We start from the raw sequence: 953,758 nt of genomic DNA on the forward strand, positions 1-953,758 counted from the left end.
ATATAGATGAACTGAGTTTGGAACACCTGGGAGATTTGGGGAGTCCCGAGCTGCTGTTAAAATGAGGTCTCTGGTCTCTTCATAGTGTAATTTCAGGACTACATCCCTTGGAGTATTATCAGACCTTGGCTTGCCCAGTGTTCTTGTGTATCCTAGTGATGTGTAGCGTGGACGGGTCTGCCTGTGGGAGAAGGGCAGAGAACAGGCTAGATGCAGTCTCTTTCAGTGACACTATTGATTCAGGGAGACCCCTTATGCGGAGATTACTTCTCCTTGATCGATTTTCATAGTCCTCACACTTAATTTCTAGCTCATGAATGCGCTCCATTTGTTGTCTTATTTGTTCCTGATCTTCCTCAAGCGCATCTGCCACTGTGTCCATCTTATCCTCTAGTGAGGAGGTGCGCTGTAGTATCTCCTGCATTTGTGCTGTGACTGATTTCATGGCAATAGTCAGCTCCTGCCTGAATGTCTCCTGGAGGGTTTTTATAAGAATAGCTGTGGGCACCACTGTGTCCTCCTGTGCCAACCCCTCCTCGTCGTCCCCCGCAGTGTCCTGCCGCACGGTGAGGGTGTTAGTGATATCTGGGGTTGGAGCCGTGGCCGCCATCTTGGAGCTGCCAGAATCGGACAGCAGGTCCGCTATTGAGCGGCCTGCTGGCTGAGAGGAGCTTCCCTTCTTTGGCATGATAGCGTGCCTGTGTCCAGGATAGGTAAGAGGAACTCCGATGCCCTTTTTTGTAATAGTCGGCGTGCTAATAGGGGTAATTATGGACCTAACGGGGATCGAAGCTCATTGCCACCAAACCGCCTTCATCAAGCCTCGTGTTTGTGCCCCCTATTTTAGATCTGATCCACAGAGGAATTTTATCCTCAGTATTGTGTGAAGCAGTTTAATAAAACAATATTGGGTCTTAGGTATAGGTTATTTTAAACTTAAATTAAAAGGGACTTGCTCGTGTGGGTGTTGAGCTGAGGACAGTATATTATAAGTCAGGCAGTGAACATCATATAAGATGCTGAATATAGTTTGGGGCAACAGAAGGCTGGCATTCCGTGGGAGGTATCAGCACACACCTATGGAGTTGGAGCAGGGTTTGCTCAAGAAGGGCCAAGATGGCGGCGTGCGGCGGGAAATGAGGTGACAGAGAAGAAGAGGGTGCTCCACCCCACCGTCGGGCCGTCGACCACCAGAGTCCGGCACCAGGCCTGGGAGAGCCGTGCACACCGCAACAGCAAGTCCTCAGCTCCCTTCCACAGTGGACGTAAACCGCGGAGGTCTCCGGCACAGATGGACTGCGGCAACAAGCAGGGGGGGCCGTGAGGAGCTCCGGCGGGCATACCTGTGGGACCGGCACCGGAACGAGCGCGGGCACCTCCAGACACAGCCCGTCCAGGCCAGGGAGAACGAAGCGGCAGCGGCACCTTGAGGTACGTTCTCTGCGTAGCGGTTCCACTTGCCTCGCGGCCGCAGCAAGATGGCGCCTCCCCGTCCTGTCCTCTCCCTCACCAGGCGGGTACCGTAAGAGGCAGAACCCCGGGCACGGCTTCACAACCGGAAAGGTCCTCGGTCTCCAGCGATGTGGGGAGGATCTTCTCCGCGAGATGACTGGCACAATCCCTGCTTTAATCTCAGCAGCAGCGGTTGGGTGAGGTGTGCCTTCAGCGGCGCCAGGGCCCTCCGTGGGTGTCGGGGTTTACTTGTGATCCCAGCACGGAACCGTACTCCAGTAGGTTCAGAATTACTCTCTGAGTGTAAATTTAGCTAAATGTGCCCTCCGAAATGTTGGATGGGCTGTAAAAGTCTCTAATTTAGGTGGATTAAGGTGGTCAGCAGAGGAGCTTCAAAAAAGCACGTCCTGCTCCCTCAGCTGCTGGCCACGCCCCCCAATGACTGCCCCCCAATCCACTTTTTCAATTGCGCATGCTCCAAAAAGTAGATACTTTTCCCAGACAACCCCCAAGTAACTGATCCGTCAAAAAAACAGATCCGTTAGAACCGTTTTCTCAACAATTGTGATGGATCCGTCGATCCGTCACTATGTCGGAGCAGACTGACGCCAAACAACTGAAGTGTGAAAGAAGCCTTAGTCCCATCCTTGCGGTGCCTGCTGAGGACCGGCCCGTGCCTGTGGCTGTGTCCGCTGGACTGTGTTTGTAGAGGATGCAAATGCATATATTGTTCCCTATTCTCCCCAACCCCTTTAAGTATGTATAATATGATGTGTATTTGATTAATGTGTTCATACACGGTGGCACTGCTACACATAAAGTGTATTGTCACCGTGTACCAGAGAACTGCTACACCTTATACATATTACTCTGCATATTTACATACATCAACATGCTTTGAACACATGTTGGTTAGGGAAAGTAAGTCCCCGAGTCCGTATAGTGTTAGGGGGCATAGTACCCCAAGTTGGCCATTAGATGGGGGCATTATAGAACATAGACCTTGTGGTAAGTATAGTTAGAATAATAGGGGCACGATGGGGATAAGTATAGTGTAGCTTCCTGTTTTAATCATTTGGGGCCTGAGCGCCCGTGCAGCTCATATTGGGGCTGGCTAGCCCAGGGTAGTTCGTGCCCTGTAATGTTCCTTCGGAAGGATTAGGCCCAGCAAAGATATCCAGGGGGCCAGTACTAAGAAGAGAGAGAGTGAAAGAATACAGCAACAGCAGGATCAGCAGTGCAGGAATAGTGGGACTGAAGCTACTGAACAGAAGAAGGTTGACCCATTTGGGAGAAAGTGCACAGAGATGTGGTAGATTTTTGCGTGGGCTGCCATTCTCAGAACCGGGGCGAAACGGCAGGGAATGCCCCCACGGAAGGCAGAAATACAGACTGCCCCGAACGCAGGATAAGCGACAGGCAAGGGACAGAGACACCGATGCCTGATGCTGTAACAATGTGTGCCCTGGATGACAAGTTGCTGAGTAAAGATGCTGAAGTTGAGGTGAAACCAGACTGTGACTTTTTATTCTTGGAATTGTCTGTAAAGGTAACTGACTTGTATCGGGGAAGCCCTGAAGGTGTAGAGAAGACTGAATCATTTTATTTTTATCTTGCACCAATGGCTTTTGTGCACTTTGTGTATATTTGCGTTATTGTGTGTTATGCATTCTATTTCTTTTTGTCAGGTCTCACCTCCTTTTATATTTATTTGCTGTATTTTTGTACTGAGGATTGGTCTGGTCATGTATTCCTTTACTGATGGTGGTTCTGGTGATGTAATAATGTAATGACAGTGGTTCTGATGATGCGGTCATATACTGATAGTGGTTCTGGTGATGTATTCATGTACTGATAGTGGTTCTGGTGGTGTATTCATGTACTGATGGTGATTCCGGTGATTTATCAATGTAGACAAGATACTTGATTGCTATAGGCTCAGTGTGCTAGACTGAAAATACAGCCATCTGAATTGGGCAGTATTTGTCAGCCAAACAAGTGTTTCACTACCCCATAATTATAGATGGCTGTTTCGCTCTTTGGCTGGCAGCTATCCCACCCCAGTCTCCCATACTCCTGTGTTCTATATGAGAGCCACTACCAGACATCCCGGGTTGTGGCTAATCATTTGGAGAGCAAAAGGATGTTCAGTCCTAAATCTGACATTCTGGATCCTTATCTCCCCTGACATCATCCATCAGAGCTGCCCATACACATCTGACTGTTGGCTGGCCCTGTCAATATTGGCTGTCAGACAACTTTAGTCTAAACTAAAGGATATGAAAAATTACAGGCCATGTGCACATGATGTCTTTTAGACATCTGTGAATTAGATTAGTTTTTCAGGCAAAAGACCCTTCAGGATACACTGGCGTCTTTTGTGTTAAAGCTATTTGAACAAGCAAGAATAGCGGACGAAGTGGGCGTTGGTCCAATGGGAAGGAATAACTTCTGAAACTAAAGCATGAAGGAGGAGATGTAAGGCCTGATGTAAGGAGTGGGCATGCACAGAAGAATGGAGATGTGCGAGAGCTAGAGGAGGAAAAGTATCCAGGGAATGATGGGTGGGTAAAGGAAAAAATGGGTGTAGGGAAGAGAAAAGAGGCGCCAGAGAAAGATGGAAGGAAAAAGGGAGCTATGCAAAGCTGGGTGTATAGAAGAAGAAAGAGCCAGGGAAATATGGGTGTAAAAAGGAAAAAGGAGCCAGGGAAAGATAGGTATAGAGAAAAAAAAAGTAGATATGAAAAGATGGGTGGAGAAAAGGGAAAAATTAGTTAGGGAAAAGTTGGGTGAGGAAAGGGCAGAAGGAGCCAGGGAGGGAAAAGGAGCAAGGGGAAAGATTGATGGAGAAGGGAAATGGGAGTTATGGAATGATGGGTGGGAAGAGGGGAAAAAGGAGCTACAGGAAAGTTGGATAGAGAAAGGGAAAAAAGGAGCCAGGAACATATATGTGCACTTTTACTGTATTTGGGCTGATGAAGATAGCAATTCAGTATCAAGACGTGCAGCTTGAATGTCTTACCAATAGATGAACCCCAACTACATCCTCTATTCTTTGGACGGTAATCATCAGTAGTGCCAATGTACTGCATTTTCTTCTAGTTCAAAATAAGCACAGTATGGAGATCCCTAAAAAGACTAAAATAATGCAACAGTAAAAAAAAAAAGTCTAAAAAATATATAAAAATTGTAAGCATCCCTGTGAAGAACCCAGATTGTATCTTAATTTCCCAGACAACCATGTTTTTGCAAACCAAAAAGAACTGACTTTTTATCTGTATATTGGCTTGTGGATTTAAGTGTTTATGTCTGGTGGGTCAAGAAGACAGATTTGCAAATTGATATACTATTTAAAATTGATATAATATTTTACATACTGTGTAAGTCTGTAATAGTGACTTGTACATAGTGTGTGTTTAGCTTTGTTTATTGATGTGTGCTGATATGCTAATAGTGCATTATATTCTGCAGCTTGTTGACTTCGAAAGCACAGAGGGAAAGACTGTGCAAATAGATTGATTGGTCAAGTAGTGCTACTTGATCTCATCACCATTGTGACGGGGTTTGCGACAGAGCAGCAAGAGACACCAGGCCGATAAACAATCCAATAAGATTTATTGGAACAGGGAACTGGAATAACACAAATGAAAGTAATTCTGCAGCGTCCGTAATGAGTCCATAATGAGTCCACACTGAGTACACACAAAGAGAGTAGATCCGGGAGCGGCACCCGGCAATCTGACGCCAGGGAAATAGCAATAGTCCTTGAGTGAATTCAATAGATTTAGCAGATGAGGGCACAACACAGTCCCACGTGGCAGCTTTCAACAATACACATGGTCACAGGGATCTCACCTCAGCCTAAGATCCCAGCCCTTCGCATGTCACCCCACAACAACAGTCTTCAGATTCAGTCCTTAAATCCAGTAGGGTGGTGAGACATTACAATTCCATGTGGCAAAATGATCTCCAATCTCCATACATGATACCAGGATCCAGCTGCAGCTGCAGATCCTTGTCCTTCAAAGCACACAGCATCGACTAACAGAAGATGTGGCTTGTTGTCCTACCACTCTTAGTATCTCTGCCCAACAAAAGGGGCTGATCCCAACACCCACCCCCTTAAATATAGCTCCAAGGATTAAGAACCTTCCAGAAACCCTGTCTGCAGTCTCTCTACAGGTTGGTGTATTGGAGATGCCCCCTGCAGAGGGGAACAAAGACAAGCATGCCCCCACCAGATACAGGACAATGAATGCTAATGTAAGCCTGATAGTATAATCCATGTGTACAGGCTGGGGGTGACACTCTGTTACAATCATTGTTTACCTTATCTTGATGTTGAACTGAAGGACACTGGGTAAATCTAAAAATAGCTTACAGGCCTCAGGTATAAAAGAGACTTGTTTTCTACTGGTTGAAGTCTCTCTTCAGGATCTCAGCTGAGGGTACATCGGACCCGGCTGCAAGAACACAGGACTGCTCTCGGATATCTCCCTACTCTTGTCGTTACCTCCCCTCTGCATGCATACCACAGATGGAGATGGCGACCCTGGGAGCTCTGACGTAACATCTACCATTATCTTGGCGAGTCAGCAGAAGGGTGAGGCCCTGTAATGTGCACCATCTTGGTGTAATTGCTGAGATTGTTCTGTTTGCTATTGTGTGTTGTGGTTCAATGTGGTTTTACCTTAACCCTAGAACGCATACCCATAGAAATCTACACATTCACGCACCTGGGGCCTTTTAGGCCTGTTTACAATTATCATGAAATAACTCAAATAAAAATACTTTTCAAAGTTTATTGCAAAGTAAGGATGCATTCCCATTAGCGCAGGGGTCCGCCAGGACGGGATTCCGTAATGGATCTGACCTCCTGGTGACCCCAGCTAAGGCTGGGGGACGCATACCTGGGGCCTCGCAGGCCTGCCAGGTTACCGTATATACTCGAGTATAAGCCAACCCGAGTATAAGCCGACCCCCCTAATTTTGCCACAAAAAACTGTGAAAACTTATTGACTCAAGTATAAGCCTAGGGTGGAAAATACAGCAGCTACCGGTGAATTTCAAAAATAAAAATAGATGCTCCATACCGTTCATTATTGCCCCAAAGGAGGTTCCATATAAAGCTGTGCCACATATATAATGCTCCATACCCATACCGTTGATTATTGCCCCATAGATGATCCATATATAGCTGTGCCATATAGAATGCTCCATACATTTCATTATGGCCCCATAGACGCTCCTTATAAAGCTGTGCCATATATAATGCTCTGCACCGTTCATTATGGCCCCATAGATGCTCCATATAAAGCTGTGCCCCATATACAATGCTCTGCACCATTCATTATGGCCCCATAGATGCTCCTTCTAAAGCTGTGCCATATAGAATGCTCTGCACCGTTCATTATTGCCCCATAAATGCTCCTTATAAAGCTGTGCCATATATGCTCTATAGTGTTCATTATGGCCCCATAGATGCTCCTTATAAAGCTGTGCCATATATGCTCTATAGCGTTCATTATGGCCCCATAGATGCTCCTTATAAAGCTGTGCCATATATGCTCTATAGCGTTCATTATGGCCCTATAGATGCTCCTTATAAAGCTGTGCCATATATGCTCTGCACCGTTCATTATGGCCCCATAGATGCTCCATTTAAAGCTGTGCCATATATAACGCTGCTGCTGCTGCAATAAAAAAAAACAACACATACTCACCTCTCTTGCTTGCAGCTCCCCAGCGTCCCGTCTTGGCGTCTCTCCGCACTGACTGTTCAGGCAGAGGACGGCGCGCACACTAGTACGTCATCGCGCCCTTTGACCTGAACAGTCAGAGCAAGAGGACGGGAAGACAGAGCGGCGCCCAGCGGGTGGAACGTGGACAGGTGAATATAAAATACTCACCTAGTCCCGGCGCTGCTGGCGCTCCCCCTGCCTGTCACAGTCTTCGGGTGCCGCAGCTCTTCCTCTGTCAGCAGTCACTGGCACCGCTCAATAGAGAAATGAATATGCGGCTCCACCCCTATGGGAGTGGAGTCCATATTCATAACTTTAATGAGCGGTCCCACGTGACCGCTGAACAGGGGAAGAGCTGCGGCACCAAAGACAGTGTGACAGGCAGGGGGAGCGCCAGGAGCGCCGGGACTAGGTGAGTATATGACAATCCTCTCTCCCCCTCACCCGCTGACCCTGCCGCCGACCGTGACTCGAGTATAAGCCGAGAGGGGCACTTTCAGCCCAAAAATTTGGGCTGAAAATCTCTGCTTATACTCGAGTATATACGGTACTTGTTTTCTATTTTCTGTAAAATTACTTTAGTTAGAATTTTGAAACTCTATGTAATCCTCAGGTATATAGTTGTTAGTAATTTCCAGTTGTTCATATATTTTTATGTTATAGGCATTTCGGTATAACAACCTTTTTTTGGGACTACCCCATATTCACACACCTGGGGCCTTTTAGGCCTGTGTGCAAATAACACAGAATAACTCAAAAAAATACTTTTCAAAATTTATTTTACAATTGCAAGGTAAGGATGCATTTCAACTAGCGCTGGGGTCCGCCAGGAGGGGATCCGTAATGGATCTGTCCTCCTGGTGACCCCAGCTAAGGCTGGCGGAATCCCGCCATTCCGGCAGCCTTAGCTGGAGTTACCAGGAGGTCAGATCCTTTATGGATCCCCTTCTGGCGAACCCCAGCGCTACTGGGAACACAGCCTAAGATGTGTATATTTCAAAACATAATTATGTGCATAAAACAACAAAAAAGTAAGTAAACGGGCACGCCAAATATAGGCATTCTATATGCAATTTTTTTATGAAAACATTTTTTGGTTGCAGCAAACTTGGTGCAGGAATATTTATTTGTAACTTTACATATTCCCCCGACAATTCTCGCATATTATTTTTTCGGCTGAATGTTCCTTGCATACATTTTGTCCGCAAGTAGAACAGAAACGCTCCGATTTTCTTTCCTTCTTTGCTGGACAAATAAAGCAACTCTTTCTTTTTTTTTCTCTTTGCTCTGGATGTTCCAGAAAGCGTATTCCACATCGGATCATTGCCTCCGTAATTTGCCTTGATAAGCATATCATGCTGCTTCACTCCTTCATAGTAGGCATCAAAAGTTCATAACAAAGTTCTGTCAAAAATAGACGTCTCTTGTCTTTCCTGTTGGCATGGAATTCTGGATTAGTTTGGCAATAAACAATGTAGCTATTGAGGGCTGACACATCAAGGATATTGGAAAAAAGGGCAACAGGCCAACGATTAGTCTGCCTTTTGCACGAATACTCTCCAATCATTTCGTCCATCTTGTCGACAACTCCTTTTGTCTTATTATAATGCAGTATGATTTCAGGGTTTTTTTTCCTGTCATTGGTGTCAATACTTCCACACTCTTCCCAGCAATAGCAGAGTCATAAAAGTTCTTCCCCAGCAACAATACAGACAAAAAGACTGAGTATCACATGTAAACCTAGTACAGGCCTAAAAGGCCCCAGGTGCGTGAATATGGGGTAGTCCCAAAAAAAGGTTGTTACACCGAAATGTCTGTAACATAAAAATATATGAATAACTGGAAATTACTAACTATATACCTGAGGATTACCTAGATTTCAAAATTCTAACTAAAGTACTTTTACAGAAAATAGAAAACAAGTAACCTGGCAGGCCTGCGAGGCCCCAGGTATGCGTTCTAGGGTTAACCCTGTGTTGTCTGTGTAGTGTATTGCCCACCGGGAGATAGAGCAGGCGTTCACGGGTATGAGCCCTGGTCCATGCAGTCTTGCTAAAGACAGCCGGGGGAGCGGACGAGAGCACCCACTGACCCTGTTTCTTCACAATTGGTGGCAGCAAGTGGGACACTACTCAGCCCGGCAGGAACCGGGGGAGCTGCAGGGGACTGGTGTTCGTAGACACCGTCCAGGGCTTCATAACCAGGGAGGCATACAGACAGACCCAGCAGACCATTGATGAGGCATACACAGTAGGTTTCAGACGCCACCATGTCCAACCCCACCAACTTGGCCTTGGGAAGAGGACCAGAGTGGATGTATAGCCGTAACAAGAAATGACAACTACAGGAGCTGTGCCAGCTTCGACAGATTGAATACCGGACCACAGACACTCGGTCGGATTTGATCAAGGAATTAGTTTGTTGGGATGTCGAGAATGTTATGGAGGATGACAAAAACTCTACTGAGATGGACCCAGCGGAATTGCCAGAGCCAGGACCCTTTGCCGGTCTGGAATCTACCCAGTCACCTGCAGCCCGAATCCAGGAGTTGTTGGTTGTATTGGGACCTGGAGCCTCAAGTGGTGAAAGAGCTTGTGTTTTGGGAGTTCCAGTACCCCTACAGCCAGCATTGGACCCTAACTCCATGGTAATCCCCCAACAAGGAACGCATCGCCGCTACAGAGACGTGCCAGTGTTTAATGAGTCCAACACCGAAGTCGAAGAACATCTGCAAGATTTTGAGACTTTAATGCTGATGCACCAGGTGCCCATAGCTGACTGGGCTAAATACCTGTGGACTAGTTTGACTGGTCATTCACAGGATTCTGCCCGGTCACTTGGGCCTCAATACTGCCAGGATTATGGAACTATTAAGGACACCCTGCTGGCACTTTTTACCGTCACCCCGAGAGGTATCGCACCAAGTTCCAGACATTGTCTCGCCAGGGGGTCTCCTATCTAGAATTTGGCAGTCAACTCCGGAGACACTGCAACCACGGCTTGACAGTAGGGCTGCCCACTCTGTTGCTGCCCTTTGGGACGTGATCATGCTTGAGCAACATATGGGGAAGATGGCCCCAGAATTTCAAGAGTGGGTAGCCGACCGGAAGCCTGACACTCCAGAGCAAGCAGCCTGATTGGCTGATGAATTTACAGCCAACTGAGCCCACTGGAGACCTGATATGCCCACCAGTCCAAGAAGACCCTTCAACCAAAGTTTTGACCGACAACCAGGACCAAGATTTCCCTGCAGTACCCGTGAGTTTCCCAATCCATGGTGCTGCTATACATGTGGGCGCCTTGGACACTTTGCCAAAGATTGTTCCCAGGGCTGGGGCCCCATGCCTGGAGCCCAAATGCCAGCTCATCCGGTCAACATCTGCCAACACGAGCCAGCAGGGTTGGAGGGATGCTATTCCCAGGATACACCAGCAACAGTGATATATCCTGTCCATACTACACAGTGGGTTGGCCAGCCTACACCAGCCAACCTCCTACGCCACATCCAGCCAGTCAAGGTTGGTGATATCCAGGCCCATGGACTTCGGGACACTGGGTCCTCCATCATCCTGGTCAGCCCAGATATTGTCCCACCTGAACACCATTTGCCAGGTCGCCAAGTGACCATCTCCCTGGCTGGAGGTCAGCGCTCGGACATCCCTCTAGCCAGTGTGCAGCTGGGCTGGGGTACTGACCAGGGAGAGGTTGAAGTGGGACTCATGGACGGCCTCCTCACACCTGTTATTTTGGGGAATGACCTTGGACAAGGACTGTCCAGTCAATTTGTTACTGTCATCACCCAAAGCCAAGACAAGAAACACCCTGATGTGGATCCTTCTGCCACCCATCCCGAGGATAACCAACACTACAAGCCCCCATCAACCCCCTCTGAGCCGACGGCGGTAAGTACACTTGACCAGACTGTTGTCATTGACTGGGGGAGGCAGATCGCAAAGAGTTTAGGGAAGCCCAACTCACAGACCCCACCCTAGAATTTGCCCACAGTACAGCCGCTCGACCTGGGGAAACAAATCAGGGAGAGGTGTTGTGAATTCTGTTCTCGAACTCCCTCCTGTGGTCATGAATGGTACTTCGGCGAGTTCTGTCCATGGACTCCCTCTGGTGGCTGTGAGTGGAGCTGCTGGTTCTGAGGTTCCTTCTCCAGCTGACCTCATTTAGTTCTAGGCTGGCTGCTCTATTTAACTCCACTCACATCGTTACTTGATGCCAGCTGTCAATGTTCTAGTACTGGTTCAGTTCTCTCTTGGATCTTGCAGATGACCTGTCTACTCCAGCAAAAGCTAAGTCCCTGCTAGTTAAATTGTTTATCTCTGTTTTCTGTCCAGCTTGCTATCATGATTTTGCCAAGCTAGCTGGAAGCTCTGGGATGCAGAGTGGCACCTCCGCACCGTGAGTTGGTGCGGGGGTCTCTTTTGCACACTCTGCGTGGTTTTTATAGTTTTTTTGTGCTGACCGCAAAGTTGCCTTTTCTATCCTCAGTCTGTTTAGTTAAGTCTGGCCTCCTTTGCTGAAACCTATTTCATTCCTGTGTTTGTGACTTCCATCTTAACTCACAGTTAATATTTGTGGGGGGCTGCCTGTTTTCTTTGGGGAATTTCTCTGAGGCAAGGTAGGCTTTATTTTCTATCTTTAGGGGTAGTTAGCTCTTAGGCTGTGAAGAGGCGTCTAGGCAGAGTCAGGTACGCTCCACGGCTATTTCTAGTTGTTGTGATAGGATTAGGGGTTGCGGTCAGCAGAGCTCCCACTTCCCAGAGCTGGTCCTGTATTACTAGTTTGCTCATCAGGTCATTCCTAGTGCTCCTAACCACCAGGTCACCATAACAGTACAGCTGGCCAGTAAAGTGTTAATGCATCTCAATAGAGGGATAAGAGAAGTTCTGAGACCATTTTTTTTTCCTCTGCAGCGTGTTTTGTTTTTCCTTTCCCCTAAATCTCTGGGTTGTTCAGGACACAGGTGTAGATATGGACATTCAAGGTCTGTCCTCTTGTGTGGATTAACTCACTGCAAGGGTACAAGGCATTCAAGATTATGTAGTTCAGAATCCGATGTTAGAACCCAGAATTCCAATTCCTGATTTGTTTTCTGGGGATAGATCTAAGTTCCTGAATTTCAAAAATAATTGTAGACTGTTTCTTGCTTTGAAACCCCGCTCCTCTGGTGACCCCATTCAGCAAGTAAAAATCATTATTTCTTTGCTGCGTGGCGACCCTCAAGACTGGGCATTTTCCCTTGCGCCAGGAGATCCTGCATTGCGTAATGTAGATGCGTTTTTTCTGGCGCTTGGATTGCTTTATGATGAACCAGATTCAGTGGATCAGGCAGAGAAAATCTTGCTGGCTTTGTGTCAGGGTCAGGATGAAGCGGAGGTATATTGTCAGAAGTTTAGAAAGTGGTCTGTGCTTAGTCAGTGGAATGAGTGTGCCCTGGCGGCAATTTTCAGAAAGGGTCTTTCTGAAGCCCTTAAGGATGTTATGGTGGGATTCCCCACGCCTGCTGGTCTGAATGAGTCTATGTCCTTGGCCATTCAGATCGATCGACGCTTACGTGAGCGCAAAACTGTGCTGCAGGAGTTTCAGGCTGATAGACCTGACCGTTGTCCAGCGGAGAAACTGTTTGTCCCTGATAGATGGACTAGCAGAGTTATCTCTGAGGTTCATTGTTCGGTGTTGGCTGGTCATCCTGGAATCTTTGGTACCAGAGATTTGGTGGCTAGATCCTTTTGGTGGCCTTCCTTGTCACGGGATGTGCGTTCTTTTGTGCAGTCCTGTGGGATTTCTGCTCGGGCTAAGCCCTGCTGTTCTCGTGCCAGTGGGTTGCTTTTGCCCTTGCCGGTCCCGAAAAGGCCCTGGACGCATATTTCCATGGATTTTATTTCGGATCTCCCTGTCTCTCAAAGGATGTCGGTCATCTGGGTAGTTTGTGATCGCTTCTCTAAGATGGTCCATTTGGTACCTTTGCCTAAATTGCCTTCCTCCTCTGATTTGGTTCCATTATTTTTCCAGCATGTGGTTCGTTTGCATGGTATTCCGGAGAACATCGTGTCGGACAGAGGTTCCCAGTTTGTTTCAAGGTTTTGGCGGTCCTTTTGTGCTAAGATGGGCATTGATTTGTCTTTTTCTTCAGCTTTCCATCCTCAGACAAATGGCCAAACCGAACGAACCAATCAGACTTTGGAAGCATATCTGAGATGCTTTGTTTCTGCTGATCAGGATGATTGGGTGTCCTTCTTGCCTTTGGCTGAGTTCGCCCTTAATAATCGGGCCAGCTCGGCCACTTTGGTTTCGCCCTTTTTCTGTAATTCTGGTTTCCATCCTCGTTTTTCTTTAGGGCAGGTTGAGCCTTCGGACTGTCCTGGTGTGGATTCTGTGGTGGACAGGTTGCAGCAAATTTGGACTCACGTGGTGGACAATTTGACATTGTCCCAGGAGAAGGCTCAACGTTTCGCTAACCGTCGTCGCTGTGTTGGTCCCCGACTTCGTGTTGGGGATTTGGTTTGGTTGTCGTCTCGTTATGTTCCTATGAAGGTTTCGTCTCCTAAGTTTAAGCCTCGGTTCATTGGTCCTTATAAGATTTCTGAAATTCTTAATCCTGTGTCATTTCGTTTGGACCTTCCAGCTTCTTTCGCCATCCATAATGTGTTCCATAGGTCGTTATTGCGGAGATATGTGGCTCCTATGGTTCCCTCCGTTGACCCTCCTGCCCCGGTATTGGTTGAGGGGGAGTTGGAGTATGTGGTGGAGAAGATTTTGGATTCTCGTATTTCGAGACGGAAACTTCAGTACCTGGTCAAGTGGAAAGGTTATGGTCAGGAGGATAATTCCTGGGTTGTTGCCTCTGATGTTCATGCTGCCGATCTGGTTCGTGCCTTTCATTTGGCTCATCCTGATCGGCCTGGGGGCTCTGGTGAGGGTTCGGTGACCCCTCCTCAAGGGGGGGGTACTGTTGTGAATTCTGTTCTCGAACTCCCTCCTGTGGTCATGAATGGTACTTCGGCGAGTTCTGTCCATGGACTCCCTCTGGTGGCTGTGAGTGGAGCTGCTGGTTCTGAGGTTCCTTCTCCAGCTGACCTCATTTAGTTCTAGGCTGGCTGCTCTATTTAACTCCACTCACATCGTTACTTGATGCCAGCTGTCAATGTTCTAGTACTGGTTCAGTTCTCTCTTGGATCTTGCAGATGACCTGTCTACTCCAGCAAAAGCTAAGTCCCTGCTAGTTAAATTGTTTATCTCTGTTTTCTGTCCAGCTTGCTATCATGATTTTGCCAAGCTAGCTGGAAGCTCCGGGATGCAGAGTGGCACCTCCGCACCGTGAGTCGGTGCGGGGGTCTCTTTTGCACACTCTGCGTGGTTTTTATAGTTTTTTTGTGCTGACCGCAAAGTTGCCTTTTCTATCCTCAGTCTGTTTAGTAAAGTCTGGCCTCCTTTGCTGAAACCTATTTCATTCCTGTGTTTGTGACTTCCATCTTAACTCACAGTTAATATTTGTGGGGGGCTGCCTGTTTTCTTTGGGGAATTTCTCTGAGGCAAGGTAGGCTTTATTTTCTATCTTTAGGGGTAGTTAGCTCTTAGGCTGTGAAGGGGCGTCTAGGCAGAGTCAGGTACGCTCCACGGCTATTTCTAGTTGTTGTGATAGGATTAGGGGTTGCGGTCAGCAGAGCTCCCACTTCCCAGAGCTGGTCCTGTATTACTAGTTTGCTCATCAGGTCATTCCTAGTGCTCCTAACCACCAGGTCACCATAACAGAGAGGTGTATAGATGGGAAAATGGACTGCTACTGTATATAGGGAAAAGCCAGCATCATGCCCAGAGAAACCCTGGACTCGTGTCCATCAGCTCTTGGTGCCTCAGCAGTATCGGCCCCAACTCCTGCGCTTGGCACATGACATTCATGCAGCTGGGCACATGGGGGTGAGAAAGACCCAGGCTCGATTACTGCGTAGTTTCTTTTGGCCAAAGGTCACTCAAGAGGTGCAGAAATACAGAGTCTCTTGTCCAGTTTGTAAACGGATGGGAGAGCACCCTGTTGTGCCCCACTCACTCCAATCCATGCCCTTGATAGGTGAAAGCTTCCAGAGGGTTGCCACTGATTTAGTGGGTCCTTAAGCTACCCCAGCCACAGCGGAAAGAGGTTCATCCTCACCCTGGTTGACTTTGCCACCCGCTATCCGGAGGCCATTGCCCTGTCATCCATAGATGCAGAGCACGAGGCTCAACTCTACTGGACATTTTTAGTCGAGTAGGGTTTCCACAGGAGGTATTGACCCACCAGGGGACCTAGTTCCAAAGCGAGCTGATTCAGACCCTCTGGGAGAAACATGGTGTCCGCCCCATGCGTACCATCCCCTACCACCTCAAAACTAATGGGCTGTGTGAACATTTCAATGGAACGCTCAAGCAGCCTCATTAGTCGGTATGTGGAGTCTGAGGGAGGGGACTGGGAGAAAAACCTGCAGCAGCTCCTGTTCGCCTACCGGGAGGTGCCACAGGATTCTACCGGGTTCTCTCCTTTTGAATTGCTGTATTGCCGAAAAGTACGAGAGCTGTTAGACCTAGTAAGAGAGAGTTGGGAGGGCACTTTTCCCACAGAAGAGGTTCCAATTCTGGAGTATGTCCAAAAGTTTAGGGAGAAGATGAGGTACCTCATGGCCTTAGCCCATGGGAATTTAGAAATGAAGATGTTACAACCGTACTGCCAGAGTGCGAGAATTTACCTGTGGACAGAAAGTTCTAGTACTAGTTTCAGTATGCAAAAACAAGCTGCAAGCCATGTGGGCAGATCCATTCACCATCACCAGGAAATGCGAGGAGACCGACTACACTGTAGCTTTGGATCGAGCAGGTGTTCGTGAGCGGACCTATCATGGTAACAGGCTAAAAACTTATGAGGAAAGGGAAGTTACCAATCTAGTAGTTTGTTGTCCCCATTTAGATGACCCAGATCTGGACCAGATCCCAGACTTATTGGTGGAATCCAAAAGAGGAATGAGGGTAGCGGATGTCCCATTGGGGGAGCGGCTTGGTCCATCACAGAAGCAACAATTAACAGAACTGCTTGGAACATATGGCTCCCTGTTCACGAGTCAGCCTGGTCGAACCCCCTTGGACCAGCATCATGTCAACACAGGGGTAGCCACACCACTCAGACAACCGGCCTACCGGGTGACACCTTCAATGTTGGAAATGATGAAGGCCGAAGTGGATGACATGTTGAATATGGGGGTCATACTTGCTTCCCATAGCCCATGGGCAGCGAGTGCAGTGTTGGTGCTCAAGAAAGACAAGAGTACTCACTTCTGTGTGGACTATAGGCGACTCAATGATTTCACCATTTCTGATGCGTACCCCATATCTCGGGTGGATGAACTACTAGACAGATTAGGTGGATCTCGGTTCATATCTACCATCAATTTGAGCAAGGGATACTGGCAGATCCCACTCACAAGGGAGACTCAAGAGAAGTCTGCAATCATCACCCCTTTTGGCCTTTATTAATTTACCAGCATGCCCTTTGGGATGAAGAATGCCCCGGCTACCTTCCAAAGGATGGTGGACCAGTTACTAGAGGGATGTCAGTAGTATGCCCAGGCTTACCTAGATGACATCGCTATCTTCAGCAATACCTGGGAAGAGCATCTTCAACATGTGTCATAGGTGCTGCAGAGGGTAGCAAAAGCCCATCCTACCATCCGACCTGACAAGTGCACCATCCAACCTGACAAGTGCCAAATGGGGATAGCCGAGGTACTATACCTTGGACATCAGGTAGGAAGTGGGTGCATTGGTCCCGAACCTGCAAAAATAGAAGCCATTACCCAGTGGCCTCGCCCAATCAACCAAAAACAGGTATGCGCCTTTCTAGGGACCGCAAACTATTATCAAAAGTTTATCCCCAAGAAGACAGGACTGCTCTCGGATATCTCCCTACGCTTGTCATTACCTCCTCTCTGCTGCATACCACAGATGGAGTAGCGACTCGGGAGCTCTGACATAACATCTGCCATTATCTTGGCGAGTCAGCGGAAGGTTGAGGCCCTGTAATGTGCACCATCTTGGTGTAATTGCTGAGATGGTTCTGTTTTCTATTGTGTGTTGTGGTTCAATAAAGTATTGCCACACTGTTGTACCTTAACCCTGTGTTGTCTGTGTAGTGTATTGCCCACCTGGAGATAGAGCGGGCGTTCAGTGGTATGAGCCCAGGTCACTGCAGTCTTGCTAAAGACAGCCGGACCAGCGGACGAGAGCACCCACTGACCCCGTTTCTCCACAATCCCCTTTCTCCCCTTTAAAATAAAGAAAAAAAACATATTTAGTATTTTCGCATTCGTAAATGCCTGATCTATTAAAATTTAAAATTAACCCCTTTCTGCCATTGAACGTAATATTCCGTTCATGTGGGGTGGGACCTAATTCCCATGGACGGAATAGTACGTCCAGCGCGATCGGCCGCGCTCACAGGGGGAGCGCGGCCGATCGCAGCCGGGTGTCAGCTGCCTATCGCAGCTGACATCCGCCACTATGTGCCAGGAGTGGTCACGGACCGCCCCCAGCACATTAACCCCTGGCACACTGCGATCAAACATGATCGCGGTGTGCCGGCGGTACAGAGAAGCATCGCGCAGGGAGGGGGCTCCCTGCGTGCTTCCCTGAGACCCCCAGAGCAACGCGATGTGATCGCGTTGCTGTGAGGGTCTCTTACCTCTCCTCCCTGCAGCAGGCCCGGATCCAAAATGGCCGCGGCATCCGGGTCCTGCAGGGAGGGAGGTGGCTTACCAAGTGCCTGCTCAGAGCAAGTGCTTGGTAAGCCTGCAGCACTGTAAGTCAGATCGCCGATCTGACAGAGTGCTGTGCAAACTGTCAGATCAGCGATCTGTGATGTCCCCCCCTGGGACAAAGTAAAAAAGTAAAAAAAAAAAATGTCCACATGTGTAAAAAACAAGAAAAAAAAAAATCCTAAATAAAGAAAAAAATATATATATTATTCCCATAAATACATTTCTTTATCTAAAGAAAAAAAAATTAAACAATAAAAGTACACATATTTAGTATCGCCTCGTCTGTAATGACCCCACCTATAAAACTATATCACTAGTTAACCCCTTCAGTGAACACCATAAAAAAAAAACGAGGCAAAAAACAACGCTTTATTCTCATACTGCCAAACAAAAAGTGGAATAACACACGATCAAAAAGACGGATATAAATAACCATGATACCGCTGAAAACGTCATCTTGTCCCGCAAAAAAAGAGCCACATACAGCATCATCAGCGAAAAAATAAAAAAGTTATAGTCCTCAGAATAAAGCGATGCAAAAATAATTATTTTTTCTATAAAATAGTTTTTATCGTATAAAAGCGCCAAACATAAAAAAATGATATAAATGATGTATCGCTGTAATCGTACTGACCCGAAGAATAAAACTGCTTTATCAATTTTACCAAATGTGGAACAGTATAAACGCCTCCCCCAAAAGAAATTCATGAATAGCTGGTTTTTGGTCATTCTGCCTCACAAAAATCGGAATAAAAAGCGATCAAAAAATCTCCCGTGCTCGATCATGTTACCAATAAAAACGTCAACTCGTCCCGCAAAAAACAAGACCTCACATGACTCTGTGGACTCAAATATGGAAAATTATAGCTCTCAAAATGTGGTAACGCAAAAAATATTTTTTGCAATAAAAAGCATCTTTCAGTGTGTGACGGCTGCCAATCATAAAAATCCGCTAAAAAACCCACTATAAAAGTTAATCAAACCCCCCTTCATAACCTGCTTAGTTAGGGAAAAATTAAGAAATTTAAAAAATGTATTTATTTCCATTTTTCCCATTAGGGTTAGGGTTAGGGCTAGGGTTAGGGTTATGGTTAGGGCTAGGGTTAGGGTTAGGGCTAGGGTTAGGGCTAGGGTTAGGGCTAGGGTTAGGGCTAGGGTTAGGGTTAGGGTTAGGGCTAGGGTTTGGGTTAGGGCTAGGGTTAGGGTTAGGGTTATAATTGGGGGGTTTCCACTGTTTAGGCACATCAGGGGCTCTCCAAACGCGACATGGCATCTCAATTCCAGCCAATTCTGCGTTGAAAAAGTAAAACAGTGCTCCTTCCCTTCTGAGCTCTCCCGTGCGCCCAAACAGGGGTTTACCCCAACATATGTGGTATCAGTGTACTCAGGACACATTAGAGAACAATTTTTGGGGTTCAATTTCTCCTGTTACCCTTGGAAAAATACAAAACTGGGGGCTAAAAAATAATTTTTGTGGAAAAATTTTTTTTTTATTTGCACGGCTCTGCATTATAAACTGTAGTGAAACACTTGGGGGTTCAGAGCTCTCACAACACATCTAGATGAGTTCCTTAGGGGGTCTACTTTCCAAAATGGTGTCACTTGTGGGGGGTTTCTACTGTTTAGGTACATTAGGGGCTCTGCAAACGCATTGTGACGCCTGCAGACCATTCCATCTAAGTCTGCATTCCAAATGGCGCTCCATCCCTTCCGAGCCCTCCCATGCGCCCAAACGGTGGTTCCCCCCACATATGGGGTATCAGCATACTCAGGACAATTTGGACAACAATTTTTGGGGTCCAATTTCTCCTGTTACCCTCGGGAAAATACAAAACTGGGGGCTAAAAAATAATTTTTGTAGGAAAAAATGTTTGTTTTATTTTTACGGCTCTGCATTATAAACTTCTGTGAAGCATTTGGCGGGTCAAAGTGCTCACCACACCTCTAGATAAGTTCCTTAGGGGGTCTACTTTCCAAAATGGTGTCACTTGTGGGGGGGTTTCAATGTTTAGGCACATCAGTGGCTCTCCAAACGCAACATGGCGTCCCATCTCAATTCCTGTGAATTTTGCAGTGAAAAGTCAAACGGCGCTCCTTTCCTTCCAAGCTCTGCTATGCGCCCAAACAGTGGTTTACCCCCACATATCGGGTATCGTCGTACTCAGGACAAATTGCACAACAACTTTTGTGGTCTAATTTCTTCTCTTACCCTTGGGAAAATAAAAAATTGGGGGCGAAAAGATCATTTTTGTGAAAAAATATGATTTTTTATTTTTACGGCTCTGCCTTATAAACTTCTGTGAAGCATTTGGTGGGTCAAAGTGCTCACCACACCTCTAGATAAGTTCCTTAGGGGGTCTACTTTCCAAAATGGTGTAACTTGTGGGGGGTTTCAATGTTTAGGCACATCAGGGGCTCTCCAAACGCAACATGGCGTCCCATCTCAATTCCAGTCAATTTTGCATTGAAAAGTAAAATGGCTCTCCTTTCCTTCCGAGCTCTGCCATGCGCCGAAACAGTGGTTTACCCCCACATATGGGGTATCAGCGTACTCAGGACAAATTGTACAACAAGTTTTGGGGTCCATTTTCTCCTGTTACCCTCGGTAAAATAAAACAAATTGGAGCTGAAGTAAATTTTTTGTGTAAAAAAGTTAAATGTTCATTTTTATTTAAACATTCCAAAAATTCCTGTGAAACACCTGAAGGGTTAAAAAAATTCTTGAATATGGTTTTGAGCACCTTGAGGGGTGCAGTTTTTAGAATGGTGTCACACTTGGGTATTTTCTATCATATTGACCCCTCAAAATGACTTCAAATGAGATGTGGTCCCTAAAAAAAAATGGTGTTGTAAAAATGAGAAATTGCTGGTCAAATTTTAACCCTTATAACTCCCTAACAAAAAAAATTTTGGTTCCAAAATTGTGCTGATGTAAAGTAGACATGTGGGAAATGTTACTTATTAAGTATTTTGTGTGACATATCACTGTGATTAAATTTCATAAAAATTCAAATTTGGAAAATTGCGAAATTTTCACAATTTTCGCCAAATTTCCGTTTTTTTCACAAATAAACGCAGGTAATATCAAATAAATTTTACCACTATCATGAAGTACAATATGTTACGAGAAAACAATGTCAGAATCACCAGGATCCGTTGAAGCGTTCCAGAGTTATAACCTCATAAAGGGACAGTGGTCAGAATTGTAAAAATTGGCCTGGTCATTAACGTGCAAACCACCCTTGGGGGTGAAGGGTTTAATGAACCTGAAAGGTAAATGCAGCGCCCCAGAGTCCTGGTCGTTGCAGTACTGATGCTCCGCCGCTAAGGGGGGCTATGGTACGTCTGATGGCACTGAAGGAGTTCACCTGACCAGGTATCACAGACACCAATACACTTCACAGTCTGGCCTCCAGGGGGAGCTAAGGGTGCTATGTATTAGGCCACTCCTCACAATCTGGTATAACTGGGGGTTAGGTAGGAAGTTAGTCAGAAGCTGACTGGGTTGGAACCAGGCAACATCCTGTGGCAGAGGGTGTTGCAGGGGAAGATTCAGGGGGGTCCCTGTCAGGGGTGGGATCCTGACAGAGGCCTAGCGAACAGGAAAGAACGTTACGGGACCACGCCTGCACTTCATCGCGGCGGTACCCCAAGAAAGGACAAGAAGCGAGGTTTATTGTGCTGAGTGAGAAACGAGATCAACGCAACAAGGAGAAACACCAGTAGGAGTCGTGCTGTAAGATGAGGCAACATCCTACTGAGGCGCGTAGCCGGTGGCCGGAAACGCCGAGGAAGTATTGAGCTCCAGGCCTTACTTCAAACCTACGGCAGGACAGTCAGTTATAGGCGGGCTGTTTCACTCAAATCACCTAAGAAGACATAGGAGGCAACAGTTGGAGAGGGGCGACACTAGGGTCCTGGAAGAGCTCCGAGCCTACCCGTCATACGGGTGCATCCTAGCCATATCATCTGGGGGGACGAAGAAGAACATCAAAATCGAGTTGTGAGGGAACTTCAGAAACAGACACAACAGTTGTGGGGACTATCCCGTAAGCACAGCAGGGGAGGACCACAACACACAAGCGCTAGAAGGTAGGCACAGATTTCCACCTGCAAAGGGAACTCTGGAGGTGCCATCGGACCGGCCGGACTCACGCAGCCCGGTTAACCGTATTCCGGACTGAGAATCCCGAAGCCTTCAGTAAAGAGGTAAAGAGACTGCAACCTGGTGTCCTCGTTATTTACTGCGACCTGCACCGCACCACAACCTCACATCACTCTCCACCTTCATTGGACTCCCCTCAGCAGGGTCACGGGCTGGGTCTAGCCACCGTGACAACCCCAGAACTGAGACAGAGAGGCCCGGTACCGGGTACCCCTCGGCCCTGCGGCAGTGGGGGCGCTCCAACTTGGCGTCACGGACAGGATCTACTTAAGCCTGAAGAATCAGGTCATATGTGCCTTGGAACTGTGATTTATTGCAAAGACTGTGGATTGCCATTTGCTGCCAAAACCACCGCCATTACAGCGCTAAGAGGAGCGCAGGAGAAAAAGAAGGGCGTGGGAGTGGGCGTAAACAAGCTGAAGAGCGCGAAAGACAATGGCCGCCCAGTCTAAGTATTTCTGCCCCTTGAGGACATGTCCTTCAGCAGCCGAGATCTGCCTCCTGATTCTCAATGGTGGGCGGAGGCAGAGGAAACGAAACCGCCCACGAAGGAGAGAGCGGGAAAAGGACCAGGAAGAAGAAGTGAGCGACATGGAGGACGCCATGGCGAGCCACCCGGAGCCGGAGCGTGGGGTAGGAGCAGAGGACTCCCCCAGCTACCTGGAGGGGCACCGCAACCAGGCCTCCACCGCTGATATTGATTTCCTGCAGGCCAGAGTGGATGAGCTCGGCGACCAACTCCGGCGGATGCAGCTGAGCACTGAGGCCGGGTGGAAGAAGACCTTCATCGGGAGCCTCACCAGACGTCTGTCGGCAGCCTCGTCTGGTCCGGAGCAGGAAAGAAGTTCCAGCGCTCCGAAGCCGGAAAGCAAGGCCCTGCCGGAAAGCGAGGTGCTGCAAACGGAGATGACAACGCCGCAGCGCAAGGCCCTGCAACTAGCGTTCCAGACCCCAGCGGAGACGGAGCAGATCGGCACCGGAGGGACCGCATCTGAAGCAGGTATGAAGAACGACCCTGCCTCGCCAGCAGAGGACTAGCTGATAGGCCCCGTCGCGGTACCCCCTCTCCCTGGGACCTATAGACTCCGGCGCCTTACACCCTGGGATCGGGCCACAGGTATGGAGCACTTCTTAAAGGCCCCGATCTCGCCGATCACCTTGCCGAGCAAGGTCTATGCGGAGCTACGGCCGCCAGAGCGAAAGTAAACCTCGATGCCATGGATATGTAAATAGTTAACTGCTTGTTTCCCTGCTCTTTACTGCTTTGAACCCGACTAGGGTTACTCTTAAAGGGATCCCTTAGTTTACCCGGGATCCCTACTTTTGCTTTTGTTTTTGTTTCTCGTTCATCATTGTTGAAAAGAACTGCTGTATCATGAACACTGCATGATTACAAATTCATTGTAAATAGTTTGCACCTTCTAAAAGGTGCCCTCTACTGGTTTTACAAAGGAAAGGACTCTTTGCGAAGAAACTGTTCCTGGTAACAGTACCGGAGCCCTTGCTGCATACAGACTTGCAGCTTGAGAAGTTGCACTACCTCATAGAGACTTGGTCCCCTCTTAAAGGGAACGTTCATCAATAGCACTTAAAGAATGATGATGCTTTAAAAGGAAGTACTAATAATGCTTACATATAAAAGTTATATGTAGTGAGCTAGTTAATTGTGAGAAATGTTTAATGATGTTGCTAGAAGAATGAGCACAGGAAGTGAACCTGTTATTTACTGCGACCTGCACCGCACCACAACCTCACATCACTCTCCACCTTCATTGGACGCCCCTCAGCAGGGTCACGGGCCGGGTCTAGCCACCGTGACAACCCCAGAACTGAGACAGAGAGGCCCGGTACCGGGTACTTCTCGGCCCTGCGGCAGTTGGGGAGCTCCATAAACTCGGTAAAGCAAAAAATCTAAATATTAGACTTGCATTTTATTTTTTACCACCTAAGGCTGCTTTCACACTAGCGTCGGTACGGGGCCGTCGCGCTGTGTCGGCCCGACGTACCGACGCATACTGTGAAAGAAATGCACAACGGGGGCAGCGGAAGCAGTCTTACGACGCTTCCACTGCCCCATTGTAAGGTTCGGGGAGGAGGGGGTGGAGTTTTGGCTGCGCATGCGCGGTAGAAAATGGCGGACTAGATGCACAAAAAAGTTATATGTAACGTTTTTTTGTGCCGGCGGTCCGCCAAAACACGACGCAACCGTCGCACGACGGTTGCGACGTGTGGCGATACGTCGGTAATGTAAGTCTGTGGGGAAAAAACGCATCCGGCAGACAACTTTGCAGGATGCATTTTTTCTCCTAAACGACGCATTGCGACGTCCGCCGAAAAACGCTAGTGTGAAAGTAGCCTTACCCTCCTAAACAAAAATGTAATAAGCAAAGGATAGCATGGACAGAAATTTGTGTTATTAAAAACATCAGCTCACAGTGCAAAAAACAAGCCATCACTTAGCCCCATCAATGCAAGAATAAAAATTTTGCAGGTCTCAGAAAATGGCAACACAAAGCAAAACAAAACAAAGCTTTGCAATACTCTGAATTTTATTTTACTGCTCTAACAGAAAATAAACTATGCATGTGTGCAGTGCCTGACTGGGACTAAAATTCAGCCCTGGCATTTGAAGTTACACAGGCCCACTTGTCACATGGTGACTGTATAATATCTTTGCACACTTGTAGGTTACAAGAAGTGAGGGGAGTGTAACACGACTATATAATATATAATCACAGCTGTATCCAGCATTACAGCTCGGTCCTAATTATTGCTTTTAGTTGCAGTACCAAGAAAAGCCGCTACTTTACCTACATAACTGGATCTTGTAGATAATGAAGGGATTGAGTCGACCAAAGGCTATGGAACCTCATTCTGATGCTCCATAAACTTTGCCTACAGCCACTTTTGGTTCGTGCGCAGCATGAGACCTGGTGACTCTGAAGAGCGGTGACATCAGTAAGGTCACCGCTCTTCAGATATTCCGGGTCTTGTGCTGAGCTCGGCGACTGTGAAGAGCAGTATTGTTACTACCGTCACCGCTCTTCAGAGTCGCTGGGTCTCGCCAGGTCTGGGCTAGTAGTGGGGGTGTCTGATAGACACCTCTCCATTACTTTCACCAGGGATTGATAGCAGCTGACATTACGCAGCTGACATCAACCCTAAAAATCATTACACATACCAGAATTAAATGCTCTGGCGGCTGGGAAAGCAGTTGGCGCCAGGTGCTAACTACAACTGTCATCATCCTTGCCTGGTCTACCTGCGAAGCATTTCTGCTGTATTTACATGCGCTGATCTCAGGCCACTAAACAAGTGTGATCGACAATAGTGAAGTCGTTCGCTTGTTTCCTGGCCTCTTTACACCAACTGAGAAAGAATGAAGGGAACAGAACAATCACAATTAGATCAATCTGTCCCCATACAGTATCATGTTATCAGCAGCACATCTACAGTTTACACCGGCGATGTGCTGCTGAGAACAAGGATTTCTGTTCCCACATAAACAATCCAATCACTCGATGAATAGGAAGCATTTTGCTTGTTTAGTATAATACACCCCATAGTCCTCCATATATTATAATGTGCACCTCAGTCCTCCATATAGTATAATACACTCCTCAGTCCTCCATATAGTATAATACACTCCTCAGTCCTCCATGTAGTATAATCACTCCTCAGTCCTCCATATAGTATAATACACTCCTCAGTCCTCGATATAGTATTATACACTCCACATAGTCCTCCATATAGTAAAATACACTCCTCATAGACCTCAATATATATTAAAATACACTGCAATTTCTCCATATAGTATAATACACTCCTCAGTCCTCCAAATAGTATAATACATTCCTCAGTCCTCCAAATAGTATAATACATTCCTCATAGTGCTCCATATAGTATAATGCCCTGCCATTGTCATCCATGTAGTACAATTCACTTCCCATAGTGTAATGCACCCCATAGTTCTTCATATAGTATAATGTATTCCCCATAGTCCTCGATATAGTATAATGCAGCCCACATATAGTATAATGATGCCACCCCAGAGTATAATGTAGCCACCCCACAGAATATATTGTAGCCCCCTGAGTATAATGTAACCCCCAGAGAATATAATGCAGCCCCTGCATATAAAATATATGGTAGCTCCCTCATAGAGCATAATGCAGCCCCCATAGGATATAATATCCATAAAAAGAAAAACAGTGGAGTACAAGTCCATCAGTATACAAATGCAGATTTATTAATTAATCAATTAACAACAATAAAAAATGTAATGTAGTTCACATTATAAATTAATTAGTTCAGACAGAGAAAAACCAGGTAGCACAGACCAAAAACCCGATGTGGAACCCAGCTGATGCCATATTCAAACATAAAGTGCATAGTGCAAAAGTAAGTAGGCATAGAACCGGGGATATAGTAAAACCGTATGGGAAGATCACTAAGCCCTGTACACAGGCTACGAAATCATTACATCCACAATCAATCCCACCCCAGGTTCTTACCCATATGCTGGTATCAGAAAGGGATCCACACCGTTGCCCCAACGCGCGTTTCGCGTCGGCTTCGTCAGGGGGACCGCCCCGAATATGAGATTACCTTGACGTTTGGTGGATGGGCTCACAATTTTTGGCCAAATCTTGTGCTAAGCATCTCATGTGTTTTTTCATAGATTTCACAAGCCAGTATGCTATTCACATTTCATGTATCGCACATTTCCTTGCTTTAGCACAGTAAAATTGAGTGCAGCCATTATCTATTTGCTATGTAAGACTTTTTTTGGTTATGCACCAGTTCAGACTAGATTGCTGTTCAGTCAGTTTTCCTATATTTACTATGTATTGTTTTTTCTGACTTGAACGCCCCGCCCTTCACCATGCTGTGATTTTAATTACATCCAAACACAGTTGGTTCTAACCTTCCTAAAAATGCAGGCTTTACCATGTTATTAGCCATAGGTAAGTGTTCACACTAGGCAGACAGGTTAGTTACCCATCCGATCTGAGATTACCTTGACGTTTGGTGGATGGGTGTTATGATCCTAGTGGTAGAGGATCTCAGGAGTTCCAGCTAAGTCCGCAAACACAAAAACCAGCTCATAGGGAAGTGGTAACTTGGCTGACCGCATATCTGATCCTGGCACAACAACTAGAAGTAGCCGGGGAACGTACCTACGTTGATTCTAGACGTCTTGCACCAGCCGGAGAACTAACTAACCCTTTCAGAGAAAATAAGACCTCACTTGCCTCCAGAGAAAAGACCCCAAAGTAATTATACAAGCCCCCAACAAATAACGGTGAGGTAAGAAGAAAAGACAAACGTAAGAATGAAGTAGATTTAGCAAAGAGAGGCCCACTAATTAATAGCAGAAAATAGGAAGAGGACTTATGCGGTCAGCAAAAAACCCTATAAAAATATCCACGCTGAAGATAAAAAATAAGAAAGCAGAACTTAGCTTATCTTGCAAAACTCAGGGACCAGGAGTCAGGAGGAAAACAGACATAGACTGATTACATCGATTCCAGGCACTAGACTGAGTTTCCAGGAAGTCTAAATAGGAACACCCAAGGCCTAACGAACCAGGTGGGTACCAACCTGGGGAAGGATAATCCAAGTGCCATACCGCTAGTGACCACAAGAGGGAGCCAACAAATATAGTTCACAACAGTACCCCCCCTTTAAGGAGGGGTCACCGAACCCTCACCAGGACCACCAGGGCGATCAGGATGAGCAGCGTGAAAGGCACAAACCAAATCGGCCGCATGAACATCAGAGGCGGCCACCCAGGAATTATCCTCCTGACCATAGCCCTTCCATTTGACCAGATACTGAAGCCTCCGTCTAGAGAGACGAGAATCTAAGATCTTCTCCACCACGTACTCCAACTCGCCCTCAACCAACACCGGAGCAGGAGGCTCAACAGCAGGAACCATAGGCACAACGTACCGCCGCAACAAAGACCTATGGAACACATTGTGAATGGCAAATGACACAGGAAGATCCAAACGAAAAGACACCGGATTAAGGACTTCCAAAATTTTATAAGGACCAATAAAGCGAGGCTTAAACTTAGGAGATGAAACCTTCAGAGGGACAAACCGAGAAGACAACCAAACCAAATCCCCAACACGAAGTCGGGGACCCACACCGCGGCGGCGGTTGGCAAAACGCTGAGCCTTCTCCTGTGACAACTTTAAGTTGTCCACCACATGATTCCAAATCCGCTGCAACCTATCCACCACGGAATCCACCCCAGGACAGTCAGAAGGTTCAACATGACCCGAGGAAAAACGCGGATGAAAACCAGAGTTGCAGAAAAATGGCGAAACCAAAGTAGAGGAACTAGCCCGATTATTGAGGGCAAACTCAGCCAATGGCAAGAAGGTCACCCAATCATCCTGATCCGCAGAAACAAAACATCTCAAATAAGCCTCCAGCGTCTGATTAGTTCGCTCCGTTTGGCCATTAGTCTGAGGATGAAAGGCAGATGAAAATGACAAATCAATGCCCATCTTAGCACAAAAAGATCGCCAGAATCTGGACACAAACTGGGATCCTCTGTCAGACACGATATTCTCAGGAATGCCGTGCAAACGAACCACATTCTGAAAGAACAAAGGAACCAGATCGGAAGAGGAAGGCAACTTAGGCAAGGGCACCAAATGGACCATCTTGGAAAAACGATCACACACCACCCAGATGACAGACATTCCTTGAGACACCGGAAGATCTGAAATGAAATCCATGGAAATGTGCGTCCAAGGCCTCTTCAGGACGGGCAAGGGCAAAAGCAACCCGCTGGCACGAGAACAGCAAGGCTTAGCCCGAGCACAAATCCCACAGGACTGCACAAAAGAACGCACATCCCGTGACAGGGAAGGCCACCAAAAGGACCTAGCCAGCAAATCTCTGGTACCAAAAATCCCAGGATGCCCTGCCAGCACCGAGGAATGAACCTCAGAGATAACTCTGTTGGTCCATTTATCAGGAACAAACAATCTATCAGGTGGGCAAGGGTCAGGTCTACCAGCCTGAAATCTCTGCAACACACGTCGCAAATCAGGAGAAATGGCCGACAAGATTACTCCCTCTTTAAGAATACCAGCTGGCTCTGAGACGCCGGGAGAGTCAGGCACAAAGCTCCTAGAAAGAGCATCAGCCTTCACATTCTTTGAACCAGGCAGGTACGAGACCACAAAGTTAAAACGGGAGAAAAACAACGACCAACGAGCCTGTCTAGGATTCAGGCGCTTAGCAGACTCGAGATACATCAGATTTTTGTGATCAGTCAAGACCACCACACGATGCTTAGCTCCCTCGAGCCAATGACGCCACTCCTCAAATGCCCACTTCATGGCCAATAACTCCCGATTACCAACATCATAGTTCCGCTCAGCAGGCAAAAATTTCCTAGAGAAAAAAGCACATGGTCTCATCACAGAGCAACCAGGGCCCTTCTGCGACAAAACAGCTCCGGCACCGATCTCAGAAGCATCCACTTCAACCTGAAAGGGAAGGGAGACATCAGGCTGGCACAAAACAGGCGCCGAAGTAAACCGGCGCTTCAGCTCCCGAAAAGCCTCCACGGCTGCAGGAGCCCAATTAGCAACATCAGAACTTTTCTTGGTCATATCCGTCAAAGGTTTAACAACGCTAGAAAAATTAGCAATAAAACGACGGTAAAAATTAGCAAAACCCAAGAACTTCTGAAGACTCTTAACAGACGTGGGTTGAGTCCAATCATGAATAGCTCGGACCTTGACTGGGTCCATCTCCACAGTAGAAGGGGAGAAAATAAAACCCAAGAAGGAAACCTTCTGCACTCCAAAGAGACACTTTGAGCCCTTCACAAACAAAGCATTATCACGCAAAACCTGAAACACCATCCTGACCTGCTTTACATGAGAATCCCAATCATCAGAAAAAAACAGAATATCATCCAGATAAACAATCATAAATTTATCTAGATACTTCCGGAAGATGTCATGCATAAAGGACTGAAACACTGAAGGAGCATTAGAGAGCCCAAAAGGCATCACCAAGTACTCAAAATGACCTTCGGGCGTATTGAACGCAGTTTTCCATTCATCTCCCTGCTTAATGCGCACAAGGTTGTACGCACCATGAAGATCTATCTTGTTGAACCAACTGGCACCCTTAATCCGAGCAAACAAGTCCGACAATAGTGGCAAAGGATACTGAAATTTGCCAGTGATATTATTCAGAAGCCGATAGTCAATACAAGGTCTCAAAGACCCGTCTTTCTTGGCCACAAAAAAGAATCCCGCACCAAGAGGGGAAGAAGATGGACGAATATGTTCCTTCTCCAAAGACTCCTTTATATAAGAACGCATTGCGGCATGCTCAGGTACAGATAGATTAAATAATCGTCCCTTAGGAAATTTACTACCAGGAATCAAATCTATAGCGCAGTCACAGTCCCTATGAGGAGGAAGGGCACTGGACCTGGACTCACTGAATACATCCTGATAGTCCAATAAATACTCCGGAACTTCAGAAGGAGTAGAAGAGGCAATAGAGACCGGCGGGGAATCGCAATGAATTCCCTGACAACCCCAACTTGACACAGACATAGCCTTCCAATCCAAAACTGGATTATGGGTCTGTAACCATGGCAGACCCAAAACAACCAAATCATGCATTTTATGCAGAACAAGAAAACGAATCACCTCCCGATGTTCAGGAGTCATGCACATGGTCACTTGTGTCCAATACTGCGGTTTATTCTCCGCCAATGGCGTAGCATCAATTCCTCTAAGAGGAATAGGATTTTCCAAAGGCTCCAGGATAAAACCACAGCGCCTGGCAAACGACAAGTCCATAAGACTCAGGGCAGCACCAGAATCCACAAATGCCATAACAGGGTAGGAAGACAATGAGCAAATTAAAGTCACAGACAAAATAAACTTAGGCTGCAAATTACCAATGGCGACAGGACTAACAACCTTTGTTAGGCGTTTAGAGCATGCTGAGATAACATGTGTAGAGTCACCGCAGTAAAAACACAACCCATTCTGACGTCTATGACCTTGTCGTTCAGTTTTAGTCTGAATTCTATCACATTGCATTGAGTCAGGTGTCCGTTCCGACAATACTGCCAGAGAATTAGCAGATTTGCGCTCCCGCAAACGCCGATCAATCTGAATGGCAAGAGTCATAGAATCATTCAGACTTGTAGGGATGGGAAACCCCACCATCACATTCTTAATGGCCTCAAAAAGGCCATCTCTGAAATTTGCGGCCAGAGCACACTCATTCCATTGAGTAAGCACGGACCATTTCCGAAATTTTTGGCAATACACTTCAGCTTCATCCTGGCCCTGAGAGATAGCCAGCAACGCTTTTTCTGCCTGAATTTCAAGATTAGGATCCTCATAAAGCAATCCGAGCGCCAGAAGAAACGCATCAATATTTGCCAATGCAGGATCTCCTGGCGCCAATGAGAAGGCCCAATCCTGAGGGTCGCCACGCAAGAAGGAGATAACAATTTTAACTTGCTGAGCTGAGTCTCCAGACGAACGAGGTCTCAAAGATAGAAACAATTTACAATTATTCCTAAAATTCCTAAATTTAAATCGATCTCCAGAGAACAGCTCAGGAATAGGTATCTTAGGCTCTGACATAGGACTACAAGTAACAAAATCCTGAATACCCTGCACTCGTGCAGCAAGCTGATCCACACTAGTAATCAGAGTCTGAACATTCATGTCTGCAGCAGGGCTTCAAGCCACTCAGAGAAAAAGGGGAAGGAGAAAAAAAAAAACCTCAGAACTTTTTTTTCTTTTAATCCCGCTTCAGCAATGCATTAAATATTCTCTTTTTGGCCTGGAATACTGTTATGATCCTAGTGGTAGAGGATCTCAGGAGTTCCAGCTAAGTCCGCAAACACAAAAACCAGCTCATAGGGAAGTGGTAACTTGGCTGACCGCATATCTGATCCTGGCACAACAACTAGAAGTAGCCGGGGAACGTACCTACGTTGATTCTAGACGTCTCGCACCAGCCGGAGAACTAACTAACCCTTTCAGAGAAAATAAGACCTCACTCACTAGGAAATAGCGACCACAATATTGTACAGTTTCACCTGTCTTTCACTAGGGGGACTTGTCAGGGAGTCACAAAAACACTGAACTTTAGGAAGGCAAAGTTTGACCAGCTTAGAGATGCCCTTAATCTGGTAGACTGGGACAATATCCTCAGAAATAAGAATACAGATAAAAAATGGAAAATGTTTAAGAACATCCTAAATAGGCACTGTAAGCGGTTTATACCTTGTGGGAATAAAAGGACTAGAAATAGGAAAAACCCAATGTGGCTAAACAAAGAAGTAAGACAGGCAATTAACAGTAAAAAGAAAGCATTTGCACTACTAAAGCAGGATGGCACCATTGAAGCTCTAAAAAACTATAGGGAGAAAAATACTTTATCTAAAAAACTAACTAAAGCTGCCAAAAAGGAAACAGAGAAGCACATTGCTAAGGAGAGTAAAACTAATCCCAAACTGTTCTTCAACTATATCAATAGTAAAAGAATAAAAACTGAAAATGTAGGCCCCTTAAAAAATAGTGAGGAAAGAATGGTTGTAGATGACGAGGAAAAAGCTAACATATTAAACACCTTCTTCTCCACGGTATTCACGGTGGAAAATGAAATGCTAGGTGAAATCCCAAGAAACAATGAAAACCCTATATTAAGGGTCACCAATCTAACCCAAGAAGAGGTGCGAAAGCGGCTAAATAAGATTAAAATAGATAAATCTCCGGGTCCGGATGGCATACACCCACGAGTACTAAGAGAACTAAGTAATGTAATAGATAAACCATTATTTCTTATTTTTAGGGACTCTATAGCGACGGGGTCTGTTCCGCAGGACTGGCGCATAGCAAATGTGGTGCCAATATTCAAAAAGGGCTCTAAAAGTGAACCTGGAAATTATAGGCCAGTAAGTCTAACCTCTACTGTTGGTAAAATATTTGAAGGGTTTCTGAAGGATGTTATTCTGGATTATCTCAATGAGAATAACTGTTTAACTCCATATCAGCATGGGTTTATGAGAAATCGCTCCTGTCAAACCAATCTAATCAGTTTTTATGAAGAGGTAAGCTATAGGCTGGACCACGGTGAGTCATTGGACGTGGTATATCTCGATTTTTCCAAAGCGTTTGATACCGTGCCGCACAAGAGGTTGGTACACAAAATGAGAATGCTTGGTCTGGGGGAAAATGTGTGTAAATGGGTTAGTAACTGGCTTAGTGATAGAAAGCAGAGGGTGGTTATAAATGGTATAGTCTCTAACTGGGTCGCTGTGACCAGTGGGGTACCGCAGGGGTCGGTATTGGGACCTGTTCTCTTCAACATATTTATTAATGATCTGGTAGAAGGTTTACACAGTAAAATATTGATATTTGCAGATGATACAAAACTATGTAAAGCAGTTAATACAAGAGAAGATAGTATTCTGCTACAGATGGATCTGGATAAGTTGGAAACTTGGGCTGAAAGGTGGCAGATGAGGTTTAACAATGATAAATGTAAGGTTATACACATGGGAAGAAGGAATCAATATCACCATTACACACTGAACGGGAAACCACTGGGTAAATCTGACAGGGAGAAGGACTTGGGGATCCTAGTTAATGATAAACTTACCTGGAGCAGCCAGTGCCAGGCAGCAGCTGCCAAGGCAAACAGGATCATGGGGTGCATTAAAAGAGGTCTGGATACACATGATGAGAGCATTATACTGCCTCTGTACAAATCCCTAGTTAGACCGCACATGGAGTACTGTGTCCAGTTTTGGGCACCGGTGCTCAGGAAGGATATAATGGAACTAGAGAGAGTACAAAGGAGGGCAACAAAATTAATAAAGGGGATGGGAGAACTACAATACCCAGATAGATTAGCGAAATTAGGATTATTTAGTCTAGAAAAAAGACGACTGAGGGGCGATCTAATAACCATGTATAAGTATATAAGGGGACAATACAAATATCTCGCTGAGGATCTGTTTATACCAAGGAAGGTGACGGGCACAAGGGGGCATTCTTTGCGTCTGGAGGAGAGAAGGTTTTTCCACCAACATAGAAGAGGATTCTTTACTGTTAGGGCAGTGAGAATCTGGAATTGCTTGCCTGAGGAGGTGGTGATGGCGAACTCAGTCGAGGGGTTCAAGAGAGGCCTGGATGTCTTCCTGGAGCAGAACAATATTGTATCATACAATTATTAGGTTCTGTAGAAGGACGTAGATCTGGGGATTTATTATGATGGAATATAGGCTGAACTGGATGGGCAAATGTCTTTTTTCGGCCTTACTAACTATGTTACTATGTTACTATGTTACTTGCCTCCAGAGAAAAGACCCCAAAGTAATTATACAAGCCCCCAACAAATAATAACGGTGAGGTAAGAAGAAAAGACAAACGTAAGAATGAAGTAGATTTAGCAAAGAGAGGCCCACTAATTAATAGCAGAAAATAGGAAGAGGACTTATGCGGTCAGCAAAAAACCCTATAAAAATATCCACGCTGAAGATCCAAGAACCCCCGCACCGACTAACGGTGTGGGGGGAGAATATCAGCCCCCTAGAGCTGCCAGCAAAAACAGAAATCACATTTTTAACAAGCTGGAACAAAATAAGAGCAAATGCAAAAGGACAAAAATAAGAAAGCAGAACTTAGCTTATCTTGCAAAACTCAGGGACCAGGAGTCAGGAGGAAAACAGACATAGACTGATTACATCGATTCCAGGCACTAGACTGAGTTTCCAGGAAGTCTAAATAGGAACACCCAAGGCCTAACGAACCAGGTGGGTACCAACCTGGGGAAGGATAATCCAAGTGCCATACCGCTAGTGACCACAAGAGGGAGCCAACAAATATAGTTCACAACAATGGGCTCACAATTTTTGGCCAAATCTTGTGCTAAGCATCTCATGTGTTTTTTCATAGATTTCACAAGCCAGTATGCTATTCACATTTCATGTATCGCACATTTCCTTGCTTTAGCACAGTAAAATTGAGTGCAGCCATTATCTATTTGCTATGTAAGACTTTTTTTGGTTATGCACCAGTTCAGACTAGATTGCTGTTCAGTCAGTTTTCCTATATTTAGAATGTAATACAGCCAGCCCCCATAGAATGTAATTCAGCACAGCCCCCATAGAATGTAATGCAGCACAGCCCCCATAGAATGTAATGCAGCACAGCCCCCATAGAATGTAATGCAGCCATCCCCCATAGAATTTAATGCAGCACAGCCCCCATAGAATGTAATGCAGCTCAGCCCCCATAGAATGTAATGCAGCCAGCCACCCATAGAATGTAATACAACACAGCCCCCATAAAATGTAATACAGCACAGCCCCCATAGAATGTAATACAGCTCAGCCCTCATAGTAGTTTGTGCTGCCCAAAAAGTTGATCAGCAACAAATTAAGAAACTGACAGACTCCATGGATTGAAGGCTTATTACTGTTATTGAAAAGAATCATGGATATTTTCCTTTCTTAAATATTCAGGTTTAAACATTTTGGATTGACTTACAACACTGTAGTTGTACAATAATAAAATTAATTATTGAATATACAAATTGCATAATAACTGTTGTGGAGAAACGGGGTCAGTGGGTGCTCTAGTCCGCTGGCCTGGCTGCCTTTAACAAGACTGTATGGACCAGGGCTCATATCACTGAACGCCCGCTCTATCACCCTGTGGGTAATACACTACACAGACAACACAAGGTTAGGGTAAAACAGTGTGGCAATACTTTATTGAACCACAATACCCAGTAGCAAACAGAACAATTCCAGCAATTACCCCAAGATGGTGCACATTACAGGGTCTCACCCTTCCGCTGACTCGCTGGGATAATGGTAGATGTTACGTCAGAGATCCCAGGGTCGCTATTCCACCTGTGATACACACAGAGAAGAGATATCGACAAGCGTAGTGAGATGACCGAGAACAGTCCATAGAGTCCGTACAAGGTCCAAAGCCAGTTGACACAATGTCAGACCTCCCAGGGTCGCTATGCCACCTGTGATACACAAACAGAGAAGAGGTAATGAGAAGCATAGGGAGATGACAGAGAACAGTCCATAGAGTCCATACAAACTCCAAAGCCAGTTGACATGAGAGTTATCATGTGGCTTATCTGACCATCTCAATGGAACCAGGTGACCAGCGTCCCAAAACCTGTCTTTCTCCAAACATATCCATAATTCAGAGATGGTCACTGGATCAGGTCTGTGTCCTTCCAACCGGAGCCGAAATTTTTTGATTTTATTGTGCTTCTCACCTTCACGTTGTTCTCTGTGGCACTTTTACGGACTCTACTTAATATCAGCAACACCATTAATAGTTGTGACATATACGTTTAGCCGTGATCTATATTGGCCCTATATAGTTCTGTTTTTTTTACATGTATTAGTCTCATGATATGCGTCCTTTTCTGTATTTTTGGATATACATTGGAATTTTAACATATCTTATAGACAGATTAACCTGCAGTTTTCCCGCTACTATATCTTTTATTGTCATAACTTTGATATAATTAAAATTATTTTATTGGATGTTTTTGTCGGTGTGTGGTGCTCTTTTTCTGGTTACAATTAGCATATCAGCACACAATAAACAAAGATAAACACACACTATGTACAAGTCACTATTATAGACTTACACAGTATGTTAAATAGTATATCAGTTTTCAAGTCTGTCTTCTTGACCCACCAGACATAAACACTTAAATCCACAAGCCAATATACAGATAAAAAGTCAATTCTTCTTGGTTTGCAACATAGTCATCTGGGTAATTAAGATATACTCTGGTTTTTCACAAGTGTGCACACAGTGTATAAGATATCTCCAAAAATTAAGTTTCTCTTTAGATGCAGGCAATAGCACTATTAGTGCTTTGGTTTCTGTATGGTCCACAGTCTAAAGATAGCTGTCAATAATCTCCTTACCATTGTTACATACATACTTGGATTTGAAAGGTCATACGATATAATTGTATGTGCCATGGCTGATCGGACATTGAAATTGAAGGTATATTTGTATTAATAGTGATTCAAGTGGTGTATTCATATACTGATGGTGGTTCTGATGATGTATTCATGTACTCATTATAGCTCTGGTGCTGTATTCTATTCCCATACTGATGATGTTTATGGTGCTGCATTGATGTATTCATTTTGGTTCTGGTGATGTATTCATGTACTGATGGTAGTTTGATGCTCTATTGATCTGCTGATTGTGGTTCCAGTAGTGGGTCTGGTGATGCATACATGTATTGATGATGATTCTGGTGCCATTTTCACTAACATATAATCTTTCTGGTGCAGTATTAATTGTACTGATGGTGATTCTGGTGATGTATTCATGTAGTGATGATTGTTTCAGTGCTGAATTAATGTACTGATGGTGGTATTTACCCTGAATTAATGTAGATATAGTAATCTTTAATTTGTCAGATTTGATAATAGATCATTAAATGGTCTAAAAAGGGTCACAGAACAGATAATAGGGATTTTTAGGCTCTATACAGATGAAACTTCAGTAGCCCCCTCATTACAGATCTGCTTTCTTGTCCTTAGAAAAGGTACCTTTGTTGCTTTATATGTATTCATACATACATGCAAATATATTACATACGGTATTCAGTATTCAAATCCTGTTTTGTTTTTAAATTCTTTATAAAATTCTGCATGGCCATAACTTGACCAACTGTGGCACATAGACCCAACAGAAAATTACAATGGAATAAGACATTGAATCACTGATATCAAGAAATCATTTTAATTAGCTTCTGCAGCGCCCCCACTGCCGCAGGGCCGAGGGGTACCCGGTACCGGGCCTCTGAGTCTCTGCTCTGGGGTTGTCACGGTGGCTAGACCCGGTCCGTGACCCTGCTGAGGGGCGCACAATGAAAGATGGTGGTATGGTGCTGATGTTATGGTGCGGTGTAGTGCCGGTCGCGGTCAATAACGAGGACACCAGGTTGCAGTCTCTTTACCTCTTTACTGAAGGCTTCTGAGTCCTCAGTCCGGAATACGGTTAACCAGGCTGCGCAAGTCCGGCCGGTCCGATGGCACCTCCAGAGTTCCCTTTGCAGGTGGAAATCTGTGCCTACCTTCCTGCGCTTGTGTGTTGTGGTCCTCCCCTGCTGTGCTTTCGGGATAGTACCCCACAACCATTGTGTCTGTTTCTCGTGTTCCCTCACAACTCGATTCTGATGTTCTCCCTCTACGTCCCCCTGATCTTACGGTTAGGACGCACCCGTATGACGGGGAGGCTCGGAGCTCTTCCGGGACTCCAGCGTCGCCCCACTCCTGTTGTTACCCCCCTGTGTCTTCCTGGGTCTGGGTGAGACAGCCCGCCTGTAACTGACTGTCCTGCCGTAGGTTTGAAGTTTGGCTTGGAGCTCTATACTTCCTCGGCGTTCCGGCCACCGGTTATGCGCCTCAATAGGATGTTGCCTCGTCTTACAGCACGACTCCTACTGGTATTCTCCTTGCTGCGCTGATCTCGTTTCTCACTCAGCACAATAAACCTCGCTTCTTGTCCTTCCTTGGGGTACCGCCGCTATATCGTGCAGGCGCGGTCCCGTAACGTTCTCTCTGGTTGCTAGGCCTCTGTCAGGATCCCACCCCTGACAGGGACCCCTCCGAATCTTCCCCTACAACACCCTCTGCCACAAGGTGTTGCCTGGTTCCAACCCAGTCAGCTTTCTGTTCTAACTTCCTGCCTAACCCCCAGTTTTACCAGATTGTGAGGAGTGGCCTAATAAATAGAACCCTTAGCTCCCCCTGGAGGCCAGACTGTGAAATATATTGGTGTCTGTGATTCCTGGTCAGATGAACTCCTTCAGTGCCATCAGACGTACCATAGCCCCCCTTAGCGGCGGAGCATCAGTACTGCAACGACCAGGACTCTGGGGCGCTGCACTTCCTCCACACAGGCATTATGACTGTCCCATTGAGCTGCTTCCCGGGGCAGCCATTCCTTTTGGTAACGTATACCCTTTGGCGGCACCTGAGCTTCAAGCCTTAAAAGAAGTATATTGATGAAAATCTGGCCAAAGGCTTCATACGTCCTTCTTCCTCACCAGCAGGGGCACCTATCTTTTTTGTAAAGAAGAAGGATGGGACCCTGAGACCCTGTGTTGACTATCGAGAACTCAATAAGGTAACCATACGAAACCGTTACCCTTTGCCTCTGATTCCCGAATTACTGGAAAGAGTCCGCCATGCTAAGGTGTTCTCTAAACTGGATCTTCGTGGGGCTTATAATTTGGTGCGTATTCGTCCAGGGGATGAGTGGAAGACAGCATTCAAATGCCAGTATGGACACTTTGAATCTCTTGTGATGCCCTTCGGGCTTTGTAACGCCCCTGTGACATTCCAACACCTTGCTAATGACATTTTCAGAGATTTGTTGGACCAGTTTGTAGTGATCTATTTGGACGATATACTAATCTTTTCTGACTCTCTACAGGAACATGAAGAACATGTCAGAACTGCTTTAAGACATCTGAAAGAGAACCATCTGTATATTAAGCCGGAGAAATGCGAGTTCCATCGTTCTGAGATACAGTTCCTAGGTTATATCATCTCTCCCCAGGGTCTGAACATGGAATCTGGTAAGATTCAGGTTATCCTTGACTGGCCGGTACCCAAGAACATTAAGGAGGTCCAACGTTTTATTGGTTTTGAAAATGTCTACAGACGCTTCATTCGAAATTTTTCTGATATTGTCCGTCCCATTACTTCCTTGACAAAGAAGGAAAAGCCCTTAGCATTTTGTCTTGCTTTATTGCCTACCTTTAGGATCCAAAATGTATTTCATCGTTCCCTCCTCAAAAAACACATTGCATCTTCAGTACCATCACCACTACCACGATCTCCTGTCATTGTCTATGGAAACTTGGAGTTTCAGATAGCGAAGATCTTGGATCCTCGTCTTGTTCTTCGGTTGCTTTAGTATCTGGTACATTGGCGGGGGTATAGTCCTGTGGAGAAGATGTGGGTACCAGCATCTGATGTTCATGGGCCAGACTGGTCTTTTCACATGGTACACCCCGATAAGCCTGGTCCTGAGGTTCCTCGCAGAAGAGGGGGCACTGTCAAGGGGTTACCCAACAGTGTGGAGCCAGAAGACTCAGCGCCTGATTGCTCCTACTCCGGCGCTGAGAAGAAGCACTTCTCCTTCATTTTAATGGTGTTTATTTCTTCTGGCAGAACAGGGATCAATCAGCATTTGCTGCTTGTCTTCTGGAGGGAGAGGTGTTCATATGAGAAGGAGTGTTGGAGGAGTTATCTGTGACTGTTGTGTCAGCTCACCCTTGTGTAGGAACCTGGATGAATGCCTTCAGCGAGGCAAAGGATTGAGTCCCTGCCAGACTCCATAGACCATGTTAAAATTGAAAAACCTTTATTCCAAAAATATTTTAAAAAACAAAGAATAGCGTAGAATACAAAATCAATTGCAAATGCAGATGGATTGGCAGGTGTGGAAAAAACTAAGAAGAAATCAGACGCATTTCGAACACTGTGAAGTGTTCTTAAACTTGATATACACAGAATAACAAGTCACAGGTCATTTATAGGAGTGACGCCTCAAATGATAATGTGGGATGAAAATCACCTGAGAAATAGAGGAGGGCTAAACTCTGACAACATGGAGTGAAAATACTAAAATCAATCATAAAGACCTAACTTTTACTTGGTTTGTAAGTGTGGTAATTCTTTAACCTTCTCTGTTTTGGTTTATTCCCCTAACTCCAGTCCCCGGTGACTTCCTCTGTTAGGGTATGTGCACACGCTGCGGATTTTGCTGCGGATCCGCTACAGTATAATGTAAACCTATGGGAAACGAAATCCGCAGTGCACATGCTGCAGAAAAAAACGCGCTGATGTGTGATTGGTATTTCTATCTATGTAGAAAGATGTGACGGACCCTGGTTGTTTTCTTATTTCTCCCAGTGACTAAGTCTCTGTTCTGGGTTCTGACTTCAGTAAAACTGTATGACTCAATAATATCTGAGATACATCACATCCTGGTAGTGACTAAATATAAGCATAGCTTCTTCCGCAAGACTGAGATGACAGCCTTACATTTGTTTTACAATTTACAGTAAAACATGCTAATAAGCAAAGATTCTCATCAGCCAATTATATGCAGTGTTTCATCACAATAGGATGTAACGGAAATGTAATGTAAGATTCAGTGCCAATATTAAACCTCTAGTCACTGTGGCCGACCCACTGCTCATTGAGGTCATTGCTGTATAATGACATTTCATTCAAAACCTCCCCCATCACGGTCTCCAGCTGCCAATCATTGCCTATATTGGTGTGTGATTCTTAGTGATGTCAAGGGGTTAACCAGAGAGTGACAAAACACACCAAGAATACAAGACAAAGCAGCAAACTAGCAAAAAGTTTGATTACTTTTTTTAATTTAATTATTCTGGTCACTGATATGCTCAATTTACTGTAGGACATACATTACATGATACTGCAGAACTTCTTTTTTAAGGAGGGTCTTTAAGAAATTCAATCTATAAACAATGTGTGTGCAATGATGTTCTGCAGCAGCAGGGTTGCAACACCGTTAATCAATAATCAGTCCCAGAAGTGCCCATCATATCTGAATTCTGTTAATGTTTTGTGGAATCAGGCAAAATGTGTCCATGGGTATAAAAGGGTTTAAAAGAGCTCACTACCAAAACCAACAGACAACAATCAAAGTAAAGTTGAAAGAAGTGGGGTGCTTTATTGACCCATAGCTAAGCATCATTTCAGCAACTACTGAAATTTTTTTTTTAATAACTATGTTACTATGTCTTCTTTACAGCATTAAAGCAATTCCAAATTTGTTTTTGCAATGTTTGCATATCTTGGCGCATACAGTGTGCTGCTGCATTTTTGTATCCATCTATGTAACCATCATATCTATATTTACATATTATCTATTTATCTATCTCCATCATTGATCTCATTTCTATATTTACATATATCTATCTACAAACAAAAGAAAGTAAGTGCCAAGATGTGCAAGCATTGAATATATGAAATCTAAATTTAATATATAAAAAGAAAGGTAATTAGGGCAAAAATTGACCAATGCATGTGAGCCGATGAGCACGACAAAGAGTACATTTCTTTGCTGGGACCCTAAACCTAATATCTATCTTATATATATATATCTATCTCATATCTATTTACCTATCCATCTGATATTTATCAAATATCTATGTACTATCACATATCTATTAATCTATCCATCTGATACTTATCAAATATCACTATATCCATGTATTAATCTGTCTAATAAACAGCTGCAATTTAACACTTTGTGACCCTTGCAGAATTCTGCATGCATGAATCCGAACAAGTCCAGGTCTCCTGCTGACATGCTTTCCCTGAGGTGTGGTTTTCCACGGTATTGCTTTCTCATAGGTTGCAGATAAGACCTGTCACTGTCCAATATTATCTCCCTGTTTCTCTGTGTGAAGGTCCTTCCCATCATCCTGGAAATATCCATCCTCCCAGTCGTATCCATCTTCCCTCCCTCCCTGTATCACATCCCAGGTTACTAAGGCAACTGCAACCCTAATGAGCAGCATCATCTGAGTTGATGTCACAGCATCCTACGGCAGGTCACACACCAGCCGCTCTCCACCCAGAGCCTCAAAACACGGGGACCGCAGTCCATGAGGAGGTGAGTGCGTCTCCAGACCCTTAACTGCTGCTGAGGACGACGGTGCCTGCAAGACGAGTGGTACCCACCCTTATAGCCCAGGGAGTAGAGGAAGGGAGGGATGGTGCAGATACACAAGGCCTTAATGTGCTGACAGGGAGACAAAGGCCTCGCGATGAAAACACAGAGGGATTTACCTACAGGAAGACACCTGCCATGTGCGGCTGCACTTCTGCACGTAAAGCCGCCAACATGTACCCGATTGATGGTGATGGATAGCCATCTACACATACACAGACCGACACCATACACATGTCGGTGACACCATCCCAATATACAACTGTATAGTGACAAATTTATCTCATTACATAAATATGGGCGATTGATTCATTTCTTATTGTTGCGCTGAACAGAACACGTTGTGTCAGATGTTTGTAAGCCCGTCCAAATAAGTGTCAGCCACTGCAGACTTACACATCGTCTGTGGAAATGGTTATTATGGGATGTATTATTAACGTGGAATAATCACGACGGCTTCTCCACGGTAACGTTGTGATGATCCAGCTGCGTTTGCTCAATTCTGCTGCATATTCTTTTGTAAAGCTTTGCAATGAATATTCTTGCTATGTGATTATAATCAGCGTCTTACAAACTTCATTTTCATTTGTGGCTTATCCCTATCATCCTGCATTTGCTGATTTATCATTTTCCCATAACACCAGGCCTTGTGGTGCCTGCTTTGCAATGCATTATGGTTCTTGTAGTTCTGCTGACTATAGGGCGTTCCCCGTTAAGCCTGTCTGAAAGGACAGCATGATTTTTGGTTTTCGCAGAATATTGATTTTCCAATGCTGCCCCTCCCCCCTGCAATGCCGGCCTGGTGAAATCCTTCTTTACTGGGATGAATGTAAAGAATAGAATTTCTCCCATGTGGTTCTCTGTTATTTTCCAGATGTGTCTATCATCCCTTCAGCTCTACTCAATTTAACCCTTTTCCTGCTAAAAGCAGTGTCTGTAACCAAAGCTCATTCTGATCTGTGAGATCTAGAAAAATTAATGGTAAAATGCTTACATTCTGCAGAACCCTGCTGCGGTTATTCTGGGTCCTATCTTCATTAAATGTTATGTTCACACTTTCTTTTTGAAGTATACATCTTAAAAGAATCTAGCTTGTGGTCAGGCAATTTTTATTAGCAAGAATGGAGCTAATTTTTCAGAACTTTTGTGCTGGTACTAACACCAAACTCTGAAATGTCATGCAAACATTGCAATATACACATTACACACATACATATATATCATATATATATGTATACACATATATATATATATACTGTGTGTGTGTATATATATATATATATATATATATATATATATATATATATATATATATATATATATATATACAATTGTGCTCAAAAGTTGACATACCCCAGCAGAATTTTTGCTTTCTTGGCCTTTTTTTCAGAGAATATGAATAATAACACAAAAACTTTTTCTCCACTCATGGTTAGTGGTTGGGTGAAGCCATTTATTGTCAAACTACTGTGTTTGAATGGCTACTAAAGGTAACATCCTCAAATTGACCTGTGTCAAATGGCAGGAAAATTGTTCGGGATGCAAAGGAAAACCCACAAATAACATCAGCTGAAATACAGGACTCTCTGAAAACTAGCGGTGTGGCTGTTTCAAGATGCACAATAAGGAGGCACTTGAAGAAAAATGGGCTGCCCTAACCCTAACTTTAGCCCTAACGGTGCTGTGGTTTAAGTACCCTTAATTGCCGCTGTGAAAAGGCATATCGGCGGTCATTAAGGGGTTAAATCACCGGAACCACCACTAGTACATGAGTATGGTACTGGAATCATCATAAGTGCATGAATATGTCAAGAGAACCACCATTAGTACTTGAATACATCACCAGTAAATCACCAGAACCACCATCAATAAATGAGTACAGTACATCACTAGAACCACTATTAGTACATGAGCACATTACTAGAACCATCATCAGTATATCAACAGAACATACATCAGAACAAAAAAAGAGCACAGGAGCACCAGAAGCATCACCAGTACTTGAATACAGCATCAGAATCACCATCAGTGCATGAGTACATCACCAGAACTACCTTCAGTACATGAATATATCACAAGAACCACCTTCAGTATATGAGTTTTTTTTAACAGAACCATCATAAGTATATTAATATATTACCAACATCATTAGTACATAACTACAAGAAAACAGTTTACTGCGGTGATCATTTGTAATGTTTGGTCAGTCCCATGTACATTTGCATTGCATAAACCTAGAACTACCTAGAACAGTGATGGGCAACCTTTTGAGCTCGGTGTGTCAAAATTCGCCAAAAAACCAAGCATAACTTGGGTGGTGTGTCACCTTGATAAAAAAACAATTTTGCGACATGTATAGTTTAAATAACAAATATGTATAATTAGAATTAACTTACCTGCTTAGTGACTTCTTTGTTCATCTGTCAGTTGGTTTCTTTTGTTGGTCTTGCTATTATTTAACTTGTGTGGGGTGCCGTGAACTAAGATAAGTGAGGGGGAGGGGGAATTCTTCCAGTGATGGCGAACCTGTGGCACTCCAGCTGTTGCAAAACTACAATTCCCATCATGTCTTTACAGCCAAAGCCTTTGCTTTGAATGGCCAGCCATGATGGGAATTGTAGTTTTGCAACAGCTGGAATGCCACAGGTTCGCCATCACTGATGCCTCCCTCTCACTTATCTCAGTAATGGCCAATGACACCCCACAGTTCACTGGATGATGGTTGCTGTAGTAGTCACAGGGCCTGAGTCCAGACAGCAATCACAGGGCCTGAGTCCAGACAGCTATCACAGGGCCTGAGTCCAGACAGCTATCACAGGGCCTGAGTCCAGACAGCTATCACAGGGCCTGAGTCCAGACAGCTATCACAGGGCCTGAGTCCAGACAGCTATCACAGGGCCTGAGTCCAGACAGCTATCACAGGGCCTGAGTCCAGACAGCAATCACAGGGCCTGAGTCCAGACAGCAATCACAGGGCCTGAGTCCAGACAGCAATCACAGGGCCTGAGTCCAGACAGCAATCACAGGGCCTGAGTCCAGACAGCAATCACAGGGCCTGAGTCCAGACAGCAATCACAGGGCCTGAGTCCAGACAGCAATCACAGGGCCTGAGTCCAGACAGCAATCACAGGGCCTGAGTCCAGACAGCAATCACAGGGCCTGAGTCCAGACAGCAATCACAGGGCCTGAGTCCAGACAGCAATCACAGGGCCTGAGTCCAGACAGCAATCACAGGGCCTGAGTCCAGACAGCAATCACAGGGCCTGAGTCCAGACAGCAATCACAGGGCCTGAGTCCAGACAGCAATCACAGGGCCTGAGTCCAGACAGCAATCACAGGGCCTGAGTCCAGACAGCAATCACAGGGCCTGAGTCCAGACAGCTATCACAGGGCCTGAGTCCAGACAGCTATCACAGGGCCTGAGTCCAGACAGCAATCACAGGGCCTGAGTCCAGACAGCTATCACAGGGCCTGAGTCCAGACAGCTATCACAGGGCCTGAGTCCAGACAGCTATCACAGGGCCTGAGTCCAGACAGCAATCACAGGGCCTGAGTCCAGACAGCTATCACAGGGCCTGAGTCCAGACAGCTATCACAGGGCCTGAGTCCAGACAGCTATCACAGGGCCTGAGTCCAGACAGCAATCACAGGGCCTGAGTCCAGACAGCAATCACAGGGCCTGAGTCCAGACAGCAATCACAGGGCCTGAGTCCAGACAGCTATCACAGGGCCTGAGTCCAGACAGCAATCACAGGGCCTGAGTCCAGACAGCAATCACAGGGCCTGAGTCCAGACAGCTATCACAGGGCCTGAGTCCAGACAGCAATCACAGGGCCTGAGTCCAGACAGCTATCACAGGGCCTCCAGACAGCTATCACAGGGCCTGAGTCCAGACAGCTATCACAGGGCCTGAGTCCAGACAGCTATCACAGGGCCTGAGTCCAGACAGCAATCACAGGGCCTGAGTCCAGACAGCTATCACAGGGCCTCCAGACAGCTATCACAGGGCCTGAGTCCAGACAGCTATCTCCTCAGGCCTCAGAAGTGCAGCCTGGGACTTCTGGTCGGCGCAGCAGGGAGCAGCGCAATGTCGCCCAAACAACACAGATCCGACGCAGAGGCCTGGGACTTCCGGGAGCTGCGCCTAGCCTACCGGAAGTCCCAGGCCTAGACGCTCTGCACCGGAGCTCTGTTGTTTGGACCCACAGACCTCCTGCATGGCATCCGATCCGATAAAAAATCGGATCGGATGCCATTGTTTAGTATTCCGATACCGCAAGTATCGGGTATCGGCCGATATTTGCTGTATCGGAATTCCGATACCGAGATCCGATACTTTTGTGGTATCGGGTATCGGTATCGAAACAACATTAATGTGTGTAAAATAAAGAATTAAAATAAAAAATATTGCTATACTCACCTGTCCGACGCAGCCTGGACGTCCGCGAGGGAACCGGCAGCGTTGTTTGCTTAAAAATCGCGGTTTTCCTTCCTTACTTGAAGTCCCGGCTTGTGATTGGTTGCGTGCCGCCCATGTGACCGAGACGCGACCAATCACAGCAAGCCGTGACGTAATTTTAGGTCCTTCAGGATTTTAAAATTACGTTCCGGCGTTGTGATTGGTTGCGTGCGGTCACATGGGCGACACAACCAATCACAACGCCGGAACGTAATTTTAAAATCCTGAAGGACCTAAAATTACGTCACGGCTTGCTGTGATTGGTCGCGTCTCGGTCACATGGGCGGCACGCAACCAATCACAAGCCGGGACTTCAAGGAAGGAAGGAAAACCGCGATTTTTAAGCAAACAACGCTGCCGGTTCCCTCGCGGACGTCCAGGCTGCGTCGGACAGGTGAGTATAGCAATATTTTTTATTTTAATTCTTTATTTTACATATTAATATGGTTCCAAGGGCCTGAAGGAGAGTTTCCTCTCCTTCAGACCCTGGGAAAGAAGCAATTTCTATGGGGCCGCGGCCGGCGGCCGGCGTGTCACTGAAAATGACTACGCGTGTCAGCACTGACACGCGTGTCATAGGTTCGCCATCACTGACCTAGAACTAGAGCTACCAGTAGGTCTTTAATGATAAATATACGCTGTTAGTTGTTGTTACTAGCCATCATCACACTGCGGACCAACACTACTGATTAGACACAGTCGGTATCACAAATAAACATATACAAACCCAATTCCAAGATGGGACGAATCACAACTTTTTTTGGAATTGGGATTGTACATGCTGGTGCCTTACGGGTGATATCTCCTCTGATTGTAGTCGTATTCATCTCTTTCTCCACCACCTTAACTAGAGACTAGAGACTAGATGTCTTTTCATGCTAACAGCCTATCTCTGCGGACTTCTTTTTTTATCTGGTCTTTTACAACACATCCTACGGTCTCCTTCACATGTCCGTGTGCCCAGTACGTGTGGTATCTGTTTTTACATGGACACCACATGTACTTATTATAACCTGTGCTTCTATGCACATATCCATGTTTTTACACTGACTGTGTGTCTGTGAGAAACACATGCAGACATGTCTGTTTTTTTCCAGCAGCACTGATGACAAAGGCCAATACAAGTCTATGGGTCCAAGAAAAACATGCACACATCCAACATGCAACACTATTTATTATGCATTGCTCTATATAGCGCCATCATATTCCGCAGCGCTTTACAGACATTATCATCACTGTCCCCGATGGGGCTCACAATCTGAATTCCCTATCAGTATGTCTTTGGAGTGTGGGAGGAAACTGGAGAACCTGGAGTAAACCCACGCAAACACGGAGAGAACATACAAACTCCTTGAAGATGTTGTCCTTGGTGGAATTTGAACCCAGGACCCCAGAGTTGCAATGCTGCAGTGCTAATCACTGAGCCATTGTGGTGCCCCTAAACATTGCAAAGGGCAATGCTTTGTAATTTCTTTCTTTATTCATACCAGAAAAACACAGATGACCACACTGATGATAAAAATGGACACAGTGATGGCTCACTGATCACACAATGATGGAAAAAACACCGATGACACTTTTTTCACGTACGTGTTTTATACGGATGTGTGAAGGAGGTCTAACACAATGCCCTTAAAAATAACAGCATTACCATAATTCTCCTGAATAAAAAAATAGATGCTCAGTCTTTGAACTTGTATAAATAATTGCCCCTGACTGTGCTCCCTGTGCATAATATGTCCTCTACGCAATTCCTCTTATGGTACATTGCCTCCACACTGTTTGCCCTTATGAACAATAACTACCACACTGTCCTCCCTTATGAGCTATGACCACTAAATAAGAGTTCACAGGGCACGATAGCAAAAGTTCTATTTGGGCCCCTACACCTCTAAAATATATATTTATATTTTTTTACTGAGATGGACATATACATCTCTGTTAGGATTTGGTTCTGCTGAGCTCAAACAATGTATATATTATATTATATGTCTGGTATCTATACCATCTGGTATCTGATAAAGGGCTACTCCCCAAATAAATCAAGTTATCCTCAATCCCGATGATAGGTTATAACTTAATGATTGTTGGGGGACTGACAACTGGGACCCCAGCAATCCTGAGAACAGGACTCTGCAGCTCAGCCATGAATGGATTGGAGGGGGTGCATGATCTATTCATTGTCTATGGAATGGATAGAAATAGCCGAGCGCAGCGCTCAGCAGCTCTATAGATAATGGAGATCAGAGGCCGAGCCTGCGCAACTCTGCTCCATTCAGGACTAGACTGCAGAACCCCGATCTCAATCTCTGGGGGGTAGCAGTAGTTGGATCCCATGGATCAAAGATAATTTTACTATTTGATGAACAACCTTTTAAGGAGCCTGGTGGATTTTCCTTACACCATCATAAATAAACCAAAAACAAATATGTTCACATACATACATACACATAGACACACATATGCATACACTCATAAACTCACAGATAAATACACACACACACACACACACACACACACACACATTCATAAACACTTAGGCCATGTGCACACATTCAGTATTTTTTGCGTTTTTTTCGCGTTTTTTCGCTATAAAAATGTGATAAAAATGCGAAAAAAAACGCTAACATATGCCTCCTATTATTTACAGTGTATTCCGCATTTTTTGTGCAAATGTTGCATTTTTTTCCGCTAAAAAATCGCATCGCCGAAAAAAAAGCAACATGTTCATTAAAAATGCGGAATTGCGGGGATTCCGCACACCTAGGAGTGCATTGATCTGCTTACTTCCCGCACGGGGCTGTGCCCACCATGTGGGAAGTAAGCAGATTATGTGCGGTTGGTACCCAGGGTGGAGGAGAGATGACTCTCTTCCACGGACTGGGCACCATATAATTGGTAAAAAAAAAAAGAATTAAAATAAAAAATAGTCATATACTCACCTTCGATGGCCTCCGGAGTCTTCCCGCCTCTCAGCGGTGCATGCTGCCGCTTCGGTTCCTATAGCTGGTGTGTGGTGAAGGACCTGCGATGACGTCGCGGTCTTGTGATTGGCCGCGAGACCGGTCATGTGACCGCGACGTCATGGAAGGTCCTGCACACACACAGCATCTATAGGAACGGACGCCGCTGAGGAGATCCGCTGTCTGCAGGTGAGTATAACCATTTTTTTTATTTTTTTTATTATTTTTAAACATTCTATCTTTTACTATAGATGCTGCATAGGCAGCATCTATAGTAAAAAGTTGGTCACACTTATCAAACACTATGTTTGACAAGTGTGACCAACCTGTCAGTTTTCCAAGCGATGCTACAGATCGCTTGGAAAACTTTAGCATTCTGCAAGCTAATTTCGCTTGCAAAATGCTAAAAAAAGGGGGAAAAAAACGCAAAAAAAAATGTGGATTTCTTGCAGAAAATTTCCGGTTTTCTTCAGGAAATTTCTGCAAGAAATCCGGACGTGTGCACATACCCTTACATACACACAAAGACACACATACACATGCATAAACAAACACACACATGCATACACATGAAACACATACATGCATAAACATACGTGCAAAAACACATGCACACACTCATGCATAAACAGACACACAGTGCCGGTGCCAGGTTTTCGTGGCCCCGGGCGAACGAGTCTCAGTGGGCTCCTTTAACACGTACCACAATTCATGATGCACAGATATGGCGGAGAAATATAAGTATAGTACAGTGCCAAAAATTTCACTTCTTACATTATATGAATAATATCTACTGTAAATTCTACAATACCATACAGCAGAGGGGATTCAGGTGATTGAGGGTCCACAGGTTTCAGTACTTGTAGTATTAGAAGTAAACGGGATATTGATAAATGTACCCTTCCAGGAGTTACTTTCCTCAGTAGTGTACCCTTTACAAAAGTCAAATTTCTCCTACTGTATGTAGTCCTCCAGACAGTATTATGGGCACCAGAGTGTTCCATACAGCATAATGACCCCATACATTGCTCTATACAGAATAATGGACCCCATATAATACTCCATTCAGTAGTATGGGTCCCATATAATGCTCCATTCAGTATAATGAGCCCCATATAGTGCTCCAAACAGTATAATGGGCCCCATATAATGCTCCATACAGTATAATGAGCCCCATATAGTGCTCCGTACAGTATAATGTTTCCCATATAGTGCTCTATACAAAATAATGGGCCCCATTTAATGCTCCACTCAGTATAATGGACCCCATATAGTGCTCCATACAGTATAATGGGCCCCATATTGTGCTCCATACAGTATAATGGGCCCCATATATTGCTCCATACAGAATAATGTATCCTATATAATGCTCCATACAGTATAATGGGCCCTATATATTGCTCCATACAGAATAATGGGCCCCATATAATGCTCCATACAGTATAATGGGCAGTATATATTGCTCCATATAGTATAATGGGCCCATATATTGCGCCATACAATATAGGCCACATGTGATGCTCCATACATAAAACAATAATCAAACACTAACTTCTCCTTGTTTGTTGCTGGCTGCAGCTCTGTTCTCCTAAGCGTCTCCTGACTCTGCACTGCTCAGCGAAGAGGGCACGGTGTAGTGACGTTATCACGCCCTCTATCCTGAGACATCGCTGGGTCACAAGACGTGGAAGAGAGCAGCTGAGGAACAGGGAGTGGTAAGTATTTCAAACAGTTTAAAGCACTGGGGGCCCATTGACAGCATGCTGACTCCCCGACTCACATGCCCCATAACGAGGTGGTGTCCCCGATGGCGAGTGGGCCCGGCACTTGCTGGGTGCACCGGTTGTTGATGCCGGCCCTGCCTGCCTGCAAGATACCCCTTACACCTCCGGGCCATGATGCAGCTGCATCGGCGGTATGTCTGCCCCTGAATAAATCCAAATCCAGACCGAAACTACATGCATTTTATCTTTACTCAGTCAACACGTTTCGAAGTACCACAGGCTTCTTCATCGGGACAAGAAAAACATCCAAGCTTTTCTTTACCTGATGAAAAACTCTGCGGTACTTTGAAACGCGTTAACTGAATAAAGAAAAAAAATACATGTAGTTTCTGTCTGGATTTATTATACGGGAAACCAGCAGCGCAGATTATCCTCAAATCCTCCTTATCTGTGTATTCCCGATCTGATGACCCCTTGGACATGCAGCAGCTGGATTTATAAGTGATGGAAATGTTGGGTATATACAACTAATTCAGTTTAGTATAACCTTATTTAAATACCTTTATCTCCCTTGGATAAAACCCTATTGCGCTGTCTTTTTCTTCCTAGTTTTATTATGCTCTTAATAGCTATAATTAGGGTTGAGCGAAACGGGTCGATCATTTTCAAAAGTCGCCGACTTTTGGCTAAGTCGGCGTCTCATGAAACCCGATCCGACCCCTGTGCTTGTCGGCCATGCGGTACGCGACTTTCGCGCCAAAGTCGCGTTTCAATGACGCGAAAAGCGCCATTTCTCAGCCAATGAAGGTGAACGCAGAGTGTGGGCAGCGTGATGACATAGATCCTGGTCCCCACCATCTTAGAGAAGGGCATTGCAGTGATTGGCTTGCTGTCTGCGGCGTCACAGGGGCTATAAAGGGGCGTTCCCGCCGACCGCCATCTTACTGCTGCTGATCTGAGCTTAGGGACAGGTTGCTGCCGCTTCGTCAGAAGCAGGGAGAGCGTTAGGCAGGGTCCACTAACCACCAAACCGCTTGTGCTGCAGCGATTTCCACTGTCCAACACCACCTTCGGTGTGCAGGAACAGTGGAAGCTATTTTTTTTTTTTTTTCCCCTCAGCGCTGTAGCTCATTGGGCTGCCCTAGAAGGCTCCGTGATAGCTGTATTGCTGTGTGTACGCCACTGTGGAAACCAACTGCTTTTTTCAAAGCACATATCCTCTTGTTCCTTCCTTTCTGCACAGCTATCTTTTTTGTTTGTCCACACTTTTTATTTAATTTGTGCATCAGTCCACTCCTATTGCTGCCTGCCATACCTGGCTTACATTACTGCAGGGAGATAGTAATTGTAGGACAGTTTTTTTTTTTTTTTGTTTTTTTTTTGTGGGAGATTAAGATTGGCATTTCTGCTACAGTGCCATCCCTGTGTGTGCCATCTCTCACTGAGTGGGCCATAGAAAGCCTATTTATTTTTTCCGTGATTTGTGTTCTAAAATCTACCTCAACACAGAAACACTACATCAATCAGTGGGAGAAAAATATTGGCCTCAGTCAGGGCTTGTGTGCCACTGCTGTGTGTGCGCTATCTCTCATTCAGTGGGCTATAGCAAGCCTATATTTTTTTTTTTTTTTTTTTTTTAATATTATTTGGTTTCAAAAGTCTCCCTGAAAAAAAAAAAAAACCTAAAAAAACAGTGGGAGAGTAATATTGCCCTTTCAGCTTGTGTGCCAGTCTTGACTCCTGGGTGTGCCACCTCTCTCCCTCTCATTCAGTGGGCCATAGAAAGCCTATTTATTTTTTTTTTTAAATATTATTGGGTTTCTAAAGTCTCCCTGAAAAAAACAAAAAATACATAAAAAAACAGTGGGAGAGTAATATTGCCCTTTCAGCTTGTGTGCCAGTCTTGACTCCTGGGTGTGCCACCTCTCTCCCTTTCATTCAGTGGGCCATAGAAAGCCTATTTTTTTTTTTTTAATATTATTTGGTTTCTAATTCTCCCTGAAAAAAAAAAAAAAACCTAAAAAAACAGTGGGAGAGTAATATTGCCCTTTCAGCTTGTGTGCCAGTCTTGACTCCTGGGTGTGCCACCTCTCTCCCTCTCATTCAGTGGGCCATAGAAAGCCTATTTATTTTTTTTTTTAAATATTATTGGGTTTCTAAAGTCTCCCTGAAAAAACAAAAAATACATAAAAAAACAGTGGGAGAGTAATATTGCCCTTTCAGCTTGTGTGCCAGTCTTGACTCCTGGGTGTGCCACCTCTCTCCCTTTCATTCAGTGGGCCATAGAAAGCCTATTTATTTTTTCCGTGATTTGTGTTCTAAATTCTACCTCAACACAAAAACACTACATCAATCAGTGGGAGAAAAATATTGGCCTCAGTAAGGGCTTGTGTGCCACTGCTGTGTGTGCTATCTCTCATTCAGTGGGCTATAGCAAGCCTATTTTTTTTTTTTTTTTTTTTTTTTTTAATATTATTTGGTTTCTAAAGTCTCCCTGAAAAAAAAAAAAAACCTAAAAAAACAGTGGGAGAGTAATATTGCCCTTTCAGCTTGTGTGCCAGTCTTGACTCCTGGGTGTGCCACCTCTCTCCCTCTCATTCAGTGGGCCATAGAAAGCCTATTTATTTTTTTTTTTAAATATTATTGGGTTTCTAAAGTCTCCCTGAAAAAAACAAAAAATACATAAAAAAACAGTGGGAGAGTAATATTGCCCTTTCAGCTTGTGTGCCAGTCTTGACTCCTGGGTGTGCCACCTCTCTCCCTCTCATTCAGTGGGCCATAGAAAGCCTATTTATTTTTTTTTTTAAATATTATTGGGTTTCTAAAGTCTCCCTGAAAAAAACAAAAAATACATAAAAAAACAGTGGGAGAGTAATATTGCCCTTTCAGCTTGTGTGCCAGTCTTGACTCCTGGGTGTGCCACCTCTCTCCCTTTCATTCAGTGGGCCATAGAAAGCCTATTTTTTTTTTTTTAATATTATTTGGTTTCTAATTCTCCCTGAAAAAAAAAAAAAAACCTAAAAAAACAGTGGGAGAGTAATATTGCCCTTTCAGCTTGTGTGCCAGTCTTGACTCCTGGGTGTGCCACCTCTCTCCCTTTCATTCAGTGGGCCATAGAAAGCCTATTTATTTTTTCCGTGATTTGTGTTCTAAATTCTACCTCAACACAAAAACACTACATCAATCAGTGGGAGAAAAATATTGGCCTCAGTAAGGGCTTGTGTGCCACTGCTGTGTGTGCTATCTCTCATTCAGTGGGCTATAGCAAGCCTATTTTTTTTTTTTTTTTTTTTTTTTTTAATATTATTTGGTTTCTAATTCTCCCTGAAAAAAAAAAAAAAACCTAAAAAAACAGTGGGAGAGTAATATTGCCCTTTCAGCTTGTGTGCCAGTCTTGACTCCTGGGTGTGCCACCTCTCTCCCTCTCATTCAGTGGGCCATAGAAAGCCTATTTATTTTTTTTTTAAAATATTATTGGGTTTCTAAAGTCTCCCTGAAAAAACAAAAAATACATAAAAAAACAGTGGGAGAGTAATATTGCCCTTTCAGCTTGTGTGCCAGTCTTGACTCCTGGGTGTGCCACCTCTCTCCCTTTCATTCAGTGGGCCATAGAAAGCCTATTTTTTTTTTTTTTAATATTATTTGGTTTCTAATTCTCCCTGAAAAAAAAAAAAAAACCTAAAAAAACAGTGGGAGAGTAATATTGCCCTTTCAGCTTGTGTGCCAGTCTTGACTCCTGGGTGTGCCACCTCTCTCCCTTTCATTCAGTGGGCCATAGAAAGCCTTTTTTTTTTTTGGTTTTTTTAATATTATTTGGTTTCTAAAGTCTCCCTGAAAAAAACAAAAAAAACATAAAAAACAGTGGGAGAGTAATATTGCCCTTTCAGCTTGTGCGCCAGTCTTGACTCCTGGTTGTGCCACCTCTCTCTCTCTAATTGTGGGCCATAGAAAGCCTTTTTTTTTTTTTTTTTAATATTATTTGGTTTCTAAAGTCTCCCTGAGAAAAAAAAATAAATAAATTAGGTGGGAGATTAATATTGACATTAGTGCTTGAGTGACAGTCCTGCGTGTGTGTCATCTCTGTGATTTTGTGCCACAGAAAACAGAGTGTGTAACATTGTGCCTGATTTTCCTTGTGGTCTCACCAACCTGTTAAGGGATATTGAAATCATACTGAAGTTATAGCTCACCGTGTAAGTTGTTTGATAGCAACAAATAAAGTTACTTTGGTTAAGATTTTAAAACAATGAGGAAGTCTGGTGCAAGAGGTCGTCGTGGGCGTTCATTGTCAGCTGGTAATGATGGTAGTGGTAGTGGAGCATCAGGTGGTCGTGGGGATAAAAATATTCCACCTAAGTCTGGAGCTGTGGAGCCAGTTTCGTCGTCAGGCTACACAAGGCCTCGAACGCTCTCTTTTCTGGGAGTAGGAAAACCGCTTTTAAAGGCGGAGCAGCAACAGCAAGTTTTGGCTTACATTGCAGACTCAGCCTCTAGCTCTTTTGCCTCCTCTTCCGAAACTGGTAAATGTAAAAGCAGCGCGTCGCTTGTGGATGTTCACGGTCAGGGACAAGTCGCTTCCTTGTCCTCCTCAGCAAAAACTACAACAAGAGAGAAGGATGCAGCAGGCGACACAACGGGTCACTCCATGGAGCTCTTTACACATACCGTCCCTGGCTTAGAAAGTGAAACATTTAACAGGCCATGCCCATTACAAGTATATTCTGACATGGAGTGCACTGATGCACAGCCACAGCCAGAGTACTATGCTGCTCCTTTGACTCAGACCACCACATTGCCCTCTCAGGGTACAGATCCACAATCAGACCCTGATGAGACTATGTTGCCCCGCCACGAACGCTATACCACCGACCGACACAGTGACACAGACGAAGTTGCACACGAGCTCGAAGAGGAGGTAATAGATGACCCAGTTATTGACCCCGATTGGCAGCCATTGGGGGAACAGGGTGCAGGCGGCAGTAGTTCAGAAGCGGAGGTGGAGGAGGGGCCGCAGCAGGCATCAACATCGCAACAGGTTCCATCTGCCGGGCCCGTATCTGGACCAAAACGCGTGTCAAAGCCAAAACCTGTTGGAGCACAGCGTTGCCATCCGGTTAAAGCTCAGTCTGCAATCCCTGAAAAGGGATCAGAGTCTAGGAAGAGTGCAGTCTGGCATTTTTTTAAACAACATCCAACTGATCAGCGCAAAGTCATCTGTCAAAAATGTTCAACTAGCTTAAGCAGAGGTCAGAATCTGAAAAGTCTAAATACTAGTTGCATGCATAGACACTTAACCACCATGCATTCTCAAGCCTGGACTAACTACCAAACGTCCCTCAAGGTTGTAGCACCCTCGGCCAATGAAGCTAGTCAGCAACGCAACATCCCTTCCGTCACTGTAAGGCCACCATTTTCCGCACCACCGGCAGTATCTGTGCAGGTTTCTTTGCCAGCCAAAAGCAGTCAGGGTCAGGGAATCACCAGTTTTGTAGGAGGAAATATTGCATGTAGGGCACCGGCGGAAACAATACCGTCTCCAACCGTCTCTCAGTCTGCCATGTCCACCGGCACACCCGAAAGTTCCACGATCTACAGCTCTCCAGTCCAGCTCACCCTACATGAGACTCTGGTTAGAAAAAGGAAGTACTTATCCTCGCATCCGCGTACACAGGGTTTTAACGCCCACATAGCTAGACTAATCTCGTTAGAGATGATGCCCTACCGGTTAGTTGAAAGCGAAGCTTTCAAAGCCCTGATGGAGTACGCTGAACCACGATACGAGCTACCCAGTCGACACTTTTTTTCCAGAAAAGCCATCCCAGCCCTGCACCAGCATGTTAAACAGCGCATCGTCCATGCACTCAGGCAATCTGTGAGTACAAAGGTGCACCTGACTACAGATGCATGGACCAGTAGGCATGGCCAGGGACGTTATGTGTCCATCACGGCACACTGGGTGAATGTGGTGGATGCAGGGTCCACAGGCGACATCAATTTAGGGACAGTTGTGCCTAGCCCACGGTCTAGGAAACAGTTGGCTGTAGGCGTTCGCACCCCCTCCTCCTCCTCCTCGTCCTCCTGCAGAAGCTACAGCTCTTCCACAGAACGCAGTCGGCCAACCACTCCATCGGCAGATGACACTGTTGCACACCAGTTGTCCCATTATGGGCCAGCTACTGCCAAGCGTCAGCAGGCTGTATTGGCTATGAAGTGTTTGGGCGACAACAGACACACCGCGGAAGTTCTGTCCGAGTTCTTGCAACAAGAAACGCAGTCGTGGCTGGGCACAGTAGATCTTGAGGCAGGCAAGGTAGTGAGTGATAACGGAAGGAATTTCATGGCTGCCATCTCCCTTTCCCAACTGAAACACATTCCTTGCCTGGCTCACACCTTAAACCTGGTGGTGCAGTGCTTATTGAAAACTTATCCTGGGTTCTCCGACCTGCTCCTCAAAGTGCGTGCACTTTGCTCACATATCCGACGTTCGCCTGTACACGCCAGCCGTATGCAGACCTATCAGCGGTCTTTGAACCTTCCCCAGCATCGCCTAATCATAGACGTTGCAACAAGGTGGAACTCAACACTGCACATGCTTCAGAGACTGTGCGAACAGAGGCGTGCTGTTATTTATTTGTGGGAGGATACACGGGCAGGCAGTAGGATGGCAGACATGGAGTTGTCAGGTGTGCAGTGGTCGAAGATACAAGACATGTGTCAAGTCCTTCAGTGTTTTGAGGAATGCACACGGCTGGTTAGTGCAGACAACGCCGTAATAAGCATGAGCATCCCCCTAATGCGTCTGCTGATGCAAAGTTTGACGCACATAAAGGAGCAGGCGTCTGCACCAGAGGAAGAGGGAAGCCTTGATGACAGTCAGCCATTGTCTGGTCAGGGCAGTGTACAGGACGAGGTAGCGGGCGAAGAGGAGGTGGAGGACGAGGAGGATGATGGGGATGAGTATATTTTTAATGCGGAAACTTTCACGGGGGCACAGGAAATTGGTTGCGTGTCACGGCCGGGTTCTGGTTTTTTGAGGGACACAAGTGACGTAGATTTGCCTGCAACTGCCCCTCAACCAATCACAACCGGAGATTTGACAAGTGGAACTTTGGCCCACATGGCGGATTATGCCTTACGTATCCTACAAAGGGACACACGCATTACGAAAATGATGAACGATGACGATTACTGGTTGGCCTGCCTCCTTGATCCACGCTATAAAGGCAAATTGCAAAATGTTATGCCACATGAGAACTTGGAACTAATATTAGCAACCAAACAATCAACTCTTGTTGACCGTTTGCTTCAGGCATTCCCAGCACACAGCGCACGTGATCGTTCTCACACGAGCTCCAGGGGGCAGCAGACTAGGAGTGTTAGGGGTGCACACATCAGAAGTGGCGTTGGACAGAGGGGTTTTCTGACCAGGTTGTGGAGTGATTTTGCTATGACCGCAGACAGGACAGGTACTGCTGCATCAATTGAAAGTGACAGGAGACAACATTTGTCCAGTATGGTTACTAACTATTTTTCATCCCTTATCGATGTTCTCCCTCAACCGTCATTCCCATTTGATTACTGGGCCTCCAAATTAGACACCTGGCCAGAATTGGCAGAATATGCATTGCAGGAGCTTGCTTGCCCGGCAGCAAGTGTCCTATCAGAAAGAGTATTCAGTGCTGCAGGGTCAATATTAACCGAAAAAAGGACTCGTCTGGCTACCCAAAATGTTGACGATCTAACATTCATTAAAATGAACCACAACTGGATTTCAAAATCTTTTGCCCCACCTTGCCCGGCCGACACCTAGCTTTCCTATGAAAAGCTCTTGCCTGTGAATTACTTTTCTAATGTCTAATTTGCTGCTGCAGATTGTACAGCATACGACATGTTTACACCTCCCTAAATGGCCAAACTCCCCACACGGGGCCGTGGTATCGCGACTTGGCGCAAGCACCCGTGAGACTGCTGTTTGTCTGAAGAGGTGGGTGTGCTCGCTTTTGGTTGACGGCATTGCTACTGGGTCCCTCATAGTACAATGTAGTGTCTCTGGCGGTGGTGGTGCGCACCCAACGTCAGACACACCGTTGTAACATGAGTGGCCCTGGGGCGGTCCCGCCGGCCTCAAGAGAGTTCCCCCCTACCCCAGCTCAAACTGGGCTGTACTACGTGCAAAATTATGTCGCACAGCTCCACCAATCTTTAGTCTATTCGCTGACATCATTCAATGTCTGGCACTGACAATACAAATTTGTAGACATCTATGATGCAACTTAAAGTAGTCTGTGTCTGTGTCCTATATTGGCACCATTAAATAGTTACTGCCAAATTACTATGTCAGAAACACAGCAGATGAGCCCACCCCTGTACCTAAGTATGCCATCTTTTTTTTTGTTTTGGTTGTTTTGCGAGACATTAACATCTATTTATATTTTGGGAGTACTGGGACAGACACTCCTTGCACTACTCCTCCACTCAGCACCAAGCTGCCTGCCCGTGTATCCATGTAACCGCTGTAAAACTGCCATGAGCCTATTGTTTGTTATTTTAGGCCTTTGATAGCCTGTCTGCGGTCCCTACTCCTCCACTGACCACCAAGCTGCCTGCCCGTGTATCCATGTAACCGCTGTAAAACTGCCATGAGCCTATTGTTTGTTATTTTAGGCCTTTGAAGCCTTTCTGCGCTCCCTCCTTCCACTAGTCCTCCACTGACCAGACCACTGCTGCCCGTGTACCCCTGGAACCAATTTTAAAGTGCCTACAGCCAGCCCATTTTATTGTGTTAGGCCTTCGAAGCCTGTCTGCGGTCCATACTTCCACTAGTCCTCCACTGACCAGACCACTGCTGCCCGTGTACCCCTGGAACCAATTTTAAAGTGCCTACAGCCAGCCCATTTTATTGTGTTAGGCCTTCGAAGCCTGTCTGCGGTCCATACTTCCACTAGGCCTCCACTGACCAGACCACTGCTGCCCGTGTACCCCTGGAACCAATTTTAAAGTGCCTACAGCCAGCCCATTTTATTGTGTTAGGCCTTCGAAGCCTGTCTGCGGTCCCTCCTTCCACTAGGCCTCCACTGACCAGACCACTGCTGCCCGTGTACCCCTGGAACCAATTTTAAAGTGCCTACAGCCAGCCCATTTTATTGTGTTAGGCCTTCGAAGCCTGTCTGCGGTCCCTCCTTCCACTAGGCCTCCACTGACCAGACCACTGCTGCCCGTGTACCCCTGGAACCAATTTTAAAGTGCCTACAGCCAGCCCATTTTATTGTGTTAGGCCTTCGAAGCCTGTCTGCGGTCCCTCCTTCCACTAGGCCTCCACTGACCAGACCACTGCTGCCCGTGTACCCCTGGAACCAATTTTAAAGTGCCTACAGCCAGCCCATTTTATTGTGTTAGGCCTTCGAAGCCTGTCTGCGGTCCATACTTCCACTAGGCCTCCACTGACCAGACCACTGCTGCCCGTGTACCCCTGGAACCAATTTTAAAGTGCCTACAGCCAGCCCATTTTATTGTGTTAGGCCTTCGAAGCCTGTCTGCGGTCCCTCCTTCCACTAGGCCTCCACTGACCAGACCACTGCTGCCCGTGTACCCCTGGAACCAATTTTAAAGTGCCTACAGCCAGCCCATTTTATTGTGTTAGGCCTTCGAAGCCTGTCTGCGGTCCCTCCTTCCACTAGGCCTCCACTGACCAGACCACTGCTGCCCGTGTACCCCTGGAACCAATTTTAAAGTGCCTACAGCCAGCCCATTTTATTGTGTTAGGCCTTCGAAGCCTGTCTGCGGTCCCTCCTTCCACTAGGCCTCCACTGACCAGACCACTGCTGCCCGTGTACCCCTGGAACCAATTTTAAAGTGCCTACAGCCAGCCCATTTTATTGTGTTAGGCCTTCGAAGCCTGTCTGCGGTCCCTCCTTCCACTAGGCCTCCACTGACCAGACCACTGCTGCCCGTGTACCCCTGGAACCAATTTTAAAGTGCCTACAGCCAGCCCATTTTATTGTGTTAGGCCTTCGAAGCCTGTCTGCGGTCCATACTTCCACTAGGCCTCCACTGACCAGACCACTGCTGCCCGTGTACCCCTGGAACCAATTTTAAAGTGCCTACAGCCAGCCCATTTTATTGTGTTAGGCCTTCGAAGCCTGTCTGCGGTCCCTCCTTCCACTAGGCCTCCACTGACCAGACCACTGCTGCCCGTGTACCCCTGGAACCAATTTTAAAGTGCCTACAGCCAGCCCATTTTATTGTGTTAGGCCTTCGAAGCCTGTCTGCGGTCCATACTTCCACTAGTCCTCCACTGACCAGACCACTGCTGCCCGTGTACCCCTGGAACCAATTTTAAAGTGCCTACAGCCAGCCCATTTTATTGTGTTAGGCCTTCGAAGCCTGTCTGCGGTCCATACTTTAAATACTCCTCCACTCACCACCAAGCTGCCTGCCCGTGTATCCATGTAACCGCTGTAAAACTGCCATGAGCCTATTGTTTGTTATGTTAGGCCTTTGATAGCCTGTCTGCGGTCCTTACTTTAAATACTCCTCCACTCACCACCTAGCTGCCTGTGTATCCATGTAACCGATGTAAAACTGCCATGACTGCCTACTGTTTGTTATTTTAGGCCTTTGATAGCCTGTCTGCGGCCCCTACTTGCAATACTCCTCCACTGACCACAATGCTGCCTGGAGTGCCTGCCTGTGTATCCATGTAACCGATGTAAAACTGCCATGACTGCCTACTGTTTGTTATTTTAGGCCTTTGATAGCCTGTCTGCGGCCCCTACTTGCAATACTCCTCCACTGAGCACAATGCTGCCTGGAGTGCCTGCCTGTGTATCCATGTAACCGATGTAAAACTGCCATGACTGCCTACTGTTTGTTATTTTAGGCCTTTGATAGCCTGTCTGCAGCCCCTACTTGCAATACTCCTCCACTGACCACACCAATGCTGCCCGTGTACCCCTGGAACCTATTTAAAAGTTCATAGAGCCTAGTTATATATTTTATTTACTATTAATAAGGCCATGATGGACTACGCTGTACCACGCTACAAGCTAACCAGTCGACACTTCTTTTGCGAGAAAAGCCATCCCAACCCTCCACCAGCATGTAGAAGACCGCATTGTCCATGCACTCTGGCAATCTGTGAGTACAAAGGTGCACCTGACAACAGACGCATGGACCTGTAGGCATGGCCACGGAAGATTACGTGTCCATTACGGCGCAATGGGTTAATGTGGTGGATGCATGGTCCACAGGGGACAGCCTACTAAGTCTGTCTGCAGTCCCTAATTCAAATTGTCCTCCACTGTCTAAATCGGAACTTCCACCTTCTGGCTTTCGGCCTATAGTATCAGAAATTAAACTGCATTTGGCCTTCAACTTTGGTTAGGGCCTACTAACGGCTTCTGCCCCTCCCTGGTGTTGTCCTCAACTAAATAAAGCTGAGCTTCAACCTTCCGGCTCTCATTAAGTGGTTTTAAAAAAAAAAAAATTGGTGGTTAGGGCCTACTAACGGCTTCTGCCCCTCCCTGGTGTTGTCCTCAACTAAATAAAGCTGAGCTTCAACCTTCCGGCTCTCATTATGTGGTTTAAAAAAAAAAAATGGTGGTTAGGGCCTACTAACGGCTTCTGCCCCTCCCTGGTGTTGTCCTCAACTAAATAAAGCTGAGCTTCAACCTTCCGGCTCTCATTAAGTGGTTTTAAAAAAAAAATGGTGGTTAGGGCCTACTAACGGCTTCTGCCCCTCCCTGGTGTTGTCCTCAACTAAATAAAGCTGAGCTTCAACCTTCCGGCTCTCATTATGTGGTTTAAAAAAAAAAAATGGTGGTTAGGGCCTACTAACGGCTTCTGCCCCTCCCTGGTGTTGTCCTCAACTAAATAAAGCTGAGCTTCAACCTTCCGGCTCTCATTAAGTGGTTTTAAAAAAAAAATGGTGGTTAGGGCCTACTAACGGCTTCTGCCCCTCCCTGGTGTTGTCCTCAACTAAATAAAGCTGAGCTTCAACCTTCCGGCTCTCATTATGTGGTTTTAAAAAAAAAAAAAATGGTGGTTAGGGCCTACTAACGGCTTCTGCCCCTCCCTGGTGTTGTCCTCAACTAAATAAAGCTGAGCTTCAACCTTCCGGCTCTCATTAAGTGGTTTTAAAAAAAAAATGGTGGTTAGGGCCTACTAACGGCTTCTGCCCCTCCCTGGTGTTGCCCTCAACTAAATAAAGCTGAGCTTCAACCTTCTGCTCCAAATTACCATTTTAAAAAATGCAATAGGCTTTTCCGGCCTACTAAAGGTGTCTGCCCCTCCCTGGTGTTGTCCTCAACTGAACAAAGCTGAGCTTCCACATTCTGGCTTTCGCCCTATACTATCAGATATTAAACTGCATTTGGCCTACTAGTGTGGTTAGGCCCTTGAAACAGTGTCTGCTGCTCTTGGGTTTGCTACTCCACTGAACAAAGCAATGCCGCCTGTTTAGTCCTGTTACCAATTTTGAACTGCATGTAGCCTACTTTATTCTTTGGCCCTATATCTGTTTCCTCCTCATCCTGCCCATTGCCCAGCCACTGCTAAATGAGTCTGCTGGTACATTGACCTAGACCACTACATTCCCCTTGTACTCTACACAGCCAGAATCTGACCCTGCTGAAAGTAAGGTTCCCCTTCCCGCATGTTATACCACCTTACACAGGGACAAAGAGGAAGGTGCAGATGAAAGTGCAGGTTCCTTCATCAGGTGGGGGGGCATACTCGTTGGCGACGTCACTGGCACAGGGCCCCTCAGAGTACGCAAAAGTGTCGCTGCTGGTGGGAGGCGCCCCCGCCATGCAAACACACCGCCGTACTTTGAGGGGCCCTGTGCCAGTGGCAATGCGAACGAGTGGGCCCCCCCTGCTTGCTCAGGATCACAGCACTTGCAACTTTTAAATACTTACCTTTCCCTGCAACACCGCCGTGACGTAGTCCGCATTTCCTGGGCCCACGAAAAACTTGAGCCAGCCCTACTCCCCCCACAACTTTCCCCCAATTCCTTATGCCCAACTATTATTATACAGTTAATTAAGATTGGCAAGCTTCAGAAACAAGAATGGATGTTTTTGGCATTAAAATGGGCACTGTAGGTGTTTTCCTGGCCTCCACTCACTGCCGACTATGCTTCCCCATTGACTTGCATTGGGTTTCGTGTTTCGGTCGATCCCCGACTTTTAGCGATAATCGGCCGACTGCACTCGACTCGACTCTGGACAAAATCGGGTTTCCCAAAACCCTACTCGATCTTAAAAAAATGAAAGTCGCTCAACCCTAGCTATAATTGCTACATTGTCTGCCCTTAATAGCTAAAACCACCACACTGTCTACCCTTATTAGCTCTACCATTATCCCTTCTTGTATATACATCCCTCCCTTCATCTACCATAAAAGTCGCTTGAATTTTCAACTTCTTGGAGCACTTATCGCTAGGGTTGAGCGAAACGGGTCGATCATTTTCAAAAGTCGCCGACTTTTGGCTAAGTCGGCGTCTCATGAAACCCGATCCGACCCCTGTGCTTGTCGGCCATGCGGTACGCGACTTTCGCGCCAAAGTCGCGTTTCAATGACGCGAAAAGCGCCATTTCTCAGCCAATGAAGGTGAACGCAGAGTGTGGGCAGCGTGATGACATAGATCCTGGTCCCCACCATCTTAGAGAAGGGCATTGCAGTGATTGGCTTGCTGTCTGCGGCGTCACAGGGGCTATAAAGGGGCGTTCCCGCCGACCGCCATCTTACTGCTGCTGATCTGAGCTTAGGGACAGGTTGCTGCCGCTTCGTCAGAAGCAGGGAGAGCGTTAGGCAGGGTCCACTAACCACCAAACCGCTTGTGCTGCAGCGATTTCCACTGTCCAACACCACCTTCGGTGTGCAGGAACAGTGGAAGCTATTTTTTTTTTTTTTTCCCCTCAGCGCTGTAGCTCATTGGGCTGCCCTAGAAGGCTCCGTGATAGCTGTATTGCTGTGTGTACGCCACTGTGGAAACCAACTGCTTTTTTCAAAGCACATATCCTCTTGTTCCTTCCTTTCTGCACAGCTATCTTTTTTGTTTGTCCACACTTTTTATTTAATTTGTGCATCAGTCCACTCCTATTGCTGCCTGCCATACCTGGCTTACATTACTGCAGGGAGATAGTAATTGTAGGACAGTTTTTTTTTTTTTTTGTTTTTTTTTTGTGGGAGATTAAGATTGGCATTTCTGCTACAGTGCCATCCCTGTGTGTGCCATCTCTCACTGAGTGGGCCATAGAAAGCCTATTTATTTTTTCCGTGATTTGTGTTCTAAAATCTACCTCAACACAGAAACACTACATCAATCAGTGGGAGAAAAATATTGGCCTCAGTCAGGGCTTGTGTGCCACTGCTGTGTGTGCGCTATCTCTCATTCAGTGGGCTATAGCAAGCCTATATTTTTTTTTTTTTTTTTTTTTTTTAATATTATTTGGTTTCAAAAGTCTCCCTGAAAAAAAAAAAAAACCTAAAAAAACAGTGGGAGAGTAATATTGCCCTTTCAGCTTGTGTGCCAGTCTTGACTCCTGGGTGTGCCACCTCTCTCCCTCTCATTCAGTGGGCCATAGAAAGCCTATTTATTTTTTTTTTTAAATATTATTGGGTTTCTAAAGTCTCCCTGAAAAAAACAAAAAATACATAAAAAAACAGTGGGAGAGTAATATTGCCCTTTCAGCTTGTGTGCCAGTCTTGACTCCTGGGTGTGCCACCTCTCTCCCTTTCATTCAGTGGGCCATAGAAAGCCTATTTTTTTTTTTTTAATATTATTTGGTTTCTAATTCTCCCTGAAAAAAAAAAAAAAACCTAAAAAAACAGTGGGAGAGTAATATTGCCCTTTCAGCTTGTGTGCCAGTCTTGACTCCTGGGTGTGCCACCTCTCTCCCTCTCATTCAGTGGGCCATAGAAAGCCTATTTATTTTTTTTTTTAAATATTATTGGGTTTCTAAAGTCTCCCTGAAAAAACAAAAAATACATAAAAAAACAGTGGGAGAGTAATATTGCCCTTTCAGCTTGTGTGCCAGTCTTGACTCCTGGGTGTGCCACCTCTCTCCCTTTCATTCAGTGGGCCATAGAAAGCCTATTTATTTTTTCCGTGATTTGTGTTCTAAATTCTACCTCAACACAAAAACACTACATCAATCAGTGGGAGAAAAATATTGGCCTCAGTAAGGGCTTGTGTGCCACTGCTGTGTGTGCTATCTCTCATTCAGTGGGCTATAGCAAGCCTATTTTTTTTTTTTTTTTTTTTTTTTTTAATATTATTTGGTTTCTAAAGTCTCCCTGAAAAAAAAAAAAAACCTAAAAAAACAGTGGGAGAGTAATATTGCCCTTTCAGCTTGTGTGCCAGTCTTGACTCCTGGGTGTGCCACCTCTCTCCCTCTCATTCAGTGGGCCATAGAAAGCCTATTTATTTTTTTTTTTAAATATTATTGGGTTTCTAAAGTCTCCCTGAAAAAAACAAAAAATACATAAAAAAACAGTGGGAGAGTAATATTGCCCTTTCAGCTTGTGTGCCAGTCTTGACTCCTGGGTGTGCCACCTCTCTCCCTCTCATTCAGTGGGCCATAGAAAGCCTATTTATTTTTTTTTTTAAATATTATTGGGTTTCTAAAGTCTCCCTGAAAAAAACAAAAAATACATAAAAAAACAGTGGGAGAGTAATATTGCCCTTTCAGCTTGTGTGCCAGTCTTGACTCCTGGGTGTGCCACCTCTCTCCCTTTCATTCAGTGGGCCATAGAAAGCCTATTTTTTTTTTTTTAATATTATTTGGTTTCTAATTCTCCCTGAAAAAAAAAAAAAAACCTAAAAAAACAGTGGGAGAGTAATATTGCCCTTTCAGCTTGTGTGCCAGTCTTGACTCCTGGGTGTGCCACCTCTCTCCCTTTCATTCAGTGGGCCATAGAAAGCCTATTTATTTTTTCCGTGATTTGTGTTCTAAATTCTACCTCAACACAAAAACACTACATCAATCAGTGGGAGAAAAATATTGGCCTCAGTAAGGGCTTGTGTGCCACTGCTGTGTGTGCTATCTCTCATTCAGTGGGCTATAGCAAGCCTATTTTTTTTTTTTTTTTTTTTTTTTTTAATATTATTTGGTTTCTAATTCTCCCTGAAAAAAAAAAAAAAACCTAAAAAAACAGTGGGAGAGTAATATTGCCCTTTCAGCTTGTGTGCCAGTCTTGACTCCTGGGTGTGCCACCTCTCTCCCTCTCATTCAGTGGGCCATAGAAAGCCTATTTATTTTTTTTTTTAAATATTATTGGGTTTCTAAAGTCTCCCTGAAAAAACAAAAAATACATAAAAAAACAGTGGGAGAGTAATATTGCCCTTTCAGCTTGTGTGCCAGTCTTGACTCCTGGGTGTGCCACCTCTCTCCCTTTCATTCAGTGGGCCATAGAAAGCCTATTTTTTTTTTTTTAATATTATTTGGTTTCTAATTCTCCCTGAAAAAAAAAAAAAAACCTAAAAAAACAGTGGGAGAGTAATATTGCCCTTTCAGCTTGTGTGCCAGTCTTGACTCCTGGGTGTGCCACCTCTCTCCCTTTCATTCAGTGGGCCATAGAAAGCCTTTTTTTTTTTTGGTTTTTTTAATATTATTTGGTTTCTAAAGTCTCCCTGAAAAAAACAAAAAAAACATAAAAAACAGTGGGAGAGTAATATTGCCCTTTCAGCTTGTGCGCCAGTCTTGACTCCTGGTTGTGCCACCTCTCTCTCTCTAATTGTGGGCCATAGAAAGCCTTTTTTTTTTTTTTTTTAATATTATTTGGTTTCTAAAGTCTCCCTGAGAAAAAAAAATAAATAAATTAGGTGGGAGATTAATATTGACATTAGTGCTTGAGTGACAGTCCTGCGTGTGTGTCATCTCTGTGATTTTGTGCCACAGAAAACAGAGTGTGTAACATTGTGCCTGATTTTCCTTGTGGTCTCACCAACCTGTTAAGGGATATTGAAATCATACTGAAGTTATAGCTCACCGTGTAAGTTGTTTGATAGCAACAAATAAAGTTACTTTGGTTAAGATTTTAAAACAATGAGGAAGTCTGGTGCAAGAGGTCGTCGTGGGCGTTCATTGTCAGCTGGTAATGATGGTAGTGGTAGTGGAGCATCAGGTGGTCGTGGGGATAAAAATATTCCACCTAAGTCTGGAGCTGTGGAGCCAGTTTCGTCGTCAGGCTACACAAGGCCTCGAACGCTCTCTTTTCTGGGAGTAGGAAAACCGCTTTTAAAGGCGGAGCAGCAACAGCAAGTTTTGGCTTACATTGCAGACTCAGCCTCTAGCTCTTTTGCCTCCTCTTCCGAAACTGGTAAATGTAAAAGCAGCGCGTCGCTTGTGGATGTTCACGGTCAGGGACAAGTCGCTTCCTTGTCCTCCTCAGCAAAAACTACAACAAGAGAGAAGGATGCAGCAGGCGACACAACGGGTCACTCCATGGAGCTCTTTACACATACCGTCCCTGGCTTAGAAAGTGAAACATTTAACAGGCCATGCCCATTACAAGTATATTCTGACATGGAGTGCACTGATGCACAGCCACAGCCAGAGTACTATGCTGCTCCTTTGACTCAGACCACCACATTGCCCTCTCAGGGTACAGATCCACAATCAGACCCTGATGAGACTATGTTGCCCCGCCACGAACGCTATACCACCGACCGACACAGTGACACAGACGAAGTTGCACACGAGCTCGAAGAGGAGGTAATAGATGACCCAGTTATTGACCCCGATTGGCAGCCATTGGGGGAACAGGGTGCAGGCGGCAGTAGTTCAGAAGCGGAGGTGGAGGAGGGGCCGCAGCAGGCATCAACATCGCAACAGGTTCCATCTGCCGGGCCCGTATCTGGACCAAAACGCGTGTCAAAGCCAAAACCTGTTGGAGCACAGCGTTGCCATCCGGTTAAAGCTCAGTCTGCAATCCCTGAAAAGGGATCAGAGTCTAGGAAGAGTGCAGTCTGGCATTTTTTTAAACAACATCCAACTGATCAGCGCAAAGTCATCTGTCAAAAATGTTCAACTAGCTTAAGCAGAGGTCAGAATCTGAAAAGTCTAAATACTAGTTGCATGCATAGACACTTAACCACCATGCATTCTCAAGCCTGGACTAACTACCAAACGTCCCTCAAGGTTGTAGCACCCTCGGCCAATGAAGCTAGTCAGCAACGCAACATCCCTTCCGTCACTGTAAGGCCACCATTTTCCGCACCACCGGCAGTATCTGTGCAGGTTTCTTTGCCAGCCAAAAGCAGTCAGGGTCAGGGAATCACCAGTTTTGTAGGAGGAAATATTGCATGTAGGGCACCGGCGGAAACAATACCGTCTCCAACCGTCTCTCAGTCTGCCATGTCCACCGGCACACCCGAAAGTTCCACGATCTACAGCTCTCCAGTCCAGCTCACCCTACATGAGACTCTGGTTAGAAAAAGGAAGTACTTATCCTCGCATCCGCGTACACAGGGTTTTAACGCCCACATAGCTAGACTAATCTCGTTAGAGATGATGCCCTACCGGTTAGTTGAAAGCGAAGCTTTCAAAGCCCTGATGGAGTACGCTGAACCACGATACGAGCTACCCAGTCGACACTTTTTTTCCAGAAAAGCCATCCCAGCCCTGCACCAGCATGTTAAACAGCGCATCGTCCATGCACTCAGGCAATCTGTGAGTACAAAGGTGCACCTGACTACAGATGCATGGACCAGTAGGCATGGCCAGGGACGTTATGTGTCCATCACGGCACACTGGGTGAATGTGGTGGATGCAGGGTCCACAGGCGACATCAATTTAGGGACAGTTGTGCCTAGCCCACGGTCTAGGAAACAGTTGGCTGTAGGCGTTCGCACCCCCTCCTCCTCCTCCTCGTCCTCCTGCAGAAGCTACAGCTCTTCCACAGAACGCAGTCGGCCAACCACTCCATCGGCAGATGACACTGTTGCACACCAGTTGTCCCATTATGGGCCAGCTACTGCCAAGCGTCAGCAGGCTGTATTGGCTATGAAGTGTTTGGGCGACAACAGACACACCGCGGAAGTTCTGTCCGAGTTCTTGCAACAAGAAACGCAGTCGTGGCTGGGCACAGTAGATCTTGAGGCAGGCAAGGTAGTGAGTGATAACGGAAGGAATTTCATGGCTGCCATCTCCCTTTCCCAACTGAAACACATTCCTTGCCTGGCTCACACCTTAAACCTGGTGGTGCAGTGCTTATTGAAAACTTATCCTGGGTTCTCCGACCTGCTCCTCAAAGTGCGTGCACTTTGCTCACATATCCGACGTTCGCCTGTACACGCCAGCCGTATGCAGACCTATCAGCGGTCTTTGAACCTTCCCCAGCATCGCCTAATCATAGACGTTGCAACAAGGTGGAACTCAACACTGCACATGCTTCAGAGACTGTGCGAACAGAGGCGTGCTGTTATTTATTTGTGGGAGGATACACGGGCAGGCAGTAGGATGGCAGACATGGAGTTGTCAGGTGTGCAGTGGTCGAAGATACAAGACATGTGTCAAGTCCTTCAGTGTTTTGAGGAATGCACACGGCTGGTTAGTGCAGACAACGCCGTAATAAGCATGAGCATCCCCCTAATGCGTCTGCTGATGCAAAGTTTGACGCACATAAAGGAGCAGGCGTCTGCACCAGAGGAAGAGGGAAGCCTTGATGACAGTCAGCCATTGTCTGGTCAGGGCAGTGTACAGGACGAGGTAGCGGGCGAAGAGGAGGTGGAGGACGAGGAGGATGATGGGGATGAGTATATTTTTAATGCGGAAACTTTCACGGGGGCACAGGAAATTGGTTGCGTGTCACGGCCGGGTTCTGGTTTTTTGAGGGACACAAGTGACGTAGATTTGCCTGCAACTGCCCCTCAACCAATCACAACCGGAGATTTGACAAGTGGAACTTTGGCCCACATGGCGGATTATGCCTTACGTATCCTACAAAGGGACACACGCATTACGAAAATGATGAACGATGACGATTACTGGTTGGCCTGCCTCCTTGATCCACGCTATAAAGGCAAATTGCAAAATGTTATGCCACATGAGAACTTGGAACTAATATTAGCAACCAAACAATCAACTCTTGTTGACCGTTTGCTTCAGGCATTCCCAGCACACAGCGCACGTGATCGTTCTCACACGAGCTCCAGGGGGCAGCAGACTAGGAGTGTTAGGGGTGCACACATCAGAAGTGGCGTTGGACAGAGGGGTTTTCTGACCAGGTTGTGGAGTGATTTTGCTATGACCGCAGACAGGACAGGTACTGCTGCATCAATTGAAAGTGACAGGAGACAACATTTGTCCAGTATGGTTACTAACTATTTTTCATCCCTTATCGATGTTCTCCCTCAACCGTCATTCCCATTTGATTACTGGGCCTCCAAATTAGACACCTGGCCAGAATTGGCAGAATATGCATTGCAGGAGCTTGCTTGCCCGGCAGCAAGTGTCCTATCAGAAAGAGTATTCAGTGCTGCAGGGTCAATATTAACCGAAAAAAGGACTCGTCTGGCTACCCAAAATGTTGACGATCTAACATTCATTAAAATGAACCACAACTGGATTTCAAAATCTTTTGCCCCACCTTGCCCGGCCGACACCTAGCTTTCCTATGAAAAGCTCTTGCCTGTGAATTACTTTTCTAATGTCTAATTTGCTGCTGCAGATTGTACAGCATACGACATGTTTACACCTCCCTAAATGGCCAAACTCCCCACACGGGGCCGTGGTATCGCGACTTGGCGCAAGCACCCGTGAGACTGCTGTTTGTCTGAAGAGGTGGGTGTGCTCGCTTTTGGTTGACGGCATTGCTACTGGGTCCCTCATAGTACAATGTAGTGTCTCTGGCGGTGGTGGTGCGCACCCAACGTCAGACACACCGTTGTAACATGAGTGGCCCTGGGGCGGTCCCGCCGGCCTCAAGAGAGTTCCCCCCTACCCCAGCTCAAACTGGGCTGTACTACGTGCAAAATTATGTCGCACAGCTCCACCAATCTTTAGTCTATTCGCTGACATCATTCAATGTCTGGCACTGACAATACAAATTTGTAGACATCTATGATGCAACTTAAAGTAGTCTGTGTCTGTGTCCTATATTGGCACCATTAAATAGTTACTGCCAAATTACTATGTCAGAAACACAGCAGATGAGCCCACCCCTGTACCTAAGTATGCCATCTTTTTTTTTGTTTTGGTTGTTTTGCGAGACATTAACATCTATTTATATTTTGGGAGTACTGGGACAGACACTCCTTGCACTACTCCTCCACTCAGCACCAAGCTGCCTGCCCGTGTATCCATGTAACCGCTGTAAAACTGCCATGAGCCTATTGTTTGTTATTTTAGGCCTTTGATAGCCTGTCTGCGGTCCCTACTCCTCCACTGACCACCAAGCTGCCTGCCCGTGTATCCATGTAACCGCTGTAAAACTGCCATGAGCCTATTGTTTGTTATTTTAGGCCTTTGAAGCCTTTCTGCGCTCCCTCCTTCCACTAGTCCTCCACTGACCAGACCACTGCTGCCCGTGTACCCCTGGAACCAATTTTAAAGTGCCTACAGCCAGCCCATTTTATTGTGTTAGGCCTTCGAAGCCTGTCTGCGGTCCATACTTCCACTAGTCCTCCACTGACCAGACCACTGCTGCCCGTGTACCCCTGGAACCAATTTTAAAGTGCCTACAGCCAGCCCATTTTATTGTGTTAGGCCTTCGAAGCCTGTCTGCGGTCCCTCCTTCCACTAGGCCTCCACTGACCAGACCACTGCTGCCCGTGTACCCCTGGAACCAATTTTAAAGTGCCTACAGCCAGCCCATTTTATTGTGTTAGGCCTTCGAAGCCTGTCTGCGGTCCATACTTCCACTAGGCCTCCACTGACCAGACCACTGCTGCCCGTGTACCCCTGGAACCAATTTTAAAGTGCCTACAGCCAGCCCATTTTATTGTGTTAGGCCTTCGAAGCCTGTCTGCGGTCCCTCCTTCCACTAGGCCTCCACTGACCAGACCACTGCTGCCCGTGTACCCCTGGAACCAATTTTAAAGTGCCTACAGCCAGCCCATTTTATTGTGTTAGGCCTTCGAAGCCTGTCTGCGGTCCCTCCTTCCACTAGGCCTCCACTGACCAGACCACTGCTGCCCGTGTACCCCTGGAACCAATTTTAAAGTGCCTACAGCCAGCCCATTTTATTGTGTTAGGCCTTCGAAGCCTGTCTGCGGTCCATACTTCCACTAGGCCTCCACTGACCAGACCACTGCTGCCCGTGTACCCCTGGAACCAATTTTAAAGTGCCTACAGCCAGCCCATTTTATTGTGTTAGGCCTTCGAAGCCTGTCTGCGGTCCATACTTTAAATACTCCTCCACTCACCACCAAGCTGCCTGCCCGTGTATCCATGTAACCGCTGTAAAACTGCCATGAGCCTATTGTTTGTTATGTTAGGCCTTTGATAGCCTGTCTGCGGTCCTTACTTTAAATACTCCTCCACTCACCACCTAGCTGCCTGTGTATCCATGTAACCGATGTAAAACTGCCATGACTGCCTACTGTTTGTTATTTTAGGCCTTTGATAGCCTGTCTGCGGCCCCTACTTGCAATACTCCTCCACTGACCACAATGCTGCCTGGAGTGCCTGCCTGTGTATCCATGTAACCGATGTAAAACTGCCATGACTGCCTACTGTTTGTTATTTTAGGCCTTTGATAGCCTGTCTGCGGCCCCTACTTGCAATACTCCTCCACTGAGCACAATGCTGCCTGGAGTGCCTGCCTGTGTATCCATGTAACCGATGTAAAACTGCCATGACTGCCTACTGTTTGTTATTTTAGGCCTTTGATAGCCTGTCTGCAGCCCCTACTTGCAATACTCCTCCACTGACCACACCAATGCTGCCCGTGTACCCCTGGAACCTATTTAAAAGTTCATAGAGCCTAGTTATATATTTTATTTACTATTAATAAGGCCATGATGGACTACGCTGTACCACGCTACAAGCTAACCAGTCGACACTTCTTTTGCGAGAAAAGCCATCCCAACCCTCCACCAGCATGTAGAAGACCGCATTGTCCATGCACTCTGGCAATCTGTGAGTACAAAGGTGCACCTGACAACAGACGCATGGACCTGTAGGCATGGCCACGGAAGATTACGTGTCCATTACGGCGCAATGGGTTAATGTGGTGGATGCATGGTCCACAGGGGACAGCCTACTAAGTCTGTCTGCAGTCCCTAATTCAAATTGTCCTCCACTGTCTAAATCGGAACTTCCACCTTCTGGCTTTCGGCCTATAGTATCAGAAATTAAACTGCATTTGGCCTTCAACTTTGGTTAGGGCCTACTAACGGCTTCTGCCCCTCCCTGGTGTTGTCCTCAACTAAATAAAGCTGAGCTTCAACCTTCCGGCTCTCATTAAGTGGTTTTAAAAAAAAAAAAATTGGTGGTTAGGGCCTACTAACGGCTTCTGCCCCTCCCTGGTGTTGTCCTCAACTAAATAAAGCTGAGCTTCAACCTTCCGGCTCTCATTATGTGGTTTAAAAAAAAAAAATGGTGGTTAGGGCCTACTAACGGCTTCTGCCCCTCCCTGGTGTTGTCCTCAACTAAATAAAGCTGAGCTTCAACCTTCCGGCTCTCATTAAGTGGTTTTAAAAAAAAAATGGTGGTTAGGGCCTACTAACGGCTTCTGCCCCTCCCTGGTGTTGTCCTCAACTAAATAAAGCTGAGCTTCAACCTTCCGGCTCTCATTAAGTGGTTTTTAAAAAAAAATGGTGGTTAGGGCCTACTAACGGCTTCTGCCCCTCCCTGGTGTTGTCCTCAACTAAATAAAGCTGAGCTTCAACCTTCCGGCTCTCATTAAGTGGTTTTAAAAAAAAAAAAAATGGTGGTTAGGGCCTACTAACGGCTTCTGCCCCTCCCTGGTGTTGTCCTCAACTAAATAAAGCTGAGCTTCAACCTTCCGGCTCTCATTATGTGGTTTTAAAAAAAAAAATGGTGGTTAGGGCCTACTAACGGCTTCTGCCCCTCCCTGGTGTTGTCCTCAACTAAATAAAGCTGAGCTTCAACCTTCCGGCTCTCATTAAGTGGTTTTTAAAAAAAAATGGTGGTTAGGGCCTACTAACGGCTTCTGCCCCTCCCTGGTGTTGTCCTCAACTAAATAAAGCTGAGCTTCAACCTTCCGGCTCTCATTAAGTGGTTTTAAAAAAAAAAAATTGGTGGTTAGGGCCTACTAACGGCTTCTGCCCCTCCCTGGTGTTGTCCTCAACTAAATAAAGCTGAGCTTCAACCTTCCGGCTCTCATTATGTGGTTTAAAAAAAAAAAATGGTGGTTAGGGCCTACTAACGGCTTCTGCCCCTCCCTGGTGTTGTCCTCAACTAAATAAAGCTGAGCTTCAACCTTCCGGCTCTCATTAAGTGGTTTTAAAAAAAAAATGGTGGTTAGGGCCTACTAACGGCTTCTGCCCCTCCCTGGTGTTGTCCTCAACTAAATAAAGCTGAGCTTCAACCTTCCGGCTCTCATTATGTGGTTTTAAAAAAAAAAAAAATGGTGGTTAGGGCCTACTAACGGCTTCTGCCCCTCCCTGGTGTTGTCCTCAACTAAATAAAGCTGAGCTTCAACCTTCCGGCTCTCATTAAGTGGTTTTAAAAAAAAAATGGTGGTTAGGGCCTACTAACGGCTTCTGCCCCTCCCTGGTGTTGTCCTCAACTAAATAAAGCTGAGCTTCAACCTTCCGGCTCTCATTATGTGGTTTTAAAAAAAAAATGGTGGTTAGGGCCTACTAACGGCTTCTGCCCCTCCCTGGTGTTGTCCTCAACTAAATAAAGCTGAGCTTCAACCTTCCGGCTCTCATTAAGTGGTTTTAAAAAAAAAAAAAATGGTGGTTAGGGCCTACTAACGGCTTCTGCCCCTCCCTGGTGTTGCCCTCAACTAAATAAAGCTGAGCTTCAACCTTCTGCTCCAAATTACCATTTTAAAAAATGCAATAGGCTTTTCCGGCCTACTAAAGGTGTCTGCCCCTCCCTGGTGTTGTCCTCAACTGAACAAAGCTGAGCTTCCACATTCTGGCTTTCGCCCTATACTATCAGATATTAAACTGCATTTGGCCTACTAGTGTGGTTAGGCCCTTGAAACAGTGTCTGCTGCTCTTGGGTTTGCTACTCCACTGAACAAAGCAATGCCGCCTGTTTAGTCCTGTTACCAATTTTGAACTGCATGTAGCCTACTTTATTCTTTGGCCCTATATCTGTTTCCTCCTCATCCTGCCCATTGCCCAGCCACTGCTAAATGAGTCTGCTGGTACATTGACCTAGACCACTACATTCCCCTTGTACTCTACACAGCCAGAATCTGACCCTGCTGAAAGTAAGGTTCCCCTTCCCGCATGTTATACCACCTTACACAGGGACAAAGAGGAAGGTGCAGATGAAAGTGCAGGTTCCTTCATCAGGTGGGGGGGCATACTCGTTGGCGACGTCACTGGCACAGGGCCCCTCAGAGTACGCAAAAGTGTCGCTGCTGGTGGGAGGCGCCCCCGCCATGCAAACACACCGCCGTACTTTGAGGGGCCCTGTGCCAGTGGCAATGCGAACGAGTGGGCCCCCCCTGCTTGCTCAGGATCACAGCACTTGCAACTTTTAAATACTTACCTTTCCCTGCAACACCGCCGTGACGTAGTCCGCATTTCCTGGGCCCACGAAAAACTTGAGCCAGCCCTACTCCCCCCACAACTTTCCCCCAATTCCTTATGCCCAACTATTATTATACAGTTAATTAAGATTGGCAAGCTTCAGAAACAAGAATGGATGTTTTTGGCATTAAAATGGGCACTGTAGGTGTTTTCCTGGCCTCCACTCACTGCCGACTATGCTTCCCCATTGACTTGCATTGGGTTTCGTGTTTCGGTCGATCCCCGACTTTTAGCGATAATCGGCCGACTGCACTCGACTCGACTCTGGACAAAATCGGGTTTCCCAAAACCCTACTCGATCTTAAAAAAATGAAAGTCGCTCAACCCTACTTATCGCTTCTGGCCCTTTTACTATGTACTCATACTGTCCCCACGCTGCCCTCTCCAAACTGTGTCTCCTCCTGACACTGTGCCCCATGCTGCCCTCTCCAGGCTGTGCCCTCACACTGTTTCCCCTTCTTCATACTGTCCCCCACATACTGAACCCTCACACTACTCCTTCCTCTATGTGCACCCCTATCTCCATCTAGAATAGAAGTGACTTGAATCTTGGCTTCCTTAGAACGCTTGCTTTTTCTTTGATCTTCGCCTTATCTGTGGCGCTTTAGTGAGGTCAGCAGTGTGATGAGGTGACCTTTTCATGCTTGCAGGACATTGGGGCAGGGATCTGATCTGTACTCCTCTGCCCCGGCAGTGCCAGTGGTAACATCCTCATGGTAACATCCTCAATTGTATTGGCATCTTGAAGATGCTTATACAATTGAATGCAGGCAACGCCAGCCGGGACCCAGTCAGATTGGTGAGTGGTGTTACTGATTCACTGATGCTACTCAGCTGCGTGCCTCTGCCCCGGCTGTCACTATGCTACAGTAAAGGCCAGGGGAAGGTGTCAGGGCCCACAAGCACTGCTAGTAATAAATATATATATTTTTAGCGACCCCCAGGGAGACATAAAGTAGCGCTAAAGGGGGGTCTTCTGCCTATCTGCTGTCCCGACCCTGTGTGTATGCATCATTTTAGGAGAAGACTTAGGCTATGTGCACACGTTCAGGATTTCTTGGCAAAAAATTCCTGAGAAAAACCTGAAATTGTCTGCAAGAAATCGGCATGCGTTTTTTGTGTGTTTTTACTGCGTTTTGGTGCGTTTTTGGTGCGTTTTTTCCGGACATTTCCCAATGCATAGAATAGCGGGAAATCCGCAAAAAAACCCACAAAATTAATGAACATGCTGCGTTTTTTACCGCGATGTGTTTTTTTCGCGGAAAAAAACGTATCATGTGCACAAAAATTGCAGAATTCATTCTAAATGATGGGATGCATATTGTATGCTTTGTTTTGCATTTTTATAGCGTTTTTATCATGAAAAAACGCGAAAATATTGCGAAAAATCAGCAACGTGTGCACACAGCCTGACTCTAAAGAAATGTCTGCTAAAGTTTTTACACGTTTCCTCCTCATTTATACACGCTGCCTGTAAAAATCCTTGAAATCCTCGTAGATATGTAAAATGAGAAATGTCTATGAAAGAGTTAATTTGGACCCCCCACCTACATAGTTTAGGTTACCCCTTCTGAGAGGAAAGGCGGCAGGATATAGTTCAGTGACCTTGGGGACATTAATTGCTGCCAGATTTTGTGCACTGCCTGAGGCCAGAAAACTATACACTATTTATAAGTGTGTACAGATTTCATGCTTGTGACAGGCGGAAATGAGAGGCCGCAAGAGTAAAATGGGAATGAATGCAAGAGTACAGGGATATTAAGATATAGCAACACAGGAAAAAGAAATGGTAGCTATACAGAACAGGTCATACACACTGAATCTTAGCCAACAAAGTTTATTAAGTGAATCAACACACATAATCCATGTGGCGGAAAAAAACACCATTAAAAACATTTAGAAATTACACAACAGCACAAATTTAAATAGAATACCCACCAAAGCACCATAATGTGTAACATGCCAAAGTGCAAAAACAATCTGTGCAATATATGAAGGTCTAAGAACGTAAAGAGCCCAGATAAAGTAACAAATAAATAATATAACCATGAATGAATAAATATTTTAAATTATTATTACCAAAGTGGATATTAAAAAAACAAAGAGGGATGTCCAATGAGAATAAAAAAGTATTTAGTCAGCCACCAATTGTGCAAGTTCTCCCATTTAAAAAGAGAGGGGGGGGGGCTGTAATTGACATCATAGGTAGACCACGACTATGAGAATCAAAATGAGAAAACAAATCCAGAAAATCACCTTGTCTGATTTGGCAAGATTTATTTTGCCAATTATGGTGGAAAATAAGTATTTGGTCATTAACAGAAGTTAATCTCAATATTTTGTTAGATATCCTTTGTAAGCAATATCAGAGGTCAAACATTTTCTGTAAAGGTACCTTCACACTAAGCGACGCTGCAGCGATACAGACAACGATGCCGATCGCTGCAGCGTCGCTGTTTAGTCGTTGTGTGGTCGCTGGAGAGCTGTCACACAGACAGCTCTCCAGCGACCAACGATGCCGAAGTCCCCTGGTAACCAGGGTAAACATCGCGTTACTAAGCGCAGGGCCGCGCTTAGTAACCCGATGTTTACCCTGGTTACCATTGTAAAAGTTAAAAAAAAAAACACACATACTCACATTCCGGTGCCCGGCGTCTGCTTCCCTGCACTCCTCCTGCATCCTGTGTAAGTTCATTTGGAAGTTCGCACCGGGGCCCATAACTTTGTAGTTACGCCACTGCCAGCGACCAACGATGCTTTCATGCACTGAAACTGCACTGTGTCAGCGCCGGCTGGCCGTAAAGCAGAGCACAGCGGTAACGTCACCGCTCTGCTTTACGGCCGGCGCTTACAGTGCAGGGAAGCAGAACGCCGGGGGACCCGACAGACACCGGAATGTAAGTATGTAGTGTTTGGGTTTTTTTACATTTACACTGGTAACCAGGGTAAACATCGGGTTACTAAGCGCGGCCCTGCACTTAGTAACCCGATGTTTACCCTGGTTACCCGGGGACTTCGGCATCGTTGGTCGCTGGAGAGCTGTCTGTGTGACAGCTCTCCAGCAACCACACAACGACGAAACAGCGACGCTGCAGCGATCGGCATTGTTGTCTAGATCGCTGCAGCGTCGCTAAATGTGATGATACCTTTATGTCATGATCTCTGCAGGCAGAGATCATAGCAAGCCTATAGAGGGACAAGCTCTCGGAAGATGGAACTATACTGACCATGAACTAAGCCTGCCGCGCAACTAGAAATAGCCAGGTAGCATTTCCTATTTATCGCTAGATGCCCAGCTCTGGCCTAAGACCTAAATAGCTAGCAGAGGGAAATATAAGACCTGGCTCACCTCTAGAGAAATATTCCAAAGAAGACAGTAGCCCCCCACATATAATGACGGTGAGTTCAGATGAAACAACAAACGCAGCAGGAAAATAGTCTTAGCAAATTTGAGGTCCGCTTACTAGATAGCAGAAGACAGATAGTATACTTTCATGGTCAGCAGAAAAACACTAACAAAACACCATCCAGAGATTACCTTAAACTCTGGCATTAACTCATAACGCCAGAGTAGCAATCCCTGATCAACGAGAGCTTTCCAGACACAGTAACAAAACTTCAGCTGTGAACTGGAACAAATAGGCAAAACAAAACATGGACAAAAGTCCAACTTATCTAGTAGTTGTCTAGAAGCAGGAACAAGCACTGAGAGGCATCAGATAACATTGTTGACCGGCAAGAAACCACCAGAGAAATGAGCTTAAATAGCGACACCCACTACTGATGGAACCAGGTGAAACAGGAAAGAGGATGACAAGTCCAATTCCACAAGCGGCCACCGGGGGAGCCCAGAATCAAAATTCACAACAGTACCCCCCCCTCAAGGAGGGGGCACCGAACCCTCACCAGATCCACCAGGGCGACCAGGATGAGCCCTATGGAAGGCACGAACAAGATCAGAAGCATGAACATCAGATGCATTGACCCAAGAATTATCCTCCTGGCCGTAACCCTTCCAGTTGACCAGATACTGGAGTCTCCGTCTGGAAACACGAGAGTCCAAAATTTTCTCCACAACGTACTCCAACTCACCCTCAACCAACACCGGAGCAGGAGGCTCAACTGAAGGTACAACAGGTACCTCATACCTGCGCAATAACGACCGATGAAAAACGTTATGAATGGAAAAGGACGCAGGGAGGTCCAAACGGAAAGAAACAGGATTAAGAATCTCCAATATTCTATAAGGGCCGATGAACCGAGGTTTAAACTTAGGAGAAGAGACCCTCATAGGGACAAAACGAGAAGACAACCACACCAAATCTCCAACACAAAGCCGAGAACCAACACGACGATGACGGTTGGCAAAACGCTGAGTCTTCTCCTGGGACAACTTCAAATTGTCCATAACCTGCCCCCAGATGTGATGCAATCTCTCCACCACCGCATCCACTCCAGGACAATCCGAGGATTCCACCTGACCGGAGGAAAATCGAGGGTGAAACCCCGAATTACAGAAAAACGGGGACACCAAGGTGGAAGAGCTGGCCCGATTATTGAGGGCGAACTCTGCCAATGGCAAAAAAGCAACCCAATCATCCTGGTCAGCAGAGACAAAACACCTCAGATATGTCTCAAGGGTCTGATTAGTCCGCTCGGTCTGGCCATTAGTCTGAGGGTGAAAAGCAGATGAAAAAGACAAATCTATGCCCATCCTAGCACAGAATGCCCGCCAAAATCTAGACACAAATTGAGTACCTCTGTCAGAAACAATATTCTCAGGAATACCGTGCAATCGGACAACATTCTGAAAAAACAGAGGAACCAACTCAGAAGAAGAAGGCAACTTGGGCAGAGGAACCAAATGGACCATTTTAGAGAAACGGTCACAGACCACCCAGATGACAGACATCTTCTGGGAAACAGGCAGATCTGAAATAAAATCCATCGAGATGTGTGTCCAAGGCCTCTTAGGAATAGGCAAGGGCAACAGCAGTCCGCTAGCCCGAGAACTACAAGACTTGGCCCGAGCACAAACGTCACATGACTGCACAAAGACTCGCACATCTCGTGACAGGGAAGGCCACCAGAAGGATCTTGCCACCAAATCCCTGGTACCAAAAATTCCGGGATGACCTGCCAATGCAGAAGAATGTACCTCAGAGATGACTCCGCTGGTCCAATCATCCGGAACAAACAGTCTATCAGGCGGACAACGATCCGGTCTATCCGCCTGAAACTCTTGCAAGGACCGCCGCAGATCAGGAGAAACGGCCGACAAAATTACTCCCTCCCTAAGGATACCTGTGGGTTCAGAATTACCAGGAGAGTCCGGGTCAAAACTCCTAGAAAGGGCATCTGCCTTAACATTCTTAGAACCCGGTAGGTATGACACCACAAAATTAAAGCGAGAAAAAAATAAAGACCAGCGCGCCTGTCTAGGATTCAGGCGTCTGGCAGTCTCAAGATAAATCAAATTTTTGTGGTCAGTCAATACCACCACCTGATGCCTAGCCCCCTCGAGCCAATGGCGCCACTCCTCAAACGCCCACTTCATGGCCAAAAGCTCCCGATTCCCAACATCATAATTCCGCTCTGCGGGCGAAAATTTGCGAGAAAAGAAGGCACAAGGCCTAATGACGGAGCAGTCGGAACCTTTCTGCGACAACACTGCCCCAGCTCCGATCTCCGAAGCGTCAACCTCAACCTGAAAAGGCAGATTCACATCAGGCTGACGCAACACAGGGGCAGAGGCAAAACAGCGCTTAAGCTCCTGAAAGGCCTCTACAGCATGAGGGGACCAATTAGCAACATCAGCGCCTTGTCTGGTCAAATCAGTCAGTGGTTTAACGACATCCGAAAAACCAGCAATAAATCGGCGGTAAAAGTTGGCAAAGCCCAAAAATCTCTGAAGACCCTTAAGAGAGGAGGGCTGAGTCCAGTCACAAATAGCTTGCACCTTGACGGGATCCATCTCAATGGAAGAGGGAGAAAAAATATACCCCAAAAAGGAAATTTTCTGGACCCCAAAAACGCACTTAGACCCCTTCACACATAAAGAATTAGACCGCAGAACCTGAAAAACTCTCCTGACCTGCTGGACATGAGAGTCCCAGTCATCAGAAAAAATCAGAATATCATCCAGATATATTATCATAAATTTATCCAGAAAATCGCGGAAAATATCATGCATAAAAGACTGGAAAACTGAAGGGGCATTAGAAAGACCAAAAGGCATGACCAAATACTCAAAGTGGCCCTCGGGCGTATTAAATGCGGTCTTCCACTCATCCCCCTGCCTGATCCGCACCAAATTATACGCCCCACGAAGATCAATTTTAGAGAACCACTTAGCACCCTCTATACGAGCAAACAAATCAGTAAGCAATGGCAATGGGTACTGATACTTAACAGTGATCTTATTCAGAAGCCGATAATCAATACATGGTCTCAAAGAGCCGTCTTTTTTTGAGACAAAGAAAAACCCAGCTCCCAAGGGAGAAGAAGATGGACGAATATGTCCCTTTTCCAAAGACTCCTTTATATATTCCCGCATAGCAGCATGTTCCGGCACAGACAGATTAAACAAACGACCCTTTGGATATTTACAACCCGGTATCAAATCTATGGCACAATCGCACTCACGGTGCGGAGGTAACGACCCAAGCTTGGGTTCGTCAAAGACGTCTTGATAATCAGAGAGGAACTCAGGGACTTCAGAGGGAATGGACGACGAAATAGAAACCAAAGGTAAGTCCCCATGAATACCCTTACATCCCCAGCTCAACACAGACATTGCTCTCCAGTCCAAGACTGGGTTGTGAGACTGCAACCATGGCAATCCCAGTACCAAATCGTCATGTAAATTATACAGCACCAGGAAACGAATAATCTCCTGGTGATCCGGATTGATACGCATGGTTACTTGTGTCCAGTATTGTGGTTTATTATTAGCCAATGGGGTGGAGTCAATCCCCTTCAGAGGAATAAGAGTCTCCAAAGGCTCTAAATCAAAACCACAACGATTGGCAAAAGACCAATCCATAAGACTCAGAGCGGCGCCAGAGTCAACATAGGCGTCCGTGGCAATGGATGACAAAGAGCAAATCAGGGTTACAGACAAAATAAACTTAGACTGAATGGTGCCAATGGAAACAGACTTATCAAGCTTCTTTGTACGCCTAGAGCATGCTGATATAACATGAGTAGAATCCCCACAATAGAAACACAAACCATTCTTCCGTCTAAAATTCTGTCGCTCGCTCCTGGACAGAATTCTATCACACTGCATACTTTCTGGCGTCTTTTCCATAGACACCGCCAGATGGTGCACCGGTTTGCGCTCCCGCAGACGCCTATCAATCTGAATAGCCATTGTCATGGACTCATTCAGACCTGCAGGCACAGGGAACCCCACCATAACATCCTTAACGGCATCAGAGAGACCTTCTCTGAAAGTTGCCGCCAAGGCGCACTCATTCCACTGAGTAAGCACAGACCATTTACGGAATTTTTGGCAGAAAACTTCAGCTTCGTCTTGCCCCTGAGATAGTGCCATCAAAGTTTTTTCTGCCTGAAGTTCCAAATGAGGTTCCTCATAAAGCAAGCCCAAGGCCAGAAAAAACGCATCCACATCGCGTAACGCAGGATCCCCTGCTGGCAATGAGAAGGCCCAATCTTGAGGGTCACCCCTGAGCAAGGAAATCACAATCCTAACCTGCTGAGCAGGGTCTCCAGCTGAACGAGACTTCAGGGACAAATAAAGCTTACAATTATTTCGGAAATTCTGGAAGCTAGCTCTATTCCCTGTGAAGAACTCCGGCAAAGGAATTCTCGGCTCAGATACCGGAGCATGTACCACAAAATCTTGTAAATTTTGTACTTTCGTGATGAGATTATTCAAACCCGCAGTTACACTCTGGAGATCCATGATTGTCAGGTGCACACAGAGCCATACAGAGATTAGGAGGAGAGAGAGAAAAAAGACTGCAGCAAGGCAGACTGGAGGAAAAAAAAAAAAAAAAATTCCAGCAGACTTCTTATAACTCTCCTTTCTCAACCTGGGTCTTTAACACTTTATTGGCCGGTCAAACTGTCATGATCTCTGCAGGCAGAGATCATAGCAAGCCTATAGAGGGACAAGCTCTCGGAAGATGGAACTATACTGACCATGAACTAAGCCTGCCGCGCAACTAGAAATAGCCAGGTAGCATTTCCTATTTATCGCTAGATGCCCAGCTCTGGCCTAAGACCTAAATAGCTAGCAGAGGGAAATATAAGACCTGGCTCACCTCTAGAGAAATATTCCAAAGAAGACAGTAGCCCCCCACATATAATGACGGTGAGTTCAGATGAAACAACAAACGCAGCAGGAAAATAGTCTTAGCAAATTTGAGGTCCGCTTACTAGATAGCAGAAGACAGATAGTATACTTTCATGGTCAGCAGAAAAACACTAACAAAACACCATCCAGAGATTACCTTAAACTCTGGCATTAACTCATAACGCCAGAGTAGCAATCCCTGATCAACGAGAGCTTTCCAGACACAGTAACAAAACTTCAGCTGTGAACTGGAACAAATAGGCAAAACAAAACATGGACAAAAGTCCAACTTATCTAGTAGTTGTCTAGAAGCAGGAACAAGCACTGAGAGGCATCAGATAACATTGTTGACCGGCAAGAAACCACCAGAGAAATGAGCTTAAATAGCGACACCCACTACTGATGGAACCAGGTGAAACAGGAAAGAGGATGACAAGTCCAATTCCACAAGCGGCCACCGGGGGAGCCCAGAATCAAAATTCACAACACCTTTACTTGACTAGTATTATTTGCCAATATATTTAGTCATCTATTGTAATATAGCCTCTCCCCCATAACCCTCCTCCCCACCACTGAAGAAAAGCTTTCTCATCTTCTCTCAAAATCCCACTTCACCACTCAACCTCACTACCACGCTTATCCCTGCCCTAACCCATCCGTTCAACCCATCAATAACTTATGGTACATTCCCTTCTGCCTTCAAACATGCCACAATCACACCTATCCTGAAGAAACCATCTCTCGACCAGACCTCTGCATCCATCCATCATCCCATATCGCTGATCCCGTTGGCCTCCAAAGTCCTCGAATAGCATGTTCATGCTCAACTGTCCTCCCACCCCTCATCTAACTCACTCTTTGACATCCTAAAATCCGGCTTCCATCCCCACCACTCCACTGAAACTGCCTTGACCAAAAATACTAATGACTTACGGCCAAAGCTAACAGACAATTCTCTATACTCTTCCTTCTGGACCTGTTCTCTTCCTTTGACACAATCGATCACTCCCTGCAACTACAGATCCTCTCTTCCATCAAAGACCTTGCCCTCTTCTGGATCTCCTTATACCTTCCTTACTGCACATATCACGAATATTGCGACCCAACAGGTGGTTGGTCAGTGGACGGCGCAACACACACATAACGGGATGGTATTGGGGAGAGGAAGGCCCTACAGATAGGGAAAGGGGGATAGTTACCACCTCAGCTCAAACCTGAGCCTGTCCCTGCACTCCCCTAATGACCTAAGCGGGTCCTTCCCCCCACCACCGTCACAAACCTAAGTCCCTTGCTGTCACCTAATACTGCCTTGGCAAGTGCACTGACCAGCAAGGAGTACTAGCCTCACCACTGCAGATAATACAACACAGGGGACAGTGACAAACACCAAAGGGACAAGGTGAAAATGCAGCACTTAGCTTCCAGACACCGCTGCCAAGCTCCACACAGCAGATAGCATGGCAACAGGCCTCCAAATACCAGAAGTGGCTGACACCAGAGAGCAGCTCCTGCTAGGCTGGTCTCCAAAGATAAATTCTATCACCAACAGCCAGCTGATGCATTAGGTGATCAATTAAAGTATGGTGGGAGTGGTCACCACCACATCAGCTGACCCAGCAACACTGCAGTTACAACAGATTGCCAGGAGGGGAGGGGGGAAACTGACATTAACCCCCGATGGACTGAAAGGAAAAAAGCTACATTTAAACAAAGTGGAACCAGAGCTGCCACAAATCCAAAAATGGATCGTGACAGCACATTTAGCTCCCTCACTACCTCCTTATCCCGCCCTCTCTCTGTTGGTGTCCCTCAAGGCTCTGTCCTGGGACCTCTACTCTTCTCAATCTCTATATTTGGCCTGGGTTAACTCAAAGTCCCATGACTTCCAGAACCACTTATATGCTGATGACACTCTGATCTACAGCTCTGGCCCTGACATCACCTCTCTGCTGCCCACAATCCCAGAGTGTCTATAACCCATATCATCCTCCTTCTCATCACGCTTCATAAAGTTCAATGTGGACAAAAACTGAACTTATGTTTCCTCCATCTCATGTAATCCTCCTACGTGATCTATCACAATTAAAGACACCACACTCTCAGCAGTAATAGAAGTTTGCTGCCTCGGAGTAACCCTCGACTCTGCTCTGTCCTTCAAACCGCACATCCAAGTGCTTACCACCTCCTGTCGCCTCCAACTCAAAAATATTCCACAATCTGTCCTTTCCTCAACCTTCAATATACTAAAGCATTATGATGAAGGCATGCGCTCTCCCCCTCGACTACTTATTATCCTCTTCTGTGGCCTACCTGCTAGCATTTTCACACCTCTCCAGTTCGCCATGAACTCTGCTGCTCGACTAATCCACATCTCTCCTCATTATTACTCTGCTTTTCCCTTCTGAAAAATCTCTTCATTGGCTCCCACTTCCCCAAAGAATACAGTTCAAACTTCTAACACTAACCTACAAATCTGTTCATAACCCATTTCCAAACGTATCTCCTGATGTCTTCCAACATGTAATCTCCGGTCCTCCCAAGACCTCCTCCTCTCCTCCACGCTTATTCGCTCCTCACCCAATCGCATCCAAGACTTCTCCCGAATATCACCCATCCTCTGGAATTCAGTGCCCCAACACGTCTGGTTATCCACTACTTTTGGATCCTTCAAAAGAAACCTGAAAACCCATCTCTTTAAAGAAGCTTACAGCCTGTAAAGACCACACGGCCACCTCCACACCATTGGAGCTACTGCAACCCTCAACCTACTGTCTCCTTCCCCATAATCCTGTAGAATGTAAGCCCGCAAGGGCAGGGTCCTCTTCCCTCTGTACCAGTTTGTCGTTGTTAGTTTTGTTTACTGTAAGTGATATTTGTATTTTGATGTAACCCCTTCTCATTTACAGCACCATGGGATTAATGGTGCTATATAAATAAATAATAATAATAATAATAATAATAATGGTCTTCTCAAGACCTTCTCCTCTCCTCCAGACTTATAAGTTCCTCACCCAATCACCTCCAAGACTTCTCCTGAGTATCCCCATCCTCTTGAATTTTGTGCCGCAACACATCAGATTATCCACCACACTCGGAACCTTCAGACGGAACTTGAAAACCCATCTCTTTAGGAAAGCTTACAACCTGCAATGACCCCGCTGCCACCTCTGCACCACCAGAGCTGTTGCAATTCTCCAACCTACTGTCTCCTTCCCCATTATCATGTAGAACAATGTTCCCCACTCCAGTCCTCAAGAGCCACCAGCAAATCATGTTTTCAGAATGTCCTTAGTATGGCCCAGGTGATAGTTGCAGTACTTGCGCAGGCAATAATTCCATCACTGAGACAATAGTAAGGAAATCCTGAAAACATGATCTGTTGGTGGCCTTGAGGACTGGAGTTGGGGAACACTGCTGTAGAATGTAAGCAAATTAGAACAGAACCCTCTCCCCTCTGTACCAGTCTGTCATTGTTAGTTTGTTCTCTGTAATTTATATTTTGTATGTAACCCCGTCTCATGTACAGCATCATGGAATCAATGGTGCTCTAAAAATAAAGAATAATATTTATTAGTTACTTTATCTTGGTCATTTACCATGTTAGACGTTCATACATTACTCAGATTGTTTTTGCATTTTGGCATTTATCACAGCACGTAATGTTTTTCTTTCTTAGCTACAGGAGTTTGCCATACTATATGATTATCCTGGTGTTTTGGTGGGTCTTGTACTTAGCTTTATACGGTTATGCACTTTTAAAATGTTTTTAAGGCAACATTCCCATGATGAGCTTCTGGTGAGTTTTTAATGTTGCAGATTTTCGGCAGTATTTCTGCACCTATTAAATAATTTAGGCTACTTGCATTTTTTCATTGTGTTTTTTTCCATGCCTTTTTAGTCTATTGTTGGTGTGTCATGCTTTCTACAAAGCAGCCTTGTTTTTCATATCGCTTGGTTTTGGCTTTGACAAAACTTTATTCATAAAGTCATGTGCTGATTACATGCATTTTTATTGTGCTTTTGCCTTGTACATGCACTAAAAACGCATATGCGTTTTTTACCTTCAGAATTTCTGCATCTAATGCAAGTCTATGGAGAAAACTCAGGGTGCCGCAAGAGAAATTGACATGCTGCAGATTTGAAATGTGAACCGTAGGTCAGTTTACTTCTTAAAAAGAAGCTCAGTGGGCAGGAGATTTCTATAAATCCCTTTCACTTTGCTGGAACTGTAAGACGCTGCGGTTTTGGTGCAGTGAAAATAAGCAGCTTAAAAATGCACCGAAAACTAAGGCTACTTTCACACTAGCGTCGTGCACTGCACGTCGCTATGCGTCGTTCTGTAGAAAAAACGCATCCTGCAAAATTGCTTGCAGGATGCGTTTTTTCTCCATAGACTTGAATTAGCGACGCAGTGCGACGCATTGCCACACGTCACAACCGTCGTGCGATGGTTGCGTCGTGTTGCGTCGGACCGTCGGCACAAAAAAAGTTACATGTAATGTTTTTTGGTGCGTCGTTCCCGTCTTTTCCGACCGCACATGCGCGGCCGGAACTCCGCCCCCTCCTCCCCGCACATCACAATGGGGCAGCGGATGCGATATAAAACAGCATCCGCTGCCCCGTTGTGCGGCGCTTCCACAGTATGCGTCAGTGCGCTGCAACATCGCATAGCGACGTGCAGTGCATGACGCTAGTGTGAAAGTAGCCTAATCGGGGGAATGTAGCCTAATGGTGTTTTTTCTGCCATGCATTTTTGTGTTGATTCACTTAATAAACTATATTAACTATCAGTGTGGATGACCCGTCCTATATAGCGACCTTTTCTTTTCCCTGTGTTGCTATACATGCTTTGCTACATAGCTTTATAGTGCCTTTTCCTTTTACATATTGTGTTGGTGGTGGTGACCTTTCTTCTCTGTTTTTCTAATATTAAATATGAGGTGAAAAGGCGCCTAAGGCTATGTGCACACTTTGCGGTTTTTGCTGCGGATCCGCAGCGTTTTTGGACGCTGCGGATCCGCAGCAGTTTTCCATGTGGTGTACAGTACTAAGTTAACCTATGGAAAACAAAAAACGCTGTGCACATGCTGCGGAAAAAACCGCGCGGAAACGCAGCGGTTTTCATTCCGCAGCATGTCAATTCTTTGTGCGGAATCCGCAACGGTTTGGCACCTGCTCCATGTTAAAAACCCGCAGGTGTCTAAAACCGCACAAAAAAACGCGATAAATCCGCAGTACTTTTTGCACTGCGGATTTCATGAAATCCTCTGCGTAAAAATCCGCAGCAGAATCCGCAAAGTGTGCACATAGCCTTAGACAGACAATAGTCCATATACTGGAACAACAAGTGATCAATTAAATATTTAATGAATTTTGAATAAGACGTACAACACACAAGTGCTATACTATACACCAAACCTGTAGCATAAAGGGCTGTAGTATCGTATTTTAATAACTTAACATTTACGGCACAAGTTGAATGCGGGTCTATCTAAGCTCTTCTGTGATTGGAGTACATTAGTGTTTATACTACTATTTGTCTATTTTAAAAAGTTAAAGATTAGCTAGAAACTATCAACCCCTAACCATGGTTGCCAACTGTATTGTACAGTCTATAAAAATTGTGTACTCTTTCCAGTATCAAAATATGACATTTTACAGATCACATGTGTTGCTTATGTGTTCTTATTAGTATTCAGATGTGTAAAGAAACATAACTTTTAATCTTTATGGTTCATTATGGTTTTTCAGAGTGTCTATAAAAGTGTGGTCTGTGATATTTTAATAGGTTGTACAGTCCTGTGCCTTACAGGAAACCAATACATCATAAAATAGACAAATAGTATAAACATTAATGTATTCCAAGCACAGAAGAGCTTAGACTCCATTCATATCCCTAGGCTGAGCTCAGATGGGCATATGAAAAATTATCTGTTATTCATACAGAAAAAAAATGTATGATTTTTTATATGTACAGTCTTGTATATGTCCATTCTTGACATCTGCATGTCATGTGTTTTATAAATCCAAAATAAAAAGTGCAAGGTCAATACAGAAGTTCCTAAGTTATTTCTTACAAAAGTCATCCAACTGTCATGCCCACAGGAGGTGCACTTGGTTCGTGGACCCACTGTGCCACAGGGTCAGGCCTTGCCTAGGAAGGGGCGTAGCTAAGTGTCTACCTGGTGTTCACTGGGGCACCTGATGGTGGAGACAGACTGGGCTGCAGGTAACCACCAGGTATCATGATTAGGCAGGCATCGGTACTGCACCTGATTCCAGAGGTCAGGTTCGCTGATGCGGAGAGACGCCACCGAGGTTACTGACTAGCCACAACGTAGATGTAGGAGACAGGTTCTTGTTCAGACCCGCAGATATCAGGAACAGTTCTGGAGCTGGCTGCACTAGGACCAGGAACAGCGACCACAGGACTGGCTGTACCGGGACCAGGGTTCAGGTTTCGGTACCGCAGACGTGGTTTCAGGAATAGGATGCTGCTGAAGGGGTGACAGGAACCCTGGCAAACTACACTGGACTAGCTGGATACAGAATATGGGAACAACTTTAGAATATACCAGGGATGCAGGACCTGCCAAACTTAAGTTGCACACACCAATACCACTAATATAAACTATAGGGGTTGCTCAGGCACGTCCCTATTGGGTAGGGTGCCTTTTATACAATACGTCTGCCAGCTATTGGCTGGGAGACATCTAGCAGGTGTTCACATAAACTAAATGCCTCCCAGCTGTTGGCATTTTACCATGTGCGTGTACTAGGTGCGCCTCCGGAGACTGCGGCGCACACACAGACCAGGAAGTAGGAGCATGCTGAGGACCACGTGGGGCGGTCAGGAAGCCGGCGTCTCTGCATGGTGGGAGGAGGAGAACCATGTGGAGGCGCCAGCAGCCACTACAACTACATCAAGGTGTACCACAATATGGATAACTGGGTACACCTTGACGTGGTTGGATGACTTTTGTGCTGTGACCAAAAAACACTGAGTACCTTTTGCTTTTAACGTTTGAAGAAATATTGGAGTTCGTGTTTCATTACTCGCAGTGTGCTGACGCATCATGCTTTTATATATTTTATAAAATATCAAATTATAACAGTAGTTATCAAACCCCTTTAGGTCTTTTTGGCTTTTTCATCGACGATTTGTTAACAAATGCATAAATTGCGAGGCTGACTAAACATCTAATTTTTAGGACTTTTTAAAAGGATTTGCCACTTTTGATGTTAAAAAGTTTAAAAAACTGGCTAAAGACAAAAATAAAGGGCATTGTTTGCTTTGTACGCCATTTTGAGGAATTTGAAACAGCAGTGAAATCCACAAGTTAAAAAAAAAGAAAAAGTGACTTCAGAAAGTTGCAAATGTTTAATGGGGACCTTAGTGGGCACATATTATTGGGGAGTTTTTGCAGAAGTTTTTTCATTTCCTAAACTAATTTTAAACAGTTTTTCAAATGTTTTTGAAGAGTTTTTTCTCCTGGGGCATTATTGGAGCCTTTTGATTGGGAAGTGCCTAGTTTGGAGTGTTTTCCATTAGGAGCCACTTCAAAGGAGTGACATGCATTTACTTTTCTTCCACCAATCATTTTTCACAGCTAAAAGCAGAAGAAAAACACTTTGAAAACTTAACATATGAAAAGCACATCAACAGAAATGAATAGGAATAGTATTTCAAGCGTTTTTTTTTTTATAAACAATTTTTAGGTGTCTTTTGTAGAAAAGATCCCTAAAAAACCCCATGTGCACATGTCACACTCTCTGCAAGATTATACAAAGATCTCAACCCTTTAAACTATCGCTGCTGCATTGCATGTATGCTGTATATTTCCATTATAATGCCACAAACTTGTGATTATGTTTGCATTATTATATCATTTTATGCTCTTGTGTTTTTGAGTGTAAAGGATCTGCAGTCACTTGCTGAGTTGTACTTGCCATCGCTACTGTACAGGGGTTTGGTTTCTCCCTGATCCTAGTGGTCATGCCCATTCCAATATGGTGTTGAGGCGGTCTGATGTTGACTTGTGAATGAATGGAAACTAAGACACTCAGTGTGGAAACTCAGTGTAGAGGATCATCCTTATTCTCATTTGCACATGGAAACACGAGAAGCAATGAACTGAAACTGAAAGGGAGAAGATACAGAATAGATATTAAACAAAACTTTTTGACTGTGAGGTTGATCAATGTGTGGAACAGGCTGCCACGAGAGGTGGTGAGTTCTCCTTCAATGGAGGTCTTTAAACAGAGGCTGGACAGACATCTGTCTGAGAAGGTTTAGTGAATCCTGCATTGGGCAAGGGGTTGGACACAAGGATTCTGGAAGTCACTTCCAACGCTAACATTCTATGATTCAATGTAGTAATGCACTGGAATAGGGATGCCATGTTCCCCACTTGGGGTGAAGCTTATGAATATTTTATTTAAGGCCAGTTTTTAGCAATTGCGAGTGCCACAGTGCTAGCAGGGCACAGACATAAAATGCAGCTGTAAATTTCAGCTATTGTGTGTACTAGAAGGTGGAGATCCTCTGCAGCAGGGGTCATAGCTAACTCTAATGGTGGTAGAGACAGACGCAGTAGGCATGGAGCCAAGTGGAAGAGATCTGCTGCCTGCAGGGATAACTCAGTGCTATGGTGCAGACGTTGCGAGCTATTGCTGGAACTGAAATAAAATCTGCTGTGAGAACCACCAATACTTAGTGGGCATTTGATCACTCCTCAACATTGACACTGCAACACCCAGAGGGAAACGTCATGGAATGATGCGATTCACAAGATGGATAGACATGTTACTGATATGCAAATTATGGAAAAATGGATACATCTTGATTTATCCAGTATCAAGTCTGAGCACCACACACAGAAATCCCCGCACTTGCAGCCTTGGCTGGTATGAATGATATTATTAATGGTTGTCTGAGACTCTGAGGAATGTTCTGCCATGTTGAATGGACTTGGACAAATCATCAAGATCCACTGCTGGCATCTCATTTGCAATTGCAGATTAATAATGTGCCAGATGTGTTCGATGAGAGACAAGTCTACAGACCATGTTTAGGCCACGCAGGCTGCTTACAGCCAAATGAGAAACACATGACCAGCAGTGGATCTTGATGATTTACATGCCCAAATCCAATCAGACAACCATTAATAACCTAATTGATTGTGTAAGTGCATTCATTTCTGTGTGTGGGGCTCATACTTGAGATGTTTTCAAAATTTTATTTCCATTTTTTTATCATTTGTGTATATCAGTGACATGCCTATCCAGCCTGTGATTTGCGTAAATCCATAACTTTTCCTACTTGATGATACAGTGTCAATATTCGGGAGTATATTTAAGTGATTGTGAACTGTCTCTGTCTCTACATTGGAAAAAGACTTGTAAATGCATTAGTGCCGCTGGACAGTAGGCCTTTTTTTATCATTCATATATGCTGTGCCGTACCATAATTTGCAGCATTTTAGCACCATGACTCTATTCCCACCTGCACGGTTCAGCATACAAATTTTCTAGGCTTGTTATTGCTGAATTATTTAATTCTGTGTTTTTAACTGTAAATATACAGTACATTAATAATGAATCACCTTAATCGGAAAGTTCAATAATTCCTATAAAAGATTTCCTTCCCCCTTTAAATATCCATAATGCAATGATGCCTATTTGACTTTATCTGACAGCGGTATTACACTGAAATGGTTACTTTATTGGGTAGCATGGTGGCTCAAGGGTCAGAGCTTGTGTAGTCCTTTGTCCCCACACACCCATCAATGATTGTGCAGAGGCAGACAAAGCAGAGTTAACATTACTGGTTTACTCAAGAGACAAGCAGACATATTGGTTATAGACCAATAGAAGTGGGGAACCTCAGGCCCTCAATGACTTTTTATCCTGACCCCCGGGCAGATTCCCAGGTACTGCAGTACTTGAGTCAGCAGTTGTATTTTGACATTCCCCGGCCCATTGATTTCTTCTTGCACACAGTGTTCACTAGTGAACGCTGAGGCTCGTGTAATGAAAGATTATGTCCTGACACCACTGCCAGCATCAGGATGCACTATGGAGGCGAAGATACCGCGCAATTTGTATGCCCCCCGAACAATGGTATAAATATCCAAATGACCCTTGGAAGAAAGAAGATTTCCAACCCCTGCTCTAGAGGAAGGCACACAAGGATGCCCATAAAGATGAAGGATGACCTATAGAATAACAATCACAGATGTTCTGTATCCTCTAGCACTGCCTCTCTGCCACTGCTCTGGTCTTTGTTGATAGACTGCAGCAGTGCACCTATGCCAATCACCTTGGTGATACATATCTGCAGGGCCGCTTTTAGACAAAGTGGAGCCCTAGGCAAAAGTTTAAAGTGGGGCCCCAAATGCTCACATATTGCACCATCATGCAGAAACATTTTGGTTGTATTTACATGCGCTGAGTTCAGGCCGTTAAACGAATGTGATCGACAATATTGAAGTTGTCCTACTCTTGTTCCTGAGTTTCTTTACACCGGCTGAGGAAGAATGATGGAGATAGATACCGTAGTCATCGATACAGTATAATGCAGCTCCCATATGGTATAATTCACTCCCCATTATTTTTAATAGAGTAAACTGTTGCCCCGTCACAGAGTATAACACAGTCCCCCACACACACACAGTATAATGCAGCCCCCCCACACAGTATAACGCAGCCTCCCTCACACACAGCATAATGCAGTCCCCCAGAGTATAATGCAGACCCTTACACACAGTATAATGCAGCTCCCCTGAGTATAATTCAGCCCCACACACACATTATCATGCAGCCTGTTATGGTTCTCAATGGCAAGAGAACATAGCCCAGCAAACATACGAACTAGCTCTTGGAAGGATGGAAACTAAACTGACCATGAACTAAACCTGCCGCACAACTAACAGTAGCCGGGTAGCGTAGCCTGCGTTTTATCCCTAGACGCCCAGCGCCGGCCGGAGGACTAACTAATCCTGGCAGAGGAAAATATAGTCCTGGCTCACCTCTAGAGAAATTTCCCCGAAAGGCAGACAGAGGCCCCCACAAATATTGGCGGTGATTTTAGATGAAATGACAAACGTAGTATGAAAATAGGTTTAGCAAAATTGAGGTCCGCTTACTAGATAGCAGGAAGACAGAAAGGGCACTTTCATGGTCAGCTGAAAACCTTATCAAAATACCATCCTGAAATTACTTTAAGACTCTAGTATTAACTCATAACATCAGAGTGGCAATTTCAGATCACAAGAGCTTTCCAGACACAGAAACGAAACTACAGCTGTGAACTGGAACAAAATGCAAAAACAAACAAGGACTAAGTCCAACTTAGCTGGGAGTTGTCTAGCAGCAGGAACATGCACAGAAAGGCTTCTGATTACAATGTTGACCGGCATGGAAGTGACAGAGGAGCAAGGCTAAATAGCGACTCCCACATCCTGATGGAAACAGGTGAACAGAGAGGATGATGCACACCAGTTCAATTCCACCAGTGGCCACCGGGGGAGCCCAAAATCCAATTTCACAACAGCAGCCCCCTCAGAGTATAATGTAGCCCCCTCAGAGTATAGTGCAGCCCCCTCAGAGTATAATGCAGCCACCTCAGAGTATAACTCAGCCCCCCTACACACACACAGTATAAAGCAACCCCCTCAGAGTATAATTCAGCCTCCACCCCACACACAAACACACCATATAATTCAGCCCCCCACAAACACATACAGTATAATGCAGCCCCACCAACACAGTATAATGCAGCCCCCCACACACAGTATAATGCAGCCCCCATTCACACACACATTATAATCCAGCCTCCTATTACTCACAAAGACACCATATAATTCAGCCCCCCACAATCCCACAGTATAATGCAGCACCACCAACACAGCATAGTGCAGCCCCCACACACACTATAATACATACACACAGTATAATACACACACACATTAATGCAGACACACACACACTCACTACTTACCTCTCCCCATTCTCCACGCTGCTCTAGGCACTGATCTGGACTCATCTGTGGCATTATTATCCTGCAACATTTCTTTAATGGTATAACACCACTGGTTGCTATCATCTGCTGCATTATCATCCTGCAACATTTTTTTAATGGTATAACACCACTGCTTGCTGTGTATCACCTGCTGCATTATCATCCTGCAGGATTTTTTAATAGACTATAACAGTGCCTGCTGAATCTTTGCTATAATTCATTTCTTGCATTGTACTCAATACTCAGTACTGTATATCCATGGTTGGGGTCACTATAGATGTTATCTGGCGAAAGGTGTTATAGCATATAGATGTAGCATCTATCCACCCCTTGTGGGCTGGCTTGCTGCTAATGTATCCCAAACCAGCTCCCACACTCACTCTCACCTGATCCTCTACTCAGTCCTATAAATTTAGCAGCATTCTAAGGGGTGCACATGTGTCGGAGCAAGCACGCGTCCTGCAGCAAAGTATAACTGCAGCTAAGTATCCAGAAGCTGCAGTTATTTCAACGACAGTACCTGTCTCTTTTGGGTATGTCTGCTGAGTAATCACTTCTTATTACTTGGACCTAGCTTTTCTATTAACCCATCTAAGGGTACTGTCACACTCTGCAACTTTCCAACGATCACGACCAGCGATACGACCTGGCCGTGATCGTTGGAAAGTCGTTGTGTGGTCGCTGGGGAGCTGTCACACAGACAGCTCTCCAGCGACCAACGATGCCGAAGGCCCCGGGTAACCATGGTAAACATCGGGTTACTAAGCGCAGGGCCGCGCTTAGTAACCCGATGTTTACCGTGGTTACCAGCGTAAAAGTAAAAAACAAACAAACAGTACATACTCACATTCCGGTGTCCTTCAGGTCCCTTGCCGTCTGCTTCCCGCACTGACTGAGTGCCGCCGTAAAGTGAAAGTAGATCACAGCGGTGACGTCACACACAATGATCCAGCGATGACAGCGGGAGATCCAGCGACGAAATAAAGTTCCAAACGATCTGCTACGACGTACGATTCTCAGCAGGGTCCCTGATCGCTGCTGCGTGTCAGACACAGCGATATCGTATGGATATCGCTGGAACGTCACAGATCGTACCGTCGTAGCGATCAAAGTGCCACTGTGAGACAGTACCCATACTCCTTCACCATGTTTACATATGCCCTTACAGTGTTTGCTCCACTAATCCTCACTCTCCTTCACTATCCCCAAAACCCAGCACCCTCTAACCAAATAAACATCTCCCCTTTCCTCTTTCCTCCCCACCTGACCTCCTCATCAACCTCAGATCTCTCCTAAAACATAAAACAAGCAGGCCACTCTCCTTCTCCCACATGCTCTCCCTATCTCTGCTTCTCCTCACTGCTGGTGACATATCTCCCAATCCTGGACCACCTCAGCTCAAACCTCCCTTTAATTCCCCCTCCTACCGCTCCCTATCTAATATGAACTACAGCAATCCCTCCAACGTAAACCTCGTGCTCCTTACTCCCACCCCATTTCTCCCTCTCTCTGGGTCACTCTGGAATGCCCGCTCCATCTGCAATAAGCTTCATGTGAATCCTGACCTTTTTCTCTCTCGCAATCTTGCCTTCCTTGGCCTCACAGAAACATGGTTGACACCCTCAGACACAGCCTCCCCTGCTGCGCTGCGTTACGGCGGTCTCCACTTTACTGACACTCCTCGCCCCGGCAACAGACATGGTGGAGGAGAGGGTCTTCTCATTTCTACTAACTGCACCTTTAACCCAATCCCACCTCTACCCTCCCTTATCCTCCCCTCTTTTGAAGTCCACTCTGTCTGCATCTACTCTCCCTGCAACCTCCAAGTGGCCATCATATACCGACCTCCGGCCCGGCCACTTCATTTACTGACAAATTCTCTACCTGGCTTCTTCACTTTCTTTCCACTGACATTCCCACTATCATCATGGGTCACTTCAACATCCGTATTGACACCCTTTACTCAACAGCCTCCAAGCTCCTGTCCCTGACTTCATTTTTTGGACTTACTCAGTGGCCCTCCTCAGCCACCCATACATACGGACACACATTAGACCTGATCTTCATTCGTCTCTGCTCTATATCTAACTTCACTTCTCCCTTTGTCTGACCACCATCTACTCACTTTCTCATCCCTGTCCTCTTCACCTGTCACCCATGTCCAATAACATGCACACCCCTGCAGAAACCTCACACACCTAGATACCCACACGCTCTCTGGCATCCATATCCTCACTCCACGACACAGACAGTGCCACTGCTTTCTACATTGCCACTCTTGCATCAGCTATTGACATAGTTGCCCCTCTCATTCATGGCAGAGTGCGACGTATCAATAGATGACCCTGGCACAATAACATCACTAAAAAGCTCCGGCAAGTGTCCAGGGTTGCAGAGCGACGTTGGAAGAAAACAAATTTGCAAGATGATTTCACTGCACTCAAACAAGCAACCCTCGCTTTCAAATCTGCCTTCACCACTGCTAAACAGGCCTACTTCACAACCCTTATATCTTCCCTATCCTACAACCTCAGAGAGTTATTCAAAACTTTTAACTCCCTCCTCCGCCCACCACTGCCCCCTCCAACCTCCCTCATCTCTGCTGAGGACTTTGCCACACACTTCAAAAATAAGATCGACCAAACAAGGCACTCTTTATTGTTCAACCACCACAACCCACCACAACCCCTTTGTATACCAGACCAATGCTCATCCCCCATAACCTCTCTCCAACATCACTGAAGGAGAGCTTAATTGTGTCCACTCCAAATCACACCTCACCACTTGTGTAATTGACCCCATCCCATCTCCTCCCCAACATCACCACCACAATAATCCCATCCTTAACCCATCTCTTCAACCTATCACTAACTTCTGGTACCTTCCCTTCTGCATTCAAACATGCTACAATCACACCTATCCTTAAAAAGCCAACCCTCGACCCAACCGCTATGTCCAGCTATAGCCCAATATCCCTGCTCCCATTCGCTTTCATACTCCTGGAGCAACACATCCATGCTGAACTTTCCTCCCACCACTCATCTTTCTTTCAATGTTGTTTTTATTTAACGATGATAAACCATACATTAAAAGTCAATGTCATAACCATATAAGTATTGTAAAACATGCATGAAAATGGAAACAAGTAAAAGGTAAACTTTATAGAAATGAATAGCAATCACTCCAGTGTCGTCTTGGCAATATGGGAAATTATAGTATTATAGTTCCCCAAATATGGGGAGGTTCAATAACAACATTAGTGTGAAAAGCCTTGTAGAGATACTAGCTTTACAATGGTTAACTTAATGTAACAAATTCGTCCATTCATGGCTAGAACTGTTATAGGAGCACTACTTCTAGATTTTTTATAGTTAAGTAAGATTAAATTGTATCAAAGTTATTTATTTTCTTTAGACAAAACTTAGAAATAAAACGATAATCCACTGCTCATCTACAGTAACTTGCTCTTTGACAATCTACAATCTGGCTTCCGTCCCCATCATTCCACTGAGACTGCCCTGACCAAAAGTACTAACGACTTACTTACAGCCAAAGATAACGGACAATACTCTATACTCCTCCTTCTAGACATGTCCTCTGCTTTCAACACAGTTGACCACTGCCTCCTACTACAGATCCTCTCTTCCTTTGGGATCAAAGAACTCGCCATATCCTTGATCTCCTCATATCTTTCCAACCTCACATTCAGCGTCTCCCACTCTCTCACTACCTCCTCATCCCACCCTCTCTCTATTGGTGTTCTCCAAGGCTGTGTTCTAGAACCCCTAGTCTTCTCAATCTATACACTTGGCCTGGGACAACTCATAAAGTCCCATGGATTCCAGTACTACCTTTATGCTGATGACACTCAGATCTACCTCTCTGGCCCAGACATCACCTCTCTGCTGTCCAGAATCCCTGAGTGTATCAGCCATATCCTCCTTCTTCTTCTCTCGCTTCCTCAAACTCAATGTGGACAAATCCGAACTCATCATATTTCCTCCATCTCACAGATATTCCTTACCTGATATATCTATCACAGTAAATGACATTTTGTGAAAGCCTAGAGCCCCCACACTTACATGGTTTACTATGCGGTGGACTCCGGGAAAATGGCTGCCGGGGGCGGCACATGCGCAGATTGAGATCTCGGCACCCCAATCTTGAGAGATGAGAACCATAAACGAGATCTTCTCCTGTTGCTCAGTAGGCACCTTAAGGGTAAGAGGTATTGTCTTATGCGTTATTTGATTGGGGAGTGCGAACCCATTTACCACGCGAATGGTGAAAGGGCTATAGAGCCTGACCAAGGGAATGACGTGCTGCAAAACAAAGGCAGAAGGCACAAAATTGCCCTCAGCTCCAGAATCCACACAGGCCTCCGCAGAGAGGATAGTCGACTGTGTTGCCAAGTTTTTAACACTAAGGTTCGGATACGGCTTTAAAGAAGGCTACTACTTGCGATATAACGCAATTTTATTTCAAAGTACAAAATTAAAGGAATGGCATGATTGAATAGTATGATTACGTACACCTTTGTATATTTTAAGATACAAAGTACATACAGTATAAGGATTAAATTCATATAATGATTAAGTACATATAAGGATTAAATACATATAATGATTAAGTACATATACTCACATCATCCGTCACCAAGGAGCTTTTAAACATCATTCGTCTGGAAAATCAGAGAAGCAACACCAAGACAGAGAACCCCTGGAAAATTCACAACACTGCACGGGCGTCCCCACTTATGCAGGTATCTCAACACTGTACACATGTAAGTACAGGTACACCAGTTTATGCTTCTGTCTTAGTCACGTTTCTCTGGCCTTATATAGTGATTTGCGCTATGTTTCATTTGGTTTCACCCTGCCCTTCAAGTGGCCAGCTTTCAAGATAGGATGAGACTAAGATATCAGTCATACATCAGACAATGGGCCATAAACCCATAGATATATAAAAGCCCACAGGGGTTAGATAAAACCACCACAGACAGAGGTTAAATAAACCTTACTGTTTTACAATAACAAACAAACTTAAAACTGTTTGTAAACTCAAAGGTCTTCAGACAATAAACAGCTCTCAAGATTGTGTCACAATGAGCATTGTCTGTCTGTAAATGTCTGACTAGAAATGCTGCTCTGTAATGGTCTGTATGCATTCAGTATATTTCAATATGGACTTAAAATAGCCATTTTTATATTCACATTACATCGACCCATAGGATAGGGATACTTTAAAGGTTATCTTGGAGGACATATCTGCTCTGTCTAAAGAACCTCCCCAGACAGCCACAGGACATGGTTGTCTCTCAGAACGTCTGGAACACTTATCAACATAGTGTCCAACCTGATTGAAAGCAAAACTGGTCAGTTGGACGCATGCAGAATGGGATTTTAGTTTTGGCTGAGATTCCTCCATGGACAGGTTTGCGAGTCTGAGCCGGAGATTCCAAAATATTGGAAAAATTTGGAGCTGGCCGAATCCTTTGCTAGCTCCAGACTTCGCTTGGCATACTGAAGATCGATGCGGGTGGACACCGTTATTAAGTCCTCCAGTGTGGTAGGAATCTCCCTAGTGGCCAGTGCATCCTTTACATGGTCAGCAAGGTTCCTCCAAAATACGGGGATAAGAACTTTATCCGACCACTCCAGCTCAGTTGCTAAAATCCGAAACTGGATGGCGAATTGGCTGACCATGGAAGAACCCTGAGTTAACGCCAAGAGTTGGAGTGCGCTGTCATGGTTAACCTTGGGGTCAGGAAAGACCTGTTTAAGAGTGCCAAGAAAATGAGAGGCGCTCCGAACCACTTGTTCCTTGTGTTCCCACAGCAGCGCAGCCCACTCCAAACCTCTGTCCGCTAACAAGGACACCACGAATCCCACCTTTGCTTGCTCCAAAGAGAAACGTGAGACCAGTAACTCCAGCTGAATCGAGCACTGGTTCACGAATCCCCTGCAAGCCTTGCTATCCCCTGAGAACTTCTAAGATAGAGGGAGACATAAGAAAGATGGAGCAGAAGCCACAGCGGAATCCCTAGCGACGGCTTCGCTGGCTGATTGCATCACTACTGTGGATAGATCTGAAGTTGCCCGCTCAAGTGTGGACAACCTGTTCTCCAGCTGCTGGATATACCACTGCAGAGACTGCTCATCCGCCATTGCTAGCCAGACCCTGGTGCTAGTGTACTGCTAGGGTTGGTGAATTGCACTGAATAAATTTAATAAAGAAGTGCAATCGCAACTCGGGGTCCACCGTGCAGAGATATAAAACTGCAGCTAATGTGTACAATGGCAGAACACACAGCGAGCGATTGCTAGCTCACACTGAGTTAAACGTCACTCAGTGAACAGCACACAAAGCTGTGTCATTCGCACACAGAAACAGAATAGATGCTCTGCTATACTGCTGTGTCACTCGCACACAGTAACAAAGTAGATGCTCTGCAATAGAGCTGTATCACTCGCACACAGTAACGAAGTAGATGCTCTGCAATAGAGCTGTGTCACTCACACACAGTAAGGCCTCTTTCACACGTCAGTGTCTCCAGTACGTGTACTGACAGTTTTCTCACGTACCGGAGACACTGACACACGTAGACCCATTCAAATGAATAGGTCTATGTACATGTCTCCGTGTTTTCACGGACCGTGTGTCCGTGTTGAAAACACGGAGACATGTCCGCTTATCTCCGGCAGCACGTACAGCAATACGTCCTGCACACGTGCACACGGAGAACAGTGTGCACTCTCCTCCGTGTGCACGTAGCGCCCGCAGGAGAGAAAGCGCTACAGTAAGCGCTGTCCCCCCTGCGTGTGGTGCTGAAGGCGTCATTCATCTCTTCTCCCCTGCAGGAGAGAAGAGATGAAAGATCAAGTTTTTGTTCTTTTTTGCTAAAAATAAAGTTTGCTGGTGACCTCCCGCCTCCCATCCCCAGTGCGCCGCCCGGCCGCTTGCAGAAAAATACCCAGCTCCCGCGATGTCTCCACTCTCCTCTCAGCGCTGGCAGCTTGTCCTGTGTGAGCGGTCACGTGGGACCGCTCATTACAGCGATGAAGGGTGATGAAGGGTTAATAAACTTCTTGAATGTAGTTTTGAGTACCTTGAGGGTGCAGTTTTTAGAATGGTGTCATTTTTGGGTATTTTCTGTCATATAGGCCCCTCAAAGTCACTTCAAATGTGCAGTGGTCCCTAATAAAATGGTTTTGCAAATTTTGTTGAAAAATAAGAAATTGCTGGTCAACTTTTAACCCTTATAACTTCCGATCAATAAAAAATTATGTTTCCAAAATTGGGCTGATGTAAAGTAGACATGTGGGAAATTTTACTTATTAACTATCTTGTGCGATATGACTCTCTGATTTAAGGGCATAAAAAAATTAAAAGTTTGAAAACTGCGAAATTTTCAAAATGTTTCCAAATTTCCTTTTTTTTCACAAATAAACGCAAGTCATATCAAATAAATTTTACCACTATCATAAAGTTCAATATGTCAAGAGAAAATCTCAGAATCACCAGGATCTGTTGAAGCATTCCAGAGTTATTACCTCATAAATTGACAGTGGTCAGAATTGTAAAAATTGGCCTAGTCAGGAAGGTGAAAATGGGCTTCGGGGTGAAGGCATTACAGGGTCGACATTGACTTTTAGGATTGTTACTTTCTATAGGTGGCACTAGAATTCTAGTCCTCTTTGTCTGTGAAGAGACAATTTGCATATTTCCCAGAGGATCATTGCGGTTTAAAAGTCTCCTCATCTCGACATGCTTAACAAGTTACTCCTTGGATCCTGGTCAGATGCCTCTTGCACAGTCAAACCAGATCTCACACTTTTCACTGACGAGAGGCAGTACCCTGAAACACAGTGTCTGCAAATTGAGATTCTGGTTTTGCCTTTTATCTTAAATCATGTGACAAGAATGTTAAAGGGTCGACATTGAATTTTAGGATTGATAATTCCCATAGGTGGCTCTAGAGTTCTAGTCCTCTTCGTCTGTGAAGAGACAATTTGAATATTTACCAGAGGAACATTGCAGCCTAAAAGTCTTCGCACTTCAGCATGCTTAAAGGGAACCTGTCACCCCGTTTTTTCCGTATGAGATAAAAATACTGTTAAATAGGGCCTGAGCTGTGCATTACAATAGTGTATTTTGTGGACCCCAATTCCCCACCTATGTTCCCTTTAACATGTCACTCTCTGCAAGGAGGAACGTTACCCCTTGGATCCTAGTGCTGCAAAGACAATCTTGAAATACTAATAGCTGCAGTGGATTACCAGGCTAACAATGGGGCTTGATACCAATCAAAATACAAGAAATAAGGGTGCAAATACTTAAAAAAATAGAACAAAAATTAATTCTACCATGCATTTATATGTATAATGAACAACTTTTTTTGTTCAGGTAGCATGGCTAAGCATTTGCAATGTTAAGATGTGGAGGATAGCAGACACGAGTTGTTAGCACTGTTTCCTTGCAGAAATGGGGTCCCGAGTTAACATTTGACCAAGGACAATATTTGCTTTGAGTTTGTATACTCTTAATCATGTTGTTTTTTAGCCAAAGCCAAATTCAAGTTTGTGGCTTCACTGGTTCTAACTACGTTTATTCTTTGAGCTGTCTGGTCAAGTTCTTCTTCACGCAAGCAACTGCTGCAGCACATAACCCATGTACCCCAAATTGTTAAAGCACCACTACAGCAGGTTTTTATCACAGCCCTGAAATTGTGCCACTAATGTGAGTTCCCTGAACCTCGTCTTAGGCTAAGTTCCCACAATGAATTTTTGGTGAGTTTTTGACGCTGCATATTTTTGATAAAAATGCAAGTAACCCATGTTAATTAATCAGTTTAGAAATGCTGCAGAAAATCTGCAACATCAAAAATTCACCAGCAGCTCATTGTGAGAATGTAGCCTTATACTTACCAGCCATCGTCTTCATCTTTTAACGTCACCACTCCGGTCAGTCTTCTGCTAGTTGTGACCTACCGAATTGCTCCAGTGTTTGCTTTCCATATATCTAATTAGTTTGGGGTATAAAATCCTGATGACAGGTTTCCTTTCAAGAAGTTGTTATAGACTGACATATTTATATCCTATTGATGGTTAGTTCATCAACATAAGATCAATGGGGGTCTGACACCCTGCAACTCCACTGATCTGCCGAAAACTGCTCTGGCAGCGGCCGGAACTAAGCAATGTAAGAGGAGTTTTCTGTCCTCCCGTGCGCCCAGTGACAGTACACCTCAGTGACAGTTTTACCAGTTAGTATATTATTATACATTTTATATCCTCGGCTTAAGCTCATGACCGCTGAAATGTCTGATCAGATTAAGTGATCTGCCCATCATCGTCAAATTAGATCTGTGTGGAGCCCATAACCTAATCTTCACTAAAAAGGGCAATGATTATTAATATCTCGTCATGCCTTTTGGTTCATACACACCATCTGTGGTCCAATATTTCGTAAATGTTATTGTCTATCACTATGTATTAGTCTATATGGATGATATCCTACTCTTCTCCAGAGACCTACACTCCTATCTCCTTTATATCTGCTCCTTTTTTAAGATACTCCTTCAGAATAATCTTTATGCCAAACTGAAGAAATGTTTCTTTGAGCATCATAAATTGCCATTTCTTGGAAAGATCTTTTCTTCTGGAGGTCAGAGTATGGACACAAAGTTTCAGCTTTTCTGAATTTGCCACAACTTGATGGTCTTAAAGCTGTCCCCAGATTCTTAGACATTACAAATTATTGCCTCCAGTTCATTAAAAATTACAGTGGTAGTTCCTCTTACGACTCTCACTCAGAAGGGTGCGAATTCTCAGAACAGGCTGGATTCTTGCTTTCAAACAACTTAAAGGGAATATGTCATCACATTTGAACAATCTGACCAGCGTCGGACTGGAGCACCTTGGGCCCACCAGAGAAAATCATTCTTGGGGCCCACTATGTAGCTACATAGAAATAGACACAAGACCACCAATTGTGCGGTAAAAAGCGCTAATATCAGGGCATAATATAAGGTAGTTCACGTCTTAATTATGTAGCAAGGGTTGGGGTAGCTCCCTCATAAAATATAATGCGGTCCCCTCTCATAGAATATAATGCAGCACCCCACAAAATATAATGCAACCCCCTCAGGTATGACGCAGACCCCACCATAGAATATAATGTAGCACCCCCATAGGGTATAATGCAGCCCCCCTCATATAGTATAATGCAACCCACCACAGAATATAATGTAGTCCCCTGAGAGAATGTAGTTCCACCACTGTTGTGATTCGGTTCGTGGGCTCCCCCGGTGGTCTCTTGTGGTACTGGTGTCCTGCAAGCTTTGCCTTCTCAGTTCACCTGTTCCTATCAGGATGTGGGAGTATCCTATTTAACCTTGCTCCTCAGTCATTCTAATGCTGGCCATCAATGTATCCAGAGTGATTCTGTTGCATGTTCCTGCTCCCAGTTTTCTGCTCAGCTAAGTTGGACACTTTAGTCCTTAAGCCTATTTTTGTATGTTTTGTCCAGTTTGCACTTATGTGAATCTCTGCAGCTGGAAGCTCTTGTTGGGCTGAAATTACCACTCCAGTGGCATGAGTTGTCACATGAGTTAAGGTAATTTCAGGATGGTGTTTTGAAGGGTTTTGCAGCTGACCGCGAAGTCCTCTGTTGTATCTTTCTGCTATTTAGTTAGCGGGCCTCTCTGTGCTAAATCTGCTTTCATACTACGTGTGTCTTTTCATCTGCTCTCACCGTTATTATATGTGGGGGGCTGCTATCTCCTGTGGGGACATTCTCTGGAGGCAAGCCAGGACTGTGTTTTCTTCTACCAGGGGTAGTTAGTTCTCCGGCTGGCGTGCGGCATCTAGAGACAACGCAGGAATGCCCCCTGGCTACTTCTAGTGTGGTGTGTAGGTTTAGCATCGCGGTCAGCTCTAGTTTCCATCACCCGAGAGCTTGTCCGTTTATTCTATGCTTCTGATGTTTCCTTGCCATTGGAAACCATAACAGTATGGCCAGCCAGAATGTTTAATCTATAGGCTGAAGCAGGAGAGAAAAGGAACTGTGTGAAACTTTTTTTTTTCCTCTGAAGTTGCACTCCAGCTCTAATTGCAGTCTCCTGTTTTCCTCTCCTCTTAACCCCTGAATGGCTCAGACTTTATCTGTTGAAATATGGATCCCCAGAGTCTGGCTACCAATTTGAATATTCTTGCCTCTAAAGTTCAGAATATACAAGATTTTTTGTTACATGCTCCTCGGTCTGAACCTAAAATTCCTATACCGGAGTTTTTTTCTGGAGATCGATCTTGTTTTCTAAATTTTAAATACAATTGTAAATTGTTTCTTTCGCTGAGATCTCATTCTGCTGGAGATCCTGCCCAGCAAGTAAAAATTGTTATTTCTTTACTGCGGGGTGACCCCCAAAATTGGGCATTTTCATTGGCACCAGGGGATCCTGCGTTGCTCAATGTGGATGCGTTTTTTCTGGCTTTGGGGTTGCTTTATGAGGAACCAAATTTGGAGATTCAGGCTGAGAAAGCCTTAATAGCCCTCTCTCAGGGGCAAGATGAAGCCGAAATATATTGCCAAAAATTTCGAAAATGGTCTGTGCTTACTCAGTGGAATGAGTGCGCTCTGGCGGCAATTTTCAGAGAAGGTCTCTCTGATGCTGTAAAAGACGTCATGGTGGGGTTTCCTGCGCCTACTGGTCTGAATGAGTCCATGACAATGGCAATTCAGATTGATCGGCGTTTACAGGAACGCAAACCTGTGCACCAGTTGGCGGTGTCTTCTGAAGAGGCACCACAGAGTATGCAATGTGATAGCTTTCTGTCCAGAAGCGAACGACAGATTTATAGGCGCAAAAATCATTTGTGCTTCTATTGTGGAAATTCTACTCATGTTATATCAGCATGCTCTAAACGAACAAAGAAAGTTGATAAATCCTCTGCTATTGGCACTTTGCAGTCCAAGTTTATTTTGTCTGTAACTCTAATTTGTTCGTTATCTTCTATTGTTGCGGATGCGTATGTGGATTCTGGCGCCGCTTTGAGTCTTATGGATTGGTCCTTTGCCAGGCGCTGTGGGTTTGATCTAGAGCCTCTGGAAGTTCCTATACCTTTAAAGGGTATTGATTCTACACCATTGGCTAGTAATAAACCACAATACTGGACACAAGTGACTATGCGTATGACTCCAGACCATCAAGAGGTGATTCGCTTCCTTGTACTGTATAATCTACATGATGTGTTGGTGCTGGGATTGCCATGGTTGCAAACTCATAACCCAGTCCTAGACTGGAAAACAATGTCTGTACTAAGCTGGGGATGTCAGGGAAATCATGGGGACACATCTTTGGTCTCCATTGCTTCATCTATTCCCTCTGAAATTCCTGAGTTTTTGTCTGATTATCGTGAGGTTTTTGAGGAATCTACTCTTAATTCTCTTCCTCCTCACAGAGATTGCGATTGCGCCATAGATTTGATCCCTGGCAGTAAATTTCCTAAGGGTCGTCTATTCAATCTGTCTGTACCTGAACATGCTGCCATGCGAGAGTATATTAGGGAGTCCTTGGAAAAGGGACATATTCGTCCTTCTTTGTCTCCTCTTGGAGCGGGGTTCTTTTTCGTAGCTAAAAGCGATGGTTCTTTGAGACCTTGTATTGATTATAGACTCTTGAATAAGATCACAGTCAAGTATCAGTATCCTTTGCCATTGCTGACAGATTTATTTGCTCGCATTGAGGGGGCGAAGTGGTTCTCTAAGATTGATCTTCACGGTGCGTATAATTTGGTGCGAATTAAGCAGGGGGATGAGTGGAAAACCGCATTTAATACGCCCGAGGGCCATTTTGAGTATTTGGTGATGCCTTTTGGTCTGTCAAATGCCCCTTCGGTCTTTCAGTCTTTTATGCACAATATTTTCCGTGAATATCTGGATAAATTTATGATTGTGTATTTGGACGATATCTTGATTTTTTCGGATGACTGGGAATCTCATGTTCAACAAGTTAGGAGGGTTTTTCAGGTTTTGCGGACCAATTCTTTGTTTGTTAAAGGTTCAAAGTGTGTTTTTGGGGTTCAGAAGATTTCTTTTTTGGGGTACATTTTTTCCCCCTCTTCTATTGAGATGGATCCTGTGAAGGTTCGGGCTATTTGTGACTGGACGCAACCGACTTCTCTTAAGGGCCTTCAGAAATTTTTGGGCTTTGCTAACTTTTATCGTCGATTCATAACTGGTTTTTCTAGCGTTGTCAGGCCTTTGACTGATTTGACTAAAAAGGGTGCTGATGTTGCAGATTGGTCTCCTGCTGCTGTGGAGGCCTTTCGGGAGCTTAAGCGCCGTTTTTCTTCTGCTCCGGTGTTGTGCCAGCCTGATGTTTCTCTTCCTTTTCAGGTGGAAGTTGATGCTTCCGAGATCGGAGCGGGGGCGGTTTTGTCGCAGAAAAGTTCAGATTGTTCAGTGATGAGACCTTGTGCGTTCTTTTCTCGAAAATTTTCGCCCGCCGAGCGAAATTATGACGTCGGTAATCGGGAGCTTTTGGCGATGAAGTGGGCATTCAAGGAGTGGCGTCATTGGCTTGAGGGTGCTAAACATCAGGTGGTGGTCTTGACTGATCACAAAAATTTGATTTATCTTGAGTCGGCCAGACGTCTGAATCCTAGACAGGCGCGCTGGTCGTTGTTTTTCTCCCGGTTTAATTTTGTGGTTTCGTATCTGCCAGGTACTAAGAATGTGAAGGCGGATGCCTTTTCTAGGAGTTTTGAACCTGATTCCCCTGGTGATTCTAAACCTACGGGTATACTTAAGGATGGGGTGATATTGTCTGCTGTCTTCCCAGACCTGCGACGTGCTTTACAAGAGTTTCAGGCGGATCGGCCTGATCGTTGTCCGCCTGGTAGATTGTTTGTGCCGGATGAGTGGACCAATAGAGTCATCTCGGAGGTTCATTCTTCTGCGTTCTTCCCTTTCTCGGGACGTGCGTACTTTTGTGCAGTCTTGCGATGTTTGTGCTCGGGCCAAGCCTTGTTGTTCTCGGGCTAGTGGGTTGTTGTTGCCCTTGCCTGTTCCTAAGAGGCCTTGGACACACATCTCTATGGATTTTATTTCTGATCTTCCTGTTTCTCTGAAGATGTCCGTCATTTGGGTGGTGTGTGACCGCTTTTCTAAGATGGTTCATTTGGTGCCCTTGCCCAAGCTGCCTTCCTCATCTGAGTTGGTGCCCCTGTTTTTTCAGAATGTGGTTCGGCTGCATGGTATTCCGGAGAATATCGTTTCCGACAGGGGATCCCAGTTTGTGTCCAGATTTTGGCGGGCGTTTTGTGCCAGGATGGGCATTGATTTGTCTTTTTCGTCTGCATTTTATCCCCAGACTAATGGCCAGACGGAACGTACTAATCAGACCTTGGAGACTTATTTGAGGTGTTTCGTGTCTGCTGATCAGGATGACTGGGTCTCCTTTTTGCCGTTGGCTGAGTTTGCCCTTAATAATCGGGCCAGTTCTGCCACTTTGGTCTCCCCTTTCTTTTGCAATTCAGGGTTCCATCCTCGTTTTTCATCTGGTCAGGTGGAGTCTTCGGATTGTCCTGGAGTGGATACCATGGTGGATAGGTTGCATCGTATTTGGGGGCAGGTGGTGGACAATTTGGAGTTGTCCCAGGAGAGGACTCAATGTTTTGCTAATCGCCATCGTCGTGTTGGTCCTCGTCTTCGTGTTGGGGACTTGGTGTGGTTGTCCTCCCGTTTTGTCCCTATGAGGGTCTCTTCTCCTAAGTTTAAGCCTCGGTTCATCGATCCTTATAAGATTTTGGAAATTCTTAACCCTGTGTCTTTTCGTTTGGACCTCCCAGCATCCTTTGCTATCCATAATGTCTTCCATCGGTCATTATTGCGGAGGTATGAGGTACCACTTGTGCCTTCTGTTGAGCCTCCTGCTCCTGTGCTGGTTGAGGGTGAATTGGAGTACGTGGTGGAGAAAATCTTGGACTCCCGTGTTTCCAGACGGAGACTTCAATATCTGGTGAAATGGAAGGGCTACGGTCAAGAGGATAATTCTTGGGTTACAGCTTCTGATGTTCATGCTTCTGATTTGGTCCGTGCCTTTCATAGGGCTCATCCAGATCGCCCTGGTGGTTCTTGTGAGGGTTCGGTGCCCCCTCCTTAAGGGGGGGGTACTGTTGTGATTCGGTTCGTGGGCTCCCCCGGTGGTCTCTTGTGGTACTGGTGTCCTGCAAGCTTTGCCTTCTCAGTTCACCTGTTCCTATCAGGATGTGGGAGTATCCTATTTAACCTTGCTCCTCAGTCATTCTAATGCTGGCCATCAATGTATCCAGAGTGATTCTGTTGCATGTTCCTGCTCCCAGTTTTCTGCTCAGCTAAGTTGGACACTTTAGTCCTTAAGCCTATTTTTGTATGTTTTGTCCAGTTTGCACTTATGTGAATCTCTGCAGCTGGAAGCTCTTGTTGGGCTGAAATTACCACTCCAGTGGCATGAGTTGTCACATGAGTTAAGGTAATTTCAGGATGGTGTTTTGAAGGGTTTTGCAGCTGACCGCGAAGTCTCTAGCTGGCGCGCGGCATCTAGAGACAACGCAGGAATGCCCCCTGGCTACTTCTAGTGTGGTGTGTAGGTTTAGCATCGCGGTCAGCTCTAGTTTCCATCACCCGAGAGCTTGTCCGTTTATTCTATGCTTCTGATGTTTCCTTGCCATTGGAAACCATAACAACCACAGAATATAATGCAGCCCCCCATAGAGTATACTGTAGCCCCCTCATATAGTATGATGTAGCCCCCCATAATATAATGTAGTCCCCTGAGAGAATAATACAGCCCCACCACAGAATATAATGCAGCCCCCCATAGAGTATACTGTAACCCCTCATATAGTATAATGTAGCCCCCCATAATATAATGTAGTACCCTGAGTAAAATGCAGTCCCCCCCACAGAATATAATGTAGCCCCCCAGGGCCGTATTTAGAGTTTCTGCTGCCCTAGGCACTTTTAGTGCTGCCTCAACTTTGGTGAGTATGACACTATCGGCAGTGACTTTGGCAAGAATCACTGATGTGAAAGTCACCTTTTGCAGCAGATCCGGCAGTTTTTCTGCATCTGCAGCGTAATGGATCACTTACGGCAACAATGCGTTCGGCCTCATTCATTCCCTATGGGATTTGCGGCACTTGCCGTAATCTGGCAAATGTGGTACCATACCTCCCAACTTTTGAAGAAGAGAAGGAGGTATAAAGTTTGCGCAGCGGAAAATTTTAGGCCACGCCTCTGACCACACCCATATCACAACTAGTCACAGCCATATTCATGTCCCAACCACAGCTATTTAGCACTGCTGATCACACTGTTTTATATACAATAATTATAAACAAAAAAAAGTATGGCCACACAGTGCTCCATACTGTATAATGGCCGCACATGATGCTCAATACTGTATAACGGCCACCACACATGATGCTCCATACTGTATAATGGCCACACACAGTTCTCCATACTGTATAATGGCCACACATGATGCTCAATACTGTATAATGGCCACACATGATGCTCCATAGTGTATAATGGCCATACATGATGCTCCATAATGTATAATGGCCACACAGTGCTACATACTGTATAATGGCCACACATGATGCTCAATACTGTATAATGGCCACACATGATGCTCCATAGTGTATAATGGCCACACATGATGCTCCATAATGTATAATGGCCACACAGTGCTCCATACTGTATAATGGCCACACATAGTGCTCCATACTGTATAACGGCCAGACACAGTTCTCCATACTGTATAATGATCCCACATGATGCTCAATACTGTATAATGGCCACAAATGATGCTCCATACTGTATAATGGCCACACCTGATGCTCCATACTGTATAATGTCCATTGGCCACACATGATGCTCCATACTGTATAACAGCCACACATGATGCTCAATACTGTATAATGGCCACACACAGTTCTCCATACTGTATAATGATCCCACATAATGCTCAATACTGTATAATGACCCCCCTCCTGTATGCATGGCTCATCTCCCTCCCATCCCACATGCATGGCTCATATCCCCCCCTCCTGTATGCATGGCTCATATCCCCCCTGTATGCATGGCTCATATCCCCCCCCTGTATGCATGGCTCATATCCCCCCCTGTATGCATGGCTCATATCCCCCCCTGTATGCATGGCTCATATCCCCCCCTGTATGCATGGCTCATATTCCCCCTCCTGTATGCATGGCTCATATTCCCCCCTGCATGCATGGCTCATATCCCCCCTGTATGCATGGCTCATATTCCTCCCCCTGTATGCATGGCTCATATTCCCCCCTGTATGAATGGCTCATAACCCCCCTTGTATGCATGGCTCATATTCCCCCCCTGTATGCATGGCTCATATCCCCCCCTGTATGCATGGCTCATATCCCCCCTGTATGCATGGCTCATATTCCCCCCTGTATGCATGGCTCATATCCCCCCTGTATGCATGGCTCATATTCCTCCCCCTGTATGCATGGCTCATATTCCCCCCTGTATGAATGGCTCATAACCCCCCTTGCATGCATGGCTCATATTCCCCCTTGCATGCATGGCTCATATTCCCCCACTGTATGCATGGCTCATATTCCCCCCTGTATGCATGGCTCATATCCCCCTGTATGCATGGCTCATATCCCCCCCTGTATGCATGGCTCATATTCCCCCCCTGTATGCATGGCTCATATTCCCCCCCGAATGCATGGCTCATATTCCCCCTCCTGTATGCATGGCTCATATCCCCCTGTATGCATGGCTCATATTCCCCCCCTGTATGCATGGCTCATATTCCCCCCTGTATGCATGGCTCATATCCCCCCGTATGCATGGCTCATATCCCTACTGTTATGATCTGGTGGCCTAAGAGCAGCAAGAGACGTACTCTGGAGAAGGTGTTACCTGTACTGACCGCAGACCCTGAACTTAACACCGCAACTAGAAGTAGCCGTGGAATGTACCTAACACTCCCTGGACATCTCGACACAGCCGGAGGACTAATTACCCCTAGAGATAGAAAAGGGAAAACTATCTTGCCTCAGAGAAAATCCCCAAAGGATAGACAGCCCCCCACAAATATTGACTGTGAGAGGAGAGGGAAAAACATACACAGACTGAAATCAGATTTTAGCAAAGGAGGCCACGTCTAGCTAAATAGAAAGGATAGGACAGAGTACTATGCGGTCAGTATTAAAACACTAGAAAATATCCACCACAGAAAATACAAAATCTCCACAGCTAACTAAAGATATGGAGGGTATATCTGCATCTCCAGAGATACCAGCTTGACTAAACAAATCCTTATACAGACCAAGCTGGACAAGACAAAAACATGAAAAAGAACTGAACAATAAGGCCACAGCATGTGGACAGCAAAAATCAAGGCCAGAACTTATCTTTGTTGATATGAACAGCAAAACAGGAGAGACCAGGCAAGGATGTGAATCCTCCAGGAACAATGGACAACTGGCACTGACTAAAGGGTCAAGCAAGACTAAATAGCCCAGTCAGAATTACAAAAAGTGAACACACCTGACAAATGCTGCGACTCAGAGACAGCAGCGCTACCACTTACAACCACCGGAGGGAGCCCAAGAGCAGAATTCACAACACCCTCCGTATGCATGGCTCATATCCCCCTGTATGCATGGCTCATATCCCCCCCCCACACCCGCTCCCGCTCCCATCTTGCATGGCGCGCCGGCTTATGTCCTCCTTCATCCCCCCATCCCTCATACTCACCTGTCTCACCGCGCGGCCGTGGCGACATCCCTCTGGCTCTGTCCCGACTCCCTGTGCAGCACCCTCTTCCTGCGTGAGCGGTCATGTGATACTGCTCATTAAGGTCATGAATATGCGCATATTCATGACCTTAATGAGCGGTACCAGGTGACCGCTCATTCAGGACGAGCTGCAGATGCCGAGACAGGCATCGCTGGAGCAGGGTGAGTATCGTCTTCAACGAGGGTGGGTGGGAGGCAGGCGGGTGGCTGGGGGGCCCTGGAGCAGTGGGGGCCCTAGGCAGCTGCTGGCCAGTATGCCAGCAGGTGTCAGTCCCTGGGCCCACCGGAGAATCCTCCGGTTCTCCGGTGGGCCAGTCCGAACCTGAATCTGACCTATTAACATGGGCATACAGGTTATAGACTGCGGCACCTATAAATACCTGTAGCCTTATGGATGGTGCCTTGTTGTGTTGATGTCACACCTCTTCTCCGTGGTGTAGTGGCTCCACCCAATCTTGACTGGAGTTGTAGTGTGATGCAGAAGGGTGTTCTGCCAAGGATCGACTCGGGAATCCCCTGTTCATGCTCCGTACACACTCTCAAGAGATGAGGTTAGAACACTTAACAGGTTTATTTATAGAGGAAGATAAATGGTGTATATTGTAAGGGGAATAGCAAGTAACAGCAAAACAAATACTGTAACACAATCTACAAATACAGATAAAAAATGGGCTTTGCAGTAAACCTGAATGTTAGGGATGACTCTTCCATTTTAAATTACAACACAAGTCACAGCTGGTCATGGAGATCCGGGCAGCCTGGAAGCAATTCGGGATCCTCCTAGCCAGGTGGGGTTGGAGGCCTCCCTGCTGCGCTGTTCTCTGGGTGATTGGTGCTTTTAGTTCTCCTTAAGTCCCTCTCTCAGTCTGTCCACTAAGTGAAACACTACCCGCATGGTAGGCAGCTTGAGCCTGTTCCAGGTGTCATTCCCTCGTGGTGACTCCGGGCTCTCATATGCTGATGTGCCTTCGGGTGTCCAATGGGGCCAGTAGACCTGCAATCTCCTGTCCTCCGGATTTGGTTGCAGGAACTGCAGTTCCCATACAACGGACTCCGGTGTCCAATCTTTGGCGCTCAGTCCTGGGGTGAGCTCAATCGCAGCTCCAATCCCACAGATTCTCCTCACTTGCCTCTTCCTCCTTCACTGTCTGCTCTCTCACACTGGACTCACTAACCCCGCCTCCAGGCCAGAATTTATAGGGAAGTTCCCCTAAGGCCGGCGTCACACTCAGCGTATGAAAATACGGTCCGTTTTTTACGGCCGTAATACGCAGAAATGTTCCCAAAATAGTGATCCGTATGTCATCCGTAGGTAGGGTGTGGCAGCATATTTTGCGCATGGCATCCTCCGTATGTAATCCGTATGGCATCCGTACTGCGATATTTTCTCGCAGGCTTGCAAAACCGACATCTAATGGACATATGTGCTCAAATGTTCGTTAAAACATATATACAGTATATATATATACAGTATATATATATATATATATATATGTCATTGAGACACACACATATATATATATATATATATATATATATATATATACAGTATATATATATATATATATATATACTGTATTTATATTTAATTCAGCGCGAGATATGTGAAAAGCCGGTAATTCAATTGCTGGCTTTTTCTTTCTCCTTCACAAACCCGACAGGATATGAGACATGGTTTACATACAGTAAACCATCTCATATCCCTTTTTTTTTTGCATATTCCACACTACTAATGTTAGTAGTGTGTATGTGCAAAATGTGGGCGCTGTAGCTTGTAAAATAAAGGGTTAAATCACGGAAAAAATTGGTGTGGGCTCCCGCGCAATTTTCTCCTCCAGAGTGGTAAAGCCAGTGACTGAGGGCAGATATTATTAGCCTAGAGAGGGTCCATGGTTATTGGCCCCCCCTGGCTAAAAACATCTGCCCCCAGCCACCCCAGAAAAGGCACATCTGGAAGATGCGCATATTCTGGCACTTGGCCACTCTCTTCCCACTCCCGTGTAGCGGTGGGATATGGGGTAATAAAGGGTTAATGTCACCTTGCTATTGTAAGGTGACATTAAGCCAGATTAATAATGGAGAGGCGTCAATTATGACACCTATCCATTATTAATCCAATAGTACGAAATGGTTAATAAAACACACACATTATTTAAAAGCATTTTAATGAAATAAAGACAAAATGTCAGATCTATGGTACAATCGCAATCTCTGTGAGGAGGTAGTGAACCAAAAACATCACGATAATCAGATAAAAATTCCGGAATCTCAGAGGGAATAGATGACGAAATGGAAACCAAAGGTACGTCCCCATGAGCCCCCTGACATCCCCAGCTTAACACAGACATTGCTTTCCAGTCAAGAACTGGGTTATGAGATTGTAACCATGGCAATCCGAGCACCAAAACATCATGTAGATTGTACAACACAAGGAAGCGAATCGTCTCCTGATGGTCTGGATTCATACGCATAGTCACTTGTGTCCAGTATTGTGGTTTATTACTAGCCAATGGTGTAGAGTCAATACCCTTCAGAGGTATCGGAACTTCCAGAGGCTCTAGATCAAACCCACAGCGCCTGGCAAAGGACCAATCCATAAGACTCAAAGCGGCGCCAGAGTCGACATAGGCATCCGCGGTAATTGACGATAATGAACAAATCAAGGTCACAGACAGAATAAACTTAGACTGTAAAGTGCCAATTGAAATAGACTTATCAACCTTTTTTGTACGTTTAGAGCATGCTGATATAACATGAGTTGAATCACCACAATAGAAGCACAACCCATTTTTTCGCCTAAAATTCTGCCGTTCGCTTCTGGACTGAATTCTATCATATTGCATATTTTCTGGAGCCTTCTCAGAAGACACCGCCAAATGGTGCACAGGTTTGCGCTCCCGCAAACGCCGATCAATCTGAATAGCCATTGTCATGGACTCATTCAGACCTGTAGGTGCAGGGAACCCCACCATAACATCTTTAATGGCATCAGAGAGACCCTCTCTGAAATTCGTCGCCAGGGCGCACTCATTCCACTGAGTAAGCACAGACCATTTACGAAATTTTTGGCAGTATATTTCAGCTTCATCTTGCCCTTGAGATAGGGCCATCAAGGCTTTTTCAGCCTGAATCTCTAAGTTAGGTTCCTCATAAAGCAACCCCAAAGCCAGAAAAAACGCATCCACATTGAGCAACGCAGGATCCCCGGGTGCCAATGCAAATGCCCAGTCTTGAGGGTCACCCCGCAGCAAGGAAATTACTATCCTAACCTGCTGTGCGGGATCTCCAGCGGAGCGAGATCTCAGGGAAAGAAATAATTTACAATTATATTTGAAATTCAGGAAACGAGATCTATCCCCGGAGAAAAATTCTGGTATAGGAATTCTAGGTTCAGATATAGGAGCATGAATAACAAAATCCTGTAAATTTTGAACCTTCGTAGCAAGATTATTCAAACCTGTAGCCAAACTCTGAGGATCCATTTTAATCAGGTGAGATCAGAGCCATTCAAGGATTAGAAGGAGAGAGGCAAAGGCTGCAATTAGAGCAGAAATGCAACTGAGTCAACTATAGAGCAAGCTCAGAAGAAAAAAAAAAAAAAAAAAATCTGCAGACTTCTTTTTCTCTCCTTTCTTCTGCCAACGGTTTTAACCCTTGGCCGGCCATACTGTCATGGTTCCCAATGGCAAGGGAACGTCAGAGAACTTAAATAACAGACTAGCTCTTGGGTGATGGAATCTCGAGCTGACCGTGAGCTAAACCTACCACACAACTAACAGTGGCCGGGTGACGTACCTACGTTTTATCCCTAGACGCCCAGCGCCAGCCGGAGAACTAACTAACCCTAATAGAGGAAAAAACAGACCTGGCTTACCTCTAGGGAAATTCCCCCAAAAAGGAGACAGAAGCCCCCCACATATATTGACGGTGAGTTCAGAGGAAAAGACATACGCAGTATGAAGGTAGGTTCAGCAAAGCGAGGTCCGCTTACTAGATAGTAAGAAGATACAATAGGGAACTTCACGGTCAGCTGAAAACCCTATTAAAATACCATCCAGAAATTACTTTAAGACTCATGTGTCAACTCATGACACCGGAGTGGTAATTTCGGCCCACAAGAGCTTCCAGCTACAGAAACATAACATAACTGTGAACTGGAACAAAAATGCAAACAAACTTAGGACTAAGAGTCCAACTTAGCTGATAGTAGTCTAGAAGCAGGAACATGCAACAGAAAGGCTCTGGTTACATTGATGGCCGGCACTAGAATAACTGAGCAGCAAGGCTAAATAGGATACTCCCATATCCTGATGAAAACAGGTGAACAGAGAAAGTGAAGCACACAAGTCCAGTACCACCAGTGACCACCGGGGGAGCCCAAAAACCAAATTCACAACAGTACCCCCCCCTCAAGGAGGGGGCACCGAACCCTCACAAGAACCACCAGGGCGATCAGGATGAGCCCTATGAAAGGCACGGACCAAATCAGAGGCATGAACATCAGAGGCAGTCACCCAAGAATTATCCTCCTGACCGTAGCCCTTCCACTTGACCAGATACTGAAGTTTCCGTCTGGAAACACGGGAGTCCAAGATCTTCTCCACAACGTACTCCAATTCACCCTCAACCAACACCGGAGCGGGAGGCTCAACGGAAGGCACAACCGGTACCTCATACCTGCGCAATAATGACCGATGGAAGACATTATGGATAGAAAAAGATGCCGGGAGGTCCAATCGAAAGGACACAGGGTTAAGAATCTCCAAAATCTTATACGGGCCGATGAACCGAGGCTTAAACTTAGGAGAAGAAACCCTCATAGGGACAAAACGAGAAGACAACCACACCAAGTCCCCAACACGAAGACGAGGACCAACACGACGACGGCGGTTAGCAAAATGCCGAGTCTTCTCCTGGGACAACTCCAAATTGTCCACCACCTGTCCCCAAATCCGATGCAACCTATCCACCACAGTATCCACTCCAGGACAATCCGAAGACTCCACCTGACCAGAAGAAAAGCGAGGATGAAACCCCGAATTGCAAAAGAAAGGAGAAACCAAAGTGGCAGAACTAGCCCGATTATTGAGGGCAAACTCCGCCAACGGCAAAAAGGCAACCCAGTCATCCTGATCCGCAGACACAAAACACCTCAAATAAGTCTCCAAGGTCTGATTAGTTCGCTCAGTCTGGCCATTAGTCTGAGGATGGAACGCAGACGAAAAAGACAAATCAATGCCCATCCTAGCACAGAACGCCCGCCAAAATCTAGACACGAACTGGGTCCCCCTGTCAGAAACGATATTCTCCGGAATACCATGCAAGCGAACCACATTTTGAAAAAACAGAGGAACCAACTCGGAAGAGGACGGCAACTTAGGCAAGGGCACCAAATGAACCATCTTTGAAAAACGGTCACACACCACCCAGATGACAGACATTTTCTGAGAAACAGGGAGATCAGAAATAAAATCCATAGAGATGTGAGTCCAAGGCCTCTTTGGAATAGGCAAAGATAACAACAATCCGCTAGCCCGAGAACAACAAGGTTTGGCCCGAGCACAAACATCACAAGACTGCACAAAAACTCGTACATCTCGAGACAGAGAAGGCCACCAGAAGGACCTAGCCACCAAATCCCTGGTACCAAAGATCCCGGGATGACCTGCCAACGCAGAAGAATGAACCTCCGAGATGACTCTACTGGTCCAATCATCAGGAACAAACAGTCTACCAGGCGGGCAACGATCAGGTCTATCCGCCTGAAACTCCTGCAAAGCCCGTCGCAGGTCTGGGGAAACAGCAGATAATATCACCCCATCCTTAAGGATACCTGTAGGTTCAGAATCACCAGGGAAATCAGGCTCAAAACTCCTAGAAAGGGCATCCGCCTTCACATTTTTAGAACCTGGTAAGTATGAGACCACAAAATTAAACCGAGAGAAAAACAACGACCAGCGCGCCTGTCTAGGATTCAGGCGCCTGGCAGACTCAAGATAAATCAAATTCTTGTGATCGGTCAATACCACCACCTGATGTCTAGCCCCCTCAAGCCAATGACGCCACTCCTCAAAAGCCCACTTCATAGCCAAAAGCTCCCGATTACCAATATCATAATTTCGCTCGGCGGGCGAAAATTTACGAGAAAAGAACGCACAAGGTCTCATCACGGAGCAATCGGAACTTTTCTGCGACAAGACCGCCCCAGCTCCGATCTCGGAAGCATCGACCTCAACCTGAAAAGGAAGAGTAACATCAGGCTGACGCAACACAGGGGCGGAAGAAAAGCGGCGCTTAAGCTCCCGAAAGGCCTCCACAGCAGCAGGGGACCAATCAGCAACATCAGCACCCTTTTTGGTCAAATCAGTCAAAGGTTTAGCAACATCAGAAAAACCAGTTATAAATCGACGATAAAAATTAGCAAAGCCCAAAAATTTCTGAAGGCTCTTAAGCGAAGAAGGTTGCGTCCAATCACAAATAGCCCGAACCTTGACAGGATCCATCTCAATGGAAGAGGGGGAAAAAATGTACCCCAAAAAAGAAATCTTTTGAACCCCAAAAATACACTTAGAACCCTTCACACACAAGGAATTAGCCCGCAAAACCTGAAAAACCCTCCTGACCTGTTGGACATGAGAATCCCAGTCATCCGAAAAAATCAAAATATCATCCAGATACACGATCATGAATTTATCCAAATATTCCCGGAAAATGTCATGCATAAAGGACTGAAAGACTGAAGGGGCATTTGAAAGACCAAAAGGCATTACTAAATACTCAAAATGGCCCTCAGGCGTATTAAATGCGGTTTTCCACTCATCCCCCTGCTTAATTCGCACCAGATTATACGCCCCACGGAGATCAATCTTAGAGAACCACTTAGCCCCTTTTATTCGAGCAAACAAATCAGTCAGCAGTGGCAGAGGATACTGATATCTGACTGTAATTTTATTCAAGAGTCGATAATCAATACACGGCCTCAAAGAGCCATCTTTTTTAGATACAAAGAAAAAACCGGCTCCTAAGGGAGATGAAGAAGGACGAATATGTCCCTTTTCCAGGGACTCCTTAATATATTCTCGCATAGCAGCATGTTCAGGTACAGATAGATTAAATAAACGACCCTTTGGAAATTTACTGCCCGGAATCAGATCTATGGTACAATCGCAATCTCTGTGAGGAGGTAGTGAACCAAGCTTAGGCTCCTCAAAAACATCACGATAATCAGATAAAAATTCCGGAATCTCAGAGGGAATAGATGACGAAATGGAAACCAAAGGTACGTCCCCATGAGCCCCCTGACATCCCCAGCTTAACACAGACATTGCTTTCCAGTCAAGAACTGGGTTATGAGATTGTAACCATGGCAATCCGAGCACCAAAACATCATGTAGATTGTACAACACAAGGAAGCGAATCGTCTCCTGATGGTCTGGATTCATACGCATAGTCACTTGTGTCCAGTATTGTGGTTTATTACTAGCCAATGGTGTAGAGTCAATACCCTTCAGAGGTATCGGAACTTCCAGAGGCTCTAGATCAAACCCACAGCGCCTGGCAAAGGACCAATCCATAAGACTCAAAGCGGCGCCAGAGTCGACATAGGCATCCGCGGTAATTGACGATAATGAACAAATCAAGGTCACAGACAGAATAAACTTAGACTGTAAAGTGCCAATTGAAATAGACTTATCAACCTTTTTTGTACGTTTAGAGCATGCTGATATAACATGAGTTGAATCACCACAATAGAAGCACAACCCATTTTTTCGCCTAAAATTCTGCCGTTCGCTTCTGGACAGAATTCTATCACATTGCATATTTTCTGGAGCCTTCTCAGAAGACACCGCCAAATGGTGCACAGGTTTGCGCTCCCGCAAACGCCGATCAATCTGAATAGCCATTGTCATGGACTCATTCAGACCTGTAGGTGCAGGGAACCCCACCATAACATCTTTAATGGCATCAGAGAGACCCTCTCTGAAATTCGTCGCCAGGGCGCACTCATTCCACTGAGTAAGCACAGACCATTTACGAAATTTTTGGCAGTATATTTCAGCTTCATCTTGCCCTTGAGATAGGGCCATCAAGGCTTTTTCAGCCTGAATCTCTAAGTTAGGTTCCTCATAAAGCAACCCCAAAGCCAGAAAAAACGCATCCACATTGAGCAACGCAGGATCCCTGGGTGCCAATGCAAATGCCCAGTCTTGAGGGTCACCCCGCAGCAAGGAAATTACTATCCTAACCTGCTGTGCGGGATCTCCAGCGGAACGAGATCTCAGGGAAAGAAATAATTTACAATTATATTTGAAATTCAGGAAACGAGATCTATCCCCGGAGAAAAATTCTGGTATAGGAATTCTAGGTTCAGATATAGGAGCATGAATAACAAAATCCTGTAAATTTTGAACCTTCGTAGCAAGATTATTCAAACCTGTAGCCAAACTCTGAGGATCCATTTTAATCAGGTGAGATCAGAGCCATTCAAGGATTAGAAGGAGAGAGAGAGGCAAAGGCTGCAATTAGAGCAGAAATGCAACTGAGTCAACTATAGAGCAAGCTCAGAAGAAAAAAAAAAAAAATCTGCAGACTTCTTTTTCTCTCCTTTCTTCTGCCAACGGTTTTAACCCTTGGCCGGCCATACTGTCATGGTTCCCAATGGCAAGGGAACGTCAGAGAACTTAAATAACAGACTAGCTCTTGGGTGATGGAATCTCGAGCTGACCGTGAGCTAAACCTACCACACAACTAACAGTGGCCGGGTGACGTACCTACGTTTTATCCCTAGACGCCCAGCGCCAGCCGGAGAACTAACTAACCCTAATAGAGGAAAAAACAGACCTGGCTTACCTCTAGGGAAATTCCCCCAAAAAGGAGACAGAAGCCCCCCACATATATTGACGGTGAGTTCAGAGGAAAAGACATACGCAGTATGAAGGTAGGTTCAGCAAAGCGAGGTCCGCTTACTAGATAGTAAGAAGATACAATAGGGAACTTCACGGTCAGCTGAAAACCCTATTAAAATACCATCCAGAAATTACTTTAAGACTCATGTGTCAACTCATGACACCGGAGTGGTAATTTCGGCCCACAAGAGCTTCCAGCTACAGAAACATAACATAACTGTGAACTGGAACAAAAATGCAAACAAACTTAGGACTAAGAGTCCAACTTAGCTGATAGTAGTCTAGAAGCAGGAACATGCAACAGAAAGGCTCTGGTTACATTGATGGCCGGCACTAGAATAACTGAGCAGCAAGGCTAAATAGGATACTCCCATATCCTGATGAAAACAGGTGAACAGAGAAAGTGAAGCACACAAGTCCAGTACCACCAGTGACCACCGGGGGAGCCCAAAAACCAAATTCACAACAGTCAGGGCTCTGAACATTTCTTACCTTTTGTGCATTACTGCCCTTTTCCAACATGGCGTCTTTGGTCTCATGTGCACTTGTCTTCCTGCTATAAAACTCCACCCCAGCCTTCAGTCTGTGCTAGATTATTCTGCTTTGCATCCAGCTCCTGATTACTCCCTGGCCTTGCACCTGCACCTGCTCCTGTGAACCTGTGTGGTGATCCTGCTACTCTGCTCTGAGTTCCTGCTGCATACACCAGTGTTCAGTATGTTGAGGGAGGATTTAAATTGATCCTTCACGGTTAACCCAGTGATTTCCAAATTAATATACAAGGTGTTGCCGGCAACTGAAAATGACCAGACGGAGACGTGTGTCTCTGTATGGGGGATCGAGCTGATCTCTGGCCCCCGTTTATTTTGCATATGAGTTTTCATTGTCACAGAAATTATACTTCAACCAATCAGCATAAGAACACGCTCACAGTTCTTAACCTATAAGAATGCAGGAAAAACTTAACCCATGAGGATACAGGAAAAATGGAAACTACAGATATGGTCATGTCTTTTTGGCACAGTATGTGTTTTTCTAACAGATGCCTCAGTCTTGTATAGTGATACACCAACGAATTTCTTATCTGGCTCGAGACAGAAGACTCAAGGTCTTTATACCAATTATGAACAATAGCCTAGTTGCATACCAGGCTTGTGAACAAGATAAAGTTACTTCATGGCAGCTGTAACCTTTTACCTAATTAAATAACAGAATTTATCTTTAAGCAACAAGAAAATGGAGTCAAAAACACAAAAATGGAGAATCTAGCACAAAATGGAGAACCTTTCATAATTTGTTCCTTCACATTCCCCCCTAGATAAATTTTGTTAATTATTGTCCAGCATCAGAGATACTATCCCGAGCTCTAAGCTCGAGGGGTACTGGTCTTCACATGACTGGTGCCATGTTACCAGCCATTTTAAATACAGTTTCATTAATATCTACAAGCGAGGGAAAAATCTTATTATTTCACAGTCTAAGATATAGCAGTACAAAAAGTATATAAGAAAATATATTTTCACCTTGACAATCTTCCCTAAACACTAAGTTTTTTTCCTTAAAGAAAGATCCTTCGAGACTGTCCATGTGATGGGAAAAGGGGAGGTGGATTTCTTCATCCAGACACCTCAGAAACTCTCCCCTAGTGAGAGGCCTCCAGGCAGCTGAACCCTTCACTAACCTCACATGGAGTTCTCCCACTGTCCCTAAACTAAATCTCTTAGCATCATCTGAGAATGAGGGGTTCTGTCTACTCTTTTGAGGGGGACATACTTAGGGATCTCCCTTGGATCAGTACCATCGTACTCTGGTGGGTCTACTTCTTGATTGAGGAAGGTGTCAATCGGAGTTGCTTTCACTAACTACCTAGGCCTGCCCAGGTGTACTTATACGTCCATCATATTATCATTATTTGTTTGTAAAATGAGAAAGGTTGGTTCTCAGGGTCAGCCAATTGTTTTTGCGTAGCTAGCTAGTCAGAGGGCCTCCAGGGATAATACTCCTGTATCTGTCTTACCCTACCTGATATGGTTGGTTCTCTGGTGGTGGGGGTGACATGACATGCTGGTCTACAGCTCCTTCCCAAAAGGATTACTGTCAGCCTACTCCCAAAAGTTAGTGTCTCCAGTATCCACCAACCACAATCCTGTGTCAGCTTCTTATGTCACTGCATGTGATCTTGTCTGGACAGGATTCAGTGTAATTCTCTTAGGTCGGGTTGCAGCACGAGTCATACAAGTGTTAGGGCCCAAATCCTCAACTATACCCTAAAAGGCATCACAGCTATAATTGACAAATCTTTGTTCACTGTAATATATATATATTTGATCCATTCAACATTTTTATTAATCTGCACCTGTGGGATTATAGAAGCAAAGCCGGCATAAATCTGGTTCTGGGCTTTAAACTGGTCAGGTACCCCCCTTGGCACTCCAATGGCATCAATATATACTAGTGGATCTTCTTCATAACTCATGTGGAGCTGATCAAAACTTCTCCTCTTTCTGGTAGATTCATCAGGTATCTTTGGTGTACATATATTGTGTATGTTTAATTAGTAAATCAGTATCTAGAGAACTGTTTTCTTTGCAGAAACTTGTCTTGAAGATCCCTACTGGTGTACCTGTGGTGTCATGGGAATTATAGCAGGTGTAATTGTCACCTAATACGGTTACTTCTCCTGGAACCTTTAGTTTAGGTTCCTCATGAATTAGTGGGATATAATCTGGGCAATCAGTGGACTTCAAACCTTTCAACAAATTCATGACACAGGCGGTGGTGTTGTCATCAGGAAAAAGCAGTGCATGTGTGTATAGGTGTGTATTCGCATCAGCACAAGCAATACATCCTACAGAGATATTCTGGACTCTTACATTGTATCTCACCCATTCTAACCATAGGTTTTTCCTTGGGGCTGTTTGTGTTTCTATGGAGAAAACCTCTTGCCAACTGAGACCTGGAATGGGGATTAATTCATTGACTACATTTTGCAAACGCTCACCTGGGCCTAAATTCCCATGGTATCCACTACTAAATACATAATTATAATGCCTTCCCAGTACAAATGTCTGCAGGTCAGCAGATTGGGGGCTTTCAAGATTTAGGAGGAGGGGGTGACAACTTTTACCCCATTTACAGCCCCTAAGTGGTTGCAGAAGGGCTGTTAGATGCATTCTCTCACGAAGACTCCTACCCGTCCCATCCTTGGGAACATGGCTTCACTAGATTTATATCCCCAATCATCTCCCGTATTCCAGGCAGCATCTGTCTAATAATAACAGTTATTGTTGTCATTTCTGGTAACACATATATAAAACTGGATGATTCCCTCTACCACCCGTTCAGTCTCGAGGCATTTGACTACATCACAGAAATCAAATCGCCAGATATTCACCAGGGCTGTCAGGTTTACCCAGAGAATAGTGGGGCCAGAATTCTTATTTACAATAGGGGCCGAAGAGGTAGGGGCGAGGATGGCCCTCAGTTCCAGGATCAAAAACAACAGTCTCTTTTACAGTGTGAGGCATGGATCCAGGTGCTCTTTCCTTCAAGTTTTACTGCAGTGGGGGTAACCAAGATCACCGTGTGGGGTCCTTCAAATCTCGGCTGGAGACAATCTCTGCGCACAAACTTTTTCACATACACCAGGTCTCCTGGCACAAAGGAATGGTGTCCAGGAACCTTGTCTGGGTCTGGAAAAGAACTGAAAACGGTTAAATGCACTTTGGCAAGGTGTCCATGTAAGGCCTGCACATAGCTAGTCAAGTCCTGGTACTTGAGCTGCAACTGTTGTGGAAAGAAACATTCAAAATTGGGGCTCCTGCCAAACAGAATCTCATACGGTGACAATCCTGTCTTCCTGTTTGGGGTATATCTTACTGAAAACAAAGCTAGAGGAAAACATTCTGTCCATGGTTTACCAGTCTCTGCCATTGCCTTTTGGATTTTAAGCTTAAAAATTCCATTTAGTCTCTCCACTCTTCCACTGCTCTGCGGATGGTATGGAGTATGCAATGCTTGACTTACCCCCAGTGCTGCCATTACCTCTGACATGATCTCTCCAGTAAAATGGGAACCCTGATCGCTTTCAATGACTTCAGGAACTCCATACCTGCATATGATCTCAGCCATCAGTTTCTTCACCGTTGTCTTAGCCGTAGCTTTGGCAACTGGGTAGGCTTCTGGCCAACCTGAAAATAAATCAATGCAGACCAACACATACTCATACGTCCCTACCCTGGGTAACTGAATATAATCAATCTGCAGTCTCTGGAATTGGTTAAAGGGCCGGGGAGTGTGCTTGAATGGGGTTTTCACTGTCCTACCCTGATTATGTGTGGCACATATCATGCAGCTCTGTACCTGCCTTTCTGCGCAGGTGGAAAACCCGGGGGTAATCCATTGTTTCTGTAGGGTGTCACACATGGCCGTCTTCGAGTGGTGCACATTCCCGTGCAGAACCTGTGCCATCATTGGGTACAGTACCTGTGGTAGGCAGACCTTTTCACCCCTCCCCCATAGCCCAGTGACGGTATCAGAGCAAGCCCCTATCTTTTGCCACCTATATTTCTCCTCCTTACTTGCCTGTTCTTGTAACCGGGCTAAGATGTCTTTCAACACAAGTGGAGATGGTGGGGTGTCTAGGTGATGTACTCTAGAGGCTACAGGAGTGCTTGCTGCTTTCTTAGCAGCCTGGTCTGCCAGTGCGTTACCCTTTTGTCCGTCCATCAGTGCCTTTAGTATGTGCCTTTACCTTTATGATGCCTGTTTGGGTGGGAAGCTGTAGTGCATTCATAAGTTGCTGGACTGCCTCAGCATGTTTAAAGGGGTGGCCATTTGCTGTCAGGAAAGCCCTGGCTCTCCAGATAGGCCCATAACCGTGTATAATGCCAAAAGCATACCTGGAATCAGTGTAGATATTTACAGTCTTACCTTCTGCTAGTTTGCTTGTGCAGACATATGAGCTGGCATTGACTCTGCCTTGATTACCTCATGTTCTGAGACCACAGCATATCTGGTACAGAAGCGTCCTTGGTCATCTTGGTGACGGGATCCATCTACAAAAAGCTCAAAATCAGCATTAGAATAGGCACACTAGAGACTAGCCGTTTCCTGAGACATCAATTCTAGACATCATATGGTTTGGAAACCTAATCTTGTTCCTCTGGATCCATTTTAGAAAGAAAAAGAGTGTCCTTTTTCATGTCACCTACTCCTCCCCCCTTTGGATCCATAGGAACTAGGAGAAGAGTAGCGGGGTTTAGGACAGTGCACCTTTTCAAAGTCACATTAGTAGGCATGAGAATAGCACACCGAAGTCGCAGCTGTCTGGTCATGGACATGTGGCTAGATTATACTTGGTTAGGGATACTATATACATCGTGTGGGGTATGGACCATCAGTGGGTAATTTGATTGAGTCCATGAGGGTTTTAACAGCTTCAGCATTCTTCACTGGAGTCCCGGCGGTGGTAATAAACCCTCGATTGGCCCATAGGGCTCCTAAATCATGAGCAATACCAAATGCATACTGTGAGTCCGTGTATATATTAGCCCGCCTGTCTTTGGCCAGAACACATGCAGTAGGCAGAGCCTGAAGTTCTACTTCTTGTGCTGACAGTGAGGGAGGGAGGGAGTGCAGCTCCGTGCACTACAGTATCTTCTGTAGTAACAGCGTATCCGGTGTGGAATCTGCGAAAATCATCAGCACATCTTGAACCGTCTTTCAGGGCATTGTAGAAAGATTGCATTATACGGGATGCGTCCGGTATCCACTGACAACAATAAGTACATAGTCCAAGAAAACGCTGGAGTTCAGTCTCATCTTTTGGTAAAGGAAGGGAGCTGACGGCTATTTTTCTTTCTTTTGTGAGGTGTCTGGCACCCTGAAGGAGACAGTGACCCAAAAATATCACTTGACCAAGGCAAAACTGAAGTTTCGAGGCCGAAACCCGACAGTTCAGATCTGCCAGATACTTGAGGAGGCTAACAGTGGCAACAATGGCTTCCTGCTCTGTTTGTGCACACAACAAAAGATCATCCACATACTGAAGCAGCGTGACATAGGGATGTTCTAACTGCCAGGGTAAAAGACACTCGCCCATATTTTTTGCAAACTGATTGGGACTGTTTTGGGCCCCTTGTGGCATAACTGTCCATGTCAATTGTCGTCCCTGATAAGTGAATGCAAACAGAAACTGGCAATCTAGGTGTAATGGAATGCTGAAGAAGGCATTGGCAAGGTCAATAACTGTGAACCAAGCAGCATCCTGAGGTATCTGGGACAAGAGAGTATGTGGATTAGGCACCACCGGAGTTTCTAGAACAGTAACTGCATTAACTGCCCGTAGATCTTGTACCAGCCGGTACGCAGGGGGTTGGCCGGGTGGTGTCTTTTTCTTAACGGGAAACAAGGGCGTGTTACATGGGGAAACACAGGGTACCAGGGCACCATTATCGAGTAACGTTTGTATTTGCCCCTTGAGGCCCTGCTCCTGATCATGTTTCAAAGGGTACTGATGGACTTTGGGAAAAGGGGCACCAGGTTTGAGAAACACTTTTACTGGTTCTACAGGCATTTTCCCTATATCATCTGGCCCTTTTGACCAAAGTTTGGGTGGTATCTCTGAGAGATATGGAGCGAGTCGCTGGTCCTCGGGCATGATTGGGGGTGGATCTGGGCCTATCAGGGCCATCATCACTGTGGGAAGGGCATGTAGGATACAGATCTCCTCATGGTGTTCATCTGCATAAGGGTTATATAATGTGAGGACCATCTGACCATCATCTTGGAATTGTATTCTGGAGCGGAACTGTGATAATAAATCTGCCCCCAGTAAATTTACAGGACATGTGGGAGAGATTACGAACTGAGCAGTAACTTCAGGGAAAGGTCCCACAGGGATAGGTTTTATAAGAGTATATTTATTGGGTCTGTCATCTACTCTAATTAAAACAAGCTCTTGATCTGAGAATTGACATGGGGCTGGGGAGGGACCTTATCATCAAGCAGGGAGACCCCCTGTTCCAGATCATCATTTTTAATTGTTTGTCTTTCTGACACATTATTCTCAAACGCTTTCTCAATACCTTCCTGCACCACAAAACATCCAGACTTTATCATAGGAGTAGACAGCTTTCATTTTTCAACGTAGCAAAAAACAATCAGAATTCATTTTCTCTGTTGATCCTCAATTTGCTATATATCAACCACTCAACTTGCTTTTATCAATCACTTACAAATTTCCTTCTAAAACTAGACACTAGATTTCACTTCCAATTTTCCAGATTATATTTCTTTGTACTTCAAACAATATTGTCGCCTTAAACAAAACACAAAATTATCAGCGCGTAATCTACACCAAGAAAACACAGAGACTCAAGAGCGCAGCTACGAGCGCGCGCCCCCTCCCTTTTCAGAAACAGATAAGAAAAAAAATCCTCAGCACAGAAGAAAGTTATAACGCAGCTGTTCAACTCCCCCCGCCCATCGGATATTCCAAAGACAAACACAAACGAAATACAGTAGTTCTTAGACTTAATTAATTTCTACAAAATCTTCATCTCACAATTCACATACCAGAACACCTTAGAAAAACCTATAATTGAGAATATTTTCCCCGTCTTTGGGCAAACAATATCAGATTCATAATACAACTTCAAAGACTTCTTTTCCTTCCACAAAAACGGATTCTCCTTTAGAGCTAAATATCCTTCTTAGTTGTGCATAATACCGACGGCCTTACGGTTTTATTCCACTGGGTCTCTCTCTGTCCCCCGCTGGGACAACCCAAAAACGCGGTACTCAGTGAAAGGAGGAGGGCGTCTTAGACTTAACCCTCCGGACACCCCTGGAAATATTTAAATCAATATATTCCTGAGTTACGCATCCTACCCAATCTTCGATCACCTCACCGCGCCTGATTCTAACAGTGATCAGGAATTCAGGATATTTTGACTATAAAGAGAATTACATCACTGGTCAATCCGGGGTGTCCGTCCCTTATGAGGTACGGTTCGAGCACTGGGCTTCCAACGGAACTACACCTCTATATGATTCCACCCAAAAATCATCCCACCTCCGGGGACAAACCTCAGATCCTCTTTGCAGCAACAAACACAGGAAAACCACACCAAACGGTCAGTCTGGACAGTATAACTGCCAACTTACCGTGGTTGTGGGGGATGATCAGTCCCAATTTTCCAGTGCCTGCGTCCGGTCCGAGGGTCCTTTGTCTTGTTGTCCACCGGGGGGGCAGAGGCGTTCCTGCTTAGAGCCCCACGTTCAAGGGCGCCAACTGTTGAGGGAGGATTTAAATTGATCCTTCATGGTTAACCCAGTGATTTCCAAATTAATATACAAGGTGTTGCCGGCAACTGAAAATGACCAGACGGAGACGTGTGTCTCTGTATGGGGGATCGAGCTGATCTCTGGCCCCCGTTTATTTTGCATATGAGTTTTCATTGTCACAGAAATTATACTTCAACCAATCAGCATAAGAACACGCTCACAGTTCTTAACCTATAAGAATGCAGGAAAAACTTAACCCATGAGGATACAGGAAAAATGGAAACTACAGATATGGTCATGTCTTTTTGGCACAGTATGTGTTTTTCTAACAGATGCCTCAGTCTTGTATAGTGATACACCAACGAATTTCTTATCTGGCTCGAGACAGAAGACTCAAGGTCTTTATACCAATTATGAACAATAGCCTAGTTGCATACCAGGCTTGTGAACAAGATAAAGTTACTTCATGGCAGCTGTAACCTTTTACCTAATTAAATAACAGAATTTATCTTTAAGCAACAAGAAAATGGAGTCAAAAACACAAAAATGGAGAATCTAGCACAAAATGGAGAACCTTTCATAATTTGTTCCTTCACAAGTAATCCTCCTTCATCTGCTGCTCATGTTACTTCCATCTGCATTTGCTGGACATGTAAGCTGTTTGCTGTTCTACAAAACCTGAGACTATTAACCAGGCCTCCCTGGTTGAGCTAAGATATGATTTAAACTGCCTTATAGCATATCTATCTGTGCCTGGACTAAGTCAAGGATCTATTCGTGTCAAGTTTCCTCAAGAATAACTGTGCTTCATAGACTTTCTGTTTGTTTGCATCTACCTCTGAAGTTTCCTATTGACTGCTAAGCTGCGTTTATTATTTGCACCAAGTGTTGTGGACTTGGGTTTCTCCCTGCACCTGTTTGAATCACCGTGTGATAATTGTCCTGGTTCTCAATGGCAAGAGACCGTAGTAAAGCATACAAAAGGACTAGCTCTTGGAAGATGGGAGCTCGAGCTGACTGTGAGCTAAACCTACCGCACAACTAACAGTGGCCGGGTAGCGTGCCTACGTTTTATCCCTAGACGCCCAGCGCCAGCCGGAGGACTGCCTGACCCTAGCAGAGGAAAATACAGACCTGGCTTACCTCTAGAGAAATTTTCCCCAAAAGGCAGACAGTAGCCCCCACATATATTGTCGGTGATTTTAGAGGAAATTGACATACGAAGTATGAAGATAGGTTTAGCAAATTGAGGTCCGCTTACTAGATAGTAGGAAGACAGAAAAGGGAACTTCACAGTCAGCTGAAAACCCTTTTCAAAACACCATCCTGAAATTACTTTAAGACTCTAATATCAACTCATGACACTAGAGTGGCAATTTCAGCTCACAAGAGCTTCCAGCCTCAGAAATATTCAAACACAGAGAACTGGAACAAAAATGCAAAACAAACTTAGGACTACAAGTCCAACTTAGCTGATAGTAGTCTAGGAGCAGGAACATGCAACAGAAAGGCTTCTGGTAACATTGTTGGCCGGCATAGAAATGACTGAGGAGCAAGGTTAAATAGAAAACTCCCACATCCTGATGGAAACAGGTGAACAGAGGAGATGAAGCACACAAGTTCAGTACCACCAGTGACCACCGGGGGAGCCCAGAAACCCAATTCACAACAGTACCCCCCCCTCAAGGAGGGGGCACCGAACCCTCACCAGAACCACCAGGGCGATCAGGATGAGCCCTATGAAAGGCACGGACCAAATCGGAGGCATGAACATCAGAGGCTGTCACCCAAGAATTATCCTCCTGACCGTAGCCCTTCCACTTGACCAGATACTGAAGTCTCCGTCTGGAAACACGGGAGTCCAAGATCTTCTCGACAACGTACTCCAACTCACCCTCAACCAACACCAGAGCAGGAGGCTCAACGGAAGGCACAACCGGTACCTCATACCTGCGCAACAATGACCGATGGAAGACATTATGAATAGAAAAAGATGCAGGGAGGTCCAAACGAAAGGACACAGGGTTAAGAATCTCCAATATCTTGTACGGGCCGATGAACCGAGGCTTAAACTTAGGAGAAGAAACCTTCATAGGGACAAAACGAGAAGACAACCACACCAAGTCCCCAACACAAAGACGAGGACCAACACGACGACGGCGGTTGGCAAACTGCTGAGTCTTCTCCTGGGACAACTTCAAATTGTCCACCACATGCCCCCAAATCTGATGCAACCTCTCCACCACAGCATCCACTCCAGGACAATCCGAAGACTCCACCTGACCGGAAGAGAAACGAGGATGAAACCCCGAATTACAGAAGAAAGGAGAAACCAAGGTGGCAGAACTAGCCCGATTACTGAGGGCAAACTCCGCCAAGGGCAAAAAGGCAAGCCAATCATCCTGATCCGCAGACACAAAACACCTCAAATAAGTCTCCAAGGTCTGATTAGTTCGCTCGGTCTGGCCATTAGTCCGAGGATGGAAAGCAGACAAAAAAGACAAATCAATGCCCATCCTAGCACAGAATGCTCGCCAAAATCTAGACACGAATTGAGTTCCCCTGTCAGAAACGATATTCTCCGGAATACCATGCAAGCGAACCACATTTTGAAAAAACAGAGGAACCAGCTCGGATGAGGAAGGCAATTTAGGCAAGGGGACCAAATGGACCATCTTAGAGAAACGGTCACACACCACCCAGATGACAGACATCTTCTGAGAAACAGGGAGATCAGAAATAAAATCCATGGAGATGTGAGTCCAAGGCCTCTTCGGAATAGGCAAAGATAACAACAATCCACTAGCCCGAGAACAACAAGGCTTGGCCCGAGCACAAACATCACAAGACTGCACAAAACCTCGCACATCTCGCGACAGGGAAGGCCACCAGAAGGACCTAGCCACCAAATCCCTGGTACCAAAGATTCCAGGATGACCAGCTAACGCAGAAGAATGGACCTCCGAGATGACTCTACTGGTCCAATCATCCGGAACAAACAGTCTACCAGGCGGGCAACGATCAGGTCTATCCGCCTGAAACTCCTGCAAGACCCGTCGCAAGTCTGGGGAAACAGCAGACAATATCACCCCATCCTTAAGGATACCTGTAGGTTCAGAATTACCAGGGGAATCAGGCTCAAAACTCCTAGAAAGGGCATCCGCCCTCACATTTTTAGAACCCGGCAGGTAAGAAACCACAAAATTAAACCGAGAGAAAAACAACGACCAGCGCGCCTGTCTAGGATTCAGGCGCCTGGCAGACTCAAGATAAATCAAATTCTTGTGGTCGGTCAATACCACCACCTGATGTCTAGCCCCCTCAAGCCAATGACGCCACTCCTCAAAAGCCCACTTCATAGCCAAGAGCTCCCGATTACCAATATCATAATTTCGCTCAGCGGGCGAAAATTTACGAGAAAAGAACGCGCAAGGTCTCATCACGGAGCAGTCGGAACTTTTCTGCGACAAAACCGCCCCAGCTCCGATTTCTGAAGCGTCGACCTCAACCTGAAAAGGAAGAGTAACATCAGGCTGACGCAATACAGGGGCGGAAGAAAAGCGGCGCTTAAGCTCCCGAAAGGCCTCCACAGCAGCAGGGGACCAATCAGCAACATCTGCACCCTTCTTAGTCAAATCAGTCAACGGCTTAGCAACATCAGAAAAACCAGTTATAAATCGACGATAAAAATTAGCAAAGCCCAAAAACTTCTGAAGGCTCTTAAGAGAAGAGGGTTGCGTCCAATCACAAATAGCCTGAACCTTGACAGGGTCCATCTCAATGGAAGAGGGGGAAAAAATGTACCCCAAAAACGAAATCTTTTGAACCCCAAAAACACACTTAGAACCCTTCACACACAAGGAATTAGAGCGCAAAACCTGAAAAACCCTCCTGACCTGTCGGACATGAGAGTCCCAGTCATCCGAAAAAATCAAAATATCATCCAGATACACAATCATAAATTTATCCAAATATTCACGGAAAATGTCATGCATAAAAGACTGAAAGACTGAAGGGGCATTTGAAAGACCAAAAGGCATTACTAAATACTCAAAATGGCCCTCAGGCGTATTAAATGCGGTTTTCCACTCATCCCCCTGCTTAATTCGCACTAAATTATACGCCCCACGAAGATCAATCTTAGAGAACCACTTGGCCCCCTTTATTCGAGCAAACAAATCAGTAAGCAGTGGCAAAGGATACTGATATTTAACCGTGATTTTATTCAAAAGCCGATAATCAATACACGGCCTCAAAGAGCCATCTTTTTTAGATACAAAGAAAAAACCGGCTCCTAAGGGAGATGACGAAGGACGAATATGTCCCTTTTCCAAGGACTCCTTAATATATTCCCGCATAGCAGCATGTTCAGGCACAGACAGATTAAATAAACGACCCTTTGGAAACTTACTGCCCGGAATCAGATCTATAGTACAATCGCAATCTCTGTGCGGAGGTAGTGAACCAAGTTTAGGCTCCTCAAAAACGTCACGATAATCAGATAAAAATTCCGGAATCTCAGAGGGAATAGATGACGAAATGGAAACCAAAGGTACGTCCCCATGAGTCCCCTCACATCCCCAGCTTAACACAGACATTGCTTTCCAGTCGAGGACTGGGTTATGAGATTGCAGCCATGGCAATCCAAGCACCAACACATCATGTAGATTATACAACACAAGGAAGCGAATAATCTCCTGGTGATCCGGATTAATACGCATAGTTACTTGTGTCCAGTATTGTGGTTTATTACTAGCCAATGGCGTGGAGTCAATACCCTTCAGAGGTATAGGAACTTCCAGAGGCTCTAAATTAAACCCACAGCGTTTGGCAAAGGACCAATCCATAAGACTCAAAGCGGCGCCAGAGTCGACATAGGCGTCCGCGGTAATAGACGATAAAGAGCAAATCAGGGTCACAGACAGAATAAACTTAGACTGTAAAGTGCCAATTGAAACAGACTTATCAACCTTCTTAGTACGTTTAGAGCATGCTGATATAACATGAGTTGAATCACCACAATAGAAGCATAACCCATTTTTTCGCCTAAAATTCTGTCGTTCGCTTCTGGACAGAATTCTATCACATTGCATAATCTCTGGCGCCTTCTCAGTAGACACCGCCAAATGGTGCACAGGTTTGCGCTCCCGCAAACGCCGATCAATCTGAATGGCCATTGTCATGGACTCATTCAGACCTGTAAGCACAGGGAACCCCACCATAACATCTTTAATGGCATCAGAGAGACCCTCTCTGAAATTCGCTGCCAGGGCGCACTCATTCCACTGAGTAAGCACAGACCACTTACGAAATTTTTGGCAGTATATTTCAGCCTCATCTTGCCCCTGAGACAGGGCCATCAAGGCTTTTTCAGCCTGAATCTCTAAATGAGGTTCCTCATAAAGCAACCCCAATGCCAGGAAAAACGCATCCACATTGAGCAACGCAGGATCCCCTGGTGCCAAAGCAAATGCCCAATCCTGAGGGTCGCCCCGGAGCAAGGAAATTACAATCCTGACCTGCTGTGCAGGATCTCCAGCGGAGCGAGATCTCAGAGACAAAAATAATTTACAATTATGTTTGAAATTCTGGAAGCGAGATCTATCCCCGGAGAAAAATTCAGGTAAAGGAATTCTAGGTTCAGATATAGGAGCATGAATTACAAAATCCTGTAAACTTTGAACCTTCATAGCGAGATTATTCAAACCTGTAGCTAAACTCTGCTGATCCATTTTTATCAGGTGAAATCAGAACCATTCAAGGATTAGAAGGAGAGAGAGACGAAGGCTGCAGTAAGCAGAGATGCAAGTGAATCAACTAATGAGCAAACTCAGGAAAAAAAAATAAAAAATTCTCTGCAGACTTCTTTTCTCTCATTTCTTCTGCCAATTATTTTAACCCTTGGCCGGCCAAACTGTCCTGGTTCTCAATGGCAAGAGACCGTAGTAAAGCATACAAAAGGACTAGCTCTTGGAAGATGGGAGCTCGAGCTGACTGTGAGCTAAACCTACCGCACAACTAACAGTGGCCGGGTAGCGTGCCTACGTTTTATCCCTAGACGCCCAGCGCCAGCCGGAGGACTGCCTGACCCTAGCAGAGGAAAATACAGACCTGGCTTACCTCTAGAGAAATTTTCCCCAAAAGGCAGACAGTAGCCCCCACATATATTGTCGGTGATTTTAGAGGAAATTGACATACGAAGTATGAAGATAGGTTTAGCAAATTGAGGTCCGCTTACTAGATAGTAGGAAGACAGAAAAGGGAACTTCACAGTCAGCTGAAAACCCTTTTCAAAACACCATCCTGAAATTACTTTAAGACTCTAATATCAACTCATGACACTAGAGTGGCAATTTCAGCTCACAAGAGCTTCCAGCCTCAGAAATATTCAAACACAGAGAACTGGAACAAAAATGCAAAACAAACTTAGGACTACAAGTCCAACTTAGCTGATAGTAGTCTAGGAGCAGGAACATGCAACAGAAAGGCTTCTGGTAACATTGTTGGCCGGCATAGAAATGACTGAGGAGCAAGGTTAAATAGAAAACTCCCACATCCTGATGGAAACAGGTGAACAGAGGAGATGAAGCACACAAGTTCAGTACCACCAGTGACCACCGGGGGAGCCCAGAAACCCAATTCACAACAGTACCCCCCCCTCAAGGAGGGGGCACCGAACCCTCACCAGAACCACCAGGGCGATCAGGATGAGCCCTATGAAAGGCACGGACCAAATCGGAGGCATGAACATCAGAGGCTGTCACCCAAGAATTATCCTCCTGACCGTAGCCCTTCCACTTGACCAGATACTGAAGTCTCCGTCTGGAAACACGGGAGTCCAAGATCTTCTCGACAACGTACTCCAACTCACCCTCAACCAACACCGGAGCAGGAGGCTCAACGGAAGGCACAACCGGTACCTCATACCTGCGCAACAATGACCGATGGAAGACATTATGAATAGAAAAAGATGCAGGGAGGTCCAAACGAAAGGACACAGGGTTAAGAATCTCCAATATCTTGTACGGGCCGATGAACCGAGGCTTAAACTTAGGAGAAGAAACCTTCATAGGGACAAAACGAGAAGACAACCACACCAAGTCCCCAACACAAAGACGAGGACCAACACGACGACGGCGGTTGGCAAACTGCTGAGTCTTCTCCTGGGACAACTTCAAATTGTCCACCACATGCCCCCAAATCTGATGCAACCTCTCCACCACAGCATCCACTCCAGGACAATCCGAAGACTCCACCTGACCGGAAGAGAAACGAGGATGAAACCCCGAATTACAGAAGAAAGGAGAAACCAAGGTGGCAGAACTAGCCCGATTATTGAGGGCAAACTCCGCCAAGGGCAAAAAGGCAACCCAATCATCCTGATCCGCAGACACAAAACACCTCAAATAAGTCTCCAAGGTCTGATTAGTTCGCTCGGTCTGGCCATTAGTCTGAGGATGGAAAGCAGACGAAAAAGACAAATCAATGCCCATCCTAGCACAGAATGCTCGCCAAAATCTAGACACGAATTGAGTTCCCCTGTCAGAAACGATATTCTCCGGAATACCATGCAAGCGAACCACATTTTGAAAAAACAGAGGAACCAGCTCGGATGAGGAAGGCAATTTAGGCAAGGGGACCAAATGGACCATCTTAGAGAAACGGTCACACACCACCCAGATGACAGACATCTTCTGAGAAACAGGGAGATCAGAAATAAAATCCATGGAGATGTGAGTCCAAGGCCTCTTCGGAATAGGCAAAGATAACAACAATCCACTAGCCCGAGAACAACAAGGCTTGGCCCGAGCACAAACATCACAAGACTGCACAAAACCTCGCACATCTCGCGACAGGGAAGGCCACCAGAAGGACCTAGCCACCAAATCCCTGGTACCATACCTTCCGTCGTTCTGTCAGTCCCACGATGTAAATCCATCTGAAGGGGTTAAATCATTTTACAGCCAGGAGCTGTGCTAATGCAGTCCCTCCTGCCTGTATAATGTTGTGAATGGATGTAATGCGGGGGAATGTCCTGTAGTTACCTTGAGTTGCGGTGATGTGCCCCCTGCTGGATGTCCTCATATGAACTCGAGCATGGGAATTTTTCCCGCGATTTAACTCTTTATTTTACAAGCTACAGCGCCCAAATTTTGCACATACACAGTACTAACATTAGTAGTGTGGAATATGCAAAAAAAAAGGGATATGAGATGGTTTACTGTATGTAAACCATGTCTCATATCATGTCGCGTTTGTGAAGGAGAAAGAAAAAGCCGGCAATTGAATTACCGGCTTTTCTATAGAACACCGCTGCGTATTTCTCGCAAGTCACACTGCTGGTCCGTGTGTAATCCGTATTTTTCTCGCCCCCATAGACTTTCATTGGCGATTTTTTTTGCGCAATACGGTGACAAACGCAGCATGCTGCAATTTTCTACGGCCGTACAAGACCGTATAATACGGATCAGTAAAATACGGCAGATAGGAGCTGGGACATAGAGAATCATTGTACCGTATGCAATCCGTATTTTCTGCACCTCTCATACGTCCGTAAAACTCGCTAGTGTGACGCCGGCCTAAAGCAGGTGTTACAGCTCTCCCTTCTGGTCTGGAGTCAGGAAAGGTGTTGTATGCTGATTGTATTACCTGCTAAGGGGATTCCTCTTGCTTCCAGGCATGGCATCACCCTCCCTGAGGAAGGCAATACCACTGTGGCAACCGGACTCCTGGGGTGCCACACATATTCTATTTGAGCATTCAGTAACCATAGTATTCTGCTACCACATGTACTACAGGAGTTTGTCTCATTATCTATTTTTCTTAGCTGTCTAATCATCTCTTCAGCAAACTCCAGCCTACTATAATTGCATCCTAATTCAGACCTGTGAATCCTCGTGCTGTTGCACTTCCAACTCTGCTGTAACATGCACCCGATTGTCTGCTAATATTGGTGCCATTTACACTTACAACTCTTCTGCAACAGTGCGTAATCATCTCTGCAAGCATGTATCCAGTTTGCCTATTCATCACTGCTGATCTGCGGTTAACCATTTGCCTACCTCTTGAAGCGCATCAAGAGAATGCCAAGAGTGTGCAAAGCTGTCATCAAAGCAAAAGGTGGCTACTTTGAAGAACCTAGAATATAAGACATTCCACATGTGTTAATTCATAGTTTTGATGCCTTCAGTGTGAATGTACAATTTTCATAGTCATGAAAATACAGTAAAATCTTTAAATGAGAAGGTGTGTCCAAACTTTTGGACTTCTGAATTCTTGTATTATGCACACAGCAGCAGGGAACAAGACAATTTTGAACCAGAGATGAACCTTGAATGATGGCTAGCAAACACTAACTGGGGAAGAAGAGAGGGGTTACATACATCGGAACTGGACTACTGGGAGAGAGAAAGGGCAACCTTCTAAAGGCAAACCATATTGCATAGCAGTACAACAAGAACAGTAAAATGATAATAAACTACTGTATGATTCCCAAGTTGTGGGACATGGCACTTGCATATGATATGAAAAGGGCCTAGTATTGATGGTCTATTGCAAATTTTGCCGGAACAAATACATGTTCTTTAAAAGAAAAAAAAATCAATTGATACCTGGTCCCAAAGATGTCACTTTGAATACTTGGCATGTATTAAAAAAATCTAAAATGTTAGTGCAATACACAGCTTGTCCTGAGTCTGTGTGTTTCTGCTACATAGTGTCGGAGCTCACACATGCCCCCAGAGTCTTCTACTGAGGGTAGTATTGGAAGGTCAGAGCTGCTGCTTCATTCTGCTTATTCACTCTGCTGTGGGAATAAAAATAGCCTTAATGTTCAACCTATTTAATACTGAAAACTTCTCATAATGTGTGTGAGGGACTCTGCATCTTTGATTTTCCCTCTCACTCCAGCTAGATGACCCCTTCAGCCCATGTGAAGAGGTGAGAATTCTATTAAATTTCCACTGTTGGACAATTACGGCAGCTATTTGTTTATAAAGTGTTACAAGGAGGCTGGTGCGGGGGAGGGTATGTGAGCTGGATAGAAAATGAGATGTACTTAGGGCTAGCCGAGGGGAAAACACCACTAAAGATGCTGAAGAAAACATGCTAAAGGAACGTATAAGGCTCTGTTCACGTGTTCAGTAATCATCAGTTAGGGCTCATACTCACTTGCGTGAAATACAGCCGAGTCTCGCATGTTAAAACCCGGCTCTGCCGCCGGAACTCCAGAGAGGAGCGTGCGGCCGCACAGCAATACATGGAGCTACATGCTCTGCTCCACAGTGCCGGCGGCAGAGCCGGGTGTTGCCATGCGAGACTCGACCGTATTTCACGCAAGTGAGTATGAGCCCTTAGAATGGATCCAGCAGCAATCCGTTAGCACAAAACTTTTGTAAAACTTGGGAAACTGATCAGTTAAATAGCAATCAGTTTTTCTTTCATTTGAAAAAAATCAGTTTCAATTGGCTGATGGCTATTTAAGTGATCAGTTTTCCATAGAATTCAATGTAAAAATAAAACAGATCTAGTTGCAATATTTTTTTTTTTTAGCAGGACACAAAAGTTGTCTGTGCACAATATTATTTTTAACAGATTGCTGCTGTACTCGTTCTAACTGATCATTACAGTACATGTGAGCGTAGCCTAAATAGACTGATATTATAATACATTACATATTGAACAAGTGTAGCGTGGCACGGTGTGGTAGCCATGCCTGAGGCTCTCGTTTTCAGTGCCCTGGAAAGCTACATGAAAGTGGGGGTAGGAGCCGAGAGTGTGAACTTGTCCTTACTCTCCTGCCGGCACATGTAGCCGGAGTTGTGTGCTTCCAGGACCAGATGTTGCACATTTCAATGAGGGAAATCACCTTCCAAAATAAACTCTTTACTGTATGATAGTTGGTTAAGGGTTGGATAAAAAAGGATAGCGGGTTTAATGTCTTAGGGATGTTTCTTTTACAGTATGAAGCATTTTCTTTCACACAGTATCCTTCCTCTGTAGTTTACTCCAGGGCTCTATATCCACTGTTTCTCCCTACTTTGCCATAACCTAACTTTAATCAGCCAGTCTCCTTACTTGTTCAGCAGTTCTGCGTCCTCTTTCTTGCACTATTGGCACCCAGGAACCTTTGCACTCGGAAACCCCACTAGTCCCACATACTCAGTCCTGTTTAGGCCCATTACCTTCCGTGTTACAATGCTAATGCTGTAGGGTTTGTGACTCAGAGTCCTCTCCTAGAACCCTTCTCCAGTTGGCCGCTCTGTTTCTTTAGGATATCACTATGCTTTGTCCTTAGTCTCCTCTCACTCCGGTTCACCCATAAGGCAACTATCGTAACATTGCACTCCAAAACTCTATCCCCCATCTAATAGGCAGCAGTCACTTCCCCTAACACTAACCCCACACCTTTGGGCTAGTCCCAAACATTAACTCTCTTACCCTAATTTCACTACGTATGCTACAGTCAGCTATCTACATCACTATATCTTACACTATGCATTGTATTACTATACACGCTGTACATTATAGCTCTATTCACATGACAATATATACAAACACGCAAGACATTATTCACAATACAATGCAACACAGCACGAATGGTGTATTGCAGGGTAGTAACGCGAAGGCACAGTCCACCACCCTTAAACATACAATGCTTTTAAGATGGTCAAAACTTGTGTTTAACCATTTGATCCATTAAAGGGTTTTCCACACCAGGTGAAATCTTCTATGATCCTATAGGTTTGTAATGCACACACAGTTAGGATTCAGCTCTGCTTGACAGTCACAGCAGCCGCCATGTGACCACAAGTATGCCATATCTTCTTTTTTTTCTCCTTACAGTGTTCACCATATAGCATTAATAAAGGTATTGTTTTTTGGTATGGGACCTAACAATAGATACCCAATATATATATATATATATATATATATATATATATATATATATATACACTGAATAATGGTGTACACCGTGCAGTAATGAGGCAGTGACCCAGGAAAATTCACAGCAAACGTATTAAATGTCCAAACAACTCGCAAAATGAAAAGCACATGGTATCCTCTAGATTGCAGCCGGGTGTCTCCACAGCCTGTATCTGAGACCGGTTGCCGAGGGCGACTGCACCACCGTATCACGCTGCGGGGTGCCAGGCGTTCATTGCTCTTGGCTCTGTGTTACCTCACACAAGATGGACACTGCAAAGCCACCGGCTCTGCCACTTGCAAACCTACACTGACACCCCCAAACCCTTTACTGCATGGCTTTTAAATGGAATCTGTGGTCATAGCCCAGTTGTAAGACCCGGCTTGGAGGGAGCAAACTGCCCCACTACCATCCTGTAGTTCGCTCCAAAAATAAAAGCCCATGGTGGGTTTTCTTAAATCTGCCTTAGGCAAATAGCTTGTCCAAGACCACACTTACTTTTATTCTGCATTGCAACCACAGCTATGCCTGTGACTGCAATGCACTCCCGCCGCCTCAATACACTTCTGTGCTCATCCTGGGGGATACATAGTGCCCCTCGCATATAATACCTGTCAGTGCCTCACAGCCTGCAGATCAGTGGCTGTAAGGACACCCTGGCACTGACTGACAGCTAGCTATGTATTCAGCACGCAGACTCAACAATACTAAACGTGTTGTTTTTAAAAGATGTTTTCCTAGATTAAACTATTTTTTAATAGGAAACCTGGGATTTTGGGGAGGGTGTTTTTAATTTCTTCTGTTTATGAATGCGCAAAAATATTTTTTATGATCTATAGGTAATACACTACACTACTTGTGTATAGCAGTGCATTGCCTAGCCTACCAGTATTTGACTGACTGCCTACCAACCTCCCCTCTGATGGGATCTGATATTAATAATGTATCGCAGACCCATAGACCAATGTTTGGCTTCCAGTTGCCATAACAAATCCTTCAGCACCCCACAATCAAGGAAGACTCTGCTGTACCTGTCACAGAGCAAAAAGTGGCATCTTCATGACAGATATGCAAGTCAAATAGCGTTAAATGGTTAAAGAGTAACTACATTTTCTTTTTTTTTTCCACATTTGTGTCCAGCATAGAAAGTTATGAATGTTTGTATTTCACTTCATTAGCCAATTTTGCTTCTTATCTGATCCAAAATTTGATCAAGGTGACGTCCAATCCTCAATCTTTCCACCCTCCATGTCTGTGTCATTGGAGTACAGTTTCTGTCTGCAGAGGGAACTGCTCCTCGGGAGCTGCTTGCTTCTATGTGTGATAATGCTGTCCCCTGCATTAACCTGTTGCAGCCGCGTTGCATTTTTTGCTGCAATCACGTTGCCGCAACTTTCCAAAAACGTAAAAAAAAAGGCTGCAGTTCTACATCAAAGGCAACACAAAAAAACACAGGTGAACTTAAAAAAAGTGCTGTCTCCTTGCATTCTAGCATCGCGTTATGACTGAGACATTCTGACACAGCAGCAAGAATGGAGACATCTTCTGTCTATTCTGCACTTCCCTTTTGCTGCTGTGCAGGGATCTCTCACTCAGAATGCAATGTCAGACTGCAGGACACAGAGAGCTAAGCAGCAGAGAGGAGCACTGGATAATCAGACATTGCACTCTTCTTGCTGTGCTGACACCTCTCACTCATAATGCAGAGCACTTTACCCTAAACCAGGCATGGGGAATCTTTTTTCTGCCAAAGGCCATTTGGATATTTATACCATCCCTCGGGGGCCAAACAAACTCCACCCACAAAGTACATCCTGACTGTGGCACTGGTGTCAGGACGTAATCTTTCATTGCAGGCTCTTCAGTGTTCAGTAATGAACACTGCATGTGTGTGCTAACAGAGCAAGAAGAAATTAATGAGCTGGCTCTAATCAAAATACACTTCCCTGCCCAAGAATGCGGTCCCTGAGAATCAGCTCGGGGGCCTAATAAAAGGTCATCGAGGGCCGAAAATGGCCCTGGGGCCTGAGGTTCCCCACACCTGCCCTAAACCATAGCGCACTCACTGGAGACTACACATCAGCGCATTACTTCCCTAGGGGGCACACACGATCCCGAGCTGCCACCATCTCCTCATATAGAATTCATACGCCAGTTACATAGACAGAGACATAGAGGTCACAAAATAAGAAAAGCCTTGGGAAAAATTTGGTGTTTGGAGGCCACATTATCAGATTTTTTTTTAAACAGGAAAGAAGGCAAATCCCCTAATTAAGTACATTACAAAGTTTTAGAAGTTTCCATGCTTGGCCCAGTAATGAAAAAAATATGAATAAAAAAAATAAAATTACTCTTTAAAACAAACACATTACTCTTTAAGAGAAATAGACACACTTTTTTTTTAAAGAAATAGTTAGACACAGAGGACGAGTCAAGGGAGGACTTTTTGAGGATGAGTGTGATTGAGGCATGTTTGAAGCAAGAGGAGAAGACACCAGTTGTTAGTCATAGGTTGACGAGATGGGTTAGGGCTGGGATGAAGAATGAAGGATAAGATGGGATGGGTTCAGGTCAAGTGCACAAGTGGTGAGATATGATTTGAAGATTAGAGAGGAAAGTGGATCTTATGTAACGGTGGAGAAGCTGGTTTTGGAGGAGGAGGGCTGAGTAGTTATGAGGAGGGGCTGTGGGGACTGTAGGCCGAAGCTTTCTCTGATGTTATTAATCTTCTGCTTGAAGAATGAGGTAAAGTCTTCATCTGTTATGAGAGCTGAGGGACGGAGGAGAGAATTGAAAGTGTTTTGGGTTGTAAGATGGAAGATATGAGAGATGAGAAGTATGTTTGTTTTGCTGCAGTGAGTGTGGACTTGAAAGTGGTGAGGGACTGTTTGAATGTGATGATGTGCTTGTTGGAGTGGGCTCTATTTAATCCCCACTCAGCAACCCTGGAAGCCCGCCTCAGATCTTTAGTCAGGTTGGTGTGCCAGGGTTGCCTGTTGATTGTGCGAGCTTTGGTATGTGTGAGGAGGGGAGACTGATTCGAGAGCTGCAGCTGTTGTGGTTTTATATAAAGTGGCAGCAACATCTGCCCTGTGTAAGGAACCTATGTCTGCAAGAGTGAGAAGGGACTCAGAAAGTGAGTGTAAATCAAGGTGTTTGAGATTTCTGCAAAGGTGTGTAAGTTTGTGGAATGGTTAGAAGCTTAGAGACAGCTGAGTGGGAAGTGTCAATAGGGATGCTGAATAATTATTTCCAGTTGTGCTCAAACGTTTACATACCCCGGCAGAATTTTTGCTTTTTTGGCCTTTTTTCAGAGAATATGAATGATGACACAAAAACTTTTTCTTCACTCATGGTTAGTGGTTGGGTGAAGCCATTTATTGTCAAACTACTGTGTTTTCTCTTTTTAAATCATAATGACAACCCAAACATCCAAATGACTCTGATCAAAAGTTCACATACCCCATTTCTTAATACCGTGTATTGCCCCCTCTAACATCAATGACAGCTTGAAGTCTTTTGTGGTAGTTGTGGATGAGGTTCTTTATTTTCTCAGATGCTAAAGCTGCCCACTGTTCTTGGCAAAAAGCCTCCAGTTCCTATAAATTCCTGGGCTGTCTAGCATGAACTGCGTGCTTGAAATCTCCCCAGAGTGGTGCAATAATATTGAGGTAAGGAGACTGAGATGGCCACTCCAGAACCTTCACTTTGTTCTGCTGTAGCCAATGACAGGTCTACTTGGCCTTGTGTTTTGGATCGTTGTCATGTTGAAATGTCCAAGTACGTCCCATGTACAACTTCCACGATGATGAGTGCAAATTTTCCCCCATTATTTGCTGATAACGTGCTGCACTTATCTTTCCTTCAACTTTGATCAAGTTTCCCGTGCCTTTGTAGCTCACACATCCCCAAAACATCAGCGATCCACCTCCATGCTTTACAGTAGGAAAGGTGTTCCCTTCATCATAGGTCTTCTTGACCTCTCTCCAAATGTAACGTTTATGGTTGTGGCCAAAGTGTTCAATTTTGGTCTCATCACCTTGTTCCAGTAGTTTTGAGGCTTGTCTCTGTGCTGTTTTGCGTATTGTAGGCGAGATACTCTGTGGCATTTGCGCAGTAATGGCTTTCTTCTGGCGATTCGACCATGCAGCCGTTTTTCTTCAAGTGCCTCCTTATTGTGCGCATCTTGAAACAGCCACACCGCTAGTTTTCAGAGAGTCCAGTATTTCAGCTGATGTTATTTGTGGGTTTTTGTTTGCATCCCGAACAACTTTCCTGGCAGTTGTTTACGACATTTTTGTTGGTCTACCTGACCATGGTTTTGTTTTTATAGAGCCCCTGATTTTTCATTTGTTAATCACAGTTTAAACGCTGCTGACAGGCATTATCAATTCCTTATCCAATTATCTTTTTGTATCCCCTTCCTGTTTTATAAAGCTCATGGAATGTAATATACACCTGTTTATGTGGAAAATGCATTCATTCATCTATTATCTATATATATTTTATGTTCATTCCCCACCTATAAAGCTCATGGAATATAATATACACCTGTTTATACTGGATATGTGTTCATTCACATATCCCACGGTTTCCTGCAGCAGTGCTCCGGGTGCGCCGAACGCTTGTGGAGAAAATCTAATCTACTTGAAGATTTCATCCATTATAAGTTTATGCTTAAAGGGCCACTGTCACCCCCCCCCCCCAGCCGTTATAAACTAAAAGAGCCACCTTGTGCAGCAGTAATGCTGCAGTCTAACAAGGTGGCTCTTTTAGTTTTTGATTCATTTATTACCTCAATAAAGCGTTTTAAAAATTGGCCACAAATACCAGATATTGTACCTGGAGGCGGTCCGAATTGTCCTCTATCAATCTCCCAACTGCCGTCACTCTTCTCTTCAGGGGCGATGGTCGCCGCCCCCTGAGCGCTGTTGCTTCTTAAATCCGGCGCCTGCGCTGTGCGTGCCTGCCTGGGGCCCGCACTGTGTTATTCATTATGCACAGTGCGGGGCTGGGGTTCCTGGGCATGCGCACTGCGCTTGTCAGACGCTCCCCTGGTCCCCCGCCTTCCAGCATTGCCGGAATATACAGGTTTCATTGCCGACGTTTTGAACAGCCACAAAGAACAATGCTGGAAGGCGGGGGACCGGGGGAGCGTCTGACAAGCGCAGTGCGCATGCCCAGGAACCCCAGCCCCGCACTGTGCATAATGAATAACACAGTGCGGGGCGGGGATTCAGGAACAGGGTGGCCGCACTGCCCGCACCTGCGCAGTCAGGCACCCTGCATCTGAGCTGTGACTGACAATGAAGACTGCGCCTGTCCCAGGCAGGCACGCACAGCGCAGGCGCCGGATTTAAGAAGCAACAGCGCTCAGGGGGCGGCGACCATCGCCCCAGAAGAGAAGAGTGACGGCAGTTGGGAGATTGATAGAGGACGATTCGGACCGCCTCCAGGTACAATATCTGGTATTTGTGGCCAATTTTTAAAACGCTTTATTGAGGTAATAAATGAATCAAAAACTAAAAGAGCCACCTTGTTAGACTGCAGCATTACTGCTGCACAAGGTGGCTCTTTTAGTTTATAACGGCTGGGGGGGGGGTGACAGTGGCCCTTTAAAACATACAACTCTGCCCTTCACCTCTCCAAACAAACCTATTTCAACACCCTCATCACCTCACTGTTGAATAACCCTAAACGTCTCTTTGACACTTTTCATTATCTAGTAAATATAAAAGGGTGCACCCCTGTACTGATGATGATACAGGGTGCAAAACCTAGTCTGTAAGGCAAACTAGATGCAGCAAAAAAGAGAGAAGACTAGACTAATGATGGTATGCACACCCGAAAATTATAAAAAATCAGAAAACTTTTATTTTTACACCTCAAAAAAGACAGACACAGATAAAACCATTTAAAAGGGCCTAAGATATAGGACCGATAAGCGACACCCCTATATATCACAAATAAAGTATAGTAAAACCAAAAAAAGTTGTAATTATAATCAAATATATGCATAATATAATAGGCTGTACAGATATAAATAACAAAATGTCTCTTGCTCATAGGTTAAATAAGTCAAGTCTCCTAGTATTGAACCAAAACAAAAAGAATGTCATGACACACAATGTGCTGCAAACATATATACACACATAATTGAAACCCTATATAATAGGCATGACTATAATGAGTAACAGTGTTATCTAAGCATGCTCAATACCTGGAAAGCCCAAATACTAATATTCATATCACAATGTTAGGCTTGAATGTAGGCACAGACCCCACAATGATATATACGGCTATACATTAAATAACAGTATTGTCTGAGCATGCTAGGTACCTGGAAAGCCTAAGTCCCAATGTTCACATCACAATATTAGGCTGACACATAATCATAAACCCCACAAAGATGTATGTCCAAATACCTATGTGGACCTGGTCCAACAGAAATAGGCAGCAACTGATAACAGGTAAGGTGCAATTGCGCCTGGAGAAAGCAAGGTGGAGAGAAATAAGCCCACTCTAGGCAGATAAATACCACTCGAGCTGCGGGGGAGTGCAGCGGATTGAGGCGCCCAGGAGAGACAAGAGACGAGTGCAGCGCCCCAGAGTCCTGGTCGTTGCAGTACTGATGCTCTGCCGCTAAGGGGGGCTATGGTACGTCTGATGGCACTGAAGGAGTTCACCTGACCAGGTATCACAGACACCAATACACTTCACAGTCTGGCCTCCAGGGGGAGCTAAGGGTACTATGTATTAGGCCACTCCTCACAATCTGGTAAAACTGGGGGTTGGATAGGAAGTTAGAACAGAAGCTGACTGGGAATCGAACAGGCAACACCCTGTGGCAGAGGTTGTTGTGGGGAGAGACTCAGAGGGGTCGCTGTCAGGGGTGGGATCCTGACAGAGGCCTAGCGAACAGAGAGAACGTTACGGGACTGCGCCTGCACGAGATAGCGGCGGTGCCCTAAGAAAGGACAAGAAGCGAGGTTTATTGTGCTGAGTGAGAAACGAGATCAACGCAACAAGGAGAAATACCAGTAGGAGTCGTGCTGTAAGATGAGGCAACATCCTACTGAGGCGCGTAGCCGGTGGCCGGAACGCCGAGGAAGTACTAGGCTCCAAGCAATACTTCAAACCTACGGCAGGACAGTCAGCTATAGGCGGGCTGTCTCACACTAATCACCTACGAAGACACAGGGGGCAACAATAGGAGAAGGGCGACACTAGGGTCCAGGAAGAGCTCCGAGCCTACCCGTCATACGGGTGCGTCCTAGCCATATCATCTGGGGGACGAAGAAGAACATCAGAATCGAGTTGTGAGGGAACACGAGAAACAGACACAACAGTTGTGGGGACTATCCCGTAAGCACAGCAGGGGAGGACCGCAACACACAAGCGCTAGAAGGTAGGCACAGATTTCCACCTGCAAAGGGAACTCTGGAGGTGCCATCGGACCGGCCGGACTTGCGCAGCCTGGTTAACCGTATTCCGGACTGAGGATCCTGAAGCCTTCAGTAAAGAGGTAAAGAGACTGCAACCTGGTGTCTTCGTTATTTACTGTGACCAGCACTGCACCGCACTACCACCACCATCCACACCTTTCATTGGGCGCCCCTCAGCAGGGTCACGGACCGGGTCTAGCCACCGTGACAACCCCAGAGCAGAGACTCAGAGGCCAGGTACCGGGTACCCCTCGGCCCTGCGGCAGTGGGGGCGCTGCACAAGAATAAGGGGTGAGGCAAGAGCCCCACGCGTATTGCTGCAACAGCAGCTTCGTCAGGGTTCCCGTCCCTTTGCCCTGCTGTCACCTCTCACCTAACAAAAATATTCAACCTTTCCCTCACTTCCGGTATTTTTCCCTCCTCATTTAAGCATGCCATCATACATCCATTACTTAAAAAACCCTCCCTCGACCAAAACTGTGCCGCTAATTATAGACCTGTCTCTAATCTTCCCTTCATCTCTAAACTCCTCGAACGCCTGGGCCACTCCCCTCTTACCCGCTATCTCTCAGATAACTCTCTTCTCGACCCTCTACAATCTGGCTTCCGCTCTTTACACTCTACTGAAACTGCCCTCACTAAAGTCTCTAATGACCTACTAACAGCTAAATCTAATGGTCACTACTCCATGCTAATTCTCCTGGATCTCTCTGCAGCATTCGACACTGTGGATCATCAGCTCCTCCTCACTATGCTCTTCTCCATCAACCTCAAGGACACCGTTCTCTCCTGGTTCTCCTCCTATCTCTCTGACCGCTCCTTCACTGTATGTTTTGCTGGTTCCTCCTCCTCTCATCTTCCCCTTACTGTTGGGGTTCCTCAAGGATCAGTCCTAGGCCCCCTCCTCTTCTCCTTGTATACTGCCCCTATTTGATAAACAATCAGTAGATTTGGTTTCCAGTACCATCTCTATGCTGATGACACCCCATTATACACTTCTGCTCCTGACATCTCGCCTACCATTTTTAGAAAACACCAGTGATTGTCTTACCGCTGTCTCTAACATCATGTCCTCCCACTATCTGAAACTGAACCTGTCAAAAACTGAACTCCTCGTGTTCTCTCCCTCTACTAATCTACCTTTGCCTGACATTGCCATCTCCGTGTGTGGTTCCACCATTACTCCCAAGCAGCATGCCTTGGGGTCATACTTGATTCTGAGCTTTCATTCACCCCCCACATCCGATCATTGGCTCACTCTTGTTATCTGCAAGACTGCACCTCAAAAACATTTCAAGAATTCAACCTTTTCTTATTTTCGACTCTGCAAAAACTCTTACTTTTTCTCTTATTCATTCTCATCTGGACTATTGTAACTCTCTACTAATCGGCCTCCCTCTTACAAAACTCTTCCCGCTCCAATCTGTTTTGAATGCTGCAGCCAGGATCATATTCCTCATCAACTGTTACACCGATGCCTCTACCTTGTGCCAGTCATTACACTGGTTACCCATCCACTCCAGAATCCAGTACAAACTTATTACCCTCACCCACAAAGTACTCCATGGCTCAGCTCTACCCTACATCTCCTCCCTGGTCTCAATCTACCACCCTACCCGAGCTCTCCATTCTGCTAATCCTCAATAATCACAACCTCCCACTCCCGTCTCCAAGACTTTTCACGTGCTGCGCCGATTCTTTGGAATGCACTACCCAGGTTAATACGATTAATCCCCAATCCCCACAGTTTTAAGCGTGCCCTAAAAACGCATTTGTTCAGAATGGCCTACCGCCTCAACACATTAACCTAACTATCCCTGTGTTGTCCATTCAAAAAAACTTAAACCATAACCAGGTTCCTCGCATCATGTTCTCACACGCTTAATGCATTTAATAGCCCTCTGTGTCTGTACTGTTACATACCCTTTTCCTCATATCCCCTTTTCCTCATAGATTGTAAGCTTGCGAGCAGGGCCCTCACTCCTCTTGGTATCTGTTTTGATCTGTGTTTATTGTTATGCTGTAATGTCTATTGTCTGTACAAATCCCCTCTATAATGTAAAGTGCTGCAGAATATGTTGACGCTGTATAAATAAAAAATTATTATTATTATTCCACTATTCTCTACATATATTTCATGTTCGTTCCTCACCTATAAAACTCAGGGAATATAATATACACCGTTTTATATGGGATATGTGTTCGTTCCTCTATTGTCTACTTATATTTCATGTTTATTTCCCACCTATCAAGCACAGGGAATATAATATACACCTGTTTTTATGGGATCTATGTTGATTTCCTAATTGTCTACATATAATTTATGTTCATTTCATGTCCAAGATGCATAAGAAATCTACAATACCTCTCCATATCTTTGGAACTATAAGTTATGTTCATTCTTTTTATTTATTCCTTTTCTTCATTCTTTTTAGTAAGTCCTCTCCATGTGTCCCCTGCTTCTTAACACACGTTGAAATATTAGAAGGAAGAAGGGGACACCGATTGCGGTCACTTATGTGAACACTAATTAAACAGTTCAATTGTGTTAGGCTGCCGTCACACTAGCAGTATTTGGTCAGTATTTTCCATCAGTATTTGTAAGCCAAAACCAGGAGTGGGTGATAAATACAGAAGTGGTGCATATGTTTCTGTTATACTTTTCCTCTAATTGTTCCACTCCTGGTTTTGGCTTACAAATACTGATGGAAAATACTGACCAAATACTGCTAGTGTGACGGCAGCCTAAGTCAAAGTGATATGTCAGTCTTTTCAGAGCATTAATACAATAATATGGTGTGGAGAATTGGCCGAGATGAGACTAGTCCAGCACCACTCCAGGTGATTGACAGGTCTCTCACGAAGTACACACATGGCAGAGACCTGTCAATCACATAGGGTGACGCTGGGAGAAGCTGATTGGGGGCGGTGTTGGATTAGTCTAGTCTCTGGCTTTGGCCCCGGCCGGGTCTTCTAACATTATTTTCTGCCCAAACTGTGGAGCGTTTTAGAGAGAGGTATACAAAGTCCAATCAGGCAGGCTCTAATTCATGCCCCCACGGGTTTGGCAGCATGAATCAGGTGACAGGTTCTCCAAGTCAGCAGAATGTGCTGGCATTATCCAAGTATTGTAGGGAGTGACGGCTTCTGTTCGGGGAATGTTGTATATGACAATTATTTGATCTTTGGCAAAGCAAAGTGGAAACTATCACGCTGTGCGGGCTGCACTCGTGGAGAGGATGAGATCTGGAGAACATAAGTAAGGTTTTTATTCACATCAATGCATTTTGGGGTCAGACCCTGCACCGTTCTCAAGGTAAAAAAACAAGTATGGCACTTAGTCTATGTTCACACGTTGTTTATGCTACTTTGTTTCTGCAGACTAAACCTGCTGTCTTGGCAGTAAATAAGCTACTTACAAAAAACAGGTTTTGCTGAGCTTTTGCTGTCTCTTGTGCATGCTGATAAAGGTTAGTACCCCCTCCAAAAAAACTTATGATGCAACTTAGGTTTTTGCACCAATAATGCAGCAAAAACCTGATACCTGTGTTTTTTTGCGCAGCATTTTGGCACTTGCCCATTGCGTTCTATGGGTGGAGGGGGGTAAAAAAAAATCGCAAAAATGCTGAAAGAAGTTTTTCTTTCAAAAACTCGGCAGTTTTCCAATTTAGTCAGGAAGAAAAAACTATGTGTGCATGAGATTTCTGAAGTCTCATTGTTTAAAAGTTGCATAAAATGCAGCAAAAATAGGCAGCAAACACGGAACGTATGAACGTAGCCTTATACTGTCTGGATCTCATCCTGTGAGTGCAGCCCGCACATAGTGAGAATCTTCAATTTGCCAAACTTATCCTCCAGATACGGCACATCAGGCTTCTACCACTGTTGTGTCCTTACACAACCCTTACAGGTGACACCTACCATCATCACCCTCACCCCCATTCAGATCTTCCCAATTATTTGATCTTTGAATGACAACAATAAGTGGGTATCACAAAATCTAGATTGTGGATTTTATTATTGTGGTAATGAAATTGTTTGCTATTGACATTTGTATTGATAAACGCCTAAGCATGTTGTGAAAACGTTCTATTCTTTTACTCTCGTAGGTATGACTAGCTCTAGGCCATGAGTCTGAAGACTACTGGATCCCAAGAAGCCGATACCATGGACCCTAATGTTGGCGACTCATGTGAAATAGAGCCCCCTTTGGGGCACGATTGTGTCCAGCGCTCTGAAAGGCCACCTCCAGTTCATACTGGGGCAGACTGGAAAATTATCTTACACCTGCCAGAAATTGATACCTGGATAAGATGCACAGCTGAAAGAGTAAGAGGACTTACACAGTCTGTGCAAGAAGACCCTCAAAGCAAACATGTTGATGTGCATCTAATGCAACTCAAGGTGAGGACAGTAATACAGGCGAAAAATTCACTTTTCATTTTTTTCATGTTGTGTCTACAATATGCTCATTGCCAAGCGCAGACCAATACATTTCAGTGATGGAATCTAAAGCCAATAGCGTTCTTTTCAAGGAAGTGTCAGACACAGGACGTGAACGCATTGGTTCCAACAACCAAGATGTCAAATGTCTCCTATTCTCCAAAATTTGCTCACTTTACCAAGCATAACATCACACAATGTAAAGAGTTCGTAGTTGTAGGTTAGTGGTCATCAATGCTTGTCTAGGGCAGCAAGGCTTGTTCTTGTGTTTGATATCATTACTTTCCCTAAACTGTCGGACAACCCATTTGACAGAAAGGCCCATTTGGACAAGCCAAGAACTGGGGAACGAGCATTCATTAATATGAGCTCTCATTTCCAACTATCATCCGCCTGTCTATACAGATCAGCAATCACCCGACAAACAAGGAAAACTGTTATAAAACTCCAGCAGAACTCTATGGTTGTCATAGAATGATTGCTGTGAGCGCCGCCCGGTGGTCAGTACTCATAGCAAGTGAGTATTTCCGCTACACACAGGCGATCTGATCATCGCCTGTATGTAGCAGAGGCGATCAGACAACTGCAGCTTCTCGTCTCCCATGGAGAATATTGAAGCATGCAAAAAGTAAAAAAAAAATAAAAAAAAAATTTAAAAATATTTTAAAAAAATAAAAATAAAAGTTTAAATCACCCCCTTTAAAGTAAAACAATAGAACAAATTAAACATACACATAATAATAATCTTTATATAGCGCTAACATATTCCGCAGCGCTTCACAGGTTTGCACACATTATCATCACTGTCCCAGTTGGGGCTCACAATTTAAATTCCCTATCAGTATGTCTTTGGAATGTGGGAGGAAACCGGAGAACCCGGAGGAAACCCACGCAAGCACGGAGAGAACATACAAACTCTTTGCTGATGTTGTCCTTAGTGGGGTTTGAACCCAGGACTCCAGCGCTGCAAGGCTGCTGTGCTATCCACTGCGCCACCCTGCTGCCCTATTTGGTATTGCCGCGTTCAGAATCACCTAAACAATATAAAAAATAATTAACCTTATCATTAAACAGAGTAAGGAGAAAAAAAGTCAAAACGCCAGAATTACGTTTTTTTTTTTTTTTCTCTTTTTTCGTCTTTACAGCGTGGACCTATCTTTTTGTCGAGCCATACACATGACTTTTTCAATTCTTTTACATGGATAACCACTATCATTTAACCTTTTCTTTAAATCATTAAATTGTGTTTTGTCTTAAGTGTCTGACTTCGGATTCGGTGACATTGTATTCAGAGATTTAAGAAGGGACGGACTTGTAACAATTCACTGATTGTATTTGTAAATATTCCTTTGTTTCTTATCCGTGTCATCCCCACTAGTAAAATGAGCTCCACTGTTGACAATGCCATCAGTGTACATATTGTCACGTGTGTGCAATCATTTGCCGGTGAATACTGCAGTACAAAATGTGAGGATATTAAACAATTGACATCTACTCCGACAATTAGTTGGCTGACACCTCCATACACATTAGAGTGACTGCTAACCTTTCACTATTGATGGGTAGTCTAAGGAGGTGCTTCTGACCTGGAAATAATCTTTTTAGCCATCTGGGGGCATTTACAGTTTTGTAGAAGAGCTTCATCCCAATGATTACTGCTTCCATGATTTCTTGTATTAGAGTGCCATCTAGTGGCTACTGTTTAGTACTGCACATGGAAGCTGTATGATGCATTATTATAACCATTTACATTCATGTCCATGTCAAGCATCATCTTGGTACATTTTTTCTGTATCCCTTACGAGGGTCAGAGTGCAACTTGGAAATAACTCGAGGGTTATACAGTGAGGCATAAGACGGGATTGCAAGAAGAGAAGAGACAAATATAATTCACGGTCACTGAACCATTACTTGACGTTTTGAAGCAGAGCAGCAGCTGCCACAACTGAGGACTTGAGAAATCTTATACAGTATGAGAAGAGCTGCAATAAAAGTTCACATTTTTTTTTACCTCCATTGCTGTCTCCATACTGTCTGTACACTATGGGGGCTCATACACATGACTAACTAAAACACCTGAGGCCCGCTGTGGGTACGTACTCTACCTCCATGTGCCATAGTTTTTTCTCCTCATTCTGTAATAATTCATCTAAATAAATTCTGACCTTTTTACTAATGTATGGGGGATTAAAAGCAGCAGAAAAAAAAACACAGTTATACGTAGGAAGATGGACCAGAATAGTAGTCTCTCTTGCGTGTCCGGGACGGAACTGTCGGGACTGTCACCATTGTTGCCGGAAGAAGCACTTTCTGACCGGAGTAGACCTTTGCACCTGACTGCCGGGGCGGGTGTGATATAAAAAAGACTGCGCTCGTGAAAACTGGGCTTTTGGCGGGGCCCCAGCGTGTGCTACAGGAGAAGCAATTATCCAACGCCAATTGACAGGCCCGCTTTGCAGTGTACCATCCCCTGCACATACAGACTGTGTCTCTCTTGAGAAGGACTCCCCAATAATATCACTAACCGGTCGGTACATCTAACACCTGCGGTCTCTCTTGGAAACGCTGATCCGGCGTTGCACGCTGTTCGCAGCGGTGAGACTGCGGCCTGCAGTCCGGGACTTTGTACATCCTCAGCCGTGCAGCAGACCTTTCACTGTTCAGCAGCCTATTCCAGGATCACAAGGCCACGTGAAAGAAGACCAGGATACAGAGACAGTTCTACCCCTTCCTCCAGGACCGGCTCAGAGACTTCTTGCACTACCTATGGCGCCATCGTGGGATTTTCAAGCCACCATCGTCCAGGAACCAGAGACTGAAAAGTTAACCCGTTATTTCACCCGTTGTAGTTACTTTATTGCTATACACACATTGTGGGCCTGTATATTTACACCCCCTTACTCCCTGCGTGGAGTATTCACTGTTGAGATAATTATATATATAAAACTCGTTAACGCTTGCTCTGCCTCTTGCTCGTCACTGCATCCCGCGTTCCTGCTAGCATCTTACGATATGTGAACACGACCTGAATATCTAAGCAAAGTGGATGTCATTTCATGAAACCTGATTCCATACAGCTCATAGGTTACACAGAGATGGAAAACTCTGAGGTGCATGAGGCTTACTAAAGAGCATATCCAACCCTCATATCATGTGAAAAATGATTCCCTTTCTAACCAACTGGTTGATTTAGCAAACTCAGGCACAAACAGTTGAAGAAATGCTGAACGCAAGGGTGCTATTGCGATTATCTTCATGTTCGTGGATCCCATCTGGGCTTCCGTCTTAACCCGCCACACCAATCGAGATTTCCATTGCTTCCAATGGCCCCGGATTCAGCAGAATGTCCCGATTTATAATACTCCCCTATCTGCTCTGATGTCTTCATCGTAGTTCCTCCACGGGGATGGGGCCACGTTTCTGCTCTCACATAAATTAAATTAATCCATTCTCTACCTATGAGCCACAGCCCACAACAGTAAACACAGGGGAATTTGGTAATCTTGAGCTGTGTTGCAGTCAATGAACCTAGATGCAGATTATACAGCTCTGACAAAAATTAAGAGACCACCACATCAAATCCCTGTCATGGGCAGCCCAATCTCCAGACCTGAACCCCATTGAAAACCTCTGGAATGTAATCATGAGGATGATGGATAGTCACAAGCCATCAAACAAAGAAGAGCTGCTTACATTTTTGTGCCAGAAGCAGTGTGAAAGACTGGTGGAAAGCATGCCAAGACGCATGAAAGCTGTGATTAAAAATAATGGTTATTCCACAAAATATTGATTTCTGAACTCTTCCTGAGTTAAAATATTAGTATTGTTGTTTCTAAATGTTTATGAACTTGTTTTATTTACATTATTTGAGGACTGAAAACACTGGGTTTTTCATTTTGACCATTTTTCTTTGTCAGAAAAAAATACAAAATGTATTGCTTGGAAATTCGGAAACATGTTGTCAGAAGTTTATAGACTAAAAGAACAATTTACATTTTACTCAAAAATATACCTATAAAGAGAAAAATCAGACAAACTGAACATTTTGCAGCGGTCTCTTAATTTTTGCCAGAGCTGTACATGTACAGTACATAGAGATACATTGTATATAACAGTGTATTTTCCATGCCCTTTGTATACTAGAGGTGAATAAAAGGTCAGATATTTTTGTTCCTACAAAACTGCTAAAAATAATAAAAAGCAACTGAAAAAATATAATTATTTTCTTTTTTGAGTCTCTCCAGTACTCATAGTTACGTAGGTTGAAAAAAAACCGAGATCCCTCAAGTTCAACCTTTCTCCACCAATTGTTCATTTCAACACATTCAACTATAACCAGGAATGTTATGTGTGTTGAGGAAATCATCCAGCACTTTTTTAAAAACTGTTATAATGTTTGTCATTACTACCTCTTGTGGTCGGCATTCCACAGTCTGACTGTTCTAACTGTAAAGAACCCTTTCCTGTTAGGCTACTTTCACACTAGCGTTAACTGCAAACCGTCACAGATCGTCTTTTTGCCGAAATGCGTCAAAAAAAGTGAAAAACGTATACAACGCATACAGCATTTCGACGGATCCGTCGCAAATCCGCTAAACGGTTCTGTCGAAATACTGGATGCGTTGCATACGTTGCATCCGTTTTTACCATCCGTTGCATCCGTTTTTACGACGGATCCGTTTTTAAAATGGGAGGCTCCCAAATTTGATTGGCTACTGGAAAATATGGAAAACTATATAGTTACTGTTTTTACAGCCCATCTTTGAGGGTTTTAGTTTTGTGGCAGCGATGGAAGGTGTTCTTGGGAGGATTGCTAGTTTGGTTACCGACGTTATCTTTGAGACGAATCGCCTGGATATCATAGTGCGGGAGAAGGAGGCGGTAGCGGAAAGACGGAGGATGCTTCTGCAGCAACGGAGACGGAGACGACTGTGAATTCATCTGATTAATGAACTACGGATGACCCGGGGTGTCCAGTCCACTCTGTACCTGGAGTTGCGGCACAATCCACACAAATTCTACAATTACGTACGGATGAGGATGGAAAATTTTGACTTTTTGCTTCAAAAACTGGAGGATGTCATCCGAAGGCAGGACACAAGGATGAGGCTTGCCATCACACCGGCGGAGCGGCTGATGGTGACCCTGCGGTAAGCCTCTTTTTTTATGTCATTGCTCATATTTAATGTTATATTACATGCTGCAGACAATACTGCGCTGACATATTGCGTACCATTTTGTGCAGCATGTAATTTTAGTATTGTTTGAGGCCATTCCACTATTTTACATGTGTTCATGCAGGTTTTATTGTGTGTCCTGTCCTAAAAAAAATGTTCACAGTGCCATTTATTGAAACTTTACCAGGAAACCAAAAAAAAAAAAAAAGGTTGTTGGTCTGTGCAATTTATTCTAACATTTTTTTTTTTTTTTGCCAGCTTCCTAGCTACGGGTGAATCTCTGACTTCGCTCCATTACCAATTCCGGCTGGGCATTTCCACTATTTCCGGAATAGTGAAGGAGACATGTCGGGCTATTTGGACCACTTTACAGCCAGAGTATATCCCCCAACCATCCATGGACATCTGGTTGAGAAGTGCAGAACAGTTTCAGCAAATTTGCCATTTCCCAAATTGTGTTGGTGCCTTTGACGGGAAACACATAAGGATTGCGAAACCGGCAGGAACAGGCTCTGAGTACTACAATTACAAGAAATATTTCTCCATAGTACTCATGGCTATTGCAGACGCCAACTGCAAGTTCCTTGCTGTGGACATAGGAGCCTGTGGACGGTCCAACGATTCTCAAGTTTTTAAAAACTCTCCAATGGGTCGTTGCCTTTATGGAGAGACATACGATTTCCCGCCAGCCAGACCACTGCCAGGAACAAGTGAACCAGCCATGCAATATGTTTGTGTAGGTGATGAAGCGTTTCAACTCTCGCCGCACCTACTGAAACCGTATAGTAGCCGGAACTTAAACCGTACCAAACGGGTCTTTAATTACCGGCTTACTAGAGCAAGAAGAGTAGTCGAGTGTTCTTTTGGTATATTGACGGCGAAGTGGAGAGTTCTGCTGACGGCAATCAAACTGCAAACCAAAACTGTAGACGAGGTTGTTAAGGCATGTGTGGTGCTCCATAACTTTGTCCTTTCAAAGGAGCCCGTTTCCTTGGATGATGAAGAATTGGAGACAACCTTGTGGGATTACCGCAGCAGCTCTGTTCGCTCCACAGGTTCTGTTACCAGGATCAGGGACCAGTTTGCGGATTATTTTGTGTCACCTGTCGGGCGGATTCCATGGCAAGACATGATTGTGTGACATGTTTTCCATGTGTTTTGTTTATGTAAAAAATGTGTTTCTCCCCCACCCCCCAAAAAAAAAAAAAAAAGTCCAAAAGCGTGGTTTTCTTGGTAATAAAACCAATATGTTATACCTTTCACGTCTGGTGTTTATTTTTATTTTACGTTTTTTATTAGTTACCATATTACCTTAATGAATCCACACACACAAAGAGTAGAATTTAAATCATACTTAATTTTATTTATTTTTTTTAATTTTTTTTTTGCCAAAAAAATAGAAATATATTCAATTTTTTTTATAAAATTAACAAACTTTAACATTCTAGCATGTTACAAATCATCAAACTGTGGGGTGGAGATACAAGGGGAGGAGGGGCTGGAAGGTTGGACCACGTCGATAGGTGGGGAAACCCTACTTGGTTGGGGTGCAGTGGAAGGGGGGGTAAAAGCAGGAGGCTGACCAGAGGGGGGTGGTGTTGGGGTAGGGGAAATACTTACTGGGGAAGGAAAGCTGGGCAAGGAAGAAAACATTGGGGAAGAAATTTGGTTTGGGGGCCGGGATGGGTATGGGGACTGGGTTGGGTATGGGGACTGGGTTGGGTATTGGGACTGGGTTGGGTATTGGGACTGGCGTGGGGTTTGGGGCTGGGTTTGGTAATGGGGCTGGCATGGGGATTGGGGCTGGGTTTGGTATTGGGGCTGGTGTGCGTATTGGGGCTGGGTTTGGTAATGGGGGGTATGGTGTGGTAATGGGGGGTATGGTGTGGAAATGGGGCCAGGGGTGGGGCATGGTGTGGAAATGGGGCCTGGGGTGGAATTGTAGTGGATGTGTGGGGAGGTGTGGGGGTAGATTGGGGTTCGTGAAGGGCCTTCAGTAGAGCATTATGGCAGGTATTCATTACCCGCATCTGTTGCTCAAAAGAAAGCTTTTCCATGCTCCTGAGCATGGATTGAAAAAAAAGATTGGCCGGAGACTGACTTACATCTGAATGCAGCCTATCCAAGCGACTGCTGGTTTCCTGGCTTGTTTCACTGATGCGTGATTGCACCATGTTGAAACCAGCAGTCACTTGCTCTCTTAAAATTTTGAAAGAGCTTTGGAAGGATGCATTCAGATGTAAGAACTCAGGAGCATAACTCCTTTCCTGACCCCTCTGTTGCTGCCGCCACGAACCTAATGGTGGTCTAGAGGTGGCAGGATCAGAGGGGTGGGGTAAAGGGAACGCTATCTGTTGAGCATCAGATTCGAGCAAGGAAGGCTGCAATAATGCTCCACTGCTTGGGGCGGATGAAGTGGAGGGGACAGAGGGGTCAGAGGTGTGGGGCCTACCGACGTGGCCCTCGGTGGCGGACTCAGGAGGTATCGCTCCAGAGGGCGCAGAGGAAGATGCAGGCACCCAGTGGCTGGAGAAGGTGCTGTGAAAGAAAAAACAAAAACAATTAATATATTGATATGTAAAAGCCCTGACTGAAACCAAACTAAGTTAGACAGGTTAACATGGTTATTAGTGGGCTGTAGAATACTTACACTCTGCTCAGCATGGTTCGCCTCAGGAAGGAGAGGGCCGGGCCATATTTATACCTGCTCCTCTTCCTTCCTGCTGAGCCACTCGGGGCCTGCATCTCCGCGTTAAATTCCCTCTTAAAGCGATCCCTCAGTGACCGCCACCGCTTCCTAACCTTTCCACCTGTGAAGACAAGAATGAAAAGAAAGAAAAAAAATTGGTAAATGCAATACATTACATTCAGCTCAAAACATCACTGAAAAGTGAATACTTACATAGTTTGCTCTGCTGCTGTGGATGAAGGTCCTCCCACCTCGGAAAGATGTTCTGGCATACTTCCTCCCAGAGCCGACGGGTGACACTGGTATCAGCATGCCTGCGGTCAGCCATGTTCCACAGCGGCTCCCGCTCGTGAACCTCCTCAATGAGACTGTCGATGTCAATATCATCATCAAAGTCTTCGGCGGGAGCACGCTGTGAAGCCTGTGCAAAAAAAAAAGTAGAAAAACAAAAAAATTAGTACACTGAAACACAAAAGCACCAATAGAATCCCCCCCCCAAAAAAAAACTCACTGATGGCCGACCGCGGCGACGATTCCGCCGACTCTGGGAGCGGCTGGGAGAACCTTCACGGTTTGCTGACTGTTCAGCAGCAGCAGCAGGAGACTGAAATAAAGGAAACAAATTCTCTGTAATGTAGGCATATGTTTTCTGTGTTTAGTTATGTATGAAAATCTGTTTTGTGTATGGTGCAGTGTGATGTGCGAAGCAACTGTTTCACCACTACTTACACTTGGTTCCTCCTCCACTTGCATCTCTCCACCTGTCTCGCCCCCTTCTGACAGCTCCTCATCTGATTCAGCTTCCTGTTTAAACATAATTTATGCATGTAGTGATCAACAAAAGTGTAAATTAAAAAACCCCAAAAAACAAACAAACATTTTTTGTGTTAACTTACCGATACACGCTGTTGCTGTGGAGGAGGGCTGTCAGAAGAGGACATTGTTGCGTTAGCCAGGCGGCTGTGGTCCTGGGGTCTCTGTAAGTTAAAAGACACTTGCAATCTGCTCTACACATTGAAGTAGCAGATTTGGGGTCTTCAAAACTTACTTTTCAAGATTTGTGGCTGTGGTCCTGGTGGGCTGGTCCTGGTGGGGAACCAGGGCCGGACTGGCCATCGGGCAGTTCTGGCAAATGCCAGAAGGGCCGGTGGCAGTAGTGGGCCGCTCAAGTGTGCCGCTGTCGGCACACTCTCCCCGCAGTCGGCACACTCTCCCCGCTGTCGGCGCACTCCCGGCCCCGCATTCAACTATACCGGCGTCATAGACGCCGGTACAGTTGAATGCAATTATGGAAGAGAGAGCGTCTGCTGACGCTTCCTCTCCCATCATTCCCCGCTCTGCCTGCCGCTGACACTGCGGGTGCGCGATGACGTCATATCATCGCGCACCTGCTGTGTGACCGGGCGGGCAGACTGCAGCTGCTGAGACCGGAGCCAGAGCAGCGCGGGGCAGGAGGAAAGGTGAGTAGAGTGTTTTTTGTTTTTTTTTATCAATGAGTGATGACTGGATTGTGGAGCTATTGGGGGGAGGGGGGGTGTGCTGCATTCCATTCTATGGGCCTCTGCTGCATTATATTCTATGGGGCTGGCTGCATTCCATTCTATGGGCCTCTGCTGCATTATATTCTATGGGCCTGTGCTGCATTCCATTCTATGGGCCTCTGCTGCATTATATTCTATGGGCCTGTGCTGCATTCCATTCTATGGGCCTCTGCTGTATTATATTCTATGGGCCTGTGCTGCATTCCATTCTATGGGCCTCTGCTGCATTATATTCTATGGGGCTGGCTGCATTCCATTCTATGGGCCTCTGCTGCATTATATTCTATGGGGCTGGCTGCATTCCATTCTATGGGCCTCTGCTGCATTATATTCTATGGGGCTGTGCTGCATTCCATTCTATGGACCTGTGCTGCATTATATTCTATGGGCCTGTGCTGCATTATATTCTATGGGCCTGTGCTGCATTATATTCTATGGGGCTGTGCTGCATTATATTCTATGGGGCTGTGCTGCATTACACTCTATGGGCCTGTGCTGCATTATATTCTATGGGCCTGTGCTGCATTGTATTCTATGGGCCTGTGCTGCATTCCATTCTATGGGCCTGTGCTGCATTATATTCTATGGGCCTGTGCTGCATTGTATTCTATGGGCCTGTGCTGCATTCCATTCTATGGGCCTGTGCTGCATTCCATTCTATGGGCCTGTGCTGCATTCCATTCTATGGGCCTGTGCTGCATTATATTCTATGGGCCTGTGCTGCATTCAAGGCCGGACTGGGACTAAAATTCAGCCCTGGCATTTGAAGTCACACAGGCCCACTTGTCACATGGTGACTGTATAATATCTTTGTACACTTGTAGGCTACAAGAAGTGAGGGGAGTGTAACACGACTATATAACATATAATTACAGCTGTATCCAGCATTACAGCTCAGCCCCCATAGAATGTAATACAGCACAGCCCCCATAGAATGTAATGCTGCACAGCCCCCATAGACTATAATACAGCACAGCCCCATAGAATGTAATACAGCACAGCACCCATAGAATGTAATACAGCACAGCCCCCATAGAATGTAATACAGCCAGCCCCCGTAGACTATAGTACAGCACAGCCCCATAGAATGTAATGCAGCACAGCCCCATAGAATGTAATGCTGCACAGCCCCCATAGAATGTAATGCAGCACAGCCCCCATAGAATGTAATACAGCACAGCCCCCATAGAATGTAATACAGCCAGCCCCCATAGACTATAATACAGCACAGCCCCATAGAATGTAATGCAGCACAGCCCCATAGAATGTAATGCTGCACAGCCCCCATAGAATGGAATGCAGCACAGCCCCCATAGAATGTAATGCAGCACAGCCCCATAGAATATAATGCAGCACAGGCCCATAGAATATAATGCAGCACAGGCCCATAGAATATAATGCAGCACAGGCCCATAGAATGGAATGCAGCACAGGCCCATAGAATGGAATGCAGCACAGGCCCATAGAATGGAATGCAGCACAGGCCCATAGAATACAATGCAGCACAGGCCCATAGAATATAATGCAGCACAGGCCCATAGAATGGAATGCAGCACAGGCCCATAGAATATAATGCAGCACAGCCCCATAGAATATAATGCAGCACAGCCCCATAGAATATAATGCAGCACAGGCCCATAGAATATAATGCAGCACAGGCCCATAGAATGGAATGCAGCACAGGCCCATAGAATATAATGCAGCACAGGCCCATAGAATGGAATGCAGCACAGGCCCATAGAATGGAATGCAGCACAGGCACATAGAATACAATGCAGCACAGGCCCATAGAATATAATGCAGCACAGGCCCATAGAATGTAATGCAGCACAGCCCCATAGAATATAATGCAGCACAGCCCCATAGAATATAATGCAGCACAGGCCCATAGAATATAATGCAGCACAGGCCCATAGAATATAATGCAGCACAGGCCCATATAATGGAATGCAGCACAGCCCCATAGAATATAATGCAGCAGAGGCCCATAGAATGGAATGCAGCCAGCCCCATAGAATATAATGCAGCAGAGGCCCATAGAATGGAATGCAGCACACCCCCCCTCCCCCCAATAGCTCCACAATCCAGTCATCACTCATTGATAAAAAAAAACAAAAAACACTCTACTCACCTTTCCTCCTGCCCCGCGCTGCTCTGGCTCTGGTCTCAGCAGTCGCAGTCTGCCCGCCCGGTCACACAGCAGGTGCGCGATGATATGACGTCATCGCGCACCCGCAGTGTCAGCGGCAGGCAGAGCGGGGAATGATGGGAGAGGAAGCGTCAGCAGACGCTCTCTCCTCCATCATTGCATTCAACTGTACCGGCGTCTATGACGCCGGTATAGTTGAATGCGGGGCCGGGAGTGCGCCGACAGCGGGGAGAGTGTGCCGACTGCGGGGAGAGTGTGCCGACTGCGGGGAGAGTGTGCCGACAGCGGCACACTTGAGCGGCCCACTACTGCCACCGGCCCTTCTGGCATTTGCCAGAACTGCCCGATGGCCAGTCCGGCCCTGGCTGCATTCCATTCTATGGGCCTGTGCTGCATTATATTCTATGGGCCTGTGCTGCATTATATTCTATGGGGCTGTGCTGCATTATATTCTATGGGCCTGTGCTGCATTATATTCTATGGGCCTGTGCTGCATTGTATTCTATGGGCCTGTGCTGCATTCCATTCTATGGGCTTGTGCTGCATTCCATTCTATGGGCCTGTGCTGCATTATATTCTATGGGGCTGTGCTGCATTATATTCTATGGGGCTGTGCTGCATTATATTCAATGGGGCTGTGCTGCATTCCATTCTATGGGCCTGTGCTGCATTATATTCTATGGGCCTGTGCTGCATTATATTCTATGGGCCTGTGCTGCATTATATTCTATGGGGCTGTGCTGCATTATATTCTATGGGGCTGTGCTGCATTCCATTCTATGGGCCTGTGCTGCATTACATTCTATGGGGCTGTGCTGCATTATATTGTATGGTGGCTGGCTGCATTACATTCTATGGTGGCTGGCTGCATTACATTCTATGGGGGCTGTGCTGCATTACATTCTATGGGGGCTGTGCTGCATTACATTCTATGGGGGCTGTGCTGCATTACATTCTATGGGGGCTGTGCAGCATTACATTCTATGGGTCTGTGCTGTATTATAGTCTATGGGGGCTGGCTGTATTACATTCTATGGGGGCTGTGCTGTATTACATTCTATGGGGGCTGTGCAGCATTACATTCTATGGGGCTGTGCTGCATTACATTCTATGGGGGCTGGCTGTATTACATTCTATGGGGACTGTGCTGCATTAAATTCTATGGGGGCTGTGCTGCATTACATTCTATGGGGGCTGGCTGTATTACATTCTATGGGGGCTGGCTGTATTACATTCTATGGGGCTGTGCTGCCTTACATTCTATGGGGGCTGTGCTGCATTACATTCTATGGGGGCTGTGCAGCATTACATTCTATGGGGCTGTGCTGTATTATAGTCTATGGGGGCTGGCTGTATTACATTCTATGGGGGCTGGCTGCATTACATTCTATGGGGGCTGTGCTGCATTACATTCTATGGGGGCTGTGCTGCATTACATTCTATGGGGGCTGGCTGTATTACATTCTATGGGGGCTGGCTGTATTACATTCTATGGGGCTGTGCTGCATTACATTCTATGGGGGCTGTGCTGCATTCCATTCTATGGGGGCTGTGCAGCATTACATTCTATGGGGCTGTGCTGCATTACAGTCTATGGGGGCTGGCTGTATTACATTCTATGGGGGCTGTGCTGTATTACATTCTATGGGGGCTGTGCTGCATTACATTCTATGGGGGCTGTGCAGCATTACATTCTATGGGGCTGTGCTGCATTACATTCTATGGGGCTGTGCTGTACTATAGTCTATGGGGGCTGGCTGTATTACATTCTATGGGGGCTGTGCTGCATTACATTCTATGGGTGCTGTGCTGTATTACATTCTATGGGGCTGTGCTGTATTATAGTCTATGGGGGCTGTGCAGCATTACATTCTATGGGGGCTGTGCTGTATTACATTCTATGGGGGCTGAGCTGTAATGCTGGATACAGCTGTAATTATATGTTATACAGTCGTGTTACACTCCCCTCACTTCTTGTAGCCTACAAGTGTACAAAGATATTATACAGTCACCATGTGACAAGTGGGCCTGTGTGACTTCAAATGCCAGGGCTGAATTTTAGTCCCAGTCCGGCCTTGTGGGGAACACAGGCGGCGGCTGTGGTCCTGGTCCCTGGTGTATCTGTAATAAGTATAATGGATTTATAGTTAGACCACCCCCCGAACTAGGTAATGTTTAACAATAAACACCCTGCTAAAATGATGTGAGAAAAGTTCATTAAAGGTGAACACCAAAACCCAAAAACAGGTGCACGTTATACCATTCATTTCCATGTCCCCAAAAAAATATTTTTAAATGTGAACCCACCATGTAAAAATATCTTTACCACATTTTATTTTCAAAAATCACCTCCCCCAAAAAACCTTTAAAGTATAACCTTTATTAAAAAAAGAGCCCTCAACCAACTCTGTATTGCATGTGTAACCATTGGTACATACACCAGTTTTAAATTTACCTTTCTGAAATGATACTACGGACATTTTTTTAACAAACATTTTATTATTTTCTTTTTTTTTTTTCTTTCTTTTTTTTTAACATCACAATTAGGAGCTGAAATGCTCTTTATTTTAAATACAAGTACATCAACTGCGAATGGTTTCAACAGTAATAAGAAAATCAACACTTTTAGATAGAAAAAAAAAAAAAAGCACGCTCACACATTCAAACCACAAGCTGCAGACCACTAGACTTTGCAAAAATACATCCAATTAAAAAAAAAAAACAAAAAAAAAAAACACATTTAAACCACATGCTGCACACACCACTATACTTAGTAAATACATCAGAAAAAGGCAATTAACCAATTAAGGCATGGACAAATGCACATGCAATCAACAAGACGCACACAAACATGCCTGGTATGTGTCCACGTTCAGGATTGCATCAGGATTTGGTCCGGATTTTTCATCAGTTTTTGTAATCCAAAACCAGGAGTGTAACAATTAGGGCTCATTTCCACATGCGAGGCACACGTCCGTATCTCGCATGTGGAAACCAAGCTGTGGAGCCGGCACTCCAGAGCGGAGCGTGCGGCCGCATAGGAACACATGGAGCTGCACAGCTCCGCTCCAAAGTGCCGGCGCCACAGCTTGGTTTCCACATGCGAGATACGGACGTGTGCCTCGCATGTGGAAATGAGCCCTTAGAGGAAAAGTATGTAATACAAAACCAGGAGTGTAACAATTAGAGGAAAAGTATAATAGAAAAACATGCACCACTTCTGCATTTATCACCCACTCCTGGTTTTGGCTTACAAATACTGATGGAAAATCCTGACCAAATCCTGATGCAATCCTGAACGTGGACACATACCCTCCCACATGAACAGGCATAAGATTGGTGAAGGCATAATAAGGTGCAGGCGCATGAAGACATACATACAAAAGCACACAGCCGTACAAAAATACACACACACACACACACACACACACACACACACAGAAAAGAACATAAGCTTTATGCAAATACACATATGTACAACAAAGGCACAAAGGTGGACCCAAACAGAAGACGCATACGCACACACATACACACACACACGTAAAAAAGGCTGACAGTCCTCCGGCTGGAGCTGCATGTCTTCACAGTGGCTGGCATCAGGGTGGATCTGGACTCTAGCATGGCACTGGCTGTTGCAGGACGATGTCAGGCCTCTGGTTCGCTTCAGGCTTTAAGCTCTTGCTGTAGTCAGTACCTCATACACACACAAATGCACAGGCACACAGACACACACAAAAATTGCAATACTCACACTAGCTCTATGGTGGCTGGAGTCTTGCTGGCAGCCTGGAGTCTTGCTGGCAGCCTGGAGTCTTGCTGGCAGTCTGGAGTCTTGCTGGCATATGTGGGGTTGAAGGCCCAGGCCAGGTTTATATAGATTTGGGGGTGTCTGGCCAATTGGCAACAAAATCCAGCTTCTGAGCATGCTCAGTGTAAAAAAACGTATTGCAGCGCTGCATTGCGTCGTACGACATGTCCCGACGCATCCGTCGCTCATAGGCTTCCATTGTAGCCAACGACGCATGCCGCAGGATGCGTCGCGACACGTTTTTTAGGCGGAGACAAAAAACGTTACAATCAACGTTTTTTGCCGACGACGTGTCGCCAAATTTCGACGCATACGTCGTACGACGGACACGACGTATGACAATCCGTCGCAATGCGTCGCCAATACAAGTCTATGGGGAAAAAACGCATCCTGCAAACACTTTTGCAGGATGCGTTTTTTCTGCAAAACGACGCATTTTAACGTATTGCAGTTAACGCTAGTGTGAAAGTAGCCTTAGCTGACAGATTCGCCTTTCTTCCTTCAATAAGTGCTCCCTAGTCCTCAGTGTGTACTTTGGCAGGACCAAGTCATGTGCCAGTATTTTGTACATGCCACACATATATTTATACAAGTAAATGAGATCTTTTCTGAGTCCTCTTTTTTCTAAGCTAAACAATCAGAACTTTTCCAACCTCTACTCATGTGAGAGGCCTTCCATCCCTTGTAATAATCTAGTTGCCCATCTTTAAACTGATTCTAACTTCTGAATATCCTTTTTAGGCCGGCGTCACACTGGCGAGTTTTACGGACGTAAGAGCGCAGAAACTACGTCCGTAAAACTCGCATAACATACGGCACAATTATTCTCAATGGGGCTGCTCCTATTAGCCGTATATTACGGTTCAGTATTATACGGCTTTCTACAGCCGTACAAAATCGCAGCATGCTGCGTTTGTCAGCGTACTGCGCAAAAAAATCGCCAATGAAAGTCTATGGGGGCGTGAAAAATACGGATTCCACACTGACCAGCAGTGTGACTTGCGAGAAATACGCAGCGGTGTTAGTGAAAAGTCGGTAATTCAATTGCCGGCTTTTAATTTCTCCTGCACAAACCCGACAGGATATGAGACATGGTTTACATATAGTAAACCATCTCATATCCCCTTTTTTTTTGCATATTCCACATTACTAATGTTAGTAGTGTGTATGTGCAAAATTTCAGCGCTGTAGCTGCTGAAATAAAGGGTTAAATGGCGGAAAAAATTGGCGTGGGCTCCCGCGCAATTTTCTCCGCCAGAATGGTAAAGCCAGTGACTGAGGGCAGATATTAATAGCCAGGAGAGGGTCCATGGTTATTGGCCCCCCGTGGCTAAAAACATCTGCCCCCAGCCACCCCAGAAAAGGCACATCTGGAAGATGCGCCAATTCTGGCACTTGGCCACTCTCTTCCCACTCCCTGTAGCGGTGGGATATGGGGTAATGAAGGGTTAATGCCACCTTGCTATTGGAAGGTGACATTAAGCCAGATTAATAATGGAGAGGCGTCAATTATGACACCTATCCATTATTAATCCAATTGTAGGAAAGGGTTAAAAAACACACACACACATGATTTAAAAGTATTTTAATGAAAAAAACACAGCGGTTGTTGTAATAATTTATTGTACTCTCAGTCCATCAGGAACACCCTCGCTTGGAAAAATAATAAACGCACAAGATACATACCTTCTGCTGTCAGATCAGGTCCCACGAAGTAATCCATCTGAAGGGGTTAACTAATATTACAGGCAGAGCTGCGATAATCCACTCGCTCTGCCTGTAATCCCCGGGTGCTGAAAGGAAAGCAGTGATCTATACTTACATTCAGTTGCGGTGATGCGCCCCTGCTGGATGTTCTCATGAACTGCAGCCTGGGAACTTTTTCCCACGCTACAGGTCATATGAGGACATCCACCAGGGGGCGCATCACCGCGACTGAAGGAAATGTAGGTCATGCGCCCCCTGGTGGATGTCCTCATATGACCTGTAGCGTGGGAAAAAGTTCCCAGGCTGCAGTTCATGAGAACATCCAGCAGGGGCGCATCACCGCAACTGAATGTAAGTATAGATCACTGCTTTCCTTTCAGCACCCGGGGATTACAGGCAGAGCGAGTGGATTATCGCAGCTCTGCCTGTAATATTAGTTAACCCCTTCAGATGGATTACTTCGTGGGACCTGATCTGACAGCAGAAGGTATGTATCTTGTGCGTTTATTATTTTTCCAAGCGAGGGTGTTCCTGATGGACTGAGAGTACAATAAATTATTACAACAACCGCTGTGTTTTTTTCATTAAAATACTTTTAAATCATGTGTGTGTGTGTTTTTTAACCCTTTCCTACAATTGGATTAATAATGGATAGGTGTCATAATTGACGCCTCTCCTTTATTAATCTGGCTTAATGTCACCTTCCAATAGCAAGGTGGCATTAACCCTTCATTACCCCATATCCCACCGCTACAGGGAGTGGGAAGAGAGTGGCCAAGTGCCAGAATAGGCGCATCTTCCAGATGTGCCTTTTCTGGGGTGGCTGGGGGCAGATGTTTTTAGCCACGGGGGGGCCAATAACCAAGGACCCTCTCCTGGCTATTAATATCTGCCCTCAGTCACTGGCTTTACCATTCTGGCGGAGAAAATTGCGCGGGAGCCCACGCCAATTTTTTCCGCCATTTAACCCTTTATTTCAGCAGCTACAGCGCTGAAATTTTGCACATACACACTACTAACATTAGTAGTGTGGAATATGCAAAAAAAATGGGGATATGAGATGGTTTACTGTATGTAAACCATGTCTCATATCCTGTCGGGTTTGTGCAGGAGAAATGAGAAGCCGGCAATTGAATTACCGGCTTTTAACACATATCGCGCTGAATGAAATCTAAATACAGAATATATATATATGTGTCTCAATGACATATATATATATATATATACTGTATATATGTTTTCCCGAACATTTGAGCACATAAATCCATTAGATGTCGGTTTTGCAAGCCTGCGCGAAAATCTCGCAGTACGGATGCCATACGGATTACATACGGAGGATGCCATGCGCAAAATACGCTGACACACCCTGACTACGGATCACTATTTTGGGAACATTTCACCGTATTTCGGCCGTATTACGGCCGTAAAATACGGACCGTATTGTCTTACGCCGAGTGTGACGCCGGCCTTAAAATGTGGAGCCCAAAACTGGATCCCATATTCTAGATGTGGCACCACCAGTGATTTATAAAGGGGTAACAATACGTTGAGATTGCAGAATTTATGTTTTTATACATCCAAATATTTTTTTGCTTTTGCGGCTGCTGCTTGACATTGAGTACTACTGCTCAGCTTACTTGTAAGGAGAATACCCAAGTCCTTCTCCTGTTCTTTAATCCTGAGTATTCTCCCATTTAATGTATATGCAGCAATAGGATTACTCCGTCCTAGGTACATTATTTTACATTTATCTACATTAAATCTCATTTGCCAATTGTTTGTCCATTGAGACATCATATTCAGATCATTTTGCTATATTGTAGTGGCAAGATCAGATTGTAATATCCTACAAGGTCATTAATAAAGAGGTTAAAGAGAATCAGTCCTAGCGAGGATTCCTGCCGTACACCACTGCTGACTATATTCCATTTAGAGGTCTATATACTCCTGAAATGTTATGTTTATCTTATTAAACTTTGTACTGTCTTGTTCATCCATAATGGTTTTCTGCAGGATTCCAGCAATATTACTCGAACCTGCAACCTTCAACATTACAGGAAGGAGCTAAAGTAATTGAGCCACAAGCTCTGGTGAGGTCACTGGGAGAATTTTGTATACTTGATCTGTATTGCAGGCTCTGCCTCCACAGGCAGATTACATAGAGATACATCTGTACATAGAAATACACTGCTATGTCCCTGTATTCTAGAGGGAGAATAAAAAATATGTTTTCTTCCTATAAAATTACTAAAATATAATGATAAACAATTACAACAATGTCAATTTTATTGAGCTTTTTAAAAAAAAAAAAATAAATAAACATCACAAATCAGCAAATACCAGACATATTTGGTGTCTTTGTAATTATAAAGATCCACACAACATAAGGGCTCGTTCACATTAGCGTATAAAAAATAGCTCTGATGTTGCTCCTGAAAAGTTGAACCTGTGGAATCTGTATGGTTCATCTTATGTTTTGCGAGTGCTATGCTAGTGTGCTTTTTTTTCCTCACCTAGCATCCGTATGACATCTGTATGACATCCATATGACATGCGTATGCAGTCTTAAAAAATACAGTAATTCTTTATGTCATTTCAAGCTAGTTTTCTAACTAATAAAACAATCATATACAGATATATAGAGATAGATAGATAGATAGATAGATAGATAGATAGATAGATAGATAGATGTCAGTGATATATGTAATCAGTACTTTGCTTGTATAGTGTTCTGTACTTGTTTGTAGCTAATAAATAAAAGAAAATAATTTTGTTGGGTCCCCCTTATTTTTTAATAGCAAGCTAGGGGAAAGCAGACAGCTGTGAGCTTGTCTTCATAGTCTGGGTATCAATATTCATTCATTTTCCCGACCTATTTATATCAGCTCACAGCTGTTTGCTTCGCCTTCTCTCATTATTATAAAGGGGACCCAAAAAAATTATGTGAGGACCCCCTAATTTTTAATATTCAGCAAAGGATAAGCAGACAGCTGCGGGCTGATTATAGTAGGCTGGGAAGGGACCATAATAAGGAAGTCCCACGATGATCCTCAACTCTGCTAAACCTGGAGGCTGTGATGAGCAGTGACATCAGTAACTTTACCAATCACCAAGGCCGCCGGAACACACTGAGAGTAGCGTGTGAACCAGTGGTAGTGATGACCGGTGACGTCAGTATGGTTATTGCAGTTTATAGCCGATGAACTGCGGTAACCTTACTTACGCGTAATAATTATAGGGAATAACTCAGGAGACTCTTTGCGTGGAACAAGACAACTACAGGACACAGTTTTATAAGTGGTAAAGTCTATATTATCACACGGTGATTCAAACAGGTGCAGAGAGAAACTCAAGTCCACAACACTTAGGTGCAAATATCAAATGCAGCTCAGCAGTCTATAGGAAACTTCAGAGGAAAATGCAATCACGCAGAAAGTCTATGAAGCACAATTATTCTTGAGGTTACTTGACACGAATAAGTCCTTGCTTAGTCCACAACACAGATAGATATGCTTATAAGGCAGTTCAAATAATATCTTAGCTCAACCAGGGAGGTCTGGGTAATAGTCTCAGGTTCTTGCAGAGCAGAAACAGCTTACATGTCCAGCAAATGCAGATGGAAGCAAACACGAGCAGCAGATGAAGGAGGATTACTGGTGTATGCAGCAGGAACTCAGAGCAGAGTAGCAGGATAACCCCACAGGTTCACAGGAGCAGGTATATAGCCAGGGAGTCACCAGAGGTCAGGAGCTGGATGCAAGGCAGAATACTCTAGCACAGACTGAAGGCTGGGGTGGAGTTTTATAGCAGGAAGACACAGTGCACATGAGACCAAAGACGCCATCTTGGAAAAGGGCAGTAATGCACAAAAGGTAATAAAAAATGTTCAGAGTCCTGACATTACGTCACTGCTCGCAGCGTGAGAATCAGCAGTAAGTTCACACCGTGGTGAGCTGTAATGTTACTGATGTCACCGCTCATCACAACCTCCGGATGTAGCCCTTTTGGATTATTTTATTTTTTATGGGTAAAAATGGGTAAAAGAGTATAATCGTCAGGGAGTGCTTTTTACAACTAAAAAACTTTTCTGTGCTTGTGTTTCTTTCTTTTGACTACAGGGTTAGTAATGGGGGTGTCTGATAGACACCTCTCCATTACTAACCCCTGGGCTTCATGTCAGCAGATATTGCACAGCTGACATCAAACCCAAAACCAATACCCTAATTGCCATCACACTAGGGCACTCGGGAAGAGAACCAAGGCTAAGCGCCAGAACTGGCGCATCTAATGGATGTGTCATTTCTGGGGAAGCTGAGGGCTTGTGTTGTTAGTGTGGGAAAGGGCCAATATCCATGGCCCCTTCCCAGCCTATTAATATTAATCTGCAGCTGTCTGCTTAGCCTTTGCTGGTTATTAAAGATAGGGGGACCCCATGTCATTAATTGGCCCCCCCTTTTACTAACCAGTTAAGGCTATGCAGACAGCTGATATTAATAGGCTGGAAAGATCCATGGATATTGGCATCTTCCCAGAATAATAACACCAGCTCATAGCTGTCTGTCTGCTTTCCCTTAGCTGGCTATTAAAATAAGGGGGACCTCACACATTTTTTCTTTTATTTATTTATATATTAGCTAAATACATTGTGACAGGGTCACTGCGCATATTGTCATCCGTGATGTAAAACCAGGATATTTATTCTCCAGCATGCTACGTGCTGAGGGTTAATTTAAAATTGTATACAAGGTCTGGTTTTATGTGGGCATCCATAGAGGGGGAGGGTGCTCACCATATCTCCTCCTGCAGAGCCAACGACGACATGTGTACTAACATGACCTGAGATTATGTCACATGGTCTGGGTTAAAAAACCTGTCTGGAGAGTCAGTTGTTGCGACTTAGGAAAGGAGGAACTTCCATGTGGCTCCAGGAGGAGCTGAGGACAGTGTGCGGCGTCTGTGGGTGAAACCTGCAGAGAAAGGACTCTTTTACACTTTGTTTTGTTTTCCATTAAGCCAGGAAGGCTCTGTTTATTTTTCCTGAACCCTGCTTTGGTCTATGCTGACTATAATAAACCAGCAGGTAATTTACTACCAAAACAATCCTGTGTCTACCTTAAAGGTACCTTCACACTAAGCGACTTTACAACGATAACGATAGCGATCTGTGACGTTGCAGCGTCCTGGATAGCGATATCGTTGTGTTTGACAAGCAGCAGCGATCAGGATCCTGCTGTGATATCGCTGGTCATTGCTGAAAGTTCAGAACTTTATTTGGTCGTCAGATCGGCGTGTATCGTTGTGTTTGACAGCAAAAGCAACGATGCCAGCGATGTTTTACAATGGTAACCAGGGTAAATATCGGGTTACTAAGCGCAGGGCCGTGCTTAGTAACCCGATATTTACCCTGGTTACCATTGTAAAAGTAAAAAAACAAACAGTACATACTCACCCTCTGATGTCTGTCACGTCCCCCGGCGTCCGCGCTGCTGCTCAGAGCTTCCTGCACTGAGTGTGTCAGTCCCGGCCGGAAAGCAAAGCAAAGCACAGCGGTGACGTCACCGCTCTGCTGTTAGGGCCGGCGCTCACACAGTGCAGGGAAGCGGACGCCGGGGGACACGAATGTAAGTATGTAGTGTTTGTTTTTTTACATTTAACACTGGTAACCAGGGTAAACATCGGGTTACTAAGTGCGGCCCTGTGCTTAGTAACCCGATGTTTACCCTGGTTACCCGGGGACTTCGGCATCGTTGGTCGCTGGAGAGCTGTCTGTGTGACAGCTCTCCAGCGACCACACAGTGACTAAACAGCGACGCTGCAGCGATCGGCATCGTTGTCGATATCACTGCAGCGTCGCTTAGTGTGAAGGTACCTTAAGAAGCAGCTGAGCATGGCAACCCCTCACAACATGTACAGTAAACTTTACATGTACTGCACTAATTATATAGCTCACTGACATATTTCTATCTATTTTATCTATATCTCTAGTCTATCAATCTATTTTGAAAGTTCAGGCTGTGAATTTACTGTGTTTGGCTGGTGAAATGTCGGGTTTCCATTGAGATAAGTGTGTAAAAATCCGACGACATTCATGGTACGCCCCGCCAGGGCAGCGGGGTAATCGGTACCGGGTCCGGTCTTAAAGTGGATGTAAGGGTGGTTGCGACCCGGTCCGTGGCCCTGGGTGCCCAATTAAAGGGAAAGGTCTTTAAAGGGATTTTGTAATGTCTATGTTCGTGACGCCACCTTTGGTTTTCGGTCAGTAGGGACCGAAGCTGCTTAAAGGGGTCCTCTGGGGTGATGGCATACAGCAAGATGGTGACGCTTCCCACAAGTGAAGCGGGGTCCCCAGGGCTTCCCAAGTGTATGGCGAGATGGTGTAAGCCGATGAATGCACAAAGAACAAGGACACAAGTTTGCAAAGTCTTTTACCTGGTTTACTGATGGTAGCAGTCCTCAGTCCAGGGTAACAGGTGTAGGGTAGCTGTAGTCCGGCCGGCTTGGAGGCAATAGGAGATCCCTCTCCCAGGTGATGTCCTTAAGCCTTTCCTACTTGCACCAGATAACGAGGTCCCTGCGGCTTAAAGCTTGCTGACAGGGTCCCCTCCCTCCTGTCCTAAGACAGATGTCTGTACGATAGGCAGTTTGAGCCTGTTTATAGGATCTCTTAGATGACCCTTCTCTTAAGGTCACTGCTTCACTTCAGATTTCATGCAGGCAATTGACATATAGTACTATGCCCTCCGGTTCTGTCGTGCGTCCTGGAGAACAACACGACCTTGGGCTCCTGGTTCTGCCCTCTGGCTCCCAGGGTGTCCTTCTGCTGTTCCCCTGCTGAGCCTCTTCCTCCTCTGTGCTTCTTCCCTCTAAGCTCCTCCACAATTCAACTCTCCTTCTGCTTCTCTTTCCAGGGGTAGCAGCTCCCTCGTGGCTGCTCGGCCCCCACATCTGCTCCAGACATCCTTCTGTACTCCTCCTCTCCAACACTGTTCCCTTGGTCTCCCTGGACCAACTGACCAGCTCCTCCTCCAGACCAGGATACATAAAGTGTGTCCTGAGCTCCCCCTCCTAGCCTAGATTCAGATGTGTTGCATGCGAGTGCCTTACCTGATAGATAGAATCTCCCTTTCCTCCAAGCGTGACATCACCCTCCCATAAAGGAAGGCAACATCACTGCAACAACCGGTTACCTGGGGTGTTGCATATATATGGTCCGTGTGCAGGCCAATTTTTTTTTCTTGCATCCATTGACTTTGCATTGGCACACGCAATCCGATTTTCGCAGACAATTGCAGCTTGTTGTGATTTTTTTCCTCAGTCCGATCCGCGCTGAGAAAAAAACTTGCAGATGAGCACTGAATCATTGTATAACATTGGTCAGAGTGCAATGCAACATTTTCTTGCATTGCACTCCTCCGTATTAAACGCTAATGTGAGCAAGCCCTAAAGATCAGATTATTTCCTTGCATTTTTTTTCAGGCTTCACATAGAATCCTGTAGAGGAAAAAAAAGCACCAAACCGCACAGTTCAGCAGTGTCATTAGATGCACAGAGGGCCCATGAACATGAAAATAAGAACAATGTGAAACCACCCTAAGGCCACATGCTAGTGGCTGTATGGTGGTTCTATCCATCAGGCTACGATGAGTTTAGTGAGTATTTTACGCTGCATTTAAAAAAAGAATGTAAGTAATCTATTTTACTTAATAGGTGCAAAAGTGGTGCAAAAATTACTGCACCTGTGTAGCAGCCATCTTTTAATTGTGTCCACTGCACCCTAATAGTGCATTTGTTTTGAGCCCTGGGCAGGTAAGCATCACTGCCTTTTTCTTGGTGTATTTGTCATTGGAGGAAACATGAATGCGGCCAAGTACAGAGATATCCTGGATGAAAACCTCTTCCATAGTGCTCAGGACCTCAGACTTGGCCGAAGGTTCACCTTCCAACAAGACAATGACCCTAAGCACAAAGCTAAAATAACAAAGGAGTGGCTTCAGAACAACTCTGTGACCATTCTTGACTGGCCCAGCCAGAGCCCTGACCTAAACCCAATTGAGCATCTCTGGAGAGACCTGAAAATGGCTGTCCACCAACATTCACCATCCAACCTGAGGGAACTGAAGAGGATCTGCAAGGAAGAATGGCAGAGGGTCCCTAAATCTAGGTGTGAAAAACTTGTTGCATCATTCCCAAGAAGACTCATGGCTGTACTAGCTCAAAAGGTGCTTCTACTCAATACTCAATACTGAGCAAAGGGTCTGAATACTTATGACCATGTGATATTTCAGTTTTTCTTTTTTAATAAATTTGCAAAAATTACTACATTTCTGTTTTTTTCCAGTCAAGATGGGGTGCAGAGTGTACATTAATGAGAAAAAAATTAACATTTTTGAATTTACCAAATGGCTGCAATGAAACAAAGAGTGACACATTTAAAGGGGTATGAATACTTTCCGTACCCACTGTATGGAGCGATTCTTCCATGGAAGAATTACTTCATACTTTTCACTAACTAGTCAAACATTTTTTAAGAATTGCACACTAAGTGACATTTATCAAGATTGTCTAAAAGTAAAATATCTTTGTTGCTCATATTACAGCACTAAATGGAGGAGCCTGCACTCCAGCCCACAGAGGCCGACTATATATGATCTAAGTTTAGTACATTTATAATGAGAAAACTAATTGTGGAATCATATCTGTCTGCAATGTAGTGCATGATGTTTATTAACCCACTAATTCTGCTTTGCAACTTGTGGAGAGCCCCAGAGCCAAGTGTCGTAATTAGGCGGAAGGGCTGGGATATATTAATGCAAATATAGCTTCAGTCATCTCTGCTTTGCAGAGCAGTCGGCTGCTCTGTAATATTTTGGATGAGCCTTTTTTTAGGACATAAATTGGTTCCTTATCCTACAATAGAAAAGAAGCAGCAGATCTGGGAGTGGGCACAGCACTACATTTAGATCAGATTTTGGCTTTATAGTTCCGTATTTTTAGCTCTAGCTTGAAAAGTTGTGCTTTAAATATGCACTCAGTCTCATTTTATATTTGTTTGCATGCACCATGTTGTAAATGCTTCTATCTGTAACCTTCATAATTATAAGAGGGGCTTTCCACTAAATTTTGGAACAGGTGTGCAGCACTAGTAACATATGCTATGGATGTTGTATAGTAAGGCCTGGCTCACCGACTGTCATCCATTCAGTTCGGCATGAGAAAACAATCGCAGCATGCTGTGAGGCTTGGCTCACACGTACCCATACAAGTCTACGGGTGCGTATGAAACATCATGTAAAGTGCAGGAGGGCGGTAGTCGTAAGAGAGCTGCTGCTCCATTTCGCCCTGGCACTTTGCAGACAATTCGTGTCCCCGATTAAATGTGCTGTGATGTGTGGGGTGCTGTACACTCACTTGTAGGCTGCAGGCCTCTGCTGTCTCCAGAAAAAATAATAGCTGTCTTCAGTTTCAGGAGGTGCCGCACATCAATCAAGGGACACCCAGTTGTTTTCATCACAAAAAAATGTACTCAACAATCTGTGTACAGCATATTGCAACTCGTAGCATCAGGCACAGCACTTTCCATTCCTCGCATCCACAGCAGAGTACACTTCCAGATCTTCCTTTCATTCTACCTGGACTATCCCTGCTGACTCTGCTTCTGTCAGTCCTAGGGATTCCCAGCCCAGTACTGCAGTACGTTCAAGGTCTATTACTTCTCCCACACTTGTTTCCACATCAATCTTCCTCTGTACGGAAGGGGTTAATATAATCGCCATAGCACCAAGCATTACAGGAGCATATTCAATCAGGAATTTTAGTAAGGCCTCGTACTGCACAGAACACCGTGTACTTTCCTGGCAGTCCAGCCTTTGCGTCCTACATGAACTTGACCCTATCTAATTATCAGGAAGTTCCCCATTGTCTTCCTACATAACCTACCCCTTCTGTGGGCTAATCCCAAACATTAACTCCTACCTTACTGTAATGTTACTAACTACTGTCACTATCTTATCCTGCCTATGTTATGTCTCTATACTACGAGCACAATGCTGTACACTACCACATTATAAATCATCATTACATTAATTATTCACTACATATTCCCTTATCACACTCTATACCACAATACATTGAAATTCATATCAAATTACACAACTATACCATATACAGCTCTGGCAAAAATTAGGAGACCACTGCAAAATTGTCAGTTTGTCTGATTTTTCTCTCTATAGGTATATTTTTGAGTAAAATGTAAATTGTTCTTTTATTCTATAAACTTCTGACAACATGTCTCCGAATTTCCAAGCAATACATTTTGTATTTTTTTTTCTGAAAAGGAGAAATGGTCAAAAAACAAAACAAAACAAAACAGTGCTTTCAGACCTCAAATAATGCAAAGAAAACAAGTTCATAATCATTTAGAAACAACAATACTAATGTTTTAACTTAGGAATAGATCAGAAATCAATATTTTGTGGAATAACCATGATTTCTAATCACAGCTTTCATGCATCTTGGCATGCTTTCCACCAGTCTTTCACACTGCTTTTGGGTGACCTTATGCCACTCCTGGTACAAAAATGTAAGCAGTTCTTCTTTGTTTGATGGCTTGTGACTAGGGTTGAGCGAAACGGGTCGATCATTTTCAAAAGTCGCCGACTTTTGGCTAAGTCGGCGTCTCATGAAACCCGATCCGACCCCTGTGCTTGTCGGCCATGCGGTACGCGACTTTCGCGCCAAAGTCGCGTTTCAATGACGCGAAAAGCGCCATTTCTCAGCCAATGAAGGTGAACGCAGAGTGTGGGCAGCGTGATGACATAGATCCTGGTCCCCACCATCTTAGAGAAGGGCATTGCAGTGATTGGCTTGCTGTCTGCGGCGTCACAGGGGCTATAAAGGGGCGTTCCCGCCGACCGCCATCTTACTGCTGCTGATCTGAGCTTAGGGAGAGGTTGCTGCCGCTTCGTCAGAAGCAGGGATAGCGTTAGGCAGGGTCCACTAACCACCAAACCGCTTGTGCTGTAGCGATTTCCACTGTCCAACACCACCTTCGGTGTGCAGGGACACTGGAAGCTACATTTTTTTTTTTTTTTTCCTCAGCGCTGTAGCTCATTGGGCTGCCCTAGAAGGCTCCGTGATAGCTGTATTGCTGTGTGTACGCCACTGTGGAAACCAACTGCTTTTTTCAAAGCACAAATCCTCTTGTTCCTTCCTTTCTGCACAGCTATCTTTTTTGTTTGTCCACACTTTTTATTTAATTTGTGCATCAGTCCACTCCTATTGCTGCCTGCCATACCTGGCTTAGATTACTGCAGGGAGATAGTAATTGTAGGACAGTCCCTGTTTTTTTTTTTTTTTGTGGGAGATTAAGATTGGCATTTCTGCTACAGTGCCATCCCTGTGTGTGCCATCTCTCACTGAGTGGGCCATAGAAAGCCTATTTATTTTTTCCGTGATTTGTGTTCTAAATTCTACCTCAACACAAAAACACTACATCAATCAGTGGTAGAAAAATATTGGCCTCAGTCAGGGCTTGTGTGCCACTGCTGTGTGTGCTATCTCTCATTCAGTGGGCTATAGAAAGCCTATTTATTTATTTATTTTTTTTCTTATTATTTGGTTTCTAAAGTCTCCCTGAAAAAAAAAATAAAAAATAAAAAAACAGTGGGAGAGTAATATTGCCCTTTCAGCTTGTGTGCCAGTCTTGACTCCTGGGTGTGCCACCTCTCTCTCATTCAGTGGGCCATAGAAAGGCTATTTATTTTTTTGGTTTTTTTAATATTATTTGGTTTCTAAAGTCTCCCTGAAAATAAAAGAAAAAAAACTTAAAAAAACAGTGGGAGAGTAATATTGCCCTTTCAGCTTGTGCGCCAGTCTTGACTCCTGGGTGTGCCACCTCTCTCTCTCTAATTGTGGGCCATAGAAAGCCTTTTTTTTTTTTTTTTTTTTTTTTTATATTATTTGGTTTCTAAAGTCTCCCTTAAAAAACAAAAAATACATAAAAAAACAGTGGGAGAGTAATATTGCCCTTTCAGCTTGTGTGCAAGTCTTGACTCCTGGGTGTGCCACCTCTCTCCCTCTCATTCAGTGGGCCATAGAAAGCCTATTTATTTTTTTTTTAAATATTATTGGGTTTCTAAAGTCTCCCTTAAAAAACAAAAAATACATAAAAAAACAGTGGGAGAGTAATATTGCCCTTTCAGCTTGTGTGCCAGTCTTGACTCCTGGGTGTGCCACCTCTCTCCCTCTCATTCAGTGGGCCATAGAAAGCCTATTTATTTATTTTTTTAAATATTATTGGGTTTCTAAAGTCTCCCTTAAAAAACAAAAAACAGATAAAAAAACAGTGGGAGAGTAATATTGCCCTTTCAGCTTGTGTGCCAGTCTTGACTCCTGGGTGTGCCACCTCTCTCTCTCATTCAGTGGGCCATAGAAAGCCTATTTATTTTTTTGGTTTTTTTAATATTATTTGGTTTCTAAAGTCTCCCTGAAAAAAAAAAAAAACATAAAAAAACAGTGGGAGAGTAATATTGCCCTTTCAGCTTCTGTGCCAGTCTTGACTCCTGGGTGTGCCACCTCTCTCCCTCTCATTCAGTGGGCCATAGAAAGCCTATTTATTTATTTTTTTAAATATTATTGGGTTTCTAAAGTCTCCCTTAAAAAACAAAAAATACATAAAAAAACAGTGGGAGAGTAATATTGCCCTTTCAGCTTGTGTGCCAGTCTTGACTCCTGGGTGTGCCACCTCTCTCTCATTCAGTGGGCCATAGAAAGGCTATTTATTTTTTTGTTTTTTTTTAATATTATTTGGTTTCTAAAGTCTCCCTGAAAATAAAAGAAAAAAAACTTAAAAAAACAGTGGGAGAGTAATATTGCCCTTTCAGCTTGTGCGCCAGTCTTGACTCCTGGGTGTGCCACCTCTCTCTCTCTAATTGTGGGCCATAGAAAGCCTTTTTTTTTTTGTTTTTTTTTTTAATATTATTTGGTTTCTAAAGTCTCCCTTAAAAAACAAAAAATACATAAAAAAACAGTGGGAGAGTAATATTGCCCTTTCAGCTTGTGTGCCAGTCTTGACTCCTGGGTGTGCCACCTCTCTCCCTCTCATTCAGTGGGCCATAGAAAGCCTATTTATTTATTTTTTTAAATATTATTTGGTTTCTAAAGTCTCCCTTAAAAAACAAAAAATACATAAAAAAACAGTGGGAGAGTAATATTGCCCTTTCAGCTTGTGTGCCAGTCTTGACCCCTGGGTGTGCCACCTCTCTCCCTCTCATTCAGTGGCCCATAGAAAGCCTATTTATTTTTTTTTTTAAATATTATTGGGTTTCTAAAGTCTCCCTTAAAAAACAAAAAATACATAAAAAAACAGTGGGAGAGTAATATTGCCCTTTCAGCTTGTGTGCCAGTCTTGACTCCTGGGTGTGCCACCTCTCTCTCTCATTCAGTGGGCCATAGAAAGCCTATTTATTTTTTTGGTTTTTTTAATATTATTTGGTTTCTAAAGTCTCCCTGAAAAAAAAAAAAAACAATAAAAAAACAGTGGGAGAGTAATATTGCCCTTTCAGCTTGTGCGCCAGTCTTGACTCCTGGGTGTGCCACCTCTCTCATTCAGTGGGCCATAGAAAGCATTTTTTTTTTTTCCTTGATTTGTGTTCTAAAATCTACCTCAACACAAAAACACTACATCAATCAGTGGGAGAAAAATATTGGCCTCAGTCAGGGCTTGTGTGCCACTGCTGTGTGTGCTATCTCTCATTCAGTGGGCTATAGAAAGCCTATTTATTTATTTATTTTTTTCTTATTATTTGGTTTCTAAAGTCTCCCTGAAAAAAAAAAATACATAAATTAGGTGGGAGATTAATATTGACATTAGTGCTTGAGTGACAGTCCTGCGTGTGTGTCATCTCTGTGATTTTGTGCCACAGAAAACAGAGTGTGTAACATTGTGCCTGATTTTCCTTGTGGTCTCACCAACCTGTTAAGGGATATTGAAATCATACTGAAGTTATAGCTCACCGTGTAAGTTGTTTGACAGCAACAAATAAAGTTACTTTGGTTAAGATTTTAAAACAATGAGGAAGTCTGGTGCAAGAGGTCGTCGTGGGCGTTCATTGTCAGCTGGTAATGATGGTAGTGGTAGTGGAGCATCAGGTGGTCGTGGGGATAAAAATATTCCACCTAAGTCTGGAGCTGTGGAGCCAGTTTCGTCGTCAGGCTACACAAGGCCTCGAACGCTCTCTTTTCTGGGAGTAGGAAAACCGCTTTTAAAGGCGGAGCAGCAACAGCAAGTTTTGGCTTACATTGCAGACTCAGCCTCTAGCTCTTTTGCCTCCTCTTCCGAAACTGGTAAATGTAAAAGCAGCGCGTCGCTTGTGGATGTTCACGGTCAGGGACAAGTCGCTTCCTTGTCCTCCTCAGCAAAAACTACAACAAGAGAGAAGGATGCAGCAGGCGACACAACGGGTCACTCCATGGAGCTCTTTACACATACCGTCCCTGGCTTAGAAAGTGAAACATTTAACAGGCCATGCCCATTACAAGTAGATTCTGACATGGAGTGCACTGATGCACAGCCACAGCCAGAGTACTATGCTGCTCCTTTGACTCAGACCACCACATTGCCCTCTCAGGGTACAGATCCACAATCAGACCCTGATGAGACTATGTTGCCCCGCCACGAACGCTATACCACCGACCGACACAGTGACACAGACGAAGTTGCACACGAGCTCGAAGAGGAGGTAATAGATGACCCAGTTATTGACCCCGATTGGCAGCCATTGGGGGAACAGGGTGCAGGCGGCAGTAGTTCAGAAGCGGAGGTGGAGGAGGGGCCGCAGCAGGCATCAACATCGCAACAGGTTCCATCTGCCGGGCCCGTATCTGGCCCAAAACGCGTGTCAAAGCCAAAACCTGTTGGAGGACAGCGTGGCCATCCGGTTAAAGCTCAGTCTGCAATCCCTGAAAAGGGATCCGAGTCTAGGAAGAGTGCAGTCTGGCAGTTTTTTAAACAACATCCAACTGATCAGCGCAAAGTCATCTGTCAAAAATGTTCAACTAGCTTAAGCAGAGGTCAGAATCTGAAAAGTCTAAATACTAGTTGCATGCATAGACACTTAACCACCATGCATTTTCAAGCCTGGACTAACTACCAAACGTCCCTTAAGGTTGTAGCACCCTCGGCCAATGAAGCTAGTCAGCAACGCAACATCCCTTCCGTCACTGTAAGGCCACCATTTTCCGCACCACCGGCAGTATCTGTGCAGGTTTCTTTGCCAGCCAAAAGCAGTCAGGGTCAGGGAACCACCAGTTTTGTAGGAGGAAATATTGCATCTAGGGCACCGGCGGAAACAATACCGTCTCCAACCGTCTCTCAGTCTGCCATGTACACCGGCACACCCGAAAGTTCCACGATCTCCAGCTCTCCAGTCCAGCTCACCCTACATGAGACTCTGGTTAGAAAAAGGAAGTACTTATCCTCGCATCCGCGTACACAGGGTTTTAACGCCCACATAGCTAGACTAATCTCGTTAGAGATGATGCCCTACCGGTTAGTTGAAAGCGAAGCTTTCAAAGCCCTGATGGAGTACGCTGAACCACGATACGAGCTACCCAGTCGACACTTTTTTTCCAGAAAAGCCATCCCAGCCCTGCACCAGCATGTTAAACAGCGCATCGTCCATTGCCTCAGGCAATCTGTGAGTACAAAGGTGCACCTGACTACAGATGCATGGACCAGTAGGCATGGCCAGGGACGTTATGTGTCCATCACGGCACACTGGGTGAATGTGGTGGATGCAGGGTCCACAGGCGACATCAATTTAGGGACAGTTGTGCCTAGCCCACGGTCTAGGAAACAGTTGGCTGTAGGCGTTCACACCCCCTCCTCCTCCTCCTCCTCGTCCTCCTGCAGAAGCTACAGCTCTTCCACAGAACGCAGTCTGCCAACCACTCCATCGGCAGATGACACTGTTGCACACCAGTTGTCCCATTATGGGCCAGCTACTGGCAAGCGTCAGCAGGCTGTATTGGCTATGAAGTGTTTGGGCGACAGCAGACACACCGCGGAAGTTCTGTCCGAGTTCTTGCAACAAGAAACGCAGTCGTGGCTGGGCACAGTAGATCTTGAGGCAGGCAAGGTAGTGAGTGATAACGGAAGGAATTTCATGGCTGCCATCTCCCTTTCCCAACTGAAACACATTCCTTGCCTGGCTCACACCTTAAACCTGGTGGTGCAGTGCTTATTGAAAACTTATCCTGGGTTCTCCGACCTGCTCCTCAAAGTGCGTGCACTTTGCTCACATATCCGACGTTCGCCTGTACACGCCAGCCGTATGCAGACCTATCAGCGGTCTTTGAACCTTCCCCAGCATCGCCTAATCATAGACGTTGCAACAAGGTGGAACTCAACACTGCACATGCTTCAGAGACTGTGCGAACAGAGGCGTGCTGTTATTTATTTGTGGGAGGATACACGGGCAGGCAGTAGGATGGCAGACATGGAGTTGTCAGGTGTGCAGTGGTCTAAGATACAAGACATGTGTCAAGTCCTTCAGTGTTTTGAGGAATGCACACGGCTGGTTAGTGCAGACAACGCCGTAATAAGCATGAGCATCCCCCTAATGCGTCTGCTGATGCAAAGTTTGACGCACATAAAGGAGCAGGCGTCTGCACCAGAGGAAGAGGAAAGCCTTGATGACAGTCAGCCATTGTCTGGTCAGGGCAGTGTACAGGACGAGGTAGCGGGCGAAGAGGAGGTGGAGGACGAGGAGGATGATGGGGATGAGTATATTTTTAATGCCGAACCTTTCCCGGGGGCACAGGAAATTGGTTGCGTGTCACGGCCGGGTTCTGGTTTTTTGAGGGACACAAGTGACGTAGATTTGCCTGCAACTGCCCCTCAACCAATCACAACCGGAGATTTGACAACTGGAACTTTGGCCCACATGGCGGATTATGCCTTACGTATCCTAAAAAGGGACACACGCATTACGAAAATGATGAACGATGACGATTACTGGTTGGCCTGCTTCCTTGATCCACGCTATAAAGGCAAATTGCAAAATATTATGCCACATGAGAACTTGGAACTAATATTAGCAACCAAACAATCAACTCTTGTTGACCGTTTGCTTCAGGCATTCCCAGCACACAGCGCACGTGATCGTTCTCACACGAGCTCCAGGGGGCAGCAGACTAGGAGTGTTAGGGGTGCACACATCAGAAGTGGCGTTGGACAGAGGGGTTTTCTGACCAGGTTGTGGAGTGATTTTGCTATGACCGCAGACAGGACAGGTACTGCTGCATCAATTGAAAGTGACAGGAGACAACATTTGTCCAGTATGGTTACTAACTATTTTTCATCCCTTATCGATGTTCTCCCTCAACCGTCATTCCCATTTGATTACTGGGCCTCCAAATTAGACACCTGGCCAGAATTGGCAGAATATGCATTGCAGGAGCTTGCTTGCCCGGCAGCAAGTGTCCTATCAGAAAGAGTATTCAGTGCTGCAGGTTCAATATTAAAGAAAAAAGGACTCGTCTGGCTACCCAAAATGTTGACGATCTAACATTCATTAAAATGAACCACAACTGGATTTCGAAATCTTTTGCCCCACCTTGCCCGGCCGACACCTAGCTTTCCTATGAAAAGCTCTTGCCTGTGAATTACTTTTCTAATGTATAATTTGCTGCAGCTGATTGTACAGCATACGACATGTTTACACCTCCCTAAATGGCAAAACTCCCCACACGGGGCCGTGGTATCGCGACTTGGCGCAAGCACCCGTGAGACTGCTGTTTGTCTGAAGAGGTGGGTGTGCTCGCTTTTGGTTGACGGCATTGCTACTGGGTCCCTCATAGTACAATGTAGTGTCTCTGGCGGTGGTGGTGCGCACCCAACGTCAGACACACCGTTGTAACATGAGGGGCCCTGGGGCGGTCCCGCCGGCCTCTAGAGAGTTCCCCCCTACCCCAGCTCAAAATGTGCTCTACCACATGCAAAATTATGTCGCACAGCTCCACCAATCTTTAGTCTATTCGCTGACATCATTCAATGTCTGGCACTGACAATACAAATTTGTAGACATCTATGATGCAACTTAAAGTAGTCTGTGTCTGTGTCCTATATTGGCACCATTAAATAGTTACTGCCAAATTACTATGTCAGAAACTCAGTAGATGAGCCCACCCCTGTACCTAAGTATGCCACCTTTTTTTTTGTTTTGGTTGTTTTGCGAGACATTAACATCTATTTATATTTTGGGAGTACTGGGACAGACACTCCTTGCACTACTCCTCCACTCACCACCAAGCTGCCTGTGTATCCATGTAACCGCTGTAAAGCTGCCATGAGCCTATTGTTTGTTATTTTAGGCCTTTGATAGCCTGTCTGCGGTCCCTACTTTAAATACTCCTCCACTGACCACCAAGCTGCCTGCCCGTGTATCCATGTAACCGCTGTAAAACTGCCATGAGCCTATTGTTTGTTATTTTAGGCCTTTGATAGCCTGTCTGCGGTCCCTACTTTAAATACTCCTCCACTGACCACCAAGCTGCCTGCCCGTGTATCCATGTAACCGCTGTAAAACTGCCATGAGCCTATTGTTTGTTATTTTAGGCCTTTGATAGCCTGTCTGCGGTCCCTACTTTAAATACTCCTCCACTGACCACCAAGCTGCCTGCCCGTGTATCCATGTAACCGCTGTAAAACTGCCATGAGCCTATTGTTTGTTATTTTAGGCCTTTGATAGCCTGTCTGCGGTCCCTACTTTAAATACTCCTCCACTGACCACCAAGCTGCCTGCCCGTGTATCCATGTAACCGCTGTAAAACTGCCATGAGCCTATTGTTTGTTATTTTAGGCCTTTGATAGCCTGTCTGCGGTCCCTACTTTAAATACTCCTCCACTGACCACCAAGCTGCCTGCCCGTGTATCCATGTAACCGCTGTAAAACTGCCATGAGCCTATTGTTTGTTATTTTAGGCCTTTGATAGCCTGTCTGCGGTCCCTACTTTAAATACTCCTCCACTGACCACCAAGCTGCCTGCCCGTGTATCCATGTAACCGCTGTAAAACTGCCATGAGCCTATTGTTTGTTATTTTAGGCCTTTGATAGCCTGTCTGCGGTCCCTACTTTAAATACTCCTCCACTGACCACCAAGCTGCCTGCCCGTGTATCCATGTAACCGCTGTAAAACTGCCATGAGCCTATTGTTTGTTATTTTAGGCCTTTGATAGCCTGTCTGCGGTCCCTACTTTAAATACTCCTCCACTGACCACCAAGCTGCCTGCCCGTGTATCCATGTAACCGCTGTAAAACTGCCATGAGCCTATTGTTTGTTATTTTAGGCCTTTGATAGCCTGTCTGCGGTCCCTACTTTAAATACTCCTCCACTGACCACCAAGCTGCCTGTGTATCCATGTAACTGATGTAAAACTGCAGTATTTTGCTTATAAAAAAGAAAATACTGGAGAGATATCAAATGCAGACATTTTAACATTAAAAACAAAAACACATACAACAAAAAACTGGTACAGTACAAAAATTGGCCACCAGCTACAAAAACTTTCTCCTGCAAGTAGTTAACTGAAAGGTTTTTTTCCATTGAAAACACAGATATGGCATCCACCGAGTGTTGTCCTGTCGCGTCTTCTTTATATTATTGCCAAGAAGCTGCAACTGAATAAAGCTGAGCTTCTACCTTCTGCCTCTTATTAACTGCTTTTTTTAAAAAAAATTGTCCACCAGCTAAAAAAACTTTCTCCTGCAAGTAGTTAACTGAAAGGTTTTTTTCCATTGAAAACACAGATATGGCATACACCGAGTGTTGTCCTGTCGCGTCTTCTTTATATTATTGCCAAGAAGCTGCAACTGAATAAAGCTGTGCTTCAACCTTCTGTTCCAAATTACCATTTTTAAAAATGCCATTGGCTGTTCCGGCCTACTAAAGGTGTCTGTCTGCCCCTGCCTAGTGTTGTCCTCAACTGAATAAAGCTGAGCTTCAACCTTCAGTTCCAAATTACCATTTTTAAAAATGCCATTGGCTGTTCCGGCCTACTAAAGGTGTCTGTCTGCCCCTGCCTGGTGTTGTCCTCAACTGAATAAAGCTGAGCTTCTACCTTCTGTTCCAAATTACCATTTTTAAAAATGCCATTGGCTGTTCCGGCCTACTAAAGGTGTCTGTCTGCCCCTGCCTGGTGTTGTCCTCAACTGAATAAAGCTGAGCTTCTACCTTCTGCCTCTTATTAACTGCTTTTTTTTTATAAAATTGGCTGTTCCGGCCTACTAAAGGTGTCTGTCTGCCCCTGCCAGGTGTTGTCCTCAACTGAATAAAGCTGAGCTTCAACCTTCAGTTCCAAATTACCATTTTTAAAAATGCAATTGGCTGTTCCGGCCTACTAAAGGTGTCTGTCTGCCCCTGCCTGGTGTTGTCCTCAACTGAACAAAGCTGAGCTTCCACATTCTGGCTTTCGCCCTATACTATCAGATATTAAACTGCATTTGGCCTACTAGTGTGGTTAGGCCCTTGAAACAGTGTCTGCTGCTCTTGGGTTTGCTACTCCACTGAACAAAGCAATGCCGCCTGTTTAGTCCTGTTACCAATTTTGAACTGCATTTAGCCTACTTTATTCTTTGGCCCTATATCTGTTTCCTCCTCATCCTGCCCATTGCCCAGCCACTGCTAGATGAGTCTGCTGGTACATTGACCTAGACCACTACATTCCCCTTATACTCTACACAGCCAGAATCTGACCCTGCTGAAAGTAAGGTTCCCCTTCCCGCATGTTATACCACCTTACACAGGGACAGAGAGGAAGGTGCAGATGAAAGTGCAGGTTCCTTCATCAGGTGGGGGGGCATACTTGTTGGCGACGTCACTGGCACAGGGCCCCTCAGAGTACGCAAAAGTGTCGCTGCTGGTGGGAGGCGCCCCCGCCATGCAAACACACCGCCGTACTTTGAGGGGTCCTGTGCCAGTGCCAATGCGAACGAGTGGCCCCCCCCTGCTTGCTCAGGATCACAGCACTTGCAACGTTGAAATACTTACCTCTCCCTGCTCCACCGCCATGACGTAGTCCATGTTTCCTGGGCCCACTAAAACCTTGAACCAGCCCTACCCCCACAACTTTTGCCAAATGACCCCCAATTTCCAGTGCCCAACTATTATTATAAAGTTAATTAAGATTGACAAGCTTCAGAAAACAAGAATGGATGTTTTTGGCAGTAAAATGTGCACTGTAGGTGTTTTCCTGGCCTCCACTCACTGCCGGCTATGCTTCCCCATTGACTTGCATTGGGTTTCGTGTTTCGGTCGATCCCCGACTTTTAGCGATAATCGGCCGACTTCACTCGACTCGACTCTGGACTAAATCGGGTTTCACAAAACCAGACTCGATCTTAAAAAAATGAAAGTCGCTCAACCCTACTTGTGACTATCCATCATCCTCTTGATTACATTCCAGAGGTTTTCAATGGAGTTCATATCTGGAAATTGGGCTGCCCATGACAGGATTTTTATTATAGTGCTTTGGAACAAAGCACTATACTGTTATTCCATCGTGGTAAACTTCTTCTTCTTATTATTATTATTATAGTGCTTTGGAACAAAGCACTATACTGTTATTCCATCGTGGTAAACTTCTTCTTCTTATTATTATTATTATAGTGCTTTGGAACAAAGCACTATACTGTTATTCCACCGTGGTAAACTTCTTCTTCTTATTATTATAGTGCTTTGGAACAAAGCACTATACTGTTATTCCACCGTGGTAAACTTCTTATTATAGTGCTTTGGCACAAAGCACTATATTGTTATTCCATCGTGGTAAACTTCTTCTTATTATTATTATAGTGCTTTGGAACAAAGCACTATACTGTTATTCCACCGTGGTAAACTTCTTATTCTTATTATAGTGCTTTGGAACAAAGCACTATACTGTTATTCCACCGTGGTAAACTTCTTATTCTTATTATTCAGTCCGCACGTAATGCGGCCCGAACCGCTAAACTCACAGACTCCAGTGAGGTGTCATTTCGAAGCCAGCATCCCCAAGAGGTGTGCTAAGTATTTTTCGTGCCGATCGGATTTGTAGTTTTTGCGCAATTTGTGTTTGAAAAAAGTCTTTCAATGCGTTTCAATAGGGAAATTTTCCTATACGTTTATAATGGGCTGGTTTCTGAGGCAATTTCTAAAAATAACTGCCACCTGGCTGATTAGCTCATTGATATGCGCAGTCAGACACAGTTACTATGCCAACGCCTATGAAATCTACATCAGCTCACCAGGTCACAAGTTTTGTCAGATAATATCAGCTCTTAAAGTGACAGTACAGCACAATTCCAAACCACTATCTGTAGTCTTATAATTATTAGATGGTGGCCCGATTCTAACTCATCGGGTATTCTAGAATATGCATGTCCACGTAGTATATTGCACAGCCACGCAATATACAGTGCAGAGCCGCGCAGTACACAGCGCAGAGCCGCGCAGTACACAGCGCAGAGCCGCGCAGTATAAAGCGCAGAGCCGTGCAGTACACAGCGCAGAGCCGCGCAGTACACAGCACAGAGCCGTGCAGTACACAGCGCAGAGCCGCGCAGTATAAAGCGCAGAGCCGTGCAGTACACAGCGCAGAGCCGCGCAGTACACAGCACAGAGCCGCGCAGTACACAGCGCAGAGCCATGCAGTACACAGCGCAAAGCCGCGCAGTATAAAGCGCAGAGCCGCGCAGTACACAGCGCAGAGCCGCGCAGTACACAGCGCAGAGCTGCGCAGTACACAGCGCAGAGCCGCGCAGTATAAAGCGCAGAGCCGTGCAGTACACAGCGCAGAGCCGCGCAGTATAAAGCGCAGAGCCGTGCAGTACACAGCGCAGAGCCGCGCAGTACACAGCGCAGAGCCGCGCAGTACACAGCGCAAAGCCGCGCAGTATAAAGCGCAGAGCCGCGCAGTACACAGCGCAGAGCCGCGCAGTACACAGCGCAGAGCCGCGCAGTACACAGCGCAGAGCCGCGCAGTATAAAGCGGAGAGCCGCGCAGTACACAGCGCAGAGCCGAGCAGTACACAGTGCAGAGCCGCGCAGTACACAGCGCAGAGCCGCGCAGTACACAGCGCAGAGCCGCGCAGTACACAGCGGAGAGCCGCGCAGTACACAGCGCAGAGCCGAGCAGTACACAGCGCAGAGCCGCGCAGTACACAGCGCAGAGCCGCGCAGTACACAGCGCAGAGCCGCGCAGTACACAGCGCAGAGCCACGCAGTACACAGCGCAGAGCCGCGCAGTATACAGCGCAGAGCCGCGCAGTACACAGCGGAGAGCCGCGCAGTACAGAGCGCAGAGCCGCACAGTATAAAGCGCAGAGCCGCGCAGTACACAGCGCAGAGCCGCGCAGTACACAGAGCAGAGCCGCGCAGTACACAGAGCAGAGCCGCGCAGTACACAGCGCAGAGCCACCCAGTATACAGCGCAGAGCCGCGCAGTATACAGCGCAGAGCCGCGCAGTACACAGCGTAGAGCCACGCAGTATGCAGTGCAGAGCCGCGTAGTATACAGCGCAGAGCCCCGCAGTATACAGTGCAGAGCCCCGCAGTATACAGCGCAGAGCCATGCAGTACACAGTGCAGAGCCGCGCAGTACACAGCGCAGAGCCGCGCAGTATACAGCGCAGACACGCGCAGTACACAGCACGGACACGCGCAGTACACAGCGCAGAGCCGCGCAGTACACAGCGCAGAGCCGCGTAGTATACAGCGAAGAGCCACGCAGCATATAGCGCAGAGCCGCGCAGTACAAAGCGCAGAGCCGCGCAGTATACAGCGCAGAGCCACGCAGTATACAGCGCAGAACGCGCAGTACACAGCGCAGAGCCGCGCAGTACACAGCGCAGAGCCGTGCAGTACACAGCGCAGAGCCGCGCAGTACACAGCGCAGAGCCGCGCAGTACACAGCGCAGAGCCACGCAGTATACAGCGCAGAGCCGCGTAGTATACAGCGCAGAGCCGCGTAGTATACAGCGCAGAGCCGCGTAGTATACAGCGCAGAGCCACGCAGTATACAGCGCAGAGCCACGCAGTATACAGCGCAGAGCCACGTAGTTATACTGCCCAGTCACGTAGTATATTGTCCAGTCACATAGTATACTGCATATCCCTGTTAAAAAAAAAAAAAAAGAATTAAAATAAAAAAGTTACATACTCACCTCCTGGAGCGGCCGGTATCTGATGGTTGTTGCACCTCCTAGAGCGGCCGGTACACGATGCTTGTTGCACCTGGAGTGGCCGGTACCCGATGCTTGTTGCGCGCTCCGGTCCCAAGAGTGCATTGCGGTCTCACGAGATGATGACGTAGCGGTGTTGTGAGACAGAAAGACGGAAGTGCCCTTAGACAATTATATAGTAGATTATCCCGCTCACCAATTCGGAACCCGAGAGGCCCGGCCCACCAAATCGGACCCCGAGGGGCCCGGCCCACCAAATCGGACCCAGAGTGACCCCGCCTCCTAAATCGGACCCAGAGTGACCCCGCCCACCAAATCGGACCCAGAGTGGCTCCGCCCACCAAATCGGACCCAGAGTGACCCCTTCCACCAAATCAGACCCAGAGTGACCCCTTCCACCAAATCGGACCCAGAGTGACCCCTTCCACCAAATCGGGCCCAGAGTGACCCCGCCCACCAAATCGGACCCAGAGTGACCCCACCCACCAAATCGGACCCTGAGGTGCCCAGCCCACCAAATCAGACCCTGAGGTGCCCAGCCCACCAAATCGGACCGAGTGACCCCACCCACCAAATTGGTCCCTAAGGTGCCCCGCCCACCAAATCGGACCCAGAGTGGCTCCGCCCACCGAATCGGACCCAGAGTGGCCACGCCCACAGAATCGGACCAAAAGTGACCCCGCCCACCGAATCGGACCTAGATTTACCCCGCCCACAAAATCAGACCCAGATTGACCCAACCCACCAAATCGGACCGCCTGAGGGGCACCCAAGTGTCAAAGTCTTGCAGGGGCAGCCCGGGCACCATTCCAAAGCACTATCTGTAGTTCCTTCAGGAAATACCCATCTAGTTATTATTATTCAGTCCGCACGTAATGCGGCCCGAACCGCTAAACTCACAGACTCCAGTGAGGTGTCATTTCGAAGCCAGCGTTCCTGAGAGGTGTGCTAAGTATTTTTCGTGTCGATCGGATTTGTAGTTTTGGCGCAATTTGCGTTTGAAAAAAGTGTCTCAATGCATTTCAATAGGGAAATTTTCCAATACGTTTATAATGGGCCTGATTTCTGAGGCAATTTCTAAAAATAACTGCCACCTGGCTGATTACCTCATTGATATGCGCAGTGAGACCCAGTTACTATGCCAACGCCTATAAACTCTACATCAGCCCACCAGATCACAAGTTTTGTCAGATAATATCAGCTCTTAAAGTGACAGTACAGCACAATTACAAAGCACTATCTGTAGTCTTATCATTATTGCCCCGCTCACCAAATCTGACCCAGCCCAGCAAATCGGACCAGAGTGCCCCCGCTTGCCAAATCGGACCCAGAATGCCCCCGCCCGCCAAATCGGACCCAGAGTGGCGCCGCCCGCCAAATCGGACCCAGAGTGCCCCAGCCCGCCAAATCGGACCCAGATTGGCGCCGCCCGCCAAGTCGGACCCAGAGTGGCGCCGCCCGCCAAGTCGGACCCAGAGTGGCGCCGCCCGCTAAGTCGGACCCAGAGTGGCGCCGCCCGCCAAATCGGACCCAGAGTGGCACCGCCCGTCAAATCGGACCCAGAGTGGCGCCGCCCGCCAAATCGGACCCAGAGTGGCGCCGCCCGCCAAATCGGACCCAGAGTGGCGCCGCCCGCCAAATCGGACCCAGAGTGGCGCCGCCCGCCAAATCAGACCCAGAGTGGCGCCGCCCGCCAAATCGGACCCAGAGTGGCGCCGCCCGCCAAATCGGACCCAGAGTGGCGCCGCCCGCCAAATCGGACCCAGAGTGGCGCCGCCCGCCAAATCGGACCCAGAGTGGCGCCGCCCGCCAGATCGGACCCAGAGTGGCGCCGCCCGCCAGATCGGACCCAGAGTGACGCCGCCCGCCAGATCGGACCCAGAGTGGCGCCGCCCGCCAGATCGGACCCAGAGTGGCGCCGCCCGCCAGATCGGACCCAGAGTGGCGCCGCCCGCCAGATCGGACCCAGAGTGGCGCCGCCCGCCAAATCGGACCCAGAGTGGCGCCGCCCGCCAAATCGGACCCAGAGTGGCGCCGCCCGCCAAATCGGACCCAGAGTGGCGCCGCCCGCCAAATCGGACCCAGAGTGGCGCCGCCCGCCAAATCGGACCCAGAGTGGCGCCACCCGCCAAATCGGACCCAGAGTGGCACCGCCCGCCAAATCGGACCCGGAGTGGCGCCGCCCGCCAGAGTGGCGCCACCCGCCAAATCGGACCCGGAGTGGCGCCGCCCGCCAAATCGGACCCGGAGAGGCACCGCCCGCCAAATCGGACCCGGAGTGGCGCCGCCCGCCAAATCGGACCCGGAGTGGCGCCGCCCGCCAAATCGGACCCGGAGTGGCGCCGCCCGCCAAATCGGACCCGGAGTGGCGCCGCCCGCCAAATCGGACCCGAAGTGGCGCCGCCCGCCAAATCGGACCCGAAGTGGCGCCGCCCGCCAAATCGGACCCGGAGTGGCGCCGTCTGCCAGAGTGGCGCCACCCGCCAAATCGGACCCGGAGTGGCGCCGCCCGCCAAATCGGACCCAGAGTGGTGCCGCCCGCCAAATCGGACCCAGAGTGGCGCCGCCCGCCAGATCGGACCCAGAGTGGCGCCGCCCGCCAGATCGGACCCGGAGTGGCGCCACCCGCCAAATCGGACCCGGAGTGGTGCCGCCCGCCAAATCGGACCCAGAGTGGCGCCGCCCGCCAAATCGGACCCAGAGTGGCGCCGCCCGCCAGATCGGACCCAGAGTGGCGCCGCCCGCCAGATCGGACCCAGAGTGACGCCGCCCGCCAGATCGGACCCAGAGTGGCGCCGCCCGCCGGATCGGACCCAGAGTGGCGCCGCCCGCCAGATCGGACCCAGAGTGGCGCCGCCCGCCAGATCGGACCCAGAGTGGCGCCGCCCGCCAAATCGGACCCAGAGTGGCGCCGCCCGCCAAATCGGACCCAGAGTGGCGCCGCCCGCCAAATCGGACCCAGTGTGGCGCCGCCCGCCAAATCGGACCCAGAGTGGCGCCGCCCGCCAAATCGGACCCAGAGTGGCGCCGCCCGCCAAATCGGACCCGGAGTGGCGCCGCCCGCCAGAGTGGCGCCACCCGCCAAATCGGACCCGGAGTGGCGCCGCCCGCCAAATCGGACCCGGAGAGGCGCCGCCCGCCAAATCGGACCCGGAGTGGCGCCGCCCGCCAAATCGGACCCGGAGTGGCGCCGCCCGCCAAATCGGACCCGGAGTGGCGCCGCCCGCCAAATCGGACCCGAAGTGGCGCCGCCCGCCAAATCGGACCCGAAGTGGCGCCGCCCGCCAAATCGGACCCGGAGTGGCGCCGTCTGCCAGAGTGGCGCCACCCGCCAAATCGGACCCGGAGTGGCGCCGCCCGCCAAATCGGACCCAGAGTGGTGCCGCCCGCCAAATCGGACCCAGAGTGGCGCCGCCCGCCAGATCGGACCCAGAGTGGCGCCGCCCGCCAGATCGGACCCGGAGTGGCGCCACCCGCCAAATCGGACCCGGAGTGGTGCCGCCCGCCAAATCGGACCCAGAGTGGCGCCGCCCGCCAAATCGGACCCAGAGTGGCGCCGCCCGCCAGATCGGACCCAGAGTGGCGCCGCCCGCCAGATCGGACCCAGAGTGACGCCGCCCGCCAGATCGGACCCAGAGTGGCGCCGCCCGCCAGATCGGACCCAGAGTGGCGCCGCCCGCCAGATCGGACCCAGAGTGGCGCCGCCCGCCAGATCGGACCCAGAGTGGCGCCGCCCGCCAAATCGGACCCAGAGTGGCGCCGCCCGCCAAATCGGACCCAGAGTGGCGCCGCCCGCCAAATCGGACCCAGTGTGGCGCCGCCCGCCAAATCGGACCCAGAGTGGCGCCGCCCGCCAAATCGGACCCAGAGTGGCGCCGCCCGCCAAATCGGACCCGGAGTGGCGCCGCCCGCCAGAGTGGCGCCACCCGCCAAATCGGACCCGGAGTGGCGCCGCCCGCCAAATCGGACCCGGAGAGGCGCCGCCCGCCAAATCGGACCCGGAGTGGCGCTGCCCGCCAAATCGGACCCGGAGTGGCGCCGCCCGCCAAATCGGACCCGGAGTGGCGCCGCCCGCCAAATCGGACCCGGAGTGGCGCCGCCCGCCAAATCGGACCCGAAGTGGCGCCGCCCGCCAAATCGGACCCGAAGTGGCGCCGCCCGCCAAATCGGACCCGGAGTGGCGCCGTCTGCCAGAGTGGCGCCACCCGCCAAATCGGACCCGGAGTGGCGCCGCCCGCCAAATCGGACCCAGAGTGGCGCCGCCCGCCAAATCGGACCCAGAGTGGCGCCGCCCGCCAAATCGGACCCAGAGTGGCGCCGCCCGCCACATCGGACCCAGAGTGGCGCCGCCCGCCAAATCGGACCCGGAGTGGCGCCGCCCGCCACATCGGACCCAGAGTGGCGCCGCCCGCCAAATCGGACCCGGAGTGGCGCCGCCCGCCAAATCGGACCCGGAGTGGCGCCGCCCGCCAAATCGGACCCCGAGTGGCGCCGCCCGCCAAATCGGACCCCGAGTGGCGCCGCCCGCCAAATCGGACCCTGAGTGGCGCCGCCCACCAAATCGGACCCAGAGTGGCGCCGCCCGCCAAGTCGGACCCGGAGTGGCGCCGCCCGCCAAATCGGACCCGGAGTGGCACCGCCCGCCAAATCGGACCCAGAGTGGCGCCATCCGCCAAATCGGACCCGGAGTGGCGCCGCCCGCCAAATCGGACCCGGAGTGGCGCCGCCCGCCAAATCGGACCCGGAGTGGCGCCGCCCGCCAAATCGGACCCGGAGTGGTGCCGTCCGCCAAATCGGACCCGGAGTGGCGCCGCCCACCAAATCGGACCCGGAGTGGCGCCGCCCACCAAATCGGACCCGGAGTGGCGCCGCCCGCCAAATCGGACCCAGAGTGGCGCCGCCCGCCAAATCGGACCCAGAGTGGCGCCGCCCGCCAAATCGGACCCAGAGTGGCGCCGCCCGCCAAATCGGACCCAGAGTGGCACCGCCCGCCAAATCGGACTCAGAGTGGCGCCATCCGCCAAATCGGACCCGGAGTGGCGCCGCCCGCCAAATCGGACTCGGAGTGGCGCCGCCCGCCAAATCGGACCCGGAGTGGTGCCGTCCGCCAAATCGGACCCGGAGTGGTGCCGCCCGCCAGAGTGGCGCCGCCCGCCGAATCGGACCCGGAGTGGCGCCGCCCGCCAAATCGGACCCAGAGTGGCGCCGCCCGCCAAATCGGACCCAGAGTGACCCGGGCCACCAAATCGGACCCGGAGTGACCCGGGCCACCAAATCGGACCCAGAGTGACCCGGGCCACCAAATCGGACCCAGAGTGACCCGGGCCACCAAATCGGACCCAGAGTGACCCGGGCCACCAAATCGGACCCAGAGTGACCCGGGCCACCAAATCGGACCCAGAGTGACCCGGGCCACCAAATCGGACCCAGAGTGACCCGGGCCACCAAATCGGACCCAGAGTGACCCGGGCCACCAAATCGGACCCAGAGTGACCCGGGCCACCAAATCGGACCCAGAGTGACCCGGGCCACCAAATCGGACCCAGAGTGACCCGGGCCACCAAATCGGACCCAGAGTGACCCGGGCCACCAAATCGGCCCCAGAGTGACCCGGGCCACCAAATCGGCCCCAGAGTGACCCGGGCCACCAAATCGGCCCCAGAGTGACCCGGGCCACCAAATCGGCCCCAGAGTGACCCGGGCCACCAAATCGGCCCCAGAGTGACCCGGGCCACCAAATCGGCCCCAGAGTGACCCGGGCCACCAAATCGGCCCCAGAGTGACCCGGGCCACCAAATCGGGCCCAGAGTGACCCGGGCCACCAAATCGGGCCCAGAGTGACCCGGGCCACCAAATCGGGCCCAGAGTGACCCGGGTTGACCAAATCGGGCCCAGAGTGACCCGGGCCACCAAATCGGGCCCAGAGTGACCCGGGTTGACCAAATCGGGCCCAGAGTGACCCGGGCCACCAAATGGGACCCAGAGTGACCCGGCCCACCAAATGGGACCCAGAGTGACCCGGCCCACCAAATGGGACCCAGAGTGACCCGGCCCACCAAATGGGACCCAGAGTGACCCGGCCCACCAAATGGGACCCAGAGTGACCCGGCCCACCAAATGGGACCCAGAGTGACCCGGCCCACCAAATCGGACCCAGAGTGACCCGGCCCACCAAATCGGACCCAGAGTGACCCGGCCCACCAAGCCTCAACCCTGAGGGGCTACAACTACCAAACCAGCGCCTGAGAGGCACCCAAGTGTGAAAGTCTTGCAGGGGCAGCCCGGGCATCATTCCAAAGCACTATCTGTAGTTCCTTCAGGAAATACCCATCTAGTTATTATTATTCAGTCCGCACGTAATGCGGCCCGAACCGCTTCACTCACAGACTCCAATGAGGTGTCATTTCGAAGCCAGCGTCCCCAAGAGGTGTGCTAAGTATTTTTCGTGTCGATCGGATTTGTAGTTTTGGCGCAATTTGCGTTTGAAAATGTTTTTTCCCCTCATTGTAATGCATTTCAATAAGGAAATTTTCCCATAGGTTATAATGGCCGGGTTTCTGAGGCAATTTGAAATGTACCTGCCACCTGGCTGATTAGCTCATTGATATGTGCAGTCAGGCCCAGTTACTATGCCAACGCCTGCGAACTGTACATGACCCCAGCACAGTTTTGCCAGATAATATCAGCTCTTAAAGTGATAGCACAGCACAATTTAAAAGCACTATCTGTAGTCTTATTATAATTATTGCCCCGCTCACCAAATCGGACCCAGAGTGGCACCGCCTGCCAAATCGGACCCAGAGTGGCGCCGCCCGCAAAATCGGACCCAGAGTGGCGCCGCCCGCAAAATCGGACTCAGAGTGGCGCCGCCCGCCAAATCGGACCCAGAGTGGCGCCGAACACCAAATCGGACCCAGAGTGGCGCCGCCCGCCAAATCGGACCCAGAGTGGCGCCGCCCGCAAAATCGGACCCAGAGTGGCGCCGCCCGCCAAATCGGACCCAGAGTGGCGCCGCACGCCAAATCGGACCCAGACTGGCGCCGCCCGCCAAATCGGACCCAGAGTGGCGCCGCCCACCAAATCGGACCCAGAGTGGCGCCGCCCGCCAAATCGGACCCAGAGTGGCGCCGCCCGCCAAATCGGACCCAGTGTGGCGCCGCCCGCCAAATCGGACCCAGAGTGGCGCCGCCCGCGAAATCGGACCCAGAGTGGCGCCGCCCGCCAAATCGGACCCAGAGTGGCGCCGCCCGCCAAATCGGACCCAGAGTGGCGCCGCCCGCCAAATCGGACCCAGAGTGGCGCCGCTCGCCAAATCGACCCCAGAGTGGGGCCGCCCGCCAAATCGGACCCGGAGTGGCGCCGCCCGCCAAATCGGACCCAGTGTGGCGCCGCCCGCCAAATCGGACCCGGAGTGGCGCCGCCCGCCAAATCGGACCCGGAGTGGCGCCGCCCGCCAAATCGGACCCGGAGTGGCGCCGCCCGCCAAATCGGACCCAGAGTGGCGCCGCCCGCCAAATCGGACCCAGAGTGGCGCCGCCCGCCAAATCGGACCCAGAGTGGCGCCGCCCGCCAAATCGGACCCAGTGTGGTGCCGCCCGCCAAATCGGACCCGGAGTGGCGCCGCCCGCCAAATCGGACCCGGAGTGGCGCCGCCTGCCAAATCGGACCCGGAGTGGCGCCGCCCGCCAAATCGGACCCGGAGTGGCGCCGCCCGCCAAATCGGACCCGGAGTGGCGCCGCCCGTCAGAGTGGCGCCGCCCGCCAAATCGGACCCGGAGTGGCGCCGCCCGCCAAATCGGACCCGGAGTGGCGCCGCCCACCAAATCGGACCCGGAGTGGCGCCGCTCACACAATCGGACCCGGAGTGACCCAGGCCACCAAATCGGACCCAGAGTGACCCGGGCCACCAAATCGGACCCAGAGTGACCCGGGCCACCAAATCGGACCCAGAGTGACCCGGCCCACCAAATCGGACCCAGAGTGACCCGGCCCACCAAATCGGACCCAGAGTGACCCGGGCCACCAAATCGGACCCAGAGTGACCCGGGCCACCAAATCGGACCCAGAGTGACCCGGGCCACCAAATCGGACCCAGAGTGACCCGGGCCATCAAATCGGACCCAGAGTGACCCGGGCCTCCAAATCGGACCCAGAGTGACCCGGGCCACCAAATCGGACCCAGAGTGACCCGGGCCACCAAATCGGACCCAGAGTGACCCGGGCCACCAAATCGGACCCAGAGTGACCCGGGCCATCAAATCGGACCCAGAGTGACCCGGGCCTCCAAATCGGACCCAGAGTGACCCGGGCCACCAAATCGGACCCAGAGTGACCCGGGCCACCAAATCGGACCCAGAGTGACCCGGGCCACCAAATCGGACCCAGAGTGACCCGGCCCACCAAATCGGACCCAGAGTGACCCGGCCCACCAAATCGGACCCAGAGTGACCCGGCCCACCAAATCGGACCCAGAGTGGCCTCAACCCTGAGGGGCTACAACTACCAAACCAGCGCCTGAGGGGCACCCAAGTGTGAAAGTCTTGCAGGGGCAGCCCGGGCACCATTCCAAAGCACTATCTGTAGTTCCTTCAGGAAATACCCATCTAGTTATTATTATTATTCAGTCCGCACGTAATGCGGCCCGAACCGCTTCACTCACAGACTCCAGTGAGGTGTCATTTCGAAGCCAGCGTCCCCAAGAGGTGTGCTAAGTATTTTTCGTGTCGATCGGATTTGTAGTTTTGGCGCAATTTGCGTTTGAAAATGTTTTTTCCCCTCATTGTAATGCATTTCAATAGGGAAATTTTCCCATAGGTTATAATGGCCGGGTTTCTGAGGCAATTTGAAATGTACCTGCCACCTGGCTAATTAGCCTGCGAACTGTACATGACCCCAGCACAGTTTTGCCAGATAATATCAGCTCTTAAAGTGATAGCACAGCACAATTTCAAAGCACTATCTGTAGTCTTATTATAATTATTGCCCCGCTCACCAAATCGGACCCAGAGTGGCGCCGCCTGCCAAATCGGACCCAGAGTGGCGCCGCCCGCCAAATCGGACCCAGAGTGGCGCCGCCCGCCAAATCGGACCCAGAGTGGCGCCGCCCGCCAAATCGGACCCAGAGTGGCGCCGCCCACCAAATCGGACCCAGAGTGGTGCCGCCCCCCAAATCGGACCCAGAGTGGCGCCGCCCGCCAAATCGGACCCAGAGTGGCGCCGCCCGCCAAATCGGACCCAGAGAGGCGCCGCCCGCCAAATCGGACCCAGAGTGGCGCCGCCCGCCAAATCGGACCCAGTGTGGCGCCGCCCGCCAAATCGGACCCAGAGTGGCGCCGCCCGCCAAATCGGACCCAGAGTGGCGCCGCCCGCCAAATCGGACCCAGAGTGGCGCCGCCCGCCAAATCGGACCCAGAGTGGCGCCGCCCGCCAAATCGGACCCAGAGTGACCCGGGCCACCAACTCGGACCCAGAGTGACCCGGGCCACCAACTCGGACCCAGAGTGACCCGGGCCACCAACTCGGACCCAGAGTGACCCGGGCCACCAACTCGGACCCAGAGTGACCCGGGCCACCAAATCGGACCCAGAGTGACCCGGCCCACCAAATCGGACCCAGAGTGACCCGGCCCACCAAATCGGACCCAGAGTGACCCGGGCCACCAAATCGGACCCAGAGTGACCCGGGCCACCAAATCGGACCCAGAGTGACCCGGGCCACCAAATCGGACCCAGAGTGACCCGGGCCACCAAATCGGACCCAGAGTGACCCGGGCCACCAAATCGGACCCAGAGTGACCCGGGCCACCAAATCGGACCCAGAGTGACCCGGGCCACCAAATCGGACCCAGAGTGACCCGGGCCACCAAATCGGACCCAGAGTGACCCGGGCCACCAAATCGGACCCAGAGTGACCCGGCCCACCATATCGGACCCAGAGTGACCCGGCCCACCAAATCGGACCCAGAGTGACCCGGGCCACCAAATCGGACCCAGAGTGACCCGGGCCACCAAATCGGACCCAGAGTGACCCGGGCCACCAAATCGGACCCAGAGTGACCCGGGCCACCAAATCAGACCCAGAGTGACCCGGGCCACCAAATCGGACCCAGAGTGACCCGGGCCACCAAATCGGACCCAGAGTGACCCGGGCCACCAAATCGGACCCAGAGTGACCCGGGCCACCAAATCGGACCCAGAGTGGCCTCAACCCTGAGGGGCTACAACTACCAAACCAGCGCCTGAGGGGCACCCAAGTGTGAAAGTCTTGCAGGGGCAGCCCAGGCACCATTCCAAAGCACTATCTGTAGTTCCTTCAGGAAATACCCATCTAGTTATTATTATTATTATTATTATTATTTTATTTTGATGTGGTAGTCTCTTAATTTTTGCCAGAGCTGTATCTTGAAAACCGTAGGACATAGTTTACATTACTATACAACACGATTGGTGTCTTCAGGGGTAGAAACGCGGCAGTCCATTCAACACCCCCTAACATTCCTCATCTCCTTATCGGTGGTGGTCCTCGATCATTCAGAAACCTGGAAGACACCAGTGCAACACCAAATACATAAAATGCACACCAATAATGGTTTCTTTTTCCAGGCATATATAGTTATATAGTGTGCTCTTTGTTTACAGGTCAGAACTGACTTTGGTTAAACAAGGTTGGGACACCAGGAAACGAGTGTTCAAGTTCCTTTTCAGGCCTACAGGCCAACGTAACAATTGATCAATTAGTCCAAGGGCATAATCCATTCAACTTCAATCCAGTTGGGACTTCGGGTTGTCCATTCCTCCTCCTCGCCAAAACATGGGTCCTCTTGCCACTTGGACACAGTCCATAGGTCCCACATCAGTCCATAGGATGGGGTTACATTGCTTATTTTCCCCAGTTGACCAGGAGTCAGTCCTTGTCTAAGGATGTGAGACACTCCAGGAGCTGCAGTGTCTCTGCAATTCAGCAAGTGGTTGTGCAATGAGTGCAATAAAACTGAGATAGGGGTAAATTTAACTCTCTGGCCTTCCCCAGCCAACAACACAAGTACCGAATCCTGTGGGTCTACTGGCCCACTCGACGTCTGACTCCTCTGTCTGGTTCAGGTGTCTGCTTTCTTTCTCGTGTCCACATGATACTGGAAGACAGTATCTTAGTTCTTTTAAATAGAGGCCGACAGGCCAGGACTTCAACAGCTCCAGAAATCCAGGAGCACAGTCTGTTATGGTTACCCCAATGACCATGGGAAAAAAAATACAAAACGGACTAGCTCTCGGGTGATGGAAACTAAGGTCGACCGTGACCTGAACCTGACCCAACACTTACAGTAGCCGGGGGATGTACCTACGATGCCCTAGACACCACGCGCCAGCCGGAGATCTAACTACCCCTATAAGAGGAATATACAGGCCTGCCTTACCTCCAGTGAGGAACCCCAAAAGATGATAGTAGGCCCCCACAGATATTGACGGTGAGTTCAGAGGAAATGACATACGTAGGATGAACAGCAGATTTAGCACAGTGAGGTCCGCTTACTAGATAGCAGAAGGACAGGAAAGAGTTACTTCACGGTCGACCTAAAAATCACTATTCAAAAACACCATCCAGAAATTACTTTAAACTCCAGTGACAACTCATGCCACTGGAGTGGTAATTTTCTGTCCACAAGAGCTTCCAGCACTGAAGAGTCACATTGCAGATAGCTGGACAAAAATAGCAAAACAAGAAACAAAATTCAACTTAGCTGAACTGGAACTTGAGGCAGGTGAATGCAACAGAATGCTACTAGCACATTGTTGGCCGGCATGTGACTAACAGCCAAGCAGCCTTAAATAGGAAACTCCCCAAGAGGGTGGCGACAGGTAATCAGAGATGGAGGAAGGCACATAAGAGACACTACCATAACAGACCACCGGGGGAGCCCACAAACCGAATTCACAACAGTACCCCCCCCCCTTATGGAGGGGGCACCGAACCCTCACCAGAACCACCAGGGCGACCTGGATGAGCACTATGAAATGCACGAACCAAATCGGGAGCATGAACATCGAATGCTGTCACCCAAGAATTATCCTCCTGGCCATAACCTTTCCACTTAACCAGATACTGAAGTTTCCGTCTGGAAACACGGGAGTCCAAGATCTTTTCCACCACATACTCCAATTCACCCTCAACCAACACAGGAGCAGGTGGATCAGCAGAAGGAACAACCGGTACCTCATACCTCCGCAATAATGACCGATGGAAAACATTATGGATATTAAAAGATGCTGGGAGGTCCAAACGAAAGGACACAGGATTAAGAACCTCCAGAATCCTATAAGGGCCGATAAACCGAGGCTTAAACTTAGGAGACGAGACCTTCATAGGAACAAATCGAGAAGACAGCCACACCAGGTCCCCAACACAAAGACGAGGACCAATACGCCGATGACGATTAGTGAACTGTTGAGTCTTCTCCTGGGACAACTTCAGATTGTCCACAACCTGTCCCCAAATCTGATGCATCCTATCAACCACAGCATCCACTCCAGGACGATCCGAAGACTCCAATTGACCGGACGAAAACCGAGGGTGAAACCCTGAATTACAAAAAAATGGAGAAACCAAAGTGGCAGAACTAGCCCGATTGTTAAGGGCAAACTCTGCCAATGGCAAAAAGTCAAGCCAATCATCCTGATCAGCGGACACAAAACACCTCAAGTAAGTCTCCAAGGTCTGATTAGTACGCTCAGTCTGGCCATTAGTCTGAGGATGGAATGCAGACGAAAAAGACAAATCGATACCCATCCTGGCACAGAACGTCCGCCAAAATCTAGACACAAACTGAGTACCCCTGTCAGACACTATATTCTCAGGAATACCATGCAAACGCACCACATTCTGAAAAAATAAAGGAACCAACTCAGAGGAGGAGGGCAATTTGGGTAAAGGTACCAAATGAACCATCTTGGAAAAACGGTCACAAATCACCCAGATGACAGACATCCTACGAGAAACCGGAAGGTCAGAAATAAAGTCCATAGAGATGTGCGTCCAAGGCCTCTTAGGAATAGGCAAGGGCAACAACAACCCACTGGCCCTAGAACAGCAGGGCTTGGCCCGAGCACAAACATCACAAGACTGCACAAACATGCGCACATCTCGAGACAAAGAAGGCCACCAGAAGGACCTAGACACCAAATCCCTGGTGCCAAAAATTCCAGGATGACCTGTCAACGCGGAAGAATGAACCTCCGAGATAACTCTACTGGTCCAATCATCAGGGACAAACAGTCTACCAGGCGGACAGCGATCAGGCCTATCCACCTGAAACTCCTGCAAAGAACGCCGCAGGTCTGGGGAGACAGCTGACAATATCACCCCATCCTTCAGGATGCCGGTAGGTTCGGAATCACCAGGCGAGTCAGGCTCAAAACTCCTAGAGAGGGCATCCGCCTTCACATTCTTGGACCCAGGCAGATATGACACCACAAAGTTAAATCGGGAGAAAAACAACGACCAGCGCGCCTGTCTAGGATTCAGACGCCTGGCCGACTCAAGATAAATTAGATTCTTGTGGTCAGTGAGGACCACCACCTGGTGTCTAGCACCCTCAAGCCAATGACGCCACTCCTCAAACGCCCACTTCATGGCCAGAAGTTCCCGATTTCCCACATCATAATTTCGCTCAGCGGGCGAAAACTTTCGGGAGAAAAACGCACATGGTCTCATTACTGAGCAGTCAGGATCTTTCTGCGACAAAACTGCACCTGCTCCGATCTCCGAAGCATCCACCTCAACCTGGAACGGAAGTAACACATCAGGTTGGCGCAACACAGGAGCGGAAGAAAAGCGGCGCTTAAGCTCTTGAAAGGCCTCCACAGCCGCAGAGGACCAATTAGCAACATCAGCACCCTTTTTGGTCAAATCAGTCAAAGGTTTAGCAATGGCAGAAAAACCCGCTATAAATCGGCGATAGAAATTAGCAAAACCCAAGAACTTTTGCAGACTCTTCAAAGAAGTAGGTTGCATCCAATCACAAATAGCCTGGACCTTGACAGGGTCCATCTCCATAGATGAAGGGGAAAAAATATATCCCAAAAAGGAAATTCTCTGAACTCCAAAACTACACTTTGAGCCCTTTACAAAAAGAGAATTAGCTCGCAAAACCTGAAAAACTCTCCTGACCTGTTGAACGTGAGATTCCCAGTCCTCCGAAAAAACAAGAATATCATCCAAATACACAATCATAAACTTATCCAGATATTCACGGAAAATATCGTGCATAAAGGACTGAAAAACGGAAGGAGCATTTGCGAGACCGAAAGGCATTACCAAATACTCAAAATGGCCTTCAGGCGTATTAAATGCGGTCTTCCACTCATCCCCCTGCTTAATCCGCACCAAATTATACGCACCACGTAGATCGATCTTAGTGAACCACTTAGCCCCCTTTATACGAGCAAACAGATCAGTCAGTAAAGGTAACGGGTACTGGTATTTAACTGTAATCTTATTCAAAAGTCGATAGTCGATACAAGGTCTCAATGAACCATCCTTTTTACCTACAAAGAAAAATCCTGCCCCTAGTGGAGACAACGAGGGGCGAATATGACCCTTTTCCAAGGATTCTCTGATATACTCCCGCATAGCAGTATGTTCAGGTACAGACAAATTAAACAAGCGACCCTTAGGAAACTTACTACCGGGGATCAATTCAATAGCGCAGTCACACTCTCTGTGGGGAGGGAGAGAATCAACTTTAGGCTCTTGAAAGACATCATAAAAATCTGACAGAAATGCTGGGATCTCAGAGGGAGTAGATGAAGAAATAGGAACCAAAGGTGCATCCCCATGAATACCCCGACATCCCCAGCTCAACACAGACATAGATTTCCAGTCCAAGACGGGATTATGAATCTGTAACCATGGTAATCCAAGCACTAAGACATCATGTAGGTTATATAATACAAGGAAACGAATAATCTCCTGATGGTCTGGGGTAAGACGCATAGTCACTTGTGTCCAATATTGTGGTTTATTGCTAGCCAAAGGTGTAGAATCAATACCCTTCAGGGGAATAGAAACTTCCAACGGCTCCAAATCAAACCCACAACGCTTGGCAAAGGACCAATCCATGAGACTCAGAGCGGCGCCAGAATCCACATAAGCATTCACAGTCACAGATGATAAGGTACAAATCAATGTCACGGACAAAAGAAATTTTGACTGCAAGGTACCTGTAGAAAAAGATTTATCAACCTTTTTATCAACCTTATTTATACGTTTAGAGCATGCTGATATAACATGAGCTGGATCTCCACAGTAGAAGCACAATCCATTTTTGCGCCTGTAATTTTGACGTTCGCCTCTAGACAAAACACGATCGCATTGCATATGCTCTAATGCCTTTTCAGAGGTCACCGCCATATGGTGCACAGATTTTTGCTCAGAAGATACCACCATATGGTGCACAGGTCTTTGCTCAGAAGACACCGCCATATGGTGCACAGGTTTTTGCTCAGAAGATACCACCATATGGTGCACAGATTCTTCCTCAGAAGATACCACCATATGGTGCACAGATTCTTCCTCAGAAGACCCCGCCATATGGTGCACAGATTTGCGCTCCCGCAAACGCCGATCAATCTGGATAGCCAATTTCATGGCATCATTCAGACCTGTAGGCACAGGGAACCCCACCATGACATCCTTCACGGCATCAGAGAGACCTTCTCTGAAATTAGCTGCTAAAGCGCACTCATTCCATTTAGTAAGCACCGACCATTTACGGAATTTCTGGCAGTATATCTCAGCTTCATCTTGCCCTTGGGAAAGAGCTATCAAGGCTTTCTCAGCCAAAATCTCCAAATTAGGTTCTTCATAAAGCAACCCCAAAGCCTGAAAAAACGCATCTACATTTAACAACGCAGGATCCCCTGGCGATAATGCAAATGCCCAACTTTGTGGGTCGCCGCGCAGTAGAGAGATAACAATTTTAACTTGTTGAGTCTGATCACCAGCAGAGTGAGATCTCAGAGACAAAAACAATTTGCAATTTTCTCTGAAACTCAAAAACCGGGATCTGTCTCCGGTAAAGTATTCAGGCAGAGGAATCTTAGGTTCAGACATTGGAGCACGTATAACAAAATCTTGTAGGTTCTGTACTTTTGTCGCAAGGTTATTCAAACCCGCAACTAAACTCTGTGGATCCATGTTTCAAATGGGTGTAACCCAAGCATTCAGAGGTTAAGAGGAGAGGAGAAAAAAAAAAGGCTGAAGACTGCAGTTTAAGCAAGGAATACAAATGATCAAACTAAGGTGCACTTTCAAACACAGAAAAAAAAAAAAAACCTTTTCTTCTCCTTCCTACTTTAGTGCATATTTTAACACATAGATTTTTTACAGGCCGGCCAAACTGTTATGGTTACCCCAATGACCATGGGAAAAAAAATACAAAACGGACTAGCTCTCGGGTGATGGAAACTAAGGTCGACCGTGACCTGAACCTGACCCAACACTTACAGTAGCCGGGGGATGTACCTACGATGCCCTAGACACCACGCGCCAGCCGGAGATCTAACTACCCCTATAAGAGGAATATACAGGCCTGCCTTACCTCCAGTGAGGAACCCCAAAAGATGATAGTAGGCCCCCACAGATATTGACGGTGAGTTCAGAGGAAATGACATACGTAGGATGAACAGCAGATTTAGCACAGTGAGGTCCGCTTACTAGATAGCAGAAGGACAGGAAAGAGTTACTTCACGGTCGACCTAAAAATCACTATTCAAAAACACCATCCAGAAATTACTTTAAACTCCAGTGACAACTCATGCCACTGGAGTGGTAATTTTCTGTCCACAAGAGCTTCCAGCACTGAAGAGTCACATTGCAGATAGCTGGACAAAAATAGCAAAACAAGAAACAAAATTCAACTTAGCTGAACTGGAACTTGAGGCAGGTGAATGCAACAGAATGCTACTAGCACATTGTTGGCCGGCATGTGACTAACAGCCAAGCAGCCTTAAATAGGAAACTCCCCAAGAGGGTGGCGACAGGTAATCAGAGATGGAGGAAGGCACATAAGAGACACTACCATAACAGACCACCGGGGGAGCCCACAAACCGAATTCACAACAACAGTCCATACATTCCTGACCCGGTCGTAACATTGGGTCATCTGTTTCCTTCCTTCCCCCTTTTGTGAACAACACTCCCTATATTTGGGCAGTGTTGCCCACATAGCAGACTCACAGTCTGATGAGTTCAAAAGGGCGTGGGACCCTTTAACAGTTCACAGACCTTTAATCCAGCAGGGGAATGCGCAAAACAAAACAGGGAAGAGAAAGACAAAAAAATCTTTGTCTGTTTATGGCCAACATCGGGGATCCTGGTGCAGGTTGAGTATTCCAGCCATAGACCACAGGGATGCAGTCCCTACTTTTCTTTTTCTAGTGCAACAAGCACAACAGGGCTTTACAGGGCAGACCCTTCAACTTCTGGGCACCATGCTGTATGCTGCGGAAGCTTTTAGACTCGGGTCTCCTTTGCCTCTGCTCTTCCTACATAACAGCCAAATAGGGACCTTAGGCCACATGCACTGTAGCTGGAGAACTTGCTCCTCTGACAGGCCTTAGACCTTCGTGCCTGCAGTGGAGGCAGAACTGCTGGAGGCAGTCTTTCCACTCCTTATCCAGGCACGTCCTGTTGGGGTTCTAGCTGTGAGCATCTCCCACCAAGATTGGGTGACCGCCTGGGGATTCCCATCTTCCGGCCGCATCAATTTCACCGCCACCACATACCATCCACGCAGCCCATCTTCCTTTACAAATCGGACCCAGTCCCCTTGCAGCAAAGTGAGTCCGTGATGCAGGGAGCCAGTGTTGACATACACCTGGTTGCTGGTCTTTGCTTTCTGGATGAAGTCGTACCCCCTTTTGTCATCAAATTGCCTCACCATGCCATCTGTCACCCGAATGCCAGACAATCTGACTTGACCCATCCCTCCTTTCTTCTCCTGGATGGCTCCCGCCATCCACTTAACCTTGGGGGGGTCTGGGGACCGCCTCCTGGACGTGCACCTCTTTGTGGGGGATGAGAAGTACTCACTGTCTACTGCGCCACCTGGGTCTTCAGTCGTTCGGCCCTGCCGCATGCACCTTATGGTTTATCCATTTTTATGTTCTATAAAAGTTGGTAGGTATGTTATTAGGCAAATTAATATTTTCAACATATCATTTTTATGCAGATTTTCCAACTCCAAGCTATATAAACTTGAATGCTTATCAGGTGATGTGTACTTGTGCAATGAGGGGATGAGGCCTATGGATATAACACCCTTTATCAAGGAGTGCAAAATTATTAGGCACCTGATGAGATGAGAGCGACTCTTGATGGACCAGATGGATGAGCCGTGGCTGTACCAGTAATGGACACAGATCTCCACTTCAACACAGATGCCAGTAAGATGGAGGTGGGCACGGCTATGGGCTGGTATTATTAAAGGGAACCTGTCACCAAGTTTGGCCGATAAGAGATATGGCCATCACCTTTCAAGGCAGATATACAGCATTATAAAATGCTGTATATCTGCCCCCAACCCGACCTGCAGGAGAAGAAAAATAACTTTTATTATACTCACCTGTGGGGTGGAACGATCAGAGAGGTGTCGCTCTTCTTGTTCTGGCGCCTCCCTTCTTCTTGCAATGCCACCCTACTGCTTGCTTCGTGTGGATGACGAGTCTCCTCGGTACCACGCTCCTGTGTACTGCAGTACTTTGCTCTGCCCTCGACAGGGCAGAGAACTATGCCTGCGTAGGAGCGCTGTGCCAAGGAGACTGTGTGGATGACGAAGGGACATGTCATCCACACGAAGCAAGCAGAATGACTGGGATCGTAAGAAGATGGGAGGCGCCGGACCAAGATCAGCGACGCCCATCGGACCGGACGGCCCCGCAGGTGAGTATAATAAGTAATTTGTTTTCTCTTACAGGTCGGGTTGGGGGCAGATATGCAGCATTATAGAATGCTGTATATTAACCCTGAAAGGTTATGACCGTATCTTATATCGGCCAAACCTGGTGACAGGTTTCTTTTATTTAAAGATGAGCTAGTTGGACCTTTTAGAATTGAAGATGGACTCAAAATTAACTCCCAAACTTACTGAAAGTTTTTCTAAGACACTTTCTTCAAGTAGTGGTACAGGAAAAAGTTTATATCTTTCAAGAAAACCATGATTTTTATGCAGTAACTAGCTGTACTACCCGGCTTCGCCCGGGTTAATGACTGCTGTTAGCAAAATAGAATGTGTTAACAAAAATTTATTCTGCACACAAAAACCACAAAACAAATAGATAGAAATGTAATTATTAAAAGGCAAAAACTAAGCAAATAGAAGCATTTCACAACATATATTAGCTTTGTTATACTGAGAATGTCTTTGTTGCCTATATTAACCAATCAGAGCTCAGGTTAATTAACTGTAGCAAAATAGAAGCTGAGCTGTGATTGGTTGCTATTGGCAGCCTGATAAATCCCCAGCCAACAGGAAGCCCTCCCCCCTGGCAGTATATATTAGCTCACACATACACATAATAGACAGGTCATGTGACTGACAGCTGCCGTATTTCCTATATGGTACATTTGTTGCTCTTGTAGTTTGCTTATTAATCAGATTTTTATTTTTGAAGGACAATACCAGACTTGTGTGTGTTTTAGGGCGAGTTTTATGTGTCAAGTTGTGTGTGTTGAGTTGCGTGTGGCGACATGCATGTAGCGACTTTTGTGAGATGAGTTTTGTGTGGCGACATGCGTGTAGCAACATTTTGTGTGTTGAGTTGCATGTGACAGGTTAGTGTAGCAAGTTGTGTGCAGCAAGATTTGTGCATGGCGAGTTTTGCGCGTGGCGAGTTTTATGTGTGGTGCATTTTGAGTATGTGCAAGTTTTGTGTGAGGCAACTTTTGCATGTGGTGCAACTTTTGTACATGTGGCAATTTTTCTGTGTGTGCAAGTTTTGCATGAGGTGAGTTTTCCATGAGGTGAGTTTTGCACGTGTGGCGAGTTTTGCGTGAGCCTAGTTTTGCATATGGCGAGTTTTGCATGTAGCGAGTTTTGAGTGGTGACTTTTGTGTTTCGACTTTTATGTGGCGAGGTTGGTGTGTGTGTGTGGTGAAATGTGTGCTGAGGGTGGTATATGTGTTCAAGCACGTGGTAGTGTGTGGCGCATTTTGTGTTTGTGTTCATATCCCCGTGTGTGGTGAGTATCCCATGTCGGGGCCCCACCTTAGCAACTGTACGGTATATACTCTTTGTCGCCATCGCTCTCATTCTTTAAGTCCTCATTGTTCACATCTGGCAGCTGTCAATTTTCCTCCAACACTTTTCCCTTCACTTTTTCCCCATTATGTAGATAGGAGCAAAATTGTTTGGTGAATTGGAACGCGCGGGGTTAAAATTTCACCTCACAACATAGCCTATGACGCTCTCGGGGTCCAGACGTGTGACTGTGCAAAATTTTGTGGCTGTAGCTGCGACGGTACAGATGCCAATCCCGGACATACACACATACATACATACACACATTCAGCTTTATATATTAGATATACCTGTATGTAATCTCCTGTATATAGTATATACCTGTGTGTCATCTCACCTATATATAGTATATATCTGTGTGTCATCTCCTGTATATAGTATATACCTGTATGTCATCTCCTCCTATACATAGCATATACCTGTGTCATCTCCTCCTGTATATACTATATACCTGTAGGTAATCTGCTCCTGTATATAGTATATACCTGTGTGTCATCTCCTCCTGTATATAGTATATACCTGTATGTCATCTCCTCCTGTATGTAGTATGTACCTGTATGTCATCTCCTCCTCTATATAGTATATACCTGTGTGTCATCTCTCCTGTATATAGTATATATCTGTGTGTCATCTCCTCCTGTATATAGTATATACCTGTGTGTCATCTCCCCTGTAAATAGTATATACCTGTGTGTCATCTCCTGTATATAGTATATAGCTGTATGCCATCTCCTCCTGTATTAGCCCTCGTTCACACGTTATTTGGTCAGTATTTTTACCTCAGTATTTGTAAGCTAAAATGGCAGCCTGATAAATCCCCAGCCAACAGTAAGCCCACCCCCTGGCAGTATATATTAGCTCACACATACACATAATAGACTGGTCATGTGACTGACAGCTGCCGGATTCCTATATGGTACATTTGTTGCTCTTGTAGTTTGTCTGCTTATTAATCAGATTTTTATTTTTGAAGGATACCAGACTTGTGTGTGTTTTAGGGCGAGTTTCGTGTGTCAAGTTGTGTGTGTTGAGTTGCGTGTGGCGACATGCATGTAGGGACTTTTGTGAGATGAGTTTTGTGTGGCGACATGCGTGTAGCAACTTTTTGTGTGTCGAGTTGCATGTGACAGGTTAGTGTAGCAAGTTGTGTGCAGCAAGTTTTGCGCATGGCGAGTTTTGCGCGTGGCGAGTTTTATGTGTGGTGCCTTTTGAGTATGTGCAAGTTTTGTGTGAGGCAACTTTTGCATGTGTTGCAACTTTTGTGCATGTGGCAATTTTTCTGCGTGTGGCAATTTTTCTGCGTGTGCAAGTTTTGCGTGTGGCGAGTTTTGCACGTGTGGCGAGTTTTGCATGTGGAGAGTTTTGCGCGTGGCGAGTTTTGAGCGGCGACTTTTGTGTTTCTACTTTTATGTGGCGAGGTTGGTGTATGTGTGGTGAAATGTGCACTGAGGGTGGTATATGTGTTCGAGCACGTGGTAGTGTGTGGCGCATTTTGTGTGTGTGTTCATATCCCCGTGGTGGTGTGATTATCCCATGTTGGGGCCCCACCTTAGCAACTGTACAGTATATACTCTTTGGTGCCATCGCTGTCATTCTTTAAGTCCCCCTTGTTCACATCTGGCAGCTGTTAATTTGCCTCCAACACTTTTCCTTTCATTTTTTCCCCATTATGTAGATAGGGGCAAAATTGTTTGGTGACTTGGAAAGCGCGGGGTTAAAATTTCACCTCACAATATAGCTTTGACGCTCTCAGGGTCCAGACGTGTGACTGTGCAAAATTTTGTGCCTGTAGCTGCGACGCCTCCAACACTTTTCCTTTCACTTTTTCCCCATTATGTAGATAGGGGCAAAATTGTTTGGTGAATTGGAAAGCGCGGGGTTAAAATTTCACCTCACAACATAGCCTATGACGCTCTCGGGGTCCAGACGTGTGACTGTGCAAAATTTTGTGGCTGTAGCTGCTACGGTTCAGATGCCAATCCCGGACATACATACATACATACATACATACACACACACACACATTCAGCTTTATATATTAGATGGCCTAAAAGATGAAAGAAATAATGACACATCCCCTAACTAATGTCAGGAAATATGAAGAATGTCTCGTTGTCCCAATTACACTTCTGGAACTTGCAGCTGCATTCCCTTTACAGCCCCCTCAGTCTGCCTGGGTAATTCTCCTATGGATTCCTACTTAACTGGGTTACACAGCTACCCCATGTTTAGATTTAAATGTAAGCTAACCTCGTGAGAAGACATGTAATACTTTCGCTGTCGCTCTGCAAGGTTTCCGGTGCAAGTTATGACAGGTATGAGTTTTAATACAGTTCTGAGTCTCTTTGGGAAAGGGGAGGGCATTCCAGGACGCAGCCCACGCAGTGAGGTCATGAAGCACAGGGTATAAGATATTGAACCTCATTTTAGGAGGAGTTTATTGCCCAGGAGGTCAGCTAACAGAAACTCTGCAATCTGCCTGATGCATTGGGACATATGCGCCTTCTCCTCCCTGCCGCATGGCTTACCATGGAATGACATGAGACAAATGTAAGTTTATTTTCATCTTTAATCCCTTTTATTTTGTAATTGTCTGTACATACTATAATTGCCTCATTTTGGTAATATCTTTTTAGACTTTTGCAAACACTGCCTATTTCTTTTTGGAGTAAAAGTTATATTTACTAGCTTCGTTTTCCTTGCTCTAAAATGTACCTCCAACGTCCTCTAAAGTAAATTACACTACTGATTGGGTGGGCTCCTGACCCGCTATTAATCATAGGAATAGGAGCTGGTGGCAGCAGAGCGTACTGAGCTTGTTGGGCATAGCGGGCAGTGATGGAACGGGGTTTATAAGAGTATTGCCCGGGTGCGGTAGGGAATAGGTATATCACCCTCACTGCAGTGTGCCCAATAGCCAGTACACGACCCGGCAGCCTTTCTGGTGACTAATTACCCTTGGTGCAGTTCCCTGACTGACCTGAGGGTAAGGGGGGCGCCAGAGAGCTACAAGTTCCAAACTGGAACTGGGAAGTGTGTTGTGAAATTGGATTTTGGGCTCCCCCGGTGGCCACTGGTGGAATTGAACTTGTGTGCATCATCCCCTCTGTTCACATCAGGATGTGGGAGTCGCTATTTAACCTTGCTCCTCTGTCACTTCCATGCCGGTCAACATTGTAATCAGAAGCCTTTCTGTGCATGTTCCTGCTACCAAACAACTTCCAGCTAAGTCGGACTTTTGTCCTTGTTTGTTTTTTGCATTTTGTTCCAGTTCACAGCTGCAGTTTCGTTTCTGTGTCTGGAAAGCTCTTGTGATCTGAAATTGCCACTCTGATGTTATGAGTTAATACTAGAGTCTTAAAGTAATTTCAGGATGGTGTTTTGATAGGGTTTTCAGCTGACCATGAAAGTACCCTTTCTGTCTTCCTGCTATCTAGTAAGCGGACCTCGATTTTGCTAAACCTATTTTCATACTACGTTTGTCATTTTCATCTAAAATCACCGCCAATATATGTGGGGGCCTCTGTCTGCCTTTCGGGGAAATTTCTCTAGAGGTGAGCCAGGACTGTATTTTCCTCCGCCAGGATTAGTTAGTCCTCCGGCTGGCGCTGAGCGTCTAGGGATAAAACGCAGGCACGCTACCCGGCTACTGTTAGGGTACCTTTACACAGTGCAATTTTGATCGCTACGACGGTACGATTCGTGACGTTGCAGCGTCGTATGATTATCGCTCCAGCGTCGTAGACTGCGGTCACACGTTGCAATACACAGCGCTGGAGCGATAATTTCATGACGTATTTGCGATGTAGAAGCCGTTGGTTACTGTGCGCACATCGTATACAACCTGTGTCACACGATGCAATCATGCCGCCACAGCGGGACACTAGACGACGAAAGAAAGTTTCAAACGATCTGCTACGACGTACGATTCTCAGTGGGGATCCGGATCGCAGTAGCGTGTCAGACACAACGATATCGTAAATGCATCGCTGGAACGTCACAAATCGTGCCGTCGTAGCGATCAAAATTGCACTGTGTAAAGGTACCCTTAGTTGTGCGGCAGGTTTAGTTCATGGTCAGTTTAAGTTTCCATCCTTCCAAGAGCTAGTTCTTATGTATGCTGGGCTATGTTCTCTTGCCATTGAGAACCATAACAGTTTGACCGGCCACAAAGGGTTAAATTAATTGGCAGAGAAAGGAGAGAAAAAAGAAGTCTGCTGAAAATTTTTTTTTTTTTTTTTTCCTTCAGTTCTGAGTGTGCTTTCAATTGAATCACTTGCAAGTCTGCCTATATTGCAGCCTTCCTCTCTCTCTCTCCTTCTAGTCCTGGAATGGCTCTGTGTTCACCTGTTTAAAATGGATATTCAGAGTTTAGCTGCAGGTTTGAATAATCTCACCACGAAAGTTCAAAATTTACAAGATTTTGTTGTTCATGTTCCTATATCTGAACCTAGAATTCCTTTGCCTGAATTTTTCTCGGGGAATAGATCTTGCTTTCAAAATTTCAAAAATAATTGCAAGTTGTTTTTGTCCCTGAAATCTCGCTCTGCTGGAGATCCTGCACAGCAGGTCAGGATTGTGATTTCCTTGCTCCAGGGCGACCCTCAAGATTGGGCTTTTGCATTGGCTCCAGGGGATCCTGCGTTGCTCAATGTGGATGCGTTTTTTCTGGCCTTGGGGTTGCTTTATGAGGAACCTCATTTAGAGCTTCAGGCGGAAAAAGCCTTGATGTCCCTATCTCAGGGGCAAGATGAAGTTGAAATATACTGCCAAAAATTCCGTAAATGGTCTGTGCTTACTCAGTGGAATGAGTGCGCCCTGGCGGCGAATTTCAGAGAGGGTCTCTCTGATGCCATTAAGGATGTTATGGTGGGGTTCCCTGTGCCTGCGGGTCTGAATGAGTCCATGACAATGGCTATCCAGATCGATAGACGTCTGCGGGAGCGCAAACCTGTGCACCATTTGGCGGTGTCTACTGAGAAGACGCCAGAGAATATGCAATGTGATAGAATTCTGTCCAGAAGCGAACGGCAGAATTTTAGACGAAAAAATGGGTTGTGCCTTCCGTTGAGCCTCCTGCTCCGGTGTTGGTTGAGGGCGAGTTGGAGTACGTTGTGGAAAAAATCTTGGACTCCCGTGTTTCCAGACGGAAACTCCAGTATCTGGTCAAATGGAAGGGATACGGTCAGGAGGATAATTCTTGGGTGACTGCCTCTGATGTTCATGCCTCCGATCTGGTCCGTGCCTTTCATAGGGCTCATCCTGATCGCCCTGGTGGTTCTGGTGAGGGTTCGGTGCCCCCTCCTTGAGGGGGGGGTACTGTTGTGAAATTGGATTTTGGGCTCCCCCGGTGGCCACTGGTGGAATTGAACTTGTGTGCATCATCCCCTCTGTTCACCTGTTCCCATCAGGATGTGGGAGTCGCTATTTAACCTTGCTCCTCTGTCACTTCCATGCCGGTCAACATTGTAATCAGAAGCCTTTCTGTGCATGTTCCTGCTACCAGACAACTTCCAGCTAAGTCGGACTTTTGTCCTTGTTTGTTTTTTGCATTTTGTTCCAGTTCACAGCTGCAGTTTCGTTTCTGTGTCTGGAAAGCTCTTGTGATCTGAAATTGCCACTCTGATGTTATGAGTTAATACTAGAGTCTTAAAGTAATTTCAGGATGGTGTTTTGATAGGGTTTTCAGCTTACCATGAAAGTACCCTTTCTGTCTTCCTGCTATCTAGTAAGCGGACCTCGATTTTGCTAAACCTATTTTCATACTACGTTTGTCATTTTCATCTAAAATCACCGCCAATATATGTGGGGGCCTCTGTCTGCCTTTCGGGGAAATTTCTCTAGAGGTGAGCCAGGACTGTATTTTCCTCTGCCAGGATTAGTTAGTCCTCCGGCTGGCGCTGAGCGTCTAGGGATAAAACGCAGGCACGCTACCCGGCTACTGTTAGTTGTGCGGCAGGTTTAGTTCATGGTCAGTTTAAGTTTCCATCCTTCCAAGAGCTAGTTCTTATGTATGCTGGGCTATGTTCTCTTGCCATTGAGAACCATAACAGAAGTGGCATATACATAAACCCCTGAAGAAAGAACTGGGGCAACCAAACACCCCCGGTTCATGACATATTGGTGACAGAGCGGTGGGATAATAGAGCATTAGTGATCTGATTTGAGCAATCATTCCTCTGACTAAAAACTTGCAAGGTTCTTGTGAGGACCCTGCACAAAAAAAAGTTTTGGAGAACGAACTCAGTGTTTACTAATCCTGAGACAATAGTGTGTAAAGCGACTACCCCTACCCTGTTTCTTCCTTTATCCTATCTTTTATTTGGCAACCATGGTTATGCCTGGAGAGGCCTTTTATAAGAAGCAGACCAACGACACTCTTATTGTCTTGTGCATGTCGAAGCAGATGGACCCCACGGGCAAAAACAAAAGCCAACTGATCGAGGATCTGGTGCAACTGGAAGCCGCTCAAGACCGCTCTGAGAGCCCATCAGACGCAGAAACCAGCCCAGCGCAGGTGGTGCTGCTGCCGAGGTCCAACCCCTGAATGCCGGCCCTACTTGCAACCAGGGTAGCGTGAACCCTGCAGCTGGCTCTGCAACAATGCTACACATATGACCAAGAGAGACGTCTGAAGCTGGTCCTGCAATTCCAATAGACAGAGAGAGCAGAGCGCCAAGCTGAGCGGGAGGCACAAGCCGCCGAGGCCCAAGCTGAGCGGGAGGTCCAAGCTGTCGAGGACCAAGCTCGGATGGACCATGTACTTCAGATGGCCCAACGCGGGGCAGTACCATCTACCACTCGGAGCAGTGAGTCCAGCAACTCTTCGTTCCTTAGACCCTAGCCAGAGCATTTTCCTGTGATGGAAAAGGATGGGGATTTGGACATTTTTCTGCAGGCGTTTGAGAATGCCTGCAGACAGTACCGGCTGCCTGGGACCGAATGGGCCGATATCTAACCCCAGGGCTCAAAGGCCAATCTCTGGAGGCATTTGATTTTCTCTCGTCAGACCAAGATGGAGACTATGAGGCCATCAAGCAGGCCCTGATAAAGAAGTACCAGCTCACTCCTGAGGTTTACCACAAAAAGTTCCGGAACCTCCAACATGCCCCACACGACAGTTATAGCGATGTGGTGCATGGACTTAGGACCCACTTTGACTAGGGGATCCAAGGACTGTCAGCGACCACCTTTGAGCAGCTGTGGGACCTGATGATCAAAGGCTAGTTCCTACATCTTTGCCCAACTGAGGTGCGACAGTTCGTGATGGACCGAGAGCCAAAAGACACGGACAAAGCAGCGCAGATCGCTGACACCTATGAGGCCAACCGGAGACCGAATGTGTGGAACCCAGTCACCGCCAGCTGGAGAGGGGGTAAGCATGCAACCAACTCCAGTGCCCCTGCCAGCCAACTCACCGGAGGCCCTGTCCCCTTTGCCAACACAAGGCCTACATCCGACCCTCGCAAGTGTTTTTCCTGCAATTGGATTGGTCATACCAGCGCCATCTGTCCGGAAAAGAAGAAGAACCCCCCAGCCAAGGCCTCAGGGCCTGATGCAGCAGTTCTTTTTGTGGATGGGGCAGTTGGGAGGGTCTGTGACAATGTGCAGCACATCACCGTGGGGGGCCACGTCGCTGGAGGCCTCAAGGACATCGGGGCTGAACGAATCCTCATCCAACCCAAACTGGCAGCCCCTGAAGAGATTATTCCGGGGGAAACCATGACTGTCACCGGGACTGGGGGCATCTGCTGTCCCTTGCCGATGGCTCGAGTTTTTATAGATTGGAGTGCTGGGAGCAGAGTGAAGGAAGTGTGGTTGTCCAATAACTTGCCCACTGATGTTTTATTGGGAACTGATTTGGGGAGAATGTTTGCATATTATGTTCCTGATCCCCCTACCCAATCTGATGCTCAGGGTGATGCTAATGCTGATGATAATGACGGGAAATTGCATGCCTTACCTGAGAGTGATTTATCTCATACTGATAATGATGATGAAAATGTGCATGTTTTACCTGCTAACCATTTATTTCCTAAGGATGATGTATCTACAGGTGCAAGAGTGCTCAGCCGCGTCACTCTGTGGGGTGGGATGGCTGAAGAACCCCTAACAGGAGCAAACAATGGTGTTAAGGGAAATGGGGAGATGCATGGGAACCGTGAGGAAGGTGATGCCGTGCAACTGACCAGTGCCAAAGAGAAAGGTAACTGCTCCATATATAGCACTGCTCCTGAGATATTGGGAGTGGATGGGGAGGTAGAACCCATAGCAGCGCCGGCTGATGGGTCTGTGGAAATCCCTGGGGAGACAGCCTACATAGCTGCTGTCACCCACAGTCAGAGTGCCAGGAACGCATTTAACGTTCTACCTTCCAGACCCGCCTCAGTCACAAGGGGGACTGAACCAGAGATGGACCCAGAGCAGGTCCCAGCGGGTTCCCGTGGGGAAGGGACCCTGATGTCACTTCTGGCTGCCTCCAGCCAGTAGTTCCAGGCTGCTCTGCACTCAGATGACAGCCTGGAGAATTTGAGACACCTCGCCGAGACGCCCCCCTCCGTGACTGATAAAGAGAGGGTGTTCTGGGAACAAGGGTGGTTTTACCGGGAGACAGTTCCCGGTCATTCCAAAAGGACTGGTTAAGGGAAAGATATCTGGTCGTCCCGTACCAATTCAGGGGTGAGTTGTTGCGGATTGCCCATGAGATCCCACTCACTGGACATCAGGGGATCAGCAAAACTAAGGACCAGCTGTCTCAACACTTCTATTGGTCCAAGATGGGGACAGATGTGACAAACTACTGCCGCTCCTGTATCACCTGCCAAAGAGCAGAGAACGCAGGGCCTGCTCTTAAGGCTCCCCTAATCTCTTTGCCAGTGATAGAGGAGCCTTTCCAGAGGATCGCTGTGGACATTGTGGGCTTGCTGGCCGTCCCCAGCAGCTCTGGAAAGCAATATTTCCTCACTGTGGTAGACTACGCTACCCGGTACCCAGAGGCAGTGGCTCAACTAGGGGGGATAAAGTGGCGGATGCACTGTTGGCCGTCTTTTCACGGGTATGATTTCCCAAGAAGATGCTTACCGACCAAGGGACCCAATTCATGTCTTGCCTAATGAAGGCACTCTGTAGGAAAATGCAGGTGAAGCGTCTGGTATCGAGAGTGTATCACCCTCAGACCAATGGTTTGTGTGAGCGCTTCAATGGTACCCTCAAACACATGCTATGCATGCTGGTTGAGACCCAAGGATGTGACTGGGAGCGTTACCTCCCACATCTGCTATTCACTTACTGAGAGATTCCGCAGGCCTCGAAGGGGTTCTCTGGCAGGTGAAAAAAAAAATCTGAAAAAAATGCAGACCTTGACGCAGTTGGTGCATGACAACATGACGCAGGCACAGGCCAATCAGAAGCACTGGTATGACCAGAACCACTGGGAGCGGATCCACCCGGTGGGTCAGAAGGTGTGGGTGCTGGTCCCCGTACCAAAGGATAAGCTTCAGGCAGCCTAGGAAGGTCCGTACGTCGTTCACCAACAGCTCAACCCAGTCACCTACGTCGTCACACTTGACCACGCTTGGGGTAGGTGAAAGGCCTTTCACGTCAATATGATGAAGGCTCATCATGAACGTGAAGCCTGCATCCTACCAGTCTGCAACCTGCCCGAGGACAACCCCCTCCTGGACATGCTAGCCCAAGCCAAGGCCGGTGGGTCCAATGAGGATGTGGAGGTAAGCGCCTTGTTAACCGAACCCCAGTGTTTGCAGCTGCGGACCACGCTGGAACACTTCCGGGCCGTGTTCAACAACAAAACTGGAAGGACTGAGTTAGCGGTCCACGAGGTGGACACCGGGAATCATGCCCCATTACGGCAGACACCCTATTGGATCTCCGACGAGGTGCAGCAGGTTATGCTCTGGAGATCGATGAGATGTTACAGCTGGGGGTGAATCAATGGTCTCACCTGTAAACCTCGCGCCAAAGAAGGATAGGACCACCAGATTCTGCGTGGACTACATGGGGCTCAACGCCATCACAGCCTCTGACGTGCACCTTAAGCCACGCATCGACGAGCTGCTTGAGTGGTTATTAGCTGGCACAAAATATTTGTCCATAATGGATTTGAGTCAGTTATACTGGCAGATTCCTCTGAGCCCCGAGGCACAGGAGAAGTCAGCCTTTATCACCCCCTTCGCACTAATATTGCACGCCCCACTTTTCAGTTTTTGAATTTCCACAAAAGTTTAAAATAACCAATACATTTCGTTCAGCTTCACAATTGTGTTCCACTTTTTGTTGATTCTTCACCAAAAATTTACATTTGGTATCTTTATGTTTCAAGCATGATATGTGGGAAAAGGTTGAAAAGTTCCAGGGAGCCGAATACTTTCGCAAGGCACTGTATGTAGCAGGGGTTGGGGTAGCCCCCTCATAGAATATAAAGTAGCCCCCTCATAGAATACAATGTAGCCTCCCTCATGGAATATAATGCAGCGCCCCTTATAGGGTATAATACATCACCTCACAAAATATAATGCAACCTCCTCATAAGGTATAACGCAGTTCCCCCATAGAATATAATGTAGCACCCTCATATGGCGTAATGCAGCCCCCCTCATATAGTATAATGCAGCCCCTCCACAGAACGTAATGTAGCCCCCTCAGAGTATAATGCAACCCCCTCATAAGGCAGCCCCCCATAGAATATACTGTAGCCCCCTCATAGGGCATAATGGAGCTCCCCTCATATAGTATGATGTAGCCCCAGAGAGTAATGCAGCCCCCCACATATAATATAATGCAGCCTCTCCACAGAATATAATGTAGCCCCCTCAGAGTATAAAGCAACCCCCCCATAGAATTTACTGCAGCCCCCTCATGGGGCATAATGCAGCTTCCCTCTTATAGTATGATATAGCCCCTTGAAAGATAATGCAGTCCCCCGCAGAAATATAATGTAGCCCCCTCATAGGGTATAATGCAGTCCCCCTGAAAGGGTATAATGCAGCCCCCTCCATCACCATCATTGTTCTCCCCTCCACCCCATCATTGTAATTATCACCACCTCCATCATTGCCTCCTCCCCCACCACCATTGTCCTTTCCACCACTACCATCTTTGTCATTTACTCCACAATCATCATTGCCTTCTCCCCCACCACCCTATCATTGCCCATTCCACCACCTCCATCATTCCCTCCCCCCACCACCATCATTGCCTTCTCTGCCACCACCCCACAATTGCCTATTCCACCACCTCCATCATTGCCTCCCTCACCACCATCATCATTACCTCCCCCACCACGATCATCATTGCCTCCACCACCTTCATAATTTCCTGCCCCACCACCATCATCATTGCCTCCCCCACCACCATCACTGCCTTCTCCCCCACCACCCCATCACCCACATCATTGCAAATATCCTGAAATCTCCAAAACACACATACACAACACCACTATCACACATACAGCACCACATACAGACAGCACCGCACCACTCTCTCTCTCACACACACACACACACAACACCGTACTGCACTGCATGACATACACACATAGCCGCACACACGCAGGCAGGCAGAGACACACACACAGGATCCACTCACCTCTCCGCACGTTCCCAGCAGCCGCAGCACATCCTGGCAGCTTCCTCTCTGAAACAGCCGCGCTGAATGATGACGTCATCCAGCCGCGCTGAGTCAGACAGGAAGTGACGGGCAGGTGGGCAGGAAGGAGGACCGCATCAGATCCCTGCAGCTCCGCTCTGGTCCCAAGCTGCAAGGATCGCAATCAGGGTTCGCCGCCCTTTAGCAGCAGCATTGGTGGGCAGTGTTAACCTCAGCCTGCTGCCAACGCTGCCCGCTATTACAGTGAAATGGTATTCACTCCTCTCCACGCCCATGGGGGCATGGGGAAGCATGAATATTCATTTCTCTATAGCAGCGGGGACAGGCTCCTGTCTCAAGCTGCTGCTCTCAGGCACCGGGCCAGGTTTCAATGCATGGGTCACCGGAGAATCCTCCGGTTCTCCAGTGGGCCAGTACGACCCTGATTGTGCCATTCCGGATTTTGGCTTACAAATACTGAGGTAAAATACTGACCAAATATTGAATGTGTGTACGTGGACTAAGAAAGACAAAGCCTCACTTTTACTTTCTTAAATAATCATGTATTATATTTTTTAACCTGTTCGATTGACCATCACCACTGTAGTTGTTCAATAATTAAATGAATCATCAAAAACACAAATTGCTTAATAATTGCACACATAGTATATTGCTTCCAGTGAAGCCCATTAATGTTCCCTCATGTCATAATGCCCCTTTCATGGTCCCCACAGTGTCCAACACCCACAGCTCCACTGTGCCCTTCATGCACTATGATGCCCACAATAGTCTCTGTGCAGTGTATGTTCCTCCCCCACAGTCACTCCTATATATTATAATGCTCCCACATTGCCCTCCAATACGCAGTATGATGACCCCAGTGCCCCACACCTATTCTGCTGCCCGTCATATCCCCACACACATTATGATGCCCACAGCTACACCACAGATGGTGCCACCATTTTGCCCCCTAACAGTGTGATACCCCCACAGTTTCTCCTCACAGTATAATGCCTGCCACACACAGTATGATGCTCTCCCCAAACAATATATTGCCCCCACAGTTCCCCAAACATAGTGTAGTGCCCACAACACACACCCACATAAAGTATGATGCCTCACATACAGTATCAAGCCCTTATAGTCTCCACACAGTATAAGGCCCCACAGTCCAAAAACAGTATGATGACTTAGTCCCTTCATGCAGTATAAAGCCCCTGCAATACCCCCCATATTGTTATACTCCAATATCCCTGCCACACAGTATAATTCCTCCCCACACAGACCTTATGATGCTCCCCACACAGCATCATGCCTTCACAGACTCCCACACAGTATAAAACCCCACAGTACCCTCACAGATTTTGATGCCCCTACACTTACTCCACATTCTCATGCCATACAGTATGAATTCCTCATAGCGGCCTTCACACAAGCATACCCTCTTACATGTGTGTCCTTTCACATCCCTGTGACTGATGCTCTCCGCTGACCAATGACATGACCTGGAGATTCTTGCAGGCCCTTCAGACTATACCAAGATAAAATGGTAGAGCAGCGATTTGGTGGTTCCTTGCGCTACCATTGTGTTCAACTGTATATTTGTCCTCAGGACACAGATACAGTTGAAGCTGGAACATACTGCTGACCTCCTGGGACAGCAGGACACCTCCTACAATTCGGATATGTCCCACTGAATCTGGAATGGTTGGGAGGTATGCTGTTCAAGGACTTGCAAACCCAAATCCAGGACAACCCCTACATACATAGTGCTCTGCCTATACATTGCAGCTATAGGCCAGGCACTGCTCAAAGTGCCAATCCCAGTACTCCATATCAGTCAGCCACATGCCCCTCATAACACGGACCTGATACAGCGAATTCTATAAAGTGTCACCCATAGGACCACCATATGCAAGGACATAGCACTGAGTTATGCTGCCAGCTATTGGCCGTACAGATTATGCCTTCTCCAAAGAGAATCTGTCACGGGGCAGAAACAGGACAACAGAAGATGAGGAATCTGGGCCCCTGAACTGCCCCTCAGGCTAAGGGAAGCCCTGTCTTTCCTTAACTTGGGGGTACACCTGAAGGTAGGGAGGCCCAAGTCACCGACCTGTCCCTGTCTCCTAATAAACCCTGAACTAAAACCCCACCCCAGGAGGTGAACAGTGTAAACAGCACCACAAAGCAATAAACAGGAATAAACAACATGAGAGTGAGGGTAACACAATACAAAAAGGTGAATGCACAAACTACAAAGTAACAAAACTCAGAACTTAGCTTGTGCACGCCGCTGCAGACTCCACAACACAGAAAGTACAGCAACTGAGCTCCAAACACCAGACTTGGCTGACACCAGGGAGCTGCTACTGCGAGGTTGATCTCCAGAAGGACCTGTATAACCAACAGTCAGCTGATGCACAAGGTGACCTTATAAAGGATGAGGGGAGTGGTCACAAACATCAGCTGACCCAGCAGTAATGCAATGCAATAACACCAGTGGCCACCGGGGAGAGAACTGCATTAACCCCCGATGACCAGAAAGGAAAAAAGGTTTAAATCAGATCTGCCACAGATCCAAACATGGATCGTGACAGAATCATTGTCATTGTAATGTCGCTGTGACTAACTGTAGGACAGTGAGATGTGGGAAGGCACTTCTAGAACCATGACCAGGATCCAGAAGAGCCATTCTGACTCTGCAGTGCTGGGGAATTATGAAAAGGGAACTGTAATGCCTGAAATTCCTTACAGCTACAGTGGATCAAATTGAAGCTGGACAAAATCTTTTCAAAATTTTCATTTTTTTTAAACCAATTTTGTCCAGCATAGAAAGCTAATTGCTTTCCTTCTGCTACATTCAGACCAGAACATACTCATTTGGAGTACAGACGATGGCAGTGAAAGTGTCTCCTCCTCTGAGTTAGTGAGACACAGGTGCTGAGAAGGCCCTTTCACTGCCATCATCTTTACTCCAAATGAGTACGTTTTGATATTGATTAAGCTAAGAACAGGTGCAAACGAGTGCATTTCTGTCCGAGTGCGATCTGACAAAATATTGAATTGCACCCAGTCCAATGTTATACTATGGGGCCGTGAACGTGTCCAAGTTTCTCCTTGGACAGTGTGTGTCCAAGAAAAAAAAAATCACTGCATTCTCTCTTGAGTTTGATCAGATATTTGGATCGCACTCGGCCATGCATTTCAACGAGTCTGTGGAAAACATTGGACTGATTTCTATGGATTCACAGAATAAAGATGGAGATATTTTTTTCTCCATCTTCTCTTCATCCTAGAGAACTGGAGCACACTACTATAGGCTCATTCTGATCAAAGTCTGAACAGAGTGTGATCAGCATAATCGACCTGATTCTGTATGATGAAAGAATCTACGTTCATCTGCACCTGCCCTATATGTAGGTTAAAAGAGTAAATAAAAGTTTAGTTACTCTTTAAACATTCCTTTCATGAATTGATAATCTTATACAGGTTGTCCAATATTAGAACAACCCCTTCTTGAATGTGTGGCGCTGATAAAATAAAAAAGCTTATACTCACCTCGGCACCTTTCCAGCGGGGACAGTGATGCCAGCACTGATTGGGCGCCAGGCTCTACGTGTTATGCAATTGCACGAGAGCCCTGGGACCGCGAGTGCTGACACTGCTGGAACGGCGCCGGCATGGGAGGTGAGTGTAAGCTTTTTTATTTTATCGGGGCCAAAGATTTAGATCAAGAAGGGGTTGTCCTAGTAGTGGACAACCCCTTTCCTATTTTGGTGCTTTGATACACTTCTTGTGCCCTGTTCACTTAGCGTTTCTGCATTACGACCAAGGGTTATGTATAAATCCCCAAGACTGCTATGACACTGACAAAATCTGTCTTTTCAAATGGGCACAAGTTAGTAGTCTCCTATTCTACATTTTTTTGCGCATTTGAAAAGAAGGATAGTGTAAGAATAAAAGCACAAATGGGGTTCATTTCATAGCAGTCTTTGGCTCTGTCAGAGTTCCATCTGGATCCCATTTCTTGGATATTCAGATGTGCCACCCCAGGAGTCTGGATGCCACAATGGTACTGTCTTCCTCACGGGGGAGGTGGTGTCATGCCTGGAAACAAGGAGGTAACACTGACATGCAACACCACCCTGACTCCAGACCAGAAGGGGGAGCTCTAAACACGGTTTCAGGGGAATTTCCCTATAAATTTTGGCCTGGGGGAGGGGTTAGACAGTTTGTTAGGGACAGTGAGAGGAGAAGATGCAAAGGAGAGGAGCCTGGGGTCTGGAGCTGCGAGTAGGCTCACCCCAGAGGAAAGCGCCAGGAGACCAGACACCGGGGTCTGGGGTGGTGTGGGAATTGCAGACCCAGCCACTGAACCCGGAGGGCAGGAGATTGCAAGGCTCCTGTCCCTTCTAACACCGACAGGTACCACAGCAAAGCAAGTCAGGAACCTGGGGCTGCCAGAAAGAGAGGACAGTGCCCATGAAAGGTTCAGGCTGTCAGCCAAATAGGTTGAGAATACAGACACGAGATGACTCGTGCAGAGCTTCAGGCAGCAAGGGTCAGATATACAGCGCAGAGGGAAGGCCTCCGAACCCACCTGGATAAGTGGATCCCAAGCTGTTTCCAGGCTGCCCGGACCCCATCATCACCTGTTACCTGGACTGTACCTGAATTCTACTAGTAAAAGGTAAAGGAAACTGCTATCCCTGTGTCCTGCAATTATTTCCTGCACCCCACCCCCACCATCAATCATGCCTCTTACCAACTACATCGGGAGCCCTGGGGACCAAGCTCTACCTGTGGGAAGCTATACCATCTAAGCTGCAAAACCATCAGCCCCAGAGGACCCCTTTAAGCAGCGTCGGCCACCCCTGGTCGAATACCACAGAAGGCGTCACGAACATTACTACATTAGACTTTATTTCCATTTTCATTAACCCCCTTTTACTGGACACCTAGGGCCATGGACTGGGTCATCGCCACCGTGACCACCCCCTAAGAACAGAACCGACCTGGTACCGAGTACCCCACGGTCCTAGCGGGCGCTCCACAGACACCCCAGCGTAGTGCACAACTGTAATGCTCCATGCACCACAACCAGAAATATATGCCAGCCATGCATTTTTTATGTAAATTATAATGAATTTGTCGGGCAGGCTTGGCCATACCCGTCCTGCCTTCTGTGACAGAGCTGCCCAGCATGAGTATAAAAAATACCCAACGTTGCACCATTTTTGCACAACTTTGAGTTGGATTCTCCTGTTCCCCCGTGGGCCAGTCCGAGCTTCGTGGGGATAAGGAGCAGCTAGCTAATTCCATGAAAGATGTAGTTTCAAGCCTAAGTTCCCTTTATGAATACCAATTTATCATCTGCGACTGTATACGATACATTAAAGGGAACCTATCACCCCGTTTTTTTCGGTATGAGATAAAAATACTGTTAAATATGGCCTGAGCTGTGCATTACAATAGTGCAGTTTGTGGACCCCGATTCCCCACCTATGCTGCCGAAATACGTTACCAAAGTAGTCATTTTCGCCTGTCAATCAGGCTGGTCAGGTCGGATGGGCGTGGCTTCTTCCCCCAGATATTGCGTAGTTTTCCGTTGGTGGCGTAGTGGTGTGCGCATGTCCAAGGTCCCCAATCCTGCACGGGGGGGTGAAAATAGCAGCGATGTCCGTTATTCCATTGGTGGTCGGTGGGCGCGGCCATCTTCCTTTGGCCGCGCGTGCGCAGAAGCGGCGCTCTGCTGGCCGCGGCTTCAGGAAAATGGCCGCCGCGATCTCCATCTGCGCACGCGCGGCATCCCGCGGCCATTTTCCTGAAGCCGCGGCCAGCAGAGCGCCGCTTCTGCGCACGCGCGGCCAAAGGAAGATGGCCGCGCCCACCGACCACCAATGGAATAACGGACATCGCTGCTATTTTCACCCCCCCGTGCAGGATTGGGGACCTTGGACATGCGCACACCACTACGCCACCAACGGAAAACTACGCAATATCTGGGGGAAGAAGCCACGCCCATCCGACCTGACCAGCCTGATTGACAGGCGAAAATGACTACTTTGGTAACGTATTTCGGCAGCATAGGTGGGGAATCGGGGTCCACAAACTACACTATTGTAATGCACAGCTCAGGCCCTATTTAACAGTATTTTTATCTCATACCGAAAAAAACGGGGTGATAGGTTCCCTTTAAGTTGGAGCACTGCCCCCATACTGTAATCATATTTATAGGCAAATTGAATGAACATTCTTTATTGTTATACATTAATTAAACACTATCTAATGGATTGTAATTATTATAAAATATACTCAAATATATGCCATAAAATGAGTTGATGAAGTCTTGACACCTCAGGATGAGGCAATTACTGTAAGTTGCTTTGAGTATTTATAGCTTTGTAGTTAGGTTTGTAATGGATTGTAAAGGGCATCCTGGAAAACCAACTTAAAAACTTAATGCTGCATATGGCAATCAACGTACATTAAAAGTCATTTAATAAAGACTTAGATGTCAGCAAATAGTCCAAACAGGACATAATAACTCTGAGTTTACCAAAGTACACTGAAACATTGAAATTACAACATCAAGGAGCAAAAGCCACGGAGTTATGGAAATCACAGCATCGATCAATAGGTACAGCATGATAATGATCTGCAAATGATGAAAAAAATTTTTTTTAAAATATCTCAATGTATTCAATACTAAGTATGAGAGCCATGCGTAGAAATAGATATAAATTCGAAAAAGAAAAAAGGAATGTGTAATTAAAATTTAACTTTTATTCCATATAAATTTAAAATGACTATGAATGATATACATACATCCAGTATGGATGTACAATGGGTAACAATCTGATGTTAATATGTGACCCACTAAATCCTGGTTAGTGATAAATGTAGAAGAGTCAAATTAAATTAATTGGGATTCTTGACTATTATCCTTTTAAATTATTAGTCAGATTAACTCCCTTGTTAAATGAGATGCCGAGTCTTACAACAAAAGGGTAAGAATGAATGTTAATTGGTGTTAAAAGTGACCAAAATCATGTGTGTGTATCAATTGGACATACAGTCACTTAATACGCCAAAATGATTAACACATTTTTGACAGGTTACTGCTTGCTGTTGCAGCACCTTTACTTACAACCCCTGGCAAAAATTATGGAATCACTGGCCTTGGAGGATGTTCATTCAGTTGTTTAATTTTGTAGAAAAAAAGCAGATCACAGACATGGCACAATAGTAAAATCATTTCAAATGGCAACTTTCTGGCTTTAAGAAACACTAAAAGAAATCAAGAACAAAAAATGTGGTAGTCTTAGTAATGGTTACTTTTTTTAACCTAGTATAGGGAAAAAATTATGGAATCACTCAATTCTGAGGAAAAAATTATGGAATGAACATCCTACAAGGCCGGTGATTCCATAATTTTTGCCAGGGGTTGTATAATCACACTATGAGATCACCTTTCCGATAGACACAGCAATTTAGATGGAGTAATCGCTTGTGCCTGTAGCTCCTACACGTGTATTCTCACCGGAATAAGTATCGCCAGCTATGCGGCTAATAGCCGCTCTGTCAAGACCGCTGTCCGTATAATTAAGCAAGCGGCAGCGGCGAAGATGGTATTACGCTAGTATATTGAAATGTGGTATGTCCACGTCAAGTGCTACTTTGAGCAGCACACTACCATTTGAAATGCGCCTCTGTCAATGTGTGGTATGAGCACAAGCGGCGGAGGTAATCAGGACCTTTTTCAAATTTATATCTACATCTTACTGGTCGTGTACATCAATGTCTAATCTTGTCCTATGAGATTTGATTATATTATCCATGCGTAGAAATACACACACTTCCAGCGTTGGCTACCATCAGTGAGCATATTAATGGTTGTCTGAGCAATGCTTTGCCATGCTGAATGCACTTGGGTTCACAAATCATCAAAATCCGCTGCAGGCAGCTCGTTTTGCAATTGCCGACCCCTGATGACCCGGATGTGCACTATGGGAGACAAATCCAGAGATGTCTTAAGCCATAGTAGCACTTTTAGACCACATAGACTGCTCCTAGGACAATTTGGGGAAATGGCTGTGGCTCTACTTCATAATTAATGTATAAACAAGAACACGGAGGAAAAAAGTCCACTTAAACATATTTAGAAAACAATATTCAAAAGGTTTATTAAGTAATAACAATCATATACAAATACAAATATGTAAAATACAAAACATGGGTGTATTGTCAATACAGCCATATAGCAGAAGACACATAAAGGAGAAAATGCGGCAATGACCAAGTCAGGGGGGGAGCACGCAAATAAACCTTTCGGGTGGCAGCATCAATTCAAAGTATAGAGAAAACGTATGACCAAATGTAGTCACTATGTCCAACTCACATGGCTAAATTGCCCAAAATACATGATCACATATTCATATATACATATAGTCGCTGCTTACCCACTGTGAATCATGTATGGCCTCCCCACCTCACTCGGTCCCCCCGGACGCGCGTTTCGCGTAGCTTTTTCAACAGGGTGTATCCATAGTGTGTCTCATTGTGCTTAAATATCATAAACCCGGAAGTAGAACCGGTGAAATCGGCGCATGCGCAGTGGCGTCCAGAGTGCATCATCCAGTAGGGCCATCACAGTGGGGCGTGTGTAAGAGGCGGAGCTCCACCTTCTAAACACAAGGAGTGTAACACTCCCCACTTGTAAGTGATAGGTCCACGAGAAGATGGCTACGATGGACGACACCGGGCATGCGCACCACCAGCTCCTAATTAAAAGCCCATGGCTACAGCCATTTTCTTAGTGATGAAAACAGACTCGAAAAACAGATCGCCGCAGTGTCCCAAAATGTACGTAAAACCGAAACGCTAGATAGATTCAAAAACGTCCTCAGTAGAGTAGAGTAGAGTGAGATAGTGGGCGGCCAAGGAGACTTAGTTCTTCAGATAAAAGACACATGATGCTTACTTCAATACAAAACTGTAAGGCCATGTGCACACGTTCAGTATTTTTCGTGTTTTTTTTGCGTTTTTTCGCTATAAAAACGTGATAAAAACGCGAAAAAAACGCTAACATATGCCTCCCATTATTTTCAGTGTATTCCGCATTTTTTGTGCAAATGTAGCCTTTTTTTCCGTGAAAAAATCGCTTTGCGGAAAAAAAAGCAACATGTTTATTAAAATGCGGAATTGCGGGAATTCCGCACACCTAGGAGTGCATTGATCTGCTTACTTCCCACACGGGGCTGTGCACACCATGCGGGAAGTAAGCAGATTATGTGCGGTTGGTACCCAGGGTGGAGGAGAGGAGACTCTCCTCCACGGACTGGGCACCATATAATTGGTCAAAAAAAAAGAATTAAAATAAAAAATAGTCATATACTCACCTTCGATGGCCCCGGAGTCTTCCCGCCTCTCCGCTGCATGCTGCCGCTTCGGTTTCTATAGCTGGTGTGCGATGAAGGACCTGTGATGACGTCGCGTGTTATGATCCTAGTGGCAAGGATCGCAAGTTTGACTAGCTAAGTAACTAAACCGACGACCAGCTCTGGGGAAGTGGTATCTGGATTGACCGCAACCTGATCCTATCCGCAAACAACTATAGGCAGCCGTGGAACGTTACCTGAAAATCCTAGACGTCTCTTCACGGCCTGAGAAACTACCTATTCCTAGAGGGAAAGTAAAGTCCTTACTTGCCTCAGAGAAATGACCCCAAAGATATAGAAAAGCCCCCCACAAATATTAACGGTGAGTTAAGGGGAAAGCACAAACGCAGAGATGAAACAGATTTAGCAAATGAGGCCCGCTAACACTAGATAGCAGAAAATAGGAAGGGAGCTGTGCGGTCAATAGAAAACCCTAAGCAAAATATCCACGCAGAGATTGCTCGAGCCCCCGCACCAACTAACGGTGCGGGGGAAGCAACTCCGTACCCCAGAGCTTACCAGCAGCAAGAACTCACATATTAGCAAGCTGGACTAAACTCATCATACACTGAAATCATATTGCAGACTGATGAGCAAAAAATAATCAAACAGAAACTTAGCTTCTCCAGAAGAGACTGAAAACGAAGATAATCAGGGGAGATCAGAATAGCACTGAATACATCGACAGCCGGCAACAAGTGGAGGTGAAGCAGAGCTAAATAGGAAACTCCCTAGTGCATAACGAGGCAGCTGATTCAGCCACAGATCCGCAGGATAACAAACAAAGCCACCAGGGGGAGCCCAAAAACAAAACTCACACAATACCACCTGTGACCACAAGAGGGAGCCCGAAAACAGAGTTCACAACAGTCGCGGTCTTGTGATTGGTCGAGACCGGTCATGTGACCGCTCACGTGACCGCGACGTCATGGAAGGTCCTGAACCACACCGGCATCTATAGGAACGGATGCCTGCAGGTGAGTATAAACATTTTTTTATTTTTTTTATTATTTTTAAACATTCTATCTTTTACTATAGATGCTGCATAGGCAGCATCTATAGTAAAAAGATGGTCACACTTGTCAAACGCTATGTTTGACAAGTGTGACCAACCTGACAGTCAGTTTTCCAAGCGATGCTACAGATCGCTTGGAAAACTTTAGCATTCTGCAAGCTAATTACGCTTGCAGAATGCTAAAAAAACGCGAAAAAAACGGAAAAAAAAAACGCAAAAAAAAAATGCGGATTTCTTGCAGAAAATTTCCGGTTTTCTTCAGGAAATTTCTGCAAGAAATCCGGACGTGTGCACATACCCTAAGATGTTCAGTAGAATCATAAACTCAGGATTGGCAGCAATCAGAGAGACCCAGCTCTGACAAGTCTGACCAAAAGAGGTCTTCATTGATGGATTACAGCTAAAAAGTAATATCTTCAATGTAAAAACAAGGCCAAAGTGACTCAACCATGCATGAAAACATAGGAACTGGGGTGCAGAAAAACGTCAGCACTCAGCAGGTGCTCTGCCCGGATGAGTTAAAATGTGAAATATTTGGCTGTACCAGAAGACAGTTTGTTTACTGAAGGGCTAGAGAGTGGTAAAATAATAAGTATCTGCAAGCAACAATGATCATGGTGGAGGTTCCTTACAAGTTTGGGCTGCATATCATCAAATGGAGTTGGGGATTTAGTCCAGATTAGTGGTGTCCTCCATGCTGTGAAATACAGGCAGATACTTATCCATCATATAATATCATCATTGGGTAATACCATTGGCTCCAAATTTACTCTGCAGCAGGACAAGTATCCCAAACATACAACCAATATCATTAGGAACTGTCTTCTTCAGTGTGAAGAACAAGGACACTTGGAAGTGATGATCGAGCCCTGATCTCATATCATCAAGGCTGTGTGTCATTACATGGAGGGAAAGAAGGATTTGCAAAAGCGACATCCACAGAAAATCTGTGGTTTGTTCTGCAAGATGTTTGGAACAAGCTACAAGTCTGCCTAGACAAAAAATGATGTTTTGAAGACACCAAATATTGATTTGATTTAGATTTCTCTTTTGTTTATTAATTTATTAATGTTGTATTTTGCTAATTAAAGAATAAACTTTTGTTGTAATCTCTATTTTTAAAAGCAGTAATTTTTCCACACCTGGCTAAAACTTTTGCACAGTATTGTACAGGTTTACACAAGGTCTTATAATGCAGGATGTAGGCGAGCTAAACAATGTAAACCCTCTGAGCACGGCTCATTCAATATAGCTGAGGATATCTCTAAGTTAATATAACAGTTTGTTCTGCCATCTATTACTCTGGTGTAACTCAATAATAGTGATATATTTCAGGGTAATCCGAATTACCGAGCAGTAAAGCGCAGATAAGTGTATTCTACTAACATGATAGTGAAATGTGTCAGCCTTCTAGGCTGCTTCTAGTTAAAGAGTCTCTCCCATTTTCTATCACATTCCCCTGGGTGAGAAATCAGCTCCTAAAAATAGTCCTTGGGAGGGTCATCTAGCGACCAGCCTCACAGAAGACATGGTGCAGACTCACAGCCCTTTCTGACTCTGGGAAAGGCCCTAAATCCCGGGCTTGATTGACAGACCAGGTGTGGAGACGTACATGGTGGCCAGGTAGGGTCCAACCTTGGAATGATTTTCGGTGATGGTAATTTAGGATTCGCTGATGGAGACAATTGCAGTGTGTGGAGGAGGCTACATGACTGGACTTGTCTGCATTAATCTTTATGGTATGTTTATGATCCGTATTTCAATGAAACCCTCTTGTAGGAAATGTTACTGAGTTTTCTCGTAAAAAGTGCTTCTGTGCAATCCTGTATATAGCATTGTATACTCGTGAAAGATCAGTGGAAGTCGTCGTACGTGCCGTAAAGGGAAATGTAAAGCTTTGTCGGTAAAGTCTCCGACAGCACGAGCAATTGAAACAGCTTAGTGTGTTTGTGTGTTTTAGTAGCAAAATGTCTCGACAGCTGAAAGTGTAATGGCAGCTGTCCTCTTATGTCATGAAGCCCTGGACACGCACAGACACAACCAGGGGCTGCCCAGTGCCATGCTCACTTATACAAAGACCACAGCCTAATTCATCGCGAGGAATGGCCACATTGTAGGAACAAGTCACAAACTCTTTCGGGGACCGAAAACTTTCTTTGCAGCTGTGGTATAAGTTTTATCAGTTTTATCGTAGAGTTATATTTCAGGGCAGATATGCCGTGTGTTATGGTCACCGTCAGCCTGTGCTGTGGCTTCTTTGTTCATACTAACCCTTTAAGAAATATGATAACAATGCTTTTATTTATTTTTCTATAGTTTTAGGCCAATTAAGCTAATTGCAAATATTTAGCTAACTTGCCCATTTTGGCATTTCATTATTATTTTATTAATGTATTTATACACTTATTGTAGATGAATGTCCTTCACCGATGCGCATGTACTTCTCCAGCTGGTTTATTTTCCTCCTCTCTAATATTGATTTTCTCTCTGTCTGGCAGGAAATTTGTGAGGATATCTCAGATCACGTGGAACAGATCCATGCTCTGCTGGACACAGAGTTTTCCCTGAAGCTCCTGTCATACTCTGTGAATGTGATTGTTGATATACATACCGTGCAGCTCCTGTGGCATCAGCTGCGGGTGTCTGTGCTGGTCCTGAGGGAAAGGATCCTACAGGGGCTGCAGGACAGCAACGGCAACTATACACGGCAGACTGACATCCTGCAGGCGTTTACTAAAGAGGAACAAGAGGCAAGAAAAAGCGCACAAACTATATGCTTCCCACCAACCCAAAATATTAGCTAGGAAGTCATACATGTTCCCCTAATGCATGCACCATAACAGATCTTGCTCTCTATTTACAACTGTTATCCTCATCCCATGACCCTTTTAAATCTAGATGATAATTTAATGATGGCAAAATGGTTTGTATAGGAAACATGTAGCCTTTCTCACAGTTCATGACTACCTGGAAGGCTTCACTCAATCCTTACTGCCTTCCTTTTTTCAATCCTTCTTTTTTTCAATCCTTCCTTCTTTGAATCCTTCCTTCCTTCTGTCCATCCTTACTTCAATCACACTTTCTTTCAATCATTCCTTCCTTCAATCCTTCCCTCCTTCCTTCAATTCTTTTCTCCTTCCTTCAATTCTTCCTATCTTCCTTTTTTCCTTCAGTTTTTCCTTCCTTCCATCTTTCCTTCCCTAACTTCAATCCTTCATTCCTTCAATACTTATTTCCTTCAATCCATCCTTCAATCATACTTTACTTCAATCATTCCTTCCCTTCTTCCTTCAATCCTTCCCTGCTTCCTTCCTTCCATTCTTCCTTCCTTCCATCCTTCCTTCCTTACTTCCCCTCCACTTTTTCCCTTCCTATGTGGATACTGTCGGATAGTGCTTGTGAAAAAACACTTTTCCCATGTACTGGTCATTAAAATTTGCAGCCGTTCTTGAGATAGTAACACTTCTCTTTTGTTTATACCTTGTTTCCTAGGAGACCGACCACCACTGCTCTCTGACTTTTTTTTTTTCAAACTGAATTTTTATTGAAGTTTTTATAATACAATACAAAACAATGCAAAACAATATAATTAATACTAATAGAAGGGAGGGAAGAAGGTAAGGTAAGGAAAGAGGATTAGGAAGGGGAGGAACTGGGAACTAGTAGGGAAATGGGGAAATTAACTACTAAGGTCCTACTGGTAAATGTGCACTCTATATATCCAATTTAATTTCAAACAGAAAGTTAAGTACTGCATGTATCATTAGGGTTCATATGTCTAACCAGTATATTGAACTTAGATTCCGAAGACGTCCTTTAATAGTTGAGTTTGTCGAGGATGATGAAAATTGGCTTGGCTTGTCCTGTTCTAGGTTAATCAACATACATACACATATATATATATATACATGCATCAAGCTAAGGGGCAGTAGAAAAAACGTTATTCCAAATGTGCCATCTCTTGGTAGACGTTATAAATTTGTTCTCTCCCAAAGCAAGTGAGAATTCAAAAACTCTATGAGTAGAAATTCTCTCTATAATATCTGAAATCTTGGGACTATCTTTATGTTTCCCCCTTGAAGCAATCAGTAATTTAGTGACCAATAAAATATGAATAATTGTATGTCGAAATTGGAAAGAAATATCTTGAATATTAAGAGATTACAATGCAAGGTGCAGTGTAAGATTAACATTAAGTTTGGTGATTCTTGAAATGAGCTCATTCAATCCATAGAGATCTTATTACAGGACATTCGCGGCCGGGTGTCAGCTGACTATCGCAGCTGACATCCGGCACTATGTGCCAGGAGCGGTCACGGTACCGCCCCCAGCACATTAACCCCCGGCACACTGCGATCAAACATGATTGCAGCGTTCCGGGGGCATAGGGAAGCATCGCGCAGGGAGGGGGCTTCCTGCGTGCTTCCCTGAGACCCTCGGTACAAGGCGATGTGCTCACCTTGTATCGAGCATCTCCTCCTTGCAGGCCCCGGATCCAAAATGGCCGCGAGGCTGCATCCAGGTCCTGCAGGGAGGTGGAATAACACGCGATCAAAAAGACGGATACAAATAACCATGGTACCGCTGAAAACGTCTTGTCCCGCAAAAAACGAGCCGCCATACAGCATCATCAGCAAAAAAATAAAAAAGTTATAGTCCTCAGAATAAAGCGATGCAAAAATAATTATTTTTTCTATAAAATAGTTTTCATCGTATAAAAGCGCCAAAACATAAAAAATAAATAAATGAGGTATCGCTGTAATTGTACTGACCCGAAGGATAAAACTGCTTTATCCATTTTACCAAACGCAGAATGGTATAAACGCCCTTCCCCCCAAAAGAAATTCGTGAATAGCTGGTTTTTGGTCATACTGCCTCACAAAAATCGGAATAAAAAGCGATCAAAAAATGTCATGTGCCCGAAAATGTTACCAATAAAAAGTCAACTCGTCCCGCAAAAAACAAGACCTCACATGACTCTGTGGACCAAAATATGAAAAAATTATAGCTCTCAAAATGTGGAGACGCAAAAATTTTTTTTGCAATAAAAAGAGTCTTTTAGTGTGTGACAGCTGCCAATCATAAAAATCAGCTAAAAAACCCGCTATAAAAATAAATCAAACCCCCCTTCATCACCCCCTTAGTTAGGTTAAAAAAAAAAAAAAAAAAAAAAATGTATTTATTTCCATTTTCCCATTAGGGTCAGGGTTAGGGTTAGGGCTAGGGTTGGGGCTAGGGTTGGGGATAGGGTTAGGGTTATGGTTGGGGCTAGGGTTAGGGCTAGGGTTAGGGTTGGGGCTAGGGTTAGAGTTAGGGTTGGGGCTAGGGTTAGGGTTTGGATTACATTTACGGCTGGGATTAGGGTTAGGGGTGTGGTTAGGGTTATGGTTGGGATTAGGATTAGGGGTGTGTTGGAGTTAGAGGTGTGATTAGGGTTAGGGATGTGGTTGGGATTAGGGGTGTGTTTGGGTTAGGGTTTCAGTTAGAATTGGGGGTTTCCACTGTTTAGGCACATCAGGGGCTCTCCAAACGCGACATGGCATCCGATCTCTATTCCAGCCAATTCTGCGTTGAAAAAGTAAAACGGCGCTCCTTTTCTTCCGAGCTCTGCCATGCGCCCAAACAGTGGTTTACCCATATGGGGTATCGGGGTACTCAGGACAAAGTGTATAATAATTTTTCTTATAGTCCGTAATCAGATTAGATAGATATAATATACCTTGTTTGTGCCAATTCTTTAAAGATATTCTTTGAATTGCGTTTTCAAATATTGATATAGGGATAGTCCTCTCTGGCTTGCACTGTGTTGAAGCTGGCGAGGCTTAGAAGATAACACGCTCCAATGATCCCGCCAGCTTCAAAGCAGTGCTTGTAAGCTAAATACTGTGCATGTTTGGTCAACAATGCTAGACAGCAGAAAAGTTTTAACATCTCAAGAACGACTAAAAATCTTAATAAACAATAAATTACAAAAGTGCTTGTATTTATAAGCGCTATCCAAAAACACCCATCTCTGAAGGTGGGAATATCCTTTAAATTCACTCTTTCTTATTGCTCCTAAACTATTAGCGCCTTATTCATCAAGAAATTGTCACCCGATTTCTGTAAATAGACTGATGGAAATGTCATAAAAATGTTCTGACTCTTGGTGTTTTACATCAGTTCCAGACAACTCTGCCAACTTTAAGAAAAGTGGGCAGAGGTCGGGCATGACAGGGCATGAAGAAGTATTCATTGTAATTTATGCCAGAAATATCAATCAGTCCCTGACTAGAGTAACCTTTCTGGCCTTGGTGTACAGCAGTTGAAAGGTCTTGATGAATCAGAACCTAAGACCTTATACTTTTGCAATATTTATATAAATTTTTTGTATCAAGTGTAAGATGAATAAAAATATCTAATGTAGTTTAAAATTCTTCAACTCAGAATAAAACGTGTAAATAACTAAGTGTAAACCTTGATGAAGTATAGGTGACACAAAATACCACTGATTGGACCTGTAGTGTGCTTCTTCAGTTTGATCAGAGTGTGATCATTGTGTGATCCAATTTTTTGGATAAGGAGGTGATGGAAAAAAACATTTTCCATCTTCTCCATTGTGTCAGTCCATTAAAATCAGACTGCACATTTCCCACGGATTCCCTGAGCTGCATGGTTGAGTGGGATCCTAATATTGGATGCAAATCGTTCATGCTGCAATTTTTTTCCTTGGACAGACTCAGTCCAAGGAAGAAATGGGCCCCATGGCACAACATTGATTCGAGTGCAATCCATAAGACTGTTGCAAATTAGAACAACTGTCTTCCAGAAACTGCACTATAGCTGTCCATGCTGTGTGTTTGGTATTGCATCTCAGTTCTATTGAACGCAATAGGGTCAAGCTGCAATACCATTTATAACCTGTGGAAGTTTGTGGCACTATTTTTGGTGAAAATCAGTTTGTTTTTTCTTTTTCTTTAAATTCTACATCCTGTGCAGTGATGTCACATTGATAGTGCACGTCACAGTACCTGAGCTTAGTGCACATGCACCGAGTTAGAAGGCTGCGCTCAGTGACTGGCTATAGTGCAGTGATGTCACATTGACACTGCACATCACAGTACCTGAGCTTAGTGCACATGCACTGAGTTAGAAGGCTGCGCTCAGTGACTGGCTATAGTGCAGTGATGCCACATTGATAGTGCACATCACAGTACCTGAGCTTAGTGCACATGCACCGAGTTAGAAGGCTGCGCTCAGTGACTGGCTATAGTGCAGTGATGCCACATTGACACTGCACATCACAGTACCTGAGCTTAATGCACATGCACTGAGTTAGAAGGCTGCGCTCATTGACTGACTATAGTGCGGTGATGCCACATTGATAGTGCACATCACAGTACCTGAGCTTAGTGCACATGCACTGAGTTAGAAGGCTGCGCTCATTGACTGACTATAGTGCGGTGATGCCACATTGATAGTGCACATCACAGTACCTGAGCTTAGTGCACATGCACTGAGTTAGAAGGCTGCGCTCAGTGACTGACTATAGTGCGGTGATGCCACATTGATAGTGCACATCATAGTACCTGAGCTTAGTGCACATGCACTGAGTTAGAAGGCTGCGCTCAGTGACTGACTATAGTGCGGTGATGCCACATTGATAGTGCACGTCACAGTACCTGAGCTTAGTGCACATGCACCGAGTTAGAAGGCTGCGCTCAGTGACTGGCTATAGTGCGGTGATGCCACATTGATAGTGCACATCACAGTACCTGAGCTTAGTGCACATGCACTGAGTTAGAAGGCTGCGCTCAGTGACTGGCTATAGTGCGGTGATGCCACATTGATAGTGCACGTCACAGTACCTGAGCTTAGTGCACATGCACTGAGTTAGAAGGCTGCGCTCAGTGACTGGCTATAGTGCAGTGATGCCACATTGACACTGCACGTCACAGTACCTGAGCTTAGTGCACATGCACTGAGTTAGAAGGCTGCGCTCAGTGACTGGCTATAGTGCGGTGATGCCACATTGACACTGCACGTCACAGTACCTGAGCTTAGTGCACATGCACCGAGTTAGAAGGCTGCGCTCAGTGACTGACTATAGTGCGGTGATGCCACATTGATAGTGCACATCACAGTACCTGAGCTTAGTGCACATGCACCGAGTTAGAAGGCTGCGCTCAGTGACTGGCTATAGTGCGGTGATGTCACATTGATAGTGCACGTCACAGTACCTGAGCTTAGTGCACATGCACTGAGTTAGAAGGCTGCGCTCAGTGACTGACTATAGTGCGGTGATGCCACATTGATAGTGCGCGTCACAGTACCTGAGCTTAGTGCACATGCACTGAGTTAGAAGGCTGCGCTCAGTGACTGACTATAGTGCGGTGATGTCACATTGATACTGCACGTCACAGTACCTGAGCTTAGTGCACATGCACTGAGTTAGAAGGCTGCGCTCAGTGACTGACTATAGTGCGGTGATGCCACATTGATAGTGCACGTCACAGTACCTGAGCTTAGTGCACATATACTGAGTTAGAAGGCTGCGCTCAGTGACTGACTATAGTGCGGTGATGTCACATTGATAGTGCACGTCACAGTACCTGAGCTTAGTGCACATGCACTGAGTTAGAAGGCTGCGCTCAGTGACTGACTATAGTGCGGTGATGCCACATTGATAGTGCGCGTCACAGTACCTGAGCTTAGTGCACATGCACTGAGTTAGAAGGCTGCGCTCAGTGACTGACTATAGTGCGGTGATGTCACATTGATACTGCACGTCACAGTACCTGAGCTTAGTGCACATGCACTGAGTTAGAAGGCTGCGCTCAGTGACTGACTATAGTGCGGTGATGCCACATTGATAGTGCACGTCACAGTACCTGAGCTTAGTGCACATATACTGAGTTAGAAGGCTGCGCTCAGTGACTGACTATAGTGCGGTGATGTCACATTGATAGTGCACGTCACAGTACCTGAGCTTAGTGCACATGCACTGAGTTAGAAGGCTGCGCTCAGTGACTGACTATAGTGCGGTGATGTCACATTGATAGTGCACGTCACAGTACCTGAGCTTAGTGCACATGCACCGAGTTAGAAGGCTGCGCTCAGTGACTGGCTATAGAGCGGTGATGCGCGCTATTGATGTGACGTCAACCATTTGTACATACTCTAAAGAGCAATCTGTAGGATTATTATCTTCATTTAACGGGACACTGAGTTCGGGTCAAAATAAGATTAGAACATTTTCATGTCCTAAATTAAAATCCATTTTATCTACAACTAAATATATATTTTTACTTTTAAATACATATTTTTTTTTTCTTCTCTGTGTCTTCACCTAGAAATAAGTACAAAGGAAAGTATAAGTCTATACTGTGGGAGGATTTGGTGAAAAACATTAGTATTCAGTATATAAATGGTATCTTGAGGTCTTATGGATTGATAGAATATATCAAACAGTGAACTGAACTCTTTTTTTTTTTCTTCCAGGATAGGCTAGATGCTCTCACTGAAGTGGATGGCTCGGGTCAGTTGACCATTAGATGCCCCCCAGATTATCTCTCTCTAGATTGTGGGATCACAGCATTTGAGTTGTCAGACTATAGTCCTAGGGAGGAGGACACACCACCTCCTCCTGCAAAGCCATTAGAAGATTGGACATACAACGCTATGCAACAGGAGTTTCCAGATCTGGTTAAGGGTCCAGGCCTGCTGACTGTGATTTCCAACGAAGACGTCACCCTTAATGCTGAGATGGAACAAGACTTAGCTCCTAAACAGCTTGATCAGCCAGGACAGCAGTCTCTTAAATTGTTCACGCCCAGCGAAAGCACCACACCAAAAAGACCTCTTCAAGAGAGCAGTGATCATGGAGGAGATTCCCCTACACGTCCATCCTTGCCAAAGAGGGGACTGTTTCTTAATGATCTGACTAACTGGGCACCAGCAGACAACCAATCATCCAATGAACCTAACTCTCCTTTGCCAGTGTGTCCCACTTCCCCCCCAAAACACTTTGGTCTTATTCCGACTCCCACATACTCCTCAGTCCCATCATTTCTTTCAAGTCAAGTGCTTGAAGACGATGTAACCAAACAGAATATGGCATCAAGAGAGCACTACAGTGAGGAACACCAGGACCTAGATGGTAGAGAGTCATCCAGCAATTGTAATCACTCGCTCTGCAGCACACCAAATGGAAGTCAGAATCAGGATAACAGACTGCTGGATTCATCTCCACAGGAATTAGGGCCAGACAGTTGGTATGGGTCAGATGAGTTCCTGGCATTACCACCACATTTACACCAAGCAGACCTTCTTGCCTTGCGCCTAGGTAGCCTTTCGCAGCTGGTGTCTCCAACTCCTGAAGAGCCCCAACCAGCACTGCGGGATGTAGAGGACTGGGAGATAAGTTCAGGCTCTGAGCTTGGGCCCAGCTCACCCCGTTGTATCTCTCCTAGTACATCCAGTGAGATGGCACTGTATCTGAATGGCAGTGGGCGATCAACACCACAGACTGGCGCTCCAGCAAACAGTGTACGACAGAACAGAGCAGCACTTATACAGAGGCTAATGTGGGATATACAGAGACAGGATAATGATCGGCATGTGTGGGAAAAAATCCAGGTAAGTGTACCATTCATCAGATCATGCAGGGGGACATTTAGCATTTTGTGTTTTGCCACTTTAAAGAGGACCTTGTCAAATATCTGAATTTTTATAGTGTAAATACCACTGTTGTCCTGAGTCTGGGATTGTTTTTTTGCTCCTACGTCCCTCTGATCCTGCTATATGTATCCCTCTTCCTTTTTGGATCTTGTATGCAAATTCAGTCTTCATAGGAAAGAGGTTGTGATCCTCCAAGGGGTTGACCAGAACTAGGACAACCCTTTCTTATTCTTCATGTTTAGCCCCGTTAAAATAAAAACACTGATATTTACGTCTCATGCCGGTGCCGTTCCCAGGGCATCACTGTCATCGCCTTCGGATGTACAGTGCAGACCATAAGTTTGGACACACTTTCTCATTTAAAGATTTTTCTTTATTTTCATGACTATGAAAATTGTACATTCACACTGAAGGCATCAAAACTATGAAATAACACATGTGGAATTATATACTTAACAGAAAAGTGTGAAACAACTGAAATTATGTCTTATATTTTAGGTTCTTCAAAGTAGTCACCTTTTGCTTTGATGACTGCTTTGCACACTTTTGGCCTTCTCTTGATGAGCTTCAAGAGGTAGTTACCAGGAATGGTCTTCCAACAATCTTGAAGGAGTTCCCAGAGATGCTTAGCACTTGTTGGCCCTTTTGCCTTCACTCTGCAGTCCCGCTCACCCCAAACCATGTCGATTGGGTTCAGGTCTGGTGACTGTGGAGGCCAGGTCATCTGGCGTAGCACCCCATCACTCTCCTTCTTGGTAAAATAGCCCTTACACAGCCTGGAGGTGTGTTTGGGGTCATTGTCCTGTTGAAAAATAAATTATGGTCCAACTAAATGCAAACTGGATGGAATACCATGCTGCTGCAAGATGCTGTGGTAGCCTTGCTGGTTGAGTATGCCTTCAATTTTGAATAAATCCCCAACAGTGTCACCAGCAAAGCACCCCCACAACATCACACCTCCTCCTCCATGCTTCACGGTGGGAACCAGGCATGTAGAGTCCATTCGTTCACCTTTTCTGCGTCGCACAAAGACACGGTGGTCGGAACAAAAGATCTCAAATTTGGACTCATCTGACTAAAGCACAGATTTCCACTCGTCTAATGTCCATTCCTTGTGTTCTTTAGCCCAAACAAGTCTCTTCTGCTTGTTGCCTGTCCCTAGCAGTGGTTTCCTAGCAGCTATTTTACCATGAAGGCCTGCTGCACAAAGTCTCCTCTTAACAGTTGTTGTAGAGATGTGTCTGCTGCTATAGAACTCTGTGTGGCATTGACCTGGTCTCTAATCTGAGCTGCTGTTAACCTGCGATTTCTGAAGCTGGTGACTCGGATAAGCTTATCCTCAGAAGCAGAGGTGACTCTTGGTCTTCCTTTCCTCATGTGAGCCAGTTTCTTTGTAGCGCTTGATTGTTTTTGCCACTGCACTTGGGGACACTTTCAAAGTTTTCCCAATTTTTCAGACTGACTGACCTTCATTTCTTAAAGTAATGATGGCCACTCGTTTTTCTTTACTTAGCTGCTTTTTTCTTGCCACAATACAAATTCTAACAGTCTATTCAGTAGGACTATCAGCTGTGTATCCACCAGACTTCTGCACAACACAACTGATGGTCCCAACATCATTTATAAGGCAAGAAATCCCACTTATTAAACCTGACAGGGCACACCTGTGAAGTGAAAACTATTCCCAGTGACTACCTCTTGAAGCTCATCAAAAGAATGCCAAGAGTGTGCAAAGCAGTCATCAAAGCAAAAGGTGGCTACTTTGAAGAACCTAGAATATAAGACATAATTTCAGTTGCTTCACACTTATTTGTTAAGTATTAGTGTTAATTCATAGTTTTGATGCCTTCAGTGTGAATGTACAATTTTCAGTCATGAAAATACAGAAAAATCTTTAAATGAGAAGGTGTGTCCAAACTTTTGGTCTATACTGTATAAATAATCAAGAGGAAGTCAATGCTGTGGCTGCTGACTTATTCTTGATGTTCAAATTGTCTGAAGGTGAGGACAGTGAAGCTGGCGCTGGTTGGGCCCAAGGTTCATGTGACATAACAGTTGCACTTGAGTTTCGGGAACGCGAGTGCCAACACCACTGGAAAGGCGCCGGCACAGAGGTAAGTATAGGTGTTTTTATTTTAAAGTGGCCAAACATGAGGAATGAAAATGAGTTGTCCATGTAGTGGACAAACCCTTAACTCAAAGCTAGATTTGTGACACTAGTCATTTCTCACAACCAAGCCGTGAGTCAGGATAGTCAAGGAGTCCAAGGTCTGAAGTCAGGAGGGTACATCATAAACAGAAGGAAGAGACAAAAACGTAGTCAGGTAACCTTCCATTGTCAAAATACAAGGAGGATAACAGATCAGAGCAGAAAGGGTCAAACAGAAGGATGGTCAGAACGAGGTCCAAGGTCAGGCAACGAAAGATCAACACATAGAGCGCAAGGCACAAAGAGACAAACCACACTTAGCTGATTGTACATCTGGCAGAGGTCTGGGAGCAACAGATCAGTTAAGTAGCATGCCAGTTACCTGGGGTAACACTTGGAAACAGCCAGCACCTCACAGTCTCAGATTGGAAAGCCGAGCTGTCAAATCAACACACTGATAGTTCAGCATGCCCCTGCGCCAGACTGGATGACTGAGATGTCAATCAATACACTGACAGCTTCAGTAACTGCATCTGAGACACACTGAGGGGTGGAACCGTGACAAGATTCACATATAAGGCACAAAAAGCTAGAGGGGTACACAGCAGGCATGGAGAGGCGTAAGATCAAAAATATTTGATGGAAAGTGATAAGTCCTCTTTAAGTGGAACCTTACATAACCACATGCTCATGCAAAAACATAACGATAACTTGTATCTCAGATCTTTATTCTTCATAATAGAAAGACTATCAAAGGAGTAGGCAATTTAAAAGAAATTTGGAGGGAGCAATAATGGGTTTGTCCCTCAGAGGTAATCCTTTTTTCAGTAAAAGCTACAGTACCTTGGTTATCAGTTGACTTCTGCTGATCCAGCTTCTAAAGAGCATGTGTATATATATATATATATATATATATATATATATATATATATATATATATATATATATATATATATATATATATTTGTAAATTATACACTAACTTATAGTACATTTTTTCCTTATTGCTGCTTGTTTGTATTGGTTTGATTGATTTATCTGTATGTTGGCAGTTAGTTAAATTACCTATATGATTGTATTAAATGTTTTTTATTTATTGGAAGGGGCATTTTTGATGGCTGACTTTATTATAGGTGCACTTGTTATATTTAGACAGGGCTAGGGTATTGTGTGTGCATATAGGGTTTGTTGCTATGGCCATGCTTGTACAGTAGTTTCTATGGCTAAGTTTCACAGGAGGACCAAGATGGCAGTTAAGGGGATCTTCAGCAGCCTGTGACTGCCACTAACCTATACTCACCCTCTGCAGCCCCAGTCCTTGTCGACAGCATGCAGTGGTGAAGTCATAACTATACAACGCATCACAAGTCACCTGCAGCAAATAACACGGCACATTCTGCAAATCTATACTTAAAAAAAATCCCACAAATCTCTCTTAAGATAGTAGAAGGTAACACTTCTGTATGCATTCCTATAAATTCAAAGGCATAGGAAATAAAATATATGCTCATCGAATATTATTGGTTTTGCATTACAGCACAACTCTAAAGTTTTTCCTGAGCTGTGCTACAGCCTTACTAAGCTGTGCTACAGCCACAGTGAGCTGTGCTACAGCCTAAGAGAGCTGTGCTGCAGCCTGAGAGAGTTGTGCTACAGCCATAGTGAGCTGTGCTACAGCCTGAGGGAGCTGTGCTACAGCCTGAGAGAGCTGTGCTACAGCCTTACTAAGCTGTGCTACAGCCACAGTGAGCTGTGCTACAGCCTGAGAGAGCTGTGCTACAGCCATAGTGAGCTGTGCTACAGCCTGAGAGAGCTGTGCTGCAGCCTGAGAGAGCTGTGCTACAGCCTGAGAGAGCTGTGCTACAGCCTGAGGGAGCTGTGCTACAGCCTGAGAGAGCAGTGCTACAGCCTGAGAGAGCTGTACTACAGCCTGAGTGAGATGTCCTACAGCCAGAGATGTGCTACAGCCTGAGAGAGCTGAGCTACAGCCTTCTGCACTTGGATTTGTAGTAGTGTTACTTTTTCATTTTGCAGCCTGCACTGCCATCTTGTGGTTAAAACTAAAATTGCACATAAGAGTTTAGATTGCTCACTGCAGAATTTTCAAGTACTCGCCCGCTATATATGCATTGGTTAAATAATAACTAAACTATGATTGAATTAATCCAAATTAGCTTAATTTCTAAGTATTATTAATAACAAATGCAAGAAATATACTGTCTTAAACCAGGACACTCAGTACGTTTTCAGACTCACTACTTTCAATAACAGCCATAAACAACACAGTGTTCCATTGTAACAACAGCATCATATTTCCCAAAGCTAATTTAATAGCTTTGGGAAATATGATGCTGTTGTTACAATGGAACACTGTGTTGTTTATGGCTGTTATTGAAAGTAGTGAGTCTGAAAACGTACTGAGTGTCCTGGTTTAAGACAGTATATTTGTTGCATTTGTTATTAATAACACTTAGAAATTAAACTAATTTGGATTAATTCAATCATAGTTTAGTTATTATTTAACCAATGCATATATATACTAGGAGCAATATTTTAAAGTAGGCACATATAAAGGACTGGGTGAGGTTAAAGAAGTGATTTACTGTAAAATAATTAACTTTGACACATACTTATATATTTATTTTACAGTAAATCACTTCTTTAACCTCACCCAGTCCTTTATATGTGCCTACTTTAAAATATTGCTCCTAGTGAAGGCAGCCCATTAGTGATACAACTTTTTGACACCTCATTTATCACTACTCATTATGATGCCTCAAAAGTCCCCACACAATTTGATTTCCCCATAGTCTGACCACAAATAGTATGTTGCACCCACAGTCCACCTACACAGTATAATGGCACTATAGCCCCACACATAGTAGAATGTCCCCAAAGCCCTCCACATGGTATAATGTTCCCCCACACAGTATGATGTGTCTACAGCTCCCCATACAGTATGATGAACCAGAGTACATTCTCTCCAGTACAGTATGATGTCCCAACAATCCCCAATGTTATGATGCCTCCCTGCTCCTACACACAGTATGATACCCCAAGAAGACATTCCCTCCAACACTGTATGATACCCCTACATACAACGTGATGCCCCACCAGCGTCGGACTGGAGCACCTTGGGCCCACCTGAGAAAATCATTCTTGGGGCCCACTATGTAGCTACATAGAAATAGATACAAGACCACCAATTGTGCGGTAAAAAGCGCTAATATCAGGGTATAATATAAGGTAGTTCACGTCTTAATTATGTAGCAAGGGTTGGGGTAGCCCCCTCATAAAATATAATGCGGTCCCCTCTCATAGAATATAATGCAGCACCCCACAAAATATAATGCAACCCCCTCAGGTATGACGCAGTCCCCACCACAGAATATAATGTAGCACCCCCATAGGGTATAATGCAGCCCCCCTCATATAGTATAATGCAACCCACCACAGAATATAATGTAGTCCCCTGAGAGAATGCAGTTCCACCACAGAATATAATGCAGCCCCCCATAGAGTATACTGTAGCCCCCTCATATAGTATGATGTAGCCCCCCATAATATAATGTAGTCCCCTGAGAGAATAATACAGCCTCACCACAGAATATAATGCAGCCCCCCATAGAGTATACTGTAACCCCTCATATAGTATGATGTAGCCCCCATAATATAATGTAGTACCCTGAGTTTAATGCAGTCCCCCTACAGAATATAATGTAGCCCCCCAGGGCCGTATTTAGAGTTTCTGCTGCCCTAAGCACTTTTAGTGCTGCCTCAACTTTGGTGAGTATGACACTATCGGCAGTGACTGTGGCAAGAATCGCTGACGTGAAAGTCGCCTTTTGCAGCAGATCCGGCAGTTTTTCTGCATGTGCCGCGTAACGGATCACTTACGGCAACACTGCGTTCGGCCTCATTCATTCCCTATGGGATCACTTGCCGTGATCTGGCAAATGTGGTACCATACCTCCCAACTTTTGAAGAAGGGAAGGAGGTATAAAGTTTGCGCCGCGGAAAATTTTAGGCCACACCTCTGACCAAACCCATTTCACAACTAGTCACAGCCATATCCGCGTCCCAACCACAGCCATTTAGCACTGCTGATCACACTGTTTTATATACAATAATTATTAACAAAAAAAAATATGGCCACACAGTGCTCCATACTGTATAATGGCCGCACATGATGCTCAATACTGTATAACGGCCACCACACATGATGCTCCATACTGTATAATGGCCACACACAGTTCTCCATACTGTATAATGGCCACACATGATGCTCAATACTGTATAATGGCCACACATGATGCTCCATAGTGTATAATGGCCACACATGATGCTCCATAATGTATAATGGCCACACAGTGCTCCATACTGTATAATGGCCACACATGATGCTCAATACTGTATAATGGCCACACATGATGCTCCATAATGTATAATGGCCACACAGTGCTCCATACTGTATAATGGCCACACATAGTGCTCCATACTGTATAACGCCCACACACAGTTATCCATACTGTATAATGATCCCACATGATGCTCAATACTGTATAATGGCCACAAATGATGCTCCATACTGTATAATGGCCACACATGATGCTTCGTACTGTATAATGTCCATTGGCCACACATGATGCTCCATACTTTATAACGGCCACACATGATGCTCAATACTGTATAATAGCCACACACAGTTCTCCATACTGTATACTGATCCCACATGATGCTCAATACTGTATAATGACCCCCTCCTGTATGCATGGCTCATCTCCCCCCTCCTGTATGCATGGCTCATATTCCCCCTCCTGTATGGATGGCTCATATCCCTCCCCCCGTAGGCATAGCTCATATTCCCCCCTATATGCATGGCTCATATTCCCCCCGTATGCATGGCTGATATCCCCCCCCCTGTATGCATGGCTCATATCCCCCCCTGTATGCATGGCTCATATCCCCCCCCTGTGCATGGCTCATATTCCCCCCTGTATGCATGGCTCATATCCCCCCCCCCTGTATGCATGGCTCATATCCCCCCCTGTATGCATGGCTCATATTCCCCCTCCTGTATGCATGGCTCATATTCCCCCCTGTATGCATGGCTCATATTCCCCCCCTGTATGCATGGCTCATATCACCCCCTGTATGCATGGCTCATATCCCCCCCTGTACGCATGGCTCATATTCCTCCCCCTGTATGCATGGCTCATATTCCCCCCTGTATGTATGGCTCATATTCCCCCCTGTATGCATGGCTCATATCCCCCCTGTATGCATGGCTCATATTCCCCCCCAGTATGCATGGCTCATATTCCCCCTCCTGTATGCATGGCTCATATCCCCCCTGTATGCATGGCTCATATTCCCCCCCTGTATGCATGGCTCATATTCCCCCCTGTATGCATGGCTCATATCTCCCTCTGTATGCATGGCTCATATTCCCCCCCCGTATGCATGGCTCATATTCCCCCCCTGTATGCATGGCTCATATTTCCCCTCCTGTATGCATGGACCATATCCCCCCTGTATGCATGGCTCATATTCCCCTCCCTGAATGCATGGCTCATATTCCCCCCTGTATGCATGGCTCATATTCCCCCCTGTATGCATGGCTCATATTCCCCCCCTGTATGCATGGCTCATATCACCCCCTGTATGCATGGCTCATATCCCCCCCTGTACGCATGGCTCATATTCCTCCCCCTGTATGCATGGCTCATATTCCCCCCTGTATGTATGGCTCATATTCCCCCCTGTATGCATGGCTCATATCCCCCCTGTATGCATGGCTCATATTCCCCCCCAGTATGCATGGCTCATATTCCCCCTCCTGTATGCATGGCTCATATCCCCCCTGTATGCATGGCTCATATTCCCCCCCTGTATGCATGGCTCATATTCCCCCCTGTATGCATGGCTCATATCTCCCTCTGTATGCATGGCTCATATTCCCCCCCCGTATGCATGGCTCATATTCCCCCCCTGTATGCATGGCTCATATTTCCCCTCCTGTATGCATGGACCATATCCCCCCTGTATGCATGGCTCATATTCCCCTCCCTGAATGCATGGCTCATATTCCCCCCTGTATGCATGGCTCATATCCCCCCGTATGCATGGCTCATATCCCCCCGTATGCATGGCTCATATCCCCCCCCGCTCCCATCTTGCATGGCGCGCCGGCTTATGTCTTCCTTCATCCCCCCATCCCTCATACTCACCTGTCTCACCGCGCGGCCGTGGCGACATCCCTCTGGCTCTGTCCCGACTCCCAGCGCAGCACCTTCTTCCTGCGTGAGCGGTCATGTGATACCGCTCATTAACGTCATGAATATGCACATATTCATGACCTTAATGAGCGGTACCACATGACCGCTCATTCAGGACGAGCTGCAGACGCCGAAACAGGCATCGCTGGAGCAGGGTGAGTATCGTCTTCAAGGAGGGTGGGTGGGAGGCAGGCGGGCGGCCGGGGTGGGCCCTGGAGCAGTGGGGGCCCTAGGCAGCTGCTGGCCAGTATGCCAGCAGGTGTCAGTGCCTGGGCCCACCGGAGAATCCTCCGGTTCTCCGGTGGGCCAGTCCAAGCCTGTGCCCCACAGTCACTCCACACATTATAGTGATCAGATAGTCCCTCATACAGTATAATGCCCTCACAGAACCCCTACACAGAATAATGCCCTCACCATACAAACACATAGTATAGAGCCCCTATAGCCATATATACAGTATAATGCCCTCACACGTTCACCACACAGTATGTTGCCTTCACAGGACCTCACAAAGTGCAGTCTCCCCATAAAGCCATTACGCAGCATAGTGTTCTTACAGTGCCTTGCACAATAATGTCCCTCCTACACAGCATGATGCCCCCATACATAGTATGATGCCTCTACGAATAGTATGATGCCCCAATAGTATGTTCCCTCCCACATTTAAACCCCTCACAGTATAATGTCCTCACAGGGCACCCACACAGTATAATACTCACAAAATCCCCTCACACAGTATAATGCTCTCCACAGGATCCCCACACAGTATGTCGCCCCCCCACACACATACAGTATTATGCTGCCACAGCACCCTATACAGTGTAATGACCACAACAGGATTCTAAACACCGATAATGCACCAACACCACCCAAACACTGCATAATGCTCTCACACCCCATTCCATACATAGTACAGTGGACATAAAAAGTTTACACACCTCTGTTAAAATGCCAGGTTTTTGTCATTTGAAAAAAATCATGAAGAATAGTTTCAGAACTTTTTCCATATTTACTGTCACCCATACTCTTTACAAACTGCAATCATTTAAAAGGGAAAAATAAAAATAACAAAACTAAACTAATTTGGTTGCATTTACTGTGATTTTAGATTTTTTACTTCGATTTTCCAGCTCTTGGTTGATAATTGTGGTCTTCCTTGACCGTTAGACACGTAATTTTGTCTTCAACGAATTACACAATTTATGTCAGTAAAGATTTTCAGCTTGAATCTGTTGTTCTTCCAAGTCAAATGTGTGATTTAAGGGCTCACCAGCATTGTTTGAGCAGTGTAGTTCGCTGGAAAGAGTACAAGAAGTGTGCAGCACAGTGGCTTGCTGGTTTGCTCTAATGTGAGTGATTAAAATCTGCACGCCATGCTTCAGAATATACATGAGGGATGGATTAAATAAAAAATGGTCAGCTTGACATTGGGTCAAAACAGTGGATCAGTCATCCTCCTGTAGGAATATATGGAAGCAATATACATCGCAGGATAGGTCGTAAATGTCTGATAGCTGAGGTCTCCACCAATCATTAGAACTAGAACTGTTCGACAGTCGCAACACATGCAGGGATTTCCTGTTTGTTATGCAATTCCCACATGTGTTGCGGCTGTCGAACAACCATTAGACATGCACTCAAACATATTATTTGAGCACGCCAAAGACCCCCAGTTAACACGAGCATGCTCAGATAACACCTTATCCGACCATGTTCATTCAGTGCTATTCCAAATGTATTCAAAAAGTCATATATACAGTTGTGCTCAAAAGTTTACATACCTCGGCTTTCTTGGCCTATTTTCAGAGAATGTGAATGATAACACCAAAACTTTTTCTCCACTCATGGTTAGAGGTTGGATGAAGCCAGTTATTGTCAATCTACTGTGTTTTCTCTTTTTAAATCATAATGACATCCCAAAACATCCAAATGGCCCTGATCAACAGTTCACATACCCCATTTCTTAATACCGTGTATTGCCCCCTCTAACATCAATGACAACTTGAAGTTTTTTGTGGTAGTTGTGGATGAGGTTCTTTATTTTCTCAAATGGTAAAGCTGCCCACTCTTCTTGGCAAAAAGCCTACAGTTCCTGTAAATTCCTGGACTATCTAGCATGAACTGCGCGCATGAGATCTCCCCAGAGTGGCTCAATCATATTGAGGTCAGGAGACTGAGATGGCCACTCCAGAACCTTCTTTATGTTCTGCTATAGCCATTGACAGTTCGACTTGGCCTTGTGTTTTGGATCGTTGTCATGCTGGAACATCCAAGTACGTCCCATGCACAGCTTCTGTGCTTATGAGTGCAAATTTGCCTCCAGTATTTGCTGATAATGTGCTGCATTCATCTTTCCTTCAACTTTGAAGTTTCCTGTGCCTTTGTAGCTCACACATCCCTAAAACATCAGCAATCCACCTCTGTGTTTTACAGTAGGAATGGTGTTCCTTTCATCATAGGCCTTGTTGACCTCTCTCCAAATGTAACGTTTATGGTTGTGGCCATAAAGTTCAACTTTGGTATCATGACTCCAAATTACCTTGTTCCAGAAGTTTTGAGGCTTGTCTCTGTGCTGTTTTGCGTATTGTAGGCTAGATACTTTGTGGCATTTGCGCAGTAATGGCTTTCTTCTGGTGACTCGACCATGCAGCCCATTATTCTTCAAGTGCCTCCTTATTGTGCATCTTGAAACAGCCGCACCACTAGTTTTCAGAGAGTCCTGTATTTCAGCTGATATTATTTTTGAGGTTTTTTTTGCATCCCGAACAATTTTCCTGGCAGTTGTGGACAACATTTTACCTGACACTGGTTTTGTTTTTACAGAGCCCCTGATTTTCCATTTATTAATCACAGTTTGACCGCTGCTGACTGGCATTATCAATTCCTTGGATATCGTTTTGTATCCCGTTCCTGTTTTATACAGTTCAACTACCTTTTCCCATAGATCCATTGACAATTCTTTTGATTTCCCATGACTCACAATCCAGAAACGTCAGTGGCTGGATGAAAGATGCAAGATTCTGTCTGGTCCCAGAAACTCACTCAGCTTTTATGTACACACACTCATTACAATCAAACAGGTCACAGGTGAGGAGGTTACCTTTAGTAGCCATTCCAACCCATTTGTGTAAACTTCTGTTCATGTTATCAGGCCAAAATCACCAGGGTATGTGAACTTTTGATCAGGGTCATTTGGATGTTTTGTGTTGTTCTGATTATGATTTAAAACGAGAAAACACAGTAGTTTGACAATAAATGGCTTCACCCAACCACTAACCATGAGTGGAGAAAAAGTTTTGGTGTTATCATTCATATTCTCTGAAAAAAGGCCAAGAAAGCAAAAATTCTGCCAGGGTACGTAAACTTTTGGCACAACTGTACCTAAAATGGTACCAATGAAAACTCTACAGCCTGTCCATAAAAAAACAATCCCTCACATTGCTCTTTCTACAGAAAAATAAAAAAACATTATGGGTCTTAGAATATGATGACCCAAGGATAATATTATGTACACTGGTTTCCTTTCTTCCCTATCTTCATAGGGATTTTTTTTCGTTATTGTTTGATTTTGTTCTTTGTTTTTCTCTTTCCCTTTAATTATTCCTTTTCCCAAATTCTCATATTCCCTATTAAAATATATCTTCTTTTCCCCTCGTGTACCCTTAACCTTTTCCCACCCTTCTTTTTCTTTATCTTTTATCCCTATAAATATTGTTATTTGTTATTAAGAATACAATAATAACCATTGGAAAAATAATATGATGATGACCCAAAAACAAAAGGCCCTCCTTACCATTACCATTTTGTTACTCCTCAGTTCTGCTATTTAGTATTCCGTCATATTGCAGTATATAGTACAGGCGATCAAGTAACAGAAGTTGCAAGTGAAAATAAATACATGGGTTTTTTTTGTTTTTTTAAACCCAAATATAATAAAATAGACGTTCAAATCAGCTGTTTTCTGCATTTATCACCCACTCCTGGTTTTGGCTTACAAATACTGAGGTAAAAAAGTCACCAAATTCTCAATGTGTGTACGTGGCCTCAATGATTTTTGGGCAAATGTTCAAATAGGCCACATTCACATGTTGAGTATTTGGTGAGTTTTTTTACCTCAGTATTTGTAAGCCAAAACCAGGAGTGGGTGATAAATACAGAAGCGGTGACGTGTTTCTATTATACTTTTCCTCTAATTATTCCTGATTTTGGCTTCACCCTCATCCACGCTGTTTACACAGGGCTAGCTTCAGTTTCAGTAATGAAGTAGATGAGGGTGAAGAAGGGGAACAATGCACCAGGTGGTTCCTAGCACTTAAGGATTTTAACTTCCATGTAGAGCATAAGCCAGGGAAACTGCATGGCAATGCTGATGCTCTGTCGAGAGTCCACTGTGTGATGGTAGAAGGTGTCAAGCCTCTGGCTTTGGGCAGGGGGTTATGTAAGATGGCCACTGGACAGGGCTAGGTTTTACGAGCAGTCAAAAGAAATGGGTGGGAATGACTGCTTACATATCCCCACACCGGGGGTGTGGTTTGGCAGATAAAATTGAGACCAAGTGTCTCATTCAGTGTCTGTGACTGGAGACGTGGAGGCCTTCAGTGTGTTTGCAAAGGACACTGACCTGAGCAGGCAGACCCACAGTACTAATGGACTGTTTATTTTCTGCTTGTTTTCACTTTGTGCCAGAGAAGGCTATCTTTTGATGGCTTATGTTTAAGGGGAACCTGTCACCTGAATTTGGCGGGACCGGTTTTGGGTCATATGGGCGGGGTTTTCGGGTGTTTGATTCACCCTTTCCTTACCCGCTGGCTGCATGCTGGCCGCAATATTGGATTGAAGTTCATTCTCTGTCCTCCGGAATACACGCCTGCGCAAGGCAATATTGCCTTGTGCTGGCGTGTACTCCGGAGGACAGAGAATGAACTTCAATCCAATATTGCCAGCATGCAGCCAGCGGGTAAGGAAAGGGTGAATCAAACACCCAAAAACCCCGCCCATATGGCCCAAAACCGGTCCCGCCAAATTCAGGTGACAGGTTCCCTTTAAACAGTTTTATGAAGTTTTAATAAACCTCACTGGACATCTTTATGAAAACTGCTTTCTGTGCCTACCTCAACCGCAGGTGAGTGAGCACAAAATCCTATAACCTGTATACAAGGGGTATAACAAGAGTCAAGAGATTTCTTTCTTACAAAATTATTAAAAAGTAACGATAAACAATACAGGCAGTCCAGTGTTACGAACCAGATGTGTTCTGTAGGTTTGTTCTAATCTGAATATGTACGTAAGTGGGTACAGGGATGGAAAAATCATATACTCACCGCTGACTGCCCTGTCTTTGGGCACGCCACATGTCTGACCTCTTCACTATAAACCAGAACTTCCAGCCACTTTCAGGTTGTAGCTCACGACGCAACCTTATGACATGCAGTGAACTCTGGCCTGCACATGGGTGTAAAACCTGGCCTATAGCAAAAACGTGTACGATGAGTGACGTAAAAATGGTTGTTTTTTTCCTCCATTTAAACCATTAAAAACTGTCAGTGTCCACCCTGTAATATACTATACGGGTGTCAAACTCGTCCTCTTGTCAGTCCATGAACGAAGCATAAATTATGTGACACCATATTGACAGGTATAGGTGGGACCTCCTCTCAGCTGTCCCATACTATTACTAGATTTCTCCTGCTAATGAAGATGACGCTGTGCTTTTCCGGACATGTTACCATCCTGTGACGATACAGCATGGTTGTTGCACACCACAGCATCTAATATATTTTTATTCACACAGTGATCATCAATAGGGAATATTTTCTTGTTGGTTTACGGTACTATCTTTTCTTACTGTGAACATCTTCTTTGCATTTTCTTTGATTAGGTCATTGATTGATGCTTTGGCTATATATACGAAAAAATCTGCCTATTTTCCATCATTAGACAGAGTGCTCAGATCTATAGTCCATTGGGTTTCACAAGGGCTCCCTCTTTGAGCCAGCAGTGGTGTGATATAGACAAGTAATTAAACCCTTGCGTCTTTTTAATGCTTACACAGTACTTCGCACTTTCTTGGGTTCTTAAAACCAGCATTTTTTTCTCCTAATGAGGCTTTTACATCTTTTTTGAAGACAGATTAAGCAGATTTTGAGATATTCACTCATCTCTCATATCTGCCTAAATATATTACAAAACTTAAAATGGGCTTACCAATGTGTAATTCCACTGTATGTCATACAGCAGAGGGGACAGAATATTTTGCTAATTTCACCTAGTCCAGAAGCATTATACATGAGGGCATATAGTGCTGTACAGATGATTGAACTGTTGTGTTTGGGACCATGGAAACCAAGTATATGAAAAAGGCCTACTATTTGCTTCCCTCTTTTCCACCATTCAAAAACAAAGTCTTTACTGAACGGTAACTTGGTAAGGGTTATGTACAGGGGATAACGGGTATAAAGTCTTATGAACGTTTCCTTTACAACATGAAGCATTTTCCACACAGTATTCTTCTCTATAATTTACTCCAGGGATCTTTATGTCCACTGTTTCTCCCTACTTCACTACAACCAAGCTTTAACGCAACAATCCTTGCCAACAAATCTCCTCTGCTTGTTCTGCGTCCCTTTTCCCATTACTGTCATCTTGGAACTCCCGCTTGGGTCCCTTCATTAATCATGATAAGGCCCATTACCTTCCAGAGTTATAAGCTCAGGATCTCATGGCTAGGTGTCATCTCCTAGGACCTGTCTCCAGAAGGCCACTCTGTTTCTCGGTCACTTATGCTCAGGTTCTCGCTATCCATTCTCTTCAGTCTCACTTAAGCTCATCTCAGAATGCGGCATTGCTCTTCTTGGACCCTTTAAACCACTCACTATGCACTCTAGACCCTATATAACTCTCTAAGAGGAAGTTCTCAGCCTACACTATACCCTCCCAATGTGGGCTAGTCCCAACTCTTTACTCTAATTATCCTTATAGTCAAACTGCACACATCTATTGCCGTACACTATTCACATTACATATTGTTAACACTTAGCACAATAAAGCATGACATTATGAACATTACACTTTACGACAAAACGTATTTCTTCAAGGAGAAACGTGGCCAGCGTGTCCATATCCTTACATAACCATGGATACCTAAGCTTCTGCAATAACATACACATGCAGCAAGCAACGTAGCGAATCAGAAGAGCTATACTACATTTCTAATTGGAGGCATTTGCTAATATTGAATAAAAAAGAGGAAAATATACACTGGCGCTGCACCAACAGGCAAAAATTAGGGGGGCTAAAGAAATCGAAGCAGCTGGTGATGTGACAGAGTCTGTGCTGAACTCTGTCTGAAGTAAAACAAGGAAAATAATAAATAGATATAAATCACCTGCGCTGGTTGATGGTATAGATAGTGTAGGACCTGTATGATGGTTACACTATAGGAAAACTAGAAAAGGGCTAAATATATTGGATTGGCAGGACGCCAAATGTTAAATGTTCGTTACACCAGTGCACAGAAATAAATATTAAGATCGGAGTGAATCACAGCTAGAAGCAATTAGTTAGGTTAACCTGATCATAGGTATAAACACATGCACTTACTAGATACTGTGCCTCAATGGTTCCGATGCTGTAGAAGGTAGCGGTCCTCCTTGCAAGAGGGTGCCTGCAAATTGCACCGTAAAATTGCGAGGAAATGACAGGACTAGCTGGGCTACGGGCGTTATAGATGGCGCGGTGCAGCAGTGAGTAAATGCCGCCAGCTCCTGGCGTGCTCCGGCCGGAAGCTACGCCGGAGCAGTGGCGGAGTGTGTAGGGGGCGTGCTACCTGTTGTGACGTCACAAGGTTTGGAGGCGGGCGCGTGTCAGGGGCAACCAATCCGACGCGTTTCGAAGGATACACTCCTTCTTCGTCAGGGCTACTTTTACGGTGCAATTTGCAGGCACCCTCTTGCAAGGAGGACCGCTACCTTCTACAGCATCGGAACCATTGAGGCACAGTATCTAGTAAGTGCATGTGTTTATACCTATGATCAGGTTAACCTAACTAATTGCTTCTAGCTGTGATTCACTCCGATCTTAATATTTATTTCTGTGCACTGGTGTAACGAACATTTAACATTTGGCGTCCTGCCAATCCAATATATTTAGCCCTTTTCTAGTTTTCCTATAGTGTAACCATCATACAGGTCCTACACTATCTATACCATCAACCAGCGCAGGTGATTTATATCTATTTATTTGCTAATATTATTATTACATTTACATATTAGACCCACCCAAAGCGTGACGTTGCAACGATATCGTTAACGATATCGTTATGTGTGACTCAGCCTTTAATAGTTCAAGCAACTCCTAGGTTCTATTGTATGACTCTTATATTTTCACACAATACTTTTCCAACATTGTATTATTTAAAACCCAAGAAAAAAAACAAACAAAATGAGCATATACCCTGTAGTAAGTAAAACAAGTAAATAGTAATAAATAGTGATAGCACATGTAAATAACATAGGGTACAAAAACACTATTTTGATCAAAAAAGCGCAAAAGCCATCCCAATGCTACAAGGTGTACCCAATCGGGAGGGTTCTATCTCTGGTATTAAAACTTCACCTTGTGTCAGCCAACCTCAATTTACAGTGGGTACGGAAAGTATTCAGACCCCTTTAAATTTTTCACTTTTTGTTTCATTGCAGCCATTTGGTATATTCAAAAAAGTTCATTTTTTTTTCTCAATAATGTAAATTCTGCACCCCATCTTGACTGAAAAAAAAAACAGAATTGTAGCAATTTTTGAAAATTTATTAAAAAAGAAAAACTGAAATATCACATGGTCATAAGTAGGGTTAAGTGAAACGGATCGGACAAATTAAAAAATCACCGACTTTTGGCGAAGTCGGGTTTCATGAAACCTGACCCGATCCTAGTGTGGGATTGGCCATGAGGTCGCCGATCTGCGCGCAAAAGTCGCGTTTCATATGACGCTTTCAGCGCCATTTTTCAGCCAATGAAGGAGGACGCAGAGTGTGGGCAGCGTGATGACATAGGTCTCAGTCCCCACCATCTTAGAGATGGGCATGACAGTGATTGGCTTTCTGCGGCGTCACAGGGGCTATAAAGGGGCGTGCACGCCAACCGCCATCTTACTTCTGCCGATATTAGCATAGGGAGAGATTGCTGCAGCTTCGTCAGAAGAAGGGATATAGTTAGGGAGGGAAGATTAACCCCCAAACTGCTTGGGCTGTAGCGATTTCCACTGTCCAACACCACCTTTTTTTTGCAGGGACAGTGGAGGCTATATTTTTGTGCATCAGCTCTGTAGCTTATTAGGCTGTCTTATAGAGGTACCGTCACATTAAGCGACGCTGCAGCGATATAGACAACGATGCCGATCGCTGCAGCGTCGCTGTTTCGTCGCTGTGTGGTCGCTGGAGAGCTGTCACACAGACAGCTCTCCAGCGACCAACGATGCCGAAGTCCCCGGGTAACCAGGGTAAACATCGGGTTACTAAGCACAGGGCCGCGCTTAGTAACCCGATGTTTACCCTGGTTACCAGTGTAAATGTAAAAAAAAAAACCACTACATACTTACATTCCGGTGTCTGTCGCGTCCCCCGGCGTCCGCTTCCCTGCACTGTGTAAGCGCCGGCCCTAAAGCAGAGCGGTGACGTCACCGCTGTGTTCTGCTTTACGGCCAGCCGGCGCTGACACATTCAGTGCAGGGAAGCCGCCGGCGGGGGACGTGACAGACATCAGAAGGTGAGTATGTAGTTTTTTTTTTTACTTTTACAATGGTAACCAGGGTAAATATCGGGTTACTAAGCGCAGGGCCGCGCTTAGTAACCCGATGTTTACCCTGGTTACCAGTGTAAATGTAAAAAAAAAAAACACTACAAACTTACATTCCGGTGTCTGTCGCGTCCCCCGGCGTCCGCTTCCCTGCACTGTGTAAGCGCCGGCCCTAAAGCAGAGCGGTGACGTCACCGCTGTGTTCTGCTTTACGGCCAGCCGGCGCTGACACATTCAGTGCAGGGAAGCCGCCGGCGGGGGACGTGACAGACATCAGAAGGTGAGTATGTAGTTTTTTTTTTACTTTTACAATGGTAACCAGGGTAAATATCGGGTTACTAAGCGCAGGGCCGTGCTTAGTAACCCGATGTTTACCCTGGTTACCAGTGTAAATGTAAAAAAAAAAACACTACATACTTACATTCCGGTGTCTGTCGCGTCCCCCGGCGTCCGCTTCCCTGCACTGTGTAAGCGCCGGCCCTAAAGCAGAGCGGTGACGTCACCGCTGTGTTCTGCTTTACGGCCAGCCGGCGCTGACACATTCAGTGCAGGGAAGCCGCCGGCGGGGGACGTGACAGACATCAGAAGGTGAGTATGTAGTTTTTTTTTTTACTTTTACAATGGTAACCAGGGTAAATATCGGGTTATTAAGCGCGGCCCTGCGCTTAGTAACCCGATATTTACCCAGGTTACAAGTGAACACATCGCTGGATCGGTGTCACACACGCCGATCCAGCGATGTCAGCGGGTGATCGAGCGACGAAATAAGGTGCTGGCCTTCTATCTCCGACCAACGATGTCACAGCAGGATCCTGATCGCTGCTGCGTGTCAAACACAACGATATCGCTATCCAGGACGCTGCAACGTCACGGATCGCTATCGTTATCGTTGTTAAGTTGTTCAGTGTGAAGGTACCTTAAGGCTCCCTGATAGCTGCATTGCTGTTTGCACTCTGCTGTGCAAACCAACAGCTTTTTTAAAAGCAAAAATCCTGTTGCTCCTTTCTGCACAGTTATCTTGTTTATTTGTCCACACTTTTGTGTGCAGCAGTCCTTTTTATTGCTGCCATACTTGTCCTGAGATCATTGTAGGGAGATTGAAATTGTACTACAGTCCTTGGATTTTTTCAGATATCTTCCAGCCACTTTCTGCCACTTACATTGTGTTGTGTTACACACTGGGCCTGAGTTGTGGTGCTGTCTCCCACCAAAAAAAGGGAGATTCAAATTCTCACAAAGTGGATATACTACAGTCCTGTTAGTTTGTCGTATATCGGCCAGCCACTTTCTGCCACTTACATTGCGTTGTTTTATGCACAGAGCCTGAGATTTGGTTCAGTCTCCCCCCAAAAAAGTGAGATTCAAATTCTCACAAAGTGGATATACTACAGTCCTGTTAGTTTGTCGTATATCGGCCAGCCACTTTCTGCCACTTACATTGTGTTGTTTTATGCACAGGGCCTGAGTTTTGGTTCAGTCTCCCAAAAAAAAAGGGAGATTTAAATTCTCAACAAGTTTATATACACCTTCTACCTTGTTTTACAGTACCATATAACGGTTGTTATTTTTATATTTGCAAGAAAGTGCTCCTCAACCCACCCAGCACAAGCAGTGATTTGACACCTGGAACATTGGCCCACTTGGCTGAGTATGCCTTGCGTATCCTAAAAAGGGACCCCCACATTATCAAAATGATGACCGATGACGATTACTGGTTGGCCTGCCTCCTGGATCCACGATATAAAGGAAAATTACAAAATATCATGCCACATGAGAACCTTGAGCAAATATTGGCTAGCAAACAAGCAACTCTTGTAGACCGTTTGGTTCAGGCATTCCCAGCACACAGCGGCGGTGATGGTTCTCACACGAGCCGTAGGGGGCAACATGGCAGAGGTGTTAGAGGTGCACAAATCCGAAGTGGCGTTGGACAGAGGGGTTTTATGACCAGGTTGTGGAGTGATTTCGCAATGACCGCTGACACGACAGGTACTGCTGCATCGATTCAAAGTGACAGGAGACAGCATTTGTCCAGTATGGTTACGAACTACTTTTCCTCCCTTATCAATGTTCTCCCTCACAGGTCATTCCCCTTTGATTACTGGGCATCTAAAATAGACTCCTGGCCTGAATTGGCAGAATATGCATTACAGGAGCTTGCTTGCCTTGCTTCTAGTGTGCTATCAGAAAGAGTCTTCAGTGCTGCTGGTTCAATACTGACCGAAAAAAGGACACGTCTGGCTACCCAAAATGTTGATGATCTAACCAATCATGGATTTCAAATTATTTTGCCCCACCTTCCCCTGCTGACATGTAGCTTGCCTGAAAAATGTCTTGCTTTTGGCCTCCTCTTACTGACTTCTCCAATTCCTCTATTTGCAGCTGCTGAATGTCCACCATAGGCCATTTTTATACCTCCCTAAATGGGCTGTGGTCACCACCAGGCGCAAGCACCCATCCGAGTGCCGTTTGCCTGGACAGGTGGGTGGGCCCACTCTTGGGCGACAGCACTGGCACGGGGTTCCTCATAGTACAATGAAGTGTCTCTGACGGTGGTGGTGCACAACCAACATCAGACACACCGTCGTAATATGAGGGGCCCTGTGCCAGTACCGCCGCCCACGAGAGAGTGTTCCCTCCCCAGCTCGAACAGTGCTCTACCACTTGCAATACTTACCTCTCCCTGCTCCACCACTGTGTAGTCTGTGCTGTTAAATCCTTCAATGGCATTGCCAATACAAATTTGTTGAAATGATAGATGATAGTTAAAATATACAGGGGCCCTGGCCTCCATTTAGACCAGTTAATACTTTGCGCCTACTACCACTGTCTGCTACTCAGCAGAGGAGCCCACCCCTGTACCTAGCTATGCCACCTGTTTATTTATGAACAATTTTTTTGGCAGACATTTAGCCCACTTTATTATTTGGGCCTACTAACTGTGTCTGCCACTCATTACAGTTTTCCTCCACTGAACAAAGCAATGCCGCCTGTTTAGTCCTGTTATCAATTGTGAACTGCATTTAGCCTACTTTATTATTTGGGCCTATATCTGTGTTTCCTCCTCATCCTGCCCATTGCCCAGCCACTGCTAGATGAGTCTGCTGGTACATTGACCCAGACCATTACATTCCCCTTGCACTCTACACAGCCAGAATCTGACCCTGCTGAAAGTCAGGTTCTCCTTCCCGCATACTATACCACCTTACACGGGGACAAAGAGGAAGGTGCAGATGAAAGTGCAGGTTCCTTCATCAGGTGGGGGGCATACTCATTGGCGACGTCACTGGCACAGGGCCCCTCATAGTACGCAAAAGTGTCTCTGCCAGTGGGAGGTGCCACCCGCCGTCAAACACACCGCAGTACTGTGAGGGGCCCTGTGCCAGTGCCAACGAGTGGGCCCCCCCTGCTTGCTCAGGATCACAGCACTTGCAAAGTTGAAATACTTACCTCTCCCTGTTCCACCGCCGTGACGTATTTCGCGTTTCCTGGACCCACGAGAATCTTGAGCCAGCCCTACCCCCCCCACAACTTTAGCCAAATGACCCCCAGTTTTCAATGCCTAACTATTATTATAAAGTAAATTAAGATTGACAAGCTTAAGTAATAAGAATTGATGTTTTTGGCATTAAAATGGGCACTGTAGGTGTTTTCCTGTCCTCCACTCACTGCCGACTTTGATTCCCCATTGATTTGCATTGGGTTTCGTGTTTCAGTCGGCCCCCAACTTTTCGCAATAATCGGCCGATTTCACCCGACCCGACTTTTGACAAAAGTCGGGTTTCGCAAAACCCGACTCGATCCGGAAAAAGTAAAAGTTGCTCAACGCTAGTCATAAGTATTCAGACCCTTTGCTTAGTATTGAGTATAAGCAACCTTTTGAGCTAGTACAGTCATGAGTCTTCTTGGGAATGACGCAGTTTTTCACTCCTGGATTTGGGGATCCCCTACTATTCTTCCTTGCAGATCCTCTCCAGTTCCATCAGGTTTGTCATTGTCTTGTTGGAAGGTGAATCTTCGGCCACGTCTGAGGTCCAGAGCACTCTGGAAGAGGTTTTCATCCAGGATATCTCTGTACTTGGCCACATTCATGTTTCCTTCAATGACAACAGACATTCTGTCCCTGCAGCTGAAAAACACCCCCATAGCATGATGCTGACACCACCATGTTTCACTGTTGCGATTGTATTTGGCAGGTTATGAGCACCGCCTGGTTTTCTCCATACATACCACTTAGAATTGTCACCAAAAAGGTCTATCTTCGTCCCATCAGACCGGAGAATCTTTTTTCTCATAGTCTGGGAGTCCTTCATGTGTTTTTTAGTAAACTCTATGCGGGCTTTCACCTGTCTTGCACTGAAGAGAAGCTTCCGTCGGGCCACTCTGCCATAAAGGCTTGACTGGTGGAGGGCTGCAGTGATAGTTGACATTGTGGAACTTTCTCCCATCTCCCTACTGCATCTCTGGAGCTCAGCCACAGTGATCTTGAGGTTCTTCTTTACCTCTCTCACCAAGGCTCTTTTCCCACGATTGATCAGTTTGGCTTGACGGCCAGGTCTAGGAAGACTTCTGGTGGTCCCAAACTTCTTCCATTTAAGGATTATGGAGGCCAGTGTGCTCTTAGGAACCTTGAGTACTGTAGAAATTAAGTTGTAACCTTGGCTAGATCTGTGCCTTGCCACAATTCTGTCTCTGAGCTTCTTGGCCAGTTCTTTTGACCTCATGATTCGCATTTGGTCTGACATGCACTGCGAGCTGTGAGGTCTTATATAGACAGGTGTGTGCCTCTCCAAATCAAGTCCTATCAGTTTAATTAAACACAGCTGGACTCCAATGAAGGAGTAGAACTATCTCAAGGAGGATCAGAAGGAAATGGACAGCAAGTGACTTAAATATGAGTGTCTGAGCAAAGGGTCTGAATACTTATGACCATTTGATATTTCTGTTTTTCTTTTTTAATAAATCTGCAAAAATTACTACATTTCTGTTTTTTTTCAGTCAAGATGGGGTGCAGAGTGTACATTAATGTGAAAAAAATGAACTTTTTTGAATTTACCAAATGGCTGCAATGAAACAAAGAGTGAAAAATGTACAGGGCTCTGAATACTTTCCGTATCCACTGTAGTTAAGGGCAAAGTAGGACGCAGGCCAGACTGTTAAAACACCCGGCCATGTGTGAATGAGGTTCTGGGAAAGAGAGGATGAGGGGAAAGAGAGGGAGAGCGCTAAGTGTAGTTAATAAGTAAATCTTACTTGGTGAGAAAAGTACAACTTGAATCTTGCTCACCTGGTGTGCTTGTGCAAGGAGGCACAACACTAGGAAAAGTTTGCAAACAAGGGTGATCCTTCGACTGGTATGCTGCCTGTAATAACATGGAGGTGATTTTCATTTCCCAGAAAAAGTTCCTCCACATGGATAATGTGAATAAGGCTCTTTCAGGGCGCTTCCTTCAGAGGATCCTAAAAGGGAATTTGGGGGGCTATGTAAATGCCCTGTGTCCGGTCCGATGGGCGGTGTTTCTTCTTTTTTCCTCCGCCCCATCCTTCCCCGCTGTCCGCAATATTTTCCGGAAATGGAGTAGGTGTCCTCCATAGTTCGCGCGTGCGCAATGCAATCTTGTCTCGCGCACGCGCACTATGCTTTGCCCGTCTGCGGGCAAAGCCGAAAAGCATTACTGCGCATGCCCCGGCGCACTATGTTCCAGAACACAGAGAAATACTTCCAGAACATAATGCACCGGTGCATGCGCAGTAATGCTTTTCGACTTTTCTGAGAACTAATTATTGTTAACAGCCTGCGGCCTCATCGGATGATTCACCACCCAATCATGTCATTGTGTGGATGATAGGGGCCAGCTGAGAGCTATTCACTACAAAGATCACAGAGCTTGTGTCTGTCTGACTCATGGCCTGTGATCTCTGTGATTATTGCATGGCCACTCCAATTTGTTGGCCACGGAAATGCAACCTTTCTGCCTTATGGATACAGACTTTTTCCAAAAGCTGATGGCCCTCGCAGTCCCCCTAGTACCAGTTGCCCAGTCACTATTACTTCTCTAAGAAAGATGTCCCTGCGCAACAAGTCGCAGACAACATCTCCCATTCCCTGAAAAATTCTGTCTGCCAGGGTGCATTTCAACAATGACACCTGGACAAGCAAGCATGAACAGGGAAGTTACATCTAGATGACTGGGCACTGGGCGACTTTGGTGGCTGTAGGGGCAGTCGGGGAAGGGGCTGCTCCACAAGTCTTTCAATCCCCAACGCTTTCAGGGCTCTTGGGGATGGAGAAATAAACCACTACACACCATAAGATGGATAACTAAACTGCTAGACAACAGGGGTTGGAGAACTAAACTACCAAACAGCTAGGGTTGTAGAACTAAACCACTACATACCATACGATGGATAACTAAACTAATAGACAATAGAGGTTGGCGAACTAAACTACTAAACAGCTAGGGTTGTACAACTAAACCACTATACAACATACGATGGATAACTAAACTAATAGACATCAGGGGTTGGAGAACTAAACTACTAAACAGCTATGATTGCAGAGCAAAACAAATTAATACCAGAACATGGAGAACTAAACTAATAGACCACAGGGGTTGGAGAACTAAGCTACTAAACAGCTTGGGTTGGAAAAATAAACTAGTACGCACCAGGGGATGGAGAACTAAAGCAGTAGAAACTAAGGTGTCACTAGACACCAAGTCTTGGAATCCCCAGGGCTTGCGGAACAAACCTCTGTATTTAACAGTTCCTCTGTTGCTTCTGCCTCCTCCACCTCCTCTAGGGCCTCCATCTGTGCTCTCAACCCCTGCCTTAATTAAACACATGTTCCAACATTGCAGAGAAAATCCCTCCCCCACCTCCATATTGCGCAGCCAGGGCAGTGTTTACAATAATATGCCTTGGAGATCGCAGTCATACAGATCAACAGTTGTGGACAGCTATCCATACCGAGTTTGAGCAATACCTGTCTACACTCAACTTGGAGCCAGGGAAGGCCGTGTGCGATAACGGTGCAAACCTGGTGGCGGCCCTACGCTGCATGGCTCGCATCCTCAACCTGATGGTACAGCAATTCCACCGCCACTGTCCCAGCCTGGATGCGCTGCTGCAGAAACCACCGTTATGCTGACTTCCACCATTCCACTTCAGTTGGTATAGAGATTATTTGGACTACCGGTTAACCAGTTGATATGCGATATGACCGCACCATGGAATTAAACTCAGGACATGTTAAAGCGACTGTGGCAGCAGTGCCGAGACCTGTTGAAGGATTACAATTTTCATAGCCTGGCACAGCGCAGTACGAATGTGGTGCAATTCACACTTGCGTACTGGACACAGATGAAGAATCTCTGCACCCTTCTGCAAATTTTCTTAATGGCAACTAAGATGGTTAGCAGTGATGATGCCGTCATCAGCATCCCTATTACTGTCATCTACATGCTGGAGCACAATTTAAATAGTGTGGGTGAGCAGGTGGTGGTGGTGGTCCTGGGGGAAGAGGTGGTAGCAGAGTAGGATACCTTTAGGGTTAACAATATCTATAAGTTCAGGTCTGTCATCTTGTTTGCCATGGGAGGAACAAATGGAAAAGGACCATGAAAAGGACGAGTAGGAAGAGGTGATGGACGTGCAACAGTTAGGAGATGAAGACGATAATGATTCCCTCTATGTTGTCCGTGGTTGTCAGGAGGGGATGGAGGAAGAAAGCTTAAGTGTTATACCACCACCAACACATTGTGGAGTTGGACCTCATGAAAGAGACTGACCCATGAGCGCCTTCCTGCAGCACTATCTGCAACATTATTGTGACCCGTATAGTTATGATTCCAAATAGTGCTGACTACTGGGTTGCCATTGTGTTCTATCCACAATATAAAAGTAAATTTTGCCTGTTGCTTCCCCCACTAGAAAGGGACGCGCCCATGCTGCAATATCAAAAACATGCTGGAAGACAATCTTGACAGTGGTTTTCCGCAACACAGCAGTGAGGCACACAATTTGAATCGCAGTGATACCTTCCAACCACAGAAATGTTCAGTTGCTAACGCAAAAACATTAGCACTCTTGCACCGCTGTAGCCCTGTTTTACAACCCCACCAAGTACAGCATCTGCAAAGAGTTTGTATGTTTTACCCGTGTTTATGATAGTTTACTCCCAGGAATTATTTTTCTACCCACAAAACAAAGACACAGATAGTAAATTTAGATTGTGAGTCCCAATGATGACAGTGCCAATAATGTCTGTAAAGCGAATGTTGAATTATTGGCGCTATATAAGTTATAAAACCCCTACAAAAATTGAAAGTGATGCCCAGCCACACTCAGGTTGCACACATATCAGTTTTGTAGATTACTATTGTCAGAAAAATGAAAGGATAGTAACATGGGTAGTTGACTCAAAGACAGTGGAGGACTGCTTGTATCGGAGGCCTACTGCTACAGGCAACACACATGAAGAAGACCCAACGCGGGATGAATCACATTACTCACAGCAAAAAGAATTGTTTCAATGTCAATGAGGCCTGTATGACAAAAAATATCTGCTCCACAAATTTCAAAGTGAGAAGTCCGCTGCTATATGACGTTAGTAACAGAATAATTTTTGGGGGCCTGTCGATAAGGCCTGTATGACATTGACTAGATGCTTAAAACAATTTCATACTGAGATCTCCCCCTCTGTATTTGGTTAGTAACATAAAATAATTTTTTTTAGTGTGGATGAGGCTTTTATAATCTAGAAGATTATCTATGGCATTGGAACGCTTTCTTTCCTACAGTTGCTGCTGGTACAGTGCAGGTTTGCTGGAGAAATATGGCCAAAGTGTTGTTACATGAACTGATCAGGAAAAGAGCCATGATGACGGCGGGAATGGGAACGTACAACAGGATTAATAACAGTGCGGCTATGGGAAGTACGAGATCCAGGATCCAGCCTACCACAATTACTCATTTACCCAACACCAATTACCACAGAGCGTTTGTTGCTCATCAGAAAATAGGTGTAACAGATGCGCGTCTCAAGCTAGGTATAAAAGATGCCCGTGAGAAATGGTTCAAAACAATTTCAAACTCAGATCTCGGCTGCTGTATTATGTTTGTAAAAAAAAAAATTAAATAATTTTAATGTGCAACAGCTCTGCACACAGAACAATTCCAACGCCACTAAATGAAAATGTTGGATATAATGGGTAGTATCATATTTATCAACAGAAAAAAATAAATATTTTAATGCGCTTGAGGTCTGCAGACAGCTTTATATCTCCGCCACAAAATGACAACGTGGGATACAGCAGGCTCTTTCACCTTTAGCTAGTGAAAAAATAGTGAAAAAATACTATTTAGAATGCTATACTCATACATGGAGCACAGTAGAAGCAGTGCACAACACACTAGTAGGACGTGTGCTCTGCTGGGTTTGTCCTGCTTTTTTAGATTTTTTTTCATGTATGTTTTTATTGGTATTTTGAATACAAATTGATTGTATATGTTACCATCTGGTTCTCTTCATCAGCTATGGTTATGTAAGTCTGATTTTTTTGTTTGTATGCATGATGTGAAGTGCCAACTTCTTTACAAACAGACAATATTTGATGTATTACAGTAGGTTCATATCACCGCCTCAACATGACAATGTGGGATATGGCATGCTGTATCACATTCAGCAACAGAAAATATATATATATTTTTTTAATTAATGTGCCATAGGTCTGCAGACAGGTTCATATCACCGCCACAAAATGACAATGTGGGATACAGCAGGCTGTTTCACATTTAGCTAGTGAAAAAATATTATTTAGAATGCTATACTCGTACATGGAGCACAATAGAAGCAGTACACATCACACTTGTAGGACATGTGCCAAAAAATGTGCTGGAAGGTAAATTTAACAGCCACACTGGACACTAGCTAGCTACCTGACTCATATACAACCGCCTAACTAGCTAAAATTTTGCTGTTAACAGTGCTAGTGTCAGGAGCAGCCTCTCTGCGCTGTTACAGTGTCAAAATGGCGCTAAAACAAGATCAGCGCTATTTATATGGAGAGGGACATGTGACTTCAGCAGCCAATGACACACGCTGTTGTGTTAGGACATTGTGGGTGTTTCCTGCGCCCTGATTTTCTAGCCGCAATGTACACACATAAAGTTAGGGAAAAAAATTACTATTTACAAGAACGCCATGCCTCTGAGCTCTGCAAACCCCCACCCCTCATCAAACATGTGCCAAACGCTCATGATACACCACCATTATTTTCCCGCACTTTTACCGAATGTTACCGATTTTCCCCGATTTTATAAAATTTTGCTTGTGTTTCTGATCACGAATGTGAATGTGCCATACTCCTGCTGAATTTATGTTTGGCAATTGTTTTCTGAACAAATTCTCTTATCACTAGTTACAGATCCTCTGAAGGAAGCGCCCTGAAACATCCTTATTCACAACACTTGACCATGGGAAGCTATGCAGATTAGATACCTAGCTGAGCCACGCTCCTGGTTGTATAGAGTACAAAAAACTACAGCAAAACCAAAAAAATGAATCTAACTTGTCAATGCTTTCTGCTAGAGACAATGTATATTAAAGTCCTGTTACATACAGCATGACAAGTCTCTAGAAGTAAGCTCTATCACCTTTACTGTAGAGGTGGCAAACAGATTTCAACCATCCCAAAAACACATCTAAATTCCAAACATTTTGCAGGGTTAAATTTATATACAGTGGAGATAATAGTCTACACACCCCTATGAAATTGCCATTTTTTGTCATGTAAAAAATCATACCAAGAAGAAGAATCCCAGAACTTTTTCTACCTTTAATATGACCAATAATCGGCACAATTCAATTGAGAAACAAACTGAAATAATTTTGACGGTAAAACTACAAATAACAAAACTAAAATAATGTGATTGTATAAGTGTGAACACACTCTTATTATTGGGAATGTGGTTATCTTCAGAGTTAGCCAATCACAGGTAAGCTTATGTTACACAGTAGTCAGTACACAGCAGCTGTCATTTACAGTGATTCTGATTAACCCCATATAAAGATTAGCTGTTCTAGAGGATTTTCCTGATATTTTCTTACTTGCATTTTACAGCAAAAGACATGGTCCATAAACAGCTGACAACACAGCAAAGGGGTCTCATTAATGAAAGTTAATAGTCAGGAGAAGGGTACAAAACATTTGCAAGGCATTAGGTATACCATAGAACACTGTGATGACAGTCATCAAGATGTGGCTTAACTATAGAACGGTGACATTACAAAGAACTAGATGTCCCTCAAAACGTGATTGTAACCTGACGCGGGGCGATAGCCGTGTGCAAGGTACTCGTCTTCCACACCCCAGCATGCTACATGAAAATGGGATTCCTGGCTGTGCGTGTTTGCTCTTGTTACCTGGGTGACACGCCTCTGCAGACTTCATGATACTGCTATATGTTGCAGGTCAGGACCAGAAGTAAGGGAATGATTGGGGGAAACCAAAGTCCAAAAATAAACATGAACTTGATAACACCAATTTACATCAGATAATAGGCACGTTTCTACACAACTGTTTGTCTTGCAGTAAACAAACATGAGCACTTCTTGGTTACATATAGTAACCCTTCATTTTTCTTGTACTTTATACTCTTGCATTTCATGACAATCCAGCAAATGATTATAAGAGACTTCATCTTCCCATGTGAGGGCTGCATAGTTCGAGGTGTAACGAAGTGACTGACCACAGCTACTCTTAGTTCGCAACTGACTAATGAGGACGCCACTGCTTGTACGTCGGTATGACTCCTCACTAGAACCTTGAAAGTGCACTGCTCTCCGTAGGAGAATTTAAGTCCCAATATGTGACCATTGCTTCCTTTCAATATACACAATTGAGCTTCCTTTCACTGTAGAGAACTGTTCACTTACATCCTTCTGATACAATTCCTTCTCTGCTTTCAATCCCCTTTAAGTGAGCCTACTACTTCCCTAGAGTTATGTTCCGTACCGTTTAGGTGGCCCCCTTGGCCTGAGTTTCGGTCTGGAAAATGTCTTGTTACATTTCCTTTCGCCTTAGGACGTATTATCTGATGTCCTGTGGTCTTCCCTCTTCGCAATCAACACACTGAAACATGTCAGTCTGCCAACTGCCTGACCTTAGGTCTTTCTCTACTGAACATTGGGCTCAAACTAACTCATGAGTCACTTCAATTCTGGGCTATTCCCAACTGTTACCTCTATCTATTCCTCAACGAAGGGCAAGAAAATTGTCAAACCAAAAAAAACACATATAACAGCGCAATGTATTATATCACAGCACATATCTTAAAGTGGGGTGTGGGCGCCACCTCCACTTGCTTACATGATCAATGGGTAAGAAGAAAATTGGTCTGGTCATGTCAGGGGTTAACTTTGCTCTGCCTCATTCTGGGTTCAGGTTTGCTATTTATCTCCGCTGCATCCTGAAGGTGGTGTCAGTTCTATCTTCTGCCTTTGGCGTGAGTATCTGAGTCTCGTGTTACCCTGTGTTAGCTGACCTTGCTTGTGTCTGTTCCTTCCTCTCTCCCCGTCCTGACATAGTGTTGCACCAGGGGATGGAGAACTAAAGCAGTAGAAACAAAGGTGTCACTAGACACCAAGTCTTGGAATCCCCAGGGCTTGTGGAACAAACCTCTGTATTTAACAGTTCCTCTGTTGCTTCTGCCTCCTCCACCTCCTCTAGGGCCTCCATCTGTGCTCTCAACCCCTGCCTTAATTAAACACATGTTCCAACATTGCAGAGAAAATCCCTCCCCCACCTCCATATTGCGCAGCCAGGGCAGTGTTTACAATAATATGCCTTGGAGATCGCAGTCATACAGATCAACAGTTGTGGACAGCTATCCATACCGAGTTTGAGCAATACCTGTCTACACTCAACTTGGAGCCAGGGAAGGCCGTGTGCGATAACGGTGCAAACCTGGTGGCGGCCCTACGCTGCATGGCTCGCATCCTCAACCTGATGGTACAGCAATTCCACCGCCACTGTCCCAGCCTGGATGCGCTGCTGCAGAAACCACCGTCATGCTGACTTCCACCATTCCACTTCAGTTGGTATAGAGATTATTTGGACTACCAGTTAACCAGTTGATATGCGATATGACCGCACCATGGAATTAAACTCAGGACATGTTACAGCGACTGTGGCAGCAGTGCCGAGACCTGTTGAAGGATTACAATTTTCATAGCCTGGCACAGCGCAGTACGAATGTGGTGCAATTCACACTTGCGTACTGGATACAGATGAAGAATCTCTGCACCCTTCTGCAAATTTTCTTAATGGCAACTAAGATGGTTAGCAGTGATGATGCCGTCATCAGCATCCCTATTACTGTCATCTACATGCTGGAGCACAATTTTAAATAGTGTGGGTGAGCAGGTGGTGGTGGTGGTCCTGGGGGAAGAGGTGGTAGCAGAGTAGAATACCTTTAGGGTTAACAATATCTATAAGTTCAGGTCTGTCATCTTGTTTGCCATGGGAGGAACAAATGGAAAAGGACCATGAAAAGGACGAGTAGGAAGAGGTGATGGACGTGCAACAGTTAGGAGATGAAGACGATAATGATTCCCTCTATGTTGTCCGTGGTTGTCAGGAGGGGATGGAGGAAGAAAGCTTAAGTGTTATACCACCCCAAAACACTGTGGAGTTGGACCTCATGAAAGAGACTGACCCATGAGTGCCTTCCTGCAGCACTATCTGCAACATTATTGTGACCCGTATAGTTATGATTCCAAATAGTGCTGACTACTGGGTTGCCATTGTGTTCTATCCACAATATAAAAGTAAACTTTGCCTGTTGCTTCCCCCACTAGAAAGGGACGCGCCCATGCTGCAATATCAAAAACATGCTGGAAGACAATCTTGACAGTGGTTTTCCGCAACACAGCAGTGAGGCACACAGTTTGAATCACAGTGATACCTTCCAACCACAGAAATGTTCAGTTGCTAACGCAAAAACATTAGCACTCTTGCACCGCTGTAGCCCTGTTTTACAACCCCACCAAGTACAGCATCTGCAAAGAGTTTGTATGTTTTACCCGTGTTTATGATAGTTTACTCCCAGGAATTATTTTTCTACCCACAAAACAAAGACATACAGATAGTAAATTTAGATTGTGAGTCCCAATGATGACAGTGCCAATAATGTCTTTAAAGCGAATGTTGAATTATTGGCGCTATATAAGTGATAAAACCCCTACAAAAATTGAAAGTGATGCCCAGCCACACTCAGGTTGCACACATATCAGTTTTGTAGATTACTATTGTCAGAAAAATGAAAGGATAGTAACATGGGTAGTTGACTCAAAGACAGTGGAGGACTGCTTGTATCGGAGGCCTACTGCTACAGGCAACACACATGAAGAAGACCCAACGCGGGATGAATCACATTACTCACAGCAAAAAGAATTGTTTCAATGTCAATGAGGCCTGTATGACAAAAAATATCTGCTCCACAAATTTCAAAGTGAGAAGTCCGCTGCTATATGACGTTAGTAACAGAATAATTTTTGGGGGCCTGTCGATAAGGCCTGTATGACATTGACTAGATGCTTAAAACAATTTCATACTGAGATCTCCCCCTCTGTATTTGGTTAGTAACATAAAATAATTTTTTTTAGTGTGGATGAGGCTTTTATAATCTAGAAGATTATCTATGGCATTGGAACGCTTTCTTTCCTACAGTTGCTGCTGGTACAGTGCAGGTTTGCTGGAGAAATATGGCCAAAGTGTTGTTACATGAACTGATCAGGAAAAGAGCCATGATGACGGCGGGAATGGGAACGTACAACAGGATTAATAACAGTGCGGCTATGGGAAGTGTCATGATCTCTGCAGGCAGAGATCATAGCAAGCCTATAGAGGGACAAGCTCTCGGAAGATGGAACTATACTGACCATGAACTAAGCCTGCCGCGCAACTAGAAATAGCCAGGTAGCATTTCCTATTTATCGCTAGATGCCCAGCTCTGGCCTAAGACCTAAATAGCTAGCAGAGGGAAATATAAGACCTGGCTCACCTCTAGAGAAATATTCCAAAGAAGACAGTAGCCCCCCACATATAATGACGGTGAGTTCAGATGAAACAACAAACGCAGCAGGAAAATAGTCTTAGCAAATTTGAGGTCCGCTTACTAGATAGCAGAAGACAGATAGTATACTTTCATGGTCAGCAGAAAAACACTAACAAAACACCATCCAGAGATTACCTTAAACTCTGGCATTAACTCATAACGCCAGAGTAGCAATCCCTGATCAACGAGAGCTTTCCAGACACAGTAACAAAACTTCAGCTGTGAACTGGAACAAATAGGCAAAACAAAACATGGACAAAAGTCCAACTTATCTAGTAGTTGTCTAGAAGCAGGAACAAGCACTGAGAGGCATCAGATAACATTGTTGACCGGCAAGAAACCACCAGAGAAATGAGCTTAAATAGCGACACCCACTACTGATGGAACCAGGTGAAACAGGAAAGAGGATGACAAGTCCAATTCCACAAGCGGCCACCGGGGGAGCCCAGAATCCAAATTCACAACAGTACCCCCCCCTCAAGGAGGGGGCACCGAACCCTCACCAGATCCACCAGGGCGACCAGGATGAGCCCTATGGAAAGCACGAACAAGATCAGAAGCATGAACATCAGATGCATTGACCCAAGAATTATCCTCCTGGCCGTAACCCTTCCAGTTGACCAGATACTGGAGTTTCCGTCTGGAAACACGAGAGTCCAAAATTTTCTCCACAACGTACTCCAACTCACCCTCAACCAACACCGGAGCAGGAGGCTCAACTGAAGGTACAACAGGTACCTCATACCTGCGCAATAACGACCGATGAAAAACGTTATGAATGGAAAAGGACGCAGGGAGGTCCAAACGGAAAGAAACAGGATTAAGAATCTCCAATATTCTATAAGGGCCGATGAACCGAGGTTTAAACTTAGGAGAAGAGACCCTCATAGGGACAAAACGAGAAGACAACCACACTAAATCTCCAACACAAAGCCGAGAACCAACACGACGAAGACGGTTGGCAAAACGCTGAGTCTTCTCCTGGGACAACTTCAAATTGTCCATAACCTGCCCCCAGATGTGATGCAATCTCTCCACCACCGCATCCACTCCAGGACAATCCGAGGATTCCACCTGACCGGAGGAAAATCGAGGGTGAAACCCCGAATTACAGAAAAACGGGGACACCAAGGTGGAAGAACTGGCCCGATTATTGAGGGCGAACTCTGCCAATGGCAAAAAAGCAACCCAATCATCCTGGTCAGCAGAGACAAAACACCTCAGATATGTCTCAAGGGTCTGATTAGTCCGCTCGGTCTGGCCATTAGTCTGAGGGTGAAAAGCAGATGAAAAAGACAAATCTATGCCCATCCTAGCACAGAATGCCCGCCAAAATCTAGACACAAATTGGGTACCTCTGTCAGAAACAATATTCTCAGGAATACCGTGCAATCGGACAACATTCTGAAAAAACAGAGGAACCAACTCAGAAGAAGAAGGCAACTTGGGCAGAGGAACCAAATGGACCATTTTAGAGAAACGGTCACAGACCACCCAGATGACAGACATCTTCTGGGAAACAGGCAGATCTGAAATAAAATCCATCGAGATGTGTGTCCAAGGCCTCTTAGGAATAGGCAAGGGCAACAGCAGTCCGCTAGCCCGAGAACTACAAGACTTGGCCCGAGCACAAACGTCACATGACTGCACAAAAACTCGCACATCTCGTGACAGGGAAGGCCACCAGAAGGATCTTGCCACCAAATCCCTGGTACCAAAAATTCCGGGATGACCTGCCAATGCAGAAGAATGTACCTCAGAGATGACTCTGCTGGTCCAATCATCCGGAACAAACAGTCTATCAGGCGGACAACGATCCGGTCTATCCGCCTGAAACTCTTGCAAGGACCGCCGCAGATCAGGAGAAACGGCCGACAAAATTACTCCCTCCCTAAGGATACCTGTGGGTTCAGAATTACCAGGAGAGTCCGGGTCAAAACTCCTAGAAAGGGCATCTGCCTTAACATTCTTAGAACCCGGTAGGTATGACACCACAAAATTAAAACGAGAAAAAAATAAAGACCAGCGCGCCTGTCTAGGATTCAGGCGTCTGGCAGTCTCAAGATAAATCAAATTTTTGTGGTCAGTCAATACCACCACCTGATGCCTAGCCCCCTCGAGCCAATGGCGCCACTCCTCAAACGCCCACTTCATGGCCAAAAGCTCCCGATTCCCAACATCATAATTCCGCTCTGCGGGCGAAAATTTGCGAGAAAAGAAGGCACAAGGCCTAATGACGGAGCAGTCGGAACCTTTCTGCGACAACACTGCCCCAGCTCCGATCTCCGAAGCGTCAACCTCAACCTGAAAAGGCAGATTCACATCAGGCTGACGCAACACAGGGGCAGAGGCAAAACGGCGCTTAAGCTCCTGAAAGGCCTCTACAGCATGAGGGGACCAATTAGCAACATCAGCGCCTTGTCTGGTCAAATCAGTCAGTGGTTTAACGACATCCGAAAAACCAGCAATAAATCGGCGGTAAAAGTTGGCAAAGCCCAAAAATCTCTGAAGACCCTTAAGAGAGGAGGGCTGAGTCCAGTCACAAATAGCTTGCACCTTGACGGGATCCATCTCAATGGAAGAGGGAGAAAAAATATACCCCAAAAAGGAAATTTTCTGGACCCCAAAAACGCACTTAGACCCCTTCACACATAAAGAATTAGACCGCAGAACCTGAAAAACTCTCCTGACCTGCTGGACATGAGAGTCCCAGTCATCAGAAAAAATCAGAATATCATCCAGATATATTATCATAAATTTATCCAGAAAATCGCGGAAAATATCATGCATAAAAGACTGGAAAACTGAAGGGGCATTAGAAAGACCAAAAGGCATGACCAAATACTCAAAGTGGCCCTCGGGCGTATTAAATGCGGTCTTCCACTCATCCCCCTGCCTGATCCGCACCAAATTATACGCCCCACGAAGATCAATTTTAGAGAACCACTTAGCACCCTCTATACGAGCAAACAAATCAGTAAGCAATGGCAATGGGTATTGATACTTAACAGTGATCTTATTCAGAAGCCGATAATCAATACATGGTCTCAAAGAGCCGTCTTTTTTTGAGACAAAGAAAAACCCAGCTCCCAAGGGAGAAGAAGATGGACGAATATGTCCCTTTTCCAAAGACTCCTTTATATATTCCCGCATAGCAGCATGTTCCGGCACAGACAAATTAAACAAACGACCCTTTGGATATTTACAACCCGGTATCAAATCTATGGCACAATCGCACTCACGGTGCGGAGGTAACGACCCAAGCTTGGGTTCGTCAAAGACGTCTTGATAATCAGAGAGGAACTCAGGGACTTCAGAGGGAATGGACGACGAAATAGAAACCAAAGGTACGTCCCCATGAATACCCTTACATCCCCAGCTCAACACAGACATTGCTCTCCAGTCCAAGACTGGGTTGTGAGACTGCAACCATGGCAATCCCAGTACCAAATCGTCATGTAAATTATACAGCACCAGGAAACGAATAATCTCCTGGTGATCCGGATTGATACGCATGGTTACTTGTGTCCAGTATTGTGGTTTATTATTAGCCAATGGGGTGGAGTCAATCCCCTTCAGAGGAATAAGAGTCTCCAAAGGCTCTAAATCAAAACCACAACGATTGGCAAAGGACCAATCCATAAGACTCAGAGCGGCGCCAGAGTCAACATAGGCGTCCGTGGCAATGGATGACAAAGAGCAAATCAGGGTTACAGACAAAATAAACTTAGACTGAATGGTGCCAATGGAAACAGACTTATCAAGCTTCTTTGTACGCCTAGAGCATGCTGATATAACATGAGTAGAATCCCCACAATAGAAACACAATCCATTCTTCCGTCTAAAATTCTGTCGCTCGCTCCTGGACAGAATTCTATCACACTGCATACTTTCTGGCGTCTTTTCCATAGACACCGCCAGATGGTGCACCGGTTTGCGCTCCCGCAGACGCCTATCAATCTGAATAGCCATTGTCATGGACTCATTCAGACCTGCAGGCAAAGGGAACCCCACCATAACATCCTTAACGGCATCAGAGAGACCTTCTCTGAAAGTTGCCGCCAAGGCGCACTCATTCCACTGAGTAAGCACAGACCATTTACGGAATTTTTGGCAGAAAACTTCAGCTTCATCTTGCCCCTGAGATAGTGCCATCAAAGTTTTTTCTGCCTGAAGTTCCAAATGAGGTTCCTCATAAAGCAAGCCCAAGGCCAGAAAAAACGCATCCACATCGCGTAACGCAGGATCCCCTGCTGGCAATGAGAAGGCCCAATCTTGAGGGTCACCCCTGAGCAAGGAAATCACAATCCTAACCTGCTGAGCAGGGTCTCCAGCTGAACGAGACTTCAGGGACAAATAAAGCTTACAATTATTTCGGAAATTCTGGAAGCTAGCTCTATTCCCTGTGAAGAACTCCGGCAAAGGAATTCTCGGTTCAGATACCGGAGCATGTACCACAAAATCTTGTAAATTTTGTACTTTCGTGATGAGATTATTCAAACCCGCATTTACACTCTGGAGATCCATTATTGTCAGGTGCACACAGAGCATACAGAGATTAGGAGGAGAGAGAGAAAAAAGACTGCAGCAAGGCAGACTGGAGGAAAAAAAAAAAAAAAAAATTCCAGCAGACTTCTTATAACTCTCCTTTCTCAACCTGGGTCTTTAACACTTTATTGGCCGGTCAAACTGTCATGATCTCTGCAGGCAGAGATCATAGCAAGCCTATAGAGGGACAAGCTCTCGGAAGATGGAACTATACTGACCATGAACTAAGCCTGCCGCGCAACTAGAAATAGCCAGGTAGCATTTCCTATTTATCGCTAGATGCCCAGCTCTGGCCTAAGACCTAAATAGCTAGCAGAGGGAAATATAAGACCTGGCTCACCTCTAGAGAAATATTCCAAAGAAGACAGTAGCCCCCCACATATAATGACGGTGAGTTCAGATGAAACAACAAACGCAGCAGGAAAATAGTCTTAGCAAATTTGAGGTCCGCTTACTAGATAGCAGAAGACAGATAGTATACTTTCATGGTCAGCAGAAAAACACTAACAAAACACCATCCAGAGATTACCTTAAACTCTGGCATTAACTCATAACGCCAGAGTAGCAATCCCTGATCAACGAGAGCTTTCCAGACACAGTAACAAAACTTCAGCTGTGAACTGGAACAAATAGGCAAAACAAAACATGGACAAAAGTCCAACTTATCTAGTAGTTGTCTAGAAGCAGGAACAAGCACTGAGAGGCATCAGATAACATTGTTGACCGGCAAGAAACCACCAGAGAAATGAGCTTAAATAGCGACACCCACTACTGATGGAACCAGGTGAAACAGGAAAGAGGATGACAAGTCCAATTCCACAAGCGGCCACCGGGGGAGCCCAGAATCCAAATTCACAACAGTACCCCCCCCTCAAGGAGGGGGCACCGAACCCTCACCAGATCCACCAGGGCGACCAGGATGAGCCCTATGGAAAGCACGAACAAGATCAGAAGCATGAACATCAGATGCATTGACCCAAGAATTATCCTCCTGGCCGTAACCCTTCCAGTTGACCAGATACTGGAGTTTCCGTCTGGAAACACGAGAGTCCAAAATTTTCTCCACAACGTACTCCAACTCACCCTCAACCAACACCGGAGCAGGAGGCTCAACTGAAGGTACAACAGGTACCTCATACCTGCGCAATAACGACCGATGAAAAACGTTATGAATGGAAAAGGACGCAGGGAGGTCCAAACGGAAAGAAACAGGATTAAGAATCTCCAATATTCTATAAGGGCCGATGAACCGAGGTTTAAACTTAGGAGAAGAGACCCTCATAGGGACAAAACGAGAAGACAACCACACTAAATCTCCAACACAAAGCCGAGAACCAACACGACGAAGACGGTTGGCAAAACGCTGAGTCTTCTCCTGGGACAACTTCAAATTGTCCATAACCTGCCCCCAGATGTGATGCAATCTCTCCACCACCGCATCCACTCCAGGACAATCCGAGGATTCCACCTGACCGGAGGAAAATCGAGGGTGAAACCCCGAATTACAGAAAAACGGGGACACCAAGGTGGAAGAACTGGCCCGATTATTGAGGGCGAACTCTGCCAATGGCAAAAAAGCAACCCAATCATCCTGGTCAGCAGAGACAAAACACCTCAGATATGTCTCAAGGGTCTGATTAGTCCGCTCGGTCTGGCCATTAGTCTGAGGGTGAAAAGCAGATGAAAAAGACAAATCTATGCCCATCCTAGCACAGAATGCCCGCCAAAATCTAGACACAAATTGGGTACCTCTGTCAGAAACAATATTCTCAGGAATACCGTGCAATCGGACAACATTCTGAAAAAACAGAGGAACCAACTCAGAAGAAGAAGGCAACTTGGGCAGAGGAACCAAATGGACCATTTTAGAGAAACGGTCACAGACCACCCAGATGACAGACATCTTCTGGGAAACAGGCAGATCTGAAATAAAATCCATCGAGATGTGTGTCCAAGGCCTCTTAGGAATAGGCAAGGGCAACAGCAGTCCGCTAGCCCGAGAACTACAAGACTTGGCCCGAGCACAAACGTCACATGACTGCACAAAAACTCGCACATCTCGTGACAGGGAAGGCCACCAGAAGGATCTTGCCACCAAATCCCTGGTACCAAAAATTCCGGGATGACCTGCCAATGCAGAAGAATGTACCTCAGAGATGACTCTGCTGGTCCAATCATCCGGAACAAACAGTCTATCAGGCGGACAACGATCCGGTCTATCCGCCTGAAACTCTTGCAAGGACCGCCGCAGATCAGGAGAAACGGCCGACAAAATTACTCCCTCCCTAAGGATACCTGTGGGTTCAGAATTACCAGGAGAGTCCGGGTCAAAACTCCTAGAAAGGGCATCTGCCTTAACATTCTTAGAACCCGGTAGGTATGACACCACAAAATTAAAACGAGAAAAAAATAAAGACCAGCGCGCCTGTCTAGGATTCAGGCGTCTGGCAGTCTCAAGATAAATCAAATTTTTGTGGTCAGTCAATACCACCACCTGATGCCTAGCCCCCTCGAGCCAATGGCGCCACTCCTCAAACGCCCACTTCATGGCCAAAAGCTCCCGATTCCCAACATCATAATTCCGCTCTGCGGGCGAAAATTTGCGAGAAAAGAAGGCACAAGGCCTAATGACGGAGCAGTCGGAACCTTTCTGCGACAACACTGCCCCAGCTCCGATCTCCGAAGCGTCAACCTCAACCTGAAAAGGCAGATTCACATCAGGCTGACGCAACACAGGGGCAGAGGCAAAACGGCGCTTAAGCTCCTGAAAGGCCTCTACAGCATGAGGGGACCAATTAGCAACATCAGCGCCTTGTCTGGTCAAATCAGTCAGTGGTTTAACGACATCCGAAAAACCAGCAATAAATCGGCGGTAAAAGTTGGCAAAGCCCAAAAATCTCTGAAGACCCTTAAGAGAGGAGGGCTGAGTCCAGTCACAAATAGCTTGCACCTTGACGGGATCCATCTCAATGGAAGAGGGAGAAAAAATATACCCCAAAAAGGAAATTTTCTGGACCCCAAAAACGCACTTAGACCCCTTCACACATAAAGAATTAGACCGCAGAACCTGAAAAACTCTCCTGACCTGCTGGACATGAGAGTCCCAGTCATCAGAAAAAATCAGAATATCATCCAGATATATTATCATAAATTTATCCAGAAAATCGCGGAAAATATCATGCATAAAAGACTGGAAAACTGAAGGGGCATTAGAAAGACCAAAAGGCATGACCAAATACTCAAAGTGGCCCTCGGGCGTATTAAATGCGGTCTTCCACTCATCCCCCTGCCTGATCCGCACCAAATTATACGCCCCACGAAGATCAATTTTAGAGAACCACTTAGCACCCTCTATACGAGCAAACAAATCAGTAAGCAATGGCAATGGGTATTGATACTTAACAGTGATCTTATTCAGAAGCCGATAATCAATACATGGTCTCAAAGAGCCGTCTTTTTTTGAGACAAAGAAAAACCCAGCTCCCAAGGGAGAAGAAGATGGACGAATATGTCCCTTTTCCAAAGACTCCTTTATATATTCCCGCATAGCAGCATGTTCCGGCACAGACAAATTAAACAAACGACCCTTTGGATATTTACAACCCGGTATCAAATCTATGGCACAATCGCACTCACGGTGCGGAGGTAACGACCCAAGCTTGGGTTCGTCAAAGACGTCTTGATAATCAGAGAGGAACTCAGGGACTTCAGAGGGAATGGACGACGAAATAGAAACCAAAGGTACGTCCCCATGAATACCCTTACATCCCCAGCTCAACACAGACATTGCTCTCCAGTCCAAGACTGGGTTGTGAGACTGCAACCATGGCAATCCCAGTACCAAATCGTCATGTAAATTATACAGCACCAGGAAACGAATAATCTCCTGGTGATCCGGATTGATACGCATGGTTACTTGTGTCCAGTATTGTGGTTTATTATTAGCCAATGGGGTGGAGTCAATCCCCTTCAGAGGAATAAGAGTCTCCAAAGGCTCTAAATCAAAACCACAACGATTGGCAAAGGACCAATCCATAAGACTCAGAGCGGCGCCAGAGTCAACATAGGCGTCCGTGGCAATGGATGACAAAGAGCAAATCAGGGTTACAGACAAAATAAACTTAGACTGAATGGTGCCAATGGAAACAGACTTATCAAGCTTCTTTGTACGCCTAGAGCATGCTGATATAACATGAGTAGAATCCCCACAATAGAAACACAATCCATTCTTCCGTCTAAAATTCTGTCGCTCGCTCCTGGACAGAATTCTATCACACTGCATACTTTCTGGCGTCTTTTCCATAGACACCGCCAGATGGTGCACCGGTTTGCGCTCCCGCAGACGCCTATCAATCTGAATAGCCATTGTCATGGACTCATTCAGACCTGCAGGCAAAGGGAACCCCACCATAACATCCTTAACGGCATCAGAGAGACCTTCTCTGAAAGTTGCCGCCAAGGCGCACTCATTCCACTGAGTAAGCACAGACCATTTACGGAATTTTTGGCAGAAAACTTCAGCTTCATCTTGCCCCTGAGATAGTGCCATCAAAGTTTTTTCTGCCTGAAGTTCCAAATGAGGTTCCTCATAAAGCAAGCCCAAGGCCAGAAAAAACGCATCCACATCGCGTAACGCAGGATCCCCTGCTGGCAATGAGAAGGCCCAATCTTGAGGGTCACCCCTGAGCAAGGAAATCACAATCCTAACCTGCTGAGCAGGGTCTCCAGCTGAACGAGACTTCAGGGACAAATAAAGCTTACAATTATTTCGGAAATTCTGGAAGCTAGCTCTATTCCCTGTGAAGAACTCCGGCAAAGGAATTCTCGGTTCAGATACCGGAGCATGTACCACAAAATCTTGTAAATTTTGTACTTTCGTGATGAGATTATTCAAACCCGCATTTACACTCTGGAGATCCATTATTGTCAGGTGCACACAGAGCATACAGAGATTAGGAGGAGAGAGAGAAAAAAGACTGCAGCAAGGCAGACTGGAGGAAAAAAAAAAAAAAAAAATTCCAGCAGACTTCTTATAACTCTCCTTTCTCAACCTGGGTCTTTAACACTTTATTGGCCGGTCAAACTGTCATGATCTCTGCAGGCAGAGATCATAGCAAGCCTATAGAGGGACAAGCTCTCGGAAGATGGAACTATACTGACCATGAACTAAGCCTGCCGCGCAACTAGAAATAGCCAGGTAGCATTTCCTATTTATCGCTAGATGCCCAGCTCTGGCCTAAGACCTAAATAGCTAGCAGAGGGAAATATAAGACCTGGCTCACCTCTAGAGAAATATTCCAAAGAAGACAGTAGCCCCCCACATATAATGACGGTGAGTTCAGATGAAACAACAAACGCAGCAGGAAAATAGTCTTAGCAAATTTGAGGTCCGCTTACTAGATAGCAGAAGACAGATAGTATACTTTCATGGTCAGCAGAAAAACACTAACAAAACACCATCCAGAGATTACCTTAAACTCTGGCATTAACTCATAACGCCAGAGTAGCAATCCCTGATCAACGAGAGCTTTCCAGACACAGTAACAAAACTTCAGCTGTGAACTGGAACAAATAGGCAAAACAAAACATGGACAAAAGTCCAACTTATCTAGTAGTTGTCTAGAAGCAGGAACAAGCACTGAGAGGCATCAGATAACATTGTTGACCGGCAAGAAACCACCAGAGAAATGAGCTTAAATAGCGACACCCACTACTGATGGAACCAGGTGAAACAGGAAAGAGGATGACAAGTCCAATTCCACAAGCGGCCACCGGGGGAGCCCAGAATCCAAATTCACAACAGGGAAGTACGAGATCCAGGATCCAGCCTACCACAATTACTCATTTACCCAACACCAATTACCACATAGCGTTTGTTGCTCATCAGAAAATAGGTGTAACAGATGCGCGTCTCAAGCTAGGTATAAAAGATGCCCATGAGAAATGGCTCAAAACAGTTTCAAACTCAGATCTCGGCTGCTGTATTATGTTTGTAAAAAAAAAAATTAAATAATTTTAATGTGCAACAGCTCTGCACACAGAACAATTCCAACGCCACTAAATGAAAATGTTGGATATAGTGGGCAGTATCATATTTATCAACAGAAAAAAATAAATATTTTAATGCGCTTGAGGTCTGCAGACAGCTTTATATCTCCGCCACAAAATGACAACGTGGGATACAGCAGGCTCTTTCACCTTTAGCTAGTGAAAAAATAGTGAAAAAATACTATTTAGAATGCTATACTCATACATGGAGCACAGTAGAAGCAGTGCACAACACACTAGTAGGACGTGTGCTCTGCTGGCTTTGTCCTGCTTTTTTAGATTTTTTTTCATGTATGTTTTTATTGGTATTTTGAATACAAATTGATTGTATATGTTACCATCTGGTTCTCTTCATCAGCTATGGTTATGTAAGTCTGATTTTTTTGTTTGTATGCATGATGTGAAGTGCCAACTTCTTTACAAACAGACAATATTTGATGTATTACAGTAGGTTCATATCACCGCCTCAACATGACAATGTGGGATACGGCATGCTGTATCACATTCAGCAACAGAAAATATATATATATTTTTTTAATTAATGTGCCATAGGTCTGCAGACAGGTTCATATCACCGCCACAAAATGACAATGTGGGATACAGCAGGCTGTTTCACATTTAGCTAGTGAAAAAATATTATTTAGAATGCTATACTCGTACATGGAGCACAATAGAAGCAGTACACAACACACTTGTAGGACATGTGCCAAAAAATGTGCTGGAAGGTAAATTTAACAGCCACACTGGACACTAGCTAGCTACCTGACTCATATACAACCGCCTAACTAGCTAAAATTTTGCTGTTAACAGTGCTAGTGTCAGGAGCAGCCTCTCTGCGCTGTTACAGTGTCAAAATGGCGCTAAAACAAGATCAGCGCTATTTATATGGAGAGGGACATGTGATTTCAGCAGCCAATGACACACGCTGTTGTGTTAGGACATTGTGGGTGTTTCCTGCGCCCTGATTTTCTAGCCGCAATGTACACACATAAAGTTAGGGAAAAAAATTACTATTTACAAGAACGCCATGCCTCTGAGCTCTGCAAACCCCCACCCCTCATCAAACATGTGCCAAACGCTCATGATACACCACCATTATTTTCCCGCACTTTTACTGAATGTTACCGATTTTCCCCGATTTTATAAAATTTTGCTTGTGTTTCTGATCACGAATGTGAATGTGCCATACTCCTGCTGAATTTATGTTTGGCAATTGTTTTCTGAACAAATTCTCTTATCACTAGTTACAGATCCTCTGAAGGAAGCGCCCTGAAACATCCTTATTCACAACACTTGACCATGGGAAGCTATGCAGATTAGATACCTAGCTGAGCCACGCTCCTGGTTGTATAGAGTACAAAAAACTACAGCAAAACCCAAAAAAATGAATCTAACTTGTCAATGCTTTCTGCTAGAGACAATGTATATTAAAGTCCTGTTACATACAGCATGACAAGTCTCTAGAAGTAAGCTCTATCACCTTTACTGTAGAGGTGGCAAACAGATTTCAACCATCCCAAAAACACATCTAAATTCCAAACATTTTGCAGGGTTAAATTTATATACAGTGGAGATAATAGTCTACACACCCCTATGAAATTGCCATTTTTTGTCATGTAAAAAATCATACCAAGAAGAAGAATTCCAGAACTTTTTCTACCTTTAATATGACCAATAATCGGCACAATTCAATTGAGAAACAAACTGAAATAATTTTGAAGGTAAAACTACAAATAACAAAACTAAAATAATGTGATTGTATAAGTGTGAACACACTCTTATTATTGGGAATGTGGTTATCTTCAGAGTTAGCCAATCACAGGTAAGCTTATGTTACACAGTAGTCAGTACACAGCAGCTGTCATTTACAGTGATTCTGATTAACCCCATATAAAGATTAGCTGTTCTAGAGGATTTTCCTGATGTTTTCTTACTTGCATTTTACAGCAAAAGACATGGTCCATAAACAGCTGACAACACAGCAAAGGGATCTCATTAATGAAAGTTAATAGTCAAGAGAAGGGTACAAAACATTTGCAAGGCATTAGGTATACCATAGAACACTGTGATGACAGTCATCAAGATGTGGCTTAACTATAGAACGGTGACATTACAAAGAACTAGATGTCCCTCAAAACGTGTTTGTAACCTGACGCGGGGCGATAGCCGTGTGCAAGGTACTCATCTGCCACACCCCAGCATGCTACATGAAAATGGGATTCCTGGCTGTGCGTGTTTGCTCTTGTTACCTGGGTGACACGCCTCTGCAGACTTCATGATACTGCTATATGTTGCAGGTCAGGACCAGAAGTAAGGGAATGATTGGGGAAACCAAAGTCCAAAAATAAACATGAACTTGATAACACCAATTTACATCAGATAATAAGCACGTTTCTACACAACTGTTTGTCTTGCAGTAAACAAACATGAGCACTTCTTGGTTACATATAGTAACCCTTCATTTTTCTTGTACTTTATACTCTTGTGCAGCGCCCCAGAGTCCTGGTCGTTGCAGTACTGTGGCTCCGCCACTAAGGGGAGCTATGGTACGTCTGATGGCACTGAAGGAGTTCATCTGACCAGGTATCACAGACACCAATACATTTCACAGTCGGGCCTCCGGGGGGAGCTAAGGGTTCTATTCACTAGGCCACTCCCCACCATAGTGGGTAAACTGGGGGTCAGGCAGGAAGTTAGATCAGAAAGCTGACTGGGTTGGAACCAGGCAACACCTTGTGGCAGAGGGTGTTGTGGGGGAAGATACAGTAGGGTCTCTGTCAGGGGTGGGATCCTGACAGAGGCTTGGCATCTTGAACGAACGTAACGGGACCGTGCCTGCTCAGCATAGCGGCAGTGCCCAAGGAAGGATTAGAAGCGAGATAGATTGTGCTGAGTGAGAAACGAGATCACGCAAAAGGAGAAATACCAGTAGGAGTCGTGCTGTAAGACCGAAGCAACATCCTACTGAGGCGCACTACCGGTGGCCGGAACGCCGAGGGAGTATCATAACATTCAGCTTCAAGCAATACTCCAAACAGCGGCAGGACAGTCAGTCTAAGGCGGGCTGTCTAACTTAAATCACCTATGCAGTCTTGGGGGGCAACTTGTGGAGAGGGGCGACTCTAGGGTCCCGGAAGAGCTCCGAGCCTACCCGTCAAACGGGTGCCGTCACAACCAGAACACCAGGGAGGGACGGAGGATTAGCAGAACATCATCTAATCGAGTTGTGAGGGAACTTAAGAAACAGACACAACAGTTGTGGGGACTTTCTGTAAGCACAGCAGGGAAGGACCGCAACACATAGCGCTAGAAGGAAGGCACAGATTTCCACCTGCTAAGAGAACTCTGGAGGTGCCATTGGACCAGCCGGACTTGCGCAGCCTGGTTATCCGGATTCCGGACTGAGGACCCAGAGATCTTCAGTAAAGAGGTAAAGAGACTGCAACCTGGTGTCCTCGTTATTTACCGCGACCTGCACCCCACAACTGCACCATTATCATCACACTCCATACCTATCCTACTGTGCGCCCCACGGCAGGGTCACGGACCGGGCCTAGCCGCCGTGACAACCCCAGAGCAGAGACTCAGAGGTCCGGTACCGGGTACCCCTCGGCCCTGCGGCGGTGGGGGCGCTACAACTTGGCGTCACGAACAGGATCTACTTAAGCCTGAAGAATCAGGTCATGTGTGCCTTGGAACTGTGATTTATTGTGCTTGGACTGTACTTTATTGCAAGGACTGTGCTGCGCCATTTACCGCCAAAATCCGCCGCCATTACAGCGCTGAGGAGAGCGCTGGAAGAGAAGAGGGGCGTGGAGTAGGCGTAGACAAGCTGGAGAGCGCGAACAACAATGGCCGTCCAGTCCAAATATTTCTGCACTGTGAGGACGTGTGCGTCAGCAGCGGAGATCCGCCTCCTGATCCTCAATGGGGGGCGGAGATCGAGAAAACGACACCGCCCACGAAGGAGAGAGCGGGAAAAAGACCAGGAAGTGATCCACGTGGAGAACGTTATGGCCAGCAGCTCCGAACCCGACAGTGGGGTTGAAGTGGAAGTCTCCCCCAACTACCCGGACGAGCACAGCAGCCCGTCCTCCGTGGATAACACCGAACTTCTGCGGGTCGAGATGGAGAGCCTGATCGACCAGCTCCTCCAACTGAACATGAAGGCCCAGGCTCCGCACCAGGCAGCGCCGGAAGAAGGACCTCAGGCGTCGGATCCTGCACCGTTACCGGAGCAACCGCTGAGATCCTCGCCGACACCGCCGGAGGAATCTGCCGCGGAGGAGGCCCCTGCATCGGCTGGTGAGTCCACCGACCCCGTCCCACCGGCCGAGGACTTGCTAGTAGGCCCCGTTGCGGCACCCCCTCTCCCTGGGACCCATAGACTCCAACGCCTGTTACCCTGGGAGGAGGCCATGGGCATGGAACACCGCATGAAGGCCCCGATCGCGCCAACCACCCTGCTGTGTGAAGTCCGTGCAGAGCGCACAGTGTGTCGCTGGGTGAACCCAGGATCTAACCTTATGGGGTTCCCCGGGGTGAAGACCCAAGAGGGGGAGATGGTACAGGCCTTAAGCTGGGAGGAATACCGGGTCCAGCTAGAACAACAGTGGAAAGAGGAGGAGAAAACATACCAGGCCGGGCGGGAGGCCCACCATCAAAAAGACTTGGCGGTCAAGGACCGGGCCCGCAAGGATCCCACTGCTCAGCAGGCCCCACGCAGGCAGGGCACCGTCATTGACTTTAAGCTCCGCGGAGGCTGGGGCTTTATAAAGGAGCCGGGTATATATGCCGAAGTTTTTGTTAACCGGCGGGATGTGGAGTCGCATCTTAGAGAGGGCCACCCAGGCCGGGATCTTTATCCAGGGGATAATGTCATTTACACCCGGCACCTTGGAGAGAAGGGGTGGTTTGCCCTGAACGTCCACAAGAGGCACAGTCCCATGTCCCCCGTGGCCAGGGTGCCCCCTTGTGACCGGCCCACGATTACCACTGAGACCACCGTGGTCACCCCAACAGGCACAATTGTGAAGACCACGACTTGCCGCGTCATGACTTCCACCGCTGTCGTGGCCACGCAGGCACCTCCTCAGGTGACCAGCGTGTCTACTGCCCGTGCTGCTGCAGAGCTGAAGACTGTGGGTACACAGACCCCCAGATGGGACGACAGACCCCCTTATGCAGTACCAGGCGGTTCGCAATACCCAAAGGGGTTGCCTCCGCCGGTGCTGCCTCCTGAGTGGTTTAAATGAGCATGAATGCTTTATATATGTAAATAGTTACTGTTCTCTTATGTTGCTGCTAGACCCGTCCAGGGTTAACTCTTAAGGGAATCCTTTTGTTGACCCGGGATCCCTATTGTTTTGTTTGATTTTTCTAGAGTTTTGCACAAAGTTTCCAGAACTGCCGCAATCATGAACAGTGCATGATACAAACTTTTTGTACATAGTTTGCACCTTATTAAAGGTGCTCCCTACTGGTTTTACTTAAAGAAGGACTCTTTGTGAAGATACCACACTGGAACCTTTGCTGAGTATGGACTGGTAGCTTGAGAAGACATGCTACCTCATAGAGACTTGGTCCCCTCTTAAAGGGGATGTTCATTTGTCGCACTTAAACGGTGATATTGCTTTAAGACAGGTAGCAATAATGTTTTGACGAAAGAAAGTGATGATAATGTTGACATGAGAAAGTTATATGTATCCAACTAGTTAATTGTGAAGAAATGCTGATGATGTTCCCTGAAAGAAAGTGAAAGATGGAAGAAAGTTTAATGTTCTATAGGAAATGATTGATAATGTTGATAGACAATGGGGATAGAAGGTGAACCCTGAGTCCTCCTAGGAGCCATATAGAAATGGCTCGGTGCTCTAAAACTGAAAGTAATGTTATGCTCTATACCGTGTATAGTAGTTGAAAAGGCAGTAGGCCCGGGCTGAACGGGGCGGTCCTGTAACAGAAAGGAGAGGCAGTAGGTCTGGTGCCGTTAGGACAGGCGGTCCTGCAGATTTTAAGAAGGAGAATGTAAAAGTTAAATTGCCTTATAATGTGATTATAAGAGGGTCTTTAGCGGATTCAGAGTGTACATCCTTAAAGGCGATGTTAAATTATTGTTCAACAATTTTGCACTTAGTAGAATACCCGGTTGGGTAAAAGAAAGTTAGTTATAGCATGTTGCTATGATATTTAACCATGTTTGTAACGTTCAAGTGTCTTTACCTCCCATAAAGGGAAGCCTGTTAAATATGCTTACTATTATTGCACTCACAAAAATTGTATGTCTTTTTGCTAACCTGTATTGTTGTTTTCTTCTCAGTCCCGGAGTACTGTGTTTAACCAGGGGTGAGTGCAGCGCCCCAGAGTCCTGGTCGTTGCAGTACTGTGGCTCCGCCACTAAGGGGAGCTATGGTACGTCTGATGGCACTGAAGGAGTTCATCTGACCAGGTATCACAGACACCAATACATTTCACAGTCGGGCCTCCGGGGGGAGCTAAGGGTTCTATTCACTAGGCCACTCCCCACCATAGTGGGTAAACTGGGGGTCAGGCAGGAAGTTAGATCAGAAAGCTGACTGGGTTGGAACCAGGCAACACCTTGTGGCAGAGGGTGTTGTGGGGGAAGATACAGTAGGGTCTCTGTCAGGGGTGGGATCCTTACAGAGGCTTGGCATCTTGAACGAACGTAACGGGACCGTGCCTGCTCAGCATAGCGGCGGTGCCCAAGGAAGGATTAGAAGCGAGATAGATTGTGCTGAGTGAGAAACGAGATCACGCAAAAGGAGAAATACCAGTAGGAGTCGTGCTGTAAGACCGAAGCAACATCCTACTGAGGCGCACTACCGGTGGCAGGAACGCCGAGGGAGTATCATAACATTCAGCTTCAAGCAATACTCCAAACAGCGGCAGGACAGTCAGTCTAAGGCAGGCTGTCTAACTTAAATCACCTATGCAGTCTTGGGGGGCAACTTGTGGAGAGGGGCGACTCTAGGGTCCCGGAAGAGCTCCGAGCCTACCCGTCAAACGGGTGCCGTCCCAACCAGAACACCAGGGAGGGACGGAGGATTAGCAGAACATCATCTAATCGAGTTGTGAGGGAACTTAAGAAACAGACACAACAGTTGTGGGGACTTTCTGTAAGCACAGCAGGGAAGGACCGCAACACATAGCGCTAGAAGGAAGGCACAGATTTCCACCTGCTAAGAGAACTCTGGAGGTGCCATTGGACCGGCCGGACTTGCGCAGCCTGGTTATCCGGATTCCGGACTGAGGACCCAGAGATGTTCAGTAAAGAGGTAAAGAGACTGCAACCTGGTGTCCTCGTTATTTACCGCGACCTGCACCCCACAACTGCACCATTATCATCACACTCCATACCTATCCTACTGTGCGCCCCACGGCAGGGTCACGGACCGGGCCTAGCCGCCGTGACAACCCCAGAGCAGAGACTCAGAGGCCCGGTACTGGGTACCCCTCGGCCCTGCGGCGGTGGGGGTGCTACACTTGCATTTCATGACAATCCAGCAAATGATTATAAGAGACTTCATCTTCCCATGTGAGGGCTGCATAGGTCGAGGTGTAACGAAGTGGCTGACCACAGCTACTCTTAGTTCGCAACTGACTAATGAGGACGCCACTGCTTGTACGTCGGTATGACTCCTCACTAGAACCTTGAAAGTGCACTGCTCTCCGTAGGAGAATTTAAGTCCCAATATGTGACCATTGCTTCCTTTCAATATACACAATTGAGCTTCCTTTCACTGTAGAGAACTGTTCACTTACATCCTTCTGATACAATTCCTTCTCTGCTTTCAATCCCCTTTAAGTGAGCCTACTACTTCCCTAGAGTTATGTTCCGTACCGTTTAGGTGGCCCCCTTGGCCTGAGTTTCGGTCTGGAAAATGTCTTGTTACATTTCCTTTCGCCTTAGGACGTATTATCTGATGTCCTGTGGTCTTCCCTCTTCGCAATCAACACACTGAAACATGTCAGTCTGCCAACTGCCTGACCTTAGGTCTTTCTCTACTGAACATTGGGCTCAAACTAACTCATGAGTCACTTCAATTCTGGGCTATTCCCAACTGTTACCTCTATCTATTCCTCAACGAAGGGCAAGAAAATTGTCAAACCAAAAAAAACACATATAACAGCGCAATGTATTATATCACAGCACATATCTTAAAGTGGGGTGTGGGCGGCACCTCCACTTGCTTACATGATCAATGGGTAAGAAGAAAATTGGTCTGGTCATGTCAGGGGTTAACTTTGCTCTGCCTCATTCTGGGTTCAGGTTTGCTATTTATCTCCGCTGCATCCTGAAGGTGGTGTCAGTTATATCTTCTGCCTTTGGCGTGAGTATCTGAGTCTCGTGTTACCCTGTGTTAGCTGACCTTGCTTGTGTCTGTTCCTTCCTCTCTCCCCGTCCTGACATAGTGTTTCCTTTAGTATTTGGATTTCTTGGTGTTTGACTCGGCTTTGATCCTGACCTGACTTCGTGTCTTGCTTCTGGTACTGCAGCTTCTGACTGGTATTGACCCCCTTTCAGCCTGCTAACTCTGCATTTGGTGTTTTCCCGTTGTACTGCGTTACTCTCTAGGTTTTGACCTGGCTTGTTTGACTATTCTGCTGCCACCTGGTGGTAGCCTTGCTGCAGCGCTGCAGGTCTGTTCTGACAGACTTGCTGTCCTCTCTCCACTCTATTGCCATCTATGGAGCTTTTATCATCCTGCATAGCTGCAGCGTGACACAGCAACATTAAAGAGCTGCAGGAATTTTTGTCAAGTAGTGTTGTGTAGAGCATGTGACAAAGTTTCTTCAAATGTCTGGCCTGTAATGTAGGGTGGTAAAGATGGAAGATTTTCATACAACGAAAGTTGTCTAAGCTTGGTTATATTTTGCCAAAACTTATATCAAGTCTGCCAAAAACATGAAAACTTGTTATGGTCTGATGATATCTAGGTTGAGCTTTATGTCCATAATTCGAATGGGTACGTTTGGCATAAAGCCAACAATGCACATTACCAAAATATCACTTACTCACAATGAAGCATGGTGGAGGCAGCATTATACCGTACTTTGCGAATGTCTTTCAATAGCTATAACTGGGGCTTTGGTCAGGGTGGAGGAAATTATAAACAGTTCCAAATATCAGTCAATTTTGAACCAAAACCTTCAGGCCGCTGCTAAAAAATTGAAGTTGAAGAGGAATTTCATCTTTCAGCTTGATAACGACCCTAAGCATACCTCCTAATCAACTAAAGAATGGCTTCACCAGAAGAAGATAAGAAATTTTAAATGGCCCAAGCAGTGCCCAGACCTGAATCCAATCGAAAATCTGTGAGTGGCTTGAAGGGGGCGCTGTAGGAGATGACCTCACAATAAAACAAATACTTACTATGTTATTGTCTTCTCTCACTTCTCATGATTTAGGGGAAGCTGTGTTTGAGCACATCTTTACTATGGAATGAGTGCTGCCTCTAAAATGTTGTTTTATATGATGGCCAGATAAATGAATGGCAGTTTATGTAATGGATGGACACACTGGGGACACTAGAGTGAGAGCTCCTGATAGACAGAACCTCTCATTGTTCTGGCACATAGAGTGGGTCCAAAGTCTGGTTTTACTGAGACAAGAATGTGATTGTGAAGGGGTGCCAAGGAAGACAAAACACAGAGTTTGTCCAAGTAAAAAATCACATTATGCTCAATTTGCATCCAATATTCAGACCGCACTCGACAATGCATGGAAAAAAATCAAACCGTACTCGGATAACATGCGATTGCAATCCAATTTTCATACATTGACAGAATGGAGAAGTTGGAGAATTTTTTTCTCACCTTCTCATCTACGAAAATCAGATCACGCTGATAAAACTCTGAATCTGGGCGATTATGCTAATCACACTCCGATCAAACTCTGAGCAGCGTTTGATCAGAGTGTGATTAGCATAATTGCAAGGATTGTCTTGGATGAGATAAAATACTCTGGTGTGATCCTAGCCTAATAGTAAGCAATTCAATGTTTTAAGTATTGGCCTTTTAAGATCTTTGGATAATGTTCTCTTAATAAATTCACAAATATTAAAATATGTGTACCAAGAATTTCAGAAGCTCGTGTGGAAGCTAACAAATACCCATATGTCCTGCTGGAAAATCGTAGTAAAACAAGTCAGTTTCTTTCTGCCTAATACTATTTTATATGGCTTGGTTTCATTTTCATGAGGTTTCACTCATTTGGTAAACAAATATGTTGAGCTTTTAGTAATATCTGAGGGACTATTACTGACGGTTTTTGGAATCAATCAAGTGCACAAGGGAGCATATTAGAAATGTTTCTAAACACTTGGGTAATTAGCTTTGTACTGCCCACAACCACAGTTATATTTATTTCAAGATGCTCATAGAAGCAAAGCTGTTTAAAAACAACAAGACTATAATCAGAAGGTTCAAGCTATGAGAAGAAACCTCATACATTACTAATGTGCTCATTTTTTTCAGCCTAGGCCATGACTCCATATGTATAACAACACCAGTTGTCTGCATATAGTGAGTGGAGGTAGTCATTGTATGGGTGGATTAATATTTATCAGAATAGAACCCATTATTTCTGTACAGGTCTTCCAGCAATTATTTCTTACCAAGGATGAACGTAAAAGCCACAGTAGAAGGTTATCTGTTGACCTACAGATGTGTATATTGTAGCTGTGAAATGTCCAGCATATGAATACAGTCTACATATTGATGGTATCCAGTGGGAATAGTTTTTTTTCACATGATACTGCATTACCCCTAAAGGCTTCTTGGATGCACCAAAAAGGGCACCTCCATATGATAAAGGTATTATGTTTCTCCCTGAAGTGAGCCTTCTCAGCCAGTCAACAGTACTATCACAGTTTCAACACTGACTGTGGCCCAGGGATGCTGTGAGTGACAGCTCAGGCGTCCTATGGGATCTGGAGTGTGCTGGACTGTCGGTTTTGTGAATGACAGTCCAGTCATCCAATCTGATCCTAGGGTGTGCTGGGCTGTCAGCATTTTGATTGACAGCCCTGCTGCTCAATCGGATCTAGCCTGTGGGTGTTTCCTCAGGTGCCTCTCTTCTTCAAATGATTTGCAAGGTATTTCGCTGACTAGCTATGAGCGTCAGCTGTAGCTTTGCTTTAGTTTGGTGTGTGTGTTTGCTCCATGTATGACTTCTTGATTTTGTTGCTAACCTGGGATTTGTTGTGACTATTCATTGGATTATCCCTTCTGCTTTTGACACTTTCTGATTCAGGTATCTGACCCCAGATTTGGCCTCTGACTATCCGTTTATTGTACTCCTTCATTTTGATGTAGCCTCCTGGCATTTGACCCCAGACTGTTACCTGACCATGCCTTTGTCTTACCTCTTTCTACTACCATCCCTTCTGGTGTATGACCTCGAACTTCCTACCTACCCTGTCTCACGGCTTGCCCATGATTAGTGACTGAACATCACATTACCACTGACCTACATACATTTTTCTTTTTTTGTCAGTACGGAGCCTGTTCACATGCTCTGTGACCAGGTGGCGAATTTAACGCAGATGATGCAGTATATGGCTGAGGAATGTTAGAATCTGAAATCAACACTGTACCAGTTGCAGGGTCAGATTATTCTTTTTTTTCAAAACTTCCCCTAGCCCTGCACTGCTAGTGGAGAAAGTGATGTATGTCCCCTATGAAGTTCAGTTTGTCTCTCCCAAACCAGTAGTGGCCCTCCCTGATAAATTTTTGGGCAAGAGATACCAGTTTAGGGTGTTCAGGGAGAGCTGTAGATGATTCTTTACCCTAAGTCCCCAGTCTTAGGGGGTTGAGTCCAAAGGTGGGAATAGTTATGTCCGTATTGCAGGAGGCCCCCAAGCTTTGTCATTTTTCTTATCCCTACAAGCCCGAGAACTGTTTTCAATTGACACCTTTTTTTATGCCAAAGGGGTTATCTATGACAAACCCGACAGAATCTAGGTTGCTGAAGCAAGGATCATTCATGAACCTGACACGGGAGCCACACCGCTGACTACAACTGTACTGAATTCCGACAGTGGTCCACTGAGCTTCAGTGGAATGATATGGTCCATACATGCCAATTTCATAGAGGTCTGTCGGAATCCCTGAAGGGCGCTCTGGCTCTGCATGATCCCTCTTGTTCTTTGGCGGAAGCCATAACCCATGCCATACAGATGGACTGCAGAATTTGTGAGAGGAATGGTGGGCAATGGGATGCCTTGTATACTCTCCCAGAGTATGCCCATTTACCCGTGGTAGGGCCAATGGCAGTTGGAGCTGCCAGCTTTCATGCTGTGGAGAAAAAACGGAGATAGGATATTGTACTCTGTTTCTACTGTGGTCTCATGGGACATTTTTTAAAGGACTCTTCAGCTCGCCCTCAAGCAAGTAAACCATTGTGAAAGTGTCTAAGTCTGGGTGATAGTCGAGGAGGTCACCCAGACTTCCAGGTAACCTTTTTATCATAAAGTGCTGGTTAAAACAGTTTTACCTTTCAAGAACCAGTCATTGCCAGCATTGGCTTTTATTGACTGCGTATCTGCAGCTAACTTTACTAATTCTGAACAGTTTTAGAAATTAGGATTATGGACAGTTAGACTGAAAAACATATTAGAATTTTTTGCATTGACAAAACACCGCTATTCAAAACTGTGTCAAATTTGAAATGGTGGAATTCATGCTTCAAATAGGAGCACTTCACTCAGAATCTAGCTAATGTTTTGTCTTGGATAATTTCACTCTGTCCGTATCTACTCTCCCTCTAATCTCCAAATGGCTGTCATATACCGACCACCGGGCTCAGCCACTGCCTTCATTGACCAATTCTCTACCTGGCTTCTTCACTTTCTCTCTGCTGACATCCCCACCATCATAATGGGTGACTTTAATATCCCCACTGACACCCGCCAGCCAGAAGCCTCCAAGCTCCTGGCCCTTACCTCATCCTTTGGACTTAGTGGTCCTCCGCAGCCACCCACACTGACGGACATACACTAGACCTCATCTTCACCCGCCTCTGTTCCTTATCTAATCTCGCAACCTCTCCCTTTCCCCTATCTGACCACCATCTACTCACCTTCTCATCCTTGTCCTCCTCACCCACCCTCCATGCCCAGCCACTACCACATCCTTGCAGAAACCTCGCACACCTAGACATTCACAGACTCTCAGACTCTCTTCTACCCCTGTCCTCCATATCTTCACTCCACGACATGGACAGCGCCACCGCTTTCTATAACTCCACCCTCACATCAGCCATAGACTCAGTCGCCCCTCTCATGCATGGCAAAGTGCAACAAATCAATAAGCAACCCTGGCATAACAATCTCACCAAAAAACTTTGACAAGCATCCAGGGTCGCGGAGCGGCGTTGGAAGAAAACACGCCTGCCAGACAACTTCACTGCTTTCAAACAAGCTACACTTGCCTCCAAATTAGCCCTCACCTCTGCTAAACAGACATATTTCACAAACCTTGTATCTTCATTATCCTACAACCCAAAACAACTGTTCAGCACATTTAACTCTCTCCTCCGCTCACCACTGCCACCTCCAACTCCCCTCATCTCCACCTACTTCAAAAACAAGATCGACCAAACAAGGCAAACCTTTACTGTTCCACCACCCCAACCACTCCATATACCAGAACTCTGCCCTTCCCCAATAACTTCCCTCTCCAACACCACTGAAGGAGAGCTTACTCACCTCTTTTCCAAATCATACCTCACCACCTGTGCACTTGACCCCCATCCTTTCCCACCTGCTCCCCAACCTCACTAACATGCTCATTCCAGCCCTAACCCACCTCTTCAACCTATCGCTGTCTTCTGGTACCTTCCCCTCTGCCTTCAAACATGCCACCATCACACCCATCCTCAAAAAAGCTAACCTTTACACAACTGCTATGCCCAGCTATCGCCCCATATCACTGCTCCCGTTTTGCTTCAAAACTCCTTGAACAGCATGTCCATGGTCAACTTTCCTCCCACCTCTCATCTAGCACTCTCCTTGACAACCTCCAATCTGGCTTCCGCCCCCACCACTCCACCGAAATTGCCCTGACCAAGATTGTTACATTCCACTGTATTTGCTGTCTGTTACCCTCGTTCTATACAGTATTTTGGGGTAAAAAATACAAAAATGCAGGCCACATATTGAGCATTGTGGTTTCTCTGTCTGACGGCAGATCTATCTGTGGGCTACAAATTTGGGCATTTCAGGCCTCCATTCCACTGTATTTGCTGTCTCTTACCCTAGTTCTAATGAGCATTTAGTAGTAAAAAAAAATACAGGCTACATATTGAGCATTGTGGTTTCTCTGTCAGGCACCAGATCTATCTGTGGGCTACAAATTTGGGCATTTCACACCTCCATTCCACTGTATTTGCTGTCTGTTACCCTCGTTCTATATAATATTTTGGGGTAAAAAATACAAAAATACAGGCCACATATTGAGCATTGTGGTTTCTCTTCCAGACGCCTGATCTATCTATGAGCTACAAATTTGGACATTTCAGGCCTACATTCAAGTTTTTTTGCGGTGTGTTACCCTAGTTCTATACCGTATTTTTCTACTTAAATTAAAAATATACAGGCCACATATTGAACAGTGTGATATCTCTGTCAAATGCCTCCCCTATCTGTGGGCTAAAAATTGTGGCATTTGAGGGCTCCTTTTAACTGGTTTTGCTGTGTATTACCCTAGTTATTAACAACAGGTTTGTTTTTTTTAAAGAAAATTACCCACATTCCATATAATTTAAACTGTGGTTTTTATGCACACTGATCACATAAGCTTGCTCCAAATTCAGCCTGTAACGGGGTCTACCAAGCTGGGGTTCCTCTTTCAGTACCACCCCGTGTTTCAGGAGGTCCACTTTCCTTTGACTGGAGTCTGAATGAAGGACGCTGGCTGGAATTCCTTGATTACATGAGAGCATATAAAAGCTGACTGCTTCTCCACGTATTTCCAGTCTCACAACACTTTATTCACAGGACACAAAATATATTACACAGATACAGAGGGCAGGCCAATAGAAAAGCAGCAGGCCAGACATACATTACAATAGCCACAGGGGGCCGGAGCCTGCCGATATTTACTGTGGGAATTACAAAGGTGGGGGGAGGACAGAAGGGGGATATCTTGTCCCCTCTGCCCAGGGGCGCAGCCTGTGGGCTGATGCATCTCACATGGAACCTATTATTCATACATATAACTGCACAACATATTCTGGGTGCTGAGTGGTTCCGTAACACGGCTCCCTTCTTCAGTGACGCGATCGGCATACACAGTCTGATCCTTAACGGATCGGTTTGGGGATGACCGAAGTTTATGGGGTTGGTACAAGTTCCGTTTGTCGACTTAGTCCATCGGCGTTACCGTTTTGTTTGCCGGGTCTGTAGTGGATGGTGAAGTCCAGAGGTTGTAGGGCTAAACTCCACCGCAGTAATCTGGCGTTGTCTCCGGAGACCCGATTAAGCCAGACTAGGGGATTATGGTCCGTTAGGAGGGAAAACTGTCGTCCATACAAATATGGTTGCAACTTTTTGAGTGCCCATACTACGGCCAGGCACTCATTCTCGATGGCCGCATAGCTTACTTCACGGGGCAGTAGTTTCCGACTCAGGTAAGCTACCGGGTGTTCTTGGCCGTCCGTCCCGACTTGGCTCAGTACTGCCCCCAATCCAAACATAGAAGCGTCTGCGTGAACAAGGAAACGTTTAGTTGGATAGGGTGTGGCAATACAGGGGTATTGGTGAGGGCGTCCTTTAGCTGGCGGAAGGCTTCCTCACACTCTGAGGTCCAGGTTACCTGGCGGGGTTGGTTCTTATGGGTCAGATCAGTGAGGGGCTTGGCTACGCTGCTGCAATTGGGAACGAATTTCCTGTAGTACCCTGCTGTCCCTAGAAACGCCATGACCTGGGTTTTAGTGCGTGGGGTGGGCCATTTGGCTATAGCCTCAATCTTGGCTGGTTTTGGTCGCTGTTTCCCACTTCACACCCAATGCCCTAAATACTGAACCTCTGCTTTGCCCACGTGACACTTGTTTGGGTTCAGGGTGATTCCGGCCTTGTGGATCCTGTCCAATACTGTCTCTTTGTGATTTAGATGCTCTTCCCATGTCGCGCTGTAGATGGCGATGTCATCCAGGTAGGCACAAGCATAGTCCTGGAGACCATCCAGAAGCCGGTCAGCCAGCCTCTAGAAGGTCGCCGGGGCATTCTTCATCCCGAATGGCATAACTCGAAACTGGAATAAGCCGAACGGGGTGACAAATGCCGACTTGGGAATAGCGTCAGGACTAAGGGGAATCTGCCAGTAGCCTTTGCATAGATCGATGGTGGTCAAATACTTTGCCCCCGCCAGCCAGTCTAACAACTCATCCACACGCGGCATGGGATACGCATCCGTCACTGTTTTCTCATTGAGCCTGCGATAGTCTACACAAAACCGTGTAGTCCCATCCTTCTTGGGCACTAACACTACGGGGGATGCCCAGGGACTGACTCTTCAATGACCCCTAAACGCAACATCTCTTGTATCTCTTGTCGCATCCCCTCTCATACAGACTCAGGGACGCGGAAGGGGGGGTTATCGCAGGGGGGTCTGATCATGGGTCTCAACCTTGTGTTGTGCCAGGCGAGTGTACCCTGGTCTCCCCGAAAACATCCTCTGTCGCTGCCTCAACAACTCCTCTGCCTGCTGTCTCTCCCGGGGGCCTAGGTCTTCACCCAAGTGTACCTGGTCCCATGTTTCAGACTGAGTCCTTTCCCCTAAGACATCAGGCAAGGGAAGTCCGGCTAAATCCTCTGCTTCAGGTGTACAGATGGCCACTACCTCTTCAGGGTGCTCCCGGTAGGACTTCAGCATATTCACGTGGAACATGCGGATAACCCTGGGGTCGTCACAATTGGCGACATTATAGGTGGTGTCGGCTATTTTCCCCACTACCTGGTAGGGCCCCTGCCATGCAGCTTGGAACTTGTTCTGCCTAGTGGGCTCTAACACCAGGACCTTCTGCCCTATTTCCAAGGTGCGCTCTCTGGCCCTCCGATCGTACCATACGCGCTGGCACCGCTGGGCCACCTGCATGTTTCCACGTACAGCCTGGGTCAGCTCCTGTAGGCGGTCCCGGAATTCCAGCACATAGGGTACAATAGGTACCCCTTCTATGATGCCCTCTTCTTCCCAGTGTTCTAGCACTAAGTCTAGGGGTCCCCTTACCCGTCTCCCATATACCAGTTCGAACAGGGAGAACCCCATGGATTCTTGGGTCACCTCCCGATAGGCAAACAGGAGGTGAGGCAAGAATTTCTCCCAGTCCCTGTAGGTCCTGGTAAAAGTCCCAATGAGTTGTTTTAACGTCCCGTTAAAGCGTTCACACAACCCATTGGTTTGCGGGTGGTACGGGGCGCTTCTAATGGACTTTACGCCGCACAGTTTCCACAGTTGGTTGGTCACCTCTGCTGTAAACTGGGTTTCTTGGTCCGAGATAATCTCCCGGGGAAATCCAACCCGTGAGAAAACCTGGAGCAGGGCAGCCGCCACCGTCTCTGCCAGTATGTTAGGTAACGCAACCTCCTCTGGATACCGTGTGGCATAATCTACCACTGTCAATATATACCTTTTCCCTGATGGACTGGGTTTGGCTAACGGCCCTATCAGATCGACCGCTACTCGGCTAAATGGTTCCTCCACAATGGGGAGGGGTTGTAATTTGGCCTTGCATCGATCTCCCCTCTTGCCAATGCGCTGGCAACTGTCACAGGTCTGGCAGTACTGACAAACATCATAGGTTACCCCCGGCCAAAAGAAGTTTTGTGTCAGACGATGCCTGGTGCGACTGATGCCGAAGTGCCCGGCCAAGGGTATGTCATGAGAGATTCGCAGTAACTCCTGCCTATACTTCTTGGGAACTACCAGCTGTTGTTTTATAGTGGGGCTCGTCCCTGTGTGGTGCTGCTCTGTGATCCGGTAGAGGAGTCCCTGCTTCCATATAAACTGTTCCCCTTCCAGTACCCCTCTCCCCTCCTGTGCCTTCCCACGATATCCCTCCAATGAAGGATCCTCAAGTAACTCCCTCTTAAATTCATCTGGGGTGGCCCAAGAAATGTGTCTGGCTATGGGAATACGTGTAGGGCTGGGATGTCTTACCTGGGCCTCCTCTGAGTGTGATTCCGCCACCGCAGCTCGAGCTTGTCTCCGGGTGGTCACAGGATATGTCTCAGCCTGAGGGGCAACCGAGAAGTCAGACAACATGGGCCACAAGTAATTTCCCAGCAAGATGTCTGCAGGCAAATCCTCCATCAAGCCGACCTCAACAAGGCCATCCCCGACTCCCCAGTTCAGGTGAATCCTGGCAGTGGGCAGTCGATGTATGGCTCCCCCTGCTACACGGACTGCCACTGTCCTGTCCGTCTTCTCTTGGTCCCGGACGAGATGAGGCTTCACAATGGTCAAAGTTGCTCCAGAATCTCTTAGTCCCTGCATGCGTTTCCCATTAACCCACACGACCTGTCGATGCTGTTGTCGATTATCTGCCCGTTCTGCCTGCACGGGGTCTACTTCATGCAGCACTTCCTCCATTTCTTCCACCCCTTGGTTAGTTGTAGCCCCCAATGCCAGCTTCGCCTTGGTAGCAGTGTACAGCGGCCCGGCTGAAGGTAGCTGTTCCCGCCTTTGGCCACTGTGTATGCTGAGTCCGGTTGGGACATTGTCTTTGCAGGTGGCCCAGCTGACGGCAGGTGTGGCATCGCGCCCCAGGGGAACTGTGGTAGGCCGGGTTTCTAGCTGGTCCCCCTACAATCTTCGGTGGTTTGGGGCCCTCCAGGTCCATGGGCGGACCCTTAGTGACCATCTTTGATCCGGACAACTGAGGCGTCATGATGTTCATCGGCCAGACGAGCGGCTTCCTCAAGAGTCATTGGCCGCCTGTCCCAAAGCCATTCCTGGGTCTCGGGGTTAGTGCATTAAAGAATCGTTCTAACAAGAAGAGCTGGAGGACGTCCTCCTTAGTGATTGCTTGGCTCCCTTGTACCCACTGTAGCAGTGACTGCCGTAATTTACAGGCCCATTCAGCGTGGGTATCGGTTACTCGTTTTATAAGTCCGCGGAACTTTTGGCGGTATGCCTCTGGTGTCAGCGCATACCGGGCCAAGATCACTTCTTTGATCCGCTCATAGTCCATACAGTCCTCATCAGGTACCGTGCGATAGGCGTCCGCTGCCCGGCCAGTCAGCTTGCTGGCCAGAATCTGAACCCGTTCCTCCGGCTTCACTTGATGAAGGGCACACTGCCGCTCAAAGTCCTGCAGAAAGCCATCAATGTCTTCCTCTGCCTCCCCCAACTGTTGGAAGGCATTATACTGGATCTCCGCTCTGCCATCTCCATCTTGGCCAGCTCCACTTTGGTCCACTCTGCCATCTCCATCTTGGTTAGCTCTATCCTGGTCCGCTCGGCCATCTTTTCCTTCAGATCAGTACGCACATCAGCCATCACCTCTCGTATGATCTCTACTGCAGGGTTTGGGCCATAGAACGCCAGTCTGTTCTTTACCTCCCTCTGGAATTCAGTCTCCTCCACGTTCACATTGGGGGGCGCTGCACTGTCGTGTTCCATGATGGCTGCTATCAAATCCGCTTTTGTTTTGTTGCTGGCGATTAACCCTCGGGCTTCCACCAGATCTTTTAATGTAGTCCTCTTTAACTTCTGGTAGTTGTTTTCCATTCATTCCTTTCCTCCTGTAGAAGGGGTATCACATCCCGCTGTCTGCCATCAGTGTAAAGGGGTCTACCAAGCTGGGGTACCTCTTTCAGTACCACCCCGTGTTTCAGGAGGTCCACTTTCCTTTGGCTGGAGTCTGAATGAAGGACGCTGGCTGGAATTCCTTGATTACATGAGAGCATATAAAAGCTGACTGCTTCTCCACGTATTTCCAGTCTCACAACACTTTAGTCACAGGACACAAAATATATTACACAGATACAGAGGGCAGGCCAATAGAAAAGCAGCAGGCCAGACATACATTACAATAGCCACAGGGGGCCGGAGCCTGCCGATATTTACTGTGGGAATTACAAAGGTGGGGGGAGGACAGAAGGGGGATATCTTGTCCCCTCTGCCCAGGGGCGCAGCCTGTGGGCTGATGCATCTCACATGGAGCCTATTATTCATACATATAACTGCACAACATATTCTGGGTGCTGAGTGGTTCCGTAACACGTAACACAGGCATTTGTAGTAAACATGGAAAATATTTTATTAGTCCATTTAAAATGGGCAAGGTGCATGGCAAGGAACGGGGAAGTTGACGTGATGCTGATAGTGCATGCAGAGGCCAAGGCCCTGGGCAAGCTGAAAGTGTTCCACAACAAACACCCTCGACCTTCCTGTCCCAATTACTAGGGGACCGCAACACACCACTATTGAACCAAGAGCAGTGTCAAAAGGTTGTTGGTTGTATAGCGGATAATGCTTCCAGTCACTTTGCCACCACCACCACCACCATGTCTTCCACATGGTCAAGTCTGAGTGGACGTTAGTCTGGACCGCATATTGCTCACCCTGATCCTCATTCCTCCCACCATGCCGAGTGCCCGGAAACAACTGATACCACACTTGGACACTACGAAGAGCTGTTCACTTTTCCATTTATAGATTCGGGACTCTCAGCCAGTCCACTTGAAGCGGGGCAAGATGAGATCGCATGTAGCGATGCCCAAATATTTAAGCAGCCACGATCACATGAAGGCGATGGTGGGAAAGTGTTACAAGAGGTGGATGGTGATGAGACACAATTGCCAAAAAGTCAGGAGGAGGACCAGGGTGCGGATGTGGAAGATGAGGTGGTGGATGATATAGTAACTGACCCAACCTGGCAAGAGGACATGCAGAGCGAGGACAGCAGCACACATGGGGAAGGAGGCATAGCACCCCAACAGGCAGGAAGAAGCAGTGTGGTGGCCGCAGAAAGAAGGCGTGCATCCGTTCCCCATAACAGCAACATGGTGGAAGTTGCCATTCCAACTTTTAGGTCTTCCCGAGTCTGGTTGTTTTTTAAAGACTCTCCCGATAACCCCAAACAGGCCATTTGCACCACCTGCCATGTCCGCATCAGCAGGGGTAGCAAAACTACCAGCCTCTGACCACCACTAGCATGATCAGGCACATGGCAGAAAAGCACCCGACTTTGTGGGCCGAACCCCAGGCTCCAGGAACAGTGTCTGCGGGTGACACCACTGCTTCTTCCACTGTTTTGCATGCAAGCCAATCCCCTGTCCACGATGCATGCGAAGATGCCTCATGCCCCGCACCTGTCGTTGCCCACAGTCAACTAGCACCATCATAAAGCACGTCCACGTTCTTGTCCCAGTGCAGACTTCAGTTGTTCATACCCCAGTCATTGGAATGCAAGCAGAAATACGCAGCCAATGCCCCACAGGCCACAGTACTAAATTAACACATTTCTCGTCTGCTTGCGCTCTAAATGTTGCCTTTTAGGCTCGTGGAGACGGAAGTGAGACGCCCGCCTGGGCCATGGGGTACTCGGTACCGGGTCCAGTACTTAAAGGAGATTTCAGTGGCTGCAACCCGGTCCATGGCCCTGGGCGCCCAATTAAAGGGAAAGGTCTTTAAGGAAATCGGTGAATAAAGTTTGTGTTCGTGACGCCACCTGTGGTATTCGGTCAGTGGGGACCGACGCTGCTTAAAGGGGTCTTCTGGGGTGATGTTCTGGCAGTTAGATGGTATAACTTCCCACAGGTGAAGTTGGGTCCCCAGGCCTTTGGTGTATAGATGAGGATAGTGAGGGGTGCAGTAAAGAATGGAGGACACAGGTTTGCAGTCTCTTTATCTGGTTACTGATGGCTTCAGGCAACCGCAGTCCAGTGCACCAGATCACATGTACAGGCAGGGTCCGGCTGGCTTGGAAGCGAATTCAGAGTCTCCTTTACCAAGTGGAGTTAGCACGGTGATGTTGTAGTCCTTTACTACCCATGGCTTCTGGCAAGTTCCTCACAGTTCTCGCTGTCCTCCATATAGGTTAGGACACAAACCCATATGACAGGTGGCTCGAGCCTTTTTACAGGGTCTCTATCACGACTCGGGCTCTATGTGCTACTGTGCCTCCTGGGTACTAGGGCGGACAGGTTACTTGTAATAATCCAGCTGTCCTGCCGGTTTCTGCTATGCCTCTTAGAGTCCGACACAGCCTCGGTCTGCCGGCTACTGGAATCTGCGCTCAGCTAGGGAGGTAGCCCAAATGCTGCCATGCTCCCCTGGTGTCACTCTCCTGTGCTTCCTTCTCCTGCATGCTCACTAAACAATATTCTTCCTCTTGTATTTTCTCTTTCTCCAGGAGCTGCAGCGACTCTGGCTGCACAGCCCCTTCAGTCCTTCCGACACTCAAGGTCTGACTGCTCTCTTCTCTGTCCTCTGACAGAGTGCCCCCTTTCTTTCCCTCCAGACCAGAATATAGGGAAGCCCCCCTTAATCCGGGTTCAGAGCTCTGTTATGGTCTGGTGATTAAGGAGCGACATGCGACTAGCTCTGAGCAGGTGGTAACTATACAGACCGCAGTTCCTGATCTTAACACAGACACTAGCAGTAGCCGTGGGATGTTCCTGTCACTCCCTGGACACCTCGTCACAGCCGGAGATCTAGCTACCCCTAAAGGTAGAAGCAGGAAAGCTATCTTGCCTCAGAGAAAATCCCCAAAGGATAGGACAGCCCCCCCACAAATAATGACTGTGAGAGGAGAAGGAAATGACATACGTAGTATGAAACAAGATTTAGCAAAGGAGGCCACTACTAGCTAGAAAGAATTAGTACAGGACAGAACACTGTGCGGTCAGTAATAAAAACTAGAAAAAGTCCACCGCAGAGAAATGCAAAAATCTCCACACCTGACTAAAGGTGTGGAGGGCAAACTCTGCTGCCCAGAGCTTCCAGCTTAGCTGACTAGATACATACTGATAAGCTGGACAAATGAGCAAAACATAGAAAGTGCTAAACAACAAAGTCCACAACAAGTGAACTGCAAAAAGACAAGCAAGGACTTAGCTTTGCTGAAATGGTCAGAGTGACAGGGAAATCCTCAGAGAGCCATGACTCCAAGCTCAACAATTGACAACTGGCATTGAATTAGGGAAAAGGCCAGACTAAAATAGCAGAGCCAGAAAGACGATCAGTGAAAACAGCTGCTGATGCTAAATCCAAGAAGCAGCCATACCACTCAAAACCACAGGAGGGAGCCCAAGAGCAGAACTCACAAAAATGCTACTTATAACCACCGGAGGGAGCCCAAGAGCGGAATTCACAACAGAGCTCCCCCTTCTGGCCTGGAGTGTGAACATGTTGTGTGCATTGTGTTTACCTGGTGAAAGAGATTTTCCTTCGCTTCCAAGTGTGACATCACTCTCCCCATGAGGAAAGCAATGCCTCTGTGACAACCAGGACCCTGGGGCATCACAGAAACTTTCCGCAACCTGTTGGCGGCGGTCGTCCAAAGGTACTATTTCTCTCGGTGTGTCATACTGGCATTACACTAGCACGTGTCCCACAACATAAACTGTGTCCTGAACAATGCGGTTACTGGGAAATTCCACCTAACCACAGACACATGGACAAGTGCTTGTGGGCAGGGATGGTACAACTCACTGACGGCACACAGGGTTAACATAGTGGAAACTGGGACCCAGTCGGACCTTGGGATGGAGCATGTCCTCCCAACGGCCGAGGAGTGCGGGCCCTACGTCAGTCAGGGTTTCCCACACAGTCTACAGCTCCTGCACCTCCTCTTCCTCCTCTTCAGCCTCCATCTCTGAAATGAGCACATCAGTCACAAGCGGGGAGCACTGCAGCACTGCCTTAGCCAAGCAGCAACAGACTATGCTGAAGCTAATCTGCTCAGGTGAGAAACCGCACAATGCTGAAGAGTTGTGGACAGCTCTGAAAGAGCAATCAGATTTGTGGCTAACACCACTGAACCTACAGCAAGGCATGGTCGTGTGTGACAATGGCCAGAACCTGATGGCGGCTCTGAGGCGAGGTGAGCTCACACACGTACCATGCCTGGCCCATGTGCGTAACCTTGTCGTTCAACAGTTTCTCAAAAGCTATCCGGAGCTGACTGATCTGCTTGTGAAAGTACACCGCCTGTGTGCCCATTTTATAAAGTTAGCTACACCTTCAGCCACCCTTGCCATGCTTCAACAGCATTTGCAGCTTCCGGCTCACCGACTGGTGTGTGATGTCCCCACGCGTTGGAACTCTACACTGCATATGTTGGAAATGATTTGTGAGCAGAAGAGGGCAGTTCTTGACTACCAGCATCAACAAGGCCATCGTGATTCAGTTCAGACTCCACTCGTAAGACCTCAGGAGTGGACATGGATGTCAGACATATGTACCATACTACAAAACTTTGAGGACACCACCAAGATGGTGAGCGGCGATGACGCCATAATTAGCATCACCATCCCGCTTCTCTGCATTCTGAACAGCTCTCTACTCACAATGAAAAGGATGCATTGCAGGCTCGAGGACATGGAGCAGGGAACCATAAAGGGTGATTACACACAGCCCAGCCTCATGTCTTCCCAACGTGGATTGGTAGACAATGAGGAAGGGGAGAAAGAACCGGAGCTACTTTCATGCGCTATAGACGGTACTACAACCACAACTGTCATACTGTCTGTTCAGCGTGGATGGCCTGAGGACAGGGAGGAGGAGGAGGACAGGGAGGAGGAGGAGGACAACATGGTCAGTAGTCCTGTTGGTGAGGACACGGAAGTCTTGCCTGTTAGCAGTCTGGCACGCATGCTGACTTTATGTTGCGATGCCTTTCCCGTGACCCTCGCATTATTAAAATTTTCGGTTACACTCATTACTGGTTGGTAACACTTCTAGACCCATGCTACATGGGAACTTTCAATCTCTTCTTCCAGAGGCAGACAGGTGTACTAAAATGGTGCAGTATCAGAGGGCCCTTGTTGCAGAATTACTAAAAAAATTCCTATCTGAGAACACTGGTGGCAGACATCATAGTTCATTGGACAACCAAGGAGTACAGGCGAGAGAGACACAACTCCAATCCAGCTAAGGCAGGGGAACACTGGCAAAGTCCTGGGAGAGTTTCCTCAGACCCTCCCATCGCCCTGGCCCAGAGGTACTGCCACAAGGAGTGCAATATTTTGGAAGATGCTGAGGGAGTACCTTGCTGACCATACCAACATCCTCCGTGATTCCTCTGTGCCTTTTAATTATTGGGTATCCAAGCTGGTCATGTGGCATGAACTGGCTCTACACCTTGGAGGTCCTGGCCTGCCCTGATGCTAGCGTTTTGTCAGAGCGGGTTTTTAGTGCCGCTGGTGGAATTATAACTGATAAGCGCATCCACATGTCAACTGAAAATACTGGCAGGCTGACTCTTATAAAAATGAACAAGGGCTGGATTGGGCCAGACTTCTGTACACCACCGAATGATAACAGCGAAACATAACCTCCAATGCAGTGTCTTTTTTTGAGAGGTGTATTCCTATGCACCTCTTCACACCCACACATGGGTATACACTTCCTGATTTTGGCTATTTGGTGTTATCCTCCTTCTCCTCATCATCTACCACCACTAGAACACCAGGGTGAACGTGTTCTGTGATGCAACAGTCACGCTATTTTTGGCAAGAATGTTTATGATGCCTGTAAATAATTTAAAAAAAAGTGTACTCCCCAGGGGGGAATGTTTGTCAGCCCGTACACTTAGTGTATGGGCATTCCAAATATAGGTGACCCGCTCCATTAAATTGGGAATAGATACATAGGAGGACATCCTCCATGTCTCTTCAGACACCACCACTAGAACACCAGGGTGAATGTATTCCGTGATGCAACAGTCACTCATTTTTTTGCAAGGGTGTTTATGATGCCCATAGAAAAAAATGAAAAAAAAAAAGGGGAAATGTTTGTCAGCCCATATGGGCATTACAAGTATAGGAGACCCGCTCCTCTATAATAAGAACATTTTTTTATTATGCCCTCCGCCACATCTCGTTCAAAGGGCATTGGAGTGCCTCCTAATTTTTGCAGGCCTTGCATTCACTGCATAGGCAAATACTATGGGAGACCCACCTTCTTTTAATGGGAACATTTTTTCAGGAGGCCCTCCTGTACGTCTCATGAAAGAGGTATTGGGGTGCGTCCTAATTTTTGGCAGCCCAGACCCACTGTATAATAATGGCCCTTTAAGAATATTAATGCCGCCTGATGCCACTATAAAAATAGGCTTTGTGACTTTAAGAGTCCCTCCTTCATAAATGAAACAAGATGTGTCTGATGATTTGTTACACATCACATGGCCAGCTAAGGTTGTTAAATGTTACAATGACATTTCCCAGTGAATACATTTGTATTGGTTGAAAGCAATGCTAAAGTTGAAAAACACATCAAAATGCTAAGTGTGAACATAGCCAAAGTGGTGGAGGTACATTTTTTGGGAGGGTCTTTATTTTGCCTTACATCCAAATTATTACCCTGGAAAGGATGTTCCTTAACATATTTCCCAGGAAAATCCATTTTGATTTTGTTTTTTCATGTTTTAGTGTGCGCCTGTAAAAGTGGCGTCACACTCTGACAACATTGGTCACATCTGTGACCTAGGAGTCAGAAATGCTTCCAGGAGTCTTCCCCATGATGTTACCATGTCATTTGAGCACTGTTCCTATCGATATCTGACGGGTTTTTTTTTCCCCGGGGGATAGCGGAAAAAATTCTCAGGTTTCCCATAGAATTACATTGAGCTCGTTGCTCGGGTCGAGTACCCGAGCATTCCAATTTGCTCGACCCGAGCAACGAGCACCTGAGCATTTTAGTGCTTGCCCATCACTAGTCTGCTCTTGTTTTAATCCAACCCAATCTTCGGTAACCATTCATTGTAGAGGTCAGGGGCCCAAAACTCTAATTTGTGGCCATGTACATTTTTCTCGAAGACAGTTTCGTCTGCTAAAAGAAATTATGATGTTGGGAATTGTGAATTACTCGCTGTTAAATTAGCTTTTGAGGAACGGAGGCATGTTTTGGAGGGGGCAGTTTTTCAAAATCACTGTGGTCCCTGATCTTAAAAGTGTAGCTTATATTGAATCAGCTAAATGGTTAAAGGGGTTGTCACATCTAAATTGATAATTCTGCAGTCACTCTATGTGACTGCAGACTTATGAATCCCCCTTGCACACACTGTGTGCTGCTGGGATTCGCCGGTTTTAGACCCAGGACCGAGTGTATGGACTGAGGTCATGCCCACTGGCCAATAGTATGTATAACTCATTCATACCCTTCGCTACTGGGTCTATAACTGGCAAATCCCCGCAGTGCACAGAGCGTGCTCTTGGAGGATTCATAAGTCTGCAGTCAATCAGAGTGACTACAGACTTATTGGTTTGGACCGGACAACCCCTTTAACTCCTAGAAAGGCCATATGGTCCTTATTTTTCTCTAGATTCAAGTTCTGTATCACATTCAGGCCATAGTCCAAGAATGTGAAGGCTGAAGCATTGTCATGCAGTCTTAATTCAGTTTCACCTCGAGAACCTCCATCTTTCATTCTTCCCAAAGGTGTGGTGTCTGTGGTATCCTCAGAGTTGGAGGCGGAGATCCGTAAAACTCCGTTGTTGGCCCCATCCGCCACTCCAAGGTCAAAGCTATTTGTACCTGTGTACTTAAGATTGCACCTGCTACATGAGTTTAATGATTCCATCTTGAGTGGTCATCCTGAAATCACAGCCACACAAAAAGCTATTTCCAGACTCTTTTGGTGGCCGTCTATGAGTAATGATATTAAAGATTTTGCATCCACCTCTGAAGTCTGCGTACAGGCTAAAGTTTGTTATAACCGGCTAGCCGGGGAATTGGCTCCATTGCCAATTTTGGAAAGACCGTGGACTCATCTGTCCATGGATTTCTTATCACGGATTTGCCTCTGTCTGATGGGAAAACTGTTATCTGGGTGGTAGTTGACCATTTCAGTAAATAGGCTCATTTTGTTCTGTTGTCAGGGTTGTCCAATGCTGAGACTTTCCAGGTTGATTATTCATGATGTGCTGAGGTTGCATGGAATTCCTCTTAGCATTGTGTCCGACAGGTGAGTGCAATTTGTCTCTAAGATCTGGAGAGCTTTTTGTAAGAAATTGGAGATTGACTTGTCTTTTTCCTCTGCTTACCACCCTAAAACCAACTGTCAGACGAGGAGGACAAATCCATCTTTGGAAAAAAATTGTAGGCATTTTTTTGCGGCTCGCTTTTAACAGGTGGATCAATCAATCTACTAAAGCTTCGCAATTTTTCTGTAATTACGGTTTTCATCCCCATTTTGGTGAGTCTTCTAGGATAAGTTCCAAGAGTAGCGGTTGCTATACACAAGCTTAGGGATGTTTGGAAGGAGGTTGAAAGTAATATTGGGGTTAATCAAGTTCGCCAAAAATGGAAGACTGATCGAAGACGTTCGGCAGGTCCTGTTTTTAAAGTGGACGATAGGGCCTGATTATCATGTAGAAACATTAAGCTTAAGGTACCATCGGCGAAGTTAGGTCTGAAATTCATCGGTCCCTATAAAGTCCTGGAAGCGGTCAATCCGTTGGCATTGAAGTTGAAGCTTCCTCCATCTCTCCATCTCTCCATATCCCTAATGTCTTAGATTGATCCCGATTGAAGAAATTTGCTCCCTCAGTGGTGTCACCCTTGTCCCCACCTCCTCGAGTTGCTGTCAATGACATTCTAGAGTATGAGGTACAGAGAGTTGTGGATTTCCAAAAGGTCCATAACTACCTCCAGTACTTCATACATTGGAAGGGATATGGACCGGAAGAGAAATCCTGGGTTCCAGCCCGATCCGTGAGGGGCGATCGATCAGTCAGGGTCTTTCATGCTAGGTTTCCTTGGAAGCATGGGAGTCTGGTGCCCCCCCCCCCCGGACTCCCAGGCACACCACCATGGGCCACTGATCATCCTGCAGCATCTATACCTCTTATGAACACACTGTAGCCTTGTGATGAACCACCTGAAGAGAAACGCATCAAGGCATAAGGCCCCGTCTCACATAGCGAGATCGCTAGCGAGATCGCTGCTGAGTCACTAGTTTTGTGACGCAACAGCGACCTCCATAGCGATCTCGCTATGTGTGACACGTACCAGCGATCAGGCCCCTGCTGCGAGATCGCTGGTCGTGTCGGAATGGCCTGGACCTTTTTTTGGTCGTTGAGGCCCCGCTGACATCGCTGAATCGGTGTGTGTGACACCGATCCAGCGATGTCTTCACTGGTAACCAGGGTAAACATCGGGTTACTAAGCGCAGGGCCGCGCTTAGTAACCCGATGTTTACCCTGGTTACCAGCGTAAATGTAAAAAAAAACAAACAGTACATACTCGCCTTTCGGTGTCCAGGTCCCTTGCCGTCTGCTTCCTGCTCTGACTGAGCAGCCGTACAGCGAGAGCGCAGCGGTGACGTCACCGCTGCGCTCTGCTCTCAGTGTACGGCGGCTCAGTCAGAGCAGGAAGCAGACGGCAAGGGACCTGGACACCGAAAGGCGAGTATGTAGTGTTTGTTTTTTTTGGTAACCAGGGTAAACATCGGGTTACTAAGCGCGGCCCTGCGCTTAGTAACCCGATGTTTACCCTGGTTACCCGGGTGCTGCAGGGGGACTTCGGCATCGTTGAAGACAGTTTCAACGATGCCGAAGTCGTTCCCCTGATCGTTGGTCGCTGGGGAGAGCGGTCTGTGTGACAGCTCCCCAGCGACCACACAGCGACTTACCAACGATCACGGCCAGGTCATATCGCTGGTCGTGATCGTTGGTAAATCGCTATGTGAGACGGGGCCTATAGGCATAGAAGCAACCTCTACCTACCTGTATCAGAATGATAAGTTATTTCTATCTTTACCCATTACGTGATACCCAGCATCCCATCTCCACTTCTAGCCTAGTTGATCATTGTCTGCTCTAAGCTCCCTGCATATATATCAGCACAGGTCTTGCAGGGTAAGTGAGGGACAGCAGCCGTGGAGCAGGGCGCCAAACGTCGCAATTTAGGGTGCCAACCTCCACTGGCACATAGGGATGATAGTGGACAAGTAGGGCTTCCTAGGCCATGTGTGGTTGTACCTAGGACTTTTTCTATTAGAACTTACCCTGTCCATTTGTTCCTCCTGCTACCTCCTAATCCTTTCATCTTTGGTCGGGTGCGAGTAGGAGGAGACACTATAGTGGCTCTCTTTTGGAATATATTTGACTATTTTAAGAAATGGTGCATCAAAACAGTCACATATGAAAATATACTGTCTAATCATTAGTGTATCTATCACTTTATTTGTGAACTAAGGTATCCTTTTGGTGTTATTTTATAAATAGTTCTAATAAAAATACTTTTTAAGTGTTATATGTTCACACTTGCAATCCCTTAACATTATTTATACCTTCCTAGTACTGAGTCCGGTGTCCCACCTACAAGAGGGGGTACTATAATGGTTTCATCACTGACTGTGACCTAGGGACGCTGTGAGTGACAGCTTATCCTCGCTATGGGATCTGGAGTGTGCTGGACTGTCGGTTTTGTGAGTGACAGTCCAGTCATCCAATTTGATACTGGGGCATGCTGGGCTGTCAGCATTTTGATTGACCGCTCTGCTGCTAAATCTGTTCTAGCCTGTGGGTGTTTCCCCAGGTGCCTCCTGGCCTCAGATGATTTGCAAGGTATTTAGCTGACTTGCTGTGAGCAGCAGATTGTGGCTGCAGCTTTGCTTTAGTTAGGTGTGTGTGTTTTCTCTGTATCTGACTTCTGATCTTGTTAATGATCAGGGATGTGTTTTGACTATGTGTTAGCTTATCCCTTCTACTTTAGACGCTCTCTGACTTCAGGTATCTGACCCTGGAATTGGCCTCTGGCTTTTCATCTGTTGTACTCCCTGGTTTTGAGGTAGCCTCCTGGCAATTGACCCCAGACTGTTAACTGACCATGCCTTTGTCTTACCCCCTGTATCACAAGGACTCCTGTTATCTGACCTTGGACTTCAAACTACCCTGTGTCAGAGAGCATGTTGCCATTGTGCACATCGCACAGTGCACATCGCACATGGAATAGCCCAGCTCATAAAATGAGTGTCACTGATGACGCTTCATTTCAGGAAGGGGGCAGAAGTTATGGCAGTGATTGATCTCTCTGCCCCAATGACGCTTCGTTTCAGGTTAGGGGGCAGGGGCTCTTTATTTTAAGGAGGATTCAGAGGCTGTGGCAGCGGCCTCTCCCCCTGATGACATTTTGTTTCAAGGAGGGGGCAGAGGATGTGGCAATTACTGCAACCTCTGCCCCTGACAACTCTTCATTGTAAGGGAGGGGACAGAGGCTGTGGCAGTGATCACAGCTATTGCCCCTGATAATGTTTTGCTTCAGGGATGGGGCAGAGGCTGCGGCAGTGACCACAGACTCTGCCCCTGGTGACTCTTCATTTAAGGGAGGAAGCAGACGCTGTGGCAGTGACCGCAGCCTCTGCACCTGATGATGGTTTGTTTCATGAAGGAGGCAGAGGATGTGGCAGTGACCACAACTCTGCCCCCTGATAAAGCCTTGTGTCACTGGTGTGTCAGGTGAGACACACAGTCATCCTGAATCTGGCTGTAGAAGTTCTTTGCGGTTAGCTCAAGCAACTTCTTCATTTTGGCATCTCTGTTATGGAGCGATATCCTTTCTCCCTCTAGGACCCAATAGTTACCTTCACCTTCTGCTGCTAATCACACACCTGGGCTGAAGGTGTAAATTGTTATGGACTGGTGATTAAGGAGCGACATGCGACTAGCTCTGAGCAGGTGGTAACTATACAGACCGCAGTTCCTGATCTTAACACAGACACTAGCAGTAGCCGTGGGATGTTCCTGTCACTCCCTGGACACCTCGTCACAGCCGGAGATCTAGCTACCCCTAAAGGTAGAAGCAGGAAAGCTATCTTGCCTCAGAGAAAATCCCCAAAGGATAGGACAGCCCCCCACAAATAATGACTGTGAGAGGAGAAGGAAATGACATACGTAGTATGAAACAAGATTTAGCAATGGAGGCCACTACTAGCTAGAAAGAATTAGTACAGGACAGAACACTGTGCGGTCAGTAATAAAAACTAGAAAAAGTCCACCGCAGAGAAATGCAAAAATCTCCACACCTGACTAAAGGTGTGGAGGGCAAACTCTGCTGCCCAGAGCTTCCAGCTTAGCTGACTAGATACATACTGTTAAGCTGGACAAATGAGCAAAACATAGAAAGTGCTAAACAACAAAGTCCACAACAAGTGAACTGCAAAAAGACAAGCAAGGACTTAGCTTTGCTGAAATGGTCAGAGTGACAGGGAAATCCTCAGAGAGCCATGACTCCAAGCTCAACAATTGACAACTGGCATTGAATTAGGGAAAAGGCCAGACTAATATAGCAGAGCCAGAAAGACGATCAGTGAAAACAGCTGCTGATGCTAAATCCAAGAAGCAGCCATACCACTCAAAACCACAGGAGGGAGCCCAAGAGCAGAACTCACAAAAATGCTACTTATAACCACCGGAGGGAGCCCAAGAGCGGAATTCACAACAGTACCCCCCCTTGAGGAGGGGTCACCGAACCCTCACCAGAGCCCCCAGGCCGATCAGGACGAGCCAAATGAAAAGCACGAACCAAATCGGCAGCATGAACATCGGAGGCAACCACCCAAGAATTATCCTCCTGGCCATAACCCTTCCACTTGACAAGATACTGAAGCCTCCGCCTCGAAAAACGAGAATCCAACATTTTCTCAACCACATATTCCAACTCCCCCTCAACCAACACCGGGGCAGGAGGATCAACAGATGGAACAACGGGTACCACATATCTCCGCAACAAAGATCTATGGAAAACATTGTGGATGGCAAAAGAGGCTGGAAGGGCCAAACGAAAAGACACTGGATTGATAATCTCAGAAATCTTATAAGGACCAATAAACCGAGGCTTGAACTTAGGGGAAGAAACCTTCATAGGAACATGACGAGAGGATAACCAGACCAAATCCCCCACACGAAGCCGAGGACCAACACACCGACGGCGGTTAGCAAAACGCTGAGCCTTTTCCTGAGACAACGTCAAATTGTCTACCACATGAGTCCAAATCTGCTGCAACCTGTCCATCACAGAATCCACACCAGGACAATCAGAAGGCTCAACCTGCCCTGAAGAAAAACGAGGATGGAAACCAAAATTACAAAAGAAAGGCGAAACCAAAGTAGCCGAACTGGCCTGATTATTAAGGGCAAACTCGGCCAACGGCAAGAAAGCCACCCAATCATCCTGATCAGCAGACACAAAGCATCTCAAATAGGTTTCCAAGGTTTGGTTAGTTCGCTCAGTTTGGCCATTTGTCTGAGGATGGAACGCCGAAGAAAAAGACAAATTAATGTCCATCTTAGCACAAAAGGCCCGCCAAAACCTGGAAACAAACTGGGAACCTCTGTCAGACACAATATTCTCTGGAATGCCATGCAAACGAACCACATGCTGAAAAAATAATGGAACCAAATCAGAGGAGGAAGGCAATTTAGGCAAAGGTACCAAATGGACCATGTTAGAGAACCGGTCACAAACCACCCAGATAACAGACATCCTCTGGGACACAGGTAGATCCGAAATAAAATCCATGGAAATATGCGTCCAAGGCCTCTCCGGGACAGGCAAAGGCAAAAGCAACCCACTAGCGCGGGAACAGCAAGGCTTAGCCCGGGCACAAGTCCCACAGGACTGCACAAAAGAACGCACATCCCGCGACAAGGAAGGCCACCAAAAGGACCTAGCAACCAAATCTCTGGTACCAAAAATCCCAGGATGACCGGCCAACACAGAACAATGGACCTCAGAAATTACCTTACTTGTCCATCTATCAGGAACAAACAGCTTCCCCACAGGACAGCGGTCAGGTTTATCAGCCTGAAATTCCTGAAGCGCCCGCCGCAAATCAGGGGAGATGGCAGACAGAATCACCCCTTCCCTAAGAATGCCAACCGGCTCAAGGACTCCAGGAGAATCAGGCAAAAAACTCCTAGAGAGGGCATCCGCTTTAACATTCTTAGATCCTGGAAGATATGAGACCACAAAATCAAAACGGGAGAAAAACAGAGACCACCGAGCCTGTCTAGGGTTCAGCCGCTTGGCCGACTCGAGGTAAATCAGATTCTTATGATCGGTCAAGACCACAATGCGGTGCTTGGCTCCCTCAAGCCAATGTCGCCACTCCTCAAATGCCCACTTCATAGCCAACAACTCCCGATTGCCGACATCATAATTGCGTTCCGCAGGCGAAAACTTTCGGGAAAAGAAGGCACATGGCTTCATCAAGGAACCATCAGAATTCCTCTGTGACAAAACGGCCCCTGCCCCAATCTCAGAAGGGTCAACCTCAACCTGAAAAGGAAGAGAAACATCCGGCTGACGCAAGACAGGGGCAGAAGTAAATCGGCGTTTAAGCTCCTGAAAGGCCTCAACAGCCTCAGAGGACTAATTAGTCACATCAGCGCCTTTCTTCGTCAAATCGGTCAGGGGTTTAACCACACTAGAGAAGTTGGCAATGAAACGGCGATAAAAATTAGCAAAGCCCAAAAATTTCTGAAGGCTCTTCACAGATGTGGGTTGAATCCAGTCATGAATGGCTTGGACCTTAACAGGATCCATTTCTATAGATGAAGGAGAAAAAATTAACCCCCAAAAAGAGACCTTCTGAACTCCAAATAGGCACTTAGACCCCTTCACAAATAGAGCATTATCACGAAGGATCTGGAATACCATCCTGACCTGCTTCACATGAGACTCCCAATCATTGGAAAAAAACAAAATATCATCCAAATACACAATCAAGAATTTGTCAAGATAATTGCGGAAAATATCATGCATAAAGGACTGAAATACAGAAGGAGCATTAGAAAGCCCGAAAGGCATCACCAGGTATTCAAAATGGCCTTCGGGCGTATTAAATGCAGTTTTCCATTCGTCACCCTGTTTAATACGAACAAGATTATATGCCCCTCGAAGGTCAATCTTGGTAAACCAACTAGCCCCCTTAATCTGAGCAAACAAATCAGAGAGCAAAGGTAAAGGGTATTGGAATTTGACCGTGATCTTATTAGGAAGGCGATAATCAATACAGGGTCTCAAGGAGCCATCCTTCTTGGCAACAAAAAAGAATCCCGCTCCCAATGGTGACGAAGACGGCCGAATATGCCCCTTCTCTAAAGACTCCTTTACATAGCTCCGCATGGCGGTATGTTCAGGCACAGACAGGTTGAAAAGTCGTCCCTTAGGGAACTTACAGCCAGGAATCAAGTCAATAGCACAATCACAGTCCCTATGTGGAGGAAGGGAACTGGACTTGGGCTCATCAAATACATCCTGGAAATCTGACAAAAATTCAGGAACATCAGAAGAGGGGGAAGAGGAAATTGACATTAAAGGAACGTCACTATGTACCCCTTGACAACCCCAACTAGTCACAGACATTGATTTCCAATCCAGCACTGGATTGTGTACTTGTAACCATGGAAAACCCAGTACAACAACATCATGTAAATTATGCAACACCAGAAAACGGCAATCTTCCTGATGTGCTGGAGCCATGCACATAGTCAGCTGAGTCCAATACTGAGGTTTATTCTTGGCCAACGGTGTAGCATCAATACCCCTTAAGGGTATGGGACTCTGCAAAGGCTGCAAAGAAAAACCACAGCGCCTAGCGAATTCTAAGTCCATTAAGTTCAGAGCAGCGCCCGAATCCACAAATGCCATGACAGAAAAAGATGACAATGAGCAAATCAGGGTCACAGACAGGAGAAACTTAGGCTGCACAGTACTAATGGTAACAGATCTAGCGACCCTCTTAATACGCTTAGGGCAATCAGAAATAGCATGAGCAGAATCCCCACAGTAAAAACACAGCCCATTCTGATGTCTGTATCCCCTCTGTTCCGCTCTAGTCAAAATCCTATCACATTGCATGGGCTCAGGACTCTGCTCCGAGGACGCTGCCATATGGTGCACCACTTTGCGTTCGCGCAGGCGCCGATCAATCTGAATGGCCAGAGACATAGATTCGCTCAAACCAACAGGCGTGGGGAACCCCACCATAACATCTTTAAGGGCTTCAGAAAGACCCTTTCTGAAAATTGCTGCCAGAGCGTCCTCATTCCATTTAGTGAGCACAGACCATTTTCTAAATTTCTGGCAGTATAATTCTGCCGCTTCCTGACCCTGACACAGGGCCAACAGTGTTTTCTCAGCATGCTCTACAGAGTTAGGTTCGTCATACAATAATCCAAGCGATTGAAAAAATGCATCTACATTAAGCAATGCCGGATCCCCTGACTCAAGGGAGAATGCCCAGTCCTGAGGGTCACCACGCAGCAGAGAAATAACTATTTTTACTTGCTGAATGGGGTCACCAGAGGAACGGGGTTTCAGAGCAAAAAACAATTTGCATTTATTTTTAAAGTTCAAAAACTTAGATCTATCCCCGTAAAACAAATCTGGAGTAGGAATTCTAGGCTCTAAGGCCGGAGTCTGAACAACATAATCTTGAATACTCTGTACTCTTGCAGCAAGCTGATCCACACGAGAAAACAACCCCTGAACATCCATGCCCGCATCCAAATCCTAAATCACCCAGAGATTAAGAGGAAGGAAAAAGACAAAACAGACTAAAGAAAAAAAAATGGCTCAGAACTCTTTTTCTTTTCCTTCTTTTGAGATGCATTCAGCTCATTTTTGGCCAGTTGTACTGTTATGGACTGGTGATTAAGGAGCGACATGCGACTAGCTCTGAGCAGGTGGTAACTATACCGACCACAGTTCCTGATCTTAACACAGACACTAGCAGTAGCCGTGGGATGTTCCTGTCACTCCCTGGACACCTCGTCAAAGCCGGAGATCTAGCTACCCCTAAAGGTAGAAGCAGGAAAGCTATCTTGCCTCAGAGAAAATCCCCAAAGGATAGGACAGCCCCCCACAAATGATGACTGTGAGAGAAGGAAATGACATACGTAGTATGAAACAAGATTTAGCAAAGGAGGCCACTACTAGCTAGAAAGAATTAGTACAGGACAGAACACTGTGCGGTCAGTAATAAAAACTAGAAAAAGTCCACCGCAGAGAAATGCAAAAATCTCCACACCTGACTAAAGGTGTGGAGGGCAAACTCTGCTGCCCAGAGCTTCCAGCTTAGCTGACTAGATACATACTGATAAGCTGGACAAATGAGCAAAACATAGAAAGTGCTAAACAACAAAGTCCACAACAAGTGAACTGCAAAAAGACAAGCAAGGACTTAGCTTTGCTGAAATGGTCAGAGTGACAGGGAAATCCTCAGAGAGCCATGACTCCAAGCTCAACAATTGACAACTGGCATTGAATTAGGGAAAAGGCCATACTAATATAGCAGAGCCAGAAAGACGATCAGTGAAAACAGCTGCTGATGCTAAATCCAAGAAACAGCCATACCACTCAAAACCACAGGAGGGAGCCCAAGAGCAGAACTCACAAAAATGCTACTTATAACCACCGGAGGGAGCCCAAGAGCGGAATTCACAACAGTAAATACATTCAATTTCTGCAGCATGGTGCAGGTGTTAGCTTATACTTGCCTCAGTCTTGTTGGGGGTTCTAGCAGTCTTTCCCTGAGGACCTTTGGAGAAATGCTGTTGTGACATCTCGGTTGTCTTCTCAAGCTAAGTGTTTCCCCTCCATCAGTCTTCCCTGTCTGTCTTTAGTTTTAGTTGGGACTGACTCACGCCTACCCTGTCTTCTCCCAAGTAGGGCCTATCGCTACGGTTAAGCAGGGATTAGGTTCCTGCTCAGCGATAGGTGCAGAACCTATATAGGGACGTTTAGGGTAGACAGGGTGATTTTTAGATCTGCCTAGGAGTCTCCACTCTCCCTTCCCTATTATTTTGGCTCCCCTCCCTATTCCCGTTGTTGTGCACTTACTTATCCTTCACCCAGCGTGACACCTTGTTTGAGTATCCCAGCATGCATTGAGATTCTCAAATGAAGTGTCATCAAAAGCAAAATGAAAAAAAAAATAGAAAAGTAGTTGGTGTAGTCAGAGAAAGATAGAGATTTTTTTTAATGCAAGTTTATTAGAAAATAATGTAGTTTAGACTATGGCATTAAATTGATGGGGATTGTGCAGGAAATGATTATGGCTTTTGGACCACACTTATAAGCATAAGAAAATGAATTAAAAGGATCCAAATTGTAAAGGACATAGGAGGTGGTCCTCAATGTTAGCTGAAGGGTAATATTTTTATGTACAGACTGTTTTTTTGGTGCATGACTGCCTCCAACATATTTTTATTGCTCTTCAAAATCATAGTTCAGACCGAAAAAGATCTTGTTCTGCCTTCACAAAATATAATGTGGAGACCCCAGATTTATTGCTGATAGTTTTACTGCCAAATAGCCCTGTGTTTCCAGCTGACATTTTTAAAGATAGGAAATGGTAGAACAGCAATGAGCCGCAATACAATTATTTGATGTGTCTTCTGTGAGGCACTTGCAACTTTTTCCATTTTTTTTCTGGATAAAGTACATGAACAGGAACAATGCAAAAATTCATGGTTCTCCTAATTCATAATAAATAAATGCTAATTATTTGGAATAAATTTTCTGCTATATTCTGGAAGAGATATATGACAGTTATACTTTCCTTGTACACAGATTGTTTATGATCTGACTGCAATCCCTTGATATGTGTCAGTTTGTGATCACTTACAGAAGCAAAGCTTGATTCTCATCCATTTCCTATTTGCCACAATGGCCCAGACAGCTGTTGCTTTGTTACATTAGTTCAACAATGATGCCGATGTTGTTACAATGCTGCATTATTATTACCGTATTTATTTTTTTTAAACAAAAGCAGTAATGATTTCAAAAGAGAAGTATTAAAGAGGACCTGTCAGCTCTTCTGACATGTATGTTTTAGAAAATCATTTTATTTCCCATGAAAAAAACAAACAAATCTGGAACATTTTTTGAGAACTCCACATTGTGCCATTTCCCTTGTAAATTGTGTAAAATATACTATATTGACTTTTAGGATTATTACTTCCTATGGGTTGCACTAGAGTTCCTGACCTGGTCCTCTCTGATGAGGCTATTTGCATATTTATATTTTATTGTAGACATTTTTAACTAAGAGGCAGCTATAAAACTAATAATGATCATGTCTGAGTTTAGGTTTCTTTTATTATTTATTTATATAGCACCATTGATTCCATGGTGCTGTACATGAGAAAGGGTTACATTCCATACAAATTACAGATATTGCTTACAGTAAGCATATTAACAATTACAGACTGATACAGAGGAGAGAGGACCCTGCCCTTGCGGGCGTACATTCTAGAGGATGGTGGGGAAGGAGACAATAGGTTGAGGGTTGCAAGAGCTCCGGTGTTGGTGAGGCGGTAGCTTCGGTAGTGGTGAGGAAGCAGTAGGGTCAGTCCAGGCTGTAGGCTTTCCTGAAGAGCTGGGTTTTCAGGTTCCATCTGGAGGATCCGAATGTGGTTGATAGTCGGACGTGTTGGGGCAAAGAATTCCAGAGGATGGGGGATATTCGGGAGAAGTCTTGGAGGCGGTTGCGTGAGGAGCGAATAAGTGTGGAGGAGAGAAGGAGGTCGTGGGAGGACCAGAGTTTAACAGCACAGCTCCATTTAGTGCGTAGCAGCAGCTGCCAGGTACTGCAGATCAGCTCCTACTTCATCTCCTATTCTCTTATCTGCAGTGTTTGGCAGATACATGTTGAATGGAGTAGTTTCATTCAATGTTCATATTCCCCTGCGGTCGGAGCTAATATCGGTTGCCAAATGTCAGACACCACCAATCTGAAATTGATGATCTCTCCTAGTGCAGCGCCCCAGAGTCTGGTCGTTGCAGTAACATCGCTCTTCCACCAGGGGGAGTGATGGTATGTCTGATTGCACTAAAAGAGTTCACCTTGCAGGTATCACAGACACACATTACACTTCACACTCCGGCCGCCAGGGGGAGCAAAAGGTCCTATCTACTAGGCCACTCCTCACACATGGGTAAAACTGGGGGTTGGATAGGAAGTTAGCGAGAAAGTAGCTGGGGAGAGTTGGAGAGAGGACCTGTCAGGGGTGGGATCCTGACAGCGGCCTAGCACAGACAGATCGTTACGGAGCCGTGCCTGTGCCTTATAGCGGCAGACTCCTAAGAAGAGGACACGAAGCGAAGTATATTGTGGAGAAGTGAGAAACGGGATCACAGCACAAAGGAGAAAGAACCAGAAGGAGTCGTGCCTCAAAATCAGCAACATCCTTCTGAGGCGCGTAGCCGGCGGCCGGAACGCAGAGGAAGTAATAGACTCTACGCATTACTTTGAACCAACGGCAGGGCAGTTAACCCTAGGTTGGCTGTCTCACCTTTACACCTAACGAAGACAACGGAGGCAATTGTGGGAGAGGGGCGTCCCTAGGGTCCCTATAAAATAACTCCAGGCCTACCCCGTCATACGGGTGTGTCCTATCCATTTCATCTGGGGGACGGAGAGAAAGAACAGAACCATACACGACGGTTGTGAGGACTATCCCGTGGTGCTCAGCAGGGAGGTACTACAACACACAGGCGCTGGTAGGAAGGCCACTGATTTCCACCTGTAAAGGGAACTCTGGATGTGCCTTCGGACCGGCCGGTCTCAGCCAGCCCTGTTAGCAGTGCTCTGGATTGCAGATGCCGAAGCCTTCAGTAAAGAGGTAAAGAGACTGCAACCCTGTGTCCTCGTTATTTACTGCGACCTACACCACCACCTACACCTTTTATTGGGTGCCCCTTAGCAGGACCACGGACCGGGTCGGGTCACCGTGACATCCTCAGAACCGAGAGACCCGGATCCGAGTACCCCGCTGTCCTGCGTTTGGGGGCCGCTCCAACTTGGCGTCATGAACAGGATCTACTTAAGCCTGAAGAATCAGGTCATGTGTGCCTTGGAACTGTGATTGAATTGTGCTGAATCGTGATTTACTGCAAAGACTGTGTATTGCTATTTGCCGCCAAAATCCGCCATCGCCGCGCCGTGTGGAGCACGAGGGGAGGAGCCATAGGTTCGTGGGCGGAGCCGGCCGAAAAGAGCGCGGAACAAGAAGATGCGGTGAGGTGCCGATTCCGGAAGAGGAACCCCGACTTCCAGCAGGTTAGCAGGGGGAGGAACGGCCATGTCTGATTCAGGAGGAGCGGAGGCGGCTGTCGCAGCCGCAGACCCAGGGGCGCCTCTGGGCCCCGCAGTAGACGCAGCCGTGGGCCTTGTACCACCGCCGGGTGCTGCAGAGCTTGCCGCCCCCATCAGCCAGCCAGATACTGCCACGGCTACAGCAGCCATAATGCCCTTCTCCATGCCGTACCTACCTGGAGCAGCCTGGCTCCCGCGATACTCTGGAGAATCACATACACTAACTGACTTTAAAGAAGGGATCTGCAGCCTGCTTGAGTTTTATCCCCTGACAGAGCCTCAGAAAGTTCATATGATAACAGGCCAACTCTTTGGAGCGGCTCTGAGAGAAGTGAAGTCCTGGCCCGCCACGGATAAGAGAACTGCGCATCAGGTCTTTGCAAAGCTTAAAGCCACCTTTGACACCCGCACCGCTACAGAAATTAAATTGACGTTCTATGGGTGCAAGCAGAGGCCGCAGGATAGCTTACGGGACTATGCCCTTAATCTCCAGGAGGCACTGCGGGCCATCAAGCAGAGTGACCCAAACAGCATGCAAGATGAAGATAAACTCCTGAAAGAGCGGTTCATCGAGGGGCTCCTGTGCAGTCACCAAAGGGCCCAATTACACTTCCTGGCCATGCAGAATCCAAACCTGACTTTTGCGCAATTCAAAGATAAAGCCATCCAGGCGCTACCGGAGCGACAGCCCAGCCGTGCCGTACTTCCCAGGCGTCAAGCCCTCACGTACCACGAGGAGGTGGCGCCGGATATGCCAGTTTCCGCCGAGGCCGATACCCAGATCCTGGAAGACGACTCCCCTGCAGGACTACGCCTCCAGATGCAGGAGCCGACCAAGAGCGTTGCTGCCCTAGCCCGGACCGTACAGTCTCTACAGGAGGCCCCCAAGGAGAAGATCCAGCTGGCTTCCAGACCGGAAGGTGTCCCCTGGCAGTGACAGAGGAGGGTGCCGTCGACCAGAGGCAGGGACGACGATCGCTTTCATCGGAACGGACGACCTATCTGCCGCCGCTGCCACCAGGTGGGCCATCTTGCAAGGTACTGTCATTTAAACGAGCAACCCCTGGGGCAGAGGGACAACCCCCAGGAGTAGGACGATCAGGCCCGCAAAACTGGAGAGCCAAATACATTGGAGGGTGACCAGTTCTCCCCATTGTGATCGACGGTATCTCCATGAACGCTTTGCTGGACACCGGTTCCCAGGTGACGACTATGCCTTACATCCTTTATAAACATTATTGGGAGGACACCGACATTACCCGTGGCCCCGATGATGATTTCACCATAATAGCCAGTAATGGTCAGCCATTGGGGTATAAAGAGGTCACCGTTAAAGTGGGGCGGGTAGAATTGGAGGCCCAAGGAATTGTCATTGTTGATATTGACTGACGTGAATGCAACCCCATGATGACCATTGGTACTAATGTCATAGAAAATTGTCTTGCAGAGGTTATTGTCTTGTTGCAGCAGGTGGCAGAAGCAGCTGGTTACAGTGAACAACGTGCCTTGCAGAAAGAAATCAGAGCTCTGATGCAGAGACAGCAGGTGGAGCTGACTGGTGGTGAAATTGGCCGTGTCACAGTGAGTGATTCAAACCCCATTGCGATACCCCCCAGAAGTGAAATGTTAATATGGTGTCGGGCAGCCATAGGCCTCAGGGGAAAGGACTACCAGGCCCTGGTAGAACCTGTATATTCAGCTAATAGGCCTACCCTCCTGACAGCCAGAGGGGTGGTTGACGTCCGCAAGGGGAGGGTGCCAGTACGTGTTCTTAACTTTGGGGAGGAAGAAGTCCTCCTAACCAAATATGCCACACTTGCCAAACTGTTTACTGTTAATAATAGTGTGATACAGGTCCCGTCCATTTCGGCGGAGGACAACGGCTCTGCAGTGCAACCGAAAGATTGGTGTCGAGAATTACACGTGGGCACTGACTCTACCCCATCTCACCAGAAACAAGGAGCCTACAGGGTGGTTCATGAGTATGAGCGGGTATTCAGCAAGCACCCCCTAGATTTTGGGCGGGTAAAAGGGATTCAACATCATATCCCCACAGGAGATCATCCACCCATAAAAGAGAGATACCGTCCTGTACCCCCAGCTCATTATCAGTGTGCCAAGGACATGTTGCGAGAGATGAAGGAGGCTGGGGTAGTGAGAGACAGTTGTAGCCCCTGGGCAGCTCCATTGGTCCTCGTTAGGAAGAAAGATGGCACCATGAGGATGTGTTTTGATTATAGGCAGCTAAATCGCATTACACATAAGGATGCATACCCACTGCCCAGGATAGAGGAGTCCTTGGCTGCTTTGAAATCTGCTAACTACTTCTCTATCTTGGATCTCACCAGTGGGTACTGGCAGGTTCCTGTGGCAGAGGCGGACAAGAAAAGACGGCCTTCACGATGCCGATGGGTCTCTGCGAATTCAACTACATGCCCTTCGGAATGTGCAACGCCCCGGGAACGTTCCAGAGGATGATGGAGTGCTGTCTGGGACACAAGAACTTTGAAACTGTGCTGCTATATCTGGACGATGTCATTGTCTTCTCCAAGACCTATGAAGACCATTTGAAGCACCTGGCCGAGGTGTTTGAAGCCCTGTCCAACTTTGGCTTAAAGGTGAAACCGTCCAAATGCCATCTGCTAAAACCCAAAGTGCAGTACCTGGGCCATGTGGTGAGTGCTGAAGGAGTGGCCCCAGACCCCGACAAGGTTACTGTGATCAAGGGCTGGCCGAAGCCTGGTAACCTCCATGAAGTCCGGCAGTTCCTCGGGTTGGTAGGCTACTACAGGAGGTTTATCAAGGACTTCACCAAGAAGGCCGTGCCATTGCAAGACCTGTTGGTGGGCCAATCCAAGAAGACCAAGGGTAAGAATACCCCATTTGATTGGAATGAGGGACTGGAAGAATCGTTCACTTGCTTAAAGTTGGCGCTGACGGGAGAAGAGGTACTGGCCTACCCTGAATATGATCAACCGTTTGTGCTGTATATGGATGCCAGCAACGTGGGACTGGGAGCCGTGTTGTCCCAGGTCCAGAAAGGCAAGGAGAGGGTAATCGCTTATGCCAGCAGAAAACTTCGTCCCACTGAAAGGAACCCGAACAACTACAGTTCCTTTAAAGGGCCACTGTCACCCCCCCCCCAGCCGTTATAAACTAAAAGAGCCACCTTGTGCAGCAGTAATGCTGCAGTCTAACAAGGTGGCTCTTTTAGTTTTTGATTCATTTATTACCTCAATAAAGCGTTTTAAAAATTGGCCACAAATACCAGATATTGTACCGGGAGGCGGTCCGAATCGTCATCTATCAATCTCCCAACGGCCGTCACTCTTCTCTTCAGGGGCGATGGTCGCCGCCCCCTTTGCGCTGTTGCTTCTTAAATCCGGCTCCTGCCGGAGATTCATAGAGGACGATTCGGACCGCCTCCAGATACAATATCTGGTATTTGTGGCCAATTTTTAAAACGCTTTATTGAGGTAATAAATGAATCAAAAACTAAAAGAGCCACCTTGTTAGACTGCAGCATTACTGCTGCACAAGGTGGCTCTTTTAGTTTATAATGGCTGGGGGGGTGACAGTGGCCCTTTAAGCTGGAATTCCTCGCCATCGTTTGGGCAGTGACGGAGAGGTTCAAGCACTACCTGGCCTCAGCAAAATTCACCGTCTTCACAGATAACAATCCACTAACGCATCTGGACACAGCAAAACTCGGTGCCTTGGAGCAGCGGTGGATGGCCCGGTTGTCCAATTACGACTTCACCATCAAGTACCGGGCAGGGCACAAGAATGCGAATGCCGATGCATTGTCCCGGATGCCCAACTTGCCAGAAATGGGAGAAGACCCTGAAGCACTTGAAGAGGTAGAGCTGCCCGCTTTCCATTGCCCCAAGGCCACCCAGTGTTCCCATCAGGTGGAGAACAGGCGCAAGAATAAGCAGGGCGCCACGCTGAATCCCCTGCCCCATCACGGGTGGGCAGAGACCCAGGATGGTGACCCCGCGGTCCGTCGGGTGAAAGAGCTTCTGACGCAGGCAGGTTTGCATCCCGGCCCGGATGATCCACAAGAGACACAACAGCTGTGGAAGGGGAGAGGCAAACTGTTTATTCACGATGGTAAGCTGTGCCGGAGAAGCATCGACCCAGGCACTCATGAATTGGTATGGCAGATAGTGGTCCCAAGACAAGATGTGCCAATGGTTCTGGGAGCGTACCACGATGGGGCAGGACACTTCGGATGGAGGAAGCTGGGAGGCTACTCCGTGGGAGGTTCTACTGGATTGGCATGAAGAAAGCCATCGAGAAGTGGTGTCGAGAGTGTGGCCCATGTAGCCTACGCAGGAAGGACCGTGACAGCCAACGGGCTCCCTTGCAGCCCATCATCACCAAACGGACGCTCGAACTGGTCACGCTAGATCATGTGAAGCTAACACCTAGCCGGTCGGGCTATATCTATGCCCTCACCATCGTGGATCACTACTCTAGATTCCTGGTAGTCGTGCCCGTCAAAGACCTAACGGCCAGGACAGCCGCCAAAACCTTCCAGCAGTACTGCTGTAGACCACATGGGTACCCGGAGAAGGTACTGACCGATCAGGGACCAGCATTTGAAGCGGAGGTGTTCCAGGAGTTCTGCAATCTGTACGGGTGTAAGTAGAACCACACCGTACCATCCACAAACCAACGGGATGTGTGAGAAGATGAACCAAGTAGTAATCGACTTACTGAAGACCTTACCTGTGGAGGAACGGAACTTGTGGCCAACAAAGTTGCCCGACTTGGTAGACATGTACAACCACATCCCAGTGAATTCCACCAACTGCACTCCAGCGTATCTGATGCGAGGAAGATCTAGCAAGTTACCTGTTGATCTAGACATGGGGGTCCTAACCCCCGAAGATACCTTGCCAGATGTGGATTGGGATACAGAAAGGCAGCAAAGGTACCGCAAAGTACAGGAATGGGTGGAACGCCCAAGCCAGACAAAAACAAGAAAGGGACTACAACCAGCATGCTCCTGCGATTCCCTTGTCACCCGGTGAGCAAGTACTCAAACGGAAGAGGAGATGGAGCGCCCCCAGACGCAGGGCCGCGGGGTACTCGGTACCGGGCCTCTCAGTCCCAGTCCTGGGGTGTCACGGTGGCTAGACCCGGTCCGTGACCCTGCTAAGGGGCGTCCAATGAAAGGTGTGATGAGGGTGCGTGGTGCAGGTCGCGATGAATAACGAGGACACAGGGTTGCAGTCTCTTTACCTCTTTACTGAAGGCTTCGGGATCCGCAATCCAGAGTACTGCTAACAGGGCTGGCTGAGACCGGCCGGTCCGAAGGCACATCCAGAGTTTCCTTTGCAGGTGGAAATCAGTGCCTACCTTCTAGCGCCTGTGTGTTGTAGTACCTCCCTGCTGAGCACCACGGGATAGTCCTCACAACTGTTGTGTCTGTTCCTGATGTTCTTTTCCGTCCCCCAGATGATATGGCTAGGACGCACCCGTATGACGGGTAGGCCTGGAGTTCTTCTGGGACCCTAGCGTCGCCCCTCTCCCACAATTGCCCCCTATGTCTGCTTAGGTGATTTAGGTGAGACACCCAACCTATAATCAACTGTCCTGCCGCTGTTTGAAGTACTGCTTGGAGCCCAATACTTCCTCGGCGTTCCGGCCACCAGCTACGCGCCTCAGTAGGATGTTGCCACGATCTTAAGGCACGACTCCTACTGGCTTTATCTCCTTTTTGCTGCGATCTCGTTTCTCACTTCTCCACAATAAACCTCGCTTCGTTTTCTTTCTTGGGATGCCGCCGCATTCAAGTGCAGGCGTGGCTCCGCGTAACATTCTGTTCTGTTCGCTAGGTCACTGTCAGGATCCCAACCCTGACAGAGACCCCCCTGAATCTTCCCCTGCAACACCCTCTGCCACAGGATGTTGCCTGGTTCCAACCCAGTCAGCTTCTGGCTAACTTCCTAACCAGCCCCCAGTTTTACCAGATTGTGAGGAGTGGCCTAATACATAGAACCCTTTGCTCCCCCTGGTGGCCAGAGTGTGAAGTGTAATGTGTGACTGTGATACCTGGTCAGGTGAACTCCTTTAGTGCCATCAGACGTACCATCACTCCCCTTAGTGGCGGAGCGTCAGTACTGCAACCACCAGGTCTCTGGGGCACTGCAGAGACTACACAAGCTTGACGACCAATGGGAAGCGGAACCGTATACCATCCTGCCATCCGATTTCGACAACACGAAGGTCTGTCTCATCAGCAAAGATGGAGGGGAAACCTCAATGGCAATATCCAGAGACCACCTTAAAATATGCCCTGATAAGTTGAGAGAGAGGGGAACAGTTCCAGGACCCTCTCCACCTGTAGAAGAGGAGAAGATGATACATACTGTTCTTGGCGATTTTCCCCAGTCGTGGACCCAAATAAATCAGGCCATCGTGGTACCTGTCTTAACGTTTTATCAATCGAAACCACCAGAACTAGATGTGGTGCCAGATCATCCGGACCTGCACTCACAGCAGACCCCGCCAGAGGATGCCATGCCAACGGTTGAACCGGCAAGTCCTCCCTCTGCTATCGGTGAATCTACCATACCCACCATTAGTAGCAGCAGCCCTGAGAGCTCCAGCGTGCCAGTGCTACCCAGACTCACTAGAAGAGTAGCTAGAAGACAGTGCACTACACAAGCGATAGCGAGTGCAGTGGGCCCTGTTAGGCCAATAGCAACCCCTGCACTGCGGAGGTCTACACGTAGCACCAAGAATCAAACTCCACTTCGCTGCAAAACTTGGAGATATTAACGATAGCTGCTATTTGGTTGAAAATGTTTGTGTAAATATCTTTGTTACAGGTTTAAAAATGGACAATGGAGTAATGGACAGTGAATTGTTCCAAAACTTTCACAGGGACCCCTTTGTTTACCCGGGTCCCTGCTGTTTCAAGGTTGCACCCACTGAACTGGGAGTCATGAACTGTGCATGACCAAACTTTTGCAGCGTTCAAGTGTCCTCACCTCCCATAAAGGGAAGCACTGTTATATTTACTTGTTCATAGCATTTACTTGTTCATAGCATTTCAAAATTTTGTATGTTTTTTGTTAACATGTATTGTTGTTCTCCTTTCCCCAGTCCGGGAGTACTGGATTTAGCGGGGGGGAGTGCAGCGCCTTAGAGTCTGGTCGTTGCAGTAACGTTGCTCTTCCACCAGGGGGAGTGATGGTACGTCTGATTGCACTAAAAGAGTTCACCTTGCAGGTATCACAGACACACATTACACTTCACACTCCGGCCGCCAGGGGGAGCAAAAGGTCCTATCTACTAGGCCACTCCTCACACATGGGTAAAACTGGGGGTTGGATAGGAAGTTAGCGAGAACCAAGAAAGGAGTCGTGCCTCAAGAACCAGAAGGAGACGTGCCTCAAGATCAGCAACATCCTTCTGAGGCGCGTAGCCGGCGGCCGGAACGCCGAGGAAGTAATAGACTCTACGCATTACTTTGAACCAACGGCAGGGCAGTTAACTTTAGGTTGGCTGTCTCACCTTTACACCTAACGAAGACAACGGAGGCAATTGTGGGAGAGGGGCGTCCCTAGGGTCCCTATAAAATAACTCCAGGCCTACCCCGTCATACGGGTGCGTCCTATCCATTTCATCTGGGGGACGAAGAGAAAGAACAGAACCATACACGACAGTTGTGAGGACTATCCCGTGGTGCTCAGCAGGGAGGTACTACAACACACAGGCGCTGGTAGGAAGGCCACAGATTTCCACCTTTAAAGGGAACTCTGGATGTGCCTTCGGACCGACCGGTCTCAGCCAGCCCTGTTAGCAGTGCTCTGGATTGCGGATGCCGAAGCCTTCAGTAAAGAGGTAAAGAGACTGCAACCCTGTGTCCTCGTTATTTACTGCGACCTACACCACCACCTACACCTTTTATTGGGCGCCCCTTAGCAGGACCACGGACCGGGTCGGGCCACCGTGACATCCTCAGAACCGAGAGACCCGGATCCGAGTACCCCGCCTTCCTGCGTTTGGGGGCCGCTCCACTTAAGGTTGGTCATTGTTGTTACATGACTGGACAAGCCTTTTAAGTTTCTTTTCTAGGCGGGGATTTTTATAGATTGGCAGGAAGGTTGGTAGTGGGGTCACCTCTCTGCCTTCTGTATTCTAATGTGAAGCTACTGAGCTTATAGTAGACTTTATTGAGTCTCCAGTTAGCTCAGACGATCAAAACATGGAGAAGATATTGAGCCTGCTGTTGCAAAGCTGACCCACTTAAAGGGAATCTGTCACCCCAAAAATGGCCTATAAACTAAGGCCACCGGCATCAGGGGCTTATCTGCAGCATTCTGTAATGCTGTAGATAAGCCCCCGATGTATCCTGAAAAATAAGAAAAACAGGTTATATTATACTCACCCAGGGGCGGTCCCGCTGCGGTCCCGGTCCGATGGGTGTCGCGGTCCGGGTCCAGCGCCTCCTATCTTCATACGATTGCGTCCTCTTCTTGTCTTCTTACCGCGGCTCCTGCGCAGGCGTACTTTGTCTGCCCTGTTGAGGGCAGGGCAAAGTACTGCAGTGCGCAGGCGCCGGGCCTCTCTGACCTTTTCTGGAGCCTGCGCAGTGCAGTAATTTGCTCTGCCCTCTCCATGCGGGTGCAGTCGGCGTGGAACAACTGGGTTTATGGTGCTCAGCTATGTATTCAAGAATTGCAGTGCATCATTCCAAAAGTTAATTGTAAGAAAATAGCGGCACTCACCAGTTGGCTGATTCACAATGTTTAATCCATGTGCAGGTTAATACAAACACATCTTGGAAAGTGCAGAGGGTGCGGGGAGTGCAGAGGGGAGTCCCTCTGCACTCCCCGCACCCTCTGCACTTTCCAAGATGTGTTTGTATTAACCTGCACATGGATTAAACATTGTGGATCAGCCAACTGGTGAGTGCCGCTATTTTCTTACAATTAATTAATTGATTAAAGATGCACTGCTATTTATAATTTTTTTATTAAATGTGTATATCTACATGCAATGTAATGTGAGTGTATTAATATGCTCACCTACCGCTGCTCTCTCCGAGGTTCAGTGCTGTTCTGCTTTGCTTCTATGTATCGTGACTGCAATTGTGACTATCCGGCTCACTCTATACGTGAGTTGGAAGCGTCTTTTACAATGGAAAAATACGGAGCCTTGTTTTGAGCCTCGTTCTGATGCTCCATAGACTTTCATTGTAAAAGTCACTTCCGGGTCACGCAGAACCCAGCTCAGCCACGACAGTCTGCAGAGCTGTAACGTGACTGAGAGGAGGTGCAGAACAATGCTGGACACTGGAGAGAGCAGTGGAAAGTGAGTATATTAATACATGTACACTCTAATACATGCACATATACATACATTTAATTAAAAAATCCAGCTGGGAGTGCTTCTTTAACCCCTTCCCGACGTTTGGTGTAATAGTACACCCACGTCAGACTCTCCCATTTAGTGTGGGCTCCGACGCTGAGCCCACACCTTTCCGGGCACATGTCAGCTGATCTATACAGCTGACATGTGCCCGCAACAGCCGCAGGTGGAATCGCGATCCACCTGCGGCTGTTAACTAGTTAAATGCCGCTGTCAATCTTTGACAGCAGTGTTTAATTTGCATGTCACAACACAGCGGTCCGGTGAACTGGGACCAGGGGCTCCTTACTTGTCCTTAACAGTAGAGGGCACCCTAGCTTGCCCTGCTCCCTGGGATACTTCAGATGACAAAGATGCCGGGGCCTCCGCCCTTGCCTTATCTCCTGAGTTAGCCCTCCATCTGTTCTCTTTCCCCACCCAGGGAAGAGGGACGCTACTGTGCACCGTAGTACACCAACCAAACAAGACAACACAAACATTCACTCACATATAACAGAGGAATGCACCGGGAAGTGGAGGTAGGGGAATAAACCAAAACAGAGAAGGATAAAGAATTACCACACATGCAACCCAAGCAACAATCATTAATAACGCCTTCAAGTCTCCTCATACGAACTCCTCTCCCTTCATTAGCCATGCAGCCATAAAGCTAGCTCTGACAAGGATTAGCATCAGAGTCCAGATTATAAGGGAAAACTAAATGAGCTCAGCTGGGAGCACAGGGATTTCCAACATGGCCGATTAACCCCTGTTCTGCCAGAAGAAATAAACACATTTAAAATGAAGGAGAAGTGCTTCTTCTCATCGCCGGAGTAGAAGCAATCAGATGCTGCCGTCTTCAGGCTCCACACTGTCGTGGTAACCACGTGACATAGCGCTTACCAGAAGCGTGTCATACACCCGCCCATCGATGACCGTCACATGATCACAGTTCACTGATGGGTCAGCATGACAACCAGCGGTCTGAAGCAGAACTCTATGGTTGTCATTGCCAGATTGCTATGAGCACATATGGCACAATTTATTTATTTTTTTATAAATTTTGGATTTTTTTTTGCCACTTAAATAAAAAAGAACCTAGACATGTTTGGTGTCTGTGAACTCGTAATGACCTGGAGCATCACAATGGCAGGTCAGTTTTAGCATTTAGTGAACACAGTAAAAAAAAAATGTGGAATTGCACTTTTTTTGCAGTTTCACCACACTTAAAACCAATGGCGTCGTTCAAAAGTACAACTTGTACTGCAAAAAAAAGCCCTCACATGGTCATATTGACCAAAAAATAAAAATGTTATGGCTCTGGGAAGAAAGGGAACAAAAAGGCAAAAATGCAAAAAGTTAAATACCCCTGGTCGTTAACAGGTTAAGTAGAGGTTGCCCAGTAGTGAACAACCCCTTTAAAAGTACAAGTGAAGTGAGTTACATTGATTTTCGAATTACAATGGCATCAGTTAGATACATTAGCAAGCAAGTAAACTGTTGGTTTCCAAAATTGACGTGCTGGAAAGCAGAAAAGCCTGGCAAGCGTAAAGATCTTACGTATAATTTAGTTAGTGCATTTCCAATAACAGGTCTTGTGGGATGTTTTTAGTATGCAGAGGTTACCACCTACCAAACGTAGTCCATATATACACAACCAGTGACAGGATCATGAGTGGCCAAGATTTATACATAGGCATAGAAATCACAGAAATCAAAGGCTAGCTCATATAATCTGATACAACAGAAGAACTACTGTAGCACAAACTGCTGAAAATGTAAAGTATGTTATGTTAGAAAGCCTGTTGGTTGGTTGTGTAGTAAGTTATTTTAGTGGTTTCAACACTCCAATTAATTAATACTAATTATTGATATGGTTTCAATCAGTTGAATATATACAGTATATCCTTACTTTCAGGGAGGCTAGCAAAATGTTATTGAAACTTTAATTACTCAACCAGATAGCCTATTTAAACTAAGGAATTTAAATGACCAGTCATTTGTTTATCTACTAAAGGACCTTTGACATTTCAAAGATGAGAGTCACCTAATTAGAAAGTTCCCAGGGATGTCATTTGGTGAAATCTTATCTATTTCGTTTAAGGGGGTTTCACACTGGCATACCATGATAGATCAAAGCCTTTAGATTAGTTTCGATGGACAGTTTTAACATATAAGAGAGAGACACATACAGCAGAGGGGAGAGATGTGACAGAGACAGAGAGATGAGGATAGAGATGGAAATGAACACAGACTAATGGACCATAATAATGTAATGTATGAATAATGCTTATTTTGATGCCCATGTATTTATTTTACTTTATTGTTTAATCTTATCATTTACTAGATGGTGGCCCAATTCTAACGCATCAGGTTTTCTAGAATATGTATGTAAACTGTATATAGCACAGCCCACATAGTATATAACACAGCCCACGCAGTATATAACACAGCCCATGCAGTATATAACACAGCCCACGTAGTATATAACAGCCCACATAGTATATTGCACAGCCACGTAGTATATAACACACCCCACGTAGTATAAAGCACAGCATTGTAGTATATAACACAGCCCACGCAGTATGTAACACAGCCCACGCAGTATATAACACAGCCCATGCAGTATATAACACAGCCCACATAGTATATAACACAGCCCACGTAGTATATAGCAGTGTGGGCACCAAATCCCTGTTAAAAAAACAATTAAAATAAAAAATAGTTATATACTCACCTTCTGGCAGCCCCCGGTTCCAGGCCAGGCCTTTAGCGATGCACCTCGGGACACTCCGTTCCCAGTAATGCCTTGCGGCAATAACTCGTGATCATGTAGCGGTCTTGCGAGACTGCTACTCATCATCTCGCGAGACCGCTACGTGATCTTGAGTCATTGCCGCAATGCATTCTTAGGACCGGAGCGTCGCGAGGAGCGGGAAAGGGTGCCACGGACGCCGGAAGGTGAGAATATAATTTTTTTTATTATATATATTATAATATATAATATTATATATTATTTTTAACATTATATGTTTTTACTATTGATGCTGCATAGGCAGCATGAATAGTAAAAAGTGAAGCAGTGTTTAAATCCCACCCCAATATCACTGATTGGTCGTGGCCGGCCGCAACCAATCAGTGACCCGGGATTTCCATTACAGAAGTTACAGTCAAACAGACGGAAGTACCCCTTAGACAATTATATATATATATAGATTAAGTAAATTCATTTTAGTTTACTCAATTCTCGTGTGAGCATTTCTTATTTATCACAATCCTTTTGAATCCGTTACAAAACAATGGTTCACCTCTTTTTTGGTTCTTGGGGATATTTGCTAAATTGAACTCCCCCACTATATGCTGTCATTTTGTCGGGTTATGCTAGAAAGGTGTCAGAAGACCGTGTATCACCATTTTCTCTATATGGGGCTTTGTAGCTACAGACAATCGCATGCCCATGCTCACTCCTGTTCCCCACGACACGTGCCTATGATGCGCATGACATGTGCCTATGATGCGCACGACACATGCCTGCGATGCGCACGACACGTCCCCACAATGCGCACGACATGTGCCTATGATGTGCACGAAACCTGCCTATGATGCGCACGAGAACATATTCCACAGCACTTTACATTTTAGAGGGGACTTCTACAGACGTCAAAAGACATTACAGAATAACAATAATCACATAGATCAACATATACCAAGAGGAATGAGGGCCCTGCTCGCCAGCTTACAATCTATGAGGAAATAGGGGGGACAGGAAATGTGGATGGATGGTAACAATTGCTTTCATTGTAAGGTCCAGCCATCAATATAATAAATAGGGTGTAAACGTAATGCTGCATGAACCGGTCACCAACCAGTATACAGACACAGAGGGCTATTAAGTACATGTAGGGTATGTGAACAGATGACACGAGAGTCCTGGTTTTGAGGAAAATTTTGTATGGGTAAAACAGGGATAGCTAGAAAAGTATGTTGAGGTGATAGGGCACACTTAAAATTGTGAATATTGGGGATTAATCAAAGTATACTGGGTAATGCATTCCAAAGAATTGGCGCAGCATGCAAGAAATCTTGGAGATGGGAGTTGGTGGTTCGGATTATTGAGGATGTTAATCTTGGGTCTTTAGCAGAACAGAGGTCACGGATAGGGTGGTAGACTGAGACGAAGGAGGAGATATAGGGTGGTGCTGAAGTGTCGAGAGCTTTGTAAGTGAGAATGAAGAGTTTGTATTGAACTCTATAGCGGATGAGTAACCAGTGTAGTGACTGCAACAGAGTAGAGGCTTCAGTGTAGTGGTTGGTGTGGAATATGATCCTGACTGCTGCATTCAGGATGGATTGGAGAGAGGAGAGTTTAGTAAGAAGGAAACCGATTACTAGAGAGTTGCAAGAGTTCAGACGAGAATGAATAAGAGCTAAAGTAAGAGTTTTTGCAGAGTAAAAAGGTAAGAAAAGCTCTAATTCTAGAGATGTTTTTTGAGGTGTAGGTGACATGAGCGGGAAAGTGATCGGATCTGGGGAGTAAAGGGAAGATTTGAATCAAGTATGATTCCAAGACAGCGGGCATGTTGCTGGGGAGTAATGGTGGAACCACACACGGAAATGGCAATATCAGTCACAGATAGGTTAGTGAAGGGAGGAAACGCAAGAAGTTTAGTTTTTGACAGAATCAGTTTTTGATAGAGTGAGTGCATAATGTTATAGACAGCGGAAAGACAAATCACTGGTAATTTGTAGTAATGCAGGGGTGATGTCAGGAGACAATATGTATAATTGGGTGTCATCACCATAAAAGTGGGTACTATAAACAAAATCTTCAAATTATTTGCCTAATAGGGGCAATATATAAGGGGGTTTGAGGACCCCCAAAGTAAGGAGAAAGGAGAGGAAGAGGAGCCAGCAAAAGATACAGAGAGATAAGAGGAGAACAATGAGAGAACAGTGTCCTTGAGGCCCATAGAGCGGAGCATAGTGATGAGGAGCTGGTGATCCACAGTGTCAAATGCTGCAGAGAGATCCAGGAGAATCAACATGGAGCAGTGACCGTTAGATTTAGTTTTTAGTAGATGATTAAAGACTTTAGTAAGGGCAGTTTCAGTAGAGTGTAAAGAGCGGAAACCGAATTGAGTCAAGAAGAGAGTTTTCTGAGAGATAGCGGAATAGATGAGAGTGGATCAAGTGTTCCAGAAGTTTACAGATGAAGGGAAGATTAGAGCCAAGTCTGTATTTAGCAGCACAGTTTTGATAGAGGGATTGTTTTTTAAGTAATGGATGTATGGTGGCATGTTTAGAGGAGGAGGGAAAGATACTAGATGAGAGAAAGAGGTTGAATATTTTAGTTAGGTGAGTGATGACAGCCGGGAAAATGGACTGGAGGAGATGTGAGGGAATAGGGTCCCAATTTTTTCTTGGAAATAATCGGCCAGATCATCAGCACTTAGGTCAGTGGTCAAGGCTGTACTCTTGGATTGAGGAGGGAATGAAAAGTGTCAAAGAGATGTCTAGGATTGTTGGATAGTGAGGTAATGAGGGTGTTAAAATAGGTTTGTTTGAAGAGGTGATGGGCAGAGTTGCATGTTTTAAGCATAAACTTAGAATGGATGAAATCTTCTGCCAGATTGAATTTTCTCCACAGACGTTCGGCGCACCTGGAGCACCGCTGGAGAAAAAGTGTTTGCAGCATGTGCCAGGGTTGTCACCATCTGTGCCGAGTTGTTCTATGTGTAGGAGGTGAAGCTTCGTTCTCGGCACTCTGCAATGTATCATTATAATGTTTCAGTGCAGACTCAGGACATGAAAGGGAAGAGATTGAGGCCAATGATGACTGCAAATTCTTCATAATTGTCTGCTTGTTAATATATATTCCTATAAGTGTGGAAAGTGGGGGTGTCCTAAGTGGGGTGATAATTCTTAACAGAGATTGAAAAAATATTGTGGTCAGAGAGCGGGAGAGAGGGGATTTAGTAAGATCATGCACTGAGCAGAACAGAGAGATCAGGTCCAGCGTATTTCCGTCATAGTGTTAGGGGAGTTAGTAAGCTGTGAAAGGCCGAATGAGGAGGTTAGAGACAAAAGGTGAGTGGCAGATGGGGAGAGGGGATCACCAATGGGGATGTTAAAGTCCCCCATGATGAGAGTGGGGATGTTACATCCAGTCACCACCAGAGCCGCAAACTGATGTGGTGTACACACTCTCTTTGCAGAGATCCAAGTATATGGAGACTTATTCTGAAAAGTAAGGCTCCATAGGAATAAAAAAATAAAGTAACCCAAACCAGCCACACCAGCCACTCATCTCTAGACAGCACTGTTTTGAGACTTTTTAATGTATTAGTACAAGTGCTGAATGATGTGCTTAGATGCATCTCAGCCAGAATACAAGCTCTCAAAGATAAGACCCAACCGTTTGTGGACTTATTTTCAAGGCAATACTCCATAGAAAGATTATATATATATATATATATATAAATATATATTGTGAGATAGCGCTACCTGAGTGGGTTGGGGAAACTTGCTTGGCAACGGGAATTAAAGCACTCAGGCATGATTTCTCCACATACACAGTCTTATCTGGTTTGTTAAACTTCATAAACCATGTCACAAACAGTTCATTATATACATCAACAGAACACATTAACCACCGACAGTCTGTTCCAATGGCAGATGTGTCTCTGCCCGTAACCCTCTTTATCTGGAGTTACTTTATAGGAGCTCCTGCTCCACACACTGACTCCTGTCAGTGCTGGTTCCCAGGGGAAAGCTGCCTCACTGGGGTCACTATCTTTGTGACCAGGGCACAGATAGTCCAGACCTGCAGTAGGAACTGTAAATTCCCCAACACAGTAGCTGTCCCAGGCTCTGCAGATACAGCCTCTCCGTGCGCTATTCAGGAAGTCCAGTCCCAGGCACTTCCAACACACATGCCTTCAGTCCATAGTCTCACCAGGTGCTTCCAGGAACCCATTCCATCCCAGGACATTCCAACACACAGGCTATACAGGAACTCACACACTGAACCATGTGACCAAACTCTGGTCACATTATGTAGCTGTAACCACCCCCATAGATAGGTGGTGTGTGTGGTTAGCCAGTCCCGCCCAGCTTGCCAGCTAACCCTATAAGCCCCCCTTATAAGTAAACACAACAAACACTTGTAGAACTATAAGTCCCAGCATAAACATATAATTTTGGGCTTACAGCGCAGAGAACCTCTGCGATACATACCAGCCATTCACAATAATGCCAGTCCCTATTTCACCATCATAATTATGTCTCCAAGCGCATCCTGACCTCAATCCAATCGAGAATCTGTGTAAAGAGCTGAAAACTGCTGTTCACAAACGATCTCCATCAAACCTCACTGAGCTCGAGCTGTTTGTCAAGGAAAAATGGGCAAGAATGTACAAAACTGATAGAGACATACCCCAAGCGACTTGCAGCTGTAATTGAAGCAAAAGGTGGTGCAACAAAGTATTAAGTTAAAGGGGCCGAATAATATTGCACGCCCCACTTTTCAGTTTTTCAATTCCCACAAAAATTTAAAATAACCAATACATTTCGTTCAACTTCACAATTGTGTTCCACTTGTTGTTGATTCTTCACCAAAAATTTACAATTGGTATCTTTATGTTTGAAGCATGATATGTGGGAAAAAAATTGAAAAGTTCCAGGGGGCCGAATACTTTCGCAAGGCACTGTATATATATATTGAGGGGTTGACACGCTTAAAGGGACTCTGTCACCTGAATTTGGAGGGAACAATTTTCAGCCATAGGGGTGGGGTTTTCGGGTGTTTGATTCACCTTTTCCTTACCCGCTGGCTGCATGCTGGCTGCAATATTGGATTGAAGTTCATTCTCTGTCCTCCATAGTACACGCCTGCGTAAGGCAAGATTGCCTTGTGCAGGCATGTACTACGGAGGACAGAGAATGAACTTCAATCCAATATTGCAGCCAGCATGCAGCCAGCGGGTAAGGAAAGGGTAAATCAAACACCCAAAAACACCGCCCCTATGGCTGAAAATTGTTCCCTCCAAATTCAGGTGACAGAGTCCCTTTAACTGCTTCTTCAGTTAGACACAGGAACACTTTGGTGGTGAAGCACCTGCTGGTTTATTAACGTCAGCATACACCAAGGCAGGGTTCAGAAAAACAGAAGCAGAGCCTTCCTGGCTTAATGGAAAACAAAACAAATAAAGCATAACAGAGTCCTTTCTCTGCACGCTTCAACCTGCAGCCACCCCGCTGGGGAGCTATCTGGGAGTTCCTGCATTCCCAAGACACGGCACCCACTGACACTCATAGCCAGGTATTTAACACCCCATGTGATGACCACAAGACCTTGTTATCCTGTCAGGATTTTGCAGGTGGAGATACGGTGGACCCCCTTCTACCCGCTCTGTGGAGGTCCTCTAAAACCAGCCCATAACATAAGTTCCTATAAACTCTCAGCACTTAGCATGCTGGAGGCAAAAACACTCTGGTTTTACATCACTGACCGCAGTATGCGCAGTGACAAGTATTTTCCTTCACATACTATGCCATTGTCACATATTCCCCCCATCTGCCCAAAGCCATGGGTTTTGGCACCTTCAGAAATCAAACAGGGAATTCGGGAGAGAGCTTCTGCATTGCTATGTAACTTCCCTGGCCTATGCTCTATGTGAAGTCCTGAAGGGCTAAGAACCACCTAGTCACCCTAGTGTTCTTACCCTTCTTCTCTCTCAACCTTCGCAGAGGGGCATGGTCTGACACCAAGTTAAACCAACGGCCTAGCAGGTAGTACTTCTTTCTCTACTCTGGCATAGCTCTTCTCACAAGAAGAGAGTTTCTGGCTCAGGTATAGGATAGGATGCTCTTCACCATTTATTTCCTGTGAGAGCACGGCTCCCAACCCAACCTCTGAAGCATCATTCTGGACCACAAATTATTTGCTAAAATCTGGTGCTATCAGAACCGGGTGCTTGCACAGAGCCTGCTTGAGTTCTTGAAATGCCATCTCTGTGTCAGGAGTCCATTTCACCGTCGTCAACTTAATGCCCAGAAGGAGATCCATTAATGGTGCAGCAATTATGGCAAAGTTCGAGATAAAGCACCAGTAATAACTCACAATCCCAAGAAACTCCCTCATTTGTTTCTTGGAAAGCAGTTGCGGGCACTTCTGAATTGCCTCTATTTTATTCAACTGGTGATTGGTCTCACCTCTCCAGACGATGTAGCCTAAGTACCTTGCCTCCTCCTTCCCTATTGCACACTTCTTTGGATTTATGGTAAATCCCGCTTTCCTCAATGCATCGAGGATTGCCTGTACCCTGGGCAGATGCAAACTCCAGTCAGGGTCTAAAGATGACAATGTCATCCAAGTAGGCTGCGGCATATTTCTTATGTGGAGCCAAGACTTGATCCATCGCCCTCTGGAAGGTAGCTCTGGCCCCCTGCAGTCCGAAGGGCATCCTGTTGTAATGAAAACACCCATCTGGCATCAAGAAGGCCGTCGTCTCCTTGGAGCTCTGGGACATGGGAATCTGCCAGTACCCCTTTGTCAGGTCGATGGTTGTGATGTACCTTGCGGGTTCCAGTTGCTCAATGAGTTCATCCACGTGGGGCATTGGGTACGTGTCAAAACGGAACACCTCATTGAGCTTTCGGTAGTCATTACAAAACCACCATTCGCCATTGAGCTTCAGTGGGACTTGACCAGCCACTTCTTGATTCCTCTATCACCCCGAGGTCCAGCATTCTCTTCACCTCCTTGGAGATTATCTCCCTGCGTGCTTCTGCGATTCTGTAGGGTTTGAGATTTACCTTTACATGCGGATCTGTTAGCACATTGTGTTTCACGACCTGTGTGGGCCCTGGCAACTCCGAGAACAGTAAAGGTTGCACCATTATTTACCAAGAATGATTACTCAAGAACATTGAAAATGCATTACTGCCATAGAAAATAGGAAAAAAGCTCTATATAATGTACACATGAAATATTTATCTGCAAAAATTGCTATGAAAAAAGGAAGGTACTTCATGCATAAATTGGCATGAATAGGACAACCAGGGAATGCACGGACACCGCAGTGCTTGAGGGAAAGCGGAGCAGGACCTGACAGATCATGTGACGGCCGGGAAGGTGCTGGGGGTGGAGCCAAACTCCCCGAGAACGAACGAGAACCAACAGCTAGGTGAAGGCTGGGTACGTAGTCAGGCAAGCTGAGGTCAGAAGCCGGGAAGACAAGCAGTAGCCAGGGACGAGACAGAAGGATGGTGGGGGACAAGCCAAGGTTGGTACCGAGACGGGAGCACAGGACAAAAGAACAAGACAGAGAGTGGTCAAAGACAGAGCCAGGGATCACCTAGAGAGTACAGAGGGGTACCGAATCAAGAGGCTAAGCCGTTCATACACTGGATACACAAGCACACAGAGGCACAACAATATCAGAATATCAGATAAACTGGGTGAACAACTCAAACCGGGTAAGCAAAAGTATCACTGACACAGAACCAGGCCAGCAGCAGACCTAAATAGCCCTCACTGAACCCAAGAGAGACTAAACAAGGTTAACCCCTGCCTGACTAGGACGGGAGAAAAACCCCATCCTGTGTCATGACACCCGCCAAAGTTTGAGTAGGTTCACATGGTATACCTGGTTCAGCTTCCTGTGACCGGGCTGGTGTACCTTGTAATTCGTGTCCCTGAGTTTTTCCACTATCTGATATGGGCCTTGCCACTTTTCCAAGAATTTGCTCTCCACCGCAGGGACAAGTATTAGCATGTGGTCCCCGGGGCTGGAATTGTTTTAGCCTTGCCGATAGGTTGTATAACCTAGTCCATCGGCTCAGGGGGCATATGAAACTGGGCGACAACATGTCCAAAGATTGTGACACTGCCAACAGACCACATCCTTCATAACAGGCTTAGTTGACCCCTCAGCATGGTTGGAACGCCTCCCAGTTGTGGGTCTAGCCACCCTCCGTGGTGAGCCCGTACCCTTTTGGGTATCCCAGTATGGGGAAGAAGCAAGGTATGGTTTCCCACCAGTTTTCTCCACAACCTGGTATCTCTCAACCAGACCAACCAAGTCGTCTGCATTCTTTGGGTCGCCCAGGGCAACCCAGGTCTGTATTGGCCTGGGGAGGGAGTGGTCAATCTGTCCATCACCACACACTCAACCATTTGAGCTGGAATGGAAGTCTCTGGCTGCAGCCACTTTTGAACCAGGTGTAACAGATCAAACATCTGGGAGCGTGGGGGTTTGTCGCCAGCATACGCCCAGCAGTGGACTTGCTGAGCCCTTACAGACTTTGTCACTCCCAGGCATGCCAGAATTTCATTTTTTAATTTGCCATACTCTTTGACGTCCTAGAGGGCTAGGTCTTAATACGCCTTTTGGGGTTCACCAGTCAAATTATGGGCAAGCACCTCTGCCCACTGCTCTGGCGTTAGTCTCTCATGCTCTGCTACCCACTCGAACACAGCCAAAAAGGCTTTGACATCATCCCCAAGGGTCATTTTCGGTATGGCTCGTCTTACTGTTTTCCAGATGTGCCGCCTCTGTGAGGAGCTCCATTTGCCGTGTTAGCGCTTCGTGCTGCTGTCGCTGCAGCTGCAGCTGGTGTTGAAGCTGCTATGCTAACAGCTTATTTGTCTCCTGCTGCGCCGTTTGCTGCTGTTGACTAGTGAGCTGGTGTTGCTGTACTTGGATGAGATGTTTCACAAGCTCCTCCATGCTTGTTCCTGGAACACTGCCCGCACTCAAAACACCACATGTGAGGGGTTGACACACTTAGCTGCTTCTTCAGGTAGACACAAGAACACTTTGGTGGTGAAACACCTGCTGGTTTAATAATGTCAGCATACACCAAGGCAGGGTTCAGAAAAACAAAAGCAGAGCTTTTCTGGCTTAACAGAAAACAAAACAAATAAAGTATGGCAGAGTCTTTTCTCTGCATTCTTCAACCTGCAGCTACCCCGCGCAATCCTTAGCTTCTCCGGGAGCTATCTGGCAGGTCCTGCACTTCCAAGACACGGCACCCACTGACTCTCATGGCCAGGTATTTACACCCCATGTGATGATCGATCACATGACCTTGACATCACACAGGTCCTGTCAGGACTCTGCAGGTGGAGATACAGTGGACCCCCTTCCACTTGCTCTAGGGAGGTCCACTAAAACCAGCCCATAACATGGGATACTATAAACCCTCTCAGCACTTAGCATGCTGGAAGCAAAAACACTCTGGTTTTACATCACTGACTGCAGTATGCACAGTGACGCTCCCTTCACATACTATGCCAGTGACTCTGTCACAATATATATGTATATTTGTATTCCCACTGAGCATTGGCTTAAAATTAAGTCTCCATACACAGTTGGGTCTCTCTACTGAGAGATAGTACTCCCTTGGAGCTACATCTAAGCATCTCATTTAGCCAACCAGTATTCTGCACTGCACTAATGAGGGGCAAAACCCCTGAAACATTGCTGCCTACAGATCGAACTCTGGTTTGTCTGGTATTAGCTACTTTGCAGTTTTTGTACTTCATGGATCATTGCTTCGAAAATAACTCTCCATAAATACTAGAGCATGATTGATATAATATATCACTAGATGCATTGGGCCTGTGTGAATGCTTTAGGCTATGTGCACACGTTGTGGATTTTGCTGCGGATCCGCAGTGGTTTTGACGCTGCGGATTCGCAGCTGCTTTCCATGAGTTTACAGTACCATGTAAACCTATGGAAAACAAAATCCGCAGTGCTCATGCTGCGGGAAAAAAACGCGCGGAAACGTAGTGTTGCTTATTCTGCAGCATGTCAATTCTTTGTGCGGATTCCGCAGCGGTTTACACCTGCTCCATAATAGGAATCCTCAGGTGTAAAACCGCAGGTGGAATCTGCACAAAAAAAGCATAAAATCCGCAGTAAATCTGCAGGTAAAACGCAGTGTTTTTTACCTGCGGATTTATCAAAACAGGTGCGGAAAAATCTGCAGAGGTTCCATCTACATGTGCACATACCCTAAGGCTCCAGGTGATTTTTTTTTTTGTTTTAGCTTCTGACTTTTTTGGTGTAGATATTTTGATCTAGCTAAAATATGAAGAAGCTGGTGGAATAAGTTACACTGGAAACAGATAAAAAGTTTAGATTTTTACACGCTTGTTACCAACACAGAACAGCAGATGGCACTATTGTTTTGTGTGTGATTTATTTCTTATTCTCTCTTACCAATTATTTGTCTGTATATTTTAATTTGCAGGGCTTTGTATCCAAGCTTGATAAATTTATTCATTGGTTGCAAGATGCTATGGAAGCCACTGAGAACTGGACCCCTCCTCAGGCTGAAACAGAAGCCCTACAACTGTATCTCCATACACACCTGGTAAGGACAGAAATGAAAACAATCCAAACAATTTTGCAAGCTATTTATTTTTGTACAATTTTGCCCAGAATCTTATTTTGTGCTCTACTTTTAATGTACCTCTATGTCACCTTATTGAGAGAATTAAAATGTTCATACACATTAGATGTGTACAAATATAGACTATATATGGAACCATCAAGAAACGATAGCCAGACAGATCAGAGGCTATGTGGCCAGATCTATGGCACAACATTGAAGTAGGATACTCCTAAATGCAACGACACAGAGAACATTGGAGTACTAAGTCCCAAAATTAATAAAAAGGTATAAATGTATTTGACGTATACTCGTACAAAAAACATGATTACATAAATCCAAAAATAATAATACTATATAATAATAATAATATATACTAGAGACACATAAAGCAGCAACATCAGGTAGAAAGTGGTGCAATTGCTCCAGTTATAACGGGCAAATATATAGTAAAGTGCTCAGCGCATATTTCAAATGGGAATAGGTACAGTGGCTATCATTGTATCATCGCCTTAGTGTGTATAAAGGACCTGGGTCTCAAGTCCCACATATCCTAAAGATGCTTACCCATGTCCCATTAGTGCAGAGCACGCGCCACACCGCCACCAACATGCGTTTGGCGTTCGCTTCTTCGAGACACCCCCCACACAGTAAGATGACCCACAGTGATTCCTACAATCTGAAGCCCCCACTGACTCCCACATCCATTATGAGGACCTCACAGTGAACAAAAGCACACTATGATGCCCCCACAGTCACCTCAAACACAGTTTAATGCCCTCACAGTCCTCCCACAAAGTACGATGCCCCCACAACTCCCATACAGTAGCATGTCCCTTACAGTATGATGCCCTCGGTCACCCCCACAGTATGATGCACCTACAATCCCTACACACAGTATAATCCCTCTACAGCTCCAACACACAGTATGATGCTCCTAGTGACCCCTACAGTATTATGTCACAATTGCTGCCCTCCAGTGTGATGCCCCCACAGACTATCCCACCCAACAGGAGGATCCCCTTGCATCTACTCATATAATATAATGGCCACCACAGAACCTTATACAGTATAATTCACCTACAGCTCACCCCACAGTTTCACACCCCCCACAGCATCCAGCACGGTATGAGGGCTGTAGGAGGCGCCATAGCCTCTCAACAATATAATTTCCCCACAGTCCCGCACACAGTATGATCCCCTACTGCTCTCCTCACAAAATGATGGCACCTACAGTCCCCACAAAGTATGATTTCCACACATCCTTACAAAAAGTATGGTGCTCCCAGAGCCCCCCACAGTATCATGCCTCACAGCTACCCTCATTGTATGATTACCCTCACAGCACTGCAACAAAGTAGTATTCCCCGAGATTCTCCCAATGAGTACGGACTAACAAAATAAAAAGAAAACATTTTACCTAGCTCCTTTTCTCCAATGCACTGCTCCAGCCTGTGCAGTGTGTGAACTAAGGCTTTGTGCATCAGGCACGATCTAGTGCTGTCATTGCCTCTTCTGCACCTAGACCTAGACACATTGACTGAATGGTGGAGTAGGGAGTTGAAAGGTCCCTGTTCCACCATTGTATTCACCTGAATCTGCATCCATGGGATGCCAATGCCATTAATGTTGAGACGCTGGGCAGGGGAACATTCCATTCAATGTTGCGTTTTCCCAACTCATGGTCTCCATAGTTGCCATTATTAGTGGTATCCCACTGTATCTAAGATGTGTGGGCAGCTTATAGGCAGTAACTGGCATAGAAAATTCTACTGGTATGACAACTTTCATAAAAGCATGGGAAAGAAAAGCTGATGGTGGTTTCCCAAGCTCCTCCTCATAACCAGTTGGTGAAAAACAGACAGCACACTGATGCAACACAGATTTGCATTTTTTTTCACTGATCCATATACTTGATGGGAGAATTTGGTCTGCATGGCTCTCGGTAATGTGAATAAGGCCATAGACTATAACGTTTCTCTGTGTTATTAGTTAAAACTTAAGGATAGAGCACACATGATAAACTCGTGCCTCACAGTCATAATATGGACCCCATTGTGCCACCATATTGTGGATGTCTCAAATTGCCCTAATTATGAGGTTGCCGTCACACTAGCAGTATTTGGTCAGTATTTTACATCAGTATTTGTAAGCCAAAACCAGGAGTGGAACAATTAGAGGAAAAGTATAATAGAAAAATATGCATCACTTCTGCATTTATCACCCACTCCTGGTTTTGGCTTACACATACTGATGTAAAACACTGACCAAATACTGCTAGTGTGACAGCAGCCTGACTCTTGTACACTAGTGGACTCTGTAGTTTTGTAATTGTTTGCCTTCTGGAATTTTCTCTGTTCATGTTGGAAACACCAAATGATCAATAACTCAATAATTCAATAGAAAAGAAGATTGAGTTAGACTACTTTCACACATCAGGTTTTTTCCGTCAGGCATAATCCAAATTTTTGAAAAACTGGATCCAGCAAAAGATGCCGCCGGATCCGGTTTTTCCCCATAGACTTGTATTAGCGCCGGATTGCGCCGGATGACCTTACGTTTCGTCCGGTTTTCGCCGGATATGGCAAAAATATTGTTTCCGGCATCTGGCAAAAACATGCACAGTAAAGTTTTTTTGTCCCTGTTGAAAAAGTTGGAAGCGCCGATCCAGCACTTCCGGCTTTTTGATAGAATGGAAGCCTATGGGTGCTGGAAGGCGCCGGATCCGGTAAATGATGGATCAGGTGCCAGATTCCGTTTTTTTTTTTTTATCTGAGCATGCTCAGATAACATTGGCCAGCCCCCAATTAGGAAACATATATAAAGCCAGCCAGGTAGGCCTTCATGCAACCATTTACCAACCAGCAAGAGAACCTGCCGCCATCCAGAGCTGAACCTGCCGCCATCCAGAGCTGAACCTGCTGCCAGCCAGAGCCGGAGCCTCCAGCCACCAGAGCTGAACCTGCCCCAGGCCAGCCACAGCAATCAGCCAGCCAGCCACAGCCAGCAGCCAGCTAGAGCCACAGCCAGCCAGCCAGCTACAGCCACAGCCAACCAGCAGCAGCAAGCTATGTCTTCTTCTGGGAGCCCTCCCTCGCATCATCAGCGCTGTGAGGTAAATATATATCTTTTTTTTTAAATTTACTTTTAGTGATGTTCACCTAACAATATGCTTTAATTCTGAATGTGTAGCATCAGAGGTGCTTCTAGAAGGAGACGGAAGGGGTGGAGAGATACCCGGAGAGGGCGAGCGTGTAGTAAGTATCTAAATCTAAACCTTACAGCCTGTTGTGAGGCTGTGGCCCCTGATACAGCTAGGGGGCGCTGTTTGTTCTCCCCAGAATGTGCATGCAGACGGATGAAGTCCATAGGTGTGCATGAGAGTCACGGATTTCCGGTCCGGGTTTTCCATGTGGCTGAAGGCCACAGGTTTGTGTGTTTAAAAACCCTGCAGTAAGGGGTATGGGTGTGTCAGGTGTCTGGTCAGGCCGTGTCAGATGCAAGTCAGTGTCAGTCTGGTGTGTGCTGGTCTGCAGAGTGCATGGAGGCACGAGCCAGCACCCAGGGCAGCTTAATAGCCTGGCACCCGCAGCGTACACAGAGATGCAAGTCGTCCATGGTACTGGTCTCGGATGTGGACAGTCCTGTACCCGGAGGTGGATGTCCTGTGCCCGAAAGAGGACTAGCATGTGCAACGATTGCAAACAGGTGGATATGGTGCCCGGCTGCTATCCGGAGGATATCCTGAACTGTGTACGACTGTGTGAGTAAAGAGTCTGTAAGAGACTGTGATACAGCGATGCAGGACACCCATGAGAACTAGTCAGAGGAGGGCTGGCGTGAATAGTGTCTGCAACATATGAGGCTGTGTGTATGGAGACGTATAGACTGTGAGATGGCGTGCGGTCGCCCAGGGAAACTGGACAAGGGAAGTCTGGCCTGTTTAGGGACCCCAAATCTAAAGCCATGTGATATGTATTGCTTTGACCAGGTGTAAACTGGTCACTGATAATATCCACTGAAGTTATATGCATTTATGTGAATTGGACTTTAATGCTGTGAAGAAACACATTAAAGACTTTTGTGTTTGAATTTGTGGGTCACTGCTTCTTCACTGCGTACGATGCTACTATAGCTTTACACTGTATTGACCACACTGCCACCTCAACACCATCGAGCTAATGCAACCCCTGACCTACTGTCTCCTTCCCCATAATCCTGTAAGGGCAGGGTCCTCTTCCCTCTGTACCAGTCTGTCATTGTTAGTTTGTTTACTGTAAATGATATTTGTATTTTGATGTAACCCCTTCTGATGTACTGCACCATGGAATTAATGGTGCTATATAAATAATAATAGCATCACAGACATCACTGAACACACAACACATAAGCAAACATCCAAGCACATCATCCATCATCCATCATCAACCATCATCATCATTATTTTTTTTTTTTTCTCTTTTAGTCTTCCGATTCTGGGGCTCGATCCAGAGGTCCTCAAAGCGCCTCCCAGGGTCGTCGGCGTGAGCGTCGTGGCGGTCACCACCGAGTTTTTTTTTTTTTTTTCTTCCCCCTTTTTTATTTGAGTCTAATGTCTTTGTTTTTTTTGTTTTTTTTTGCTTTTTTTCACAGCGTGCTCCTGAGTCGGACGGTGAAGAGGCCGGTCTCAACATTGACCTCCACATTGATCTAGTTTGAGAGCGGGAGCCCCTGTGGAACATGGGTGACCGCCGCCACGCTGATCTTGGTGTTACCCAACGGCTCTGGGAGGAAGTCTGCGATCAGCTTGTGGACCACTGGGAGGACCTCGATGCTCGGGCCCAGAATCAAGCACGCAAGTATTCACAGTTCAGTTATGTTGCTGGATGTAATGTGTTGTATACTAACCAATTTGTGTTTTCACTTTACAGGCGAAAGAATTGTCAAGCGGTGGCGGTCAATCAGGGATCGCTTCAAGAAGGAATGCAACAAAGAGATGCAGGCCCTGAGTGGATCCGGAGGATGCAGGAGCAAATATAAATATACCTGAGCCTTGTCGTTCCTCAATGATGGTGAGCAGAAGGTAAATATTACCCCCCCCACCCCATTTTAACATGTTTACATGTCTAACCTTGTTTTTGGTTTCAGCCAGGGCCAAGCAATAGCAAAATATTCATTTCATTTTTTTGTCTTTTTTCCACAGCACCGTCTGCAGCACTCGGGAGCCTGATGAGTTGAATCCTTCTGAAGCGATCCCTCAGGAGTCCGCCTCCGAGGGACACTCGGACAGACCCAACCCCTCTGCACCTTCCCAGCCTTCCCTGACATACGATCCCTTGGTCCCATCCACCAGCGCTGGAGCATCGTGGCCGACTGCGTTACATGAAGCTGCTGGTGAGGATATAGCTTTTCCTTTACCCCACCCCTCTGATGCCGCCACCTCTAGAACACCTGTGGGTTCTGGGAGGCAGCTCCAGAGGGGTCAGGTACAGAGCTATGCACCCGAGTTCTTGCATCTGAATGCAGCCTTCCAGAACTGTCTGAAACTGTTGTCTGAGCAAATGACTACAGGTTTTAATTTTCTCACCAACAGTATTCTGGAGTTGCATACGCGTCTGGATAGGATGCATTCAGATGCAAGTCGATCGTCTAACCACTCGTTTTTCCAGGCGGTTGTCGAGCGCATAGACAAGCTATCTCCTGACAAGCAGATGCATGTAATGCAAGCCTGTCAGTTTGCTCTAACGCAGGTTAGCTCCCAAGACCCTCCACTTGCCCCGGTAGTTGCTCCTGCACCTGCCCCCACTCGAGCCACTGTCCCTCCGCCACACCCTTTCCAATACCAGCAAACTGCCCAGTACCATCCTGCCCCATACCAGTTCCCTATCACATCTGTGCCTCCACTCCCTGCCCAATCTGCACTCTGTGGCCTGTACCACCAGTCTCCTACACCACCCATCCTGCCCCAAACACATACCTCTTCTTCTCCACCCTCCACTTCTTCTGTCTCCCTATCCCTCCACTCCACTCCTCAAACCTTCCAAATTCCAAACACCACTCCCGGTTTCATGTCCACCCTTTCTCTTACTTTCTCCACACCTTCACCTTCTGTTTTTCCTCCTGATCCTTCTCCACCACCATCCTCTCTCCACACTCCCACTGTCGAAGTGTCCCAATCTGACAGCCCCTACAGTATTATCTCCACTCCACAGGTTTTAAATTTATGAAAGCTTTTTTAATTTTTATAAAATAAAGCACTTTTTTGGTTTTAAAAACAAAAATGTGTCATTTATTACATGATAAGGTTTACTATGGGTAAAACAGGTACAATACTTTGGGTTTTAAAAAGGTAATAAATGTTTGGGAAAACCCAAAAATGCACTGTACATTGGTTAAAAAAGGTAATAGACAAGGTAATATTGGTTAAAAAATGGTAATAGCCATTGGGAAAATCCCAATCAGGTACAATACTTTGGGAAAGAGGTAATAAACTTTGGGAAATTCCCAACCTGGTAAAATACTTTGGGTAACACAAGGTGAAATAATTTTGATAAAAATGTACAAAACACTTTTCAATCTCTCTCATCCTGCCAGTCTACTCTTCCTTGAGGTGACACGAAGTATTCAGCATATTTGTCCCTCATTCTTGAAACTGCCACAGAACTTCTAAAAGTAATGTTCTGATAGTCATGCAAGGTGGTTTCTTCAGAGTGGTCTTCAATGGAAAACTGTTCCTTGCAAATAACAAAATTGTGCAGGACCACACAAGCTTTTACCACCTCGTCAAAAGTGTCAGCCTTGAGGTTGATAGCAGTCAAGAGAACTGTCCATTTTGCAGTTAAAATCCTAAAAGCGCACTTCACCATTCTTCATGCGCGTGTTAGGTGGTAATTAAAAATGCGTTTAGTTGCCGTCAATCCACTACTGGAGTATGGTTTCAGCAGGTGCTCAGATAGTTGAAAGGCTTCATCTCCAACACAAATGGCATTGGTGACCCAGAGGTTTGAGGAAGCGGTCTTGGAGGTGGAAATTCAAAGGTGTTTCCATACAGATGATGCCCCATAGCAGACACTTTAAACACTTGTGAATCATTTGAGCATCCATAAGCCCCAATATCGACCACAATAAATTTGTACTCAGCATCTGCGATGGCCGTTTGACTATGCGGATATGTTTCCCGTCCACACCTCCAAGGCAATTTGGAAGCTGACAAATTTGCAGGAATTTGTCCGCTATCTCCAGCATGTAGAGTCCCACAATGCACGGCAGGTGTGCTTGACAATTCCGGATATTGTCGAAATCCCAAGTCTGAACTGGAAATGTAGTGACGAAAGGGATTCTCCAGTTGCAAGGAATCTGTGACAAACAAAGAATAATTAGTACAAAATACCAGTAATAACATTACAGTTATGAGTCATCTACAACAGTTGGAGATACAAAAAAATAATATTTTAAAAACAATAGAAATGGCTAAGGCTACGTTCACATTTGCGTTGTGCGCCGCAGCGTCGGCAACGCACAACGCAAACAAAAACGCAGCAAAACGCATGCACAACGCTGCGTTTTGCGCCGCATGCGTCCTTTTTTTGATTGATTTTGGACGCAGCAAAAATGCAACTTGCTGCGTCCTCTGCGCCCGGACGCATGCGCCGCAGTGACGCATGCGGCGCGAAACGCAAGTGCGACGCATGTCCATGCGCCCCCATGTTAAATATAGGGGCGCATGACGCATGCGGCGACGCTGCGGCGCCTGACGCTGCGGCGCAGACCGCAAATGTGAACGTAGACTTACCGTAGAGTCACCATCAGACGCTCTGCAGGTGAAACAGAGAAACGGCAATAGGTATCACTTCTTGTGATGAGGTGTCCAATCCGTTCCACCAACAAGTCGAAGTTCTCAGCTTTCATCCGCACATAGCTGAAAAACTTCTCTGGGTCTCCTCGTAGCTCCATGTATAAAGTTGAAAAGACTCACAGCGTCATTCTCTGTGCTGTGTTGGGATGGATCCACAAACGCTGACGCATGATGCCCTGCTGTCTCTCTCGCTCCTTCTCCTGAACAATCGCTCTTAAACTATTCGCCTCCACAGTAAAATCCATGTTCATCTTCAGAATATTCACAATAACGCCTTCCATCTTGCTCTCCAACCACTTGCTCCTCTACAACCTGTCTAAGATGGGCTGTAGGAACACAGTATATGTAGGTTTTCAGTAGCCATGGGCGTTTTTAAAAACCGGATCCGTCGTAAAATGGATAAAAGAATGGATGAAAAGGATCAGTTTTTTTTGCCGGATCCGCTACTCGGATCCCGTGGAAAAACAGATCCGTTTCATCAGTTTTTTACAATTTACGCTGGATCCGTTGCTCTGGCGCGACGCCGGATCCTGCGTGACGGAAAAAACCTGATGTGTGAAAGTAGCCTTACACTTAATGAGTGTTACAGTACAAGTGATTAGTCACTGTTTTGCAGTCAACATGAACTTTTTCTCTCTCGTAGAACTTTAAGCAGAGCGTGGACGGTCACAGTTCGCTTAAGGATGCAGTGTTGGAAGAAGGTCATCGACTAATGGAAGTGCTGGTTTCTCACAGGCCAGGTATTGGAGCCCATATAAAACAGTAATGTAATCTTTTTACTTAATTTATAAAACATCACACGTTTTGTAGGACATTATGCAACTAGTTAAGGGGTTCTCATCTGCTGAAATTGTTAAAGTTGGAAACTGCTTGTAAGGCTATGTGCACACGTTCAGGATTTCTTGCAGAAATTTCCTGAGCAAAACCGGACATTTTCTGCAAGAAATCCGCATGCGTTTTTTGCGCATTTTTACACGTTTTTTCGGAGCTTTCCAATGCATTAAATAGCGGGAAAAACGCGAAAAAGCCGCAAAATTAATGAACATGCTGCGTTTTTTACCGCGATGCGTTTTTTTTGCAGAAAAAAACGCATAAAGTGCACAAAAATTGCAGAATGCATTCTAAATGATGGGATGCATAATGTATGCGGTTTTTATGCGTTTTTATAGGGAAAAAAACGCAACGTGTGCACACAGCCTAAAAGCAAACAACTTCACAATTTACTTCTTTTTACAGGGAACCTGTGACCTTGGAAAATGCTATTTACCTGCAGCTATAGGGTAAATCTACAAGTAAATAGTGTTATAGTGCTACCTTGATGTTTGACTGAAGGTGCAGCTTCTGGGAAAAAATTAACTTATTTCCGCCTAGGAGCTGCCTGCTTTCAATAAAAGGAGCATGCAGGGAGCAGTGGAGTCACCGCTCAAGACTCAATTCACTATACTGTAGCCATTCCCCAGCACTTTGATTGACAGCTCCCATGACTATGACTCCCATGTAGACAGTGTAGTATTCCAAAATCCAAGGGATGCATAGATCTACAAGCATGTGTCAGCATATAACAAAATTATAGTCCACATGTGAGGAAAGTGCTCCTATAAGAAAAAACTATATAAGGTGTAAATGTAAGGAGTTAAAGTGCAAATGCATGTTAGTGAGCTCCCATGAGTTGCTCACATGGGCACTTCCCCAGCATAGGGAATGTAAGCATTACAGAAGTAACGCATGTTTACCAGCCTGGACCCTCTAACGTACGTTTTGCTTGCAGCTTCCTCAGAAAGCGTACTGCAGGGCCGGTTGATATAACATTGTAATGCTGTTTACCTGCATGCTAACCCTATATTTTTAGGTATTTAGGTAAATAGTATTTTCCCAGGTGACAGGTTCTATTTAATGTTATAGTTTACTGCTCATTGCTTAGGTTACCAGCCACCTCTGCAGTTTATCTGAGGAAGCCATTTGCCTGGGCAAGGAGTGCAGTGCTGCTAAAGCAGACTGAGCTGCTTCTGCTCGCAGCATCAGAGAGCACACAATTTGGACAACCGGCTCAACCATTGCCACGGATCCAAATTATCAATCATCAGCTCGACTGGCAAAAGGGAAGCTGGGAAGCCGAAAACCCACTTTAGGATGACCACATAAAAAACTTCATCTTCCCATTCAAAATATTATGCACATGACATCTTTTTTCACTTGAAATCTGCTTGAAAAAGTGCCACGAATAATGAACATAATGCACATAGTCTTATGTTCGTTCTTAAAAGGAGAGTATAAGGGTATGTGTCCACGTTCAGGATTGCATCAGGATTTGGTCAGGATTTTCCATCAGTATTTGTAAGCCAAAACCAGGAGTGGAACAATTAGAGGAAAAGTATAATAGAAACACATGCACCAATTCTGCATTTATCACCCACTTCTGGTTTTGGCTTACAAATACTGACGTAAAATTCTGACCAAATCCTGATGCAATCCTGAACGTGGACACATACCCTTAGTGTTATTATTTTGCAATGGTGCAACATAGGGATTGAGAAGGGGTTGTCCCAGTAGTGGACAACCCCTTTCAGACAAGTAACATGTTCATTCTTTAGGCAGCTTCACTTAGAAGCCACCTGCTCTATACGCTTCAAAGTGTATACGCCGGAAAAAAAGACCGATGAGACGCCAGTGAAGACGTTTCAGGAAAACGACCGCTATCATTTTTTTTAAAGCGTTTTCACTTGGAAAACTCAACTGTTCTAACTGCATCTTAAAGATGAGGTAGGAAAATACCCAAAGGAAGATTTCCCAGCAGACAGAAGTGGAATATGTTGCTGATTATTCTCATTGTAAAACACTTATACCACACTAATGAATTAAGCTATGTCACACTGACAGAAGAGCTCACAAAAATATGTGTATAGAGGGAAATTGACCAGTATTACAACAGAGAAAACCCCCTATTAAAATCCAATACTTTATTAAATTAAATATGCAACACAAAACAAAAAATTAATTTATATACAATAAATGCCCTGTCTGATAGGTCAGCTACAATGTACAGGGAGGGTTGTCAATCCCTAGATAACCCCTGTAACAAATATATAGTTAATAGCACACGTGATATATACTAAAACTAGAAGGGTGTACAGAAAAATATATATACTATCCCTACAGGCTAGGAATCAGTACTAAGAACAAGACTACCTAGATGCGGGGGTTGGCACCCTTGAAGAAAACGAGAAATGGCGCCCCCGCTCGTCCGATGACTCTCCCTGGTCTCCTGGCTACTCCCTATAAGGGATAGATTGTGAAGCAGAATGCCAGATGGCTGTATATAACTTGTACATATAAATATGTGTAATGTCACTTTAAACAGCATCACAGGCCCTCCCTTCCAATGTGCTGTGAGGCCCAAGAATAGATATACCTATATACACACACATCCACCATTTGTAATAGAGGGCAAAAAACGGCAAGCCAGAGAATTAGAAAAAGACCAGGGAAACAAAATGATGCTGAGGACACCATCCAGATCAAACCTAATTATAGCTGACCAACAATTAAAAACATGCAAAGGTACAAATGCCACATAATAGCTAAGATGGTGCCATAAACCGCTGGAACCGATATTTTTGCAGACCTCTAAAGTGTGTAATGAACATTAATATATAGGTACACAATGAGATAATACTCATCTGCTATAGACCGCAAATAGTCCAGACGTGATGGCTCAGTTTGATGACTTAATGGTGAGAAACATCTCACCATTCCTCTCGACGCGTTTCCCCCATGTGTTTGGGTTCATCAGGAGAGATTTAGATACACATATGGCAGTGTAGATAATAAAGAAAAAGGGCTGCGATAATTATCTAAACATACCTCCCATATATACACGCTCCTTAATGCGCACTTCCTATTTAGCGAAGTGCTATGTAGTTACCGAAATGGACCAGGCACAAACCTCAGGAAGCGCAATGCTTAATTATACTGGCCGCCATATTTATGGAGCGCAGAACTGCCCCCATACTGGGGCCAGTGCGCTGTGACACTCTAGCGGCGCGCCAGGCGATTGCTACGAACGGCGCATGCGCTAACTACAGAGAGGACTGGTGACGGCAGAGGTAACTGGGGCGTTCGTACAGCCAACCAATCCCACAGGGGGGTGGAGCGCAGCAAGAAGACACACTGCAGCGCTGGCCTGACCGCATAATAAAGCCAGCGCCGTACATAGCCACCCACAATTGGTACACACACATATATAATAAAGATGGCAAAATGTGTAAAACACACCGAAACTGGGAACTAACATACATTACCACCAGTAATAGACGGTGGAAAGCATATTATGCCAATTGCAATAAATTATATCTTACTACCACATTCAAAATAAGAGCCTTAGCTCATAATAGCACCACCCCCTATAAGCCAAGCAGGGAGGAGATATAACTCGCAAAATATGTGTATAGATGAACAAAAAAATGATGAAAAAAGCTATAAATAAATAATAGAATATGCCAGGCAAAAGCCCGGACTACAAGTCTGGCCAGTGATAATGGAAAACTGACCTACAAAAAACAACAATAATTTTGCTGTTCATTCAGACCATCCGGTACAAGGGTCCGCAGCCTGAAGATCCATTGACATTCTTTTTGTAGAAGTAATTTATCCAAGTTACCTCCTCGTGGGTTACGTCGCACCACTTCAAGGACGCAGAAGGAGATAGATCTAGTATCATTTGAATGGGTCATTCTGACATGTTTGGCCAGTGGCGTGTCCCGTTTATGTTTTATATCGCCGAGATGCTCGCCAACGCGTCTCCGTAATTCTCTCTTGGTTTTGCCAATATAATTAAGAGGGCACAGGCATGTGGCCATGTATACCACTCCCTCAGACTTACAATTGGCAAAGTCCCTCATACAATAAATCCTGGCCGACATGGTACTCTTAAAGGTTTTTTCCCTTCTCACCCACGGACAGAATTTACAGTCACCACATCTGAAGGTACCACAGGGCTTCCGATCCAGCCATGTGCCTGGTGGTTTGGGTCTGTCATAAAAACTATGAACCAATCTGTCTTTTAACGATCTACCCTTCTTATATGTGATTTTTGGGGTGAGTGGGACAAAATCCCTAAGATCGGGGTCAGCTAGCAAAATCCCCCAGTGTTTTTTTAAAATATTCTGTACCGCATTAGACTTATTGTCAAACATGCCAATGATTCTAGGGACCTCAGAGACATCAATTTTAGGTGATGGATGAAGTAAATCACGACGGGCACAACCAGCTGCATACCTCCATGCCCCATCCAACACTCTACCTGGGTACCCCCTCTGGCTGAACCTATGTTTAAGATCATAGGCCTGTGCAATAAATTCTTGGTTGTCGGAGCAATTCCTCCTGATACGCAGAAATTGACCTTTAGGGATACCTCTGCGCAGGGATCCTGGATGGAAACTATCCCATCTAAGGAGACCATTGGTGGACGTAGGTTTTCTGAAGGTCCTGGTGGAGATCCCACCCCTATGATTTTTCTGAATATTAAGGTCAAGAAAATTAATAGACTCCTTATGTATTTCCGAAGTGAATCTCATATTGATATCATTATCATTAATGCATAAGATGAACCGATTGAATTCATCCACAGTGCCCGTCCATAAGATGAACACATCGTCGATAAATCTCGACCAAAATAAAATCTTAGGGAACCACCAGGCCTCATCCACAAAAATAATGGTCTCCTCCCACCAGCCCAGGAAGAGGTTGGCATACGATGGGGCACAAGGGCTCCCCATCGCCGTCCCCCTGAGCTGGTGGTAGGTCCTCCCATAGAACAGGAAGTAGTTATGATTCAAGATGTATGTCATAAGTTCAACAACCAGCTTGTTATGCGGGGTACACTGATTAGCACGAGTATTCAGAAAAAATTCCATCCCCCTGATGCCTGCCTCATGTGGAATATTGCTATATAATGCTTCCACATCAATGGACGCAAGATACGTGTCAGTCCCAATATCCATGTCCTCAAGTTTAGTGAGTAGATCCATAGTATCCCTCAGATATGAGGGTAATGAAGTCACAAATGAACGTAAAATACGATCAACATAGATCCCCACATTTTGACCCAAAGAGTCCACACCGGACACAATGGGGCGCCCTCTGAGTGGAGCAATCCCCTTGTGTATTTTGGGAAGACAATAAAAGGCAGGCACCAGGGGAAGAGATGGGGAAAGAAAATCAAATTCATCCTTAGTCAGCAACCCACAGTCTAGACCCTTAGCCAAGATATCTATGAGAATGTCAGTGTAAGGCAAGGTAGGATCCCTCTTGAGGATTTCATATGTTTTTCTATCATCCAGTATCAACTGGCACATGGTCATATACTGGTCATGATTCATCAGGACCAAATTACCCCCCTTATCGGAGGGCTTGATGACAATCTCTTTATTATTTTCTAAATCACTTAGAGCCAGTGTCTCAGATTCAGTGAGATTGGATGGTGGATCCCACCTAATATCTTTGGGGTTAATCCTCAACAGCTCCTCCTCTACCACTTTAAGAAAAATATCTACAGAGTCCAACCCACCAGCCGGTGGTGCTCTAGTACTCTTCCGTTTAAGTGACGTAAAGGGGCCCAAGCCAACACTATGTTCATTCTCACTAAGCAAGTCAGTCAAGATATTAACAGTCTCAAGGTCTTCAACTGGAATGCCCATAGTCTCACATCTCTCCCTATCTGCCTGAAGATGAAACTTATGCCACTTAAGTTTACGTGCAAAAAGATTAACGTCCTTGACCCAACCAAATGCATCATATCTAGTTGTGGGTACGAAATTGAGGCCCTTGATTAATATATTATATTCATCGTATGACAATTTATAGTTGCTCAGATTAACAATTTGTCCTGACCCCACAGGATTTAGGTCATCCTGTTTCTCAATGGGTATCCCAGTGGGGTCCTTTGCTCCAAAAAAGAGGAGGCCGATGAGGAGGGTAAGAGAGATGGGGGTATAGGTACTGTTGCCCCTGATGGTATTCCACCTGTTACAATGGTAGAGGTATTCACATGAGACCCTGTCTGTAACCGCATATCCCCTGCTGGTCCCATAGGGGCATCCAGATGTGTATTGTAATTCTGCCATCTGCGTCTCTGCCCTCTACCTCGTGTTCTCCCCCTCTGTCTCCACCTCCCTCTAGAGTTGGACCGCTCCCTGTCAGAGTTATCTGTTTCTGATGATGAAATGTCAATGCGATGTTCCCGTTGGGAGTTCAAAAAATTATACGCCCTCTTTTCTTTGAATTCCGTAAAATCTCTCGTAAATTGAAAATGTTTCCTATCCTTAATATTTGTCTGGAATTTCTCAATGGAGGTTTGCAGCAGAGATTCCCTCCTTGTAAATTCGGGATCGGATTTAAATACCAGCGTTTTATCTATAAGTTCTCCCAACACCTTTCTTGTGCGTTCAAAATTAATTTTTTCCTCTTCAATTAAAATTGTCATGAACCTACATGAAGATGCTATAGATTCCTTTTCCCAAGCTTGCATAAGCTGAGGGTTAACCAATCTTGGTGAAGGGGAGAGATTAATTCTCAGACCACTAGGTACAATATTATTTTTCAAATAATTCTCAAGGGCCTTTATTTCCCAAAATGATTTAATATTATTTTTATAACCCACAAATAGTTCATTGAACAAATTCTTAATGGACAACGAGCTGCTGTTCCTTGACGGACCACAGTCTGTGGAAAAAGCTAAATTTGCATCCTCCACCCATTGGTCAGTATTGATGGGCCCAGATAAAAAGCCAGCCATAAATATACCAAAGAACGAAAAGAGCTCACAAAAATATGTGTATAGAGGGAAATTGACCAGTATTACAACAGAGAAAACCCCCTATTAAAATCCAATACTTTATTAAATTAAATATGCAACACAAAACAAAAAATTAATTTATATACAATAAATGCCCTGTCTGATAGGTCAGCTACAATGTACAGGGAGGGTTGTCAATCCCTAGATAACCCCTGTAACAAATATATAGTTAATAGCACACGTGATATATACTAAAACTAGAAGGGTGTACAGAAAAATATATATACTATCCCTACAGGCTAGGAATCAGTACTAAGAACAAGACTACCTAGATGCGGGGGTTGGCACCCTTGAAGAAAACGAGAAATGGCGCCCCCGCTCGTCCGATGACTCTCCCTGGTCTCCTGGCTACTCCCTATAAGGGATAGATTGTGAAGCAGAATGCCAGATGGCTGTATATAACTTGTACATATAAATATGTGTAATGTCACTTTAAACAGCATCACAGGCCCTCCCTTCCAATGTGCTGTGAGGCCCAAGAATAGATATACCTATATACACACACATCCACCATTTGTAATAGAGGGCAAAAAACGGCAAGCCAGAGAATTAGAAAAAGACCAGGGAAACAAAATGATGCTGAGGACACCATCCAGATCAAACCTAATTATAGCTGACCAACAATTAAAAACATGCAAAGGTACAAATGCCACATAATAGCTAAGATGGTGCCATAAACCGCTGGAACCGATATTTTTGCAGACCTCTAAAGTGTGTAATGAACATTAATATATAGGTACACAATGAGATAATACTCATCTGCTATAGACCGCAAATAGTCCAGACGTGATGGCTCAGTTTGATGACTTAATGGTGAGAAACATCTCACCATTCCTCTCGACGCGTTTCCCCCATGTGTTTGGGTTCATCAGGAGAGATTTAGATACACATATGGCAGTGTAGATAATAAAGAAAAAGGGCTGCGATAATTATCTAAACATACCTCCCATATATACACGCTCCTTAATGCGCACTTCCTATTTAGCGAAGTGCTATGTAGTTACCGAAATGGACCAGGCACAAACCTCAGGAAGCGCAATGCTTAATTATACTGGCCGCCATATTTATGGAGCGCAGAACTGCCCCCATACTGGGGCCAGTGCGCTGTGACACTCTAGCGGCGCGCCAGGCGATTGCTACGAACGGCGCATGCGCTAACTACAGAGAGGACTGGTGACGGCAGAGGTAACTGGGGCGTTCGTACAGCCAACCAATCCCACAGGGGGGTGGAGCGCAGCAAGAAGACACACTGCAGCGCTGGCCTGACCGCATAATAAAGCCAGCGCCGTACATAGCCACCCACAATTGGTACACACACATATATAATAAAGATGGCAAAATGTGTAAAACACACCGAAACTGGGAACTAACATACATTACCACCAGTAATAGACGGTGGAAAGCATATTATGCCAATTGCAATAAATTATATCTTACTACCACATTCAAAATAAGAGCCTTAGCTCATAATAGCACCACCCCCTATAAGCCAAGCAGGGAGGAGATATAACTCGCAAAATATGTGTATAGATGAACAAAAAAATGATGAAAAAAGCTATAAATAAATAATAGAATATGCCAGGCAAAAGCCCGGACTACAAGTCTGGCCAGTGATAATGGAAAACTGACCTACAAAAAACAACAATAATTTTGCTGTTCATTCAGACCATCCGGTACAAGGGTCCGCAGCCTGAAGATCCATTGACATTCTTTTTGTAGAAGTAATTTATCCAAGTTACCTCCTCGTGGGTTACGTCGCACCACTTCAAGGACGCAGAAGGAGATAGATCTAGTATCATTTGAATGGGTCATTCTGACATGTTTGGCCAGTGGCGTGTCCCGTTTATGTTTTATATCGCCGAGATGCTCGCCAACGCGTCTCCGTAATTCTCTCTTGGTTTTGCCAATATAATTAAGAGGGCACAGGCATGTGGCCATGTATACCACTCCCTCAGACTTACAATTGGCAAAGTCCCTCATACAATAAATCCTGGCCGACATGGTACTCTTAAAGGTTTTTTCCCTTCTCACCCACGGACAGAATTTACAGTCACCACATCTGAAGGTACCACAGGGCTTCCGATCCAGCCATGTGCCTGGTGGTTTGGGTCTGTCATAAAAACTATGAACCAATCTGTCTTTTAACGATCTACCCTTCTTATATGTGATTTTTGGGGTGAGTGGGACAAAATCCCTAAGATCGGGGTCAGCTAGCAAAATCCCCCAGTGTTTTTTTAAAATATTCTGTACCGCATTAGACTTATTGTCAAACATGCCAATGATTCTAGGGACCTCAGAGACATCAATTTTAGGTGATGGATGAAGTAAATCACGACGGGCACAACCAGCTGCATACCTCCATGCCCCATCCAACACTCTACCTGGGTACCCCCTCTGGCTGAACCTATGTTTAAGATCATAGGCCTGTGCAATAAATTCTTGGTTGTCGGAGCAATTCCTCCTGATACGCAGAAATTGACCTTTAGGGATACCTCTGCGCAGGGATCCTGGATGGAAACTATCCCATCTAAGGAGACCATTGGTGGACGTAGGTTTTCTGAAGGTCCTGGTGGAGATCCCACCCCTATGATTTTTCTGAATATTAAGGTCAAGAAAATTAATAGACTCCTTATGTATTTCCGAAGTGAATCTCATATTGATATCATTATCATTAATGCATAAGATGAACCGATTGAATTCATCCACAGTGCCCGTCCATAAGATGAACACATCGTCGATAAATCTCGACCAAAATAAAATCTTAGGGAACCACCAGGCCTCATCCACAAAAATAATGGTCTCCTCCCACCAGCCCAGGAAGAGGTTGGCATACGATGGGGCACAAGGGCTCCCCATCGCCGTCCCCCTGAGCTGGTGGTAGGTCCTCCCATAGAACAGGAAGTAGTTATGATTCAAGATGTATGTCATAAGTTCAACAACCAGCTTGTTATGCGGGGTACACTGATTAGCACGAGTATTCAGAAAAAATTCCATCCCCCTGATGCCTGCCTCATGTGGAATATTGCTATATAATGCTTCCACATCAATGGACGCAAGATACGTGTCAGTCCCAATATCCATGTCCTCAAGTTTAGTGAGTAGATCCATAGTATCCCTCAGATATGAGGGTAATGAAGTCACAAATGAACGTAAAATACGATCAACATAGATCCCCACATTTTGACCCAAAGAGTCCACACCGGACACAATGGGGCGCCCTCTGAGTGGAGCAATCCCCTTGTGTATTTTGGGAAGACAATAAAAGGCAGGCACCAGGGGAAGAGATGGGGAAAGAAAATCAAATTCATCCTTAGTCAGCAACCCACAGTCTAGACCCTTAGCCAAGATATCTATGAGAATGTCAGTGTAAGGCAAGGTAGGATCCCTCTTGAGGATTTCATATGTTTTTCTATCATCCAGTATCAACTGGCACATGGTCATATACTGGTCATGATTCATCAGGACCAAATTACCCCCCTTATCGGAGGGCTTGATGACAATCTCTTTATTATTTTCTAAATCACTTAGAGCCAGTGTCTCAGATTCAGTGAGATTGGATGGTGGATCCCACCTAATATCTTTGGGGTTAATCCTCAACAGCTCCTCCTCTACCACTTTAAGAAAAATATCTACAGAGTCCAACCCACCAGCCGGTGGTGCTCTAGTACTCTTCCGTTTAAGTGACGTAAAGGGGCCCAAGCCAACACTATGTTCATTCTCACTAAGCAAGTCAGTCAAGATATTAACAGTCTCAAGGTCTTCAACTGGAATGCCCATAGTCTCACATCTCTCCCTATCTGCCTGAAGATGAAACTTATGCCACTTAAGTTTACGTGCAAAAAGATTAACGTCCTTGACCCAACCAAATGCATCATATCTAGTTGTGGGTACGAAATTGAGGCCCTTGATTAATATATTATATTCATCGTATGACAATTTATAGTTGCTCAGATTAACAATTTGTCCTGACCCCACAGGATTTAGGTCATCCTGTTTCTCAATGGGTATCCCAGTGGGGTCCTTTGCTCCAAAAAAGAGGAGGCCGATGAGGAGGGTAAGAGAGATGGGGGTATAGGTACTGTTGCCCCTGATGGTATTCCACCTGTTACAATGGTAGAGGTATTCACATGAGACCCTGTCTGTAACCGCATATCCCCTGCTGGTCCCATAGGGGCATCCAGATGTGTATTGTAATTCTGCCATCTGCGTCTCTGCCCTCTACCTCGTGTTCTCCCCCTCTGTCTCCACCTCCCTCTAGAGTTGGACCGCTCCCTGTCAGAGTTATCTGTTTCTGATGATGAAATGTCAATGCGATGTTCCCGTTGGGAGTTCAAAAAATTATACGCCCTCTTTTCTTTGAATTCCGTAAAATCTCTCGTAAATTGAAAATGTTTCCTATCCTTAATATTTGTCTGGAATTTCTCAATGGAGGTTTGCAGCAGAGATTCCCTCCTTGTAAATTCGGGATCGGATTTAAATACCAGCGTTTTATCTATAAGTTCTCCCAACACCTTTCTTGTGCGTTCAAAATTAATTTTTTCCTCTTCAATTAAAATTGTCATGAACCTACATGAAGATGCTATAGATTCCTTTTCCCAAGCTTGCATAAGCTGAGGGTTAACCAATCTTGGTGAAGGGGAGAGATTAATTCTCAGACCACTAGGTACAATATTATTTTTCAAATAATTCTCAAGGGCCTTTATTTCCCAAAATGATTTAATATTATTTTTATAACCCACAAATAGTTCATTGAACAAATTCTTAATGGACAACGAGCTGCTGTTCCTTGACGGACCACAGTCTGTGGAAAAAGCTAAATTTGCATCCTCCACCCATTGGTCAGTATTGATGGGCCCAGATAAAAAGCCAGCCATAAATATACCAAAGAACGAAAAGAGCTCACAAAAATATGTGTATAGAGGGAAATTGACCAGTATTACAACAGAGAAAACCCCCTATTAAAATCCAATACTTTATTAAATTAAATATGCAACACAAAACAAAAAATTAATTTATATACAATAAATGCCCTGTCTGATAGGTCAGCTACAATGTACAGGGAGGGTTGTCAATCCCTAGATAACCCCTGTAACAAATATATAGTTAATAGCACACGTGATATATACTAAAACTAGAAGGGTGTACAGAAAAATATATATACTATCCCTACAGGCTAGGAATCAGTACTAAGAACAAGACTACCTAGATGCGGGGGTTGGCACCCTTGAAGAAAACGAGAAATGGCGCCCCCGCTCGTCCGATGACTCTCCCTGGTCTCCTGGCTACTCCCTATAAGGGATAGATTGTGAAGCAGAATGCCAGATGGCTGTATATAACTTGTACATATAAATATGTGTAATGTCACTTTAAACAGCATCACAGGCCCTCCCTTCCAATGTGCTGTGAGGCCCAAGAATAGATATACCTATATACACACACATCCACCATTTGTAATAGAGGGCAAAAAACGGCAAGCCAGAGAATTAGAAAAAGACCAGGGAAACAAAATGATGCTGAGGACACCATCCAGATCAAACCTAATTATAGCTGACCAACAATTAAAAACATGCAAAGGTACAAATGCCACATAATAGCTAAGATGGTGCCATAAACCGCTGGAACCGATATTTTTGCAGACCTCTAAAGTGTGTAATGAACATTAATATATAGGTACACAATGAGATAATACTCATCTGCTATAGACCGCAAATAGTCCAGACGTGATGGCTCAGTTTGATGACTTAATGGTGAGAAACATCTCACCATTCCTCTCGACGCGTTTCCCCCATGTGTTTGGGTTCATCAGGAGAGATTTAGATACACATATGGCAGTGTAGATAATAAAGAAAAAGGGCTGCGATAATTATCTAAACATACCTCCCATATATACACGCTCCTTAATGCGCACTTCCTATTTAGCGAAGTGCTATGTAGTTACCGAAATGGACCAGGCACAAACCTCAGGAAGCGCAATGCTTAATTATACTGGCCGCCATATTTATGGAGCGCAGAACTGCCCCCATACTGGGGCCAGTGCGCTGTGACACTCTAGCGGCGCGCCAGGCGATTGCTACGAACGGCGCATGCGCTAACTACAGAGAGGACTGGTGACGGCAGAGGTAACTGGGGCGTTCGTACAGCCAACCAATCCCACAGGGGGGTGGAGCGCAGCAAGAAGACACACTGCAGCGCTGGCCTGACCGCATAATAAAGCCAGCGCCGTACATAGCCACCCACAATTGGTACACACACATATATAATAAAGATGGCAAAATGTGTAAAACACACCGAAACTGGGAACTAACATACATTACCACCAGTAATAGACGGTGGAAAGCATATTATGCCAATTGCAATAAATTATATCTTACTACCACATTCAAAATAAGAGCCTTAGCTCATAATAGCACCACCCCCTATAAGCCAAGCAGGGAGGAGATATAACTCGCAAAATATGTGTATAGATGAACAAAAAAATGATGAAAAAAGCTATAAATAAATAATAGAATATGCCAGGCAAAAGCCCGGACTACAAGTCTGGCCAGTGATAATGGAAAACTGACCTACAAAAAACAACAATAATTTTGCTGTTCATTCAGACCATCCGGTACAAGGGTCCGCAGCCTGAAGATCCATTGACATTCTTTTTGTAGAAGTAATTTATCCAAGTTACCTCCTCGTGGGTTACGTCGCACCACTTCAAGGACGCAGAAGGAGATAGATCTAGTATCATTTGAATGGGTCATTCTGACATGTTTGGCCAGTGGCGTGTCCCGTTTATGTTTTATATCGCCGAGATGCTCGCCAACGCGTCTCCGTAATTCTCTCTTGGTTTTGCCAATATAATTAAGAGGGCACAGGCATGTGGCCATGTATACCACTCCCTCAGACTTACAATTGGCAAAGTCCCTCATACAATAAATCCTGGCCGACATGGTACTCTTAAAGGTTTTTTCCCTTCTCACCCACGGACAGAATTTACAGTCACCACATCTGAAGGTACCACAGGGCTTCCGATCCAGCCATGTGCCTGGTGGTTTGGGTCTGTCATAAAAACTATGAACCAATCTGTCTTTTAACGATCTACCCTTCTTATATGTGATTTTTGGGGTGAGTGGGACAAAATCCCTAAGATCGGGGTCAGCTAGCAAAATCCCCCAGTGTTTTTTTAAAATATTCTGTACCGCATTAGACTTATTGTCAAACATGCCAATGATTCTAGGGACCTCAGAGACATCAATTTTAGGTGATGGATGAAGTAAATCACGACGGGCACAACCAGCTGCATACCTCCATGCCCCATCCAACACTCTACCTGGGTACCCCCTCTGGCTGAACCTATGTTTAAGATCATAGGCCTGTGCAATAAATTCTTGGTTGTCGGAGCAATTCCTCCTGATACGCAGAAATTGACCTTTAGGGATACCTCTGCGCAGGGATCCTGGATGGAAACTATCCCATCTAAGGAGACCATTGGTGGACGTAGGTTTTCTGAAGGTCCTGGTGGAGATCCCACCCCTATGATTTTTCTGAATATTAAGGTCAAGAAAATTAATAGACTCCTTATGTATTTCCGAAGTGAATCTCATATTGATATCATTATCATTAATGCATAAGATGAACCGATTGAATTCATCCACAGTGCCCGTCCATAAGATGAACACATCGTCGATAAATCTCGACCAAAATAAAATCTTAGGGAACCACCAGGCCTCATCCACAAAAATAATGGTCTCCTCCCACCAGCCCAGGAAGAGGTTGGCATACGATGGGGCACAAGGGCTCCCCATCGCCGTCCCCCTGAGCTGGTGGTAGGTCCTCCCATAGAACAGGAAGTAGTTATGATTCAAGATGTATGTCATAAGTTCAACAACCAGCTTGTTATGCGGGGTACACTGATTAGCACGAGTATTCAGAAAAAATTCCATCCCCCTGATGCCTGCCTCATGTGGAATATTGCTATATAATGCTTCCACATCAATGGACGCAAGATACGTGTCAGTCCCAATATCCATGTCCTCAAGTTTAGTGAGTAGATCCATAGTATCCCTCAGATATGAGGGTAATGAAGTCACAAATGAACGTAAAATACGATCAACATAGATCCCCACATTTTGACCCAAAGAGTCCACACCGGACACAATGGGGCGCCCTCTGAGTGGAGCAATCCCCTTGTGTATTTTGGGAAGACAATAAAAGGCAGGCACCAGGGGAAGAGATGGGGAAAGAAAATCAAATTCATCCTTAGTCAGCAACCCACAGTCTAGACCCTTAGCCAAGATATCTATGAGAATGTCAGTGTAAGGCAAGGTAGGATCCCTCTTGAGGATTTCATATGTTTTTCTATCATCCAGTATCAACTGGCACATGGTCATATACTGGTCATGATTCATCAGGACCAAATTACCCCCCTTATCGGAGGGCTTGATGACAATCTCTTTATTATTTTCTAAATCACTTAGAGCCAGTGTCTCAGATTCAGTGAGATTGGATGGTGGATCCCACCTAATATCTTTGGGGTTAATCCTCAACAGCTCCTCCTCTACCACTTTAAGAAAAATATCTACAGAGTCCAACCCACCAGCCGGTGGTGCTCTAGTACTCTTCCGTTTAAGTGACGTAAAGGGGCCCAAGCCAACACTATGTTCATTCTCACTAAGCAAGTCAGTCAAGATATTAACAGTCTCAAGGTCTTCAACTGGAATGCCCATAGTCTCACATCTCTCCCTATCTGCCTGAAGATGAAACTTATGCCACTTAAGTTTACGTGCAAAAAGATTAACGTCCTTGACCCAACCAAATGCATCATATCTAGTTGTGGGTACGAAATTGAGGCCCTTGATTAATATATTATATTCATCGTATGACAATTTATAGTTGCTCAGATTAACAATTTGTCCTGACCCCACAGGATTTAGGTCATCCTGTTTCTCAATGGGTATCCCAGTGGGGTCCTTTGCTCCAAAAAAGAGGAGGCCGATGAGGAGGGTAAGAGAGATGGGGGTATAGGTACTGTTGCCCCTGATGGTATTCCACCTGTTACAATGGTAGAGGTATTCACATGAGACCCTGTCTGTAACCGCATATCCCCTGCTGGTCCCATAGGGGCATCCAGATGTGTATTGTAATTCTGCCATCTGCGTCTCTGCCCTCTACCTCGTGTTCTCCCCCTCTGTCTCCACCTCCCTCTAGAGTTGGACCGCTCCCTGTCAGAGTTATCTGTTTCTGATGATGAAATGTCAATGCGATGTTCCCGTTGGGAGTTCAAAAAATTATACGCCCTCTTTTCTTTGAATTCCGTAAAATCTCTCGTAAATTGAAAATGTTTCCTATCCTTAATATTTGTCTGGAATTTCTCAATGGAGGTTTGCAGCAGAGATTCCCTCCTTGTAAATTCGGGATCGGATTTAAATACCAGCGTTTTATCTATAAGTTCTCCCAACACCTTTCTTGTGCGTTCAAAATTAATTTTTTCCTCTTCAATTAAAATTGTCATGAACCTACATGAAGATGCTATAGATTCCTTTTCCCAAGCTTGCATAAGCTGAGGGTTAACCAATCTTGGTGAAGGGGAGAGATTAATTCTCAGACCACTAGGTACAATATTATTTTTCAAATAATTCTCAAGGGCCTTTATTTCCCAAAATGATTTAATATTATTTTTATAACCCACAAATAGTTCATTGAACAAATTCTTAATGGACAACGAGCTGCTGTTCCTTGACGGACCACAGTCTGTGGAAAAAGCTAAATTTGCATCCTCCACCCATTGGTCAGTATTGATGGGCCCAGATAAAAAGCCAGCCATAAATATACCAAAGAACGAAAAGAGCTCACAAAAATATGTGTATAGAGGGAAATTGACCAGTATTACAACAGAGAAAACCCCCTATTAAAATCCAATACTTTATTAAATTAAATATGCAACACAAAACAAAAAATTAATTTATATACAATAAATGCCCTGTCTGATAGGTCAGCTACAATGTGCAGGGAGGGTTGTCAATCCCTAGATAACCCCTGTAACAAATATATAGTTAATAGCACACGTGATATATACTAAAACTAGAAGGGTGTACAGAAAAATATATATACTATCCCTACAGGCTAGGAATCAGTACTAAGAACAAGACTACCTAGATGCGGGGGTTGGCACCCTTGAAGAAAACGAGAAATGGCGCCCCCGCTCGTCCGATGACTCTCCCTGGTCTCCTGGCTACTCCCTATAAGGGATAGATTGTGAAGCAGAATGCCAGATGGCTGTATATAACTTGTACATATAAATATGTGTAATGTCACTTTAAACAGCATCACAGGCCCTCCCTTCCAATGTGCTGTGAGGCCCAAGAATAGATATACCTATATACACACACATCCACCATTTGTAATAGAGGGCAAAAAACGGCAAGCCAGAGAATTAGAAAAAGACCAGGGAAACAAAATGATGCTGAGGACACCATCCAGATCAAACCTAATTATAGCTGACCAACAATTAAAAACATGCAAAGGTACAAATGCCACATAATAGCTAAGATGGTGCCATAAACCGCTGGAACCGATATTTTTGCAGACCTCTAAAGTGTGTAATGAACATTAATATATAGGTACACAATGAGATAATACTCATCTGCTATAGACCGCAAATAGTCCAGACGTGATGGCTCAGTTTGATGACTTAATGGTGAGAAACATCTCACCATTCCTCTCGACGCGTTTCCCCCATGTGTTTGGGTTCATCAGGAGAGATTTAGATACACATATGGCAGTGTAGATAATAAAGAAAAAGGGCTGCGATAATTATCTAAACATACCTCCCATATATACACGCTCCTTAATGCGCACTTCCTATTTAGCGAAGTGCTATGTAGTTACCGAAATGGACCAGGCACAAACCTCAGGAAGCGCAATGCTTAATTATACTGGCCGCCATATTTATGGAGCGCAGAACTGCCCCCATACTGGGGCCAGTGCGCTGTGACACTCTAGCGGCGCGCCAGGCGATTGCTACGAACGGCGCATGCGCTAACTACAGAGAGGACTGGTGACGGCAGAGGTAACTGGGGCGTTCGTACAGCCAACCAATCCCACAGGGGGGTGGAGCGCAGCAAGAAGACACACTGCAGCGCTGGCCTGACCGCATAATAAAGCCAGCGCCGTACATAGCCACCCACAATTGGTACACACACATATATAATAAAGATGGCAAAATGTGTAAAACACACCGAAACTGGGAACTAACATACATTACCACCAGTAATAGACGGTGGAAAGCATATTATGCCAATTGCAATAAATTATATCTTACTACCACATTCAAAATAAGAGCCTTAGCTCATAATAGCACCACCCCCTATAAGCCAAGCAGGGAGGAGATATAACTCGCAAAATATGTGTATAGATGAACAAAAAAATGATGAAAAAAGCTATAAATAAATAATAGAATATGCCAGGCAAAAGCCCGGACTACAAGTCTGGCCAGTGATAATGGAAAACTGACCTACAAAAAACAACAATAATTTTGCTGTTCATTCAGACCATCCGGTACAAGGGTCCGCAGCCTGAAGATCCATTGACATTCTTTTTGTAGAAGTAATTTATCCAAGTTACCTCCTCGTGGGTTACGTCGCACCACTTCAAGGACGCAGAAGGAGATAGATCTAGTATCATTTGAATGGGTCATTCTGACATGTTTGGCCAGTGGCGTGTCCCGTTTATGTTTTATATCGCCGAGATGCTCGCCAACGCGTCTCCGTAATTCTCTCTTGGTTTTGCCAATATAATTAAGAGGGCACAGGCATGTGGCCATGTATACCACTCCCTCAGACTTACAATTGGCAAAGTCCCTCATACAATAAATCCTGGCCGACATGGTACTCTTAAAGGTTTTTTCCCTTCTCACCCACGGACAGAATTTACAGTCACCACATCTGAAGGTACCACAGGGCTTCCGATCCAGCCATGTGCCTGGTGGTTTGGGTCTGTCATAAAAACTATGAACCAATCTGTCTTTTAACGATCTACCCTTCTTATATGTGATTTTTGGGGTGAGTGGGACAAAATCCCTAAGATCGGGGTCAGCTAGCAAAATCCCCCAGTGTTTTTTTAAAATATTCTGTACCGCATTAGACTTATTGTCAAACATGCCAATGATTCTAGGGACCTCAGAGACATCAATTTTAGGTGATGGATGAAGTAAATCACGACGGGCACAACCAGCTGCATACCTCCATGCCCCATCCAACACTCTACCTGGGTACCCCCTCTGGCTGAACCTATGTTTAAGATCATAGGCCTGTGCAATAAATTCTTGGTTGTCGGAGCAATTCCTCCTGATACGCAGAAATTGACCTTTAGGGATACCTCTGCGCAGGGATCCTGGATGGAAACTATCCCATCTAAGGAGACCATTGGTGGACGTAGGTTTTCTGAAGGTCCTGGTGGAGATCCCACCCCTATGATTTTTCTGAATATTAAGGTCAAGAAAATTAATAGACTCCTTATGTATTTCCGAAGTGAATCTCATATTGATATCATTATCATTAATGCATAAGATGAACCGATTGAATTCATCCACAGTGCCCGTCCATAAGATGAACACATCGTCGATAAATCTCGACCAAAATAAAATCTTAGGGAACCACCAGGCCTCATCCACAAAAATAATGGTCTCCTCCCACCAGCCCAGGAAGAGGTTGGCATACGATGGGGCACAAGGGCTCCCCATCGCCGTCCCCCTGAGCTGGTGGTAGGTCCTCCCATAGAACAGGAAGTAGTTATGATTCAAGATGTATGTCATAAGTTCAACAACCAGCTTGTTATGCGGGGTACACTGATTAGCACGAGTATTCAGAAAAAATTCCATCCCCCTGATGCCTGCCTCATGTGGAATATTGCTATATAATGCTTCCACATCAATGGACGCAAGATACGTGTCAGTCCCAATATCCATGTCCTCAAGTTTAGTGAGTAGATCCATAGTATCCCTCAGATATGAGGGTAATGAAGTCACAAATGAACGTAAAATACGATCAACATAGATCCCCACATTTTGACCCAAAGAGTCCACACCGGACACAATGGGGCGCCCTCTGAGTGGAGCAATCCCCTTGTGTATTTTGGGAAGACAATAAAAGGCAGGCACCAGGGGAAGAGATGGGGAAAGAAAATCAAATTCATCCTTAGTCAGCAACCCACAGTCTAGACCCTTAGCCAAGATATCTATGAGAATGTCAGTGTAAGGCAAGGTAGGATCCCTCTTGAGGATTTCATATGTTTTTCTATCATCCAGTATCAACTGGCACATGGTCATATACTGGTCATGATTCATCAGGACCAAATTACCCCCCTTATCGGAGGGCTTGATGACAATCTCTTTATTATTTTCTAAATCACTTAGAGCCAGTGTCTCAGATTCAGTGAGATTGGATGGTGGATCCCACCTAATATCTTTGGGGTTAATCCTCAACAGCTCCTCCTCTACCACTTTAAGAAAAATATCTACAGAGTCCAACCCACCAGCCGGTGGTGCTCTAGTACTCTTCCGTTTAAGTGACGTAAAGGGGCCCAAGCCAACACTATGTTCATTCTCACTAAGCAAGTCAGTCAAGATATTAACAGTCTCAAGGTCTTCAACTGGAATGCCCATAGTCTCACATCTCTCCCTATCTGCCTGAAGATGAAACTTATGCCACTTAAGTTTACGTGCAAAAAGATTAACGTCCTTGACCCAACCAAATGCATCATATCTAGTTGTGGGTACGAAATTGAGGCCCTTGATTAATATATTATATTCATCGTATGACAATTTATAGTTGCTCAGATTAACAATTTGTCCTGACCCCACAGGATTTAGGTCATCCTGTTTCTCAATGGGTATCCCAGTGGGGTCCTTTGCTCCAAAAAAGAGGAGGCCGATGAGGAGGGTAAGAGAGATGGGGGTATAGGTACTGTTGCCCCTGATGGTATTCCACCTGTTACAATGGTAGAGGTATTCACATGAGACCCTGTCTGTAACCGCATATCCCCTGCTGGTCCCATAGGGGCATCCAGATGTGTATTGTAATTCTGCCATCTGCGTCTCTGCCCTCTACCTCGTGTTCTCCCCCTCTGTCTCCACCTCCCTCTAGAGTTGGACCGCTCCCTGTCAGAGTTATCTGTTTCTGATGATGAAATGTCAATGCGATGTTCCCGTTGGGAGTTCAAAAAATTATACGCCCTCTTTTCTTTGAATTCCGTAAAATCTCTCGTAAATTGAAAATGTTTCCTATCCTTAATATTTGTCTGGAATTTCTCAATGGAGGTTTGCAGCAGAGATTCCCTCCTTGTAAATTCGGGATCGGATTTAAATACCAGCGTTTTATCTATAAGTTCTCCCAACACCTTTCTTGTGCGTTCAAAATTAATTTTTTCCTCTTCAATTAAAATTGTCATGAACCTACATGAAGATGCTATAGATTCCTTTTCCCAAGCTTGCCCATCAATACTGACCAATGGGTGGAGGATGCAAATTTAGCTTTTTCCACAGACTGTGGTCCGTCAAGGAACAGCAGCTCGTTGTCCATTAAGAATTTGTTCAATGAACTATTTGTGGGTTATAAAAATAATATTAAATCATTTTGGGAAATAAAGGCCCTTGAGAATTATTTGAAAAATAATATTGTACCTAGTGGTCTGAGAATTAATCTCTCCCCTTCACCAAGATTGGTTAACCCTCAGCTTATGCAAGCTTGGGAAAAGGAATCTATAGCATCTTCATGTAGGTTCATGACAATTTTAATTGAAGAGGAAAAAATTAATTTTGAACGCACAAGAAAGGTGTTGGGAGAACTTATAGATAAAACGCTGGTATTTAAATCCGATCCCGAATTTACAAGGAGGGAATCTCTGCTGCAAACCTCCATTGAGAAATTCCAGACAAATATTAAGGATAGGAAACATTTTCAATTTACGAGAGATTTTACGGAATTCAAAGAAAAGAGGGCGTATAATTTTTTGAACTCCCAACGGGAACATCGCATTGACATTTCATCATCAGAAACAGATAACTCTGACAGGGAGCGGTCCAACTCTAGAGGGAGGTGGAGACAGAGGGGGAGAACACGAGGTAGAGGGCAGAGACGCAGATGGCAGAATTACAATACACATCTGGATGCCCCTATGGGACCAGCAGGGGATATGCGGTTACAGACAGGGTCTCATGTGAATACCTCTACCATTGTAACAGGTGGAATACCATCAGGGGCAACAGTACCTATACCCCCATCTCTCTTACCCTCCTCATCGGCCTCCTCTTTTTTGGAGCAAAGGACCCCACTGGGATACCCATTGAGAAACAGGATGACCTAAATCCTGTGGGGTCAGGACAAATTGTTAATCTGAGCAACTATAAATTGTCATACGATGAATATAATATATTAATCAAGGGCCTCAATTTCGTACCCACAACTAGATATGATGCATTTGGTTGGGTCAAGGACGTTAATCTTTTTGCACGTAAACTTAAGTGGCATAAGTTTCATCTTCAGGCAGATAGGGAGAGATGTGAGACTATGGGCATTCCAGTTGAAGACCTTGAGACTGTTAATATCTTGACTGACTTGCTTAGTGAGAATGAACATAGTGTTGGCTTGGGCCCCTTTACGTCACTTAAACGGAAGAGTACTAGAGCACCACCGGCTGGTGGGTTGGACTCTGTAGATATTTTTCTTAAAGTGGTAGAGGAGGAGCTGTTGAGGATTAACCCCAAAGATATTAGGTGGGATCCACCATCCAATCTCACTGAATCTGAGACACTGGCTCTAAGTGATTTAGAAAATAATAAAGAGATTGTCATCAAGCCCTCCGATAAGGGGGGTAATTTGGTCCTGATGAATCATGACCAGTATATGACCATGTGCCAGTTGATACTGGATGATAGAAAAACATATGAAATCCTCAAGAGGGATCCTACCTTGCCTTACACTGACATTCTCATAGATATCTTGGCTAAGGGTCTAGACTGTGGGTTGCTGACTAAGGATGAATTTGATTTTCTTTCCCCATCTCTTCCCCTGGTGCCTGCCTTTTATTGTCTTCCCAAAATACACAAGGGGATTGCTCCACTCAGAGGGCGCCCCATTGTGTCCGGTGTGGACTCTTTGGGTCAAAATGTGGGGATCTATGTTGATCGTATTTTACGTTCATTTGTGACTTCATTACCCTCATATCTGAGGGATACTATGGATCTACTCACTAAACTTGAGGACATGGATATTGGGACTGACACGTATCTTGCGTCCATTGATGTGGAAGCATTATATAGCAATATTCCACATGAGGCAGGCATCAGGGGGATGGAATTTTTTCTGAATACTCGTGCTAATCAGTGTACCCCGCATAACAAGCTGGTTGTTGAACTTATGACATACATCTTGAATCATAACTACTTCCTGTTCTATGGGAGGACCTACCACCAGCTCAGGGGGACGGCGATGGGGAGCCCTTGTGCCCCATCGTATGCCAACCTCTTCCTGGGCTGGTGGGAGGAGACCATTATTTTTGTGGATGAGGCCTGGTGGTTCCCTAAGATTTTATTTTGGTCGAGATTTATCGACGATGTGTTCATCTTATGGACGGGCACTGTGGATGAATTCAATCGGTTCATCTTATGCATTAATGATAATGATATCAATATGAGATTCACTTCGGAAATACATAAGGAGTCTATTAATTTTCTTGACCTTAATATTCAGAAAAATCATAGGGGTGGGATCTCCACCAGGACCTTCAGAAAACCTACGTCCACCAATGGTCTCCTTAGATGGGATAGTTTCCATCCAGGATCCCTGCGCAGAGGTATCCCTAAAGGTCAATTTCTGCGTATCAGGAGGAATTGCTCCGACAACCAAGAATTTATTGCACAGGCCTATGATCTTAAACATAGGTTCAGCCAGAGGGGGTACCCAGGTAGAGTGTTGGATGGGGCATGGAGGTATGCAGCTGGTTGTGCCCGTCGTGATTTACTTCATCCATCACCTAAAATTGATGTCTCTGAGGTCCCTAGAATCATTGGCATGTTTGACAATAAGTCTAATGCGGTACAGAATATTTTAAAAAAACACTGGGGGATTTTGCTAGCTGACCCCGATCTTAGGGATTTTGTCCCACTCACCCCAAAAATCACATATAAGAAGGGTAGATCGTTAAAAGACAGATTGGTTCATAGTTTTTATGACAGACCCAAACCACCAGGCACATGGCTGGATCGGAAGCCCTGTGGTACCTTCAGATGTGGTGACTGTAAATTCTGTCCGTGGGTGAGAAGGGAAAAAACCTTTAAGAGTACCATGTCGGCCAGGATTTATTGTATGAGGGACTTTGCCAATTGTAAGTCTGAGGGAGTGGTATACATGGCCACATGCCTGTGCCCTCTTAATTATATTGGCAAAACCAAGAGAGAATTACGGAGACGCGTTGGCGAGCATCTCGGCGATATAAAACATAAACGGGACACGCCACTGGCCAAACATGTCAGAATGACCCATTCAAATGATACTAGATCTATCTCCTTCTGCGTCCTTGAAGTGGTGCGACGTAACCCACGAGGAGGTAACTTGGATAAATTACTTCTACAAAAAGAATGTCAATGGATCTTCAGGCTGCGGACCCTTGTACCGGATGGTCTGAATGAACAGCAAAATTATTGTTGTTTTTTGTAGGTCAGTTTTCCATTATCACTGGCCAGACTTGTAGTCCGGGCTTTTGCCTGGCATATTCTATTATTTATTTATAGCTTTTTTCATCATTTTTTTGTTCATCTATACACATATTTTGCGAGTTATATCTCCTCCCTGCTTGGCTTATAGGGGGTGGTGCTATTATGAGCTAAGGCTCTTATTTTGAATGTGGTAGTAAGATATAATTTATTGCAATTGGCATAATATGCTTTCCACCGTCTATTACTGGTGGTAATGTATGTTAGTTCCCAGTTTCGGTGTGTTTTACACATTTTGCCATCTTTATTATATATGTGTGTGTACCAATTGTGGGTGGCTATGTACGGCGCTGGCTTTATTATGCGGTCAGGCCAGCGCTGCAGTGTGTCTTCTTGCTGCGCTCCACCCCCCTGTGGGATTGGTTGGCTGTACGAACGCCCCAGTTACCTCTGCCGTCACCAGTCCTCTCTGTAGTTAGCGCATGCGCCGTTCGTAGCAATCGCCTGGCGCGCCGCTAGAGTGTCACAGCGCACTGGCCCCAGTATGGGGGCAGTTCTGCGCTCCATAAATATGGCGGCCAGTATAATTAAGCATTGCGCTTCCTGAGGTTTGTGCCTGGTCCATTTCGGTAACTACATAGCACTTCGCTAAATAGGAAGTGCGCATTAAGGAGCGTGTATATATGGGAGGTATGTTTAGATAATTATCGCAGCCCTTTTTCTTTATTATCTACACTGCCATATGTGTATCTAAATCTCTCCTGATGAACCCAAACACATGGGGGAAACGCGTCGAGAGGAATGGTGAGATGTTTCTCACCATTAAGTCATCAAACTGAGCCATCACGTCTGGACTATTTGCGGTCTATAGCAGATGAGTATTATCTCATTGTGTACCTATATATTAATGTTCATTACACACTTTAGAGGTCTGCAAAAATATCGGTTCCAGCGGTTTATGGCACCATCTTAGCTATTATGTGGCATTTGTACCTTTGCATGTTTTTAATTGTTGGTCAGCTATAATTAGGTTTGATCTGGATGGTGTCCTCAGCATCATTTTGTTTCCCTGGTCTTTTTCTAATTCTCTGGCTTGCCGTTTTTTGCCCTCTATTACAAATGGTGGATGTGTGTGTATATAGGTATATCTATTCTTGGGCCTCACAGCACATTGGAAGGGAGGGCCTGTGATGCTGTTTAAAGTGACATTACACATATTTATATGTACAAGTTATATACAGCCATCTGGCATTCTGCTTCACAATCTATCCCTTATAGGGAGTAGCCAGGAGACCAGGGAGAGTCATCGGACGAGCGGGGGCGCCATTTCTCGTTTTCTTCAAGGGTGCCAACCCCCGCATCTAGGTAGTCTTGTTCTTAGTACTGATTCCTAGCCTGTAGGGATAGTATATATATTTTTCTGTACACCCTTCTAGTTTTAGTATATATCACGTGTGCTATTAACTATATATTTGTTACAGGGGTTATCTAGGGATTGACAACCCTCCCTGTACATTGTAGCTGACCTATCAGACAGGGCATTTATTGTATATAAATTAATTTTTTGTTTTGTGTTGCATATTTAATTTAATAAAGTATTGGATTTTAATAGGGGGTTTTCTCTGTTGACACACTGACAGAAGGCATAAGGACACTTTTTTGGCCTTTTTTAAGCAAATAGAACCCAAAATTAACTTGCTGGGAGCTTTTCCCAGTGCATATGCCAAGCTTAAAGCTTCTGCGTAGTGTGCATTGAGCCTAATTGAAAGCACAGAAAATTCGATACGACCATGGACCGACTAGGAAAATCCCTGTCTAAGGCTATGTTCAGATATATCAGTGGGGCAACTTGTCGCATAGGAGCCGAGGAAATAAAGGGGTCCACTTCCACCTCCAAAACAATAATCAGCTTCTATCATGAACAGAACCATGAGACTGCAAAGAACCCCTCTATTGCTCTTCTAAAGGGGCCCTCTTGTGTCTGTGACCCAGATGCAATGGTCAAAACATCCAGATTCCAATTTAGACCTTATTCATGCAAAAAAAAAAGAGAGCGCAACAGTAAAAAGTTTGTTAGTATTTTCCTCCACTTAGGGTATGTTTCCACGTTCAGGAAACCCAGCACTTTGGATGCAGCAGATACCCCGCTCTGCCCAAAGCACCGCCCCCTGTTGTACGCACAGTGATTCCGGATGTGTTTATTGAGCACATGTGAAATCACCGTATCGTATTCATTGAATGTGGTACTTATCTTGCGGAGACGGAGCGTCTCTGCAAGATAAATAGACATGCTGTGGTCTATAAAGACGCGCCGCATGTCCGGATACGCAGGGTCACCGGATGTGGCCGTGCGCATATAGTGGAGACGGGATTTAAAAAAATCCCTTCCACTATGCTGTAACATCTGGACGCTGCGGATTGGATGCTGTGGCTGTACACAGCGTCCAATCTGCAGCAAATCCTGATGTAATCCGTCACATGGAAACATACACTTACTGTTTATTGATGTTGATTAGTGATGAGCGAGTGTGCTCATTACTCGAGTTTTCCGAGCATGCTCGGGTGGTCTCCAAGTATCTTGGGCGTACTCGTAGATTATGTTTGTGTCGCCCCAGTTGCATGATTTGCGGCTGCTAGACAGCCTCAATACATGTGAGGATTCCCTAACAAGCAGGCAATCCCTGCATGTGTTCAGGCTGTCTAGCAGCTGCAAATTATGAAGCTGCGGTGACACAAACATAAACTACAAGCACGCCCAAAATACTTGGAAACCACCCGAGCATGCTCGGAAAACGTGAGTAATGAGCACACTCGCTCATCACTAATGTTGATGTGTATTGCACATGGATCCAATAAACACTGAATGGACGAAAATCCTGGCAAACTTTTCTTTCTCATTGCACTCTCTACTCAGAGATGCCCACACATCATTATGGCGCTGGCTAAGTAAATATTGCAGTGCAGACCTCGCAGCGCCTTTGGAGCTGCGGGCACACTATTCCTGTTCAGAGCTGCCAACCTGATTATTTCTTGTTTTCTCTACAATTTATCAAAAAGTCATGGACGGCTTATATTTTTATGGACAAATTAGAAAGCCAAAATAAATCATTGAGATTCTAGGTGCTATATGACTACAGTTCAGGATACTATGCTGAATGTATGAGCAGCATATACTACGAACGGTAAGCTTATGAAAGTTACACCCGCAATGATTTCTACAATTTCCTTCATCTTTATACAATATCAGAGACACATCCATTTTTTTTTTCATCACAGACAATAAAAAAAGTTTCCTATCTTTGCAGACTGCCTGGGATCTTCTAGGAGCTTTGCATTCTCATGGAGTCTGGCTAATAATCAGTCCTGTTTAATAGTTAGAGAAGAGTTCGAGAAGTAGAAGTAACATCATGGCTGGCTCACTAAGTTAGCGCCATAAAGCTTTACATTATTTGTGTAGTGTGGCCCTCCTCATTCACTTTCAATTAGCAGCGCAATACACAAATGGCTACAATATTAACGTAAGACAGAAAGGGGTCATTTTAGTGGTTCCTACAGTTATGGCCAAAAGTTGTGAGAATAAATCAAATTTTGTTTTTCACACAGTTTGCTGCTTCATTGCTTTTACATCTTTGAGTTTTTATGGTTACTGACGTACAGTTTTCAGCATTTCATAAGTTTTTACACTTTTATTGACAAATGCATGAAGTTTTTGCAAAGATTTGATATTTACAGAGCTGACCCTTATGTTCCAAGACTTATGCACTCCACCATGGTAGATGGATATTAGGATTTGGCCCAGAAACTATCTGATCTCAGCCTATTTTTACCTAACAATTTCTGTGTTTTTTGTTTGTCCACTCGCTTTATGAAGATTAATCACTGGTTCTCATAGGATTTAGATCGGGGGAGTTACGTAGCCATGAACAAAAATTTTTAATAGTGTTCCATCATGCTTGTAAAGGCATTGCTCATCACCAAATTGGTCATGGATGTAGGAAGAAGTTGCTCTTGCTAGATGTTTAGATCCCATTGTTTATTTAGGTAAAATTGTGAGTGAGAACACTTTCTTGGATGAAAAGCCCCATACACATTAATGGTCTCAAGATGATTTACTATTGACATGACACATAGCGCTCACCTTTTCTTTCTTCTTACCTTCACAAGCCAGAGCTGGTATGTCACTCTCCACAAGGAGAAACCTTACCCCTTAGACCCCAGTCCAGAGCCTCTCACCTAGCCAAATCAGTTCTCATGCTTCGCACTGATGAGGGCCAACAGCCTGAAACACCGTGTCTGCGAAGACATGTTAAAGGGTTGATTGTGACTTGTAGGATCGCTACTTCCAACAGGTGGCGCTATAGAGTTCAAGTCTTCTTTTTCTCTGAAGAAGCAATTTGCATATTAACCTTCTAAAGACACTCATTATTCCAGATGTCCCAAACTGATAAGAAGAGGGCTTCAACAGAGAAAATAACTTTACCCCATCCTCTGCAGTCCAATTACTGTATTTCATGCAAAGTTTTCTTTGATGAAGCCCCCTAGAGACTGTTTGAGGCAACTGTAAGAATGATTGTCTGGAGAATAAATGGTGGGTGCTACTAGGAGTCCTGTGTAATGTCAAAAGTAAAGCATCCTGTGATCATTCACGTGTGGGGCTGCTTATCATCCAAGGGAGTAGGCTCAATCATATTTTTACCTTAGAAAACTGCCATGAATAAAGAATGGATCTAAACATTTTCCAAGAGCAACTTCTCCCATCGATCCAGGAGCAATTTGGTGATAAATAATCATTTTTCCAGCATGATGGAGACCATGTCACAAGGCCAAAGTGATAGTTCAATGGCTCAATGAACAAAACATTGAAATTTTGAGACCATGTCTAGGAAACGCTCCAGATCTAAATCCCATTGAGGTCTTGTGGTCAATCCTCAAAACACAGGTAGGTGCATAAAAACCCAATAACCTACAAACACTGACTAGACAAGAAAGTGCTGTCGTCAGTCAGGATTTGGCCTAGAAGTTGATATCCAGCTGCCAGGCTGAACTGCAGGAATCTTGGGGAAAAAAATTATCAGTGCTGGAAATATTGAGTTTTTGCATAAACTTGATGTATTCATCAATAAATGTTTTTCAGACTCAAAACATTTGGCCACAACAATACATGTGCAGAGCTGAAAGTGTTTATTACTACCACAGGAATAGTGTGAATTGTCAGCTTTTCTATCAGTATCTTTAAGATACATCACTGATTTCTCTTTAGGGATAATAATAGATGCTGTCACAGTATCGCAGTCGGTCACTGGTATCACAGTTGGTCACTGGCCCTTTATTCTTTTGGCTCTCGGTACAGAACCCACCTGTACAACCAGGGTTATTTGGCTTCCTTCTTTCTTTCTTTTGATAAATCCTCCGATGAGAAGGCAGGATTATATGTCTGGTCATGACTTTCACTGAACGATCCCACTTTGCGAGCTTTCAGATGTTGAGCGTCTGTTCTCTCAGTCGAAGATCACTTTCTCAAATTCTTCTGACATCTCTTCATCTGTCATGATTCTCAATGGCGAGAGAACATAGCCCAGCATATATGAGAACTAGCTCTTGGAAGATGGAAACTATACTGACCATGAACTAAACCTGCCGCACAACTAGAAGTGGCCGGGTAGCATGCCTACGTTTTTTTATCCCTAGATGCCCAGCGCCAGCCGGAGAACTACCTAATCCTAGCAGAGGAAAAGACAGTCCTGGCTCACCTCTAGAGAAATTTTCCCAAAAGGCAGACAGAGGCCCCCACATATATTGGCGGTGATTTTAGATGAAATGACAAACGTAGTATGAAAATAGGTTTAGCAAAAATCGAGGTCCGCTTTCTAGATAGCAAGAAGACAGAAAGGGCACTTTCATGGTCAGCAGAAAACTCTATCAAAACACCATCCAGAAATTACTTTAAGACTCTAGCATTAACTCATAACACCAGAGTGGCAATTTCCGCTCACAAGAGCTTTCCAGACACAGTAACGAAACAGCAGCTGTGAGCAGGAACAAAATGCAAAAACACACAAGGACAAAAGTCCAACTTAGCTGGGAGTTGTCTAGTAGCAGGAACATGCACAGAAAGGCTTCTGATTACATTGTTGACCGGCATGAAACTGACAGAGGAGCAAGGTTATATAGCGACTCCCACATCCTGATAGGAGCAGGTGAACAGAGGGGATGATGCACACAAGTACAATTCCACAAGTGGCCACCGGGGGAGCCCAGAATCCAATTTCACAACAGTACCCCCCCTCAAGGAGGGGGCACCGAACCCTCACCAGAACCACCAGGGCGATCAGGATGAAAGGCACGGACAAGATCGGAGGCATGAACATCAGAGGCAGTGACCCAAGAATTATCCTCCTGACCGTATCCCTTCCATTTGACCAGATACTGGAGTTTCCGTCTGGAAACACGAGAGTCCAAGATCTTTTCCACAACGTACTCCAACTCACCCTCAACCAACACCGGAGCAGGAGGCTCAACGGAAGGCACAGCCGGTACCTCATACCTGCGCAACAATGATCGATGAAAAACATTATGAATCGAAAAGGATGCAGGGAGGTCCAAACGGAAGGACACAGGGTTAAGAATCTCCAATATCTTGTACGGGCCGATGAACCGAGGCTTAAACTTAGGAGAAGAAACCCTCATAGGGACAAAACGAGAAGACAACCACACCAAGTCCCCAACACAAAGCCGAGGACCAACACGACGACGGCGGTTGGCAAAAAGCTGAGTCTTCTCCTGGGACAACTTCAAATTGTCCACCACCTGCCCCCAAATCTGATGCAACCTCTCCACCACAGCATCCACTCCAGGACAATCCGAAGATTCCACTTGACCGGAGGAAAATCGAGGATGAAACCCCGAATTACAGAAAAACGGGGACACCAAGGTGGCAGAGCTGGCCCGATTATTGAGGGCGAACTCCGCCAAAGGCAAAAAAGCAACCCAATCATCCTGATCCGCAGACACAAAACACCTCAAATATGTCTCCAAGGTCTGATTAGTCCGCTCGGTCTGGCCATTAGTCTGAGGATGGAAAGCAGACGAAAAAGACAAATCTATGCCCATCCTAGCACAGAATGCCCGCCAAAATCTAGACACGAATTGGGTCCCTCTGTCAGAAACGATATTCTCCGGAATACCATGCAAACGAACAACATTTTGAAAAAACAGAGGAACCAACTCGGAAGAAGAAGGCAACTTAGGCAAGGGAACCAGATGGACCATCTTAGAGAAACGGTCACACACCACCCAGATGACAGACATCTTATGAGAAACAGGCAGATCCGAAATAAAATCCATCGAGATGTGCGTCCAAGGCCTCTTCGGGATAGGCAAGGGTAATAACAATCCACTAGCCCGAGAACAACAAGGCTTGGCCCGAGCACAAACGTCACAAGACTGCACAAAGCCTCGCACATCTCGTGACAGGGAAGGCCACCAGAAGGACCTTGCCACCAAATCCCTGGTACCAAAGATTCCAGGATGACCTGCCAACGCAGAAGAATGAACCTCAGAGATGACTCTACTGGTCCAATCATCAGGAACAAACAGTCTACCAGGTGGGCAACGATCAGGTCTATCCGCCTGAAACTCCTGCAAGGCCCGCCGCAGGTCTGGAGAAACGGCAGACAATATCACTCCATCTTTAAGGATACCTGTGGGCTCAGAATTACCAGGGGAGTCAGGCTCAAAACTCCTAGAAAGGGCATCCGCCTTAACATTCTTAGAACCCGGTAGGTAAGACACCACAAAATTAAACCGAGAGAAAAACAACGACCAGCGCGCCTGTCTAGGATTCAGGCGCCTGGCAGACTCAAGGTAAATTAAATTTTTGTGGTCAGTCAATACCACCACCTGATGTCTGGCCCCCTCAAGCCAGTGACGCCACTCCTCAAAAGCCCACTTCATGGCCAAAAGCTCCCGATTCCCAATATCATAATTCCGCTCGGCGGGCGAAAATTTACGGGAAAAAAAAGCACAAGGTCTCATCACGGAGCAGTCGGAACTTCTCTGCGACAACACCGCCCCAGCTCCGATTTCAGAAGCGTCGACCTCAACCTGAAAAGGAAGAGCAACATCAGGCTGACGCAACACTGGGGCGGAAGAAAAGCGGCGCTTGAGCTCCCGAAAGGCCTCCACAGCATCAGGGGACCAATCAGCAACATCAGCACCCTTCTTAGTCAAATCAGTCAATGGTTTTACAACATCAGAAAAACCAGCAATAAATCGACGATAAAAGTTAGCAAAGCCCAAAAATTTCTGAAGACTCTTAAGAGAAGAGGGTTGCGTCCAATCACCAATAGCCTGAACCTTGACAGGATCCATCTCGATGGAAGAGGGGGAAAAAATGTATCCCAAGAAGGAAATCTTTTGAACCCCAAAAACACACTTAGAACCCTTCACACACAAGGAATTAGACCGCAAAACCTGAAAAACCCTCCTGACCTGCTGGACATGAGAGTCCCAGTCATCCGAAAAAATCAGAATATCATCCAGATACACAATCATAAATTTATCCAAATAATTGCGGAAAATGTCATGCATAAAGGACTGGAAGACTGAAGGGGCATTTGAAAGACCAAAAGGCATCACCAAATACTCAAAATGGCCCTCGGGCGTATTAAATGCGGTTTTCCACTCATCCCCCTGCTTGATTCGCACCAAATTATACGCCCCACGGAGATCAATCTTAGAGAACCACTTGGCCCCCTTTATACGAGCAAACAAATCAGTAAGCAGTGGTAACGGATATTGATATTTAACCGTGATTTTATTCAAAAGTCGATAATCAATACACGGCCTCAAAGAGCCGTCTTTCTTAGACACAAAGAAAAAACCGGCTCCTAAGGGAGATGACGAAGGACGAATATGTCCCTTTTCCAAGGACTCCTTTATATATTCTCGCATAGCCGCGTGTTCAGGCACAGACAGATTAAATAAACGACCCTTAGGGTATTTACTACCCGGAATCAAGTCTATGGCACAATCGCACTCCCGGTGCGGAGGTAGTGAACCAACCTTGGGTTCTTCAAAAACGTCACGAAAGTCAGACAAGAATTCAGGAATCTCAGAGGGAATAGATGATGAAATGGAAACCAAAGGTACGTCCCCATGAGTTCCTTTACATCCCCAGCTTAACACAGACATAGCTCTCCAGTCGAGGACTGGGTTATGAGATTGCAGCCATGGCAATCCCAGCACCAAAACATCATGTAGATTATACAGCACCAGAAAGCGAATAACCTCCTGGTGATCCGGATTAACACGCATAGTCACTTGTGTCCAGTATTGTGGTTTATTACTAGCCAATGGGGTGGAGTCAATCCCTTTCAGAGGTATCGGAGCCTCCAATGGCTCCAAATCATACCCACAGCGTTTGGCAAAGGACCAATCCATAAGACTCAAAGCAGCGCCAGAGTCGACATAGGCGTCCGCGGTAATAGATGACAAAGAACAAATCAGGGTCACAGATAGAATAAACTTAGACTGTAAAGTGCTAATTGAAACAGACTTGTCAGGCTTCTTAGTACGCTTAAAGCATGCTGATATAACATGAGTTGAATCACCACAATAGAAACACAACCCATTTTTTCGTCTAAAATTCTGCCGCTCGCTTCTGGACAGAATTCTATCACATTGCATATTTTCTGGCGTTTTCTCAGTAGACACCGCCAAATGGTGCACAGGTTTGCGCTCCCGCAGACGCCTATCGATCTGAATAGCCATCGTCATGGACTCATTCAGACTCGCAGGCACAGGGAACCCCACCATAACATCCTTAATGGCATCAGAGAGACCTTCTCTGAAAATCGCCGCCAGGGCGCACTCATTCCACTGAGTAAGCACAGACCATTTGCGGAATTTTTGGCAGTATATTTCAGCTTCATCTTGCCCCTGAGACAAGGACATCAAGGCCTTTTCCGCCTGAAGCTCTAAATGAGGTTCCTCATAAAGCAACCCCAAGGCCAGAAAAAACGCATCCACATTGAGCAACGCAGGATCCCCTGGTGCCAATGCAAAAGCCCAGTCTTGAGGGTCGCCCCGGAGCAAGGAAATTACAATCCTGACCTGCTGTGCAGGGTCTCCGGCAGAGCGAGACTTCAGGGACAAAAACAATTTGCAATTATTTTTAAAATTTTGAAAGTGAGATCTATTCCCCGAGAAGAATTCAGGCAAAGGAATTCTAGGCTCAGACATAGGTGCATGAACAACAAAATCTTGCAAATTTTGTACCTTTGTGGCGAGATTATTCAAACCTGTAGCTACACTCTGAAGATCCATTTGAAACAGGTGAACACAGAGCCATTCAAGGATTAGAAGGAGAGAAAGAGAGGAAGGCTGCAGTATAGGCAGACTAGCAAGTGATTCAATTAAGAGCACACTCAGAACTAGAGGAAAAAAAAAAAAAATTGTAGCAGACTTCTTTTTTCTCTCCTTTCTCAGCCAGTAATTTAACCCTTTTTTTTGGGCCGGTCAAACTGTCATGATTCTCAATGGCGAGAGAACATAGCCCAGCATATATGAGAACTAGCTCTTGGAAGATGGAAACTATACTGACCATGAACTAAACCTGCCGCACAACTAGAAGTGGCCGGGTAGCATGCCTACGTTTTTTTATCCCTAGATGCCCAGCGCCAGCCGGAGAACTACCTAATCCTAGCAGAGGAAAAGACAGTCCTGGCTCACCTCTAGAGAAATTTTCCCAAAAGGCAGACAGAGGCCCCCACATATATTGGCGGTGATTTTAGATGAAATGACAAACGTAGTATGAAAATAGGTTTAGCAAAAATCGAGGTCCGCTTTCTAGATAGCAAGAAGACAGAAAGGGCACTTTCATGGTCAGCAGAAAACTCTATCAAAACACCATCCAGAAATTACTTTAAGACTCTAGCATTAACTCATAACACCAGAGTGGCAATTTCCGCTCACAAGAGCTTTCCAGACACAGTAACGAAACAGCAGCTGTGAACAGGAACAAAATGCAAAAACACACAAGGACAAAAGTCCAACTTAGCTGGGAGTTGTCTAGTAGCAGGAACATGCACAGAAAGGCTTCTGATTACATTGTTGACCGGCATGAAACTGACAGAGGAGCAAGGTTATATAGCGACTCCCACATCCTGATAGGAGCAGGTGAACAGAGGGGATGATGTACAATTCCACAAGTGGCCACCGGGGGAGCCCAGAATCCAATTTCACAACATTCATCTATGCAGATGTTTTGTATAAAATATCAATAGAAAAATACGGGGGCCAAAGGCCCAGTCAGCTCACCAGCAGACCACAGGAGCACGTGAACCCATCCTGACCCAGACGTGGCAACAGCTGAAGACGTAAGAAATGTGAAGATTGTTCCAGCTCCTTTCCAATTAAAAATCCTTTATTGATCCATATCCTTAAAAATCATCCCTGCACAGAGGGGAATGTGAACAGCGACAAAAAACCTGCTAATAGCTACACGTTTCGATCTAAAAGATCTTCATGATGGCTATCTACACACACATTCAAGGAAGTATATATACAATACTTTAACAAATCACAGTGAAGACTGTTATGGTCTGGTGATGTAGGAGCGACATGCGACTAGCTCTGAGCAGGTGGTAACTATACAGACCGCAATTCCTGAACTTAACACAGACACTAGCAGTAGCCGTGGGATGTTCCTGTCACTCCCTGGACACCTCGTCGCAGCCGGAGAACTAGCTACCCCTAAAGGTAGAAACAGGAAAGCTATCTTGCCTCAGAGAAAATCCCCAAAGGATAGGACAGCCCCCCACAAATAATGACTGTGAGAGGAGAAGGAAATGACATACGTAGTATGAAACAAGGTTTAGCAAAGGAGGCCACTTCTAGCTATATAGAATTAGTACAGGACAGAACACTGTGCGGTCAGTAATAAAAACTAGAAAAAGTCCACCGCAGAGAAATGCAAAAATCTCCACACCTGACTAAAGGTGTGGAGGGCAAACTCTGCTGCTCAGAGCTTCCAGCTTAGCTGAATAGGTTCATACTGATAAGCTGGACAAATGAGCAAAACATAGAATTTACAAGACTTAAAAGAAACTGTTTTAAGGAAGAGAATAGGATTAAAGAATTTGATGCCCTTGAAAATAAATTAATAAAACGTAAATGCCCTAAGTGGTGTCTTGGTGCCGTGGGGCTCACAAAATAGTGGACAAAAAGAAGAGGGCTGATTTGTTAATACAGAAAAATAAGAACAAAACTAATATAGACAAAAGAAAAGAAAAACCATTTGTGTGCCTTCAATTTAGCCCCCAATTTTCAGACATTAAGTCTATTATTTATGAGCGCTTGCCTGTATTATTGGAAGATGAGGAAACTGCTAAAATTTTAAGTAAGAGCCCCCACAATTGGTAATATAATTTCACCAGGATTGTTTCTATCCTGACCTAGATCCCAAACTTGGCTGGATTGCAAGGGATTTTATAAGTGTGGCACTACGTCTTGCACAACTTGTGCTCACAGTTTGACTGGCAAAATTTTTACCAATCACAATAATACAAAGGAATTCAATATAAAAGAATTTATCAATTGTCATTCTGAGAATGTCGTGTATAAAATTGGGTGTAGGGAATGTAAGGTTGCATATGTTAGGTGCACAACCAGGAAATTAAAAACAAGGCTATCGGAACACCTGAGAGATATTGCAAATTTTAATGCCATTAATAGAAATATATCTATGGTTTCAAAACATTTTGCAACGCACCATGAAGGTAATATTTCCGCTATCTTCATTCAGGGGATTGAGCTATTAAAGAAGTCTGTCCGTGGAGGAGATATTAAGAGACGCCTCCTCACAAGGGAGGCGTACTGGATATCTAATTTACAAACTAGATTGCCTTTGGGACTTAACAAAAGGAACGAAATTATGTATCATTATTGTTAAAATGTTAATTTTAATTTATTTTTTTCTTTTTATTGTTATTATACGGCTTTTGTATGTTTGCAGGATCTTTGATAAGATCATGTGATCTGAAGTCTTCACTGTGATTTGTTAAAGTATTGTATATATACTTCCTTGAATGTGTGTGTAGATAGCCATGATGAAGATCTTTTAGATCGAAACGCGTAGCTATTAGCAGGTTTTTTGTCGCTTTTAACATTCCCCTCTGTGCAGGGATGATTTTTAAGGATATGGATCAATAAAGGATTTTTAATTGGAAAGGAGCTGGAACAATCTTCACATTTCTTACGTCTTCAGATGTTTTGTATGGTTGGAACTGCTGGGATTTGTAGTTTACTATGCACCTGACCTCTCCCTGTGCTTGTACCTCCCCCCCAAATCAGGGTTACAATAATTATATAAGATCACACAGATTACACAAGTTCCTGTTGGACATTATGCCAACAATTGAGATGACTGTTATAAAGTGATAAATGCAAAAAAAAGTATAAGTAATAATAATAATAATAATCTTTATTTATATAGCGCCAACATATTCCGCAGCGCTTTACAGTTTAACAGTTTCAAACACAACAGTCATAAGTAACAACGTTAACAATACAATAATTAAAGGAAAATAAGAGGACCCTGCTCGTGAGAGCTTACAATCTACAATGAGGTGGGGGAGATACAAAGTACAGGTGTGTATTTACAATGGTGTATTTACAATGATGGTCCAGCCATCTTCAGGGGATGGGGGATAGATGGAGATAGTGAATGGGCTACACTCGCGCTCTTACACATAAAATGACTTTTATTGGGGAATGTGATAGGTCGCTCTGAACAAATATGTTTTGAAGGCGCGCCTAAAACTATGCAAATTGTGAATGGTCCTAATTTCTTGGGGTAGAGCATTCCAGAGGATTGGTGCAGCACGGGAGAAGTCTTGTAGTCAGAAGTGGGAGGTACAGATTAGTGCAGAGGTTAGTCGGAAGTCATTTGCCGAGTGCAGAGGTCGGTTAGGCCGAAGGACAGAGATAAGGGAGGAGATGTAAGGGGGTGTTGCACTGTGGAGAGCTTTGTGGGTGAGAACAAGTACTTTGATTTGGATCCTATAATGAATAGGCAGCCAGTGTAATGACTGGTGAAGAGCGGCTCTAGTACAGCGGGAGTAAGGTCAGGAGATGTGTATAGTTGTGTGTCATAGGCATAAAGCCAAATCTGCTGATTGTCTGTACAATTGGGGCCATGTAGAGAGAATATTCTACATAAGTTTTTTCTTCCACTATTGACCACATTAATAACATCCATTATTTAAAGTTACAGAATATAGAAGAATAAAGTATTTTAGCAACACACTTATCTGCCACAAGTATCAAGGGAGCCGACAGTAATTCAGCACAGATAGGCTTACATCTCTACTCAGAATCCTATAATGTGCAAGCTGAGCAAAACAATGTTGAAAGACCTCTATGCCTGTGAAAAAGACATTTGGGACAATGATCTGGAACTGCGGGCGAGAGTTATTGACGCCACACAGAGTATTAAGTCCTTTGTATATGCTACAGTTGGATCATTTGACAATGTAACATCTCCTGTGCTCACATCTCTAGCTGAACCAGCCACAGCTAAGCAAAAAGATTCATTTAATGAGCCAAAGAAACCCCGAAGAAAGGTGGTTAGCAAATAGAGAAAATGTAATATATTAAAAAATTAGCACAACATGCTTAGTGATAATTTATTATATTGTTTACCCCTATCTAACATAAAATGTAGTCTTGGCAGAAACAAAGCAGACTTTTCCAAACACATTGGCTGGCAGTAAACATTACAACGATTATTGTTTATATTTATGCACATTTTGTATATTTTCTAGTTTACATTTTCCACCCTTCCTGCATAAATTATGTAGCTGTTGGGTGACTGGATTTTACACTAGGGCCATATTAGAAGTTTACAGCAGAAATATGATCCTGATACGTGTAGTAGAGTTAATAGAGGTCTAGCCAGTGAATGAAGACATTGAGAATTAGTTCATCATGGAGTCATCAATCATTACTCCTATTGCATGTTGCACCGCTGACTATATATTTTTACAATGCCAGGAGAGAAACAATAGGTGGGTCATCTGCTCTGCTGATAGAGAACTGAAAGAATGGTACAGGATACAAATCACATTCACATTTCGTATGTGGTTTTATCCTGGTGAAGAAGTCTGGAAACTTCGAAACCCATTGATAATAAAACTGCACCAAGTCTACTTTGTATCCTGGACCATTCTTTTAGATCTCCATCAGCAGACGACCCACCTATTGTTTTTCTTCTGGCATTTCAATGGTTTTTTAATCCGTAGTACTGCAGCAGCTAACAAATGTAAGCGTGATCCTTGTTACCAGGTGAACAATTCCAAGCACCTTAATGTCCTTTATTATCAGATAAGACCCTATTGCCCTTTTTGCTCCTCACCTTTTTCCTATATATTGATACAGCCTATGCGTGACTGCATAGGGTAAGACCTGTCACTTCAGGGCAGCAGGCAGAGAGAAGTTGCTGGGTTCTGCCTGACCGACTAGTCTCTCATGCAGATCAGTCCCTGGCAGCTATTAAACTATGTTTTTTTTCAGAAAAGATGCAGCGTTTCATAGTTTAACATACAGTTGTGCTCAAAACTTTACATACCCTGGCAGAAGTTTTGCAGAGAATATGCATGATAACACCAAAACGTTTTCTCCACTCATGGTTAGTGGTTGGGTGAAGCCATTTATTGTCAAACTACTGTGTATTATCTTTTTAAATCATAATGACAACCCAAAACATCCAAATGACCCTGATCAAAAGTTCACATTCCCTGGTAATTTTGGCCTGATAGCATGCACAGAAGTTGACATAAATGTGTTTGAATGACTTCTAAAGGTAACATACTCACCTGTGACCTGTTTGCTTTTAATCAGTGTGTTCATTAAAAAAGAAAAGAGTGAGCTTCTGGGATCCAGACAGACTCTTGCATCTTTCATCCAGCCACTGACGTTTCTGGATTGTGAATCATGGGGAAAGCAAAAGAATTGTCAATGGATCTACGGGAAAAGGTAGTTGAACTGTATAAAACAGGAAAGGGATACAAAAAGATATCCAAGGAATATCATTCATATTCTCTGAAAAAAGGCCAAGAAAGCTAAAATTCTGCCAGGATATGTAAACTTTTGACCACAACTGTATACGGCTGAAATAATCACATAATAAATCAGCCTTGAGCACAATCAGAGCAATGTTATATATACTACTATACATGTCAAATATAGAGATCATGATATCCTCGAATTTTGGATTGCACGAGGAGGAAGACCAGCGAGGATTCAGACTTTAAGGTTGGACCTCAGAAAGGCAGATTTTAATGGACTCAAAGAGTGTAGGAAAGGTCCAATGGCTGAATGTTCTAAAGGACAGAAATGTCCAAGAAGGATGGGATATTTTGCTAAATGAAATTCTCACCGCACAATCGGTAACAATCCCGAAAATAAGGAAGAATTGGAAACATTTAAAGTGACCAGGTGAACACAGAACTTAAACACTCGTTAAAAAGGAAAAAAAAATGTATATCAAATGGAAAGAGGGGGTATATCTAAAGAAGAATATAATGCTGTTTGGAGGGAATGCAGGGCAAGAGCTAGAAGAGCTAAAGCCAGTAATGAAGTGGGGCTTGCAAGGGAGACCAAAAGCAGTAAAAAAGGATTTGCGGGGTATGTCAAATGCAAAAGAAAAGTCAATGACGCTATAGGATTTTTACAGGATGAAAAGGGTATAGTGGTCAAAAATGATGTTGAGAACGCATAACTTTTAAATTCCTATTTTGCATCTGCGTTCTCTAAGAAAGCAATTGTAACATCAACTGATCTTCACGGTGGAAGGAGTAAAAGAATCCACACTATGTATTTACAGAGAGATGGTGAGGGAACACTTAGCTAATTTAAATAAATTTAAATCTCCTGATCCAGATGAATTACATCCCGGAGTACTGAAAGAGTTTGCAGAGGAAATTGCAGAACCATTAGCCAGAATCTTTGAAAAATTCTGGAGAACAGAAGTCCCAGAAGATTGGAGAAGGGCAGATTTTGTCACTATCTTCAAAAAAGGAAAGAGGACGGACACAGAAAATTACAGGCCAGTGAGCCTTACTTCTAAACCAGGAAAGATCTTTGAACAAATTATTAAACAGCATGTATATAAGTACTTTGATAAGAATAAAGTAATTAACCAGAGTCAGCATGGGTTTGTAGCTAACAAGTCATGCCAGACTAACCTAATTTCCTTCTATGATGGATTAGGGAAATGCGGTAGATATAGTATATCTCGACTTCAGCAAAGCATTTAATAAAGTATCTCATACTGTCCTTATTGAAAAAATGACTAGGTATGGGATTAACAAAGCTATGGTTAGGGGGATTCATAACTGGCTCAGTGATCGTAAACTAAACAAATTTGTAGATGATGCAAAGCTAGGAGGGATGGATAACACTAGACAAGACAGAGAAAGATTTCAGAGTGATCTCAATAACCTTGAACAATGGGCAGCGACTAATAGAATGGTATTTAATAGGGGGAAATGCAAGATTCTATGTCGGGGCAAGAAAAACGAAATTTACCTCTATATAATGGGAGGAATAGAACTAAGCAACAGCACGCAGGCTTGGATATACTAATAGATCACAGACTGCACATGAGTCAACGGTGTGATGCAGCAGAAAAAAAGGCAAACACAGTTCTAGGATGTATTAAGAGAAGCATAGAGTCAAGATCACATGAAATAATTATCCTCCTCTACCCCTCCTTGGTCAGGCCTCAACTGGAATACTGTGTCCAGTTCTGGCACCACATTTTAGAAAAGACATTGAAAAACTGGAGCAAATTCAGAGAAGAGCTACCATGATGGTAAGCAGACTCCAAATTATTTCCTAGGAGGAACGGTTAAATGCTCTGAGATTGTTTAGCTTGCATAAAAAGACTACCAGGAGACTTAATAGCTGTCTACAAATATCAGAAGGGATGTCACAGTGTAGAGGGATCAACATTATTCTCATTTGCACATGGAAACAGGAGAAGCAATAGAATGAAACTGCAAGGGAGAAGATAGAGATTAGATATTAGAAAAGCTTTTTTGACAGTGAGGGTGATCAATGAGTGGAACAGGCTGCCACGAGAGGTGGAGAGTTCTTCAATGGAAGTCTTCAAGCAGAGGCTGGACAGACATCTGTCTGAGATAGTTTAGTGAATACTGCACTGCATTGAGCAGGGGGTTGGACACAATGACCCTTGAGGTCCCTTCCAACATTACATTCTATGATTCTATGATAAGATTTGATGCCTAATGAGAAGTAAATAATATATCTATAACATACACAATATGTTCTATTTAAACTTCAAGCAAAACACCTTATATATTATCAGATTTGGATAGGTAATATAGTTTGTCTTAGTGTGAAGGGTTTTCAAGGAATATTTTTAAATAATCTTGAGGGGAGGATTGCATAATACAAAATAAATAGCAAAATCATTAGCATAACAAATAAAAGGGCAACAGAAATTATGCAAGCAGAACAACCTACTAAGCATGGCCTTGGCTGCTAGAGATGGGAGGGAAAACATTATTACATCAATATTCTCCAGGATGAATCATGACTGTCAGACAATCTATATCAATAGAAGAAACTTTTCCACTTCACTCACAGATCTCAGACATACCAGACAGCCGTCTAGTATTAAAGAGAACATGTCAGAATAATTTTGTAAACATGGCTTTAATAGGGCTGTTGTCATGCTGTGACTGTATGAGTCGCCCTTCCAGGGTCGTGGGGTACTCGGTACCGGGTCCGGTGTTCACAGGGGGATGTCACGGTGGCGATCCGGTCCGTGGCCCTGGGCGCCTATGTAAGGCCTCTTTCACACGTCCTGATATTTCCGGTACCGGAAAAACCGGTACCGGAGATATCCGTGTCCGTATGTCCGTGTGCTCAAGTGGCACATCAGTGTGGCACACGTGCGGCATCCGTGTGCCGCCTGAGGACCACATGGACCGTGCAGGAGAGACAGCGCTACACTAAGCGCTGTCCCCCCCGCATGTGGTCAGGGAATATTCACTGACTGTAATGAGCGGTCCCACGTGACCGCTCACACAGGAGAAGCTGCCAGCGCGGAGAGGACAGAGGAGACATCGCGGGAGCTAGGTGAGTATTTCTGCGGCAAGGGGCCAGGCGGCGCACTGAGGGGGGAGGCGGGGGGCACATGCTAAATTTATTTTTCACAAAAAAAAAAAAAAATCGATCTTTCATCTCTTCTCTCCAACGAACGCTGGGGGAGAAGAGATGAATTCTGCCTTCAGCACCACATGCGGGGGGGACAGCGCTTACTGTAGCGCTGTCTCTCCTGCGGGCGGTACGTGCACACGGAGGAGAGTGCACACTGTTCTCCGTGTGCACGTGTGCTGTCCGAATTGTGGTCCGTGCTGCCGGTAAAAAACGGACATGTCTACGTGTTTTCAGCACGGACATACGGTCCGTGTGAAAACACGCACATGTGCATAGACCCATTCATTTAAATGGGTCTACGTGTGTCAGTGTCTCCGGTACGTGAGAAAACTGTCACTACACGTACCGGAGACACTGACGTGTGAAAGAGGCCTAAAAGGGGAAAGTCTTTAAAGGGGGATTTGGTGAATGGAGTTTATGTTTGTGACGCCACCTGTGGTATTCGGTCTGTGGGGACGGACGCTGCTTTAAGGGGTCCTCTGGGGTGATGTTATGGCAGCTAGATAGTATAACTTACCACAGGTGAAATGTATCCCCAGGGCTCCCGGTGTGTAAATGGAGATGGTAAATGGTGCAGTAAAGAATGAGGACACAGGTTTGCAGTCTTTTTACCTGGTTTACTGAAGACTTCAGGCAGCCACAGTCCAGGGTACCAGATCACAGGGCAGGCAGGGTCAGGCCGGCTTGGAAGCGAATCCAGAGTCCCCTTTACCAGGTGGAGTTAAAAGCCTTCCTCTAGCGCGGTGGTGTTGTAGTCCCTTACTGCCTATGGCTTCAGATAAGGTCCTCACAATTCTTCTCTCTGTCTCCCATATAGGATAGGACATAATCTGTATGACTGGTGACTTGAGCCTTTTTACAGGGACTCTAGCACGCCCCGGGCTCTATATGTGTCACCGTGCCTCCTGGGTATTAAGGCGGACAGGTACCTTGCAGTTCAGCTGTCCTGCCGGTCTCTGATGTAAGGCGTAGAGTCCTTACAACCTCGGTGGTCCAGCTACCGGTTATCTGCGCTTCAGAAGGAGCAAACCAACAGAGAAAGAAAGCAGCAAATAGTCCAAATATATAGATGTGCAAAAAATCTTTATTAATAATAAAACCAGATGAAAACATGACAGAAGGAAACAATCCCTATGCAACCATCAGCATGCACCTAAACGGACAGGGGGCAGGTGCCTACAAAGTGTAGGGAACCACTCACTAAAAGAACGCAGATGTCTCAGAAAAAATCAGAAAAATGCGACAGACTACCCGATGTAACTACACATGATGGATATAAAGTCCAAAAAGATAACTAAAAAGCCTGACACAATAGTAGTGTATTATATACACTCACCGGCCACTTTATTAGGTACACCATGCTAGTAACGGGTTGGACCCCCTTTTGCCTTCAGAACTGCCTCAATTCTTCGTGGCATAGATTCAACAAGGTGCTGGAAGCATTCCTCAGAGATTTTGGTCCATATTGACATGATGGCATCACACAGTTGCCGCAGATTTGTCGGCTGCACATCCCAAAGATGCTCCATACAAGGCAGGATGGATCCATGCTTTCATGTTGTTTACGCCAAATTCTGACCCTACCATCCGAATGTCGCAGCAGAAATCGAGACTCATCAGACCAAGCAACGTTTTTCCAATCTTCTACTGTCCAATTTCGATGAGCTTGTACAAATTGTAGCCTCAGTTTCCTGTTCTTAGCTGAAAGGAGTGGTACCCGGTGTGGTCTTCTGCTGCTGTAGCCCATCTGCCTCAAAGTTCGATGCACTGTGCGTTCAGAGATGCTCTTAGGCCTACCTTGGTTGTAACGGGTGGCGATTTGAGTCACTGTTGCCTTTCTATCAGCTCGAACCAGTCTGCCCATTCTCCTCTGACCTCTGGCATCAACAAGGCATTTCCGCCCACAGAACTGCCGCTCACTGGATTTTTTTTCTTTTTCGGACCATTCTCTGTAAACCCTATAGATGGTTGTGCGTGAAAATCCCAGTAGATCAGCAGTTTCTGAAATACTCAGACCAGCCCTTCTGGCACCAACAACCATGCCACGTTCAAAGGCACTCAAATCACCTTTCTTCCCCATACTGATGCTCGGTTTGAACTGCAGGAGATTGTCTTGACCATGTCTACATGCCTAAATGCACTGAGTTGCCGCCATGTGATTGGCTGATTAGAAATTAAGTGTTAACAAGAAGTTGGACAGGTGTACCTAATAAAGTGGCCAGTGAGTGTACATACCGGTTAGTGTGAAGATATGCCCAATGTGGACAGGCACCTCACCCCTGTCCACCCCAACTCGCGTTTCGGCTGATGCCTTTCTCAAGGGGTACACCGATGTAGTGCTGGGTTTAATATATATATAAGAAAGGGCACAAAATGGTAGGACTACAATTAGTGGACTAACCAATAGCGTCGGACTACCTCCTTGATCCGCTCTCAGTACACCTGAACGCCACATAACAGAAAACACATGGGGCCCCATGCGCTCCCGAAATGATGGCGCCATAATACAGAGGGCAGAGGAAGCAGTTCCGGAATCTAATACGGACATATAATGTATGCGCTTGCACACATCGCGCCATTCGGCCATCTTATTAAAGGCCATGACTGAATAAACTGTGCGGCCATATTGATGTAGTCTGGCATGCGCAGATACAACCTGCGCCGCCATATAGGTGAAGGCTACAGCTCAAAGAATAGAGGCAGCCATTTTTATGTAGTCCGACATGCGCAGTAGAAGCTGCGCAGCCATATTAGTAAAGACTACAGCGCAAATAATAGGGACAAGCAGCTGGGCAGCAAAATACAAGAACTTAATAAGGTAAGTAAAAATAGAAAAAATCAATAGCCCATTGACTAGCCCTGTAACAGCGCATCCAATTAAGATGTGCCTGACTAATACTGTAGGAATATATAAATATACACATACCAATCGCCCTGGTATATGCTGAATGATCCACTAATGAAATAGCCCACTCAAACCAGAATAACAATATAAATATAATGAAAAAAGTAATAGAAAGAAAAGAAACAGGACAACAATAAACATAAATGAAAAACATAAAAACTAAAGGTGAGCATCCTATTCAGTAAATCGGTTAACATACAGCTAAACTCATCCCAACAAATGGGGAAATTGTCCCTAGATGAAGATAATCATTTCTTGATAGGGAAAAATAGTTCAACAGTAGCGGGTAGAGTAATGGCCGAAGTCCATAATAGTCTCCCTTTGTAGATGTATACACATAGGGGAATAAGTACAAATATAGTCCAAGTGGATTTCTTCGACCAATCCGGTCGCATACTGCTCGCCAATTCCACATTCCGAAGATGTATATATGATCCATATAGATGGTTGGCCTGTTTCCAGGGAGATAGCTGAATAGTCGTCCTTCACGTGCCACAAACATCAATACTGAAAATAAAATTACACCCATTAAAATCAGATTAAAATCAAGTGCATGCGGAAGTATATACAGAGAGATCCAGCACAAGCAACCAGTGGACTACAAAAATGGGGCAAATGAAATATTTTCATTTAAACCCTCCGGATGGATAGTCCGGAGACGCCAAATCCATTGCGTCTCCAGCCTCCCCAGCCTTTTAGAGAGTTGACCCCCCCTGATATTTATTCTTAGGGTATCAATACCCCTAACCCTAAACAATGATACATTACAGCCGTGGAACTCCTTAAAATGCCTGGGTAACGTATCAAGCCTAGATGCATCCGTGTGGCCACAAGCCGCCTGTATCCCCAGAACATGCTCCCTAATGCGGACCTTCAGTTGACGAGTGGTTAATCCCACATAAATCAGTCCGCATGGGCAGGTAGCATAATAGATCACATATCGTGTAACACACGTGATGTGTGCTCTAATGGAATATGTCCTGGCACCCCTTGAATCAGTAAACGTGTCACAGGTATCCACATTGGGGCAGGCGACACAGCGGCCACACGGATAGCATCCAGACCTGGGAGTGGATCTCTCCAGGAAAGTTGGGGGATGCTGGCTCACATAATGGCTTTGCACCAAACAATCCCGGAGATTCCTAGCACGTCTGAATGTCACCAAAGGTCGGGTGGGGAGGAATTTCCTAATAATCGGATCCACCTTTAGAATAGGCCATGCTTTCTCCAATGTCCGGCGTATCTGATCGGATTGGATGCTGAAGGTGGTAATAAATCTAGTTTTCCCGCTAACACCTACAGAGGGTCGTCTAGGGGGGCCATACATCAGACTATCTCTAGAAGTATGTTTAGCTCTCAGATATGCTCTTTTTATAGACCTCCCACTATAGCCACGCTCCCTAAAACTTAGGGACAGTTCCTCCGTACGTTTTTTAAAATCCCCCATGTTGGAGCAAATTCGTCTTAAACGGAGGAATTGCCCCACCGGGATAGATTTTATCATGTGTCTTGGGTGTCCCGTGGTAGCATGTAGTAGGGTGTTGGTTGATGTTTTTTTACGGAATATATCCGTATTCAAAACGCCCCCACTATTTCTCTTTATCGTGACATCCAAGAAGTCAATGGAATCAACATTAGATACAAACGTAAGATGGATATTCAGGTCGTTGCTGTTCAGAGAGACATAAACTGCGCAAGGTCGACGGATGTGCCCTGCCAGATGAAGAAGACATCATCGATATAACGTGTCCACAAAGGGACACGATCAATCGACCCCTGTTCATCTGACAGGGGAAGGTCCCTCTCCCACAGCCCCAGGAAAAGACCAGCATACGCGGGCGCAAAAGCCGCCCCCATAGCAGTCCCCTGGAGCTGTAGGTAGAAGGACCCTTTGAAAACAAAAAATTATGAGTGAGGGACAATTTCCCCATTTGTTGGGATGAGTTTAGCCGTTTAAGCGTTTTACTGGTAAATTGTAGGTACAGTCCGGAGCACAGGTTACAGGTGTTGATGGGGTCCGGGCAGCCTGGAGGTAACTTGGGATCCACCTAGCCAGGAGAGTTCGGAGGCCTTCCTGAGTTTAACCGATTTACTGAATAGGATGCTCACCTTTAGTTTTTATGTTTTTCATTTATGTTTATTGTTGTCCTTTGTTTCTTTTCTTTCTATTACTTTTTTCATTATATTTATATTGTTATTCTGGTTTGAGTGGGCTATTTCATTAGTGGATCATTCAGCATATACCAGGGCGATTGGTATGTGTATATTTATATATTGCTACAGTGTTAGTCAGGCACATCTTAATTGGATGTGCTGTTACAGGGCTAGTCAATGGGCTATTGATTTTTTCTATTTTTACTTACCTTATTAAGTTCTTGTATTTTGCTGCCCAGCTGCTTGTCCCTATTATTTGCGCTGTAGTCTTTACTAATATGGCTGCGCAGCTTCTACTGCGCATGTCGGACTACATAAAAATGGCTGCCTCTATTCTTTGAGCTGTAGCCTTCACCTATATGGCGGCGCAGGTTGTATCTGCGCATGCCAGACTACATCAATATGGCCGCACAGTTTATTCAGTCATGGCCTTTAATAAGATGGCCGAATGGCGCGATGTGCGCAAGCGCATACATTATATGTCCGTATTAGATTCCGGAACTGCTTCCTCTGCCCTCTGTATTATGGCGCCATCATTTCGGGAGCGCATGGGGCCCCATGTGTTTTCTGTTATGTGGCGTTCAGGTGTACTGAGAGCGGATCAAGGAGGTAGTCCGACGCTATTGGTTAGTCCACTAATTGTAGTCCTACCATTTTGTGCCCTTTCTTATATATATATATATATATATATATATATATATATATATTAAACCCAGCACTACATCGGTGTACCCCTTGAGAAAGGCATCAGCCGAAACGCGCGTCGGGGTGGACAGGGGTGAGGTGCCAGTCCACATTGGGCATATCTTCACACTAACCGGTATGTATATAATACACTACTATTGTGTCAGGCTTTTTAGTTATCTTTTTGGACTTTATGTCCATCATGTGTAGTTACATCGGGTAGTCTGTCGCATTTTTCTGATTTTTTCTGAGACATCTGCGTTGGTTAGTGAGTGGTTCCCTACACTTTGTAGGCACCTGCCCCCTGTCCGTTTAGGTGCATGCTGATGGTTGCATGGGGATTGTTTCCTTCTGTCATGTTTTCATCTGGTTTTATTATTAATAAAGATTTTTTGCACATCTATATATTTGGACTATTTGCTGCTTTCTTTCTCTGTTGGTTTGGTCTATTGTATTGCAGTTGGTCCACTATGGTCCTACTTCTTTGGTCCCATTTTATATATATATATGAGTATACCCTATCTGGGTAAATAATTATGTTGGTGACTCCGTATTTTTCCACAATATTGTTCTTCAGAAGGAGGCAGCCTGATCTTAGCTGGTCTCCCCTGATGTTAATCTCCTGTGCTTCACTCTCCTGCACGCTCACTGAACAATATTTGGCTTTCTGTATGTCTCTTTCCAGGAGCTGTAGTACCTTCAGACTACACAGCCCCTTCAGACCTTCTGACACTCTATATCGGTCTGCTCTCTTCTCTGTTTGTAACTTTCTGACTGAACTACTTTCCCTCCAGATCAGAATATATTTATAGGGGAGTTCACCCTAAACTAGGCTTAGAGCTCCCCCTTCTGGCCTGGAGTGTGAACATGTTGTATGCATTGTGGTTACCTGATAAAAGATATCCTTCATCGCTTCTGAACGTAACATCACTCTCCCCATGAGGAAAGCAATGCTACTGTGACAACCAGGACCCTGGGGCGCCACACTCCCCCCCGTTAAATCCAGTACTCCCGGACTGGCAAAAGAAGAACAACAATACAGATTAGCAAAAAGACATACAAATTTTTGGAATGCTGTAAACAGGTGAAACAAGTTAATAGTGCAAACTGGAGCTTCCCTTTATGGGAGGTATGGATGCTTGAACGTTACAAGAACATATATGCATAGCATGCATACTTTCAAAAATAGAAAACAGTATAATAACTAACTATGAAATGCAATTACCCTTATGGGTATACTACTTTAAGGCTTCAAAGTAAAAAACAAATTGTATTTTTTTATTGTCTTCAAAGTGCAGAACTTTCCTACAAACGGCGACTACCCCTGCGGGTATACTGCATCAGGTCCGTTTAATTCAAAAGTGCAACATTAGACATCTTCAATACTTTCTGTGCATAACACTATCTGGATTCAAGTTTCTGTTTTCATTTTTATTCATTATATTAACTCTCTAATATATTAACTATCTAGCATATAAAGTACAGTTCTGACTAACTCCAGATATTACTTTAACAATGCAACAAATTTAACTGGTCAAAAGTGCAAATTCAAATCTAACTTCTTTCAGTACTGAGGTAATGCATTTAAAGGTGCAATTTAATACTCAAGTCAATTAATACTTTATAACAGCAGCAACGATGCGAGGGACTCGTCATAAACCCCCAACGTAGGCTTGGGCAAGCTACAAGGCGTGTATCCAGACCCGGAATCCTGTCTCGCCAAACGGGTTTTTCTTCTGGTCTCTGTAAAACAAGGCAACTTTCACATTAATATTAGAATAAGTCTCTTAAATGCTTCTTTGTAAAACCAGTAGGAAGCACCTAAATAGGTGCCAACTATGTACAATGGACAGTTTTTGATCATGCTCAGTCCATGATTCACAGTTCTGGAAACAGCTAAACTTTTGTGCAAAAACTCTTTAGTGCAAAGAAACTTTTTAGTTCCCAACCTTGGCCAGGTAAAATAAACTTTTAAACTTGTTAACTATTCACAGTCAGGTTTTCCTCTCTTTTAATTTTTCTTTGGCTGTCTCCAAGGCAATACTTGGCACTGAATACTTCCTGGCCTGGGAAGGTCTTGAGCCAAAATTACTCCTGGTAACAAGCAGATGTCATGGATTTTGTACTCATGTACAATCAGGTCATGTCCTGAAATGGGGGTCTGCGTGGTCTGAGTACACGTGATTATTGGCATGGTGGCCACTGCTGTCTCAGTGGTCGTGATGGTGTACACTGTCGTCTTGGTGGTGGTGCAAGCTGGGGTTACAGTGGGAGTGGTGGTGGTGGTAGCTATTTTGGCGCTAGGTGGCGCTGTTTGCATCTTTAGTTTAGCCAGCGTTGAAGCAGCATCCCTGTGCTTGTGTACATTCAAGTTGTACCACCATTTTTCACTAAGATGCCTGGTGTAAGTCACATGGTCACCGGGGTAAAGATCCCTGTCCCGGTGTCCTTCCCGGAGGTGGGACTCCACATCCCTCCTATTGACAAAGACCTCCACGTACAGGCCTGGCTCTTTAATGAACCCCCAACCTTTCTTTAGTTTGAAGGTTACCACTGTGCCCTGCTTCAGTGGGGCCTGATTTGTCTGGCAGTCCTTGCGGGCCTGGGCCTTGGTACATAATTCCCTTTGGTCAAAGGCTTTGCGCCTGGCCTGAGACTCCTCCTCCTTAGCCTCCCATTTGCGGACCAGTTGCTGCTGATATTTCTCCCAGCTTAAAACTTCTAGGGTCTCCCTTTCCTGCTTCTACGCCCCGGGGAACCCCATAAGGTCAGTTCCAGGATTCACCCAGCGGTACACTGCTCATTCCGCGTAGATCTCACCCAGCACGCTGGTGGGCTGGATCACGGCCTTCATAAAGTGCTCCATCCCCATGGCTTGGTCCCATTCCCCCAGGATCTGGAGTCGTGCGGATCCATGGCAGGGCGGTGCAGCGACTGGGCCCACTAAAAGTCCCTCGGCTACCGGGGCAGGGTTGTTGTTCCTACCTGCCGCTGCGGTGACTCCGGTGCCAGTCTCCTCTGTTGGTGTCGGGGGCTGTTGGACGGGATGCGGTGCCTGCTGTTCTTTCACTGGCGCCGCTTTGCACGTGGTTCCAGCGTCCAGCTGCATCCGCAGGAGCTGGTCGATTAAATCTTAACACTCCGGTCTGCAGGAGTTCGGAGACGGCAGGTGCTCACTCGCCGCGGCTTCCTTCCAGGTGGCTAGGGGAGTCCTCCACTTCCACCCCATGCTCTGGTTCTGGGCTGCTGGCCATGGCGTCGTCCACGTTGCTCTCCGCGTCCGGGTCTCTCTCCCGCTCTCTCCTTTGGGGGCGGAACTTCTTCTTTCTCTTCCTTTCGCCATTCAGGATCAGGAGGCGGATCTCTGTATCTGATGAAAAAATGTCCACATGGTACAATACTTGGACTGGGCAGTCATTATTTTCGCACCGTGCCACTAGTCCCCGCCCACGATGGCGCACTTGTCTTTTACAGCACTCCTGGTGGCGCTTTAATGGCGGCAGTTTTGGCGGCAGTTTTGGCGGCAATTTTGGCGGTACTTCACAATACACAGTTTAGGCACAGTCTCTTAGGCGCACATGACCCAATTCCCAGGGTCAGTCGATCCTGTTCATGACGCCAAGATGAGTCACCCTGCCAGGGCTGTGGGGTACTCGGTACCAGGTCCAGTGTTCACAGGGGGATGTCACGGTGGTGACCTGGTCCACGGCCCTGAGCGCCCATGTAAAAGGGGAAAGTCTTTAAAGGGGGATTTGGTGAGTAGAGTTTGTTCGTGATGCCACCTGTGGTATTCGGTCAGTGGGGACAGACGCTGCTTTAAGGGGTCCTCTGGGGTGATGTTATGGCAGCTAGATGGTATAACTTCCCACAGGTGAAGTGTATCCCCAGGGCTCCCAGTGTGTAGATGGAGATGGTGAATGGTGCAGTGAAGAACAAGGACACAGGTTTGCAGTCTCTTTACCTGGTTTACTGAAGACTTCAGGCAGCCACAGTCCAGGGTACCAGATCACAGGGCAGACAGGATCCGGCCGGCTTGGAAGCAAATCCAGAGTCCCCTTTACCAGGTGGAGTTAAAAGCCTTCCTCTAGCGCGGTGGTGTTGTAGTCCCTTACTGCCTATGGCTTCAGATAAGGTCCTCACAATTCTTCTCTCTGTCCCCCATATAGGATAGGACATAACCCATATGACTGGTGACTTGAGCCTTTTTACAGGGACTCTAGCTTGCCCCGGGCTCTATATGTGTCACCGTGCCTCCTGGGTATTAAGGCGGACAGGTAACTTGCAGTTCAGCTGTCATGCCGGTCTCTGATGTAAGTCATAGAGTCCTTACAACCTCGGTGGTCTGGCTACCGGTTATCTGCGCTTCAGAAGGAGGCAGCCTGATCTTAGCTGGTCTCCCCTGATGCTCCTGTGCTTTGCTCTCCTGTACGCTCACTGAACAATGTTCGGCATTCTGTATGTCTCTTTCCAGGAGCTGTAGTACTTCAGATTACATGGCCCCTTCAGACCTTTTGACACTCTGTCGGTCTGCTCTCTTCTCTGTCTGTAACTTTCTGACTGAACTCCTTTCCCTCCAGATCAGAATGTATTTATAGGGGAGTTCACCCTAAACTAGGCTTAGAGCTCCCCCTTCTGGCCTGGAGTGTGAACATGTTGTATGCATTGTGGTTACCTGATAAAAGATATCCTTCATTGCTACCAAACGTAACATCCCTCTCCTCATGAGGAAAGCAATGCTACTGTGATGACCAGGACCCTGGGGCGCCACATGTACGTGATAGGGAACTAACTAGCCCTGCTCCCAAAGGTACCTCTAAAGGTGAGGAGGTTTGGGCTACCAGCCTTACTGTTGTCATGTAATACCCTCAGCTGTCCTTTCCCCCTCTCCCAGGAGGCCTAGGACAGATATGTTAGTGTATAAATATGTAAAACAAACAGGGATAAGAAAAAGCAACTTGCATGCAAAACACTCACTAATGGTAGAAAGGAATAATCGGAAGGATTGCAATGTTCAAACCAAATTGGAATAGGATAATGGAGAAAGTATGAACACCAAAACAGCATACAACAATCTCCAACAGCAACAATGAACTCCAATTTCAGGACAGCATCTCCAGCAAGCTAGGATGTAAACATTCACTGGTGAGGATGAAAAAGTCTGGCCAGTTTTTAAAGAGTGAGGAAATGAGCAGGTCAGGAGCAGCAGTGAAATGGAGCTGCATGTCTCTAAACCGCATAGAAAGAGTCATTAACCTCTTCAGCGCCAAATGAAGTGAAGTCCATTTAATATGAGGAACCAAACACACAGGCTAAATGGAAGACCTGCGATTCACAAAACTTAATGATCGGCTAACCCTAGATTCCCCAGGATGATGTGACACACTCGTGGCAGCTGTAATACTGATTACTGTCACACTGGTGGGTATGGACCCATCGCGCAATGGGCCGGGCTTAACCTGGAGAGCATAACTAAGCAACTACTTGGTCTTCACTAGAGCCTCTGATGGTGAGGTTAGGCTTGAGCTTTAGGTACCTCTCCAGGGCATTGCCCTGTACTGTAGCAGCTGACCCCAAGGGTCAGGAATGCAGGTACGGAGTTGAAGTGTTGGTGGGACAGGGACAGAAACACTGGCAGAAAGGATACTGGTGCTGGTTCAAAGTAGTCATCTGGTTTAGACAAAGCAGGTTCAGGTTCACAGGTACTGGTTCAGACAGGACGGCTGGTTTAGACAGGATGGGTTCAAGAGCACAGGTATTGGTTCAGATAGGACAGCTGGTTAAGAAAGAACAGGTTGAAGATCACAGGTTCAGATTGGACAGGGACTTCCAAAGAACTAGAAGGTTAGAAGACAAGCTAGAAACTAAAGTTGCCTAAAGGGGGGGTGCTTTAAATACATGATGCCTCCCAGTAAAAGGCTAGGGACACTTCTGGAATGTGCGCTTCCCCTTAAAGAAGAGGGGAGCACTCACCCTTAGCAGGTTGCCAGATCTGCGTGGCATACGCAGAATCCGGTACCTAGGAGCTGTAGTGGGAGCCACAGCAGGAAGAACAACAGAGCGACCGAGGTGGTGAGCATGTCGGCGTCACTGCTGGAGGGAGCTAGAAGAACTATGTAGGGACGCCTGCGTTACAATTACATTGATACCTTTGTTGTTATAAATCTGCTTTCTTGTTCTTCTTTAATCACCATCACTGACCAGAGGCATGCGGGGCCGGGGAACCACAGGGAGAAGACCCAGTGCACAGTCTGGCCTCTGTGCACTGAAATCTCATTAGAACAAAACGTCAAATGGTGATTAAAGAAGAACAACAAAGCAGATTTCTTCACCAAAGGTATCAATGTAATCCGAATTACAGCGTCATTAGTCAGGTCTTTACATTACATTACAAAATTGTGTTGACAAGTATATGATGCCCCAGAGTCCTGGTTGTCACAGTGGCATTGCTTTCTTCACGGGGAGAGTGATGTCACGCTTGGAAGCGATGGAAGATTCCTTTTGACAGGTAATCAGCACATACAACACTATTCTGACTCCAGGCCAGAAGGTGGAGCTCTACACCCGACTTCAAGGAAGCTGCTCTGTCTGGTCGGGAGGAGGAGTTAGTTGCTAGGCGGTTGCTAGGCAGTTGGGAAGAATTAGACAGTTGGTGCCAGACAGCAGACTGGAGCAGTCTGAGGCAGAAGGACGAGTGAGGGGCTGTACAGCCTGAAGTGCTGTAGCTCCTAGATAGCGATATACAGAAGGAAGAACAGCTTTTAGCGAATGTGCCAGAGAGTGAAGCACAGGAGAGTGACAACAAGGGAGAATATCTGCAACTGGGCTAGATCCCTGATAGAGCGTATATACCGATAACCAGAAGACCGAGGCTGTGTCGTACTATAGGAGGCACAGCAGAAACTGGTAGGACAGCTAGACTACATGTAACCTGTCCGCCCTAATGCCCAGGAGACACAGTTGCACAAAGAGCCCGGGTCATGATAGAGACCCTGCAAAAAGGCTCGAGCCACCTGTCATACAGGTTTGTGTCCTACTTCAACAAACGACAGAGAGAAGTGAGAGGACCTTGCTACAAAGCCATAGGCAGTAAGGGACTATAACAACACAACGCTAGGAGGAAGGCTTTTAACTCCACCTGGTAAAGTTGGACTCTGAACTCGCTTCCAAGCCGGCCGGACCATGCTTGTCCAGTGATCTGGTGCCCTGGACTGTGGCTGCCTGCTACAATCAGTAAACCAGTTAAAAGACTGCACAACTGTGTCCTTCGTTCTTTATTGCCCAACTCACCATGTTCCATCTATACACTTGGAGTCCTGGGACCTACTTCACCTGTGGGAAGTTATACCATCTGGCTGCCATAACATCACCCCAGAGGACCCCTTTAAGCAGCGTTGGTCACCTCTGACCCAATACCACAGGTGGCGTCACAAACTTTCTTTATTTCAAAAACCCCTTTAAAGACCTTCCCCTTTAACGTGGGCACCCAGGGCTATGGACCGGGTTGTTGCCACCGTGACACATCCCTTTAAGTACCGGACCCGGTACCGAGTATCCCACGGCCCTGACGGGCGTTTCAAGTACTCTGTGAGTTCTGTAAACTATAGAACCAATTAGAATAATAAGGAAAACTGCTCCATAAATTGTTGCATTATGTCATAGTAATATAATAAACGGGAGGATTAATATCGATTAATAAATAATATTTGATGACTTTATAAATCCATGTTAGTTGAATGCACATTTCTTATGGCAGACAGGAACAAACACACATAATAAAGTAAATGGGCATACATTCAGTTTACAGGCAGGCAGCGTAGTCCAGCAGGTCATCTCCTCTGCAACTGCCTCCAGTAATGCTCCCATCACTCCAAGAACCACCCCACTACTCTCCGACAGTGCTATTCACAGTTTCCATTCCAGTACTGTCAGTGGAACCCAGCAAATATTACCTGTCCGTTCCCAGGCTTAGAGCTCTGTGTGAAAATAGCATGCCAAAACTTGTTACTAATGATAGATAGATAGATTAAAAAAAATGAAGGCAGCATTCCCAAAATAGAGAAGTTGGAAAAATGTAATAGCCCATAGTGACGGCAACGTTTCGGTGCAATTTAGTACCTTTCTCAAGCTGAACCGAAACGTTGCTAACTTGCCGTCACTATAGGTTATTACGTTTTTCTAATTTTCTATTTTGGGAGTGCTGCTTTCATTTTTATATGTATATTGGAGGATTTGTTTATGCCTGGGAGGCTTTGCACCCCTGCCTTGATTTTTTTCTATTTAGATAGATAAATAGATAGATGATAGCTTCAACAGGATAGGTAATAAATGTTGGATAGCTTTGGGGCCCCACTGCTGGGACCTAACTGATCACTAAAAAATTTAACCCACACGTTGCAGATTTGTTGTGTTTTTGTTGTGTGTTTTTCTGAACAAATTTGTCACAAAACATGAAGGATTTCCTGATGCTAGCAAAATGAATGAGAATCCTGAAGTCTCATGCACACATTGCTGTTTTTTGATTTGCAGATTTAAATCTGCAGGAATTGTTTCTGCCGCTTTTGCAGCAGATTTAACTCACACTAATGAGTGGGGAAAACTGCACCCAAAAACACATGTAAAAAACACATCAAAACCATGGCAAAAATATACATATTTTACTCAGCGTTTTTCCTGCTGAGAAATAGTGAAGAAATGTCTCCACCAAATATTTAATGTGTGCACATACCATATGTAAGGATGCAGCTGGACAAGTCCTGGATGGGAGATGTGTCACCATGGTGGTTAGCCTCGGTAATGTGAAGCCCAGGGAAAAGGATCCTGTAAAGTAGTTGCTGAGAAGTTTTTAATGAACCCAGTTTTTGGGTTTGGGTTTTAGGAATGACCATCAGAGCTGGGTTGGACTGGTCACTCCTATACCTCTTATACAAGCTTTTGCAGCTAATTTAAAAGACAGCTGATTTGCATGGGAAGCTGTCTGTGTGGGGAGGTGAAAAGACATGATCTACTGTATACTAGTCAGCCTGTGATAGGGGCTATGTTAGTCTGGCTTTACCTTTGCTTGGGTGAGCTCTCTCTGAGAATCTGTATGTGCTATATGGACTGTTCTGCTTATTATTTCCCTTTGTCACAAAACAAGACTATTTTATTTTGTGAGCTGGGATGCTTTATGGATTTTTAATAAACCATCACTGTTTGAACTTGAGAACTTGCTGCCTATGTCTACCTGAACCGCTGTCGGAGAGAATGAACCCCTACACCTTACAGTGGAAAGGAGCATGCCCTATACCTCTCCATTCAATGTGTGAGGGAGGTAACAGAATCACTTGAGTACTGTACTCTGCTATTCATGTCAGTCCCATACTCAACCACAGACCCATTCAACACCTTTTCAACTGTAATGTCGAGGAACTCGTGCCATTTTCCAAGTGGTTGATGCCCGCGTGTCTGATTGGGGGGACCTGAGCAAGCAGACATTTATCACCTATGATGTACATTGGTGAAAACCCCCTTATTTTTAATTCTGATCTCCTTCTTGTGACTACTCCATTGAGACTATACTAGAGGTAGGAAGGACCAGTGTTTCAGGTTTTTCATCTAATAACAGACAAGGCGAATAAAGATATGCAAGACCTTTCAAGAAATCCATTATATTACTACAATATATGGATCATTTATCATAATTATTATTTTGATAGGAACTTGTCAAAACAGCCCATGGCTACCCACATTTCTAAGTTCCAAGTTTATTCCTACAGAGGGCAGCATCTCAGTGGCTATCTGAGAGGGTAAAGATGGCACAGCCTGCCCTTTGTATGCTGAGAGACTCCCAGCTGTGACTTGTTACTGAAGCATGAAATTCTGCATGAAATAGTAATGAGTTACAGGGAAGGCACACAGTGACGCTGAGTACCATACTGTGTGTCGGTAAATAACAAGCTGACTTCTGATGTATTATTAAAATTTACATTAACACCGAGACCTCCACCTAGTATGACAAAGATTGTTATATACACAGAGTGCCCTTGAGTCATACATACAATATAGCCACTGGTACAATAGCATCTACTAAAGACAGTTCTGATCTATGCAGTCTCAAATTGAGATTAAAAGTTCAGTCTTGAATGTGTGATCCTGTCTAGTCATCATTTAATTCACCGACAGTAAACGGCCAAGTCCGATATCGGTGTCTACCAGAGAATGTAATGTTTCCTCGCCATGAGCTCACTTATCTCTTGTCCACTCTCTCGTAGAGTTCTAATTGAGGCTAGATCTGGTTCACGACATTTTGTGGTCACTGTTTCACATGTATGACGTTAACATTTGTATCAAAATTTATATCTAATAAAGAGTATTTTTTACTTGTTTGTTGGGTTCACAATGTAGCTGTATCAAAAATATCTAAAATCAGTCGACTTCACAACAGAACACTATGAAAATAATGATTAAGTGGTACATATTTTTTTATTAATGGGAATCAATGACAAATATATTCAACTTTGTAGGCATGCAGTTAATTACGTCTAGGGAATATGTTCAGCAGACTGTATAAAATATTCCGCTGAGATTAGTCCCCAAACATGGAGTAATCCATGATCAGCTGAGGTTCTTATTTTCTCGGCTGGAATTTGCTGCTAGACTTCTCTCCAAATGCTCAGTTTAGCATGCCTGAACAACGTAGGTAGACACTTTGGGTCCAAGTTATAGATGTTTTTTTTAATATACTTGTCTTGTGACTGTTTGTTGATGCTTTTTGCGCCAAATTCTTCATAGTGGTGTATGCGGTGCATGAATTTTGCACAAAGATCAAAAAAAAATATTTTTTTTTCTTTAACCGTTTTTGTAACAAAAATTTGGCTTACATAAGATCACTCGAGGGGGACTGGAGTAGAGTTGCGGCAGAATAAAAAAAAGTCACAAGTGATGGATGAATCAAGCAAAAACATGGAAACCCTAAAGCCCGCTTACGATGGCAAACTAAAAAAAGCAGCTGTGAACTAGCCTTATTTTTTTTTGGTTAGCGTCAACCTATGTATAACTTAAGGGAATGCAGAACGTTCACCTTCATGTGGCAGCAGGGCACTCTTTTTATTTCCCTAGAGAAGAGCTGGCAGGAAACATGGCCATTCTGGCTTCTTACATATACCGACACATTTTGTGGTTGGAAGTTATTTACAACTGATTTACAATGTTCTTAATGGACTATGTCAGACACAGCAGAGCAGCTGTAAGCCTCAGCAGAGGTGAAAGTGTCCTCCACCTTTGTGGTGGTGCTAACAATCCTGGCATTGCTGCAGATGTTTGCTAAGTGGTCCCAGCTGGTTGAAGTAAATAGCCATTCAAGGTAAACACCATTTTAATTGCATTTACCTTACAAAATATCCCCCATATGATAAAGATATTTATGACCCTTGAGCATCACAGGCGGCGATGGAAACTAAGCGCCGGTGGTGTACAGTGTCGGTCTTGTACTGGTATAGAACAGGTGACTTTTGACTCATAATGTTTGCCCTTTTCATACAGGATTTCAAGAAATGCTGCAGATGATTACTGCACAGTGGAAAGAGCTGCAGAAGCAGATAAGAAGGCAGCACGGTTGGATTATGGGTGCTCTTGATACAATCAAGGCGGATATTCTTCAGAAAGATGAGTTTCCAGAAGTTGTAAGTGAATCACAGGTGAGACAGAAGAAGCCTCACATTTTATAAATGGATAGATAGGAGGTGTTCATGCAACCAGAACCCCAATCAGGCAGTTATGCTGTTATTAATTCTTCCTCTCCCTCTTGCAAGACCTTTGATATTTCTACCAAGGGCTCTAAGGAGTTAAAAGATTTCATCACATTTGGGAGGATTTCGCCAAGAGAATGTTGGCTTCTACAGCAGTACATAGCAGACTGCTGGTTGAAGTAACCGTAATTCTGTCAGTGAACTCTTCCTCTGATTTGAAACCTTATCTCTCTTTTATCTGAACTGTTAGATGAGCATGTATTCTGTCATCCGAGACAATCGAGTCAAGCATGCAAATCAAACATTGATTAAAATCTGATCAGAGTGTGATCCAATTCTCTCAGATAAGGATAACATGGAAAAATACATTTCTCCATCTTCTCCATTCGGTCAGTGTGAAGAAATCATATTGCACTCAGATGGCATCTGAATGCTGTTGGATGTTTTCCATGGATTAATTGACTTGCATGGTCAAGTGCAAGGCATGCAGTGGGCCGGTCCGACAAAAAAATCTGATATGTGCACGGTCCCATAGAATAACATTTGTTAATGTTTTGTCAGATCACACTCGGACCGAAAATACGGACCACTGCACAAGTCTTAAAGCTGATTTTTGATCAAAGTTTAACTTATTGTTGTCATAAATCAGCTTAGAAGAAAGTTTTACGAAAGGGTTAAAACCTTGCGATCGGAACGAGCTTACCGGCAGATTTGCTGTCGATCCATTCTGCAGCCAACTTTATTCATTGATTCAAGGAGGCTGGAAATGTCAAACTACTCAAGTTACAAAAAATATTCTGCCAAAGACATCCATATCCTCGTTGGGATTTCTGTTCATGAACGTTAGTAGAACTCAAAGTGCTAAGTCCCGTGGGTGTCACACACCGGGGCCATAAAACATTTGCTACTTTCATAAATCATAATAATGATTTCACTCTCTGACACATTTTGATCACATGACTTCATCTAATGAGCAGTTTGACTAATTAAGAAAAAGTGGGTGGGGGTAATGGCAGTTCTCACTTTAGCTCTGTCAATGGAGAGTAGTATTTGCAGTCCAGTGGAGCTTTTGATGCAGGTGGTGCAATGCAGACCTGCATGCAGATTTCCTACAAGCGTAAGGGTTAAGTTTTTACTCTTTGCTTACATCAACCCTTAGAGGACACCATTTTTCCTCCTTAGACATATAATATATTTCAAATATATGCTCAATGAACAATACCGCGTCATTAAAGTTGTACAAACATACTCCGCGCTCCTCTCTCCTGGCACCCATAAAACCTTGTTTCTTATTACCTTCAGCATATGTTCCTGTTGTTGTTGACTGTGTGTGGTGTTTCCCCCTCAACCCTCCTCCTCTTCGTCCCCTCCTAAATGATCCCCATCAGAGCTGTAAAATATTTTGAATGCTGATTATTTTGTCCTCAGAATCATAATGCAGTAGAGCGATTGCCTTTCAACAATTCCCAGACTGATCCACGGATTTAAGGCTTAACATTAAGGGTACACAAGGATACCGGCGTATGTACAAGTGTTTGTACAGTATGTACGCTGTCAGAGTGAGTCTTTTGGGGTCTGACCTTTTAGATTAATCTTAAAAAAGTGGTAGATATTTAACGATTTAGGAGGAACTTTGTATTGTTTATTTTTCACATTTCTATGAAGATTTTATAATATCATTGCTATTTTGATGTAGTTAAAGGTGGTTGTGTTACTTTACACTGTTTTGGGATAATTTTTTATTTTTAATTTTTAGACCTCTTAATACCCTCTTTATGATGTTTGTTAAAGGGTCCTCATTAATTGTTAATGGTTGTTGAAAACTTACCTTTTTTGGTTATCCTGTTAACTCTTCCTGTGTGCTTAGATAGAATTTTCCAGTTTATTTGGTCTTCTCATAATACCCTTATGAAAATTTAATTGCAGCACCAAGAAAGAATCGTGAAATTATGGAAATTACAGAAAGGATAAACATGTTACTGGTATAAAAAATTTCAAAACATTTTGATTTATTTAATATCGAGTATGAGTGCCAGGTGCAGAAATGCTCTCAGTTATACAATTTGCGTAAGGTTATTAATAGTTGTATGAAGAATGTTCATACAACTATTGCACGTGAGCATGAAAATGATCAAGATCCGCTGCTTGCAGCTCCCTTTGCAATTGCCGACCAATGATTTCCAAGATGTGATCAAGGGGAAACAAGTCTTGAGATGCCTCAGGCCATGGTAGTGCATTTATGCCACACAGACTTCTCACAGTTGAATAAGCAACTTGCGGCCTGGCATTGTTGTGTTGAAAAATGTCTCCTAGAACAGTTTTAGAGAAATGGCCATTCTGTGCATTCCACAACCAAATAAATGTATTACGGAGTTGTTAGTGTACCTGGAATGAAGACTAGAGGTGTCCAGTTTAACATTATGTCACCCACCTTGGAGTAGTACCAATGTAGCATTCTTTCATTCCCTTGTGATGGCCTCTTCATGACGTTGCTCATATGGTCTCCAGACCAATCTCTGTTTATCATTGCATCCTAGACAAAAGCGAGACTCATCTCATCACTAAAGAGGATAGCCCTATATTCTAACCTCCATTGCAGTCTTGCTCTGCACCATGATAACTTTTGAGATCTGCGGAGTGTGGTTAATAGAACAACCCATAGCAGGACTGGTTTTGCTTATGATCCAATGTCGTGCAAATGCCTTCTGATGGTATGGGGTGAAAAAAAATTGTAGTCAGACCCCTGAAGTCTTCATTCACAGGTACGCTAACAGGATTACAGTGAGTTGATCATGGAACCAGTGGTACAACTCTTCTCCAAAGTGAGGAGCCTTTTTTGTCAACACAACAATGCCAAGTCAAATGTTTATACCGTTAATAGCCTGCATGACCTAAACAACTTGTGTTCCAACCGAGCACATTTGGGATATGATTTCTCAGCAAGTGCACAGGGGGCTGCCGGCAATGGATCTTGATTTGCGGCCCAAGTGCATTCAACAAGGCAGAACATTCCTCAGACAACCATTAATAACCTCATTGATACCAGTGACGATGTGTAAGTGCAGGGATTTCTGCATGTAGCACTCATACTCAATACATTGGTATGCATTGTAAATTATGCATTTTACCTTATTTACATATCATTAATGTGTGTTGATCTTGTGATTTTCATAATTCCACGCTTCATCTTGGGGTTGCAATGTCAATGTTGAGGAGTGTGTGTTCAAAATAAGGTCAGCCTGCGTCTTTGTGCTCTATCTGGGTGAATAGTCTAGATTTGGTTAGGTATTCATATATTTGCTTTCCCTGACGGTAACCTAGTCTCAAACTACCATGTCACGTCATAGTTCAAAGGCATCAATACTTCCCTGGCCAACTCCTTTATCCTCCAACTTTCACATCTAAAGTACCATAATTTCAACCAAATAGATCCTTTGTGAAGATAAGCCATTTAATTTGTTTTCTTGAAGGTCAGCTACCCATATGTGCCCAATTTCTTTTTTGTTTTGTTGTTTATGTTAGAAAAGCTATCTACTGCGTGCTATTGACATCAACTCAGTCTTACCTGTTGTTTTCACTTTTTTTACATTTAGCTGAATCCCAAGTTTTTTCCTCTACCTTTATCTTTCCTTACAAGGGAATTCGAGTTGTCAAGAAGACACTAAGAACATATATAAATGTAAAACTGTGTTAATAAACATAGGTCTACTAGCACTGTACATTTTGTATTGTCATTGTTACCCCTTTCTTTAATGGATTCATTAGAATCTTGTTCGACAGTATCTGAGACCTTGCTTATGTAAACCTGGCCTCTGTATTTGGTGGAAATCATGTAATGATTAGACTATGGTCTTCAATTAAAAATGTTTGGGGTATACATACAGTACTCAGCATAAATGAGTACACCTTCTTTGAAAAGTATGATTTTAATCACAGTCACTAAAGGAAAAAGAAGTCTGCACCAGCTGCATGTTTAAACGACTAGAACACACAATGCAACACAGCGGGATGTCTGTTGGTGTTTAGCCTTGACGGAATCCAGGTGCTCATTCAGGAAAAAAAGTTCTGTCTAAGCAAACGAAAAAAGATGTAGGAGAAGAGCACTCACCATCAGTTAAGACATCCTATCTTTATTACGACATCAAGTCAACAGCAGGACAAATGGGGAGAACATGTGTATCTACAGACAACGGCCGTTTCGCGCTACCAGTCTTCACGGAAGATCTGTGTAAGCGCGGTAGCGCGAAACGGCCATCGTCTGTGGATACACACGTTCTCCCCATTTGTCCTGCTGTTGACTTGATGTCGTAATAAAGATTGGATGTTTTAACGGATGGTGAGTGCTCTTCTCCTACATCTTTTTTCATTTGCTATGATTTTAATCATCTCACTGAACACAAGAACAATTAATTTTTTTTTACAAAACTGAGTTTAATAGAACATTTTTTAACCCATAACATGGAAATAAGGTTAGTAATATAACTTTCATTACAAAATCTTCAGTTTTACTCAAATTAATTGATGCAAAAATGAATACATCCCACATCAAAAACTACTACATCTAGTGTTTTGTATGACCTTCATGATTTTTCAGAATCATGTCTTCTAGGCAAGAAATGAACAAGCTGGTGACATTGTGCAATATCTATCTTCTATTCTTTAAGAGCATCCTCTTTTAGAGCCTGGATGCTGGATGGAGAGTAATGACAACTTGTCTATTCAGAATTCCCCTTAGGTGTTTGGTTGGGTTGATATCAGGAGACACTTGGCCACTGAATCGCTTTCACCCTGTTCTTCTTCAGAAATGCACCAGTGGCCTTAGATGTGGGTTTTGGATCATTGTAGCTTGGGAAAAGAGTCATGGTACCATCTTATCATTTAGTAAAGAGCAGTACATCTGTGAATTCATGATACAATCACTGAACTGTAGCTCCCTGACACCAGCAGCGCTCATACAGTCCCACATAAGGCCTCTACTACCACCAGTAGGCACTATCCATTTTCCTTTTCACTCCTTACCTTTGTAACACCATTCAGTTTTGAAGCCATCTGTTACAAAAACATTATTTTGGTCTTATCACTCCAAATTATAGAGTCCCAGTAATTTTCATATTTTTCAGCATGCGACCTTGCAAATTGTAGATGGCCTTTTTTGTGTATGGTCTTTAGGTGAGACTTCCTTCGTGGATGACACTCATGCATGCCATTAATCTATACTGAACACCGTAGTGTGCCACAGGAAACATTCACCTCTGCTTAGCATTATAATTCTTTAGCTAACTGCAGTGAACTTGCAGGTTGATTTTCTTAAACCCTTCTCAACTTAAGACGCTTCTGTTTAGGTGTTAACTTCCCTGGGAGTCTCTGTGAAATAATTGCCATTCCATATTTGTTACATTTTTGTATCAGTTTTGCTACAATATTCTGATTGATAAGTAATTATTTTCTGATCTTCTTGTAGCCCTCGCCATTTTTGTGTAAAGAAGTTATTTTCTTTCTCACATCTTGTGACATTTCTTTTCCATGTGGTGCCATTGCTGAAGCCATGTCAGTGTTTAACTAACGTCCTTTTATAGTTGCCCATATGCTGGACACCTGTTTAATGAATGATTAGACTTACCTGTGGTTGAATTCTTGTTAATTAGAATATCGTTGTCTAAATTTTAGCTTTGCTCATAAGACTTTCATTGGAGTGTATACATTTTTACAACATGGTCTGGAATCAATTTGTTAAGAAAATTACTTTTTCAGGTGTGCAAAATATCAAGTCTTGTTTGCAATCAATGGCCCATATTTATGTAAGTATTTTGTAGTATGATATCCCATGGAAAATGTTGATTCTGAAAGGAAACTAAAGGTTTTCTGACAAATATTTTAGGTGTATTTATGCCGAGCAATGTATTTGCTGTTTTTGAGTATATGTTCATCCATCTCTTTTGAGTACTAGGCTGTGAGTTTGGAAATTTCAACAACTTGCAAAAGTATTCACCCCCTTGACATTTTTCATGTTTTTCTAACTCACAACCTGGAATTTTACTTGTTTTTAAGGTTTTCATCATCTCATGTAAAGAACATGCCTACAACTGTGAACATTTGTTTTTCTTTTAATTGCAAAGCAAATAATAGGACAAAATAACTGAAAACTTCAGTGTGCATAACCTTTCATCCCCCTAAAGTCAGTACTTTGTAGAGCCTCCTTTTGTGGCAATTGCAGCTGCAAGTTACTTTGGATAAGTTCCTATGAGCTTTCCATATCTTGCTACTGGAATTTTTGCCCATTCCTTAAGGCAAAACTGCAGCTCTTTCAAGTTAGATGGTTTCCTCTGGTCAATTGCAATCTTCAAGTCTGACCACAGATTCTTAGTTGGATTAGGCCTGGGCATTCACTAGGCCACTACAAAACATTTACATATTTCCCCCTAAACCACTCGAGTGTATGATTTGGGTCATTGCCTTGTTGGAAAGTGAACCTCCGTCCCAGTCTCAAATCATTGACAGACTGAAACAGGTTTTGCCTAAGCAGTGGCGTATCCGGGGGGGGCAGCCTGGGCACGTGCCCCGGGCGCAGCCGACGGGGCGCCAGCGGGCCGCCTGATAATGCGGCGGTGGTCCAAGGAGGCTCCTCGTCGGCGGCATTCTGCCGCCCCCACACTGAGATAGTCCCGTTCTCTGAGCCGGCTGTCAAATTGACAGCCGGCTCAGAGAAAGTGCTGCTCATCGAATCCCAGCGGCGTAATTGCCCCACAGCAGAGAGAGCCCCTCCACCGCAGAGAGCCACACACCACAGCTGTTACTGCCGCTGCTCTAGTCTGTGTGCACAGGACCTGTGATGAGGTCACAGGAGGGGAGGAGTCAGGAGTCACATGATCAAGGGCTTTCGTGTAGTGCAGGACTCTACTGGTTCTCATGGTGCTGGACGAAGGTAAGGTTTGTGTGGGGTCAGGAGTGGTTTGTGTGGATGTAGCAGAGCTGCGTGTGTTTGAGGTGTACAGAGCGGAAGCCATGTGTGCAAGGTGTACGGAGCGGAGCTGGGTGTGTACGGAGCGGAGCTGGGTGTGTACGGAGCGGAGCCGGGTGTGTACGGAGCGGAGCCGTGTGTGTACAGAGCGGAGCCGTGTGTGTACGGAGCGGAGCCGTGTGTGTACGGCGCGGAGCCGGATGTCTACGGAGCGAAGCTGGATGTGTACGGAGCGGAGCTGTGTGTGTACGAGGTGTACAGAGCGGAACTGGGTGTGTGCAAGGTGTATGGAGCGGAGCCGTGTGTGTACGAGGTGTACGGAGCAGAGCTGGGTGTGTACGAGGTATACGGAGCGGAGCCATGTGTGCAAGGTGTATGGAGCAGAGTCATGTGTGTCTATGAGGTGTATGGAACAGAGCTGGGTTTGTGCAAGGTGCATGGAGCAGAGCCATGTGCGTACGAGGTGTACAGAGCGGAGCCGTGTGTGTATGAGGTGTATGGAGCGGAGCTGGGTGTGTATGAGGTGTACGGAGCGGAGCTGGGTGTGTATGAGGTGTATGGAGTGGAGCCGTGTGTGCAAGGTGTATGGAGCGGAGTCGTGTGTGTCTATGAGGTGTATGAAGCAGAGCCGCGTGTGTACGGAGCAGAGCCGCGTGTGTACAAGCTGTACGGAGCAGAGCCGCGTGTGTACCAGCTGTACGGAGCAGAGCCATGTGTGTACAAGGTGTATGGAGTGGAGCCACGTGTGTACGGAGTGGAGCCCTGTGTGCAAGGTGTACGGAGCTCAGCTGCGTGTGTAGGAGTAACTAGGTGTGGCCATTATACTGTACGCAATATGTGTGTGTGTTCGTGCGTGCATGCGTAGCGCTGTGGGTGAATGTGTAGAGACGTAAATGATTTTGTGTGTGTGTGTACGGGGAGGAGAGGTGAGGGCAATGATGGGGCTGACAGGGAGAGTGCAATAATTGGGATGGAGGGGGAGGAGGAAATGATGGATGTGGTGGAATGGGCAATGATGGAGGTGGAATGGGCAATGATGGGGGTGGGGGGGAGGAAATCATGGAGGTGGTGGAAAGGGCAATAATGAAGGGGGGAAGAAATGATGGAGGTGGTAGAATGGGCAAGTATGGTGATGGTGGTGGAAAGGGCAACGATGGGGATGGTGGGGGAAGAGAAAATGATGGATATGGTGGAAAAGGCAAAGGAGGAAATGATGGAGGTGGTGGAATGGGAAATTATGGGGTGGTGGGGGAGAAAGCAATGATAGTGGTGGTGGAGAAGGCAAAAATGGAGGTGGTGAAGAGAGCAATGATGGGGTGGGGTAGAGGAAAACAACGGACATATATGAGGAAACAGTACAGGAGAATGGGGGGCATATCTGAGGAAACAGTATGGGGGATGGGTGCAGACAGTATGAGGAGCAAACGGGGGAATGTATGTGGACACAGTATGAGTAGCGATGTGAAAAATGGATGTGGACAGAGTACGGGGAGTGAGGGTGATGGGATGTGTGCAGACACAGTATGGGGAGTCAGGTGAGCAGGCTGTATAGAAAGTGAGGGGGTAAATATATGAGGAGACAGTATGGTGAACAGGAGGGATGTGAGAGGAGACAGTATGAGGAGGGAGGGGAATAGTGTGAGGAGACAGTATGGGGGAGAAAAGTGAGTGGGCACAGAATAGAAACTGAGTAGTGGGGGGGTAGCATGGGGGGACAGTGTAAGGGCACAGCCAGGAGGGGACAGTATACCAAGGAGGGGGAGTGTGATGAGAGAGTACAGTATAAATACTGGGCCCTATAGGGGAACACAGTATGACAGGACAGTGTGAAGAGGGGGCCGGTATGGAAAGGAAAGGTCAGTGTGAAGAGCATGTACCATAAGAGGGACAGTGTGGGGGTCATATTTTGTGCAGACAATATAGTGAAGGGCAATTTTTTGTTCAGGAGCATTATAATGACACTTGTATCTTTAAGGGCGTCATGTGGAGATTTTCTGCAAAAGAGCGGAGAAGATGGAAGTCTGCAGAGACGGCTGTGGATGAGAAAACTCATCATGGGGTCTGGACAAGATGAAGAAAAGAAGGACGGCTCCAGAGACTACGTCATCTATAAGGTACCTGGATGTAAATGTTATTCGTGATACTAACTAACTCTCATGTTTTTGTTTATGTTAGGAGCTTTAAAGGGGATGTCCAGGTTTGTGATGAGTCTGCAGTCATTCTTTGTGACTGCAGACTTCTGACTTCTCACAGTGCGCCCTGCACGCTGTCTGGATTTTCTCGTGCTGGCGGTTTACATACATGCGGTCACGTGCTGACTAGACATGTGTGACCTCAGTCAATGAAAATGAACTGAGCGAGGCCGGGCACGTCTAGTCGGAATGTGGTCAGAAGTATACAAATCGCATGCTTGTGCTGACATGACCGTCCACAGGCAAGGGAGAATCCTAAAAGTGAGCAGTGCATTAGTTGTGAGAATTCAGAAGCTGCGATGTCAGGATTCAGCTCTGCAGGTTCCAGTCCTCGTCACATGGACACCTCACTCATATGTGGTTTTCATACTTATGGTCCTGTGACGACGAGCTTCTCTTCTGGTTCTCTCAGTTTTTCACTGAATATTGAGAGCATTAGGGAGACAAGGTCGTTGGTTCATGACTAAGTGTGCAAACCGCATATGTCCTGGGGGGGGTGCCAAAATGTATTCTTGCCCCGGGTGCCAGAAATCCTAGATACGCCTCTGTGCCTAAGAATATCCCTGTATTTCGCACCATCCATCTTCCCCTCGACTCGAACCATTTTCCCTGTTCCTGCTGTCCAAAAAAACAAACCCACAGCATGATGCTGCCAGCACCATGTTTCACTATGGGGATAGTGTTCTTGAGGTAATGAGCTGTGTTGATTTGGTATAAGGGGTGTGTTGGGGATTAAGTCCTTCACATTCCTTCCTAATTAAGCAGGTACGTTTTATGTGTAAAATGGTGTATTATGTGGTACTGTTTTGTTGTATAGCAAGATGCTAAATGATGTTTGTGTAATGTGTAAGTTATGTATCTTTATAGACTAGAGATAGAGATAGGGAGATACAGTGTAAGGGTACCGTCACACAGTGCCATTTTCATCGCTACGACGGCACGATCCGTGACGTCGCAGCGTCGTATGATTATCGCTCCAGCGTCGTAGACTGCGGTCACACTTTGCAATCACGGCGCTGGAGCGATGCCGAAGTCCCCGGGTAACCAGGGTAAACATCGGGTTACTAAGCGCAGGGCCGCGCTTAGTAACCCGATGTTTACCCTGGTTACCAGCGTAAACGTAAAAAAAACAAACAGTACATACTTACATTCCGGTGTCTGTCCTCCGGCATCTCAGCTTCTCTGCACTGTGAGCGCCTGCCGGCCGGAAAGCGAGCACAGCGGTGACGTCACCACTCTGCTTTCCGGCTATGGTGCTTACACAGTGCAGAGAAGCACAGCGCCGGGGACAGACACCGGAATGTAAGTATGTAGTGTTTGTTTTTTTTATGTTTACGCTGGTAACCAGGGTAAACATCGGGTTACTAAGCGCGGCCCTGCGCTTAGTAACCCGATGTTTACCCTGGTTACCCGGGGACTTCGGCATCGCTCCAGCGCCGTGATTGCAACGTGTGACCGCAGTCTACGACGCTGGAGCGATAATCATACGACGCTGCGACGTCACGGATCGTGCCGTCGTAGCGATGAAAATGGCACTGTGTGACGGTACCCTTAGAGTAAGGTTTAGTAATAGCAATGGGTATTATACGGTTTAGTACAGTGGGGGGCACTGTAGATCAGGAGATAAGATAAGGGTAGGGATAAGAAGTAGGGGATTTCCGAGTAGGAGCGGCCAGGTTAGTTATAGTTGAGACACTTCCTGGGTTTAGTGAGTTAAAGTGTGGGATGAGGAGAAGTGAGGTTGTTGCAGTAACAAGTTCAAGAGGAGTCCAGCAGTCCAGGGCCTCAGGGCCGGAAGTTACACGAACACGAAGGGACAAGTACAGCAAGCGAGTAATAGCAGCTAGGTTCAGCGGGAAATCCCAAACATCCGAGACCTATGGTCTGAAAAAGGTTGGGAACCATCTTCCTTGATTTCACCCTCAGAGGAGAAAACGGACGGGAAACCCCAGGCACGAACTAGTTTGGCTAGTTGGGACGCTACGGTACTGGAGAGTATGGTATGGGAACAAAGAATTTCAGGAGAAAAAGGGACAGCACAAAGGAATGGATATATGATCGATGAGGATTACTGTGCGATGTCTGTGACTGATCTGGACGTGCTGAGTAAAGTTGTTTTGTTGAAAATGATTCTGCCAATCATTGTGTGATGCTGTCTGAAACAGGACGTTACAATCTAAAAGTGAGTGAATTACACTGCGCACACATCACACGGCATTTGGGACTTTGTCATTTCTTTGCGGGGTGCCAGGGTGTGCCAGAACAGCAGCCCCTCGCCATGACTACCACCCTGGCCACCTCACATTCTCTCCAGACATAGTGTTAATGGTGTTGTTTGGTTAGTGGTGCCTCTTTCTTAACAGTGTGGCAGCCTCTGTGGGGTTTCAGGAAAGGTAAAGTGTATATTCTGACAGACATGTGACACTTATATAGCACACTGGTGGACGTCCTGTCACTAAGCATATGACTTATGAAGGTAATTGCTTGCAGCAGAAATTTTAAAGGGGCTTCATCTCAAAAGGGATGAATATATATGCACATGCCAATTTTCAGTTATTTGATCCCATAAATTTAATTAATATCTATATTTTTTTCACTTCACCTCACCAACTTAGACTATTTAGTGCTGATGCATCAAACACAAATCGACTTACATTACAACTTGTGTTTAAATATTTTTGTAACAAAATAGGTAAAAAGTCAAGGAAGGTGGGTACTTTCGTAAGCCACTGTATATTTTTTCTTTATTACTACTCTTTGCAAAGAGGTGTGCTTTATTTCTGTTGGTATGCAGTTGGGAAAATAAGTATTTGATACAGTGCCAATTTTGCAAGTTCTCCCGCCACAAAGAATGGAGAGATCTGTAATTTTAATAGTAAATACACTTCAACTGTGAGATACAGAATCTTAAAAAAATCCAGAAAATCACATTGTATGATTTTTACATTCTATTGCATGGAATAAGTATTTGATACATTAGAAAAACAGAACTTAATATCTGGTACAGAAACGTTTCTTTTCAATTACAGAGGTCAGATGTTTCCTGTAGTTGTTGACCAAGTTTGCACAAACTGCAGCAGGGATTTTGGCCCACTCCTCCATAAAGATCTCCAGATTAGGTTTTGGGGGTGTCGCTGGGCAGCATTGAGTGTCAACTCCCTCCAAAGATTTTCTATTGAGTTCAGGTCTGGAATAGAATCATAGAATAATAGAGTGTTAAAGTTGGAAGGGATCTCAAGGGTCATCGTGTCCAACCCGCTTGCTCAATGCAGGAGTCACTAAACTATCTCAGATAGATGTCTGCCCAGCCACTGTTTGAAGACTTTCATTTAAGGAGAACTCACCACCTCTCGTGGCAGCCTGGTCCACTCATTGATCACCCTCACTGTCAAAACGTTTTTCTAATATCTAATCTGTATCTTCTCCCTTTCAGTTTCATTCCATTGCTTCTCGTGTTTCCATGTGCAGATAAGAATAAAGATGATGCCTCTACAATGTGACATCCCTTCAGATATTTGTAGACAGCTATTAAGTCTCCTATTCGCATCCTTTTTTGCAAGCTATTCATTCCCAGATCCTTTAACTGTTCCTCGGAGGACATACTGTGCTGTCCACTCCACATTCTGGTAGTTCTTCTTTGAACTCGCTCCAGTTTTTCAATGTCTTTTTTAAAATGTGGTGCCCAGAACTGGACACAGTATTCCAGATGAGGCCTGACCAAGGAGGAGTAGAGGGGATAATTACGTTACTTAATACATCCTAGAACTGTGTTTGCCTTTTTTGCTGCTGCATCACACTGTCAGCAGTCTTTGATCTATTAGTATACCCAAGTCTTTTTCACACGTGTTGCTAAGGCTGGTTTCACACTTGCGTTTAAAAACGCAGCGTTTTAAAAAAAAAAAACGCATGTGGTGAAAAAACACATGTAAACGCGTGCAAACGCTGCATTTTTTAGACGCATGCGTTTTTGTATGCGGTAAAAAAACGTGGCGTTTTGACGCGTTTACATGCGTTTTTTCATGCGTTTGCGTTTTTGAAACGCATGCAGAGAAGTGTGTGACAGCTGCCAATCATCAAAATCAACTAGAAAACCCACTATAAATAGAAATAGCTAGAGTTAGGGTTAGGGTTAGGGTTTGGATCCCTAGGGTTAGGGTTAGGGGTAGCTTTTTATTAGAAGAATGTCCTGGTCACCAGGTCACTGATAAGCCACCCCCCACCATCAAGGTGATAAAGGGATCCAAACCCTAACCCTACCCCTAACCCTAACCCTAGGGATCCAAACCCTAACCCTACCCCTAACCCTAACCCTAGGGATCCAAGCCCTAACCCTAACCCTAGGGATCCAAACCCTAACCCTACCCCTAACCCTACCCCTAACCCTAACCCTACCCCTAACCCTACCCCTAACTCTAACCCTACCCCTAACCCTAGGGATCCTAGGGATCCATAGGAATTGGCTATTATGTTGACCTGGTGACCAGGACATTCTTCTAATAAAAAGCTTTGTTCAATGTGGACACCCCAAGATATACGGTATTGCTATAGAGTAGTAAAAATATAAACTCGTAGAGTATTGACTGTCATAGGGTTAGGGTTAGGGTTTGGATCCCTTTATCACCTTGATGGTGGGGGGTGGCTTGTCAGTGTGTATTCTTGTTTTTTTCTATAAAAACGCATGCGTTTTTAACGCAAGCAAACGCATGTGCTTAAAAACGCATGCGTTTACATAGACAGCAATACTTTTTTTGCCGCAAAAAAACGCCTCTAGAAATTACTACATGTTGCATTTCCACAAAAAAACGCAAGCATAGAATGCGCATGCGTCGTCAAACGCAGCAAAACACATGCAAAAAAAACACATGCGTTTTTAAAGTTAAATATAGGAAAAAAAACGCATGCGTTTTTTTCGGTAAAAACGCTGCAGATCAAAACGCAAGTGTGAAACCAGCCTTAGTTCTATTCAGACCATTTTGTAGATGTAAATTTCGTTTTTGTTGCCCAGATGTAGAATCTTACATTCGATTAGTTTACCTTCAGTTGCCTTATCTAGATCATTTATAAAAATGTTGAACAACACAGGGGCCAGGACAGAGCTTTGTGGTACTCCACTTGAAACACTCTTTCAATTAAATGTGAAACTATTTATTACCACTCTTTGAGTATGATCACTGAACCAGTTATGAATTCACAATTCACCTAAACTGTAGCTTTGTCATCACATACTTGGTCATTTTCTCAATAAAGATAGTATGAAATACTTTATCAAATGCTTTTCTGAAGTCGAGATATACTTTATCGCATTTCACTGATCCACCCATTCAGTGTTTCCATCATAGAAGGAAATTAGATTAGTCTGGCATGACTTGTTTGCTACAAACCCATGCTAGCTCTGGCTATTTACTGTATTCTTATTCAAGTACTTACATAAATGCTGTTTAATAATTTTTCCAAAGATCTTTCCTGGTATAGAAATGAGGCCTACTGGCCTGTAATTTCCTGGCTCCATGTTCTTTCCTTTTTTGAAGATAGGAACAACATTTGCCCTTCTCCAATCTTCTGTGACTTATCCTGCTCTCCAGGATTTTTCTGGCTAGGCTACACCAGGACTTTTTAATATTTGGGGTCCAACTGCTGTGGTCCCCACTGGTCCCGAAAAACCGTGGCTTTAGAGAGCCCTGGATGACTGGCGCAGAGGTTTATCATACGCACTATGATTTTATTCATTCTTAATGGGAATGATGAAGATTGCCGAGTACAATGCTTGGCTGGTTTTCAGAGCTTCTATTAGAATGAATGGAGAGGCAATACAAATGATTGAACTTCACTCCATTCAGCCGACATTTGGACCTCAGAAATTAGAAAGTTGTCCCCTATACTTTGGATAGGAGATAGCTTTCAAATTTCAGAACATCCCTTTAAGTCAAGTGTTATCTATGCAAAGAAGCCAAAGAGATACTGAAAAGTACAATTCTGTATATTGAAGAACCAAGAGAGATATAAATGGGGGGCAGAGAAACCCATGGCAAAGATAAAATCAAGTCCTTTTTCAGGTGCTGTTACACGCTACCAAACTCTTACCCAACTGTGACAGCAAGTTCTCTTTCCCATTCCAAATTTTTTTCCAACTCCTTGTTTGCTAACTACATTACTGTCCATGTACTTTGTCTACCCATTTAATCTGGGATGAGGCTGACCTATCTTTTAATTGGCCAATAACAGCAGCATGATTTATTTTGATGGTACATTTAACCCCTTAGTGACCAGCAATATGTCTTTTTAGTGACCTCACAACTCAGACAACAGCATCCCCCGACTGGTGAAAATGCAGCCGTTGTCCACTAGACACTATAGCTGACACCTTGCTGCATCAGCCTTGAATGGTGTTGTCACCAACCATGGCTTTTTAACCCCTTAGATGCTGCTGTCTATAGTGACTACATCATCTATATGGTTAACAGAGTGTGGAGGCTTCCTTTTTAACCCCATCGGCATCCTGAGATCATGATTGTATGGTCCTAATATTTGCCTTGGCAATTCATGGCCAAATAACATCTTTAGAGACTGCCGGCTATAGCGGCCTGTTCAAAAGTTAGTGACATTTATTTGATAAAAATAACATTTTTCCTTCCTGTCCTGCCACTTTGTATTAATTCCTGAAAAGCACCCGAATGGTTAATAAACGACTTGACAGCAATTTGAATATGTTGAGGGGTGCTGTTTTTAAAATTATGTTACTTTTGGGGATTTTAAAACATATACCGTATTTTTCGGACTATAAGACGCAGCGGACCCTAAGACGCACCCCAAATTTTGGGGTGGAAAGTAGCAGAAAAAAAGATTTTTATGAGATGGGGGTCCATCTTATTGTCCGAATTTAAGGTATCTTACGAGAGGGCCTGTGGTGGTGCAGAGGGGTCACAGGAGGCATGGTTCCTTCCTCAGGAAGTCAGCGGTGGCAGAAGTGGGTCAATGCTGCAGTCCCAGGGTGCGATGCTGGGGGTCCGGTGTCGGCAGTGAGGCAGAGCTGGAGCAGGGTCCCATCCTCAGGATGCCAGTGGCAGAAATGTGTCCACACTGCTGTCCAGTGTCCACGCTGCTGTCCAGTGTCCACGCCATGGCCCAGTGTCCACAGTGAGCACATCACCGGTTTACATGCGGCCATCTTCCTGAAGCCGAGTGCCGCCGAGATCTCAATCCGGGCATGCACGGCCTCCGGTGGCCATTTTCCTGAAGCCCCCAGCAGCCCGGCGGCTCATGGCTTCAGGAAGATGGCCGCAGGGAAACCTGTGATGCGCTTGCCGTGAACAGCGGCGTGGACACCAGACAGCAGCGTGGACACCGGACAGCAGCGTGGACACATTTCTGCTGCCTGCATCCTGAGGAAGGGATCCTGCTCAGGTGCACTCCGCACCACACACCGCCACAGCATCGCCACACCTCTGCTGCTGCCTATTCCACTGCCGCAACCCCCCCCAAGTAAGCCTGCGTTCGCACCATAAGACGCACCCTCCATTTTCCTCCCAGATGTTTTGGGAAAAAAGTGCGGCTTATGGTGCAAAAAATACGGTAGGTCCTCCAAAGTCATTTCAAAACTGAATAGGTCCCTAAAAAAATAAGTTTTGTAAATTTCTTTGAAAAAATGCTGCTACAATTTTAAACCATCTAACATCCTAACAAAATAAACGGATATTTTAAAAAATGGTGTTGATGTAAAGCAGACATGAGGTAAATGTTATTTAATTACTATTTTATGTGGTATGACTGTCTGGATTTAAGGGATAATCATTCAAAGTTTGAAAATTGCTAATTTTTAAAATTTTTGTCAAAGGTCCAGGTATTCAGAAACTAAGTAAAGATCTGTACATACCAAAGTGGCGCTCACTTCCACCTGATCACAATGGTCAGTTTTCTCAAGCCTCACCTGGTGTCTCTTTTATGAAAAGCGATACAATTTTGTGTTTTTTATCTTGACCTGCCAGATAAATCATTATGATTATAAAGGGGGATGTTGCCCCTATCAATAGGCTATATTACTTACCCCTTTTTTTAGAATAACAGAATAGAGTATTTCCTGCACGTCCCTGAAATTCAACAATAATCAGCAACCGTGATGCAAACAAGCTAAAATATTGTCCTATTTTCCTACAGCAAGCAGTGAATTTCTCTTCCAGAAATAGTCAGTTTAATTACACTTAAAAATAACATTTTTTAATTAAACACTCAGGTAAGCAGAAATTGATTTAAATTAAAAAAATATATAAAATAAAACAATTAGACATCAAAAACCTTAGCAAACTGATTTGCAGTGAGAAATGGCGAGTGTGTAGGGATAGGATACAAATGGTTAGATGGTATCGTGCTCTTAACACCCCTCCACCCACTCTTGTCTGGAAGTCTCCCACATTCTGCACTCTATTTTCCCTTTTTTTATTATTCATCTTGGGGAATCAGGATGAGAAGACAGAGTCAATACTTCCAGCATTTTAATTAAAACCGTTAGCGGAATAAATCCATTTCATTATCAGTTAATGAAATACAAGGTCATTTTACCACGTGTGATGGCTGGTGAGGGTGGAAGGGGAAAAATAACCCTTTGGCTGCCAGAGGGGCTTTGTAGCCAAGGTGGAAAAGACTTCACTGACCACTCTGTAAAATCATTGAAAGCTAATCAGCAAACTCCTGTTCTATAGCTTTGCCTTTTTATCATCTACTCTCTGTCTGTCTTAATAGTTGATATGTTCTGCAACTTATAATGTGCAGAGAAGATAAACCCTAACCACGTGTGATGACCATTTTGTCATTTCCTGAGTTCTCCAGTGACCGATATTTGAAAAGTCACAATCTTATAATAATCTAGATATCTGCGATGGTGACTTTCATAACCCTTCATTGTCCAACCATCTTTAAAAATGAAGACTCTATAGCAAAAAATGCATACGCTAGTCTTTACAAGTGCGCATATTTTTGTGCATGTAAATGTATGCATTTGTAGGCAAAGTTTAGTTCCGCAATGAGGTCTTTGCTGGATTTTAGGTCTGCGAATTTTCATTGTCTGTTTTACAATTCCAGAAAAGTGGATGGGATTTATAGAAATCTCATGGCCACTGTGCCATGTGTTATTTAAACCCTTCAGGACATGCGCATGTCGGGTCTCCCCCTTTGATGTGGGCTACGGCGCTGAGCCCATATCTTTTCTGGCACATATCAACTGATTTCAACAGCTGACATGTGCCCCTATCAACGGTGGCTATTAACCTGTTAATGCTGCTGTTAATCTCTGACAGCGGCATTTAACACGCGGAAGCGTGTCACTAATCCCTCGCATCGGCAACCGTGTCACATAACCGCGGATTGCCGATGGGATGGCATTACAACCCAGGGTCTGCAGGAGACCCCTGTGGTTGTCTTAGCCAGATAGCTATGAGTGCCCCCCAGCGGCAAGTAAGCATTTCTGTTACACAGGGCTTCAGGGATGATTGCAGCTTCTAGTCTCCTATGGAGACTATTGTAGCAAGTGCAAAATAAAAAACAATGTTTTTTAAAATGTTAAAAAAATTAAAAGTTCAAATCGTCTCCCATTCAAAAATAAAACAATAAAAAAAATACACATATTTGGTATTGCTGCATTTAGAATCACCCAATCTATTAATATATAAAAAGAATTGATCCGATCGGTAAGTGGTGTAATGAGAAATAAAGTCAAAACACCAGAATAACAGCACAATAAGTACTAATTTTTTTTTTGTGGATTTAGCATTCCTGTGAATCACAAACCTAATATTTAGTTGTTACAGTTTTTTAGAACTGCTTCATATCTATGTTACATACAGTCAACCAACTTCTGGGACCTGTCAGCTGTTATTCCAGCCCAGGATACTTGGACTACATCCAACAGTTTTTTGGCATTTATTGGCTTTGCCTCAGAAACTGCATTTTTTATGTCACCCCACAAGTGTAATACCGGATTAAGGTCCAGGTATTGGGCTGGCCGCTCCATAACCTCAATTTTGTTGGACTGAAACCAAGATTCTTTGCTAGTTTACTGGTGTGTTTAGGGTCATTATCATATTGAAACCCCCATATTAAGGGCATATCCTCTTCAACCTAAGGCAACATGACCTTTTCAAGTATTATAAAATATTTTCATACTGTTCCATGATCCCTGGTGTGCGGTAAATAGGTCCGACACCATAGTCAGAGAAACATGCCCATATCGTGATGCTTGCACCACCATGCTTCACTGTCTTTAGAGTGTACTGTGGCTTGAATGCAGAGTTTGGGGGGTCGTCTGATGGACTGTCTGTGGCCCATGGACCAAAAAAGAACAATTTTACTTTCATCAGTCCATAAAATGTTTCTCCATTTCTCTTTAGGCCAGTTCATGTGTTCTTTGGCAAATTGTATCCGCTTCAGTACATGTCTTTTTTTTTTAACAGTGGGACTTTGCAGGGACTTCTTGGTAAGAGATTAGCGTCACACAGTTGTCTTCTGTCACAGTCCTCACAGGTAACTTGAGACTGTCTGATGATCCTGGAGCTGATCATTGGCTGAGGCTTTGCCATTCCAGCTATTCTTCCATCCATTTTCTTCCACGCCTCTCTGGCTTTCCATTATAAAGCACTGGAGATCAATTTAGCTGAACAGTCTATCATTGTCTGCACTTCTTTTTAAGTTTTACCCTCTCCAATCAACGTTTTAATCAAACTACGCTGTTCTTCTGAACTATGTCTCGAACAACCCATATTTCTTAAGGTGTTTATCTGATGTGATCAACTTTTACAGCAATACCTGCATCTAAACATTTCTGGTAATTATTGACTAGTCCTGCACATCAGCTTCAAGGAATTGTAGCCCATTCAACGCTACAAACCAGCTTTAACTCTGCTAAGCTGGTGTTTTTTCTAACATTAACCGCTTTCTTAAGGTCCTTCCACAACATTTCTATAGGATTAAGATCAGGACATACTTGGCCATCTTAAAATTTTAACATTATTCTTCTTTAACCATTCTTTTGTGGAATGACTTACTGAATGGCCCATATTCTCTTGAGATTCAGCTCATGGACAGACATTCTCCTTTAAAATTTGCTGGCATAATTCAGAATTCTTTGTTCCACCATTTATTGCAAATCTTCCTGTCCCAGAGGTATCACAATAGGCCCAAACCATGATACTACCATCCTCGTGTTTCACAGATGTTGTGAGCTTTCATGCTGTAATGAAATGTTTTTCTTTCTACAAACATAAAGCATCTCATTTAAACCAAAAATATCTGTTTTGGTCTCATCTGTCCACAAAACCTTGTTCCAATAAACATCTGGCTTGTACAGGAGATTTTTAGCAAACTGCAGAAGGACAGCATGTTCTTTTTTTGGAGAGCAGTGACTTTCTCCTTGCAAGCCTGCTGTGCTTACCATCAGTGTCTTCTTGATGGTGAACTCATGAACAGTAGCATTAGCGAATGTGAAAGAGGCCTTTAGTTGCTTAGAGGTTACCTTGAGTTCCGTTGTGACCTTGTGGACTTATATATGCTTTGCTGTTGAAGTGATTTTTGATAGTCAGCCGCTCTTGGGGAAGGTTATAGTGGTCTTGAATTTCTTTCATTTGTACACCAACTTTCTGAATATGGCTTGGCGGAGCCCAAACACTTTAGGAATGGTTTTGTAATATTTTTCAACCTGATAAGGAGCAACAACTTTTTTTTCTGAGGTCCACAGCAATCTCCTTTGTTCGTGCCTTGATACACTTCCACAAACATTGATTGTGAAGATCAGACTTTGATAGATCCGTTTTAAAAAACCAAGTCACCAATTACACCTGATTGTCATCAGATTTATTGAAAACAACATACGGTAATCAAATTGTAATTGATTGAAAACACCTGACTCAAATTATCTGCTAATTCTAAAAATCACACATTTTGCCACTCAGGGACATGTAATATCGGATTATATTCCTTATTTAAAAATTAAAATATCTAATATTCTGATCCATTTGATTTGGCTCTGATACTGCGCTCCTAGCATGGGCCACAATAAATGCACTTTGAAATAAATAATATTTTTACATGCTTCATTATGTATCTTACTATATCAGCAAGTGAAATTATATACAAATTTTGTTTTATATTACTATGGTAGTTCCTAACAAAGTTAATATTTTATGGTCATATTTATATAATTATAATATTTTTATGTCCAATTTATATAGCCCAAATAGACAATGTTCTGTCTTTCCCAATGATCTTTGGCAGTGTGAAAATCCATTTTTTTTTCTAATGTTGTCTAATGCTTTGCTAATTAAAGTGTGCATGTTAATTAAAGCAGAGGCTAATGTTAATTACCTATATTAATGGGATCCTGCATTGCACCTGCCTAAAACGCTGCCTTCATTTTTCAAAATATCTCAATTAAAACATAATTTCTTTTTTCTTCCTAATTTTTCTTTGCATGTAAATAGTAGATAAAGCATGTTAACCTCTAAAACGCATTCCTTTTTGCAGAATTATTTAAAGCAACAAAAGACTAAATAAAACTAAATAGTTGATTTTAAGCTATACTGGGATATTTTTAGATAAAGCAATGGCCTCATTGTAGTGTCGAAAAATATTATTCTTAAACAATAGGCATCAGTAGTTACGTTTAGATTTAAAGGGTGATTCCCTAAAAATCCGTTATTTCCTATCCATAAGACCGCAACTAGAGAATAAGTTGCTTATCACTGGGAATCCAACCACTTGGAGCCATAGCGATCCCAAAATCAGGCTCTACAACCATGAGAGTCAGGTTCTGCCACCCAATCTTGATTGGAGCGACGCTGTGCATGCTCGGCCTTTGCTCTATTATCTGTGGGATTGTTGTAAATAGCAGAGCAAAGCACTTGGCTTTCTCCTGCAGTCCGAAAACTGTCAATGGAGTTGAGGTCGAGAAGATGCACCCATGCTTCATTCAACCCAGCACCAATTTTTCAGGGGCTGACAGAAAATGAAAGCACCAACCTAAGTTGTTACCCCTTTTTATTTTGCACCAGTTTTGCTGTCTCCCCATTAAGTTGCACATTGACATTCCAATAGGTTTTTATCACAAATAGTTGCCATTTGTTCAAGATTTGAAATGTTTTCTCTTTGCTGATGCCTGTCCTCTCTGGACAGTGTCCCGTTAATGTAGCTTTCATTTCCTTTTATTGTGCCAATGTATGCCAACTACTTTTCACCACACACTGGCACACCGAGCTTTATAATAACCTAAAGCTTTTGACCGGAAACCTTCAAAAGCAAATTAGGTAAAGTTTGTGTCCTTCATTTGTGGGCTTCCACTGTAACAGCCAAAAAGTGCAATAAAATGCGATAAAAAAGACGAATGTAAATAAAAATAGTACTGCTGAAAACATAATCTTGCCCCGCAAAAAACAAGCTGCCACACAGCTCCATCAGCAGAAAAATAAAAAAGTTATAGCTCTCAGAATAAAGTGATGCAAAAATAATAATTTTTTCTATAAAATAGTTTTTATTGTGTAAAAGCACCAAAACATAAAAAACTATATACATGAGGTATCGCTGTAACCGTACTGACCCAAACAATAAAGCTGTCTTACCAATTTTACTAAAAAAAACCAATTCCTGATTTGCTTGTTTTTGTTCATTCTGTCTCAGAAAAATCGGAATAGAAGGCAATGAAAAATTGTCATGTGCTTGAAAATGGTACCAATAGAAACGTCAGCTTGTTCCGCAAAAAACAAGCCCTCACATGACTCTGTTGGCCGAAATCTGAAAAAATGATAGCTCTCAAAATATGGTGATGCAAAAACTAGTTTTCACAATAAAAAGTGTCTTTTACTGTGTGACAGCAGCCAGATATAAAAACCCCACTATAAATCAGGTATCACTGTAATCGCACCGACCCGAAGAATAAAATTGCCTAATCACTTATACCGCACGAGGAATGGCATAAAAAATAAATAAAAAACAATTCTTCACATGCTGTTGACTTTTTCATTCTGCCTCCCAAAGATCACAGTAAGGCTCGGTTCACATTTATCTTGTGTTCTGCGCTGAGTGCTTACATCGGGGTTTTCGTGTAAATCTCTGAAATACATGATTCAGACAGAACCTCTGGTGGAAGATTCCCTATAATGAGGCAGATGGAGGCCCTGTGGACGCCGTCTGACCTGTGTCCATCTTTTTAAGATTGCATAAAAGTGCCGTCAGCCACAGCTTTGTGCACTTCTGAAAAGAAGGACACCATGGAACACAGGCCAGAAGGAGTCCAGAGTAACTCGGCTGCCTATCTATAGTGAATGCATACATCGGGGGTTTCATCTGAATCACATCACTCAGAGATTTAGATGGAAAACTCAAAGTAAGTGGTCAGTGTAGAGATTTGGATAACTGTGATCCCAAACGTTATGTAAAATGTTCCCATTACAGCTTCCACTCAATCCACAAAAAAAAGCAAGTCCCCACTCAGATCTGTCATCTGTTAACGGAAATATATGGGGCTTTCACATTACTGGTATTACAAAGTCACCCTCGCCAAAAGAAATTCAGCTAATTCTCCACTCCCAAATCCAAATGCCCCCTCCCTTCTGAGCCCCAGAACAACATTTAGCGCCCACATGTTTGGTATTTCTGTAGTGATGAGAGCCCGCCTAATTTACAGGTGCGTGTCTCCAGAAGCATGAGCTGTGCATAACGTGCTGGTCACTACAATGGCAGTTTGCAATTTTCACTTGGCAACATCCACTGCTGCCTGTTTCTGGAAAACATCCATGGAGTCAAAATCGGCACTACATCTGTAGATAAATTCCCAAAGGGTTATAATTTCCAAAATGGTGTCACTTGTTGGGGGTTTCCACTGTTTAGGCACATCAGGGGCTCTCCAAACACAACATGACAACTTCTAATTATTCCAGCATATTTTACATTCAAAATTGAAATGGTGCTCCTTCCCTACTGAGCCCTTCCATGTGCCTTTTCCCAAAACAGTAGATTTCCCCCATATATGGGGTATCAGCATGCTCAGGAGAAATTACACAACAAAATGCATGGTCCATTGTCTCCTGTTACCCTTGTGACAGTTAAAAAATTAGGTCTAAAGGAACATTTTTGTGAAAGAAAAGTAAATGTTTATTTTTTTCCTTCCATATTCCAAAAATTCTTGTGAACACCTGGAGGGTTAATAAACTTCTTGAATGTGGTTTTGAGTACGTTGAGGGGTGCAGTTTTTGGAATGGTGTCATTTTGAGGTATTTTATGTCATATAGGCCCCTCAAAGTCACTTCAAGTGTGCGGTGGTCACTAAAAAATGGTTTTGCAAATTTTGTTGTAAAAATGAGAAATCGCTGGTCAACTTTTAATCCTTATAACTTCCTAACAAAAAAATTATGTTTCCAAAATTGTGCTGATGTAAAGTAGACATGTGGGAAATGTTATTTATTTACTTTTTTGTGTGATATGACTCTCTGATTTGAAGGCATAAAAATTCAAATAGCAAAATTTTCTAAATTTTCACCAAATGTCAATTTTTTCACAAATAAAAGCAAGTCATATCAAAGAAATGTTACCACTATCATGAAGTACAATATGTCATGAGAAAACAGTCCCAGAAAAAGTGGCATCCATTGAAGTATTCCAGAGTTATTACCTCATAAAATGACAGGGCTCAGAATTGTAAATATTGGTCTGATCATGAAGGTGAAAACAGGCTCCAGGTCGAAGGGGTTAACATGGAAATGCATGATCAAGAGCATTGGCTGTTATCAATAAAATATTTTTTGTTAATATGAACGGCCAATACTTATCCATCTTCCACTGACCTTAGCACCACAGTAACATAGTAACATAGTTAGCAAGGCTGAAAAAAGATATTTGTCCATCTAGTTAAGCCTATATTCTGTCAGAATAAATCCCCAGATCTGCGTCCTTCTAAAGAACCTAATAACTGTAAGATATAATATTGTTATGCTCCAGGAAGACATCCAGGCCTCTCTTGAACCCCTCGACTGAGTTCGCCATCACCACCTCCTCAGGCAAGGAATTCCAGATTCTCACTGCTCTAACAGTAAAGAATCCTCTTCTATGTTGGTGGAAAAACCTTCTCTCCTCCAGACGCAGAGTATGCCCCCTTGTGACTCTTACCTTCCCTGGTATAAACAGATTCTCGGAGAGATGTTTGTATTGTCCCCTATATACCTATACATGGTTATCAAATCGCCCCTCAGTCGACTTTTTTCTAGACTAAAATAATCCTAATTTTGCTAATCTCTCTGGGTATTGTAGTTATTATTATTATTATTTATTATTATAGCGCCATTTATTCCATGGCGCTTTACATGTGAAGAGGGGTATACATTATAAAAACAAGTACAGTAATCTTAAACAATACAAGTCACGACTGGTACAGGAGGAGAGAGGACCCTGCCCGCGAGGGCTCACAATCTACAAGGGATGGGTGAGGATACAGTAAGGATAGAGCGGGTTGTGCAGTGGTTTGGTCGATCGGTGATTACTGCAGGTTGTAGGCTTGCCGGAAGAGGTAGGTCTTCAGGTTCTTTTTGAAGGTTTCGATGGTAGGTGAGAGTCTGATATGTTGTGGTAGAGAGTTCCAGAGTAGGGGTGATGCGCGAGAGAAATCTTGTATGCGATTGTGGGAAGAGGAGATAAGAGAGGAGTAGAGAAAGAGATCTTGTGAAGATCGGAGGTTGCGTGCAGGAAAGTACTGGGAGACGAGGTCACAGATATATGGAGGAGACAGGTTGTGGATGGCTTTGTATGTCATGGTTAGGCTTTTGTACTGGAGTCTCTGGGTAATGAGGGGCCAGTGAAGGGCTAGACAGAGGGGAGAGGCAGGGGAATAGCGGGGGGACAGGTGGATTAGTCGGGCAGCTGAGTTTAGAATAGATTGGAGGGGTGCGAGAGTGTTCGATGGGAGGCCACAGAGCAGGAGGTTACAGTAGTTGAGGCGGGAGATGATGAGGGCATGGACTAGGGTTTTTGCAGATTCTTGGCTTAGGAATGTACGGATCTGTGAAATATTTTTCAGTTGAAGGCGGCAGGAAGTGGAAAGGGCTTGGATATGCAGTTTGAAGGAGAGATCAGTGTCAAGGATTACCCCGAGACAGCGAGCTTGTGGGACTGGGGAGAGTGGGCAGCCATTTACTGTAATGGATAGGTTCGTTGGGGGGTCGCGTGAGATGGGGGAAAGACAATGAATTCTGTTTTGTCCATGCTAAGTTTTAGAAATCTAGTGGAGAAGAAGGATGAAATAGCGGATAGACATTGAGGGATTCTGGTTAGTAGGGTGGTGATATCTGGTCCAGAGATGTAGATCTGTGTGTCATCAGCATAAAGATGATACTGAAAACCGTGAGATTCTATGAGCTGTCCCAGGCCAAAAGTGTAAATGGAGAAGAGCAGGGGCCCTAGAACTGAACCTTGCGGGACTTCGACAGATAGGGGGCGAGGTGAGGAGGTGGTGTGTGAATGGGAGACGCTGAATGTTCGGTCAGTTAGGTATGACGAGATCCAGGATAGGGCCAAGTCTGTGATGCCAAGGGGTGAGAGGGTCTGTAGTAATAGGGAATGGTGCACTGTGTCAAAGGCAGAGGACAGGTCCAGGAGGAGGAGGATAGAGTAGTGTCGCTTGCTCTTGGCAGTTAATAGGTCATTGGCAGTGGCGTAACTACAAAGTTATGGGCCCCGGTGCGAACTTTCAAATGGCCCCCCCACGCCAAAATATTTTCCTCCCAAATTCATATTATCCCTATTCATTTTGCACACTATAGCTTTATTGCAAAGTTGTATAGTGTGACCTCAGTTAAATAACTATCCGGTGCCCCATCCTGGGATATATTTGTCCCCTGTACTACCATTGTTATGTAATGTATAAAAGAAAATAAACCATTATACTCATCAGGGGCTAACATAGAAGTCATGGGGATCCATATAAGAAGTATAATGCACCCCCATAGTCCTCCTTATAGTATAATACACTCCCCATAGTCCTCCTTATAGTATAATACACTCCCCATAGTCCTCCTTATAGTATAATACACTCCCCACAGTCCTCCATATAGTATTGTACACTCCTCAGTCCTCCATATAGTATAATACATTCCTCATAGTCCTCCATATATTAAAATACACTCCTCATAGTGCTCCATATAGCATAATACACTCCTCATAGTGCTTCATATAGTATAATACACTGCTCAGTCATCCATATAGTATAATACACTGCTCAGTCCTTCATATAGTATAATACACTCCTCAGTCCTCCATATAGTATAATACACTGCTCATAGTGCTCCATATAGTATAATGCCCCGCCAACCCCCTCCTTGGACTGCCGCATCATCAGGCGGCCCGCTGGCGCCCCCCTGTCTGCTGCGCCCGGGGTACATGCCCTGGCTGCCCCCCAGATACGCCACTGCTCTGACCTGCCGGGCCCCTGACCCGCCGGGCCCGGTCGCAGCGGCGACCGCTGCGACCGCGGTAGTTACGCCCCTGGTCATTGGTGACCTTAGTTAGGGCAATTTCAGTGGAGTGTTGTGAGGGGAAGCCTGATTGTAAGCGGTCGAAAAGGGAGGAGGAAGATAGATGGGAGGACAGTTCAAGATGGACGTGTTGTTCCAGTAGTTTTGAGGCATAGGGGAGAAGTGATATAGGGCGATAGCTAGATACAGAGGATGGGTCAAGAGAGGGCTTTTTGAGGATAGGTGTGATTGAGGCATGTTTAAAGCTTGAGGGGAAAACACCAGTTGTTAGTGATAGGTTGAAGAGATAGGCTAGAGTTGTTATGAAGACTGTGGCGAGGTTTGGGATGAAGTGGGAAGGGATCGGGTCAAGTGCACAGGTGGTGAGATGCGATCTTGAGAGTAGAGTGGAGAGTCGATCTTCTGTAATAGTGGAGAAGTTGGTTTTGGAGGTGGAGGGCTGGGTAGTTGGGAGGAAGGGCTCCGGGGGATGTCAACTAAAACTGTCTCTGATGTTCTCAATCTTCTGCTTGAAAAATGAGGCAAAGTCTTCAGCTGAGATGAGTGGGGAGGGAGGAGGTGCTGGGGGACGGAGGAGAGAGTTGAAGGTGTTGAATAACTGTTTAGGGTTGTGAGACAGGGAGGATATGAGAGATGAGAAGTAGGTTTGTTTAGCTGTGGCGAGTGTGGTCTTGAAAGTAGTGAGGGACTGTTTGAATGCGATAAAGTGCCATGGAGTGGCATCTTTTCCATCTCCGCTCTGCAGCCCTGGAAGCTCGCCTTAGTTCTTTGGTCAGGCTGGTGTGCCAGGGCTGTCTGTTGATTTTGCGAGCTTTGGTATGTGTGAGAGGGGCAAGAGATTCCAAAGCTGCAGCTATTGTGGTGTTATATACAGTGGCAGCGTCATCCACATTGTGTAGGGAACTTATGTCTGTGAGAGGGAGGAGGGATTCAGAGAGTGAGTGTAGATCAAGGTGTTTAAGATTTCTGTGAGGGTGTGCAAGTTTGTGGGGAGGGGATTGTAGACAAGGAGTGGAGAGGGAAGAGAATGTGAGTAGATTGTGGTCTGGAAGAGGAAGAGGTGAGTTAGAGAGGTTAGATAGGGAGCAGAGGCAGGTGAAGATGAGGTCCAGTGTGTGACCATCTTTGTGAGTGGCTGCAGAAGACCATTGAGTGAGGCCGAAAGAGGAAGTGAGAGATAGAAGTTTAGTGGCAGCTGAGAGGGAAGTGTCAATGGGGATGTTGAAGTCGCCCATGATGATAGTGGGGATGTCCGCAGAAAGAAAATGTAGTAGCCAGGTGGCTAAGTGGTCAAAGAAGGTGGTGGCTGGCCCTGGGGGGCGGTAAATGACAGCCAGTTGGAGGTTGGTGGGGGCATAGATGCACACAGAGTGCACCTCAAAGGAAGGGAAGGCAACAGAGGGTGGCAGTGGGATTGGGGTGAAGGAGCAGTTATCTGACAGGAGAAAAACAACTCCTCCGCCATGCTTGCTGCTGGGGCGGGGTGTGTGAGAAAGGTGGAAGCCACCATATGAATGTGCAGCAAAAGAGGCTGTGTCAGAAGGGGGGAGCCAGGTTTCGGTGATGGCGAGGAAGGGAAGTTTGGTACTAACAAAAAGATTGTGGATGTAGGAAAGCTTGTTGCAGACAGAGCGAGCATTCCACAGAGCTCCTGTTAGTGTTACTGGAGAAGTGGGGGCTGGGCGAATGGGTATAAGGTTAGAGAGGTTATGGAAATTTGTGATAGAGCGTGTATGGGAGGTAGAACTGACTGTGCGGATGTGGTGAGGAGGACCAGGATTTGGAGAGATATCACCAGCAGTGAGAAGGAGCAGAGAAAGTGTTAGCAGGTGGGAGCAGGAGAGGGAATGAGGTGGCTGTCTGTGCTTGGAGACAGAGGATTGTATGTTAAGGAACAGTTCTGAGGAGGAGGCGAGATGGATGGGGAGGATTGAAGAGGAGATGAACAGTTCTTTACTAGGAGTAGGGATTAGGGGAGTTTGCAGAAAGTGAAGAATTATAGGGGTGAAAGTGAAAACAAACAGAAACATTGTTACCAATGGAATAGAAGAAACAAACTGAACCGCACCACCGCCTCTGTAAATTAGCTGAAACTGCTCACCTGCAGTGGAAGCTTACAGTAGTCTTTAGATCCCGGGTGCTGAGGCCGAATAAACATGTAGAGTATTCCAAAAACGAAGAAGAAAGAGGCAGCACTCACCGATCCTCCGAGAAAGGTAAATTTATTTACTCACAATAAAATCTTCACGGCCGGGGGTGCTGTTGTGCTGTGTGCGGCAAGCCTGACGATGGCCGTTTCGCGCCTGATGGGCGCTTCTACGGGTCAGCCCGTCAGGCGCGAAACGGCCGTCATCAGGCTTGCCGCACTCAGCACAGCACCCCCGGCCGTGAAGATTTTATTGTGAGTAAATAAATTTACCTGTCTCGGAGGATCGGTGAGTGCTGCCTCTTTCTTCTTCGTTTTTAGAAACATTGTTACAGTGACTGGCCAGTTACCTTCAGTTCCCTTCTGGTTCAATTCTGGTTTTAATTCTAAATTAATCTTCACACTTCTAGAACACACTTATAGGAATCACAGCAGACTAAAGTCATTGCAGACTTGTACTATGCAATATATGTACAACTAAGTGCATTCAGGTGTGAAGCAGAGAGGAGTGGACTCTGCTCATCTTGGTCAGAAAATTAAGGGTGGACCAGATGCATACAATCAAGCCAGAGTAAGCAAGGTCATAAATAACACTGGGGTAGGCTGGGGTTAGCTGAAAGGCATACCATGAGAATGCTAGGAGCAGAGGAAAGTCTGTGTGGAAAGTTGGGTGATGTACTATGTGCACTTCATAGACAGACAAGGCAGGAGAGCAGGCTGGAGAGCTGGGTGCATGAACATACTTGTAGGAAGAATAGACATGCTGGTTAGAGTGCAATGGTGGCAGATAGCAGGGCACAGTCTGTATACATCCTTCTGGTTTTAATTCTAAATTAATCTTCACACTTCTAGTACACACTTATAGGAATCACACTGCAGACTAAAGTAATTGCAGACTTGTACAGTTCCCCCATGTCCTTTATTAATTTTGTTTCCCTCCTTTGTACTTGCTCTAGTTCCATTATATCCTTCCTGAGCATCGGTGCCCAAAACTGTACACAGTACTCCATTACTCCATGTGTGGTCTAACCAGGGATTTGTACAGAGGCAGTATAATGCCCTCAACATGTGTATCTAGACCTCTTTTAATCCACCCCATGATCCTGTTTGCCTTGGCAGCCGCTGCCTGGCACTGGCTGCTCCAGGTAAGTTTATCATTAACTAGGATCCCCAAGTCCTTTTCCATGTCAGATTTACCCAGTGGTTTCCTGTTCAGTGTGTAATGGTGATATTGATTCCTTCTTCTCATGTGTACCACCTTACATTTATCATTGTTAAACCGCATCAGCCACTTTTTGGCCCAAGTTTCCAACTTATCAAGATCCTTCTGTAGCAGAATACACCCAACTTCCTCATTTTGCCACTCTGATTAGGAATTTCTGGGCTCTTTGCAGCAAAAGTATTTGGGCCCCTGCCCTCTGATATTATATATACTGCTCAAAAAATAAATTAAACACTTGTCTATAACACCACATCCTAAATATCACTGAATTAAATATTCCAGTTGCAAATCTGTATTCATTACATAGTGGAATGGGTTGAGAACAATAAAACATAAAAATGATACTCGAAATCAAAATGGAAAATCAAACTACAGGCTTATCCAACTTCAGTGGAAATGCCTCAAGACGAGGAAATGATGCTCAGTAGTGTGTGTGGCCTCCACGTGCCTATATAACTTGTGATTAACTCGGACGAATGCAATCCGATAAAAAATCGGAATGCATTCGGTCCAATGTCAATCCATGAAGGTGTGCTCATATGCGTTTTTTGTTTTTGTATGCAGCTCCGATCAGATCACGATCGGATGGGAAAAAAAATGCAGCATGATGCATGTTGTTATTGCATGCGGAATTCAGATCACACGCGCCCATTCACATCTATGGGTGCAAGGGATTCCTGCCGACGCCGGCAACAGAGGAGATGGAGAAATTAATTTCTCCATGTACTCCGCACCTGTGCTCCGATTCCCCCCCCCCCCCCCCGCCAACATTTTAGAAACTAGACCCATCAAGGAACTTATCAACGTAGAGCCGTGAAAATAAAAGCCCCACATTTTTATTTTCACGAGGGTAACAGGACAAAATCGACCCCAAAAATTGTTGTGCAATTTCTCCTTAGTACACCGATACCCTATATGTGATCGAAAACTACTTTTGAAGTACAATGCAAAGGTCAGAAGGGAAAAAGCACCATATTGGAGTTCAGCTTTTGCTAGACTGGTTTGAGGGTGCCATGTCACATTGGCAGAGCCCCTGGGATGCCAGAACAGCAGAACTCCCCATAAGTGACCCCATTTTACAAACTACACTTCACATGTGTGTCACAGAATTTTATGCCATTGGACAGTGGAAAATCATTTTTACCATCAAAATTTAGTTTTACATCTTCACAAGGGGAAATGGGCAAAAATGGCACCAAAATTTGTCACACAATTTCTGCTAAATGTAGTCAATACCCCATATATGGCTGTTCAGTACTGCTTAGTAATACGGCAACACTCGGGAGGGACGGAGCGCTATTTGCCTGCTGGAGCACATATTTTCCTAGAATAGCTTGCGGACTCCGTATACAGGGCCCCTAAGTGCTAGAAAAGCAGAGTCCCACTCAAGTGTCCCCTTTTTGGAAATTACACTCCTTTGGGAACTTATCTACAAGTGTAGTGGCGATTTTGACTCCATGGATATTTTCCAGAAATAATAAGTAGTGGATGTTGCTGAGTGAAAATTGCAAACTGCAATTGTAATGACCAGTACGTTGTAGTGACCAGTGTGCTGTAGTACGCAGCTCATGCTTCTGAAGACGAGCATCTGTAAATTAGGCGAGCGATCATTGCTACAGAAATTCCAAACATGTAGACAGTAAATGTGGTTTAGGCACACTGGGCCTCAGAAGTGAGATGGGCATTTGGATTTGGGAGTGCAGAATTTGCTGAATTTCTTTTTTGGGGGTATGGAGCCATTCAACTTTTCTAGAGACTTTGTAATACCAGTAACGTTTAAGACCCCTATATTTCCGGTAACAGATGATGGACCTGAGTAGGGACTTGCTTTTTTTGTGGATTGGTTTGAAGCTATTTTGGGGGAACATTTTACATAACGTTTGGGATCACATTTATTCAGCGCTCTACGCTGAGCACTTACTTTGGGGTTTCCATCTAAATCTCAGAGTGACATGATTTCAGATGAAATCCCCGAGGGATCCAATTACTATAATGAGGCAGCTGTCTGGCCTCTGTATAGCGTTGTCCTTTTTATCAGAAGTGCACAAAACTGTGGCAGACTGCGCTTCTATGCAATCCTAAAAAGACGGACAGCGGATCATACGTGGCCAGAGGGCGTCCACAGTGCCTCCATCTGCCTCATTATAGGGAATCTCTCACCGGGGGTTCTGTTTAAATCATGTATTTCAGAGATTTATGTGTAAACCCTGGTCAAGCACTCAGCGCAGAACGCAAGATAAATGTGAGCCGAGCCTTACTGCGATCTTTGGGAGGCAGAATGAAAAAATCAACAGCAGGTGAAGAATTGGTGTTATTTATTTTTTTACAACATTCCTCGTGCGGTATAAGTGATTAAGCAAATTTATTCTTCAGGTCGGTGGGATTACAGCGATACCAGATTTTTATTGGGTGCTTATGTTGGCTGCTGTCACACACTAAAAACACTTTTTACTGCAAAAACTAGTTTTTACATCGCCATATTTTGAGAGTTATAATTTTTCCATATTTCTGCCAACAGAGGCATATGATGGTTTGTTTTTAGCGGGACGAGTTAACGTTTTCATTGGTACCATTTTTAGGCACATTACATTTTTTGATCGCTTTCTATTCCAATTTTTGGGAGGCGGAATGAACAACCACTGGCAATTCAGGAATTGTTTATGGGGTTTTATTTTTATGCCATTTTGCATGTTGTAAAATTGATAAGGCAGCTTTATTGTTCAGAGCAATACGATTACACCGATACCTCATTTATATAGTTTTTTCATGTTTTGTCGCTTTTACCCAATGAAAACTATTTTATAAAAAAAATTATTATTTTTGCATCGCTTTATTCTGAGAGCTATAACTTTTATTTTTCTGCTGATTAAGCTATATGACGGCTTGTTTTTTGCCGGATTATTTACATTCATCTTTTTGATTTGATGCGTTTTATTCCACTTTTTGTTCAGCTGTATGATGATAAAGCATAATTTTTTGCCTCCTTTTTTATTTTTTATTTTTTTTAACAGTGCACACTAGTGAGTCAGTTTTATTGTTTGGGTCGTTCCAGATGTGGCAATACCAAATGTGCACTTTTTATAGTTTTTTTTTTCCATAAACATATTTACGTATTTATGGGTACAATATACACTGCTCAAAAAATAAAGGGAACACTTAAACAACAGAATATAACTCCAAGTAAATCAAACTTCTGTGAAATCAAACTGTCCACTTAGGAAGCAACACTGTTTGACAATCAATTTCACATGCTGTTGTGCAAATGGAATAGACAACAGATGAAAATTATTGGCAATTATCAAGACACACTCAATAAAGGAGTGGTTCTACAGGTGGGACCACAGACCACATTTCAGTACCAATGCTTTCTGGCTGATGTTTTAGTCACTTTTGAATGCTGGTTGTGCTTTCACACTCGTGGTTACATGGAACGGACTCTACAACCCACACAAGTGGCTCAGGCAGTGCAGCTCATCCAGGATAGCACATCAATGTGAGCTGTGGCAAGAAGGTTTGCTATCTGTCAGCATAGTGTCCAGAGGCTGGAGGCGCTACCAGGAGACAGGCCAGTGCACCAGGAGATGTGGAGGGGCCATAGGAGGGCAACAACCCAGCAACAGAACCGCTACCTCAGCCTTTGTGCAAGGAGGAACAGGAGGAGCACTGCCAGAGCCCTGCAAAATGACCTCCAGCAGGCCACAAATGTGTATATGTCTGCACAAATGGTTAGAAACCGACTCCGTGAGGAAGGTCTGAGTGCCTGACGTCCACAGATGGGGGTTGTGCTCACAGCCCAACACTGTGCAGGATGCTTGGCATTTAGCACAGAACACCAGAATTGGCAATTTCGCCACTGGCACATTTGTGCTCTTCACAGATGAAAGCAGGTTCACACTGAGCACATGTGATAGACATGACAGAGTCTGGAGACGCCGTGGAGAGTGATCTGTTGCCTGCAACATCCTTCAGCATGACCGGTTTGGCAGTGACTCAGTAATGGTGTGGGGTGGCATTTCTTTGGAGGGCCGCACAGCCCTCCATGTGCTCACCAGAAGTAGCCTGACTGCCATTAGGTACCGAGATGAGATCCTCAGACCCCTTGTGAGACCATATGCTGGTGCAGTTGGCCCTGGGTTCCTCTTAATGAACGACAATGCCAGACCTCATGCGGCTGGAGTGTGTCAGCAGTTCCTGCAAGATGAAGGCATTGAAGCTGTGGACTGGCCCGCCCGTTCCCCAGACCTGAATCTGATTGAACACATCAGGGACATCATGTCTCGCACCATCCAATGTCACGTTGCACCACAGACTGTCCAAGAGTTGGTGGATGCTTTAGTCCAGGTCTGGGAGAAGATCCCTCAGGAGACCATCCGCCGCTTCATCAGGAGCATGCCCAGGCATTGTAGGGAGGTCATACAGGCACGTGGAGGCCACACACTGCGGAGCATCATTTCCTTCTCTTGAGGTTTTTCCTCTGAAGTTGGATCAGCCTGTAACTTAATTTTCCACTTTGATTTTGAGCATCATTCCAACTCCAGATCTCCGTGGGATATTAGTTGTGATTTACGTTAATCATTTTTAAGTTTTCTTGTTCTCAACACATTCCACTATGTAACGAATAAAGATTCACAACTGGAATATTTAATTCAGTAATATCTAGGATGTGGGATTTTAGTGTTCAGTTTATTTTTTTGAGCAGTGTATATACATTGTAGTGAAATATGTATAAATATACACTCACCGGCCACTTTATTAGGTACACCTGTCCAACTTCTTGTTAACACTTAATTTCTAATCAGCCAATCACATGGCGGCAACTCAGTGCATTTAGGCATGTAGACATGGTCAAGACAATCTCCTGCAGTTCAAACCGAGCATCAGTATGGGGAAGAAAGGTGATTTGAGTGCCTTTGAACGTGGCATGGTTGTTGGTGCCAGAAGGGCTGGTCTGAGTATTTCAGAAACTGCTGATCTACTGGGATTTTCACGCACAACCATCTCTAGGGTTTACAGAGAATGGTCCGAAAAAGAAAAAAAATCCAGTGAGCGGCAGTTCTGTGGGCGGAAATGCCTTGTTGATGCCAGAGGTCAGAGGAGAATGGGCAGACTGGTTCGAGCTGATAGAAAGGCAACAGTGACTCAAATCGTCACCCGTTACAACCAAGGTAGGCCTAAGAGCATCTCTGAACGCACAGTGCATCGAACTTTGAGGCAGATGGGCTACAGCAGCAGAAGACCACACCGGGTACCACTCCTTTCAGCTAAGAACAGGAAACTGAGGCTACAATTTGTACAAGCTCATCGAAATTGGACAGTAGAAGATTGGAAAAACGTTGCTTGGTCTGATGAGTCTCGATTTCTGCTGCGACATTCGGATGGTAGGGTCAGAATTTGGCGTAAACAACATGAAAGCATGGATCCATCCTGCCTTGTATGGAGCATCTTTGGGATGTGCAGCCGACAAATCTGCGGCAACTGTGTGATGCCATCATGTCAATATGGACCAAAATCTCTGAGGAATGCTTCCAGCACCTTGTTGAATCTATGCCACGAAGAATTGAGGCAGTTCTGAAGGCAAAAGGGGGGGTTACTAGCATGGTGTACCTAATAAAGTGGCCGGTGAGTGTATATGTGTGCAGTGAACTATGTATAGGTTTATTGTGTGACTAGTAATAATGTAACATATGTCCTGAAGGCTGCAGTTCTCACCCAGGTGTTAATATGTATTTTCCTGAGACAGCAGACTTCTGTCTCCAATCTCACCAGGGGGTTATGCTGGGAACCAAGAAGAAAGGGAACATTTGACACCTACTAGCTCTTTGGAAGAGAGATGTCAATTACAGCCTGACACTATCTAACTGTGAGAACTTTTACACAGGGAATCTCAGAGCAAATAATATATTCATTGGGGGAGCGGCCGCGGTCCAATCAAAAACAAGCAATTATTATATTAACCTGAGGGGCTGGTCTAGAAATATGACCTCCAGAGAAAATCTATAAATTAGGCCTGCATACATAGAATCGTGTTCACATGTGAGGGCAGCCTGGGAAGCTAATGTGGTCTAGTCCATTCACCCCCCCCCCCTCAGGGAGCAGAAGCTGACTACAACTTAGCTATTTCTGTAAGTTTTTCTCCTGTTTATTTTATACTGTTTTACATACCCGTATGTCTTTTTATTACCATATTTTTATACCTTTTTCTTTACTGTAAGCACTGAATCTTTTTTGTATTAAAGCATAACACTTTAACAGTTGAACCTTGTATGTTCTAAAGAATCCATAGCCTAAGGTGTGTAAGCCTTATGAGTGGTAGACAGTATTAGTAATATTTCCGGGACTCATTGCCCGTGTATTCGGTGAGTGGTGGCAGCGTGTATGACCAGGGTGTGTGGCCTGGGTCCGTGTGTGATTTATGCTCCCATTACAGCATAGGACAGAGGTTGAATGCTGGACTGAGAGTGGGGAGATAGATTAACCCTTGCAGGCACAGTCCCAAGTCACATGCTGAGAGCGGATATGTGACGAATTAATGACAGCACAAGAGGGATCCGTGACATACATATTGTTGTGAATTCTGCTCTTGGGCTCCCTCCGGTGGTTATAAGTGGTAGTGCTGCTGTCTCTGGATCACAGCATTCATCAGGTGTGTCAAGTTTTTGCAATCCTGACTGGGCTATTTAGCCTTGCTTGACCCTTTAGTCAGTGCCAGTTGTCCATTGTTCCTGGAGGATTCACATCCCTGCCTGTTCTCTCCTGCTTTGCTGTTCATTTCAACAAAGATAAGTTCTGGCCTTGATTTTTGCTGTCCACATGCTGTGGCCTTATTGTTCAATTCTTTTCCATGTTTTTGTCTTGTCCAGCTTGGTCTGTATAAGGATTTGTTTAGCCAAGCTGGTATCTCTGGAGATGCAGATATACCCTCCATATCTTTAGTTAGCTGTGGAGATTTAGTATTTTCTGTGGTGGATATTTTCTAGTGTTTTAATACTGACCGCATAGTACTCTGTTATGATCCCAATGGCAGGGGACCTCAAAGATTACAGCAAAGTCTGCAAAACATAAATACCAGCTCATAGGGAAGTGGTAACTAGGCTGACCATATACCTGATCCTAGCGCAAACACTAACAGCAGCCGGGGAACGTGCCTACGTTGATTCTAGACGTCTCGCGCCAGCCGGAGAACTAACTACCCCTATCAGGGAAAATAAGACCTCTCTTGCCTCCAGAGAAAAGACCCCAAAGTAATACAAGCCCCCAACAAATAATAACGGTGAGGTAAGAAGAAAAGACAAACGTAAGAATGAACTAGATTTAGCAAAGAGAGGCCCACTGACTAATAGCAGAATATAGTAAGAAGACATATGGTCAGCAAAAAACCCTGCAAAATATCCACGCTGAATATCCAAGAACCCCCAAACCGACTGACGGTGTGGGGGGAGAATATCAGCCCCCCTAGAGCTTCCAGCAATAACAGGAATCACATATTGTACAAGCTGGACAAAAAATATGAACAATGCAAATGATCAAGAGTACGAAAGCAGGACTTAGCTTATCTTGCAAAGAACCAGGACCTGAAGACAGGAGCAAACAGAAGTGAACTGATTACAACGAAGCCAGGCACTGGACTGAGAATCCAGGAAGTTTAAATAGCAACACCCCAGGCCTAACGAAGCAGGTGAGCACCAACCTGGTAAAAGACAATCCAAGTGACAAATCACTAGTGACCACAAGAGGGAGCCAAAAAGTATAGTTCACAACAGTACTCTGTCCTATCCTTTCTATTTAGCTAGAAGTGGCCTCCTTTGCTAAATTCTGATTTCAGTCTGTGTATGTTTTTTCCCTCTCCTCTCACAGTCAATATTTGTGGGGGGCTGTCTATCCTTTGGGAATTTTCTCTGAGGCAAGATAGTTTTCCCTTTTCTATCTCTAGGGGTAATTAGTCCTCCGGCTGTGTCGAGATGTCTAGGGAGTGATAGGTACATTCCACGGCTACTTCTAGTTGCGGTGTTAAGTTCAGGGTCTGCGGTCAGTACAGGTACCACCTTCTCCAGAGTACGTCTCATGCTGCTCTTAGGCCACCAGATCATAACACATATAGATAGATATGTATGTATTTAATTACAATGGTCAATACAAAAAAATCATCTGCAAAGGTAATATGTCTGTTTTATGGAGTTTGATGTGCGGATTACAAAAATATGCTTAGTTTTGCTCTATCTAGTTTCTGAGATGGAAGTATTTTTGTTATTTTGTTATTTCTGCATTTCGAATATATGTGGTTTTTCCTATGTTATTCCCATTTCTTTGCTTGTCTTAGTTGTGAATTTTTTTACAGGGAAAACATCAGTAAAGGTTTTAGTGAGTTTCTTAGGAAGGAATATTGACAGTGCAGTCAACCAATGATTGCTTCTTGGAAAGTCATATCTCATGGGGAGGAGCTAACTTTTATGAGGCTGTAAGATTTGAGTCAGTCAGAAAAGGATGGTGATGGCAGCAAGGACTGGTATGTGAGACTTTGACAGGAGACAGGCCTCTACAGGAATATGAGCCCTGCCACAGGGAGATAGAAGGGAAGGCAGTGGACAGCCGCCATTGTGAGAGGATTTTCACTGCATTTCTGGGAGGGCAAGTCACCCCAGAGGGAAGAAAACAGCTCTGCCACTGAGGGGAAACTGAGTGAGGGTCTCCACTGAGAGAAAACCTGAAAGCAGCCAATAACACACTGAGAAACTGCCTGTCTGCAAATGTTCATCTGTAGGGAATAGGCTGACCCGTTTACCTCACAACTGTATATAGTTATCTACCAGATTAACTCCAGTAAAATCAGTTCTAAATACAAGCTGCCTCTGTAATCTCTGGGGAAATATCTACATATAGTCGGTCAGCTCATCGCATTTTTTTTTTTAGTTTGTTACCACCATTGAACTGAACTTTACTCTACTGTTTGATCTGATTTGAAGGAGAAAATGCCCCAACAGTGTATCAATCATCCGATCAGATTCTGCTATGTGCGTGGTTCTTTTACACCAAAAGGCCAAGTACGTTCAATCACTAATGATATTAAAAAGATGTACCAGATGTACTTTAAGTGTCCACTTGGTGATCAAGACACCTGGGACCCTCATGTGATATGCTCAAGTTGTTCAAATGATCTTCATGACTGGTTGTATATGATGAAAGTGGCTATGCCATTTGCTGTTCCTATGATTTGGAGGGAACCGAAAAATCACAGTGTTGACTGTTACTTTTGATTTGTCAAACTCAAGGGCTTTTCTACAAACTTGAATCTGCGATTAGGCCAGTTCCACATGATGGTACCTTGCCAGTTCCTGTACCACCGTTGTCTGGATTGGATGAAAATGAAGTAGAATATGAAGACTATTGTGCTGAAGCTACTGGCAAAGACGTTTAGACCTCAAGTCAAGATGAGTATGTACCTGATGGAGCAGCCGAGCAGCCAGAACGCATTACTCAACATGAATTAACTGATCTCATTAGAGACCTTTCATTGTCAAAAGATAAAGCTGAACTTCTTGCTTCTAGGTTGAAACAGAAGAATCTTCTTCATGATGATGTCAAAGTGTGTTACTGAAACAGAAGTAATACTTTAACACAATTTTTCACAGTTAATGGACCAATGGTGTACTGTAACAATGTGAATGGCCTCTTTGAAGAACTGACTCAAGAGTATTTTGTTGCAGATTGATGATTGACTCATCCCAGAGAAGTTTAAAAGCAGTGTTGCTTCACAATGGAAATATGAAACCAGCAATCCCTATTGCTCACTCATGTCATCTAAAGGAAAGTCATGAAAATCTGTCAGTTGTTATGGATGCTATACAATATAAGCATCATCAAGGGAATATCTGTGGAGATTTAAAAGTGATTGGTCTGCTAATGGGAATGCATGGAAGATTCACAAAATATTGTTGCTTCTTGTGTTTATGGGACAGTAGAAATACAGTAGAGCATTATGTTCATTGTGATTGGGGGCAGAGAAACATCTATACTCCAGGTAGAGACAATGTTCAGCATAATCCTTTAGTTGGTCCAACAAAAATCTTTCTTCCTCCACTACATATAAAGTTGGAATTGATTAAAAACTTTGGGAAACCATGGCAAAGACAAATTCACAAGGGTTCCAGTACATTTCACAGAAATTCTCCAGCATTTCACCAGCAAAACTAAACGAAGGAGTATTTGTTGGTCCTCAGATCAGAGAGCTTATGAGAGATGATGTGTTTGAAGTAACTCTAAGGCCGGCGTCACACTCAGCGTAAGACAATACGGTCCGTTTTTTACGGCCGTAATACGGCCGTAATACAGAGAAATGTTCCCAAAATAGTGGTCCGTATGTCATCCGTAGGCAGGGTGTGTCAGCATATTTTGCGCATGGCATCCTCCGTATGTAATCCGTATGGCATCCGTACTGCGATATTTTCTCGCAGGCTTGCAAAACCGACATCTAATGGATTTATGTGCTCAAATGTCCGTTAAAACATATATACAGTATATATATATATATATATATATATATATATATATATATACACTCACCGGCCACTTTATTAGGTACACCATGCTAGTAACGGGTTGGACCCCCTTTTGCCTTCAGAACTGCCTCAATTCTTCGTGGCATAGATTCAACAAGGTGCTGGAAGCATTCCTCAGAGATTTTGGTCCATGTTGACATGATGGCATCACACAGTTGCCGCAGATTTGTCGGCTGCACATCCCAAAGATGCTCCATACAAGGCAGGATGGATCCATGCTTTCATGTTGTTTACGCCAAATTCTGACCCTACCATCCGAATGTCGCAGCAGAAATCGAGACTCATCAGACCAAGCAACGTTTTTCCAATCTTCTACTGTCCAATTTCGATGAGCTTGTACAAATTGTAGCCTCAGTTTCCTGTTCTTAGCTGAAAGGAGTGGTACCCGGTGTGGTCTTCTGCTGCTGTAGCCCATCTGCCTCAAAGTTCGACGCACTGTGCGTTCAGAGATGCTCTTAGGCCTACCTTGGTTGTAACGGGTGGCGATTTGAGTCACTGTTGCCTTTCTATCAGCTCGAACCAGTCTGCCCATTCTCCTCTGACCTCTGGCATCAACAAGGCATTTCCGCCCACAGAACTGCCGCTCACTGGATTTTTTTTCTTTTTCGGACCATTCTCTGTAAACCCTAGAGATGGTTGTGCGTGAAAATCCCAGTAGATCAGCAGTTTCTGAAATACTCAGACCAGCCCTTCTGGCACCAACAACCATGCCACGTTCAAAGGCACTCAAATCACCTTTCTTCCCCATACTGATGCTCGGTTTGAACTGCAGGAGAATGTCTTGACCATGTCTACATGCCTAAATGCACTGAGTTGCCGCCATGTGATTGGCTGAATAGAAATTAAGTGTTAACAAGAAGTTGGACAGGTGTACCTAATAAAGTGGCCAGTGAGTGTATATATATGTCATTGAGACACATATATATATATTCTGTATTTATATTTAATTCAGCGCGATATATGTGAAAAGCCGGTAATTCAATTGCCGGCTTCTCATTTCTCCTTCCCAAACCCGACAGGATATGAGACATGGTTTACATACAGTAAACAATCTCATATCCCCCTTTTTTTTGCATATTCCACACTACTAATGTTAGTAGTGTGTATGTGCAAAATTTGGTTGCTGTAGCTGCTAAAATAAAGGGTTAAATGGCGGAAAAATTGGCGTGGGCTCCCGCGCAATTTTCTCTGCCAGAATGGTAAAGCCAGTGACTGAGGGCAGATATTAATAGCCTAGAGAAGGTCCATGGTTATTGGCCCCCCTGGCTACAAACATCTGCCCCCAGCCACCCCAGAAAAGGCACATCTGGAAGATGCGCCTATTCTGGCACTTGGCCACTCTCTTCCCACTCCCGTGTAGCGGTGGGATATGGGGTAATGAAGGGTTAATGCCACCTTGCTATTGTAAGGTGACATTAAGCCAGATTAATAATGGAGAGGCGTCAATTATGACACCTATCCATTATTAATCCAATTGTATGAAAGGGTTAAAAATCACACACACACACACACACACACACACACACACACACATTATTAAAAATTATTTTAATGAAATAAACACACAGGTTGTTTTAGTATTTTATTGCTCTCTCAATCCACCTGAAGACCCTCGCTTGGCAAAATAATAAACCCACAATATACATACCATCCAAGGATCTGTCAGGTCCCACGATGTAAATCCTTCTGAAGGGGTTAAATCAATTTACAGGCAGGAGCTGCGCTAAAGCACTCGCTCGTGCCTGTAATCCCCGGGTGCTGAAAGGAAAGCTGGGTGATCTGTACTTACATTGAGTTGCGGTGAGGCGCCCTCTGGTGGATGAACTCATATGAACTCGAGCGTGGGAGCTTTTCCAAGGCTCCAGTTCATGAGGACATCCAGCAGAGGGCGCATCAGCGCAACTCAATGTAAGTACAGATCACCCAGCTTTCCTTTCAGCACCCGGGGATTACAGGCACGAGCGAGTGCTTTAGCGCAGCTCCTGCCTGTAAATTGATTTAACCCCTTCAGAAGGATTTACATCGTGGGACCTGACAGATCCTCGGATGGTATGTATATTGTGGGTTTATTATTTTAACAAGCGAGGGTCTTTAGGTGGATTGAGATAGCAATAAAATATTAAAACAACCGGTGTGTTTATTTCATTAAAATAATTTTTAATAATGTGTGTGTGTGTGTTTTTTAACCTTTTCATACAATTGGATTAATAATGGATAGGTGTCATAATTGACGCCTCTCCATTATTAACCTGGCTTAACCCCTTCCTGACATCTGACGTACTATCCCGTCGAGGTGGGGTGGGCCCGTATGACCGCCGACGGGATAGTACGTCATACGCGATCAGCGGCGCTCACGGGGGGAGCGCCGCCGATCGCGGCCGGGTGTCAGCTGATTATCACAGCTGACATCCGGCACTATGTGCCAGGAGCGGTCACGGACCGCCCCCGGCACATTAACCCCCGGCACACCGCGATCAAACATGATCGCGATGTGCCGGCGGTGCAGGGAAGCATCGCGCAGGGAGGGGGCTCCCTGCGGGCTTCCCTGAGCCCCCCGCAGCAACGCGATGTGATCGCGTTGCTGCGAGGGTCTTACCTCCCTCCCTGCAGCTCCCAGACCCGGATCCAAGATGGCCGCGGATCCGGGTCCTGCAGGGAGGGAGGTGGCTTCACAGACGCCTGCTCAGAGCAGGCATTGTGAAGCAGCCTGCACTTTCCTCAGATCGGTGATCTGTCAGAGTGCTATGCAAACTGACAGATCACCGATCTGTATTGTCCCCCCCTGGGGCAAAGTAAAAAAGTTAAAAAAAAATTTTTCCAAATGTGTAAAAAAAAAAAAAAAAAAATATTCCAAAATAATGAAAAAAAAAATAAAATATTATTCCCATAAATACATTTCTTTATCTAAATAAAATAAAAAAAAGAATAAAAGTACACATATTTAGTATCACCGCGTCCGTAACGACCCAACCTATAAAACTGCCCCACTAGTTAACCCCTTCAGTAAACACCGTAAGAAAAAAAAAAAAAAAACGAGGCAAAAAACAACGCTTTATTACCATACCGCCGAACAAAAAGTGGAATAACACGCGATCAAAAAGACGGATATAAATAACCATGGTACCGCTGAAAACGTCATCTTGTCCCGCAAAAAACGAGCCGCCATACAGCATCATCAGCAAAAAAATAAAAAAGTTATAGTCCTGAGAATAAAGCGATACCAAAATAATTATTTTTTCTATAAAATAGTTTTTATCGTATAAAAGCGCCAAAACATAAAAAAATTATATAAATGAGGTATCGCTGTAATCGTACTGACCCGACAAATAAAACTGCTTTATCAATTTTACCAAACGCGGAACGGTATAAACGCCTCTCCCAAAAGAAATTCATGAATAGCTGGTTTTTGGTCATTCTGCCTCACAAAAATCGGAATAAAAAGTGATCAAAAATGGTCACGTGTCCGAAAATGTTACCAATAAAAACGTCAACTCGTCCCACAAAAAACAAGACCTCACATGACTCTGTGGACCAAAATGTGGAAAAATTATAGGTCTCAAAATGTGGAGACGCAAAAACTTTTTTGCTATAAAAAGCGTCTTTTAGTCTGGTTTCACACTTGCGTTTTTATCTGCATGCGTTTTTTAAAAAAACGCATGTGTGAAAAAACGCATGTAAACGTGGTAAAACGCATGCGTTTTTAGACGCATGCGTTTTTATAGAAAAACACAAGAAAACAAACAAACAAAAAAAACCCTACCCCTAACCCTACCCCTAACCTGAAATACGTGGCACTAAAATATACGTTTATATACGTATATAAGTGCCACGATATTTCAGTGGCCACGTATATAAGTGCCACGTATATAAGTGCCACGTATATAAGTGCCACGTATATAAGTGCCACGTACTTAAGTGCCACGTACTTAAGTGCCACGTACTTAAGTGCCACGTACTTAAGTGCCACGTATTTACGTGCCACGTATTTACGTGCCACGTATTTACGTGCCACGTATTTAAGTGCCACGTACTTAAGTGCCACGTACTTAAGTGCCACGTATTTACGTGCCACGATATTTCAGTGCCACGTATAACCACATAGTTATAGTATTTATAGTACGTGGCACTGAAATACGTGGCACTGAAATATCGTGGCACTGAAACACGTGGCACTGAAACACGTGGCACTGAAACACGTGGCACTTAAATACGTGGCACTTAAATACGTGGCACTTAAATACGTGGCACTTAAATACGTGGCACTTATGACTGTCAGAAAATGTTCATTAAACGGTTAGAGGTGAGGTTAGGGGTAGGGTTAGGGTTACCGTTGGGATTAGGGTTAGGGGTGTGGTTAGGGTTACCGTTGGGATTAGGGTTAGGGGTGTGTTTGGGTTAGGGTTTCAGGTAGAATTGGGGAGTTTCCACTGTTCAGGCACATCAGGGGCTCTCCAAACGCGACATGGCGTCCGATCTCAATTCCAGCCAATTCTGCGTTGAAAAAGTAAAACAGTGCTCCTGCCCTTCCGAGCTCTCCCGTGCGTCCAAAAAGGGGTTTATCCCAACATATGGGTTATCAGCGTACTCGGGACAAATTGAACAACAACTTCTGGGGTCCAAGTTCTCTTGCTATCCTTGGGAAAATAAAAATTTGGGGGGCTAAAAATCATTTTTGTGGGAAAAAAATATGTTTTATTTTCACGGCTCTGCGTTGTAAACTGTAGTGAAACACTTGGGGGTTCAAAGTTCTCACAACACATCTAGATAAGTTCCTTGGGAGGTCTAGTTTCCAATATGGGGTCACTTGTGGGGGGTTTGTACTGTTTGGGTACATCAGGGGCTCTGCAAATGCAACGTGACGCCTGCAGACCAATCCATTTAAGTCTGCATTCCAAATGGCGCTCCTTCCCTTCCGAGCTCTGTCATGTGCCCAAACAGTGGTTACCCCCCACATAGGGGGTATCAGCGTACTCAGGACAAATTGGAAAACAACTTTTAGGGTCCAATTTATTCTGTTACCCTTGTAAAAATACAAAGCTGGGGGCTAAAAAATCATTTTTGTGAAAAAAAAAAGAATTTTTATTTTCACGGCTTTGCGTTACAAACTGTAGTGAAACACTTGGGGGTTCAAAGTTCTCACAACACATCTAGATAAGTTCCTTGGGAGGTCTAGTTTCCAATATGGGGTCACTTGTGGGGGGTTTGTACTGTTTGGGTACATCAGGGGCTCTGCAAATGCAACGTGACGCCTGCAGACCAATCCATTTAAGTCTGCATTCCAAATGGCGCTCCTTCCCTTCCGAGCTCTGTCATGTGCCCAAACAGTGGTTACCCCCCACATAGGGGGTATCAGCGTACTCAGGACAAATTGGAAAACAACTTTTAGGGTCCAATTTATTCTGTTACCCTTGTAAAAATACAAAGCTGGGGGCTAAAAAATCATTTTTGTGAAAAAAAAAAGAATTTTTATTTTCACGGCTTTGCGTTACAAACTGTAGTGAAACACTTGGGGGTTCAAAGTTCTCACAACACATCTAGATAAGTTCCTTGGGAGGTCTAGTTTCCAATATGGGGTCACTTGTGGGGGGTTTGTACTGTTTGGGTACATCAGGGGCTCTGCAAATGCAACGTGACGCCTGCAGACCAATCCATTTAAGTCTGCATTCCAAATGGCGCTCCTTCCCTTCCGAGCTCTGTCATGCGCCCAAACAGTGGTTACCCTCCATATATGGGGTATCAGCGTACTCAGGACAAATTGGACAACAACTTTTGGGGTCCAGTTTATTCTGTTACTCTTGTAAAAATACAAAAGCTGGGGGCTAAAAAATCATTTTTGTGAAAAAAAAAAAAGAATTTTTATTTTCACGGCTCTGCGTTATAATCTGTAGTGAAACACTTGGGGGTGCAAAGCTCTCAAAACACATCTAGATAAGTTCCTTAGGGGGTCTAATTTCCAAAATGGTGTCATTTGTGGGGGGTTTCAATGTTTAGGCACATCAGGGGCTCTCCAAACGCAACATGGCGTCCCATCTCAATTCCAGTCAATTTTGCATTGAAAAGTCAAATGGCGCTCCTTCACTTCCGAGCTCTGCCATGCGCCCAAACAGTGGTTTACCCCAACATATGGGGTATCTGCGTACTCAGGACAAATTGCACAACATTTTTTGGGGACCAATTTCTTCTCTTACCCTTGGGAAAATAAAAAATTGGGGGCGAAAAGATCATTTTTGTGAAAAAATATGATTTTTTATTTTTACGGCTCTGCATTATAAACTTCTGTGAAGCACTTGGTGGGTCAAAGTGCTCACCACACATCTAGATAAGTTCCTTAGGGGGTCTACTTTCCAAAATGGTGTCACTTGTAGGGGGTTTCAATGTTTAGGCACATCAGGGGCTCTCCAAACGCAACATGGCGTCCCATCTCAATTCCAGTCAATTTTGCATTGAAAAGTCAAATGGCGCTCCTTCCCTTCCAAGCTCTGCCATGCGCCCAAACAGTGGTTTACCCCAACATATGGGGTATCTGCGTACTCAGGACAAATTGCACAACATTTTTTGGGGACCAATTTCTTCTCTTACCATTGGGAAAATAAAAAATTGGGGGCGAAAAGATCATTTTTGTGAAAAAATATGATTTTTTATTTTTACGGCTCTGCATTATAAACTTCTGTGAAGCACTTGGTGGGTCAAAGTGCTCACCACACATCTAGATAAGTTCCTTAGGGGGTCTACTTTCCAAAATGGTGTCACTTGTAGGGGGTTTCAATGTTTAGGCACATCAGGGGCTCTCCAAACGCAACATGGCGTCCCATCTCAATTCCAGTCAATTTTGCATTGAAAAGTCAAATGGCGCTCCTTCCCTTCCAAGCTCTGCCATGCGCCCAAACAATGGTTTACACCCACATATGGGGTATCAGCGTACTCAGGACAAATTGTACAACAACTTTTGCAGTCTATTTTCTCCTGTTACCCTTGGTAAAATAAAACAAATTGGAGCTGAAATAAATTTTGTGTGAAAAAAAATTAAATGTTCATTTTTATTTAAACATTCCAAAAATTCCTGTGAAACACCTGAAGGGTTAATAAACTTCTTGAGTGTGGTTTTGAGCACCTTGAGGGGTGCAGTTTTTAGAATGGTGTCACACTTGGGTATTTTCTATCATACAGACCCCTCAAAATGACTTCAAATGAGATGTGGTCCCTAAAAAAAAATGGTGGTGTAAAAATGAGAAATTGCTGGTCAACTTTTAACCCTTATAACTCCCTAACAAAAAAAAATTTTGGTTCCAAAATTGTGCTGATGTAAAGTAGACATGTGGGAAATGTTACTTATTAAGTATTTTGCGTGACATATGTCTGTGATTTAAGGGCATAAAAATTCAAAGTTGGAAAATTGCAAAATTTTCAAAATTTTCGCCAAATTTCCGTTTTTTTCACAAATAAACGCAAGTTATATCGAAGAAATTTTACCACTATCATGAAGTACAATATGTCACAAGAAAACAATGTCAGAATCGCCAAGATCCGTTGAAGCGTTCCAGAGTTATAACCTCCTAAAGGGACAGTGGTCAGAATTGTAAAAATTGGCCCGGTCATTAACGTGCAAACCACCCTTGGGGGTGAAGGGGTTAATGTCACCTTACAATAGCAAGGTGGCATTAACCCTTCATTACCCCATATCCCACCGCTACACGGGAGTGGGAAGAGAGTGGCCAAGTGCCAGAATAGGCGCATCTTCCAGATGTGCCTTTTCTGGGGTGGCTGGGGGCAGATGTTTGTAGCCAGGGGGGCCAATAACCATGGACCCTCTCTAGGCTATTAATATCTGCCCTCAGTCACTGGCTTTACCATTCTGGCGGAGAAAATTGCGCGGGAGCCCACGCCAATTTTTTCCGCCATTTAACCCTTTATTTTAGCAGCTACAGCAACCAAATTTTGCACATACACACTACTAACATTAGTAGTGTGGAATATGCAAAAAAAAGGGGATATGAGATGGTTTACTGTATGTAAACCATGTCTCATATCCTGTCGGGTTTGGGAAGGAGAAATTAAAAGCTGGCAATTGAATTACTGGCTTTTCACTAACACCGCTGCATATTTCTCGCAAGTCACACTGCTGGTCCGTGTGGAATCCGTATTTTTCTCGCCCCCATAGACTTTCATTGGCGTATTATTTGCGCAATACGCTGACAAACGCAGCATGCTGCGATTTTGTACGGCCGTAGAAAGCCGTATAATACGGATCCGTAATATACGGCTCATAGGACCAGACCCATTGAGAATAATTGTGCCGTTTGTTTGGCGAGTTTTACGGACGTATTTTCTGCGCTCTTACGTCCATAAAACTCGCTAGTGTGACGCCGGCCTAAATGATAAGGAATTGAGATCTTGGAAAAGCTTCAAGTGGATCTGTGAAAACGTCTTAGGAAAAAAAAATCTCCAGGATATGTTGAAGGTGTTGAAAAATTGCTAAATGCATACCAGTGTCTTGGAGGTTGCATGTTTCTGAAAATGCACTTTTTGCATTCACATTTAGATTTCTTCCCTCAGAATCTTGGGGATGTAAGCGATGAACAAGGCAGAGGTTTCACCAGGACATTAAAGTAATGGAACACCGCTGCCAGGGTTTTGGAATGACTCAATGATGGCAGATTACTGTTGGATGTTATATAGGGAAAACCCTGAAAAATCGTATCAAGGACAGTCAGTCAAGCACTTATAATTTCTGCTCATATTTTGGTTTCTATTTTGCATGTGAAATTATTTTGGTTCAATAAAAACTTTGGTAAGGTGAAGCATTTTTTCCTGATATGTAGATTACTGTTTTCTTAATGTTGCCAGTATACAGTGCCTTGCGAAAGTATTCTGCCCCCTGGAACTTTTCAACCTTTTCCCACATATCATGCTTCAAACATAAAGATACCAAATGTAAATTTTTGGTGAAGAATCAACAAAAAGTGGAACACAATTGTGAAGTTGAATGAAATTTATTGGTTAGTTTAAATTTTTGTGGAAATTCAAAAACTGAAAAGTGGGGTGAGCAATATTATTCAGCCCCTTTACTTTCAGTGAAGCAAACTCACTGCAGAAGTTCATTGTGGATCTCTGAATGATCCAATGTTGTCCTAAATGCCTAATGATGATAAATATAATCCACCTGTGTGTAATCAAGTCTCCGTATAAATGCACCTGCTCTGTGATAGTCTCAGGGTTCTGTTTGAAGCAAAGAGAGCATCATGAAGACCAAGGAACACAACAGGCAGGTCCGTGATACTGTTGTGGAGAAGTTTAAAGCTGGATTTGGATAGAAAATGATTTCCAAAACTTTAAACATCCCAAGGAGCACTGTGCAAGCGATCATATTGAAATGGAAGGAGTATCATACCACTGCAAATCTACCAAGACCCGGCCGTCCCTCTAATCTTTCATCTCAAACAAGGAGAAGACTGATCAGAGATGCAGTCAAGAGGCCCATGATCACTCTGGATGAACTGCAGAGACCTACAGCTGAGGTTAGACAGTCTGTCCATAGGACAACAATCAGTCGTACACTGCACAAATCTGGCCTTTATGAAAGAGTGGCAAGAAGAAAGCCATTTCTCAAAGATATCCATAAAAAGTGTCGTTTAAACTTTGCAACAAGCCACCTGGGAGACACACCAAACATGTGGAAGAAGGTGCTCTGGTCAGATGAAACCAAAATCGAACTTTTTGGCAACATTGCCAAAAGATATGTTTGGCGTAAAGTCAACACAGCTCATCACCCTGAACTCACTATCCCCACTGTCAAACATGGTGGCGGCAGCATCATGGATTGGGTCTGTTTTTCTTCAGCAGGGACAGGGAAGATGGTTAAAATTGATGGGAAGGTGGATGGAGCCAAATATAGGACCATTCTTGAAGAAAACCTGTTGGAGTCTGCAAAAGCCCTGAGACTGGGACGGAGATTTGTCTTCCAACAAGACAATGATCCCAAACATAAAGCAAAATCTACAATGGAATAGTTTACAAATAAATGTATCCAGGTGTTAGAATGGCCAAGTCAATGTCCAGACTTCAATCCAATTGAGAATCTGTGGAAAGAGCTGAAAACTGCTGTTCAAAAACGATCTCCATCAAACTTCATTGAGCTCGAGCTGTTTGCCAAGGAAGAATGGGCAAGAATGTCAGTCTCTCGATGTACAAAACTGATAGAGACATACCCCAAGCGACTTGCAGCTGTAATCGCAGCAAAAGGTGGCGCAACAAAGTATTAACTAAAGGGGCCGAATAATATTGCACGCCCCACTTTTCAGTTTTTTCGTTTTGAAAAACTTTTTGCTTAACTTCACAATTGTGTTCCACTTGTTGTTGATTCTTCACCAAAAATTTACATTTGGTATCTTTATGTTTGAAGCATGATATGTGGGAAAAGGTTGAAAAGTTCCAGGGGGCCGAATACTTTCACAAGGCACTGTATTTCCTATACTTTATAATAATGAAGCTGCTCCATGGCAATTATACGTGCTACAGAAAAACTGTATACATTTTTTTAAATCAGGACAAAAAGATAATTCAGAAAAGTACAAAGTCACCTGCAATAATTTAAAAAAAAAATTTTTTTGTAGACCTGTGTTGTTATTAATATTATGTTGTGATTAAAAAAAATATATTTTTACAACTTTTTTAACTTCGTCCCATAATGGGACTTTCACTTTTTACAATCTGATTGCTGTTTTAAAGCATTGCAAAGCTTATAACCTGTCATCCTTGCAGACACGAGTTAGTTACATTATGCCCTGTGCATGATATAACTAACTTGCTAGTGCCTGGTGACCCAGATGTTGTCATGATGTCATCATGTCGTCACCATGGCAACGATCAGGCCCCCTCAATGAGTTTGTGGGCCGATTGGAGAACAGAGGGTGCTCCCTCGCTCTGCCTGCCTTCTAAAGGCTACGATCGATAGCGATCACTTCATTTAGGGGGGGTTAAAATGCTAGAAGCGGTGTGGGCACTGCTACTGGCACCAAGTGCTGGGTGTCAGCTGTCAGAATCAGCTGACACCCAGCGGCGATTGCGCATTCACAACTCCTGTGTGCGCAAAATCACCATGATGTTTCCATACGTCCAAGGTCAGTAACTAACTGGTGTCCTTGATGTATTGATACGTCCAAGTTCGTAAAGGGGTTAAGGGCATGTATCATGCAGCGAATATGTTACTTTGGCTAATAACATGGCAGCAACAATGTTTCTGGCATTGTCTAATTACTAGGTTGCTTAAGTGTAGTTGACTAGGAGTCATCCCTTATGACTTTTGAAATAAAATTATGTACTATTGCTTGTGGGGAGAGAGAAATATCCATTAAGGAGGATATGGAGGACAATCTTAAGTGTCGCTTGGCTTGGAGGAATCACCACCAGTAAACAGTCGTTTATTGCCGCAGTGCAAAAAATTGACTCAATGACCCTTAAAAAACATGTAAAGTCCCTGGAGCGAAATTGCAGCTGTTGATGATGGAGTGCATACTGTGGCACAATGTCCGTTCCAAAGAGCGCATCACTGTCTCTGCAATTTGAAAGTGTAAAGCAGAGTCGGCTTTATTCAATAAATAATCACTTTATTCAAAAGTCAGTACAATCCAGGTAGTTCATCATCGATTGTGTTAAACTTGGTCCAGTGGAAGTTCTGTTCCCACATAAATGGAGAACTGATTGCATGTTTCTTGGGCACACAAAAGGCTAACCAATAATGCAACGGAGGGAGAAGAGGAAGACTATGGATAGCAGTAGATAAGGATGATCATGGGGCTGATAATGACCAGGCACTACGTGTTGATGCAAAATGGCAACCAAAAAGATGATCTCGAGGAAAAGGAGGATAGCTTAAGCCTTGATCATCTTGCAGGTCAGTTTAGTTTCCCTATGTGAGCAGATGATGTTGCTTCATGTGACATAGAGACATAGTTCCTCTTAGATATGTGCAAGGATACCCACAGCTGCACAATGCAATAGTGTGGTCCTCTGGAATATGGAAAATAAATTCTACACCTGAGATGCCTTCATATAGGATTCACCACCATTATGACAACCACCGCCGCTTTCAGGCGCTGTTGAGCTCTCTTACACCCACAACAGTTACATCATCACCTGATCCTGAGCTGACCATAGAGGGAGGAAAAATTCCCCCAGAAGAACTTTGGGCTAGATATTAGCTCCACTCTTTAAAGGGAATAACTCCTCCTTTGGGGTACTGATCTGGTTCCCAGTGATCATCAGCATTAACTATGACTCACTTCACAGTTGTCTCAGTGTGGGAAATATCCTTTGCTCTCTGCCCCAAGCCTGAATCTCACCTCTAGATTTTCCCTAGCTAAGAATGCTGCTATCACTGCCAGCGCACCAACCACCACAGCTCACAGATTCAGCAACATTGCTAGGCATTTGAATCATCTGCTCAATCCCCTCGAGCCCCATGTCATTCAAGTATAAAGACTTAGATAACAACATTAAATCAACTATTAGAAGTTGTTCTTGTGAAATATCTTCGGTAGTCCCTGGAATTGCGTGGGTTACATAGGGGTAGAACCAGAGGCGTAGCTAGGGTTTTGGTCCAGGGGGGAAGCTTCTGAGTGGGCCCCTAACCAGGTAACCTTGATTACAACTGGGTGACGCGCCCTAATAGTGGAGGAGAACCTCAGCAGATGACCGCGCTGTTACTGAAGATAATTTCTATATAAAGACCAATATGGATATTACCGCCATATGGTCAGTGGTAGATACCAGTCCTACAGAACATATAAGAGATCACAGCACAGTTACGGATAATGACTTACCGCTGACGTTCTTTCTGATGGAATCATTCATTTTTCCCGTCTTTTCCATCTTGCCCAGACCGACATGACAACTTCTTCCAGCCACGACTCATCTGCAGAGAATAATACAACAAAGACATATTTCACTTCTCATATTCCAGCCCCATCATCTATTCCCAACCTGCACAAACTCCTCATCCTGCTGATACCCCAATACTGAGCCGCTGCTGCCGTATGTGTCTTTATTACTGCACCTGATACCCCAATACTGAGCCACTGCTGCCGTATGTGTCCCTATTACTGCACCTGATACCCCAATACTGAGCCCTTGCTGCCGTATGTGTCCCTATTACTGCACCTGATACCCCAATACTGAGCCACTGCTGCCATATGTGTCCCTATTACTGCACCTGATACCCCAATACTGAACCGCTGCTGCCGTATGTGTCCCTATTACTGCACCTGATACCCCAATACTGAGCCGCTGCTGCCGTATGTGTCCCTATTACTGCACCTGATACCCCAATACTGAGCCACTGCTGCCGTATGTGTCCCTATTACTGCCCCTGATACCCCAATACTGAGCCGCTGCTGCCGTATGTGTCTTTATTACTGCACCTGATACCCCAATACTGAGCCACTGCTGCCGTATGTGTCCCTATTACTGCACCTGATACCCCAATACTGAGCCGCTGCTGCCGTATGTGTCCCTATTACTGCACCTGATACCCCAATACTGAGCCGTTGCTGCCGTATGTGTCCCTATTACTGCACCTGATACCCCAATACTGAGCCGCTTCTGCCGTATGTATCCCTATTACTGCACCTGATACCCCAATACTGAGCCACTGCTGCCATATGTGTCCCTATTACTGCACCTGATACCCCAATACTGAGCCGCTGCTGCCGTATGTGTCCCTATTACTGCACCTGATACCCCAATACTGAGCCGCTGCTGCCGTATGTGTCCCTATTACTGCACCTGATACCCCAATACTGAGCCGCTGCTGCCGTATGTGTCCCTATTACTGCCCCTGATACCCCAATACTGAGCCGCTGCTGCCGTATGTGTCCCTATTACTGCCCCTGATACCCCAATACTGAGCCGCTGCTGCCGTATGTGTCCCTAATACTGCACCTGATACCCCAATACTGAGCCACTGCTGCCGTATGTGTCCCTATTACTGCACCTGCTGTGTGGTTCTCTGTGCCCTCTAAATTCTAAAGCAACTCTCTACAATATAGTAATGCCGGGTGCAAGTGCCTTAGAAAACAGTGCCCATATTTTGCCCCTAGAAACTAATAATGCTCCTTTGATAGCCACAGTAACCTGAGTTCCCCTATAACAATAAGTGCCCACTTTACATTTAATAAAGTCCCGAGTCTCCCCCTGTACAGCTCTCCTATACACAGCATGATGCTCTCTTATACACAGTATAATGCACCCACACAGTATACTGACTCCTTAGTAGCCCCCAAACTGTTTGATGGCTCCAACAATGTATAATGACCCCCACACTGTAATCTCCATACTGTATGATGGCCCCCTAGATAACCTCCATATACAGTAGCATAATGCACCAACTAGTCCACAATATAGTATAATGCACTCCCCATAGGCAGACTCTATAGCATACGGCAGCCCCCATAGGCAGACACTGTAATGAGGCAGCACACCCATATAGGCAGACCCTGTAATAAGGCAGTACCCCCATATAGGCTGACCCTGTAATAAGGCAGTACCCCCATAGGCAGACCCTGTAATAAGGCAGAAGACCCTGTAATAAGGCAGCACCCCCATAGTCAGACCCTGTAATGAGGCAGCACACCTATAGTCAGACCCTGTAATAAGGCAGCACCCCCATAGTCAGACCCTGTAATAAGGCAGCCCCCAGTCAGACCCTGTGATGAGGCAGCCCCCATAGTCAGACCCTGTAATGAGACAGCACCCCCATAGTCAGACCCTGTAATGAGGCAGCACCCCCATAGTCAGACCTTGTAATGAGGCAGCACCCCCATAGTCAGACCCTGTAATAAGGCAGCACCCCTATAGGCAGACCCTGTAATAAGGCAGCACCCCCATAGGCAGACCCTGTAATAAGGCAGCCCCCATAGGCAGACCCTGTAATACGGCAGCACCCCCATAGGCAGACCCTGTAATAAGGCAGCCCCCATAGTCAGACCCTGTAATAAGGCAGCCCCCCTTAGGCAGACCCTGTAATGAGGCAGCACCCCTATACTCAAACCCTGTAATAAGGCAGCCCCCACAGTCAGACCCTGTAATAAGGCAGCAGCAGCCATTAAAAAAATAAATAAATACTCACCTCTCTTCTTCCTGGTTCCTGTGCTGCTCATGCTGATCTCCTGACAGCGGGCGCAGGGCAGTGACGTCATCGTGCCCGCTGCCGACACTGACAGGGGGATGATGGGAGAAGGAGCGCAGTACTCCTTCTCCCATCATTGCGATCAGCTGTATCGGCTAAATGCCGGTACAGCTGATCTTACGATGATGGCCGGGGGGCCCACTGCAGGCACTGGCCCCCCCCCCCCCGCCTGCTCAGGGGCCCCATAGTGGCAGAGCATGGAGATCGATTCTCCCTGCTCTGCCGCAGAATGTAATTGTATCGGTGCGCTGCGCTCGCCGATACAGTTACAGTAGCGCAGCTCTGGGTGGCCCCCTCAAAGCACCGGGCCCGGGTACCACACCCTCTGCCCCCCCGGTAGCTACGCTACTGGGTAGAACAGATACAGGTGTCATTGATGTAATTGAAATTACCCCAAAAGACATGTCAGGAAATGCTAGGTAGGTACTGTTAGGGCTGGCGGAACGCACCAAGTAAATATAGATGTTATTATTGGTGCGTTTGCAGCCCGGGGTCCACCGTGCCACAGGAGAACCTGCTGTTAGCAAATGGCACTATATGGTGGTATAAGCGAGCTCTGTTACTTCACAGAGTCGCCATGATAGAAAAGCACTGTGTCCTGTTAAGCTCACAGGAGTACACAGCTCCCTGCTGAGCTGATAGCAGTCAGTGGTCATGCAGTCAGAGAAGCACACAAACAATTCCTCACCGGAGGTGCCGGTATTCTAGTGGCTTATTTCAGTCAGGCCCTGAATACAAGCAAACAAACTCCTCACCGGAGGTGCTGGTATTCTAGTGGCTTATTTCAGCTGTGCCCTGACTACAAGCATACATGACCACACTGGTGCAAAGCTCATAACAAAGATTGATACTAGCGCATGGCCGTGCGGCCATGCGAACCTTTTATAGTTGCAGCAACTTCAGGACCTTCCTAGAGGACCAATGGGAGTTGCCTCAGGACCTGAGCATGTGACCCCTGACCTCCAATGAGAGGTCTTCCTTTGGGCATGCTCAGAAGGGAGAAAGCGGGACTTAGTCCCAGAAGCAAGTCCTCGCCGTTGACCAGTACTGGCTATAATGGCAGAGCCTGGAAGAACAGCAGTAGCCAGACGCAGAGTATCTGCCTGAGCCAGACGCTGGGACCGACCTCTCCGCTGGGCAGGCTCCACTGTGGCTGGAGAAGAATAGGAGACCACAGCAGAGATGGCTCGAGATTCCCCTTTTGCAGAGGCGGGAACTCGAGCCCTAACAGGTACCTGTCCTAAAAGCTAGCACCTTCGTGTGACATTTGTGAATGTAATGTTGGACTATGATCTCCTTCACCCCCACTCTCCCTAGCCTGTTTTCATCTTCCTGACCAGGCCCATTTTTTCATTTCTCACCTATTGATAATGTATGAGATTATAACTTGCTTGAACATATCCCAGTGATTATGAGATTGTTTTTTTCGTGACATGTTGTAAATTTTTGTTGATATGATTTACTTTTATTTATGAAAATGTGATAAACATTTTTTTCAACCTTTCAATTTGTATGTCCTTAAGCCAGATAGTTATATCACACAAAATAGTTAATAAATAACATTTACCACATGTCTACTTCGCATCAGCATAATTTTTTAAACATAATTTTTTTGTTAAAATGTTAACCCTTCTAACTTCTAATCAGCAATTTCTAATTTTTTTAAAAAAAAATCTTAATTTTTGTGGTACCACATCCCATGTGAAGTGACTTTGAGGGGACTATGTGACAGAAAATACACCAAGGTTACACCATTTTAAAATCTACACATCTCAAAGTACTCAAAATCATATTCAATGTGGGAGACAAACATGAACATTTTTCTTTTCCCACAAAAATATTGCTTTAGCCCCAAATTTTCCATTTCCAAAAGAGTAATAGGAGAAACAGGATTATATTTGTTAATAATATAAAATATAATTTGTTGTGCAATTTCTCCTGAACACACTGATATCCCACAAGTGGTGCAAAACTACTGATCGGTGCACGGCAGGGCTCAGAATGGAAGAAGCACCATTTGAATTTGAGCGCAATTTTGGTGGAATGGATAGCGGACACCATGTCGCATTTGCAGATCCCCTAATGTACCTACAGAATGGAAACTCACACAAATACCCCCATTTTGGAAACTACACCCCTCAAGGATCTATAAGTGTGGTGATCACCTTGAACCCACAAGTGCTTCACAGAATTTTAAAACATTGAACTGTGAAAATAAAAAATCAAATTTTTCCTACAAAAATGTTGCTTCAGCCCTAAATTTTGCAATTTCATGAGGGTAACACAAAAAAGTGGACAATAAAATTTGTTGTGCAATTTCTCCTGAGTACACCGATACCCCAAGTGTGGTGTAAAATTACTGTTTGTGTGCATGGCAGGGCTTGGAAGGGTAGGACCACCATTTGACATTTGGAATGCAAAATTGGCTGTAATAGATAGCGGACGCCATGTTGCATTTGCATAGTCCTTCATGTGGATAAACAGTGGAAACCCCCACAAGTAACCCTATTTTGAAATCTACACCCCTTAAGGAACTTATCTAGAGGTGGGTGATCACCTTCAACCCTCAGGTGTTTCACAAAATTTTATAATGTTGAACCATGAAAATGAAGCAATATATTTTTCCTGCAAAAATGTTGCTTTAGCCTCAAATTTTTCCTTTTCACAAGGGTAGCAGAAGAAAATGTATCCCAAAATATGTTTAGCAAATTCTTCACAACGATACCCCATATGTGGTGGAAAACTACTATTTGGGTTCATGGCAGGGCTTGAAAGAGAAGGAGTGCCAAGTGAATTCTGAAGCTCAATTTTGGCTGCAATAAATTCCATATGCCATGTCACATTTGAAAAGCCCCTAACATGCCAAAACAACAAAAACCCTCACAAGTGACCTTAGTTTTAAAGCTACGATTCTTGAGGAATTCATCTAGAGGTGTAGTGAGCATTGTTAATTCTCAGGAGAATCACAGAATTGTAGAACATTGGGTTGAGTAATGGAAATTATCATTTTTTTCCACTAAAATGTTGCTTTAGTCCCAAGTTTTCAATTTTCAAAATGGATAATAAGCGCAAATAGAACATACAATTTGTTACACAATTTATCCTGAGTATGCCGATACTCCATATGTGGTCAAAAATTACTTTTGAGGCAAAGTGCAAATCATTTTGGGGTTCAGATTTTGCTGGAATGGTTTGAGTGCCATGTCACATTGGCAGAGTCCCTGAGGTGCCAGAACAGCAGAACCCCTATATAAGTGACCCCATTTTACAAAATACATTTTTCAATGAGTTAATCTAAGGGTGCAGTGATCATATTGACAAAACAGGCGTGTCACAAAATTTTATACTATTGGGCAGTGAAGAAAAAGACTCTAGGAGAACAAATTATCATAGAACGGTTTGCGGACTGCATACACAGAGCCCCTAAGTGCCAGAAATGGAGTGTTCCCCCTCAAGTGACCCCATTTTGGAAATTACACCCCTCTTGGAATTTATCTACATATGTAGTGATGATTTTGACTCCATGGGTGTTTTCCAGAAACAAGCAGCAGTGGATGTTCCTGAGTAAAAATTGCAAATATACCATGGTAGTGCACGTACATTGCAGTACCCAGTACATTGTAGTGCCCAGACATTGCAGTGCACATACATTGTGCCCAACTTGTGCTTTTGGAGACACGCATCAGCCGCGCTTTTATACAAGCCTAAAAAGACGGACAGAGTCGGATCACAGGTCAGACGGCGTCCACCGTGGGGGATTAACTAGTGTGACAGTTTCATAGTTGGGATCGTTCGGGACATGGCAATACTTACTGTATATACTCATGTATAAGCCAAGTTTTTCAGGACATTTCTTTGTGCTGAAAAAGCTCACCTCGGCTTATATACAAGTCATTGTCCAGAAAGTCAGCAGGGGATGGTGTTATGATCCTTAGTGGTTGAGGATCACAAATTACTCCAGCTAAGTAACATACATAGGACAAGCTCTAGGGGGGTGGCAAACTGGACTGACCGCAAATCTGAACCTATCCAAACACATTAGAAGTAGCCGGTGAACGTGCCTGAAAATCCTAGACGTCTCGAGCCAGCCTGAGGAACTAACTACCCCTAGAGAGAAAGAAAGACCTCTCTTGCCTCCAGAGAAATAATCCCCAAAGATATTGAAGCCCCCAACATATAATAACGGTGAGGTAAGAGGAAGGCACATACACAGGGTGAAAACAGATTCAGCAAATGAGGCCCACTAATACTAGATAGCAGAAAATAGTAAAGGGGTCTGTGCGGTCAGCAAAAAACCCTTACAAAATATCCACACTGAGATTTCAAGAACCCCTGCACCGACTAACGGTGTGGGGGGAGAAACTCAGTCCCCTAGAGCAACCAGCAAGCGAGAAAATCACATTTTAGCGAGCTGGACTAAAAACATAATGAATGCTGATAATCAAAAAATGATCAAACAAAAACTTAGCTTGTCTTGGAGAGACTGGGAGCAAGGTAGTCACAAGGAATCTGAAGAGCACTGAATACATTGAGAGCAGGCAAGGAACTGAGTATCCAGGTGAGCTAAATAGGAAACCAACCAAGGATAACGAACCAGCTGATGCTGCCAACCTGCAGAAAGACAACACTACACAGTACCGCTTGTGACCACTAGAGGGAGCCCAAAAACAGAGTTCACAACAGTACCCCCCCTTGAGGAGGGGTCACCGAACCCTCATCAAGACCCCCAGGGCGATCAGGACGAGCCGCGTGGAAGGCACGAACCAAATCGGCCGCATGAACATCAGAGGCGACAACCCAGGAATTATCCTCCTGACCATAGCCCTTCCACTTCACCAAATACTGAAGCCTCCGTCTAGAGATACGAGAATCCAAAATCTTCTCCACCACGTACTCCAATTCGCCCTCGACCAGCACCGGAGCAGGAGGCTCAACAGAAGGAACCACAGGTTCCACATACCTCCGCAACAAAGACCTATGGAACACATTATGAATGGCAAACGATGCTGGGAGATCCAAACGAAAAGACACCGGGTTAAGGATTTCCAAGATCTTATAAGGACCGATGAAGCGAGGCTTGAATTTAGGAGAGGAGACCTTCATAGGAACATACCGAGAAGACAGCCACACCAAATCCCCAACACGAAGTCGGGGACCCACACCGCGGCGGCGGTTGGCAAAGCGCTGAGCCTTCTCTTGTGACAACCTCAAATTGTCCACCACATGGTTCCAAATCTGCTGCAACCTATCCACCACAGAATCCACCCCAGGACAGTCAGAAGGCTCAACCTGACCTGAGGAAAAACGAGGATGGAAACCGGAATTGCAGAAAAAAGGCGAAACCAAAGTAGCAGAACTAGCCCGATTATTAAGGGCAAACTCGGCCAATGGCAAAAAAGTCACCCAATCATCCTGATCAGCAGAAACAAAACATCTCAAATAAGTTTCCAACGTCTGATTAGTTCGCTCGGTTTGGCCATTAGTCTGAGGATGGAAGGCCGACGAAAAAGACAAATCAATGCCCATCTTAGCACAAAAAGTCCGCCAAAACCTGGACACAAACTGGGATCCTCTATCAGACACAATATTTTCAGGAATGCCGTGCAAGCGAACCACATTCTGAAAAAATAGAGGAACCAAATCGGAGGAAGAAGGCAACTTATGCAAGGGCACCAAATGGACCATCTTGGAAAAACGATCACACACCACCCAGATGACAGACATTTTCTGAGATACCAGAAGATCCGAAATAAAATCCATGGAAATGTGCGTCCAAGGCCTTTTCGGAATAGGCAAAGGCAAAAGCAAACCGCTGGCACGAGAACAGCAAGGCTTAGCCCGAGCACAAATCCCACAAGACTGCACAAAGGAACGCACATCCCGCGACAAGGAAGGCCACCAGAAGGACCTAGCCACCAAATCTCTGGTACCAAAAATCCCAGGATGACCCGCCAACACCGAAGAATGAACCTCGGAAATAACTCTGCTGGTCCATCTATCCGGGACAAACAGTCTCTCTGGTGGACAACGGTCAGGTCTATCCGCCTGAAATCTCTGCAGCACTCGTCGCAAATCTGGGGAAATGGCAGACAAAATCACTCCCTCTCTGAGAATACCAGCCGGCTCAGAAACTCCCGGAGAGTCAGGCACAAAACTCCTAGAAAGTGCATCAGCTTTCACGTTCTTAGAACCAGGCAGATATGAGACCACGAAGTTGAAACGGGAGAAAAACAACGACCAACGAGCCTGTCTAGGATTCAGGCGCTTGGCAGATTCAAGGTAAATCAGATTTTTGTGATCAGTCAAGACCACCACACGATGTTTAGCTCCTTCGAGCCAATGTCGCCACTCCTCAAATGCCCACTTCATAGCCAACAACTCCCGATTACCAACATCATAATTCCGCTCGGCAGGTGAAAACTTTCTTGAAAAGAAAGCACATGGCTTCATCACAGAGCCATCAGAGCCTCTCTGCGACAAAACAGCCCCTGCTCCAATCTCAGAAGCATCAACCTCGACCTGGAAGGGGAGAGAGACATCTGGCTGACATAAGACTGGAGCTGAAGAAAACCGGTGCTTCAGCTCCCGAAAGGCCTCCACGGCCGCAGGAGACCAATTAGTCACATCAGAACCCTTCTTGGTCAAATCCGTCAAAGGTTTAACCACGCTAGAAAAATTAGCGATGAAACGACGGTAAAAATTAGCAAAACCCAAGAACTTCTGAAGACTCTTAACAGACGTGGGCTGAGTCCAGTCATGAATAGCCTGGACCTTGACTGGGTCCATCTCCACAGTAGAAGGAGAAAAAATAAAACCCAAAAAGGAGACCTTCTGTACTCCGAAAAGGCATTTTGAGCCTTTCACAAATAAAGCATTAGCACGCAGGACCTGAAACACCATCCTGACCTGCTTCACATGGGACTCCCAATCATCAGAAAAGACCAAAATGTCATCCAGATAACCAATCATAAATTTATCCAGATATTCTCGGAAGATGTCATGCATGAAAGACTGAAACACAGAAGGAGCATTAGAGAGCCCAAAAGGCATCACCAAGTACTCAAAATGGCCTTCAGGCGTATTAAATGCTGTTTTCCATTCATCTCCCTGCTTAATGCGCACAAGGTTATACGCACCACGGAGATCTATCTTGGTGAACTAACTGGCACCCTTAATCCGAGCAAACAAATCAGACAATAGTGGTAAAGGATACTGAAATTTGACTGTGATTTTATTCAGAAGATGATAATCTATACAAGGTCTCAAAGAACCGTCCTTCTTGGCCACAAAAAAAAAATCCTGCACCAAGAGGGGAAGAGGATGGGCGAATATGTCCCTTCTCGAAAGACTCCTTTATATAACTCCGCATCGCAGCATGCTCTGGTACAGACAGATTAAAAAGTCGTCCCTTAGGGAATTTACTACCAGGAATTAAATTTATAGCACAGTCACAATCCCTATGAGGGGGCAGGGCACTGGACCTGGGTTCATCAAATACATCCTGGTAGTCAGACAAAAACTCAGGGACCTCAGAAGGAGTGGAAGAAGCAATAGACACCAACGGAGCATCGCCATGAATTCCCTGACAACCCCAACTTGACACAGACATAGCTTTCCAATCTAAAACTGGATTATGAGCCTGCAGCCATGGCAGACCCAAAACGACAACATCATGCAATTTATGCAGAACAAGAAAGCGAATCACCTCCTGATGTACGGGAGTCATGCACATGGTCATTTGCGTCCAATACTGAGGCTTATTCTCAGCCAATGGCGTAGCATCAATTCCCCTCAGAGGAATAGGAAATTCCAAAGGCTCCAGGACAAAACCACAGCGCCTGGCAAACGACAGATCCATCAGATTCAGGGCAGCACCCGAATCCACAAAAGCCATAACCGGGTAGGATGACAAAGAACAAATCAAAGTAACAGACAAAATAAATTTAGGCTGCATAGTACCAATGGTGACAGGTTTAGCGATTTTTTTAAAGCGTTTAGAGCATGCTGAGATAACATGAGTAGAATCACCACAGTAAAAGCACAACCCATTTTGACGTCTATGACTTTGTCGCTCAATTCTGGTCAGAGTTCGGTCACATTGCATAGACTCAGGTCTCTGTTCAGAAAATACCGCCAAAGGATGAGCAAATTTGCGCTCCCGCAAACGCCGATCCACCTGAATGGCTAAAGCCATAGAATCACTCAGACTTGTAGGGGTGGGAAACCCCACCATAACATTCTTAACGGCCTCAGAAAGACCTTCTCTGAAATTTGCAGCCAGGGCACACTCATTCCATTGAGTAAGCACCGACCATTTCCGAAATTTTTGACAATACACCTCTGCTTCATCCTGACCTTGAGAGATAGCCAGCAACGCTTTTTCTGCCTGATTCTCAAGATTAGGCTCCTCATAAAGCAGTCCAAGAGCCAGAAAAAATGCATCTACATTAAGCAATGCAGGATCTCCTGGCGCCAGAGAGAAAGCCCAATCTTGAGGGTCGCCACGCAACAAGGAGATAACAATTTTAACTTGCTGAGCGGAATCACCAGAGGAACGAGGTCTCAGAGATAGAAATAACTTACAATTATTCTTAAAGTTTAGAAACCTAAATCTATCACCAGAAAACAACTCAGGAATGGGTATCTTTGGTTCTGACATAGGGCTATGAATAACAAAATCCTGAATACTTTGCACCCGTGCAGTCAGATGATCCACACTAGAAGTCAGAGTCTGAACATTCATGTCTGCAGCTGAGCTCAAAACCACCCAGAGTTCAAGGGGATGAAAGAAGCTAAACAGACTGCAGCAAAGGAAAAGCTGGAGGAGAAAAAAAAAAATGTACTCAGGTTTTCTTTTTATCCCACTTCTGCGATGCATTAAACACTTTTTGGCCTGCTCTACTGTTATGATCCTTAGTGGCTGAGGATCACAAATTACTCCAGCTAAGTAACATACATAGGACAAGCTCTAGGGGGGTGGCAAACTGGACTGACCGCAAATCTGAACCTATCCAAACACATTAGAAGTAGCCGGTGAACGTGCCTGAAAATCCTAGACGTCTCGAGCCAGCCTGAGGAACTAACTACCCCTAGAGAGAAAGAAAGACCTCTCTTGCCTCCAGAGAAATAATCCCCAAAGATATTGAAGCCCCCAACATATAATAACGGTGAGGTAAGAGGAAGGCACATACACAGGGTGAAAACAGATTCAGCAAATGAGGCCCACTAATACTAGATAGCAGAAAATAGTAAAGGGGTCTGTGCGGTCAGCAAAAAACCCTTACAAAATATCCACACTGAGATTTCAAGAACCCCCGCACCAACTAACGGTGTGGGGGGGGGGGAAACTCAGTCCCCTAGAGCAACCAGCAAGCGAGAAAATCACATTTTAGCGAGCTGGACTAAAAACATAATGAATGCTGATAATCAAAAAATGATCAAACAAAAACTTAGCTTGTCTTGGAGAGACTGGGAGCAAGGTAGTCACAAGGAATCTGAAGAGCACTGAATACATTGAGAGCAGGCAAGGAACTGAGTATCCAGGTGAGCTAAATAGGAAACCAACCAAGGATAACGAACCAGCTGATGCTGCCAACCTGCAGAAAGACAACACTACACAGTACCGCTTGTGACCACTAGAGGGAGCCCAAAAACAGAGTTCACAACAGGATGGGGAGCGGCGGAGCATCTGCAGGAGCTGGCGGCTGTGGCTGTAACTGTGCAGCTGCTAAAGAGAAATGAATATTCATTACTCTTATAGCGCACAGTGACAGTTGCAGCTGCAGCTACCGGCTTCCAGAAGACATCATACTCACCCTCCTCCGCGCTGTCGTGGCATCTCGATGTTCCTGGCGCCTGCAGCCTTACAGTGCTGAGCAATCAATCCCTTAGGTGTGGAGCGCATATTCATTAGCTTAATGAGCGGTGCCACGTGATTGCTCAGCACAGGAAGAGCTGCAGGTGTCGGGACCAACGAGGTGATACGACGGCGCGGAGGAGGGTGAGTATGATGTTTTTGGTTTTTTTTGGAATTGGAAGCATGCATACCCGGACGGAGGGGAGCCACGCATATAACATACAACGATGGGATGGGGGGAAGGGGCCATGCGTACAACAAGGGGACCGGGGGAGCCATGCATACGACGGGTCCGGGCGAGCCATGCATACAACGATGGAAGGGGGAGACACACATATCAGGATAGGACTGGGGTGAGCCATGCATACCAGGACAGGACGGGGAAGCCATGAAAAGCAGGACAGCGACTGGGGAGCCACACATAGCAGGACAGGGATGAGGGGACAATGCATACCTGGCTTATACTCAAGTCAATAAGCTTACCCAGTTTTCCATGGCAAAATTACGTACCTCGGCTTATACTCGGGTCAGCTTATATTTGAGAATATATGGTAATATGTGTCCTTTTTTTATTTTTTTACCATAAATATACCTATTAATGGGTATAATATTCTCTTTTTTTAACTTATTTTGTGATATTTGTAAAAAATATTTTTACAATTTTTTTTTTTTTTTACATCTCTATGGGACTTTAACTTTTAGCACTCTGATCGCTGGTATAATACTGGAGGCAAATTTGCAATCATCAGCCTGGAAGTTGCACATGGGACGTAATTGGACATTCCAACATGATGATGATCCAAAACACAAGGACAAGTCGACCTGTCATTGGCTACAGCAGAACAAAGTGAAGTTTCTTGAGTGAGCAACTCAGTCTCCTGACCTCAATGTCATTGAGCCACTCTGGGGCGATCTCAAGCACGCAGTTCATGCTAGACAGCCCAGGAATTTACAGGAAATGTAGGCTTTTTGCCAAGAAGTGTGGGCAGCTTTATCATCTGAGGAAATAAAGAACCTCATCCACAACTACCACAAAAGACTTCAAGCTGTCATTGATGTTAGAGGGGGCAATAAACAGTATTAGGAAATGGGGTATGTGAACTTTGATCAGGGTCATTTGGATGTTTTGGCTTGTCATTATGATTTAAAAAGAGAAAACACAGTAGTTTGACAATTCATGGCCAATTTTAGCCTGGGAGAGGTATGTTTGCTAAAAAAAAGCTTAGGATTCCATCAAGGACGGTACATTTTGTTGTGGCACATACAAATTAGCCAATATGTGCTTTAGTATGTATATACTTGCTTATATAGAACTAACATATTTCGCATTGGGGTAAACCCTCTAAATTTCCTGTCAGTATGTCTTTGGAGTGTGGGAGGAAACCCATGCAAACACTGAGAAAACATGTAAATTTGCTACAGATGTCGTCCTTGGTGGGGGTTAAACCCAAGACCCTTTCAAAGTAACAGTGGTACCACCGAACCACCATGCAGCTGCACTTCTTGATATGGTACTATTTACGCACTGGGACTGCTACTCAACACAAAGAAGACAAATATATTGACTAATGCCATGTACAACTGGGACACACTTGAGATGGACAAATACGAATTGGAAGCTGTAAAGGACTTCAGCATAGTTGGATCGATGATCACTCAAGATGCAGTAATGACACCGGAAGTCAATAGGAGAATAACTATGGGCAACTCAAGAATGAAATCACTGGACAAGGTCTTCAAATTGAGGAACATTTCACTAGCGACAAAGACACGGCTTGTTTGTAGTTTAGTCTGTCCTGTTGTAACATACAGATGCGACACCTGGATGATAGAGGAACAAGATAGAAGAAGAATCAACGTCTTTGAAATGTGGTGCTGGTGAAGAATGTTATCGATACCATGGATAGCAAGAACAACAAAAAAAAAACAATTTTGGAACAAATCAAGCCAGATATGTCACTCAAAGCCAGGATCACCAAGCTGCGACTTGCATACTTTGGATACATCATACGAAGAGAGCGATCGCTGGAGAAGGACATTATGGTCGGAAGAGCAGATGGAACATTGTTCTCCTACCCTGAAAAACCTCTTCTAAACAGAAGTCTGACTTGTGTGTGTTCTGCTGTGGAGTTCGTTCTTGACTCTCTTGTCGTAGGTGAGTCCTTGTTACCTCCCTGTCCATGAAACCGGATCTGGCTACAAACCAGACAGGAGACCTTGGGTACACATAGACATGACACTCAATGCCTCTTTTGGGCCCTAGGCGCAAGGCTGCCCCAGCATCCTCACGAACCCTCAGATATGTCCTCATGCTGTTTGGATACTTGGTACTGACAGAACCTTTTCGGCTCTGCTGCATTCACTGTCTTAGACCCTGTTAACACTATAATGTCTTGCCTTCCTCTGAGCTCCACTCACACACTTGAATCTGAATTTGACTAGACTCCTAACTCTGCTTCCTAGAAGCAGGAAGAGCTTCCCTTATTAACTAATGTAACCCCTCCCAACTAGTGGGCTAATCCCTAAGGTTAACAGTTTGTTACCCTGTGTGATGCAAACTATATACCTATTCTTGCAATGGCTCCCCTATTGGACATACCTCCCCATATTTCCAGGGACGGTCTTGAGACAAAGACTCCAGGAGAACCAAAACACAAACCGGTAATAAGGATAAAATGCAACACTCTTTCTCAAAAATGTAATCATAGCAAATTCATACATCATATCGCTCCCAGGACGGCCGGACAACAAGCAAGCAGGAAGACTTCTGGAAAGACAACTGGACAGCAAGCAAGATACCTCACCTCCTGGAGATACAAGTGGAAGGACATTACAGAAATCCTCAGACAACTACTCCCCTCATCATTTCACATACACAATCCTTCAAACAAACGAAGAGAACAGGAAGCATGTCTGCTGCTTCAGAGAGTACAACTTCCCACCTCTGCTTGCTGTCTCATCTGCTGCAATAAACTCTAATGGTACAACTTCCCACCTCTGCTTGCTGTCTCATCTGCTGCAATAGACTCTAATGGTACAACTTCCCACCTCTGCTTGATGTCTCATCTGCTGCAATAGACTCTAATGGTACAACTTCCCACCTCTGCTTGCTGTTTCTTCTGCTGCAATAGACTCTAATGGTACAACTTCCCACCTCTGCTTGCTGTTTCATCTGCTGCAATAGACTCTAATGGTACAACTTCCCACCTGTGCTTGCTGTCTCATCTGCTGCAATAGAATCTAATGGTACAACTTCCCTCCGCTTGCTGTCTGCTGTCTGTCATCTGCCGCTTTACCATCTAGAAACATATTTTAATGTGCCTGCTAATTCATTGGTATAATTCATTTGGTGCATTGTACTTAATACTCACTGTTGCATATCCATGACTAGGATCAGTGTAGATCTTATCTGGTGGAGGGTGTTAAAATAGATGTTGCAAGGCTGAATGTCTTTGATGATCTAAAAAAAAACCCTGGTGTGCTGGCCCCAGCTGCCAAATTATCCCCAATCAGTTCCCACAATCCATCTCTTCTGACCCAGCAGTCTGGACTGTAAATTTAGAAACATCCTTAGGGGTGCACGCATGTGGGAGTGCACGCAAGCATCCCAGAAGCAAAGCGTCATGAAGCTAAGCATCGTGATACAGAAGTTATTCCATGGCAGTCAGGGCAGGAGTCAGGTAACCCACACTCTGTTCTCCTTTCTATCCATGTGCTTTATTCCTATCCTCCTATGCTCCCTTGCAATCCACATTCACCACCCAATCCCCCCTCCATCAAAACTCATATACATCAGCTCCTCTCTCCTTCACTCTCCCATGTACAGTTCCCATGCACTTCTCACCTTCCTGAAAAACAGCCCATCTTGCCCAAACACACTGCACAAGAAAACTTCATACAATTCCAAAAACTACTTGCTCTTTATCTTCCTACTCCTACTGATTTCAGGGGACATCTCCCCCAACCCTGGTTCACCATCCACCAACCTCAACCCCTACCCCACCTCACATCGAAACCTTAATAATATTACTAATATTAATTGCACTCCTTCATCTTCTTCTTTTAATTGTGTCCTTTGGAATCCACGGTCTGTGTGTAACAAGCTTCCTTTCATACATAATTACTTTCTGAAAAACTCTCTGAATCTGTTGGCCCTCAAGGAAACCTGGATTCAGGATTCTGACACTGTCTCTCCTGCTGCCATTTCCCATGGTGGCTTACAATTCTCACATTCCCCGAGACCCACAAACAGACATGGTGGTGGAGTCAGCATACTCATTTCCCCACAGTGCACTTTCCAGGTCATCTCCCCAGTTCCATCACTCTCATTCCCTTCTTTTGAGGTCCACACCATCAGGCTCTTTCGTCCCCTCTCCCTCAGAGTAACGGTCATAAACCAGCCCCCGGGCTCACCCACCCACTTCCTGGACCATTTCTCTGCCTTGCTGCCGCACTTCATGTCCTCAGGACTCCCAACCCTTATCCTGGGAGACTTCAACATCCCCATTAACAGCCCCACTTCCACATCTGCATCCCAGCTTCTATCACTAACCACTTCTCTAGGCCTCTCACACCTCTCAACCTCTGAAACACACAAAGACAGTAACACCCTGGACCTAGTCTTTGTCCGACTCTGTTCAATCTCCTACCTAGATAACTCACTGCTTCCCCTCTCTGACCACAACATTCTCACCTTCATGCTCACAAATCCTCACTCACCGCAGCACACTCCTACCTACCACACATTCAGAAATCTACATGCTATTAATCCTCACGCACTTTCAGACTCCCTTCACTCATCATTGTCCCCAATCTCTTCTTTTTCCTGTCCTGATCTGGCTGTACATCACTTCAATGACACTCTTAGAAGCACCCTTGACCAAGTAGCTCCCCTCACCCTCAGAACCTCCAAACACAGAGTGAAACAGCCCTGGCTCACATCGCAAACCCAATTTCTCCAGCAATGCTCTAGGTGTGCTGAACGCTTATGGAGGAAAACACGCACACCAGAAGACTTCATACACTTCAAATTTATGTTAAGGACCTATAACTCTGCCCTTCACCTCGCCAAACAGACCTACTTCACCACCCTGATTTCCTCACTATCCAACAACCCCAAGAAACTTTTTGACACCTTTCACTCCCTCCTCAGGCCAAAAGCTCAAGCCCCTATCACAGATGATCTGGCCTCCCACTTTATAGAGAAAATAGACAATATCCGTCAGGAAATCTGCTCCCAGACACCAAGTGCAGTGACTCCCATCCCTCCCTGCATCTCCCCTCGCTCACTCTCCACATTCAATCCCATCACAGAAGAAGTCTCCAAGCTCCTCTCCTCTTCTCGTCTGACTATATACACCACCGACCCCATTCCCTCACACCTCCTCCAGTCTCTCTCTCCAGTCGTCACAACTCACCTACATACAATCTTTAATCTCTCCCTCTCTTCTGGCATTTTCCCCTCCTCCTTCAAACACTCTATGATTACTCCATTGCTAAAGAAACCCACCCTCGACCCATCCTGCACAAACAACTACAGACCGGTCTCCAATCTCCCCTTCATCTCTAAACTCTTGGAGCGCCTGATCTACTCCTGCCTTACCCGTTACCTCTCCACTCACTCACTCCTAGACCCTTCACAGTCCTGTTTCCGCCACCTACATTCGACAGAAACTGCACTCATCAAAGTGACCAATGACCTTCTGACAGCAAAATGTAATGGTGACCACTCTCTGCTCATTCTTTTTGACCTTTCTGCAGCTTTTGACACTGTTGACCACCCTCTCCTACTCTCTAGGCTTCAGTCACTAGGCATTAAGGACACTGCTCTCTCCTGGTTCTCCTCCAATCTTTCTTACCGCTCCTTCAGTGTTCTGTTCTCTGGCTCCACTTCATCTCCTCTTCCTCTCACTGTCGGGGTACTTCAGGGCTCAGTCCTTGGCCCCCTTCTCTTCTCCCTCTACACATCCCCAATTGGACAGACCATCAGCAGATTTGGCTTTCAGTACCATCTTTATGCTGATGACACACAACTATACACGTCAGCCCCTGACCTTACCCCCGCTGTACTACAGAACGCCACTGACTGTCTGTCTGCAGTCTCCAACATCATGTCCGCTCTCTATCTGAAACTCAGCCTCTCCAAAACTGACATTTTTTCTGCTCTCGCCGTCTACTAACCTCCCTAAATCTGACATTTCCCTCTCCGTGGGTGGCACCATAAAAACGCCCCGGCAGCAGGCGCGCTGTCTGGGTGTTATGTTTGACTCCGATCTCTCCTTCACTTCCCATATACAGTCATGGACAAAAATTTTGATAATGAGACAAATATTAATTTTTCCAAAGTCTACTGCTTCATTTTTTCTAATGGCAATTTGCATATACTCCTGAATGTCAGAGTGATCAGCTTAACAGCAATTACTGTACTTGCAAAGTCAATATTTGCCCAGAAAATGAACTTTAACCCCCAAAACACATTTCAACATCATTGCAGTCCTGCCTTAAAAGGAGCAGCTAACATCGTTTTAGTGATTGATCCATTAACACAGGTGTGGGTGTTGATGAGGACAGGGCTGGCGATCAATCAGTCATGATTAAGTAAGAATGACATCACTGGACACTTTAAAAGAAGGCTGGTGCTTGGTATCATTGTTTCTCTTCAGTTAACCATGGTTATCTCTAAAGAAACACGTGCAGCCATCATTGCACTGCACAAAAGTGGCCTAACAGGGAAGAGTATCGCAGCTACAAAGATTGCACCTCAGTCAACAATCTATCGCATCATCAAGAACTTCAAGGAGAGAGCTTCCATTGTTGTCAAAAAGGCTCCAGGGCGCCCAAGAAAGACCAGCAAGCGCCAGGACCGTATCTTAAAACTGTTTCAGCTGCGGGATCGGACTACCAGAAGTGCCGAGCTTGATCAGGAATGGCAGCAGGCTGGTGTGAGTGTTTCTGTACGCACTGTGAGGCGGAGACTCTTTGAGCAAGGCCTGGTTTCAAGGAGGGCAGCAAAGAAGCCACTTCTCTCCAGAAAAAACATCAGGGACCGACTGATATTCTGCAAAAGGTACAGGGAGTGGACTGCTGAGGACTGGGGCAAAGTCATTTTCTCTGATGAATCCCCTTTTCGATTGTTTGGGACATCTGGAAAACAGCTTATTCGGAGAAGAAGAGGTGAGCGCTACCACCAGTCTTGTCTCATGCCAACTGTAAAGCATCCTGAAACCATTCATGTGTGGGGTTGCTTCTCAGCCAAGGGAATCGGCTCACTCACAGTCTTGCCTAAAAACACAGCCATGAATAAAGAATGGTACCAGAATGTCCTCCAAGAGCAACTTCTCCCAACCGTCCAAGAGCAGTTTGGCGCCCAACAATGCCTTTTCCAGCATGATGGAGCACCTTGCCATAAAGCAAAGGTGATAACTAAATGGCTCATGGAACAAAACAGAGAGATTTTGGGTCCATGGCCTGGAAACTCCCCAGATCTTAATTCCATTGAGAACTTGTGGTCAATCATCAAGAGACGGGTGGACAAACAAAAATCAACAAATTCTGGCAAAATGCAAGCATTGATTATGCAAGAATGGACTGCTATCAGTCAGGATTTGGTCCAGAAGTTGATTGAGAGCATGCCAGGGTGAATTGCAGAGGTCTTGAAGAAGAAGGGTCAACACTGCAAATATTGACTTGCTGCATTAACTCATTCTAACTGTCAATATAACCTATTGGTACTCATAATATGATTGCAATTATATTTCTGTATGTGATATAAACATCAGACAAACACTAATAGAAACCAGAGGGCAGCAGATCATGTGAAAATATAATTTTGGTGTCATTCTCAAAACTTTTGGCCATGACTGTACAATCTCTTGCCCGCTTGTGCCGCTTACACCTAAAGAACATCTCTAGAATCCGCCTTTTCTCACCATGGAAACAACAAAAACCCTCACTGTCGCCCTGATCCACTCCCGCCTGGACTACTGCAATGCTCTATTAATTGGCCTCCCCCTCCCTCGACTTTCCCCTCTCCAGTCCATCCTTAATGCAGCAGCCAGGGTCGTCCATCTGGCTAATCGTTACTCGGACGCGTCCGCTCTTCGCTAGTCGTTACACTGGCTGCCCATTCATTACAGGATACAATTCAAAGTACTTGCTCTCACCCACAAAGCTCTCCACAGTGCGGCACCCCCTTACTTCTCCTCCCTCATTTCTGTCTATCGGCCTAACCAACCACTGCACTCTGCAAATGACTTTCGACTAACCTCTGCACTAATCCGTACCTCCCACTCCCGACTCCAAGACTTCTCCCGTGCTGCCCCAATCCTCTGGAATGCTCTACCCCAAGATATTAGGACCATCCACAATTTGCATAGTTTTAAACGCTCGCTCAAAACACATTTGTTCAGAGCGGCCTACCACGTTCACTAATCAAAGTCATTTTATGTTTGTGTGTGTGTGTAGCCCATTCACTATCTCCATCTATCCCCCACCCCCTGAAGATGGCTGGACCATCATTGTAAATACATCATTGTAAATACACACCTGTGCTTTGTATCTCCCCCACCTCATTGTAGATTGTAAGCTCTCACGAGCAGGGTCGTCTTATTTCACTTTAATTATTGTATTGTTAACGTTGTTAGTTATGACTGTTGTGTTTGAAACTGTAAAGTGCTGCGGAATATGTTGGCGCTATATAAATAAAGATTATTATTATTTTTATCACTTATTTACATCATCTCCTTCTTGCCACAATGTCTTCAGTCATCCCCCTACATGCCCTCACGGCAAAATATGGCTGACCCCGACCACAAAACTGTAGAATAAAAACCACACATATAACAAGAAGAAGACCAGCAACGCAATGGCTTGATACAATGAAAATAACGGTGGAGAAGACACTGATGGACTTATCTAGGCTTGCAGAAGAGCAATCTTCCTACAGATAATTCTTCTATCAAGTTGCTGTGGCTCAAGTTGAGCTGTAGTCCATTAAAAAAATAATAATATTAAATATGAGGGGCACATTGTCATTCTATTGGATAACCATGAAGCATCTGAATAAAACATTTTAAAAAGATCATTGCTGTCCTAAAATAGAACTGCTCCAACAACAACTAGGGCATGAGAAGCTTAGCATAAACACATTTTGGAAAGAAATCTCTGTAACCATCGTACTTTGACAGTCACATTACTCAATAATATATTTTACTGTAATGCAATGGCTACAGATCTACACAGATCAAACTCTTTCGCTTCATATAGTATTCAGTAGTAACAGAATTTTAGAATTTCTCAGATCTAGATATTTGATCTAGCGAAGAGTAAAACAAATCCCCTAGCAACTTGTGACTAGTGTTGAGCGATACCGTCCGATACTTGAAAGTATCGGTATCGGAAAGTATCGGCCGATACCGGCAAAGTATCGGATCCAATCCGATACCGATACCCGATACCAATACAAGTCAATGGGACTCAAGTATCGGACGGTATCCCTGATGGTTCCCAGGGTCTGAAGGAGAGGAAACTCTCCTTCAGGCCCTGGGAACCATATTAATGTGTAAAATAAAGAATTAAAATAAAAAATATTGCTATACTCACCTCACCGAGGGAACCGGCAGCGTTGTTTGCTTAAAATGCGCGCTTTTCCTTCCTTCCGTGACGTCACGGCTTCTGATTGGTCGCTTGCCGCCCATGTGGCCGCGACGCGACCAATCACAGCAAGCCGTGATGTAATTTTCAGGTCCTTCTAGGCATTCAGTATTTTAACCCCTTCCCGACCCATGACGCCACATAGGCGTCATGAAAACCCGTGCCAATCCGACCCATGACGCCTATGTGGCGTCATGGAATGATCGCGTCCCTGCAGATCGGGTGAAGGGGTTAACTCCTATTTTACCCGATCTGCAGGGAGAGGGGGAGTGGTACTTCAGCCCAGGGGGGGTGGCTTCACCCCCCCGTGGCTACGATCGCTCTGATTGGCTGTTGAAAGTGAAACTGCCAATCAGAGCGATTTGTAATATTTCACCTAAAAAACAGGTGAAATATTACAATCCAGCCATGGCCGATGCTGCAATATCATCGGCCATGGCTGGAAAACCTGAAGTGACCACCCCCCACCCCACCGATCGCCCCCCCACCGCTCCGTTATGGGGTCCGGTCCCCTCCGTCCTGTGCTCCGCTGCCCCGTGCTCCTGCCCGCTCCCCCGTCCTGCTGTCCGCTCCCCCCGTCCTCCGATCACTCCCCTGTGCTCAGATCCACCCCCCCACCACCCCTTCATACTTACCGATCCTCCCGGTGTCCGGCCGTCTCCTCGCTGGGCGCCGCCATCTTCCAAAATGGCGGGCGCATGCTCAGTACGCCCGCCGGCCGGCAGATTCCTTACAGGTACATTTTGATCGCTGTGGTAGGTTCTACCACAGCGATCAAAATAAAAAAAATAATAAATAAACCCCCCCCTTTATCACCCCCATAGATAGGGACAATAATAAAATAAAGAAAATATATTTTTTTTTTTTCCCCACTGTGGTTAGGGTTAGAACTAGGGTTAGGGTTAGAACTAGGGTTAGGGTTACGGGTAGGGTTAGGGTTATGGCATGTGCGGATTTGGCAGCGGATCCGCAGCGGATCGGCCGCGGATCCGCAGCGGATCGGCCGCGGATCCGCAGCGGATCGGCAGCGGATCGGCCGCGGATCCGCAGCGGATCGGCCGCGGATCCGCAGCGGATCGGCCGCGGATCCGCAGCGGATCGGCCGCGGATCCGCAGCGGATCGGCCGCGGATCCGCAGCGGATTGGCCGCTGCGAATTCGTAGCAGTTTTCCATCAGGTTTACAGTACCGTGTACACCTATGGAAAACCAAATCCGCTGTGCCCATGGTGCGGAAAATTCCGTGCAGAAACGCTGCGTTGTATTTTCCACAGCATGTCAATTCTTTGTGCGGATTCCGCAGCGTTTTACACCTGTTCCTCAATAGGAATCCGCAGGTGAAATCCGCACAAAAAAACACTGGAAATCTGCTGTAAATCCGCAGGTAAAACGCAGTGCCTTTTACTTGCAGATTTTTCAAAAGTCGTACGGAAAAATCTCACACGAATCCGCTACGTGGGCACATACCCTTAGGGTTAGGGTTGGAATTAGGGCTAGGGTTGGAATTAGGGTTACGGGTGTGTTGGGGTTAGGGTTGTGGTTAGGGGTGTGTTGGGGTTAGGGTTGGGATTAGGGTTATGGCTACAGTTGGGATTAGGATTAGGAGTGTGTTGGGGTTAGTGTTGAAGTTAGAAATGAGGGGTTTCCACTGTTAGGGCACATCAGGGGTCTCCAAACGCAACATGGCGCCACCATTGATTCCAGCCAATCTTGCATTCAAAAAGTCAAATGGTGCTCCCTCCCTTCCAAGCCCCGACGTGTGCCCAAACAGTGGTTTACCCCCACATTTGGGGTACCAGCGTACTCAGGACAAACTAGGCAACAACTGTTGGGGTCCAATTTCTCCTGTTACCCTTGCAAAAATAAAAAATTACTTGCTAAGACATAATTTTTGAGGAAAGAAGAATTATTTTTTATTTTCACGGCTCTGCGTTGTAAACTTCTGTGAAGCACTTGGAGGTTGAACGTGCTCATCACACATCTAGATAAGTTCCTTGGGGGGTCTAGTTTCCAAAATGGGGTCACTTGTGGGGTGTTTCTACTCTTTAGGCACATCAGGGGCTCTGCAAATGCAACGTGACGCCCGCAGACCATTCCATCAAAGTCTGCATTTCAAATGTCACTACTTCCCTTCCGAGCCCTGACGTGCGCCCAAACAGTGGTTTACCCCCACATATGGGGTATCACTGTACTCACAACAAACTGGGCAACAAACATTGGGGCCCAATTTCTCCTGTTACCCTTGTGAAAATAAAAAATTGCTTGCTAAAACATCTTTTTTGAGGAAAGAAAAATGATTTTTTATTTTCACGGCTCTGCGTTGTAAACTTCTGTGAAGCACTTGGGGGTTGGATGTGCTCATCACACATCTAGATAAGTTCCTTGGGGGGTCTAGTTTCCAAAATGGGGTCACTTGTGGGGTGTTTCTACTGTTTAGGCACATCAGGGGCTCTGCAAATGCAACGTGACGCCCGCAGACCATTCCATCAAAGTCTGCATTTCAAATGTCACTACTTCCCTTCCGAGCCCTGACGTGCGCCCAAACAGTGGTTTACCCCCACATATGGGGTATCACTGTACTCACAACAAACTGGGCAACAAACATTGGGGCCCAATTTCTCCTGTTACCCTTGTGAAAATAAAAAATTGCTTGCTAAAACATCTTTTTTGAGGAAAGAAAAATGATTTTTTATTTTCACGGCTCTGTGTTGTAAACTTCTGTGAAGCACTTGGGGGTTCAAAGTGCTCACCACACATCTAGATAAGTTCCTTGCGGGGTCTAGTTTCCAAAATGGAGTCACTTGTGGGGAGTTCCTACTGTTTAGGCACATCAGGGGCTCTGCAAATGCAACGTGACGCCCGCAGAGCATTCCATCAAAGTCTGCATTCCAAAACGTCACTACTTCCCTTCCGAGCCCCGGCATGTGCCCAAACAGTGGTTTACCCCCACATATGGGGTATCAGCGTACTCAGGAGAAACTGGACAACAACTTTTGAGGTCCAATTTCTCCTGTTACCCTTGCAAAAATAAAAAATTCTGGGCTAAAAAAATATTTTTGAGGAAAGGAAACACATTTATTATTTTCACGGCTCTGCGTTATAAACTTCTGTGAAGCACTTGGGGGTTCAAAGTGCTCACCACACATCTAGATAAGTTCCTTGCGGGGTCTAGTTTCCAAAATGGAGTCACTTGTGGGGAGTTCCTACTGTTTAGGCACATCAGGGGCTCTGCAAATGCAACGTGACGCCCGCAGAGCATTCCATCAAAGTCTGTATTCCAAAACGTCACTGCTTCCCTTCCGAGCCCCGGCATGTGCCCAAACAGTGGTTTACCCCCACATATGGGGTATCAGCGTACTCAGGAGAAACTGGACAACAACTTTTGAGGTCCAATTTCTCCTGTTACCCTTGCAAAAATAAAAAATTCTGGGCTAAAAAAATATTTTTGAGGAAAGGAAACACATTTATTATTTTCACGGCTCTGCGTTATAAACTTCTGTGAAGCACTTTGGGGTTCAAAGTGCTCACCACACATCTAGATAAGTTCCTTGCGGGGTCTAGTTTCCAAAATGGAGTCACTTGTGGGGAGTTCCTACTGTTTAGGCACATCAGGGGCTCTGCAAATGCAACGTGACGCCCGCAGAGCATTCCATCAAAGTCTGCATTCCAAAACGTCACTACTTCCCTTCCGAGCCCCGGCATGTGCCCAAACAGTGGTTTACCCCCACATATGGGGTATCACCGTACTCAGGAGAAACTGGACAACAACTTTTGGGGTCCAATTTCTCCTGTTACCCTTGCAAAAATAAAAAAATTCTGGGCTAAAAAAATATTTTTGAGGAAAGGAAACACATTTATTATTTTCACGGCTCTGCGTTATAAACTTCTGCGAAGCACTTGGGGGTTCAAAGTGCTCACCACACATCTAGATTAGTTCCTTGGGAGGTCTAGTTTCCAAAATGGGGTCACTTGTTAGGGAGCTCCAATGTTTAGGCACACAGGGGCTCTCCAAACGTGACATGGTGTCCGCTAATGATTGGAGCTAATTTTCCATTCAAAAAGCCAAATGGCGTGCCTTCCCTTCCGAGCCCTGCCGTGTGCCCAAACAGTGGTTTACCCCCACATATGGGGTATCATCGTACTCAGGACAAACTGGACAACAACATTTGGGGTCCAATTTCTCCTATTACCCTTGGAAAATTAAAAAATCCTGGGCTAAAACTCATTTTTGAGGAAAGAAAAATTATTTTTTTATTTTCACGGCTCTGCGTTATAAACTTCTGTGAAGCACCTGGGGGTTATAAGTGCTCACTATGCATCTAGATAAGTTCCTTGGGGGGTCTAGTTTCCAAAATGGGGTCACGTGTAGGGGAGCTCCAATGTTTAGGCACACAGGGGCTCTCCAAACGCGACATGGTGTTCGCTAACGATTGGAGCTAATTTTCCATTCAAAAAGTCAAATGGCACGCCTCCCCTTCCGAGCCTTGCCGTGCACCCAAACAGTGGTTTACCCCCACATATGAGGTATCAACATACTCAGCAGAAATTGCCCAACAAATTTTAGGATCCATTTTATCCTGTTGCCCATGTGAAAATGAAAAAATTGAGGCTAAAAGAAATTTTGTGTGAAAAAAAAGTACTTTTTAATTTTTACGGATCAATTTGTGAAGCACCTGAGAGTTTAAAGTGCTCACTATGCTTCTAGATAAGTTCCTTGGGGGGTCTACTTTCCAAAATGGGGTCACTTGTGGGAGCGCTCCAATGTTTAGGCACACGGGGGCTCTCCAAACGTGACATGGTCTCTGCTAGCAATGGAGATCATTTTTCATTCAAAAAGTCAAATGGCGCTCCTTCCCTTCCGAGCCTTACCATGTGCCCAAACAGTGGTTTACCCCCACATGTGAGGTATCAGTGTACTCAGGAGAAATTGTCCAACAAATTTTAGGATCCATTTTATCCTGTTGCCCATGTGAAAATGAAAAAATTGAGGCTAAAATAATTTTTTTGTGAAAAAAAAGTACTGTTTAATTTTTACGGATCAATTTGTGAAGCACCTGGGGGTTTAAAGTGCTCACTATGCTTCTAGATAAGTTCCTTGGGGGGTCTAGTTTCCAAAATGGGGTCACTTGTGGGGGAGCTCCAATGTTTAGGCACACGGGGGCTCTCCAAACGCGACATGGTGTCCGCTAAAGATTGGAGCCAATTTTTCATTCAAAAAGTCAAATGGCGCTCCTTTCCTTCCAAGCCCTGCCGTATGCCCAAACAGTGGTTTACCCCCACATATGAGGTATCAGCGTACTCAGGACAAATTGGACAACATCGTTCGTGGTCCAGTTTTTCCTTTTACCCTTGGGAAAATAAAAAAATTGTTGCTAAAAGATCATTTTTGTGACTAAAAAGTTAAATGTTCATTTTTTCCTTCCATGTTGCTTCTGCTGCTGTGAAACACCTGAAGGGTTAATAAACTTCTTGAATGTGGTTTTGAGCACCTTGAGGGGTGCAGTTTTTAGAATGGTGTCACTTTGGGGTATTTTCAGCCATATAGAACCCTCAAACTGACTTCAAATGTGAGGTGGTCCCTAAAAAAAATGGTTTTGTAAATTTTGTTGTAAAAATGAGAAATCACTGGTCAAATTTTAACCCTTATAACTTCCTAGCAAAAAAAAAATTTGTTTCCAAAATTGTGCTGATGTAAAGTAGACATGTGGGAAATGTTATTTATTAACTATTTTGTGTCACATAACTCTCTGGTTTAACAGAATAAAAATTCAAAATGTGAAAATTGCGAAATTTTCAAAATTTTCGCCAAATTTCCGTTTTTTTCACAAATAAACTCAGAAATTATCGACCTAAATTTACCACTAACATGAAGCCCAATATGTCACGAAAAAACAATCTCAGAATCGCTAGGATCCGTTGAAGCGTTCCTGAGTTATTACCTCATAAAGGGACACTGGTCAGAATTGCAAAAAACGGCAAGGTCATTAAGGCCAAAATAGGCTGGGTCATGAAGGGGTTAAAATTACGTTCCGGCTTTGTGATTGGTCGCGTCGCGGTCACATGGGCGACGCGACCAATCACAAGCCGTGACGTCACGGGAGGCAGGAGACGCGCGCATTTTAAAATGCGCGCGTGTCCAGCCTCCCGTGACGTCACGGCTTGTGATTGGTTGCGTCGCCCATGTGGCCGCGACGCAACCAATCACAGCAAGCCGTGACGTAATTTCAGGTCCTTCAGTATTTTAAAATTACGTTCCGGCTTTGTGATTGGTCGCGTCGCGGTCACATGGGCGGCAAGCGACCAATCAGAAGCCGTGACGTCACGGAAGGAAGGAAAAGCGCGCATTTTAAGCAAACAACGCTGCCGGTTCCCTCGGTGAGGACCAGGCTGCGTCGGAGAGGTGAGTATAGCAATATTTTTTATTTTAATTCTTTCTTTTACACATTAATGTTGTTTCGATACCGATACCCGATACCACAAAAGTATCGGATCTCGGTATCGGAATTCCGATACCCGCAAGTATCGGCCGATACCCGATACTTGCGGTATCGGAATGCTCAACACTACTTGTGACCAAATCACAAGGAAATTTAAATTCAAACTGACCACACAAAGGAGTCAGACATTTTTGCAAAATGTTGTTTTAACCAAAAAGGATCTTTCAGTAAATTTCACAATTTTAACTGTATACATTATTGAATAGATCTGGTGAAACTGGTGTATTTACTTTCAAAATCAAGATCAGAATGGATCTGAGCAGTGTGAGTTCTCTGCAGCATGGGGGCATATGAACTGTCAATCAGTCTAAGTGGGCTGAGATTGAGGTAACGGCCGGGGTCACCCTTGCAACTGCAATGCGAGAACCTGGCATGAGTCTCTCGCCTCAATACCCGCCAGCACTCGGGGCAGGAGTGTGCGGCTGCATGTATTTCTTTGCAGCTGAACGCTCCGGTCCCGAGTGCCGGCAGCAATATCGGGTATTGAGGCGAGAGACTCACGTGAGTTTCTCGCATTGCTGTTGCAAGTGTGACGCTGTCCGAACAATGATAAAGGATTATACAGCAATCATGAAGAGCCCCACCTTCACTCCTTTCATTCTCAATGGGAGAGGTGGAAACATTGGAAAGATGGGACTACATTTTGACTCCACCATAGATTGCGCAGCCAAGAAACACCCTATGCCAATGCTACAGTGACCCATCATATAAGTAAAAGGTGTATCTTTGACACCCGCAAGTCATAAAATATCCAAATTTTTATTATTTGCGGCTTGTGTGTCGTAGTAAAGGAAACTTGTAGGTCGTCATTCACTTATTTTATAATGCAATGTAGCAGTTGCATAGCGCGATCTTTGGCCTTAAGACCTGTGTCTGAACAAAAGCTGCCAACCCCTGTTGCTGAGTTTAGATCAAAAGTGTGTCAAATGGTGAATACATTCCTAAAATGTAGCTCAGAAATAAAGATGAAGCCAACCCAGGCTGCTCAGTTGTAGCAATTGTACATTTGGTTGTCAATTGTGGCATGGTCATGAGTCATGACATAAGCAGTGGATCAGAGTTCACAGACTGCTGTTGTGATGCCATTTTTTCCATTTAAACATAGCATAAAATTAAAAAGGTAAAGTTTTAAGAAGTTAAGAAGCATTTATACCTAAAAACAAAACAATGACAATAAAGTTTTATGTTTTGTCTTCTTATATTAAAGAGGTTGGCCTCTTCACTACTTTTTTTTTATTGATGGTCTATTCTTAGGATAGGCCATCAAAATCTAATTGGTGGGGTTACAACACCTGGCACCCCTACAAAACAGAGCAGGCGGCAGGCGGAAGTTCTCAGATGCTGCCGGTACACTGGAGCTCCATCAAAACTATAGTGGTCATGGCAGGTACTGCAGATCCACCCCTATTTATCTGAAAAGAGGCAGATCCTCAGTACCCAACCGTGGCCACTATAGAAATGACAGAGCTGCTGTGTTCCCGCAGCATCCAAGAACTCCCGTCCACCGCCTGTAGCAGCAGATTGTCAGGGGGTGCCGGATGGATCACACCCACCGATCAAATATTGATGGCTTGTCCTAAGGAAAGGCCATCAATAAAAAAAGTAGTGGCCAAACCCTTTAAGTTGTACCATTCATTTAGTGGTCATTACAATTGTCTATGGGGCGTCGTCTAACTTTCCTTAAAGGGAACTTGTCAAGAGGTTTTTCCCATTTAAAGTACGGCCACCACCATTAGAGCCTTTTTAACAGCACATGGGATAGCTGTAAAAAAGTCCCCGATCCAGCCTGCAGATCCCAGAAAAGATCTTTTATTATGCTCACAGACTGGGCGGTCCAGGATGACGTAGGACATGTCATCCACACAAAGCAAGGAAGGAGAACTGCGATCACAAGATGAGGCGCTGGATCAAGGCTAGAGACGCCCATTGGACCAGACCGCCCCATCTCTGAGTATAACGAAAGGTCTTTTTTTTAATCTGCCAACTGGATCGGGGACTTTTATACAGCATTCCTGTATCCTGTAAAAAAAGCTCTAATGGTGGTGGTCGTACTTTATATGGGGAAACCTGGTGTCAGGTTCCCTTTAATTCCTGAGCAGCAATTATAGTTATATCATAGCTTTACCAAACAAATTTGTACAGTTTGCACGCACTGCTGGTGCACATGGGCCTTAACGGTTTAGAATTGATTTTCCATGCATGCAAAATTATAACTATTTAGCAGCCTAAATGATGGATATTAATCAATTGTTGCTTTTGAAAAAACTACCAGTTAAACGAGCTGATTTAAAAATACCGATCTTCCAGTGTTTTAGGAAAATCAGGCATGATGAGAAAATGGTATAAATTAAAGAAGTAACCTATACCCACCAGTTTTTCCCTGCGGTCTTGAGCGATGCCATTTGGGGGTCTCTGCTTACTTTCTGCAGTGATGATGGGACCTCCATACAACCATCAGCAGTCCAAGCAGTGATGTTGGCATGTATGCCACGTGACCGCCACTTTTTTTTTAATGCTGTACTGCACTTTTAACAAACTTACAAAAAAGTTAATTTAAGAAAATCTTGTTTACAGGTATTTTTTAAATTCAGGACAAAATACTCTTGGTTTATGTCCTCATGATCTTGTGTTATGAGAAAACAAAAAACACTGTTTTGTAAATGTACTAAAATGTGTATTAATTATATTCAAATTGATAAATAATTGAAAACCCTGCACTCCTCTTTATTGACCCTCATAATTAAACCTTCTCTGCCTTGCCCCCAGCTGTTCAGTGTGTAGAAGTAAGAAATATTTCCTCTCTTCATCTACCACAAATCTTATACTTCCCTTCTCCAGGAGGATGAGAAATTTAATATTACAAAAGGCATGTTCCGAGCCGGTCGTATTATGCATTGGGCCTCAATATCTGAGCAAATGTAAATAGCGTTTTATTTAAAACATCTGTCCGCAGTGGGATAGATGAAGCGCGTGTCTGCCGTCCAGCTGCTGACTTTTAATGCTCTGAATAATAATAAAATAAAAACCCCACTGAAATCCTCAAATCCCCAGGACAAGAATGCCATATTCAGGATCCAACCAGCGGGTGCGCAAGACATAAATAGTCTTGGATTTTATCTTTTCCTGCAGTAACACTCAGATTTTCGCAGTCAATATCGGAAATAGTCTTTATGGAGGTTCAGGTGAGGCAGACGTATGAGAGATCAGGATATCGGAGACAAATGCAATCAAAGCGTCTTTTCTCATAATATAGTTGTTGGGTAAATCAAAGTGATGCTTTACAATGACATACACGGGATACACGTAAATATTTACATATGCGGTTAACTCCCTATTAGAAATTCAGATGCCAATAAGACGTGCTATGATCTGGAGGGCAAATCTTAATTTACCAATTAAAACTAGCACATTTAGTAATGAAATAAGTGGCAAAAATCCTAAATAGTAACTTCATTGCATAAAGTTGTAGAAAACTCTTACTGCATCACAACTTACTGGCCACCAAGTGGCGCTGTTGGGGGCATTGTGCTGTCAGGGGTCTATGGAATTGGATTTTCGTGTCCATTTTTGGAAGGTTGTATATTGTGTTTGTTTAGAGCCCATGATCTATCTGTTCTCTTCACTACACAGGTAGATGAACCTCTCAGTTCCTTACAAGCTCAGAGAGATGCAGTAACCAAGATGTCGCTGCAGCTGAGCAGCACGGAGTATACTGAGAAAAGCCATCATTCTGAACCACCTCCGCTGAAAAGCAGCCTGAGATGTGACAGGTGAGAAGATCTCTGTAACACTGTTAAATTAAGAATGTGTCTATATAATCACTTGTAGAACTTTAGCAATCTGCTGTTATTATTGGAGCTAGTGATGGACAGCCCGGCTTTTTGTACCAGATCGTTGGCTACATTGGACCCATCACTAATTGGAGCTCCACTAGGCCTAAACATTTCTTCTTCAACCCAACATCATAGTATTCCAGGATATACTGTAGTGGAAATAGAGGTCTCCGGTAACTGAACTTCACAGCAGGACAACCAAGATGTCAGTGATGGAGGCCTCCAGCAGGCCCGTAGTTCCCAACTCATCAGTGCTCCATAATCACGTTCTGGGGGTCTGGGGAGTAAGGATCACAGTTGCAGAAGAATATATACATATATATATATATATATATATATATATATATATATATATGTATTTTTTATGTGTTAGAGATCAGCAGCAGAACACGTAACATTATTACACGATGGATGGGGGACATTATAGCAGGAAAAGTCAGGATGGGTATATTATGCCAGGAAGAGGCCCAGGATGGGGGATATATTAATGGAAGGAGCCAGGAACTGGACATTACACCAGGATGGGGGACATTATACCAAGAAGGGGGCAGGATTTGGATACTATTACAGGAGAGGGCTAAGGATAGGAGTCATTATAACAGGAAGTGGCCAGGATAGGGACATTATACCAGGAAGAGGCCCAGGGTGATGGACATTATTACTGGAAGGGCCCAGAAGGGGGACCACTATAGCAGGAAAAGTCCAGCATGGGAGATATTATTACTGGGAGGGGACTGGATGGGGATATTGTACCGGGATGGGGATATTATACCAAGAAGAGGCCAGGATTGGGACATTATTACTGGAAGGAGCCAGGAAGGGGACATTACACCAGGATGGGGGATGATATACCAAGAAGGGGCCAGGATTGGCATCATATTAAAGGAGAGGGCTCAGGATTGGAGATATTTTTACACTATGAAGCCCAGGATGGTGGACATTATTAATGGAAGAGGCCCCAGATGAGGAATATTCTTACTGGAAGGGGCACATGATGTTTTCCATTTTCACAGCAAGGGGCACGGGATGATTGACATTATTACCATAAGGGACCACAACACACACTTAACATAGTCTTCAATGCAAGTCAAGCATGACATGCAATTTAATACGAGTTGGCTGGTTTTTTCTTCAACATAATCACAATCTTAGGGGTATAGCGCTATACATTGTGTTGTGGTTCTGAGTGGTACTGCAGGCTGTCTGCCATAAAAGAGAATTTAAGAATGTTGCTGTATCCTCAGTGAGCTAATCAGTAGGGGTGCTGGATAGGTCTTATATATTGAGGTAATGGAAAAAACTTTAAAGGGGTTTTCAACTATGTTGCTAAATTTAATAAATGGAAACCATAAAATTAAAAATAAAAGCCATAAAAATCTTCCACCCACTACATCTATGTCCGTGTGGTGTCATCTGTGTGTCCATTTCTGCATCTGTGTTGTGTCATCCATGTGCCTGTTTCTACATCCATGTTGAGTCATCTATGTGTCCGTTTCTACATCCATGTTGAGTCATCTATGTGTCCGTTTCTACATCCATCTTGTGTCCTGTGTCTCCGGTTCTACATCTGTGTTGTGTCATCTGTGACCATTTCTACATGTGTGTTGTGTCATCTGTGTGTTTGTTTCTACATCTGTGTTGCATCATCCATGTCTCAATTTCCACGTCCATGTTCTATCATCTGTATGTCCATTTCTGCATCTATGTTGAGTCATCTGTATATCCGATTCTGCATTCGTGCTGTGTCCTCTGTGTCCGTTTCTACATCCGTGTTGTGTCATCTGTTTGTCCGTATCTACATCCGTGTTGTGTCATTTGTGTGTCTGGAGCGCCCCCACACCGCCACAGGGCCGAGGGGTACCCGGAGCCGGGCCTCTAAGTCTCAGTCCTGGGGTTGTCACGGTGGCTAGACCCGGTCCGTGGCCCTGTCTGTCAGTGGGGGACGTCCGGTGCAAATAGTGGTGTTGTAACGGTGCAGTTGTGGGGTGCAAGTCGCGGTAAATAACGAGGACACCAGGTTGCAGTCTCTTTACCTCTTTACTGAAGATCTCTGGGTCCTCAGTCCAGAATACGGTTCACCAGGCTGCGCAAGTCCGGCCGGTCCAATGGCACCTCCAGAGTTCACTTCACAGGTGGAAATCGGTGCCTTCCTTCTAGCGCTATGTGTTGCGGTCCTCCCCTGCTGTGCTCACGGAAAGTCCCCACAACCGTTGTGTCTGTTTCTTAAGTTCCCTCACAACTGTATTAAATGATGTTCTTCTAATCTTCCGTCCCTTCCTTATTTCTGGTTAGAACGGCACCCGTTTGTCAGGTAGGCCTGGAGTTCTTCCGGGACCCTAGAGACGCCCCTCTCCCGCAATTGCCCCCCAAGACTTCATAGGTGATTTGAGTTAGGCAGCCCGCCTGAGACCGACTGCCCTGCCACTGTTTGGAGTATGGCTTGAAGCTGTATGCTATTCCACTCCCTCGGCGTTCCGGCCACCGGTATTGCGCCTCAGTAGGATGTTGCTCCGGTCTTACAGCACGACCCCTACTGGTATTCTCCTATCGCTTGATCTCGTTTCTCACTCAGCACAATCTATCTCGCTTCTAGTCCTTTCTTGGGCACCACCGCTACCCGGAGCAGGCGCGGTCCCTTTACGTTCTTTCTCGTTGCCAAGCCTCTGTCAGGATCCCACCCCTGACAGAGACCCTACTGTCTCTTACTCCACAACACCCTCTGCCACTAGGTGTTGCTTCGTTCAATCCAGTCAGCTTTCTCTACTAACTTCCTGCCTGACCCCCAGTTTACCCACTATGGTGGGGAGTGGCCTAATGAATAGAACCCTTAGCTCCCCCCGGAGGCCCTGCGGTGAAATATATTGGTGTCTGTGATACCTGATCAGATGAACTCCTTCAGTGCCATCGGACGCACCGTAGCTCCCCATAGTGGCGGAGCCACAGTTGTCTTGATCTCAATGGCAAGAGATCATAGCATCAGCATATATAGGAACTAGCTCTTGGAAGATGGAAACTGAGCTGACCATGAACTAAACCTAACGCACAACTAGCAGTGGCCGGGAAGCATGCCTACGTTGATTCTAGATGCCCAGCACCAGCCGGAGGACTAAATAAAGCTAGCAGAGGAAAATATTAGTCCTAGCTCACCTCTAGAGAAATACCCCGAAAGGAGACAGAGGCCCCCCACATGTATTGGCGGTGAATCAAGATGAAATAACAAACGTAGTATGAAAATAGGTTTAGCAAATTTGAGGTCCACTTACTACATAGCAGAAGACAGAAAGGACACTTTCATGGTCAGCTAAAAACCCTATCAAAACACCATCCAGAAATTACTTTAAAACTCTGGCATTAACTCATAACACCAGAGTGGCAATTCCTGTTCACAAGAGCTTTCCAGACACAGTAACGAAACTACAGCTGTGAACTGGAACAAAAATGCAAAAACAAACATGGACAAGAGTCCAACTTATCTAGTAGTTGTCTAGGAGCAGGAACAAGCACAGAGAGGCTTCTGATAACATTGTTGACCGGCAAGCAACTAACAGAGCAGCAAGGTTATATAGCGACTCCCACATCTTGATGGGAACAGGTGAACAGAGAAGATGAAGACACCAGTTCAATTCCACCAGTAGCCACCGGGGGAGCCCAGAATCCAAATTCACAACAGTACCCCCCCCTCAAGGAGGGGGCACCGAACCCTCACCCGAACCACCAGGGCGATCAGGATGGGCCCTATGAAAGGCACGAACCAGATCAGAGGCATGAACATCAGATGCATTCACCCAAGAATTATCCTCCTGGCCGTATCCCTTCCACTTGACCAGATACTGGAGTCTCCGTCTGGAAACACGAGAGTCTAAGATTTTCTCCACAACGTACTCCAACTCACCCTCAACCAACACCGGAGCAGGAGGCTCAACGGAAGGCACAACCGGTACCTCATACCTGCGCAATAATGACCGATGAAAAACGTTATGAATAGAAAAGGATGCAGGGAGGTCCAAACGGAAGGAAACAGGGTTAAGAATCTCCAATATCTTATACGGGCCGATGAACCGAGGCTTAAACTTAGGAGAAGAGACCCTCATAGGGACAAAACGAGAAGACAACCACACCAAGTCCCCAACATGAAGACGAGGACCAACACGACGACGGCGGTTAGCAAAAAGCTGAGTCTTCTCCTGGGACAACCTCAAATTGTCCACCACCTGCCCCCAGATCTGATGCAATCTCTCCACCACAGCATCCACTCCAGGACAATCCGAAGATTCCACATGACCAGAGGAAAATCGAGGATGAAACCCCGAATTACAGAAAAACGGGGACACCAAAGTGGCAGAGCTGGCCCGATTATTGAGAGCGAACTCCGCCAATGGCAAAAAAGCAACCCAATCATCCTGGTCAGCAGACACAAAACACCTCAGATATGTCTCCAGGGTCTGATTAATCCGCTCAGTCTGGCCATTCGTCTGAGGATGGAAAGCGGACGAAAAAGATAAATCTATGCCCATCCTAGCACAGAATGCCCGCCAAAATCTAGACACGAATTGGGTCCCTCTGTCAGAAACGATATTCTCAGGAATACCATGCAAACGAACAACATTTTGAAAAAACAGAGGAACCAACTCGGAAGAAGAAGGCAACTTGGGCAGAGGAACCAAATGGACCATCTTAGAGAAACGGTCACACACCACCCAGATGACAGACATCTTCTGAGAAACAGGCAGATCTGAAATAAAATCCATCGAGATGTGCGTCCAAGGCCTCTTAGGAATAGGCAAGGGCAACAACAATCCACTAGCCCGAGAACAACAAGGCTTGGCCCGAGCACAAACGTCACAAGACTGCACAAAGCCTCGCACATCTCGTGACAGGGAAAGCCACCAGAAGGACCTTGCCACCAAATCCCTGGTACCAAAAATGCCAGGATGACCTGCCAACGCAGAAGAATGAACCTCAGAGATGACTCTACTGGTCCAATCATCAGGAACAAACAGTTTATCAGGTGGGCAACGATCAGGTCTATCCGCCTGAAACTCCTGCAAGGCCCGCCGCAGGTCTGGAGAAACGGCTGACAATACCACTCCATCCTTAAGGATACCTGTGGGCTCAGAGTTACCAGGCGAGTCAGGCTCAAAACTCCTAGAAAGGGCATCCGCCTTAACATTCTTAGAACCCGGTAGGTATGACACCACAAAATTAAACCGAGAGAAAAATAATGACCAGCGCGCCTGTCTAGGATTCAGGCGCCTGGCAGTCTCAAGATAAACCAAATTTTTGTGGTCAGTCAATACCACCACCTGATGTCTGGCCCCCTCAAGCCAATGGCGCCACTCCTCAAAAGCCCACTTCATGGCCAAAAGCTCCCGATTCCCAACATCATAATTCCGCTCAGCGGGCGAAAATTTACGGGAAAAGAAGGCACAAGGCCTCATCACGGAGCAGTCAGAACTTTTCTGCGACAACACTGCCCCAGCTCCGATCTCAGAAGCGTCGACCTCAACCTGAAAAGGTAGAGCAACATCAGGCTGACGCAACACAGGGGCAGAGGAAAAACGGCGCTTAAGCTCCCGAAAGGCCTCCACAGCATCAGGGGACCAATCAGCAACATCAGCACCCTTCTTAGTCAAATCGGTCAATGGCTTAGCAATATCCGAAAAACCAGCAATAAATCGACGATAAAAGTTAGCAAAGCCCAAAAATTTCTGAAGACTCTTAAGAGAAGAGGGCTGCGTCCAATCACAAATAGCTTGAACCTTGACAGGATCCATTTCAATGGAAGAGGGGGAAAAAATATATCCCAAAAAGGAAATCCTCTGTACCCCAAAAACACACTTAGAACCCTTCACACACAAAGAATTAGACCGCAAAACCTGAAAAACCCTCCTGACTTGCTGGACATGAGAGTCCCAGTCATCCGAAAAAATCAGAATATCATCCAGATACACAATCATAAATTTATCCAAATAATCGCGAAAAACATCATGCATAAAGGACTGGAAAACTGACGGAGCATTTGAAAGACCGAAAGGCATCACTAAATACTCAAAGTGGCCCTCGGGCGTATTAAATGCGGTTTTCCACTCATCCCCCTGCCTGATTCGCACCAAATTATACGCCCCACGAAGGTCAATCTTAGAGAACCACTTGGCCCCCTTTATGCGAGCAAACAAATCAGTCAGCAACGGCAATGGGTATTGATATTTAACAGTGATTTTATTCAAAAGCCGATAATCAATACATGGTCTCAAAGAGCCGTCTTTTTTTGACACGAAGAAAAAACCGGCTCCTAAGGGAGATGACGATGGACGAATATGTCCCTTTTCCAAGGACTCCTTTATATATTCACGCATAGCAGCATGTTCAGGCACAGACAGATTAAATAAACGACCCTTTGGGTATTTACTACCCGGGATTAAATCTATGGCACAATCGCACTCTCGGTGCGGAGGTAACGAATCAAGCTTGGATTCTTCAAAGACGTCACGATAGTCAGACAGGAACTCAGGAATTTCAGAGGGAATAGATGATGAAATGGAAACCACAGGTACATCCCCATGAGCCCCCTTACATCCCCAGCTCAACACAGACATAGCTTTCCAGTCGAGGACTGGGTTGTGAGATTGCAGCCAAGGCAATCCTAGCACCAAATCATCATGTAGATTATACAGCACCAGAAAGCGAATAATCTCCTGGTGATCCGGATTAATACGCATAGTTACTTGTGTCCAGTATTGTGGTTTATTATTAGCCAATGGGGTGGAGTCAATCCCCTTCAGAGGAATAGGAGTCTCCAAAGGCTCTAAATCATACCCACAGCGTTTGGCAAAGGACCAATCCATAAGACTCAAAGCGGCGCCAGAGTCGACATAGGCGTCCGTGGTAATAGATGACAAAGAGCAAATCAGGGTCACAGATAGAATAAACTTAGACGGTAAGGTGCAAATGGAAACAGATTTACCAAGCTTTTTAGTACGCTTAGAGCATGCTGATATAACATGAGTAGAATCACCACAATAGAAACACAACCCATTTTTCCGTCTAAAATTCTGCCGCTCGCTTCGGGACAGAATTCTATCACACTGCATACTCTCTGGCGATTTCTCAGTGGACACCGCCAGATGGTGCACTGGTTTGCGCTCCCGCAAACGCCTATCGATCTGAATAGCCATTGTCATGGACTCATTCAGACCCGCAGGCACAGGGAACCCCACCATAACATCCTTAATGGCATCAGAGAGACCCTCTCTGAAAGTCGCCGCCAGGGCGCACTCATTCCACTGAGTAAGCACAGACCATTTACGGAATCTTTGGCAGTAAATTTCCGCTTCATCTTGCCCCTGAGATAGGGACATCAAAGTTTTTTCTGCCTGAAGCTCCAAATGAGGTTCGTCATAAAGCAACCCCAAGGCCAGAAAAAACGCATCCACATTGAGCAACGCAGGATCCCCTGGTGTCAATGAAAAAGCCCAGTCTTGAGGGTCGCCCCGGAGCAAGGAAATCACAATCCTGACCTGCTGTGCAGGATCTCCGGCAGAGCGAGATTTCAGGGACAAAAATAATTTGCAATTATTTCGAAAATTCTGAAACCCAGATCTATTCCCCGAGAAAAATTCCGGCAAAGGAATTCTCGGCTCAGATACAGGTGCATGACAAACAAAATCTTGCAAATTTTGTACCTTCGTGGCGAGATTATTCAAACCTGCAGTTACACTCTGAAGATCCATTGCAAACAGGTGAACACAGAGCCATTCAAAGGAGAGAAAAAAAAAAAAAAAAAATTTCAGCAGACTACTTATTTCTCTCCTTTCTCAGCCAAGGATTTTAACCCTTTAGTGGGCCGGTCAAACTGTCTTGATCTCAATGGCAAGAGATCATAGCATCAGCATATATAGGAACTAGCTCTTGGAAGATGGAAACTGAGCTGACCATGAACTAAACCTAACGCACAACTAGCAGTGGCCGGGTAGCATGCCTACGTTGATTCTAGATGCCCAGCACCAGCCGGAGGACTAAATAAAGCTAGCAGAGGAAAATATTAGTCCTAGCTCACCTCTAGAGAAATACCCCGAAAGGAGACAGAGGCCCCCCACATGTATTGGCGGTGAATCAAGATGAAATAACAAACGTAGTATGAAAATAGGTTTAGCAAATTTGAGGTCCACTTACTACATAGCAGAAGACAGAAAGGACACTTTCATGGTCAGCTAAAAACCCTATCAAAACACCATCCAGAAATTACTTTAAAACTCTGGCATTAACTCATAACACCAGAGTGGCAATTCCTGTTCACAAGAGCTTTCCAGACACAGTAACGAAACTACAGCTGTGAACTGGAACAAAAATGCAAAAACAAACATGGACAAGAGTCCAACTTATCTAGTAGTTGTCTAGGAGCAGGAACAAGCACAGAGAGGCTTCTGATAACATTGTTGACCGGCAAGCAACTAACAGAGCAGCAAGGTTATATAGCGACTCCCACATCTTGATGGGAACAGGTGAACAGAGAAGATGAAGACACCAGTTCAATTCCACCAGTAGCCACCGGGGGAGCCCAGAATCCAAATTCACAACACACAGTACTGCAACGACCAGGACTCTGGGGCGCTGCACTCCCCCCTGGTTAAACACAGTACTCCGGGACTGGGAAGAAAACAACAATACAAGTTAGCAAAAAGACATACAATTTTGTTGAGTGCAAAACAATAAGTATTCTTGAACAGGCTTCCCTTTATGGGAGGTGAGGACACTTAAAGGTTACAAACATAGTTAACATTATAAATTACAGGCTATAAATAACTCCTGTTACCCAACCGGGTATTCTACTAAGTGTAAAATTGTTGAACAATAATTTAACATTGCCTTTAAGGACTCACACTCTAAATCCACTAAAGACCTTCCTATAATCACATTATAAGGCACTTTAACTTTTTCATTCTCCTACTTTGGATCTGCAGGACCGCCTGTCCTATCGGCACCAGACCTACTGCCTCTCCTTTCTATTACAGGACCGCCCCGTTCAGCCAGGGCCTACTGCCTTTTCAACTACTATACACAGTATAGAACATAACTTTTCTTTCAGTTTGAGAACACTGAGCCGGCTCTACTTGGCTCCTAGAAGGACTCACTCACTAACCCCTACGGGTTCACTTTCTGTCCTTAGTAACACATTATTAACTTTCGATGGGGAACGCAGGGTCTACCTTCTATCCCCCCCTTTCTTTTTCTTACCAACATTATTAACTATCTTCTTTCCGAAAACATTATCAGCATTTCTTTACATTTAACTAATTGCATACACATAACTTTTACATGTAAATGTTATCATCACTTTTCTTTATCAGCGTTATAGCTATTGGCCTTAAAGCATTATCAACAAATGAACATCCCCTTTAAGAGGGGCCAGGTCTCTGTGAGGTAGCGCGTCTTTTCTAGCTACCAGTCCATACTCAGCAAAGGCTCCGGTACGGTATCTTCGCAAAGAGTCTCTTTGAGTAAAACCAGTAGGGTTAACCCTGAACGGGTTTAGCAGCAAACAGTAAACAAACAGTTAAAAGGAGAACTATTTACATTTGCAAAGCATTCATGCTTACTCTTTCTTCGGTAGCCCCCACCGAGGCTTTACCTGGCAGGTGGCCCTCTGCGGCCCAGGCAGGTCGGTCTCCAAGTTCACTCCCGTGGCCAGGTGCACCCCGTGGGTTTGGGTCTCCAAAGACCAGGTCGTGCGCTGCAATGAGGGTCTGTGTGGGCCGATGAATAATGCTGGCAGCAGCAGCAGCGGCGGCTTCAGCGGCAAGCTCCTCCCCCTCAGTGCGGGATACCGCCAGAACGGCGGTGCAGCGCTGCATGTCCCGAGCCCACCATCCGCTCCCCTTTAGGTGCCGACGGTAGGTGACTACATCTCCCGGCTTCAGGAAGGATTTGGCGCCGTCTCCACTCAGGCAGGGCTCCACTTCCTCCCGGGTGATGCGGACTCTTAGGGCGGTCCCGATCTCCTGCACGAAGCCCTTTCCCGTCTGGGGCAGGTATACAACCACCACGCCCCACTTCGGCAAGGAGCCCTCCAGCAGCTCACCTCGCGCCTCCCGCTCCACTTCACGCTGGAACTCTGCGATTAGATGGTTCCGATATTCCCCCCAGGGAAAGGGCCCGAGGTCATGCCCCCCCGGTGCATTGGTGCTAGACGGCGGGGACATCGGGGCGCCACCGGTCGCAGCAGTGACCGGGTCGTGTGCAGGAGTGAGGTGGCCATCCCGGGGATTGCGGCACTGGGTACCTCCACTTGCGGTAGTCCCTCCTGGGGAAGGCGTATGAGTCGGGGACCGTCCAGGCCCGGGATGTTCCAGCGGCAGCTCCCAAGGATCCAAATCCCCCAGCGGAGGCATGTCAGAATAATCCGCTGGTGATGGGGGTCGATGCGGAGCCATCCTTTTCTGTAGGCCTGTCCTGGTCTCCAGTTCCACCTCATCTGAGTCATAGTTTCGTTTCTTCGGTCTTCGCCCGCCATAGAAGATTAAGAGGCGGATCTCTCCTGTTGACGGGCCCGCCCTTAGGATACAGCAATATTTAGACTGGGCGGCCATTATCCTTCGCGCTCTTGAGCTTGTCTACGCCCACTCCACGCCCCTCTTCTTCTCCGGCGCTCTCCTCAGCGCTGTAATGGCGGTGGATTTTGGCGGCAAGTGGCGCAGCACAGTCCTTGCAATAAAGTACAGTCCAAGCACAACAAATTACAGTTCCAAGGCACACATGACCTGATTCTTCAGGCTTAAGTAGATCCTGTTCGTGACGCCAAGATTTGGAGCGCCCCCACACCGCCACAGGGCCGAGGGGTACCCGGAGCCGGGCCTCTAAGTCTCAGTCCTGGGGTTGTCACGGTGGCTAGACCCGGTCCGTGGCCCTGTCTGTCAGTGGGGGACGTCCGGTGCAAATAGTGGTGTTGTAACGGTGCAGTTGTGGGGTGCAAGTCGCGGTAAATAACGAGGACACCAGGTTGCAGTCTCTTTACCTCTTTACTGAAGATCTCTGGGTCCTCAGTCCAGAATACGGTTCACCAGGCTGCGCAAGTCCGGCCGGTCCAATGGCACCTCCAGAGTTCACTTCACAGGTGGAAATCGGTGCCTTCCTTCTAGCGCTATGTGTTGCGGTCCTCCCCTGCTGTGCTCACGGAAAGTCCCCACAACCGTTGTGTCTGTTTCTTAAGTTCCCTCACAACTGTATTAAATGATGTTCTTCTAATCTTCCATCCCTTCCTTATTTCTGGTTAGAACGGCACCCGTTTGTCAGGTAGGCCTGGAGTTCTTCCGGGACCCTAGAGACGCCCCTCTCCCGCAATTGCCCCCCAAGACTTCATAGGTGATTTGAGTTAGGCAGCCCGCCTGAGACCGACTGCCCTGCCACTGTTTGGAGTATGGCTTGAAGCTGTATGCTATTCCACTCCCTCGGCGTTCCGGCCACCGGTATTGCGCCTCAGTAGGATGTTGCTCCGGTCTTACAGCACGACCCCTACTGGTATTCTCCTATCGCTTGATCTCGTTTCTCACTCAGCACAATCTATCTCGCTTCTAGTCCTTTCTTGGGCACCGCCGCTACCCGGAGCAGGCGCGGTCCCTTTACGTTCTTTCTCGTTGCCAAGCCTCTGTCAGGATCCCACCCCTGACAGAGACCCTACTGTCTCTTACTCCACAACACCCTCTGCCACTAGGTGTTGCTTCGTTCAATCCAGTCAGCTTTCTCTACTAACTTCCTGCCTGACCCCCAGTTTACCCACTATGGTGGGGAGTGGCCTAATGAATAGAACCCTTAGCTCCCTCCGGAGGCCCTGCGGTGAAATGTATTGGTGTCTGTGATACCTGATCAGATGAACTCCTTCAGTGCCATCGGACACACCGTAGCTCCCCATAGTGGCGGAGCCACAGTACTGCAACGACCAGGACTCTGGGGCGCTGCATGTCCGTATCTACATCTGTGTTGTGTCATCCATGTGTCAGTGTCTACATCCGTGTTATGTCATCTGTGTGTCCGCTACTACCTTCGTGTTGTGTCTTGTGTGTGTCCATTTCTTCATCTGTGTTGTGTCCTGTGTGTCCGTTTCTACAACGGTGTTGTGTCATCTGTGTCCATTTCTACATCTGTGTTGTGTCCTCTGTGTGCCCGTTTCTACATCCATGTTGTGTCCTTTGTGTGTCTATTTCTACGTCTGTTGTGTCCTCCGTTTGCCCGTTTCTATATCCATATAGTGTCATCTGTGTTTCTGTTTCTATGTCTGTGTTGTATCATATGTGTGTCCATTTGTACATCCGTCTTGTGTCATCTATGTATCCGTTTCTACATCCGTGTTGCGCCCTGTGTGTGTCCATTTCAACATCTTCGTTGTGTCACCTGTGGCTCCATTTCTCCGTCTGTGTTGAATCATCCGTGGTATCATACTGGTATCATAACATATCTTCACTCCACGACACGGACAGTGCCACCGCTTTCTATAACACCACCCTCACATCAGCCATAGACTGAATCGCCCCTCTCATGCATGGCAAAGTGCGACAAATCAATAGGCAACCTGGCATAACAATCTCACAAAAAAACTTTGACAGGCATCTAGGGTCACGGGGCGGTGTTGAAAGAAAACACGCCTGCAGGATGACTTCACTGCTTTAAACAAGCTATACTTGCCTTCAAATTAACCCTCACAGACTTATTTCACAAACCTTGTATCTTCATTATCCTACATCCCAAAACAACTGTTCAGCACATTTAACTGTCTCCTCCGCCCACCGCTGCCACCTCCAACTCCCCTCATCTCTTCCGAGGACTTTGCCACCTACTTCAAAAACAAGATTGACGAAACAAAGCAAACCTTTACTGTTCCACCACCCCAACCACTCCATATACCAGACCTCTGCCCTTCCCTAATAACCTCCCTCTCCAACATCACTGAAGGAGAGCTTACTCACCTCCTTTCCAAATCACACCTCACCACCTGTCCACTTGACCCCATCCCTTCCCACCTGCTCCCCAACCTCACTAACACGCTCATTCAAGCCCTAACCCATCTCTTCAACCTATCGCTATCTTCTGGTACCTTCCCCTCTGCCTTCAAACATGCCACCTTCACACCCCTCCTCAAAAAAACTAACCTTGATCCAACTGCTATGCCCAGCTATCGCCCCATATCACTGCCCCATTTGCTTCAAAACTCCTTGAGCAGCATGTCCATGCTCAACTTTCCTCCCACCTCTCATCTAACTCTCTCCTTGACAACCTCCAATCTGGCTTCCGCCCCAACCACTCCACCGAAACTGCCCTGACAAAAATTACTAATGACTTACTCACAGCCAAAGCTAACGGACAGTTCTCCATCCTCCTTCTCGTCCTGTCCTCTGCCTTCAACACAGTAGACCACTGCCTACTGCTACAGATTCTTTCTTCCCTTGGCATCAAAGACCTTGCCCTGTCCTGGATTGCCTCATACCTTTCCGACCGCACATTTAGCGTTTCCCACTCCCACACTACCTCTTCATCCCGCCCTCTCTCTGTTGGAGTCCCTCAAGGCTGTGTCCTAGGGCCCCTACTTCTTTCCATCTATACTCTTGGCCTAGGACAACTCATAAAGTCCCATGGCTTCCAGTACCACCTGTATGCGGACGACACTCAAATCTACCTCTCTGACCCAGATGTCACCTCTCTGCTGTCCAGAATCCCAGAGTGTCTGTCAGCCATATCCTCCTTCTTCACCTCTTGCTTCCTAAAACTCAATGTAGACAAAACTAAACTCATCATCTTTCCCCCATCTCGCGTATCCCCCCTACCTGATCTATCTATTATGGTAAACAGCATCACATTCTCTCCCGCACCTGAAATCTGCTGCCTTGGGGTAACTCTCGACTCTGCCCTGTCCTTCAAACCGCACGTCCAAACTCTTGCCACCTGCTGTAGCCTCCAACTCAAAAATTTTGCCAGAATCCGTCCCTTCCTCAGCCTACAATCTACCAAAACTCTTGTGCATGCCCTCATCATCTCCCGCCTCAATTACTGCAACACCCTTCCCTGTGGCCTCCCCGCTAACTCTCTTGCACCAGTTCAAACTACTAACACTGATCAACAAAGCCATCCACAACCTGTCCCCTCCCTATATCTCTGAACTAATCTCCCAATATCTTCCCTCACGTAATCTTCGAACCTCCCAAGACCTCCTACTCTCCTCCACACTTATTCTTTCCTCACACAACCGCCTCCAAGATTTCTCCCAAATATCCCCCATCCTCTGGAATTCCACGCCTCAACATGTCCGATAATCCACCACCCTCAGATCCTTTAGATGGAACCTGAAAACCCATCTCTTCAGAAAAGCCTACAGCCTGCAATAACCATTCTGCCACCTCACCACCACCCGAGCTGCCGCCTCACCACCACCAGAGCTGCCGCCTCACCACCACCAGAGCTGCCGCACCCTCGACCTTCTGCCTCTTCCCCATTATCCCATAGAATGTAAGTCCGCAAGGACAGGGTCTTCTCCCCTCTGTACCAGTCTGTCATTGTAAATTTGTTTACTGTAAACGATATCTATAACTCTGTACGTAACCCCTTTCTCATGTACAGCACCATGGAATTAATGGTGCTATATAAATAATAATAATAATAATACTGGTATCATGATTCCCTTTTTACTGCTGTGGCTGTTACTTGTTTGATTGTGGACATATATTATGTGTATATATGTTACTGTAAAAGTCAGAAGGACGGTAAAACCTAGGATTTACCGGTCAATCTGGACATTCACCGAGGCCGTCGGTAAAAGCTCAAAATGAAAAGTAAAATTGGACTTTTACCGGTGAAGTCTTGGTAAATGTTAACATTTCTCAACAGCGTTGGTAAAAGTCAGATGTATTCCATATAAACCAACGATTTTGGACTTTTACCTGGGCGATTTGGTCAATCTTTACATTTACCAGCATGTGTTGGTAAAAGTAACTTTGAGTCACAGAATTCTGACTCTGACCAGCAGATGGTGGTGGTAAAAGTTAACTAAACGCAATTTCCGACTCTGATGAAGGCCTGAATCGTTAGAAATATTTGTATTCTTCAAAATGCAAATGCAAATGAACAAAGACAAATAGGAAAATGCAAATAGAAAACATTTATGTCGCAAAATACTTCTCAAAAATGATAAATTAATGCAAATACAAGAATAACGCAACTTCAAAACTACAGACACCTTTCCCATTGTGTCCTCCATTTCCTCGCCCGCGGTGGCTTACACTTTTTATTACACTCTTCTCAGCTATATTTACCAAGAAGCCGTGGTAAATGTGCACATTTACCAACTGCGCTTGGTTAAAGTCAGATGTTCCATCTTCACACCAGATATTTCATATTTCTGACTTTTACCAACGCTGTTGAGAAATGTTAACATTTACCAAGACTTCACCGGTAAAAGTCCAATTTTACTTTTAATTTTGAGCTTTTACCGACGGCCTCGGTGAATGTCCAGATTGACTGGTAAATCCTAGGTTTTACCGTCCTTCTGACTTTTACAGTAACATATACATGAGATAAATCTATTATTCTTAATTATTTGCACTACCTCTGCCTCCAGCACTTATCTATGAAGTGATCTTAATTATCATCCTGTACTATTCATTACATATACTATACTTGCCCTTAGTATTTACTTATGAAATGGTCATATTTAGCAGTTTGGTATTTGTTATGTAGTAGTTTATGTGGAACTTTATATACTGCACTTAATACAAATCTAACTACCTCTTTATTAACATTCACTACCTCTCTATGTACTATATTTATATTGATGCGGTATCTATAATTATCTTTCCATTAGCATTGCGTCTTTTCAGAAATACCATGATTTAATATATGGTACTTTTCCGGACAAATTGTGTAATTTTGAATATGCATGCACCATTTTTCAGGTGATAATTGTATTACATATGGATATACTATAGGACTCAATCATCCTCTCCTGTAACGTTTACCCCTTGAATTTTTAAATGTCTTTATCATGTTGGTTTTGATTTAATAAAAATGACATCAAATTTAAAATAGTCTTTCATGCTTATAGGATTTTGTTCTATTTTTGAGCTATTATTCACCATTTGCCCCATTATAGGCTTAAATATCATCTATTAATACTGTTTGCTTTTTTTCTCTGCAGTGTACAGGACTTGGAGGGAGAGTGCCAAGAATTTTGGGACTGGCTTCTTGACATGGAGGCTACCGTGCAGAACAGTCTTGGATTATTGGTGTCTGAAGAGCAGCATCTACAGATGTGCAAGGTGGATCACTAATGTCCTAGCCATATAATGCTGAGGAATACTGAATGTTGGGGATCTAGAAACGATCATGAGATTTTTATCATGACCTGGTACATGACCACAAGTCAGTAGTCTTAGACTAGGTTCACATTAGCGTTTCTGTGCGCAGCGTATCATCTGCATGTGCAAACGCATGCCAAAACGCATGCTTACACCTCCGCATCATCTTACGCATGACGCCAAAAAAACGGTGCGTGTGCATGCGTTCAATGCGTTTTGGCATGCGTTTGCGTTGTTTATGCGCATGGTGGAGGTGGTGACATCATTTCCTTGGACATGCGCAGTCTGAAGTACGCATGCGTATTGAACGCATGCATAAGCGTGTCCTTGTGTACCAATGCGTTCCCATAGACAGTAATGCGTTTTTTTTACTCAATCATCCACATGCGTATGATTGCACAATATTTGACGCCTCAAAAAAAGCAACATGTTGCGTTCGCCGAACACTGCCGCACACTGCGAAACGACGCATGCGAACGCATCCACATGCGAACGCATCCACATGCGAACGCATGCAGATGTACAGTATGTCCCTGCGTAAACCATGTTAAAGATATGTATGCATGATGCATGCGGATCATACGCTGCGCACAGATACGCTAATATGAACCCGGACTTAGAACATAACTAACACTAACATTGCTCATGTCAAACAATTTTATTGCATATTTTGCCAAAATTGAATGGAAAGGTTATCATGTTTGAATACGAATCTGAACCAGTCGGATTATGGAATCCATCTAGATTAAAGGGGTCTTCCCATCTTCAAGATCCTATCTCAATTTGTAGCAGGTATAATAATATTAGCAACTACCTTCAATTAGAAATGTAGTACAGTTCTTCTGATTGACTGTGTCACTTACCCCCATGTGCAGGGCATTGTAGTAGCTTAGATATCCTTGGTTATGACCACTAACAACTAACTAACTGTCACTATATGAGTGGTCGTAACCATGGATATCTAAGCTCCTGCAAAGCCCTGCACATGGGGTAAGCGACACAGCAAATCAGAAGAACTATACTACATTTCAAAATGGAGGTATTTGCTAATATTATTATTACTACACCTACTATATATTGGGATATGATCTTGGAGATGGGAATACCCCTTTAATGACTTTTTGGTTGTGTCCATGGTTTAACCTGTAGACGTCTGTTCCTGGTTGTGTAATACTGGTTTTCTGTTATGGCATGCCACTGGCATCTGAAAAGAGCCGTATCTTACAGGTAGGTTATTTCTCAGTGAGGATGTCTCACAATTAGTGTTGAGCGATACCGTCCGATACTTGAAAGTATCGGTATCGGAAAGTATCGGCCGATACCGTCACAGTATCGGAATCCAATCCGATACCGATACCCGATACCAATACAAGTCAATGGGACTCATGTATCGGACGGTATCCCTGATGGTTCCCAGGGTCTGAAGGAGAGGAAACTCTCCTTCAGGCCCTGGGAACCATATAAATGTGTAAAAGAAAGAATTAAAATAAAAAATATCGCTATACTCACCTCTCCGACGCAGCCGGGACTTCAGCGAGGGAACCGGCAGCGTTGTTTGTTTAAAATTCGCGCTATTACTTGGTTACGTGAATTCCCGGCTTGTGATTGGTCAGGTCGGCCATGTTGCCGGGACGCGGACCAATCACAGCAAGCCGTGACGAAATTACGTCACGGCTTGCTGTGATTGGTCCGCGTCCCGGCAATATGGCCGCCCTGACCAATCACAAGCCGGGACGTCACGGGAGGCTGGACACGCGCTCATTTTAAAATGTGCGCGTGTCCAGCCTCCCGTGACGTCACGGCTTGTGATTGGTTGCGCCGCGATCAACCAATCACAAGCCGGGAGGCTGGACGCGCTCATTTTGAAATGGGCGCGTGTCCAGCCTCCCGTGACGTCACGGCTTGTGATTGGTTGCGCCGCGATCAACCAATCACAAGCCGGGAGGCTGGACGCGCTCATTTTGAAATGGGCGCGTGTCCAGCCTCCCGGCTTGTGATTGGTTGACCGCGACGCAACCAATCACAAGCCGTGACGTCACGGGAGGCTGGACACGCGCCCTTTTTAAAATGAGCGCGTTTCCAGCCTCCCGTGACGTCACGGCTTGTGATTGGTTAATGGCGGCCATGTTGCCGGGCCGCGGACCAATCACAGCAAGCCGTGACGTATTTTCGTCACGGCTTGCTGTGATTGGTCCGCGGCCCGGCAACATGGCCGCCCTGACCAATCACAAGCCGGGACTTCGCGTAACCATGTAAAAGCGGGAATTTTAAACAAACAACGCTGCCGGTTCCTGCGCTGAGGTCCCGGCTGCGTCGGACAGGTGAGTATAGCGATATTTTTTATTTTAATTCTCTATTTTACACATTTTAACATTAATGTTGTTCCGATACCCGATACCCGATACCACAAGAGTATCGGAATCCCGGTATCGGAATTCCGATACAGCAAGTATCGGCCGATACCCGATACTTGCAGCATCGGAATGCTCAACACTACTCACAATCCATAAAACCTCTGGTAGTTCAGTGTCATACACAGCAAATATTGCTGCCGTGCCCACTGCTGGCACATAAATGCAGACATATTGTACAAACAGTTACTGTATTGCTCAGAAAGAGTAACAGCTGTGTGAAGAAATCTCCTAAGAAGTAATATCTCAGTAGGGCTGTGGTATCTCCGAAGCAGTAAGGGTATGTGCACACGTTCAGGATTTCTTGCAGAAATTTCCTGAAGAAAACCGGAAAAATTTTTTTTTTTGCGTTTTTTTTCCGTTTTTTTCGCGTTTTTTTAGCATTCTGCAAGCGTAATTAGCTTGCAGAATGCTAAAGTTTTCCAAGCGATCTGTAGCATCACTTGGAAAACTGACTGACAGGTTGGTCACACTTGTCAAACATAGCGTTTGACAAGTGTGACCAACTTTTTACTATAGATGCAGCTTATGCAGCATCTATAGTAAAAGATAGAATGTTTAAAAATAATACAAAAAATAAAAAAATGCTTATACTCACCAGACATCTCCTCACCGGTGTCCGTTCCTCTTCCTATAGCTGGTGTGTGCGCGCAGGACCTTCCGTGACGTCACGGTCACGTGAGCGGTCACATGACCGCTCACGACCAATCACAGGACAGTGACGTCATCGGCAGGTCTTTCGCCGCACACCAGCTACAGGAACCGAACGGCAGCGTGCAGTGGAGGCGGGAAGACATCGAGGGTGAGTATAGGACTGTTTTTTATTTTAATTCTTATTTTTTGACCACTTATATGGTGCCCAGTGCGTGGAGGAGAGTCTCCTCTCCTCCACCCTGGGTACCAACCGCACATAATCTGCTTACTTCCCGCATGGTGGGCACAGCCCCGTGCGGGAAGTAAGCAGATCAATGGACCCCTAGGTGTGCGGAATCCCCTGCAATTCCGCATTTTAATTAACATGTTGCTTTTTTTTCCGCGATGCGATTTTTTCGCGGAAAAAAAGGCTACATTTGCACAAAAAATGCGGAATACACTTAAAATAATAGGAGGCATATGTAAGCGTTTTTTTCGCGTTTTTATCACGTTTTTATAGCGAAAAAACGCGAAAAAACCGCGAAAAATACTGAACGTGTGCACAAGGCCAAATATCTAACTTCTGTGCATGTTATCAGGCCAAAATCACCAGGGTATGTGAACTTTTGATCAGGGTCATTTGGATGTTTTGGGTTGTCATTATGATTTAAAAAGAGAAAACACAGTAGTTTGACAATAAATGGCTTCACCCAACCACTAACCATGAGTGGAGAAAAGGTTTTGGTGTTATCATTCATATTCTCTGAAAAAGGCCAAGAAAGCAAAAATTCTACCAGGGTATGTAAAATTTTGAGCACAACTGTACATCTTGCTATAAAAAGCCTATATATTTAGGAGGAGGTAATGTCATAAATAGTAATATATAGCTCATGGGTTGGGATTATTGGTGTGATATTTAGGAAACTTGACAATAATAATGATAGTGATGATCCCTTTAAAGGGAATCTGTCAGCAGGTTTATTCTACCTCACCTGATAGCAGCATAATGTAGTAAAGAGAAGCTGATTCCAGAATGTGTTAATTAGTTTACTGGGTGCAGCAGTTCTGACACAATCAGAGTTTTTAAATGTTGCAGAGCTCAGAAAGCTAAACCTGCCCATACCAGACTCTGTGTGGCACCCCTGAGGTCTGGTCGCCACAGAGGTACTGCACCTCATCCAGAGGTGTGGGACTCCGCTCTCAGGTAAGGAGGGGGCACTAACTGAGACTCCACACCAGCATCCAACACAACAACACTCCAGTAAGGGCATCTGGGTGTACCCTAAGGGAGAATGGCCTCATCCCAGTCTGGAGAGGGTAACTAGGTAGAGGGTGTGGGTGGAGCCAGTAGTTAGGGGAGGGGCTAAGTAGGAGGGAAAGTAGTCAGTCAGTGAGAGGAAGTAGATGGAGTGAGACATGCTGAGAAGGAGCTCCCAGTGAGAGGGAGCTAGAGAGAGAAAAGTGTTGTGAAATTGGATTTTGGGCTCCCCCGGTGGCCACTGGTGGAATTGAACTGGTGTGCATCATCCTCTCTGTTCACCTGTTTCCATCAGGATGTGGGAGTCGCTATTTAGCCTTGCTCCTCTGTCACTTCCATGCCGGTCAACATTGTAATCAGAAGCCTTTCTGTGCATGTTCCTGCTGCTAGACAACTCCCAGCTAAGTTGGACTTTAGTCCTTGTTTGTTTTTGCATTTTGTTCCAGTTCACAGCTGTAGTTTCGTTTCTGTGTCTGGAAAGCTCTTGTGATCTGAAATTGCCACTCTGATGTTATGAGTTAATACTAGAGTCTTAAAGTAATTTCAGGATGGTGTTTTGATAGGGTTTTCAGCTGACCATGAAAGTGTCCTTTCTGTCTTCCTGCTATCTAGTAAGCGGACCTCAATTTTGCTAAACCTATTTTCATACTACGTTTGTCATTTCATCTAAATTCACCGCCAATATTTGTGGGGGCCTCTGTCTGCCTTTCGGGGAAATTTCTCTAGAGGTGAGCCAGGACTATATTTTCCTCTGCCAGGATTAGTTAGTCCTCCGGCCGGCGCTGGGCGTCTAGGGATAAAACGCAGGCTACGCTACCCGGCTACTGTTAGTTGTGCGGCAGGTTTAGTTCATGGTCAGTTTAGTTTCCATCCTTCCAAGAGCTAGTTCTTATGTTTGCTGGGCTATGTTCTCTTGCCATTGAGAACCATAACAGTTTGACCGGCCCAAAAGGGTTAAATTAATTGACAGAGAAAGGAGAGAAAAGAGAAGTCTGCTGAAGATTTTTTTTTTTTTTTTTTCCTTCAGTTCTGAGTGTGCTTGTAATTGAATCTCTTGCAAGTCTGCCTATATTGCAGCCTTTCTCTCTCTCTTTCCTTCTAATCCTGGAATGGCTCTGTGTTCACCTGTTTAAAATGGATATTCAGAGTTTAGCTGCAGGTTTGAATAATCTCACCACGAAAGTTCAAAATTTACAAGATTTTGTTGTTCATGTTCCTATATCTGAACCTAGAATTCCTTTGCCTGAATTTTTCTCGGGGAATAGATCTTGCTTTCAAAATTTCAAAAATAATTGCAAGTTGTTTTTGTCCCTGAAATCTCGCTCTGCTGGAGATCCTGCTCAGCAGGTCAGGATTGTGATTTCCTTGCTCCGGGGCGACCCTCAGGATTGGGCTTTTGCATTGGCTCCAGGGGATCCTGCGTTGCTCAATGTGGATGCGTTTTTTCTGGCCTTGGGGTTGCTTTATGAGGAACCTCAGTTAGAACTTCAGGCGGAAAAGGCCCTGATGTCCCTATCTCAGGGGCAAGACGAAGCTGAAATATACTGCCAGAAATTCCGTAAATGGGCTGTGCTTACTCAGTGGAATGAGTGCGCCCTGGCGGCGAATTTCAGAGAGGGTCTCTCTGATGCCATTAAGGATGTTATGGTGGGGTTCCCTGTGCCTGCGGGTCTGAATAAGTCTGTTTCAATTGGCACTTTACAGTCTAAGTTTATTCTATCTGTGACCCTGATTTGTTCTTTATCATCTATTACCGCGGATGCCTATGTCGACTCTGGCGCCGCTTTGAGTCTTATGGATTGGTCCTTTGCCAAACGCTGTGGGTATGATTTGGAGCCTCTTGAAACTCCTATACCCCTGAAGGGGATTGACTCCACCCCATTGGCTAGCAATAAACCACAATACTGGACACAAGTAACTATGCGGATTAATCCGGATCACCAGGAGATTATTCGCTTTCTTGTGCTGTATAACCTACATGATGTGTTGGTGCTTGGATTGCCATGGCTGCAATCTCATAACCCAGTCCTTGACTGGAAAGCTATGTCTGTGTTAAGCTGGGGATGTAAGGGGACGCATGGGGACGTACCTGTGGTTTCCATTTCATCATCTATTCCCTCTGAGATTCCTGAATTCTTGACTGAATATCGTGACGTTTTTGAAGAACCTAAGCTTGGTTCATTACCTCCGCACCGGGAGTGTGATTGTGCCATAGATTTGATTCCGGGTAGTAAATACCCTAAGGGTCGTTTATTTAATCTGTCTGTGCCTGAACATGCTGCTATGCGAGAATATATAAGGGAGTCCTTGGAAAAGGGACATATTCGTCCTTCGTCATCTCCCTTAGGAGCCGGTTTTTTCTTTGTGGCTAAGAAAGATGGCTCTTTGAGGCCGTGCATTGATTATCGGCTTTTGAATAAAATCACGGTTAAATATCAATATCCGTTGCCACTGCTGACTGATTTGTTTGCTCGCATAAAGGGGGCCAAGTGGTTCTCTAAGATAGATCTCCGTGGGGCGTATAATTTGGTGCGAATTAAGCAGGGGGATGAGTGGAAAACCGCATTTAATACGCCCGAGGGCCACTTTGAGTATTTGGTGATGCCTTTTGGTCTTTCAAATGCCCCTTCAGTCTTTCAGTCCTTTATGCATGACATTTTCCGTGATTATTTGGATAAATTTATGATTGTGTATCTGGATGATATTTTGATTTTTTCGGATGACTGGGACTCTCATGTCCAGCAGGTCAGGAGGGTTTTTCAGGTTTTGCGGTCTAATTCCTTGTGTGTGAAGGGTTCTAAGTGCGTTTTTGGGGTTCAAAAGATTTCCTTTTTGGGATATATTTTTTCCCCCTCTTCCATCGAGATGGATCCTGTCAAGGTTCAGGCTATTTGTGATTGGACGCAACCCTCTTCTCTTAAGAGTCTTCAGAAATTTTTGGGCTTTGCTAACTTTTATCGTCGATTTATTGCTGGTTTTTCTGATGTTGTTAAACCATTGACTGATTTGACTAAGAAGGGTGCTGATGTTGCTGATTGGTCCCCTGCTGCTGTGGAGGCCTTTCGGGAGCTTAAGCGCCGCTTTTCTTCCGCCCCTGTGTTGTGTCAGTCTGATGTTGCTCTTCCTTTTCAGGTTGAGGTCGACGCTTCTGAAATCGGAGCTGGGGCGGTTTTGTCGCAGAGAAGTTCCGATTGCTCCGTGATGAGACCTTGTGCTTTTTTCTCGCGTAAATTTTCGCCCGCCGAGTGGAATTATGATGTTGGGAATCGGGAGCTTTTGGCCATGAAGTGGGCTTTTGAGGAGTGGCGTCATTGGCTTGAGGGGGCTAGACATCAGGTGGTGGTATTGACTGACCACAAAAATCTAATTTATCTTGAGTCCGCCAGACGCCTGAATCCTAGACAGGCGCGCTGGTCGTTGTTTTTCTCTCGGTTTAATTTTGTGGTGTCCTACCTGCCGGGTTCTAAGAATGTTAAGGCGGATGCCCTTTCTAGGAGTTTTGAGCCTGACTCCCCTGGTAATTCTGAACCTACAGGTATCCTTAAGGATGTAGTGATATTGTCTGCCGTTTCTCCAGACCTGCGGCGGGCCTTGCAGGAGTTTCAGGCGGATAGACCTGATTGTTGCCCACCTGGTAGACTGTTTGTTCCTGATGATTGGACCAGTAAAGTCATTTCTGAGGTTCATTCTTCTGCGTTGGCAGGTCATCCTGGAATCTTTGGTACCAGGGATTTGGTGGCAAGGTCCTTCTGGTGGCCTTCCCTGTCTCGAGATGTGCGAGGCTTCGTGCAGTCTTGTGACGTTTGTGCTCGGGCCAAGCCTTGTTGTTCTCGGGCTAGTGGATTGTTGTTGCCCTTGCCTATCCCGAAGAGGCCCTGGACGCACATCTCGATGGATTTTATTTCGGATCTTCCTGTTTCTCAGAAGATGTCTGTCATCTGGGTGGTGTGTGATCGTTTCTCTAAGATGGTCCATTTGGTTCCCCTGCCTAAGTTGCCTTCTTCTTCCGAGTTGGTTCCTCTGTTTTTTCAAAATGTGGTCCGTTTGCATGGTATTCCGGAGAATATCGTTTCTGACAGAGGTACCCAATTCGTGTCTAGATTTTGGCGAGCATTCTGTGCTAGGATGGGCATAGATTTGTCTTTCTCGTCTGCTTTCCATCCTCAGACTAATGGCCAGACCGAGCGGACGAATCAGACCTTGGAGACATATTTGAGGTGTTTTGTGTCTGCAGATCAGGATGATTGGGTTGCTTTTTTGCCTTTAGCGGAGTTTGCCCTCAATAATCGGGCCAGCTCTGCCACCTTGGTGTCTCCCTTTTTCTGTAATTCGGGGTTTCATCCTCGATTTTCTTCTGGTCAGGTGGAATCTTCGGATTGTCCTGGAGTGGATGCTGTGGTGGAGAGGTTGCATCAGATTTGGGGGCAGGTAGTGGACAATTTGAAGTTGTCCCAGGAGAAGACTCAGCTTTTTGCCAACCGCCGGCGTCGGGTTGGTCCTCGGCTTTGTGTTGGGGACTTGGTGTGGTTGTCTTCTCGTTTTGTCCCTATGAGGGTTTCTTCTCCCAAGTTTAAGCCTCGGTTCATCGGCCCGTACAAGATATTGGAGATTCTTAACCCTGTGTCCTTCCGTTTGGACCTCCCTGCATCTTTTTCTATTCATAATGTTTTTCATCGGTCATTATTGCGCAGGTATGAGGTACCGGTTGTGCCTTCCGTTGAGCCTCCTGCTCCGGTGTTGGTTGAGGGCGAGTTGGAGTACGTTGTGGAAAAAATCTTGGACTCCCGTGTTTCCAGACGGAAACTCCAGTATCTGGTCAAATGGAAGGGATACGGTCAGGAGGATAATTCTTGGGTGACTGCCTCTGATGTTCATGCCTCCGATTTGGTCCGTGCCTTTCATAGGGCTCATCCTGATCGCCCTGGTGGTTCTGGTGAGGGTTCGGTGCCCCCTCCTTGAGGGGGGGGTACTGTTGTGAAATTGGATTTTGGGCTCCCCCGGTGGCCACTGGTGGAATTGAACTGGTGTGCATCATCCTCTCTGTTCACCTGTTTCCATCAGGATGTGGGAGTCGCTATTTAGCCTTGCTCCTCTGTCACTTCCATGCCGGTCAACATTGTAATCAGAAGCCTTTCTGTGCATGTTCCTGCTGCTAGACAACTCCCAGCTAAGTTGGACTTTAGTCCTTGTTTGTTTTTGCATTTTGTTCCAGTTCACAGCTGTAGTTTCGTTTCTGTGTCTGGAAAGCTCTTGTGATCTGAAATTGCCACTCTGATGTTATGAGTTAATACTAGAGTCTTAAAGTAATTTCAGGATGGTGTTTTGATAGGGTTTTCAGCTGACCATGAAAGTGTCCTTTCTGTCTTCCTGCTATCTAGTAAGCGGACCTCAATTTTGCTAAACCTATTTTCATACTACGTTTGTCATTTCATCTAAATTCACCGCCAATATTTGTGGGGGCCTCTGTCTGCCTTTCGGGGAAATTTCTCTAGAGGTGAGCCAGGACTATATTTTCCTCTGCCAGGATTAGTTAGTCCTCCGGCCGGCGCTGGGCGTCTAGGGATAAAACGCAGGCTACGCTACCCGGCTACTGTTAGTTGTGCGGCAGGTTTAGTTCATGGTCAGTTTAGTTTCCATCCTTCCAAGAGCTAGTTCTTATGTTTGCTGGGCTATGTTCTCTTGCCATTGAGAACCATAACAGAAAAGCTTCAGAAGCAAGAAGGGGTCCTAGGGGCATGGGTAGTGAGCAATCCACCTGTGGGGCCCACATCCACGCTGACCATTGCCAGGTGGAGCGACCAGGTCGCAGTGCGGAACCGACCTCCAAGTCTAGTGGAGGACTACAAGACTCAGCTAGCCAGCCAGAGGCTGCAACATCTGCATGTGCTGCAGCCACAACCAACGCATTCGCTGAAAAGGCAGCCACATAGGATCCAGGGGACCAACAGAGAGTGTCACCTAACAATATCTGAGGCTGCTGGACTGGGACACTGTGTGTGAACGCGCAGGGCAGAAGGGTGAGAGCCAGCGCAGTGAGACAGCCAGGAAAGGAACATAGGAAGGTGCACCCAATTTACTTGAGAGCTGGCTGGACCACAGACCCGGAAGACTCCGCACCTTGGCTGGGGACTACAACTAAGAACAGTGAGTAAACATGTGGAAACTGCACCCTGCTGTGTCCTCAGAATTATTACTGCGTCACTTGCCCTGCACTATAACCACCACCATCACCCTTTAACACCACCACTGCCCTGGGGTGTAGCTCTACCTGTGGAGAGCTGTAACAACACTGCTGCATCACCATCAGCCCCAGCGGTCTCTTCAAGCAGCGTCGGCTAACATCTCCTATTTGCTGAATACCACAGATGGCGGCACGAACAATTCCCCTTTTCCCATAAACTTTATTCCCCTTTATTTCACTTTTATTGGATGCCCAAGGCCACAGACCAGGTCACTGACACATCCCCCTTAAAAACTGTCCGACCCGGCCAGAGTACCCCGTGGCCCTGGCTGGCGCTTCACTCTGTATGTTCATTGTCTATTGACAGTGAGCTGGTTTTCACAGAAGAGAGTGTGGTTGTAAGCTATACTCCGAGCAGTGATAATCTCCTGGTGATAAAACTTTCATTGTATGGAAACAAAAGCACACAGCCTAATAAGTGACACGTCCCTTAAATCTGTGTCTCAGTCCCTACATCATGTAGTCCTTAGATTACATAGATTACATAGCGAACAACTGCTGACACAGATTCTCTTTAAAATCAAGAATATGATCAACAGCAAAAAGATGAAGAGTTTTCTATGTTTTTCCTACACATTTAGCCTTTTTCCAACTACAATAATATGCTCTAATGCAGCAGCATATCTTGAAGGTTATTCTGACGTTAAACAACCATCAGACAATCAACATTCATAGGGCGTAAGGATCGCTGCTGAGGATGAGGGGTTGTTTTTAAGGATGTTGAGGGCATATAGACTAGTTCATACAATTTCTGCACTGACCATATGCAAATAAATAAAAACTATTAAATCTGTGGTCCAAAACTAATATTGATTTTAATCCTAAATGTATGTCTATTTATTGTAATAATTGAATCTCTTTTCTAACATACCTTCATTAAATAGTCCTTCCTTATCCTTCTTTCTCTGTTCTATCTAGCTTCTTTATTTATTTTTCACTTCTATTTTTATGACATTTTCTTTGAGAATCCCCAGTGCATGTCAGGTTCTCAATTCTGATGTATGCTCAGTACTAGTTTCCTTGTTACTGTGCAATATAATTTTCAATGCACAGTGATAGTGCGCTCCCTGGCCAGCTCTAATGAGAAGTCACAAATCAGCAAAGAGAGTGCACTGTCAGTGCACATTATAATGAGAGAATGAGATGAGCAGATACCAGCCCTGCCTCTGAAATGTACGTCACTTTTGAGGGTGGGGTTGATCCCTGCTCTCCAACACTTCTCATTGGAGCCAGTGAGGTAACACACTGTCACTGTGCAATATTCTTTTTAATGCATAGTGAGTGACAAGTAAGCTCATAAAGAGCATAAATTGAAATTGACAACCAACACATTCTAATGAGAAGGCATGAATCAGCAAGAGAGTGCACTGTCAGTGCACATTGTAATGAGAGAATGTGGTGAGCAGATACCAGCCCCACCTCTGAAATGTACATCACTTTCGAGGGTGGGTTTGATCCCTGCTCTCCAGATTATCTCCTTATAATGCACACTGACAGTGCACTCTCTTGCTGGTTTGACACTCATTGGAGCCAGTGAGAGAATGCACTGTCACTATGCATTAAAATGAATATTGCACAGTGACAAGTAAGCTCTTAACTGAGCATAAATTGAAACTGACAACTAACGCATTCTCAGTAGAGCAGGAACTAGCAAAACCCTTGAAATTGACATTACTGAGGGCTCTTCAATTCATGATGGGGACAAAGGCTGTGGCATTGACTGCAGCCCCTACCCCTGATGACATCTTTTTGAGTATCCCAGCATGCACTGGGGATTCTCATGCAAACCATCATCAAAATGAAATTAGCAAACAATAAATAAAGCAGTGAGGTAGATTAGAGAGGGAACGGTAGGGACTTTTAATTAAAGTATAATTATATTATCAGGGATTAGATTATTGCAATAAATAGATAGATACTTATGATTCAAATGAATATTAATTTCTGATTAACCCTTTAAGTTGCAGTCAGTTACTAGTGACTGTCTTGGAAGAGGGAGCATAATATATTGTGCACTACATCTTATGCACCAATGCATCATGTAACTAGGTGGAAGATGGATATCTTGCTTTAAGACAGGTGGTAGTATCGAGAAACAATATGGCACAAGAAATGTAAAGATCGTCATGCATATTAGATTAAAGTCATCCAACCCTGCTGATTATTGTGGGACTGGTTGATCATATGATATGTGTGGGGTGCTCCACAGAGACTCTTTCCCCCCTCCAACAGTTGTCTGCCTGCAGTTTTCTCCAATTTGGAGACACATGAATGCTCTGCCAAGCAACACGTTCACCTAAATAAGGCAGTGAGGAGAGAGATCTGCTGGGTGAAGTGCTCAGCCGGGTATGGGTATGAGCCCCGCAGGCATGGATAGTGCCCCATTGATTCACTGGACCTTGGTTCACTTCTTATGTTCTTCAACAAATCACAAGAATTTTTAACACTGATTACTGTCTTTCCTTATGCAGCCAGTCATTACTAAACTGTCTCCCGTTCATATGCAGCAATCATCCCAACTAGGACTTTCTGGTGACACCATTTTTTATCAAAGCAAATTAATTTTAATAACGATATCATACTGCAGTTATAGTCAGTTGAAAATATATGCCATGGGTCATTTTCACATAGTGATTATGGATAGATGTCGTCACAATTAACCCTGCGTCAGCCTCATCTCTGGCGCACCACAGTTTGGGCGCAATGTGCCTGACAGGCACAGTTTAGAAAATCACCTATAATAGCTGATTTTCTCAATTTCAGGGCTCTAAAAGTAATCAGTGACCTTCATATGGATGTATTAAAAGACAGTATACGAAATCTCATTTAATAGCCATAAAAGTAATAAAACAAAAAGTGTCCAAATTTCACAACCACCGCCAAATAGCCTCTAGTTTTCAGAACATAACTATTATAAAGACGGCGGTAAAACTGAGTGCGGGGTTTCGAGCAGCATCTAAAGATGGGAAAGTTCTGGGAGTCGCAGGATTCCCTGCCGCCTTGGAGGGGAGGGGGAAATGAAAACGTGGAAGCTGTGCCTGTCTGGTCAGTTGCACTTGATAGAGGGTTAATTTGGCCGAACTACCCGTGTTGTGGCCTGTAATCTAGAAAGATAAGCCAGTGTGTGGGATATGCTCTATATTGTAGCATCAAACTCAAGGTCTCTCAGATGTAAATGTAAATGATGTTTTAATTAAGTTTCTAGACGATAAGCCTTCATAGTACGCCCACCTTTCTGCCCCTGGCATGTGACGTATCAAAAGCTGTGCCCATCTACTCTTATTTTTTTATTGGCCAATCTGCACTGTGTACAAGGTTGTCTTGTAAGATTCTGTTTTTCATTTAATAATTCTAGTATTGAGGGGTGTTCCTTGCCCCTGTAAATAAGTGGAGGCTTCAGCCTTCTGTGGACCACACAGTTCAACCAGCATCTGACAATTATTTCCAACATGGAGTATGATCCGGTTCTCTGGGCAGAGGGCAAATTGTTGGTAAGAAAATTCCTAAATGAAACTTGTCTTAAATAAAAGATCATGGTTCATGTACCCATTTACAGTTTTACATCCCTAACTCTGAAGGCACTAGATGCCCCATAAACAAAAGATTGCTGTAGGCAGAACAATGGCATGGCCAGCAGCTGTCTCCCCCACCTCTCACAAACACAGGATCGCTCGCTCTGCCGATGCCTCTGTGTTCTCTTACAAAAGAGCCACTGCTAGATTCCACTGGCAGTGACTTATTCCTCTAATAACAAAAGGATTGGCAGTCCGAAATTAGACATGGCGGATCCTCATCTCCCCTGACATTATCAACGGACGATGTTCTGCCGGCAGTATGCAAACTGTATGATCCTATTAGTAGTTGTTTGCTCCCATATAATTTGTAATGGATCATGCAAAAGGTTTTTAGTCTTTAAGATCCCTATACACATTAAATAACCTTCAACTTGAACATTGGTTTGGCAGCTATCTTGCCTAGCTCGCTCTACCGACTGCTCCTGTGTTTTCTAAGGGAGAGCAGATGCCAGACTTCTCTGGCGGCGACTTATCTCTAGAGAACAAAAGAATTGGAAGTCTAAAATTGGTCATACCAGAACCTAAAATTATCTTTCGGGGGTCCCCATACACTTTTAGACTGTTGGTGAAACCTACTGATATCGTTGGGTTTGGTCGATATTAGTCTAATGTGTAAGGAGCTTTCCATGCATCAAGTAGGCCACCTCTTAAAGAGGACATTTTGTTACATAAAGTATATCGGTAGGAAATGTCATAAATATCTGATAAATATGGCTCCCAACTCATTGCACAGAACAAGGGTTCCCCGACTGTACAATCATGCCTGCGGGCCAATCTTTGCAGCAGCCATTGTGAATTAAGAGGTTTGATGCTCTTTCCATTAACTTCAATAGGAATTTCAAATAAAGTCAAGCACATTTTTATTTGGGCTCCCCCGCCTCCCCCCCCCCCCAAAAAAAAGTGCAATGTTCAATATACAGGGTGGGCCATTTATATGGATACACCTGGGTAGGCCATGTATATGGATACACCTAAATAAAATGGGAATGGTTGGTGATATCAATCTCCTGTTTGTGGCACATTAGTATATGGTTAGGGCGAAAACTTTTCAAGATGGGTGGTGACCATGGCGGCCATTTTGAAGTCAGACATTTTTGAATGCAACTTTATAAATGGCCCACCCAGGTGTATCCATATAAATGGCCCACCGTGTACATGCATCAAGAGCGTAACTACAATAAGTAAAGGGGTTGCAATCGCACCTGGACCATGGATCCTAAGGGGCTCAAAAAGTCCCTTTGGCCTATATGAAAAAAACAAGATTACTAAAGACTTGCAATAATTGGAGGCCCAATAGGAGCTTTGCATTGGGGACCATGAGATTCAAGTGACACCATTGGCAGGCATGATTACTCTTCCATGTCTACCAGCCATAACACCAGGAAGGTCAGAAAACTCCTGTTCTGGAGACAGTTGTGATGTCCGTAGCCTGCATGTATCAGACATTTCAGTATATTTATATGTCATTTTACCCTATAGCAGAAGCCTACAAGGTATACCTACAGGTAAATCCAGACATGCCTGCTCGATGGAAACGCAAAGTTATTACTTAAAACTCATCCTATTTATTTGTCCTTCAAGCAGCTCCAAGGAGACATCAAGGGTGACCCAAGAACCTTGTATTTTCTCAGTCAATTACTTAAGGCTTTAGTAAGGTGTACCTCACTTAGTAAATAGATTTATGTGGACATATTGCACATAGAAACTTATTTTTAATGAAATAAAGCTATAACACAGACCTGTCTGGTGCTGAAAGGGTTGAAAGATTTTTTTGACCAAAGCAAGCAATAAAGAAAAAAAATTAGCAAAGACAAAGAATAGGGTAGAAACATAAGGAGGAGAGAGTGGGGGGGCATCTCCCATTTGAAATACCAACCTTCCATAAATCAAGCTCATTTAGGCAATTTTATGGATGTAAATCTATAAACTGTCATGTCAGAATCACTGAGAACATATGGTGTATTTCACCGACCAGATTGCTACTCATAAAACCTAAAATTGATAACCAGCAACAAAAAAATACAGGAAAAAATCCTCACGCTTTTAATTTCATTAAATCACCAGGTTACCTTCTCATTCTTCTCTGCTCATCTTTTCGTTTGCTTATATTGATATTTAATATGTTTGTTGTGTTTTGTAGAGGGATAAAGGTGAATTCTTTGTACCATCTTAGGACAGTTTTATACAGTATGTATAACTTGAGATTTTAGAATGTGAATTCATCTACGGTAAGTATGTATCTAACCATAGCTCATCAGTCACTAGTAGGACCACATTGTACCAGGAACGTTTCTTGTAGTAAATCACCTGCTGGTTTATTATGGACAGCATAGACCATAGCAGGGTTCAGCAAAATGAACAGAGCCTTTCTGGCGTAACAGTAAAACAAAAGGATAACATATGACAAAGTCCACTTGTCTGAGGGATCCCCCTGCTCAGACCACCAGGTGTATTCAGCTCCACCTGGAGCCACCGATTGGAGTCTTGCTCTCTCCAAGCTACAACACACCCACTGTGTCTCAAGTCAAGCTATTTAAGTCAGACCATGTGATGATCATATGGCTGTGACATCATCCCAGGTCGTTCAGTACACATGCTGTGTCTGCTCTGCAGGTGTAGATATGGTGAACACCAGGTACGGACTGGGACTGAAATTCAGCCCTGGCATTTAAAATCACACAGGCCCATACTGTCACTGTCCCCAAGACTCAGATAGAATATATTACTAATATTTCCCTGGATGGAGGAAAGCAAGATTTACTACAAGACCAATATTTCTAACGATACCCGTGGCCTGCTGGGGTGAGGGACGGAGTCAGCTACTTTACAGTAGCTCTTTACAGTATGAGTGTCTTGAGAACACCGATTCTGTTAACAACATAGCAGACAAGGCAGCGCACGACCAGAGAGGCCCTTCTGGCATTTGCCAGAATTGCCAGATGGCCAGTCCGGCCCTGGTGGACACCTTCCCACCCACTCTATAGGTGTCCACCTAAAACCAGCCCATGCCTGCAACTTTACGTTAACCCTCCCAACATGTAGTGTGCTGGAGGAAAATATCCTGATTTCACATTACTGACGCCTTTATGCGCAGTGACACACATCTCCCCTGATATACTGTGCCCGTGACCCTGTCACAATATATAGCCTATAACAATGTGTCTCATTACCAATGTATAAATATTTATATCTATATATTTTTATACAGCAGTTGAAATAAGTATGGAACACGTCACCACCTTGGTAATAAGACACATTTTTATAGACCATCAGTATGTTTTGCAACAATAAGGCTATTTACCATCATGTACACGAGCCTTAAGTTTAAGCGTTTGTTTCGCTCAGGTTTAGAGAAGCTTTGGTTATTGGTATATTCTTTTATTATTTCTACTGTAGATACTGTAAATGTGGCCACATTTAGTACAAATAACTCCCTCTTTATACATGCCAAAATGATTACTTCCTGAAAAGATAATCTGTAAGATTCACAGGCCGCAAGCAATCGGGTCATAAGGACAGTACAGTATTTATCCTAGAATGTCCTGGTGCTGGAATGTGCACTTTTGGCAGAGCAGCTATTCCTCAGGATGAGCCGTGTATGGGTGAGAGTATCCGCACGCTGTGCTGATTAGCATGGCTCTCAGACAGACTGCACTGGCCTCATGCCCGCAGGAAGTCTCTCCCCACTGTCACCTCTTTATGTTTGGCACAGAAAAACCTTATCCGTATATAGGGTCAGATGGTCACAACCCCGGATCCCTCTTGGGGTTAACACCTGTATGCCGTTCTTTTTAGCCCTACTGTCAGCCCTTAGAGTCACGCTTCATGTACAAGGGTCCAGTGTTTGTTGTGTTTGTTATAATGTTGCATTATGGTACAGTGTTTAGACACTGAAATTCCCTACGCAATGGGATAAGTAATTAGTCAAAACAACTCAAATATAAGGAATACCACAATAAACCCCCACTGATTACAGTGAAAAAGGGGAAATCAAAGAGTATATTAAACTAACTAAAAGGTATAGATTTTATTAGCAAAAATACATTAAAATAATAACAGAGTATCACCGCTATTGCAGGAAAGTACAGGGGTTCAAAGAGTAAGTACCACAAAAGCACAACAATGAATAAAATATAATTGTATAGATGGCGCAATTTGAATCAATGTCAGCTGCAACACCCAAGAGAAATCTAAATCACTACTCTACTAGCCTAGTGTAGGAAATAATCTCTGGTGAGAAAGTAGAGAACGGGCATAGCAAGGTGCAGGCGCTACATAAAGTGCATATAGTACATACGTAAACACATCAATGAGGTGCAGTGTTGAACAAATACTTATATTTCCAGTACAGTGACAAGATCCTCTGGCCTGCTGCCCCTACACGCGTTTCGCCGCAACAAAGTTGCATTATGTTACAGTGTTTGTTGTGTCTGTAGCTGGTTACAGTGTTGCATTTTGTTAGTGTTTGTTGCTGATTACAACGTTGCATTATGTTACAGTGTTTGCTGCATCTGTAGCTGGTTACGATGTTGCATTATGTTAGTGTTTGTTGTGTTTGTAGCTGGTACGACGTAGCGATCACTAAGCGGGTTAGGGTCCACTTACTTGGCAGCGATATTCAAAACGTACAGCAACCATTTCTTCATTTAAATACATCCAGTTCTAGTTTATTACATCATCATAAACCACTGTAGGCCATGTAAACATCACAGACCTGACATACAGTCCATTCTCAACTGCGGTTATGTCCGCACAGTTCAATAACTGACCCCCGTCAGTGCACATGGTTCCCTATGCTCTGGGTTACCTGCTTAATGAACTGGCTTTATATTGGTCCTGTCACTAGTCCAGACCCGCAGTAGCTTCCTGGACTTTCAGGAGCTCCAGCCAGCTCCAAACTCCCACATGGCCTTTTCCTCTCTCCACGTGTCATGCAACCAGGAAGCATATAGGACCTTTCTGAGCTCACAGGAACACACCCCCTGAGTGGTATGTGGTTAACATGACCTGCGCATCACTTTCTGGTTATCCCTTAAATCCAGGCCTTTTTTAAATATACAGGTTTGTGGGACAACAACCCAGCAACCTGTCCTGGACTCAGATCACAGCAGACCTCTGTCTGTGTGATACATACCTGTCTCTCAATGCACTAGTTGGTACATCACATGCCCTTCCCCTCTGTTCAAACCAGTGGGGATGAACACATGACCACGATCCAGAGCCCCAAGAAAAGGCTTCCCTGTCGTCTCGAACTACCAGTCGAGGAGACCCTCTCCATCTATTATGAGCGTTGGCTCCTGGAACATGATCCCTCATCGTCACCTGATTCCTTAGAGACCTACAGTCCGTCACTGTCCCCAATTTCCTTTTTGTGACAAATGCGGCCTCAGACTTTGTGAGATGACAATCTCGAGTCGTAACTTGGTTAGACCTCCCACTCCCCCGGCAGTCAATACAGAAGTGTGGTTCACTTCCCTCTGTATCTACGGTCAGGACCAACTCATTATCGTCACATACACTATTAGGTCTCTTGTCTAGGACCCTCAGTATTGGTTTAACAGGGAATTCACTACCCCTGAACCTATTATGCCCTCTATCCTCAGGACGTCTCTGGAAAGCTCTCTGGTGACGTCTTTCTTCATCGCCTAGAGACCCATTGCACCACTTGTCTCTAGCTTCTACTGTGGCCCGTCTATTACTGGGAGGACCCCCTCTTCATTGGGTACCAAGATTTAGAGATGGGTTCCATCTTTGAAAGCAATTCTGTCTCTCGATTCTCACACTTTCCCGCCTTAACTGCTGTATTTCTTTGAGGTGAGTCACCCTATACATGAGAAGAATCTGCATATTGCCAAGACTTCCCTGTCACCACCATGAGGAATGGACCCATAACCACTTCTCTGGGTATCTTGTCTTCGCTATTGTTGGGAATTCTTAATCTTGTCACTCCAGACTTATCCACCATTTCCTGCATGAGTCGTCCATGCACTAGACACCTGTACAACATCTTCCAGTAGACTTCGAGCTTTCCTCATAAGCCCCAGCCGCCTAGCATCTTCTTCGTTCTTCAACCGGATTAACAGCTTCATGCGAACACACCTCAAGTGCATGTCCCTTAGGACAGCCACCTGATCCACAGTGACTTCGGATGTGGACAGAACCACCAGCTGTTTAGCTTCTGGGGACCAGAACACCTTACAGGCTTCCACGGCCTTCTGAAAGTCATCGTGCATAGACTCTCTGGCACACTCTTCTCTCAGGTCTTTAGGAACCTCTACAAGGCACTTAAACAAGGGAATCTCACTCTTCTCTACTGCCAAGAGATGCTCGCCTTGCTCAATTTCCGGCATTGGCTCTCGCCGGACTTCAACCTCTTTGAGGTGGTATATCAAAATGGACACCTGCCGCTCCAACTTCTTCAAGGCTGCAGTATTCATCGACTGGCTTTTCTGCCAGGCGACCTCTAAACTCGGACATCTCTCTCTCCAACGCACCCACTTGGCACTTTGCAGCCTGTCTCCGAGGCGTCTCTTGCTTCAAATGGGCTTCTACTGTCTACTTAATCCTCCTCCTCCACTGGTTGAGCTTCCATCACTCGAGGAGGTATCTGCTTCAGGCCCCACTTGTTTGGTGGCTTCTTCCACTTCTGCACCCTTGGTCTTCACCTAGGTCTCCGCAATGGCAGCTTCAGCTCTCTCTTGGGTCTCAGCAGTGTCATCTTTAGCTCTCTCTTGGGTCTCAGTGGTGCCACCCTCAAAGGTTTTTGCTCCCTCCAACTCTTTCCCCTCAGGATCTTTGGAGTCTTCAACCCTCTCCACTTCTTCACTCATGACGCGGTTTTTGTCTCCAGCCTCCCTAGAGGTGGATCTATTATTGGTCTCCATGAGCATTATGGACTCCTGCTCCACTAGCACTTCCTAGGATTTCTTCTCCTATAGCACCATCAACTGACTGACCATCAGCTGCACACATACCCACATACCCACAGTATGGTGAACACCCAAGTCGCTCTCCAGCTTGGTGTCAGCTCTACTTTTTTAGCCGCACATCACTACCAGTCATACTGTGGTACAGTTCAGGTGACGTCAGGTCAGTAAGTTGAGCAGACGCATCCTTTCCTCTAGTCACCCCTACGTCTGAACCGTCAATTTTGGGAGGTGTTACTGTCTTAATGTCTGCAACCCCATCAGCAGAGAGCCCTCCACCCTCCTGCTGTAGAGGAGCTCCCGTCTCCCACGAGTCTGAGAGCAGCCTAGAGTCTCGGCCTATTATCACTGAACAGGTTAAGTTCAGGACTCCTGTAACATTATGGCTCGCAATATCCCTGGCTGTCTCGAGGATCACCCTGGACACCGGATATCTATTAGTGACCTCAATCCCCTTTTGTGGATTACCAATACATTGAGCCCTGCCCTCACTAGGGTCACCGAGCTCCCAGAATCGACCAGACTGAGCATGCCCTCTTCGTTCATCTGCAGGGCACACCCACATAGCCCCTTGCTGGGTGGGTATTTCATATGGCAGACTGGACACACATAGTACTCTTGTCTCCAGCAACAGTCCCTCTGTGCCACCCCTTTTACTTCTGGATGCTCCACCCTCTTTGGGGCACCTGCCACTTTCCGGGACTCCGCCCTCTCTTTTGGGCCATTATCCCCTTTAGGGCCACCACCCCTTCTTTTAGGAATACCACCCCTGTTTGGGACTCCACCCCTTTTTAGGACACCACCCCTTTGGCGATACCTCCTCCTTTTGGGCAACTACCCCCTTCTGGAATATCACCCCTTTTGGGACTCCGCCCCCTTTTGTGATACTGCCCCCTTTTGGGATACCGCCCCCTTCTGGGATACCCCCACCTTCTGGGATACAGCCCCCGTCTGGGACATCGCCCCCTTTTGGGCAACCTAGTCTATAGGGGATACTTTCCGTGGACACCTCACCAGCCCCTGCAGATGCACCGGAGTGATAGAACTCCTTGAGAGCGTCACTGTAAGCCACTTCACCCATGGCTGCTTTGCTTCCCACGACTGTCTCTGGACCTCCTAGCACCCCCAGTTGTCAGACCCCTGTTGCTGCACACCAATCCGCGGCGGGCATACTGCACAGCTCCTGCGGTGGTTGCTCTTGGTCATCGCCCCTCCGAGCCACAGCCAGATGCTTGCTTCTGCATGTGCTGTTGCAGCCATATTGTTGCCCCCAGCAACCAAGATTGTAGGCCTTATTCATTGCCCCAAGCAACAAGGCTACAAGAGGTCCCGCATTCTCTGACCACATGTGACGTAGCATTCACTAAGCGGGTTAGAGTCCACTCACTTGGCAGCAATATTCAAAACATACAGCAACCGTTTCTTCATTTAAATAAGTCCAGTTCTTGTTTATTACATCATAAACCACTGTAGACCATGTAAACATCACAGACCTGAAATACAGTCCATTCTCAACTGCGGTTATGTCCGCACAGTTCAATAACTGACCCCCATCAGTGCACACAGGAACACACCCCCTGAGAGATATGTGGTTAACCCGACCCGCCCATCACTTTCTGGTTAATCCTTAAATCCAGCCATTCTTTTAAATATACTGGTTTGTGAGACAACAAGATCCAGCAACCTGTCCTGGATTCAGATCGAAGCAGACCTCTGTCTGTGCGATACATACCTGTCTCTCAATACACTAGTTGGTACATCACACTGGTTACTATGTTGCATTATTTTACAGTGTTTATTGTGTCTGTAGCTGGTTACAATGTTGCATCATGTTACAGTGTTTGTTGTGTCTGTAGCTGGTTACAATGTTACTGTCATGATCCAGACCAGATTTTGAGTTGTTTTCCCTTTTCCCAGTCTGATCATGTCAGGGGTTAACTTTTCTCAGCCTCAGTCTGGTTTCAGGTTTTGCTATTTATATCTGTTGCATCCTGCAGGCGGGGTCAGTTATAGTTCTGCCTACGGTGTGTGTAGCTGACTCTGGTATATCCTGATTTGTCCTGCTGCTTTAGCTGCCTGAACCCATGTCTCTGTTTTACCCTGTTCCCATCTTGACTCAGTGTTTTCCTTTAGTGTGCAGACCCCCTTGGTTTTGACTTGGCTTACATTACCCGTTTTGGTCTTCTGTCTTTGGCTTATCCGCTCCTGACTGTTACTGACCTCTTGGCTTGTCTCTGACTCTGTGTTTTGTCCTTTCCTTTGGTACTGTGCTACTGACTATATAGAACTGGCTTGTTTGACTATTCTGATGCCACCTGTGGTAGCCTCACTGCTGCACTGCAGGTCAGCTCTGTTTATGTGCAGACCTGCTTCATCTCTACTGCCATCTAGAGAAGCCTGCATCTACCTGCATTGCAGCAGCGTGACAGTTGCATTATGTTAGTGTTTGTTATGTTTGTTGCTGATTACAATGTTGCATTATGTTACAGTGTGTTGAGTATGTAGCTCGTTACAATGTTGCATTATGTTAGTTTTTGTTGTGTTGTAGCTGGTTACATGTTACATTATGTTACAGTGTGTGTTGCGTCTGTAGCTGGTTACAATGTTGCAGTATGTTAGTGTTTGTAGCTGGTTACATGTTGCATTATATTACACTGTTGTATTTGTAGCTGGTCACAATGTTGCACTATGTTAGTATTTTGTAGCTGGTTACAATGTTGCATTATGTTACACTGTGTGTTGTGTTTATAGCTGTTACAATGTTGCATTACATTACAGTGTTTTTTATGTTTGTAGCTGGTTACAATGTTGCAATATATTTCAGTGTCTGTAGCTGGTTACAATGTTGCATTATGTTAGTGTTTGTTGTATTGTAGATGTTACAGTGTTGCATTATGTTACGTTCCATCAATGAAACACAATGTGTAAGAACTGTAACATACATCTATACAACCGCTACACCACAAATCCCAGAGGTGGTGTGCATTGTCTCAGTCCAGTCATTCAATGATGAATCCAAAGCAGTGTAAAGAAGATCATGGCCATGGACGCTGGGGATCTAAACAGCACATGAAGCTATCATATGCAGTTAATTATTCATAAATCTATGCTCGTGAATAGGAGAAGCTTGATGAAAAGTACGGTAATATAAATGCAATACTGTTCAGCCAGCCATCAAGAAACGTGACTGTGTGCAAATGCAATATTCATTGTAGTGATTCTCAGAAAAGATAAAAAATAATGCTAGACCCCCGGCCACAGCCGATCTGCCAATAATGATGATGAAACTGAAGACATACAAGTGCCTGGACACACTGGTCTATTGGTTATGTGCAAAATAAATCTAGAGCAATAGTGAGATGTCAGTAAATATTGACATTGTAAGAAAAGATGATGTAATCCTTTCAGGGGTCCGCCAATTACTGATGACACAGCGGCTGAAGTGGCCCCCGATCTGCTCTGTGAATGAAAGGTTTAGAGGTAGACTCGGAGCATTTCCCAGTGTGGCTGCTGTGAATGGGATACAAGTGCACAAAGGGGACTCTGTGTACAGCAGAAAAGACCCTCCCCGGCTTCTCCACGACAACCAGAACGCACACAGAACTTCCTTCAAAAACCGGTTCCATCCATCACGGGCTCCGGAAGGAGCGGAGACAATCTCAGGGCAGCAAGCCTAAGCCTAGAGAACTCTTTACTACCAAACTGAGAGAGGCGTATTGCACGCAGCGTACAGTAATACCGAGGGCTCGTACAATAGTCCGCACTGATGTTAGGAAAGGTCTGATTAACATTTCTATAGTCCTGCACAGTGCTGTAATTATGATACACCAAACTACAAGAACGAAGCAAACAATGCATTCAAGGAAATTAAACTAACAAAGATTATTTGTTTTATTAAGTAAAATTCATATATTAATTAAAAAAGCAACAGTAATAATAATAATAATAATAATAATAATAATAAAGATAAGTTTATAATAAAAAACAAGTTTTATTACTTATTATGTCTGATGGATCTTCACTGTCAAGAGGCTGTACAATAATTAAAGAAGCACTCCCAGCAAAAATTGTATCCCCTAATCTTTTCTAAATATTATTATCATTACGCTTTGCTTATATAGCGCGGTCTTATTCCGCAGCGCTTTACACACATTATTATCACTGTCCCCATCAGGCTCACAATCTAGATTCCCTATCAGTATGTCTTTGGAGTGTGGGAGGAAATCGGAGAACCCAGGGGAAACCCAAACATGGGGAGAACATACAAACTCCATGCAGATGTTGTCCTTGGTGGGATTTGAACCCAGGATCCTGTTGCTGCAAGGCTGCAGTGCTAACCACTGAGCCACCGTACAGTGCTATCCACTGAGCCACCGTACAGTGCTATCCACTGAGCCACCATACAGTGCTATCCACTGAGCCACCGTACAGTGCTATCCACTGAGCCACCGTACAGTGCTATCCACTGAGCCACCGTACAGTGCTATCCACTGAGCCACAGTACAGTGCTATCTATTAAGCCACCATGCTACCCATATGTATATAATGTTATGTGAGATTCATTATATTTCGAGATGGCGAATCGATATGCGGCTCTCCGGTCCATCAGCAGCCAGGTCAGTAGTCCTTGGCCTCTGAACGGGATGCTTGCGACTCTCTTACCTTGCAGGATTAGTGAAGCTGGTGCAATATCATCATTGGACAGTGACACATAGATGACATTGCGCCAGTACGGCTAATAAAAAATATTCGACGGGGAAACGTGTAGTTAAGACATTTGAGGGAACCCATCCAACGGCCAGATAGTACTGACCTGGCCAATGGACTGGAGTCTCGCAATTCAACAGACCTATCTCTAATTAATATACTTAATGCTATGCTCCCCAGTTTTGAGCGTCGGTTCTCATCCGGGTCATGTGAGCGCTCATTATCTTTGCTGGCACACACAGGGACTGCTTCCGCCAGTGTCAGATTGAGCAGATTAAGTTCACATAGGCCAAACTGCACTGTGCTTGGCCTCTATGTTTGGTGCATATGTTGGGAAATACCACCAATCTATATGTGCATTGTGCCTATTGACTTCTATTGGGTCATGTTTCACTGCCATTTGCTGTGTGTTCATAGCTCATTGCGTACTTGCATCTGAATACCCCCCAAAGCGGTATTTCCTGTCCGATCTGTGAAAACATCAGATTTGGAACAATACTATTTAATGTCCAACTTTTTTCCCAGGCTGAGTGGTTGAAGGAAAAAATTCCCTGCATGCTCGTTTTGCCTCTGATTGGATTCTGATGACATCCGAGTGCCGTCCGATTTTCACAGACACACTGAATGGAGAAGATGGAATATTTTTTTTTTCTCCACATCTGAGAAAATCAGACCACACTCTGATCACGCTCTCTGATCAGAGTGTGAATAAGCATATTCTGACCAATTTTCTCAGATGAGAGAAAAATGGTCATGTGACCCTAGACTAATGCACAGAAGCGTATCTGTGCCATTTTTATTCATTTTTCGGTCTGCTGCAGTTTTGGTGTCTATGTTCTGCCTGCGGTGATTTTTTTTTCTCCTGTAGGAAAACTTCCATTGATATTGCCTAAGAAAGAGGACAGCAGCTTTAAAGCGTGCAACAGCTGGGCATTTGTGAATTTGCTATTGTAAATGAAATATTATTCCAGCAAAGCTAAAACAGGTGAAATAAGGGAACGTTGATTCCTAGGCTGCATCTGTCACGTTCCTAAACTTTCTTCAGAAAAATGTTCAACTTCTTGTTTATTTTATTAATCGTAAAAGTGTCAGTTTGTGAGAAGATACAAAATCAACCAACATTGTCAGAAACTAGAAAAACATATTTTTTTGCATTCAGACAGGTATATAAGTTTATATAAAAATGAAGTCGGCTGATCATATTTGTTTTAGGCAGTAAAGTGCTTTTTATATCGCATGTTCATATAGTCACATACTTGTAGGACGGGTCTGCGAAATGGTCCACATTCCCCTGAGTTGTTTCCTGTTTGGTGCCCTTGCACATGAGGATGTCCTATTTAGATTCATGACACCCTTGGTTGGTAAGGCTCTTTGGGCATCATATAAGTTGCTACTTACTAATAAAATTGTGTCTCATTTTATCGCTGAAGCCGGCATAGCAGTCAGCTAATCGCCATACGCCTGGCTTCAAAAACCTCTGATATCATCTATCTTACCTAGGACATCTGACCAATCCATGGGCAGCATGTACGTACCAGACTATGGCTGTATGGTGTTTCAAACCGCTGCTGTCAGTCAGAAAGGCAGTCCCAAGTGGCTCCTCCCTGCGCTCTGCCTTGGATTGACAGGTCTCTGCCTATGTGCGAATGTAGAGAGAGACCGATCACTCAAGGGCGGGGAGAACTGCCTTTCTAACTGGTCTCCAGCAGCATTTTTTCAATTCTGTTTTTCTTTGAAACACCCCAACATTTCAGGCACCGATGTTCCTTGCTGAAACCATGCAGCCAGTGTCTAATACATGCTGCCCGTCGTTCGATCAGCATGTAGCCACTTCATCAAGTTCACTTTAAAGACAAGGAGAGTGACATGTATTGCAACTTGATGGCCCCCCACACTGTCCTTTACATACTGTATATTTATTTAGAAAACTGGTGACGTGGTCAATATTTATTTTACCCACTGTTAGTATGCAGCTCAGTCACCCACAAAGTATATTGGCCTTCAGACAATTTAATGGCTTTCACATCCCCCCCCCCACGTACAGCATATTGGCCCCCAGAGCCTGCACACAGCTGGTGGCTCCACATCTCCCCTCACACACAGTATGATGGCCCTAGCAGCCCTCACATACAGTGAGATGTCCCCATAGCCCCCTTCAAGTGCTAACTAATTGAAAAAAAAATAAACTATGGTACTCACCTTGGCCTGTTCCCCAAATGACCTTCTAAACAGCAGGCGCAATTTAGCGACATTATCGTGCCTGCTCTGCCGAGACTCGGTTGCGCAAACAGAATGATGGCGCAGGAAGCTGACCTGTTCCACCATGCTTTTCAAAGGTGTCTTCATTCTAAAGATTGAGAGACCACTGAACAAGCGACACAGTGCAAGCTTGGGGTGAACGGCACCAGTCCCCCCTCTGTTTAAAGGCTGGACACAAAAATAGGGAATTCGGCTTATCCCGTCGTTCCACCTCCGCATCGCTTGTAGATACTTTCACATGAATGCCTACACTATGCATATCTATAAAAGCTTTATATCTCTGTCTCTTTTTCTGGCACACTCCCTTCTGCCTCTCTTACTCGCTCTCCCCCTCCATTCATTCTGTCCCACTGCAGGGGGCTTTAATGCCAGCACAATTCTACTGTTTTGGCCGTGAGTTCCCCAGAAATGTAATTATGCTCTAAAATGTGGTTAGCATTGCAGTAAATATCGCACAGAGCTTCCAAATTACATTTGGGGTGTAAAGGGGATTGAATTTCATTGCAAGTTGACACTCAATTACAATTTCCATATATCTTGCATGTGAGGGGGTAGGCGATTTTAACCCTTGACTGCTCAAATGTTTTGATATGCTCTGTCTGGGGAATATATCAAGCCAAGAGAGAAGCATATGCTGTGATTTCTGCCTAGAACATACACAGTGAGTAAAAATAGACACCGGCGTACAAGTAATACACAGTTTGTAATAAAAGTAGAGTAGAGCCTCTCGGCGCCCATAGAGAATAGAAAGCTCAGCAGCCATATTTAGGAGTGCTAAAGTGTTAACATTAAAAATGTATTTCAGTCTCACATTAATAATAATGTATCAGGACAAACTTGCAATTTACTTTTTGAAATCTGAAATAGCATTTGAACCATTGCCCCATGAACTCTTTTCAAGGTGATATATTTAGTGCAAGAGTCCCATTGATATGAAACAAAGACATTTACGATGGCCAAAAAGGGTTAATCTAGGGATGCTGATCTGCTGAGTGAAACTGATACATTTTTAAGATTTGACCAAAACCTCAAATTTAGCTTGGAAACAATCACAGTATACAGTCCCCCCAAATCAGCTCTGGAGGGTCATACAATGGACGCTGTGCGTGTTCCATCACTTTGAAATGTACTCACGTGGATATAACACACAGACATCATTGGTGTACATCGGTCTTTGTTATGTTTCTTTCTTAAAGGGGTGGTCCGAAACACAAATTAATTTTCATTCTAAATACATATCTATTTAATGCCATAATCTAAGCTATTTTCTAATATTCTTTAATTAAAAATTCCCTATCCCTCCCTAACTACACTGTCTAACTGCTTTATTTCTACTTTCTTTTTGATGACGCTTTTTTCGAGGATCCCAGTGCTTGCTGGGATATTCAAACACGCATCATTAGGTGGCAGAGGCTGGGCTAGTCCCTGCTCTACTGAGCATGTGTCAGTTATCAATTTCGACGGATTCTCAGTAGATTCTTGTCACTGTGTAGTATGCACAGTGACAGTGTGCTCCATCGTCGACTCTGATCTGCAGTAACGAGCCAGCAATAAAGCGCACTTTCAGTGATGTCACTTGTGGGGACGGCGCTGGTCTCTGTACACCGGGTAATCATCTTACAATGCACACTGACAGTGTACTCTGCTACCAGCTCGTTAGTTTTGATCAGATCCAGAGAGGGAGCGCACTGTCATTGTGCACATAGCACAGTGACAAGAATCTGCTGAGAATCTGTTGGAATTGCCAAAAGACGCATACTTAGTAGAGTAGGGACTAACCCTGAATCCATAGACTAATGGTTTAAACAGTATAATCTTACATAGGAAATTTACTGTGATGTAAAAAAGCCTAATCCTATCAAAAAGGGCATTAGATGTAGATGTGTCATTCATATAGGCATCACTTACTGAACACCTCACCTGCTGTACAGATAATGGCTTATACTGTTTATTCAGTTTTGGGACGTGGGCGGATGTATGGGGATAATGAAGTATATGTCTGTAGAGTGATTCTCCTCTTCCAAAGTGTAGTTTAAATGGATTTTTATTCACACCCTTTGGAGGGAACAGAAAGAGCATTTCATCTATTTATAGTCCTACAGGCATGAGAACAATCCTGCCCCTTTTCCCCAGCTGCCCCCTCCCTCAGTCCGGGCTACTGGAGGGATTCTGGGGTTAAGTTCGTTGCCCACTGCGGTGATGTAACTCCGGCTTTGTGTCATTTATATTCAGCCCAAAGAAAACAATTTTCTTGAATAGACAGGCGGACAATAATATTGTTCAGGGCTGATTTTACTTTGGACGTGGTCCAAACTGCTCCCAGGCAGCTCAGACTGAGCTCCCGTTCTCTCACCACATCTCCTTCCTCTCTCACATCAGTGTGCACTGTCACTTTTCCCACTCGCGCTCCTTCTGTGCACTCATCCATCCTCTCTCCATCCACTTTTCAGTCATTCTCTTTATTGCTTTTTTTTACACTAAATTCTCTTTTCTGCATTAAATGGCTTTTTCGCATCTTCATTTTTTTTAATCTAATGCTTCTCCTTTTCCTCAGCCGTATTTGACGTACTTCAGACCTTATTTCTTTCTTTGTTCTCTTCATCCCTTTCTTTTGTGACTTTTCAGTCAAACTGAATTCTTGAATTCTTTCACGTTCAACTTTAGGCAAATTACTTAAATAAATTGCGACTGCCCTTCTTTTTCCAAATGTGAATAAGTGTTTGCACTTTTCTCTTTTGGCGAATTTAACGTTAACTCACGACCTATGCAAATTAATCCCGAACAGAACAACATGTAAGGTTTGAATCAAAAAGAACATTTGTCAGGTGAAACTCCACAAAGACTGATTCTTTTTTGGCTGACCAATGATGGATAATATTTATCTGCAAAGAAGTCAGCCATGTTTGAAATTTATGGTATCCTATGTAAGATTTTTGTGAATATTCTCTGAAATATTATTTGCGATAATGGCCAGTTTGACCTAAAATGTGTACAGCTATGCTGGTGTAATAATCATTCTTGACGCTCGTTCATTCGAAGGTCGTTCAAATATCAGCCTACTTACAACCATCTAACATGGATGACAACCTTAACGGGGTGGTCCAAAATCCAAATTCATTTTCATCCTAAATCTGTTTTATGCCATGGTCCAAACTATTTTCCAGTAAACTAGAATTTAAAATTCTCTATCGTTCCCTAACTACACTATCTAACTGATTTGAGAATCCCAGTGCATACACAGGTTCACAAATGAAGGGTCATCAGGGGCAGAGAATGTGGTCACTGCCACAGCCTCTGCCCCCTCCCTGAAATGAAATGTCATCAGTAACGGTTGTCTCATGGACAGGGCTAGTCCCTGCGCGATGTGCACAGTGTGATGTGCACAATGACAGTGCTCTCTCTCCGAGTCAGATGAGCAGTAACAAGTCCAATATATATATATATTTTACTATGAGCCTAAAAGCTAACAGTCAGGTAGTGGATAACTACCTGCCTGTTCTGCCCGGCACTGGCTCAGAACGGTCAGCGACCGCTCCTGCCGACGATTTGGCTGTTATACATCCTCCTTTTCTTCCAGGCTGCTCTGTCGACAGGGCGTGACTTCCCACATCATGCTGAATGACAGCCATTGTCCTGCAGTTAGGCAGTAGAGAGTCGGCTGCTAAACATTGAAAACACATGAAAACACACTTTTATGAACTGAGCATACATGTTTATTGAGGATTCAAGTGAGATAGTTGTTCACTATCTAGGGTGTATGGGCACCTATAAAAGTAGACTTCTAGCCAGGGCCTTTCAAATAAAATAGGATTTTGATTACAAAATGTCCTAGGCTAAGTACACATGTCCAATAATCATCCGTTATAATGGATCCAAAACTAATTTCAACTGGATCCTATGAAGTCTATTGAAAACGGATCCATTAAATAACTATTAGTTTTTCTTCTATTTAAAATGCATCTGTTTTTTCCTTCCTGGAACAGTTAACGGGTTTGCTTTCCATTGACTTCAATGTTAAAAAAATGATTCAGTTAAAATCAGTTTTTTAACCAGACAAAAAATTTGAGACTACACAACTTTTTTGTCAATGGATTTCTGCTGGCGCCATTCTAGCGGATTATTACTGGACATGTGAACATAGCCTTAGGCTGCCTTTACACTGGCCGATTATTGGGAACAAGTGTTGAGAGGTTGCCAATCATCCGATAAATGAGCATCACTCTCATTTTTGGATGAAAATATGTTTAAGTGTGCTTAGAAATCATTGTTTTCGGCAGCACATAATTTTGTCTAAGCAGGACATGTGCAGCTGAGAACAATGGTATTCTATGTGCACAGAACAATCGTGTTAACAATCGTTCTGCGTGCATGGGAAGTGCAGTTGGCCGATCTAAACAGGCAATTATATTACTGCTGATTATCAAACATACAGCCAATCAATGGCCGTGGTTGAGCTGTTTTAACGGGTGTCCTTAACCTACATCTAGACGGAAAGCCAAAGCCAGAGGAAGGTCCTGAGTTCCCAATATCCTCTACTAACTCTTAAAGGAATTTTCCATATTAATAATTTTTATTTAAAAAAAAACCTGCCATTTCCAAAAAAAAACAATAAAAGAAACAATACTTGCCAAGTGTTTCTGCTAGCAGTCCTTCGCAAACCCTCCACCAGTGCTGATGATTTCTTTTTTACATGATGCCGCACGTTACTGTTTCAGCCATAATGTGTCACTCTACGGGAATCATCGCTCATGTGAACAAAAATATCAGCACTGCTGAGGGGGTCAGATCAGATTTGTTGCAGCACTTTATTTACTGCAGAAATGTTGGAATTCTACACCTAAAAACAGTATTGTGTTTTTACATACATTTTTTTTAACGCCATCCATAGAAGCCTATTGGAAAAAGAAGCACAGTTCAGCAGCGTTTTTAAATTCACAGTTAGCACGAGTTTTCATGGACTCACGTCCACCTTTCTAGAAATGTTAAATACAATTGTGGGTCTGAGTAAAAACCTAAGATAAAAAATCAGTGTTTGTATGCTATGTGCGGGCAGGAAAAATCAGAGAAATAAGCAAACAGAGCATAGACACTCCAACAAGTAAATGAGTAAATAATAATAGTACATGTCAATGACATAGGATACTTAGTTAACGCTATTTTGTTCAAGAAATCATAAAAGCCATCCCACCATTTCTCATGTTCGACCATGGCCAAAGAGTTGGAAGAGGGTATAGGCAGCTCAGGGCCTTCCAGGTGAATTAAAGTCTCACATGCTGCCTGGTTTTCTCTTTAGATGCACGTTTAAAGGGAATCTACAATCAACATATTGTTTAAATCAGATATTTGTGTTACATTTAGTACTTTTTCCTACATTGGCAATGTTTTTTTTTTTCATATCATGATCTTTATTTATTTACTTATTTAAATAGTACTATTTCAATTTTCACCCTGGCAACTGTGGCTTTTTTAGACTCCTACTTCATGTTCTTTCAGGAAGCGTTTTTAGCAAGGCGCTTTATAGATATACATCTGATAACACAGGATCCATCAATCTAAATAGGTGATGTCACAGCTGACCTGCCCCCATCCTTTAAAGGGGGCGTCAGGTCTTTGGTTACGAGTCATCAGGATTCTGGTGCTAATGCCAGGAGTGGGTGGACATGATATGTGACTTGCATACTTCTTGTATACTTCTAACAAAAAAGAAAATCTTCCCCATGTCGTTATCTAACACGGCTTTTGCTAAGTACAATAAACATTTTCTTACTATATGTTAGCCATATTGTCTCCTCACATATTGAATATTTCATCATAGTCCACATTCCCACTACACCTTATATTTCATAGTATTCTGTCATAATCATAACATTGATTAACCTTGTATTCCACAGAATTATTCCAGCTCACTCTAAACTTCACTTTCTGCCTTGAGCCTTCTTTTACATATTCAATAAAGTTCTCTTCACTTTCCATTTATGAGCGGGTTTTTTTCACACATCCCTAAACAACCCTTCACTTTCCATTTATAAGCATTCATTATTGCTCCCCCTAATCTGCTTTTCACTTTCTTACTATCAGCATACTTTAACGCTCACTCAAGGCATTCCCCCTTACTCTCCATTAATCTTCATTCATTCTTCAGATTCTCCGTAAGCTTTGCAAGGAGCTCCCTGACAGTTCCACTCATTTGCAAGTCAAGCTGTCAGCTTAGTATACGCCATTCTGGGCTGACTACATGCCATTACATTGTACGTGGAAAGCCCATCTTGACCACACAACACTTCTATTATATATGTAGCATATACATAAGACACTTTATCTGCTTTAGAAAACTCACTTTCAATTAACCTATTCGAGAATTCTGAGATAATAAGGGGTGTCCCCTATCTATTAGTCCAGAGGGAAGCTCTGGGAGTCCCACCATGTCCATGCATGACAATGACAGCCTACTATGTAATGCTCCAATTTCCCTGAGGAGGAGCTGTGGGGTAATTAAACATTTACTGCCACAGTCTTTTCCAGATTACAGCTGATTTGTGGGGATCCCACAGCAGGACACCCTGGGATCTGTTCAATTTTCTTTTCCAGGCTCAAAATGCATTTCTTCAATCCGTCTATGTTACTGTAGATTGCTGAATGGTGGCAATGTGCACACTGTCAAGATTCCCCTCTACTAACAGCACAAAAGTGTCATTAGGTGATTTGCATGCTTGCTATCATGCGACGACTAGGGGGGAATTCTGACCGTGTGCACATTGCTCACTGTCACGATTCTGAAACTGAGGACATTTCTCTTGATCCAGGAAAACCTTTAGTATGCGATTTGCTTAACATAACAAAACTACCCAAATAAACTAAAATTGTTCCAAGTGCTGAAATATTATACAGTAGCATGTAAATGTTTGGGCACCCTGATCAAAATTACTGTTTCTATGAACAGTTAAGCAAGTTGAAGAAGAAATGATCTCTAAAAGGGCTGAAGTTAAACATTTCCCTTGTATTTTAGGTAAAAAATATATATAATAAAATAGATTCCACTGCGCTAAAAGGCCAGTTATACAACTACACAATCCCTTCAGATGCTCAAGTAGATGCCAGGGGGCGATTAGCTTACCCCAAAAAATTGATGGAAAAGTGATGATATTTTAGTGAGTTATGATCGATCCCCTAGTAAGCCACAGCTAGCAGCACATTTGTTGACATACATAACACAAAAGCAGTCAGTGCAGGACTGAACTCGAATGAACCAACCAGGTTAAAGGGGTATTCCCATCTCCAAGATCCTATCCCAATAGGTGTCATAATAATAATGTTAGCAAATACCTCCAATTGGAAATATAGTATAGTTCTTCTGATTAGCTATGCCTCTTTCCTAATGTGCAAGCATTGCAGGACCTTAGGTAACCATGGATATGACCACTAGCAACTAGCTAGCTGTCACTTCAACAGTGGACATAACTATGTATACCTAAGGTCCTACAATGCCTGCACATGAGGAAAGACATAGTGAATCAGAAGAACTATACTACATTTCTAATTGGAGGTATTTGCTAATATTACTATTACATCTACTACACATTGGGATAGGATCTTGGAGATGCGAATACCTCTTTAACACTTTTAAAATCAACAGAGGTGAGAATAAAAATAAATTGACGTAACCTGTTTATTGTACGTACTACCAATATTTAACCCCTTAATCCCATATGACGTACTACCCCGTCAGGGTGACCTGGGACTTAATTCCCAGTGACGGGATAGTACGTCATATGCGATCGGCCGCGCTCACGGGGGGAGCGCAGCCGATCGCGGCCGGGTGTCAGCTGACTATCGCAGCTGACATCCGGCACTATGTGCCAGGAGCGGTCACGGATCGCCCCCGGCACATTAACACCCGACACACTGCGATCAAACATGATCGCAGTGTACCGGCGGTATAGGGAAGCATCACACAGGGAGGGGGCTCCCTGCGTGCTTCCCTGAGACGATCGGTACAAGGCGATGTACTCACCTTGTACCGAGTGTCTCCTCCCTGCAGGCCCCGGATCCAAAATGGCCGCGGGGCTGCATCAGGGTCCTGCAGGGAATACTTCCGGGTCCACAGCAGGCGCTGGTAAGCCTGCACGGCTGTATGTCAGATCGCTGATCTGACAGAGTGCTGTGCAAACTGTCAGATCAGCGATCTGTGATGTCCCCCCCTGGGACAAAGTAAAAAAGTAAAAAAAAAAATTTCCACATGTGTAAAAAAAACAACAACACACACTTGGGGGTTCAAAGTTCTCACAACACATCTAGATAAGTTCCTTGGGAGGTCTAGTTTCCAATATGGGGTCACTTGTGGGGGGTTTCTACTGTTTGGGTACATCAGGGGCTCTGCAAATGCAACGTGACACCTGCAGACCAATCCATCTAAGTCTGCATTCCAAATGGCGCTCCTTCCCTTCCGAGCTCTGCCATGCGCCCAAACAGTGGTTCCCCCCCCACATATGGGGTATCAGCGTACTCAGGACAAATTGCACAACAACTTTTAGGGTCCAATTTTTCCTGTTACCCTTGTGAAAATACAAAACTGGGGGCGAAAAGATCATTTTTGTGAAAAAATATGATTTTTTATTTTTACGGTTCTGCATTATAAACTTCTGTGAAGCACTTGGTGGGTCAAAGTGCTCACCACACTTCTAGATAAGTTCCTTAGGGGGTTTACTTTCCAAAATGGTGTCACTTGTGGGGGGTTTCAATGTTTAGGCACATCAGGGGCTCTCCAAACGCAACATGGCGTGCCATCTCAATTCCAGTCAATTTTGCATTGAAAAGTAAAATGGCGCTCCTTTCCTTCCGAGCTCTGCCATGTGCCCAAACAGTGGTTTACCCCCACATATGGGGTATCAGCGTACTCAGGACAAATTGTACAACATCTTTTGTGGTCCATTTTCTCCTGTTACCCTTGGTAAAATAAAACAAATTGGAGCTGAAATAAATTTTGTGTGAAAAAAAGTTAAATGTTCATTTTTATTTAAACACTCCAAAAATTCCTGTGAAACACCTGAAGGGTTAATAAACTTCTTGAATGTGGTTTTGAGCACCTTGAGGGGTGCAGTTTTTAGAATGGTGTCACACTTGGGTATTTTCTATCATATAGACCCCTCAAAATGACTTCAAATGAGATGTGGTCCCTAAAAAAAATGGTGTTGTAAAAATGAGAAATTGCTGGTCAATTTTAACCCTTGTAACTCCCTAACAAAAAAAAATGTTGGTTCCAAAATTGTGCTGATGTAAAGTAGACATGTGGGAAATGTTACTTATTAAGTATTTTGCGTGACATATCTCTGTGATTTAAGGGCATAATTATTCAAAATTGGAAAATTGCGAAATTTAAAAAATTTTCACCAAATTTCCATTTTTTTCACAAATAAACGCAAGTTATATCGAATAAATGTTACCACTATCATGAAGTACAATATGTCACGAGAAAACAATGTCAGAATAGCCAAGATCCGTTGAAGCGTTCCAGAGTTATAACCTCATAAAGAGACAGTGGTCAGAATTGTAAAAATTGGCCTGGTCATTAACGTGCAAACCACCCTCGGGGCTTAAGGGGTTAAATGACAGAAGTGACCAAGCATTAAGTGGATATTCCATTGCAACAGGCAGAAATACCATCACGGTGTTTGGGACAACAGTCCATCAACAACTCACTGTTCAGATGTGCAGACGATGCAGATAAAAACATCAGTGAGATATACAGCACCTAGGAGTTAGTCCGTGCTGGAAGCGCCAAGCATAGGTCCACGCTGCAAAGTCCCAACTGGTGCCTAACCTGACACTTCGATTACACCCAACATGGTAATTAATTGTGCACATTTCTTTTTTACTAGGAATTAGTTAAAAACAGAAATAAATACCTTATATGTACTACTACCTATTTCATATATCATATATCAATAGAAAAAATATATAAACAGAAAAAAAATATATAAGGACATTAGAAATAAAAATAACCAAATAATATAATAGTAAAAAAAGAATGAAAAATTAAATGTATGTACATTTACTGTCTAAACAACAAAAGGTATAAGAACCGATACACTACATCACCCCTTACTGTATACCGTATTTTTCGGATTATAAGATGCATTTTTTGCCCCCAAAATTGATGGGGAAAATGTGGGGTGTCTTATAATGCCGATATATACCTTACCGGCCGCGGTGGAGCAGGGTCCCAGGGTCGCTGCTGGAGGAGGCAAGAGTGGAGCATTGCTGCAGGCTGCAGGCTGGGATGAAGGGATGTTCGGATGTGTGCCGCTGCGGGTGTTCGGTGGTGCAGGGGCTCTGCCGACATTTTGTGAAAACCCAGATCCCACGCACTTCCATGATTTACTATGCGATGGACTCCAGGAAAATTGCTGCCGGGGGTGGCGCATGTGCAGATGGAGATCTCGGCACCAAGATCTCGAGAGCCATTTTCCCGGATTCCACCACTTAGTAAACCATGTAAGGCTAAGTTCACATTAGCGTATCTGTGCGCAGCGTATCATCTGCAAACGCATGCCAGGACACATGTGTAGCGCCCCCACTGCCGCAGGGCCGAGGGGTACCCGGTACCGGGCCTCTGAGTCTCTGCTCTGGGGTTGTCACGGCGGCTAGGCCCCGGTCCGTGACCCTGCCGTGGGGCGCACAGGGGATTACTAGGAGTGGATGATGTAGATGGGGGGGAGGCTGTAGTGGTGCGGTGCAGTAAATAACGAGGACACCAGGTTGCAGTCTCTTTACCTCTTTACTGAAGATCTCTGGGTCCTCAGTCCGGAATACGGTTCACCAGGCTGCGCAAGTCCGGCCGGTCCAATGGCACCTCCGGAGTTCTCCTCACAGGTGGAAATCGGTGCCTTCCTTCTAGCGCTATGTGTTGTGGTCCTTCCCTGCTGTGCTTACGGAAAGTCCCCACAACCGTTGTGTCTGTTTCTTAAGTTCCCTCACAACTCGATTAAATGATGTTCTTCTAATCCTCCGTCCCTCCCTGTTGTTCTGGTTGGGACGGCACCCGTATGACGGGTAGGCTCGGAGCTCTTCCGGGACCCTAGAGTCGCCCCTCTCCACAAGTTGCCCCCCAAGACTGCATAGGTGATTTGAGTTAGACAGCCCGCCTGAGACTGACTGTCCTGCCGCTGTTTAGAGTATTGCTTGAAGCTGAATGTTATGATACTCCCTCGGCGTTCCGGCCACCGGTAGTGCGCCTCAGTAGGGTGTTGCTCCGGTCTTACAGCACGACCCCTACTGGTATTTCTCCTTTTGCTTGATCTCGTTTCTCACTCAGCACAATCTATCTCGCTTCTAGTCCTTCCTTGGGCACCGCCGCTACCCGGAGCAGGCGCGGTCCCGTTACGTTCGTTCAAGTTGCCAAGCCTCTGTCAGGATCCCACCCCTGACAGAGACCCTACTGTATCTTCCCCCCACAACACCCTCTGCCACAAGGTGTTGCCTGGTTCCAACCCAGTCAGCTTTCTGATCTAACTTCCTGCCTGACCCCCAGTTTTCCCACTATGGTGGGGAGTGGCCTAATGAATAGCACCCTTAGCTCCCCCCGGAGGCCCAGCTATGAAATGTATTGGTGTCTGTGATACCTGGTCAGATGAACTCCTTCAGTGCCATCAGACACACCATAGCTCCCCATAGTGGCGGAGCCACAGTACTGCAACGACCAGGACTCTGGGGCGCTGCACTCCCCCCTGGTTAAACACAGTACTCCGGGACTGGGAAGAAAATAACAATACAAGTTAGCAAAAAGACATACAGTTTTGTTGAGTGCAATAACAATAAGTATACTTGAACAGGCTTCCCTTTATGGGAGGTAAGGACACTTGAACGTTACAAACATGGTTAACATTATAAATTACAGGCTATAAATAACTCCTGTTACCCAACCGGGTATTCTACTAAGTGCAAAATTGTTGGACAATAATTTAACATCGCCTTTAAGGACATACACTCTTTATCCACTAAAGACCTTCCTATAATCACATTATAAGGTAATTTAACTTTCTCATTCTCCTTCTTTAAATCTGCAGGACCGCCTGTCCTATCGGCACCAGACCTACTGCCTCTCCTTTCGGTTACAGGACCGCCCCGTTCAGCCAGGGCCTACTGCCTTTTCACTACTATGCACAGTATAGAACATAACATTACTTTCAGTTTAAGAGCACTGAGCCATCTCTACATGACTCCTATGAGGACTCAGGGTTTACCTTCTATCCTAACTATCTATTATCATTATCAAAACATTTTCTTTTGAACATTAAGCCTTCTCATTATCTTTCTTTCTATCATGCATGCTGGACACTACATCTATCCCTACGGGCCCACTGCATCCTTCTTCTATCTTTCACCTCTTTCTTCTCAGAGAACATCATCAGTATTTCTTCACAATTAACTAATTAAATACATATAACTCTCTCATATAAACATTATCATCACGTTCTTTGGTCAAGACATTATTGCTTCCGGTCTTAAAGCAATATCACGGTTTAAGCGCAACAAATGAACATCCCCTTTAAGAGGGGACCAAGTCTTTATGAGGTAGCATGCCTTCTCAAGCTACCAGTCCATACTCAGCAAAGGTTCCAGTGTGGTATCTTCACAAAGAGTCCTTCTTTAAGTAAAACCAGTAAGGAGCGCCTTTAATAAGGTGCAAACTATGTACAAGAAGTTCGGATCATGCACTGTTCATGATTTCAGCAGTTCTAGAAACTTGTGCAAATAAAACTTTAGAAAAATCAAACAAAAGCAAAACAATAGGGATCCCAGGTCCACAGAAGGATCCCCTTAAGAGTTAACCCTGGACGGGTTCAGTAGCAAAAATCAGGAAACAAACAGTTAAGAACTATTTACATCTTCATGGTTTCGAGGTTTATTCTTATAGCAAATCACAAGACATCAGCCGAAAGTGGACACCTTCCGACTGTGCAGGCTTCGAATCCTTGGCCAGCAGCTGATGCCGCACCAGTGTCACTGGCGGATTTCCCCGGGGCAGTCAGACCTCCTGAGGTCTGAACCTGAAGGCGGACTCTAGCTGCCAGCTCAGTCGCTGCAATGAGACGTACGGCGGCAATATTGGTAAGATCCGTCACGCCTGGTTCCATCATAGTTGGAGTAACAGATGACACTCTCCCAGGCCCACAGCGGCGCACATTCCGGGCATACCACCCGCATGCATTCTGATGACGGGTGTAAGTCACCTGATCCCCCTTTTGTAATGGGTCACCACTTCGGCCGCAGCAAGGAGTCTTCACGTTGCAACTGGCAACAAAAACGTCAGTTGGTAGCCCCGGTTCCTGTATGGAGCCCCATCCCCTCTTCGGGTGGAAGGTCAATACCGTTCCCCGCTTCACCATATTCCTGTCATCACATACAAGAGGCGATGGTTGTACCCTCGGTGGGTCAGTCGGTTCTGCCTCTTTTTGCCGTTTCCAATGTAAGATCAAGCATTGTTTGTATTGTTCCCAGGTAAGTACAGCAAGGGTGAATCCTTCTTCCCGAACTCCATCTGGCCCAACCCGGGGGGTGTCCCACTGGAGGATCACCCCATCCGGCCCCACGTCTATGGGCTCTCCCATCCTAGTCAGCAGCGGCGGTACCAGCTTCCCCATTGCATCAGGAGGTAACACCATTAACTCTGCCGAGCGGAGACGGCTTTTACTGGGGTGAGGGCCGGTCGCGGGAGCGGGATCGAGCGAGGGAGCAGGGGCGTCTTCCATACCTGCGCCTGTTTTGATTCCACCGATGTCGACCCGGTCCCTCAACGAGGACGCTGGAGTCGGCTGCAGTCCGGACCGCGGCTCCTCCACCGCGGTCCCCGGATGTGGCTCCGCCCACCATGGTTCCTCCTCCACTAGCTCCGAGGACGGGATGGGTAAGTTCGGCTCCGCGGCCGGTTCCAAGGAATTCAGATCCTTCCGCTGCAGTGGACGTAGGTCCGCCTCTGGTGGAAGAGGACAAGCCGGGATCGCTCCTTCCTCGTTCAGGCACTTGCTGTTCGTCATCGCTGCCTGATAGTCGGTGCCAGTGCATGCACCTGACTCCGCCATTTCTCCGGGGTCGAGCTTCTCTGTCATCCGCCTCCCGCCGCTGCAAACCAAGGGGTTGTCCTCTGCTTTGAGGCAGGTCTCCACTTTGCAGCAAGAGGTGCAGGGGGCGGTCACCGCTTCTGGCGCCACTTTGGTAGTCTCCTCCCATGGCACGCCCCCCTTCTTCTTTGGTGTAGCAATGGCGGCAGTTTTTGGCGGGAACTTTTGGCGGCAAACGGCACAGCACAGTCTTTGCAATATAGTTCAGTCCAAGCACAACAAATCACAGTTCCAAGGCACACATGACCTGATTCTTCAGGCTTAAGTAGATCCTGTTCGTGATGCCAAGTTTGTAGCGCCCCCACTGCTGCAGGGCCGAGGGGTACCCGGTACCGGGCCTCTGAGTCTCTGCTCTGGGGTTGTCACGGCGGCTAGGCCCCGGTCCGTGACCCTGCCGTGGGGCGCACAGGGGATTACTAGGAGTGGATGATGTAGATGGGGGGGAGGCTGTAGTGGTGCGGTGCAGTAAATAACGAGGACACCAGGTTGCAGTCTCTTTACCTCTTTACTGAAGATCTCTGGGTCCTCAGTCCGGAATACGGTTCACCAGGCTGCGCAAGTCCGGCCGGTCCAATGGCACCTCCGGAGTTCTCCTCACAGGTGGAAATCGGTGCCTTCCTTCTAGCGCTATGTGTTGTGGTCCTTCCCTGCTGTGCTTACGGAAAGTCCCCACAACCGTTGTGTCTGTTTCTTAAGTTCCCTCACAACTCGATTAAATGATGTTTCTAATCCTCCGTCCCTCCCTGTTGTTCTGGTTGGGACGGCACCCGTATGACGGGTAGGCTCGGAGCTCTTCCGGGACCCTAGAGTCGCCCCTCTCCACAAGTTGCCCCCCAAGACTGCATAGGTGATTTAAGTTAGACAGCCCGCCTTAGACTGACTGTCCTGCCGCTGTTTAGAGTATTGCTTGAAGCTGAATGTTATGATACTCCCTCGGCGTTCCGGCCACCGGTAGTGCGCCTCAGTAGGGTGTTGCTCCGGTCTTACAGCACGACCCCTACTGGTATTTCTCCTTTTGCTTGATCTCGTTTCTCACTCAGCACAATCTATCTCGCTTCTAGTCCTTCCTTGGGCACCGCCGCTACCCGGAGCAGGCGCGGTCCCGTTACGTTCGTTCAAGTTGCTAAGCCTCTGTCAGGATCCCACCCCTGACAAAGACCCTACTGTATCTTCCCCCCACAACACCCTCTGCCACAAGGTGTTGCCTGGTTCCAACCCAGTCAGCTTTCTGATCTAACTTCCTGCCTGACCCCCAGTTTTCCCACTATGGTGGGGAGTGGCCTAATGAATAGCACCCTTAGCTCCCCCCGGAGGCCCAGCTATGAAATGTATTGGTGTCTGTGATACCTGGTCAGATGAACTCCTTCAGTGCCATCAGACGCACCATAGCTCCCCATAGTGGCGGAGCCACAGTACTGCAACGACCAGGACTCTGGGGCGCTGCACATGCAGACACATGGTTACACTATGTTTATACTCCGCATCATCTTACGCATGACGCCAAAAAAACACTGCGTGTGCATGAGTCTGCATGCACTTTGGCATGCGTTTGCGTTGTTTATGCTCAGGGTGGAGGTGGTGAAATCATTTCATCGAACACGTGCGTGCGCATGTCCTAGCATTCCAATGCGTTCCCATAGACAGTGATGCGTTGTTTTGACGCACTCATCCGCATGTGCAATCCTGCGCGTATTTGACACCTCAAAAAATGCACATTTGCGTTTGCCACACCACAAAATGACGCATGAGTACGCAAACGCATGCGAACTGATGCAAACGCATGTCCCTGCGTACACAATGTTAAATATATGTACGCAAGATGCACGCGGATCGGTACGCAGGTATACGCTGCGCACACATAAGTGGAGCGGCCCCCAAACGCAGGGCAGCGAGGTACTCGGTACCGGGTCTCTCTCTCTTGGTTCTGGGGATGTCACGGTGGCCTGACCCGGTCCGTGGCCCTGCTAAGGGGCGCCCAATTAAAGAAATAGATGGCGGTGTAGGTCGCAGTAAATAACGAGGACACAGGGTTGCAGTCTCTTTACCTCTTTACTGAAGGCTTCGGCATCCGCAATCCAGAGCACTGCTAACAGGGCTGGCTGAGACCGGCCGGTCCGAAGGCACATCCAGAGTTCCCTTTGCAGGTGGAAATCAGTAGCCTACCTACTAGCGCCTGGGTGTTGTAGTACTTCCCTGCTGAGCACCACGGGATAGTCTTCACAACTGTCATGTATGTTTCTGTTCTTTCTCTCCCCGTCCCCCAGATGATATGGATAGGACGCACCCGTATGACGGGGTAGGCCTGGAGTTATTTTATAGGGACCCTAGAGATGCCCCTCTCCCACAATTGCCTCCGTTGTCATCATTAGGTGAAAAAGGTGAGACAGCCAACCTAAAGTTAACTGTCCTGCCGTTGGTTCAAAGTAATGCGTAGAGTCTGTTACTTTCTCGGCGTTCCGGCCGCCGGCTACGCGCCTCAGTAGGATGTTGCCGATCTCGGGGCACGACTCCTTCTGGTTCTATCGCCTTTGTGCTGTGATCTCATTTCTCACTTCTCCACAATATACTTCGCTTCGTGTCCTTTCTTAACCCCTTCATGACCGTGGGATTTTCCGTTTTTCCGTATTCGTTTTTCACTCCCCTCCTTCCCAGAGCCATAACTTTTTTATTTTTCCGTCAATTTGGCCATGTGAGGGCTTATTTTTTGTGGGACGAGTTGTACTTTTGAACGACATCATTGGTTTTACCATGTCGTGTACTAGAAAACGGGAAAAAAATTCCAAGTGCGGTGAAATTGCAAAAAAAGTGCAATCCCACACTTGTTTTTTGCTTGGCTTTTTTGCTAGGTTCACTAAATGCTAAAACTGACCTGCCATTATGATTCTCCAGGTCATTACGAGTTCATAGACACCTAACAAGACTAGGTTATTTTTTACCTAAGTGGTGAAAAAAAATTCCAAACTTTGCTAAGCAAAAAAAAAAAAAAAATGTGCCATTTTCCGATACTCGTAGCGTCTACATTTTTCATGATCTGGGGTCAGTTGAGGGCTTATTTTTTGCGTGCCGAGCTCGCATTTTTAATGATACCATTTTGGTGCAGATAGGTTCTTTTGATCGCCCGTTATTGCATTTTAATGCAATGTCACGGCGACCAAAAAAACGTAATTCTGGCGTTTCAGATTTTTTTCTCATTACGCCGTTTAGCAATCAGGTTAATGCTTTTTTTTTTTGATAGATCGGGCGATTCTGAACGCAGCGATACCAAATATGTGTAGGTTTGATTTTTTTTTTATTGATTTATTTTGATTGGGGCGAAAGGGGGGTGATTTAAATTTTTATGTTTTTTTTTATTTTTTTCACATTTTTTTTAACTTTTTTTTTTTACTTTTGCCATGCTTCAATAGCCTCCATGGGAGGCTAGAAGCAGGCACAGCCCGATCGCCTCTGCTATGCAGCAGAAAATCAGGTGTGCTGTGAGCGCCGACCACAGGGTGGCGCTCACAGCTACCGGTGATCAGTAACCATAGAGGTCTCAAGGACCTCTATGGTTACAATACTGAAGCATCGCCGACCCCCGATCATGTGACGGGGGTCGGCGATGACGTCATTTCCGGCCGCCCGGCCGGATGCGGTAGTTAAATGCCGCTGTCTGCGTTTGACAGCGGCATTTAACTAGTTAATAGCGGCGAGTGAATAGCGATTTCACCCGCCGCTATTGCGGGCACATGTCAGCTGTTCAAAACAGCTGACATGTCCAGGCTTTGATGCGGGCTCACCGCGGAGCCCTGCATCAAAGCAGGGGACCTGACGTCGGACGTACTATCCCATCCGACGTCAGGAAGGGGTTAAGATGCCGCCGCAATGAGGTGCTGGCACGGCTCCGTAACAATCTGTCCTTTCGCTAGGCCACTGTCAGGATCCCACCCCTGACAGGGACCCCCCTGAATCTTCCCAAGCAACGCTCTCCTCTCACTAGATGTTACCTGGGCAAAACCCAGTCAGCTTCTCTCTAACTTCCTATCCAACCCCCAGTTTTACCAGAGTGTGAAGAGTGGCCTAATACATAGAACCCTTTGCTCCCCCTGGTGGCCGGAGTGTGAAGTGTAATGTGTGACTGTGATACCTGGTCAGGTGAACTCCTTTAGTGCAATCAGACGTAACATCGCTCCCCTTAGTGGCAGACCGACATGCAACGACCAGGACTCTGGGGCGCTGCACTAGCTAATGTGAACCCGGCCTAAGTGCCTTCACAAAATGTTGGCAGAGCCCCTGCACCACCGTAGACCTGCAGCAGCGCACATCCGAACACCCCTTTCTCCCAGTCTGGGGTCCGCAGCAGCGCTCCACTCTTGCCTCCCGCAGCCCTGACCCTGGGACCCTGCTCCACCCCAGCCACCACCCCTGGTAAGCAATAAGACGCATAGATTATAAGAAACACCACCATTTTTTTAAAAAAAGTTTATTTTTCTCAATATTTGGGGTGCGTCTTATAATCCGATGAGTCTTATCATCCGCAAAATACGGTACATTCTATTATTTAAGTTTCTATACATATTATTGCATTAATATCACTAAATGTATTAGAATCTGTAATTACTATATTTAATTCTTAATTATGAATGGAAAGCAAATACCGTAACTCAATATCATAATTCAGACCATTAGGGACCAGAGTATTGAGGTTGACTATCCATTTTGACTCATTGCGTAACATTAACAGTATATAACCCCCCAGTTTTTAGAGACACATTCTTATCCCCCCAAAAAGGGTACCTTAGATGATTCTGTCAGAAACTCATGTTTATATCCCCTATTCAGGAATTGGTCTTTCAAAAGGGCAGCTTCTTCCAAGAAATCGTTAGTATGTGTACAATTACATTGTACTTTAGTGAACTGACTTTTTGGTATATTCACTAACCAGGCTGGTAAGTGGCAACTAGAGGTTGCTATGTAATCAGATTGACTATAAGTTGGTGTAAACTGTAGGTGAAAATTATTTGTATTGATCTCAACGAAAAAGTTATTGAGGGAATCTTCTGATCCCTTCCAAATAAAAATGATCTCGCAGAACTGGAAGAATTGTCCAAGGAAGAATGGATGAACATTCCTCAGACAAGAATTTAAAGACTCTCGTCTGGCTGCAAAAATTGTCTACAAACTGTGGTACTTTCAAAAGGGGTGCTACTAGGTTCTAATCATGCAGGGTGCCCAAACTTTTACATAGGCCCATTTTCCAGGCCATTTTCATTTTTATATTTTTTAAAATCTAAAAGATGAAAAAAATAGTGTGTGTGTGTATATATCTCTATCTATCTATCTATCTATCTATCTATCTATCTATCTATCTATCTATCTATCTATCTATCCTGTATATGTATATATACGTATGTACTATTTTTTTTCCTAAAATACAAAGGAAATGTGTAATCTTCAACTTTAGGCCTTTCAGAGATCATTTAATCATCAGCTTGCTTAACTGTTCACATTAACAGCAACTTTTACATGCTACCGTGATATATTACAAGTCTAACTTAAAATCATAAAAAAAACAAATCAGTTGGTGTTGCTTTTTCAGATTCCTTCACCAAGGTCAAAAAAGCTAAAATACAGGAAGTTGTTTGAAAAGGGCTTTATGCAGGAGAGCTGTGAAAAAAATACAGCTCTGCCAGATTTATAATTAGATTTAAATCTAAAATATTTTTTAAACTAGATAATTAGTCACATAAAATGCACAGGTCACACTACTTTTTAATTCAAAGGGAATCTGTCAGTAGGTTTTTGCTATGAAATTTGAGAACAGCATGAGGTAGGGGCCGAGACACAGATTTCAGGGATGTGTCACTTATTTGTCTGTGTGCTGTTTCACTACAATGAGTGATTTATCACAAGGAGATTATCTCTCCCTGGACTACAGCTCACATGAGCCCTGGTCCGACCACACCCTCTCTTTTGATTAGTAGCTCACTGTCTATGGACAATGTACACAGAAAGGTGTGGTGTGGGCAGCGTTAGCTTTCAGAGTTCAGCTACATGCTAAATCTAAAGACTCTGATTGTGTCACGCTAACGACTGTGGTATCCAGTAAACTAAGTGATACATTGTTGGAATCAGGATCTCTTTCCCTACATTATGCCGCTCTCAGATTACATAGGAAAACCTGGTGACATATTCCTTTTTAGTGATAGATAGGCACAGTATAACCACACCGAAACTCCCAATATCTGAGATTTTTTTATGTTTTGAGTAGCGTTAGAATTTTAGTGGTTACTGAAAAAAATAGTTATAATAGAAGACAATTCCCTTGGCTACAAAAAGTAGCTACACAGGACAATATTTGTCCCTTAGACTAATATTAACATTTGCATAAGCAATGAGAAGGAAAATGTTAATTTTCTACCTGAGGCTTCAGATTAGGATAGTCAGGTAACACACCTGTTGACACATACTTACGCCTTCGCGTTATAACACCTTATTCATTCCACATTCACCACCTTTTGCAGGAGTTACGTTGTCATATTTAAGTGAGACATTGTCTTTGTACTGAGAAGACTATCCGTAATTAACAAGTAGGTCATGTATTAGTAGATTCTGGAAATCTGTAGTTCCAGTTTGGCTTCTAAAGGTTTTTAGATAATAAAAAAATAATAAACTACGATCAAATTAACAACCCATGAAGCTACTTGGTGGTTTATACTTAATCCCTTCATTAACTTGTGAACATAACAAAATGTATGTAGTTATAAAATCCACTTGCACTTTTACAGTCCCTGTAGCGTTCTCCCACATTCTTGTACCATATGTACATTTTTTGTTATGCAAAGTCTTAGGACATCCCTTTGACTCAGGTCATCCACTTGACCATCTAATTTGTTGCATAAATTTTCTGAGGTCACAATGTGGTCATAAGAAATTTGTATTTAGTTGAGAGAAAGGGTCCTGGGAATGAAATTGGTTTATACATGAAGCTGCTCAGTCATGATCACAAAGCCAGTACCCAAAAAGAATATCACTAATAATATTTTATTCATCTGCTCCACAGTATCTGAGAATGTTCACCATCTCTTTAATATAATTAAGCTCCTAAAACATATTAGACTAATGTTGTCCAAACCGCCGGCATTGACCAATTTTGCCAACATAATAAATTGTCTGGGGCTACCATACACATTACAATCAGAAGAAATATCAATAAGGCATGTTTGATTTCAAACTACATCATATTGTCTCCTGTAACTAAACTGCCACCAGGCATGTCTGGCAATAGCTCTCTCATAGAGAACACAGGGGCACTCAGCTAAATGAGTGCTCCTGTGTATGGGAGAGCCGGTCGAGATGGCTGCGTTCAGCGGACAGCCATTTAATGTGTATGGTGGGCTTTAGTCACTCTCCTCTGCACCTGCACTAGTTCAGCTTTGTCATTCCTATACACATGAGCCCAAAATTCTACACAGTATGCTAAGAGCAGCCAAACTATTGATTACTATAGAGGCAAAACCATGTCCTTATCATGAGCATCTATGCCTTTTTTTAATGCGTTCCATCATGTTATTTGCTTTGGCAGCAGCTTCTTCTACTAGTGACAAAAGTTGAGTTTTCTGTCCAAAAGTACCTCTAAATCTTTTTCAGTTGCAGTTTTGCCTAGTGTTATACTGTTTTGTACAGAATTGTACATTTTCTTTCATCATACCAATTATTTGGTACGCTGGTAAACACCTTTGAAAAGTCTTGAAATATACACACACCATTCTCCAGTCCAGCATTTCTATTGAGGTTGACTGCTGAAGGACCTTTGATGACGTCATGACATGTAACCATGATGTCACCAAAGGTCCTTAAACTACAGGAGTCTAGAGAATTGAAAATGAGACAGGATGGTATGTATGTGCAGTATGTGTATATTTACATGTGTATGTGCAGTGTGTGTATATACAAATCTAGCAAAAATTAAGAGAGCACAACATCAAATCCCTGTCATGGGCAGCCCAATCTCCAGACCTGAACCCCATTGAAAACCTCTGGAATGTGATCAAGAGGATGATGTATAGTCACAAGTAGTGTTGAGCGATACCGTCCGATACTTGAAAGTATCGGTATCGGAAAGTATCGGCCGATACCGGCAAAATATCGGATCCAATCCGATACCGATACCCGATACCAATACAAGTCAATGGGACTCATGTATCGGACGGTATTCCTGATGGTTCCCAGGGTCTGAAGGAGAGGAAACTCTCCTTCAGGCCCTGGGAACCATATAAATGTGTAAAAGAAAGAATTAAAATAAAAAATATCGCTATACTCACCTCTCCGACGCAGCCGGGACTTCAGCGAGGGAACCGGCAGCGTTGTTTGTTTAAAATTCGCGCTATTACTTGGTTACGTGAATTCCCGGCTTGTGATTGGTCAGGTCGGCCATGTTGCCGGGACGCGGACCAATCACAGCAAGCCGTGACGAAATTACGTCACGGCTTGCTGTGATTGGTCCGCGTCCCGGCAATATGGCCGCCCTGACCAATCACAAGCCATGACGTCACGGGAGGCTGGACACGCGCTCATTTTAAAATGGGCGCGTGTCCAGCCTCCCGTGACGTCACGGCTTGTGATTGGTTGCGCCGCGGTCAACCAATCACAAGCCGGGAGGCTGGACGCGCTCATTTTAAAATGGGCGCGTGTCCAGCCTCCCGTGACGTCACGGCTTGTGATTGGTTGCGCCGCGGTCAACCAATCACAAGCCGGGAGGCTGGACGCGCTCATTTTAAAATGGGCGCGTGTCCAGCCTCCCGTGACGTCACGGCTTGTGATTGGTTGCGCCGCGGTCAACCAATCACAAGCCGGGAGGCTGGACGCGCTCATTTTAAAATGGGCGCGTGTCCAGCCTCCCGTGACGTCACGGCTTGTGATTGGTCAGGGCGGCTATATTGCCGGGACGCGGACCAATCACAGCAAGCCGTGACGTAATTTCGTCACGGCTTGCTGTGATTGGTCCGCGTCCCGGCAACGTGGCCGACCTGACCAATCACAAGCCGGGAATTCACGTAACCAAGTAATAGCGCGAATTTTAAACAAACAACGCTGCCGGTTCCCTCGCTGAAGTCCCGGCTGCGTCGGAGAGGTGAGTATAGCGATATTTTTTATTTTAATTCTCTCTTTTACACATTTTAACATTAATGTTGTTGCGATACCCGATACCCGATACCACAAGAGTATCGGAATCCCGGTATCGGAATTCCGATACAGCAAGTATCGGCCGATACCCGATACTTGCAGCATCGGAATGCTCAACACTAGTCACAAGCCATCAAACAAAGAAGAACTGCTTACATTTCTGCACCAGAAGCAGTGTGAAAGACTGGTGGAAAGCATGCCAAGAAGCATGAAAGCTGTGAATAAAATTCATGGTTATTCCACAAAATATTGATTTCTGAACTCTTCCTGGGTTAAAACATTAGTATTGTTGTTTCTAAATGATTATAAACTTGTTTTCTTTGCATTATTTGAGGTCTGAAAACACTGGGGTTTTTTTAATTTTGACCATTTTTCTTTATCAAAAAAACCTACAAAATGTATTGCTTGGAAATTCGAGACATGTTGTCAGAAGTTTATAGATTAAAAGAAAAATTTACATTTTACTCAAAAATATACCTATAAAGAGAAAAATCAGACAGACAAACTGAACATTTTGCAGCGGTCTCTTAATTTTTGCCAGAGTGTGTGTGTGTGTGTGTGTGTGTGTGTGTGTGTGTGTGTGTGTGTGTGTGTGTGTGTGTGTGTGTGTGTGTGTGTGTGTACTTATGCATGTGTCCATACTTATATAGATAAATGTAGACAGGTTTTACATATAGGCTTTTTAAAGTATTAAATATTGAGTTTAGGAATAATTTAGTGGGACAGGGTTAATCTTTTGAAGATTTGTCTCCTTCTGTTTTAGGAGCAGTAGAGTGAATCTTTCCATAGATATGTTAGAATGGAGCACCTAGCTTCGTTGTCTTGCCTAATTAATGAGGATAATATGCTCGGCTGCTAATGAGTTTATTAGCAAACAATATGCCCGGAACCGACTTAAGCAGCTCAGAGTTTTAAAGGATGGCTTAGCACCTCTTCCTTTCTTGTTGAGCTATACCATATACATGGAGACATGAGGAACAAGGAGAGAAGATGGGTTTTGGAGACAGAAAAGCAGAAAACTAATTGTATTAAAGTAATTTTTGCAAAGGCCATAAGATAAAAGAATGCTTATAATAGCTTTGACTGTTACGTAGGGAAAACATTACAGATACTCTGACTTAGACATATATTTTTAATATACTACGGTATATGTATGTGATTGTGTTGGAAAGGTTTGCATGGTTTTGGAATTCATGGTCCATTCACATTTTGGGTCAACTTTTAAGTCACTGGTTTCCAGAACTTTAATATTAGTGACCAATTCTTAGCATACAACACAAAAGAAAAAGCAAAGGCCATAAACAACGGGGATCACCAGACAGCAGGATAATATGCAAAAAAGGTCACAACTTTATTAAGGTATAAGATATAACACAGATACTGAAAACATTAAAAACATTTAAAAACAGTACATGTTGCCTAAAATGAGGCACATGCCTGGAAACAAATTAGTAGGAGACAATTGGAATAATACATATATACATGCATTTGCACCTGGTCCTGAAAATCCTATATGGACAGTTTATTTATCAAGATGTGAGGTATGGAAAATTCACCATAAGGCCCCATACACACAATGAGCAATACAAAAGAGACTGAAAACAGTACAATAATAAGACTTTTAGATTAACAGTCATGGATTGTATGATAACTCGATTAAGAGCACTCAGTAATATAAATATACTTATACTCAACACATGTGAGAGAGGCAGATGTAATTACCCAACATTTCCCATAGACATAAGTGTAGCATACTGGGTGAATTAATTACCCACAAATGAACTAGGACCAGAGCCAGCACATCCAAACGTCCCCCATGAGGCAAACAGATCTAATACCCCTCAAGTGATACCAGGCATGAAAAAAGAAACGAAAACCCGACGCGTGTCGCCACTAGAGTGGCTTCATCAGGGGCCACATTAGAGTTGGGGGCGTAACTTAGGGTGGGGCTTCACACTCAAGTGAGCAAGGCTAAGTTGCGAGGTGTACCGGTTGCACCAGAAGTGAAGATTTATGCAGATAGGTATTACATTGTGAGTAAGTAATGTCTTTGAGATGTTCAGCTGATATGTAAAGTATGACGTATGCGGTGTGTGTTTGATATGTAAGTAGCGTGTGTGTATATGCTGTATTTCTCTAATGTGTAAGTTCTGTATATGTGCTGTACTTTTCTAATGTGTATGTGATGTATACAGTATGTGCTGTATGTTCTAATGTATAAGCGATGTGTTTATGCTGTATGCATCGAACGTGTATGGTTATGTTGACATTTACACTTGGAAGTTCTGTTGGTATGTTCCTCTTTAAGGAATAGGCATAAGAATTCATACCTTAAAGAAAACCATTGCATAACTAATGCAGATGGAAGCAAATGGGCCCCAATAATTATTATGGGGTTTGAATGGGCTCCATTATGTGTCTACTTTTAACGCAGAAGAAAAAGTTCTGAATACTGTGCTTTTTCTTCCATTCTAAAAACCAGACAGACCCCAAGATACAGCACATACTTCTGTTTCTGTGCGCATCAGTTTTCCAACAATTCCATTTTCATCATGAATCCAGTCTTTCTGTTACTGAAAAGGAACCAACAAATGGAGCTCCCAAATGGAAATGTGAGCACACCTAAGAGGTGTGATGCATGTGTCTGAAATGTGAGCGTGGTGTGCTGCTTGTGTCTAATGTGTAAACTGTGTGTGTGCTGCATGTGTCTGAAGTGTGTGTGTTGTGTGTTGCATGTGTTTAATGTGTAAACTTTGTGTGTGCTGCATGTGTCTGAAATGTGAGCGTGGTGTGCTGCTTGTGTCTAATGTGAAAACCATGCTCTCTTGTATTCTAAAATGTGAGTGATGTGTGTGCTGTGTTTGTTTTATTTAGTGTATTTATTTTACTCATATAGCGCCATTCATTCCACAGCACTTTTCATACATTATCTGTATGTGTTTAATATGTGAGCATAGTATGTGTCTCATATGCAAGTGCTTTGTTTGCTGCATTTTACCTGAAATGTGACCGGTGTGTGCTGCATATGTACAATTTGTAAGCACTATCCATAATGTGTTCTTTAATTAGTGGTGACTGAGCATATGTGAATGTTGTGTGCTGTCTTTGTCTAATATGTGAGCGGTGTGTGAAGGCCTAATATGGGGGCAGGGGCGCAGATGACTTGGCTGTATAGGGCCCAAAATTCCTGATGGCTGCTATGGTCATGAATATCAGATCAATTTGTATTTTTCTTATGGCATATATATAAGTGCCATAGTTTGTAAATAATATAGTAATCATGAATTGTCAAGTCTCTGGCTGTGAGACACAGCCAGGGATTCTTTAGAGAAGCGGTTTATTACGGTTTATTTATTATTATTTATTATTTCTGTCTTCTCTTTTGCCGCCTACATGAGGCTCAATATGTGCTATGCAGTGAATAGAAGCTTCAGATGCTTTGGTAGTGCCCATACTGCTGTAGGAAAAATTTCCACAGGAAAAATGCCCACAGGAAAATTGCCCACAGGAAAAATGCCCACAGGAAAATTGCCCACATGGAAAATTGCCCACATGGAAAATTGCCCACACGGAAAATTGCCCACATGGAATATTGCCCACATGGAAAATTGCCCACACAGAAAATTGCCCACATAGAAAATTGCCCACACAGAAAATTGCCAACTGCAGCATCACAAAGTTTCAGTTCCATGATATCTGAGGTGCAAGGTGAAGAATGCCCACAGGCTGAATTATAGGTTAAATGCTCTGTAGGACAGGGGGATAGTATATGCATGTATACATGAGATGCTCTGCAGGGCAGAAAAATAATATAGAATTATACATAGGTGAGATGTTCTGCAGGGCAGAAGAATAATATAGAATTATAGGTGAGAAGCTCTGCAGGACAGAGAATAGCAAAGAGATATAGGTTAAATGCTCTGCAGGACAGGGGGATAGTATGCAGGTATACGTGAGATGCTCTGCAGGGCAGAAGAATAATATAGAATTATAGGTGAGTTGCTCTGCAGGATAGAGAACAGCAAAGATCTATAAGTTAAATGCTCTGCAGGACAGGGGGATAGTATGCAGGTATACGTGAGATGCTCTGCAGAACAGAGAATAGTATAGAATTATAGGTGAGATGCTCTGCAGCACAGAAGAAGGTCGGCGAAAATTGCCCACATAAGAAACTACCGACAAGTTTATTAAGAACAGTTTATTAAGGAGTTCTAATAACAACAATAACTTAAGTTTATTAAACAATCATTGCACACCTGCAATTAATTAGCTTCCAGGTGATTGTCTTTGACTTCCATGGGCTCCATTGAAATACAATACAGCACAACACAGGCAGCAAAGAAAGTGCAGAATGGATTTCAACAAAGGTCTCTGGGCCCAGTTTACTTCTCCAGATTCTACAGGTTCGTGTTGTGAAATTGGATTTTGGGCTCCCCCGGTGGCCACTGGTGGAATTGAACTTGTGTGCATCATCCCCTCTGTTCACCTGTTCCCATCAGGATGTGGGAGTCGCTATTTAACCTTGCTCCTCTGTCACTTCCATGCCGGTCAACATTGTAATCAGAAGCCTTTCTGTGCATGTTCCTGCTACCAGACAACTTCCAGCTAAGTCGGACTTTTGTCCTTGTTTGTTTTTTGCATTTTGTTCCAGTTCACAGCTGCAGTTTCGTTTCTGTGTCTGGAAAGCTCTTGTGATCTGAAATTGCCACTCTGATGTTATGAGTTAATACTAGAGTCTTAAAGTAATTTCAGGATGGTGTATTGATAGGGTTTTCAGCTGACCATGAAAGTACCCTTTCTGTCTTCCTGCTATCTAGTAAGCGGACCTCAATTTTGCTAAACCTATTTTCATACTACGTTTGTCATTTTCATCTTAAATCACCGCCAATATATGTGGGGGCCTCTGTCTGCCTTTCGGGGAAATTTCTCTAGAGGTGAGCCAGGACTATATTTTCCTCTGCCAGGATTAGTTAGTCCTCCGGCCGGCGCTGGGCGTCTAGGGATAAAACGCAGGCTACGCTACCCGGCTACTGTTAGTTGTGCGGCAGGTTTAGTTCATGGTCAGTTTAAGTTTCCATCCTTCCAAGAGCTAGTTCCTATGTATGCTGGGCTATGTTCTCTTGCCATTGAGAACCATAACAGTTTGACCGGCCTACAAAGGGTTAAATTAATTGGCAGAGAAAGGAGAGAAAAAAGAAGTCTGCTGAAAATTTTTTTTTTTTTTTTTTTCCTTCAGTTCTGAGTGTGCTTTCAATTGAATCACTTGCAAGTCTGCCTATATTGCAGCCTTCCTCTCTCTCTCTCCTTATAATCCTGGAATGGCTCTGTGTTCACCTGTTTAAAATGGATATTCAGAGTTTAGCTGCAGGTTTGAATAATCTCACCACGAAAGTTCAAAATTTACAAGATTTTGTTGTTCATGTTCCTATATCTGAACCTAGAATTCCTTTGCCTGAATTTTTCTCGGGGAATAGATCTTGCTTTCAAAATTTCAAAAATAATTGCAAGTTGTTTTTGTCCCTGAAATCTCGCTCTGCTGGAGATCCTGCTCAGCAGGTCAGGATTGTGATTTCCTTGCTCCGGGGCGACCCTCAAGATTGGGCTTTTGCATTGGCTCCAGGGGATCCTGCGTTGCTCAATGTGGATGCGTTTTTTCTGGCCTTGGGGTTGCTTTATGAGGAACCTCATTTAGAACTTCAGGCGGAAAAAGCCTTGATGTCCCTATCTCAGGGGCAAGATGAAGTTGAAATATACTGCCAAAAATTCCGTAAATGGTCTGTGCTTACTCAGTGGAATGAGTGCGCCCTGGCGGCGAATTTCAGAGAGGGTCTCTCTGATGCCGTTAAGGATGTTATGGTGGGGTTCCCTGTGCCTGCGGGTCTGAATGAGTCCATGACAATGGCTATCCAGATCGATAGACGTCTGCGGGAGCGCAAACCTGTGCACCATTTGGCGGTGTCTACTGAGAAGACGCCAGAGAATATGCAATGTGATAGAATTCTGTCCAGAAGCGAACGGCAGAATTTTAGACGAAAAAATGGGTTGTGCTTTTATTGTGGTGATTCAACTCATGTTATATCAGCATGCTCTAAGCGTACTAAGAAGCTTGATAAGTCAGTTTCAATTGGCACTTTTCAGTCTAAGTTTATTCTATCTGTGACCCTGATTTGTTCTTTATCATCTATTACCGCGGATGCCTATGTCGACTCTGGCGCCGCTTTGAGTCTTATGGATTGGTCCTTTGCCAAACGCTGTGGGTATGATTTAGAGCCTCTTGAAACTCCTATACCTCTGAAGGGGATTGACTCCACCCCATTGGCTAGTAATAAACCACAATACTGGACACAAGTAACTATGCGAATTAATCCGGATCATCAGGAGATTATTCGCTTTCTTGTGCTGTATAATCTACATGATGTGTTGGTGCTTGGATTGCCATGGCTGCAATCTCATAACCCAGTCCTCGACTGGAACGCTATGTCTGTGTTAAGCTGGGGATGTAAGGGGATGCATGGGGACGTACCTTTGGTTTCCATTTCGTCATCTATTCCCTCTGAGATTCCTGAATTCTTGTCTGACTATCGTGACGTTTTTGAAGAACCTAAGCTTGGTTCATTACCTCCGCACCGGGAGTGCGATTGTGCCATAGATTTGATTCCGGGTAGTAAATACCCTAAGGGTCGTTTATTTAATCTGTCTGTGCCTGAACATGCTGCTATGCGAGAATATATAAAGGAGTCCTTGGAAAAGGGACATATTCGTCCTTCGTCATCTCCCTTAGGAGCCGGTTTTTTCTTTGTGTCTAAGAAAGATGGCTCTTTGAGGCCGTGTATTGATTATCGGCTTTTGAATAAAATCACGGTTAAATATCAATATCCGTTGCCACTGCTGACTGATTTGTTTGCTCGCATAAAGGGGGCCAAGTGGTTCTCTAAGATAGATCTCCGTGGGGCGTATAATTTGGTGCGAATTAAGCAGGGGGATGAGTGGAAAACCGCATTTAATACGCCCGAGGGCCACTTTGAGTATTTGGTGATGCCTTTTGGCCTTTCAAATGCCCCTTCAGTCTTTCAGTCCTTTATGCATGACATTTTCCGTGATTATTTGGATAAATTTATGATCGTGTATCTGGATGATATTCTGATTTTTTCGGATGACTGGGACTCTCATGTCCAGCAGGTCAGGAGGGTTTTTCAGGTTTTGCGGTCTAATTCCTTGTGTGTGAAGGGTTCTAAGTGCGTTTTTGGGGTTCAAAAGATTTCCTTCTTGGGATACATTTTTTCCCCCTCTTCCATCGAGATGGATCCTGTCAAGGTTCGGGCTATTTGTGATTGGACGCAACCCTCTTCTCTTAAGAGTCTTCAGAAATTTTTGGGCTTTGCTAACTTTTATCGTCGATTTATTGCTGGTTTTTCTGATGTTGTTAAACCATTGACTGATTTGACTAAGAAGGGTGCTGATGTTGCTGATTGGTCCCCTGCTGCTGTGGAGGCCTTTCGGGAGCTTAAGCGCCGCTTTTCTTCCGCCCCTGTGTTGCGTCAGCCTGATGTTGCTCTTCCTTTTCAGGTTGAGGTCGACGCTTCTGAAATCGGAGCTGGGGCGGTTTTGTCGCAAAGAAGTTCCGACTGCTCCGTGATGAAACCTTGTGCTTTTTTTTCTCGTAAATTTTCGCCCGCCGAGCGGAATTATGATATTGGGAATCGGGAGCTTTTGGCCATGAAGTGGGCTTTTGAGGAGTGGCGTCATTGGCTTGAGGGGGCTAGACATCAGGTGGTGGTATTGACCGACCACAAAAATTTAATTTATCTTGAGTCCGCCAGACGCCTGAATCCTAGACAGGCGCGCTGGTCGTTGTTTTTCTCTCGGTTTAATTTTGTGGTGTCATACCTACCGGGTTCTAAGAATGTTAAGGCGGATGCCCTTTCTAGGAGTTTTGAGCCTGACTCCCCTGGTAATTCTGAACCTACAGGTATCCTTAAGGATGGAGTGATATTGTCTGCCGTTTCTCCAGACCTGCGGCGGGCCTTGCAGGATTTTCAGGCGGATAGACCTGATCGTTGCCCACCTGGTAGACTGTTTGTTCCTGATGATTGGACCAGTAAAGTCATTTCTGAGGTTCATTCTTCTGCGTTGGCAGGTCATCCTGGAATCTTTGGTACCAGGGATTTGGTGGCAAGGTCCTTCTGGTGGCCTTCCCTGTCACGAGATGTACGAGGCTTTGTGCAGTCTTGTGACGTTTGTGCTCGGGCCAAGCCTTGTTGTTCTCGGGCTAGTGGATTGTTGTTGCCCTTGCCTATCCCGAAGAGGCCTTGGATGCACATCTCGATGGATTTTATTTCGGATCTTCCTGTTTCTCAGAAGATGTCTGTCATCTGGGTGGTGTGTGACCGTTTCTCTAAGATGGTCCATTTGGTTCCCCTGCCTAAGTTGCCTTCTTCTTCCGAGTTGGTTCCTCTGTTTTTTCAAAATGTGGTTCGTTTGCATGGTATTCCGGAGAATATCGTTTCTGACAGAGGAACCCAATTCGTGTCTAGATTTTGGCGGGCATTCTGTGCTAGGATGGGCATAGATTTGTCTTTCTCGTCTGCTTTCCATCCTCAGACTAATGGCCAGACCGAGCGGACGAATCAGACTTTGGAGACATATTTGAGGTGTTTTGTGTCTGCAGATCAGGATGATTGGGTTGCTTTTTTGCCTTTAGCGGAGTTTGCCCTCAATAATCGGGCCAGCTCTGCCACCTTGGTGTCTCCTTTTTTCTGTAATTCGGGGTTTCATCCTCGATTTTCCTCCGGTCAGGTGGAATCTTCGGATTGTCCTGGAGTGGATGCTGTGGTGGAGAGGTTGCATCAGATTTGGGGGCAGGTGGTGGACAATTTGAAGTTGTCCCAGGAGAAGACTCAGCTTTTTGCCAACCGCCGGCGTCGGGTTGGTCCTCGGCTTTGTGTCGGGGACTTGGTGTGGTTGTCTTCTCGTTTTGTCCCTATGAGGGTTTCTTCTCCTAAGTTTAAGCCTCGGTTCATCGGCACGTACAAGATATTGGAGATTCTTAACCCTGTGTCCTTCCGTTTGGACCTCCCTGCATCTTTTTCTATTCATAATGTTTTTCATCGGTCATTGTTGCGCAGGTATGAGGTACCGGTTGTGCCTTCCGTTGAGCCTCCTGCTCCGGTGTTGGTTGAGGGCGAGTTGGAGTACGTTGTGGAAAAAATCTTGGACTCCCGTGTTTCCAGACGGAAACTCCAGTATCTGGTCAAATGGAAGGGATACGGTCAGGAGGATAATTCTTGGGTGACTGCCTCTGATGTTCATGCCTCCGATCTGGTCCGTGCCTTTCATAGGGCTCATCCTGATCGCCCTGGTGGTTCTGGTGAGGGTTCGGTGCCCCCTCCTTGAGGGGGGGTACTGTTGTGAAATTGGATTTTGGGCTCCCCCGGTGGCCACTGGTGGAATTGAACTTGTGTGCATCATCCCCTCTGTTCACCTGTTCCCATCAGGATGTGGGAGTCGCTATTTAACCTTGCTCCTCTGTCACTTCCATGCCGGTCAACATTGTAATCAGAAGCCTTTCTGTGCATGTTCCTGCTACCAGACAACTTCCAGCTAAGTCGGACTTTTGTCCTTGTTTGTTTTTTGCATTTTGTTCCAGTTCACAGCTGCAGTTTCGTTTCTGTGTCTGGAAAGCTCTTGTGATCTGAAATTGCCACTCTGATGTTATGAGTTAATACTAGAGTCTTAAAGTAATTTCAGGATGGTGTATTGATAGGGTTTTCAGCTGACCATGAAAGTACCCTTTCTGTCTTCCTGCTATCTAGTAAGCGGACCTCGATTTTGCTAAACCTATTTTCATACTACGTTTGTCATTTTCATCTTAAATCACCGCCAATATATGTGGGGGCCTCTGTCTGCCTTTCGGGGAAATTTCTCTAGAGGTGAGCCAGGACTATATTTTCCTCTGCCAGGATTAGTTAGTCCTCCGGCCGGCGCTGGGCGTCTAGGGATAAAACGCAGGCTACGCTACCCGGCTACTGTTAGTTGTGCGGCAGGTTTAGTTCATGGTCAGTTTAAGTTTCCATCCTTCCAAGAGCTAGTTCCTATGTATGCTGGGCTATGTTCTCTTGCCATTGAGAACCATAACAGGTTCGGTTCACTCATCCCTAGTCCCAGAGTACGGACTCTGTTCTTAGGAGTTGTCATTCCACTGTGCTAACAATAATTCCACTCTCATTGTGGTGTGTCTGGGCCTAGAGACCCTTATTCCACTCTCATTGTGGTGTGTGTGGGTCTAGAGACCCTTATTTCACTCTCATTGTGGTGTGTGTGGGTCTAGAGACCCTTATTCCACTCTCATTGTGGTGTGCATGGGCCTAGAGACCCTTATCCCACTCTCACTGTGGTGTGTGTGGGCCTAGAGACCCTTATTTCACTCTCATTGTGGTGTGTCTGGGCCTAGAGACCCTTATTCAAATCCACTCTGCATTTCCTTCCATCCTATGCCTGCCTGCACCTTCAGTATATGTGTATGATACATAACTAGGTAGGGTCTGTTCACTCTTACTCTTGGTAGTCATAAGTGGACAGGGAAGGAAGTGCAGGCCCCAGATTCACTGCCACTGACGTCAATGGGAGAGCGGAGCTGCTATGGCACTTCCGCTCCTCTGACAGATTCTGACAGAATCTCACCTTTCTGCGGTGCCTTCTGGGCTTCCAGGACCATCTATCTCAGCCAGCAGCACCCTGCTTTTGGTGGGCACCCACTGAGATGATAATGTATTAGATCTGACCTGCAGTCCCATGTAACTCCACAGATAATACAGCGATTTTTTTGTGGGTACTGATAGCAGTGATGGCTCCTCTGGATCACACTGCTGCTGGTTCTGCATGTGCTGCTGTTCTGGGCTGGTGGGAGGAGTAAGGCAAAATCAGTGAGAGGAGAGCAGACTAGATCTATCGCTGATAATGACAGACTGCTACAAACCACAGATCTTCAGCATATTTGCAGTTTTGCACTAGGTCAGCTGTAAATACAAGTTGATCACACATCATGTGAACATCCTCACCTTTCACCTCAAATATCATAGATCTGAAACATTGTGATGCTGCAATTGGCAATTTTCCATCTGGGCTATTTTCTGTGTGGGCAATTTTCCATGTGGGCTATTTTCTGTGTGGGCAATTTTCCGTGTGGACAATTTTCTGTGTGGGGAGTTTTCTGTGTGGGGAATCTTCCATGTGGGGAATTTTCCGTGGGGGCAATTTTCCTGTGGGCATTTTTCATGTGGGCAATTTTCCTGTGGCCATTTTTCAGGGAACCGTTAGGGCTTATTTTCTGGGGATGCCTTATCTTTTTTTCCATAAACAAAAATCCACATTTGAACAAAAAAATTATCAACATTTTATTCAAATATGATCATGGCATCACATTTTGTAACGTCAACATAACTGCAAACCCTGAATTCCATCATGAATTTCCTTTTACCATTTATAACAATCTACTCTTTACACACATTGATGAGGAACAATTACAATTGAACAATCACTAATAGATCATTATGTCCTCATACATACCATGTTATCGGCAGCACATCTCCTATTTACACTGGGCAATGTGCTTAATGAAAGGGGCCACTGAAGTAAGATACACCAAATTCATTAAAAGGTGAACAACACTTAATAAATTAGGAATCTTACAAGTGCCCTTGTGCCTGTTAGAAATGTACATACACATGTATATACACACACACTGCACATACACATGTATATACACACTTTACATACATACACATATATAGACACACATACATACACACGTATATACATACACAGGTATATACACACTTTACATTACATACACATATATACACACACATACATGCACATGTATATACACACACACCCTGCACATACACATGTATACACACACAATGCACATACATACCAGCCTGTCTCCTCTTCAGCTCTAGACACACCTGCATTTAAGAGACTTTTGCTAACATCATGGTCACATGATCATGATGTCATCAAAGGTCTTCAAATTGTCTTAACCTTGGAATAGAAATGCTGGGGGCTCCTAAGAGAGTGGGGGCCATGAGAAATTGCCCACTTTTCTTCCCCTTCCACCTAATGACAGCCCTTCTTACCAGCCAGTCTCCTGTTCAGTTCTCCAGACTCCTGCAGTTAAGGGACCTTTGTTGACATCATGATCACATGACTGTGAAGTCACCAAAGGTCCTTAAGCAATCTTAACACCAGACTAGAAATGCTGGGGAACCCTAAGACAGTGGGGGCCCTAGGTGATTGCCCAGTTTGATTCCCCCGGCCATGGCTATAACTAAAGCTTATCTTTGAAGTAGAGCTTACATTTCAAGCATACTCTCAAAATCCTGTAAAATCATGCGAGAGCTTATTTTCTGAGTAGGTATTATTTTTGGGGAAACACAGTAGTACACTATAAGGAATGCACAGGAAAGTATCCACCCTAGCACCAGCCTTTGCTTATCATATTGCGTACAGTAGTTAAACACACTTGTCTATGAGGTATTTTGTATTTATCATCCCTTTTGAATTGTAAGTCAATCACAGGACAGGATTTTTCCTTTTTTATAAAATAATGAACTTTGCATACAGCCCTTGGTGTCTGTACATCCTGATCTTGGAAAAACAAGATCCATGTAGCTAAATTATATTCCATCCAACCAGGGTAGGAAATGGAGGCAAAAACCTAAAAACTGTACAGTTGCTGAAGATCTCTAAACAGTGAAATGGGGTTATGGAAAGAGAAAGTTAAGACATCAGACAAGATGGAGTAATAAGATACAGGTGAATACAGGTAAATTAGAATAATTAACAAAAAACACCTGGATAGGCTTCCCAAGCATTTAAAAAGGTCCCTTAGTGTTAGGGGTCGAGTTCCCTCCTCTGTACAGAGGGAATCTCAGTCCATCTCCGCTGCAGTCTCCCATTCTTCTCCTGCCGCAGAGGAGCCTGCTCAGTGGAGACGTCGGTCCCAGCGTCTCGCTCAGTCTGACTCTGTGCTAAGAGTTACTGCTGCCTTTCCTGCTTCTGCCATTGAAGTCGGTGCTGGGCAGCGGCGAGCAGACGCTTCTGGGTCTAAGTCCTGCTTTGCTCGTTCTGAGCATGCCCAGAGTAAGATCTCTCAGTGGAGATCGAGGGTCACATGATCTGATACTGCAGCTAAGGTCATTGGCTCCTTCAGGAAGGTCCTGTAGGTGCTCACGCTCTGGTGTAGCTTCTCATTGGTCCTTCTAGGAAAGTCCTGTACGTGCTGCAACTATTTAAGGTTCGCATGACCGCACGGCCATGCGCTAGTATTGTTCTTTGTTAAGTGCTTTGCGCCAGTGTGGTCACAAGAGTATGTGTTCAGGGACCCGGCTGAAGTAAGCCCCTAGAATGCTGGCACCTCCGGCGAGGAGTTTTGTGTGCATGCGTGACCACTGACTGCTCTCTATGTGGGCAGTTAGCCTGTGCCTCTGTGAAGCCTAACAGGGCACAGTGCTTTTCTTTCACGACTACTCGGTGAAGTAACTGAGTTAGTCCATACCGCCATATCGTGCCGCCGTTGCTAGCAGCAGGAACTCCTGCACGGTGGACCCCGGGCTGCAAACGCACCAATATCAATAAAAACATCTCTATTTATTCGGTGCGTTCCGCTAGCCATAACATAATACTAGCGCCAGGGTCTGGCTAGTAAATGGCGGACATTCAGCAAACTTTGCGGTATATCCAGCAGCTGGAGGGTAGGTTGGCGGCTCTCGAGAGCTCAACCTCAGCTGTGGGTGTTACCGCAGTTGCTATGCAGGCTGCTAGCGTGGCTGCAGCTACCTTGTCCACTGCCACCCCTGTTCCGACATTATCTCACCTCCCGCTGCCAGATAAATTTTCTGGAGACAGCAAATCTTGTAGGGGTTTCGTGAGTCAGTGCTCTATTCATCTCGAGCTCCTGGCTGCACGTTTCCCTACTGAGTGGGCTAAGGTGGGATTTATTCTGTCTCTCTTGTCGGACAGGGCGTTGGAGTGGGCTATGCCGCTGTGGGAGCGTGGCGATCATGTGGTGCAGAGTGCTCCGCGGTTCCTGAGCACTCTGAAACAGGTCTTTTTAGGACCTCAAGTCACCCATGACACGGCGCTCCAACTGCTGGCATTAACTCAGGGTGAGTCCATGGTCAGCCATTTTGCCATCCGATTTTGGACTCTGGCTTCTGAGCTGTAGTGGTCGGATAAAGCCCTTATCCCCATATTTTGGAGGGGCCTGGCTGATGACGTTAAGGACGCTCTGGCCACTAGGGAGATTCCTGCCACACTGGAGAAGTTAATATCGGTCTCTACTCTAATTGACCTCCGTTTTAACGAGCGGAGGTTAGAGCGAGCCCAGTGTAGGCAGAGGTTTCGGCTGGCTCCCACCTTCGCCAAACCTATCGAATCTCCGTTCATGGTACCTGAGTCACATGAGGCCATGGAAGTGTCACGAGCGGGTTCTAAGTCCCGGACTGCTCGTGCACTCCAGGTTTGTCATGTTTGCCAGCAGTCAGGACATCTTGCCACCAGATGTTCTCAGCGGTCGAGGAAACGTCAGCGTCTAGTGGTAGTAGGTGGAGGTACACTAGACACGGCGACGTTTGCCTCCAAATTGTCCTTTAAGGGGACAATTAATATTGGCTCATCCTCCCACTCGGTAGAGCTCTGCATGGATTCTGGGGCGGAGGGCAATTTTATGTCTTCTGCCTTCGCCCAACGTCACGCAATACCCCTGGTTATGCTTGCTCAACCAGTGACGGTACGAGTGGTGAATGGGTCGACACTGCCCTCACAGATAACACACCAGACCATCCCTTTTACTCTGTCCATGTCGCCATTCCATCAGGAGATTATATCTCTGCTCGTCATTCCTGAGGGAATTGATGAGGTCCTGTTGGGGATACCATGGTTATGGTACCACTCTCCTCATATCGAGTGGTCCTCAGGCAGAATTTTGGGATGGGGTGAATCTTGTGGGGGTAGGTGTCAGAGGGAATGCGTTCAGGTTGCTACTACAGAGGTACCCGCAGATCTATCCTCTCTCCCCAAGCAGTATTGGTCTTATGCGGACGTGTTCTCCAAAAAGGCGGCGGAGACCCTTCTGCCCCATCGCCCCTATGACTGTCCTATTGATCTCTTGCCTGATGCTGAGCCTCCTCGGGGTCGAGTTTATCCATTATCTCTCCCGGAGATGGAGGCAATGTCTCAGTACATTCAAGAGAATCTGGCAAGAGGGTTCATCAGGAAGTCAGTGTCACCTGCTGGGGCTGGGTTCTTCTTCGTGCAGAAGAAGAATGGGGAACTGCGTCCATGCATAGACTACAGGGGTCTTAACGCCATCACCATTAAGAATAAGTACCCTTTGCCCTTGATATCTGAGCTCTTCGATAGGCTTTGGGGAGCAAGGGTGTTTACTAAACTAGATCTGTGGGGTGCTTACAACCTGATTCGCATCCGTGAGGGGGACGAATGGAAGACGGCTTTTAACACCAGGGATGGGCACTATGAATATCTGGTGATGCCCTTCGGGCTCTGTAATGCCCCAGCTGTTTTCCAAGACTTTGTGAACGACATCTTCCGGGATATGCTCACCACCTCGGTCGTAGTCTATCTGGATGATATTCTCATCTACTCTCCAGATATTGACTCCCACCGGAGAGATGTTTGCAAAGTCTTTGAACTCCTACGAGCAAACTTCCTCTATGCCAAGTTGGAGAAGTGTGCGTTTGAGCAGGAGTCCTTACCTTTCCTGGGCTATATCATCTCCGCCCAGGGATTGGCCATGGATCCTGCCAAACTACAGGCTGTGATGGACTGGCAGGAACCCCATTCTCTTAAAGCGATGCAGCGCTTTTTGGGGTTCATAAATTATTATCGTCAGTTTATTCCGCACTTCTCAACTTTGGTAGCTCCCTTGGTTGCCCTCACCAAGAAGGGAGCAAATCCCAAATTGTGGTCTGTGGAGGTCTCCAAGGCCTTTAACTCCATAAAGTCTCACTTCGCTAGCGCTCCCATCCTACATTGCCCCGATGTAGATAGGCCATTTATCATGGAGGTGGATGCCTCATCTGTTGGTGCTGGAGCAGTCCTCTTCCAAAAGGATGCTCAAGGTCGGAAGCATCCTTGCTTCTTCTTTTCTAAAACCTTCTCACCAGCAGAGAGGAATTATTCCATCGGGGACAGGGAGTTGCTAGCCATGAAGTTGGCATTCTCGGAGTGGAGACATCTCTTGGAGGGAGCTCGTTTTCCCTTCCAAGTCTACTCAGATCACAAAAATTTGGTGTACCTGCAGACAGCCCAGCGGTTAAATTCTCGCCAGGCCAGATGGTCCTTGTTCTTCTCCCGGTTTCATTTCACCCTCCATTTCCTTTCTGGGGAGAAGAACATTCGTGCCGACGCTCTCTCTCGCTCCGTTGTGTCATCTGTGGAGGAGGAAGAGGAGCCTCGGCTTATTGTCCCCACCGGGAGCCTGAGAACTGTGGCCCCGGTTTCGCTAGAGTCTGTGCCTCCGGGCAAGACTTTTGCACCATCCGGTTTGCGACCGGAGGTTCTCTCTTGGGCACACTCGTCCAGGGTGGGTGGACATTTTGGTTCCAAAAGGACATCTGAGTTACTGGCGAGGACATACTGGTGGCCGCATATGGCTCGTGATGTTGCAGACTATGTTCAGGCGTGTGTCTCCTGCGCCAAAAATAAGTCTCCTCGACAACGGCCAGCTGGATTATTATATCCTCTGCCGGTGGCAGATAGGCCCTGGGAGATGGTCGGGATGGACTTTGTGGTGGGTTTGCCTAAGTCTCGTGGCTGTACCGTCATTTGGGTTATCACCGATCATTTTTCTAAAATGGTGCACTTGGTGCCGCTTCCACGGCTACCTTCTGCACGGGCCTTGGCAGCGTTGTTTATTAAACACATCTTCCGCCTACACGGTATGCCAGACAAAATTGTCAGTGACCGGGGTCCCCAAGTTGCATCTCGGTTCTAGAGAGAGCTTTGTCATCTTCTCAGTATTGAGTTAAATCTCTCTTCTGCTTATCATCCCGAGATGAATGGGTTGGTAGAGAGGGCCAACCAGACCTTGGTCACCTATCTGCGACATTTTGTCTCAGCCAGGCAGGATGACTGGGCATCCTTGCTATTGTGGGCAGAGTTTGCACTGATCAACGCTGTAGCCGACTCCACTGGACAGACGCCATTCCTCCTTAATTATGGTCAGCATCCGCGGGTACCTGTGCCCATGCCCGTGTCTTCCGCCGACTCCAGGGTGGCAGACTGGGCTGTGGAAGCAAGGGACATTTGGGACCGCACTCAGGATGCCATTCGGGCCTCCAAGGAGAGAATGAGGTCTTCTGCCGATGCACATCGGCGCCCCGCTCCGACCTGTGCTCCCGGTGTTTTAGTGTGGCTCTCCGCCCGTAACATCAGGCTGCGTGTTGAGTCCACTAAGTTTGCTCCTCGCTACTTGGGTCCCTTCAAGGTTCTCGAACAGGTTAATCCTGTGGTCTACCGTCTAGCTCTTCCTCCACGCCTAGGTATCCCCGACACCTTTCATGTGTCCCTCCTTAAGCCCGTATACATGTCCCGGTTTTCTGAGTCATCTGCCGGGACATCGGGTTCGTCTATGGATGATTACGAGGTGAACGCTATTTTGGGGTACAAGGTGGTTCATGGCAAAAAATTTTATTTGGTGGACTGGAAGGGTTACGGTCCTGAGGATAGGTCCTGGGAGCCTGCTGAGCGCATTCGGGCTCCGCAGCTCATTGCTGCCTTCGAACGTAGCGAGGCCCAAGGAGGGGGGGGCCCTAGGAGGGGGGGTAATGTTAGGGGTTGAGTTCCCTCCTCTGCACAGGGGGAATCTTGGTCCCTGCGGTCTCCCATTCTTCTCCTGCCGCAGTGGAGCCTGCTCAGCGGAGACGTCGGTCCCAGCGTCTCGCTCAGTCTGACTCTGTGCTAAGAGTTACTGCTGCCTTTCCTGCTTTTGCCATTGAAGTCGGTGCTGGGCAGTGGTGAGCAGATGCTTCTGGGTCTAAGTCCTGCTTTGCTCGTTCTGAGCAGGCCCAGAGTAAGATCTCTCAGTGGAGATCGAGGGTCACATGATCTGATACTGCAGCTAAGGTCATTGGCTCCTTCAGGAAGGTCCTGTAGGTGCTCACGCTCTGGCGTAGCTTCTCATTGGTCCTTCTAGGAAGGTCCTGTACGTGCTGCAACTATTTAAGGTTCGCATGACCGCACGGCCATGCGCTAGTATTGTTGTTTGTTAAGTGCTTTGCGCCAGTGTGGTCACAAGAGTATGTGTTCAGGGACCCGGCTGAAATAAGCCCCTAGAATGCTGGCACCTCCGGCGAGGAGTTTGTGTTTGAATGTGTTCAGGGACCCGGCTGAAATAAGCCCCTAGAATGCTGGCACCTCCGGCGAGGAGTTTTGTGTGCATGCGTGACCACTGACTGCTCTCTGTGTGGGCAGTTAGCCTGTGCCTTTGTGAAGCCTAACAGGGCACAGTGCTTTTCTTTCACGACTACTCGGTGAAGTAACTGAGTTAGTCCATACCGCCATATCGTGCCGCCGTTGCTAGCAGCAGGTACTCCTGCACGGTGGACCCCGGGCTGCGAACGCACCAATATCAATAAAAACATCTCTATTTATTCGGTGCGTTCCACTAGCCGTAACAATCTGTTTCAGTAGGCTCCACAATCATGGGGAAGACTGCTGACTTGACAGATGTCCAGAAGGCAGTCATTGGGAACAGCGAGCTTCTTTAGCAATGACCTTTTGTGGCGTACCCTCCTTGTATATATAATATATGAGATTCACTTTTTGTATTGAAGAACTGAAATAAATTAAGTTTTTGATGATATTCTAAATTTGTGAGAGGAACCTGTGTGTATATATATATATATATATATATATATATATATATATATACTATATAATTGTACTTCCGTCTGTCTGTCCTTCTGTCTGTCTGTCATGGATACTCATTGGTCATGGTCTCTGTCTGTCTTGGAATCCAAGTCGCTGATTTGTCTTGCCAGCTGCCTGTCATGGCTGCCGTGACCAATCAGCGACGGCCACAGTCCGATTAGTCCCTCCCTTCTCCCCTGCAGTCAGTGCCTGGCGCCCACTCCATACTCCCCTCCAGTCACCGCTCACACAGGGTTAATGCCGGCGGTAACGGACCGCGTTATGCCGCGGGTAACTCACTCCGTTAGCGCCGTTATTAACCCTGTGTGACCAAGTTTTTACTATTGATGCTGCCTATGCAGCGTCAATAGTAAAAACATCTAATGTTTAAAAATAATAAAAAAAATAAAAAATCATTATATACTCACCTTTCCCGCTCCTCGCGACGCTCCGGTGACCGCTCCATGCAAGCGGCAGGTTCCGGTGGCAAGGATGGTCTGCGAGAAGGACCTGCCATGATGTCACAGTCATGTGACCGCGACGTCATTACAGGGCCTGCGCGACTGTGCGAGAAGGACCTGCCGTGACGTCACGGTCATGTGACTGCGACACGGTCATGTGACCGCGACGTAATCACAGGTCCTGCGTGCCTGCTCGAGAGGGAGGCGACAGGACTACACCTGGAAGGTGAGTATATGTTTTTGGTTTTTTTTTAACCTGTGACATACGTGGCTGGGCAATATACTACGTGATTGGCCAATATACTACGTGGCTCTGTGCTGTATACTACGTCGCTGTGCAATATACTACGTGGCTCTGTGCTGTTTACTACGTCACTGGGCAATATACTACGTAACTGGGCAATATACTACGTGGCTGGGCAATATACTACGTAACTGGGCAATATACTACGTGGCTCTGTGCTGTATACTACGTCGCTGTGCAATATACTACGTGGTTGGGCAATATACTACGTAGCTGGGCAATATACTACGTAAATGGGCAATATACTATGTGACTGGCCAATATGCTACGTGGTTGGGCAATATACTACGTGGCTGGGCAATATACTACGTGGCTCTGTGCTGTATACTACATCACTGGGCAATATACTACGTTACTGGGCAATATACTAAGTGGCTGGGCAATATACTACGTCACTGGGCAATATACTACGTGGCTGGGCAATATACTACGTGGGCTGGGCAACATACTACGTGGGCTGTGCAATATACTACGTGGACATGTATATGCTAAAATACCCGATACGTTAGAATCGGGCCACCATCTAGTATATATATATATATATATATATATATATATATATATATATATATATATATATATATATATAAATATATATATATATATATATATATATATATATATATATATATATATATACTGGGAAAGAGAATATAAAAAGGGTCTTGTTGATTTTGTAATGCAAACACTTAGCATATAAAATAAAAATGTCTCCGTCAGTTTTATCCTGTCCAGATTCCCTTGCTGTGTGTGTATGCGCAGATGAGTCCTGGTGCAAAGATGCAAAGATATAAAGGCCCTTTGTTGTTTTTTGAATAGAATTAGACATGGGCTTTAAGAGCACCCACCACAGAGGGAGTGCAGCAAACGCCATCTACAGCTACCGTTATAAGCAGAAGGGATAGAGCCACCAATCCCTCTATGAATATGTTCTGCTGTGATACTTGGAATGAAGAGAGTAGCCTGTGAAGGAGAACAGAAGCACTAAATACATTGTTCACCATTGGATCATCACATTTTATTTTTTATTTTTTTCACATTACTGCATTTAGGGATATCATGAATGTACATAATTTGCATTCCTAGTAATTAATTTTATATTTCTTATATAATGTAAAATAGTGACCATATTGTAAACGTACGTTTCAATTATTGATTATAGGTGATATAATTTATTACTCTGCAAGAAAGTATCATGGTAAAAAGTGAACTATAAAACTTCTTCCCTCTTGGAAATATACATTCATTATACGGCAAGACTAATGTACAGTTTTAGAAAGTGTTGCAGAACATTACCTCCGGATCCCTCAGGCAGAGAACAGGTTAAGTGTTTAGCTTCCTTTTTCAAAAGGATTACAATGCAGCACAGGGTGAGGGGTCTCAGCTCTAACCCTACAGCCACCCCATGAAAAATAACTCATAATGAATGTCTTAATTCCTTCAGCAGTCTATCCCTTAGGAGTGCTTCCCCCCTTTTTTGGACAGTCTCCCCACCCTCTCTTGTTTCCTTACCCATAGTTTTGTGCAGTGTTTCTACACATCAGTTTGCCCGCTATTGTAAGCCAGGGCTATGTATTGAAATTCTGAGGGGGAGGAAAAATTCCCACTCTACGTTTTATTGGAAGATTCTTTTGGTCAGAGGTTAATTCTAACCAAACTCCCTAACTATGACATTGGCGGGAGACGATATGGTGGACAAGAACCACAACTTACATTTTCACAAATGTTTTGTGATTTTATTTTATGATAGGATATGAAAAATATGTACCCCTTTTATTGTCAGTCCTAAGATGTGAGAACAGCTTTTAATTCTTTCTAGTATGAAATGTATCCTTAAAGGGAACCCAATGGTACTGTAACTACAGCCTGATTGACCCTGGTACAAACTTTGCCGGTACTCATTATGTAGGGATGTCCCTCAATTTTTATACACAAAAGAAATAAACTTGCAATTGCAATAGTTTTCTGGGAGAAATACATCATGTTCTGGAAAAATGTCAAGGGTGCCATTTCGACCATGACTGTATGTTCCCCGTCCTGGTATACATGTATGTGTTGCCTATCCTGGCACATTTATGTCTCCCTTTATGTCTCCCAATCCTTGGTACATCCTGGTATATATATATATATATATATATATATATATATATATATATATATATATATATATATATATACAGTACAGACCAAAAGATTGGACGCACTTTCTCATCTAAAGATTTTTCTGTATTTTCATGAGTATGAAAATTGTACATTCACACTGAAGGCATCAAATCTATGAATTAACACATGTGGAATTATATACTTAACAAAAGAAGTGTGAAACAACTGAAAATGTCTTATATTCTAGGTTCTTCAAAGAAGCCACCTTTTGCTTTGATGACTGCTTTGCACACTCTTGGCTTTCTCTTGATGAGCTTCAAGAGGTAGTCACCGGGACAGGTTTTCACTTCACAGGTGTGCCCTGTCAGGTTTAATAAGTGGGATTTCTTGCCTTATAAATGGTGTTGGGACCATTAGTTGTGTTGTGCAGAAGTCTGGTGGATACACAGCTGATAGTCCTACTGAATAGACTGTTAGAATTTGTATTATGGCAAGAAAAAAGCAGCTAAGTAAAGAAAAACGAGTGGCCATCATTACTTTAAGAAATGAAGGTAAGTCAGTCCGAAAAATTCAGAAAACTTCGAAAGTGTCCCCAAGTGCAGTGGCAAAAACCATCAAGCGCTACAAAGAAACTGGCTCACATGAGGACCACCCCAGGAAAGAAAGACCAAGAGTCCCCTCTGCTTCTGAGGATAAGTTTATCCAAGTCACCAGCCTCAGAAATCGCAGGTTAACAGCAGCTCAGATTAGAGACCAGGTCAATGCCACACAGAGTTCTAGCAGCAGACACATCTCTACAACAACTGTTAAGAGGAGACTTTGTGCAGCAGGCCTTCATGGTAAAATAGCTGCTAGGAAACCACTAGCACAACAACACAGGCAATAAGCAGAAGAGACTTGTTTTGGCTAAAAAACACAAGGAATGGACATTAGACCAGTGGAAATCTGTGCCTTGGTCTGATGAGTCCAAATTTGAGATCTTTGGTTCCAACCACCGTGTCTTTGTGCGATGCAGAAAAGGTGAACGGATGGACTCTACATGCCTGGTTCCCACTGTGAAGCATTGTGAGTGACCTATCAGTCTTGATGAGTTAGGTGGGAGAATTCGCCAAGTACCTTAGTCGCATATCTTAGTCGCATTGTCCCCAAAGCCATTTAAAGGTATATTTTCTCTGAAATGCCTATCGTTTCAAAGTGCAACATGCCCGGATAAAATAATGGAGCTGGTCTCTGAGCATTAATCAACTGACAGGTTCCCTTTAAAGAGGTTTATCAGTGCAAGTACAATCTTTATGAAAGACCTCCTTGAGTTTATCTTTTATTTAGGAGGTCCTCTCAAAGTAGAGGCCATTATTCAGAGAAGATGTTACTTGTTAGGACTCGCTCACACTAGAGTATAACTGGTCGTGTGAAATAAATCGCAGCAGGCACTAGTGTATTCTGCATTTCAGATCAGGAACGTCTATTCAAGTGTATGGGTGCTCAAACGAAATTTGACCCCACACAGCTCAATCATATTCCATCCGAGTCATAAGGGTACATTGCAATTCTTCAGAATAGAAGCCATCTTGAAAAGTATCTGGTTATTTAAGACTAAACCTGAGATGAAAAGAAAAATAATCATGGTAAATAGTAATAGTCCATATAAATAACATAATGCACTTAAAAATCGCTGTTTTTATTTTTTTGTAAAAGCGTAAGAGCGATCTCATCCCAACAATGTGTACCGCAATCAGGACGGTCCTAAGAAGTTAGAAGCGTCCCGATTGCCGCAGTGGGATGTTTTTATGCTGTTTATGCTCAAAAACAGTGTTAACTAAGTAGCCGATATTACCTATATGTACTATTACTATTTACTTACAGCAGAGTACGTGCCAGAGTGTGGACGTGCTCTTCTGCGTTGCATGTATGCCGACATATACCCCGGCTCAGTTTTTTTTTTTGTTTTTTTTTTAAGGAGTTAAACTTGTAAGGAAAATTTACTTTGGAGGTCGTATAGTGAAAGTATTTGTGACCCAAACCAGTGGAATAATTTCTATTCTATTACTTTATCTCTCAGCTTGGACACCTGTTCCTGGGGTCTAGAAATAGCGAGAATGATGCTGTGGGTAGTGAGAATGATGGTGTAGAGGGAAGGTCTATAAGCCTGGAGAAATGACCCTGAAGTGTTTCCATTCTATTTGTCAGCTGCGCAGAGCTGAGAAGAATCGCTGTGTTGTCAAGATTTGTCCAGGCAATGATTCCTTTGATTGCCCTGTAGTCTTAAAAATATATATATATTTTGATGCTGATGTGCCATCAAATATTTTACACGCCTGCGTTATATCTGTTTTTATGGAACATATTATATGGATAAATCACATTGTGCCAAATCCTCCCAGAGAACGTTGATAAGTTCCATAACTTTGCTGCATAGACCGATGAGGATTAGGACATTGGTAGCCCTCCCCCAGTACCATTCCTCGTGTAGTACTCTGCCTTATCCTTTCCAAAATTGAGTCTCTATAGCAACAATGAAGTTCTTTTTCACCCTCCTTTGAGGTTATTGTGCTAATGCTTTTTCTTCAGATGGGGTAGAAGAAGAATAAGGGATTCATCCCCACCTCCCAGCCAAACATTCCTTGTACACTTTTTGTACACAGACATGTCCAAGTCAGGACGTTTGATAAAAATGTTTCTAAAACAATTTTAGGAGCAATTTTGTCCCTGTGTGCAAAAGATGAAGTGCACATAGCTCTGTTTAGAGCAGATATGATTTATTTTTTGCATTGCCACCCTATTCTGGCAATTTACCATTCCACCGAGGACTGCACAATAGTGTTTTATGTTGGCATATTTGTATTTACTCTGTGCCAACATTCAATATAGTTGTGAGATAAAAGGAAGAATAAGAAAAAATGCAGATGTAGGTACTAAGCTAAACTAGAGGGAAAAAACGCTTTCACAAGCAGGACAGAAATAATATATATATATATATATATATATATATATATATATATATATATATATATATATATATATTATACACATATTTAAATAAATGTATACATATCTATGTATGTATAGATTCACACATGTAATATAAAAAAAAACAAGAAAAGGGAGCTTTTAGCTAAAAGAGAATAATTTTTATTAGAATTATATGTATAAATATTATTTCAGCAGTCAGAAAACATATAAGGTGACAAAATCCAGCATACTGGCAACCTAGCAGTGCATATAATGGATCAGAATAGGTACATAGAAAGTATCAGATTTGCAAATAGCAGAAACCGTGGTCAACAAAACCTACATTATAAACATGAACCATTCACATGTACATGGCAAAAAACATCCTTACCCATAATATAATGCACAAGGCAGAGTCACCACAGATGTACGTTTCGCTTATAATCATCTTGCTTCCTCAGGGGGTTAATGCACATTGTCCCATAGGTCCTTAAAGGGTTTGTCTACTACTAGGACAACCCCTTCTCAATCTGAATGTTTCCCCACCTGTTAAAATGAAAACGATTACCGCTTATGATGGTGCCGTTTCAGCAGTGTCGGCACTTGAGTTCCTGATGCTCACGTGAGATTATGACGTCACATGAACCCTGCATCCATTCAGTTCTGGTGTCACTGTCCTTGCCTTCAGACGTATAAGTAACCAACTGGAAGTGAGGGCTGTGGCTGGCCACTCACCTCCTCTTGATTACTTATATGTCGGAAAGTGGGGACGGTGACGGCAACACTGATTGGGCGCCAAGCTCACGTGACGTAAGAACCTCATGAGAGCCCTGGAAATGCAAGTTTGGACACTGCTGGAATGGTGCCAGCACAGGAGGTGAGTATAGGCATTTTTACTTTAATGGAAGCAAACATACTGTATATTATATAGAGTCATTACAGAGTGATCTCTTTCATGTGTTTATTTCTTTTAATGTTGATAATTATGGCTTACACCTATGAAAACCCAAAAGTCATTATCTCAATAAATTAGAATAATTAATAAAAAACACCTGCAAAGGCTTCCTAAGCATTTAAAAACGTCATTTAGTCTGTTTCAGTAGGCTCCACAATCATGGGGAAGACTGCTGACTTGACAGATGTCCAGAAGGCAGTCAATGACACACTGCATGAGAAGGGTAAGCCACAAAAGATCGTTGCTAAAGAAGCTGCCTGTTCGCACAGTGCTGTATCCAAGCATATTAATGGAAAGTTGAGTGGAAGGAAAAATGTGTGGTAGAAAAAGGTGCACAAGCAACTGGGATAACTGCAGCCTTGAAAGGATTGTTAAGAAAAGTACATTCAAAAATTTGGGGGAGATTCACAAGGAGTGGACTGCTGCTGGAGTCTTTGCTTCAAGAGCCACCACACACAGACATATCCAGGACATGGGCTACAAGTGTCACATTCCTTGTGTCACGCCACTCATGACCAATAGATAACGCCAGAAGCATCTTACCTGGGCCAAGGAGAAAAAGAACTGGACTGTTGCTCAGTGGTCCAAGCTGTTGTTTTCAGATGAAATACATTTTTCATTTGGAGATGAAGGTCCCAGAGTCTGGAAGAAGAATGGAGGGGCACACAATCCAAGCTGCTTGAGGTCTCGTGTGAAGTTGCCACACTCAGTGATGGTTTTGGGAGCCATGTCATCTGCTGGTATAGGTCCACTGCATTTTATCAATACCAAAGTCAGTGCAGCTGTTTACTAGGAAATTTTAGAGCATTTCATGCTTCCCTCTGCCGACAAGCTTTTTGGAGATGGAAATTTCATTCTCCAGCAGGACTTTGCACCTATCCACACTGCCCAAAGTACCAATACCTGGTTTAAAAGCAACAATATCACTGTGCTTGATTGGCCAGCAAATTCACCTGACCTTAACCCCATAGAGAATCTATGGGGTACTGTCAAGAGGAAGATGAGAGACACCAGAACCAACAATGCAGACAAGCTGAAGGCTGCTATCAAAGCAACCTGGGCTTCCATAACACCTCAGCAGTGCCACAGGCTGATCGCCTCCATGGCACGCCACACTGATGCAGTAATTGATGCAAAAGATGTTTTGACCAAGTATTGAGTGCATTTGCTGAACATATATTTCAGTAGGCCAATATTTAATTATAATTAATTATAAAGTATTGTAATTTACTGAGATAATGACTTTTTGGTTTTCATTGGCTGTGAGCCATAATCATCACCATTAACAGAAATAAACACGTGAAATAGATCACTCTGTTTGTAATGACTCTATATAATATAGGAGTTTCACTTTTCTGTATTGAAGAACTGAAACTAACTTTTTGATGGTATTCTAATTTTGTGAGAAGCACCTGTATATGAGCAAATCAGATTAATGTTGAAAGATCACATGCCTCTAGGTGAGGCTGGGCAGGCTGTATTAAAGCAAAGTTAGGGAATGCAGCAGCCATTTTGCAGTAAAGCTAGATAATGAGAGGATTTCACAGCTAGTAGCAGTAGACATAGGGAGATACAGCCATGACACAGTGAAGACACTGTTAGACTATGTTCACGTATTGTGATTATACTGGGGTTTTTTTGCTGTGAGTTTCCAAAATTGTGCTAAAAAGAGTTATTATTTTACTGTGATTTCAGAAAATCATAGCAAAAAATACAGTCAGGTTTTATCATGTGAACATGGATTGAGGCTGCATTCATGCATAAAAAGATGATAGAAGCTCAACTCTGCTCACTGCATTTTACGTGAGAAGGGACTGCTGCAACTCCTCCTGGAGTGGTAACTAGTGATGAGCGAATATACTCGTTACTCGAGATTTCTTGAGCATGCTCGGGTGACCTCCGAGTATTTTTTAGTGCTCGGAGATTTAGTTTTCATCGCCGCAGCTGATTGAATTACATCTGTTAGCCAGCATAAGTACATGTGGGGGTTGCCTGGTTGCTAGAGAATCCCCACATGTAATCAAGCTGGCTAAGAGAAGTAAATCATTCAGCTGAGGTGAAGAAAACTAAATCTCCAAGCACTAAAAAATACTCGGAGGACCCCCGAGCATGCTCAGGAAATCTCGAGTAACGAGTATGCAGCGCCCCAGAGTCCTGGTCGTTGCAGTACTGTCGCTCCGCCACTAAGGGGAGTGATGGTACGTCTGATGGCACTAAAGGAGTTCGCCTGACCAGGTATCACAGTCACACATTACACTTCACACTCCGGCCACCAGGGGGAGCAAAGGGTTCTATGTATTAGGCCACTCCTCACACTCTGGTAAAACTGGGGGTTGGATAGGAAGTTAGTCAGAAGCTGACTGGGTTTGGCCCGGGTAACATCTAGTGAGAGGAGAGCGTTGCTTGGGAAGATTCAGGGGGGTCCCTGTCAGGGGTGGGATCCTGACAGAGGCCTAGCGAAAGGACAGATTGTTACGGAGCCGTGCCTGCACCTCATTGCGGCGGCATCTTAAGAAAGGACACGAAGCGAAGGATATTGTGGAGAAGTGAGAAACGAGATCACAGCACAAAGGCGATAGAACCAGTAGGAGTCGTGCCCCGAGATCGGCAACATCCTACTGAGGCGCGTAGCCGGTGGCCGGAACGCCGAGGAAGTATTGGGCTCTACGCATTACTTCAAACCAACGGCAGGGCAGTTAATTTTAGGTTGGCTGCCTCACCTAAATCACCTAATGAAGACAACGGAGGCAATTGTGGGAGAGGGGCGTCTCTAGGGTCCCTATAAAATAACTCCAGGCCTACCCCGTCATACGGGTGCGTCCTATCCATATCATCTGGGGGACGCAGAGAAAGAACAGAAACATACACGACAGTTGTGAGGACTATCCCGTGGTGCTCAGCAGGGAAGTACTACAACACCCAGGCGCTAGTAGGTAGGCACTGATTTCCACCTGCAAAGGGAACTCTGGATGTGCCTTCGGACCGGCCGGTCTCAGCCAGCCCTGTTAACAGTGCTCTGGATTGCGGATGCCGAAGCCTTCAGTAAAGAGGTAAAGAGACTGCAACCCTGTGTCCTCGTTATTTACTGCGACCTACACCACCACCTACACCTTTTATTGGGCGCCCCTTAGCAGGACCACGGACTGGGTCAGGCCACCGTGACATCCTCAGAACCGAGAGACCCGGATCCGAGTACCCCGTCGTCCTGCATTTGGGGGCCGCTCCAAGTACATTCGCTCATCACTAGTGGTAACCAATGGGTGACCTTAGTATATGGATGAATATAGAAAATCTATAGGATTAGACCATGCTGTCCTTTGATCAGAAATAGGTTTGTGGTAAATTAGAATCCTTTTTTATTTTAACAAATAAAACCTCAAATGTGAACCAGTTTTTGCCTCCGTCCGTTGTGGAGCCTTCATCAGGCGCATGGATTACATTTGCTGCTTTATCTTACCTTGGACCTATTACTTGCCATAGGACTGCGCGCTCCAATCCTACATTTTCTCCATCTTCATCCATAAAGATAGTGCATGTGACAGGACAACAGAAAGAAAGACTAGTGTGTGAAGACAAGGGAATAATGTGTTACACGTTTTTCAGGGGAATTGGAGGCTTTGCAATACTTTCTATTTGTTGAGAGTCGATTCATCGCAAATTGAATGCCCTGGAAAAATTCAGCGGATTCTGACAAATTGGAGTATTAAAAGTTTCACTCATGTCTAATATATACAGTTATCATCCATGACATTAAAACCACTGTCAGATCAAGGGAATAACATTGATTATTTTACTGCAATAGCATCTATTAAGATGTAGGATATATTGATACGTTGATGTGTTGGAAGCAGGATAAATAACTAAGATCTGTGTGGCTTTGGCATGGGACAAATTTTAAAGGCCAGATGATGGGTTCAGAATATCTCCACAATGGAGAGTTTTGTTGAGTGCTCCCAGTTACAGGAAGGATAACTGGTCAGTGTTTGTTGCCTATATAGTGCTGCATAGGCTATTAATAATGAATACAAGCTCTTGTGCATGTGCCTCTTTTAGTCGATGGGCCACGTATGGGTTATCTGCCACAATGGCTCCTCTTACCTCTTTTGTCCTAATGCAGCCCTATGTAGAGCCATGTGGTCTACATTTACCAAAATGCTCCTGGCATTGCAGCTACAGAAGGGCAGACTCTCATCGCTGCATTTGCTCTACTGACTCCTATGTAAGGGCAACAAGGGCCACAATTCAGTGACACTGAATTTTTTTTTCCTAGACTCTGTTGATCGTTGTACTTGTCCTACATTAGCAGTTTTATTTGTGCCTGTATTAGTGCTTCATTTTTTTGTCCTAAAATTTTCATTGTTAGGGCTCATACTCACATGTGAGAAACTCGGATGAGTCTCCCACGTCAATACCCGACACTGCACCCGGGACTTGGACCGGAGTGTGCTTCCACGTAGCAATACATGCAGCCGCACGCTCCGCTCCTGAGTGCTGGGTGCAGTGCCGGGTATTGACGTGCGAGACTCATCCGAGTTTCTCACATGTGAGTATGAGCCCTAAAAGCCAAACTGTATGAAAATTAATTCTCATAAAATGAAGGAAACTATCTCCTAAGAGAGGTGGCTACCCTATAATCAATGTCAAACCCTTTAATGAGCCTTGCAGGGATAAATGCCAGGCCAGAAACTCATATAGAAGCAGCCTGTTTCCAGGGTTTTTGCTCCTCATCAGTGTAGAGCAGAGTCTGACTAGCTGAGTGATATACCCTCGAGGTAAGATGCTGGTCCTCCTTAAAGAGACTATCTGCATATGGAGTCTTCCAGGCAATGGAGCATAGCATTCAACAACTCTGCTGGTTTCTTTATTGAGAAGCAATACATTTTTTGTAGAAGCAAAACTAAAATGTAAAGACTTTTAAAGTCCCCCATGCACATTTAAGCAGTTGCCAACTACTTGGACAACCCCTTCTTAATCCCTATGCATCCCCCCCTTGTAAAATAATAACACATATACTCACTTCTGGTGCTAGCGCCTGTCCAGCGGTAGCAGTAACAATGTCATGTGATCCCCAGGAGACTTAGCGCCCACACCACTGGAACTGTTCCGGCATCGGAGCTGAGTATAGGTGTTATTATTTGACAAGGGGGAGACATAGGTTTTGAGAAGGAGTTGTCGGAGTAGTGGACAACTGCTTTAAAGTCCACAGTCTGTGTTTGGGGACCTCCCTCCTCTCTCTTCCTGACAGATGATTTCGGTGGAGATGACAGTTGGGCAGTTACATTTTAAGAAAAGTTCAGCCAACAGCTATTGGATTTGTATGGCCTGTTTAAAATTTATATATACAAAATATAAAGTACTTCCTTGATCTACATGTCTAAACAGCAGTGTAAAATACATCTTTAGTATTTTAACCCATATGGCAATGTAGCACCTATTCAACACAAGTAACCACATAATTGTGCGAGGGCTTCTCTGGACAGTAGTAAGTAATACAGAGAGGTTGCATATCGCTTTTAGAGTAATAAGAATTTACTAACATGGTTTATTCATTTAAAGGTTACCTTAAAATTGCTAGAAAGATAGCACAACAATATGTGATCATAATTTTATGTTTTATTTCAGAGATGCAGTGTGGAGTTATCATTGAGAGAGGACCGAGTACATTCTTTATTACGTCAGCTGGCAACTTTGAGGAGCGAATGTGCTGTATTGCCTGACAGCATTGCTGACAAAGAAGAGTTAATCAGGGAGAAGTGGGATATGTTGAAGGTGAGCTATCATGCTTAAGGATATCCTCTACAATCCTTTTTAGAAAATGTTCCTTTCCAACCTGATAATACAATAAGTATTGTATAAATCCAGATCTAGCAAAAGGAGCTGTTCAGATTAATATAAAAATTCAGTATAACTTGTAGTTGGAGCATGGAGGACATTATGTAGCAGCACTGAGCTGTGTAGCTGTGAATCCTGCACTCTCCATAGAGTTGAATAGAAACTGCAACATGATACTCTTGTGAGTTTTCAGTCTGGGAAAAGCTATACAGTTTGCGCTGTTCCCAGGCGCCAGGTGCTGAAGTCTGCTCTCATCATTGTCATCTGGTCTCCCTGAGATCAGCGCGACCAGGCAACAATGTTGGGAATTGTATTCAGCACCCACTGTGTACATCTCCAGACACCAGAGCATAAAAAATATATATTCAATGATGGTACAGTGAGGGCTGATTTGATAAAAAAAAAGAGAGTCTGTGTATCTGGACAGGTGAGACTGGTGATCAAATTTTTGTTTTGGCTTTACAATATAGCCAAATAGCTGTAGTCCACCAATTAGCTGTATTCATACAAAGGAAATCACAAATAATTTTGATTCTGGCAAATCCAAATTTTGGGGGGAAAATTCAAGGAGAATTTGATACCCCTTGAATCAATTCACTCTTTTTTGCAAATTACACCTGTTGACTTGCCAAAATAACCTAGTCAAATAAAACGCACAGCCTAGTTGACCAATATACTTAGCTGGATGACCGGTTGCAGTCCAGCACAGAAAGGGTATTGCTACCATTTTTAGGATCGATGTCTGTGCTGCACAGCACTGCCCACCGAGTAAGTGTGGTGTCCCCCAGTGACACAGGCAGTTGTTGCTGGAGCAGATAAGTATTTTAGAGAATGAAAGTCGTCCTTGTGCAAGTTACGGTACTCATTGGGTAAATCCAACCGCTAGATCCCAAAGCCCAGAATGAGCAGGAATTAAAATGTGAAAAATTATGAGTTACACTGAATCTTATCCTGTACAGTGACATACAGTTGAAACCAGAAGTTTACATACACTATATAAAAAGACACATATGCATGTTTTTCTCAATATCTGACATGAGATCAGAATAAACCTTTCCCATTTTAGGTCAATTAGGATTACCATAATTATTAATATTTGCCAAATGCCAGAATAATGAGAGCGAGAGAATGTTTTAAGGCATTTTTATTACTTACTGCAAAGTCATTATTCTGGCATAAATTTCCAAATTTAGGGGGAAAATGGGGATGTGTCTTATAATGCGAATATACCTTACCCGCCGCTGTGGAGCAGGGTCTCGCTGCTGGAGGAGGCAAGAGTGGAGCGTTGCTGCAGGCCGCATGCTGGGAAGAGCGGGTGTTCGGATGTGCGACGATGCAGGTATTCGGTGGTGCAGGGGCTGCACCGATATTTTGTGAAAGCCTGGAGCCCCCGCACTTGCATGGTTTACTATGCGGCGGACAAAATGGCTGCCGGGGCAGTGCATGCGCAGATGGAGATTTTGGCGCTGAGATCTCATCTCCCAAGATCTTGGTGCCGAGATCTCCATCTGCATCGCCCCCGGCAGTCATTTTCCCGGAGCCCCCCACTTCCATGGTTTACTATGCAGTGGACTCCGGGGTCTAAGGATGCAACACATTTTATGAATGTGTGCAGAATTATTAGGCAGCTTGTTGCCTTCAGGAAAAATGGACCAATAGGTGTAACGGACTCTGAAAAGTCAAAAGTTGTTAAAATTCTTACAGATTGATGCTGCACTCTTGAAATTGCTAAGATATTGGGGCACGATCACAGAACCATCAAAAATTTTGCTGCAAATAGTTAGCAGGACCACAGGAAACATATAGAAAAAAAGAGGCACGTCATCTGCCTAAGATATACGAAGAATCAAGTGTGAAGCGATCAGGAAGCCATTATCCTCTAGTGCCGTTATATATATTCCAGAACTGCAACCTCCCTGGAGGCCAGAAGTACAAGATGTTCAGTGCTCAGAGACATGGCCGAGGTAAGGAAGGATGAATTCCGACCACCACTGAGCAAGGCACAGAAGTGTAAATGTCAAGACTGAGTCAAGTAATATCTGAAGACAGATTTTTTGAATGTTTGGATGGGTCCGTGGCTGCATCAGTAACGGGCACAGACCTCCACTTCCAGTTCGTCATCAAGATGAAGGTGGGTACTGCTATGGGCTGGTATTATTGAAGATGAGCTAGTTGGACCTTTTCGGATTGAAGATGTACTCAAAATAATTTCCCAAACCTACTGCGAGTGTTTACAAGACACTTTTTTTTAAGCAGTGGTACAGGAAAAGTTTGCATCTTTCAAGAAAACCATGATTTTTATGCAGCACAAAGCTCCATCGCAGCATCAAAGTCTCCACTGTTTGTCTGCCAGTAATGGCCTTAAAGATGATAGAATAATGACACGGCCCCTTCCTCACCGGACCTAAACCCTACTGAGAACTTGTGGCCCCTTCTTAAGTGGGAGATTTATGGTGAAGGGAAACAGTCACCTCTCTGATCAGTGTCTGGAAGCTGTGGTTGGCTCTGCCCAAAAAGTTGATCAGCAACAGATCAAGAAACGGATAGAGTCCATGGTTTGAGTTTGACGGTTATTGAGAAGAAGGGTGGCTTTATTGGTCGCTGATATATTTTTCACATGTCAGAAATGTATTTTTGTACATTTTCAGTTGTTTGCTTGTAAGGGCTCATACTCACTTCCACGAGACTCGGATGAGTCTCGCACGGCAATACCCGGCGCTGCTGCCGGCACTCAGATCGGAGCGTGCGGCTGCATAGGAATACATGCAGCCGCATGCTCCGCTCCTCTGTGCCAGGTGCAGTGCCGGGTATTGCCGTGCGAGACTCATCCGAGTCTCGCGCAAGTGAATATGAGCCCTTATTCTCACTGTAAGAGATGAAAAATTTGTGTCTTTCATTAAGTTGCATAATAATTCTGCACATAGATATTTTTCTAAGGAAGCCAAAACCTCACTTTTACTTTCTTTAATACTCATATTTCAGGTTTATTAGAGAAGCCCTCTCATGAAGATTACATTTTGATAAATGTGTGTATATGGACATATAATGTAGAACTTATGTATTAATATACTCACTCCAGCACCCATCTGCTCCTCTTCTCAGTGACATCACCGCTCTGCAGACTCTCCAGGTCACAGTGCGCTCTGCGTGACCCAGAATTGACTTTTACAATGTAAGTCTTTGGAGTATTAGAACAAGACTTCATAGGTTTAGATTGAAAAAGAGACTACCTGGTAACACACATAGCATAGACTGAGCCGGAGGGCCTGAAGAGTGGTGACATTGCTGAGAAGAGGAGCAGATGGGTGCTGGAGACAGGAAAAGGCAGCGGCGCTTGCGGTAGGTGAGTATATTAATATATAAGGTACCTACTATATTACATATAGACAGATTTATTAAAAATAGATTTAAGTGCTTCTTTAACCTTTTGGATTGACCTACATCACTGTAGTTGTTCAATAATAAAATCAATGATCAAAAATACAAATTGTCTAATAATTCTGTAATTCTATAGCTTTACATGAGACTTCCTTGATTCTCTTTACTACCTCTTCCTATAATTGACTCTCCTCTCTTGCACTCTGCCACACTTTTTCCACAGAGATCTCTTTCTGATGCTCTGTCAAGCTGCGTGCCTCATCCTGTGCTTTCACCTGGGAGTGGGAATTTAGTGCAGCAGTTGGATCAGCGAGTTAAAGAGCTGAAATCATGGCTGAGAGATACTGAGTTAGCTCTGTATAACTCCAGTTTGAGAGTAGGAAAAGAAGAGAATCATAGAGAAAAAGAAATTCTCCAGCGAGAGCTGCACCAATTCCAGGTAGGCAACTAACTAACTGTCCTTCACACCCGAGTTTTAATTCACTTTTGTTCCTGTATATTTGCACAACTTTATTGTGAGACTTATTATGAAAAATAATTTTGAACCCCTTTGACTCATCACTAAGTCCTCAGAATTTGTTCTAAAACTTATTAAGTTATACTGGTTACTAGTAAGCATGCAATGTGTTCGGTCACTACAAAGAATTAGTACATGATGTGTGCATCCAAGAACTGTACAGGGGGCATTCCTTACTTCAGACATTATTATAGGAAAGGATTCTTTGCAGTTAAAGTAATTCAATTATAGAATGTACTAGTCAAAAGTAAAAATAGCAGATATAAAAATAGCATTCAAATAAAGACTAATGGCTCAATTCATTATTACATTTGAGTCTTTTTTGTCTCATTTTTGCTGTTTTTCGCCTGTTTTTCATTAGTGCCTAACACTTCTTTTATGTTCATTTTATATGCGTTCATCTTTGGGGGGTTTTATGTTTGCCAGTGTGGGCAAGGTTTGGGGCTTCCAGATATTTTCAGCTGATTCATCATTTTTGACTTATTAAAAAGTTGCAAATTTTGGCACAAATATCCTCCCGTCCTCCCCCTCCAAAGTAATTGTATGTACGGAAAATATTTTATAACAATTTTAAAGCCATTTTGTCAAACAGGCAAGTTTTTACGCTAAAAGTCTTAACAGGGGTTAAGGACAAAAACAAAGAACATTTTTTTAATTTGTGCAAAATTACAGAAGTACATGTAACGTTTTGAAGAAATTAGCACAAAAAACATCAACGATTAGCACAAGATAATAAAGTCAAGAAAGAAAAGTGGCTCAAGAAATCCTTCAAAAAATTAATTGGAGCCTAAATTAATATCTGATAACAAATGGTGTTGATGGTAATAAAAAAAATTAGAACTGAATGATGTTTAATTCTTCTCAGAAAGATTAAACTGTTAAAATAATATTTTTTCACCATAAGAAACTTTGTTACTATGTAAAAAATTTTCTACCATTTATTATTTAACAACAATTATATATTTAGTCAATTTCTATTAGTTACACTCACTTTTTTTACAATTTTGCTCAGTTATACGAATCATGAAGATTTATAGGTATTTGTATGTGATATTAGGCTTTATTTACACTAGTATCATGACTTTTGTAACAGAGCCATGACGGATCTCAAAAAATTTTGAAGGACCCTCCCTTAGGCTATGTAGATGGGTTTTTGGGGAGTTTTTCACAATGCATATTTTTTAAAATGCAAGTAACCTATTTTATTTAATGGGTGGAGAAAATCTGCAACATCAAAAACTCACCTAAAGATCATCCTGGGGACAGAACCCTGTAAGTCTGACTTCACACGTTCCTGGTGATTTCTGTACAGGAAAATCCTATACTGGTGATATCTGTGGTCCGTGTGCCATCCATATGTACGTATGTGACATCCATGTATTTGTTTGCTGTCTGTGTGTCACATCCGTGTGTTGTGTTTGTGCACTCCATGTTAGGGTACCGTCACACATTGAAATTTTCATCGCTGCGACGGCACGATTCGTGACGTCGCAGCGTCGTATAATCATCGCTCCAGCGTCGTAGACTGCGGTCACACGTTGCAATCACGGCGCTGGAGCGATGCCGAAGTCCCCAGGTAACCAGGGTAAACATCGGGTAACTAAGCGCAGGGCCGCGCTTAGTAACCCGATGTTTACCCTGGTTACCAGCGTAAATGTAAAAAAACAAACAGTACATACTCACCCGTCGGTGTCCTTCAGGTCCCTTGCTGTCTGCTTCCTGCTCTGAGTGCAGCCGTACAGTGAGAGCAGATCGCAGCACCGCTGCGCTCTGCTCTCACTTTCCGGCCGGCACTCAGAGCAGGAAGCAGGCGGCAAGGGACCTGAAGGACACCGACGGGTGAGCATGTACGGTTTGTTTTTTTACGTTTACGCTTGTAACCAGGGTAAACATCGGGTTACTAAGCGCGGCCCTGCGCTTAGTTACCCGATGTTTACCCTGGTTACAAGCGAAGACATCGCTGGATCGCTGTCACACACAACGATCCAGCGATGTCAGCGGGTGATCAAGCGACGAAAGAAAGTTCCAAACGATCTGCTACGACGTACGATTCTCAGCAGGGTGTCTGATCGCAGTAGCGTGTCAGACACAGCGATATCGTAACGATATCGCTAGAACGTCACGAATCGTGCCGTCGTAGCGATGGAAATTTCAATGTGTGACAGTACCCTTACTCGTACTGGTGCCTGGAAAGAAGAGGTACAGTTTGCGCTGTTCCCAGGCCCTGGCTGCTGAAGGCAGCTCTCATCATTGTCATCTGATCTCCCTGAGATTAGCGCGACCAAACGACAATGATGGGAGTTGTATTCTGCATCCACTGTGTACCTATTGTGTAAAATAAAGAATTAAATTTAAAAAATGGGCTCCCGTGTAATGCTCATAACAAGCAGTTATTCTCACCTTTACCCCTAATCCATTCAAGCCCTTGTCCCCTGTAGAAAAACAAAAATAACACAAGTCTACCAAAAAATATTTTTTGTAATTATCACAGGTGACTTTGTACTTCTCCATCCCTTCACCTTGTGTTTCCGATCCGTCACCACCACAGTCCGTTCCCCATACTCTCACTGTCGAAGTGGTCTGATCTGTCAGCCCCTCCAGTACTATCTACACCCCAAAGTACCTTAAGTAATAATTTGGTTATAAATAAAAAACATTTTTTATAAAAAGCTTTATTGTCTTTCAAAACTAGGGTAACAAGGTCCAAAACTTTGGGTAATAGAAAAAATCATGGTGTAATCACAAATATGAAAACTGCAATATGTTTGATACTCCAAACATACACTGCTCAAAAAAATAAAGGGAACACTAAAATACCACATCCTAGATATCACTGAATGAAATATTTCAGTTGTAAATCTTTATTCATTACATACGGAAATGTGTTGAGAACAATAAAACATAAAAATGATCAATGTAAATAACAATGAATGTCCCATGGAGGTCTGGATTTGGAATGATACTCAAAATCAAAGTGGAAAATCAAATTACAGGCTGATCCAACTTCAGTGAAAATGCCTCAAGACAAGGAAATGATGTTCAGTTGTGTGTGTGTTGCCTTCATGTGCCTGTATGATGTCCCTACAAGGCCTGGGCATGCTCCTGGTGAGGTGGCGGATGGTCTCCTGAGGGATCTCCTCCCAGACCTGGACTAAAGCATCCTCCAACTCCTGGATAGTCTGTGGTGCAACGTGACATTGGTAGATGGTGCGAGACATGATGTCCCAGATGTGTTCAATCAGATTCAGGTCTGGGGAACAGGCGGGCCAGTCCATAGCTTCAATGCCTTCATCTTGCAGGAACTGCTGACACACTCCAGCCACATGAGGTCTGGCATTGTCCTGCATTAGGAGGAACTCAGGGCCAACCGCACCAGCATATGGTCTCACAAGGGGTCTGAGGATCTCATCTCGGTACCTAATGGCAGTCAGGCTACCTCTGGCGAGCAAATGGAGGGATGTGCGGCCCTCCAAAGAAAGGTCACCCCACACCATTACTGACCCACTGCTAAAATGGTCATGCTGAAGGATGTTGTGGGCAGCAGATCGCTCTCCACGGAGTCTCCAGACTCTGTCATGTCTGTCACATGTGCTCAGTGTGAACCTGCTTTCATCTGTGAAGAGCACAGGGCGCCAGTGGCGAATTTGACAATCCTGGTGGGTGTTTTGTGGCAAATGCCAAGCATCCTGCTGTGAGCACAACCCCCATCTGTGGACGTCGGGCACTCAGACCTTCCTCACGGAGTCGGTTTCTAACTGTTTGTGCAGACACATGCACATTTGTGGCCTGCTGGAGGTCATTTTGCAGGGTTCTGGCAGTGCTCCTTCTGTTCCTCCTTGCACATTGGCTGAGGTAGCGGTCCTGCTGCTGGGTTTTTGCCCTCCTATGGCCCCCTCCACGTCTCCTGGTGTACTGGCCTTTCTCCTGGTAGCGCCTCCTGCCTCTGGACACTACACTGACAGACACAGCAAACCTTCTTGCCACAGCTCGCATTGATGTGCCATCCTTGATGTTCTGCACTACCTGAGCCACTTGTGTGAGTTGCAGAGTCCATCTCATGCTACCACGAGTGTGAAAGCACAACCAACATTCAAAAGTGACCAAAACATCAGCCAGAAAGCATTGGTACTGAGATGTGGTCTGTGGTCCCCACCTGCAGAACCACTCCTTTATTGAGTGTGTCTTGATAATTGCCAATAATTTCCATCTGTTGTTTATTCCATTTGCACAACAGCATGTGAAATTGATTGTCAAACAGTGTTGCTTCCTAAGTGGACAGTTTGATTTCACAGAAGTTTGATTTACTTGGAGTTATATTCTGTTGTTTGTGTTTCCTATATTTTTTTGAGCAGTGTATATTATATCAAAAGACAAAGCTTTTAAACCATCTCATCCTGCCATTCCACTCTTCCTTGAGGTGAAATAAAGTACTCTGCAAATTTGTTCCTCACTCTTGAAACTGCCACAGGACTTCGAAAAGTAATATTGTGATAATCATACAAGGATGTTTCAACCAAATTGTCATCTATGGCAATCTGCTACCTGCATATTAGGAAATTGTGCAGGACCACACAAGCTTTCACCACCTCATCCACAGTGTGAGTCTTCAGGTTAATAGCGGTCAACAGAACTCGCCATTTGGATGTGAGAATGCCAAAAGCACACTCAACCATTCTTCGCGCTCGTGTTAAGTGGTAATTAAAAACTCTTTTTGTTGGCGTCAAGCCACTACTTGTGTATGGCTTCAGCAGGTGTTTTACCGAGAGTTGGAACACTTCTTCTCCAACACATACAAATGGCATTGGTGGCCCAGATATTTCAGGAAGCGGTCTTGGTGGTGAAAATTGGAAGCTGTTTCCATATAAATGATGCCCCATTGCAGACAATCTAAAAACTTGAGAGTCATTGGAGCGGCCATAGTATCGACTGCTATAAACTTGTATTGAGTGTCTGCAATGGCCATGAGCATGATGGAGAATATTTCTTGTAGTTGAAATATTCAATGCCAGATGCAGCTGGTTTGACTATACGAATATGTTTCCCGTCCACTGCACCTAAGCAATTGGGAAACTGACCAATTTTTAAAAAGTTTTCAGCAATGTCCAGCCAACGCTCAGTTGTGGGATGTGGGATATATTCCTCATGCAAACAGTCCCACAATGCGCGGCAAGTGTGTTTAACAATCCCCGATATGGTGGAAATCCCGAATCGGAACTGGAAATGGAGTGAGGAAAGGGATTCGCCCGTTGCAAGGAATCTGTTAAAAAAAGGCAAGGCAATAATTACTACAAAATATCAGCAACAACATCTAATATATAAGGCTGAATGTGTGTATGTGTGTATGTATGTATGTATGTGTGTGTGTATGTCCGGGATTGGCATCTGAACCGTCGCAGCTACAGCCACAAAATTTTGCACAGTCACACGTCTGGACCCCGAGAGCGTCATAGGCTATGTTGTGAGGTGAAATTTTAACCCCGCGCTTTCCAATTCACCAAACAATTTTGCCCCTATCTACATAATGGGGAAAAAGTGAAAGGAAAAGTGTTGGAGGCGTCGCAGCTACAGGCACAAAATTTTGCACAGTCACACGTCTGGACTCCGAGAGCGTCAAAGCTATGTTGTGAGGTGAAATTTTAACCCCGCGCTTTCCAATTCACCAAACAATTTTGCCCCTATCTACATAATGGGGAAAAAATGAAAGGAAAAGTGTTGGAGGCAAATTAACAGCTGCCAGATGTGAACAAGGGGGACTTAAAGAATGACAGCAATGGCGCCAAAGAGTATATACTGTACAGTTGCTAAGGTGGGGCCCCAACATGGGATAATCACCACACCACCACGGGGATATGAACACACACACAAAATGTGCCACACACTACCACGTGCTCGAACACATATACCACCATCAGCGCACATTTCCCCACACATACAGCAACCTCGCCACATCAAAGTCGAAACACAAAAGTCGCCGCTCAAAACTCGCCACGCGCAAAACTCTTCACATGCAAAACTCGCCACACGTGCAAAACTCGCCACATGGAAAACTCGCCACACGCAAAACTTCCATACGCGGAAAAATTGCCACATGCACAAAAGTTGCAACACATGCAAAAGTTGCCTCACACAAAACTTGCACATACTCAAAAGGCACCACACATAAAACTCGCCACGCGCAAAACTCGCCATGCGCAAAACTTGCTGCACACAACTTGCTACACTAACCTGTCACATGCAACTCGACACACAAAAAGTTGCTACACGCATGTCGCCACACAAAACTCATCTCACAAAAGTCGCTACATGCATGTCGCCACACGCAACTCAACACACACAACTTGACACACGAAACTCGCCCTAAAACACACACAAGTCTGGTATTATCCTTCAAAAATAAAAATCTGATTAATAAGCAGACAAACTACAAGAGCAACAAATGTACCATATAGGAATCCGGCAGCTGTCAGTCACATGACCAGTCTATTATGTGTATGTGTGAGCTAATATATACTGCCAGGGGGTGGGCTTCCTGTAGGCTGGGGATTTATCAGGCTGCCAATTTAGCTTACAAATACTGAGGTAAAAATACTGACCAAATAACGTGTGAACGAGGTCTAATACAGGAGGAGATGACATACAGATATATACTATATACAGGAGGAGATGACATACAGGTATATACTATATACAGGAGGAGATGACACACAGGTATATACTATATACAGGAGGAGATGACACACAGATATATACTATATACAGGAGAGATGACACACAGGTATATACTATATACAGGGGAGATGACACACAGGCATATACTATATACAGGAGAGATGACACACAGGTATAAAGTATATACAGGAGGAGATGACATACAGGTATATACTATATACAGGAGGAGATGACACACAGGTATATACTATTTACAGGGGAGATGACACACAGGTATATACTATATACATGAGGAGATGACACACAGATCAGATATATACTATATACAGGAGAGATGACACACAGGTATATACTATATAGAGGAGGAGATGACATACAGGTACATACTACATACAGGAGGAGATGACATACAGGTATATACTATATACAGGAGGAGATGACACACAGGTATATACTATATACAGGAACAGATTACCTACAGGTATATAGTATATACAGGAGGAGATGACATACAGGTATATGCTATGTATAGGAGGAGATGACATACAGGTATATACTATATACAGGAGGAGATGACACACAGATATATACTATATATAGGTGAGATGACACACAGGTATATACTATATACAGGAGATTACATACAGGTATATCTAATATATAAAGCTAAATGTGTGTATGTATGTATGTGTGTATGTCCGGGATTGGCATCTGCACCGTCGCAGCTACAGCCACAAAATTTTGCACAGTCACACGTCTGGACCCCGAGAGCGTCATAGGCTATGTTGTGAGGTGAAATTTTAACCCCGCGCGTTCCAATTCACCAAACAATTTTGCCCCTATCTACATAATGGGGAAAAAGTGAAGGGAAAAGTGTTGGAGGAAAATTGACAGCTGCCAGATGTGAACAATGGGGACTTAAAGAATGAGAGCGATGGCGCCAAAGAGTATATACCGTACAGTTGCTAAGGTGGGGCCCCGACATGGGATACTCACCACACACGGGGATATGAACACACACACACAAAATGCGCCACACACTACCACGTGCTTGAACACATATACCACCCTCAGCACACATTTCACCACACACACACCAACCTCGCCACATAAAAGTCGAAACACAAAATTCACCACTCAAAACTCGCCACGCGCAAAACTCGCTACATGCAAAACTCGCCATATGCAAAACTAGGCTCACGCAAAACTCGCCACACGTGCAAAACTCACCTCATGGAAAACTCACCTCATGCAAAACTTGCACACACAGAAAAATTGCCACATGTACAAAAGTTGCACCACATGCAAAAGTTGCCTCACACAAAACTTGCACATACTCAAAACGCACCACACATGAAACTCGCCACGCGCAAAACTTGCCATGCACAAATCTTGCTGCACACAACTTGCTACACTAACCTGTCACATGCAACTCGACACACAAAAAGTGGCTACACGCATGTCACCACACAAAACTCATCTCACAAAAGTCGCTACACGCATGTCGCCACACGCAACTCAACACACACAACTTGACGCATGAAACTCGCCCTAAAACACACAGAAGTCTGGTATTATCCTTCAAAAATAAAAATCTGATTAATAAGCAGACAAACTACAAGAGCAATAATTGTACCATATAGGAAATACGGCAGCTGTCAGTCACATGACCTGTCTATTATGTGTATGTGTGAGCTAATATATACTGCCAGGGGGAGGGCTTACTGTTGGCTGGGGATTTATCAGGCTGCCAATAGCAACCAATCACAGCTCAGCTTCTATTTTGCTACAGTTAATTAATCTGAGCTCTGATTGGTTAATATAGGAAACAAAGACATTCTCAGTACAACAAAGCTAATATATGTTGTGAAATTATTCTATTAGCTTAGTTTTTGCCTTTTAATAATTACATTTCTATCTATTTGTTTTGTGGTTTTTGTGTGCAGAATAAATTTTTGTTAACACATTCTATTTTGCTAACAGCAGTCATTAACCCGGGCGAAGCCGGGTAGTACAGCTAGTTACAGTTATAAATCTGCTAAAACAGTAGGAGATACAATAAAAATGGCTTACCGCAGAGTATACCGAACATAGTTAAAAAACTTCTCAGGGTTTCCTCTCAGCCCCATATATAATGTAGAATACACCCCACGTGTCATTCTCTGTGCTGTGATTGGGTGGATCCAAAAACGACACCGGCGCAGACGCATGATGTGCTGTCTTTCTCGCTCCTTTTCAAGAACAATCGCTTCCAAACGATTCGCCTCAAAAGTAAAATCCACATAGATCTTCACAATGTTCGCAATCACAGCTTCCATTTTTGCCTCTTGCTCTACAACCTGTCAAAGATGGTGTGTAGAAACACTGTATATATAGGTTTTCAGTAGCCAAAAACGTTTGAGAGCCTCCCATTGGGCATTTTTAAAAAACGGATCTGTTGTAAAACGGATAAAAAAACGGAAGAAACGGATGAAAAACTGATGCGGCAGATCCGTTTTGTCTACGGATCTGCTAGTCAGATCTGTAAAAAAAAAATGGATCCGTCGCATCAGTTTTTCACAATCTGCAATGGATCCATCGATCCGTCGAGCCAACGGATTGTGATTGACGGCAAAAAACTGACGTGTGAAAGGGGCCTTAGAGTCTGCCGGCTGTTGTAACCTGTTCAGAAATTAGCAGCATTAGTTGGTAAAAATACACTTTTTCATTCCTGTCATGTCACGTTGCATTAATTCCTGAAAATTACCTGAAGGATTAATAAAGCACCAGACAGCAGTTTTTAATATGTCAGGGGGTGCTGTTTTTAAAATGGTATAACTTTTGGGGTTTCCCAATATATGGGACCCCTAAAGGCACTTCAAATCTGGATAGATCCCCAAAAAATAAATTTTGTAAATTTCCATGAAAAAATGAAAAATTACTGCTACATTTTTAAACCTCCTAAAATGCTAACAAAATAATAAAACATTTTACAAATTACGCTGATGCAGGCATGTGGGAAATGTTATTTAATGTTTTTCTGTGGCATGACTATCTATATTAGGCCGGGGTCATACTTGCGAGTGTAATGCGAGAAATTCGCACAAGTCTCTGGCATCAATATCTGGCGCTGCCGCCAACACTCGGGACCCACTTGCAAGTATGACCCCGGCCTTAAAGGGATAATCATTCAAAGTTTGAAAATTGCTAATTTTTTTAAATTTTTGACAAATTTCTGATATTTTTATAAATAAACACAAACCTTATCTACCTACATTTACCATTATCATAAAGTATAATGTGCCATAAAAAAAACAATCTCACAATCACTAGGATTTGTTGAAGCGTTCCAGAGTTATTACTACGTAAAGTGACACTGGTCAGATTTAGAAAATTTGCCCCGATTACTAAGGGGTTAAAAAATGGACCGCATACGGACACAAAAAACAGACGTGTGGATCTATCAGGCGTCTGACTTTAATCATGGGTACCTAAAAGCAAAAGAGAACCTTCAGTTATGTTCACATGTTGCTTTTTTGCTGCTTTTTTATGCTAATTAAAAGCTACTTTTTACAGTACCAGCAAAAGCTATGAGACTTCTGAAATCTCACGCACTTGCTTTTTTTTTTCCGGACTGAATTGGAAAACTGCTGCGTTTTTTCAAAACTGCAGCATGTCACTTCTTACAGCGTTACAGTGAAAGCAGTTTTTTTAATATATATATATATTTTTTTTTTTTTATTGCCAAGAGATCAGATTTTGGCTGTAGAAAAAAAAGCACAACAAAAAAGCAGCATGTGAACGTAGCCTTTTTTTTTAGCTTAAACTGTTTAGTCTGTTGCTTTACGAATTGCTGAAATATCTACGGTATATGAAAAACCTCTGTGCTTCTGATGATTTAGGAAATATTAAGGTCTTACAATAGAAAGTAGTGTAGTAATAAGTTAGTACCATAAACTATGGCCTAAAAGTTTAACCAACATAATTATCAACTACACAGATATTAAATAATGTTTGAGCGAAAAACAATTTCCTCCATCTTCGTATGTCTAGTAGAATCCGCTACCACCTTCTGCATTGCCCAAGTGTCAGGGTAAGTGATGCTGACAGGTGTGATAAGAGATCGATATTCCCACTATAATTAGTAATAAAGTCTTGGTGCTGAGGTCACCGGGCCATTGAGCCCTGTACTAGCGGAAACCCCTGCCAGTTTTCTGCATTGAGCAGTATGTCTATAGCATCCAAATGTCCTTGATGCAATTTTATTTGACTAAAGTCTCCTTGTATGGGCGATTAAAGAGGACAATATCAAATCGATCACGTAACATTTCACATTTACTTTTATTGAGTTGAGATTTATTTAAATCCATTACATAAACTTGTCAGAGTTTTGTGATACAACAATTTGTTTCTTGATTTTATTTAAACACAAGGAGATACATCCAATGGAGGCAGACAATGAAGTATAAGCTATGGGGTTCAACCCTAGTGGGGTCCATCTCTTTTGCCAAAAGCTTACAAGGGAGAGATGAATGACATGGAAATTACATGCATGGCGAAACAAACCTTAGGTCCTTCTGTGGCGAAACCTAACACAGCGATCAAATACTGTTACAGTACCAGATAAAAAATGGGTTATTCCTAAAGATAAGTTATAAAGGCATAAAATAAAGAAATAAGAGAAAAATCGTGAAACTGTATTTGCCTTGCTGCAACACTCAAAGCTGACGATAAAGGGTTTGTGCAACAATATGTTTTTTGGGAGCACGAACCCAAAAAGTTTTTAAAGAATGTGCTTCAGAAAACACCCTTCTTTTTTTTCCCTTGAATTATCATTTTTAGCGTTTTTTGTTGTTGTTAACATTTTTGAGCACCGATGAAGTTTTTTTTAGCAGTTTTCTAGCATTTTTAGGACGTCTTTTTTACTGGTGTTTTGTGGACTTTTTGGGGTTTTTTTTAACACCATTCAACAATGAAGAAACTGTTTGAGGTTTTTCAAGCTAAAACGCTGCTAAAACGTTCACGTCTTCTAACTGCTTGGAGTCTTTGGAAACCTGAAGAAGTTAAAAGACACTGAATGGTACGTCAAGTCATTTTTGCCTACAATTCATATGTTCATTCTTTTGATCATTTAGATAGCGCTTTTTCAGACGGTTTTGGGAGCAGAATTTTCCTGAAAAAGACTTTGTGTGCACATGCCCTAAGGATCACATTGCTGTGACACTGTCCAAAAAAAAGTCACCGCAGCACTCTAGCAGATCCGTTTGAGTGCTGTTTTTAAATTCTTTTTTTTGTTACATGTTTTTGCAGCTGATGGGCACTCATTATGGATTAATGACTACCTGGCTTATAACAATAAAAATGAGGCACCCAGATAGACCCCATAATAATAATAATCAATGGGGTCCCTCTGCTTCTGTTTGCACAAGTTATGCAATGGATCGTTCTTGGACAATAATTATATTGTCGGTTCCTCGAAATAGATCAGACAAATGGCATGTCAGAACATAAGTGTGAACATAAACTTTCTATGTTGCATTGCTAATCACTACATCCAGGTATTCAAATAGTTTCCAAATAGTAAATGTAAAATTCCAGTCCTTGGCCTGTCCTATGTTCCCTATCTGCTGGTAAAATGAAAACTTCTAGATCTGCGATATTGTTTTTCCCTCACTACATAGACTTCTAAATGTGAACTGTATTGGAGAAATTGCCCAGCAGCAAGCAAAGCACTTGGGAGAAATTGCTATATTGATCTCTCCAAGCCATGATAAAACTTAGCTTTAAACCTGGTAAGAGGTCCTCTTTAATTTACACCACAGTTAACTAAGAGCCATACACAGTCTTCAGTCTTCAGTGAGAATTACAGCCACTCCATGATAACTTCAAGGAGTTTATGAGATTAGAAAAAAAGTCTGCTTATTTTTTCAGTAACAGCACCACTCTTGTTCATGGGTTACGGCCGGTATTACATCTCATTCCAACTCCATGGGTAACAGTGAGAACATTTATAGCAATAAATCTGTATTGGCAGGAAAAAAATGATTCAGTAATTACCTTTCGCTTGTAGCCCAACGATGATGAAAAATTGTGCAAATAACTAACGATATTCCATACTACTTCAGTTCAGCAAGCCGCTGGTGACTTAGTGGTTTATACTGGGATTGGTTTCTGTTTCATTAGCACTATATTCTGGAGTAAGTCCTAATCAGTTACAGGTATTCCTTGAAGGAAAGCCTCGCACACAAGTGTCACATAAGGGCTCGTGAGGACTAACGTATTTTCAGTCTGAGTGCGATCCAACAAATATTGGATCACACTCAGACCCATGTTAGTCCAGGGGGCCGTGCACATATCCGATGTTTTCGTCAGACTGAGACTTGGCCAAGTTTGAGCCGATATTCAGATCACAAGTCAATGAGAACTTGGAAACATCGGACCATACTTCAATGTCATCTGCGTGCAGTCTGATTTCAGCGGTCTTACACAATGGAGACATTTTTTCACCATCATTTCCTCACCTCAGAGAATAGTGTCACACTTTGATCAGAGTGTCATTTGCATAATGGACCCAATTCTCTTGGATGAGAGAATCTACAGTCATCTGAACTTGTCTTAACAAAGACATCTAGAGTTCCATACAGTGACCGCAACACTGTCCCCCATAACAGTGTCAGCAAACATGGTCCCAATAAGGGTGAAAGGTTCTCAATAAGAATGACTGTAAGTAAGTCAATTGTTCTTGGTGGAACTGCCTTGTTTTAGAGCTTTTCAGAAGAATAGACTAAAATGTTTATACTAGCAACTGAACTGGATTTCGGTGGGACTGACCAACTACCTAAGGTGTATGGGTGCTTCTTGATTTCCCCGACAGGTGATATCATAGAATCATAGGATCATAGAATGTTAGAGTCAGAAGGGACCTCCAGGATCATCATGTCCAACCCCCTGCTCAACGTAGGATTCACTAGACCATCTCAGACAGATGTCTGTCCAGCCTCTCTTTGAAGACTTCTGTGACAACAGAGCATTTCTTCTTAATTATGCCAGACGTAAATAGTGTTGGCCGAGAATCATAAACTGATGTCTGAAGTATTAACTCTTCGTGTAGGATGAATATCTACCTCTAATATTTTCTCCCACAGTTTATTTTCTGTTACCTTTGCAAAACAGTAATGCATGGCCACTGAACAATGATGTTTGATGATATGTTTATTGCATACAGTGTTCATGCTAGAAAGTTTGTTGGCATTCCCAACAGAGGAAAACTATGCAAATAGATTATATAATAGAACAATGCTGGGTGGCCTATTTCACATCTCTCTCTGACCTCTGGATGCTGGTTGAATGCCAGTTGTGAACTATACAAAGAGACATTTTCTCCTGGTCCATGTGACTCTTCAGGATCTCAAGTAAGGGGACTATGGCCACGGCTGGAAGAACACAGGACTGCTTAAGTGACCATCACTGAAACCCCAGAAACGTCTTAAAGAATACAGGTTGGGACAATCGGGTCACCTTGCCACATACATCACTGCTTTCAATTAGCTTCCTAAGTTTGTCGCTACCTCCTCGCTGTGGGGGCCTGCCAAAAGTGGGGAGCAACTGGTGGGGGTATGCGGCACTGGAAGCAGCTCTAATGCCGGCGAGACAGCAGAAGGGTGAGACTGTGTTTTGCGCCATCTTAGGTATTTTGCTGTGACTGTTCTGTATCCTATTGTGTGTTTGTGGTTCAATAAATTATTTCCACACTGTTTTACCCTCACCCTGTGTTGTCTGAGTAGTGTTCTGCCCACAGGGAGAGAGAGCGGGCTTTCAGTGGTATGAGCCCCGATCCATGCAGTCTTTCTAAAGACAGCTGGGTCAGCTGACGAGAGCACCCACTGACCCCCGTGTCTCCAGAACTTTCATTGAAGGAGAACTTACCATCTCTCGTGGCAGCCGGTTCCACTCATTGATCACCCTCACTGTCAAAACATTTTTTCTAATATTTTCTCCCTTTTTGTTTCATTCCATTGCTTCTTGTGTTTCCATGTACACATGAGAATTTCAGGGTAGAGAAGCATTGAGCATGGTGAATTACAAAGCCCAATACTTTTGTTCTCCAATGAAAAAGACCACTAGCAGAGTTGTCTTGTGTTTTATTCCTCTTTCCCTATTAGGGCTCACTCATGAGTGTATAACACGTCCAAGTGCTATCTGATGTTTTATCTGATAGCACTCAGCCCAATGTTATACTATGGGACAATGCAGATCTGCGTTTCTTTTTTCATACCTATTCAGCATGCTGCGAGTGGCTCTGCAAGTTGGTTCATGCACACCCATACAAGTGTATAGGTGCGTGTAAAACATCAGAATGCACTTGGATGTCATCCCCGTGTAGTCCTATGTACGCGCACAGAGACAATGGAGAAGATGGAGAAATTAAGTTTTCCGTCTTCTCCACACTTGTAATGTGATTCTCTCATGCAACAAAATCGGATCACTGTAAGGTGAATCTCGGATCAAACTCTAACAGAGTTTGATCCGACTGTCATTACTATAATCAAGCTGATTCTCTTGGACGAGAGACTATACGCTCGAGCCCTCAAGAACACATGCGCGCTCGGCTGAACTAGGCGTGCATGTGTTTGAAGATTAAGCTAACCCTTACCTAATATGGATGACCATGTAACTACCCTGGGAAAAGTTGTGAAGCATTTTTAAATATTTCTCTTGGTGCATACCGGACCCAGATTGGCTCATAGTCGCCATATGAGATTTACTGTAGGCTGTAAAACCATGTGATAATGCTCCGTGTGTCTTCCAGTAGATCCGTGCTGAATCCCTGCCCTATTTCCATGCACTCGACTGGTTACCAGTCTGACGTGTGCACTTCCTTGGGTCCTTCTCTCCCGTGAGCAGTGATTAGGGCCCGGCCATGTGCTTCATTATCAGCGAGCACTTTAATAGTGCCATTTAAAAGGCCATATTTCTGCCTCCCTCGTTGGACCAGGGATGATACATGGTGATAATTGGCAGAGAGAGATGGCTCTCAGTGGCCTTTTAATCGGCCTATTTGTCAGACCCAGTGTCTGTGTAAGACGAATCATATTGATGGCTCCTCTTGGTTCTCCAGTAGCTGACACTTAACCTGTTCACTGCCATGGTGTCAGAGTCAGCATGTCTGGAATATACACAAGAATCTACATTTAGAACAAAAAAGGAAAGTAATGTTCTGATTTTTAGCTGCAATTACATGATGTTTTTTTCCATATAACCGGTACTATTATTCAAATGCAGGCACAGTTTTACCAACAGAGATAATATTCATTTCGAGTTTCAGTATATATAGCAGCAAGGTGCAGTTTTTTAATTAACGGAAATCAAGGCACAAACAGTTAAAAGGAACAATAGAAAGATGTTCATGAAATAATGGAATACAGCAATGAAACAATGAGTCCTTTTACTTCATTAAATTAAGGCGAGTTCTACAATCCTATATCCTGGGCAAAATTATAGTCCAGGTGAAGCCCTAATATAAAAGATATTCAGGTGCTTCTCACAAAATTAGAATACCACATCAACTGCTCAGTAAACTAACTTTGCCCTGTTCCCTCCTTCCAAATATTATTCTGAATCTGCACCCTACTATTCATCTGTCTCCACACACATGATAACTGCACTTGATACTTGACTATTGCACTTAAACACACGGGCTGATGACCGGATCATGCAGCTTTGTATGAAAATCCCTATTTACTATAATTGCCAGACCTGAAATAACAAGCACTTTTCACCTATTGTGTCCCCCCATTTCCCTGTAGATTCTAAGCTTGCGAGCAGGGACCTCACCCCTAATGTGACTGTTTAAATTGTCTTAACTCGTACCGAATTTATTGTCTGTACATGTCCCCACTTAATTGTAAAGTGCTACGGAATATGTTGGCGCTATATAAATAAAAATTATTATTATTATTTGCATCAAAAAGTTAATTTATTTCAGTTCTTCAATACAAAAAGTGAAACTCATACATTATACAGTATAGAGTCATTACAAACAGAGTGATCTATTTCAAGTGTTTATTTTTGTTACACTGTGTTCCAAATTATTATGCACATAGAGTTTAGGAGTGATAAGGTTAGATTTTTTTGTTTTTTTGTTTGTCATTTAAACTCATTGATGGTGATGTGTGTCAGGGTTCTTTATATCACTGAAAGCAATTGCAGATACCTGTGCAAATTAGTTTGGCAGGTGTGTCCAAATAAAGGCAAGACTACTTAAGAAGGCTGTTCCACATTATTAAGCAGCCTACATTTGTTGCCAAAATGGGAAAGAAAAAGGATGTGTCGGCTGCTGAGAAGCAACAAATTGTGGAGTCTTTAGGTCAAGGCATGACTACAATCAACATTGCCAAGACACTTCATCGTGATCATCGCACAATCAAGAAGTATGTAGCTGATTCCCAGCACACACGTGTGCGTGCTGATAAGGAAAAATTGAGGACTCTTTCCAACAGGCAATTGCGTAAGGTTAAAAGAGCAGCTGCAAAAATGCCTTGTCATAGCAGCAGACAAGTTTTTGAAGCTGCTGGTGCCTCCAACGTACCCAGAACAACAAGATGCAGGGTCCTTCAGAGGTTTGCAGCTGTGCGTAAGCCATCCTGTCGACCACCTCTATCCACTGCACACAAGCAGAAACGGCTCCAGTGGGCCAAACGATACATGAAGACTGACTTCCAAACTGTTTTGTTCACCGATGAGTGCCGTGCAACGCTCGATGGTCCAGATGGATGGAGTGGAGGATGGCTGGTTGATGGACACCCCATGAAAACACGGCTAAGGCGCCAACAAGGAGGAGGTGGAGTAATGTTTTGGGCTGGAATCATGGGGAGAGAGATTGTCGGCCCCTTTATGATCCCTGAAGGGGTAAAGATGAACTCCATAATCTATGTGGAGTTTCTAAAACAACACTTCCTGCCATGGTTCAAGAGGAAGAACCGTGCTTTCCGCAGCAAGATCATTTTCATGCATGATAATGCACCGTCTCATGCTGCAAAAAACACATCTGCATCTCTGGCTGCTATGGGCATAAAAGAGGACAAACTCATGGTGTGGCCACCATCTTCCCATGACCTCAACCTCATTGAGAACCTCTGGAGCATCATCAAAAGGAGTGTCTATGATGGCGGGAGGCAGTTCACATCTAAGCAACAGCTCTTGGAGGGTATTCTGTCCACATGCAAAACAATTGAAGCAGAAACCATCCAAAAACTGACAAATTCAATGGACGAGAGAGTTCAGAAGCTTCTTTCGAACAAGGGGTCCTATGTGCAAATGTAACATCACCTAGAATAAAGTTTTCACTTGAAAACTGTTTGATTTCATTTTGTAATAAGCTGATAATGCTTATAACTTCACAATTGACCATTTTTTTGTTCAAAATAAAAAAAAAAGGTTGAAAACTCCGCTGTGCATAATAATTTGGAACATGCATTTTGAGTGTTTATTTTTTTTAAAAGATACTGTTTTCATAGGCAGTTTGTTCCAAAACATTGCAATTATACTAGAATAGTAGATGACTGGAAAATAACAATGACTGCAATTCAGATAGGTAATTTAGAGAAAATATGAGGAAATATTATTTGCAAAATAATTTGGAACACAGTGTAATGTTGATGATTATGGCTTACAACCAATATAAACCCAAAAGTCATTATCTCAGTAAATTAGAATACTTTATAACACCAGCTTGAAAAATGATTTTAAAATCCGAAATGTTGGCCTAATGAAATGTATGTTCAGTAAATGCACTCAACTCTTGGTCGGGGCTCCTTTGGCATCAATTACTGCATCAATGCGGTGTGGCATGGAGGCGATCAGTCTGTGGCACTGCTGAGGTGTTATGGAAGGCCAGATTGCTTTGATAGCAGCCTTCAGCTCGTCTGCATTTTGGGGTCTGTGATTCTCTATGGGGTTAAGGTCAGGCGAGTTTGCAGGCCAATCAAGCACAGTGATACTGTTGTTTTTAAACCAGGTATTGGTACTTTTGGCAGTGTGGACAGGTGCCAAGTCCTGCTGGGAAATGAAATTTCCATCTCCAAAAAGCTTGTCGGCAGAGGGAGGCATGAACTGCTCTAAAATTCGCCGGTAGATGGCTGTGCTGACTTTGGTCTTGATAAAACACATTGGACCTACACCAGCAGATGACTTGGCTCCCCAAACCATCACTGATTGTGGAAACTTCACATTGGGCCTCAAGCAGCTTGAATTGTGTGCCTTTGTAAGAAGATGAACCGGTCTGGGGGTACCCCTCTTGCGCCGGTTCTGGAACTGTCGGGACTGTCACCATTGTTGCAAGGGGGAGAGCTTTCTTGCCCGGACCGACCTTTACACTTGTCAGCAGGGGGCGGGTCAGAGATAAAAAGGGAGAAAGGCAGGAGTTCTGGCGGGAAGACAGCGCGCAGCAGGGTGAGGTATAGGCCTTTGTAGCGGGGCATCTTCTAAGCGTAGGCCCGCCTAGCGCAACCCCTGTGATTGTGTCCACTGCTCGTGGACATCAGACAGCGACTTTCCCTATGTTCCCGTGCCGGGAGGTTACTCACACGTGGGACCTGTGACTGCTGCATGCGTGCGACCTAGCCTTGAATCAGTGACTGAGCCAGTATATACCGATCCCTTCCCTGCCTGTGCTGCGGAGCAGAGCCACACTCCAGTGATACCATATAATGAACGGAGACCAGTACAAGGAAACTGCGGGAACAGAAACCCGCCTAGTGTAGCAAAGACTCTCCATCTGCATCAAGGGACAAGATCTCCGTATATCCAGGACAACCCCGAGTCACATGCCGCTGTTGTTGGTGCCACTATTGGAAACCGAGATGCTGCAATCAAGAAGCTGTCAGACTGAAGTTGTACTCTTCTTTCTCCTTCCTGAACATTCGCATAACACCTGTTTACCCTGTTTTCCCCTCCAACACCCATATCGTTATATCCTTTGCTTCACATATCCATTTCCTCCCTGCATGGAGTTTTCAACTGTTAATAAATTTGTTAACTCTTGATCTGCCTCCTGTCCATGACGACATCCCAATCTCTGCAAGTCTACACCTCTCCACTCTTTCTCCAGACTCTGGGATCATGATTTTCAAATGAAATGCAAAATGTATATCATCTGAAAACAACACCTTGGACCACTGAGCAACAGTCCAGTTTTTTTTCTCCTTGGCCCAGGTAAGACGCTTCTGGCGTTGTCTATTGGTCATGAGTGACTTGACACATGGAATGCGACACTTGTGGCCCATGTCCTGGATACGTCTGTGTGGTGGCTCGTGAAGCAATGACTCCAGCAGCAGTCCCCTCCTTCTGAGTCTGCGCCAAATTTTTGAATATACGTTTATTCACTTTTTGTATTGAAGAACTGAAATAAATAAACTTTTTGATGATATTCTAATTTTGTGAGAAGCACCTGTATATATAGTTGTTGTTGTTATTATTATTATTATTATAATCAGCCAGTCATTTGCTGCTATTTCCAGGGAAAGCTACATCTTTCTATACAGTTTCCCCTGCATTTGCTACTGATTACAGGGAGGCTATAGCAATAAAGGGAACTTTTCAAGTTGAAAATGGCATCTGATCTGCAGGCAGGGTGTTATAAGGCAAGAGGGACCGATCAGACTGATAGACATTCCTGTTGGATCAATTTCAGCATAACTTGCATTTTATTAATTAAAATCCCTTGTGTTTGTATCTATGAGTCCAGTGGGCAGTCCTATTAGTGACTGACTGTCTTCCCCGAATGACTGCACAAAGATAGCTGTCACTCACTTATTGGACCAGCCAATGGACTCATAAATACCAACATCAGGGATCCCAATGAATAAAATACAAATTATAGTGACTCTTTTCCAACAAACCCATATATTGTTCTGGTCAGATTCTCCTTCTCTGTGTCATGTTGTCTACAGATCAGATATGTGCAAGGTTACTTTTAGATGCCAGCCATTCAAATAAGTGGCCTTCTGAGTATGCCAAGTGGAATTCGCTATTATACAGCATCTCTCCATTCTGGAAAGCGTTGTGAGCAAGGTACCTTTTCTATGACGTCCGTATGCCTTAAAGGGAACCTGTCACTATGAAAATGCTATCGGATTTGCATGCCTCATGTTATAGAGCATTGAGAGCTGAGCAGATTTATATCTAATTTTGTGAGAAAAGACTCAGTATAACCTGTGATATAACCATTTAATTCTTTGTTCTTTCTGGGGTTTCCGGTCCAGTGGATGATCCTGTCAGTCATTTACCACTACCCATGTGTGCAAATGCAGCGCCCACTAGGACCGTGGGATTCTCGGGCTGGGTCTGACAGTACTTAAAGGGGTGGTCACAGAAGCGGGGACCCAGTCCAACAATAGTGATGAGGGGAAGCGAAAAATAAATTCTATGGGGGAATATTTGTGATGCCACCTGTGGTACTCGGCCAGGGATGGTCGACACTGCTTAAAAGGGACTACTGGGGCTGATGGTGCCGCAGCAGAGTTGGTATAGCTCCCAACAGGTAGAGCTTAATCCCCAGGGCTACCGGTGCAGTTAGTAAGGGATGATAGAGATAGACGGTGGGGTGCAGGACTGAGGGCGCAGGGAATAATTGGAAGACACAGAAATTGCAGTTTCCTTTAGCTTTTACTGGTAAATTGTAGGTACAGTCCGGAGCACAGGTTACAGGTGTTGATGGGGTCCGGGCAGCCTGGAGGTAACTTGGGATCCACCTAGCCAGGAGGGTTCGGAGGCCTTCCTTCTGCACTGTATTCTCTGTCCCTTGCTGCCTGAAGCCTTACACAAGTTCCTCTCAGTGTCTGTTACTTCTAACCTGTATTGTTGACAGCATGAACCTTTCATGGGCACTGTCTTCTCACTGGCAGCCCCAGTGAATTGCTGTGGTGCCCCCAGGTGTCAAATGGGCCAGAAGACCTGCAATCTCCTGCCCTCCAGTTATAGATGCTGGGCCTTTAGTAGCTGTGCAACCACGTACTCTGGTGTGCGGTTTCTTGTGCGCTAAATTCTGGGAAGAGCTTTGTCACAGCTCCACTCCTAGTCTCTCTCCTCACATGCTTCTTCTCCCTTCACTGTCTCACACTGAACTCCCTAACCCCGCCTGCAGACCAGAACTTATAGGGAAGCTACCCTGAAACCGGGTTTAGAGCTCGCCCTTCTGGTCTGGAGTCAGAAAGGTGTTGTAATAATTATAGGGGATAACTCAGGAGACTCTTTGCGTGGAACAAGACAACTACAGGACACAGTTTTATAAGTGATAAAGTCTATATAATCACATGGTGATTCAAACAGGTGCAGAGAGAAACTCAAGTCCACAACACTTGGTGCGAATATCAAATGCAGCTCAGCAGTCTATAGGGAACTTCAGAGGAAAATGCAATCACGCAAAAAGTCTATGAAGCACAATTATTCTTGAGGATACTTGACACGAATAAGTCCTTGCTTAGTCCAAAACACAGATAGATATGCTTATAAGGCAGTTCAAATAGTATCTTAGCTCAACCAGGGAGGTCTGGGTAATAGTCTCAGGTTCTTGCAGAGCAGCAACAGCTTACATGTCCAGCAAATGCAGATGGAAGTAAACACGAGCAGCAGATGAAGGAGGATTACTGGAACTGGTGTATGCAGCAGGAACTCAGAACAGAGTAGCAGGATAACCCCACAGGTTCACAGGAGCAGGTATATAGCCAGGGAGTCACCAGAGGTCAGGAGCTGGATGCAAGGCAGAATACTTTAGCACAGACTGAAGGCTGGGGTGGAGTTTTATAGCAGGAAGACACAGTGCACATGAGACCAAAGACGCCATCTTGGAAAAGGGCAGTAATGCACAAAAAGGTAATAAAAAATGTTCAGAGTCCTGACATTACTCCCTACTTAGAAGCGGTCTCAGGACGATCCTGGACCTGGTTTCTCAGGGAATCTCTGCTGAAAACGAGAAATCTTCTGTTGGGCATTGATGTTTTCCACAGGTTCCCAAGAGTCTTCCTCAGGGGGATATCCCTGCCATCTTATCATATATTGGAGCCGATTCCTGCGAATCCTGGAATCAATAATTTCCTCCACCACAAATTGTTCTTGCCCATCAATCACCACAGGCTGCGGAGGTGGCACAACACGTCCCTGGAAGGTATTAGGAGATACAGGCTTTAGTAAAGATACATGAAAAACTGGGTGTACCTTCATAGTCCTAGGCAGCTTCAGCCGGCAGGCCACAGAGCTCACGATACCGTTGATCTTGAAAGGGCCAATGAATTTCTGTCCATGTTTTTGTGAAGGAACGTTTAACTTCAGATTCTTAGTTGCTAACCACACGGAATCTCCTACCTTGAACATGGGTGCAGGTTTACGGAATCTATCAGCCGATCTCTTATAACGTTCTTGAACTGTGGTCAGGGATTCCTTCAGAACCTCCAGATTTTGCCTCATCGCAGTCAGCCTTTCCTCCACTGCCAGAACTGGAGAATTAATTGGAGACCTAGGTAAGATACACGGATGATAACCCAGATTGGCAAAGAAAGGTGTAAATTTAGTGGAGGCGCTATGAGAATTGTTATATGAAAATTCGTCTAACGGCAGCAACTCCAACCAATCATCCTGGAGATGGCTGACATAGCATCTTAGGTATTGTTCCAGCGTTTGGTTGGTACGCTCAGTCTGACCATTTGTCTGGGGATGGTAAGCGGAAGAGAGACAGACATTAATATTGAGTGCAGAGCAAAACCCCTTCCAGAATCTTGAAGTGAACTGCACTCCACGGTCAGAGATGATCTCATCCGGAACCCCATGCAACCGAAAGACATTCTGTATAACCAAGTTCACTGAGGGGAGGCTGGTGCACGGAACAAAATGAGCAGCTTTAGTCAGGCGATCAACTACCACCATGATTGTATTCATGCCCCCCGATGTAGGCAGCTCCACAATAAAGTCCATTGATATAGACCCCCAAGGGCGGGAAGGAACATGTAATGGTTGTAGAAGACCCGTAGGTGCCACATGAGGAGTCTTGTAACGAGCACATACCTCGCAAGAGAGAACATAGTCCTTGGTATCCTTCAGGCAAGTTGGCCACCAGAAGAATCGGCTCAGGAACTCTTGTGTCTTCTGTACCCCCCTGTGACCAGCCAACTTGGAGTCATGTACATGTAGATACGTCGATCTCTGAACCACATGCCACCCTTAAAGACAAGATTAATATCCACAGGTGGGTTGGCCAGAAATACATCACCATCATAGGCCTCCCTGCACTCCTTCCACAAGTCCTGATCGTGGATAACTCCGATGAAATTGGCATCAGATAGAATGGTCTTGGACGGGGCTCCAGATACGGAATCCGCAGCATGGATTCGGGATAAAGCATCAGCCTTCCCATTACGAGAACCTGGACGGTATGAGATAACAAAGTTAAATTGATTTAAAAATAAGTTCCAACGAGCCTGATGAGGAGAAAGACATCTAGCGGATCTAAGGAACTCTAAATTGCGATGGTCAGTTAGCACTATGATCTGTTGTGCAGCTCCTTGCAGATGATGCCTCCATTCTTTGAAAGCTGCAATAATAGCCAGCAATTCCTTGTCTCCCACGTCGTAATTCTTCTCTGCTGAGGTTAGTCTAAGGGAAAAGAAAGCACAACGATGTAGCAGACCCTTCTCTCCAGTTCTTTGGGAGAGAATAGCCCCCAAAGCATTATCAGAAGCGTCCACCTCCACAATGAAAGAAAGTGTTGGATCTGGGTGTATCAACAGCGGTGCTGATGTGAAACAGATCTTAAGCCGATCAAAAGCTTCTTGAGCCTGTGATGACCACTTACAGGGCTTTTCCTTCTTTGTCAAGGAAGTAATGGGACGGACAATATCAGAAAAATTTCGAATGAAGCGTCTGTAGAAATTTGCAAAACCAATAAAACGTTGGACCTCCTTAACGTCATACTCCCCTACTGCTGCTAGCACCTTGTTAGGCCGTCTAGGACACTTAGGACAATTGATCAAGAAGTGGTCAGACTGGCCGAAGTAGAAACATAGACTTTCACAAAGGGGATGCTCCCGGCGCTCATTGATCTCGCGCCTCTGAACGGAATCAATTTGCATGGGCACCTCCTCCACCTCCCGAGTTGTTTTACCTGCAGGCTCTTTGGAAGGAAGGGAAAAGTTAGAAATACGGTTATATGCAGCAAACTTCTCCTGCCTATGCTCAGTAAGGCGAATGTCAATGCGCACACAATGCTGTATAAATGTCTCTAGCTCTTGTGGTGACTCAGAGCGAGCTAGTTCATCTTTTACAATACTAGACAGACCCCTTTTAAAAATAGGCAATTGTGCATAACTGTCCGAATTGGTATCTACCGCTAATCTCCTGAATTCAGTAGCATACTCAATAACATTTTATTAGTAAAAATTAGTAAAAATATCAGGGGGTTAGTTACCCATTATGTGATGACTCCTGCCCAGGCTGCGGCCACGTACCCCGACGCGCGTTTCGCAAGCTGAAATAGTGGAGTCTATATATTTGTGGGTACTGTGATAGTTTAAGACTGGTAATATATATGTCATGCATTGTTCTATGTCACCTGGCTTGACTTGGGGCAACTTGCCATGCTCTGCCCTTTTCGCACTTTCAATAGGACATAATTCATATAGCATAGAATCATAATTAAGGTAAAGGACTAGAGTATAGCGTCCCCCTTCAGTACATCATTAGTAAGAGATCTAACTGTGGAGTATTATTATTATTTTTTTTATAGCGCCATTTATTCCATGTGAGGAGGGGTATACATAATAAAAACAAGTACAGTAATCTTAAACAATACAAGTCACGACAGGTACAGGAGGAGAGAGGACCCTGCCCACGAAGGCTCACAATCTACAAGGGATGGGTGAGGATACAGTAGGCAAGGGTAGAGCTGGTCGTGCAGTGGCTTAGGTGGTTGCTGCAGGTTGTAGGCTTGTCAGAAGAGGTAGGTCTTCAGGTTCTTTTCGAAGGTTTCCATGGTTGGCGAGAGTCTGACATGTTGTGGTAGAGAGTTCCAGAGTAGGGGTGATGCATGGGAGAAATCTTGCATGCGATTGTGGGAAGAGGAGATAAGAGTGGAGTAGAGAAGGAGATTCTTGTGAGGATTGAAGGTTGCGTGTTAGTAAGTACTGGGTGACGAGATCCCAGATGTATGGAGGAGATAGGTTGTGGATGGCTTTGCATGCCATGGTTAGGGTTTTGAACTGGAGTCTTTGGGTAATGGGGAGCCAGTGCAGGAAATGACATAGGGGAGAGGCCGGGGAATAGCAGGGGGACAGGTGTATTAGTCAGGCAGCAGAGTTTAGAATAGATTAGAGGGGTGCGAGATTGTTAGAGGGGAGGCCACAGAGCAGGAGGTTGCAGTAGTCAAGGCGGAAGATGATGTGGGCATGGACTAGGGTTTTTGCAGATTCTTGGTTGAGGAATGTACAGATCTGTGAAATATTTTTGAGTTGAAGTCAGCAGGAAGTGGATAGGGTTTGGATATGTGGTTTGAAGGATAGTTCAGTGTCAAGGTTTACCCCGAGGCAGCGAGCTTGTAGGACTGGGGAGAGTGGGCAGCCATTTACTTTAATGGATAGGTCCGTTGGGGGTCAAGTGGACATGGGGGAAAGATGATGAATTCTGTTTTGTCCATATTAAGGTTTAGAAATCTAGTAGAGAAGAAGAATAAAATAGCAGACAGACATTGTGGGATTCTAGTTAGTAGGGAGGTGATATCTGGTCCAGAGATGTAGATCTGTGTGTCATCAGCATAGAGGTGATACTGAAAGCCGTGAGATTCTATGAGCTGTCCGAGGCCGAAGGTGCAAATGGAGAAGAGCAGGGGCCTAGGCTTGACCTTGCGGGACTCTGACAGAAGGGGGCGAGGTGAGGAGGTGGTGTGCGAGTGGGAGACACTGAATGTCCGGTCTGTTAGGTATGATGAGATCCAAGATAGGGCCAAGTCTGTGATGCCAAGAAATGAGAGGGTCTGTTGTAATAGTGAAGTCCAAAGCATGAGTATTAGAGCAAAGTGACGAAGAATAAATTAACCATTAACCACCAGTAAAGTTAAAAATCCTCCCTCACTATGGCTAAGCAACACCTCATCTAATCCATCTCCTTTTGCATCATTCTGTGTTTATGGCCACCTCACCTTTTCTACTATTTATGATTCCATGAGACTGGGTGTTTAGGTATTTTGCAAACTGTGTGCTGCTTTATGTACAGGTTTTTTGTGCAGCTCCCCATCCTTTTTTCCTCCTTATTGGACTTATTCTGTACCTAATGGTAACATTTTTTTAATGGGAACTTCCATAAATGATCCTTCTTAACATTAATGGTGGTTTATGGTTACTCTATTCTTTATCCTTTTCATACTTTGCACTGAGCTAGATGGCTGCTCCAGTAGCCTCTCAAAAGGACTAGAAACCAACCTGGACCAGAATAAGTACAAGTAAATGGAAACTCCTACAAATATCCAATAACTTATAAATACAGGACAGTGATCCAGTGTATACAAGATCAATAATCTTTATTAATGTGACACTTGCTTTTTATACCTTGAGAAAGGCGCCAGTCTGATGCAGAAATGTGTTGATATTAAGGCACCACTCTAGCGTTTGCTTTTTTCAGCACTGGAGTGGCGCTTTAAATATAAACCCCCTGCCACAGTCATTTATTCACTTTCTGACGGCTTCACCATTTACTGACGCCACTTCGGTCCCTCTGGGCCCACAGTAGCTTCTGACTGGCCAGAAATCAGAAGCTACAACACAAGCTCTCAATGCAAGTCTTTGAGAGCTCTCATAGAACTGCATTGAAATGTGGGAAAAGTAACCTTCGACACGCTCCAGCAGACACTTTTTGAGTTGAACCAGAGTGACACTGGAAAAGAATGAAGGGGACAACAGGTGAGTATGAGGCAGGGGACTTACATCTAATGCACCACTCCAGCGGTGCAATGAAAATAACTCTGGAGTGGTGCTTTAATAAAAACCAATTTGGAATCCCAAATGATAGTTTCCATTTTTCTATTAAACATCTGGAAGAACCCTATTCAGTTATGGGGTACCAAGTTGGCTTGCCACGCTTTTATAGGTCTAGTGTATGCACACAATCACCATCGATTATACTTATTTTTCACTAGACGGTATTGCCCTATTTTGTGTGTGCTTCTGTTCCTCTCCAGATCGTCATAATTCACAAGAAACACTATAAAAAATAACTAAAGCATGAATGAGTGATACAGAGAAGAGAATCCAGTTGTGTACATACCGTAGTTACCCTTGTATCAATCCACTGAAAATTGCAAGTGCACATGAAGCTCAAATATAATTCATTAATAGACTGATTGAAACCCCATAAAATGCACAGCATCATAGTCTATAAGTAATATCAATAAAAATATAGTCAGAAATCCACTTTTATGCAAGTGAATCCACCTGGTAAGAATTATATATTCATAGAGAGACAGTAAAAAACGCCATAAAGTAAGATAGGTGAAATCACATATCACCAGGACCACCCCGACAACGCACATCATTTATAGGTGGTTAGGTAGCATGAAATGTAGAATACTGCCAGGGTATAACAAGGAAGGAAGGTGAGCAAGGGCAGAAGAAACCTAATTTATAAACTTGGCTGGAATTACTTCTTAAGCAAAAAAAAATTATATGATAGTATAATAGAATCAGATAATGTTAGAGTTGAAAGGGACCTCCAGGGCTATAGTGTCCAACCCTCTGCTCAATGCAGGATTCACTAAACCATCTCAGACAGATATCTGTCCAGCCTCTGTTTGAAGACTTGCATTGAAGGAGAACTCACAACCTCTCGTGGCAACCTGTTCCTCTCAGACCTGACACCAATAATGTGGTGGTACACCATCTTGGGTGTCAGGTCCAAGCATTCCTACATGAACAGTTTCCTGGAAAAGTGGATTGGTCATCGTGGGCCAGTTGAATGGCCACCAAGGTCTCCCAATCTGACCCCCTTAGACTTTTATCTTTTTGTCATCTGAAGGCAATTGTCTATGCTGTGAAGATACAAGATGTGCAGCATCTGAAACAACTGATACTGGAAGCCTGTGCTAGCATTTCTTCTGCGGTGTTGCTATCAGTGTGGTAAGAGTGGGAGAAGAGGATTGCATTGGCAATCCAATACAATGGGCAGCACTTTGAACATATTATTGTCATGTCGGATGCTGTTCAGACTAGGTCGTCCGACAGACAGCGGTAATTCCGCTGTTGACCACTATTTGCTCATTGGCGTCTGCTAGATTTTGACTAGCTGTTCCGGGGTTAATTTGCCTGATCCTCGGATTCGAAGCTGGGCCATTCCCATGGCCTTTAAATAGTTCTCCTGTTCATTGGGCGTCACCGATTATAGCTTCTCTCTTGTGCGTTGTTATCTCGGTCTGGAGTGGAGAGCTGGTTTGGAGATTCGTTGCTGGTGGTGTATTTTCCTCTGTCTTATTTACTCCTTCCTATATTTGTATTTATTTTGCCCTGCACATTTATAGTGTATTCCTTTGTGACTGCGGCGTGGTGTTTATTTTCCTTTATCCTTGTCTGTTCTATCTGTGGGTATTGGAATATTACCTCTTCACTGGGTGGAGGGCGGAGGTATCAGCCTAGGGTTATTACAGGAGTTAGGGTGAGGTTCGAGGCCTGGACATGCACACCATCAGTGTAAACTCCAGGTAGAGGGTCAGTCAGGATTTCCCTAGTCTGAGGGAAACTGCAGGGGCCCGGGTATTTAGCTCTCGCTCACCTAGTTTCCCCGTGACATTATAATCGGCCCAACAACAAAAAAAAACAAAGGGGTTTCTTTTTTTTTGTCTTGTCATGGATCCCCTGACTTCCATAACCCGCCAGTTGGAGGTGCTGTCCCTACAGGTCACTGAGTTGAGGGGGGCAGTGCAGCAACAGGTACTAGCAGTAGCTAATGTGCAGGCTGGAGCGACAGGAAGAGTTGCTGAGCCTAAAGTTCCTTTGCCTGAAAGATTTACTGGGGAACGCAGTAAATTTGTTTCTTTTTGTGAAGCTTGCAAACTATATTTCCGCATGCGCCCGATCTCCTCGGGTAATGAGGCTCAGCAGGTGGGTCTGGTGTTGTCTTTGTTAAGCGGGGATCCCCAAGCGTGGGCGTTTTCTTTGCCATCTGATTCTGTTGCATTTGACTCTGTGGAGAGTTTTTTTTCTTCTCTTGGGACAGTCTACGATGAACCTGACAGAATAGCTCTAGCAGAATCTAAGCTACGCACTGTTCGCCAGGGGGAGCGAGTTGCAGAGGATTACTGTTCTGAATTTCGTCGCTGGGCGATCGATACACAATGGAATGATCCAGCATTGCGGAGTCAGTTTATACATGGGATTTCTGGAAGGGTTAAAAAAGCCCTTCCTGCGTCTCTAGATTCCGCCATGAGTCTGGTTGTCCGCATAGATCGTCGTTTGCGTCAGGGGGAGCATGAGACGCCGCCTGTGGGAGAAGGTTTAGGTTCACGTGAGGTTGCTGCTGGTGAGCCCACGGAACCTATGCAAATCGCAGGGGTGTCACATGTCAAGCGTCAAGCTCCTGAGCTCAGGAAGCAGGGAGCCTGTTTTTACTGTGGTAAAACTGGTCATTTTATTAACATCTGTCCTCTGCTGTCTAACAAAAACGCAACGGTGGAAAACTGCTAGGCTCAGAGGGTGTGGAGGAGTCCAATCTGAGCTTATGTATATCCTCCATGGTGGTTTCTCAATGCATGCTCCCTGATAAGGTTTTTATTGCTGGCAGTGAGCTGCCAATTACTGTTTTTGTGGATAGTGGTTCAGCCACAAATCTCATTGATGAGGAGTTTGCGCGCACAGCAGGTTTTAGGATTTAAAAACTGTCTCATCCTATCCGCGTGGTCACCAGCAATGCTGCTCCTCTCTCTCAGGGGGAGATAACTGAATTTGTGGCTGAGGTGAAACTCCACATAGGAGTTCTACATTCCGAGCGGGTTACATGTAAGGTGCTCAGGAATCTTCCTGCTCAGGTGGTTTTGGGTTTTCCTTGGTTGTCTATGCACAACCCGGTAATTGACTGGAAAACTCAGGACATAATTCGGCGGAGCGAGTTCTGCCAGGAGAATTGCCTGGCCACATGTGTGGCTGCGGTGACTTCAAGCGTTCCGGAGTCACTTCTGGATTTTGTGGATGTGTTCTCTGAGAAGGGTTGTTCAGAGTTGCCGCCACATCGTCCTTATGACTGTTCTATCAGGTTTAAACCAGGGGCCAAATTGCCTAAAGCAAGGATGTTTAACATCTTCGGTCCGGAGAGACAAGCGTTAAAAGATTACATTGCTGAAAGCTTGAGCAAAGGGCACATCAGGCAGTCATCTTCGCCGGTGGCAGCAGGGTTCTTCTTCGTGAAGAAGAAAGATGGCGGATTACTCCCGTATTTGGATTTCAGGGAGTTGAACCAGATTACGGTTTGTGATCCATACCCTATGCCTCTGATACCAGATTTGTTCAACCAGGTGGCAGGTGCTAAGTGGTTTACCAAGCTTGACCTCAGGGGGGCGTACAACCTCATAAGAGTCCGTCAAGGTGATGAGTGGAAGATGGCTTTTAATACCCCTGAGGGTCATTTTGAAAATTTGGTGATGCCGTTTGGGTTGACTAACGCACCTGCAGTGTTCCAACATTTCATCAATGATGTGTTCTCGCATGTTTTTGGGAAATTCGTTATCGTGTATCTAGATGACATTCTCATATATTCTTGCGACCGTGATGCTCATTTAGATCATGTCAGGCAGGTGTTACAGCTTCTCAGAGAGAATAAGCTGTATGCTAAACTTGAGAAATGTGTATTTTCTGTTCAAGAGTTGCCTTTCTTGGGTTATATTGTGTCTGCTTCTGGGTTTAAAATGGACGCCGCTAAGGTGCAGGTGGTGTTGCATTGGGAACGTCCTGATAACCTGAAAGCACTTCAGCGGTTGCTTGGGTTTTCTAACTACTATTGGAAATTTATCAAGGATTTTTCCATCATTGCTAAACCTGTTATGGTTCTCAATGGCAAGAGAACATAGCCCAGCAAACATACGAACTAGCTCTTGGAAGGATGGAAACTAAACTGACCATGAACTAAACCTGCCGCACAACTAACAGTAGCCGGGTAGCGTAGCCTGCGTTTTATCCCTAGACGCCCAGCGCCGGCCGGAGGACTAACTAATCCTGGCAGAGGAAAATATAGTCCTGGCTCACCTCTAGAGAAATTTCCCCGAAAGGCAGACAGAGGCCCCCACAAATATTGGCGGTGATTTTAGATGAAATGACAAACGTAGTATGAAAATAGGTTTAGCAAAATTGAGGTCCGCTTACTAGATAGCAGGAAGACAGAAAGGGCACTTTCATGGTCAGCTGAAAACCCTATCAAAATACCATCCTGAAATTACTTTAAGACTCTAGTATTAACTCATAACATCAGAGTGGCAATTTCAGATCACAAGAGCTTTCCAGACACAGAAACGAAACTACAGCTGTGAACTGGAACAAAATGCAAAAACAAACAAGGACTAAGTCCAACTTCGCTGGGAGTTGTCTAGCAGCAGGAACATGCACAGAAAGGCTTCTGATTACAATGTTGACCGGCATGGAAGTGACAGAGGAGCAAGGCTAAATAGCGACTCCCACATCCTGATGGAAACAGGTGAACAGAGAGGATGATGCACACCAGTTCAATTCCACCAGTGGCCACCGGGGGAGCCCAAAATCCAATTTCACAACAGTACCCCCCCCTCAAGGAGGGGGCACCGAACCCTCACCAGAACCACCAGGGCGATCAGGATGAGCCCTATGAAAGGCACGGACCAAATCGGAGGCATGAACATCAGAGGCAGTCACCCAAGAATTATCCTCCTGACCGTATCCCTTCCATTTGACCAGATACTGGAGTTTCCGTCTGGAAACACGGGAGTCCAAGATTCTTTCCACAACGTACTCCAACTCGCCCTCAACCAACACCGGAGCAGGAGGCTCAACGGAAGGCACAACCGGTACCTCATACCTGCGCAATAATGACCGATGAAAAACATTATGAATAGAAAAAGATGCAGGGAGGTCCAAACGGAAGGACACAGGGTTAAGAATCTCCAATATTTTGTACGGGCCGATGAACCGAGGCTTAAACTTGGGAGAAGAAACCCTCATAGGGACAAAACGAGAAGACAACCACACCAAGTCCCCAACACAAAGCCGAGGACCAACCCGACGCCGGCGGTTGGCAAAAAGCTGAGTCTTCTCCTGGGACAACTTCAAATTGTCCACTACCTGCCCCCAAATCTGATGCAACCTCTCCACCACAGCATCCACTCCAGGACAATCCGAAGATTCCACCTGACCAGAAGAAAATCGAGGATGAAACCCCGAATTACAGAAAAAGGGAGACACCAAGGTGGCAGAACTGGCCCGATTATTGAGGGTAAACTCCGCTAAAGGCAAAAAAGCAACCCAATCATCCTGATCTGCAGACACAAAACACCTCAAATATGTCTCCAAGGTCTGATTCGTCCGCTCGGTCTGGCCATTAGTCTGAGGATGGAAAGCAGACGAAAAAGACAAATCTATGCCCATCCTAGCACAGAATGCTCGCCAAAATCTAGACACGAATTGGGTACCTCTGTCAGAAACGATATTCTCCGGAATACCATGCAAACGGACCACATTTTGAAAAAACAGAGGAACCAACTCGGAAGAAGAAGGCAACTTAGGCAGGGGAACCAAATGGACCATCTTAGAGAAACGATCACACACCACCCAAATGACAGACATCTTCTGAGAAACAGGAAGATCCGAAATAAAATCCATCGAGATGTGCGTCCAGGGCCTCTTCGGGATAGGCAAGGGCAACAACAATCCACTAGCCCGAGAACAACAAGGCTTGGCCCGAGCACAAACGTCACAAGACTGCACGAAGCCTCGCACATCTCGAGACAGGGAAGGCCACCAGAAGGACCTTGCCACCAAATCCCTGGTACCAAAGATTCCAGGATGACCTGCCAACGCAGAAGAATGAACCTCAGAAATGACTTTACTGGTCCAATCATCAGGAACAAACAGTCTACCAGGTGGGCAACGATCAGGTCTATCCGCCTGAAACTCCTGCAAGGCCCGCCGCAGGTCTGGAGAAACGGCAGACAATATCACTCCATCCTTAAGGATACCTGTAGGTTCAGAATTACCAGGGGAGTCAGGCTCAAAACTCCTAGAAAGGGCATCCGCCTTAACATTCTTAGAACCCGGCAGGTAGGACACCACAAAATTAAACCGAGAGAAAAACAACGACCAGCGCGCCTGTCTAGGATTCAGGCGTCTGGCGGACTCAAGATAAATTAGATTTTTGTGGTCAGTCAATACCACCACCTGATGTCTAGCCCCCTCAAGCCAATGACGCCACTCCTCAAAAGCCCACTTCATGGCCAAAAGCTCCCGATTCCCAACATCATAATTCCGCTCGGCGGGCGAAAATTTACGCGAGAAAAAAGCACAAGGTCTCATCACGGAGCAATCGGAACTTCTCTGCGACAAAACCGCCCCAGCTCCGATTTCAGAAGCGTCGACCTCAACCTGAAAAGGAAGAGCAACATCAGGCTGACGCAACACAGGGGCGGAAGAAAAGCGGCGCTTAAGCTCCCGAAAGGCCTCCACAGCAGCAGGGGACCAATCAGCAACATCAGCACCCTTCTTAGTCAAATCAGTCAATGGTTTAACAACATCAGAAAAACCAGCAATAAATCGACGATAAAAGTTAGCAAAGCCCAAAAATTTCTGAAGACTCTTAAGAGAAGAGGGTTGCGTCCAATCACAAATAGTCTGAACCTTGACAGGATCCATCTCGATGGAAGAGGGGGAAAAAATATATCCCAAAAAGGAAATCTTTTGAACCCCAAAAACGCACTTAGAACCCTTCACACACAAGGAATTAGACCGCAAAACCTGAAAAACCCTCCTGACCTGCTGGACATGAGAGTCCAAGTCATCCGAAAAAATCAAAATATCATCCAGATACACAATCATAAATTTATCCAAATAATCACGGAAAATGTCATGCATAAAGGACTGAAAGACTGAAGGGGCATTTGAAAGACCAAAAGGCATCACCAAATACTCAAAGTGGCCCTCGGGCGTATTAAATGCGGTTTTCCACTCATCCCCCTGCTTAATTCGCACCAAATTATACGCCCCACGAAGATCTATCTTAGAGAACCACTTGGCCCCCTTTATGCGAGCAAACAAATCAGTCAGCAGTGGCAACGGATATTGATATTTAACCGTGATTTTATTCAAAAGCCGATAATCAATGCACGGCCTCAAAGAGCCATCTTTCTTAGCCACAAAGAAAAAACCGGCTCCTAAGGGAGATGACGAAGGACGAATATGTCCCTTTTCCAAGGACTCCTTTATATATTCTCGCATAGCAGCATGTTCAGGCACAGACAGATTAAATAAACGACCCTTAGGGTATTTACTACCCGGAATCAAATCTATGGCACAATCGCACTCCCGGTGCGGAGGTAATGAACCAAGCTTAGGTTCTTCAAAAACGTCACGATATTCAGTCAAGAATTCAGGAATCTCAGAGGGAATAGATGATAAAATGGAAACCACAGGTACGTCACCATGCGTCCCCTTACATCCCCAGCTTAACACAGACATAGCTTTCCAGTCAAGGACTGGGTTATGAGATTGCAGCCATGGCAATCCAAGCACCAACACATCATGTAGGTTATACAGCACAAGAAAGCGAATAATCTCCTGATGATCCGGATTAATCCGCATAGTTACTTGTGTCCAGTATTGTGGTTTATTGCTAGCCAATGGGGTGGAGTCAATCCCCTTCAGGGGTATAGGAGTTTCAAGAGGCTCCAAATCATACCCACAGCGTTTGGCAAAGGACCAATCCATAAGACTCAAAGCGGCACCAGAGTCGACATAGGCATCCGTGGTAATAGATGGTAAAGAACAAATCAGGGTCACAGATAGAATAAACTTAGACTGTAAAGTGCCAATTGAAACAGACTTATCAAGCTTCTTAGTACGCTTAGAGCATGCTGATATAACATGAGTTGAATCACCGCAATAGAAGCACAAACCATTTTTTCGTCTAAAATTCTGCCGTTCACTTCTGGACAGAACTCTATCACATTGCATATTCTCTGGCGTCTTCTCAGTAGACACCGCCAAATGGTGCACAGGTTTGCGCTCCCGCAGACGCCTATCGATCTGGATAGCCATTGTCATGGACTCATTCAGACCCGCAGGCACAGGGAACCCCACCATAACATCCTTAATGGCATCAGAGAGACCCTCTCTGAAATTCGCCGCCAGGGCGCACTCATTCCACTGAGTAAGCACAGCCCATTTACGGAATTTCTGGCAGTATATTTCAGCTTCGTCTTGCCCCTGAGATAGGGACATCAAGGCCTTTTCCGCCTGAAGTTCTAACTGAGGTTCCTCATAAAGCAACCCCAAGGCCAGAAAAAACGCATCCACATTGAGCAACGCAGGATCCCCTGGAGCCAACGCAAAAGTCCAATCCTGAGGGTCGCCCCGGAGCAAAGAAATCACAATCCTGACCTGCTGAGCAGGATCTCCAGCAGAGCGAGATTTCAGGGACAAAAACAACTTGCAATTATTTTTGAAATTTTGAAAGCAAGATCTATTCCCCGAGAAAAATTCAGGCAAAGGAATTCTAGGTTCAGATATAGGAACATGAACAACAAAATCTTGTAAGTTTTGAACTTTCGTGGTGAGATTATTCAAACCTGCAGCTAAACTCTGAATATCCATGTTAAACAGGTGAACACAGAGCCATTCCAGGATTAGAAGGAGAGAGAGAGAGAGAAAGGCTGCAATATAGGCAGACTTGCAAGAGATTCAATTACAAGCACACTCAGAACTGAGAAAAAAAAAAAAAAAATCTTCAGCAGACTTCTCTTTTCTCTCCTTTCTCTGTCAATTAATTTAACCCTTTTGGGCCGGTCAAACTGTTATGGTTCTCAATGGCAAGAGAACATAGCCCAGCAAACATACGAACTAGCTCTTGGAAGGATGGAAACTAAACTGACCATGAACTAAACCTGCCGCACAACTAACAGTAGCCGGGTAGCGTAGCCTGCGTTTTATCCCTAGACGCCCAGCGCCGGCCGGAGGACTAACTAATCCTGGCAGAGGAAAATATAGTCCTGGCTCACCTCTAGAGAAATTTCCCCGAAAGGCAGACAGAGGCCCCCACAAATATTGGCGGTGATTTTAGATGAAATGACAAACGTAGTATGAAAATAGGTTTAGCAAAATTGAGGTCCGCTTACTAGATAGCAGGAAGACAGAAAGGGCACTTTCATGGTCAGCTGAAAACCCTATCAAAATACCATCCTGAAATTACTTTAAGACTCTAGTATTAACTCATAACATCAGAGTGGCAATTTCAGATCACAAGAGCTTTCCAGACACAGAAACGAAACTACAGCTGTGAACTGGAACAAAATGCAAAAACAAACAAGGACTAAGTCCAACTTAGCTGGGAGTTGTCTAGCAGCAGGAACATGCACAGAAAGGCTTCTGATTACAATGTTGACCGGCATGGAAGTGACAGAGGAGCAAGGCTAAATAGCGACTCCCACATCCTGATGGAAACAGGTGAACAGAGAGGATGATGCACACCAGTTCAATTCCACCAGTGGCCACCGGGGGAGCCCAAAATCCAATTTCACAACATAAACCGCTAACTGACATGACTAAAAAGGGTACCAATTTCTCCGTTTGGCCTGAGGCTGCTGTGCGCGCATTTGAATTTCTTAAGAACAGTTTTGTTTCAGCCCCCATTCGTGTGCAGCCAGATGTATCTAAACCCTTTGTTGTGGAAGTCGATGCATCTGAGGTTGGTGTGGGGGCAGTACTATCTCAAGGCTCATCTTTGAGTGGTTTACGTCCGTGCGCCTATTTCTCCAAGAAACTGTCGCCCGCCGAACGTAACTACGATATCGGCAACAGGGAGTTGTTGGCAATTAAGTTGGCCTTTGAGGAATGGTGACACTTCTTGGAGGGGTCGGTACATCAGGTTACTGTTATTACCGATCATAAGAATTTGCTGTATTTGGAGTCAGCCAAGCGTCTGTCCCCAGGCAGGCTCGCTGGGCATTGTTTTTCACGCGGTTCAATTTTGTGGTCACCTACAGACCGGGGTCTAAAAACACTAAGGCGGATGCTCTTTCCAGGTGTTTTCCGGGGGGAGAACCTCGGGAGGATCCAGTACCCATCCTCCAAAAGGGTGTTGTGGTTTCGGCTCTCACTACCGAGGTTGAAGCTGAGATTGCCGAGGCTCAGGAGGAGGTACCATCTGAGCTTCCCGTCTACAAATCTTTTGTACTGCTTCATCTCCGCCTAAAGGTTTTGGCGGAGCATCATGATGCTGTCCTGGCTGGCCACCCAGGGGTTAGAGGTACCTTGGATTTGGTGTCACGTCGGTTTTGGTGGCCCAAGATCCGACAGGACGTGGTCTCATACGTGTCAGCTTGTACCACGTGCGCTAGGGCTAAGACGCCTCGCTCCCGTCCTGTTGGCACACTACTTCCTCTTGAGGTACCTAGTAAGCCTTGGACGGAAATCTCCATGGATTTCATCACTGATTTGCCCTCATCAGCTGGGAACACGGTCATCTTGGTGATTGTTGATCGGTTTTCTAAAATGTTGCACTTTGTGTCTTTGCCTTCGTTGCCTAACGCTAAGACTCTGGCTCAGGTATTTGTGCAGGAGGTGGTCAGACTTCATGGGGTTCCATCTGACATCGTGTCTGATAGGGGGTCTCAGTTTGTGGCAAAATTTTGGAGAGCATTTTGCGCACGTTTGGGGATCAAGTTATCTCATTCTTCGGCGTTTCATCCTCAGTCAAATGGTCAGACTGAGCGTATGAACCAAAATTTGGAACAGTACTTACGCTGTTTTGTCTCTGATAACCAGGAGGAGTGGTCTACCTTTCTTCCTTTGGCTGAGTTTGCCATCAATAATCACCGCCAGGAGTCGTCTGGGGAGTCTCCATTTTTTTGTGTTTACGGGCTACATCCTCAATTTTGTACCTTGAGTCAGAGGGGCTCTTCCGCCGTTCTGGAGGAGGACCAGTTGGGGACACAATTGTCATCAGTCTGGAGGAGAGTTAAGCAGCGCCTGTTGAGTGTGGGTGCTAGGTACAAGCGTGTGGCTGACAGTAGGCATGTGCCAGGTCGGGACCTGAGTGTGGATGACTGGGTGTGGTTATCCACAAAAAACATAAGACTCAAAATACCGTCCCTTAAATTGGGTCCACGGTTTATTGGTCCATTTAGGGTCACCGCCGTCATTAACCCAGTAGCGTACCGATTGGAGCTCCCTACGGTGTATAAGATACACAACGTGTTCCACAGGTCTCTTCTAAAGAAGGTGGTGGGTTCTGTGGACGCGGTGCCTATGCCACCTCCAGTCTTGGTGGATGGTAATTTGGAGTTTGAAGTCTCCAAGGTGGTTGACTCTTGTGTAGTGCGTCGCACTTTACAGTACTTGGTACACTGGCGTGGTTATGGGCCTGAGGAGAGGTCCTGGGTACCAGCCTCGGACATTCATGCGAATCGGCTGGTCAGGTTTTTTCATCGTCGGCATCCAGACAAGCCGGGTCCTATAAGCCGTGAGGGCCCTGGGGTCCCTCGTAGAAGGCGGGGTACTGTCATGTCGGACGCTGTTCAGACTAGGTCGTCCGACAGACAGCGGTAATTCCGCTGTTGACCACTATTTGCTCATTGGCGTCTGCTAGATTTTGTCTAGCTGTTCCGGGGTTAATTTGCCTGATCCTCGGATTGGAAGCTGGGCCATTCCCATGGCCTTTAAATAGTTCTCCTGTTCATTGGGCGTCGCCGATTATAGCTTCTCTCTTGTGCGTTGTTATCTTGGTCTGGAGTGGAGAGCTGGTTTGGAGATTCGTTGCTGGTGGTGTATTTTCCTCTGTCTTATTTACTCCTTCCTATATTTGTATTTATTTTGCCCTGCACATTTATAGTGTATTCCTTTGTGACTGCGGCGTGGTGTATATTTTCCTTTATCCTTGTCTGTTCTATCTGTGGGTATTGGAATGTTACCTCTTCACTGGGTGGAGGGCGGAGGTATCAGCCTAGGGTTATTACAGGAGTTAGGGTGAGGTTCGAGGCCTGGACATGCACACCATCAGTGTAAACTCCAGGTAGAGGGTCAGTCAGGATTTCCCTAGTCTGAGGGAAACTGCAGGGGCCCGGGTATTTAGCTCTCGCTCACCTAGTTTCCCCGTGACAATTATATAAGCGGTCATAAACTTGTAAAATAACTCATTAAAGAATAAAGTTGCATTAAAACCAAGCACACCATTGTTTTTCTTGTGAAATTCTCAATAAGTTTGATGTGTCACATGACCCTCTTCCCATTGAAAAAAATAAAGTTGGATCCAAAATGGCCAACTTCAAAATGGCCACCATGGTCACCATCCATCTTGAAAAGTTTTCCCCCTCCCATATACTAATGTGCCACAAACAGTAATTTGATATCATCAACCATTCCCATTTTATTTAGGTACATCCATATGAATGGCCCACCATTTACATTATGCATCTGTTCTTTTTCCTATAGACTCTTTGCTCTGAGCTCAGGCTGCGGAGACGCGGTGTGTCATCCATCCTGCGTTTATGTCATCATCTTCTAAACCTCCAGGACCAGATTCCACAACATGATGCCCCCAACCTGCAGCTTCTTAGTGTCAATTTGGAGAGGAGATGGGAAGCAATTGTGATGCAGAGCACACAATGGCAAAGGCGCCTTCTGAGGGACTTAGGGGAAGAGCAGGTGAGATGAGAAATTATGATTTTTTTTTTTACTTCGCAGCAAGCATCATATTGCAGTAGGCAATTCATTCATAGCAGCGTACAGCTGCTAGTAATATAGGAATTTGCCTCCCTTAATATCATATTTAATCACGATAGATGTAAGAAACCATTAATACATTTCTAATTTGCACATTTCATATATGACCTTTTATTGTATAGAATACAGATACATGGCTAAGATTTGGTATCTAGCTATATTTCCATTGTATAATTGATCCTTGTCTTACATTCTGTGCATGAATATTGTATATTTTGTGCATTTAAACTGTACAAAGACCTTAAGAGCAATTTTTACTGTTCCTAAAATAGCGCTAACATATTCCGCAGCGCTTTACAGTTTGCACACATTATCATCACTGTCCCCGATGGGGCTCACAATCTAAATTCCCTATCTTTGGAATGTGGGAGGAAACCGGAGTACCCGGAGGAAACCCACGCAAACACGGAGAGAACATACAAACTCTTTGCAGATGTTGTCCTGGGTGGGATTAGAACCCAGGACTCCAGCGCTGCAAGGCTGCTGTGCTAACCACTGCGCCAACAGATCTGACGTATACCTAATGTGTCGCCATGGTTTTGGACTTACACACATCTGTAAACACAAATGATGCAGAAACTCTCAGAGAGCTAAGATATCTGCAAGCATATCTATCTTACTTCTAAATGTATGGTTTATTGCAAAATAAGTTGTCTTTTTCCTATGGAAATAGGTACACATGACTTCTGTGTAATAATAAACATTATATTAACTGTGTAACTCTGATATTTTAGGAAATGGATCTATTGGTGGACCCTGATTGGGCTGATTTAAGTAGTGCTCCTGGTGAGGAAGCTTTGGAATGGGATGAGACTGACATCATAACTGAGGCCATAGATGGCGATCGGGATGGAGAGCAGATAAAAGCAGAGACATTTCTATCAGGTGGAAGACAATGCACAGAACCAGGTGTTTCAGATCAAGTTCAACAGCAAAGTCCTCTCCAACCTCCTGCTGTGTATCAAGTCTACAGTGTGCATGACATAGAGATTTTCAGAACAAATATAAATCCTTCACCTAAAGAATCGTCAAAGAAATCTAGCACCGTAGCACCTCTCCCTCTTTCTCTTCTTCAAGGATTTCCATTTTTATCTTTGCCAGACTTGGCTCATGGATCTTCTGAAACCCCTCATTTTCATCGAAAAAAACATCAGAAAGATTCCTGTGGACTTTCTGAGAGCGAGAGTGGAATTGCAAGTGGAGAAGGTGTGACTGCTGCCAATTCAGAAGGATGTTTATCACTTGATGGAGAAATACCACAAGGGTACTTAGTTCAGAATGTGGATGTGGGGCAAGTTGAGGATAAAGAAATTGGACATACCCAGTATTACAGAACAAAGCCACAAAGTCAGCTCACAATTATTGATTCTTCACAATTACAAGCTGATAAACACAAATTTGTGATGCTGGAAAAGACTCAGAGGCTAATACCTAGCTTTTGTCTCCAAATAATTCCAGGACAGATTGGTGCAAACAGAACAATGCTTACAGCTAGCTCAGAGGACCACAGTCCAGAAGATACAGTTGAGGATCTTATTGAAATTCTAAGTCCAGAAAACACTCCACCTAATTCATCCTCACTGGAATCTCTTTCAGGAGCTGGTGAAGTTCTAGAATCTGCAGTTCTCAGGCGTAGTGTGTCTCTTGAGAGCTGGCCAGCCTCATATAAGAGCAATGAAGACCTTTTTAGTCAGCAAGGTTCAGCCGATATTACCCCAGGAAGTGAGCCAGGAGAAGAATTAAGTAAGCGTACCTTGGACCTACTAAAAAGATTGGAAGACATAGAATGCCCGTTGGAGCAAAAAATGAAGCGTAGTCTTTCTGATGACATAACTCTAAGGAGTGGTTCTCGAAAGGCATCACTTACTGGTCTGCAGTCCCCACAAGATAAAGAATCATCATGTAATGAAGATGTTGGCTCCGAGTTGACAGAACTGAGTAGTAGTGAGGAACTGTCACTAAGATCTGAAGATATGCTTATGCTAAAAGGCCGACTAGGGTTGCTCAATTCCAATGCTTCTTTCCGCAAACACTTGAGTCGTTCTCTGGGAGGAGAGGAAAGTGAAGCCAATCTGAGTATGATTGTTAATGTATCATGTACCTCGGCCTGCACTGATGAAGAAGATGATAGTGATTTGTTGTCTAGTTCCACACTCACGTTAACTGAAGAAGAGGAGGAAGAGGAACTTGAGGAACCAAACTCTAGTTTGGGAAGTGAAGATGATGGTGGAGATGGCACTGGTTTGCCCTTAGGATCTGATTTTATTAGAAGGGAGTTGCAAGCCTGGATTAGGCCTTCATTTTTCCTTCCAGGAGAGAGAAGAAAAATAAACAGACTGGTACAAGACATGTCTGGGACACATAAATCTGAGAAGGGTTTGCCATTTTCTATGCAAAGACAGAAAGAGAGCAATGGAAATGTTAAAAGTACTAAGAAAGCTTTGGAAAAAGTAGGTGACGAAGAGATGTTACTAAACTCAAATCAACTGGTAGATGACATGGAAAATGGAAATTTAAATAATAGGGAAATTACCATGAAGGACACCTTGACCAAAAGAATCTTCCCTGAAAAAAAAATAAAATCTGGTCCATACCCATCAATATCAATTACCAAAACAGAAAAACTTCATCCTCCAAGCATGCCTGCATTGGCTTTCCACAAGCCACGTGAACTAGGACCTTCTTCTAAAGGGAAGAGCAACTTGCGGGTTACAAGTGATTCAGTTGCTGATGTAGATATGCTTGATAACAGTTTATTGCAGCTTGAAAAAGATCCAGCTCCTGCAGTTGTTCCTGGGTCAGCAGATGAGGGGTCTTGTTCTTGTCATAGCGCTACACATGAAAGGTCTAGCAGTCCAGATTGTTCTGTACAAGATTTTGTAAAGGAAATTCTGGATATGACATCTAATGCACTTCATGGAACATCTCCAGAAGATGGTCAGAAACAAGGGACTGGAGCGCAAATAAGGAAAAAAGTGTTGGAACATTCTCGCAAACAACTTGAAAGAGGTGACTTCTACTCTTACTTATCTCTTTCTTCTCATGACAGTGATTGTGGAGAGCTTAGTGGATCAGCAAGGGCTGCAACACCACCTATGTCCGCAGCAGGATCCACAGAAGATCAAATAGAAAGAATGTTTGAGGCATGTCCAGATGAAAGCATAAAAGAACAGACAAGTGATGAGTCTTTTGATCTTAAAGGTTCTTCAGAGCTGACACAGCCAATATTAAAAGCTTTGACGGTAAAAGATACTGCTGTTGGGAGCTCTCAGAACAGACCCACAATATCAGGGCAACAATCGGTCAATAGAGTTTCTGTCCGGAAATTTCAGGATAACTCAACTGCTGCTGCAAAAGGAGCTAACAACAATGTTCCTTACAAGAAACTGCCTTCCACTAAAGAAGTCCGTTTTGAGCCTAAAGCCAAAAGTTCAGTAAAGTCTGCAGTCTCAAGCCTCCCTATACTGCACAAAAGGGTCAGAGATCAAAGGACAATGGCAACAGGTGGTGCAAGCCTCGGCACAGGGCACCAAAAGGTAGGTATATCCATGTATGCACACTATATCTGCTACGTATCACTTTAGATGTTATATTTCTAAACTACACTGACCCAATGGTATGTTTTACTACTAATAAAAAATGGATATAAATCATATTGCAAACTTGTTGTAGGTCATATAGCACACATAACTCTGCCGCAATTCACTAAAGCTGTAAATCATTGAAATAAAAAAAAAATACAGATTATTAGCTATTGGCTCCTACCCCCAACTTCGTACTATAATTAAGGATTAGCTCCTATGTTAGAATATACCATCTGCATATGTGACACAAAGATAAATGCTCGTTTAAATATCATCTAATGATAGACACAGTAAGTAAAGCAAAGCATGAATATGCAATTGCTCATTAGCAGTTATAATTAGAATAGCATTACGGTTGTTAACTGTACTGGCACAGAAAGTACCGCTTATAAATAAGTTTAATGCCAAGAAACTATATTTCGAGATATTTTACATTATTTACCAAATAAAAACAAAATCATCGATTCTCCTAAGTAAATAACATTTTTATGTAAAAGGTGCCATTTGCAGAGATAGTGTAAGGCCAGCATCAGACGAGAATATGAAAAATCATCCAATTTTCATCCAGAAAACTTGGATGATTTTCATTTTTATTGTTATTTTGTGTCCGTAAATTACATGTGACTGACACCCATATGACATCCATGTAATATCTGTGTGGCATCCTTATATACAGTGAAGTACATAAGTAATTGAGCCCTTGCTGATTTTGTAAGTTTGCCCACTGACAAAGACTTGAACAATCAATAATTTTAAGGGTAGGTTAATTTTAACATTGAGAGATAGACTATCAAAAATAAAATCCAGAAAATCTTACTGTATAAATTATAGAAATTTATTTGCATTTAACGGTGAGAAATAAGTATTTGATCACTCTGGAAAACAAGACTTTTTTGGCAAGCACAGCAGGCAGACGTTTTTTGTAGTTGATGGTGAGGTTTGCGCACATGTAAGGAGGAATTTTGGTCCACTCCTCTTTGCAGATCATCTCTAAATCATCAAGATTTTGAGGCTGTTGCTTGGCAACTCAGAGCTTCAACTTCCTCCATAAGTTTTCTATGGGATTAAAGTCTGGAGACTGGCTAGGCCACCCCATGACCTTAATCTGCTTTTTTTTGAGCCACTCCTTTGTTGCCTTGGCTGTATATTTTTGGTCTTTGTCATGCTGGAAGACCCACCCACAACCCATTTTTAATGTCCTAGTGGAGGGAAGAAGGTTGTCACTCAGGATTTTATGGTGCATGTCTCCATCTATTCTCCCATTGATGTGGTGAAGTAGTCCTGTGCCCTTAGCAGAGATACACCCCCAAAACATAATGTTTCCACCTCCATGCTTGACAGTGGGGATGGTGTTCTTTGGGTCATAGGCAGCTTTTCTCTTCTTCCAAACACGCCGAGTTGAGTTAATGCCAAATGAAACAGATAAGGCAGCACTCTGTAGCGCTATAGCATGCAAACATAAAATATGAAAATTGAATTGCATTACTGCACTAGGAATATGAAAAATTGAGAATGCTTACCTTATAAATTGGCCAATTCAAGTGTACTTGGCAGCCACATTAAGGCGATTCTCGTTGCCAGGACCTAATGCCAATCCTCTTTTAAACAGTCTACATCTCTCTGGGGACCTAATATGAATCCTCTCTTGGACTGAAGTCTCTATGTCTGTGGAGGGGTAGAATAAAGCTGCAATTAAAATACCTAAGGCTAAGGGGTAGAGTGCTCAGTCAGAAGGCTAATACATACAAATAAAAAACTGACCATCATATCCAAACATAAATCAGGTCTGAACAGGTGCTTACCTAGCTGCCAGACAGGGGCTGGCTGGACCTGGTGGCAGGGATGCAAATGCCCCCAGGCCGCTACCCCAGCAACTGTGCAGGTCCGGCCACCTGATAGCCGCGCACAGCACACTGTGTCCTTGTGCTGTGATGCGGCCGGCAGCAGAAACGGCCACAAGAATCAGTCTGTCTCATAAGCTGCAGACCGCGGCTTGTGAGACCTCAGCGTGCTCATGCAGGGGGTGCGATGATGTCATTGTCTCATGCTGCTCTACAGGCCAGAAGAGAAGACGGAGGCTGCAGTGCCAGGAATCAGGATGAGGTGAATATAAACTTCATTATTTGTTATATGAATGGGCTGTGGGGCCATCCTATATATAATATATATATGGGGTCTGGGGCCATCATACTTTATATATGGGGGCTGGGGCCATCATACTTTATATATGGAGGAACTGGAGCCATCATACTGTATATATGGGGGCTGGGGCCATCAGCAATATACTACGTGGTTGGGCAGTATACTTTATATATGGAGGAACTGGGGCCATCATACTGTATATATGGGGGCTGGGGCCATCATACTTTATATATGGAGGAACTGGGACCATCATACTGTAAATATGTTAGCTGGGGCCATCATACTTTATATATGGGTGGAACTGGGGCCATCATACTGTAATATTGTATATAAGGGTCTGGGGTCATCATACTTTATATATGAAGGAACTGGAGCCATCATACTGTATATATGGGGGCTGGGGCCATCATACTTTATAGATGGAGGAACTGGGCCATTGTACTGTATATATGGTGGCTGGGGCCATCATACTATATACAGTGCCTTGCAAAAGTATTCGGCTCCCTGGAACTTTTCAACCTTTTCCCACATATCATGCTTCAAACATAAAGATACCAAATGTAAATTTTTGGTGAAGAATCAACAAGTGGAACACAATTGTGAAGTTGAATGAAATTTATTGGTTATTTTAAATTTTTGTGGAAATTCAAAAGCTGAAAAGTGGGGCATGCAATATTATTCGGCCCCTTTACTTTCAGTGCAGCAAACTCCCTCCAGAAGTTCATTGTGGATCTCTGAATGATCCAATGTTGTCCTAAATGCCTAATGATGATAAATATAATCCACCTGTGTGTAATCAAGTCTCCGTATAAATGCACCTGCTCTGTAATATTCTCAGGGTTCTGTTTGAAGCACAGAGAGCATCATGAAGACCAAGGAACACAACAGGCAGGTCCGTGATACTGTTGTGGAGAAGTTTAAAGCCGGATTTGGATACAAAATGATTTCCAAAACTTTAAACATCCCATGGAGCACTGTGCAAGCGATCATATTGAAATGAAAGGAGTGTCATACCACTGCAAATCTACCAAGACCCGGCCATCCCTCTAAACTTTCATCTCAAACAAGGAGAAGACTGATCATAGATGCAGCCAAGAGGCCAATGATCACTCTGGATGAACTGCAGAGATCTACAGCTGAGGTGGGACAGTCTGTCCATAGGACAACAATCAGTCGTACACTGCACAAATCTGGCCTTTATGGAAGAGTGGCAAGACGATAGCCATTTCTCAAAGATATCCATAAAAAGTGTTGCTTAAAGTTTGCAACAAGCCACCTGGGAGACACACCAAACATGTGGAAGAAGGTGCTCTGGTCAGATGAAACCAAAATTGAACTTTTTGGAAACAATGCCAAACGATATGTTTGGCGTAAAGGCAACACAGCTCATCACACTGAAACACCATCCCCACTGTCAAACATGGTGGTGGCAGCATCATGGTTTGGGCCTGCTTTTCTTCAGCAGGGACAGGGATGATGGTTAAAATTGATGGGAAGATGGATAGAGCCAAATACAGGACCAATCTTGAAGAAAACCTGTTGGAGTCTGCAAAAGATTTGAGACTGGGACGGAGATTTGTCTTCCAACAAGACAATGATCCCAAACATAAAGCAAAATCTACAATGGAATGGTTCACAAATAAACATATCCAGGTGTTAGAATGGTCAAGTCAAAGTCCAGACCTCAATCCAATCGAGAATCTGTGGAAAGAGCTGAAAACTGCTGTTCCCAAACGATCTCCATCAAACCTCACTGAGCTCGAGCTGTTTGCCAAGGAAGAAGGAAGGAATGGGCAAGAATTTCAGTCTCTCGATGTACAAAACTGATAGAGACATACCTCAAGCGACTTTCAGCCGCAACAAAGTATTAAGTTAAAGGGGTCGAATAATATTGCATGCCTCACTTTTCAGTTTATGAATTTCCACAAAAATTTAAAATAACCAATACATTTCATTCAACTTCACAATTGTGTTCCACTTGTTGTTGATTCTTCACCAAAAATGTACATTTGGTATCTTTATGTGTGAAGCATGATATGTGGGAAAAGGTTTAAAAGTTCCAGGGAGCCGAATACTTTTGCAAGACACTGTATATGGGGGAACTGAGGCCATCCTACTATATACATGGGGAGAACTGGAGCCATCCTACTATATACATGGGGGGAACTGGGGCCATCATACTTTATATATGGGAGAACTAGGGCTGGAGTTCTATATTTCTATGCAGCCGCACATTCCGGTCCGAGTGCTGGCGGAAGTGCCGAGTATTGATGCGAGAGACTCATGTGAGTTTCTCGCATCACATTCGCAAGTGTGACCCCGACCTAACAGAAAAAGTGACTGAAACAATGAGAACTAGTCTGAATAGGTGCATTCCGCCCTTCCCCATGCGGTGATTTTAATTACATCTGATCACATCAGGTTCCGCACCAACCCATAAATGTAGGCTTTACCATGAGAGATGTTTATATTCACCCAGGATCCAAGAAGTATTGTTTCTCCTTGCGGAGAGTGACATGTTAAGCATGTCGAGGTGAGGAGATTTAAAGCCGCAATGCTTCTCTTGGAAATATGCAAATTGTCTCTTCAGAGAGGAAGAGGACTAGAACTCTAGTGCCACCTATTGGAAGTAGCAATCCCAACAGTCAATGTCGACCCTTTAACGAGCCTTGTCACATGACTTAGGATAAAAGTTTGGCTTTTGGTCGACATTGACTGTTAGGATTGCTACAGTTCTAGTCCTCTTCCTCGCTGAAGAGACAATTTGCATATATTCACCCATACATTCAGAGATTAGCCATAGGTAAGTGTTCACACTAGGCAGTTAAGTCGGGGACCCATCAGATCCATGAGAGTACCTTGACGATGGTGGATGGGCTCACAACATTATTCGGCCAAATTTTGTGCTAAGCGTCTCATGTGTACTTTTCCCAAATTTCAAAAGCCAGTTTGCTATTCACACTTCATGTATTTCACATTGACATACTTTAACACTATTGAGTGCAACCATTTTTCGTTTTTTGATATATATAAGGTGTTTTTTGGTATGCACCTATTCAGACTAGTTCTCGTTGTTTCAGTCAGTTTTTCTGTTACTTATATGGGGAGAACTGGGACCATCCTACTATATATATATGGGGGGGGGACTGGTGCCATCATACTGTATATATGGGGGAACTGGGGCCATCCTACTATATATGTGGTGAAAACTGGGGCCATATATAGGGGCAGTGGGGACAATGATACTATATACAGGGGGCTGTGGGACCCATCATACTATATGTACGGGGAAGTGGGGACATCACATTGTATATAGTGGCTATGTAGCCATTTTACTATTTGGGGAGCTATGAGGTCCTCAATGTTCAATAAAGGGCTTTGGGGACCACCATATTGTGTGTTCGGGGCTGTAAGACCATCATTCTGTATAGGCAGAGCTGTGTGGGTACTCAGGACATTATTTGTTATAAATGGGGACATTAATAGTTTTGATAGGGGCACTAAGGTTCCAGTATTTTTTTGGGTGGGGACATTGTTAACTTGAAATGGACGCTCAAGGGTATTTGTTGCTGGAAGGGGGCACATGGAATATTATATCCTTCAAAGGAGCATACAGGCCTTTGCATATTGGGGGTATTAATACTCTCTATGGGATACTTTAATTTTTGGGGGAAGTAGTAATCTTAGCAATGACAGTTTTTTTAAATATTGGGGTCAGTATTCTATGCCTCAGGTGCATGCAGAGTGGGGAGTTTTTGTAGGTTAGGAATAGATGGAGACATCACTAGAAATGTGAGAAGTCAAATGTGTTTTTGTTGTAATCTGCGCAGACAAGTTGTGGCTGGAGAAGTGGTAATGGAGGTCTGGGTGAGATGGAAAAGATGGGAAAAGTGAGCGACCCAAATCAGAAAGATCGTCATCTGTAAGTTACTATATATAACTGTACTGTACTCACGTGTATGTTCTGGGGGGAGTGGTAGCTACCAATATACGGTTACAGTAAGGTGGGAATATTGCTCTTTCTAGTAGTTTTTTTTATTTTTTTATTTAGTAACATCTGAATTTGTTTCAGTCATTATGTAGTAGAAGGTGTATGGTGGTGTCATTGGTCTCTGGTCATATTATATTATGTATTCTCTGTGTAGTGGTGATGGTGGTGGACATGAAGTAGTTTTATTGTTTTGGTCTTTTATAGTAGTAATTTTGATAATATTGGTCTTTGCATTGTATGTTTTTGGTTAGCAACAGTGGTGCACTGTAATTATATACAGTATGTATAGCTGCTCTTTTAAATGGCTATAGGGGGGTTACATGGGGAGGACATGCACTTTGGGGCTTGGACCCCTGAACTTTTAGAACCCTAGCAATGTCCCTACCGTACTATGTGTTTACTTGTCATTGTTTCTAAAAATATATGTATGTTTGTAAGTAAGCTCAGTTATGGTACCACATCTAAGCAGTAAGCTTGGTTCTGGTACTGTATCGATGTAGTAATCTAGATTCTGGTGCCATATGCATGCCGTAAGCTTGGTTCTGCTCCCATATCTCTGTAGTTAGCTTGATTTTGCTCCCATATCTCTGTAGTAAGCTCGGTTCTGCTCCCATATCTCTGTAGTAAGCTCTGTTCTGCTCCCATGTTTCTGTAGTAAGCTGGGTTCTGCTCCCATATCCCTGTAGTAAGCTCAGTTCTCCTCCCTTACATCTGTAGTAAGCTCTGTCCTGCTCCCTTATCACTGTAGTAAACTCAATTCTGCTCCATTAACTCTGTAGTAAGCTCGGTTCTTCTCCCACAGCTCTGTAGTAAGCTCTGTTCTGCTCCCTTATCTATGTAGTAAGCTTGGTTCTTCTCCCATATCTCTGTAGTAAGCTCTGTTCTGCTTCCTTACATCTGTAGTAAGCTCTGTTGCTGTAGTAAACTTCATTCTGCTCCATTATCTCTATAGTAAGCTTGGTCCTGCTCCCTTATCTCTGTAGTAAGCTCAGTTCTGCTCCCTTATCTCTGTAGTAGTAAGCTCAGTTCCTCTCCAATATCTCTTTAGTAAGCTGGGTTCTGCTCCCATATCTCTGTAGTAAGCTCGGTTCTGCTCCCATATCTCTGTTGTAAGCTTGGTTCTGCTCCCATATCTCTGTAGTAAGCTCAGTTCTACTCCCTTATCTCTGTAGTCGTAAGCTCAGTTCCTATCCAATATCACTGTAGTAAGCTCGGTTCTGCTCCCATATCTCTATAGTAAGCTCGGTTCTGCTCCTATATCTCTCTAGTAAGGTCTGTTCTGCTTCCTTTTCTATGTAGTAATCCATCCTTCTCGTGTCTATGTAGTCAGCTTGCTTCTGTTACAGTATCTATGTAGTCAGTAAGCTTGGTTCTGCTCCCATTTCTATGCAGCAAGCTCCATTCTATTTATATATCTATGTACAAGCCTGTTTTTAAAGCCTGTTACCTCTGTTGCTTTAATGCAGCAGCCAGAGATAAGTAGGGCAAAGGTAGGCGACTGCAACTCGAGGGCCACTGCCTTGTGATTGCCCCCAGGCTGAAAAGTGCCAGCCAGCCCCTGCTGCCAGGTACACATGAATTGGCCAATTTATGCTCTAAGCATTCTCAATTTTTCAGATTTCTAGTGCAGTAATGCAATTCAATTTTCATATTTTATGCTTGCATGCTATAGTGCTAAAGAGTGCTGCCTTATCTGTTTCATTGTATATGAGCTGGTGACTCTAGGTAAGCACCTGTTCAGACCTGATTTATGTTTGGATGTGACGGTCAGTTGTTTTTAATATTTGAGTTAATGCCAAAGACCTCAATTTTTGTCTCATCTGACCACAGCACCTTCTCCCAATCACTCACAGGATCATCTAGGTGTTCATTGGCAAACTTCAGACGGGCCTGCATATGTGCCTTCTTGAGCAGGGGGACCTTGCGGGCACTGCAGAATTTTAAACCTTTATGGCGTAATGTGTTACCTATGGTTTTCTTGGTGACTGTGGTCCCAGCTGCCGTGAGATCATTAACAAGTTCCCCCCGTGTAGTTTTAGGCTGATCTCTCATCTTCCTCATGATCAAGGATACCCCACAAGGCGAAATTTTGCATGGTGCCCCAGATCAATGTCGATTGACAGTCATTTTGTATTTCTTGTTTTTTTTTACTATTGCACTAAGGGTATGTGCACACATATTTTGGAGCTCTGCGGATTTTTCCGCAGTGGATTTGTGAAATCCACAGGTAAAAGGCACTGCATTTTACCTGCGGATTTCCTGCGGAATTACTGCGGATTTATTGCGGAATTAGTGCGGATTCCACTGCGGTTTTACACCTGCGGAATCCTATTGAGGAGCAGGTGTAAACCGCAGCGGAATCCGCACAAAGAATTGACATGCTACAGAATATAAACCGCTGCGTTTCCGTGCTTTTTTTTCCGCAGCATGGGCACAGCGGATTGCGTTTCCCATAGGTTTACATTGTACTGTAAATGCATGGGAAACTGCTGCGGACCCGCAGCTGCGGAACCACTGCGGAGCCGCAGCAAAATCCGCAGCGTTTGCACATAGCCTTACAGTTGTCTCCTTGTCACCCAATGTCTTACGTATGGTTTTGCAGCCCATTCCAGCTTTGTGCAGGTCTATGATCTTGTCCCTGACATCCTTATAAAGCTCTTTGGTCTTGCCCATGTTGTAGAGGTTAGAGTCTGACTGATTAATTGAGTCTGTGGACAGGAGTCTTTTATAAAGGTGACTATGTAGGATAGCAGTCTTTAATGCAGGTAACGAGTTGATTAGAAGTATCTAACAGGTCTGTAGGAGCCAGAACTCTTAATGGTTGATAGGGGATCAAATTCTTATTTCTTACTGCAAAATGCAAATAAATTTATATAATTTATACAATGCGATTTTCTGGATTTTATTTTTGATAGTCTCTCAATGTTAAAATTAACCTACCCTTAAAATTATAGACTGTTCATGTCTGTGTCAGTGGGCAAACTTACAAAATCAGCGAGGGATCAAATAATTGTTTCCTTCACTGTATACATCAACATTTTAAAATGTACAGGGTCAAGTTTCTGAGATTAATAATGGCAAAGTATCCATAAAAGTCGGATGACATTTGGATGATCCATATTGGATTCGATTTTTTTGTGCACCCATAGACTCGAAAGGGCAAATATTGTCAGAGATACTCAAGAGAATAGTGCAGGCTGGGATGTTTTTCATATGGACCCTAATTCACAGTAAAATTAAGAGGTCTATTGAATTACATTGGTTAGTGTGCTATCTAATTGTTATTTGAACAACACACGTCAGTGTAATATCCTCGTCTAAAGGAACATTTAAACGGAACCTGTTATGTGAAAAAATGCTATTAACATGTAGATATGGGGTTAGTCTGCAGGTTAATAGTCTTCTGAAGCTGCCTGTCCCTGCACTGAGAGCCCTGCTGCCAGGAGGAAATGAATTTTATTCCTGCCGGAAGTATCAGGCTTTCAGTCATAGAGGAGTGGCTTCTGTCATGGCACAGTACATAGTGAGAAGTGGCTGTAACCACGCCCCCAGCACTGACTGACAGCCGGCTCTGTACTGGTGCACTGCTGAGCCGTTAGTCAGTGCAGGGACGTGTTTACAGCCGCTGCTCACTATGTACTGAGCGATGACTGAACCCGTGCCGGCTGCGCTTCGATGACTGAAAGATCAAGTCCAAGTATTTTCGTGAGCTAATCTAAATCCCTTTCCTTGTAGCACGATTGTCAAGTTCTCTTCCTGTTTTGGCATGCAGGAAGACAACTGTCAATCCAGGGCAGTGGGTGGGGAAAAGCCGCCGGGGAACTGCGTGTCCAACTAGTCTCCCGTGCAGCTCGGTCCCTTGTGGCATTTAAAGTGTGTTTCTCTGAAATACCGTAGAAGCACATATATTATAAATGTTAGCCTTTTCATTTTTTTGGTACCTTGAATATGCAATGATATTTTCTTTTTTTTATTTCAGAGACCATTAAATGGATCCAAAACCAACAAGGACGTGTAATCGCCTTCTCTTTGCTAGGGTGAATCCTCTACAAAGGTGAAGGTGGCGGTGTTGTCTACACTGCTCTCCCGTCAATGCTTCCTCGCACAGCATCTTGGGTTTTCTTCCATTTGCTTTATGTGAGAAATTAAGAACATATAAACCCTTTCACTAAGTGGGTATACAACAGGGTATAGATAATACATTGCCCTACGCCTGGCAATCATTATCACCCTTGAGTACGAGCCTTGCATTTTTTGGTAATAAAAGGTCATATGAGGCCTGAAATCTTGGCCTTTGGGAGCAAGTATAGTGAATAAAGTCAAGGACATGTTACAATTCAGTTTTGAGGCAGTAGATGAAAATGTGCTACTTAACAATGGATGCAGTAAAACAGATTGAGAATCAAAAGTGTCAACCTTTTGCCATCTTATAAAAGTTGAGGAAATGTAATGTGTGGTTCCTAAAAGGTAACGTTTGTATGACCAGAATGCAGGTAGACAAGCATGTGAACAAAGAAAAAGACAGATTTGGGAACAGAAAGTCAAAAATGTAAGTGCAAAAGGATTAAAAAAAAGGTGGAAAATGCAACGGTTGGAATAGACAATATGGCAAGGTCTGTATTGGATTAACCCCTTGTCTGATTAGAGGGCGTCTTTGATGGCAGTATTCAGTCCCCATCCACAAAGACATTCATTTGCTTTATTGATGGCAGTTCAGACAATGAAGATGTAGGTAGTGAAGCACTAGCAGGGACCTAATGGAAAATAAAATAATGTACCGTAATCAATTACACATAGTTATTATTATGACCTCATATATCACCGTGTGCTAAGGTCTTTGTATTAAAGATTTAGTTGAGTGTAACAAACCTTTTGAATGCCAAAATAAGAAATTTTCTCATTTTACACAATTTTTTTTATTAAGAATTTTCGAATGCTCCACACGTCTTTAGTATCTTTATAATTCAGTACTATGGGGATCCCATGATCCAGATAAGTTACTTGTTGCTTGTCTATTAATGAGACACCTTATTATTGTAGCAAAATCTCACCGTCTATATACAACACCCTTACTATGCACAGTGTATGTATTATAATACAGACATAAGGACCTAGCGTCACAAAACAATCATTGCTTCAATGCATTTTGCTTCCATGACATAAGGATTTAAAGTGGCCATATGCCTTACATATCTGTCAACTACTGTTCTATCCAACCCCTCCATGCACTTGCAAGCTCAGCTCAGCAGACACCCCTAAACACACGTACACTTTCTTGCAGAGTGCGTGTGTTGTCAGTGGAGAGAGGGGCAGATACTTTAGGTAGTGGCTTTTGTCCCGTTAATACACACAGATCCAATATGGCAGCAGGCCTGACCCTTCTATCTCCAATGGGAGGACCATCCCATATAAAATAAGTTGACTGATACCACCAAAATCAATGTGCTTGATTGACATTCATTAAATGTGGCCACATTAAAGATATTGTCCCACTTTTAAGTTTAATATTCATTGTACAGAGCATAAAAATGAATAATGTTTGCCATTCACATGCTGTTAAAAAAACACTCTAGTAAAGAGTTCTGACATTACTTTATATAGTAAGACGCCACCTAGAGTTCAAAGTATGTGTCAGAGTGAACGTCCACCTGATGAGCTGAGTGCTGGTGGACATGCATGCTAAGTCATTCTCCAAACAGCCAGATCTATGCTCCGTGATCCTGTGATTACTGTTGAACAGCCAATAGAAATTTCTTTTAGCTATGCTTGCCTGGGAAGAACCTGAGCCTCAGCACGAGCACAGTAGTATGGCTAAGAAGAGCACCTCTACAGGGTAAGTAACGAGGGATATTACGATCAGCTGCTAGGAGGGAGTGAGACTGATGCTGCCCAGAGCCCACCTTTAGCAGATTTGCAGCAATACCAGGATGGACACATAGAGGTAATAATGGTAAAGAAATATATATTTTTTGCTTGGAGCTCTGTAAATTAGTTTAAAATTGCTATTAATGCCATTTCAGGACTTTTAGCAGAAAAATCTTCTTATGTAATTGGGGTGATCCGAAACTAACAATTGTTTTAATCTTAAATGCTTGTCTATTAATGTAATAAATCATATCTGTTTTCTAATATACTTTAATTAAAAAGTCCATATCGTTCCTTCACTACACTATCTAACTGCTTATTTTTTTTACCGACTTCCTGTGTGATGACTCTTCGTTTGAAAATCCACAGTGCATGCCGGAACACTCAAATGATATCTGTTGTGATCCGCTTTTTGGCTCCCCTGGTGGTGGCTGGTGGTACTGGAGACTTGTGTGTGCTTTTCTGCCTCAGCTCACCTGCTTCCATCAGTTTTGGGAGTTCCCTATTTAGCCTTGCTCTCCAGTCACTTCCTTGCCGGTCATCATTGTAACCTGAGTCATTCAGTTGCATGTTCCTGCTACTAGTCTGCTGATCAGCTAAGTGGACTCTTGTCCTTATTGTTTTGTTTTTCTTGTCCAGTTTACAGTTTTGTCATTTCCTGTTACTGGAAGCTCTTGTGGACTGAAATTGCCACTCCTGTGTCATGAGTTGACACAGGAGTCTTAAAGTAATTTCAGGATGGGTTTTTGAAAGGGTTTTTCAGCTGACCGTGAAGTCCTCTTTTGTATCCTTCCTCTATCTAGTAAGTGGACCTCGCTTTGCTAAATCTACCTTCATACTGTGTATGTCTTTTCCTCTGAACTCACCGTTAATATACGTGGGGGCTACTATCATCTTTGGGGAATTTCTCTAGAGGTAAGCCAGGTCTGTTCCTTCCTCTTCCAGGCGTAATTAGTTCTCCGGCTGGCGCATGGCATCTAGGCAGCCGTAGGAATGCTTCCTGGCTACTGTTAGTTGTGTGGTAGATTTAGGTCATGGTCAGCTTGAGTTTCCATCACCCGAGAGCTAGTCTGTTATTTTTGTGTTTCTGATGTTCCCATGCCATTGGGGAATCATAACAGTCTAGTCTGTTATTTTTGTGTTTCTGATGTTCCCATGCCATTGGGGAATCATGACAGTATGACCGGCCGCTGTTAAAGTAATTGGCAGAAGAAAGGAGAGTAAAAGAAGTCTGTAGATTTTAATTTTTTTTCTCTCATGTTTGCTACTTAGTTGGCTCAGTTGTATTTCTGCTCTATTTACAGCCTTGCCTTTCTCTCCTTCTAATCCTTGAATGGCTCTGATCTCTCCGGTTTAAGGATGGACCCTCAGAGTTTGGCTGCAGGTTTAAATAATCTTGCTACGAAGGTTCAGAATTTACAAGATTATGTTATACGTACTCCTATTTCTGAACCTAAGATTCCTACACCAGAGGTATTTTCCGGAGATAGATCTCGGTTTCTGAATTTCAAATGTAATTGTAAATTATTCCTTTCTCTCAGACCTCACTCCTCTGGAGATCCTGTTCAGCAGGTTAAGATTGTGATTTCTTTGCTGCGAGGTGACCCTCAAAATTGGGCATTTTCATTGACACCAGGGGATCCTGCGTTGCTCAATGTGGATGCGTTTTTTCTGGCTTTAGGGTTGCTGTATGAGGAACCTAATTTGGAGATTCAAGCTGAAAAAGCTTTAATAGCCCTGTCTCAAGGGCAAGATGAAGCTGAGATATACTGCCAAAAATTTCGTAAATGGTCTGTGCTTACTCAGTGGAATGAGTGTGCCCTAGCGGCAAATTTCAGAGAGGGCCTTTCTGATGCCGTTAAGGATGTCATGGTGGGGTTTCCTACGCCCACAGGTCTGAATGAGTCCATGACAATGGTGATTCAGATTGATCGGCGTTTGCGGGAGCGCAAACCCGTGCACCATTTGGCGGTATCTTCTGAAGGGACGCCAGAGAAAATGCAATGTGACAGAATTCTGTCAATAAGCGAGCGGCAGAATTATAGGCGCAAAAATGGCTTGTGCTTCTACTGTGGTGATTCCGCGCATGTTATATCAGCATGCTCTAAACGTACTAGGAAGGTTGACAAGTCTGTTTCTATTGGCACTTTACAGTCTAAATTTCTTCTGTCTGTAACTCTGATTTGTTCATTATCAGTTATTACCGTGGATGCCTATGTGGACTCTGGCGCCGCTCTGAGTCTCATGGATTGGTCCTTCGCCAGGCGCTGTGGGTTTGATTTGGAGCCTCTGGAAGTTCCTATACCTCTGAAGGGTATTGATTCTACACCTCTGGCTTGTAATAGACCACAGTTCTGGACGCAAGTGACTATGCGTATGACTCCAGACCATCAGGAGATGATTCGCTTCCTCGTGTTGTATAATTTACATGATGTTTTAGTGCTTGGATTACCATGGTTACAATCTCATAACCCAGTACTGGACTGGAAAACTATGTCTGTGTTAAGCTGGGGATGTCGGGGGGCTCATGGGGACATACCTTTGGTTCCTATCTCGTCATCTATTCCCTCTGAGATTCCTGCATTTTTGTCGGATTTTGGGGATATTTTTGAAGAGCCTAAAATTGGTTCTCTCCCTCCCCACAGAGAGTGTGATTGCGCCATAGATCTGATTCCAGGCAGTAAATTTCCAAAGGGTCGTTTGTTTAACCTATCTGTACCTGAGCATGCTGCCATGCGAGAATATGTTAAGGAGTCCCTGGAAAAGGGACATATTCGTCCTTCTTCATCACCTTTAGGAGCTGGGTTTTTCTTTGTCTCTAAAAAGGATGGCTCGCTGAGGCCTTGTATTGATTATCGACTCCTGAATAAAATTACTGTCAAATATCAGTATCCGTTGCCGCTGCTTACTGATTTGTTTGCTCGCATAAGGGGGGCTAAGTGGTTCTCCAAGATTGATCTCCGTGGGGCGTATAATTTGGTGCGAATTAAGCAAGGGGATGAGTGGAAAACCGCATTTAATACGCCTGAGGGCCACTTTGAGTATTTAGTAATGCCTTTCGGCCTTTCTAATGCGCCTTCAGTTTTTCAGTCCTTTATGCATGATATTTTCCGTGAATATCTGGATAAATTTATGATTGTGTATTTGGACGATATTTTGATTTTTTCTGAGGACTGGGAGTCTCATGTTCAGCAGGTCAGGAGGGTTTTTCAGGTCTTGCGGGAGAATTCTCTGTGTGTAAAGGGTTCTAAGTGTGTTTTTGGGGTTCAAAAGATTTCCTTTTTGGGGTACATTTTTTCCCCTTCTTCTGTTGAGATGGACCCTGTCAAGGTTCGGGCTATTTGTGACTGGACGCAGCCTACTTCTCTAAAGGGTCTTCAGAAGTTCTTGGGCTTTGCTAATTTTTATCGTCGATTTATAACTGTTTTTTCTGGTGTTGCTAAGCCTCTTACGGATTTGACTAAGAAGGGTGCTGATGTTGCCAATTGGTCCTCTGCCGCGGTGGAGGCCTTTCGGGAACTTAAGCGCCGCTTTTCGTCTGCCCCTGTGTTGCGCCAGCCCGATGTCTCTCTCCCCTTTCAGGTTGAGGTCGATGCTTCCGAGATCGGAGCGGGGGCGGTTTTGTCGCAGAAAAGTTCCGATTGCTCAGTGATGAGACCTTGTGCGTTCTTTTCTCGAAAATTTTCTGCCGCCGAAAGAAATTATGATGTCGGTAATCGGGAGCTTTTGGCCATGAAGTGGGCATTTGAGGAGTGGCGTCATTGGCTTGAGGGTGCTAGACATCAGGTGGTGGTTTTGACTGATCACAAGAATCTGATTTATCTTGAGTCTGCCAGGCGCCTGAATCCTAGACAGGCGCGCTGGTCGTTGTTTTTCTCTCGGTTTAATTTTGTGGTCTCATATCTACCAGGTTCTAAGAATGTGAAGGCGGATGCCCTTTCTAGGAGTTTTGAGCCGGATTCCCCTGGTGATTCGGGACCTACAGGTATCCTTAAGGATGGGGTGATATTATCCGCTATTTCCCCAGATCTGCGACGTGCTTTGCAAGAGTTTCAGGCGGATAGACCTGATCGCTGTCCACCTGGTAGACTGTTTGTTCCTGATGATTGGACCAGTAGAGTCATCTCGGAGGTTCATTCTTCTACGCTGGCGGGTCATCCTGGAATTTTTGGTACCAGGGATTTGGTGGCTAGATCCTTCTGGTGGCCATCTCTGTCTCGTGATGTGCGTGTTTTTGTGCAGTCTTGTGATGTGTGTGCTCGGGCCAAGCCTTGTTGTTCTAGGGCTAGCGGGTTGTTGTTGCCCTTGCCTATTCCGAAGAGGCCTTGGACGCACATCTCGATGGACTTTATTTCTGATCTTCCTGTCTCTCAGAAGATGTCTGTTATCTGGGTGGTGTGTGACCGTTTTTCTAAGATGGTTCATTTGGTGCCATTGCCGAAGTTGCCTTCCTCGTCTGAGTTGGTTCCTTTGTTTTTTCAAAATGTGGTTCGCTTGCATGGTATTCCTGAAAATATCGTTTCTGATAGGGGTACCCAGTTCGTTTCTAGATTTTGGCGGGCATTCTGTGCCAGGTTGGGCATTGATTTGTCTTTTTCGTCTGCCTTCCATCCTCAGACTAATGGCCAGACGGAGCAAACTAATCAAACTTTGGAGACGTATTTGAGGTGTTTTGTGTCTGCGGATCAGGATGATTGGGTGGCCTTTTTGCCGTTGGCGGAGTTTGCTCTTAATAATCGGGCCAGTTCTGCCACTTTGGTTTCCCCTTTCTTTTGCAATTCGGGGTTTCATCCCCATTTTTCTTCTGGTCAGGTGGAGTCTTCGGATTGTCCTGGAGTAGATGCTGTGGTGGATCGGTTGTATCGGATTTGGGAACAAGTGGTGGACAATTTGAATTTGTCCCAGGAGAGGACTCAGCGGTTTGCTAACCGCCAGCGTCGGGTTGGTCCTCGCCTTCGTGTTGGGGACTTGGTGTGGTTGTCTTCCCGTTTTGTCCCAATGAGGGTTTCTTCTCCTAAATTTAAGCCTCGGTTCATCGGTCCCTATAGGATTTTGGAGATTATTAACCCTGTTTCCTTTCGTTTGGACCTTCCGGCATCTTTCGCTATCCATAATGTGTTCCATCGGTCGTTGTTGCGGAGATACGAGGTGCCGGTGGTTCCTTCTGCTGGGCCTCCTGCTCCTGTGCTGGTTGAGGGTGAATTGGAGTACGTTATAGAGAAGATCTTGGACTCCCGTATTTCCAGGCGGAGACTCCAGTACCTGGTTAAGTGGAATGGCTATGGTCAGGAAGATAATTCTTGGGTAACTGCCTCTGATGTTCATGCCTCGGATTTGGTTCGTGCCTTTCATAGGGCTCATCCAGGTCGCCCTGGCGGTTCTTGTGAGGGTTCGGTGCCCCCTCCTTAAGGGGGGGGTACTGTTGTGATCCGCTTTTTGGCTCCCCTGGTGGTGGCTGGTGGTACTGGAGACTTGTGTGTGCTTTTCTGCCTCAGCTCACCTGCTTCCATTAGTTTTGGGAGTTCCCTATTTAGCCTTGCTCTCCAGTCACTTCCTTGCCGGTCATCATTGTAACCTGAGTCATTCAGTTGCATGTTCCTGCTACTAGTCTGCTGATCAGCTAAGTGGACTCTTGTCCTTATTGTTTTGTTTTTCTTGTCCAGTTTACAGTTTTGTCATTTCCTGTTACTGGAAGCTCTTGTGGACTGAAATTGCCACTCCTGTGTCATGAGTTGACACAGGAGTCTTAAAGTAATTTCAGGATGGGTTTTTGAAAGGGTTTTTCAGCTGACCGTGAAGTCCTCTTTTGTATCCTTCCTCTATCTAGTAAGTGGACCTCGCTTTGCTAAATCTACCTTCATACTGTGTATGTCTTTTCCTCTGAACTCACCGTTAATATACGTGGGGGCTACTATCATCTTTGGGGAATTTCTCTAGAGGTAAGCCAGGTCTGTTCCTTCCTCTTCCAGGCGTAATTAGTTCTCCGGCTGGCGCATGGCATCTAGGCAGCCGTAGGAATGCTTCCTGGCTACTGTTAGTTGTGTGGTAGATTTAGGTCACGGTCAGCTTGAGTTTCCATCACCCGAGAGCTAGTCTGTTATTTTTGTGTTTCTGATGTTCCCATGCCATTGGGGAATCATGACAGATATCTCATCAGTGGTCAGAGGCTGGAGTCACTGCAGCAGTCTCTGCTCTCTCCCTGACATGAAAAATCATCAGTTTAAGGGGCTGGGTTAGTCCCTGCTTTACTGAGCATGGGTCGGTTGTCAATTCTGACTCACTGTGCAATATTCTGCTAGTGCACAGTGACAGTGCACTCCCTTGCCAACTATGATGAGAAGTAATGAGCTAGCAAGAGAGTGCACTGTCACTGTGCATTGTAAAGAGAAAACACGGTGAGCAGAGACCAGCCTCTACCCCCTTCCCCCTAATGAGGTCTCATTTAAGTTTCCCAGCATGCATCGGGAATCTGAAATAAAGCATCATCAAAGCTAGATAGTGTAGTGAGGGAACGAAAGGGAATGTTTAATTACAGTATATTAGAAAAGAGATTAGGTTATAGCATTAAATAGACATTTAGGATTAAAATAAATGTTAGTTTCGGATCACCACTTTAGGCGCCACATTCTATTCTAGACTTTCTTTTTAGAAGTATAAGTAATGTGATCCACTTGTTATAATTTATATGATGAGTAAAGGCGTAGTCCTGGATCAGTGACTGTCAACTTAGACAGAGATTTACATACATTGTAAAGTGCTGAAGGGTAATTGTGCAGCATGAATCAGATATTGGCTGCGTAATGGCAGCTCAGTTTTACTCTGAAATGCTCATGTTTCAGAATAATCATACCTTTAAAAGCTCGCCCTACTACAAAACTTCTGTATGTACGTAGAGAGAGACCTGTCAGTCTAAATGATTGGAGTGGGGCGAAACCACCGGGACCTGCCTCAAACTTGAGACATATACTCCCCAGATGGCTTTTCAAAACATGTTTACTCTGAAACACCGTAGCCCATGGTTCAGGCTGCATGAATCTGACGACAGGTTCCTTGAACAGTCGCTATTGATTCACTCTCTTAATAACCCATTACTAAGTGGAAAAATAGTTATGTATTTTTCTTTATATGACATTAAAATTAGATCCTTATCAGCCTTTATGTTGTAGCTCAAATCAGATTTGCCTTTTAAATGAGGGCAATGTTAAGGCAAGAAAGGCTAGTCAAGACTTAAATTGCTCCTTTCTTTATGACTTACTCACAGTTGACTCCTGTGTTCTGGAGCAAGAAAAATGTAAAGAAATCCTCTTATGAAAATTGGGAAATCAGCAAAGATTATTTTTAAGTCTGTTCACACTTCTGTCTTCAAACATGAACTGGTAGTAGTTTAGCTACACTATCTTTATCTTCAATTAAATGATCAAAAGGACACCAGAGGTCAGACCCCCCAATAATCTGATATTGATGGTCTATCCTAAGAAAAGCCTATTGGTGCTGCTTTTCAAAGGCATCCATATTTCCACTACAACGCTTGGACTTCAAGCAGATATTGAACTTACATTCACAATGGTTGGTTCAGTTGTAATGTGGAAGGTCCAGGTTTGCAGTCTTCGTAAAGATACTAAATTGCTCTACCTTTCACCTATGTCACATACGCCAAATGAAACAATGCAAAATCATATGCATAAGTCACATCTACTGCTATATTATGTGTATCCTTTATTCAATCTCTAGCATTGTAGCTTACCATATTAAGGAAAAACATGAAACTAAAATAGAGCGCTGCTTTTTCCATTATAAAAGGAAATTGTCCATGATATCATCATTTCATCTCCTTTTCAACAGGATTGAGCTGCAATTTGGTTACTGATGGGAAAGTGGAGTCAAAAATGAAAACTCCGCTATCACCTAGTTTATAGATGTTTGCACTCTTTGTACTCACTTATACTTAGTGTATATGCGCACAGATATTGGAGCGTCCCCAAAAAAAGCTGAAAAGAATGAACACATGCATTCTATGCAAAAACTACTTGCTGTTCATATGTTCGGTTTTTTAAGTGTCTTTTAACAGCTTCAGATTTCTAAAGACACCAAGCGATTAAACATGCATATTCCATTCAGAAGACATATTCTACACTTCATAATATAAGTCAATGGGAACGTTCAAAAGACACCCGGAATACGCCTAGGTGTCTTTTGAGCACTTTGCGAACATTTTTGTCTGAAAAACCACTAGTGGGTTCTTTATTGTTGTATAGAGTAAAAAAAAAGTCCAGAGAACGTCAGTAAAAAAGGTGCCACAAAAACTATTGAAAAACACTAAAAAATGTATTTCGGTGGTCAAAAATATTGAATAAGAACTCAGGAAAAAAAGGAAAAAAGCCGCCTTTTCCAGAAGTGTCTTCCTCTTGAATCTCTCTGGGTTTGCCTTAGTGAAAAGGACGTTGTATGCACATACCCTTACAGTATCCTTTCTATGCGTTAGTAGCTTGTGGCTTCTATTTTCTTGACAATGTCAATCATATGTTACCAAGCTTTCTATACACAGTTGATAGGTGACAGGTACATACAATCATGTCATGACTAAGTTGCACTGGTATTAAATCTTTAAAAAAAATGTCCTACCAGAATGCACCATGTGACCTATCCAAATGAAAAACAAATATCAACATTTTCATGTTAGATTTCGCAACCCTGCCCATCTCTGGTGTGCTATGAATCGATATAAAATGATGTGATAATGAGTTTTTCTTCACTATGGTAAACCTGCCTATAACAGAACATCTCCGAAGTTAACGCTCAATAAAACGATTGCAGACGGCTCTATGTTTTCTATTTCTTTACATCTCACTAGGTGATCAGAGGATCTTATCAGCCTTACAAATGAAAATTAATGACACTTTCCCACATTTGTAACAACAACTTAAAGCTTCTGCTGGCAAATATCTACCTTAACATTTTGACCATTTTTACAGTTGTCATAATAGCATTTTAGAATTACTTTTAAGGGTGTAATACTTGTGGACTCTCACAAGAGAGTATTTTAGGGATGATAAATGTTTTTAAAGTTTCAATGTTAATTTGTGACCCATGCATTGAGTACAGAATCCACATAACAAAATGAAAAAAAATAAATAAATAAATGTGTTAGCAAGAACCAAGCACGGCAAACCTACATGTGAACCGTATAGTAGAGGTGGACGATATCACGTTGTACATGCTGCGCTGTGCTAAATGAGATGCATTTTGTGTTCCAAAAGAACTCTTTATTGTTCCAACGCATTTCGGTGCTGGTCCATCGCCTTTCTGAAACCTTGAGAAAAACCTTTTTGTTTTTTTACCTTTGAGAAAAGCTTCTTTTTTTTTTACCTAGGCCAAGATGCCCTTTTGGTACTGAATAAACAAACTGAAAACTTAAACAACCCTTTAGGAGTTGAAGATTCAGATTAACAAATTACCCAGAGGGTAAATAGGGATTGTAATAAAACGTAACTTTTATTTGATTACATTGATAAAGGTAGTCCAACTATTAAAAGATACTAAAGTCATCTTGTATTTTTCTATATTTAATTGAATTCCTGAGATTAAAGGCCCCTACACCATCGGCTATTTATACTAAAGCATATTACTGTGCTATCCTACCTAGGTCATGGCTGTAGTCCATTAACTAATATAGCTATTTCAGGGTAAGTATCAATCACAATGTATACAAGAAACACTAAAACTGATTAAAATTGACTCATAGCCTACTCAGCAAGTTTCGCCTAGACAAGCTTCCTCAGGGGGTTGGGGCTATAATTAATTAAATATGGTTTATTTACCCACTGGCTCAATCTTTCTGTTCTGAAATGCATTGAAAACAATAAATAACCATTTTGGAACACAAAAAGGATTTTTATTTACCGCAGTGCAGCCTGTTCAATGTGATATCGTCCTCATCAACTATTATTCATCTGGAATTCGCCAGTCATGGGGCTGCAGCAACAGTTATACAGATGTTATGCCTTCACACAATGCCGCCAGGTGAGCGCACACTCCCACCTTTCACTAACCTGACCAAGCGATACTGCTTGAGGTTTGTGCGCTTTTGTCCCCCAAACAGTTTTTCATGTGAACCTTGTCACAGAAGGAAAATATGCTGGACTGCGCAACTGCAACATGGTTCATATTCCCATAAGTATGGGATGTCAAAAAACACACAAGTAGTCAGCTGACCTGGAGATCTGCCACCTCTCAGGTAGGAGCTCACAGTCCATAAGAAAAAGATATGATGTGTCCAGCAGGAAATTCAAGTAAAAACTCTTATTTATTTCTTCATATTTAAAACATAGATAATGGTAAACCACTCAAAAAGTATTGCACAGCATCACGCATAAAAATTTTCATGGAGTGGCAGCGTTATTCCAACGCGTTTCGACTTGATGTCTTAGTCATGGCTTGACATGACTAAGACATCACGTCGAAACGCGCCGGAATAACGCTGCCACTCCATGAAAATTTTTATGCGTGATGCTGTGCAATACTCTTTGAGTGGTTTACCATTATCTATATTTTAAATATGAAGAAATAAATAAGAGTTTTTACTTGAATTTCCTGCTGGACTCATCGTATCTTTTTCTTATGGGATGTCAAGTTTCATGCTGGGTCATAATTCCTTATCAGCAGTTATATAGCACTTTTTTTGGGATGGTCACCAATATGGACCACTTATACAGTGTGTACGGAAAGTATTCAGACCCCTTTAAATTTTTCACTCTTTGTTTCATTGCACCCATTTGGTGAATTTAAAAAAGTTCATTTTTTTCTCATTAATGTACACTCTGCACCCCATCTTGACTGAAAAAAACCCAGAAATGTAGAAATTTTTGCAAATTTATTAAAAAAGATAAACTGAAATATCACATGGTCATAAGTATTCAGACCCTTAGCTCAGACACTCATATTTAAGTCACATACTGTCCATTTCCTTATGATCCTCCTTGAGATGGTTCTACGTCTTCATTGGAGTCCAGCTGTGTTTAATTAAACTGATAGGACTTGATTTGGAGAGGCACACACCTGTCTATATAAGACCTCACAGCTCACAGTGCATATCAGACCAAATGAGAATCATGAGGTCAAAGGAACTGGTCAAGGAGCCAAGGGACAGAATTATGGCAAGGCACAGATCTTTCCAAGGTTACAAAAAAATGTCTGCAATTCTCAAGGTTCCTAAGAGCACAGTGGCCTCCATAATCCTTAAATGGAAGAAGTTTGGGACCACCAGATGTCTTCCTAGACCTGGCTGTCCAGCTAAACTGAGCAATTGTGGGAGAAGAGCCTTGGTGAGAGGTAAAGAAGAAGCCCAAGATCGCTGTGGCTGAGTTCCAGAGATACAGTAGGGAGAGGAGAGAAAGTTCCACAAAGTCAACTATCACTGCAGCCCTCCATCAGTCCAGCCTTTATGCCTTTATGGCAGGGTGGCCCGACGGAAGCCTCTCAGTGCAAGACATAGGAAAGCCCGCATAGAGTTTGCTAAAAAAAACACATGAAGGACTCCCAGACTATGAGAAATAAGATTCTCTGGTCTGATGAGAAGAAGAGAGACCTTTTTGGTGATAATTCTAAGCGGTATGTGTGGAAAAAACACCAACAGTGAAACATGGTGGTGGCAGCATCATGCTATGGGGGTGTTTTTCAGCTGCAGGGATAGGACGACTGGTTGTCATTGAAGGAAACATGAATGCAGCCAAGTACAGAGATATCCTGGATGAAAACCTCTTCCAGAGTGCTCTGGACCTCAGGCTTGGCCGAAGGTTCACCTTCCAACAAGACAATGACCCTAAGCACACAGCTATAATAACAAAGGACTGGCTTCAGAACAATTCTGTGACCATTCTTGACTGGCCCAGCCCGAGCCCTGATCTAAACCAAATTGAGCATCTCTGGAGAGACCTGATAATGGCTGTCCACCAACATTCACCATCCAACCTGACAGAACTGGAGAGGATATGCAAGGAAGAATGGCAGAGGATCCCCAAATCCAGGTGTGAAAAACTTGTTGCATCATTCCCAAGAAGACTCATGGCTGTGTACTAGGTCAAAAGGTGCTTCTACTCAATACTGAGCAAAGGGTCTGAATACTAATGACCATGTGATATTTCAGTTTTTCTTAAATACATTTGCAAAAATTTCTACATTTCTGCTTTTTTTCAGTAAAGATGGGTGCAGAATGTGCATTAATGAGAAAAAAAATGAACTTTTTTTAATCTACCAAATGGCTGCAATGAAACAAAGAGTGAAAAATTGAAAGGAGTCTGAATACTTTCCGTACCCACTGCATATAGTGTCAAAATTACTGTACAATGTTTCATGATATATTGCCCTTCTTAACAGCCCTTGCAAAATGATATTAATAAAACTAACTTCCCTCAGGGTCTTCTGAGGAAGAAAAGTACTTTTTATTGGTTATACAACTTCATATATTAGTGCCAATATACATAAATAGGAAGTTCAGTAATTACCTTCATGTTGCAGTGTGACATTATTTTCCATAATATGGACATTAGATTTGTGGTAACTGTATTTACATATTGAGACTACACAGCAAAGCGGCCAGCATTTTCTTCATGTTTTCATTTCTGTCTTCTTTAATGACTTTCCCAATAGGGAGTTGGAAGAATGTCTTAGGTTTTGTAAATTAGCTTGTTCCCTTCAGTTTTATTCTGTGTCTAGTTCACTTTCAGAAACATATCAATAAATAACAGGAGAATCCCAGTAAATAAAAGGATAATGATTATTCAGACCAGTGGGTATTTTTTATATTAAATATTAAAAGTCACGCTAAATGGAACAATAAGTGCCATAACTGGTGCCACCAAGCGCAATGGTTCATAGCTACAAATGTCCAAACAGTGCAAATGTAATATCATGACTATACACCATACTTGTATGGATACGCATATGAGGATGTACTGTATATAGGAATATGACATGTGTAATATTGGTCCAGTCTAATAGGAAAATGTTCCATGTTTTCCAAGGGAGGTCAATAAAGTCCAATAATGAACAAAAAGGGGAAGAAAAAGGTCAGCTCGCCTATATATGAAGGATCAGTGCAGGGAAACTTGCCATGCCAGAGGAAACAATTGGAGAAAAAAATAAATTCCACCATCTAAATGTTGATGAAAACACTCTTTATTGAGAAAGAATTAAAAAGTTGTAGGGCCAGTTCCAGATATAACAGGCAAATGTGTTTCAGGCTGCTGTCTTTAGTCATTACCATTCACTAAAGACACTGGTTTGAAATGCGCTTGCTTGTTGTTTTTTCATTTTTTTAGTGTTTTTATGAAGATTTGGATTCTAGAATATATTTTTCGTGTGCAAAGTCCAATAGTTACACTTTTTTTTATCAAACATATCAAGAACAACTGTAATCAAGGTAGATCAGATTCATCCTTATTCTCAGGCTCTGTGCACACGGCAGTGACCTGTGCAGGAAGTTTCTACAGAGGCTCCTGAAGTGTCTACGGTTTTGTAATCCAGAGTCCTACAGGATTATGTCCTATATGGAAGTATAATGGTCTGACAATATCAAATATTCATGAATCAAAGCAAGTGGCAAGTAGTGATGAGCGAATGTGCTGGGATAATGTGTTATCTGACAGTGCTCGTGTGCTGAGTGTCTTCGATGTGTTTGAAAAATAAGTTAGAGCCCTCGCAACTGCATGTCTCGCATCTGTTCGACAGCCACAACGCATACAGGTGTTGCCTGCTTGTTAGACAATCCATACATGTGTTGCGGTTGTCGAAAGCCATGAGACATGCAGCCGCGGGGGCTCTAACATATTTTTCAAACACACCATAGACACTCGGTTAGCACATGAGCATTCGAACATGTTCGCACATCCCTAGTGGTAAGCCATCCGCTATGTCAGTCCCAAGTAATTATATGAAGAAAGTAACACATCACTCACAACAATATGGGAACTTCTCACCTCGCTCAGTCTCAGTTAATCATGGGACATGGGAAGATATTTTGCTATATACTAGTGAGTGTCATGCTACTTTTTACATTTCATAGAATTATGGCCCCATCTTTTTCTATGGATGCCATATTAAGACTACATACAACTGTATGAATGGGAGAAATAACCTTATTTAAAACCTAACAGTTTATCCAATTTTGGGGGTCTCTTTTGCTAAAGTGGGTAACAGGATTGAACTTCCACCGGGCTAAATGTAAAACAAGTGTTGTATCAAGGAATATTCACATCATACAAACAATCTTTGCCTATTACATTGCAAAAATATTCATTGCAAATCAGGGGTCAGTCATTCTTAATCTGTCGCTTGTATTTGGATGTGAATCGTGAAATCGAACCATCATTTTTAAAAAATAAAACTAAATCTGTACGACGGGAGATTTCTTTTATTTAAATGCACAAAACAACAGCTATGTTAGCTAATTTTTACATTTGTTGCACGTGTAGTTACATACAACGACCCATAATAGATTACATAGGAAATCATGGTGGTGGGAGCAAATATAAGAATTAACATTACACAAGAATTGAACTTTAAAAAGTTAGATAATAACCATATCCTATGGTGCGATACTTCGAAACTTAATAATTGTCCATTTTGGTCAAATACAAAGGAAACATTTCCATCATACAGTTTCGGACATTTCCACTAGGGCACATGGAGTTGGATTATAAAGAATTGTCTTTTCTAGGCTCCTTCATTCCTTTTTATCTAATGACAATACCTTAGTGTTATTCAGAAAATAATTTCAATGACTGCAATTTTCATAAGTATTTTACAGTAAAGGGTAAATACGCAGGAAAGGGTGCCTTGCCATATGTCTTATTAACTCAGTAGTTTGATCAATTTGGTTAGCGGATGAGGGGTTTTTTTTGCTAAAGAGAAATATGAAATCCATGGATGAGGAATGTGTGAATATTTTCTGTATATACATGGATGTATTATATCAGTGGCAAAAGCTTTAGTGTCTGTAGTGTGACCTTGTGGGGATATTGGCCTTAAATTCATTAATATGCATGGGAACTTCAGTAATAAATGCTAAGAAAACCACCATGTTTTGTCTACTGTGGTTTTTTACTTACGTAACTCCATGTTTTCTACATTAGCAAAAAATTGATATTTGGAGGTTTGTTAATTGGTAATTATGATAATTATTAGTGATGAGGGAACGTGCTCCGATAAGGTGTTATCTGCATGCTCGGGTGCTAACCAAGTGACTTAGGCGTGCTCGAATTATATGTTCGAGTCCCCGCGGCTGTATGTCACACGGCTGTTTGACAGCCCCATCACATGCTAGGATTGGCTAATAAACAGGCAATCCTTGCATGTGTTGTGGCTGTCAAACAGCCATGTGACATACAGCCGCGGGGACTCGAACATATTTTTCAAGCATGTTGAAGATACTCGGTTAGCACCCGAGCATGTTCAAATAACACCTTATCCGAGCACGTTCACTCATCATCACTAATAATTGTGAAATTATATAATTCACATTTAACTTTTCATATATTCAATGGCTGTAGTAATTTATGCCCCCTAGGAATATGTAAATTGTATTGGACTCAAACTATGTATATTTCTCCACTGCTGGATTAAATTACCTTCTCTCTATCACTTTACTAACAATACATTTTTCTTCCCTTCAATATCTTTGCATCTGCTTTTGCTTTTGTTTTGTTTTTTTACAAAAGTCTCAATTAGATGACCCCTTTTTCATCTACTTCTCCAGATCTAAATAAATATGCCCCATTTAGCCATTACAGGCAGCTACATAGTGTGGCTAAACATGGTCTGCCAACATTCACTCCCAATGTCAGCTGGGTTTCGAAATCTAGATAGGAAGCCGTCAACTAATGGCTAGGCCACTTTAAAAAAAAATCATCCTCTTGAACAAACAAATAGAGCCCTATTAATTATTGCAATTTTTTGTTTAGTGTTTGGTGTTGTTTGCTTATTTTTCATTTGCGCCAAATTTTTAATTTAATTTGCACCTTTTTTCATATGTATTTGCCTTTTTTATGTTTGCCATTGTGGGCAATGTTTGGGGTTTTGGGATATTTTTAATCTTGCTTATCAATTGTGACTTTTTAAATAGTCACAAATATAATATCATCCCCCCTGGTGGAGTAATTTTATAAACACCCAAAATGTTGCCACAACTTTTGCGCCATTTAATAAAATGTGCAACTTTTTGCTCTAAAAAAGGTTTGAAAACAGGTAAAAGACAAACAAAATTTAGTTTTTTATTTTTCTTAAAATTCATGAACCACATGCTTCATTTTGAATAATTTAGCACAAAAAAATTAATGAATACCACAAGACAAGCACTACAAGCAATTTTCTATTTAATTATTTACAATGAATATTAAAATTGAAATATCAAGAAAGGAAAAGTTGTGGAATTATATAACCATGCTAATAATATGCAAATGTTAAGAAAATTGAACAAATTTTTCGGTATCGAATGTGAGCGCCACACATAGAAATGCCCACACTTACACATCTTGGCTGCTATCAGTGAGATTATTAAAGGGAACCTGTCACCAGTTTTGTGACATAGCAGCTAAAATATCACCTTATTCAGGGTCTGTGCTTTATTCCCTAAAACCTTATATAACCCCCTGACTCCTCTTGTATACCCCCGAAAAACCTTTTTAATTTCTCCCACGCTGTATAGTAATCTTCTCAGTCCAGTCTGATGGGTGTGGTTTCGGACCTCTTAATCCCTCCCATTGGCTGTTGCTCACCGTCCTACTTCATAGATGATGTCTCTTGTGTTATCCACATCACCGTGCGACATCTCTCGCCTGCTCAGTAATATTGTGTTTCACACCTGCACAGTATGCTTTGGCCAACTGTGGGCAAAGCCGAAAAACAAGTGTCATGTGCCAACACACATACTTCCGGCTCATGTACCAGAACTACGATTGCCAGCGCATGCGCACTTTTGTTTTTCTGCTTTGCCCATAGTTGGGCAAAGCATACCGCGCAGATGTGAAATGCAATATTTCTGAGCTGGTGCAAAACGCAATATTTCTGAGCCGATGCAATTTGTCGCATGATGATGTTGATCGTTATCCATGTCAGGAGGACTGCGAGCAGAAGCCGGAAGGAGGGATGCAGAGGCCCGAAACCACGTCCATCCGACGGACTGAGACGATTACCATACAGCGCGGCAGAAATTTAAAAAGGTTTTCGGGAGCATACAAGGGGAGTCAGGGGGTTCTATAAGGATTTAGGGAATGCAGCTCAGACGCTGAATAAGGTGATATTTTTAGCTGCTATGTCACAAAACTGGTGACAGGTTGCCTTTAATGGTTTTCTAAGGAATGTTCCGGCATGCTAAATGCACTTGGACACAGAAATCATGAAGATCTGATGTTAGTAACTATCTTTGCAATTTTCAGCCAATAACGTCTCAGATTTGTTCGATGGGAGACAAGTCCAGAGGCGCCCCAGGCCATGGTAGCACGTTTGGGCCACACAAGCTGCTCAAATTAGCACAAGCAACATGCAGCTTAGTTTTGTGTTGACAAATGTCTCCTAGATCACTTTGGAGAAATGGCCGTACCACTGGTTCCACCCACAAATCAAAGTAGCGCCAAGCTATTTGTGTAGCTGGAATTAATACTAGAGGGACCAGCTATCGTACAGTATGCTACCTCACACCACACCATAATATTAGGAGTAAAAAGTGGGAAGATTCCTTGTTAAGGCCTTTTAATGGAATTGCTCAACTGGTCTCCAGACTAAATCTCTGGCTACCACTGCAGTCAAGACAAAAGTGGGACTCATCGTTGAAGAAGACAAACCTCCATTCCAGTCTCCTTTGTTGTCAACACTCTGCAGTATATGAGCCTTTGAAAATGGTGGTGTGAGGTCAACCGAACATCTCTAACTGGACGTCTGGCTTCACAGCCTAATCTTGTGAAAAAGCATCTGATGATTTATGTATACATCAACACCTTTGGCTTAGTATGTGACATCCAATTACAATTACAGTGCAGAATGGATCAATCATGAAACCAATGGCACTGTCATTTCTCCAAAGTGTCCAACAAGCCATTTTTCAACATGACGACACCAGACTGAATGTTGGTTGTACTACTGTGAACAGCCTGCATGGCCTAAACATGTTAGCATTTCCTACAGTGTCTCTGAACTTTTCTTCCACTGAGCATGTCTGGGACATCATTGGTCAGTAATTGTAAAGTAGCTGCCAGCAGTAGATCTTGATGATTTGCATGACAGAATATTCCTCAGATGTCCATTAATAACCTCATTGATAGCATTCAAGATGTGTAACTTCTGGAATTTTTGCATGTGGACTTCATACTTGATACTGAATACATTGAGATATTTTGTTTCCATTTTTTCAAAATGTGCATATCAGTAACATGTCTATTCATCCTATGATTTCATATTCTTTTACTTTTCCTTCTTGGTGTTAGAATTCCAATGTTGATGAGTGTATATACAGTTGTGGACAAAATTGTTGAGACCCTTCTGAAATAACTCGGAACTGTCAAATGTAATTCTCATTTTAAATTTACTGAACATCAACTAATGAAAAATAGACATTGCTTTTGAATTGCGGTTCAACAGAAAATTAAATATAAAACATTATACAGACATATATAACATAGTAACATAGTAACATAGTAACATAGTTAGTAAGGCCAAAAAAAGACATTTGTCCATCCAGTTCAGCCTATATTCCTATATTCCATCATAATAAATCCCCAGATCTACATCCTTCTACAGAACCTAATAATTGTATGATACAATATTGTTCTGCTCCAGGAAGACATCCAGGCCTCTCTTGAACCCCTCGACTGAGTTCGCCATCACCACCTCCTCAGGCAAGCAATTCCAGATTCTCACTGCCCTAACAGTAAAGAATCCTCTTCTATGTTGGTGGAAAAACCTTCTCTCCTCCAGACGCAAAGAATGCCCCCTTGTGCCCATCACCTTCCTTGGTATAAACAGATCCTCAGCGAGATATTTGTATTGTCCCCTTATATACTTATACATGGTTATTAGATCGCTCCTCAGTCGTCTTTTTTCTAGACTAAATAATCCTAATTTCGCTAATCTATCTGGGTATTGTAGCTCTCCCATCCCCTTTATTAACTTTGTTGCCCTCCTTTGTACTCTCTCTAGTTCCATTATATCCTTCCTGAGCACCGGTGCCCAAAACTGGACACAGTACTCCATGTGCGGTCTAACTAGGGATTTGTACAGAGGCAGTATAATGCTCTCATCATGTGTATCCAGACCTCTTTTAATGCACCCCATGATCCTGTTTGCCTTGGCAGCTGCTGCCTGGCACTGGCTGCTCCAGGTAAGTTTATCATTAACTAGGATTCCCAAGTCCTTCTCCCTGTCAGATTTACCCAGTGGTTTCCCGTTCAGTGTGTAATGGTGATATTGATTCCTTCTTCCCATGTGTATAACCTTACATTTATCATTGTTAAACCTCATCTGCCACCTTTCAGCCCAAGTTTCCAACTTATCCAGATCCATCTGTAGCAGAATACTATCTTCTCTTGTATTAACTGCTTTACATAGTTTTGTATCATCTGCAAATATCAATATTTTACTGTGTAAACCTTCTACCAGATCATTAATGAATATGTTGAAGAGAACAGGTCCCAATACCGACCCCTGCGGTACCCCACTGGTCACAGCGACCCAGTTAGAGACTATACCATTTATAACCACCCTCTGCTTTCTATCACTAAGCCAGTTACTAACCCATTTACACACATATATATATACTGTATATGTGTTTATATGTTTTTATTTAATTTCATATATTGATATATATATATTGTAGAGGTTTGTACTTACTGAGCTGCAGTTGAGGTAGACACAGGAGGCAGTTTATTTAAAATATCCAGGCAGGTTTATTAAGACTGCGTAAACCGCTCAGGAAAACCAAACAAAAGAACAGCCTTTTCCAGCACAAGGTGAAAACACAAAGTTATAAATCCATACAATATTGCGGGTTCGCCCACTCAGGATAGTGTCTGGTTCTTAAGGCCTTAGCACAAACCAACACACAGGTGATCCACACATCTCCAGACCCAGACACTGAATAATGACACTTGGTCTCCATTTTATCTGCCGCACCATGCCCCTGGGGTGGGGATATGTGAGCAGTCATTCCCATCACCTCTTTTGAATGCTCGTAAAGCCCGTCCCTGGAATGCCCTAATAACTCTCAGCACTACATGTGCTGGAGCTTACTTTCCCGAGCTCACATCACCGAAGCCACCAACCTCGATGATACATGTATACCCTCACGGACCAGTCAGGCGGCCATCTTACATACCCCCCTGCCCAAAGCCAGGGGGCTTAGCACCTTCTGCCATCAAACAGTGGACTCTCAATAGAGCGTCAGCATTGCCATGCAGTTTCCCTGGCATATGCTCTACATGTAAGTTAAAATCCTGAAGTGCTGGGAACCACCTGGTCACTCAGTCATTGTTCCCCTTCTTCTCCCTCATCCACTTCAATGGGGCATGGTCTGACACTAAACTGAACTTCCTGCCTAAGAAGTAGTACCTTAGAGTGTCTAACGCCCACTTAATGGGCAAGCATTCCTTCTCCACTGTGGAGTAATTCTAATTCTTCTCGCAGGATGAAAACTTCCAACTCAGATACATTATGGGGTATTCTTCCCTGTTCACCTCATGTGATAAACTATTATTAGAAGACACCGCACAATCTAATGATTATATATGCCAAATAGTGTAATTTTATTGATCATAAACATCACATGGGAGCAAATGACAAATATATACTAAGCGACTGAAATAGTATGATGTTTCGACTCTCCCGAGTCTTACTCATATAATCGCTAAAAGACAAAACAAAAATATAAAGCAAATATTAACATAAGATATATACATACATTCTATATACATATATACAAGTTGCATGCATTAGGCAGAAAAAAAACAACAAAGTCCATTAGATAATTGTCAAACAATGGACGATCAACCATAGAACCTTGTAGGCACCAAGAGTACACCAGAGTGAATGAAACTGCTATTCGCAAATAAGAACATACTGTAAGACAAGAGGTCTGGAGATTCTGGTGGTATAAAGTCAGTAGGAGAAAAATAGAGAAAAAAAAGACAGGTCTTTGTTTACCTTAATATACTAGTAATATGCATACAAAGCAAATCCTTTGTTAAAGGAATAAGTGATGCTGTGGAAGATTTTAACAGAATTATAAAGGTTAGTATCCCATAACATACAGCTTACCAATGGCTTCCCTAGTAACCGCTGCGCAAGTGCAGTAGTATCCTCTCTATCCACACAGCCGTACTTCCGGTCTGGATGACGCACTTCCTGTCCAGCGGTCACCACTCTCATTTAAACCGTGACGCCCCTCCCAGAAGCACGCCAGCAGCAGCAGGGCGCGGGAGCCCGCTCAGCAGCCAGCACAACACAGGTAAACGGGGATCTTTTCTCACCACTTTGTCCCTCCTGCCTGACGCAGGGTATCTCCACTTGACACCAACGCTGTCGCTACACCAGTTATACAAAAAGAAAGGAATCATATGCAAACTGAATCTCTAATCTAGTCATACAGCAACATATTTTATACCTATTTTTCTTGCAGACAGATTACATTCCTCACTTTTAACCCTTTTCAGGTTCCCCTGACAGGGCAAAAGCACCTCACTGGTTAAATACCAATGCATCAAAATCAAGGTACCGGATGCTGGGACCGCATGATTGATTACCTCTGCTATCTTATGTTATGGGATACTAACCTTTATAATTCTGCTAAAATCTTCCACAGTCTAATGGACTTTGTTGTTTTTTCTGCCTAATGCATGCAACTTGTATATATGTATATACAATTTATGTATATATCTTATGATAATATTTACTTATATTTTTGTTTTGTCTTTTAGCGATTATATGAGTAAGACTCGGGAGAGTCGAAACGTCATACTATTTCAGTCGCTTAGTATATATTTGTCATTTGCTCCCATGTGATGTTTATGATCAATAAAATTACACTATTTGGCATATATAATCATTAGAGTGTGCGGTGTCTTCTAATAATACTTGATTTAGGACTTTTAAGGTCCATGAAACCAGCCCCTTGCTCTAGTTGACTGAGTGCACACCAATATACCTTATCTACTGTTACACCTCCTTGGTGTTTGCACCTGTCTACCAAATGTCAACCTACACATTTGCATACGATATAGCAACTAGTACTAATATCCTTTCTTAGGTTACTAGTTCAACCGATTTCCTTAAGACTCCAGTTTTGGACTTGTGGTCTCTTATGACCTTCATTGTACCACGTTGGCTGAATATCACCAACAGAATAAAATACCAAGAGGCCTGAGAAGCAATTTACGCTCCACATTATTCTCAGACAATCCAGAATTCTGTGACAAATATAAAAAATGTTTAAATGAATGTTCTTTAGACATTATTATCCTAAGGGCGGAATATCTTCAGAAGGAGATAATTGATATCCAAAGGAATATTCAGGCTATAGAGACTCAATTGACCACTACGCTTCCATCAGCTGAATGGTCTTCACTCAAAAGTAAAACTGCTAAAATGATTTCGAACTACGAGAAGTCTCTACAAGAACGAAAGCGGAGCAAATTCCAACGTGACAACGAGGACTATTCCAATAACAACGTCTACATATGGAACAACTACTCCGGTTTCAATTCCTGGCGACGCCCAACAAACCAATGAAGATTTGGTTCATTCACTTCTGGTGGCGACTCATCAGTGGGCACAAGCAGACCACATTTTTTACCCAAGGGATGCAGGGGAAGGCACCACAACGCAGACCAACCAGAAGGTCGTGGAGAAAAAATGACCATACACTCCTAGATAAGCCACCGAACCTGGTCATGAACATCTCTAGCTATTTCCTCTCCCCCAGAGGAACTTGCAGTGCTACAAAAGGACTGTCCTTTTGCCCAACTCCCAACTGGGACGCCTGGTACAACCTGGTATTTCTGAGAACAGGACTCTGTTCTGATGTAGCAACTGTTGCTTTTGGGCATGTGACAGCGCCTCTGCCACCTTAACCTCTTCCACATCAGCTTCAGGCTTAGCCACCAAACACTGATATTCCACAGGCTCACATAGTGGTCCTTCCACTTGTTCAGGAATTTGCTCTCCACCCTAGGTACCATCACCAGTACTCGATCCTCAGGGTTGAAGTGTCTCACCCTCACCGATCTATTGTACACCCTCGACTGTGCATCTTGTGCTTTGAGGAGGTGTTCTTTCACAATGGGCATCACCTCAGCAATCCTGCCTTGCATCTTGGCCACATGCTCAGTTACACTCCAGTAGGGTGTAGACTCCACCTCTCCTGTCTCCTTTGCTATGTCCAGGAGCCCACAAGGGTGTCAACCATACAATAGTTCAAAAGGGGAGAATCCAGTAGAGGCCTGTGGGACTTCTCTGAAGGAGAATAGAAGGTATAGCAGTAGACAGTCTCAGATTTGGCCATTCATCTCTATGACCTTCTTCAACATGGACTTCAAGGTTTTATAACACCTTTGCACCAAGCTATCCCTCTCTGGATGGTAGACGAAGGTTTGGAGTTGGGTGACATGCAAAGTTTTGCACAATTCCTTCAACACCTTTGACATGAATAGGGTTACTTGGTTCATTAGGATCTCCTTAGGCAACTCTGTTCTTGAAACGGGGTGAAGTTTCATAGTGGCATGGCCTCCAGGGACCGTGTAGCATTGTCCAGTACCACCAGGATATACAGTGGGTACGGAAAGTATTCAAACCCCTTTAAATGTTTCACTCTTTGTTTCATTGCAGCCATTTGGTAAATTCAAAAAAGTTAATTTTTTTCTCATTAATGGACACTCTGCACCCCATCTTGACTGAAAAAAAACAAAAATGTAGACATTTTTGCAAATTTATTAAAAAGGAAAAACTGAAATATCACATGGTCATAAGTATTCAGACCCTTTGCTCAGACACTCATATTTAAGTCACATGCTGTCCATTTCCTTGTGATCCTCCTTGAGATGGTTCTACTCCTTCATTGGAGTCCAGCTGTGTTTATTTAACCCCTTACCAACATCGGGCGTAATAGTATCCAATACTTTCCGTACCCACAGTACTGATGCCCTCTGGCGGACTTCACAAGGGGCTCCACTAGATCCGTGGTTATGTGATGAAATGGCACCTCAATAATAGGCAACAGCACTAAGGGGCTACGGAAGTGAGCCACTGGAGAGGTCATCTGGCAGGTGGGACATGACCTACAATAATTTATGATTTTTCTGGGCCAACAAAACCTCTTGAGGATACATTCCTGGGTTTTTTCTACGTCCAGAGGACCACATAACACATGTGTAGGGGCCATGACTAACACCTTGCGTCTGTATGACCCTGGCACCAGTAACTGCTCAATTACCTCCCCTCTCAGCTTGATGACCCAGTATAGTAACTCCCCATTTACAGCAAAGAGCGAGTATCCGGTTTCGACTCCCAGCTCTTGGGCAACACCATTAGGTACCGTCACATTATCAAATGACCCTTTTAGAGTTAAATCCCTGTGTTAGGTGATTCCAAAGTTCCCCCGGAACACCTCCAGCTCAGGAATGTCGGCCTCTGGGGATGCTACCTCACCCTCATTGCCAACAAGCACAAAAAAAGAAACCCGTCAACTGTGGTCTGCAACAAAGGTTTCTTTGGGAGGGACCTTGCTTTTGTTCGGGCAACCAGACGTACTACCTTTTCCCCACAAGTCCCAAAATAATGCAAAGTCTCGCCCTATAATTATAGGGTACAATACGTTCTTGACTACGCCCACCTCATGGGACTCGGTGCCACAGTTTGTGAGTCATCACCTGGACTTGGGGTTGCAGTGGTTGCCCTGCCATGGATCACCTCGGCTAGGAGTTCCATATGCTGCTGCATCTACTGCTGCTGTTGCCACTGCTACTGTTGCTGCTGATGCTGCTGCAGATATGGCATATCTGTTGCAGCTAGAGATTAGCCTGCACCAGTTGTTTTGTCAACTCCTTCATATTGTTGGATTTCGCTCCTGCAGTTGCTTTCACCCAGAACATGCGGTATCTCTGCGGTAGTCACACTGCCCCATGGGATTAGTGGCCGTGCTTCTAACACCAATTGTAGGGTTTTGTACTCACTCAGCTGTGGTTGAGGTAGGCACAGGAAGTGGTTTCGTTAAAATGTCCAGGCAGGTTTATTAAGACTGCATAAACCGATCAGGAAAACCAAACAAAAGAACAGTCTTTTCTAGCACAAAGTAAAAACACAAAGTAAAAAGTCCATCTTTATGAAAGATCATAGACAGAATTGTATTTTTATCATTAACTGCAATATACAGTAGCATAATTTTGTCTCTGAGTTTACTTTTTTTTTATGGAAAAAATGTTCAGTAAACCCTGCCTAGCTTTGCCAAGTAAGTAGATACTTTAAATGAAATTTAGCTGAAACTTGGAAAAAGAAGTAAAGACATTCAAAGAAACAGAGAAAATGCACAAACATACGGCCCTTCCTTTCAAAATCTTTTCCCTTTTCTTTGATTTTTTAATTTGGGATCTTAATCATTTCTGCAGTAGGATAAATATTGCTAACATCACTAAGCCCACCATTGCCTGAAGACCACCAGCTCAAGATAGAAACGACTTGCAAGAGATTTATAGGACCACTTCAGTGATTCTTTTTATTTTCCCGTGTGCTAGATATCACGTATGTGAGTGTAGTTAGTGTAGTAACATACCCACCGTGGGGCCATACCCACCACAGGGGCCATACCAACAGGTGGGAAATGATGACGGCGGACTACACTAATTACACTCACATATATGATACCTAGCATGTGGTAAAATATAAGAAAACCATTTTAGTGGTCTTTTAACCATGCTGGCACTTTCAGATAAATATGTCTTATATTTCTCTACAGATATAGTGATTACAGCACACATAGTGCATTTAGTGGGGACTCTAACCGCTCCCTGCACCGCTCAGATGACTGGAAACGACTAGCTGCAGGGAGGTTATAACTAGAGATGAGCAAACTTTACAAGATGTCATCAGTGTGCACTTGTGCAGGACATTTTGCGGCCCGTGCTGCTACTAAAAATACTGACGTCTGAGAGAGCCTAGGTCATTTACCAAACTTTAGCTGTCTTTTGCAGATTTTTAGGAAAAAGAAGCTCGGTAATCTGAACACGAATCCTAATGTGCAACTTCCGTGCCAAATTTGAGAATGGCGAACATTCTCTCATCTCTAATTACGACTTCAATTTCTACCTGAAGCCGCTGCGCCAGTAAGCCAGCTCTTATTTAAACACTATTTACCTTATATCTGTCTGTAGGATCAACCCTCCTAATCTGTTTATATGGGCCTGTAGGTCATAGGAAACTAAATAAAGTGATACCTTGATATCTGTGATCCGATGTTTTATTCAAGAGAAATCTATGTTTTCCATGCAGATCTATGTCCAGCCCATAGCCTTGAACATCTCATTTACATATAAGAAAAAAATGGATTTCTCGGGATTAAAACATCACATTGCAGATATCAAGGTATCATTTTACTCAGCTTCCTATGACCTACAAGCCCATATAGTTGGCTTAGTAGGGTACATTCTACTGACAGATGCCCTTTAAGAAAAGAAAATTCGACCAAATGTGTCCTTATTCTTTAGCCTCTGTTTTCTCTTTAGGATTTCTGCTAGACTGAGTGTTTCAGGAACATGCAGTATATGATACAGATTAACAAATAATGCGAGCAAACAATTTTGTCATTTAATTTAGTAATTTATTTCTAGATTTAGTATTCCTCTATAGATATCTACAGAAAAGACTCAGTACACTCCATTACTAAATATTTGCAGAGAAAACTTATCTACATGTTCAATGCAAATCCATAAAGATCACGTGGAAACATGATGGTGATCAGCTTGGTATGAGTCAACGATTTGTGCCAGAATGTGAAGTTTCTGCTCCTCCCGAGCTGTGATCTCGTTGTTACAAGTTGCTGGAATAGAAAAACATGGAACGACTCATACAAAGATGTATTAAGCAGCAGGAGGATGGCGCTACACCAGCCCACCTGTACCAATGCTGGTTATAAAAAACACATATAAAGAGTTTATAATAATCAAATATTGCATACAAAGTAACATCATACCTTCTGCCCATAGCATCAATATGCCTCTCACGGGCAAACATTGCCGCATTCAAATCCAATGATTTCTCTTCCAAGTAAGAATTGACGGTAACATGAAAACTTTAATTAGTTCGTGCCATAACATATTGTGTGTATATGGGACACTCAAATTAACCAGACATATAAAAGTATAAAAAAAAAATTTATCCAAAAAAAAAAAGTCTGCCAGTGATTTAATTGAAAAGAAAAAAAAATCTTCCAAGAACTCAGGGGTTAATGTACGGTGAAGTGGTTGTCAACAAGGTGCAGACTATTTCACCACTACTCCTCTTCCATTCCCTCTGGCAGTATCGGAGTTAAAAAAAATGAACATCTTGCTCACCTCAGGGGTAAGAAAAATCTATTAAAAGAAAATAAAAACAGCTATTTCCAATCCCCCCTCACTCTCCCCGCAACCTCCTTACTATCTGAAACTTTGTGATTCCGCAGGGATTTTATCAGCAGGAATTGATCTGCTTGTGGATTCCTGGGGCTCTTTTGAGGTCTGAATTATACCAGTATTGACAAAGCCTGAAAAAGATAAATAATTTAAGACATACATCTTGTATCACATTCAGTGCACGCGTTGTCCTGGCTCTGTTCTATCAGTCTTAACCTTTACCTTCACTCTTTGGCTCTAAACAAATTAAGACACATTATTTAGCTGCAGAATTTAAAGGCAGACTTGTGTGTTACTGGTGTCTGGCTGGACTTCCTGGCCTAGTGCAAGGTGTGCGGAGTACCCTGACCAGCGTCATGCAGTGACTGTATGCACATTTTATTATGTCCATTATCTTCTGTTATTAATCTGTAAGACTTCACTAACTTATACTGTTTTTTAATCATGAGAAATCCAAAATTAATTTTTTTTAAAGAGCATACTCATGGCAATGACCCTGACCTAAGGTTAGTAAAGTGCACAATGGTTAGTAAGTGGGTAATATAGAATGGGGGTATGCATAGAATGATTTCTAGAATATTATCTACATTTTGTATGCGAACAGCTTCAGTAAAGCAACCAATCAACCTAATAATTACATCTTGGGACCAATTCGCCAAGACTGGCGCAGCATGAGGTCCGCGTTAATCTTGACATTAGGCACCAAATTCATTAACAGGCGCACGCTACTTAATGCATCTGGAGCGCCCCCACACCGCCGCAGGGCCTAGGGGTACCCGGAGCCGGGCCTCTGGGTCTCAGTCCTGGGGTTGTCACGGTGGCTAGACCCGGTCCGTGGCCCTGTTTGTCAGTGGGGGACGTCCGGTAGAATAAGTGACGATGATGGTGCAGTAACGGTGGTGTAGCGGTGCAGTTGTGGGGTGCAGGTCGCGGTAAATAACGAGGACACCAGGTTGCAGTCTCTTTACCTCTTTACTGGAGATCTCTCAGTCCGCAGTCCAGAATACGGTTCACCAGGCTGCGCAAGTCCGGTCGGTCCGATGGCACTTCCAGAGTTCTCCTCACAGGTGGAAATCAGTGCCCTCCTTCTTAGCGCTATGTGTTATAGTCCTTCCCTGCTGTGCTCACGGAAAGTACCCCACAACTGTTGTGTCTGTTTCTTAAGTTCCCTCCCAACTCGATTCACTGATGTTCTTCTCGTATTCCATCCCTCCCTGTTATTCAGGTTAGAACGGCACCCGTTTGTCAGGTAGGCCTGGAGTTCTTCCGGGACCCTAGAGACGCCCCTCTCCCGCAATTGCCCCCCAAGACTTCATAGGTGATATGTGGTAGACAGCCCGCCTTAAACTGACTGCCCTGCCGCTGTTTGGAGCATGGCCTGAAGCTGTATGCTATTTCACTCCCTCGGCGTTCCGGCCACCGGTAATGCGCCTCAGTAGGATGTTGCTCCGGTCCTACAGCATGACCCCTACTGGTATTCTCCTTTTTGCTTGATCTCGTTTCTCACTCAGCACAATCTATCTCGCTTCTAGTCCTTTCTTGGGCACCGCCGCTATGCTGAGCAGGCACGGTCCCGTTACGTTCTTTCTAATGCCAAGCCTCTGTCAGGATCCCACCCCTGACAGAGACCCTACTGTCTCTTCCTCCACAACACCCTCTGCCACAAGGTGTTGCTTCGTTCAATCCAGTCAGCTTTCTCCTCTAACTTCCTGCCTGACCCCCAGTTTACCCACTATGGTGGGGAGTGGCCTAATGAATAGAACCCTTAGCTCCCCCCGGAGGCCCTGCTGTGAAACATATTGGTGTCTGTGATACCTGGTCAGATGAACTCCTTCAGTGCCATCGAACGCACCATGGCTCCCCATAGTGGCGGATCCACAGTACTGCAATGACCAGGACTCTGGGGCGCTGCACTCCCCCCTGGTTAAACACAGTACTCCGGGACTGGGAAGAAAACAACAATACAGGTTAGCAAAAAGACATACAATTTTCGTTGAGTGCAAAACAATAAGTATACTTGAACAGGCTTCCCTTTATGGGAGGTGAGGACACTTTAACGTTACAAACATAATTAAATATCATAGCAACAGGCTACAATTAGCTCTCATTACCCAACCGGGTATTCTACTAGATGCAAACATTATTGACCAATAATTTAACTTTGCCTTTAAGGATATACACTCTTAATCCGCTAAAGACCTTCCTATAATCACATTATAAGGTATTTTAACTTTGCATTCGCCTTCTTTGGAATCTGCAGGACCGCCTGTCCTAACGGCACCAGACCTACTGCCTCTCCTTTCTATTACAGGACCGCCCCGTTCAGCCAGGGCCTTCTGCCTTTTCAACTACTATACACAGTATAGAACATAACTTTTCTTTCAGTTTGAGAACACTGAGCCGGCTCTACTTGGCTCCTAGAAGGACTCATTCACTAACCCCTACGGGTTCACTTTCTGTCCTTAGTAACACATTATTAACTTTCGATGGGGAACGCAGGGTCTACCTTCTACCCCCCCCTTCTTTTTCTTACCAACATTATTAACTATCTTCTTTTCATAACGTTAAACTTGCTCTCTACTATGCATGCTGGACACCACGTCTACCTCTACGGGTCCACTGCATCCTTCCATTACCTTTCACTTTCTTCTTTCCAAAAACATTATCAGCATTTCTTTACATTTAACTAATTGCATACACATAACTTTTACATGTAAACGTTATCATCACTTTTCTTTATCAGCATTATAGCTATTGGCCTTAAAGCATTATCAACAAATGAACATCCCCTTTAAGAGAGGATCAAGTCTTTCTGAGGTAGTTCGTCTTCTCAGACTACCAGTCCATGCTCAACAAAGGTTCCTGTACGGTATCTTCACAAAGAGTCTTTGTTTAAGTAAAACCAGTAGGAAGCTCCTTTAAGAAGGTGCAAACTATTTACAAGCAGTTTGTATCATGCACTGTTCATGATTCAGCAGTTTTTATAACATTGTGGAACAAAAAAGCAAAAATGAAAATGAAAGCAAAAATAAAAAGCAATAGGGATCCCGGGTAAACAAAGGGATCCCTTTAAGAGTTAACCCAGGACGGGTTTTAGCAGCAAAACAGCAAGGAAATAAACAGTTAACTATTTACAGTTTCAGGTTTCCGAGGCTTAGTTGGACGGCTTCCAGGGCTGCACCTGGCACTTAACCCTTCTCGGCCTGGGAAAAGTGAGGTCCAGGGTTACACCCAGTGCTGGACAAACGCCGTTAATCCGTCTTTCATGTATGGTTAAATCATGCGCAGCGATGGAGATCTGCGCAGCTTGAGTAGGGGCATTTGTTGCAGCAGAGGTAGAGGCTGCTGCAAGATCAGTCACTGGAACGGGGTCAGCAGCTGTGGCACCAGCAGTCACGGGAGTGGTGTCAGTTGTCAGGGCAGGGTCGTCCTTCATACCTGCTTCAGATGCGGTCCCTCCGGTGCCGGTCTGCTCCGTCTCCACTGGGGTCTGGAACGCTGGTTGCGGGACCTTGTGCTGCGGCGTTGTCATCTCTGCTCGCAGCATACCCCTTCCCGGCAGCGCCTTGCTTTCCAGCTTCGGAGCGCTGGGACTTCTTTCCTGCTCCGGACCAGATGAGGCTGCCGACAGATGTCCGGTGAGGCTCCTGATGATGGCCTTCTTCCACCCGGCCTCGGTGCTCAGCTGCGTCCGCCGGGGTCGGTCGCCGAGCTCGTCCACTCCGGCCTGCAGGAATTCAGCGTCAGCGGTGGAGGCCTGGTTGCGGTGCCCCTCCGGGTAGCTGGGGGAGTCCTCGGCTCCGACCCCACGCTCCGGCTCCGGGTGGCTCGCCATGGCGTCCTCCATGTCTCTGACTTCTTCTTCCTGGTCCTTTTCCCGCTCTCTCCTTCGTGGGCGGTTTCGTTTTCTCTGTCTCTGCCCACCGTTGAGGATCAGGAGGCGGATCTCGGCTGCTGACGGACACGTCCTCAAGGGGCCGAGATATTTAGACTGGGCGGCCATTGTCTTTCGCGCTCTTCAGCTTGTTCACGCCCACTTCCACGCCCTTCTTCTTCTCCTGCGCTCTCCTTAGCGCTGTAATGGCGGCGGTTTTGGCGGGAACTCCTGGCGGCAAGTGGCAACACACAGTCCTTGTAATAAAGCACAGTCCAAGCACGATAAATCACAGTTCCAAGGCACACATGACCTGATTCTTCAGGCTTAAGTAGATCCTGTTCGTGACGCCAAGTTGGAGCGCCCCCACACCGCCGCAGGGCCTAGGGGTACCCGGAGCCGGGCCTCTGGGTCTCAGTCCTGGGGTTGTCACGGTGGCTAGACCCGGTCCGTGGCCCTGTCTGTCAGTGGGGGACGTCCAGTGCAATAAGTGGTGTTGTAACGGTGCAGTTGTGGGGTGCAGGTCGCGGTAAATAACGAGGACACCAGGTTGCAGTCTCTTTACCTCTTTACTGGAGATCTCTCAGTCCGCAGTCCAGAATACGGTTCACCAGGCTGCGCAAGTCCGGTCGGTCCGATGGCACTTCCAGAGTTCTCCTCACAGGTGGAAATCAGTGCCCTCCTTCTTAGCGCTATGTGTTGTAGTCCTTCCCTGCTGTGCTCACGGAAAGTACCCCACAACTGTTGTGTCTGTTTCTTAAGTTCCCTCCCAACTCGATTCACTGATGTTCTTCTCGTATTCCATCCCTCCCTGTTATTCAGGTTAGAACGGCACCCGTTTGTCAGGTAGGCCTGGAGTTCTTCCGGGACCCTAGAGACGCCCCTCTCCCGCAATTGCCCCCCAAGACTTCATAGGTGATATGTGGTAGACAGCCCGCCTTAAACTGACTGCCCTGCCGCTGTTTGGAGCATGGCCTGAAGCTGTATGCTATTCCACTCCCTCGGCGTTCCGGCCACCGGTAATGCGCCTCAGTAGGATGTTGCTCCGGTCCTACAGCATGACCCCTACTGGTATTCTCCTTTTTGCTTGATCTCGTTTCTCACTCAGCACAATCTATCTCGCTTCTAGTCCTTTCTTGGGCACCGCCGCTATGCTGAGCAGGCACGGTCCCGTTACGTTCTTTCTAATGCCAAGCCTCTGTCAGGATCCCACCCCTGACAGAGACCCTACTGTCTCTTCCTCCACAACACCCTCTGCCACAAGGTGTTGCTTCGTTCAATCCAGTCAGCTTTCTCCTCTAACTTCCTGCCTGACCCCCAGTTTACCCACTATGGTGGGGAGTGGCCTAATGAATAGCACCCTTAGCTCCCCCCGGAGGCCCTGCTGTGAAACATATTGGTGTCTGTGATACCTGGTCAGATGAACTCCTTCAGTGCCATCGAACGCACCATGGCTCCCCATAGTGGCGGATCCACAGTACTGCAACGACCAGGACTCTGGGGCGCTGCACATCCAGCTGTTGTGCACCTGACGTGGATTCCTGCTTTGCTGCCCTCACCCATTCCACACTCTCTGATTGATGTTCCCGGGGTGCGCCAACATCATGGGGATCTGCTTTAAAATCCCGTGCTTGCCAGTGTCGAGCATCTCCCCCGCATACACAGGAAGAAGCGTGGTCACAGAGCCCGTGACTCACAGTGGCTTGTGAACATGCGCATACAGTCAATGAAGCTGGGTATGTACACCCAGATTCAGTGCACATGTGCAAGGAGCCAATTGTCACTGTGCAAGCGCGGGACCCGCTCGTCACTGTGCATGTGCGGGATGTTAGTGCAGAATCCCATCACGTTGGCACACTCTGGAACATCAATCAGAGAGTGTGGGCATCGACAATATGACTGAAAGAAAAGGAAGCCCCTCCCCTATGAATGAAAGACAACGCACAAAGTGATTTTTAAAGTTGATTACAGTAATGTTTTGATTGAAACCAAAGTATTAGTGATGCACATTGTATCACTAACAACACACTGGGAACAGTTTAGTTGCTAAGAAAAGACGTGACAGGTACCCTTTAAAAAAAACAAAACAACTTTGTAAAAATAAATTTTACTTGTGCCACCAATTTCCGAGACCCATAACATTTTTGTTCTTTGTCCATTAATGGAGCTGTGTGAGGGCTTTTATTTTTTTGCCTTTCGAGCTGGTGTTTTTATTCCTACCATTTTGGAGTACATACTATGTTTTGTTTGCATTTTATTTCCTTTTTTATTTTTTTTGCAGTTTTGCAGCAACCAAAAACAATTTTGACTCTTTTCCTTTTTTTAGTGATTGGATTAATCAATGTTGTATTTTGAGATATCAGACTATTACAGATGTGACAATAACAAATATGTATGGATAGGGAAATACGAGCGATTTTCCCTGAGTGACAACGGTCAAGGTCCTCATAGTGCAGTATATCCCTACTTACTCTGGCGGTCACAAGCTCTTGGTGCATGTTTGAAAAAGGTTGTGTGGCCTGAAACGTCATGTCATTTTGTAACACAGTGGACCATGCAGCTAAATAAATAAATATTTCTAATTCTCAATTTTTGGGGTGCCAGACTTATTTTCCATTGCAATAACAAACAAGTATTCCTTTACATTTCTTTATTTTTACTTGGGGAAAAGGACTATAATTTGAATTTTTATGTTTTTTCCCGCTTTGTTTTTTAGTCACCTTAGGTGGACTTGAACCTATGATCGTTTGATCATTTGTGTAAATCCTTCTGTCTCTTCATGTAATCCAACACAGACTCAATGGCGTTGAGATCAGGGCTCTGTGGGGTCGGATCATCACTTCCTGGACTCCTTCTTCTCCTTTACACTAAGGATAATTAATAATGACATTGGCTGTATGTTGGCACCATTGTCCTGAGGCATAACAAATTTGGAGCCAATCAGACTCCTCCCCAATGGTTTTGCTCGATGGATAAGTATCTGCCTGTATTTCTCAGTATTGAAAACTGGAAGAATCTTGAGGAAATCATCAATTAAATTTGTAGAATGCAACCCCAAGCTTCCACCATGCTTCACTGTTCCTGTAGACACTTATTGTACCACTCTACAAACTTTTGTGAACAAACTGCCTTTTGTTAGAGCTAAGTATTCAAGATTCTAACTACCGTAATAATTTAAAAGAAGCTGCTGACATTTTTCTGCACCCTTCTTCCTATGTTTATGTGCATAGTTGAGTCTTTGCTTTTGTTTTCATGCAAAGTTGAGATGCTTGACTGTGTTTTTCCTTGTCAAGCTGGTTGCTGCCAGCTCTGAGTTGATGGCATTGTTGGGCATCTTCTGAGTTTGAAGGGAAGTAAGCATGATGTGTCTCTCTAAGTTTCCTTGACCACTGCATCTACGTTTCCCCACATTGACCATTTTTGGTGCTTCTTCAAAGGAGCTTGAATATCACATCTTGAAACCCCAGTCTGCTTTGAAATTTTTGCCTGCGAGAAACCTCGCTAATTCAGTATAACTACCTTGTGTGTTGTTGTTGTGCTCAGTTGTGCCATAGTTTATGACCTGTGACATGAAATTGACTTCCACAAAACCTCACACCTGTACCAAAGTTTGGCTGATTCTCACCCAGTTTTAAACCTACAATACAGCTTCTTCTGTTACACACAGGCTCATCATGCATGTGATTTGACTGTCACACAGCCGCGACACATGCAACTGCAGCTTGGAACAGTTTATTACACTTTGTTACAAAGGTTTTGTCCCTCGGACAATTTTGAGTGTTCCTGATAGATTTTTTTATGCTGATTTCAGAAATGACTTCAGATTTTTCCTATCAAGTTAAGTTTTTGAGAATCGAATTATAAAAACTCATATATAAACTTTCTCTGAAACAGTGTATTCTGAATTTTCCACTGAAATGACATAAATCGCTGATCTACACATATACATATACACATATGTAAGCACTTATTATGCGAATTCCGTGCAGGCGCAGTGAATCGTTCGGCTCACTGTGTACGGAGCATACCACATCTCCTGGGCAGGGGAGGAATCAAAAGACAATACTGACATTACAGCAGGGGATCACAGAGGATTTCTTTTGTCAGGTATTCACTGACTGTTTTTAACCCCTTTACCCCACATCCTTGGCAACAGCAGTGCACCGAACTTTGAACAACTCGTGGACAACATGCTCACGGCCAGGGGCGTAACTACAACAGGTGCAGGGGTTGCAATCGCACCCGGGCCCTGGAGCCTTTGGGGCCCTAAAAGTCTCTTTGGCCTATAGAAAAAGACTATTGCTATTAAGATTTAAAATATTTGGGGGCCCCGTTGGAGCTTTCGCATCGGGGCCCATGAGTTTCAAGTTACGCCACTGCTCACAGCATATCATTTGATGAAATGCAATATGTCACTAAAAATGAATTTTCTACATTTTCACTTGGACGTTTTTCCAGCCAATCTTGGTGCTGTTAGCAATGAATAAGGTGAAAGATTTCACCAAGACATTGCACTGATGGAGAAAAGGTACCAGAGAAAGTGGAGTATGTCACTGCTGGCTGACTATTGCTGGAATCTTATTCCAGAAGCATCTGACACAGATTATAAACCAAAGTAATCTGCAAAACACTTTTGAACAACTGCTTATGCTACTGACATCAATGCATATGTATGTAGCGTCTCGGACGTCATAATGTAGACTATAAACTGTTATTTCTTAACCCCTTACTGCCAGCTAATGGAATAGTATGTCAGCTGGCTGTATCCCCCGCTTTGAGGTTGGCTCCGGCAGTGAGCCCACCTCAAAGCCGAGACATGTCAGCTGTTTTTAACAGCTGACATGTGCCCGCAATAGGCGCGAGTGGAATCGCGATTCGCCCGCGCCTATTAAGCGGTTAAATGCCGCTGTCAAACTCTGACAGCTGGCATTTAAATGAACTTCCAGGCGCCGATCCGGAAATACGCGCAGCGACGGCCCTCGTTACATGATCGGGGGTTATCGCTGCATAGCCATCACAACCAGAGGTCTCCTCAAGACCTTTATGGTTGTTGATGGCAGATTGTGGTCAGCGCTCATAGCAAGCCTGTAATTCTGCTGCATAGAGGTGATCTGAGCATCACCTCTACGTAGCAGAGGCGATTGCACTATGGCAGCTTCTAGCTTCCTATGGAGGCTATTGAAGCATGCCAAAAGTAAAAAAGAAAGTTTAAAAATATAAATAGAGCATAAAAGTTCAAATCACCCCCCTTTCCCCCCAATAAAACAATAAAAAAAATCAAACCTACACATATTTGGTATCGCCGCATTCAGAATTGTCCGATCTATCAATAAAAAAAAGAATTAACATGATCGCTAAATGGCGTAGCGATAAAAAAATCAAAATGCCAGAATTACGTTTTGTGGTCACCACGACATTGCATTAAAATGCAATAACGAGCAATCAAAAGAACGTATCTGCACAAATGTGGTATTATTAAAAACGTCAGCTCGTCCCTCAAAAAATAACCCCTCACATCGCCATATTGACGGAAAAATAAAAAAGTTATGGCTCTGGAAAGAAAGGGAGCGAGAAATGAAAACAAAAAATCGAAAAACATGAAAGGGTTAAAAACCTTATGTGATACAGACTTTTGGAGCACATATTCGTGTTTAGCATATAAAAATCTATAAGATACCATAACATTTTCTCAGGGGACAAGAACTTCCCTGAAATTTGTTGCACAGTGTTATCGGGAGCGCTCCATATATCCGGGTTCCCGATGCGGCTTCTTCTGTAAGCTCTATAGCTTGCCGAATAAGGATATTCGCTCAAGTCTAGTTACTAGTACACCTGACTATAATCGTACAATCCCTTACTTTATGCAAGTGTACCTAGAAGAATTGAGGCTTTGATGCTGTTCTGAATACAAAGATTAGTGACACCAAATATTGAGTATTGAGCTTTTCATCATTCACTTTGCTAATTGAAAAAAAATAGACTATTAACACTTCTATTTTTGAAAGCATTCTAATTACACCTGCATAACACTTTTACACATGACTTTTGGATATGGGACGGACCCCCACTCCTTCTTAAAACATCCAGAACTACAGTAAAACTAGACACTGGAATAAATACACAAAATATTATTTTGGCTGTCAAAATGGCCACAGCTTTATTTAAATCACAGGATTAAAACACCCACAGTAGGAGTCAGGTGAAGTGCTAGTACATTAGGATTCACAAGTACTGTGATACCCCCATCCGGTGTCGGACTGGCGTGCTAAGGGCCCACCAGTAACAATGACTTTGGGGGCCCACTTTTCACCTGTATACAAATATTACTCTACCCTCGTTCACAAATTTACCTTTATCTCTATATAATAATAAACGGGGTAGTTTGGTAAATGAATGATGAGAGGCTGCTTTTTTCTGTACAGAGTGAATCAAGTGAATTATGCCCATACAGTGGGGTTGGGGGCACAGATCTACACAGGAGGCCACCAGGGGATTCCCTGTTACCCTATGGGCCAGTCCGAGCTTGCCCCCAGCTGTCTGACATACAGCACCAGGACAGACAGCCATAAAGGGGCAGCACGCACTGGCTTGCCATTCAAGCATAGCCAGCAAACTTTCAGGGCACCAATGACCCTATTATCCTCACTCCTGTGCTTAACCACCATGCCCGCCCTGTTTGACATTACAATTACAACGTCCTTGAGGCTGGCCACCAAAGCTGAGCCTGTTCACCATCATGAGGTTTTTACCTCCTCTATTTTTTAAAATTAGTCCACCTTTACTTGTCCGCAACTTCCACAAGACACCTAAACTGCAAAGCTGTGATGGGTTATAAATTCCAAGTCACATTTGACTCTTTTTTTTTTCTTTTCATAAATTACTTTTGTAAACTTAATCTAGAAGTCCCTTCAAAAGCATTAAGGGGACCAAACTTGGCAAACCTCCTACTTACAAAGTCATCCTACAGCACTCAGGAGGAGAAGAAATACCCCCTGTGGAGGAAACCTCTATGGAACCATGGCTGAAAGATTGCCCTTCCCTTTGGCTTAGAAGGATAATGCTAATGTTAACTATTTATAGTCATGATAAAATTGCACCTGGTAAAAAATACACAATGGCAAATAAAAAAAAAATACAATAAAGCATTCATCATTATACAAGCAATAATTCAAACGTTTTAGGACCATGATTATAACAGGGCGGGAGGGCGAGTGATGTTATCTCCAATTCATCTGGTGAAAGAAAGAGGGAGAGAGACAGATTTAGCTCCCCTATATAAGCCCCCACCTTCCTCCCAGAGAGAGACCAGCCTCCACCCTCCTCAGAGAAAGAAACAGAGTTACCTCCCTATATAAGCCCCACTCTACTCACAGTAACACGCCATGCACAGACATACCATGCTCCTTCGTCTTAAAGCAACATCACTCTTGCTTAAACTCTACAGCGCTATACAAACAAAATAGCAGGAGTTAAAGGTCGACCCCTCCCAAAGTCATGTCCTCCTCCACTTAGTGCTCTGGTGGTTTCTTGACTTTTGGATATGGGATGGACCCCACTCTATCTTAAAACAACCATAACTACAGTAAACCTAGGCACTAGAATAAATACACAAAACACATTATTTTGGTTATCAAAATGGCCCCAACTTTATTTAAATCACAGGATTAAAATAACCACAGTATGAGTCAGGTGAAGTGCTAGTACATTGGGATTAACAAGTACTGTGATGCCCCCAGCTGTCTGACATATAGCACCAGGACAGACAGCCTTAAAGGGGCGGCACGCACTGGCTTGCCATTCAAGCAGAGCCAGTAAACTTTCAGGGCACCAATGACCCTATTATCCTCACTCCTGTGCATAACCACTGTGCCCGCCCCTGATTGACGTTACCATTACAAAGTCCTTGAGGCTGGCCACCAAAGCCGAACCTGTACACCACCATGAGGTTTTTACCTCCTCTATTAGCAGGGGCTGGCTGGCACTTTTCAGCCTGGGGGGGGGGGGGCAATTACAAGGCAGCAGCCCTCGAGTTGCAGTTGCTCACCTTTGTCTAAACAGCAATAGCACAAAAAAAGGATTCAGAGATACTCCAAAAATTCTGAAAAAAAACTGCAAAAAGGCAGAGATGTTTACCTGCCTAGGCCTCCAAACAAATGATTAAGTGGACCCATGTGGTTAAGATGGCAGCAACACAGGTGCAGAATTACCGATGAGTATAAATCATAAAAGACTTGTATGTGGCGCTGTTCACACAATGGCGATGCACAGCATCCAGGTTAACAGCCTGGATGCCCTACTTATCTCTGACTGCTGCAGTAAAGCAACAGAGATAACAGTCTTTAAAAACAGGCTTGTACATAGATATATAAATAGAAAGGAGCTTGCTGCATAGATATGAGAGCAGAACCAAGCTTACTGCCTACATAGATACTGTAACAGAAGCAAGCTGACTACATAGACACGAGAAGGATGGATTACTACGTAGATAAGGGAGCAGAACCAACCTTACTACAGAGATATGGGAGCAGAACCGAGCTTACTACAGAGACATGGGAGCAGAACCGAGCTTACTACAGAGACATGGGAGCAGAACCGAGCTTACTACAGAGATATGGGAGCAGAACAGAGCTTACTAGAGTGATATTGGAGCGGAACTGAGCTGACTACTACAGAGATCAGAGCAGAACAGAGCTTACTACAGAGATATGGGAGCAGAACTGGGCTTACTACAGAGATGAGGGAGCATAACCAAGCCTACTACAGAGATAATGGAGCAGAACCTATTTTATTAGAGAGATAATGGAGCAGAATGGAGATTACTACAGAGATAAGGGAGCAGGTTATAGCTTACTATAGAGACATGGGAGCAGAACCGAGCTTACTACAGAAACAAGGGAGGAGAACAGAGCTTACTACAGAGATGAGGGAGCAGATCCAAGTTTACTACAGAATTAATGGAGCAGAACGGAGTTTACTACAAAGATAAGGGAGCAGAACAGTGCTTACTACAGATGCAAGGGAGCAGAACAGAGGTTACTACAGAGATATGGGAGAAGAATCAAGCTTACTAAAGAGATAAGGGAGTAGAACAGAGCTTACTACAGAGCTGTGGGAGCAGAACCAAGTTTACTACAGAGATAATGGAGCAGAACGGAGCTTACTACAGAGCTGTGGGAGCAGAACCAAGTTTACTACAGTGATAAGGGAGCAGAACAGAGCTTACTACAGAGATAAGGGAGCAGAACGGAGTTCACTACGGAGATAATGGAGCAGAACGGAGATTACTACAGAGATTAGAGAGCAGGTCTGAGCTTACTATAGAGATATGGGAGCACAACCGAACTTAGTACAGAGACATGGGAGCAGAACAGAGCTTACTATAGAGATAAGGGAGCAGAACCACATTTACTGCAGAGATAATGGAGCAGAGCAGAGTTTACTACAGAGATAAGGGAGCAAAACTGAGCTTACTACAGAGATATGGGAGAAGAACCAAGCTTACTACAGAGATAAGGGATCAGAACAGAGGTTACTACAGAGATATGGGAGAAGAACCAAGCTTACTACAGAGGTAAGGGAGCAAAACAGAGCTTACTAAAGAGACAAGGGAACAGAAGCAAGTTTACTACAGAGATAATGTAGCAGAACGGAGTTTGCTACAGAAATAAGGGAGCAGAACAGAGCTTACTACAGAGATAAGGGAGCAGAACCAAGCTTACTACAGAGATAAGGGAGCAGAACAGAGCTTACTACCGGTGTAAGGGAGCAGAACAGATCTTACTACAGAGATATGGGTGAAGAACTAAGCTTACTACAGAGACATGGGCGCAGAATAGAGCTTACTACAGAGATAAGGGAGCAGAACCAAGCTTACTACAGAGATAAGGGAGCATAACAGAGCTTATTACAGATGTAGGGGAGCAGAATAGAGTTTACTACAGAGACATGGGAGAAGAACCAAGCTTACCACAGAGATAAGGGAGCAGAACAGAGCTTACTACAGAGCTGAGGGAGAACAGAGCTTACTACAGAGATATGGGAGCAAAACCGAGCTTACTATAGAGATAAGGGAGCAGAATCAAGCTTACTAAGTCTACTACATAGATATGGGAACAGAACCAAGCTTATGAGATGCATATGGTACCAGAATCTAGATTACTACATCAACACAATACCAGAATCAAGCTTACTGCTTAGATATGGCACCATAACTGAGCTTACTTACAAACATACATATATCTCTAGAAACACTGACAAGTAAACACACAGTACGGCAGGGACATTGCTAAGGTTCTAAAAGATCAGGAGTCCAAGCCCCAAAGTGTATGTCTCCCCATTAGTGATGAGCGAGTATACTCGTTGCTCGGGTTTTCCACGCATGCTCGTAGTATTTGCTAGTGCTCGGAGATTTCGTTTTTGTCGACACAGCTGCATGATTTGCGGCTGCTGGACAGTAGACATTGCCTGTTTGTTAGGGAATCCTCACATGCATTCAGACTGCCTACCAGCCGCAAATCATGCAGCTGTGTCAACAAAAACTAAATCTCCGAGCATGTCAAAATACTCGGACACCCGAGCATGCTCAGGAAAACACAAGCAACGAGTATACTCGCTCATCACTAGATCAGATGTAATTAAAATCATCGCATGGTGAAGGGTGGAGTGCTCAGTCAGAAAGCTTAGCATATAAGTAAGGCCGGGGTCACACTTGTGAGTGTGATGCGAGAAACTCGCGTGAATCTCTCGCATCAACACCGAGCACTGCTGCCGGCACTTGGACCGGAGTGTGCGACTGCATAGAAATATATGCAGCCGCACGCTCTGGTCCGAGTGCCAGAGGCAGTGCCGGGTGTTGATGCGAGAGACTCGCGCGAGTTTATCACATCACACTCGCAAGTGTGACACCGGCCTAACAGAAAAACTGACTGAAGCAATGAGAACTAGTCTGAATAGGTACACTCCGCCCTTCAGCATGCAGTGATTTTAAATACATCTGACCACATCAGGTTCTGACCAACCCATAAATGTAGGCTTTATATTCACCCATACATTCAGAGATTAGCCATAGGTAAGTGTTCACACTGGGCAGTTAGGTCAGGGACCCATCTGATTCATGAGCTTACCTTGACGATGGTGGATGGGTTCACATTATTTGGCCAAATTTTGTGCTAAGCGTCTCATGTCTATTTCTCCCTGTATATATATAGCATGATGGCCTCAGTTTTCCCCATATTTATAGTATAGTGGCCCCAGTTCCCCCATATAGTATGATGGCCCCAGTTCCCCCATATATATATAGTATGATGGCCCCAGTTCTCCCCATATATATAGTATAATGGCCCAAGTTCCCCCATATATAGTATGATGGCCCCAGTTCTCCCCATATATAAAGTATGATGGCCCTAGCCCCCATATATACAGTATTAGAGTATGATGGCCCCAGTTCCCCCCATATATAAAGTATGATGGCCCCGGCCCCCATATCTACAGTATTACAGTATGATGGCCCCAGTTCCCCCCCATATATAGTATGATGGCCCCAGTTCCTCCATGTATACAGTATGATGGCCCCAGCCCCCATATATACAGTATGATCGCCCCAGCCCCCCATATATAAAGTATGATGGTCCGAGCCCCCATATATATAGTATGATAGCTCCAGTTCCTCCATATATACAGTATGATGGTACCAGTTCCATCATGTATAAAATATGATGGCCCCAACCCCCATATATACAGTATGATGACCCCAGTTCCTCCATATATACAGTATGATGGCCCCAGTTCCATCATATATAAAGTATGATGGCCCCAGCCCCATATATACAGTATGATGGCCCCAGTTTCCCCCATATATACAGTATGATGGCTCCAGCCCCCATACATACAGTATGATGGCCCCAGCCCCATGCATACAGTATGATGGCCCCAGCCCCATATATACAGTATGATGGCCCTAGCCAGGTACAGACTGGGGCTGAAATTCAGACCTGGCATTTGAAATCACACAGGCCCATGTTGTCCTCGTCCCCAAGCACCAGATGAAATATATTATTAATATTACTCTGGATGGAGGAAAGGAAGATTTTATACAACACCAATATTTCTAATGATACCTGTGGCCTGCTGGGGTAAGTGACGGAGTCAGCGACTTTGTGCTCCATCACAACTCTTAACAGTATGGGTATCTTGAGAACACCAATTCTGTTAACAATGTAGCAGACAAGGCAGCCCATGACCACAAAGGCCCTTCTGGCATTTGCCAGAATTGTCAGATGGCCAGTCCGGCCCTGGCCCCAGCCCCATATATACAGTATAATGGCCCTAGCCCCATATATACAGTATGATGGACCCAGCCCCATATATACAGTATGATGGCCCCAGCCCCCTTATATACAGTATAATGGCCCCAGCCCCCTTATATACAGTATGATGGCCCCAGTTCCCCCCATATATACAGTATGATGGCCGCAGCCCCCATACATTCAGTATGATGGCCCCAGTTTTCCCCATGTATACAGTATGATGGCCCCAGCCCCATATATACAGTATGACGGACCCAGCCCCCTTATATACAGTATAATGGACCCAGACCCATATATAAAGTATGATGTCCCCAGCCCCCATACACTGTGTGCAGAATTACTAGGCAAGTTGAATTTTAGAGGATTATTTTTATTATTGATCAACAACTATGTTCTTAGTCAACCCAAAAGACTCATAAATATCCAAGCTTAATATTTTTGGAAGTTGGAGTGGGTTTTTTTTAGATTTGGCTATCTTAGGAAGATATATGTTTGTGCAGGTAACTATTACTGTGCAGAATTATTAGGCAACTTAATAAAAACCAACTATATTCCCATCTCACTTGTTTATTTTCACCAGGTAAACCAATATAACTGCACAAAATTTAGAAATAAACATTTCTGACTTGCAAAAACAAAACCTCAAAAGATTAGTGACCAATATAGCCACCTTTCTTTATGATGACACTCAACAGCCTTCCATCCATAGATTATGTCAGTTGCTTGATCTGTTTACGATCAACATTGTGTGCAGCAGCCACCACAGCCTCCCAGACACTGTTCCGAGAGGTGCACTGTTTTCACTCCCTGTAGATTTGCACATTTTATGAGGGACCACAGGTTCTCTATGGAGTTCAGATCAGGTGAACAAGGGGGCCATGTCATTATTTTTTCTTCTTTGAGACCATTACTGGCCAGCCATGCTGTGGAGTAGTTGGAGGCATGTGATGGAGCATTGTCCTGCACGAAAATCATGTTTTTCTTGAACGATACTGACTTCTTCCTGTACCACTGCTTGAAGAAGTTGTCTTCCAGAAATTGGCAGTAGATCTGGGAGTTGAGCTTCACTCCATCCTCAACCCGAAAAGGTTCCACAAGTTCATCTTTGATGATACCAGCCCATACCAGTACCCCACCTCCACCTTGCTGACGTCTGAGTCGGAGTGGAGCTCACTGCCCTTTACTCATCCAGCCTTTGGCCCATCCATCTGGCCCATCAAGAGTCACCCTCATTTCATCAGTCCATAAAACCTTTGAAAAGTCAGTCTTAAGATATTTCTTGGCCCAGTCTGGACATTTTATCTTATGTTTCTTGTTCAAAGGTGGACGTTTTTCAGCCTTCCTTACCTTGGCCATGTTCCTGAGTATCGCACACCTTGTGCTTTTTGTTACTCCAGTCACGTTGCAGCTCTGGAATATGGCAAAACTGGTGGCAAATGGCATCTTGGCAGCTTCACGCTTGATTATCCTCAATTCATGGGCCGTTATTTTGCACCTTTTTTGCCCAACACGCTTCTTGCGACCCTGTTGGCTATTTGCAATAAAACGCTTGATTGTTCGCTGATCACGCTTCAAAAGTTTGGCAAGACTGCTGCATCCCTCTGCAAGACATCTCACAATTTTGAACTTTTCAGAGCCCGTCAAATCTCTCTTCTGACCCATTTTGCCAAAGGAAAGGAAGTTGCCTAAAAATTAAGCACACCTTATATAGGTTTTTGATGTCATTAGACAACACCCCTCCTCATTACAGAGATGCACATCACCTGATTTATTTTTCAGACTACAAGACGCACTTTTCCCCCCCCACAAAAAAGGGGGGAAAATAGGGGGTGCGTCTAATAGTCGTAATGCAGGCTTACCTGCAGTGGTGTGGTGGCGGCGGCAGAGGTGCGGCAGCAGAGGTGCGGGGATGGAGGCGGCGCAGTGAGCGGTATGGCGTGAGCGGGGTCCCTTTCATAGGTGAGGTGATGCAGAAGCCCGGTAAGCAGCAGAGCCGGGTGAATCATGTTGTTATCGGTGGTGGCGGCCATCTTCCTGAGGCCGCGCATGCGCAGATGGAGTGCTCTGCTTCCCGGTGCTTCAGGAAAATGGCCGTGGGAGGCCGCGCGTGCGCAGATGGAGATCGCGGTGGCCATTTTCCTGAAGCCGAGTTCGCAGATTTAGATCACTGAACCGCCTCCATCCCCGCACCTCTGCGGCCGCCGCACCTCTGCCGGTAAGCTTGTATTAACCCGGCTCCGCTGTGTCACCTCACCTGTGGAAGGGACCCTGCTCACGCCATACCACTCATTATCCCCGCACCTCGGCCGTCGCCACACCACTGCTTCAACCCTCCCATGGACACCAGGCCGTGGCGTCGCCCACCTAAGCAGGAAGGGTCCCTGCTCAGGTGCACGCCGTACCGCATCACCCCACCTCTGCCGACACCATGCCTCCTGTGACCCTGCTCTGCCACCGCCAGCCCTCAGGTAAGATACTGTAAATTCGGACAATAAGACGGACCCCCATCTTATAAAAAAATCTTTTTTTCTGCAATTTTCACCCCAAATTTGGGGGGCGTCTTATGGACCGGTGCGTCTTATAGTCTGAAAAATACGGTACTTAATTGGTAGTTGGCTCTCAAGCCTGAACAGCTTGGAGTAGGACAACATGTATAAATAGTATCATGTGATCAAAATACAACTTGCCTAATAATTCTGCACACAGTGTATATACAGTATGATGGCCCCAGCCCCATATGTACAGTATGATGGCCCCAGCCCCCTTATATACAGTATAATGGTCCCACAGCCCATTTATAATCCCCTCATCCTGATTCCCGGCACCGCAGCCTCCGTCTTCTCTTCTGACCTGTAGAGCAGTGCGAAACGATTACTTCATTGTGCCCCCTGCAAGAGCACGCTGAGGTCTCACAAGCTGCGGTCTGCAGCTTATGAGACAGACTGATGCGTGTGGCCGTGTCTGCTGCTGGACGCATCGCAGCACGGCAGACACGGCCATGTGCAGTTTGCTGTGCGCGACCATCAGGCGTCCGGCCCTTTACAGCTGCTGGGGTAGTGGCCCGGGGGGCATTTGCCTCCCTGCCACCCAGCCCAACCCGCCCCGTCTATTAGTTAAAATGAGTTCAGCTTAACTTCTCCACAACTTCTACCTGACTCCTAAACCGCCACCAAAGAGGACATTTGACACCTTAACCTCTTTGTGATCGCCCACGGTAGATATACGTCGGCGCTAGCAGGGCATTGTGCAGCGCCGACGTTTATGATCGGCGGGTGGTCTGACAGGTGCCATCATTGGGACCTGATTAGATCAGGTCCCAATGATGTTAACCCTTTGCTATCTTCTAGATGCCGCGATTTAGAAGATAGCAGAGGGAGACCCTTGCTATAATCATCTCTCCGACGCCCCCTTGATGAGATCTGACCACGTCACGGAGGATCCCGCGTTGTCCCGGCAGCCAGAGGTCATGTGATTACCTCTGGGTCTGCCAGCTACGGTGTCCTGTCAGACTCAGCCTGCAGCTGAGTCTAACAAGCGATCTGCCTGTGCAACACTGAAAGGTCTCATACGATGCAATACATGTGTATTGCATTGTATGAGACCAGTGATCAGACAAATAAAAATTGAAGTCTCATACAGGGACTAAGTAAAAAAGTTTAAAAAAAAAAAGTAAAAAAAAGTTTTTAAACTATTAACAAAAATCACAAAGAAATAATAAAAAAAGAAAATATATTAAACCAATAAATACAACTACTATATAATTGTCTAATGTCAACACAGGAGGACAACAGGAGCGTTTATAAAAATATTTGTACAAAGTTTATTAAATTCATTAAAATTTACACATATAAAACAAAACAAAGACACCAACAGGTAACATCAGTATATATAATTGTGCATAAGTAAAAGATCCATAGTCTCCAAAAGCCCCCCAAAACGAAGAAACACCAGGCTGTGAAGCCTACAACAATAACCTATTTGTCACGATTATGCCAATTATGGCTTTAACTATACAGGTCTAGCTAACACACAGCCCAGAGTGGGGATTAACCTGTGAAGTGTCCGTGGAGAGATATGAGTAAAAAACCCACTGGCGTCAATAAATATATCCCACCACTGAGACACCGCTAGGAGCAGGATCTTACCCGGTACTGAGGACCCCTGAATTGGGCACTACCCCCGACGCACGTTTCACTGTAATTCTGCTTGCTTTTTAAAGGGGAGGTGGGATTGTCTAAGGGTCACTTCCGTCTTTCTTTCTGTCTTTCTGTCTGTCTCTCTGTCTGTCTGTCACAGAAATCCCGCTTCGCTGATTGATCGCGGCCAATCAGCGACGGGCACAGTCCGGCCGCAAAATGGCCGCTCGCTACTCCCCTGCAGTCAGTGCCCCTCCATACACCCCCCAGTCAGCGCCCACATAGTGTTAAAAGGACTGCCTTACACCACGGCATAACGCGGTGTAAGGCAGTCAGTTAACGCTGCCATTAACCCTCTGTGTGACCAACTTATTATTATTGATGCTGCCTATGCAGCATCAATAGTAAAAACATATAATGTTAAAAATAATTTAAAAAATCATTATATACTCACCCTCCGACGGCCCCTGGATCCAGCCCAGGCCTTTCCCGCTCCTCGCGCACCGCTCCATAATGCATTGCGGCAATGACCGGACATTACTTAGCGGTCTCGCTACATCATCACGTGTTATTGCCGCTTGGGACCGGAGCGGTGCGCGAGGAGCGGGAAAGGCCTGGGATGGATCCAGGGGCCGTCGGAGGGTGAGTATTTAACTAGTTTTTATTTTAATTCTTTTTTTTTAACAGGGATATGGTGCCCACATTGCTATATACTGCGTGGGCTGTGTTATATACTACGTGGGCTGTGCAATATAGTTCGTGGCTGTGCTATATACAGTTATATGAAAAAGTTTGGGCACCCCTATTAATCTTAAGCTTAATGTTTTATAAAAATTGTTTTTTTTGCAACAGCTATTTCAGTTTCATATAACTAATAACTGTTGGACACAGTAATGTTTCTGCCTTGAAATGAGGTTTATTGTGCTAACAGAAAATGTGCAATCTGCATTCAAACAAAATTTGACAGGTGCATAAGTATGGGCACCCTTATCATCAAGAAGAATGGTGAGATCAGTCAAGGACAATCCTCAGACCACCTCCAGAGAGCTGCAGCATCAACTTGCTGCAGATGGTGTCACTGTGCATCGGTCAACTATACAACACACTTTGCACAAGGAGAAGCTGTATGGGAGAGTGATGCGAAATAAGCCGTTTCTGCAAGTACGCCACAAACAGAGTCGGCTGAGGTATGCAAAAGCACATTTGGAGAAGCCAATTTCTTTTTGGAAGAAGGTCCTGTGGACTGATGAAACCAAGATTGAGTTGTTTGGTCATACAAAAAGGCGTTATGCATGGCGGCAAAAAAACACAGCATTCCAAGAAAAACACTTGCTACCCACAGTAAAATTTGGTGGAGGTTCCATCATGCTTTGGGGCTGTGTGGCCAATGCCGATACCGGGAATCTTGTTAAAGTTGAGGGACGCATGGATTCCTCTCAGTATCAGCAGATTCTTGACAATAATGTTCATGAATCAGTGACAAAGTTGAAGTTACGCAGGGGATGGATCTTTCAGCAAGACAATGATCCAAAACACCGCTCCAAATCTACTCAGGCATTCATGCAGAGGAACAATTACACTGTTCTGGAATGGCCATCCCAGTCCCCAGACCTGAATATCATTGAACATCTGTGGGATTATTTGAAGAGGGCTGTCCATGCTCGGCGACCATCAAACGTAACTGAACTGGAATTGTTTTGTAAAGAGGAATGGTCAAAAATACCTTCATCCAGGATCCAGGAACTCATTAAAAGCTACCGGAAGCGACTAGAGGCTGTTATTTTTGCAAAAGGAGGATCTACTAAATATTAATGTCACTTTTCTGGTGAGGTGCCCATACTTATGCACATATACTTACAATATATGAAACTGAAATAGCTGTTGCAAAAAAAAACAATTTTTATATAACATTAAGCTTAAGATTAATAGGGGTGCCCAAACTTTTTCATATAACTGTACAACGTGAGCTGTGCAATATACTACATGGCTATGTAATATACTGCGTGGCCTGTGCTATATACTGCGTGGCTGTGTTATATGCTATGTGGGCTGCTATATACTATATAGCATATACTGTATCTGCTTTCTCAGTGCCTGATTTTGCTAGCATGGGGTATGACATGTAATCTACTGTGGCTTAGGACATTGGCTGGTTTATCAGTTGCGGCTTTGCATGTGTAGGCTGGGCTCTAAGACTCGTATGTCTGCCGGTTACCGGCATGTTGTTTATCATCTGCAGTTTTATTGCCTTACTGTTTCATGGGATCTGGTTGCTCTATTGGTGAACTGCTGGGCCGTCAGTCCATAGGGGCTATGAGATAGATTTGGGCTATGATACCATTCATTCCAAGATCTATACTTTTATTGTTGACTATATATGTCAAGTTTTTATTATGATATTTTGTCAGTGCCGCTATTATCTGTATACCAGTAACATGGTGTCCATATAGAAGCCGTCAATATTAATTCCCCTCTATCTAGCACAGGTGCTTGCCCCACTATGGGCTTTGTAAATGTAAAGGTTTTAAATGGTTTTATATGTCAATGTCCTGTATGTTTCTTGTAATAAAGCTGAGTTGTTTACTGCCTAATCCAGGTGTTTTGGTGATCCCCAATTTTTTATGGCCTATACTGTGTCTAGCGTCTTAGAGTTTATGCTAATTTTTAGGTCAAGGGCAGGATCCCGTAGTATTTGTTCCTGTGGTGCCCCCACAAAATTATTGGTATACTATATACTGCGTTGGCTGTGCAATATACTATGTGGCTGTGCTATATACAACGTGGGCTGTGCTATATACTATGTGGCTGTGCAATATACTACGTGGATGTGCAATATACTACATGGCTGTGCAATATACTACGTGGCTGTGCTATATACTACGAGGGGCTACGTGGGCTGTGTTATATATTGCATGGGCTGTGCTATATACTACGTCGGCTGTGCAATATATTACGTGGGCTGTGTAATATATACGTGGCTGTAATATACTGCGTGGGCTGTGCTATATACTGCATGGGCTGTGCTATATACTACGTCGCTGTGCTATATACTATGTCAGCTGTGCAATATACTACATGGGCTGTGTAATATATACGTGACTGTAATATACCGCGTGGGCTGTGCTATATACTGCGTGGGCTGTGTTATATACTGCGTTGGCTGTGCAATATACTACGTGGGCTGTGTAATATACTACGTGGCTGTGTTATATACTTTGAGGGCTGTGCAATATACTACGTGGGCTGTGTTATATACTATGTGGCTGCGTTATACACTACGTGGGCTGTGTTATACACTATGTGGGCTGTGTTATATACTGCGTGGGCTGTTATATACTACGTGAGCTGTGTTATATACTACGTGGCTGTGTTATATGCTATGTGGGCTGCTATATACTTCGTGGCTGTGCTATATACTACGTGGCCGGCCGCGAACAATCAGAGACAAGCGCACTCCGGCCGCGAATTGGCGCGGGATTTGAACCACGCTTCGCTAATTGGTCACGCCCGGCCGGCCGAATTCTGTGTATTCATTGTATGTTCTAAAATCTTCATAAATAAACTACATACATATTCTATTATACCCGATGCGTTAGAATCGGGCCACCATCTAGTATATATATACATGTATATATATATAGAAACAAAAGTACACATATTTGGTATCGCCGCATCTGGAACGAGCCAACCTATAAAACGGTCACACTTGTTCACTCCTTCGGTGCACACCGTAAAAAAAAACCCAGCAAAAACCTTTGCTTTTTCATCATGCCGCCAAACAAAAAGTAGAATAAAACGCAATCAAAAAGTCATATCAAAATAAAAATGGTAGCCGTGAAAACGTCATCATGTCCCGCAAAAAACAAGCTGCCATACAGCTCCAACAGCGGAACAATAAAAAAGTTATAGCTTTCAGAGTAAAGCGATGCAAAAACAATTATTTTTTCTATGAAATAGTTTTTATTCTGAAAAAGCGGCAAAACGTAAAAAATATATAAATGTGGTACCACTGTAATTGTACTGACCCAAAGAATAAAGCTGCCTTATTAATTTTACTACACACGCAACGTCATTAAAAAAAAAAAAAAAAAGCAATACCTGGTGTTTGATCATTCTGTCTCCCAAAAATCAGAATAGAAAGCGATCAAAACATGTCATGTGCCCAAAAATGGTACCAATAAAAACGTCAGCTCGACCCGCAAGCCATCACATGACTCTGTCGGCCGAAATATGGAAAAATTATAGCTCTCAAAATATCGTGATGCAAAAACTAGTTTTTCCAATAAAAAGCGTCTTTTAGTGTGTGACAGCTGCCAAACATAAAAACCCAATATAAATCTGGTATCGCTGTAATCGCACTGACCCGAAGAATAAAGTCACCTAATCAGTTATATTGCACGAGAAACGGCATAAAAAATAAATAAAACCAATTCTTCACATGCTGTTGATTTTTTCATTCTGCCTCCCAAAGATTGCAGTAAGGCTCGGCACGCATTTATCCCGTGCACTATACTGAGCGCTTACACCAATGTTTCTGTGTAAATCTCTGAAATAGGTGATTCAAACAGAACCCCCGGCAGAAGACTCCCTTTAATGATGCAGATGGAGACACTGTGGATGCCATAAGACCTGTGATCCGGCGGTGTCCATCTTTTTAGTCATACATAAAAGCACAGTCAGCCAGTTTTGTGCACCTCTGAAAAGAAGGAGAAGGAGTCCAATATCCAATGTTCCCAATATAAGCTTCAACTCATTCCACAAAAAAAGCAAGTCCGTCATCTGTTAACGGAAATAACGGGGGCTTCCCGTTACTGGTAGCACAAAGGCTATGGAAAAATGAAATGGCTTCTCATCCGCCAAAAAAAATTCTGCCCTCCCAAATTCAAATGCCCCCCTCTCTTGTGAACCTCATAGTGTACCTAAACCACATATATCATCCACATTTTGGCATTTCTGTAGTGATGAGAGCCCGCCTAATTTATGGGTGCATGTATCCAGAAGCATGAGAGAGGCCTAACGTACTGGTGACTGCAACGTACTGGTCAGTACAGCATACTGGTCACTACAACGGCAGTTTGCATTTTTCACTCAGCAACATCCACTGCTGCCTGTTTCTCTAAAACATTTATGGAGTCAAAATCATCGCTACACTTGTAGATAAATCCAAATTTATAAACTGGGGTCACTTGAGGGGGGATTCTGCTTTTCTGTCATGAGAAATCACTGGTCAACTTTGAACTTCCTAGCAAAAAAAAAATTATGTTTAAAAAATTGTGCTGATGTAAAATAGACATGTGGAAAATGTTATATGTTAACTGTGCTGTGCGATATGACTCTCTGATTTAAGGGCATACAAATTTAAAGTTTGAAAATTGCAAAATTTTTGCCAAATTTCAATTTTTTAACAAATAAACACAAGTCATATCAAATAAATTTTACCACTATCATAAAGTACAATAGTACAGGAAAACAATCTCAGAATCACCGGGATCTGTTGAAGCTTTCTAGAGTTATGACCTCAAAGTGACACTGGTCAGAATTGAAAAAATTGGCCCGGTCACAAAGGCAAAAACAGGCTCGGGCGCGAAAGGGTTAAATGGACTCGACCGCCATCAACCATGCCTAATAAAGCCATCAAACATTTCTACATGCTATGGAAAGACTGTGCATACAAGTAACACAATTCCAGAGCTCCAAAAGAATAATTTTATCAATGCAACTCTACCAAATTATAACAAAAGTAAAATAACAGTCGCTAAACATCCTGCAATGAGGATCCCATAAGGGGAATGTGGAAAGTACACCATAATAAAGGTGGTAGCCACAGTCTGAATACCTGTAAAATGACATCTGTCATGCCTCAAAAACTATTACACTGCATGTATTGTAGCCAGCTCTAATAATTCATCAATTCACAAGTTTTTGGTTCTAGAAACCACCATTAAGTACAGTAGCTGTGCTGTGTCATAATAATTACTTAAACCCTCTTACTACTACTGGAAAAGTGATGAGTATATATAAAGAGGAAGATATTATACATAGGGAGTAATTAAAAGCTATACACAATATTACATCAACATTAAAAAACAACCATTAAAGGGAAGCTGTCACCTCGTTTTTTCGGTATGAGATAAAAATACTGTTAAATAGGGCCTGAGCTGTGCATTACAATAGTGTAGTTTGTGGACCCCGATTCCCCCCCTATGCTGCCGAAATACGTTACCAAAGTAGTCGTTTTCGCCTGTCAATCAGGCTGGTCAGGTCGCATGGGCGTGGTGTCTTCCCCCAGATCTTGCGTAGTTTTCCGTTGGTGGCGTAGTGGTGTGCGCATGTCCAAGGTCCCGAATCCTGCACAGGGGTGTGAAAATAGCAGCGATGTCCGTTATTCCATTGGTGGTCGGTGGGCGCGGCCATCTTGCTTTGGCCGCGCGTGCGCAGAAGCGGCGCTCTGCTGGCCGCGGCTTCAGGAAAATGGCCGCGGGCATCCGCGCGTGCGCAGATGGCTATCGCGGCGGCCATTTTCGAGAAGCCGAGATGCGAACTCGGCTTCTCGAAAATGGCCGCCGCGATAGCCATCTGCGCACGCGCGGATGCCCGCGGCCATTTTCCTGAAGCCGCGGCCAGCAGAGCGCCGCTTCTGCGCACGCGCGGCCAAAGCAAGATGGCCGCGCCCACCGACCACCAATGGAATAACGGACATCGCTGCTATTTTCACACCCCTGTGCAGGATTCGGGACCTTGGACATGCGCACACCACTACGCCACCAACGGAAAACTACGCAAGATCTGGGGGAAGACACCACGCCCATGCGACCTGACCAGCCTGATTGACAGGCGAAAACGACTACTTTGGTAACGTATTTCGGCAGCATAGGTGGGGAATCGGGGTCCACAAACTACACTATTGTAATGCACAGCTCAGGCCCTATTTAACAGTATTTTTATCTCATACCGAAAAAACGAGGTGACAGGTTCCCTTTAAATAACTTTCATAATATTTGGACATAGTAATTGAAATAAAACCTATGTCAATTGTTTTTAATGCACTTGATGACATTCCCTGTTAACTAACTAGGTCAAAGTCATCGGGGATAGGCATCTTGCCCTTCATGTTGATGCACTTAATTACTTTACCCTTAGCCACCCCCATTGCTCAAGGGCATTGGGAATAGGCATATTGCCCTTTGGGTTAATGCACATGATTTTACTCATAGCCGCTCCCACCATCTCAAGGGGACCAGGAATAGGCATATTGCCCTTCGTGTTAATGCACTCGATTACTTTACCCTTAGACACTCCCCACTGACTCAAGGGCACCCAGATTAAGTATACTGCTCTTCAGTTTAATGCACTAGGATACTGCTTTGTCCAGAAGACAACCTTAAAAGAAACAAGAGTTGGTCAATATAAACAGTCAAGATTCGTGCCTCAGCATTCTCAAGTCACATGAACAAAAAGAGAGAAGGCCCTTGAAGCTTCAGATTGTATTGAAAAGCATGCCTACTTTTTTTTTCCTCTTCTTTCCAGCCGCTATTCCCAGCTCAGAGGAGCCAATTTATTCTGTAGGCATGCAAAATATGATTGCCTGTACTCCAAGGATTTTACCCTAACAGGGTCTTATAAGCTATAAATGCTTCTGGAGTCCAGGGGGCCATACTGTGATGGTCACCCCTTCCACATCAGGAGGCCATACCTGAGATGTTTACCCCTCCACTGAATAACATTAAACAACATTAACTTGACTCTGAAAAAAGGAGAGGAATTAAAGGTTTAACCATTTTGAAAAACTGCAACAAACAGCTCCACCATGCCGTCCCACGGTGACCCAGCTGACTGTTGCCCATACCAAAAATGTTGTGCTGAGACCTCTCTCAGTAGGGACCCATTTTCAATTTCAACAACAACAGCTCCACCATGCCACCCCAGCCGCACAGCAATCGGCCCAGGGGGACCCAGCTGACTGTTGCCCACACCAAAAAATGTCCCACTGATACCTCTCTCAATAGGGACCAGTTTTCAATTTTAACAACAAACAGCTCCACCATGCCACCCCCAGATGCCCCGCAACAGGCCCAGGGGGACCCAGCTGACTGTTGACCATATTAAAAAATGTCCCGCTGATACCTCTCTCAGTAGGGGCCCGTTTCCAATTTTAACACCCGCTTAAAGCCCCCGTCTCACTAAGCGAGATCGCTAGCGAGATCGCTGCTGAGTCACAAGTTTTGTGACGCAACAGCGACCTCAGTAGCGATCTCGCTTTGTGTGACACGTAGCAGCGACCAGGCCCCTGCTGTGAGATCACTGGTCGTGTCGGAATGGCCTGGACCTTTTTTTGATCGTTGAAGTCCCGCTGGGTAGCACACATCGCTGTGTTTGACACCTTACCAACGACCTCGTTGACGACTCGGACACTGAATCGTCATAATAGCTCCCATGTGACATTGTTGTACAGGTCGCTACAGGTCGCTGGTGAGATGTCAAACAGTGAGATCGCAGCAGCGATCGTTGGGAAGATCTCACTGTTTGACATCTCACCAGCGACCACATAGCGACGCAGCAACGATCCCTGACAGGTCGTATCGTTGTCGGGTTCGCTTTAGCGTCGCTAAGTGAGATGGGGCCTTAACACTGATGGGAGTCACCCATCCCTGCAGTGGTCTCCCCTGTCCTCCTTTGGTGTAAGCAACCTCCTTTAAAAAAACCTCCTTTTCTGGCAACTGATGGTTACCCATCGACACAAGGGGGCCATACCTGAGATGGTTACCCCTTCTGACAAAATTATAAGTAACTTCAAGGACCCACTAAAAAGGAAAAACAAATAATTTATTAAAAAAAATAAAAATAAAATTGAGTTCCTGAAATGTATATACGTGAGGATGAAACACGATGTATGTACATATAAGTTAGAGTTTACAACCAAGGTGTACAACAGGTTGATCAGTCACTGATGGGCAATGGTGTGTTATATGCTGTAACAATAAATAAGAAGAAGCCACCTGCTCCTCTACAGCAGTTACAGACAGACTCGGCTCTCAAATCATCAGCTGCATATAAATAGTAAGAAATATAATATGTAGGTCTTGTATAAGCTGCCTGCAGCTATAGGTGTATGTGTAGAAGACTGCAAGTTCTGTATCCCAGTCACGCTACATACAGTTAGGTCCATATATATTTGGACAAAGACAACATTTTTCTACTTTTGGTAATAGGCATTACCACAATGAATTTTAAACAAAACAATTCAGATGCAGTTGAAGTTCAGACTTTCAGCTTTCATTTGAGGGTATCCACATTAAAATTGGATGAAGGGTTTAGGAGTTTCAGCTCCTTAACCTGTGCCACCCTGTTTTTAAAGGGACCAAAAGTAATTGGACAATTGACTCCAAGGCTATTTCATGGACAGGTGAGGGCAATCCCTTCGTTATGTCATTCTCAATTAAGCATATAAAAGGCCTAGAGTTGATTTGAGGTGTGGTGCTTGCATTTGAAAGGTTTTGCTGTTAAGTAAACATGTGGTCAAAGGAGCTCTCCATGCAGGTGAAAGAAGCCATCCTTAAGCTGCGAAAACAGAAAAAACCCATCCGAGAAATTGCTACATTATTAGGAGTGGCAAAATCTACAGTTTGGTACATCCTGAGAAAGAAAGAAAGCACTGGTGAACTCATCAATGCAAAAAGACCTGGGCACCCACAGAAGACAACAGTGGTGGATGATCGCAGAATAATCTCCATGGTGAAGAGAAACCCCTTCACAACAGCCAACCAAGTGAACAACACTCTCCAGGAGGTAGGTGTATCAATATCCAAATCTACCATAAAGAGAAGACTGCATGAAAGTAAATACAGAGGGTTCACTGCACGGTGCAAGCCACTCATAAGCATCAGGAATAAAAAGGCTAGACTGGACTTTGCTAAAAAACATCTAAAAAAGCCAGCACAGTTCTGGAAGAACATTTTTTGGACAGATGAAACCAAGATCAACCTCTACCAGAATGATGGAAAGAGAAAAGTATGGCGAAGGCGTGGTACAGCTCATGATCCAAAGCATACCACATCATCTGTAATACACGGCGGAGGCAGTGTGATGGCTTGGGCATGCATGGCTGCCAGTGGCACTGGGTCACTAGTGTTTATTGATGGATGTGACACAGGACAGAAGCAGCCAAATGAATTCTAAGGTATTTATACTATTATATATTATATATATTTAGACATACTGTGTGCTCAGATCCAGCCAAATGCAGCAAAACTGATTGGTCGTCGTTTCATACTACAGATGGACAATGACCCAAAACATAAAGCCAAAGAAACCCAGGAGTTTATTAAAGCAAAGAAGTGGAATATTCCTGAATGGCCAAGTCAGTCACCTGATCTCAACCCAATTGAGCATGCATTTCACTTGTTAAAGACTAAACTTCACACAGAAAGGCCCACAAACAAACAGCAACTGAAAACCACCGCAGTGAAGGCCTGGCAGACCATGAAAAAGGAGGAAACACAGCGTCTGGTGATGTCCATGAGTTCAAGACTTCAGGCAGTCATTGCCAACAAAGGGTTTTCAACCAAGTACTAAAAATGAACATTTCATAAAAAATTATTGAATCTGTCCAATTACTTTTGGTCCCTTTAAAAACAGGGTGGCACCTGTTAAGGAGTTGAAACTCCTAAACCCTTCATCCAATTTTAATGTGGATACCCTCAAATGAAAGCTGAAAGTCTGAACTTCAACTGCATCTGAATTGTTTTGTTTAAAATTCATTGTGGTAATGTCTATAACCAAAATTAGAAAAATGTTGTTTCTGTCCAAATATATATGGACCTAACTGTATATACAATAGATGAGAGACAGGGCTGAAAACTGGGCCCGTGATGTGTCCTCCAGAGCAAGGTGCAGCCTCACACTAGGAAAGCCCACTCATTGCCCCGCCATGTGCTGAGTTATTAGTGACCACTCACCGCCCTGCAATGAGCTGAGTTATGAGTTACTCCCCAAATATTTATGTTATATACAGCTCTGGTAAAAATTAAGAGACCACCACATCAAAACCCTGTCATGGGCAGCCCAATCTCCAGACCTGAACCCCATTGAAAACCTCTGGAATGTAATCAAGTGGAAGATGGATAGTCACAAGCCATAAAACAAAGAAGAGCTGCTTACATTTTTGTGCCAGAATCAGTGTGAAAGACTGGTGGAAAGCATGCCAAGACGCATGAAAGCTGTGATTAAAAATCATGGTTATTCCACAAAATATTGATTTCTGAACTCTTCCTGAGTTAAAACATTAGTATTGTTGATACTAAATGATTGTTTTCCTTGCATTATTTGAGGTCTGAAAGCACTGGGGTTTTTTTTTTATTATGACCATTTTTCTTTTTCAGACAAAAAATACAAACTTTATTGCTTGGAACTTCGGAGACATGTTGTCAGAAGTTTATAGAATAAAAGAACAATTTACATTTTACTCAAAAACATTCCTATAAAGAGAAAAATCAGACAAACTGAATATTTTGCAGTAATCTCTTAATTTTTGCCAGAACTGTATGATGAAACATACAGTAATCCATTCAGGCCTGTGCTATCCACCATCTTAGGTAATATAAAATAAGCACTTGGTGGGTATACACCGATCCTGTAACATATGAGGGGGACAATATACAGAAACATGATGGTTATATCTGGCAGGACAGCATGCAAAAAGCGGCTGCCATAACTACAGAAAGCACTAAGCTGGAAGTCATGTACATCAAGGAAAACCTGTATACACAGGATCTTTATACACAGCATGATCCGTATGTAGCAGAGTGAGCAGTAATAACATGTACCCCAGGTCTGTATCCATGATAACTAAACAGCAAGTTTGAACGGAGCCTTTACACAGATACCACATATACAGTAAAAGTAACCTGGTTGCACTAAATCTGTACACACAGTATATAGCAAAGATGCGGTCACCTACAGGTCACAAGACTCCATAAATGGGAAGGGGAGAGGGTTTAATCAGCACGCAGCAGGGTTAGTATGTTGACATGAAGTGCAGCCACTCATCATCATACATATACCATCCCCCGACTGCTCCCCTCTCATCAGTGTCTCTAAGGCCTCTTTCACACTTCCATCTTTCTTTTTCCATCACAATGCGTGAATGTTTCTGCTTGATCCGTTTTTTTTCATAGACTTGTATTAGCGACGGATTGTGATGGATGGCCTTCCGTTTCATCTGTCGTGCGCTGGATTCATCGTAAAATTGCTGCCCGTCGGGCGGAGACAACGCACAGAGGAACGTTTTTTCTGTACGTCGAAAAATCGCTCAGCGACAGATCCTGCGCTGTCGGTCGTTGGCTATAATGGAAGCCTATGGACGCATGATCCGTCGCTGACTGTCAAAAGCAGGAATCCAGCGATGGATGCCATCTTTTGAAACTGAGCATGCGTGGAAGAATTTCCCGTCAGGGAAATTCTCTCTCACTCTCTCTCTCTTTTTACTATTGATGCTGCCTATGCAGCATCAATAGTAAAAAGATATAATTTTAAAAATAATTTAAAAAAATAAAAAATCGTGATATTCTTTCCTTCCGGCGTCCCCCGCAGCCTTCCCGATGCTTGTGATACTGCCACAAAAGTAAATAATAAATAAAATTAATAAAAGTAATAATCAATAAAAGATCTATGAAAACGAACAAATGAAAGTCAGACATTGCTTTTCAATCATGCATCCACAGAATAAAAAAAATAAAACTCATGAAATAGGCCTGGACAGAAATGATGGTACCCTTAACGTAAAGGGAACCTGTCACACCCAAAATCGAAGATGAGCTAAGCCCACCAGCATCAGGGGCTTATCTACAGCTTTCTGGAATGCTGTAGATAAGCCCCCGATGTATCCTAAAAGACAAGAAAAAAAGGTTATATTGTACTCACCCAGGGGCAGTCCCGCTGCGGTCCAGTCTGATGGGCATCGCGGTCCGGTCCTGGGCCTCCCATCTTCTTACGAAGATGTCCTCTTCTAGTATTCACGCTGCGGCTCTGGCGCAGGCGTACTTTGTCTGCCCTGTTGAGGGCAGAGCAAAGTACTGCAGTGCACAGGCGCTGGAAAAGGTCAGAGAGGCCCGGCACCTGCGCAGCGTGAAGACAAGAAGAGGACGTCATCCTATGAAGATAGGAGGCCCTGGACCTGACCGTGACGCCAATCGGAACGGACCGCCCACCCAGGTAAGTATAATCTAACCTCTTTTTCTCATCTTTCAGGATACATCAGGGGCTTATGTACAGCATTCCAGAATGCTGTAGATAAGCTCCTGATGCTGGTGGGCTTAGCTCATCTTTGATTTTGGGGGTGACAGGTTCCCTTTAACCCCTTAACGACCGCCAATACACCTTTTAACGGTGGTAGTTAAGGTTACTTAAACCACAGCGCCGTTACAGCGCTATGGAAAGTGTATAGTGCCCCCCAGAGTCAGATTTTCTCTGGGATTGCGGCTGCCAGGGGTAGCCAAGACCTCAGAGAACATGATTCGGGTCGGTTTTTACCGACCCCCGGGTTGCGATTGCCGGTAATTAACCGTTTACCGGCGACCACAAAAAAGAGCTATTTGCCATTTAATTTCTCTGTCCTCTGATGTGATGACACATGAGAGGACAGAGAAATAGGGTCCCCGATCCCCCCGCTACCTCTCGGTGCTCCTCGGCCCTCATGCATCCCCCCATGGGCGCTGTTTTCTTCTTCCGGGATGAAAATGGCGGGCGCATGGGCAGTGTGTCAGATCTGCTGGCACCCGGCAAATCTCGGGGTCTCAGCTGCCGGGGGTAGCCGAGACCCCAAAGAACATGATTGGGGTCGGTTTTTACCAACCCCTGTTTTGCGATCGCCGTTACTAAACGTGTAACGGTGGCTGCAAAAAAAGTCTGATGTGCCATTTAATTTCTCTCTCCTCTGATGTGATCGCACATCAGAGGAGAGAGAAAGAGTCCCCGATCCCCCTGGTCCTCCGATCATCCCTCCGGTACCTGCGGAGTCCCTTCATGGCCCCCTGAAGTCCCTCAAGCCTCCGGCTTCTTCTTCCCGCAGAAAATTGCGGGTGCATGCGCAGTGCGCCCGCCAGGATCTGCCGGTCAGCACCCAGCAACAATAGGAAGATTTTTCCTATTGGTTCATTTTAGTCACCGTGATAGACTGTATCAAAGTAAAAAAAATAGTAAATAAACCCCCCCTTTATCACCCCTTTAGTTAGGAAAAAATTATCAAATAAAGAAAATGTATTTATTTCCATTTTTTAATTAGGGTTTCAGTTGGGCTAAAGTGAGTTGGGCTAAAGTTAGGGTTATGGTCGGGGCTAAAGATAGGGTTAGGGATGGGGCTAAAGTTAGGGTTAGGGTTGGGGCTAAAGTTAGGGTTAGGGCTTCGGTTGGGGCTAAAGTTAGGGTTAGAGTTAGGGTTAGGGTTGGGATTAGGGTTAGGTTTGGGATTAGGGTTAGATTGGGATTAGGGTTATGGTTAGGGTTGGCATTAGGGTTAGGGATGTATTGGGATTAGGGCTGGGATTAGAGTTAGGTTTGTGGTTAGGGTTAAGGATAGGGTTGGGATAAGGGTTAGGGGTGTGTTGGGGTTAGGGTTTTGATTAGAGTTATGGTTAGGGTTAGGATTAGGGGTGTGTTGGGGTTAGGGTTTTGATTAGGGTTATGGTTAGCATTGTGATTAGGGTTAGGGGTGTATTGGGGTTAGGGGTGTGTTAGGGCTAGGCTTGTGATTAGGATTATGGATAGGGTTGGGATTAGGCTTAGGGGTGTGTTGGGGTTAGGGTTGGATTTAGAATTGGGGGGTTTCCACTGTTTAGGTACGTCAGGGGGTCTCCAAACGCGACATGACTCCACCATTGATTCCAGCGAATTTTCAGTTCAAAAAGTCAAATGGTGCTCCCTCAATTCTGAGTTCTGCGCCCAATCAGTGATTTACCCCCAACATATGGGGCATCAGCGTACTCAGGACAAATTATAGCTCATAACCGTACCCGCATTATAGAGATAATCCTCTGTATAATCAAAAATGCGAAGGACAGTATGACTTATCGTCAATGTTGATAACAACACCACCACAGAAAAAAACGATATAAAGTCAGGATTTAAATTCAAAAATACAAAACCACTTTATTATTAAAATATTACACATACATGTGAACAGGAATGAAGTACAAAAACCATATCCTAAAGAAATGCTATACAAAGACACAGGGGAGCTCAAATCCAGGACATACCCTAATACATACCAGATTAGTGTCCGGCCATATCATATCCGATACTATTACCGCTGAAAAAAACAGCAAAGAGGCCAGCACATAGGGACTATGCCAATATACACCATAGACACCATAGTTACAAAAATTTCCTTACTGCACCTCATTAGTATAGCGTAATTACCTATAATTGCCCCCTGACGAAGGTGTTCTACCGAAACGCGCGTTGGGGCGGGCGCACGCTTCCTGGACACCCTGACCGCAGCAATTATAGGTAACTACGCTATACTAATGAGGTGCAGTAAGGAAATTTTTGTAACTATGGTGTCTATGGTGTATATTGGTATAGTTCCTATGTGCTAGCCTCTTTGCTGTTTTTTTCAGCGGTAATAGTATTGGATATGATATGGCCAGACACTAATCTGGTATGTATTAGGGTATGTCCTAGGATTTGTGCTCCCCTGTGTCTCTTTGTATAGCATTTCTTTAGGATATGGTTTTTGTACTTCATTCCTGTTCACATGTATGTGTAATATTTTAATAATAAAGTGGTTTTGTATTTTTGAATTTAAATCCTGACTTTATATCGTTTTTTTCTGTGGTGGTGTTCAGGACAAATTATACAGCAACTTTTGGAGTGGCTAAAAAAATCATTTTTGTGGAAAAAATTTTTTTTTAATTTTCACGGCTCTACGTCATAAACTTCTGTGAAGCACTTGGGCATTCAATGTGCTCACCACACATCTAGATAAGCTCCTTGGGGGATCTAGTTTATAAAATGGGGTCACTTGTGGGGTGTTTCTACTGTTTAGGCACATCAGGGGCTCTGCAAACGCAACATGATGGCCGCAGACCATTCCATCAAAGTCAGCATACCAAAACATCACTACATCCCTTATGAGCCCCGACGTGTGCCCAAACAGTAGTTATGGGACTTCATCGTACTCAGGACAAATTCGACAACAACTTTTGGGGTCCAATTTCTCCTGTTACCCTTGGGAAAATAAAAAATTGGGGGCTAAAAAAATCATTTTTTTGTGGAAAAAAATGATTTTTTATTTTTACGGCTCTGCATTATAAACTTCTGTGAAGCACTTGGGCATTCAAAGTGCTCACCACACATCTTGATAAGTTCCTTGGGGGTCTAGTTTCCAAAATGGGGTCATTTGTGGGGATTTCTACTGTTTAGGCACACAGGGGCTCTGCAAACGTAACATGACGCCCGCAGACCATTCTATCAAAGTCTGCATTCCAAAATGGCGCTCCTTCCTATTCTGAGGTCTACCATGCGCCCAAACAGTGGTCCTCCCCCACATATGGGGTATCAATGTACTCAGGTCAAATTGCACAATAACGTTTGTGGTCCAATTTCTCCTGTTTCCCTTGTGAAAGTAAAAATTTTGGGGTGAAAAGATAATTTTGTGGAAAAAATATGATTTTTTATTTTCACAGCTCTACGTTATAAACTTCATTGAAGCACTTGGGGGTTCATAGTGCTCACCACACATCTAGATAAGCTCCTTGGGGCGTCTAGTTTACAAAATGGGGTCACTTGTGGGGGGTTTCTACTGTTTAGGTACATCAGGGGCTCTGCAAACGCAACATGACGTCCGCAGACCATTCCATCAAAGTCTGCATTTTAAAACGTCACTACTTCCCTTCTGACATGTACACCCCTCAATGTGATTTTAAATGTGAGATGGTCCTTAAAAAAATGGTTTTGTAAATTTTGTTGTAAAAATGAGAAATCGCTGGTTAACTTTTAACCCTTATAATTTCCTAACAAAAGAAAATTTTGTTTCCAAAATTGTGCTGATGTAAAGTAGACATGTGTGAAATGTTATTTATTAACTATTTTGTGTGAAATACCTCTGTGATTTAAGGGCATAAAAATTCAAAGTTTGAAAATTGCAAAATTTTAACATTTTTTGCCAGATTTCCACTTTTTTCATAAATAAACGCAAGTAATATTGAAGAAATGTTACCACTAACATGAAGTACAATATGTCTTGAAAAAATAATCTCAAAATCAGTGGGATCTGTTGAAGCGTTCCAGAACTATAACCTCATAAAGTGACAGTGGTCAGAATTGCAAAAAGTGGCTTGGTCATTAAGTACCAAATTGGCTCTGTCACTAAGGGGTTAAAATTGTGTTGCACAACCTTTTGAGGCAATCACTGCAATCAAACAATTCCAGTAACTGTCAATGAGACTTCTGCAACTCGTGACAGGTATTTTGGCCCACTACTCAAGAGCAAACTGCTCCAGTTGTCTTTTCCAGACAGCACGTTTCAGCTCTTTCCAAAGATGCTCAATAGGATTTAGGTCAGGACTCATAGAAGGCCACTTCAGAATAGTCCAATATTTAACTCTTAGCCATTCTTGAGTGTTTTTAGCTGTGTGTTTTGGGTCATTATCCTGTTACAAGACTCATGACCTGCAACTGAGACCAAGCTTTCTGACACTGGGCAGCACACTTCTCTCTGGAATCCCTTGATAGTCTTGAGATTTCATTGTACCCTGCACAGATTCTAGACACTATGTGCCAGATGCAGCAAAGCAGCCCCAGAACATAACAGAGCCTCCTCCATGTTTCACAGTAGGGACAGTGTTCTTTTCTTGATAGGCTTCATTTTTCTATCTGTGAACATAGAGCTGATGTGCCTTGCCAAAAAGTTCCATTTTTGTCTCATCTGTCCATAGGACATTCTCCCTGAAGGATTGTGGCTTGTCAACATGTAGTTTGGCAAATTCCAGTCTGGCTTTTTTATGATTTTTTTTCAACAATAGTGTCCTCCTTGGTTGTCTCCCATGAAGTCCACTTTGGCTCATACAACGATGGATGGTGCTATCTGACACTGATGTTCCATGAGCTTGAAGTTTACCTTTAATCTGTTTAGAAGTTTTTCTGGGCTCTTTTGTTACCATTCGTATCATCCTTCTCTTTGATTTGTTATCAATTTTCCTCTTGCGGCCACATCAAAGGAGGTTGGCTGCAGTGCTATGGATCTTAAATTTCTGAATAATATGTGCAACTGTAATCACAGGAACATCAAGCCGCTTGGAGATGGTCTTATACCTTTTACCTTTAACATGTTTGCCTATAATTTTCTTTATAATCTCCTGAGACAACTCTTTCCTTCACTTCCTCTGGTCCATGTTGAGTACGATACATACCATGTCACCAAACAGCACAGTGAGTATCTGTAGCCCTATATACAGGCACACTCACTGATTCCAAAATTGTAGACACCTGTGATGCTAGTTAGTGGACACACCTTGATTTAACATGTCCCTTTTGTCACATTATTTTCAGGGATACCTTCATTTCTGTTCCGGCCTATTTCATGAATTTTACTCACTTTCTCATCCCTGTCCTCCTCACCTGTCACCCATGTCCAGCACCATGCGCACCCACGCAGGAACCTCGCACACCTAGACACCCACACACTCTCTGACTCTATCCTACCACTGTCCTCTATATCCTCACTCCATAACACAGACACTGCCACTGCTTTCTACAATGCCACTCTTGCATCAGCTATTGACACGGTCGCCCCTGTCATGCATAGCAGAGTGCGACAAACCAATAGACAACCCTGGCACAATAACATCACTAAAAAGCTTCGGCAAGTATCCAGAATTGCAGAACGGCGTTGGAAGAAAACGCATTCACAAGATGATTTCACTGCACTCAAACAAGCAACACTCGCATTCAAATCAGCTCTCACCTCTGCTAAACAGGCCTACTTCACAACCCTTGTATCTTTCTTATCCCACAACCCCAAACAGTTGTTCAACACTTTTAACTCCCTCCTCTGCCCACCACTGCCCCCTCTGAGTTCCCTAATCGTTGCCGAGGACTTTGCCACGCACTTGAAAAATAAGATAGACCAAACAAGGCAAGTCTTTGTTGTCCATCCACCACACCACCTTTGTATGAGAGACCAATGCCCAAACCCCATAACTTCACTCTCCAAAATCTCTGAAGGTGAGCTTGCTCATCTTCTCTCCAAATCACACCTCACCACTTGTGCACTTGACCCCATCCCATCCCACCTCCTTCCCAACCTCACCACCACATAAATCCCATCCCTAACCCATCTCTTCAACCTTTCACTAACTTCTGGTACCTTCCCCTCTGCCTTCAAACATGCCACAATCACACCTATCCTCAAAAAGCCATCCCATGACCCAAGCGGCATGTCCAGCTATCACGCTGTTGTGAATTCTGTTCTCGAACTCCCTCCAGTGGTTGTGAATGGTACTTCGGCGAGTTCTGTCCATGGACTCCATCTGGTGGCTGTGAGTGGAGCTGCTGGTTCTGAGGTTCCTTCCTCAGCTGACCTCGTTTAGTCCTAGGCTGGCTGCTCTATTTAACTCCACTTAGATCGTTACCTGATGCCAGCTGTCAATGTCCTAGTACTGGTTCAGTTCTCTCTTGGATCTTTCAGATGACCTGTCTACTCCAGCAAAAGCTAAGTCCCTGCTAGCTTATTTGTTTACCATTGTTTTTCTTGTCCAGCTTGCTATCATGATTTTGCCTTGCTAGCTGGAAGCTCTGGGATGCAGAGTGGCACCTCCACACCGTGAGTCGGTGTGGGGTCTCTTTCGCACACTCTGCTCTGTTTTTTATGCTGACCGCAAAGATACCTTTTCTATCCTCAAGTCTGTTTAGTTAAGTCTGGCCTCCTTTGCTGAAACCTATTTCATTCCTGTGTTTGTGACTTCCATCTTAACTCACAGTCAATATGTGTGGGGGGCTGCCTTTTTCTTTGGGGTATTTCTCTGAGGCAAGTTAGTGTAGCGCCCCCACTGCCGCAGGGCCGAGGGGTACCCGGTACCGGGCCTCTGAGTCTCTGCTCTGGGGTTGTCACGGTGGCTAGGCCCCGGTCCGTGACCCTGCCGAAGGGCGCACAGTATCAGATAGATGTAGATGGTGGTGGTGGTGCGGTGCAGTAAATAACGAGGACACCAGCTTGCAGTCTCTTTACCTCTTTACTGAAGATCTCTGGGTCCTCAGTCCAGAATACGGTTCACCAGGCTACGCAAGTCTGGCCGGCCCAATGGCACCTCCAGAGTTCTCTTTGCAGGTGGAAATCTGTGCCTTCCCGCTAGCGCTATGTGTTGTGGTCCTCCCCTGCTGTGCTTACGGGATAGTCCCCCACAACTGTTGTGTCTGTTTCTGATGTTCCCTCACAACTCGTTCGGATGATGTTCTTCTCCTCCGTCCCTCCCTGATGTTCTGGTTAGGATGGCACCCGTATGACGAGTAGGCTCGGAGCTCTTCTGGGACCCTAGAGTCGCCCCTCTCCTAGTGCACCCCCCATGTCTTCATAGGTGATGTATGTGAGACAGCCCGCCTGAGACTGACTGTCCTGCCGTTGGTTTGAAGTATTGCTTGGAGCTAGATATATAAATACTTCCTTGGCGTTCCGGCCGCCGGTTGTGCGCCTCAGTAGGATGTTGCCTCGGTCTTACAGCACGACTCCTACTGGTATTTCTCCTCTTGCTTTGATCTCGTTTCTCACTCAGCACAATATATCTCGCTTCTAATCCTTTCTTAGGGCACCGCCGCTATGCTGAGCAGGCACGGTCCTGTGACGTTCTTTCTTGTAGCCAGGCCTCTGTCAGGGTCCCAAACCTGACAGGGACCCTACCGAATCTTCCCCCACAACACCCTCTGCCACAAGGTGTTGCCTGGTTCCAACCCAGTCAGCTTTCTCCCCTAACTTCCTGCCTGACCCCCAGTTTTACCAGTATGTGAGGAGTGGCCTAATGAATAGAACCCTTAGCTCCCCCTGGAGGCCCGACTATGAAATGTATTGGTGTCTGTGATACCTGGTCAGATGAACTCCTTCAGTGCCATCAGACGTACCATAGCTCCCCTTAGTGGCGGAGCCATAGTACTGCAACGACCAGGACTCTGGGGCGCTGCATTAGGCCTTATTTTCTATCTTTAGGGGTAGTTAGCTCTTAGGATGTGAAGAGGCGTCTAGGCAGAGTCAGGTACGCTCCACGGCTATTTCTAGTGTGTTGTGATAGGAGTAGGGGTTGCGGTCAGCAGAGCTCCCACTTCCCAGAGCTTGTCCTGTATTACTAGTTTGCTCATCAGGTAATTCCTAGTGCTCCTAACCACCAGGTCATCATAACAGTACAGCTGGCCAATAAAGTGTTAATGCATCTCAATAGAGGGATAAAAGAAGTTCTGAGACCATTTTTTTTTTCCTCTGCAGCGTGTTTTGTTTTTCTTTTCCCCTAAATCTCTGGGTGGTTCAGGACACAGGTGTAGATATGGACATTCAAGGTCTGTCCTCTTGTGTGGATCAACTCACTGCAAGGGTACAAAGCATTCAAGATTATTTAGTTCAGAACCCGATGTTAGAACCCAGAATTCCAATTCCTGATTTGTTTTCTGGGGATAGATCTAAGTTCCTGAATTTCAAAAATAATTGTAGACTGTTTTTTGCTTTGAAACCCCGCTCCTCTGGTGACCCCATTCAGCAAGTAAAAATCATTATTTCTTTGCTACGTGGTGACCCTCAAGACTGGGCATTTTCCCTTGCGCCAGGAGATCCTGCATTGCGTAATGTAGATGCGTTTTTTCTGGCGCTTGGGTTGCTTTATGATGAACCAGATTCAGTGGATCAGGCAGAGAAAATCTTGCTGGCTTTGTGTCAGGGTCAGGATGAAGCGGAGGTATATTGTCAGAAGTTTAGAAAGTGGTCTGTGCTTACTCAGTGGAATGGGTGTGCCCTGGCGGCAATTTTCAGAAAGGGTCTTTCTGAAGCCCTTAAGGATGTTATGGTGGGATTCCCCACGCCTGCTGGTCTGAATGAGTCTATGTCCTTGGCCATTCAGATCGATCGACGCTTACGTGAGCGCAAAACTGTGCACCATTTGGCGGTATCTTCTGAGCAGAGGCCTGAGCCTATGCAATGTGATAGGACCTTGACCAGAGCTGAACGGCAAGAATACAGACGTCAGAATGGGCTGTGTTTTTACTGTGGTGACTCCACTCATGCTATCTCGGATTGTCCTAAACGCACTAAGCGGTTCGCTAGGTCAGCCACCATTGGTACGGTACAGCCAAAATTTCTTTTCTCCGTTACTCTGATTTGCTCGTTGTCGTCCTATTCTGTTATGGCATTTGTGGATTCAGGCGCTGCCCTGAATTTGATGGACTTGGAGTTTGCCAGGGGCTGTGTTTTTTTCTTGGAGCCCTTACAGTATCCTATTCCATTGAGAGGAATTGATGCTATGCCTTTGGCCAAGAATAAGCCTCAGTACTGGACTCAATTGACCATGTGCATGGCTCCTGCACATCAGGAGGATATTCGCTTTTTGGTGTTGCATAATCTGCATGATGTGGTCGTTTTGGGTTTGACATGGCTACAGGTCCATAATCCAGTATTGGATTGGAAATCAATGTCTGTATCCAGTTGGGGTTGTCAAGGGGTACATGGGGATGTCCCATTGTTGTCAATTTCGTCTTCCCATCCTTCTGAAGTCCCTGAGTTCTTGTCAGATTACCGGGATGTATTTAATGAGCCCAAATCCAGTGCCCTACCTCCTCATAGGGATTGCGATTGTGCTATTAATTTGATTCCTGGTAGTAAGTTTCCGAAGGGCCGACTGTTCAATTTATCTGTGCCAGAACACGCTGCTATGCGGAGTTATGTAAAGGAGTCCTTGGAGAAAGGGCATATTCGCCCGTCGTCGTCACCGTTGGGAGCAGGGTTCTTTTTTGTGGCCAAGAAGGATGGTTCTCTGAGACCTTGTATAGATTACCGCCTTCTCAATAAAATCACCGTCAAATTTCAGTACCCCTTGCCGCTATTGTCTGATTTGTTTGCTCGGATTAAGGGGGCTAGCTGGTTCACCAAGATAGATCTTCGAGGGGCGTATAATCTTGTGCGTATTAAACAGGGCGACAAATGGAAAACAGCATTTAATACGCCCGAGGGCCATTTTGAGTACCTGGTGATGCCATTCGGGCTTTCTAATGCTCCATCTGTCTTTCAGTCCTTTATGCATGACATCTTCCGAAAGTACCTGGATAGATTCATGATTGTATATTTGGATGATATTTTGTTTTTTTAGGACGATTGGGAGTCTCATGTGAAGCAGGTCAGAATGGTGTTCCAGGTCCTTCGTGCTAATTCCTTGTTTGTGAAGGGGTCTAAATGTCTCTTTGGAGTTCAGAAGGTTTCATTTTTGGGCTTCATTTTTTCCCCTTCTACTATCGAGATGGACCCTGTTAAAGTTCAGGCCATTTATGATTGGACTCAGCCTACTTCTGTGAAGAGCCTTCAGAAATTCCTGGGCTTTGCTAATTTTTACCTTCGCTTCATCGCTAATTTTTCCAGTGTTGTTAAACCATTGACTGATTTAACCAAGAAAGGTGCGGATGTGGTCAATTGGTCCTCAGCGGCCGTTGAGGCTTTTCAGGAGTTGAAGTGTCGTTTTTCTTCTGCCCCTGTGTTGTATCAGCCAGATGTTTCGCTCCCGTTTCAGGTCGAGGTGGATGCTTCTGAGATTGGAGCAGGGGCTGTTCTATCTCAAAGAAGTTCTGATGGCTCGGTGATGAAACCATGTGCTTTCTTTTCTAGAAAGTTTTCGCCTGCTGAGCGCAATTATTATGTGGGTAATCAAGAGTTGTTGGCTATGAAGTGGGCGTTCGAGGAGTGGCGACATTGGCTTGAAGGAGCCAAGCATCGCGTGGTGGTCTTGACGGATCACAAGAATCTGACTTATCTCGAGTCTGCCAAGCGGTTGAATCCTAGACAGGCTCGATGGTCGCTGTTTTTCTCCCGCTTCGATTTTGTGGTTTCGTACCTTCCGGGTTCTAAGAATGTGAAGGCTGATGCCCTTTCAAGGAGTTTTGTGCCTGATTCTCTGGGAGTTCCTGAGTCGGCTGGTATTCTCAAAGAGGGGGTAATTTTGTCTGCCATCTCCCCTGATTTGCGGCGGGTGCTGCAGGAGTTTCAGGCTGATAGACCTGACCGTTGCCCAGCGGAGAAACTGTTTGTCCCTGATAGATGGACTAGTAGAGTTATCTCTGAGGTTCATTGTTCGGTGTTGGCTGGTCATCCTGGAATCTTTGGTACCAGGGATTTGGTGGCTAGATCCTTTTGGTGGCCTTCCTTGTCACGGGATGTGCGTTCTTTTGTGCAGTCCTGTGGGACTTGTGCTCGGGCTAAGCCCTGCTGTTCTCGTGCCAGTGGGTTGCTTTTGCCCTTGCCGGTCCCGAAGAGGCCCTGGACGCATATTTCCATGGATTTTATTTCAGATCTCCCTGTCTCTCAAAGGATGTCGGTTATCTGGGTGGTTTGTGATCGCTTCTCTAAGATGGTCCATTTGGTACCTTTGCCTAAATTGCCTTCCTCCTCTGATTTGGTTCCATTGTTTTTCCAGCACGTGGTTCGTTTGCATGGCATTCCGGAGAACATCGTGTCGGACAGAGGTTCCCAGTTTGTTTCGAGGTTTTGGCGGTCCTTTTGTGCTAAGATGGGCATTGATTTGTCGTTTTCTTCAGCTTTCCATCCTCAGACAAATGGCCAAACCGAATGAACCAATCAGACTTTGGAGACATATCTGACATGCTTTGTTTCTGCTGATCAGGATGATTGGGTGTCCTTCTTGCCTTTGCTGAGTTCGCCCTTAATAATCGGGCCAGCTCGGCCACTTTGGTTTTGCCTTTTTTCTGTAATTCTGGTTTCCACCCTCATTTTTCTTCAGGACAGGTTGAGCCTTCGGACTGTCCTGGTGTCGATTCTGTGGTGGACAGGTTGCAGCAGATTTGGACTCACGTGGTGGACAATCTGACATTGTCCCAGGAGAAGGCTCAGCGTTTCGCTAACCGCCGTCGCTGTGTTGGTCCCCGACTTCGTGTTGGGGATTTGGTTTGGTTATCGTCTCGTTATATTCCTATGAAGGTTTCGTCTCCTAAGTTTAAGCCTCGTTTCATTGGTCCTTATAAGATTTCTGAAATTCTTAATCCTGTGTCATTTCGTTTGGACCTTCCAGCTTCTTTCGCCATCCATAATGTGTTCCATAGGTCGTTATTGCGGAGATATGTGGCTCCTATGGTTCCCTCCGTTGACCCTCCTGCCCCGGTGTTGGTTGAGGGGGAGTTGGAGTATGTGGTGGAGAAGATTTTGGATTCTCGTATTTCGAGATGGAAACTTCAGTACCTAGTCAAGTGGAAAGGTTATGGTCAGGAGGATAATTCCTGGGTGGTTGCCTCTGATGTTCATGCTGCCGATCTTGTTCGTGCCTTTCATTTGGCTCGTCCTGATCGGCCTGGGGGCTCTGGTGAGGGTTCGGTGACCCCTCCTCAAGGGGGGGGTACTGTTGCGAATTCTGTTCTCGAACTCCCTCCGGTGGTTGTGAATCGTACTTCGGCGAGTTCTGTCCATGGACTCCCTCTGGTGGCTGTGAGTGGAGCTGCTGGTTCTGAGGTTCCTTCCTCAGCTGACCTCGTTTAGTCCTAGGCTGGCTACTCTATTTAACTCCACTTAGATCGTTACCTGATGCCAGCTGTCAATGTCCTAGTACTGGTTCAGTTCTCTCTTGGATCTTTCAGATGACCTGTCTACTCCAGCAAAAGCTAAGTCCCTGCTAGCTTATTTGTTTACCATTGTTTTCTTGTCCAGCTTGCTATCAGGATTTTGCCTTGCTAGCTGGAAGCTCTGGGATGCAGAGTGGCACCTCCACACCGTGAGTCGGTGTGGGGTCTCTTTTGCACACTCTGCGTGGTTTTTTGGTAGTTTTTTATGCTGACCGCAAAGATACTTTTCTATCCTCAAGTCTGTTTAGTTAAGTCTGGCCTCCTTTGCTGAAACCTATTTCATTCCTGTGTTTGTGACTTCCATCTTAACTCACAGTCAATATGTGTGGGGGGCTGCCTTTTTCTTTGGGGTATTTCTCTGAGGCAAGTTAGGCCTTATTTTCTATCTTTAGGGGTAGTTAGCACTTAGGCTGTGAAGAGGCGTCTAGGCAGAGTCAGGTACGCTCCACGGCTATTTCTAGTTGTTGTGATAGGATTAGGGGTTGCGGTCAGCAGAGCTCCCACTTCCCAGAGCTTGTCCTGTATTACTAGTTTGCTCATCAGGTCATTCCTAGTGCTCCTAACCACCAGGTCATCATAACATCACCCCATATCTTTGCTCCCATTTGCTTCCAAACTCCTTGAGCAGCACGTCCATGCTGAACTTTCCTCTCACTTTGCATCTAACTCTCTCTTCGACAACCTACAATCTGGCTTCCGTCCCCACCATTGCACTGAGACTGCCCTGACCAAAATTACTAACGACCTACAGCCAAAGCTAACAGGCAATTCTCTATACTCCACCTCCTAGACCTGTCCTCTGCCTTCGACACAGTTGACCACTGCCTCCTACTACAGATCCTCTCTTCCTTTGGGGTCAAAGACCTTGCCCTATCTTGGACCTCCTCATACCTTGCCAACCGCACATTTAGCGTTTCCTACTCCCATACTACCTCTTCATCTTGCCCCCTCTCTGTTGGAGTCCCCCAAGGCTCTGTCCTAGGTCCCTTACTCTTCTCAATCTATACACTCGGCCTGGGACAACTCATAAGGTCCTATGGCTTCCAGTACCATCTATATGCCGAAGACACTCAGATCTACCTCTCGGGCCCAGATGTCACCTCTCTGCTCTCCAGAATCCCAGAGTGTCTATCAGCCATATCCTCCTTCTTCTCCTCTCGCTTCCTCAAGCTCAATGTGGACAAATCTGAACTCATTATCTTTCCTCCATCATGCATATCTTCCCTACCTAATCTATCTATCAAAATAAATGAAATCACACTTTCCTCTATCCCCAAAATCCGCTGCGTCGGAGTAACCCTTGACTCTGCCCTGTCCTTCAAATCGCACATCCAAGCTCTTGCCACCTCCTGTCGCCTCCAGCTCAAAAATATTTCCAAAATCCATCCTTACCTCAACCCACACTCTACCAAAATGCTTGTGCATGCCCTAATCATCTCCCGCCTCGACTACTGCAACATACTCCTCTGTGGCCTACCTTCTAACACTCTCGCACCCCTCCAGTCCATCCTTAACTCTGCTGCCCAACTAATTAATCTCTCTTCTCGCTACACTCCTGCTTCCCCTCTTTTTAAATCCCTTCACTGGCTCCCAATTTCCCAGCGTATCCAGTTTAAATTATTAACACTGACCTACAAAGCCATCCATCACCTTTCTTTTCTGTATATTTCCACACTAATCTCTCAATATCTTCCCTCACGTAATCTCCGGTCCTCCCAAGACCTCCTCCTCTCCTCCACGCTTATTCGCTCCTCACCTAATCGCCTCCAAGACTTCTCCCGAATATCACCCATCCTCTGGAATTCAGTGCCCCAGCACGTCCGGTTATCCACTACTTTTGGATCCTTCAAAAGAAACCTGAAAACCCACCTCTTCAAAGAAGCTTACAGCCTGTAAAGACCACACGGCCACTTCAACACCATTGGAGCTACCGCAACCCTCGACCTACTGTCTCCTTCCCCATAATCCTGTAGAATGTAAGCCCGCAAGGGCAGGGTCCTCTTCCCTCTGTACCAGTCTGTCATTGTTAGTTTTGTTTACTGTAAGTGATATTTGTATTTTGATGTAACCCCTTCTCATTTACAGCACCATGGAATCAATGGTGCTATATAAATAAATAATAATAATAATAATTTTTAAATTCTGTGGAAGCGTGGTTGAAAAGCAATGTCTGACTTTCATTTGTTCATTTTCATAGATCTTTTATTTATTACTACTTTTGTCAGATTCAAGTTATTTCTGTGACCAGTTTTTCTGTCATTAAACGAGGGGTACCAACGTGTGTAGGTTATCCTGATATTCCCCCAAAAAAATCCGTTTGAAAATGGCACCCATCACGCCTGCGCAGTAGCAGCTATCGGTGTATATAGAAGTGATGCAATAGCTGCTACTACGTATTTGCTGGCAGCACCATCTTGCTAGAGAAAAAAAAATTCCTCCTTCAAGATGGTGCCACCTAGCCTGCACAGTAGCAGCTGTTGGATCACCTCTATATACACCGATAGCTGCTACTGCGCAGATGCGGTGGGCGCCAAATTCAAATGGATTTTTTTTGGGGGGAAAATCAGGATAACTTAAAACATATTAATTCTATACACAGTACATATGCGATTATGCTGCAGTGCAGGTGCCACCTCTGCACCTGCCTGCAGTAGTTTTTTTTTTCCAATATGTATATATAATATTCTTTATGTAAAGTAGGGGACAGGTCAGTGAGGGATCAGTGACCTGTCAGAAGCCATACAGATGAATAGCTAATCACAGCACCACATGCAGACCTCCCCTCCAGGCCGCCCAGGAGCACGAGCATATCATTAACCAAAAACTGAAAATAAAGATTAAACAACAACCAGAAGACGGATTTCATCAACTAAGGTATCAGTGTAATTAGTATAATGGCGCCGACTTGACACTGACTGTAGGTTACTGTGCACAGTCCTGCTGACAGGTTCACTTTAATTTTAACATACAATGTGCTAAAAAACTACAAATGGGATGAAATTATAAAAAAATGTAATTCTGCCATAGTTTTTTGAGGCTTAGTTTTTACGTTGTTCATTGCTGGAAACATTATTCTACAGGTTAATAGGATTAAGACAATGCTAAAGTTACATAGATTATTATTTATTTGAATAGTGAAAAAAAATTATCGATGTCTGTCGATGGAGCTGTGTGAAAACTTTCTTTTTGCATGGTGATCTGATGATTTTATTTATAGCATTTTGGGGTAGATACAATGTTTTAATTGCTTCTTATTATATATTTTTAGGAAAGTGTGATGCCTGAAAAGCCATAATTCTGAGCATTTTATTTTTATTTTTTATGGTGTTTACTGTACGGGTTGATTAATTTTATGTTTTGATAGATCAGACTTTTACGGACACGCAGAAACCAAGATTTTTTTATGCCTTTATTTTTAATGGGGGAAAAAGGTGAGGGGTGATTAATTTTTTTTCTTATATATATATATATATATATATATATATATATACATACAGTGGGGCAAAAAAGTATTTAGTCATTCAGCAATAGTGCAAGTTCCACCACTTAAAAAGATGAGAGGCGTCTGTAATTTACATCATAGGTAGACCTCAACTATGGGAGACAAACTGAGAAAAAAAAATCCAGAAAATCACATTGTCTGTTTTTTTATCATTTTATTTGCATATTATGGTGGAAAATAAGTATTTGGTCAGAAACAAAATTTCATCTCAATACTTTGTAATATATCCTTTGTTGGCAATGACAGAGGTCAAACATTTTCTGTAAGTCTTCACAAGGTTGCCACACACTGTTGTTGGTATGTTGGCCCATTCCTCCATGCAGATCTCCTCTAGAGCAGTGATGTTTTTGGCTTTTCGCTTGGCAACACGGACTTTCAACTCCCTCCAAAGGTTTTCTATAGGGTTGAGATCTGGAGACTGGCTAGGCCACTCCAGGACCTCGAAATGCTTCTTACGAAGCCACTCCTTCGTTGCCCTGGCGGTGTGCTTTGGATCATTGTCATGTTGAAAGACCCAGCCACGTTTCATCTTCAATGCCCTTGCTGATGGAAGGAGGTTTGCACTCAAAATCTCACGATACATGGCCCCATTCATTCTTTCATGTACCCGGATCAGTCGTCCTGGCCCCTTTGCAGAGAAACAGCCCCAAAGCATGATGTTTCCACCACCATGCTTTACAATAGGTATGGTGTTTGATGGATGCAACTCAGTATTCTTTTTCCTCCAAACACGACAAGTTGTGTTTCTACCAAACAGTTCCAGTTTGGTTTCATCAGACCATAGGACAGTCTCCCAAAACTCCTCTGGATCATCCAAATGCTCTCTAGCAAACTTCAGACGGGCCCGGACATGTACTGGCTTAAGCAGTGGGACACGTCTGGCACTGCAGGATCTGAGTCCATGGTGGCGTAGTGTGTTACTTATGGTAGGCCTTGTTACATTGGTCCCAGCTCTCTGCAGTTCATTCACTAGGTCCCCCCGCGTGGTTCTGGGATTTTTGCTCACCGTTCTTGTGATCATTCTGACCCCACGGGGTGGGATTTTGCGTGGAGCCCCAGATCGAGGGAGATTATCAGTGGTCTTGTATGTCTTCCATTTTCTAATTATTGCTCCCACTGTTGATTTCGTCACTCCAAGCTGGTTGGCTATTGCAGATTCAGTCTTCCCAGCCTGGTGCAGGGCTACAATTTTGTTTCTGGTGTCCTTTGACAGCTCTTTGGTCTTCACCATAGTGGAGTTTGGAGTCAGACTGTTTGAGGGTGTGCACAGGTGTCTTTTTATACTAATAACAAGTTTAAACAGGTGCCATTACTACAGGTAATGAGTGGAGGAAAGAGGAGCCTCTTAAAAAAGAAGTTACAGGTCTGTGAGAGCCAGAAATCTGGATTGTTTGTTTCTGACCAAATACTTATTTTCCACCATAATATGCAAATAAAATGATAAAAAAACAGACAATGTGATTTTCTGGATTTTTTTTTCTCAGTTTGTCTCCCATAGTTGAGGTCTACCTATGATGTAAATTACAGACGCCTCTCATCTTTTTAAGTGGTGGAACTTGCACTATTGCTGACTGACTAAATACTTTTTTGCCCCACTGTATATATATATATTTATATATATATATATATATATATATATACACACACACACTACCATTCAAAAGTTTAGGGTTACCAAGACAATTTTGTGTTTTCCATGAAAACTCATACTTTTATTAATCAAATGAGTTGCCAAATGAATTGAAAATCTAGTCCAGACATTGACAAGGTTGGAAAAAAGATTTTTATTTGAAATAATAATTTTCTCCTTCAAAATTTGCTTTTGTCAAAGAATGCTCCCTTTGTAGCAATTATAGCATTGCAGACCTTTGGCATTCTAGCAGTTAATTTGCTGACTTAATCTGGAGAAATTTCACCCCGCCCTTCCAGAGCCCCTCCCTTGGCTTGATAGGCACTTTTTGCGTACCATACGTTAAGCTGCTCCCACAACAGCTCAATGGGGTTGAGATCTGGTGACTGGTGACTGCGCTGGCCACTCCGTTACAGATAGAATACCTGCTTCTTCCCTAAATAGTTCTTGTATAATTTGGAGGTTTGCTTTGGGTCATGGTCCTGTTGCAGGATGAAATTGGCTTCAATCAGAGTATGGCATTGCAGTGCAAAATGGAGTGATAGCCTTCCTTATTCAATATCCCTTTTACCTTGTACAAATCTCCCACTTTACCAGCACCAAAGCAACCCCAGACCATCACATTACCTCCACCATGCTTGACAGAAGGCGTCAGGCACTCTTCCAGCATCTTTTCAGTTGTTCTGCATCTCACAAATGTTCTTCTGTGTGATCCAAACACCTCAAACTCGGATTCGTCTGTCCATAACACTTTTTTCGAATCTTCCTCTGTCCAATGTCTGTGTTCTTTTGCCCATATTAATCTTTTCCGTTTATTAGCCAGTCTCAGATGTGGCTTTTTCTTTGCCACACTGCTCTGAAGGCCAGCATCCCGGAGTCGCCTCTTCACTGTAGACATTAACACTGGCGTTTTGCGTGTACTTAATGAAGCTGCCAGTTGAGGACCTGTGAGGTGTCGATTTCTCGAACTACAGACTCTAATGTACTTGCCTTGTTGCTCAGTTGTGCAGCGGGGCCTCCCACTTCTCTTTATATTCTGGTTAGAGCCTGTTTGTTCTCTCCTCTGAAGGGAGTAGTACACACCGTTGTAGGAAATCTTCAGTTTCTAGGCAATTTCTCGCATGGAATAGCCTTCATTTCTAAGAACAGGAATAGACTGTCAAGCTTCACATGAAAGTTATTTTTTTTCTGGCCATTTTGAGAGTTTAATGGAACCAACAAATGTAATGCTACAGATTTTCAACTAGCTCAAAGGAAGGTCAGGTTTATAGGTTCTCTAAGGCTACTTTCACACTTCCATCGGTACGGGGCCATTGCAAACCGTCGGACCGACGGACAGTGTGCTAAATGTAGCACAACGTGGGCAGCGGATGCAGTTTTACAACGCATCCGCTGCCCATTGTGATGAGCGGGGAGGAGGGGGCGGAGTTCTGGCCGCGCATGCGTGGACGGAAATGGCGGACACGTCGCAGAAAAAAACGTTACATTGAACGTTTTTTGTGCGTCGCGTCCGCCAAAACAAGAGGCATCCGTCGCACGACGGATGCGACGTGTGCCCATCCGTCGCGATCCGTCGCTAATACAAGTCTATGGGCAAAAAACACATCCTGCAAGCACATTTGCAAGATGCGTTTTTTGCCCATAACGATGGATTGCGACGGAGCCCAGAAGACGGAAGTGTGAAAGTAGGCTTATCCGCCAAACTGTTTTCAGCTGTGCTAACATACTTGTACAAAAGTTTTCAAAGGTATTCTAACCATCCATTAACCTTCTTACACAGTTAGCAAGCACAAAGTACCATAAGAAGTGAGTGATGGTTGTTAGAAATGGGCCTCTATACACCTATGAAGAAATTGCATTACAAACCAGACAATTGCAGCTACAACCCCTGGCTAAAAAATTATGGAATCACCAGTCTTGGAGGATGTTCATTCAGTTGTTGAATTTTGTAGAAAAAAAGCAGATCACAGACATGGCACAAAACTAAAATCATTTCAAATGGCAACTCTCTGGCTTTAAGAAACACTAAAAGAAATCAAGAACAAAAAATGTGGCAGTCAGTAATAGTTACTTTTCTAACCAAGCATAGGGAACAAATTATGGAATCACTCAATTCTGAGGAAAAAATTATGGAATCATGAAAAACAAACAATAAAACACTCCAAAACATCACTAGTATTTTGTTGCACCACCTCTGGCTTTTATAACAGCTTGCAGTCTCTGAGGCATGTACTTAATGAGTGTCAAACAGTACTCTTCATCAATCTGGCTCCAACTTTCTCTGATTGCCGTTGCCAGATTAGCTTTGCAGGTTGGAGCCTTGTCATGCACCATTTTCTTCAACTTCCACCAAAGATTTTCAATTGGATTGAGATCAGGACTATTTGCAGGCCATGACATTGACCTTATGTGTCGTTTTTCAAGGAATGTTTGCACAGTTTTAGCTCTATGGCGGGATGCATTATCATCTTGAAAAATTATTTCACCTTCCCCAAACATTCTTTCAATTGTTGGGATAAGAAAAATGTCCAAAATATCAACATAAACTTGTGCATTTATTGAAGACTAGATGGTGGCCCGATTCTAACGCATCGGGTATTCTAGAATATGCATGTCCACGTAGTATATTGCACAGTCCACGTAGTATATTGGTCAGACATGTAGTATATTGCCCAGGGACGTAGTATATTGCCCAGCTACGTAGTATATTGCCCAGCCACGTAGTATATTGCCCAGCCACGTAGTATATTGCCCAGCCACCTAGTATATTGCCCAGCCACGTAGTATATTGCCCAGCCACGTAGTATATTGCCCAGTGACATAGTATATTGCCCAGTGACGTAGTATACAGCACAGAGCCACGTAGTATATTGTCCAGTGATGTAGTATATTGCCCAGCTACGTAGTATATTGCCCAGCCACGTAGTATATTGCCCAGCCACGTAGTATATTGCCCAGGCACGTAGTATATTGGCCAGCCACGTAGTATATTGCCCAGCCACGTAGTATATTGCCCAGCGACGTAGTATATTGCCCAGTGATGTAGTATACAGCGCAGAGCCACGTAGTATATTTCCCAGTGACATAGTATATTGCCCAGCGACGTAGTATATTGCCCAGCCATGTAGTATATTGCCCAGCCACGTAGTATATTGCCCAGCGATGTAGTATATTGGCCAGCCATGTAGTATATTGCCCAGCGACGTAGTATATTGCCCAGCGACGTAGTATATTGCCCAGCGACGTAGTATATTGTTCAGCGCCGTAGTATATTGCCCAGTTACGTAGTATATTGCCCAGCCATGTAGTATATTGCCCAGTGACGTAGTATATTGCCCAGCGACGTAGTATATTGCCCAGCCATGTAGTATATTGCCCAGCCACATAGTATATTGCCGAGTGACGTACCATACAGCACAGAGCCACGCAGTATATTGCACAGCGATGTAGTATACAGCACAGAGCCACGTAATATATTGCCCAGCCACATAGTATATTGCCTAGCCACGTATGTGACAGGTTAAAAAATAAAAAATAAACATACTCACCTTCCGATCCGAGGGCCCCTTGTAGCTCTAACATACTCACCATACTTGTAGTTCTGTCGCCTGTGCGAGGTACAGGCGGTAGCTTCCGGTCCCAGCCTGCTCGCACAGGCGAGCAGGGCCTGTGATGACGTCGTGGTCACATGACCGTGACGTCACGGCAGGTCCTGCTCGCGCAGGCGCGCAGGGCCTGTGATGACGTCACGGTCACATGACCGTGACGTCACGGCAGGTCCTTCTGCCAGACCATCCGTGCCAACGGAACGTGGCGGTTGCATTGCGAGGAGCGGGAAAGGCGGCATAGGTGAGTATATAATCATTTTTTATTTTTTTTAATTATTTTTAACATTAGATGTTTTTACTATTGGCGCTGCATAGGCTGCGTCAATAGTAAAAAACTTGGTCACACAGGGTTAATAGCAGCGGTAACGGAGTGCGTTACCCGCGGCATAACGTGGTCCGTTACCGCCGGCATTAACCCTGTGTGAGCGGTGAGCGGAGGGGTGTATGCGGGCGCCGGACAGTGAGTGCGGGGAGTAAGGAGCGGCCATTTTCTTCCGGACTGTGCGCGTCGCTGATTGGTCGCGGCAGCCATGACAGGCAGCTGGCGAGACCAATCAGCGAACGAATAACCGTTACAGACAGAAGGACAGGCGGAAGTGACCCTTAGACAATTATATAGTAGATGTAATGACAGCCATCTCCCAGTGCCTTTACCTGACATGCAGCCCCATATCATCAATGACTGTGGAAATTTGCATGTTCACTTCAGGCAGTCATCTTTATAAATCTCATTGGAACGGCACCAAACTAAATTTCCAGCATCATCACCTTGCCCAATGCAGATTCGTGATTCATCAATGAATATGACTTTCATCCAGTCATTCACAGTCCACGATTGCTTTTCCTTAGCCCATTGTAACCTTGTTTTTTTCTGTTTAGGTGTTAATGATGGCTTTCATTTAGCTTTTCTGTATGTAAATCCCATTTCCTTTAAGTGGTTTCTTACAGTTCGGTCACAGACGTTGACACCAGTTTCCACCCATTTGTTCCTCATTTGTTTTGTTGTGCAATTCCTGTTTTGGAGACATATGGCTTTAAGTCTTGATGCTTTGATGTCTTCCTTGGTCTACCAGTATGTTTGCCTTTAACAACCGTCCCATGTTGTTTGTATTTGGTCCAGATTTTAGACACAGCTAACTGAACAACCAACATCTTTTGCAACATTGCGTGATGATTCACCTTTAAGAGTTTGATAATCCTCTCCTTTGTTTCAATTGACATGTCAGTCCACTTGGTGCAACAGCTCTCCAAGGTGTGATCACTCCTTTTTAGATGCAGACTAATGAGCAGATCTAATTTGATGCAGGTGTTATTTTTGGGTATGAAAATTTACAGGGTGATTCCATAATTTTTCCCCTATGCTTGGTTAAAAAAAGTAATCATTACTGACTACCACATTTTTTTATTCTTGATTTCTTTTAGCGTTTCTTAAACCAGAAAGTTGCCATTTGAAATGACTTTAGTTTTGTGCCATGTCTGTGACCTGCTTTTTTTCTACAAAATGAAACAACTGAATGAACATCCTCCAGGGCCGGTGATTTCATAATCTTTGCCAGGGGTTGTAGAATAGTCATTTACCACATTAACAATGTATAGAGTGTATTTCTGAATTACTTAATTCACTTAATGATAGCTTCATTGGAAAAAACTGTGCCTTTCTTAAAAAAATAAAGAGATTTCTAAGTGACCCTAAACTTTTGGACGGTAGTGTATCTATAATATAACGCTGGGAGCGTCACTCTGTCCGAAGCCTTTATAGACTGCGCAGGCGCCGGCGCAGTCTGGACCCTACAGAGTGACGCTCCCAGGAGATCGCGGTATGCGTAAGCACTGAACGCACACCGCGATCTCCAATGGAGAAGCAGGGACGTGCCAGGAGGGTGAGCATGCTATATTTACCTGTCCCGTTCCACCGATGCGCGCTGCTCCGTCCTCCACATCCTCTGCCTGTGACGTTCAGGTCAGAGGGCACGATGATGCGCTTAATGCGCGCCGCCCTCTGACTCAACAGTCACAGCCAGAGGACCCGGAAGACGGAGCGGCACGCAGCACTCGATCAGGGCCAGGTGACTATAGCAAGTGCCGGGGGCCTGAGCCAGCGGCGACTCTGGCACCTGACCCCCACAGCGCGCCGGTGTCCCCACCTGCTCAGGCCCCCGGCACTCGGCGCCCACCGACCATAGGTGAGTATGTTTTTTTTTTTTTTTTATTACAGCAGCATACAGGGCATATAATCCTATGGAGCATCTTATGGGGCCATCAACCATAATGGAGCAGCGTATGGGGCGTATAATACTATGGAGCATCATATGGGGGCCATCAACCATAATGGAGCAGCATACAGGGCATATAATCCTATGGAGCATCTTATAGGGGCCATCAACCATAATGGAGCAGCATACAGGGCATATAATCCTATGGAGCATCTTATGGGGGCCATCAACCATAATGGAGCAGCATACAAGTCATATAATACTATGGAGCATCTTATGGGGGCCATCAACCATAATGGAGCAGCATACAAGGCATATAATCCTATGGAGCATCTTATGGGGGCCATCAACCATAATGGAGCAGCATACAAGGCATATAATACTATGGAGCATCTTATGGGGGCCATCAACTATAATGGAGCAGCACACAGGGCATATAATCCTATGGAGCATCTTATGGGGGGCCATCAACCATAATGGAGCAGCATACAGGGCATATAATCCTATGGAGCATCTTATGGGGGCCATCAACCATAATGGAGCAGCATACAAGGCATATAATACTATGGAGCATCTTATGGGGGCCATCAACCATAATGGAGCAGCATACAAGGCATATAATCCTATGGAGCATCTTATGGGGGCCATCAACCATAATGGAGCAGCATACAGGGCATATAATCCTATGGAGCATCTTATGGGGGCCATCAACCATAATGGAGCAGCATACAGGGCATATAATACTATGAAGCATCTTATGGGGGCCATCAACCATAATGGAGCAGCATACAAGGCATATAATCCTATGGAGCATCTTATGGGGGCCATCAACTATAATGGAGCAGCATACAGGGCATATAATCCTATAGAGCATCTTATGGGGGCCATCAACCATAATGGAGAGGCGTATGGGGCATATAATACTATGGAGCATCTTATGGGGGCCATCAACCATAATGGAGCAGCATACAGGGCATATAATCCTATGGAGCATCTTATGGGGGCCATCAACCATAATGGAGCAGCATACAGGGCATATAATACTATGGAGCATCTTATGGGGGCCATCAACCATAATGGAGCAGCATACAAGGCATATAATACTATGGAGAATCTTATGGGGGCCATCAACCATAATGGAGCAGCATACAGGGCATATAATACTATAGAGCATCTTATGGGGGCCATCAACCATAATGGAGCAGCATACAAGGCATATAATACTATGGGGCATCTTATGGGGGCCATCAACCATAATGGAGCAGCATACAGGGCATATAATACTATGAAGCATCTTATGGGGGCCATCAACCATAATGGAGCAGCATATGAGGCATATACTATGGAGCATCTTATGGGGGCCATCAACCATAATGGAGCAGCATATGAGGCATATACTATGGAGCATCTTATGGGGGCCATCAACCATAATGGACCAGCATATGAGGCATATACTATGGAGCATCTTATGGGGGCCAACAACCTTTATGGAGCAGCGTATGGGGCATATGGATGGGAGCAGCAAATTACAGAACAGTGGCGCAGGATGGGAGCAGCACATGACAGAATGGGGGTGCAGGATGGGAGCAGCACATGACAGGATGGGGGTGCAGGATGGGAGAAGCAAATGACAGAATGGGGGCGCAGGATGGGTGCAGCACATGACAGCATGGGGGCACAGGATGGGAGCAGCACATGACAGAACGGGGGGTAGGATGGGAGCAGCACATGACAGAATGGGGGCGCAGGATGGCAGCAGCACATGACAGAATCGGGGCTCAGGATGGGAGCAGCACATGACAGAACGGGGGAGCAGGATGGCAGCAGCACATGACAGGATGGGGGCACAAGATAGGAGCAGCACTTGACAGGACGGGGGCGCAGGATGAGAGCAGCACATGAAAGGATGGGGCGCAGGATGGGAGCAGCACATAACCAAAATGGAGGCGCAGGATGGGAGCAGCACATGACAACATGTGGGTGCAGGATGCAAGCACTACATGACAGGATGAGGGCGCAGGATGGGAGCAGCACATGACAGGATTATGGTGGAGTATGGGAGCACCACATGACAGGATTGGGGTACAGGAAGGGACCACCACATGACAGGATTGGGGTACAGGATGGGAGCATGTGACAGGATGAGTGCTCAGGAAGACAGTAGCACATCACAAGATGGAGGCACACAAAACAGGATGGGGGCTGCACATGACAGGATGGGGGCGCAAGATGGTAGCAGCACATGACAAGATTAGGGCGCAGGATGGAAGCAACACATACCAGGATGGAGACCATATACAAATATAAATGCTCGCCACCCGGGCGCAGAACAGGTTCAATACCTAATATATATATATATATATATATATATATATATATATATATATATATATATATATATATACATATATATATATATATTACAATATATCACAAAAGTAAGTACACCTCACATTTTTTAAAATATTTTATCTTTTCATGGGACAATACTGGAGATCTGACACTTTGGTACAATGTAAATTATCAGTGTACAGCTTGCATAACAGTGTAAATTTGGTGCCCTCTAACTAAGAACACACAGCCATTAATGTCTATACCGCTGGAAACAAAAGTGAGTACACCTCTAAGAGAAAATGTCCAAATTGTGCCCAAAGTGCCAATATTTTGTGTGTTTACCATTATTTTCCACCATTGCCTTAACTCTCTTGGGCATGGAGGGTACTACAGCTTCACAGGTTCACACTAAAATCCTCTTCCACTCCTCCATGACGCCATCATGGAGTTGGTGGATGTTGGAGACCTTGTGCTCCTCCTCCTTCCGTTTGAGGTTGATGGACCAAGCGTGCGCTGTCTGATTTTTACACACACATCTCACTGGTAACCGGACATTACATCAGCTAAGTACAGTAAATTCACAGCCAGAACCATCAGGATAAATAGATAGATAGATAGATAGATAGATAGATAGATAGATAGATAGATGTCAGTGAGATATATAATCAGTGCTTTGCTTGTGTAGTTTTCTGTATTTGTATTTAGCTAATACGGAATTAAATAAATGGAAAACATGGAATGGGGTGCCCACTATTTTTAATAGCCAGCTAAGGGAAAGACGAGAACTATGAGCTAGTCTTATTAGTGTGGGAAGGGGACAATAAACATGGAGCTTCACAGCCTATTAATAACAGCCTCCAGCTGTCTGCTTAGCCTTTACTGGTTATTAAGAAGGGGAGACCCCCAAAAGAATGACCCCTGTTTTTAATAACTAGCAAAGACTAAGCAGACACCTGTGGGCTGCTATTAATAGGCTGGGAAGGTCATTGATATTGGCCCCTTCCCAGCCTAATAACTCCAGCTCTCAGCTTCCCCAGAAATGGTGCATCCATTAGATGCAGCTATTCTGGTGCTTAGAATTGGCTCCTCCCTATTACCCCAGAGTGGTGGCAATTGGGGTAATAGTTTTGGGGTTGATGTCAGCTGTGTAAAGTCCGCTGACATCAAGCCCAGGGTTAGTAACGGAGAGGTGTCTGTCAGACACCCCATTAAGAACCTATAGTCAAAAGAAATAAACACACACAGAAAAGTCCTTTAATTGTAAAAAGCAGTTGCCAACAGTTACCCTCTTTTACCCATTTCTCACCCCCCAAAAATAATCTACACCTGTGCCCCATAATCCATAATATGGAGGTCCCACAAGAATCCCCGTCTTCTTTGTCCAGTCTATTGGACCCCTTTCAGAGAACACATCTCCACAGACTGGAGCTGCAGCCACTGCCAGTTCTCACACTACGCAGCAGTAGAACCCAGCTGCTTTGATGAGCAGTGACATCAGTAAGGTTACCGCAGTTCATCAACTGTGAACTGCAGTAACCAGTAGCGAAACTTGAAACTCATGGGCCCCCGATGTGAAAGCTCCAACGGGACCCCCAAATATTTTAAATCTTTAATAGCAATAGTCTTTTTCTATAGGCCAAAGGGACTTTTAGGGCCCCCTAGGCTCCAGGGCCCAGGTGCGATTGCAACCCCTGCACCTGTTGTAGTTATACCACTGGCGGTAAACATACTGATGCCACTGCTTGCAGCAGGAGAACTTACTGCTGGTTTATTATATAGTTTATATATGCAGGGCCAGTTTTAGGCAAAGTGGGGCCCTAGGCAAAAGTTTAAAATGGGGCCCCAAGTGCTAACAAATTGCACCATCACACAGAAATATTTCGGTTGTAGTTACATGCGCCGATTTCAGGCCACTAAACGAGTGCGACTAACAATATTGAAGTAATTCGCCGCTTGTTTCCCGGCCTCTTTACATCGGCTGAGGAATAATGATGGGCTCAGAATAATCACTAGATCAATCTGTCCACATACAGCATCATCTTAGCAGTTTTCACTGGGCGATGTGCTGATGAGAACAATGATTTTTTTTCAGGCATAACCAATCCAATCACTTGATGAATATCTTGCATTTTACACTCCCACTAGTTCTCCATATAGTATAATACACTCCCATAGTCCTCCATATAGTATAATGTACTCCCCTAGTCCTCCATATAGTATAATACACTCCCCATAGTCCTCTATATAGTATAATAGACTCCCCATAGTCCTCCATATAGTATAATAGACTCCCCATAGTCCTCCATAGTATAATAGACTCCCCATAGTCCTCCATATAGTATAATATATTCCCTCTAATCCTCCATATAGTATAACGCACTCCCCATAGTCCTCCATAGAGTATAATACACTCCCTATAGTCCTCCATAGAGTATAATACACTCCCATAGTCCTCCAGAGTATAATGCAGTCCCCATATAGAATATAATACTGACATATAGTATAACGCAGCCCCCCATAGAATATAATGCAGTCCCCAACAGAATATAATGCAGTCCTACAGCATTATGGCCACCATGTACTCACTTGCTCACTGATATATATTGTATCCATGGGGGTGGAGAGCAGTGAATATTCATTCCCTTTAGTAGCGGGCACATGTAATCGCCTAGCAGCAGGAAGCCTGCAGCTGCGGCTACTGTGACCGCTATTAAAGTGAAATGAATATTCACTGCTCTCCACTCCTATAGTCCCTCCCATCTCTCGGCACCGACTTCAGTGCATAGTGGTGGGAGCGACTATGGGTGTAGAGAGTAGTGACTATGAATTTCTCTTTAGCAGCAGGCACAGGCTTTAGCCGCAGCAGCCGACTCCTGCCTCCTGTCACCCACTGCTCCTTCTTCACTGGCACCGGGCGAGCCCCTTTGACTCACGGGCCCCATAGCAGCTACATGGTGTGCTGCTATTAGCGACATGCCACTGGCTGGGGGCAGGGGCGGACACTAATAGCTTATTGCCCCTGTTCAAGAAATGCGTCTGGGCCCCCCTTCCTGACTGATACACTGCTTATGATGATGGTAATCTGGCAATGGCACCCTGGAACCTCGGGCTCTGAGAAACAAGTCAGATTGCCCTCATTATTACTGCCCTGCAAGCAGGGGCGTACATAGCAATCACAGGGCCCCCATAGCAAAAGTTCTATTTGGGCCCCACACCTCTAAAAAAATATATATATTTATATTTTTTCACTGAGATGGATATATATATATATTGTGTGTTTGTAATAAATATATATGTTACACATAGATACACATACATATACCTTATATGCAAACACACATACTGCAGTGTACATACATACAGATACACATACATATACCGTACATACATACACACCCATAAATATACCGTACATACATACAGATACACATACATATACTGTATATGCAAACACTCACATATACCATACATACACACAGATACACATATATACTGTCATACATACATGTACTATACATACACACACGCATATACCGTACACACACACATACTGTAAACACACATACCGTACACACACACCGTACATACATATACTGTACATACACACAGATACACATACATATACCGTACATGCATACAGGTACACATTGTTATATACACAAAGTATACACATACCGTACACACAGACATACATATGTACTGTACATACATGTACATAAACATACATACCGTATATACATACAAATATATCGCACATACAGATACACACATAGTATACACACAGACATACACTGTACATGCATACACAGATACACACAGAAGCATACACACAGGGGTGAACCTAGCTTCTCTGCTGCCTGAGGCGAACTGCAAAATGGCGCCCTCCATACACCCCATACACACATGGCTCTGCTCCGCACACCTCGTACACACGCGGCTCAGCTCCGCACACCTTGCACACACGCGGCTCAGCTCCGCACACCTTGTACACATGCGGCTCAGCTCCGCACACCTCGTAGATACACAGCTCAGCTCCGCACACCTCGTAGACACACGGCTCAGCTCTTCACACCTCGTACACGCACGGCTCAGCTCCGCACACCTCGTACACACATGGCTCAGCTCCGCACACCTCATGCACACACGGCTCCACCACATCCACACTGTAAACCCCTCCTGACCCCACGCATAAGCTTACTCTCTTCCAGCACCATGACAACCAGCACAGCAGAGTCCTGCATACACTGAGGCCACTGATCATGTGACCCCTGACTCCTCCCATCCGGTGACGTCGTCACAGGCCCTGTGCGCATAGAACAGCCTTCTATGAGCAGCCCCAGCAGATGCAGGAGAGGAGTGACTTCAGGTTGAGGACATGTGATGATGTCACGATCACGTGACAGGTCACATGAGCCGAAGAGGGCTGGATGAGGGGATTCGGCCATTCGAGACGGTTGGAAGCCTTGAATACAGTAGTAACTGAACCTGCGTTTATGACGCAAATTCAGTTGCTACACCGGCAGAATCTGTCGCCCCCTCTCTTCATTGAAGGCAGTGCCACTGAGGCAAAGTACTCAACTTGCCACATGGTAGTGGCACCTCTGCATACACATAGATACACACATACTGTACATACACAGATGCACACATACATACATACATACATATACAAGCATATACATACACACATACTAATCTTGTATAGGTGATCAGAGGAGTCTTGGAGGAGGTCAGTTCAGTTGGAGAGTGCTGCAGAACTCACTGTGGGGGGATGGGGCACAGAGCAGACAGCACTGATATCAGCCCCCTGGTGCTGCTGTGCTGTCCCGTGCAGTGAGCTCCTCCCCCATCTCTTCACAGTGAGGACGGAGATGCTGCAGCCTGCTGGGAACAGAACAGTGGAGGAGGGAGCAGAAGACACACTGTAAAGGTACCGTCACATTAAGCGACGCTGCAGCGATAGCGACAACGATGCCGATCGCTGCAGCGTCGCTGTTTGATCGCTGGAGAGCTGTCACACAGACCGCTCTCCAGCGACCAACGATGCCGAGGTCCCCGGGTAACCAGGGTAAACATCGGGTTGCTAAGCGCAGGGCCGCGTGTTGTGAATTTGGATTCTGGGCTCCCCCGGTGGCTACTGGTGGAATTGAACTTGTGACATCATCTTCCCTGTTCACCTGTTCTGATTAGATCTGGGTGTCGCTATATAACCTGGCTTCTCTGTTAGATGCTTGCCGGTCAACAATGTTATCAGAAGCCTCTCTGTGCTTGTTCCTGCTCCCAGACATCTACTAGATAAGTTGGACATTCGTCCATGTTTTGTTTTTGTATTTTGGTTCCAGTTCACAGCTGCAGTTTCGTTACTGTGTCTGGAAAGCTCTTGTTGATCAGGAATTGCCACTCTGGTATTATGAGTTAATGCCAGAGTCCTAAAGTAATTTCTGGATGTGTTTTGTTAGGGTTTTCTACTGACCATGAAAGTATGCTTTCTGTCTTCTGCTATCTAGAAAGCGGACCTCAAATTTGCTAAAACTATTTTCCTGCTGCGTTTGTTGTTTCATCTCATATCACCGCCAATATATGTGGGGGGCCTCTGTCTCCTTTTTGGGCATTTCTCTAGAGGTGAGTCAGGTCTTATATTTCCCTCTGCTAGCATTATTTAGTTCTCCGGCCGGCGCTGGGCATATAGGGATAAAAAGTAGGACATGCTACCTGGCTACTTCTAGATGATGCGGTAGGTTTAGTTCATGGTCAGTACAGTTACATCTTCCAAGAGCTTGTTCCTATTGAGGCTTATGCTAGTTCTCTGGCCATGGAGATCATGACAGTTTGACCGGCCCACTAAAGGGTTAAAATCCTTGGCTGAGAAAGGAGAGAAATAAGAAGTCTGCTGAAAATTTTTTTTTTTTTTTTTTTTTTTTTTCTCTAGTAGTTAGTGTGCTCTTAATTGGATCACTTGCCAGTCTGTCTATGCTGCAGTCTTTCTTTTTTTTCTCTCTCCTTCTAATCTTTGAATGGCTCTATGTTCACCTGTCTATAATGGATCTACAGAGTGTAACTGCAGGTTTGAATAATCTCGCCACGAAAGTACAAAGTTTGCAAGATTTTGTTGTTCATGCTCCGGTATCAGAGCCGAGAATTCCTTTGCCGGAATTCTTCTCAGGGAATAGATCTAGCTTTCAGAATTTTAGAAATAATTGTAAGTTATTTTTGTCCCTGAAATCTCGTTCTGCTGGAGACCCTGCACAGCAGGTTGGGATTGTGATTTCCTTGCTCCGCGGCGACCCTCAAGATTGGGCTTTTGCATTGGCACCAGGGGATCCTGCGTTGCGCAATGTGGATGCGTTTTTTCTGGCCTTGGGCTTGCTTTATGAGGAACCTCATTTGGAACTTCAGGCAGAAAAAACTTTGATGTCCCTATCGCAGGGGCAAGATGAAGCTGAAATTTACTGCCAAAGATTCCGTAAATGGTCTGTGCTTACTCAGTGGAATGAGTGTGCCTTGGCGGCTACTTTCAGAGAGGGTCTCTCTGATGCCATTAAGGATGTTATGGTGGGGTTCCCTGTGCCTGCAAGTCTGAATGAGTCCATGACAATGGCCATTCAGATCGATAGGCGTCTGCGGGAGCGCAAACCAGTGCACCATCTGGCGGTGTCCACTGAGAAGATGCCAGAAAACATGCAGTGTGATAGAATTCTGTCCAGAAGCGAGCGGCAGAATTTTAGACGGAAAAATGGGTTGTGTTTCTATTGTGGGGATTCTACTCATGTTATATCAGCATGCTCTAAGCGTACTAAAAAGCTTGATAAATCCGTTCCCATTGGCACTTTACAGTCTAAATTTATTTTGTCTGTGACCCTGATTTGCTCTTTGTCATCTATTACTACGGACGCCTATATCGACTCTGGCGCCGCTTTGAGTCTTATGGATTGGTCCTTTGCCAATCGTTGTGGGTATGATTTAGAGCCTTTGGAGACTCTTATTCCTCTGAAGGGGATTGACTCCACCCCATTGGCTAATAATAAACCACAATACTGGACACAAGTGACTATGTGTATTAATCCGGATCACCAGGAGACTATTCGTTTTCTGGTGCTGTATAATCTACATGATGATTTGGTGCTAGGATTGCCATGGCTGCAGTCTCACAACCCAGTCCTTGACTGGAGAGCTATGTCTGTGTTGAGCTGGGGATGTAAGGGGACTCATGGGGACGTACCTTTGGTGTCCATTTCATCATCTATTCCCTCTGAAATCCCTGAGTTCCTGTCTGATTATCGTGACGTCTTTGAAGAACCCAAGCTGGGTTCGCTACCTCCGCACCGTGAGTGCGATTGTGCTATAGATTTAATTCCGGGTAGTAAATACCCAAAGGGTCGTTTATTTAATCTGTCTGTGCCTGAACATACTGCTATGCGAGAATATATAAAGGAGTCCTTGGAAAAGGGACATATTCGTCCATCGTCATCTCCCTTAGGAGCCGGTTTTTTCTTTGTGTCAAAAAAAGACGGCTCTTTGAGACCATGTATTGATTATCGGCTTTTGAATAAAATCACGGTTAAATATCAATACCAATTGCCGTTGCTGACTGATTTGTTTGCTCGCATAAAGGGGGCCAAGTGGTTCTCTAAGATTGATCTCCGTGGGGCGTATAATTTGGTGCGGATCAGGCAGGGGGATGAGTGGAAAACCGCATTTAATACGCCCGAGGGCCACTTTGAGTATTTGGTGATGCCTTTTGGTCTTTCTAATGCCCCTTCAGTCTTCCAGTCCTTTATGCATGATATTTTCCACGATTTTTTGGATAAATTTATGATAGTGTATCTGGATGATATTCTGATTTTTTCGGATGATTGGGACTCTCATGTCCGGCAAGTTAAGAGGGTTTTTCAGGTTTTGCGGTCTAATTCTCTGTGTGTCAAGGGTTCTAAGTGCGTTTTTGGGGTTCAGAGAATTTCCTTTTTGGGATATATTTTTTCTCCCTCTTCCATTGAGATGGATCCTGTCAAGGTTCAAGCTATTTGTGATTGGACGCAGCCCTCTTCTCTTAAAAGTCTTCAGAAATTTTTGGGCTTTGCCAACTTTTATCGTCGATTTATTTCTGGTTTTTCGGATGTCGTTAAGCCATTGACCGATTTGACTAGACAGGGTGCTGATGTTGCTAATTGGTCCCCTGATGCTGTGGAGGCCTTTCAGGAGCTTAAGCGCCGTTTTTCTTCTGCCCCTGTGTTGCGTCAGCCTGATGTGACTCTTCCTTTTCAGGTTGAGGTCGACGCTTCTGAGATCGGGGCTGGGGCAGTGTTGTCGCAGAAAAGTTCTGACTGCGCCGTGATGAGGCCTTGTGCCTTCTTTTCCCGTAAATTTTCGCCCGCTGAGCGGAATTATGATGTTGGGAATCGGGAGCTTTTGGCCATGAAGTGGGCGTTTGAGGAGTGGCGCCATTGGCTCGAGGGGGCCAGACATCAGGTGGTGGTATTGACTGACCACAAAAATTTGATCTATCTTGAGACCGCCAGGCGCCTGAATCCTAGACAGGCGCGCTGGTCATTATTTTTCTCTCGGTTTAATTTTGTGGTATCGTACCTACCGGGTTCTAAGAATGTTAAGGCGGATGCCCTTTCTAGGAGTTTTGAGCCTGATTCACCCGGCAACTCTGACCCCACAGGTATTCTTAAGGAGGGAGTTATCTTGTCAGCCGTTTCTCCAGACCTGCGGCGGGCCTTGCAGGAGTTTCAGGCGGATAGACCGGATCGTTGTCCGCCTGATAGGTTGTTTGTTCCTGATGATTGGACCAGTAGAGTCATCTCTGAGGTACATTCTTCTGCATTGGCAGGTCATCCTGGAATTTTTGGTACCAGGGATTTGGTGGCAAGATCCTTCTGGTGGCCTTCCCTGTCACGAGATGTGCGTGGCTTTGTGCAGTCTTGTGACGTTTGTGCTCGGGCCAAGCCTTGTTGTTCTCGGGCTAGTGGATTATTGTTGCCCTTGCCTATTCCTAAGAGGCCTTGGACACACATCTCGATGGATTTTATTTCAGATCTGCCTGTTTCTCAGAAGATGTCTGTCATCTGGGTGGTGTGTGACCGTTTTTCTAAGATGGTCCATTTGGTTCCCCTGCCCAAATTGCCTTCTTCTTCCGAGTTGGTGCCCCTGTTTTTTCAAAATGTTGTTCGTTTGCATGGTATTCCTGAGAATATCGTTTCTGACAGAGGAACCCAATTTGTGTCTAGATTTTGGCGGGCATTCTGTGCTAGGATGGGCATAGATTTGTCTTTTTCGTCTGCTTTTCACCCTCAGACTAATGGCCAGACCGAGCGGACTAATCAGACCCTGGAGACATATCTGAGGTGTTTTGTGTCTGCTGACCAGGATGATTGGGTTGCTTTTTTGCCATTGGCGGAGTTCGCCCTCAATAATCGGGCCAGCTCTGCCACTTTGGTGTCCCCGTTTTTCTGTAATTCGGGGTTCCACCCTCGATTTTCCTCTGGTCAGATGGAATCCTCGGATTGTCCTGGAGTGGATGCGGTGGTGGAGAGATTGCATCATATCTGGGGGCAGGTGATGGACAATTTAAAGTTGTCCCAGGAGAAGACTCAGCTTTTTGCCAACCGTCACCGTCGTGTTGGTCCTCGGCTTTGTGTTGGAGATTTGGTGTGGTTGTCTTCTCGTTTTGTCCCTATGAGGGTCTCATCTCCTAAGTTTAAGCCTCGGTTCATCGGTCCGTATAAAATATTGGAGATTCTTAACCCTGTTTCCTTCCGTTTGGACCTCCCTGCATCCTTTTCTATTCATAACGTTTTTCATCGGTCGTTATTGCGCAGGTATGAGGCACCGGTTGTGCCTTCCGTTGAGCCTCCTGCTCCGGTGTTGGTTGAGGGTGAGTTGGAGTACGTTGTGGAAAAAATCCTAGACTCCCGTGTTTCCAGACGGAGACTCCAGTATCTGGTCAAGTGGAAGGGATACGGCCAGGAGGATAATTCTTGGGTCACTGCATCTGATGTTCATGCCTCTGATCTGGTTCGTGCCTTTCATAGGGCCCATCCTGATCGCCCTGGTGGTTCTGGTGAGGGTTCGGTGCCCCCTCCTTGAGGGGGGGGTACTGTTGTGAATTTGGATTCTGGGCTCCCCCGGTGGCTACTGGTGGAATTGAACTTGTGACATCATCTTCCCTGTTCACCTGTTCTGATTAGATCTGGGTGTCGCTATATAACCTGGCTTCTCTGTTAGATGCTTGCCGGTCAACAATGTTATCAGAAGCCTCTCTGTGCTTGTTCCTGCTCCCAGACATCTACTAGATAAGTTGGACATTCGTCCATGTTTTGTTTTTGTATTTTGGTTCCAGTTCACAGCTGCAGTTTCGTTACTGTGTCTGGAAAGCTCTTGTTGATCAGGAATTGCCACTCTGGTATTATGAGTTAATGCCAGAGTCCTAAAGTAATTTCTGGATGTGTTTTGTTAGGGTTTTCTACTGACCATGAAAGTATGCTTTCTGTCTTCTGCTATCTAGAAAGCGGACCTCAAATTTGCTAAAACTATTTTCCTGCTGCGTTTGTTGTTTCATCTCATATCACCGCCAATATATGTGGGGGGCCTCTGTCTCCTTTTTGGGCATTTCTCTAGAGGTGAGTCAGGTCTTATATTTCCCTCTGCTAGCATTATTTAGTTCTCCGGCCGGCGCTGGGCATATAGGGATAAAAAGTAGGACATGCTACCTGGCTACTTCTAGATGATGCGGTAGGTTTAGTTCATGGTCAGTACAGTTACATCTTCCAAGAGCTTGTTCCTATTGAGGCTTATGCTAGTTCTCTGGCCATGGAGATCATGACAGCCGCGCTTAGTAACCCGATGTTTACCCTGGTTACCAGCGTAAAAGTAAAAAAAACAAACAGTACATACTCACCTGCGCGTCTCCCAGCGTCTGCTTCCTGACACTGACTGAGCTCCGGCCCTAACAGCAGAGCGGTGACGTCACCGCTGTGCTTTCACTTTAGGGCCGGATCTCAGTCAGAGCAGGAAGCAGACGCTGGGAGACGCGCAGGTGAGCATGTACTGTTTGTTTTTTTTACTTTTACGCTGGTAACCAGGGTAAACATCGGGTTACTAAGCGCGGCCCTGCGCTTAGTAACCCGATGTTTACCCTGGTTACCAGTGTAAAACATCGCTGGTATCGTTGCTTTTGGTGTCAAACACAACGATACACGGCGATCGGACGACTAAATAAAGTTCTGGACTTTATTCAGCGACCAGCGACATCACAGCAGGATCCTGATCGCTGCTGCGTGTCAAACTAAACGATATCGCTAGCGAGGACGCTGCAACGTCACGGATCGCTAGCGATATCGTTTAGTGTGACGGTACCTTAAGTCCTGCTCTTCCTTCACTGCTGTTCCTGCCTGCTGTGCTGCGGGGCCCCTGACTGTAGGGGTGAGTACTCACCAGTCACCAGGGACACGCCATGCAGGAGAAGAGACAGCAGCCAGTGAGCGCTCTCCTCAGTCTGGTGAGGAAAGCGTTCATTGGCCAGCGTCTCTCCCTGCATGACACGCCCCCCCTTTTGTAGTCCTGCACTTCGCGCGCCGCTCTCTCCCCAGCTGAGGGTGTTGGCAGGATTACAGGAGGGAGTGACAGGGGCCTGATGCTACATGATACTGGGCCTGCCTGCAGGGGCCACCCTCCACCTCTCGGCCCCAGAGCAGTGTCATTGGCGGGATGTCCGCCCCTGGCTGGGGGCCCCTAGGGCAGAGGGGGCCCCAGGCAGCTGCCTAGTCTGCCTGCCCCTAACGCCGGCCCTGTATATATGTAGGGGGCTTGTGACATTAAATATCTACAGGACATCTATCTTATCCACCTCTTCAGGAAAGCCTACAGCCTGCACTGACCACGTTGCCTCCTCACCACTACTGGAGCTACCGCCTCACCAACACGGAGCTCCTGCAACCCTTGTCCTATTGTCTCCTTCCCCACCATCCTGTAGAATGTAAGCCTGCAAGGGCAGGGTACTCGCCCCTCTATATCAGTCTGTAATTGTCAGTTTGCTTACTGTAAGTGATATCTGTAATTTGCATGTACCCCTTCTCATGTACAGCACCATGGAAACAATGGTGCTATATAAATAAATAATAATAATAATAACAAATGTATTCTATCTATCTATTATTATATTTATTGATCTATCTATTCTGGATATGTATTCTATTTATCTATCTATCTAGATATGGATTACACTCGTCTAACTTTTCAGGAGCAACATCAGAGCTATTTTTTATATGCTAATGTGAGCAAACCTTTATAGACACAAATGCTGGATTAAATTTTGCCTGCATCTGCCACGTGTGTAGTGGGCTGAGCTACAGAGCCCACACGACACAACTGACTTGCTCTATGATGGATGCATCCATCATGGGGCTTTAAGGGACTAAAAATCCACTGGAAAATTTTGAACAAAACTATTTTTATGTTGATATATAAATAAGGTGCTTAAAGTACCGTTGTGAAGCAACTTGTTCCCGGGCATCTTCCTTTGACCGCTTGGAATGATGGCTGTGTTGATGTGGATTTCAAAGCTATCAGACTCTCTACAAGTTCTAGAAGTACAATTTACATTTTCTTGGTCTGGAACTCTTACTAGTATATGTTTTTTATGGAGGCACCATTTACATTTTTACTTCACGTATCAGAAAAGTTAGAATCGGCCAAGCTGTAAGGTTCACTTTACAGATCAAAAACAATCCAGCGTGATATCTAAGTAAACAATAGAACATGCCTAATAGGAAAAAAAATCTCAAAACACACTAGAATAGATTGGCTCTTGTTAATCATCCTTGCCTTTTATTTCTGCCAGTCTCATATTTTTATTATCACTATTATTGTTATACCTATTAAATGCTCACACATTATTGTGCATTAGTTTACATGTGTTTTTCCATCTTTGCACTTTAATTTAATCTGTAATTTACATTAGCTATCCCAAAAGATTAACGTAAATATAGTAGATATTTTTCGCCAAATACAATTGCTGTATGGATTATTCAGAAAGAGCATTGGAAATTGCTTCAAACAATATTATTCTTTGTATTCTTTCAAGAATAGAAGCATTTCTTCATAAATATCCCATATGGTGTAAATCTTTTCTGTAGTAGTCATTAGCCTGTGGTAAACTGATGCTGGAACCAGGAGAATGCAATGTTGTTTGAGCGTCGTTTCCAACTTGACGTTAATATATTCTGACACTAACCGCAACATCTTGTACTCTATCGATGAGTGTCTCTCCCTTAATGACACCTTAAAATGAGTGGATGTCAAGTCTCCACACCGCACGTGCCTCTGTTCTGTAAGGTCAGAGGCAGATAATTCTGCAGTTCTCTCGTGACCAGTCTGCAGTCAGTGCTTTGCATATTCTAGTGCAACCTCTGATCTCTGACTGATTGCTCCCTTGAGCCAAGTCTTCTGTAAGACGCAGCAGAAATGGACAGAAAATGTATTTTAAAATTTTAAATCCTTGATTTTACTTTGTTCAATTGGAAAGTTTTTTTTAAATGAATGGATTTTAATACATTTTTGCTTTTCACAAACTATTGTCCCTACCCTGTTTTGATGGACTCAGAACATCACAGGAGAATATTTCTCACTAACGAAGATGTCAGATTCTGCTATTAGCAGCTGTGAGGAGATAGAAGAAGCTGTCCTACGCTGACCCCTCCTGCTACATTATGACCTGCCCATGCTTAGTATTATCAGCAGTTAATAGTAAACTGCAAAATCAGATTGACGCCCAAGGGAACAAGTGCCCTAGAAACTCCTTTTAAGATTGCACACCCCACTACCCAAGATCAGTTCTTGTCACATTAGACAAAGCACACTCATCTAAGCAACTGTGCCTGAATTCTGCCATAAGTTACTTTGAAAAGCCACTTTTTTTGCAAAAACCTTTCAACTTTTGTTGTTTTTACTCCAAAATGGGAGGAGATGGGGCAGGACAGAGGCACCGAGGAGGTTTGACATTCCTGGTCATCTAATTTATGGACTATGTTAATAATATTGGCACATAGCACTCATTAGATGCTCCTGATTCATTAAGAGGCAAGTGCTCCATACACAAAATGATAGGTATGTATAAAAAGGACTTTGGGCTATAGTGACATAACTGTTTTTATAATCAGGTTTCCTTGGAAAATTGGGCATCTTTTCCACAAATCATTCATAGCACCATAATAATAAAAGTGTAGCTACGTTCTGGACCTGAAGTCCTTCACCGACTTTTTAGACTGGCATTGTGTTGCTGAAGGTGACATCCTGGACCATGTAGGGTCCAATGTTATGATCCAGAAGCTCTCCTTCATCACATAACAGTGATTTGCAATTTATTGGAAAGATCACTAATGCTATTTGTTTTTGTCCAGTGCTGAAACGCGTTGATGTAATAAAAACTTCATTTTATATCATTGAGGTTTCTTCATTTCCGCAAACGCAGCCCAGGTACTGTGACTATTTCTCTAAAGTGAATTGCTATCTCCATCCAAAGGGCTGCAGCCATGGATTCTAAGGCTCTTATAGGCTTTGTGTCCCTACACAACTCCTCAGAGGAACACTACCATCACTTTCACCCTCTGTAATTTCTGTTATAGTATTGCCCTATTCTGTCCCAACCAGACCTCATCATATCAGTGATCGTTCCGAACCACTGTTACCCTTCTTATAGATATAATGTGCTTTTCTGCTCCGTATACTGTTTACCTCCACTGGAGCCTTTAACAGCTGATCATAGGGGTGTTGGATGTTGGACCCACCATTCTCATATTGCCAACTGTTTTAGCATTTAAAGGGAGCCTGTCATGTGAAACCTGCACATATGGGATTAATCTGCAGGTTAATTAATAGCGTACTGAACCTACACGATGCCCGCACTTAGAGCCCCGCTCTCCAGGAGGAAATTAACTTTATTTCTCCTGATAGAGATCTGGCTTCAGTCACAGGGGCGGTGCTATCTAAAGTATAAAAAAGAAAAAAAAAATCTGACCTCTTCCACATCAAAATAGCTGTCTGTAATCCAGCCTTTAAAATTACAGTGTTGCTAGAGTGAACTCAATGACGAGTAATAGTAGAGTTATTGCAGTAATCAAAAAGAATTTAGTAATAATAAAACTAATATTAAAAATAAATAAATCATGTCATTCACACTGCCCTGTGAGCCCCACAAAAAAATAAAAGTTGAAAAACAGTTTCATATTTTTTTTCTTTCTTTATTCATGCCGCTTACCAAATAATAAGTTAAACAGTGGAAATGGCACCAGTACGAAAAACTGCTTGTCCTGCCAACAAGCAAGCCTTCACACAATTATGTCTACAGAAAAATAAAAAAAAAAACTTATGGGCATCAATATCTGGTAATGGTGATTTGTTGTTAGGGCTAGCGGAACGCACCAAATTATAAGAGAGATGGTATAAGGTGCGTTCGCAGCCCGGGGTCCACCGTGCAGAGATGGAACCTGCTGCTGAGTAATGACGGACTATATGGCGGTACAATGTGGATACACACACGGGTTAACTTCACCCTGTGTGAAGGAAGCAAACAATGTTGCGTCACAGGGCCGCGGTACCGCACCAAGAGCGCAAGCAAGGAGTCTCAGGACTGTATCCCAAGACACAGGATTAGAGTTCGTTCAGACCACTTGAACTCGACACCGCAACTGTGGTGTCAAAGTAACAGAATAACTTAAAGCACAAGAGTGCGTGCTGTGCCGCTTTGGCGGACGCCACTAACCACCCAAACTTGGGATATGAAAGCGCTCTATAAGGACACGGCGCCGTACTGGCGGTTACAGCAATAGATGCTGTATCGTGTGTCTTTATGTTGACAGCTTATTTGGGTGCTAGACAGCAAGCATCCACCTTTTGCGAGCAGTCATACGCAAGGGAGGGGATTTTAAAGAACGACTTGCACTCATCAACACACACACGATTCCAAATGTACACTAGCGCATGGCCGTGCGGCCATGCAAACCTTTTATAGCTGCAGCAAGAACAGGACCTTCCCAGAAGGACCAATGGGAGTCAGCCACAGAAGAAGAACACCTTCAGGACCTTCCTAAAGGACCAATGGGATTTGCTGCAGTATCTAAGCATGTGACCCTTGATCTCCAATGAGAGATCTTGCCCTGGGCATGCTCAGAAAGGGAAGAGCAGGACTTCGTCCCAAACACGTCTGCTCGACTCGGCCCAATACTGGCTACAATGGCAGAAGCTGGAAAGGCAGCAGTAACCAATCGTCCAGTATCAGCCTGAGCTAGACACTGGGACCGACGTCTCCGCTGAGCAGACTCCACTGCGTCTGGAGAAGAATGGGAGACCGCAGCGGAGATGGTTCAAGATTCCCAATGTGCAGAGGCGGGATCTCAACACATAATATTTGTTAAGTAATTTCTTGCACAAAAAAAATGCAAAAACGGAAAAAAAACTACAGCTCTGGCAAAAATTATGAGACCACCACATCAAAACCCTGTCATGGGCAGCCCATTCTCCAGACTTGAACCCCATTGAAAACCTCTGGAATGTAATCAAGAGGATGATGGATAGTCACAAGCCATCAAACAGAGAAGAACTGCTTACATTTTTGCACCAGAAGCAGTGTGAAAGACTGGTGGAAAGCATGCCAAGACACATGAAAGCTGTGATTAAAAATCATGGTTATTCCACAAAATATTGATTTCTGAACTCTTCCTGAGTTAAAACATTAGTATTGTTGATTCTAAATTATTATGAACGTGTTTTCTTTGCATTATTTGAGGTCTGAAAGCACTGGATATTTTTTTATTTTGACCATTCTTCTTTGTCAGAAAAAAATTACATTTATTGCTTGGAAATTTGGAGACGTTGTCAGAAGTTTATAGAATAAAAGAATAATTTACATTTTACTCAAAAATATACCTATAAAGAGAAAAATCAGACAAACTGAATATTTTGCAGTGGTCTCTTAATTTTTGCCAGAGCTGTATATGAATTTTGTATTGTTGCCTAATGAAGATAACATGTTGATTGAACATAACAGTGAACAATATTTAAACAAATTAATTTCACTTAGATGTTTAGATTTGATTTTTTGTGGGGGGTTTTGCCTACTAAAGTGTATAATAAAAATTGATCATAAAGTTAAATGTACCACCAAATGTTATGAATGAAAACTACAATTTATCAGACAAAAGATAAGCTCTCATACAGCAACCCTCTGATATTGTTGGCCTATCTAATGGGTATGTCATCAATATATTTTTACTAGACAACCACTTTAAATCTGGCCTCCTCCACCTCTTGATAGCAGGCCATCTTGCTACTTATTTGTTCTTCGTCCAAAACGGCAACAAAAGCTAAAGCTTTCATGAACACAATGAAAATCTATTAATGTAAGTGTAAAACACTTGCCTCGTGCCTATGATTTTACACAAGTACAAATACTGTATTATGACAAGTATATTTACCACCAGCTTGTGATTGGATCTGTTGGTTCTACCACCTTCAGGGTCTTCTTAATGAAATGTATTTGTTCTGAAACACTGCTATTCTGAATTTACCCCCTACTTCTGGTGGATGTGGGTCTGCTTGCTGAAAAAGTCTTTTTTGTCTCCAAGGACAAAACCATCTCTAAATTTAAACAAAAAATCCAGCATAGTCATTCTCTTAATAGCCAGCCATCACTGTCATAAATATAAGAAAATCTAACTACCTGTAATTAGTGATGAGCAAGTATACTCGTTGCTCGGGTCTGCCTGAGCATGCTAGGGTGATCTCTGAGTATTTGTTAGTGCTCGGAGATTTATTTTTTGTCGCCTCAGCTGCATGATTTATGGCTGCTGGACAGCCTGAATACATGTAGGAATGCCCTAACAAACAGGCATTCTTCACATGTATTCAGCCTCTCTAGCAGCCGTAAATCATGCAACTGCGGTGACGAAAACTAAATCTCCAAGCACTAACAAATACTTGGAGACCAAGACTTGACCAGAAGCTGGAGTTGTCCCGCACATGAGGAAATCATATTACTGGTTAGAGTGAAATGGCTGAAACACGGGTCTAAGATTATAATGAAGCACAATGTACAATAATGTGCTTATCCTGAACTTGTGAGTAGATCTGCTTATTCTGCCAACTTCAGGGTCTCGCAACATCTTCATGGTCCTCATCATTGCTACAGTGTTTGATTCAGTGCTCTCCGGTCTTCTGCTCTTCATAACTTCAGAATAGCTCGCACTGATGACTGTAGAGATGGTGTTTTGTTAAAGGTTTCCAAGTTGACAAATGAAAATCCCTTGAATAGATGTTCTCACCTCTGCTGCTTCTAGTTTGTGGACATAAAATGGGTTAGGATTAGAGATGAGCGAATATGTTTGGAATCGGTCGCCGAATCTGAGTTTGCCATATTCGTGCCATATTGGTATCCTATTTGTGCCGAATTTGACGATTGGTTCCAAACATATTCATTCATTTCTACTCCCAGTGACTCAAATGACATTCAGCAAATATTGCAAAAACAATATTTGCCACCGATCATAATAGGAACTGAATTTCAAAAAAATCGCTTAACCCTAGTTAGGATGACGCAGAGATATAATTATAATATTAGTATTGTGAATGTTATCAAAATCTCCATTTAAAGCCAACTGTACTGATTGAATACTGCCAAAAGAATAGACACAAATATTATGAATGCTAACAATCACTAAAATAATATTGTCTTCTAAGAAGCCAACATAGTACATACACACAGTCCCACAGGAGAAGAATTCAATCTGCATTAGTCAGTTGCATTGAACACAAAAATTAGAGTCCAAAGATCTGAATCAATGGAGTCAGGCCAGTAGCTCATAGAATCATATGATGTTAGAATGGAAGAGACCCCCAGGGTCATTGTGTCCTACCCCCTGCTCGATGCAGGATCCACTAAGCCATTTCAGACAGATGTCTGTCCAGCCCCTGTTGAAGACTTCCATTGAAGAAGAACTCATCACCTCTCGTGGCACCTGTTCCACTCATTGATCACCTCACAGTTAAAAAGTTTTTTTAATATCTAATCTACAGGCAGTGGATCTGGATGGTGTTGCATATGCATAGGTTAGTGTCACTAATAATATTATGAGCTTAAAAATGTGTAGATTTTGCATAAAATATTTTTAAGAAGCACTGGGACAATACCTGATCAAATTCTTACTACAAGAATATGTAGTGGAGACAATTTCAGAGCTTCCACTGAGACCCAGTTGTTACACTGAAAGAACCTATGCTTTCTGATTTTACCGTTTGCTCTTAAGAGGGTTGGCAAGATCTTTCTGAAGGAGCTAAATGTGATAAAGCAAAACCCATGAAAGCAGTAGAGACATTAATAACTACTATAACATTGCGCGAGCCATAATACTAATAGGCCAGACTACTGATCTGTTTAATAATGTAATGATGTTCCTAATGATACAGGATTTATCAGTGAGGGTCTGAAGGCACGCACATTCATCGGTAACCATTTTTTTCAAGATGACACCAAAAGAGTGACGATCCATTCTCCTTCCCATCTATACGAAGAAGAAAGAAGAAAATGAATTGGCAAAAAATGTTTCATAACTTTTATGTCACCATGTTATCACCACAATAATGGTGTGATTATTTATTAGACTGGAGACTGGATGATTCGTCTAGCTCTGGCTTATTTAGAATATTATGATTTAACGTGAACCTGTTGAAAAGGTAGGCCAGGGCCATAGTCTTGACGGATCTACTCAAGCTTTGCACTCCCTGGCCACACTCTACATAAAAATCATGTTCCTTTGTCAGCTCACCTGCCGCTCCACTCTCTGTGCTGGAAGGTCTCTTCAGCTCCCATCGGACTGCTCCAGTCCCTTGGGAAATAATGGAGACACAGTCCAAGTATAACTTCAAACACAACACTTTACGTCATTTCAGCTCTTCCTCTAATCCTCTCCTCACACGGCTCGAGCTCGGTCTCATACGGCATTTTAGCGTCCTCCCTGTCCAGATTCCTTGCCTTATGTGGGGATTCCCCTCAGCTGTTTCGCACAGGCTCTGAGGGCATCAGCCCACACAAACATCTGCCACATGGCGAGTGACCTGCCCGTCTTTTCTGCCGTGTCTACTTGAAATAAATCTTCCGTACTGAAGCTGCTGACACTTGTATGGCTTTGGCCAAGCTGGTAATGGGGTTCTGGATGGCTGAGCACTATGCTTGTGAATGTTGCGGAGTCTAACTGTTGCTCGGGCTAACAGCACCCCAAGGTCTATGGGCACCCAGGCCCTTCTCTCTTCCCAACCAGGAAGCTCCCCTATCTTATATCACTGTGACCCCCTCCTACACACTACGCTTTCCCTACACACATTACAAATATAAGAACAATAAATACATTATGGATAGATATATATACATATACTTAATTGTAAACTGAAAAAGGCACAGAGGTTAAGAGGAATTCCCACAACCCCCTTACACTGTCAGCAGTTTTGGCAGATATGACGGCCACTTTTATTATACTCACCTGCGGAGCAGTCCTGTCTGAGGGGTGTTACTCTTCTTGGTCTGGTGCCTCCCATCTGCTTGCGATGCTGCCACCTTTCTTGCTTCATGTGGATGGCGCATCGCTGCATCATCCACACTGCGCTCTTGCGCAGGTGTACTTGTACTCTTGAGGGCAGAGCAAAGTACTGCAGCGCACAGGTGCCGGAAAAGGTCAGAGAGCAGCGGAACCTGGGCACTGCAGGACTTTGCTCTGCCCTCAATAAGGCAGATAAGTTTGCCTGTGCAAGAGCGCAGGGCCAAGGAGACTGTGTGGATGATGCAGCGATGTGTCATCCACACGAAGCAAGCAAGCAGATGGGAGACGCCAGACCAAGAACAGCGACCGGAGTGCTCCGCAGGTGAGTATAATAAAAGGTATTTTTCTTCTCTCACAGGTTGGGTTCGGGTTTATATACAGCATTATTGTGTCAGGGTCGTCACGACAATAACCCTCATTCACCAGTCATCCCAAATTAAAGTATGAGCAGAGCATTTGGTACCGGGTAAGAATGAGTCAGACAAAGAGCTGGTTCAATCTCAGTTGATGCTCGTGCGTCTACAAGTATCGGCAACGATCACAGCAACTGACTTTATTTCCGGATATGCAGTACTATATCGTTTTAGAAAAAGGAATGCAATAGGCGGGGTTTAAGCAATAAATATCTAGTATTCAGTCTTTCTGATTTGTCCTGATGTCTTCTGGTGAATCCTCCCTTCTTCACATTCCTGAAGTTTCAATTTCAGAAGAAATGATACTTCTTTCCTCAGAGACGAAAAGTAGGGCAAAGGTGAATACTGGCAGCCATTTTAAATATAGTTACATTAGCATCTACAAGCATGGGGAAAACTTATTGTTTCACATAACAGTACAAAAAGTGTATAAAGATATTTCTTTTTCACCCTGACAATCCCCCCTAAACACTAAGTTTTTCCCTTCAGATAAGATCCTTCGAGACTGTCCATGTGATGGGGAAAGGGGAAGTGGATTTCTTCATTCAGACACCTCAGAAGCTCTCCCCTTGCGAGAGGCCTCCAGGCAGCTGAACCCTTCAATAACCTCACATGGAGTTCTCCCGCTGTCCCTAAACTAAATATCTTAGCGTCAACTGATAATAGGGGGTTTTGACTAATTTCTTGAGGGGGACGTACTTAGGGATCTCCCCTGGATCAGTACCATCGTACTCTAGTGGGTCTTCTTCTTGATTGAGAAAGGTGCCGGTCGGAATTGCTTTGGCAATAACCTTTTTATACAAGGGAATAACACAACAGAGAATTATCGATCCAATTACAAGGAGGGCAATCAGTACCAAACAAGCTTGTTGAAGGAATCCCTTGAGCCCACCCAACCAGCCGGAAAAGAAAGATGTGTCTACTCCAGCATTAGTTTTCAATTCTGCTGCTAACCCAGTTATCTTTTTAAGGGCTATCATGGTTTTTCCATTCACTCCAGAGTTCTGAGGGATATAGGTACAACATTCTTCTCCTACCATTCCACAGACTCCTCCTTTCTCAGCTAAGATCATATCAAGGGCCAGTCGGTTTTGGAGAGTCATTCTAGTGTTAGGGCCCAGTTCCTCAACTATACCCTGAAAGGCATCTTGGCTAAAATTGACAAATCTTTGTTCACTGTAATATATGTAATTGATCCAATCAACATTTTTATTAATCTGCACCTGTGGGATCAAAGAAGCAAAGCCAGCATAAATCTGGTTCTGAGCCTTAAACTGGTCAGGCACCCCCCTTAGCACTCCAATGGCATCAATATATACTAGTGGATCTTCTTCATAACTCATATGTAGCTGATCAAGACTTCTCCTCTTTCTGGTAGATTCATCAGGTGTCTCTGGATCCCAAGGTAAAATCTTGAACTGCATAGCTAGTTTAACAAGGGTGCATTGGCCTGTCCAGGCATTAGGCAACCTAGGACGGAGCTTACCATCTCCACATAACCAATAAATATCGTACATATATTGTGTATGTTTAATTAGCAAGTCAGTATCTAGAGAACTGTTCTCTTTGCAGAAACCTGTCTGGAAGATCCCTACTGGTGTACCTGTGGTGTCGTGGGAATTATAGCAGGTGTAATTGTCAGCTAATACGGTTACTTCTCCTGGGACCTTTAGTTTGGGTTTCTCATGAATTAGTGGGACATAATCTGGGCAATCAGTGGGCTTCAGACCTTTCAACAGATTCATGACACAGGCAGTGGTGTTGTCTGTTGTGAACTCTATTTTTAGGCCCCCTCTAGTGGTCACAAGCAGTACTGTGTAGTGTTGTCTTCTGCAGGTTGGCTGCATCAGCTGGTTCGTTATCCTTGGTTTGTTTCCTATTTAACTCACCTGGATACTCAGTTCCTTGCCTGCTATCAATGTATTCAGTGCTCTTCAGATTCCTTGTGATTACCTTGCTCCCAGCCTCTCCAAGACAAGCTAAGTTTTTGTCCGTTCATTTTTTGATTATCAGCATTCATCATGTTTCTTGTCCAGCTTGCTAAGATGTGATCTCCTCACTTGCTGGTTGCTCTAGGGGACTGAGTTTCTCCCCCCACACCGTTAGTTGGTGCGGGGGTTCTTGAAATCTCAGTGTGGATATTTTGTTAGGGTTTTTTACTGACCGCACAGACCCCTTACTATTTTCTGCTATCTAGTATTAGTGGGCCTCATTTGCTGAATCTGTTTTCACCCCTGTGTATGTGCCTTCCTCTTATCTCACCGTTATTATTTGTTGGGGGCTTCTATATCTTTGGGGATTATTTCTCTGGAGGCAAGAGAGGTCTTTCTTTCTCTCGAGGGGTAGTTAGTTCCTCAGGCTGGCTCGAGACGTCTAGGATTTTTTAGGCACGTTCACCGGCTACTTCTAGTGTGCTTGGATAGGTTCAGATTTGCGGTTAGTCCAGTTTGCCACCTCCCTAGAGCTTGTCCTATGTTTGTTACTTAGCTGGAGTAATTTGTGATCCTCAACCACTAAGGATCATAACAGTATAGCAGGCCAAAAAAGTTTTTAATGCATCGCAGAAGTGGGATAAAAAGAAGACCTGAGTACATTTTTTTTTTTTCCCGCTTTTCCTTTGCTGCAGTCTGTTTAGTTTCTTTCATCCCCTTGAACTCTGGGTGGTTTTGAGCTCAGCTGCAGACATGAATATTCAGACTCTGACTTCTAGTGTGGATCATCTTACTGCACGGGTGCAAAGTATTCAGGATTTTGTTATTCATAGCCCTATGTCAGAACCAAAGATACCCATTCCTGAGTTGTTTTCTGGAGATAGATCTAGGTTTCAGAATTTTAAAAATAATTGTAAGTTATTTCTGTCTCTGAGACCTCGTTCCTCTGGTGATTCCGCTCAGCAAGTTAAAATTGTTATCTCCTTGTTGCGCGGCGACCCTCAAGATTGGGCCTTCTCTCTGGCGCCAGGAGATCCTGCATTGCTTAATGTAGATGCATTTTTTTCTGGCTCTTGGACTGCTTTATGAGGAGCCTAATCTTGAGAATCAGGCAGAAAAAGCGTTGCTGGCTATCTCTCAAGGTCTGGATGAAGCAGAGGTGTATTGTCAAAAATTTCGGAAATGGTCGGCGCTTACTCAATGGAATGAGTGTGCCCTGGCTGCAAATTTCAGAGAAGGTCTTTCTGAGGCCGTTAAGAATGTTATGGTGGGGTTTCCCACCCCTACAAGAGTGATTCTATGGCTTTAGCCATTCAGGTTGATCGGCGTTTGCGGGAGCGCAAATCTGTTCATCCTTTGGCGGTATTTTCTGAACAGATACCTGAGTCTATGCAATGTGACCGAACTCTGACCAGAATTGAGCGACAAAGTCATAGACGTCAAAATGGGTTGTGCTTTTACTGTGGTGATTCTACTCATGTTATCTCAGCATGCTCTAAACGTTTAAAAAAAATTGCTAAACCTGTCACCATTGGTACGATACAGCCTAAATTTATTTTGTCTGTTACTTTGATTTGTTCTTTGTCGTCCTACCCGGTTATGGCTTTTGTGGATTCGGGTTCTGCCCTGAATCTGATGGATTTGTCGTTTGCCAGGCGCTGTGGTTTTGTCCTGGAGCCTTTGGAATTTCCTATTCCTCTGAGGGGAATTGATGCTACGCCATTGGCTGAGAATAAGCCTCAGTATTGGACGCAAATGACCATGTGCATGACTCCCGTACATCAGGAGGTGATTCGTTTTCTCGTTCTGCATAATTTGCATGATGTTGTCGTTTTGGGTCTGCCATGGCTGCAGGCTCATAATCCAGTTTTAGATTGGAAAGCTATGTCTGTGTCAAGTTGGGGTTGTCAGGGAATTCATGGCGATACTCCGTTGGTGTCTATTGCTTCTTCCACTCCTTCTGAGGTCCCTGAGTTTTTGTCTGACTACCAGGATGTATTTAATGAGCCCAGGTCCAGTGCCCTGCCCCCTCATAGGGATTGTGACTGTGCTATAAATTTAATTCCCGGTAGTAAATTCCCTAAGGGACGACTTTTTAATTTGTCTATACCAGAGCATGCCGCGATGCGGAGTTATATAAAGGAGTCTTTGGAGAAGGGACATATTCGCCCATCCTCTTCCCCTCTTGGTGCAGGATTTTTTTTTGTGGCCAAGAAGGACGGTTCTTTGAGACCTTGTATAGATTATCGTCTTCTGAATAAAATCACAGTCAAATTTCAGTATCCTTTGCCACTATTGTCTGATTTGTTTGCTCGGATTAAGGGGGCCAGTTGGTTCACTAAGATAGATCTCCGTGGTGCGTATAACCTTGTGCGCATTAAGCAGGGAGATGAATGGAAAACAGCATTTAATACGCCCGAAGGCCATTTTGAGTACTTAGTGATGCCTTTTGGACTCTCTAATGCTCCTTCTGTGTTTCAGTCCTTCATGCATGACATCTTCCGAGAATATCTGGATAAATTTATGATTGTTTATCTGGATGACATTTTGGTCTTTTCTGATGATTGGGAGTCCCATGTGAAGCAGGTCAGGATGGTGTTTCAGGTCCTGCATGCTAATGCTTTATTTGTGAAGGGCTCAAAATGCCTCTTCGGAGTACAGAAGGTCTCCTTTTTGGGTTTTATTTTTTCTCCTTCTACTGTGGAGATGGACCCAGTCAAGGTCCAGGCTATTCATGACTGGACTCAGCCTACATCTGTTAAGAGTCTTCAGAAGTTCTTGGGTTTTGCTAATTTTTACCGTCGTTTCATCGCTAATTTTTCTAGCGTGGTTAAACCTTTGACGGATTTGACCAAGAAGGGTTCTGATGTGACTAATTGGTCTCCTGCGGCCGTGGAGGCCTTTCGGGAACTGAAGCACCGGTTTTCTTCAGCTCCAGTCTTATGTCAACCAGATGTCTCTCTCCCCTTCCAGGTCGAGGTTGATGCTTCTGAGATTGGAGCAGGGGCTGTTTTGTCGCAGAGAAGCTCTGATGGCTCTGTGATGAAGCCATGTGCTTTCTTTTCAAGAAAGTTTTCGCCTGCCGAGCGGAATTATGATGTTGGTAATCGGGAGTTGTTGGCTATGAAGTGGGCATTTGAGGAGTGGCGACATTGGCTCGAAGGAGCTAAACATCGTGTGGTGGTCTTGACTAATCACAAAAACCTGATTTACCTCGAATCTGCCAAGCGCCTGAATCCTAGACAGGCTCGTTGGTCGCTGTTTTTCTCCTGTTTCAACTTTGTGGTCTCATACCTGCCTGGTTCGAAGAACGTGAAGGCTGATGCACTTTCTAGGAGTTTTGTGCCTGACTCTCCGGGAGTTTCTGAGCCGGCTGGTATTCTCAGAGAGGGAGTGATTTTGTCTGCCATTTCCCCAGATTTGCGACGAGTGCTGCAGAAATTTCAGGCGGATAGACCTGACCGTTGTCCACCAGAGAGACTGTTTGTTCCGGATAGATGGACCAGCAGAGTTATTTCCGAGGTTCATTCTTCGGTGTTGGCGGGTCATCCTGGGATTTTTGGTACCAGAGATTTGGTGGCTAGGTCCTTCTGGTGGCCTTCCTTGTCGCGGGATGTGCGTTCCTTTGTGCAGTCTTGTGGGATTTGTGCTCGGGCTAAGCCTTGCTGTTCTCGTGCCAGCGGTTTACTTTTGCCTTTGCCTGTCCCGAAGAAGCCTTGGACGCACATTTCCATGGATTTTATTTCGGATCTTCCAGTATCTCAGAAAATGTCTGTCATCTGGGTGGTGTGTGATCGTTTTTCCAAGATGGTCCATTTGGTGCCCTTGCCTAAGTTGCCTTCCTCCTCCGATTTGGTTCCTCTATTTTTTCAGAATGTGGTTCGCTTGCACGGCATTCCTGAAAATATTGTGTCTGATAGAGGATCCCAGTTTGTGTCCAGGTTTTGGCGGACTTTTTGTGCTAAGATGGGCATTGATTTATCTTTTTCGTCGGCCTTCCATCCTCAGACTAATGGCCAAACCGAGCGAACTAATCAGACGTTGGAAACTTATTTGAGATGTTTTGTTTCTGCTGATCAGGATGATTGGGTGACTTTTTTGCCATTGGCCGAGTTTGCCCTTAATAATCGGGCTAGTTCTGCTACTTTGGTTTCGCCTTTTTTCTGCAATTCTGGTTTCCATCCTCGTTTTTCCTCGGGTCAGGTTGAGTCTTCTGACTGTCCTGGGGTGGATTCTGTGGTGGATAGGTTGCAGCAGATTTGGAACCATGTGGTGGACAATTTGAGGTTGTCACAGGAGAAGGCTCAGCGATTTGCCAACCGCCGCCGCGGTGTGGGTCCCCGACTTCGTGTTGGGGATTTGGTGTGGCTGTCTTCTTGGTATGTTCCTATGAAGGTCTCCTCTCCTAAATTCAAGCCTCGCTTCATCGGTCCTTATAAGATCTTGGAAATCCTTAACCCGGTGTCTTTTCGTTTGGATCTCCCAGCATCGTTTGCCATTCATAATGTGTTCCATAGGTCTTTGTTGCGGAGGTATGTGGTACCTGTGGTTCCTTCTGTTGACCCTCCTGCTCCGGTGCTGGTCGAGGGTGAATTGGAGTACGTGGTGGAGAAGATTTTGGATTCTCGTATCTCTAGACAGAGGCTTCAGTATTTGGTGAAGTGGAAGGGCTATGGTCAGGAGGATAATTCCTGGGTTGTCGCCTCTGATGTTCATGCGGCCGATTTGGTTCGTGCCTTCCACGCGGCTCATCGTGATCGCCCTGGGGGTCTTGATGAGGGTTCGGTGACCCCTCCTCAAGGGGGGGTACTGTTGTGAACTCTATTTTTAGGCTCCCTCTAGTGGTCACAAGCGGTACTGTGTAGTGTTGTCTTCTGCAGGTTGGCTGCATCAGCTGGTTCGTTATCCTTGGTTCGTTTCCTATTTAACTCACCTGGATACTCAGTTCCTTGCCTGCTATCAATGTATTCAGTGCTCTTCAGATTCCTTGTGATTACCTTGCTCCCAGCCTCTCCAAGACAAGCTAAGTTTTTGTCCGTTCATTTTTTGATTATCAGCATTCATCATGTTTCTTGTCCAGCTTGCTAAGATGTGATCTCCTCGCTTGCTGGTTGCTCTAGGGGACTGAGTTTCTCCCCCCACACCGTTAGTTGGTGCGGGGGTTCTTGAAATCTCAGTGTGGATATTTTGTTAGGGTTTTTTACTGACCGCACAGACCCCTTACTATTTTCTGCTATCTAGTATTAGTGGGCCTCATTTGCTGAATCTGTTTTCACCCCTGTGTATGTGCCTTCCTCTTATCTCACCGTTATTATTTGTTGGGGGCTTCTATATCTTTGGGGATTATTTCTCTGGAGGCAAGAGAGGTCTTTCTTTCTCTCTAGGGGTAGTTAGTTCCTCAGGCTGGCTCGAGACGTCTAGGATTTTTTAGGCACGTTCACCGGCTACTTCTAGTGTGTTTGGATAGGTTCAGATTTGCGGTTAGTCCAGTTTGCCACCTCCATAGAGCTTGTCCTATGTTTGTTACTTAGCTGGAGTAATTCGTGATCCTCAACCACTAAGGATCATAACAGTTGTCATCAGGAAAAAGCAATGCATGTGTGTATAGATGTGTATTCGCAGCAGCACAAGCAACACATCCTACAGAGATATTCTGAACTCTTACATTGTATCTCACCCATTCTAACCATAGGTTTTTCCTTGGGGCTGTTTGTGTTTCTATGGAGAAAACTTCTTGCCAACTGAGACCTGGAATGGGGATTACTTCATTAACTACATTTTGCAAAAGCTCACCTGGGCCTGTTTTAGCTGTACTGGTAACAGGGGCCTTGGTTGGTCTGAAGCTAATATCCTGGAGCTGTATATGGCCTAAATTCCCATAGTATCCACCATTAAATACACAATGAAAATGCCTTCCCAGTACAAACGTCTGCAGATCAGCAGATTGGGGTTTTTCAAGATTTAGGAGGAGGGGGTGACAGTTTCTACCACATTTACAGCCCCTAAGTGGTTGCAGAAGGGCTGTAAGATGCATTCTCTCACGAAGACTCCTACCTGTCCCATCCTTAGGGAACATGGCTTCGCTAGGCTTATATCCCCAATCATCCCCCGTATTCCAGGCAGCATCTGACCAATAATAACAATTATTGTTGTCATTTCTGGTAACACACATATAAAACTGGATGATTCCCTCTACCACCCGTTGAGTCTCAGGGCACTTGACTACATCACAGAAATCAAATCGCCAGATATTTACCGGGGCCGTTAAGTTTACCCAGAGAATAGTGGCACCAGGATTCTTATTTACAATAGGGGCCGAAGAGGTAGGGGCAAGGATGGCCCCCAGCCCCAGGACCAAAAACAACAGCAACATTTCCGTTCAGTCACTACTGTGACTAAACACTGGTTCGGTCTCTTTTACAGTGTGATGCGTGGATCCAGGTGCTCTTTCCTTCAAGTTTTACTGCAGTGGGGGTAACCAGGATCACCGTGTGGGGTCCTTCAAATCTTGGCTGGAGACAATCTCTGCGCACAAACTTTTTCACATACACCAGGTCTCCTGGCACAAAGTCATAAACCACGTCACCTGTGGATTCTGGAAGAGAAGCAGAGACTGTAGGGTGGGTGTTAGACAGTTCTTTAGACAATGCAATCACAAATTGTACAACTTTATCATTTGTCTCAGACAACTCCTGGGGCCTAATATCTCCTATTTTAGGTGGAGCACCAAAAAGAATCTCAAAGGGAGTCAGGCCGTGTTTTCCCTGTGGGGTGTGTCTGATATGGTATAGGACCACGGGGAGCAAATTTGGCCATGGGAGTGGGTGGTCCTGGCTCATCTTAAGCAACTGGGTCTTAATTGTGGAGTTCATTCTCTCAACTTTGGCTGAACTGGAGGGGTGATAAGGGGTGTGTAGACCCAAATCTGTCCCTAACATGTGCCACAATTCCTCGTAGACATTGGCAGTGAAGGCTGGGCCTTGATCTGATTCAACAACTTCGAGAATTCCAAATCTGCATGAAATTTCAGTGATGAGCTTCTTAGCTGTAGTCTTGGCAGTCATGTTGGTCACTGGGTAGGCTTCAGGCCATCCCGAGAACATATCCACGGCCACTAGGACGTACTCATACTTTCCTGACTTGGGCATCTGAATATGATCGACCTGGATTCTCTGCCAAGGGTAGTCTGGTTTGGCAAGATGCTGAAGTGGAACCTTGGCGGTGGCTGTTGGGTTACAGATGGCACAGACTGGGCAGGCTCTTGAGTAGGCTGTGACAGTGGTAGAGATTCCTGGGGCCCAGTAGAGCTTCTTGATACAGGCTAGAGCTTGGTTCTTTCCTCGGTGAGTTGATCCATGAGCCCATGCTGCAACGGCTGGGTACATTCTTTTGGGTAGACAGGGTTTCCCATCCACCTTGTAGAGTCTGGAAAATTGGTATTGTCCGGCAGACCTACAATTCCCATGAATGGCTCCTGCAGCTTTCCACTGTCGTTTTTCTTCTTTAGAGGTCAACTTTTGTTCTTCCCACAGTCTTTCTTCAGGTGGTCGAGCTGGCTTCCAGACAGATCCGGTGGCAGGGTTGTCATGGTTCCCAATGGCAGGGGAACGTCAGGACACATAAATAACGAACGAGCTCTTGGGTGATGGAATCTCGAGCTGACCGTGAGCTAAACCTACAACACAACTAACAGTGGCCGGGGGGCGTGCCTACGTTTTATCCCTAGATGTCTCTCGCCAGCCGGAGAACTAACTTACCCTAGTAGAGGAAAAAACAGACCTGGCTTACCTCTAGGGAAATTCCCCCAAAAAGGAGACAGAAGCCCCCCACATATATTGACGGTGAGTTCAGGGGAAAAGACATACGCAGTATGAAGGTAGGTTCAGCAAAGCGAGGTCCGCTTACTAGATAGTAGAAAGATACAAAAGGGAACTGCACGGTCAGCTGAAAACCCTTTTAAAATACCATCCTGAAATTACTTTAAAACTCATGTGTCAACTCATGACACCGGAGTGGTAATTTCAGCCCACAAGAGCTTCCAGCTACAGAGAAAGACTTAACTGTAAACTGGAACAAAAATGCAAACAAACTTAGGACTAAGAGTCCAACTTAGCTGATCAGTAGTCTAGGAGCAGGAACATGCAACAGAAAGGCTCTAGTTACATTGATGGCCGGCAAGGCAATGACTGAAGAGCAGGAATAAATAGGAACTCCCCACTACTGATGAAAACAGGTGAACTGAGAAAGAAAACACACCCGAGTCACCAGTACCACTAGCCACCACCAGAAGGAGCCCAAAAGCAGATTCACAACAGTACCCCCCCCTCAAGGAGGGGGCACCGAACCCTCACAAGAACCACCAGGGCGATCCGGATGAGCCCTATGAAAGGCACGAACCAAATCAGAGGCGTGTACATCAGAAGCAGTTACCCAAGAATTATCTTCTTGACCATAACCCTTCCACTTAACCAGATATTGTAGTCTCCGTCTGGAAATACGGGAGTCCAAAATTTTCTCCACAACATACTCCAATTCACCCTCCACCAGCACAGGAGCAGGAGGCTCGGTAGAAGGAACAACCGGCACCTCATACCTCCGCAACAACGACCGATGGAAGACATTATAGATAGCGAAAGATGCCGGAAGGTCTAAACGAAAGGATACAGGGTTAAGAATCTCCAAAATCCTATAAGGACCGATGAACCGAGGCTTAAACTTAGGAGAAGAAACCCTCATAGGGACAAAACGGGAAGACAACCACACCAAGTCCCCAACACGAAGACGAGGACCAACACGACGACGGCGGTTGGCAAAATGCTGAGTCTTCTCCTGGGACAACTTCAAATTGTCCACCACCTGTCCCCAAATCCGATGCAACCTATCCACCATAGTATCCACTCCAGGACAATCCAAAGACTCCACCTGACCGGAAGAAAAACGAGGGTGAAACCCCGAATTGCAAAAGAAAGGAGAAACCAAAGTGGCAGAACTAGCCCGATTATTGAGGGCAAACTCTGCCAACGGCAAAAAGGCAACCCAGTCATCCTGATCCGCAGACACAAAACACCTCAAATAAGTCTCCAAGGTCTGATTAGTTCGCTCCGTCTGGCCATTAGTCTGAGGATGGAACGCAGACGAAAAAGACAAATCAATGCCCATCCTAGCACAGAATGCCCGCCAAAATCTAGACACGAACTGGGTCCCCCTGTCAGAAACGATATTTTCCGGAATACCATGCAAGCGAACCACATTTTGAAAAAACAGAGGAACCAATTCGGATGAGGAAGGCAACTTAGGCAAAGGTACCAAATGAACCATCTTTGAAAAACGGTCACACACCACCCAGATGACAGACATTTTCTGAGAAGCAGGGAGATCAGAAATAAAATCCATAGAGATGTGAGTCCAAGGCCTCTTCGGAATAGGCAAAGATAACAACAATCCGCTAGCCCGAGAACAACAAGCCTTGGCCCGAGCACAATCATCACAAGACTGCACAAAAACTCGTACGTCTCGAGACAGGGAAGGCCACCAGAAGGACCTAGCCACCAAATCCCTAGTACCAAAGATTCCAGGATGACCTGCCAACGCAGAAGAATGAACCTCCGAGATGACTCTACTGGTCCAATCATCAGGAACAAACAGTCTACCAGGCGGGCAACGATCAGGTCTATCCGCCTGAAACTCCTGCAAAGCCCGTCGCAGGTCTGGGGAAACAGCAGATAATATCACCCCATCCTTAAGGATACCTGTAGGTTCAGAATCACCAGGGGAATCAGGCTCAAAACTCCTAGAAAGGGCATCTGCCTTCACATTTTTAGAACCTGGTAGGTATGAGACCACAAAATTAAACCGAGAGAAAAACAACGACCAGCGCGCCTGTCTAGGATTCAGGCGCTTGGCAGACTCAAGATAAATCAGATTCTTGTGATCGGTCAATACCACCACCTGATGTCTAGCCCCCTCAAGCCAATGACGCCACTCCTCAAAAGCCCACTTCATAGCCAAAAGCTCCCGATTACCAATATCATAGTTTCGCTCGGCGGGCGAAAATTTTCGAGAAAAGAACGCACAAGGTCTCATCACGGAGCAGTCGGAACTTTTCTGCGACAAAACCGCCCCAGCTCCGATTTCTGAAGCGTCGACCTCAACCTGAAAAGGAAGAGCAACATCAGGCTGACGCAACACAGGGGCAGAAGAAAAGCGGCGCTTAAGCTCCCGAAAGGCCTCCACAGCAGCAGGGGACCAATCAGCAACATCAGCACCCTTTTTAGTCAAATCAGTCAAAGGTTTAGCAACATCCGAAAAACCAGTTATAAATCGACGATAAAAATTAGCAAAGCCCAAGAATTTCTGAAGGCTCTTAAGAGAAGTAGGTTGCGTCCAATCACAAATAGCCCGAACCTTGACAGGATCCATCTCAATGGAAGAAGGGGAAAAAATGTACCCCAAAAAAGAAATCTTTTGAACCCCAAAAATACACTTAGAACCCTTCACACACAAGGAATTAGCCCGCAAAACCTGAAAAACCCTCCTGACTTGTTGGACATGAGAGTCCCAGTCATCCGAAAAAATCAAAATATCATCCAGATAGACAATCATAAATTTATCCAAATATTCACGGAAAATGTTATGCATAAAGGACTGAAAGACTGAAGGGGCATTTGAAAGACCAAAAGGCATTACTAAATACTCAAAATGGCCCTCGGGCGTATTAAATGCGGTTTTCCACTCATCCCCCTGCTTAATTCGCACCAAATTATACGCCCCATGAAGATCAATCTTAGAGAACCACATAGCCCCCTCTATTCGAGCAAACAAATCAGTCAGCAGTGGCAAAGGATACTGATATTTGACTGTAATTTTATTCAAGAGTCGATAATCAATACACGGCCTCAAAGAGCCATCTTTTTTAGACACAAAGAAAAAACCGGCTCCTAAGGGAGATGAAGAAGGACGAATATGTCCCTTTTCCAGGGACTCCTTAATATTCTCTCGCATAGCAACATGTTCAGGTACGGATAAATTAAACAAACGACCCTTTGGAAATTTACTGCCTGGAATCAGATCTATGGTACAATCGCAATCTCTGTGAGGAGGGAGTGAACCAAGCTTAGGCTCCTCAAAAACATCACGATAATCAGACAAAAATGCCGGAATCTCAGAGGGAATAGATGATGAAATGGAAACCAAAGGTACGTCCCCATGAGCCCCCTGACATCCCCAGCTTAACACAGACATTGCTTTCCAGTCAAGGACTGGATTATGAGATTGTAACCATGGCAATCCGAGCACCAAAACATCATGTAGATTGTACAACACAAGGAAGCGAATCACCTCCTGATGGTCTGGAGTCATACGCATAGTCACTTGTGTCCAGTATTGTGGTTTATTACTAGCCAATGGCGTAGAATCAATACCCTTCAGAGGTATAGGGACTTCCAGAGGCTCTAGATTAAACCCACAGCGCCTGGCAAAGGACCAATCCATAAGACTCAAAGCGGCGCCAGAGTCGACATAGGCGTCCGCGGTAATTGACGATAATGAACAAATCAAGGTCACAGATAGAATAAACTTAGACTGTAAAGTGCAAATTGAAACAGACTTATCAACCTTCTTTGTGCGTCTAGAGCATGCTGATATAACATGAGTTGAATCACCACAATAGAAGCACAACCCATTTTTTCGCCTAAAATTCTGCCGTTCGCTTCTGGACAGAATTCTATCACATTGCATATTCTCTGGCGCCTTCTCAGAAGACACCGCCAAATGGTGCACAGGTTTACGCTCCCGCAAACGCCGATCAATCTGAATAGCCATTGTCATGGACTCATTCAGACCTGTAGGCGCAGGGAACCCCACCATAACATCCTTAATGGCATCAGAGAGACCCTCTCTGAAATTCGCCGCCAAAGCGCACTCATTCCACTGAGTAAGCACAGACCATTTACGAAATTTTTGGCAGTATATTTCAGCTTCATCTTGCCCTTGAGACAGGGCCATCAAGGCTTTTTCAGCCTGAATCTCTAAATTAGGTTCCTCATAAAGCAACCCCAAAGCCAGAAAAAACGCATCCACATTGAGCAACGCAGGATCCCCTGGTGCCAATGCAAATGCCCAATCTTGAGGGTCACCTCGCAGCAAGGAAATTACAATCTTAACCTGCTGTGCGGGATCTCCAGCGGAGCGAGATCTCAGAGAAAGAAATAATTTACAATTATATTTGAAATTCAAAAAACGAGATCTATCTCCGGAGAAAAATTCTGGTATAGGAATTCTAGGTTCAGATATAGGAGCATGTATAACAAAATCCTGTAAATCTTGAACTTTTGTGGCAAGATTATTCAAACCTGTAGCCAAACTCTGAGGATCCATTTTAAGCAGGTGAGATCAGAGCCATTCAAGGGTTAGAAGGAGAGGGAGACAAAGACTGCAATTAGAGCTGAAATGCAACTGATTCAACTATAGAGCAAGCACCAAGGGAAAAAAAAAAAAAAAAATTTGCAGACTTCTTTTTCTCTCCTTTCTTCTGCCAACAGTTTTAACACTTGGCCGGCCATACTGTCATGGTTCCCAATGGCAGGGGAACGTCAGGACACATAAATAACGAACGAGCTCTTGGGTGATGGAATCTCGAGCTGACCGTGAGCTAAACCTACAACACAACTAACAGTGGCCGGGGGACGTGCCTACGTTTTATCCCTAGACGTCTCTCGCCAGCCGGAGAACTAACTTACCCTAGTAGAGGAAAAAACAGACCTGGCTTACCTCTAGGGAAATTCCCCCAAAAAGGAGACAGAAACCCCCCACATATATTGACGGTGAGTTCAGAGGAAAAGACATACGCAGTATGAAGGTAGGTTCAGCAAAGCGAGGTCCGCTTACTAGATAGTAGAAAGATACAAAAGGGAACTGCACGGTCAGCTGAAAACCCTTTTAAAATACCATCCTGAAATTACTTTAAAACTCATGTGTCAACTCATGACACCGGAGTGGTAATTTCAGCCCACAAGAGCTTCCAGCTACAGAGAAAGACTTAACTGTAAACTGGAACAAAAATGCAAACAAACTTAGGACTAAGAGTCCAACTTAGCTGATCAGTAGTCTAGGAGCAGGAACATGCAACAGAAAGGCTCTAGTTACATTGATGGCCGGCAAGGCAATGACTGAAGAGCAGGAATAAATAGGAACTCCCCACTACTGATGAAAACAGGTGAACTGAGAAAGAAAACACACCCGAGTCACCAGTACCACTAGCCACCACCAGAAGGAGCCCAAAAGCAGATTCACAACACAGGGTATTCCATTTCCATGTCTTCTATCAATTCCCTCTTCTTTCTTCGGGCTTCGGACTTCTCAAAGTCTTGTTCTTCTTTGGCTTGGGTAGCTTCTATGGTTGCTTGTTCTTTTGTTTGTGCTCTGGTAAGCACAGGCATCACAGGTGTAGCAGTGTCTTCCCAATAGGGTTTTTCTGGTACTGTTTCTTCTTCTTCCCACTTTGCTGAGACATTCTTTATGGCAGCAGCTTTGGCAGCTTGGTCTGCTAAATGGTTTCCTCTAGTCTCCTTCGAGTTGACTTTCCCGTGAGCTTTAACCTTGATCACCGCAATCTGTGCGGGTAGCTCCAGTGCCTCCATCAGAGCTTTTATCCTTAGTGCATGTTTAACAGGGGTTCCTGTAGCCGTAATGAACCCTCGGGACTTCCATAGGAATCCAAAATCGTGGCAGATTCCATGGCCGTATCTTGAGTCAGTGTAGACATTGGCCATTTTCCCTTCTGCTAGATAACATGCTTGTTGTAGGGCCACAAGTTCAGCTTCTTGAGCTGACAGGTGAGGTGGTAAGGCTTCGGCCAGAAGGACTTCTGTGTCAGTGGTGACAGCATATCCAGTGTGGAACTTGCCATAAGAGTCTGCAAATCGAGATCCATCAGTCCATAGTTGCAAGTCAGGGTTGAGAAGTTCTTGAGTTACCACATTCTGTGGTGCAGAGATTTCTTGTTCCAGTGCTTTTACACAGTCATGTGGGTCATCAGGTGATCTCAAATCTGGTAAGTCCTTATACCAGTCAGGTAACTCCCCCCTAGAATGTGGAAGCAAAGTGGCTGGGTTGATGGTGGTACATTTCTGGAAGGTGATGTTGGAGGGCAGAAGTAGAGAGCACTGAAGCCTGAGATGTCTTTGGCTCGTCAGATGCTTAGGAGATGTTTGTTGGAGGACAGCAGAGAGATCATGTCCAGCTTGAATGACCAAGTCATGACCAAGTGCTATGTCAGCAGACTTATCCAGGAGAACATGGGCCGCATGCACAGCCTTGAGGCAGGAAGGAGCAGTTCTGGCAACAGGGTCTAGTCTGGCTGAGTAGTAGGCCAGAGGACGGAAACGATCAGCATGTTTCTGCGCTAGCACACCAGAGGCATATCATTCAGACTCTGAAACAAAGAGGTGGAACGGCTGAGTGTAGTCAGGGAGACCCAGAGCAGGGGCACTGACAACAGCTTCCTTGAGAGCCAAAAAACAGTCCTTTTGCTGAGCATAGATATACGGGTTTTCAGCATGATCCCAAACTGGTCCTCCAGTCTTGAGACAGTCATACAAGGGTTGCATGAGTCTTGAAGCATCCGGAATCCACTGTCTGCAGTAGGTAATGAGTCCTAAGAAAGACTGCATAGCAGAGTATGTCTTCGGATAAGGGATGTCCTCGATGGCATGTTTTCTGTCCTCGGTGAGATGTCTCGAGCCTTAAGAGATGCAGTGTCCGAGGAAGACAACCTTTTCTTTGCACCACTGGACCTTGGCCTTAGAGACTTTGCAGTTGGCAGAGTGAAGGAAAAGGAGCAAGGACTCAGAAGCAGCAAACAGATTTTCCTCAGTTCCACAGAGAAGTAGGTCATCAACATACTGGAGAAGCGTGACGCGAAGATTCCCCAATATCCATGGGTCCAGAATAAAAGTGTTGCTGAAGTAGGCACTTGGGAGAGCAAGGTGTTTGGGTTGGGTACCACAGGAGTTTCCAAGATGGTGGCTGAATTGACTGCTCTGAGGTCCTGAACGAGTCTGTACTTCGGAGGGTCCCCGGGGGCTGTCTTCTTCTTTACTGGAAACAGGGGTGTGTTACAGGGTGAGACACACCTAATTAGTACTCCAGAATGCAGGAGGGAGGTAATCTGAACTCCGAGGCTTTGTTTTTGAGCAGCCTTAAGTGGATACTGAGGTAGTCTGGGGTACGGGTGCCCAGGTTTGAGGTGGACTTTCACTGGAGGTACTTTGAGCAGACCCACGTCTTCAGGCCCGGTTGACCACAAAGCGGTAGGTAGGTCAGGTAAGTCCGGGGGAGGCGTCAGTTGCAGTGTCATCATCATCAAAGGGAAGGCCTTAAGAACACAACGATCTTCAATGCCTTGTTGTGAGGCAGGGTCTTGTAATTGCAGTTCCATCCCTTGATCACCGAAGGTGATGGTAGCACGAAGCCTTTGAAGGAGGTCAGCTCCTAGAAGGTTGACAGGACAGGTTTCAGACACCAGAAACTTGGCAAAGACACCAGAGAATGGGCCAGCTGGGACAGGAACAGTGAGTGGTGATGAGGTTTGTTGACCTTCAACTCCAATACACGTGAGGAAATCTGAAGACAGGGAGATAGTAGGAGGCAATTGAGATGAAGAGATGACAGAGGTGGTCGCCCCAGTGTCCACTAAAAACTTGAGAGGTTGGTTGTCCACTTCCAGGGTCACTATACCGCAAGATGAAGAAGTACGAGTAGCAGGGAAGGTGGGCACCGGTTGGCCTGAACTTCATGAGTGTGGAGGAGGGGGTCTCTGATAATGCTCCCGGTGGGGGCAATCTCTTCTCATGTGGCCAGGGCTGCCACACACCCAACATAGGGGTCTCCCTTGGTCATCACAAACTGGTCTGTCCCTGTAGTTTCGGCCCTGGGACCTTCTCGGCCCCGCAGATGGTGGTCCATACCGACCGTGGGCCTGGTACATCATAACAGCTACTTCTGAGGCTTCTGCCATATACATGGCTGATTTCTTCTTGCCTTTATCCTTCTGTGCTTCTTTTTGTGCTTCCTTTTCTGCTTCTTTTTCTTCCCTTTGAAGCATTTTCTGATAACTCTTCACAACAGTGAGGGCCTGTTTTAGGGGACCATCAGGTAATTCGGGACGAAGCTTCATGACCTTATCCTTCAGTAGATCCTCCAGACCATCAATAAAAGCACGAACCAACAAAGCTGCTTGCGTCTTTACATGAGTTGAATAACCCAAGTCTTCAAACTGCATAGTTAGCCTGGCACCATATTTCTCCACAGCTTCACCAGGTTCTTGTTGTATATCCTGTATTGATCCTGCTTCGTCAGAGAGACGGTCCTGAGCCCACTTCGTGAGTTGTGCCATATACTCTTCTCCAGACTTGAACTTGTTGAGGGGTCCCGCCCTAGTGGAGTCCAATTCCTTCATGATGGTGGGGAGAAAGTATTCGGAGGCTCTGATTGAGGTAATGCCTGATAGATCAGACCATGTAGCCCCGTAGATGCTCCTAATCTGTTCCAGTTTCCTTACATACTGCATGGGAAATTTGTCCGGGTCCGGTAACTTGTTAACAATAGCATCAATTTGTACCGGAGTGAAGGGTTGGTACTTCAGCTTCAGCCCTTCTTCTCCGTCATGTGTCACTACCTCATCCTTCGGGGCAGTTGGGGGCACTGTGGGCGTTGTCCCATTCAGAGGCTTTATACCTGTGTGCATTAGTAGCACCATGTATTCAGCTACCAGGGGCATAATGCCGTCTATTCCAGACTCATGATAACAGACAATCCTGACTTCCCGCAAATCAAGGTTTGGGGTTGATTGGAGGCAATTCTTGATGACTTCAACATGTTCCTTCATACAAGGGCCCAGTGGGTATCCGAAGAGTCCTGAAGATATCAATGGTATAGCCAAGGTTCTATGAGGAAGTGTATCTTTCCCTAGCCGTCCTACAAAGATGACCACTGTCTGCAAGGCGGTCTGCAATATTGTACGGCAGTGCTCGGGTGTCCTGTAATCATATATAGGGCCTGCAGTGTGTAACACTATATCACAGGGTAAATTTCCCCCTTGGGTGGACATAGCATCTCCCGGTTGCAAGGGGCCATAAGCGGCAAGGTAGGCCTGACACTCTTGGGCTATGACTGGGCCTCCCTTTTTGGCTATCTGTTGGGCCAAACCACCTCTATGTGACAGGGTAGAATTGGCTGGGTTCACTATGGCTCCCACCTGGTGGGTAATTATATCCCCATACCCTACTGAGAAAAGGACCTGGGAACCCTGAGGTGTGATGTAGTAGCGCGAATGACAGGGGAACCAAACTTCAGGGTCATGGGGTAACTTAGAGGGTTTGTTGAAAGGGGTAGGTCGCGGGCTCCTTCCGGGCCGGGGGGATTCAAACGGACCTAACAGCGGTGGTGGGGCAAGGGGATTAGGGGGGATTGTAGCAGCCTGATTGTCCGGATCTTCCGGTTCTTCATCATCTCCGATAACTTGGCGTCTCATACGCAATGCGGACTGGAAGGCCGCACTACCAGTCAGGGCATCGAGTGTGAATGGACCCTGCCCGGGTGTATTTACAAATATCACAGTGGGTTGCACCGGAAGACTAGACCCTGAGACCGAAGTGGAAACGGGAACAATGGAGGTGGAAACAGCATCGGTCGGTGCCGGAGGTTTCTCAGGAAGGGGTGGTCCCTGATAGTACTCGCCGGAAGGTGTCACCAGCAGATATAACGGCTGGGGAGGAGTTCCAGGTACACCAAGATGGCCGCCGGCGGAAGTGTGGCATGCCCCACCTCCGTCCGCAGTCTGGGCGGAGCCCCAAGGACGGCCCGCCCCGCATATGCGGCAGGTTTCCACCCAAGACGGATTCTGCACGCCACAAACAGGACACACCCATGCTTCAGGAGACCTCGTCGCGGCGGCCATTTTACAATCTGTGAGATTACAGTTCGAAGGCATTTTATAACCAAACACGGGTTCTGCATCTTCTGATCCTCCCTCTCCATCAACCTCTTTCCATCCCTCATTCTTCAAGCTTCGCGCAACTCGCAGATGAGCTTGCGCTTGTTCTAACAATCCTTTATCCTTCAACATGCCCCTTTTGTTCTCTATGAGATTGTGCCATGTAGACGGCTGCAATCTCCCTGACGAGGGCAGTCCTACATACTTGTACAACCTCTCAACATTCTTGACTGCCTTCTTGCCCTCCCGTGACTCTACTATTGTCTTGACTTCCACAGCATCCTCATTTAACTTGTGGGGCACAGACTTCTTCTGCTTTAAGAGACGCAGCATCTTTTCACAGAATACTGCGCCCTGCTGCAGCTCAGGATCGCTGACAGCGATATCAACACTGTGTGCTATAGCACGGAACCTCGCGTTCAACGTACTAGGAAAAGAGCCTCGCGCTCAATGTTTCCTGTCCCTAACCTGAACAACAGTGATTAACAGACTATCCTGTCACGATATTCTAAACAGTCGGGAGGCGGTCTCCTAGTGAGAGCGCTCCACAGAAATACAGGTGGTCCCCTCTCGGGACGTCTTTAATTACCTAGTTGGTACAATATCAAACAGGCTGCGTCTCCTATCCCTTTCACTAAGCCGCCCCACAATCTACAACTTGCTCAATCTTTCACTCCACTTCACTACTAGACAATAGTCATAGGTAGGGTGGTTGAATGGAGTACAATGACCGGTGGAGGAGGTGTGGTGTACACGAGGACGCGCAGGATGCGACGTCTCTCAGTTGCTGGTTCAGAGCGTGGCACGGGATCGCGATCGGTCTCACCACTCGACCGGTCACCCCTCAGATCCAAGGAGACCACAGACAAACCAATAACGGCTGAGACACTAGCAAGTGTGACACATACAAAGTATATGATCTCCACTTACCGTGTTTGGAGGGTGATCAGTCCTCGAGGTCAGCCACTACGGGTGTCGTCCACGGACATCCAGGAATGGGTCCAGGGGGTCTCGGATCGCTGGCCACGCCCCACATTGGAAGCGCCAAATTGTCGGGGTCGTCACGACAATAACCCTCATTCACCAGTCATCCCAAATTAAAGTATGAGCAGAGCATTTGGTACCGGGTAAGAATGAGTCAGACAAAGAGCTGGTTCAATCTCAGTTGATGCTCGTATGTCTACAAGTATCGGCAACGATCACAGCAACTGACTTTATTTCTGGATACGCAGTACTATATCGTTTTAGAAAAATGAATGCAATAGGCGGGGTTTAAGCAATACATATCTAGTATTCAGTCTTTCTGATTTGTCCTGATGTCTTCTGGTGAATCCTCCCTTCTTCACGTTCCTGAAGTTTCAATTTCAGAAGAAATGATACTTCTTTCCTCAGAGACGAAAAGTAGGGCAAAGGTGAATACTGGCAGCCATTTTAAATATAGTTACATTAGCATCTACAAGCATGGGGAAAACGTATTGTTTCACATAACAGTACAAAAAGTGTATAAAGATATTTCTTTTTCACCCTGACAATTGAATGCTGTATATCAGCCTGAAAGGTGATGGCCGTAACTCATATCGGCCAAAAGTGCTGACAGGTTCACTTTAAATAGAATGAAAACCATTATATATCTTTATCACATGTAATGTCTAGGGGTCTCTACTCTATTACTGACTTTAGGGGCCATAATGGTCTCCTGAGCTCCAAGCCACTTTGATGTCTGACTTGTAGATCTTTCACTCTTTTAAGCCGGCAAACACATTAGATTTATGTAGTATGGACTCATTGATTTTAGAGAGATCAGTCAACCATCTAATGTGTTTGTTATAGCAGAAATACACATGTGTCAGATGCGTTTGTCAGAATGTCACAATTACTAAAAAGAACATTTGTGTGATTCTGTGTATGACTCAAGATAGCCAATACAATGACAGTATGGAAAAGTTAGGAAAACTCAGTTCTTCTTATCTTAGCAACCATGTAGCCTTGTTTTCCAACATATTCAGGGTCTGTATTGTTGGAAAGTGAGATGATGGGGGTGTTGAAGTAGGCTTTTTTAGCAAGATAAAAGGAAGAGTTCTATGTTTTGGGCAAATGCTTATAATGGATGAAGTCTTCTGGCACAAAAGATTTTCTCCACAGACATTCGGCAAACCTGAAGCACTGATGGAAGATGGACCAGAATAGTGGTCTCTCTTGCGTGTCTGGGGCAGAACTGTCAGGACTGTCACCATTGTTGCTGGGGAAAGTGAGTCGCCCCACCTGGGCCGTGGGGTACAGGGTCCTGCAGGTCACAGGGGAATGTCACGGTGGCTGCGACCCGGTCCGTGGCCCTGGGCGCCCATGTAAAAGGGGAAAGGTCTTTAAAGGGAATAAAGTTTGTGTTCATTACACCACCTGTGGTATTCGGTTAGCGGGAACCGACGCTGCTTTAAGGGGTCCTCTGGGGTGATGTTATGGCAGCTAGATGGTATAACTTCCCACAGGTGAAGTATATCCCCAGGGCTCCCGGTGTGTAGATGGAAGATGGTGAGGAGTGCAGTAAAGAATGAGGACACAGGTTTGCAGCCTCTTTACCTTGGTTTACTGAAGACTTCAGCATCCGCAGTCCAGAGCACCAGATCACAGGGCAGGCCGGGTCAGGCCGGCTTGAAGGCAAGTTAGGAGTCCCCTTACCCAGGTGGAAATCAAAAGCCTTCCTCTGGCGCCGTGGTGTTGTAGTCCCTTACGGCTTAAAGCTCCACATAAGGTCCTCACAGATGTTATCTTTGTCTCTGTCCCCCGGGTAGGATAGGACATAACCCGTGTGACTGGTGGCTTGAGGCTGTTTATAGGGACTCTAGCATGCCCCGGCCTCTGAGGGTTCCACTGTGCCTCCTCGGTGTTAGGTTGGACAGGAGACTTGGAGTTCAGCTGTCCTGCCGGTCTCTGATGTAAGTCATAGCGGTCCTTACACCCTCGGTGTTCCGGCTGCCGGTCTCTGCGCCTCAGAAGGAGGCAGCCTGCTCGGGGCTGGTCTCCCCCTGGTATTCTCTCCTGTGCTTTGCTCTCCTGCATGCTCTCTGCAATGTATTCAGCTTTCTGTATGTCTCTTTCCACTGCAACTCCACAGCTCTGTAAAACCTTATGCTGCCTCAGACTGATCCAGTCCGTCTCCTGACTGGACCTTCCTTGAACTGACTGAAACTCAAACTAAACTTTCCCTACAGACTACCAGTTATATATATATGGGGAGTCACCTAACAAGTAGGATCAATAGCTCACCCTGGTGGCCTGGAGTGTGAATGTGTTGCATGTTTGTGGTACCTGGTTGCAGTTATCCCTTCTTGCCTTCAAGCGTAACATCACTCTCCCCATGAGGAAAGCAATGCTACTGTGATGACCAGGACCCTGGGGCGCCATGGAAGCACTTTCTGACAGGAGTAGACCTTTGCACCTGACTGTCGGGGGTGATATAAAAGAGACTGTGCGCGCGAGAACGGGTCTTTTGATGGGTACCCAGCGTGTGCTACAGGGGAAGGTTGACTTCCTCTCTGCTGACCGACGCCAACTGACGAGCCCGTTCCATCACCCGCGCATACAGACGGTGCATCTCCTGAAACCGACTCCCTGTTATTCTCCGACCACTACAGTACTAACCGGTCGGTGTATCTGACATCTACTGACTCTCTTTGCAACCCTGATCCGGCGTTGTACGCGGTTCGCAGCGGTGAGACTGCGGCCTTCACCTCGGGACTTTGTACATCCTTGGCTGTGCAGCAGACCTTTCCCCATTCAGCACCTCGTTCCATGATCACCAGACCACATACAGGAAGATCAGGATACTTCGCCACCATACAGAGACAGCGCTTCACTTTCCTTCAGGCATGTACATTTCTATATATGTGTTATGCAGATATGTTCTGAGTGGAGCAACTCATTTCAATAGAGAAGGAAAGAATGTAGTCACAGAGCGAGACAGAGTAATTAGTAAGGCTACGTTCACATTTGCGTTGTGCGCCGCAGCGTCGGCGCCGCAGCGCACAACGCAAACAAAACCGCGGCAAAACACACGCTAAAACGCTGCGTTTTGCGCCGCATGCGTCGTTTTTGCCCGCAAGTTGGACGCAAAAAAAATGCAACTTGAAGCGTTTCTTGCGTCCAACGCTTGCGGCCATGCGGCGCAAAACGCAGCACAACGCATGTCCATGCGCCCCCATGTTAAGTATAGGGGCGCATGACGCATGCGGCGCCGCTGCGGCGCCCGACGCTGCGGCGCTGACCGCAAATGTGAACGTAGCCTAAATACATACACTGAGCACATCGATTAAAGTTTGCAAAGATGGAAATGAAGATTCATTTTTTTTCATTAATTTTCAGACCTAAGACACTGCAGACCTGTTTTGTTTTTTGTTTTTTTAAAGGATGAGTGTGCAGCACCCCAGGTGACCAGCTGCTGCAGTGATGTTGCTTTCCTTTCAGGGAGGGTGATATCACTCTTGAAGGCAAGAGAGATTCTATCTATCCGGTAAGGCACTTGCATTCAACACATCTGAATCTAGGCCAGGAGGGGGAGCTCAGGACCCGGAATCACGGGAGCTTCCTTACACTTTATGTATCCTGGTCTGGAGGATGAGCTAGTTACTTGGTCCAGGGAGACCAAGGGAACAGTAGTGGAGAGGAGTGTAGAAGGACGTCTGGAGCAGACGTGGGGACTGAGCAGCCACGAGAGAGCTGCTACCCCAGGAAAGAGAAGCAGAAGGAGAGTTGAATTGTGGAGTAGCTTAGAGGAAAGAAGCACAGAGGAGGAGAGGGCTCAGGAGGGGAACAGCGAAAGGACACCCTCAGAGCCAGAGCGCAGAAGCCGGGTACCGGGAGCCCGAGGTCGTGTTGTTCTCCAGGACGTGCGACAGAACCGGAAGGCATAGTACTTTATGTCAATTGCCTGTAACAAGTCTGAGGTGAAGCAGTGACCTTAAGAGTCGGGTCATCTAAGGGATCCTATAAACAGGCTCAAACTGTCTATCGTACAGACATCTCTCTTAGGACAGGAGAGAGGGGATTTGCACTGAGCTTCAAGCAGCAGGGACCTAACCAACTAAATGGCGCTAGCAGGAAAGGCTTACGGACCTCACCTGGTAAAGGGATCTCTTATTGCCTCCAAGCCGGCCGGACCAGAGCTACCCTGCACTTGGTACCCTGGACTGAGGACTACTACTGCTACCATCAGTAAACTAGGTAAAAGACTGCAAACTCTGTGTCCTCCACTTATTCGTCGGCATACACCATCTTTTCCACACACCTTGGGAAGCCCTGGGGACCCCACTTCACCTGTGGGAAGCATCACCATCTTGCTGCATACCATCACCCCAGAGGACCCCTTTAAGCAGCGCCGGTCCCTACTGACCGAAAACCACAGGTGGCGTCACGAACAATAGACTTTATTCACAATATTCCCTTTAAAAACCTTTCCCTTTAATTGGGCGCCCATGGCCACGGACCAGGTCGCAGCCACCGTGACATCCCTTTAAGACCAGACCCGGTACCGAGTACCCCAAGGCCTAGGCAGGGCGCTCCAAGTGTGTTTGATATCTGTTAGCTAAAAAAGAACCTGTCACCCCATATCTGGAGGTTAATAGCATTTTTTCTGGTGAAAGGTTTCCTTTAAGATGGCTGGAACATATTCTTCAGAAACTAAAGTTGAATATCGGGCATAGAGGGTCCCAATAAAAAAAGTGTTGGTCCTAGAGGGGGATTTTATTGTCCACAGGCTATAACATCAAATTGATCTTTACATACATGGGACAATGTACCTGATACTATAGATTACAGGTGATGGAACAATGAGGTAGTGGATTCCTGACATTTTTAGTCATGTTAAATATGGGGTGCATTGGACCTCATTTATCACAAAAATTGACTTGTTAACCATACTAACCAATTGGAGCATAGATTTAATTTCCTAAACTGCTCTTTAAAAATAAAAATGCTCTGTGATTCATTGCTATAAGGTCAGATTTACCATTAGACAGTTTTTTTTGGAATGAGGCCCAATATTACTCCTACTATGCATTATTAATATATCAATCATCACCCAAGGGTTCTCATGATTTTTCACATCATAGAATTATTTGGGTAACTGCATATGTTTTTGTGATTTACAGTATGGTCTGGTCCATGTATATAAACACCACATTGATTTAGTAGTCCGAGGTTTACTTGTGTCATATTATACAGAAATGGAGATGAAATCAGTGAGGTCCATGAGGCATTGGAGGACGAGGAAATAACTAGTGATGAGTAGTGTTGAACGATAACGTCCGATACTTGAAAGTATCGGTATCGGATAGTATCGGCCGATACCCGAAAAGTATTGGATATCGCCGATACCGATACCCGATACCAATACAAGTCAATGGGACACCAAGTATCGGAAGATATCCTGATGGTTCCCAGGGTCTGAAGGAGAGGAAACTCTCCTTCAGGCCCTGGGATCCATATTACTGTGTAAAATAAAGAATTAAAATAAAAAATATTGATATACTCACCTCTCCGGAGGCCCCTGGACATCACCGCTGGTAACCAGCAGCCTTCTTTGCTTAAAATGAGCGCGTTTAGGGCCTTCCATGACGTCACGGCTTCTGATTGGTTGCGTGCCGCTCATGTGACCGCCACGCGACCAATCACAAGCCGTGACGTCATTCTCAGGTCCTAAATTCGGAATTCTAGGAATTTAGGACCTGAGAATTACGTCACGGCTTGTGATTGGTCGCGTGGCGGTCACATGAGCGGCATGCGACCAATCAGAAGTAGTGACGTCATGGAAGGTGCTGAACGCGCTCATTTTAAGCAAAGCAGGCTGCCGGTTACCAGCGGTGATGTCCAGGGGCCTCCGGAGAGGTGAGTATATCAATATTTTTTATTTAAATTCTTTATTTTTTACATGGATATGGATCCCAGGGCCTGAAGGAGCGTTTCCTCTCCCTCAGACCCTGGGAACCATACACTGGGAACTTCCGATTCCGATTCCAGATACCACAAAAGTATCGGATCTCGGTATCGGAATTCCGATACCGCAAGTATCGGCCGTTACCCGATACTTGCGGTATCGGAATGCTCAACACTAGTGATGAGCGAATACATTCAGCAGTATTCGTTACTCCCATGAATAGTACGCTATTCAGGCTATTCGTTACTCGACGAGTAATTTGCTATTCCCCTCGGTACATTCAAGTGAGCTGTCCAAGCATATTTAGCGCTTTATTTGCAGCCAGTGAACATGCTTGGCAGGCTTGCCAGTCACAGCAATGCTGGCTCCATCTTTGGGGTGGCATTACTGTGATTGGCTGACCTTACAGTGTCATGTGGTATATTTAATGCCTGCAGGCGCCACCTTGCGCACATTGCAGCCAGAAACAGCATAGTGTGAGTGTAGTGTGAGCATAGGGAGAGTGAAAGCAGCATACAGGGAGAGTTTGTGATTCCAAAAAGCTCTTTTAAGAGCTACAGAGGGTGAAGAGTAACAGTAATAGGGTTCTTATAATGGAATATTTTAACTATCCAGACATTCAATGGGACATAGAATCTTCTGGTTGTGCTAAAAGCTACAATTTCTTATCCACAGTTCAGGATAATTACCTCTCTCAGCTGGTAGATGAACCGACCAGGGGAGGTAATCTGCTGGATATGGTTCTGTCAAATAGACCAGATAAAATTTTCAGATCTACAGGTTCAGGGAGCATTCAGGAAGCAGTGACCATAACATGGTAAGTTTCAATGTAAATTAAAATCAAACATTCAAAAGGAGAAATGCCAAAACCTGGAACTTTAAGAAAGCTGATTCTAACAAATTAAGGGAAGAGCTTAATCGTATAGACTGGGACAACGTCATAGTAACTGGGGATACCAAACATAAATGGGGCATTTTTAAGGAAATACTACTAGAATCCTGCAAAAAAAACCATATACATCTGGTAATAAAATGTAAAGGAATAAAAAAAAAACATTATGGATGAATAGGACAGTACAAAGTTTAATAAGACAAAAACAAAGGACATTCAAAATCTTGAAAGCTGAGAATACTGAAATAGCATTTCAGGAGTATAAAGATATAAATAAGAAATGTAAAAAAGAAATCAAGCTGGCAAAGTTATCTACAGAGAAACAAATCGCCAACGACATTAAAATAAATCCCAAAATTTTTTATAAATACATCAATGCCAAAAAGAAAAAAAATAGATGGTATCGGCCCCTTAAAAGATGACAATAACAAGATAATCACAGAGGACAAAGAAAAGGCAGGGATATTAAACAGGCACTTTTCACCCGTTTTCACCATTGAACTGTCTGTTACAGGGATCATTCAACAAGGCAAAAATCAAAATTCACAATCTGATATAACTAGTTTAACACAAAAAGAAGTGTATTTACGTCTAACTGACAACCAGCATGGATTCATGAAGAATAAGTCGTGTCTAACTAACATGTTGAGTTTCTATGAGGGGGAGAGTGCAAATCTGGATGTAGGTAATGTAGGTAATGCGGCTGATGTGATTTATCTGGAGTTTGCAAAGGCATCTGATACTGTACCACATAACAGACTTATACTTAAGCTACAGAAGCAAGGAGTGGGGGAAATTATATTCAGATGGGTAAGGAATTGGCTAAATGACAGGAAACAAGGAGTTGTCATAAATGGTATGTTCTCTAAATGGGATAAAGTCAGCAGTGGGGTACCACAGGGATCTGTGTGAGGACTGATTCTTTTTAACCTCTTTATTAACGACCTTGTGGATAGGATTGAGAGTAAAGTGTTAGTCTTTGCTGACGACACCAAACTATGTAGGATATTAAAATCTGACCTTGACATTACAATATTGCAAAACAACCTGAATAAGATGACTGAATGGGCAAACACTTGACAAATGAGATGTAATATATGGTAGATAAATGTAAAGTAATGCACCTAGGACGGAGTAATTCTATTGCTGCATATACATTAAATGGGAGTATACTCGGAACTACAGATCAAGAGAAGGACTTGGGTATTCTCGTTACAAGTAAGCTGAGCAGCAGTACTCAATGTCAAGCAGCAGCTGCAAAAGCAAACAGGATTTTAGGAAGTATAAAAAGAGAGATAAAATCCTGCGATCTCAAATGTACTATTACCACTTTATAAATCACTGGTGTGGCCACATCTAGAATATGGGATCCAGTTTTGGGCTCCACATTTTAAAAAGGATATTTAGAAGTTAGAATTAGTTTATCGACGGGCAACTAGATTATTACAAGGGACGGAAGCCTCTCATATGAGGAGAGGTTGAAAAAGTTGGGCTTGTTCCGCTTAGAAAAAAGACGCCTCAGAGGGGATCTCATTTACATGTATAAATATATGTGTGGCCAGTACAAAACACTGGCACATGACTTGTTCCTACCAAGGATCGTGCTGAGGACTAGGGGGCACTCATTAGGGGTGGAAGAAAGGCGATTCTGACAGCTAAACAGGAAAGTTAGAGTTAGAGTAGTCAGGCCACAAGAGGTAGTAATGGTAGACACTATAACAACTTTTAAAAAAGGGCTGGCCGATTTCCTTGATACTCATAACTTTGTGGGTTATAGCTAGATTAGTGACGAAATGTACAGTTGGTGGAGAAAGGTTGAACTTGATGGACCTAGGCCTTTATTCAACCTATGTAACTATGTAACGGTGTAAGATTAGTTCTTTGTTGGGTGGAGATAGCGTAGGGAGAGATTTAATATGAGTTGAGAGTGAAACGCAGGCACCTGGGTGTTATCACTGCAAGGACATGCTGCAGATCTCTGCTAGTTTGCATTGTATTGTATAGTTTAAGAACAGACTGTGGGACTAGGGAGATATAGGCAGGGTTTCATCCACTACAATAATATACAAAGCAGCTCTGTTTAGAGCTAAATAATATTGGTTAATAACAACATATACTAAACCATTTTTTGGAGCTACATAATATTCCTGCGTACCAGCATATATTTTTTTTTATAGCTTAATAATATTTGTAAGTGCCAACATATGGTAACATCCTTTTTAGAAGCTAATTGCTAAATAATATTCCTCGCCTATTGCTGAAACAGCTAATATTTATCTAGAAGTTGTGCGACAGGTGCAAAACCTGCCGAGATACACAAACATCACTATTTACCAGTAATTTCCCCAAGTCTGCTGTTGCCGTTTGTCAGAAAGGCGATCTAGCAGTTGTGCTACAGGCGCAAAGCTTACAGAGATGGGCAAACATCACAATTTACATGTGGCAATAATTTTTCTTAATCTGCTATCAGTGTGTGTCATAAAAGCGATCTAAAAAAAGTTAGAATTTTCTACTGGTTAAATAAATAGCATATCTTTATCTAGCAGTTGCGCAACTGGTGCAAAGCCGCCTGAGAAACACAAACAGTTGCCATCTGTAATAAAGCTGATATCTGAAAAAAAAAATACCCACACATTGTTAGATACAGGGAATTTGTACATAACATCTCTGTGAGGGTACTTGTGAAAAACTAAGCTAGGAAATGTTTTTTTCATAACGCATTCAATATGAAAAATGGTGACATTAAGGGATGTGGATGTGGTGGTGCCCACCAAGGCCATGTGGCAGATCAGAATGTTACTGTATCTCGTTCCAGCTTCCTCTCAAAATTTGTTCAGCGCGCTACACCACTGTCGCACTCAGACATACTGTATGTGAGGATATTGTGGGTTGGATGGCAGACAAAGGCTCCAGTGTGTTGACAAAAGCAGCACCATAAAGTCTTCCAAATGGTTTTGTCTCAGTAGCCAAGAGCTGGGACTCTGAATCCTCAACCTGGTCCTCCTTCCTCCCTCAATCAAGAGTCCCAGAAAAACATATGATCCCAACGCTGGCCACTCCAAGGAACTGTATACGTTCTCTTGTAATTATTCAGGCCTCTCATGAGGGCCACGTTGGGAAAGGTCAACTAATATCTGAAGAGGTGGAGGATAGTCATGATGCACAGTTGCCATCAGGTCAGTCTAAAATCGCAACTCAGGAGGAGGATCGGATTGATTGGAATTGGAAGATGATGTGGTCGATGATGAGGCCACTGATCCAACCTGGCATGGTGGCACGCTTAGCGAGCACAGCAGTGCAGAGAGGGTTGAATCTGTAGTATGAAAACAGGCAAGAAGAGGTAATGATTTGACAAGAGGAAGAACTCTGTGAACTGTTCCACAGAGCCTCCCACACTCGGCTACATAACAGGCCAAGGGTTAATTGTTCCCATATATGGCTGCTTTTTCTGAAAGTCCTTCAGACAAAACAACTGTAATTTGCAGCATCTGCCATACCAAGCTAAGAAGAGTGTCAGGACTCTGAACTAGTGTTGAGCATTCCGATACCGCAAGTATCGGGTATCGGCCGATACTAGCGGTATCGGAATTCCGATACCGGGATTCCGATACTTGGCGCGTATCGGATACCGGAATCGGAAGTTCAATGATTCAAAATTCAGAAATTCAGCCAATGAGAAAGATTCCAAGTGTGGGCACATCCTGTTTAGCATGGAGGGCATGAAACTACTGGCAAGGCTGTGATTGGCTGCTGAAATGATGTCATGATGCAGTTTAAAAGTCGCTGGCGCCATTTTGCGATCACTCTGCTGTGAATTCAGTTAGTGACAGGACGCTGTTTGCTGACTGAGGGACAGTTTAGAGATAGCGATTTGCTTCTTTGTGCTTTCCAAAGGCTAATTTAGCAACCGCTGTGTTCACCTACTATTCACCTTCCTTTTGCCTTGTAGCGCTGTTTTCACAGCGATCTGCAAGGTCTCTCTGTGTGTGTGTGTGAGTGCAGCCCACTCTCTAGTCTGAGTGCAGCCACATAGGCCATCCATAGCTGGTTGTATTCAGTTCAGGGAGGGTGGTTCATTGCCTCATACTGTCCTTTTTTTTTTTTTTTTTGAAGTAGTGCAGGCTGCTGCACATTTTTTCCAAAAATTCCTATTAGTGTCTTTCCACCCGTCTCCAGCTAATTTGTGGAAAAACACTACATAGGATAAAGTAGAGGAGGGTTTTTGGGCCTTGCAGCGCCGTTTACGGCTGTCTGCACGGTCTCCGTGTGACTGCAGCTCGCCCTGTAATCTGTGAGCAGCTATAGCCTGGTTGTCTCCAGCTCAGGGTTTTTCACTGCGTCATACCGCCAAATCAATTTTCTTTTTTTTTCAAAGTAGTGTAGTCTGCTGCTAATTTATTTTAAAAAATCCTATTAGTGTCTTTCCACCCGTCTCCAGCTAATTTGTGGAAAAACACTACATAGGATAAAGTAGAGGAGGGTTTTTGGGCCTTGCAGCGCCGTTTACGGCTGTCTGCACGGTCTCCGTGTGACTGCAGCTCGCCCTGTAGTCTGTGAGCAGCCGTAGCCTGGTTGTCTGCAGCTCAGGGTTTTTCACTGCGTCATACCGCCAAATCAATTTTCTTTTTTTTCAAAGTAGTGTAGTCTGCTGCTAATTTATTTTAAAAAATCCTATTAGTGTCTTTCCACCCGTCTCCAGCTAATTTGTGGAAAAACACTACATAGGATAAAGTAGAGGAGGGTTTTTGGGCCTTGCAGCGCCGTTTACGGCTGTCTGCACGGTCTCCGTGTGATTGCAGCTCTATCCGTTGTCAGTTCAGCCCCAAAAAAATAAATAAATAATAAAGTTCACCAAACACACCAGTTACACCACTTTACATTTGTGTAGGCCACATTAGCTCATATTCAAGTCTAGTCCACACTTTAGAAAATTAGTGTGTCTTATACCTGTTAGGAGGAGTTGCTCAGGAATAAGCACACAAAGCCGTTAGTACTTTTCTGCTTATCTTTATCAGTCAACCAAGATGAAGAAGGCAGTGAGTAAGGCACGTGGGCGTGGGCGTGGGCGCGGAGCAGGGAGGGGACGTGGGGATTCTGTGCCTGCTGCGGGCACCGGTGAGTCATCAGCACCCACTTTCACAAGGGAACAGTCGTTCATGCGCAGCTTTGTCGCCGAGCGCCGTACACCGCTGCTGCGTGAAGACCAAATTGAAGCCGTTGTGGGATGGATGGCAGCTAATGCATCAACTTCCATTAGTGCCACATCCTCTCAGACACAGAGCACTGGAGAGCAGCCATCTGTCTCTTCACCACCTGCAAAATTGCCCAGGCAGACAGAGATCCCAGGACAGGAGCAGTCTCTACTTCTGTTCTCTGAATCATCTCTTGGCTTGGAAACAGGGGGCCAGCCAAGCAGCATTGGAGAAATGGAAGAAGAGGCAGGGTGCAGTGATGCCCAACAGCTTTTTCTGTCTTCCTCTGAAGAGGCGGGTGGGCCAGTGGCTCCGGTCACCACCTCGCAGGCCGCATCAGCTGATGATGACACTCAGGTGCCACTTACTGGTGCGTGCTCTGCTGCTGAGACTACCCAGGAGGAGCAGTTGGGGGCAGAGGGTAGTGTAGATGATGAGGTCCTTGACCCATCTTGGCGTCAGGGACAGGAAGGTGGTGGGAGCAGCTCTGAGGAAGAGATTCCCCGTACGGCCCAAAGAGGGAGAGGGAGGGGGAAGACTGCGGATCCTGCAGCCTCCGCTTTGGCACCCGTAAGGAGCATGTCTCTTCCAAAAGTCAAAAGGGGGGCTCCCAAGACTTGCAGTGCCTGGTCCTTTTTTGACACAGTTGCAGATGACATTTGCTATGTCAGATGCAAGGTGTGTCATCAAAAAATCAAAAGAGGTCAAAAAGTCGCCAACCTCAATACCTCCAACATGTGGAAACATGTGCGCAACAGGCACCCGGCGGAGTTAGACAAACACACTGAAGAGCTAGGCCAACCAACAGCGGCAGCTACCACCTCTTCAGCTCGTGTTGCCTCTTCCTCTAGCTCACACGCAGCTGGTTCGGCTTCCTCCCAGGATCGCCGTGGAAGAACCTCTGGCCCTGTTGTCCAGAGACCCGCTGTCATTCCACCCGCAGCACCACTTTCCCAGTCAACCACACACTCCCAGCCCAGTCTACAGCCATCGGTAGTACAGGCATGGGAGAAAAGGCGGCCTTTCTCGTCAAACCACCCACGAGCACAGGCTCTGACTGCAGGCATTGCCAAACTTCTGTCACTGGAAATGCTGTCATTCAGGCTGGTGGAGACTGACAGCTTCCGTGACTTGATGTCATTGGCAGTCCCACAGTACAGTGTGCCCAGCCGCTTTTACTTCAGCAGGCAAGCCGTCCCTGCCCTGCACAAGCATGTGGAGGGACACATAAAACACGCGCTACTGAACGCCGTCAGTAGCAAGGTCCACCTCACCACCGATGCGTGGACCAGTCAACATGGACAGGGGCGATACCTTTCCCTCACTGCCCATTGGGTTAATGTCGTTGAGCCGGGTACAGACCGTGCGAGTGGCGCAGGACGTGTCCTGCCCACTCCAAGGATTGCAGGAATCCATTCTGTACGCATTGACTCCTCCTCTTACACCAGTTCCTCAGAATCATCGCTGCAGGAGCCGTCACAGTCCACCTCCACATGGACCCGTGATGAACGTGTACCTGTTACGACCGACATGAGCACAGCCGTGGCCAAACGTCAACAGGCCGTCTTGAAATTAATTTTTTTGGGGAATCGTAGCCACACAGCGCAGGAGCTCTGGAATGCCATCAAGCAGGAGAGCGATGTGTGGTTTGAGCCAGCGAATCTCCAGCCAGGCATGGTAGTGTGTGATAATGGCCGAAATCTGGTGGCAGCCCTGGGCCTCGGCAACCTCACTCACATCCCATGTCTGGCACATGTGCTCAATTTGGTCGTGCAGAGTTTTTTGAGGGACTATCCGGATCTTGATGCACTGCTGCACAAGGTCCGCCTAGAGTGTGCTCACTTGCGGCGTTCCAGCACGGCAAAAGCGCGCATTGCGGCTCTGCAGCGCCGACACCGCCTGCCGGAACATCGCATCATATGTGACCTACCTACCAGGTGGAATTCCACGTTACATATGTTGGAGCGGTTGTGTGAGCAGCAGCAAGCTGTAATGGAGTACCAGCTGTATCAGGCGCAAAAAAGTCGCAGTCAGCGCCGTACAGACTTCACAACCACAGAGTGGGCCACTATGAAGGATGTCTGCCAGGTTTTGCGTCCCTTTGATTATTCCACGCGGATGGCGAGTGCAGATGATGCACTAGTCAGCATGACTGTCCCCCTTATCTGCCTGCTTGAAAAATCACTGCAAGCGCTAAGGGATGATGTTGTGGAAGAGGTGGAGGATGAGGATTCACCACTTCCATCATCTTCTGGACAGTCAGCGCCACGTGGTTCCTCACAAACGCGTAGGCAGGGGACAGTTTGTGAGGAGGATGAGGAGGAGTCAATGGAGGAGGAAGACATCCGTCCAGAGGAGGGAGTTCCCGAATTGTCCAGTACTCAGTGTGTACAGCGAGGGTGGGGTGATGACGAGCGGGCAGAGATCACGCCTCCAGCTGGGGACAGCGTTTCTTGGGCAGTTGGCAGTCTGCAGCACATGGTGGATTACATGCTGCAGTGCCTGAGAAACGACCGCCGCATCGACCACATTCTCAACATGTCTGATTATTGGGTGTTCACCCTCCTCGATCCTCGCTACCGGGACAACGTAGAAAGCCTCATCACACCGTTGAACCGGGAGCGAAAAATGCGGGAGTACCAAGACACACTGGTCAGTTCCATCATCTTCTCCATTCCAACTGAGAGAAGTGCTGCTAGTGCATTCCAAAGCAGCTCAGTGCGTCCAGGCAGTGGTGGAGGCTCTGCACAAAGAGGGAGCAGAAGCAGTGCCTCTGCCCAAGGCAAGACCAGTATGGCCGAACTGTGGCACAGTTTTCTGTGCCCGCCACAAAAGTCTACACCATCACAGACGGCTCCAGTCAGCAGGAGGCAACGGTTCCGTCAGATGGTGACAGACTACATGTCTTGCCCTCTTGCTGTACTCCCAGACGGCTCTTCCCCTTTCAAGTTTTGGGTCTCAAAGCTGGATACATGGCCAGAGCTAAGCCAGTATGCATTGGAGGTGCTGTCTTGCCCTGCGGCCAGTGTATTATCGGAACGTGTCTTTAGTGCTGCAGGTGGTGTACTAACTGACCGTCGCATGCGACTATCCTCCGATAACGTTGACCGGCTTACTTTCCTGAAAATGAACAAGGCCTGGATCTCGCAGGAATTTGCCACTCCTCCTCCTGATTAAATAATTAGGTCACTGTATACGTTATCCAGGTCTCCTGTTGTGTTCATCTTTCTACCACCTGAACTTAAATTCCTGGGCTCCAACACCGCCAGTTGAGGCTCAGATGTGCCGTCTGCACAGTCAAAACATACGACCCAGTGTTATTGGGTTTCAGTAACGTCAGCTGATCCCCAGCTGTGTAGCCGGCAATGTGTCATGCGACCGCCACGCTGACACAACAACTGAAATGTAAGGGAATCTGTCCCCCCCCCCCCAAGGCGTTTGTTACTGAAAGAGCCACCTTGTGCAGCAGTAATGCTGCACAAGGAAAAAGGTAGCTATTTTGGTTTTGCTCCTTGCACACGCAAAACTTAACACTTATAAAATGTGTCCACTGATACCGTAAAACCGTCCCGGAGGTGGGACTTTCCTTCGTAATATGACGCAGCACAGCCGTCATTCCTACCCCCCCGGCGCCGCGCCCCGGCTCCTCAGCGTTGTTTGATTCCGTCCCGGAGCCTGCGCTGTTATGTTATCCCGTGGCCAGGCACACTTAGCGCTGCCCGTCTTCTGGCATCATTTGGTGTCAGGCTGGCTGCGCCTGTGCGGCCACGCTGGCTGAGAGCCCGCCTCGCAGTGTCTTCTGATTTAATCCCACTGGGGGCCTGGGATCTATGGACATGCGCAGTGCATATCTGAACCTCCACCTCTCACTCATCTCCCTATGGCTTCTTCAGACTGTTCGGTGTCAGCTGGTCCCTAATAGCATGCCACGGCCGTGACACCGCACAGTCTGAAAAAGAAGCCGTAGGGAGGGGAGTGAGAGGCGAGGATATGCACTGCGCATGGCCATGGATCCCAGGCCCCCAGTGGGATTACATCAGAAGACACTGCGAGGCGGGCTCTCGGCCAGCGCGGCCGCACAGGCGCAGCCAGCCTGACACCAAATGATGTCAGAAGATGGGCAGCGCTAAGTGTGCCTGGCCACGGGATAACATAACAGCGCAGGCTCCGGGACGGAATCAAACAACGCTGAGGAGCCGGGGCACGGCGGCGGGGGGGTAGTAATGATGGCTGTGCTGCGTCATATTACGAAGGAAAGTCCCACCTCCGGGACGGTTTCACGGATTCAGGGGACACATTTTAAAAGTGTTTAGTTCTGTGTTTGCAAGGAGCATGATGAAAAGAGCCACCTTTTCCTTTTGCATCTTTTGTGCTGCACAAGCTGGCTCTTTCAGCTACAAACGCCTTGGGGGGGGGGTTAAAGGTTCCCTTTCGACTTTCTCAGGCTTCGGCCTACATTGTGTTCCTCTGCTTTTCCACCTGCCCCTGGGCTCCAACACCGCTAGTTGCCGTCCAGAAGTGCTGTACGCACAGTCAACAGTCGCTCCTCTGTTATTGGGGTTCAGTAACGTCAGCTGTTCCCCTGCTGTGTGTGTGGCAATCCCTCCTACCTCCTCCAACCTCCTCCTCCTCCACCTGTCCCTGGGCTCCAACACCGCCAGTTGCCGTCCAGAAGTGCTGTACGCACAGTCAACAGTCCCTCCTCTGTTATTGGGGTTCAGTAACGTCAGCTGTTCCCCTGCTGTGTGTGTGGCAATCCCTCCTACCTCCTCCAACCTCCTCCTCCTCCACCTGTCCCTGGGCTCCAACACCGCCAGTTGCCGTCCAGAAGTGCTGTACGCACAGTCAACAGTCCCTCCTCTGTTATTGGGGTTCAGTAACGTCAGCTGTTCCCCTGCTGTGTGTGTGGCAATCCCTCCTACCTCCTCCAACCTCCTCCTCCTCCACCTGTCCCTGGGCTCCAACACCGCCAGTTGCCGTCCAGAAGTGCTGTACGCACAGTCAACAGTCCCTCCTCTGTTATTGGGGTTCAGTAACGTCAGCTGTTCCCCTGCTGTGTGTGTGGCAATCCCTCCTACCTCCTCCAACCTCCTCCAACCTCCTCCTCCTCCACCTGTCCCTGGGCTCCAACACCGCCAGTTGCCGTCCAGAAGTGCTGTACGCACAGTCAACAGTCCCTCCTCTGTTATTGGGGTTCAGTAACGTCAGCTGTTCCCCTGCTGTGTGTGTGGCAATCCCTCCTACCTCCTCCAACCTCCTCCAACCTCCTCCTCCTCCACCTGTCCCTGGGCTCCAACACCGCCAGTTGCCGTCCAGAAGTGCTGTACGCACAGTCAACAGTCCCTCCTCTGTTATTGGGGTTCAGTAACGTCAGCTGTTCCCCTGCTGTGTGTGTGGCAATCCCTCCTACCTCCTCCAACCTCCTCCAACCTCCTCCTCCTCCACCTGTCCCTGGGCTCCAACACCGCCAGTTGCCGTCCAGAAGTGCTGTACGCACAGTCAACAGTCCCTCCTCTGTTATTGGGGTTCAGTAACGTCAGCTGTTCCCCTGCTGTGTGTGTGGCAATCCCTCCTACCTCCTCCAACCTCCTCCAACCTCCTCCTCCTCCACCTGTCCCTGGGCTCCAACACCGCTAGTTGCCGTCCAGAAGTGCTGTACGCACAGAGCCAAACACCTCGCCAATGTGTTAGTGGGGTTCAGCACCGCCAGCTGTTCCCCTGCTGTGTATAAGGCAACGTGTACTGCGACCGCCACGCAGGCACAACAAGTTAAATGTAAGGGAACCTGACACCCCCCCCCCCCCCAGGCGTTTGTTACTGAAGGAGCCACCTTGTGCAGCAGTAATGATGCAAAGGGAAAAAGTGCCTCTTTTCGTGATGCTCCTTGCACATGCTGAACCAAACACTTATGAAATGTGTCCCCACACAGCGTTAAACCGTCCGGTAGGTGGAACTTTCCTTTGTCGTGTGACGCAGCACAGCCATCATTTTTACCCCCTTGGCGCCGTGCGCCCCCTCCTCAGCGTTGTTTGAATCTGTCCCGGAGCCTGCGCTGTTAGGTTAGCCCTTGGCCATGCACACATGTTGCGCTGCCCGTCTTCTGACCTCATTTGGTGTCAGGCTGGCTGCGCCTGTGCGGGTGCGCTGGCCGAGATCCCGCCTCGCAGTGTCGTCTAATGTAATCCCACCGCGGGCCTGTGATCCGTGCCCGTGCGCAGTGCATATCCTCTCCTCTCACTCCCCTCCCTACGGCTTCTTCAGACTGTGCGATGTCAGCTGGTCCCTAATAGCATGCCACGGCCGTGACACCGCACAGTCTGAAAAAGCCGTAGGGAGGGGAGTGAGAGGAGAGGATATGCACTGCGCACGGGCACGGATCACAGGCCCGCGGTGGGATTACATTAGACGACACTGCGAGGCGGGATCTCGGCCAGCGCACCCGCACAGGCGCAGCCAGCCTGACACCAAATGAGGTCAGAAGACGGGCAGCGCAACATGTGTGCATGGCCAAGGGCTAACCTAACAGCGCAGGCTCCGGGACAGATTCAAACAACGCTGAGGAGGCGGCGCACGGCGCCAAGGGGGTAAAAATGATGGCTGTGCTGCGTCACACGACAAAGGAAAGTTCCACCTACCGGACGGTTTAACGCTGTGAGGAGACACATTTCATAAATGTTAGGTTCCGCATGTACAAGGACCATAATTATAAGAGCTAAGTTTACCTTTTCCAGCATTAGTGCTGTACACAATGGCTCTTTCAGCTACAAACGCCTGGGGGGGGGGGGGGGGTTAAAGGTTTCCTTTCAACTTGCTCGAGTGCAGGCTTCGGCCTACACTCCGCTCCCCCTGCTGACCCTGGGCTCTAACACCGCCAGTTTTTGCCCAGATGTGCTAGCTGCACAGAGAAAAACACCAGCCAATGTGTCAGTGGGGTTCAGCACCGCCAGCTGTTCCCCTGCTGTGTAGCCGGCAACGTGTCCTGCGACCGCCACGCAGACACAAGAACTGAAATTGAAGGGAACCTGTCCCCCCTCCCCCAGGTGTTTCTATGTTTTACAGCTACCTTGAACAGCAGTAATGCTGCATGTGTTCAAGGTGGCTCAGAACCTTATTCTCCTTGCCCATGTTGAAGTGAACACGTCTAAAATGTGTCCTCTGTGACCATTAAAACGTCCCTCAGGTGTGATTTGACTTTGTATTGACACACGCAACAAGCTCCTTGGTAACGCTGCCCGTCTTCTGGCATCATTGTTTGGCTGCCTGCGCCTCTGCGGCCGCCCTGACCCACACAACGCCCCTCGGTGTCTTATTTATTGGGACTGCGAGGGTGTGATTGACGGGCATGATCAGTGCATCAGTTCGCCTGTCCCTCATCTCCTTCCGCCTTCTGCGGACTGTGCGGCTTCATGGCCGTGGCATGCGATAAGGGATCAGATGACGCCGCACAGTCTGAAGCGGGTGTAAGGACCCGAGTGTGAGAGGCGAACATATGTGCTGCGCCAGGCCCTGCATCCCAGCCCCGCAGTGTTTTAACAATGTTAAGACACTGCGGGGCTGGGATTCATGGTCATCGCGAACCGCACCGGCCGACATTAAATGATGCCAGAACATGGGCAGCGCTAAGAGCGCTAGGCCAGGGGATAACACGACAGCGCAGACTCCTGTACAGCAAATAACAACGCTCGGGAGGCTGCACCCAGCACCAAGGTGGGATTCTTGACACCTGTGCTGCGTCTCATTACAAAGGGAACTCTCGCCTCCATTACACAGTTTGACTGTATAAAGGGCTAAATGTTATACGTGTTCCATTCAGCGTGTGCAAGGAGAAAAATTACAAGAGCAACCTTTGACTTGCGCAGCACTGCTGCTGCATAAGCTGTGGCTCTTCTACTTTGTAACCCCTGAGGGGGGGTTAAAGGTGACTTTTGAAATCGGTTCAATTAGGCTTCGGCCTACACTCTGCTCCACCTGCAGAGCCCGGGCTCCAACAACGCTAGTTGCTGTCCGGAAGTGCTGGCTGCACAGAGCCAAACACCTCGCCAATGTGTCAGTGGGGTCCAGCACCGCCAGCTGTTCCCCTGCTGTGTAGCCGGCAACGTGTCCTGCAAAAGCCACGCAGACACAACACACCCAAAGCTGCCGCCTGTGCAGGCTTCGGCCTACACTCCCCTCCCCCTGCTCCTCCTCCTCCTGCTCCTCCTCCTGCTGTCCCTGGGCTCTAACACACCGCCAGTTGGGGCCCAGATGTGCTAGCTGCACAGAGAAAAGCACCAGCCAATGTGTCAGTGGGGTCCAGCACCGCCAGCTGTTCCCCTGCTGTGCAGCCGGCAACGTGTCCTGCAAAAGCCACGCAGACACAAGAACTGAAATTGAAGGGAACCTGTCCCCCCTCCCCCAGGCGTTTTTACGTTATCCAGCCACCTTGTACAGCGGTAATGCTGCATGTGTGCAAGGTGGCTCAGAAACGTATTCTCCTCGCACATGTGGAACTGAAAACACGTCTGAAATGTGTCCTCTGTGTGACCATTTAACCGTCCCGGTGGTGTGACTTTCCTTTGTAATGACACGCTGCAACCCCCTTGGTAGCGCTGCCCGTCTTCTGGCATCATTGTTTGGCTGGCTGCGCCTCTGCGGCCGCCCTGACCCACACAACGCCCCTCGGTGTCTTATTTATTGGGACTGCGAGGGTGTGATTCATGGGCAGGATCAGTGCATCAGTTCGCCTGTCCCTCCTCTCCTTCCGCCTTCTTCGGACTGTGCGGCTTCATGGCCGTGGCATGCGATAAGGGATCAGATGACGCCGCACAGTCTGAAGCGGGTGTAAGGACCCGAGTGTGAGAGGCGAACATATGTGCTGCGCCAGGCCCTGAATCCCAGCCCCGCAGTGTTTTAACAATGTTAAGACACTGCGGGGCTGGGATTCATGGGCATCGCGAACCGCACCGGCCGACATTACATGATGCCAGAAGATGGGCAGCGCTAACGGCGCTAGGCCAGGGGATAACACGACAGCGCAGACTCCTGTACAGCAAATAACAACGCTCGGGAGGCTGCACCCAGCACCAAGGTGGGATTCTTGACACCTGTGCTGCGTCTCATTACAAAGGGAACTCTCGCCTCCATTACACAGTTTGACTGTATAAAGGGCTAAATGTTATACGTGTTCCATTCAGCGTGTGCAAGGAGAAAAATTACAAGAGCAACCTTTGACTTGCGCAGCACTGCTGCTGCATAAGCTGTGGCTCTTCTACTTTGTAACCCCTGAGGGGGGGTTAAAGGTGACTTTTGAAATCGGTTCAATTAGGCTTCGGCCTACACTCTGCTCCACCTGCAGAGCCCGGGCTCCAACAACGCTAGTTGCTGTCCGGAAGTGCTGGCTGCACAGAGCCAAACACCTCGCCAATGTGTCAGTGGGGTCCAGCACCGCCAGCTGTTCCCCTGCTGTGTAGCCGGCAACGTGTCCTGCAAAAGCCACGCAGACACAACACACCCAAAGCTGCCGCCTGTGCAGGCTTCGGCCTACACTCCCCTCCCCCTGCTCCTCCTCCTCCTGCTCCTCCTCCTGCTGTCCCTGGGCTCTAACACACCGCCAGTTGGGGCCCAGATGTGCTAGCTGCACAGAGAAAAACACCAGCCAATGTGTCAGTGGGGTCCAGCACCGCCAGCTGTTCCCCTGCTGTGCAGCCGGCAACGTGTCCTGCAAAAGCCACGCAGACACAAGAACTGAAATTGAAGGGAACCTGTCCCCCCTCCCCCAGGCGTTTTTACGTTATCCAGCCACCTTGTACAGCGGTAATGCTGCATGTGTGCAAGGTGGCTCAGAAACGTATTCTCCTCGCACATGTGGAACTGAAAACACGTCTGAAATGTGTCCTCTGTGTGACCATTTAACCGTCCCGGTGGTGTGACTTTCCTTTGTAATGACACGCTGCAACCCCCTTGGTAGCGCTGCCCGTCTTCTGGCATCATTGTTTGGCTGGCTGCGCCTCTGCGGCCGCCCTGACCCACACAACGCCCCTCGGTGTCTTATTTATTGGGACTGCGAGGGTGTGATTCATGGGCAGGATCAGTGCATCAGTTCGCCTGTCCCTCCTCTCCTTCCGCCTTCTTCGGACTGTGCGGCTTCATGGCCGTGGCATGCGATAAGGGATCAGATGACGCCGCACAGTCTGAAGCGGGTGTAAGGACCCGAGTGTGAGAGGCGAACATATGTGCTGCGCCAGGCCCTGAATCCCAGCCCCGCAGTGTTTTAACAATGTTAAGACACTGCGGGGCTGGGATTCATGGGCATCGCGAACCGCACCGGCCGACATTACATGATGCCAGAAGATGGGCAGCGCTAACGGCGCTAGGCCAGGGGATAACACGACAGCGCAGACTCCTGTACAGCAAATAACAACGCTCGGGAGGCTGCACCCAGCACCAAGGTGGGATTCTTGACACCTGTGCTGCGTCTCATTACAAAGGGAACTCTCGCCTCCATTACACAGTTTGACTGTATAAAGGGCTAAATGTTATACGTGTTCCATTCAGCGTGTGCAAGGAGAAAAATTACAAGAGCAACCTTTGACTTGCGCAGCACTGCTGCTGCATAAGCTGTGGCTCTTCTACTTTGTAACCCCTGAGGGGGGGTTAAAGGTGACTTTTGAAATCGGTTCAATTAGGCTTCGGCCTACACTCTGCTCCACCTGCAGAGCCCGGGCTCCAACAACGCTAGTTGCTGTCCGGAAGTGCTGGCTGCACAGAGCCAAACACCTCGCCAATGTGTCAGTGGGGTCCAGCACCGCCAGCTGTTCCCCTGCTGTGTAGCCGGCAACGTGTCCTGCAAAAGCCACGCAGACACAACACACCCAAAGCTGCCGCCTGTGCAGGCTTCGGCCTACACTCCCCTCCCCCTGCTCCTCCTCCTCCTGCTCCTCCTCCTGCTGTCCCTGGGCTCTAACACACCGCCAGTTGGGGCCCAGATGTGCTAGCTGCACAGAGAAAAGCACCAGCCAATGTGTCAGTGGGGTCCAGCACCGCCAGCTGTTCCCCTGCTGTGCAGCCGGCAACGTGTCCTGCAAAAGCCACGCAGACACAAGAACTGAAATTGAAGGGAACCTGTCCCCCCTCCCCCAGGCGTTTTTACGTTATCCAGCCACCTTGTACAGCGGTAATGCTGCATGTGTGCAAGGTGGCTCAGAAACGTATTCTCCTCGCACATGTGGAACTGAAAACACGTCTGAAATGTGTCCTCTGTGTGACCATTTAACCGTCCCGGTGGTGTGACTTTCCTTTGTAATGACACGCTGCAACCCCCTTGGTAGCGCTGCCCGTCTTCTGGCATCATTGTTTGGCTGGCTGCGCCTCTGCGGCCGCCCTGACCCACACAACGCCCCTCGGTGTCTTATTTATTGGGACTGCGAGGGTGTGATTCATGGGCAGGATCAGTGCATCAGTTCGCCTGTCCCTCCTCTCCTTCCGCCTTCTTCGGACTGTGCGGCTTCATGGCCGTGGCATGCGATAAGGGATCAGATGACGCCGCACAGTCTGAAGCGGGTGTAAGGACCCGAGTGTGAGAGGCGAACATATGTGCTGCGCCAGGCCCTGAATCCCAGCCCCGCAGTGTTTTAACAATGTTAAGACACTGCGGGGCTGGGATTCATGGGCATCGCGAACCGCACCGGCCGACATTACATGATGCCAGAAGATGGGCAGCGCTAACGGCGCTAGGCCAGGGGATAACACGACAGCGCAGACTCCTGTACAGCAAATAACAACGCTCGGGAGGCTGCACCCAGCACCAAGGTGGGATTCTTGACACCTGTGCTGCGTCTCATTACAAAGGGAACTCTCGCCTCCATTACACAGTTTGACTGTATAAAGGGCTAAATGTTATACGTGTTCCATTCAGCGTGTGCAAGGAGAAAAATTACAAGAGCAACCTTTGACTTGCGCAGCACTGCTGCTGCATAAGCTGTGGCTCTTCTACTTTGTAACCCCTGAGGGGGGGTTAAAGGTGACTTTTGAAATCGGTTCAATTAGGCTTCGGCCTACACTCTGCTCCACCTGCAGAGCCCGGGCTCCAACAACGCTAGTTGCTGTCCGGAAGTGCTGGCTGCACAGAGCCAAACACCTCGCCAATGTGTCAGTGGGGTCCAGCACCGCCAGCTGTTCCCCTGCTGTGTAGCCGGCAACGTGTCCTGCAAAAGCCACGCAGACACAACACACCCAAAGCTGCCGCCTGTGCAGGCTTCGGCCTACACTCCCCTCCCCCTGCTCCTCCTCCTCCTGCTCCTCCTCCTGCTGTCCCTGGGCTCTAACACACCGCCAGTTGGGGCCCAGATGTGCTAGCTGCACAGAGAAAAGCACCAGCCAATGTGTCAGTGGGGTCCAGCACCGCCAGCTGTTCCCCTGCTATGCAGCCGGCAACGTGTCCTGCAAAAGCCACGCAGACACAAGAACTGAAATTGAAGGGAACCTGTCCCCCCTCCCCCAGGCGTTTTTACGTTATCCAGCCACCTTGTACAGCGGTAATGCTGCATGTGTGCAAGGTGGCTCAGAAACGTATTCTCCTCGCACATGTGGAACTGAAAACACGTCTGAAATGTGTCCTCTGTGTGACCATTTAACCGTCCCGGTGGTGTGACTTTCCTTTGTAATGACACGCTGCAACCCCCTTGGTAGCGCTGCCCGTCTTCTGGCATCATTGTTTGGCTGGCTGCGCCTCTGCGGCCGCCCTGACCCACACAACGCCCCTCGGTGTCTTATTTATTGGGACTGCGAGGGTGTGATTCATGGGCAGGATCAGTGCATCAGTTCGCCTGTCCCTCCTCTCCTTCCGCCTTCTTCGGACTGTGCGGCTTCATGGCCGTGGCATGCGATAAGGGATCAGATGACGCCGCACAGTCTGAAGCGGGTGTAAGGACCCGAGTGTGAGAGGCGAACATATGTGCTGCGCCAGGCCCTGAATCCCAGCCCCGCAGTGTTTTAACAATGTTAAGACACTGCGGGGCTGGGATTCATGGGCATCGCGAACCGCACCGGCCGACATTACATGATGCCAGAAGATGGGCAGCGCTAACGGCGCTAGGCCAGGGGATAACACGACAGCGCAGACTCCTGTACAGCAAATAACAACGCTCGGGAGGCTGCACCCAGCACCAAGGTGGGATTCTTGACACCTGTGCTGCGTCTCATTACAAAGGGAACTCTCGCCTCCATTACACAGTTTGACTGTATAAAGGGCTAAATGTTATACGTGTTCCATTCAGCGTGTGCAAGGAGAAAAATTACAAGAGCAACCTTTGACTTGCGCAGCACTGCTGCTGCATAAGCTGTGGCTCTTCTACTTTGTAACCCCTGAGGGGGGGTTAAAGGTGACTTTTGAAATCGGTTCAATTAGGCTTCGGCCTACACTCTGCTCCACCTGCAGAGCCCGGGCTCCAACAACGCTAGTTGCTGTCCGGAAGTGCTGGCTGCACAGAGCCAAACACCTCGCCAATGTGTCAGTGGGGTCCAGCACCGCCAGCTGTTCCCCTGCTGTGTAGCCGGCAACGTGTCCTGCAAAAGCCACGCAGACACAACACACCCAAAGCTGCCGCCTGTGCAGGCTTCGGCCTACACTCCCCTCCCCCTGCTCCTCCTCCTCCTGCTCCTCCTCCTGCTGTCCCTGGGCTCTAACACACCGCCAGTTGGGGCCCAGATGTGCTAGCTGCACAGAGAAAAACACCAGCCAATGTGTCAGTGGGGTCCAGCACCGCCAGCTGTTCCCCTGCTGTGCAGCCGGCAACGTGTCGTGCAAAAGCCACGCAGACACAAGAACTGAAATTGAAGGGAACCTGTCCCCCCTCCCCCAGGCGTTTTTACGTTATCCAGCCACCTTGTACAGCGGTAATGCTGCATGTGTGCAAGGTGGCTCAGAAACGTATTCTCCTCGCACATGTGGAACTGAAAACACGTCTGAAATGTGTCCTCTGTGTGACCATTTAACCGTCCCGGTGGTGTGACTTTCCTTTGTAATGACACGCTGCAACCCCCTTGGTAGCGCTGCCCGTCTTCTGGCATCATTGTTTGGCTGGCTGCGCCTCTGCGGCCGCCCTGACCCACACAACGCCCCTCGGTGTCTTATTTATTGGGACTGCGAGGGTGTGATTCATGGGCAGGATCAGTGCATCAGTTCGCCTGTCCCTCCTCTCCTTCCGCCTTCTTCGGACTGTGCGGCTTCATGGCCGTGGCATGCGATAAGGGATCAGATGACGCCGCACAGTCTGAAGCGGGTGTAAGGACCCGAGTGTGAGAGGCGAACATATGTGCTGCGCCAGGCCCTGAATCCCAGCCCCGCAGTGTTTTAACAATGTTAAGACACTGCGGGGCTGGGATTCATGGGCATCGCGAACCGCACCGGCCGACATTACATGATGCCAGAAGATGGGCAGCGCTAACGGCGCTAGGCCAGGGGATAACACGACAGCGCAGACTCCTGTACAGCAAATAACAACGCTCGGGAGGCTGCACCCAGCACCAAGGTGGGATTCTTGACACCTGTGCTGCGTCTCATTACAAAGGGAACTCTCGCCTCCATTACACAGTTTGACTGTATAAAGGGCTAAATGTTATACGTGTTCCATTCAGCGTGTGCAAGGAGAAAAATTACAAGAGCAACCTTTGACTTGCGCAGCACTGCTGCTGCATAAGCTGTGGCTCTTCTACTTTGTAACCCCTGAGGGGGGGTTAAAGGTGACTTTTGAAATCGGTTCAATTAGGCTTCGGCCTACACTCTGCTCCACCTGCAGAGCCCGGGCTCCAACAACGCTAGTTGCTGTCCGGAAGTGCTGGCTGCACAGAGCCAAACACCTCGCCAATGTGTCAGTGGGGTCCAGCACCGCCAGCTGTTCCCCTGCTGTGTAGCCGGCAACGTGTCCTGCAAAAGCCACGCAGACACAACACACCCAAAGCTGCCGCCTGTGCAGGCTTCGGCCTACACTCCCCTCCTCCTGCTCCTCCTCCTCCTGCTCCTCCTCCTGCTGTCCCTGGGCTCTAACACACCGCCAGTTGGGGCCCAGATGTGCTAGCTGCACAGAGAAAAACACCAGCCAATGTGTCAGTGGGGTCCAGCACCGCCAGCTGTTCCCCTGCTGTGCAGCCGGCAACGTGTCCTGCAAAAGCCACGCAGACACAAGAACTGAAATTGAAGGGAACCTGTCCCCCCTCCCCCAGGCGTTTTTACGTTATCCAGCCACCTTGTACAGCGGTAATGCTGCATGTGTGCAAGGTGGCTCAGAAACGTATTCTCCTCGCACATGTGGAACTGAAAACACGTCTGAAATGTGTCCTCTGTGTGACCATTTAACCGTCCCGGTGGTGTGACTTTCCTTTGTAATGACACGCTGCAACCCCCTTGGTAGCGCTGCCCGTCTTCTGGCATCATTGTTTGGCTGGCTGCGCCTCTGCGGCCGCCCTGACCCACACAACGCCCCTCGGTGTCTTATTTATTGGGACTGCGAGGGTGTGATTCATGGGCAGGATCAGTGCATCAGTTCGCCTGTCCCTCCTCTCCTTCCGCCTTCTTCGGACTGTGCGGCTTCATGGCCGTGGCATGCGATAAGGGATCAGATGACGCCGCACAGTCTGAAGCGGGTGTAAGGACCCGAGTGTGAGAGGCGAACATATGTGCTGCGCCAGGCCCTGAATCCCAGCCCCGCAGTGTTTTAACAATGTTAAGACACTGCGGGGCTGGGATTCATGGGCATCGCGAACCGCACCGGCCGACATTACATGATGCCAGAAGATGGGCAGCGCTAACGGCGCTAGGCCAGGGGATAACACGACAGCGCAGACTCCTGTACAGCAAATAACAACGCTCGGGAGGCTGCACCCAGCACCAAGGTGGGATTCTTGACATCTGTGCTGCGTCTCATTACAAAGGGAACTCTCGCCTCCATTACACAGTTTGACTGTATAAAGGGCTAAATGTTATACGTGTTCCATTCAGCGTGTGCAAGGAGAAAAATTACAAGAGCAACCTTTGACTTGCGCAGCACTGCTGCTGCATAAGCTGTGGCTCTTCTACTTTGTAACCCCTGAGGGGGGGTTAAAGGTGACTTTTGAAATCGGTTCAATTAGGCTTCGGCCTACACTCTGCTCCACCTGCAGAGCCCGGGCTCCAACAACGCTAGTTGCTGTCCGGAAGTGCTGGCTGCACAGAGCCAAACACCTCGCCAATGTGTCAGTGGGGTCCAGCACCGCCAGCTGTTCCCCTGCTGTGTAGCCGGCAACGTGTCCTGCAAAAGCCACGCAGACACAACACACCCAAAGCTGCCGCCTGTGCAGGCTTCGGCCTACACTCCCCTCCCCCTGCTCCTCCTCCTGCTGTCCCTGGGCTCTAACACACCGCCAGTTGGGGCCCTAGGAAGACAAGCTTGAATAGGTCCCCATCCGGGTTCCAGTCCGTCAGCTGGTTCTCGGCAGTGTCTTTTGCTCTTGTACTTTCTGCTCCCCATCCTGGTTCCAGTACCGTCAGCTGGTTCCGGGCAGAGCCTTTGGCTTAGGTGCCTCCCTCTGGGTATCCGAGTTCCACCAACGTCAGGTGGTCCTTGGTAGTGCTTTCAGGCACGGGTACCTCCTGCTTAGTAACCGGGTTCCAGTAACGTCAGCTGGTCCTCGGTAGTTCCATTGGCTCTTGGACCTTCGGCTACCCATCCGGGTTCCAGTACCGTCAGCTGGTTCTCGGCAGTGTCTTTTGCTCTTGTACCTTCTGCTCCCCATCCTGGTTCCAGTACCGTCAGCTGGTTCCGGGCAGAGCCTTTGGCTTAGGTGCCTCCCTCTGGGTATCCGAGTTCCACCAACGTCAGGTGGTCCTTGGTAGTGCTTTCAGGCACGGGTACCTCCTGCTTAGTAACCGGGTTCCAGTAACGTCAGCTGGTCCTCGGTAGTTCCATTGGCTCTTGGACCTTCGGGTAGCCATCCGAGTTCCAGTTCCATCAGCTGTTTCTCGGCATTTTCTCAGCCTTCTTGTACCTTCTGCTACATTTCCAAGTTCAAGACCCGAAAGACGATGACCCGGAAGACCACCCCTAAGATGATGACGACACCAGAGACGACAACCACCGAGATGACGACGACCCTGGAGACGATGACCCTGAAGACGACCCCGATGACGACGACCCCGATGACGACGACCCCGATGACGACGACCCTGGAGATGACGACCCTGGAGATGACGACGACAACCTGGAAGACCGAGAAGCAGAAGAACAAGAGGCTGCAGAACAAAGAGCAGAAGAACATTAAGCATAAGACTAAATATCAGAGCAAAAGATATTATCTAAATTATAAGCAGAAGAAGACTAAGCAGTGTATGGGGGTGAGTCCGTTCCTCCTCGTGGTGCCCCTGGATAAAGCCTGATGCTGCAGGCCAAACTGAACGCGGCCAAATGTAACTGTTTTGTGACAGGCAGAACGGAAGGTGTAATCTTCAAACTTTTATAGATAACAACTACGGGAATGCCTGTCACAAATAAGAATATGATGAAGAAGTTGAATATAAAAAAGATAATAGTTAAATAAAAAGAATATGAACAATGTAAAAAAATATATATATATATACGTAGAAAAGAAGAAGATGAATAAGGTGAAGAAGTTGATGTCACAGAAGCTGATGATGAGGATAATGAAGAAGAAAGTGTGGGAGAAGTAAAAAATAGGGTGAAGGGCGTGGAAGTAGTGAAACATCAATATCTGACAAAATAAATAAAAATTAAAAATACTGCTATTCTATTTGATTGGGATAAACCCCTGTGCCTTTAATGTCTCCGCCACCTCCCCCAATACATCCTACATTATTCTTAGTTGTTTTCCTTCATGTAGAATTAACCTACAAGGAAAGAAAGGGTTTATTTTAATTCCGATATTTTCGTCCCATTGACTTGCATTGGGATCGGGTATCGGTATCGGATTGGATTCCGATACTGTGACGGTATCGGCCGATACTTTCCGATACCGATACTTTCCGATATCGGAAAGTATCGCTCAACACTACTCTGAACATTTTTTATTACCTTTTTGTGCATTACTGCCCTTTTCCAAGATGGCGTCTTTGGTCTCATGTGCACTGTGTCTTCCTGCTATAAAACTCCACCCCATCCTTCAGTCTGTGCTAGAGTATTCTGCCTTGCATCCAGCTCCTGACCTCTGGTGACTCCCTGGCTATATACCTGCTCCTGTGAACCTGTGGGGTTTATCCTGCTACTCTGCTCTGAGTTCCTGCTGCATACACCAGTTCCAGTAATCCTCCTTCATCTGCTGCTCGTGTTTACATCCATCTGCATTTGCTGGACATGTAAGCTGTTGCTGCTCTGCAAGAACCTGAGACTATTACCCAGACCTCCCTGGTTGAGCTAAGATATTATTTGAACTGCCTTATAAGCATATCTATCTGTGTTTTGGACTAAGCAAGGAATTATTCGTGTCAAGTATCCTCAAGAATAATTGTGCTTCATAGACTTTCTGCGTGATTACATTTTCCTCTGAAGTTTCCTATAGACTGCTGAGCTGCATTTGATATTTGCACCAAGTGTTGTGGACTTGAGTTTCTCTCTGCACCTGTTTGAATCACTGTGTGATAATATAGACTTTACCACTTATAAAACTGTGTCCTGTAGTTGTCTTGTTCCACGCAAAGAGTCTCCTGAGTTATCCCCTATAATTATTACAAAGATGCAAGAACACTGCCAACCTGAGCACCACCAGCATGCAGAAGCACATGGCGGCCAAGCACCCCAGTAGAAGGGTGGAAAGCCTGGGTACAAAATCTGTGTCTGAGTGTGAAACCACTGCCCCTTCCTTTGTGTTACGGCCTTCCCAATCTGCTGTCCAGGAGCAGGCGCTAATGTCTCCTGTCCACAACCTGTGGTTGACACAACAGTCAGCAACCATGTCCAGTTCGTTGTCCCAGCATAGCGTTCAGTTGTCCCTGCCCCTGATGTTTCACAGGAAGCAGAAATATACACTCACCTACCCACAGGCCCAAACACTAAACATCCACATTGCCAGATTGCTTGCCCTGAAAATGTTGCCGTTTCAGCTTGTGGAACTGAGTCTTTCAGTGGCAGCCCCACGGTACTCGTTTCCCAGCCACCACTATTTTTCCCAGTGTGCCGACTGCGTGTTACATAAGCACGTGTTACACAATATCAACCATGCTCTAGCCAATGCAGTCACAGGGAAGGTCCACTTAACCACAGACATGTGGACAAGTTCTTGTGGACAGGGAAAATACATTTCTCTGACGGCACGCTGGGTGAACCTGGTAGAGTCTGGGACAGAATCAGAGGCTGGGACATCACACATCTTACCCACACCAAAAATAGCAGGCCCAACGCTCTGCTGAAGCTCATCTGCTTAGGTGATAAAGCTCACAACGCAGCAGAGCTGTTGAAAGGGATAAAAGACCAGACCGATCAGTGGCTCTACCCGCTGAGCCTCCAAACAGGTCTGGGTGTGTGCGATAATGGGCATAACTTGGTGGCGGCTTTAAAGCTCGGCAAGCTGGTACATGTTCCATGCATGGCCCATGTGCTGAATTTGGTTGTACAACATTTTTTAAAAGCATACCCTGACTTGCTGAACTACTTGCCAAGGTACGCAGTGTCAGCGCCCATTTTTCGAAAGTCATCTCAGGCTTTCGCTGGTCTGGCTTTGCTGCAGCAGCACTTTAATTTGCCTCATCAACGACTGATTAGTGACCTGCCCACAAGCTGGAAATCGACCTTTCATATGTTGGCAAGGCATAGTGAGCAGAAGAGGGCAGTATCTGAATTCCAGCTTCACAATGCCTGTCAAAGTAAAACTCAGCTCCCGCACATAACAACTGCCAAGTGGGTTTGGTTGCTGACATATGTGAGGTTCTTCAAAACTTTGAGTACTGCACTAAGATGGTGATCGCTGATGACGATATTATCAGTGTAACCATCCCGCTGTTCTGTCTATTAAAACGTTCGCTGCAGCATCTCAAAGAGGAAGCTTTGAATGTCGAGCAGGTGGCTATGGAGCAAGATTGTACAGTGGCTGATACCACACAGCTCAGCCTCACACAATATTATCAGGCCACATTGGATGATGACGAGGAACAGGAGGAGGAACTTTTGGTCTTTGCTATAGAGGGGACTCTTAATCCTAGCTTCATGCCTGCCCAGCATGGATGGCCTGAAGAAGAGGAGGAGGCAATGCATCATGAGGAGAGAATGGTGAGGACACTGAATATTTGACTTTTAGTAGTCTGCCACACATGGCACATTTCATGTCCTGAGGTCTTTCCCAAGACCCTCACGTGAAACACATTTTGTCCAACATGAAATACTGGCTGTGCACCTTTCTTGACCCACAGTACAAGGAGAAATTTCTTTATCTCATGTCGGAGGCAAACGTGCCATTTTCAGTACATACATGCCAGAGGGCAGTTGTGGAAGACTTGCTGAAAAGATTACCCTCAGACAATGCTGCTGGCAGAGGTATCGGCTCTTTTCACCCAGAAGGATTACAGGCGAGAGCCACGCACATCAGGTGCAACTCAAGGGGGAAATGTCCACCAACTCGACCATTTTCATGAAACCGTCACATCAGCAAGGGCTATCTGTGGGTGTAACTGTGATGAGGAGGGAGAAGTTGACCAAGATGGTGAAGGACTACTTAAGAGACCATACCAGCATCCATCCTGATTCTTCAGTGCCCTTTAACATTGGTTGTCCACGCTGCACACTTGGCCCAACCTATCCTTGTATGCCTTGGAGGTGCTGCCATGCCCTTCCGCAAGTGTAATAAAAACCCAAAATGGAAAATAACCATTTACATTTCTCGAACATGCTCACAACCTAGTGGGAGAGCCACATGAAGAGAGATTTCCAAAGGACTATTGAGAGGACACTCCCACAACCTGAATTCATATCACAAAAAAGACACTGGAGTATATGTCCATATTCATTTTAAAACGTCATAAATTTTATTACATCACGGTTCAGAACACATTAATATGTACAATTTGAAATCAAACAACCAAAAAGTAAACCAACCTAATTCAGCAAGGGAAACTGAGGTAGCATAGACTAAAACGGTGTGAGCCACTCATGATGCCATAACCAGATAACAATAAAGTGCATAGTGCATATACGGGCAGACAAAAAACAAGGGATAGAGTAGTCCATATGAAAAGTCACTAGGCCAGAGGCGTAACTACCGTGGTCGCAGGGGTCGCAATTGCGACGGGGCCCGCAGTGCTTAGGGGCCCACCCAGTCCAGCAGACTGGGCGGGCTCCTAAGAACTCTAAGCTACAAAATGGGCCGCCGGCCCTTTAAATAATTCTTCCTTACAGGCCCTGCTGCGCGTGCACTCGCGATCACGGGTGGGACTGCACTTGACCCGCAGCAGAGCCCCTCCACCGCAGAGAGCCGCACACCACTACTATAGCTGCCACTGCTCTGTGCGCACAGGACCTAGGATGAGGTCACAGGAGGGGAGGAGTCGGAGTCACATGATCAAGGGCTTCCGTGTAGTGCAGGACAGTAGTGCAGTGCTGTTTGTCATCGTGCTGGAGGACTCAGGAGGGTAAGCTTTTGTGTGAGGTCAGGAGGGGTTTGGGTGGATGTAGCAGAGCAGTGTGTGTATGAGGTGTACAGAGCGGAGCCGTGTGTGTATGAGGTGTACGGAGCGGAGCCGGGTGTGTATGAGGTGTACGGAGCGGAGCCGGGTGTGTATGAGGTGTACGGAGCGGAGCCGTGTGTGTATGAGGTGTACGGAGCGGAGCCGGGTGTGTATGAGGTGTACGGAGCAGAGCCGTGTGTGTACGAGGCGTACGGAGCGGAGCCGTGTGTGTACGAGGTGTACGGAGCGGAGTCGGGGGTGTACGGAGCGGAGTCGGGTGTGTACGAGGTGTCGCATCTCTGCTTCAGGAAAATGGCCGCCGCGATCTCCATCTGGGCACGCGCGGCATCCTGCGGCCATTTTCCTGAAGCCGCGGCCAGCAGAGCGCCGCTTCTGCGCACGCGCGGCCAAAGGAAGATGGCCGCCCCACCGATCACCAATGAAATGTCGCACATCACGCTATTTTCACTCCCCTGTGCAGTGGATTCGGGACCTTGGGCATGCGCACACCACTACGCCACCAACGGAAAACTAAGCAAGATCTGGGGGAAGACACCACGCCCATCTGACCAGACCAGCCTGATTGACAGGTGAAAACGGCTACTTTGGTAACGTATTTCGGCAGCATAGGTGGGGATCGGGGTCCACAAAATACACTATTGTAATGCACAGCTCAGGCCCTATTTAACAGTATTTTTATCTCATACGGAAAAAACGGGATGACAGGTTCCCTTTAAGAGAAAGCCAAAATAACCCCGGGACAGAAGGCGAGAGCAGGGGGGAGGTGCGGGACAGAGCCGCTTTAGGCTAGTTTCACACTAGCGTTAACTGCAATACGTCGCAAATGCGTCGTTTTGCCGAAAATACGCATCCAGCAAAAGTTCTTGCTGGATGCGTTTTTTCGTCATAGACTAACATTAGCGACGCATTTGCGACGCATTGCCAAACGTCGCGTCCGTTTTGCGACGCTTGGGCGTGTGGTAGCGGACCGTCGGGAGAAAAAAACCTTACATGTAACGTTTTTTGCTCCCGACGGTCCACTTTTTCCGACCGCGCATGCGCGGCCGGAACTCCGCCCCCACCTCCCCGCACTTCCCCGCACCTCACAATGGGGCAGCGGATGCGTGGGAAAAATGCATCCGCTGCCCCCGTTGTGCGGCGGAGACCACGCTAGCGTCGGGAACGTCGGCCCGACGCACAGCGACGGGTTGTTCCCGACGCTAGTGTGAAACTAGCCTTAGTCGCTAGTGTGAAACTAGCCTTAGTCAGGAGAAGCTGAGGAGCTGCAGCCGGTTTACATCAGCCACCCCTGTACCAGAGAGGAGATTGTGAGTTGTGTATATGAGCTGGTATCTCTGGTGTGTGTGTGTGTGTGGTATCTGTAGTGTGTGTGTGATAACTGTAGTATGTGTGTGATATCTGTAGTATGATGTGTGTGTGTGTGTGTGATATCTGTAGTGTGTGTATGTGTGTGTGTGTGATATCTGTAGTGTGTGTGTGTGTGTGTGTGTGTGTGTGTGATATCTGTAGTGTGTGTGTGTGATATCTGTAGTGTGTGTGTGTGTGTTATCTGTAGTGTGTGTGTGTGTGATATCTGTAGTATGATGTGTGTGTGTGTGATATCTGTAGTATGTCTGTGTGTGTGTGTGTGATATCTGTAGTGTGTGTGTGTGATAACTGTAGTATGTGTGTGATATCTGTAGTGTGTGTAATAACTGATGTGTGTGTGTGTGTGATATCTGTAGTATGATGTGTGTGTGTGATATCTGTAGTGTGTGTGTGATATCTGTAGTGTGTGTGTGATATCTGTAGTGTGTGTGTGATATCTGTAGTATGTGTGTGTGAGGCAGCGGCGTAACTACTACGGTCGCAGCTGCAAGCGGCTCTGGCAGGTCAGGGGGCCGTGAGTCCCCTTGAGCCTGTCTCCCTTATGCTTGTGTCCCCATGTGCCAGTCTCCCTTGCCCATTAGTCCCTGTGTGTCCCCATGTGCCTGTCTCCCTTGTCCCCTTATGCTTGTGTCCCTTGTCCCCGTGTGCCAGTCTCCCTTGCCCATTAGTCCCTGTGTGTCCCCTTGAGCCTGTCTCCCTTATGCTTGTGTCCCCGTGTGCCAGTCTCCCTTGCCCATTAGTCCCTGTGTGTCCCCATGTGCCTGTCTCCTATGTCCCCTTGTGCTTGTGTCAGTCTCCTTTGTCCCCTTGTGCTTGTGTCAGTCTCCTTTGCCCACTAGTCCCTGTGTGTCAGTCTCCCTTTCCCACTTGTCCCTGTGTGTCCCCTTGTGCTTGTATCCCTTGTCCCCTTGTGTCAGTCTCTTGCTCACTAGTCCCTATGTGTCCCCTTGTGCCTGTCTCCCTTGTCCCCTTGTGCTTGTCCCTTGTCCCCGTGTGTCAGTCTCCATTGCCCACTAGTCCCCTTGTATCAGTCTCCCTTGCCCACTATTCCCCGTGTGTCAGTCTCCCTTGCCCACTAGTCCGTGTCCCCGTGTGCCAGTCTCTCTTGTCCACTAGTCCCCGTGTGCCCTTTGTGTCAGTCTCCCTTGCCCACTTGTGTCAGTCTCCCTTGCCCACTAGACCCCTTGTATCCTTCTCCCCTGCCTCCTAGCCCCCATCTGTCCCCTAGTGCCTGTCTTCCTTGTTCCCTCTCCTCTGCCCCCTCGTCACCATTTGCTCGTGTCTTTGTCACTGCCCCTGTATGGAGGGGCTTCATTATACTATGAGGGGGGCTGCATTGTATTCTATGGGGCTTACATTGAATTTTATGGCGGGGGGGGGCCCCATTTGGAAGTTCGCACCGGGGCCCATAACTTTGTAGTTACGCCACTGCACTAGGCCCTAAACAAAGGCTCAAACAATCTGGAGTTGTGCCAATAATTCCCACCCCGAGTTCTTACCCATTAAATGGCATCAGAGAGGATCCACACCGTAGCCCCAACGCACGTTTCTCGTCGGCTTCGTCAGGGGGCGGTCACAAGTGTCATGCCTAAGCGGGTTTTTAGTTCGGCCGGTGCAATCATAACGGATAGGCGCACACGTCCGTCAATGGAAAATGCAGACAGGCTGACTCTTCTAAAATTGAACAAGGGCTTGATTTCCTCCCACTTTGTAAGCCCTATGGTTGACAGCAGCGTAACGTAAATGTAGCCCAAATGTTGTTTTTGGAAGTTATCTTAACGTCCATGCCTTACCATCCAAATCCATTTTGCTCAGGAAATCACGTCCTACTCCTACTGCTTCTGCAACAAGTACTTAGTGATCATATATGGAAACCTTTGTACATTGTGCAATGGTGAAACTTGAACTCTCAATCTCTACCTATTGTAACAACTGCAAAATGTATTGTGAGGTCCCCATCATGGTCTCTTTCAGCGTGTATTATAAAGACCCCTTGGGTAATTTTTTTAAACCTTTGCACATTGTGCAATGGTGAAACTTGTAATCCCTATTTCTTCCTATTGTAATTACTGCTAAATATATTGTGAGGACCCCATCATGGTCTCTTTGAGCATCTATGATACAGACCCCTTGGGGTAATTTTTGGAAACCTTTATACATTGTGCAATGGTCAAATTTCTGCTCTCAATCTCTATATATTATATTATTATCATTTGTTTATTGTGTTGCCCTCCTCACAATCTCTTTAAGCATGTATCTGGAGCCTGACGATGATTTTTTGGTCTGCACTTGGACATTGTGGAACATCAGTGCATTGATATGCTCCACACACTTCTTCAGGTTTCAGCCTTACGCAAAATAATAATATGAGTAGTGTTGAGCGATACCGTCCGATACTTGAAAGTATCGGTATCGGAAAGTATCGGCCGATACCGGCAAAGTATCGGATCCAATCCGATACCGATACCCGATACCAATACAAGTCAATGGGACTCATGTATCGGACGGTATCCCTGATGGTTCCCAGGGTCTGAAGGAGAGGAAACTCTCCTTCAGGCCCTGGGAACCATATTAATGTGTAAAATAAAGAATTAAAATAAAAAATATTGCTATACTCACCTCTCCGACGCAGCCTGGACCTCACCGAGGGAACCGGCAGCGTTGTTTGCTTAAAATTCGCGGGTTTACTTCCTTACGTGAAGTCCCGGCTTGTGATTGGTCGCGTGCCGCCCATGTGGCCGCGACGCGACCAATCACAGCAAGCCGTGACGTAATTTCAGGTCCTTCAGGATTTTAAAATTACGTTCCGGCTTTGTGATTGGTCGCGTCGCGGTCACATGGGCGACGCGACCAATCACAAGCCGTGACGTCACGGGAGGCTGGACACGCGCGCATTTTAAAATGCGCGCTTGTCCTGCCTCCCGTGACGTCCCGGCTTGTGATTGGTCGCGTCGCCCATATGGCCGCGACGCGACCAATCACAGCAAGCCGTGACGTAATTTTAGGTCCTTCAGGATTTTAAAATTACGTTCTGGCTTGTGATTGGTCGCGTCGCGGCCACATGGGCGGCACGCGACCAATCACAAGCCGGGACTTCACGTAAGGAAGGAAAAGCGCGAATTTTAAGCAAACAACGCTGCCGGTTCCCTCGCTGAGGTCCAGGCTGCGTCGGAGAGGTGAGTATAGCAATATTTTTTTATTTTAATTCTCTCTTTTACACATTTTTACATTAATGTTGTTTCGATACCGATACCCGATACCACAAAAGTATCGGATCTCGGTATCGGAATTCCGATACCCGCAAGTATCGGCCGATACCCGATACTTGCGGTATCGGAATGCTCAACACTAAATATGAGTAATGAAACATGCTCTATATATATGCTGCTAGTTCAAAAATCTTACCCACAATCTACTATATAATTGTCTAAGGGTCACTTCCGTCTTTCTGTCTCTCCTTCTGTCTGTCTGTCTGTCGCGGATATTCATTGGTCGCGGCCTCTGTCTGTCATGGAATCAAAGTCGCTGATTGGTCGTGGCCAAACAGCCTCGACCAATCAGCGACGGGCACAGTCCCGCGGAAAAATGGCCGCTCCTTCCTCCCCGCAGTCAGTGCCCGCACCGTACTCCCCTCCAGTCTGCCCTCACACAGGGTTAATGGCAGCGGTAACGGACCGCGTTATGCCGCGGTGTAATGCACTCCGTTACCGCTGCTATTAACCCTGTGTGACCAACTTTTTACTATTCATGCTGCCTATGCGGCATGAATAGTAAAACGATCTAATGTTAAAAATAATAAAAAAATTAAAAATCGTTAGATACTCACTGTCCGTCGGCCCCCGGATCGACAACAGGCCTTACCCAATCCTCCCGACGCTCCATGCTGCGATCTCGCGAGATGATGACGTAGCGGTCTCGTGCGACCGCTACATCATCATCTCGCGAGACCGCAATGCACTCTTGGGACGGGACCGGAGAGGGCGAGGAGCATCGCTTGGATCCGGGGGCTCCGGAAGGTGAGTATATAACTATTTTTTATTTTATTTCTTTTTTTTAACAGGGATATGATGCCCACATTGCTATATACTGCAGGGGCTGGGTAATATACTACATGGGCTGTGCTATATACTACATGGGCTGTGCTATATACGTGGCTGGGCAATATACTATGTGGCTGGGCAATATACTACATGGGCTGTGCTATATACTACATGGGCTGTGCTATATACTACGTGGCTGGGCAATATACTACATGGGCTGTGCTGTATGCGTGGCTGGGCAATATACTACATGGGCTGTGTTATATACTACGTGGCTGGGCAATATACTACATGGGCTGTGCTATATACTACGTGACTGGGCAATATACTACGTGGCTGTGCTATATACAATGTGGCCTGCGCAATATACAGCGTGGGCTGTGCAATATACTATGTGGGCTGCGCAATATACAACGTGGGCTGCGCAATGTACTGCGTGGGCTGCGCAATATACAACGTGGGCTGCGCAATATACAACGTGGGCTGCACAATGTACTGCGTGGGCTGCGCAATATACAACGTGTGCTGCGCAATATACAACGTGGGCTGCGCAATGTACTGCGTGGGCTGCGGAATGTACTGCGTGGGCTGCACAATGTACTGCGTTGGCTGCGCAATATACTACGCATACATATTCTAGAATACCCGATGCGTTAGAATCGGGCCACCATCTAGTCCCTTTATAAAGGGATATTTGACATAATACCTCTGTTAGCATACGCCATATACTGCTCATGTATGCTGCACCCCAGTAGGTGGGAAGAATGCCTAGCTACAAAATCTTTGACCGTGAAACCACTGGCCCTTCCCCTGAGTTATGTCCTTCCCATTCTGCTGTCCAGGAAGCAGGCAACTGTATCCACAAAATACAGTTGCACAGACACAACAGTCAGCAACCTCGTCCAGTTCGTTGTTCCAGCGCAGCGTTCATTTGTTCCTTGTCAGAATATATGTCTCTTCCCAAATTGTTAGTTAGATAGGGCATACATATTCATTCGCACTTTAAATTGTCCGATGCTAGACAAAGACCATTGGTGGCTTTTCTAGGCTCCTAAATGAGACTTGTGTCTCTTTATTAAACTGTCGCTTCCCTTAAATTTTCTAAATTTGGGTCCTAATAAAAATGGTGGTGTGGTATTGGCCCGTGTCTGTACATTTTAAGCACGTTTAAGAGACTGGGTAAATATGCTCCACAGACCTTTTCAGGTTGCAGCCTTACACATATTGGAACATAGCCATTGCCACGCTAAGGCCTTTACCTGAGCTCTGTAGCACTGTCTATCACCTGGGTAATACACTCCACAGACCTCGACACTCTCTGGGACATACAGTACAGACTAAAAGTTTGGACACACCATCTTATTTAAAGATTTTTCTGTATTTTCATGACTATGAAAACTGTAAATGCACACTGAAGGCATCAAAACTATGAATTAACACACGTGGAATTATTCACAAAAAAGTGTGAAACAACTGAAAATATGTCTTATATTCTAGGCTCTTCAAAGTAGCCACCTTTTACTATGATGACTGCTTTGCACACTCTTCACATTCTCTTGATGAGCTTCAAGAGGTAGTCACCGGAAATGGTTTTCACTTCACAGGTGTGCCCTGTCAGGTTTAATAAGTAGGATTTCTTGCCTTATAAATGGGGTTGGGGCCATCAGTTGTGTTGTGCAGAAGTCTGGTGGATACACAGCTGATAGTCCTACTGAATAGACTGTTAGAATTTGTATTATTGCAAGAAAAAAGCAGCTAAGTAAAGAAAAACAAGTGGCGATCATTACTTTAAGAAGGGAAGGTCAGTCAGTCCGAAAAATTGGGCAAACTTTGAAAGTGTCCCCAAGTCCCTAAAAACCATCAAGTGCTATGAGGACATGAGGACCGCCCCAGGAAAGGAAGACCAAGAGTCACCTCTGCTTCTGAGGATAAGTTTATCCGAGTCACCAGCCTCAGAAATCGCCGGTTAACAGGAGCTCAGATTAGTGACCAGGTCAATGCCAGGGCAGCACGGTGGCGCAGTGGTTAGCACTGCAGCCTTGCAGCGCTGGAGTCCTGGGTTCTAATCCCACCGAAGACAACATCTGCAACGAGTTTGTATGTTCTCTCCGGTTTCCTCCCACATTCCGAAGACATACTGATAGGGAATCTAGATTGTGAGCCCCATTGGGGACAGTGATGATAATGTGTGCAAACTGTAATGCGCTCCGGAATATGTTAGCGCTATATAAAAAAAATAAAGAAAAAAACTAAAGAATGCCACACAGTTCTAGCAGCAGACACATCTCTACAACAACTGTTAAGAGGAGACTTTGTGCAGCAGGCCTTCATGGTAAAATAGCTGCTAGGAAACCACTGCTAAGGACAGGCAACAAGCAGAAGAGACTTGTTTGGGCTAAAGAATACAAGGAATGGACATTAGACCAGTGGAAATCTGTGCTTTGGTCTGATGAGTCCAAATTTGAGATCTTTGCTTCCAACCACCGTGTCTTTGTGCGACGCAGAAAAGGTGAACGGATGGACTCTACATGCCTGGTTCCCACCGTGAAGCACGGAGGAGGAGGTGTGATGGTGTGGGGATGCTTTGCTGGTGACACTGTTGGGGATTTATTCAAAATTGAAGACATACTGAACCAGCATGGCTACCACAGCATCTTGCAGTGGCATGCTATTCCATCCGTTTTGCGTTTAGTTGGACCATCATTTATTTTTCAACAGGACAATGACCTCAAACACACCTCCAGGTTGTGTAAGGGCTATTTGACCAAGAAGGAGAGTGATGGGGTGCTACGCCAGATGACCTGGCCTCCACAGTCACCAGACCTGAACCCAATCGAGATGGTTTGGGTGAGCTGGACCGCAGAGTGAAGGCAAAAGGGCCAACAAGTGCTAAGCATCTCTGGGAACTCCTTCAAGATTGTTGGAAGACCATTACCGGTGACTACCTCTTGAGGCTCATCAAGAGAATGCCAAGAGAGTGCAAAGCAGTCATCAAAGCAAAAGGTGGCTACTTTGAAGAACCTAGAATATAAGACATATTTTCAGTTGTTTCACACTTTTTGTTAAGTATATCATTCCACATGTGTTAATTCATAGTTTTGATGCCTTCAGTGTGAATTTACAATTTTTAGAGTCATGAAAATACAGAAAAATCTTTAAATGAGAAGGTGTGTCCAAACTCCTGTCTCTTTCCCTTTGAGGTGGCTGCTTCCAAGTAAAATGAGGCTTGTACATGTTCCTGACATGGGTTTGAGGCCTGACAGGCTGACCACAATACAGGCCCTCGCTTGCATACACTGTATTCAGAATTTCATTCTAATGCTTTTGGTGTCTGGTAGAATCGAATTTCCTGACACTGATGATACAGCTCCCCCAACTCCTGTATTATATTCACCTTACAGCGACCTCACCCTCTATGACAGTTGTTCCATTGGGATCCGGTGGTCAAAATGAACTGTGGAGTTCACAAAACTCAGGTTTCACAGCACCTGTTGGCCCTCTGAAAATATGAAGTGAGGGCCGCATAATAGCATAGCGGTGAACATGGTGGTGGCGGGCGAAGCCCAAAATTCAAATGGGCATGTTTTAGCTGGCATTGTAAAGTGATGCTGAATATGTATTCCACTATCTTGCTAACCATTTGGCATGAGGGAGGGACCTCCCAAATGTAGGAGTGAAACACCTCACAAATGTTAAAGAACAAACTAAAGCCAAAATACTCCGTGTGAACATATGCTAAAGGGGAGGTATAATTTTTTTATTATTATTTTTATTTTGCATTACATACATGTAATTATGAAGGAAAAAATGTTTCTTAGCATTTTTCCCTTTAAAAAAAATTAGGTTTGGTTTGGTAGGTCTTTCTATAAATCCGTAAAACCGGGGCAATAGTCTGACAACATTATTCCCAGATACCATATGTGAGTCAGAAAGGCGAGCAGGAATCTCCTCCATGCTGTTTCCATTTAGTTTTAGCTCTTTCCCATCCACTTCAGTTTTTTTCTCATGTCCCCAGACCTGTTTGTTGGATCCAGCAGAAAAATATTCGGCTTTCCCATTGACTTGCATTGGATTCGTTATTCGGTACGAATACATGAATATTAGAAATTATTCATGCCAATTTTTCCGAATCCGAATATTTCATTATTCGCTCATCACTAGTAATAACGTATGATAGCATTTTATTGTATTAAAGGTGTTTTTCAGTTTTTTCTTTTAATTTATACTTATGTAAGAAAAAAAAAGCATACTTACCCTGAAATATACTCTCTGCTCCAACTCTGCGGCTTCTACTGTCTCTGCTGGACCAGAGAAAATGATTGTTACGTCCATGTCTAAGATTGCCCCCTCTGCTTCTGTCCTCAGGCGGCTTCTTTGCAGACCACGTGGTACAACAATGCAGTAGATCTGAGACTTGTGGTTCCGTCTAAGGCTACGTTCACATTTGCGGTCAGCGCCGCAGCGTCGGGCGCCGCAGCGGCGCCGCATGCGTCATGCGCCCCTATATTTAACATGGGGGCGCATGGACATGCGTCGCACTTGCGTTTTGCGCCGCATGCGTCGCTGCGGCGCCCGCGTCCGGGCGCAGAGGACGCAGCAAGTTGCATTTTTGCTGCGTCCAAAATCAATTAAAAAAAGGACGCATGCGGCGCAAAACGCAGCGTTGTGCATGCGTTTTGCTGCGTTTTTGTTTGCGTTGTGCGCTGCGGCGCCGACGCTGCGGCACACAACGCAAATGTGAACGTAGCCTAAGCAGGGAGCTTGGAGGGCAATTCCTGAACATAGGAAGCCCTAATAAGAGCTGTCAGTCTATCACGAACAGAGCTACCTTATACTGTAGTATAACTGGTCCAAAAATCATAGGTCACCTCCAAGTGGTGGTCAATCAAGTGCAAGACCTAGCCGAGTTGGTTCTGGATCTTGCAAAGTGGATTGAGCATTATGAAACAGCCATGGTCAAAACAGAACCTCCCTTGACTTTTTCCAAACCAATGAATCTTTGTTTTGCTAAAGTTATCACGTGTACTTAACGCTCCATCTACAGTCGTGAGAGCAAACATGTGGGACTTGTTATTTCACTGTTGCAAGGTGACCTACAGGCTTGGACTTTCTCCACACTTCTTGATGCTTCAGAACTCTCCATAGCTTACTTTTTTGGGGGTCCCTTAGGTTACCGCATGATGACCCTGATTGTGTAGCGTTAGCAGAAAGTAATATGCCAATGGCGACATATTGCTGAGGAATACTGTACTGAGTTGGGGACATAGTCTATCCATGGAATGCTTCTGTGTCTGAATCAGATCAATGAATCCCATGCAAAGTTTATGATCATCCTATTACATTGGTACCAAATTCCCATCTATCCAAGGGCAAAATATATAATTTTTCTGATTCAGAATGTCAGGCCATGAAAGATTACAGTGGGGCAAAAAAGTATTTAGTCATTCAGCAATAGTGCAAGTTCCACCACTTAAAAAGATGAGAGGTGTCTGTAATTTACATCATAGGTAGACCTCAACTATGGGAGACAAACTGAGAAAAAAAAATCCAGAAAATCACATTGTCTGTTTTTTTTAATCATTTTATTTGCATATTATGGTGGAAAATAAGTATTTGGTCAGAAACAAACAATCAAGATTTCTGGCTCTCACAGACCTGTAACTTCTTCTTTAAAAGTCTCCTCTTTCCTCCACTCATTACCTGTAGTAATGGCACCTGTTTAAACTTGTTATCAGTATAAAAAGACGCCTGTGCACACCCTCAAACAGTCTGACTCCAAACTCCACTATGGTGAAGACCAAAGAGCTGTCAAAGGACACCAGAAACAAAATTGTAGCCCTGCACCAGGCTGGGAAGACTGAATCTGCAATAGCCAACCAGCTTGGAGTCAAGAAATCAACAGTGGGAGCAATAATTAGAAAATGGAAGACATTCAAGACCACTGATAATCTCCCTCGATCTGGGGCTCCACGCAAAATCCCACCCCGTGGGGTCAGAATGATCACAAGAACGGTGAGCAAAAATCCCAGAACCACGCGGGGGGACCTAGTGAATGAACTGCAGAGAGCTGGGACCAATGTAACAAGGCCTACCATAAGTAAGACACTATGCCACCATGGACTCAGATCCTGCAGTGCCAGACGTGTCCCACTGCTTAAGCCAGTACATGTCCGGGCCCGTCTGAAGTTTGCTAGAGAGCATTTGGATGATCCAGAGGAGTTTTGGGAGAATGTCCTATGGTCTGATGAAACCAAACTGGAACTGTTTGGTAGAAACACAACTTGTCGTGTTTGGAGGTAAAAGAATACTGAGTTGCATCCATCAAACACCATACCTACTGTAAAGCATGGTGGTGGAAACATCATGCTTTGGGGCTGTTTCTCTGCAAAGGGGCCAGGACGACTGATCCGGGTACATGAAAGAATGAATGGGGCCATGTATCGTGAGATTTTGAGGTCAAACCTCCTTCCATCAGCAAGGGCATTGAAGATGAAACGTGGCTGGGTCTTTCAACATGACAATGATCCAAAGCACACCGCCAGGGCAACGAAGGAGTGGCTTCGTAAGAAGCATTTCAAGGTTCTGGAGTGGCCTAGCCAGTCTCCAGATCTCAACCCTATAGAAAACCTTTGGAGGGAGTTGAAAGTCCGTGTTGCCAAGCGAAAAGCCAAAAACATCACTGCTCTAGAGGAGATCTGCATGGAGGAATGGGCCAACATACCAACAACAGTGTGTGGCAACCTTGTGAAGACTTACAGAAAACGTTTGACCTCTGTCATTGCCAACAAAGGATATATTACAAAGTATTGAGATGAAATTTTGTTTCTGACCAAATACTTATTTTCCACCATAATATGCAAATAAAATGATAAAAAAACAGACAATGTGATTTTCTGGATTTTTTTTTCTCAGTTTGTCTCCCATAGTTGAGGTCTACCTATGATGTAAATTACAGACGCCTCTCATCTTTTTAAGTGGTGGAACTTGCACTATTGCTGAATGACTAAATACTTTTTTGCCCCACAGTATATAGCAGACATCTACTATATAATTGTCTAAGGGTACTTCTGTCTTTCTGTCCTTCTTTCTGTCGCGGTTATTCGTTCGCTGATTGGTCTCGGCAGCTGCCTGTCATGGCTGCCGCGACCAATCAGCGACGCGCACAGTCCGGAAAAAAATCGCCACTCCTTACTCTCCGCACTCACTGCCTGGCGCCCACATACACCCCTCCGGTCAGCGCTCACACAGGGTTAATGCCGGTGGTAACGGACCGCGTTATGCCGCGGGTAACGCACTCCGTTGCCGCCGCTATTAACCCTGTGTGTCCCCAACTTTGTACTATTGACGCTGCCTATGCGGCATCAATAGTACAAAATGTAATGTTAAAAATAATAAATAAATAAAAAAAAAACTGCTATACTCACCATCTGTAGTCCGCTGAGCCACTCGCGCCGCCCGCCATCTTCCGTTGCAGGTTGCGGTGGCAAAGATGGTATGGCATAATGTGACCGCGACGTCATCACAAGTCCTGCGCGCCTGCGTGGAAAGGACCTGCGGTGACGTCACGGTCATGTGACCGCGACGTCATCACAGGTCCTGCGCTCAGACCAACCCTGGGACCGGAAGCTGCCGTGGACTACAAGGGGCCCTCGGAAAGGTGAGTATATGTTTATTTTTTATTTTTTAACCTGTGACAAACGTGGCTGGGCAATATACTACGTGACTGGCCAATATAGTACGTGGCTCTGTGCTGTATACTACGTCACTGGGCAATATACTACGTAACTGGGCAATATACTACGTCGCTGGGCAATATACTACGTCGTTGGGCAATATACTACGTCGCTGGGCAATATACTACGTCGCTGGGCAATATACTACGTAGCTGGGCAATATACTACGTAGCTGGGCAATATACTACGTGACTGGGTAATATACTACGTCGCTGGGCAATATACTACGTAACTGGGCAATATGCTATGGCGCTTAGCAAAATACTACGTCGCTGGGCAATATACTACGTCGCTGGGCAATATACTACGTGGCTGGGCAATATACTACGGCGCTGAGCAATATACTACGTCGCTGGGCAATATACTACGTCGCTGGGCAATATACTATGTGACTTGGCAATATACTACGTGGCTGGGCAATATGCTACGTAGCTGGGCAATATACTACGTCACTGGGCAATATACTACGTAGCTGGGCAATATACTACGTCACTGGGCAATATACTACGTCACTGGGCAATATACTACGTCACTGGGCAATATACTACGTAACTGGGCAATATACTACGTAACTGGGCAATATACTACGTCACTGGGCAATATACTACGTCGCTGGGCAATATACTACGTCGCTGGGCAATATACTACGTGGCTGGGCAATATACTACGGCGCTGAGCAATATACTACGTCGCTGGGCAATATACTACGTCGCTGGGCAATATACTATGTGACTTGGCAATATACTACGTGGCTGGGCAATATACTACGTAGCTGGGCAATATACTACGTCACTGGGCAATATACTACGTCACTGGGCAATATACTACGTAACTGGGCAATATACTACGTAACTGGGCAATATACTACATCACTGGGCAATATACTACGTCCCTGGGCAATATACTACGTGGCTGGGCAATATACTACGTGGCTGTGCAATATACTACGTAGACATGCATATTCTAGAATACCCGATGCGTTAGAATCGGGCCACCATCTAGTATACCATAAAAGCCTTTGAGGTGAGTGAGTGAGTGACACTACAGGATATTAAAATATACCCAATAAAATGAACATATACCATTAATTAAAGCTTGCAAAGATGGAAATGAAAATTAATTTATTCATTCATTTTTAAACCAAAGAAGAGGCATACCTGTTTTTTCTGACTACATGGGATTCTTGAAAATATTGTTTCTGACCAAGGAACTCAATTTGTTTCCAAATTCTGTAGGTCATTCTGTGGTAAAATCAATATTTAATTGTTCTTTTCATCTGTCTACCACCTAGAGACCAATGGTCAGATAGACTGAATGTGCCAACTAGACACTCAAACAATGTCTGTGATGTTATATCTCTGATCATCAATCCGACTGGCTTGAATATCTGCCTTTAGCTAAGTCTGCCATTAGTAATCAGTATCAAGAGTCCATTGAGACCTCTCCATTCTTCTGTAATCTTTGTTTAACCCTCACTTTTATTCTTTTTTGGCCTCCAAGTTGGATACTACAGAAGCTGGCAAATCCATAGACAGGTTGAATCATATCTGGTCCGAGGCCATAGATAACCTGAGAAGGGCATATAGCTAATAAGAGACGCAAGGATGCGTCAAGCTTTGGTGTTAGGGATACAGTGTGGTCATTCACTAAAAATATGAAACTCACGGTCCCTTCTGCTAGGCTTGGTCCCAAGTTTATCAATCCACATGGAATAACTAAAATCATTAATCCAGTTGGCCTCCATTTGAAACTCCCCGCTTCCTTCTGGATACCCAAAGTGTTCCATAAATCCCTCCTTGAAGCATACAATTCACAAGTGCACCTTGTACTAATCCTACTGCTGTTGTGTTGGTTAGTAGCACTGTGGAGTAGGGTTGAGCGAAACGGGTCGTTCATTTTCAAAAGTCGCCGACTTTTGGCTAAGTCGGCGTCTCATGAAACCCGATCCGACCCCTGTGCTTGTCGGCCATGCGGTACGCGACTTTCGCGCCAAAGTCGCGTTTCAATGACGCGAAAAGCGCCATTTCTCAGCCAATGAAGGTGAACACAGAGTGTGGGCAGCGTGATGACATAGGTCCTGGTCCCCACCATCTTAGAGAAGGGCATTGCAGTGATTGGCTTGCTGTCTGCGGCGTCACAGGGGCTATAAAGGGGCGTTCCCGCCGACCGCCATCTCACTGCTGCTGCTCTGAGCTTAGGGAGAGGTTGCTGCCGCTTCGTCAGAAGCAGGGATAGCGTTAGGCAGGGTCCACTAACCACCAAACCGCTTGTGCTGTAGCGATTTCCACTGTCCAACACCACCTTCGGTGTGCAGGGACAGTGGAAGCTACATTTTTTTTTTTTTTCTCTCAGCGCTGTAGCTCATTGGGCTGCCCTAGAAGGCTCCGTGATAGCTGTATTGCTGTGTGTACGCCACTGTGGAAACCAACTGCTTTTTTCAAAGCACATATCCTCTTGTTCCTTCCTTTCTGCACAGCTATCTTTTTTGTTTGTCCACACTTTTTATTTAATTTGTGCATCAGTCCACTCCTATTGCTGCCTACCATACCTGGCTGAGATTACTGCAGGGAGATAGTAATTGTAGGACAGTCCCTGTTTTTTTTTTTTTTTTTTTTTTGTGGGAGATTAAGATTTGCATTTCTGCTAGAGTGCCATCCGTGTGTGTGCCATCCCTGTGTGCACCATCTCTCACTCAGTGGGCCATAGAAAGCCTATTTATTTTTTTGCTTGATTTGGGTTCTAAAATCTACCTGAAAAAAAAACACTACATCAATCAGTGGGAGATTAATATTGTCCTCAGGGCTTGTGTGCCACTCCTGATCCTGACTCCTGTGCGCGCCATCTCTCACTCAGTGGGCCATAGAAAGCCTATTTATTTTTTTGCTTGATTTGGGTTCTAAAATCTAACTGAAAAAAAAAACCACTACATCCATCAGTGGGAGATTAATACTGTCCTCAGGGCTTGTGTGCCACTCCTGATCCTGACTCCTGTGAGCGCCATCTCTCACTCAGTGGGCCATAGAAAGCCTATTTATTTTTTTGCTTGATTTGGGTTCTAAAATCTAACTGAAAAAAAAATCACTACATCCATCAGTGGGAGAGTAATACTGTCCTCAGGGCTTGTGTGCCACTCCTGATCCTGACTCCTGTGCGCGCCATCTCTCACTCAGTGGGCCATAGAAAGCCTATTTATTTTTTTGCTTGATTTGGGTTCTAAAATCTACCTGAAAAAAAAAACACTACATCCATCAGTGGGAGATTAATACTGTCCTCAGGGCTTGTGTGCCACTCCTGATCCTGACTCCTGTGCGCGCCATCTCTCACTCAGTGGGCCATAGAAAGCCTATTTATTTTTTTGCTTGATTTGGGTTCTAAAATCTACCTGAAAAAAAAAAAACACTACATCCATCAGTGGGAGATTAATACTGTCCTCAGGGCTTGTGTGCCACTCCTGATCCTGACTCCTGTGCGCGCCATCTCTCACTCAGTGGGCCATAGAAAGCCTATTTATTTTTTTGCTTGATTTGGGTTCTAAAATCTACCTGAAAAAAAAAAACACTACATCCATCAGTGGGAGATTAATACTGTCCTCAGGGCTTGTGTGCCACTCCTGATCCTGACTCCTGTGAGTGCCATCTTTCACTCAGTGGGCCATAGAAAGCCTATTTATTTTTTTGCTTGATTTGGGTTCTAAAATCTAACTGAAAAAAAAAATCACTACATCCATCAGTGGGAGATTAATACTGTCCTCAGGGCTTGTGTGCCACTCCTGATCCTGACTCCTGTGAGCGCCATCTCTCACTCAGTGGGCCATAGAAAGCCTATTTATTTTTTTGCTTGATTTGGGTTCTAAAATCTACCTGAACAAAAAAAACACTACATCCATCAGTGGGAGATTAATACTGTCCTCAGGGCTTGTGTGCCACTCCTGATCCTGACTCCTGTGCGAAGCCATCTCTCACTCAGTGGGCCATAGAAAGCCTATTTATTTTTTTGCTTGATTTGGGTTCTAAAATCTACCTGAAAAAAAATCACTACATCCATCAGTGGGAGATTAATACTGTCCTCAGGGCTTGTGTGCCACTCCTGATCCTGACTCCTGTGTGTGCCATCTCTCACTCAGTGGGCACTGGGCCATAGAAAGCTTTTTTTTTTTTATTATTATTTGGTTTCTAAATTGTCCCTGAAAAAAACAATTTATCTTATTTGGTTTCTAAAGTCTCCCTGAGGGAAAAAAAAAAAAAAAGGTGGGAGATTAATATTGACATTTGTGCTTGAGTGACAGTCCTGCGTGTGTGGCATCTCTGTGATTTTGTGCCACAGAAAACAGAGTGTGTAACATTGTGCCTGATTTTCCTTGTGGTCTCACCAACCTGTTAAGGGATATTGAAATCATACTGAAGTTATAGCTTACCGTGTAAGTTGTTTGACAGCAACAAATAAAGTTACTTTGGTTAAGTTTTTAAAACAATGAGGAAGTCTGGTGCAAGAGGTCGTGGCCGTGGGCGTTCATTGTCAGCTGGTAATGATGGTAGTGGTAGTGGAGCATCAGGTGGTCGTGGGGATAAAAATATTCCACGTAAGTCTGGAGCTGTGGAGCCAGTTTCGTCGTCTGGCTACACAAGGCCTCGAACGCTCTCTTTTCTGGGAGTAGGAAAACCGCTTTTAAAGGCGGAGCAGCAACAGCAAGTTTTGGCTTACATTGCAGACTCAGCCTCTAGCTCTTTTGCCTCCTCTTCTGAAACTGGTAAATGTAAAAGCAGCGCGTCGCTTGTGGATGTCCACGGTCAGGGACAAGTCGCTTCCTTGTCCTCTTCAGCAAAAACTACAACAAGAGAGAAGGATGCAGCAGGCGACACAACGGGTTACTCCATGGAGCTCTTTACACATACCGTCCCTGGCTTACAAAGTGAAACACTTAACAGGCCATGCCCATTACAAGTTGATTCTGACATGGAGTGCACTGATGCACAGCCACAGCCAGAGTACTATGCTGCTCCTTTGACTCAGACCACCACATTGCCCTCTCAGGGTACTGATCCACAATCAGACCCTGATGAGACTATGTTGCCCCGCCACGAACGCTATACCACCGACCGACACAGTGACACAGACGAAGTTGCACACGAGCTCGAAGAGGAGTTAATAGATGACCCAGTTATTGACCCCGATTGGCAGCCATTGGGGGAACAGGGTGCAGGCGGCAGTAGTTCAGAAGCGGAGGTGGAGGAGGGGCTGCAGCAGGCATCAACATCGCAACAGGTTCCATCTGCCGGGCCCGTATCTGGCCCAAAACGCGTGTCAAAGCCAAAACCTGTTGGAGGACAGCGTGGCCATCCGGTTAAAGCTCAGTCTGCAATACCTGAAAAGGGATCCGATGCTAGGAAGAGTGCAGTCTGGCATTTTTTTAAACAACATCCAATTGATCAGCGCAAAGTCATCTGTCAAAAATGTTCAACTAGCTTAAGCAGAGGTCAGAATCTGAAATGTCTCAATACTAGTTGCATGCATAGACACTTAACCACCATGCATTTTCAAGCCTGGACTAACTACCAAACGTCCCTTAAGGTTGTAGCACCCTCGGCCAATGAAGCTAGTCAGCAACGCAACATCCCTTCCGTCACTGTAAGGCCACCATTTTCCGCACCACCGGCAGTATCTGTGCAGGTTTCTTTGCCAGCCAAAAGCACTCAGGGTCAGGGAATCACCAGTTTTGTAGGAGGAAATATTGCATCTAGGTCACCGGCGGAAACAATACCATCTCCAACCGTCTCGCAGTCTGCCATGTCCACCGGCACACCCGCAAGTTCCACGATCTCCATCTCTCCAGTTCAGCTCACACTACATGAGACTCTGGTTAGAAAAAGGAAGTACTTATCCTCGCATCCGCGTACACAGGGTTTTAACGCCCACATAGCTAGACTAATATCGTTAGAGATGATGCCCTACCGGTTAGTTGAAAGCGAAGCTTTCAAAGCCCTGATGGAGTACGCTGAACCACGATACGAGCTACCCAGTCGACACTTTTTTTCCAGAAAAGCCATCCTGGCCCTGCACCAGCATGTTAAACAGCGCATCGTCCATGCACTCAGGCAATCTGTGAGTACAAAGGTGCACCTGACTACAGATGCATGGACCAGTAGGCATGGCCAGGGACGTTATGTGTCCATCACGGCACACTGGGTGAATGTGGTGGATGCAGGGTCCTCAGGGGACATCAATTTCGGGACAGTTGTGCCTAGCCCACGGTCTAGGAAACAGTTGGCTGTAGGCGTTCGCACCACCTCCTCCTCCTCCTCCTCGTCCTCCTGCAGAAGCTACAGCTCTTCCACAGACCACAGTCGGCCAACCACTCCATCGGCAGATGACACTGTTGCACACCAGTTGTCCCATTATGGGCCAGCTACTGCCAAGCGTCAGCAGGCTGTATTGGCTATGAAGTGTTTGGGCGACAACAGACACACCGCGGAAGTTCTGTCCGAGTTCTTGCAACAAGAAACGCAGTCGTGGCTGGGCACAGTAGATCTTGAGGCAGGCAAGGTAGTGAGTGATAACGGAAGGAATTTCATGGCTGCCATCTCCCTTTCCCAACTGAAACACATTCCTTGCCTGGCTCACACCTTAAACCTGGTGGTGCAGTGCTTATTGAAAACTTATCCTGGGTTCTCCGACCTGCTCCTCAAAGTGCGTGGACTTTGCTCACATATCCGACGTTCGCCTGTACACTCCAGCCGTAGGCAGACCTATCAGCGGTCTTTGAACCTTCCCCAGCATCGCCTAATCATAGACGTTGCAACAAGGTGGAACTCAACACTGCACATGCTTCAGAGACTGTGCCAACAGAGGCGGGCTGTTATGTTTTTGTGGGAGGATACACATACACGGGCAGGCAGTAGGATGGCAGACATGGAGTTGTCTGGTGTGCAGTGGTCCAAGATACAAGACATGTGTCAAGTCCTTCAGTGTTTTGAGGAATGCACACGGCTGGTTAGTGCAGACAACGCCGTAATAAGCATGAGCATCCCCCTAATGCGTCTGCTGATGCAAAGTTTGACGCACATAAAGGAGCTGGCGTCTGCACCAGAGGAAGAGGAAAGCCTTGATGACAGTCAGCCATTGTCTGGTCAGGGCAGTGTACAGGACGAGGTAGCGGGCGAAGAGGAGGTGGAGGACGAGGAGGATGATGGGGATGAGTATATTTTTAATGCGGAAGCTTTCCCGGGGGCACTGGAAATTGGTTGCGTGGCAAGGCCGGGTTCTGGTTTTTTGAGGGACACAAGTGACGTAGATTTGCCTGAAACTGCCCCTCAACCAATCACAACCGGAGATTTGACAACTGGAACTTTGGCCCACATGGCGGATTATGCCTTACGTATCCTAAAAAGGGACACACGCATAACGAAAATGATGAACGATGACGATTACTGGTTGGCCTGCCTCCTTGATCCACGCTATAAAGGCAAATTGCAAAATATTATGCCACATGAGAACTTGGAACTAATATTAGCAACCAAACAATCAACTCTTGTTGACCGTTTGCTTCAGGCATTCCCAGCACACAGCGCACGTGATCGTTATCACACGAGCTCCAGGGGGCAGCAGATTAGTAGTGTTAGGGGTGCACACATCAGAAGTGGCGTTGGACAAAGGGGTTTTCTGACCAGGTTGTGGAGTGATTTTGCTATGACCGCAGACAGGACAGGTACTGCTGCATCAATTGAAAGTGACAGGAGACAACATTTGTCCAGTATGGTTACTAACTATTTTTCATCCCTTATCGATGTTCTCCCTCAACCGTCATTCCCATTTGATTACTGGGCCTCAAAATTAGACACCTGGCCAGAATTGGCAGAATATGCATTGCAGGAGCTTGCTTGCCCGGCAGCAAGTGTCCTATCAGAAAGAGTATTCAGTGCTGCAGGTTCAATATTAACCGAAAAAAGGACTCGTCTGGCTACCCAAAATGTTGACGATCTAACATTCATTAAAATGAACCACAACTGGATTTCAAAATCTTTTGCCCCACCTTGCCCGGCCGACACCTAGCTTTCCTATGAAAAGCTCTTGCCTGTGGACTACTGTGAATTACTTTTCTAATGTCTAATTTTCTGCAGCTGATTGTCCGGCATATGACATGTTTACACCTCCCTAAATGGCCAAACTCCCCACACGGGGCCGTGGTATCGCGACTTGGCGCAAGCACCCGTGAGACAGCTGTTTGCCTGAAGAGGTGGGTGTGCTCGCTTTTGGTCGACGGCATTGGTACTGGGTCCCTCATAGTACAATAAAGTGTCTCTGGCGGTGGTGGTGCGCACCCAACGTCAGACACACTGTTGTAACATGAGGGGCCCTGGGCCTGTACCGCCGGCCACAAGAGAGTTCACCCACCCCCAGGTCAAACATTGCTCTACCACTTCCACAGTTATCTCTCACACTTCCACCAATGTTTAGTCTATGCGCTGACATCCTTCCATACCTGCCACTGACAATACCATTGTGTTGACATGTATGATGGTACATAACATAGTCAGGGGCAGTGTCCTCTATTTACCACAGTAAATACTTTGCGCTAAATTAGTAGGTCTGAAACAACGCAGAGGATCCCACCCCTGAACCTAATGAATAATGATTGCACCCTTTAGTGTCTTTGTTTTAATGCGAGACATTCACATTTATTTGTTGTTTTTTGACTACTAACTGGCAGACACTCATTACAATCGGCCTCCGTTGACCACACCACTGCTGCCTGTGTACCCCTGGAACCTATTTTACAGTGCCTACAGCCAGCCCATTTTATCATGTTAGGCCTTCGAAGCCTGTCTGCGGTCCTTCCTTCCACTAGGCCTCCACTGACCAGACCACTGCTGCCCGTGTACCCCTGGAACCTATTTTAAAGTGCCTACAGCCAGCCCATTTTATTATGTTAGGCCTTCGAAGCCTGTCTGCGGTCCCTCCTTCCACTAGGCCTCCACTGACCAGACCACTGCTGCCCGTGTACCCCTGGAACCAATTATAAAGTGCCTACAGCCAGCCCATTTTATCATGTTAGGCCTTCGAAGCCTGTCTGCGGTCCTTCCTTCCACTAGGCCTCCACTGACCAGACCACTGCTGCCCGTGTACCCCTGGAACCTATTTTAAAGTGCCTACAGCCAGCCCATTTTATTATGTTAGGCCTTCAAAGCCTGTCTGCGGTCCCTCCTTCCACTAGGCCTCCACTGGCCAGACCACTGCTGCCCGTGTACCCCTGGAACCAATTTTAAAGTGCCTACAGCCAGCCCATTTTATCATGTTAGGCCTTCAAAGCCTGTCTGCGGTCCCTCCTTCCACTAGGCCTCCACTGACCAGACCACTGCTGCCCATGTACCCCTGGAACCAATTATAAAGTGCCTACAGCCAGCCCATTTTATCATGTTAGGCCTTCGAAGCCTGTCTGCGGTCCTTCCTTCCACTAGGCCTCCACTGACCAGACCACTGCTGCCCGTGTACCCCTGGAACCTATTTTAAAGTGCCTACAGCCAGCCCATTTTATTATGTTAGGCCTTCGAAGCCTGTCTGCGGTCCCTCCTTCCACTAGGCCTCCACTGACCAGACCACTGCTGCCCGTGTACCCCTGGAACCAATTATAAAGTGCCTACAGCCAGCCCATTTTATCATGTTAGGCCTTCGAAGCCTGTCTGCGGTCCTTCCTTCCACTAGGCCTCCACTGACCAGACCACTGCTGCCCGTGTACCCCTGGAACCTATTTTAAAGTGCCTACAGCCAGCCCATTTTATTATGTTAGGCCTTCGAAGCCTGTCTGCGGTCCCTCCTTCCACTAGGCCTCCACTGGCCAGACCACTGCTGCCCGTGTACCCCTGGAACCAATTATAAAGTGCCTACAGCCAGCCCATTTTATTATGTTAGGCCTTCGAAGCCTGTCTGCGGTCCCTCCTTCCACTAGGCCTCCACTGACCAGACCACTGCTGCCCGTGTACCCCTGGAACCAATTTTAAATTGCCTACAGCCAGCCCATTTTATTGTGTTAGGCCTCCGAAGCCTGTCTGCGGTCCCTCCTTCCACTAGGCCTCCGTTGACCACACCACTGCTGCCCGTGTACCCCTGGAACCTATTTTACAGTGCCTACAGCCAGCCCATTTTATTATGTTAGGCCTTCGAAGCCTGTCTGCGGTCCCTCCTTCCACTAGGCCTCCACTGACCAGACCACTGCTGCCCGTGTACCCCTGGAACCAATTATAAAGTGCCTACAGCCAGCCCATTTTATCATGTTAGGCCTTCGAAGCCTGTCTGCGGTCCCTCCTTCCACTAGGCCTCCACTGACCAGACCACTGCTGCCCGTGTACCCCTGGAACCTATTTTACAGTGCCTACAGCCAGCCCATTTTATTATGTTAGGCCTTCGAAGCCTGTCTGCGGTCCCTCCTTCCACTAGGCCTCCATTGACCAGACCACTGCTGCCCGTGTACCCTTGGATCCAATTATAAAGTGCCTACAGCCAGCCCATTTTATCATGTTAGGCCTTCAAAGCCTGTCTGCGGTCCCTCCTTCCACTAGGCCTCCACTGACCAGACCACTGCTGCCCGTGTACCCCTGGAACCAATTTTAAAGTGCCTACAGCCAGCCCATTTTATTGTGTTAGGCCTCCGAAGCCTGTCTGCGGTCCCTCCTTCCACTAGGCCTCCACTGACCAGATCACTGCTGCCCGTGTACCCCTGGAACCAATTATCAAGTTTATAAGCGTGTCCCGAGGAACACACCGGTATAAAACATCAGAAAATATAAAAATAAGTATTTTGCTTATAATAAAGAAAATACTGGAGAGATATCAAATGCATACATTTTAACATTAAAAACAAAAACACATACAACCAAAAACTGGTACAGTACCAAAATTGGCCACCAGCTACAAAAACTTTCTCCTGCAAGTAGTTAACTGAAAGGTTTTTTTCCATTGAAAACACAGATATGGCATCCACCGAGTGTTGTCCTGTCGCGTCTTCTTTATATTATTGCAAAGAAGCTGCAACTGAATAAAGCTGTGCTTCAACCTTCTGGCTTTCGGCCTATAGTATCAGATATTAAACTGCATTTGGCCTTCAACTTTGGTTACGGCCTACTAATGGTGTCTGCCCCTCCCTGGTGTTGTCCTCAACTGAATACAGCTGAGCTTCAACCTTCTGGCTCTCATTAAGTGTTTTTTAAAAAACAAAATGGTGGTTAGGGCCTACTAACGGTGTCTGCCCCTCCCTGGTGTTGCCCTCAACTGAATACAGCTGAGCTTCAACCTTCTGGCTCTCATTAAGTGCTGTGTTTTTAAAAATTGGTGGTTAGGGCCTACTAACGGTGTCTGCACCTCCCTGGTGTTGTCCTCAACTGAATACAGCTGAGCTTCAACCTTCTTGCTCTCATTAAGTGCTGTGTTTTTAAAAAATGGTGGTTAGGGCCTACTAACGGTGTCTGCCCCTGCCTGGTGTTGTCCTCCACTGAATACAGCTGAGCTTCAACCTTCTGGCTCTCATTAAGTGTTTTTTAAAAAACAAAATGGTGGTTAGGGCCTACTAACGGTGTCTGCCCCTCCCTGGTGTTGCCCTCAACTGAATAAAGCTGAGCTTCAACCTTCTGGCTCTCATTAAGTGCTGTGTTTTTAAAAATTGGTGGTTAGGGCCTACTAACGGTGTCTGCCCCTCCCTGGTGTTGCCCTCAACTGAATACAGCTGAGCTTCAACCTTCTTGCTCTCATTAAGTGCTGTGTTTTTAAAAATTGGTGGTTAGGGCCTACTAACGGTGTCTGCCCCTGCCTGGTGTTGTCCTCCACTGAACAAAGCTGAGTTTCCACCTTCTGGCTCTTTTTTTTTTTTTTAAATTGCTGGATGGGGCCTAATAGCTCTGTTTGCTCCTCCCTGGTGTTTGTCCTCAACTAAAAAAAGCTGAGCTTCAACCTTATGGCTTTCGGCCTATAGTATCAGATATTAAACTGCATTTGGCCTATTAGTGTGTTTGGGCCCTTAAAACAGTGTCTGCTGCTCCTGGGTTTGCTACTCCACTCAACAAAGCAATGCCGCCTGTTTAGTCCTGTTACCAATTTTGAACTGCATTTAGCCTACTTTATTCTTTGGCCCTATATCTGTTTCCTCCTCATCCTGCCCACTGCCCAGCCACTGCTACATGAGTCTGCTGGTACATTGACCTAGACCACTACATTCCCCTTGCACTCTACACAGCCAGAATCTGACCCTGCTGAAAGTCAGGTTCCCCTTCCCGCATGTTATACCACCTTACACAGGGACAAAGAGGAAGGTGCAGATGAAAGTACAGGTTCCTTCATCAGGTGGGGGGGGCATACTCGTTGGCGACGTCACTGGCACAGGGCCCCTCAGAGTACGCAAAAGTGTCGCTGCTGGTGGGAGGCGCCCCCGCCGTGCAAACACACCGCTGTACTTTGAGGGGCCCTGTGCCAGTGCCAATGCCAATGAGTGGGCCCCCCTGCTTGCTTAGGATCACAGCACTTGCAAACTTGACATACTTACCTCTCACTGCTCCACCGCCGTGACGTAGTCCATGTTTCCTGTGCCCACTAAAACCTTGAACCAGCCCTACCCCCCACAACTTTTGCCAAATCACCCCCAATTTCCAGTGCCCAACTATTATTATAAAGTTAATTTAGATTGACAAGCTTCAGAAAACAAGAATGGATGTTTTTGGCATTAAAATGGGCACTGTAGGTGTTTTCCTGGCCTCCACTCACTGCCGGCTATGCTTCCCCATTGACTTGCATTGGGTTTCGTGTTTCGGTCGATCCCCGACTTTTAGCGATAATCGGCCGACTTCACTCGACTCGACTCTGGACTAAGTCGGGTTTCACAAAACCCGACTCGATCTTAAAAAAATGAAAGTCGCTCAACCCTACTGTGGAGTATTAAGAACATAATCCTTGATTCTTGGGTTATGAAAGGATTCTTACCAGTGTCGGACTGGGGTGCTAAGGGCCCACGAGTAACATTGACTGTGGGCCCACTTTTCATCTGCATACAAATATTACTCTACCCTCGTTCACAAATGTACCTATATAATAATAGACTGGGTAGTTTAGTTAATGAATGATGATAGGCTGCTTTTTTATGTACAGAGAGAATCAACTGAATTATGCCAAATAATGTCCATACAGTGGGGTTGTGGGTCCAGATCTGCACAGGAGCCCACCGGGGGATTCCCCTGGAGCAGATTAAAGATCTTGGGTTTTGGTTAATAACATCCACGCCTTTACTGCCACAGTCTCTGCCCCCACCCTGAGATGAAGTGCCATGAATGACGTCCGTTTCAATGTCTGGGCTAGTTCTTGCTCTACTGAGGATGCATTGGTTTTCCTATCTTACATATGCTCAATACGAGCTCCCTTGTCACTGTATGATATTCTCATCAATGCACAGTGACAGTGTGCTCCCATGCCAGATCTAATGTGAAGTGACGAGCCAGTAAGAAAGGGCACTGTCAGTGTACATTGTAAGGAAACAACAGTGAGAAGGGTGCAGCCCTGCCCCCCAAATTTATGTTTGTTTTGGGGGCTGTTCTTTTTTATCCCTGTTTGCCGGGCTCTCTTCTTACAATGTGCACTGACAGTGCGCTCTCTTGCCAGCTCGGTTTTTCTTGCATAGTGAAAAGGGAGCTTGTACTGAGCATATGTCAGAATTGACAATCAACGCATGATCAGTAGAGCAGGGACTAGCCCAGCCCCTGAAATGGATGTCAATGATGACATTTCATTGCAGGGTAGAGACAGAGTGAACGCAGCCTCTGCCCCTTACGAAGTCTCGTTTGAGCATCCAGCATGCACAGGGGATTCTCAAGCGAAAAGTCATCAAGTAAGTATGCAAAAAAAAAAGCAGTTAGAAAGTGTAAAGAGGGAACAATAGATACATTTTAATTAAAACATATTAGAAAATAGATTATATTATTGCAATAAATAGACATATAGGATTCAAATCAAGGTTAGTTTTGGCCCACCCCTTTAAGTCTGGCTCCAAATATTGATGGTCCATCCAATATGCTTATAACACACACAGAACCTGCTGTAACATCGAGCACCCATTAATGCTGATTGCACAGCAGTGTATGAGGGATACCTGGTCAGGGAGATATGGCCTGGACAGTAGTGTATGTGCAGCGTTGTTTCAGTAAGTGAACACATGTGCAGCTTGGAGAGACTTCGACATCAGAGAAGCCAGAGAGGAGGACTGAAGTCATGAGGAGAGGAATTACAGCTTTGTGGTCACAGTGGAGAGTGTATGCCGCAGACTGTCAGGAATGGCAAGTTACCAAAGCTACTAGTGGCAAGTGCAGCACCAATGGTCATTATTGCTTTAACACATTTTGCATACATTAATGGTATAGGCAAGTATAGGAAACTTTGTATTATGCATTAAAAGAAAAAACTGCTTCTTTCTCCACTTTTGAGCCCCTTCTTCTGCTTCCCTGGCCATCTGAATTCATCATTCTCTCTTAAAAACAATTAAAAGTCATGTTGGTCAAAGCAAGATGGACAGCCATATCATTGAGGCGAGTATTCATCTAACCTCAGTGTTGGATTCAGAGCCACCATGCTTGAAGTTGCGGTATGATGTCCCCCATACTGCTGCTGCGTCTGTCTGAGTGCAACCTATGGAGAGAAGAGCAGGAATCCCGTTGTTTCTGTGAACTGTGTATGAAAGTCTCTACTCGCCAGCTCAGAGAAAACTGAAAATGAGAGAAAGAGCCGGCAGAGAGGACACAAGTCGCATAATGTCGAGAAATAGCACTAATCCTCATGCACATACACATTACAGCTTATCCTGGGAATTCACCTGAAATGACAGACATACATAAAAGATGCCCTCCGAAGAACGCAAACAATTCGCATCTTAGGAATAGACATTCACAGCAAAGAGGGCCTGACGAATATTTACGACGTTACCAAAAGTTAGGTAAACTAGATTGTAAATCAGTTTACATGATCTGTTCCACCTACCACGTCACTAATTTGTGGCCATTGGATAGGAGCCACGAAGCCTTGTCTTACCTGATGGCATCAACTGATTATCTTTTGATCATTGGCTTGGCTTGACGTCACATGTACGTCACATCGCAACAATGACACAGCGCCAGGCCGAACAATCAAAACAAGAGCCACCGATGCCACAAGGTATTAAAGGTCATAGATTACTGAAGTGGCTGATGGAACAAATCATGGGGAACAAGGGAAAGGGGTAGGTCCCGTTAGTGTGGTAACACTAAATAGATGTATGTATATTAGTAGTGTAAATAGTATGCTATATCCACAAGGGGGGGACCAGACTACATATATGTGCCAGCAGGACAGTTGGCATTTACAAGAGAAAAAAGGAGGAACGGATCCGACCATAAAGTCCAGTGCAAAGAGATGGTGAAAAAAATGTTAAGTTTATTAACAATCAGATGATAACAGGAAAAAATCTAAAAACAGTAATAAAAGCAAGGGGAGCACACCCGGACAGTAACAGACCAGTGTTCAGAGGAAAAAGAGGTTATTTACATATTCAATTGAGAACTAAAAGTATATGGTCCATGCAGTGGAAATACCATGCATATAACACCCTCGAAAATTAAATTAATATCACTGTCAAATATCTATATAAAGCCGAAGTTAACTTACAAATGGAGTTACCTTGTGCGGGTGGTGTCCACCCCGACGGGCGTTTCTGCTCATTTGCCTTCGTCGACTTTATGGTCGGATCCGTTCCTCATTTTTTCTCCAGGAGCAAATCATGCAGATCAGTTTATCATTATATTAGGTACAGAAGTTAGTTGCTGCATGAAATCCACAATCATACAGTTGTATGGTTTAAAAGCACTTGTTTGGCACTGAAGATTGCCGTGTTACCAGTATTACAGAGGCTATGTAAAGTTATATTACAACATATTATCACATCAATTTATCAGATATGAATGACCCATGAATGTAAGGTAAATATCAGGCCGTTAGTGACAAATAACAATGGAGCTTCATATCTTTTAACCCCTTTACCCCCCCGAAGGTGGTTTGCACGTTAATGACCGGGCCAATTTTTACAATTTTGACCACTGTCCATTTATGAGTTAATAATTCTGGAATGCTTCAATGGATCTCACTGATTCGAAGATTGATTTTTTCAGGATATATTGTACTTCATGTCAGTGGTAAAAAAAAAGTCAATATAATGTGTGTTTATTTGTGTAAAAAATGGAAATTTGGCAAAAATTTGGAAAATTTTGCAATTTTCAAACTTTGAATTTTTATGCCCTTAAATCAGAGAAATATGTCACACAAAATAGTTAATAAATAACATTTTCCACATGCGTCCTTTACATCAGTACAATTTCTTAAACAAAATTTGTTTTTGTTAGGAAGTTATAAGGGTTAAAAGTTAACCAGCAATTTCTCATTTTTACAACAAAATGTACAAAACCATTTTTTTTAGGGACCAGCTCACATTTGAAGTAACTTTGCGGGGTCTATATGATAGAAAATACCCAAAAGTGACACCATTCTAAAAACTTCACCCCTCAAGCTGATCAAATTCACATTCAAGAAGTTTATTAAACCTTCAGGTGTTTCACAGGAATTAATGGAATGTGAAAAGAAAAAATGAGCATTTAACATTTTTTCACTGAAATTTAGACTAAATTCTTTTATTTTCCCAAGAGTAAAGGTACCTTCACACTAAGCGACTTTACAACGATAACGATAGCGATCCGTGACGTTGCAGCGTCCTGGATAGCGATATCGTTGTATTTGACACGCAGCAGCGATCAGGATCCTGCTGTGAGATCGCTCGTCGTTGCTGAAAGTCCAGAACTTTATTTCGTCGCTGGATCACCCGCTGACATCGCTGAATCGGTGTGTGTGACACCGATCCAGCGATGTCTTCACTGGTAACCAGGGCAAACATCGGGTTACTAAGAGCAGGGCCGCGCTTAGTAACCCGATGTTTACCCTGGTTACCATTGTAAAAGTAAAAAAAAAAAACACATACTCACATTCCGGTGCCCGGCGTCCGTTTCCCTGCACTCCTCCTGCATCCTGTGTAAGTGCCGGCCGTAAAGCAGAGCGGTGACGTCACCGCTCTGCTCTGTGGGAGATGCCGGAGATGTTCGGCGCTGACACAGGATGCAGGAGGAGTGCAGGGAAGCAGACGCCGGGCACCGGAATGTGAGTATGTGTTGGTTTATTTTACTTTTACAATGGTAACCAGGGTAAACATCGGGTTACTAAGCGCGGCCCTGCGCTTAGTAACCCGATGTTTACCCTGGTTACCAGGGGACTTCGGCATCGTTGGTCGCTGGAGAGCTGTCACACAGACGCTGGAGAGCTGTCACACGACTAAACAGCGACGCTGCAGCGATCGTCATCGTTGTCTGTATCGCTGCAGCGTCGCTTAGTGTGAAGGTACCTTAACTGGAGAAATTGGACCACATGTGGGGGGAAACCATTGTTTGGGTGCATGGAAGAGCTCAGAAGGGAAGGAGTGACGTTTTGGAATGCAGACTTTGATGGAATGGTCTGCAGGCGTCATGTCGCGTTTGCAGAGTCCCTAAACAGTAGAAACCCCCCACAAGTGACCCCATTTTGGAAACTAGACCTCTTAAGGAACTTTTAAACTTTTGTGAAACACGTGTTGGTTCAAAGTGCTCACCACACGTCTAGATAACGTAGAGCTGTAAAAATAGAATAAAATATTTTTTCCACAAAAATGATTTTTTAGCCCCCAATTTTTTATTTTCACACGGGTAACAGGAGAAATTAGACCCCAAAAGTTGTTGTGCAGTTTTTCCTCAGTATGCTGATACCATATACGTGGGAGAAAACTACTGTTTGGGCACACGTCGCAGCTCGGAAGGGAAGCAGTGACGTTTTGGAATGCAGACTTTGATGGAATGGTCTGCGGGCGTCATGTCACGTTTGCAGAGCCCCGGATGTGCTTAAACAGTAGAACAAGTGACCCCATTTTGGAAACTAGACCCCTTAACTAAACCCCTTATATGTGCCTCAACAGTGGCAATACCCAAAAAGTGCCCCCGTTTTGGAACTAATCCACTGTTTCCTGGTATGTGAATTTTATAATGCAGTGGCATATGTGAGTTGCATAGTGTTTGTCAGGTTGTCATATGTCAGTCGTGTAGTGTTCATAAGGTTGTCATACATCAGTTGTGTAGTGTTCCTCAGGTTGTCATACATCAGTTGTGTAGTGTTTGTCATGGTGGCATATGTCAGTTGTGTAGTATTCCTCATGTTGTCCTACATCAGTTGGGTAAGTCAGAAATCAATTTAGTACTGCATGTGCAGCGCCCCAGAGTCCTGGTCGTTGCAGTACTGTGGCTCCGCCACTATGGGGAGCTATGGTGCGTCCGATGGCACTGAAGGAGTTCATCTGATCAGGTATCACAGACACCAATACATTTCACAGCCGGGCCTCCGGGGGGAGCTAAGGGTGCTATTCATTAGGCCACTCCCCACCATAGTGGGTAAACTGGGGGTCAGGCAGGAAGTTAGATCAGAAAGCTGACTGGGTTGGAACCAGGCAACACCTTGTGGCAGAGGGTGTTGTAGGGGAAGATACAGTAGGGTCTCTGTCAGGGGTGGGATCCTGACAGAGGCTTGGCAACGAGAACGAACGTAACGGGACCGTGCCTGCTCCGGGTAGCGGCGGTGCCCAAGAAAGGATTAGAAGAGAGATAGATTGTGCTGAGTGAGAAACGGGATCACGCAAAGGAGAAATACCAGTAGGAGTCGTGCTGTAAGACCGAAGCAACATCCTACTGAGGCGCAATACCGGTGGCCGGAACGCCGAGGGAGTAGAACAACATTCAGCTTCAAGCAATACTCCAAACAGCGGCAGGACAGTCAGTCTCAGGCGGGCTGTCTAACTCAAATCACCTATGAAGTCTTGGGAGGCAATTGTGGGAGAGGGGCGTCTCTAGGGTCCCGGAAGAACTCCAGGCCTACCCATCAAACGGGTGCCGTTCCTACCCGAACCTCAGGGAGGGACGGAGGATTAGCAGAACATCATCTAGTCGAGTTGTGAGGGAACATCAGAAACAGACACAACAGTTGTGGGGTACTTTCCGTAAGCACAGCAGGGAAGGACTACAACACATAGCGCTAGGGGGAAGGCACAGATTTCCTCCTGTGAAGAGAACTCTGGAAGTGTCATTGGACCGGCCGGACTTGCGCAGCCTGGTGAGCCGTATTCTGGATTGAGGACCCAGAGATCTTCAGTAAAGAGGTAAAGAGACTGCAACCTGGTGTCCTCATTATTTATCGCGACCTGCACCCCACAACTGCACCGTTACAACACCACTTATTGCACCGGACGTCCCCCACTGACAGACAGGGCCACGGACCGGGTCTAGCCACCGTGACAACCCCAGGACTGAGATCCCAGAGGCCCGGCTCCGGGTACCCCTCGGCCCTGCGGCGGTGTGGGGGCGCTCCAACTTGGCGTCACGAACAGGATCTACTTAAGCCTGAAGAATCAGGTCATGTGTGCCTTGGAACTGTGATTTACTGTGCTTGGACTGTACTTTATTGCAAAGACTGTGTGCTGCGCCACTTGCCGCCAAAACCGCCGCCATTGCAGCGCTGAGGAGAGGCGCAGGAGAAGAAGAGGGGCGTGGAGTGGGCGTAGACAAACTGGAGAGCGCGAAGGACAATGGCCGCCCAGTCTAAATATTTCTGCACGGTGAGGACGTGTCCGTCAGCGGCAGAGATCCGCCTCCTAATCCTCAATGGAGGGCGAAGACCGAGAAAACGACACCACCCACGAAGGAGAGAGCGGGAAAGAGACCCGGAAGCGACCCACGTGGAGGACGCCATGGCCAGCAGCTCTGAACCCGACAGTGGGGTTGAAGTGGAAATCTCCCCCGACTACCCGGATGAGCACAGCAGCCCGTCTTCCGTGGACAACACCCGATTCCTGAGGGCCGAGATGGAGGACTTATTCAACCAACTTCTCCAACTGAATGTGGGGGTCCAGGCTCCGCGCTTAGTGGTACCGGCAGAGAGTTCCCAGACATCGGAGACCTCACCGGAGGAACCAGCGGGACCTGTCGCGGAAAGTGAACTCGCACCGGTTGGTGAGTCCGCCGATCCTGCCCCGCTAGCAGAGGGTCTGTTAGTGGGCCCCGTTGCAGCGCCCCCTTCCCCTGGGACTCATAAGCTCCAACGTCTGTTGCCCTGGGAGGAAGCTACGGGCATGGAACATCGTATGAAGGCCCCGATCACACCAATCACCCTGTCCTGCGAGGCCAGTGCGGAGCGAACGGTATACCGCTGGGTGAACCCAGGGTCTGACCTCATGGGATTCCCCGGGGTGCAGACACGAGAAGGGGAGATGGTGCAGGCCCTGAGCTGGGAGGCATATCAGGCCCAGCTGGAGCAGCGGTGGAAGGAGGAGCACCAGGCCGGGATGGAGGCGTACTATCAGAAAGACCTAGCAGTTAAGGACCCGGCCCGCAAGGACCCCACCGCTCACCAGGCCCCGCGCAGGCAGGGCATCGTCACCACCTTTAAGCTCCGAGGAGGCTGGGGCTTTATTAAAGAACCGGGGCTATACGCGGAGGTCTTTGTTAACCGCCGGGACGTGGAGTCGCACCTCAGAGAGGGTCACCCCGATCGAGACCTCTACCCGGGGGACAGCGTCACCTATACCAGGCATTTTGGGGAGAAGGGGTGGTTTGCTTTGAACGTCCACAAGGAGAAACCGTCCCCTGTAGCCAAAGTGCCGCCTTGTGGCCGACCCGTGACCACTACCCAGACCACCGTGGTCACCCCCACCGGTACACTAGTGAAGACCATGACCTGCAGTATTGCCACCACCACCACTGTAGTGGCCAAGGAGGCGCCTCCTCGAGTGACCGGTGTTCCTGCTGTGCCAGCACAGAGAGAAGTGGGGACACAGACCTTTATTACCGCACACGATCTGGTTGTGCAACAGACCCGAACCCATGGGGTGTACCTGGCAGCGGGAGTGGACCTGGAACCTGGGCTGCAGGGGTTCACCCGCCAGGTGGCGCCTCGTGGGGATTCTGAAAAAGAGTAAGCATGAATGCTCTAAGAAAGTGTAAATAGTTCTTCTTTTAACTGTTTGTTTACTGTTGCTGCTAAACCCGTCCAGGGTTAATTCCTTATGGATCCCTTTGTTGACCCGGGATCCTTGTTGTTTTTTTTGTTTATTCTTTCTAAAGTTTTTGCACAAGTCTTGAGAACTGCAGTAATCATGGACCGTGCATGATACAAACTTCTTCTTGTACATAGTTTGCACCTTATTAAAGGCGCTCCCTACTGGTTTTACTTAAAGAAGGACTCTTTGCGAAGATACCGCACTGGAACCTTTGCTGAGTATGGACTGGTAGCTTGAGAAAATACGCTACCTCACAGAGACTTGGTCCTCTCTTAAAGGGGATGTTCATTTGCCGCATTTCGATAGAAATATTGCTTAAGACAAGTAGCAATAATGTTGATGAGAGAAAAGTGATGATAATGTTGTACGAGAAAGTTATATGTGTTTAATTAGTTAAATGTGAAGAAATACTGATGATGTGCTCTGAGAAGTAAAAAGGTGAAAGGTAGAAGAAGGATGCAGTGGACCCGTAGGGATAGACGTGGAGTCCAGCATGCATGATAGAAAGAAAGATAATGAGAAGGCTTAATGTTCAGAAGAAAATGCTTGATAATGTTGATAGATAGTTAGGATAGAAGGTAAACCCTGAGTCCTCATAGGAGTCATGTAGAGATGGCTCAGTGCTCTTAAACTGAAAGTAATGTTATGTTCTATACTGTGTATAGTAGTTGAAAAGGCAGTAGGCCCTGGCTGAACGGGGCGGTCCTGTAACAGAAAGGAGAGGCAGTAGGTCTGGTGCCGATAGGACAGGCGGTCCTGCAGATTCAAAGAAGGAGAATGAAAAAGTTAAAATACCTTATAATGTGATTATAGGAAGGTCTTTGGTGGACTAAGAGTGTATGTCCTTAAAGGCAAGGTTAAATTATTGTTCAACAATTTTTGCACTTAGTAGAATACCCGGTTGGGTAAGGAAAGTTAATTATAGCATGTTGCTATGATATTTAACCATGTTTTGTAACGTTCAAGTGTCCTCACCTCCCATAAAGGGAAGCTTGTTCAAGTATACTTATTGTTATTGCACTCAACCAAACTGTATGTCTTTTTGCTAAACTTGTATTGTTGTTTTCTTCCCAGTCCCGGAGTACTGTGTTTAACCAGGGGGGAGTGCAGCGCCCCAGAGTCCTGGTCGTTGCAGTACTGTGGCTCCGCCACTATGGGGAGCTATGGTGCGTCCGATGGCACTGAAGGAGTTCATCTGATCAGGTATCACAGACACCAATACATTTCACAGCCGGGCCTCCGGGGGGAGCTAAGGGTGCTATTCATTAGGCCACTCCCCACCATAGTGGGTAAACTGGGGGTCAGGCAGGAAGTTAGATCAGAAAGCTGACTGGGTTGGAACCAGGCAACACCTTGTGGCAGAGGGTGTTGTAGGGGAAGATACAGTAGGGTCTCTGTCAGGGGTGGGATCCTGACAGAGGCTTGGCAACGAGAACGAACGTAACGGGACCGTGCCTGCTCCGGGTAGCGGCGGTGCCCAAGAAAGGATTAGAAGAGAGATAGATTGTGCTGCGTGAGAAACGGGATCACGCAAAGGAGAAATACCAGTAGGAGTCGTGCTGTAAGACCGAAGCAACATCCTACTGAGGCGCAATACCGGTAGCCGGAACGCCGAGGGAGTAGAACAACATTCAGCTTCAAGCAATACTCCAAACAGCGGCAGGACAGTCAGTCTCAGGCGGGCTGTCTAACTCAAATCACCTATGAAGTCTTGGGAGGCAATTGTGGGAGAGGGGCGTCTCTAGGGTCCCGGAAGAACTCCAGGCCTACCCATCAAACGGGTGCCGTTCCTACCCGAACCTCAGGGAGGGACGGAGGATTAGCAGAACATCATCTAGTCGAGTTGTGAGGGAACATCAGAAACAGACACAACAGTTGTGGGGTACTTTCCGTAAGCACAGCAGGGAAGGACTACAACACATAGCGCTAGGGGGAAGGCACAGATTTCCTCCTGTGAAGAGAACTCTGGAAGTGTCATTGGACCGGCCGGACTTGCGCAGCCTGGTGAGCCGTATTCTGGATTGAGGACCCAGAGATCTTCAGTAAAGAGGTAAAGAGACTGCAACCTGGTGTCCTCATTATTTATCGCGACCTGCACCCCACAACTGCACCGTTACAACACCACTTATTGCACCGGACGTCCCCCACTGACAGACAGGGCCACGGACCGGGTCTAGCCACCGTGACAACCCCAGGACTGAGATCCCAGAGGCCCGGCTCCGGGTACCCCTCGGCCCTGCGGCGGTGTGGGGGCGCTCCACATGGATGTGTGGTACAGGCTGAAGCATTCTTTCATATACAGGGCAGGTTTATTGGGGCAGTGTCGCATCCATAAATTGTGTCCTTGCGTATTCCCTTTCTGTAACACACTCGGCACCTCTTTTGCCACTTACCTTTTTTTCCACTGTGAAGGACCTCCTGCTGGAAATGTTGGCCTGGTACAATATGAGCACCTTCAGTTCCAGAAGTACTGGGGCCCGCTCCTTCCTGATTTCGAAAGATTAAGGCCTTGATAACTACCTCCTGGAACTGAAGGTACAATGTATTGGTCTGGCCTGCACATCGTGAGAGCAGGAAAGCGTTGAGCATTACCATCTGTACTATGTGCACGACCAGCTTCTTGAACCATACCTTGGCCTTTCTCAAAGCACTGTATGGCTGGAGGACTTGAACAAAGAGATAAACGACCCCATGTTTTTGTTGTACGCAAGTATACAGTCCAGTTGTAGACCTGTGTAGAGGTACCTCGTACAGTGCTGAATGTGCAGCCATCACCATGAATGGTGATCAATAAAAAGACATCCTCCTTGTCCTTGTACTTAACCACCAACAGGTGGTTGCTACATTGGGCTCTGTTGTCACCCCTTCTGAGCATCCGCCCAATTTTCTGGAGGCCGCTCTGATTTTTGCGGACAGTACCGCAGGCTGCAGTACCTCGCACAGAAAGTGACTTGAAGAGTGGGATGCAAAAGTTATCCACGTAGAGGTGATAACCTTAATCCAGCAGTAGGTGTACCAAATCGCACACAATTTTCCCACTCACTCCCAGGACAGGGGGGCATTCAGGGGATTCAATCCGGGTATCCTTCCCTTTATAAACTCTAAACCTGTGAGTGTACCTTGAGGTACTCTCACACAGCTTATAGTTTAATTCCATACCTGGCCCTCTTACTGGACAGGTACTGACAGAATTTGAGCCTCCCCTTTAAATGAATTAGGGATTCATCCACGCAGACGTTCCTTTGGGGCATGTACAGTTCAACAAACTTTTTGTTGAAGTGTTCGATGACCGGCCGAACTTTGAATAGAAGGTCAAAGTTGAGGTCATCTCGGGGAGGAGACCATGCATTGTCATTATAATGCAAGAATTTTTGGATGGCCTCAAAACATACCTGGGCCATGACCATTCGGAACACTGGAGTCTTGTAGAAAACATCAACACTCCAATATTGCCGAACTTCTGGCTTCTTCAGTATCCCCATGTGAAGGACCAGGCCCCAAAACTACATCATTTCAACTTTGTCTACAGGAGTCCAGTTAGAAAATTATGAATCATGGTTTTGTGCCAAAAATTGATGAGCGATGAGTGTACAAAATTATTTTAGCCTACCATGAGGTTAACAAAAGCCTCAGAGAAAAAGACATTGAAAAGGTCTATTTCTTTGAGGCCGGTGGAGACAAACTTTATTCCTGATTCTGCCACAAAATCAGGAATCAGTGGCTCATAATTTTCAGTGGGCGAGGTCCATTTGGGGTCAGTAATGGGGGGTGCTGGCTCATCTTCTGGAATGGGGGGCGCTGCTTCGTCTTCTGTCCTGGGACGTCTTTGTGGTGGTTCAGCAGCACCTGAGGAGGAAGATGAGGAAGAGGAGGAGGACAATGAGGACGAGTCTGAAAAATAAAGAAAGGTAGGATCCTCTTCCTCGCTATTAGTGTCGGAGGCAAGGAAAACATATTCCTCCTCCACTGAATAGCGTTTTCGGGACTTTTTTTTATGTATGTGGTGATTGTATCAGTACTTTATTTAGTTGTGTGTGTGTGAAACTGCTTGGTGTAAACTTTTTTCTTTGAAAAGAAAAAGATAAAAGAAAAAAGCAGCAACCAGGAAGAAAAAAAAGTCAGTTAAAAGAAAAGTTTGTAACGCCAGGAACGAGTGCTGATGAGTGAACTGCGTCACTAATCAACACTCAGCGGCTGCTGGATGTGCGTACGAAGGTGGTGCAACTGGGGTGAAAAAGAAAAGTGTGTAAAACAGCGGGCATGAGTGCTGATGAGTGAACTGCATCACTAATCAAAGCTCGGCGGTGGCTGGATCTGCGTACGGAGGATGGGCAAAGGGGGGTGAAAAAGAAAAGTGTGTAAAACAGCGGGCATGAGTGCTGATGAGTGATCTGCATCATTAATCAAAGCTCAGTGGCTGCTGGATGTGCACACGGAGGTGGTGCAAAGGGGGGTGAAAAAGAAACATGGAAAACTGGGCACGAGTGCTGATGAGTGAACTCTGTCACTAATCAACACTCTGCGGCTGCTGGATATGAACAGGGAGGTGGTGCAAAGGGTGGGTGGAGGGGGTAAAAAGAGGGGTGAAGGAGGGGGAGAAGGGGATTGGGGTGGATGAGGAGAGGAGAGAGATCGGGCAGGGATCAACACACTTACAGTTGTCTCTCTTCCTTCTTATGGGAAGGGGGATGGTGGGGGGGTAAAGAGAGGGGGGAAGGAGGTAGAGATGGGATTGGCGTGGAGGAGAGATGAGACAGGGATCTTCTTATTGATGTCTGGTCTTCTCTCTTCTTTCTTCTCTGTTCTGTCTTCTTTCTTCTCTGTCCTGTTTTTTTCTTCTCTGCTCTTTGTTCTTTCTTCATTAGTGAGGAATTATGGTGTCACAGGCTTCTGTGGCACCACAAGGCATAGCACAGCGATGATGTGAGGACTGCAGTGCGGTCACAGAGCGGTCACATCGCTTATGTGCCCTGTCATTGGTGCGATCGATGATTACATTGATCGCTCCAATCGGAGCTGGCCCTGGTGACGCTGGCATTGCCAGGCACCAGCCTAGGATCGGTGCTCTTACAGCTCCTATCCTAGGCAGGTCACAGCCAGGTCACAGCGTGGTAACACAGCAACTATGCCCTGTGATTGAGCACCGATCATAGGCTGGGACATCAGTGTTTCAGGTAATCTGATTGTCTGAAACACTGATTGGTATCAGGTAATCTGATTGTCTGAAACGTCTGAAATGCTGCAATTGGCTTTTCAGAATTGAACAGCCAATCACAGTGATCGAACTGAACAGCCAATCACAGCAATCGTGGTTGCGGGGGGGCGGCGACACCCCCCAGGATGATGATACCATCTACCCAGAGGTAAGATGGCGCCGGAATTTTAATGCAATCATTATGACTTTGGAAGCAGTGTCGCATTAAAAAAATTACGTATTATTACGACAAATGTCAGAAAGGGGTTAACCCCTTCCCGACCTTTGACGCCACGTAGGCGTCATGAAAGTCGGTGCCAATCCGACCCATGACGCCTATGTGGCGTCATGGCGGGAATGCTTCCCTGCGGGTCCGGTGACCGGGGTCATTCAAATGTCACCGTACCCGCAGGTGCAGGGGGACCTGTACTTCACCCCAGGGGGGGTGGCTTTGCCCCCCCGGGTCTACGATCGCTCCCGGTGACCTTTTTTTAACCCCCTCCAGCTCTGATTGGAGCTAGCGTCCTTGTGACGCTAGCTCTCCAATCAGACCTGGAGGGGCGGAGTAAAATAGCTCTGTCCTCGTTCTCCAGACTCATCCCGTTGCTGGAAGCTGGAGAACGAGGACCCTCCCCTCATACCTCCCGCCGATCGCCGCCGATTGCCGCCGCTGCCACTGCTCTTGCCGCATGTGCCGCCGCCGCTTGTGCTCCTGCCGCCGCCGCCGCCGCTGCCGCCTGTGCTCCTGCTGCCGCCGCCAGGTACTCCCCTCTCTGCCATCCACCTCTGCGCTCTGCCCCCCTGATCACCCTCCCCCCCGATCTTACCCCCTGCCCCCCTTTTCAACCCCCCCCTGCTGCTGCTGCCAGCTCCATCATCCCAGCTCCCCTAGCTCCTGACAGCCCCCGCCTGCCCCCTGGTGATCACCCCTTGCCCCCCTGATCACCCCCTGCCCCCCTGATCACCCCCTGCCCCCCTGATCACCCCCTGCCCCCCTGATCACCACCTGCCGCCCTGATCACCCCCCCGCCCCCCTGATCACCCCCTGCTGCTGCCGCAGATTTCATCTGCTCCTGCTGCATTGCCTCAGCCCCCCCGTGCCTGACAGCCCCCTCCTGCCCCTCGGTGTTCACCCACTGCCCCCCTGATCACCCCCTGCCCCCCTGATCACCCCCTGCCCCCTGATCACCCCCTGCCCCCCTAATCACCCCCGATCACCCCCTGCTGCTGCTGCCGCTGATTCCATCTGCTGTTGCATCGCTTCTGCCCCCCTGCACCTGACAGCCCCCTCCTATCCCCCAGTGATCACCCCCTGCTCCCCTCATCACCCCCTGCCCCCCTAATCACTCCCTGCCCCCCTGATCACCCCTTGCCCCCCTGATCACCCCCCATCCCCCTGATCACCCCTGCTGCTGCCGCTGATTCATTTTGCTGCTGCTACTGCATCGCCTCTGCCCCTCGCGCCTGATAGCCCCCTCCTGCCCCCCCTGATCACCCCCTACCCCCCTGATCACCCCCTGATCACCCCCCGTCCCCCTGATCACCCCCCGTCCCCCTGATCACCCCCCCGTCCCCCTGATCACCCCCCGCTGCTGCAGCAGATTCCATCTGCTGCTGCTACTGCATCGCCTCTGCCCCCCCACGCCTGACAGCCCCCTCCTGTCCCCCGGTGTTCACCCACTGCCCCCCTGATAACCCACTGCCCCCCTGATCACCCACTGCCCCCCTGATCACCCCTTGCCCCCCTGATCACCCCCCCATCCCCCTGATCACCCCTGCTGCTGCCGCTGATTCATTTTGCTGCTGCTACTGCATCGCCTCTGCCCCTCGCGTCTGATAGCCCCCTCCTGCCCCCCCTGATCACCCCCTACCCCCCTGATCACCCCCTGATCACCCCCCGTCCCCCTGATCACCCCCCGTCCCCCTGATCACCCCCCCCGTCCCCCTGATCACCCCCCGCTGCTGCCGCAGATTCCATCTGCTGCTGCTACTGCATCGCCTCTGCCCCCCCACGCCTGACAGCCCCCTCCTGTCCCCCGGTGTTCACCCACTGCCCCCCTGATCACCCATTGCCCCCCTGATCACCCACTGCCCCCCTGATCACCCCCTGCCCCCCTGATCACCCCCTGCTGCTGATGCCGCCGATTCCATCTGCTGCTGCATCGCCTCTGCCCCCCGCGCGCCTGACAGCCCCCGCGCGCCTGACAGCCCCCGCGCGCCTGACAGCCCCCTCCTGCAGTGGAAAGTTTCACCAAACACTCGCACATACACACACGCACACTATAATAAAGTTTTTTTTACACACACCACACACACAATGTCCCGCTCATCCCAGTCATCCCAGTCCCAGTCACAAAGGCTGTACTCAGCTGAGGAGGCATATTCCTTTCTTGCCTCCGAAGCTGATAGTGAGGGTGAGGACCCCACTTTTCTGTATTCCTCCCACTCTTCCTCCTCCAGTGACACGGACTCGCCACCCCCAAGATGTCGCAGGACGAGAAATCGCCCGGAGCCCAGCGGAGGAGAGCCAGAGCCCAGGGGAGAAGACACACAGCCAAGGGTGAGTATCCCCCAACCTAGTGCTAGTCACGCCCAACCTAGCACTAGTGCCCCCACCTGGACCCCCGTCCCTGAAAATTTTGCTCCACGGATTCCTGATTTCATTCCCCAATCAGGAATCCAATTTGAGACTGCCAACCTCAGGGAAATAGACTTTTTCAAAGTCTTTTTCTCCGAGTCAATTGTCAGTCTCATGGTGGAGCAAACAAATTTGTACGCCCTGCAATTTTTTGCCGAAAACCCAAGTTCATCATTTACTACTTGGAATCCCGTTGACTCCGTAGAAATGATGAAATATTGGGGACTGGTCCTTCACATGGGGATTGTGAAGAAACCAGAAATTCGCCAATACTGGAGTACTGATATTTTATATCAAACTCCAATATATGGCATGGTTATGATTCGCAAACGTTTTGAGGCGATTCATAAATTTCTTCATTTTAGGGACAACACTGACATCCTTCCCCGCGATGACCCGAATTTTGACAGACTGTTCAAAATTCGGCCTGTCATCGAACACTTCAGCAACAAGTTTGCTGAAGTGTACATTCCCCAAAGGGAAATTTGTGTGGATGAATCCCTCATCCACTTCAAAGGGCGGCTTCAGTTCCGTCAGTACCTGCCCAGCAAACGGGCAAGGTACAGGATTAAGCTCTATAAGCTCTGCGAGAGTACCTCAGGGTACATGCTCAGCTTTAGAGTTTATCAAGGAAAGGACAGCAGTATCCAGCCCCCAGAATGTCCACCCGCTCTGGGGGTGAGTGGGAAAATAGTGTGGGATTTGGTTCACCCACTGCTTGATAAAGGTTACCATCTGTACGTTGATAACTTTTATACAAGCATCCCACTCTTTCAATCCCTCTCTGCCAGAGCTACCGTCGCTTGCGGTACTGTGCGCAGAAACAAGAGGGGTCTCCCTTTGTCGCTAATTGAGCAGGCTCTCCCAAAGGGTGAGAGCCGGGCCCAATGTAGCGGCAACATGCTTGTGGTCAAGTTCAAAGACAAAAGGGACGTCTTTTTCTTGACCACAATCCATGGTCCCGGCACCACGGCCACCACCGTTCGAGGTACCCCAGCACAGGTCCACAAACCGGACTGTGCCCTGGGGTACAACAAACACATGGGGGGAGTTGATCTTTCTGATCAAGTCCTCCAGCCCTATAGTGCCATGCGGAAAACGAAGGTGTGGTATAAAAAACTGGCTGTGCACATCGTACACATGGCACTGTATAACGCATACGTGCTATCACGATGTGCAGGCCAGACCAACAACACCTTCCTTCAGTTCCAGGAGGTGGTGATAAAGGCCCTGATGTTTGGAGGCGAGGAAGGAGCGGGCCCCAGCACCCCTGGAACTCAAGGTTCCCGTGTGGTACCAGGGCAACATTTTTCCTGTGAGGGGAGAGCAAAAAAAAGGTGCCGGGTGTGCTATAAAAGGGGGATAAGAAGGGAAACTCGTTTCCAATGTGAAACATGTCCCGACAAACCTGGACTGTGTTTGAATGAATGCTTCAGAATTCATCACACGTCCGTGGACTAGCCACATCCTGATATTCCACTACAGAACTCACCCACACCAGGCTGATATACACAACACCACACACACACACCAACCTGACGTACACTACACCACACACCAACCTGACGTACACTACACCACACACCAACCTGACGTACACTACACCACACACCCCAACCTGACGTAGTGTACGTCAGGTTGGTGTGTATGGCGTAGTGTATGTCAGGTTGGTGTGTGGTGTGGTATAGTGTACGTCAGGTTGGTGTGTGTGTATGGTGTACACTACACCACACACACCAACCTGACGTACACTACACCACACACCAACCTGACGTACACTACACCACACACCCCAACCTGACGTAGTGTACGTCAGGTTGGTGTGTATGGTGTAGTGTACGTCAGGTTGGTGTGTGGTGTGGTATAGTGTATGTCAGGTTGGTGTGTGTATGGTGTACACTACACCACACACACCAACCTGACGTACACTACACCACACACCAACCTGACGTACACTACACCACACACCCCAACCTGACGTAGTGTACGTCAGGTTGGTGTGTATGGCGTAGTGTACGTCAGGTTGGTGTGTGGTGTGGTATAGTGTACGTCAGGTTGGTGTGTGTGTATGGTGTACACTACACCACACACACCAACCTGACGTACACTACACCACACACCAACCTGACGTACACTACACCACACACCCCAACCTGACGTAGTGTACGTCAGGTTGTGTGTATGGCGTAGTGTACGTCAGGTTGGTGTGTGGTGTGGTATAGTGTACGTCAGGTTGGTGTGTGTGTATGGTGTACACTACACCACACACACCAACCTGACGTACACTACACCACACACCAACCTGACGTACACTACACCACACACCCCAACCTGACATAGTGTACGTCAGGTTGGTGTGTATGGTGTAGTGTACGTCAGGTTGGTGTGTGGTGTGGTATAGTGTATGTCAGGTTGGTGTGTGTATGGTGTACACTACACCACACACACCAACCTGACGTACACTACACCACACACCAACCTGACGTACACTACACCACACACCCCAACCTGACGTAGTGTATGTCAGGTTGGTGTGTATGGCGTAGTGTACGTCAGGTTGGTGTGTGGTGTGGTATAGTGTACGTCAGGTTGGTGTGTGTGTATGGTGTACACTACACCACACACACCAACAGGACGTACACTACACCACACCCCAACCTGACGTACACTACACCACACACCCCAACCTGACGTAGTGTACGTCAGGTTGGTGTGTGTTATGGTTTCCAATGGCAAGGAAACATCAGAAGCATAGAATAAACGGACAAGCTCTCGGGTGATGGAAACTAGAGCTGACCGCGATGCTAAACCTACACACCACACTAGAAGTAGCCAGGGGGCATTCCTGCGTTGACTCTAGATGCCGCGCGCCAGCCGGAGAACTAACTACCCCTGGTAGAAGAAAACACAGTCCTGGCTTGCCTCCAGAGAATGTCCCCACAGGAGATAGCAGCCCCCCACATATAATAACGGTGAGAGCAGATGAAAAGACACACGTAGTATGAAAGCAGATTTAGCACAGAGAGGCCCGCTAACTAAATAGCAGAAAGATACAACAGAGGACTTCGCGGTCAGCTGCAAAACCCTTCAAAACACCATCCTGAAATTACCTTAACTCATGTGACAACTCATGACACCGGAGTGGTAATTTCAGCCCAACAAGAGCTTCCAGCTGCAGAGATTCACATAAGTGCAAACTGGAGAAAACATACAAAAATAGACTTAAGGACTAAAGTGTCCAATTAGCTGAGCAGAAAACTGGGAGCAGGAACATGCAACAGAATCACTCTGGATACATTGATGGCCAGCATTAGAATGACTGAGGAGCAAGGTTAAATAGGATACTCCCACATCCTGATAGGAACAGGTGAACTGAGAAGGCAAAGCTTGCAGGACACCAGTACCACAAGAGACCACCGGGGGAGCCCACGAACCGAATCACAACAGTACCCCCCCCTTAAGGAGGGGGCACCGAACCCTCACAAGAACCACCAGGGCGATCTGGATGAGCCCTATGAAAGGCACGGACCAAATCAGAAGCATGAACATCAGAAGCTGTAACCCAAGAATTATCCTCTTGACCGTAGCCCTTCCATTTCACCAGATATTGAAGTCTCCGTCTGGAAACACGGGAGTCCAAGATTTTCTCCACCACGTACTCCAATTCACCCTCAACCAGCACAGGAGCAGGAGGCTCAACAGAAGGCACAAGTGGTACCTCATACCAATAATGACCGATGGAAGACATTATGGATAGCAAAGGATGCTGGGAGGTCCAAACGAAAAGACACAGGGTTAAGAATTTCCAAAATCTTATAAGGACCGATGAACCGAGGCTTAAACTTAGGAGAAGAGACCCTCATAGGGACAAAACGGGAGGACAACCACACCAAGTCCCCAACACGAAGACGAGGACCAACACGACGATGGCGATTAGCAAAACGTTGAGTCCTCTCCTGGGACAACTCCAAATTGTCCACCACCTGCCCCCAAATACGATGCAACCTATCCACCATGGTATCCACTCCAGGACAATCCGAAGACTCCACCTGACCAGATGAAAAACGAGGATGGAACCCTGAATTGCAAAAGAAAGGGGAGACCAAAGTGGCAGAACTGGCCCGATTATTAAGGGCAAACTCAGCCAACGGCAAAAAGGAGACCCAGTCATCCTGATCAGCAGACACGAAACACCTCAAATAAGTCTCCAAGGTCTGATTAGTACGTTCCGTCTGGCCATTTGTCTGGGGATGAAATGCAGACGAAAAAGACAAATCAATGCCCATCCTGGCACAAAACGCCCGCCAAAATCTGGACACAAACTGGGATCCCCTGTCGGAAACGATATTCTCCGGAATACCATGCAGCCGAACCACATTCTGAAAAAACAGGGGCACCAACTCAGATGAGGAAGGCAGCTTGGGCAAGGGCACCAAATGAACCATCTTAGAAAAGCGGTCACACACCACCCAAATGACGGACATCTTCTGAGAAACAGGGAGATCAGAAATAAAATCCATAGAGATGTGTGTCCAAGGCCTCTTAGGAACAGGCAAGGGCAACAACAACCCACTAGCCCGAGAACAACAAGGCTTGGCCCGAGCACAAACATCGCAAGACTGCACAAAAGTACGCACGTCCCGAGACAGGGAAGGCCACCAGAAGGACCTAGCCACCAAATCTCTGGTACCAAAAATTCCCGGATGACCTGCCAACGCAGAAGAATGAACCTCCGAGATGACTCTATTGGTCCACTCATCCGGCACAAACAATCTACCAGGCGGACAACGATCAGGCCGATCCGCCTGAAACTCTTGTAAAGCACGTCGCAGGTCTGGGAAGACAGCAGACAATATCACCCCATCCTTAAGTATACCCGTAGGTTTAGAATCACCAGGGGAATCAGGTTCAAAACTCCTAGAAAGGGCATCCGCCTTCACATTCTTAGTACCTGGCAGATACGAAACCACAAAATTAAACCGGGAGAAAAACAACGACCAGCGCGCCTGTCTAGGATTCAGACGTCTGGCCGACTCAAGATAAATCAAATTTTTGTGATCAGTCAAGACCACCACCTGATGTTTAGCACCCTCAAGCCAATGACGCCACTCCTCGAATGCCCACTTCATCGCCAAAAGCTCCCGATTACCGACGTCATAATTTCGCTCGGCGGGCGAAAATTTTCGAGAAAAGAACGCACAAGGTCTCATCACTGAACAATCTGAACTTTTCTGCGACAAAACCGCCCCCGCTCCGATCTCGGAAGCATCAACTTCCACCTGAAAAGGAAGAGAAACATCAGGCTGGCACAACACCGGAGCAGAAGAAAAACGGTGCTTAAGCTCCCGAAAGGCCTCCACAGCAGCAGGAGACCAATCTGCAACATCAGCACCCTTTTTAGTCAAATCAGTCAAAGGCCTGACAACGCTAGAAAAACCAGTTATGAATCGACGATAAAAGTTAGCAAAGCCCAAAAATTTCTGAAGGCCCTTAAGAGAAGTCGGTTGCGTCCAGTCACAAATAGCCCGAACCTTCACAGGATCCATCTCAATAGAAGAGGGGGAAAAAATGTACCCCAAAAAAGAAATCTTCTGAACCCCAAAAACACACTTTGAACCTTTAACAAACAGAGAATTGGTCCGCAAAACCTGAAAAACCCTCCTAACTTGTTGAACATGAGATTCCCAGTCATCCGAAAAAATCAAGATATCGTCCAAATACACAATCATAAATTTATCCAGATATTCACGGAAAATATTGTGCATAAAAGACTGAAAGACCGAAGGGGCATTTGACAGACCAAAAGGCATCACCAAATACTCAAAATGGCCCTCGGGCGTATTAAATGCGGTTTTCCACTCATCCCCCTGCTTAATTCGCACCAAATTATACGCACCGCGAAGATCAATCTTAGAGAACCACTTCGCCCCCTCAATGCGAGCAAATAAATCTGTCAGCAATGGCAAAGGATACTGATACTTGACTGTGATCTTATTCAAGAGTCTATAATCAATACAAGGTCTCAAAGAACCATCGCTTTTAGCTACGAAAAAGAACCCCGCTCCAAGAGGAGACGAAGAAGGACGAATATGTCCCTTTTCCAAGGACTCCCTAATATACTCTCGCATGGCAGCATGTTCAGGTACAGACAGATTGAATAGACGACCCTTAGGAAATTTACTGCCAGGGATCAAATCTATGGCGCAATCGCAATCTCTGTGAGGAGGAAGAGAATTAAGAGTAGATTCCTCAAAAACCTCACGATAATCAGACAAAAACTCAGGAATTTCAGAGGGAATAGATGAAGCAATGGAGACCAAAGATGTGACCCCATGATTTCCCTGACATCCCCAGCTTAGTACAGACATTGTTTTCCAGTCAAGGACTGGGTTATGAGTTTGCAACCATGGCAATCCCAGCACCAACACATCATGTAGATTATACAGTACAAGGAAGCGAATCACCTCTTGATGGTCTGGAGTCATACGCATAGTCACTTGTGTCCAGTATTGTGGTTTGTTACTAGCCAATGGTGTAGAATCAATACCCTTTAAAGGTATAGGAACTTCCAGAGGCTCTAGATCAAACCCACAGCGCCTGGCAAAGGACCAATCCATAAGACTCAAAGCGGCGCCAGAATCCACATACGCATCCGCAACAATAGAAGATAACGAACAAATTAGAGTTACAGACAAAATAAACTTGGACTGCAAAGTGCCAATAGCAGAGGATTTATCAACTTTCTTTGTTCGTTTAGAGCATGCTGACATAACATGAGTAGAATTTCCACAATAGAAGCACAAATGATTTTTGCGCCTATAAATCTGTCGTTCGCTTCTGGACAGAAAGCTATCACATTGCATACTCTGTGGTGCCTCTTCAGAAGACACCGCCAACTGGTGCACAGGTTTGCGTTCCCGTAAACGCCGATCAATCTGAATTGCCATTGTCATGGACTCATTCAGGCCAGTAGGCGCAGGAAACCCCACCATGACGTCTTTTACAGCATCAGAGAGACCTTCTCTGAAAATTGCCGCCAGAGCGCACTCATTCCACTGAGTAAGCACAGACCATTTTCGAAATTTTTGGCAATATATTTCGGCTTCATCTTGCCCCTGAGAGAGGGCTATTAGGGCTTTCTCAGCCTGAATCTCCAAATTTGGTTCCTCATAAAGCAACCCCAAAGCCAGAAAAAACGCATCCACATTGAGCAACGCAGGATCCCCTGGTGCCAATGAAAATGCCCAATTTTGGGGGTCACCCCGCAGTAAAGAAATAACAATTTTTACTTGCTGGGCAGGATCTCCAGCAGAATGAGATCTCAGCGAAAGAAACAATTTACAATTGTATTTAAAATTTAGAAAACAAGATCGATCTCCAGAAAAAAACTCCGGTATAGGAATTTTAGGTTCAGACCGAGGAGCATGTAACAAAAAATCTTGTATATTCTGAACTTTAGAGGCAAGATTATTCAAATTGGTAGCCAGACTCTGGGGATCCATATTTCAACAGATAAAGTCTGAGCCATTCAGGGGTTAAGAGGAGAGGAAAACAGGAGACTGCAATTAGAGCTGGAATGCAACTTCAGAGGAAGGAAAAAAAAAAAAAAAAAAAAGGTTTCACACAGTTCCTTTTCTCTCCTGCTTCAGCCTGTAGATTAAACATTTGGGCTGGCCATACTGTTATGGTTTCCAATGGCAAGGAAACATCAGAAGCATAGAATAAACGGACAAGCTCTCGGGTGATGGAAACTAGAGCTGACCGCGATGCTAAACCTACACACCACACTAGAAGTAGCCAGGGGGCATTCCTGCGTTGACTCTAGATGCCGCGCGCCAGCCGGAGAACTAACTACCCCTGGTAGAAGAAAACACAGTCCTGGCTTGCCTCCAGAGAATGTCCCCACAGGAGATAGCAGCCCCCCACATATAATAACGGTGAGAGCAGATGAAAAGACACACGTAGTATGAAAGCAGATTTAGCACAGAGAGGCCCGCTAACTAAATAGCAGAAAGATACAACAGAGGACTTCGCGGTCAGCTGCAAAACCCTTCAAAACACCATCCTGAAATTACCTTAACTCATGTGACAACTCATGACACCGGAGTGGTAATTTCAGCCCAACAAGAGCTTCCAGCTGCAGAGATTCACATAAGTGCAAACTGGAGAAAACATACAAAAATAGACTTAAGGACTAAAGTGTCCAATTAGCTGAGCAGAAAACTGGGAGCAGGAACATGCAACAGAATCACTCTGGATACATTGATGGCCAGCATTAGAATGACTGAGGAGCAAGGTTAAATAGGATACTCCCACATCCTGATAGGAACAGGTGAACTGAGAAGGCAAAGCTTGCAGGACACCAGTACCACAAGAGACCACCGGGGGAGCCCACGAACCGAATCACAACAGGTGTGTATGGTGTAGTGTACGTCAGGTTGGTGTGTGGTGTGGTATAGTGTATGTCAGGTTGGTGTGTGTGTATGGTGTACACTACACCACACACACCAACCTGACGTACACTACACCACACACCAACCTGACGTACACTACACCACATACCCCAACCTGACGTAGTGTACGTCAGGTTGGTGTGTATGGCGTAGTGTACGTCAGGTTGGTGTGTGGTGTGGTATAGTGTACGTCAGGTTGGTGTGTGTGTATGGTGTACACTACACCACACACACCAACAGGACGTACACTACACCACACCCCAACCTGACGTACACTACACCACACACCCCAACCTGATGTAGTGTACGTCAGGTTGGTGTGTATGGTGTAGTGTACGTCAGGTTGGTGTGTGGTGTGGTATAGTGTATGTCAGGTTGGTGTGTGTGTATGGTGTACACTACACCACACACACCAACCTGACGTACACTACACCACACACCAACCTGACGTACACTACACACACCAACCTGACGTACACTACACCACACACCCCAACCTGACGAAGTGTGTCAGGTGGGTGTGTATGGCGTGTACGTCAGGTTGGTGTGTAGTTTGGTATAGTGTATGTCAGGTTGGTGTGTGTGGTGAATACTACACCACACACACCAACCTGACATACACTACATACCTTCCACACGCAACATGGTGTCCGCTAATGATTGGAGCTAATTTTCCATTCAAAAAGTCAAATGGCGCTCCTTCCCTTCCGAGCCTTGCCGTGCGCCCAAACAGTGGTTTACCCCCACATGTGAGGTATTGGTGTACTCAGGAGAAATTGCCCAACAAATTTTAGCATCCATTTTATCCTGATGCCCATGTAAAAATGAAAAAAATTGAGGCTAAAATAATTTTTTTGTGAAAAAAAGTACTTTTTCATTCTTATGGATCAATTTGTGAAGCACCTTGGGGTTCAAAGTGCTCAATATGCATCTAGATAACTTCCTTGGGTGGTCTAGTTTCCAAAATGGGGTCACATGTGGGGGAGCTCCAATGTTTAGGCACACAGGGGCTCTCCAAACGCGACATGGTGTCCGCTAAAGATTGGAGCTAATTTTCCATTCAAAAAGTCAAATGGCACTTCTTCTCTTCCGAGCCTTGCCGTACGCCCAAACAGTGGTTTACCCCCACGTGTGAGGTATCGGTGTACTCAGGAGAAATTGCCCAACAAATATTAGCATCCATTTTATCCTGATGCCCATGTAAAAATGAAAAAAATTGAGGCTAAAATAAAATTTTTGTGAAAAAAAAGTACTTTTTCATTCTTATGGATCAATTTGTAAAGCACCTTGGGGTTCAAAGTGCTCAATATGCATCTAGATAACTTCCTTGGGTGGTCTAGTTTCCAAAATGGGGTCACTTGTGGGGGAGCTCCAATGTTTAGGCACACAGGGGCTCTCCAAACGCGACATGGTGTCCGCTAAAGATTGGAGCTAATTTTCCATTCAAAAAGTCAAATGGCGCTCCTTCTCTTCCGAGCCTTGCCGTGCGCCCAAACAGTGGTTTACCCCCACATGTGAGGTATCGGTGTACTCAGGAGAAATTGCCCAACAAATTTTAGCATCCATTTTATCCTGATGCCCATGTAAAAATGAAAAAAATTGAGGCTAAAATAAATTTTTTGTGAAAAAAAAGTACTTTTTCATTCTTATGGATCAATTTGTGAAGCACCTTGGGGTTCAAAGTGCTCAATATGCATCTAGATAACTTCCTTGGGTGGTCTAGTTTCCAAAATGGGGTCACATATGGGGGAGCTCCAATGTTTAGGCACACAGGGGCTCTCCAAACGCGACATGGTGTCCGCTAAAGATTGGAGCTAATTTTCCATTCAAAAAGTCAAATGGCGCTCCTTCTCTTCTGAGCCTTGCCGTGCGCCCAAACAGTGGTTTACCCCCATATGTGAGGTATCGGTGTACTCAGGAGAAATTGCCCAACAAATGTTAGCATCCAGTTTATCCTGATGCCCATGTAAACATGAAAAAAATTGAGGCTAAAATAAAATTTTTGTGAAAAAAAAGTACTTTTTCATTCTTATGGATCAATTTGTGAAGCACCTTGGGGTTCAAAGTGCTCAATATGCATCTAGATAACTTCCTTGGGTGGTCTAGTTTCCAAAATGGGGTCACTTGTGGGGGAGCTCCAATGTTTAGGCACACAGGGGCTCTCCAAACGCGACATGGTGTCCGCTAAAGATTGGAGCTAATTTTCCATTCAAAAAGTCAAATGGCGCTCCTTCTCTTCCGAGCCTTGCCGTGCGCCCAAACAGTGGTTTACCCCCACATGTGAGGTATCGGTGTACTCAGGAGAAATTGCCCAACAAATTTTAGCATCCATTTTATCCTGATGCCCATGTAAAAATGAAAAAAATTGAGGCTAAAATAAATTTTTTGTGAAAAAAAAGTACTTTTTCATTCTTATGGATCAATTTGTGAAGCACCTTGGGGTTCAAAGTGCTCAATATGCATCTAGATAACTTCCTTGGGTGGTCTAGTTTCCAAAATGGGGTCACATATGGGGGAGCTCCAATGTTTAGGCACACAGGGGCTCTCCAAACGCGACATGGTGTCCGCTAAAGATTGGAGCTAATTTTCCATTCAAAAAGTCAAATGGCGCTCCTTCTCTTCTGAGCCTTGCCGTGCGCCCAAACAGTGGTTTACCCCCACATGTGAGGTATCGGTGTACTCAGGAGAAATTGCCCAACAAATGTTAGCATCCAGTTTATCCTGATGCCCATGTAAAAATGAAAAAAATTGAGGCTAAAATAAAATTTTTGTGAAAAAAAAGTACTTTTTCATTCTTATGGATCAATTTGTGAAGCACCTTGGGGTTCAAAGTGCTCAATATGCATCTAGATAACTTCCTTGGGTGGTCTAGTTTCCAAAATGGGGTCACTTGTGGGGGAGCTCCAATGTTTAGGCACACAGGGGCTCTCCAAACGCGACATGGTGTCCACTAAAGATTGGAGCTAAGTTTCCATTCAAAAAGTCAAATGGCGCTCCTTCCCTTCCGAGCCCTGCCGTGCCCCCAAACAGTGGTTCCCCCCCACATATGAGGATTCAGCGTACTCAGGACAAATTGGCCAACAAATTTTGGGTTCCAGTTTCTCCTTTTACCCTTGGGAAAATAAAAAAAATGTTTCTAAAAGATCATTTTTGTGACTAAAAAGTAAAATGTTCATTTTTTCCTTCCATGTTGCTTCTGTTGCTGTGAAACAACTGAAGGGTTAATAAACTACTTGAATGTGGTTTTGAGCACCTTGAGGGGTGCAATTTTTAGAATGGTGTCACTTTTGGGTATTTTCAGCCATATAGATCCCTCAAAGTGACTTCAAATGTGAGGTGGTCCCTAAAAAAAATGGTTTTGTAAATTTTGTTGTAAAAATGAGAAATCGTTGGTCAAATTTTAACCCTTATAACTTCCTAGCAAAAAAAAATTTGTTTCCAAAATTGTGCTGATGTAAAGTAGACATGTGGGAAATGTTATTTATTAACTATTTTGTGTCACATAACTCTCTGGTTTAACAGAATAAAAATTCAAAATGTGAAAATTGCGAAATTTTCAAAATTTTCGCCAAATTTGCATTTTTTTCACAAATAAACGCAAAAATTATCGACCTAAATTTACCACTAACATGAAGCCCAATATGTCACGAAAAAACAATCTCAGAACCGCTAGGATCCGTTGAATCGTTCCTGAGTTATTACCTCAGAAAGGGACACTGGTCAGAATTGCAAAAAACGGCAAGGTCATTAAGGCCAAAATAGGCTGGGTCATGAAGGGGTTAAAGAGTAATTGCTATGTTATTTTATTTATTTCATAGATCAATAGTACACATGAAAATATGCAACTTTGTAATATTTCTTATCAGAGAAATCTGCTTTTTTCTCTTCCTGGATTGATCAATCACTTTCAATTCAAGGTTAAAATCTGTATCCAGATTTTACCATTGCAGATGATAGTTTGGTGCTTTTAACATTTTATGGAGGGGAGGAAGAGGATACATTTCCCTATATAGAAAAATAAGGCTAAAAGCCACAGCCAGCTCACCGACAGACCGAAGGAACACGGAGATTTCTTCCCAACCAAGACGTGCAGCAATGGAAGATGAGGAAAAGGTGTGTACTCCAGCTCCTAAAATCTTGAAATTCTTTATTGGTGCATATAAATATAGTGTGATTAAAATCCTTGCATAGATCGAAACGCGTTGTCTATCCTCATGACTGCATCCACCTTTGCGCAAGGATTTTAATCATGCTATATTTATATGCAGCAATAAAGAATTTCAAGATTTTAAGAGCTGGAGTACACACCTTTTCCTCATCTTCCGATACATTTTCCTGCTAGTTCTCCTGTTACAATTCATCATAGAATGTTATGAGTACTGTCTCCTATCCCCTATCTCAGTAAAGGGAAAATCTGTTTTCACTGAGGACAGATTTTCCCTGTGAATTGAGAATTTTAGGAATGATTGATCAGTTCAGGAAGAGAAAGAAGCAAATTTATCTGATAAGATATATTACAAAGTTGCTTGTTTGCATGTGTACTATTGATTTATGAAATAAAAATTATAATGAAGGTTACTCTTTAAAAAATTTTGTTGAAATGTTAAATGCTTAATTATTACAAAAGGCAGTTATTACAAGAACTTTGCAGATGGTCTTTATCATCTAATAATCAAGACAAAGGTTACATTTTCTTGAAATTATAATTTCTCTACGGACGTTGTGCCCAAAAAGTGAAATTTTCGTTTCATCAGACCACAAGACATGTCTCCAAAAATGAAGGTCTTTGTTCCTGTGTACATTTGCAAACATTAATCTAGCTTTTTTATGTTTCTTTTGGAGTAATGGCTTCTTCCTGGCAGAGTGGCCTTTCAGCTCATGTTGGTACAGTACTCGTTTCACTGTGGATATTGACAAAATCTTGCCAGCTTCCGCCATCATCTTCACAAGGTCTTTTGCTTTTGTCCTTGGGTTGATATGCTCATGTTGGACCAAAGCACGTTTATCTCTGGGACACAGAACCCGTCTCCTTCCTGAGCGGTATGATGGCTGGACTGTTGTGAATTTGGATTCTGGGCTCCCCCGGTGGCTACTGGTGGAATTGAACTTGTGACATCATCTTCCCTGTTCACCTGTTCTGATTAGATCTGGGTGTCGCTATATAACCTGGCTTCTCTGTTAGATGCTTGCCGGTCAACAATGTTATCAGAAGCCTCTCTGTGCTTGTTCCTGCTCCCAGACATCTACTAGATAAGTTGGACATTCGTCCATGTTTTGTTTTTGTATTTTGGTTCCAGTTCACAGCTGCAGTTTCGTTACTGTGTCTGGAAAGCTCTTGTTGATCAGGAATTGCCACTCTGGTATTATGAGTTAATGCCAGAGTCCTAAAGTAATTTCTGGATGTGTTTTGTTAGGGTTTTCTACTGACCATGAAAGTATGCTTTCTGTCTTCTGCTATCTAGAAAGCGGACCTCAAATTTGCTAAAACTATTTTCCTGCTGCGTTTGTTGTTTCATCTCATATCACCGCCAATATATGTGGGGGGCTTCTGTCTCCTTTTGGGCATTTCTCTAGAGGTGAGTCAGGTCTTATATTTCCCTCTGCTAGCATTATTTAGTTCTCCGGCCGGCGCTGGGCATATAGGGATAAAAAGTAGGACATGCTACCTGGCTACTTCTAGATGATGCGGTAGGTTTAGTTCATGGTCAGTACAGTTACATCTTCCAAGAGCTTGTTCCTATAGAGGCTTATGCTAGTTCTCTGGCCATGGAGATCATGACAGTTTGACCGGCCCACTAAAGGGTTAAAATCCTTGGCTGAGAAAGGAGAGAAATAAGAAGTCTGCTGAGAGTTTTTTTTTTTTTTTCCTCTGTGCTCTTAATTGGATCACTTGCCAGTCTGTCTATGCTGCAGTCTTTCTTTTTTTTCTCTCTCCTTATAATCTTTGAATGGCTTTGTGTTCACCTGTTAATAATGGATCTTCAGAGTGTAACTGCAGGTTTGAATAATCTCACCACGAAAGTACAAAATTTGCAAGATTTTATTATTCATGCTCCGGTATCTGAGCCGAGAATTCCTTTGCCGGAATTCTTCTCAGGGAATAGATCTAGCTTTCAGAATTTTAGAAATAATTGTAAGCTATTTTTGTCCCTGAAATCTCGTTCTGCTGGAGACTCTGCACAGCAGGTTGGGATTGTGATTTCCTTGCTCCGCGGCGACCCTCAAGACTGGGCTTTTGCATTGGCACCAGGGGATCCTGCGTTGCGCAATGTGGATGCGTTTTTTTTGGCCTTGGGCTTGCTGTATGAGGAACCTCATTTGGAACTTCAGGCAGAAAAAACTTTGATGTCCCTATCGCAGGGGCAAGATGAAGCTGAAATTTACTGCCAAAGATTCCGTAAATGGTCTGTGCTTACTCAGTGGAATGAGTGTGCCTTGGCGGCTACTTTCAGAGAGGGTCTCTCTGATGCCATTAAGGATGTTATGGTGGGGTTCCCTGTGCCTGTGGGTCTGAATGAGTCCATGACAATGGCCATTCAGATCGATAGGCGTCTGCGGGAGCGCAAACCTGTGCACCATCTGGCGGTGTCCACTGAGAAGACGCCAGAAAGCATGCAGTGTGATAGAATTCTGTCCAGAAGCGAGCGGCAGAATTTTAGACGGAAAAATGGGTTGTGTTTCTATTGTGGGGATTCTACTCATGTTATATCAGCGTGCTCTAAGCGTACTAAAAAGCTTGATAAATCCGTTTCCATTGGCACTTTACAGTCTAAATTTATTTTGTCTGTGACCCTGATTTGCTCTTTGTCATCTATTACTACTGACGCCTATATCGACTCTGGCGCCGCTTTGAGTCTTATGGATTGGTCCTTTGCCAATCGTTGTGGGTATGATTTAGAGCCTTTGGAAACTCTTATTCCTCTGAAGGGGATTGACTCCACCCCATTGGCTAATAATAAACCACAATACTGGACACAAGTGACTATGTGTATTAATCCGGATCACCAGGAGACTATTCGTTTTCTAGTGCTGTATAATCTACATGAGGATTTGGTGCTGGGATTGCCATGGCTGCAGTCTCACAACCCAGTCCTTGACTGGAGAGCTATGTCTGTGTTGAGCTGGGGATGTAAGGGGACTCATGGGGACGTACCTTTGGTGTCCATTTCATCATCTATTCCCTCTGAAATCCCTGAGTTCCTGTCTGATTATCGTGACGTCTTTGAAGAACCCAAGCTGGGTTCACTACCTCCGCACCGTGAGTGCGATTGTGCTATAGATTTAATTCCGGGTAGTAAATACCCAAAGGGTCGTTTATTTAATCTGTCTGTGCCTGAACATACTGCTATGCGAGAATATATAAAGGAGTCCTTGGAAAAGGGACATATTCGTCCATCGTCATCTCCCTTAGGAGCCGGTTTTTTCTTTGTGTCAAAAAAAGACGGCTCTTTGAGACCATGTATTGATTATCGGCTTTTGAATAAAATCACGGTTAAATATCAATACCCATTGCCGTTGCTGACTGATTTGTTTGCTCGCATAAAGGGGGCCAAGTGGTTCTCTAAGATTGATCTCCGTGGGGCGTATAATTTGGTGCGGATCAGGCAGGGGGATGAGTGGAAAACCGCATTTAATACGCCCGAGGGCCACTTTGAGTATTTGGTGATGCCTTTTGGTCTTTCTAATGCCCCTTCAGTCTTCCAGTCCTTTATGCATGATATTTTCCGCGATTTTTTGGATAAATTTATGATAGTGTATCTGGATGATATTCTGATTTTTTCGGATGACTGGGACTCTCATGTCCGGCAAGTTAAGAGGGTTTTTCAGGTTTTGCGGTCTAATTCTCTGTGTGTCAAGGGTTCTAAGTGCGTTTTTGGGGTTCAGAGAATTTCCTTTTTGGGATATATTTTTTCTCCCTCTTCCATTGAGATGGATCCTGTCAAGGTTCAAGCTATTTGTGATTGGACGCAGCCCTCTTCTCTTAAAAGTCTTCAGAAATTTTTGGGCTTTGCCAACTTTTATCGTCGATTTATTTCTGGTTTTTCGGATGTCGTTAAGCCATTGACCGATTTGACTAGACAGGGTGCTGATGTTGCTAATTGGTCCCCTGATGCTGTGGAGGCCTTTCAGGAGCTTAAGCGCCGTTTTTCTTCTGCCCCTGTGTTGCGTCAGCCTGATGTGACTCTTCCTTTTCAGGTTGAGGTCGACGCTTCTGAGATCGGAGCTGGGGCAGTGTTGTCGCAGAAAAGTTCTGACTGCGCCGTGATGAGGCCTTGTGCCTTCTTTTCCCGTAAATTTTCGCCCGCTGAGCGGAATTATGATGTTGGGAATCGGGAGCTTTTGGCCATGAAGTGGGCGTTTGAGGAGTGGCGCCATTGGCTCGAGGGGGCCAGACATCAGGTGGTGGTATTGACTGACCACAAAAATTTGATTTATCTTGAGACCGCCAGGCGCCTGAATCCTAGACAGGCGCGCTGGACATTATTTTTTTCTCGGTTTAATTTTGTGGTATCGTACCTACCAGGTTCTAAGAATGTTAAGGCGGATGCCCTTTCTAGGAGTTTTGAGCCTGATTCACCTGGCAACTCTGACCCCACAGGTATTCTTAAGGAGGGAGTTATCTTGTCAGCTGTTTCTCCAGACCTGCGGCGGGCCTTGCAGGAGTTTCAGGCGGATAGACCGGATCGTTGTCCGCCTGATAGGCTGTTTGTTCCTGATGATTGGACCAGTAAAGTCATCTCTGAGGTGCATTCTTCTGCGTTGGCAGGTCATCCTGGAATTTTTGGTACCAGGGATTTGGTGGCAAGATCCTTCTGGTGGCCTTCCCTGTCACGAGATGTGCGAGGCTTTGTGCAGTCTTGTGACGTTTGTGCTCGGGCCAAGCCTTGTTGTTCTCGGGCTAGTGGATTATTGTTGCCCTTGCCTATTCCTAAGAGGCCTTGGACACACATCTCGATGGATTTTATTTCAGATCTGCCTGTTTCTCAGAAGATGTCTGTCATCTGGGTGGTGTGTGACCGTTTTTCTAAGATGGTTCATTTGGTTCCCCTGCCCAAATTGCCTTCTTCTTCCGAGTTGGTGCCCCTGTTTTTTCAAAATGTTGTTCGTTTGCATGGTATTCCTGAGAATATCGTTTCTGACAGAGGAACCCAATTTGTGTCTAGATTTTGGCGGGCATTTTGTGCTAGGATGGGCATAGATTTGTCTTTTTCGTCTGCTTTTCACCCTCAGACTAATGGCCAGACCGAGCGGACTAATCAGACCCTGGAGACATATCTGAGGTGTTTTGTGTCTGCTGACCAGGATGATTGGGTTGCTTTTTTGCCATTGGCGGAGTTCGCCCTCAATAATCGGGCCAGCTCTGCCACCTTGGTTTCCCCGTTTTTCTGTAATTCGGGGTTCCATCCTCGATTTTCCTCCGGTCAGATGGAATCCTCGGATTGTCCTGGAGTGGATGCGGTGGTGGAGAGATTGCATCATATCTGGGGGCAGGTGATGGACAATTTAAAGTTGTCCCAGGAGAAGACTCAGCTTTTTGCCAACCGTCACCGTCGTGTTGGTCCTCGGCTTTGTGTTGGAGATTTGGTGTGGTTGTCTTCTCGTTTTGTCCCTATGAGGGTCTCATCTCCTAAGTTTAAGCCTCGGTTCATCGGTCCGTATAAAATATTGGAGATTCTTAACCCTGTTTCCTTCCGTTTGGACCTCCCTGCATCCTTTTCTATTCATAACGTTTTTCATCGGTCGTTATTGCGCAGGTATGAGGCACCGGTTGTGCCTTCCGTTGAGCCTCCTGCTCCGGTGTTGGTTGAGGGTGAGTTGGAGTACGTTGTGGAAAAAATCCTAGACTCCCGTGTTTCCAGACGGAGACTCCAGTATCTGGTCAAGTGGAAGGGATACGGCCAGGAGGATAATTCTTGGGTCACTGCATCTGATGTTCATGCCTCTGATCTGGTTCGTGCCTTTCATAGGGCCCATCCTGATCGCCCTGGTGGTTCTGGTGAGGGTTCGGTGCCCCCTCCTTGAGGGGGGGGTACTGTTGTGAATTTGGATTCTGGGCTCCCCCGGTGGCTACTGGTGGAATTGAACTTGTGACATCATCTTCCCTGTTCACCTGTTCTGATTAGATCTGGGTGTCGCTATATAACCTGGCTTCTCTGTTAGATGCTTGCCGGTCAACAATGTTATCAGAAGCCTCTCTGTGCTTGTTCCTGCTCCCAGACATCTACTAGATAAGTTGGACATTCGTCCATGTTTTGTTTTTGTATTTTGGTTCCAGTTCACAGCTGCAGTTTCGTTACTGTGTCTGGAAAGCTCTTGTTGATCAGGAATTGCCACTCTGGTATTATGAGTTAATGCCAGAGTCCTAAAGTAATTTCTGGATGTGTTTTGTTAGGGTTTTCTACTGACCATGAAAGTATGCTTTCTGTCTTCTGCTATCTAGAAAGCGGACCTCAAATTTGCTAAAACTATTTTCCTGCTGCGTTTGTTGTTTCATCTCATATCACCGCCAATATATGTGGGGGGCTTCTGTCTCCTTTTGGGCATTTCTCTAGAGGTGAGTCAGGTCTTATATTTCCCTCTGCTAGCATTATTTAGTTCTCCGGCCGGCGCTGGGCATATAGGGATAAAAAGTAGGACATGCTACCTGGCTACTTCTAGATGATGCGGTAGGTTTAGTTCATGGTCAGTACAGTTACATCTTCCAAGAGCTTGTTCCTATAGAGGCTTATGCTAGTTCTCTGGCCATGGAGATCATGACACTGGACATTCCCATCTTGTTTGTAATTGCGTATAATTGGTTGTACAGATGAATGAGGCAGATTCAGGTATCTTGAAATTGTACCCAAGGATAAGCCAGACTTGTGCAAGTCCACAATTCTCTTCCTGTTATCTTGGCTGATTTTTTTAGACTTTCCCATGATGCTACACAAAGAAGCAGTGTGTTTCAGGTGCGTATTAAAATACATCCACAGGTGTGTCTCTAATTAACTCAGATGTTGCCAAAAAGCTTCCAAACACATGACATCATCATATGGGCAGTCCAGAATTGTTTAACCCCTTCACGACCGCCGATACACCTTTTAACGGCGGCAGTTAAGGCTACTTAAATCACAGCGCCTGTTATGGACCTGGTGGTTAGGTGCACCAGGAATGACCTGATAGTTAAACACGGAATCGGGACGAGCTCTGGGGAAATGGGAACTCTGCTGACCGCAAACCCTACTCCTATGAACACAACTAGAAATAGCCGTGGAGCGTGCCTGACTCTGCCTAGACGCCTCTTCACAGCCTAAGAGCTAACTACCCCTAAAGAAAGGAAACAAAGCCTCACTTGCCTCAGAGAAATTTCCCCAAAGGTAAAAGCAGCCCCCCACAAGTATTGACTGTGAGTTAAGAGGAAATCACAAACACAGGATGAAATAGGCTTTAGCAAAGGGAGGCCAGTCTAACTAAACAGATTGAGGATAGAAAAGGGATCTTTGCGGTCAACACAAAAAACTACAAAACCACGCAGAAGAGTGTGCAAAAAATACCCCCGCACCGACTCACGGTGTGGTGGTGCCACTCTGCACCCCCAGAGCTTCCAGCTAGCCAGGCAGTTTCATGATAGCAAGCTGGACTAGAACTTAGCAAGAAAAACCATATGTAACAAATGAACAAGCAGGAACTTAGCTTCGCTGGAGTAGACAGGTCCTCAGAAAGATCCAGGAGAGATCTGAACCAGTACTAGAACATTGACAGCTGGCATGGAGTAACGATCTGAGTGGAGTTAAATAGAGAATCCAGCCTAGCCCTAAACGAGGGCAGGTGGGGAAGGAATCTCAGAACCAGCAGCTCCACTCACAGCCACCAGAGGGAGTCCACAGACAGAACTCACCGAAGTACCATTCATGACCACAGGAGGGAGTTCGAGAACGGAATTCACAACAGTACCCCCCCCCTTGAGGAGGGGTCACCGAACCCTCACCAGAGCCCCCAGGCCGATCAGGACGAGCCAAATGAAAGGCACGAACTAAATCGGCAGCATGGACATCAGAGGCAACAACCCAGGAATTATCCTCCTGACCATAGCCCTTCCATTTGACCAAGTACTGAAGTTTTCGTCTCGAAATACGAGAATCCAAAATCTTCTCCACCACATACTCCAACTCCCCCTCGACCAACACCGGAGCAGGAGGATCAACGGAGGGAACCATAGGCGCCACATATCTCTGCAGCAACGACCTATGGAACACATTATGGATGGCAAAAGAAGCAGGAAGGGCCAAACGAAATGATACAGGATTAAGAATTTCAGAAATCTTATAAGGAACAATGAAACGAGGCTTAAACTTAGGAGAAGAAACCTTCATAGGAACATAACGAGATGATAACCAAACCAAATCCCCAACACGAAGTCGGGGACCAACACGGCGACGGCGGTTAGCGAAACGTTGAGCCTTCTCTTGGGACAAGGTCAAATTGTCCACCACATGAGTCCACACCAGGACAGTCCGAAGGCTCAACCTGCCCTGAAGAAAAATGAGGATGAAAACAAGAATTACAAAAAAAAGGCGAAACCAAAGTAGCCGAACTGGCCCGATTATTAAGGGCGAACACAGCCAATGGCAAGAAGGTCACCCAATCATCCTGATCCGCAGAAACAAAGCATCTCAGATAGTTTTCCAAAGTCTGATTGGTTCGTTCGGTTTGGCCATTTGTCTGAGGATGGAAAGCCGAAGAAAAAGACAAATCAATGCCCATCTTAGCACAAAAGGAACGCCAAAACCTTGAAACAAACTGGGAACCTCTGTCAGACACGATGTTCTCCGGAATGCCATGCAAACGAACCACATGTTGGAAAAATAATGGAACCAAATCAGAGGAAGAAGGCAATTTAGGCAAGGGTACCAAATGGACCATTTTAGAGAAGCGATCACAAACCACCCAGATGACCGACTGTTGTGGATTCTGTTTTTGGGCTCCCTCTGGTGGTTACAACTGGTACTGGGTGACTTTGGTGGGTTGCGGTCTCTGGTTTCCACCTGTCCATCAGAGGCTGGGTGTTTCCTATTTAACCTGGCTTTCCTGTCATTCCCTTGCCGGCTATCAATGTATCAGTGTGTCTCTGTTACCTGCTCCTAGGCCTTCAAGACAAGCTAAGTCTGGATTTCTCTGTTTCATGATTGCTTTCATGTTTTTTAGTCCAGCTTGCAGATATGTAATTCTCTGCTGCTGGTTGCTCTAGTGGACTGAAATTACCACTCATGTACCATGAGTTGGCACATGAGTTCAAGTAATTTCAGGATGGTATTTTGAAGGGTTTTTAAGCTGACCGCGCAGTTAACCTTTTGTATCCTCTGCTATCTAGCTTAAGGGGGCCTCATTTTGCTGAATCTGTTTTCATAACTACGTTTGTGCCTTCCTCTCATTTCACCGTCATTATATGTGGGGGGCTGCTATTTCTGTGGGAATATTTCTCTGGAGGCAAGATAGGTCTGTTATTCTTCTGATAGGGGAAGCTAGATCTCCGGCTGGCGCGAGACGTCTAGGGGTCCCCCAGGAACGTTCCCCGGCTACTGTTAGTTGAGTGTTGAGGTTCAGGATCGCGGTCAGCTCAGGTTCCATCACCCTAGAGCTCGTCCTGTTTTTGCCCATGTTATGTTGCTAAAATTCCCTGCCATTGGGACCATGACAGTATAGCCGGCCCACAAAGTGTTAATTGTTTGGGCTGAAGCAGGAGAAAAAGAAGTGTTGAAGGGAGATTTTTTTTTTTTCCCCCTCAGAGTTTTGCTGCCTAGCCCTTAATTGCTGTCTAGCTGCTTCTTACCTCCTCTTAACCCTTGAATGGCTCTTACCTTAGCTGTTTAACATGGATGTCCAGAGTTTGGCTTCCAACCTGAATAATCTTGCTGCAAAAGTTCAAAATATACAGGATTTTGTTGTTCACACTCCTATGTCTGAACCTAGAATTCCTATTCCAGAGTTTTTTTCTGGAGATAGATCTACCTTCCTGAATTTCAGGAACAATTGCAAATTGTTTCTTTCTTTGAAATCTCGCTCCTCTGGAGACCCTGTTCAGCAGGTCAAGATTGCAATATCTTTCCTGCGGGGCGACCCTCAGAATTGGGCATTTGCATTGGCACCAGGGGATCCTGCATTGCTCAGTGTGGATGCGTTTTTTCTGGCACTGGGATTGCTCTATGAGGAACCTAACCTGGAGATTCAGGCTGAAAAGGCTTTATTAGCCCTCTCTCAGGGGCATGATGAAGCGGAAGTATATTGTCAAATATTTCGGAAATGGTCGGTGCTTACTCAGTGGAATGAGTGCGCCCTGGTTGCAAACTTCAGAGATGGTCTTTCTGAGGCCATTAAGGATATCATGGTGGGGTTCCCTGCGCCTACAGGTCTGAATGAGTCTATGGCTATGGCCATTCAGATTGATCGGCGTTTACGGGAGCGCAAACCTGTGCACCAGTTGGCGGTGTCTTATGAACAGGCACCTGAGACTATGCAATGTGATAGAATTCAGTCCAGAAGTGAACGGCAAAATTATAGGCGGCAAAATGGATTGTGTTTTTATTGTGGTGATTCAGCTCATGTTATATCAGCATGCTCTAAACGCACAAAAAAGGTTGATAAATCTTTTGCCATTAGTACTCTGCAGTCTAAGTTCATTTTGTCTGTAACTCTGATTTGTTCACTGTCATCCATTTCCGTCGATGCCTATGTGGATTCGGGCGCTGCCCTGAGTCTTATGGATTGGTCATTTGCCAAACGCTGCGGTTTTAGTCTGGAGCCTCTGGAAGTTCCTATTCCTTTGAAGGGAATTGACTCTACACCATTGGCTATGAATAAACCGCAGTACTGGACACAAGTGACCATGCGCATGACTCCCGTTCATCAGGAGGTGATTCGCTTCCTTGTACTGTATAATTTACATGATGTACTAGTGCTTGGTCTGCCATGGTTACAAACTCATAATCCAGTCCTGGATTGGAAAACAATGTCTGTGTTAAGCTGGGGATGTCAGGGGGTTCATGATGATGCACCTCTGATTTCAATTGCTTCATCTACTCCTTCTGAGGTCCCTGCGTTTTTGTCTGACTATCGGGATGTTTTTGAGGAACCTAAGCTCAATTCGCTCCCTCCTCATAGGGATTGTGACTGTGCTATAGAATTAATTCCTGGCAGTAAGTTCCCTAAGGGTCGTTTATTTAATCTGTCAGTGCCAGAGCATACTGCTATGCGGAATTATATTAAGGAGTCCTTGGAAAAGGGACATATTCGTCCATCTTCGTCCCCTCTGGGAGCAGGTTTTTTCTTCGTGGCTAAAAAAGATGGTTCCCTGAGGCCTTGTATAGATTATCGCCTTCTGAATAAGATTACAGTCAAATATCAGTATCCATTGCCATTATTGACTGATTTGTTTGCTCGCATTAAGGGGGCTAGGTGGTTCACTAAGATAGATCTTCGCGGTGCGTATAATCTTGTGCGGATAAAGCAGGGTGATGAGTGGAAAACCGCATTTAATACGCCTGAGGGCCATTTTGAGTATTTGGTAATGCCTTTTGGACTTTCTAATGCTCCTTCAGTCTTTCAGTCCTTTATGCACAATATTTTCCGTGAATATCTGGATAAATTTATGATTGTGTATTTGGATGATATTTTGGTGTTTTCTGAGGACTGGGAGTCCCATGTTCTACAGGTCAGGAAGGTGTTTCAAGTCCTGCGGGCCAATTCTCTGTTTGTGAAGGGCTCAAAATGTCTCTTCGGAGTCCAGAAGATTTCTTTTTTGGGGTACATTTTTTCTCCTTCTACTATTGAGATGGATCCCGTTAAGGTTCAGGCGATTTGTGACTGGACACAACCTACATCTGTTAAGAGTCTTCAGAAGTTCTTGGGTTTTGCTAATTTTTATCGTCGGTTCATTACTAATTTTTCCAGTGTTGTTAAACCTTTGACTGATTTGACTAAAAAGGGTGCTGATGTTGCTAATTGGTCTCCTACGGCTGTGGAGGCCTTTCAGGAACTTAAGCGCCGGTTTTCTTCTGCTCCTGTGTTATGTCAACCAGATGTTTCACTTCCTTTTCAGGTTGAGGTTGATGCTTCCGAGATTGGAGCGGGGGCGGTTTTGTCACAGAGAAGTTCCGATGGCTCGGTGATGAAGCCATGTGCGTTCTTTTCTAGAAAATTCTCGCCCGCCGAGCACAATTATGATGTGGGTAATCGGGAGCTTTTGGCCATGAAGTGGGCATTTGAGGAGTGGCGTCATTGGCTTGAGGGTGCTAGACATCGTGTGGTGGTCTTGACTGATCACAAAAATCTGATTTATCTTGAGTCTGCCAGGCGTCTGAATCCTAGACAGGCTCGTTGGTCGTTGTTTTTTTCTCGTTTCAATTTTGTGGTTTCATACCTGCCAGGTTCAAAGAATGTGAAGGCAGATGCTCTTTCCAGGAGTTTTGTGCCTGACTCTCCTGGAGACTCTGGGCCTACTGGCATCCTTAGGGATGGGGTAATATTGTCCGCCGTCTCCCCAGACTTGCGACGTGCATTGCAGGAGTTTCAGGCGGATAAACCTGATCGTTGTCCACCAGAAAGACTGTTTGTTCCGGATGATTGGACCAGTAGAGTCATCTCCAAGGTCCATTCTTCTGTGTTGGCTGGTCATCCTGGAATATTTGGTACTAGAGACTTGGTGGCCAGGTCTTTTTGGTGGCCTTCCTTGTCAAGGGATGTGCGCACCTTTGTGCAGTCTTGTGAAGTGTGTGCTCGGGCTAAGCCTTGCTGTTCTCGGGCCAGTGGGTTGTTGTTGTCCTTGCCTATCCCGAAGAGGCCTTGGACGCACATTTCCATGGATTTTATTTCAGATCTCCCTGTCTCACAGAAAATGGCCGTTATCTGGGTTGTGTGTGACCGCTTTTCTAAGATGGTTCATTTGGTACCCTTGCCTAAGTTGCCTTCCTCCTCTGAGTTGGTCCCTTTATTTTTTCAGAACGTGGATCGTTTGCATGGGATTCCGGAGAATATCGTTTCTGACAGGGGATCCCAGTTTGTGTCTAGATTTTGGCGGACGTTTTGTGCTAAGATGGGCATTAATTTGTCTTTCTCGTCTGCATTCCATCCTCAGACGAATGGCCAGAAGGAGCGAACTAATCAGACCTTGGAAACTTATTTAAGGTGTTTTGTTTCTGCTGATCAAGATGACTGGGTTGCCTTTTTGCCACTGGCCGAATTTGCCCTTAGTAATCGGGCTAGTTCGGCTACTTTGGTTTCTCCTTTCTTTTGTAATTCGGGGTTTCATCCTCGTTTTTCCTCTGGTCAGGTGGAGCCTTCGGATTGTCCTGGAGTGGATGTGGTGGTGGATAGGCTACATCAGATTTGGAATCAGGTGGTGGACAATTTGAAGTTGTCTCAGGAGAAGGCTCAGCAGTTTGCTAATCGCCGTCGCCGCGTGGGTCCCCGACTTCGTGTTGGGGACTTGGTGTGGTTGTCTTCTCGTTTTGTCCCTATGAAGGTCTCTTCTCCCAAGTTCAAGCCTCGGTTCATCGGTCCTTATAAGATCTTGGAGATTATTAACCCTGTATCTTTTCGTTTGGATCTCCCAGCATCGTTTGCTATTCATAATGTGTTCCATCGGTCGTTATTGCGGAGGTATGAGGTGCCCGTTGTTCCTTCGGTTGAGCCTCCTGCTCCGGTGCTGGTGGAGGGAGAATTGGAGTATGTTGTTGAGAAGATCTTGGATTCTCGTGTTTCCAGACGTAAACTCCAGTATTTGGTTAAGTGGAAGGGTTAGGGTCAGGAGGATAATTCCTGGGTGGTCGCCTCTGATGTTCATGCGACTGATTTGGTCCACGCCTTCCATAGAGCTCATCCTGATCGCCCTGGGGGTTCTCGTGAGGGTTCGGTGACCCCTCCTCAAGGGGGGGGTACTGTTGTGGATTCTGTTTTTGGGCTCCCTCTGGTGGTTACAACTGGTACTGGGTGACTTTGGTGGGTTGCGGTCTCTGGTTTCCACCTGTCCATCAGAGGCTGGGTGTTTCCTATTTAACCTGGCTTTCCTGTCATTCCCTTGCCGGCTATCAATGTATCAGTGTGTCTCTGTTACCTGCTCCTAGGTGTTCAAGACAAGCTAAGTCTGGATTTCTCTGTTTCATGATTGCTTTCATGTTTTTTAGTCCAGCTTGCAGATATGTAATTCTCTGCTGCTGGTTGCTCTAGTGGACTGAAATTACCACTCATGTACCATGAGTTGGCACATGAGTTCAAGTAATTTCAGGATGGTATTTTGAAGGGTTTTTAAGCTGACCGCGCAGTTAACCTTTTGTATCCTCTGCTATCTAGCTTAAGCGGGCCTCATTTTGCTGAATCTGTTTTCATAACTACGTTTGTGCCTTCCTCTCATTTCACCGTCATTATATGTGGGGGGCTGCTATTTCTGTGGGAATATTTCTCTGGAGGCAAGATAGGTCTGTTATTCTTCTGATAGGGGAAGCTAGATCTCCGGCTGGCGCGAGACGTCTAGGGGTCCCCCAGGAACGTTCCCCGGCTACTGTTAGTTGAGTGTTGAGGTTCAGGATCGCGGTCAGCTCAGGTTCCATCACCCTAGAGCTCGTCCTGTTTTTGCCCATGTTATGTTGCTAAAATTCCCTGCCATTGGGACCATGACAACCGACATCCTTTGAGAAACAGGAAGATCTGAAATAAAATCCATGGAAACATGCGTCCAGGGCCTTTTCGGGACCGGCAAGGGCAAAAGTCACCCACTGGCACGAGAACAGCAGGGCTTAGCCCGAGCACAAGTCCCACAAGACACCCACATGAAGCCCAATATGTCACGAAAAAACAATCTCAGAACCGCTAGGATCCGTTGAATCGTTCCTGAGTTATTACCTCAGAAAGGGACACTGGTCAGAATTGCAAAAAACGGCAAGGTCATTAAGGCCAAAATAGGCTGGGTCATGAAGGGGTTAAAGAGTAATTGCTATGTTATTTTATTTATTTCATAGATCAATAGTACACATGAAAATATGCAACTTTGTAATATTTCTTATCAGAGAAATCTGCTTTTTTCTCTTCCTGGATTGATCAATCACTTTCAATTCAAGGTTAAAATCTGTATCCAGATTTTACCATTGCAGATGATAGTTTGGTGCTTTTAACATTTTATGGAGGGGAGGAAGAGGATACATTTCCCTATATAGAAAAATAAGGCTAAAAGCCACAGCCAGCTCACCGACAGACCGAAGGAACACGGAGATTTCTTCCCAACCAAGACGTGCAGCAATGGAAGATGAGGAAAAGGTGTGTACTCCAGCTCCTAAAATCTTGAAATTCTTTATTGGTGCATATAAATATAGTGTGATTAAAATCCTTGCATAGATCGAAACGCGTTGTCTATCCTCATGACTGCATCCACCTTTGCGCAAGGATTTTAATCATGCTATATTTATATGCAGCAATAAAGAATTTCAAGATTTTAAGAGCTGGAGTACACACCTTTTCCTCATCTTCCGATACATTTTCCTGCTAGTTCTCCTGTTACAATTCATCATAGAATGTTATGAGTACTGTCTCCTATCCCCTATCTCAGTAAAGGGAAAATCTGTTTTCACTGAGGACAGATTTTCCCTGTGAATTGAGAATTTTAGGAATGATTGATCAGTTCAGGAAGAGAAAGAAGCAAATTTATCTGATAAGATATATTACAAAGTTGCTTGTTTGCATGTGTACTATTGATTTATGAAATAAAAATTATAATGAAGGTTACTCTTTAAAAAATTTTGTTGAAATGTTAAATGCTTAATTATTACAAAAGGCAGTTATTACAAGAACTTTGCAGATGGTCTTTATCATCTAATAATCAAGACAAAGGTTACATTTTCTTGAAATTATAATTTCTCTACGGACGTTGTGCCCAAAAAGTGAAATTTTAGTTTCATCAGACCACAAGACATGTCTCCAAAAATGAAGGTCTTTGTTCCTGTGTACATTTGCAAACATTAATCTAGCTTTTTTATGTTTCTTTTGGAGTAATGGCTTCTTCCTGGCAGAGTGGCCTTTCAGCTCATGTTGGTACAGTACTCGTTTCACTGTGGATATTGACAAAATCTTGCCAGCTTCCGCCATCATCTTCACAAGGTCTTTTGCTTTTGTCCTTGGGTTGATATGCTCATGTTGGACCAAAGCACGTTTATCTCTGGGACACAGAACCCGTCTCCTTCCTGAGCGGTATGATGGCTGGACTGTTGTGAATTTGGATTCTGGGCTCCCCCGGTGGCTACTGGTGGAATTGAACTTGTGACATCATCTTCCCTGTTCACCTGTTCTGATTAGATCTGGGTGTCGCTATATAACCTGGCTTCTCTGTTAGATGCTTGCCGGTCAACAATGTTATCAGAAGCCTCTCTGTGCTTGTTCCTGCTCCCAGACATCTACTAGATAAGTTGGACATTCGTCCATGTTTTGTTTTTGTATTTTGGTTCCAGTTCACAGCTGCAGTTTCGTTACTGTGTCTGGAAAGCTCTTGTTGATCAGGAATTGCCACTCTGGTATTATGAGTTAATGCCAGAGTCCTAAAGTAATTTCTGGATGTGTTTTGTTAGGGTTTTCTACTGACCATGAAAGTTCGCCCTCAATAATCGGGCCAGCTCTGCCACCTTGGTTTCCCCGTTTTTCTGTAATTCGGGGTTCCATCCTCGATTTTCCTCCGGTCAGATGGAATCCTCGGATTGTCCTGGAGTGGATGCGGTGGTGGAGAGATTGCATCATATCTGGGGGCAGGTGATGGACAATTTAAAGTTGTCCCAGGAGAAGACTCAGCTTTTTGCCAACCGTCACCGTCGTGTTGGTCCTCGGCTTTGTGTTGGAGATTTGGTGTGGTTGTCTTCTCGTTTTGTCCCTATGAGGGTCTCATCTCCTAAGTTTAAGCCTCGGTTCATCGGTCCGTATAAAATATTGGAGATTCTTAACCCTGTTTCCTTCCGTTTGGACCTCCCTGCATCCTTTTCTATTCATAACGTTTTTCATCGGTCGTTATTGCGCAGGTATGAGGCACCGGTTGTGCCTTCCGTTGAGCCTCCTGCTCCGGTGTTGGTTGAGGGTGAGTTGGAGTACGTTGTGGAAAAAATCCTAGACTCCCGTGTTTCCAGACGGAGACTCCAGTATCTGGTCAAGTGGAAGGGATACGGCCAGGAGGATAATTCTTGGGTCACTGCATCTGATGTTCATGCCTCTGATCTGGTTCGTGCCTTTCATAGGGCCCATCCTGATCGCCCTGGTGGTTCTGGTGAGGGTTCGGTGCCCCCTCCTTGAGGGGGGGGTACTGTTGTGAATTTGGATTCTGGGCTCCCCCGGTGGCTACTGGTGGAATTGAACTTGTGACATCATCTTCCCTGTTCACCTGTTCTGATTAGATCTGGGTGTCGCTATATAACCTGGCTTCTCTGTTAGATGCTTGCCGGTCAACAATGTTATCAGAAGCCTCTCTGTGCTTGTTCCTGCTCCCAGACATCTACTAGATAAGTTGGACATTCGTCCATGTTTTGTTTTTGTATTTTGGTTCCAGTTCACAGCTGCAGTTTCGTTACTGTGTCTGGAAAGCTCTTGTTGATCAGGAATTGCCACTCTGGTATTATGAGTTAATGCCAGAGTCCTAAAGTAATTTCTGGATGTGTTTTGTTAGGGTTTTCTACTGACCATGAAAGTATGCTTTCTGTCTTCTGCTATCTAGAAAGCGGACCTCAAATTTGCTAAAACTATTTTCCTGCTGCGTTTGTTGTTTCATCTCATATCACCGCCAATATATGTGGGGGGCTTCTGTCTCCTTTTGGGCATTTCTCTAGAGGTGAGTCAGGTCTTATATTTCCCTCTGCTAGCATTATTTAGTTCTCCGGCCGGCGCTGGGCATATAGGGATAAAAAGTAGGACATGCTACCTGGCTACTTCTAGATGATGCGGTAGGTTTAGTTCATGGTCAGTACAGTTACATCTTCCAAGAGCTTGTTCCTATAGAGGCTTATGCTAGTTCTCTGGCCATGGAGATCATGACACTGGACATTCCCATCTTGTTTGTAATTGCGTATAATTGGTTGTACAGATGAATGAGGCAGATTCAGGTATCTTGAAATTGTACCCAAGGATAAGCCAGACTTGTGCAAGTCCACAATTCTCTTCCTGTTATCTTGGCTGATTTTTTTAGACTTTCCCATGATGCTACACAAAGAAGCAGTGTGTTTCAGGTGCGTATTAAAATACATCCACAGGTGTGTCTCTAATTAACTCAGATGTTGCCAAAAAGCTTCCAAACACATGACATCATCATATGGGCAGTCCAGAATTGTTTAACCCCTTCACGACCGCCGATACACCTTTTAACGGCGGCAGTTAAGGCTACTTAAATCACAGCGCCTGTTATGGACCTGGTGGTTAGGTGCACCAGGAATGACCTGATAGTTAAACACGGAATCGGGACGAGCTCTGGGGAAATGGGAACTCTGCTGACCGCAAACCCTACTCCTATGAACACAACTAGAAATAGCCGTGGAGCGTGCCTGACTCTGCCTAGACGCCTCTTCACAGCCTAAGAGCTAACTACCCCTAAAGAAAGGAAACAAAGCCTCACTTGCCTCAGAGAAATTTCCCCAAAGGTAAAAGCAGCCCCCCACAAGTATTGACTGTGAGTTAAGAGGAAATCACAAACACAGGATGAAATAGGCTTTAGCAAAGGGAGGCCAGTCTAACTAAACAGATTGAGGATAGAAAAGGGATCTTTGCGGTCAACACAAAAAACTACAAAACCACGCAGAAGAGTGTGCAAAAAATACCCCCGCACCGACTCACGGTGTGGTGGTGCCACTCTGCACCCCCAGAGCTTCCAGCTAGCCAGGCAGTTTCATGATAGCAAGCTGGACTAGAACTTAGCAAGAAAAACCATATGTAACAAATGAACAAGCAGGAACTTAGCTTCGCTGGAGTAGACAGGTCCTCAGAAAGATCCAGGAGAGATCTGAACCAGTACTAGAACATTGACAGCTGGCATGGAGTAACGATCTGAGTGGAGTTAAATAGAGAATCCAGCCTAGCCCTAAACGAGGGCAGGTGGGGAAGGAATCTCAGAACCAGCAGCTCCACTCACAGCCACCAGAGGGAGTCCACAGACAGAACTCACCGAAGTACCATTCATGACCACAGGAGGGAGTTCGAGAACGGAATTCACAACAGTACCCCCCCCCTTGAGGAGGGGTCACCGAACCCTCACCAGAGCCCCCAGGCCGATCAGGACGAGCCAAATGAAAGGCACGAACTAAATCGGCAGCATGGACATCAGAGGCAACAACCCAGGAATTATCCTCCTGACCATAGCCCTTCCATTTGACCAAGTACTGAAGTTTTCGTCTCGAAATACGAGAATCCAAAATCTTCTCCACCACATACTCCAACTCCCCCTCGACCAACACCGGAGCAGGAGGATCAACGGAGGGAACCATAGGCGCCACATATCTCTGCAGCAACGACCTATGGAACACATTATGGATGGCAAAAGAAGCAGGAAGGGCCAAACGAAATGATACAGGATTAAGAATTTCAGAAATCTTATAAGGAACAATGAAACGAGGCTTAAACTTAGGAGAAGAAACCTTCATAGGAACATAACGAGATGATAACCAAACCAAATCCCCAACACGAAGTCGGGGACCAACACGGCGACGGCGGTTAGCGAAACGTTGAGCCTTCTCTTGGGACAAGGTCAAATTGTCCACCACATGAGTCCACACCAGGACAGTCCGAAGGCTCAACCTGCCCTGAAGAAAAATGAGGATGAAAACAAGAATTACAAAAAAAAGGCGAAACCAAAGTAGCCGAACTGGCCCGATTATTAAGGGCGAACACAGCCAATGGCAAGAAGGTCACCCAATCATCCTGATCCGCAGAAACAAAGCATCTCAGATAGTTTTCCAAAGTCTGATTGGTTCGTTCGGTTTGGCCATTTGTCTGAGGATGGAAAGCCGAAGAAAAAGACAAATCAATGCCCATCTTAGCACAAAAGGAACGCCAAAACCTTGAAACAAACTGGGAACCTCTGTCAGACACGATGTTCTCCGGAATGCCATGCAAACGAACCACATGTTGGAAAAATAATGGAACCAAATCAGAGGAAGAAGGCAATTTAGGCAAGGGTACCAAATGGACCATTTTAGAGAAGCGATCACAAACCACCCAGATGACCGACTGTTGTGGATTCTGTTTTTGGGCTCCCTCTGGTGGTTACAACTGGTACTGGGTGACTTTGGTGGGTTGCGGTCTCTGGTTTCCACCTGTCCATCAGAGGCTGGGTGTTTCCTATTTAACCTGGCTTTCCTGTCATTCCCTTGCCGGCTATCAATGTATCAGTGTGTCTCTGTTACCTGCTCCTAGGCCTTCAAGACAAGCTAAGTCTGGATTTCTCTGTTTCATGATTGCTTTCATGTTTTTTAGTCCAGCTTGCAGATATGTAATTCTCTGCTGCTGGTTGCTCTAGTGGACTGAAATTACCACTCATGTACCATGAGTTGGCACATGAGTTCAAGTAATTTCAGGATGGTATTTTGAAGGGTTTTTAAGCTGACCGCGCAGTTAACCTTTTGTATCCTCTGCTATCTAGCTTAAGGGGGCCTCATTTTGCTGAATCTGTTTTCATAACTACGTTTGTGCCTTCCTCTCATTTCACCGTCATTATATGTGGGGGGCTGCTATTTCTGTGGGAATATTTCTCTGGAGGCAAGATAGGTCTGTTATTCTTCTGATAGGGGAAGCTAGATCTCCGGCTGGCGCGAGACGTCTAGGGGTCCCCCAGGAACGTTCCCCGGCTACTGTTAGTTGAGTGTTGAGGTTCAGGATCGCGGTCAGCTCAGGTTCCATCACCCTAGAGCTCGTCCTGTTTTTGCCCATGTTATGTTGCTAAAATTCCCTGCCATTGGGACCATGACAGTATAGCCGGCCCACAAAGTGTTAATTGTTTGGGCTGAAGCAGGAGAAAAAGAAGTGTTGAAGGGAGATTTTTTTTTTTTCCCCCTCAGAGTTTTGCTGCCTAGCCCTTAATTGCTGTCTAGCTGCTTCTTACCTCCTCTTAACCCTTGAATGGCTCTTACCTTAGCTGTTTAACATGGATGTCCAGAGTTTGGCTTCCAACCTGAATAATCTTGCTGCAAAAGTTCAAAATATACAGGATTTTGTTGTTCACACTCCTATGTCTGAACCTAGAATTCCTATTCCAGAGTTTTTTTCTGGAGATAGATCTACCTTCCTGAATTTCAGGAACAATTGCAAATTGTTTCTTTCTTTGAAATCTCGCTCCTCTGGAGACCCTGTTCAGCAGGTCAAGATTGCAATATCTTTCCTGCGGGGCGACCCTCAGAATTGGGCATTTGCATTGGCACCAGGGGATCCTGCATTGCTCAGTGTGGATGCGTTTTTTCTGGCACTGGGATTGCTCTATGAGGAACCTAACCTGGAGATTCAGGCTGAAAAGGCTTTATTAGCCCTCTCTCAGGGGCATGATGAAGCGGAAGTATATTGTCAAATATTTCGGAAATGGTCGGTGCTTACTCAGTGGAATGAGTGCGCCCTGGTTGCAAACTTCAGAGATGGTCTTTCTGAGGCCATTAAGGATATCATGGTGGGGTTCCCTGCGCCTACAGGTCTGAATGAGTCTATGGCTATGGCCATTCAGATTGATCGGCGTTTACGGGAGCGCAAACCTGTGCACCAGTTGGCGGTGTCTTATGAACAGGCACCTGAGACTATGCAATGTGATAGAATTCAGTCCAGAAGTGAACGGCAAAATTATAGGCGGCAAAATGGATTGTGTTTTTATTGTGGTGATTCAGCTCATGTTATATCAGCATGCTCTAAACGCACAAAAAAGGTTGATAAATCTTTTGCCATTAGTACTCTGCAGTCTAAGTTCATTTTGTCTGTAACTCTGATTTGTTCACTGTCATCCATTTCCGTCGATGCCTATGTGGATTCGGGCGCTGCCCTGAGTCTTATGGATTGGTCATTTGCCAAACGCTGCGGTTTTAGTCTGGAGCCTCTGGAAGTTCCTATTCCTTTGAAGGGAATTGACTCTACACCATTGGCTATGAATAAACCGCAGTACTGGACACAAGTGACCATGCGCATGACTCCCGTTCATCAGGAGGTGATTCGCTTCCTTGTACTGTATAATTTACATGATGTACTAGTGCTTGGTCTGCCATGGTTACAAACTCATAATCCAGTCCTGGATTGGAAAACAATGTCTGTGTTAAGCTGGGGATGTCAGGGGGTTCATGATGATGCACCTCTGATTTCAATTGCTTCATCTACTCCTTCTGAGGTCCCTGCGTTTTTGTCTGACTATCGGGATGTTTTTGAGGAACCTAAGCTCAATTCGCTCCCTCCTCATAGGGATTGTGACTGTGCTATAGAATTAATTCCTGGCAGTAAGTTCCCTAAGGGTCGTTTATTTAATCTGTCAGTGCCAGAGCATACTGCTATGCGGAATTATATTAAGGAGTCCTTGGAAAAGGGACATATTCGTCCATCTTCGTCCCCTCTGGGAGCAGGTTTTTTCTTCGTGGCTAAAAAAGATGGTTCCCTGAGGCCTTGTATAGATTATCGCCTTCTGAATAAGATTACAGTCAAATATCAGTATCCATTGCCATTATTGACTGATTTGTTTGCTCGCATTAAGGGGGCTAGGTGGTTCACTAAGATAGATCTTCGCGGTGCGTATAATCTTGTGCGGATAAAGCAGGGTGATGAGTGGAAAACCGCATTTAATACGCCTGAGGGCCATTTTGAGTATTTGGTAATGCCTTTTGGACTTTCTAATGCTCCTTCAGTCTTTCAGTCCTTTATGCACAATATTTTCCGTGAATATCTGGATAAATTTATGATTGTGTATTTGGATGATATTTTGGTGTTTTCTGAGGACTGGGAGTCCCATGTTCTACAGGTCAGGAAGGTGTTTCAAGTCCTGCGGGCCAATTCTCTGTTTGTGAAGGGCTCAAAATGTCTCTTCGGAGTCCAGAAGATTTCTTTTTTGGGGTACATTTTTTCTCCTTCTACTATTGAGATGGATCCCGTTAAGGTTCAGGCGATTTGTGACTGGACACAACCTACATCTGTTAAGAGTCTTCAGAAGTTCTTGGGTTTTGCTAATTTTTATCGTCGGTTCATTACTAATTTTTCCAGTGTTGTTAAACCTTTGACTGATTTGACTAAAAAGGGTGCTGATGTTGCTAATTGGTCTCCTACGGCTGTGGAGGCCTTTCAGGAACTTAAGCGCCGGTTTTCTTCTGCTCCTGTGTTATGTCAACCAGATGTTTCACTTCCTTTTCAGGTTGAGGTTGATGCTTCCGAGATTGGAGCGGGGGCGGTTTTGTCACAGAGAAGTTCCGATGGCTCGGTGATGAAGCCATGTGCGTTCTTTTCTAGAAAATTCTCGCCCGCCGAGCACAATTATGATGTGGGTAATCGGGAGCTTTTGGCCATGAAGTGGGCATTTGAGGAGTGGCGTCATTGGCTTGAGGGTGCTAGACATCGTGTGGTGGTCTTGACTGATCACAAAAATCTGATTTATCTTGAGTCTGCCAGGCGTCTGAATCCTAGACAGGCTCGTTGGTCGTTGTTTTTTTCTCGTTTCAATTTTGTGGTTTCATACCTGCCAGGTTCAAAGAATGTGAAGGCAGATGCTCTTTCCAGGAGTTTTGTGCCTGACTCTCCTGGAGACTCTGGGCCTACTGGCATCCTTAGGGATGGGGTAATATTGTCCGCCGTCTCCCCAGACTTGCGACGTGCATTGCAGGAGTTTCAGGCGGATAAACCTGATCGTTGTCCACCAGAAAGACTGTTTGTTCCGGATGATTGGACCAGTAGAGTCATCTCCAAGGTCCATTCTTCTGTGTTGGCTGGTCATCCTGGAATATTTGGTACTAGAGACTTGGTGGCCAGGTCTTTTTGGTGGCCTTCCTTGTCAAGGGATGTGCGCACCTTTGTGCAGTCTTGTGAAGTGTGTGCTCGGGCTAAGCCTTGCTGTTCTCGGGCCAGTGGGTTGTTGTTGTCCTTGCCTATCCCGAAGAGGCCTTGGACGCACATTTCCATGGATTTTATTTCAGATCTCCCTGTCTCACAGAAAATGGCCGTTATCTGGGTTGTGTGTGACCGCTTTTCTAAGATGGTTCATTTGGTACCCTTGCCTAAGTTGCCTTCCTCCTCTGAGTTGGTCCCTTTATTTTTTCAGAACGTGGATCGTTTGCATGGGATTCCGGAGAATATCGTTTCTGACAGGGGATCCCAGTTTGTGTCTAGATTTTGGCGGACGTTTTGTGCTAAGATGGGCATTAATTTGTCTTTCTCGTCTGCATTCCATCCTCAGACGAATGGCCAGAAGGAGCGAACTAATCAGACCTTGGAAACTTATTTAAGGTGTTTTGTTTCTGCTGATCAAGATGACTGGGTTGCCTTTTTGCCACTGGCCGAATTTGCCCTTAGTAATCGGGCTAGTTCGGCTACTTTGGTTTCTCCTTTCTTTTGTAATTCGGGGTTTCATCCTCGTTTTTCCTCTGGTCAGGTGGAGCCTTCGGATTGTCCTGGAGTGGATGTGGTGGTGGATAGGCTACATCAGATTTGGAATCAGGTGGTGGACAATTTGAAGTTGTCTCAGGAGAAGGCTCAGCAGTTTGCTAATCGCCGTCGCCGCGTGGGTCCCCGACTTCGTGTTGGGGACTTGGTGTGGTTGTCTTCTCGTTTTGTCCCTATGAAGGTCTCTTCTCCCAAGTTCAAGCCTCGGTTCATCGGTCCTTATAAGATCTTGGAGATTATTAACCCTGTATCTTTTCGTTTGGATCTCCCAGCATCGTTTGCTATTCATAATGTGTTCCATCGGTCGTTATTGCGGAGGTATGAGGTGCCCGTTGTTCCTTCGGTTGAGCCTCCTGCTCCGGTGCTGGTGGAGGGAGAATTGGAGTATGTTGTTGAGAAGATCTTGGATTCTCGTGTTTCCAGACGTAAACTCCAGTATTTGGTTAAGTGGAAGGGTTAGGGTCAGGAGGATAATTCCTGGGTGGTCGCCTCTGATGTTCATGCGACTGATTTGGTCCACGCCTTCCATAGAGCTCATCCTGATCGCCCTGGGGGTTCTCGTGAGGGTTCGGTGACCCCTCCTCAAGGGGGGGGTACTGTTGTGGATTCTGTTTTTGGGCTCCCTCTGGTGGTTACAACTGGTACTGGGTGACTTTGGTGGGTTGCGGTCTCTGGTTTCCACCTGTCCATCAGAGGCTGGGTGTTTCCTATTTAACCTGGCTTTCCTGTCATTCCCTTGCCGGCTATCAATGTATCAGTGTGTCTCTGTTACCTGCTCCTAGGTGTTCAAGACAAGCTAAGTCTGGATTTCTCTGTTTCATGATTGCTTTCATGTTTTTTAGTCCAGCTTGCAGATATGTAATTCTCTGCTGCTGGTTGCTCTAGTGGACTGAAATTACCACTCATGTACCATGAGTTGGCACATGAGTTCAAGTAATTTCAGGATGGTATTTTGAAGGGTTTTTAAGCTGACCGCGCAGTTAACCTTTTGTATCCTCTGCTATCTAGCTTAAGCGGGCCTCATTTTGCTGAATCTGTTTTCATAACTACGTTTGTGCCTTCCTCTCATTTCACCGTCATTATATGTGGGGGGCTGCTATTTCTGTGGGAATATTTCTCTGGAGGCAAGATAGGTCTGTTATTCTTCTGATAGGGGAAGCTAGATCTCCGGCTGGCGCGAGACGTCTAGGGGTCCCCCAGGAACGTTCCCCGGCTACTGTTAGTTGAGTGTTGAGGTTCAGGATCGCGGTCAGCTCAGGTTCCATCACCCTAGAGCTCGTCCTGTTTTTGCCCATGTTATGTTGCTAAAATTCCCTGCCATTGGGACCATGACAACCGACATCCTTTGAGAAACAGGAAGATCTGAAATAAAATCCATGGAAACATGCGTCCAGGGCCTTTTCGGGACCGGCAAGGGCAAAAGTCACCCACTGGCACGAGAACAGCAGGGCTTAGCCCGAGCACAAGTCCCACAAGACACCCACATGAAGCCCAATATGTCACGAAAAAACAATCTCAGAACCGCTAGGATCCGTTGAATCGTTCCTGAGTTATTACCTCAGAAAGGGACACTGGTCAGAATTGCAAAAAACGGCAAGGTCATTAAGGCCAAAATAGGCTGGGTCATGAAGGGGTTAAAGAGTAATTGCTATGTTATTTTATTTATTTCATAGATCAATAGTACACATGAAAATATGCAACTTTGTAATATTTCTTATCAGAGAAATCTGCTTTTTTCTCTTCCTGGATTGATCAATCACTTTCAATTCAAGGTTAAAATCTGTATCCAGATTTTACCATTGCAGATGATAGTTTGGTGCTTTTAACATTTTATGGAGGGGAGGAAGAGGATACATTTCCCTATATAGAAAAATAAGGCTAAAAGCCACAGCCAGCTCACCGACAGACCGAAGGAACACGGAGATTTCTTCCCAACCAAGACGTGCAGCAATGGAAGATGAGGAAAAGGTGTGTACTCCAGCTCCTAAAATCTTGAAATTCTTTATTGGTGCATATAAATATAGTGTGATTAAAATCCTTGCATAGATCGAAACGCGTTGTCTATCCTCATGACTGCATCCACCTTTGCGCAAGGATTTTAATCATGCTATATTTATATGCAGCAATAAAGAATTTCAAGATTTTAAGAGCTGGAGTACACACCTTTTCCTCATCTTCCGATACATTTTCCTGCTAGTTCTCCTGTTACAATTCATCATAGAATGTTATGAGTACTGTCTCCTATCCCCTATCTCAGTAAAGGGAAAATCTGTTTTCACTGAGGACAGATTTTCCCTGTGAATTGAGAATTTTAGGAATGATTGATCAGTTCAGGAAGAGAAAGAAGCAAATTTATCTGATAAGATATATTACAAAGTTGCTTGTTTGCATGTGTACTATTGATTTATGAAATAAAAATTATAATGAAGGTTACTCTTTAAAAAATTTTGTTGAAATGTTAAATGCTTAATTATTACAAAAGGCAGTTATTACAAGAACTTTGCAGATGGTCTTTATCATCTAATAATCAAGACAAAGGTTACATTTTCTTGAAATTATAATTTCTCTACGGACGTTGTGCCCAAAAAGTGAAATTTTAGTTTCATCAGACCACAAGACATGTCTCCAAAAATGAAGGTCTTTGTTCCTGTGTACATTTGCAAACATTAATCTAGCTTTTTTATGTTTCTTTTGGAGTAATGGCTTCTTCCTGGCAGAGTGGCCTTTCAGCTCATGTTGGTACAGTACTCGTTTCACTGTGGATATTGACAAAATCTTGCCAGCTTCCGCCATCATCTTCACAAGGTCTTTTGCTTTTGTCCTTGGGTTGATATGCTCATGTTGGACCAAAGCACGTTTATCTCTGGGACACAGAACCCGTCTCCTTCCTGAGCGGTATGATGGCTGGACTGTTGTGAATTTGGATTCTGGGCTCCCCCGGTGGCTACTGGTGGAATTGAACTTGTGACATCATCTTCCCTGTTTACCTGTTCTGATTAGATCTGGGTGTCGCTATATAACCTGGCTTCTCTGTTAGATGCTTGCCGGTCAACAATGTTATCAGAAGCCTCTCTGTGCTTGTTCCTGCTCCCAGACATCTACTAGATAAGTTGGACATTCGTCCATGTTTTGTTTTTGTATTTTGGTTCCAGTTCACAGCTGCAGTTTCGTTACTGTGTCTGGAAAGCTCTTGTTGATCAGGAATTGCCACTCTGGTATTATGAGTTAATGCCAGAGTCCTAAAGTAATTTCTGGATGTGTTTTGTTAGGGTTTTCTACTGACCATGAAAGTTCGCCCTCAATAATCGGGCCAGCTCTGCCACCTTGGTTTCCCCGTTTTTCTGTAATTCGGGGTTCCATCCTCGATTTTCCTCCGGTCAGATGGAATCCTCGGATTGTCCTGGAGTGGATGCGGTGGTGGAGAGATTGCATCATATCTGGGGGCAGGTGATGGACAATTTAAAGTTGTCCCAGGAGAAGACTCAGCTTTTTGCCAACCGTCACCGTCGTGTTGGTCCTCGGCTTTGTGTTGGAGATTTGGTGTGGTTGTCTTCTCGTTTTGTCCCTATGAGGGTCTCATCTCCTAAGTTTAAGCCTCGGTTCATCGGTCCGTATAAAATATTGGAGATTCTTAACCCTGTTTCCTTCCGTTTGGACCTCCCTGCATCCTTTTCTATTCATAACGTTTTTCATCGGTCGTTATTGCGCAGGTATGAGGCACCGGTTGTGCCTTCCGTTGAGCCTCCTGCTCCGGTGTTGGTTGAGGGTGAGTTGGAGTACGTTGTGGAAAAAATCCTAGACTCCCGTGTTTCCAGACGGAGACTCCAGTATCTGGTCAAGTGGAAGGGATACGGCCAGGAGGATAATTCTTGGGTCACTGCATCTGATGTTCATGCCTCTGATCTGGTTCGTGCCTTTCATAGGGCCCATCCTGATCGCCCTGGTGGTTCTGGTGAGGGTTCGGTGCCCCCTCCTTGAGGGGGGGGTACTGTTGTGAATTTGGATTCTGGGCTCCCCCGGTGGCTACTGGTGGAATTGAACTTGTGACATCATCTTCCCTGTTCACCTGTTCTGATTAGATCTGGGTGTCGCTATATAACCTGGCTTCTCTGTTAGATGCTTGCCGGTCAACAATGTTATCAGAAGCCTCTCTGTGCTTGTTCCTGCTCCCAGACATCTACTAGATAAGTTGGACATTCGTCCATGTTTTGTTTTTGTATTTTGGTTCCAGTTCACAGCTGCAGTTTCGTTACTGTGTCTGGAAAGCTCTTGTTGATCAGGAATTGCCACTCTGGTATTATGAGTTAATGCCAGAGTCCTAAAGTAATTTCTGGATGTGTTTTGTTAGGGTTTTCTACTGACCATGAAAGTATGCTTTCTGTCTTCTGCTATCTAGAAAGCGGACCTCAAATTTGCTAAAACTATTTTCCTGCTGCGTTTGTTGTTTCATCTCATATCACCGCCAATATATGTGGGGGGCTTCTGTCTCCTTTTGGGCATTTCTCTAGAGGTGAGTCAGGTCTTATATTTCCCTCTGCTAGCATTATTTAGTTCTCCGGCCGGCGCTGGGCATATAGGGATAAAAAGTAGGACATGCTACCTGGCTACTTCTAGATGATGCGGTAGGTTTAGTTCATGGTCAGTACAGTTACATCTTCCAAGAGCTTGTTCCTATAGAGGCTTATGCTAGTTCTCTGGCCATGGAGATCATGACACTGGACATTCCCATCTTGTTTGTAATTGCGTATAATTGGTTGTACAGATGAATGAGGCAGATTCAGGTATCTTGAAATTGTACCCAAGGATAAGCCAGACTTGTGCAAGTCCACAATTCTCTTCCTGTTATCTTGGCTGATTTTTTTAGACTTTCCCATGATGCTACACAAAGAAGCAGTGTGTTTCAGGTGCGTATTAAAATACATCCACAGGTGTGTCTCTAATTAACTCAGATGTTGCCAAAAAGCTTCCAAACACATGACATCATCATATGGGCAGTCCAGAATTGTTTAACCCCTTCACGACCGCCGATACACCTTTTAACGGCGGCAGTTAAGGCTACTTAAATCACAGCGCCTGTTATGGACCTGGTGGTTAGGTGCACCAGGAATGACCTGATAGTTAAACACGGAATCGGGACGAGCTCTGGGGAAATGGGAACTCTGCTGACCGCAAACCCTACTCCTATGAACACAACTAGAAATAGCCGTGGAGCGTGCCTGACTCTGCCTAGACGCCTCTTCACAGCCTAAGAGCTAACTACCCCTAAAGAAAGGAAACAAAGCCTCACTTGCCTCAGAGAAATTTCCCCAAAGGTAAAAGCAGCCCCCCACAAGTATTGACTGTGAGTTAAGAGGAAATCACAAACACAGGATGAAATAGGCTTTAGCAAAGGGAGGCCAGTCTAACTAAACAGATTGAGGATAGAAAAGGGATCTTTGCGGTCAACACAAAAAACTACAAAACCACGCAGAAGAGTGTGCAAAAAATACCCCCGCACCGACTCACGGTGTGGTGGTGCCACTCTGCACCCCCAGAGCTTCCAGCTAGCCAGGCAGTTTCATGATAGCAAGCTGGACTAGAACTTAGCAAGAAAAACCATATGTAACAAATGAACAAGCAGGAACTTAGCTTCGCTGGAGTAGACAGGTCCTCAGAAAGATCCAGGAGAGATCTGAACCAGTACTAGAACATTGACAGCTGGCATGGAGTAACGATCTGAGTGGAGTTAAATAGAGAATCCAGCCTAGCCCTAAACGAGGGCAGGTGGGGAAGGAATCTCAGAACCAGCAGCTCCACTCACAGCCACCAGAGGGAGTCCACAGACAGAACTCACCGAAGTACCATTCATGACCACAGGAGGGAGTTCGAGAACGGAATTCACAACAGTACCCCCCCCCTTGAGGAGGGGTCACCGAACCCTCACCAGAGCCCCCAGGCCGATCAGGACGAGCCAAATGAAAGGCACGAACTAAATCGGCAGCATGGACATCAGAGGCAACAACCCAGGAATTATCCTCCTGACCATAGCCCTTCCATTTGACCAAGTACTGAAGTTTTCGTCTCGAAATACGAGAATCCAAAATCTTCTCCACCACATACTCCAACTCCCCCTCGACCAACACCGGAGCAGGAGGATCAACGGAGGGAACCATAGGCGCCACATATCTCTGCAGCAACGACCTATGGAACACATTATGGATGGCAAAAGAAGCAGGAAGGGCCAAACGAAATGATACAGGATTAAGAATTTCAGAAATCTTATAAGGAACAATGAAACGAGGCTTAAACTTAGGAGAAGAAACCTTCATAGGAACATAACGAGATGATAACCAAACCAAATCCCCAACACGAAGTCGGGGACCAACACGGCGACGGCGGTTAGCGAAACGTTGAGCCTTCTCTTGGGACAAGGTCAAATTGTCCACCACATGAGTCCACACCAGGACAGTCCGAAGGCTCAACCTGCCCTGAAGAAAAATGAGGATGAAAACAAGAATTACAAAAAAAAGGCGAAACCAAAGTAGCCGAACTGGCCCGATTATTAAGGGCGAACACAGCCAATGGCAAGAAGGTCACCCAATCATCCTGATCCGCAGAAACAAAGCATCTCAGATAGTTTTCCAAAGTCTGATTGGTTCGTTCGGTTTGGCCATTTGTCTGAGGATGGAAAGCCGAAGAAAAAGACAAATCAATGCCCATCTTAGCACAAAAGGAACGCCAAAACCTTGAAACAAACTGGGAACCTCTGTCAGACACGATGTTCTCCGGAATGCCATGCAAACGAACCACATGTTGGAAAAATAATGGAACCAAATCAGAGGAAGAAGGCAATTTAGGCAAGGGTACCAAATGGACCATTTTAGAGAAGCGATCACAAACCACCCAGATGACCGACTGTTGTGGATTCTGTTTTTGGGCTCCCTCTGGTGGTTACAACTGGTACTGGGTGACTTTGGTGGGTTGCGGTCTCTGGTTTCCACCTGTCCATCAGAGGCTGGGTGTTTCCTATTTAACCTGGCTTTCCTGTCATTCCCTTGCCGGCTATCAATGTATCAGTGTGTCTCTGTTACCTGCTCCTAGGCCTTCAAGACAAGCTAAGTCTGGATTTCTCTGTTTCATGATTGCTTTCATGTTTTTTAGTCCAGCTTGCAGATATGTAATTCTCTGCTGCTGGTTGCTCTAGTGGACTGAAATTACCACTCATGTACCATGAGTTGGCACATGAGTTCAAGTAATTTCAGGATGGTATTTTGAAGGGTTTTTAAGCTGACCGCGCAGTTAACCTTTTGTATCCTCTGCTATCTAGCTTAAGGGGGCCTCATTTTGCTGAATCTGTTTTCATAACTACGTTTGTGCCTTCCTCTCATTTCACCGTCATTATATGTGGGGGGCTGCTATTTCTGTGGGAATATTTCTCTGGAGGCAAGATAGGTCTGTTATTCTTCTGATAGGGGAAGCTAGATCTCCGGCTGGCGCGAGACGTCTAGGGGTCCCCCAGGAACGTTCCCCGGCTACTGTTAGTTGAGTGTTGAGGTTCAGGATCGCGGTCAGCTCAGGTTCCATCACCCTAGAGCTCGTCCTGTTTTTGCCCATGTTATGTTGCTAAAATTCCCTGCCATTGGGACCATGACAGTATAGCCGGCCCACAAAGTGTTAATTGTTTGGGCTGAAGCAGGAGAAAAAGAAGTGTTGAAGGGAGATTTTTTTTTTTTCCCCCTCAGAGTTTTGCTGCCTAGCCCTTAATTGCTGTCTAGCTGCTTCTTACCTCCTCTTAACCCTTGAATGGCTCTTACCTTAGCTGTTTAACATGGATGTCCAGAGTTTGGCTTCCAACCTGAATAATCTTGCTGCAAAAGTTCAAAATATACAGGATTTTGTTGTTCACACTCCTATGTCTGAACCTAGAATTCCTATTCCAGAGTTTTTTTCTGGAGATAGATCTACCTTCCTGAATTTCAGGAACAATTGCAAATTGTTTCTTTCTTTGAAATCTCGCTCCTCTGGAGACCCTGTTCAGCAGGTCAAGATTGCAATATCTTTCCTGCGGGGCGACCCTCAGAATTGGGCATTTGCATTGGCACCAGGGGATCCTGCATTGCTCAGTGTGGATGCGTTTTTTCTGGCACTGGGATTGCTCTATGAGGAACCTAACCTGGAGATTCAGGCTGAAAAGGCTTTATTAGCCCTCTCTCAGGGGCATGATGAAGCGGAAGTATATTGTCAAATATTTCGGAAATGGTCGGTGCTTACTCAGTGGAATGAGTGCGCCCTGGTTGCAAACTTCAGAGATGGTCTTTCTGAGGCCATTAAGGATATCATGGTGGGGTTCCCTGCGCCTACAGGTCTGAATGAGTCTATGGCTATGGCCATTCAGATTGATCGGCGTTTACGGGAGCGCAAACCTGTGCACCAGTTGGCGGTGTCTTATGAACAGGCACCTGAGACTATGCAATGTGATAGAATTCAGTCCAGAAGTGAACGGCAAAATTATAGGCGGCAAAATGGATTGTGTTTTTATTGTGGTGATTCAGCTCATGTTATATCAGCATGCTCTAAACGCACAAAAAAGGTTGATAAATCTTTTGCCATTAGTACTCTGCAGTCTAAGTTCATTTTGTCTGTAACTCTGATTTGTTCACTGTCATCCATTTCCGTCGATGCCTATGTGGATTCGGGCGCTGCCCTGAGTCTTATGGATTGGTCATTTGCCAAACGCTGCGGTTTTAGTCTGGAGCCTCTGGAAGTTCCTATTCCTTTGAAGGGAATTGACTCTACACCATTGGCTATGAATAAACCGCAGTACTGGACACAAGTGACCATGCGCATGACTCCCGTTCATCAGGAGGTGATTCGCTTCCTTGTACTGTATAATTTACATGATGTACTAGTGCTTGGTCTGCCATGGTTACAAACTCATAATCCAGTCCTGGATTGGAAAACAATGTCTGTGTTAAGCTGGGGATGTCAGGGGGTTCATGATGATGCACCTCTGATTTCAATTGCTTCATCTACTCCTTCTGAGGTCCCTGCGTTTTTGTCTGACTATCGGGATGTTTTTGAGGAACCTAAGCTCAATTCGCTCCCTCCTCATAGGGATTGTGACTGTGCTATAGAATTAATTCCTGGCAGTAAGTTCCCTAAGGGTCGTTTATTTAATCTGTCAGTGCCAGAGCATACTGCTATGCGGAATTATATTAAGGAGTCCTTGGAAAAGGGACATATTCGTCCATCTTCGTCCCCTCTGGGAGCAGGTTTTTTCTTCGTGGCTAAAAAAGATGGTTCCCTGAGGCCTTGTATAGATTATCGCCTTCTGAATAAGATTACAGTCAAATATCAGTATCCATTGCCATTATTGACTGATTTGTTTGCTCGCATTAAGGGGGCTAGGTGGTTCACTAAGATAGATCTTCGCGGTGCGTATAATCTTGTGCGGATAAAGCAGGGTGATGAGTGGAAAACCGCATTTAATACGCCTGAGGGCCATTTTGAGTATTTGGTAATGCCTTTTGGACTTTCTAATGCTCCTTCAGTCTTTCAGTCCTTTATGCACAATATTTTCCGTGAATATCTGGATAAATTTATGATTGTGTATTTGGATGATATTTTGGTGTTTTCTGAGGACTGGGAGTCCCATGTTCTACAGGTCAGGAAGGTGTTTCAAGTCCTGCGGGCCAATTCTCTGTTTGTGAAGGGCTCAAAATGTCTCTTCGGAGTCCAGAAGATTTCTTTTTTGGGGTACATTTTTTCTCCTTCTACTATTGAGATGGATCCCGTTAAGGTTCAGGCGATTTGTGACTGGACACAACCTACATCTGTTAAGAGTCTTCAGAAGTTCTTGGGTTTTGCTAATTTTTATCGTCGGTTCATTACTAATTTTTCCAGTGTTGTTAAACCTTTGACTGATTTGACTAAAAAGGGTGCTGATGTTGCTAATTGGTCTCCTACGGCTGTGGAGGCCTTTCAGGAACTTAAGCGCCGGTTTTCTTCTGCTCCTGTGTTATGTCAACCAGATGTTTCACTTCCTTTTCAGGTTGAGGTTGATGCTTCCGAGATTGGAGCGGGGGCGGTTTTGTCACAGAGAAGTTCCGATGGCTCGGTGATGAAGCCATGTGCGTTCTTTTCTAGAAAATTCTCGCCCGCCGAGCACAATTATGATGTGGGTAATCGGGAGCTTTTGGCCATGAAGTGGGCATTTGAGGAGTGGCGTCATTGGCTTGAGGGTGCTAGACATCGTGTGGTGGTCTTGACTGATCACAAAAATCTGATTTATCTTGAGTCTGCCAGGCGTCTGAATCCTAGACAGGCTCGTTGGTCGTTGTTTTTTTCTCGTTTCAATTTTGTGGTTTCATACCTGCCAGGTTCAAAGAATGTGAAGGCAGATGCTCTTTCCAGGAGTTTTGTGCCTGACTCTCCTGGAGACTCTGGGCCTACTGGCATCCTTAGGGATGGGGTAATATTGTCCGCCGTCTCCCCAGACTTGCGACGTGCATTGCAGGAGTTTCAGGCGGATAAACCTGATCGTTGTCCACCAGAAAGACTGTTTGTTCCGGATGATTGGACCAGTAGAGTCATCTCCAAGGTCCATTCTTCTGTGTTGGCTGGTCATCCTGGAATATTTGGTACTAGAGACTTGGTGGCCAGGTCTTTTTGGTGGCCTTCCTTGTCAAGGGATGTGCGCACCTTTGTGCAGTCTTGTGAAGTGTGTGCTCGGGCTAAGCCTTGCTGTTCTCGGGCCAGTGGGTTGTTGTTGTCCTTGCCTATCCCGAAGAGGCCTTGGACGCACATTTCCATGGATTTTATTTCAGATCTCCCTGTCTCACAGAAAATGGCCGTTATCTGGGTTGTGTGTGACCGCTTTTCTAAGATGGTTCATTTGGTACCCTTGCCTAAGTTGCCTTCCTCCTCTGAGTTGGTCCCTTTATTTTTTCAGAACGTGGATCGTTTGCATGGGATTCCGGAGAATATCGTTTCTGACAGGGGATCCCAGTTTGTGTCTAGATTTTGGCGGACGTTTTGTGCTAAGATGGGCATTAATTTGTCTTTCTCGTCTGCATTCCATCCTCAGACGAATGGCCAGAAGGAGCGAACTAATCAGACCTTGGAAACTTATTTAAGGTGTTTTGTTTCTGCTGATCAAGATGACTGGGTTGCCTTTTTGCCACTGGCCGAATTTGCCCTTAGTAATCGGGCTAGTTCGGCTACTTTGGTTTCTCCTTTCTTTTGTAATTCGGGGTTTCATCCTCGTTTTTCCTCTGGTCAGGTGGAGCCTTCGGATTGTCCTGGAGTGGATGTGGTGGTGGATAGGCTACATCAGATTTGGAATCAGGTGGTGGACAATTTGAAGTTGTCTCAGGAGAAGGCTCAGCAGTTTGCTAATCGCCGTCGCCGCGTGGGTCCCCGACTTCGTGTTGGGGACTTGGTGTGGTTGTCTTCTCGTTTTGTCCCTATGAAGGTCTCTTCTCCCAAGTTCAAGCCTCGGTTCATCGGTCCTTATAAGATCTTGGAGATTATTAACCCTGTATCTTTTCGTTTGGATCTCCCAGCATCGTTTGCTATTCATAATGTGTTCCATCGGTCGTTATTGCGGAGGTATGAGGTGCCCGTTGTTCCTTCGGTTGAGCCTCCTGCTCCGGTGCTGGTGGAGGGAGAATTGGAGTATGTTGTTGAGAAGATCTTGGATTCTCGTGTTTCCAGACGTAAACTCCAGTATTTGGTTAAGTGGAAGGGTTAGGGTCAGGAGGATAATTCCTGGGTGGTCGCCTCTGATGTTCATGCGACTGATTTGGTCCACGCCTTCCATAGAGCTCATCCTGATCGCCCTGGGGGTTCTCGTGAGGGTTCGGTGACCCCTCCTCAAGGGGGGGGTACTGTTGTGGATTCTGTTTTTGGGCTCCCTCTGGTGGTTACAACTGGTACTGGGTGACTTTGGTGGGTTGCGGTCTCTGGTTTCCACCTGTCCATCAGAGGCTGGGTGTTTCCTATTTAACCTGGCTTTCCTGTCATTCCCTTGCCGGCTATCAATGTATCAGTGTGTCTCTGTTACCTGCTCCTAGGTGTTCAAGACAAGCTAAGTCTGGATTTCTCTGTTTCATGATTGCTTTCATGTTTTTTAGTCCAGCTTGCAGATATGTAATTCTCTGCTGCTGGTTGCTCTAGTGGACTGAAATTACCACTCATGTACCATGAGTTGGCACATGAGTTCAAGTAATTTCAGGATGGTATTTTGAAGGGTTTTTAAGCTGACCGCGCAGTTAACCTTTTGTATCCTCTGCTATCTAGCTTAAGCGGGCCTCATTTTGCTGAATCTGTTTTCATAACTACGTTTGTGCCTTCCTCTCATTTCACCGTCATTATATGTGGGGGGCTGCTATTTCTGTGGGAATATTTCTCTGGAGGCAAGATAGGTCTGTTATTCTTCTGATAGGGGAAGCTAGATCTCCGGCTGGCGCGAGACGTCTAGGGGTCCCCCAGGAACGTTCCCCGGCTACTGTTAGTTGAGTGTTGAGGTTCAGGATCGCGGTCAGCTCAGGTTCCATCACCCTAGAGCTCGTCCTGTTTTTGCCCATGTTATGTTGCTAAAATTCCCTGCCATTGGGACCATGACAACCGACATCCTTTGAGAAACAGGAAGATCTGAAATAAAATCCATGGAAACATGCGTCCAGGGCCTTTTCGGGACCGGCAAGGGCAAAAGTCACCCACTGGCACGAGAACAGCAGGGCTTAGCCCGAGCACAAGTCCCACAAGACTGCACAAAAGAACGCACATCCCGCGACGAAGAAGGCCACCAAAAGGACCTAGCCACCAAATCTCTGGTACCAAAAATCCCAGGATGACCAGCCAACACCGAACAATGAACCTCAGAGATAACTCTATTAGTCCATCTATCAGGGACAAACAGTTTCTCCGCTGGACAACGGTCAGGTCTATCAGCCTGGAACTCCTGCAGCACCCGCCGCAAATCAGGGGAGATGGCAGACAGAACTACCCCCTCTCTGAGAATATCAGCTGGCTCAGGAACCCCAGGAGAATCAGGCACAAAACTCCTTGAAAGGGCATCAGCCTTCACATTCTTAGAACCCGGAAGGTACGAAGCCACAAAATTGAAATGGGAGAAAAACAGCGACCAACGAGCCTGTCTAGGATTCAACCGCTTGGCAGACTCGAGATAAGTCAGATTCTTGTGATGTGTCAAGACCACCACGCGATGCTTGGCTCCTTCAAGCCAATGTCACCACTCCTCGAATGCCCACTTCATAGCCAACAACTCCCGATTGCCAACATCATAATTACGCTCAGCAGGCGAAAACTTTCTTGAAAAGAAAGCGCATGGCTTCATTACAGAGCAATCAGAACTTCTCTGAGACAAAACAGCCCCTGCTCCAATTTCAGAAGCATCAACCTCGACCTGAAAAGGGAGCGAAACATCTGGCTGACACAACACAGGAGCCGAAGAGAAAAGACGTTTCAACTCCTGAAAAGCCTCAACGGCCGCAGAGGACCAATTCACCACATCAGCACCCTTCTTGGTCAAATCAGTCAACGGTTTAACAAGACTAGAAAAATTAGCGATGAAGCGACGGTAAAAATTGGCAAAGCCCAGAAATTTCTGAAGGCTCTTCACAGATGTAGGCCGAGTCCAATCATAAATAGCTTGGACTTTAACAGGATCCATCTCGATACCCGAAGGGGAAAAAATGAAACCCAAAAAGGAAACCTTCTGAACTCCAAAGAGACACTTAGATCCCTTCACAAACAAGGAATTAGCACGAAGGACCTGGAACACCATTCTGACCTGCTTCACATGGGACTCCCAATCATCCGAAAAGACCAAAATATCATCCAAATATACGATCATGAATCTATCCAGATACTTTCGGAAGATGTCATGCATAAAGGACTGAAACACAGAGGGAGCATTAGAAAGGCCGAATGGCATCACCAGGGACTCAAAATGGCCCTCGGGCGTATTAAATGCTGTTTTCCATTCATCGCCCTGTTTAATATGCACGAGATTATACACCCCTCGAAGGTCTATCTTGGTGAACCAACTAGCCCCCTTAATCCGAGCAAATAAATCAGACAGTAGAGGCAAAGGGTCCTGAAATTTGACCGTGATTTTATTAAGAAGGCGGTAATCTATACAAGGTCTCAGAGAACCATCCTTCTTGGCCACAAAAAAGAACCCTGCTCCCAATGGTGACGACGACGGGCGAATATGCCCTTTCTCCAAGGACTCCTTTATATAACTCCGCATAGCGGCGTGTTCTGGCACAGACAAATTGAAAAGTCGTCCCTTAGGGAACTTGCTACCAGGAATCAAATTAATAGCACAATCACAATCCCTATAAGGAGGTAGGGTACTAGACTTGGGCTCATCAAATACATCCCGGTAATCCGACAAAAACTCAGGGACTTCAGAAGGAGTGGAGGAAGAAATTGACAACAATGAAACATCCCCATGTACCCCTTGACAACCCCAACTGGACACCGACATTGATTTCCAATCCAATACTGGATTATGGACCTGCAGCCATGGCAAACCCAACACGACCACATCATGCAGATTATGCAACACCAAAAAGCGAATATCCTCCCGATGCGCAGGAGCCATGCACATGGTCAACTGGGTCCAGTACTGAGGCTTATTCTTGGCCAAAGGCGTAGCATCAATTCCCCTCAAAGGAATGGGATGCTGCAAGGGTTCCAAGAAAAAACCACAGCGCCTGGCAAACTCTAAGTCCATCAAATTCAGGGCAGCGCCTGAATCCACAAATGCCATAACAGAATAGGATGACAAAGAGCAAATCAGAGTAACGGACAAAAGAAATTTAGGCTGTACAGTACCAATGGTTACGGACCTAGCGAACCGCTTAGTGCGCTTAGGACAATCAGAGATAGCATGAGTGGAGTCACCACAGTAAAAACACAGCCCATTCTGACGTCTATGTTCTTGCTGTTCAGCTCTGGTCAAAGTCCTATCACATTGCATAGGCTCAGGCCTCTGCTCAGAGGATACCGCCAAATGGTGCACAGTTTTGCGCTCACGTAAGCGCCGATCGATCTGTATGGCCAAGGACATTGATTCATTCAGACCAGCAGGCGTGGGGAACCCCACCATAACATCCTTAAGGGCTTCAGAAAGACCCTTTCTGAAAATTGCTGCCAGGGCACACTCATTCCACTGAGTAAGCACAGACCACTTTCTGAACTTCTGGCAATATACCTCCGCTTCATCCTGACCCTGACACAAAGCCAGCAAAATTTTCTCTGCCTGATCCACAGAATTCGGGTCATCATAAAGCAATCCCAGCGCCAGAAAAAACGCATCTACATTACACAATGAAGGATCTCCTGGCGCCAGGGCGAATGCCCAGTCTTGAGGGTCGCCACGCAACAAAGGAATAATGATTCTTACTTGCTGAATAGGGTCACCGGAAGAGTGGGGTTTCAGAGCAAGAAACAGTTTACAATTGTTTTTGAAATTCAGAAATTTAGATCTATCCCCAGAAAACAAATCAGGAACTGGAATTCTAGGCTCCAACATAGGATTCTGAACTACATAATCTTGAATGTTTTGTACCTTTGCAGCGAGTTGATCTACACTAGAGGACAGACCTTGAATGTCCATATCCACACCTGAGTTCTGAACCACCCAGAGTTTAAGGGGAAAAGAAAGGCAAAACACACTGCAGAGAAAAAAAAATGGTCTCAGAACTTCTCTTTTCCCTCTATTGAGATGCATTAACACTTTGTGGGCCAGCTGTACTGTTATGGACCTGGCGGTTAGGTGCACCAGGAATGACCTGATAGTTAAGCACGGAATCGGGACGAGCTCTGGGGAAATGGGAACTCTGCTGACCGCAAACCCTACTCCTATCAACACAACTAGAAATAGCCGTGGAGCGTGCCTGACTCTGCCTAGACGCCTCTTCACAGCCTAAGAGCTAACTACCCCTAAAGAAAGGAAACAAAGCCTCACTTGCCTCAGAGAAATTTCCCCAAAGGTAAAAGCAGCCCCCCACATGTATTGACTGTGAGTTAAGAGGAAATCACAAACACAGGATGAAATAGGCTTTAGCAAAGGGAGGCCAGTCTAACTAAACAGATTGAGGATAGAAAAGGGATCTTTGCGGTCAACACAAAAAACTACAAAACCACGCAGAAGAGTGTGCAAAAAATACCCCCGCACCGACTCACGGTGCGGTGGTGCCACTCTGCACCCCCAGAGCTTCCAGCTAGCCAGGCAGTTTCATGATAGTAAGCTGGACTAGAACTTAGCAAGAAAAACCATATGTAACAAATGAACAAGCAGGAACTTAGCTTCGCTGGAGTAGACAGGTCCTCAGAAAGATCCAGGAGAGATCTGAACCAGTACTAGAACATTGACAGCTGGCATGGAGTAACGATCTGAGTGGAGTTAAATAGAGAATCCAGCCTAGCCCTAAACGAGGGCAGGTGGGGAAGGAATCTCAGAACCAGCAGCTCCACTCACAGCCACCAGAGGGAGTCCACGGTCAGAACTCACCGAAGTACCATTCATGACCACAGGAGGGAGTTCGAGAACGGAATTCACAACAAGCGCCATTAATTAACAGCGCTGTAGAAAAAGTGAATAGCGCCCCCCAGAGTCTGATTTTCTCTGGGGTCTCGGTTGCCGGGGGTAGCCGAGACCCAAGAGAACATGATTCGGGGGGTTTTTACCGACCCCCTGGTTGCGATCGCCGGTAATTAACCGTTTACCGGCGGTCGCAAAAAAAAAATTAAAACGCGATTTCCCATTTAATTTCTCTGTCCTCCGATGTGATCGCACATCAGAGGACAGAGAAATGGGGTCCCCGATCGCCCCCCAATACTCACCAGTCTCCACCGGTGCTCCTCATTGATCCCGATGGGCGCCGCCATCTTGTTCCGGCCATAAAATGGCGGGCGCATGCGCAGTGCGCCCGCCGGCTGGCACCCGGAAGATCTTTGGGGTCTTGGCTGGCGGGGATAGCCGACACCCCAAAGAACATGATCGGGGTTGGTTTCTACCGACCCCTGTTTTGCGATCGCCGGTAATAAACTGTTTACCGGCGGCCGCAAAAAAAAAAGTGATGTCATTCTCTGTCCTCTGATGTGATCGCACATCAGAGGACAGAGAAATAGGGGGATTTGGGGACCCTGTTATACTTACCAGTGTCCCTGGGTTCTCCTGCGTCTCCTCCTGGCCGCCGGCTTCTTCATCCGGTAAGAAAATGGCGGGCGCATGCGCAGTGCGCCCGCCATGATCTGCTGGCTGGCAGCTAGAGGAGTTGGGCTAAAGCTAGGGTTAGGGTTAGGGCTAAAGTTAGGGTTAGGGCTAGGGTTAGAGCTAGGGTTAGGGTTGGGGTTAGTTAGGGTTAGGGCTAAGGTTAGTGCTAGGGTTAGGGCTAGAATTAGGGCTAGGGTTAGGGCTAGGGTTAGGGTTGGGGCTAAAGTTAGCGCTAGGGTTGGGGCTAAAGTTAGGGCTAGGGTTGCTGCTTAAGTTAGGGTTAGAGTTGGGATTAGCGTTAGGGTTTGGATTAGGGTTGGTATTAGGGTTAGGTTTGGCTTTAGGTTTAGGTTTGGGATTAGGGTTAGGTTTGGGATTAGGGTTAAGGTTAGGGTTGGGATTAGGGTTAGGGGTGTATTGGGATAAGGGTTAGGTTTGAGGTTAGGGTTGAGATTAGGATTAGGGGTGTGTTGGGGTTAGGGTTGAAGTTAGAATTGGGGGGATTCCACTGTTTAGGTACATCAGGGGGTCTCCAAACGCGACAGCCAATTTTGCGCTCAAAATGTCAAGTGGTGCTCCCTCCCTTCTGAGCTCTGCCGAGCACCCAAACAGTGGTTAACCCCCACATATGGGGCATCAGCGTACTCGGAAGAAATTGGACAACAACTTTTGGGGTCCAATTTCTCTTGTTTCCCCTGTGAAAATAAAAACTTGGGGGCTAAAAAATCTTTTTTGTGGAAAAAAAATATTTTGTATTTTCACGACTCTATATTATAAACTTCTGTGAAGCACTTGGGCATTCAAAGTTCTCACCAAACATCTAGATAAGTTCCTTGGGGGGTCTAGTTTCCAAAATGGGGTCACATGTGGGGGGTTTCTACTGTTTAGGTACATCAGGGGCTCTGCAAACGCAACATAACGCCCGCAGACTATTCTATCAAAGTCTGCATTTCAAAACGGCGCTCCTTCCCTTCCGAGCTCTGCCATGCGCCCAAACAGTGGTCCCCCCACACATGAGGTATCAGTATACTCAGGACAAATTGGACAGCAACTTTTGGGGTCCAATTTCTCTTGTAACCCTTGTGAAAATAAAAATTTTGGGGCTAAAAAATATTTTTTATGGAAAAAAAATATTTTTTATTTTCACGACTCTGCATTATAAACTTCTGTGAAGCACTTGGGCATTCAAAGTTCTCACCACACATCTAGATAAGTTCCTTGGGGGGTCTAGTTTCCAAAATGGGGTTACTTGTGGGGGGTTTCTACTATTTAGGTACATCAGGGGCTCTGCAAACGCAACATAACGCCCGCAGACCATTCTATCAAAGTCTGCATTCCAAAACGGCGCTCCTTCCCCTCCGAGCTCTGCCATGTGCCCAGTTGTCCCCCCCCCCCACATATGGGGTATCAGCCTACTCAGCAAAAATTGTGCAATAAATTTTGGGGTCCAATTTCCCCTGTTACCCTTGAGAAAGTAAAAATTTGGGGGTGAAGATCATCTTTGTGGACAAAATATGATTTTTTTTATTTTCACGGCTCTATATTATAAACTTCTGTGAAGCAGTGGGGGTTCATAGTGCTCACCACACATCTAGATAAGCTCTTTGGGGGGTCTAGTTTTCAAAATGGGTTCACTTGTGGGGGGATTCTACTGTTTAGGTACATCAGGAGCTCTGCAAATGCAACATGACGCCTGCAGACCATCCCATCAAAATCTGCATTCCAAGCGGCGCTCCTTCCCTTCCAAGCCCCGATATGTGCCCAAACAGTGCCCCCCACATATGGGGTATCAGCATACTCAGGACAAACTGGTCAACAAATTTTGGGGTCCAATGTCTCCTGTTATCCTTGAGAAAATAAAAAATTGCAGGCTCAAAAATCTTATTTTTTTTTTTTTTAAATTCGTTTATTAATTGCAGAATAAATCATACACACAGTTGCTTTGTATCCATCATTATCCTTAAATTACAGACAATTATCATACATTGCCATGTCTAAAGTTTTACAAAGATAGCAAACAGTGCATATTGGTCATTAATATCCTATTTTATAACCTTAATTACAATAACATCTAATAAAAAAGAAAAAAAAAAGGAAAAAAACCTTCTAAAACTAACATACAGTGCCGCCAAAAGAAGGATTCTGTATAAATTCCGCCCTGCAGGTAAGTAATGCCTCCAAAATTATACACCCCACCACTCACGCATATATTGAGTTATTACTGCTTATAAAGTATGACAGGAGGAGTTCCATCTTCCCCATATTTTTTCAAATTTAGCTGGACATCCTCTATTTTGATACAATGTCCGCTCATACGGAATAATTGAATTCACTAAATCAACCCATGCTTTGAGAGATGGGCTAGAACCACCCATCCACCGTAGTGCCAACACCTTTCATGCCATAAACAGTGTCTCTCTCAGAAAAATACCAGTGTAATGGTCCCAGGCCTCCGCTTCCCATACTCCAAACAAACATATCAATGGCTCAAGTGGGACAGGGATCGACACCAAGGTTGTCAATAGTGTCGTCACCTCTTGCCAATACACTGTGTTCCAAATTATTATGCAAATTGGATTTAAGTGTCATAAAGATTTAATCGTTTTGTTTTTCAAATAAACTCATGGATGGTATTGTGTCTCAGGGCTCAATGGATCACTGAAATCAATCTTAAATACATGTGATAATTAGTTTTCCAGGTGATTCTAATTAAAGGAAAACTACTTAAAAATTATGTTCCACATTATTAAGCAGGCCACAGGTTTCAAGCAATATGGGAAATAAAAAGGATCTCTCTGCTGCTGAAAAGTGTTAAATAGTGCAATGCCTTGGACAAGGTTTGAAAACATTAGATATTTCACGAAAACTTAGGAGTGATCATCATACTATGAAGAGATTTATGACTGAAACAGAGTTCATGCAGATAAAGGCATATTGAGGAAGGTTTCTGCCAGACAAATTTATTGAATTAAGAGAGCAGCTGCCAAAATACGATTACAAAGCAGCAAAAAGTTATTTGAAGTTGCTGGTGCCTCTGGGGTCCCTCAAACCTCAAGGTGTAGGATCCTTCAAAGGCTTGCTTTGGTGCATAAACCTACTATTCGGCCACCCCTAAACAGTGATCACAAGCAGAAATGGTTGCAGTGGGCCCAGACATACATGAAGACTATTTTTCAAGCAGTCTTGTTTACTGATGAGTGTCGAGCAACCCTGGATGGTCCAGATGGATGGAGTAGTGGATGGTTGGTGGATGGTCACCATGTCCCAACAAGGCTGCGACGTCAGCAAGGAGGTTGAGGAGTCATGTTTTGGTCCAGAACAGCTGGTAGGGCCCTTTAAGGTTCCTGAAGGTGTGAAAATGACCTCTGCAAAGTGTATAGAGTTTCTGACTGACAACTTTCTTCCATGGTATAAAAAGCAGAAACGTGCCTTCAGGAGCAGAAGCATCTTCACGCATGACAATGCACTATCTCATGCTGTCATGCTGCAAAGAATACATCTGAGTCATTGGCTGCTATGGGCATAAAAGGAGATAAACTCATGGTGTGGCCACCATCTTCCCCTGACCTCAACCCTATAGAGAACCTTTGGATTATCATCAAGCAAAAGATCTATGAGGGTGGGAGGCAGTTCACATCAAAACAGCAGCTCTGGAGGCGATTCTTACTTCATGCAAAGAAATACAAGCAGAAACTCTCCAAAAACTCACAAGTTCAATGGATGCAAGAATTGTGAGGATGATATCAAAGAAGGGCTCCTATGTTAACATGTAACTTGGCCTGTTAGGATGTTTTGGAGTTAAATAGCTTTTTTGTTCAGTGAATGTGACCTCTTAATGTTGCAAATTCAACAAATGAGCATTTTCAGTTCTTTAAAACAGATCAAATGTTTAGAAATTCTACTGTGCCTAATAATTTGGAACAGTGCATTTTGAGTTTTTATTCATTTTAGAGATTATACTGTTATCATTGGGAGGTTTCTTCAATAAAATTCGATGTATACTCTATCGGGTGATGACTTTTATTAGACTGACTGTCATTTGCACCAACCATTTAGGACAATCAGAGAAAAATGTCATTTGCATAATAATTTGGAACATAGTGTAATGAAAAACAATAGGACATTTCCAAATCATATGAGTGAAATCCGCATTACTGAAGTGACACCTCAAGCAGTCTGATGAGTGGAGACGACCCATTTTAAAGAGACGAGTCGGGGTCAAATAGGATTGATGTATAATATACAATTGGGTCATTCTATTATTGATTGATGGGGAGACTTTACTTGGAGATTCCAAGATTTCATCCCATTCTTCTCCCAGTGTATCCGGAAGGAGCCCTCCCCATTTCCCCCTAATTGAGTCTATAATAGATCCTCCGCCTATGGATAATAGATAGGTGTATAAAGAGGAAATGAGTCCTTGAGGGCCCTGCGAATTAAGAATCCCTATTAACGGTAGAGACGATATAGCTCGACCCGCACCCGTATTCCGTACGTGTGACTGGAAGGCTGATCTAAGTTGTAAATAACGGAAAAATTGAGACCTCGGTATATTATAAGTATTTTGTAATTGTTCAAAGGAGATAAAAATCCCCTGGTTATGTATATTACCCACTGGGAGAACACCATGCGATATCCAAAACTCAGTGGACGGGTGGCCCAGTAATTCCGGAAAATAACTGTTATTCCACAGTGGCATTTCGATTGCTATGTCAACAAATTTAATAATTTTTTTAATTTGCCTCCATACTGATCGTGTCGATCGGAGCAGAGGTAGCAAACGGGGAACATTAATTTTCTCCAGTTCCAAAAACCCCAACGGGCAATCGATTCTGGCTGAGTGTAGTATATGACTTTCAGAGTTAGGAAGGGAGTTCCCGGGCATCCATGAGTTTATCATTTTAGCCTGTCCGGCAAGGTAATATAGGTAGAAGTCCGGCAAGGCCGCCCCACCCCCCTGCCTGGGTCTCTGCAGAGTGGACAACTTAAGTTTAGGCCTAGTTTTCCCCCATATGAAGGATGTAATAAGGGAGTTTAGGGTTGCAAAGAAAGATTTAGGTATTGAGACAGCGCTGTGCTGGAAGCAATAGCTCAATTTGGGGAGTAGTATCATTTTGATCAGGTTAATACGACCAGCCACAGAAAGTGGGAGTTTATCCCAGGTAGAAAATTTAGATTTAACTAGATCCAGTAGTGGGTATATATTAAGATGTAAATCTAGTTGACTGCGTTGAGACATATGTATTCCCAGATATTTAAAATTGGAGACGATGGGCAATAGCAAGAGAGTTTCAAGGCATGACATTGGGGCATGGGAGAGAGGCATCAGGGCAGATTTATCCCAATTTATATAGAGACCAGAAAATTTACTAAATTTATCAATCATCGTTATTACTTTTGGTAACGTATCTTCTGTTTGGTCCATAAACACCATCATATCATCAGCATATAGACCGATAATGTCCACTCGATCAGCAATATGTATCCCCCTAATGTCTACAGAGGACCTCATCCGTATTGCCAAAGCCTCTATCGCCAAGGCGAATAAAGCTGGGGAAAGAGGGCATCCCTGGCGAGTCCCCCTATGTAAAGAAAACGGTGCAGACATAGAACCATTCACCACCATGCGCGCCCTAGGTTTTGCATATAGTGTGCCTATCCCTCTTAGAAATTTGTCCCCAAATCCATATTTCCGCAAACATGCAAAGAGAAAGGACCACTCAAGGGAGTCAAAAGCCTTGGCTGCGTCCAGCGAAGCCAATGCCCATTTATTATCCGGTTCTAGTGAACTATATTGAATAACCGATTGCACCCGCCTGATATTAATGGAAGTACTTTTCCCAGGCATAAAACCAGTTTGGTCCGGGTGTATAAGATCTAATATGATCGTATTCAGTCTGGTAGCCAGAATTTTAGTGAAGATTTTGTAGTCTACGTTCACTAAAGAGATTGGTCGATATGATCCACAATCCAGAAGATCCCTCCCCTCCTTCCTGAGCACGATAATGTTGGCATCATAAAACGTTTCAGGCACAGACTCTCCTCCCCATATTCCCCTGAGTACCTTCAGTAGGATAGGTGCTAATTTGTCACGGTATTTCCTATAGAATTCAATGGGAAACCCATCAGGTCCCGGGGCCTTCCCAGTAGCCATGTCTGCTATAGCATGCTCTACCTCCTCCAGAGTAAATTCAGCCTCCATAAAGGCCTGCTGGGATGGGCTCAGTGAGGGGAACGTTATATACGATAAGTAATCTAAACATTCGTAAACATCAAAACCACTACCAGACTTATATAATGAGTTATAATAATCATAAAAACCTTTAAGTATTTCATCAGTAGAGGACACTAATGAGCCATCCGATACACGGATCTGCAATATTGTGTTGGAGGCGTTATGTTGGTGCACTAAGAAGGCCAGGAGTGTACTGGCCTGATTCCCCAGCTCAAAGTAGGACTGACGGGTAAAGAATAGTTTGCGTTTTGACTTAACGTCTGCATGTTGAGAGGTGAGCCATGCAATTCTGTTACTGCTAGTCTGATTAGCTATATAAGCGGCTTCTGAGTCCTTTAATCTTTGCTCTATCTCATCATCCTTCCCCGCCGTCATCCTCTTGATATAGGAAATGGTAGAAGATAAGCACCCCCTCAGGTATGCCTTCAGGGTATCCCAAAATAAACCAAGGTTCTGGGGTTCCGGGTGTGTTAGAGTAAAACAATTTAACTGGTCGACTGTCCTATCACTAGAGTCTATTAATTTTAACCAAAAGGGGTTCAATTTCCAGGATTTGTTACTATCGGACTGTCCGTATTTAAGTCTAAGAATAATTGGACTATGGTCTGAGATTCCTCGATTACCATGTTCAATACTATCCACCCATAATGCCAAACCATCCGACCCAAATATATAGTCTATTCGAGACAAAGACTGCTTAGTAGATGAGTGGCAAGTATACCCCCTGACCTCTGGATGACTTATTCTCCATAAGTCTAGCCAACCGCTACCTTCCATGAATAGTGCCAATTGAGAGGGGGATTGAGGTAAAGCGTCCCCGGATGCTGCGTCATCTAATCTCAGTCTATCTATGGATTGGTTCATAACTAGATTACAGTCACCCATACAAATAACATTGGCATCTGGATATTTTAGCGAGAAGCCCAGGGCCATACGGAGGACCGACATATTAGCAGGGGGGGAGGTTATAAATACACAATATCACATATTCTCGTGAATTAATGAATGCATGCACAAAGACAAAACGACCCTCTGGATCACGTCTCGCTTCCTTGGCCTCCCACCAGTAGCTAGTGTGAAAGGCATGTAGTGACCATTGTACCCACGGTTTTTGCATACATCGAGCCGTGTCCCTCGTTAAATGTGTCTCTATTAGTGCTACAACATGAGGATGACATCTTTTTATCTGCAAAAATACCTTGATTTTCTTTCGAGGGGTTTTGATACCTCGTATGTTCCAGGTCATACATATAATTTCAAACCCCATGTTTACATCTAAAGGGAGAACTAATGCAGATCATTATTATTCGGGTGCAGTTCAGAGACATCATACAGAGCAAAGAGCTGGTATTGGCGGCCACCATACCCAGTAAACAATCAAAACTAGTACGTAAAATCAAACCAAACAAAACTTGAACAGTAGAGGAGTACACCTCCATACTCCCACAGTCGAATTGAAAAGGGGATACCCTCACTGAATTCAGTGTCCGGTATTGTTGACATCATTCGCACCCAAACAGAGAGCTCCATTTGTATTGCCATTAGTCAAAGAACCCAGATCAGGGGTCTTCCACACTAGACCCTCCGCGAGACCTCAACCATTCGGCCGCCTCCGCTGGGTCTGTAAAGAATAAAGAGGAGCCCTTATGGACAATACGGAGCTGGGCTGGATAAAGCATGGAGTAGATGATGTTCTTATCTCTAAGTTGTTTCTTGATATCCATAAATCGTGCCCGCTGCTTTTGGAGCTCCATGGAAAAGTCTGGAAAAATAGATATGGTAGCATTATTAAATTTAATGAGGCCCTTCTGCTGCGCCAGACGAAGAACGGTATCCCTGTCTACAATTAAGGAGACGTGCCAGAAAAGGTCGTGGCGGAGCTCCAGGAGGAAGAGGCCTCTCCGGGACTCTATGGGCCCTCTCCACCGAGAATGTTGAGGAGAATCCGTCTTCTAGTGAAGATTTAAGCCAATCCTCCAGAAATTGCTCGGGCTGCTGACCCTCCGACCGCTCCGGGAGACCTATAATTCGGATATTGTTGCGGCGTAGTCTGTTTTCCAAATCATCTGCCTTCTGCTTCCAGGCATTGACGGAGCCAGCAGCCTTTGTCAGTTTAGCCTCCATAGGAGTGATAGTGTCTTCTATATGAGACACCCTCGTTTCAACCTCCGAAATACGCCCTCTCATAGCTTGCATATCTTGTCGCAGGCGGCCCACTTCAGTATGCACATCTTCTATTTTCTCCCTAAGAGATGATCTAGTGAGGGAGATAGCCTGCATTAACTGCTCGGATGCCTGTTTAAGAGTTAGTTCATCTTGTTCTCCCTCCTCATTACTATCAGAGGGACGTCCTTTGCATTGAGATGGTGCAGGATTATTTCTAAGATTGCGCACATTATCAGGAGGATCGTCTTTGGCGTATTTTTTCAGTTTTTCAGCAGCCGCTGCTCCTCTAGAGTGTTGCATGGTGGGCAAACAAAAGGGACTCCACAAAGCATTCTCAGAGGTAATTATAGGCAGGTTAGACTCCCACCTCAGGTCTCGTATTATTAGGCACAAGATTATACCTGAAGAGACCACTGGACAGGCAATTTACTTCAACACACGTGCGGTCTCACAGTCACCACAGGGGGAGCGGCAGGAAAGGGTTAATCTCTGTGATGTTATGGCATTAGTTCTCTCAGTCTCCACAGGGGGGAGCGGCAGGAAAGGGTTAATCTCTGTGATGTTATGGCAGTAGTTCTCTCTGTCACCACAGGGGGGAGCGGCAGGAAAGGGTTAATCTCTGTGATGTTATGGCGTTAGTTCTCTCAGTCTCCACAGGGGGGGAAAGCAGCAGGGAGGGGGTCAATTCCTCGAACACTCCGATATGTCTGGAGAGCAGGGGGGGACCCCACAGCACCGACAGGAGAGGCTTATAGGAGGGGGGCCAGACCCTCCAAATCTCAAGCACCAATGGGACAGATGTCTCTCAGACAGGGGAACGCAGGGCCCAGTCTTTCAGAGCACTCACTGCTCGTCCCCTCAGTAACAAGCCCAGGATGTGTGCTCACCTTCCCAATAGTGCTGCAGCTATGGACTTCTGCAACGCGTCTCCACTGTCAGAGAACGCGCTCATGGGTGAGTCACCTAGTCTGCCAGCACCTCTCCACAGTCCCCTCCGCTCACCACACCAAAGCCTGCCGTTCGTAGTGTGCGCACCAGAGATCCCCAGAAAGTCAGGGGAGACTCCGGCACTGAGGAGAGGTCGGCGCCGCTCTGTGTTATCAGAGCACGCGCTGGCAAGATGGCCGCCGCTATACTCCGGTCCTCGTGCTCCCTCAGACTCCACCAAGTTTAGCTCTCCTCCGCACCCCTCTCGAACGCCCACGGCAGCCAGATGTCTTCACGGTCCAGAGGGGCCACAAATCAGCCCAGAGAACCGCACTAAAGGGGGTCCACGTATCAGGATTTTCACAGAATGATAGGAGCTCTCCTAAGGTGCGTCCACTTCCTTCGGCTACATAGCCACGCCCCCCTCAAAAATCATTTTTGAGAAAAAAAAAAGGATTTTTTATTTTCATGGCTCTATTTTATAAATTTCTGTGAAGCACTTGGTGGTTCAAAGTGCTCACCACACATCTAGATAAGTTCCTTAATGGGTCTAGTTTCCAAAATGGTGTCACTTGTGGGGGTTTTCCACTGTTTAGGCACATCAGGGGCTCTCTAAACGCGACATGGCGTCTGATCTCAGTTCCAGCCAATTCTGCATTGAAAAAGTCAAACGGCGCTCCTTCCCTTCCAAGCTCTGCGGTGCGCCCAAACAGTGGTTTACTCCCACATATTGGGTATCGATGTACTCAGGACAAATTGAACAACAACTTTTTTGGTCTAATTTCTCCTGTTACCCTTGTGGAAAAAAAAATTGGGGGGCAAAAAGATCATTTTTGTAGAAAAAATATGATTTTTTTTATTTTCACGGCTCTACGTTATAAACTTAGTGTATATAAACTTTTGACTTTGTTTTAGGCCTCTTTCACACGTCAGTGTCTCCGGTACGTGTAGTGACAGTTTTCTCACGTACCGGAGACACTGACACACGTAGACCCATTCAAATGAATGGGTCTATGCACATGTGCGTGTTTTCACACGGCCCGTATGTCCGTGCTGAAAACACGTCGACATGTCCGTTTTCCACCGGCAGCACGGACCACAATACGGACAGCACACGTGCACACGGAGAACAGTGTGCACTCTCCTCCGTGTGCACGTACCGCCCGCAGGAGAGACAGCGCTACAGTAAGCGCTGTCCCCCCGCTGTGGTGCTGAAGGCGGCATTCATCTCTTCTCCCCCGCCGGAGAGAAGAGATGAAAGATCCTTTTTTTTTTTTTTTGTGAACAATAAAGTTTCCATGTTCCCCCCGCCTCCCCCCTCAGTGCGCCGCCTGGTCCCTTGCCGCAGAAATACTCACCCGGCTCCCGCGATGTCTCCTCTGTCCTCTCTGCGCTGGCAGCTTCTCCTGTGTGAGCGGTCACGTGGTACCGCTCATTACAGTCAGGGAATATTCCCTGACTGTAATGAGCGGTCCCACGTGACCGCTCACACAGGAGAAGCTGCCGGCGCTGAGAGGACAGAGGAGACATCGCAGGAGCTGGCCGGGTGAGTATTTCTGCGGCAAGGGGGCAGGTGGCGCACTTAAGGGGGGGGGGGGACGGGGACGCGGACGCACATGCAAACTTTATTTCCCCCCCCCCCCAAAAAAAAAAAAAAAAGATCTTTCATCTCTTCTCTCCAACGAACGCTGGGGGAGAAGAGATTAATTCTGCCTTCAGCACCACATGCGGGGGGGACAGCGCTTAGTGTAGCGCTGTCTCTCCTGCACGGTCCGTGTGGTCCTCAGGCGGCACACGGGCGGCACACGGACGCCGCACGTATGTGCCACTTGAGCACACGGACATACGGACACGGATATCTCCGGTACCGTTTTTTTCCGGTACCGGAAATATCAGGACGTGTGAAACCGGCCTTAAGGCATTTTTACTTACTGCATTCTGTCTCTCTCATTATTCTGGCATTTGGCAAATACATACAAATAAATATAATCAGTACAGTTGTATCCCATTAATTAAAGATTCAAAGTTGATTTTTCAGTGAAAAAAACTCCATTTGTAGTCAGACAGGTATGTCTGAACTTTTTTTTAATTAAACCCTATCCACATTTGGTGACCCTATAGATTCCTTTGTAACATTATCAGCATTTGCTCGCCCGCACCTATAAGCCCTCTATTACAGCATTATAGTATTCTATATGTATGTCCCCAATCTCCTCTGCAAGTCACAAAAAAGACATTTTATAACACTCACCCAGTCTCATGAGCGTCTCTGGTCTTGATCCAATGTATCCTGTCTGGTGGCAATGCCCGTTTTCCTTTCCTGCTTCATGTGGGTGACACGTTCTACGTCATTCACACAATATGCTCCATCGCACTCCTGTGCAGACATACTTCTCTCTGCCCTGCTCAATGCAGAGCAAAGCACTGTATTGCGCATGTGCCGGCTTTACTCACAGGTCATCAGAGTTTTTTGGCCTTTCCCAGCACATGCGCACTACAGTACAGTACTGTGCTCTGTCATCTACTTGATGCAAGGAATGAGTATGGCTATACAGAGAGAGAGACCAGAGACACCCGTCAGACCAGACTGCGCCATCTGTGAGTATAATAAAAGGTCTCTTTTTGTGCCTTGCATAGAGAATTGGGGACATACTGTAGGTACGGAAAGTATTCATACCCCTTTACATTTTTCACTATTTGTTTCATTTCAGCCATTTGGTAACTTTAAAAAAAGTTGTTGTTTTTTTCTCATTAATGTACACTCTGCACCCCATCTTGACTGAAAAAAAAAACAAAAATGTAGTAATTTTTGAAAATTTAATAAAAAACAAAAACTGAAATATCACATGGTGATAAGTATTCAGACCCTTTGCTCAGACACTCATATTTACTCCTTCAATTGAGTCCTACTGTGTTTAATTAACCTGATAGGACTTGATTTGGAAAGGCATACACCTGTCTATATAAGACCTCACAGCTCACAGTGCATGTCAGACCAAATGAGAATCATGAGGTCAAAGGAACTGGCCAAGGAGCTCAGAGACAGAATTGTGGCAAGGCACAGATCTGGCCAAGGTTACAACAGAATTTCTGCAGTACTCAAGGTTCCTAAGAGCACAGTGGCCTCTATAATCCTTAAATGGAACAAGTTTGGGACCACGAGAAGTCTTCCTAGACCTGGCTATCCAGCCAAACTGTTCAAGAGATGCAGTAGGGACATGGGACAAAGTTCTACAAAGTCAACTATCACTGCAGCCCTCCAACAGTCGGGCCTTTATAGCAGAGTGGCCTGATGGAAGCCTCTCAGTGCAAGACATATGAAAGCCTGCATAGAGTTTGCTAAAAAAAAACACATGAAGGACTCCCAGACTATGAGAAATAAGATTCTCTGGTCTGATTAGATGAAGATAAACCTTTTTGGTGATAATTCTAAGCGGAATATGTGGAGAAAACCAGGCACTGCTCATCACCTGCCCAATATAATCCCAACAGTGAAACATGGTGGTGGCAGCATCCTGCTATGGGGGTGTTTTTCAGCTGCAGGGAAAGGATGACTGGTTGACATTGAAGGAAACATGAATGAGGCCAAGTACAGAGATATCCTGGATGAAAACCTCTCCCAGACTGCTCTGGACTTCAGTCTTGGCCGAAAGCTCACATTCCAACAAGACAATGACCCTAAGCACAAAGCTAAAATAACAAAGGAGTGGCCTCAGAGCAACTCTGTGACCATTCTTGACTGGCCCAGCCAGAGCCCTGACCTAAACCCAATTGAGCATCTCTGGAGAGACCTGAAAATGGCTGTCCACCTACGTTCACCAACCAATCAGATGGAACTGGAGAGCATCTGCAAGGAAGAATGGCAGAGGATCCCCAAATCCAGAGGTGAGAAACTTGTTGCATCATTCCCAAGAAGACTCATGGCTGTACTAGCTCAAAAGGTGCTTCTACTCAATACTGAGCAAAGGGTCTGAATACTTATGGCCATGTGATATTTCAGCTTTTCTTTTTTTAAAAATTTGCAAAAATTACATTTACCAAATGGCTGCAATGAAACAAAGAGTGAAAAATGTAAAGGGGTCTGAATACTTTCTGTACCCACTGTATTCCCATCTCCAAGATCCTACCTTAATATGTAATAGGTGTAATAATAATATTAGCAAATGCCTCCAATTAGAAATGTAGTATAGTTCATCTGATTCGTTATGTCGCTTACCATATATGCAGAGCATTTCAGTAGCTTAGGTATCCATGGTTAGTTGTAAGTGGTCGTAACCATAGATACCTAAGCTACTGCAATGTCCTGCACATGGGGTAAGTGACATAGCGAATCAGGAGAACTAAATTTCTAATTGGAGGCATAATTTGCTAATATTATTATTACACCTAATACATATTGGGATAGGATCTTGGAGATGGGAATACCCCTTTAAGGAAGCCAAGAAAAATGTAAACTGAGTAGAGAGATTTAGAACCTGACTAAGAGCACGTGTGAGAATTGGGGATGAAAGAAAAAGTGTGTGAGGCCATAAAGAGATGGGAAATGAGATGTAGGTGAATGGAAGAAAAGGAGTTAAGGAAGAAAGAGATAAAAAAGTGATATTTTACGATTTTATCGCCAGAGGGGTTCAATCGTAAAGTACAGAGAGAACTAAGAGCAAATATGTCTGTGTGAAAGTTAAATCTGTGTGCAACAGTGAGGAAGTGCAGAAAAAAAGAGCATATGATGAAAAATATGTGGAGAAAGAAAACAGTGAGGGGGAAGAAGGGCTGTGGGTGAGAGAAGGAAATTGCAAAGAAAAAAGAATGAGATCAAAACAATAAAAAATAATAAAATAAATAAAAGTGAAAGTAGTGTTTTTCTAAAGAAAAAAGAAGAAGCATATAGGAGGATTAGAACTCAGAATGAAGTGACAGCAAATCTGGGAATGTGGCATCAAGTGTGTGCGACTATAGGAGAGAGGGAAAGAAATTAGAGAATTGGTGAGAAAGGAGTGGGGGGAGATGGCCATAAATAAGGATAAAGAAGGAAGAAGATATTGGTAAAAAATATAATTTTGCAGGAGGAGAAGGATGGAGAGAAGAAAAAAAAGTGATACGGTGGCTGGAAAAAAGATAGTGAATCTTAAGATGAAGAAAAAAGAGTGGGGAAGATGAAGTATGAAAATAAGAATAAAAAGATAATAGAATGAATAAGTATGGGAGGTGAAAATGAAGGGAGGAGAAAAAAGAAAAGTGTTGTGGAATGAATGGCCAAAGAGGAGAGACACCAAGGGAGAATAGTGGTGATACTGCTATAATAAGAGTCAGAGGACAAATCTATTAGAATGAAAGGAAAAGATGTTCCATAATGTGTTTCAGGATAGAATGATGTACATGAAGGTGGGACGTGGAAAATGGATTAGGTGGATGTTACCTCTCCTTCAGCATTTTCTCTCTTTGTGTGGTTTTTATCACATTTATTGCTCTTTTTTTTTTTAATAAGTGTCCCCCCAGCATAGTCAGTGTCTCATGTAAACGTGAAGAGGCTACGTCTCCAATGTTGTCAGAGGTTCTCTTGGCATAGAATGAGGATGCTTTCACACAAATGATATCACTGTGTACATACGGACTGGAGTCAGGATTAGAGGGATCCCCTCTATTATGTCAGCATGGACTAATAGGGCAGTTTAAAAGATTACAAATATTGCTGCTGCTATTTACAAATAAACATGTTAACAAGTGACAAGAGGTTACGAGGACTCATATTATGGGATAAAAGGGTGATCATAGAAGGAGAATTATTGCTGGACATCCTGCCAATAGTAGTCAGTAAAGGTTACCATACACGCGAGCTGTCTGTTGGCTGAATGATTGCTCAGCCGATATAGCCATCCCGCCCGATTACTTGAAGTGCTCCCATCATTGCTCCTGCTTGTAACAAGTGATTTCGGTATCCATTGATTATTGATGTATATGCAGTGGATCACCGAAGCTCTGGACAATGTACATTGCGTCTCACTTCTTCACATTGCAGATCTGTCTTATTACATTTTTTAATACTAAAGGTTAGGACCGTCCCATGAGGGTACACCTTGTCGCGGTGGGATGGCTTTTATGCTTTTTTGATCAAAATCATATTACCTAAGTACCTTATGATATTTATATGTGCTATCACTATTCACTTACTTATTTGCTGTAGGGTACATGCTCATCATGTTTTTATCTTGGGTTATGTTTTATTACAGGAAAATTGTGATGAAGAGACCAATCTTCAGAGCTTCAGCACAGACAATATTTTCCAGTATTCTTTTCTCAGGTGTCATCAAATGTAAAAAAAATAAATAAAAGGGGCCCATGCTGTTGTGAATTATATTTCAAATTCAACATGTCTCATGTCTTTATATATATTTTTTTTACCTTTTTTTTTTTATTTTGTACCCAGCAATGCAATGCATACATCTCACAATCAGTATTTCCATACAATTTTCATGGTTGCAGTATGCACACTGTATCTAATGCGCACAAGTTATTTTTAATCCAATTTCCAATGTGCAGTGCATGCAGTATGTATAAAACACAGCTATGTGTCTGCATAATGTGTAGTGCAGTGTGGGGAGGTTGTGCAGTGTAAAGCATAGTGCAGTGTGAGGTTGACGTGCACACAGATGAGTGGATTACAATGTGAGGCAGTGTGGTGTAGGAGTACAGTTTGAACCACTGTGCATTATATGGGTGCAGTGTAGTATGAGAATAGAGTGCAGTGTACGTACAATGCAAGATTGTGGATGAAGTACAGTGATGACGTTCAGTGTTAGACATGGTGTAGGTTACTGAGCGCAAAGTGAAGTGCAGTGTGTCAATGTAATTCAGAGAGAGGATTTGTCCATGATGGGGATGGATGGCTGCGTGAAGCAATGTGTGACTGGAGTGCAGTGTGAGGCAAAAAGGGGATGGAGTGAAGTTCTACCCTCACCTACTGTATTCTCACCCATCCCTTGTATAATGTGAGCCTTCGCGGGCAGGGTGCTCTCTCCTCCTGTACCAGTTATGACTTGTATTGTTTAAGATTATTGTACTTGTTTTTGATTATGTATATTCCTCTATACACTGCACTCCATCCACACTGTATGGTGATAAACACTGAACTCCATCCACACACTGCATGTATACAGTGCACTCCATTCACACACTGCTATACACTCTAATCCATCCACACACTGCATATATGCACTGCACTCTATCCACAGTGTATGGTACTACAAACCTCACTACACACAAACCTTACTAATGCCACACACTGCATAGTACTATACATTGCACTCCATCCACACATTTCACAGTGCTATACACTACACTCCATCAACACACTGCACTCCATTCACACAGTCTATGGCACTATAAACTTCAGTCCATCTACACACTGGATGGTACTATACACTGCACTCCATCCTAACAGTGAATAGTGCTAGATGCTGCACTCCATCCATACACTGCATGGTGCTATACATTGCACTTCATCCCCAGATTGCATGGTGAAAGATAGTGCACTCTATCCACACAGTGAATGGCGTTATATACTGCACTCCATACACACACTGCATATATATATACACTACACTCCATATTATTATTATAGCAGTGCCATTTATTCCATAACGCTTTACATACATGCGTGTTTGGATGGAGCGCAGTGTATAGCACCATGTACTGCGTGGTTGGAGATCTGTATATATGCAGTGTGTGGATAAAGTGCAGTGTATAACAATGGTATGTAGTGCAGTGTATATATGCAGTGTGTTGATGTAGTGCAGTGTCTATACACTGTGCAGTGTGTGGATGGAGTGCAGTGCTTGGATAGAGTACAGTATATAGCACCATGTACTGTTTGGATGGCATGCAGTGTATGGATGGAGTGCAGTGACTGACAAAAGCAGTGTGTGGATGGAGTATAATGTACAGTGTATGTGCAGTGTGTGGATGGAGTGCAGTGTACAAATGCAGTGTGTGGATGGAATGTAGTGTATAGCACTGTGCAGTCCGTGGACGAAGTGTTCATTGTGTGGATGATATGTAGTGTGTGAAGTGCAGTGTATAGCACTGTGCAGATGGGAGTGCAATGTACTGTATATATTCAGTGTGCTAAGAGTGCAGTGTATACCACTATGCAGTGTGTGGATGGAGTGCAGTGTGCACATGCAGGGTGTGACTGTAGTGCAGTATATAGCACAGTGCAGTGTGTGGATAGAGTGCAATGTGTACATGTAGTGTATGGATGGAGTGCAGTGTACATGTAGTGTGTGTATGGAGTACAGTGTGTACATGTACTGTGTGGATATAGTACAGTGCATCAATGCAGTGTGTCGATTGAGTGCAGTGTATAGATGCAGTGTGTAGTGGTACTGTGCAGATGGAGTGCAGTGCATAGAGTCAGTGTCTAGATGAAGCACAGTGTATAGATGCAGTGTGTGGCTGGAGTGCAGTGCATATATGCAGTGTGTAGATGGAATGTAGTGTAGGTTTCAGTGTGTAAATGAAGTGCAGTGTATAGATGCAGTGCGTAAATGGAGTGCAGTGCGGCTGTAGTGCAGTGTATAGATGCAGTATGTAGACACAGTGTGTGGCTGGAGTGCAGTGTATATATGCAGTATCTGGCTGGAGTGCAGTGTATATGCAGTGTGTAGATGGAATGTAGTGTAGGTTTCAGTGTGTAAATGAAGTGCAGTGTATAGATGCAGAGTGTAAATGGAGTGCAGTGCGGCTGTAGTGCAGTGTATAGATGCAGTATGTAGACACAGTGTGTGGCTGGAGTGCAGTGTATAGATGCAGTGTGTGGCTGGAGTGCAGTGTGTAGCTGTATTGCAGTGTGTGGCTGTAGTGCAGTGTGTGGAGTGCAGTGTATAGATGCAGTGTGTGGAGTGCAGTGTGTAGCTGTAGTGCAGTGTGTGGCTGTAGTGCAGTGTGTGGACTGCAGTGTATAGATGCAGTGTGTGGAGTGCAGTGTGTAGCTGTAGTGCAGTGTGTGGCTGTAGTGCAGTGTGTGGAGTGCAGTGTATAGATGCAGTGTATAGATGCAGTGTGTGGCTGTAGCGCAGTGTGTGGAGTGCAGTGTATAGATGCAGTGTGTGGCTGTAGTGCAGTGTGTGGAGTGCAGTGTATAGATGCAGTGTGTGGCTTTAGTGCAGTGTGTGGAGTGCAGTGTATAGATGCAGTGTGTG

The 953,758-nt window shown here is 45.3% G+C and overlaps 1 protein-coding gene across 2 annotated transcripts; it reads left to right on the plus strand.

Annotated features, from left to right (window-relative positions):
* Window positions 1–42,757: 42,757 nt before the first annotated feature.
* Window positions 42,758–676,605, plus strand: AKAP6 (A-kinase anchoring protein 6). 2 transcript variants are annotated; one of them, XM_077261103.1, is made up of 14 exons: window positions 42,758–42,901; window positions 157,645–157,939; window positions 244,121–244,372; window positions 251,103–252,239; window positions 360,145–360,267; window positions 368,763–368,859; window positions 430,175–430,329; window positions 516,759–516,898; window positions 533,136–533,256; window positions 615,912–616,058; window positions 619,723–619,938; window positions 660,342–660,554; window positions 661,367–664,168; window positions 674,329–676,605. In XM_077261103.1, the coding sequence occupies exons 2-14, from the start codon at window positions 157,664–157,666 to the stop codon at window positions 674,365–674,367; spliced, it is 5,718 nt and encodes a 1,905-aa protein (XP_077117218.1). In that variant the 5' UTR covers window positions 42,758–42,901; window positions 157,645–157,663; the 3' UTR covers window positions 674,368–676,605. The 2 variants fall into 2 exon arrangements, with proteins under 2 accessions (XP_077117218.1, XP_077117222.1); XM_077261107.1 differs by lacking the exon at window positions 42,758–42,901 and adding an exon at window positions 90,195–90,263.
* The last annotated feature ends 277,153 nt before the right edge of the window (window positions 676,606–953,758 follow it).

This window comes from Ranitomeya variabilis, chromosome 1 (assembly GCF_051348905.1).
Source record: "Ranitomeya variabilis isolate aRanVar5 chromosome 1, aRanVar5.hap1, whole genome shotgun sequence".
Lineage (NCBI taxonomy): Eukaryota > Metazoa > Chordata > Amphibia > Anura > Dendrobatidae > Ranitomeya > Ranitomeya variabilis.

Excerpts from the sequence above, each read along its gene's own strand:
- AKAP6 (XM_077261103.1), top strand. The coding sequence starts at position 157,664 with ATGAGTCTGAAGACTACTGGATCCCAAGAAGCCGATACCATGGACCCT. Across the intron at positions 252,240-360,144 it reads ATGTGTGGGAAAAAATCCAG|GGCTTTGTATCCAAGCTTGA; the intron begins GTAAGTGTACCA and ends TTTAATTTGCAG. Across the intron at positions 533,257-615,911 it reads AGCATCTACAGATGTGCAAG|AGATGCAGTGTGGAGTTATC; the intron begins GTGGATCACTAA and ends GTTTTATTTCAG.